This window comes from Urocampus carinirostris, chromosome 13, assembly GCF_059441175.1.
Source record: "Urocampus carinirostris isolate Australia breed hairy pipefish chromosome 13, RoL_Ucar_1.0, whole genome shotgun sequence".
NCBI lineage: Eukaryota > Metazoa > Chordata > Actinopteri > Syngnathiformes > Syngnathidae > Urocampus > Urocampus carinirostris.
This window is the reverse complement of record NC_142361.1, coordinates 12,602,748-13,756,180: the sequence shown is the minus strand read 5'-3', so window position 1 is coordinate 13,756,180 and position 1,153,433 is coordinate 12,602,748. Positions and strand designations below refer to the sequence as shown.

Genomic DNA, 1,153,433 nt, shown 5'->3' with positions numbered 1-1,153,433 from the left:
TTAAAGCCGCTCACTCGCTCTACTTCAAGCTCCCGGATAAATAGTGGCTGATGAGGTCTCTTCCTCTTTCTCATGTCCACTATTATCGCCTTTGTCTTGTCCGTATTGAGGGTGACGTTGTTGTCCTCACACCATGTCCCAAGACTCGTCACTTCCCTCCTGTAGGCCGCTTCGTCCCCCGCAGTGATGCGACCTATCACTGCAATGTCGTCAGCGAACTTCAGGATGATGTTTGGAGAAAGCGAGAGGGAGATCAAGTATTCTTATTTGGAACACACTACAGTCCCAAACAATAATATCAGTGATAGTATTAGCAATCTAATATTCAAGCCATCCAGTATTTTTTTCTCATTGTATGGGCTTTTCTTTCATAATGGAGGAATACGCTTTTGTTGAAAAGGGGCAGAGCACGGACCTTATTTATAAGTTAAGGCAAAACCGTATTTTTTTTCCTAAGCCACAGTTTACATATTGCTTTTGCTCTGGCAGTTAAATGATGAATAGAATGTAGGGTAATTTACTAGTATAACTGACTGTGCCTCTCCAGACACGAAACTCACCACATATCACTGAGTTGTCTCCTCCTTGGCCCTCCATTGCCTTTTTGTCAGGACATGTAGCTACTTCTCTAAAATTTAATGCACACTTATTCTTCAATTTTCTATTATATCAAACCTCATGTTAATGCACCTCTAATTTTTTTTATATGCGATGCTGCAGGTGGTGGACTCGGATATGTTGCTGCTCAATGATGAAGACCTTTTCCTTCAAACATGCTCGGAAGGCTCTGGTGCCTATCCTCTGTGTGGCAGCAGTCTTCTTGTATGGGTGGGCCACAAAGCTCCGCTTGTTTGTGGCCAGCATCTTCTTCCCACAATACCACTACTCCTTCGTAGTGGCCCTCTGTTTCGCCCAGGTCGGTGTCTTAATGAGTGTCTATTTGCGGTGCTGCCAAAGGGCAATGATAAGTTATGCACGTGTGGGTTCACATCAGTGTTTGGCCTTGTTTGTGAGTAACTGAATACTTCAAAGTCTTTGCATGCAAGTGAAGGACTGACCAAAGGTTGATGCAAATGCCTGAGGTCTGTGAAGGACAATCACTGGAGCTCATCGAGGCAAACGAAATATGCAGCATTTAGCAGGACGAAGGTTGGCCTCAACGTTGAGATTTCAAACACGTGATACACCTTGAAATTCGCCATATATCTATCTGACAATATCCCTTTGTGTTTTTATTCAGCTAAATGTGTTATTGAGTAGAAACGATTTTAATTTTACAACTTTTATACAATTAAATACTTTATTATACAGTAAAATAAAATAAAAAACTTTTAAAAGCTCAAGCATTTTTAATAGATGAAAGTACTGTACTGTATAAACGTTTTATTCACTTTACAAATAACTGCTGTACTGTCAAACGATAATAAGTGGTGATAGCGTTTAAGCCAATCAGAATGCAGAACACAAAAGCTATGCAAATTTGTGAAGTAGCGCAACCATGAAATGTAAACCACATTGTAGCAAGGGATTACTTTTAAATGGTAAATGGTCTGCATTTATATAGCGCTTTTCAAGTCAATGAAGACCTCCCAAAGCGCTTTACAATGTGCTTCACACTTACCCATTCACACACACACTCAAACACTAATAGGGAGTCAGCCATGAAGAGACCTACCTGATTATTGTCCTGTAAATTAAAGAAATATATAGTTTCATTTTTAATTGGTTTACTCAGTGAGTGTGTGAACACTGCTAAAAATGAAGATATAGATTGAGAGAGAGTATTAAAGAATATACGACTAACACAGTTTGTATAAGGAAATGTTAGGATGCAGTACAAATAGTTATTCTTAAGCATAAGATTTACAATTTATTTATTTAACACTTTACTTTAATAGAGGGATGCTAAATTCATTATTACTATCTTAAGAAAACACTATTATAAAATTGACTAAAATAATTAAAAATGAATAAAAACTGGCATATAAAAGGTGCCTGAATTGTATTTTTCTTTTACTAAAGGTTTAAACATATTTCAATTCCATTTCAAAATGTATCTATCAATTTAGTTCTTTTACAAAATCACGCTTTTTTTAAATCAATTTTTGTCTAAAACCAGTGTCTGAAATAACGTCTCCCCGGACGCCCGGAGCGTGCACCTTTTAGCTCGGGCGTACAACTTACAAAAAGTCTCCGCCAGGGTGGCCGACAACTTTTTCTGTCACGTACCAGGAACGGAGAGGGGACCCAATTGCGTTTGTTTACTCAGTTTTATTTAGAAGAAAAAAGAGAACTTGCATCCACGATCCGATGATTGTCGATCCCGGGTAGCAGATGGCTGGAACTCGGAAGTGGAACTTCCATGTCGAGCGCAGGCAGTCGTTTCTGTGGTGTGGCTTGGGCAACCACAGGTCGATGGCTGGGGTGGAGGAGCAAAAACATGAACGGGTCCAGAAAAGAAGTCGGCAACAGGTATCAGACAGGAAACAGGGCAGGATATAGTCGGAGAGTACAAAAGCTTGCCTAGCTGAGAGCATAGGTTCGCAGACGATCTGACGGGTTCTTTTCGGAAGACGGGAGTTTGAAAAGAGTCCAACAGCCAATCAGAGTTCGTGGCTGTTGGCCCGTTAGCGCAGTCACAGGTGCCCCGCATCAGTAATCATGACATTTTCAAGGAAAAAAAAAGAATCTTTAGGGGTTTTTTTTTTTGTCTTTTTTTTTTTTTTTTTAATCCAACGTTTGCTTTAGAAATATTTGTTCGGTTTGGAACTTTCCGATTGTTTGGCAATTTGCATAGTCAGCAGCCAACCAGACATCTGCATCGAATAACTTCCGGACTCTCACGAACCTTATAAGGTCGTGCATTTGCCTATCATTTTCCAAAGTAGACGCACAGAGAACACAAGAAAATTGATAAGTGGTTAGGAATCAAGCCAAAACCTCAGCCCCATAAAAATATTCAAGACGCTAACAACATTTATGACGCTACAAAACGTAGGAATGGGCACCACCAATCTGTAGTTGCCCAAGCCACACCACAGAAAATGGTGCCCTTACTATTTGTTCTTCCAAGGATGGCTTTTGAAATTGATGAAATGCAACCCAGTAGGTTAATCACATTGTAATTTTTGTTTTCTAGGTCTTGGTGTCAGTATTCTGTGTCAATCTCCTCTGCGTCATTGGACTGGTGCCACTGAAGCGGTTCAGTTTCCCACTGGCTGAGAGACTTTTGGTGCCGTCCATCTGCAGCAGCGTCCACTCTACCCTCGCCATGTGGGCCGAAGCCAACGGTTTAGATGTTGGTCTTTTTCCTCTCGCCCTGCGGCTACTGCCTCTTATTACATTGGGCCTGAATGTTGCCTTTAAGGTGCCGATGCTGCTCTCTGGCCACATCTTTGCCGTTGTGGTATTTCTGATGGGGTCGCCACTGATCCTTACTGGTAATTTGGATTTTTACCACTGCAGTGACGTGCAGTCAGGAGAGGCAAGTGAGGCTGTGCTTTACCGGTCACTTTGGAAATACAAATCTAAAAATATACTAAATGTTTATATTTATTGATTGTTAGTCATTGATCAATCTACTTTAGTTCTGGGATTTTTCTTTAAAAAATCGCCGAATTTCTTTGGGTAAATTGCTTTTTATTGTGTATTTTTCTTTTTTGAGCATACATCAAACAAAAGACAACAAAGGTGAAATCATTGCAGTGTTGATATAGTCATTTTCAAAGTCCAGTTTTTATTGTTTGGAAGTGGTGTCCTTAGTTTATCTATAGTTTGTCAATTTTTCATATTTGTCCTTGAATTGGGTCTCCTGTGTTCTTATTCAAAACTTCATCGGCTCCATTACAAATGTTTTATCCACAGTGCACACCCACTGCTCCTTCGTCATTACTTTTTTGCTTGTTGTCAGAAGAATTTTTACCAGATACCCATCTTTTTTTCTGTAATATTTCTGCGGGTTTTCCAAATAGAGCATCTACTTCTGTAGAATGGAGCACCCAATCCTCTAGCCTCATGGCAGAGGGCGATATTGAAACCAAGAGTTAACAAGTCAAGCCATCCAGTATTATTTTTCTCTTTTTATGGACGTTTTTTTCTAAATAGAAGATTAGCTGTACTTATCTATGGATGCTTTTCTTCAAAGGGAGCACCACATAGACTTCATATGTCAAAATAATAAGATTTTTTTTTCTATGCTACATTTGACAGCTATTGCTTTCTTGCTCTGGCTATCAAATGATGAGATGTAGGTACATTTATTTGTAAATCTGACGATGCCTCACCAAATATGAACCTTACTGCAAGTCACTGCACCACTGTTCAGAAAACATTTTAATGTTCTTAATGCATAAGTATACATTTCCGCACGTCATTCTCAGCGATAACCTAAAATTGAGCTATTTTCTTCCCATAAAAAAAAACCTTTTAGTACTTGATATTTTACAAATGATTTGTAATTGCATACAAGTATAGCATTTTGGATGCAGAATATAGTACAACAAAGCAATGTATCTAACACATTCGATAACTTATCAAATCCTGTGTCACTTTCAGGTACAGTACTGTACTAAAAAAAAAATTCACTTACCTGTTGCAGCCTGGTCCCGTCCCTCCGTAGTGGAGCCTCTGGAATACATTTACGCCCCTATGGCCGTCATTCTTCTCAGCCTTGCCCTGACCTGGCTGTCCAAGGTGTCAGAGGCGAAACTCCACGGCTTCTCCTTGGACCAGCAATCCTCACCTTTGGACATCTACTACACTTTGCTGGTGAACCAATGCTGGCTGCTGGGCCTTTTGTGGGGGATGCACCCCAACGGGCCTTCGCTGGTGCTGAGTCGGGGCAGCTGGCACAGTCTGCTCTTCTATGGCTATCTGTTTGCTATTCTCCTGCTTGGGATGGTCCTTCATTTTGCAGTCATTATGTCAGCGCTGTGTATCTCACCGCTCGCTGCGGCAGGGTTACACTCAGCTGGAGAAGTGATGTACCCCTTTCTGCAGCTCCTACAGTATTCAACTGGCATTTCTTTCAATGTTATTTAATAATTATGAGGCAAGTCAATCAGGACATACTCCAATTAGTAGTTATTTGCTGTGGTTCCCTACACCTAGGCACTAATCTGACTTTGTCCATATTTGAGGAGCAATATTATAAACACTGGGTTTGTACATATTTTTCTTGGCCAAATTCAAGCACTTTCTAAAGACTTTAAAAGCCATTTTTTAAATTTCTAAAATAGCATTAAAAGAAGAAATCCCGTTTGAATTGTGTATTTTGCAGATCCACAAAGGGACCCCTGATTTACATCTGCGATCTTTAATCTTGCATGTACATTTATCAAAACATTATTTTTGGATCCTGAGAAAAATATGAATTTATTTGGGGATATGAACATCAATCCATTCATTATCTGCACTGATTATGTAATAAAAGCTCATTGGCCTTCATTTGGTAAATGTCAAATATATGTAAGTATCTTTATTATTCTTGTAAGGTCCATCCATTATCTCCACCGCTTATCCCTAGTATACAGTAGGGTCGCGGGGTACTGGAGCCCATCCGAGCTATCTTTGGGCAGTGGGCAGGGAACACCCTGAACTGGTTACCAGCCAGTTGCAGGGTACACAGAGACCGACAGCTCACTTGCTTATTCACACCTAGGCACAATTTGGATTCGGCCGATTAACCTGACATGCATGATTTTGGGAATGTGGGAGGAAACCGAGGTGCTCGAAGGAAACCTATGTCCATAATTGATGCGTAATCTTTGCACTAATACACATTTTATAGTATCCTATTTAGGTAAAGCATGCAACTGTTATATTGGGCGTGACTTATATGAGACAATGACGCTTCATAACACAACGCCATACATATTAACGCGAGCTGCCGTTAATCACGAGGGAAGAAATGCAATTCCAAAGCAAACCCACCAGAAAGTAGTGCTGGTATCATTTCAAATTATTTATTTTTTTATTTTTGTGAAACATGGCATGAATTTCAAGCGTTTATAAGCAATTTGCCCAATGTCCACGTACTTTTCAATCCTTAAAAATGCCATACTGGTCACTATCCAGCGTGCATGTATTTCCCGGGGAAATAAATGCAATTTTTTTTTTACCCTTTTATACAAGCACATAGTTGATAAACACCTATTTAAATTTAGTGAATGAAATCAATATATTAAGGAATATAAATCAATAATTGTTAAATATTCAAAACTTGCATCCCTGAATCACAATGGAGAGCCTCAGAAAAGACTCCCAGCTAGGAATTTTAGATGCCATTAATTTACTAGTCCAGCCTATGTGGGAATGTATTTTCTACCTTGTGGCCCCTGAGCTAAAATGAGTTTGACACCCCTACTGTGAACTGTGGGCATGTAAAATCCTCCAAGACTGGTGATATCCAAATAAATGTGACTTGACTTTCTTTTGGCATTTAAGCAATACACAAGACAGCAACCATTAAGTTTTATTTTAAAAATGCAAATTGTATTGATGAACATCAAATACTAAACAGTAGCATTACTATGACTACATTTTTCCATTAAAAGTCAATCTTAAACAACAATGTTACATAAATGCAGCAGTCTTAATCATCTGCAGGCCAAACATCTTAATTCCTTCTGACACTTTCAGGAAGAACAGTTTGCTCCATCTTGATGTGGCATGGCTATGAGCGGTCTGAGTTTAGAGGAAGGTGCACCCCCAGAGTCTGCAGCAGGTTGGAAGCAGGTCCGGCCAGTCCTTCCTGGCAGCTTAGGGACTCCATCAGGTTGGTTACAAGGTTAAGATCCATGTCAAGTGGCTGAATCTCATCCTCGTCTTTGGATGCTGTAGCTGAGTTTGGTTCAAAGGTCTCTGTCTTGGGAGGTTGGGCTGACAAAGAGGTCTGTGGAGAGCACAACAGGTTTTCAACATGGTTAGTGTTTGGGTAGTTATTTATTTTCAACAATTCTAATTATTGTCACATTTACCAATCCATTTTCTCTCTGCTAGAACCTTGGTTACAATGAGTTCTTACCGTCTGATTAAAGCTTTGCCCAATATGTGTGTTCATCAGCTCTTGGTCCATTTGGTCCATGTATCTTTTAAAATTTCCCAAAGACTCCATCCCATCCTGGATCTCATCCTCATCTTTGGATACTCTAGCTGAATTTGGACAAACGGTCTCTGTTTTGGGAGGTTGGGATGATGGAGATGTCTGTGAAGAGCACAAAAAGTTTTCATCAAGGTTAGGGTTTGTGTAGTTATTTTAAAATCAACATTTCTAGCTATTGTCTCGTTCTACCTAACAATTTTCTTTCTGCTAAACTTAGAACTTTGGTTGGGATAAGTTCTTACCGTCTGATTAACATTCTCCCCAATATGTGTGTTCATCAGCTCTTGGTCGATCTGGTCCATATATTTTTTAAAAGTGTCCAAAGACTCCTTCCCATTCATCTCTTTAGGACCAGTAGGTTGCTCTTCGAAGATTTCATCCTCCCAATCTTCTTCCGACCTTTCGTCATAAAGATCATCCGAATCGAGCATTTCTACATCATCAGTTGCATCTGAAGAAAAAATAAAGACCGCTACTAGTAAAGAGAACAGACAATTGGAAACAAACATCATCTTACCTAATATTCGTTCCAATTCTTTTAAAAGGGTTGGGTCATCGTAGTCAAACGAAAAACAGCCGCAATCTACACTGCAAGAAAACGAAAAACAAACAAGATCTCCATTGAACACGTAGTCTCTAAAAATACTTAGCTAAGTACGGCCAAATATGGTTGGAAATGAGGCAATGTTTTTATTCAGGGACAGTAATGCAACAACACAAAAAATGCTTGCAAATTGTTATCAAAAATTTCACTTGAATTTAGTGGTAAACGCAAATGTACAGTTGGGAGTTGTTTACTTGCGTGCTATTAGAGAAGTGTTTCCAAACCGTTTGAGCCGAAACACACTTCTTTTTAATCAAAAATGTCTCGAGGCACACCATCAAATAGAAATGTTTTAAATAATTTCCCAAAACCAGTTTCATGTTTTTTTAAAGCGTGTATGATCACGTGGACTAAATTCACAGTATAGTTTTTCTTATCACGTGAGGTTTAAGTTGCTCAGGAGGTAGTGCCAGATATTTTTTTTGGTTAAGAATTTAGCTGTAATTTTGGATTTGACTATATTTTAACCTGTTTTTCAAGTTTTACTAGAAATATTTTGTTTTTCTAGTGAAGTAATACTTGAAGGTGGGCTGCAGCGTTTGAAAACCTATGGCTGCAATCATGACTTTAAGCCAGGAGATGGCAGAGAGTAACATATTATGGTAGTCCATTTCTAAGACGCGCTCGAAATTTTTCATTTTTTGGGGGTAAGGTAAAAGCAGATAGGCACAATTGAAAATAAAGCCTAAGGGCTCTTTGAACTCAGTTCGACATTTTTAACACATATTTAAGAGAGAAAAATTTTAATTTTCACCTTTTAAGGACACCCCAAACTAAACACCACACTTAACAAGTGAGTAAAATGACCTGCCAGTGGAACAATTTATTTTACTTTGTTCTATTTTGCAGGACAATGTTAAACGGCTTCATCAAAATATACAAGTTATTAAATATACTGTTCTAACGTCTTCAGCAAATAATATAATTAGTATATCAAGAGGAAAATGGTAATCTACTGCGACCAACTGAAATAACCACTAGAAGAGAGCAAGGACACTTAACAGTGACAGGCATTTTTGCTAAAATAAAAATGGAACAATTTCCTGTGGCACAGAAGACAAGTTCTTAAAGTAAACCGTTTGATAAACACTTCACTGAAGGACGCCAAAGTATAAAAACCCTTTGGAGTCATAGGATCAACTTCTATAAAAAGTAGGGTCTCACATTAACGGCACTGATCCCATGTATGATGACTTAGTATTGAGGAACTTGGCCATCTTCTGGCTGACACCAGCAAGACTATAACTGGCCTCTTCTTCAACGTCGCTGTCCTCCATCACTGTACTATTTACATTTGTCTGCGCCCCGACAGGCTGAGGACATTTAGTGGTCGTGAAGTCCACTTCGGTCCCGGACTTTTCCTCCAGCATGCGCTCTAAATCCTGAGCGGTTATTTTTAACCACTCATCACCTATTGATGACCATAAAAAACAAACAGATTAACTTGAACTTAAGCTTGCTAGGTTTCTATTATTTGTTTTGATATTTTGACAGGGCCATATAATAAAAAGATTATTCTGACATTTGGGATCTAGTAAATTGTGTCCCAAAGATGAAGCATCATTCGGTGCGAGTTTGATGCAACACTCACTGTCCTCTTGAGGGAGCTGTCCTTCTTGTTTCTTCAACTCCTCTATGTCGATGGGACCACAGGAGCTTAGAAGTTGAAGAACCTGCTCTCCTGGAGAAAGCTCACTGAAAAAACAATCCAGATTCAATTTTTGTCTTTAAAAGCAGCAGTCAGCAGCCGCCAGACCGCGGACCAATACATGGCTGTGGATCGTTTGATACTGGGCCGCACAGAAATAAATAAAATTTGCCTCATTTTTTTCACATACAGTATATAAAGCAAATATTTCTTTATCCACAAAAGAATTCAAAGATTGGATGCGCATTATACACGAGGTTTTACGGTAGAGGAAAAATATTGCTGACAACAATTGCACAACATTGGATGCAACGGGAATCAAACCCTTCACAGCGGCGAGGGCCCCAAATCTTAACCACTAGACCACCAAATATGTTATTACATAGGAAAAGGCATTAGTTTTTATCTCATTATCACACTATATTTTCACACGGTATCACTTTGTTGAATACGTGGGGCCAGGATTAAAATCATTTATTGACAACTTTGAACACAATACCAAAATAAAATGTACCATGTATTTGTTGTGTTTGCTGCCCTTCAAATTTGGATTCGTCATCAAAGAGTTGTTTTCCCTTGCCGTGGTTTAATCACACACACATTCCCAATTCAGTGATGGTAAGCTACATACTTAAAAGCTGCTCTGGGCCAGGCTGAAGGAAGCTCGGCTGCCAGTTTACACAACCGAAAAATATCTCCTACTACCCACAATTGGGAGTGTCCAAAACGTTCAAAAAGGCCATTAGTTTGTCATGTACTACCTACAGTTACCAAATTATGTCTTGCACTTTATTATCAACCATTACAGGTTTATATTTTTGGCTGGATTTTAACTTTTATTATGCTAGTGTGTGTGGAGGGAAATAATAATACTGTATATCAGTTTAAATTAGTTAAGAACTGGAACTTCAAACCTAATCGTTTACCACAGCTGCATTACACTTTTTCTTGCGTCCCGTCATATGATGGACATGTCAACATAATTTGCTGTTGATTAGTCAACTGTTTTAGACTACTTTCTCATTGTCTGGTGACTATACTTTTTAAATGTTCTTGTATGGTAATAGTCCATACAGTTTCAAAAAAATGAATAAATTTAATTTCCCTAGATTGTTGAGGCCACCAAAGGGTTCATTTGTTTAACGGTGATTCCATAAACATTTTGCAAAAGAAGCACAAACTGAAAATAGACATTTTTTTACACATGTACTTCCAGGAACTCACCTGGATTTTGAAATAACCGACTGTTTAAAGAAGTTTTTTGCCGATTTCATCAGCTGTCTCCAACGTGCAGAACCTTCGATTTCCTCCTGCATTAAAACACAGTCTCATAAATATTTATACAGGTGTCACGCGTATTAATAGAGTCAATCAAAAAATTACTTGAAAGTAACCGTTGTTCTTCAAACTGAGCAGAAACCCTTTCCACTGAGGGTTACAACTGATTGGATCGTCATCTTCCGAAGACGGAAGCGTACACTTTGAACACAGCATCTCAAAGCCATGAGCCTGAGACATCACAGATATAAAAGACACACAAACACAGTTATTCACATTTGATATAGATAAGCAGTCACTACAGAATTCCTCACCAGCTTCATGCCGAGCTCATACGCTTTGTATCGAGGGTCCGAGCGTGGGGTCATGGTGAAGCCGCTCCTCCTGTCCGGGACGAAATGCTGCTGTTCCAGCTGAGCGTACAGACAGCGAGTGAAGGCAACCTGGGAGAGCCGGCAGCAACTCAAAATTAAAGACTGGCAGGTGACACCATAAGACCACAGAGAGTACATTCCCATACTGAGGTTAAGACACGCGTATCAGGAGGGAAGTTCTTGAATTTTCGGCAGGCCTGAAGGTCAACTGGGTCTCGCAGGTAAAAGGTGGACACGGCAGGGGCCACCAGGTCGGGCCGTTGCGCCAAAACCATAGCCACCCCTGCTGGAACAAAGCAGTGGGCGTAGTGACGGTTGGCTTCAATCTTCTCTGGATACCTAAACATGAATGAAAAGTATGAAGTATAGAATCTGCAAAAAGGGGTGAACACACTTATCTTCTGTTGAGTGATTTGTCTGCCTCTGACAATTTCTTTAGCCCAATATGAAATGTCCATTATGCATGTCCATCCCAGATGCTCCTCTTGTACTACTGTACATTATTCATATTGCTAAAATAATGTACTGTATCTACTCTTGCGCATACACGTTTTGTAATTTTTATTATTTTGCAAAAACTGTGTGAGTAAAATCCATCTGAATCTGAGGGGGAAAGAAAAATCATATCAACATCCGACACATACACGCACAAATATATTTCATTATTGTGTTTGTGTGCGGCTCTTATACAGCTAATCCTTTAATAAGAGTGCTGTGATGGATTTATTCATTATTCCTATTTATCCAACAACGTAGCCAGTAGTGTCTCATTCCTGCGTCTCCTCTGTGAAGGGAACAATCTACTGTTATAACCATGCATAATGCATATTACAACAGAAACGCTAAGTTATTTGACCTGATGGAATTGCTCCCTCTTCCAATGTACCAGAGTCAAATATTCAAGATCAATATTTGGCATTTGTAATTTGCCCATCAAGTGGATACTTTAGCCCTGCGATTAGCTGGCAACCAGTTCAGGGTGTCCCCTGCCCACTGCCCGATGATTTCGGGGATGGGCTCCAGCACCCCCACGACCCTAATGAGGATAAGCGGTGCAGCTAATGAGATGAGAATGAGAAGTTGATACTGTAATTCCAGGGATCTGAAAAAACTAGTATGGAGGTCTTAGTGTGATCTCACCCATCCAGCCGCTTATCCAGGGCCTGAGTAATCTTGGGGCTGGCCTGGCATACTTCTGGCTGTGATGACAGTAGCGCTAAAGCTTCTTGAACACTTGGTACCACACTCTTCGGAAATCCCGTCGGATTGGAGCGTGAAGGACAAGGTATGAGGTGGAGTGCCCCATGGTAGAGGAACACCTGACAAGAAATTAGGCAGCAATGAAAAGAAACAATGGAATGCCCTTCCCCCTGAGATTCGATCTGCAACCTCAGTGGAAATGTTTAAATCTAAGCTTAAAACACACTTCTATTCTATAGCATATGAATAACCTATATTTTATGTTGACAATATTGGGGGATGGTGTCATAATAGTCTGTAATAATAGTTTGCAATAGTCTTTGATTTGTGCAGCCCTTTTGAGCCTCTTTGTGATTAAGGGCTATACAAATACACTTGACTTTTCATTTAGAGAAATCCTTCACTATAACACGGTTTACTTTTCATGGTTTTACTACTTCACAGATTTGCATTGTTTATTCTGTTCAACATAAACCGTCTCCCCGCTTACTGTTATTTGAATGTACAGTACTTATTTGTTAGTCTTTCATCTTTTTTTGGTCTTCAAAGTATTTGTTACATTTTTTACCTTGGAATGCTATGTCTAATATCATGACATCAAAGACAATAAAGACAATTCTAATTAAAAAAACTATGGCTTCTACTTCACAGATTTTGCCTATCATGGGTCGTTTTTGTAACATACCCCTGTGATAAATAAGGGATTACTTTATCTGTTAAGATGTGATGCAAAGTTATGTTCAAAGCATTGTCATAATCTGATACGGTTTCCATCTTTTCTGCATTCTGATTTGCTCAACAGTCTCCCTGCTTATTTTTATTTGATGAAAGATACAGTAGTTATTTGAAAGAAATAAATTGAAAAGAAAAGAAGAAACCGTTTATACAGTACTTTTATTTGGTAATTAAATGTTTGGTCCGGTAATAATAATTTGTTATTTAGTTTCAGGGTACAGTATAACACAGTATTTAAATGAATGATAATTGCAAAAAAAAAAAAACTGGAGGTTTATACTTCACAAATTTCCCTATCACATGTTCTTTTTGGAACATAATCCCTGAGATAAAAGAGGGATTATTGTATCTTCACAGCATTGATGCACTGTTATTTTCAAATGGCTATCTGTTACTGTTTTCACCTTTTCTGTGCACATACCTGTGCATTCTTAATACACGAGTGCACTTTTAAACTTGGTGAAATCCCCAATATAAGGAATTTGAATGGAAAATATCTATACTGTATATCAAATTTGACAGTTTTATTCGTATGTATCTTGTCCTCCAGTCATACCCTGTTCTCACTGGTGTCAGGATCCAGCCATTTGGGAAGATGATCTGCGACTTCTATTAGGAGGAATTCCCCGTCATTGTCTTCCACACTGCAAAATAAAAGAAAAAGAGTAAATCAAAATAAAAAAAACACAGGATGGTGTATAATATGTTTTACCACCTTGCAGCAATATCCGGGAAATACTCTGTAATCTTTTTCAGAAGGTAAACAATAAACCACTCATCCTCCACATTGTCGCCAAACTGAGTACTACCGCCTATATGAGCCGGAACACCACCTAAACACAACATTGAGTTATATCAATCTAACCAGAACACAGACAAGCTTTGTGTGGTAGGCACCCCTACTTTTCTCGGGATAGCACTTAATGTTAAATGGTTGATTCTGCCAGATGAACTGCAATGATAGCGGTGCAATTTTTGCAAGGATCTCCTCCACAAGACACGAGAGTTTCTCCGTTTGTTGTTCCACAGAACCGACTGTCTGTGTTAAAAACAGTTTGTACTGCACTGTGTCCTCCTGAACCACTCTCCTCTGCAGAAAATCCATTTCTGCGCCGTAATTGAATCCCTGTCGCGTAAAGATACCGAGAGTAAGAAACAGATAAGATAAATGAACGTGTCCATACAAAGAATCAGTTATATAGTGTAACATAACTTTTTAAATGTAATTTGTTTGGTTACCTGTGTTGAGGACAGGATCAGACGTATTGTTCCTATCCTCCTTTATTGTTCTACTGTTAAATCTCCTCGGTCTCCCGAGGTGAGAATGGAAACGTTCCTATGACGTAAATTCCCCTCCCCACACATATAACTCAATTGTTTTATTGTTTTACCATTAAATTAAATTTTACCTCTATTTGAAGTCCATGAAATATTTAGTTTAAATCTGCAATTCATAAAACAAGAACAGAAACATATGTACTGACAGAAGACGGGCCTATTTTAGAAGAGCATTGATGTTACAATGAACCTTGGGAGTTGTAGTCTCCCGCAGGTTTTGTACTGGATTGAAAGCCAAAGCAGTGTAACCATGACATCCGTGTTGTCGGCGGGGTTAAAGCTAGCTGCAGATGCGCTCACCAAGCTAAACAAAATGTGATACCAACAAGTTTAACGTGTCAGATGGAAGATTGACAAAACTACCTTTGAACGTAGCAATGACAGGCAAACTGTATAATGATGTAGCGAAGCTGCGCGTCCCATTTGAGCTAAAATGCTAAGCGTAGCCTTTCCCAAATAATTCTAATCTTCCATGTTTTGAAGCCAGGTGAGCGGTTGTGGAAAATGTGTGGATTATTACTCTACCGAAACGGTTTGCTGTGGGTTCGAGATGCGGAGACAAGGACGCGAAGACGGCGCTTGAGCTTTTAGAAACCAAAGGAACAATGATTTCGCGATACAATCGGAGACCTGTATCTCATAAACTTGAGATGTAAGTACGAAACATGACAGACTAATCATTTTGTATGTTATAATTTGAGACGGTCGGCATCATAACAGTTGATCACCCCTAAGAAAAACAATCAGAAAAGGCAATGTAATAAAATAAACCGATTTCCACTGCCCTACCTGCAGTTTCCCCCCGACTAATTATAGATTTGCATTGACATAGCTCACCATTTCCCTAGTTGAAACAGCAAAACCTATAAAAATCAACCAATCGAAAAGGACAGTTGTGAGTTGGTGAACATTTAATAAAAATGTATTAATGTTGTTTTTAATGAGTTCGATGATGTCTCAAACTCTCAAGTCAAGTCATGTTTATTTGTATAGCCCTTTATCACAAGGAGTCTCTAAGAGCTGCACAGACTATTGCAAACTACAGACTAGTATTTCATCATCCCCTGATCTAAAACCTACATAAGAGCAAGAAAAAACTCAAAATCTCAACAAGAAGTATGAGGTATCTTAGAAATGCATATAAAACTGGTAGGCCTTTGCGCTATTAGAAACAAAAAAGTAGGTCTCATCTTAAAACCTTGTTGACCCTCTGAGTTAATGCATTAACTGCTAAGGACAGCATTTCAGTCAAAATTTACAAGAAACACCAAAACCTGTCAACTCATACCGGTTATGCTCAATTTCAGTGACTGGATGTGCATTTCACATCAAGGCTTTTAGTAGTGCTATGTCTGAATCCATCCAACCCTCAAAAACTATTCAAGGCTATACATTTACTGCAGCTACAGCTGGGACACATATAAAAAGAGCTTCAATAATATCCTGATAAAATTGCACTATTATGTAGGAATATGGACTCTTTTTACTCAGCAAAAATCTTTATTATTTGTTCACAAAATAAAAAAAAATGCATCAGTAACTCTGTCATACAGAATATCTGTGTGTTTCAGTTCCTTCAAGAAGTTTTTTTTTCTATCGTCATCCAAGCTAATACTGAATTCAAGCCTGCTCTGTGATATTTCTGGCATAAGTATGCATTCACATCAATGCTTACCTCATATAATTGCAGTATTATTTAGGGATATAGCCACATTACACTCACCAAAAATCATTTTTATTTTTGCACAAAATCTAACCATCTTTCTTTCCTTAAGAAGATTTCAAATACTCTGTTGGACCTATTATCCGTGCATTTTAGTTCCATCATTAAGTTATTTTCTATTGTACTTTAGGCCAATGCTGAAGGTCAGCACTGTGCTGTTGTATTTCTTCCATTAGTTTGAATTTAATTTTGGGCAGAAGCAATGGGTATAGGGGTTTCCTTCTTAACATTTTTTGTTGTGATACTTCCGTTATTGCCCCTTAGGCAACCATAGTTTGGGAAACTGTTGACGTTTCCCAAGGACCGCTTGAGGGCGCTGGCTCGCCAACTCGGAATCTAATCGGCTAGACCAACAACTTTATACTCACTTATTCATTGTTTCCCATAGGATTTTAGCAGACTGTGGTGGGAAGGTCTCTGACCCTCGGGTTAGGGTGTGTGTGTACATTTTCAAGCCTGGTGTATCTCTTTAGGGCATTTTGAGACCACTGAATATAATATAAATTGCTGTATATGAACATAAAAGGTTAGTATCATCTTTAAGAGCACACAAAGGCATACCAGGAATATTTCAAATTTAATCTTAAATCAAAAAGCCATGACACAAAGTAATTAATTCATTCACACACTCATTTAGTCCATTGTTCATTCACTCACTACTGACACACTTTGCACCCTGCCATTGAACATTTAATTTTTCTTGGCTTTGTAAAGAAAATTTGCATAGCTCTTCCAAAATTAAACTGGCGGGCCGCCACAGTCTCATTCATTGGTGGGAAAAACTGCTTATTTTGTGCCTAAGGGCCTGCAGAACGGATTATGAGGTCCTCTGTACATTTCTGACCCTGGCAACAAAATGAAATGTGATTGGTTAAATCCTTTATATTGTATTGTGCTATAATGTTAAAGCACACATCTGGAACCAGCACAACCAGGGGAAAGCAATGAAAGGAATCTGACAGACAATTTGGAAATATTTAATACGTTTTCATAGACAAAATGATTCCAATTTTTTTAGGCAAGCAGAGAAGGCCTTGCGGGCCCTGACGGCCCACTACTGCTCAAATTCTCTCTCATTAGCATGAATGAGCACATACATAGTACATAGCATTTAATGGATGCAATATTCTGTACAGCCGTGGTCTGTCTCGCAGCAGCCTTGACCAGCACCCTCTTCCCGAAGAGGCTGACCGCCAAACCCCTCAGTGCCTTCTCGGTGACTTGGAGGAGGCTGTTTCCATCCGCAATAGGTGAGGCATCCTCACTACCTCTGCAGGAAATCAAACAAGTTTAGAGTTGTTGAAATGCGAAACTAGATCCACCATGTAGATTAAATGATATCGTGTTGCCCCCTTTAGATGTAAAGCTAAAGAATATTTAATGAAAACCGGCTTGATAGAATATTCTATGACTTTGACATTTACCCTTTTGTTTCCACTTGGAAACCTTGCCTCAGATGAGGTGATCAACCATAAAACTTCAACAAGCATTAACTGTGACATAATTAGGGGTTGGGCGAAATGCTTTGGTCATGATTTGATTGTATTACGATACTAAAGTGCCAATTTGATTTCCATCACGATTCTTGATAATTTGATTCTACAAGTATTGCAATCCGATATAATTGATGATTAGCGATTTGTTTTCTTTTTAAAAAAACAAGCAACTTAGAAATCACCTAAAATAAAATCACAATATATACATTTGGAACTTTTTTGACCTACCCCTAGAAATAATCATTTTTTTTCTCTAGTTCAGAAACATCCGATGCTTCCACTCCTTCCAGCTGCGCCACTGTTGTCTCTGTGGATTCCAGCCGCTCCTGGTCAGGCATTCACAGCTCCACGGGTACTGGCGTGTCCACAGAGAGAAGTTCTGTCTTCTCCTGGGGCTACGATGTAAGTCGTCCTTATAAATTCTGACATAAAAAAAACCCTGCTAGATACACCCTGTAAAGTTTTAATTGGAGATTTGATGGACATTCATAGGCTATAATTAGCTCTTTTGTTTGTCTCCTTTATTTGCAAGGTCTGTGCCCACTGAGTATTGTTTGTAGGCACAGGTGGCCCTGTAAACTCCCCCTCCCCCCAAGGGTTCCATATTATATTGAATGTGACTTCATCCTTTTGCTTCTATGAGACACAAATCTAGGAGAAGAAACTGTGAACTCCATCTCATTTGGGTCTTTTTTCTCTGTACCCTGTTCTGTGCATTCAAATTTCAATGTTCCATATGTTGATTCGTTACTCATCGTTTTGCAAAATCTGTAATAGGGGTCATGCAAAATGCATGGATGTAATTTGAAAGTATTGAAATCTGGTTGTTCCTTTATGATGAAAAATCAATAGTTACACAATAGTTTGTTTTTGGATCTTCTGCAAAGTGATAATTGTGGAGGCATAATGTTTCAGTGTGATACAGTGTTGTTAAAATAGTTATTTTGAACCTGCATTCATATGCTTCATATAATTTGTTGTGTTTGGTCCTAATGTAAAAGAAAATTTAATATTGAATTTATTATCATTGATAAATGTAGTTTACATTACATGCAACGAAATGAAACATGACACTTAAGGGTAAACATTTAATAAAGACTTTAAAGAGAAAAAAATAAAACACTGACAGAATAGAAGGCAGAAAAAAAGAAACTATTCACAACGTAGTGCTTAGAGACTGGACTAAGATATAATAAACGTGCAATGTTTGTGAATGAAAACGAATATTGCATTGTAAAAAAAGTGCAATAACAGTTATCAACAACAAAATCCCCACGATAAGTCACAAAGCATATATTTTCACACTTCAGTGCGAAAATATTAAACAGTAACAAAAAAAGTTAAAAAAGTCACAATAGTGTTTTTGTTTTTTTTACAGTTTTGTGCTCTTGTTTATGGTGGTGATTGTCAAGGTTAAAACTTGAGATTATAGGAGAATGAAGAAAAAAAACACACTCTGAGTCAGAGATTTAGGTTTTTGATAGCCCTTCCATCGGAGGTGCTTGATTCCAAGATTAGATCAGGGAGTAAAACACAAGAATGAAACAACACATCTGATTGGTTTAAACGAGAATATATGAACACAAAAAACAAATCTGATTGGTTTGGACAGGAATCACATGTTAATCAAATGCAGTGTATGATGTTGGTTGCTAGAAACTGTGTGAGTATAATAAATGAGCAATAAGCATAGTAAAACTTTGCAAAACAATGCGTCTCTGTAATTCAGGGAGGCAAACTCTCGAGCAGACTTGGACTGTGGGAGGCAAGCTCTCGAGCGAGCTTCCCAAGCTCTTCGGCTCTAAAAACAAAAGCCATCTTGATTAATAGATATCAGGCCCCAAAAGTCACGAGGAGTAGCCTGAGAAACTGTTAGTGGCCTTTCAAGTTTTAGCTTTTTAATTAGATATACAGTTTTTGGTGCTTGGGAACTTATTCTTTTGACCTTTAAGGGGCTTGCCTCTCAATACAAGTCGAAATCGTAAAACCACACACTTATTGAGTATCCTATAAAAATATAAACGCCTAAAGATATGAGTACAAAAATAAGAGTGTATAAAGGTATAAGAGTGTAAAAGGCACATTTAACCAATAATTTCACTTATAGTGATGTCCCTAGAAAAGAAGCTGTCTTTGAGGCTGTTTGTTTTGAGAGACCTGTAGCACCAACCAGAGGGCAACAGGTAAAAGAGGTGTTGGCCGGGGAGTCTTTTATAATGTTGATGGCTCTTTTGCGGTATTGCAAGCCGGCAACGTCCTCTAGACTGGGTAGAGAGCAGCCGATGATCTTCTGGGATGTTGATTATTCTTTTTCCTGTCCGCTGCCCTGCTCCCAGCATACCACACGGTGACGCGGTAGGTCAGAACATTTGGGCATTTCAATCTATTTTTGTTTACTTTTCTATACCCAATTTTTCCATCCAAAAATATTCATTCGTAACTAGGATTTTCTATTTAATACCTATACAGTACACACAAAGATCTGCACTTGCACAAATAAACTGTCTTAAAAATCTGAGCTGTATGAAGTGAAGTTGAACCCTAAAAAGCAACAATTAAAAGCACATTCTTTATGGATCATAACCGCTTTCTTTGCATTTTTTGTCCCGCCAGGAGTTCGACAAGGCGGCATCCCGCCAGGTGCAGCAAATGTTTGAGGAGATTGACAAAGAGCTGTTTGAGGGTAAAGGCAGCGGTAGGGGGATCCTTCCAGGGCTGCAGGAGGAGTGTCAACTGTGGGCCACACGCTTCCCTCATCTTCGGTTTGTTTAATACCCAGAAGGAGAGTTAGAAAAACAGTTTTGACAATTTTATTGTCTTTTATTTGTTTGACTCAGGATCCTTGGTACGCAATTAGTGTGCTCTGGTGACGAGGGCTTCCAGTGGTATGGGACTTCAGAGACAGTCTGCAGCAGTTCCAGTAGCAACCCATCAACATCCCAGCAGGCCATTGAAAGGTCGATTAAGGAAGGCGAGAACAGTACCGAGTGAGTTATGCTTTGTTGTGACCAACCCTGACAAAATTCCTTACCTCCTCTACCAAAGAATTGCTAGCAAATACACCAGTTTATGGCAAATTACAAGATGCGTTTTCTACGTAAAAACAAGAAAAAAAAATAAAGATAAAAAAAAAAATCAAGCAAAATGCTCCTTTATCTTTTGACAATGTTGATTCCATCCATCCATCCATTATCTGCACCGCTTACCCTCAGTAAGGTTGCGGGGGTGCTGGAGCCCATCCCAGCTATCTTCGGGCAGTGGGCAGGGGACATGCTGAACTAGTTGCCAGCCAGTCGCAGGGCACACAGGGACAGACAATTCGCTCGCTCATTCACACCTAGGGACAATTTGGACCGGCCAATTAACCTAACATGCATGTTTTCGGAATTTGGGAGGAACCCGGAGAGTCCTGAGGAAACCCACCCGAGCACGGGGAGAACATAAAAAATCCACACAGGAGGTTTGATCTCATGACCTCAGAACTGTGCCGCACACGTGCTAACCACTGTGTCGCCGTGCTGCCCCAATGTTGATTCTTCTATGGCTATTTATGGTACATTTGGGCCATCTGCTGAACTTGTGCAGTAACAGCAGGTTGTTTTTGTTGTTGGAGAACCCCTATCGGCTTAAAAATGGCGCTCGTAAATGCTACCATGATAACATTTTAAGAAATCTGAAAATTCTCTATTCATTCTTAATGTATGGCATCTATCCTAAATTATATTTTTGCTCATATTCACAGCCATACTAGACATTTTTGCATAGTTTTCCTAAACCCACAAAATATGTTGTATTTGTAACAATGACAATAAATGTATATTCTATTCTATTCTATTCTATTCTATTCTATTCTATTACCTATGCACAAAATGAAATGAAAAAACGTTTTTTTTTTCCTATCAACAGAAAAAAAAATGCTCTGTCATGAAATCAGTTACTGTATATCACGGTCCCCAAGCATTTCTGTACCAAAGACCAGTTTAATGTCAGAAAAACATGCTCATGGCCTGACCCAAAGTTAGCATTAACATGTTTACACTTTTTCTAAAATAATAATACCAACAATAATAACAACAATAATGATTTTAAATAATATTAAGAACATTAATATTGGTATAAATATAAACAAAATAACAACAATAATAACATTAGGAATATAATAAAATAGAACAGAATGACCTTTATTTGTCATTACAAGAAGTACAAGGAGATTGCAGGTCTTCTCCTTCCAGTGCAAAAGTAAGATTACATTTAAGAAACAAAAATGTATGAAAAGAAAATATTAAGAAAAGTTATAATAAGACTCCTAAATCCACTCTGTAATCATGTGCACTATTTGGGTGTCCTTGTTACATTGCACCAACATCACATGACATAGGCAACTCTGCGTCTCACTGCAACACACTATCGATGCAAAATGTTCTGCCGAGCTGCGTGCCAAGTAATAAAAAATACAAACTCACTATAAACCGACCATTTCAAAAATTGTTTTGGTGTGTTGTCTCAAAGTAAGGATTCCATGCATCCTTGAACTGCAATGATCGATCTTTGTTCCATGGCCACTAGTTTGCTTACTGTCCTTGTAATATGTCGTAGTGGGCTGCAGTTGACCATTCTCCACACTTGATAGGCTGTGGCTTAAGCACAGAAATTTGGTTTGATTCATCCTTCGCTGTATCTTCTTCGGGCGTGGATTCTATGCCTGCCTGTGTGAACCACACTAACTTATATACAAACACACTGCCTCAACCAGACCATTCAGTGTGACCGTAGCAATGCCAAAAAAATAATAATCAATGATAAGCAAGCCATTGTTTAAAAAAAAATCCACAAATCAGGCAAGGACACAGGCATGTTATTTGTTTGAGTTTGAAAACACCTTGACCTGTGTGACCAAGTGTTGCTCTACTTTCCATTTCCAATTTGAAAGAATTACCCGACCCGCTGAAGCCCTACCCTGTGACTAAAACCCCAAAACAAAAATCATAATTTTGTGTAAAATAAAAATTGGAGGTTAGACACCTATTCAAAAAGTGTCAATGATGCAGAATGTATGTAGGGCAGCGAATTAAAATGTTCTATTTTTTTTACCATTTGCTGCCATATTCACTTCAGTAACGAATGTTTATAGGGATGGCACTGACACAAATATACATAAAAGAGAAAGAAATATCTGTGGAACAAAAATATATTGAATATGTTCTAACTTTCCTTTTTTTTCTATTTAGAAAATCACAATCAGCAACATATTATGCAAACGTTTACTTTATTGGCTTTATTATATTATTTTTTTCAGTCCCATTTTTTTCTGGAAATCATCTAAAAACAATTAAAATACTGGTAAAATGACCAAAAATATTTTTTCACGACGTTCTAACTTTAATTTTTCGTCTTCATTTTTTTCTAGTAAAATAACATTTTAAATAGGAAAAGTAATATGCAAGAGTTTTACTGTATTTGATTTATTTGATAGTTTTCAGTGCAATAATTGTCAGATTAATCAAACAAAATAAGGTATCAAATATATGTCACATTGGTTTAAGAACATTGATGTAAATATATGCACAAAAGCACATTAAGTTTTCTCTTTTTTTGCGGTTCTAAGGTTGAACGTGTTAGGTCGGAGTGCAGCCCTGCTCAAATCCAACTCCGCTGAACTAAATGGGCCTTCAATCTCTTCATGGCACTCCGGACCCAAAGTTATTGAGGAGGAGGAGGGCCACATGGAAGAGTACCTGGCCTTCGATCGCATCAGCCTGGAGGACGAAAAAGAAAGGGCGTTCTCGCTACCGTGCCAGAGGCGTCGCTGTTTGCCTCCCGTCTCCCCCTATAGGTGTTGTCGTCAGGCCGTGCTGGACCATTTGTTTGACGACGTGTGGCGGGAACTCGTCGGCTGCATGAGCGAGCTAATCCACCGCCAGTGGGAGCATCGAACATCTCGTATGACCAGCCGTTTGTGTTTGTTTCGTCCAAAAAAACAGTTGTGGTGATTGGTTGAACTGCTTTCATTGGCAGGTGATGAAAAGCCTCCTGGGAATTTTAGTCCGGTGGTGCAGGAGTCTTTAAAGTTGTTTTCTACAATACCAAGCATGTTGCCTAAACTTGGCCGGAGTCGTGTGATGGCTCCGCTTCCAAACACCTCAGGCTTGGCCTTCCAGGTAGGCGACTCTAGTAATAGACCTTTTTCGTATGAATGTTCATAGTACTACATGCATTTTGCTTTGAACATCTTTATATATTAATATTCCTATTAAAACTTAATTGGAAATGATAACTATTGTCCCAACATCATCATCAAGATAAACTGTGCTGATATTAGGTGACGTGATTGGTCAAACAACTCGTTTGCATCCATATTCCAGGGATGTGATTTTTCCGCTAATTCGCGGAATTCCGCTTTTTTTATCTCCAAAAATAAAATTTTAAAATTTCCGGTGTTTTAATTGGTAAAAAAAAACGATTTCGTCTCGACAGCATGCCATTTGAGTGTTTCCGTAACTGAAATGAAACGTACTTGCGATTGGTTGAAGTCTCGTGTTGACCAATAAACGCGCTTGTTATAGGAGTGTGCCATTGTTCATTTCTCACACGTTTTTGCCGGGTGTTTAAAGAAAGATGTCCGTGATCGAACGCAAAGATGCTCCGCGAGCTAAAGAAATTGATAAGATTGTAAAAAACAAGTTTCGATGGGACTGGTTGGAGAAGGAATTATCTACGAATGTTGGAAAGAAGACTGTGACGAATTTGTTCAATGACTTTATTCGGAAGATCGATCGTGCCGGGAAAGCACTTTGCATTTGGTGTCATGATACCATCGACTATGGTGGGAGAGGTTTCAAAGCTCTTGAAAGTCACGCAAAGAGCAAAAAACACGTGAAAGAACTCCAGTCAAGAACGACAAATTATTCCATCGCTGGAAGTTTCGGTGCCCAAACGAAAACTCCAAAACTTTACGGCCTCCATCCCTTATTGACATCACAATCGGAAGCGGTAATAAAGAGACGTGATCCACCCCAACAACCTGTACCAGTTGCTGATAGAGTCGTGAATTTTGAGGTAGGTGGTAAACTTTTCAAATTTATTTGACAGTTTTCCCATTTTTTTCGAAAATATTATAACGTAATAAAAATGGCCATAAATATTTAACAATTACAATAATAGATTTTCATGTGTACATTACACCAACACTTTACTGTAGGGCCTATACTTATTGTACTTTTTACTGCCCTGGTCCTACCTGGTTTCCCCCCCCCCCCCCCAGCTAGCAATCACCCCCCCCCCCCCCCCGCTAATTTTCAGATAATTTCACTTTGGTCAAATCACATCCCTGATATTCACATCGACTGTAAATATTCTTGTATGATTCTCACTTGTGTACAACGTCCAACTCTAATTTTCTATTAAAAATCTGTATAACTTTTTGTTACACTTATCCTTTGCCCAAACTAAGCATGTTAGTGACAAACAGGGTTGGGTAGGGTTACTTTAACTTGATTACTTTTGGAATACTCCAATACCAAATATGTTAATAAAAGACAAAATAAACTAAATATGAATACAATTATGACTCATAACACGTGGTAAGCTTTCTCTCCTGGCTTTGATCTCTTTGATCTCTGGCAAAACTAACATAAAATGCGACAGAAACAAAATGAAAATAAATCCAAACAGCTTGCCAACATCATTTTTGCCGTTCCACGTATTCCGTTACTCCCCAAGCCTGCACAAAATTTAGTAATTTTATTCATATTTAGGTTCTTTTGTCTTTTTTTAGCATATTTGATATTGGAGTAATCCAAAAGTAATTGAAAGTAGTTAAGTTAAAGTAACCCTACCCAACCCTGGTGACAAACGTGTTAAAAAATAGTTTAGTGACATCATAAACCAAGAGCAAAATACTAAAACTAACAATATTTATTCAAATTTTCCTCAATGTCCGATTCATCATCAGAGTTTTTTCCCTCGTCGTGCTTTTTTTGATTTATTTGTCTTTCAGGACTTCCCTCAGCACATTTTTTTGGTTTCATTTATTTTTCAGGATGTTTCTCGTCTCGCTTTTTTGTTGTCATTTATCATTCTTGGGGTCTCTCGGCGTGCTTTTTTTTGCTTTTAATTTTCAGGGCGACTTTGTATTTGTTGTTCTATAACATTAGTCTCATAAAGATTTCATTTTCGACATCGTGTTCCATTTCCTTGAATTTCAGCATGATTGGCAACTTTGACCTTAAAAAGGGGCATCGTATGCAGAGGGCTTCCTCTTCGCAGCCCAAGTTGCCATCTAACTATAACTCTCGATACTGGATATTGTTACCAAAACTAGACCATAGGTGTCTTGTAGGTTGGAGAAGTTGTTGCATTCAGTGTTTTGCGATTGTCCTTAGATATATTTTTAACTGATCAGTCATTGTGCAATCACTTTAATATACCAGCGCAGTAGCCTAGATGGTAGGGTGCCCGCTCCGAGACTGGGAGGTCACTGGTTCAAGCCTTGGCCGAGTCATATTTAAGACTTACAACATTGGTACTCATTGCCTCCCTGCTTGGCGCTCGGCATTAAGGGTTGGAATTGGGGGGTTTGGTCACCTAAAAACCTGGCGCCGATCGAAGGCGACGCGTCACGTGGAGTGGTTCGCGTGTCAAATGATTTCCTGTATATATCATGTTTATGGTTTATACTGGCTGAATAAATAAATACAATTATCAATTATTAAATCATTGTAAAACCTGTTTTTTTTATATACATATTTCTAAATAATTGTTTATACTGTTCATATTCTAGCTGTTATTCATTATTTACTGTTTTATTGCTGTAACAAAAGAAATGTTCCCATTGTGGGACAAATAAAGCTTTGTCTTATCTTCTAATGCGCAATCTAAATTTTACGTTTATTTTTTAAATGGAATAAAAGATGCACCTCATACACAAATACATGATGAGTGTGTAAAACCATTAATGAAAGTGTATTACTATTATTTCTTGTCTGACCTCATCACCTACATCTACTTTCTTTCTCTTTGTTTTCCGGGACCTTCTCCATGACTCTTTGTCTTTTCTGCTCTCACTCTCTGACCAACCACTCAAAGAAGTCAAGGGGCTCAAAGCACAAGTCCCAAAGGAAACCCCAAAAGCAGAAAAGGCCGCCCAGTGTATGTAAACTACCTTTCTCAGAGTCACCATGATGGCGTTGTGCTTCTAGATAGCCTCCTCTCCTTTTAGTCCTAGATGGAATGTGCTTGTGCTTGCCGATTAACCCTAAAGTGGTTGATGAATTAACTGCAGCCTACTTTCTTCTTGTCAGGTTTCCTGACAATTTGCTTGTCTTATTCAAAGTCTTGTGAATGTTGTATTGTCGATGCAGTTTTTGGGGGGGATTTAGCTGCACGATAATAAACAGAAGATGGCTGGATTGTTGACATTAAAATGACTAACCCTCAGTGCACTTAGCTCCCTTACTTAGTCATCATCAATGGTCATTTTTTAATCTTCATTACTTGGATTTTTGCCTCTCTTGTTAGGCCGGAAGGGTCCCCATGGCAGCCACCCCTCATAACCTGAACGACCTCATCATGATCCACAGCATCCCGCTGCAACAGAGGAACATGACAATGCTGGACAGAACTCAGTACGATTCATTGCAGTTTCCATTGGAACAAACTCCTTTGAATAACACATAGAGTTTGGAATTAGAGTTGCCGTTCTTTTATTGATATCAACATAGCGAACATTGTTTACAACAAGATTCGACGTGGAAATTCCTATGGGTTATTACACAAAAGTAGGATGAAGAAATTTAGGCTAACTGAATAAAGGAACTTGATGTGGTATGGGCGGCGCATTTTGGTTTAACAGGTTGCATGTTAGCCGAAACAGGATGTAAAGCCAGCTGAAAGGATTTGGGATAAATGTGCGTTTTTGGCCTCTTCAAATCAACTTGGTTTTGTGGAATGCCTCACAGGATAAACATAAAAAAACTGTACAAAGAAAAATAAGGTAAAAAAAAAGGATCTTATAACTGCACACAATAGTTTAAACCACAAATATATACGTAACACATTACCTACCTTTATAACTGTACCTGTCTGGAATGCTCTTTTTTTGCCCTCAAGTTTCCTTTGTTCACTCCGCAGGGAGCAGGAGGAGAACATCACACACAGACCAGGTTCCAGTATAGTTCCGGCTGGCAAAAGTCGTCCTCAGCGTATTCAGGCACAGAGCTCGTCCTCTTTAGCTCCCCCTCAACAGTCGGCCCGGCGCAGAAACTTCGGACCTCGGACTCTCCAACCTCTCGTTCCCAACCTGAGTCAGTCCAATGCGGTCAGATCCATGGATGAAGTCATCCGGGGAACACGGCTGTGAGTTTACTTTCTCATATTATGTTGTTCTATTTTTTTTTTTTACCCCTCCTTATTTTAATTACTTACAGTATTTAACTGTTCTACAAAACATTGATACCTACAGTGAAAAATATACATTCTACTTCCAGGGGCTATTTCTTGTTCATTTTAAGTATTATTTGTTCTTATTTTACTATATTTTCAAATTGTTTTGGGTTAAAATAAAAATAATAAATGCTTTATTGATTTAAGTATACGGTGCCTTTTATTTCTTATTTTCTGGGTTGTTTTTACTTGTTTAGTATTTTATCATATGGTTTGTCTGTACATTTGCTTTGATGTCTTTAATTTGTTTTTCTCGTAATACACTATATAATTTAATACAATAATAAAGCCTAATTGTATTATATGGCTCATTTTAAGTAGATTTTTAAAAAAAGTGCAATCGAATTATTTCTCAAAATAAATCCTTAATTTGTTGATTTGAAGGTACTGCAGGATTGCCGTAAAACTTTATTCATTAAGAAAAACTATATTGATTTAACTAATAGGTAAAAATACTATCATATAAACAGGATTTTTCTAAAGAGACAGCGTGTAATATTTAGTGCCTCCTAATGGTACAAAAAACCTTTATTCAGTAGAAAAAAACATTGATTTGATTACCGACTGGCATTAGGCAAAAACACCTGAACTATCATATCAATGTTGTTTTTAAGTCAAGAAATTTGTATTTATTTTACACAGTGGAATCCAAACATAGGTTTCCACCATGTTTGTCCAGCATCCAGACGACAAGCTTTGCTCTGTGGCACTGGCCCTCGCTTGAACCAGACAACACAATGCCATCAAATATTACACATGGGGGCTTTAAAAAAGTTCTTGTAGGTCAAAAAATGAGCATTTATTAAACGTTACATGAGCCTCACCAAAAGGGATCTGACTTAATTGTCGGATATCTTGCTGCTACAGGTACCCAAAAACGACAAAAAGGTTGGGCAAAAATTTTTCGTGCGTTTTGGTCACTTTGAGTCTCTGTTTGGATTATTCCTGGTGCTCCTTAGCACTATTTTTTTCAGTTGAACTAAACCATGCAGCAACATCTAAGGGTCAAATTTTGCACACCCTTTAAATAATGTGATGATTAACAAAACGTTTGTATGATTTTACTTTTTGACATTTTTCCTTTTGAATGACTTATTCGACCACAAATTATTTTAGCAAAACAAGAACAAGTATAAAAATAAAACAAATTCATAAATAATTCATAATGTTAGTTAGAAAATTGAGCTAAATTATTTGCAACAATGACATTTTACTGGCAAGGACAATTATTTTACTAAATGTTTTTCAACTTGGACTTTTTTTGTAAAATAAAGGAAATTAGGGTAATGTCGACTTTTGCACATCACTGCATTTTGTTGCATTTACATTGTCTTGAATTAGGGTTCCCACAAATTCTTAAAAAGTCTTAAAAGGCATTGAATTCATTATCACAAAAAAAAAATATATAATAATTTGTGGTGCTTTGTTTGTTTCAATACTTGTTTTTTTATTGACTCGGTCTTCAATTACATTTCAAAAGGCATTGACGTCTTAATAAGTCTTGAATTTAACTTGCCTTACCCTGTCTTATACTCCTCCAAAGATCCACTGCAAACGGGCACCTGATGTCGCCATTGCTTGCACTAAGCAGGAACACGCCTCTGCCACCCATTGGCGCTGTATACACAGATCCATCCCCTTTGGGACCGCAGTCAAAAACTGTGCAGGTAATATGACACTATCACACTTTCTTGAAGTCAGACCGTCAATTTCACGTTATTGATCACTTGAAAGAAACTCTGATTTTTGTTACATTTCTTCCCAACAGCGCCACAAAGGCCAAACTAGCCGGGCCCACAGTGCCCTAAATGACGAGGTTGCTAGTTCAATTCCAAGAGATCGCCTTTACCCGATAGATGTCTTTTCCCGGCCCAACACGACACATACGTTTAGGGTAAGTTGTGGTCATTGTGGACATGTTGACTCCTGCCTGTGGAGATATAGAGCTATGATTGTGTGCTTCAGTCAGACACTCCTTACAGGCGCTCTTTCACTGTGCTGGACAGCATCGGACAGGGGAAGCCTGGCCGGGCGTCAATGACCACAGGTGGGACACTTGTTTTTATTGTTTTGGGTAGAAGTTAAGGATCAGGGTTCTAACTGACTTTGACATCATAGTACAAGTGTTCACGGTCGAGAGTCGATAACATCTCATCAAAGTGTGTATTTTAACACAACCTGTAAAACCTAGGGCGTTATTAATTCGGATGCTTCAAATAAGTTTTGATACGCATGCAAAGGGAATTGTCTAACAATGTAAATTCCCCAATTTGAGTAAGTTCCATAATATGTATTCGATACGGAATGTTGTGGAGTAGTACTTTGTCTACCAGGGGCAAAGTTTTCATAGTATCCTTGAGATCATATACTTTGTTGATAAACGGACCTCAGTGTAGGAACGAGAATTGGCACAAGTTTGGTAGTCCTAAAAGTGGTCACCCATCACCTGAATGATGGTGTATGCACATTTTTTGTCTAGCCTTTAGCGCAATTCAAATTGCTAACAATGTTGAATAAAATTCAGAGACAGATACCGCCTTTTCCAAAACACTATGGATGTTGTTAATCTATTGTACTGTACAATTACCGGGTATGAAATATTTTATAGTCACCAATTCTGTATTCAGATGTTAGTTGAGAAACTGTAGACGCAATCACACAGTTTCTGTACTGCAGCACACAGCTATCACTAAATGTTAGTTGGAACCCTGTAATTTTCAGGTCTAGAGTTGTAAAAAGATAAAAATACAGTACATCTTTTGAAAGTGTTATTGTGTGTATACATGAAGTAGCAGTCAATTAGCAAAAGCCAGAAGGTTTTTTGCTAAAGTAAAAAAAATGTCAGGGAAAGCTCTTTAGAACAGCTAACATGTGTTTTGACTCCCATTTATCTTAATGTAGTTATTATGTATGTACTAACAAATATAGCCTCATGAAAGTTACAGGAGGGCTGTGCACACAAATGCAACCATGTCACAGGAGGCAAGAAAACCTCCAAAACATGTTCTTTCTAAATTTTCAAGACACCCTCGGGATCGGTGTGACCGGCGTCAGCCTTGGCATTGGCAGCTCGTCTTTCCTGGAATCGGTTTCCCACCCCCCTATGGGCCGCTGGCAAATCCGGAACGAGGAAGAGGAGACTGACTCTCAAACTTCACAACCATGTGAGCAGCAAGAGGATATTTTGAGAACTTTTAGACCCTTTAAATGCTCATTACATGGTATAACATTAACATACTATATCAAGCTAACGTCGGTCACTTAAGAAAAGGATAGAAAGTAATCCAAAAAGTTTCTACTCTTAAACAATAAATAATTGCAGTATTTTCCTTATTCTAGCTCAACTGTTGCCGATCACCGGCCTACCCCGCTCTCAAAGCCGAGGGGGCATCTCTTCCAGACCAGGCAGACTAGGATTGTAGCCGGTTCTCTCCAAACGTCTTCACGGACTTCAGCCATTATTTTATTTTGTACGCACATACACAGCACATCCAAATGCTCTAATTTTTTGTTTTACAGATGTTTCTTACAAGTGTGAAATATCTATTTTTGTATTTCAAATCTGCTTTTTTTGACTGCCAAAAGAAAAAAAAACTATGCTTGTTTATTTGCTTCTTTAAATTAAACATTTGCTCTATTCTAGGTATGCAAAAATGAACCCATTGCTGATGTTCTTTAAAGCACCAGTGTGTAATATTTGACCACTAGATGGCACTGTTTTCTGGTGAGAGCAAGGGCCAGTGTCAGAGCAAAGAGTGGCGGCAGGTGACCTAAGCGGGGATTACCACCACCCTCCCTGAATATAATTCCAACTGTGTAATACAAATGAAAATTTCTCGGACTCTATTTTAATAAGAACTAATATATATACTTGTGTTTTTGCCTAGTATTCAAATCAACGTTTTTATTTACTCAAAGTTTTTCGTAGCACTAGGAGGCACTATATTACGCATAAACACCATCACTTAAATAATCAAATCAAATCTCTACCAAACTGCAATTCTGATGAAGTACCACAACTGACCTTTAAGAAAATGCAATTACATTTCAGACAAAGCAATAAAGTTCATTCGTATACCTAAAAAGGGACTGTGTAAGTTTCCCACTAGATGTCGCTGTATTGTGTAGTGCAACTAAATAAGAGTTCAACATAACACAAGTAAGAATACAAACTACGGAGACGCCAAGTGACCAAAAAGCACAACTTTTTTTTTTTTTTCCTAGACTTTCAGGAGGTTTATGGGGTACCTGCAGCAGCAAAATGGCGGACAATAATGTCCGTTTCCCTTTGATGAGCCACCTATGTAAAACAAATTTCTTGACCTGAGTATTTAAAGCAATTAATTTTTATGGTAGTTCATGAATTTTAGCTTATTCAAATCAATGTCTTTTCTTCACCACTAGGAGGCTCTATATACACAACGTCCCTTTAATGTTGTAATTAAGCATCTAAGTACTCACCACACACAATTATTTGCCAATGAAAGTCTCAAAAAGGTTTAACATTTTTTGACCTGGGGATTTTTTTAGGACACTTGCAAAATCAGGCCTGAGTTAAAAAAAAAATTCTGAAGCACAAAACCAAAATGCAGCAGTTGTGTATCCTGCAGTAATTTTTCTGACTTCAGAAGACAACAAAAATGTACTTTAGTTATACATTTTATTACAGAAACTTTGAACATATTCAAACAATGATTACGGTAACTCAATCTTGAACTTGTGGGAAAAACTGTCCATAACCATAAAAGTCCATCTGATCATTTCACTTCTTTGCCCTCTTTGAGGATTTTCCGCCTTTTTTGCAATACTTGGCCTCCAAGTCGGAGAGGAAGTTACCCAAGTTCTGTTCCCTCGATGCTTGTTTTTTCTGGACCAAATAAAAAAAACAACTCCATGAAGAACAAACAAGCAGGAGTTTACAAATGTTTCCCCTACCCTAATCATCATGGCAAGACTGTCATCTGCTTCGCCGAGTCCCATCTCTTTCTGCATCTCTTCTGCCTCTTTTCGCTCTCTGTCCGCCTGAATTGGAAATCACATTCAGGAGCTTGCATGTGATTTTGTGCGATTACATCGGGGCCACTCACCCTTTTTCGGCGAGCCCGCTTCTTCTTGTCGCTTTCCTGTGTGAAAGCAGGGAATTCTTCCACCTCCCCGTCCTTTATGGCTTCCCGGATGATGTCGGCGAGCCTGGGCTCATCGTCACAGGAGCCGCACAGCACGCAGGACACGATTGCGTCCATGTCTCCTTGGTGCTGAACGTACGTCTTCAGTAAGTCCTCCCGCTCTTCGTCGGAGCCTTTATAGGTCTTCTCAAAATCCAAGATGTCTTGCAAAGTGATCTAGGGAACAAACGGCGGATTGATGTTGACAGACATTTTTGCGGCCTGACCTCTGGAATGGTATGAATTTCAACACCTACCTTTGGGAAAAGTAGCCTCCAATAGTCTTCCCAGCAGCGATCCTTACTCAACTCGCTCTCCTCGTCAACAATGCCCTGCTCGTCATAGACGGCCCGCTGTTCTTTATCGGTCAGCACTGTATACAACTTGCCCAAAACCTGCATTGAACATTTTTTAAACATGAATGGTAGAAATTGCACAATAATAAGCATACGGTAACATACAGCTGTGGTCGGCAAGTTTTTCCGTACCACGGACCGCTTTAATGTCTGACAATATTTTAAAGGCACAGCCCAAGTGCGGCATTAAACAGGTTTGTGTGGTGGGTGTGTGTGATCCCTTAACCACTAGGGTTGTAAGAGCACCAATTCCTGTGGTGTGTCTTGGGCAAGTACAGCCTGGTGGCATCCATCCCTCTCTCGGCCAACAAATGTTTGTACGCAAAAATAACATACATTTTCCGAACTTATCCCAACGAGGATCACAGGGGTGCTGGGCCCATCCAGCCATGTTTTTAGAACGTGGGAGGAAACTGGAGGGCACGGGCAGAACATGCAAACTCCATACAAGGAGGCTGGTAGCTGGAATTGAACCCGGGACCTCTGAATTTTGAGGCAAATGTGTGCAAAACATCACATCAATCCACGTGCCAAGTAATAAAAATACAAACTTGCGAAAAGCTGGTCTCTCAGTCGTGTTTTTGACACAGGAATTCCTTATCGGCAAGTTTGTTTACAATATTTCTGTCATGACTTAATTGACCAATTTCTAGGCTGATTAGCTATGAGTGCTAAAGTTTGGTTTGATTTATCCTTCACTGCATCTTTAATTGGCGGCGCAGTGGTTAGCGCGTGTGCGGCACTCAGTTCAGGGTGTCCCCTGCCCACTGCCCGAAGATAGCTGGGATGGGCTCCAGCTCCCCCACGACCCTACTGAGGATAAGATCCACATAATGGATGGATGCATCTGTGGCGTGCGGGAATCCATATTTCAAACGTGACAGTGGCACCACCCAAGAGGCAGCTCCGCTTGATAGTTTTAGTTCCCCTTGTTATTTATTTTTTAACTAGATCTTTGTATTTATCCAGATGTTTATGAAATGCCATTAAAATTGCCTTAGTTTGAGGTATTCAACACAATATCACATTTAGTGCTTAAAAATGGATATCATAGATTACTCTGCTTTAACTAGGAGTATCTCAAAACCAGCAGCACGGCGGTTGACTGGTTAGAGCTTCTGCCGCACAGTTCTGAGATCCTGGGTTCAAGTCCAGCTACCAGTTCCATATGGGTTTCCACATGGGTATCATTCCCACATTGCAAAAATATGTTAATTGACTTCTCCATATTCCTAGGTGTAAATTGTATTCTCTGTGTGCTCTGCAACTGACTGGCAACCCCTTCAGGGTGTCCCCTGCTGACTGCCCAAAGTTGTCTAGGATGGGCTTCAGCACTCCCGCGACACTACTGAGGATAAGCGGTGCTGCTGATGTTTCAAAACCAAATTAAATAGTCTATTTAAGAAAAAAATACCACATTGAATATAGCATGTACATGCAAATACCTGCATGTTTATTCATAAATGCAAATAGTTGCTTAAGAGACCTTTCTCCGGTTTGGTCATCGATCGAACGTTTAAAGTAAAGAACACACTTCTATTCTATAGCAAATGAATAACCTACATTTTATGTTGACAATATCTGTGTATTATTTGTTATTGGAACATCCATTGCAGCCTGGTCATCATGAAAGAGGAATTACTTCATGTGCGATCCTTTTTCAAGGTTTCTTAATTTTCCTCATGTTGAGGTTTTTGAGTAGGGTTATACAAATAAACATGACTTGATGAAATGGCAGCGACAATATGAGGAAAAATTGGATGTCATGGTAATGGATTGAGACTACGTATTGCAAGGCACAAAAGAGAATCAAATCAATCTTTGATTCCACCTTATCCATGTGTTAAACGCGACTCAAATTCTGCCCACCCCTATATTAGACATGCATTTGAACACTGCAAGAAGCCTTTTCTGTAAGATGTTCCGACAAGTGAGCAGAACAAGACGAGATCGTGCCCAAATAGTTCGGTGACGTACCATTAAATGGTTCCCTCCCTGCGCATATAGCATCGACCTTCTTAAAACGTCTCGATTTAATTTACGAATCACGTAAGGAACACAATTGCAAAACAGTTGGCCATTGTTGCAGATTGTGTCGAATCAAGGCGGGTAAAACAATTACCTGGAATTTTTCGGTTGCCAGCGGGTCGTCGGGTGCCCGATCCGGGTGAACCTTCAGGGACACTTTGTAGTAGCTCCTTCGGATCTCCGCCTCTGCAGCGTCTTTGTTGATTCCCAAAACTTCGTACAGGCTTTCTGTCTTGAACAGCTCCTTGCAGCGCTCGAGCAAACCCATCTTGACGCCGATTTCTAGCCAGGCAAATCGCTGCTGTTTTGTGGATAACAGGGAGTTTTGGCGCGCTGGGCTGTCACACACATCCGCATCGGTACTGACGTCATATTCAAACGTACTGTTTTATTGGTTATGTTGAGCAATTGCGCCATAAGCGCGCGACAGACCGCGTCGTGACTTTTTGACGTTTTTTGCAAACATTGAATTATTAGAAACAAGATTGGCATGAAACAGTCAACGATACCAAGTGAACAATTTTCAAGGAATCAGAAAGTGCTGCAGAAATGCAGGGGAATAACAGCAACAAAAATAAAATGAATAAAGTGCAAATAAAAATAATAATTATGACATGTTTATTTAACACAAGAGGGGATTTTTAAAGGGAAAATGTGTATCAAGTACAGTGGAACCTCAGTTCTCGACCATAATCCGTTCCAGAACCCTTTCGAAAACCGATTTGGTCGATCACGGAAAATCGTTTTCCCATTAAAAGTAATGTAAAATCATTTTAATCTGTTCCAACACCCTGAACGCTTACGATGCACGTAAACATGAAGCTAACCCAGGCTAATCGTACGTTCGCGTTAGCGTAATCTTCCGTACGAAAGATTACGCTAACATGAACGTGTAAAAATACAAAAATCAGGTCGTTTACACGTCATTCAGCACCCGGGTCTCCACAACAAGTGGTGAGCGGTTAAAGGAGAAAGAAAAGAATTATGAATAGGATTTCTTACCTTTGAGGTGCTCAGCAGAAGCCATGCTGTATGTATAGTAAGATCGGAAACTCGCACACCTTCTTCATATTTTGCTATCATTTCTTTCTTAAATGCAATAGTTGTACGCACTACTCTTCTTTTTTCACCTGTAGCAACTTTGCTGCTTGCACCAAACTTCTTCCGAGGCATAATTAGGGGTTAAAACACTCCGTTCACCAATATTCAAAACAAAAGCAAAAAGAAGTGCACGCTCACATGACAACAGTTCTTCACGAGGGGTGGGGGCAATCTACACCCGTACGCCGCTCAGCATCGCCCCTAGCGTACCGGCGTTCGAACTCTGATTTTTTGAACGAAAAGCGAAGAAAGAATTTCTTGACATTTTTGGTCGAGAACCGATTTGTTCGAACTGAGAGGCGTTCGAAAACCGAAGTTCCACTGTAGTAGCTCTCAGTGGTAACATTTTTTTTTTCAATAAACAAACAGCAACATGAATTTGAATAATATGTAAAAGAATATGAATACCAATGTTCATTTTCGGAAATATTTGAGGAATTTGTATTTACTTACATAGTGGGATTCATACCTAGTAGTTGCTGCAATATTTGTCTGACATCTTGCCTCTACGCTGTGCTCCTCCTGGCGGCGCACTTCCTCCACAGCCATCCTTCTTTGTTCTTTTGCTGGGGCCTTACTCCAAGATGGGCAGATGGCCATTAACCCAAAGCTTCCTCTTCCTTGCTGGACATAGCCCACGATGTCAGCATGTCTGAGGGCTGTTGTTGTTTCTTCCACTGCTTTGGCTGGTTTCCATTTGTGCCCTGTTGCCAAGATTGGTGCATTGCTGCTCACTCCTTAATATCAATGCTGCAAAAAACTTTCTTTTTAATTCGAAAATGTGATTTTAACAATTACTTTGATAGGTAAATATTATTCATAATCTTAAAGTGTGTTTCTTTAGCTTTGGGGGCTGAAGGTAATTTTAAATACGTAGCTCACTGTATTTATTGAGTCATTCAATTTATTATGAATTCCTTTACTTTTTGTTTCTCAGAATATGTGATTTTTGTTGAGGTTCGTCTTATGAAGTTATTGTAAGATTTGCTGTCCAGAATTGACATTCTCTATAAAAGGGGTGGAGCTATCTAGGGGGTTGTTTATTGATACTTCAGAATTTCAGCTGTAATAGACAAAATGCTTTGCACTGATGGATTGTTTGGTCCAGTGGTAAAGTGTTATGAACTTGTCATGACTTGAATTCGGATCAAAACTCCAGAAAATGGGAATTCCAGCTCATTTTAGAGAATCAGCCTTTTCGGTTCGGCTCAATAAAAAGAGAAGGATCTTTCGGCTCCGAAATGGCTCTTCAGATTTAATTGTTGCCTTAATCCATACATTGGTGGGTTGGTTGGCCGGGTTCCTTAACCACTAGGGCCTTAGGGCACCATATCCAATGGTTGTCCTGGGCAAGTACAGCGTGGTGGCACCCATCCTTCTCCAGGCCGACATATGTTTCCACCCGCTCTCGAACCGTGTTAGGCGAACGTGCTAACCACTCCACATCGAAAACACAATCCATACATTACTAACTGTGATTCAACATTAAGCACAAAATGAATTTATAATCAATAAACCGATAATACATTTAAAAAAAGTAAATAACCACGGTATCCCTGAAAATTATGGAAATGGAAACTCTTTAGTGCATTAAAACTGTTATTTATTTACGTTTCAACTTTAAAGCAATTTACACCCAAACCACACAGAACACTAAATAAAAGATGTAATTCCAATGTGGCTCCTAATCCTGCTTTGATTTATTTATTTTTTTGCGGGCGACACATCACTAAAAAACTAAAAAATGTAATGTAAGATATACAACTCTGGATAACACCTGTCAGAACTCAAGAGATCCTATTGTATATTTACTCATCCCACAAAAATAGGAATCATGAAAGATCAATACATTTCATGATATTTATGGCCACTTTTTTAAACCATAAAAATATATTATAAATGTAAGGCTACTTTCCAAATTATTATCAACAAATTTAGTCTTTTTTGGTCAAATATGCATGATGATAAACAATCCCAAAGGATGTATAATGTCCTCAAATTTGGGGTGCAGGATATTCAAAAAGTGTTAATCTGTGGTATCATCTCCTGGCCAAAAATCATGATTGCAGCCTTAGGCAGCCTATTCATGATTGTCTTGCAAGTAGATGCATTTTTTAGGCGCACTCGTTAAATTTTTGTTTTGTCATCTTTTTGGGGGTTTGGGTTGGTGTTTGGACTTTATAGAAGCAGGCATTTTCTTACTTTCTATGCTCCACTGACACATAGGAAAAAAAACCTGCAGGGACGAGCATGATGTCTCCAGCACCCCCACCCCCTATTACCCCATTCCTCGAAATAAATGTGTTCCACCGTGAACAGCTCTGCAAAAAGTAAAATAAAGCAAACAGCCACAGTGGAAAAAAAAGCATAGGGACTCTTTGAACTAAGTTGGGCATTGATGACACATGCATAACAGAGACAATTTTCTACTTACTTTTTTTAAGGATATTTCAGATGACACATCCCAACTTTCAGGATCTCCTCCCTTGTGTTGAGTTAAACCTGTCCCAATAATTACTAATTTTTATTCATTTGGCCAGCTAGGTGGCCTTAGGGGTAGGGCGCCCGGCCCGAGACTGGGAGGTTGCTAGTTCGAGCCTTATGCCTAAGATTCATAGCATTGGAACCCATTGCCTCCCTGCTTGGCGCTCGGTATTAGTGGTTGAAATTGGGGGGTTTGGTCACCTAATGACTCCCAACGAGATGTTGCAACACATCAATTGGGTTGAGCGAGGGTGCTGGGAATCTCCTCCTCTGTAACAGTCACTCAGAAAGAATCAAACATGTGACTGTATTCTTGACTCTCGCCACCTCCCACTAAAGATTAGCACGTATGCGGCACAGTTCTGAGGTCATGAGATCGAACCTCCTGTGTGGAGTTTGCATACATAATTCTGGAGCATTTAACATTCCCTCGAAAATGGGTAATTTTGTGTTGTTGTGTGACCGTTTCATGCCAATTTTCTTTGTAATGATGGAATGTTCAATTAAAAGAAAAAATCAAATCAAATCATTCTTATTAAAAAAAGTCACAATACACACTTGAAATTCAAGTTTTCATATTCATATAAAAATATTTATATTCTTTATAAGTAATAATAATTATGTTTTTGCTTTGTTATGAAACATTGATTTAGAGATATAAGTAAAACTTGACCGCAAGGTGTGATGGTGTTCTTTTGCAAGATGAATTTACCCCAAAAATTTAGTAAAATATACGCGACTGATAAATCTTATTACAATGGCATGTCATTTACAAGATCTTGTCACCTGCCCACACTTTAGGTTTTGTTGTTGTTCTTTTTTGTTCTCACAGGCATTTTCAAAAAAAAATGCAAATTTTAATTTTAAGTTTCTACGTCAGGGGTGGGCAAACTACAGCCCACGGGCCACATGCGGCCCACCAAGCTTCTGAATCTGGCCCCCAAAATGTTAAAAATATAAGAATATGTCAACTGTATTTTTTTTTTAAAGTGCTACTCAAAAAAAAATACGTTGTGGCTGCCACTCTTATCCGCAGTGTCCTAAACATTCAAATATCTGGCTACATTTTTCTTGACTTGCTAACTTTTGAAATTATGTATTCACGTTATTTATCAATTTATTTCCTGCACAAAAACAACACACTTCCGAGCTATCCCTGTTGTTTTTCAATGTATATAATCAAATGTGCTTAAAAGGGGGAAATATATGTTACTTAGCATTGATCCTGAGCGTTTTAAAACCAATTTGCAGAAATAGTTTATTTATACACACAAAAAAATGAAATATAAAATGCACATGAAGATGTCTGCATGTTTATTCATAAATACATAACAGTGCTGCTTTTCTGAAAAAAGAATTCTCCATTATTTTGTCATTTTTTAATTTTTTGCATGACTCGAATGTTTACTTTGATAAAAGAATGCTTAAAAGTCTAGTTGTTTTTCGGGAAACGAAAAATGGGATAGGACTGTATTATTTTTTCCCCATTATGTATTGTCGAGCTATCAAGACTGTATCCTAAATACCAAAAATAAAAGTAACTATTTTTCCTTCTGGCATGGCCCGCTTGCCAATTTTGTTTTAACCTAAAGTGTGTAATGGTAGTCTGTAGTCTGTAAAGCCTTTTGAGACTTCTTGTGATTAAGGGCCTTACAAAAAAACATGACTTTAATTGACTTGACTAATGCGACACGCCACTCAAAAATTTTACCTTGCCTTGATCTAAGAGATAGAAAGTTAATAGGTACACTGAAATGCCCAAAAATCTGTTTGGGGTTATTCCACCAGATATGGTTTAGCTGAAAAGGTGGATATTTTTATCTTCCATTTAGTGTTTTGCTCACAATTTTATTCTATCAAGTGGTTACGCTACCCTCCAAAAAATGTAGCTCCACAAACAATTGGAACTTTATGTGTGGTTGACGTAAAGATGTTTACTTAGCCAGATGGTTTTATTTCGGGAAACCACTCGAACTAAAGGAAATATGTATTGTATTTATTTTTTTAACTAAAGAATGTATTCTCATCAAAATTTTTATTTTGAATAAAACAAAGGGCTTTTACTGTTGTTTTGGAAAGATCAAATATGACATTACGGTAAAACATGTATCAGATATCCCGGTATTTATTGGCGTGTTCAAAGCTGTATGAGAATATAAACGACAATGCTATAGTCACAAGCAATTTTTTCCCTTTGCTTCATGCAAAAAGCACAACACAAAGATACACACTTTTGACTTTGAACCAAGAATCTGTATATTGAGCCCCTGCTGCGCAGCACTGGAAATATACACTACAAATCCCCCCCAACCTCACAGTCTCCCACTGGTCCCACATGTCTCATATGTCATCCAATTATTGCTCCATCTGTTCCCGATGCATATTTGACACATAATCTCTGTCATTGATTTGCTGTTGTGCTCTGACAACATAAACCTCATCTGTAGTCGAGCACAGGCCGAGCACTCGAGCAGCTTAATTTACAAGTGGGGTGTTGTCGGTGTTGAATAAGATGAATAAGAATGTTTGCTGGTGTGTGGGTTCTTCCCCCGTTCTCAGAAGATGACAAGTGGCCAGTCCAACCATTGCTCCTTCAAAAAGTAAGTCCTTTCCGACAAAAATATAATGGCCTCATTCTCATGGTCAGGTTTCTGCAGTTGAGTCCACAAGTCTCCTGAAGATGGCAGCATCTCAGCATCCTTTCTTGGTCTTGACTTTCTTGCTGACGTACTTGACAGGAATCCCCCAGCGTCTCATTAAATAGACATCAAACACATAAGTGGTCCCTGGCTCCAGGCCCCCGATCACAGCCGTGGTGACGGCTCGCCTCGGGTTTAACTCCTGGAAATACTTGCATAAGACCCTCTCAGTATCTGACCGGGATTCTGGTCCTAGGCAGGATGCGGCAAGGGCGTCTTCATCACGTCGGCTCCCCTGCTTACGTTGGTACACACAGTAGTGGCTCCTCTCCTCTGTGCCCATCCAGGCTATAGTGACGCTGTTGCATCCTCTTAAGCGATTGAAGGATTTGACTTGCAACGTAGACGGTAGGGACGGGACACCCTTGCGATGGTGGGCAGATGCGGTCTGTAACTTGACTGAATCCTTCAGACCCCCTGGCAAAGTAGAAGCAAAGCTCTCACTCACTGCCATTGCTACCCTTTCCAAGTGGATGTTATAAACCGGGCTTCCCTGCAGCCAAATTTGCACCAAGTCTTTCCCCAGGGCCCTAGTGGCAAGAACATGACCTCCACTGGAGACGATTATCCTAAATTTACTGCCCCCTCCACAGCTTTGCGCGGTGAGGAGACCACTCTTTGACGAACCACGAGGACTGAAGCTGAAGAACTTCTCAGAACCAAGGACTCCATCACTAAAAGTGACCCACCTCAGATCACCTTCATTCAACGATTCGACTGAGGGCCGGGCTTCCCCGTGGGTCCGGGCTGCAGTCCCCATGTAGGCGGCACTGGTTCCGTTGATTCGGTCCCTAATGAAGACATCAAAGAAGTACTGCGTGTCAGGTAAAAGTTCAGAGACTGTGCAGATGTTTTCTGTCCCTTCACAGACACACTGGGGATCCCGGACAGAAGATAGACTATTGACCTCCGAGTCCACCTCCCACTGTTGCCACCACCATTCCTTCAGAATTGGCCATGCGGTCACCCTCCTCTTCTTCTTCTCCTTCTCCCGTTTTTTATTCCACTCCTCTCTGACGGTCGCTTGGGCTGCACAAAGGCTGGGCAAGTTGCGCTCGGTGTTCACCAGGACGCAATAGTCATATTCGTTCTGAACGGGACTGGCCAACGATGTGCTCGGATTCCAGCTGAGTGTGACGCTGGTCATCCCTACACCAAGGGTGTGTACGCGGCGGTCGGATGGCATTGCAGGGAAAACCCCAGGAGGATCCGGGCCTTGATGGAGATACACTGTAGCTCTGCTGTTCTGCTGCTTTGAACGCAGTCGAAGGACATAGACGGATGCGCGTGGATGAGCTGGACCACTGTAGGTGTTCACTGTACTCCCTGAAAAAGTGTGCATTTTCTCTTCAGTCCCAGGACCCCTCCACCATATCTCAGGTGTACTCTTTTTGGAGCTCCCTGGGGCAGAAAAAATTCAATAATCATCAAACAATAATACATCAATTTAATGTTCACGATACAGAGTGAGTTGGACACAGGCAGTAATAAGATAAATAATTGCGAGTCATAAGAGGAATATGTTGTCTGCTATTATGGAGCTTGTTTCTTGGGCAATTGGCACATTTGATAGAAGGTATGCTACCAGAATAGTTGAAAGAAAATAGATGAGCCTGTCCATAAGACACACTTATGTTGGGGTAAATGCTCAACAGCTGGAATTCTGGCGTGGACTGTGTCTGGCATCACTGGACATTGATGATGCAGAGGATGTTCAACTGCTCATCATCACGAACATTGGAATGATGTTTGTCGACATGAGAATGTGGACTTCGTTGCGACGGATTAGAAATATGGTGAATAAGAAAATCAGAGTGCTGAATTGCACAATGGCAGGTCTGCTCCGAGGCCAAGAGGCTTACTTGGCTAACTATCTGGCTGAACAACAATCAACGACACCTTGGGACAACCAAAAACTGACATCAGGATCAACGCCTTAGAGGAAATAACGACCAACAATACTTAACCAAACCAGACAACCCAGTTTCACCAAATGCAGATATTTTCAGCGGGGTTCTCATGTTTACAAGGGAGAAATAAATAAATTGATAAAAAGATGTAGTTTAATGCTGCTATACAATACTATTCTGTGTATTGTTAATCAAATCCAATGGACCTCTCTGTGGGATCATTTGGAATCCAACAATGTGATGTGAAATTTCAACTTATATATTTATATTTGACTTAAATCAAGATATTGAAAGATGTATGTGGATTATTTATTTTATGTATGCTTTATGGTTAAGATAAGGTGATTCCTGGTTTCTTACTTGTTTATATCTGTGATCATCATTTTTGGCATTGGTGGGACCAATATTTTCTTTTTCCTTGATAAATTGCGAGATCATAGCAGCAAAAGTAGTGAAATTGGACGAGTGAAACATGTTTTACCAATTAGGGCACTCAAAATAAGACTGCTTTGACATATTTAGCTGTTGCTATCTTATCTATGCAGGCAGATACTGTATCAGATTAATATTACATGGAAAGCCTAGTTTCAAAAAGACAAAAGTAAACCTTTCAAGGAATCGAAAATAATAATAAATCAATACAGGAACCTCAGTCGAGTGTTGTCAGTGACTCAAAAAACAAAACGAAATGAAACTAACCCAACCAAACCTAACCTAACCTAACCTAACCAAACCAACACCAAAACCAAAACCAAAACCAAAACCAACCTAAACCAAACCAAACTAAACCAAACATTAAGCACTATTTTTATGACTTAGACCACTTTTTAAGCGCTACTTTGTAAATACTTTTACATATTTATCCTGACAATCTTTTATCTCGTTTTTCTCTTTAAAGTCTTAATTATATGTTTACCCCCAAATGTCTAATCTTGTTGCATAAACATTTTCAAAATGTTAATATCAATGACAATGAAGACAATTTAATTAAATGTCTGATGGTTCACTCACACTCCTGACTCTTGAGGGTTTTCTCCGTCAGAATCCGGGCCACCAAGCTCCACTCAACAAGGGAGTCACAAGGGATGACAGTCACTGACATGACTGTTACCTTTCTCAGTGTGAAGTACATCCTGCGAAAGAAGTTTCCAGTGAGAAACGAATCGTATACCAAAACCGACATATTAATCTTTTTTTTTTTTTTTTTCGTTTTACCTGCGAGTGCGACCTTTAGGGAGCGTCACAGTGGTGATCTTCCCTTCTGATAGCCAACCGGTGGGCCAGAGTGTCACCTCATTTTCGGGTGCTGAGGCCAAATCGGCTGGACACCACAGCGCAGCCCAGAAGAGCATCAGGATGGCAGCAAGACGGTGAAAAAGTGAAGCTGGTGACATCTTTCCCATTGGTTCACTGATCTCAGCTGTCACTTTGTTGATATAACCTTGGTTTTGCAGATGCAAAGGAATCTAATACTTCACATCAGCACTTGGTCATTCATTGGGTCCTAAAAATGTGTGAAATAATTAGTGTCATATCCTGATGAAGAAAGTGAATGCAATGATTTCAGAGCAAGAACACCACTGGAAGGAAAATCTCTGAAAGGTACGGTAAGTGTCAGTGGAGCAATTTTATTGAACTCCTTACTACATACTACCCCCTTGAGGTACCTTCAAGTACTTCTATGTGTATTAATACCCCCATTAGGAACCATTGCTTGAAAAAAGAACAAAATGGTCGAGTCTCGCAGCTAGACATACTTCAACAGAAAGAGGTTAAACCACCATTGTGAAGCACGAAATTTCTGTAGACAGTTGTTTTTCAAACAGTGTGCAATCAAACAATAGCTAGTGCACCGCAGGGAATTGCCCATTTTTTTCCTTGCAAAAAAGCACGTCAGTGTTCAGTATCATTGCTTTATTCCAGTGATCAGCTAAGTAACTAAAATTCATCCATATCAGTTGGTGGCAGCAGATCATATTCTTGTCTTTTTATACAATAATTATCTACTCATGAGTTAATACAGGGAAAACATTAAATAACATATTGTTTGACAAGGCAGTTTAAGATTGCACTGCAAACATATTTAAATAAAGTGAAAATATTGCGCATCATTTTGCAGATTTAATTAATCATTTTCTTGTTTTACTAACAAAAAACAACAACAAATAAATAGTTAAAACCTACAAAAAATGTTTTGTTCCACCAGCAGATAAATATATTTTTTGTTCATTCAGAAATCCCTTGAAACTTGAAAAATAGGTTAAAGAATTAAAGAATACAGCAAAATGTACCGATGATCTTCTACTGGTAATGGACTCCGGCGCTTAATCACTCTTGTTTCTGCTGGACCTTAGTGCTGCCTTTGACACTGTGGACCATAATATCTTACTCGACCAGTTGGAAAAATGGATTGGTCTCTCAGGAACCGCCCTCTTATGGTTCAGATCCTACCTCTCAGATAGGACGTATTGTGTTAAATATGGTGAAATGGCATCTGAGCCTTTTAGTGTTACCTGTGGTGTTCCGCAGAGTTCAGTTCTTGGCCCTCTTCTTTTCACCAATTACATGCTTCCATCCGGTGATATTATTCGCAAGTATAATATTAGTTTCCATTGCTAGGCAGACAACACTCAACTATATATTCTGATGGAGGAATCTGCCCCATTAAACTGTGGAAATTTGGAGGTCTGCCTCACTAAGATAAAAAGATCGCTCAACTTCTTGCGCCTTAACTCTGAAAAGACCGAAATGTTAATTATTGGTCCATCTAAATGCTGTGACTTTTCTCAAAAACTGCTCTGAAAATTGACAAATGCAGTATCACCCAGAGTGACTAAGTCAAAAATGTATTTTTCACATTTGACCCCAATCTGTCCTTCCAAACACACATTAAAAATATTACTAGAACAGCTTTTTTTCATCTTCGCAACATTGCTAACATTTGCCCTATGCTGTCCCAGTCTGATGCAGGAATTATAATTTATGCGTTTGTTACCTCCTGTCTCGATTACTGTAATGTAAATGGTAAATGGTCTGCATTTATATAGCGCTTTTCAAGTCAATGAAGACCTCCCAAAGCACTTTATAATGTGCTTCACACTTACCCATTAACACACACTCTCAAACACCAATAGCGGCCGTGTTTTACAAAACAAATGCAAAGTGTAAATGTACTACTCTCCGGTCTCCCAAAGTCCAAAATCAAAGAGCCTGCACCTGGTACAAAATGCTGCAGCGAGACTTTTGACTAGAACAAGAAAGTTTGATCACATAAGGCCGATTTTAGCTATTCTGCATTGGCTCCCTGTTAGCTTAAGATGTTATTTTAAGGTCTTTCAGGTTGAATTTCCTCCTATGATCCGGTCCAGAGCCATCACTCTGAAAATGATGGTCTACTAGTGATCCCAAGAGCCAAGAAGCGATCCCCAGGTTTGAGAGCGTTCTCCATCTGGGCCCCGATGCTGTGGAATGCTCTGCCCCTTGAGATTCGATCTGCAACCTCAGGGGAACTGTTTAAAACTAGGCTTAAAATACACTTCTATTCTCTGGCTTATGAATGACCTATATTTGCTGTTGACAACATCTGTGTATTATTTGTTATTGCAACATCCATTGCAGCCTGGTCATCCTGAAAGGGGGATTACCTCATATGCGGTCCCTTCTAAAGGTTTCTTAATTTTCTTCATGTTGAGGTTCCTGAGTTTTTCCATGCCCTCATGTAGGTTTTAGATCAGGGGAGGGTGTAATAATAGTAATAATGGTAGTTTGCAATAATCTGTGGTCTGTGCAGCCCTTTGAGACTCCTTGTGATTAAGGGCTATACAAATAAACATGATTTGACTTGACTTGACAAAATTGTATTACCTCTGGAGCCACAATGACCACAAATGATAAGAAAAACTTTATACTGGTAATGTAGGCAACATGTTAATTAAAGCTTTAAAAACATTAATGTTGTGCAGGGAAATAATTTTCAAACATTTGGCTCAATAAAGGTTGAGAAACATAGCAACAAAAAGTTTCCTGAGGATGCCAGGGTTGTTTGTTATTTTGTCCATTATTATTGTGCACAAATGTTGGTTATTTTTGCTCACTGTTTGTTCTTTTGACTGTTACTTTGGACTTTTGTTTGTTATTTAGATTATTATGCATTATTTACATAATTGTCACCATTGGCCAATCATGTTGCATTTCTTTGATATCCACTACGTTCTCTGCTTTTTGTAACCTTTATCAAAAAGAAAGGTCAGATGCCATTTTATTATTATGACTATAATGGCATTCGTTGTTTTGACTGTTATATAATTGTCGCTATTGGCCAGCAATGTTGCTGTTCTTTTATTTCCACACCCTAGGATATGTAGAGGAAAGGAAAAGTCTCAGAGGAGGGCCTGTAAAAGAGGTTGGAAATTTTTATCTTAAGGCTTCTCTCCTTGTCTTCCTTACAAGTTCAATTGATGTTTTCTCTCTTTGAATGTCTACTAAAGTTTAAACTTATCTGCACCTCATATAAATACGTTAGTTAAGTCCAAGCTGGGCTTTCGTTGATTATGTACAACACTCAACTCATTTCCATCCACTCCACGCATCTATTTCGGTGATTTGCAGGTGCACGCATCGCTGCTTTCCTCTCCTCATACACGAGATGATTACAGGTCTGTGTGTACTTTTCGTTTCCCCAGAGAGGCCCACGTTTGTTCAAAGTGACGGCGTCCCTGCCAAATGACACGAGCGCCTTTTTCCCTCTAACAAGATGTAAGCATCATGCCCCCACAGATCAGATGACATTTGCGGGAGGAGGAATCTCGGAGTCGGCTTCACACACATGTAAGAACACAAACGCACACTTCTAAGTCTTGCGGGACGCACCCGGATTCCAAACTCTTGCAGCTACAAAGTCACACACATGCACACAAAAACAGCCGGCACTGGCTCATTACTCTTGCACTCAGAAAGGAAGGGATCTGGAGGGATGTTGTTGGATTTGGGAATAATTAGAGGGGAAGGAAAGTAAAGGGGGGAGCACGCATTTGGGAATCAGAAAAAAGATCTGTCAAGTCGGTTGACATTTTAAGGACAAGCTGAATGACGGATCTGTGTCTTTTTGTGTGGCGTGTGTGTGCGTTCGTGTGTGTTGATGAAATATGCATTTGGCTGCTCAGCAGCTGAATTTTCATAAGGCAAGAAATGAAAGCGTAAGCGGGAGCTTAGTGAACTTAACCAGCGGCCTCTATAAATATACACACCGTCCACTTAAAACGCAGTAGCTCACCACTTTTGATGGTCCCGCTGGATTTCTAGATTTAAATACATATTTCCCCCCTCTAGAACTCCCTGCTGTTTATCCTTCTCCTTCTTCTTAGTCACCGGGTTTGTTGCTCTAAAGGAAGCCAAAAGGACAGGTTGGGAATCCGTGTGGCATCCTTTCACAAGTCCCATCCGCTTCAAGGACCATCTGCCTTCCGCTCTTTAGATGCATGAAGGGGATTAAGTTGCGCTGCGCTAGTTGTCTTTTCCGAGGGCGGTTGACAAGGTGACAGGGAGGCGCCCGACTTAATATTTACCACCTGGCGGCATCGCCCTTCCTGGAGCTTCTACTTTTACAGAGCAGGACAACATGCATTCACACGTTCTTGGCAACAATCAAAGAAGTTAGAAAGCATTCTTTTCTTACCGTCTCATCCGTTGTGCAGGCTCTCTTCCGCCACAGGGATGGCATCAAGTGAGGGATGGAAGAAGAGGAGGAGTGATGGTGGAGGAAGAAGAGTAGGAGGAGTGGAGGGAAGAGGAGGAGCAATTGGCAGGTTTTATCTTATTCACACATGTAAGGGCTTGGAGATAACATGAATTCATTAAGGCAAGATAATCGAATAATGTAACAGGACAATGTTGTAAATCTTGAGAGTTATACCATCATCCCTCAAATAAACGATTAAAAGACCAACATTATGACGAAAAACAGTTTCCTCAACTCTTGAATGTTGTGGCCATGTCCACTCTAACATGTCCAGCTCAATGGTCAACTTGAATCAGATGCAAGGAATACAAGCTTGATAAGGGGATGCTATCTCATCTGCATACCTGTCAACCTGTACGTTTTTGCCGTACAAAGTACCGGTACGTTTATTATGCATTTTAAGACGTGTACGACGTACATGAAAATCTGGATGGAAAAACGCAAATTTTTATGGGTACCATCCGGTATACACGACTATCTCAAAACAGCAAATCAATCAAGTCAAACGAGTTCGCTGCGGTAGCCTCTATCTCGGTATCGAGTGGTTTGATGCTACTGTGCGCATGCATCTGCCGCCTGGGGATTTCCTATCATGCATCATTCCGATCACACGTGAACAAAGCGAAAGCAGAGCAGTAGGCCTACATTACAACATAGTTTTGAATTTTCTTGGAATCATCAAGTCGCAATGGCTGAACCTGAATTAAAACGAAGTTAGTCATTCTGATCTGAAAACAACAGGTGGGGTTGATTGAGTAAATTTGAAATACATGTGGCCTTAAAAACCATTGGATTTCATGTGGTAGTTGTGTAGTGAAAGGAAGTCCATCTCTTTTTAGAGAATTGTCTTTTTTGGCTCAACTCGATAAAGAGAGACGTCTCTCAAACGGCTCACTTGCTTTGATGCATTATATTACGAATTATTATGTTCTATAAAGAAGTTAAGAAAAAAAGAAAGTATGAAAGGAGAAAATGAAAAAAGACATGTTTGTGGTTATCCCTTTAGTCAATATATTACCAACAATAATTTAATGCAGAAAATGAATTAATAATTTGAATAAGAAAATGTATTATTCTGCTTCATTATATTTGCATGTATTTTTTCCTTCTACAGTGAATGCCAAAGCTACTTAATTTTTGAACTTTTTTTTAATAATAAACCTCATTTATGTCAAGCAACTCAGGATCTCACATCAAAATGTTAATTATCAATGTGTATATGATATAACGAAACACATGTAAAATATAACATGTTAAACGACATAAAAAAACACATTTGAAAAAAAAATATGGTGTAAGATTATTTTGTATTTTGTAAGGGAAAATACGACAGTTTGTAAGGGCATGGAGCCGTGGAGGTTGACAGGTATGCATCTAGCTGTTTTGATTTGTGGGTTAACCCAAGTGAAGAGAAACAGGAACTGAGGCAGGGGTGCTCAGGAACAAAGTAACAAACAAACATAGGGTCACAAAACAGATTGCATGTCCAAAAATCCAACCCGACAATATCCAAACCCGAAACAAAGACCAAAATAGAAATGCAGGTGCAAGAAACAAAGTAACAAACACACAAGGCGTCTCAAGACAAATAACATCATCAATAAAAAAATCCAACCTAAAAATATCCAAACTAAAAACAAAAAAACAAAATCGAAATGAGGATGCAAATTATCAAACAAACATGGGGTCACAAAACACCCAAAAAGACACGTCCAAACAAAATCAAACCTGACAATGTTTAAACCAGAAACGAAGACTTAAATGGAAAGGCAATGTAATGACTCAACCCTGTGTGCATCAAAACAGTCATCATAAAGGGTCAGGATAATTAGAGAGAGGTGCGTGGAGATTGGGCTAAGGTGTGTCTTCCTCCAAAGGGGAAGGTGGCCTGCCAGATCCTAACACTTGCCTTTTTCGTATGACAAGACCAACCAACAACCTTAAGTTGCAAAAATCTGCCAACTTGGAAATCTTTCGACACTTTAAAAAGATCACACCAGCTCAAAACAGCGCTACACCATTTGACCGGTTAGGGCAAATTTGATTGAATAATATTAAAAAAAACTCATCCTCACTCTTGTGTCTTTGAGAATGGCTGTTGTCATTGTCTACATTTTTGATAATTACTGTACACTGCTGGAAAAAAAAACTTTTATGTTAACATGTTAGTAAGAACCAAATAAGGCTTTACCAATTAATGACCCTGGTGCACTCGGTCTACATTAAAAAACAAAAGCTGATAAACACTTACTAAATGCCAGGATACAAACACAAAAGCTACATTGTCATGATTTGATTCCCCTGTGCCCGCTCCTTTGGCGCCAACTGCCTCAGACTCTGATTGGCTCCCTGTCCCTATTTAAACCCACTCCAGTCTGTCGCCTGTTGTCAGTCTGTCTACGAACCTCAGTGTATACTGGGCAAGCCTTTTTTCGACCCTGACTCCCACCTGTCCCGTTTTTGCTCCCGTCTCTCCCCGGCTACGACACGTTTTTATCTCGACCACGTCTGCTCTACTGTCCTGGCTTGCGACTCGCTTCCGACCCCGACTACGTTTTTGTTCTCCGGTCCCAGCTACTGACACGTTTTCCATTTCCGACACCGCCATCGCTCGCCACGGACGATCCATTTCCGCGTTTAGAGTGACCTGCTTCCCGCGTCCAGCGATCACTGGATCGTGGGCGCAACCCTTTCTCAAAACTTGTGAGAAGCGCAACGCAAGTTGGTCCTGTCTCCGTCTGGTCTGGACATACATAATCACTAGCTAAAGTTAAAAAACACTGAATAACAAACATAAACAGTGATATCCAAAATCATAAACACTGGTTTACTGCAAATTAATGATAGTTCTTACCGTCATCTCCTATCCACTCAAACATTAGTAGAAATCTGAGAACTTCATATAATAATAATGCTTTGCTTTACTCTTTAATAAATAATTCAAAGCTCAGTAAAAATATGTATTTTAATGTCTACAGCCATCAATGGCGGTGAGTGAGTTAAGATTTTTCTGCTGTATGATAAAAGTAATGGAAATACAGAAAACTCTTGATCCAAAGCTGTTTTCTAATCAATTTCTTGGTGGCAGGCGAACAAACATAATTTTGGTTCGATGCTGGTCGTGTTAGGCCAGCGGTCTCAAACTCACAGCCCAGGACCTTGCAGCCTTCAGGATGGTAAATTCAGGCTTCTAGCTATATATGAAAGTTAAATGGTCAGTGTATATTATTTAACCACTAGATATAGCTCTACTCTGTGCTGCAACAAAAATATGAGTACTAAAAATCACAAATACAAACTCAAAGTGATCACAAAGCAGAATTTTTCTTCAACTTATTTTGCCTAGTCGTTTGCCGGGATTTTGTTTTTTTTTTTGGGCAGCAAGATGTCGGACAATTACGTCAGCTCCCTTTAGGTGAGTGTCATGTTATGTAAAAAAAAGGCAGTTGCGTGTCCATTTTTCTAATCGTTTTGTCGTAAAAGAAGGTGTGGACGCTAGGTGCCCGGATTTTACTACTATCTACTACTATATGTCTAGTCTTAAAGTTTTAACAGTTGTGTGAAGCATTTTCTCATTTTAGTATTTAAATGTTGTCATAAATCCGCCACGCTATACTAGCCCAAGACACACCAAAGGAAGTGGGCCTGACCTGGACTACCTCACCAAGACCCTAGCTCCAGCGGCCCCCAAACACATTGAGTTTGAGAACCCTGTGTTAGGCAGAAGAGTTATCCATTCCCCTCAAGCTCCTCCGCCCGTGTCCAGTTTCTTCGTGTGTCTACCTCTCCCATAATTTGTAACGATGTCAATGATGAGGTCATCGCATGCAAGCAGCAAAAGAAAATAAGGAGTGATGTGCGTTTAATGAGCTTGGTGGCATTGTAAAAAAAAAAAGCTTAATTCTCCCGATAACATCTGTGGGCGGTGGGCTGCTGGCTGACGATTTTTTAGAGGTGACGTCGACTTTGCGCCTGTTATCGCCTCGCTTGATCGAGACGCTAGCATTGCTTCTAATTGAATGTGTTTAAATCCAAAGAAGACTCCATCAGATATCTCATGTATTTCATGCAAATGTATTGTGTGAATGTGTTGTTTGAAAAAAAACTATAAACCAAGTACAAAAGCAGCACATTTTGTTAAACACGGCTGTTTCATTTTAAATGAATGCTTTATTAACAAAACCGCAATACGCACGAAAAATAAATTCTTGATCGAGGATAACACTTGTAGTGTACAATACAATCACAACCTGAGATGTCTTCTGCCACTATAGATACTATCTGGATTACAGCTGAAATGGTCAATATGGGATTGGTCTAACCAAAATACGAGTTTGATTTTTTTTCCTGGAACAAAAATTGTTATACGGCATATCCAATTTGAAATGATCAAAAATATGGGGGACCCGTCTAAGTTAACAGGATGTCAGAACCCGAACAGACGGTGGACCCAGACGTTTAATGTTTTCACACAAGCTTTATTTTACGGAAATGGGGCAGTCATGCGCGTGAACACAAACGGCAGTGATTCTGCGATCGCTGGGCGGAAGACGTGAGACAGAAAAGTCAGGCGCGGGAAAACAGGAAGCCACAGTCAGACGAGATCGAAACTGGCCAGGACAGACAGAGATACACAAGCAGGATACCGGACAGGACGGGAAAGACGGGATAGATACCGGGTACTGGTTACACGAGCAAGATACCGGACAGGACGGGACAGTGGGGATCGATACCGGATACTGGTTACAAGAGCAAGATACCGGACAGGACAGGACAGGGGGGATCGATACTGGATACACTGGCAGGATATCGGACAGGACGGGACAGACAGGATTGATACCGGATACTGGATACACAAGCAAGATACCGGACAGGACAGAATGGATCGATACCGGGTACTGGATACACGAGCAAGATACCGGACAGGATGGGACAGACGGGATCGATACCAGATACTGGATACTGGAGCAGAATACTGAACAGGACGGGACAGACGGGATCGATGTCTGATACTGGATACACAAGCAGGATACCAGAAGGAGTCGATATACATGTCTTGCAAGTGCAGAGGTTCGTTGACGGACTGACAAGGAGTGAATGAGAGCACTGAGTTTAAATAGGAGGCAAGCCAATCAGGCAACAAGCAACAGCTGGCGCCAAACGAGGTGAGGGCAATGGGCAATCGTGACACAGGAATGCTAGTGCTGTTGTCCAAGTTGTACACAAACAGCTCGACGATCTTTCTTTACATACAAGCAAATCTCTTTTTTTTTTATTTATATTTTTTTTATTCCTAACATACAATTCAAGAGAGAGTTGAGTCACCCACCATACAACAACACAAATATATGTATATATATATATATATATATATATATATATATATATATATCCAAAAGAAACACCAACAAAAATGATAATAAAAGAAATACAATTAAGAGGTGAGGTGTTCAAGTGGAAGTTGTGTAATTGGCTTATATCTTCTCTCAAATTGATCTACTTTACATTGAAATCTTGCAGTGATTTTTTTCTATAATATACTTTTTTTTAAATTTGTCTCAGCATTGTTTTATTTCGTGGTTGTGGTTTGAACCAGGAAACTGTGATCATTTCCTTTGACATCAAATGCATAATCTTTGGTACATCGGCTCGCTACAACGGGTCAGGTGTATCGACATTTCGTTCTTACAAAGAATGACAATACAAAGGAAATTATTATTATTATTATTATAGTTCGATTGACTAGTCAGTAACTCTTCTGGCAAATTTCCTGATACATAGGTCACTGGGTCCAACTGCAACTCCCAACCAATAATTATTTTTATTTCTGTCTGAATACTTCTAAAGAAATGTAATATCTCTGGGCAATCCCAGAAAATGAGTGAAATCCCCCATACTTTCACACTTCAGCTAAAATAAATTACATGTATATTTTGAAGTGATAGAGGGAGTATAGAAGTAACGTATTTTTAATTTCCATTCAAACTCCCTTAATTTCGGACTGCTAGTTATTTTGTGTCCCTCTTTTAAAGTTTTATACCATTCGTCATCTTTTATGACTGTACATTAGCTTGTAGTTTCCATATTTCCTTGCTCTCTATGACATCATTACTGAGATGCATTTGCAGAGTTTTATACCTTTTTGAGACCCCCCTTTATTGATTGTCCCTTTGAGTATGATATTAATAATTCCTCAAGTTTCATTGGCTCCTTACATATTTTCCCCCCATTCATCATGTTTCTGGAGGTAATGCCTTAGTTGCAAGTCAAGTCATGTTTATTTGTATAGCCCTTAATCACAAGGGTCTCAAAGTGCTGCACAGACCTTAGATCATTGCAAACCACAGACTATTATTACACCATCCCCTGATCTGAAACGTACATGAGGGCAAGGAAAAACTCAAAAACCTCAACATGACGAAAATGAAGAAACCTTGAGAAGAGACTCCACATTAGGTACTCCCCCTTCAAGGATGACCAGGCTGCAATGTATGTTGCAATAACATTTCCACTGAGGTTGCAGATCGAATCTCAGACCATTCCACAGCACCAGGGCCCGAATGGAGAACGCTCTTGAACCTGTGGATCTCTTCTTGGCTCTTGGGATCACAAGTAGACAAGCATTTTCAGAGCGAAGGCTTCGGGCGGGAACATAGGGGGGAATTAAATCTGAAAGATATGAGGGAGCAAGTCCATGCATGATTTTGTATACTACCAACAGAACCTTAAAATCACATCTTAAGCTAACAGGGAGCCAGTGCAGGTTAGCTAAAATCGGGGTCATGTCAACTTTCTTGTCTTAGTTAAAAGCCTCGCTGCTGCATTTTGTACCAGCTGCAGGCTCTTGATTTTGGACTTCGGGAGACCGGAGAGTAGTGCATTACGGTAATCGAGACGGGAGATAACAAACGCATGAATTATAATCTTTGCATCCGACTGAGACAGCATCGGGCGAATTTTAGCAATGTTGCGAAGACGGAAAAAAGCTGTTCTAGTAATATTCTTAACGTGTGTTTGAAAGGACAGATCGGGGTCAAATATGACACCTAAGTTTTTGACTGAGTTACTCTGGGTGATACTACATTTGTCAATGTTCAGAGCCGTTTTTGAGAACAAGTCACGACATTTAGATGGACCAATAACTAACATTTTGGTCTTTTCAGAGTTAAGGCGCAGGAAGTTGAGTGACATCCATTCTTTTATCTCAGTGAGGCAGTTCGACAATACTGTCTTTATGTAATTTTTAAGCATGTGTCTGTACTTTAATGTCCCTGTACCTTATGTTTGAAATAAAAATATGCCAAAAAGGCAGTTTTGAAATCAACACATCACAGATAAGAAAATGTACATGTTGATAGAATTGTTTCAATTTTTTTTTAAAATTTTTTTTTACAATTTATTATGCAAGTGAAGCTTTGCTTCCCCTGATAGATAACCTCACTGCACATTTCTAATCAAACTCATTTGCATTTAAAATTGTACAGAAAAACATTTTGAACCAAGAACAGGTTTATTTTCCAATCTTTTACGCCATACCTGCTTCAGAAATGGAGGCAAGATGTTGTGTTTTGTGGATGTATGCAAAAAAAGTAAAATTTCTATGATTTGCTGCTTCACTTAGTTTCAAGAACACTTTGCAGTAATGGCCACTCATTTCTATAAGTGTCATTGTGCTGTATGATGAATAGAAAAAGCCTATATTATGGCGAGCGCTAAGCATTTTTTTCTATAAGAGAAGAAGAGCGTATTGGGAGTTTTATTTTGTTTCATGCCCATAAATGAAGTGTGACCCTTGGTCTGGTGGTTGGGTGGAGGAGGTTGGGTCCTTCAGCTCAACAGTGAGTGTCACTGTTGTATCAATAGAAGGACACAAGGCCTGACACACAATGTGAAGCCCCCAGCTCTCCTTCTCCACTTTCAGAGAAAGTACTCCAGAACACAGGGTCACGCTGAATGGGACCCCGAAGCAAGCTAGGGAATATTTCCTGTGGTCACTTTCTACCACATGTATGGCTTTTCAGTGGGACTTTCAAGATCATTTGAGCAATCCATGCATCCACAACTGCTCTCTTTCAAGGGGTGCGGGAGGCCTTTGGAGTAAGTTTGGAATCGTTTCTAAAGTCCTTCCACTCTGTGCGGCTTACCATCGCTTGGCCCACTTTACACTGAGATGTTTTAAAAGTCGGCAGTCTGGTAGCAAGGGATTTGAGGATGGAGTACCTTTGATGACCGCGTGGTAGTTACCCTCTGTGAGATCATGGGTTTACGAAGTGTGTAATATGTAGTGTACAATGGCTTTCTGCAATGGTTTGCCCTCAATGCCTGAACATATCTAAATCATGTGATGTTATTCATATTTTGTCCAAGAATCTTTATTAAATCATTCCAAATTGTCTGTCTCCTTTTATTGCTTTTCCCCTAGTGGTGCTGCTTCCAGATGTGTGCTTTCATATCCAAGCATTTAACCAAGAACATTTCAGCCATTACTTGCTGCCAGAGTCAGAAATCTACCCAGAGGCCTTCACAATCAGTTCTGCAGGCCTTGAGGCATAAAATAAGCGAGGATAAAGTTGTTTTAGGCAATCAAATGCCAAGTTTGCAATTCAGTGAAATGTCACTGGGTCCCAATAATTGGCAAAGGGGGTGGTGGGTGTAACAAAAGTAACATGATGAAAAGGTGAAAAAAAAAATGTGTCCACTGCTTCTGTCAAACGGACACTTTCAGCCCTAAATCGAATAAAAACGAATGCCACAAATAGGAAAGGGCATACTTGACTTCAGCACTAGCTTGGATGATAAAAACTGAAACGCACGGATAATCTGTATGACAGAGTTGCTGAAAGCTTTTTATTTTGTGCACAAATAAAAAAGTTTTATGATCTCTCAGGAACCGTCCTCTTAAAGTTCAGATCCTACCTCTCAGATAGGACGCACTGTGTTAAATATGGTGAAATGACATCTGAGCCCTTTAGTGTTACCTTTGGTGTTCCGCAGGGTTCAGTACTTGGCCCCCTTCTTTTCAGTATCTACATGCTTCCATTAGGCGATATTATTCTCAAGTATAATATCAGTTTCCATTGCTACGCAGATGACACTCAACTATATCTTCCGATAGAGGAATCTGCCACACTAAATTGTGGAAATCTGCAGGCCTGCCTCACTGAGATAAAAGAGTGAATGCCACTCAACTTCTTGCGCCTTAACTCTGAAAAGACCGAAATGTTAGTTATTGGTCCATCCAAATGCCGTGACTTGTTCTAAAAACTGTTCTGAACATTGACAAATGTAATATCACCCAGAGTGACTCAGTCAAAAACTTAGGTGTCATATTTGACCCAAATCTGTCCTTTCAAACACACGTTAAGAATATTTCCAAAACAGCTTTTTTTCCATCTTCGCAACATTGCTAAAATTTGCCTTATCCTGTCTCAGTCGAATGCTGGGATTATAATTTATGTGTTTGTTACCTCCTGTCTCGTTTACTGTAATGCACAACTCTCCGGTCTCCCAAAGTCCAAAATCAAGAGCCTTCAGCTGGTACAAAATGCTGCAGCGAGGCTTTTAACTAATACAAGAACGTTTGATCACATGACCCCGATTTTAGCTAACCTGCATTGGCTCCCTGTCAGCTTAAGATGTGATTTTAAGGTTCTGTTGGTATTATACAAAATCATGCATGGACTTGCTCCCTCATATCTTTCAGATTTAATTTCCCCTTATGTTCCGGTCCGGAGCCTTCACTCTGAAAACGCTGGTCTACTAGTGATCCCAAGACCCAAGAAGAGATCCGCAGGTTGTCATGTGTCTTTATTCCTAAATATTAATGCAATTTTATCGGGTAATTAATTCTTCTTCTTTATATGTGTCACTGCTGTAGCTGCAGTCAATATTTTATAGTCATGAAATAATCAGTGAGGGTTGGAGTGATTCAGATGTAGCACTACTGAAGGCCTAGGTGTGAAATGCACGACCCACCATTGCCTTTATGTTGATAGATATTTTGTAATCAAAAAGTTGAAACCAAATGGCATTTTTTTTGTGGAAATAAGTCACTACTGCTTTTATATGACTGTCAATATCATTTTTTTCTTACATCTACTTTCTTTAAGTGTAACTGTAATAGCCAAAAAGTGGACGTGAGTTAGCTTGGCTGTTTATGGAATAGGCTCACTATTCATCTTCCTAACGGCAATATAACTTTTGATGATAGCAGCAGAAAGTAATTTGAGTAGAGTAATCCCTCGCTGTATCACAGTTTTTCATCGTGCATTGTGTTTGCATTTTGATTGGCTAAATAGTCGGACCTACATCATAATATGATAGGCAGAGGAAGAAAGCTATATGCTAGACGGCATTGAGAACACACTGTTATCGTCATACCTTAACCAGCCTCACCTGCTTTTCCTGACTACACGACACTGGTTAATACTAATTGCTCTCAAATTTAAACATTTAAAAGCTTAAACACAGAAAGCAAAGCTCTAGCTTCTTTAGCGCTTGACTGTCAACTTGAGTTCAGAATTTTAAAGCTTCTTTATCTTGAATTAAAGCGTTAAAATTGCTTCAACTTAGTTTAAGCTTAAATGCTGCTTTAACTCATAGTTAAAGGAGATGTACGAAATTTTGAACGTGATTACTCGCTGCCACCATCCCCTGGCTTATTGTCATAATTGCAGACTCAATCAGCTCGTCCATGATGCGGGTGCAAGTACGTGCATTTCTTAGACACGGTCAAATAAACTCTTGTTTTTCATTTTTCTTTGGGGTTGGTTGGTATTTGGTCTGTATTTGAAGCAAATCTATTCCTACTTTCATCATTTTCAGGGACGAGAATGACGTCACTCTCCACCTTCCCAAATACTCCTGCCTTAAGTGTTCCATTGCCCAAACACCTTTGCTAAAAGTAAGATAAAAGCTGATAGGGACAGTGTGAAATAAAGCATAAGGGCTCTTTGAACTCAGTTGGACACATTCCTAATAGAGAAAATATGTTACTTGGACTTTTTTAAGGACACCTCAAATGAAGCCCCCGTCTTTAATGTTCAATGGCCTGAGTAAGTAACAAAACTTTTAACAGCCCTAACCTAAACGTTGTTTTTTTGATAATGCAGGCAAATAAGCCAAAGTACTCCTGGCACAACAAACCATCAATCAAGTGTGCATATTACCTAACAGGTTGAAATTAAACGATTGCCACACTTAGTCTATGTATCTACCACCCTCTTGAATAATTTCTTTGATCAACCACTGCCCCCAATAAATATACTATAATATACCCCACTTGTGTCCATTAAATAATTAATAGGACATACATTTGGTCCCCAAACAGTCAGGGTGGAGATGTTACATCTTGCTTGTCATAATTGCAGCAAAAGCAGCCTTTTCATCTATTATTGATGGACGCTTATGTGCTATATATAATGCAGGAGAAGTGGAGGGGGTGCATCCTAACCACAATCAACTTCAAAAGGCTTTCTTTTCTGATTTTTGGAGTTTAATCCTTTAACAACAAATCCAACACCTCCTTAAAATTCTGATGAGGACTGCTTCTGCTTAGCTCAAAAAGTCTGACGTTTCCAGCTCAATTTTGTATCAGTCAAAACAAGCACCGTGCATGAAAGCTGAACCTTCTTTGCAAGTCAGTTTGGTAAGCACCTCTTCAGAACTATAACCATAAATGGAAGCAAAGGTGTTTGGATGTTGACCACAGCTTTTGCATTAGGGAGCTAGGGAATCATCTATGCATTTATGGGACATTTTTAATGTTGAAATATTTATCTCAGCATAGTATCCTTTCCGTTAAAAGTACAATCCTGCCTCACAACCCCACATGTAAGTTGAATCTTACTCCTTAACCTTGACTCCAGCAAAACCCAAGGTCACACATTTAGACTGCTGGATTTTTCAATGTACTTAGATAACAACCGATAAAACCAGTGCTTCTTCACGTAAGCTGTGTTTGGAAAATGTAGGTTGGTGGGTGCTGAGTGGGAGGGTTTTATTATTCGCCCATCTGTTCCCTATGTTGTCAACGTGTAAATGTGCATGTCACGGATCACATTAGCACCCACAAGACACCGGGGGGTTGTAATGGGGTGGGCGACAAGGTTAGTGAGGATTGGTTGGTGGGTGGCGCATACATCGTGTCTGTCGCCTAATGTCCAAACGAGGTGTGACAAGACGGGCGAACGTCTCGTTTGGGAACGTGTGGAGGGAAAGGCAAAGCGGGATTACACCCTTCTCTTTTAGAGGAGACCGAGGGGGGTGGGAATCTATTAACGAGGATGAAGAAGACATGAAGAATGAGGCGATAAGGATGAAAATGTGCATGTGTGTGAGCATGTGTGAAGGCCTTGGGGTGGCCTTGACTTTACATTTTCATTTGTTGCATAAAGAGGCTACCAAAGTGGGCAACTATCGAAATTTACAGTGCAGTATGTGAAAGTAGTGTAGCCTCACTCTGCATGATTATATTCATAAGCAATGGAGTTCACCAAAAGTCCACAACAGTCTTTAATAGAAATGCACAAAACTGTTGTGACATCCAGAGTGAAATTAATTGGCTGTGGTGAAATTGAATTTTCATCCATCCATTCGTTATCTGCACTGCTTATCCTCAGTAGGCTTGCAGGGGTGCTGGAGCCTATCCCAGCTATCGTTGGGCAGTGGGAAGGGGACACCCTGAACTGAATGCCAGCCAGTTGCAGGGCACACAGAGATAGACAACTTACTCGCTCATTCACATCTAGGGACAATTTGGACCGGCCAATTAACCCAACATGCATGTTTTTGGAATGTGGAAGCAACCGGAGTACCCGGAGGAACCCCACGCAAGCATGGGGAGAAAGGCAAACTCCACACAGGAATGTTCGATCTCATGACCTCAGAACTGTTCTGCACACACGGTAACCACTGCCCCGCCGTGCTGCCCTTGAATTTTCATTTTTGGTTTTATTTAAAAGCCAGATTTTAACTGAATATTTTTTTCAGATTTGAGATTTGAAGGTTCACCGTGTAGTATTTGACCACTAGATGATGCCATATTTTGTAATGCAACCTGAAAAGTGCTACAAAGCACTAGGTAGATTACGTACTAAGTCAAATCTAACTACCAGCTTTCCTGTGCAGAGTTTGCATATTCTCCCCATGCCTGCTTGGTTTCCTGCCACATTCCAAGAACATGCATGGCATGTTAATTGGTAACTCTTTATTGTCCCTGGGTATGAATGAAAGTGTGAATGATTATCTGTCTCCCTGTTAGCTTAAGATGTGATTTTAAGGTTCTGTTGGTATTATACAAAATCATGCACTCTGGTTGCCTCCACATTCCAATGGTGTGCTCCACCACTTTTAAAAAATGACTGGATGGGCTCCAGCACCCCTGCAAATCTAGTGAGGATAAGCGACGCAGATAATGCCCCTGTTCGGCTGCGGCTATATCGGCTGGCAACAGTTTTTTACACGTCGGCCATAAGACCCAGTCTTCGACTCAGTTTTGCCGGCGCACAAAGGCGGCTAGAACTGCAGATTAAGATACGATCACAGTTTTTTTTTGCTGGATATGCGATCATCCAGACATCAAGCGCTCGGTGCTATGACCACTCGGGAGTGTTTATTAGCCACGGACTGCTATGTCAACAAGACCCAGCGGCCTACAAAGCAGCGAAGCAGAGTGGCAAGCGAGGTTGTCGGGCCAGGCTAACAGCTATGCTAAAGGCTAAACCCTGCAAAACTCCTCTCCCATCCATTTTCCTCTCCAACGTTCGCTCTCTGGACAATAAACTGGACCATTTAACAACTGGAAGTGGCATCGAACCCCGAGATGACGAACTGCTGCGCTATAACATGGTTAATCTTATCTATCCCGGCTGACGTTCAAAGAAACTGTGCGGGTCAGATGTATCGATATTTCGTTCTGTATACACGTGTACACGAATGACAATAAAGTAAATCTGAATCTAAATCTGAATAAATATAAACTTGACCGCAGCTCACTCATCACAAAAAAAAAAAAGAAACGGGAACATGCAATAAAATCATTTGACCTTGGTAGAGGACAAACGCTTGCTTCTTCCATTTAAGCTTTTAAGAATGGTAGTGAAAACAAAACCCAGATATATTTCTATCTTGTTTCCCCTCTTCCATTAGCAATACACTCCCAACCCAACTATTCTGGGTTTTCTTGTTTCTAATACATTTTTTATGCCATCACTCCAGTTTACAGTGCATTTCCTGCCCTCTTTGCCAAACATGCTTTGCCCATTTCAATATTTCCCACCACGTTTCCTCACATTCGTCGTCTTTATGATCTTGCGCTTTTTATTCACCCCTCATATACTTTACGGCTCTTTACCAAGTTCCTTCTGTGCAGCCTTTGCTTTTAATTACTTGTTTACAGCGTTTCTTATGAAATCTTTTTTGTGGTGTCAACATGCTCTAATGTCAGCAAATTTATTCGTATGATTTCATGCAATAAAGAGAGAAACTAAGGGTGGGAGGATCGATTCAAATATTGATATTATCGATACTGAGTGAGCACTTGGATCGGATCGATATTTTTGTCTTAAAATCGATATTGACTTCCAATTTTAACCGTCACTATAATAATGTTGCTAGTGTGTGATGATATTATTATATTGGACATACATCATAACTTTCAAATTCAATCCTATCGTTGATTTAACTTAATTTGTACTTATGATTTTGTTTTTTATTAAATATTGTGCAAAGAAAGTTACCGTATTTCTAGTTTCAGAACCAGAACCAGAACCGGAGGAGGACCCAGATGCGTGACGTTTCTCACACAAGCTTTATTTTACGGGAATGGGGCAGACATGCACATTAACACAAACGCCAGTGATTCGGCAATCGCTGGACGGAAGAAGTTAGGCAGAAGTCCGGTGTGGTAAAACAGGAAGCCCGAGGCCGACGAGATTGATACCAGATACATGAACAGATACCGGACAGGACAGGACAGACAGGATCGATACCAGATACACGAGCAGATACCAGACCGACGGGGTCAATATCAGACAGGACGGTACAGACAGGGTTTATACCAGATCCACGAGCAGATAGCGGACATACAGGATCTATACGAGACAGGACGGGACAGACAGGATTGATATCAGGTACAGGAGACTGGAGACAGATATCAGACAGGACGGGACAGACGGGAACAATACTGGAAACTGGAGACTGGCCAAAGATATCGGACAGGATGAGACAGGCGGGATCAATACCGGATACTGGAGATTGTAGTAAGGTATCAGACAGGACAAGACAGACGGGATCGATACCAGACACTGGAGCCTGGAGTCCAATGACAAACACCTCGAGATAGACGGGAACGATACCCAATACTGGAGATTGTAGCAAGGTATCAGACAGGACGAGACAGACAGAACCGATTCCAGACACTCGGACCGGAGTCCGGTATCAAACAGGACAAGATAGACGGGAATGATACCCGACAATGGAGATTGTAGCAAGGTAACAGACAGGACGAGACGGACGGGATCGATACCAGACACTGGAGACTGGAGTCCAATATCAAACAGGACGAGATACCAGACAGTATACACAAAACAGGATATCGAACAGTCAAAACACACGTCTTGCGGGTGCAGAGGTTCGTTGACGGACTGACAAAGCGTGAGTGAGAGCACCAAGCTCAAATAGGAGGGAAGCCAATCAGTCAACGAGCCGCAGCTGGCGCCAAATGGGCGGGGCCAATTGGGGGCAATGGGCAACCGTGACATCTAGATTATAAGGTACATCTGTTCAAATAAGCCACCTTTAAAAAATTCCCCTTGTGAAAGATGTCTTTTATATATAAGGCATATCAAACTATAAGGCACATAAGATTAAAACAGAAGTTCAAAATTGCATTTCTTATAACAAATATTTTAGGGAATCTGGTTTCAGAACTAAAATGAATTGATTAATTCTTAAAAGATTATTGAATGTCAAATCATTTAATAATAATAAGCATTTACTCTATTTCCATCTCTATAAAGGTGCACTAGATCACATTGCCAACTTTCAAATATCTGGCAAATTCATGGTTTTTGGGTGAACTTATTGCTGGAAAATACAGTATTTTGTTTTGTAGACATTGTTATACAGTATTCGTATTTTTACATTGCAGTTTTTTGGGATCCGACTCTCTTGCCTTTTGTTTTGAAACAGTTGTAGTACAAATATTTCAATGTTTTTTTTCACTGTAGTTATTTAATAAAAATATTTTTTATCATAATGATAAAGTAACTTAAGGGGGAGACGTTCAATTTTTCAATAATGATGTGATTTCCAAGCAAAAAGTATCAGTTTTGGATCGGTGTCAATTATTACTATTTTGTATTTACTTGGATCAGATCAATACCAAAAATACCAGTATCACCAGCCCCTAAAAGAAATACATTTGAAAAAAAAGCTATACATTTAATTCCCAAAGTGTCAATGTACCTAATGTACACACCATTCTGGCAGCGGTTTGGCGCTTTTAAACAACTAAGAATCAATCATTAGCTTATGTTGTGGAATATCCATATTATCAAACACAATGTTACCACAATTGAGAGAAGCTAATCCCCAACCCTCGCGGAAGAAGATATTAAAACCAAGGATGCTCGTCCTAATGACACGATCAGACTTATTTAATGGTGACCGTAAAATGTCAGGATCGGTCCAGCGAATAAAGACCAAGCACCGTGCTGAATTATTAATAAACGAATATAGTTTATGAAGTCACCAAGTCGGAGGAAGGCGTTCGTGTCATCTGAATTAAGGAACCGGCTTACTGTGAATGTCTCGCCTCGGAACAGAGTCATTTGATTTGTAAAATCACTTAATAAGGGTAAAGTTCTTATCGATGAACTTCATTTAGCCGTAAAGTGGTGATTTGTTTCACATTTGGGCCCCAGTGAGCAGTGACCTTCTGGTGAGGAACGGTCAGATTTACAAATAAATGAAACCATATCTCTTTCATCTTTTGATTGGCAGAGCAAGTAATCAATCAACTGTAGCAGAAAAAACATGTTTTACCTTGAATAAAAGTATCAATAGACGTCCATTTTGAAAGAAAAAGTCCATGCATGGGATCAAGAGGTCGCAGGTTCGACTCCCGGCTATGTCGAAGTGTCCTTGGGCAAGACACTGAATCCCTGATGCCCCCAATAAGCAGGTAGGCGCCTTGCATGGCTGACTACCTATTGGTGTGTGAGTGTGTGTGTGAATGGGTAAGTGTGAAGCACATTGTAAAGCGCTTTGGGAGGTCTTCGTTGACTTGAAAAGCGCTATAGAAATGCAGTCTATTTACCATTTTAAAAACTTTTTTAATGCAACAAGAAAAAAAAAATACTAATACTATGAGGAATTCAGTTGTTTGGGGCTGAGGTGTGCATAGCCTCACTCGCCTGGTGCCCCCTGACTGCACTTCACTCTCTGTGAGATTTCATAAACTTTGTAGCTGGAGGTTGTTTTCAATGATTCATGAACTGAGGATATTCAGTTGAATTGTAAACCTAGTGAATTAAATCGGTCCCAAATCAAATGAACAGTCCATCGTGCCACACGTTAAACATGTATCTCCTTTTTTAATTGGGGTTATCATGAACCTTTACATCTTACTTTCTTGGTTGCCTGAAAAAACATATAGTGCTGCCCCAAGGAAAAAAGTGTTTATAGTTTGCTACACTCTAAAAACACTTAAAAATAACCCAAGTTTGGGAAAAACTTTGGACCAAAAAAAAAACCTTGGATTTGCGGTGAACCCAAATGCTGGAAGCATGGCAAGGTGTTAAAAATGTCAGGACCAGAACGGAGACAGGACCCACTTGCATTGCGTTTCTCACAAGTTTTAATTGGAAGAAAGAGAAAGGGCTGCGCCCATGATCAGGTGTTCGCTGGACGCAGGAAGCAAGTCGCTCCGGTACTCGGATTGTGCTCCGAACGCGGAAGCGGCTCTTCCGTGGCGAGCTATGGCGTGTCAGGGGCGGAAAAAACGTTTCGGCAGCTGGTACTGGGAAAGCAAAAACGTGGTTGGGGTCGGAAGCCAGAAAAGGAGAGAAGACGTAGTCGGGGACAAAAAGAGGTCAGAAGCCAGGACGGAAGAGCAAACGTGGTCAGGATCCAAAACGAGTCAGACGGAATCAAAAAAACGGGAAAGGTGGGAGTCAGGGTCGAAAAAAGGCTTGCCTAGTGTTCACTGAGGTTCGCAGACGGACTGACAACAGGGGATTGACAGGACCGGCTTCAAATACTGTAGTAACAGGATGCCAATCAGAACCTGCGGCGGGTGGCGCCAAATGAGCGAGCACAGCTGAGTCACATCAATAATCATGACAAAAAATGATGGTATTTCGTCACAAAGTAACAACAAAGTAAACATATGGTCAAAAATAACAACAAAAACTGACCAGGAAAACAAAAAACAAACCTCACAAACAAAGAAAGAACTAGAAAAGGTGGTGGTGTACTTGAGTAAGAAAACGAAGATTACCCAACAGCAGGCTCTGTCAATCCTAAACCTAGTACAGTGGGACCTCGCTACTTTGCGGTTCAACGTTCACGGGTTCAGAGCTTCGCGGGTCTAAAAAATATTGATAATAAAATAAAATAAAAAATAAAAATACAATTAAAAAAAAAAAAGAATTAAAAAAAATCAAGCATTTTTGAAGGGGCGTCGAAACGGATTTTCACTTTTCGCTGGGGGATTTTGGTCCCCATTAACCGTGATAACCGAGGGATTACTGTAGTTGCCCTCCGGTGGAAGAAGGCGCATCACACCCCAACACCTGGCTTGATTTTACCCACTGCCCTGTATTGTTTTACCCTTACAAAAATGGAATCATGTTTTAGTTGTTTTGCACGAGATCATTTGGGGGGGAAACTTTGTTTAATAGAAAAAACAACAAGAAATCTGGTTCATTTTATGCCTATCAATCTGGGCCATTTTTTAGAACAACAAAAACCTTTGGGTTGTTTTGTGTAAAAAAAAAGTTCCACCTCAAGTCGTCATACTTTTGAATGCTTAAATATGATAAGCAACAAGACAACATTTGATTTCATTTACAATGCAATGTTTTTGTTCCTTGTATGATAAGTTCATTCTTCTTGCCTCTGTTTTGATCATGGGCACCTGCAAGGAGATGGCGTAGAATGCCAAGGCAGCTTGTTGTTTTGACTATTATTGATCACTGTTGTTCATAAGTTTAGATATTATGCACTCTTCAGATTCAGATATACTTTATTGTCATTCTTGTACACGTGTATACAGAACGAAATGTCGATACATCTGACCCGCACAGTTTTCTTGAATGTACAGATATAAATAAAATGTTGTATTGAGTTGGAGTATTGAAGTACTAATAATATACTAAATAATCATAGCTATGTATAGTATGCAAAGAGTGCAAGAGGAGCAGCTAACCAGATGTGCAAAATGGGCTGTCAGGTAAACAAGTCACTATACAACTATATGGCTGTTCTTTGATATTCACACCCTTTAGGGGGGGGGGGGTGCTTTTTGTACCGTAGAATATTTGATTAAAAGAAAGGGCTCAGGACAGGGGTCGGGAACCTATGGCTCATGAGCCATATATGGCTCTTTCTATGAGTATCTGGCTCAGAGACAAATTTGATTGCGTGCAATATTTCTCCATCTTGTTCAATACTTGAGTTGTTGATCAGGTACACGGAAAGCCAAACAAAAGCTAAATCATGAAGTACCACTTCGCAGTATATATAGGGCACGTTTTTAACTACAATTTACAGTCAAGGTGCCACACAAAAAAAAAGGGGGGGAAAAACTCGTTTTGGCTGTACAACGCTAAAGAATCCTTTATATAAAAGTTCACTATATAATCTGTGTTCAGTGTTCAGATACCTTATGATGAATCCACAGAACTTTAAATACGCTAAAACACCGGAAGAGAACTTAGTCATTTGATTGGGTGAGTGGGAGGGATGGGTGGAGCTATGCAAAAAGTGCAAGCACTCCCTCCCATCTCTCGCCCTACGCCGTCTGCGCCAAAAGTGAGCTCATCAGGCTCCCTATTTGCAGAATGTTGTGACGTTTTTACACAATAACTGCTTGCATCTGGTTTTTGAAACCAATATGTATGAAAAAAGGGTCAAAAGGAGTTTAACCGATCTTGAGTAATTGCAAGATAGAGACAAGTTTAAAGTGGTATGTTTGTTGATTTTGGGACAGGGGCTCTGGCATTATTCTCTTTTCATAATTTTTATCAAATCATCAAAAATAAATGTGCTGAAGACTAAGGGCGCGGGTTTAGCAATTTAGTAAATTTGTCTCATAATATATGGTGTGGCTCTTTCCCAAAATAAAATTAATATTTTCTGCTTTTATGGCTCTTTGAGTCAAAAAGGTTCCCGACCCTTGCTTTACACCTACCATATTGTTTCCTTGAAAAGTCGAAACATGCATTAAATTCATTTTTACAAAAATAAGGCCTTCATTGGCATTAAAATGTCCTGAATTCAATTTCGAAAGTCTTAAAAATATGAACACATTGAGAGATGTATATTTATTACAACCAAAAAGATTAAGTAAAAGTAGAAGTTCGCGCATTATGAAAAAAATATTAATGAATGAAAGAGAAGAGTCCTTTGGAATGAGTAGTTATCTGCCATGTTTGAACATGGATCCACGATGTAAAGTAAACATCAATTCTATTTATTGTTTTCCATGTCTAAAACTTTGGGGAGTGCTGTTCTTCAGACGAAACGTTTTCAATTGGACCAAAATCTGATTTCAAAATAAAATAAAATAAACGTTGGTTTAAAATTACCTCAAATGTGGTGTTTTTTATTTTGTCTGTTTCATTTGTGGGTTTTTTTGTCAACTTGGTCTTAAATTTGATTTCAAAAGGAATTAAATAAAAAGAAAGAAAAAACTTTTGCCTTAATGGCTCTTCGGCTGAAAAAGGTTCCCGACCCCTGGCTCAGGAGATGATCTTTTGAACGGTTTAGAATGTTCTTATCTGGGGGCTATTTGTTCTCCTTAAGAATTTAAGATACAGTGATGTATTTTCTCCTCCGGGTGTCTACTACACTCTAAACGTATTAGGGTATTTTCAGAGATTCCTGACATAGGATAGGTTTTAAAGGTTTAACATTTCCAAAAAGTCATATGCATCACCAAACGATGATGATTTTTTTTTTTTTAGCATTCACCCTTGTGAAGGGTGCACCTTCAATTTGCTTAAAGCCATAAGCGCCGGGTAATAAATGTTATCATTGCCAGGAATGGCTTGACATTGTCACCAAGCGTGTTACTGCTGTCATGTGTGATGAAGATGATGGTGGTGGGCGGTTGATGTCATGCATCATAGATTAGAAATAACTGTGAAAGAATCTGATATATGCAGGAAGAAAGTAACTCAGTAAGAAAATTTTCAGCTTTGAATAATGATGACGGTATACGAGTAAAACAAATGTGTCTAGCAGGCAATTTATGATTTTTTTTTGATCATTCTGTCATTTATCATTTGGTTGTCCAACGGACACGTGAAGTTCCTCTTACTTGTACTCGTTTTGTTATATCGCTTTATCGCTAGTGATTCCCAATTATTTCTACATTCTTTAATTTAAGAGTTCTACAAATGAAATTAACTGAAGTATTTTCAGATAGAACCTAAAAATCAGAGGTTGGTTGAGTATCCAAATATTTTACCCAAGTAAAAGTACTGTTACTCCAGAAAAATAGTACTCAAGTAGAAGTAAAAGTAGTCATCCAAATACTTACTTGAGTAAAACTAAAAAAGTACTTGATGAAAAAAATTACTCAAGTACTGAGTAACTGTCGCAACGTCGTATATATGCATGTATATATATATATATATATATATATATATATATATATATATATATATATATATTTTATTTTATTTTTTTTTTTTAACAACCAATAAGAAAATCAAATAATCAAAGTCCATCTAATCAACAAAAAAATACATTTAGTTTAAAAGTACATTAAAATAAGCAACATAAATGAAAGTAATTTAACAAACAATAAATAAAAATAGTATAAATCAAACAAACAAATAAAGCAAATGTAGCACCAAGTAGCACATTTAAAGCCCAGACACTGATCTTAACATGAACTCTAACAATTGAGACATTGCCTGTTATAGCTGGTGCTTTGCACCCTTTTTAAGGGGACGGGCTTTTGATGTGAGGCCATGGGTGCTTCTCCTCTTCTATGTTTTCATATTCGGTATTTATTGCTAAGCGACATTTTCCATCTGTTTCATCTGTAAACGATTTTTACCCCCGCTGAAGTTGAATAGGGTCACCTGGTTGGACATGGTAGAGCCTGGTGGAGTTCTGCGTCATAACAAAGACAGACGTGTACTTACATGGAGGGGATTTATTAAGTAACAAAGTAACGACTTTAATGTTGCCTAATGTAGCAGAGTAAAAGTGTTGTTTTTTTTCTTCAAAGATTTACTTAAGTAGAGGTAAAAGTATAGGGATTCAAAAATACTCCTAGAAGTACAAAATTTCCCAAAACGTAGTCAAGTAAATGTAACGGAGTAAATGTACTCCGTTACTACCCACCTCTACTGAAACTGTAGGCGGCTGTGTGGTTAGCACACACTCCCACGCTGCATAGGTCCAGGGGACTATGGGGAGAACATGCAAACTCTGCACAGGGAGGCCGGTAGCTGGTGCTAATCAGTCAGCCACCGTGCTGTCCTTACGAGTAACATGTAAATGACAGTCACAATTGAATTAGATAATTGGGCATGCAATACAGTTGACAAAATATATGCTACCAAGAGAATGGAAAGGAATAAAAATACTCTTCCAACCAAATTTCTTTTATTCTGACTATGTCATCTCAACGGGGATAAAGGATTGGGACTATGCTTAGCTCCTTTAGACATTGAAGACACATAAGATATCCAGATGCTGATTGTCACGCTTATTGAAAAGAGACTGTAAATCAATCATGAGCATTAGTGTCATACTGTCATGAAAAAAAAACATTTGTAGATACAAAAAAAATGATTCTACTGATGCAATGACACTCTCTTGTAGTAGTTAAAGCAAATACGCTGCTACCGAGGTGTCTAAACTAAAAATAAGTTGTCCAACTGGTGTGTTGAAGCGGGATTTAGCAGTGGGTAAAACATGATGTTTACAGTGCAACGTCATTGTATTACAAGAGTGCTGAATTTTCTTACAATTGAAGTCAAATAGCAAAACAACACAATGACCTTAATCTGGATCTCAAGGATATTGACTTTCCATAAAGTCATTTAGGTGAGGGAAGCGTCTGTGCATATGGATTGGCATCGAGGATAGCGGGATGGATGTCGTGAGGGGAGGAGAGCATGGGGAGTGCTCTGCCTTGATACGGTGTGATATTATTAACCTTTCATGTGTGGGCCATAAAAGGGAGGTATGGCCAGGAGCAGGCTTACTGATGTATAACACAGAATCAGGCTATTACCAAGAACTTTAGAGGGGCATGTGCGACCTCCGCCAAGGATCTTGTTTCCTAAAAAATGTACATACACACATCACATTCTTGACAGGAGACCTGATGATATAATTGTACATTTTCTCTCTTTATGAAGTAATGATCATTTAACCCTGAAGGCTTCTTGCATGACATCATTCAACAGGGCTAAAAGGGGCTATCTTAGGTTACTCTGTTTGAATAATTTAGTGCTTATTGACCAAATCTGGACAGTATCCAGCTTCCCCTCACCCTCAACCCTCTTCCACAAAAACATACCACAAGTTGCTTTTTAATGGCCACTCATTGTCATTGGTTCTACATCTGGCGCGTTCAGTGTCAGGTTTCATTGGGAAGGAATCAGACCTCCTGCTCCAACGTTCATCTACAGCATTTTCGAGTACCTAAACACAAATAGTTTTTGTTTAGTACTGTGTTTTCAATCTAACTTGTAGACAAAAATAGAACAGCTCCAATTTTAGGAAACTACTGACAATTTATGATGTGAGGCAATTTCCAACATGAAGTTGCGCCCTAATTTGAGTACTCCACTCCCTCCAACCTTTATGTGTCAGTCATGGATACAAAATAGTTAGAAACGTGTGTATAGAATTACACATTTTAAGTACTGTAAATGAAGTTAAAGAATCCTTGTTGATTTTTTTTCAATAACTTCCTGTCAGTTTTAGCATAATCAGTGGCAATGGCAAATATCCATCCCTTTCTTTCTTCTGTAGATATTTTTAACCTATTTGCCGTTTTTATTTCCCAAGTTTTTTATCTACCTGCCAAATTTATTTTCCAGATCTCACTGCCATTTAAAAAAAAAATCTTAATCTGTAAATTTACACCTGCTTTCTCTGGATTGTTTAATTTGTAGTTTTTATTTTCTGGACTGTTATATCTACTCGCCATTTCTCCCTAGATTGTCTATCAGACATTTTTCTTCTTTAGATTGTCCATCTATCCAGCGTTTTCGTTTCTAGATTGTTCTTGTCTGTGTTAGTCTTCATTAGGTTGTCAATCTGCCGATTTTCTTTTCCTGATTTTCTTTTAATCAGCAGTTTTTTTCAAAGAACTTTTTATCTCTATTTTGCTGCCTATGTCCTTTGTAGATCTCTCTGCCGTTCCATCTTCCAATTTCTATTTTAGATCTGTCTGTCTGCCTGTCAGATGGTTGTAAAAAAATCAAATTTCGGTGATTTCGGTATTCCCTTTTACCGGGATTTCGCAGGTATTGCTGTCACCTTCCATCTAAAGTTGGGAAATCCACCAAAATCACTTCTAAGTAACAGAATCGACGAGGATCCTGAATCTAAAGTAAAAAGGCAACCCTCTAGTGGTCTAAATAGACAGTTACACTTTCGTCTGTGTTTACCGAAGCTGTTTTAGGACACCTTCGAGTGCCCTCGCGTGGTCACATTTGACAATAGAAATTCACTCATGTGTGTCTGTGTGTTTCTGTGTGACAGAACCCGCATTTTCAATATGAACTTAAACCTAATTAAAGAAAAATATCTACTTCAAAACTTTTAGAACATGACATTTTTAAAACAAAGGGTAAACCTAGGGTTAAAAAACAACATGCACATCGCCAATTCACATCGACGGTAAGCGGCACTTTCGCGTGGTAAATGTCTACGTCCATAAAATATTCCCTTCGGGAAACAAAACACAATACTGTACTGTCCTTTTTTTGTAGTGGAGGAAGTTCCGCCTTGTCACAGCTGAGGGTGGATATCGGGTGGAGTAAGGGTGGGAATCTTGAGTCCCCCACAGGGGTCGCTAGTGGCGGCTCCTGTGTTTACACTGAAAATTTCATTCCAAGCTTCTTGCTCTTTTGCTTTCCCTCCTCTCGGCTTTAGTTTCTTTTTAATGCCGTTGGAGGAGCGCCTCGCTCGGCCTTAAAAGCACCGAAAACAGTTTCTTGCTCGGGAAGAAGAAGTAACGGACGGTGCTGCAGAACATTGTTGACTGGAAGCATCCATCTGGAGCTCAGCTGCTACTTCCCAGTGTGATTTTTACGTCCTACGAAGATCCCCTTTTGTTTTTCTCTCTGGGCTTCATGCACTCATATGTGAGACGTATTTGGAAGTAGAATATATTATATAAATATTATATTGTTTTATAAAAACTCGGTTACAAGTTGCAATGGGTGAACCGAGCTAGCGTTTTCGAATTCCATGTAACAGGAGGAATGTTCGCTGGCGTCTTGTGTACTTTTAAACCGGGTAAGTACGTGTTTATTGCTCCATGTTATACATATTTATTTTATTTTTAAATAAGTTCCTAACCACGCATTCATGCTTTTCGTACCGTTTCTAGAGAAAGAACTACGGTGAGGTTTGGTGACGTCACCCAGTTAAAATCAACGGAATCTGTCACAGTACTGCTACAAGCTTTTCACTGTGATATTTATCTCACTTTAAAATACTTTTGTTTGCTGAGGTATTATATGAATGCACCCCCACAATATATCTAATCCCAATTAGAGGTCATCGAATGATTGAAAAGCTTTTGTAGCAGTTACTGTCATTGTAATGTTGAATTTCATGTTTACTTTGAATGCCGGCATTCTCAATTAGGCCTCGTGATATCAGAAGATCAGGCAGTGAGTAGTAGGGGTGGGACGATATGCACGGCACAATTTGATTGCATTATGATACTAACGTGCCGATTTAATTTATATCACGATTCTCGTTAATTGTGATTCTTCATGTATTGTGATTCAATATAATTAATGATTGCGATTTAGTTTTCTTTCCTTAAAAACAAGAAATCATACACTTCTGGGATAATAAACCATGAATGATGTTCAAACGATGCACAGATCACTCTGTGTCAATAAGTCCCGAAACTGACATTATTTCAACTGAGACAATGAGAACATAACATTTACAATGTGCAACAGGTTTACAGCCACAAAATGTCATGAACTGAAATGTCGACGTAACACAAATGTGCTCCTTTAATGATCCCATTTACATTACACACTCCTAGATGATAAAATAAAATAGTGCCTAAAATAAAAAGAAACGGCACACGTGTAAGCTAAAAACTAAAATGTGTCCATACTTTAGATTTAAAATTAATGTGTGCCGGCCTTAGATCTCGTTGCCCGCTTTATTCCTCCATTTTCCACTTTTTGTTTGGACTAGATATGGAGTCACTAAAACGTTTCTGGGAGAAATGTTAATTTGTAAAATGGTTAAAAAATAAAATTATAATATATATATATACAAATTGATGAATTGATTTTTTTTTTGTCACACCTCGAGTAAGTAGCATGTGTGACGATTAAAGCGTAACAGAAGACAACTCACATTCCACTTTGTTGCCTTCATGCTGTAAATTTAGATCTGGATTGCAGGAGTTCAAATATAACTCACAGTTTTTACTTTGTGCTATACGTCACCTTTTCATATTTGTGTACCTTGACTTGAGCTACTGTCAGTCAAATAGACATGTGTGTGTGCGCATTTTTAAGTATCGCCCAGGGAGGGCAAAGTGCGGTTATATCAACACGTCAGCACATGCAAGTGTGGCATGGCCTTGGGAGAGTGAGAAAGTGTGCATGAAACCCACGTGTGAGTTCTGCAGACACCTGTCAAATCTGCTTCTGGAGCGTCACCTTGGCCCAGAGTGTTTTTACAATCAGATTCCTCTCAGGGACCGACCAACAGCTGAATATTTTTCAGTATGCATTACTGCAGACTACATCCCCCAACTTACTTGTCTTGACTTTTTATGTCTTCTTGCCTCCTGAATTTTTGTGTTTTTTTGGGGGGATTTTCCATGTTCATCCATCACTTTATAACTTTGTTTTTGTAACAAGCCCTATACGCAGGACAGCAGATAAGTGTCGCTATACCTCTCAACTTCAGCCAATTGTGCCCCATATTAATGATTGCAACTTCCCTTATTAAGCGATAATAAACCTTACAAACACAACGCTGAACCTAAATACTCAAAGCAAGACGACTATGTAAAAAAACAAAACAAAGATAATTTTGTAAACGAATTAAGAAATTCTTACATCATGTTTACACACAACGCAGAACAATAAATGCTGTTAACAATTAAATCCATCCAGATCTTCACTTTGGAGCTAGTCCCATTTTTTGAGAGATGACCAATTTGTATTTGACCTGACCCTTGAGTTCTTCTCTTCTTGTTGGTCCTTCAATGCTTTCTTTAAGTATTATACCTGTTTGATTCTATTAATTATAACACAAACGCCTGACTTCGAAATACATAGAAACGGATAGAGGGTGATGTGCTTGTACATACCATGCTTTCTCGCCAAGTCCGCAATCAAAGCAAAAAATAAATACTTAATCGAGGATAGAATTTGCAAGTGTATTGCGACAATATTAGCAATCAACGATGTTGTTGTCACCTGCTACCAGTCACTGAGCTGAAATGGGCAAGACAAGATAGTTCTAACAAAGAAAACCCCACTTTTTTAAAAATTTTACTTGTTTTTTATTTTTTTCCCGTACAATACTTTTATATGGCGTACACAAAATAAAAAAATAAGTATAAAATATGGGAAAAAAATCCAAGTTGATTGATGTGTGTCTTTAATAAAGGCAGATGAGTTGAAGTAAATTTTGTAGTCTGGAGACAAGAGTAAATGTTTTATAACTAGTAAGACTGATAAAAATGGGCTGGATGCCATAAAGTGTTCACAGTAAGTCAGTCCCACTGTGTCAGTCCATAAAGATGGGTACGTTCCAGGCAGGAATGTCTTAAAAAGAAGAGAAGTGATGACAAATTTAAGAGCCTATAACTCAGCTAGAAAGCAGTATTTCCTATCTAAGTGTTACTCAGTTGTCTCTGCTCCCTTGCTGATTCAACCGTTTCCGTTCCTAAGTCCCGCTGTTTCATAATGCCTCTTAATGGCTTTATTGATTCTTTTTGTGTCCATTGGATTTATGCTGCTTCTCTAACAGACAGCAGCCAAGTAGATGGCACTTGCCACCACAGACTGGTTGAAGATATGCAATGTCTGGCAGAAAACAATACAGGATATGAACTTTCTCCGTAAATTATATGAATTAACATCTAGAATGAGAATTTACTTTCATTTACAGGGATATGTGTTTAATAGCATCTGACTTTGATTTTAAATAAAATACTGGCTACACTTAGGATTAGTTCGATCTTCTATTTTTGAGATGTATTCTCTACCACTTCATTTGGAAAAATGAACTATTTCGTGCAAATCTGACTCGTTAGGCTTGTTTGTTTTAGGTGGCGGTCGAAGTTTTGGGTTGTACTGAATATTTCATTCTCTGATTTTTTTTTAAACTCACCTGTCCAGAAAGACCATAATTATATGAATATCCAAATGGGAGGATTACGGAGAAAAGCTTTCATTCAGTCAAATGAAGGGTGAGGAAGCCCACTATAAACTTGAAGATGTCTATCAGATGATTCAATAAATCCTAGAGAAATTGACATCACTCAACAACCTCGGAATAAGATCAGTTGTTAGTCTTAACCCCTTTTCATTGGTGGCGGTTTACACTTGCCAATGTGTTGATGGGGTTATTTATTTGACGGCAAAGTCGTGCCGGATAATGAGCTGCGGTTAGAGTTTATGGACCTGTGTGTTGTGTAAGCATCCAAAGCTTTGTGGGTTGCTTCAACTTCCCTGATCCACCTTTCCCCCTCGCTCTCTCCATGTGGTCTACCAATGGAGCTAAACTTAGCCTCACTGATCACGTCTTATTCACTCTCTGGATAAGACCGCAGATGTTAAAAGCCTTGGAATAGATCAGTTTGTGGATGGAAAGTGGATTTTCCAATGGACTCACAAAGTCGACTGCTGCAGGCCCAATCCTCTTTGGAATAATGACCATTGAAGATGTTGGCAGTGATTGACACTCCCTTCCCGTTTTCAAATCCCTCATCTACGATAAGACTGTGACAATTAAACGTTGCCCCTAAATTCAGATTAATCTTGTTAGTGGGACTCAAGTCAAGGTCAAGCAGTGCAATAACAGGCACTTTCTTGTACACTTACTGACTTCATCGGTTTTGTATTGCACCACTTTGGGTTTGAGGCATGTCCCAGCTGATGTCTGGCACGATACACGCCAGACCATTATGTCTGTCTGTTGCAGGGCAAGTTCAGGCCTATGAATAATTTAGAGGTGTACGAAGGGAAGATATTTCACAAGTATGACCAGAAACTAACAAATTTGCAGAGAGTGAAACATAAACAATGATAACTTCCCGTCTACTTCCTGCATCTACTTTGCCTGAATACTCTCTCTGGTGAGCTCAAGCCACAGCACCTAGTAAGGTTGTTGTGGTTTTCGCCCCATTGCCGGGTTTCGTGCTCTCATGATTTTCACGCGGTCATCTTTATCAGTCACCAAATGTTCTATTACTTCCATTTATATCCGACTTTGCTGTCCCCGTCTACTTTTTATTTTCTCTTGACGCTCAATCTGTTAATTTAATCATTTATATAGTGGGGGCTTTGTTTTTGTCTCCAAACAGAAGGTGTATCCCACAAGTGCAACACTGAAACATTTATAACCCTTCAAGATATACTGTAGAATACTCCTCCATAATCTCTACCGTTTTTAATCGAAGCAGTTGCCTTTTGGATGCCGACATTCAGTTTTAACAGCTGTAGAAACTGAATTGTTCTATCTTAGCATCCGCAAGGTAAGGTCATAAAACTTTCTTCATAATTGTTCAAATATTTTTGTGTTCAGAGTGCCACACCCTCACTTTTCATTCTTGCATCTGTCTGCCATCTCTCACATTGCCTCCTCATTGGATTAGCGTCGCTGAGCATCACAAGCTCAGTTTCCCTCAGTGTTGTTTTCACTCGATGCACATTAGCCCGGAGTCTGTGTTGCTTTCATCCCCGCCTCATTCTATTAGCCCACTCTAATAACGCCCTGTTAATCGCATCACAGAGAGCAAGGCGGCCCAGCCACCGGCATTTATGCATGAATGATCCAGGGTATTACTCCCAAGAGATGGCATGGTGTCAATAAGAAAGAAATGAATCTGCATTTTAGTCATTCATATAAACGTGAGTTATGTTAATTTTTAACGTTTTATTCAATCGCTTGTCTGTGCTATGCAGGTATTCTATTTGCACCTATTATAGATGTTATCCAGTGTGCATTCAATATTTGGTGTTACAACTGATGATTAACCTACTAATTGATTATTGATGTCTAGGTGACCAAATGAACTGGAAATTGTCATCAATTTAAAATCTGCCATAGGTACATAAATTAATGTGTGCATCATTAGATCAGAATAGAATAAAATTGTCTTTAGTCATTGATATCAACGTCGTCAAGCACTTTTTTTGCAACGAGATTGGACATGGCACACTAGGGGTAAACGTTTAATAAGGACGTTAAAGAGAGAAAAAAAGGATAGAAGACTATCAGGATTAAAAGCGGGAACAAATATTTACAATATAGTGCTAAAAAATCCTACAATAGTGAAATGTATATAATTGAAAAATAATAGTGCATCATAAGAGAAGTACAATGAAAAGAAGTCCAATAACATTTAGGAGCAAAAAAAAAAAAGCGTTATAAGTTCAAGAGAAATAAGTTTCTTCATCTTTAAAACCCTGGTCAAGTGTAATTTTCTTTGGATATGTCTTATGTTTCACTTTTTTAAATATAACTATTCACAATTTTCTGTTGACAAAAATAAATAAATACAATAATTGCTGTTGATGGAGTTTGAGGCAGCATTTAAGCAGGGGTCTCGAACATGGTGCCCACATGCAGCCCCCTAAGAACTCCTGAGTAGCCCTTGAACAGGTTCTAAGAGGAGCTCACCAGTTATGAGTCATTGCAGTTTTTTAGTAAACGTGATATCTTTCTTACATGATGTTTTAGTGATTGACTTAACCTGGTAACAACATGGTTATAACATAGGATGTTATTTTTAGAAATGTATATCAAATTTGTAGCCCTCCGCACCAACGGGTAACAAAAATAAGCTCTCGGCTTCAAAAAGGTTAATGACCCCTGATTTATATGAGTCATATCTAACATCCTTTCAGTGAAGTTGACATCAATGTTTTATTATGGCTAAATCACAATCTTATCGACAATCTTATCAGTGATGTAGTCCTAGAAAGTGCGAGAGTTTTTAACAGATGGCCCACATGTTTTACCACCCCACCTCAGAATGTATGTCAACACGCTGCAATGCTCACTAGTAATCAGTTGGATGACCCCCATAAACACCTATCAATTGCGTTATGGTTGTGCTTCTGTTTGATATATATGATATTTGAGAGCTGTGCTATCAAATACTAATTTGTAGCCATTTTACGGAAAGAAACTGGGCCATCTCTGGGTCACAAAGAGGTTTTTACTGTAGCCCTGTCTCGGCATGTTGACCTGGTTTCCTGTGTGAGTGAGATTGTGTATCTCCGCCTTTCTGCCCATGTGTGTTTATTGATGCGGATTAGGATGGTTGGACACTCCTATGCCAGCGGCAGAGCGACTGATTGTAGACACGTGTGTTTGTGCATAGGAATGTGGGGCAGCACAGCACACACTTTGACCCCCTCTCCCGCACGGATGCGACTGATAAATATGGATTATAGTTCCTGAATTTGCAGTTCATCTATTAGTCAACCAGTGAACCAACTGATATAATTTTGACCTGTGGAGGTAATAGGTGACGGAATTTGTGCAATGCTTTATTTGTAAACCGACTAAACATGTCGCTCTAATGTTAGTTCATCAAGCGACACCACATCTACTTAACAAAATTTGCAGTTGCCCAAACAATCAACTAATTCACAGGTACCCTTTAATTCTACTTTCAATGTGTATAACGTCTCTCAACCCCACATGCTTCTTGTGCATTGTTTGTTATATCCCAGTAATGGCTACAGTTCAACATTTGTTGAGTGGTTTCCATTGAATTTTGGTTATAAGCAACTTGTTATTTTTTGTTTTTGTTTGATAGTTTTGTTTTTAAGCAAGGTCGCAACCTTTAGCATGTGTCTGATAATTTCTTTTAGGAGGATGAATTCATTTTTTTATTTGGACAATAAAGTAGAATGTAACAAAAGAACACACGCTCAATGTTTTGTATTATCACGTGCATACTTGGTTGCTTTTGAAAACAAATGCACTCAAATTAAAATAACATCGTGTTCAGAAATACGGTAATTGACATTCTGCCAGTTTCAACTAATTGTTCTTTGTATGTATGTATGGACAGACAGTGCTCATTAAATAATCCAAGATGAGAGGAGGTAGGTGGGCTTTGTTAGAAGCCCTCAAGTCAGCTTGGGAAGCATTCACTTGCCTTCTTAATGTTGTATTTGGCAAACAGTCCTTCAGACGTAGACATATGCTAATCCTCCGTCTGTTTTCAGTATGATTTTATTTCTGCCTTGTTTTAATTTAATTTGTTTTTTTAGAAAAACAAATTCTGCCTGTGAAAACTTAACAAAAGATTTATTTTCTACTTCTCCAGTTGAGTGTGTGTCCATGCTCATCGATGTCTTCGCTGACATCTAATGGAAAATAAAGTGTCGACCAGCTCTGCCATGGTTTCAAGACTGCCCAAATTTGGTGGGCGCTCTTCGAGTGGTGGTGCTGGATCTCTGACCAATGGTTCATGCACTCCGGAAGCCAAGACCACTTCTACTGTAACCCGCCCAAACGGTACAACTCAAACCTCTCCCTTTTCCCTGAAATCAACAAGAGATGAAGGGGCATTCACCTCAAGCTTTACCAGCCTTGGAGATGGAAGCAAGGAAAAAACAAGGCAACTTCCTCGATCGGCAAAGGAGAGAAGTAGCTCCCCAGGAACACCAATATTGCGGAGGTCGAGTCCATTAGTGGTGGCCGCTGCAAGCCCCAAAGCTATCCCAAGGCAATGCTTAAAGATGGCTCCTAAAGAAGGCATCAAGCTGGATCAAAACTCTCTTGGTGGAGCGGTTAAAACTGACCACAGTGACATAGACTCCCGCCTGGCCAGGCTTAAGGTCTCCTCTGGCGCACCAAAAAGCAGCTCACTGGACCGGCTTTCGCAGTCCAGCGAAAGTCTGAAGTCTCTGGAATTGGACATGATGGTTCGCTCCAACAGCTTCACACACTTTAAGCAGATTCCATCTCTCAACAGTCAGCCCATGATACGTTCATTCTCGTTTAACCGGGCTGTAGAACTGGCCAAGCCTCTCGCCAATACTCAGCTCCGACCACCGCGGGCTAGTTTGATCAAACCTCCTCAACTTAGTAATGGACGATTGAGTTTAGGACTTGGAGGACGACGATTCGGGCTTAAAGGGTCTGGATCTTCTGGCAGTGGGACCGGAAATATTCAGTTCAGCCCAACAGCTACAGCTTCTTCTTCGCTACCAACTCCAACAGCACCGTCCACTTCCAGAGCTCTGAAAAAGCCACTGCTTTCCACTTGTGGTTTGAATAGGTTATTGGGCAACAGTTGTGGATCTTTGAGCTCCAGGCAGGCAAAACCAGAACATGCCAACCAGCAGAAGATAATCTTTCCAGGTTGCATTAAAGAAGCTGTTAAACCTTCTTCTGTCCCTCCTTGTGGAGATGCTGAACCCGTCCGAAAGGTTGAAGACAAAAAATGTCACATAGACACTGATTACATTCCTGCCAATGGAGTAGAAGAAAGTGGAATTAGCCAAAATTCTAATTGTGTAGTTATCGATGATCAGGAAGACATGTCATTGTCTTCTGCTTCGTCTCTAGACAGAGGAATCGCCAGTGAAGACTTTTTAGATTACTTTGATAGTGTGGGGGGTGTTATTAGTGATGGGGACTCTCATGACAAGAATAACTCCAAAGACTGGGATCTGGCAGGTAAATATATGAAGTCAATTGATTACACATTACTCTTAATTTGGACTTTTATTGACCTTTTTCCCCACATTTTTTCCAGGCCAAGATGAAGAAAGCCCTATGCAGGACTCCCAGGGACCACTTGTGAAGTCTCCGGAAGAAGGTGATGTCGGCCAGGCTTCGTCTTTGGAGCTGTCACCCTCTAACAGCTCTGGGGGAACCTACATGTGGGACGAAGAAGGGCTTGAACCTCTTGGGGATCCGGGCTCCTATCCATATGATCTATACGACGACTCTGAGCTCAACAGCATAGTGAGTTCAACTTTCATGAAGAAAATTTGTGAGGATTTAAATGTTTACATTATTACCAACGCACCTTCAAATCATTTCCCTATGTCATGGTACCACTATCGAGTGAAATCAACAGCAACACAAGTAAAAGGAAGCATGTTCAGTTTGTTTAAAATTAAAAAAGATATTCTACTGAACAATTTGAAATGACACGGTACAATCATTTTTGTATTACTATTATTTTGATCACTTGTCTGTATTAGAGTTGATAAAAGATTAGCAAGGCGACCCAGTGAACCTCTCTGTCTGGCAGTTTAACATGCTCATTTCTAAAAAGTTTAAAAGCAAATAAATACGATTAATATTATTTATTAAATATTTTCCTCAAAAATTGTAATTTTGATTTCCAAACCCACACAAGAAAAGAAAAACAATCCCCTAAAGCAATCAATTATACTGGGGATTCTTTTCTGATTTGCATCAAAATTAATTTATTACAATTTTTATTATGGAAATGCTGCATTTTAAGTTGCCAGGGCTTTATTGCCGTGACTAATGAATGACAGTCAAACTACCTCCGGTTCCCTTTCCAATGCACTGATCACGTTCCGGTCGGCACCCCTTGCACATAATTTTATGCCTGCTTAAATAGCTGCTGCCATTCATTCAACTACTTCTTCATTAGGGAAAGAGGTTAACCCTGAGAGGAATGCTTTCCCAGCCACAGCTTGTGATTTAATAGCATTTGCATCCTTTGTTTCTCTATGTTCATGTACCATGGCACCTGATCTCAGGAATGCATAAAGAGCTTTCGGGAAGCCAGATTACAAGTGGTAGAATAAGTTGTGTCTTTACAGTACTCACAGCATGTGATAAGGACGTTTTTTGTGATCAAAAAGAAAGGGCAAGAGGAAAAAATAACACACTAATGCTTAATTTGATATAAATATGACTGTTCCTTTAATGTGGGTAACTGAGAGTAAAAATGGGTACATAAAATAATTATTTAAATTACTAATTTTTGACTTAATGAATGTTCCCACATAATTTCTGAGTTATTTTTGGTCACTAATTTATTAAATACTTGAATAAATTAGATATTGTATTGTACTATTTTGTTTGTTTCTAATAGGATGGAATAAGTCTGTGATTATATTTGAGCGTGCTTCACTGATGTCAGCATACCCACTAAAGCTCCAGCCATGCTTATCCAATTAAAAGTCATTTATTTCATCTTATGCACATATTATGCTTTTGTGCCACATTAGTGTAGCTGCTATCATGAGGTGGACTTGTTTTTTGTCTGGCATTGGGATACTTTTATACATGGACTTGGGAACATTTTTTTTTACAATTTATCATTGCATATAAGAATGTCTTTGAGCGCTAAAGAGATACGATTGAACATTTACAAAGTGTAGTAATATGATAGGTCCACATGGTGGCGATGTGCCTCCATAAAAAGCTTTAAATGGCCACGTTCCGTTTGTGCGTGCCAGTCATATCAAAAGTGCTTGATAACGTTTTCATTACACATCATGCAGTGGAAGAGATGCCGATTTTAGAATGCAGTTTTTTTTTCAGGAAAATGTTTTCATTTTCATACCTAAAACGTGAGCATTTTTTTTGTCCATTTCCGACTCTTGAATGACATTTTCGTAATTTATACTATTTCACTCCTTCTTAATGCATATATCGATAATCTCCGTTCATTTGTCAATTCAGAACCTAAATTCCTTTCAATTTATGCGTATTGGCTTAAAAACAGTTAATTGACCATTCATGCCATTTGTTTAGTCATTAGTTACCCTATGTGTCCTCAATTCAGAATTGTGAAATATAAGGGGACCACAAGCACCTATTCATCTTTAATTTTCTTGTTTACATACTTTATATGGTCCATTGCTTCTGAATGAATGTAGAACGGAACTCCATAATATTTGTCCGTATGTTTTTCTTTTGGTTTGTGTCCCCCAGGATATCCTGAACAACTTGCATGACCTAGAAGTGGAAGCAGTAGATGATGACGACCTCATGCTGGATGTGGACCTCACAGAGGACACTTCTCATGGTGAGCAAAGGCCAGTGAAGTCAGTGGAAAACCACGTAAAATGTTGAAACTTTCTATTTCGAGCAGCATGCTTTTTTGGCTCAACACAATTGATCAAATTCCTGCTCAGCTGTTCAACATCTGTAAGAATAGTCTCACGGCCTCGTGTACACACTTCCCGAGAAGTTATTTATAGGTTTTTTATTGCGCTGGAAATGACAGCTCTGCAGCATACCTGCATAGAGGATGATGTCGCCAGTTGTCTCGATCGTTTGTCTGAGAAAAGGGATGAAACGCGCCCATGCAAGCACGGCGGATATGGCGGTGCAGCAGCAGACAGATTGAATGCTTTGACAGTAGTAATAAGGTAATTAGTTTAACGTCTCATTGTCCCACTTCACCACCTTGTTTAAGTGCTGTGACATCAGCACCGTTACAGGCTTTTGTTTTGGTTTTCTTTAGTGCTCGTGATTGTAATCAGATTCTAGTCTCTTTATAGAGGTGTAAAATGGCTTAATTGTACGGGCTCGAGGTAATCAGGTCATTGCGATTGTGCTGGCAGATTTATTATGTGTTTATCTGATGGTGTGTCACACGCGAGAGAATGGAAGGGGGTGGAGGACCTGTGGCGGGGTTCAGAGACGGTGACCTCGCCCGTCGTGAATTATAATGACTTCTGCAACGATAATTCATTTCTGTCAGCTCTGGTGACAACGCAGGTCGACCACTCTTGCCTGGTTTGTTTATTGCACCACCTGATGTTGAATGCCTCTGACACACCTTCACCCTGTTATGTATGACAAGTACTCGTTCAGGAACCACAAAATCTAATATAACAAGGTCATGTAAATGTACATGCCTTGGTTCATGAACACACAAGCTAATGGTGATGGACTATGCCATGTGTCATGAAGTCAAACAAAAGACTATTTTTGCTCAGTGGAGAAAAAATGTTGTCGCATGACCCCAAGGGTCCCACTCTTTTGTCCAAATAATTAAAAGTAAAACATTATTTTCTAATTAACCTCACTGATTTACAATCCTTAGCCAATCCGACACTTTGAACAAAACAAAAAAGCAAATAAGCAGCTGATTGATCATCTCACTCAAAAGATAGACAGTGAAAAAGAGCCTAAAAACATAAACTTTCTCTAAGTATGAAAAAACAGTTCGTGATACACTTTATTTGGTGACCAGTGTTGGAACAAAACTTGCTCATAAAGCAACCTTGCGTATTGCACTTCAAACCTCCCTGCGTAGTACAGTATTTTTTGGGGTGGTCGTATAGGCTTTGGATGCAGCTCTGTTTTATTTTACTTTGGTTCTTTCATATTTTTTTCCCATGCATGTTGCAAGAAACATAATTCAACAACATTAACCAATCACCAAAAATGTCATTTTTTGGGCAAAGTCACATTCTATAAGTAACCTTGGACAATTGTTCTATCAAGAAGCTTCCTTTCTCATGACATCCTGGAAGTAAGGTCAAATTCCAATAATGCTGAGTACATTTTTTGTTTTGCCTCAACTGGTTTCCAATGCATAACAAAACTGGCTTTGGGTGCAAATAAACACCAACTGAACATGTAGTGCTAATTTCAAATACCCACTATTTTGTTTTGTTTCTTTTCTTTTGGTTGGTGGCAGCTTCACCACCTTACGTCACTGTTAAGATTGACACAGGCAGGCAGAGGACCGTTCACTCCACAGGAATGTCATTGGCATGCCGGTCCCCTTCCTACTCCTTTTTTGGAAACTCTATATTTATAGCTCAGTGAATCAGGCTGACTACCAGAAGGCGTATACAGAGAAAGTGAAACGGGGGCATAGGAGTCCATCATAGACCCGGCCCACGAGTCCGGCCCTGAAAGCGGGGATTGGGGAAAGCAGTTTGTTTTGCCTAGAGTCTCTGCAGGCCCTCCCTTGCTCTGTCCTTCATTTCCTCCTTCTAAGACACCCAGAGTCTGCCACATAACAGGAAGTAAGCAGAAAGGAATAATGGCGAGTCAAATCAGAAGGGGATGAGAGGCGCCCATGCTACTTTTTCTTTCATCCCAGGTGTCAGGGCCAGTGGGAAGCCCACAGAGTTTTCCTTATGATGGATCTCAAAGGCATCAGCAGACTTAATGTCTTGGGAGTTCCCTGAAAAGCTAGCCCGAGAACACGGACATGGCCATGCCGGGTTGGCTGTCTTACTGACTGGACTAGACGGACATCTTTTATTCTTCATTCATGGACCTCTCCTTGTTGGAATTTATCTCGGTTGTTTGGCTACTTTATAGACTTTAATTCCTGTGAGGTTACCCATACGTAACACTTGAGTATAAAACAGGCTGCTAACCTCTGTGTTGAGAGTTGACGTTTTGAGTATTTTAAGCAGCATTTCCACATGGCCATTATAATGATATTTTCGTGTTTGTGTATGCAGTCATTTTATGCTGTCTCCCTTCCTTGCTGAAGGCCTCGCGTTTCGGTGAGAGATGTCAGCTTCTATTATTTTGTCCGATTTTCCCTCAGTCATGGCTCATTTCTCTGCTCTATTCTTCTATTCACCAAAGACTCTGTGTTCTTCTTTACATCCTTGAAAATGAAATTGTTCGTCGCTGATTTTTTGTGTTTGTGTGTTTGCATACCGAGGAGGGAATTGGAAAAGATCACAATGAGCGTTCTGACATTTTAGAGTATTTGAAATTCGTATGAGCGTATTCAGAATATGATAAATAGGTTGTTGTATCTCTGTGTCTGTAAACCTGCCGAAAAACAAATTCCTACATTCCTATTTTTGCATGGCACAGCTCATCTTTCACAACAAGCTCAGCCTGTGTGCAACACTTTAAGTGGGTACAATTTTCTGAACGTACTCCTTCAGAACGATGTCCTCGGTGTTCCTTACCCTATTCCCAACTTTTGTTGCAGAGTTTGACGTGATGTCCAATGGGGAAAGTGCACCTCGTCGGCAGGCACAGCGCCGCCGGCATCAGCGCTGGAATGGACCCGACAATTTCCCCAATGACGGCAGGTAAGTTATCAGTCTACTTCATGGGTGCTCACACTATTTCAGCATGCTAACTACTAACAAAATTAACAAATAAAATGATCTTGTTTTCTTTTTTTAGTGTTCACTATGTTTTGTGTACTGTAACCCAATGCTAAATCTATTGCCCCCTGATGATTCTGGTAGGGGGATTTACCACTGGTGAGGCCCCTTCTCAAGGTTTATTTTTCCCTCATGCTGAGGTTTTGAGTCTTTCCTTGCCTGCATGTTAGTTTAAGATCAGGCGATGGTGTAATTGTAATCCTGTGCAGTCCTTTTAGACATCTTGTGATTTAGGGCTATACAAATAAATGTGACTTGACTTTTTTAATTCTATCAAAATTTAACTAAAACAAACATTGATGTTCAATTTAATAGTACTTTTTTCCATTTTTGTGTAATTGAATGCTGCCAATATTTATCAATGTAGTCTTAAATAAAAAAACATGTTTAGTCAGAAGTACGTAATACAATAGTAATGTAAGAGTCCAAGCATTGGCTCCATTCAAAGAAGTGTTTCTTTCATGAACTGTTTTTGTCCAATTATGTTATTGCAATAAATAATTAGCAACACTTTGTTGCTGTACTGTAGTTTGATGAATTGAAAAGGTTTGAATTCCCACTACTCAAATTGCAAATATGCAACATATGCGATTGCAAATATGTGTGCTAAATAGGTTTGGGTTTGGTTGTCCTCAAGGTTTTACCGTATTATCTGCAGCATACCAGCATGGAGGATGATGTCGCCAGCGCGTTGTACACAAATGTACAAATAAACAAATGCATACGGTACTTAAATAGTAATTTAATTACATTTTTTATTTCTTGATTAACACAGTCATAAATCTTACGCTACATGCTGTAAGTGTAAAAGAAAATACCTATATAACATTTTATTTGAACTTGATTATCAAATACTCATGACATCCTAAGTAAATATTAAATATTTATTTTCATTACATTTGTAATTGTATTTAATTTAACCTATCATTTACAAAATTTGGAGGTGTCCAATTTGTTACTGTAGAGCGTTGATGATCATGCCGACATGCTAAATTTTACCACTAGATGTCAGCAAGCCCAAACAACTACATAGTACTAAATTTTCCGTGATCGATCAGTACTACCTCTGGGATAGATGTACGTATTAAAAAAAGGACACAACCAGACCTGACAATGAATTCAACGCAAAAGTAAATAGATAGCAATGGGCTATCTTATGAAAACTAAATGCTAAATGATGCTTATTGAGAGAAAAATATGTGTACTACAATATAACTGCCAAGTAAAAAAAGTAAAAATTATTCTTCACCTATGAATACTGTATAGATATCCAATGTAAATAGTTAATGATCTGCATTTGAATAGGGCTTTTCAAGTCACTAAAGCCCTCCCAAAGCGCTTTACAAAGTGCTTCACACTTACCCATTCACACACCAATAACAGTGACAGCAAGGCACCTACCTGCTTATTGGGGGCATTAGGGGTTCAGGGTCTTGCCCAAGAACATTTCAAACATTTAATTCGAAGTAGCCTGTAATCGAACCTGCGAACCCCCTCTCCCCAAGATAGCGCTGCATCTCCTGAGCTAGTGCAGAGCAATCTATATTCTACAGTATACAAGGCCCACCGAATTATATTGGCCCACTTACGAATTTCTGGCCAATTAAAGGTTTTTAGGTGTGCCTTTATAGTCCAGAAAATTTGGAATCCTCTTCCTACCCGAAATGATATTCAAACTCCAACTTTGTAGTTCCACTTTGCTTCACCTGACTGTTTTATTTTTCAGAGCACCGTTTTTCCATCACATCGATGGTTTCAAGTCTTCACAGACATCTTTACAGTCCATTCCTTCTGAAGACAAGCGAAACATCCAAACGCTCATGCCGGATGAGCTTTCTCTAGAGCATATGAGCCAGGACTGCATCTCCGTCAAAAACCAACTACTCAAGCTAAAAAACCTTCTGCAGGTTTGATGTCATTGTTAAATTCTCCTCACTGGCATGGCTCATTTCGTACGCCTCACGCTTTCCTTTGTCTTTGCATGTGTTGAAGTGGGAGCTTTAGAAAATAAATTACTGAGTCCATTTGGAATAAGGGGATTGTGACCGCATAGAATATGTCCAAGAATGTCGGAAATTTAATTCTGCCACTTTAATATTCCTCCAGGCTACTTAATCCTCCACTCAGTGTTATTTTTATAATATTCCATCCATCCATTATTTGCACCGCTTATCCTCAGTAGTGTCCCGGGGTGCTGGAGCCCATCCCACGCATGCACGGGGAGAACATGCAAACTCCACATAGGAGGTTCAATCTCAAGACCTCAGAACTGTGCCGCACACGGGCTAACCATTGCGCCGCCGTGCTGCCCATTTTTATAGTATTAATTTATTTAAATTTGTTTTTGTAGTACAATGTTACGACGTAAAATTTTATTATAATAAGAATCTTAATTACATTTTCAAAGTTAAAGGAACATATTTCTTTGTTTGCAAAATTAAAAGAAAACAAAGGAAACAATCTTTACAAAATTAATGATTCTCAATCACATTTTTTGTTTGTTTTGTTGATTTTGAATAAAGCGTGTTAACAAAATCCAGTTTCAAGTAGCCATTAGGAGCTCAAATGGTCTGAACTGCATTGTAAATTGTGGTATTGCTCAATTGGTGGCTTTAATGTGGCAAGAAACTATAACACACATTATTACTCTAATCCCATCGGTTTAAATTCTTGATACAAGCTGATTGGATACATTTTATATTCCTCATGTTATTTTCAGATCCTACCAATCCCCCCAAGACCCCACCTAAAAAAAGTTGATATTCCATTGTTCTTTTGACTACTCAGTGTCAATCTTTCAGATGGGTGTGTATAAAAATATCACATCGGAAGCCCCCAAAAATCGAAAGACAATTGTGTCTTAGCAATGTTTAAACACTGAATCAGGAAAAATCTCTTTGCATTTCTCAGAATTAAATTGAATGTGTTCATTTAAAGGGAACCTAATCAGTGAACTCATACAAGCTATTTGACTCAAAAAAAAAAAAAAACGTACAAATGCATTATCGGATTTATTCAAGCAGCTTGCCAACATTTCCGGTTGCTTGCAAAATAAACGTTCCTTGTAAGCACTGAGATTGCCCTGCATGTCTGTGTTACAAGTGCTTGGTAGTCCAAGGCCGGCGGGGCGTATGCGTGAAGGAGTAGAATTTTTCCACCTCACAACATTGCTCTTGAGGCATGCCCTACGGCAGCTGTCATTGATCGCGCTCACCGCATACTTTCTGCATTTGGGTGTATGTGTGTGCATTACAGCTTGGGGATACGGATTCGCGAGGGGATGTTGCAGGGGAGATTGAAGGCAAAAGTAGTACTGCAACACAGGTAAGAAAATCATCAACTCCCCGCAAACTCACGCATAATTTTCCACACTATAAAGTGCACCGGATCTTAAGGCGCACCCCAGCAAAATTGAATGGTACCGTATTTGTGCATCGATCAGTTTTAATATATCCGTGGACGCAAGGACGTCGAGCGCGTTGGATTCTATCTGTTAGACCCCTAGGGATATAGATAACACATGACATAACAGAAATGGTTGGGACCACTAAAGCACAGTATTCTATCGCCGACTCGCAAAATCTTTACGAAAGTCTAAACTGAATGAAGAGAAAGGCATTGTGGAAAGTATTTTGGTAATCCTCAAAGATGTATACATATTTCAAACGTTTTTCATTAACAATGCTTAGTCTGAACTGAGAAAAAGTGAAACAAACTTTTATACTGTTTTTTTTAATCACTTAGTTTTGTCATTTCCCAAACATATCTGGTACCCTGACTAAATGAAGTGTGATAATGAGTCAAGACCAAATGCCCTTTTATGTGTCGTCTGTATCCCTAGTGCATAGGATCCAGTGCTTTCCCCACTGCAATCTAGGTTCGATTTCCAATGCAACCAATGCACTTGTAAACAACTATCAATGTCCCTAGGGCTTTGGTGGCTAGGATCAGGTGCTCTTACCGTTGCTATTCGGTCTGATCCTGTTGCCAACATTATTATGCAAATGATGTCCGCTATAAAATGTATCGACTAATCAATAATTGCACAAACATGGTAACACATTTTCAATTTTGTCCACACATAAGGCGCACAAGATCATAAGACACATGTTCAAATTTCTGGCCAATTAGGGTTTTTTGGGTGCGCCTCATGGTCCCTAAAATTCAGTATATATATATATATATATATATATATATATAATGTGACCGTCTGTGCCTGCAGAAGCTGCTGAAGGAGGTGCAGAGGCTCAGAGAGGAACTCAGGAGTCGAGACAAGACCATTGTTCAGCTCACTCTGCAGTGTCAGCAGCTGCAGCAGGAACAAGTGGTAAAAGAGCCCATTTAACGCTGCAACATTCTTTTCCAACAATCATTCAATGGTCTATTCTGTTTCTTTTCCTCCTGTCCATACAGACAAAACACACTCAAAGAAACTTGCACAATTTTCTAAAATGAACGTGATCAGAGAAGTACTAATATAATTTTTTGATGGGATAAAAAGTTTCAAAGGAACTTGATAACATTTCTCATGAATGGTATTTTTATTCTGGTGACTTTTCTTGCAAATGGACAGGTATTTCTGGGAAAATTTAGGCATCCATTTTAACTTTCGGCAAATGTGTTTGGGAAGTCTCCTAGCATGATCAAAATAACGCACTCCAATGACAAATATCTAATATTCCATTTGTTTCATCATCAGATACACTAAAAAGTCTTACACCCTCGTCTTCCGTTCATTTATATCTTTCAGGACAACTTTCTCTTTCCTCCTGTCTGTTAACATTAGTTTCTGGATCCGTGAGTAAAATTGGTGTGACAATTAGATAAAATGCAACGTCTTTTGTATGTTTTTTCTATCACTACTGGGCCAGTGGTTAAGTTTTGGCAGTCTTACCCTAGTGACTTGGTTTCAAATCTTGTCGCGTACCACGTTTTGCGATTTTGGACAGTGACATTTTTTGACCGCTAAATCATTGCACTAATATATACATTAAGCCTAGGTTAGGGATCCTTTTTGAACCAAAGATCCATAATAGGAAGACATGTTTTGACATGTTTTAAGAAAATCTTCAACAAAACTGCCTAACGCGCTTTCCTGACAAAATGTAATTTTCAGTGTATGTTTTTTTGTTGTGTGACAGAAGATGATTTGATACAATTTATGAAAAAAGAATAATGCCTGTGTCCCATATAAACAAATATACCATTTTAAACTTGTGTCTCTCCTGCAATTACATTGAGGCGTCATTTTTTTGATAGAAAATGGTTTCAAAACAAGGTGGAAGCAGAGGTATTTTGTAAAATTGTCACAAAACACAGCAAACAAAGCTGCTGACATATTTACCTTCAGTGCAGACGGCGCTGAGCAGAGAGGTGTGCATAGCTCAGCCCACCACTACTGCTCACCCAATCAATTTGCTATTTGTGCTTGGCTGGCGTTTCTGAGTGTTTACAGTTCGTTCTACAGTGAACTTAAATTGCTTAAGAGCTTCCATATAAAAGATTCTTTAGCAACGTACAGCCAAAACGGGGTTTGTTGGTATGACTGTAAAATCTAGTGGGGGAGTATGCTCTTAATATACAGGACCGAACTGCTGATAACGTTAGTGCTACGTTGGCTATGCGCACACTCAACTCAACTCCGTGTTTATCAGAATTTGAAAGCTGTAGATGACTTTTGTATGCATAGAATTTTATCTTCGGACCATATGTACTCATGGAAAGAGCCATAATTAGCTAGACAACCATAGGTTCCCAACCCCTGCTGTAAGTGTATAATATGCTCAATGGTTACACACAAATGAATACAGTATCTCTTGCTGTACAAGTTTTTAATTCCATGCAGTTCGACTTGTATATGAAAAAATTGACAAAAGACTATTTTTGGGGTTACGCCACAACAATCAAGTGTGCCTTATAGTGCGGTAAATACGGTATTTCGATTGTAAAGCAATACAGACCAAACATGTATAGTTTAGGTCAGACTGCAAAGTTATTTGCATTTGCGTCTTAAATAATCACTGCTGTGCTAGATTTAACTCAATGGACGACTAAATGATTCACGTGCATTAGTAAAATGGTAAAACATAATGTCATATCTTAGATCAGTGGTCAGCAACCAAAGGTCCACAGGTCAGTACCGACCCACGGGTTGCTTGGAACCGCACAGACAGAAACAAAAGTACCTTATTTTTGGCTTATACTATATATAAAGCGCATTTTTTCTACCCATAAGAGAACTAACATTTTGGGTGCTCGTCATAAACAAGGTTTTGCAGTAGTATATTATCGTATTTGAGCAATGATTGATCAGTTTAAAAATATCGCTGGCCACATTTGCACAAAATGGGATGCAGCGGGAATCAAACCTGGATCACAGCGGTGAGACACTATTTTTGCTCACAAACCACGTTGTTGTATAGATGAGGGCATGATTTAAATAATTAATTGACAACATAGATAATGAACACATTACGAAATAATATGTATATTGTAAACTCAACAACTGGTACTTTAAGGAAAAACAGTGTAATGATGAGATAAAATGGAATTCCTTTTCCTATGTTATCTAAATCCCCAGTGGTCTAGTGAGTACCCAGTAGATTCAGGCTTATTATTGTTATTATGATTCATTTTACTAATGTTATTATTGGGTCGGTTCGCGAGATTATTTTCACACATTAAACCGGTCTGTGGTACATTAAAGTTTGGAGATCACTGTTCTAGGTTATAAGGGCAAAATAATATGAACCACATTTGACCATGTTCCAATCATTTGAATTAATTTATTTGTTTTTGTCAAGTGGGACTGTGTTTTATGTTTAGAACAGCGATCGGAGGTTACCTCGCATAACCCTCAGATAAATGTGCAAGTACATAGAGATTATTGAATACGTAATAATTGTTTGTATTTAAATAATATTGTGTACTTTGGTCCCTCTCCACTGCCCTGATAAAATCAAGAAACTCTGCGCTAGCCTTTATCAGGTTGTGGGTGTTTGCGACTGCCGGCGCATTGCTGCGGGTTGTCTCGCGGCCGCGCTGCCGGCTAGCAAGAACCTTTGTTGTGTTTGCTTTTAGCTTGCTCCTTGGCTATCCTAACACTCATTAGTGTCTCCAAACGAGTCCCTTGTTAGCCGAACAACAGTATGGCCACCTGACATATTCTAATCCGCGGCCGCAAATGCCGAAATGTCAATGCCAGCCTCCCTCACCACCTTATGTGAGCATTCCCAATTAGAGCGAGGACCAAAACCAGCTGCCGCCAGTCCTGCACAATATTGCTGCGCCCTCTCCCTCAACAGGCACATAGAAGGGAAAAAAAATCACATTATTGCATATGGGGTTTGACAGAATAAGTTCAAAGAAAAATGTGAGGAAATTTTACTGTGCAGCTTTCCGATGAGATTGTTTTATGAACCAGGTGAGAACATTGAAAATTTCTTGCACTGCAGCTGCCATAAAATAAGCAGATACAGAAAGTATATTTTTTAACATTGATAGATTAGCAAAGTATTAAGATTGTGACACCAGAGTTCATACGGGTCTTGAATTTTATTGTTGTGTTATCAAGGATCAAAAAGTGCTTGAATTTGGAGTGAAAATCTTGTAAATGCTTGAAATTGTTTCTCAACAAGTCTGCTTAAAAATGACACAGACACTATTTTCTAGTGGCTTTGGTTTGCCATTGCATTTCATTCTTCCCTCGTGATTAACTGCAGCTAGCATTTGTTGGTACGGCATTGTCCTATTAAGCATCATTGCCCCCTACGGGTCGTCTCAAGAGGACAGGGGCATGTTAAACAGGGCTCTATGAAACTTATATTAGTGCAAGGATTATAAGACTCTTTTTTTCAAAACAGAAAACCGACACAGTAGCAAGATTTAAAATGGAAAGGCAGTGTTTAGACTCCTGGAAAATACATTAAAAATGATTAGGAGAATAAACAGCAAAGAAAGCGAGGTTAAAACTTGATGCTTTGATTAAGGTAGTCCTGCACTGCAGTTGTCACTAGTTTTAGTACATTTTTGTGGCGTTTGTAATTTGACAAAAGCACTCTAAGCCCTGTGCACACTTGTTGCCATTGGGTTGGGGAATTTGTCAATTGACGCCATTGGCTGCAGAACAGCTATCCAGTCAAAACAGGCGCCGTCTTCAGCTGTGCCCTTTTCAGGTCTTCTGCAAGTTGTCCAGGTCACATGTTTTCGGATTATTTGACCATTCAAGACTCCTACTACCACAGAGTTGAATAGCGATTATGAAGAAGAGCACATATTTACTACTGCACTAAAGGTAAAGATAAATGAGAGCTGCGTCACGTAGAATGAAGCGTAAGCCCTATATTTCTAGACTCCAGTGTCAGGGCACTTTCACTATCCTGGCATTGAACCATACTATGGAGAATAGGGCCAGGTTGCTACACAGAAGTGAAAAGTATTTTTTTTGTGGTTGTACATATGACTGGTTGCCATGGTAATTGGCTAAACTGTATGCACTTGTTATCGTTCCTTTCGGATTAAAGGAAACTCCACCGTCTGGCCAATGACTTGAATAATGAAAGGGAACTAAAGCATGTCTGATAGATAACTTTTCAGCCAATTTAGATGAAAAGACTTAAGACTTTGCTTAATTTGTGGGTAAAAAAGTTGAAAAATCGCAAGCACATTATACATATTAACTTAAGTACCATCAAACATCCTGTTTTGCTCCTATTATAATTTATTTGAATACTGATTGCAAAAACATCAGCCTCATTTATCCTCTAGAGGGGCGCCAGACCCGCGGATGTTTGTATCAAAGTGCATGTGCTGTAAAAAAAGAACAGCTCTCCGGTTTCCCATCTGCCCCATACATGAGAGGAATTTGGTGACCGAGTGCCAAATTTATCAAAAATGATTGATACTTAAGACCTTTTGGAGCTGTTTTGCTGCAAAAGTCCCCTCGACACACCTGCCGCCAAAAGCAAAATCCTGCTACCTACATTCAAGACAAGTCACATTTCTTTGTATTGACTGACTTCAATCACAAATTGTCTCGAAGCACTGCACAGGTTACAATTGCACCAAACCGTGATCAGTAGCGTTGAACGCTGATGTCGCGTTGGGTTTTACTTTTACAAATCTTTGGAAATTATTGACAACAAATGCAACAATTTGCAACCGTAAATACTGAACAGGTTTTGATTGCCAACTCGACAGATTGTTGCTGGAAAATGACACACTCCACGCAATAAGAATGGATAACAGTTGAACATCATCATGTAATGCTTGCTAAATCCAACTTCAGCTTACTATGATTGGAAACAATTGAAAAAGTTACAATTTGGCTCAATTGTCGAAATGTATGAAGTCTCTTTGAGATTTTTGTTCATTTTCAAAGGAGAGTTGTCGAGTTGGCAGCTTTGCTGCAAATGCTGTGAGATTTAGCTTTAAACTTTTGAGCCTTTTCTACAAAAGATGATTTATAATTTGAGAGTTAAATATGATACAGTAGGGCTAGTGAAAATGGTCCCTCTGTTTGCAATATGAATGCAAGCAAACTATTTGATTATAAATATGACACGGCTCCTATTGTCTGGACGTTTATGACTTTTAGATAAATACCGCATTTATTTGTGTGTAACGCACACACCTGATTTTTAATTAAATATTTGTAAACAATTTTGTTTCACTTTTTCTCAGCTTAAATTTAGCGATTTGGCGCAATGGGAATCAAACTTTAAACGTGGCAGCTTGAGAGCCAAATGCTGAACAGTGGTATATATTGCATAAACTCTTAGAATTTATTATTCAAATCTTATTTTTAGAGTTTATTGTCATTGTGACATGTGAAATGCACAACGAAATTAACATTTTTCTCTGGTACTGCCACTAAAAATATTGTGATTCCGAGATCAAACCTACTGCCTCATCTGTTATCTACATCATTAGTAATCTAGGATTCGGTACTCTTGCTGCCACGTTCAATTCCTGTTGCATCCAAATTTTTGGAGATTGTGGTCACTGATATTTTTTGACTAGTCAATTATTGCACAGATACTGTAAAACCTCATGTATAGCGCACACCTAACATAGTTTTTTTTAGGTACAAGAAAATAAATGTGTGTTATACCTGAATAAATACTGTACTAATGTTCTAGCTACACAGTTTACTTGATCTTTAAAAAAAGAAAAGAAAAGAAAACTCCAACGGCTAAAACTGATATCAAATAAAAGCATTACAAGCTCTCCATTATTTAATAGAAGCGATTAGGGCAGCCTCGTTGCACACAAATGTTGTTAAAACAGAAAATACACTTGGCTGGAGCGTTCACTAGTTTTGTTTTGATCCCTCTAAAGATTATTGTTTGCCTACGGCAGAATTAGTTATTTGATATAGTAGTCCACATTCATAGTAGTCCCTTGTAAAAGTTGCCATTTTATGGCCCTTTTTTCAGCCTGATCGAGATTGTCAAGTGCAGTGCCGGTGCCAGCAGCAGAGGGCGCCCTCGCTGCTAAAACAGCCAGGAGACAAGCGGCGGCACCGCCCCTGTGACAAAGCCACCCAGACCCATTGGAAATCCCCAAGTCACGCTGTGAATGCACACGCCATCCATGCCCAGGTGCACATTCTTTATACTATTTTATTTGTTTTACTTGCTTGTTAGGTGTTCGCCACTTGAAAAAAAAACGACACAGGCAGGCTGATGGTGGTATTGCTGAGTCACTCGTCACCTTCCTGTTTGGCAGGCGCGCAAAGCTCTGACCTCCCGGCGGAGGATGCTTTACGAGCCTGTCAGGCGGCTTGTCACTCCGCCTCACGCTTTTAACGGTTTGGGCGAGCTGTTTGTGTTGTGGAGGGGCACACTAAAATGATGGTGGAGATGAACGAGCCACAGAGGTAAACAGGAAGTGGAAGAGAATTGAGAGCAAACCAGCTGTTCCACCACCACTAATTGGTCTAATGGATCAGACTCTTTGTTTCTGAAATTTGAAACGTGCTTACTATTAGTTGCAAATCTAGCATGCCGGCTAGGCTTGCCTTGTTTTACTTACAACATGCCAGTGATTGAAATACACTGCTAATGCACCGTCCCTGATATTAGAGTTTATTTTCACAATTCGGTTCACAAAATCTCAAGCAACCTAGGTTGTAGGGGCACCAATTCCTTTGGTGTTCCTCGGGCAAGTACGGCGTGGCCGCGCCCATCCCTCTCCAGGCCATTCTTTTAGATAGGGGTTTGCCTCACACATGAAACAGATAACATAGTTTCCATCGTTAACAGTAACAGGAGAACTTTCCTGATTTGATTTAGTTACAGCACCTTTATCATCTAGTTGCTGTTATTTTCAGGTGTAAAGTGTCACCCTGCTCTTCAGAAATGAGCCGGCTCCTGGCATTGAATGGCAGCGAAGTGTGTGACAATACTGATACTAGATCCTAAATCTCTAGGGAAAAACTCAGTGTTCCAAAGTTTAGTTGGCCTGTTCTGTCCATGTTCTCATTGTACAATATGCTTTACATCACTTGAGGCTTTCATATTTTTCTCAAAACTTTGTGGTGCTCACTTTACCTTCCTGCGTTTGGGACATACATAAGGCTTAAAGGCTCCTTGTCCAATAGAAGGACTGCGTTTTGCATATTTTTGTATCTATATTCAGATTATTTAAATGCTTAAATTAAAAAATAATGTACTAGATAATAAATGAAATGGTTCCCCTCAAAATAAAACAAATCATTTAAAATAATGTACTTGAATGGATTAATAAATAATAAAACAAATAGTTCCATTAAAAATGCATTCATTGTTCACATACACATTCACCATTCATTGTTCACATATACATTAACCATTTGTCTGCGCACCACTTCCTTTGGTGTGTCTTGAGCAGACTGCCGGCGCCCATCCCTCTCCAGGACTGATTTTAAGGTGGGGGTTTCTCCCCCACATTAAACAGATAGTACCGGTTTCCGTGATTACCAGTAGCAGAAGAAGCTTCCTGATCTGGCTCGGATAAAAACTGCAGTTTTTAGCAGTGGGTTGATTCGGCCGTAGAAGCGAAGGCCTCAAAGATAAACATAGCCATTCCAAGATAGTCTCCGCACCCCATGCTGCCTGGGCCTTAATAAACTGAAGTGCTTGAGCTCCTTGAACGCACCGTAACAAACCCCCTGCACCCCCAACCATGCACATCAGCATGTGGTTAGACCGTTGCCAGAGCAACGAGAAAATCCAGCCCATTTCTTCTCAACGGGGATCCTTATCATTTTTAGCGTAAACCCCCAAAAAGTTTTGCGATAGTACTAGCAAGTGTAGAATTAGAGACATGAATATCTATTAAATGTTTCCGTCCTTTTTTTGTTTTGTTTTGTTTTTCTAATGTGGGATTTTCAAAGAATTGCAAACATAAAAGCTGATGACAGCCAAGTGATTTGCAGTTCTCTTTTACTCTGTCCTGAAATGATTAAGATTGAATGCATTTTTTGAATCTGAAAGTCTTTTTATAATTGAAACATTCTGAAATTCTTGTCGCCTCAAACTCTTCAGTCAGTGGGACATGTAACCTTTCTGTGCAGTTTTCTTAGTTGCATTTGAAGTGTCCCCATATAATGGTAGCTTGAATAGCACAGTGCCTCCATGTGACATTATTGAGCACTGTGCTGAATGGATCAGTTTAGTTACAGCCTCATGTCAAAGGCCAGCAGCTTGCAATTATGTCTTTTTTCCACTAACCTAATGCTAAAATTGAGTCGCCCCAGGGAGGCAAAGTGGAAAGCGTGGTGCTATTGGTTTGAGAAAATCTCTTTGGGATTAAATGGGTGTTAGTATGAAGTATGCTCCGCCTCTTCCCTGGCGACGGTTTTCATAGGTTCCGGTGCACCTACAACCCAAATAATTATATATATTCTGAATATGTCAATTATTTTATCAAGCATTTCTCCATAAATCCCCATTAAACCCATTCTCATTTGCTGCCAGTGTAATTTTCAGTCCAAATTTATGTTGTTTACAAAGAAACATGATGTTTGCGGGAACAACTGCAAGAACAGTTGTCACAGCGGGTTGTGCTCGTAGACTCGCCCATAACTGCTGTTTAAATGACAATTGTATGGGGGGGGTGCAATATTCTCGAATGGCTCCTAGAGGCAATCATGAGCAGGGGAAATGTTTACTCGCACACTCAGATCCTCTGAAAACAACAAGAACAACTGTTGTGATTTCAGTAATTTGGAACGTCGCTGGTTACGCGTGCGTCTAATTATAGTGTTGACGCCAACATGTCACTTGCAATTTCAGGCCAACTTTAATGAGCTCCGCTGCAAAGATTTCTCGTAAACTGTCACTCTATGTCTATGATTTTAGATTGTGCTTGAAAAGCAAAGCGTGAGACTTTCCTTCCTTTAATGAAAATACTTGAGTGCAGGCAGCAACTGCTGCCAAGAAATATCCACAAGCGCCTATTTTTTTTTTCTAGCCAATACGCTGTCTTTGTATTATTAGAATAGAACTGTAGAGAGCATTGCTGACAGCTTTACCGTGACGTCATATTTTCTGTGGTCGTTTCAATCAAAAAGTAAAGAATGAGGTGCCTCAGACGTTTAACACTGTTGTGCAAGATTTTTCCTTGCACGCTGTTTTAGCCTTGTATCCCTTTGGTGCATTCAATAATGGAGGAACCACAGTGCAAAATTTCTAAAGGCAAATTACAGGTAATTTTGGAGTATTGGGAAAAGAAACAGAAATTTTGAAGTGAGAAATAAAGAATGTCTCAGTTGTCTACAACTTAGTAGGGAATAAAGACCCAATGAGTCACTCCTTTCATAAAAAGCAGTGTGAACACAGGTTTGGAGGTTCTTAAAAAAGAGTACCACAGTAAAACAGTTTGAGTTAAAACGTAATGGCCACATACTGAAAATTATAGTTATGAAAAGTACTGTAATTTCTTCAAATTTTGCCACAAATTAGCTGGTGCGCCTAATAGGCCTAAAAATGTAAATAAAATGAGAAATGCATATTTACAATGAAATTCTACTCATAAGTTTATGGTTTCGTAAACATTCAAAAAAAAGGAGAGAATACATTTTGAATTTACAAGGAGAATAGTAACTGTACAACAAACGTTTACAATTCCAAATTCCACATCAGCTCTTAAAAAACCCTTTGTTTTTATTAAATCTTCTGGGTTAACAAAAGCAGATCTTCCCCAAAGGGTTTGGAAATAAAAGAACTTTTCTCCGCTAGTGACTATGATGTAAACAGTGGATAATAGTCAAAATGACGATCAACAATGAATAAAAGAGTCAAATTAACGATCTGGCATCCTTTACAATCTTCTTTGCAGGTGTCCAATTGTAAAAACTTGATGAATGAATGATTCTATTTTAATGGTGAAACAATATTTTTCAATGATAATTTATGTTCTATAAAATATGTTTCCATTATTTTCTGATGTTTTTTTCATGCAACTATAGCAATAACAGTAAATTTAATGTACCTCATAGTCCAGTGCACCTTATATAAGAAACAAAAGACTGTTTTCTGTTAAAAACAGAACATTTTCCATATTGTTATGCATATCGTCTTACCTTTTTTAAAGTGACATGTTGAAATTATTTTTTTCTACATTTGGACACCAGTGCAGTAGATTGATATTACACCAACGTTTATGAATGCTGCTCTATTTGCGGACTGGTTGACAGTTAAAAATGTATCTGCACATGAAAGACAACCTGTGTGTGCATACATTTGTGTGTCTGCAAATGCTTCACAAGTGGAGGGATTTTTTTTTATTGTTTTTATTTTCGAGATGAGGCGTTACTCTTTTTGCCATTGTTTGTTTTTGTGCTTTGTCCTTTTTAACAATATGACACTGGAGCGTGTGTGTTTGTCATCAAGCTTTTTTTTTTTGTTGCACTGTGTGTTTTCTCTCTGCGTAGGGTGTGCTGCCCACCCCCTCTCTGCCACCATGGCAGGCACAGCACCAGGCCTTGACCTATACCAGCATGCCCCAGCGCAGACAGAGTGAGTCACTAACACGCTTGCTTGCTGTCTATTTCGTAGGGCTCCTTATACCTCAAAAAATATAGCCCCAAAATCATCTCAAGCATTTTCCAGGCTTGTATTTCGGGGGTTCACCGTATTTTCCAGGGTATAAAGTGCACCTAAAAACCCCAAATTGGCCAAAAATGCAAAAGTGCGCCTTACAAACCGGTGAGCCTTATAAATCGCAAAATATGGTTAATAAGATTGGAAATGCATACAGCTTTTATAGTTTGCGCAATGACTCATCATTCGAATAACATCGCTGACCAAAAAAATAGCAAAAAATTAAATGCAACAGGAATCGAACCCTGGTTGTAGCGATGAGAGCGCTGGCACTTAACCACTTGTCCAGCAATGATACAGATAACAGGATAAAGCAAGAAAACAGGAATACATCCTGAAAGATTTAAATAAGTAAGTTTGATTTGGGCGGACGACCTTCACGAGATATCTTAACTTGATTTGGGAACACTATAAAGACCAATGTTGAATGTCTGGAACTTTGAACGTGTCCCGAATGCAATAAAGCGCATTCCCTTTTCGCCATATCTCCTCTCTGCGTATTATTTGGGGCGACGCCCAACGATGTTCTCTCCAAAATAAGATACACAAAAGAATTGTTTCCTTGTCGTGCGTTTTTTCGTTTCTCTTCTGGCACCATGAGTATAAATAGTGTGACGAGTGCAATTTTAATGCCTATTTGTTTGTGAACTGTATCACTAAAAGTACTATAGTGGTTAGGTTTCGGCACAATCTAATCGGACCCAGGTTGGCTTTCTGTCACATGCAATGTTTCGCGATTTTGTTCAGCGACATTCTTTGACTGATTGATAATTGCACTAATATACACTACAAGTGTGTAAAATGCGCAACTTTTACACTAATAGCCACCATATTTGTCTTAGATCCGTGTGCCTAACAGTCCAGTGGACCTTATATGTGTAAAATAAATTACAAAAGACTATATTTTTAGGATGCCTTAGAATCTTGAGTGCTTTTTAGTGACAATAATACAGTAATTAAACTTGGATATTGTTTTTGTACAGAATGCATCCTCTGTGGTGTTCTGTTTTCCTGTCTTCCAGGTGCAGTTATTCTGTAAATGAGCATAATGTCCTTTTATATCAGTTGCTGAGCAAAAAAAAAATAAACAAAAAAGGTACAAAGGTTTTACTTACGAAAAGTGCACTCAGCCATTAGAGAATCCTCCATCATGGTGTGTTATAAGATGTGATGAAGCTATGGGAAAGGAGATCAACAACAGACTAATGGATGGCAGTGATAATAAACGCATGACACTGTGCGAAAAAACAAAAAAAAAAGCCTGGAAGAAAAGCAGAGAACCCACGCCGGGCTCTTTCAATCAAGAAGCGAAGTGAAATAAATGCGTTGCGTTGTTCGAACACCTCGGGTTGTTTTGGCATTGTCGAGTGCTCTTGAGATTTTTTTTTTCATTTTATCCGTCTTTTTTTTTTGACAAATGCATCAGTGCTGCATTCATTCCGCCAACACCGGTGGGAGTGGAGTGAGTGGCAAGTGCAGTGAAAATGTTGCTCGTTTTCCACAAGAAGATGGCATTCATCAGCCTTCGGTCTGCTGCCATTTCATGACGAGGGCCTTCATTTTCCAGAGCTTGAAATTCGCTTTTTGTGTGTTACCCGTTGTATGAGATTGCAATACTTGTGGACGTAAAGTACAAGAAGCAAACATATCAAGTAGTCTGTGCAGCATCGTGGACGTGAGTTAGCTTTGGAGCCCAGTTGAACTCCAGTATTTCTTAACCCCCCAAAAAGTATTTCAGATCACGTAAGCCACAATTTTCTTAACAAAATTATGATCATTATTCAATTGTACATTTTAATTGACCGTTTTATTTTGGGCTGTTTAAAATTTCAATTATTTTGTTTAATTAAAAAAAGAAAAAACAATTGATGATAAATGACTTGGCTTGGTCCAGCCACAAAGCTTCAGAAAAATGTGTACAAATGTGATCATTGTTTTGAAAAAAGCAACATTAGAGGCATACAATTAGTTGCGAAATAAAAATATATTTGGTGTTTACAAGTAAGTATTAAAACAGATGAAATTTACAAAATTGTTTACAACTTAAATTAGTGTGTGTTCTCAACATTTTTTAAAGGGACATTGTGTTTTATTATTGCCTTATTGTGGTAAAAATAAAAAAAATGTTTGACTAATTAGCAAAGTTACACGGACTATTATATAAAAGTGTATTTTTTATGACATAACATCAAGAGGAAGCTGATATGATTGTCTGCCATCTTGCTGGTACGGGTTCCCAAGAACCTCATAAAGACGGTGCAAAAATCTGATAAATTAAATGGTGCATTTCTTGTATTTTCTTGTGCTTTTTAGCAACCTTTTTTAGTTACACTAACCCATACAATGAAATCTAGTGGTGAAATAATAAACAGTCCACTGTCCACAATAAAAATGGGAAATATTTACTGTTGAAATACTGGTATTCCAAGGATTTGTAGAATTTCATATCTGAAAGATGTCCGTATAATAATGAAATAGTTTGCCATCAATTTGATAATATTTTAATTAATCGTTTGTTGCAACTTAACTGTTTTGACAGTAAACTGTATTTGCTTTAACCTCACTCTTTTTGGGAAAGGGGCTTTCTTAAATGCATTAGCTTGCGATTTTAATCTTGCATTAAATTTGTGCCGGCTGCAGTGAGTATCTTTCTTTCCCCTTTCTCATATATCTCTTTCTCTCCCCCTCTCTTTATTTTCTCGTACTCCATTTTCTAACGCCTCTTCTTCTGATCTTCCCCTCTTTACTCTGCCTGCCCACACACAATGACTTTGGCAAGGAGTGGAGCACCTAGTGCAGTACTTCACTGACCGGGCATGGTACAGTAGCACCTCTAACATCTGAACAGTCAACCAAGACTCCGAAGCATGCCCTTCTTTCATTTGCATGAGTTCACTCATATTTGAGAGCTTCAGTTTAGGAACATTTTTTTTACTTTGATGTTTTTTTGTGCTTTAAGTTGATGTCAAGAAAAAGTGTTGGGACAACTTTTCTCCATTGGTAATTCTGTATTCCTCCTGACAGTGTTTGGTGAGCAATCGTTCACCAACAGTTGTGTCCTAATACTTTTGTCCACATAAGGGGTGCTTTGAAGCTTTGTTCCTTACCCAAATTCCGAACGTAGACTGTCGTCATGCTGACAAAGTCACGTTCGCAGTCAAAATTCTATATAAAGAAAACACTTTGACAGAGGACCCCTAGTTACATTGCTTTTATTTCATCCGTATCATCTTATGTTTTTAATGCTTTATGCATGCTTTAATCTCTTTCATCTCCACATGTTTATCATTTATGCAAGTTCTCATACTAAATGACTGTCGTTTCCGATGAGGCGCTTCTTCTTTCAAACTTTCCAAAGCTGCTCTGAAATTCAAATTAGTACCTTCAATAAGTATTGTGTAGTGATGATGTACTGGCCTCACCTGATTCTGGAAAAGCGTGGCGGCCTAGGAGTTACTTCGGGGATCATGAGTCACAACATATAGTGTTCTATCGTTTTAGCAGTTTCTGAAATTTTAAAGTAATGTACATTTTGAAATATTTTTTTGTCTCCATTGAAAACCAAATTTAGAAATACCATAAAGTACTTCTGGACTAGTAATTTGATTGATTTGTAATTTAAAAAACAGCAATCAGAAACATATGTGTGTATGCATGGTGATTGAAGAATCAATTAATTCAAGCTTACAATTGAATTAGATTTTTAAACAAATATAGGAATTAGTTTTGTTGTTGTTATTTTTTGTTAGGTCTGTTAAAATTGATTTTAAAAACATGTTGCTGTCTGAACTTTTTGCACAGGAGGCCTTTTGGACTTGTTATAGTAGATGTTTGTCGATTTGGTTTATTATTTTGTTTAAAAATCTAATTCAATTGTAAATTCTTGGAGTGGCCAATAACAATTGTTTAAAAAATTGGGCAAATTTTCCACACATCCTTAAATTTGGGCTGGTATCAGGGATGGATACATTACATGCAAATTCAGCAGGAATGCAAATCCCACAGTAAAACTTTGGTCATGAGAAAACACCCATGCTAAACAATCTGAATTAGACACAAAATTGAGAGAAACTTCCAGCAGCTCCCGTGTTATTTTCGATTGTTCTCGATTGTTCTCAGCTCAGGGATGCTGCTGGAAATGTGAATTTCCCTTCGGGGATGAACAAAGTATCTATCTATCTATCTATCTATCTAGTACAATCTCGCATTCATTGAAATCCAAAAAAACATTGTTAAATGAAAATCTTTTGAAATAAAATGGCTATTATGGTATTGTATTTGTAAGCAGATACATATTTTGTTATGGACCATATTAGAGTACTCAAACACATTCTAGTTTCTTCCTTTTGTGCTGGCAGCAGAAATAAACCGACACTTTTTCAACAGAAATTTGTCGTTGTACCAGAAGATGGCGCTGTGGTCTCGAGTATCCTCAGTTAGGCATGTCATCTGGGTTGCATAGAAATAAGCCAAAGGCAATAGCCAAACCAACAGAGTCTTCACGCGTCCTCAAAAAATAGCTGTGCTAAAACACACTTCATGTTGTTAATAGCTGAAGATGGCTCGGGGCAGATTCAGACTCATGGAGTAAATAAAGTGTGAGCGCAATATACCCCTCAACCACAACCAAGTAGGAGTTTATCCCGTTGCTGGGTCACAGGTCAGAGGGAAGCTGTATTTACCCGCTGCCAGATGAACACTGATGGTGCTATGTTAGCTTTTATTCTGACCCCGGCAGCTGTGTTATCGCCTCTTGTTGACTGGATTTTTCTAATAAGCCTCTTCGGCTTCCTTCTGGGATGCCTGAGCTCCTAAGAGGAGGTCAGTATAACCTCGGAGCGCAAAATGTTTTTGGTGGGAATGTGACGGGCAGGCCAGAGTTGTTCTTTACAGGTTAAATCTTGCAGTGTAGTTGAATTGTTTGGAATTGATGGCTAACATTGTTGACTTGACAAACGGGCTGGTTGACCGTTTGCAGTAAATTGGCTTAATTGGATTAAACGAATTCGGGGGTTTGTGTTGTTCAAAACAAATGAAAAACTATTACACGATTTTATATTGAACAACCCAATTAAAACGTTTGTTACAAAACGGTCCCTTAAAATGTATTCATTTTGTTTGAAATATAATGCAAAAAAAACAATAATTAAAAAACATTACATGTTAGGTTGTTTTTTTACAAACATTTTAAGAGATTAGATAATTTTCTTTGGAGCAAACTTTGGGCCATAAAATAAATGTAATGTAAGCCTATGAAAAGACTCCAGGCACTCAGTTAAGGCACACTTTTGATGCCATTAATTTACTAGTCCGACCCCTTTAAGAATGTTTTTTTTTTTTATCAATTGGCTCCTGGTCTAAAGAGTTTGACAACCCTGTAGCCTAGGTAAGCCTTGTAGCTATACCTAATTGTGATTATTTTCTACCCAACTGTGAAATCCCTTTCAAAAACAATTGTGTTTTTGCAACCGAATTGAACATAGGACAGAAAATAGAGTAGAGATGCGATCGAGATTTGATCATCTCATTTTAAAACATAATTTTGTCCGTTTAACCAATTGTGAGCGTTTTGTTTGACACGCTACTTTACAGTATCAGTATCCTATTTTGGCAGGTAATGGCAAAGCCCATTCAAACTTAATAAATGGCCACTCTTAGTGCCCTGTGCACAATGTCAATAGTGCTTCCACGGTGTGCTGTGGCTGTCCTGACAATTTCCCACTTGCTTAGCAGCTCAGCACTTTGTGACACAGGCGTCGCTGCATTCGTCTGAAGCGGCCCGTCACAAAGCGCCTCCATCCACTCGCTCGCACGGCACGCAAGGTTATTCTCTTCCAAGTGCTGAATCAGGGCTTCCTCTGTGACTTTGTCTCTCCCGTTCCAGGAATAGTTTGGTAGGCCACTGGCGCAGCAAGCAGGCTGTGATCTTTAGTAAATAAACAAGCCAGACTTATTTGAATTCCGAATTTCCTTTTGCAGCTGAAGAATATTCAAATGTCTGTGTAACATCAAACATTAAAAAAAAAACCTGTCAGCACCATCAAAAAATATCATTTTCAAGCCTGCCTAATTATGCTGTTTCATAACTTTTTTATCCTCATTTTTGAATCTTTTGGATTTCTCTCTGCTCTTTTTGCTAGCTTCAAATACCTTTCAACATCAGCGAGCACTCGCCGCCGGCAAGACCAGTAAAAACTCCCTCCACCGAGGGCCGCAGTGACACGAGGAGGAACGCAAGGGGCTTTTTTTATGCCAACGCTCCTCAACATGACCTCGCTTTGGCCCTGACGAATGCACTGCAGCCAAATCGACACGGCGTCGGGGGTTCAACCCCACGTTGGGCCCCTGCGGCAGCGGCACCCGACCCCGTGTTCTCCACCACGCCTTCCTTACTTCCTGCAGTCAAGCCTCATAGACAATCCTCCTCCTCGAAGCCTTCGTTTGTCAGGAGTAGGCAACTTCCCCCTCCGTCCAGAGGCCTCCCTTGCTTCAATGCTGTGGCGTCTCGCTCACCGCCGCTTCTGCCTGACAGGATCTTGAACCCAGAAAAGGTCGACCAGGGGACGCTCAGGGGGATGGCGAAGATCATCCCCGCTTCCGGTCGCTCATGTCTCCCCAAGCCAAAGATTCCTTGAAGGTATTCCCAAACAATTTTTTTTTCTGGCACGGAATGTGCAGTGTTCCTCCCCACAATTATGCAAATATGGTGCAAAATATTCCATGCACCGGGTGACTTGAGAAATTTTGCCTCAAACTTGACCCATCTGACTTATTTGTCATAGATGTGAAATTCTTGAAGTAACACAACACTCTTAAAACAGTGAATTCTATTAACACAACAGGTGAGGGTAGCTCCAAAACAGTTGTAGAATTTAGTGAACAGCAATTGAGTATTGCTCATTTCTGCGATTGTCTTTTGTTTTCACCACATCTGTCGCTTTTGGTGTAACTTTGTCCAGCTAGTTGCCCGTTAGCATCTGAGGACTTTTTTGGTTTGCTAGCATGCTGGTCTTGCTCCTTTGACTCACAGCTCAGGACGACAAAGACAAGACATGCTCTTTTTATAATAATTGAAATATCCCGATAAAATACATATAGATTTTTTGCAAAAAAACAATTACTATTTTCTCACATGCTACATGTTCTAGTATTTGGAATTACCTTTAAGGAGCATCACGCTGCACGTTGAACCAGAATTGAAGAGCTGCCCATTTAGAAGGTGTAGCAAGATGAACATCTCAACTTCCTGTAATTCTGTGGACATGTCACTTTTCAGATGTTATGCACAGGAGTGGGCAAGTAGGACTGCCACCTCTAATGGATGGTAAATGTATTTATTCAAATGTATAGCTTCGTTGACAGCTTGCACAATATTATTTAAATAGTTGGTTTTATAAGTATTTAATGGGATTTATAACAAAGCCTGCTGCTCAGCTATACACTACAAAAATAAAACCGTATCCAACTAGCAGAATATCTTTCTTATTTTAAGATTTTTAACTTGTTAATTGTTTGATTAATTATTAACTCATTTATTAAAATAACCACAATCATTTCAGACAATCCTTCTCATATGGTTGGTGTTTTCCACCAAGATTAAAAATATATGTATATTTATTGAACTTATTTTAGCTTAGCCTTAAAAAGAAGTGGTTTATAATAGATCATTTAAAGAATTCTTCAAATTGCACACAAATGCTAAATTAGGAAAAGACCTGCTGATACTTGTGATGTGACTGCTTTCCAATCAGCCTGTGCTTTGATGCCACCTGGTGGCGTATTGAAACCCTAAAGAAAATCTGCAGATTTGATACCATTAAAGTCCATTTTCACTATGATCAAGGCTTTCCTGTAAGTTATTTTTTTTACTCACAGACGCCATCTCCTGACTTGTGTCATCATTGCAGCCTCTGTCAGCTTATTCATGATTTTTTTTGCAAGTACTGTACATGCATTTCTTAGACGTGCTTGAATAAACTCTTTGGGTAGGGTTGGCGTTTGGACTGTATATGAAGCAGGCCCCTTCTTATTTTCACTATTTCACATGCTACACTTACAAATGGAAACAATAACAAAAAACACCCTGCAGGGTCGAGTATGACATGAGTGTCCAGCACTCCCCCACTCCACATTCCTCCTTACTAATGTGTTCTGCCCTTAACAGCTTTGCCAAGATAGGAGCTGATAGGCGCGATGGAAAAAGATGAGGTCTCTTTGAACTCAGTTAGGAACGTTAACACATATTTAATAGAGGAGCTATTTAACTTTCAACTTTTTTAAGGACATCTCAAACAACCACCCTACCTTTGAGTTTTATTGACAAATGTATACTAACGTGCAAAAGTTTGGGGTTGCTTACAAATGTCCTTAATTTTCCAAGGAAATATAACTGTTTTTTAAAAGAAAAATTCAAGTGGGATTACATGAAACTAAACAGAAATACAACAGTAAACCGTAAATGCCCATTTTAGCTGCAAATGTCTACTTCTTACGTACATGGACATTGGTGTATAGAGGCCCATTCCCAGAAACAAGCACCTCAGTGTTCTAATAGTACACTGTGTTTGCTAATTAATTGCGTTTGAAGGCTAAAGGGTGATTAAAAAAAAACTTTTTTGTCATTATTTTAGCACAGTTCAAACCATTTTAGGTGGTCAAAGAAGCTTTGAAATTGACCTTCCTTTGAGCTAGCTGAGTATTTGGGGCATGGCATCTGTGTGTCATATGAAACTTTCTGAATGGCCAGAAAAAGAGAACTTTCCTGTGAAACTGGACAGTCTCTCCTTGTTCAAAGAAATGAATGATATTCCGTGCAAGAAATTGCCAAGAAACGAAAGTTCTCCTACAACTATGTGTACTACTCCCTTCAAAGAACAGTACAAACAGGCTCTAACCAGACTAGAAAGAGAAAGGGGAGGCAATACCAAGCAAGGAGCAAGAACATTGGTCTGTAGTCTGAAAAATAAGCTCCTTAGAAGTCCTCAACTAACAAATTGGTTAAATAGTACCCGCAAAATAGTGTCTACATTTGCGGGTGTCCCATTTACTCAAGACATTTTTGTCTCTTTTAACCTCTTTGCTCTAATCTTAGAAAAAAAATACTGCGCACCTTGTGACAGCCACTCCCCTGCCCCGCGGAAGAGTGGCCGTTTGAAAGGTGGCACCGTCGTGACCTTTACAGTGTTGCTGAAAAGGCCCTGGGAGGTCGAGTGCGGAGGCTGAAAGCAAGTTGTGCAAAGAAAGTGAGTCACGGCAAAAAAGGTGGATGAGTTGTGAGAGATGAAACTGTCTCATGCACGTGTTTGTGCGCGTACTCTGCAAGTGTATGCAAGACAGCTGTAGCACTGTAAAAGCACTAATGAGATCCAGTACAAGACCTTCTTAACCTTACAAAGACGTCTATGTGTCTGTCCAATTTCTATTGCACTTCTTTTTCTGAAGAAGTTTGGAAGGGACATTTTTGAGGGTCTTTAAGACGGGAGCTGTCAAATTCCTTCATTCTTTTAGTACAGTGATACCTTTTTTTTTGAATATTTTATTTATATTTTGCATTTTAGAACAAACGGACATCCATCCATCCATTACCTGCACCGCTTATCCTCAGTAAGGTCGCGGGGGTGCTGGAGCCCATCCCAGCTATCTTCGGGCAGTGGGCAGGGGACACCCTGAACTGGTTGCCAGCCAGTCGCAGGGCACACAGAGACAGACAGCTCACGCGCTCATTCACACTTAGGGTCAATTTGGACCGGCCAATTAACCTGACATGCATGTTTTTGGAATGTGGGAGGAAACCGGAGTGCCCGGAGAAAACCCACGCAAGCACGGGGAGAACATGCAAACTCCACACAGGAAGTTTGATCTCATGACCTCAGAACTGTGCCGCACACGCGCTAACCACTGCGCCGCAGTGCTGCCCAATACACAGACATGTAGAGAAAAAAAGAAAAGTGGTTAGTGCATGTGGTACACACTTCTGAGGTCATGAGATCGAAGAGAAATTGCAGAAGCTGATGTTTATTACTTTTTCTCCTCAACAGGTTCTAATCAACAGCCGGGTCGCGAGACTAGATGAGTAACAAGTGCTATGGTGAAATATTTTCATACAGGTTTTTTGTTGCAATAAAAGAAATACAGTGGCAGCACAGCGGATGGGTGGTTAGCGCACAGCCCCACGGTGCAGAGGTTCGGGGTTCAAGTGCAGCTACTGCAGCTTAAAAAAAAAACAGCTACTCCATACTGTAGTTCTCACATGAAAGGCCATATAGGCTCCAATAGATACTCTGTGAACGGAAGATGGGGTACACTTTGAATTTTTCAGTCCACCTTAGCTTTTTCCAGGTAGGTGAGAAATGGCCACCAGATTACCTGATATTTCTTGGCCGAGACGGTCCTCAGAAATCTCAGACTTTCCATCCGAATGACCAACAGCATGTTAGCCACCCACCTCTGAAATTAAGGAAAAATAGGTGACTTCCACTCTGACAGGATCAATCTTTTGGCAACAGTCATTCCCAGCTTCAGTGAGCGCTGTGTAGCTACAGGAAGGCCTTCCGTTGACTGTGAACAGCTGAAAATGGCTAGATGCGCTTCTAGTTGTAGGCCTTAGCATACCAGTCAAATATTTTGGACCAGAATCCAGTCAGAGAGGGGCAGGACCAAAAAGCATGGGATAACATACTTTCAGATATTTTACATTGATCACACAGTGGAGAAACGGAAGGATAGAAACTGTGTAGCCTGGACTTAGACAGTGGACTACTTTAAATGAATTAGCTGATGTCTCCTGTTAACAGAACAGGAATGTACTGTTGCTAAATATTTGTCCCACATGACTTTAGAATTGTTGCTACCTGGATCCTGTCCCCAAGCCTCCCTAATCCTCTCTGTAGAAACACTCATTTAGTCGTCAAACACAACAGCGCCAAGGTTATTAGAACCAGCAAGGCTTTCCAGAATAAAGAATACATGTTCTGCTGGGCGGTTTTCAAAATTCTGGATTTTAGATCGGACACGATGCTTAATTTGAAGAAGAAATGGAACTAAGTTGAATTTATCCCGCAACTGTGTGAACGATGCAAACTGCCGGTCCATATATAAAATTTCAATTGAAGATAAACCTTTCTCTCTCCGGGTATGAAAAACTTAATCTGATCGTAAAGTAAGAAAAAGTGATTGCAGCAGATTGGTGTCCATATAGAGGTCACAGGTAAACCCAGAACATCTCTAACCTGGTTCAGAACTCTGATCGAGTGTCTTAGAACAAAATTCAAGTATTTAGTGGAGACAGGTTTTTCCACTTGTTACAATTGCTTGGCTGGCAGAGAGAAGTTAGTGAGCGAGGCAGCTTCTACCTTTAACCACAAAGGGGCATCTGGGGGCACGTCACCAGGCGTTCCCTGTCCCCAAAACATAGGAGGCCTGACAGTGGCAGACCAGTAATAGTGTCTGCATACTTGGTAAACCCATCCCACCATCAGATTTTAATTTATCTAGGTGTAATTTTGAGATTCTTTTTGTCTTATAGTTCCAAATGAAGGACAAAGTTATAGAGTCTAATTGTCTAAATAATGCTGCTATAAAGAAAATGGGAAGGTTTTGGCATAGAGTAATCTAGGGAGATAAATCATTTTGATTGAATTTATACGACCGATCATGGAAAGGGGTAATACTCTCCATCTTTCTATATTTTGTTTTAACATTGAAATAAATTCACCAAAATTCAGTTTGGATATTGACTTAGGAATTGTCAAGCCAAGATAAGTAAAGTGGTCTTTAACTATTCTGGAAAGATTATTTTTCAGGAAACCAGGAGCGTATGTGTCAGACAAGGGCATTGAGTCATTTTTGTTCCAATTAATTGTGTAACCAGATAGATTCCCGAAAGACGTAAATAGATCCAAAAGAGGTGGGACTGACTTTTCTGAATGCCTCAAACTCAGGATAACCTCATCCGCGTAAAGGCTGATGAGAGTTTGAATACCATCCATCCATCCATTATCTGCACCACTTATCCTCAGTAGGGTCGTGGGGGGGGTGCTGGAGCATATCCTAGCTGTCTTAGGGCAGTGGGCAGGGGACACCCTGAATTGGTCGCCAACCAGTCGCAGGGCACACAGAGACAGACAGCTCACGCGCTCATTCACACCTAGGGACAATTTGGACCGGCCAATTAACCTGACATGCATGTTTTTGGAATGTGGGAGGAAACCGGAGTGCCCGAAGGAAACCCACGCAAGAGGACATGCAAACTCCACACAGGAAGGTTTCATCCCATGACCTCATAACTGTGCCACACACGGGGTAACCACTGCACTGCCGTCCTGCCCAGTTTCAATACAATCTGTAAACCGGGTATGTTTGGGTGAGTCCTTATCTTTAGAACAAGAGGCTCTAATGCCACAGCAAAGAGACCAGGTAAGAGAGAGCAGCCTTGGAGGTTGAGCAGTCTCCATTGGTTAGAGGTGAGCATACAGGGTTGGTATATATCAGTTCTACCCAGGAAACCAAAATCTTCTCAGTACCTCGAACATGTAAGGCCACACAACCTGGTCTAAAGCCTTGTGCACATCAAGGGATGATACGAGCACTTCTAAATGAGAATTTGGTAAGACATTTAAAAAAAAAATCTAGGTAACGAGCTGTCCCAAAGGCTACCATTACAAACCGCTCACTGCTCATGACTGCTCACTGCCAGCATCAGCTCATCCAGTTTGCAAACTGCTACGGACAAAAAATAACTGTGGTGTAATTCTTTTGGTGTGTACGTTCATTTAAAGTTACGGTAACATGTTTTAATGTACAGTAAGTGCTTACATATTATCAACAGTCCCTTGATATTATACCGCCAATTGCTCTCCTCATTGATGATTGCAAATTATTTTTAAACTTTACAAATACAATGTGGCACCTATTTACTCACATCAAAACAGACTTAGTAGACTTCTGTTACAATTTAAGCAATCTACGATGACGTTGTCGTCTGCTACCAGTGACCCATATTATCTGGATTAGTGACGAAATGGGCAAAGCGAGATAAGTCTTTTAATTTTTTCACCCCCGTATTCAACATGTATACGTCAACAGGTATGCGTTCTCTATCACCCCTTCCTTTCAAATACTTTATATCAGGAAAATTCCCCTGGTAAATGAGTAATTAGAGCTACGAGCATGATCCTGGTACAAATTAAGCTTGTATGAAGAGGTAGCACTGTATTTGAATATTCTGGTAAAAGTTATTGAACACGGGAGTATTTCCATCAAATGTATTTTACTTTGTTAAAAGAATATATAAAGGAAATAGAAGACATCTCCCCCTTAGAGTAAATATATTGAAAATGCACAGGTCTTCTACGGTTTTTGTTTTTATATCCAGGTTTTGAGACGAGAGGTTGGTCAAAATAAGGTGTGGAGACGAGCAGTTACAGAATATTCCAGGCACAAAATAAGCTACAGAACAATGGCCGTAGAAATTCACTGTTGCGCGAAGACTGAGGTTTACCATCATTCTTATACAAAATGGTCAATCCATGAACTGTAATTGTTAATCAATTACCAAGTTAAACAATCATTAATTTTTTCCAATGAATATAGATCTATATAGCATATATTACCATAGAGTATGATTTGGCTTATTTAAAGCTTTTATTTTTTGTTGCTCCAAACTTGTTTTTTGGTCCAATATGGCTAAACATTTTGGGTCGACAACCCCTGATTTAGAGTCTCCTTCTCTCTCCCCCACTCCTTTCGTTCTTTGAGCGGGGATACTGTCAAAGTCTCCCGACTACGTCACCGCATGGCACGCAACGATGTGTTAAAAAGAGCCACTGACAGGAACTTTGCTCTCTTCACTGTCGAGGCGGCGTGAGCGCTCGCCTCTGGCTGCGAGCGCTCCACTGCGTCTGCGGCCTACTTGCATGTAAACACACACAAAAAGACATACCGGTGTTGGAAGTACAATTAGAACAGACATGAAAGGACCACACACAGGGATCCAGGGCGGAAACAGACAATTATTTCAATAGCTAAATGTATGACCGTAAATTAAGGACTACAGAGGGCACCTGATTAAAAGCTGCATGCCCAAGTTGAGGGAACAAGATTCCACTCTGTTTTTGTACAAGCCACGCTGGTTTTTAAGCCATAAGCTTCAGCAGTCATTGAATTTAACTCATTTACGTCAATTTCATACAGTTTTAAACAATCAGCAGGGACGTTTGTTACTTCTCGTCTCGATTACTGTCATGCACTACTCTCCGGTCTCGCGAAGTCCAAAGTCAAGAGCCTTCAGCTGGTATAAAATGCTGCAGCGAGACTTTTAACTTAAGACGAGAAAGTTTGATCACATTACCCCGATTTTAGCTAACCTGCATTGGCTCCCCTGTTAGCTTAAGATGTGATTTTAAGGTTCTGTTGGTGTTATACAAAATCATGCATGGACTTGCTCCCTCATATCTTTCAGATTTAATTTCCCCCTATGTTCCGGTCCGGAGCCTTTGCTCTGAAATTGCTGGTCTACGAGTGATCCCAAGAGCCAAGAAGAGATCCGTAGGTTCGAAAGCGTTCTCCATCCGGGCCCCGGTGCTGTGGAATGCTCTTCCCCCTGAGATTCGATCTGCAACCTCAGTGGAAATGTTTAAATCTAAGCTTAAAACACACTTCTACTCCATAGTATATAAATAAACCTATATTTTATGTTGATAATATGTGGATTTTTTTGCCCTCATGTAGGTTTTAGATGAGGGGATGGTGTCATAATAGTCTTTGGTTTGCAATAGTCGTTCAGCCCTTTGAGACTCTGTTTGATCAAGGGCTATACAAATAAACATGACTTGAGTTGACATTTTTAGTTTAGATAAGTAACACCTTGCACCATGATTAGGACACTTGTTTGCGGACTGTGTCTACAGCTATTGAGCTTAATCAACTAGTGGTCTATTTCAATTACATTGGACTTAATATATACAGACACTGCCCTACTTGCGAACTACATAAGTTCCGGACGATCGTTCGTAAGTTGCTTCAGTTCTATATTTTGTATGGAATGTATGTTTAAGGCTTGTATAAGTAACCTGTATTGTTTTGTACTAAAAAATAAACATCATAAAATAAAATAATTTGCTCTATGAAGAAAAATAAAGTTGAGTTTAACTTACCTTTGGAAGATGTGCTTCAAGAGGTCCTCCTCCGTGGTAAAAAGTGGCCGAAAATAGCATTCCGACCATTTTCGCAACCGCACCAAGCTTTCTTATTCCACCTTCATTTCAAAGGAAACAGCTTTTCTCTTGTTTATACTTTACACTAACCATATTGAATGGATGCACGAGATATTAAACACTAAAAAAGTCCTTAGCGCCCTGTGGATACAGAATATAATGTTTACACACAAATTAGGAAGAGGAAGCCGGATATTTTCATCGGGTTGGATGCTGGGTGACCTCTCACAGCGCCACATTCAGGTGGCGGCGGAAAGAAGCACTACAGTAATGCCCTGTACTCCGAAAAAGGTGCACGCAATACAAAATGTAATTTACAGCAATGTCCGTATATTTTTCGACATCCTGAAAAAAATGATTGTATCTGCTGTTTTTCGAAAGTCGAATGGTCGTAAGTAGAGGAGCGTCTGTACGCAAGAGTGCGATAAAATATTCTCAAAACGAAATTTAATGTACAGGATTCGTACGTGTGCTTGAAATCCTTGAAAATGCTTGAATTTTGGGTTCATTTCTTCTAAATGCTTCAAATTGTTGCCATAATTCCCTGCTGTCTGACTCAACAGACCATGAATTAAAGGACGAAAGTTAAATCATATCTGCCTAAAAATGATGCTGGCTTTGCCATTGCATTTATTCTTCCCTCTTGACAAATGACAGCTGGCATTAGTTTTTGTGGTGTTTTCATGTGTAATGTCATCACCCTCTGTGTGTCAAGCCCAAAAGGACAGGTGTAGAGACCAGGTGATGGAGAATTTCGAAAATTGGCTTTTTAAAGTATTTTTTTTAAGTCCTTAACCCGGTTGAATTTGGCCATAAAATTGGTGTATGAACCCTGATTGCACTATACAGACTAAAATTCAGAAGCCTGTACAATCACAACAGCCTGTTACATGCTGAACCTTGTAACTGATCTTAAGCTCTCCCATCCCTTCCACACATGACAAAGGAGACCAGGTATTGCTACTTCTAGAAAAAAAAAATACATGCTGACACCAGTTAAACGAGGGAAGGGTACGCCATACTACATACTATAGCAAACAGTGACATATAGTGTTCAAATTATACATGCTGTCCCTTTAATCAAAAAAAGTCATATCCTAAAATGTGGTATTTGGAGATGGCTTCAAACTTCAACTAGAGGTTCTCAGAGATCTGCAAGCCAAGGATTCTGATGTCGTGGACCCTTCTAAATAGTTTTCAGATCTAAAGAAAACGTTTTTTTTTTTTTAATAGCAAATACAATTCTCTCAAGCAGGGTTCCTGCGAATCCTTTTAAAGTCTTAAAAGGCATTGAAATCCATCCATCCATTATCTGTACCGCTTATCCTCAGTAAGGTGCGGGGTGATAGAGCCCATTCCAGCTATCTTCGGGCAGTGGGCAGGGGACATTGAACTGAAAATGTGGGAAGAAACCGGAGTGCCCGGAGGAAATCCAAGCTAGCACGGGGAGAACATGCAAACTCCACACAGGAGGCTCGATCCCATGAACTCAGAACTGTGCCACACACGTGCTAACCATTACGCCGCTGTGCTGCCCGGAAGTGAAATCATTATTTTAATAATAAGGCCTTAATAGACATTAAAATGTCTTAAATCCGATTTACATAGAACAAACAATTCATGAATAAACATTTACATGGGTTATAAGACAATCGGGAACTGAATAATGAATGATAAACCATGTGAATCAGTATTTATATGCCGGTTTTGACTTAGGATCCATGATGTACTGTAAACATTTTATTTGTTTTCCATGTCTAAAACTTTGGAGAGCGCTGTTTTTTAGAAGGAAACATTTCAACTAGATTTAAAATTAACAAATAGATAAACTGCCTCTAATCTATGTAATTATTTTCAGTTTTCTTTTAATTGTGGTCGGCTTGTGGTCTTAAATTTGATTTTAAAAGGCATGAAAAAAAGTCTTAACGTCTTGAATTTAACTTGCCTTAAGCTGTAGGAACCCTCTCAAGTACAGTAGCTCAAGGTTTTGTGATTGTGAAAGGCAATTTTACAAATGAGTTTGCCACTCGGGATTTATTTTATTGGGTCACATAAAATGATTTTCTGATCCACTGGGTAACATTTTTATAAAATTATGCATATTGTTTTTTTTTTTTTTTCTAGGAACCTTCATCCTGTTTAATCACGTTTTTTTTGCGTGTGCATATTTTCCCTTGATTATGAACATCACATTACAAGAAAATGTCATTTGAAAGGCGTTCTATTCGAGAGATGTAATAAAACCAAACAGGAATATTTATATTTTACCAAGCCATTGAACAGCTGCTGGATTTTACAGCCATGCGTCGAACCAACCAAAACAAAAAAACGACAAAAAATAAGCAAAATGTGAAATCAGCCCAGGAATCTCTTTGGACGGAGCGGAGAGCATGCTCACTACTTGAGACAAATTGGGCTAAATTCAGACTGGAGAGATTATTGCTTAATTCTTATTTTTGGGTGAAATCCAATGTTTTTTTGTTAAGATGATTCACATTAGCAACTAAATGTATGTTGTATGTGAGCACCACAAGAGTCCCGTGTGCACAGAAGAGGACACGCAATGCGCTCAGTGTTTGCAGAAGTACTCATGGATGTTAACGACAAAGCGTATCTAGCAATTTTAAAGTTATGGGGCTACCGGAGTCATCACTTGTAGAACTTTTATCACCCGGTGCAGGTTTCCACACAATACCTAACCTGATAGTCGTAGCCAAGTCCGCTCCATAGTCTACGACTTCTGCAGAGAACATACAACTGCCACTTATTTTTTGGGGCATCTGGGCCAGGACCGTCTATGCATGCGCTTGGCCTTTTATCTTGAAATATTTCTGCCCAGTTCCGATAAGATCTCTTGGGTTTGGCCTGAACAGAGTTGTCCTACCAAATATCAATTAAATCCAAAACCTCGCTTTCCCTCCATGTGTTTTCATCCGCCATGGTTGTTGATGTCTACGCTTCTTCCTGCCTCGTTGTACGCACAATGTCTGTCACCTTTCAATCGCGTTCAGGTCGTATGAATGCAGTGGTGCATTCCAAAAGATACAGATATGTATGGGATTTAGGAACGAATACGAAAGTGACCTGGGTGTGGTGCGAAAAAATCATAATCAGACAGACTTTAACAGATCGGATACTGGTCACGTATTCAAACTAGAGTAGCTTTTATGTTGAGCTGCCACTGTAGTCATAAAGATTTTTTTTTTTTTTTTTTTTTTTAGCAACTTGAATCCTATTTATCTGGTACTTTTCTGAGGGGCATATTTTCCCTGTAATATGAACATCAAATTTCAAACAACTGTCATTTACATTGAAAAATAACAAACAGGAGGGTTCATGTTTTGCAAATCCATTGAACAGTTGCTAGATTTTACAACTATGCGGCAAACCAAAAAAAACAAGCATCATGTGAAAGCAGCCAGCTAAGCCGTTCGGATGGCAATGAGAACGTGGTCACTATTTGAGGCGAATTAGGTTTGTTTGGACACGACCCGCTCCGAAGGGGCGTCAACCCCTCTCGGTTGTCAATCAACGCTGCTTAATGCCAAGCCAGCAATCAATGCACTCTGTTTCTGTGTGCAGAAGATGGCCACGAGGAGGGAAGGTAAACACGTTGCACGGGTAGAAAAGCAAGCCTGGCGGCGTCCATCCTCCCGCCGCGTGCCGCTCTCAAGCTCTAATCCCCCGATCGATGCCCCTACTGCCGTTTTAAAAGCACGGTCAATCAGTCTCGCTCAAACCCAAAACACCGATCAATCGTCACGCGGGGGCCAACTTGGTTAACTCGTTTTTGGTCAGTTTCTTTTGTTCAGCCAGCTAGCTAGAGTCGTTGCTGCGTGATGAATTGAAGCGCCCGTGAAGTACGGTTCAATTTTATAATTTTCAAGATTTCCCTTGAATTGACCTCAAATCGGCTGCACAAGGCAGGTAAATACAATAGTGCGTGGGCCAAATTATTCAACCGCATCATAATTTTTCCGAAATCCAACTTATTTTATTTATATTTTGGTTGTACCCAGAAGCCATATTAAATGCTGTCCGGGAGAGACTCCTGTCGGACTTTCGAAGCAAACAAAATAAATCTCTACAAGCTACAATATATAATCAAACGATTTATGTTCAAATTGCTATGGTCTTTTTCAGTACGAGGAATAACAGGTTATTAAAGAGGGTTGACTTTTTCTTCCTCCGTGTGTTTGTTTTACACTCTGAGCTATGCAACATGACGGGTAAAATAAGCAGTGGAGCAGTTCTGGTAAGATGTTCATCACAATTGAAGCAAATAAAACTGAATATTATCGGCTTACTAGTACAGAACAAGACGATGTGATGGTTTCAAAAGTGTGCCTTAAAAATGGCTGACAATCATTTATACGCCAAAGGGGTAGAAACTTCGTGGCCATTACAGAAAAACGAAACACAACTCATCTCATCTCATCTCATTAGCCGTACCGCTTATCCTCATTAGGGTCGCGGGGGGGCTGGAGCCCATCCCAGCCATCTCCGGGCAGTGGGCAGGGGACACCCTGAACTGGTTGCCAGCCAATCACAGGGCACACAGGGACAGACAACTCACTCGCTCATTCACACCTAGGGACAATTTGGACCGGCCAATTCACCTGACATGCATGTTTTTGGAATGTGGGAGGAAACCGGAGTGCCCGGAGGAAACCCACTCAAGCACGGGAAGAACATACAAACTCCGCACAGTAAGTCCGGTAGCTGGAATTGGACCCACGCAGGAGGTTCCCGAGACCTTAGAACTGTGCCGCACACGCGCTAACCACTGCGCTGCCGTGCTGCCCTAATAGAGAAAATATGTAACTTTAATTTTTAGGACATCTCAAACGACGCACATCCATCAATCCATCCATTATCTGCACCGCTTATCCTCAGAAGGGTTGCGGTGTCATGATTACTCACTACACTCACCTGTGCCCGCTTGTTTGGCGCCAGCTGCTGCTGGTTACCTGATTAGTTCCCCCTCCTATTTGAGCTGAGTGCTTTCACTCACCCTTTGTCAGTCCATCAGCGAACCTCTGTTTACACAAGGCAAGCATTTTGACTCTGACTCCCGTCAGTCCCGTTTTGTCACCCGTTTTCCACTCATTTGTTCCTGATTTCCCCGTTTATCTATGGCTACGACCTGTTTTTTGAACCCGACCACGTTCTGATCTCCCGTCCGGGTTAACGACCCGTTTTTCTCGTCCAACCACGCTACGATCTCCCGCTCCGGAAGATCCACTTTCGCATTTCGAACACGCTCCGATTACGTGAGCGGCTTGCTTCCCTCGTCCAGCGAGCACCGGATCACTGGCGCTGATTTTTCCTCTATATCTCAATAAACTTGTGAGTAACGTTACACATCTGGGTCCTCCTTCTGTTCTGGTCTTGACACACTGGGATGCTGGAGCCCATCCCAGTTATCTTCGGGCATTGGGCCGGGGAAACCCTGAACCGGTTGCCAGCCAGTCGCAGGGCAGACAGAATCAGACAACTCACTCGCTCATTCACACCTAGGGACAATTTGGACCAGCCAATGAACCTGACATGCAGGTTTTTGGAGTATGGGAGGAAACCGGAGTGCCCGGAGAAAACCCACGCAAGCACGGGGAGAATATGCAAACTCCAAACAAGAAGAATCGTAGTTTGATTTGAACACATGACCTCGGAACAGTGCTCTGGACGTGCTCATCTTCAAAAGAAATATTAGGATAAGTACATACTAGAATATCAATGAATTTCCTGTCATTAGTGTGCTGCCGCCCAGAACTTCTTTGGTCCGATCAGTTTCTGTTTTCTGCTCCCCTGGAACTTCAGTCGCCACGCCATCGCAAGGCGGCGTATTGATTCGAAAAATTGGTCGTCCCGTGTCGAGATGCAAGCTGTCCAGGAAAAGCAAAATAAACATTTCCCGGGTTCATGAATTTTGCCTGGCGGCACGACGACAATTTGGACTCTAAATTGGCTCCAAGGGCTCGCGCTAGAGTTCGTAATACGGCACTTCATCTGCAGCCCGGATAGCCTATTTGGGCCGTGAAGCAGATTTTACGAATCGCGGCTGCTTTCTGTCAATTACGGGGCCACGTAGCGGGGCCGAGGGCCGAAGTGAGGCCTCTGCTGGCGACATCCCAATGCCTCGCTGATGCGGAGTGACGCCTGGCGTAAAAAGCGCCCTCGCGGAAATGGCACGATGGTGGAAACGTGTCAAGTTCATCAGGCCGTGGAGGAGACGTCCCATCAAGTGCGTTTAGGAGATGGGCTCGTCTTGGCCAAGAGCACGTCGGCCGACAAGAGGACTCACTCGCCCGTGACCTTGATTGTCCCGGTCTCTGTGAGTCAGCTTTTTCGTCTACGAGATATTTTTGACAGCTGTGGCATGTGGGGGTCTTCAAGGCCTTCTGTGCTGGCCCAAAACATATAATGTCATTATATCTGGTCCATCACTAGTTAAAACAATTTCAAATAGTCTGTCAGCTTCTTTATACTGCTTTCCCCACTGCTTGTGCTGCTCACAGATGTTTACTTTCAAATTTCAGCGTTGAACCAATCATATTTCAGCTAGGCTCAGAAATTTACCCAGAGGCCTTCACAAAAAGTCCTGAAAACCTCGATGTATGACAGCAGTCTTCGAGAAAGCTATTGGTTTAGCCAATCAGATTCTGAGTTGCCTTGTCTCTCCAGAAACATCACCAGTTTAACACAACTATGATTGGAAGGAAAGACACTGTTGTGTAGATATAAGAGTGAAAGGTCGGATGGCTCCAAAGCAGTAAGATTTTCACTACAAATAGGTTTTCATCACCTTCAGCCTAGAGTTAAGATGTTGAAGCCGAGCTGAAGCCTATTATTCTGTTTAGATAGTTTTACATTTGTATATAGATTTCAAGACAAACAGGCTGTGCCAGAGTAAGAGTGATTGCAAGAGTGATTTACTGAGAGCAGCGCTGTCTGAGAACCAGATCACTACTACTACATCTGAGTCCTCACAAATAAAATCCGAAATTTCACTTACATTAGCTGGCTCATAGGGCCGGTTTGTTCGAACCATACATCACTAATTCAGGTCAAGTGAATGCATAGGTCTAAACTGCACGGTCTGCGACTGATTTTTGAAAAAGACAAACCTTTTCATCGGCGCATTCTTTAGAAAATATGTGACGTGTGGTAAGGTTTTTGTCTAGTGAGGCACAGGAAGATTGACAAATAAATGAAACTAGATATTATTAGTTATTTGATTGTCAGCGCAAGAAAGCAATGTATAAACTGTAGCAGAGAAAAAAAACGTGCTCCATTGACATCACCTATAAATGAAGTCTATGCAGTGCTCCTTTAATTAAAAGCATCAACAAATAGTTAAACCTGTCGGTACCAGAACGGAAACAGGACCCAATTGCGTGAAGTTTTATTGAAAGAAAGAAAGAGGAAGGGCTCCGCCCACGATCCGGTCTTTGCTGGACGCGGGAAGCGAGTCGCTCTTGTACTCGGCTTGTGATCCGAACAGCGAGTGATGGTGGTGTCAGGGACGGAAAAACTGGTCGGCAGGCGGGACTGGGAGAGCAAAGTATGGTCGGGGTCGGAAATGAGTCGTAAGCCAGAACGGGAGAGTAGAAGTAGTCGGGGACCAAAAAAGGTCGTAAGCCAAGACGGGACAGGAGACGTGGTTTAGGAGCAAAACAGGTCGTAGACGGACGGGAGCAAAAACGGGTCAGGTGGGAGTCAGGGTCGAAAAAGGCTTGCCTGGTATACACTTAGGTTCGCAGTCGGACCGACAACAGGGGACTGACAGGACTGGGTTCGAATAGCGACAGGGAGCCAATCAGAACCCGCGGCGGTTGGCGCCAAATGAGCGGGCACAGGTAAGTCACGTCAGTAATCATGACAAAACCTCCGTTATGAAAAAAGGTCCATGCAACGATAAAAAAAGTACTGGATGTCTTGACTTGCAGCTTGCTAATAGTATCACTAATACTATTGTTTTGGGCTGAGGTATGCGCCAAGTCAGAATCATTCCTATTGCCTTCTGCTACGAAACAGAATAAATTGATGTATATTCATCATATAATGTTAAAATTCAGTGATTTTGCCAAAATCGTGTAATTAAACTAAAAAAACTATAACACTGAATTATTTTAACCATTTGATATATTTTTTATCTCATACAAGCATAATGGCCTAGCGTTGCTGGCCTCAGCAGGCATTGTACTAAATTGTTAGGGCTATGGTTTGTTGAAAATGCACACTAGGGAGAGCCAAAGACTCGCATGCAGCTTTAGAACCACTTGCACACAAAAGCAGAGGTTTATCGATTTTGTTGGTATGTATTGGGGGTACCTTGACACAAAACCTAGGTAAGGACCCTCGCAGAGGCCTTTTAAGTACCAATGTAAATGTTTACGAAAATCAGATCCGCCGTTTCGGAGCCCATAAGTCACATACAAACTGACAAACACACACGCACACCTAAAACATGATGTATAAAGTAGTTTGGATGTCATTGTTGACAGGTGAGGCACAGGTGCACCCGCCTCCACTGACTGCCTGTGACTGCAATGCTCAATAATTCAACATTTCTTATTCTTGGGGTTGTTGTTTGCACAATCTTAAACTAGCAAGAACTAGAGAAAACAACATGAATATACTTGGGCAAAAGAGATGTTTACTCACATAATGTATATTTATTTTGCTAGTTTGTGTGTATAAAAGGTTTCTGTATGACGTGACTTCCTGTGACACCAACAAAGACAAAAAAAAAATAACTGATGCATTAGATGTGTTCAATGGAGAGAGCAATGCAACAATGGCATACTTTTTGGCAAGGATAACATCGGGAAATGTCTTGCTACACACTAGTTCGTCCCGCCCCACTGGTTGAAAAACAGCAATAACTCATACTCTTTGATGAAAGAGCATAAAAATGTGCTATTATGTTGTTTATGAGGGTTAATCTTAAACCAGAATTCTGAGATGTCTCTAAATCTCTTGATCTATCGTCAAATCTTCACCTCACGCTCTGCAAATTACAATCAACTAGAGCTGCAATACGCAATATATAAAATCAATTATTAAAATATTTGGCCACTAATTATATCATCAATTCATTGTATTACATTATTATTGAGCCAAGTATATTACATGAATGCAAATAGGAATGCACCAATTCCGTTGTGACGATAAGAGTTGTAGTACCACTTTGGTCCGACAGATGGCGAGAAAACTTTTCTTTTTATTGTACGTTGCAACAAAATTGGCATCAACTTTGTAGTGTTAAACACTTTCATCATGAAACAAAGTTTTTCAAGGGAACAGAAAGTGCTACAGAAATACAGATACAAATATCCGAAATTAAATAAATAAAATACATAAAGTAAAAAGAATAATAATGATAATGGTGACATGTTTAACCCTACACAGATTTTTAAAACATATTACATCTCATTTTCATATTGGGAATGTTTATCATAATCAAAAATTTAACCAATACCAAACAAATAAAATCATGAAAATAATTTAAATTGTGGGTTTACATTGGGTTATACATTGATGTATAATTTTGGTGGATAAAAACACATACAATGAAACGTATTGTCAGGAACCGGAACTGGATCAGGACCCAAATGCGTGACATTTCTCACACAAGCCTTTTATTTTACGGGAAATGGGGAATCATGCACGTTAAGCAGCAGTCTGGCGTGGAATCATAGGAAGCCAGGGGCTGACGAGATCGATACCAATTGCCCGAGCAGATATCGGACAGATGGGGTCAATACGGGACGGGACAGACAGGATTGTTATCAAAACAGGATATCGAAAATAAACAGGACATACTAGACGGGAAGGAAACTGGAAACTGATATTTAACAGGACAACATAAATGGGAAGAATACCGGACAGGACATTGGCGCCACACGGGCAAACGTGACACATATTGGTCAATTTTTTTGTTTTGCATGATAAGTCTAAATATAATATATTTATTGGATAAAGTGGTAGTAAACAAGTATCTTACATCTTTGCAGGTTTACAGCACATCCATCCATTAGCTGTACCATTTATTCTCACTAGGGTCGCAGGGGGTGCCGGAGCCCATCCCAGCTATCTTCGGGCAGTGGGCAGACCTCCTGGACTGGTTGCCAGCCAGTCGCGGGGCACACAGGGACAGACAACTTACTTGCTTGTTCACACCTAGGGACAATTTGGACCAGCCAATCAACATGACATGGATGTCTTTTAGAATGTGGGAGGAACATGCACACGGGGAGGCTGTGGTAGCATAATTTGAACTCTGAACCTCTACACCTTGGGGCTGCATGCTAACCACCCATCCATTCCTATGTATTTTTGGGTATGGTCAAGTTAATTGACAACGACTTCATTGTTTTATATTATATAATAGTTTTTTGTTTTGTGCATTATTTTTCTATCCGTCCAAAACTTTAATATCTGAATAAAGAGGAGGAAATAAAAAAGTCTTTATTGAATCTGATTCATCAATAATGGAAAAAATAATCGACCGATTCATCCCAATAACCATTAGTTTCAGCCCTACACTGACGATGTTATAGCTTGACTGCTTCCCTTTCGTCGTGGTCTACACGGGCCTGTACCAGACATCCGCAGCATCAGGGGCGAAAAAAAATCATTAAAAGAGTTACCTGTCGACTGCAGCCTTTTAATGCAGTTTGTCCTCGCGGGTGCCGTAATATTTTGTGCCGTCGCCGCTTTTTTAAGTGCGAGCCGGCGAGGGAAGAGCGACGGCGTGAAGTGATGCAGAGAGACGAGGCGAAGTCCTGCTCTTGAAATATTTATGGCGGCGGGCCCGCCGACCACATTTGGCCAACTTTCGCACTCCCGCGCAGGCTGCGAGCGCGTTAAATGATGTCTTCCCATCCAGATGCTGCTCGCTGCATCGCCTTCTTTTTCGCTTTGCAACATTTGTGCTGACATAAAGTGGAGACCGGCGAACAGCGACGATCGTCTCCACCTGCTGCTAGAGCCAACAAATCATGTGAAAAGGAAAAGGTTGGCGGTTGTGAAAACTCATTCACGCAAACAGTAATTTTTAATGATGGCCACACTGCAAAATTAAAAAAAACAAAGTTTTGAATTGTGTATCAACCTTCAACCTAAAACCCGGGTGGTACTGCAAACTCCAGGTACTCCCCTAAGAACACATGTATAGCCTACGGACAGGTTCTGAAAATAGTTATTCTTACCCTAGAATAATATTTACAACATGGCAATAACATTGTCTCATTTGCCCATGGTGCCCAATTGGCCCCGCCCGTTTAGCGCCAGCTGCAGCTCGTTGACTGATTGGCTTCCCTCCTGTTTAAGCTCACTGCTCTCACTCACCCTTTGTCAGTCCGTCAAACAACCTCTTTACCCCAAGACGTGTGTTTTGACCCTGTCCGGTTTCCTGCTTGTGTTTCCTGTCCAGTATTGTTCCCGTCTATTTTGTCCTGTTTAATATCGATCTCCAGTATCGTTCCCAGCTATTTTGTTCTGTTTGATATCGATCTCCAGTGTCTGGTGGCTTTCGCGTCTAGTTTGTCCTGTTTAATTTCGATCTCCAGTGTCTGGTATCGTTTCCGTCTATGTCGTCCTGCTTGTTATTGGACTCCAGTCTCCAGTGCCTGATATCAATCCTGTCTGTCCCGTCCAGTATCGACCCCAACTGTCCGATATCTGCTCGTGCAATTGGTATTGATCTTGTCGGCCTCTGGCTTCCTGATGTTCTATGCCAGACTGCTGCCTTACGTCTTCCGCCCAACGATCGCCGAATCACTTAACGTGCATGACTGCCACATTTCCCGTAAAATAAAGCTTGTGTGAGAAACGACAGGCATCTGGGTCCTCCTTCTGTTCCGGTTCTTGACAAACACACACACAGTAATAACATGATAAGTTATCATTTTATAAATGCATGTCAACTGGTAGCCTTTAACACCAATAAGTAACAAAAAGTAGCTCTTAGCTTCAAAAAAGTCAGTGACCCGTGACCTAAACCAACCCAAAACTGAATATTTTAACATGACATCTAGTTCATCTCTGCAGAGCTGGATGGCGCTTAACAACAATGACCAGATGATGAAGTTGCTGTATATGATGCAGATTAGGATGCCTCACCTGCTACTGGAAACCGTGGAAACCACGACTATTTGATTCTTGTGGGGGAGCAAACCCCAACCCCAAAAAACACCTAGAGAGAGATGGCTGCTGCCAGGCTGTACTTATCTGAGACGCACAACACAAAGTGGTGCACCGATGATCTAGGCGGTAAAGAGATCCTTAATCCATTATATTATATACTATGATTATTACATTATATATATTTATATGAGGGCGGCACGGCGGTGCAGTGGTTAGTGCGTGTGCAGCACAGTTCTGAGGTCATGAGATCCAACCTTCCTGTGTGGAGTTTGCATGATCTCCCGGTGCTTGCGTGGGTTTCCTCCGGGCACTCCAGTTTCTTCCCACATTCCAAAAAACATGCATGTCAGGTTAATTGACCGGTCCCTAGGTGTGAATGAGTAAGTGAGTTGTCTGTCTCCATGTACCCGCGACTGGCTGGCAACCAGTTCAGGGTGTCCCCTGTCCCCTAGCCGAAGATAGCTGGGATGGGCTCCAGCACCCTCGCGACCCTACTGAGCAACGGGGATGCAGATGGATGGATATGTATATGACCTTTGGAGAGAGCATTAATGCATATGGAGTCTCATTGCGCTATCCTAACCCTAAATCTACTTTTCCCATTGAAAGGAGAAATTAGGAATATGGTATAGTAAAGAGCTGATGTTGGTACAGAATTTTTAGCCACTGCCTTCTTTTTAGTTGAATTTGAACCATTTTTAAAATTTCTATTTGTTTTAAGTCACTCTAATCTGTTACAGTAATACATTAATGAGTGTATGAAAAAAACACATTTTCTCTTATTTTTGAGAAATGTAATGAACCTATCTAAGTTCAAAATTGAATACATTTTTCAAATTTATTGATTTTTTCTATTTCAGATTCAGATTCAGATTCAGATTCAGATCTACTTTATTGTCATTCTAGTACACGTGTATACAGAACGAAATGTCGATACATCTGACCCGCACAGTTTCCTCGAATGTACAGATATAAGTAAAAGTTGTATTGTATTATGGCTACGTATAGTATTTTACCATAGTGCCGATAGTGCAAGAGGAGTAGCTAACCAGATGTGCAAAATGGGCATTCAGGTTAACAAGTCAGGTAAACAGTAACATTAACACTGTAACAATAACGCTGTAAGTACAATAGTGCAGAGAGCAAATGTGCAAGGAGTGGCAAGCTATAAAGAACTGCCAGTAGTGCAAAAAGTCAGATTAGCAGCCGTTAAGATTTAGGTTAACTATATGTTAGATTGACCATTTAACAGTCTAATGGCCAGGGGGACTAGACTACTGCGGAACCGGGTGGTCCTGCACCGCACACTGCAGTACCTCTTCCCAGAGGCTAGCAGAGTGAACAGTCCATGATGGGGGTGAGAGGGGTCCCCGATAATGTTCTTAGCATGGGATAGGCAGCGCTTCTGGCCAATGTCCTGAATGGAGGGAAGTGTAGTCCCGATTATTTTCTCTGCTGTCCTCGTTACCCTCCTCACACTACCCCAGTCGGTAGCGCTGCAGCCTCCACACCACACAGAGATACAGCTGGTCAGGATACTCTCTATGGTGCCCCTGTAGAATGTGATGAGGGAGGGTGGGGGCAGGTGGGCTCTCCTCATCCTCCGCAGGAAGTACAGGCGCTGCTGTGCCCTCTTAACCAGTGATGCAGTGTTCACGGACCAGGTGAGTTTGTTTGTAATGTGCACCCCTAGGAACTTGATACTGCTGACAACCTCCACAGCCTTGTTGTTGATGCAAAGTGGGGCATGGTTGGGCTGGTTTTTCCTAAAGTCGACAATGATCTCTTTAGTTTTGTCAACATTCAGGACCAGGCTGTTGTCCCTGCACCAGGCCACCAACTGCTCCACCTCCTCTCTGTAGGCCAGGTCGTTGTCGTCCCTGATGAGGCCCACCACTGTTGTGTCGTCAGCATACTTCACGATGTGGTTTGTGGCGGACCTAGGGACGCAGTCGTGTGTCATCAAGGTGAACAGCAAGGGGCTCAGGACACAGCCTTGGGGGGAGCCCGTGCTGAGGTAGATGACATCTGAGATGTTCTGACCTATCCGCACTGATTGGGGTCTGTCACTGAAGAAGTCCAGCAGCCAGTTCCGCAGGGGGGTGTTGAAACCCAGGAGTCTCATTTTGTCTACCAGATGTTGTGGGATGATGGTGTTGAATGCTGAACTGAAGTCCAGGAACAGCATCCGCACATGGGTGTTCTTCTCCTCTAGGTGTGTCAGGCTCAGGTGAAGCGCAGAGGAGATGGCATCCCTGGTGGAGCGGTTTGTCCGGTAGGCAAACTGAAAGGGGTCGAATGAGGAGGGGAGACTGGAGGTGATGTGCTCTTTAACCAGTCTCTCAAAGCACTTCATTATGATAGGAGTCAGTGCAACGGGCCGGTAATCGTTGAATGATAAGATCTGGGGTTTCTTTGGCACAGGGATGATGTTGGCAATTTTGAAGCATGATGGTACTTTGGCTTGGTCTAGCGAGGTGTTGAAAATGTCTGTTAGTACACAAGCCAGCTGATCGGCGCACTCCCTAAGGACCCGCCCTGGAATGTTGTCCGGGCCTGGAGCCTTCCTTGTGTTGACCCCTCTCAGGGTCTTTCTCACGTCGGTTGAGTCCAGGTGGAGTGCTCTTTCGTCCTGATTTGGAACCGCTTTCGCTGCAGTGGTGCCGTTTTGTGCCTCGAACCTTCCAAAGAATTGGTTGAGGTCATTCAGAAAGTCCATGCTAGTGTCCTGCACTGGGGCGGTGGTTGGCTTGTATTTGGTAATGGCCTGAATGCCTTTCCACATATCCCTGGTGTTGGTTGTATTGAGGAAACGTTCCTGGATTTTTTGACTGTGCGTTCGCTTTGCTAGTCTGATAGCACGGTTCAGGTTAGCCCTCGCTGATCTCAGCGCCTCCTTGTCACCAGATTTAAGTCAAGTCAAGTCAAGTCATTTTTATTTGTATAGCCCTAAATCACGAAGAGTCTCAAAGGGCTTCACAGATTGTTACACTATATTACACAAACTATTTTCAACCGACAAGAGGAGTAGGTTATTCGTATGCAATGGAGTAGAAGTGAGTTTTAAGTTTAGATTTAAACATTTCCACTGAGGTTGCAGATCGAATCTCAGGGGGAAGAGCATTCCACAGCACCGGTGCCCGGATGGAGAACGCTCTCGAACCAGCAGAAGACTTCTTTGCTCTCGGGATCATCAGAAGACCAGCACTCTCAGATCGTAGGCTTCGGCCCGGGACATAGTGGCAGATCAGATCTGAAAGATAAGAGGGAGCAAGTCCATGTATGATTTTGTACAATACTAAGAGAACTTTGAAGTCACATCTTTGGCTAACTGGGAGCCAATGCAGGTTAGCCAAAATCGGTGTTATGTGATCGTACTTTTTTGTCCTGGTTAAGAGCCTCGCTGCTGCATTTTGTACTAGCTGAAGAGACTTGATTCTGGACTTCGGGAGACCGGAGAGTAGTGCATTGCAGTAATCGAGACGGGAGGTAACAAATGCATGAATTATTGTTTCCGCATCAGACTGAGACAGTATTGAACGGATTTTAGCAATGTTGCGAAGATGGAAGAAGGCAGTTCTAGTAATTTGTTTTACATGCATCTCAAAGGATAGTTCAGGGTCAAATATGACACCTAAATTTAAAGACAAGGTTCCGTACTTTTAGTTGTTTGCGTATCTCAGCAGTCATCCAGGGCTTCTGATTGGCACGGGTGCATATATTTTTGGTATTGCTGACGTCTTCTGCGCATTTACTGATATAGGCTGACACAGAAATGGCGTACTCATCTATATTTATTTTGTTGTTGTAAGTGGCAGCCGATTTAAACATGTCCCAATCAGTGCAATCAAAGCAGTCCTGTAGTGCCTCCATTGCCCCCTCAGACCACACCCTCACCTGCTTCACTGTAGGTTTTTCTCTGGTCAGCAGGGGCTTGTATGCTGGAATTAGCATAACAGAAAGGTGATCTGATGAGCCAAGGTGGGGGCGGGGGGCTGCTTTATATGCACCTTTGATGTTCGTGTAGGCCAGGTCTAATGTATTCCTACCTCTTGTAGCAAAATTTACATGCTGATGGAAATGCGGGAGAACTGTTTTCATATTGGCCTGGTTAAAGTCTATTTGAAGCTCCAATGTGTATTATATAGCAAACACCTAGTGGTGTAAAAAGAGAGAGCCTAAACCACAGATACTAAATTCCAACCTGTTCTAAAAGCCCTACCCTGAGCCATTTCTGTTTGTTTTATTCCCTTATAGCACAAAATCAGATCCAACATAAAGGGAGTGGGTATCGAAGAAGAGCAACGTGATTTGCTTATAGTGTCAAATATGTTAACAGTTCATAATAGTAGAAACCAACTAACAGTGCACAATAATAGTAAACATAGTCGAACTAGCATCCTATGCAATCTCTTTGCAGGTATCCAATATTAAAAACGGAGTGAGTTGTCAGTATTGCTATCCAGTGTTACAGTATGTCACAAAAGTGAGTACACCCCTCACATTTTTGCAGATATAATGTGTAATAGAACATCACCGAAGAACTATCCCTTTGACACAATGAAAATAAATATGTAAACAAAGTCCATGCCTTACTGGAAAGATATCCTCTGGTCTTATGAGACAAAGATGAATTCATTTAACTTAGATGGTGTGAGGTATGTGTGGCGGCAACCAGGTGAGGAGTACAAACGTGTGTGTTGTGCCTAAATCCAAGCATGTTGTTGGGAATGTCATGGTTTGGGGCTGCATGAGTGCAACTGGAATTGGGGAGTTACATTTCACTAAGGGAAACACTAACTCAATATGTACTGTGGATTACTGGTATAGAGAAAGAGCCCCTTCTTCCAAAAACTGTGTCGCAGGGCAATGTTCTAGCCTGACAATGGCCCCAAATACACTTCTAAGATGACCAAGGCTTTTCTAGAAGGGCTAAGGGTATTGGGGATGGACTGGCCAAGCATGTGTTCAGATCCGAATCCAATAGTACATCTTTGGGGCATCTTCAAGCAGAAGATGGAGAAGCTCAAGATCATGAATATCCCCCAGCTCTTTCATGTTGTCACGGGAAGAGAGCATTCCAGAAGCAATTTGTGAGGTTCTGGTGGAATCCATTGCCAGGAGGATTAAAGTGGTTCTGCAAAATTATGGTGGCCAAACAAAGTATGAAACTTCAGCAACTTTTAGTTAAGGGTGTACTCACTTTTGCCACGGGGGGGTAGCTACTAACGGCTATATCTAAAATTTTTGAGGAGGAAAAATACATTTGTACTGCTATCAAGGCTTTACACGGACATTGTATCAAAGCGATGTGTCTTCAGTGTTTTTCAGTTAAACATATGATAAAATCTCTGCGGAAATGTGAGAGGTGTACTTACTTGTGTGACACACAGTATAATTTCCCAATTCAAAGGTTAGCAAACCTGAAACTAGTTTTGTTATTAGCATCGGCTAACTGCAATCAATTCTAAGGTGTGGGGCATTGCTCAGTGAGGTTGGTTCTGGGGCTGTTGTGGGACACTTGCTGGTCTTATTTGGCACCTATTAAATGAAGCGCTGCCTTCCCAAAGGAAAATAAATCTATGCCATGCGATAAAATCTTGTATGCGTGTGCTTTGCATTTCTTCTCTAATACCATCTTTTATACATGTGGTCTACTTGTGAAGTAGAAGAGAGGTGTGTATGCAGGTATCCGACACACCCGCATGATAATAAAAGTCATGAGCTGCTATAGGGTTATGAATAATCTATGTAGCACATTCATTATATCTCACCGAGACTAAATGAAAAGCGCACACTCGTCCCACGGCGGACATTTAGAAATTGAGATGGTCGGCGAGTAGCACTCTCTGACGTGGGGGGCCCCACCGGTCGGCACTTAATCGCGTTTTTCCATTTCTCTGTGTTACTAATCTCTTTTTTTTTCACAGTGAAATTAACGACGCAAGAGCTAAGGATTGATGTTGTACCTTTCTCATATTAGTTCAATGGCTCCTTCAATATTTTGTACAAATACAAATTAATTTGATTTTTTTTTTAATTCTGATCAATCTAAAGCAGAGGCAGGCAACATAGTTGAGTTGCAAGACATATTGGGTTCAAAATACGGCAAAAGGCCCCGGAGGAAGACTTTTTTTTCGTTTTCTTGTTTCAACCAAAACAGTCTCTAATCCCTTTAAACCTGGCAATACATAGGGTAAAATATAATGTAATATATAATAAAATAATGTATATTGAAGTCAAAGGACAAACCATTTTTACTGACCCAAGCTGTCATGGTTGCCATAGCGCTCTCATGCTTCCTTTGTCAGCCCATCAACAAACTTCTGCTCCGTAAAACGTGGATTTTGACTTGATTATGTTCCTGTTGGTATTTCCTGTCCGGTATTGTACCCGTTTATTTTTTTCCTGTTTAATTTGATTATTACATTATAAATAATTATATGAGGGCAGCACGGCGGTGCAGTCCTGTTTTAATTTCAGTTTCCAGTCTATTTTTGCCCTGCTTATTATTTTCTCCAGTTGGTCCTGTTTATTTTCGATATCCTGATTCATTATCTAACCTGCCTGTCCCGTCATGTCCGACCCTATCTGTCCGATATCAACTCGGGCAATTGGAATCGATCTCGTCGGTCTCTGGCTTCCTGTCTTTCCACGCCAGACCGCTGCCTAACGCGCATGATTCCCCCTTTTTCCGTAAAATAAAAGGCTTGTTTGAGAACATCACGCGTTTGGGTCCTTATCCATTTCCGGTTCTTGACACAAGCATTCGTTTAACAAATAAAACTAGGAGATACTGTACCTGTAAATATTTTGTTATTTATGTTTATGACCAACACCTAGAGTACTCTTGTATGGACTCTGTATCCAATCAGAATGCAGAAAACAATGAATTTTGCAAACCCGTGAAGTAGCAAAACCGTGAAAGGTGACTTGCACTGTAGCGAGGGATTTCATTATTCGCAAATCCGGTTTCACACCTAAATTAACTTGATTTATTCATAATGTGTGGAATTATTTATTTATAATTATGCATTTCTGACTTTATTAACCATATTTGTTAGTGTATAACGCACATTTTTCGGAACCCAACAATTAACTCAAAGTCCGGGTTATCATATTTGAGCAACGTTTGATGAGTCGAAACTATTGCTGACTTATTTGCACAACAATGGATACGACAGGATTCAAATCTCGGGACAGCTATGGTAATGTACTAAACTGGTTCAGAACACCCTGGGATAATTTTCAACACAATATCTTTGAGATGTGAAATGTTATACAAATTTTTCATCAAATGCTAGGGATGTGCATTATACACTAGTAAATACGGTACTGTTATTCCGGTCTATAAAGCACACTGGAATACGAGGCGGGCATCAAATTTCTGGCAAATTTTGGGGATATTTGCGTGCCTTGTTGTACTGGTTTATCAATTACTTAACACTACAACCAAAATAATAATGGCGAATAAGGCCGTCCTTGCCGACCCTTATACCAACGGCGAAAGTTTAGAGTGAGTGGAGTCCACATCCCTCCGGACCTCTCCTTGACAGCCAGCACCTCAGCACTGATAGAAAAGGCACAGCAGAGGCTGCACTTCCTGCGAGTGCTCAGGAAGGAGCAACTTAACATCAACCTTCTGGTGACTTTTTATCGTTCAGCTATTGAGAGCCTTCAGACCTACCCTGTGTCTGTGTGGCACTCAAGCCGTACAGAAGCGGACAGAAAGAAACTGCAGAGGGTGACCAACATAGCACAGAGAACTATTGGCCGCTCCTTACCACTCCTGTCCACTCCTGTCCACCATCTATAACTCTCGGTGCCTGGGAAGGGCAAAAAACATTATCAGAGATTACACACATCCTGGCTTTTATTTTTTCAACCTGCTGCCCATTGGTAGGCACTACAGGTCCATACCAACCAGAACATATAGACTCAGAGACAGCTTCTCAACCCCAGTTTGAACTCAAAAACTCAACTGTGATAATCATAATTTTGTACTGCCATATATGACAGCAAATTTGCACCTCTTCAGAGACTTTATACATAGCCGACTGTAGCTCACTACTGGTTTTATTGCACAAATTTACTTACCTTATTTAATTCTATTTTTACTGAACATAATTTCTTATTCCTGCGTGCACTTGTGGTGGAGCTCAAATTTCGTTATAGTTTTATAATAACAACAAAGGCATTCAAATCAGTTAAATTCATAATAAAACATTTATTGCTGCCCCAGTGGTGGCTAATCCAAGCCCCACCTCGCCAAAAGTCATCCAAGACAGTCTCCGGTTGCCTAACGAGGACAAACGCCACAGAAAAACGTTTGTCAAATTCCTCAAGGGGGCGTTTCCTCTGCACTGAAATCGTTCCGACGATGGCCGCCATTAAATTCAGCTAATTTGCTGCCTTTTTACGGCCCTCGTCAAGAGTGCAATGCGACGCCAGTTAACTTGGCCGGCCCCGACGTTTGGTTTGGCCTCTCTCGGGCCGGATAAGTCGTGCTCTGCATCAAACGGCCTCGACGGAGATTGTCCTCGGTCGTCTCGACTCGAACGGACGACCAAACACCGCACAAACTCGGGTGTGATCATCTCCAAAAGTGGCGAGCCGCAGTAAAGCGGCGATGCATTAAAAAGCAGATTGCAGTCGAGGGGTAATAGAAGAACGTGATTAACAAAACGGCGCGTTTGTTTAAGGTAATCCTGAATGTGAGGGAAAAGTACATGGTTTATGCAAAAATATCTTTATTATTAGTATATTTCATCGGTATATTCCATTTATTTTTCAAGATAATGCATTTTGAAGACAGCACGTCTTGTCTTTGTCATCCTGCAAGCCAGTCGCCATATTATTTTACGTGTTAATTAGTCGAAGAAGTTTTTCAAGCAAAGTTTTGACAGTCTTTATGGAGAATGCCTTGGCGTTTTGTCGCAGGTGAATGCAGTAATGGTACAATGAAGGCAGAGCACCCAAAAAGGGGTTAACTGGCAAAAAATAGTACACAGAAAGCCACCAACCGGGGTCTAACCGGGACCGATCAACAGCCCCTGCCTAGGTGGAAAAACGCAGGGCTGGCAAGTCAAAAGACATGCAGTGAGCAGCTAGCTAACCAGGGACCAACAAGAAGAAGCAGCAACGGCTATGGTGTCAAACGCAAACTTGACTGGGAATAAACAAACCAGGGAACACGGCAAAACTAGCGCCAATGCCAGGCAACCCAATCAACAAACATGCAGTGAGCCGCCAGGCTAACGGGGAACCAACAACGAAAAGTAGCAACGGCTACGGCGATAAACGCGGCCAGGATTAAACCAAGGGACAAGGCAAAATCGGGGCTAACACCTGGCTAGCCGGCCAATTAACTCACAGTGGGCAGCCAATGAGCGCTGAATGGGAGCAATCAAAACAGGGAAGTATTTGGCAACCCTGAGGCTAACCCTGATACCAACAGCGACATATGTGACGAAAAACACAAATGAAAAGCAACAATCGCCTATGTCCGAGGAGAAATGAGCAGCATGCAAATCTCTGTTCACTCCAATCGCTGTCTGTTTCAGAGCTGGCCTCATATGTTGTGGTAATCTGCCATTTAAAAAGTGTCGTGTTCCTTAAATGACGTCACCGCTCTGGAATAAACAAGCCAGATGGGTCAACTATGCGAGTCAATTTTTCGAGTCCTCCAGCGCACGGAATATTTTGCAACATACTTGCATAATAGTGGGGAGGAACACTACATGTTCTGTGCCTAATTGAAAAAGAAAATCTGTTTGGGAATACTTTTAAAGCAACGTGTTGATATTCTCGTGAGATGTCCACTTGATACTTTAAGGCGGAACACCGGCATCATTATCATCCAAGTATTGCTTTTAAATTACAGACAGCTAATGAGCTGCTTTCTGGGGCAAAAAAAAGAAAAAACTGTCCCTTTTTTTGCAACATCAACATACAAAACTGTTTTGTATTTTACAGACTATGGAGTGCATTATTACATGATGAGCATCAGAGGTAAAAACTTGGGTCAATCATTAAGTCAGGCTGGGCAGGGCTTCGCTATTGCCGTTTGTTTTGCTACATGATGCTAGATGATTGATTCTTGATCATGAAGGATTTTATACATTTTACTATAAAGTATTTTATACGATTAAATACAAGTTACATTTATCGAGTGCAATAAAGATTTTCACTGAGTGGGCATCAGGTCATGCTGTTCCAAATTCGGAATGTTTTGGCTGGGGAATTTTGATAACAGGACTCAGACGAAGGACGTCAGGCATTGTTTTGATAAACGCTCGGTGTGGTTTTGAGTTTCTCCAGACATCGAGGTGAAGGGGTGGACCCCACGTGGGGGTTTTCCCTGGCACGCCCATCGGAGAAGCCAGCACACCAGCTTGCGGAGAGACGTGGACTGAGAAAGAAAGCAGAAGATCGAGAGAGGAGGCTTGACGGAGACTCGAGCGACACTAATTCGGCCATATATTCGATGGAGTTCACTTAGCTAAATTATTTAAGAAATTAAATCTGCCCCCGTGTGGAAATACCGGTCTCTTGTTCATTTTTCCATCAAGAAACGAGCACGCATTGTTAGGTGAATATAGGTTGTGTTTGGTTAATGGTGGCAGATAATTAATTCAAACGATTTGGTAAACGGTACATTTTAATAATCTAATTCCTAAGAATCAGAGAATGTTTAATTTGGGAAATTTACCCATGCATGTATGCTTGGTAAAAAATACTATTGCCAACCAAGTTTTCTTTTTATTCAGATCTAATTTCCAAAGGGAGGGCCACATGGGCCCGGTCAACCCATGGGTAAGGTAAGCCCTCAGTAGAAGAGTGATTTGATTAGTAAACAAAAACAAAAACTCACTATTTGTTTGGCAATAGTTAGTTTTCCTCTCGGCCCGCCTGTCAGTAAATTTCTCAAACGAAACAACTTATGATCAGGAATCGTTTACATTGGCCTATCATGACTTGAGAGCACAAAGATTTCAATTAAAATGGAAAAAACTTGTCAGTCTGCTCATGTAATTCAACTGTTAAAAGACAGATGAGTTGTCTTGTGGGGGCAGTTTGTGGCACTTGAGTCAATGGATGAACATGTGTGGGTGTGGGGGCAAAGTTCCAGTCGCAGGGGGTTTCTGTATTATGCAGAGAACATCTCTACATCACACATCGCAGGATCAGGTCTTATATCGTTTTAGTCTGTATTTGTTGCCCATGAGCCAAATCCTTCCCATGGTGGCAGTCAAATACAACCCTGAAAAATATCCATAGAAATATGACAGATTGAGTAAAAAGCCATCCCAATTTGTCATTTTCTAATCATCGCATCAAATCTTAGTTTTGTACTCGTCTTCAATGAGCAAGAGGAGAAAGGAGAAGAATGGCTTTCTGTTTATAGAAAATATTTGGACTTTGGGTGCAAAATTTGGGTTGATTGTCAGTGTGTTTGGCTGCCAACATCATTGCATCCATCTGCTCCTCCCAGCTGCTTGCTCACAGCAGCTTGAAGAGTTACCGTCAGGTTGGCGCCATCAAAAAACAAAAATAAAAAAGGAGGACAATTTTGATTTATATGCGACCTCCACTAAATGCAACGATTCAAATATGGAATTGGACATTCAGTGGGGTGCGTCATTCTTAAGGTAATATTTGAGTTCAAAGAGCATATATATATATCTCATCTCATCTCATTAGCCGTACCGCTTATCCTCATTAGGGTCGGGGGGGGGGGGGGGGTGGTGGGGGGAAAGCCCATCCCAGCCATCTGCGGGCAGTGGGCAGGGGACACCCTGAACTGGTTGCCAGCAAATCGCAGGGCACACAGGGACAGACAACTCATTCGCTCATTCACACCTAGGGAAAATTTGGACAGGCCAATTCACCTGAAGTGTATGTTTTCGGAATGTGGGAGGAAACCGGAGTGCCCGGAGGAAACCCACGCAAGCACGGGGAGGACATACAAACTCCGCACAGGAAGTCTGGAGCTGGATTTGAACCCACAACAGGTTTTACAACTTTTCATTTAAATTTGAATTTGAAATTCTCATTACATCCTAAGAACATATTCTATATCTTTTTGAAAACATGCATATCATTTGCACAAATTGTGCCTTTCATTTACAAAATTTGGAGAACTCCAATTTGTTACTCTACTTCAGGGGTGTCAAACACATTTTAGTTTTGGGGGGGCAAATTCTTGACAAAAAAATCTCATACAGGCCAGACTAGTAAATCAAAAAGAGTAAGGTAAACAGAATAGAGCTGCTATTGGTTAGTTAGTGTGTAAAAGGGAAAAGTGTTAAGCACATTGTAAAGTGCTTTGGGAGGTCTTCATATACTTAAAAAGCGCTAAATGCAGACCGTTTAGAGAAACAGAGAGGGAGAGAGAGTGGGGAAGAGAAAAGAAGAGATAGAAAGAAAGAGAAGGGAGAGCGAGAAATAAAGAAGATAGAGAGAAATAGAGAAGGGAGAGAGAGAAAGAGAATGGGTAAGAAAGAAAAATAATAGAGGGAGGTATAGAAAAAGAAAGACAGAATGAAAAAATTAAGAGAAGATAAGAGAGAGAAAGAAGAGGAAGAGAAGGAAGAGAGAGAGGGATGGAAAGAGAAGAGAGAGTCAAAAAGAAAAGAGAGAAAAACGAGAAAGAGAGAAATATGAGAGAGAGAGAGAGAAAGAGAGAGAAATAATGAAAAGAGACAGAGAAGAGGAGAGAGTGAGAAAAAGAAGAGAGAGAAAAAGGAGGGACAGAGACAAAGGGAGAGAGAGATAAAAAAGAAATAGAAAGAGAAATCGGAGGGTAAGAGAAAAAGGGTCAATAAAAAAAGAGAGAGAAAAATAGTTTAAACAAGAGATAGAAAGAAGAGAAAGAGAGAGAAAAAAACAAGAGAGTAAAAGAAGAAAGTGAGAGGAAAAAAAAGAGAGAAAGAAAGCACGGGAGATCCATTTGCCTTGCGAGTGGCACCTGGCTTTGTTGACATTAAATGGACCTATTAAAATTTGCACCTAACTTTTGCCATGCACTTCTCTCACCGTTGTCCGTATTTAATCTGTGGGCGGGCCTAATCTGGCCTGCGAGCCGCATGTTTATGCCATACTGCATTGATGTACACGCTGACAAGGCTCTAAATATACTGTCCTGTGCCTGACCAGTCCTACCTCTGCTATCAACAGGTAGATCGTGGTTGATGTTATAAACACCCCCAAAACCAAATATTTTTCAATATATCACCTTAATATATTAATACACCTACTATCTATACCAACTGTTCAATAATATGAAACCCTAGATGTATAACTCATTGCATTTGGTGCGGCAGAGCTGATAAGGTGCTTGTAAAACGAAACAAAACGTCACAAGTCCCCAAGAAAGAACGAAGATGTTTTAAATGCTATAAATAAGCCATCAAAACATAATGAGCGCATCTTGTTCAAATGATTGCGCTTGCATAAATAACAACAGCACTATCGTTCTTACTTAACCATAAGACAATCGCAGCGCTTTTGTTTTTTTTCCCCGAATCAACGAGTCCCGAAAAGCACCTCGTATTGACCACGTTGAAAATGTACTTAAACCAAACCCAATAACACTCGTGTTTGAGGTTGCTCATTGCACTTTTTAATGTCTAGTATTACACATGACAGATGGTGTTTTTGGGTACTGTGTATCCCAATCTGTATTTGGGACAGAAACTGATGAAAAATTCAAACGCTTAGCTGGGCTTGTAAATCAGTAAATGTTATACAACTAGCAGATAATTACGTCGATGTTTTTCGCACCCAAAAACAAAATCTATTTAATTTTTGTTGGGCTATTTAATGCTCATGTAAAAACGAAAGAAAAAAAATAGCAGAGAGGAGAATTGAAGAGAATATGTCACGGTTGCCCTCACTTGGCCCCGCCCGGTTTGCGCCAGCTGCGGCTCGTTGCCTGATTGGCCTTCCTCCTATTTAAGCTCAGCGCTCACACTCACCCCTTGTCAGTCCATCAACAAACCTCTGCACCCGCAAGAGGTGTGTTTTGACTCTGTCCGGTATCCTGCTTGTGAATCCTGCCCGGTATCGATCCTGTCCATCTCGTCCTGTATGATATCTGACTCCAGTCCCCAGTGTCTGGTATCGATCCCGTCTATCTGGTCCTGTCTGATATCTGACTCCAGTCTCCAGTATCTGGTATCAATCTTGTCTATCCCGTCCTGTCCGGTATCAATCCTGTCCGTCCGGTATCTGCTCGTGTATCTGGTATCAATCCTGTCTGTCCAGTCCAGTAAAGCTTGTGTGAAAACGTTACACATCTGGGTCCTGTTCTGGTTCTGACAGAATAGAGCTATTCTCATCCTGTCTTTACGGCAGTTTTTTTTTATTTCGTTTAAAATAATCTTACGACTACAGTTGATCGCATTGATGGGTAAAATGGAGAGACCGCCCCACAAATACAAAAAAATAAAACTAAGTAGGAGTGAGGAGTAAACTAAGCATTAGCCACGCTCGATAATTCTTACATTGCCGATTACAAAATACTGAGTAATCATCAATAGCATTGCAGTAAACCCTGTTTTATTGCTAGACCTACGTTCCCCAATAATTGGATAAGAAAAGCATATTGATAATTTAAGCAACATGATCAATCAAACTTAAAAAAACAACAACAATGGCGACATTAAACAGATGCGGGGAGTGAATTTTAATATTTTCGATGAATGGTGTTTCTCAAGGTTTTTTAAGGTTTTTGGTGTCATAAGAAACACTGTGCTATTGGTCCTTTCCCATCACTAATTAATCTTCTTTGTTGATGATAAGAATAAGTGGAGAGGTGTTGTAAAAGGATAGTGGGATGTTTGGACGCGTTCTAAGGGATGGGCAGGGCACCTGTTTGATGCGGCAGGGGTAAACCAGTGAAAGCTGTCGGGCCCTGCTGTTGAACAAAAGAGTGTGTTGTGTCACCTTGACCCGAGTGACATGGCCGCTTTCTTGTGTCCTGTTTCATCTGGAGGGACGAAAGCATGACCAACTTGGGTGCTGAGGTGCTTAACTTGTTTGGGTGTTTGGGCCATGTTCCCAAAACATTTTTGTGTGTGTTTTTTGCTACTTTTTCCCTTTTTCATTTCCTTGGTTTATTGTGTATGTGTTTGTCTTGCTGTCGGTCACCCCTCTCGAGGGATATGACCTGGGTAGATAGATAGATAGATAGATAGCTACAATTCCTTCTAAATACAGTGGAACCTCGGTTCTTGACCATAATCCGTTCCAGAACCCTGTTCAAAAACCGATTTGTTCGATCACCGAAAATCGTTTTTCCCATTAAAAGTAATGTAAAATCGTTTTAATCCGTTCCAACACCCTAAATGCTTACCATGAACGTAAACATGAACCCAGGCTAATCGTACGTTTGCGTTAGCGTAATCTTCCGTACGAAAGATTACGCTAACATGAACGTGTACAACTAAAAAAATCAGGTCGTTTACATGTCATTTAGCACCCGGGTCGCCACAAAAAGTGGTGAGCGGTTAAACGATAAAGAAAAGAATTATGAATAGGATTTCTTACCTTTGTGAAGGTCTGCAGAAGCCATGCTCTATTCTCTCGAAAGAAGGGAAACTCGCACACCTTCTTTATATTTTGCTATTATTTCTTTCTTAAATGCAATAGTTGTACGCACTACCCTTCTTTTTTCACCTGTAGCAACTTTGCTGCTTGCACCGACCTTCTTCGGAGGCATAATTTGGGGCTAAGACACTCCGTTCACCGATATCTAAAGCGAAAGAAAAAAGAAGTGCGCGCGCACGTCATAACAGTTCTTCACAGGGGGTGGGGGCAATCTACACCTGTACGCCGCTCAGCATCGCACCCTAGCGTACCTGCGTTCGAACTTCGATTTTTTTGAACGAAAAGCGAAGCAAGAATTTCTCTAAATTTTTGGTCGAGAACCGATTTGTTCGAACTGAGAGGCGTTCGAAAACCGAGGTTCCACTGTAAAGGGTTGGGGAAAATAGTCAAAACAATCTTGGAAAACAAACAAATAAGCCCTCTTTTAAAGGTAGGTTGCATCGTTTGTCCTTAAGGTATGTGTTAACATTGCCCAACTGAGTGAAAAGAGCCCTTTTGCCTTTCATATGGTTGAGTGGAGTGGTGGAGAGTGATGTCAAGCTTTTTTCGTTTTGTTTCTATTTGTTCTTGGTAGAATACTACACTGCATAGAGAAAAAGATGATCAACTCTCAAATATCAACAAAAATGCTGAAAGTAAGAAGGTTTCCTATTTTCTGCATGCTAAGGTTTTGAGTTTTTCCTTAACCGCATGGAGGTTTGAGATCAGGGGATGGTGTACTTGTAACCTCTGCAGTCCTTTGAGACATTTTTTGATTAAGGGATATACAAATAAATGTGACAGTAATGACGACACAAGCCATAGGTGGCGGCCGGGAGTCAAAAAGTTAATAATTTTGCACATCTTGTTAAAGAAAAATACCGTATTTTCCGCACTATAAGGCGACCTAAAAGTCTTATTTTTTTTCAAAAGCTGACCATGCGCCTTATAACACAGTGCGCCTTATATATGGCTCAATATTAAATTTGCAAGGTCTCGCAACTACGAGAAACAGCCGCCGACTCCATTTTTCGCGCTGTGCATACTGGGAAATATTAAACGATTGGTAGTTGCCGGGGCTCGTGTTGTATTTGTTTACTAAGTGGCAAAATGGCTACCCCATTAAACTGCTTAATTCATATTCAACAAATACAGTATTTGTCTGAATCCAGGGTTATGACTGGTAAAGATGTAAAGCACAATTTACCTTAAACAAACGCAGAATTATTCAGAATGTCACGTTTGAGAGAGAGAGAGAGAGAGAGAGAGAGCGAGAGAGAGAGAGAGCGAGCGAGATTCTCTTTCATACGTGCATTTGTATAAAAAATGGCTCCTGTTAAGAGACACGCGTACAACGCCGAGTTTAAACTCAAAGCGATCAGTCACGCAGCACAACACGGCAATAGAGCGGCAGCGAGAGAGTTAAACTTAAATGAATCGATGGTACGGAAGTGGAGAAAGGATGAAGATAAGCTCCGCCAAGTAAGGAAAACTCAACAAAGTTTCCGTGGCAATAAAGCAAGATGGCCAGAGTTAGAGGAGACACTTGAACAGTGGGTTGTTCAACAAAGAGCGGCAAGCAGAAGTGTCAGTACGATAACTATACGTATGAAGGCAACAGCGCTGGCACAAAAACACCGGACGTGTTGGATGGCCCATTCACTGAGATATGGTCAATTCGAACACAGCAGAAGAAGAATTCGAGGGATTCGTCGATGAGGAGCTTATAGAGTGATCTTTGTTTTTCTTTTGTGTGTTTACGTTTTACATTTTACAGTTATTATGTTATTGCTTTGCACTCGTTGTTTTTGCACATTACGAGTGTCACTTTATTGCGATTGCACTAACGTTTCATTTAAAATAACAGTATCAGACGTTTTTTTCTTTGCGTGTTGACTAAATGGACAAAAAATAAAATGATATGTCGATGTTGTTCAAAGATGTTAAAGATGTGTCACGAAAATGCTTTACCTCAGAGAAAATAATAAAACGGCTGTTTATTTATTTTGGGAGTGAATGGAGTTGTGGAAAGCTTGTTTGTTAATAAAGTTTGACCTTTTTGAATGGTTTGTTGACATTCCCTTGAGCGTGGCAACATCTAGAGGTTGCATAAAGTAACTACATTCTCTACTGTAGTCAAGTCGTCACATTTATTTACCGTAAATAGCCCTTAATCCCAAAAATGTCTCGAAGGACTGCACAGGATTACAATTACAAAATTGCACAATTACCTGATCTTAAACCAGCATGCACTTATAGCGCCTTATAATGGGGTGCGTCTTGTGTATGGCATAAGTTTTAAAATATATCATTCATTGAAGGTGCGCCTTATAACATGGTGCGCCATATAGTGCGGAAAATACGGTAACTAAATCAATAAAAGGAACCGTGTTGAAGAATAACATTATAGATTGTAGGTTGAACATTTCAGAAAAGTGTATACAGATGCTCACCTACTTACAAACATTCGAGTTATGAAAAAATGGTACGAATATTTTTTTCGGGATGTTGAAAAGTATTTGGATATTGCTGTAAGTTAGATTTCGTATTGTACACCTTTTTCCGAGTACAGGACAGTACTGTAGTGCGTCTTTCCGCCGCTACCAGCGTGTGGTGCTGTGAGAGCTCACAAAGCATCCACCCTGAGGAAGAAATCCAGCTTCTTCCTCCTAGTTTGTGCGTAAACATATTAGACTGTTTCTCCGGCGCGCTAAGAACTTTGACATTTCTATTGTTTAATATCTCGTGCGTCCATTCACTATATTTGGTGTAAAGTGTAAAGAAGAGGCGAGCCGTTACTTTTGAAATGAAAGTGGAATAAGAAAGCTTGATGCGGTTGAGAAAACGGTCAGAACGTACCAACACGCTAGTAGGATCACGCTCGCAATGTATCAAACATACCTGGGAAAAAAAGGCACCCCGTAAATGTGAAATTTACGGTAAATCGTCTTGAACTTCCTTCTTACAACTAACGCCATCGGGGACATCTTCCTCAGTATCGGAACGTACCTTGACTTTACAGAATATACATACTAAAACTTAGAGATTACAGTCTTTCTTGGCGCACATATTCAACTGGTCTTAACCTTACCTTCTAAATCCCTGCGCCGCTGGTGGCCGTTCCATAAATTAGCCGCTTCACTGAATAAGACGCAGGGCTGAACATTTGGGAAAAAAATAGCGGCTTATAGTCCGGAATTTACGGTAAGTTAAACTCAGCTTTATTTATCTTTATAAAGCATATTATTTTATGAAATGTGATTTTTTTTTTTGGGTACAAAACAATACATGTTACTTATCCATACTTATATAAACCTTAAACATACAAAATATAGCACTGAAGCAACTTACAAATTCAACTTACGAACGATCTCGAGGGCAGCATCTGTATTTTAAAGTTTCTCAAAAAAATATGAGAACGTGACATGATTTTCAACTTTATTTTCCACGTGGGCTCATTCTGCCAACCAGCGTCTGCTCAATAGCCTCAGAATCCTGCACGTTTTTAACTCCAAGCTGTATTTTTTATAAAACTGAATCCACTTATGGTCAGGGTGACGGGAATTCCAATTTAAGGGGCGCATTTATGCGGCGGATGGCGTTCTGACGCCGCCCGCCGTTGTCAAAGAAGGCAGACACGCACTGAAAAAGGCGAAATTGAGGCGAGATGGCACAGGTGTCGCATATAAAAACACGCCTTAACTATCCCGCTGCCGCTATTTCTATTTCAGGCAGATAGCCGTGCGTGAGCGTTGCAAGCTGTCAAGCCTGTTATACAGCGTCTTCAGAGCAGGTCGCACATTTGATTTCTCCAACAAGGCGCCCGACAGGAAAAACGGTTTACCTGTGCAGACAAGCTAGCGTGTGCGTCGTTTTTTTTCGGAAGATCTCTAAGCAACCAACGCCAATCAGGACTTGATTTATTTTTATATCAGCGACTTTATGTCCCGCTTTCTACGTGTGCTTTGTGTTTTCAGAATCCTGACCTCGTTCTGCACTCATTTCCATCTAATTAGCTTTATTAGCCTTTCCGTCCATCCATTTTTCCAACCACTTATCCTCATTAGAATAATCGGTGAGCTGGAGCCTTTTCAAGCCGACTTTGGGTGAGAGAGTCCGTGTGAAATAAAACCGCTGATTTTATCTCGTTGTTGTCATTGAAAATGTTGAGAAATGTGAAAAAGTTCATCCCAAAGGTCATATGAAGTTTTCCTGAAAATGTTGTTGTGAAGACCAGAACAGGGACAGGACCCACTTGCGTACGTTCCTCTCAGTTTTATTTGGAAGAAGAGAAAGGATAGCACACATGATCCAGTGACCGCTGGTCAGGTTGCTCTGAACGCGGAAGTGATACTTCCGAGGTGAGCGATGGCGGTGTCGGGTGCGGAAAAAAACAGGTCAGCAGCCGGGGCAGGAGAGCAAAAAACTTGGTCGAGATCAGAAAATGGGTCAAAGCAGGGAAACAGACGGGAGCCAAACCAGGAGTGAATCAGGGTCGAAAAACTTGCCTAGTGTAAGCTGAGGTTCGCAGACGGACTGACAACAGGTGACAGAAAGACGGGGGTTTAAATAGTGACAGGGAGCCAATCAGAGTCCGAGGCAGTTGGCACCAAAGGAGCGGGCACAGGTGCCTTGCATCAGTAATCATGACAATTGTGGAACATTTGAGCCACAGCTAAAAATTTCCGAGGGAAATTGCTTGCTTGTATGGTGATCAGTGACCATGGTGCCGTGACGTGCAGTGTCTGAATACATATAACCATTTAATATAGTTTTATATTTCCATGATGTGGCGCATCTTCACCTGGTTCCCCTGACTGCAGGTCACTGTCTTTGCCAATGGTCTGTGGTAACATCATGTCTATCGGCCATATAGGATCTGAATTCTAACTTGTTCCTTAACAGAGTACTAGAGAGTTTTGATCCAGTTATGTAATTATTGTACTAGCCATTGAGATATTTTTGTGATTAAGGGCTATATAAATAAATTTGACGTGACTTGACTTGACCATGTTGGCAATATCCTCCTTAAGCTGCCAAAAACAAATCATGATCTGTTTGTACAATTGTTTTTATTGTTTAACTATCTTATATACTCTAATGTAGCCAACTCCTAAATCACTAAAAGATCCAAAATATTCATAAAAGGTGTAGCTGAACATTGATAATTATTCAAATGTTTCAATAAAGAATAATACACTGTTGATAAAGACTAAAGACTATGACCGTCTTACACCACCTTCTGTTATTTTGTTTAAATGCACATATAAACAAATCCAATGATTTCAGTTTTGCATTTCATAGTTCTACATTTATTTATATGCAAGTATATATTGAAATTATTGTTTGCCTACAGAATTCGGAAACGAGCAAAATCATGTGTCGGATCAGATTATTTCATTTTTCTTATTTTCAAACCTATTATGTCAGGTTAAAATGCTTTAAAAGATCTGGAGTTTTACTCGTGAAGTGTAGCTTTTTCAGATGATTTAGACCTGGGCAACCTCTCTCACAGACTAATTCTAGTCAGACAGTTACCAAATATTTGATGTCAACATTATTATGTTAAGACACTAGTAAATCTAATATATATGAACGGCAGGGGGAACAAATGTCCACAATGTCTTTTTGTCAGTGGCTGGCATTCAAGAGCAAACAAAAAGAAGAAAAAAAAAAAAAAGAAACGTCGGCCTTTACAAGTTCTCCAGTCAATCGATTGCGCACGCCGAGCGCATCCCGCATGGCCACCGCGCCGATCAAGTGGGAGGACAAAGCAGAAGAACAGACAAGGACGTGGCCCGCGATTCTCTTTTCATCCTTTTGCTCTCTTTCTGTCCCTGGATTCTTTTCAGCCCTTTTGAATGCTTTAATTCCCTTCAAATTTTAGCACGGGGCCCTGCGTGCTACTCATTGCTTCACAAAAGTCTGTCCACGACAACCCTCATTTCACTGCTCTGAAGAGTTGAAATGATCATAGGCTGCTGTCTTCATCTTATTTTGGGTATTTATTTTATTGTTATCCTCATCAAACTCAATCGAGGAGGATCTATCATCTTACTTCAGATTTGAGGACTAATGCATTACAAACAAACACGTTCCTGGAACACAATTACCTTTCTCGGTAATGAGTACTGTAATGTGTTTTTAATACAATTTTGTAACTAAACTATTGCTAAAACCTGGTGCGATATTCCGCTACTTAATGAAAGCAGATCATCAATTACCATGTCCTCTAATTGCCAATTGTTCCTCCTTTACTCTTAATGTAACATACAACTCTAGATCCACTATCTATGATCAAGGGTGGACGTGTTTATATTTGCCTATAAAATTTAACTGAATACAGTTACGGCACTTTCTCAAGCATAGCGAATGAGTGGCTGTATTTCTCCTCATGAAAATATTCTCCCTCCATTATATACTCGAATCCAGGCCATATTTACAACTTTGAAATGAAATATTGAAGTCAGGGTGTCAGTTTCTACATTCATATTTTGTTGTGTATCTCCAGTAGCGTATGGGGAAGGGTCATGGCTTAAAGAGGAACATCGAAATCAATAGGGCAAAGATAAGCACAGTATTTACGGTAAAAGTCTGTTGAGTGTGGGTCTTTTATTTGTTAGATTATTTTGTGTGTTATTGTAAAGCGTCATTGACTTGAAAAGCACTATATAATTGAAAACCAATTATATTTTTTTTAACAGAAAAGAACCCGGCTGACTCAACCGGGGCCGTGGGTGTACAAGCTGGCCAAGATTTTACCGCTAGCAATCTATCAAGATTGCACAAGCCAAGAAATATAAAGGGTTTCACTGCCTTCACATGTTGGTGTACTTGCATGCATCTATTATCTGCACCGCTTATCCTCAGTAGGGTCGCGAGGGTGCTGGAGCCCATCCCAGTTAATTTCAGGTGGTGGGCAGGGGACACCCAGAACTGGTTGCCAGCCAGTCGCAGGGCACACAGAGACAGACAGCTCACTCGCACATTCACACCTAGGTACAATTAGGAACGGCCTATAACCTGACATGCATTTTTTTGGAATGTGGGACGAAACCGGAGTGCTCGGAGGAAACCCACACAGAAAGGTTCGATCTCATAACCTCAAAGCTGTGCCGCACACTGCCCCACCATATATTCTTCTATTTCTTTCATTATGTGACTTTTTTGAAGCATGTTTAGAGGGTCAGCTTTAATGCGAGTATGTACGATAATTTATCACTTGATAGTTACTTTCAGAGTAGGGCACTGCTTTCGGGTGTCAGTAATTTAAGGGGTAACTGAAGTACTTTTTAAATCAAGTAACTGCAATTTACTACTGTTTTTCAGTAACACACCTACACTGATAACATCAGGTGGCTGCGTTGACTCACAGCACACAACATTTTTATAAGCTTGTTTAAGGTTCTTCGAAACAACAATCGAGACAAACGACAAAAATAACATGGACTCGATGGTGTCTAATGCCTCTTTTCCACAGCAATGTTCCAGCTTTACTCGCCACACCACTCCCTGGGTACCAAGTACTTTTCTGAGTTGCCTTTTCCATTAAAAGATCGTATCGCACCATGCATGCGTGACATAGCTCCATCTTGTGGTCAAACTTGCAACCTACGCTAAATTAAATTGGCTTATTAAATTGGCTTGTGTGCCTGGCAACCAGTTCAGAGTGTCCCCTGCCCACTGCCCGAAGATAGCTGAGATGGGCTACTGCACCCCGGCGACCCTACTTAAGATAAGCGGTACACATAATAGATGGATGAATGGACAGAAGGGGTTGTATGTAATTACTTATCACATAGGTGTTGTATTTTACATTTCAACTGAATTGCAATGTTATAAAAGTATTCATTTTCATTCAAAACACACATTAGCTTTGCAGGCCTACCCAAACAGTTACAATAAAATAAGTTGGGTCAAAATAACCCAAGTTTGGTTAAAAAATGGAAGACTTTGATAAGCTACATGGAGATGGGGAATATTGGTTACATTTTTAAATAAATGCATATTTTTGAATTGTTGCTGCTAAATGTTATTGCACCTATTTCCATTGCACTATTGTTACAACACACTATGCTCCATGGCATTATTATTATTATCATTATCACTTTTATTATTGGCAGCACGGCGGCACAGTGGTTAGTGCGTGTGCGGCACAGTTCTGAGGTCATGAGATCGAAGCTTCCTGTGTGGAGTTTGCATGTTCTCCCCGTGGGTTGCATGGGTTTCCTCCGGGCGCTCCGGTTTCCTCCCACATTCCGAAAACATGTATGTCAGATTAATTGGCCGGTCCAAATTGTCCCTAGGTGTGAATGCATGAGTGAGTTGTCTGTCCCTGTGTGCCCTGTGACTGGCTGGCAACCAGTTCAGGGTGTCCCCTGCCCACTGCCCAAAGCTAGTTGGGATGGGCTCCAGCACCCCCCCACGCCCTACTGAGGATAAGTGGTGCAGATAATGGATGGATGGATTGTTATTATCATTATTGTTATTATTATTATCATTAGTATAATTATCATTATTATAAGTTAGGACAGCTTTTCTAAGCACTGGGTTTTAATTATTATATTTATTTGATTTCACCCTGATAGTCTTTAATCTTTTTTCTCTACAAAATCTCTATTTTACAAGTTTTAGCCTGGAGTGTCTCATCGCATACAATGTTTCACAACATTGATATCAATGCCAATAAAGATAACTTTAATTGTAAGATAAAAACAATGCATGCTGAATTCAAGGTAAAAAGAAGTAGATTCGACAATTTGGTCTGCTCTTGGATCCGTACCTATCAACGAACCAATCCTTACAGCATCGTACGAAATTGCGTACGAAGCAGGACAAACCACACAACCATGGGCAAAACAATGAAGCCAGCTGCGTTAAAGATGGAAAATCTCCTACTGTGGGGTAAATTATGGTCCAAGTGTGCCTTTTATACAATATTCTATATTTTACACCCAGTATATACTTTATCCTTTTATATCTTTATACTTTATTATTGTATATTTCTGAAGTGTACTCCAAACCAGTTACATGTTCAACTTATATTCAGGAGCAAGCACCTTCAAGACAATACGTTTCCCTAGCCAAACTAATTTGTCTCTAATTAAAAACTACAATTCAGAAACTCGCTGGTAGACAAGTAGACTCCTATCTGTTATAACACAGGTGTACGGGACTCCTTTCGCTAACCCGTCCACAACTTGAAGGCCACTGGCAAATTTTCTAATGTATTTTCCAACAATGAACTCCTGTAATGTATCACATGAATCATTCAAAGGAATTTGTTACAAAAAGGTACAGCCTTCAAGTATATTGTTATCTTAGCTTGCCCTACAGTGGAAGAGTGTATCAAGTTATTTCCATGTTATTTTTAGGTTAGAGTGCCCTTTAGTGGGCAGCACCGTGTAACCAAATAAATCGTTCATTCAGAATCTTCTTATGTGCACGTGGTTTATTCTATCCTCCAATCAGAATCCATGAAACGGTATAAGAAGGGCGCAAACGTTTCAGACTGTTGGAATTCATAACATGTTAATACAAGGGGGTCTTTGCCATGTTTTCTGTATTAGAGTCTCTTTAAAGAATAAGTTTGTTTGTAACTCAAAAGTCTCTGACATCGTTTTGAACCTGACACGAACACCAAAGGTATATTAGCCTTAACTCCTTTTGAACATGAGTATAGGCTCAAGTTGCCTTAAATTTAATTTGAAATATCCACCGTCAACTCAGCGAGACTACATTTTATTTAAACCAGCTTGCTGTTTATGTGCGCAAGACAACATGATAATAGAAGAGTTTTTATTTCGCAATCGTCTTACAACAATAACTAAGGCAGTCAATGTGAAACTTGTGGATGACTTCTTAATTGCCTTTTTTTGCGTCAACAAATAGTATCCAGTTTTTGCAAAGAAAGCTCTGGAGACATAAAAACAAAGTAAAGAAAGAGACTTTGCTGCGAAAACAACATGAATGGTACACTTACCTAGGTGAAGCCGTTCATATCTGAACTGGTCTCTCAAAGGCAGGAGCAGAAGTCACACTGTTTTGCAGTTCTGTCATTTATTGTGCCTATGTGTACGATTTTGATTTGTTCTGCGCAGTTCACGTTGTACACCCTAAAAATAAAATAAAAAAACAACTGGTGGGGTTCGGTAGCTTTAACAGGGTTAAGAACAACTGCTCTAAAATAGCAAGATATATATTACGTTGAGAAATAATAAAAGGACTGCTACCGATTTGAAACTAAATGGAGGAGTTCACACCATCAAGGCTTATGGTTTGCCCCTCAAAATAATGATACAAATCACAGTGGCAAAGCATTCCTTCAATTTGGAGTAGAAAAAGCTTACTTTTCCACACCAACCTTGCTCGAGCTGAGCTGCGTGGAGTGAAAAAGCCTTCCGAGGTGGGAGGCAAACATTTTTCTAAGACAAACAGAGCTGTCCAGTCGCCATCGATCCAGAGCCCCAAGAAAGAAATGACCTGGATGAACAAGAACATCCACAAGCACATCACTGAAGCTAAAACAGAGGATGGACGGTGGCTGGTTGCCATGGTGACACTTGGCGCTAGTTGAAGAGCCTGTTTGTGTTTTCTGGCGGCCTCGTTTCCCGAAGCCGATAGAGCGAACCGGCGGATAGCCGAGCTCCAGACAGCCAATCCATTCTCCTGATTAGCCCTTCTCGTTAAGGGCTCCCCACTCTCCTCCACTTTTCATCCGTTGGATTCATTTAAGCACACCGGGCAGTGCTTAGCTTCTTTCCATGTCTTTCTTGGTGTTGCTGCATCCCGGCATCAAGCAACACCGCTGACTTCCAAAAGTGCTTAAATTGCTTTCGGTATCGTAGCGTTAGGAAGCGGGGAATTATGGCACGGTAAACACGGCTAATAAATCAACATAATTGAAGATTGTTTTGCTTCCAGGAAACGCCGAGCAATAAACAAAAATAGTGCATTTGTATGACAACGAAATATGAAAAATCAAAAGGCTGCCTACATTTTACTTAATAATAATTTACGGGGCATGCGTAGAAACGGAATCCGGACTCCTCGCTTATGAAACTATACAGTGTTATTGATGCCATTTAAAGGTAGGGTGTGTTGTTTCAGGTGTCTTTAAAAAGTTGAAAGTTAAATATTTTCTCGATTGGGTATGCGTTAACAATGCCCAACAGACTTCAAAGAGCCCTTATGCTTTATTTATCTACTTTTATCTTACTTTTATCAGAGCTGTTCGGGTGGGAACACATAAGGGTCAATGTAAGGTTCCTGGGGGAGTGCTGGAGGGATTCAAAAATTTAATAAAAAAAATATAAATTATATCTCTCATTGGGGCATTAAAACTGTAATAGAAAGGGCCTGCTTCTAGTAAAGTCCAAACGCCGACTCAAACCCCTAAAATGATGAAAAATTAAGTTTATTTCAGCTCCCCTAAAAAATGCATGTACTTGCAAGTACATCATGAACGGGCTAAATAAGGCTGCAATCATGACTTCAAGCCAGGAGATGGCGACAAAGAGTAGCAATCTTTTCAAATCTCGCACCCCACTTTTGACATATACATCTAGAATTCAAAAGAAACACAAATAGTATGAAAATATGTTTATCACAGATTTACTTTAATGAATACTACTTGAAAAACTCTATAGACACTAAGTCAAGTCAAGTCAAGTAAAGTCACGTTTATTTGTATAGCCCTTAATCACAAGGAGTCTCAAAAGGGCTGCACAGACCACAGATTATTGTAAAGTACAGACTATCTTACACCATCCTCTGATCTAAAACTTACATGAGTCCAAGGAAAAACTCAAAAACCTCAACATGAGGAAATTGAAGACACCTTGACAAGGGACCGCACATGAGGTAATCTCCGTTCTAGGATGACAATCACACAACAACAAAAATATTGCCATGTTTATAATATAAATTGTCTTATTCAAAAAATATTTCTTACTTATTTCTCCAGTACAACAGTTAATCATTAAAATCGTGTTCTTTTATGACTGTAAGCAATGGCAGAATTGTTTTCTCATTTTCAGCATTCTAAAAACGAGAAAATAAAAATAGAAGAACAGACAGTGTGTATTTTTTTCGCTACTCACTGTCACTGGTTGGTGTGGTGCACCTGAAAACAAGTGCTAAAAAGCACAATGAAATAATACAAACTACGGAGACTGAAAGCGATCAAAATGCTCGATTTTACTTTTCATGTTTTTGCACAGCCTTTTTCAGGATTTTGTGGATCCGTAGCAGCAAGATAGTGGACATTTGTGTCAGATATTTCCCTCTAGATAAGGCAGATATTTAATATAAATGCGAATTTCTCAAACTGTGAGTATTTTAAAAATGCCCATTCAGATTATAGTTATTGAATTTTGATTATTACTTAAATCAATGTGGATTTTTTAATGAATGAATATTTTTTTCTTTCCATTAGGAGGCACTAAATAATAGACACTGTCCCTTTTAGAAAAATGGCAATAGGAATTAGTAAAAATCTGCCATCTGGGATATTTCTTGCAGAAAAAAACTATAATAATAATAAAAAATAAATACAATAATTTTGCAGTTTGGACGATCAGGAAAAAAATGAATATTAGTTATATATATTCAAGATAATTAATTAACTAACCAACTAACTAACTGAAAAAGTGACAAGCATTATGTTAACTTCAAGAGGATTTTTTCAAACATATTCGAAATAACTTTACTTTTAATTTCAACTATTGGACGGCATTTTATCTTAATTTTAATTGTAAAATTTGCGGCCATTTCATCGTTTAAAAGGAGAACTAATTGATTAACTGAGGAACTTTGTGAATTTGATCTATCAAAAAGAAATTTGGATGTAATAACCAGTCGATGCCATCGAAGAGACACAATGAGGTAAGGAAGCCGGCAGCATATCGTTCATTGGCTTATTACTGACGGACACGGTTCACGGCGAAAGCTAATACAAAGTCGGTTATTAGCCTAAGTCGTGGCAGGCCGTGTAAATGGAAGCTCAGTATTGTGCCTTGCTTTAGTTAATAGACTTTCAAATGCTAAATGTAATTCCATCCAGTGCACATAACGGCTTTCGGTTTTATGGGCCTCGCGATTGTTAGGCTTGGGTGAGAAAACTGCCCAAGGCCGACTGACAGACGTCCTCCGTAACACCGAAGCGATAAGACACCCAAGTTCCATTCGGAACAGCTAATTACAAAAATTCTAATAAATGCAGAAACGTGAGTTTACTCTCTGCCGAAGATTTTCCTCTATTTAACTTTAGATATCATCTACCAGTTAATGTTTAATATTAAGACTGCCCGTCTTTGACTTTTCATGTGATTCAAAATCCCTTTTGAGTCATACTCTGTGAAAATAAATCACATTAAGTGAAGATTCTTGAAATTGATCTGATCCAAGTCAATACAAGGTAATATTTGATCGAGTCCAATCCGACACTGATACTTTTTCTTTGGAAATGTCGTGATCAATGAATAATTGAACTCCTACCCCTTAGGTTAGTTTATAATTACAATAACCACAGCAGGAATATTTATGTTTATTATTTATCAGATAACTACAATGCAAACTTAAACATTTTACCATTTAAATATAAATATAAATATTTGTATTGTAAATGTTTCAGATCAAAAACCAAGAGGGTCAAAACAAAAATGCAGAAATGTAACGAAAGTACAAATACTGTGTAACAATGTCAGAAAGGCAACTAAAATACCCCCCATTGCCATACCTGTCAACTTATACGTTTTCACGATATCTTATACCATTTTTAATCACTTCAAATTGTGAATGCCTTATAACAATTTCTGTATGGAGAAAATAGCAACTTAGAAAAAAAAAAACATTTTTTGTTTGACTGATCTCTTCTTGCCCGTTTCGGCTCATAGTACATTGCTAATATTATTGCGGTATACAAGCAAATATCATCCTTGATCAAGGATTTAGTCGGTATATAAATTCTTCTTACTATTTAATTTAATTTCACGTACGTCTGTCTACTGTATGTCTTGCTTTGAGCAAATAGGGGCCCTGTTGTGTTTGTATTGCGTATTGTCACTTGATAAGCGGAATTGCAATAATCAATAAGGGGAGCAATTGGCTGAGGTTTAAGGGTACGCATTGCACAAAATTTTGAAAATAAAATCAGCAGTGCAAATAAAATGTATCCAATTTAAAAGTCAGAATATATGTATAATCTTACAACACACTGAAACAATACTATTGTGAGTGGTAGTTAAAAGACAGTATCCATCCCAGGACAAAAGTATTTAGCCAATCCAAGTACTATATCAGTATTGATAATATCAATATTTTGATCGATCCCCAAACCCTTATTCAATGCATAAAACAGCTTTTTTTCTCCATTTGAAAAATCTTAGCACACATAGATTATGTCCTCTCTTATGGCACACAAGAGGGATGATAAAAGGATGATATTCAATAATATTTAACATGAATATGAATGCTTGTTAGCTTCTTATTTGTCGTCCTATTTTCGGAGAATTGTTATAGAAAAATTGAAGTCATTATTTGAGAACTTTTGTATATATTGAAATGTGTCACTGTATATATAGTCACAATTGTATGAGTTTTCCAGTTAAATTCTTTTCAATCTTTTGATTATCACATCAATATTTTAAGAAAAGTTAATCATTCAGTGTAATTAAGGTACCTTATCCTCATATTCAAATGTAGTTATTTACCTATTTACTTCAATATCTAGTTGTTATATAGTCACTACATTGTGGTGTTCTGATCTTGAAATGAAAATGAAATGATTTGCATTTATATAGCGCTTTTCAAGTCAATGACTTCCCAAAGCGCTTTACAATGTGCTCCACATTTCCCAATAGCGGCCTTGCAGCCATGTAAGGCGCTAAACTGCTTATTGGGGGTATCAGGGGTTCAGTGTCTTACCCAAGGACACTTCGACATGTAACACGGACGAGCCGGGATTCGAACTGGGATCCCTTGATCCCAAGACGAGCGCTCTACCTCCTGAGCTACCTGGAGGACTCAGTCTAGACTAGGTGTCCTCAACCTTTTTGAAGTCAAGGCTACTTTCGTGTTTTAGTGTGAAGCACTACCAGTTAGTAAGGCATTTCTAACATACAACTAATATGTGCTTTTATTATTTTAGTACTAGGCTGTTACTATATTATTAGCGTGTTTTAAGTATTAGAAGTAAGGTTAAACTATGCCCAGTTGACCACTAAAACATTTCTATATATCAATTATAGGTTTTAAAAGTAATTTTGGAAGAATTTATAATAAATATAAAAACACTGAAATGTCTTAGAATACCACACTAACCCATCACTGGTGGGCTATATTCAGGACCAGTTAATGGGGTACTCAGCTGCTTTCAGGGGGCTACCTGGTGCCCATTTGTAGACTCCTGGTCCAGATGAAGGACTGGTGTGAAGCTGGGGCTTTAGGAAATTTTCCCTGACTAAGGTTTCATTTTCGTTATAGCCCGCAGTGATCCACCCGTTTTGCATCTAAATGATTGTCGGCCATTTTGAAAGCTCACTTGATCTGTCCTCAAAAGCCCAGTTTATTCTGTTTGTTCTATTTTATGAAATTATCTAAAACTTATCTAAAATTTGGACAGAACTGCTCTAATCCAGTGCTTGTTTTACCCTTCATATCGCACACCTTGAATGTTAAACAAAAGAAAGAAGAAAACCTACATTGCAATTAGACACAAAATGAACAACAGGCAGTCCAAACTACAAAACATTTGCTAAGTTGAACATAAATGCAGATAAAAAAACAAAAAACCCCTCTTGCATTTACAATGTGGAAATTTGCCCCAAAACACAGAGTGGAAGCTCAGAGTGGTTTACCCCAGCTGAATTTGTAATTGTTTTTGCTGCCGTCTTCAAATGTTTATAGAGAGCCAACTGAAAGTCAGAAAATGAAAACAACTCCCAGTTAATCCCCTGCACAGTCATTTATTGAGGATTGTGAAACGTGCACATTTGCCCAGTAAAAGCTGGACCTAATTGTCAGAATAATGAGGCAATAACTCAAACACCAACCCGCATGGAGAGGACGCTGAACCGGGGAACAGAATGACCCAATATGTGCCAGGCCTCCTCAGCTGGGCCCTTGGAGCCATCCATCTGACGGGCCAACAAAATCTGAGGACGAGCACCAGTCACCCGGGGAGCTACAAGGACCCTCAGATCCTGCAACTCTGTGATGGAGAGGCTAAGACTTCCAGCAGGGACACGAAGGGATCTGCATGAGTGAGTGAGTTTTTGAGTTTCCTAATGACCAGACAAAAAGTTGTGCTCGAGTTTTATGAATACAGATTGACTTGGGAACATTTAGCTTCTCACAGGATTGTAATTGCAAACGTAATGACAATTTGCATCCATCCTTTTGTCCATGGTCGAGCCTCAGGGGCAGCTATTTCCCGTCCCAGATTTTCCTTTGCCACTTCTTTAGGTCCTTTAGCGAGGTCCTGAGCAAACCCTGGGTAGCCTAAAAACAACATCCCTGAAGGGCTATCGCCGAGGCCTAATGTTGGCAGAACATGCCGGGAACTAGAGGTAAGATCTTGGGCACGGAGATGAATCAAGCCAAATTGTAGGCCAGGTTCGGGCATAACAGGTCAATCTTTAAGTCTAGCCATCTTCTGTCTTGCCATTCTTTTTTTCTTTGTGGAGGATCTGCACGGCATGCACTTATTTTTGCACAAGTAATTATTTGGATGTCTACTTTTTACTTAAGTGAGATTATTCTGGAGTAACGAGTGATTTTACTTGAGTAACCAACTTGGGCGCTGCACCTCAGCGGCACGTGTAATTCGTCACTGGAGTGCACTTAGGTGCTGAACTTTGGGGCCAAGCGTACTTCCCCCTACACTTGATTTGAAGAGCCAAGCCCAAAGTAACCCTGAAGCTGCACCCCTTCATTTCGGCACCACAGTTACTTCAGCCGAAGAAAATACTTCGGTGCTAAAAGCGCACACTTGCACCCTGCACCAAAGTACGCACAGAGCCAAAATGCAGCTTCGGGTTTACTCTGGGTTTTGTCCCTCAAATCAAGTTGTGGCTGGCTTGGGGTTTTATACCCGTGGGCCGGTTGGGTCAGGCTGGATTTTTTTTTAGCCCCGATCTTACTTTGACCTGGAAAACCTGTCCAGGCATGGGGTCCAGATGCCCCAACATTTTCAGGTGGCTCCTCCCAAAATGAAGGAAAGCATGATGAAAACCTAAATAGCATTTTTAACTAAGAGTGAAAATAACTAAAACTAACTGAATCAAATATCCATCCATCCATCCATCATCTGCACCGCTTATCCTCAGTAGGATCTCGGGGGTGCTGGAGCCCATCCCAGCCATCTTCGGGCAGTGGGCAGAGGACACCCTGAACTGGTTGCCAGCCAGTCGCAGGGCACACAGGGACAGACAATTCGCTCGCTCATTCACACCCCAGGCCAATTTTAACCGGCCAATTAACCTGACATGCATGTTTTTTGGAATGTGAGAGGAAACCGGAGTGCCAGGAGGAAACCCACGCAAGCACGGGGAGAACATCCAAACTCCGCACAGGAAGGTTGGTAGCTGGATTTGAACCCATGACCTCAGAACTGTGCCGCACACGCGCTAACCACCGCTCTGCCGTGCTGCCCTGAATCAAATATATTTGGACAAAATTTACCAAGCTACAGTGGTAACCTCTTCAAATGGGCTTAATCAATTCCAGGATAGCTCGTATTGCTCGTACAACGAGCAAATGTTCCAGTTGCAAAATAATCCAAAACTAATAGGTCCGCTCCTGTCCTCCAAAAATCATCCAAGTGAACACTAAATAGCTATAACTCACATGGTCCTTATCACTAAAAACACATTCAAATAGTAATTAAACATAAACAAAAAATTACAGTGCTAAAAAAAATAAGTTGATATTAACAAAATAAAATGCGAGTTTAGTATGAGCGCCAAAACAGATGTGTGCACGTGGTGTGGAGGTTCTGGGCTTTTGCAAGGAATCATGGAGATCGCAAACTGGTCAATTTGTACGTTTATTTATACCTGAAATAGAATATGGTAACCGTTTTCCGATCAAAGCAATCTATTTGTCGCCAAAGCTTTGCTTTGTACACTTTTTCATAGCAAAAATTGTCAAACCAGGCATGCATTATCCAGATAGTAGAAGAGTTGTGTATAAATGAAGTCATTAAAAATTGGAAAAACGTAAATCATGCAAACACTTTTGCCAGGTCTTTAATTTGTATTTGTTTTTCAGTGTCCCACTTCTAACCGATGCAGTTCCTACAATGGGCATAATTAAACATCCTTATGCAAATACCACACAAACTCATGCACTCATGCATGTAAAAATACATCAAAAAGATGTTTGAAGTGTAATGTACACCAAAATTAGATCACCTTGACCAGTCATAACAATGTATCGACTTTACCTTCTGAAGAGTTAGTCTTTGTTCAGTCAATAACAAAAGTCGATTCATAGAGTGAAACCCAAATTTCATTCTGAAGTCATTTAGCATCCATGCAAAGAACTGTTTTCACTGTTATATGTAGACTCTGAACTCTCTCCCTGACCTTCCCCCTGCCACCACTCAGCATTCTGCTAAATCAAATCAAAACTGCTCTATTTTTGCATGCAGGAAGTGATTTCATCGGTGCTGTATGTTGTGCATATAGGATATTTGACAATAAAGTTAAAGGAGAGTGCTGTGATATTTTCCTAATGCCTGTTAAGGTCTCTCTGTAAAGGTTGTCAGACAAGAGCCAATAGGAATGTCAAGATATATCAAGAAGGGCATGGTATTTAACAAGTATTATGCTTTGCACACACAAAGACAAAAGCCATTCACCATTACTTTTTTAATATGCGGTGTCCCTTTGAGCTACAGATAACAGCAAATGAAATATATATTTGTAGTGATATATTCGTGGTGGTCAAAATCTAATGGCTAAATCTGACATTAAACCATCAATAATTTTAATTTTCATGTCAAATGAAAAAGAAATGTTACATTTTGTGGGGATTAGACCATTTCCTCGTTGTGAGCTGAGAGGAAGCATTTTCAGTCGTCACTAGCATTCAGTAGTAGGCACAAAGGACCAGAACAGTTAAGTGTTCAAACTTCTCCAGCCTGAAATGTCAGCTGAGTTAACGTCACGCCCTGGGACGCAGCAAAGCACTGCTTTCTAGGCTTTGCATCATCACCTCATTCTTTTTTAAAAGACTAAGATCAATAATGAACTTGACATGTGTAAACTCACAAGCTGCAGGAGCGATACATTTGTGGCCTTCTCACACCATTGGCAATCTTCACTGACTTTGTACTTTGTACAAAAACATCGACGGTATGTTTGAAAGACATTCCTAACAATTTTTTCTACAAGTTTTAACCCCCAAAAACAATAATGACTACTAACCAATAACTAGGCAATCACACAAAGTCTGAGTATTGAGTGTTGTCTATGCTAGGCTTATACAAAACAAATTTTGAGCAAATATTAGGCCCTAAAAACTCATCAAATAATTAGAAGCTAGCTAACAAACTGACATATATTTTTTTTAGTGGATGCTAAGAAGACATGTATGAAGACTTTGTCTCCGTCAGAATTATTCCATTTTATTTTTTACTGGCCAGATCAGGCCCGCCAAGGGTTTTAATCCAGGCTGCAAGACAACACCGAAAGAAACACAAGAGAAAAATAAGCAGCAGTATCAAATATGTCCACTTGAGGTTGAAAATGTCAAGAACCGGAACAGGATAAGGACCCAGATGCGTGACGTTTCTCACACAAGCTTTATATTACGGGAAATGGGGCAGTCATGCACGTTAATTCCAGTGATTCGGCGATCATCAGAGGGAAGACGTAAGGCAGCAGTCTGGCGTGAAATGACAGGAAGCCAGAGGCCGACGAGATCAATATCAATTGCACAAGCAGATGTCAGGCAGATGGGGTCGATACCGGACAAGACGGGACAGACAGGATAGACGTCAGATAGACAACAGCCTGGTCCTGAATGTTGACAAAACTAAAGAGATCATTGTCGACTTTAGGAAAAACCAGCACAACCATGCCCCACTTTGCATCAACAACAAGGCTGTGGATGTTGTCAGCAGTATCAGGTTCCTAGGGGTGCACATTACAAACAAACTCACCTGGTCCGTGAACACTGCATCACTGGTTAAGAGGGCACAGCAGCGCCTGTACTTCCTGCGGAGGATGAGGAGAGCCCACCTGCCCCCACCCTCCCTCATCACATTCTACAGGGGCACCATAGAGAGTATCCTGACCAGCTGTATCTCTGTGTGGTGTGGAGGCTGCAGCGCTACCGACTGGGGTAGTGTGAGGAGGGTAACGAGGACAGCAGAGAAAATAATCGGGACTACACTTCCCTCCATTCAGGACATTGGCCAGAAGCGCTGCCTATCCCATGCTAAGAACATTACCGGGGACCCCTCTCACCCCCATCATGGACTGTTCACTCTGCTAGCCTCTGGGAAGAGGTACTGCAGTGTGCGGTGCAGGACCACCAGGCTCCGCAATAGTCTAGTCCCCCTGGCCATTAGACTGTTAAATGGTCAATCTAACATATAGTTAACTTAAATCTAAACGGCTGCTAATCTGACTTTTTGCACTACTGGCAGTTTTTTATAGCTTGCCACTCCTTGCACATTGCTCTCTGCACTATTGTAATTACAGCGTTATTGTTACAGTGTTAATGTTACTGTGTACCTGACTTGTTAACCTGACTGCCCATTTTGCACATCTGGTTAGCTACTCTTCTTGCACTATCGGCACTATGGTAAAATACTATACGTAGCCAAAATACAATACAACTTTATTTATATCTGTACATTCAAGGAAACTGTGGGGGTCAGATGCATCGACATTTCGTTCTGTATACACGTGTACTAGAATGACAATAAAGTAGATCTGAATCTGAATCTGAATCTGAATCTGAATAGATATCAGGGACTGGAGATTGGAGTCCGATATCAAGCAGGATGAGATAGACGGAAACAATACCAGACACTGGAGATCGAAATCAAACAGGACAAAAATAGACGGGAAAGATACTTTCTTTATCTCTCTCTTTCTCTATCTCTCTCTATCTCTTCATCTCACTCTTTCTCTATCCCCCTTTGCCTATCTCTTTGTCTCTCTCTTTGTAATTATCTTTATATCTCTCTTTATAATTATCTTTATCTTTCTTTTTTCTTTCTTTCTTCCTTATTTTCTTGTTTAATCTTTCTTTCTTTTTTCTTTCTTTCTTTCTTTCTTTCTTTTTTGTGACATCACAATATGACAATATGCCATTTTTTTCATGTAAAACTTCATCTGTTAATACAAGGCATCAAATCCGCAGCCCAAGCAAACACAGATTCCTTGTTAATTGCCCATGTGTCTTCCTTCAACGTCGGCAGATGTTGTTTTTTTATTTTTTCAAAGGCGTTTTTCATTTTAACCGTAATTTGAGATCTACGATGGTTATGTGTTTCTGCAAATGTGTTGCTCAAGTGAGACAACAATGCCGGCAAACCAATTTCACACCCACGCTTGGGATAGCAATCGAACTGACTTTGTTGAAAATGCGGCTGACCACGCAAATGTGAAAGCAATAATTGCAGACCAAATTTGTTCCTTATACTTCATTGTTTACTCTATTTGCTTTGGGCTAATTGAAGAAATTAATCTCACGTACCAAAAACCTTCCATTAACTTAATCAAAAAAGTAATTAAAGTATTTGTCGATGTATGTTATTAATAACTTAATTACACTTTAATTATATTTTGTTTAGCGGAAAGGTTCATTTTAGTGACAATTCAATTATGGACATGTCAGAGCATTCCAAAAAATGATTTGAAAGTGATTACATTTATCAAAAGTACAGTTCGAATTATCTCAATATATTCTTGCTTTATTGTTTGTCAGACTTTGTAAAGTTTAGAATTTTCGCTTCACAGTTGTTGCTCACTGTTTAATGCTCCTCACATTTTGTCGCCTTTTGTTATTTTGATGTATTTAAAAACTGTCATGATTACTCATTGCACTCACCTGTGCCCGCTCGTTTGGCGCGAGCTGCTGCTGGTACCTGATTGTTTCCCCCTTCTATTTAAGCTCAGTGCTCTCACTCGCCCTTTGTCAGTCCATCAGCGAACCTTTGTTTTCACAAGGCAAGCATTTTTGACTCTGACTCCAGTCCATCCCATTTTGTCACCCGTTTTGTCTCGTCCGTTCCTAATTTCCCTGTTTGTCTCCTGCTACGCCCCTTTTTTTGACCCCGACCACGTTTTGATCTCCCGTCCCAGCTAACAAACTGTTTTTCCGTCTAACTACACTACGATTTCCAACCCCGGAACATCAACTTCCGCATTCGGAACATGCTACAATCCTGTGAGCGGCTTGCTTCCGGCGTCCAGCGACCACCGGATCGGCGGCGCTGCCTTTCCTCTATATTTCAATAAACTTGTGAGTAACGTTACGCATCTGGGTTCTACTTCTGTTCTGGTCATGACAAAAACAAGGATCGACAATAACTATATAATTCTAGAGACATTCATTCATTAGTATTACATTATTGTCTTGCCTGTTTACCATATTTTCCGGACTAAGACGCACCTAAAAACCAGAAATTAGCCCAAAATTTGAAACTGCGCCTTATATGTTGGTGCGCTTAATATAAGGCGTGTAAGATTTAAAGTGTGTACGATATTTATACGTTTGCAAGGTTCCATGAGGTTTTACGGTGTATTGGTGCAATAATTGATCAATCCAAAATTATTGCTGACCATAATCGACGGCAGTAGCTCATGGGGTAGAGCGCTCGTCTTGAGATCAAGAGGTCACAAGTATGATTCCCGGCTTCTCCGAATTGTATGTCGAAGTCTTTGGGCAAGACACTGAATCCCTAATGCCCCTGATGAGCAAGTAGTTGCCTTGCATGGCTGATGCTGCTATCGGTTAGTTAGTGTATGCACTATATAAACAGATAAATCGGTGTAGCATCTGCTATAGTTCGGACCTTGTACCGGTTCGTCGTGGTGATGAAGGAGTTGAGCCAAAAGGCAAAGCTCTCAATTAATCGGCCGATCGAGGTTCCTACACTCACCTATGGTCATGAGCTGTGGGTCATGACCAAGAGAACAAAATTTCGGATACAAGCGGCTTAAATGAGTTTCCTCCACAGGGTAGCTGAGCTTTCCCCTATTGATAGGCTGAGAAGCTCGCTCATCTGGGAGGAACTCAGGGTAGAGTCCTTGCTCCTCCGCATTGCGAGGAACCAGCCTAGGTGGTTCGGGCATCTTCTAAGGATGCCTTCTGGACCCCTAGCTCACGAGGTGTTCAGGGCATGTCCCACTGGCGGAAGGTCCCGGGAACAACCCAAGACACGCTTAAGAGGTTACGTGTGGGAACGCCCCGGGATCCCACCAGATGAGAAGGATGAAGTGGCTGTGGATAGGAAGGTCTGGGCTTCCCTGCTGAAGCTGCTGCACCTGCAACCTGACCCCAATTAAGCGGAAGATAATGGATAGATGGAAACTTGGCTTATGCCTAAACTAAATCAAGGAAAAGAGAAAAGAAAAACAAATCCAATGGGAAATCAAGCTAATCCTTTAAAATAGTAAGTACATCATTCCTCCACAACACAACAAGGCTTGTTTCTTCCCCAGAGACCATAAAAGATGAGTTCAGTTTTTGGCAGGTGGAGCAGATTGGAGCTGCCATACCGACATTGACAGGTGTGAGGAAGCCTTGTTGGGCTTTGATTTGACGCGAAGATAAACATCTCGCAGGGAGAGGAGATGACCGCTTTGCTCCATAACGCTCAAAAGCGCTACGAGTCCACTTTTGATTTTCTGCAGCTTTTCCCGGGTCACAAAGAGTCGCCAAACTGCTGCCTGACACAGACTTTAATTTAAACGCGGTTATTTGCGCTGAGTGTGTAACATTTCCGAAGCGTTTCACAGCAGTTTTAACAAGCAGTCTGTCCAGATGTTACACAATTACACGCAGACAGATGATCATGATGGAAAGTAACTCAAAATAGCACTCACTATTTTGTGCAATTCTTAAGGTTTGATTTTTCTTACTGGTGCTCATTCAGTCATTCCTTGTTCATAGCATGTTTTTATCCAGTGTGCCAGGGCGATGTTGCGACACATCAGTTGGGTAGAACCATCATCACATCAATTTCGTACACGTGTGTAGGTGAGGAAAAAGAAGAAGATATTTAATAACATACATTTTAATTTTGATGTGCATTTCATATGCTACAATGACGATCAATTCTGTTCTATTCTATTCTAATCTATTCTATTCTACAATGTTCCAAGAAACCATTTACGATTTCATTGGTAAAGAATAGTAAAATATCTCATCTCATCTCATTAGCCGTACCGCTTATCCTCATTAGGGTCGCGGGGGGGCTGGAGCCCATCCCAGCCATCTCCGGGCAGTGGCCAGGGGACACCCTGAACTGGTTGCCAGCCAATCGTAGGGCACACAGGGACAGACAACTCATTCGCTCATTCACACCTAGGGACAATTTGGACCGGCCAATTCACCTGAAATGCATGTTTTTGGAACGTGGGAGGAAACCGGAGTGCCCGGAGGAAACCCACGCAAGCACGGGAGAACATACAAACTCCGCACAGGAAGTCTTAAGCTGGATTTGAACCCACAACAGGTTCCCATGACATGAACTGTGCCGCACAAGCGCTAACCACTGCGCCGCCGTGCTGCCTATAGTAAAATATATAAAGGCACTACGGTTTCCTTCCACATTCCAAAACATGCATTCCTGGTGAATAGGCCGGTCTAAATTGTCCCTAAGTGTGAACGGGCGAGTGAGCTGTCTTTCTTTGAGCCCTGCGACTGACCTGCCCCCTTTCGAACCCACTGAGGATAAGCGGCACAAATAATGGATGAATGGGTGTACTAGTTTTCGAGAAGAGGAAGAACCTACGTTTTGGTGAAGGAGAAGACGACACTTCTTTTCAGATGTTATTTTTAGGCAGAGAAATCTCTAGTTGACAACTAACACAAGAACACATGATGTTGTTTTCATCTACTTTAAAAGTGGGATGCATCTTTTGAGGTGTCCTTTAAAAGTAAAAATATTTTCTTATTTTATTAAGTAAATGGTAAATGGTCTGCATTTTCATAGCGCTTTTCAAGTCAATGAAGACCTCCCAAAGCGCTTTAGAATGTGCTTCACACTTACCCGTTCACACACACACACTCACACACCAATAGGGATTTAAATGTATGTGTTAACAATGCAAAGTTCTAGTACCTATTTTTTTATTAAAAAGATTATGCAAATATTATGCAAAAGACACTTATTTTTTTACATTAAAGACAACACTAGTTTTCTGCACGTTCAAAGCACAACAAAGTACGCATGAATGCCTGGGAAGGAAATCATGGATTTTTTCACGAATACTGTAAGTTGCTCTGAAGTACATGTTGCAGAAACAGCAAATCTGTTAAAAATAATGACATTTACACTTAAAAATCAAATGTCATTTGAATGGAGAAAAAAACATTAAAAATATGTTCTGAATTGATAAACAACATCACTGCAAGCGCACAAGAACCTGGATGTGATCTATTGAAATGATCAACAGACTTTGACATCCTCAGGTTTATTTCCATCTTCGTTAGGCACCAAATAAGGTGAGCTCGTTCCCAGTTTGTCCTCAGCAGCTGACTCACCCCATTGCTCACAGTATGACGTGTCCAACTCAGGACTGTCCAGATGAAGGACATCACCTAGGAGCAGACCTACGTGCGTGTTTGGGCACCCATTGCCCACTGATGCATTTGCGCTTTGTCCTTTCCGACAGAGTTAAAGAGAGATTAATATTTGAGCATCGCCGCCACCATTACTCATCCGCCATGTGTGCACACCGCTTTGCAGCTACAAGGCCTAACAGCGCCATGCAGAGTGGGACCAATTATTTCCCATACAACTCCTGCCTCTCCAACACGATCCATCACACGCCGCAAGACAAATATTGTGTCTGGGAAATTGTGCGTACGTGAAATAAGAGAAAGCCTGATTAGCAAATGGCGCAACGGCGACCCCGGATAATAACAAACGGGAAGTTGTTTCTTGGCTCCGGCTTATCCCTACGGAAGCAACTTGGAAGCAGTGGCATTTGTTTCTCCCGTTGCCTGCAGTTACATAGGATGGTTATCGCTTCTTTTTGGGAGGCAAACCAGATAGACAATACTGGAAAGCAACTCCTGTTGGGGTAAGCTTGTTATATACGAATATTGAGACTAATGTGTCATAAAGGAACTTTTTTTTTTTAATAACGGGTACTGTACTGCATTATAAATACAATTTTTCTGTTACTCTACTTTTGCTACTTCATGGTGCGTTACTGCGTAATTCCACGACTTATATAACACAGATTGCCAAATACTAACACATTACTTACATACAATACTCCCTAGCAACTTTCTTCAAAGTGTGGGAATGTTCAAATTTACCTACAAAGTAAAACTGACTACAGTTAGGGTGGCGCTGTCTAAGCACAGAGTGTGAGGTCGCTAGATTTCTCATCATGAAAATATTCTCCATACAGTGCTCACAGCTAGGCCAAATATACAACTAAAAATCAAATACTGAAATCAAGGGGTCAGCTTATATGCGCATATTTGTCACCAGTAGCAAATGGTAGGCAATGCATACGAGGGGGGCGTGCCTTATACAGGAACAACAAAATAATGGGAAATCAATGGGGAAAACGTGAGCTCTGTATATACTGGACTGTCTCAGAAAATTAGAATATTGTGATAAAGTTCTTTATCTTCTGTAATGCAATTAAAAAAACAAAAATGTCATACATTCTGGATTCATTACACATCAACTGAACTAATTCAAGCCTTTTATTATTTTAATATTGCTGAATTTGGCTTACAGCTTAAGAAAACTCAAAAATCCTATCTCAAAATATTAGAATATCATGAAAAAGTATACAAGTAGGCTATTCAACTAATCACCTGAATCATCTAATTAACTCGAAACACCTTGCGAGGGTTTCCTGAGCCTTAAAAACACTCAGCTTGGTTCAGTAAACTAAATCACAAGTATGGGGAAGACTGCTGATCTGACTGCTGTCCAGAGGACCATCATTGATACCCTCCATCAGGAGGGTAAGACACAAAAAGAAATTTCTCAAAGAGCAGGCTGTTCACAGAGTGCAGTTTCAAAGCATATCCACAAAAAGTCTGTTGGAAGGGAAAAATGTGGCCGGAAACGCTGCACAACCAAGAGAGATGACCGCAGCCTTAACAAAATTGTGAAGAAGAGCTGCTTCCAGAATTTGGGGGAGCTTCAAAGACAGTGGGCTGAAGCTGGAGTCCAGGTATCAAAAGCCACAGTTCACAGACGTGTCCGGGAAATGGGCTACAATAGCCATATTCCCATGGTCAAGCCACTTCTGAACTCAAGACAACGGAAGAAGCGTCTGACTTGGGCTATGGAGAAGAAGCACTGGACAGTTGCAGAGTGGTCCAAAGTCCTCTTTTCAGACGAAAGCAAGTTTTGCATTTCATTTGGAAGTCAAGGCGCCAGAGTCTGGAGAAAGGCTGGAGAGGAGCAAAATCCAAGTTGCTTGAAATCCAGTGTGAAGTTCCCACAGTCAGCAATGGTTTGGGGAGCCGTGTCAGCTGCTGGTGTTGGTCCACTGTGTTTCATCAAGTCCAGAGTAAATGCAACTGTGTACCAAGAGATTTTAGAGCACTACATGCTTCCATCTGCTGAAAAGCTCTATGGAGATGAGGATTTCATTTTCCAGCATGATCTGGCACCTGCCCACAGTGCCAAAACCACCAGTAACTAGTGCACTGACCATGGCATCACTGTCCTTGATTGGCCTGCTAATTCCCCTGACCTGAACCCCATCGAGAATTTGTGGGGTATAGTTAAGAAGAAGATGAAAGACACCAGACCTACAAATGCAAATGAGCTGAAGGCCGCTATCAAAGCATCCTGGGCATCAATAACACCTTAGCAATGCCACAGGCTGATTGCCTTCATGCCACGCCGGATTGATGCAGTAATCCGTGCAAAAGGATTCCCAACCAAGTACTGAGTGCATCAATGGACATTTTCAAATGTTTGATTTAGTTTTGCTGTTATAAAATTATTTTTTTATTTGGTCTGAGGAAGTATTCTAATATTTTGAGATAGGATCAGCAATATTCAAATAATAAAAGGCTTGAAATAGTTCAGTTGATGTGTAATGAATCCAGAATGTATGACATTTTTGTTTTTTTATTTGCATTACAGAAAATAAAGAACTTTATCACAATATTCTAATTTTCTGAGACAGTCCAGTACAGTGTGCAAAATGTTGGTCTTTTCATTTGTAAAATTATTTTTGTAATACACCATGCCTGGGAAAAAAAGAGCCCTTTGGACAACACCCAGAAATTTTGAAGGTGTATATGTTTTCTGCTATTCATTTTATTATCTTGTTATTTAAGCAGTTGTAGCTGGTCTTCCGAGTAAAAACAGTACTTTGTAACTAGTCAATTTCAGAGTACTTCTCTACCTTTTGGTGTCAGTAATCTGGAGGGTACAGTATTTTTACTACCATAGGACACACCGAAATAAAAGATGCTGGTTCTATTTCCATATTTAGCACTACTTAAGGCACATCGCATGATGGGGCGCGGGTGCCCTCTCCTGCGTCTGCATTACAACCAAACAGACTAGCATACAAGTGTGCGTATTTGAAAATACAACGGAAGCAAAACTAAGTTTTGTTGTGGTCTATTTAAGTGGAATGGATGGTGTTTTGAAAATACTACCACCGAGGACAAAATTCGAGATAAGGCTAGGGCGTCATAAAGTCAAAATATTGTAGGATATGTATTTCATAACCAGAAAACTCATTATATTAGTCATCTGGCTCATTACCTTTCCCATTACAAAATATCTTCAACTCAGAAAAAAACTGTTCTAACGTGACAAGCACGACATCCCCCACGTATATTGGTCCTGGCTGGCTTGCCAACGTGCCAAGTATAAAAGTTCACACCCTGCTGTCCTGTTTATTTCCCCACAAAGCAATTTTTAAGCAGGACGCAGACACGGCAGCGAGAGACAGAAGCTTCTCTTTGTGTACTAAGGATAAAGAGAGAATAGGAGAGAGAGGGGCAGAAGGAGCAAAAAAGAAAATAAGCTGGATAAAAAGCATTGTCGTATTAGAATTCTCGCCCGATGCCCGCCTCATGTCTGGCGCGCGCCGCCGCAGAGGCCATAAAACTTTCATAGCTCAGTCAGGATGCTGTGTTTTTGCTGGATTATTTATCAAGTAGCGTGAAGTTGTTTATCACACACACACACATAAACATACACACATACAGGTATGTTGCTGCTATCCTAAAGAGAAGAAGCACACAAGTGAGAGAAGTGACCAGAGTGTTATTGCGGCTGAGAGTTTGGTGTAAAATCCTGCACATTGTAAATTTTAATGAGACTATTGATCGAAGGCAGACTTGAAATTGTTCCGAAGAACTGGGACGGTGGAAGCTAGGCGCTTCTTGTTAAAGAGCAAACAAGCAAGAGTCCTGGCACTTTTAAATGTCTGCAAAGGTTAACATTCCGGCCTGACCACTGTTTTAGTCTCACACGGAATTTGACTTTAGAGGTTCTGCTCTCATCGGGTTGTGGACAATGTAATTGGCACCCTTGAGTTCCGCCTGGATGAAGACTTCTATCAGAAAAAACGTGGATGGTCTAAGCCACAGTATCGATTGCAACAACGTTGGGAGAGTTATCGTGCTGCTCCAACTTGAAAGAATCATGAAATACGGGTTTTGAGAGTGAATGCAGGCAACCCTGAAGATCAGAGTCTTCTGACAAACACTGGGTCCATAGAAATGTATCTAATGATCTCTATTGATGGTAGAAAAGGTGGAAAAATCACACATTTTTTAACCGGTCGTGGGCCATCAAGGCCCTGCAAGGCCTCCTCTGCTGGCCTAAAAAAATATCTGAATCATGTGATGTTAATTATATTGTGACCATGAATATTTATAGTCTGTCAGATTACATTCTGGTTGTGTTGCTTCCAGATGTGTGCTTTCATATTTAAGCACATAGCCAATCACATTTCAGCCGTTGCCTTTTGCCAGGGTCAGCAATCTGCCTGAAAGGTTTCACAAAGACATAACATCAATTTCTGATAAGGCTGTTGGTTTAGCCAATCAGATTACGAGTTGGCGTCTGAGAGCGGGCCTTGGGAAAGGTCCCGTTTCACAAACTATTGGCTAGAGTGCGGTAGCGAATGTTTCACAATGAAAACCTAAATAAAATTTTGCCGTGTGCACTGTTTCTTTTGACATTTTCGATGGACATTTTCAGCACTAAATTGAATACAAGTGTATTCAAGAAATGTAACAGGACAGGCTCGACTTGTAGCATTAGTTTCGATGGTAATGGAAAAGAACATCTCGAAGGAAAATCAGTACAACAAAGTAATTCAAATACTCATAAGGAAAGAAAACATTTTTTGAGTTATGTTATTGTTGCGTATCAATATGTATCACAGCTGTAGCTGCAGTAAATGTTTTATAGCCATAAAACAGTTATTGAAGGTTGGGTTAATTCAGCTTACTGAAGGCCTAGGACTGAAATGCACAGCCTGCTACTGATCTACAGTTTGTCTGAATCTGGAACTTCTTTCAGGATTTGCTTCCCAAGATTAGCTTCCGTTTAACATGTGTTGGTACATATTTTTCTGGTAATAAACTCCAAAAGGGAAGGTAAATATTGAAACCTTATGAAAGGTTTTGACTCTAAACAAATTCATTTTCGCATCAACCAGAGTTAATAATAGAAGCACCGTGTCTCAGGTGCATGTTTCAAGGAAAGGTTTCGACTCCAAACAAATTCATTTCCGCACCAACCACGGTCAATAAAAAAGCATTACGTATTTGGTGCATGCACCAGTAATTGACAACAAAAGTATACTTCTTTATTTTTGTAGAAAAGAGGGTACTTGCCACTTCTTGGCACTCAACACCTCTGAATCACATAGGTCAGTGTACGAACCTGCTGGACTTGGTTTTGATATTAGTACTTTAAACAATTATGAGACTACATTTGATGAATATCTAACTTATTTTTCTTAATGCGAGGATTTGTCCGAAAAAATAAATAAATAAACAGCCTGAAAAAAAGACAAAATAAGGATTATATTAGTTTGTATTTATAAATTAAGGCCCCTAATCAATAGCCAATAGCTAATCAAAGGTTTTAATATTTTTTTGTTATCGTCTTCCTACCCCCTCAAACCGCAAGTGATAGGCGTGAGCGACACTCGGAATTTTTAATATCAAACCGATTCAGTTAAATTCTGGGTGGTAATGATTAATACTGATCCGATATTGATACTTTTTGCGCAAACACCATGATCATTGAATCATAGAAGGCTCTCCTCTTGAGTTACTCTACAAAAAGACCACATGTATTCATGTAAATTTGTGTATTGCCACAGTACCAGACTACTTCACCTCACAAATTACACCTGGCATTGTCCTTCACTGTAGTTGAAAAGAGCAGATGTGATGCCTCCTATTTGCCTCTGCCATTTTTAGCTTGTAGTCTGTCTAAAACTCTCCGCCGCCCTCTCTTCTGCCTGGCAGGCTACATCCAGAAGTGGCCAGGTAGAACAAGGGACTTGTCACGTTTCCGTGTCAGTCACCAACTCAGGCATTGACATAAAGAGTAGCATCAGGTGCTTGGTGAGAGTGCGAAACGGACTGTTCTTTCTGCGCTGAGAAGCAGTGCTTTTAAAAAAAATGCTAGTCGAGCAAGGTATCAATCCTAGTACAAGAGTATCAATCCAAGTACTTGCTTGGTTTCGTTAACATAAATATTGTGATCCATCCACCCTCTCCAAGCACGTAAATCCCAAAACATTCAGACTGCAGAATAGATGTGGAGGAAAGTGCGTAACAGAACCGGCACGCTGCAAGGGCTCTATATTTTACAGACAGATTATAAGTAATCTGATTTTTTTTTTTAGTGAGTCAGAAAGTCTAGCACAAGGATTCAAGGCTAATCAATTTCAAAATAAAGACTTTAAGTCACGTGTTTTTGAAGAAAAAGAAAAAAATGTTTCATGGTCAGTCTGTACAGACTCTAAAAACACTTGGAACAAACAGCATTTTTGATTTGTAGGTTTTTTTTCTATTGAAGCCGGCTAGTCACCTTTTATTGACACCTGGGAACTGTTTGTCATGCAAAAGACTCAAGGGTGCCAACAATTTTGGCCATTAAATGCCTAGGTCACTGTCAACTGAGGACACTCTTGTCAAGGCGCAAAAAAGTCATTAACTCTTCCTAATGAATCCCTTTATGAGCCAAGATGAGGTCAGCTGTGGCAGGAGGGCGAGTTCGCTAGCTATTGCCAGTGTGGGGCAGCCTGCGGGCATTTGCTACCGGAATCCTAATCAGTCCATCGTTTCCTTATTTGTGTGTCATTTAATTTTTGATAGTGTTTGTCCTCTAGGTTTGCAGCATATCCCAGTGGAACTCTGGGAAAAAAATAGGCATTTGGAAAGCTAGGAATTGTAATTACATGACCGTTGTTGTTAAATTTCACAAGTGTTTGTTTCTGCTTCACATTCCTATTTTGGAGTGTTTGTGTGATAAGCCTTCATTACAAACCAATCAGTAACTAAAAAAAATCACTTCTGGTATTCTAGTACGGATCTTTCCTTTGATATGACGCCAAATCAGGCAAAAGATAAGCCCAGATTAGAACACCTGAGCACTTTGGCGCTTTCCAACTACAATTGACTTGTGGCTAAGCCCTGCCGTCAAATGCGGTGAGCCAATCACAGTGTGCAAAAGGAAACCCTCGTCCATAGAAATGCATAGTAGTTCGTTCGTTTTAAAAATGAAAACGCTTTTCTTACATTTTTAACTTTAAAATGATCAAACGGTGTGCATGGGGTACGAGGTATCCTGAGAAGTTGGGCGATGGTGTGTATTATTTATACTTTACATGTCAATTGTGCTGCAGTGTAGGGGTGGGCATATAATTCATAATACTGATATTATTGAAATCAAGCAATTACTTGGAATGGATTAATACTAATTTCCTCAAGAGACGCTTATTGATGTAGATAGCGCAACTATTCTCTTTCTCATCCAGCGCCCATGACCACTTTAAGTTTATGCCTGAGTGTATAACTGACAGGCACACTTTTAGCACCCCACCCTACCTGGCTTGCTACTACAACCCGCCTCCCAGGCAGAAGAGATCTCTGCACCCTCCCATACCAGAGGCTAAAAAAGACAGGCACTGAGTAAGCACATGGCGGTGTGGACTTTTTTTCAACTACAGAAAATGACTATGCCAGGTTGTTTAATTTTTGTGTCAAATATACTTGTCAACCTAGGCCAATTGGTCCCCTTAATAATGATTGCAATTCCCCTTATTAAGTGATGATACATCTTATAAACATGCGGTACCTGTTTACTCACAGCTACACAGGGTGTAAGATGCTTCAACAATCATAGCAATTTACCATGACATTGTCGTCTGCTACCAGTGACCAACACTATCCATATTGGAGCCACATAGGGCATTTTTTCTTTAAAAAATACATGTATAGAAAAATATATACATCGTACGCAATATGAAATGATAAAAAAGCAGATACATACTGAGAAAAAATATATGTTGACAGGTATGGATAAAGTGCTTTTGTGGCAACATCACGAATTTACCTAAACACATAAAACAACTGTACATCTGTTGTCACTATGGCAACAGAGACAATTGACACTAATTTAGCATTATTGACTTTCATCCATCCATCCATTATCCGCATGGCTTATCCTCAGAAGGGTCGCGGGGTGCTGGAGCCCATCCCAGCCATCTTCGGGCAGTGGGCAGGGGACACCCTGAACCGGTTGCCAGACAGTCGCAGGGCACAGAGAGACATACAACTCCACTCGCTCTTTCACACCTATGGACAATTGAAACCGGCCAATTAACCTGACATGCATGTTTTTGAAATGTGGGAGGAAACCGGAGTTGCCGGAGGAAACCCACGCAAGCACGGGGAGAACATGCAAACTCCACACAGGAAGATTCGATCTCACGACCTTAGAAGTGTGCTGCACACGCGTTAACCACTGTGCTGCTGAGCTGCCCCATTACTAACTTTCGTATCAAAAAAATTGCGCAATGGAAGGAATTTTATTTTATGATGACAATGAAATACAGCAGGGGTGTCAAACTCAATTATACAGAGGGCCAGAACTCAAACCACACCTTTGGTCGCGGGCTGAACAGGATAAATATTTATTGAATACACTAAAACTTGCCTTTTAAAAACAAAATAACTTAAAAAAATATGAATTTAAAAAAAGTCAGGAATATTATTCCAGAATGAACAAACTTTAAAATTAAATGAATTAAAAATTGTTGCTCTCCATAAAAATATTTCCTGTCCTAAAAAAACGGAAATATGAATGAAATTTGTGATTTTCACTTTGGGAATTTGCTTTGATGAAAAACATCTTCATGTTCTTCTTTAACCTTTCAACTTTCTGTATCTGTTCTCTGGATTCAAGTTTTTCAGCTTACTCTGAATTTTTGTTTTGTAGTGCCGTTTTACATTAAATTCCTTAATTACGGCCACAAAACCTCCACAAATAAGACAAAACGGGTTTACCGGCAATGTCAGTTAACATAATTTTTTAGCATCCGAGTATAGTTTGGAAGTTATCAGCGTTTCATAGACCGAGGCCAATATAGTAGATGGATATAAAATGATTTCACGGGTCGGATATAATTGTGCGCCGGGCCGGATGTGGCCCGCAGGCCGTGAGTTTGACACCTGTGATATAAATTATTTGTATTTTCCATATATTGCTGCTTTTTTTGGTTTGACTCTCTTGGCTTTCGTTCAAAAACAGTTGGAATCAAAATGTTTGTATTTATTTCTTTTACTGATAAATGTGGTAATGCAGGTATTTCATAAAAAAAAGAAACATTGTTAGTGAATAAAATCTTTGTGCTGTGTTTATCATAATTATAAACTGACTTAAAGAGGGAAAGTTTCAATTATTTAGAGATCACGGGAATTCCAAGCAAAACGGATTGCTATCGATCAATACTGTGTTTACTTGTATCGGATTGATACCATAATTCCCAGTATCGCCCACCCCTAATGTGGTGCATCCTGGTGATCCAAAAAAAGTCTGTCATGGTTTGTGTCCATGCAGGTGGGAATAGGAACATTATTTTCTCGTTTAAGGAAATAAGGTTAAATAAATGCATAATTTATCAGCAGAGCACTTATTCATCTTGACTTAAATAACAGTGTATTATCGAAGCCTGTAATTTGCAGAAGAAGCCCCCCCAGCCTCATGAAATATTCAGCGGCTCTTCAAGTGGCAGGGCAGTTTCCTTCCCGCTGAGTCTTGAAGTCCTAGGGGTGTATGATGGCTTTTGTTCCACCTCAAAATCTTATTTTTTTGCCGCGTCAGCATTGAGCGTGAAGGGCTGGACTCAATTATTCCGTTGCACGAAACTCTGTGTGGAATCGTTTATTTTTTGATTGCCCTTGCTTGTGGAAACGCTCAAAGTACATGAACATCACAGACAAGTGGGTGATGAAGACGCCTCTAGATCTTGACAACATGTTTGTGTTTCGGCGGGCGCGTCAAAAAACAGCCGGTATCCGACAAAAACCAACGCTTTGTCAAAATAAGCAGGGGTGTCTTACCTGCAGCAATGACTGGTTTCTTCATGAGAGCTCAACTGCGTTACGATGTTTCAAAAGAGTTGACCCACCATGTGAATTGTAGTTGTTGCTTGAAAGTGGCTGTGGATTTTGTTCATATGATGCTGTGAGGGAACATTGTATTTATGTTTGGGTCTGGTGCACCTGCTTCCAACGAGGCGCTCCAAGCGGAATGGAACTGGGCACCGTTGTGTTTAATATCGACAGACCTATCCCAAATTATCCCCACCCTTCATGTCGTTGTGTCATTTTCATTCCGCTGCCATGCCAAGTCTGTTTACTTTTGTTCCTGGCATCTTGTCTTTACTTCATTTCTTGCATTTTCAATTTCAGGTCTTGATGTTGGTTTATGGTTGGGACTTTTTCAGGTGTTATTTCGTTTAGACTTTTTGTGAAGCCTTGTTTGTCACCTCGTACCTTTTTTTTTTTAATTTATTAAATAGCATCCCTCTATTTTAGCACACCTGCCTCCAGTTCCTGCTTCCCCCTTATGGGACCATCTTCCAAAAAACAACAATTGATCAAGTAAGTAAATTGAGTAAATTGACTGAATTTATACTGTATAGCTCTTTAACCAGTTACCTCCAAAGTGCTTTGCAATACACTTCAGGCACTTCATTTTATATGTATACAATTGCATTAATTTGTTCGTCCTGAACTGTGTCTCATGCGAGTTAGGAAACATCTAGTTCCAGTAAAGCAAAGGTCAGTTTGGCTGCTGAAGTGCTTCCCAAACAATTCAGATAAACTCCAAAACCTTGGCCCACAAGGATGTTTTGAACGGGCAGTCTTTGTGAGATGTTTGTATCATGTACCCTATTGCCTTCATATGGTCTACCAATCAAAGTCCATGATCACCGAGTTGAACTAAAGAAGGAATGATCAAGCTAAGGACCTTTCCGTCAGGGTCCTGGTTCATAAAAGCATGAGATCTTCATTGTTTGAGGAAGTTTGCTTGGAACGTGATGTCCCAGTGTAATGTGTAAGTATCAGCACATCCCAACATTTTGCATTCTGCTCCAAGTTCTTCTCCTGACCCTCAGGGGTCATGTTTAATGACAAGTCAATGCCGCATTATTTCTGTTCAAACACCTCTTGCTCTGGTATACAGTAAGACGGCAACCTTAAGTAATTTGTTAGCCTGTCAATGGGGCTTTTATGTTCTTTTATTGGCGAAAAAACATTTTGCGTGTAGCATTTATGTTCGTGAGTAGCATCCATGCACCGTTTTTCTCCAAACCAGAAATGTTGACCTACTTTGCATGAAGAGGAAAATGCAATAAGGCAGGAATTGGAAGGTGAGGGTAAGGTTTGGACGGGCGGGCCAGCTTTATCTGTGAGTAGAATAGAAGTTATTTAACAGCAGATTGGCCTCACAGCCAATTATACAGACTGTTCACCCAAGTCATGTATAACAGGATTACATCATTACGACTTTTAAAGCTTTGTTCATCCCAGAATATAAAGGCTGAATGTGAATGGTGTTCATTAGCAAAACACAATTAATAAGGTTTTCTGGGTAATATTCAAAAATCCCAAGTACTGTTCAACTGGGCGTGGGGTATATGATGATACTAGATCAGTAAGAACCTAAATGAGATTGTGAATTCAAAACATTGAAAAGTCATTAGATCATTCTGGGGGCCTGCTCTATTGCAATCTCACAGTCGTTAGCCTAGATTCAATTTTATTTTGCTGACCCAGACGCTAAAAACATGTTGATTTTGCCATGGCTGTCACTTTAGCAGCTGATTCGATTTATTTATTATTTCCACTATTGTGGACAAAAGCCTAAATTCTAGCGGATAGTTCCATTAGCATTAGCCATGCCCGATTTTATAAAAACGTACACTTAGATTTGTTCAGAATGTGGATTCATATTTTTATTTTACTTCGATTTAGAATGTGCAAGTGTCCCACTATTTTTTTTTTTACAAAAACCTTATAAAGTCAAGATTGTGATTTTCCCATTAAAAATATTTACAGTGCCCCAAAAAATATATACACTTTGACTTTAAATAGCCAATAGCCTTTAAATTTCTTTTATGAGCAAGAATGGCTGATTAGGGGCTCATGCTTGAGCAATAAAAATAAAAATAAAGTTCTTTCAACATTTTGAAGATGTGAAAAGAAAACCAAGGCATGCGAGGGAATCTGTGTGCATTTCGTCTTAATTTTCAGATTTTCCGAATTTTTTCAGAATTTTTCTTGGACAAACACCTTTCTCCATTCTTAATCAAATATCAACCCGCTACACCCACAAAAAAAACAAAAACGTTTTATTGGCTGTTCAATGTCAAAGTGTATTTACAATTTTTAGGACACCTTTTATTTTTGCCATATTGTCCAGTCCTATAGTAAACCTACTTTGTTTGTTACCTGAACCCTAGTTTAGAACCTGATGACGGCCTGATAGCCATTCTCACTGTGTCTAATCGTTCACCCTAACCACAACTTCAAAACACTTGACCCCTGGCTTGAAACTCTAAATTTAAACCCCGACTCTCAGTTTCAATGCTAACTTGGAAGAAAAATATTCTTTTTTCCTTTTCTAAGACATCAAGACAGCAATGCCGATGCTGGTGGATCCCAAAAGCGGGCGAAGAAAGTGCCATGGACTCCAGCGGGGACGACTTCCAAGGGAAAACTCGAAGTTTAGATCTTTTGTGACTACAGTCCAGGAACTTATATTTCAAGTGTGCTCTCGTTTGATTCCCTAAAGTAAACCCACGGACAAAAAAAATGCAAGGACAGGAGCAAGAGTTTCACACATCTTTTTTGTGTGTTATACAATTTTATTATTTTCATAGGAAACAAATCAGTCATTGAAATGTCTTTTTTTCCCTGTGTGAAAAGACTGACTTCGATGATAATTTCTCACAGTACATTCAGATATTTGAAATAAAACAGAAGTGAAACTTGGCACTTAGAAAACAACCACAAAGAATTGTCACCTTTATTGTTGAGAACAAAAATTTACAAAGCCATTCAAACAGTCATCGTTTCCAAATATCTTGCAGTTGCTTTTTTTTTTTAAACTCAACTCTGGGGAATATTCAAAATACACTTTGCAATGTCCCTTTGCTCTCTATAGTTACAAATATGTACATTAGAGTCTCTTCTTTCCTAGTATAGCCTCCCCACTGTTGATAAAAACTTTTTTCGTTGTTGTCTTGGTGGTGGTAATCTTCGGGTTCTATTTATATATCTCCGAGAAGTTGTTACCCAGAGAGCTCAGATAGAGGTACCGTGGCTGGCCTCCCCCTCCGGGATGGCCCCCCCTGGCACAGGCTGGTAGGACATGGGCATGGGGGTCTTGACCGGGCTCTGGCGGAAAAGCCCCCCATTGGGCGCCCGGTGCTTGCAACGGATAGACGGCATGGTGGCGCTGCTGAGGGGCAGAGGCAAGGTGCGGCCACCAGCTGGGCCTAGCGTCCTACCCGCCCCGTGCCCCTCACGGAGGAAGGTGCTGACCGAGAGAGGTGGCGGCGGACCACGGTGGGCAGGGTATTCCCGAGCCGACAGGACCTCCAGGGACTGGCTTGGTTGCATGCTGCTGATATCCAGGGCAGAAATCTCGATGGACTGCCCGGGCAGCTGCTTGTGAGCTAGGTCTTCATCCAGGAGGCTGTTTAAACGCTGGTGGACCTGCTCCAGATTCACCTCTTTGTCCTGCATGGTAAGGAACACAATAATGCGGATATGGGGGCGAGTCCAGAAATTTGAGGGGAAACGTGAGGATAAGTGGTCAATAGAATAAATGGATGGAAGTGAGTGAAGAGATGGGGAAGGGAAATAGGTTACATGGACTGGTTTTATCCTGTGCAGTCTGCAATGTTATCTACGCAGTGAGGCTGGATTCACACAAGCAGTATAATACTGGCTTAAACATTAGGGGGGGCGAAGTGATTAAAATATCTTTATAATTGATACTGAACAAGTACTTGCATTATATCGATACTATCGTCTAATGGCTTCCTTATTTAAACTATCACTATACTAATGTTATTACCGTGTCATCAGATTATAATTTATATAACTAAAACTTGATCTAAATGTGGTTACACTTTATTCGCGATATTGATTTTATTATGCAATGAAAGTTATTTTCAATAAAAGGTATATTCCAGACTATAATGTGCACCTGATAATTAGATGCACCTTCAAAAATACCCCTTGTAAAATATTTTCTTTCATACATAAGGCGCATCGAACAAAAAGGCACATAAGATTGAAACAGAAGGATAAACATCTTTAATAGTTCTTTGATCGGAAATTTCGTTTTGACAACCGTCCATCAGTTCATTCATGGTTAGCCTATGTGTAAGCTTTTGTTGTAATTATGCGTATACAGTTTTTTAGTAAAAGCACACTGAATTGATGATAAGTCATACTTTTGAATCCCTGGCAATTTTTGAGTTTTTGGGTGTGCCTTATAGTCTGGAAAATACAGTTTTTCAGTTGTTTTATTTACATTGTTATTCAGTATTTGTATTTGTTTTACGTTGCGGCTTTTTGGGTTTGACTTTCTTGGGTTTTAATGTTAAAAATGTATTGCCATTTAAGTACTTTATCTTTTATACAGCTAAATATTTTTACATTGTATTGCTGACACTATTTGCACTTGGACTTATTTTTCAAAACATTGTGCAATGAAAGGTATTATTGTTGTCATGTTGAATTTGTTGTATTCGTATTTTTGTTACATTAATCCTTTTTTTCGGTTTGACTTTCTTGTCTTTTGAAATAGTTGATTTATTTTTTTATATTCTTCAAGTTTGCCTTGTTTAATGAAAATACAACATTTTAGACTGATTCCATTGTATTTAGAAACTAACTCAAGGGGGGAGGGATTCAATTATTTAGTGATCACAAGATTTTTTAAGCAAAAATAATCTGTATTAGAGCTGTATCGATCAATAATTTACCTGTATCGTTCTATACCAAATATTCCAGTATCGCCCAGCCCTACGAAACACTAGAATCACTCACTCAAATCTAAAACAAACAACTTCAGGGGAGATATATTACATTACAGGTATCTCATATTTTTCAATGAAAGGGTTTTTATTGCATTACAAAGTGATTCTCTTGGTTGAAGCAATAAAGACTCAATTGGATTTTGAAACCATTGACTTTCGTTATTTGGCAGCTTCTCGATCTGTATACCAGTCGTATTACAGAAAACAGTTTGAACCAGGTCACTTTTTCAAGTTCATTAATGTTGGACGGAATTGAATCATTTTACTCGTTATCGATACAATATACTTAATCGAACACCAAAAACATGGCAAGACTCTGAAAGAAGAAACCGGTTGCAAAGAGTGGATTGCATTCATTATCTAATTTAAAAGCTAACCAGTTTATTCGCAGCCACGCTTAAAAACTTGATACCCCCTCGCACTAATTTTTGCTGCATTCATTTCAACTATGAGGACATGTTCGTATGATCGTTATGGCAGTGTAAAAAGCGGAAAAAAGCTCAAGTAGATTGGACTCGATCTGAATCGGAATGTACCTTCCAGCTAGACATGTTTTAATGTACTGTGGAAAGCAAAAACCCAAATTAGTAAATACTGTCTAACAGAAATGCATAACAGGTGCATAGACCATTAAATTAAGAGAACATTGACTAATGGCTGCCAGAGGCTTAACATTATGCTTTTCTTGATTGCAACTTGAAACAGGTGTAATGTTTAATAACTGAACCAAATGATTCATCTGGACTTAGAATTGGCCACTTTAACCTGCTCTGTGAATCCAGCCTTTGAAGTTGTCTGTTTCACACCTATAGACAACCAATTTTGTGTTATTGAGTTACACGAAAAATGTTGTGGCACAAAAAAACTACACACAAAGAATGTAAGCCTATGACATAACCTCAAAACTGCAATTCTTAAATGAATGTGCAATGATTCATAAATGGTCAAATGTTGTCTTGAGACATATATAATGAATCTACACACGTCTTCATGTATTATTACAATAACAAGTTTTAAAGTCGATCTTCTGTTTTGATCAGGTGTGTTCAATTTGTTATACAAGGTCCTTAGAAAAATGACTCAAAGTGGTCTCATGACCCATACCCAGAAAGTTTGAGAACCACATCTTTAGTAGAACATAAAGACGGACATGCAGATAACATTGACATCATCAACATCAACGACAGATGACAGTAAAGGTGGAGGCAAAGTTAAACACGATGAAGCGGCTTGATCTTGTGGGAATTTTAGGGTGGTTACCTTTATTTCCTAAAGAATTGGTGTAAGGAAATGAGATTCCGAAAATTGTTTTGTGATTAAAAAATGTGAGTGCAGTGACTTAATTTGTCACATTATAAGACAGACAAATAGCATCCTGCAGTGCAGGGTATAAGAACCCTGTAAACCACTAATAGATGTATCAAAATGCGTATACAAAAATATTACCGTACTTTCCAGACTATAAGGCGCACCTAAAAACCCGATATTGGCCAGAAATTTGAATGTGCACCTCATAACGCGATATGCAGTATAACCGCAGAATATGGATACAATTGGAAATGCATTCAGTATTTATATATGAGGGTTAATACACAGTTTTTTTGGTTAACTACCCCAATTATGCAACGATTTAGATCGCTGACCAAAATTGCAAAACATTGAACACAACCCGATTCCCAGTGCTGAGAGGGCAGACACTTTAACACTAGACTACCAGCAGTACTGATGACAAAGTAAAGTCGTTAGAGTTTATCTCATTATCACACTTTTTATCTATGACTTACGCGACCCTTGTTCGATTCCCATTGCAAACAATATTTTACAATTTCGGTCAATTATTGACTAATCAATCATTGCACTAATATGTACCTTAACTGTTTAAATTACACACATAAATACAGTAGCTCCCACTGTAGAATAAATTCCATGCACCTGATAGTCAAGTGCGCCTCATACTGTATGTGAAAGGTATATGACCAAAGACTATTTTTTTGGGGGTGTGCCTAATGTGTCGATGCACCTCGTAGTTCGGATAATACAGTAAATTCTTACATCCCTAGAAATGCTTTCTTAGTCTTGCCTCCAGCTTCTGTGATCATGCAGTGTAGACATCGACAGGGTGAAATGATGAATGAAGTGAATAGAATCTACCCCTGCCCGTATCGCACACCATTAACAAAAAAATAGTCTGGTCCTGACGCTGCCAGTATACCTGCAATCATTTTCTTAGGCCGGTCCTGACCCAGGTCTGGCATCTTGAATTGTCAAACACTTACAATTGGGTTCTAGCAATAACTGACAGAAGGTCTTAGTGTCATCATATCCACCTCCCTCTTCCAGGTCAGGTCAGGACCTGGACTGAAATGGGTTTTGCGGGGGGCGCTCGCGTGTCAAATCAAACAGGCGGCTGTGGGTCAAGGCTCAGATTCTATGTCATCTGTGGGTGCTCACACTTTAGTTTAGGGATCCATGTCAAGCCTTAGTAGTCTGGCTGCTTCGTGCAAATCCGAGCTCTACGGCCTTAAGACTTGAATGGATAAGCTAAAGAGAGCTTGTGTACCACTAATGTGCAAATGAACTTGGGAGGACCATCATGACATTTTGGACATTAACACCGTGTCAGTGGTTGGGCATCAATGGTCAACGAGGTCTTCTCCGCTGGTGGAAAGTTTATTTATTGTCTGTCTGTTAGTGGCTCGAAGTAACTCTCGTTGTTCCGGTAATTTTCTCATTTGGAATCTATCATAACGTTTTTGCAACAGCAAGCCATGTGTCTCTTATATGTACTAGCTATATTTGAGTGGCCAAGATGTCGCTGTAGCACATGAGACGCTATGAGGAACTGAGAAACACTACATACGTTGAACTCTATTTGTACGCAAATTAACCCTTACTGAAGCTGAAGGAAGATAATTCAGATTTAAAAGAAAAAAATAACTTTATAGATCAGCGTTAGATTCTTAAGCAAATCACATTTACTATCTTGAAACGAAAGAGTAAACTCACTACAGATTGCTCTGGATTATTATCTCTCAATTTTGATCTTGTGGGTGAGGGGAAAAATGCAGTTTTCTCAACCTAGCTTTTCTTTAGTTAAAAATACTTTATCATCTCAATTTAACGAACGCAAAACTGGTGGTGCTTATGCGGCAGTGAATGCGTGACGGACATTTAGTAATTGCGACGTTGGGATGGAAGTCAAGGACATTAGCTTAGCATGTCATAACTTCCAATTATTTGCTGCGGCTGTTGTCGTGTTGCCTTGTAACAGCAAGTATTTTTGGAGTGCTCACTTTTAGTATTATCAATTTAGGAAGACCACAGCCCGCCACTGCACTAAGTGGTTCCGTTGTTGCTGCTATGGTTCTCTCCCGCACGCACCAGATCCTGGTGAGAGAGAATCGCAACGGCAACTAAAGCACCCCAAGCACTGCAAGCACTCTCCCAGCATGAGAAGGGATGATCACAGACCAGTCACATGACGTCGGGAGGTGGGTGGGGCACACCTATTACAACTGCGTGTACTGTAGCTCGACTAAATCGGGGCTGGCGTCTGTGCTTGCTGGATCCATAAAGTAGAGTGTGGCAGTGGCATCCCTAGGCAGGACCGGGGGGCCTGGTGGTCTGGGTCTGGACCGGGGCCTTGGTGGGGCAGGGGGACCGGCGGCGGCAGAAGGTCGGTTCGAGCCCGAGCCCGGGCCGGACATGTTGTCGTGGGTCACCTCTTTGGGTTCCTTTCGCCGGCAGTGATTGCTGTTCCACCAGGTCTCCAGGGCGGCCACCAGCAGGGCAAGCAACAGCCCGGCCGCCAGGATGCAGAAGACCCCGGCAAAGCTGTGCAGGTGCAGTGCCCGGCCCTCCGTTTGGGCGTTAGCGTGGCTTTGCAGGTCGCAGCGGCCCTTCTTTGGCCACCATTTCTGCTTTAGGATGTCAAGGTCGCCTTTTTCCTGAAGCTCTAAGATTCTGAGGGCAGCAAATAGGCAGTGTTACATCACTATAGCTTAGCAAACACATCAAAAGTTAGCATAGTCAATAAAGAGTACAAACCTCTATATACGAGCACCTCTAGACACGAGAATTTCGATGTCCGACATTTATTTAGAACAAAGATCTTGCCCAACACACAACGGAAAAGACTTGTCATGAGCATTACCAGAGGCTACCAGACCGCTCCAGACTGTTCATTGCTCGATCCCAGGGAGACCCACAACATAGGAGTTGAAAGAATTACATGCAACATTCAGAGGCAAAAGAACAGCAGCTAAGAGGAGAACGGGAAATTGTGTTGGCAACTGGTCGTTCCACAGATTTTTTTTTATGACCCTTGCCTTACTTATTTCCATAACATTTAAGGTTAGACAGAGACAAATCTTTTCAAAATACTTTTAAATAGTAAAAATGTTGCGAGTTCACCTAAAAGGGCAAAGTAAAGTGAAAAATAAAAACTGTAAAAGGCAAAAGTAATATTAAAAATGAAGAAAGTTAAAAAGTGTGCTGTAAAAATTCTTGTGTGCATTAAAGTTACTCTCATTTCAATTTTAAGTGTTCAACAAGTGGTTGTGTATAGAAAAAGGTTTTGTGCTCTATCACTTGAACCGCACCCATTTCCCCGATAGATAACTGCCATTATATTTTGTTACTTCAATTCATTTTATTAGTGTATTTTTGTATTTACCAATTCAATATGTTTTAATGATGAAGAAAATGTCTTATAGCTATTAAGTGTTACCTTAGATGCTTTAGGGAGGCTAGCAATAAATTGCCTAAAAAGATCTGTATCAAACATTCAGTCTACAATAAGGCAATCAAATCCCCTCCCAACAACCCAAAGCAGCTAATACACGGACACACAAAATGGTTATAAAACAATAAAAACAAAATATACAGTAATAGAAATAAAATATTATTATGACAAGGCGCAGACCAACCATGTGAGGAAAGAGACATTAGGGGGGCTTATTGACACTGATAGGGATGGCAACAGATGACTAAAGGATTTTCAGCCATTGAACAGTACCCTACCAGCGCCCCCACCCCTCCTAAATGAGGAAACACTGAATTACCAAAATAGAAATAAAAAATACTGAAATAAAAAGTCTAATGTGTTACAGTAAAACATAAAAAGTTAAACAAATCAAAACTAAACTCATTTAAGAACCATATTAAAAAAAATTACGGATGATTTGAAATGTGTAGTTTTAATGAAGTAACAGCCGAGTAACAACCTTGAGATTTTTTGCCAGCCGAACTGTGGAAAATAAGTAGGTGTGATAATGAAATTGAAAGCAGATTGTGTAGGACTGTGTGGACCAGAAGTCCGTCTGGACCAACAAAAACTTACAAGAACAGATGGATTTGGGCGTGTCAAGAAGAAGAAGGACGACATAGACGTGGTCTTGAATCTCAAATGAGGAGATTCTTCAAATCTTTGGGCAAGGACTGGCATATAAATAACAGACTGTAAACTGACTCTGAAACATGCACTCACAAACCTTAGATGTGGAGTCATTTATCCGCGCACAAGTACTTATGAAACATCACGATTACAGATGCCTGGAGTATTTTCCATTTGCTTCCTGCAAGTGACGGCTTCAGCTATGATGGGTTTCTATTATGTTCATATTATGTCTCTATAAAATGCCCCTTTTCAGCCTGTGTCTACCTGTCCGTCAATAACCTTGTGGTCTAAGCTGAACACATATGTAAAACAGCTTGAACCTACATTACGTTTGAACAAATCTTTTTCAGTTTTGAGTTTCCGACAAAAGTACCTGTAACCAGACTGAAAAGACGCTTTCTGTCGCTGACAAAAATGTACTTTTCGACATGCCAAAGCGTGTGTCAAGAAATTACTGGCTTTGGAGCTGCAAGTGGGTCTTTGACGCTCCCTAAAAGCACCATGTTGCTTTTTCCTAAATGTTTAATAACAGAAAAACATATGGTTTCTCACGAGAACAAACAGGACACAGACATTTTTAGCCTTTTCCAATCAAAATGGATGGATACAATACGTGTTTCCTTCTCTCTCTCTCTCTCTCTCTCTCTCTCTCTCTATATATATATATATATATATATATATATAATAATAATAATAATAATAATAATATATATATATATATATATATATATATATATATATATATATATATATATATATATATATATATATATATATATATGTATATATGTGATATTATGATATTGCAATAAACTGATATTAATAAAGTTGATTACAAATATTTTAACCCGAAATTATATCGATTCAAAAAATTGCTACGTATATTTATAAAATAAACCTTTTTTTAATGCTGACTTTTAACCTGATAGAAAATAAAAAGTAAATCTTTCTTTCCAATCGAAAATTAGTGTACATCAAATTTCGTTTAATTGTTAGCTCATTCGGTTTCCTCGATTGTTTGGAAAAACAAACATTAGCCTGGCTCAAGACTTCAAATAGGTTTCAATGAATGTCTTTTAGGTTGCCAGGCAACAACTCCAACCTCAAAGCAGGTGCTCACACTCCACTAAGGAAAAACAAGCTGCTACTCTGTTCCTCCTGCCATGAAAACAACCCTCTTTGGTATCATCACATTCTTTTAATTTTTCAGATATTTTTTTTCATAACCAAAGTCAAAAAAGCCTGTTCTTCTAAAAGCTCAGCACAAGCCGAATATAAGTCCTTTTTTTCCTTACCAAGCCTGGAACGCGTGACCTGACACGGCTCGGTGTTAAAGTGCCAAGACAACGATAACGATCCCGGCTTTGGGGAGCAAACAATTGTTATTTCCTTTCACGTAATCTCCATACGGGCAACCCAAGTAATGCGGCCATGCTGGATGGGTGTAAGTTTACCTCATTATTATTGTGATTGATATTCGAAAAAGGACAATCGAAGCTCTAGTCTGGCTGTTGTCTGGGCTATGTCCCGACAACAAATGTTCACTATTGACAAACAAGACACATACACGCAAGAAAAACAGCATGTGGTGTAAAACTTGGTGTAAAAGTTAACATTTTGGGTGGACCCAAATGCAGAGAAGCGTGAGCATAGCTCGGTGTGCTCGAAAAAAAGAATGATTTTTAATAACATAACAGAGGAACAAAGTGACAAACCAACAAATGGTCAAAACGACACAAAACTGTCTGGACTAGAAACTGAAAACCAACTTCATGTAGTCGTGGCAAAGAGGGCGGAAATGGAAAACTGATAGATAGTGATTATGACCCAATTAAGTGTGCTGTCTATCCAGTCTTTTTACAGGATCAGGGTAATCACCATCAGGTAAGGACAGATTAGGAACAGGCACCCACTGTAGGAAATTGGCATCCCAAATCTTGACAGGGGTTCGGGTTCAATTAAGGCGATCATCAGCAAGGTGCTTAAGCGTGCCTGGGCTAGCACTGGGGTCACATCACGTTCATTTGGAGCCTATCTCTGTCGTCCGCTCACCAGATAAGGTTGCACTCTTTTCGGCTAGGCTTTCAGGGACACTCAGGTCTTTCTTTGAAGCACATTTCGCCAGAAAATGGCCCAAACCAAGGGTTTATGATGCGCGCCCAGCATCTAAGAAGGGTGCATTGTAAGAGAGGTTCTTGGTCTGGCCTCCACTCAGCAGATAACAGGACTTGGAAATAAACGGTAATGCAATTTGAACATTCAACAAAATTAGTGTAGACCCCTGACAACATCAAACCGTGTCTGGTGGACCCATCCGATAAGGCCGACAGTTTATATTAAGCAATTTGATATCAATACCCAGCAGTAGAATACTTACTTCTGGGAGAAGAGGTCCCTGTAAGGGCTGCCGTGCTGCAGGGCCACACCGTAGCCTCGGGTGCTGATGCTGTTGCCGGCCACAGTTAGTGTACAGTCATCATCGGTGAGCGCGGCATATTCCACTACCGCCATGTCCCACAGAAAGGCGTATGATTCTCGCTTCGCCTGTGTGGTTGACAACACATAACTGTGAACCACAGCCAATTGCTCCCCTTGTTAGTTATTTCAAAAATCATCTAACATGTAGTGTTCATCCCCACAATAATGCATATGTGTTGCAAAACATTCCATGTGTCGCAGGAAATTTAATATCAAAGTTGACCATTACCTCCATAGCTTCATTGAGGGAACACATCACTTTCAACATGGCAAATGCCGTTAACACAACATAGGAGGCAGCGACAAAACATATGGTGACTTTATTGAACAGGGATTGCAGACAGCTCATTTGTGCTTGGAGAAGTTAGAACTTTGCTCACCTGGTCGTTGCAAGCTTCAAACTCCAAAAGCTGTTAAGGAAAGTTTACCTGCCGCCATTACAGCATATGTTCCTTCTTTGCCCAAGCCCCCTTTAAGGTATGCAACTGTGGCTTTTTAATTGTGTTTTACCCGTGTGTGTCACGATTAGTATAATATTGCCAGGCTTCTTGTTTGGTTTGCCACTCATTAGACCCCGTTAGCAGCTAGCTTGCGTGGCTAGCCTGATGTGTCCATTGGTTTATTCCTTGACTGGTTTGCCTTTGTCACTGTAGCCATTTTTTGTTGTTGGTCCCTGGTTAGCCTGGCTGTTGGCCAGCCTCCAGTTCTACGCAAAGGCTTTGGCTGCTTTTTGTTGTTCGTCCCAGCTTGCCCCTGTTAGCTCTCTGTGTGTTTTTTTTTACCAGTTTACACTTTTTTGCACCATTACTGCATCTACCTGTGACACAATGCCTAGGCATTCTCCTCAAAAACTACCAACACTTAATTTAAACCTCTCATATCTTAACTAACATGTAAACCAATATGGTGAATGGCTTGCTAGAGTGCTACTTACTCGACGTCACAGCTCAAGAATTTAAAAATGAGACGGGCTGTCTTCAAAATCTCGAAAAATAATTGCTATATACATCTATTTTTTTTTCAAGAAAAAAACAAAAAACAAAATACACTGAATGGCATACTACAATTTTTGTACACAGGAAAATGTTATATTCGAGGAAGTATACTGAATACCTGTCCCCATCTAAAACATTCAGGTGAATCTTTCAACTTTATGCTGAAATCGGACCTATGCCCAAATCTGGGTTACATCGCAGGCATCTGAACAAAATTAGATTTTTAATCGAAGACCCCTTGTATTATCACTAGACTGTGTTTCATGTTTTGTCTTTTTCCTCTTTTTTTCTAACCCTTAAAAACAAATTCATCACAAGCACACATATGCACCCGGGGGGTGATACACAATGGATAATTATTGTATGTGAGCCGACATCTGGAAGGTTTCAAAAAAGCTCCTTGAGTAAACCCGAGTCGCATTGATTTTTTGAGAAAGATCAATTTTGCATTGTTGGGTACAGACTGGCAAAAAGTCCAGCTCAGTCATTACGCAAGAACAGCGCGGGGACAACAATTCCGACTGAAAAACTTTGACGTTGCCTGATGAGCTGTATTGGAGTCAACTTTTCTTGAGTTAGCAAACTCCCCCAGTCACATTCTAAACAGCATGTCCCGATTATATGACGTAAATGCCAAATACAATTTCCTGAGTCTTGTGGTGGCTCACTACAAGTATCCCTCTTATTGAAGTGTAATCTCAATGTTCATGCTGTGCAGTATACCACAATGCACCCCTCTCCATTTCTACTAATCTAATCATATTGTTTTGCCTAGTGCATTGGTGCCAGGCCATTCTCTAGTGCAGTGGTCAGCAACCACTCGGCCGCAGACCGGTACAGGGCCGTGCGGTGTTTGGTACCGGGGGCTGCACAGATTGACATAAAAGTTGACAAATGAATTTGAACATGCATTTTTTTTTACCCACAGAAGAACTCAAAATGTAGGCATGCATTAAACACTGGGTTTTAATTAACAATATACTTTTAAAATGGTTACTCATATATATAAAAAAAAAACGAGTATTTATTACAAAAATGTAAAATTTTGAAAATGGTTTGATATGACAGATACCAAATAACTGCTGGTTTAAGGATTTATTCTTCTTATTAGGAATTATTCTCCTTATTTCAATAAAAAAATCATACAATAATAATATTCATTGTATTTAAGAACACATAATTCTTAAATCATAAAATATGAAAAGTTAATATTTTCCTTAATAGAAATGATTCTCCTTATTTTAATTGAAAACATTAATTCATACAATATGTAATATTCATCATATTTATTAACAAATAATTCTTAAATCATAAAATCTGAAAAGTTATTCTTTTCCTTAATAGAAATGATTCTCCTTATTTTAATTTTAGAAATTAATTCATACAATAAGTAATATTCATCATATTTATTAACAAATCATTCTTAAATCATAAAATATGAAAAGTTATTCTTCTCCTCAATAGAAATGATTCTCCTTATTTTAATTAGAAAAATCAATCCATACAATATGTAATATTCATCATATTTATTAACAAATCAAAAACTTTCCAAGAAGAAAAATGATCTGAAATGGCAGATCCAAGATAATTTTGAGCATTTTATGAATTATTTCTATTATTTGAATAAAAATAAATCATACAATAAATAATAGTAATTGTATTTACTGGTTTTACCAATAAATAAATGCTAGAAAAACAACCAAAAATCGTTATTATTTAACATTTTTCTGACTTGTCTTTTTCTATTCTTCTTACCAATCCAAGAATTATGAGTGGTATTTTTAGCCCAAACTCAAGTTCAGTGTTACGAATTCCAGCCAGTGTGCAACAAACCAACCGGCACGCATCACAATAGTAAATTGGAGCAGGCAAAAGCATGTGTGGTTATAATTAAAGCCAAAAGTACAGAAGATATTCAGTTCCTAGAGAATAATCATGAAAATAGTTGTCTCTGAGAGATGCCGCTAGCAGGGCCGCGAGCGCACACAGTGTGTGAAGAGAAGAAGCATGGCTGCTCCAGAATTCTTTTGAATTCCTCCTTTCTTCTTGTTGTATTCACCGGCATGACGTTAGTCTGTGGTGTCCTGGCAATCTCATTAAGACTGTGCAAAGTTGGAAAGTCTGCGTGTTCTTACAAACACACGCCAGGGAAGTGTTGCTTATTTCAAGCAAATGTAAGAACATACAGATAAATATGCTGTGAATTGACCAACAGAGAGGTAGTATTCATTAGCGAAAACTTCCCATAAAACTTTTTGGACCTACAGTTCTCATTCTTGATTGCTTCTTTGTGCCCACCGTCAAAGAAAGGCTCAAGGATTCTGAGGCTTGATCGTGGCGTTGAAAACAAACCGCCTACGTTATAGACTGGATTATTTTCAAATTTGTGCCCAATAATTACTAATAATAATTAATAATAATTATTAATAATAACATGATTTACACATATACAAATACACATATATCGATATACATATATACGTATGTCGATATACATATATATATATATATATATATATATATATATGTGTATTTATATGTATATTTACATATATACATTTATAGATGTATACATATATACATATATACAGTAAACATATATACATATATATATATATATATATATATATATATATATATATATATATATATATATATATATATATATATATATATATATATATATATATATATATATATATATATATATATATATATATATATATATATATATATATATATATGTATAAATTATGATGTAAATCATTTGGCACAAATTTGTTTCCGTAGTACAGAGGTTAGCAAATTTACCTAACACACGAAAGGTTCCTGGTTTAAGACGGCCGGAAACATACGGAGAACACCCCTGAGGCCTTGGCAAGGATAAACGGCACAGAAAATGGATGGATGGAGATAAATACATACATAAAAAGTACATATATATATTTACATACATACATCGTGGATTTTCATTGTGCATTGTGTTCAGCATTCCTGCCCTTTTTCTGCCTGTGTCTACCTGTGCGTCAATAATGTTGCAGTCTCAGCTCTACATATATGTACTACAGGTTGACCAACCTACATTACGATTGCGCAAATAATTTTCTATTTCAAGTTTCTCTTGAAGCCTTTATGTCAACAAAACTCTGGATCGACTGCGGCAGAGCCTAAAAAAGCAGAGGAAATTGTTTTTTATCGCCAACAAAACTGAACTTCTCGACACGCAAGAGGAAGGTAAAAAGCAGTATAATGTCCACGTGATAGCGACATCATCTGAAGTAACGGGAAAGGATCGTTTTCAAACATTCAGATTTCGTTTTTTAAGACAACCTGCCAAACAAAACTGGCAAAAAATAATGATAATACATTGTAACATAGGCGCAAAATTTTCTTTTTTTGGCCAAATTAAGATTTTTGCCTTAATCTGGTTCCCATAATAAGTTACTTTATCTGTACAAGTTCCCAATTTAGTCAACCAATCATATTTCATATAAACAATATAATGGCAATATTTTTCTAAATTATAATATGACTGTTTAGAAGTTACTAAAACGCGTTTATAAAGTTTGTAGTTTTATAGGTTGTATAGGATGTTCTTTTTAAGACACGCCTTTGCTGACCACAAGATGGTGACAAAATATCCTCTGGAGTATACTGGATCATGTCCTTCAAAATACAGTAGTGCAATAAAGTAGCAAGAGTATCTTAAAAATTATAATTTGACAGTACGGAAGGTATTTGTCATGTAAATTATAATTTGGGATGTTCTATTTTCTTATGTTACATTTTTGTCTTCCAATCATTTCCACATGATGGCAAAATATTATCGGAAGTAAAACAGTGATGGTGTCAATAAACACTAGTGCGATATATTAGCAAGATTATTTTTAAAATTATGATTTGACAGTGCGGAAGTTATAGGCAACAAAAAACGTTTTATGAACTTCTCTTCAGTTCACCTGATCCCTTAACCACCAGGATCGTAGGGGCACCATTTCCTATGGTGTATCTTGAAAAAGTACAGCCTGGTATCGTGCTCAATCATCAGGCCCAAAGGTTTTTTTTTTATTATTAACTGAACCAAAATCTGTCACTGTATGTTGTGGTGAAAAGCAATAATGCAGCAACAATGATATTCAGGAGTTTTAGCAAAAACAAATCTGAGCTACAAATATTTCCTGTTTTTACTCTAGATCGTATGGTTCTATCGGCTGACTGTGGAATTTCACCCTGATAAAATGGAAAAGTAGTACAGTTAAGTTTCTGTTTACATCAGATCTTTCAATAACATCAAAATTATGGTAAATATTAATGTGAGAAAACAAATATTCCTCGGCCATTAATCCGGTGAAATAAATTGAAAATCAGTAAGTGAGCGGCCTTGTTGAGCGGCATGACCACACATCACAGTCTAGGCCACTTGGTGCCGTCCAGGACCCCCCGTAGTACTGATCCAAATTAGGCTTCCGCCTTAGATATGTGGACTTCAGATATTTGTTAAATTATGGATTCTACCTTCCCCGCCTTACACGCGCCTGTGGCTGTTCGGATGACAGACAGGAGAACACTCATAAAATATAAATTTGGTACTGCAGTGAATTACATTCCCAGATTTCATACCAGAAAAAGCATCAAACTTTGGTATATCATGGAGTTTCTTTGCTAATTAGATGCATGAAAACCACCATAGTTAAACATGAATTATTCCATTTGAAGGACATCTTACCTTCTTGATGCCTTCTGAAGGGCCAGACACGGAGTGCTGGAGGCCATTGTTCTTGTTGATGGTCTTCCACAGGTCGGCGTAGGTGCTGTCCTGCTCGAGGGGGTTGGTGCCTTTGGCTTGGAAGTAATCGTACACGGCCGAGTCCCTCACCGTCCCATAGGCCAGGTCCGTCTGCTTGGACAGGTCCTGGAAAGACCTGCAAAGCAGTGTCGATGGGACTTCAGCACATTCATTTGACCTCTCACAGTATAGCGGTTTACCCCACACAGTTTCACTACATTGCTGAGTTTCACTGTGCATTACGTTCTGCATTCTGATGGGCTAGTCAGTCGCCAAGCTCCTTTTCTGCCTGTGTCTGCTTCTGCGTACATAACATTGCGGTGTAAGCTATACACATATGTAAAACAGCTTGATGACCTACATGACGCACAAATCTTTTTCAACTTCAAGTTTCTCTAAAAGCCATCATGGCAACAAAAAACTCGACCAGCTGCAGGCAGGGCCATAAAGGCAGAGGAAAAACATTTATATCGCCAACAAACCTGGACTTCTCGACATGGTAAAGGAAGGTAAAATAAGCTTTTCATAATACCCACGTGGTGACAAAATATCATCTGAAGTAAAGTGGATAATTATAAAACAATCAGAATTAATGTTGGATATTTTTCATCCGGGCCTGCCAAACAAAACTGCCAAAAGTATAATATAACAATAAAATATCGTCACACAAATAACACAAGTGCACAAGTCAATTTTGGGGACAAAATTAGTTATTTGACTGAATTAAGTTCCCATAGAAAGTTACTTTATCTTCACAAGTGCCAAAACTGGTCAACCAATCAATATAGTGCTGTGAAATAGTGTAGCGAAATTAGGTTTAAAATTATCATTTGACAGGACAGGGGTTATTTATAAAAAATACAAAAGTATTCATAACGTACAGCTGTTAAACAAACTATGGAGCCAGTATTTTGGGTTTGTTCTTTTGTTTCAATTTATAATAGAGTATACAATAAAAGAATCAAGGTTTCTTAGGTTTGTCTTGAATGTTTCTCTCGTCACAAATCTATTTAAACACATTTCGGTCTTTTCAGAGTTAAGGCGCAAGAAGTTGAGTGACATCCACTCTATTATCTCAGTGAGGCACACCTTGGCTGTGTGCTGGTTAATTGTCTTTCAAGTGATATCCCAAGCACTCTTTCACCGTCTCGTCATACCAGTGTACCAAACCCTTGCCTGCACATCCAGATCACGACTACTGCCTAACGAACTCTTCGAATGTCGACCTCGTTATTCAGAATTAATAGAACACCGATGCCTCACCTTCATCGAGGTCTACGATTATCGCCTCAAGACTTGACTTCCTGTGCTGAACCTGGCCCTAATAAAAGCTCCACTAACCAGTGTTTCTGCAGGAAGTGCTTGAAATGTGGCTTAAGTAGTAACAATAGTGCAATGAAAGGTAGTGCAATAACTTAGAAACAACAGCAACAAATTCCTAATAAGGCGATAGATAAGCTAGGAGTAACCATTTTTTCAATATATATATATATATATATATATATATATATATATATATATATATATATATATATATATATATTCACAGTTTTGCACAGAGTGGTGATGTCCATATAGAAGAAACTTTCTAAGCATTTTAAATTGCCAGTACCAAATCTTGTACATTACAAGGCACCATCTACATCCATTTTCCAGCTTTGCTTTTAGCCCAACCAACGAGTTCAACTCAAACTCCCGAGTCGTTACGCACCCTACCCTAAATCTCAAATCAGCAAGCTCTTAATCGAGCAAATGAGCTACCTGTAGATTCAACTCCTCTCGCCAAAAGTACCATGTACCCACCACCCCGAACGACCTTATGGCACGCCTGCGGCAACGGCTAGCACTCACGCTAACGACGGCGAGAAGACTAGGGGTTCGGATTCTGAACGATGGTGGCATTAATCCCTTCGATTGGCCATTAACTTCTCGTAAGAGCACGCGCTAATGTACTTTTTATGAACAAACGGGCATATTTGAAAATGGCTCTCTCATGACACAATTATGCAGATGTGCTGCAGGGCCTTAGGAAACGAAAATTGCACTTTTTTTGGACCACGAAAATGCCACTTTTTTTGGACCACGAAAACTCCCGTGGTATGCTTATTCAGGTGTAATCGCACAGTTTTGCTACCAAGATAAAAAAAATATAAAAACAAGGAAATCTTACCATTAAAGTTAATGTTTTATTACTCTTAGACACCTGAACATATTACGATTGTAAAAAAAAAAAAAAAAGATTACATAAGATTGAACGGCAAAGTCAGCTGGATTATTTTAAGATGATATTTAAAATTATAATTTCTTAGTACTTAAACTATCTGTAATAAAACGTTTTTAAAGTACAGAACTTCTATTTGTTGTTTAGAATGTTCTTTTCACGTGTTTTTTTTTTTTAAATCATGTTGGAGACAAAATTTTATCTGAAGTAAAAAAGTGGGTAGGGTCCTGAATATCCTGTGCAATGTAGCGGCAAGATAATTTATTAAAAATTTGACACTAGAGAAGTTAAAGGTTAAAAAAAAAACGCGTATAGTACTAAAAAAAATAATTAAATAAATGATTGTGAGGTGGCACGGCATTTGCGTCTGCAGCACAGTTCTGAGTTCCTCGGTTCAAATCCAGCTAACATCTTTCCTGTGCGGAGTTTGCATGTTCTCCCTGTTCGTGCGAATATATCCTCTGTGCACGCCGGTTTCCTCCCATATTCCAAACGACATACATGTCAGGTTATGTGGCCTTTCCAAATTGTCCCTAAAGGTGAATGAGTGAGTGAGTTGTCTGTCTCTGTGTGCCCAACGACTGACTGGCAACCGGTTCAGGGTCTCCCCTGCCCACTGCCTGAAGATGGATGTGAAATTTCACATTAGTGAGAATTAGCCAAACGCTGTTTCTATGGGTCCGAACACAGTCCGCTAAGAGAGTCAGCAACGCGGGAAACGCGTGAGGTGGTAGTGTGCGCAAAGGCCCCCGAGTGGATGCACGACATATAATAATGTAATAGCATCTAAGTTTAACAACCGATTGTAATGATTAACATTTTGGGCCCACCCGATATCCAGAACGGCATGTGTAAGGCTTGGGCTCTAACTTAAGATCTTACCTTCCGGCTAAACGGGGCAAACTAAACCGCTTCAGAATTTGTCTGACGTGTATCTGAGGGGACCCCTCTCACCCCCATCATGGACTGTTCACTGTTCACTCTGCTAGCCTCTGGGAAGAGGTTCTGCAGTGTGCGGTGCAGGACCACCAGGCTCCGCAATAGTCTAGTCCCCCTGGCCATTAGACTGTTAAATGGTCAATCTAACATATAAATTAACTTAAATCTAAACGGCTGCTAAATCTGACTTTTTGCACTACTGGCAGTTTTTTATAGATTGCCACTCATTGCACATTGCTCTCTGCACTATGGTAATTACAGCGTTATTGTTACAGTGTTAATGTTACTGTGTACCTGACTTGTTAACCTGACTGCCCATTTTGCACATCTGGTTAGCTACTCTTCTTGCACTATCGGCACTATGGTAAAATACTATACGTAGCCAATTACAATACAACTTTATTTATATCTGTACATTCAAGGAAACTGTGGGGGTCAGATGCATCGACATTTCGTTCTGTATACACGTGTACTAGAATGACAATAAAGTAGATCTGAATCTGAATCTGAATCTGAATCTATTAAAACAGCCCAACACTATATTTTCTTGTGCAGCTCTGTCTCTTCAAATCTAACAACCGTTGGTGCGATCCCTTTAGTGGATAACCCTATTTAATTATTAAGTATTGTAGGAAAAATATAATTAACTTCGCTTTATTCAGATACTTTTAGTCCAGGAGAGAAGGCCTTGCAAGCCCTGATGGGCCACCAATGGTAAAACCTTCATTTTTAAAACATTGTGTTTAATATTTGTTGCCTGAATGAATCCTCAACACTTAAAAAAAGGCTGCTATTGGCCTGCTTCAAAAACCCGACATCGCCGACTTTCAATTCTTTTCAAAAATTTGAAAGCGACAACATAAAAATGGATCTATAACCGTTAAAGACACTAAGTGAGTTAAAGACACGCCAGTCTTAAAAATACGGCCTATGCCGTGAATGATTATGGGCCGATTTCCTGGCTGTCCTTAACCCCTTATAGTGATATAGAGCTTCTATATGCCTAATTTTAAGGCCTGTGTGTGTAATTGCTAGAATTTACACCCACACATTTATTTTACCTATCATTCAAGATCATTTAAACGGTGCCGTCCCAGTGGAAACCAGCAGTCGCTACTGTAAATACATCATGTTTTATCTTTTTTGTCTGCAGCAAGGCATTAGACTGTTACCACGCTGGTTTTACAACCACTCGTAAAGCAACAAAGACAAAAAAAAACAAAAAGGGAAATGGAAAAGCTTATCTCGGTTGATGACGTCGGGCTAATTCAGCCGTTTAATTAGAAATCCTCGCCAGCACGGAGCGGAATAAAGTCAATGCGGAAATAAGCGATTTGCTAGTTTATCATCTTTACGTTTTGCCGCAGTGAAACAACCATGCATTGAAAATGATTCAAAATGTCGGTAATTGAAGCCGCAAGGAAATGTGAGAGGAAGAAAAAGGAGGAGAATGGTGCTCTAGATAAATACAGCTATAAAATCTGGCGAGAGATGGATCTGGATTTTTTTCTCCCTTATGGTCATTAACCATTATGTACCCAGTGAAAAAGCTGTGTTCTGTGAACAAAGTTATGGAAACGTTTTGTCATCTTTTTTCTGGTATGTTGAACATGAACCTGCTCACAGGTTGGGAATATTTAGTATGCGAATGACAATCCTCATGAGATTGATTTTTGAGGCGAACTAAAGGAAATAGAACAAACCAATTAATATAAAATCGATTACTATTTAGTAAAAATGGTAATTAGATAAAACATTGTTATTTTTTTATTCTTTAACACATGTATAGTTGATTATAGGCAGAATATTTTAATGAGCTTTACCATCAGAGAGAACAATCTGTAGGAGCAAAATGTAGTATTCAGTGAGGTACAGTCAGATTTATGTATTAAATGGACTTATACCTTATTTCATTTGTCTGGGAGAGCAAGAAAACTAAATATAAACTGCAGAAAAAAAACATTCATTGTCTTAAAATTACTAATAAATGAAGTCTATTTATAGTTTTTGCGTGATGTCACACACTTCCCTAAATTTGGACAGCCAACCATATTGGATGAGTCCACCTGACGCATTTTGATGTTGTCATAGGTCTATATTTTAAACCTTATTTATTTTTCTATGCATATGTTTTGTTTTCTTTTTTTTTTATCTTGCTTCTATTCTTGTCTTATTTGCAGCATCTTCACATTATTTAAGCTGTGCTGTATGTAGTGCATGTAGCATGTTTGACAGTAAAGTTGAGTCTACACAAATTTGGTTGGATTTTTAAATGAGAACTGAATGAGTAAGGCTTTTTTTATGACGACTCTGATCTGTGACCTGGTGAGTGGAGATCAGAGCGAGAACCTCACTTGCAATATTGTGAGATTTCTTAGTCAAAAGGAGCTTAAGAGAAAGTCCGGAGTTTCCCTAAAAGCTTGGCCAAAAGCGGCGCACCCTTATCCAGGGAGTTGAGGGCAGAAATAGGTAATGTGGCCTCTGGGGATGGCCCGGGGACGCTAAAACACCTTAGTGAGCCGTTTTCCGGATGAAACGAGTCCCAGAGATTCCATTATTGAAACCCTAACCCCTACACCACACGCTTGTCTCTCGCACATATGGGTCTTGTTTGTGAACATTTGTTGTAACTATTTCGAATGTCAATCAAAATAATAATAGGGTAAACTTACACCCATCCAAAATGGACTCGGGTTGCCCGGATGTTGTTGACCTGGTTAGGAACTATCTATATGCTGCTCCTTCTGAATAAAAGCATCAATAATTTTACATTATGAAAAGAAAATCAATGCAATGAGAATCAAATTACAAGATGGCTTGACTTGCTTTTAATTTGATTATACTATCACTAATTCTGTTGTTTGGGGCTGAGGTGTGCGCCAAATTAGAAGCCTTGGTCTCACTATTGCCCGTTACAAGAGGCAGGAGAACCACATGCCTCTGTTTGCAAGTGCAGACACTCAGCACAGTAAGTTAAATTTTATTTCTATTAATAATGACCGTAACACAATGTAGTAATTCAGTATTTTTGAAAAATAAAAACCCCAAATTGTGAATTTAAACTAACTTTTAATTTTAATAATATTACAATGTAATGCATTGTACATTATATGCTTGTCCTATGTAGGGTCGCGGGGGGCTGGAGCCAATCCCAGCTATCTTCAGACAGTGAGCAGGGGACACCCTAAACTGCTTTCCAGCCAAGGGCAGGGCACACAGCGACAGCCAACTCACTCGCTTAATCACACTTCGGGACAATTTGGACGCTGAGTGCCTGAACAAAACCCAGGCAAGCCCGGGGAGAACATGCAAACTCCGCACAAGAAGGCTGGTAGCTGGATTTGAACCCATGACATAACCATTTAATATCGGTTAGTTTTATATTTTCATGAGGCACATAGAAACGCCGACCCAAACCCCAAAAAGATGAAAATAATAAGTTTATTTGAACACTTCTAAGAAAAGTATGTACTTGAATGCATATCATGAATGAACTGAATGAGGCTGTGATCATGATTTTAAGCCAGGAGATGGCAGTAAAAAGTAACAAAATTCCAAATTCCGTACAGCTCCTTTAATTAATACGAATGATTGAGAAAATAATGTAAAATGGACTTCAAAAGGTTATATTTTTAAAAAAGAGTGTCTTCGGAGTACTTGACCAACTATTAAGCATTAAAAATTAAAATCTTCTTTCTGTTAAAGCGAGTCGGTTCAAAGTGGTACCTCCCGGTTGGGTCAAGTTTGATTATCATCGGCAATGGCGTAATCAGTGAGGCTAAGCAAATGTCCACTCTGTCTGTCGTCAAGGAAACAACATCCTGCGACAGACCCTTCCAGACGACCAATATCATCCAGACAATGTGTGCTTAAATATCCCTAAAGCAATGATGGGTCGTCGAGGCCAGCAAGGCCTTCTCTGCTGGCCCAAAAATATCTGTATCGTATAATCAAATTATAATTGGTCCATGAAAATCTATTTAATAATTGTAATTGGCAATCAGCTTTCCCCCTGGTTGCACTGCTTTCAGATGTGTGCTTAAGCATTTGACCAATCACATTTCAGCCAATACTTGTATTCAAGGTCAGAATTTTAGTGGAGGCCTTCTGGATCACTTCTGCAGGCCCTGGGGCACAACATTAGTGTCAATTTGTTTGTATGTTTATCCCATCAGATTTCTAACAGGTTGGAGCTGAGCCTTCTTTAAGGTGTAACGAAACGTCAGTAATTTCACAAACTGAATCTGGCCAGGGAGGTGGTAACAGAATCATGACAGCGAAAAAGTGAAGAAAAAAGTATTCACTGCTTTTGTCGACTTTTTTTTTTAATCCCTAAACTGAATAAAAACGTATGCCAGAAATACAATAATCTCAATAGAAAATAAGATTTTTGTGGTGATTATAATGTGACTATATCCGTAAATAAAGATACAATTGTATAAGGTTATTATTTCCTCATTTATATGTGTTGCAGTTGTAGCTGCAGTGTTTTATAGGCATAACATAATTATTGAGGGTATGATTGATTCAGATGTAGCATTACTGAAGACCTGGGTGTGAAATGCATGGCCCGTTACTGCCTTTTAGGAATGTTCACTTTTTAAAGTATTTTAAATTGTAAAAAAAAACTATTTGTGTTCAATTTAGAGTTGCGATTACTCGCTGAACTACAGAGGAAAGGCCTACACGTGTAATCTTTAGGACCTTTTTTGGCATTAACTTCCCTCCAGTTTGCATTTTGGCAGCAGGAAAGTCCCTTGAGGGAGATATGAAATTGACTACTTGTAGCATCATAAAGAAGCTTTAATGTTTTTCAATTGAACTACATGAAGGTCGCAAACTGCACCCTGTTAAGTCTGCCTGGAAAAATATGATGCTTTTTATGCGCACTGTCATTTTTTTCCTTTCCTCTGGACTTTAAAAGTAGGATGAGTGAGCGATGGGCTTCGTTTCTAGAGCAGGAAAGCAAAACATATTTGGGTGGTTATCGATCGTTTCTTCGAGCTATGAGCTGTGTTTACCAAACACTATTGAGACTCTTGGTTCATTAGTCTTACTTTGAGGAAAAGTTTCAAAATTTGCTTTTTTTTTACACCTCACTTTGTGAAATATGGTTCTTAATAGTTTTTCCTTTTCATCCTGGAGTGCCATGCCTAATTTTGTAGCAAACAATACCCACAACGTTATCAGAATCAAGGCTATTCTATTCTATTTAAAAAAAAAAAAAAAACAGGCATTCCATTTTGCTTTAATTCATCAAAATCACATCAATCCTCAAATATTTTGCCAATATATTCTTTTAAATCAATCAATACATTACCTATCTTTTGGACTAAAAATGACCAAACGTGGTCTCTTACGAAACTGTGCAAATAAATGTTCATTAAACGGGCCATTTACGCTCCTTACAGTATGTAAAACAACAATCATCTTTGCATATTTTCCAACACTTATGGACCAAATAATAATAATAACTAATTTGTTCTAGAATGGAATATTTTTTAATTGTATGTAGAATAATACCATATAATTTGATTTTATTATGGTCTTAATCAATTAAATAGACTGAGTTATAAAATGATAAAACAACAGTACACAGCAGGGGTGAGTAAACATTTTGATTCACATGGGGTTAAAAAATGTGAGAAGGGCTAGGAGTAAAAAAAATATTGATGTGATTGTTTTGCATCTACCAATACAATCCAAATTACGATACTTTCGCTATACATAAGGAAAAAAAAAGATAATATAAGTATATACAAATATTCTCAAATTGCCACGACCCATTCAAAAAAATGTATCTGTTGCGTTTTGGGTTGTGGATTTTAGCTAACCTGCATTGGCTCCCTGTAAGCTTAAGATGTGATTTTAAGGTTCTGTTGGTAGTATGCAAACTCATGCATGGACTTGCTCCCTCATATCTTTCAGATTTAGTTTCCCCCCCATGTCCCGGTCCGGAACCTTCGCTCTGAAAATGTTGGTCTACTAGTGATCCCAAGAGCCAAAGAGAGATCCGCAGGCTCACGAGCGTTCTCCATTCGGGCCCCGGTGCCGTGGAATGCTCTTCCCCCTTAGCATCGATCTGCAACCTCAGTGGAACTGTTTAAATCTAAGCTTAAAACACACTTATATTCTATAGCATATGAATAACTTATATTTTATGTTGACAATATCTGTTTATCATTTATTATTGCAACGTCCATTGCAACCGGGTCATCCTGAAAGGGGGATTACCTCATTTTCCTCATGTTAAAATTTTTGAGTTTTTCCTTGCCCTCATGTAGGTTTTAGATCACGTGTAATAATAGTCCATGGTTTGCAATAATCTGTGGTCTGTGCAGCCCTTTGAGACTCTTTGTGATTAAGGGCTATTCAAATAAACATGACTTGACTTGACTTGGATGAACCCATGTGGGGGATGTAGTAGCTGCAGGCAGAAGTGCTTAAAACAAGGACAGTATTTAGTAACAGAGGCAGGACCAAAGTACCAAACAAACAAGTGGGCACTTAACAACAAAATACCCAAGGAAAAAAACAGAAACAAATACCTGGAATTAGAAAATGGAAGTAGCAAAGTAACAAAGAAACCAGACATAAACAAACGTGAAATAGTGGTGGCCCGCGGGCCGTGGTTTGCCTTTCCCTGATTTACGGTGATGATTAATTCAGACGGCCTGTGCTTCATCTATTCAGCAAGTAATATAGTTTGTGACTTTCTACCTTTGCAAAATGACAGCAATTTTCACATACACCAGGAGTTCATTCCAAATCTTCTGTGTAAAGGCTGTCACATTGATTTCCTTTTCTGTGTTTTTGTTTTTTTTCTGTTTTTTTTTGTGTTTCTTCCCTGCTGTCAGCCTTCCTCTTCTCGCAGCTCTTTGGCACCCCTGACTCCTCTCCCAAACAAATAACATGTAATACCTTCTCGGGATTGTTTCATGTTTACAAAGATTACTGCGTGTTCTCTGCAAATAATCCCACGCCGGCTACATGATTTATAAACAGTCACTTTTGAGAAACGGCAGGGAGGACATTCTGACAGGCCCTGCTTTTTTTGGGGTATGCTTTGCTGCTCCATTCTCCTTGCATTGCTGCTGTTCTGATAAATGCACACACATGTGTACTACCAAATTACTTTTTTTCCGATTAAAGCTTTTCATTTTGCAAAAAGTTGCCCCACTGTGATGTTGTTTAAACATGTTCGGGTTATCTTATTTACAAGGCTCAACGGACCAATAGATGCTTTATTCATCTAATAGGTATACTATTCCTGTGGTTTCTAAATTGAAATAAAGGCACCTTTTATTAAAGCTTTTTTGAATTAAATCTTTTAGATACTTCTTCATCCAGATGAGGGTTTTTAAATGAGTGTGCCGCAGGAAACTGCCCAATTTTATCTTGCATGCATGCCATTGTGTGGTAGCTTTGCTTTCTTGCAGTTATCAATTGAGTAACTTCAACATTTATCCATATCAGTAGGTGGCAGCATATAGCAGGTTTTTATCTTTTTTTATAACACTTATCTGCTCATTAGGTACTACAGGGAAATACATTTAATGACCTGTTTGTTTGACGAAGTGTTGAAAGATTGCGCTGCAATGAAATAAGTCAAATAAATAAAAAATATTTTGCGTGATTTCACTGATTTTATCTTTTTTATTTATTTACTAAAAACTGAAAAATGTTAGGATGAAATAAGATGGAACTATCTATATCCACTGGTTAATACTTTTACTCATTTTGAATATTACGTTTTGTTATTTTTCTGGAAAAAATGGATACGAAATGCAGTAAAATCCAATATGATGGCTAAACAATTTACCAAAACTGTGTTATTGCCTGGCCACAAATGAAAGGAAACATTTATAAATGGCAACATGATAATTTAACCTTTAATTAAAATGAAACTAGTGCTGGTAATATGTAAATATTTTCAACAGACAGTGTGCCTCAAGATTTCTAAAAGAAAAAAATAGGTCAGTGGCACAAATATCCCTCCATCCATTATCTGAACCGCTTATCCTCAGTAGGGTCGCGGGGGTGCTGGAGCCGATCCCAGCCATCTTGAGGCAGTTGGCAGGGGACACCCTGAACTGGTTGCCAGCCAGTCGCAGGGCACGGAGACATAAAACACACTTGCTTGCTCATTCACACCTCGGGACGATTGGAACCGGCCAATTGACCTGACATGCATGTTTTTGGAATGTGGGAGGAAACTGGAGTGCCCAGAGAAAACTTGTTGCAAGCACGGGGAGAACATGCAAACCCCGGACAGGAAGGTTTGATCCCGTGACCTAAAAACTGTGCCACACACACGCTAACCATTGCACTGCCGTGGCTCAAATATATTAATTATAAATATTATAAAACATTTAACCATTCTCTATTTATCCGATTAGTTCAACTTTTCCCTTGAAGTAGTTGGAGAGGAAATCCTACAACAGCATGCGCGACGTTAAAACTCTCGAAAATCCTGGTCCTCACCACTTAGAGCCCTTTCCCTTTTGGAAAATGCAATCAAACTATGTGCACCAAATCCTGCAGACATTCTAGCAGGGCACACGTTTCTTTTGCAGAACTAAAGGATTTAAGCGTGTCACAGAAAACGGTCAGAACTTGAAAATTGCGGTTTAATCTTAAAGAGGTAGATGCGTTGAATTGGCCCGGATTGTTACAATTTGAGATGCATATAAAATTGCTTTTAATTGGAGAGAACCCTCTAATGTAGGGGAAATACATTTGGCTTTGTTATAACATCATGAAAACCTCTAAAATACCATACTGAATTGAATTATAATCCGTTCTCCTTTTTAATTAAAAATTCCTCGATACGTTTCGTACACCGCATCTTTTGTGGAGATGGTTGCACCACGGCTGTAAAGTCAGGATTACAGGTATTTACAGAAGTCTATGCAGCAGGACTTTTCACTAAGTGGCACTATATTATCGGTGCTGCCAACTTTTTCACTCACACACGATTTAGTCACACCTATATGATGGGATTACAGCATTTGCAAACCGCAAATCACAAATATTCAAAAATAGAGAATTACTCTTGTAGTGGGGCCATCAGACTGGATTATTCTCATACCAAGTTTCTCACACGTTTAAATTACTAGTGCAAAGCCCTGATACATGGGTCTAAGCTGTGATTTCAAACTTCTGTTGCTAGCATAGGAAAGTTTGCATGAACGTATCAACTCTTATCTTGCTAATTTTATGGGGCCCTATGCTCCTCAAAATACTGGTCTATTGGTGATTCCAAGATCCAAGAAGAAGTCAGCAGGCTCGAGAGTGTTCTTCATTCAGGCCCTGGTGTTGTTGTATGCTTTGTCTTATGGGATACAATCTGCAACCTGAGTGGATGTCACGGTTGCCATGGTGCCCAATTGACCCCGCCCGTGTGGTGCAGCTTTAGAGATTGACTTTCTGCGTGTATAAAGCTCAGCGCTCTCTTGCTTCAGTGTCAGCCCGTCAAACGGACTTCCGCCCCACAAGACGTGGGTTCTGTCTTGTTTTCCTGACAACGAACTTCTGCCCCACAAGTAGTGGGTTCTGTCCTGTTTTCCTGACAACGAACTTCTGCCCCACAAGATGTGGATTCTGTCCTGTTTTCCTGTGATATCTGCAGTCCGGTATTGTTCCCGTTTATTTTTGTACTGTTTAATTTCGAGTTCCAGTTTTGTTTTCCGAAAATTCTTGTCCTGTTGGCTAATTTCTCCAGTTTTGGTTTCCTTCTAGTTTCTGTTTGTTTTCGTTACCGTGATCCATTATCAAGGTTGTCGGTCTCTGGCGTCCTGTCCTTCCACGCCAGACTGGCTTCCTCACGTGCATGACTCCCCGTTTCCCATAAAGTAAAGAGCTTGTGTGAGAACGTCACGCGATTCGGTCCTGTATCTGTTCTGGTTCTGACAGTGCGGGCTGACCACAAAATGGACCCAGCGAACGCTCACACAAGCGCGGACTGGGGAGAGCTGTCAAGTGAAGTCACCGTCTTTCAGCTGCTGTTCCAGAAAATTGAACAGATCGTGCTGTCTCATTCCCTACCCATTTGGCCCACGGACTCGCCCGCCAAGGCAATTGGTGTCCCTGGAATGGGGTTTTTGGGAAAATTTGGCGCCGATCTGTCTGAGGTCCCCGTCAGCCTCTCTACCGCGCACGTCGGCCTATCCGTTGCGGCCGTCGGCCTGCCTAAATCGCCTGCCTTGCTCGTCTGTCTGCCCGCCGGTCGACCCACCTGACCCGACGCCCGTCGGCCTGCTGAGCACTGTATTTTGTTTTTTTGGGGACTTCTGGAGCCGTCCCTTGAGGGGTGGGGGTGGGTGCATCTGTCATGGTTGCCACGGCGCCCACTTGGCCGCGCTCGTGTGTTGCATTAGCTCAGGAGGTAGAGCGCAGGTCTTGGGATCAAGAGATCGCAGTTCGTATCCCGGCTCCTCCGTGTTACATGTTGAAGTGTCCTTGGGTAAGACACTGAACCCCTAATGCCCCCAATAAGCAGGTTGGCGCCTTGCATGGCTGCATGGCCACTATTGGTGTGAAAGAGTGTGTGTGAATGGGTAAGTGTGAAGCACATTGTAAAGCACTTTGGGAGGTCTTCATTGACTTGAAAAGCGCTATATAAATGCAGACCATTTACCCTTTACCCAATTGGCCCTGCCCGTGTGTGTCACGGTTGCCATGGTGCCCAATTGACCCCGCCAGTGTGGCGCAGCTGCGGCTCGTTTAGAAATGGACTTTCTGTGTATATAAAGCTCAGCCCTCTCTTGCTTCAGTGTCAGCCGATCAAACGAACTTCCGCCCCACAAGACGTGGGTCCTGTCCTGTTTTCCTGACAACGAACTTCTGTCCCACAAGACGTGGGTTTTGTCCTGTTTTCCTGACAACGAACTTCTGCCCCACAAGATGTGGGTTCTGTATTGTTTTCCTGTGATATCTGTAGTCCAGTATTGTTCCCATTTATTTTTGTACTGTTTAATTTAGAGTTCCAGTTTTGGTTCCCGTCTAGTTTATTCTGTTTTCTTTGGTCATTTGACTCCACATTTCCCATAAAATAAAGAGCTTGTGTGAGAACGTCACGCGATTGGGTCATGTGTCTGTTCTGGTTCTGACAGAGGAATCATTTGAATCTAGATTTAAAAAAACTTTATGTTCCATAGCAGGGGTGCCCACACTTTATCTGCATGTGAGGTACTTATTAAAATGATCTACATACTATGAAAATGCTACACATTTCTCTTGATAAATATAGCCTAATGACTATTGTTTATTTGTACCATATATGTTGATGTATCTTACATTATACAAACTTCCTCTGATGACTTGCACTGAATGCATGAGTAGACTGGGCAGTAGCTGCTAATAGCCAGCCTCAAGCACAGTTCCAAATGGCCATCAGTCATAGTGGAACGGTATTTGGACTTAATAATCTTTATGCCGGAAAAGTATGACTCAAATACTTAGTGGAGCCAAATAATGCAGTAAATTAGGTAGCATATTTTCTCATGTTGGGGTACTCGACCTGTGTTGGGCATGTTACTTTAAAAAGGTAATTTCGTTAAGTGCATATTTACTGACTACTTTTTCAAAAAGCTGACTTATTAACTGAATTACTATACAGTAAAAGTAACTGGTTACCACGGGGAATAGACTATTACCTCTATTTTAAAGACCGTTAACGTTCTGCAACCAAAGTAACCCACAGCCTTTGACCATCAATAACGGTAACGGCATTGCAACGGCGATTTTTTTTTTGTTAGAATAGCCTGTTAGTGAAAAAATAACACTGTTATGTAACGTTGTTATTAATTACGATGTCGTGTATAACAGACTTACTTGAGTAAGTCACAGGACTGACAATGAGCCCTGGAGTTCCGATCAATGTCAGCTTGTTGTCTCAAATTATAATCTTCCACTCCGGAATTTTTTTTTTTTGTTATGCAGTGAATCAACCTCAGCATCATACAAAGGCTATCACATAAATGTGGCAACTGGCCAAAGTGAAACCAAGTGTTTTTTAAAACTTAATCAGTTCTCAATCTTGTCTGTGTAGCGCTTAAAAGGAATTAATTGGAAGCTAACCAGGCAACTCCATAGCATATCTAGTCATTGCTCAGTAACTGGAACGTTCTTGGGGGGATGTATCAACCTGTGTGGTGCTCATTTTTTAGAAATAGTCAGATGTCCTGAATGTCAATCCATTGCGGCCGCAGAGTGGCCATATTTTTCTTAAGAGTAGTTTTGACAGCGTGACAATCACTTAATAAACCTTCATTCAAACCTAACGAACGTATAATTCTTCACTGCCTCACGATCTACCCACACTGTCATCAAGATTGACTTTGATCAAATGGTAGATCGCGTTCGATGTTCCGGGCACTCCTGTTCTATAGCTTATGAAGAATGTTGACCTCAAACTTTAGTTTTGTTGTTCTTCAGGGAGAAAGACAAGCCTGGATGTAGCATTGCACATGCGTTTGGAGCCGTCATACCAACACCTTGACCTGAGGCTTGCCCTTATCCAGAACCGGCTCAATCGATCAAGATTTTGAGACAGGAAGCTCTAAAATGGACTTAATGCATTCTGTTATTACCTATATTTAATCTGATGCCCTTACAGCCTGGTTGTCCTGCTTAATGTATCTTCTGCTGAGGTTTTTTTCCGTTTCTCTTTTCTCTCATGCAGAAAGTCATCATGGAGAAGTCGTCTTACCGTACTGCGTTATCCATGCGGGACACAGTGAGGTAGGCGGCCAGGTTTGCCGTGTAGGATGAGCAAACGATGAGGGTGAAGAGCCACCAACTGCCCATCACGATGCGCAGAGCCACTGATCCCAAGATAGAGTCGCTGCCTGATGGTAGACACATTTAATTTTTTCAAACCAACGGTTGTTTTTGTTACAATATTTTTCCATACACCACATATTTCAAAATGAAAGGCTTTAAGGCGACATTCAGCCCCATGAGATGACCTGAGTTCATAATTGTATCATACACCAGGAATCTCTGGGTATTTATTTCACTGCATGTTGTTCCTCCTTAAAGAAAGTTGTTATGTTTATGAGCTTAAATCTTTGAATAAAACACAAAATAAGAGAGACAAAATGAGACCAATATTTTCTCATGAGGAGATGCTTCACAGTCAAAGCCTGATTCACATCTAACCAGAACGGCAACAGCTTCCCGATTTTGTTGCAAATAGTTGAGTCACAGGGTTGATGAGGAAGGAGAGTTTAACATAGACAGAGGACACCATAAAACATCAAACAGACAATCGTAAAACAAGAAACAAAAAACAGAACAGAGACAAATAAGCATGACAATGCAGCAGTTTCTTTTTTCAGGTGAATGGTTGAGTAGTTCACAAGGTGATACAACTCTTTGAAGCAAAGAAAGCATTTTACTCAACTGTTGGAACCCTATATAATTAAAACGATTCTAATTATAATTCTAATTTTAATTATAATATTGTAGTTAATGAATAATACATGTATTTGCAATTATCCAAAAAAAATGTTGTTTTCGACTTATAGAGTTTCAATTGTCTTTATAGTATTTTGATGAAGTTATATGTAATAGAATAATGCAGGGGAGTAAATGATAGGAAAATGTTTTTATAATTTTCTTATTGTAGAAATATTAGCCCACTTTTGCTACAAAATAAACTTTGGTCCATATCCAGCTACGGCGTCCCGTCTGGACAAACACACTATTGATTAAATACAACCATCCCAAATATAGTGGTTTCCCACGAGTTGTAGCTCCTGGTCATCCGTTTTATAGGTAATGGGTCATGCAGGCTCAGTAGGGATGGCTTAAGAGAGTTGTCAACCTAGCCATAGCAGTGCCAGACATGCAACCATGCTACTGCCTTATGTCCTCACGGTGCCTCATTCGCTTCCTGGTTTTGTTAACAATCCACGGAGCATGCGCTGGTGATCACCATTTCTTTGCTCTCCTCTGAATTTCTTTAGAGCCCTATTTGGATGATACATTTCGGTTTAACGTACCAAGTAGCTGAAATACTTGCTCAGCTGTAGCTGTGCTCTGCAGTTTGTTTTTGGGGTGAACACATTGACTTGTGCGCTGTTTGACTGGCAGCATACACCTGCCTATAACAGTCACATACATACAGTCACACCCACCTAACATCCAAACCCTCTCTAACCTGCCCATTTGAGAGCATTTGCTGTCGGCTGTCTGCTCTGAACACAATGCACGATATGTTGAAGTCAATGACTATAAAGACAATTCCATTCAAATTCCGCAAAGCAGTGTACAAGCGATAGCTAAAGCACAAAGTAGCGAGTAGTCTCTGTTCCTCAAAGTGTGTTCCAAAAAGTAGAGATTTCATTAGTTATGTTTTTTTTTAAATCTTATTTTATCTTTTTAACTTTTTCCTTTGATGTCCTTGGAGCTTTTCAAAGCAGTCCAGTTGATAACGTTCATTTTGCGCATTTCATTTCTGACTCCCCATCTCTCGCGCTCAGCAGGAAATAAAAAAGAAAAGCGTATCAAGTGTATGTACCGAGGGAGAAATGTCAGGATGAATTCGAGTTTTTGAAAGTAAAAAAAAATATAGAAGCTGTAGAAATGTCACAAGGAAGTGCAAAATGATGTGATGAGAACACGTTTGTCCGGAGTACGGAAGTGGACGAATGTCTTGTCGCTTGAGCATCCGTCAGTTTTATTATACACTGCGTCGAGTGATCTTTAAAGGTCATCGAATGTGAAATGTGCATCGTGAAAGTCAAGTAGCTCTAGCGAGGCGCTCGGTCTTCTTCCAAATAAACTTATTCTGAAAGTTTGATATCGGGAGTGAATATCTAATTGCGCCTGCCCTCTTGCCGATCGTTCTGATTTACAAGTGCTCTATTAAAGGGGAAATATTATTTTACTGTTTAGTGGGTTTTAATGTTTACATACAAATCCTTGGAAGTTCCAGCGTGTGCATCAAGTGTGAAATTAAAAGAGTTTATGAAGTATCCATGCATCACTCAAATGGTGTCGTGTATCAAAAACAGTCTCCCAAAGAAGTCATTACTATTCAATAGCTGTACTTTTAGTTCCTTTGTTTTTCTTAATATTATCATATGCTGCCTTGGATAAAAACTAAATTGGCATGGTTACAAAGTTTTATATTAGACTTTCTGTGATTAAGGGGTGTACAAATAAACATGACTTGACTTGACTAGATGTGCTCACAAAGATGTGTCGTAATAATATATTTCTATTAATAAAAATGTACCTGTAAAAACACAAAAAAAATGTCACAAAAGGAGTACAATTATCTTGTTTTGCTGGAAGTTGATAAGATGAAAAATAGTTTTTACTTTTAAACTTTATTTTTTGTATGTTAAAGGGGCAATGCGTATTATTTGACCAGTAGACGTCAATGCTTTGTGTAGTGCAACCAAAAACCAGTGCTAAAAAGCACAAGGAGGAATAAAAAACTACAAAGACTCAAAGTGACCAAATCGCACAATGTTTCTTCTTTTTTTTGGCCTGCCTTTCACAAGATTTTTGTTTTTTTTCTGAGTACCCATAGCACTAAGATGAGGGACAATTATGTCAGCTCTCTCTTGGTGAGGCTCGTGTTCTATGAAATGTATTGTTGCTTATTGATCAAATTAATATTGTTCTTTTCAGTGAAGTATATTTTTACCGCTATGAGGCGCCAAATAATGTACCTTTTTAGATTTAATAGTTGTTTGCAGTAAAATGAAATGTGCTTTATATTTAAAAGACATCAGCCATATCAGATTAATCGGCCCAATACCAGTATAATTATCTTATTTACTAAAAAAGAAATATAAGAATATAGTATATCAAGAAAAATTTCAATAAAGCAAAATTGTATGGCGGTGGAAAAAAAATAGATTTTGCAGTGTCATAGTACAAAAACATAATTACCCAAAACTGTACAATTGACTGTACTGTATTTAGCTGTTTAATATATTACGTGGTTGTCATGAGTTGCCCATTGCCCTCACCTGTGCCCACTCGTGCTCCAGCTGCTGCTCGTTTCCTGAGTGGTTCCCCTCCTATTTAAACTCTTATTCACTCCTTGTCAGTCCATCAGCGAACCTCCGCACATGCAAGGCAAGCACTTTTTGACTCTGGCTCCTGTCCGTCCCGTCCTTTTCCTGCATTCTACTCGTCTGCCCCTGGCCACCCGATCGTCTCCGACCTGACTTGATTCCTTCCTCCGACCACGCTCCAATCTCCTCACCCGGCTGCTCGACTTGTTTCCACCCTCCGACCACGCTCCGATCTCATGGGCTTCCTGCTTCTCCTGCACAGCGATCGCCGAATCGCTGGCGTTTGTTTTCCCTCGTCTGACTTCTCTGCTTCCGCAATAAAGCTTGGTGTGAAACATTATGCGTTTGGGTCTACCACCTGCTCCGTCTCTGACAGTGGTAATTTAAGTGCATATTTATTATGATCAAAGAATATTTAGTAATTATTTTGCTAATTGTGTGACAATAAATCCATTCTTTTAATACAATAAAGACAAAAATGCAATTGTCTATAACAGTGTTTCTCAACTGGTGTGTTGCAGGCCTTTCCCTTGGCAAAATGATGCCAAAATGATGCCAATAAAACTCCATAACAGATGATGGCGATATTTCCCTGCAAATACTAGTTCATGTCCACAAATTCACAATGCATAAAAATAACGATAACGTTTCTTGACACATATTGAGCATGGCAAGACATGGTACAGAGGAAAATATACGAGCTATAGATTTTAATATCTTGAAGACAAAGACACGGAAGTCAAGCGTTTTGGATTTCATAATAAATGTAACTATGGAGCATTATAGGGAACATTCCTTTTTTAATGTCAATTTATTCAAATAAACCAATCATTTAAATAAGTAAATTTGAGAAGAGAATTGCACCTTGTTATTATGGTGGAACAGTGGGTCCTGAAGTCAAACCAGTTGAGAACCACTATTATAAATATTCTGATGATGTTATTATCATAGTCACTGTATGAGTAGTCAATAACATTAATCATAATATCTAATCAATTCATAGTTGGGAAAAAAGTTAGAACGACACAGATTGGATGGATCATTTAAACTCCAAAAAGCTTAGTTGGCGAAACAGACGGACTAAGTGGGCCATTAAGCGCCCCAGGCCATACTTTACCTACTAATTGCAGTGGAATCTGCCTTAATTCCCGATTCAACATTCCTGTGTCTCCCTGAGGACTCAAATTTGTGTTTTCAGAGATGGTCTGTGTTGCAAAATGCAACCAAATGTTGACGCATTGTTCACAAATGACGGTTGCAGCAGCCGAGTTCACGCTCTCCAAGTCGCAACACATCAGTGCCGAGATCCATATCAAAGCGACCCCTGTCTTCCCTAAAAACAAACTGTCTGCTTGACTAAAACTTGGACTGGCAGCACTGGAAGTCAAATAAATAACAAACGGGGGAAAAAAATCACATTGTTTTTGTGTGACTGCGCTCAATGATGGATGCTGTTCATTTCCCAAATAGCGAGTTTTTATACAAAACGGGACGCCGTAGCTGGATATGGACCAGCTGTGAAGACGGGCTGACGTCCTTGAAGAGGATACCTTAGAAAAAAAATGCAAGGCTGTGCACTTGTTCTGAAGACAGATGGTTCACTGAATGCTCTAAATTGCATGTATTCTAATTGATGTTTACATTACTCACCTTTTCTGCTCTGTTTTAATCACCTAAAGTGTTTGCCGCTTCCGCCCAATCTAATATGTCAATGGTTTGTTTGAAAATGCCACGGATGATACACTGGCTCTGAATCGACGTTTCAAGCCAAATATTGGCAGTTGGGTCTATTCTAATATTGCGTTGACGCCGTAATGCGCGAGTTACAAGTGATCAGTTCCGTATGAAACTTTTGCTTTTTGTAATTAAAGTCTCAAAGTGGGATCATTTTGATTCCTGGGGGCAGCATTCACTTTGAGTTTATGCTACATTGGCTTGTAATCAGGATAGTAGTCTTTGGCACCTACACCTTTTATGCATGAACACAATTTGTTGTGGTTGTTGTTTCTGTTTTGGTCGGAAAGCAAGTAATGCTTTTACCCAAGAAAGCCTGACTTGATACTTTGGAGTATCTAAGAGAGGAATGATATCTAAAAGTCATGAAACGATACTTATACATAAAACAAACTGCTTTGCAAACGTTAACCAAGCAAATAAATATATGTAGGCAATTGCCGTAATTTTCACACTAAAATGTGCACTACATTATAAGGTGCACCCCCAAATACTAGAGAAAATATTTTACTTTTAACTTTTCAAAGACATGTAAAATGATGCACCCCACCTTTAAGGTAAGACAAAAAATGTTATTTTTTCTATGCTACAGTTTATAAACTGCTTTCTTGCTCTGCCAATTAAATGATGAATAGATATAGGATCGTTTATTTGTAAATCTGCCTGTGCCTCACCAGATATGAACCTCACCGCACTAATATAAGTGTGTATGGTTTGTTCTTTGTTTCCTCTTCAGTTTGAATAAATACTTCAATACTGTGTACAAACACAACTTCAAAATGTAAGTGACCTCACCTTGTTGCACAAATGCTCCGTAGACCAACCAGATGGCGCTCTGCAGCGATGTGGAGGGAGATGCTTGCGGGTGACCGCCCGCATTGTTCCGGCAGTGCACGGACTGAACACGCCGCAGCAGAAAGATCATGATACCCACCACCGGGATGGCGGCGGCGATACAAGCCCATACGGCCAAATCGAATGGAGCCAGCAGGGAGAAAATGTTGATTTTTTCCTCCGATTTGTGCATCAGGATGCCCACCGAGTAGTCCAGGTAGCGCTTGCTGAAGTCCACTACGCGCTCACGCTCAGGCGTGATGGTGATGGCTGACACTGCCAGGTCTGCCCTCTGAGTAAAAACATCAGTAGGAAAGGTACCAAATTTAGTATTATTACAATTTCAATATTTTTATTCATTTCCAGACTATAAGGCACACTTAAAAACCCCCGAATTGTCTAGAAATGTGAAACAGTACCTCATAACTCATTGGGCCTTATTTACCACAAAAAACGGTGAATAAGATTGGAAAAGAGTAGAGTAAATGCAGGTGTGCGTTACTACACGTGGTTTAATGATATACTATCATATTTGAGCTGACTGATCAATTAAAATAATCGCTGACCGTGAACAGACATGGTGGTGTTAGCTCAGAGACTTTACCATTAGATAAGTGTTTCTCAACTTGGGTCAGATTTAAAAGTTGGTTGCGAGCATTTGCTTTGGCAAAATAATGCTAAAAATAAGAAAAAACAAAGGGTCAATTACTAATCTTTTCTTCTTGTTTAGTCAGCAGGTGCGAATGAGAGGGACAACATCTCATTTTATTGTGATTTTGTTGGTTTTATTTGTTTTGTCCGCCCATAATAATAGGGTACAAAGAAGGTTGTTAATGAGGACAAGAAACAGTGATAAGAGCGATCGTGTTGGAGAAAAAAAATGATTGTGAGAGAGGAGTTTTTGCCTTTTTTTTCCCTCACGCTGAGGTTTCGAGTTTTTCCTTGCCCCCATGTTGGTTTAAGATCAGGCCATGGTGTAATTGTAATCCTGTGCAGTCCTTCGAGACATTTTTATGATTAAGGGCTACACAAATAAATGTAACTTGACTTGACTTGAAGATCTACTCGAAGGTGAAGTAAATTATTTAAAGATGTTTTAGCTATTTACCGCTATGATTATCTTTATTAACTACATTATTAAATAAATATAGATGTTTAGGTACATTGTTAATAATGTTTTGAATTTCTTTTAGTATGTGGCTAATTTTAGGAAGTCGCTTTTATGCGATTTGGGCTTATACGGAAGCATGTACTGTTTTTGTTTCACTGGTCATTTTGTTTTGTTTATTTAAAAAGGTGAGTATGTTCTTCTGTCATGTACTTAAACTGCATAATTATTTAATTTAATTCATTTGAGAAGTGTATTACTGATTTGGATTTGGGTCACAGCTTGTCATTAAGGTGGAGTGGTAGGTCCTGAAGTCAGACCAGTTGAGAACCACCACAGTAGACCACCAATGATAGGGATGGCATTTGAAAAGGCATTTTATTTTATTCAGTTATGACACTATTTTTATTTAAAAGAAGGGGAAAAAAACAAAATCCATCCAGATATATATAATTAAACGCCCTTTGAGAAATAAATCATACTTTTTCTTACATATAACATTATACTCTTACACATGTGCGACTGTAATTTAACCAGATGTGTCTTTCTACTTCTCGGAACAAAGGCAGCTCTTACAGAAAAGTAACCTGTAATTCCTAACGATGTTTTTTTTTTTTTTTTTTTTTTTTTTTACGTTTGCTTTCAAGTACTTTGATTGCTCATAAAAATAGAGGAAAATGTTTCCTCATCCAAATGTTGTTGATCTTATCGTGGACAATGGTTGCCTGTGACACAATAAGCACACTCACTTTGCCAATGAGTTCTCCAATCATTCCATTCCAGGAACCGTTAGGGAGCGAAGAGCCGTACTTTGAATCTGCGACTTGGTAGATGTCATACTTGAAGCCCAACATCTTGGCCAGGGAGTCCAGGACGTCGATGGAGAAACCTTTGTATCTTTTGGGCTGGCCCAGGATGTTCTCAGCAACCATCACGAATGGTTCTTCCTGTTGGTGTCAGAGAGTATCCACATTGTTAGCTTCAACAGTAACCTTTGATACAGTTCAAGAAATATAAAAAAACAGTAATCGTGTTGAATGGCGATTAGAACCCCAGAAAAAAGTGAAAATCTGCGTAGAAGCGTCGCACCTTCATAAAAACCCCATAGAGTCAAACTACCTCGAGATAACGTAATTACCCACTAAGAGTATACGACTGTAACAGAATAACTACTAAAGCTCTACAAATAAAAACACATAATTGCAGTTGAATGAATGGTCTTTATTGCCATTATACAAAAGTACAACAAAATAAGAGGGCTTTGCCTTTTAGTGGAGGAAAGTGATTTAGAGAGCGGCTTGTTATCTGCATGCTGGCATCGGGTATTCTCGAGTTGTCAACCGTTCCGAATGTAGTGGTTTCCTAGGGTTTGAAATTCTAGGTCATCTGTTTCATGGATACAATATCTAGCAAAGGTGAGATACAGACTCTGCATTGGTGGGTTAAGAGACTGAATTACTGAGTCGTAGCAGTAGGCCAGACATTTAGCCTCGCTCTTGCCTATTGCCTCTTCCAAACCCAAATACAATGCACAGACCACTGGCTGGTGATCACAATTTCTTTGTGCTCTTTTGACTTTCTTAGAGTCCGATTTAATGGATGCGTTTCATTTTAATGTAACAAGTCGCCAAAGATACTAGCTGGCGCCTAGCCCCTCTGTTTGACTGACAGCATACACCAGCCTACCACAGTTGCACACGGACAGTCACGCCAACCCAAAACACAAAGCCCTTCCTAACCTGTCCCCTTTAGAGCATTGGATGTGTGCTGTCTGCTCAGAACACCATGGACGATACGTTGATATTAATAATAGTATAGACAAATTAAATTCAAAATCGGCAAAACAGTGAGCCAGCGATAACTGAAGCGCAAAGTAGCGAGGGGTCTCTTTTCATCAAGTTTTACATCAAAGAAAAAAAAATATTCATCTCCCGCTGGCAAAAAATATTTAGTTAAATACTCCTTACTATTAATGGTTTATGTGCTGTACAGTAAACACTCAGTTCACCTTTAATTGTATCCCTGCATTGTGGATTTTTATCATGGATTGTATCCTGCATTCTGGTTGGCAAAACGGTCTCTAAAAGAGTAGGTATTGGTAAAAAAAAAAATATATATATATATATATATATATATATTGTCACGAGGCGGAGTGGAGTGGAAGGAGTGATCGGACCAGAACGGAGGCAGGAGGCAGGCAGCGGAGTCGGCCCGGCAGGCAGCGGAGTCGGAGTCGGCCCGGCAGGCAGCAGAGTCGGAGTTGGCCCGGCAGGCAGCGGAGTCGGCCCGGCAGGCAGCGGAGTCGGAGTCGGACTGGCACGCAGGGGAGACTGAATAGCAGGCAATCGGCACGGGAGTCGGGCAGGCAGGCATGAGAGTCGAACAGGCAGGCGTCAATTCCTCCCGGGACCCCATTCGAGGCACAGCAATGGCCACGACGGGCGGGGCCGTGGTTCGAACGGGCAGGGAGTCGAAGTCGGACTCAGTGGGCGCTTGCCAAGCTGCGTTCTCCAGGTCTCCCCAAATCGCGCTGGGATCGTTCGCTGAGTTCTTGTCGTGGCTGGCTCATTCTGTCACGTGGCGTGGTGGAGTGGAAGGGGTGACCGGACCAGAACGGAGGCAGGAGGCAGGAAGGGAGAACTCATATGCGTTGACGATCATAAGTTTTATTTAACAAAATAAAAGTCGCCCAATACTCCGGGACCAAAACAGAACAATACAGAGTTCCTCCGGCACGAACTCAACAGGACAAGGCATAACAGACGGAAAATGTTTAAACCTAAAACAGGACAAGGCATAACAGACCTGGGATTGTGTAATGAGCCAGCGCCCGCCAAACCCAAAATCCAGCCTTAAATAGCAGACCAGCAATCAGCTGATCTGCTGCAGCTGAGTTCGGGGGCGCGGCAGACTGGTAGCCATGGCGACCGTGACAGATATATATATATATATATATATATATATATATATATATATATATATATATATATATATATCTCATCTCATCTATATATATATATATACATGTATACAGTGTGTGTCCTTCCTCATAAGCTCAATAAATAGATTTGCGTATTTTCTCCAAACATATGCATCTTTTTTGGGTCGAAAATGTCTCTCAACATTTTAGGTTGGCAACCCCTTTTAATTACTTTCTATGTCAATCCCTGGTTTTTAGTCATTTCACCTGAAGTAAGTAAAAGTCAATTACACAAATGTGGGTGGATCCGAGTGAGTACCAGCACAGGCTGAAACAAAGTTTATTAGCGCTGATTTATTCATTGATGGGGGACCGCATTGCAAACTGGGCAGCAGAGACTAGGACACGCTCGGTCATTAGAAATAATGTAGAGACTCTCTGAGGCACTCTTGGTTGGTAAGACAGTCTTTTTTGCTAATATTGACTTATAACACATGCTGCCATGGTAACAGAAGAGGATCATCAAAGGGAAATAGCTCTTCTCCAAATTTGCACCAGCCCCGTCCTGTTCTCCTTCTTTACGTTGTGCCAGAGATGAACTACCGTAATCTCTGGACGGTAATGTGCACCCAAAAAAGGCCATAAATTTGAACATGTGCCTTTTAATGCCAACCATATTTGTGCGATTATCAAATGGTCGATAAATTGCTGACACAAGTGCATCATAATGATGTAACGGGGATCAAACCTCGTAGGTTTTAGTACTAAATCGTAACCACCAGGCCGTTTGGGACATGGATTGTTGATCACGATTGCGTAACATTGAAGGCCTCGGGAATCAAACCCAGATCGCCCAATGCTATCTACCAGACCAGTGTTCTCAACTGGTGGGTCGGGGCCCAAAAGTGGGTGGCCGACCAGTTTACATTGGGTTCCAGGCCTTCTTCTTTGCAAAAATAATGCTAAAAAGGGTCAATTACACTCCTTAACATTAGACAGCGATAATGTCCTGCTCAATCATTTCTCTCTGTTCAGTCAATCGGCGCTGTCGGAATTATGTTCAAGAGGGACAACATCTAATTTTATCATTATTATTATTATTTTTTTAATGATTAGCAATAAAAAACAACAACAACAAGGATCGAGTGGAAGAAGGAAATAATTGTCCATCCATCCATCCATTACCTGCACCGCTTATCCTCAGTAGGGTCGCGGGGGTGCTGGAGCCCATCCCAGCTATCTTCAGGCAGTGGGTAGGGGAAACCCTGAACTAGTTGCCAGCCAGTCACAGGGCACACAGAGACAGACAATACACTCGCTCAGTCACACCTAGGGACAATTTGGACCGGCCAATTAACCTGACATGCATGTTTTTGGAACGTGGCAGGAAACCGGAGTGCCCGGAGGAAACCTACGAAAGCACGGGGAGAACATGCAATCTCCGCACAGGAGGTTCCATCTCATGAGCTCAGAACTGTGCCACACACGCGCTAACCACTGTGCCGCCGTGCTGCCCGGAAATAATTGTGAAATATGAAAATTATGTTTGAGTGTCTGCCATTGAAGTGCTACTGGAGGGTATTGTAGATGGTTTAAATTTTATAATTTCATATTTTAGGTCTTTGCCAGGAGATTAATCTTTATTATCTACATAATTAAATACTTATGGAGGTTAAGGTACATATTTAATAAATATTTTTGGTAGACATTACTTTAAGTATGTGGCTATTTTAAGCTGTTTTAGGGGGTCACTTATACGCGATGTAGGTTTACATGTGAGTATACCTTTGCTTTTTTTCTGGTAATTTTCTTTTTTGAAAAAAGGTGGATACATTCTACTATCTGTACTATAAAGTGCACAATTCAATACATTTGATAAATTAATGTTTTTTTCTTGTAATTAGGGTGGAATGGTGGATCCTGAAGTCAGATGAGTTGAACACTACTGCACTAGACCACTATGGGTAGACAACTAGGGAAAAGGCCTCAGTGCTGATCACACTATTTTTGGTCACGGTACCAAATTTATTAAAGTAAAGAGAATGTTGCTTTGCATTTTTTCCAGCTCACATTAAGCAGCGGAAGTTTAAGTACATGCGGCCCTGCATTTATTTATATATTTCAGGGTGATCAAGTTACTTCCCACAGAGCCATTCTCTTAATTCAGTTCAGAACGACCAAATTACTTCCCACAAAGCCCTAAGCAGCATGCAGTTCCAAATCTCGTGCGCTTCGTAATGACTTTGCGAGTCGGCTGTACCAAGAACTGGTTTATCTCCGACAATATTCCGGTGGCACGACCATATAACAAAATAACAATTTCTTGCCAGAGTTCTGAAATTCATTCCTATGTATCAAGACATCCTACATCATGGACAGGTGCGCCTTTTATATAAAATATATACTAATAGTTATACATTTTGTTTCAAAGCGCCTTTCAGGACCCCCATGGTCGTTGTATCGCAAAATACTATTTTTTGTGGGCGCACCTTATAATCCGGTGCGCAGGTAGGGGTGGACAATACCTGGAATTATGGTATATTTCTGATCTAAGTAAATACAGGGTAGTATTGATCGATACCGATCCAATATTTATACTTGTTGCTTGGAAATGTCATGTTGATTGAACAATTGACCTCCCCTTGAGTTATCTTATTAGTCCTATAAACAGCACAAATATCTGAGGCACTAACAATTTTCATTTTTTAATTGAATTGAACTACATTCTAAACTATTACAGTATGAGGAAATACATGAAAATATTTTTTTAGAACACTTTTAGAACCAAAATTGATGGCGTAAAACCAAAAAAGCAGCAACATAACCAAATAGAAATACGATTTAATCCAAGTAAATACAAGGTAGTAGCAATCAATACCAATCATTTTTGTGTGGAAATGTCATGATAAAAAAGTAAATGCCTCCCCTTTGAGTTAGTTCTTTAGTGCGATGAAAGGAGTACAAAAGATTTGAAGCACTTAAACTTATTACTTATTATTACTTAATTTTTTTTTTTAAATCAAATAACTGCATTGCAAACTTTGAAAGTGTAAGATAATAGGAAACATTTCTATTACAACCATGTCAAAACAAAAATTACAAGAGTAAAACCAAAAAGCAGCAATGTAACAAAAACATTACATTTTTTTTAATATGGTCAGTAACAAAAACAAAGTGTCAATTGTTTCTCATTCGCTCTGTTGCCATAGTGACAACAGATTTACAGGATTTTGTTCAGGAACAGTAACATGTTGAAATGTTTGATACTGTGTTTATGTTAATTTGTGAGGTAGGCAAAATGGTAGACAACTTTACCACAGAAATGAAACAGGGCATTGACCTTTTCTGTGGTTGAAAAAAGTCCAGACCACCTTTTGCCGTTGAAAAACCCTGTTTTCTCTGTCATCTTTTTAGCTTCTGGATTTGGCCCTCTCTTCTACCTAGCATGCAGGATGCAGCAGCAGGCTAGAACGGAGAGGTGCTAAAAGTGTTCCTGTCACTCACACACTCAGGTATAAACTTAGTGTCCAAAGGCGCTTGATGAGAGAGAAAGGCTTCGTTATCTTCGTAGAGAAGCCAGGCTTTAAAGGATGTGGGTGAGGGAGTGAAGTATTGATCCCAGGATAGTAGCATTGATCAGGCCCAAATATTTATGTACTATCGATAAGATCGATATCTGGATCAATCAGTCCATCCCTAGTAGGAAAGTGACATAAGTTAAGAGAGAGACCTAGCAGTGACCTGTAACGTAAGAAAGTCCACAGCGCTGAGCTGAACTTATGTGAATAAATCCACTGTTAGGGAAACCAGGCATGAAGAAGAAGCACAAAGAGAGGGAGGAGGAGGAAAGTTGGCGAAGGGCAAACTGACTTTGAAGGTTTTTCGAAGGGCCCTGAATCCGTCGAAAAACCCTCTCGGGCGACAAGTGTCCAAGTGTTGTCACGCCATGTGCGCATTCCCAGCGGCTTTGCCCTCTTTTTGTTCGCTATTCCCCAGCCGCCAAGATTTCCTGCACCCGGCAGGACGCCGGGTCCGTTCATGTAACCTCGCTCAACTCAGGTAAGAAACCGGCCACTCGGAACAAAGTTTCAATGCGGCTGCCCATTTACAGGCTTTTGTGCACATTTTTTCCCTTCAAGGACTCAAATAATTCTAATACTAGATGTGTTCTTTCTATATCTGTTTTTAGGGTATAGTTAGACTTGTAAAAGAAAAGGACAAATACAGTAATCCCTTTCTGTATCTCGGTTTTGCTACTTTGACAATTTTCATCATGCATTATGATCTGTGTTCTGATTGGCTAAACAGTAGCCCCGCCCCTTTTCTGCAATTGTAACTGCCAGTCAATAGTGTTGAAGTCTGAGTTTTATACGTACGTAAAACAGCATGACGAACGTACAGTATATTATGTATGCATAAATGTTTCATTGTCAAATTCTAATAATATCATGTCAACAAATCGCCAAAAGAGGCAGATCAAACAAAAGTCAGAGGAAGATGCTTTCTATTGCCAACAAATTTGAACTTCTCGACCCACTAAACCTTCTCTGGGGTGGGTTTTTGGTGCTACCTTGAAGGTCCCTGGCATTTTTTCAAAATATTTGATAATAGAAAAGTATATGGTTTTCATAGGACATAACTGGAAGATAAATGCAGTTTTCCATAATAACCACATGGTGGCGAGTATCATGTAAAGTAAAGTGGATGTCATTAATACATACAGTTGTGCAATAAAATGGAAAGATTGTTTTTAAAATTGTAATTTGACCATACAAGTTATTTGTAAAAAAAAAAAAAGTTCATAAAGTACAGTTCAGAAAATGTATTTATTTGTTAAAACAAATACTTGAGCCTGTAAATGGTGTCTGTTCTTGGGTGTTAATGATAAAAAAAAATGTTTAAAAAAGCTTCTACTTCGCAGGTATTGAGTATCTCGGGATGTTTTTGGCACACATCGCCCGAGAAAACTGTATATGAAAATGGAATATCAAATAAAGGGACCATTTTATTTTTTGTTATTTGGGCTGTAGCAAACACTTATCAGGATGTTAGTTAATCTGTAGATTATCTGATAAGTAAGTTGTTTAATGTTTGTTTGATTGGTTTTTATTCTGCTTACTTAAAATTAAGAATGTGGTTCTGGTTTGACTATTCGGAAACAAGGGTTTTTACATTATATTGGCTTTTGTTTTTTCTATACTGTTATTATTGTTCTGTCTCACTGTTGTTTGTTGTTTTGACTATTATTGAAAGCTTATGCACTGTTGACATATTTGTCACTATTTGCCAATCATGTTGCTGTTCTCTGATTCCCACACCCTTTAGGACTGATCTGCCTTTTGTAACCTAGATTTTCTAGAAAAAGAAAGAGCTCGGGTAGGACCCTAGCGACAGGTTAGTAATTTTGCATCCAAGAGGTTTATTGCACAGTCCTCTCACTTTCTCCTTGCAAGCGCAAAATTAATTGATGCTTTCTCTCCTACCAAACTATAGACTTATAATTGTGATTATCTTATGAATCGGGATAAATGTGCTTTTGCTTAAGTCCCTTCGTTTTAAAAGGTCTTCTTTTTTTCAAAATAAGCATCTGCAGGGAATAGAAACAATTGTTTTCCTTTACAATGTCTCAGAAATTATGCAACTATTTTAATATTTTTCTGAAATTAAGCAAAATGTTTGCCTTTTTCTTTCTGTTAAATTGATACTTTTCCTGAAACCTTAATTGAGTGTGTTAAAAAAGGCATTCATCAAAAGCAGTGCTTCTCAATTATTTTCTGTCACACCCCATTTCGGAAGAAGAAATCTTTTCGCTCTTGGCACTGTTTTTTGTTCGCATTAGACGATGCAGTGCCATCTAATGGTCAAATATTACACACTAACACACATTAACATTGCAAAGATCAAAGGTTTATTGGAAAATAGACACTCTCACATTCGGGCTAAAAATCTTTGGTTTTTATCAATGCTTTTTTGATACGTTATAAAATTAACCATATTGTGACATTTGAGGTTTTCTTACACTGAGCAAAGTGTCAAAGAAAATTACTCTTCTATCTAGAGGACAGTATACATCGGTCAATTTTATGGTTAGGAGATCAAATTCTTAAGGTTTGGATAATATCCAAACGCTTAAAAAATAGACATGAAGTGTCCTGCTTGCTAGTTCTGTTTGCTTTGGTCTTAGGGAATTGAGTGTGTAGGTGTGGGTTTCGGGTGCTAGTGCTGTGGGCCATAATCCTCAGTGGCCTATTTAACACACGTGACAAGAGAGAGCTATCACTGGACTCTTGTTCTCTTGGTGTTGTTCTTTTGTTTCACTTGGACTTGTCATTGCTTCACACATAAGTAGCTTTTGTCACATGACCAGGGTTGGGTAGGGTTACTTTAACTTGATTACTTTCAATTAGTTTTGGATTACTCCAATACCAAATATTCTAATAAAAGACAAAATATACTAAGTATGAATACAATTATGACTCACAACACGTGGTAAGCTTTCTCTCCTGGCTTTGCTCTCTTTGATCTCTGGCAAAACTAACATAAAATGCGACAGAAACAAAATCCAAATCCAAACAGCTTGCCAACATCATTTTGGCCGTTCCATGTATTCCCTTACTCCCCAAGCCTGCACAAAATTTAGTAATTGTATTCATATTTAGTTTCTTTTGTCTTTTATTAGCATATTTGGTATTGGAGTAATCCAAAAGTAATTGAAAGTAATCAAGTTAAAGTAACCCTACCTAACCCTGCACATGACTCGTCGATCTTGTTTTCCTTGCTATCGTCAGTTGTTTCGTGATTTTTATTCTTCTGTTGCTGTTTTCTGATATAAATTCTAAATTCTCAGTTTCTTGTCAATGTAGTCTTAGTTTTGAGGATTCTCTGTTTTTACTGCCAGGGTAATCTGAACAATTGCAGTAACTGACATTTGGCAATCAACAAAATAAATTGCTTGAGTTCTGAAAACTGTGACGGGTGGAAACAAAAAACATAATTTAAGCATCAGGCATGTAACCCCCGTTAAAAAGTTGTTTTTAAAAAAGACATCCTACCGCGTACCATTACATTTCTTTTTGCTGTGGGCGAAACACACATGCCAGCGATTACCAAGACACTGCTTGAATGAATAAATCTCTCCTGATTCACAAAAACCCAAATTAGACGAGTTTTGGCCAGTTTTTTTTTCCCTTCCAGTGGAATTCCTTGATACCTTGGACGATTGGAGTTCCCCATGATCCCATTGGCGAGTTATCCCAGACCAGGAAGCCATCAAGGAGGGGATTCATCAAAGAGCTCCACATCAAGGTCACTGGATTATTCTTTTGCTCTTGACTGTGGACAGCAAAACTTTGAAAACTAATGTATGCTTATGGGACATACTCATGGATTTGGGATTCCTTAAACTGGAGAACATCAGACTGTTTTATTTGCTTATTGGATGAACACTCTTGTCATTCACGTGAATTGACATGAGGGTTTTAAGTGCATTAATGTATGACTTTGTATTCTGATGTGAAAATAGATTAAGGTTGATTTTAACATCCTATTGGTGTGCATAAAAGTAGAATTTGCAACTAAAAATATAATTATCAACTGAAATGACCAGTCATTAAACTGCATTAAAAATAAAACACCATAAACCAAAAAAAAATACATGTTAAATGTTGTCTATTGTCTTGTCCATTGTTAATTAAATTGCTGGCTATTATTCAAACTACTTTAGATTCTAGGGTTTCCTCGATTAATCTTACCACTCATCAACTTTAGAACGAGTCCAGTGTGCTTAATAGTATAGGTGCTACACATGCATTGTCGATCCATTGTGGTCTTTGTGTACATGCATCCTAGCAACTTACCAGCAAAGTGACGATCTTGAGCGTCACACCGTTCATCCCGCTCTCTATCCGGCTTTCTTTCAAGCTCCCGTTCAAACCTCGGCTGGAGTCCCAGGTAGCCAACTGGAAGACAAAAAAAGTGGCCAGAGATAGTCACGTACTGAGAATGAAAAGACATATTCAGTGCATCTTCCGAAGTGCGTCGAGGTACCAAGCCATGGTCGGATACTGAACAAAATACACGGTGGCCATAAAGTCACGCACCAATGTTAATATTTATTTTTTAATTTGATACCACAGTTTGATTTACTTGGGGACGGCAGACCTACTTGGTTTATGCAAGACGGTGCCCCGCCACATTACACAACGATTGTGCGTGACTGGCTCCACGAGAATTTCGAAAATTGGATCGGTCGAAGAGGTACGGTAGAGTGGTCGCCCAGGTCGCTTGACCTAAACCCGATGGACTTTTATTTCTGGGGTCACATTAAGCAAATTGTTTATTCAACGAAGATTCGTGATTTGGATCATCTAAAGAGTCGTATTGTTGATGCCTGTCAACAAATTGATGGTGATGCTGATTTACTGAATCGTGTCTACAGGAACTTTGAATTTCGTATTGGCTCGTGCATAGCTGCAAACGGCGAACATATCGAGCATTTGTAAGACTTGTAAAGAACTTTGAATTTGAAAAAATGTTACTACTATAACTTCTTCTATTACATTGGTGCGTGACTTTGTGGCCACCCTGTATTTATATTAATCATTTATAAATGATTATTTTGCAAAATCAGTTTTTCTGCCCAAAGTCACAGTGCAGTTCAATAGACCCCTTTCCGCGTTTGTAAACAAATGTGATATAACATAGCTGTGTGTGCATTGTTGAGGTAGAACGGCGGAATTCAGTTCATACCAGCCGATTGGCAAATATTGTGGATTGTAGAAGCAACTTCTTCAGTAAAATCTATGTGCAAGCATCAAGATAGTGACTTTATTCTAGTGATCAAAGTCAACAAAAACAAAAACTTTTGATCTTCGCTACACATAGATTGTGTGAGCCAATTTGTGAAGCTTTTGTGTTCCTTTTTCGCTATCTTTACGGTCCAAATCAGGTAAGTTACGGGTAAAATACCTGTTTATGCCAGCAAGTTAAAAGTACAAAAAAGGTGCCTCAGATGACCAGTTCTTATTAAAAGTTCCAACATAAGTCAAACTTTAGAAGAGTTGACTTACATTGGGTTGTAGCCACCCTAAATTCATTTTTAGTGTTGGTGGGACATAATAATTTTATAAAGATAATAGAAGATCTATTAGCTAGCACCAGTCCTAGCAAACATAAAAGCCTATGGTAAGCATTGGTAGCAAACACATTTCCCTGGCAATTAATCTATCTATATTTCTATATTTACTAAAGCATTCGGCATTCAATAAATCCAAACCAGATCACCACGCTAACTTACTAAATATGAAATGGACACCGTAAAGACAGACATTCCTAATCATATCCTCGGTTCAGTTAAATAATTTAGTGGCTTGCAGCCAAAGTCTTCAACAGTGCTTCTTAAAAGGCTTGTTTCCGCTTAGACTTGCCCAAAAAAATTGTGTTTCTAAAAATTGTGATTTTTGCATCCGTACACACAATAGCTGTGCATGCAATTTTTGTAAATTGCACGTAATGACTCTCGGAATTGCTTTTCGGATGAGCAAAAGGACAATTTACACAACAAGAAAAAAGCAGACTGAACAAATGTCACCGCAATTCATAATTGAGCTCATTGGTAAAATGACAGTGGTATCTCACAAGTCATCTAATTGCCAAGGCGTCAATTGTCCGCTGTTAGCATGACGCCAAGACTCTGGATCCAGATAATGCCGCCATATTGCCTATGAAGAATATGATGATTACTGGAAGAGACGGCTAATATCGTCCCAGCGCAACGAAGCAAAGCGGGAATTGCACGCAAATTTGTTTGCCTTCCACTTCGTCGACCGCGTGAGCTTTGTCTTCCCTCACTAAGGGCGTATCGTTTGAATTGTTAATCGGCGCTCGGAGGCAGTCCAGTGTCCCGCAAGATGCCACATGTCACTTTTCAGGTGTCTTTCCACATTTGAGCCGACAGGACAAGAAGTACATTGTGGCCGAGGGCGTCTTGACGACTCTAAGGTCACTATTCATAACACAACAAAACGTTAGTAAGATATCATATTTTCTTGTCTAATACTCTAATATGATAAAAAATATACTATAAAGCACACCCGTTTAGAAGCTACATCACTCACTTTGTGACAGTTTTGTACTTACCGAAGAATCACAGGTTTTTAAGCCATAGAACTTAAATTTGGGAATTATATTTTTATTAAAAAAAAAAAAAAGGACAGTACATACAGGGTTCGTAAAGGTGCTTAAAATCCTTTAAAATGCTTGAATGTTTATGTTATTTTGTCAAGAATTGAAAAGCTTTTACTTTTTGGGTGACGTGCATGTAAATACTTGGAGTTGTTGCCATGCTTCACAACAAGACTGCTCAATAATGAGGCCAACACTGCTCCCCGGTGGCTTTGCTTTGCCATTGCACTTCTTATTCCCAAGTGATTACGGAAGCTGATATTTTTCTGTATGACATTGTTCTATAAGGCATCACTCCCAATGGGACAGAAACAAGCTAAACAGGGTACTATGAAATGTGTTTTAGTGCAAGGATTCCCTATGAATTTTGGACATTTATCATGGGCCATACATAAAAATGAACTAATGTTTACCAGCGATAAATAGTAAAAATAAGTACCCCTGCAAACAAAACTGTAAGTTACATTTTACCGTAATTTTACCCAACACCTATATGGTGAGAGATTTGGCTCAAAAACATATAAATTTGTGATTTACTCGCGGTCTAAAAAGCATATGCTTTGATGAATTGCATATGTAAATTGCAGGTATATTTGTAGATTTGGAAAATACATTATTCATACCGGATTTTTTTAAATAGTACTGAATACTTTTTGGCCATGAAATCGGTGTTCAAACCCTGTCACACAGAAGGAGCTTTCAAAGTATTAAGAACTGTTATCTCCAAACTACCAGTAGCAATCTTAATAAACCAACGCTTGAAAACACAATCGTTAAAAACATTATAACTTGAGTTTATATTCTGTTTTTTTTTTGGATGATTTTATGTATTTTTAAATATTTACTGCTGTCTCTGATTTATGTTGATTAGACACAGAAGTCACGATTCTTCTTATTTCCATCCCAGTTTTTTTGTTTAGTTGAAAAATGAAATAAAAAAGCATTAAAAGGACACTAGTAGCTGTGTTGTTAAAACGGTGTGGTTTGCGTTTATTTGTGTAGTTAGAACATCTTTTGCTGGTCAATTTGTTGTTTGATTTGAAACAGGCATGTCTCTGATCACCTACCAAAGGATATCCATTTGCATTAGCAGGTACAAGCCTACTTTGACCCCTGGCGACCTAACGATGTTTCCTCTTTACAATGTAAAAAAATATATTTTTATTACTATTTCATTACAATTTAAAGTATTTTTGAACGAAGTGGAAAAGGGGAAAAAAAAGCCTATATTACTCATTATAAACAGTATCTATGTTTTCACATTTTAAAATATTAATATTTATTCTTTAATTTACAACTATTTTAAATACTGTAAAGCGATAGTCTTAACACAAACCTATTTTATGATTAAAATAGGATGAAATAATTAAAAAAGGCTGTAAAACAAAACAAAATAAAAAAATAACTCTCAAATTGACCCTACCTTATTTGCAAAAACAAGATTAACCACCCAAAAACTATACTAATCCTAAAAATTATTCGAAAAAAAAGGCTGCTTAATGGCATCAAAAATCATGTTGCATCCTCTCTGGATAGAGACGGGCAATATCGACATATTGAAATTATGTCATATGCTTTTGTAAAAGTCAGCGTAATGACGGTTATTTGGCTAATGGCTACCAAGCTCGATCTTTAATGAGGCCTCGGGAATGCAGATGGCTGGTTTAAGCTGCCAAAGGACGGAAGGGATCGTCTTGGGAGACAGCAGTAGCACAAATGCTTCAATGGCCAATGACAATTGCCATTGAACGACTTAAACAGTCTGGAACAATAGCGGAAGGTAGTTTCTGCCTTTTGCCTGGAACACATTCTGCAGGAAAGATTGCATCCATAGAGATATTAAGTACTTTAAACACACAAAAGTCTCTGCATTGATAGAAATAAGGGATGCAAAATAAGTATTGAGTCGATAGTTAATGGACCGAAAATGGCAAATAAAGATTACGTTACTTAAATTGTATTCTTGTCAAATAATGTCAGCCATTTTGTTAATGCTTGTTTATGAAGGACTTTGTCCTGGTTACAAACCCAGAATATTCTGATTATTTCTTATTTTGTTTGTTGTAAAAAAAAAAGTCATGAACAGATCTGCTCTGTTCAGCTCTTGTTTCTGGTACACCAAGTGCTCACCACCTAAGAATATAACCTTGTTTTCTTCATTGAAATATATTTTTATCTTCTACAGTATAATTAAGTGAACTTGGCCGTGTTTCATTCGCTACCTCTCTGTGTTTTACGAGAGGAACTGGAGAGCTCGCCCATCACCAGTCACATGGTTTAAAATGTGTGCATAACTGTTGTGATTATACGGTCTTCTGAACTTTAAAGAGTATAGTGAATGCTGTATTGATAATAGATTTTCTTTGTGTATGTACGCCGAGTCATCTAGTCAAGTTCTTGTCTACAAAACTACTTTTCGGATACATTTATACCCAAGCTGTACAAAAGTCTCCCCAAACTTCTTCCTGTAATAGCCACATAACTTTTCCCTTCCTTAATGAAGGGCCAGAATCAGTTTCTAGCAGAAAGGGTATGACGATTGCAGATGTGCCTGTAAAAAAACGTTGTTTTCCAGAAACCCACAATCACATAACCTTCTGGATTTTTCACGTAACAAAAGTCAGAAAATAACTGTTAACGTTATTTATGAAATAAATAATCAAATACTACTGTGCGATCTTCATAGAAAAAACAACTCCATGGAACATTCACTTTCAGTTGTGCTATGTCTTAATGGGTCTTCAACTTAGTTGTTAGAGCTTCAGATCACCAGTGAAATACAGTAGATTACTTGCAAAAAAGTAGTACATTTTAATTAATTATCATACAATATTTTGTCATGGTACCAATAGAGAGGAAGCATGAAAAAATAAACTCAGCCGACAACATCAAGGAATGAACTGGTGCCAACTTTGCCACGACCCAACAAAAGTCCAGGACCCATCAGTCGTTGAGAAAGCTGTCCAGAGTGGCGTCCTAAGTGGTGTCCCGACTATTCTATTCTTCTATTTTAAGCATTGCAAGTGACACATCTATTGTCGTTGTAACATATGCACATCGGACACTGTGGTCAGCAGCACAGGACCGCCGCAGGGGACCGTGCTCTTTCCGCTCCTATTCACCCCGCATACGTCGGACTTTCAGTACAACTCTGAGTCCTGCCACATGCAGAAGTTTGCTGAGGACACTATCTATCTATCTATCTATCTATCTATCTATCTATCTATCTATCTATCTATCTATCTATCTATCTATCTATCTATCTATCTATCTATCTATCTATCTATCTATCTATCTATCTATCTATCTATCTATCTATCTATCTATCTATCTATCTATCCATCTATCTATCCGTCTATCTATCTATCTGTCCGTCTATCCATCTATCTGTCCGTCCATCCATCTATCTATCCGTCTATCCATCTATCTATCTATCTATCTATCTATCTATCTATCTATCTATCTATCTATCTATCTATCTATCTATCTATCTATCTATCTATCTATCTATCTATCTATCTATCTATCTATCTATCTATCTATCTATCTATCTATCTATCTATCTATCTATCTATCTATCTATCTATCTATCTATCTATCTATCTATCTATCTATCTATCTATCTATCTATCTATCTATCTATCTATCTATATGAAATTGACACCGAAATCAACAATTGTCTCTGGTAAGTGAATAAAGGTAGTTTAAAATGAGACAAATACCAATGCATTTTCATATTTTATCTCTATCACTAGTGGTAGAAGATCGGTACCCTCAATGTGGCCACCCGCATTTGATTCCTGTTACAAATGAAAACATGCACCCAGGCTTTGAGTTCTTTTTTTGGTAAAAAAGGTGGATTTTATGTGTGTTTTTATTTGTATTTTTATAAATATAGCATATCAGGATTGGTTTCCAGAAGCAGAAGGATTTAATTGGCTATCCTGAGGGAAAATAGTCTTGTGCAATCGTTTTTGTAATGGAGATGTGAAAACATTTGAATATATCAGTTTCCCAGAATGTTTCTGTTGTTTTCCATAGAGAAATAGGTGTCACACTTCAATGATTTTTTGGGGGTGTTCTTAATAATGGAATTGAGTTTTTCTTAAAATGTACATGCTCTACTACATTAGTTAGTCCCTGAAAGAAATAGAACATAATGTGCATGTAGACCTATTCTCCAAGTCTGGTTTTTCTGCCTCAGTTTCTCGAGGAGAAGGCAAAACGAGGCTTTTGCTGATTGCAAAGCACATGGAGGCAATCTAAGTTGACCATTCAAACGAGTCCATCCTTATCTCTTCTGATAGGCAGACGCGGGCTTCCTGTCTGGCTGCAGCCGTAGCGTCTTAAGTTAGAACTCAATATTATACAGTGATGAGTCAAAGCAGACACGTTGGCTGGAGTTGACATGACAAGGAGTGACTACTGTTATTATTCGGCACTGAGGGAAAAAAAAGAGGGGGATGTTATCTGAACTGAAGATATGTTTTATCGCCGTCACCGCATTTCATAACGCACTAGCGGATGGGAGAATGTCAGATCGATGACAAATGTAAAGTCAGCGACTCGCGATTACGTGGGTGAGCGACATGCATTGTTGAATTAAAATTGTGGAACCAGCATTTAAATATCAGTCAGTAATCTCCTCACTGTAATTTTTGACATATTACAAGAAAGGTAACAAACACTGACAACAATTATAAAGATAATACAAGTGGCTACTACGCGTGTATCTCTGATCTTACTGCCCCTTTTTATATCATCCACCCATGAGGGTTAACAGTTGCTTAAACAATAATTTGATTTATCTTTAGACACATTAGACACGTTGGACCTATTTTGGGTTCACGTCAGTCCAGGCTTCTATCTGGCTAACTTTTTTTTAATTATCCACAGGCCTCCATAATTGTCATAGTTTATATTAATGTGTGGAGGATGCTCGCGGATGATTTCGTCCCCTTTTTGCATTACGCGCCTCACCCGTGTGGGTAGTCCTTTTAGTTAATATTTCTTTGTGGAGGATCTGTGCGATGGATTCCCTCTTTTGCGCAACACTGAGCTTGGCACTTCCGCGGACTGCATTGCGCTAAAGGGGGGCAGAATCCATTGCGTGCTCGGACCCCCCACGAAGAAAATTAAAATAAGAACAATTACGGGTGGATAATTAACAAAAAAAACCTCAGTGAGAGAGAAGCTTTTTTATTCCACACAAAAGTCCTTACAAATAAAACCACTGTATAGGGATAGTTGTACTGAACTTTATAGGGATAGTTCGGGCTTCAATACCTACAGGCAGGGTTGGGTTGGGATGAATTTTTTAGGCCCGATCTTACCTCTAGACCTACTCCTAACGTTAAGCCATATTCTGAGTAGGATTTATTTCCATCATATAAAATGTCAAATTTCATGGGAATGGGAAAAACAGGCTTCACTTGCTATCAAGTTACTTATACAATGTTTCAGAACATACTCAATTGCCCCAGCATTAATTAACCATGTCTCTCGAGCTACAATTTGATGTGGTCAGTGAATAAGCTTGTAAACTCAATTAAGTTCAGAATAAAATAAGTGAAGTAGAAATTGTTTTACTGATTTGAAAAATATGAAATATTTTGAGTGGTTAGCGCAGAAGCCTAAAAGTTCAGTGGTCTCGGGTTTAAATCCAGCCACTGGCTTCCCTTTGCGGAGTTTGCATGTTTTCCCTGAGCCTGCGTGGGTTTCCTCTGGGCACTCCGGTCTTCTTCCACATGCATGGCAGGTTTATTGTTGACTTCGAATTGTCCCTAGGTATGGGTGAGTGTGTGAATGGTGGTATATCTCCATGTGCCCTGCGACTGGCTGGCAAACAGTTCATGAATTAAATTAAATGATCTGACATGAAATAGCATATATATATTTTCTACCAAAATAAGTAAAATTAAATACAAGTGAAAGAAAAACCTAACATATAGTATGATATTCTCGGAATAAAAATCAAAGCAAGATGATCTGTCAATAAAACACTGCTTATGGTTAGGGGGATACGAAGCTGAGAAAACAAAATCACCGGGGGTGTTTTAATGCAAAAAGATTTAGAAAGAACAGGAATAATGTGAAGCCTATCCAAGCATAAGTAGACAGTGCACAGTGGATCCACCAGAGTTTAGTTTGGTTTAAAACTTGGCTCCTGTTTGGAGTATTGAGGACAAGTGCAACAACAAATAGACTGCAGGAAGTCGACAATCTCAAAGTAAGCTCCACTTTGACTCTCCTGGTGCTGTTCAGCTACGGAGGACGAAAACGGCAGTCCAATTTGGCGAGATGAGAGCGAGGGTGGCTGGTGTTGGACTCCAGTTAGCGGCACTTGGGCCACTACTGGCATATGCGACAGAATTATTGTTCTGATTAAGCAGACAGAGCTGTCTTTTCTTCCGAAAACCTGGCAGTCGTATACGCCAACCACAGGTCACCAGCGTCTAACCGTCTTGGCAGATAAAACAAGATGTGCACAAGCTCTTTTTGTTGTGTGTGTTTCTTGACAAAATTGTTCTTTGCCTGTCCTTAAAATTATTTGATCTTACAGTCATCCCTCGCTATACTGCGGTTAACTTTTTTTCTGTATTGGAAAACTTTGTCTTATGTTCGTTTTCCCTACATAAACCATATCAAAATAAAAAATATATTTTCTCCCCAATCATTTTTAAATTGTAAACATTTTCAGAAAAGCATCAGGGAGCCAGATACTACAGATAAAGTACTGTATATAGGTCAAATGGTTTATTTATTTTTTGCTAAATGCTGTATTCGTCATCAAACTCTAGTATTTGAAATGAAAACAACTTTGTAAAAAAATACTTGTATTCATGTGACGGGTACATTTTATACAATATTATACACAATATTACTAGAACAGCTTTTTTTCCATCTTCGCAACATTGCTAAAATTCACCCTATGCTATCTCAGTTGGATGTGGAGACTATGATTCATGCGTTTGTTACCTCCTCCCGTCTCGATTACTGTAATGCACTCCTCTCCGGTCTTCCAAAGTCCAAAATCAAGAGTCTTCAGCTGGTATAAAAGGCTATAGCGAGGCTTTTATCTAAGACAAGAAAGTTTGTTCACATTACCCCGATTTTAGCTAACCTGGCTCCCTGTTAGCTTAAGATGTGATTTTAAGGTTCTGTTGGTAATATACAAAATCATGCATGGACTTGCTCCCTCATATCTTTCAGATTTTATTTCTCCCTATATGATTAAGGGCTATACAAATAAACATGACTTGACTTGACTTGACATTTTAGGAAATGGCAAATTGGACCTCTGAAATTAATTTTCTCATAAATAGACATAGGAAAATAAATCAGTATTATGATTTTTTTTACGATTTTATAAAGCAAAATTGACTTTTGAAGATCAGTTTACACAGCCCGTCATAATTGTATTCTTCATTATATTCCCTACATGTTACTTTTAACACCCGTGGTTTGTTCGTTTCCTGGCATCAGTGTTCATGTGGTCAATGTAACAAGCTTTCCAGTATGTTTACTTATTCAAAAATATATTATGCATTTGTGTTGCCATTTTGATTTGTTTCCTAGCAACAGTTTTTACAGTTTAACAATGACTGCAAAAGTAATATTAGAGACCTCTCCACATTTAGCACTTGAACTTTAGCAGTTAGAAATGTTTTGAGACTCGAGAAACATGTTTCTGGAAAACAGCGCCATTTTGAACACTAGTGTCGCTTAGAGCTGGTTGAGGGCTCAGTAAAAGTATTGCCCTAAAGAAAGTTTTGCTATATTTCCACATATAAGGCTTCAAACTTAAAACTAAAACCTGAAAACATTTTCTAAGAATCTAATTCATGTAAAACTCAACCGTGAAGTGGAACCACATTATTTTCACATTTAATATTTGATATACAATGAAAACAACTAAAAACAAAAACACTGGACCCCTGATCTCTTGGCTCAGCCAACTGACTCCAAAATGACTTTTGAATGATAAATAAAAAAAAAAAAACTAACAATGTCAAACAGAGTGCATTAGGTCTCAGTTTAAATGTACCTGCTCTGTGATGGGCTCAGAAGTCTGTGAAAGCAGTCACTGGAAAACAGACAGCATTATGAAGACCAAAGAACACACCAGGCAAGTCCAGGATAAAGTTAAGGAAATTTTAAAGCAGGAATGGGATTCAAAAATATTTTGCCATATTTACACTTCTCCCAGCCAACCAAGAGGCCCATGATAACATTGGGTGCACAAACACAACTGAGATAGGACATAATACAACTATTAGTTGTAAATCTGCCTTTTATGGAAGAGCGAAAAGAAGAAAGCCTTAAAAAATTCCTGTTTGGCTTTTGCAAGAAGCCACATGGGAGACACAAATTACATGTAGAACAAGGTGCTCCTGTCAGATGAAATTAAAATGGAATTTCTTCTGGCTGCAAGCAAAGTGTTATGTTTGGTATAAGACTCACACTGCACCTGACCCTGAAAACACTATTCCTGCTGTCAAACACCGAGGTGGCAGCATTATGCTCTGTGGTTTCTTTTTCTTCACCAGAGACATGGAAGGTTGTAAGAGTTGGATGGAGCCAAATACCTGGCGATTCTGGCAGAAAATCTGCAACAGACCTGAGGATGGGGCGCAGGTTCACCTTCCAATAAGACAACAAACCACACACATAGTAACATCTAAAATAGAATAGTTTAAAACTAACAATATAACGGTGTTAGAATGGCCAAGCCAAAATCGAGACACCTGTCCTATGGACCATTTGTGGAAATAACTGAAAAATGCTGTGCTGTGCTGAGCTGTTTCAAGATGTGCAAACATACCCAAAAATACTTGTGGCTGTGGTCACAGCAAAAACAGGTAAAACGTGTTATCGTTACTTACAACATTCCGGCTTACGAAAAACGGTAGATATGATCATTTTTTCTGGGATATCAAAAAAATATCAGGACATTGCTGTAAGTTAGATTTTTTTATCGTTTGCACCCTTTTATTGTTTAATATCTCGTGCATTCAATATGGTTGGTGTGCTGTTTATTTAAATGAAAGTGCAATTAGAAAGCTTGATGTGGTTGAGGAAATGGTTGGATCGCTTTTTTTTCGTCCACTCTCTACCACGGAAGAGGACCTATTGAGGCCAATCTTTTAAAAGTAAGTTAAACTGAACTTTATTTATCTTTATAGAGCATATTAGGCCTTAAAAATACTTATATGAGCCTTAAATGTACAAAATATACCACTGAAGCAACTGACAAATTCAACTTACAAACGTTCGTCCGGAACCTCGTTCGTAAGTGGGGTAGCGTCTGTACTTTGCAATGTCCACTTTTCAATTGTTTATCTATTAGCTCAATATAAAAAGTTGGTTACATTTGGTTGCTTTTCATGACTGTGTCCCACATGTTGCTGATCCTCAAGAAAATATTTGTAGTCTTTTAAGTATAAGTTTGAAGCCCAAAATTTGGCAATGTGTCTAAAACTTCTTTGGAGGTAATTCTTTTGCAAGACACTTTATGGAACGGAACGAAATTATCTGCATTTATATAGCGCTTTTCAAGTCAATGACTTCCCAAAGCGCTTTACAATGTATATAATGAACACATTTGCCATCCGAGGTCCAAATAAAAAAAAAGAAAAAAGAAAAAAACTAAGATTATTTGGAAGAGGCTAATACGGAGTCATCACAAAGCCGTGCTTCTCTATAATGTCCCACTCAGCGAAGACGGCTGTCATAGTTACTGAATGCACCAGGAGGAAATCAATTCTGACTGATGTATGAAAGATGTTCGGCTAAGAGGAGCGATTACATCTCGACGATCGGACTCCTTTTTTCGGCGAAGGCCGCCGCGCAAACGGGAAGTCAATTGCAATATCTGCTTAGGAAAAGAAGCTTACACATCAATAAGCACAAAGCGGGGGAAGCACAACAACAAGAGCGTCATCGATCACTCTGCAGCAAGAAAAGACGGCGACGAGCTGGTGGTGCAAACTGTCATGAAACAGAACAAGGACTCGGATCCAATAGCGTCAGTTAAAGGATTTATTGTGACAAGATTCGGTGGAGCAGGCTTGGGACGTCGAGCCTTGGCAGTGGAAAGCCTCTTGGGACGATATGGCAACTCCGTGGTGAAAACGCGTGGCGAAACGTAGCAGGTAAGTCGGTGGCCGGGACGGAAGAGTAGATCGAAAACTTTTAACAGACAAGGGTCAGGCAACGAGAATCAGACTTGGAATATACATGGGCTTGTGGTACCTTGAATGTTGGAGGTTAACTCAGGAAATGAGGAAGACACTCGAACGTCCATCTCTGGATGCTGACAGCTTATGTAGTAGACTTCCACCAATCAAGAGATCGCGTTCCAGCACACCAGCTGATTACCTCAGGTGACTCCGGTTAGGTAATCACGACAGAACCCCCCCCTCAAGGGACGGCTCCAGAAGTCCCCCAGGGAAAAATAAAAATAAATCCAAACACGTCACATGGCAACACCGGTAATCCAAGGGAAAAAAAAAAAAATCACAGGCCAGTTACAAATAATTCCCCAAAACCCAAAATACATCACCAATAATCCAAAAATGGAGGGCCCAGAGGTCGTCCGATGAACCCTCAGAATTCTTCCGAGTGGATAGAGGCCCCTTCGTCCGCATCTGAAGGGGTGGTAGCGGGTGGGTCTGCCGGTGGAAGAGCAGCAGCGTCGGACCTAGGACGACGACCACGGCGTGGTGCTGGTTGGTCAGGATGCAGTTGATGGAATTCTGCCACAAGAGATCGGTCCAGGATCTGCCTGCTGGGAATCCATGATCTCTCCTCCGGACCATATCCCTCCCAATCGACCAAGTACTGGAAGCCCCGACCCCTGCGTCGGGAGCGGAGCAGGCGGCGCACTGTATAGATAGGCTCCCCGTCCAAGGAGCGTGGAGCTGGGGGGGGAGGTGGAATGGGTGCCAACGGACTCTGGCTGACGGGCTTGATTCGGGAAACATGAAACGTGGGGTGCACTCTCATAGATCTTGGTAGACGGAGACGGACTGCTGAGGAGTTGATAATTTTTACTATAGGAAACGGGCCAAGATACCGAGGAGCCAGTTTCCTCGACTCAACCTTCAGTGGAAGATCAGCTGACGCGAGCCACACCTTCTGGCCCACCTGGTACTTCGGCGCAGGACTCCTCCGTCGATTAGCCCCAACGGCATGAGTCTTGCTTGCCCGAAGGAGTGTGGCCCGAGCACGAGCCCAGGTTCGCCGACAGCGACGTGCATTCGCCGTAGCTGACGGGCAGTTTACTTCCTCTTCTTGACTAGGGAACATAGGGGGTTGGTACCCATACACACACTGGAAGGGGGACATTCCAGTGGATGAGCTAACCAAGGAATTGTGAGCATATTCCACCCATGCCAATTGCCGAGCCCAGGACAACGGTTCACTAGAGACCATGCAGCGAAGTGCCGTTTCCAAATCTTGGTTCACTCGTTCAGACTGACCATTGGATTGAGGGTGGAACCCTGATGAGAGGCTGACAGAGGCACCCAACAGACGACAGAACTCCTTCCAAAACGCGGATGAGAACTGGGGACCACGGTCAGAAACAATGTCCAGAGGGATGCCATGGAGGCGGAACACATGCTGCTGGACTATCAATGCAGTTTCCTTGGCGGAGGGGAGCTTCGGTAGTGCCACGAAATGGACCATCTTACTGAACCGGTCCACGATAGTTAGTACAGTCGTCATCCCCTCGGATACTGGCAACCCCGTCACAAAGTCCAAGGAGATGTGGGACCATGGGCGGCGGGGAACCGGAAGTGGATGTAACAGACCGGCCGGACGTTGGTGGGATGTTTTGTTCTGGGCGCACACTTGACAGGCGGAGACGTATTCCCTAACGTCCTTGGCCATGGTAGGCCACCAGAAGCGTCGGGACAAGAAACTGTGAGTCCGAGCCGACCCCGGATGGCAAGAAAAGTGAGAATTGTGCCCCCATTGGAGGACCTCGGACCGTAAGGGTTCGGAGACAAATAGTCGACCCTCGGGACAGGAGCTGGGGCCCGCCTGATCGGGTATCGCCTCTCTGACTCGGGACTCGATATCCCAGGAGACTGCTGCCACCATACAGGAAGCTGGAAGGACCGTTGCGGGACCCTGAGGTGTGTCATTGGAACTCTGGAATTGTCGGGAGAGCGCGTCGGGTTTCACATTTCGAGATCCGGGTCTGTAGGACAGAGTGAAGTTAAAGCGGGTGAAAAACAGGGCCCAACGTGACTGGCGAGGATTGAGCCGCTTGGCCGATCTAATATATTCTAAGTTCTTGTGGTCAGTCCAAACTATGAACGGCACCGTTACCCCCTCCAACCAATGCCGCCATTCCTCCAGGGCTAGCTTGACGGCCAACAACTCACGATCCCCCACGTCATAGTTGCGTTCAGCCGGGGACAACCGCCGGGAAAAGAAGGCGCACGGGTGCATTTTCTGGTCCTTGTCCGACCGCTGGGACAGGACAGCACCCACTCCCACATCTGAGGCGTCCACCTCCACTACCAGTTGGCGTGCAGGATCCGGTACCTGGAGTATGGGGGCCGTAGAGAAATGGGTTTTTAGACGGTTGAAAGCTGCATTAGCCTCGGAAGACCACCGAAATGGCTCTCTAGGACTGGTAAGAAGCGTGAGGGGAGCTGCCACCGAACTGTAGTTCCTGATGAACCTCCGGTAGAAATTGGCAAAACCAAGGAATTGTTGGAGTTTTTTCCGAGACTCAGGGACAGGCCAAGAGGTGACTGCTGATACCTTGGCAGGATCCATCTGAAGGGTCCCCTCCGCCACGATGTAGCCCAGGAACGAGACTGTCTTGGCGTGAAACTCGCACTTCTCTGCCTTAACAAATAAAGAGTTCTCTAGGAGACGACGGAGAACCAGCTGGACATGTTTTCGGTGTTCATCGAGGGACTTTGAGAAAATCAAGATATCGTCCAGATACACAAAAACAAAACGATTAAGCACATCTCGTAAAATGTCATTTACCAAAGATTGGAAAACAGCTGGAGCATTGGTTAATCCGAACGGCATTACCAGATACTCGTAGTGACCGTTGGGTGTGTTGAATGCCGTCTTCCACTCATCACCCTCCCGGATTCGGACTAAGTGGTAGGCGTTGCGCAGATCAAGTTTAGTGAAGACCGTGGCCCCCTGTAGAAGCTCAAATGCAGAGGCAAGCAGAGGCAAGGGATAGCGATTTTTAACCGTGATTTCATTAAGGCCCCGATAATCTATACAGGGCCGGAGTGACCCGTCCTTTTTTCCCACAAAGAAGAACCCCGCCCCAGCAGGAGAAGAGGAGGGTCGAATGATACCAGCCGCCAAGGCATCGGAAATGTACTCCTCCATGGCCTTCCTCTCGGGAATGGACAAGGAGTAGAGGCGGCCCCGAGGAGGAGCAGACCCCGGCAGGAGATCAATTGCGCAGTCATAAGGTCTATGAGGGGGCAAGGAAGAGGCCTTAGCTTTACTGAAGACCCCCCGTAGGTGGTGGTAACAGGCTGGGACCTTGGACAGATTGGGTGGAGCCCTCGTGGAAACAGGATGATTTGGGTAAGGAGCGGCTTGCAGACAGGTTTGGTGACAGTCCATGCCCCATTCAAGTATCGACCCAGTGCGCCAGTCGAAATGGGGGTTGTGTTGCACCAACCAAGGATGACCCAGGACAAGGGGTTGGTTAGGGGAGTGGAGTAAGTGAAATCGGATCTTCTCTCTGTGATTTCCAGACAACTGTAGTTCAATGGGTTCCGTTATTTGAGATACGGTGCCTAATAGGTGGCCATCCAAAGCCCGAGCTGATACTGGGTTAGGAAGGGTTTCAACAGGTATCCCCATCTTGTGTGCGAGTGACAAATCCAGGATATTTGTTTCGGCGCCAGAATCGATGAGGGCATGGAAGGGTTGAGATGTACCGGAAATAATGAGATTTGCCCGGAGAACAGGTCTATCAGTCTTGGGGAACGATATTAAAGCCGAGCTCAATCGGATTTCCCCTATATCCGACGAGCGTTGGCTTTTAACGGGCAATTGACCACCCTATGTCCCTGGCCGCCGCAGTAATAACATAGCCGTTCGGTGCGCCTTCGCTGGCGTTCTTCGACGGAGAGAAAGGTGCGGTCCACCTCCATCATCTCATGAGGTGCGGTAGAATTGGTTGGGGGGTTCGGTATCTTACTAATGTCTTGACTTTGCCGGGTGATGCGTTGGCTGGGATCTTCTCTCTCTCTGCGTCTTGCCTGAACCCTACGGTCGATCCGGGCGGTCAGTTCGATAGCATTGTCAAGAGTTACCGGAGGAGCGTGGGAAACCAATTCGTCTTTGATATAACCGGACAAGCTATGGAGGTAGGCGTCGACCAGCGCCTCTTCGTTCCAGTGACTCTGGGCTGCTAGTGTGCGAAAGTCAATGGCATAGTCGGCAATGGAGCGTCTCCCCTGGCGAATGTTCAAGATTGAACGAGCAGCATCGACTGATGAGGCTCCAGAATCAAAAACTTTAATCATTTCCTGGCTTAGCAAATTAAAAGAGGTGCATGCTGTCGCCCCTCGTTCGTATTCTGCCGTTCCCCAAAGGCGGGCTCTGCCAGTCAGATGATTTATCACAAAAGCCACCTTCGCCTTTTTCGTTCACAAAGGCTCGCGGTTGTAGATCAAAAATTAGTCGGCAATTTATAAGAAAGGGGCGGATCTGGGCGGGCTCTCCACTGAATCTCTCTGGCGAACCTACTCGTGGTTCAACACTGCCGACCTGATCAGAAAGGGGCGGAACTGGATCTTGTGCTCGTGTTGCCGGGGAAGCTTCGCACTGTTCAAAAAAATCTTGGTGACGTTGTACTTGCCGGACTAGTGTGGATACGTCGTGGACGATCTGTTGTATTGCGCCTTCGGTGTGTTGTAGGCGCTGTAGCGCGGATTCCTGTTCGGCATTTCCGCATCTCTCAGAGGTGGGACGAACTGTCGCTGGATCCATGCTTTGGTTCGAGTGTTCTGTCATGAAACAGAACAAGGACTCGGATCCAATAGCGTCAGTTAAAGGATTTATTGTGACAAGATTCGGTGGAGCAGGCTTGGGACGTCGAGCCTTGGCAGTGGAAAGCCTCTTGGGACGATATGGCAACTCCGTGGTGAAAACGCGTGGCGAAACGTAGCAGGTAAGTCGGTGGCCGGGACGGAAGAGTAGATCGAAAACTTTTAACAGACAAGGGTCAGGCAACGAGAATCAGACTTGGAATATACATGGGCTTGTGGTACCTTGAATGTTGGAGGTTAACTCAGGAAATGAGGAAGACACTCGAACGTCCATCTCTGGATGCTGACAGCTTATGTAGTAGACTTCCACCAATCAAGAGATCGCGTTCCAGCACACCAGCTGATTACCTCAGGTGACTCCGGTTAGGTAATCACGACACAAACTCATAGTGGCCGCCCAGGAAATAGTATTTCAGTCTTCATTAGAGTGTCTTAAGCAGGGAGACGCCTCATCTAAGAGCCATCAGGCTGGGAGGAAAATGGACTGGATGCAGATAAACGATGATGGAGAGGGAAGAAAGCTGAGGCGAAGAATGAGGAAAATCATGTGGGTAGAGAGTGAGTCAGAGGCAAGGATGAGGAAGACGGCACGTAATGGCGTGTTTCAACTTAACGCCGGTAGCGAGACGGACGAGGGAAAGATTTTGTGAATATTTATATGAAGCACCTAATAGAGAGCATTTGAGTCTGGCAGTCCGTGTCTTAGCATCCGGACAAGGCAAGTGATCACATGTGGCATTCCATCTCTTACGGTCTCTAAGTGGAAATACAAGGGTGTGCATGTTTGAGCGACTTGGCTGCTGACATCTTGGAAGTGGGCGAGTAGGGATTTGAATGCTTGGGGTGGGAAGATTGATCCAAATATCGATATTAGAAATTTCAAGTAGTCACTTAAATCGGGTTGGTACTATTGTTCTGGGATCGATACATCAACTTTATTGTCAAATGTGCTATAAGAACAACATGAGGCACTGATGAAATTAATTCCTCTTTTCCACTTCCATCACGAAGAAGGCACAAAACAACAATTATTAGCAAGGTCAAAAAGGATGCATATACAAATATAATAATCCTAAAAAATGTGAGGAAAATAGCCGAAATCTGGGTAGAGTAGTTTTGGATTGATTGTGCAGAAGCAGAGGGGTGACAGGGGGTATGGCAGTGAGAGAGTTCAGCTACAGCCTGATGGAAGAATCTGTCCTTGAGCCTATTGGTTCTGGCTCTGAGGCGCTACAGTCTTTTCCCTGACGGCAGAGGCTGTGAGATAAGTGGGTGGGATCACTTGCAATCCTGGTGGCTGAACTGGTGAGGCAGGTGTTGCATATGCCCATAGGTGGCATGGTGGGGACACCAATGACCTTTTTTGCCCTTCTCACAATGCACTGCAGAGTCTTACCATGTTACACGGTGATGCAGCTGGTCAAGATCCTCTCGATGATGCCTCTGTAGAATGGGAGCATGATGGGGGCAATTGCTCTCCTGAGTTTGTGGAGAAAGTCCGGGCATTGGGGGGCTCTTTTGGCCAGGGATGAGATAATACGGCTCCAGGACACACCCTCACTGGCATGCACACTCAGTCGCTTATTACAGCTCAATACCTCCACAATATAACCATTGATGATCATTGGGGCATGCTCAGTGTGCGTTCTCCAGAAGTTCGCAACAATCTCCCTGATTTTCTCCAAATTAAGGTGGAGATTGTTGTCTTTACACCACTGGGCCAGGAGGCTCACTTCACTCCTGTATGTTGTCTCATCGCCATCGTTGTACTTCACTCCTGAACCATTTTCCTCATGACGTTGCTTCTATATGAAGATAGCGCAGCCTTTTTCGCTCTCACCAAGTCTCTCGGCTACTCTCTCGATCTAATTTAGATTTAGTCATTGATGGTTGAATGGCAGGCACATTTCTAGCATCGCTCCCTACCTGGCTTGCTGCCGCATCCTGCCTGCTAGACAGAAGTGAGGGCAACATCATTGCGCCCACCCCTACTGGAAGCTAAACGTAACAGGGGGAAAACAGCAAGCGATGCACAGTTGTTGACCTTTTTTTCCAATTATAGTAAAGGACAATACCAGGTATAATTTGTGTGGTAAAGTGGTTTGCTACTGTGGCAACACCATAAAAAAAAAAAAACACAGGAAAGCTCACCCTGCCGAGAGCAACAAGCGGCACCCAAAAATGTAACCGTGTTACTGTTTCTGACATAAACCTGTAAATCCGTTGATTCAATATGAGTCAGTTGATTCATTATTTGCGTTTTTGACTTTATTTTTAAGATAATGTGCAACCGAAGGAATTTTAGTTCTCTAGTTGACAATGTTATAGATATAGGTAGCAGAGTACTTGTATTTTAATACTGCTTTTTTGGTTTGACTCTCTTGGCTTTTGTTCTAAAACATTTGTTATAAAAAAATTCTCTATGTATTCATTTATACTGTGTTTCATGAAAAGTAAAACATTTTAGTGCGTATAATCGTTGTGCTGTGTTTATTGTAGGTATAATAACTCAAGGCGGCAAGGTTTAACAATCTACTGATAATGACATTCAAAGTAAAATATATCAGTATCCAATCTGTATCAGTGGATACTACCATGAATTTACTCGGATATGATCGATATCAAAATTCCACGTATCGGCCACCCCTACTAAATGTGGCACCGCAATTTTGTCCGATGCATCTTTTTTTAACGGTTGCGCTATGATGAATTAGCATGAGGACTTCAAATGCGAGCTGAGTGGTGATTAAATCTTCATTATGGCTTATGGTCAGCGTTGCTCTGCATAGATTACCCTCCATCCCCCCCCAAACGTCCTCACGTCCAGAAAAAAAAGTCAATTCCTCTTCATTCCGCGGGAAGCCCCTTGACGGAATTGGGACGCCGGCGGTGGTGGCGACAAACAAATTACTGGTGGGCGCACGCAGATGATAGGCTTAATCTCTCTCAGCGGTGCTTCCAAACAACCGCACTCAAGTTTGTCAACCCAAGTTATTATAGATTCCCAAGATGCTTCCTTGAGCTTCCAAACTCGATCTACTGCCAATAAAAACTGCTCTAAGTGAATGAATGTTATTGCTATTTGACATTCTGTCACATTTTCATTTTAGAATCGTGAAATAACCCACTAAACTGACTTTATACCATAAAAACCTGCACAGGGTCAAAAGAGAACGCATCATTTATTTAGGAGTCATAAATCATGCATTTTTTTGTTTGTTTTTACCTGTATTAATATTGCAAAATGTTCAACTCTTTCTTGCCTTGCCATGTAGAGACTCAAAATATAAAAAAGGAAGGAGTCTTCCAAGAACTTGCTAATTAAGGATTGTTTGGGTGGATTTATTACCAACTGACTTACTGAAACCTAACTAAGCAGACAACTAAATCAAATGAATCCATCCAAGGACCAACAAATGAACATTCATGCTACCCACCAAAAAGCACATCCAACCCATGAGAATGCAAACACGCTCATTAGTAAATACTGCGGGCACAGACAAAATCAATTTTACAAGGTTTACCAGCTCCATACTCACTAACACCCTTTAAAATACCTACCAGTGTTTTAGATCTACCACTTTTTCGAATTTAAACAACCACAAAAACTCATGACTCAAGACTAGTATTTTAGTCTGTGGCTGCTCTATTTTGAAGCAATGCTAAGGGATCCCATTTAATTTCTATTTAGTTAAACATTTCTCACTTCCTGTTCAAAACAAGGACATGTTTTTTTAATAGTCTGAGATGGATTGTGTTTCACACATAAAAATAGACCATGCGATTAAAATCTGCTGCTTTATAGTGCAAAAACATTGACATGTATGCCAGGTATTAGCCAAATACAACCAATGAATAATTAAATTAATGACTGAATGAATGAACGAATGAACAAATGAATGAATGAATGAAGGAATCAATCAATCAATCAATCAATCAACCAAAACCCACAAACTATCCCCCCAATCAACCGCCCAAAGACCCAAGCAACCACCGAGCCTGTCCAACCAATCTGGCACTCTTTGGCTGGTAACATCTCGTGAAAGTTTTGTGTCTCTCATTGTGTGTTTCACTCAAAGAATTAAGGTGATTGGTTTAAGATCGAGGCAGCACGGCGGCACAGTGGTTAGCATGTGTGCGGCACAGTTCTGCGGTAATGAGATCGAACCTCCTGTGTGGAGTTTGCATGTTCTCTCCGTGCTTGTGTGGGTTTTCTCCGGGCACTCAGGTTTCCTCCCACATTACAAAAACATGCATTTTAGGTTAATTGGCCGGTCCAAATTGTCCCTACGTGTGAATGAGCGAGCGAATTGTCTGTCCCTGTTTGCCCTGCGACTGGCTGGCAACCAGTTCAGGGTGTCCCCTGCCCACTGACCGAGGATGGCTGGGATGGGCTACAGCACCCCCGCAACCCTACTGGGGATAGGCGGTCTAGATAATGGATGGATGGATGGGTTTAAGATCAGGCGATGGTGTAATTGTAATCCTGTACAGTCCTTTGAGACATCTTGTTATTAAGGGGTATACAAAAAATAAATACATGTGAATTGTGATCTACTGACAACTTAAGACTTCTTCTGACAATAAAATAAAACACGTTAAAACAATTACGACTAAATACATGAATAAGTTATAAATAAATGAATTACAAAACCATAAGTAAAGATGGGCAGTGACATATTTGAAATCTTGCAACACTACCTTAGCTAGCAAAAAAGGTACCGTGGAACCCACCTAATCAGCTAGCAAAAATGGCATAGTAGTTATCACCAAACAGATCAATGCACAAAAACAATAAATACATTTACTAGTTACCTCAATAAAAAAGTAATTATGTTATCCCCCAGATTGTTGACAACCCAAAACTGAAAGTAACACACTATTGTATGTACTCGCATACAAGCCGACCCTTTAAAACTGCTTTAAGATAGCCACATAATACTTCAAGTAGTCGAACATGTCTACACTGACCTTTGGAAGCAATCAGCCCTTCATATTTCCTCGCTTGAGAATCTTGAGAGATTCCAAACGGACATTTAGCTGAGACACTTCAAATCCACTTTGTCTCCGAGCCTCAAAGTACTCTAAGATTTCCTTTTCCATTTCTGGGTACTGTCCAAGACATTTTCTTTTCTTTTCTCCAAGCATGGTGTATTACAAAAATAATTTTACAAAAAAAAAAAAAACCCTCGCCCCTTTCCTATGTGCTGCCTACCCATAAATACTGGTGACACACAACCATATATGTACGTTTAAACTGAACCACTTATTTTAGTATTTGATTTGAGTATATACAGTAGGGAGAATATCTCTCTCAGGAGGAATTTAGCATTCTTGTTCTTTATGCTTGATACTGTGCCACTGTAACTGTATTCAGTTGTACTTTGTAGGTAGATGTAAACATGCCCACCTACCAGAAAACGTAGCTGGCTGATTGATGCTTGTATGTGAGTTTTGAGAAATCAGAAAATGTAGTGATTCATGCACAATGTTGTAACAACAGTTTATTAATAACGTTTTACAGTTCTCCGGGAAAAGCAGTTGCGTTCCAGGAACATGTTAGTCCCAATACTGCTAATTAGGAAGATAAAATACAAACAAAAAACAATTGAAACATTCTAATACCTCAAGTCTTTCTAGCGCACCTTTGGAATCCTTTTCTCACAAGTGTTGGTGAGCGTTTCATGTCATCCATTGTGACTTTGAAGGACACGTATCATTAACGTGTTCCTTTTCCGATGCTTAATGAGCCACAACAGCGCGTGCCATCCACCCACTTATAGTATGGAACGCTACAAAGGAGCCAAAGGTCTTTTAATGGTGCAGCTATACCACAGAGGTTAGCAAGGGGTCTCTGCAAAATGATCAATTGTTTCATTTCATACTAAGAGGGAATATTAGAATTACAGTGTGTATTATGTATATTGATTTGATTGATAATCGAAAATACATGAATTTTTATGTAAACATGAATTGTTGCGGAATATGCATTTATTTGATATAAGATTATCCTCACCTAGAGGGCGCTGACATAATCGGCCGACATCTTGCTGCCGAGGCCACTTACCTTTTTCCTTCGTTTCTTTCTTTTGCTCAAAATTTTAAGTATTTGTTTTTACATAAAAAATAGAAAAAAAATGAAGGTGGTAAAAATGTTCCACTGTAAGATAATTTTGGCTTATTTAAGTATTATTTTTGGTATTTCCCCTTTTTGTCTCTTCTTCTTTTCTGTCTTCTTTCTCTTTGCCTTTTCATTTTTACTTATTTTTCTTTCGTTTATTTCCTTTTTTTCCTTCTTTCTTTTACTTTTTCTTATCCGTCTCGCTTTTTTCCCCTTTATTTCCAGGTTATTTTCTTTCCTTGTTCATTTCATTTTTTTTTCTTTCCCCACAAAAAAAGCTAGGCAAAAAGTGAGGCATATTAATGTGAAGTCTCTATAGTCTGTATTCCCTCCTGCGCAGCTCATACGTTCGGTAGCATAAAACCATACGGAGACATCTAGAGGTTAAATATTACACACTGTGTACCTTCAAAAAAGAAAGAAAACATGATGTTTTTATTTGCGGTTTCTCATTTCCTGCTGTTCACATACAAAGAACAGCAGAGTGCAAATCTATATTTGCTTTAAAATACACCATTTAAACGAAGCTGGCTGTGAAACGAGGACCAAAAGGGCTGACCTGCTGCGAGGTCCACAGTTGTCCCTTATACACACCATAGGGAAAGATGGCCAGGAATGCAAAATTTCTCACCTGCTGAAAAGTGAGACAATATATTTGTATTCATGTTCCTATAGCAACTGTTAAGAAGAGGTAAGAGTTTAAAGGACTTCACGCTAGAACCTCTGCTCTGCTCTGCTCTGTTTTGAAAGGGAAAAATTAAAAAGTTCACTGTGTTGTGGCATATTACAAATTATTCGGTCACCCTCCAAAAATTTATGTGAAAAAAATAAATCATATTTTTCTATCAACCATTGGCTGTCAAATACACTGAAAGGCATTACTGTATGTAATACGCGTTTTGCTATAACTAAACTGTGCAAGACAACATACTGTAAATGTACTTGTCTTCTCATTATTAGTATGGATATACAATAGATTTTTTGTCCTACTGATACAAATAACCATAAATTCATTCTTCTAGACACAGATACCGAAACTTTTCTTTCTTGACAGCATGCTAAGTTTAGAATAAAAACAACATACACAATAAGATAAATCATTTATAAAGGTGAAAGTAAAAGTATCTGATATTTCATCTCAAGCAATTTGATGTAGTTTTTTTTTTCTTTTGAAGGGACACTGTCTGAAATTCGACCGCTTAATGTCATTGTATTATGTAATGTGACTGAAAACGAGTGCTACAAAGCAAAAAAGGAATACAAATTAAGCAGAATCAGTGACCAAAACATACCGTTTTTCTTAGCCTTCGGCAGTAGCTCAGGAGGTAGAGCGTTCGAATCCCGGCTCATTCCTTTTACATGTCGAAGTGTCCTTGGGTAAGACACTGAACCCCTAATACCCCCAATAAGAAGGTTAGCGCCTTACATGGCTGCAAGGCCGCAATTGGGAAATGTGGAGCACATTGTAAAGCGCTTTGGGAAGTCATTGACTTGAAAAGCGCTATATAAATGCAGATCATTTCATTTCATTTCACTAGGTTTTTGGTTAACCGTAGCCAGTGGCGGTTCTAGACTAAATTACTTTCTGGGCGACACCACCTCCAAGTGCCCCTGCATTTCCCATTCTGTTACTATTTTTGTTTTATAGTATTACTGTATTGGTATTTTAGTATATTTCTCTTCGAATATTTTGAAGTATTTCCATTATAGCATCTTTGTAGTATTTCTTTAGTATTTTTCTAATATAACTGTAGTAATTTTTTTGTTGTATTTCTGTTGTAATATTTTTGTGGTGGTACTTTTGTTTTATACTATTACTGTAATGGTATTTTGGAGTATTTATTTAATATTTTTTAAGTAATTCCATACTTTAATTTTTGTAGTATTTCCTTAGGGCTTTTGTAATATTACTGCAGTTGTATTTTTGTTGTATTTCCGTCGTAATATTTCAATATTAGCATTTCTATATTAGGTCCCTGTTTTTGGCACTAAATTTCATATTTAGTTTTGTAATATTTGGATCATATTACTGTCGTAGATTTTTTTCAGACATACAAAGGGACAATGGAAACAAAGCTTGCATCAAATTAAAACAAAATCTGTTAGTATTACTTTCCATCTATCTATCTACCCTGGTCATATCTCTCGAGAGGGGTGGCCGACAGCAAGACAAACACATACACAAAAACAAATACAAGAAAAAAGGAAATAGTAGCAAAAAACACAAAAAAATTGACCATGGTCAACCCAAATACCCAAAAAACAGAACAGGATAAGTTCCTCGGCACCCAAGTTGGTCATGTTTTTGTCCCTCCAGATAAAACAGGACACAGGAAAGCAGCCATGTCACTCAAGTCAGGGTGACACGACACACTCTTCTGTTCAACAGCAGGGCCCGACAGCTTGCACTGGTTTACCCGTGCCGCATCATATAAGTGCCCTGCCCATTCCTTAGTACGTGTCAAAACATCCCAGTATCCTTTCACAACACCTCTCCACGCATTCCTATTGCCAACAACAGCTCACGCTTTCAATCCATATAGATCTCTTTTCTCCAGTGCACTCCTAACACCAAACATCCACGTAAATTCGCAGCCTTCCTCTTGGTCTCATTCTATTTACCTCTGCTCTGTAGATCCTGTTCGACAGTCACTCCTCATCCATCCTCTCCATGTGTCCAAACTATTCAAGTACTTTTATATCCACACGCTTGCTCAATTCCACTTTATTTAGTATTAAATATATATTGTCATTATATTTTGACCATTTTCATTTGACGTGCCAGATGAAAAAGCCTGGCGGGCTGCATGTGACCCGCATGCTGCTGTTTGCTTGCCCTTGCTCAAGACAGATTAAATGTACGCCGATGGCATTCCACATACCCGTTTGTGGTCTTTCCCGAAGGTCTCGCTGTAACTGGTTCCCAGAATCTCAAACTGCACGTGTGAATTGGAACCCTCAGCACGGAAGTCCATCAGGCCTGTCAGGCCACTGATGCGTCCCTGCAAACAAAAGAAAATGGGAAAAGTCACAACAAAAAGGGACCCATCCATGTCACTGACTCTTTATTCTGTCGCAAGCGACTGTTCCCGTCTGGAGACAAGCGCCCACGGCAACAAACTTGACAGCCGTGTCCTGTTTTCCATCAGAGATGAATGAGATAACGTGATATCCATCAATGAAAATCAGGTTATCATTATGTAGAAACTGTGTCTGTTGAACAAGGCTCTAAAAGGGATACTTCTAAATACAACTACCTCTAAAAACAAGAATTTGACAAGCGCTATTTAAATTACCGTAACTCCGCGACTGTTGGGCTAAATGAGAAAAAAATAAACGGTTCCTTGTGGAAGACAAGGTGGGCTGTGTATTTAACCTTTGGTTCCAATGGAATACAATGAAAGTAGTTCTCCATAACACCAACAATGTGGCAGCAACTTCCACAATATATTATCTCCCAGGCTTTAGTGTCACAGGCATCCACGTGTGGCAAGCGTCAAATCACAGGCAAAAATGTCATATGGGGAGCAAAGCAGAGATTGAGTGTTACCCTTTGGCCGTGTTTTTACGGATCAATTGTTGACAGAGTAAAGTGAGTAAGATTATATCTAGAAAATCTCTGAGAGTGACAAACCCTTCAAAAGTATTGACAGATGAACAGAGTGTAGCGTTTGGTTAAGGAACAAGTGTGTCTGGAGCAGATCGATCTCAACCAGAGTAATCAAAACATTCCAGGCGGCCTGTGTGATACTTGGTCAATGAAAGGTTAAGGAAAATCCAGATCACGGGCAGTCCCAGGAGCTACCACTAGAGACCGCTAGAGACTGGTAGCGGTAAAATTCACAAACTCGAGCAAGCTGATGCTTGTGAATGCAAACTACTACAGAAAAAATACTGTGCTGTAAACATTTTGTTTGTGTACGTTAATTTAAAGTTACAGTAACTTTAATTTTAAGTGTACAGTAATTGCATGCGTACTATCAGCAGTCTCTGTATAATGCAATTTACAAACACAACACCTCACCTATTTCTCAGAGCATGACAGACTATGTAGACTATTGCGACAATAGTAATATATAATGACATTGTCGTCTGCTACCAGTGATCCGGATTAGAGAAGAAATGGGGAAGACGAGATTGGTCTTTTTAAAAAGAACAAAATAATTCCATATAAATGTTGTTATTTTGGTGTGCACAATGTCAAATGATCAAAAAACTATGGGAACAAACTTATATGATGATATATGCGATCTCTGCCGTTCATCCCACTCTTAACACCGCGTGCCCACCACATGCACACTATCGTTAGAGGGAGTGCCTCCATGGTGAGTGCTCATAGTAAACTCATTTTATTTTTCCTTCGTTTCTTTTATTTTGATAATATAATCTTGTTTATCTGATTACTGTATTTTTTAATGTTTATTTACTATTTGAATGTGTTTTAGTGATAAGGAAAATGTGTCCTTAAGCTAATTATGCTTCACTTGGATGATTTTGGGATGATGGCAAAGGAACAATTAGTTTTTAATTACTTATTACGTATCATTTTTATTTTAATATTTTCCATATCTGGAAAATGTGCTCACTACATGATTAATTCGAACTACGAGAAAAAATCTGGAATTAATTAAGTACCACTGTATTTTGTAGCTCAAGACAAGTTGAAAATATTAGTTTCAGGGCAATTGATTCTTTTTGGAGGTTATTTCAAAACAGGTAAGTAACCAAGAGCAAACTTATCAGAAATATTTTATTTGTCCATCATGTCTTCCCTGATCCACTGATATTCAGATTCAGATTCAGATTCAGATCTACTTTATTGTCATTCTAGTACACGTGTATACAGAACGAAATGTCGATGCATCTGACCCCCACAGTTTCCTTGAATGTACAGATATAAATAAAGTTGTATTGTATTTTGGCTACGTATAGTATTTTACCATAGTGCCGATAGTGCAAGAAGAGTAGCTAACCAGATGTGCAAAATGGGCAGTCAGGTTAACAAGTCAGGTACACAGTAACATTAACACTGTAACAATAACGCTGTAATTACAATAGTGCAGAGAGCAATGTGCAAGGAGTGGCAAGCTATAAAAAACTGCCAGTAGTGCAAAAAGTCAGATTAGCAGCCGTTTAGATTTAAGTTAACTATATGTTAGATTGACCATTTAACAGTCTAATGGCCAGGGGGACTAGACTATTGCGGAGCCTGGTGGTCCTGCACCGCACACTGCAGTACCTCTTCCCAGAGGCTAGCAAAGTGAAAACTGTCCTTGATGGGGGTGAGAGGGGTCCCCGGTAATGTTCTTAGCATGGGATAGGCAGCGCTTCTGGCCAATGTCCTGAATGGAGGGAAGTGTAGTCCCGATTATTTTCTCTGCTGTCCTCGTTACCCTCCTCACACTACCCCAGTCGGTAGCGCTGCAGCCTCCACACCACACAGAGATACAGCTGGTCAGGATACTCTCTATGGTGCCCCTGTAGAATGTGATGAGGGAGGGTGGGAGCAAGGGGCTTAGGACGCAGCCTTGGGGGGAGCCCGTGCTGAGGTAGATGACATCTGAACTGTTCTGACCTATCCGCACTGATTGGGGTCTGTCACAGAGGAAGTCCAGCAGCCAGTTCCGCAGGGGGGTGTTGAAACCCAGGAGTCTCATTTTGTCTACCAGATGTTGTGGGATGATGGTGTTGAATGCTGATATCGCTCTTAAGATAAAGCCAGCATGATGGTTTACAAATTCCATTATTAAGAATCAATGAAAATAACTTCATGTCGACACACATAAACAATAAGCACCTATCTATCTATCTATCTATCTATCTATCTATCTATCTATCTATCTATCTATCTATCTATCTATCTATCTATCTATCTATCTATCTATCTATCTATCTATCTATCTATCTATCTATCTATCTATCTATCTATCTATCTATCTATCTATCTATCTATCTATCTATCTATCTATCTATCTATCTATCTATCTATCTATCTATCTATCTATCTATCTATCTATCTATCTATCTATCTATCTATCTATCTATCTATCCATCTATATATCTGTCTGTCTGTCTGTCTGTCTGTCTGTCCGTCCGTCCGTCCGTCCGTCCGTCCGTCCGTCCGTCCGTCCTTCCGTCCGTGCGTGCATGCGTCCGTCCGTCCGTCTGTCTATGTAGCTAGCTAGCTATCTAGCTATGTACATCTTTTAACATCCTATCTAAATACATCTATCCATCGACATCTATCTACATTTCTCTATTTACATCTATCTACATATAACCACTGTACATCTATCTATATACATCTATTTATGTAAATATGTGTCCATCTGTCCACCTAGTTATCTTTTTATCCAGTCAATCAATTATTGATTCATTTATTTTTGCTTACGCCTCCACTAGCATGACACAGCAACAGGCCGCGAATGCTGGTGACATGGACAAAGTAGTGGCACGCTTTAGTTTCTAGCGTGATGTAATTATGCAGGCTCCTGTTAATGCTAGCTTACCTGTATATGACTTGAATCAATTCATCCAAACTATTGTAAATATGTATTATTCGTATTATTATTTCTTATACTTATGTGTCCCATTGACAGCACGGCGGCGCAGTGGTTAGCGCGTGTGCGGCACAGTTCTGAGGTCATGAGATCGAACCTTCCTGTGCAGAGTTTGTATGCTCTCCCCGTGCTTGCGTGGGTTTTCTCCGGGCACTCCGGTTTCCTCCCACATTCCAAAAACATGCATGTCGGGTTAATTTGCCGGTCCGAATAGTCCCTAGGTGTGAATGAGGGGTTGAGTTGTCTGTCTCTGTGTGCCCTGTGACTGGCTGGCAACCACTGCCTGAAGATAACTGGGATGGGCTCCGTCACACCCGCGACCCTACTGTGTATAAGCGGTGCAGATATTGGATGGATAGATGACCCAGTGAAAGTAATCTCAGTAATATGTCCCAGTTTGTGAATAGATCAATAAATGCAGTTCATTTGAATTTATTACAGTTGTTTTCAAAGAGCATAGATATACAGTAATTATCAAAATTTGAATTGTCTTTATTGTCATTGATAACAACAAAATGAACGTTATTAACAAGAAGATTAGACATGGTACTCCAGGATAATGTTGTAATAAATACTTAAATGGGAAATATAGGGAAGAAAATAATGTTTGGATCAATATTTACACAATGGTACTTGGAGACTGCCCTAGTGGCCAGAGGAGGGTTCCATTGTAAATGTATTGTTATCTATGCCCAATATATGATTACAATTAATTGTTCAATCTTAACATATACCTTTTGGATGGTGTCCAACATGGACCATCCTCCATTCCAGGGCTTAGTGGACTTGCGCATGCAGTTAAGGCTTGCCATGCTGTGCCACTTCCGGTCCTCCAATTTTCTGTAGAAGGCGTTGGCCAACATTAGCACGCTGTCGTACAGGTAGAGGTTAGAGACCTGTTGAAGATAGAAGAAAAACAAATTAATCAAGGGAAAAGATGCATAATAAGGAATACAATATCTTAAAGTCTATATTGCCGTTTTAATTCGGTGGCATTTGGATGGTTTGTTTTTGTGGGACACATAAGAATGGGGCAAGTGATCGAAAAGGTAACTGAAGGCCAACACAAAAGAAATGTAGAACTCAGTAAAAACTCTCTGAACTTGAAATTGGTATTATTTAAATTCAAGGTAGTGTGTTTGGCCAAATCTTCAGTATCAGGATATCAAAATTGTTGCACATTTTTACAAGACAAGTTACGTTACAAGAATATAGAAACCGTTACCTCAAATTAGCCAAGGTAGCTAATTGTGTATTTTCAATCATGGCTAATCGCAATTTTTTTGTTGGCCTGGATGTGGTTCAAACATGGCAAAATCCATGGATATTTTAAGAGTATGATGAATAAATTGTACTAGGGAAAGTTTTTTTTTTATTTTTGAAAGTTTACATTTTAGCAGACACTCTTGATAAGGAGAGAAGACGTCAATGTTTTTTAACTTTCAAAGAGAAAAGGTGTGAGAGCCCAAATCTAAGATAATATCTTCCAATCTGTTTTAAAAGCCTTTCCCTCAGCATTTTTTTTGAGTAAATATCCTAGTTTACAAAAGCACATCTACCATAAAGGGTGTGGAAATTCAAAAATAGCAACACGTCATAAAAGCCAACCGAAAAAAGAACAGCGCAATAAGAGACAAAGTAACGAACTGACACCCTGTGAAATTTCCCCTGCAGCTGTCCAACATCAAAAACAGAACAAACTTAACATGTATTGACTTAATTGAATGTATTATTGATTCGGTTTCAGAAAAAAATAACAGAATATATTAGTTTGATGGATTTGATCTGGTAACTTTTATCTTCAATTTTGGTAAGTAGTGATGTGTCATTTGGAAACGTAACGACTCTATGAGCTGTTTTTTTAAGTGAACACCGGGAGCTGATTCCCGATTGGTGTGGTGTCTGCACCTTTTCTTTTGAAGATGTACATGATTAGTCAATACGCATGGTGTTATGTCTATTCCAGAAGAGAGATGGTTCAATACATAGAACGAAAAAAAAGAGTTAAAACAAGAAAATGAGACAAATTTGGACTCATTTGAACGCTAAGAACAGATGTTAATTTATAGTTTTTGGCATGTTTTGTGAAGTTTAAGTCTAAATTGGTTAAACGTTGAATATCAAATTGTTCCTTTATTTTTCAGGGATTATGCGTTGGTTAACTTTTAAGTTGCTTATCATCAAAAAATGAAATGATTACATAGCTAAAATGTTGCTGCAGAGTGAAAAAAAATAACGCTATCATATTATCTTGGAATCATAAATATTCAAAATTATTATTTCATGTTGCGCTCAATGTTGATTTAATACTGGTTATATATGGAATAAAGCAATGTTACAGTCTACTCTGAGAGGAAAGAGATGGTTCTCTAATTTTTGCAGCTTATTACATTAAAAAGAAACTCATCAATCAAATCGGACTCTAAGGAAAGTCAGAGAAGCGCGAATAAATGGTGATCACAAACGGATACTCTTTGGATTATTATCGTGTTCGGGAAGTAACTGAGGTGGCGTCGGGATAGAAAGCAATTGCGAGGTTGGATTTTCTTTTCCAGTTTTGCTGAGAGAGCCCATGTATCGCAAATGTAGAGGAAGAAGGAAGTCACCAACGCATGCATCGGTCTGATCTTTGATTTTACTGCTATGTTCTTGTCCGTCCAGATGGTTGTAAGTCTGGCAAGTGCGGCTGCGGTTTGACATATTCTGGCCATGATTTCCGGATCTGACCCCTCTTCTGATATTGCAGCTACAAGATGTTTACATTTGGGGACAGGTGTTGTTTGTTGGTGATACCTTGGGGATTGTTGGACATTACTTTTGTTCTTTTCTTTCCTTATTTCAACCCATACTGGCTTGATGCTTTGTCCAGGTGATTTACCAGAACTAAGTTCCTGTTCATTTCGAGCCAATCCGGCGATGTTGTGTCCCCCAGTACGTTCACGTTGCTCCAGAGCTGCGGACATGATCCTCTCCAGAAAGAAGTTTACTGAAGTTGGAGAGCGAATGCAGCATTGTCTCACACTGACTGGGGTTTAAAGCCATGCTCCAATGGTACCATTGATAAGTATCGCACTGTTCGCATTGGCACACGATTGTTAAATGGTCTGAACTAGTTTCTGACCCATGCTCTACTTCCGCATGGTGGCCCACCTGCAATTTTGTATTCTATTTTTATTTTTAGAACTGGAGTTGTAATTTTGTTCATATACTATCAGTCGGTAATGACGTCATACCCGCTAGGGGCTTTCATAAAGGTAACACTACTAGGCAGCATTTATTTTTTCGCGGTTGGTTCCAGTCCCCATAACCGCGCTAACTGAGAGATCTCTGTTTTCATATATATATATATATATATATATATATATATATATATATATATATATATATATATATATATATATATATATATATATATATATATATATATATATATATATATATATATATATATATATATATATATATATATATATATATATATATATATATATATATATATATATATATATATATACATACGTACACATAATATGTTCTTGGGCTTGTGCTTTGGCAGGACAGAAATCAGAAATCTGTTCAATACACACATCCCCAGCTTACAAAAAACAGGTGAAAATGTTTCAAGTACGTCAGATGTGAGTGCAACCAGACAAAACGACATTTTTGTAGTTGAAGGATCGTGGAAATTGCCAAAATGGCTGCTCTGGCCTCTTGAGACCTTTTTAAGTTTTGTTTTTTTCTTGACCAGCATTTCAACCAAGGGTAAGTCTTTAGGGGCTGCCTTTGTAAATCACTCCCGGGGCCCTTGAGCAGACTAACAGTTCACAGGGACGAACGCACATGCAATTCTGCCCATTCTGTGGGCCTCTCAAGAAGCGATTACTCCTGCACATGATTGAACACGTGTCATTTGAACAAGAAAATTTGTCAGTTTGACACTCAGGGTGTAATAAGCGCAAGTTCAGATTGTTCATTGCATCATGCAGAGAAAACGCCCGTTCTTTTGTCTCGTGACGGCCGGTCGATTACTTTTTGTCGGTAGATAGTGTCTGAGCGCCCGTCGAAACCAACAGCATATTTTCAGGTGGCGTATTTTCTTATTGATTATTGCCTCGCAGACAATTAAGCGTTGTCTCGAGGATGGCGAGCAAGAAGACTTATTAATAAATCCATTCTTGCGTCGTGAGGCCTCGCGTGCAAGGCATTAAATCACGACAGGGGCCAGGAGCCAGGAGCGAGGAGTGCAAAAAAATAAATAAATGAAGTACAAGAAGTTGTCAAAACAGGCTTTATTTCTGCTTGGGTTGTCTTGCCTCTTCGATAACTGTCTCAGCGGTGTTTCCTGTAAGGAATCATGTTCGCTGCCTGCACTTTTGCCTCGGTTTGAGAGTGTATTTTGTGGCGCATCCCCTCCGGGGTCAGTTCTCACTGCACCACACGAGACAAGTGTGGAAGCAATGTAAGACGCCAATTGGGGCGCTTGGCACATGAAAGGTTGAAGAGACTCAGGGGGAAAACTTGGCCAAGTCAATTCTTCTTCCCTTAAGGTCACGCAATCATAGAATAAAAGAAAAAAAGACCCCACCTAGTTGCGTTTTGCTTTTTGAGTATTTTTGTTTCGTCCTAGACAAATAAACAAGACTTGACATGTTTAGAACATTTTCAATCACTCTAAACAAACACTCAAGATAATCATTAAGAAATAATGTATTTTCCGCACTAGAGGATGCTTCCCCTCAAAATAGTCATTTGTGATATTTAAGTGCATAGAATTAAAAGTTCAGTAAGGGCTAGGGTTGGATTACAATTAGATAAGTACCATTTTGGTGCATTGCTTTCTCCGTCTAATTATATCACTGATTACATTTGTAATATTGGATGCATCGGAAATCAGATCTGGATCGCAGCAGGGGGAACACCACATCCTTTCATAGTAGACTATTAGGGCTTCTAACAACACACAAAAAAGCATTAAGTTTTAGGTCATGATCACACTATCTTTATTTACGGTAGAAAGTTGGTGATATTATTATTAGGACGAGGCCTTGATGATATTGTTAGACATTAATCATGTCTGTGGTACAGAAATGATTGTTGACCTCTGAAATACAGTATTGTGTCACTGACTCGCAAAGTTTTTATGAAGTGCACGCAATTCTGAACCAAATGAGGAGAAGAGCATTGTGGGAAGAAATTTGGTCATCCTCGAAGTTATGAATAAAGGCATAGTCAATGTTTGTCACTTACTATGCTTAGTATGAAACAAAGTGAAAAAAAAAATTATGTCGATTTTTTTAATCACTTTCTCCATTTTCCACATTTGTAACTGTAGCTACTGCCTTTTTCTAAGTCATATTTCACACTAATGGTCAGGTGGAGAGGATTCAATGCACTTATCATCGACATTTGTGTTCACCATTGTTAAGCATTTGTGGTCAATGATAAATATCAACTAATCAATAAATGCACTATACGGTATTACACTGTTATCCATATCCAAGCTGTTCCATCTCTATTCACACCTGATTATAGGGCACATGTTCAAATTTCTGGCCAATTTGGGGTTTTTGGGTGTGCCTTATGGCCCGGAAAATAAGGTACCTGAAAAAAAAGGCTCAACTTGAACCTGATTGTCTTTTATGCTCTTTCCGACGTTCACCTGAACTGACTCGCTTTCTCATAAGAGGAAAGTTTTCAAGTATGTGTGATGTCTGTGTAAAACGGAGGTTGAAACAGGACCCAGAGGAACTGTATTATCACATCAGAGAGTCAATGTGCTTTTATGACACCGATTATTTCATTAGGCAAAGCTAATATTCATTCCATTGATTTTATTATCCTCTACTTCTGTGAATAGAGACTTGTGTGAATAAACCTGAGGTGAGGCACGATGGAAGCAATGGATTAAAAATCCTTCGTCTGGTCATGGGCGGCAAATACCAAACGGATATTACTTTCTTTCCCCAGCATACCCGTGGCACACAAGCTCGAAAAGTGTCACATTCCACCATTCACTGGCAGCCATTATTCAGAATCGAAAAAGAAAAGTCTAATCTGTCTGGCTTAAAAAGAATTTCAGATACACGTGGAAAGTGTATTAAAGAAAAACACATTACCTGCCCGACTGCTAGCAAAAGCAATTTGTCTGGGCTGTTTATTCCCCTGTCACACAGTACTCCACTCATTTATATTCATGGGCATTCATGTGCCTCATGATTACCTTATCAAGGGCCTTTAATCGTATATACAATTGCATATATAATCAGCTAATATCATTGTCCGCAGGCAATTGTGTACTGCTGAGATTTTGTCCTTATGTGCATCGACAACAGATAGACAAGTAGAAGAAGATTCCGCCGTAACGTCGGGGTTGTTCTGCCTCAGCGACCAACGGCTGATAACAAGTGTCCCACTTGTCGGCATAGCAGACAGCAGCTGAAACATGCTCCTTGCTCCCTAAGAACAAACTTGTCTTACAAATATTGGCAGGAAAAGTATACGCAACAAAAGAGGGATGATGGCGTTTGGCTTGTTTCTGTTGTGCTTTACTTTTTGGCAGAAAACAAAGGATCATCACTCGTTTATTATGCGGCAGAGTGTATCATCCCCGTGGCGCTGCAATATATTGTAATATATTATCAGGTGTGCAGTAGGTGACTGTAAAGTAATACTGTTACACTCTATCTGATCCAGTCTATTACTCAATACATTGACGGATGTATCTTTGATCATCTACACTGGGAAATATACATTCTTACCCCATTTGCATCTTCCATAGTAGAGAAGGTTTAAAGTAAAGACTTTTCTCATTTTAGCCGAGGAACAAGTTAAAAATATCTTCAACGTTAAACAAATACACATTAAATAGGCAAAATATCCAGCTAGTAACATTTTTTGCAGTGTATGGCGATGACACACCGTGCCACTCGTAGCTATGTTTACAGTATACTCGAATGCAGGGGGAGCAAACCTTTTGAGTGGCGGGCCATATTGAGTTAAAAAGAGTGGCAAAAAGGCCTGCACGGAAATTTTAATTATTTTTTTTGTATCTACCGATAGAGTCTCGAATCCGATAGATTTTGAGTCGCAAAAAATATGATTATTAGCGTATTCGATTTCTCATATCATCGATCCTATGTGAAAAACACTTATCTTAATTTTTAAGCATTTCTTACACTTGAGACTTGTTTTCATTTTCATTCTTTTTAGTAGCAAGTTTATGAAAAATATCAGTGCTTAGGGTGCCTAATTGTGTCTTTCAGTGAAGTACTGTAATTAATCCCTAATTGGCAGTATGTTATTTGTTATGAGAAATCCTGATCGGATTTGGTAAAATGTCACGCTACGGACCATTTGCTTTTGTTTTAATATAACACAAGGAAGCTATTTGTGCCATATGATGGATGTTCCTCATTCCACACCCCCACATGATCAATGAGTGTGAAGAATATTAAAAAAACATAACGAAAAAAACAAAACAAAACAGTGGTACCTCTTCTTACGAGCTAAATTTGCTCCTAAATTGCAGCTGTCGCTTCAATTGCTCGTGTAAGGAACATACTTTCCCGATATGAAATAAATACAAAACAAATTGGTCCGGTGCATGTGTGTGAATACCAGCATGCTCTTTGTCTTCCCTTCTCGCTCTGTAAACAATCTGCTGTATGGTACCGGTATGATGAGCTATTATTCACAATGGCCAAACATGCAGAAAAGTGGACGAGGAGAAATGAAGAGGAAGATACTTTTTCTGGCCAGCGAAACAGAGCTAGAAAAATAATAGAATGGTATGAAAACACACATTGCAGTGCAGGAGGTGTTTAAAGACAAAAACGAGGAGAAAGCAGCCATCATTCCATTGAAGACATTTTAGCAAAATTCCATTAAGTCTCAGAGTTTGTGGAAAGGAATCACCCAGATAAAGTATTGACACCTCAGGCTTTTGCTCATTATGAAAAAGTCTGCCTTGCGCATTTCTGACAGAGTGTCAAAAGCCGGCAAAAGCAGACATCATTGGATCAGTTTTTCAAGAAATGCGAGGTAAAAACACCCTAATGGGGACCAGTAAATAAAGAGGCCAGTTAAAAGGTAAAATTATATTGTTTCATTTATTCTTTGTTTTTTTTACATTATGTGCCTCTCATTTTATGTTTATTGTGTGTAAATCTAATATCAAAATGTATTTGTTACATTTTCTGATACTCTTTTATGATTTCTTAAAAATGAAAAAAAAAACCACATATTTTTGCGGTGTTTGTAACGGATTATCGCATTTACATTAAAAAGGTGTCCCTACTTACAAATGTTTCATGTTACAAAGTTACTCCCAGAACTAATTAAATTTGTAAGTGGAGGTACCACTAGCCTGGTCATCTTGGAAGGGGGTTTGCCTTATGAGTGATCCCTTCTCTAGGTTTCTTCATTTTCCTCATGTTGAGGTTTTTGAGTTTTTCCTTGCCCTCATGTAGGTTTCAGATCAGGGGATGGTGTATTAATAGTCTGTAGTCTGTACAGCCCTTTCAGACTCCTTGTGATTAAGGGCTATACAAATAAACATAACTTGACTTGACTCTCTGAGCCTGGAAAAGAAATGCATGCGTGCTGAAGAAGCACGGGGGAGGTTGGTGTTGCAAGGGGGAGTCACAAGGATCGTATACGTGTATATATTTGGTATTATTTTCTTTTAAGAATTTCACATTTTGTACGCCATATAACCCCTTTCGAACGGGAAGAAATATTTTTTTTCTCTGTCACTGGTAGCTGATGACTAATATTGGTGCGGTATTCTACATACTCTGTCTTTCTGTGATCAAATAGGTACTGTATTGTGTTTGTAGGGTGTATTATTACTCATTAAGGAGGATTTTCAATCATTAATAAGCATTGCAATTGGTTAAGTTTGACAGGTATGAGAGCAGGGCAATGTTACCTCCAGGGACTGCAGGTATCCTTCCTGTGGGTCACATAGCAGCGAGGAGATGCGGTGGTTGTTCCTCATGCAGCGGACGTTTGTGTCCCTCCAAAGTGGGAAGACCTGACGGATGAGGGTCATTCGACCCAGGGAGCGGTGTACCAGTTCTGTGATGTCAGCGTCACTCACTTCCTATTAGTGGAGATGTGAATGGTAGGGGATTAGAATTGGGGTTGAGACCGATACAAATCAAAGGGACAGTGAAAACAAATCAAATAATTTACTTTTTTTTTTTTTAATATGAAGAAACATATGAGCAACGTATATGAATACACAAATACTTATAATGACAAATGTTATGTAATCGTAAAAAAACTTTTCATAAATATTATATTAAAAATTTGGCCCGTCACCTGCCATACCCTAGGACAGGGCTTGGGAATGTATGGCTTACGAGCCAATTATGGCTCTTTTGAACGAGTATATCTGCTTCAGAAATATAATCAGGACCATAGTAATCTTCTGTATACATATTTGAGTGTATACAAAGTGAACTGGTTGTGTGGTCCAGAATGTTTAGAGCAAAGTTTTAACTTACACTTTACGGTGTTACACCAACAGACCCCGTTTTGGCTGCACGCCTCTCAGGAATTCTTAAGATAGAGGCTTATCAAACAATCTATGTCCACTGTTAAAGACACATTCACTGACAATTAGAATTAGAATTAAAATCGTCTTTATATTCATTGATAACAACATGGTAACATTGTTTAAGACGAGATTAGACATGTCAATGTAGGATAACATGTGATAAAGACTTACAAAAGAGAAATAAGAAAAAGTGACAGGATGAATAAGCCAAAATACTGTGATGAAGGAATAGTGGAATCACATTTCATTTCGGTAAACTTCCCAAATAAATCAATATTATTACCCATTTTTCTACACAACTGGAAATATATCTATCTATCTATCTATCTATCTATCTATATATACATATACATATATATATATATATATATATATATATATATATATATATATATATATATATATATATATATATATATATATATATATATATATATATATATATATATATATATATATATATATATATATATATATATATATATATATATATATATATATATCTTTTTTTTCCAGTCTTGCTTGTCTAGGGTAGTGATGGCCCTGGCTAAACAATGCAGCAACCTTTGTAAAGAAGTTAACATTCCAAACCCATTGATTCATTAAATTTATCATTTTATCAAGATGGTCAACCACCAAACATACTTACATTTTTTTTTTGAATGAATGGAAAAATTAACCAACAGGGATCATGCCACAACCTTGCACTCGGGTTCCATCTCCCTATCCCTCCCGACCTTCCCTTTTTTGGTCACTCACTTCTAGGTCCAGTTTTCTTTCTCACAGCTGTGGTCACTTGACTTCATTTCCCTTGTATCGCTACTATTCCTCATCATGTCAGGACCAGGCACAGGAAGCAGAACCCACTCGCGTAACGTTACAGTTTATTGGGGAGAAGAGAAAGGAGCGCACACTCGATCCGGAGATCGTTGGTCGCGGGAAGTGGATTGCTCGGAACGCGGAAGTAGTCAAAATCAAACAGATAGTGCAGAGAGCAAAACAGGAGCAAAAACACAGGAAAAAAACGGAGATTCTCAGGGCTTCACGTGTCAAAACAGAGTTTCACAGACGCTCCGACCAAGGGCGACTCATAGGACAGCGTTTAAGTAGTCAGGGAGCGATCTGTCAACGAGTTTCAGCTGTTGTCCATGGACGGGGCCAATTGGGCGCCATGGCAAACGTGACACATGACTATTTAAATACTCTGTCTCCTTGGCTCTGTGCTTGTCGTTGTCATCCATGTCACACGCCAAGCACTTTAATCTCAGTGTTTAAATTTTTCACTGTACCAAACCTTTGCCTGCATTTCCAGATCACGACTATTGCCCGCCCCCTTCCTTTTTGGACCGACTTTAGCACCGACCCGTCACCTGCATCTTGGATTGTTGCCTTGCTATCTGACTTCCTTTGGACCGAACCCTGCCCAAATGAAAAACATTTCTTTGCAGATCAACATTAAATGAACGAACCAAAAAGAAGCAACCAACCTACGGAGCAAACAAATAAGTGAGCGGGCAACCAAACCCACTGACCAATCAATCTCTAAGAGTGTACAGTTTATTTTTATAATGTAGCAATATCTGAATCTCTTATTAGTCTAACAGATGGCGTTACCTCAAACCCAACGAGTGGAATTACTCATCTTCCTGGCTAATATTGCAATCAGGGACCCTGAGCGCCTTCCCCTCGGGGCGAGTGACAGGTGGCTGAATATGAGGAAGATGAATGAAGATAGGAAAAATCCTCATTCATGACCAATCGTGTCGCCCACTCGTAAACAGAACAAGACAGTGGAAAAATGGTGAGCATCAAGATGAGGGGGTTACTGGAAAATGGACCCTCCTACAACCCATGCGAACAATACTGCTGGTTAACTGCTGTCACATAATTTCAGAAGCAAGGCCGATACACATGGCCTGAAGACAGCACATGCTACCTTTGGGATTCACTGATGGATGAGACAATGTGGTCTTTGAATCTCCAGTCGACATACAGCCATCACAGCTTTTGTCTACCCTCTGTTATGCATTACTATTATTTGCTTTGTTCTCTGCACGGCATCTTCACAATGTGTTGGCTTCTGCCCGCCAATGAATTCAAAACAAGTCAAACGAATACGTGCAATGTGACATGTGGTCACCAAGAACCTCCAAATCAGGTTTATACTTTCTTAGAATCAGGTTTTGAAAAACAAAACAGGCAGAACATTGAATATTGAAACGTGTCGCTGCATTTAGAGTACAGTCATAATTGTATGAGTTCTTCATTTATAACATTTTATTATCTCAATCATTTATATCTTCTTCACTTAGTCATAATTATTGCACTTCCTGATTATTCATAAATTTGAGCATATTTTTTTGTTGTTGATATAATCACATTACTTCTTGATATACCCTATCCATTCAGTTGTTTTTCAGTTTCTACATTGTTTCAATTTGTGTTTTTAGCTTGCAGTTTGGAGAAGGGCTTGAGTTTATCAGTAATTGCTAACCCCGGTCTAGACAGAGGGCTGGGGTGAAGTAAAACATTTCGTTTTTGTCATAGCCCACCCTCCATGTATAAAAGTAACTGTTAGCCATATTATTGCATATTCTGTTACAATTTTATAAAAAATATTGTAAATGCTCAACACAGACCCCTTGTTTGACCAGTCACAACTGGGTGTTAAACAAACATGGGGAGGAAAAAAATGTTTTCGTTTTTCAACATAAATATAAAAGGGGAATCTCTTTGAGGAAAGTTCAGTAAAGCTAGTCTCAAAAATCAACTAAAGATGAATCCAAATCGAAATTCAAATTAAATGTAATTGACTTAATTAATTTATTTCAGAGGGCTTTTGTTTTGCTTCACCTCCTGGATTTGACTAAAATTGACGTCAAAGTGCTTTCAGGCTCAAATGGGAATCATCTAATGATCAAAATGTATGAGGTGATAAAAAAAGGAGATTAGTCAGATTGGGTAATTTTCAATGGAAACAGAGGCCCACTGGTCAAAGGATATACTGTATAAATATGTTTTTTGGGTGGTGGGGAGTTCGTACGTTTAATTTGTTTATCCATCTAGTTTTTTTTTAATTTAAATACATACATATTTTAATATTGATAAAAAAATATATGAAAGGCAAATTCCATTAAGAGCCTTTAAGCCTTTAATATGTCACAAAAAATGATTTTCAACAAAAATATAAAAGCCAAAAGTGATCAATTCTTATTGTACGATGTGATACTCAAAATTGTGGAGCAAAATATTCTTTTCCCAGTGATTTTTGGATCACGTATCCGTATTGTCACACACCGCTGCCCGCCAATATTGATTTTATCTCTGAAAAGCGAGATGACACTTTAAACCGAAAAAATGACAGGATGATAAAGGTGTATCTGTATCTGAGTCAGAACAAGAGGATTTTCCTGCTACTGGTAACCATGGAAACCAGTACTGTTTCATGAGGAGGGACAATGCTTGGAGAGAGTGATGGGTGCCGCCAGGCTGTAGTAGGCCAAAGACACACCAGAGGGAGTGGTGCCCCAACGACCCAGGCGGTTAAAGAATCCATAAATTGTAGCTTTCAAATGGATTGATGATCAACTTTTATTATGGGGCCCGAATCGAAAGAAAAAAGGGGATACTTTATCTTGAAGCAATTCATTTATAAGTTTCAAGCAAATTTAGGACATGCAGTGGGCATATTGGAATAACACAAATCTATCGCCAACTAACCCAATCCCTTGTCATGCTAAGCTGTTTTCACAGCTTCTCTGCTTTTTGTGTGATAGACTGCATATTGTCAGATGTAGCCATGCCTCATCCCTGAGTCACGTGCCCTAAATGCAGCAGGAGCAAAGCAAGACTATTTATTATTTTCCGGTTCACTCCCACTCTTTCTACTTAAATCAATCAGGTGAGGCTCATGAATATTCACAAGTTGTCGTGACACATTAATGGGATGAATTATACCGTGGTGTTTACGGAGCCAAACCCTCTCGTCCAATCTAATAACCGGCTTCAAAAAATATGTCTCCATCGCATGGGACCTTTGTGTTGGACGCTGAACTCTGCCAAGGTGTGGGAGCTTCTGCGCAGCACTATAGAAAACGGAAGCTGCAACTGTCAAAACACCTACATAGTGCAATTTTTTGTCTTGTTTGAGCCTCCTGTTGTATGAAGGTCAAAATGACCCGCCAATGTGTTGTTAAAAACCCAGGAAAAGAGTTCTGTAAATCGGGAATGTCAAACTCATTTTAGCTCTGGGGCCACATGGTAGAAAAAACATTCTCACAAGGACCGCACAGGTAAATTAAAGAGACAGAAAGAAATAAATTAAAAAAGAAAGAAAGAAAGAAAGATGAAAGAAAGAAAGAGGGAAGGAAGGAAGGAAGGAAGGAAGGAAGGAAGGAAGGAAGGAAAGAAGGAAGGAAGGAAGGAAGGAAGGAAGGAAGGAAGGAAGGAAGGAAGGAAGGAAGGAAGGAAGGAAGGAAGGAAGGAAGGAAGGAAGGAAGGAAGGAAGGAAGGAAGGAAAGAAGCAAGGAAGGAAGGAAAGAAGCAAGGAAGGAAGGGTGGAAGAAGGGAAGGAAAGAAGGAAGGAAGGTTGGAAGAGAGCAAGATGAAGGCAATATGGAAGGAGGGAAGAGAGAGAGAGAAAGAGAGAGAGAGAGAAATAAAGAGAGAAAATGAAGGAAATTAAAAAAAGAAATACAGAGAAAAGGTAGAAAACAAGAGTGGGGTGACAAGAGAAAGTGATAATCACAAATGAAAAAGAGAGAAAATAAATAGCAGAAAAAAGAGCATAAGAGAAATAAAAATACAGAATAAAAGAAGAGAGAGAGAGAGAGAGAGAGAGGGAGAAAGAAAGATAGAAGGATAGAGACACAGAGAGAGAGAGAGAGAGCGAGAGAGAGAGAGAAGGGGGAGGGAGAGGGAGAGAGAGAGAGAGAGAGAGAGAGAGAAAGAGAGAGAGAGAAGGGGGGAGAGGGAGAGAGAGAGAGAGAGAGGGAGAAAGAAAGATAGAAGGATAGAGACACAGAGAGAGAGAGAGAGAGAGAGAGAGAGAGAGAGAGAGAAGGGGGAGGGAGAGGGAGAGAGAGAGAGAGAGAGAGAGAGAAAGAGAGAGAGAGAAGGGGGGAGAGGGAGAGAGAGAGAGAGAGAGAGAGAAAGAGAGAGAGAGATAGAGAGAGAAGTTAAAAAAAGAACAAGAGATAATGAGAAATAGAGAGTGCTCAATATATTAAGAAATAAACCTATAGTCGTTTTCAGAGTGATGCCTGTCTTTGACAACATCAAGTTGACATATTTAAAACTGCAGCCCTTTTCTCGCAAACCTGATTAGAACCCTTGGCGGGCCTGATCCAGCCCGCAGTCTTTTGAAGTCAACGTCAGCACGAGATTGAAAAAAAATAATAAAGCAAGCGTGAATGCGAGGTGAAGTTTTTATGAGAGAGGGTGGGGGTCAAGTTGGCTGGGGTCGGGGAGTTTTAGGAGTTTGCCATTTTAAATAAGATATATTATTATTGTATTATTCTTTATCATGAAGACGAGAAAGAAAGAGATAAGCGCTGTTTACTTTAATTATCATAGGTAGACAACATAGCTATGTGACCTTTATAACCTACATGCCTAAGTCAACGTTTAAATACAGTTCTGTGCTGTGCAACTAACGAAATAAATCCACAAAATGTGAGTATTATGTAACAAAATATACTTTTTAGAGTATAATCCTGTAATAGCTGTTGAAAAAACTACTGACGTGAGTATCGTGCAACCTCTCCGATGTGACATTAGCCAATCCATTACAATTTGAAATACTAACGACAGTTGCCGGAGAGCCAGCATAATGTAACTTGCTCAGACCTGCAGAAGCATAGAGGGAACATTGATTTCAAGTATGATTTACCTTGAATCAATTCTGCTTTGTATTCTCTTTTGAAGGCTTAAAGGCTTGACAAGTTCTTCAAGTCATGGTCCGAGCGAGGATTTTGGTGCATTGTTTTGTCTGTATAGTATTTCTGTTTTTGATACTGTAAAAAGTGACCAAAAACTTGCAAAGAATGTATCAATGAAGTATTTGATAGGGAAAATATACAGACCGGCAGAAAGACGGATGGACAGACTTTCATTTAATTGCCAGGAAAAACTACATCTTGTTATTTCCAGTAGTGTATTCTTTTTTGTACAATTATCTTATGGAAAAATTACCAATAATGCATTAGCCAAAAGAAAAAAAAACTAAAAAAGCATCCAAAATAGCAATGGTCTTATGACATCACATCTATGGTGAGACGACCCATGGCTTTCACTCGCGATTGAGTTTGTCCATGACGAGGCGGTTTATTTTTCATTTGGCCCATAAGAGGAAAGCGATGGAAGATGTTATCAAAGTGGAAGTTCTGGCATGTTTCTACCAAAATGACATTTTCTCAAAAGTTCATGTGTTCCTCTGGTTCCAAGCTTCTGTTTGTCGCTAACTGGACTTTGGCAAATGTTTACATGCTAAGGTAAATACTACAGTTGATCCATTTCAAATGTACCCGAAGTCCAATGGCTGATCCTAAGCTATGTATAGCAAACACTTAATTTACTATTATTTTACCATTCGGAATGAGAGTAAAACGCATTTATCGTACTATTATCATCACCAATTCTCTCTAAGTCCCATTTTCTTGTCACTATTCATTCATCCGTCTGTTGAAAGCTAAAATTCCCCAAAAATATGTGCTTAAAAAAGAGGAGAGTGAGAATCTGCAGGGTAGCAGCTGCAAGATATTTATTTTTCTTTAAAACCAGCCACTTTACTCAAAGGGCAATTAACTTCATTGTGTTATTTGCATTTTCGTTCTCTCAAAGGTTTTCTTCCTCTGTATCACTTTGTTGTCTCACTGGACTTATTTTTTAAAAACCTAATGACTTTTTGTCTTTTTTTATCGGAAATGTATTAATGAAACATACCTGTCAGTTATTCATCATTTTATTGTGTGTTTGAAAGTCCATTTAAAAAAATTAATAGTTTTCATTTTCGGTTTTCGGCCATGTGTTTCATGTTTTAAGTTTTCGCTTAGTGCTCCAGATTTTCATTTTGTTAATTCCATAGTGTATAAAGATCTGTGATTGCATGAGTGGAAGAGTTCAACGTTAAGAACTATTGTCCCGACTCATTTTGAATGTAGACAAAGAAAGAAAAAATCCATCTAACCAAGCCTCACTCCACTGAAGAACAGCTCCAAAAGTCTTTTGGGCAAAATCTGATTACCAAGTGACTTAAACAAACGGGGGGGTTGACCTCATAATGTCTTGAGTATATTGGACTGCCCAGTTGGAACCTGCATCGTTTAAATTAAAAAATAAAAAACGAAAAAGAAAAACAGGAAAAAAGACTTCGTAAAGTCTGCATTTTTGTGAAACAAAAGTGTGCAACCACTGGAACCGTGACATATTTGGGGGTAACAAAAAGTGAAACGCTGTGCAAATTCACCAACCAATGACAGCCAGACAAGAACAAACATTAATCAAATCCAGCTCATCTGACAGAAAGGTTAAATGATCCTGTGTGTGCTACTCAGTCCTTGCCATTAATCTTTAATCAAGTAATAAATAAAAAATTTACCAGCAATCTTGGCAGCGTTTTTAATTAATTGGACATCAAGGCGCATTGCAGAAGCTGCCGGGAACGAGGAGTCCTTACGGGATATTGAAAACGCGGTTGGTTAGTGACGGGATTATTTGATAACGATAAAATCATAAACGAAAGAGCGAAAAACGTGACGAACCAAAAGGCAAAACTGTCGCATGGTCCAGGGAGAATCGCATTGTAACCGCCTTTGTGGTTTATCTCCGACCGCCTAATTGGAATGAGATCCCTCCAATCCAAATGCAGCAAGGTGGAATGAGGCGTGAGCGATTCAGTTATTTGTTTATTTAATTTGCGCACAGGCTTCCAGTCGAAAAGACTTGTAGAAATAAACTGGCCTGTTACAGAGCTCATTGCTCTACTTTGGGGCCTCCCACGCGATGATCGCTTGAGCCTGACCTATGGTATGGTAGAAGGGTAGATGATTTGTGTCACACTAAAACTAATTGAAGAAACACACTTCGGAATGCCTTTCCTCGCTACATTTGGAACTGCCGCATCTGCTGCGTAGGCGGCAGGGCGAAGCGGCATCAGCTATTAAAATAGCTTGTCTTGACACCATCTTAACACAATGTTTCGTGTTATAGGATTTTACGAGAATCAAGGACTTTATGGGGTACATTGCGTGAGTTCTTGCCGTTCCAAGATCGGTCCTAACTGCTATATGTCTCTACACCGCCTCCACTTGCACATGACATGTTGCATATTTTATTGTATAGTATAGAGTAAGAGGAATCATTTATCGCATTTTTTCACACAAGAAGTCGTCCCCCCCCCAAAAAAAAAATAGTCATTTGTGATATTGTTTTCCCTTATAAGTGCACCGGACTATAAGGCATTGGGAAATTAAACTGCGATAAGGGATAGGGTTGCACTACAAATTAACAAATACCTTAAATGAATGCCATATGTGAGCAATGGTTTTTTAGTGGAAATATATCTCATCTCATCTCATCAGCTACACCGCTTATCCTCAGTAGGGTCGCGGGGGTGCTGGAGCCCATCCCAGCAACCATTGGGCAGTGGGCAGGGGACAGCCTGAACTGGTTGCCAGCCAATCGCAGGGCACACGGGGACAGACAACTCACTCAATCACATCTCGGGACAATTTGGACCGGCTAATTTACCTGAAATGCATGTTTTTGGAATGTGGGAGGAAACCGGAGTGCCCGGAGGAAACCCACGCAAGCACGGGGAGAACATACAAACTCCGCACAGGAAGTCTGGAGCTGGATTTGAACCCACGCAGGAGGTTCCCAAGACATTAACTGTGCCGCACATGCGCTAACCAATGCGCCGCCGTGCTGCCCGTGGAAATATATCACTAATTAAAATGCAAATTATGTCAAACCCAGATCGCAGTGGGGACAGCCCCAGATTATATCTATTAGACCAGTGGTTCTCAACTGATCTCACATCAGGACCCACCATACCATCCTAATGAAAAGCTACAACCCAAATCCAGGGAAAAAAAAATCCACCTCTGCAATGTATCGAAGGAAACGTTTGTGTTGTCTAAAGCAGATATAGTAGAATCTATTTACCTTTTTTTTGAGAAAACCAAAACATATACTTGGATATAAGCGTACATCACATATTATAGACCCCCTGAAACGGTTTTAAAACAGCCACATTCGAAAATAAATTACAAATATTTAAAAATGAACTACCTAAACAATGATAATTATGAAAAAAAAATCTAGGGAAGAAAGATTGATATACTGGTAAAAAGGTAAACATTTAAAACTTAAAAACCATTTACCTGTACCTTCCAGCAGCGCTTCAATGGCGGGCACTCGTACACCATTTTCAGATATCACACCTTTCCCTATATTACTCGATCGTTGTTGTCACTGTTTTCCGATTTTCCTTTTCCTCACCACTAACTTTCTTGTGACCCATTATTATGGGCAGAAAAAGGAATAAAACCAATAAAAGCAAAACTAAATGAGATGTGGTGCCTATCAAAAGGTAAAGAATCAACTGAAACTGCAGACCTTTCAGTTTTTTTCTCTAATTAGCATTACTTTGCCTAGGGAAAGGCCCACGACCCTCTAAAAACAGGTCCACAACCCACTTTTGGGTCCCGGCCAACCAGTTGAAAAACACTTCAATAGACCACTCGGGATACAGACGACACATGAGAAGGCATTAGCTTTTATATCATCATAATTGAATGTATCATTATTCAATGTATTCAACGTTGGTCACTTGTAATGCTTGTTTTGAGCTGAGAAAAAGTAATATAACATTTGATAATGATTTTAACCACTTCTAGTTTTTCATTTCTCTAAAAGTCATATATGGAAAAGTGACTTAATATAGTTTGATAATAAGATTAGACCTAATGTCTTTTCATATGCCATCAATGTCCCTAGTGGCCTAGTGGTTAGGATTCTTATTGTCCCATCCGGGTTGAATACCTGTTGCCACTATTTTAATGCAATCGTGGTCAGCCATAAAAATTGACCCATCAATAGTTGTACAAATATGGTAATATATTCATATCCATTTCCAACTTTATTGGTATGTACAAGCGCGTTGTCAAATTTCTGGCCAATTTGTGGTGTACGAGTTCGCCTATTAGTCCAGAAAATACGGTGAGTAGATCCATCCCCTTCTCCTAATTTGCATTGCAGGTGGTAACAAGCTGGGTAAGAACTGAGCGGGAAAAAACATTTTACACTTGTTGCCCATGTCGACTTATACTTGACTCATGATAATGCCTTGTTACCCAGAAGCCCAATTTGTCCTCACTTCCTTAAACTGTAGCTAATCTCTGCTTTCAATCACCTCCGGACATCTTTGTCTTTATCCAATTACTCTGAAGACATTAGGTGTTCCCTCTACTGAAAACGTTTGCAATCTCCAATCAAAGCCCCAATCACCAAAACCAACTCAAGCATAAGTACAATTTCTCATCATTGTTCTCACTATTTACGGAGTTATTGTTGGAAATGCAAAGTGCATGCTTTAAAACGAGAGCCAATGATTTCCTTTTTCTTTCAGCCACTGCAGCAACCGTTCTTGATACGAAATGCAATTCTGAATCAATGTTTCAATAGGGCAGTTATGGAAATGTTAGAGTTGTAACTTGAACATCATGTGCATTCTTCAGGACTGTGGTAGAAAGCAGGACTACATTAGACAAGCTGCTGCCGGTCTTCTACTGCTCGTCCAATGAGTGCCTGCTGACCTAGTGCGTTTCCACCTGGTACAGAAGCTGTACTGATGCGGACAGAGGGGGGGTGCAGAGGACAGTAAAGGTAGCATAGCGCATTATTGCCTGCCCTCTCTCCTCCCTGACGAACATCTACTCCACTCTGTGCCTCAGCAGAGCTTAAAAGATAATTGGATACTTCTAAGAAAAAAAAAACAGAATGAGGAACAGCTTCTTCCGAAGAGCTATTACCACCCTGAAGCCCCATCTGCAGTGTCTATGAGAACAATGCACTGTACAACTGCCACTGTGAATATAAACATATTTATTATGTCCATCCATCTATTAACCCTGGTCAAATCCCTCGAGTGGGGTGACCGACAGCAAGGCAAACACATACACACAAACAAAGAAAAGCAAAAGAGCAAAAAGTAAAGCAAAAAACACAAATAAATTGGAACATGGCCAACTCAAATGCCCAAACAGGCAAACAAGGTAAGCACCTCGGCACCCTAGTTGGTCACTCTTTCGTCCTTCCAGATGAATGGGAAACAAGAAAGCGGCCATGTCACTCGGGTCAGGGTGACACAACACTCTCTTCTGTTCAACAGCAGGAGCCAACAGGTTTCACTTCTTTCATACCTGCCGTATCATACATGTGCCCTACCTATTCCTTAGAACATGTACAAACATCCCGAGAGCTCGAGCTACCAATATTTTTATCCACATCCACACCATTCGCGGCCTTCCTATTGACCTCCTTCCATTTACTTCTGTGGCATACATAGCAATGTATTATGTATCATTAGTATATTGTTTTTTTTTTTTACATTTTCCATCCTACACGTTAACTTCGTTAATTTGTTTGTTTTTATTCTGAAAGGAGAAGCCCTCCAATTCCGCTATACTCGTATTATGACAGTTAACACCATTCATTTATTCATTTACATAACGCGGGCTAACATCTGAGTGTTAACTATGCTACCACTACGGAGAGAAAAGAACGGGGAACATATCTTGAGAACATTCATTCATTATCTGCACCGCTTATCCTCAGTAGGGTTAAGGGGGTGCCTTAGCCCATCCTAGCTATCTTCGGGCAATAGGCAGGGGACACCCTGAACTGGTTGCCAGCCAGTCACAGGGCACACAGAGACAGACAACTCACTCGCTCATTCACACCTAGGGACAATTTGGACCGGCCAATTAACCTGACATGCATGTTTTTGGAATGTGGGAAGAAACCGGAGTGTCCGGAGGAAACCCATGCAAGCGCGGGGAGAACATGCAAACTCCACGGAATAGGTTTGGTCCCATGACCTCAGAACTGTGCCACACACGAGCTAACCACTGCGCTGCCCTGCTGCTCTTGAGAACATTTTAATTATACCAATAGACGGGTTTGCAGACACAGGAAAGAGGTTTTTGTTTCTCTAACCTTTTTGGGCGGAGTTTGCATGAGCTTCAGCCCAAGATGTTTAAGTGTGAAAGGTAATCAATATTTTACAAAATATTTTGAAGGAGTTTTAGCCTTTACGCGGTCATTATTTTAATTTGGTAGTGCTTTTACATACCTAAAAAAACAATTCCGAATTCCACTTCATTGCATAAGAGTGGTTGGCCTTTTTTCTATGTATATCTTATTTTATCGAAAAACATCCCACAAATTTACAAAAATACAGAAACTAATACTAAAACTAATGCAATTAAACTAAAATGAAGAGTTCTTGACGGCCAAATTGGCAAGAATATAACCCAACATGAGTAATATGTTTTGGTCACCTCTAAAGAATATTCCTTGTTGTTTTGCTTTTTAGTGTGAAGTTCATTCCGACACATTTACTTGTCTTGTACCGCCATCTCCAATGGTTGCTATTTTTGGTCTCTTATCTGTTCCAATAGCTTCTGACCTTCCTGGTTGTTTGCAGAGTGTTGTTGCTTTTTCTCTCTGCTGGCCAGACATGTTATTGTATTTAAAGGGAAGGAGGCAGCTCTGCCATCCTAGCACTACGGCATTAGGGATGTGATGCACATTTCAAAATGGAAAAAAACACTCCAAATGGTTTCTATATTGTTGTAATATGGAAATGTGTCACTGCATATATATAGTCATGATTCTTCAAGTTTTCACCTATAACTTTTTTCTTTTTTTTCAGTTATGTATATTTTCTTCACCTATGCTGTTGTAATTAATGGCCTTTAGAATTATTCATATATTTGAGTGTCGTTATGACCATTTACTTCATGAGGTAATCACTTGACTTCTTAAAATACGTATTTTTTCAGTTATTATACAGTCTCTACAATGATATAAATTATGTCTTGGTTTGCTTTGGAGGGAAGGTCTTGTTAACACTTGCTAGACCCAGTCATATCGGTACATAGGTTTATGTCAGCCATTTTGACTGTGCATTTTGCAAAAACCACACAGTTCTGTACTTTGTTTGAATATATTGCGTTTATTGCTAGTGTAATTGGAATAGAAATCTCAATGCTCAACGCCAGCATTTATTTTACCCGTCTGATCAACCTGGTTGTTAGACGAACACACGGAGGAGGAAACGCTGTTTGCTTTTAGTAACAATTTTATTGGCAGGCATTCGTTGACTCTGCTAACGATCTCTGTCTTGGAATTATTACTATGTTGTGTCATTTTTCTTCGTAAGGTCTTATAAAGTTCCCTTATTCATTAATTCATTTTCATTTTTCTCTCTAACGTGGTTATTTTATTTCAATTTTGTTAAAATTAGAAATTATGAAAATTAGAAAATCTCAAAGTACAGCACTTCTATTAGGGTAGGTTGACTCCAGTTTTCTGCAACTTATTTTGCATAAGGTTATCCACTTGAAATGAAAAACTTGACCCGAAGTAAACAAAGAAAGGTTTAATTCTTTGCTAAGTGAGGCTGGGTTGAACTCTACTGTTCTGAATGCTGCCCCTAATCTTGGGGGACATTTGGGTAATGATTTCGGTGTGTTATTTTAGTCACTTCATCGTAAGAAAAACAAAAACAATGCCTGAAAACCGCCTGCTGAACATATAGGTAGTTTTGTTCATAAGGTTGCAAGCTAAGATTGCATGACAAAAAGTCTAGAACAATTACAATCCCATTGTGAATGCAAACTTTAAGTTTTTACATAACTTGTTCATCCCTTGCTGTGTGAATGACTGTCATACATCCTGGTACATCATGCGGTTGCATTTTACACTGTATCTATCGAGTGCTTATCTTTGGAAAGTCTTTTTCGTAATTCGTGTCGATGCGGCCCAGTTGGCATTGTCGGGAATTCAATTACGTGACGCCATGGTATCCCAAGACATCAATCATATCTTGGCTCTCCTCTTCAATGATGTCTGTCACGACAGGCCCAACTGCCTCATCTATCATGCGTTGTTGAGCGCCTATGTCCCACTTTTTAAGAAGTAAAATCCAACAAAACAACGTCAAACTCCTTCCCTGGATCTGCAATCCATCTGAATCTCAGACGCCAAAACAAGTGTGCACCTGCCTTATCTGCACGCTGCTTTGGGCCGGGTTACCGGGAAGCTCGCTCGGCTCTCATCCACCATGTTTTTGTGCTTGTCTCGAGACCGCGCAGCGAATTCCTAATATCCAATTTAGGAGCCTCTCTCCTCTTCTTAAATGACTTAATGCTGTCCACTGAGTTAGCGTGCGCTCTCCAGCCCCCGGAGAAACTTGTATTGAACAGAAAAAGTCATTAAAGGCAGACACACTTGCTAATTTTACACTGAATTAATTATCTCTCTATGTTTCAAAGCCACTATGGCTGGTAGCGTTTGGCAATCCTCCACACAGTATAGTAGCATCATGGCAACGAGTACGAGCTGTGATTTTTCGAAATATGAATAAAAAGCCTCTAGATTAACGCACCATTTTTGTCAAAACGTGTCGATGTACCTGTCTTGCGTTTCTATGCTGTTTATAATTGTTTCCCCCTTTTTTCTTTAAAGTTGCATATTGCGCCCCCACAACATGCTGCTTTGTCATGGTGGTACAAGGTACACGGTGTTTGTTTAGTCCATGCATTCAGCCATTTTCGTAGGAAGCCTAATCTTCCCTGACCCAGCCATTTCATCAAGCTCATCTGACGGGAAATAGACGTGTCCTGTGTCATCCTTCCTGGGGCCTCCTGCAGGTGGGACGTGCCCAGAACACATCCTGTTTTTGAGGTATCTTTACCAGATTCCTGAGCCACCCACACTTACTTTTTTTCACTGCGGAGGAGAAGCTGCTCTACACTGAGTACCTCTCAGATAACCAAGCTTCTGGCCCTATCTATAAGGTAGATCCCAGACACCCTAATTTTAGTCACTTGTATTCAGGATCATGTTCATTTGGTCTCAACCAAAATTTGTGACCATAGGCTAGTGCAGGCGTGTATGTGGACTGATCGAGAACTTTGCCTTTTGTCACAGCTTCTTCATCAATATGATAGACAAGGTACAGGGTCCTTATGACAGCAGGACAGCCGTAACAATCAGCCCGTCGATTTCCCTCATTCGACCCCAGAATACTTGGACTCTTCGCCTTGGGGAAGGATCTTATCCACGAACCTCAAAGGGCATTCCACCTTCTCCACCTGAGAACCATGGTTTCGGATTTGGAGGTTCTGATGTTCATTCCAGCTGCTTGACACTGGTAAAGTGGGATTTTCTAAGAGTTATTGTTCTATCTTCTTTATTCATTATCCATTATCGGTCAATTCATAATACGCTACAAAGCCTAGGAGCCGGGACTCTTACTCTCAGCCAAAAGGCCAAGCCAAGGTCCTAGCCTTAAAGCCTTGCTGCGCTCATTGCGAATGCACCGTTCCCAGAGGTACTGCAATACTGGGCCGATGCGTGGAGTGGATAGAGCAAGCTCTTATTTCATCTTTGGATTGCAACAACATTCATGATCATGGTATCTCCTAAGCAAACAGCACCACAACATCGGCAAAAAGTTGATGAGGGGGGTGAGGGACAAACAGAGTTGGTGGATACAACCGAAATGTTTGATATTTGATCTTACATTACACATAGTCCAGTGTTTTTCCCGAATTGCTCAGTCCACATATTAAACGGATTTGGGAGTACAGTCCATAAACATGCCCGATTAAAGTCGCCGTTGACGATAAAGCTCCGTTGGGGTGTGCAAGCTGCTGTTAATTGATAGCAGCGGGCAGGAGATTTAGCGCTATGCTAACGTTAGCATCCGGTGAAACGGTTAGCGGTGGAAAGTAAACAGCAAACACAAAGACCACAGTTAACTCTCCCGGTGCATAGAAGTGTCTGCACGATACTGCTAGAAACTCCATATCGAGTGAGCGGTGTGTGTCAATGGTTCGGCTGTTATTGTAGCATGTAGTCTCCAATCCCTGTTTTTACCGGAGTCTTCGTCTCGTTCGAGCCGGTGATGTAATGCGGCGTCGGGAAAGCCAAGACTCCGTGATGACTAAAATACTCCAATTCCGGACGTTGTTGGTGGCGATCCGCAGCTCAAATTCACTCATTGTGGACGATGGATCTGGCGTTGGTTGAACATGCTTGGGAGCGCTAGTCTGTGTGGTCGCCTTCTTAGCTCAGACTCGACTGGCAGCCTTTTCCTTTTGCTCCGTCGTTGTCGGCAGGCAGATCATCCTGGGAGATCCGGTGGTCTCTGTATATCCCTCGGGATGTTGTGGATATTATTGTATATGCGAAAGGAGTCGAAGGGAAAATATGAGCGATCAGGGGACACTGAAAAACAAAAAACGAACTGGAGCCTGAGCCGCAGCGTTGCACGCGCCGCCATCTTGACTTTAGTGCACAATCTCGCTGAAAAAGTATATTTCTGTAAATGGTGTTCAATAAGATTTGAGAACTGAATCACTGACCACAAAAAGCTGATGACGTTTTCTGATGAGTTTTTCTATGAATTAAGGAATGTTTAATTGGGAGTGAAAAAATTTAATTCAGTTCAGGATTACATTTCAATTCCATGTGATAGAATATGGCTCGGTTTGCAAGGTGACCATTGGGTTATTTATTCTGTTGTCATCTACAAAATATATCTCTCGAATGAAAATTTAATTTAGTACGGTGTTCGCTTTATTTTAAAGTGGAAAGATTAGGTTCCTTATTTTCCGCACTAGCCCCAAAAAAATCTTAATTAAGAAGGAAAAAACATATATAGGTTGCACCATAATATAAGTCGCTTTTAGGGGGATACATATTTGATAAAATCAAACACCAAAAACATACATGTCATACTGAAAGGCAATTTAAAATAAAATAGAGAAATGATTAATATGTTCACAAGGTATACGAACATTCTCATGCCTGTTAATTTCAGTATCGGTGTGACCTATTTCGAGTTCTTCAGATAACTATAGTACAACCGCGACTCACATTCTGTGCTTACACAAGTTTCTCATTATCTCCTAACTTCCTTTCTGCTGCTCGATTGCCATTTTCAGCTGCATAGTTTACAATTTTGAGCTTGTAATCTGCGGAACACGATTTTTTTTCCCTTGCCATTTTATTCCGTCTTCTCAGTTATTTTTAAAAATGATCAGTGTAGTAGTGAAACATTTCGCCCCAAAGCAGGTGTGAAAAATGTCCACCCGCATGAAATGCTCCCACCCAATCCCTTTTGGCATACGTCACCCATGCAAACATCACTTAAATGACCGTGGATCAAATTTGGGGGAAAAACGCAACAGAAAATGTAAGAACGGTGGATCAATCGTTCCTTGTATGAATATAAGTTTTGAGCAAGTTGAAAGTATTTACTTTGACAAAATGACGCCGTATCTTCTGAAGGTTTTAGATCAGGGGCATGGTGTAATAATTGTCTTTGGTTTCCAATCATCTGTGGTCTGTGCAGCCCTTTGAGACTCTTTGGGATTAAGGGCTATACAAATAAAAATGACTTGACTTGACTTGAATGTTCCCTGCCCTCGGACTGGGTTCCCACAGGTTTGATCCTTAGCGGAGTCATACCTAAACAGATAAGTGCATCTGGAGTATACGGTGCATCCCCGTCCAAATATATGAAAAAAAGCTGCAACATACAGCCTGGAAAATAGGGGACATTCTCAAATGATTCAATTAAATTTGGCTAAATCAAAAGTGGCTTTACTTAGTTTATTTGATAGTAAACAACAGTCAAATTGATTCTAGCATCAGTTTAGATCTGGAAGTGTGAGGCACAGTTTCTCTTCTTGTGCTTCCTCAAACATCTTCACCCTCATCATTGCCATGCATCTCACTTGTGTGCTTTCCCATTTCTCTTTGGAGCAAAGCATCAACATTCATAGCTCATGACCGGTGGCAGATTAACATATCCTCCAGTGGAGCTGGACCGGAATGAAATGTGAGAGGCCTCCCTTTGGGGATACGGGGGTGTTAGGGATTGTGGCTGAGTCACTTGTGGGTCTCTAAATCATGCGTTTAAAATTAATGTCATGGACTGAATTAAGGCTGGGGAGCATGCATACGCCAGAGACATGCACAATTATTTATATCCCTGCAGGATGAACTGATAAAACCCGACTATGTTTAATTTGAACTATGGTCCAAAGGTATAAGATAAGTATAGAAGGTCAGGACCTATTTTCTCTGAAGACTTTAGATATGAAATTTAATGAATTCCTTATTAATTTTTTTTATCATCACTCTTACTCACACACAAGTGAGAATATTGAGTACAATAAAAGTCTAACACACTGAAACAATTGGCTGAATGCTGTTCTTGGAGACTCAACCTGTCTGGCCGGTGATGGGGTTGTGGCTTGTATTAGGTGGAACGGACACCAATACACAGATACCTGAAATTAAAATTCCATGCACACCTTACTTCATTTTGTCTGCATCAAACGGGGTGAAATGTTTATGTTGGATTATTATGTGCATGGATTTTGGGAAAAGTGGTTCTAAATGCTAAGATTAATGCCTTGTTTCTTAACAACTCTGCTCAAAAATGACACCAACACTGTTCTTTTGGCAGCTTTGCTATTGCTTTACGCTTCGTGCTTTACGTCAGCTGGCATTACTTTGTATGGAATAATTGTCCTATAAAGCGTTATCAGACCCTATGGGTTTTATATATATATATATATATATATATATATATATATATATATATATATATATGTGTATATACCTTGAACCTATTTACCTATTTAGATATGTATTCATATATATATATATATATATATATATATATATATATATATATATATATATATATATATATATATATATATATATATATATATATATGTCCCTGTGTGCCCTGCGATTGGCTGGCAACCAGTTCAGGGTGTCCCCTGCCAACTGCCCCTTGATTGCTGGGATGGGCTCCAGGACCCCCGCGACCCTACTGAGGATAAGCGGTGCAGCTAATGAGATGAGATATATATGTATATATATGTATATATATATATATATATATATATATGTATATATGTATATATATATATATATATATATATATATATATATATATATATATATATATATATATATATATATATATATATATATATATATATATATATATATATATATATATATATATATATATATATATATATATATATATATATATATATATATATATATATACTGGACTGTCTCAGAAAATTAGAATATTGTGATAAAGTTCTTTATTTTCTGTAATGCAATTAAAAAAACAAAAATGTCATACATTCTGGATTCATTACACATCAACTGAACTATTTCAAGCCTTTTATTATTTTAATATTGCTGAATTTGGCTTACAGCTTAAGAAAACTCAAAAATCCTATCTCAAAATATTAGAATATCATGAAAAAGTATACAAGTAGGCTATTCAACTAATCACCTGAATCATCTAATTAACTCGAAACACCTTGCAAGTGTTTCCTGAGCCTTAAAAACACTCAGCTTGGTTCAGTAAACTAAATCACAAGTATGGGGAAGACTGCTGATCTGTCTGCTGTCCAGAGGACCATCATTGATACCCTCCATCAGGAGGGTAAGACACAAAAATAAATTTCTCAAAGAGCAGGCTGTTCACAGAGTGCAGTTTCAAAGCATATCCACAAAAAGTCTGTTGGAAGGGAAAAATGTGGCCGGAAACGCTGCACAACCAAGAGAGATGACCGCAGCCTTAACAAAATTGTGAAGAAGAGCCGCTTCCAGAATTTGGGGGAGCTTCAAAGACAGTGGGCTGAAGCTGGAGTCCAGGAATCAAAAGCCACAGTTCACAGACGTGTCCGGGAAATGGGCTACAATAGCCGTATTCCCATGGTCAAGCCACTTCTGAACTCAAGACAACGGAAGAAGCGTCTGACTTGGGCTATGGAGAAGAAGCACTGGACAGTTGCAGAGTGGTCCAAAGTCCTCTTTTCAGACAAAAGCAAGTTTTGCATTTCATTTGGAAGTCAAGGCGCCAGAGTTTGGAGAAAGGCTGGAGAGGAGCAAAATCCAAGTTGCTTGAAATCCAGTGTGAAGTTCCCACAATCAGCAATGGTTTGGGGAGCCATGTCAGCTGCTGGTGTTGGTCCACTGTGTTTCATCAAGTCCAGAGTAAATGCAACTGTGTACCAAGAGATTTTAGAGCACTACATGCTTCCATCTGCTGAAAAGAACTATGGAGATGAGGATTTCATTTTCCAGCATGATCTGGCACCTGCCCACAGTGCCAAAACCACCAGTAACTGGTGCACTGACCATGGCATCACTGTCCTTGATTGGCCTGCTAATTCCCCTGACCTGAACCCCATTGAGAATTTGTGGGGTATAGTTAAGAAGAAGATGAAAGACACCAGACCTACAAATGTAAATGAGCTGACGGCCGCTATCGAAGCATCCTGGGCATCAATAACACCTCAGCAATGCCACAGGCTGATTGCCTCCATGCCACTTCGGATTGATGCAGTAATCCGTGCAAAAGGATTCCCAACCAAGTACTGAGTGCATCAATAGACATTTTCAAATGTTTGATTTAGTTTTGCTGTTATAAAATTATTTTTTTACTTGGTCTGAGGAAGTATTCTAATATTTTGAGATAGGATTTTTGAGTTTTTTTCAGCTGTAAGCCAAAATCAGCAATATTCAAATAATAAAAGGCTTGAAATAGTTCAGTTGATGTGTAATGAATCCAGAATGTATGACATTTTTGTTTTTTTAATTGCATTACAGAAAATAAAGAACTTTATCACAATATTCTAATTTTCTGAGACAGTCCAGTATGTGTGTATATACCTTGAACCTATTTACCTATTTTCTCGACCTATTTACAGAAAATTCGTAACCTGAACTCCTTTTGCAGTTCAGCGTGCTAATGCATTTATTTTGTCAGTTCTTGCTTGTACTTCACCGCACAGCTTTGTTAAGGAACTTTCCCAAAAACAAATTTAAGGCTTATGAAATCGAATTCGCTCCCCGTAATATCTTTCAGAAGCAAACATCACACTCGAGTTGTTCTGAAATAAATTCTCGCACATGAAGAAATTGAATCCAAAAACCCCAAAAATTGTTTTTTTTTAAGCAAACCAAACTCATGAACGTATTTAAATATGACTTGCATCACAAGGACAACTACAGAGCGTCCTTATTTCAAGGTGAGCTTCAGCTTCATGGACGGTTTGCTTTGGATAGTAAAAAAATAATATAATATAAGGAAATATAACTGACTTGTTTTATAGTCCTGAGCATCAGGTTAGAGAGGTTAGGGAATGTCACATTTTTGGGGGAAGGGTTAGCAAAAGGGACATTAGCGCCAAAGGAATACTTAGCTCATACATAATTTCACTAAGAAGGTAATAAAATAATTAAAGGAATGCGCAGCTCCAGTATGAAGACGGCTCCAAATTAAAAAAAATATAAATTGTCAATTATCAAACAGGCTCAGACTGCAGAAGCATTTTCCTGTGCTGTTTTGTGAGGCATACAAAACCAGAAATATGAATTAAAAAATGACACAGAAAAAGCTTTTCAATAAAACCCAAGGCCCCTTTAGCCCTGTAAAGCAATATTTTACTGACATGCCTGGATAAACTGATTCAAAGCCACCTGGAAAGGTGATTATTAAAAACAACACAAACACAAAACAAATGTGAAATGTAAAATAAGGTAAGGCCCATTTGCAAGTATTGCATTCACAAATGCGTCTTTAATCTTGCATCATCAATAATCAAGACCCTTGGTTAACGATTTGTCACATGAACTAGATTTCATTTACCTGGAACAAGAGTGTCCCTTTGTCATCACAAAACAAAAAGAAATCACACACTGCAAAAAAAATGACAGAACTTTTGAACATTTGTATTAAACATGATAAAATATGAAAGGAATTTGTGGCTTGAGCATCAATAGCCTGGAACCAATAACGTGCAGTCAAGAAAGGCAGGTAAAACACAAAAAAGTTGCTGAATGCTCAAATTATATTAGAGCAATTATTAATATAATCTTTATTTACCATGTTACTGTGCTGAGCATCTGCAGATACAGAGTAAGGCATTCCATTTTCTTCCTCCTGACAATAGTGGGACTAAATAATTTTGATTTGGTGCGTATCTCAGCATAGTCATATTATTAGCAAGCTAACAGAAAATTAAGCCATCCAATACATTTTTCAATTTGCGCTGACTGTTTTTCATAATAAAAGATTACCTATTAGTTAATGTTTATTGGTGTATTTTGAGTGTAATCTTTAATATTTTAAGAAACTGTCTTTTCTTTTTATGCAATTTCATATAAAATATAAACAAACACATTAACCGTGTCAGATCATTTTACTTTTTCACAAATCTTTGTAAAGTAAAAATGAAAATCTGATCATAATACAAAAACAAATATTGTTCCTAATTTTAAGAATTTTTTTTTTGCTTACCTTAGATACAGGTTAAAATATATTTGAAAGAATAAGACCATTTTTGCATAAGTTTTATAAGTTATATAATATTTAATAGTGCAAAATCACATCCCACTGGAGCCAAATTTTTCGAGTCACTAAGCGTAGTTTATTAAGAGACTAATTATCAGTAAACTTATTCCATCCGGACGATAACTGTCGTATTTTGGCATAGTGGTGCGATACCTATCCACCCATTCATTAACTATCGTGCCATGTGTTATTTCACAAGTATGACAATTTTTTTATGTTTATTGTATAAATTAACTTCGCCACCACAAATCTTGGATACTTCTTCCTCATTCATCATTCATCTCCTGAGGTTTTATCAATGATTTCATAGAGATGCTTATGTACTATGAAATATGATGTTTCAGCATAATAAATGTAAACCAATATGTATGACTCTATTTGTCCATGTGTCTGTGTACATATGGGTTTGTGTGTGTGTGTGTGTATGTGTTATTCTAGAAAGCCGGCTTCCAACTGGGAACTGATAAATGTTAATTTACTGGAAGGTCAACTGGGAGCAAACCTTTGATTTGCTTCAAATTTTTCTCTTTTTTTTTTAAATAAATAAATAGTATAGTAAACATAGATGGAATAAAAAAGGCCATACCCCTTTCACTAAAATCACATTTCAATGTTTCATTGTCATTTTAAGTTCGATTTACAGTGATGCATCCTCAGAACATGCTAACATTAACATTACAAAGGAAAGCAATTTTAAGTAGAAGCAGTAGAAGTGACAAGACTCGAAATGAAAGCACTCCTGCGCTCAGACTCACCTCATTAGCATAGACCCAATGACTGTCCTTGGACGCCAGGTTAGTCTCCACAGCCTGAACAGATGGAGCAAAAGACATGGGAGAAAGGTCCGTTAGCAAGTGTCCCTTTTAAAATCGAGATCTTTCAATGTCAGTTAAACCCCAGAAAGCCACGAAATGTCATTTGTAATTTCACCCCACATGCAATTCAAAGTCTGTTTGGCCTGGGGGCTGATGGCGATTAGTAGATTAAAAACTCAGTTTTTGCCAGAGTAAGCCTAAGGTTTGCCTTTCTTGGACTTTTTTTCCAAAGCCTAATCCCATTTTATGAGTTCCTTACTGACCATTTGCAAGCATCAGTAGTCATCAAAATTGTCATGTGGACTTTTGGGCAGCTAACTGCTGGTCCAAAAGTAGCCCAAATAGGAATAGGTAAAAGGGACTTGTTATGTCATTTTACCAGAAGAAAGCAATAGGAGAATTAGAATGATTCACCTTTTTTAACATTATGTTTTCAAAGCGCACTTAGGTGAGGATTACATCCAGATATTTTGATGTGCTTAACATTTAGTGGGCACACAAAATAAGGGGAGAAGACGTTGATCGATTTTGAACATGCAAGGAGGACAGGGAGAGAAGCTTTCAGATGAGAAATTATGAAATGAAATAAAAAGATCTGCATTTCAATAGCGCTTTTCAAGTCAATGACTTCCCAAAGCGCTTTACAATGTGCTCCACATTTCCCAATAGCGGCCTTGTATTGCAGCCATGTAAGACGCTAACCTGCTTATTGGGGGTATTAGGGGTTCAGTGTCTTACCCAAGGACACTTCGACATGTAACACGGACGAGCCGGGGTATTCAAACTGGGATCCTTTAATCCCAAGATGAGCGCTCTACCTCTTGAGCTACTGCCGCCCCAAATTACAATTTGTTCTAAAGGCCCTCCCCTGAACCCTTTATTTTCAATAAACATCCAAGGTTACAAAAGCAGATCTGCCCTAAAGGGTGTGGTTGTCAAAGAACACCAACATTATTGGCCGATTGTGACAACGATGTTATAATCAAACATGGGCATGAAAGCTTAGACCTTAATCTCCCCATTAGATCGATGGGTGTCGTGTATTGAGGCTCCACCACAGATTCCCCTAACGTCTTTCCGGATGTAATAATGTGATGTTTAAGCATGAAAATTGAAGGCGTGTGTGTAGTTTTACCTTGAAAACATTTACCTTCGTTTACTCAGTTTAAAGACAAAAGTGTTGTTCATTTTTACCAATGAAAAAAGAGGACTGATAGAAAATTACTAGAATAGTCATATTTTCAATTTTTGATCAAATATTTACGTGCAATTTTCAGAGATTCAGATTGGTCCACAATTTGTCACTGTACATTCCCACTAAGTAAAACCTGCAAACGAAATATGTTTAAAATATGTCTTCAATCACAATTGGTTAAGTAAACCAACGTCCACGTTTTTGGGCGTTCTGTTAAATGGTCAATCAAACACATAGTAAATCTAACTTCTGCTAATCTGTACATCTGTTGGTTTTGTTTGACTTTTTGCACTACTGGCAGTTCTTTATAGCTAGCCACTCCTTGCACATCTGTTTCTCTGCACTATTGTACTTACAGCGTTATTGTTACAGTGTTATTGTTACTGTTTACCTGACTTGTTTACCTGAATGCCCTTTTTGCACATCTGGTTAGCTGCTCCTCTTGCACTATTTGCGCTACTGTAAAATACTATACATAGCCATAATTATTTAGTATATTATTAGTATTCAATACTCCAACTCAATACAACATTTTATTTATATCTGTACATTCAAGGAAACTGTGCGGGTCAGATGTATCGACATTTCGTTCTGTATACACGTGTACTAGAATGACAATAAAGTAGATCTGAATCTGAATCCTAAATTTTGGACATGTTTGATGGGCTAAACCACTCAAACTATAGACATATGTCCATTTTGGAACTAGACAAACGGACCAGACCAGACTCCTCTTAAAGAGTCCTCATGCTAGGGTGAGTTTTATATTATTTTTTAAAAACACTTTAAAATGGTTCCCCTTGGTTTTCTAGTAAAATATGAAAACACATACTGTACATAAAGCGTTTTTTTTTTGTAACTTTTGTAAAAAGATATCCATCAAGAATAACTCATCATTATGGGACACTAGGTACTCTTTAGCACCATTCATGCAGATTTGTTTATGCTTTTTCATAAAAACATGAAAAACAATATGTAAAAATGACCTTTTCAAGGTTTAAGGAACAATGTGTACTATTTAGCGCCTTCTAGTGGTAAAAAAACGTTATTCATTAGTGTGTAGTATTTACATAATATAAACATGTATAAACAGTGCACATACGTTGTAAAAACTGCATTTATTTTACAAAACATGAGCCTCACCTAAAGAGCTGACATATTTGTCAACCATTTTGCTGCCACGGTACCCCAGAAAACCTCAAAAAGCCTGGTCAAAAAAAGTAAAACGTGCACTTTGTTCAGTCTCTGTAGTTTGTATTCTTCCACGTGCTCCATAGCTTTCATTCAGTCACACGACACCATACAACGGCATCTAGTGTTCTCATAACACATGTTTTCCCATTCAGGACAGAAAAGAAATCTAAGAATGTTCACTTCTGCATAGCTGAACATTTTGATAATTTCATATGAAAATAGTAGTTTATATTATGATATCAACAATATATTATTTACAAAATTTAGTTTGCTCTGATAAATCAATAAATTGTTGCACTCATAGATGGTTGTGTTTAGGATTGTTCTCTAAGTGAAATGCTGTTCAAAGACAATGAGGAGTTGGTCAAATAAGGTAAAAACAGCCTCCAAAACAATCCTCCTCACCTAAATAACTCTAATCTGAAAAAGCAATCGGATGGAAGCAGCGGTAGTTTATGCCCATCAACGCAACCCAATACCCGTCGATAAAAGCCGGCGTGAATCAAAAGCGCCGCCAGCCACTAATCTTATCTCCAAAGCTCAGAACAGTCACGCTTGGAATTTAATGCCCCCTCTCATTTCCAGATTCCATCATGCCGAGCAATGTCCGTCGTAGTCCAAGAGCAATATTTACCTCCACGCTTCAGACGCTGCATCTTGGGGCCTAATTGCCCAAAACTGCTTTGAAATTCTAATGCGGTGTGACCAATAGCATCCCGTAAGTAATTTGCAAGCCATGTTCTTATGCACTTACACAATATAACATGGATCCGGATACGTTTCTGATGTAAAAGGGAAGCGCTAAAAAGAAGAGGTGACCTTCAGATTCACCATTACAGTGTTTCTCAACTGGGTCTGTGCTTTGGCAAAACAATGCTTAGGGAAAGAATAACTGGGACATATCAAAAGAAAGCCTGAACCCTCTTTTTATTCGAAACAAAAGTATGTTCATAGCTTTCATTGACTGTTAAGTAAACATCAGTTGAACATTGCCAGGTTCATTGAAAATATTTGTTTCTAAGTAAATTGAGAAAAACAGTGTTTTGTTAAAAGATTGAATCAGAACTTTCACTTTGGTGTTCTTTTTTTTTGTTTTTTGCATGTCTCACAACTCTGATATCTAAACAAAGCTTCCCAGAAACAAAAAAAAAGCCCTTTGCATGCAAAACAAAAGTTTATTGCAGGAACACAAACAGTTTCAACAACAATGCAAGAATGACGCATGACCTTTGCCCAATTTTTCCGGTTAATTCATCACACCATTTCGGTCACAATGGCAATCTCGTTCGCTCGGGCAATCTCGTTCCTGCTGTTGTGCTTGAAATGTCATCACTGACCAGACGATGACGATGGGACTTCATCATCTCTTTTGAAAGGAATCAGCTCTGTTGAAGATTTAAGTGTCAGTATTCGTCCATACCTCATGACTCTCACCACACTACCTCACTACACCTACTCGCCTTATGGGGGCACCTATACACACTAAATCGCTGGATATTTACGACCCAAAGAAAAAAAAAAAACCAAAGAACAATGACTGTTGGATATTTTTTAAAAGAGTCAGCTTGAGAGAAGCCCGGCCTGGCCAGAACGTGAACATAATGATTGACGTTTTAGGTCCAACCCAAATTTCGGGTTTGGGGTTTAAGATCTTACCTCTTAGCCAGATATGTCAACTTTGAGACTAAATTCCTGTAGTCCCCTTGTGTGGAATATTTTACAACATATTTGCATAAATATGGGCACACACACTACACTTTATGTGCCTTATTGACAAAAAATACAATGGTCTCTAGAAATATCATTGCATTTGTGTGAGATGGTGGGTCCTGAAGTCACAGTCCTAACAAGGCTGAAGGTTATCTTCATGCAGGAAATGTTCCTCACTGTAAGAAAGCACGCAAGTATGAAAAGGATACGAAGAAGAAGAGCGTGCAGCGCAAGACTTAAAAGTAAAAAAAAAAAGCCTCAGGGACGCTTTAGTCGTCATCGTAGTAGATGAGAGAGAAAGAGAGAGAAAAAAAACAGCACAGACAGATGCAAGAAGTCATGTGCAGTCTGCCACACAGGGGATGAGTGGGCGAGTGTCGGTGCCTTCACTTTAGGACAACTAATGAACAAAACATCCTTTTATGCCAACAGTCTTTAAAAAAAAACATTTAAAATTCTTAGCTTGCACTTTCTTTTTCCCCCCTAAAAAACTAAAGGTGGAGCAATTTCTTGCTGAGGTTAGAACGCTGACTATTACTGGAAACCAAATCGATAGTTCTTGCCCTGACCTATTGAACGGCGATCCAAGATGTATTTAGGGTGATTACTCAAAAATGATGAACCGGAGAAAAGTGATAGAGTGCATGTACGGTTATCGATACTCATTGGTTGTGAAAGGTTAAATATTTTGAAAACGCCTCATTCTGAAATGAGATGCAATAACTCAGATTACCTAACAGCATTTAATTTAGCAAACAAATCAAACTTTCCATATGAAGAAGGGTTTGACCAAAAACAACAAAAACTGGAAACCAGAAATGAGTGATTAGAATAATAATTGACTTTATTGTCATTAATAAAAATGTAGTGAGCATTGTTAAAAACAAGATTAGGCATGTCACTATAGGATTAAACACGTAACAGAGACTTAAAATAGAAAAATAGGATAAAAGAACATGGATGCATATGCAAACGTATTTACAAGGTATTATCTGACTTAAGTTGTAAGAATACTGTAATGCAATGAAAATAGTCCATAATAATAATAGTGCAATGAACATTAGTGCAGGCAGCACGCATCACAGTGGTTAGCGCGCGTGCGGCACAGTTCTGAGGTCATGGGATAAAATCCAGCTATCGACCTTCATGTGCGGAATTTGCATGTTCTCCCCGGGCATTCCAGTTTCCTTCCCCCCAAAAAAACATGCATGTCAGGTTATTTGGCGGGTCCGAATTCTCCCAAGGTGTGAATGGGCAAGTAAGTTGTCTGTCTCTGTGTGCCCAGCAACTGGCTGGCGACCATTTCAGGGTCTCCCCTGCCCACTGCCCATAGATGGCTGGGCTGAGCTCAAGCACCCATGTGACCCTACTGAGGATAAGCGGTGCAGATAATGGATGGATGGATGAAAAGTAGTGTAATGACACGTATCAGCAGCAAACAAATTCCCCCCCAAAATCCAAAATAAATCGATAATTCCCAAACAAATCTTTAGAATGATAACCAATAGAGAACCACCCGGAGAGCCACTGCTCCTGTGTACACTGCTCTCTTAGAATTTAGATTTTCGGATGCTTACTGGGTTGATTCAGTGAAGAGACACGTTTATTTATAAATTATTTTGTTTGGTTGTCGCCCTTTGTTGAAAAATATTCATGGAAAACAATCTTGGTGTCAGAGGGAACGAGTTATCCCCAATACAACATGAGTTACTCAGGTCGTTTTTTTCATCAATTTATCAGTAATATGACTTACTCAGAATTGAAATGGATTAATAAAGGCAGTTATTGATTTATGGAAAAGTAAATCGGTCACCATCAATTACATTAAAAAATACATCAACAAAAAAACGAATGAATGAGCAGTTCATATTCCTGGTATTTTACAGCTGTTCTAGTGACGCTGTTAAACTAAAATATGTTTAGTTCACAGTAAGAATAATACCACAATATACTATTGGTACATGTTATACATGCATACATCAACAATCAGTTAATTGATTTAAATTTTATATCTAGTGACTGACTCAACCTATTTTAACCCAACTTCTAATAAGTACACCATGGTGATAACATAATACCAAGATAGGAATGACACAAGTTTTCATTTTAGAGATCCATATAAAACTTCGTCCCTGCGACTGGCTTGCAACCAGTAAAAGGTGTCCCCAGACTACTGCCCGAAGATGGCTGGGATGGGCTCCAGCAGCCCCCCGCAAGCATAGTGAGGATAAGCGGCGCAGAAAATGGATGGATATCAAATTGGTAGTCTTTTGTGCCAATCGGTAACAAAAAGTAGCTCTCGGCTTTCATAAAAAGTTGGTGATCCCATCTCTAAGTTGTTTTTGGGTCATGGTAAAGGATACGGATTACAGTGTTAGGGGTCAGCGGGTTAGATTTAGAGGTCAGGGTAAAATAGGAAAAATATCTAGAAAACTATACGTATATACCAGATAACCCCTATGACCTGTGGGTTCTTTAGGGTAAAAATAATGTACCAAAGTGAAAATAATTTAGTTTTTTGGGGCGTTTGATTGGTCGACAGGCATCTTAATAAATGTATTATTAGTTGTTTTTTTATACCAGGTTGTATTGCGCCCAAAACATCCCAAAGTTGAAAAAGTATGAAAGAAAACCTTTTAAGAATTGTTTTCACTGTTCTTCACTAACTAGCGGTAAGTATGGTACTTCTTATGTTCTCCATTTATAAATGCAACAAAGGAAAATCCCTATGTAGCCCAATTGCCTGAATGCCACACAACAAAAGCATTAGCATATATAATCCTTGCATCGCTTTGTAACAATAAAAGGCTAACCGGCAATGAGAGGACATGTAGAAAACAATGACAAAGTAGGCTACTCATTAGGATTCTAAACAAACGGCACTTAGAAGACAAAAGGCATCTGGATTCAATTCTTACACGTTCTAATGTGCCTAATCAGCCTTTTCCTAATCGAATTTGGAGCCGAGCTCATCATCTCTGCAGCCCCCTTAATTGCAACGAATCATACCATCTATCTCTACAAACCCACTCAGGAGCTCAAACGCTGTCAACAAGGCCGTCTGATTCATTTTAGCTTTGCACGGCGTCAAAAAAGGTAGAAAACGATGCAGGCAAGAAACCCGAGAGAGCGTCGCCAAGGAATAATTCGTGCAATTGATAGCGCAAAGGCGGGCTCAGGGAAAAGCCAGCTCCAGTTTAAAAAGATGTGGAAACAGGTGGCGGGGGCATTTGGATGCACTCCAGACGGCTGAGTTTCTTCACGAGGGAAAAACTTTCGTGAGAATAATTTGCTGCAAATTCCCTCGTACGTTGACTTAAAATGCTGAGGGGCGGGGAAAATCCAAAGGAGTGCTGAAATACATCACGCGCAATCAAAGTAATCTGCAAGACGTTTTCAAAGGCTTTACTTGGAACAAAAAACAGACCACAATCAGTTGAACGCCCGTTTTTCAACATGTCGAATCACAAACGACATGTCAGAACCCAAACAGATGGTGGACAGGTGGACGTAGACGCGTAACGTTTTTACACAAGCTTTACTTTACGGGAACGGGGCAGACATGCGCGGGAACACAAACGCCAGCGATTCGGCGATCGCTGGGCAGAAGAAGTGAGACATTAAAGTCAGGCACAGGAAAACAGGAAGCCAGGGGCAGACAAGATCAAAACCGCACAGGACAGACGGGATCGATACCAGATACAGGATACACGGGCAGATACCAGACAGGACGGGACAGATACTTGATACTGGATACATGAGCAAGATACCGGACAGGATGGGAGGGACGGGATCGATACCAGATACTGGAGACTGGAGCAAGATACCAGACAGGATGAAACAGGCGGGATCAATACTGGATACTGGAGCAAAATACTGGACAGGACGGGACAGACAGGATCAATACTGGATGCCGGTTACACGAGGAAGATACCGGAGAGGGCAGGACAGACAGAATCAATACCGGATGCTGGATACACAAGCAAGATACCGGACAGGACGGGACAGGCGGGATCGATACCGGATACTGGCAACTGGAGCAAGATACTGGACAAGACGCAACAGAGGGGATCGATACCGGATACTGGAGCCAGATACAGGACAGGACGAGACAGGTGGGAATGATACCGGATAGTGGATACAGGATCAGGATACCGGACAGAGTCAAAATGCAAGTTTTGCAAGTGCAGAAGTTCGTTGACGGATTGACAAGGAGTGAATAAAAGCACTGAGTTTAAATAGGGGGGGAGCCTATCAGGCAACGACCATCAGCTGGCGCCAAACGAGTCGGCCTAAGTGAGGGCAATGTACAATCGTGACACGACCAGGACAAAGGCATAAAAATAAATCACCACTTAAGTGCAGCATGTGTCACTAGCATGGTGAAAAGTGGTAGCATATGTGCACTTTTAGTCTTTGTATTGGGTTATTTAAAGGTTTTATGGGTATTTTTTTCTGGGTATCAATTGTGTGGATTTTACATTGTATTTTAATGAAGCAAAGTTTTCTTAGTCTTTTTAGACAATGAAAAGAGATATTCCTAATCAAAGTATAACACTCACCATTTTTTACGAACAATTGGGTGTGCCACACCATACTGGGTATCAATACTTTTGTATCGAGTTCTGAAACGTTACGTTACGCAAGTGTGAAACGTTACGCGTTTGGGTCTACCATCTGTTCTAGTTCCAACAGTTTTTTTTTTTTTAAATTAAGAATAAATTAATCATCAATATTATGTGCAAGATGTTTTGGGGTGGGCAGCACGGCAGCGCAGTGGTTAGCGCATGTGCGGCACAGTTCATGTCTTGGGAACCTCCTGCGTGGGTTCAAATCCAGCTCCAGACTTCCTGTGCGGAGTTTGTATGTTCTCCCCGTGCTTGCGTGGGTTTCCTCCGGGCACTCCGGTTTCCTCCCACATTCCAAAAACATGCATTTCAGGTGAATTGGCCGATCCAAATTGTCCCTAGGTGTGAATGAGCGAGTGAGTTGTCTGTCCCTGTGTGCCCTGCGATTGGCTGGCAACCAGTTCAGGGTGTCCCCTGCCCACTGCCCGATGATTGCTGGGATGGGCTCCAGCACCCCCGCGACCCTACTGAGGATAAGCGGTGTAGCTAATGAGATGAGATGAGATGTTTTGGGGTACATTATATTTTTGTGCAATCTTACATTCAACACATCAAACACAACACTTATTTATTGAGTGGATAATAAGTACTGTATACTGAAAAGGTAATCTGCTGCCACTCAATTCGTTGATCAATGGACTAAAGATATAAACTGAATAATGGCATGCTCTATTGCAAAGGAAAAACTAGCCAATTACGGTACACTGAAAAAGGTATCACGAGGCACTAGTGTGCCCCATTACTGTTTCACACAAGCTTTATTGAACACAAGCTGTTCCAGATGATAGAAATATATGCTGCTATTATAATGTTCAAACAACAGCTTGTAGAAAATTCAATATAATTATGCTATTTCATTTAGTTCTATGAGGTTCACCTTAATTTTGAAAATCATACAAAATTTAATTGAAAACACTAATATAACAATAAGATTGTTACCATGTGTGCTAAAATTGCTATCACCGCGTTAGCTTCTCTTAAACCTGACATTATAAAAGCAGTCTTCTTGTCTCATTAGCTTCTGCTATGACAAGTAAAAGCTCCCTAAATACAAAACATTAAAAGTCAATAAAGCGTAAAACAAAAAGTTTTATTCCAACAGTCATATTGCAAATATGATAAAAGTTCCAGTTGACTGCAATTAACTCATTGGATGAATTGTACATTATAACGCCGTCTTGAAATAACAATTGCCTACTCAATGACACATGAATATAATACTGATTAGCATCACAATTAGTGCCGGTCATTTATCGGTTATACTAACACCTGATTGTTGGGAACAAGAAGAAAAGAATGAAACCAACCACCAGAACAAATACGTTCTCACCTTTAGTCAAGGCCAAGCATCGCTTCAACTACTTAATAAAGGTTGATACGAAACTAGAATTGCATTAAAAACGTATCACGACTCCCATCTGGAATGGAGTTAATGCTGCCAGCTTTGCGCTGTATTTTGTAAGCTTGATGAAGGTTTTTTTTTTTTGCAGACAAAGCTGCAGTCATCCTATGGGAGGTGCTGTTGACATGCTAAGGGGTAACAGTTGAGGGATTACCGGTACGGGGCATCTTGCTAGCTTTCCACGAGTATGCCACAGGATATGATAAGATTTAGGATGGCGACATGGCGGATGAGTGGTTAACGCGTCGGGGGCACAGTTCTGAGGTCATGGAATATAATCCTACTGTGTGGAGTTTGCATGTTCTCCCCGTGCTTGCGAGGGTTTCCCCCGGGCACCCCGGTATCTTCCCACATTCCAAAAACATGCATATCAGGTTGATTGGCCGGTCTAATAGTCCCTAGGTGTGGATGAGCGAGTGAGTTGTCTGACTCTGTGTGCCCTATGACTCGCTGGCAACCAGTTCAGGGTGTCCCCTGCCAACTGCCCAACGATGACTGGGATGGGCTCCAGAACCCCCGTGACCCTACTGAGGATAAGCGGTGCAGATAATGGATGGATGGATGATCAGATTCAGGATGGCGGCATGCCGGATGATTTGTTAGCGCTTCGGCGGCACAGTTTGGATATCATGGAATCAAATCCCCCTGTGTGGAGTTTGCATGTTCTTTAAATGCAAAAAAAAAAGATGGATTCAAGTAAATTATGTACCTGCATATGAACCTACGTCACGCACAAGCAACCACTTCAAACTGCTTTGAAATAGCCATATACTAAAATAAATTCCACATATTAAAAAAGTGTGTGTCCAAACATCAACAATTATATGATTAGTTTGTTAATAAAGAATAATATACAATTAAAAATGTAAAAATCTTACCTTCCAGCAGCTCTTTAATGGCAGACACTTTTTGTCATTAATTTCCACTTTTCCTTTCCTTTATTACTACCTCCCTTAGTTAGGACCCATTTTCACAGGGAGACAAAGGAAAAAACATACACAAAATCACAATGAATTGAGATGTGGTCTCTCTCAAACCCGCCGATTGACTGAAAAGGTAGAAAATGTACCAGTATGGTAGAAAATGTCCCCAATGTCTGCTTTTCAAAGAGTCTAATTGCACCTCCGTTTTTACTTCTTTTTAGTATTATTTTGCAGAGGCAAAGGCCTGCGAACTACTAAAAATACGTATTAGGGCACGGTTTTGGAAACACTGATTTCTACGGTTTTGAAAGGATATAAGTTAACTACATTTTCAGTGATAGTCATGACTATTACTATCAGTAAGACAAATAGGACTGCAACTTATAATTATTTTAATGATCGATGAGTCAGTCGATTATTTTCTTATTAATCTATGCGTCAGAGCTTGTGTAAAACAATACGTTTTAAATGTTTTTCTCTCTGCAAATATAGTAACAAAAAACTTAAACTAGTGCACAAAACAACACAATAGTATTTTATATAAAACAATTAAAAATCCAAGTACAGACGCTGCGCGACCTACGAACCAGGTTTTGGACGATCGTTCGTAAGTTGAATCTGTACGTAAGTTGCTTCTGTGCTATATTTTGTATGTTTGAGGTTTATATAAGTATGTTTAAGGCTTGGATAAGTTGTTGTATGGTTTTGTACTAAAAAATAAACATTTCATAAAATAAGATGCTCCAAAAAGATAAATAAAATGAGGTTTAACTTACTTTTGGGAGATACACTTCAAGAGGTCCTCCTCCCTGGTAAAAAGTGATTTTCTCAACCACATCAAGCTTTCTTGTTCCACTTGGGTTTTAAAAGTAATGGCTCGCCTCTTCTTTAAATTGTACACCAACCATATTGAAAGGATACACGAGAGATTAATCACTAAAAACATCAAAGTTCTTAGGCGCGCTAGCGATATAGTACACATTGTTATGGTTATACACGAACCAGGAAGTAGAAGCTGTATTTATTCTTCGCCTTGGATGCTGGGTGACCTCTCACAGTGCCACTCGGCGGAAAGAAGCACTACAGTACTCTCTCTCTGTCCTCTACTTGGAAAAAGGTGCACACAATACAAGATCTAACTTACACAAATTTCCAGATATTTATAGGTATCCCAAATAAAGCTCTACCGTTTTGCGTAAGTCGAATGGTCGTAACTAGGAGAGCGTCTGTATTTGTCAACCATTAAAAAAAAAATACATACACATGTATGTTATACACCTGCAAGTATGTAAGATATACATAACTTTTTTAAGTGAAAAAAAAAAAGAAAAGTTCAGCAACATGGGAGGGGAATGAGAGTACTTTGTTGGATGCTATCTTATTGTACATTTACATTTTTTAAATAGTCCTTTCAGTTTCAATCACTCAACATCAAGGATCGGACAGGTGCCCTCTTAGCCACAACCCAAACTCAGACCAGGCGTTTCAGTGATCCGTCAATCCATCCATCCATTTTCTGCACCACTTAACCTCAGTAGGGTTGCGGGGGTGCTGGAGCCCATCCCAGCTATCTTCGCGCAGTGGCCAGGGGACACCCTGAACTGATTGCTAGCCAGTCGCAGGGCACACAAAGACAAACAACTTACTTGCTAATTCACACCATGGGACAATCTGGACGGGCCAATTAACCTGACTTACATGTTTTTAGAATGTAGGAGGAATCCTGCATAGGTTGGGGAGAACATGCACATTTGGCACAGGAAGGCTGGTAGCTGGATTTGATCCCTTGACCACAGATATGTGCCACGGACGCTCTAACCACTGACCCGCCGTGCCGCGGTTAAGTGAGCCATATATACTTCTATCTATAGCAGCAAGTTAAATATGATCCAACAAGAAAACAGATCCAGTGGCCATTTGTGTCAGGAGGAAAATCAGCTGTACAAAGTCAGATACGCCACCTATGCCTAAAATGAAAATAAAAAAGTCCTTTTTTTCCCCTACTCTTTTCAGCAAAGATCACGCAAACTGTCTGGAACATTGAGCGCTGCAAATGTTTGCGGAACAATTTAGACATCACACAGAGCAAGGCACCTTGGAACAGGAGTCATTTGCATTTCTAAAGGATTCCCTTGAGTATAAATTCCGCACTTTCACCTGGGGGAAATTTAGCTTGTGATTCTTTGATGATCATCTTCAATTGATGAGCGCACCAAAAGCAGTCGATGATCTAGAGTAATTATACTATCTCACTCCATATGTTTTCAAATGTTTAAATGATACTGTTTCTAATTAATTCGCAGGAGAAAAGACATCAATGATATAAACAAGAATTACAAGGAGCTGATTAAATGTGTGTTCCAAGCGGAATAAAAGGACTAATGAAACTTTGTGTTCGTAACATATTCGTCATTTTATTTGATTTTAGTTCTTGGATGATTATATGAAAAACAAAACAATAATTTGAGTATGGGTGTGCCCAGCTACTTTGCAGCAAAAACTAGAGTCACTGGTGTAATTGTATATACTCACTGTTGTAATATTAAAATCTAACACTAAACATATATGGTCATGGTTTAGTTATCATTTTAGTCATTTATATCTCCTTCATTTCTTAAGTGATAATTAATGCACCTTAGTATTATCCATATATTTGAATGTAGATATTTACTTACTTACTTTTTGTTTTATTCACTTGACGTCTCAATGTATCCATTCATCTGATCATTATACAGTCTCTTCATTGTTCTAAATTGTGTTCTTATTCACTGTTGGAATGGGGGCTTGCCGAGACTGCTATTAAACCTATGCAGGATTCAGTCTGGACAAAGGACCAGTGTGAAGTTGGGAATCGGGGATTTTTCCTCACTTATGTTTCGTTTTTGTCTTAGCCTGCCGTGTTTTGTCCCTATGGTATATAAATGATTGTCATCCATTTTGAAAGTGCACTTGTGAAACCATTACAGCCTTGTTCTCTACTCACAAACCCTGACTATTCTGTTGTATTTGCTTTTATGTTTTGTTATTGTATTACAAACCTCTATGGAACTGCTTTACTCCAGCGTTCGTTTTGCCCAACATGCCTCGCAACACATGTTAAAAAAGGACTAAAAGTTATCTTTTAAACATCTCGTAAAACCAATTCATACTATCAATAACCAAATATAAAGCAATCATGGTCTTTTCGGTTGTATTTTGAAGCTCTTTGTTCCTCACTAAAATGTTTTTGGGGCTTTATAACCATACAAAAACAACAATGTGACAACAGGGTTAAAAAGTAAACAAGTTCAAACAAAGGCTACATTAAACAAAGTTACATGATTAAATATATTTGAATGTTTCTGCCCACCAGCCGGGTCAAAAGAATGCCTCTTTTAAATGCATCTGAATAATGCATGCTGCCATTACCCAGCGCCACTCCTGTGTCTTCAGGTGAGAAAAGCCCGTGAAAGCACTTTGTACATTTGTTATCTTTTAATGAGCTCTACACGTTACATTGCAACGCTGTGGAAACGCCTCCCTAGGGATTCAAGAATTTTGGAAATATAAACAAGTAAGAAGTCAAAGGGTGGGTTGCATTGGGTCGCGATCAAAGAGCGCAGATATCAGTCAACTCGTTCTGAATGGAAACATTTTAAACCCGGGGATCAACAAAACAAACGGCGCAACCTCTTTGCCGTTTTTGGCTTGCGCGACAAGAAGACAGGACTTTTTCATTTTGGTGGCCTCCAGAAATAGACGCTGAGTTTGATATGCCGAAACGCGTGCTGAAGCCTGACACATTAGCATCACATTAGACTCTGAGCGGCTTCTCAATCACCCGAATGTCACGCCCCGACACGACAAACATGGCTGATGAGGCCTCGTGGCTGCTTCTTGTCCATCACGCTCGAATCTGGGAAGGAGGACTGCTGGGTGGGATGTGACTGAGAGTCTTCAGAATTCTGAACACTTTTGTCTTTCAAGTGGGACATAGTGTGCGGTGGATATTTTGGTTCATACAAATACTGCCCACAACTGACGTCTGGAAAGGTTTGTGTCCAGTGAGGTGCCGTAACATTCACTAATAAATGAACCCATATCTGATTCATCATATGATTGTCAGAGCAAGAAAGCAATATATAGACATTAGCGTAAAAACGTTTTATTGTATGACATTAATGTATAAATAAAGTCTATGCACAGCTCCTTTTGAATAAAAACAGCAATAGCAGTCGTGTATCGTGAGGGCCTGCAAGGCCTTCTCTGCTAGCCTAAAAAATATTTAAATCATGTGCTGATAATTATATTTTGTCCGTCAATACTTGTTAAATCATTCAAAATTGTCAGCTTCCTTTCATTGCGTATTCCTGGTTGTGTTGCTTTCACGTCTGTGCTTTCATATTCAAGCATTTACAAATCACATTTCGCCATTAGTTGTTAGTGGGGGACAGACACCTATCCGGAGCCATCACAATCCATCAAAGTGATCGCGCCAGCAGCCGTAAAACAAGGAAATGAATCGTTTTACTGATTAAATAGCAAAAGGTCAAATTTAAGCCTTTCGCAAGGGAAAAAAGGTTTTGTCCGCCTTTTTCAGCCCAAAAGTAAGATCTTGAGCCTGAGCCAAAGCCGATCCAAACTTTGGGCCTGTTTGTTACGTTCGGGCCAATAATAATTGAAAAAAAAGTTATTACTTTGAGTTCTTTGAGTTCTGATATGAATTACTAATCCCAAGAAAAATGATTCAATGAACTAGGCCGATTGAAATAGCACATACATTTTATTAACACAGAGAATCAATGAGAGGAAACAAGAGGGGTGGGATTTAGCGCTGAAGATTATGGGAGTTTTCAACCGCTGAAAGTCTGGAAGTTACTCGCACAAAAAGACCGTTTCTCGCTATAATGCTAGTCAATTTGTGGGGGATTCCTTCTAAAGAAAATAAACACTCATTCCCAAGAACCAGCAAACATGGAGTTAAATCTGAAGCCGTCCCCTTAGTTGTAGTCTTGTGCTCCTGATGGCCACTACCCAACGTATGGCCCACGTGCTGAACTCAAGGCCACAGTGCAGGCCCGCACGGCCTGACCCCACGGCCTTCGTGTGACACGATTAAGCCAGGCAAGCCGAAGAAAAAAGAGCAAGCTATCAATCAGTTACTCTTTTTATATGGACCAGGGACGCTTGACCAGATCATGCCTCTCTGGGCGTGGTCTCAGATATTTGATACCCCAAAGATTGGATGATGGTTTGAGAAGTTGCTAAACTTATACAAAAAAGTGAGAACTTTGCGTAATGTTCTGTACTTGAGAATGGCTCTCCAATCGACATAATTACGTACGGTGAGAACATTATTTATCAATACATTGCCTTGGCTGCTTCAATCACATTAAAAACTCCATGTTATCAGATTTAATTATGGTACATGGTGAATTGGGACAACCGAGAATTGTCCAAAAGGAGACGCCGTCATTGCATCCATTCCAAAGTGAGTTATTTGAAACAAAGAAGGTGGAAGTTATTTTTGGGCTGGGCTTATTTGCTCTACAATCGGTTTGCGCCAAAATAAGGACGATGAAGCCAGCACAGGTTGAACATGCATCTGAGGAAAATGGGTTGATCAAGACACTATATCAATTCCCTTCAAAGACATCAAAATTGATCATTGACATCTTTATCAAAGGCAGCAAACGACTTAAACTTAGCTTATAGCAAGCCAAATGCTGGCCCAACTGTGATGTACATGCGCTAGTGTTTCGAACAAACAATTTATCCTTTAATTCAATTTTAGTCTGGTTATCCTCTTTAGGGCGGGAGGTGAGCTGGAGCTGTTCCCAGCTATCATTTGCAAAAGGCTGCATCGCTGAACTGGTTGCTGAGCAACCTCAACTTGGATATATTTAAAAATATACACTCGCAAAATCACACTTACACCTGTAGAGAAATGTAAAGACAACCAAAGAATGAACAAATAAGGAGCATGCAGTACCTTTAAAGGACTTTCACAAGTAAGGGGAAAAGGGGAAAACTCCAGGGAATACCTCTTGAATCAAGATTTGGAAGATTTAGTCTCAGCATTTTATGGCTCGTGGTATTACTCAGACCAAAAGTGCTTCCTATTATGAATGTGCATCACACATTCTTAATTGTTTTCTCTTTAAACAAAATCTTTATTCCTACAATTACATATTATTTTAACTGCAGATTATTTTGTTGATTATTCGATGAATCAGATTATGTTTTCATTTCAATTCCAGTGTCCTAATTTCCTAAAGCAGAACATGATTTTAAACTAACATTATGGAGATTCGCTGCACTATTGTGGGGAAAAAAACAAACGTGTTAGGAAATTGACAAAAATCTTAATAATTATTTGTCAAAGGTAAAGCAAATTAGTAAGTTAATTAAAAAAAAAATCACTCGGTTTATTTTTTTTTTGCACAAAAAAAAAAATCCATTAGAAACCACAGTGCCTGACTAAATAGCTTGTGTGACACAGAGTTTAGTTTGGACACCCAAGAGTGCCAAAATTCAAAAAATAAAAGGAACATTCAATTATTAAAAACTGCCCCCAAAACGAACATTTCATTTATTTGACATTCAATTTGTACAACATTATAAAGGCAACCTCCTCTTTGACCTATTGCCTTCCTGTAGGTGCCTCAGCTCCCTTAAAACAAGGACATCCCAAGGGCCATCATCACCCTAAACGAGTGCACAAAATTGTAAAAGCAAACATCTTGCAAGTTTATTTTTGCTGCAGATACATTTTATTGCACAAAAACTGTTAAAACATGTACATTTAGACTCATTTGGGGATTTTCTTTTTACTGCTAATGTTATTGCACTTCTTTTTATTGCACTATTGTTACACTGCAATATTCTTTTTTATCCCACTATTATTATAACTTAGTCCAGTTGTAAAGATATTTGTCAGTTTATCCTGACAGTCTTTAATCCGTTTTCTCTTCAAAGTCTTTATTGCATGTTTACCCCAAAGTGCCATGTCTAGTCTCTTTGCATGCTATGTTTTACAACGTTGATATTGTTGACAATAAAAACAAATCAATCCAATCATTAAAAGCTAAAGCTCGGATTATTCGGAAAACTTCTGTGAACGATTGATGACTTGTAATTGTTCATGATTAATGTGACAACTAATTGTGGAATAATCAATTCGTTTTTGCACATCTAATTTATTCCATCAGCTTTATAATCAGCAAAAGATCATTGGTCCAAATCTAGCACAGGAAACAAATTACCTTTAATTTAAACAACTTTGCACCATTCAAAATCATTTTCTTCAACGCACCTCAAAACATTATTCTGAGACAGTGCCTAGCAAAAGTTCTGAGACAGTGCCTAACAAAAGTATTGTCCACCAATATGTTTTTTATTCCTTATTGTCACATTTCCGACTTCAAACTTAAAGCTAAAGAAAATGAAAAAGAAAAAAAAGACTCAGAAATATGTGAGACACTATGGTAAGGGAACCAAGTTATTTCAACATGTTATATTATATTTACAACAGAAATTCTGAAAAGTAGCTGTTGCAAACATATTAGGCCCCTGTTCTGTCAGCTCAGTCAATTGAGTCCAGAAGTTCCCTGATGACTTTTGAATGATCTAATGTCAACCTAATTGACTAATAATGACAAGCAAATGGCATCTGTGTCTGAGTCTGAGTTAAATGCACCTGCTATGTAATGGGCTCTGATGTCTGTGAAATGAGATAGACAGCATTGTGAAACCAAAGAACACACCAGGCAGGTCCAGGTTAAAGTCGTGAATAAGTTCAAAGCAGTAATGGGATACAAGCAGATTTACACATCTCCCAGAGCTCCGTGCGTGCAATAATATCCAAATGGAGAGAGCATAAAACCACTGCAACCCAACAAGACCTGGTCATTCCCCTAAACCTTTGGCCCAGACAAGGAAAAAACTAAGCAGAGAAGCAAACAAGAGGCCAATGATCACATTGGATGACCTACATGCATACACAACCGGCAAATATGTGCAAAATACAACTATGAGTTGGAATCTACAAACATCTGCTCTTTATGAAGGACTGAAATTTATTGGGAACCACGCAAAGTGTTAAGTTTAGGGTAAGAGTAAAACTGCACATCACCCTAAAACCACCTACCCCAATGTCAAACATGGTGCTGGCAGTATCATGATCTGGGGTTACTTGGCTTTAGCAGGGACTGTAAAGACCGTAAGTGTTGATGAGAAGAAAGTTGGAACCAAATACAGGGTGATTCTGGCAGAACCTCGGTTGAATTCCGCAAAAGACCCAAGAATGGACACCAACTCTAAACATTAAGTAAATCTTCAATTGATTCTAGAAAGGACAATACTTTTGCAAGGCTTTGTATGGACAAGACTTAGAAAAGCATTAGGATAACTTCCAAATAACAATAGACATCTTTAAAGTTCCCTGCGTACCACCATTTATTGAAGTTCACAGGAAAGGTTTGACCGATGCCAGCTGTCTAACATATCCATTGCCAATAAATACAGCAAAGTTCTGTGAAAAGCTCGTCATGCCTGACATAAAATAACCGCAGCAGCTTTTAGAAAAGGTTACCTCTGTGACAACTAATCTTGAGGGAAATACAATGTCTGTAAGCGCTGCAGGGGCCTTCACCACTCAAGACATGGGTTTTGATCTCAGATGGGTTGACAGGAAAATTGGCACGAGTAGGTGTAGACAAATATGTGACATCGCTCTAATCTTTGCCGCAGTACGCTACAAGATGTTTCACGTCGCAAAGCGCTCCTAATGTATTCTGGGGAAAATGTCGCGGGCAGAGAGGATTAGCTTTGTGCATTAAGGACAGCAGTTCCAGGTTCGTGACATTCCATAAGTAACCTTGGACCAAGAGCAGAGAGAATCGACTATCCCTCTAATGGAGGCAGGGATATTAAACCTCAGGGGTAATTTTCTATGGAACTGTAGCATCACCCCCAGGGCTAAAGGTGGCGATCAGATACGCAGCGCTAATGTTTTTGTTTCACTTTGCAAACTTGAAACGACTCGTAAGGACTTTCCGGCACTTTGAAGAGCTTCAAAAGGTCATCCAAGTGAGTCTTAAAAGGCCAAGGTGAATCGACAGCAACAAAAAATAGTGTAAGCCTTCACCGCCCGTAAGATTAGGTACAACTCGCATAATGTAATGGATTTAATATTGTGAAAAATATCGCCTTGGGGCAGCTCATGCTCGACCTTGTTTATCCTCACCTGAACTGTTCTTCATCAGAAGTTGATCAATTAAATCCAGCCTTAGTTCATCCTTAGTCAACAACCCTTTTTTTGAAAGATCCAATCACAACATTGCCTATTTTAAATATGAACACCTTACAGATAACCTTCAATGGTTAAGCTGTTAATGTTAAGGTCAAACAGAGCATTGAACCCATCAGTCACTCAAAATGTATTCACAATACTAGGAAATCTCCCATGTCACAAAAAACAATAAAGATTATGATCGCAGCTTAACCAATTCGTCCTTTGGTGATTTGAAAGTTCCGCACTAGAAGGCACAACTATGTGTCTCGTTGGTCTGAATATGATTTTGAGCTACTTTTTGGGCTGAAACGTAGATCGGTTGTCATTTGAATGTTTTTAAAAGCTAACCATCTTGACCTTGAGTTGGGATGTGAGCCGCATGCCAACCTAGTTGCTCGCTTATCCCCCGCACACTTTAGAGCAGTGGTGTCAAAGTGAATTGCACAGATGGCCAGAACGCAAGCCACACCTTTGGTCACGGGCCGAACACGATAAATATCTATTGAATATAGATAAACTTAAATCAAAATTTAAAACGGACAGGTACACTAATCCAGAATAAACCAACTTAATTATCATATAACTTAAAACACGTAGCTCTCCTGTAAAATTTGAGCTTTTCAGTTTGGGAATTTTGCTTTGGCGAAAAACATATGCCTGATCCTCATAGTCTTCTCTAACTCTTGGACTTTCTGTATCTTCTGCGCCGCATACAGGTTTTTCAGCTTACTCTGATGTTTTGTCTCTCAGTGCCCTTTTACATTAAATTCCTTAATTACGGCCACATTAGCTCCACAATGAAGACACACGGGTTTACGGGCAATGTCAGTTAACAAATATTCATCCTCGTCTCGGTTTTGAAATGCTCCATTTTCCGAATCACTTTTGGCCGCCCTGGCTGAAGACTCATGCATTCGAATTAATGCAGTGAAAATGAAAAACGGGAGTTAACATAAGTGTATTATTAAAGTTGTGTTATTATTTTATGAGGCCTGGCACGGGGAGCGCAGTGTTTAGCGTGTCTGCGGCACAGTTCTGAGGTCATGAGATCGAACCTTCTGTGTGGAGTTTGCATGTTCTCCCCGTGCTAGTGTGCGTTTTCTCCAGTAATTCTGGTTTCCTTCCACATTCCAAAAGCATGCATGTCAGGTTAAATGGCCGGTTCAAACTGTCCCTAGGTTTGAAAGAGACAAGTCCGTCTTCATGTGCCCTGCGACTGGCTGGCAACCAGTTTGGTGTTTCCCCCTGCCTACTGCCTGAAGATAGCTGGGATGGGCTCCAGCACCCCAGGCACTCTACTGAGCATAGGTGGTGCAGATAATGGATGGATGATATATTTTTTTAGTATTTTGTGTTTTAGTGAAATATGATTTTATTTTGGAAACCAGACGTTATGTTTCTGAGATTGGAAATTGTGCTTGCGATAACTCACTTGCGTCCCACACCACTAAGGGAGCAATCACAATCACACTCCTTAAATCTCCGTAAGAGATAAAAACGAGTAAAAAAAAGTCTACCGAACCCCTGGGAAGCCATATGATGCACTTTCCAACCAGGAAAGACCCCATAGCTTGGTCAGCTTTTTTAACCCCCCCAAAACTGAGTAGCTCCAGTTCTACAAAGTCAACATTGATGGACCCTTGAAGTCAAAATTGATAGTGAGCTACCCACTTGGAATTTCGAACCTTACCAAGGTTCACCACCCGTGATCTTGGGGTGGTCATCATCCTTTCTGGACGAGACTGTGACTAGACTGAATACCGTAAATTCCAGACTATAAGCCGCTACTTTTTTCCAAAACTTTCAACCCTGCGGCTTATTCAGTGATGCGGCCAATCTATGTAATTTTTCTAAAGGCGGCAAGCGGCGCTCGAGTACAAAAGGTAACATTTAGACCGGGGGAATATATGCGCCGAGGAAGACTGCAACTTCTTGGCTTGTGCACAAATTAAATTAGCGTAAACATACCCTCATCATGCAAAATGCAAAAAGAAAGGCACATGACGCAGCTTTCAAGCTAAAAGCAATTGAGCAGTCCGATAAAGAAGGAAACAGAGCTACTGCACGTAAACTTTACCAGACCCATTTACTGTGTTGCTAGCGTGTTTTGGAATAAGGGAGCGTGGGATGACGTCTATATGACAAAGTTTCTTTCCGACACTGAGGAAGACGACTTTGATGGCTTCAGTTTTAAGGAGGAAGATGAGGACGGTTCACCGTGATTTTTACAAGTACGGTATGTTTTTTTAACAGACCCGTTTACCCAGTGTGTTGCTAGCATGTTGCTACCATTAACTGCCCATTTCATAGGCACCGTTTGGGATCAAAGTTATATTATTATTATTAAAGCGGTGTACTGTCTTTCTTTGTAAATATGTGTAACCATGTATAATATGTATTTGCAACTGTATATTTTTGTAATGTATTTATTTGTGTTTATTTTAGAAACTTATTCTAATATGTTTTGCACGGGCGAATGAGAAGGAAGGGGCGGAGCAAACGCGGGCTGACGGGAAGTGGAGTAAAGGTGAGATGTGTTTGTGGACGCGGCGGACAATAGTGGATATATATATATTTTCCCACCCTTACCTTTGGAAATACACTTTTTTCCTTGGATTACTTTCAACGGGACCCGGACTCTGCAGGCCTGCATCAAACCTTAAGTACCGGTATCATTTTCCGTTCATTTTGCCGGCTGTGTTTTATGGACTGTGTACTTTAATGAAGGAATTGTTAAAACGTCATATTGTCAGATATAACGAAATTGTGAATATGCTTAATTGCTGTTAAGATTGTCGAGAAAAGTTGTTCAAACCTCACATTGTTTATTTGCTGTTAACAGTGTCAATAAAATAAAAAACCCAAAAATTCAGTTTCAATTTCGGGACTTAACTCGGGTTTGGGTTAATTTTGTGTTTGTGTTACATTTATCAATGTGGGCGCATGCGGCTTATATACAGATGCGGCTTGTGTAAGTACAAAATCAGTTTTCCTCTTAAAATGTGGTGGGTGCGGCCTATAATCAGGTGCGCTCTATAGTCCGGAATTTACGGTAGTTCTCTTTGAGATAAACTCTACTGAAAGTATTATAACATTTTTCTTTATTTAATTTGACACGGTATTATGTAAATATTTTGAATGTTAATGTTCAATGTTTTTTACTAAAGTTCTATTTTTCAATTTTGTCATTTGGTAATTTGTTTCTCCAATCTCCTTGAAGAACCTGGAGGTGTAAATACCCTGAAGTGGGTTATAATGTGTATGACCTTCTCCTACAGTAATACAGCAGAGCTTTGACAGACTCCGCCGCTATGCCGCAAGTGACACTAGTCGAGCCAAAGAGGTGCGGTGCTAGGAGTCACATTGACTTCACCATTTTAAGGCAGCTGCATTGTTCACATTTGTGTTTTGTTTTCTTTTTTATCACTTTATCTAGCAATTTTCATCACAGTTATACCTATCCTGTCCTTTATTGAGGAAAAGATTAGTTTAAAATGCTATAATTTTGGGGTTACTTGGGTTAAATTTGAGGGTGCATCAGCACATCCCAAAACAGGCTAGTTACACCCATGTTATCAGTATTGTGAGTCGAAATGACCCACACATGTATTTGTAAAAAAAAAAAAAAAAAAAAAAAAAAAGTAAACAAAACAATAAAAACACAGCAAGGGTGAAAAAAGTGACGGGTGAAAGAAGGCTAGCAGATGAGCGTGAACGTCACCTTGCATGTACAGTACAAGATGTGTTTTCGCAGTGGACCAAGAGAGGTGCGAGTGTGTGGAGTGGGAGTGTAAAGGCTTTGACGCAAGGTCCCAACAGCTCTGAAAAAACACCATGTCTGTGGGGAAGGTGAGAAAAAGCTCCACTCACTTCAATTGGTAAATGCAGACCGCTGCCATTAAACGCTAGCTAAATGGGACGTATGATGCGTCTCCTGAGCCGTCACCTCTTGAAAGACAGCCTCAGAAACGTCTCGGAGTCACAATAAACAACCCGCCGCTTTTTGACGACTATAAATTAGTCAAATAAATAAAGCACTCGTGCGAGTGCTTAGCTGTTTTCTTGTTGGACCATTTGAGAGCTTGCATCAAACATGCTAAGACGTTTTCACGCAGGGCTGATTTATGCCTCCATGAGAGGGAATCTAATTTGCCAGGGTGCTTTGCTTGTAGCCTCGAGTAATGGTTACACTTTTTTATACAGCCGGCGCCCACATTTCAATACACCTGAGGAGCACTCAACATGTAATCTATCTCTTTTTAGGATCGATACTGCGGTCTGAATTGCTGCGCTTTGGCACACGCTGCTCGATATTTTGTGGTTTTAAGGGGAAGGCGTAAAATTCTATAACATCAAACACACGGAGATGCTGAGCCAAGTTGTAACCCATGTCAAGTAATTTATTGCCATCATGTTCAAAAATATCTCAAAAGTTTTGTCCCTGAAAGCCAAAAATAAAAATAAAACAAGATAAAATACAAAGAGTTTGGCACAGCTTGCCAGTAAGTATCAAGCCTCAGGGGATGCTTCCAGTATGAAAAATCATTATTGGATGGCAGAAGTGACCTTGATCAGATACTTGTCCACACATCAAGGGAGCCCCCACTTCCTACTGTTGCTTCCTGTATCCAGCAATCGAGTGCTTATATGGCACATATGGCAAGTAGGTAGTGAAGTAGTGTGTGAGAAAAGATTATATATGGATAAATACAGACAGAGCTATTTTATTTATAAAAAAAGGACTACAAAGTCCCTTCAGTGCCCTTCAGGTCAGAGAGCGATGGCATTTTATGCATGTCCAAGGAATCATAATCGCCACGGTGACCAAAATCGTGGGATCACGTCACCAGAAACATTGGGCGCAGAAAAGTTCTTGCAAACTTGATGCATTGTTCACCCATGAGTTTTGTCTATTTGATATATCTAAAGCCTATATAAAAATAGAAAAATATTTGCCCTCTGAGGTATAATTTCCAGTCTCGGTGGAGGTGTTTAAATCTAGGCTCAAGACACACTTTTATAGTTTATGAGTGATGTTGACCTCTAAGACTTTTTGTGATAAAAAGCCATACAAATAAAAAAAAACATTTATGTGACTTTAAAATATGCCACAATTAGAAATTGAGGTTGATTCTGATGTCCTATCTGTGCGCATAAAAATACATTTTGCGACTAATAGTACGTTTTTCAACTGAAATAAGAGTACATATATGATCATTAAACTGAATTAGAAATATAACAGGGTTAGGAAACAAACATTAACAAAACGTAAGATTGAATCAAATAAGAGTGCTCTTTGTCGATAATATATGTTAAACATCTATTGGGTTAGGGCAGCACGGCGGCTTAGTGGGTAGCGCGTCCACAGCACAGTTCTGGGGTCATGGTATCCAACCTTCCTGTGTGAAGTTTGCATGTTCTCCCCGTGCTTGCATGGGTTTCCTCCATGCACTCCGGTTTCTTCCCACATTCCAAAACCATGCATTTCAATTGACCGGTTCTAATGGTCCCTAGGTGTAAATGCACGAGTGAGTTGACTGTCCCTGTTTGCCCTGCGACTGGCTGGCAACCGTTTCAGGACATCCCCTGCCGACTGCCCGAAGATGGCTGGGATGGGCTCCAGCAGCCCAGAGACCCTACCGACAATTAGCGGTGCAGATAATAAATGAATGAATGAATGAATGAATGAATCTATTGTCTACTCTATTACTCATGAAATTGTCAGCTCCTATTTAAATTCATTTTGACTCTATTGCCCTGCGACTGTCTGGCAACCAGTTCAGGGTGTCCCCTTCCCACTGCCCGAAGATAGCTGGGGTGGGCTCCAGCACCACTGTGACCGTACTAAGGATAAGTGATGGATATGATTGATGGATAGATGTTTCCTTCATACTATTTAACACTCATCATAAAAAGACATAGTTTGGTTGCTTTTCTTCCCTTTGCCTAAAAACATACAGTAGGCGCTACTATGTGCTCAAATTAAGCGCAAATCAAAGAGAAGAGTACACAGTTTTGTGCGGTTTCAACGCAAGCCTAATACTTTCGTTATATTTAGCCAAGGAGTCGTCTGCACATTTAGGACTGTGAGAATGGAAAGATAAGCCTGGTCGCGAAAAGGCGGGCCCCCGTGGCGCGGATGGTGATCAAAGCCTATATTTTGGAATCACTTACTTCTCCATTAGTTTGATTAATGGGCCCGGTCTCATAGTGTGACGCAGGAAAAGGGATTGAAAGATGATGCAATTACTGCTTTTTGAATAGCAGAGTGAAAAGGGTTGGCGTGAAAAGAAGGTTCTGCCAAGGAGTCTTCAGGATGACCCGAACAGCTGACAAACGCTTTCTTTATCCATCTTGCACCAAACGGAGGAGGCATGGCCATCACCCACTGCTAGGCAGCCTAAAGCCTCATAATCCTTCTCCTTCGACATCCTCCTCATCCTTCGCCGGGAATCCCATCAGGCTTCACGGCACGCTTGAATGGAAGCGCATCATACGGTGGGGAATTTGCAACTGCAGTCTTTTGCTTTCCTTGCAGGGTTGGACGAACATTTTGCAAAAGGTGGATTAAAAAAAATCAGGGTTATAGCTTTAGCATTATCAGAAGGACTGTATTTATTACTTCCAAAATGATCAAACTGATGATGTTTCTCTGATTCCAGGCCAGAAATAAAAAATACATATTTCTAAGCTTCTGTTTTTAATATTGGACAGCTGCAAAGGATATTGCAAATGATGCAAGTTGGTTAATTTGACTATTATTACGTACTGTTGTTCGTTATTTCGACTATTATGCAGTGTTTACATCACTGTCGCAGTAGGCTGATAATGTTGGTGTTCTTTGATATCCACACCCTTTAGGTTGGATCTGCTTTTTGTAACCTCAGATATTTGATTAAAGAAACACCTCAAGAGAGGACCTACAGAAAGGATTTGGAATTTTGCTTTGTGAGGGTTTTAGGGGCTGCCGTTTCCTGTTCTCTTAGCAAGTTTAAAGTTCATTGATGTATTCTCCCCATGTCTGCTTAACGTTCAACTATTATATAGAAAAATCTATTCCCCATCTTACAATTTGAAACAATATGGGCCTCACAGCCTTTTTTTTAATTTAAAAATATTTTTTTGATAAAATGTTTTGGGCAACTAAACCACTTTTTACCCCACAGCTATTTTGCATAAGCGAATTAGTCTTCCTCCTACATGATCTGCTACCCTAACGTGGTGAAGGAGTTTGTGTGTCCCGATGATCCTAGGAGCTACATTGTCTGGGGGTGTTAAGCCTCTGGCAGGGTCACCCATGACCAACAGGTTTTAGGTGAGGGTTCAGACACAACCCAGATCAAAATACCCCTTAAGATGACACAAAACGTTGGTCCACAATTTCCCATCGCCCGGACGCGTGTTACCAGGGGCCCCCTCTGGTGCCAGGTCTGGAAGTGGGGTCCGCTGGCGAGTGCCTGGTAGCCGGGCCAACGCTCACGGGGTCCGGCCGGGCACAGCCCGAAGGGCCGACGTGGGTACCTTTTCCCATGGGCTCACTACCTGTAGGAGGGGCCAAAGGGGTCGGGTGTGTAGAGAGCTGGGTAGCGGCCAAGGGAGGGGTCCTTGGCGTGACGACCCCCAGCTACAGAAACTGGCTCTTGGGACATGGAATGTTACCACTCTGGCGGGGAAGGAGTACGAGTTGGTGTATGAGGTTGACTAGATATAGTCGGACTCACCTTCACACACAGCTTGGGCTCTGGTACCAGCCCTCTCAAGAGGGGTTGGACTCTCTTCCACTCTGATGTGTTAAGAGGCGCAGAGCCAGTGTGGGCATACGAGTTGCACCACGGCTCAGAGGAGTTTACACACAAAATAATGAAGACTTTTACAAGATAGGAAGAGCATGCACCCTATAGTCCAGTGCGCCATATATATAAATATATAAAAAATGTCTGACAATCTCTAAGTATTTCTTGGGGGGGCTCGCCAGTGACCTCACAGTGCAGAAAATATGGTAAATATTAAATGATTTGCTATGGTCTTTTTCTTGTGATCACAACCTGGCAAAGGTGCTCTTTTAACGCCGAGACCGACTGGGAGCAACTAAAATACTTACAATTGCATGCACTTCATTTTCTTTCCTTTCCGACCAAATATTGTACAGTGATCATCACTGCAGTTTTTGTAGAAAACATTGCATCCTACTGGGAACCATTTTTTAACTTTGCGGTGGCAAATGTTGTTGCAGAAAAACACTGCACATTAGTTCTTTAGCCAGTAAAATACTCCAGATGAACTCTACAGGCAATAGGAGGCAGGTCATAATGACAACCTCGTCTGCTATGATGGGTTTGTGTCAGGAAAAAGAGGCGGAAACCACAGGCGACTTGAAAGCTTTATAACAGGGGTGCCAAAGAAGAGGCACAAGCGTTTAAATTTGGCCCACAAGACGAAGGTGAGAGATGCACAGGAGAAGAAAGGGATGCAGTTTGAAATATATCCACTTGTTGTTCCACTCCAGAAGCAACTAGAACTGTTCTTTCTTTGTTTGTTTGTTTGTTTGTTTGTTTGTTTGTTTCTTTCTTTCTTTCTTTCTTACTTTATTTCTTTCTTTCTTTCTTTCTTTCTTTTTTTCTTTCTTTCTTTCTTTCTTTCTTTCTTTCTCATTCCCCCTCTGTCTCTGTCTATCTTTCTCTTTTTCTTTTCTACTTTTCTCTCCTTTTTCTCTCTATCTTCCTATTTATCTCTCTTTCTGTCTTCCTCTTCCTCCCTCCCTGTTTTCTCCCTTTCTTCCTCCCCCTCTTCACTGTCTCTCTCTCTCTCTCTCTCTCTCTCTCTCTCTATCTATCTCTCTATCTATCTCTCTCTGTGAGGGCCCCCCTCCAAAGAATGTTTTTTTCTTAGCATGCGGCCCCTGAGCTGAAATGAGTTTGACATCCCTGCATTATAATTTGTTAGATGGAAGCTTACTGATGCGACACTGAAAGAATGAATAGCAGAGACAACAAAGTCAATTGATGTGGCGGAATGCTCTTTTGGTTCGCTTTGAAGGTCTTACTTGTCAAAATCTCCACTCGAGCAAGATGACTCACAAAAATGTGTTTGGAAAGCAGAAAGGGCAGCAAAACATTTCACTCTCATTGCCCCTTATTTGAAATGCCATACAATGTTTGTGATTCTTTTTTTGTTTTGTTTTTTTAACACACCACCTTTTGTAGCTGTGATTACAGTGCGCGCTGGGTTGAAGCGCTTTCCAAATTTTGACAGTTAGCGAGGCACCAAATGTCTCTTTTATGAGCAGCGTGGCAGCAGGCAGGACCCTTAAACTCTAACTTTTTATCATCTGCTTGCTGAGTTGGACTGAGAGTCACACAGACAAAAAATTACGCCGACTGCTTCTTATGCCCAAATGTGGTTTGAATCAGGTGCTAAATGTGTGTTCTCCAAGGTCAAATGGCTAGTTAATGGGCCTGATGGGGGTAATTTTCTTGTATCTATTTGGACCCTTTGATTTGTACTGTCTATGCTATAAACTACGACCAATATAATCAGAGGGCAATACCAAATATGAGAAAGATTAAAACAAATCTTTTGAGTTGTTTAAAACTGACATTTGTATGCAGATTACAAAAAATCAATAAAATGCCACATGGGTAAAACTAAATAAACTATACCAGGGAGAGTTTACAAAGTGTATGATGTTAAAATTAATTGTACAGTGTAAAATCTGGGTAATCCCGTCCCAAATATACATTATTTTTCTTTTAAAGAGACAGTGTGTATTACTTGAGGATTCCATGTGGTTGTAAAACCAAAAACAAATACAAACAACCACAAGCAAAATTATACACTACTGAGCCTCAAAATGACCAAACAGCACCGTTTTCCTCCTCATGTTTTTGCAAGGTTTTAAATTTTCCAGTGGACTTGTGCCAGCATGATTAACGGAAATGAAGTCAGCACCCTTTAAGTGAGGCTCATGGTTAGTCAAATGAATGCAAATTACTCAGACTATGAGTATTTTAAATAAATGCACATTTATCAAACGTCATATCAAATTTATTTGTAGAACATTTTTCAGGCAAAGAGTTGACACGCAATTTGCTGTATACAAAAATTCAGCGTACAATAAGACAAGAAAATCACTTCCTTCATCTCCCCCAACAACTCAAACAATTCACTGACACATGGAATGGTTAGAGATAGATGGATAGATAGATAGATTTTTTATTCATCCCCGAAAGGAAATTCACATTTCCAGCAGCATCCCTGAGCTGAGAACAATACAATAATAAAGCAAAAAGAATACAATATACAAATACCCAGTGTGACGAACACATGCCCACTGTAGCGTGTTATATAGAATATCTAAATAGTGGTACACAAAATACATATTGCAATAAATTTCGGTAATATGCAATGTAGGTGGTGTGGTTTAATGTGGGCTTTCACTCTGCTGGGTAGAGTTAAAGAGCCTCATGGCATGAGGAAGAAAAGATCACTACAGTCTGTCCGTAGTACAAGACAGTGACAGCAGTCTGTCGCTGAAACTGCTCTTCTGTCTGGAGATAATGCTGTGTAGTGGATGCGATGGATTGTCCATGATTGACCGCAGCTTTTCCAGTGCCCGTCTCTCAGCTACTGTTGTCAGGCTGTCCAGCTCTTTGCCCACAACAGAGCTCGCTTTCCTAGCCAGTTTATTGAGATGAGAGGCATCCTTCTTCTTGACGCTGCCTCCCCAACACGCTGTCGCATAGAAAAGGGCGCTTGCCACAACTGTCTCATAGAATATTTTCAGGAGCTTTTTGCAGATTTTGAAGGAGGCCAGCAGGAAGTAAAGTCAGCTTTGCCCTTTCCTACATAGAGCTTCTGTGTTGGCAGTCCAGTCCGGTTAAAATACATCCATCCGTTATCTGCACCGCTTATCCTCAGAAGGGTCACGGGAGTGCTGGAGCCCATCCCGGGCAGTGGGCAGGGGACACCCTAAACTGGTTGCCAGCCAGTAGCAGGGCACACAGAGACCTAGGAACAATTTTGACCAGCCAAAATAACATTGATGATTTTTTGGAATGTGGGAGGAAACTGGAGTGGCTTGACAAAACCCACACAAGCATATTCAGAACATGCAAACTCCGCACAGGAAGGCTGGTAGCCGGATTTGACCCCATGACTTTAAAACTGTACCGCGGATGGGCTAACCGCTTATCTGTAATAGAAATAAAATGTGATTATGGCAAGGCACAAACTAACCATGGCTATTATTTGAATCAGAACTGTTTTTTTTTCTTAATGATTCTTAATGAATGAACGTTTTATTTCTACTAAGAGGCAGTAATTAAGAAATATGATCCTCAGATCTGCCACCCAACCTGCCATGCATGTTTTCTCATGGTGAAAACAGAAAAAAAGTATAAAACAATTGGACACAGAGAGAGTGTGCAAACTTCCCACAGGGCATGAAATGTAACCCAGGACCTCAAAACAATGAAGCAGACATGCTACCAGTATCCAAAATTCTGGTTTAAAATAACAACAATAACTTAGCTAAAAAAGCTATTTAGATGTCTGATAGAATTAAAACAAAAGTTATACATTAGGGATCAGGATGTGGTCGACCTGAGTGTGGTGGATTCCATTTGGGTGGTGTCATGTCCATTTTCTAGAGTGCCTGTGGTTACCAAGAGTGATAACCAGGACCAGGTTGTTACAGCTAGCAAGTTCAAGAAGCCTTTGTCCTCTATCATTAGTTTCTGGGTTACAGCTTTTTCCACATGTTTTCTACAGGAAATATCTTGGCATCAGCTACATAGTCCATGTAACAAACAAAATGGTACAGAACGCAATCAGAGGGCACATTGATCCCTATAAAGAACTGTTGTCAACTTTGCTCGGATAAAAACTAAAGTTGTATGGTCACAAGATCATCAGGACTTGCCAATTTTTTTCCCCAGGGAAGAGCCGACCCAAAAACAGGCCGGGAACCATCAGGAGTGGAAAAACCTGTCCAGAATTGCATTCTCAATGGTGCTCCGACAACCCAGACAGCTAAGAAATACATGAACCGTGAAAGGTGATTCATAAGGGAGGCAAAAAACTCATTTTACTTGATTAGGAAAAAAAAACTGTTTGAGATAAACATTTTGCCAACAAACTGGATCAGTTGCCTATCATAATGACCCCAGTTAGCATACGTTATCACACTCAGACCCTAAGTGCAAATGCTAGCAGGCCCGTTAGTGTTGCAGGTGTTGTTTGAGAAAGTATGGCTAATAGTAAAAAGCGTAATAATAATATAAAAAAGGCAAATAACTATAGCACATGCTCTAGTGAACTGTATTGAACACCCACAAGTGCAACATGATGTCACACAGCACAACACTGCCGCTGGGGCATACCATTGCAATAAGAAGGGTTTCACACTCCCTCTAAAACATGTCACCCAGGCCTTTGTTTATACCACACTCTTAAACCTTTTTTGAGTGAAAATCTGCATATTATACTCAATTACATACGGTAATCAATGTTGAAATATCACTGAGACCTACTTACAAGTGTCTTAACTTTGAAGCCCCGCCAAAAAAAAACCCTTGTGAAATGTCCTTGATATCACGCCAAAATCTTCCAACACAAGCCAACAGTTGGTGTAAATGTAATTTCTTGGCAGATGATGACGTTAAAGCATGTCCTACTGAGCTCGTTAACAAATTAGCATTTACGCTGATTCTCACCAAGAGTGTTCTTTTGAGTTGACGGTGAAAAAAAAACAGCAAGGGGTTTCTTTCAACACTCCACTCGCAAAACAAAGCCAGCTAATGGCGTTACAAAGGCTCTACTGGTGGCCCCTCAGCGATTCACAAGCTCTTCTCCAAACTGCACATTTCTATGCTCAAGTGTTTTTGGCAACGAAACAGTCTAATTGAATAATTTGGAATGGAAAAATCCACCGTGATTATGGTTCCCCCTCCCTTACCAAGCGATGAAAAGGGAGTTTGTGCCCTTTAGTGGAACGTGGGCGTGTGTTTTTGTTGCACAAGAATATCTGTTGAAACTGAGCCATTAAAGAGCAGTTAGCTGAAAGCTTAGTAAAGGAAGCAGTGGCATGAAAATGATTGCTTCACTTTATGAAAACTTTACCGCTAAGAATTGGCGAATTAATCCAAGCATTTATATTATCCATACTGTGTAAGTAGTTGGATCAGATTGATACTGGATCGATACTGTCTCACCTTTCAACCTATCACTATAATCGTGGTGTTTGCACATGTATCGACTTCAGCCTTGTTAATAATTGCAATACCCCATATCAAACAATAATAAACTTTACGAACAGAACACACTTATTTACTTACAACAAGACAGAATATGTAGATTGAAAATAATTTGTGTAAAAACAATTATTTTATTTACCAAATAAACAATACAAACAATTCTTTCAGCGCCATTCTTAGTTCTCTTCCCATTTGCAGTCAATTCATTGCTGCTTGTTTTTGTACCCTGACAGTATTACCAATCTATGATGGCGTTGTTGTCTGCTACCAGTGACCCAGACAATCCCGGTTAAGGACAAAATGGGCAAGATTGGCTTAGTCTTACAAACAAAAAAAGTAAATAAAAAATAAACTGAAAAAAATTGTCATGTGATGTACACATCCTGAAATGTTTAAAAATGGGGAAAATTTTTAGGTGTGTAGTGGGTACCAAGATTATACATGTAAAGGTTGGGCCATTTTGTCACGTTTTGTAGATCAATATATAGATATATAGATATATATCAAGATATAGATCAAAGCGGCGCTGCCACGAGCGGCTGCCTTTTCCAGCAGCTGCCCTATTGTTTTATTGTCTGCTCCTATCTTCGGTGTTTTTTCTTCCCCTTTTGACAACTACACTATGGATTACTTCTATCCTATGGACATGGGTTTTAACGCACAAGAAATGCGTGTATTCAAGGAATTTCAACTCCTTGCCCTGAAAAATTCTCGTGCCGGCGTGATGAAGGGGCCTATCGTGGAAGAAATGCCGGAGCTAGCGAAGCGGCTAGCGGCGTTATAAGTCTTCGGTACCATCCGTAATCATGGTAAATGCGAACTCACGACCAAATAAGATCATCGAGTGCTGGTGGAAAACATCGAAGCGCACAGGGAGCGCAGTTGCTGTGTTTTGCGGAAACGTGGCTCACGTTTAGCATTCCGGACGCTAACGTGTAGCCACCCGGAGCTACCCGGAGCAATCCGGCTTCAACGCCGCTAAACAGAGACACGAAAGCCGGGGGGAATCGGAGAGGAGGCGGACTTGCTAAAACGAGGTGGTGTATCCCTGGATTTTCACAAAGAAAAGTTTTCCATCTGCCGCAGGGATGTCGAATTTTTGGACTAGCGTGACGTCATCCACTTCGCTACAAGCACCCCTAGGGCATCATGTTCATCTGTTAATAAACAACGGGGTAGACTGCTGGAAGTGTGAATTTCCCTACGGGGATGAATAAAGTATCTATCTATCTATCTATCTATCTATCTATCTATCTATCTATCTATCTATCTATCTATCTATCTATCTATCTATCTATCTATCTATCTATCTATCTATCTATCTATCTATCTATCTATCTATCTATCTATCTATCTATCTATCTATCTATCTATCTATCTATCTATCTATCTATCTATCTATCTATCTATCTATCTATCTATCTATCTATCTATCTATCTATCTATCTATCTATCTATCTATCTATCTATCTATCTATCTATCTATCTATCTATCTATCTATCTATCTATCTATCTATCTATCTATCTATCTATCTATCTATCTATCTATCTATCTATCTATCTATCTATCTATCTATCTATCTATCTATCTATCTATCTATCTAGATGGACCCAAACTCAGGAAAGCCAGAACAGAGGGGCTCTGGGAAAAAGAGGGAAGCCAAAACAGAAGGCACGGGAAACATTTTTAAGAAGTAGATTGACACCCTCCCTCTTTGTGCAATGAGGTATGCCCCAGCGGCAGTGTTCTTGTGTGTGTCATGCCACACTCGCGAGAGATCAATACAGTTCCCTTGAGCATACACTATTGTTCTCTGCATCATCATTGTACATACACAAACAACATGCTTAGATGTATTAGTATTTTATCTGTGCAATGGTTCTGACGTTCCTGTATTTAGGTCCACTCACAAAATGTGACAGACCTCTCTTCTTGCTTCCCTGCATTTGGTCCCACCCGCAAAACGTAACAGAATGACCCGACTCTAACAATACAGAGAATTATCCAATGATCATGACATTTCCAAGCAAAAAAAAAATATCAATTGATACTATCTTGTATTTACTTGGATCGGACCCATACCAAACTTCCCACTGTCGCCTACCCCGACTCACAACATACAAATGGAAGAACGGTCACTTTCATTTCCCGTCCGTACATTACGTATACATACAGTGAAGAAGATAAGTACCTAAACACCCTAAACACCCAGCTATTTTGCTATTTCTCCCACTTAGAAATCATGGGGGGGTCTGAAATTTTCATCATAGGTGCATGTCCACAGTGAGAAGGATAAACTAAAAAGAACGATCCAGGAATCACAATGCATGATTTTTTAACAATTTACTTGTGTGATACAGCTGCAAATAAATATATATATATATATATATATATATATATATATATATATATATATATATATATATATATTTATTTCTATCCTCCCACTTCTTGTATAATCAGCTTTGGTTTTAGCTGATTTATTTTCACTCATGGAATCGATGCACACATACACACCGCATATTTGTTATAAAGGTCTTAGCATATGGAAACGGGCAAGATGTCAAAAAACAAACAGGCTGGTGAATATCTATGTGCACATGGACAATAAATAATTGTACTGCATATGAATGTGGCAAGCACTGACAGAGGGCCAAACATCATACCTGCAGCATTTATACACTCCCGCAGGGCCTCAACTGCATTTTAATTGAGCATTTCATCAAGAACGTTGTTTTGCAGGGCGGTTTAGGCAACATATTAGAAAAAAGGGTGGGAGAAAGCTCCAGTATTTGTTTTCCAAGTGGTTGGCTTTCCAATTACCCTCATAACTCTCTCTATATTTTTTTGTCGAAGGATGGAAAAACGCATTCGGGGACCGGGATCCCTGACGGCGTCGTGGCTTTGGTATAATTGCATGTCATGTGGTGCTGCAGGGAGACAAATATGCACTGCAGGGAAGCCGTAAATGTTTGGAAAGGGACTCTTTTAGGATATTCTAATTTAACAATAAACGATACAAATGAAGAAAAAAGGCAACTCGGCACAGGAATGAAGAACCTACAAAGTGAACAGGCACTCGGTAAAGAGATTATTTCCACTGAGGGGGAAAAATAATGTGTGTGATAAGCGAGCCGGACGGTGAACATCCCAAGGGAAACGTAAAACGGTAAGGCCCTTCTATTCATTTTGGGAACAATTGGAGAAAATTTGATCACTATACAAGACAATCGCGGGAACAATTCATCAGATCTCCATTGCACATGTCTGCTTCTTGTATTACTTCCTTTTGCGAAAATCACTTGAAAGTGTAAGCTACTTTGTGGAGTCGCTCACAATTTAATGTTCTATTTTTTTTTTTCACAAACAAGTTGAGGTTAGTCTTTTTGCTTTCGGGAGGGAAACAACTGTTCAATAGTGCCCCTGTTAAGTGTGTCGTTCTGTTTTAATACTAGACACCAGCAAAGGAAATTTTGTGGCAAGTCAGATTATTATTGTCATCAGCTTTCCCAAAAAGAACTCTTCTCTCGCAAGCCAGATCACAATCTTCCACACGCAATCAGGTAGGTCACTCTACAGGTTGGAATTGCAAAGAAAAAAAAAAAAAAAAATGAGTTGGTATATTCCCCTCTTTCAAGCAAAAACAATGTTCAGTTTCAACACAGTGTCTTGCAGACAGTTAGAAGGGTTGGCCTATATGTGGAAAAAATGCCCCAAAACGTCAAATCAGCACTTTTGGTTGAGCTGGTTTAGCATTTTTTTTCTCAGAAAGACATTTTGCTCTCCCAGGCCAGAATTACATTGAATATGAACACCATATTTTACAGGCAGCCAGCTAAGTCACTCAAAATGTACAAAAAGCTGACTCCGCATTTTTGGTTTTGCTGACTCAGCAGCATTTCCACAAAGACATTCTACTCTCTAAGATCTAAGTTTGGCCAGGATCAAAATATTTTACAAACAATAATTAAGTCACTCTTGATGTGAAAGACTCTACCAAAAGGGGTAATTCCGTCCCAAAATAGCATTGCTTCTTGGCGCGGGTGACGCTCTAACGGCGCACAATAGTTTATGGTATGAGAATATTGTCAGTCATTAAATCAGTCCGTGGTACAGAATAGGTTGGCCGCCAATGCATGTTGCCAAATGCTCAAACAGGAGCAGGAAAAGACACACACGCACACACAAAAAAGAAAACAAGATTAAAAAAAAAACGCAAGAGTGACCTCTGTCATCCCGATAATGATAACCTTCATCACACTACTTGTGATCAGTATTCTCGACTATTTTTTCCGCAATCAAAACGAATGTAAACACACACGTTGTCGCTCAACCGGCAGAGCAACTTATATAACATGAAAAATGCGAATGAAAAGCTCTTTAACTTCCAGCCCCCTTTTTCATTGTGGCACGAGCAAAGGGCCATCCTTCATGTTTAAAATGCTTGCCAGTTTTTAATGACGGTCTTCGAGTACAGAACTATTTCTTGATTATTCCGCCCTCACGCAGCATGGGGAAATACATTTGCTTTGACTCGGACACTGTTGTTACATTTTCTTGTATCTATACATACCTTGTATTGATTCATCATACAAAGCAATTACAGGTTTTTCTATTCTTCCGCTGTGTAGGGAATAGAAGTTCCAGTGGCCCGAGGCCGATGGATGAGGTAAAAATGAGATAAAACACAAGAAAATATATCAGAAAAAGTAAATCTTTAAAGTATGCTTCAGAATTCCGGGTAAAACTGCATCATGGAATTCATCTTGAACTGGTGTGTGCAAATGTTCGGGCTGATCTTGAGATTTGATAAAAAGAAACAACGCAATGCCCCTCATTTTTTCTTTTGATAAGGTTTTTTTTTAAATGTTCCATCACAATATTATGAAGGCCAACATGCTTTCCAATAATGGTTCCGTTTATATGGTTTACCATTCATCCAGGTAACAGTAATCCAATGAGTCAAATTAAAGTTAAATCTTTAAAGTATATATTGTACAATACATCCAACTATATTCGAGAGAAATAAAGGCAAATATGTATTGAATAACAACCCCTTTTTTCTAATATGCTAACTCAGTTCCGCTGTACAGATTCCCCATCTCTCTGGAATTATGTGAATAATTAATAATAATTTTAGAACATCCAGTAAAATGAGAATTAGAGCTAGTCATGGGTCCTCATTTACTAAATCCATCCAATTTGAATTCACTAAAGCTTAATCTGCTTTAATTTACTTGATGTTTTATTCAATATTGATCGATATCATCACAGGAAAATGCATTCTCTTTTAATAACAGAGAATTAAAAAACAAATGAAGATTCTAAATAAATGTATTGAGCGTTGAGATCAAAAGATGACGTAATTTAGTATGTTTTTGTCACAGGATTAATGATCATACATCAGGAAGAAAAGTTGGAATGTCTAATAGTGCAAGACTATGAAATCTCATCTCCTCATATCCATAAAGGAATATATGCACGCATATATATACCCTGGTGAGCCTCTATCTCACCAACGCCAGATCCACTACTGATAAAACGGATAACCTGGAGCTACAACTTGAGGGAAACGGCTACATTCAAGACGGTTATATTTTAATCATCACGGAAAGGTGGTCAATCTAAGGATACACGATGCTAGCTTGCATCTAGCCAGCTAATCATTAAATTGCTTTCTTACACTTTGTTGTACTTTATTATGATGACAGTAGACCAGTAATTCAACTATAATTCTGTCTTTTGCCTTCTTATTCGTAAATCTATAGTTACTTGTTATTAGCAGTCGTATACTGTATACTCTCAGTTAGTAAAGACGTCAGGTAAGTTTGAACCTTAAGGGCTCTTATTAAGGGGCGTCGCTACTTTGGAAATTGTCACTTTTGGCGAGGGGTTCTGGTACCCATTTACCAACATAAGCGAGGCATTACTGTATATATAACAAAGTGGGTTGACCAAATGATGAAAGTTCGGTATTTAAGTCAGATCAGAAGGCTTTTCTTGCTACCGGTAACTATGGAAACAAGTGATATTTGTTACATGTGGGGGAGATAAACCCCTCCCTCCAAAAACAGCCTGATGCAGGATGGGCGTCGCCAGGCTGTACTTGCCCAAGACACACCACAGATAGTGGTCAATGCTGAACCATGAATGTGAAAAACTGCATCAGGACCTGCACCCTGCACTCATCGATGACATTACAATGTGACATAAATCCAAAATGCAAACACAACCTAACCAATGCACAAAGAAAATGAAAGAGGCCAAAGAGAAACAAGAGACAATGACAAAAGCGTGACGGGGTTAACGAAGAGTAAAGACAAGGGTGCAAAGATAGTCAAGGAAAGAGGGAACCATTAGGACGCGGAAACACACACACACACACATAGAGGGTATGTCCTGTAAAGGGGACAGAAGGGGAAAGAGAAACAATGAAAGTGGGTGGAGGGAGTGAGCGCACGCGTGCCCGAAGAGGATGAGATGTAGGACGATGATAGATCATCTTCTGGCAGCCTCAATTTGTCTTGCGGTTATTGGGTGGGAAATGGAATCGGGTACAGCGGGGAGAGCGCCGAATTCCAGAGGTGGCAGCTTCAAGGCAGGGGGCAACTGCGGGAGGCAGCGCGACGGAGTGATAAACTCCATCCACCTCCCAAAAAAACCCTGCAGATGCCCCACCACCCACACCTGCAGGCCAGACCCACTACAAGCCTAAAAAGTCCAACCTAGAGCCGCGGGCATTTTTAAACCGACCAGCCACAGCCCGTCCTATTAACTTTATTTGCAGCACTTAGCCCATTGCAAGCCAGCAATTTTATTTTTCATATTTGAGGAGTCAGGAGGAGAAGAGGTAATTTTTGATGAGAAACAAAAGCCTGTATCTTGTAACAAAATCTATGTTAAACTAAACCAGTGGTTCCTAACTGGCCAGCCTTCAAGACCGACTGTCACACCCTAATTCTAAGTCAAGGATTGTTCAGTTTAAAGTAAATATAGTTGAATTATTTCACCTTTTTTCAAAAATCAAAATAACCAGAAAAAACAAAAGGACTCAACTGCTGTATATACTGGCATACAATATAAACCAACCCCTAAAACCTCTTTAAAATAGCCATAAGCTAAAATGAATTCATACCCCGAATATAAATAAAATATGTAGCTTTATCATTATAATTAATTAATTATGAAGCTGATCGATATTAATATGCTGGTAAAAAGCTAAAAATACAACATTCCTAAACCATTTACTACTGTACCTTCCACCAGCCCTTTAATTGCAGGCACTTGTACACTATTTTGGTATTACGCAATCATTTATTTTTTCTAGTCCACCATTGTTGTTACTGTTTGTCCACGTTTCCTTCCCCCTCTCTCTAACTTTATTGGGATACATTATTATGGGCAGAAAATGGTATAAAACCAACAAACTCACAATATAATGAGATGTGTTTCCTCTCAAACCCCAATGGGACGGCTACGATTGACTGAACAGGAAGAAGAAACTGAGCTGGGCATTATCGCCATGTAATGTTAAAGAGTGTAATTGACCCATTTTTTTTTTTTTCCATCTTAGCATTTTTTTGCCAAGGCAAAGGTTTACGACGCACTGAAAACAGGTTTGTGATCCATTTTTGGGTCCCTATCCACCTGTCGAGCAACACTGAAATACACCGTATAAACATTTACATCATTTATATTTCTGTGTCTGCTGAGGTTACATCCATACATCCATCCATTATCTGCACCACTTATCGTCAGTAGGGTCGCAGGGTTGCTGGAGCCCATCCCAGCTATCTTCGGGCAGCGGGCAGGGGACACCCTGAACTGGTTGCCAGCCAGTCGCAGGGCACACAGGGACAGACAATTCACTCGCTCATTCACAACTAGGGACAATTTGGACTGGCCAATTCACCTAACACACATGTTGTTGGAATGTAGGGGGAAACCGGAGTGGCCGGAGGAAACCCACGCAAACACGGGGAGAACATGCAAACTCCACGCAGGAGGTTCGATATCATGACCTCAGAACTGTGCCGCACACGCGTCAACATCTGTGCCGCCGTGCTGTCCTGAGGTTACATTAACCTACAATGTTCAATCATTGATTGTTTAAAGAGCTTAAAGGAATGTTTTACGGCCATCCGCCATTTTGACGGGTTGCAAATTAGACTCTAAACCTCAGCAGCAGTACGTCCTTAAGAATCGAGCGCAGCACTTTGAGAGAGAGAGAAGAAGAACAATGCATGTTCGTCTGGAGCCAAACCATAGAGAGACGTTTTTATTTTTAATATTGTTTTCTTTTTCAATAAATAAGTTTTTCTTTTTGAGTTTAGTATCCACACATCGTTTTAGTATACACAAACCTTCATACCCCGACATTGCCAGGCGATAATGGATGGTGTTGGATTGCCTCTAGTAGTGGAAAGTAGGCCGCTGCAGTACCCTATTTAGCCGCCATAGGACGTTAGAAAACACCCGAAAGCAGTCAGCACTATGCTCTCGTGCAAAAATCAGAATCAGGATTTTTTTATTTAGATAATGCTACTCAATGTGCCAAAACCCTATTGTAAGTCTTAGGTATTAGTCAGCCAGGGATTGAACTCCTTGACATCCTGGCTTTATGTGTTACTCGGAGTTATTTAAATTTATTCAGAAACAAGTAATAACAATAACTGTACAATTCTAGACACATTGTAATTAGACATTCATTAGTATTATCATGCCTCTATTATAAAAAAATTAAAAGAAAAATACTAGATTCCTTGTTATTAGCTTGCTTATACTATCACTAATTCCACTATCTACAAACAGTAAGTCTTGCCACAGTTTGCATTGCGAGGGTCTTAGTGGGCTTTGTTTTGTATGCTTGTTCTCCTACCATGTTGGTATTTTGTCTTTACTATTATTGGTATTTTTTTGTTAAAATTGTATGTTTAAAATGTAATTTTTTGTTTTTTAAAATGTTCCTTTGTGGGTTTTGGTGCTCTGTAATGGTTTTGATTTTGAATATTTCTTTCTTCCGAGGAAAAAAATAAAATAGGCGTAGGCTTTTAAAAGATCCGGCTTCGGCCTTCTCCCTTTGGGCGCATGTTCATGTATTACAACATTGTTTTGTACATTTGTTTCTTTTTGCAAATATAGTGCAAATATTGTTCAAATATCGTGATGTGTACGTTTGGTATTTCATTTTTTTTTTTGCTTTGCCTAAATAAATCAATCAATCAATCAATCAATATTTGGGGCTGGACGGGTTGCCGAATCAGTATCCTTGGTCTAAAGCAAGAGAAGTGTGTACCTCACCCTGTATATGCGTATTCTGAGCACATAACTACGATACATACTACTTGTATTTTAAAAATGCATGATATAGTGAGAAAATGTAGGGATTTTGAAAACTAAAATCACAAAAATCTCGAACTTAAATAAGAAACAACACTGGCCCTGACGGTCAAGTGAGCCGTGAGTGAAATATGACCATTAAATGTATATTTATTTTTATATTCCTATTATGACATGTGAGGCTCAGACTCACCGGCCTCCCCTGACCGCACGTCAATGCTAGAATTCTAGGAAGTTGTGACTTTGAAATCCATATTTCGTCACGACAAGGGTTTTGAAATTCCTAAGTGGAAACAAGCCCCCAGTCGTGCTCACACTTCAGACTTTTTGTAGATTTGTGTCTTCCGTGTCGGTGTCACAAGCGCTCACCAATGTCGCTTTTAAAGAGCAGCTTTGCTATACACGCCCATTTTTATTCAGGGAAAAGAACGACCGTGATGGCTTTTTCGTGTTCTGGGAATTCGCTGCCCCTGACCTGACAGCTTATAAAAGGACGCCACGTACACACACAAAAAAGCACACCAAGAAATGGTGGCGCCACAAAAAAACCCTGCAACACAAAAACAGACACATTCTGCTTTCAACAGTTGCTGTCATCTAGCAGTCAGAAAGCACTGGAGGAGAAAACAGACGTTTTGTCACCTTTTAACGTGGAGACTTGACCCGGGCCGTGAGCTCTCAGGACGAACTCACACTAAAGGCTTTGATTTGTCATCTGTCTTGCTTCAGTTCGCTTTTTATTACTCTGTCCTATCTGATGCGGCAGATTCTTATCAAAGCACAGTGCAGATCTGGGAGGCATTTTTTTTTCTTTTTTTATTTTCCCCCACCAGCAGCGTCTTTTATTTTTGCAGTTCCAGCAAATACGGCCCCCTTAAAAGACCAGACCGGCTTCATTTCCTGCCATCCTGAAGCCTCTACAATCCTGTCACTCGTCGCATCTAAGATATCAAATGTCACCATCTTCTATCCAAAAATACCCCGCTGTGCTTCTCAGGTACATCCGTTGCATGAGAAACATCCCCTTTTTTTCTTTCGCACTGGGATGAAGCTGCGTGACTCATTAACCTGACATGGAGGGCACAGTGACTTGGCAGCAAGAAAGCGCTCGCACTCTCCCTTTCTGTTTCAAATTGGTTCCAATACTTCTATTTAATTTCTGGACGTGGGAATTGTTCGAGCTTCTTAATCGAAATGTTATTTTTTTTAACTTTTTAGTCACAAGAGACACGAAAACAAAACAAAAGAAAAAGCCTTAACAGTCACCCAGCATCCACCGGCTTCCTTTTCCTGTCAGAGTCCCGTTTCGTGTGAAAACATACTGTACAGTATCTCCAGCGCATTGAAAACTTGGACATTTTTATTGTTTAATATCGCGTGCATCCATTCAATACGGTTGGTGTGAAGCTTAGAGAAGAGGCGAGTTTCATTTAAAATGAAAGTGAAATAAGGAAGCTTGATGCGGTTGAGAAAATAGTTGGATATCTTTTTTTCGGCCACTTTCTACCAAGGAAGAGGAAGTAGCCTAACTCTTGAAGCCCATGTTCCAAAAGTAAGTTAAACTTTACTTTATTAACATTTTATAGAGCATATTGTTTTATTAAATATTTATTTTTCAGTACAAACCAATACAGGTTGCTTAGAAAAGTGTTAAACTCACTTATATCAACCTTAAACTTACTTATATAAACCTTAAACATACATATATACACCTTTAGCATACATCCCTTACAAAACTTCAACTTACGTCCGGAACGTATCTCGTTCGTTAGTAGGGGAGCGTCTGTATTACCAAATTTGCACATGTAGGGTGATGTCTTTGCTATCAATACAAAGCCCTCCCCCATCCTCTCTAACTACAGACACAGTATTAAAAAGAAGGAAATTCAAAGGACACACCGTTTTTCCCCCAGAACCCCTTTTTTTCAGATTATTAGAATACCTGTGCCCCCTGATAGACAGACCTACTCCCATTTCTCTACGCCCCCTGTCGTCCACAAGTGTGCATCAGAACAATGAAGTTCCAGTTCTTATCAGGAAAATGACATACCTAGATGGATTTATAATAAAGATTGAAATCCCTAGTGTTAGCATGTAATGAAAAAAAATGTGATTTGTGTTTGTGTGATCATTCATGATTTGTTTGTACATTGCCTGTAGCTTTGTTGCAAAACTACCTAATTCTGAGTATTTTGTTACGATGTGAATGATGAAATTCACCCAGATTTTGCACCTAAATAATAACCTAGTTTTCAATAAGAAAAGCTTCAAGTGCCTCGCCTTGAGGGGAAATCACGTTACAGGTTTGCTGACGTCAAGAGTTGACTTGAAAAGCAGGCTGCAAGAACCTTCTCAAGGTTTCTTCATTTTTCTCATCTTGAGGTTTTTATAGTTTTTCCTTGCTCTCATGTAGGTTTTAGATCAGGGGACGGTGTGATAATAGTCTGTGGTTTGCAATAATCTGTGACTATTTTCAGAAATAATTTGAGCAGTAAATTCATTTTATGTATGTCAGGGGGTGGCCATATTGTCACTTAGTGTCAACTAAAGAAGTTAAGTCATGTTTATTTGTATGGCCCTTAATCACCAAATGTCTCAAAGGGCTGCACAGTCTCTTATTACACCATACCCTGATCTAAAACCTACATGGGGGCAAAGACAAACTCAAAACCTCAGCAATGGATACTACTGTTTAAGAATATTGGCTGCTCATACAAATTATTTTATTGATAAAAGTTCAAGAACATTTTTTGTTTTTATTTGTACACTGAACAGCAGATTAAAAATATTTCCGCACTCAATACCTGTTTTTCCCTGGAACAAAATTATTTTCCCCCAATAACAGTATTATCACATGCCAATGCTCTGATCTAGGAAATCTCTGAAGAGCGGGATGACACTTTACATTCAAAACACAACAGTGACCACATGATGAAGGTGCTGTATCTGAGTGAGCTCAGGAGGCTTCTCCTGCTCCTAGTAACTGGTATCTGTAGTAGCTAGTAGTATCTGTTTCATGTGGGGGAGCATACCCATATCCAAAAAAAACACAGGTTTGATGATGGATTGGCGCCGCCAGGGCTGTACTTGCCCAAAACACACTACAGGTAGCGGTGCCCCTAAAGATCCTTAAACCACGAAAATATAGTTTAGGAAGAATGATAGCGCCTAGAAATTCTACTGGAGTGAGTTCTGCAAAATGCCTTCGTCATTTGTTTTGCTCTGAAAACAAATGATAATCTGACCGCAGAGCAGAAAGCAACATTATTATTTTCTTTCTCACTTCTAACTCAACATTGCTTGACTTGTTCCTTTTTAGACTAGCCATGGCCTTTATTGTTTTTATCTTAGCCGGCCAGCTCTTTGCGCAGTGACACAGAGTGTGCCTTTCTCATTGGATCTTCTTGACGGGACTTTGTGAAGTCATTAATTAAATCCTCAAAGTCGGCACGACCGCCTCACGTAATTGGTCGAGGAGACGTTGCGCAAAGGCAAATGTCAGCATTGTGGTGCCGTATCTGCTGCTATATTTTTCATGTTGGCACCTCATAAAGCAACAGAATACAGAATCATTGTTAAGCATTTGGATTGATTCGAACCATGTCTATTTGAATAGATCACCAACTTGACTGCTGAGCTTCTCTGGTGGAAAATTCACGTTTCTTCCACACAGAAAACATTAGGTTTTTGCTAAACGTACATTGTTCTTCTTTGCATCCCTCTCAAAATGCCGCTCTAGACTCTTAAGGACTTACTACTGAGGTGGTTTAAGGCCTATTTCTTAACCAGTCAAAATGGCGGATGGCCTTCAAAAATTTCCTGTCAGCTCTTAAAAAAATCTGTCAATGAGTAAATATTTTCAGTTAATGTAACCTCAGAACACACCGAAATAAAAAAGATGGAAATTATTATACAGTCTAGTTCATTGTTTTTTAACTGGTAGATTTGGATGCAAAAGTAGGTCGAGGACCTATTTTCAGTGGGTCGCAGGCCTTTGCCTTGGCAAGATAATGCTAAGAGGGTCAATTACACTCCTTTACAGTAGACGGCGATAATGCCCTGCCTGATCTTTTTCTTCTTCCGTTCAGTCAGTCTGGCCGACTTCGTGATTGAAAGGCAACACATCTCATTTAAATTTGATTTACCTTGTTTTATTTGCTTATTTCCTATTTTCTTGGTGCGTTCCAAGAAGGTTAGTGATAAGGAGAAAAAATGTTGGAAAAACAGTGACAACAACGTTCAGGTCAAATAAGGAAACCATTGCAAAACATAAAAAGGTCGTAGGGGTGTTTGCCATATTAAGCACTGCTTTAAGGTATAACGAATTATTTTAAAACAATATATTTCTAGCTTTTTTTTTTACCAGTATACTAATCTTTAGTATCAAAATAATATATGATTAGTGTTGATTAGGTATACATTTCATTCAGATTTGGGGTGCAAATTTACTTTACTATGTGGCTATTTTTTTGTTTTCATTTTTTAAACTGTTTTAGGGGGTCGCTTATATACAATGTTGGCTTATATGCGAGTATATATGGTACTGGAAGTCATTTTGGTCTTTTGTTTTTTGAAAAAAGAAAATATGGCACAATTTTTATTTAAATATATTTGAGAAATTCAAGTTTTTCTTGATTTGGATAGCAGCTTGTCACGAAAGTGGAACGGTGAAAACGACTAGTTTGGAACAACAATACATTTGTTTTTCAGCACGCTCTCTGCGCAAAATAACACAACACTTTTGAACCCCAAATATTGTTTTATTTTTCATCTGCTCATAATGCTAACTTCAAGAAGAAATATGTACTGTATGATCCAGCTAAATTTAAAGTCATTGATCCGTCCAACTGAGAGATGCATTGAAATGCAGCATAAAAGTGTTTCTTTTCACAAAGCAGAATATATGACTTTTATATACACTGTCCTTTCTGGACAATACGGCACACCTAAAAATCCCAAAAAGGCCAGATATTTTAAAGTAAGCCTAGTGCAACTAAAGAAAAGTACAATGGTTTTCTGTGAAGTCATTCACTATCTGTCTGGATGGGAAAAAGGGGATACTTTGAGTGATGGCAGCACAGTAGCCGTTTATGAATTATTTAATTAATTTTCATGGAGAAACCAGATGTCGTAATGAAGATTGACGTTCCGTGAAATACATGCTTTTAATTTAAATGTGTTACGGTCTGCAATACCTCCAAACACAAGAGGGCCCTAACTGGCGTTTTGAACTGGGCACACGTGTGTCCAATTTTTACACACTTGTCATCCTAAAACCTTTAAAAAGGTGTCTTGGTTTGGCAAACAGGCCATTTAGAGCTATTCTGTCATCTTTAGTATAATTTACACCACCATGGCATGTTTGTTTAGATCTGGTTTATTTGTTTATTTGTTTTTTTGCTACTTGTATTTTCCGGTTCCAGGTTTCTTTTTTTGGTTTTTATTTGGGTATGTTATTTGTTGTTTTGTGGCCACTTGTTTGTTTGATACTTTGGTCCCAATTTTGTTAATGAATTCTGTCCTTGTTTTGAGCACCTCTGTCTGCAGTTTAGGCATCCTCCACATGGATCCACCATCACTACCATCAAATCATGAAAACATTTATCTATTTTTTTAAGGTCTCACTATAGTTTCTACTCGATGCCTGTAATAGTCCAGTGTGCCTTATAGTGCAAAAAAAAAAAAAAAAAATACTTTGCATGTTCCCCGTGCTCGCGTTGTAGCCTCCGGGAACTCAGGTTTCCTCCCTCCAAAAACATTTCAGGTTAATTGGCCATTACACGTTTTCCCTAGGTGTGAATAAGCGAGTGAGTTAATGGGAGAAACATTTTTTCTATATCATACAATTACATATAATGATATAATTTATTCAAGCAGATGTAACATCTAGTGGCTTAATAACAACTTCAAACCATTGAATCATTTCAAGACAATTGCTTCACACACATTCTGTGGTTCGCAAACCAGTATTGTGACTCACCACACTGGTTTATGTCAAAGGCTTTAAACGACTGAGCTACTTTGACACAACTGCTTGTCATTGGTTTTGTGATTCGCGAGGTTTTAGTTTCAAGCTTTTTGAAGCACCTGCGATATTTCTTATTCTAGATGGATGGTCTTGATTGAATTATAGATATAAATGCTAGTGCAATAGAACTTGATTAGAATTCTACTGCGTCTGTTCGAATAAATCAAATCAAGTGCTTCATGAAGTTTTATTTGTCCATAACGAAATAAAAGAGATTTTGGGCCAACAGGCAAGACCTGTTCAAAATAATCAAAATACATGCGACCAATATAAGGATGAGACTAAAAACCATTTAATGAAAGGATTGCTGAATGGAGTAATGAACTTCACTGGCTGCAAGCGTTTTTCCGAGTAAATTCTTTCAATTCGAAGATCCACAGAGTTCAGCTTTATCGTTCACAGCCTATTACTGATGTGCAAATATAATCCAGTTGCTCATTTCGTTTCATATTTACTTATGGCCTTGACAACTGTTTGAATACCACTCGAAGAAACATCGACCTTATGAGAGAAAATTTATAATTCATGTGTAAAGAGTGTCTACTCCAGACTTATTGGTACAGAATAAAATGTGAAAACGCTGCCGAGAGTCAGTCCTGTGCTTGAGTGGTAACACAAGACGGCCACCAGGGCATTTCCGGGGTTTTCATGTTATTTTACACTGACTGTATGAAAAAATACAGTGTGGTGAACATTGTTTCCAATAAGATTAGGCATGGCACTCAAGGATAAAAACCTAATAAAGACTTAAAAGAGAAAAATGAGTCGCAAGAATGACCTGATAAATGGGCAAATATATTTTCTCGGTAGTGCTTGGAGACTGACCTAATTTGTTGGCTCAATATTAAGTATAATAATAACAATAATACATTTTTCTTCAAAGCGCCATACAGGACACCCAAGGTCGCTGTACACAGAGTACCAAAGAGCAATAAAGCAAGAATAAAACAAGAGTTAAAAAACTGCAAGTAATAAATACAAAATAAAAACACATTAGAGTTAAAAAGGGGGCGGTATGCGAGGAAGATAATCATGAAAAAGCAACTCTGAAGAGTCCGGATATGAAGGTGGACAGTGTGACAGAATTACAGAGGTCAGGCAGGCATGAGTTCCAGAGCTGGGGGGCAGAGCGGCTGAAAGCTCTGCGGAATGGCGTGGCAATGTGAAGGAGGTCTGTGAGATAGAAGGGCAAGGTTATGAATGTAATGTGATGTGATGCACTTTTGCAATAAAAGTGAAATGATAGATACATAGTGCATCATAACAATAGTGCAATTAAAAGTAGTGTAATGGCATTTAGCAGCATTAAAAATAATACAGTATCTATTCATGTACAATGCGCATTTGTGTATAAGGCGCAACCATTATTTTTGATTAAAATACGGTCTCAAATTATGTTTCACTTGTTCTCATCTCAATCTAAGCATTGCAAGTGACAAAAGTTGTTAAATGAATGGGTCCATGATGAAAACCTTTTATTGACAACGTTAACAGTGTTCATTTTACCTGTGAAAAGTGATGGGTACCGGGGACTCGCATGCTAAAAAATCTATGGGTCCCAATAGAGACCTATGGGTCCCCAAAATGTAGTGTTATCAAGGTTGAAATCGTAAATCGGCGACAAATATATAAATACATATATAAATCTATATATTCATTCAGTTTTAATCATCACACTTAATTGGTAATAAAAAGCAGTTATCACTTCAGATTTTTCAGTTCACAAAAATATTGTACATTATACAAAATAGTATTGCTGAAATATTAGTTTATATATTCATGCAGTTTTAATCACTTCAGATTTTTCAGTTCATATATACTTCTTGGTTTGCTCTCCCGCCACAGTTGTAATGCCTTCTCAAGGTCCAATTGCAGCAACGGAATTTCCAAAGCTAATTTGTGGTTTCCATTGTCGTTGTGCCGATTCAATGTGCTTTTCTGAAAGTTCGTATTGCGAAATGATTTATGCAATCCATTTTATTTTGTGCTGGGTGCACGCATCACAGAACATGTAGTCTCCATTATCATCCTCCTCATAGCGTAACCAGGAATATAATTCAGTCAATTTTGGCAGAAAAATCCTTTTCTTGCTAGGAGTATTCTTTCGTTTATCTTTCGTCGAATCGTTCGCTTCAAAACACGTGTTTTCCTTGCCTTTGCGGTCTTCTGAAGAATTTATCTGCCGTTTTTTCGTGCCGGAATCATTGCCGCTGTTACCACCTTCTGTATTATGTTTCGACTTAATACCAACACTGAAAAAATTATCAATTATTTGTTGATTTGCACCTAATACCAACTGTTTTTACGGAGTCATACTTCTCTTTCACTCGACAACCAAAACAATGACGTCATCTCGAAGCAACGAGATCTCGTTTGCCGAGATCGGCGCGAGACCAAAACAACAATGGCGGATCTGCCTGACGAAAAGTTTAGAGTGTGGTAAATTTTTGTTAAAAAAAAAAAAGTAAACGGGTAATAATGACAATTTGGTGTCAAAAAAGTTGCGTCCCAGGGACGCATGTTGATTTGACACAATGCGTCCCCATCAAAAAAGATGCGTCTAGGACGCAGGGACGCGGGTAAACGAGAACACTGCGTTAACTGTGAAAACAATATCTAAATTAATGTAGAATATCTATACACGAATTACTTGTTTTCTTAGTTTTGCTTTTTTTGCATTGAATTATATGCATCAACATTTGTCTATGGTACTATGATTAAGAATAAAGTGATACTGGGATAAAATCTAATGCCTTTTCTGTCAGGACCAGAACAGGAAACAGGAAGCTGAACCCACTCGCGTAACATTACTCACAGTTGATTGGGGAGGAAAGAAAGGAGTGCACACTCGACCCGGAGATCGTTGGTTGCGGGGAGTAGATTGCTCGGGACGCGGAAGTGGTCAAAATCAAACAGATCGTGGCGAGAGAAAATCAGGAGCAAAAACACAAGAAAAAATGGAGATTAACAGGGCTTGGCAAAACAAGAGCAAAACACAGGAAAAACTGAGATTCTCAGGGCTTGACGTATCAAAACAGTTTCGAAGATGCTCCGAGCAAAGGAGACTCACAGGACAGCGTTTAAGTAATGACAGGAAGCAATCTGTCAACGAGTTTCTGCTGGTGTCCATGGGCGGGGCCAATTGGGCGCCCTGGCAACCGTGACAGAAGCTGGCGCCACACGGCGAGGGTTAATTGGGCGCCATGGCAACTGTGACACATTTCATGTTTTCAATAAAGCAAAATACTGTTTTTTCAAAACTAAAACAAACAACAAACAATTTTAACTGAAGCTGCTTTATTTAGAAGCAAAACTAAGTCACAGCGCATTAATAAACAGCTACAACCATCACATTATATTTTCCGTTTTGGTTTGCCATTTCTGGTTTTAAACAAGCACATGTAGTTGGTTTCTTTTTGGTATTATGGAGATGGATTGTGTTTTGCAGGTAAAAATAGAGAATGCAATAAAACCTATGGCTTTTCAATGTCAGATGATGTCATGCATGTGCTTGCGGTACTGTTTGTGCTAGCAATTGGATGGACTGCAATAGCAATAAACCATGCTAATGTTAGCATGGTTTATTCCTATTGCAGTCCATCCAATGTCAATCATTGTCTTATGCAGCTCAGGATCATCGAAATGAAAATTCTGCTCAGTGAATTCGTGTCCAGCAATGACGGGGCCTAGCTCCACCCATATGGTAGGCAGCTTAATCTTAAGCGGTTCAACAGAGGGCCCTGCTTGTATACTCACATTATTAGCTATCAGGTACAACTTATAGGACACACGCTAAATTTATTTTAAAAAGCAGCACAGGAAGATAAATGCTGACCTCACATTGTTGTGCTGAAGAGCCTGCTCAAGGGGTTTACAATCAATACAGTCTAATATTTTCTTAGTGGTTGCATGCGTCATTCCTTTTAAGAGAAATACAACTGGGAGTGCGGCATGCCCATTCGACCAAGATGGCCCATAAAGTCACAAATTGAGAAACGGGCGGCATAAGAGGCGCTCAATAAAATGGGTAAAAAAATTGTCCGTGGTGGCTCACTTGAAGGCGGAAGGCCTATGTCTCCAGTTCGTAAACGGAACAGAAAACGTATGGTACTAACTAGTCCATGGATGGCAACTGAAAAACATAAACTAAAGTGTCACCGTCCAACAAAATGGTATTCTTACAACAATTGTATAATCTTGGGCCCCGCTAGCTATTAATCAAGATGTCCTTCACTTTAGTGTTGTTAAGTTTTCTCACAAGCTTGCCTCCCCTGATTTACTCCCTTGATTTTACAGTAACTCATTGTTCTTTTATGTTACAAAAACTTTCACTTTTCTTTCTGTTCATTTGTTGTGCTCGCACACCATCTAGCGACTAGCATTATATTGCTCCATTTAATCATGTGATTTTGTGTAAGCCAATTAGATGTGTTGTTTTACGCCCGTGTTTTGAATAAATGGGCTAGTAGTTATCGGATGGGTGTCTTTCCTCCTTGAGCCGATCTTGGACCTAGACCTAGGGCAAAGCTCAGATGGGATGTGCCTCCGTTGAAAGGGCTAGTCAACATTAATACCTGACTCAGAGTATGTTTCTTTCATTTCTTTAATATAATCTCAAGTTTTAACCTTGACAGAAAGAAATGGTCCACTTATTAACAAATATACAATATAATACAGTAAAAAAGTGGGATAGGCCTATGCTATCATTTGGCCATTGATAGTCTGTAGTACTAATTGTTGTCAGAGTTTGGTCCTGGTTTGTATTAACATATTCAAAAAAGTAAATATGTCCTCTGCATTTTTTTTACCCAATATTATGGCCCGCAAATCTAAACGTTTCCATACCCTATGTCTAAATCTATGACCAGAACATAAATTAGTTTGTAATGCTGGTGGTTCCTCAAGATATAGCAAGGTTCCAACCAGTTCAACCAACAAAAATAGCCAGGAATTTCAGTCTTTTCATAAAATGATGAATACAACTGAGTGCAGTTCACTACTTAAAATAGAAAACAAAAGAGCAAAAGGTTAGGTTTTTCCTCACAGTTGACAACATACTGTAAATTTTGATTTGAAGTACATCTAAAAAGTGCAAAAATGACACGCAACGGCGTGCCTCGGCTCTTGCACTGATATTGTCACAGCGAATTTTAATGACGGGCTGAGAAAACAGAGCCTTCAGCTGTCATTGCTAGGACATGAACTCATAATTATCTTCGAAAGATTCGAGATAAAGATTAAATTTTTTTTGGTATTTCTTACATTCAAAAGAAATTGCTGCCATATTTATGGTGAGGCCCCTAGGATAACATTCACCCAAAATCCTTAATTGGATATTTTCACAATGATGGAAGTTAATTCAACGTGTTATTGGCGTCATTCTTTGGCCTACCTGTTATTCTTTGAAACATCCATCTAATAAAATAATAATGATGTCATGATTACTGATTCGGGACACCTTCGGCTGCCCCGTTGGAGCCAACCGCCCTGAGCGCTGATTGGTTCCCTGACTCCTTTAAACCCCCGGCTTCCAAGAGGAAGCTGTCAGACCGTCCTGCGAACCTACGCTTTTGCTAGGCAAGCACCATACCCTCTGAAAATCTCCTGCTCTGTTTTCTCCTGCCTGTTACCTTTTGCCGACCTGTTTCTGGACCAGTTTCTGCCCTGCTCTGCCGTCCCGGCCATCGACCTGTTTTGCCCTGTTTCCTGCCTGATACTTGTTGTTGACCTTTTTTCTTGACTCGATTACCGTCCTTGCTCCCCTGTCCCGGCTACCGACCAGCTTCCCTGCCACCCACGACTATCCCCGCTCGACACGGAAGTGCCACTTCCACGTTCCTGCTATTTGCTACCCGTGTCCAACGATCATCGGATCGCGGAAGCAAGCACTGCTCTTGTTTTCAATAAAGCTCAGTTAGACGAACGTTATTGGGCCCTGTCTCCATTTCTGGCTTGTGACAAATGAATACAGATGACAGTAATATGAAAATGGCAAGCATAACAGTCCAGCATTGTCTTTGCTAGACTATGTTGAAACGACATAGTGGTAGAAAAAAAACAACTCATATAAAAGAAAACCCATATTTGGCTAAACTTCAGCCAGATTCAAGCTCCAGTGACTCTCAAGGAAATGGAATTTGAGACCCCTGGTGTAAACACTTACCGTTTAATTCTAACTGACATGATTTTTTTTTAAACATAATAGGCTTATTGGGAAGGAGTTTCAAACTCAATTTACCTGGGGACCGCCAGAGCCATGGTCTGGGTGAGGTTAGCCCGAACTGGGTTTTCCGCAAAGACTTTGGATTAAAAAAAAAAAAAAAATCCACTGTTTTCAAATATATTTTAGTAATTCCTGACAAGTATTGCCCATCGTCTTGCTGCTTGCGGTACCCCAAAAACAATAAGCTGGAAAAAGTTGAGCAAAAAAACTAAAGAAAAATTTCCTTTCTGATCACTTTTAGTCTCCATAATGTTTTTTTCTTACTTGTGAGTTGTAGCACTTAATTTTGGTCGCACGACAGAATACTACAACATTTCATGGTGAAATACTACTCACTGTATTTTTAAATATGTAATGTCGGATACAGTTTTGTGTTTTTTTTTCACCCTTAGTCGACTCTATAAAGCTTGTTTCATGGTCACCGTGTACAGGTATTTATTTTCGTCTAGGGACCTCAAACATCTTGGGGTCCGTTATTAGCCCCCGGGCCACGGGTCTGAGACCCCTAGTTTAGGATATTCATATTATTTCACGATGTAATTAAATCAATAACGAACTGCAAGAAATGAATATTTAATAAAGTACTGTTTTTTACACAAGTACTGTTGGTCTTTCCATTTTCTATTTCAAATTCCATTCTGCAACATCTGAAATGTGCCTAAAGCATTCTAATATTAATGAGTGAAAATATGAATGACTACCTCTCAAATCCAGATGTTTCCAAAAGGATACAAGACCAGAATAATCATCATTTTGGCAAGCATTATAGCTTGGAGCAGCCTGGTTGCATGCTAATTGGGGTGTGACTTTGGTATCTCATAAAACCTGTCATGTTTTTTGCACCTACAGTAAGTGCTAAGTGATTTTTACCAATGCCGGCTCATAGCCGCCAAGGACGGCCGGAGCATCGTGGCGGACTTTGGAAAATGCCACTTTGTGGCCCCCAGGAGAGGCTAGCGTGACTCTGTCGAGAGGTCGCATCGCATGAGAGCTTCATGGAGGTGTAAGGTGTCAAGGAGCCCGGCCAGACCAAGCTGACAAGAAAAAGCCACACTAGAGGTAAGATCTTGAGCCCGAGTACAACCTTGACCTGTGTAGAATTGCGGCCCGTCAATCATTATGTTCAGGTCGGGCCAGGCTTCCCTCTTGCTTACGTTTATAAAGTTTAATATATGTTCATAAAAATGTATACAAAAACGATGTGTGGATGCAAAACTAAAAAGAAAAAACAAAACAAATATTGATTGTGATGACTAAAGCGCCCAAAACCTGAAGTATCCATCAATGATATATAATTGTCAGTTAATGTAACATCTTAATATATAAATCTTAATGAAGTCTTCCTTGACTTAGATTCCATTATTTTATATCACACATAACCTCTCCTCCTCCCGAGTCCTCACAAATAAAACAATTGGTCAGGCTGGGTTGGGCTAGGTCTGTCTTTAATACCTGCGGGCCTGTGTTGGCCTGGATTTCTTAGACTCAATATTATTTCTGCACCACGCCCCCTTCACAGGTGACACGAGAGAGGGGGCAATGTGGAAAGTGTCTGTCCTAAACAGACACAGACAAAAGGGAGAGAAGTGTGTGGCCTCCATCCAAACACGACAGATGAAGTCAGGAAGACAAAAAAAGACAGGGGGAGGAAAACATGCAGAGATGATGTCATGCTAATCATTAGGGTTAAGCACTTACCATTGGAAAGGTCTGGCTCAAAGTCTGCCTCAGGAAAAAAAAAACTCAACTTGCTTAGGCTGTATATGGATGAGTGACCTTGAAGAGGATTAGGTGTATTAAAACAATAGATTGAAATTGGACAGAGAGAGAAAAGGGGACAGGATGAACCCGAAAATCCAAATGAAGATTCATCTCTATCGACCAGTGGTGAGAAAACTAGGGCCCGCGGGCAACATACTGCCCTGCAGGCTCACCAAACGAAAAATGTCAAAACACAATGACAATGTAGACCAGATGACTTCTCCCGGGTCAGTTTGTAACAGAAAAAGTGTGATGATTGCAGGAGTGCCCAAACATAAATATGTGTTGATTTCTAGAAATCTACATTAAATAACCCTTCTGGAATCTTTACAATTAAAAATCAGAAAAAAAGAACATTATTCATTAAATGAATAATAACCAAATAAATCTCATTGGTTGTTGATATAAAATTAAATAAATAAATAAATTCATAAATAAATCTGGTTTCCTCCCACATTCCCAAAAACTCGCATCTCAGGTTAATTGTCCTGTCTAAATTGTCCCTAGATGTGAATGAGCGAGGGAGTTGTATGTCTCTGTGTGCCCTGCAACTGGCTGGCAACCAGTTCAGGGTGACCCCTGCCCACTGCCGAAGATATCTGGGATGGGCTCCAGCCCCTCGCGACTCTACTGAGGATAAGCGGTGTAGCTAATGGATGGAACATAAACTTTTTGTTGAGCCGTGCAAAGTCTTAACAGGTTAAAGATCAACTAATTTGTCAGAGCACTGGACGACAAAAGGCATGAGGTTTTATCTTACTATTACACTATTTTAACTCAAATGAATTTCTCGTTTTTTTCACGTGTTAAAAAGGCAATGGTTTCTATTCTATTTTCTATTCTATTTCAAAGATTTTAATTGAAAAATGTATGTTCATTGTAACATGTGAAATGCACAATGAAATAAACATTCATACTTTTTTTGGCATTGAATGTGGTTACTGGTTTAATTTAACAGCTGAGTGAAGTTTTACACCTAAACCAACTCCCGACACTGTACAAACTCAATGGAGAGCTCTCAAAATAGTTTGTGTTATGTTCTGCAGTTCAGCCATCTAGAAAACATTTTACCTTATGTTTTATTTTAGTTTGAAATGAATAACAAATAAACACAAAGTAAAAAGTTTTTGCGGTGCATAGGCAATACAATTAGACCACGTGAGATCAAAACTTCTAGCCCTATGTCATTAACTGTCCACTATTGGTATTTTTGGACAGATTCACAAATTAATTAGTGGTCGGATTATATCATCCAACAGGCTTGGTCCAGCCCATGGGCCAAATGTTTGACATGGCTGCGTTAAATGTTGCTATAGACACTGTGTTGCCTTGAGTTAGCTCAGAGTTGACCAGGTCATGTGACTTTAGTGCTATAGTATGAAGACACCCAAATATGCACAAAAATAAGCAGTAGATTTACGCTTATTATTGTTATCATTAATTTAACTGTTGCTGTTATTAATGCATTTAATGTTTTTTGTATCATTATTAATTCAGAAAAATCTAAACATGTTTAATCCTGACCGTGGTTCGGGCCATAGAAATATTGTTGTATCCTAAACCAACCTGCACTGCCTTCGTGTCAGTTTAAGATCTGTTTTTAATGTCCTGCCGGTATAATACAAAATTATGCATGGATTTAATCCATCATATCTTTCAGATGTAATTTCCTCCTTTGTTCCTGCTCAGAGCCTTTGCTCAGAAAACGGTGGTCTACTAGTGATCCCAAGAGCCAAGAAAAAGCTGACGCTTGGAGAGCGTTCTCTATTCGGACCTCGGTTGTGTGGAATGCTCTGCTCTCAGATTTGATCTGCAACCTCAGTGAAAGTGTTCAAATCTAGGCTTAAAACACACTTAAATTCAATAATTTAAGAATGATGTTGACTTCATGACGCTGTCAACCGACATTCAGTTAAACCTATATTTCATGTTTATGATGTTTCTGTCGTGTTGATGCTCTTGCAACATCCATTGCTGCCTGGTAATCCTGGAAGGAGGATTACCTCATGTGCGGCCCCTTCTCAGGGTTTTTGTTTTTCAATGCTTTCGTAGAGGTTTTAGATTATGAGATGTGTAATAATAAACATGACTTTGCTTTATCAAGTTAACGGCTAAAAACAAACAAACAATAATAACGATGCCTTGCGTCACCAGCTCTCACCACCAATGAGAGCTGCCTACACTTGCACTGGTGCGGTCCAATGGCCAAATATAACGCACACGTTTCAACAAACCATAGCCCCAAAAACCTTATCCATGTATTATGCACGGCAACGCCTCACACTGTTTATCAATTTTAATTGCATTTATTAGGGTAGCTTGACACAAAACCTAGCTAAAGACAATCACGGGGGCCTAAAGTACAACTGTGTGAAGTATTAAGGAATTCGGTTCTACAGTTTCGGAGCCTGTAAGTCACACACATACAAAAACAAAACGGGGATTAATGAAGTAGTTTTGATTATATTTAGATTATATTTGATAAATAGATGTAATCAAATCTTGAAAAGAGTTCAAGCAAATATCTATCAACAAACAAACTTAAATGTGTCATTTCACATTGACAGGCAGGCAGTCACTCCAGAGACCCAAGTAATTAAAAAGTCCGTTTTTCGTTAAAAGTCTTCTTCAAAGCTGCCTCTGAGTGTCATCTGTAAATAATATTCGATAAAAAGCCACCCAGCGACATTTGCTCGCTGTGCTCTAGGCATCATCATCAACGCCGATCCTCACCTAAACATTTGTACGCTTCGCACCCCTCCTCTGGTCTCAGGTGAGATTCCTGACAACAGGTATTAATGAAGCTCAGATGGATTATCAAAGCCGGCAGCACGATTCAGCGTATTCACAGAAGCGTTGGAGAGCTGGTGCCGGGACGTGTTGCAGAGACTTAATACCCTGGACACCTTGTATGAATTATAAGAAGGGAGATAAAGGATACAAACGGGGCAGATTAAACACAAATTTAAGGGAGAGAAAAAAAGAAAGGGAAAAAAGACTTTAGGGCTTGAAGTGCAAAAGCGAAATTCGTGTAGTGCAAGCGGGAACCAAAGATGAGTCATTAATAACAGAAGTATATGCAGTCACACACGGAGTGATGTTTTTTTAAGGGCTTGACTTCCATATTTATGGAATGGGATCTGTAAGTCAGCTCTTTTGGACAGACTTTTAGCACTGGGCTCTTGTATCTGTATCCATTCAAGGAAAAAACAGTGACTTACTTTTTAAAAGTTTAATGCTTGAGTGCAGTGCTCACAAAACACAAATTGTTTATGTAATAAAGCATTAGATGTTTTTCCCTTATGTTTCATTTTGATCAAGTACTCACCAACGTATGGTCATGCTACACATGTTGTGATTTACTTTTGTTTTCAGTGATGTGCAGTCATCATGGAGATATAAAATAAAAAATAAAAAATACTGTTGTATCTACTCCATGTTAAAGTCCTTTCTTTCTTTCTTATTTAACGTCACAATTTTTGGATTTTCTTTAAAAGTTACTGAATTTTCGCATCATATTCAGAATATCATTGATACAATTATAGACACTGCCCGACCTACGAACAAGTTAGGTTTCGGACGATCGTTCTGAAGTTGAATTTGTTCGTAAATTGCCTTAGTGCTATATTTTGTATGTTTATGGTTTGTGTAAGTATGTCTAAGTCTTCCGCCATTAACCTGGATAGTGTTGTACTAAAAAATAAACATTTCATAAAATAATATGCTCTATAAAGATAAATAAAGTGAGGTTTTACATACTTTTTTACTTGCGCTTTAAGAGGTCCTCCTCCGTGGTAATAAGTGGCCGAAAAAAAGCGTTACGACCATTTTCTCAGCCGCATCAAGCTTTCTTATTCCACTTTCATTTCAAAAGATACGTCTCGCCTCTTCCTTACACTTTACCTTAACCATATTGAAAGAATCCACGAGATATTAAATAATAAAAACGTCAATGTTTTGACCACGATGGAGATTCAGTACACGTCGATCTGTATGTTTACATAAGAACCAGTAGTAAAAGTCGGATTTCTTCTTCGGTGTGTATGCTGGGTGACCTTTCACAGCGCTACAAGGCGGTAAGAAGAACTACAGTATAGTACTGTCCTCTACTCGGAAAACGGTGCACACAATACAAAATCTAACTTACAGCAATGTCCGGATATTTTTCGACATCGCAAAAAAGATGTTCGTATCTGCCGGAATCCGTAAGTCGAATATACGTAAGTCAGGAGGCACCTCTAGTATGTAACGTATTACTGTGCTGAGCCTCTGCAGATGCAGAGTGAAGCATGCCATATTTTCGCTTCAGGTAAGTGGGCGATAATGATACCAAGGATTTTGATCTGGTAATGTATTTTTTCTTTAGTATAAAATCAAGATTGTTTTATTTCAAATGAAAGATGTTTTCAATCACTCGGGTGTGCTAAAATGTTCACAACATTCCTTTAATTCACGTTTTGTACTGCAGTATGTTGATGGAGGATTGCAAGAAATGGAAAGAGGGCTACCCAGATTTATTTGATTATTAAAAAAAGACATATTTTTATATATTTGAGCTATATTTGACAAATTCATTGAAAAATAAAATCAATAAAGAAAACTCCTAACTAAAGTAGATTTATTACACACACAGTTCATTTGCCTTTAGTGTTGGCCAAAATTATAAAACCAAACTTTTAATATCAGCTTTCCAATATATGGTGGATGATTAAATAAATAATGTATTTTAAAAAATCAACATTGTTTATTAAAGGGACATTGTGCATTATTTTAAAAAAAAAAAAACCTTATTTAACAAAAAAAAAAAAAAAAAACAATATTGATTTCAATAATAAGCAAAGATAAATGAATTATTATATAAACATGCACTTTTCTAAAGATACCTGTATGTCAAGGAACTTGTATTCATTCTACATAAAACAAGGCTCACTAAAAGTGAGCTGACGCCATCTTGCTATTAAGGGTGCCCAAACAAAACAGAAACCTTATAAAAGGCTGAGCGAAAAATAGTGCGGTTTGGTTACTTTGAGCCTCTGTAGTTTGAAATCTCCTTAATGCTGTTTAGCATCTAATAGTCAATTATGACAGAGAGTGGGGGAAAATGTTATTTTTTTCCTTTTTCTCAATTGTTTCACTTTCCCTTTAGCATAATCATATCTGAAACGTGGCCTGTGTGATATGTGTGTGTATTTTTCTTGAAATCAAACATAGAAAGCCATTTGACCGCTTCTATCAGAATGTGACATTGGAGAGACGCGCGTGCGTTACATGTAAATGCAACACGTATGCTAATAAGCACAACAGCTATTCTGCTCCCAACATGAATCGAGATTCATATTGCTTTCTGTCTTGTGCTGTCTTGTGCTTTTGTGACACTTTCGACAGATTCTGTCAAGCCGATTCAGTGCACTGCTTCTCGGATGAAGGTATACAATAAATAAGCTTCAAAAGCAATATAAAGAAATGCGAAGAGATGTCTAAAATAATGTCCCTGTGTGCATGCGTGTGTGTAGGTGTGCACTGCAATTACAGTAGGGATTATATTGGTACCTTGACATATGAGTTGAACTAATTTGGTGACTATGCCCAGAATTGAATTTGCCCCTGTATAAAATCAATTTTTTGCTTTTCCCTACAGAAATGATTGGACAAATTCAAATCATCGGTTCATTCTCACCAAAAATCCCACATGATTTCTTGATTTAATATGGTTTAAAAAATAAAGATGCATTGGATTGTATTGAAAGACTTTAAATGTGAAGGAAATGTTTCTTAACTTTTTTTGAGCCATGGAACACTGTGAATTAAAAAATCTCAGCGCAGACAGTATGTCGAAAATGTTTAAAAGGACAATTTGTATCGTTTAGCGCCTGCAATTGTAAAAAAATCATATGTTAAAAAAACAATAACAAAAATCATGATTTAAATAAAAAGCAAAAACACATGAACTATACGTTTTAAGGTTATCCAATGTGAATAATATTACTAGAACAACTTTCTTCTATCTTTGGAACATTGCTAAAATTTGTCCTATGCTGTCCCAGTCAGATGCGGAGATTACAATTCACGCGTTTGTTACTTCCCGTCCCGATTACTGTAATGCACTACTCTCCGGTCTCCCGAAGTCCAAAATCAGTTAGCTCATATCTTTCAGATTTAATTTCCCCTATGTTCCGGTCCGGAGCCTTCGCTCTGAAAACGCTGGTCTACTATTAATCCCAAGAGCCAAAAAGAAATCCGCAGGTTCGAGAGCGTTCTCCATCCGGGCCCCGGTGCTGTGGAATGCTCTTCCCCCTGAGATTCGATCTGCAACCTCAGTGGAAATGTTTAAATCTAAGCTTAAAACATGCTTCTACTCTATAGCATATGAATAACCTATACTTTATGTTGATAATATGTGTATCATATGCCCTCACTGTTTTAGCAGTGGGAAAAAGCACAATAGCGCCTCTACTACCTGATGAACAGTCACATCTCCAGAGATCCCATGGCAAGCTTCTACAACTGTACCATCAGCAGTGTACTGAAGTACAAAAGTTTAGTGTGGTTCTCCAGCTAGGCCTGAGCAGCAGGTGGTGAAAGCTGCTGGAAAAAAAATATGGGAACAACTCTACCCGAGATCAGCACCACCAACACCACTCACTGTCTGAGAAGAGTCCACAACATCCTGCGGGACCGGCACCATCCTGCTCACCACTTATTCCACCTCATCTACACTGGCGAACAGTCTATATCCACAGACTGTAAGGCTATTAATCTCTGGTTATAAACAACAGTTGGTGTGAGACAAGGTTGTAATCTCTCTCTGGACTCTGAACTGTCGTCAACATCTTCCTGGAGAGGATCATGACCGAAGTCCTGGACCAAAATGAAGTTACAGTCAGCATTGGGGGACACAATGTCACTACTATCCACTTTGCTGATCCATATTGCCGGACTAGCAGGAGACGGACATGAAATTAGACCGTGTCAATCGCCTGTATAAATCAGCACAGAAAAAAACTTGTCATGACCAACAACCCACAAAGTATCACCATCAACCACCAAGACCTTGAAACTGTCACCAAATTCAAACATGCAGTTATATCAGAGAAGGGGTTGAAACCATAATCAGCTCAACCCACAGTCGCACATGCCAGACTTAAACCCATCTGCAGGGACAAGAATGGCAGTGAATTCAAAGTTCCGACTAATGCAAGCGCTGGTTACCTCTATATTTCTCTACGTTTGCGGAACATGGACTCTCACAGCAAAACTGGCCTACGAGATACAATGCTACAGGAAACTTATTAGCACCAGCTACTTAGCCAATTTGTCAAACGAAGTAGTGCGCAACACCACCGGACCGCACATAGGACCCTACGAAGAACTGTTGTCAACTGTGCACAAACAAAAACTGCAGAGGTATGTTCATGTCCCAAGATCATCAGGACTTGCCAAGATAGGTCTCCAGGTCACAGTTGGAGAAAGAAAAAGCAAAGAAAGACCAAAAATAACTGGGCTGACAACTTTGCCACGACGCAAAAACAGGCCAGGAACAGTCAGCAGTGGAGAAAGCTGTACAGAGTTGCATCCTCAGTGGTTTCTCGACAACCCAGACGGTTGAGGGATCCATGAAGTGATTAAAACATTAGTGTTGGTGAGTATGATCCATATCAATCATTTTGGTCTGTAATTTCCCTTTAATTTGGAATTCTACTGTTTTTCAAGGCTTACTATTTACCATGTTTTATCTTATTTTATACATAAGTGTGAATATTTGCAAGTTGTTCACTTTATTTGACTTTTTACAGTGCAATATAATATTGTTCTATAGAAAATTAAATACATTTTCCTGCACTACGTATAGAACAGGTACGTATATGAAAATAAAATAAAGTAACACGCTACAACCTACTGTTAAGAATGAATGTTTCTTTGGTGATCACTGGAAAAAAAAACTAAAATACTCATCGACGTTATGTTTTTTTGCAAAGATACAATTGGGTAATTTCCTGCGGCACACTACATAAGTTCCCATGGCACAGTGGTTGAAAAAAAACACATAGGACTCCAGATTTGCGCTTCCCCCACATAAATATAAAACAACTGCCATTTTAGATCAATTCAGCAGTGACGGACTGGGGAGACACAGTTTTGCACAGCAAACAAGTTAGTAAAGTTGTTACAAACTTACCAAATATGGGCATCGATTGCATCACATATTCCCTGTGGCAAAATTTGTTGTTTTGTATTCAGAACAATTTCCGATTACTACATTCCCAGTTGGGGTGAAGTGGATTTGTGGCTAATTCTCTCAGCCCTGACAGCTTCGAAACTCAGTCAACAGCTTGCGCAGCAGACACTTTGGAAGGCAAACGTATGCACAGATCAGCCAAAGTGAAATGAACTGAGAGAGGAATTTGCGGATTTAACAAAGCTTGACTTTGCAGGTAACGACGCGGCTCTCAAAACCTAATTGGAATACTTTTTTTCTGCTATACAATGAGATAAATATGAGACAAGAGCGCAACAATCTGCTTCAACTTTCAGGTAATTGCATGCAGAATACACAATTTAGCCATGTTCTGAGAGAAATAATATAAATAATATATATATATATATATATATATATATATATATATATATATATATATATATATATATATATATATATATATATATATATATAATATTATATTATTATTATTATTATTATTATTATATTATATTATTATTATAATAAAAACAAACTCAAACCTACGATCCATTGATGTCACCAAGGTTTGCATTTTTTTTCTCTAGTCTACACTTCTTAGTTCTCTTAAAGGGAGAGTGCATATTATTTCACCACTACATGTTTCTATATTTTGTCGTGAAACCAAAAACAATTGCTTAAAGCACAATTAAGAATACAATCTAAAGAAACTCAAAGTGATTATACGGTGCCATATTGCAGAGCGTTGTAATGAATCATCATGAGAATGAATCCAGCCAGAACATATTACAATGATTGAACAATCGCCTGTGTATTTAAGATAGAAAAGGCGAGACAAAGTGGTACCGTAAGGTAAAACAGTGTAAGGGCCCGGTCACACAGGCGTTTGCGGCTGAATCACGGCCAGAAATTTCTGCCTGTGAGGCGGACGCTATTGGACGCTTTGAGATCGCCATACAGACGAGATACAGCAGTGCTTAACACGCGGTCGGAAATTCGCGCGCAGGTGGCAGGGCGAAAAAGTTTTGCATTGCTCAATTCTTTAGAGCGCGGGTAAACAGCCTTTAACGGGCGTATCGAGGCAGACGCTGTTGGGCACTGTTGGACGCTTTGAGACTGCCATATAGACGAGATACAGCAGTGCTTAACACGCGGTCGGAAATTCGCGCGCAGGTGGCAGGGCGAAAAAGTTTTGCGTTGCTCAATTCTTTAGAGCGCGGGTACACAGCCTTTCACGGGCGTATCGAGGCTGAACCATGGCCAGAGATTTCTGGCCGTGAAGCAGACGCTGTTGGGCGCTGTTGGACGCTTTGAGACCGCCATATAGACGAGATACAGCAGTGCTTTACTCGCGGTCGGAAATTCACACGCGGATGGCCGCGCGAAAAAGTTTTGAGCTGCTCGAAACTTTGAGCACGTGTTAACCGCGGGCGGCACACGAGGTAATGACGCGGAAATGACGCGGAACGACGTGCTCTGGCCGCGGCCAGGGCGTGGTTACACATGGGTAGGACGGGAAATTTCAGCGGGTAATCGTGGGTGGAGCATGGTAATAGCATGTTCTGCGCCTGTATCGCGGTGTTATTACGTGAAATTAGCGTGTTACGCGTGTGACGTCAAACGCCTTTCTCCGCGTATATACAGCGCGATTTGCCGAGCACACATCAGTTGTGCTCGAGACGTCAAGGGGTGAACATGGATCTCTGTCACCGTAGTGACCTCGTCTTAATCCGTTTTTATTTCTTGACATTTCTTTTCATTTCATAACAAGATAATAAAACCAAAATGAAAAACTATTACAATAATAACATATAGGCTTCTTTGGTTCCATAGCTTGAAATCTTGATCTTCACGGGACTGTATCTTGAGCGGTTATGATTTCTACAGCCCGGTGTTATGCCGAGAAATACATCCCTGCCGAGATGTGCATCCCCTCGCTACTACAACCACTTTTACCTCGTTTTATCTCACTTTTAGGGAATGTAATGGCGAACATATAACCAAAACCACTTCGTCTTGCATTTGTTGGGAATGTAATACAACTCAAACCATTCCGTCTTTGTTTTTGTTGTGAACGTAATCGAACGGTAATGCACACCGTATATCAATCCTCCCCCCCTCGCGTGAACGAGCATTCTGAGCTTCCAACAAAAGCGATCGTATTCTATATAAAACGCTTATTAAAACAATAAAGCGAGCTAATTATAACAATTGGGAGATCCTAGTCTATATAACTCGTTTATTTAAACAATAAAGTGCGATCGTATTCTACAAAATGCGTTTGTTAACGCGGATGAAAAAGTCACCAACGTCAATGCACGCTTCCAACAAAAGCGATCGCAGCAGAATGCGCGTTCACGCGAGGGGGTGGGGGTATGGGGGTGTTGCGTAGGAGTCGGATTTGGGCACAACACCGGCTCGGGAGCTTTTATACCCGTGGTCCACACGAGAAAATGACGCGGAAATGACGCGATGAGGAAGCGGAACAGTCACTGGCGTCTGTTTTGCGGGCATACCACCGATGAACAGCGGGTTGGCCAATTTTGCGCATTTTCCATCGCGGGCAACCACGGGCAAAAAAGAACGCACAATTTTAGCCGTGATTCAGCCGCAAACGGCTGTGTGACCGCCCCCTAATGATGAGATAAAATCCAAAGCCTTTTTCTATGCTATCAACAGTGTTCTCTTTGTCGCGATCCATGCTTGACTCCCATTGCATCCAATGTTGATCAAATATTATTAGCCATATTTAAAGACTCATTAACTTTTGCACAAATACTATTAATTAGCACGGTATACTTCACAAACTGAGGTTGTTATTGGTTAAAACATTGAGTATATTTGTAATATACATTATATTAGCACTAAGTAAGGGCAACTTATTTTTCTTTCCTCAGAGACCTGTATCAAACAATCTACGGCCAGGTACCAGTGGGTGCCAATGATTTAAAACACTATTTTTTTATTTTTCGAATGCTAAGTTTTGTTTTCCATTAGGTAGTGCTAAACAAACACACACTGTCTCTTTAAGAAGTTAGATGCATGATCTGTGTGATTTAAATATGTAAACCCAAATGCCCCTCTTGTTTTCATGTTTACCACAAATTTGTGGATGCGGTTCACAAAAGGAAAACACAATATTTTGAAATATGGACAGCTCTATTGATTGCAAAAATGCCTTCTAGGAAAGTGTTTTTCTAACCTTTTTGAAACAAGGTACTGTACACTATTATTTATAAAAAAGTTCTGAGGCACATGGTCCATCGAAAATGTTTGAAAATGAATTTATGTCAAATCACTGTACTACCTCATAAGCAGGTAATTCGTATATAAAAATAAGAAAATTATACTTAAAATAAAACACAATGATGTGCTTTATGTTTTTATGTTTCACAGTGCAATCTTAAACCGCTTTGTTGAACAAATTAAGTTATTAAATGCACTGTGCTACCTCATGAGCAGATAATTAGCAGATACAAAGTATATAAAATCTAAAGTCACCTACTGATATGGATGACTATTACAGTTCCTTGTTGAAGAAAGCAAAAATACTGAATAATGGCCTAATTTTTTTTAAAGATAAAATTGGGAAAATTTCAGTGGAACACTAGACAAGGTCTCACAGCACACTTGTGTGCCCCGGTGCCACACTGTTTGAAAACACTGTTCTAGGGTATACATGTTAAAATCGTCTCATTTCAACTTTCTGATACATTTAATACATTTAATACATTTTCAAGATGGCGGCGCGTCTACTAGACGCTGCGGCTCGGGCTCCAGTTCGTCTTTTGTTTTTCAGTGTCCCCTGATCCCTCTTATTTTCCCTTCGACTCCCTTCGCACTTACAATAATATCCACTACATCCCGAGGGACATACAGAGACCACCGGATCTCCCTGGAAGATTTGCCGCCTGCCGACAATGACAACGACGGAGAAAAGGCTGAGCTAAGCTAAGAAGGCGACCACACAGACCAGCGCTCCCAAGCATGTTCAACCAACGCCAGATCCATCCGTCCACAATGAGTGAATTGAGCTGCGGATCGCCACCAACAACGTCCGGAATTGGAGGACTTTTTTTTGCCATCACGGAGTCTTGGCTTTCCCGACGCCGCATTACATCACCGGCTCGAACGAGACGAAGACTCCGGTAAAAACAGGGGTTGGAGACTACGCGCTACAATAATAGCGGAACCATTGATACACAATGCTCACTCGATATGGAGTTTCTAGCTATGTACCGGGAGAGTTAACTGTGGTCTTTGTGTTTGCTGTATACTTCCCACCGCTAACAGTTTCACCAGATGCTAACGTTAGCATAGCGCTATATCTCCTGCCCGCTGCTAAACATCAGCTTGCACTACCCCAACGGAGCTTTATCGTCGACGGCGACTTTAATCGGGCATGTTTATTGACTGTACTCCCAAATCCTTTCAATTGTGGACTCCCAAATCTACTAATTGTGGACTGAGCAATTCGGAAAAACGCTGGACTGTGTAATGTAAGATCAAACATTCGGGAACTCTGTTTGACCATCACAACAACACCCCCCCACCCCCACCTTCCCATCCCGCCGAGGACAACAAAGTCAGTTAGTACTTTGTTCCTTTGTTTCTTTGTTTCCTTATCCTCACTGTAAATGTGGGACTGGAGTCGTCCAATTTCGTTGTCACAGCATATCCCATGTTGTAACAATGACAATAAAGGCATATTCTATTCTATTCTATTCTAATAACATTTTTTCTCTAGGATCTTGTGATTGGTGTATTTCAATGGTATTGTTGTTCCAAATGAAGAATAGCCCAAGAGACTCCTCAAAATTTAAAGTAGAATAAAGTCACATCACATCCAGTTTGTTGTTCATTTCCTATGACAAATATAACAATGCTTCCTACCTGGTTGATAAACACTTGCGCTCCTCGCGGGCTCATTAGCAGAACTGCCCGCCGCAGGGTGTCCCGGTATCTGTTGAGCTCTTCAGTGCGCAGAGTGTTGAAGAGGTCGTTGAAAACCCGGCTAACGTTCCGGTCCACCCTCTGCAGCGACACGTCCAGACCCAGTCGAGAAGCCTGGTCCATGAAGGTCTGTAAACCGCGGATATCTGAGGGGGGGAAGAGACATAAAGCATCTTTACCATACAGTCCTGGCGGCTGTGTTAGTCTAGTTTTAGTTTGCTGTTGCCAAAGCAATATGGATGTGACAGAATATTGGTCAACATGAAGTGCCTGTATTGCCGATGCAGCCTGGCAAGATTATTATTTAGACAGGCATAGTTGCGCAGTTCCTCATGAAGAAGTTGTCTGTTGATATATCTCTTGTGAATAAGTTTTAATTTGCTTTGGTTATTTTCTCTGATATAATATTGCCAGTAGCTATGCAGTCCCAATTTCTCCCGGAATGAGGTTGTCAGTTAGAATTAGAGTATGAATGGTCTTTATTATTATTGACAACAACGTAGTAAATATTGTTTATGACAAGATTAAACATGGCACTCCAGGATGAACACTTAATAAAAACTTAAAAGAAAAAAAATATGTCGGGATAAATAGGAAATGTTCTTGGATATATGAAAATCCATTTTTTTCTATACAATACCCATTTATCAATACAACTGGCAAAATACACATTTTTCACAAGTTTGTTTACGGTGGGAATGGGACTGTGGTAGAAATTGTCCCTGAGCCTGAGTCCTTGTTTTAAGAGACTGGTAGCGCCTACCAGAGGAAAACAGGTCAAAGTTGCTATGTAGTTATGTTGCGCTAGCGCAGTTTAATTCTGAGTAATTTTATGCCGCAAAGCACTTGGGACTTGTAGTGCAGAAAGCAATGGTACACGCAAACTTCTGTTAATATACTAAAAAAGCCATATGTTTAATTGTTTTCGTTAATCATCGCAAAAATGCCACAGCTGTATCCATGCATATATAGTGGATGCCACAGTTCAATCCATCCATATATACTGTGCACCCTGTTTCTGGCAAGCCACATATAAGCACAACTCAAATACCGGATGCAGCAATGGGGCCCAATTATGGAGCAAAAAAGCATTCAACATCTTTGATTTTCATGAGTGAAATTCATGAAATTATATTTTATTCAATGTTAAAAATTAAATGCAGAAACAACGTTTATTTGCACAATTACTTCTCTTGTGAATAACTGGGTTGCTCGCAATTGGGCGCTAATCGTTCTTCAATAGACGTGTAACCAAATCACTTAGATTGCTGCAATCAGTGCCCTGGAAACAGAATCCCATTTCTACCTGCATCGACCTGTAGGCAGAGTGACGTGAACATGATAGCCTATCATACTCATGCTGGGGACCTTCACATCAAATCGCTAATGTGATGGAGTTTCCCCGCAAGTCTTGCAGTGTCGTTACGTTTGGCCATCACAATTCAAAAATGGTCCATTCATTCGTTCTTTACATCCAAAATATTTTCCAGGGTCACACCGGGCCATAGAGATTTTGCAGTCCTTAGCAGGCAATGCCAGGGCACCTCTGATGATGAGATTAGGTGAAAAGCCTCACATTCCTGACCCCTTATGCCAAGCGCCAATCAGGGCGTCAATGCATACCAAAGGTTTGAGGAATAGAATTGAACCCGTGACCTCACAGTCCCTACCAAAAGGCCATCAATGTCACGAACCAGGAAAGGATAGAAGAATGAGAACCCAATCGCGTAACATTACTCACAATTTATTGGGGAGAGGAGGAATGCGCGCACACTCGATCCGGGGATCGATGGGCGCGGAAGTGGATTGAAATCAGAACTAAAGTGTCGTCAAAATCAAACAGATCAGGCCGAAAATAAAACAGGATCAAACACAGGCAAATTCACAGGACTTGGCATATCAAACAGAGTTTAGCAGGAGTTTCGCAGACGCTCTGACACCAGGCGACTCACAAGACCGCGTTTAAGTAGTCCGGCAGCAATCTGTCAATGTGTTTCAGCTGGTCTCAATGGGTGGGGCCAATTGGGCGCCGTGGCAACCGTGACAGAACCTGGCGCCACACGGCGGGGACCAATTGGGCGACATGGCAACCATGACAACCAAGCTGGTCCCTCACTTGTGGTAAAATAACATCCTCTGGTCAAATGTGTAAGTCATTGATTTAGTTTTCAGGAGATAAAATTGAGACTTTGATCACTATTGTTAAATATAAATTAGGGTTGGAATTAGCTAGATTACTTTTTTTATATTTCATAATTTAAAGCAGACATAATTTGGCAATGGACTTTTTTGTATATTTCGGCCACAAAATCAATGTGGTACAAACAATGGGGCATTAACCAATTTAAAGTAACTTTTTTTTTTCTAGAATGTAAGTATTTTAGAATGAGTCCATCCAAAATAGATAATATATGGCAAACTTTCCTTTTATTACATAAAGGTCATGACCGAGTGTGTGTAAACTGACCAATCATGAGCAATTCGATGGCAGAGCTTTCTCCGTGTCAAACTTTTTCTGTGCAATGTCCCCACCAATATCGAGAATTTATTGTTTTGTCCTCAGACCAAACCTATGCCCTTGCAACAGTCACTGTTCCAGGCCAGATAAATAATTGTGAGAGTTAATGAGGAACTGCCAGGTTACATTATATTTGTTAGCTAAACCGTTTTTTTCATTTTAGATTATGCAATGCGTCCCGATGGAGGAGGGATCTTACTCCTGATGCTGCAGAGTATGTATAGTAACTGTGGAACAGTTTAATAGAAAGAAAAACACAATGCACCGAGGACGCGGACGTTGAAATTGCAAAATGACGAGTGAATACTGGAGTTATCATCAATGAAACATTCATTCTTCATGAGACCCGGAACATGTTACGTGACATACAGATGGAATAAACCGTCATATAATATGACGCTTCACTGATTTTACAACCTTTTTAACGTAGGAATACTACATTGTACTGTATGACAGTGTCACTAAAAGAGCTTGCGCAATAAAGGACGGCATTGTAAACATTTAATAAGCATCGTAAGCCTCTACCTTTTTAAGAATCTCCTGCGTCCCTTTTCCATCTTCCCAAACTGCTACTTTTACTCATTAAATGTCATTTATTCTCATTTTCAGAAGTGAATCAATAAGATAGAGGAGATGAATTGGTGATTTCAAAGGTAGGCAGATAAATTCTCACTGCCGCAAACCGCAGAGATGGCGTCCGGGCAGTCATGCGTTTAAAATTTGAGCGAGAAATACAATTTTCTCCATCCCACAACAACGTCTCTTTCATTTATTTTTTAAGGCTACTTCACTGAGCCTATTCAAATATGAGACGATGCCACTTTAAAGCAAATACTATTTTAATGGAATGTAAACTGTGCATTATGAATCACCCCGTTAGACACCTTTTCACAGTTGACTGTATTTTTAAGCGTTGCTCAAAATGCTCCAAGGCAGATTTCACTCTCAAAAGCAAAGTGTGACGGAACACGACAAATGCTCTTGTCTTTGTGTTCTCTTCCGTTATCGGAGAGGATATTTCAGGCGTAATAATAGAAGTCCTCAGAGGATCATATTACATAAATAATTCATAGTTATTCAATTACATATTTGCCTAATCATATTATTTATTATTCATGATGGGTAACTTTGATAATAAGAATCACTGAAGGTAATATTTCATGCACAATTATCAGCCAAAAGAACAATACAGACGCTCCCCTATTTACGACCATTTGACTTATGTAAAACGGTAGATTCTAACATTTTTTTCCAGAGTGTCGAGACATATCCGGACATTGCTGTAAGATAGATTTTGTTTTGTGTGCACCTTTTTCCGAGTAAAGGACATTACAGTAGTGCTTCTTTCTGCCTCTACTGGCGTGTAGCGTTGTGAGAGGTCACCTGGCATCCACCCTGAAGAAGAAATCCGCTTCCTCTTCCGAATTCGCGTGTAAAAGTCTCTCCTTCACCTGCTTGTAATACCACTGCTGCCCCCAATGTAGTGTTGTTTTGTGTGGGTAATGGATTGCTCCCCGTTCATGAAAAAATACTCAGACACGTACGGTTTCTTTGGAGAGCAATAACCCGTTTATTGTAAGCCCACCAAACGCTCTCCAAAACTAAACTCTCACACTCCCCTACACTCTCCCACGAACGCTCGCGACATTCGTTGCCTTACTTACATCATTCATGCCCACCTCACATTCTACGCCTACACTCCAGCACGCTAAGAACTTTGACATTTTTACTATTTAAAATCTCGCATCTATTCAGTATGGTTGGTGTAAAGTGTAAAGGAGAGGCGGACGTTTCTTTTGAAATGAACGTGTAAAAAGAAAGCTTGATGTGGTTGAGAAAATGGTCGGAACACTTTTTTAGGCCACTTTTTACCACAGACAAAAACCTCTTAAGAGCATCTTACAAAAGTAAGTTAAACTCAACTTTATTTATCTTTATAAAGCATATTATTTTATGAAATATTTATTTTTAAAAGACAATACAGGTTACTTATACATACCTGTGAACCTCCACGGCTCCATGCCCGTACAAACTGTCGTATTTTCCCGTTTAAAATACAAAATCATCGTACACCATATTTTTTTTTGTTTTTTTCCGGAATGATGCATGATGGGAAATCATCAGGCGGTAGACGCATGCGTACAGTAGCATCAAACCCTCGCTTCGTTAGCAACGAGAAAAACGATACCGAGATAGAGGGTTCCGCAGCGAACTCCTTTGACTTGATTGATTTGCTGTTTTGTGATAGTCGGCGTATACCGGATGGTACCCATCATTGACAAATTTGCGTTTTTACGTACAGATTTCCTTGTACGTCGTCCTCGTCTTAAAATGCATAGAACATACTTTGTATGGCAAATCCGTACAGGTTGACAGGTATGCTCATACAAGCCTTAAATATACTTCTATAAACCATTAACATAAACAATATAGCACTGAAGCAACTCACAAACAAATTCAACTTACGAACGGAACTGTTCGTAAGTAGGGCAGCGTCTGTAAATGTTTTATATCTTTATAAGTTGATATTTCTTAAATGATTAAAATAAATTTTAATAGGAGAGCTAGCTACTAGTAATTTTGGGATTGATCTGATTCGAATAAATATAAATTAGTATTGATCAATATTGAAACTTTATGCTTAGACATGTCATGACCACTGAATAATTGAACCCTCCCCGCTGATTTAATCCATGATTACGATAAACACAGCAAAATTATTTTACACACTAAAATTGTTACATTTTTATTAAATAACTACATTGCAAACTATAACAGTACACAATGTAAATTGATATATTCCTGTTACAACTAGTTCAGAATAAAGCCAAGAGAATCAAACCCACAAAGCAGCAACAAAACATAATTACAAATGCTGTATATAAAAGACTACTAGAGAACCAAAATACCTTCCAATGCTAAATATTTTGGAAGAAACGTCAGTTATGAAAATAATGTGTCAATTCCCTCTCACACTGCTGTGGTGGCTGACTCTGCAGCAGGACTGAGTGCCCTGGTAGTGGTGTTTGATAGAGTGTGTAACAGAAGGAAGCTTAACGTAAACACAGCCAAGTGTAAGGTAATGAGGTATTTGAAAGGTGGTGAGATAGGTGGATTGAATATTTTGTTGAATGGTGTAAAGTTGCAGGACATAGATTGTTGTAAGTGTTTGGGTTTGTATGTGGCAGCCGGTGGTGTTTTGGAAGAGGATATGAGGAAAAGGGTGGGAGAAGGGTGCAAGGCAACAGGTGTGCTGAACAGATTTCTCAAATGTAGGGATCTGGGAATAGTTGAGAAGCGAAGATTGTATGAAGATGTGGAGGGACCAACAGTGATGTACGCTTCAGAGGCAAGGGGTTTGAGAGTAAATGACTTTAGAAGGTTAAATGTCTTTGAAACCATTTTTTTGCGTAGTATGTGTAGTGTGACACTACTGGATATGTTTAGGAATGAAGAAGTAAGGAGAGGAAGTGGTGTGTTGGGAGAGCTTGCTGAGAGGGTTGATGAAAATGTAAATGTAATGGATCGAAGGGTGTGTGCTCGAGATAAATGTGAGTGGTGAGGAATAGTTAAGAATGACTAATATCGACACATGTGATGCAAAGGGGGTGAACCAGTGTATGCTGTCTGGCCTCTCTGCTGATGAAGAGTTGTATAGCACAGCAACTCACCCCTTGTTGTGCAGTGGGCTTCTTGTTTAATGTCACGTTGGGAAGAGAAAAGAGGAATTAATGTTTTGTCAATGTGAGTGTATTTTTGATTCCGTCCCCTTCCCACAAGAGGGATATGGCTTCGGTATATTGATTGACTGATTAGAAACTATGAGCAGTAGCTGCTGGCCAAATCTGTAACCACCAAATTAAATTCTGAATTAAATAAATATAATGTAAAGCAATTTTCTCTACACGTTTGTGATAGGTTTATTCTGTTTTTGTTATTCGACACCTGCAAGGAGGATTTCACTGCTGTCCAATAATTTCAATGTTATGCAGTGCTTCCATCGCTGACACTATCGCCCAATCATGTTGCTGTTCTTTGGTTTTGGTTTCCTGTTATTCTTGCCATTTCAAAATTATTGATGACTTATCCCCTTATTTTGAGTGGCTACTAAACTTAAACCTTTAATATATTTTGTCATATTTTAGATATAGAGTTTATATTTTGGGGAACCATCAACCAGCTTTTTAGTAACATATATAATGTCTTGAAATGTTATGTTTTCGTTCGGTCGAAATAAACCCGAATTTTTAAAATATATTTTACATTTCACCTAGGAAGGCCCTAATAGTATGTTTCCTTAAGCCAAGTTCTTAGTGTCGTTAAGATTGACATCTACAGTGGTTTGTTGGCAGATACTGTATACACTTGCTACAGCAGTGAAACAAGTGCTTGGGGACAGTGCACCATATATCTAAAAATTTAGTTGTAGATGATCTTGTCTGAATATCCCAGATTAAAATGATGTGGATGACACTTAAGACGATGAAAAATAAGTCAATGAACCAGACAGGCAATGTAACGTGCTAAATATATGCCACAGAAACAAAACCCAGACCCAATAAATGAGTTCTGTTTGCTGTTGGTAATAATCTAATTGAACAACTGAGAAGACATATGACATAGAAAAATAGAGGTAAATGGATTAGAACAAGATAATAATCAGTGATGAAGACCTTGTAAAGGTCAGGATTATTACTATGTATGTGTTTTTAAATGCAAATTGTGTGAAATTGTGCAAATTTCAGAAGCTGTGAACAGTAACAACTTGGACTGTTTCTGTAGCACGGACCTGAAACAGGCAAAAAAATACTAGATAGATAGATAGATAGATAGATAGATAGATAGATAGATAGATAGATAGATAGATAGATAGATAGATAGATAGATAGATAGATAGATAGATAGATAGATAGATAGATAGATAGATAGATAGATAGATAGATAGATAGATAGATAGATAGATAGATAGATAGATAGATAGATAGATAGATAGATAGATAGATAGATAGATAGATAGATAGATAGATAGATAGATAGATAGATAGATAGATAGATAGATAGATAGATAGATAGATAGATAGATAGATAGATAGATAGATAGATAGATAGATAGATAGATAGATAGATAGATAGTTAGATAGATAGATAGATAGATAGATACTTTATTCATCCCCGAAGGGAAATTCACGTTTCCAGCAGCATCCCTGAGCTGAGAACAATACAATAATAAAGCAAAAAGAATACAATATACAAATACCCAGTGTGACGTGCAAATGCCCACTGTAGCGTGTTATATAGAATAACTAAATAGTGCTACACATAATACATATTGCAATAAGATTCGGTAATATGCAATGTAGGTGGTGTGGTTTACTGTGGGCTTTTACTCTGCCGGGTAGAGTTAAATAGCCTCATGGTATGAGGAAGAAAAGATGTCTTCAGTCTGTCCGTAGTACAAGACAGTGACAGCTGTCTGTCGCTGAAACTGCTCTTCTTTCTGGAGATAATACTGTGTAGTGGATGCGATGCGATGCGTCACAGAAATATTAATACCATTAAACTGCAGGACTGCCCCTGTGCTAATTGAATTAATGTTAGGCTGCTCAGGGTCGGATATGCAAATTAACTTCCAATGAATTTTTGTGACCTGGTCCAACTGCCGGAACAATGTAATGGTGCGTTTGTTGCCTCAAGGCTGTCCGTGCCAAAAGATTGAGAAAAAACACAGGAATAAACACTCTTACAAAGCAAAACTCAAATTGTGGCTCAGTGGAAAAAAAAATCTGCCACGACCAGGTTAAATGGTCCGATGTTTTGGGCAAAATATTCAACTGAAGTGTTTGCAAACTTGGAATCATTCTAAAAAATGATATGATCACACTCCATTGTGCTACTTAGAACTGAACAGATATTACCTTGGACGAACCACAAATATGATTTGTAATCTAATGGCAATTCCCTCAGCCGCCACCGGATGACTGAAATTAATCGACTTTGGCGGCACAAATTATTTGTCTTTGTAACACGTTGTGATCTGTTTTCAGTCAAAAGGTGTTTCTTGTACACAAAACCCACACAGTGTAAAGTTAAATGTGACGTGACGAATTACCACTACACCTACATTGTTTCTCTCAATGGACATATTGCCAAATTTTACAAGAGCTCCTTCAGTATCTTATTACCTCCCCCAAGCAGAAACAGGCAGGGACTGTGTTTTACGAGTGTAGGTGTTTTGCTTACCGTATTGCAGTCTCTATAAACAAGGGAGGTAGTTTATAAATAGGACATGGGAAGCAAACAAACAATGTGGAGTTGTGATTAGTTTTTTTAAAATACTCTTCCAGGATTTTTTTTCTTTTTACTCTAGTGCAGAGGTGGGCAAAATACGGTCCGATCTTTTTAGCCCGGCCCGTCCATCCGGATTCGTTGATTAAAAAGAAAGAAATAAACAGAGAGGGAGAGAGAGAAAGAAAGAGAGAGAAGATGAAAATATGACAAAAAGAGCAAGAAAAATAATGAGAACGAGCGATAAAAACAAAGAGAAAAAAAGTGGGAATGTACAGAAAAGAGAAAGAAAATGACAGTGAAAGAAAAGGACGAAAATACATAAAAAGCAGAAAAGATATGAGAGAGAAGAGGAAGATAGACAGAAAATTAGTAAAACAAATAGTAAAAGAATAGAGATAAAGAAAGAGAGAAAAAAGTCAGAGAGAGAGAAAGAAAGAGAGTGAAATAGAGGAAGCATGAGAGAGAAAACAAGGGGGATAAATAAAGGGAGAGAAAGAAAGGAAGAAGTGAAGAGAGGGAGAGAAATAACAATAACAAGAGAGAAAATGGAGGAATAGAGAAAGAAAAGCAAAATGAGAGGGAAGAGAGAAAAAGAGTGTGAGTGAAAGGAAGTCAAAAAATGAATATATCACGAGAGAGAAAGATGAAGGGAGGGAAAGCATAAAGAGGGCTAGAGAGAGGGGCATTGAGGGAAAACAAGAGAGAGATAAATAAATACATTAAAAGAGAAACAAAGAGGAAAAGAGAGGAAAGAGAGAAAAAAGGAGAACGTGAGAGAGACAGAGAGAGGTGAAAACGAGGGAAAACGAGAAAAAGAGAGAGAAACTGAGAGGCGAAAGAAATACAAAATGTGAGAAATAAGGAAGAAGGAGAAAAAGTGAAAAAGGAAGGATTTTAAAAACATTTAAAGGTGTAGCCATTTTTTATACCCTTGCGCTACTCTCAGTGTTGTATCTCGGGCGAGATTAAAACTGATCCGGCCCATGGGCGGCATGTTTGACACAATGCTCTCATGTAATTCCATTTGTATTTGTATTAAAGGCACGAGGAGACTCAGAGGTCGTGTTTGTAGCCTGTTTTAATTTAATCCCGGCTAAATTAGTTATGTGAAATTGAAAAATGGATTAAAGTAATTTTAAAAATGTAGCTGTAAGACCTCTACTAAGGATTTCAAATGGGCTTACAGTATGAAATATGACCGGTACTATTATCTCCGAATGAGATAATGTCAGTGAACGTTTCAGAATAAACACCCAAAAAAATCAGTTCCCGCACTGGGAATAGTGTGTGAGAGCTCCCCAGCGGCCAAATTGGGATCGATTCCAGGTCATTGAACATACAGCCAGTGTGAACGCTTGTCTGATTCTATGCCTGCTTTCTGATTGACTGGCAACCAATCCAAGGTGCAGTCAGCCATGGAATTGTCATCATTTTTTTACAGCACTTATCATCATTAGGGTCATGGGTGAGAAGGAGACAATCGGGGTAGTCTAAGGGAGAGGGGTGGAGGGTACGGTGGACTAATTCAGAATCAATAGGAGGGAACATTGAGATAAACAACTAGTCCTCGTCGTGCAATATGGATCATTCGGGGTCTCAGAATCGCAACCTCGGGACCAATTGCGGCCCATGGGATGAAGGTTTGAGACCTGCCCCTTAGTATGAAAGTTTAAAGGTAAAATATATTATTAAGCGCCTCCTCATTCATTAAAAATTACAATATTTATTCAAACAATAAGTAGAAATATATGAAATATGACGTAAACATGTGTTAATATACTCTTAGGTTGAGTAATCTGCATTCATTTTACATAACATTTGCCTCACCTCATGAAACCTGACAAAATTGTCCACCTCCTTGCTCAAATGGGTTATCCAAAATAAAGTGAAAGGCTGGCCCAAAAATGAGAAGAAAATGGTACAGTTTGTTCACTTTGAGTTTCTGTAGTTTGTACTATTTGTTACGTTTTTCAGCACGCTGTTTTAGTTGCACTACACCAAGGGTCTCCAACGTGGTGCCAATTAAGACAACCTGAATAAAAATACCATTTTGATTCTCTATCTCTTTATTGTTTGACTGAGCCTATTTCAACCTTCAATAATTCAAATTAGAATTAAGATTAGATTTGGAATTGTCTTTATTGTAATTGATATCAACGTTGTGAACGAGATTAGACATGGCACTCTGGGATAAACTATGTAATATAGAGACTTTGAAGCAAAAAGAGAAAAACTGTCCTACATGATAGTAATTATAATAATAATTAAAAAAAACTTATAATAATGCAATGAATAATCGGGCATAGTAAAAATAGTACAATGGAAATAAGTGCAATCACATTTGGCAGCAGTGCTATTGTCAGAACTCAAACAGATGGTAGACCCAAACCCGTCAAGTTTCACACTAATCTTTATTGCGGATGCGAAGAAGTCAGGCGCGGGAAAACAAATGCCAGCGATTCGGCGATCGCTGGGCAGGAGAAGCAGGAAGCCCACAAGATCGGAGCGTGATCGGAGGGCGGAAATGAGTCGAGCTGCTGGGATGGGAGATCGGAGCGTGGTCGGTTGGTAGAAACAAGTCGGGCAGCCGGGACGGGAGATTGTAGCGTGCTCAGAGATCTGAACAGGTCAGGTAATTGGAGAGGATCGGGAAGCCAGGGACAGGAGATCGATACAGGATACAGGATACATGATACAGGACAGGTCGGGAACAGAACCGGAGCCAGAGTCGAAAAAACCTTGCCTTGCAAGTGCGGAGGGTCGCTGGTGGACCGACCAGTAGTGAATGAGAGTACTGAGTTTAAGGAGGAGGTAAACCAATCACAAAACGAGCAGCAGCTGGAGCCAAACGAGCGGGAACAGGTGAGGGCAATGGGCAAATCATGACAGTTATAAAAATACCCAATATAATTCACAAAGTGTGTATATGTATATGTATATTTTAATTTTACTCTAATTTTTGGCAACAACAAAAAGAGCAATATGTTTTCACAGTTTTGTGCGTTTGTTTTTTTAATCCATCTTTTATCCGTACCGCTTATACTCAGTAGGGTCGCGGGGGTGCTGGAGCCCATCCCAGCCATCTTCGGGCAGTGGGCAGGGGACATCCTGAACTGGTTGCCAGCCTGTCGCAGGGCACACCGGGACAGACAATTCACTCGCTCATTCACACAGAGGGACAATTTGGACTGGCCAATTAACCTGAGATACATGTTTTTGGAATGTGTGAGGAAACCGGAGTGCCCCGAGGAAACCCACGCAAGCACGGGGAGAACATACAAACTCTGCACAGGAAGGTTGATGGATGGATTTGAACCCATGACCTCAGAACTGTGCCCCTGACCTCAGAACTGTGCCTCTGTTTTTTTAATTATCCCCAATAATAACATAGTATTAAAATAGTAATAGCATAGTTACTATCAGTCTTCATCTTATTATTATCATTATTATTATTATTATTTTGGAAACCCAAATCAAATCGGTAGCCCTTCTCGCTAATCAGTAACTAAACAGTATCGTTCAGCTTCAAAACATTTGGAGACCCGTGTTACAGACCAAAAACTAAATCCAGTTGCATATTTAGGGGTTAAACAGCCAGCCCATCGTAAGCTTCTCATCAAACTGGCAGTGATGAAGTCATGAGAAGATTGTCTTTTTCCTCCCTTGCATGACAGCTGCTTTGTTGATCTGGACACGATGACTTAGCTAGTGAAGTGATCGGCAGTCAAGCACGGAGCGCAGCGGGTGCCGCACTTTCTACCAGCCGACTTGTCTCGTCCATTGACTAAAAGGGCAAATTTTCTTGTAAATCTCTCATCCATCTATCCATCCATTCATCAATTTTCTTTCGCTTATCCAGGGTCGGGTCGCAGGGGCAGCAGCCTCAGCAGGGAAGCCCAGACCTCCCTACCCCTACTTCATCCAGCTCATCCAAAGGGATCCACGGAAGTTCCCCGGACAGCCTAGAGACATAGTCTCTCCAGTGTGTCCTGGGTCACCCCTGGGGCCTCTTGCCATTGGGATAAGCCCGGAACACCTCTGGAAGGAGTCGTCAGGAGGATTCCTAATGTAAATTTTTAAATTTGGTATTTTGGCAGGCGGTGTCAGTGTGCAATGGCAAGAGCGTGAAACTACCCTAACATGTTTGCGGGCGTCTCGCTGAATTGCTTGCAGGGGCTCCTTTCCCAGAATGCAGCGGTGCGCCACCAAGCATATCATGATGAAAGGGCTCAGAGGTTTTTAGCCAGCTATCAAGATGCGTCACAATCCGAGCGTAAAAGCCTGGGACAGGGCTATGCTATAAGCCTGTGTTTACTCAACGCACTGATGAGTCTTCTTAAGCCGTCTTACAGACTCTTACAACAATAATGCCACTTCCACCTGCACAATATTGTCACTCTTTTCTTGAAGATCAACAAACGGCGCTGCGGGTGGGACTTGGGAAGGAATTTGCTGTGATCGAGACCAGCATTTATCAACCTTTTCTAAGCCAAGGCACCATTTTGTTTTCCAAAAATCTAAAGGGAATAATTGTTTTTTAAAGCTTAAATTGTTAAGTCTTAAATTTCTAATGGCTAGGGAGGAAATATAGGTTCTTCATTTCGGTTATTACATCTACTTCAAGGCCTTTTCTGCTGGTCCAAAAAGTATCTGAATTATGTGGTGTTAACTAGATTTTTGGCATGAATAGTTATTAAATGATTCCAAATTGTCCGCCAGCTCCTTTCATTGCTTTTTCCCTGGTCCCACTGCTTCCAGATGTTTGCTTTCCTATTCAAGCATTTAACCAATCACACTTTACCCATTCTGTTTTGCCAGGGTCAGAAATCTACATAGGTGCTTTCACAATCACTTCTGCAGGCCCAGTAGGATAAATCAAGTGTTGGTAAAGCTCTTGCTTTAAAAAATAATATTTCAAGTTGTCAAAACCGTGGTCATCTAGCAGCTGTGGGAAAATATCCACGGATTCACAAACTATGATTGGCCATTTTGTGCAGGCCCCCTGAGAATCTCTCCACAACTGTTATTCAGGTTAAAGATTTAGACTTCGCATCTTTGATAGATCATAGGAGGAGACTACATTTGTGGAAGTCCTTGGATCCACCTGCCTTTAAAACATGGCAAAACCATATACTATTTTTGCTTAAATTTAAAAAAAAAAGTTTCATGCCAGAGACGGTAAATACTATTTCCATTGGGCATGCTTGGGAATGTGCCAACCTAAAAACATAGTTTTTTTTATTTGGTATTTTAGAGGGGTGTACGATTGGGGTGGTTGCTTCTTCATGAATATTCAATATATTGTATGATTGAAAATGTTAAATACGACAAGTTTTTAATATACCATATGTAGAAAAACACCCCCAAAAGCAAGGTAGGCCCATGCTTCATAGTAGTGATGGTGGGTTTTGGGATTGTAATCTTCATTCTTCTTCCTCCAAACACGCCTAGAGGAATTATGACCAAAAAGTTCTATTTTGGTCTCATCTGACAACAAAACTTTCTCCCGAGACTCCTCTGTATCATCCAAATGGTCATATACAAACCAAAGACTGGCCTTGATATGTGCTGGTTTAAGCAGGGGATCCTTTCGTACCATGCATGATTTTAAATCATGACGTCTTAGTGTATTACCTGCAGTAACCTTGTAAGCGGTGGTCCCAGCCATTTTCAGGTCATTGACCAACTTATGTCATGTAGTTCCAGCCTCATTCCTCACCTTTCCTAAAATCATCGAGACCCCACGACGTAATATCTTGCATGGGGCTCCACTTCGATGGAGATTAATCATCATTTTTAGCTCCTTCCCTTTTCTAATGATTGCTCCAACAGTGGACCTTTTTTCACCAAACGGCTTGGCAATAGCTCCGTAGCCCTTTCAAGGTATTTGTGTACAATTTTGTCTTTGGTCTTTGCCATGTTACAAATTGAAGTCTTACTGATTGTATGGGGTGGACAGGTGTCTTTATGCAGATAACCACCTTAAACATGTGATTTAGTTCTTCCCCCCACAGTGGACATGCACCCACGATGATATACATAATCAGTAAATATATATATATATATATATATATATATATATATATATATATATATATATATATTGTATGGATATAGACTGTATACATAACGAGTGCACATGAGCCCCTGATAAAGGTAATGACCTCAAGACCATTTCAAATGTCATTTTGTATATCACATTTAAATATCTTAGATCATCAAAACAAGTTTATTAACTCATAACATTAAATATAGCATGCTGTTTTAAATGGTATCCAAGCCCATCAGGCTCTACATGGAAAAGTAATTGCCCCTTGAACTGCATAAGTGGTGTGCCACCCTTGGTAGTAATAACTTAAATCAAGTACTTGCACTAATTGGTGGGGAGGTGTTCGCTCTGGGGTGAATTTTGCACTGTTCTTCTGCAAAGAATGGTTTCAAAGCAGTTTTAATAGAGAGTCGGTGATTATCAACTTCAAATGTTGAACAATACAACAAATGAATAGGATTTTGGCTTGGCTTTACTACTAGTGAGCTATAACACTCAACACACTAGGATTGGGACGGACTGAAGAGATATTTTCTTCCTCATGCCATGAGGCTCTTTAACTCCACCCGGCAGAGTAAAGGCCCACATTAAACCACACCCCCTACATTGCATAGTACCGTACTTTTATTGCAGTGTGTATTTTATGTAGCACTATTTAAATACTCTATACAACACGCTACAGTGGCTATTAGCACGTCACATTGGGTATTTGTATATTGCATTCCTTTTGCTTTATTATTAAATAGTTCTCAGCGAAGGGATGCTGCTGGAAATATGAATTTACCTGCGGGGATGAATAAAGTATCTATCTGTCTGTCTGTCTGTCTGTCCATCGATCCATCCATCCATCCATCCATCCATCCATCCATCCATCCTTCCATCCATCCATCCATCCATCCATCCATCCATCCATCCATCCATCCATCCATCCATCCATCCATCCATCCATCCATCCATCCATCCATCCATCCATCCATCTATCTATCTATCTATCTATCTATCTATCTATCTATCTATCTATCTATCTATCTATCTATCTATCTATCTATCTATCTATCTATCTATCTATCCATCTATCCATCTATCCATCTATCTATCTATCTATCTAAATACTGGGAATGTTGGTATTGATCCGATCCAAGTAAATTGATGGTAGTATTGACCAATACTGGTTCAAAAATACATGATCATTGAATAATTGAACCATTTACTCCTTGTGTTAACATGAATATTTCGGAAAATAAACGTTTTTTTTTAAATAAATAACTACTAAATAATAATTTTACTACAACAGTTTTGAAACTATACACAAAAAATCAAACAACAAGTAGCAAAGTAACAAAATTATAAATACTGCATAACCATGTCAACTATAGAAGTAAAGTTTATTCCATTGCACATTTTGAAAATAAAGCCAGTAATGCAAACGAAAGGTCAATTCTCTCTAATTGGCTGTGCTCTCTTTTTTTCCCATGTGTTTATGTCAATTTGTAGTGTTGGAACAGTAGCAGGTAGCTTTGCCACACAAATGACACTGTCATGGTTGCCATTGGGCGCCAGCTGAAGCTTATACACAGATTGGCTCTCGGTCAGTATTTAAACTCTGTCCTGACAAACCCCTTTTGTCGGTCAGTCTGCGAATTTCCGTTTTTACACGGCAAGCCCCTTTTCACCTGAACTGTGTTTTTGCTCCTGTTTTTCTCCCGCTACAATCTGTTTTAAGCAAGACCATGTCTGCCCGAATAACGATCCATTTTTTTTTTAACTTGACCACGTCTATTCTCCTCTCCTGGTTTTCAACTTTTTTCCGTTCCCGACACGGCCATCACTCACCGTTGATCTCCGGATCGTATGCGCGCTCCTTTCCCTTCTCCCTAATGAAACTGTGAGTAATGTTACACGAGTGGGTCCTGTTTCTTGTTCTGGTTCTGACAAACACCTGGCATTGTCCTTTTCTGTAGTTGAAAAAAGATCATACCACGGTGCACTTCCTGTTTTTCTTTAAGTACTTGTGTTGTATTGGTAATATCTATATTTAGATTGTGCGTTCACCCTTCAACGTCAGCACATTTTCTTTTCTTTTTTTTTCCTTTTTACAAATGCACAGTTAATAAACCCTACAAGAGAATAATTATTCGTGAAAGAAACAATATTGAGGAAAAAATACCGTCAGGGCCTTCAAGGCCTTCTCTGCTGGGTCAAAAAGTATTTGAATCATGTGTTGTTAACTGTATTTAGTCCATGAATACCTATTAAATATTACCAAATTGCCATGTTCTTTTCATTGCTTTGACCTGGATGTGCTGCTTCCAAACGTTTGCTTTCATATCCAAGCATTTAATCCATCACATTTTAGCCATTACTTGTTGCCAGGATCAGAAATCTCCCTGGAGGCCTTCACAATCAGTTTTGCAGGCCCCATGGCACAAAATAAGTCAATTCAAGTTTATTTGTATAGCCCTTAATCACAAGGGGTCTCAAAGGGCTGTACAGATTACTGCAAAATACAGACTATTATTACACCATCCCCTGATGTAAAACCTACATGAGGGCAGGGAAACACTCAAAAACCTCAACACGAGGAAAATGAAGAAACCTTGAGAAGGGAATGCACATGAGGTAATCCCCCTTCCAGGATGACCAGGCTGCAACAAATATTGCAGTAACAAATATTACACAGATATTGTCAACCTGAACTATGGGTCATTGATAAACAATAGAATCTAAGTTGGTTTTAAGCCTAGATTCTAACAGTTCCACTGAGGTTACAGTTGCTTTAGCCAATCAGAATTCCAACTGGCGGAGCTGCAGTGTTTAAGCGGGCCTAAGGATCCGTTACAATTTCCCAAACCGTAAATGCCAAGGCGGCGGTAACGGAAATATCACGACTAAAAGGTGATGAAAAATATACCTGTGTCCATTCCTGTTGAGCCCTGTATTGAATAAAAATGACAGGACAGGCTTGATTTGCAGTATTAGCTTCGATGGTAATAGAAAATAACTTCTTAATGAAACTGAAACACATGAATAACTTGTAATTTATTTATTAATTGAAAAAAAAAAGAAAGCAGTATGGATTTGGTGCACTAATGAAAAATATTTTTGGGTGAGTGATATATTCCTAAATATGAGTGCAATTATTTGAGGTTATTATTGATACTTTTTAATCATTAAATATTTTAGAGCCATAAAATAGTCAAGTTCATTCAGACATAGCATTACAGTATGCCTAGGTGTTAAATGCATGGCCCGCCACAACTGAATCATTGTCAGAACCAGAAAAGGGGGAACACCCAGATGCATAACATTTCTCACACAAGCTTTATTCTACGGGAAATGGGGCTGTCATGCACGTTAACACAAACGCCAGTGTTTCGGCGATCGCTGGGCGGAAGAAGTAGGGCAGCCGTCGGCATGGAACAACAGAAAGCCAGAGGCCGACGAGATCGATACTAGTTACACGGGCAGATACTGAACAGATGGGGTTGATACCTGATATGACCGAACAGACGGGACTCAGAAGACAGGAGACGGATATCAGACAGGACGAGACTGACGGGATCGATACTAGACACTGGAGACAGGAGTTTGACATCACAAAGGATGAGATAGACGGGGATGATACCCGATACTGGGGATTGTAGCAAGTTAACAGGCAGGGCGAGACAGACGGGATCGATACCAGTCACTGAAGACTGTAGTCCAATAGCAAGCAGGAGATCGATATCAGCCAGGGCAACATAGACGGGAACGATACCAATCACTGGAGATCAATATCGAACAGCACAAAATAGACGGGAACGATACCGGACAGGATACACAAGCTGGAAACCGGACAGAGTCAAAACACACAGAGCAGAGGTTCGTTGACGGACTGACAAAGAGAGAGTGAGAGCAATGAGCTTAAAAAGGAGGGAAGCCAATCAGTCAACGAGCCGCAGCTAGCACCAAACGGGCGGGGCCAATTGGCAAGCGTGACAATCATAATTTAATTAATTAGAAATAACCCAATCCCTACAGCTATGGCACATTTTTATGCCATTAATCTACATGTCCGGCTCCCGTGAGAAGGTTTTTTTTTTATTTCGTACCATGTGGCCCTAAACTAAAATGAGTTTGACACCCTTCAGTTAAGATAATAATGGACAACAGTAATTAAAAAAAACAGTAGTTTATTTTCTTTTTAATTTTGTCCCTGATCTGAAGGCTGCTAGGTGAGAATAGTACTGACGCCATAAAGTGTCAAATTCTTAACCTGGGTCGTTTATATGACAGTTGTTCCTGGTTTTACACCCTCTCCGCAGTTTTAATAGAACACCAATTAGTTGAAGGTCACCTGCACTTTCCTGTCCAGTCACAAAATGATTTGACGACCTAGTTGGGCACGTTATGGACCTCACGGCTCGACCGAGCGCTTAATTGAGAAGGAGTCAAATAACTCATTGTGAAGGCTCACAAAAGCAACTCCTCCGCCTTTTGTCGAGTGCCTTGTTTTGTTTTGCACCACGTGTCGCCCGTGGCGAGCTTCCTGATGATTCGGGCGCTGCGGGAGATTTCCTTTTGAGTTTGTCGCCTCCTTTACGAACGTCTCGACTCGAGCAAATAGAGTACCCCCCTTCAGCCTCCCCCCTTACCACAGTTTAATCAAGCTCATGTCTAATCCTCTGCTAATTCTCCGCTGTGCTAACATGACTACACTAAAAGTAATCGAGATCAGAGGTGGGTAGGGTAGCCAATGATTTTACTTAAGTAAAACTACTGTTACTTTAAAATAATCTTACTTAAGTAGAAGCACAAAGCAGTCATCCAAATAGTTACTTGAGTAAAAGTAAGAAAGTACTTAAAAAAAAACAAGGACTGAGTAACTGTAACAATGTCTTATCTTTTATTTTTTAAACGACTATTCAATAAATATCATCAAATCATCAAATTCCATCTAATCAATAATGAACTTAATTTAATTTCTGAGGAGTCGAACTTTTTTTCTACACAAATCTAATCAAGTAAACGTAAAAAGCTTAATTGTTTAAAAACAGTGGTGCCTCCAGAAAAAAAAAAGTTATATATATTTAGATGTGTATTTGTGAGTTCTGGATATTTCTTTTTAGTTTATCTCTTTCACAGTGGACATGCACCTATGATGAACACCTCAGACCCCTCCATGATTTATAAGTGGGAGAAATAGCAAAATAGTAGGGTGTCCAAATTTCAAACACTTATATATATATATATATATATATATATATATATATATATATATATATATATATATATATGTGTGTGTGTAAAACAAATACGAATACATAACTAAAACTCGAGTCAGGCTGCATTCCTGCAGAGATGATTTCTCCCCACTCTCACATTACCAAATGATGTATCAAAATTTACATCATATATATATATATATATATATATATATATATATATATATATATATATATATATATATATATATATATATATATATATATATATATATATATATATATATATATATATATATATATATATTCAGTGCTAAAGTTATTTCTTATTTAACATCTCTAACAGCAAAGTGAACGAAAGGCAAAGCAGTAAAATTGCTTTATGCACCTTTTTTTCCCGACCCCTAACTGATGTATTACCGGGGACTGAAATGAATGAGTTCTTCAGATCCATTACATTGAGCATCGTTTCGCTCCCAAAGGCGGTCTGCGTGCATGCTAATAAAACACCCCGTCATCCAAGGTTGACTAGTCAAGGCCCCCGACAAATACCGTAATAATTGACCATACAAAGGTATCAAGCTGGAATAATTGTAGACGATTCAGTTTTTAGGGTGGAAATTAGCGTTGGGCGGGTCGATCTAAGTTTCAATATTATCGATACTAAGCAATTCTTGGATTGATACTATTATACTGGGTTTGATTACTTTGCACCAATATTTTCAAAGAACCATTTCTCTGCTTAGATAGTGCAAGCAACCCCTTCCTCTTTCTTTCTCTCACCCAGCACCCTCTGTAACTCTAAATTTGTGTCTGAGTGGGCGACTAACAGGCTCAATTTTATGACTACTTCTGTAGCCCCTTTCTGTACCTGGCCACTGGTTGGCATGCTTCATCCAGCCAGCCAGGCGAAAGAGAGGGGATGGAGAGTTTTGGATAGCCAGATTCATCCATCCCCCTACTAGATTAAAATGACATAGGCAAACAGGATGCACTGTGTGGTCTTTTTCCAACCAAAGAAAAGGACAATACAAGGTGTCATTTGTGTGGTAAAGTGGACTGCTACTGTGACATCACCACCTATTTACATGAACACATGCAAAAAAGCTCACTCTGCAGAGAGCAACGAGATGCAATGTAAATGTAAATTACCGGTAGTTACTGTTGGCGCTCCCGGGTTATTTCTGTTGGACGGAACCAAACAGTAAATGCAGTTATTCATAATGGACAAATGATGGAGGCATCATGTAAAATTAAGTGGAACGGGTCCTAAGTTCATGGAGTTGTGCCATGAAACTGAAAAAATTTTTATTGTTATAGGACTACTATTACATTTATGATTGATAGCGCATAAGTTATATGCAAAAACTAGAAAGTACAGTACTTTTATCTGGTAGAACAAATACTTGAGCCTGTTAAAATAGTTCTTTCTTGAGTAATTAATAGGTACAGGCTTCTACGTTGCAGATTTTTACAATACACAGTGGGTTCTGCCTACCATTAACTAGTATTTGTTTTATAACCTTGTCTTCTCTGTTCCTTTATCTTCTTGGCTTTTTACCTCACTATGAATGTGTGAAACTGGAGTGTCATGCCCAATTTCGTTGTCACAATATGTTAACCCATTTTGTAACAATGACAATAAAGGTATATTCTATTCTATTGTATTCTATAACCGAGCAATTACTGTCGTGATTTAGTAACCAAAAATATCATTTTAGTGCTTAAAATTTTTGTGCCATGTTAAATTACATTTTCAACTTACTCAAGAGGAAAAGGATTTTTTTCAATGATCACGATGCAAAATATTTTGGATCGGAATCAATCAATACTACTGTTTTTCACTCGGATCAGATCAATACCAAATTTCCTAGTGTTGCCCACCATTTGGGAAGCGTGGTAGAGAGGCTCCTAATATAAATTTATTAGTCCGTCACACAAGTTGTGCACGCTCATAAATAGTGAAATGTCTCGCTCGTTGTGGCCCATTCCTCAGGGAGTTGTTTCGGGTGGTCTGTTCACTGCAGTGTTACTTGCAAGTGTCAGATGAAAACTAAATTGAAATAATTGATCCCATCTTTATGCACTTAGTCACACTCGTGGCGCGCGACGGGGGCGCTGATGCTTGCTGATAAGCGCCGACTCCGTTTTACTTGAGGACACCTATTAACAGAAATTGGATCATAATCCACGGCAATCAGTAAAACGGTACCTTGATGAAATATTAGTCGTGGATTTATTTGGGTTTATCAAGAAGGCATGTTTTGATTTTTTTACAAAGTATATATCAATTTGTGTTCAATATAATCATTTATTCTTATTTAATGTTTTTCATGCTTGAGGGTGGAGTTCTGTCTCCTCCAGTGACGTCAGAGATGGGCTGTGCCTCACCTTTCATTTTGGAAATAAAACATTAAACATGTATTAAATAGTTATATATATATATATATATATATATATATATATATATATATAGTTAAATAGTTATATATATATATATATATATATATATATATATATATATATATATATATATATATATATATATATATATATATATATATATATATATATATATATATATATATATATATATATATATATATATATATATATATATATATATATATATTCAGTGCTAAAGTTATTTCTTATTTAACATCTCTATTTTAGGAGTTTATTTTTCAGAATTTGCTGAATTTTGCATGATATTATGGATATTATTAATATCATCAGTTTGTAACAGATTACTGTGCGGAGTGTGTGCAAATGCAGAGTGAAGCACACAATTATCTTGCCTCATGGTAGAGGGTGATAGTGAGAAAAATGATTCTGGTTCAGTGCACACCTCTGCTCTGAATGTGGTTATCAGAGGGTTATCACACAGACATTCTGCTCAGTAAAATGTGTTTATGTTACGAAATAATAGTGCTATTCCTTGAGGTTATTATTGATGCTTTTTGTCCAGTAAATGTTTTAAAGCCCTAAAATAGTTATTGAGGGTTGGATTGATTCAGACATAGCACTGCTGAAGGTATAGGTATAAAAATGCATGGCCCGTCATTGCCACCTATAAATTTTATTCAAAAGAAGCAAGATAATGACGTAGGACAATAAACTGTTTGTATGATGATTTCTTGCTCTGCCAATTAAATATTGACTCTCGCTCAACATACTTTAACCTCACTGCAAGTCACTGGTCTTCTCTTTCTCATTGCTTTCCTTGTAGTCTGATTGGCCTAGAATAAAGGTCCAGCAGTACAATTATGGCCATGGACCAAAATTCAACAGATATCAGTTATGTATAAGACTTTGTTGTGTTTGTCGTAGTCCCTCTTTGTTTTGTTGTGTTGTTTGGACACAGGAACTATCCATCCATCCATCATCTGCACCGCTTATCCTCTGTAGGGTCGCGGGAGTGCTGGAGCCCATTCTAGATATCTTCGGCAGTGGGCAGGGGACACCCTGAACTGGTTGCCAGACAGTCTCAGGGCACACAGAGACAGATAACTCACTTGCTCATTCATACCTAGGGACAATTTGGATTGGCCAGTTAACCTGACATGCATGTTTTTGGGATGTGGGAGGAAACCGGAGTGCCCGGAGAAAACCGACGCAAGCACGGGGAGAACATGTAAGCCCCACACACAGAACTGTGCTCCACATGCGCTAATAGTTCATTAAATTCCCAAAGTGTCACGGTTGCCATGGCGCACAATTGGCCCCGCCGTGTGGCGCCAGCTTCTGTCAAGGTTACCAGCTGAAACTCCTTGACAGATTGCTCCCTGTCACTACTTAAATGCTGTCCTGCGAGTCGCCTTTGTCAGAGCGTCTGCGAAACTCTGTTTTGACACGTAAAATCTCAGTTTTTCCTGTGTTTTTTCTCGTGTTTTGCTCTCGACACGATGTGTTTAATTTTGACCACTTCCTCGTTCCGAGCAATCTACTCCCCGCGACTGACGATCTCCGGATCGAGTGTGCGTTCCTTTCTCTTCTCCCCAATAAACTTTGAATACGCAAGTGGGTTCTGCTTCCTGTCCTGGTCCTGACATAAATATTGTGCAATTATACATAATCGATTAGTTTAAAAAAGTATCTGTGATGGGTGAGGGTGTAAGCCGATACAAAAACATTGGAAACAAGTTTCTTTTCTGGAGTAGAACGATTCCTATAGGCTAAACTGAATAACAATTTCATTTTGGGCCATTTCTGATAATTGGGTTGCATCACCTGAAGTAATTAGTTCACATGAAGTTCATATATGAGGGTACGGAAAATGGATCATTTACATTGAACAAAACTGAAGTCAAAGTGACAGATTTGTTTTGTATGTTTTCCCATGATTTATTTTTACAATTTTGCAGAACTACTAGAACATGCCTGAGAAGTCAGTTTTTAGGATACAAAACGCTCACCCAAGTTATCTTTAAGTTTCGGACTTCCTTCGTGGCGAGTGAGCGCTTGCCCGCAAGGACATTTTGCATTCTGTGTAAATTGAGGAAAAACAAGAACAAAAACAGAACATAATGTTGACCTCCTTTCTTTCCACTTGTATTTCGCTGCGGGCGCTTGCGATTTAAGCTTTAGTAGTCGTGCTGCAAGGATAGCAAGCTCCGTGCCTACCCTGACTACTCACAGATAAGGATCCTAATTTGATGCTTCGGTGAAAAAAACAATAGTTGTTATGATAGTCTTGAATTAGCCTTGTTTGTTTGTATTCCAAAGCCTGACCTATAACTTCAGCTGAAAAGCCATTGTGTTTACTTTCACTCTATTTAATTCACCCAAAGTATCTTGCTGAAACAATATTCAAGCACTGCCTCGGATCTTTACACGTCGCCTCTGTCGTGACTAGCCCATTACAGAGGAGCAAATTCCTGGAATGCAGTTTTCTCTGTAACAAGTACTGTAACACGTTATTATGATAGACATTTTGTTAACTCTACTAGGGGTGCAGCAACAAATCGATAAAATAAATTCAAACTGCTGATTAAAAGTGTTGGCAACTTTAAATTTAATTCTTGCTTCGTTGTGTTGCGATATTTATGCAGCACTCAACACGTTATTTAAATGCAAAAAAGAGAGTCCATTGAATTTCCTCTTGATTCTGCAAATAACTTGTAGTTGCACCTATGTCCGGTAGAGGGCACTTTGAGACCTTAATTTGATGTGCGGATAATCTTGGTCCAAACCCATATTTTTTATAGCAATTTTCACACAATGAAATGCAATTTAACTGCTGTATGAAAATACTCAATATGCATTAAGATGACATCCAACAAAGTACTTGGTTTCTGATCCAATGTTGCCTCATCTATTTTTCACTTTATAATGAAAAATCTCTCATTCTCATTAGCCGTACCGCTTATCCTCATTAGGGTCGCGGGGGGGCTGGAGCCCATCCCAGCCATCTAATGAAAAATGTGTTACATATTTGCAGGCAGGACGTACGGGTGAAGCTGGCTTATAGAGGTACAACAAACCAACCAAAAATCGATTGGGCAAACATATGCACAGAATTTACGGTAAACGTAGGTTGAATTTTGACAAAAAAAATTTTGCAATACACCATCTCATCTTATCTCATTAACCGTACCGCTTTATCCTCATTAGGGTCGCGGGGGGGGCTGGAGCCCATCCCAGCCATCTCCGGGCAGTGGGCAGGGGACACCCTGAACTGGTTGCCGGCCAATCGCAGGGCACACAGGGACAGACAACTCATTCGCTCATTCACACCTAGGGACATTTTGGACCGGCCAATTCACCTGAAATGCATGTCTTTGGAATGTGGGAGGAAACCGGAGTGCCCGGAGGAAACCCACGCAAGCACGGGGAGAACATACAAACTCCGCACAGGAAGTCTGGAGCTGGATTTGAACCCACGACAGGTTCCCATGACATGAACTGTGCCGCACAAGCGCTAACCACTGCGCCGCTGTGCTGCCCGCAATACACCATGCCTGGAAAAAAAAAAAAAACGGGAATGGAGAAGGAGACCTTTGAGGGGTTTAAAGCCCAAGGTCAAAATTGATATGGATGGTCTCGGCTAAGTATTCGTTTAGGAGTTCTCAAGATTGGACGAGCCAAGAAATAGCTTACTCCTTCCAGAGGTTGTTGTCAATGTTTTATTTTTATTTTACTTTATTATCCGGCTATTTTCAAGCAGTTTTAGTGACTTACCTTCAGAGTAACACACTACTTTTTGGTGTCAGCACTATAGGCTGAATGAAGTAACTAGTAACTAACTAATAACTGTTTTCCTGTAACAAGCCCAACACTAGTGTTACCGTACGTCGAAAGAAGGATAAAGGTTTTTAGCACTCCTTCAACAGTCCCACTTCGATAGTGACATGGAATCACAGCGCGACAATGTGGCGTTCAGTTGCGAACTTCTACGGATACAAAGTTTGTGCACGTCCGTTAGACTGTTAGGCCAATGAAAGGTCAGGTCTCCTGTAATGAAAGCGCGGAAAACTAAAACGTTGAGTGTCTTGAAGAACATAAGACACTTTTGGGACGCACTTCTCTTTTGTGGCGCCACAGATGATCCAATTAGGCTCTGATTTGTCTCTTCGTCTGGATGCTAATAAGCGCCACCTATGCTATCTTGTTGTTGTTGTTTAACAGCGCCGACTGAACAAACCAGATGGTGTGTTTTCCAAATACATCTGGGAAGGAGACTGCAGAAAGTGTAACTCATTGGAGTAGAGTTGTGGAACAAACTTTTAGGGCAATCGTGAATCATGCTGGTCGTGTTTTTGAGTGAGGTTGATTAGCGATGAGTGATAATATTGGATCAATATTTTTCATACACATTATCATGGAATCCTACAAGTTACGGGTCCTCAACAAAAAATGGAAACATAGTTGGTCACATGAAAGCAAGTTATTCTTATATTGAGCCGGAGTAGTGTACAGAGACACCTTGCTACTTCGAACTTCAGTTATGGCTGGTTCAGTGCTTCGTGTATTTTGAATTGAATTGTGTCTCGTGTTATTGTTTTGAACATTTTTTGCATTATGTTCTGAATCAGCACATAGCAAATGCTATTACGGGGTCAGGTTAGGGAGGTTTTGTGTGTTGGGTGGGATTGACTGTGTGTGTACGCGATGCATGGTGTATGCTGTTATACAAACAGCCGAGGCAGGTAGGCGCACATGTCAATGTGTTCACCAACCCCAAAAAAATCTGCAAAAACTAGGCTACAGCTAGCTTTTAGTGGCTCGTTACATTACTTTAATTAATTGAAAGTCATATGAGTGCAAATAAATGGTGATCACCAGCGGGTGCTCTGAGGATTGTTATCAGGTTGGGAAAGAAGGCAGCTGCAGATCCGGCCTACTGCTATGGCGAGGCTCTCTCTTCAGCCAACCATGCCAAGCCTGCATCTCACCAACACCAGATCCATGAAACAAAAAAATTAGCTGGTTATAAAAATTTGTTCTGAAATGAGCAAAACAAATTTCAGTCCTCTTTCATGAAGAATGTATAATGATAAAATAAACTATGAAAATCAGTTGGCGATTATTCAAATAACATAAGTCATTATACGATTAGTTATAGTCTCTTTATTGTTGTCGTCCCAGGATGTTCAAAAGGATTAGTCTTGGAGAGTTACTGGGCTTTATTTCCACCTCAAATCCACAGCATTACAAATAAAACTATTAACCCTCCAAACACACACCTTCATGAATATTATGCATACTCACAAGCAATACCGTTTTATGTGTTACACAACAGCTTTCCTTCCCTCGAAATGCCTGCTGATTTAATAAAAAATCTCTTCAAATTTAAACAACATCAAATTTTGACTCAACACTGATATGTTACACCACAGCTGCTCTATATTAAAGTGGGTTTAAATCTATGTCTGTGAATAAACCACTCCATTATATATCTGTTTTGGTAAAAGTTTGCCACTTCTGGTGTTCTGCCGAAACGTCGTATCGTGTTGAGACGTCTACCGTTAGCTGATCCGAAAGCAATGATGTTTTCCTAATAATCAAGTTAAACCAGAAACACTGAAACTCAGAATCATAACAAACTTAATATTCGCTGATGGTATAAACTACTGGTAGCATGGATACATACACTACATAGGTACTGTAGTCAACACCATGCTGAAAAGCCACTACTGCAAAACACGCTTAAAAGTTAAAATTAATATTTTTTTGGTCACATATTTTCCATACATAAGGCGCACTGGACTATAAGACGCTACAGTGGGAACGTCAACAAAACAGTCAGATAGTTCAGTCAAACTTATTAACCACTCAACATTCGCAAAGGACCAAATACGTGTCTGTACGGTGTCACCAATCACCCAAATGTGTCATTCCACATATCATTAGGAAGGTTAAATTCTTGGAATTCAAGAAATGCCAGCCATTTGTTAGTTTCTATTTTCTTTTTTGCTGACAACTGTGCGGACAGCAAAGTAAGAATTCCATTGTGGAGGGAACGGTGGTTCTTTACTGTGCATCTGACCATAAATACTTGAATTGAATTGAATTGAAAAATAGACTCAACACAAAAACATCAAGATCAGTCTGAAACAAGATCCTGGGAAAATATAAAGCAGGGGTAGCGCAACAAAATCATCTTGCAGCCCTCACGTTCAATAATAATACGCAACCATGGTCCTCTAACATTCGTGAGTGTAGTAAATCCCAAATTTTAAAATATTTACACACTCCAAAAATGCCGACAAATAAAAGAAAAATCCGTGAAGCATCTGCCTCGATATACGTTGCTTGTTGCTAGCTGTCTGTTACGCCCCATAATTCCTGTTTACAAATACAGACTGGTAAAACATGTTTTCTCCATGACGCAAAGCAACCTAAGGTGTGATTCACATTCATCTTTTTCGGCCAATTGCAGGCTTTGTTTTGCCCCGCCTAAGCGAACCTCTAAATGCTAAAATGGACCTGTCTTCTTTACCCCCAAATAACTTCAACCAATATTGACCGATTCAAATGATGATTTACACATTGGTTAGGGAAATGAACCGATATCTCAGCATACACCGCGGACTTCGCCCACGGGGGAAAATCTAGTCGGCGACAGGTTTCCGTAGTTGCAAGACCTTACGACTCAATATTGATCCACATATAAGGCGCACTGTATTATAAGGCTCAGGTCAGCTTTTGAAAAAAAAATACATGCTTTTAGGTGCGCCTTATAGTCGTGAAAATACGGTACTCAACTGGATGTATCATCATTTTCAAAAGGTCATATGGTAGGTAGGGCACAAACTTGCACATTCACCGCGATGCGCATCTGAAGGACGACTCCATAGGTATGAAATAACACTGCTCATAAACAATAACGTATTGTGTTTTTTTTTTTGTCTTTAATATTCTGGAGACTGATTGTGTTTTTTGCTTGAATATATAGCACACATCACATCTGCAGGCATTTATGTTTTATGTATGTTACCAACTCGGGAATACAATTTACCCCTCAACACCGACTCAAAGGAGACAAAGTAACGTTACCGTAGTCGCTCTCGTAAAAGACGATAAACTTCTGCCAATACAATTCCGAGACCAGGGTCAGTAGGACGTCGCAGATGCGCACGGGTGGGCGGGCTGCCAGAGTGTAGCTCTCGCCATCAGGGCTGGGGTTGAACTGGCAGGCGGTACGAGGGACGCCTTCTGCGTTTCTCTGGATGAAAAGATGCGGGATGTGCATTGCGTCGGTCAGGGACTGCAAGGCGCTAGCAGCGGCGCAGCCCGTGGAGGTGACCAATGCCAGGATACCCTGGTTCATCAGCTCGCATGCTGTTAGGGAAGAAACATAAAACATATGTGGTCCATTAGATAAAGGTATTTCCAAATACCCAAATAGGGAAAATGTGAGGTGATTTGCACAAAATCTCAATAGATTTCATCTGTATATTCCAATTATTTCATGGAATGATGCTCAGGATGACATTCATCAGACGAACATCAGATAGATAGATAGATAGATAGATAGATAGATAGATAGATAGATAGATAGATAGATAGATAGATAGATAGATAGATAGATAGATAGATAGATAGATAGATAGATAGATAGATAGATAGATAGATAGATAGATAGATAGATAGATAGATAGATAGATAGATAGATAGATAGATAGATAGATAGATAGATAGATAGATAGATAGATAGATAGATAGATAGATAGATAGATAGATAGATACTTTATTCATCCCCGCAGGGAAATTCACATTTCCAGCAGCATCCCTGCACTGAGAATACAATAATAAAGAAAAAGGAATACAATATACAAATACCCAATGTGACGTGCTTATACCCACTGTAGCGTGTTGTATAGAATATTTAAATAGTGCTACATAAAATACACACTGCAATAAAAATACGGTAATATGCAATGTAGGGGGTGTGGTTTAATGTGGGCCTTTACTCCTCCGGGTGGAGTTAAAGAGCCTCATGGCATGAGGAAGAAATGATCTCTTCAGTCTGTCCGTGGTACAAGACAATGACAGCAGTCTGTCGCTGAAGCTGCTCTTCTGTCTGGATATAATGCTGTGTAGTGGATGTGATAAATTGTCCATGATTGACTGCAGCTTTTTCAGTGCCCGTCTCTCAGCTACTGTTGTCAAGCTGTCCAGCTCTGTGCCCACAACAGAGCTCACTTTCCTCGCCAGTTAATTGAGACGAGAGGCATCCTTCTTCATGACGCTGCCTCCCCAACACGCTGCCGCATAGAAGAGGGCGCTTGCCACAACTGTCTCATAGAATATTTTCAGGAGTTTTGTGCAGATGTTGAAGGAGGCCAGCCTTCTGAGGAAGTAAAGTCGGCTTTGACCTTTCCTACATAGAGCTTCTGTTTTGGCAGTCCAGTCCAGTTTGTTGTCCAGCTGCACACCCAGGTATTTGGAGGTCTGAACAAATTCTACACATTCTCCTTTGATGGTTACAGGAACCGGGTGAGTTTTAGTTCTCCTGAAGTCCACCACCATCTCCCTGGTCTTGGTGGTGTTCAGGTGCAGGTGGTTTGCAGACCCTAGCAATATAGTTGCTATATATGTTTTACTTGTTTATTAGTCAAAGATATTACGAGTGTTTAAGCGAAATTTTAGTAGTTTTTGTGGATAATACCAAAGTATTGTGTCACAAGTGGATGCACTAATGCTACAACAAAAGGGGAGCAGACAAACAGGGTCTACCTGACAAATAAAAACATGTGGGGAACCGCCAACGGAGGCTAACCGGGACTGATCAGCGAAAAGCTGGCCAACCAAGGGATGTGGCAAAACCAGCTCTAACGCCAGGCTAGCTGGCCAAAAAACACAAACAGTGAAGCCCTCAGCAGCCCCGGCGTTAATGTGGAGCTAGGAGGACACAATTATACCAACTGTGACACATGCGGTGAAAACCACATAGAAATAGCCAATATTGGCCACCTAAAAGGAGAAGACAAACAAGAAACACACGCTTTATGGCGGCAGGTAAACTTACACCAAACAGCTTTTGGTGGTTGAAAAATGCAACTCAAAACAATCACAAGGCCCCCATTTTCCCAAGCAAAAATAAGGGTTATGCATTCGCTGTCCGTATCGGAGCTGGCCTCACATGTTGTGTTAATGTTAAATTCGCCATTTTAAAAGTGTAGTGCTCCTTTAGTGTCACAGCTCCACAGTAAACAAGCCACATGGGTCAACCTTTAGACTAATTTCTGGAGTGTTCTGGAATTTGGAATATTTTGCAACATATTCACATTACTGTAGAGAGGAACACTACATGTTCTGAGCCTGATTAAATGAAAATAACATATATTTGGGAATACCTTGAAGGGATTAAAACTGAATGATTGGAACATTTTGTAGTTATAAGATGTATTGCACTCCAAAACAGGTTTGGGGGTGTTGGTTACAATAATTAACTTTATTTTAGATGATTTAGTCATGGGTTGGTACAGATAAGAAACTTGAGATTAATTCATAAAATGAAAACTGAAAAGGGGACAGTAATGCTAAATTTAGACTTATTGTCAAGAATGTTTAAGATAGAAATTAGATAATTAATAAGTGTGTTATTCTCCTTTGTTGATAGAGGTTCCCCACAGCCAGCGCAGTTAATCATTAATTCAATTTATGAACATTCTGTCTGATGCCTACTGCCTTTTCAAACACTGGAAAAATAAAATAAAATACTGGGTTTAATGCAAATAAGGCTTTTATGACAGGGTAGCAAAAGATATAAATAAAAATGAGCCATTCGTGAGAAAATGAACCAACGTATCTTAATTACTTGTTTGTGTTTACTGAAGAGAACTTTGTTATTGAACAGGACTACAACTTTGCAAAGGGTTTATAACCATTGGAAAAACAGGGAGAAAAAAAAAATCTCCCCTAAAAAAATGGTTCTATTTGGAGAAACACAGGACTATTTCTGTTGGCAGTTAAGGAAGATCTTATTAAGAAAAAAATCAAATCAATGATTGACAAATTATGACATGAAAAAAAAAACAATACCACAGTTTATGTATAAAATTGAAACTACCTGTCGGTCTTTTAAAAAAGAACAGGTCTGCATAAGTCAGTAAATTAGTCAGAGAAAGAAAGAAAGAGAGAGAGAGAGAGAGAGAGGGAGAGAGAGAGAGAGAGAGAGAGAGAGAGAGCAAAAGCAAGAGAGAAATAAATGTATTAGATTAGAGAAAGAATGAGCCAGAGGTAGAATGATAGTGGTAGGAAGAGAGAAGGAAAGAAAATAAAGAGTGGGTCCCTAAGAAATAGATAATAAAATAGAGAGAGAGAGAGAGAGAGAGAGAGAAAGAGAGAGAGAGAGAGAGAGAGAGAAAGAGAAAGAGAGAGCAAGGGAGAGAGAGGGCAAGAGAGAGAGAGAGAAAACGCAGAGAGATAAAGTAAAACGGACATAGACAGAGAGAAAGAATAATTTTTAGAGCAATAGATAAAGAAATAAATAGAGAAAAAAAATGGATAAATGAAGCGAAAGAGAGTGAGAGAAAGAAAGGGAGAAACTGATATAGATTTGAAGAGAGAGAAAAAGTGAGGGCAAAAAATACAGGGAGAGGAAGAAAGTGGGAGAGAAAGAAAGAAAAAAAATAGAAAGAAAGAAAGTGAGGGAGTAAGAGAGAAAAATAATTGATTTAAAGAGAAAAAAGAAAAAAGAGGGAAAGAGAGAGAAAAAAGAGTGAGAAAGAGATAAAAACAGGGAAGGAAAAAGACAGAGAAATAAAGAAAAATAGAGGAAAGGAGAAAAACAGAAAGAAAGAGAGAGAGAAAGGAATAAAAAGAAAGACAGAAACAATGAGAATAATCAAGAGCAAAATATAGATATAGAGCAATACAGACTGTAAAGAGAAAGTAAAAAAAATACAGTGATAGTTGCGCCTGGTTTGGCAACATCAAGTAGACGTATATAAAAGTGCATTCCGTTGTTTGGCTCTTTTTTTCTCTCTTGTGCTTCTCTCTGATCGGGCCTGCTAAAAGATTGAATCCTGACATCCCTGCCATAAGACAAACTCACGCTGCTACGCTGCTGTTTTTTCAGTTTTGCTCGACATGACAATGTAAGCGTACACACCGGATCAAAGTGACTCTACATTTCTATTTGGATATGACACTGACTTGTTTTCCCTCTCAGGGAGGATGAGGACATCTGCCGGGAAAGGCGCCAAAATATATTTGAAAAAGGAAAATGTCACCCTCAGCTTTATTAATATGTCAGTATCTGCCAAATAAAGAAAAAGTTTTGTCTGGAACAGGGTAAATAATGTATTACTTTGAATAGATTTGAAAGCCATGCTTGTCATCCATTATTGAGTTCTTTGACACTTCATCAAAAGCCCATAGTTTCACATCCAAATGGTTCCACCGAATGTGACGAAATACACGCGTGGCAAACGTTTGACAAAATGTTAAAAAGGGTTAGGTTCATCTTTGATTCTAATTCTAATTCTAATACTGTTCAACTGAAGCGGCGCTCTGACAAATCTGCTCATTTTTCCTGATAAACAATTAATTGATTATTCTGAAATCACTTTCGTGCTGATGTAATGAAATGTACCGTATTTTCCAGACTATAGGGCGCACCTTAAAAACCCAATTTGGCAGAATACGTTGGACAAGATTGAAAATGCATACAGTATCTAAAAGTTTACATTACTACATGAGGTTTTACGTTATGTTTCTGTAAAACCGGAGTAATGACCGGGTAATCTCTTATCATTGCTAGCTCAAATTGCATTGCATTGAATGCAATGGGATTCAAGCTCGGGTCATGGGGGTGAGGAGATCAACACTACCGCTAGATCATCAGTGGTATGGATGTCTCGTTACACTATTTTTACCCACAATGCTAGAAAAACGTATTCGCTAAGTGCATCTGATAGGTCTCTACGTCTCCACTTCTTTACTTGCTCGTCAATAATATTGCAAAAGACAGAAACAGAAAAAAGAAAGGCTTTCAAAAATATATAATACAAGCTTTTTTACAGACATATTCACAATGAACAGAAGGTAAATAAATGGAGGGACTGTTTAACCTCAGTGTTTCCGACACCAAATAGTGGGATGACGTCGTAAACTCTAATACCTTTTCATGTGTGGTCTTTGCTACTGGTGGTTTAGTGCTAAAGAGCAGGCTTTGAGAGTAACGTGATCAGACTACCAAAAATGTAATCAGTTACAGTTACAGAAAAAATACATTTTCAAATAACAGATACCATCCATTCATCCATTATCTGCACTACGTATCCTAAGTGGGGTCGTGGGGGTGCTGGAGCCCATCCCAGCTGTCTTCGGGCAGTGGGCAGGGGACACCCTCAACTGGTTCCCAGCCAGTCACAGGGCACATGGGGACAGAAAACTCACTCGCTCATTCACACTTAGTAACAATTTGGACTGGCCAATTCATCTGACATGTTTTTGGAATGTGGGAGGAAACCGGAATGCCTGGAAGAAACCCATGCAAACACGGGGAGAACATGCAAACTCCAAATAGGAGGTTTGATCTCATGTCCTCAGAACTCTCTCTCTCTCTCTCTCTCTCTCTCTCTCTCTCTATCTATCTAACTTTCTCTCTCTCTCTCTTTTACTCTGGTCAGTTATTGTGTGTCTAACTCCATTAGACACACACTGGTGCGGCCACTCTCAGGAGTCAGGATCCTGCCCCAGGTGCTGAGTGCAAAGCATAATGTTCACTATGCCGTGTGTACTGTTACCCAATGCTAAATTTATTGCACCCTGGTCATCTTGGAAGGTGGTTAACACCTGTGAGGCCCCTTCTCAAGGTTCCTATTTTTCCTCTTGTTAAGTTTTGAGTTTTTCCTTGCCCACATGTTGGTTTATGATAAGGGGATGGTGTTATTGTAATCCTGTGCGGTCCTTTGAGTCATCTTGTGATTAAGGGCTATACAAATCAATGTGACCTGTTTTGAGTTGACGTGACTATACTACCTAAAACTTAACAAAACTAACAGAAAAGTGCCTTAAAATTCAAGTACAACTGACAAGACAAATAAGTGTGAACTTATAAATGAAATAACATGAAATGAAAGGATTAATGCAATGTAATGCCCTCTTTATCAGCATCCATTCATTCGGTTCACGTATGTCTCACATATGCATATACATAATGCAAATATTGACTAATTGTGTCCATCATAATTTCAATCACTGACACTGGACAGACAGCACATTCCAGACTTTTGGGGACATTTAGAAATTGAAATAATTCATATTCTTATCTTAGATGCTTTAGTTTGATCTTAACTGTTGACTTTGGTCCTTTGCCGATTAGAACCGTATAATGTGGTTACAAAAACAATTCTACATTTTCCTTTGGCGCCCAGTACAAGGTACTTTACATAACGATGCAGTTGATTGCCAAATTACGATCCAAGACACTTGGACAATTGCAACGTGACAGAGGGGAACATATTGTACAAAACCGCAATTCATGCTTTTTATACTGTCAGATAATGGAGTCAGTTTGAATAATTTAACAATTTAGCACAGAAAAAGTAGCCGATTTACACTTTAGAAAGTCAAGTTCAGTCATTTTTATTTGAATAGCCCTTAATTACAAAGAGTCTCAAAGGGCTGCAGAAGCCACGGATTATTGCAAACCACTGACTATTATGACACCATTCCCTGATCTAAAACCTACATGAGGGCAAATAATAGACATATATTGTCAACATAAAATATAGGTTATTCGTATGCTATAGAATGGAAGTGTGTTTTAAGCTTAGCACCGGGGCCCAAATGGAGAATGCTCCTGAACCTGCGGATCTCTACTTGGATCTTGGATCACTAGTTGACCAGCACTTTCAGAGCGAAGGCTTCGGACCAGAACGTAGGGGGAAATTAAATCTGAAAGATATGAGGGAGCAAGTCCATGCATGATTTTGTATACTACCAACAGAACCTTAAAATCATATCTTAAGCTAATAGAGAGCCAATGCAGGTTAGCTAAAATTGGGGTAATGTGATCAAACTTTCTTGTCTTAGTCAAAAGCCTCGCTGCAGCATTTTGTACCAGCTGAAGGCTCTTGAATTTTGACTTTGGGAGACCAGAGAGTAGTACATTACAGTAATCGAGACGGGAGGTAACATCGCATTAATTATGATCTCCTCATCCGACTAAGACAGCATAGGGCGAATTTTAGCAATGTTGCAAAGAAGGAAAAAAGCTAAATTTTTGACTGAGTCACTCTGGGTGATATTACATTTGTCAATGTTCAGAGCAGTTTTTGAGAACAAGTCACTGCATTTAGATGGACCAATAACTAACATTTCTGTCTTTTCAGAGTTAAAACGCAAGGAGTTGAGTGACATCCACTCTTTTATCTCAGTGAGGCAGGCCTCCAAATTTCCACAGTTAAGTGTGGCAGATTCCTCCATCGGAAGATATAGTTGAGTGTCATCTGCGTAGCAATGGAAACTGATATTATACTTGCGAATAACATAACCTAATGGAAGCATGTAAATGCTGAAAAGAAGGGGCTTAGTACTGAACCCTGCGGAACACCACAAGTAACACTAAAGGGCTCAGATGTCATTTCACCCTATCTAACACAGTGCGTCCTATTTGGATCTGAACTATAAGAGGACGGTTCCTGAGAGACCAATCCATTTTTCCAACCGTTATAGAAAGATATTATGGTCCGCAGTGTCAAAGGCACTAAAAGTTGGTTAAAAAGACTAGTATAGGAACAGAAAATACATGTACAAAAAAAAAAAAATTACCAATGGATGTGTGAACGACTTTAGAGAAGTGAAACCACTGCATGCACTACAAGCCTATGACTGTATTAAGGGGATCCAAATCCCAAAAGCGGGGCCGCTAGGCAACACAGTGAGGAAGAATTCGGAAAGTACGATTGACAGCCGAGTGGGATCATTGTGTGCTTGTTGTTGTACCAGCACAACGAGGGAGAGAGATTGAGTCAGGCTTTGAAATGTGGAGAAACTAATACAAGACGGGAGGAAAGGAGACTGCAAAATAGAACATTTAAAGTATCAAATTAAATTATGGAATTGTCACTGAAATGTTGACGTGATGCTGACAAACTGCAGACTTTTGAATCCTGTGAAATCAAACAAAATTAAGTGACTTCATTCTAAGGCTCAGTCCCTATTTCCCCCTCCCAATGTTATTTTTGACTCGAACAAAGCATGTTCACCTTGAGTGTTATAAAGTCCATATCCATCGCAAAGCGCCCATTAAGGTGGAAGAGTGAGGGACAGCACCTCCGTTTCATGAAGTAAGCTCAGGAGCGCCCTGGATTTTCCCGAGCCACACCCTTTCAGTCTTACTGGCCAGCTAGAAGCAATCATTGAAGGGACGGAACCAATGATGTGTTTTTATTTTGTGTTACGTTATGAAAAGTAAATTATTGAGACGGTGTGGCGAGAAAAGGAACAGTAAAGTGGCACAGGAGATGGGATAGCTGTTAAGACGCGGAAACGTATTCAGAGTGAAGCACAGTACTCGCCTGATGACATTCTTATTTCTTAAAAGAGGTTCAAATTTTGCTGTTTTGTAAATACAAATAATACTTAAAAACAACAAATAAAAAATGAAAAGTTATCCCATACTGCATGTTATGACGCCACAACTGCAGCTCAAAGTGATGCTGTTGTAAGCAGTAAGTACGTTCCTATTTCCTTGAGGAATCACTCTCATCAAAGAAGTGCAGGGGGGAAAAATTCCAACAAAGTGTGTAAGCAAGTCACAACATAATGGAACCTGAGCCTCAACAGATATTAGGGGATGGTACTTCTTCCAAGTTAAAAATAATTCTAGATGAAAAAGGAACTGACTAATATATATATATATATATATATATATATATATATATATATATATATATATATATATATATATATATATATATATATATATATATATATATATATATATATATATATATATATATATATATATATATATATATATATATATATATATATATATATATATATATATATATATATATATATATATATATTCTCTATATATATATATAGTGTGATTATGAGATAAGGCATTATGTTATGTTGTCTGTATCCCTAGTGGACAAGTGTATTGGCTGAAGTCAACCCCACACTTTGATCTAGGTTCGATTTGTGCCACATCCAATGCTATACAATTGAATGCGTTTGTGATCAGATATTACTTCAGATTTGTCGATGCACAAATTACATATATTTGTATGTATAAAACCAGTGAAAAGAATTGTAAAGCCTTGAATGCTCCATTCCTCGGACCCGATGGACTCTCCATTTACCATTAGCAGTTAGCTTCACAAGCTCGAAAGTGTTTTCGCAATACATGACATGATTTGTGTTCGTCTTGTTAAGGGGGAAATCTTTGGGAATTCTGAATGGTAAACTTCAAGGAGTGAACCGGTACATGTCAAAGTAACAAAGGGAACACCGATCGTTAACTCGCTTGTTCTCTCGTCGTTCACGCACTGATTCGTGAAATAGCACCATGTTCAATTGCTGAATCCTTTGTAACCCCTAATAGCATGGTAGCATGTTCAGTACCGCCCTTTATCCGTCTCTGCACTCGAAGCTGATTGGTCATTTGTAAAGACCCGTAGGTATATGAGCTCAAATGAACTGAGGTAAGGAATACATTATCATTAAGGGGATTTATTGACTCATGTTCTTTGACATTACATGTTTTTTGAAAGAAACATTAGCAGATTGTCATTTTACACCTGTAATACGAGGTTTCAGCGCATTATTCGCAAAGAAAACAGACACACGCACAAGTATGGAATAACTTCCAAATTGGAACTCCTCAAACTGTTGTCACAGAACAACAGTTACTAAACCTTGCATGAAGATTGTTGTCAAAGCCAAAGGATTTTCAATGTTTCAATTTTGGCCTATAAATGAACACTAAAGGCCATCGCAGTGCAGGAAGTCGGATACCAGCGGAGTAATAGCTTCAAAGTCATAACCAAGGATAATAATGGTGCAATAATCACCATTAAATTGTCCCTTTCAAGTGTTTGGGATCCATTAGTCATTCCCTGGAAGCTATTCGACATCTTTGTCACCCGCATAATGCACACATTTTAAAATTATCTCGCACAACGACATTGTTCTTTGAGCATCTCTACACCACACCTTGGAATGTACCGTATTTTCCAGACTATATGGTGCACCAAAAAAAACAACAATCTGGAGCGCTTTATATGCAGACACATATTGATAGGTCGATAAATGTGGTTACTGGCCACAATTGCAAACAGTAGCAATGGTGGCAACTGGGATCGAGTATTAAGGGCACTGATCTTAACCAAAAGACCACTAGAAAAATTGATGTTTGTTCAAAATTGCATATCATTGAATGCAGGGGAATCCCATCCAGATCACAGGGGGAATAACACTGTATTTGATTTATTAGACCACTAGAAATACAAAAGACACATGAACAGCTCTTAAGTTGTATCCAATTACCACACCATTTTTAGTCACAGTATGTTAGCCGGCAGGAGGCCTCGGGGTGACCCAGGCCACGCTGGAGAGATATGTCTGTAAACTGGCCTGGGAACGCCTCAGGATCCCGTCGGACAAGCTGGACAAAGTGGCTGGGGTTAGGGACGTCTGGGCTTCCCTGTCAAAGCTGCTGCCCCCGTGACCTGACCCCGGATAAGACAATGGATGGATAGATGGAGTATATGTTAGAAAATAGAGAATGTTCATTTTAACTTCTTTGTCTGCTTCGATTAAGTATAAATAAAAAAAAAAGCATTTTGCATATGTGTGTTGAAGTGTTTATTCATACTTTTAAGGACGACCAAAATGCTTCCCACAATGCAGTTCTCTTTTTTCAGTTCAGAACAACCAACTTACTCCCCACAATGCCTTTCTTTACATTTAGTTGAGAATATTTTGCTCATATATACTTTGTGATTCGGCTGTACTTTAGACCAATTTAATGTCTGAAAATATTCTCACAGTCCGTCCCAATATAACATCAACTATATAGTACTGTGACTACAAATAGCGTGATAATGAGACATTATGGTATGGTGTCAGTATCCCTAGTGGACAAGTGGATTTTGCTGAAGTGAACCCCACGCTGCGAACTGGGTTCGATTTGTGCCATATCCAATGCTATACAATTGTATGCATTTGTGATCAGATATTCATTGGTCAATGCACAAATAGGAAACAAATTACACAAAATACTATTTGTGGGGTATTTGCCTTCAAAGTGGTCTTATAGTACGAAAAACATGGTAGTTTTATGGATCTGCCTTTACTCGAAGAACAAACAAAAGTTTTATCAAAGGACAGATAGCTTGATTAAAGGCTGATTTCTGGATGGATGTGAGAAACATTTGAAATTGACAGACCGGGTCCAGAAAGAGACATTTGAATAAATAACACCTGCTTGTCACCTCACCGTCCTTGCTCAAGGAACGTAACGCAACGAGGCACCACGACAGGAATGAATGTTCAGCGAATTGGAATTGTCTCATTGATTTCACGGCCCAAATGAGGCAGTCTCATTTAAAGGTGCCTGACGACTCGCAGCAAAGTCACGGGATTCGACACAGGGAGTCAGCGTGGAGAACCTGCATTTGGGATGTCGCTGACACAATCAAGCCAGTCGCAAAAGTGCCGTGACTGATAAGGCGGAGGCGGCTTACACAACGATTGATCTAAAATTAAAGCGTTTTACAATTTTTCAGACGTTGTCTCTCTGGTGCACGAAACATGGGCAGTTTAAAGTGCTGCAAAATCGGAAGAATTATCTGTTAATGCTATTTTTTAAAATTTCAAAAATCGGTAAGGATTGATTGCTATCATGGTTTGGGCTGCTAGAGAGTGCTTGACTCAAAAAAAAGCACAAAAAAACATGATTTGGGAAACAGATATCTCAGTAACTTGGACATTCAGTTAATTGCAGAACAGAAATACAGTAAAGTTTTTGTAGAGTCGCTTCAGGACAGCCACAAAAAGGATCTCCTTTCAAAATGTGAAAAAAACACAGCTCTTATTCTTAATACACGGGGGTCAATTAGACTGCAAACACACAGAACAGGTAATGGAAGTAAGCAAGAGTGTTCTTATTTTATTTCCCAGCATTCAGCTGTTGGTAAGTCTTATTTTTCTTAACAGTACTGAGACAAATCGTTTCTTCGCATTTTGGTTATCGCTCGTTCACTGCTTCACGGATTTTGAATTGAAATGTCGTTACTCTCAGTGACATCAACGAACCGTGCATTTTGTTCTGAAGCAGACAGCACAATACAAATGCTATCACGGGGGCAGGTTGTATGTGTGTGTATGTGTGTTGGGTGGGCCTGACTGTCTATGTGCGCAACTGTGGTTGGCTGATTTATGCTGTCAGTCAAAAAGCAGGGGTGAACGGGCACACAAGTCAAAGCGTCCACCCCCAAAACAAACTGCAGAACATGGCTACAGCTGAGCTAGTATTTTAGCAGCTCGTTACATTAATCGTAATTTGAGGAATATCATTCAATCAGCCCATATTGAGAAAAAATATTTAGTCTAGTTCCATGAAGTCTTGGCATTTTGGATAAGAAATCACCCAGTAAAAGTGTTCACAAGTCTGGATATCGTTCATTTGATGTGTGCCCTGTCTTGTCAAAAGCCGGCAAATACAGACGTCATTGGTTCAGTTTTACAAGAAACGCGAGGCAAGAAGTTAAGTTAATATTTTATTTATTTCCTTCATCTTTGTTCTTTTTTTTTTTACTTTTTTTAGCTCTCGTTTTACGTTTATTGTGCAGCAATCTAATTCTAACATGTATTTGTTTCATGTTCTGGTGCTTTTTTATCATAAGTGCGTTTTCATTCAAAATGTGAGCCCAGCACCTTCTGATATCAAGTAAGGTGCAGCACGATTTAACATCCAAACGTCCTACAATGCTGCAGTTTTTGGTAAAAATGACTCACCCCCCCCCCCTTTTTTTTTTTAAACAGACGGCCATAAATCTTGCCCTGCACTTACTTTTGGAAAGATAAACATCCGAGGCACTTCATCCTCACTTTCACTCCCGCTGTCAGAGCGAGGTGAGAGTATATTGTCGTCAATACTATCGATACCAAGGCGACCGTGTCATCTGTGCTGTGATGTAGTACTTCACGGCTGTAAATTGTCTCCACGGGCAAGTGACAGCCAGTGCCACAAGAAATTGACTTAGTGCAGCAGGTTTGATACGGAGAATTTTAGCCTGTGCCCCCCTGTTATCACCAAAACCCCCTACCCACTTGGGCTGCCGGGTGGTAGAGGATATCTAAACTCTAATCCAGGGGTGAGCAAGCCTGACAAGCTTTTTTATCCAGCCAGCCAAACGAAAATGTTAAAAATAGGTAGTCAAGTCACATTTATTTCTTTAGCCTCTAACCACAAAATGTCTCAAATGAATCCACAGGTTATAATTACTCTACCCCCTGATCTTAAACCAACATGCTGGCAAGGAAAAGGCAGTGGGCAGGGGATACCCTCAACTGGTTGGCAGCCAGTCGCAGGGCAAACAGAGATTTGGGGCGGCAGTAGCTCAGGAGGTAGAGCAATCGTTTTAGGATTAAGGGATCCCAGTTCGAATCCCGGCTTGTCCGTGTTACATGTCGAAGTGTCCTTGGGTAAGACACGAAACCCCCAATACCCCCAATAAGCAGGTTAGCAGCCTTACATGGCTGCACAGATCACGGCCGCTATTGGGAAATGTGAAGCACAATGTAAAGCGTTTTGGGAAGTCATTGACAACTTACTTGCTCATTCACACCTAGGGACAATTTGGGACAATTTGGACCGGCCAATTAACCTGACATGCATGTTTTTGAAACGTGAGAAAACCGCAGTGCCTGGATGAAACCCAGGCTATCATGGGGAGAGCATGCAAACTCCACACAGGAAGGCTAGTAGCTGGATTCACAACGATGACCACAGATCTGTGCCACGGAAACACTAACCACTGAGCTACTGTCCAGCCCTATAAAATTCTAATGATATGAAAAAAATATTTATTTTTTAATTATCAATTATTTTTCAGCCATTTTGCGAAATGTCTTGACCCAACGCCGCCAGAGACTAAAAGGTTTGCTACAACCCCCAACGAAACACAGCGCCTACATCAATCTCCTTGTACAGGTGTCCCCCCCAACGCAGTTCTTCATTGCAATGTTAGCAAAGTTTGTGAATGTGAAATCTGGAAGTGGAATGTGAAATGCGAGAGATTGTGGTGTCACCAGGGCAGTAGCCCCGCAAATGTACCTAACACGCACTGCATAGGGCATCAAGAGCCCAGGAGTGCACCAAAAGAAATCAGGGTTGTGAAAAAAACTGTTAAGCATTGAAAGTGTTAATAATATGCCCTAATATGTTTAAACAATACAAAAGCAGCATAAACCAAATTTCCTGATAAAAGGGGTGAATCTGATTTTTGCCTTGGCCTATCTCCAGTCTCATGGTGCCCCTCCCCTCCCAGTGGTATGTTTGATTATGCCTCATTCGCATACACCTGTATGAACATGGCCTCAAAACGCCAACAAGAGCCCGGAGCGGAGAGAAGAAAAAACAAGAACAAACGGTAACAAATCTAATGTGTCGCTTCCCGTAGTCAATGTTAAAATAAAAAAGCTCATTATTGTACCGTATTTTCACACTCATTTGGCGCACTGTTTTAAAGGGCACACTCTTATTTTTATTTTTAATTTTGGCTCATATGGCGTACTGACCTATTCGATGCGAGTCTCACGCGCCCACCTTTAATACCAAAACAAGGGTGCTTATAAAAAAAAAAAAAAAAAACGAAAAAAAAACCACAGGGAACAAAACTGAATTTGATTGTGGTTTATTTAAGTATTTATCACAAAGTAAAAAAAGAAAAAAACAGTTTGGTAATTACATTATTCTAAACAGCCTTCAAACTCAGTGCATGATAATGTTGGGCAGATAGTGAAAAGTGTCACTAGGGGGCGTGCTTTCACTGTCAGTGTCTGGCTCACAGTGAAAATTTTGGATTGATATGGTGAGTACGAATGAATTTGTTGTCGATGCAAAATATTAATTTAATAGCACTAAATTATTAACACAAATCTCAAGCATGTTAAAACGATATTTTACCAAGACAACAAATTAAAACAACCTCACCTTATTAATCCAAAAGAAACAAAATAAAAGTACCGGTACTTATTTAATTCTCATGTTTGTTGACAGTGTTATGTAAATAAACAAATTGCACTGAGAAATCCAAATGTTTTTTTTTTGGGTGATGGTGGTGGTGGTGGTGCGGGGGGCACATAAAGTATTTGTGCTCAGGGCACCCAAATGGCTAGCAACGGCCCAGGGTGTCACATTCTCTTGCCCTTCAGTCATTGGCACGTATTTGATGGGAGACCTTGGATCACAGCTTCGTGGGATTGTTTGAGGCAGTTGAGATTAGTGGGGCGGGGATTTAATGCTTTTTATATTTTATAAGGCTGCCTAGCGGTAAGGAAGTTTTACGTACAGTCAAAAAGATGTCCGGGAAATAGGGAAATGACATAAATGCCAGAAGGTGGATTTACACAGATAACCTTTGGACTGTAAGGCCACACTGCAAAACGTCCGTTTTGAATAATGTAGCAATATGAGGGATATCGGCCTTTTTCCAAAGATAATTTTCTTATTAAACTAGCAGATCATTTCATTCTTTGAGTGTTATTTTTTCACATTTTAGTGAAAATAGTAGATTATAATAACTTAGATATGCAATCGCATTTTTGGTGTTGTGTGCCATTTTTTCCAAATATAATTCACAGAATCAAAAAGAAGTAAAAATAAATTGTAAATGCCAATTTTTCTAGTTTCAATGACTGTCTGTCTGTCTGCCTGCCTGGCTGCCAGTCTGTGTGTCTGTCTTCTTCATCTCCTTTCTATATCACTCACAGGGTTGGGTAGAGTTACTTTAACTTGATTACTTTCAATTACTTTTGGATTATTCCAATACCAAATACGCTCATAAAAGAAAAAAATAAACTAAATATGAATAAAATGATGACTCACAACATGTGGTAAGCTTTCTCTCCTGGCTTTGATCTCTTGGATCTCCGGCAAAACTAACATAAAATGCGACAGAAACAAAATGAAAATAAATCCAAACAGCTTGCGAACATCATTTTCGCCGTTCCATGTATTCCGTTACCCCCCAAGCCTGCACAAAATTTAGTAATTTTATTCATATTTAGTTTATTTTGTCTTTTATGAGCATATTTGGTATTGGAGTAATCCAAAAGTAATTGAAAGTAATCAAGTTAAAGTAACCTTACCCAACTCTGATCACTCATGAGCAAAGTAAGGGTGGTAATAAGGTTTTTGGGGGAGATCTGAGTATGTATGCATAATGTATAAACAGTATCTGTTTGTTTGTCTGCTCCACCCAACAAACAATATCAACATCTTTTACAGGCAGTCAGGTAGATCTGGAAACAGTTTAGTCTGAATTTCAAGCTTTTCCAGAAAGACAACCCACTTTTTCGGGATCAAATTATTTTATGAGCAATTAAGTAGGTCACTCTAGAGCTGAAAATCTCAAAAACGTTTTTTTTTTCTTTCTCTTATTTTTACTTATGTCTGTCTTTTTCTATTATTTTTGTATCTCACTCTGTCTTTCCTGTTTTCTCTTGGTCTCTTTCTGTCTTTCCTGTTTTTTTCTGTCTTCCTTCATCTGTTCTTTATCTATAACCTTTCTTCCTTTATTTGGGCGGCATTAGCTCAGGAGGTAGAGAGCTCGTCTTGGGATCAAGAGATCACAGGGTCGATTCCCGGCTCATCTGTGTTATATGTCGAAGTGTCCTTGGGCAAGACACCGAATCCCTAATGCCCCAAAAAGCAAGTAAGCGCCTTGCATGGTTGACTTCCTATTGGTGTGTCAGTGTGTGAATGGGTAAATGTGAAGCACTTTGGGATGTCTTCATTGACTTGACAAGCGCTATATATGCCATTTCTTTCTTGTTTGTGTTCCTTACTTTCTTTCTGTCTTTTTTCTTTCTGCTGGGGTTCTTCCACAGACCCACAGTGGAGAATGACATTAAATATTATTCTTTAAATGTCTTCCCTATTTCATTATTTGGTGTATTATTTTATCCGAATATATGAAAAAGAAATAAAATAAAATGAGCAGTATTCTGCATTATGAAAATAATGGCGTTTGACAAATACAAGTATTTTTTTTAAAATACAACCTTAAATCAGATTTTTTTTAATGAAATAATATGCCTATTTCAATAAAAAAAAATTAGATATTACATATTTGGATATTTTTGGAGTGATAGCTCAACATTAAGTGCCTCTGTCGTTTCTTATTTCTTGGTTGGGCGACAAATCAACAATGATCCCCCCAAAACAATCCTCATTGTGACAATTAATGTAATTTTATGTTGATGGATTGGTGTCATTTTTTATTTTCTTTGGCAAATCATAATTCAGCAATCTCGCCACAAGGTGCTGTTCAATGTGAAACCGCAAACAATGTTCAATGTAGTCACGTGTTTCAGGACACCATTTGTCCAGCTGTCGCAGCGTTCCATTGAGTGACTTTATTAAGCAATATCGCCGATAAACAATAAAAGCAACGTAGCATGCCAATACCTCCATGCTGAGATAGCGAAGCTTTTTTAAATTCTCTTTTGCTCTCCCTTCCCAGCTGCTGCTTTATGTTCCGTGCAGCAGAAGGCAATCAATACGATATATGAAGTGCACGCAACATGGATGTCGTTTATGGATCGGCAATGATCTGATGTAGAGATAACACTCGCACAACATTTTTTGGTTGTATTTGAGTGATTGGTTTACTTGCTCTCAATTTTTGAAATGTTCCAACATTGGGTGTTAAAATGAAAGGATGAGCATACACCGTTGGCATAAAACTTTTCATAAAGGACAGTTTTTATCACATAGCACCTCAAAGTGATCATAAAAAACTGAATGCATTCAACAATACTGATTCAAAATATAAACAAAAATGCATGAACTCTCATACAATTTAGCTCACAACACTTTTTTTGTCACAAAGTACTGACTTGTAGCTCACACAGAGCGAATAGCACACGTGACACGCTTCCCGACGCAAGACAACTGGCTGACTAAATGCTCACTTCCCCTGCAAAAACCTCAAAAGATTTCACCCAAATTTACATATCATGAGCCTCACATAAAGCAAGCTGGCGTGTTGCTGCTACGGGTACCCAAAAACCTCAAAAAGGCTAGGCAAAAAAACAAAAAAACAAAGAAAAAGCCTTTTTGTCATTTTGATTCTCTGTAGTTTGTATACTTCCTTGTGCTTTTTAGCACTTGTTTGTGTTTGCACTTAATACAAGTTTCTTATATGCTTTGATTATTGCGAGATTGTTTTGGAACACAACCCCCATGAAAAACGAGGGCTTGCTGTTTAATAAAATAGAATTGGATAGAAAATATGAATATATTACATGTAGTGATATAAGTTACATGATACACATACATTAAACGACAAATTATCACTAAGACTCCTCTAACAGAGTGGCTCTCCTCAATGACATAGGTTTGGTCTTTGCATTGGTAAGGACATAGAATATTTTTGTATCCGATCACATGCTTTTGGTGGGGACAAAACAATAATTTATCAATATTGATGGGAAGATGTTCTTGTGTCCATTCCAAAACTTTCTTGCCTAGCCTACAATTTAATTCGCTAGCTCCTTCAGCATAGTCACACAAATAAGCTGCCAATAAAAGTAAAGTCATACTGTAGTTTTCATTGAGTTCTGGAGTTTTTCTTCATACTCCTCTGTAAAGTACGTTATATCACAAAAGTGAGTACACCACTCCGATTTCGGCAGAGATTTCATTATAATGTTTAACAGAACATCACTGATAAAACATCACTTCGACACAATAAACGATAAGTATGTAAACAAAGGCCATGGCCTACTATAAAGACATCCTCTGGTCTGATGAGACAAAGATTGATTTTTTTGGGCACAGATGGTGTGAAGCATGTGTGGTGGCAACCAGTTGAGGAGAAAAAAAAACATGTTTGGGTTGTGTCCTAAAAACAAGCATGGTGTTGGATATGTCATGGTTTGGGGCTGCATGAGTCCAAGTGGTATTGGCGAGCATTTATTTGAGGCAAACAAAAACTCGAATATGAACTGTGAAATACTGGAGCAGAGAATGCTCCCCTCACTGCAGAAACTGGGTCGCAGGGCAAGGCAAGATGGCCAAGGCTTTTTCTTAAGGGAAGGAGAGTAATAGGGTGGACTGGCCAAGCATGTCTCCAGATCTGCATCCAATAGAACATATTTGGGTAATCCTCAAACTGAAGGTGGAGAAGCATAAGCTCTTGAATATCCCCTTGCTCAGTCATGTTAGAGTGGAAGAGCATTCCAGTGGCAATTTTTGAGGCTCTGGTGAAATCCATGGCCAGAGGGATCTTTATTGGCTCTGCCAAATCATGATGGCCACACATTGAACTTCGAAAGCTTTTACCGACAGGTGTACTCACTTTTTTTTTTACCAGGGATTAAGCCACTTTTTACTATGTTTTGAGTTTGTTTAGGGAAAAACATGAGACTGCACTCATGTTTGTGACAATACTGCATTTCTGTTAGAAAACTTTACAGAACATGTTAAAGAGAACACTTTACAGACAATGTTGAAGAGTTCATGAGACGCCAAGTAAAGCTAAATGTGATAGCATCCCTTTCACTTTGCTCAGACTCTGTACAGACTAAAGTCTTTCAACTTGATCGCCTCCAAGCATCATGCAGGACTTAAAAGCCTCACTTTGACATGGAAGAAAAAAAATAACTGCTTCTTATCTGGCGTGCCATCCTTCCCAAGAAATTAAAGCACATATAAGACGGTTATTCATCGGTAGCATCCCACGTCATTTTCCCGTAAACCTGTCTCGCTCTTTCTTTGACTAAGCTTTTATCCCCTTTGCATCAGCTCGACTCAGACTCATAAATCGGATTTGGTCTTTTGCATTTCCTTCTTACACTCGAAGGCCAAATGAGATCGAGCGCTTGGCTTTAAACGTATTGTTGAATTCATGTCTCGCAAATGGTCTTAATCAGAAACGCAGTCGCTCATCAGAATTTTGGATTGGTGTGCTCGCTAGCGTTGAATTGCATTCAATTGTGCTGTTGGAGCAAGTCTTGTACAAGTGTCGAGCAATTACCAATCATCCACAACAGTTGCACTCCTTTCCATTGTTAGTGGCTCCTTTCACATTTTCGGAAAACGTTTTTTTTCGGAGCTCGTAAACAACATCATACGTTCCTTGTAAAACATTTTTTAACAGCAAAGTCAAAATGATAACTATTGCTTTTTGGAGGAGTCAAAAACAATTGGAACATGTACATGACACAAGTTTTTAGTTTGGAATCTGAACAGAGTCTGCAATGTGAGTTACAGCTTGGTTTGACAACATTGATTGTTTAAACAATAATTGCAGTAAGAGCTGTAAAAAACAAAGTGGAGACTCAAGTCTAGTTATACATTTGTGGTTACATTATTTAAAATCTTAAATTATTTTGTTGCAGTAAAAGATGTCTTTGCTCATTTTAGTATTGTGTTTTATAACTACACGGAAAGTAACTCGTAAACTTAATGAGCAAAAACGTATTTTACTCTTAAAATCTTACCATTCTTGCTGTCATCCGAAAAAAAAACAGTGCTGCTATAAGAAAAGATCACAAATTAAAAATATTGAGCTCCTTAGGGAAAAAAGGAACTCCAAAATCAATTATTGTTTTACTTAAGAAATGAAAAAATACAATTTTTAGAAATAAGCTGTTAGAATGCAATGTAAGAACACACAAATTGCAAATAAACATACGCACTTGTATAGGTAAGACATTAGAATAGCAAAATGCAAAATATGAGGAGCAGACAAACTAAATTAAAAGATACGAAAATAAACTAGTATTCCCCCATTTTTTATTTCATTTTTTTTTCATGAAAGCAAGAATACATTAATGTATACGGATTTAGACATTGATTAGTACTTAAATCTTCAATAAATCATTTTGTGTCAATTGAGATAATAAACACAAAATGGTAACATTTATTTTCAAGTAATATAAAAATATGATGGAAAAACATACTAACATTGATTAGTAGCTTTATTCTTGGTAAAATAACTTGTTTTTCTAGATAAAATGCAATGGTTTTGTTGAGTCTTAGGTCAAGTTGTCATTTGACCTACAACAAAAAGCAGATGTGGCAACATCTCAACATTTCTCCTGACTACTTAAGCCAACTAGGAGTCAAAAGAATGGCCATTGTCTCCGGAAAATTTGTACTGAACAGCATTAATACACACACACAAACATACAGTACATGCATGCACACGCAAAAAAGACAATGCCGCAATGATAAAAGGTCTCATATCAGATAAACTACATAGGAGAAGCATTCCAAGGCTTTAGTAACCACATAATTGTATGGATATACATATTCATTTTTTGTGAGCATTCATATGAACACAATCAATTTTGTGTTTAGCGAGATCAATTGGGTCGCGGGGGTGCTGGAGCCCATCCTAACCATCTTCAGGCAGTGGGCAGGGGACACCCTGAACTGGTTGCCAGCCAGTTGCAGGGCACACAGGGACAGACAACTCACCCGCTCATTTACACCTAGGGACAATTCGAACCCAAGAATTAACCTGACATGCATGTTTTGGGAATGTGGGAGGAAACCGGAGTGCCCAAAGGAAACCAAAGCAGGCACAGGGAGAACACGCAAACTCCACACAGGGGGGTTGCGGTAGCTGGACTTGAACCCTGAACCTCTGCACCATGGGGCCGTGCGCCAACCACCCATCCACCGTGCTGCCCGCTTCGCATTGTAGTATTTCAATATTTGGTAGCCTAAGATCTTATCTCGTGCAAAGCATTTATACAAAAAAAAATTAAAATAAAATAAAATAAATATATATATATATATATATATATATATATATATATATATATATATATATATATATATATACCATTTAAAAAACTGAGTAGTTAAAATGCAATGTAATAACATAGCATATAAAGTGAAAAACAACATTCAAACATCAGAACGCAACAACACAAAATGTGAAAAATGAGGAACCGACAAAGCAGAAGCGTGCTTCGTGTCAATTGAGATAATAAACAAAATAGTTGTTTCTTTTCACTTGGCAGTAACGTTATACTAGAAGATAAATTGTAAAGTAATACAAATGTCATTTAAATTAAACACGGTTATCTGACATTCACCATATCCAATACTGTGTAGCTTTGTTCCTGGTACAATAAAAGCCTCCATAAGAAAATAAAAAAATATATTTTTTTTTAAATGAGCAGTTATAATAACATAGTACCGGTATTTAAAGTGCAAAGCAACATCCAAACACCACAACACTTGCATTGGTAAGACAATAAAATAACAAATGAGGAACAAACAAAATTGAAAGGTGTACCTAACATTCTGACCGGTTCTTCAATGTACTTGTGCTTTTCATTGTGAAACAAAACGTTTTTGTCACAAAGTACCGACTGTAGCTCACACAGGGCGAATAGCACACGTGACACGCTTACCGACGCAAGTCAACTGAGTAAATGCTCGCTTCCCCTGCAGAAACCTTAAGAGATCCCACCCAAAAATCTTTCAGATTACAAGATACACACAATGATGCACTATATATATATATTGTGAATTTCCCTGCGGGGATGAATAAAGTATCTATCTATCTATCTATCTATCTATCTATCTATCTATCTATCTATCTATCTATCTATCTATCTATCTATCTATCTATCTATCTATCTATCTATCTATCTATCTATCTATCTATCTATCTATCTATCTATCTATCTATCTATCTATCTGTCTATCTATCTATCTATCTATCTATCTATCTATCTATCTATCTATCTATCTATCTATCTATCTATCTATCTATCTATCAATCTGTCTATCTAGTACACCTTTTACTTGAGTGTGGTTCAAATCACCCATCACAGATGAAAACCCACTGAACAATTGATAAACAGTGAAAAACATCCGTATTTATATATTTGGGGGAAAAATCAATTCAATACATTTGAGTTCAACAAAGTTAAAGTATGAATTTGTCTGAAAAAACAAAACAATATTGGTAACTTCAACATAATTTGTGAATTTGCTAATGAAAACATATATTCTAGATTCAAGCCAACATGTGTCATAGATTATTAGCCTTGTTTTACGCCGGGCTATGACTAACCTTGGAAGTATATGGCCCAGTAATACCCCACTGGTGACCTGCTGGTCACTTGCTAGCAAGAAAAAAAAGGTTCACTTGTACACATTTGAATACCAAACCTGAGCATCAAATGCGAGCAACGCTGGCAAGGACGAGGGTAATAGCAACGTATATTGTATATGGCATCAGTTTTACTTAATTTCTTCTTTTATTTAACTTTTTTTTTTGCATATAACTATACATTGTCATTCAGAATTTCAAACATTTGTCCAACTCTGCTAAAGACAATTATAAAAGAATAATTGACTAAATTGCAATCTATTTTTTGTATCATTATTAATTTTCTGTGTAAAGTAACCAGTTACGAAGTACAGGTACCCGCCATTTTCATGTCTTTTGGTAGCTTTTTCAAGGTTTTTTTTCTTCCTTTACAGAGAAATTACTTCGACCATTGACAAATTAGGATCCCAGTGACATGCTACAAAACATGGACTCTGTAGACCAACAAGGGACCTCGCATCATTAGTTCCACACCAAGGCCACGGCAGGAATTGGATTGTTTCTTTGCATTCTTGTCATTGTTTTCTTGTCATTAAATACTATCATTATTGTACAAATCATCATTTTGCCACTAATGAAAGCACACCTTTGGTGTCACTTCACTTCCTCTTGTGACATTAATAGACATAGGTCTGTGTAACACGAATTTAGGTTTGTGACAACCCCATCATTCACTTTGCCAAAGAAAGCAGATGAATAGATGCAGACAATTTAATTTGGTTGTGATTATTTCCATACTATAATACACAAGGATTTTACTCCAGCAAAGGAGAGCAAATTAAACAAAAGGGATCAAGTGGTTACGGAAAAGAAATACCCACACATAGAAAGTATTCTTTACCTAGGACCTGTAATTAACATGTTGCCACTGTTTTTCTAAGTTATATATAACCGAGTGGCATTAATTAGCTTGGCGAGTCTGCAATTACGAGTTTAGAATCTTGCGGTCTGCTGGGAACAGCATAAACAAGTTGTTGTCGGGCAGATGGTCCTCATGTTTCTTTTGCAGGTACTGACCTTGTATTACTAGCAAACAAGCTGTGCTTTCAAGTAGCTGTGAAAAAATCTGGCTGACGCTAGAACTCTTTTGTTGGAGATCGAGTGGCGGGTGGTTTGATAAGGCCAGGTTTCAACTAAGTAAAGCCTGGGATAATATATAATAATAATAATAATAATTTCCTTGTATTGTCATTCTGTGTAACAATGTACACAGAACGAAATGTCGATTGCACCTGACCCGATGCAGCCGCAGCCAAGAGAGGGCGCCGCCGACCACTTTTTAAGTCTTAGGAATGACTCGGCCGGGGCGCGAACCCGAACCTCCCAGTCTCAAAGCGGGCGCCTTACCATCTAGGCTACTGAGCTGGTATCACTGGCGAACATTAAAAAGAACGGCTAATACCCATCACAATACGTATTGGCAGCTAGCATACTAATTAAGGCACTGTAGGCACTCCCTAATGAACACGGGAAACAGCGGGGGTTTCCATAATCTGACAGCAGTTATTGTACAGTCATTAGCGTTTGGAATTGTATTGTGATATTTTTGGATTTGCAATACCTAAAAGTCCTGTTGTTCATTTAAAGCCTTGCTTGTTGCTAGGCACAAATTGAACAGAAAAACAGCAAATTAAGCCAGCAACAGCTAAATCAATTTCAGATTGAAAGGAAATCAAGATGGGGAATATTATTCAACGTTATCATGACAGAGTGTGAACAAAAATCAGCAAAACGGAATATGTTTTTAACATGTAGTGATTGAAAGACGATTTGAACAGTAAATGAGAAGTGATTATAATTTGCAAAGACACGATATGATCGAGTTGTGAGTTTGTTGTTTAACACGTTGTCGCTTTAAAAACTCAGATAATCATTTTTGTTTGTTCATTAAAAATTGTCTCACAGTTGTTTGAAATGTTTTTCTTAATCTGCCAATATTAAATGTATAATAATGATTATAATCATGATTATAACGCTTATAATAATTATAATGATTATAATGCTTGTAATGATTATAATAAGAATAAGAATAATAATAATAATAATAATAATAATAAGAAGAAGAAGAAGAATAAGAAGAAGAATAAGAAGAAGAATAATAATAATAATAATAATAATAATAATAATAAGAAGAAGAAGAAGAAGAAGAAGAAGAAGAAGAAGAAGAAGAAGAAGAAGAAGAAGAAGAAGAAGAAGAATAAGAAGAAGAATAATAAGAATAATAATAATAATAAGAAGAAGAAGAAGAAGAAGAAGAAGAAGAATAATAATAAGAATAAGAATAATAATAATAAGAAGAAGAAGAAGAATAAGAATAAGAATAAGAATAATAATAATAATAATAATAATAATAATAATAAGAAGAAGAAGAAGAAGAAGAAGAAGAAGAAGAAGAAGAAGAAGAAGAAGAAGAAGAAGAAGAAGAAGAAGAAGAAGAAGAAGAAGAATAATAATAATAAGAAGAAGAAGAAGAAGAAGAAGAAGAAGAAGAAGAAGAAGAAGAAGAAGAAGAAGAAGAAGAAGAAGAAGAAGAAGAAGAAGAAGAAGAAGAAGAAGAAGACACATTAATTTATTTTTTTTAATTTAATTTTTTTCACGCTTTTTTTACAATTTCACTAGTAAAGTAAAATGGGCAGAAATAATATGGCAGTGCATCATGCTTATAAATATATATATATATATATATATATATATATATATATATATATATATATATATATATATATATATATATATATATATATATATATATAGTTGTCAAACAAATTGGCGCTTTTATGTGGAAAAAAAACTAATGACAAATAATGAATAATGGACAAACTCAAATAAATATTTCTCAATTGTCTAATAAGAGTTATTTGAAGTGTTTTCTTAATCTGAAAGGAAAAAAAAGGATGGAAAAAAGCTGTTATTGCATTATCCAAAATAAATAAATAAATACAATTGAGCTATATTCTAGATCCCTTGTAGTGGTCTGGGCAACGAGAAAATAGACTTATAACTGGTCCGAGGTACAGACCACTGCACTAAACTATAATAGAATGATGCACAGGGAGAATTAATGTACACTAAATAAACAGTATAAAATCATGTATAGATACTGAACAATTCCGGATGTAAATTACAATAATCAAGATCATCTAAGGGGTCGACATAAAATCCTCAAAATTGATTTTGAGAAACTCACATCAGCTGTGCACTACCTTTTAAATCAACAGATTTGCAAAGTTGTCTGCCCACGATTGTGTGTACGAATGTGAGCAAGCGACCCATTTGCAAGCTTTGATTTGCTTTATCGACCGCAAGATCTGGAACAGATGCAAAGTGAAGCGTCTTGTTATTGGGATTTGTCACATCAAAAGGTCACCACAAACCAGCATCTGCCTGAATGGTCGTTTTCGAGCAAGGGTAGCACGACAACAAAAGAAGATAACCAAGTCATCTTTCCGTGATACATTGCATCAAAGAATTAGCATCTCACATTGACTCGAACGGAAAGAAAGAAATCCCTGAAGGCTGTGTTGAATGGACCAACACGATTGGATTTGGCACTATCAGCAGCTGATTTATTTCCTTAATTTGTTATTTATTAATTCGTTTTTTACAAAGCATTATATTGAAGAGAATCCAATTTCCTAAACATCAGCCATTTTCTATGCTCAGTTCGCTCTAAACGTATTAATTTCCTCTTTTGGGAAATGAGTAGTGTGCAGCAGCGGCAGCAACAACAATAACAACGTGCGGAAGAACCAGGCGTTCCCTCATGCATGAAATGAAAGCGTTTATTCCTCTGTGAGTTAAAAACAGGAGCCTGGTTGCGTGTTTGTTCCCCCCAAAACATAGTTGAGGAGCATTTGAATGAGAAATCCATAAATGCCATCCATCCATTATCTGCACAGCTTATCCTCAGTAGGTTCGCGGGGATGCTGGAGCCAATCCCAGGCATCTTTGGGCTGGTTACCAGCCAGTCACAGGGCACACAGAGACAAACAACTCATTTGGCACAGGGAAACATACAAACTTCACACGGGAAGGATGCAGTAGCTGGCCTTGAACCCTGAATCCCCAAAGACACCCTTCTCTCAGATTGCGGGAGTACCAATGCCCCCTAATGGACAGAACTAGGCCTAATTTATTTTTTGCCCCTCTTGTGAGACGAAACTACAACCCCTAGTGGACATCTTCAAAAATGCACACCAGTCATCCACAAGTGCGCAACAGAACGACAAAGTCATAGTTATTATCAGGAAAAGGACATGTCTAGATACATTTTTATAATAGAAATAGAGATGGAATTACAAAGTATTTGTTCATATGTGATCAAAATATTCTAGGTATTTGATTATGACGTGTTTGACAAATTCAACATCAGACTGCCTGGCTGGTGGTGATGCGAGGGAGAAGGACGATTTGAGATGAGTCAGCAAACCAGCATCTGGACCTGAAGCAATTCAACGCCTCCATCGACCAACCGACCATATGAGGCTGTGTTGTTGCTGTTGTGGACTTTTTGGACTATTTTTAACATATTACCTATGTTTTGTGTACTGTTACCCAATGCTAAATCTATTGCACCCTGGTCATCCTGTAAGGGGGAGTACCACTTGTGAGGCCCCTTCTCAAAGGTTTCTTCTTTTCCTCGTGCTAAGGTTTTGTGTTATTCCTTGCCCGCATGTTGGTTTAAGATCAGGGGATGGTGTAATTGTAATCCTGTGCAGTTCTTTGAGACATCTTGTAATTAAGGGCTCTACAAATACATATGACTTGACCTGACTACATGACAACTTTGTTTTTAATAAGAACATCTTCAATTACCTGACTTTGAGAGGGAGTCAAGTTACATTTATACAATAGTTTGTATTTTGTTAATTTTTAAAGTGTTTCTTTTTTGTTAGATTGTTTTTTACCACTAGTGAACGTTAAATAATACACGCTTTAATCGGAATTCAAAGAAAACAGTGAAACAGCATTTTGCTGCAATCAAAAGGAAATGCTGCCAACAGAAATGAAGTCAGTGCCAGTTGCAGACACATTTAAAAGGACGTTTCTGCCACATTTTTAACACAAGTGCGACACTTTTCCAGCTTCCTTCTTCGCAATGTCGTGGATAAAGTTTGACACAGTCACGGAAGCTCCCAAAATGTTCACTCAACACACAGCGACACAGGAAAAGCCAGCTCTTTGCAGCCTATGTGAAATTGAATGATCAAAGCTTGCTTATAAGATCGACTATCCTGCATCTTCTTAGACGATTTAAAAGAAAAAGAAAAAGAGCAATACGAATACTGCCTTTTGAATCGAGTGTGCTAAAGGAGGTATACACATGCAATCTTAGTGCCACAGAAAACAATTTTATTATTTAATCGATTGTTGATTGTTTTGATTAGTATATGATAGACAAAAGAATCATTGTTTAATTCCTTGTTTGGTTTAAAAACAAAAACGGTTATCTAAAACACTGCAATGTGTGTTCAAACTTTTTCACATTTTATTTAATAATTGTAAAACTGAAATCTACATTTTTCGGTGGAATTTTTATTTTTGAGTCAACACAAAATAAGTGGTCTATCTCCTTAGATAATGGAAATTGTCAATATCTAGCGTTGAGAAGGTAAAATTAGGATGTTAACAATTAATTATGATATTTCTATTATTAATTTTGGACACTTGCAAAAGAAGGTTAAGAAGGTGATATAGGTTGAAAATCTTGATCAATAATTATACTGTAATTATGACTTATGTTTTTTAAGTTTTACGACAGATATTTTTTGTTTTTTTTTAGAAAAATTCGAACACAAATATTTCATTAACATGTGCAAACATCATCTGTCATTTTTATCTGGGGGGGGATGCTGGAGCCCATCCCAGCCATCTCCGGGCAGTGGGCAGGGGACACCCTGAACTGGTTGCCAGCCAATCGCAGGGCACACGGGGACAGACAACTCACTCGCTCATTCACACCTAGGGACAATTTGGACCGACCAATTCACCTGACATGCATGTTTTTGGAATGTGGGAGGAAACCGGAGTGCCCGGAGGAAACCCACGCAATCACGGGGAGAACGTACAAACTCCGCACAGGAAGTCTGGAGCTGGATTTGAACCCACGCAGGAGGTTCCCATGACATGAGCTGTGCCGCACATGCGCTAACCACTGCGCCGCTGTGCTGCCTAAACTGCAAAATCCTTTAATTAAATTAAATTTGGAGCAGCACGGCGGCGCAGTGGTTAGCGCTTGTACGGCACAGTTCATGTCATGGGAACCTGTCGTGGGTTCAAATCCAGCTCCAGACTTCCTGTGTGGAGTTTGTATGTTCTCCCCGTGCTTGCGTGGGTTTCCTCTGGGCACTCCGGTTTCCTCCCACATTCCAAAAACATGCATTTCAGGTGAATTGGCCGGTCCAAATTGTCCATAGGTGTGAATGAGCGAATGAGTTGTCTGTCCCTGTGTGCCCTGCGATTGGCTGGCAACCAGTTCAGGGTGTCCCCTGCCCACTGCCCGGAGATGGCTGGGATGTGCTCCAGCCCCCCGCGACCCTAATGAGGCTAAGCGGTACGGCTGATGAGATGAGATGAGATGAAATTAAATTTGGTAAATTGTTTTTTTTTTTCTTCATTTGCGTCACGGCTTGTAATTAGGGTGTGATAGTGGGTCCCCAAGACAGACCGTTTGAGAACCACTGCACTCGACGGGCTCTCATAGTATATTATTGTTCACCGGCACATGGGTCCAAAAACACTGCTCTAAAGTATTCATGAAGTAAATTGAATTAAAGACTAACTCAAAATCGGACACGATTCAATTTTTTCTTCTTTTTAATGTTTCAGAATATTTGCACTTCCATGAGGACGGTAGCGTAAGAGGCCGGCCCAATCTGCAGAGGTGGGAATATGATTTTGTTTGTGTGGCCCTCAAATAAGCTGTCATCCCTCATAATGCATGGATGGAGCTGACAAAAGTAGCTCTATTACTATGTTGATAACATCAATTTGGGTTGTCACAATGGGATGAAGCAAAAGCCCGAGCCCCGCGAGTCTGCTCGTTTCCGCGGATAGCCACCAGGTTTCTGCTTTGATTAAAATCTCGCCGCATCCATTCTTCCTTGCCCTTGCTAGCTCCTCCAGCAATTAGATTTATACAAAACCTCCAGGGTATTTTCACTCAAGATGGAGATAAAGAGGGGCTCGTTTCTACGAAGAGACACTTTGCAAATGGACTCTGTGACAGCCGACCCGTATCTGGACGTCTGATACGTCGCAGGTCAGCAATGGGCGAAGAATACTGGGGGAAAAACTTTTTTAAAAGAAATACCACCAACGATTTGCTCTATGCTCAAAGTGGGATGATTGAGCCACATATTGATGTTTTTGATTCTGAGCTAGTTATTGTACCGGATCGATACCCTTGTTTATGGCACTGGTTCTCAAATGGTCTGAGTTTCGGAACCGTAATTCCACCCTAATGACAAGCTGCGACCCAACATAAGAAATATATTGCACCTCTCAGATGCATCCAATGAAAGTATTGTGCAGCTCAAAGCAAAAATGGTAAATACAAAACAAAAAACAGCAAAATCCAAATGACTTTAAGTACCGCATATGCTGGCATATAAGCACCAACCTAAAACTGCGTTAAAATAACTACATCCTAAAACAAATTCAAAAGAATTAATAGAGTCTACGCAAAGTGATAATTATTTCATTATTCAGTCAATACACATTATACACTAGAAAAAGTTAAAACTATAAGATTTCAAACCATTTACTGTACTTTCCAGCAGTGCTTCAATGGCAGACACTCTTACACCCATCCATCATCTGCACCGCTTATCCGCTTATCCTCAGTAGGGTCGCGGGGGTGCTGGAGCTCATCCCAGCTATCTTCGGGCAGTGGGCAGGGGACACCCTGAACTGGTTGCCTGCCAGTCGCGGGGCACACAGAGACGGACAACTCGCTCGCTCATTCACACCTAGGGACAATTTGGACCGGCCAATTAACTTGACATGCATGTTTTTTTTTAATGTGGGAGGAAACCGGAGTGCCCGGAGAAAACCCACACAAGCACGGGGAGAACATGCAAACTCCGCACAGGAAGGTTGGTAGCTGGATTTGAACCCATGGCTTCAGAACGGTGCGGCACACACGCTAAACACCGCCCCGCCATGCTCCCCCACACTCTTACACAATGTTTGCATTTTTCAATAGTTTCATCTTAGATTTGATAGCTGTTGTTACAGTTTTACACTTTTACCCTCATCACTAAATTTCTTGGGACTTATCAATATGGGCAGTAAAAGAAAATAAAACACAAAAAATTGTAATAAAATAAGATATTGTACAATTGTAATGCTTCTAATGAATAAGTAGAAGAGATTGTGATAATTGTTAACTGACCCTCTGTTTTTTTTTTTTCTCTTTCTTTGCGTTCTAAAAAAAGGTACCCACTCATGGATCCCGGCCCACCAGCTGAGAAACACTGGTCTAGGGACTGATACTGTCTTACCATTACAACTATCACTATATTAATTTCCTTAGTGGGTCAAGAGGTTAAGCATAGAATATACGTTTTTTAAAATATTGTTTTTTTGTACTTTTATTTGTTTTTATTTTCAATCATGTTGCAACAAATTTCATATGACAAAATTAACAAATCACCTAAAAAAAAAAAGAAAAAAGAAAAAATGAAATGATAGGTCAAAACCAAAGGGCTTATAAAAAACCCATACCGAGAATAATTTCTAATATCAATCAAATAAACAAATTACCGTATATACATCATTTAAGTTAACTATTGTTAGTCCATGTATAAATGATCATGTTAATCGGATCACATGTTTAAGCATTGAATTTGATATTTACTTTTGTAGTATTTCTGTAGTAGTATTTTTGAGGTGGACTAACACAGGCTCAATATGGACATTTGCTAAGTGTTTAAACTTTAGTAGACAATCATCATTAGGCATGTAAAATCAATGGATGTTGAACTTGCAAGGATGGCCGAAAAAAGGGCTTTCAGGTAAGAGAATTACATCCTTTCCCTAAGACCTCCCCGTTTTTTTATTAAATCTTCAATGTTACAAACACAGATTAGTCCAAAAGGGTGTGGATTCAAATAACGCCAACTTGATTGACTGATAGTGACAATGACGCAATAGTCAAAATGACAAACAAAAGTGTATCAAAATAAGGGAATGGCATCCTATGACATCTCCTTTTCATTTGTCCAAAATTAAAAACGGAATATAATATATATATATATATATATATATATATATACACTTTTATATATATATATACACTTTTATATATATATATATATATATATATATATATATATATATATATATATATATATACAGGTATATATATATATATATATATATATATATATATATATATATATATATATATATATATATATATACATATATATATATGAGTGATGTTTTAATTGTATTTAATTACTTTCTTGAATTTTTTTTTTTTCCATTTTGTGTCTGTGTCTGTGCATTAGACGTTCTGTTATGTGGGTGGGTAGTGGTGTTTTTCTTATTGTATTTTTAATGTTTTTGTACAGCACTTTGAATTGCATTATGGTGTCTGAAAAGTACTGTACGATTTCATTTTGATTTAATTTGATCTAATTCCATTCCATTTTGACCGTTTCAATTCAGTGGGCCCGAGGAAAAAGCCTGCCGGGCATGTGGGCCGCAGGCTGTAGTTTGCCAACCCCTTGCTTCAAAACGTCTTCAAAAATGTCTCAAAACTCAGAGTAGGATAAGGATGCTATGGAATTCGACAATGTGTGAGATCCATGTGCCTGGCAACGTGGGTACAAAACGTGACTGATGAACCGGGGAAACATTGTTTTAATGAAAAGAGCATAGCCAAAACAACAGACTGAACATTGTTGCTTAATTCCCAAAGCCAATCTTAACTGTCAGCAAAGCAATAACAAAGTGATTTTGCCGGCGAATGCCTCTAAAATAAAATTGAACTCATACTACTTGTTTTATTGACACAACTCACAGCGCTGTGTATAATAATTGGCATGTCAGGCCCCAAAAGAAAACGAAAATTTATTTAATTCACAACCAAAACAAGTCGCAGGTGAATCAACGACAATGTTTAAAATGTAGTCACTTCATGATGACATTTTTTTTAAATTGGTTTAGACCCATTTTAGCCTTTTGAAATAGTTTTATTCTGATGTCTGCTGACATTTTAAGTTTATTGACTCTCACAAAAATGGCAGATTTAAAATGGAATAAGGAAAATATTACTTAAAATTTTGATCATTTTAAGCATTACAGTATTTTTGGGGTTAAGAGCCGCATGTGATATCCCCTAATTTGCCAGAAATTTTGTAGTGTGCCATGTAGCCTGAAAATATGGTAAATAAAATCAGAAATGCATGATTTCAATGAAACACTTCTACATACAGTAACCATTAATACATTAATCAAGTTAATCTAGCTGTGCAAACAAATATTCTATTACTTATTTTCAATAAAATATATGTTTTGAAATTAACTGGCATTTTGCTTTAATAAAACCCCCACTCTTGCTTTATTTTCATGCACCTTACATATGAGAAATATCTCATAAAGGAATATTTGATACAGTACTCCTGTTTTTTTTAAGAAAAAATAATTTCTTTCAATGAAAAACTGATACTCAATATGCCAAATTATTAATTTTCCCCTCAACCTCTTAACGTTCCTGTAAAATTCGTCTAAAATCCCAATCCAAGACGTACTTAAAGTAAACTGAATGCTGTTCTTCAAGCGTTTGGAGAATGTGGCCAGTTTTTGTTTCTTTTGAAAGGTAAGACTCTGAAATGTTGTTTCAAACTGAAACAATCACTGCAAGTACTACTTACCTTGAGTAATCTGAGTTGGAACACAAAGAAATAGATTTTTGTTTCGCCCAAATTGTTGTTGTTTTTTTTTTGCGATCAAATGCCTGCAAATGAGTGTGGCATGGGCATACTAGCTGGAAAACAGGTGAGACAATAGCTTGACGCCTTATCTGGTACCTTGTCAAATTTGTTCTCAATCTAAAAAAGTAAACATTGTATTTTACACATTTTTATAATGGTAGATCTAGGTGTTTCCAAAAGTGGCTATTTGGAGTCAGCCAGTTAGCCGTTCCAAATGTTTCGCAACCACTTTTATCCTGGTTAGTGAGGTTTGTTTTTTTACATCTACTCTGGAAAGTTTGTTAACTGTTCATTGACCATTTGTTTGTAGCTTTGTTGATGATCTTGTTATTAAATATCATCATATTTGAGCACCCTGCCATGGTTTCGGGTTACTTGCAGTTAGTTCCACCTCATAACGTTTTCTGAGGACACAAACTAAGATTCTAACATCCCAATAGTTAAAAAACAAAAAAACAAAAAGAAAAAAAACCATATATATATATATATATATATATGGTATATATGGTATATATGGTATATATATATATATATATATATATATATATATATATATATATATATATATATATATATATATATATATATATATATATATATATATATGGTATATATATATATATATATATATAAATTGAAGTGTTGACACATATTCTAATGAAAATGAGTGTGAAATATTAGTTTCCCAGGCTAATGTTCACAGAGAGCATATATAAAAGATTACAACTATGGGAATGTTTTAGGGCTCTCAGGTTAATTCCTGCGTGTTTTTGATGTTTAACATCAAATGAGGGAGTAAATTTGTCCTGAAGCACAAAGCAGCTGTGTGTTTTGCTGTATTTACGAATAGCGCTGCATACGGTACAATTGTTTTCCTTCCTGATACGAGACACAGGTGGCTTGTCCTCTTTACTGTGCCGCAGTGATCAGCCATGTGAACGACCCGTGCCGCCATCTGCTGCTGGTCGCCTGTCGTCTGATCTTAAAACATGTGCTTTTGTTGTACTTTTTACCCTGGTTTCCTTCTCGTCCCTGTTGCTCATCATTTTCGTTTACGTAGTCGTTATTCTTATCTCTCTGCCATCCACGATAGCTTTACAATCATTGTTTGTGAGCTCGTCTAGGGAAAAGAGTGGATGCTTGCAGATTTATCATTATCTTTTTTAATTCGAGGGCTCGAAGCAACCAAACGTACGCTCACATCCCATGCAAGCATGGACGCGGGACAATAGAGACTCTCTTCAGAGGTGCTTATAGATAATAACCTTGAATAATTTACCATATCATGCAGGAATTATCCTGTATAGCACGTTCATCAGGAACTGACGGAGACACTTAATCCATCTGCATTATCAATTACAAGCTTTTGAAGGAAAGAACAGTATGAAACAAGGCAATTCAAGGAATACATTAGGTGACCTAAGCACGCTAGTAACAGTAAATACATGTACCTGTAGGGTTTCAGGCCTTGTGCTTGCTTTACATTTGAGGAAGGTGTCAGTTCCTAAACACTTGGCTAGTCGTTAACAAAGCACATTGCCGCCAGAAACAATTTTCAGACTTAAAAGATACATACGTTCAATTCATATGACTCACACCCGAAAGAGAGAAAGGTGAGATCTGGATGGAAAGTAAGTGGGTGATATAAAGTTCTACCGAAACACATGGGTATTGGTAAAAAGAGGTTTCAAATCAAATAATGCAAATACTTTGAGACCTTCCATCCAGTTACTGTCCTTGTTAGGGTCAACATTAAGCTGAAGTCTTCACCTATCTGGCTTTGCGTGTCAGTCAATCCCAAGGCTGATCAACATTCCATTTATTCTATTTTTGGCCTTTGAATGAAATTGTAATGTATGCTGATAACAAAAATGGACTGTCAGGTGCAGAGATAAAGATTTGGTGGCGGGAGCGTTGCCTTTTAGCACACTCCCAAGGTTTTACGATCTCTATCACATAAATGTCCTGTCTAGGCAGGCAGACTACGCTTGACTGAAGGCAGTCAGATTATCACGCTTCTGCAAGTCACTTGTTAACCCCTTAACTCTTTCATTACTGAACGTTTATTGCAAATGTATCCTATAAATTACCAGCTTAATTGGAACATATCTAATCGAGTTAAGGCTCACAAAATACTGTGTTTTTGGACAATGTAGGCAAAAAAAATAAAATAAAAAAAAGTAGGAAACTAGCACCTGAGTAGCTTGTGGACTGGTTCTTAAAATAGCTCACCAGTAATGATTTTCTAAGAAATGTCCCATCTATATGACATGATAAATCATTGATGTGATCAGTGTCTTTGAAATAAATAATTTGTAATTGACTGAGCCAATTTCGAACCTACTTCTAATATATACAACCTGGTTGTCAAGAGCTAAATGTCGCTATACACCGAAAAAACTAAAGCGACCATATGATAAAAGGAGAGAGATGGGCGCTGCCAGGTTGTGCTTTCCCAAGCCACGCAGCATGAAGTGGTACCCCTATGATCCTGGCAGTTGAGGGATCCGGATAGGTGAGTAAGATAACAGTAACAAAGTAATACAATAGTTATAACATGATGAATTTGCATTTTAGAAAGGCATATCACACTGGCAGTCCTTCACGCTAATCAGAAATTTTAAAAAAAGGTATCGGCTTCAGAAGTTCGTGGCCCCTTGACTAGACTCTATTATTCCTTCACAAAACATTTTTTTACAACTATTCCATTTTTAGTCACAAGCAAAAGTAAATATGTTGGTTACAGAGAATGATTCTAAACTAGGCAAACTGTTGCAAAAATAATCAACAAGAGTTTTTGGTGTGTTATGCCATACACATCAGCATGGTCTTTTTGGTATTTAAACCCATAACTTTAAAAATGGCACACATTAAAGCATTTTCAGAAGAATCAATATAAGCGTTTCACATTTTTTACACACTATTCTGAAACACTAGAAGAGCGTTAAGTTTTAATAGATAAAGGGCGACAAAGAAATCAGTCATGACATGAATAAAAATGTATATACTGTGCATGGATTGATACAAATATTAATATAATTGTACTTGGATTGGATCAATACTATGTTTCTCGAATTGCATGCTCAACCCCTCCACCAATTTCCTAAAAGTTCAGCTTTTATATGTCAATATAGCAGGCCTTCTCTCTCTCTCTCGCTCAGCACTCTCGGTCACTCGTTAAGACTATACACACTTTTAGAATCTCTTCCTACCTGGCCGGCTGTGGCATCTCGCCTGCCAGGCAAAAGAGAGGGCCATCTTCTCTCATTTTATCAGAAGCTAAATATTACAGAGGCAAATGGGAAGGGCAGTACGGTGTGGAGTTTTTTTTTTATTTCTTTGTTTCAAAAAGAGAAAATGACAATGCAAGGTCCCATTTGTGCGGTAAGGTGGTCGGCTAATGTGGCAAATTTACATAGACACATAAAAAATGTTTACCCCACAGAGAGCAATGAGTTGCAACCAAAAAAGGAAATATTGCATTGTTGTTGAACAAAACTTGCAAATGTTGTTACTATGGCAACCGAGTCAAACAGACTTGTTTGTTACATTGCTGATATTTTGGTTTGACTTTCTTGACTTTTGCTCAGTGACAGTTGTTGTACAATTATTTTCCTTTTTTACTGAGATTGCTATTGTTTTCACTCATTGCACTCACCTGTGCGCGCACGTTTGGCGCCAGCCGCAGCTAGTTGCCTGATTGATTCCCCACTTATTCATACCCAGTACTCCAGTCACTCCTTGTCAGTCCTTTAGCTAACCTTTTCATACGCAAGCCCTTTGACTCTGGCTCCTGTCTATCCCGTCTTTATCCGTATCTTACTCGCCTGTTCATGATTTCCCGTTTGTCTCCGGCTATAGACCGTTTTTGCCCACCGACCACGCTCTGATCTCCCGCTCCGAGAATCGACCCGTTTTGCCCATTTGCCCACGCTCCGATCTCCCACCCCGGCAAATCCACTTCCGCATTCCGATCACGCTCCGATCCCGTGAGCTGCTTGCTCCCCCTGTCCAGCGAGCAACGGATCACTGGCGTTATTTTCCTCAATATCCCAATAAACTTTAGTGTGAAATGTTACGCGTTAGGGTATACCATTTGTTCTGACAATATTAGGATGCTTGTTTCATTGCTGCTTTTTTTAATGACTCACATGGCATTTTTTCTAAAACAGTTGTAGTAGAGATGTTTTTATTTATTTTTATGCTGTTAAATGGATGGTAATTTAATTGAAAAGATGTAACATTTTTAGTGCTTACAATTTTTGTGCTGTGTTTATCGTAAAAATGAACTAACTCAAGAGTAGAGGTTTGATTATTTAATGATCGTGACAGTTTTGCATCTGTATCGATCGATACACCCTGCATAAACTTGGATAGAATCCATACTAAAATTCCCAGTATTTCCAACCCCTTGTATTCACATGTGGTTGTCACGTTTTGAGAATTTCTGTCTCAAAAGGAGACATTCGTCATGTAGTTTCCGTAGCCTTATAGCACCCCGGTAGTCAACAAATAAATAAAAAGTCAATAAAAAAATTTAAAAGGCACCCCGTCTTAAGGGTCACAACAGCATGCAGACAAAAATAAAACCAAATTCCAGGAAGGCGCCTAGCGACGCAATGCATCCAATCATTGAACTGCCCAATAGACTTGAGTGCAGCGGACATAACTCTTGCTGTCCGGCGCAATATCGTCCATTTGAAATCACGGCGTAATATATTAGGGCAGAATTTAATAGCCGCGTCGCTGAACTTGCTCACCCCAACCCAAGTTGATAATACAATGTGTTGGGCCTTGATCCAGCCGGCAAGCCATGATGGAACACACAACCAAGATGGGGACCATGTCTGGAGAATTAACCAGCAGATGACAGCTGTCAGCACCCGAACGCCCTCTCACCTACCCGCCGAGCTGTTCCTGCAATTTCCCTTCAGAGAACGTGACGAGAAAAATCTGCGATGGAAAATTAAAACCGCCTTTCAAGATGGAATTGGCTTTTTTGATTTCATCTCTAAAGGGCAACCTCGGTAAAGGATTACAAGTGAAAGCCAAACGAGATTGTATTACACACTATATAGTTAGGGGGGATTTAACTTGAAAATACACGGAAGCATCATCACATCAAATCTAGCAGCCTCGGCTGCTGATGTGTTAAAGAGTAAATTTCATGTAATCACTGGACCATATATTTCACATTACTATGCTGGAATAAGAGTTGAGGCTGAAAAAAAAGGAAGAAAAATAAAGTAGAAAGATATAGCTCTCCCTGAGTTTCTTTGACAGATAACGCACACTTTTGTATCATGAGCACCCCTAATTTAAAATTTGTATAAAATTGTATTTCAATTTTCTTATCAGCTCGAACTAAGCATTGCAAGTGACAAAGGTTGCTGAACACGCACGGCCATGATTAAAACCATGTATTGACAATGTCAACTATGAACACAATACCGAATTTCCTATGTATTTATTCAGCTGTCAACATAAGATATGTGTTGCACCCTGGCCACCACCTCTTTGACCTCTTACCCTTTCGTAAGGGCCACAAGTCCATTTAAGCATGGACACCCTAAACAAAACTGTAAAAACTGTTTGCAAAACTGTAAGAATATATGTTTTGCGACTGTTTATTGCTGCTAATGTTAGTGCATTACCTTTATTTCACCATTATTACAATGCACTATTTTTTCATTATATTTAAGGCCAGTCTCAAAGCACTACGTTGTAAATATTTTTCCCTATTTATATTATCTTATTTTACTCATTGAAGTCTCTATGTTTACCTCGGAGTGCCATGTCTGCTCTCATTACATAGAACGTTTCCCCAGGTTAAAATAATGACAATAAAGACAATTTTAATATATTCTATTCAATGTCCTTCTAAGGCGGATTAATCATCAGATACAACAAAAAGTGGTTCCCCTCGCTATGCTTATTTGCCTTTCAGCACACTTTTTCAGTATTCTTTATTCTCTAACATTCATCTCTGGTACCATGAAAACAAAAATGTGATCATGATATAAAATCGAATGGCTTACTTATGTCATATATATCACTGGTTGCCAAGTAGGATTCTGCGCTCTCACTGCCCCAATCCTGGTTTGATACCCCTTGCATCCAATGTTTTGCAACTGTGGTCAGTGATATTTTGGACCGATCATTCATAATAGAACTACGTTAATACACTACCTTAAAACCTCGTGTATAACACAAACGTATACTTTGAGTTATTTTTCAGAATAAAAGAAAATGCACGTGATACAAAAATAAATGCGGTAATTTAAAAATGAATTAGTTTCCCCTTCCTATGTATAAAACAAAATTATCAAAATCAATATAGTGAGGGACACGCATATAAGAGTGATTTATATGGGTGTGCTCTTTTTCCTAGTGGAAAACAAAAGCAAAACATAACAAAGCCGCTTACTGCCACCGTATTACAGCATCTGCCAACGATACATCTCAATAAACTCCTGAAAATAAAGCGATCACCTTCTCCTCACAGGAGAATGGACGAGTATGAAGCATTGTTGCTGAGTGGCCTCTTCCAAGGTTCAGTACATCAAAAAACGCCCTGCGCAAGACAGAAATGTCAAGTGGTGGGATTTTATTTTAAGATCGTGGCCTTGACCTGTCCGGAGTCAATATTTTCTGGTGGCTATGGAACATTTTACTCAGGGTTGCCCAAAGGACCAGAAGCTACTAGAGTAGGAATCAAAGGTGGAGGGAGACGTGCAGTCTTCGCGACCTTATGATACTAAGCCAGAAATTCCATCTATATTTTATATGGCTTGTCTTTATTAGGGTCGAGGCTAAATGGAGCTTATTACAACTGACTTTGGATAGGGTACGGGGGCTCTCCTGCCTGGCTGCCCGTCATGTTACCAGAAACAAATGTTAGAGACAGAAAAAAAATAAACAGAATATTGTTCTGAAAGATAAAAATAAACGCCATAGAGCACAAGAAAGGAAACTACTCCTTTGGTTTATCTGGTGATATATCAGACTTTGAAGGACAGTTTTAGGTTGGTCATGTGTACATATTTTATGTTGCCTCAATGCTTAGTGTAAGTTGAGCAAAAGTTAAACACGATTTTAAACATGTGATTTTTAAGGGATGCACATAATACAAAAGTGTGTGTAATACTGTATTTTCACTACCATAGGGTTCACAGTGTTTAAAGGCGCAGTCTTTGTAGCTGGTTCTATGTCTGTATTCAACATATACACAGGGCCCACTGCACGATGGGGCGCGGGTGCTCTCTGCTGCGGCCGTGTTTCAAAAACACAGACAAGCATAGAAGTGTGAGATTTAAAACAACCATGGGAGAAACACTGAGTTTTGTTGTGGTTTATTTAAGTATTAATTACAAAGTAAAACACACGGCTAAACACTGGTTACCCGCTTGTATATGTGTAGAGAACCTTTCCTTCATTAGAATATTTTGTTCAGACAAACGAGACCCATGTGTGATGGATTTTTACCCATGCAACATTTTGAATGTTATGGCAGATGCTGAAATGAGAGATACACATTAACATGCAGACATTATCCAATTTAATATAAGAATATGTAAAAAGCTTCAAAAAAATTAATATTATGTATTACTATTTGGATTTTCAATACATCAATCATTTAAATCATGTGCACAAGCTCATTTTCTTAATTCCGTTGTAGCTCTTTCGTTGGTGCACACAAGTACATATGCCTGTGCTAAGTATGTCTCAGATTACCAAAAAATTCCGGACTATAAGCCGCTACTTTTTCCCCTAACGTTCAACCCTGCGGCTTATTCAGTGATGCGGCCATTTTATGTAATTTTTATGACAGCCGCCAGCGGAGCTCGAGTCCAAGGCACATGACGCAGCTTACAAGCTAAACGCAATCGAGCAGTCCGATAAAGAAGGAAACAGAGCCACTGCACGCAAACTTTACCTTGCGAGCGTGTTGCTAGCGTGTTTTTGCATAAGGGAGCGTGGGACGACGTCTATATGACAAAGTCTCTTTCCCATACTAGAGGAGGACAACTTTGATGACGGCAGTTATGGGGAGGAAGATGAGAACGGTTTACGGTGATTTCTTTAAGTACCGTATATTTTTTTAACAGACCCGTTTACTGTGTTGCGAGCGTGTTCTTAGTAGCGTTTTGCTACCCTTCACAGGCACGGTTTGGGATGAAAGTTATAATATCCTGATTAAATCTTTAATAACTCTCTCGGTGTACCGTCATTCTTTGTAAATATGTGTAACCATGTATAATATGTATTTGCAACTGTATATTTTTGTAATGTATTTATTTTGGACACTTATTCTGATAAGTCTTGCACTGACCAATTAAAAAGAAGGGGCTTAACAGACGCGGGGATGACGGAAAGTGGGGACCGGTAAAGGTGAGTGTTTGTGGACACGGCAGATAATAGTGGATATATATTTTTCCCACCCTTACCTTTGGAAATATACACTTTTTTTCCTTGGATTACTTTTAACGGGACCCGGACTGTGCAGGTCTGCATCAAATATTAACTACCGGTATCATTTTCCGTTCATTTTGCCAGCTGTGGTTTTTGAACTGTGTACTTTATGTTCAGTTAAAATCGCGGGACTCAAAGTAGAGTTTGGGTTAATTTTGTGATTGTGTTACTTGTTATAATGTGGGCGCATGCGGCTTGTATATAGGTGCGGCTTGTATAAGTACAAAAGCGGTTATCCTCTTAAAATGTGGTGGGTGCGGCTTATAATCAGGTGCGCTCTATAGTCCGGAATTTACGGTAATTTGTTGATTTACCAATGCTATTTGAATTTGAATTTCAAAATGCCAGAGTTCTCTGAAAACATCAAGTATTAATGTCAATCAATACTTATTACGATCACCGTACAGTCACACATTGTAAACACGAGATGCAGACAGAAACTTAGCACTGGGTTGTAGCGGTGAGGAAACTAAATATTGTCATTGTTTGGGGTGAGTGACATGAGTAAGATTCTGTTTCATTGCAATTTATTGATTGTTACTTTAAGGAATATGCAATAACACATGAAAATAAATTTGCTATATCAGATGTATGTCCAACCTTATATACAGAAAGTTCCATTATTCGATAATTCTGATTCTCCAGTTTTGATTCCAACTTAGCAGCAATCAGGTTAATGCAGCAACGGTTAAAAGATTAGCTTTTTAATGTGGTAAAGTTGGCCACTTCACTCCCTTTAGTCCTATGGGTCTATTTGGATAGCTGTCAGTGACTATCTTTCTTCAATTTCAGCCATTGTGTTTTCTGGATGGAAAAGGAAATCTGTCAAATGTCCGTCCCTGCAGGGTAATAACAGAGCTGCGTATTTTGTTAAATCGATCCTAGGAGGCCCATTAAGAAACAAAGTGCAAAGGGAGTGTCGGAACACCAGAGCAGAGGCCTACTTAGAGGTTGACGCTGTGGAGCTTGCAGGCAGTCCTGCGCCTGAGAGAGCGTAACGAAAATAAATAAGAAACGAAAAAAATGACAGATAGTTGGAGATGGCTTCTTACGTAATGGAAGGCCAGTGGGCAAAAGAAAATGGAGGGCGATGAGAGGATATATGGAAAAAAGGACAGACTACTTTAGACAGCAGCCATCATTATCATGGAAGATGAGTCATAGCCCATCGACTGACCCTTAACACCTTTGAAGCTCTGCACAGGAACATCCAAGGTGCATGCTAACAATCAGAAGGTGGTGGAAGACTAGAGAGAGGTGGATGTAAGGGTGAAGACATTATCCAGATTAATGTAGCCTCCAATGAAGGTCAGATGCTTTCATCGGAAGTTGCCCAAACACATCAAAATGTATTATTTTCACTTTGAAGGGGAGGGAAGACCGAATCCAAGCAAGTCTTCCAGAAAGCCGTAATCAAAGTAGCTTCTTACTAAGGCTGTAGATAGGGTGCAAGAGAAACAACATCTACATCGGTCAGAACCACAACATATTGGTGTATGGATGTAATTTAGTCTTCAATCAATCCAGACGCACCCAAAAACACGCTAATAGCACACAGTTTCCCGTGGAGAATCAAACTCCTTGCTTCAAGGACATTCGAGAGCAGAAGTAAATTCAAAAATAACACTGGGTTTATTTGTGTCGAATGCCAGAGGCTTTATCTGAATCACAGGAGTGGATCTCACTCCACCGTATTAGCGAGGATTTCAAGTTTTTTGAACGTGGCCCCAGGGAGCCAGAGTAGCTCAGCTATCATCTTTGCTCCTGAAGTGGATGTTGGGCCGAATTTGGTGTACATCTGCCAGGACTTTGAATTTGTAAAACATGCTTAGGGGTTCCTGATTTAAAACCGTCTGAAATACGACATGTTAAAGTTAATGAACACATATAAGAAAACTCAGTTTCCTCTAGACTTAATGTTTTTTACTGTGCCTGAACTATTGTGAAAATATAAATAAATATTAAGTTATATAATAAGGTAGTAGGCAGCACGGCGGCGCAGTGGTTAGCGCTTGTGCGGCACAGTTCATGTCATGGGAACCTGTCGTGGGTTCAAATCCAGCTCCAGACTTCCTGTGCGGAGTTTGTATGTTCTCCCCGTGCTTGCGTGGGTTTCCTCCGGGCACTCCGGTTTCCTCCCACGTTCCAAAAACATGCATTTCAGGTGAATTGGCCGGTCCAAATTGTCCCTAGGTGTGTATGAGCGAATGAGTTGTCTGTCCCTGTGTGCCCTGCGATTGGCTGGCAACCAGTTCAGGGTGTCCCCTGCCCACTGCCCGGAGATGGCTGGGATGGGCTCCAGCCCCCCCGCGACCCTAATGAGGATAAGCGGTACGGCTAATGAGAGATGAGATAAGGTAGTATTGGGGGTCCTTAGTTAAGGTAAGATCCTTATTCCATCTGCTCAAAAGTTTAGAAAAGTGGTGCTTGTATTGCCTCGCACTTAATTTTGAGAATGATGCTGTTGTTCCCTCGACAAACAAGATTAACAAGCATGAACCCCAGCCTGTCCAAAGTGTGGTTGCAAGACGTTCTCTTTAAGAACTAATTAAACATATTCCCAATGTGTAACTTTCCACCCCACAATTGAGCAAATATGTTGCAAAAAAATCACTGCACCAAGGGCCTTCAGAGATTTTGTGTCAAAGTTGACCAATCTGTCTTGTTTTCAGTAGAACTGTCATGCCATTGAAGGAAAACAATACTTTAAAATGATGAATCCCATTATCACAACATCCAGGGTGCCCTCTGAAACAGTGATTGGATACCACTCATTTCTACTTGGAGATAGGCGATCGTGGCTTTTGGTTTGTGTTTTTCTCCGTATGTGTCGCTGTTGATCAAATTTGTGTGGCTTGCTCTCTGCTAGTGTCGGGGCTGCAGAGATCTTTCCTGTTTTTGTTTTATTTGCTACTGGTTGGCGCTCGCTGGCTGCCCACCATGTGTTGTCTGCCCAGCTACCTTGCCATTAGCGCTAGTTTTGCTGTGTCCCCTGGGGTATTAACAGCCGGCAATCTGTTTATCGCTATAGCCCTTGCCACATTTTGTAGTTGTTCCCCAGTTAGCTTGGCGACTAATAGCATGTTTTTGAACAGCTAGCAAGGCATAGCCAATGTTTGGCTGCTTGCCCTTTGTTGTACCATTATGCATCCACCTATGACACGATGCCTAGGCATTCTCAACAAATACTTCGAAAACCTTTCCTTAAACTCTTGTAACCTCTTCCACTCATTAAGATGATAAACAATAGGGCAACTGTCCTGCTAGGTTCCCGTCTTCTTCCCATAACGTCACAGCTCAGGAAGTCAGTATACTGATGAAATATGTTTAAATGTTGTGCAAAAACCATGTACTATTTTCCTCACATTTTGCATGCTTAAGGGTTGGGGATCACTTCTAAATGTATAGAAAAGTGGTGCTTGTGTTGCCCCTTACTCAATTTCTAGGATTTTGCCGTACGACAAACTAGGTTAACAAGCCCAATTCCCAACGTGTCCAAATTTTACCAAGGAGTTGTTGCAAGACGTTCTCTTCAAGAATTTGTTAAGGCAGAGAGAAAACACATTTAGTTGCACTGCTCACAGAAAGTCCTTGACTCATGGATCATGTTGTCAACTATGATCTGAAAATATCACTTTGGGGGACTCTCCCCTTTGAAAGCTCGCCCCAGCGCAATGCGAGAGAAAAGCGTCTCTGTAAACCACAATTGTCAGTTTGAGCTCCCACAAGCAATATATGTTCATGTATGTGTCCGCAATGTGGTTTCAACTTTGGCAGGCACATGTTGTTGTTTTTTTTTTTCCTTTTTCCGTTAAACCGGTCACCTAACAAGGACAGGCAGCGACATCTCCCCGACATCACTCTACCTCCATCCAGCCCTGAAACCACTGATAAGAGCCGACATTTAATTTGGCGGGTCAAAACAAATGCTTCAAAACGCCCGTGGCAAGTGAGGGGAACTCTAATAGGCTCCCAAGCGCTGCGACGGGCTGCCTACATTTTGCAAATCCTTCAAGCCCATTTTTGCCTGGTTATCATTTTCTAGCGACTGCGAGCCAGAAAAAAAAAAAAACTCTTGAAAAAAACTACCGAATAGAGAATGTATGTATGTAATTAATTTACTGTTCTGATCCATTGTGGGCAGCACGGCGGTGCAGTGGTTAGCGGGTGTGCGGCACAGTTCTAAGATCTTGGGAACCTCCTGTGTGGGTTCAAATCCAGCTACTGGACTTACTGTGCGGAGTTTGTATGTTCTCCCCGTGCTTGCGTGGGTTTCCTCCCACATTCAAAAAGACATGCATTTCAGGTGGATTGGCCGGTCCAAATTGATGTTAAAATATTATATTCCATTGATTTTCTTTGATTTACTTCAAGAAGTATGCCACAAATTGAAATAATCTTGTCAAACAACCCTAACATAAACGGCATATTGAGGTTTAGCTGGTTTTCAAATAACAACCCAAATGGATCACAAACCAATGTTTGGAAACAAGCCAAAAAGTATTTTTTCTTGGCGTGGGGCATGTGACAGGAAAAAGCCAAAATGTCAAAAGGGCAAGCATGAGGGATTACAAAATCCTTGGAGTGGGATTACCACGGGATCAGCAGGATGAGGAGTTAGTGTAACAAAGATGGTGAAAAATCCTCTTAAAACGAATGACAATGGAAACAAGACAGCAAATGATTGGTAATGTAGCTGTTAGCTTTTTCAGTGAGTGTAATTGTAACTGACGGTGGCTCGACAACATGTTGATGGAGGCAGATGGAAGACAAACGACCGCAACGCCAGTGATATATAGCACACCAATAAACCTCTAAGTAATCAGTAATTACTGTGACAATAATTACAAATTATGTCTAACAATCTGCCTGAGAAAAATTTTAAAAAATCAAAACATTTCAACTGGGAACAAGCTCCACTTGCTTGAAAAAAGAAAGCTGCAACATGCGGCACACTAAAATTTAGTGATGTCATTTCAACAAAGTGTACTACAGAGTATCTAAAACGGAGGACAATGTTTTCTTTTTTCCCCAGAAGTAAATACCTTAGAGATGTTTTGTTTTTATATTTTAATATTTTTGTTTGAGGTGACCAGGTTAATCTCTTTCTTGCCCAATGGTGGACCCATTTTCTGTTAGTATGATGACCAGGGGCAGAGCCTAACTACTATTAAATTCAGATTTTAAAGAGCATTAGATTAAAAGCCACACACAGTGCATGTTAAAGAAAAAAAAATGTACATGCATAAGTCGCATCTGACTATAAGCCGCATGTACCCACATTGAAACAAGAAGTGTGTACAAAGAAAGACAATACAGGTAATTATTTATTGAATGAGTTATTATGTGTTACAAATACTCAACTGTGTTTTTTTCCACCCGACAATCTACTTTTATCAATGCTGTTCGGGAGGGGCAACACATTAGGTTGCAGGGAAAGGGGGATATGGGGGATGAGGTGTAAAGTGACTTTATGCTTGTTATCTCAAATTTCCGTTAGTGTAGAATAGAGATTAAGAAAACACATGTTTAGAATACGATCAAGACGCCAACCCAATCCCAAAAAAAAGAGTTTTTTTTTTTAGCTCGTCTAAGAAATGCATGTACTAGCACGTGCAACATATGTAGCTTGACAGAGAATGCAATGTCGACGTCAGTGAGTAAAAGAGATTTTTGGACAAGTAAAACCAACTGCTGCAGGTAAATGCGGTCCGACATCATCCTCTCCGTCGTGCCGCACATTTACTGATTCTCACGGCGCGCTATTCTCACATTGGTGGAAGCCTGATTACGTAGGCCTCCAGACATCCACGATAATCATTCACGTTCAACTTCCTGGATATAAACACATTATCTGTGCTGTGGTAGAACACAACCATTACGCACCAGCGTTCAATGTCACACTCGTCATGTCGCCGTTGTGTCGAAGGATGACGTCTCGAAATGGTCTCTTAGGATGAGCTAATTCACGCGTCGGATTCACTTGAGCAACGAGAACGGCACATTAGAGTCTTTACTTTGCAGGCTGAGCACGTCGGGTCTGTTTTGAAATTAGCAGTGAAAGCCACAATTAGGACTGAGACCTAAAAATAGAATAATCCTCGCTCCATCCTGTGGTTAAATTTCAGATCACTCTTGTGATAAGTGAAATGTGACTATAAGAATACATTATTCAAACGCACCCTAGGCGTTAACTGCACCGGCGAACACACTGGAAAACAACTGTTGCTGCAACCTCAATGCTACATACTGCACTGCAGAAACAAAGGAAAAAAATAAATAAATTATGAAAATTTCCTTAAAGAAAACATATTTTTCTCAAACTGCTGTGTGCCAGCGGTGTTTAGAACATAAAAGAATAGTCTAAATAATTATTAATGTATTATATTATACCTGTATATATTCATTCATTCATTCGTTAATTCATTCATTATATGCACTGCTTATCCTCAGTAGGGTCGCGGGGGTGCTGGAGCCCATCCCAGCTATCTTTGGGCAGTGGGCAGGGGACACCATCAACTGGTTGCCAGCGAGTCGCAGGGCACACAGAGATAGACAACTCACTCGCTCACTCACACCTAGGGACAATTTGAACCAGCCAAACATGCATGTTTTTGGAATGTGAGGGGAAACCAGAGTGCAGGGAGGAAACTCACAGGGAGAACATGCAAACTCCATACAGAAAGGTTCGATCTCATGACCTCAGAACTGTGCCGCATACGCTCTAACCACTGCGTCGCCTTGCTGCCCCACCGTATATAATTATATATAATTATATATTATATTTTAAATAATAAAATCTTTACTGTAATTGATAGCAACATGTGACAAGAAGAGAAATGCAATATTATTTTGTGATAGATAGATAGGTGGATAGAATTTTGCAAACCTTATGTATTTTTATCATGTCACTAAAAAAAGTTTATTGAAACTGTCATGATTACTGATTCGGGGTACCTGCGGCTGCCCTGTTGGCGCCAACAGCCATGGGACCTGATTGGCTGTTGGGCTCTTTTTAAACTCCCGTCTTCCGAAAGGAACCCGTCAGACCGTTTGCGAACCTATGCTCTCAGCTAGGCAAGCTTGTGTACTCTCCGACACTATCCTGCCCTGTTCCCTGCCTGATACCTGTTGCCGACCTATTTTCTGGACCTATTTCTGTTGTTGCTCCTGCACCCTGGCCATCGACCTGTTTTTCTACCTGCCAACGACTACCCTCGCTCCACACGGAAGTGCCACTTCCACGTTCCTGCTATCTGCTACCCGTGACCAACAATAATTGGATCGTGGATGCAAGCACTGTTCTTTTTCTCAATAAAATCTGAGTAAAATGAACGCTATTGGGTCCGGTCTCCGTTCCTGGTCTGTGACAGAAAAAGTCTAAAAAAATCAGTCTAATACTAGTATATTTTAGGTTTGAAAGTTTTAGGGCCAAATCATCCTGAGAATGCCCGATCTAAGGAAGCTAAGAAGAGTCAGATCTGGTTACTGCTTCGATGGAAGACCGCCTGGAATACCAGGTAGGGTAAAACGGTCATTTGGCGCACGCTCTGCCGTGATATCACTGACTATCCTCCTATGGTATGGTCGGTGAAATGAACTTCCCTAGGGGACCAAGTAAATTAAGTGAAAATAAAAAATAAAAAAATCATAGTAAAATAATAAACTCAATAATAACAATATTGAAAATTAAATTGTAATCAGCCAATTCTATATATCAGAATGTGTTGCTAAAGATTGGCCTTGCCATAAAGGAATCAATATCAACCTCCGGCATTTCTTCCACAATTAACATTTCCGGAAGCTTCTTTTTCCGACAGTATATCAGAAGCAGAAACGAAGCAAGCTGACAATAATAAACACATCTCGTTAATTCCTTGGGATAACAGGAGCACAAGCAAACGCGACATTTAACGAGTGAGTCCATCTACAAAAAAACAACGGGATGGGTAATTAATAAGCCTCTTTCGCTGTCAAATAAAAACGTTCTATGTGAAGACAGCTGAACTTTTTCTCATCTCATCTCCGAGACGGTGCCGCAGCTTGTAACTGACAGGCAGTACTCCGCTATTTAACCTCCTGAGTCGCTATTAAGTTTCTTTCGCCCTTCGCATTCGCCGCAAAAGAAATCATCCGCGGTGTGACTTTACGGATCATCCGCAATAGCGATTACTATAATCAATGAAAAAAGAACGTGTTACTGAAACGCAATAAGCTTTATTGGGAAAATTGTGTTTCTCTACTGTCATTAATCATGGTGCGTTTCTGCATTATTGTGCTACTCATCAAAAGCAGATCATTTATTACAATGTTACCCTTAGCAACATCATTTGAAACGTGGGCGTGTTTGTATTTACATACAAAGTACAACTAAATACAATTAAGGTGGCGCCATCTCAAGCTCAGAGTATGAAAGTGTTGAATTTCTCGTCATGGGGTAATTCTCCCTACTGTATATACTCGCAACCAATCTTGATTTCCAAAAATAAAATACGCAAATTAGGAGTTAGCTTATATGCACATGTTTGATTGGATGTCACAAGTAGCGAAAGATAGGCCCCACATAGGGAATGGGGTGTAGTTAATACAGCAAAATAAAATAAATAGGAAATCAATGGGCAAACGTAAGAACAGAATTCACGGTATGTATGTGCTGAATTTTGGTATTTTCATTGGAAAAATAATTTTTGCAAAACAACATGCCTGAAAAAAAAAGCGTCTGGGACAGAACCCAGAAATGGAGAAGGAAATCTTCAAAAGGTTTGAAGCCTAGATACAAAATGGATATGGAGTGTCTCAGGTAAGTGTTCATTTTCAAGCTCTCAAGATTGCACAGGCCAACAAATATGAAGGCTGCACTGCTTCAATAGGTGTTTGTACCCAATACTTTAAATTTATTTTATTATGTGGATATTTTGAAGCATTTTAGGGGTCAGCTTCTATGCAAGTACGTATGGTAATGTGTAACGATATAGTTACTCTCAAAGCAACGTGCAACTCTTTGTCAATGTCAGTAACTGGGGGGGTCACTGAGTCAATTTTAAATGAAGTATTTAACACTCTAACTAATTATTATTTTAATAATGCACCCAGCACTGGTGGAAAAGCAGGTGTTGAAGAGGCATTGTGTAATATTTCCCAACTCCTAGTGGTTAAAAAACCTGCATTCATTACTAAAAGAACAATTCATTGGAATAATAAGAAACATAGTACATCATAAAAATGTCCTTTTTTTCCTAAATTACACATAATGGTTCATGGTTCATGGATCCCTTTAGCACGTGGGTTGCAGGGGCACCACTTCCGGCGGTGTGCTTTGGGCAATATATATTTTTTTTACTTTTTTTTACGGAAAATGATGCTTACATACAAGGATCTGTCATGAATGTCCACCATCTTGCTGCAAAGGGTACCCCCAAAAAAGTCTCCTTGTACATTTTAGCACTTATTTTCTGTTGAACAACACAATCCGGCATAATCTATAGGACAAAATATTACACAGTGTTCCTTTAAAAAAGTTTTGCGCTCATTGCAAACAAAAACTTGGATGGGAATGGTACTTCGTGGTCTAGTGTGTCCTTCCCTCACAAAATATTGCTTGAATTACTAAGAAAAGTATGTAAAATGGAAAAAAAAGTTTAAAATATAAAACTCCAGAAAATGCATATGAATTCGTTAAAATAACTACGATAAAGTTACTGATTTGGTAAACTAATAACATTTAACACGTAACGCATTATGACACATGAGAACAATAATACTTAAAAGCGGCACTGTTTACAATTTTGTTTTTCAGAAAAAAAGTCGTGTAACTCAGATAATTTTAACAAGACCAATTTATACACACACATTTTTTTGGGTTCAAAATGATTTCAGGCAAAGATGCAGAAGGATAAAACATAGATGGGACCACTTGAAGATCTAATTGAGTCATCGGTAAGATAATCGATTACAAAAAGCCAAGAGAGTGAACACCCAATCAATTTCATTCATCAGTATGACTCCAGACTTTTGCTAAATGTGACCCGTTTGTTAAATTTTTTCTGTTGCCCAGGTTTACAGAATCGATCACAGCATTGCTTATCTGGTTGTTTCCAACATATTTTTGTCTCTCTTGTCATTGGTTTTGTCAGTTAATAAAACAAGGTTTTGTTTATGACTTGCTTAAGTTTTTTTCAAAAAGAGGTTTGAAGAAAATAAGTTATGATGATTTTGAAGATTTCTTTAAGTGCTACAAAATTCTTTCGTTGGGTGTATACATCCAAACTTGACATAAGACACACATTTTTCTTCCGGGTGAAGAAAGAAGCAACGTTCATGACAATTGATTGTAACAAAAACCCAAACAAAATGTGGTGCTAATCCTTATTCATGTCTTCATAATAAAAGTCAGTTAAACTTTAGTCTATGTGAATAACACAGCAGTACTTTGAGGTAGTTACCCTGTCTGAACAAACGTTCACAAATCGGAGCTAGAGTTAACTAATTGAGCATGAAAGTATGGCTTTCATTTTCAGTTGCAGGACCAACATTAGCGTCACCTTTTAATTTGTACCTCAAAATCTTCACGTAATGATCACAATGTACAAAGATGGCTTTTGTTTACAATCTATTCTTTGTTTACAGATCAGTCAACTCTCCAGTTCTTTCACCGAATGCCGTTTCCGCCAAACAAAGCCCCCTTCCAATTTCAAGTCATAATTGCGCAGGTCGATGAATGCACTCCCGAAAGGACAGAATAAACAGTGCATGCGAAGAAAGGCCGGTTGTAAATTAGAAACTCTCTGGCTTGTTTATACGGGAGAGATTAAATTAACGGCGGTGGAGTTTGTGCCCACACGGCCTTTCATCCGAGTGTCGTCCGGTTCCAGCTAATGACGTGGGCTGCCCCTGGTAATGTGATCTTTAAAGAGCACATGCAATTACAAATGATAGTCTTCCAAAAAATAGGGCTTGGGATGCTTAATTTGCAAGTTTCTTTTTTAGAAAACAACTAGAAATGGAAAGTAACATAACTCCCAAACCTGTAACTACACTGTAGATGTCTGCACCTCAACCTTCACCCTTACAATAACCCTCTAATCCTCAACTTTTAAGACTAAAAGGATGCTGACTGTGTTAAAGATTGATTTCGTTGCAGCTTTAACATCTGTTGCGAAACGTGACAAGGTGATCACCAAAAATCAAATATACATTGTACATCTAAATTTACGACCCAATGTTCAGAAATTCCTTCCTACCCTCTCGAGATGTCGTACTGTAGACTGACAGAACAGAACTTTTATTGATGATATAAAACATGCCAACCATGCATTCATGCACTGCATGTTTACCATAGTCAGCATGCTAGAAAGCTACCAATGAAGCTATGTCAGAAAACAGTATTTTGAAGCACTAAAAGAGTCAAACAAAAATGAAGATCATAAGTCCTCACTGTTTAGGAGGCAAAAATTGCTATCGATGTCTGTGGGCATGAGCACTGAGCATGTGGTAGAATGGGTCCATGGGTAGGAAGGAATTTCAGAAAACCAAGTCACTTAGTTCTCTATCCCAACTCCAAAAACACAACAATGGTTTCCTGGTCAACATTATCTTGTCCTGTGCCTAATAATAACCTCTCCCAAGACCACCAAATTTCAGCATACAAACTTTTACTGCTTTGTTTTTTTAATTTTAAAAGGGAGATCACTTCACTGTCTCATATCTTGCTGCTAAGGGAACCCCTAAAACCTTGCTAAAGGCTGCGCAAAAAAAATAAAATAAATAAAGTATAGTTTGGTTACTTTAAGCTAGAGGTAAGGGCCTAAAAAAATCCAGCCCAACCCGATCTGGGCCCATGTTTATGAAACAAGCCCGACCAATTGATTTGAGGGGAATGACCTCGAAGCAAACCTCAAAATTCTTATTTTATTTGCGAGGACACAAGAATATCTTTTTGTTACTGATTTGGCATAAGGCCCCAAGATAAGATGATAGTCCTGCGATAGTGTGTGTTCTTGTGCATGTGCGCGTGTGTGCGGGTATTAGAAGGGTAAAGGAGGCAGGCTGTCTCCTGTAAATGTCACCCTCTCACTGATTAGACATATAAGCAGGCTATTAGCAACAAGAGCAGAGCGCAGCCTCCTCCCCAAATCAATGGATAAGATGCCTCGGAAAAGGACAAGGCCCAATCAGAGCCGGCTAGATTAAATCTTGCCTCACACAAATTAGACTCAACTTCTTCCCTTGGAGTGAGGGGAAGTACCCAAATCCAAATACAGTTTTATTTGCAACAAATAATTATTAACATATATTTTATTTGGGGGTGGTACATGTATTTAGTTTTTAATATCGAACACCTGCTAAGGAGATCTTTAGGATACCAGGTCATTATTTGGGCTATTATTGAACACTGTTGTTCGTTTTTGTTATTTTGTTTTTTGAAGTAAAATAAACAAGAACATGTCTTGCCAGTTAGAAATTACATTTCTTAGAAACTCACAATGACCTGTCACTGGTGAAATCTTTTCAGAAATTGTCTAATACTACTCAGGTGTCCGCGACACCACATTGGAGACCCCCCAACTATGCTGTTTTATTACCTATTAGGAAATCACAATATATTATAATGAATAACATAATATGGTTTACATCATTGTCACTATCGCCCAATCATGCTGTTCTTTGATAGCCACACCCTATAGGGCTTTTTCAACCTAGGATTTATTCAAAAGTAGGACTCAGAGGGTGCTTTTACTACAGGTTGGACTTTATTATCGGAAAGCGTCTCTCCCTGTCCTAGTTGCAAGTTCCAAACTCATGGATGTCTTCTTATTTTGAGTATTGGTTGGTTGGTTGGTTGGTTGGTTGGTTGGTTGGTTGGTTGGTTGGTTGGTTTGGTCGGTTGGTTGGATCCCTTGACCACATAGGGCACCATTTCCCGTTGTGTGTCTTGGGCAAGTACAGCCTGGTGGCACCCATCCCTCTAATTTAAACATGTCAGGGAGAAATGTGTGAGACTTTATTTGGGGGATATGCCACCTTAACTATCCACCCGGGTCACCCTGGTGACTGCGGACTTCTTCTAAAAATAGCTAACCAGTGCTATGTCATTGTGATTTTCTAGTAATCTGTTTTGTTTATTGGTTGGCAAAGTCTATTTAACCCTAGTTCAAATGATTACCTTGGTAATAACATAGAAACAAAATAATAACAACACAGTAGTAGCATGATAAATTGTTTGTCAGAAATGCATTTTAAACTGCACTCATGAGTAACAAAAAGTAGCTTTTCCTTTAAAAAAGGTTGGAGACCCCAGCCTTATATTGTGATAAATAACAAGTCGCCCGATCATGAAAGATCATGTTCAATGCTCAATTCGTCACCAGCCATGGCCAGCTGTTTTGAAAAAAAAGTAAAACAGAGTACATGAGATCATTGATCAGCCGATGGAAAAATACATTATTTGCTGTATGTGTAACTTTATTCATAAAACCTATGAATACAAACCAGTGACAAGCAGTCAGGGGTGGCATGTGAGGCAGCGCCTTAACCGGAAATTCAAGTTGATCAAAGAAAGTATATGATTGTAGCTACAACAATAACACTGAAATTAATTACATAAATTTTCCTCCAAATCTTCAAGCTTCATGCTAACACATGAGTGGATCATTTAATCTGTCAATAATGTAATATCTTACTAATATTGTTTTTTAATCATTTTTGCAAGGTGTTTATCTGCATCGTTGTAAGGGTCACTTTAAAAAATGTAAACTTGTTGAAAAATTTAATAAGTATAAACATCTAATTATAATTTAATTAGAAATGGTTTTATATTTAAATATATATATATATATATATATATATATATATATATATATATATATATATATATACAGGACTGTCTCAGAAAATTAGAATATTGTGATAAAGTTCTTTATTTTCTGTAATGCAATTAAAAAAACAAAAATGTCATACATTCTGGATTCATTACACATCAACTGAACTATGTCAAGCCTTTTATTATTTTAATATTGCTGAATTTGGCTTACAGCTTAAGAAAACTCAAAAATCCTATCTCAAAATATTAGAATATCATGAAAAAGTATACGAGTAGGCTATTCAACTAATCACCTGAATCATCTAATTAACTTAAAGTAAACTAAATCACAAGTATGGGGAAGACTGCTGATCTGACTGCTGTCCAGAGGACCATCATTGATACCCTCCATCAGGAGGGTAAGACACAAAAAGAAATTTCTCAAAGAGCAGGCTGTTCACAGAGTGCAGTTTCAAAGCATATCCACAAAAAGTCTGTTGGAAGGGAAAAATGTGGCCGGAAACGCTGCACAACCAAGAGATGACCGCAGCCTTAACAAAATTGTGAAGAAGAGCCGCTTCCAGAATTTGGGGGAGCTTCAAAGACAGTGGGCTGAAGCTGGAGTCCAGCTATCAAAAGCCACAGTTCACAGACGTGTCCGGGAAATGGGCTACAATAGCCGTATTCCCATGGTCAAGCCACTTCTGAACTCAAGACAACGGAAGAAGCGTCTGACTTGGGCTATGGAGAAGAAGCACTGGACAGTTGCAGAGTGTTCCAAAGTCCTCTTTTCAGACGAAAGCAAGTTTTGCATTTCATTTGGAAGTCAAGGCGCCAGTCTGGAGAAAGGCTGGAGAGGAGCAAAATCCAAGTTGCTTGAAATCCAGTGTGAAGTTCCCACAGTCAGCAATGGTTTGGGGAGCCATGTCAGCTGCTGGTGTTGGTCCACTGTGTTTCATCAAGTCCAGAGTAAATGCAACTGTGTACCAAGAGATTTTAGAACACTACATGCTTCCATCTGCTGAAAAGCTCTATGGAGATGAGGATTTCATTTTCCAGCATGATCTGGCACCTGCCCACAGTGCCAAAACAACCAGTAACTGGTGCACTGACCATGGCATCACTGTCCTTGATTGGCCTGCTAATTCCCCTGACCTGAACCCCATCGAGAATGTGTGGGGTATAGTTAAGAAGAAGATGAAAGACACCAGACCTACAAATGCAAATGAGCTGAAGGCCGCTATCGAAGCATCCTGGGCATCAATAACACCTCAGCAATGCCACAGGCTGATTGCCTCCATGCCACGCCGGATCGATGCAGTAATCCGTGCAAAAGGATTCCCAACCAAGTACTGAGTGCATCAATGGACATTTTCAAATGTTTGATTTAGTTTTGCTGTTATAAAATTATTTTTTTACTTGGTCTGAGGAAGTATTCTAATATTTTGAGATAGGATTTTTGAGTTTTTTTCAGCTGTAAGCCAAAATCAGCAATATTCAAATAATAAAAGGCTTGAAATAGTTCAGTTGATGTGAAATGAATCCAGAATGTATGACATTTTTGTTTTTTTAATTGCATTACAGAAAATAAAGAACTTTATCACAATATTCTAATTTTCTGAGACAGTCCTGTATATATATATATATATATATTCAGTGTTAAAGTTATTTTTCAGTTGACTTTACAATGTTTAGACTTGATTTTTCAGACTCATGCTGGTTTAAGATCAGGTAATTGTGTAATTTTGTAATTGTAATCCTGTGCAGTCCTTTGAAACATTTTTGTGATTAAGGGCTATATAAATAAATGGGACTTGACTTGACTCACTGAATTTCCCCATTATATTATACATATTCTTGATTAGTAAATAACGTATAAATGCTGTGTGTCATCAGATGCATTGTGAGGCAGGCAATTGTCATGTCTCATGGCAAAGGGTGATAGTGAGACCAGTGATTTTGATTTGGCGCTAACATCAGCCCCAAACAATATAATTAGTGATGATATTGGCAAGCGAACAGCAGTATCAAGCTAACCAGTATTGTTGTCTAGTTTTATATACTTATTTTTTTATATAGTGGATGATTACCTATCTATTTACTTTACTTTACTCTATCTATAAGGTAAGGTAAGAAAATAAAAAATTATTCATTTCAATACGACCATTTATATATTGCTTTCTTGCTCCTCCAATGAAATGATAACTAAAATGGAGGCTCATTTATTCTTAAATCTGATTGCCACACCAGACACAAACCTCACGGCACATGTCTGCGACGAAAATTATCATGACCACAAAGGACTGTTTGGAAATTGTTTTACCTCCTATATCCGGTTTTGTGGGAAACTTCGAGTTGTGTTTTTTACCATTTCTGCTAGAAACAGAAATACAAAGACAAGCTCATTACAATAAACAACGTTCAGGAAGGATGAAAAGGATAACCATACCAGACTCCTATTCTTTGGAATTAAATTTCTTTTGGAGGACAGTGCCGCGTAGGTAACTGTATTTGCCAATAGGGGTTGGTAATCTCTTATCATTGAATGCCTCATAGGGAATAAAAAACAATAAGAAAAAAGAAAAACCTCGCTGCTCAATTTTCAAACCCTACCACCGCCGGGAACACACCTCAACATCGCCTCACGTTTAATTCCCTTCACTCACTCACTGTACGCACCATTATAATTGAATCCCCTTGATCCCTCCACACTCCACCACAACAACCGACAACCTAGCCAGAGTAATCATGGAGACGTCTTCAGCTTTGTGTATTTTTAATATCCGTGTCGCTGCCAGACAAAATTTGAATGGCAGGTTAGCGCTCAAGGCAGTTGACGTCTTCATAGGACGGACAGATAAGTGAGTCGATGGCCTTGGTTTTGTACTGTACCCTCGAGGAGGATATAAGAAAACGCTTGAGAATTGTCGTTATCTTCAACAACTCTTGTCCTATTAAGGATTGTACAAAATTATTTTTGTTATTCTGAGCTTCCATCATCACAGTAATCAGAAATGCATTGGGTCATTTTGGCATAATGCTAGCTCCAAATACATTCTGTAACCTCTTTGAAAATTTCCCACAATATTATTGTTTTATAGGGTCAAAATAAACCAACTTAAGACATTAAAAAGAAAAACTAAGAAACAGCAACCAGGAACTCGCCAGTTGATTCGTTGCATAGCAAGGTCAGTCCGAGAGAAGGGCAGGCTATGTGACACTTGCCCGCTTGCAAAACATTTAAGATGGCTACCAGTGCCTAACCATATTGTAGTGTCAGTTATTATTGGTAAGGTAATGGGCAATGCCTATGTTTATAGGCATTACAAAAAAAAAAAAAAAAAAACTGGAGAGCTATGCAGAGCTTCCAAATATTGAAAATCATATTTCAGAATTGATAGAAATACTTCTCGAACTTGTCGTACCATTACAGAGCGACAATTTTAGGTTGAAATTGGTTCTTCGAGAATGTTTTTTGACTTGAGATATTCATTGATTCCTCTATGCAGCAATTTTTGTTTAAAAATGCACTGGAAACTTATTAATTAGGCTTTGTTTTTTGTTATGGAGGAGTAAAATGAACATTGCTAGGTCTTTTTTATACAGTTTTCATAGTAATAAACTACGGACAATTCACAATATTATCTGGCTCCAGCTATGCTAATTACAAACCCAAGTTGGGCAAGAATAACAAGTCAAAAATTAGATGGCACTGTATTGTCCAATGCAAACGAAAAACAGTTCCAAGAGCACAGCGTAGCAACAAGATGCCAGACAAACATGCCGGCAACTTCTAGGTACTAAGTGATATACAAATTTATCGACCTATGATTCTGTTTTGTTTTTCTATAATAGCATTGTTATGGTAGTTTGTTTGTTTTTGCCTAGTATTTATATCTTTTTTTTTCTTGAATGAAGTTTTTTTTGTACCATTAGGAGGCACTAAATATTAGACAATGTCCCTGTAATATACATTAGGTGGGGGGGTCCTAAAAAATGTAAAGGATAGTCATCTGAAATCTGTTTGCTTTCGCTTTTGCAACATTATTAGTCTGCTTAGACGCCATGGAATGCTGTCACCTGCAAGCTACTATAGCTCCGACTAACATCGAATAGGTATGGTGAAATTTTGTGGCGATGTGTTACATTTTTAATGCCGAATACTGTTGTCATTAGTTTTTGCAAGTGTTGGGATTAACGAAGTTATAAAATAAAGTCGTTCAAAACGTGTAATTTTTTCAGTAACACCAGAAACTATTTCTTTTCCACCGTTACTACGCCATTACCGTACCTGAAGGTCAAAAGCGGTGCGTTAATTTGGCTGCAGAACGCCAACAAAGGCGCATCCCTGCACATCTGGCGCTGTTTTCAGGGGCGACGTTTCCACTTTCCTCTGTTTTTTTTACGTCATGTCTTTTTGGGTCATATCACCAACTGCCAAATACTAAAATGATGATTATGAAAATAGTATTTACCAAAGTGCCGAAGGAAAAGGCAAATGCGGGCTGATTTGCGAAAGATTTTAGCCTTTCACAGCACCCCGCCTTGTGTCGTACGTGAACGAAACGTTTCTATGAGTTGGCTCTTGTATTTGAATGAAAAGATTCGGCACCCCACCAATCAACAGCTGGTTCCCTCCCTTCCTTTCCCTGATTGGTAAATATGCATTTATTTGAGGAAACTGTGTTGTTAACTTAAATTTTTAGCATAAAAATGACAAGTTATTTTCTAGATCTATGAATGTTTAATTATATTTTTTTGTGTTAATGTGTTTGTATAAAAAAGTACATTCTATTTTCTTCTTTTATCTCACTTTTTCTTTTTCTTTTTTTTCCCCTTTTAAATTTATTCCGTGCATAATGTTGCATAATAATTGGCATTATAGGGATTAAAGCAACAGAAAATACCTGAATAGCTGTTTGGGACCCGAGAGAGCCGGCTCTTTTTAGTGCGTCAAGCCGAAATGTGCGGTTCTCTAAAAATAGTCAAAATTCCCACAAGACGTTCTCGTGATGTTTCGTAAATGCTCATAAAACTTTAAATCATTTGCCATACAACTTCTATTTTAAAGTAATAGAATATAGTTATGATCCCTGGTCATAAGTTAGTTTTACAATAGAGTAATTGAGTTAGTAACTCAGTTACTTTTAGGGGAAAGTAGTGAGTAACTATAACAAATTACTTTTTTAAAGTAACCCGCCCAACATTGGATTTTACTCAGAAATACTTTTTTAAAAGAACCTATACGAGTACGAAAAATACAAACTAGAGACTCAGAGTGACAAAACCTTCTCCTTTTTTATGCCGAGCCTTGTCCGACTTCTCCAACATGCAAGCAAAAGGTTTTTGGGTATTTGGGTACCCTTCCCAGCAAGATAGCGGACAATCATGTCAGCTCTCTCTAGGTGAGGCTCATGTTATGTAAAATACACAGAAATTTCCTTGCATATGAGTATTCAGAAAAATAATCATGTATCAATTATTATTTAAAACGCTATTGTTTTTTGAATGTTTTTTTAATCATTAAAATGCTCACAATAATACAAAATGTCTCATTTAAAATACTGTTTGATTGTCACATCCATGTTCTGAGAAAGGATTTACCGATGCCAAAATTATTAGAAGGACATCAGTGGACTGACGAAGGCTAAAGTCCCTCAATCTCCTGACCCTAATGCCAGCTATAGAAAATTGATGCTTTTCTGTGTATAATTTCCATAGAGATCTGTAGGGAGGTCAATCAAAAGCATGGATGTTTAGTGCTCAATAATGCGCTGCTCAATATTACTGAAGGAGGTAGTTTATCATTGGAGTGCTCTCTGATGGAAGACACGTTCTTCAACTTGCTTCTGTGCCGACAGACTTGAGTAATTCCTGCTCATTTGCATATAAAACGTTCCGCAGAGAGGTCTGCCTGTGGCTCCACACCAAATACGTAAGCAACGAGAAATCTCGCAGCGAGGACGCAGCTTTGAGAAGAATCAAAATCTTTCTGTCGGCGCTTGTCCTAACTTGGCTCAAAGCAAGGGGTGGTCGATACTGTGAATTTTGGTAGTATCGAATGATAACGATCCGATACCCATACTTTTTACTTGGAGATGTCATGATCGTGCTTCTGCAGTTACTCAGCACAGTAATACTAATTTATAGTTACAATAAACACATCAGGAATATTTCAGGCACAAATCATGTTCATTCTTTTAATTGAATAGCTACTATGCAAAAAATAAAAAATAAAAAAATACACATAAATATATCCATCCATCCATTATCTAAACCGCTTATCCTCAGTATGGTCACAGGGGTGCTGGAGCCCATCCAAGCTATCTCTGGGCAGTGGGCAGGGGACACCCTCAACTGGTTGCCAGTCGCACACAGAGACAGACAACAGAATCCCTCATTCACACCAAGGGACAATTTGGACCTGCCAAAGAACCTGCTGTTTTTGGGAAACCCACACAAGCACAGGAAGAACATGCAAACTCCCCACAGGAAGGTTCGATCTCATGACTTCCGGGTACTCCATTTTACTCCCACATTCCAAAAACATGCATTTCAGGTAAATTGGCCAGTTCAAATTGTCCCTAGGTGTAGAGGAGCGAGTGAGTTGTCTTTCTCTGTGTGCTCTGCGACTGCTTGGCAACCAGTTCTGCCCACTGCCCGAAGACATCTGTGATGGGCTCCCGCATCCTACTGAGGATAAGCGGTGCAGATAATGCCAGGTTCAGGTGCTAAAAGTGTGTCAGTCAGTCACATCCATCCATTATCTGCACCACTTAGGGTCGCGTGGGTGCTGGAGCACATCCCACCTATCTTTGGGCAGTGGGCAAGGGACACCCTGAGCTGGTTGCCAGCCAGTCGCAGGGCACACGGGGACAGACAATTTGCTCATTTACACCTAGGGACAATTTGGACCAGCCAATTAACCTAACATGCATGTTTTTTGGAATGCGGGGGGAAACTGCAGTTCCCTGAGGAAACCCACACAAGCACTGGGAGAACTTGCAAACTCCACGCAGGTGGTTTGATCTCATGACCTCAGAACTGTGCCGCATACGCGCTAACCACTGCGCCGCCGTGTCGCCCTGTCAGTGACATACTCAGGTATAAACTTTAAGAGTCGCTGAGTGTGCTGGATGAAAGAAATAAAAAGTTTGCTAGCTACATAGAGAAGTGTCGCTTTGAAGCAATTGCTAGCAACATGTTGATTCCAGGACACTAATATCAATCCGATCCAAGTACAAAGGCAGTTTTCTTAACGTTTCGCAGTTTTAATAATCCGCAGATTTCCATCGTGCATTGTGTTCTGCAGCAAACACACAACGTATGCAATCACCCGGACAGGTGGCCGAAGACTGTTGGTGTGAGTTCGGTGGGCGTGACTATGTGACTGTGATAGGCTGGTGTATACTGTTCCTCAAAGAGTAGGGCCGACGCACTCAATGGGTCCACCCGAAATAAACTTTAAAGCTAGGATTTTGGCAGCTCGTTACATTGAAAAGGAATGTATCAATGAAATCGGACTCTGAGTGCTCTACCTCTGGCCTACTGCGTCTACGTAACAACTCTGACAAAGCCACCCACACCGAGCCTGTGTAAATCTTTTAACCAGATGACCTGGAGCTACAACTTGAGGGAAACCAATACATTCGTGACTACTTATATTGATCATCACATGCACCAGGCTCAATCCGAATATCATTGATGCCAGCGTGCAGCTAGAAGGTCACCCTCTTCATCACTCACTTAAACTCAAATGAGAAGCCCACAATTTTTGTTGTAGAATTGTATAAATGAGCATTTATGACATTAAAGACTCATAATTAAATGTGTTTTGTGATTTTATTTTTTATCTTTTTCAGGATTCAACATGCCACTGATCATTAGGGGGTCCTGGAAAATCACAACACCTGCAGCCTTCAGCGGCACCTACCACTCATAATGGATTTTGTATAAATGGAATGTGTTTTGATTTGAGCCAGTCCTGCCTGCCAAAGTTCCTGAGTCCGTATTGCCTGTGCCGTGTCATCAGAGACTTCCATTGTTCCTCCAACCATAAGTTTTTTCCGGACCATTTGGTTTTGTTCGTTTTTCCCTTCTTTGTGCGGAGCGCTTTTTGTTCGACTCCCATTCCGCCCCAAAATAAAACTAAAAAACCCTCACGGGTCCATGTTTGGATACAACTTGTGAACTTAACATCCATCGTTGTAATTTTGTTACAGTCGTATGTATTAAAATGTGACTGATAAATCTTACATCCTACCCAACCAAAAACAAGGGATTACTGTATTTCTGTACATACAATCAATAAGAACGACATTTGGATCCATCCACCTATCCCTAGCTCAACGGTTTTATATCGCCTGTCCGGGATAGGGGACACACCACTTTTTTTTTTTGCCTACCACCAATCCCGATTTCCGTTTTCAGAAAAGCATGAAGTGGACTTGCAAATTAGTTTTTGGATCCATCAGCTCGCTCGTGTCAGGAATCCTTTTCATTTCCGCCATGGTGACTTTTGTTCCAGATCTTTATTGTCAGCCTCCATCCTTGTTCTTCATTTCTTGCGCTCTCCGGGAGTCTTCACATGTCTTCGCTCTGCCATGAGGCCTGGCATTGTGGGACATGAGGGCTCCTTTTCATCAGCGTCTTGTTGAAAACGCAAAGCTGAGAGCTCGTCTCAGGACAACAGATGGCAGATTTGTCTTTTTCTTACGGCGCCCGTGTTGGCATTCATGCGGGCAGGGGATGTCTATCTGCATTTTTAATTACAAAGTTGAAGGCATTGGGTTTGAATCAAATGGCTGAAGTGTGCAACTGAAGGCTTTGAAGGCGACAATTCAAAACATAAACAATATACTTTCAGGATTAGTGCATATTAAAATACTGTAGTTAATTGACTTTGGTTCTGGAAACAGTTAACTGCATCTTGTATTAGATGTGGTTTGTCGACAAACGACGGGTGGGCATATCGATGCAAAAATATATAATTTAGTACACAAAAAATAATTATCTGCTGCCACCTACTGATGTGGATGAATGTTAAAATTACTTGGTGGACCAATGGAGGAAAGCAAAGATGCAATACTGAAAAATAGCATGTTTTTAACAAAAAACAAAAAATTAGACAATTTCCAGCAGCACGCTCAAAATTGTGAGTGTAAAGTTAGTGTATAGTCTCCACGAACACTCTCTTGATACCCTTGTGGAAGAAATAATCTATAAACAATTTCAAAAAACAAATAGTTTAAAGTAAAAAAAACGTTTAAGATCCAAATATCAATTCCAAGGAAGTACTTGGACTGGATTGATACTATTGTCCTGAGATCTATACTTTACCCGTCCACAAATTTCCTCAAAGCGCTGCTACTCTATGTAAATAGTCCTTCTCTTTCTCACCCTGGGCCACTCTCTAAAATTATGCCTGTTTGGTGACTGACAGGGACACTTTTAGCACCTCTCCCTACCTGGCATGCCACTGCATACTGCCTGCCAGGCAGAAAAGAAGGCAAAGTATTTCAGGCCACCCTACCAAAAGCTAAAAATGACAGAGGCAAACAGGAAACACAGCACGCTATGGATTTATTTTTAACTACAGAAAAGGACAATTCTAAGGGGGTTGTAGAGTAATCATCCAATGTGGCAACAACATACAATTATATAAACACACAAAAGAACTCTAAATCTCTTGTGATTATGGCAATAGATCCAAAAAGGCTTGTCTGTTGTGTTGCTGAATATTTGGATTGACTCTCTTGGCTTTTACTCTGTAACACCTGTATAAGACAAAGTATTTCAGTTTTGAGGCTGTGAAAGGGTTTTGAATTGTATTTTTTTACAATATTTGTACTTTCAGACTTTATATAGTGTAATAAAAGGTAGAGGTTACTATTTGAAATATTTTTTTTTTTGTTGCAATGTTGCTTTTTTGTTCAATTATTTTGGCTTTTTCTGAAGTAGTTGTAAAACAATAACTATATAGCTTCTTTGTTGGAATTGTAGTTGTTTATTTAAAAAAAAAACAAAAAAACTTGTGTGCTGTGTTTGTTGTAAGTAAACACTCAACGTATATGTTTCCATTATTCAATGATCCTGACATGTCCAAGCAAAAAGTATTAGTCTTGGTCAATGCTACCATGTACGGTAGTCACTTGTACGGGATCAATACTAAATTCCAAGTATGAACCAACTCTAAAACAATCGCAAAGTATGTGAGGGATTACATAATGTGAGCCAACATATTACTCCCTTCAATATTTTGAAAAGGATTGGGATCTCAAAATAAAATAATAATGAAAAAAAAAAATAACATCTATAGTCATTGCATTGAACATCATATGAACTTCACGGATACGTTTATGTTTTTAATATTGGATACTGGCAAAGGAAATTGCATATTATGGCTTTTTTTTTTTTTTTTTTTTTTTTTTTTAATTAAAAATGGTTTCCATCATTGCCATTACTGGCAAATGATGATGTTGTTCTTTGATATCCACACCTTATAAAGATAATCTGCCTTTCTTAACCTAGGAGATAAATAGGAAGGGCTCAGGGGTGGGCTTTTAGAACAGATTTAGAATCAGGCAGTGTGACAGTTTTTTGTCCTTGCCTGTTCTTGCAAGTTCAAAATTATTGGGGTCTTCTCTCCTTATTTTGAATGTCTACTAAACTATAAACTCGCCCAACACTAAGAAGATTTTTATATGGGTGCACGAACTTTTGGGAGAAAGGATAATGGTCTTTGGATCCAGCCAGAAGAAGAAAAGAGGTAATTATGAGTGTCCTTTAATTCCTGGCAATAACCTGGTGATGCAATATGCTTTTTTTTACAGCAGAATGGACAAGGAGTCAGATTGAAAATGAGAAATCATGATGCAATGGTGGTGAATATCAGAAAAAAAAAAAAATACTCTATGGCAACTCACCTGTAACACTATATTTATGATACGCCTAATTAAGACATGCACTGCCAGTGATAATCATAGATGTTAGGTAAACATATTTTTTGCCAGGATGATAGTAAATGAGTTCATCATCTTGAAGAGGATAGAATATTTCAGTGCTACTAATTGATGTTCTTTAAAAATAGACATTTTGTCAGATTCAAGGCTATATGAAGCTAAAGAAATGACGTACCAGGGACGAAAACAAACAAAACACAGTAAATGAATTACTTTGCATTTCATTCATTACTGACCAAACTACTCTTGTATAATGTAAAATATGTCATAAACCGAACAGTTACTTATGGCTTACACGTTTGACATTGGCATAATAAGCAAATGTGTAATAACTGAAAAGTATCCCTACAAGGGGTTATAAGTGGAATATTACAATATGAATTGTCTTTATTATCATTGATAACAACATAATGAACATTGTTTACAATATGATTAGACATATCACTCTAGGATAAACATGTAATAAAGACTTAAAATAGAAAAATAAACAGCCATACATACGAAGTAGTGCTTGGAGACTGGCAATGGAAAATACTACAATAACATTTAGCAGCACCCAGAAAACCAAAAAAGAATGTAACAACATTACAAATACTGCATAACAATGTCAACAAGACAACTAAAGGATCTTCCAAATTTTGTAAAAAAAATAGTCAGTAGGAAGCCCTCTTGGTTAAGTTGCCTTAGTGACAACTGATTTACAAATATCTTTTTAGAAACAGTAACTTTTTTGCATCTTTTGTACGCAGCGTGTTGTTCCCTACAGGGTGAACTTTTTAATGTGTTAATGTAAATGTGTAGTGTTGCCACAGTAGCAGACCAAATTACACCTGACATTGTCCATTTCTGTAGTTTATTTTCCCAAAGATGCACCTGTCACTCACTCACTCACTCACTCACTCACTCACTCACTCACTCACTCACTCACTCACTCACTCACTCACTCACTCACTCACTCACTCACTCAGGCAAAGAGATTTGAAAGAGTGCTGGGTAAGAAAGAGAGGGTCAGTGTTTTCTACGCAGCGAAGCGGACAACAGTACAAATCCCATCCAAGTACTTGTTTATTACTGATAATTTATTTGGACCTATCCGCTCCCCCGTAGAAGTGATTGCCCTGGGTAAGAAACAACTAAACGTATCACTGAATATCAAATCACAGTGATAAATCAGCGTTATTATTAACAATAACATGTATTTAAGGTCATTATTCCATACATTAATAAAAAATGTCTAATGCACAGCAGTTTATGCAACGTACTATCCAGTGCTAATTGCAGCATAAGGTTTGATGCTCTAAGGAGACAAGCAGTCATCTTATTTGCTGAATCGCCGTTCGTTTGCTGCAAGTAGACTGTCAGCCGTCTTAATAATTAAACGGTTTCAAAGGTTACGCCACACTTCAAGCTATGAGTCATCAGCAGGAGTCTTGACATACACTTTGCCGACCCACACTTGACATTCAGCACACCTTAGCAGCTGGAGCCGAGCAAAGAATACCGCCTTAGCAAACGCCCGGACCAAGCTTTCTTGCGACTGCAATCCCTTCCAAATAAGCCGCATGCTGGGATGCTAGCTATCTTTGCATAAGGTTAAAAAAGAAATCAACAGACTTGCCGATTATACCAGGCCAGATGTCAAAGTCAAGGCTGAGTCAAGGGAACTTGTCCAAACAAGAATAAATCCATGCTACAGTTATTGCTGCTGCTAACTGTGAGGTACTGAGTAAATTACTATTTTTAAGGGCACACTGGTACAAAGTTTTAATTATCTTTTTATAAAAATGTTGAATGTAAAAGACTCCTTAATTGAGGATTTCTTTTTTTGTCCCCTCTAAAGGGAGTAGGCTGTTATGTTTGATTAAATATATTAATTTGGTAATTAATTCAATTCTGGGCATAGTACAAAACCATGGAACTATTGAACATTCCTAATTGCAACTGTTAAATGGACCTAACATTTATGTCTACAGTGATTTCCTGGGACAATTGAGAGAAAAAAATCAATCACAACAAAGCCAAGATAATTATTTCCGGACATCCGATGTACCTGCACTGAATGACCAAAAAGAGGGGGAAACTGTTTTTCTTTCTGCCGCTATCTCGTGACTTTTGTCATTGTTTCAGCCTCTTCCAGCTCACCGTGATGCATGAATATGTGCATTTCTTAGATGTGATTGAATAAACTCTTATTTTTTCATCTTTGGGTTTGCGTTTAGACTGTATTTGAAACAAGCTTTTCTTTACTACACTAACGAATGGGGAAAAAAACACCAGGAAGACAATCGTGTACACTGTACATTCAGCCCCTCAGTCCCCCTACCTAATGTGTTCCATCCCAGACAGCTTTGCTCAAAGTACGATAAAAGAAGATAGGCACAATGGAATATAAAGCATAGGGGCTCCTTTAATTCTGTTGCACATTGTTAACATATACTTAAAAGAGAATATGTTAAACTTTATTAAGGACACCTCAAATGACTTACCTCATCTTTGTGTGTCTAAAATTGGCATCAATAAATTGTCCTTTGTGGAGGTTTAGGCTTTCTACGCGTACGCCTTCGAGCTGACAGCCCTTGAAAATTAATAAAACGTGCAGAGCTTAATGGACATTCTGATTTATGTTATGTTTATGCTTTTTATCACTTGTGAGTGATAGTGGATGCCTGTGTAAACGCCAAAAGTGTCCCGCATACACAAAAGAGGACATGTGATGTCAGGAGCAATGGACTCAGTGTTTGCGGAAGTACTCATGGAAATTAAATCCAAAACCTTACTTTCCCCCATTGAATGCTGCTCATGTGGTGTTATTAAAATATAAATATTGTTAACTGATAGAAAATGCTATGACTTTGAAAATGAGCACCACTGCTTGTTTACAGCAGTGACGTTGAGCAACTTGTTGTGAATCCAGCTGTATGCAATATTGGCTGTTACAAATTAAGCAAGTGATCATCTCCTTCCATTGTGTGAATTCATGACACTGTACTGGACTGTCTCAGAAAATTAGAATATTGTGATAAAGTTCTTTATTTTCTGTAATGCAATTAAAAAAACAAAAATGTCATACATTCTGGATTCATTACACATCAACTGAACTATTTCAAGCCTTTTATTATTTGAATATTGCTGATTTTGGCTTACAGCTGAAAAAAACTCAAAAATCCTATCTCAAAATATTAGAATACTTCCTCAGACCAAGTAAAAAAAATAATTTTATAACAGCAAAACTAAATCAAACATTTGAAAATGTCCATTGATGCACTCAGTACTTGGTTGGGAATCCTTTTGCACGGATTACTGCATCAATCCGGCGTGGCATGGAGGCAATCAGCCTGTGGCATTGCTGAGGTGTTATTGATGCCCAGGATGCTTCGATAGCGGCCTTCAGCTCATTTGCATTTGTAGGTCTGGTGTCTTTCATCTTCTTCTTAACTATACCCCACAAATTCTCGATGGGGTTCAGGTCAGGGGAATTAGCAGGCCAATCAAGGACAGTGATGCCATGGTCAGTGCACCAGTTACTGGTGGTTTTGGCACTGTGGGCAGGTGCCAGATCATGCTGGAAAATGAAATACTCATCTCCATAGAGCTTTTCAGGAGATGGAAGCATGTAGTGCTCTAAAATCTCTTGGTACACAGTTGCATTTATTCTGGACTTGATGAAACACAGTGGACCAACACCAGCAGCTGACATGGCTCCCCAAACCATTGCTGACTGTGGGAACTTCACACTGGATTTCAAGCAACTTGGATTTTGCTCTTCTCCAGGCTTTCTCCAGACTCTGGCGCCTTGACTTCCAAATGAAATGCAAAACTTGCTTTCGTCTGAAAAGAGGACTTTGGACCACTCTGCAACTGTCCAGTGCTTCTTCTCCATGGCCCAAGTCAGACGCTTCTTCCGTTGTCTTGAGTTCAGAAGTGGCTTGACCATGGGAATACGGCTATTGTAGCCCATTTCCCGGACACGTCTGTGAACTGTGGCTTTTGATACCTGGACTCCAGCTTCAGCCCACTGTCTTTGAAGCTCCCTCAAATTCTGGAAGCGGCTCTTCTTCACAATTTTGTTAAGGCTGCGGTCATCTCTCTTGGTTATGCAACGTTTCCGGCCACATTTTTCCCTTCCAACAGACTTTTTGTGGATATGCTTTGAAACTGCACTCTGTGAACAGCCTGCTCTTTGAGAAATTTCTTTTTGTGTCTTACCCTCCTGATGGAGGGTATCAATGATGGTCCTCTGGACAGCAGTCAGATCAGCAGTGATTTAGTTTATTGAACCAAGCTGAGTGTTTTTAAGGCTCAGGAAACCCTCGCAAGGTGTTGCGAGTTAATTAGATGATTCAGGTGATTAGTTGAATAGCCTACTTGTATACTTTTTCATGATATTCTAATATTTTGAGATAGGATTTTTGAGTTTTCTTAAGCTGTAAGCCAAATTCAGCAATATTAAAATAATAAAAGGCTTGAAATAGTTCAGTTGATGTGTAATGAATCCAGAATGTATGACATTTTTGTTTTTTTAATTGCATTACAGAAAATAAAGAACTTTATCACAATATTCTAATTTTCTGAGACAGTCCAGTATTTTCTGCCGCCATGATTTTGAATGATCTGCTTCCTCCCACCTGGTTGAACTCATAATAGTGACTGATACATGTAGCCTAAGGATAGCGTGCAGGTTGCATGAATGTGTCTTAAACATTCACGTAGCAGTTGCATTCCAAAAGATCGGATATGTATAAGATCTAGGACTACATATGAAAGTAACCTGGGTCTTGTGTGAACAAATATGTGCTGTACATATGGACTTAAACATATTCAGTTAAAAGTTGTGCCAAAAAAAACTGATTCAAGACTGTGCTTTTGACCTAAATTACAAAAGGTAGTGTACGTCCCTCAATATCTCTCCGTGAGGCACGCCTGCTCGATTACAGTGTTGAGTGGCATTAGTCCCCAGACTCTCCTCAATTAGCTCGAGATTAAAGGGCTCACTTTGGCACTTAAACCTTGATGGACAGCGTCGGTTTGGTCCCGCCCCCTGTGAGGTCACATATTCTAGAGACAGTGAAAAAGGCGTTGGCTCTGCTGGGATGATGCAACGTTGACCTCACTCATTTCTACATGGCCTTTCATAATGAGGTCTGATGTTAACACTTGGTTATATGACAGTAGGACCAAATAACGAAGACGCTTTGATCACCGCTGTAATTTTTGCAGTTATATTTCTGTGTTTGTTGTATCGTAATAATGTATCTATAATGCACACTCGTGTACAACGTGAACCACTGATTTTTGATTAAAACGTGGTATAACAATTTGTTTCACTTTGCACTAGCATTGGGAATCAAACCAGATTCGTAGCGATGATAATGCCAAATCCTAACTAGGGCAGGGCGGATCAATCAAAATATCTAAATCATCAAGTCTATATTATCCGTTCCAAGTACTAGGATCAGTTCGACTCTATTGTCCTGGGATCAATACTATTGTCCTGGGAACGATACTTCACTCCTCCATTTTTTTGCGTAAATAGCCCATCCTTTTCTCATCCAGCACACTCTGCCACTCTCATACCATGAGTTTTAGGACCTGTCCCCTACCTGGCCTGTTGCTGCATCCTGTCTGCCCGGCTGAAGAATGGGCCAAATAATAGATTTTTTTTTTCCAGCGATAAAAAAAGGAAAGAAAATGTTAATGTCAGTTGCAATTTGCGTTGTAAAGTGCTCTGCTACTGTGGCAACATCTCTAATCACATTAAAAGAAAAGCTCACCCTACTGAGAACAAGAATATAAACATGTTAGTTTTCCTAAACAAAATAAACTGTAAATCAGGTATCACTATGGCAATGAAGCCAATGCAGGGACAACTGACAATGTATTTGCAATATGGAGTTTATATGCAAAATATCGGCAAAAGAAGGTATTTTAATCATCGTTTTTCAATGTTATACAGTATTTGTATTTTAATTACATTTCTGTTTTCTTTTGGTTTGACTTTTGGATTGAATCTGTAATCTTCTTCACTAATGGGCCAGTGGTTAGGATTAGGGGTTCTTACTGTTGTCAGGTTTAATTCCTGATCAACCAATGTTTTGTGATTGTGGTAGTAAGAATACAATATTCATTGCACAAATATGGTAAAATCGTGTGCATTACACGCACCCAAACTTTGAGTTATTTTTGGGGTAAAAAATAATGTGCGTTAAACAAAAACACATATAGTAGTTTGTGCTTCCTGTAAACATTCTGACTTCATTCTGATTTTTGTCACAGACTGAAAAACTTTTCTTGCCCTGCAACAATCCTGGAGTTGAGGAGATATTGAAATGTGTTTGAATTATTAAATACATTTTCAGGTGTATGGATTTCTTGTGAACTTAGGCCGATTTTGCATTCATTTGTTCCTTTTCTGATTCACTCATCTTCACTAAGGTCGCAGGGATAGAGGAGCTCATCCCAGCTGACAGTGGGCTGTGAGCAAGTGACACCCTGGACTGATTGTCAGCCATTCACAGGGCCCGCATGAACATATAACCACTAATTCATACCTAGGAACAATTTGGGGTCACCAATCAACATGCCATGCATGTTTTTAGAAAAGAAAAATAAACATGCATGAATGGGGAGAACAACCATACTCTGCACAGGGAGGCCGGTAGCTTGAATTCAACCTGGGACCTCCAAACTATGAGTTGTACGTGCTAACCACTCATTTGCCACAGCACCTGATATTTAATTCAATTAGACAAAACAATCATCACATAATTGTGTAGCTAGTGCAGTCAATACTCATGTAATGTCTGATAGAAGATGGTTGAGATTGAGTAGTTTATCCAGAAAAAAAAACCCAAAAACAAATCTAAAGCTGATGATTCTGCTGTGGCTCAGCATAAACAAAAAAGGAACATTGTATGACTAATTCTGAAGTATCACAGACAAAAACTCAAATGTCATAGGTGTGACATTAAAATAAATTATTTAAATGTCTACTTTACATAGAGTATGACGTTTACTCCATCTGAAACAGCAATTTTCTTTTTACACTGAACACAGTTCTGAGAATTGTTCTAAATGTCACAGATTGTTACTTGTCTGAATCACTTATGCAAAACAGATGCAGAAGTTGATCAACTAACTGAGTGCATTTATAAGTGCGTCTGTGAAACAGGCAAGAAACCAATAGGATTGCTTTCACATCGTTCCTTCTAAGCGTTTGCAAGGTAATGTCGAGAAAATGAAATTTTAATTTATTGTGATTTTAGAACAAGAGACATATTAAAGAAGTTGACTGTGTGCCTTATGATAACACAAAAAAAGAGAAAAATAGCATCATTGTACATTACTAAGGGGAAGAGGTCATCTAAAGGACATACGTAAACAATCTGGAAAAGCCTAAAATTATTTGATCCCGTTACTACAACTTTGAAGCTTCTGGGAAATTGAGAAAAGAAAAAAAAAGTAAAATCACTAAAAGAAACCATGCAGAGCACACAGAGGATCACCGTACGACCAGGGGACTGAATCCATCGCATGGTTCCAGCACACAAAAAAACAACACCAAATAACAATGATGGATGGATAATCAAAAAAAAAATAGAGAAGCCCGGCCCGTCCCGAACCCAAACATAAAGATTGACATTCAAAGCCCAACTATAAGGGCTGGAATAGGGCTTAGGATCATATCTCTTTTACACTCTTGGTTTGCAGCTGGTTGAATCCAGGATTGGATGTGTACAATTAGATTAGAATGTGAATAGTGTTATATTTGTTAATAATTATGTCAACTAGGAGTGGGTGGATGGTTTCAATGATTTATGTCGATAAGAAGCAAGTACTCAGATCATATACCATTTGATACCATTTGATCAGATACCATTCAACACCCCCCTGCGACCCTACTGAGGATAAGCGGTACGGCTAATGAGATGAGATGAGATGAGATTCAACACCATTGATCGATAACATTCTCCAGGGATCAATTCTTCACCCCTTCCACTTTTTTCTTCTATATGTAGATAGCACAGTCCTTCTTTCAGAGATCTCGGCCACTCTGTAAGTGTAGTGACTGACAGGCACACTTCTAGCACCTCTCCCTGCCTGGCATCCTGCCTACCCGGCAGAAGAGAAGCCTATGCACGAACCCTTTTCTGTTCTTCGGGTTACACATTAGATTATTACTAGAACAGCCTTTTTTATCTTCGGAACATCGTAAAAAATTGACCAATCCTGTCCTAGGCTGTTGCTGGGATAACAATGCATGCATTTGTTACATCCCGTCTCGATTACTGTAATGCACTACTCTCCGGTCTCCCAAAGTCCAAAATCAAGAGCCTTCACCTGGTACAAAATGCTACAGCGAGGCTTTTAACCAAGACAAAAAAGTTTGAGCACATTACCGATTTCAGCTGACCAGCATCAGCCCCCTGTCAGTTTAAGATTGGATTTTAATGTTCTGTTGGTATTTTACAAAATCATGCATGGACTTGCCCCCTCCTGTCTTTCACATTTAATCCCCCTATGTTCCTGCTCAGAGCCTTCGCTCGGAAAACGCTGGTCTACTAGTGATCACAAGAGCCAAGAAGAGATCTACAGGTTTGAGAGCGTCTCAGAGGAAATCTTTATGCCTAGGCTTAAAACACACACATAGTTTAGAGGTTATAAATTACCTATATATCATGTAGATGATGTTTGTGTGTTGTTTGTTGATGCCTGAGCAACATCAATTGTAGCCTGGCCATCCTGGAAAAAGTGATTACCTCCTGGGGTGCCCCTTCTAAAGGTTTCCTATTTTCAAGATGCTGAGGTTTTTAGTTTTTCTTTGCCCTCATATATGTCTTAGATCAGGGAATTGTGTTGTACTAATATGTAAGCTGTACAGCGCAGATACTTTTTGTGATTGAGGGCAATACAAATAAACATGACATGACTTAACCTGACTTAACAAATGCTTAATACCACAGAGGCAAACGGGAAGCGCCGCCCAATGTCGACTTTTTGTTTTTAACAAGAGAAAAAAACAATGCTCGTTGTCATTTGTGTGGGATAGTTGACCGCTACTATTCCAAATTTACATAAACACATGGAAACATGTTTGCTCTGCGGAGTGCAACCAGAAATTGAAACATGTTACTTTTTCTGGACAAAAACCTGTAAATCGGCTGTCACAATGAGAACAGAGCAAAAAGGGCATATTCTTTACATTGCTAAGTTTTTGATTTGACTCGCCTGACTTTTTCTCTGTAACATATGTTGTAGTAGAAGTTTTTTATTTTTTTTTATTTTGTTTACTACTGTTAAAGGTTTTTAAATTGTATTGTTTACACCATTTACACTTTCTGTCTTTGTTGTCAAAGTATTGTGAGATGAAAGGTTTCATCTCACAATACTTTGAGTGCCTAAAAGGTGTGTGCTGTGTTTATCGTAAATGTAAACGATCTCAATGATCATGAAAAAAAATATCAGTATTGGATTGGTATGGATCGATATTACCATGTATTTACTTGAATCAGATCGATACTAAAATTCCCAGTATTGCCCACTCTCTGTGTCAACTCACAAGAACCTCTTGGAATGCAATGAGCAAAACTGCCCATAAGTCCATCACACACAAATCAAAAAAAAAAAGAAACGTCTATACTCCACAAGTGCACGAATGTATTTTCATGTTGAAGTCACTAAATGCAGATTGAACCAGCTAGCAATCACCAAAGTTGGTATTTTTCATTGAGCCGGATAATAACCGCAGTTGTGTTCCCCTCGTGAGTTTTGCATTGGGGTGATTTACCAATCGTGTACGTCAATCAGACAACTTCTGAAAATAGGCAACAGCATGCTAACATCACGCCGTCTTTACTTGCAAATAAACAGGGTTGTTTTTCGACCCCGGGTTCAATTTCGCTTGCTATTTTCGTCCCTCTTGTTGGGCACGCCATGAACTGATTGCAAGCCATTGATCGTCTCTCAAATAGAAGCCACGAGAAGGAAAATGAAAAAGTGCTAGAGCGCGTAGGGCGACAGATGAAAACACGTAAGAGAGATATTTATTTCCTCCCTATCATCTTTCCCTTTTGGATCAGGATGCTCTCAGAACGGTCTTGAACTGAAATGTGTTCTTCAACAGATGTGTCTTTTTAATTTCTATATTTTTCAACCATCCTGCAAATGTAGTTAATGGAGCATAACAGAAATGACCACTGTCGTATTGTTTGAGAAGTCTAGACTGGATCATTGACCAAGTGTTGAACGTGATAAGTCATTAATCGGTGTGCAAACAACCAAGAAGGATCTTAGCACACCACCGAGCTGTTCACTAACAGTTAATCAATTTTGTTTTTGTGCCTCACTAATTGATCCGTGGTCCTTATAGATTGGGCTCCTTACTGCTGCACTTCTCAGACATCTTTCTGGTTTTTCTATGTTCAAAGAACAAAATAAGCCACACTCTGCTCATTAATTATGTCAGTGCCATAACATAAAAATATCTTTTCAGAAGCGTTCTCTTTTGCAAAAACGTAAATATATCTTTGTATTTGTAAAAACTATTTTAAAGGGTTTGGCGCAGCTCATCAACAAGCATCAAGCCTAGACAGCAGGCGTGGGTTTGATCAGATCTGTGTCCACATATCCAGAAAGCGCCCCACTTCCTAGTGTTGCTACCTGTATCCAGTGTTTGTAGCGTGCATGCGGCCCCTCTTGTTGAATAGGTAGTGAAACAGTGTTTGAGAGAAGCTAATATATGAATAAGTGCACACAGAGCTTTTTTTCTATCTAAAAGTGATAAAGAAGTCCCTTTGTCATCGTCAGGGCGGGGAGGGATGATGTTTCGTGCACTTCTGCAGGAACACAATCGCCATGGTGACAGAAATAATGTAATCACGTCACAGAACACATCGGGCAATATATAAAAAGTATTGTTTAGATATTGGAGGTATAACAAATTTTAAAAAAGCACCAAAGTGAACGTTTTGCTTTAAATGCAGCGTTTCACAAAAAGAAGTTTTACTGAAGTTTTCTCAGAAAAAAATCAATTTCAAGAGACTTAAAAATGTTCAACTTTTGTTGATTAATTAATGTTAAAAGTTAGAAAAACATTTTTTGTAATGAAACATTAGGGTTAAAGTTATTATTATTATGCTGTTCCTGGACTTCAGTTCAGCATTCAACACCATCATCCCACAACATCTGGTAGACAAAATGAGACTCCTGGGTTTCAACACCCCCCTGCGGAACTGGCTGCTGGACTTCCTCTGTGACAGACCCCAATCAGTGCGGATAGGTCAGAACAGTTCAGATGTCATCTACCTCAGCACGGGCTCCCCCCAAGGCTGCGTCCTAAGCCCCTTGCTGTTCACCTTGATGACACACGACTGTGTCCCTAGGTCCGCCACAAACCACATCGTGAAGTATGCTGACGACACAACAGTGGTGGGCCTCATCAGGGATGACAACGACCTGGCCTACAGAGAGGAGGTGGAGCAGTTGGTGGGCTGGTGCAGGGACAACAGCCTGGTCCTGAATGTTGACAAAACTAAAGAGATCATTGTCGACTTTAGGAAAAACCAGCCCAACCATGCCCCACTTTGCATCAACAACAAGGCTGTGTAGGTTGTCAGCAGTATCAAGTTCCTAGGGGTGCACATTACAAACAAACTCACCTGGTCCGTGAACACTGCATCACTGGTTAAGAGGGCACAGCAGCGCCTGTACTTCCTGCGGAGGATGAGGAGAGCCCACCTGCCCCCACCCTCCCTCATCACATTCTACAGGGGCACCATAGAGAGTATCCTGACCAGCTGTATCTCTGTGTGGTGTGGAGGCTGCAGCGCTACCGACTGGGGTAGTGTGAGGAGGGTAACGAGGACAGCAGAGAAAATAATCGGGACTACACTTCCCTCCATTCAGGACATTGGCCAGAAGCGCTGCCTATCCCATGCTAAGAACATTACCGGGGACCCCTCTCACCCCCATCATGGACTGTTCACTCTGCTAGCCTCTGGGAAGAGGTACTGCAGTGTGCGGTGCAGGACCACCAGGCTCCGCAATAGTCTAGTCCCCCTGGCCATTAGACTGTTAAATGGTCAATCTAACATATATTTAACTTAAATCTATACGGCTGCTAATCTGACTTTTTGCACTACTGGCAGTTTTTTTATAGCTTGCACTCCTTGCACATTGCTCTCTGCACTATTGTAATTACAGCGTTATTGTTACAGTGTTAATGTTACTGTGTACCTGACTTGTTAACCTGACTGCCCATTTTGCACATCTGGTTAGCTACTCTTCTTGCACTATCGGCACTATGGTAAAATACTATACGTAGCCAAAATACAATACAACTTTATTTATATCTGTACATTCAAGGAAACTGTGGGGGTCAGATGCATCGACATTTCGTTCTGTATAGACGTGTACTAGAATGACGATAAAGTAGATCTGAATCTGAATCTGAATCTGAATCTGAATTATTTGATATGTCCTCATGAGTTGTGCTTGAGCACCCCCAAAGTTAACCCAACCACCCCCAAGAATTATGGCGTTTTAAAACTAAGATAGGCTAAAATATGTTAAAATGCTAGATATTAAACAAAAAAAAGTACAACTAAACAAACATATTAAAAATGCTGCTTTGGAAATAGTCCACTGACCCAAAATGGTTCAGTCCATTGAATTTCTACCAACCCTCTTTTAAAGTATCTTTGTAGTATTACTTTAGTTGTCTTTTTGTTATATTTTTGTAGTATTTCTGCAGTCATTTTTTCATTATTTCTGTAGTATTTGTACATGATTTCTGTACTCTTATTTCCTAGTATTTTGTATTATTTTCACAGTGGTGTTTTGTAATATTTCCTTAATATACTTTTTGTAGCATATCCATTGTATTTTTGAATATTACTCTAGTTGTATTTTTGCAGTATTTCTGTCACAACGGGTCTGTAGAAGTATTTTTTTCTAGGATTTCTGTCACAATATTTATGAACAGGATTTTTTGTATTGAAGTATTGCAGTAGTGGTATTTTTGTGTTATTTATTTGGTAAAATGTCAGTAATAGTATTTTTGTATCATAGTAATACTCTTATAGTATCTTCTAGTATTTCTATTTTATGTTTTCCTTATAAGAATGAAGACAAAATAACAGAATAAGTCCCTGTTTTAAGCACTTCATTTTATATTTAGTTTTGTAGGGTTTTTTTTTTGTAGTTTTGTAGTATTTAACCAGTAGTACCTATATTTTGTTGCATACACACAAAGGGACAATGGAGGCAAAGTTGGCACCCAAAACACATTTTTTGTTAGAAGTACTAGATTTACTATTATAGTATATATTTTGTCTAAAATGTTGACCATTTTTGTTTGGCAGGTCGGATGTAAAAGCCTGACAGACCGCCTGTGGCCCGCAAGCTGTATAATTCCCACCCCTGCTCTGGTTGCTCAGCATCCCCAAAGCACTGAACCTAAAATGTCCTATTCCCATATAGCTACAGAACAAAATGTATGAAAAATGAATCAAAATGTCAAACATTGGCTGGCGCCAGGTCTTTCCCATTTGAGAGAGTCATCTGGCATTGAATGAGTTAACCAACTCTTCAGCCAAGTTGGAGTCCAAGAATATCTATATCCATATTACGGCGACCTGTTTGTGAGATTTCTTTAGATCATGATTTTAAAGTGAACCAAACAATTTACACAATGTTGTAGTCTCCAGTATGACCAAGGGATAATAGAAACTATACAAGTATACAAGCATAGAACCTTAAACTCGAGGCCCAAAGACATCTAGAAGGAAATTAAATGTGTTGGAGTATCCAGGAACTAGCCGTAACACCTACAGGGAGAGGAACAGAGAAAGAAGTATGAACGGCTTCTATTCTTTTGGGGGGAATCTCGAAAATATTTTAGGGGATGTCAGTAGGATTTTTACATCCTCTCACTCAGCAAACCATCTCCCCGTTCTATTTTATTGCCATGGACTGGATAAAAAGGCATGCTGCTGCTCCCAAGCGCACCTTTAAGAACCTGGCTTTGTCCACAAGGAAAAGAAAAAGTGGTCTCGACATAAAAGGACTCTAAATCCAGGAGGCGTTAAGGTGTTTTTGTCCACACCTTGATTGCTGGATATAGACAGTATCTCTTCAGAGAGTTTATCTCCGAACCTTTATTCCTTTTATTACCTTTTGTCATTGTTGGTAATTGTGCTGTTATGTTCCTGTATTTCACAATTGTACTAATATTTTTATTAATTACTGTACGTGTCCTGTATTTAAGTCTGGGACTTTTTTTTTTTTTTTCGCGAAGTGAGAAAAGTTATACAGACAAAGAGAACACCCTTATGTCAATGTTGAAATGATTTAAGATAATGCCTTCACTGCCACTCCTTCATAATCTTGTTCACGAATTTCAAGTTGATTGTTTTGTACCAGCAATTTGTTGCTCTTACAGGTTTTTTTTTTAAATGTCCTTTTTTCACATTATTTCAGCGTGAATCACATCCCTTTCACATAGCCCGTTCATGCAGCATGTGATTCATCCAGTAACCAAAGTTGTAAAAAAACAAATGACCAACCAGCGTGAACATTCATCACGAGTTATTTCCATCCACCCCTTAGTTTTGTGGTCTTCCTGTGAGATTGATTGCCAGGATAACTGGGACTAACGTGTTGTCCGACTTAATTAACAAAGATTAATGACGGCACGGTGTTGACACAGCGTCAGCCCTGTTGGCTGGCTGGGAAACGGAAAAAATAAAGAAAAAAACATGGAGGGATGCCCGTTGGAAGCTGCGGGCAGTGAAATCATCGCACCTTGACAGCACCAGTTGGCGGTCGTGGTTCAAGTAAAGGGTTAGTTATTTGCAAAGTTAGCTGTTGCTACAGAATTTTGGTGTGCCATGAACGCTGCTCTACATTAAAATGAAGCAAATCAAAACTTTTTAAACATATTTTTTCACATAATAAGTATTCATCCCCAGAAACGTTTTTCCAACATAGAGAGACATCTTACATGATTGTAATCTCTGCTGAGAGTCGCACATGCGCAATGACAGTGAAATCCAGCAATGATGGCGTTAATATCAAGTATGCAGACCAAAACGTATCAAGTTTGGGAGCATTTTAGCCTGGGTATTACCTTGTGGATCATGGCAGTACCTCAGTGAGTTACAAACATTTAAAGAGAAAGCACAACGGACAGTCGAATGAAACGAAGTCTAAATTGCTTCGATAAGATTCAAGTAACATGCAAGCCAATACAGTGTTGGTGAGGTGCATGGTACATTTGTATTCACGCATAGAAATTCAATATATGCAGTCTGAAGAACAAACTTAATTTGTTAAAATCGTTAAAAACGACTGTCAGTTGTTAAAACTGTTTGATTAACTGTCGAGAATAGTTTGTAGTTGACCATTCAACGTATTCCACAAAATGCACATAATATGTGTCTTATTTACGTTCTACTTTATCAGCTGGCACTTGATTAAAACTGTAACCTTTTAATTAATATGTACTTATCTGTCCCTAGAAAATAGACAGTGGTTTATTTATGGATTTGTCTTTACGACCGACCACGGTGGCTAATTGATTTTAGGTAGGGAATTTGTATTTATTTTTTTATGAATCCACATTATGGTCAATAAATAAGGTGCACCTAAAAACCTGAAATTTGCCAGAAATTTGAAAGTGCGACTTATAACCCAGTGTTGCTTATATACTGCAAAATACTTACAGATAGGATACAGGATTTATTTTTGTGCATTGTTACATGAGATTTTACAGGATACTACTGTATTTTTGCAATGATTGCTACAAAAGGTTCTGAGGGATGAGAGGGTGGAAACCAAAACACCAGACCATGATACAGATGCCATATGAAAAGGCATTCAATTTTATCTCATGATCACTCTAATTTTACTCATAGTACAAGGCAAATAGAGAAAAGAGAAAGTATATATTTCCCACCCCCTGCTCTGGTCTTTCCCAGAGTCTGATTAATCATGAGATACGCTCAAGTGTTCTTTGCCTAGTCTTGTTTTATGTGTTCATTTATAACTTTCACGGCGACTTTCTGTTTTCTCCATTCTCTCATTCTCATGTTTTGTCTCTGGTACTTTGACTAAAATAGTGTGATCATGAAGTAAAATCTTCCTTTTTCATATATTAACCGTCTCACTAGTGGTCTAGTATCTAAGTTCCGGCGCACTCACCACCGGCGCACTGGTTTGATTCCCGTTGCATATATGATGAGCGCATTGATCGACGGATCAATCTTTGCACTAATGTGTCCTATAAGTGTATAAAATGCGTAATGATTATACACAAACAATTACAATAGCACTTACTGTAGTTTTGTGACTTAGAGTCCAGTTTGGCCTAAGACAAAAAGCTGTTTTTTTGAGGATGTGCCTTATTATGCGTCACATAGTGCGAAAAATATGTTAATAATTATCGGAATATTTGACTAATGGTTTTAATAGTCAGTGACTAGTCAAAATGTAAAGTATTTCTTTGCAACCCAAGCAGGGCACCAGTGTTAGCCTTAAACTCTAGTTTATCGACTTTCAGTTGATAAGGTGAGCACTTCTCACACCATAGGAACCGTTATTGTACATTCGGGGCGCAACGTGTCTTCTTGGGAAGATTAATAGGCAAGGAACTCCTTTGGGGAGTTTCCGGCTCTTTAGCTGCTAAATGCCGCATGTTAGCAGGCAGGTAGTGTGAAGTGGAATTTAAGACCTTTGAGGAGGTCCCGAGCAAAACAACCAACTTAACCTGACAATAATGCCGTGTATTTTTTTTAGGGTAGTGGGCGTTTCCTCCCAATGGGGGCGTTACATTTCTTGGCTTGGCAGCGCGCAACATTTGCAGCTGAACGAAAGGTGGCACTCGGCGGTGCATGAACCTCCGCCAAGTCTCATAAATTTAAATTGAAGAATACTTAAATTAACTTAAATTATGTGTTCATGCATATTGCATGTATTATTTCTTTAGAGGCTTGGTACTAGCATTTTACAAAGGAACATTTTCCCTGGAACTCATTTACATTTCTCTGCGCCAAATACTGTAAAGCATTATAAATACAATTTTGTAACTCAACTGTTATTACCATATGTGTTTATATCTACGTACAAGTACAACTGAATACAGTTATGCTGGCACTGACTCGAGCACAAGTAACAAGAATTAGTACAAGAAATGCATAATTTCTCGTACTTGCTGATTCATTTATAATTGCATTGAAGCCAGGTTAACAACTATAAAATTAAATACTCAAATCTGGTGGAAAGCTTATATGTGCATGTTTGGTTGTGTGTCACACCAGTAGTGAATGATAGGCAGCTCATGGGGAGGTGTTCCTTATACAAGAACAACAAATAAACTCAATCAATGGGGCTAAGATAAGCACATAATGTATGGTAAAAGTGTGGGGAATGTTACCTTTTTTATTTGAACAACTATTTTTGCAATACATTTTTTCTTACATGTTCAGTTGAAGATTCCGCCCATTACAATTTCCCACTGGAAAAAACTACCTTCATTTTAATAAATGTCCATAATTGATAAGGCATTCACTAATAGGCATTTCATAGTGCCCTGTTTAGTTGTAGCCCTTTCAGGAGGTACCCGTAGGGGGCAATTACACTTCATAGGACAATGCCATATAGACCAATACATGTTGCCGTTAATCAATAGGGAAGAAGAAATGCAATGGCAAAGCGAAGCCACCAAAGAGCTGTGTTAGCATCATATTCAAGCAGACTTGTTGATAAACATGGCAAGAATTTCAAGCATTTACAAGCACGTTACTCAAAATTCAAACACTTTACAATCTTTGGAAGCTGTCAACCAGACATTCTCTTAATGCCTGTTTCATGATGATATATTTCTATTGTCTGGTAATGTCCTGTGTAATATCAATTGGAGCCATGTCTTTCTAAAAAGGGGGATGACACTTCCCAATGTTTCATTTTGAGTTGTTCCTTGCCCTCACGTAGGTTTCAGATCAGGGGACGGTGTAATAGTAATCTGTAGTCTGTAGAGCCCTTCTTGTGATTAAGGGCTTTACAAATACATTTCATTTGACTAGACTCAATAAAGGTTGGGAACAATGCCTTAGGTATACCCTGCATCCTGTTTATAAATGTCCCCTGGATCAAAGCTTTCATGTGACACATACTCAGCGACTCAAAACACGTGCTTGCGTCCACTCCATCATCATCAAAGTGAGCCCGTGTGCTGCAATGCGACACTAGCCCTCACACACATGGATAGGCTATTATTCTGAAAAACGTATGACAAGGGAAACGCTGCAGCCACGCTCAGGCGGTCTTACTGTTTTTTCAATCTTGAAAGTCTTCACTCGGTGCATAGACTCGATTCCCTTTCAACCTACTGTCACTGGGGTAATGCAGAAAGCATTAAACTACAGGTAGATATTGTCCAGCTGTTAACAACTTTGGTTGCGTGCTAGTTTTATTAGTATGGACAGAGACATACAAATTAGTCAATGGATTGAATCATGTACTGAGAGGAGACATATCCTTCATTTCTATTCTTTTCAAGGTATTTTGTATGTTCTTCCCCTGACTATTTAACATAGTTTTTGCATTAATGTATATACATATTGCCCTGCGACTGGCTGGCAACCAGTTCAGGGTGCCCCCTGCCCACTGCCCGAAGCTAGCTGGGATGGGCTCCAGCACCCCCGCGACCCTACTGAGGATAAGCGGTGCAGAAAATGGATGGATAGATAGATGCCATCTACAAATAAAAACAACACGTATTTGCATTTTTAAAATAGCCTGTTGACTTTGCTTGTTGCAAAAAGTATAAATATAAGAGGAAAGAGGACCTTTAACAGTGTCAATGTTCCAACTCGATATTCAGTCTTGTATCAGGTCACAATTTTTCAGTCTTTAGAGTTTCGCGTTTTTCTGCTACATCTGAGTGCATATGCTTCAAGGAGTCTAAAAAAAAGAATTATCTCCTCAGTGTTGGATTGATATCAAAGAGTACCCACCTCAAAGGGAGACTATTTGACGACTAAATGTTGCTGTATTCTGTTCTATGGCCTGGAGATCCGCATAAAGTATTTTAATCTGGCCAGCCAAACAGAAATAGTGAACATATAATATTAACATAAATATGTTTTTTAAAAGCACTAATTCACATTGAAAAATCGGGCATTTTTTTTCTGTACTTTTCATTTCTTATTACTTTTTTATTTTTATATATCAATAAATATCTTTTTAATTACATGCAATGAATAAACACTTCTGAACTAACCCAATTGCATTTTCAGTTTTTCAATGCAAATTATCAAATGCAGGTGCTTAAAAAGGGAAGCATTATCTTACTTTGTTTCAATTACTTTTATTAAAAGTTTTCATTTATTAGTGAATCCATTTATTCATAAATTCTGGGTGTTTCAAAACCAATCAGATGAGATAGTCAAGTAATTAATGAAATAAACATATCTTGTGCATGTAAATGTAAACAAAGGCTTACTTTTTTTCAATACATTCCTGAGGTATTGGATTCCAGTATTCGAAATGGCATATATAGACAATCAAATACACCAACCAATCCTTTTTTTATATAAATATAATTGCCTGACCCCTATACAAACTTTTCAACGTAACTTAAAAAGTGTGCCTACCCTCTATCGTCGTGCAACCAAAGACAAATTCTATAAAGCACAAAAAAAAATTCAAATTAAGATGATTCCAAGTGACCAAACAAGTGCTGTTTTTCTTTTCTTTTGCCAAGCTTTTCACAAGGCTTTCGAATGATGGGGAAATATGGTGGGCAATCGTGTAAGCTCTCTGTAGGCAAGCCTCATGTGAAATAAATACAATATTTTTGATTTGTGAGTATTCATAGAAAATGGTGCCCTTTTAATTGATATTTTATGTATTATTGATTTCTAAGTTTTTGGGCAGCACGCCCCGCAGTGGTTAGCGCGTGTGGGGCACAGTTCTGAGGTCGTGAGATCGAACCTCCTGTGTGGAGTTTGCATGTTCTCCCCGTGCTTGTGTCCGGTTTCCTCCCACATTCCAAAAACATGCATGTCAGGTTAATTGGCCAGTCCAAATTGTCCGTAGGTGTGAAAGAGCAAGTGACTTGTCCGTCTCTGTGTGCCCTGCGGCTGGCTGCCAACCAGTTCAGGGTGTACTTTTGCGCACTTTTGCGACTCAGTCTGCAAACGATTCTGGGTGGAATGTCAATTGAGTTTTTGATCTACCTGCTTTAAATATGGAAAGCTAAGAGGATCAGAGACTGGTGGTGTGTGCAGCACTTTGAGTCTTTTTGTGATTAAAGGCTGTACAAATCAACTTAACGTGACTTTACTAGACCCTTCTTCTATGATGCCAGAGAGTTACAACTCCTGGGATCAACGTAAAGGTTTGAAATCACAATTTGGAAAATTGTGACATTTAATTGACCTTCGAACCCCGATAAGGCCCCCAATAGGCAGGTAGGTGCCTCTGACTGTCAGAGGATGTGTGTGTGAGAATGGGTAAAGTGTGAAGTACATTGTGAAGCGCTTTCGAGGTCTTTAGTGACTTTTTTAAAGTGCTAAACAAATGCAGTCCATTTACCATTCAAACGTTTAAGTACAAATCATTATTACTTGTCTCATTTGTTTAAAGTACATTCAATCAATCAACTGGGGGTAAGACGTAGCTTTTTTCAGAAATTGAACAAAGGAACTATTTCTGGAGAGTGTACGCACAAAAAAGAATTGACAAGCTCTCAAGTTGACATTAAGCAGAGCTCAGTTAAGTCGAGTTGAAAGGGGCAAGACAAATAAGCGGTTTAGCCGTGGAGTTTCGCTTCCCTCAGAGACGGGAATCGATCTGCTCGGTAAAGCGTCAAGTCTAAAACAGGAAGCTGTCGCCGGCCTCGGTGCAAATCAAGCACCAATCCAACGGGTCAAGCCTGTTTGGGTCACAACTTCTCAAAGTTCAACTTCTGCTTCTTGACGTTTGGATCAGCCAAAGGACATGATTCAGCGTTATTCGCTGTCTCAATCTGTTCCCAGTAAAGGGGAGAAATAACAGTGATGGAAGAAGCGGGGTTGATGAAAACCAATGCTGGGGATCGATCGGTCTGAAGGAGTAAATCAAATCCATATGAGGTGCTGATAGAAAAGACAAGAGCTGTAATTTTCAAGCTGCTGTGTTGGTGGTTGGGAATTACGCGTTACAAAGGAACTACTTTTCTAAGTAACGAGTAATCTATCGCGTTATAGATTTTGTAACTCAACTGTTTTTACAAAATCGTGCGTTACTCCGCTACTTTATAAAGGCATATCGTGAATTATAATATCTTCGACAAATACTTGCATGAAAAATCTTTGTATCTACTAACACCTTTAGGCTGATTTTAACAGATAAGAAGGTGGTTGTGTTTATGTCTACCTACAAAATACAACAGAGAACTGCTACGGTGGCGTGATCCGAAGCATAGAGTACGAGGACATATAATTTATTCTGACTGATGTGCTACCATATGCACACACATCTGTATTTACAAATCTTAAGTGAATTACTAAAATCAGGGGTTCAAAATCAATGTGCAAATTGCGTGTATCACGACTAGGGAATGGTAGGCATCGCAAGGGGCGAGTGTGCGGCTTATACAGCTACAAAGAAAACAATGAGGCAATTGGAGCACATAATCAATGGTAAAATAATGGTGTTGTTTTTTATTTGTAAAATTATTTCTGCGACTATTTTAATTGATTTAATTTTATTTTATTTTAATTATTTCCATGCCTGGAGAAAAAAAAATCCTGGAGAAGGAAGTCTGCGAATGGTTTGAAGACAAAATGGATATAGAGTGTTTGATTGCACAAGCTAAGGAAAATGAAAATGAAAGTTCACCGCTTCCACAGGTCAGTGTGCACATTGTCATCTATTTTATTTTTATTGTGTGACGATTTTCAAGGTGCTGTCTTCTTTTTCATCTTTTTTGGGGTTTCGGACTGCATTTGAAACAGTCCTTTTCCTACTTTAACCATGCTCACGCTACACTAACAGAAAACCACGAAGAATGAGCGTGATATCACTGTGCATCACCCCCCTCCGTCCCTCCCCCATTCCCTTTTTCCTAATGTGTTGCGAGTCCCGAAAAACGTGATTAAAAAAAGGTAAAAGTGTGTCGTAGAAAAAAAATATAAAGGCTCCTTGTATTCAGTTAGGGATTATTTACACATAAACAATACTTTCAAAGACAACTCTAACCAATACACCCCAACTTTAAGCAGTTTTCGGGGGCCGGCTTTGATTTTAGTACATGCGGTAATTTGTAATTAGACTTTTGGATGTCTCTAATTACTACTAAAATTAAGAAACTAATAAGTGCAGATAAATACTTTAGTTTTCAACACGCCGAACACTGGTTGTGAATGGAATCCGTTTTGTTGCCCATCGTCTAAGGAAAGTCAACAGGCGGCGGCGATAACGGTGCTCCAAAGAGCAGGGATTTAAAAAGTCTATTGATGCATCAGAGGGTTTGGGTTGATTAGGGGATGCCTGTGACAAGGCTGAAAGCAGAATCCCATAAAGACCTGGGCGGAAGAGCAAAGCATTACAAATCCGAATTCGAAGCTTAAGGACTTAGTATGTTGATAATAGCCTTGATAGTAGCGTTGTCGTCATAATGTCTCGAAGTCGGCCTTGGCTCGCAAAAAGAAAATAGATCCTCAGAGTGTTTCAAAACTGTAACAGAGGCACCGAGACAACAGAAATCTTTTTGCATTTTTATAGATCATTGTTATGTTTTTGGGCTATAATAAAAGCTCTAGACCAGGGCTCTCAAACTCATTTGACATGGGGATCGGCGATGCTCAGGTCTGGGTGAGGTTAGACTGAATTAGGTTTTCCACCAGAAAATCATTCCAGTGTTCTCAAATATCTTTACAATTAGGTTTAAAAAAAAGGTACTGTTTTTTGAAAATCAATCAATCAGCAATAAACAAATCCTCTATTTATTTGGACTGCAATTACATTAAAAGAGCATTGTGTATTAATTGAGCACTTGGTGTTACAATATTGAGTATAGCAACCGAAAAGAAGTGCTAACAAGTACAAAAAAAGCACAAACTACGGAGTAGGGATGGGTGTATTGATAAAAATATCAATGTTATCAATGCTATGCTAGTAATTGGACTAGATCAATACTATTATCCTGGGATTGATTCTTCATTCCTCCACCAATTTTCTCAAAGTGCGTTTATATGATATATATATATATATATATATATATATATATATATATATATATATATATATATATATATATATAAATATAATCCCCAGTATTACCTACTCTGGTGGACAGGGCAATGGCAAGCATTGAAAGAAAGCTCATGCAGGTTATTAACAACCGCTATGCATGTAACTTCAAATAAGTGTTAAACAAGCGATAATTAATTGATGACAAGCAATCTTTGTCCTTATTAGTGGCGTTTAACAAGCTCATGAATCAATTCCGCGCATTTGTTGATTAAAGAAGCCCCTTAAGTTAACAACTATGTCACATCAGATCTAATACCTCGAAATAGAGGACTTTCTCAATTTCTATAAAGGACAGAGCAAAACAAAAATCTCTCCAACTCGTGTCCTCATTATTCCGGTTTGTCCTTTGCATAAAAAACATGTTTTCATCAAGTATTTTAGATGCACATTAAGTGTACTGCCCTCAAGGTAAAAACAATTATAAGTATAAATATGGCTTTTTCATTTATTACATGCATCTTGTATCGATTTCATTTATCACGATATTTAACAGCAGGAATGCAAAAAATGACTTGTGATATTTCATTTTTGTTTTTTGGACCACAATTTCGACATTTTTGTTTTAATTCTGACTTTTTCTAAAACAATGTATTATTATTATATGTATTATATACCGGAGCCATATCCCTCTAATGGGAGGTGGCTAGAGTCAAGAAAACATTCACGTTTTGACTCTTTCTGGGAGATTGATACAGAGGAGGGGATTCCCAGCCCCCTCACTCAACCCAATTAATGTGTTGGGAGTCATTTGGTGACAAAAAAACCCCAATTCCAACCCCTAATGCCGAGCGCCAAGAAGGGAGGCAATGAGTACCAACGTTGTAACTCTTTGGTATGACCCGGCCGAGGCCTGAAACAGCAACCTCCCAGTCTCGGGATTATTAATTATAATTAATAAACGGCTATAAAATGAAATATAATACATCAATAGATGTCAGTATTTATATTTACTCAGACAATGCATATTAGAATAAAGCCGACATTAATTTTGATTCTCATCAGTTTTAGACTCTCATCAGCAGATACATACGTGTCAACCTGTACGGTTTCGCTGTAAAAAGTACGTTTTTTATGCATTTTAAGACGAGTACGATGTAGAAGGAAATCTGTACGGAAAAACGCAAATTTTTCAATCGCGTGCGTCTGCTGCCCAAAAAAATAGATATAGTGGACGATTATTCTGTATTTTCTACGGGAAAATACGACAGTTAATATGGCCCACCCTTGGTCTAGAAAAGTGGTCCCAAACTTGCTGCCCGCGGGATGATAGCTAAGGGCCCGGTCACACAGCCGTTTGCGGCTGAATCACGGCCAGGAATTTCTGCCTGTGAGGCGGACGCTATTGGACGCTTTGAGATCGCCATACAGACGAGATACAGCAGTGCTTAACACGCGGTCGGAAATTCGCGAGCGGGTGGCAGCGCGAAAAAGTTTTGCGCCGCTCAATTTTTTAGAGGGCGGGTACACAGCCTTTCACGGGCGTATCGAGGCTGAACCACGGCCAGAAATTTCTGCCTGTGAGCCGGACGCTATTGGACGCTTTGAGACCGCCATATAGACGAGATACAGCAGTGCTTTACTCGCGGTCGGAAATTCACACGCGGTTGGCCGCGCGAAAAAGTTTTGAGCTGCTCAAAACTTTGAGCACGTTTTAACCGCGGGCGGCACACGAGGTAATGACGCGGAAATGACGCGGAACGACGTGCTCTGGCCGCGGCCAGAGCGTCGTCACACATGGGTAGGACGGGAAATTTCAGCGGGTCATCGTGGGTGGAGCATGGTAATAGCATGTTCTGCGCCTGTATCGCGGTGTTATTACGTGAAATTAGCGTGTTACGCGTGTGACGGTCAAACGCCTTTCTCCGCGTAAATACAGCGCGATTTGCCGAGCACACGTCAGTTGTGCTCGAGACGTCAAGGGGTGAACATGGATTCGTCACCGTAGTGACCTCGTCTTAATCCATTTTTATTTCTTGACATTTCTTTTCATTTCATAACAAGATAATAAAATAAAAATGAAAAACTATTACAATAATAACATATTGGCTTCTTCGGTGCCATAGCTTGAAATCTTGATCTTCACGGGACTGTGTCTTGAGCGGTTATGATTTCTACAGCCCGGTGTTATGCCGAGAAATGCATCCCTGCCGAGATTTGCATCCCCTCGCTACTACAACCACTTTTACCTCGTTTTATCTCACTTTTATATCACTTTTAGGGAATGTAATGGCGAACATATAACCAAAACCACTTCGTCTTGCATTTGTTGGGAATGTAATACAACTTAAACCATTCCGTCTTTGTTTTTGTTGTGAACGTAATCGAACGGTAATGCACACCGTATATAAAATCCTCCCCCCCTCGCGTGAACGCGCATTCTGCTGCGCTTCCAACAAAAGCGATCGTATTCTATATAAAACGCTTATTAAAACAATCAAGCGAGCTAATTATAACAATTGGGAGATCCTAGTCTATATAACGCGTTCATTTAAACAATAAAGTGCGATCGTATTCTACAAAATGCGTTTGTTAACGCGGATGAAAAATTCACCGTCAATGCACGCTTCCAACAAAAGCGATCGCAGCAGAATGCACGTTCACACGAGGGGGTGGGTGGGACGGTGTGTTGCGTAGGAGTCAGATTTTTTTTTTGCGCATTTTCCATCGCGGGCAACCACGGGCAAAAAAAAAACGCAAAATTTTAGCCGTGATTCAGCCGCAAACGGCTGTGTGACCGGCCCCTTAGTATGAAAGCTATAACGGTCAGTGTGTTTTATTCAGCGCCTCCTTGTGGTGGAAAAAAAGCAGTAAAAACAAGATATAAGAAATAATCAAAAATATATGATATATAATACAAACATGCATTTTTTTAAATTACTTGGATGCTGAGAATGTTTTTATTTATTTTACATACATTAGTCAAGAATTGACTTTTGGATAATTGTCTGCCATATTGCGGCAATGGGTACTGAAAAAAGCTAAATCATTGTGATAGGCCAGCCAAAAAATGAGAAAAAGTGGTGCAAATATCTAGTAATGAAATCAAATTTGAAACCTTACTGATAAACTATTTTAGGATGTGCAAATATGCCTCAGAGACAGTTTTTTCACTAGGGCAAATAAAATGAGTATTCACATAGAATGTATTGATTCATATTTGGAACTATGTTGCTTCTAAATATCATTGCACTTATTTTCATTACACTTCTTTTCTGATAAAATTAAAACTTTGGCAATTTTCTATTCAATGTCGGGTGGATGTTTGGCTCCTATAACAACTAAAGTTGTAGGTCCACTATTTCCTGAGGTGTGTCTTGGACAGGTACAGCCAGGTGGTGCCTATCCCTTTCCAGGCCAACATATGTTTCCATCCGGTCTCAAACCGTGTCTATATTCCTTCTTATACACCTTAATATACTCTTTTATGTTCATTTTCGGTTTTAAAGGGAGATTGCGTATTATATAGTGGTTTAAACAAGGCCATTCAATAATGACATCAATTTTTATTTGAATTATAAGCTAAAATACACAAAATATCATATGAATCTGCATATTGAAAATAATAATACTTCGTACTTAGTGTTCCAAAAATTTGGTTTAAGCATGGTAAACGTGGACATTGCATCTAAAACGGAGCACAAATTATTTTCAGGCATACTTTTTTTTACTACAGGTATATTTTTACAATATTTGTTTGGCGGACCACATTAAAAACCTTACAGGGGGTCATAAATGGCTCACTGGCCTAGGTTGGCCCACATCCAATCCAAACACATTTTGAGATCTAATTTAAGATGTATTACAACAGCATCCAATGTAGTTTCTAGCATGGTAAATGTGGGCATTGCATCTCAAGGGTAAAACTGACTAGAATTAGTCTTGTTTTTTACCATTATCTTTTTACTATATTTTTTGGCGGACTTGATCAAAAAGCCTTAACAGTATGTTAAGTCCATGTCCAATATGTACTTTATGATATATGTTTCATATTTCAGGTGCACTGGCCTATAGGTTTCTGTCAGAACCCAAACAGAAGGTAGACCAAAACGCGTAACGTTTTCACACCAAACTGTATTTACGAAAGTGGGGCAGTCATGCGCGGGAACACAAACGCCAGCGATTCGACGATCGCTGGCTAGAAGCCAGGGACAGACGGGATTGATACCGGATGCAGGATACAGGTGAGGATGGAACAGGCGGGATCGATTCCGGATACATGATATACAAGCAAGATGCAGGTGAGGACGGGACAGGCGGGATTGATACAGGATATACGAGTAAGATACAGGTGAGGACGGGACAGACGGGATCGATACAGGATACAGGATATACGAGCAAGATACAGGTGAGGACGGGATCGATACCGGATACAGGATAAACAAGCAGGATACCTGACAGGAAGGGACGGACGGGATCAATACCGGATGCAGGATAATGGACAGGACGGGACAGGCGGGACTGATACCTGATGCAGGATACCGGACAGGACGGGACAGACGAGATCGATACTGGATACGGGACAGGCAGGATCGATACCGGATACATAAACACGATACCAGACAGGACCGACGGGATCGTTACCGGATACAGGATGCACGGGCAAGATACCCGACAGGACGGGACAGACGAGATCAATACCGGATACTGGATATACGAGCAGGATAGCGGACAGGACGGGACAGAGTCAAAATGCTTGCCTTGCAAGTGCAGAGGTTCGTTGAGTGACTGACATGGAGTGACTAGAGTACTGAGTTTAAATAGGAGGGGAATCAAACAGGCAACAAGCAGCAGCTGCCACCAAACAAGCGAGCACAGGTAAGGGGAAAGGGGAAATCATGACAGTTTCATGAAATCAAAACTATAGTAATGACTAGGGTTGCATAAAAAATACAAAAATGTATTTGAATGGAAATTATTTATTTCGTAGAACATTGACATTCTGACATCAACGTCATATAAATAACATGGGAACTACAAGAGGATATTTAAAGACAATGCTATATGTATCTCAAGGGCAGAACAGTTACTGTATGCAGTATCACTTAACAACAATACATAAAATATATATTCATTCAAGTAATAGCTATATATTTCATACTTATGGACAATTGTCCAAAGCAGCAACGGAGAAGATTTAGAATGAACGTTTGAAAGTTGTCGTCCAAACTGCTGTCAGACTTCTAGCAACAAAACATTAAAACGCTAACCACAAGAGGGCCTTGAAGACCACACTATATTTTTAAATTGCAGAACAGTTATCGTATGGAGTATCCTTTAATCGTAACAATGCATTTCCAATTTTATCCACCGTACTTTCTCATATGTGAGGCGCATATTGAAATTTTTAGCCAATTTGTTTTTTTTAGGTGTGTGTGTTAAAAAACAGAGAATACATTAATTTGTTAGTTTTGAGGATTCTGAGAACAACAGAAAAATTCCAAAACTATTTTAGGACATTTTAGGATAACATCATTGAATTAAAAGTCAAAACCAGCTCATAATTAGACCCTGGATGTGCAAGGCTGCTGTGATGTTTACAAACAGTATTCCAGGAACCATGAATACCTAATTGGTACACGGCAGTGTGATGACGCACAAATTCTAGAGATTTGATAATGAAAAACAATTTGGCACAATTTGAGTCCATGAACTTAAAGCACTCGTTGCACTCTCCTCTAAGAGTAACTCATTTAATATCAAGTTGTAGTGGGATGTGCATTTCACACATAGGCCTTCAGTGATGGCTTATAGCAATGTATTGTTTAGAAATGAACAGCTCTATTAGCCGTCTCTTGGGAGTGAACGCAGAAAACAGTGCCACACCAAGGGCCGTCCCTTCTAGACACTTGTTTTTCTCTTATTATTTGTCAATTTGCACGTTTTTCTAAGTGATTATGTGGTATTGACTTTAAATTTGTTGAATATAAAACAGGTTAAAACTGTTTCGTATTTTAGATTTGCGGTACATCTTTAAATATTTTAATTTATGTTTTGTGTGTTTTTTTCAGTGATAATATGTTTTTAATAATAAATTACGTATTTACGTTAAAATAAGTTATACGTTCATTTTAGGGTTATATATTAAATGCGATTATAATTCAGTAGAATCAAACATTTCAGCCTCTTAGCTGACAGTTCCCAAGCCTTTCGAGAAATCTCACACTTGGCCAACTCGAAATCTGTTTGGCATTATTGAGACCAATGCAAAGCTACAGGGCCTTCAAAATTGTTTATGAAGGGCCTCCAAGGAGATTTCTGAGCCTGGCAACAAGTAATGGCTGAAATGCCTCAATATGTAAGCACACATCTGTAATCAGCACTACCAAGGGTAAAACAAGGAAAGAAAAGTGACAGACGATTTGGAATTATTTAAAACGTATTCATGGACAAAATATTACATCACATTCCGAGAGAAAAGCCTTGCAGGCCCTGACGGCCCACCTCTGCTATCAAGTGTCGGGTGCACAAGGTACTGATGCTGCAAATTACACCAAGGAGTGTGAATACCCCCCAGACGATGTCAAAAGCATGACGAGGAGATAAGAGAACCCTTCAGCGATAAGTGACGTCAACAACAAAATCTAAAATAGAAGCAATGGAGCACATTTCCAGACATATGCAGGATTAAAGAGTTTTGGAATGTGTCGACCGAAAGTGCCGTTCGTTTCCTCGAGGGGAGTTGAAGATGGAGGTCTGGTGGAGTTGCTTCGAATGCTGTTATCTCGCTTTTATTGCCGTAATCTTGCCTTCGGGCTTGTCACATACACCAAAGTCAGCTAGTAGTAGAAAAAGACTCGGCATGTGGAACATATTTGTATCTGAAGGAAGAGAGGTAAATGTTTGTGATGCATTTGATAATACACAAGGTATTGCGGATAAACCACAACGCAACTCCTAAAGCCTGGAAACTATCATTTTATGGATATGAAATAAATTATTGCATAAAAGTGTCATTTTTGCAACATCATTTTGCGAATGGCTGATTGCAAATCACACAAACTTTATATAGGCTCACCCAGACCCAACAGTAATCCTAACGGTGCAGTCATGTTTAAAGACCGGCATATGTGAATGAGAGCAAAACAGTCCTACGATTGGGTTTAGCAGAGGTCCAGTTCATATCTGAAGAGCATGAAGCTTTACATCTATGACTACGACCAACATATGAAGGTGCTGTATCTGAATCAGATCAGGGGACTTCTGTTGTGGAATACACTGTCCCCTGATATTTGATCAGTGGAACAGTTTCAATCTAGGCTTAAAACACACTTCTATTCCAAAGCTTATGAATGACCTATATTTCACATTGACAATATCTGTGTATCATTTCTTATTACAACACCCATTGCAGCCTGGTCATCCTGGAAGGGGGATTACCTCATGTGCGGTCCCTTTTCAAGGTGTTTTAACTTTCCCCATGTTGAGGTTAATAAGTTCTTTCTTGCCTTCATGAAGGTTTTAGATCAGGGGATGGTGTAGTAATAGTCTGTGGTTTGCAATACTATGTGGTCTGTGCAGCCCCTTGAGACTCCTTATGATTAAGGGCTTTACAAGTAAACATGACTCAACTTGATTTCTCCTGATAGGAAGACAGGGTACAGTTGTAACATGTTTTGCTTCCTCCATCCCCATTTCATGATATTTTGTGCTAGTCCTCTCATAGTTGTATGTATGTTACTTTAATTTGTCTATTACAAGTAGACATCAATGGTAGTGCTAAGTAGTTCAAAAGGTCTGTGACAGTCTCTCAAAAAGAGGGAGAGAGAGAGTTTGTTTTCTTTTGAGTGCTTCAAAGCCAATTTGATCAAATGTTTACTTATAGACAAATACAAAATATAAAATCTACATGTAAATGTCTGCACGCGGACCTCAACGCAGATTTGAGAAGGAAATTGAATGTTTTTGAGATGAAGTGTTTGAGGAGTATGTCAGGAGTGACAATATTGGAAAGATTGAGAAATTAAATTGTGAGAGACAGAACAGTAGAAATGGAACTGAATAACCGTGTGGATAAGAGAGTACTCGGTTGGTTTGGACACATGGAGAGGATGGATGAGGAGCGAATGTTGAAGACGATCTACAGAGCCGAAGTAAATGGAAGGAAACCAAGAGGAAGGCCGCGTTTGACGTGGATGGATGGTGTTATGAGTGCACTGAAGGAAAGATGTCTAAATGCTAGAGTTCTTGTTGGTGATAGGAATGAGTGGAGAGGTGTTGTGAAAGGATAGTGGGATGAACGAGTTTTAAAGAATGGGCAGGTCACCCGTATGATGCGGCAGGGGTAAACCAGTGAAAGCTGCCGGACCCTGCTGTTGAACAGAAGAACGTGTTGAGTCACCCTGACCCGAGTGACATGGCCGCTTTCTTGTGTCCCGTTTCATCTGGAGGGACGAAAGCATGACCAACTTGGGTGCCGAGGTATAACTTGTTTGGGTGTTTGGGCATTTGGGTTGGCTCGAAAAAGTTCCCTGTGTGTTTTTTGCTACTTTTCCCCTTTTATTATTTTCTTTGTTTTTGTATGTTTGTCTTGCTGTCGGTCACCCCTCTCAAGGGATAAGACCAAGGTAGTTAAATAGTTAATGTGTGTGCACACATTATCTATTTATATTTGTCAATTCATATTGTTGCTGCTCTTCTAGAGACTCGTTTATTTTCTAATTTCACCTTAATTTAATGTGTGAAAAAAATTGAAGAAAATGAATAAAATGGCCCCAAAAAAGAGATACCTATTTTTTAAATAGTATAATGATGCATTGCCAAATTATCCATTCAAGTATTGGTAGATACAAACAAATCCATAGTTATTTTTTCCTACTGGGCCCTTTTGCCAAATTATTTTAACCTGCACAACCTTGGACTCGAAATTTTAATCTCATGTGGAAATAGTATCACTGACAATAGAGCGAATAAGTATGCCGCTATCGCCTAGAAATTTGCTAAGCCGGTTTTCCTACCTCCCATGCATAAAACAAAAAGTAGAACAAAAAAACCTATAGTTCCATTTTCACACGAGGTTAACGGATAAAGGTTTGCCTTGCTCTACATGATGCACAGGATTAACTCAGGAGATCAAAACAGAACATGGACCCCTACCTAGTTCGAGCGAATGGCTGATTATGGAGGTGGCAATGGCAATGCTCCCCCCAATAGCAAAAAAAAATAATTATAATAAAAAAACAGACTATGCATGATAAAGAAGGCTAAAGCGGACAAAGAATGATGGGTGGAAATGAGTCATGGAGTAACAAAATAATCAAATTGATCAAAATAGGTAGCAGTCCATTCGTGGGAGAGATTTATGTAATGAGGGTCCACTCACAGCAATCCACTTCTACCAAAAAAGTAGCCTGTTTTTCTTCCCACATGGTCTTTCTCATTTTATGTTTTTGTTTTTTTAACTGTGTCCGTAACGGCGGGAGGCCATTTGGTGAGAAAAGCAGGAATCCATTACCTGCTATCGCTCGCTCTCTCCTGACCTGTGAAAACACTTTGGTGCTCCTCATCAAGGAGGAAGGACAGACTGGATAGCGCAAGAAAAACTCATTATGAAAACCGGCGCCGGCCATGGACGCAGGTGCCCGGCACAGCCAGTGAGAAGCGACCGGGAGTCAGGCTCGACCCGCAGGCCGGAACGAATAAGTGGACCGGGGCGAGCTTGGCTCGGCTGATGCGGGATCTCTGGGGACGGCGGCCACGCAAGTAATAGAAGAAAATAACAACATCCTTCGGGAAATATCTTGCTCTGGACAAAGAGGGCGGGCGATATTTTCGCCCCTGTGCAACATTTGAGGTGTCATGTGAATTTGTTTGCAGCTTAAAAAAAGAAAAAAGAAAATCAATGCTGTGGGGGGGCTTGATGGGTCTCAGGATTTTCTCAAAGAACACACACTTCCTCTTAAAACACAGACAATGTACGAGACCTTAAAATGTTATTATATTTTCTCAAAATGATGAAAAAATGTAAGGAATGCAATAATAAATCAATACAAAGTTTGAATATGTTGTCTTCTAAAAGAAAAGGAAAATCAAAACTTGTGTAGGGCTTGATGGGTCTGAGGAATTTCTCAAAAAACACGCACTTAAAAAAAAAACAATGTACAAGACAGTAAAACGTTATCATCTTTTCTCAACCCTCCTGATATAAAATGTAAAGTACGTAAAAATATATCATTACATAGTTTGAATATGTTTTCTTCTAAAATAGCTTCAACAGGCTGATTACTTTTTAAGTTTTCAATTATTTTTTTTAAACGCACGTTTCAACCCCCTTTTAATGACTTTCAAAGCCATTTTTTCAAGTTTTCCAGTACCACTATAAGTAACAAAACTGTTGTGAATCATGTATTTTTCAGAGCCACAAATTTATCTGCAATTTGTATATGCAGTTTTAAATCTTGAGTGTGTATTTCTCAAAATATCTGACTTTTAAGTCTTGAGTAAACCCCAAATATATTTGTGGATCCGAACAATATATTGTATGTGTAAATATTTTTGAGAAAAACAAATTATTCCCATGTAGGTGTTAGGTATAATGACCGTAATATGTTGCTTACATTTTCAGTTGCAGGAAGCTCATCCAATTACAATTTACGACTAGGGAGCATAACCTAATTTTACTTATTTATTTTCGCATAGCCTATACGTAGTAGATGACAACACCCTAATGACAAAGCACCAGAGCATGTGTGTGATTTAAATTATTATTCAACACAAAATCTAAGGGGCTTTTTGGGGGCCAAAAGAGTTAACCGAACCAAAAAAGGAGATTTTTTTTAATTTATTTTTTTAATAGAGCTGTTCTTTTAGGTGCATCCAGTAGAGGGCGGAGACGCTTTACCTGACCAGGCTTTATGACAAACCACCAGAGCAGGCCTTTCAGCGTCATTTTTCACACACTTTTTAAAAAAACAATCTTCATATATTTCAAGGTCTATAGAGTCAAACTGCAGAGAAAATGGCAATAGTGAGAATTTCAAGAATTTTCAAGCACTTCCCCCAAATATTTAAGCATTTTCCTAACCTCAAGAACACAACATTTCAACATTACAATTCAAGTTTTTTAAATGATTTCAAGCACGAACCCTGACCATGCCCGACCGCACCACGTCGGAGACCCTTGCTGTAAGCTATTGAATTATTCTTCCACATCTCAAAACTAGACCTAAACAACTTCCAAATCAACACACCAAGCTGCAAAAGCCCAGTTGATGTCTTGATCTGAGGATTAATATCGACTTCTAGTCAGCGGCCTCTGTTTGCTGTGATCTTCCAGACAAAGTCTCTGAAGGAAATACACTCCAACACGGTTCGCGTATTCACAGCAATCGAACGCCGCTACAAGTGTTAGCATGAATAGCGAATTCAAAGACTAGAGAAGAGAAGCTTGTGTGTGTTTGCGTGCCAGTATGTATGAGAGCAACCGTGCAGAACAGCGAATCGCGGCGGTTGCTGGAAAAAGCCCCCGTGGCCCCCCCGAAGCCTTGACACCGGGACGGAATACTGATGGAGGAATCCAAAGTCTTCACACTCGGGCGGTTTCTATCTGGCAATCTGCAACCAAAGCTCCTTCCGCCTTGCTCTCTCGCTGTCCGTACGTCCCTGGACTACTTCCGGCGGTACCCCTTTTGTTTATTGTGGATTCACGCGCTGGAAGAATGTTCACCTGCGTGTTAGAGCTGTCTGTGTAATTTCGCAGGTACTTGTAGCATGTGATCTGACATGGAGGTCGGAGTGGGGGGTGTTGCTCATAGTCAATAGTGTGTGCACTGTTACTACCCTAACCTACATGCAAAGGTGTAGTTTGTGTCCCAACAAGTTTTGAACAGTCATTGTTTTGTTCCCCCAAATAGTATGTGAACACTTAAAAAATGTGAGATGTCCCCACCGAAGCGAAACCCAAACCTACGGCCTTTCCTATATGGATTATACAGTGGTATCTCTATGAACAAATGTCTTAATATATGAAAATTTCAGGTTATGGAGGGCCTGAACGGTAAAATACTGCGTCTAGTTACAAAGATTGCCTCTAGTTATGAAGTCAAATATACAGTACGCACAGCGATTCACTGCTCCCAGAGTTTCCCAAATGTAAACAAATTGGGTATCGCTTCAAATCTGCCCGGCAAACCAGTGCACATGCGTGCTTCCAGCATGCTCTCCGTGTCACTGTCACAGTTGAGAGCCAAATGATGAAGAAGAGGAGCTCAAATTGATGTTTTAGCAAAATTCCATGATGTCTTGGACAGGAATCGTGCATAAAAAAATGTTGACAACTTGGCTTCCGTTAGGTTCGCCTCGCGCATTCCCGACAGGTCGTCAAAAGCCCGCAGAAGCAGACGTTATCTCATTGGTTTTTCAAGAAACGCGAGGCAAAAAGGTAAATGAATATATTTTTTTTATTATTATTTGCTTTATTCTGTTCTTTTTCCATTATGTGCCTGTCTTTTATTGCCAGGCTATCTAATTTTAACATGTATTTGTTTCATGTTCTGATGCAATTGTATAACTCAATAAAAAATATAGCATATTTACAATCAAGATGCACCTCTACTTACAGAGTTTTCTGGTTACGAAGCTACTCTCGGAAAAATTTAAATTCGTAAATAGAGGTACCACTGTATTTTACTCACATATTATATGTATTTAGTTCTAAATAATGGCTTTAAGGTGGGGCCTGGAAGAGGTAAAGGTTCATAATAAACATAACATATAACAGATCTATGCAAATAATGCATTGTGTATCACCACTAATAGTCCTTTTGACCCACAAAACCAGTGTTGGGACTAACACATTACAAACGAACATCTCATCTCATCTCATCTTATTAGCTGCACCGCTTATCCTCAGTAGGGTCGCGGGGGTTCTGGAGCCCATCCCAGCAATCATCAGGCAGTGGGCAGGGGACACCCTGAACTGGTTGCCAGCCAATCGCAGGGCACACAGGGACAGACAACTCGCTCTCTCATTCACACCTAGGGACAACTTGGACCAGCCAATGCACCTGAAATGCTTGTCTTTGGAATGTGGGAGGAAACCGGAATGCCCAGAGGATACCCACACAAGCACGGGGAGAACATACAAACTCCGCAAATGAAGTCCAGTAGCTGGATTTGAACCCACATAGGAGGTTCTGTGTCGCTAACCACTGCGCCGCCGTGCTGCCCCGAACGAACATATTACTGGAAAATAATAACCTTCTCAGGACCGTGGACTAAAACGTGTTATGAATAAAATGTAGTAATTATAATCATTACTCCGTTAATCTACTACTTAACAAATGTAGATTGATGAATGATGCCTATTCACTCATGTCACAATAGCAATTGCTAAAGGGTGGGCGAGTTTATACTTACCTACAAAGGACAACTGAATTGAAGCACAGAGTATGAAAGTGGTGACTGTATCCTCATGAAGATATTCTCCCCACCATATTTACTCACATCCAAGACTAAGTTAAAAATATAAATACAAATCGGGGTCAGTTTGTATGGGTATATTTGTTGAATCATTTTAAAGAAAACCTTTTGAACAGTACCTAGAAATGGAGAAGATGAAGAAGTGATTTGCAGCACTGAGACAAAATAGATATGGAGCGTCACGGCTAAGACTAAATGTGCAAGCTCTAAAGATTTCAGAAATGCAGGAATAAGGCTTCACAGTTCCACAAGTTGGTGTACAAGTTTTCCTTTTTCTTTTTTTATGTGGCTGTTTTTAAGCCGTTTTAGGGGATCGGTTTCTATGCATTGTTTTATATGTCTATTTGAGGTCTTATAACTACATTCAGATACTCATTATTCTAATGTACCTTGCTATTTTGATTTAGACTTTTATTTAAAACCTTACTATTCATTATTTTATGATGAATCCACGCAGAGATGTCGAACTCATTTTTTTTTTTTTTTATTATTTTTTTTTTTTAAATCGAATGCCCAACACCTAAATATCCTAAGCAGTGTTTAATATCAGGATTACTGAATGGATCACTTGTGCCCGCTCATTTGGCGCCAGCCGCTGCGGGCTAACTGATTAGTTCCCTTTCCCTTTTTAAGCCCAGTTCTTTCACTCTCTGGTTGTCAGTCCGTCAGCAAACCTCTGTTGTTAGAAGGCAAGCATTTTGACCGTGACTCCCGCCTATCCTGTTTTTGCACCCGTTTTTCCACCCGTCCGTTCCTGATCTCCCCATTTGTCTCCGGCTCCGAGCTGTTTTTGATTCTGACCACGTTTGCTCTCCCATCCCGGCTTACGACCTGTTTGTTGATTCCGACCACGTTTTTGCTCTCCTGTCCCGGCTATCAACCTGTTTTTTCCGTCTTTGACACTGCCATCTCCCGCTATGGAAGATACACTTCCCTATTCGGATCACGATCCGATTGCATGAGCGGCTTTCTTTTCGCGTCCAGTGAGCACCGGATCGCGGGTGCTGCCCTTCCTCTTTCTATCAATAAACTTGTGGTTAACACTACGCATTCGGGTCCTGATTCTGTTCTTGTCGTGACAATTCAATACCAATACCTGATGCTAATACTTTTACGACATAACATTATATTCCTTTTACAAAGAAAAAAAACAATAACTTTTTTTAAAGAAATGTTTTTTAACCAAATGCTTTTCATTTAATCGCAATAATACATCTGCTTTTTACCATATCTTTACATTTGCGTTCCTAATTGTTAAATGGAGACTGCAATACTGATATTGGTTGTCATTGCAAGTCTCGAAACTGTAGTCACTCTCATCTCATCTCATCAGCTACACCGCTTATCCTCAGTAGGGTCGCGGGGGTGCTTGGTATAGACATCAATACCAATGCCCGGTATCGCCACTGGCCCAGTTCAAAGTATCCCTCTCACATTTGTAGTCTTTGAATCCCACCAAATAAGGATAAGAGCCTGTTACAAGAGAAAAAGTTTCACTTTTCTCAGGTCCAGTTTGCCTTAACAGTACGTGCTTGTTAGCTGAAAGGGGACTCAGGGGCCCGCCTTAGCGTTGTCGCCCTGTCAGCGAATCCTTAATTTGCAGTGAGAGGTGCCATGAATACCAGCCTAAAGTCCCAAGTGGAAACCATCAGTCCTTCACTAACTGCTGTAAAAGTCTCCCAAGGGAAATTGTTTTTTTTTCATTTTGGGGGGGTTATTTGCAAAATAGCCCATATTGTTAAAAAAATGCTCACACACACACACAAAACAGCTCTCCCGAAAGACTCTTCCTCTCGAGCCGTAATGTCCTCTTTCTTTATGTATCTCTCTCTCTCTCTGTCTTGTTCACTTTCTATCTATTTTTGTCTAGCTTCTTTTCTCGCTCTCCGTCTCTCTCTTTCTCATTTCCTGTTTTACATTTTCACTCTTTTTTCTCACCTTTGTCATGGTTGTCTTACAGCCTGTCATTATCATCTGTCTCTTCTGCTCATACTTTCTCCTCATCACTCGTTTTAGCTATGTTCTATATCCTTTTCTGTCTTTCACTCTCTATCTCTCTCTCACTGTATCTCTTTCTCTTGTGTTCTTTCTTTTGGTCAATTTCTCTCTCTCTCTCTCTCTCTCTCTCATTTTTGTCTTCCACTCATTTTCCCTCTCTTCTCTTTCGTTCCACCTTTTGTTATCTTTCTCTCTCTGACAGTTTTCTCTTTCTCTTTATTTTGATCTTTCTCCCTCTCACACCCTCTCTCTTCCTCTCACAATCTCTCACTATGACACTTTCTCTGTTTTTATCCCTTTTGTTTACTGTCCTTGACTCTCTCTCTTTCTCTCGTGCATTCTCTCTCTTTTGTTCTATTTCTATTTCTACCTCTTTGTCTCTTGTTCATTTCCTTGCTTTCAGACTCCCAGTCCCCCTTTGATCTCTTTCACCCTTTCTCTCACTCTTGTCATGGTTTTCTTCCAGGTTGTCATTATCTTTCCATCTTTTTCTTCTGCTTTTTTCCACTTGTTCTCTCTCTCTATCCCTCTCTATCTCTCTCTCTCTCTCTGTCTCTCTGTCTCTCTCTCGCTCTCTCTCCACCCATGTCCCCCTTCTTTCTCTCTCTCTCTTCCTCTCTCTCTCTCTCCTGCTCTCTAGTGCTCTCCCTTTGCTCCATTTCTTTCGCTTTCTCTCTTTTTTTGTCATTCCTTTTCTGCCGGTTGTCTCTTTTTCTTTATTTTTTTCCGTCACTTTCTTTCACCCTTTTTTTTCTCCCACTCTCTCTTACTTGCCCTGTCACTTTCTCTCTTTTTCCCTCTTGTTTACGTTCTCTCTCTCGCATTGTCTTATTGCCCCTCGTTCTCCCGCTCTCTCTCTCTTTCACTCTATATTTCTCTTTTTCATTGTGGGAGAGGGGGAGCGCTAGCAGGCAGGAAGCATATTTGTGTCTTTCAAAAGCATAATTACGAGCGCATATGGGCAGAGGGCCCGAGTGGTTCCTCTGCTGTCGCTTAGCGTGGGATTATGACAAAGCGGGCCAACGTGATTCTTTTGTGTTGTGAAAGGCGCCGCCGCGTGAGGATTCTCTCCGACCACGAGATCCAAAACGGCAGTGACGTCTTCTTTCAAGTAACGTTAGTGGCAGTGTGACATTATGCTCTCTTGTGCAGGGTGAGAGAAAAAAAACAAGCCAACATACCTGATGGGTGGTGGCGTCCAACCAGAAACAAGAGGGGAGCAGAAAGAAATAGAGAGAAGAAAACAGTTAGTCATCCGGTCATTAAATGTCTCAAAACCAACAAAAGGGCAACCGGCATTTTCCGCGTGAATGCGTGCGTCATTTGTATTCTTCTTGATTAATTGCAACAGTCCTCCTGACGGGAGATAGAATTTTGCCCTCCCAGGGTGTGACTAAAATGGCCTTCAATACAGTACAAAAACAAGCAAAACAACAATCATAATCCCACAAAGACAGGCAAGTTTGTCAGTTAAAGGCCAGCTTCTCCCAAAGCTGCAGCTGTGATTTATTTTTAGGCTCAGGCTAATTCCTCTTCTTAGTTGTAATGAATGCTTTTTTCCCCTGGAATTAATCACTTGCAAGGAGAAGGCTGAGAAGACCCCGCAGATCCGCACTTAGAGTTTTTGTGTCAACATATATTTAGACCTCGAAACAGCTTTTTGTATTGTATTGTATTTTGTATATCATCATGTTCCAGCACACATCTCATCACAATCACCTGAAAGAAAAAAAATGGATGACAGGTTGAAGCCAAAGGCTTATGAGAGACCCATCCCCAAAATGACTTTGGACGCTTCTCCAATGAATCACAGCTTGTTGACCTATAGTAGTGGGCGAATTTGGATCTTGATCTGGTCCAGGGGAAGGTAGCATCGATAGATACATATACTTTTTACTTTGAAATGTCAAGATTATTGAAAAAAATTAGCTTCCTTTTTAGTAAATGTATTATTACTCTAATAGACACAGCAAAAACATTATTTTTAATCAAATAACTACAATGTCAGAATCCGAACAGACGGTAGACCCAACGCGTAACGTTTTCACACCAAGCTGATTCGGTGATCGCTGGGCAGAAGAAGCAGGGCAGAGAAGTCAGGCTTGGGAAAGCAGGAAGCCAGGGGCAGACGAGCAGGATACCGGACAGGATGGAACAGACGTACAGGTTACCGGATACAAGAAAGCGGACAGGACGGGACAGACGGGATCAATACCGGATACAGGATACATGAGCAGGATACAGGATTCACAAGCAGGATACCGGACAGAATGGGACAGACGGGATCGATACTGGATGCAGGATACATGAGCAGGATACAGGTGAGGACGGGACAAATGGGATCGAAACCGGATAAAGGATACACGAGCAAAATACAGGTGAGGACGGGACAGACAGGATCGATATCGGATGCAAGATACCGGAAAGGACGGGACAGACGGGATCGATACGGATATGGGATACACGAGCAGGATACCGGACAGGCGGGATCGACACCGGATACAGGATACACGAGCAGGACACCGGACAGGACGAGACAGACGGGATCGATACCAGATGCAGGATATGCGAGCAAGATACTGGGCAGGACGGGACGGACGGGATCGATACAAGATACCGGGCAGGACGGGACAGAGTCAAAATGCTTGCCTTGCAAGAGCAGAGGTTCGTTGACAGACTGACTAGGAGTGAATGAAAGTTTAAATAGGAGGGGAGCCAATCAGGCAACAAGCAGCATCTGGCACCAAACGGGTGGGCACAGGTGAAGGCAATGGGTAATCGTGACATACAATGTAAACTTTAAACGGCCAGTGTGTATTATTTGATCACCAAAGGTAGATGTAAATGGTAGAGCCAAAGGGAGAATACTACTACAATTCAGAGTGATCATAACGCATAAGTTTACATCTCTTTTTTTTTGCCCAGCCTTTTTGAGGATTAAGTGTACCTGTGGCGGCAAGAAAGCACCCAATTACACCAGCTCCCTTTTGTCTTATTATTATCTTATGTCGAATAGATGGTAATTTCTTGACCAATGAATATTTTTTTAAATTCACGTTTATATTATATTTCATGTATTTCTGCTAAATATTCAAATCAATATAGATTTGTTTTAAAAAATTACATTATGTACCCATAGGAGGTGGCAAATAATACACACTGTCACTTTGGAAGTATAAAAAATAAACATGTCTACTAGAATATAGTTTTTGTCATTGTAATATGTCAAATGCACAAAAAATTTAAATGCACAAGTTTTTCGGAGCAGATATTACAAAAGCCAATATGACAACTATACCAACTATACCATAATACTTTAAAAGTGCAAATAGTATAAACAGTACAATTTCGGGGAGCTTTGACGAAAATGGTGGAGGAGCCAAATATCGACTCAAGGACAATAGTATCAATCCGTTCCAAGTACTTGCTTGATTCAATGATGTTGTTAATTGGATTAATCTTCCCACCCTAACAAGATTATTCTGGCAAGCATTTAGCAAGATGTAAATACTACTATAAAAAGCTCAATGGTGTCAATCTACTCACATATTCACTCAGGTGACCATTTTCTGTGTACCGCCTTATTGTCTCAGTCTAAGCCCAGCACTCAATCAAAATAAATTGATGGGGTCTCTCTATGCACCGTTTTTAGACAAGATCCTTAATTATTCTTATGTTTGACCAAATAAGTAACTAGTCATGAACGTATGACAGGGGTCGGGAACCTTTTTGACTCAAAGAGCCATAAAAGCAAAAAATATTAATTTTATTTTGGGAAAGAGCCACACCATATATTATGAGACAAATTTACTAAATTGCTTAACCCGCGCCCCAGACAAAAGCTTAGTCTTCAGCACATTTATTTTTGATGATTTGATAAAAATTATGAAAAGAGAATAATGCCAGAGCCCCTGTCCCAAATTCAACAAACAGACCACTTTAAACTTGTCTCTTTCTTGCAATGACTCAAGATCGGTTAAACTTCTTTTGACCCTTTTTTCATACATATTGGTTTCAAAACCAGATGCAAGCATTTATTTTGTAAAAACGTCACAACATTCTGAGAATAGGGAGCCTTATGTGCTTACCTTTGGCGAGAGATGGGAGGGAATGCTTGTACTTTTTGCATAGCTCCACCCATCCCTCCCACTCACCCAATCAAATGACTAAGTTCTCTTCCGGTGTTTTGGCGTATTTACAGTTCTGTGGATTCATCATAAAGTATCTGAACACTGAACACAGATTATATAGTGAACTTTTAAATAAAGGATTATTTAGCGTTGTACAGCCAAAACGAGTTTTTTTCCCCCTTTTTTTGTGTGACACCTTGACTGTAAATTGTAGTGAAAAACGTGCCCTATATATACTGCGAAGTGTTTCCTTCACATTTAGCTTTGGTTTGGCTTTACGTGTACCTGAATAGGATAGACAATCCCGATTTTGAACGAGAAGGAGAAATTTTGCATGCAATCAAATTGGTCTCTGAGCCACAGATACTCATAGAAAGAGCCATATATGGCTCGCGAGCCATAGGTTCCCGACCCCTGACGTATGAGGTCCAGTGAGAATCAGAGAGCCTTGTTTGCAGCTTCAGATGTACTACTAAGTGAGCAATGTTAAATACCTCAAGTTACAGTTTATGTCCCATCATCTAGACATAAACTCAAAAAGAATGCAGCATGTAGTTGTTAAACAGTTGACTAAATTACATGTCACCCATCCACCAATTCATAATCTGCACCGCTTATCCTCAATAGGGTCTGGGGGTGGTGGAGCCCATCCCAACTATCCTCGGGCAGAAGGCAGGGGACAATTTGGACCGGCCAAATAACCTGACATAGTTTTTTGTGGGGGAGAACATGCAAACTCCGGACAGGAATGCTAATAGCTGGATTTGAACCCAAGACCTAATAACTTTGCCAGGGAAGTGTTAACCACTCACCTGCCATCCCACCGATGGCTAGGTAAGTCTCAGGTAATTATAGCATGACGGTCGCATGGTTTCCTGAGGCAAAAAAAAACAGAAAAACCCAGTTTGCTCTAAATCAAAGCAATACCAACAACCAAAAGTCGGCTTAGTTCAGTCTTAAGTGCTCTCTGATTGTTTTTTTTTTTTATGAGACTCAATGCTGTGCCTGCACATTTCCCGACCGTATTGACACGCATTAGCATTAACAACCAGGGTAAGCTTGTTTTTTTGACAATGAGCCAGTTGGACACAAGAACAATTAGAATGTCAGAAATTTAATGTTGGAGAAAGCCTGGGGTATGTTAGGTGAGAAGGAGGAATGTGTGGGCAAAGCATGAATGGATGGATGGTTAGGTGGATGACTGATGGACGCAACCCAATAGGCAAAAATATTGCTCATTCTTTGGGTTGAGTTTTGTTTATGTAATTTGTAAACAGTAAACAATCTGTTTTATTTTTTTTCAGTAAAATAAGAAACAAAATACATAAATAGCAAATATTTCTGGCAGATGACATGTACAGTAATGATTCTCATTTTAAAGGGACAATGTGTATTATTTGACCATTAGATGCCGTTGTGTTGTGTAGTACAACGACAAAAGAAGAGTGCTGAAAAGCTCAAAAAAAACAAGAGACGTGAAGTGACCAAACTGTACCATTTTTTGGGTACCCGTAGCATCAAGATGGCAGACGATTCTATCAACTTCATCATGTAAGGTCTAATCAATGCAAATTTCTCAACCTACAAGTAGTTTAATCAAAAAATCAAGTTTATATGAAAGCCCATGTAAATGTAAATGTTCTGCATTTATGTAGCGGTTCTCAAGTCAATGAAGACCTCCCAAAGCGCTTTACTCTGATTGTGATCCGAATGCGGAAGTGGATTTTCCGTAGCGAGCGATGGCGGTGTCAGGGGTGGAAAACTGGTCGGTAGCCGGGGCTGGGAGAGCAAGACGTGGTCGGGGTCGGAAACGAGTTGTAAGCTGGAACGGGAGAGCAGACGTGGCCCGGAGCAAAAACGGGTCGTAAGTCGGGACGGGAGAGCAGAAGTGGTCGGGATCAAAACAGGTCGCAGCGGGAGACAAACTGGAGCAAAAAACGGGACAAGCGTGAGTCAGGGTCAAAAAAGGGATGCCTAGTATACACTGAGATTCACTGACTGACTGACAAAAGAGGACTGACAGGAATGGGTTAAAATAGTGACAGGGAGCCAATCAGAACCCGCGGCAGTTGGCACCAAATGAGCGGGCACAGCTGAGTCAGTAATCATGACACTATTTGCAACTTGACTTCATTTTCAAAATGTTGTGCAATTAAAGGTATTTGCCGATTTTTTGACATTGTTATACAGTATTTGCATTTTTGTTACATTGCTGCCTTTTTGTTTGAATTTCTTGACTTTTGTTCTGAAACAGTTGTGATAAAAAGATTTCTATTTTTTTTACAATGTCAACGTTTGCGTTGCAGATATTTTATGAAAAAAAGTAGAACATGTTTAGTGCCTAAAAACATTGTACCGTGTTCATCTTAATGATAAAATAAGTCAAGGGAAGTGGTGTTCAAGTATTCAATTATCATGACATTTTCAACCAAAAAGTATCCGTATCTGATATCAATGGATATTATGCTGCATGTACCTGTACCATATTGATACCAACATTCCCAGTATGGCCCACCCTTAACTCCGATACATATTTTTTTAGGAGCTTTAACCTTGAGCTGAGTCGATACATTTCCTTGAAAATGTATGACAAACTAGAAAAATCCATGTAAATAAGAGAATGAAATGATGCCGATCAACAAAAAAAGCCAGGCAGACGTGCAAAAAATCCAAAGTTCAGATTTCTAAGTTTGTGGTGCTAAAAGGCATTTTCCACAAAAAGCATCGCTTAACGTAGCTTGAAGCATTCGAGTCTTTTGAACCGCAGTGTCAACAGATGTGCTGTTTGTTTAAGGCACAATGCTTCAGGCTGCTATTTTTTTCTCTCTCTCGTAATTCCCTTCCCAGAAATACACTTTGTTTCTTGCTCAGTTTTATCTATCCATCCATTATATGCACTGGGTTTTCTCAGTAGGGTCGCTGGGGTGCTAGAGACTATCTCAGCAGTCCTCGGGCAGTGGGAAAGGGACCCTGAACTTGTTGCCAGCAAGTCGCAAGGCACAGTTGCTCATTTATACCTAGGGACAATTTGGACAGGTCAAGTAACCCGACATGCATGTTTTTGGAATGTGGGAGGAAACCAGAGTGCCCGAAGGAAACCCACGCAAGCACGGGGAGAACATGCAAACTCCACACAGGAAGGCTAGTAGCTGGATTTGATCCCATGACCCCAGAACTGTGCCACAGACGTGCTAACCACGCATCCACTGTGCCGCCTCGCTCAGTTTTATTTTGCTGCTATTTCTAATAGTTGCGAATTAATTTTGTCCTGACCTCCACACCTCACCAGTAACATTGTGTGTCGCAATTCTCATGAAATAGCGCAACGACCAAAAGTTAACACCCACAGGTGTATGCACATGCTTTTTCCAATGCGGAGCTTATTAATCATACTTAGCATGCAATTACTTTCTTAAAGCATGCCGTGTATGCGAATGCGCAGTGAAAATCTGGCGCTGGCCTTGTGTTGCACATCTATTAAAGCAAAAGCCCACTAAGATGATTAGTGCAGTCCATCCACGATGGGCTAGCGGTACATTAAAAAGGCTCGGCGAGCAAAGCAAACATCGCATAGATCACGGACGATGACGTTTATGGCGGCAGGTTGGGATTTGAATTGAGGACGCGTTGGCTTCTGAAGGGTTTTACTCCAGACGGTCAGATATCTCATTAAAATTGCAGAGAAGACGCCTTCCTGGCAGCCAGGTTTGCAGTAGGACACCTTGAAGGCAAGTCCCGGGCGTCAATGATCGCTGTGCGTGCGACTAGTAAAGCCTTGGTGTGAAAGTGACAATGACTGCAACCAGTACAAAAACAAAAAACAACTGATTATTGTTCACCCACGATCAGTGTTGGGACAGACACATTACAAAGAAACGAGTTCCTGGAATGCAAAGACTTGTCTCAGTAATGAGTACTCTAACGCGTTATTAAGAACATTAAGTAATTCAAATATTGTTACTACATAGCGCGCAACTGAAAATGAATTGCAATTTTTCGATTAGCTGAATAATTATGGATCACTCATTTTGTCATATACGACCCTCCAGCTGGCTGTGCAAATAGGTAGGCATGTTTATGCCTACCTACAAAGTACAACTGAGTTATGATGGCGCGTCCAAAGCACATAGCACAAGGAAGCACAATTTTTCCTCATTGAGATATTTTCCCTACTGTATATATTGATATCCAAGCTGTATTTAGAACTATAAAATGAAATACTCAAATCAAGGAGTCAGCTTAGATGTGCATATTTGGTTGTGTGTCACCAGGAGTGAACCAGCATGTGGGGAGGCTGCTGAGGTTCTACAAGAACAAGATTTTACAGTAAAACATGCAGATTTTTTTTTATTATTTTGTAAAATAATGTTTGTAATACAACATGATTAGAGACAAAAGTAAACATTTTGGACAGACAAGGAGAATTTTGAGTAGTTTGAAACCTATAGAAAACATAGGTATAGTGTCTCTGTAAAGTGTTTGTTCTCAAGCTCTCAAGATTGCACAAACCAATAAATATTAGAAGGGTTTACAACTTCCACGTGTTGGTCTATTTTCAATCATTTTATGGGGTTAGCTTCCATGCGAGTACAGTTTACTGTGTATAGTAATTTGTGCCAAAAGTAATACTTTGTATTTCTGGTTGCATTCCAAAAAAACTCAGAGGGCACAGATTTGCAGTTAAATGAATGAATTGTCTTAATTGTCATTCTAGAATAATACAACCAAATTGAAGGTCTTCTCCTTTCAGAATAAGAATGTCATGTAGAATGTCCGGCTATCTGCACGCCAGGATCATGGAACCCTGAACCAACACAGGTCTCCGTAAATGTAGCAATTTCTCTTGAGTTTTAGCTCCAGGTCATCTGTTTCATGGGTAATTGATCTAACGTTAGTGAGATCCTGTCTCGGAATGGGGTGGTTTGTGAGAGTTGTTACATAGCTGCTGCAGTAAGCCAAACCTGCAGCCTCACTTTTGCTTATCTCCCGTCGCCCCCACTCAGCCCTTGGCGATGTGCCGCTATAATAGCATTTACTGTGCTACTGCGGAACAAAATGCACTATGAAAATACGCGAAGCATCAAAACTGCGAAAAGTAGACCGCAATACAGTGAGGGATTACTTTATATAGTTGCTTTCAGAGTGACCCGCTGATGTTTGGTGTCAGCAACCTAAGTTGGGTAACTGAGCTACATTTTTAATGAAGTAACGAGTAAATGTAACGTCTGTTTTTCAATAACGTGCCCAGCACTGCCCATGATGATATCCAATCCAAATTAATCAAGGAATAATTCCAATTAGCTGCACTTGTCTTTAGCACTACAACCCACATGGCTATAATCAATGGGGGCGTTATCAATTGGGTGTTAATCATCCCCTTTGTTAACATTGAGCAGCTGTTATAAGGTCACGGTTATTACCGTATGTGATTACTTGGAAGGAAAGAGCTTTGTTGGTAACAGGTGGAGTGTTGGCACAAAAGGTCAGAGAAAATTCAGTGCAGATGGGAGCCCATATATGATCTTTTACACTCACTAAACTGCACCCGCTTGTTATGACAGGGTCGATGACGCATTATTGCGGTGACATTTTGCTAAAGCTCTTATCACAGATATGAGAAAAGTTAACAATAATTTTGATCGCCGGGAATACCTGCCCCCGATTGGGATTTTATGACGGGAGAATCCCCCACCAGGGTTTCTCGGAATACGAGCCCAGGGTGTATCCAATGTTCAAAATTGAATCAAGTCCAAAAAAACTATTTTGTTTTGTTATGGCATCAGTCTGTTTTTTTTTTCCTGTCCTGAGGCCATAAAGAATACGATTTTCCATGTACAAGCGTTAGGAAAACCATCGTGTTGGGTTAACCAATTCAAAGAAAGAAAAAGATTGCTCTAACTGCTGGTAGCCAAAGCAGAACACAAAATCTCAAATTGTGTATCGATCGGACCGAGAGTTTGGTAGCTAAAGCTTGAATATAAATTCCTTTAGTTAAAAAGGAAAAATGGGTGTGGCCTCATTCCTTGGTTAAAACCGTATTATCTCAGAAAATACTGGATCAATCTTCACCAGTATAATCAGAAAGGGCATTTAGCGATGAGTCTAAATACTTCATGTTTTCTAAAACGTAACAAAGTAAAGTTTGTTGTTCAGCCGCATGGTAGACTCAAAGTGAATATAATCGACATAAACTATGTTTCAAAATTGAATTTCCAACTAGAGTTTAATAAAATAGTAACTCACAAATTGTAAGAATGATTTTTTTTTTCATTTTACTACGTTATTTTCATACAATAAGACCAAATACCGAACTTTTATGTATAAATTGTATTTATAATATAATAATATATAGTCATGTACACACTATCTGGTTTCTTCTGTTTCAGATAGTTTTTATTTAATTTTAAAGGTTCTTTTTTTCATTTGACTACGATATTTAGTTATTTTTTCAAAATAAGAAAAGATATAGTTGTGGATGATTTAGGAATTATGTCCCTCAAAAATTAATTTAGATATTTTGTAAGAAAATATATATTGATGTAGATAGTAACCCTAATATGTGCAGACACTTATCTGATTTCTTCAATATTAAATATGTTTGTTAATTTTAAGGATGTTTTTTCTCATTTTATTTTTTGTAAATATATAAATATTGGTATTGTAAGGATTATTGTTGTCATTTTTATGAAAATTTAGATATACGCATATCCGGGCACTCCGGTTTCCTCCCACATTCCAAAAACATGCATTTCAGGTGAATTGGCCGGTCCAAATTGTCCCTAGGTGTGAATGAACAAGTGAGTTGTCCTTCCCCGTGTGCCCCGCGATTGGCTGGCAACCAGTTCAGGGTGTCCCCTGCCCACTGCACGATGATTGCTGAGATGGGCTCCAGCACCCCCGCGACCCTACTGAGGATAAGCGGTGCAGCTAATGAGATGAGATTATATATATATATATATATATATATATATATATATATATATATATATATATATATATATATATATATATATACATAGCAAAATTAATTAAAATATGTATGGTAACAATATTAAATAGTATTTTGCACAAAAAATAATTTAATAGTTAGAATTAATTTTAAACTTTTCCAAAAAATCGTCTCTGATTTTAATGAAAAATATATCTTAAAGAATCACAATGATATGCTTTCTGACACATGAGATGGTTGTTTTCATTTAAGAAAAAATAAATAAAAAGTGATAATTCAATTGGCAAATGCTTTAAAATTAGCATTATTTGCATTGTAAAAAATACTTATTGTATAAGTATTTTCCTTATTATGCAAGAAAAACTGTAGAATTAGTCAAATTTAACGAATTCCTTATTTTCTACACAAGTATACCAAGAGAACTAAGAAAGAAACCAAGCAAAATAAAGTTTGAAAAATCAACCTTAAAAATAATGCAAATCCCAAAACTATTTTAATTGCTACATATGCTGACTGGTGAGTGTTTTAGAGCTATCGAATGCAAAAATGTTCTCAAACTACCAACACATCAAGCTCTCCAAACACGTAACCCCCTCACATTGCTTTTAAAACCCAAAGCAGATACTTTGGATTTTGCCCAAAATATAGCTGAGCACGTACTTTGACGCAGATGAATGGATTGGGAAAACCTGCAAATGAGCACCTGGTGCACTGGTGTGCAGGGCGCTAATGCAGCCACATGTTTGGAAGCTTTTAAATGCTGCCTCAAAGTTGAGGCTCATTAACTTCAGTCATCACGCCCACTTGAGATCGTTGGGAAAAAAGGCTGCAGAACGCCATCAAATTTGCTCCTCAGAGCTTTGTTGGTTAAACGATCTGACTTTGAGTTGTATTTATATGCGTGCGCGGGGGCGACGCCTCCTGTTTCAACACATTCACACATTACAACTGCAGGATGAGTCACAACAACACACAGTAGAATCAGCTGAAAGTAAAGGAATACTATTAAATGTAGGGCGGCAGTAGCTCAGGAGGTAGAGTGCTCGTCTATATCCCAATTCGAATCCCGGCTCGTCCGTGTTACATGTCGAAGTGTCCTTGGGTAAGACACTGAACCCCTAATACCCCCAATAAGCAGGTTAGCGTCTTACATGGCTGCAATACAAGGCCGCTATTGGGAAATTGGGAGCACATTGTAAAGTGCTTTGGGAAGTCATTGACTTCAAAAGCGCTATATAAATGCAGATCATTTCATTTCATTTCATTAAAAGACAGCAGTCTGGAGTTAGCATCCGCGGCTGAAGTGTACTAGTGTTTATCTTGCAATTTTAGCCGCCCTGCCTTATAAGCTAGCAAGTCAAGAAACGGCCCCTCCTCAATCTTATGGTCACATGACCGGTCAGACCGAACAAGCGCCCTACCCCAGTGGTTATTAACCTTGGTTCGATTAAACCCTAGGTAATGTTAGGTGATTCAATCTCCAGGGTTCTACAACTAAAGGCAAATTAAATTCAAGACTTTTTAAGACTTTATTTATGCATTTTGAAATCAAATTTAAGTCCAATTTTTTGGGGGGGAAACAAAAAAACCCACTATGTAAATTACAGGCAAGTTCAAACAAATGTTAATTCAAATATAAAAATAAATCACATTCCGGTCCAGTTGAAAACTTTCGATCTGAAATACATAGCACACTCTAAAATGTTAAACATGGAAAACAATAAATAAAAAGGATGTTTACATAACATCATGGATCCTCAAAGACAATTGAAAAATTGTACTAAATGTTTGAATTTAAAACAAATATAAATCCTAGTAATGTGGGAATTTTTAAGCCTTTCAAACATTGGATTTAAGACATGTTAATACCATTTAATGCCTTATTTTTGAATAATGAATTGAATGCCTTTGAAGACTCTTCAAGGATATTTGTCTGTGTTTGTGTGCATGTATGTATATATCCTTGATTCACATATGCCTTTTTTAACCTTGCTTGTGTTTTTATCAAGACATATGATTTTAGATTTTGAGTAAATTACTAATATATTTGATTTGGAGATGAATATCTCCCAATAAAAAATGGGTAATTTATAGCTTACATTTTCAGTTGCAAGTTCTTCCCTTTGAAAGTTACCACTGGGAAACACTACCTTCATTTTTATATATAACCCATAATAGATGTCCATTACTGATACATAATCATTATACCAATACACATTTCATAGTGTCCTGTTAAGGTTTGTAGTGGGTGCGATCTGTAGGGGGTGATGACGTTTCTTAGGACAATGCCATACTAACTCATGCATGCTGTCATTAATCACAAGGCAATAAGAAAAACAATGACAAAGGGAAGCCACCAAAGAGAAGTCTCACCATCATTTTCAAGAGACTTGTTGAGAAATAGGGCAACAATGCCAAGCATGTAAAATCACTTCGCCCCAAATCCAAGCACTTTTTAATCCTTGAAAACATATTATTAAAATTGAAGCATTTTCACGTGTTTCAGGCACACGTACGAACCCTGGATACATTTTGACCATGCAAATTGTTAACTTAGTTTTAAATCAAGTTCTGCAATAATTAACAGGCAACGATAGTTGTGTTGTTAGAAGATTGGTCGATCAATTTTATTTTTTATTTTAATATGTCAGCTTTCAAAAACAAAATGTCATACCTCGCAACAAAATGTTTCTTGACCATTGTTATCCATCCATAACAGCATCTCAATTTCAATAGTGAGCCTCTAAGTGGCAGAAGGTACAATTTACCACCTGTTGCTTTTCATACTTTACTGTAGAATAGCCTTCTGTTCAGATTTCACACTGAGAAAGGACATTTGTGGGTAAATTGAAAAGAAGATTGTCATGACTTTTTGTGAAATCACACTTTTCTTATTCTTCTATTACAGGGGTGGCTAACACGTGGCTCTAGAGCCGCATGCGGGCCTTGGTCAATAAAAATGCGGCTCTTTAACTCATCATGTTTTCTATATACTGTGGCTCTTTGCCTTGTTTCATGTTTAAATGTTTTGTGTGTATTGAGGGTGGACACTTTCCTTGAAATCAACACAAGAACAATACTTGTTGTATTGTAAGGAGAGGAGTGTGTTATGGGAAATAATATGTTTTTAATTGTTTGTGTTTGTGTCTGTCTGTCTGTCATAGCAGGTCAGGGCGTGGTGTGGCTCTTTGACTCTCACAATTTCGGCTCTTTGTGTCAAACTTGTTCGCCACCCCCGTTCTACTAAGTTTGGGGAAAATCAACAAAAATGAAGATGCAAGCATGGAAATGGCTCTCATGTATAGATTTGAGCACTAATTTGTTAAAACTGTTGCAGAGTTGTGTGCTATTGCTATTTGGACAGCCCCCCGTCCGCCAGCCCAGCTACCCTGTACTACACTGTCAATCATACATACATAAACATATAAATGCATGCTTAGATTATTGGGGATGAAACTCTTTGAATGACGGAGGTAAAATATTGCTGTAAACAACAACAGACTGGTCATTTCTGTGTGAATATTGAAGCCTCATTCCATCGTTAAACAAGACAAATACAGTGAGACTTATAAAACTGGGATTTTTCACATACGTGTTTTTTTTCAATGTCAGGCAGTTATTCATCAGCGTAAATGGACCCGCTGGCCGGTTAAGCACTTCCCAGCAATGGCCTGTCCCTACCTCCTGTAGTGCCTTACGAAGGGGGGCTAGGTCTGATAAGCAGATTTAATTAGCAAAAGGCAAGGTTGGCTCTGGGGTTTAGTGAATGTTGCACCCACCGCGTAATACCAGATTAACCTGTAAAAGAGTAGAGACGTACATCCCCACCTATACAGACAAAAAAAAAAAAAATTCAATGTTGGAAAAACAATTGGAGATATTTTAAAATTCTAAACGCGTGGCCGTCATATCGAACGGTTAATAAAACAGATAATGGGTAAGCTATGAAACCCAAGCGCGAGTGAGCTTGGTTTTGCCGGTGTTATGACACAAAATTTGATGCTAAACTGTTAACTACTACCTTAACATGGACATGAGTTTTTCCTTGTAAAATGCCATAATTGGATGCTAATTTATTTATCATGGTTAGTTTGTGCACTTGTGTTAACACAATCTGTCCTTAAATCACATGTATCAAACCCACGACCCGCGGGCCTCATTCGGCCCGCCATGTACTCAAATCCGGCCCGCAAGACCATTTTACATTATTGTTATTAATGGTCCGTCAATATGAACAACACCGTCTCCTTCCTGGACATCATATTCTGATATTTTAGTCACTGTACCTATTCCTTCATATATGACGTATACGATACTATATACTACATATATACTATACCCTTTTCACCGCGCTGAAAACACGATACTGCACAGAACTACACATCCCACAATACAACGCTTATGCTGCCTTGCGGCGCATCTCCTGCTTCTATTCAGTCTTGCTATTGCTAGCTAGCCGGTAGCCGAACACACCCCTCACAATGGCGAAGAGAAAATTCGATTCCGAAAACAGAGCCTTTAATAACCGATGGTAGGCTGAGTATATGTTTACTAACATTGCCGGTAAACCTGTGTGTCTCATGTGTGGCGCTAATCTGGCTGTAACTAGAGATTTTAATCTAAAACGGCACTTCGAGACAATACATAAGGACGACCTGAAAGACCTGGATGCAGAGCAGAAGAAACAGAAAGTAGAAGAGTTAAAGAAGAATCTGACACTCCAGCAGACGTTTTTTACCCGTGCAAAAACTCTAAGCTCCTGTGAAGTTTTATAGTGGCAGAGGAGATCGCCAAATCAGCCCGACCATTTACGGGGGGAGAATTTCTGAAGAGTGTCCAGACAAAAAGCAGATGCTGGCAAATATAAGCCTGAGTAGAAATATGGTTACTGATCGAATCTGTGAGATTGCAACTGATTTAAGAGCACAGTTGAGTGAAAGAAGTAAAGACTTCATTGCCTACTCTCTTGCTGTGGATGAAAGCACTGACATGACTGATACTGCACAATTGTTTTTAAATTTATACATTGACATAGGAGCAAAGGAATTTGAATGTTATTTTAATGTTAAGCTGTTTAAATTAAGTTCTAAGTTGTATAATTTTTATTTTGAGCAAAATAATAAATGCTGTATAAGTGATTTAAGGTTTAAATTTAATATTCTTGCCTGTTTTTATTCATATTTATGTTCCAAAAACATTACATTTAAGTGTGTTCAATATTTTTTTATCCTGGTTGGCCCGCGACCTTGTGTTTTGAATTTTGGCCCCTTGTGCAATTGAGTTTGACATCCCTGCCTTAAATTGACACCTACTTGGTTGGCACCAATAGCTCATAGAACTTGACCAAAGGATATGCACTTTGATACACCGAGCATGATACGATTGTATTTTGGTATGATTTCCTGAAATTTTCACAATGCAGTGCAGGAAAAATTTTACATCACTGGCCACATAGAGCTAAATCATTTGGCAGAGTATTGGCATTACTTGAGCTTCACAAGGTTTAATTAAAAAAAACAATTTGCTTGTTTTTAGCCAAAACAGCATGGCAACAATGTTCTAGTGATTAATTGTTTTTGCCTATTGTCAACCAATTTTTTCAAATCCTTTCTTCATTAGCACATGAGAAAAAGGATATTGTAAAACTATTCAATGTTTTCTTATTTGTAATTAGGAATAGATGTACATACATACATACATACATACATACAGGAGGTTTGATGGTACTTTATTATAATATACATTATGTACTCAAAATATTTCACACTCAAATCACGCAAAGTCCTAAAGCCAAAATGAACATAAAAGAAACGTTTGCCTCTTTTGGGTCCCAAACGGCTCTTCAGGTTGTTTTTGCTTCTTTAATCCCTACACGACCAAATATTATGTAAAATTGATTGATTGATTGATTGATTGATTGATAGATACTTTATTCATCCCCAAAGGGAAATTCACATTTGTGCACAAAATGATTTAAAGGAAGGGGGAGAAATAGAACAAAAAAGAAAAAAATACCAAAATAAAAAAGTAGTTAAAAGCTGAGAAAAAACAAACAAAAGGAAGAGAAATAAGAAGGACAATTTCAGAAAAAAGCCAGAAAAAAGAAAAGAAAGAAACAAAGGAAAAAAAGTAAATAGAGAACAAAAAGAAAAAAATACCAGCCGGGAAAATATAAACGCAATGAGATTTTTTTTAAAGGAATTAAAACAAAATTTAAAAAAAACAGGAAAAAAATAAGAAGTTTGTCTTGCATTCAAATAATTTCCAATTATACCAAGTCAATCTTGTTGCCAACATTGTACCTCCACTAAAAAAAATGTGAATAAATACAGTTCTGTATCTTGCAACCGACTAAATAAGCCCCCAAAAATGTTAGTATTATGCAACAAAAGATACCAGGAAAAAAAAGAAATGGAAATCTTGTGAAAAAATTGTTGTAAAAAACAAATAACATGTATAGGCTGTAAAACCTTTGCAATAATACATTAGTCGATTCTTTCAAAAGTGAAAAATAATATTACATTGCTGGAAACTCAGCAAAATATAACTTGATGTCAAATTTTGGACATGTTTGATAATGATTTAGTTGCCACACTTGAGATTGTCGTTACTCGATGTTGTTTCAAGCGTTGCTCACCGACTTTGTGTGAACGCTCAGACCCAAGGACGATTAGAGGAAACATTGACTTCAACAGAACTAACCCTTACCCTAACCCTAACCCTTAATTTACACAATCCAAAACGAACCATAGGGAAAGTTAAATGCTACAGTTCCCTCTTAGTATCATCTGAGTCATTGTTCAGTCGCTAAAGTTCCCTAATTCTCATGGTAAGAAGGCACCACAGCAACCACCAGGACAACAACAAAAAAACACAGCTTTTCCTGTCATGTTTTGTAGACAGGACCTATTTTCCACAGTATGGTTCATTGTGGGGATGTGGAAAGTGTCCTTACACTGTTTTCTAGAAATCGGGGTTGAAACTATATTTTACGCTGCAAAATACTCTCATTCGGTGCACTAATAAAGGGCGTAGCAATTTTTGCTCGTCCTCGTAGTCACTATCTGACTCTCTGGCAGTCGCAATCTTGAATTGTCACATTGACACACACAAGTTAAAGTCAGGGTGACAAGGACGTAGCTGAAAACGACAACTGGTGTTTGGAGGAGGATACTGTAGGCGTTCTTCAGGCAATCGGGTCCATCACCAAATTTGCTAAGCAAATGGCATCAAATATGCGCTCGGCTTCATTGGTGAAACAATTTCAAGTCCTTTATAATGACAAGCATTGTTAGCCTCATACTTGCTAAGCAACTTTCCAAATTCTAAGCCATATATTTAGTTTGCTTCAAAATGTCACCTTGCACTTAAGGCCCGGTCACACAGCCTTTCACGAGCGTATCGCAGCTGAATCACGGCCAGAAGTTTCTGCCCGTGAAGCAGACGCGGTGGAAAATGTGCAAAATTGGCTAAACCCGCTGTTTACCCGTGGTATGCCCGCAAAACAGATGCCGGCGACTGTTCCGCGTCCTTATCGCGGGTAACCGCGGCTGCATCGCATTCGACCATGCTTACACGCGGTACACACGCTAATGCACGTGATAACACCGCGATACAGGCGCAGAACAAACGTGCTATGACCGTGCTCCACCCGCGATTACCTGCTAAAATTTCGCGTCCTACCCGCGCGTAACCACGTCTTGGCCGCGGCCGTAGCACGTCCTAGCACGTTCGTACCGCGTCTTTACCTCGTGTGTACCACGTGTGCCGCCCGCGGTTACCCATGGTCTAAAGTTTTGAGCAGCGCAAAACTTTTTCCCCTCGACCAACCGTGTGTGAATTTCTTAACACGTGTAAAGCATGGCTGTATCTCGTCTGTATTGCGATCCTAAAGCGTCCAACAGCGTCTGCTTCACGGGAAGAAATTTCTGGCCGTGATTTAGCCGCAATACGCCCGTAAAAGGCTGTGTGACCGGGCCTTTAGTAATCTGTTAAAGTATGTTTTTTACATCGGTGGCTACCCATACTATCAATTGTTTTCGTATGTTATTTACTGTAATTATTACAGATGTTCTGACGTGCGACCTGTAGATTAGCATTTGCCAGTTAATGTCGCGTTCGCCATGAACGATCTAACAGTGAGATGAAATCTCAAAATGGCTTTCAAAAAAACAAGAAGCAACACTCACTTCGTCCCGTGCATAGCAGCGCGTGTTGCCCACACATGATAATAAGAAAAAAGTCCCGACTGTGAGTCAATTCTTACGCTTTTCTCTTTTGCTTTACATCAATCAAGACCTGAGAGTCAAGGCCCATTTTTACATACAGTACATTATTACAAGATGGCAGCAATGACTTTATTTGCGTGTGTAGGCTCTCTATCAGCCAAAGATAAGAACACAAGTCAAAACCAGAGTTTCCTATTGTGTTTCATACAGGCACGGATACGGTACATAATGAACAGATATACACTGAAAATAATTGGTTATGGTACCAGACATATTGTGCATTTTCTTCGGAAACATAGTTTTGATCATTCATGGAAACCACTGTCATAAATAATATCGGTGGTTGTTATTTTTTTTTTTAAATTAAATCCCTGTTAATGTCTGACAATCTTCTCATGGCCCTGCCCATCAAGAACACTAGTAATAAATGAGTCAATGATCACAGTGTCTAACTAGCAATAGTGCACAACTCTGCAACAATTTTGACAAAGATGCAAATCTTGTTGCATGTCAATTTTAGACATGAAAGCAATTTCCTTACGTGTATCGTCAGTTTCGCAGATTTTTTTTTTTCCCTAACTTTGCAACCCCGGTGTATAGTCTCTAAAAATTTAAAGGAACTACACTGCTTCAAACTCAATTCCCCTATCCTTTTCCAAACACGGACTCTGTCAACAACACAAAATAACTGCAATCCTTTCACATGAAGTGAGCGGACTCTCTAGTGGTATTACAAAGATTCGAAATCCAAAATTTGACATTTGTAATTGAAAAATTAATGATTTGCATGTTTCATGTGTCATGCCAGTGGATTTATCTCATTACGTGTCCTAATAACATTTTGCCCTTTATGATTCCATCTATCGATTGGAAACCTTTATTTTAAAAGCATCTACAACACAAGACTCCAATGACTGACATCAACGGCCTCTAAAAGAGAAGTACAAACGCCTCACTGGCTTTCTTTTTCTTTACTTGTGCTCGACAGGGAGGCCTCTGGCCTTTGCCCCATTGGGACAATGGGGACAAAGAAGGCCATGATCCAAAGCAGGCCCCTGGGCGAGGCAAGGTAGCAAAAGATAACACAACCAACCGTCCTCGGTGATGGGTATAAATATAATTCTGAAACACTTTGAAATAATTCCTGATCAAGAAAATGGGTCGGTTAGCTACCAACCGAAGTTTTTGAGTCAACAATGTTTTGTTTTACTTTCTTCGGATTTAATTTTCCTTGCCATCTAAATAAAACACAGCTTGTTAGAATCAAACCATGTGCCTAATCTATTTGTGTGTCTATATATTTCACTTTTGAACTTATCAATCATAAGCATTGAAAATGAGCTGCAAATTTGATCATTTAAAGCTGAAATACAATATTTTTAAAGTATTGCTTTTTTCTGATAAATGATACTGGAAACAAAAAGAGCCTTTTTTAGGAACTTTCTGTGGGAGACTATGAGCATCACCTTCTGGCCGACTTGGTAACCAGTGAATTTGATTCTTAACCAAATGAATATAATTTAAATCTATTTTATCCACACATTAGACATTTAAAACATGATACATTGAAACAAAATCAAATATGTTTGTACAAACAGGCAGATATTATGTACATATATTCTGTGTTGTATATATTTAAAGTGCTTTATACTCCATGTGCTTTTATTCATTGCACACTTTCTGACAATACTACAGCCACTGGAACCCAATGGATGTGCATCTACACTTTCTTTTGGAATTAAAAAAACAAGAAAAATCTTGACAAAAATGAATGGCTTTTGGCATTGTGTGTGGTAATGTGAGTCATTGGGAAAATTCAGTCCAGTGTTTTTACTTAAACTTTATCGCATCATATTAATGTCGTTTAATCTAACTAAGTTTTTTTTTTCTGCTCTCAGTTCATATCAACGTCTTTGCTCCATTCAAAAAGCAACAGTGTGGTTGTATCTCTCTCTAATGATGAACCGCCGAAGAGGGTTTTGTTTGTTTTACAAGGTTGAGGCAAAAAGCTATTGGAGCAGCCTGATGAATTCTAATATCATCCTTGATTTTAATATACATAGGAGGTTAATCTAAAACGTGCATGTTTACCTGCTCAGATGAAGCAAAAATGATTAAATGCGAACACTCAACTTAAGCTGACTGATGATAAATGAAAGTCTATAGGACAAAATGTGACCAAATTGTTCTCAGTTTTGACTGCCAGTGTATTGTCGACTGTATTGTTAACTGTACGGACAGAGTTATTATGTTGGATCTCAACTCAACGGAAAGCCACTTATAAGGACAAAGACGAAAACTCACACATTATAACAATTGATGACCACCCTAAGAGGAAAACACAACCAATTATAATAGCCTTAATTACACATCCTGGTTAATGTGCATATGTCACAGGGATGAATGAGCATAAGACAACAAAAAATGATGATTCACAGGGAATGTTTAATGTAATTTAGATTACTGTGAAGAAAAATGTAAACGCTTAATAGAATAACTTGTGCAAAATGTCAGAAAGCCCTCCATCGTTTGTAAAATTATACTTATTTTATAGTTCAGTTCATTTGATGATATAAATACAAATGTTTTACTGTTGTTAAAAGTTAAAGCTTTAAGTGGTTGGACTGAAGGCCTTTTAACCGACAGCAATAAATTGAAGAAAAAATAAGTGATTTGAATATTCAGCGACATGCTATCAGGGGACACAGGTGAGGCAGTAAATATAAAAATTTAAAAAAATCGTTTTTGCCTTGCCTTGCCTGAATTATAAGTTAGTCTTCCTGCTGGGCATTTCTGCCTTTGGAATGCTCGTGTGCCCTGAACACTCGGGCCTGACTGGGTCATCAGCTGGGGACCACCGGTCATTGATGTTTCGCTCCTTTAACCCCAGGACATCTCCCGGTGGCGGCGCGATGGCTGGGAAATCTCCCTGCCAACCCAACTGATGCCCTAGGTGTTACTTGAAGGCTCCCAGTTCCTGTCATTCCTCCGCAGCCACAGCCAGAAGCTACCCTTTTCAGCCTCTTCTGAGTGCTCTTTAGTTGCTCACCGGTTGCCAGCTCCTGTGCATCCAAGGTCTCTGAGCAAGGGGGAGACCCCTGCACCCCACCTCCACTGGGCATACTGTTGTTTTCCAGCCCGCCTCCCTGCACTCGGCAGCCAGGTCTTCGTACTTTGCCCGTTTCCTCTCGTATGCTGCCTCTATTCCTTCCTCCCAAGGGACAGTGAGCTCAACCAGGAGGACCGCCTTGCTGGCTACAGACCACAGCACAATGTCTGGCTGCAATGATGTTTCTGCCATCTCCCAGGGGAACTGCAACTGCCTTTTGAACTTCCATTCTCCATTCGCTGGCGGGCGAGAGGAGCCTTCCAGAGTGTAGCGGGCAAGGGGCATTGGTGTTTTTGCGAACGTTGCCACCAGCCCTTGCAAACCGGATGAGGTGATTTGATGGAGGAAGTGGCTGACTGTTTGCCTTCTGTCTGCAACCTTCGACTACCTCTGCCAGCTTCTTTAGGACGACATCGTGCCGCCACCTGTAGCGACCTTGGGAAAGTGCCATCTTGCAGCTTGAAAGAATAGGCTGAAGGTTCGCATTGATGGTACTACAGAGGGGGCAGATCGCATCAGTTCCGAACCACAGATGTAGATTTTGGGGGCAGGGTAGTGTGTTGTAGGTTGGCCGGATCAGAAAGCTGAGCCTGGCTTGAGGGATGTTCCACAGGTCGCGCCACAACAAAGGCCTGTCCATGACCCCTTCCCAAGTTGTCCAGATGCCCTGTCTGCTCTGGGAAACCGCTTTGATGGTATGGCGTTCCTGCTCAGTACTTATCACTTCTGTCACCACCATCTCGTTCCTCTCCAGCCTGGAAGCCTTTGACCAAAAGATGGGCACGTCGCTCCAACCAAGACCTGTTCGCCCTACTTGGACCCTGCCGACAACTTCGCGATGTTTTAACCTGCCGATTGCCCGGTCGACCTCTTCTTCTGCCTTCCACCTTCTTCCTGTTTGAACTTTGGTGCCCGCTGATCTAACAAGATGATCGGAGGACTCTCTCAACTCCAAAACCATTTGGGGTTCTCCTTCTTATATCCTAGGCTGATGGAATGCAGCCGCTCTCGGAGTATGTTCCGACCAAAGAGGCCCACGTCTGAGAGGCATCTTGGCAGCCCCAGCCACTTCCTAATATAAGAGTTTGCCAGCCTATCCAGCTTGCTTGCCAGTGAGGAAGGGACCTCACTCACCTTTGAAGGCCACAACACCTGATGGTATAGTATGGGCTGGTAACACCATACTTTGTATTTGCCTAGGAGCTGGCTCTGATTGATCTGCAAGCTGTTTCTTCACAGCCTCTGCCGCCTGCTTGTCTGAAAGGTCTGCTGTGTAGGAGCGCCCTAGGCTACAGATGGTTTGCTCTAATAGTAGCGAGATCTGCTCCCGTCCTGCAGTGAAGATGGAATGGTCGTCCCTGATAGCTTTCCTTGGGGACAGGCTTCTGGACTTAGATGGCTAGATCTTCATTCTTGCCCAGCCTACAAGCTCATCAATCCCTTTCATCAGTCTTGATGTGCATGCTGTTGTCATCCATGAAGCCTCACAACAGTGTTAGCCTTTGGCCAGATGGCAGTTTCACTCCGCCAACCATCTTCCTAGCCCCGATGAGGATGATTTCGAAGGCCGCGATGAACAGTATGGGAGAGATCGAACATCCCACTGCTATCCCCACTTTAAGCTGCTGCCATCCTTTAGTGATAATTAATTGGATTTAGCATTTATTTATACCTTAGAGGATGATTTTCTGGTTTCTTGTATTATCTGACATTTGTTTCAGGTACCATGAGTAAAAATAGTGTGATAAAGAGATAAAAGTGAATGATTTTTCAAAGGTTATCTGTATCACTGGTGATCTAGTAGTTAGGGTACAATGCACGCACCTTACAAAAAGGCCATTTTTGACTCATCAGTCCGACTCTTTGTGTTCTTTTGTGACAGCAGTGGTTTTCGCCTGGGAACTCTCCCATGGATGCTATTTTTGGCCAGTGTATTTTTTTTAATTGTTGAGTCATGAACAGTGAATGATCTGGGGTTGCTTTGCTGCCTCTGCACCAGAACCTGCTGTGGTTAATGGAATCACTTTGTGCCCTCAAACCCAAGCGCTCTTGGATATTGCAGCAAGACAAAACACACTAGCAAGTCAACCTCTGAATATCTATAAAACAGTGGACAGGTCAAAGTCCGGATTCAAATCCAATTAAGTTGTGACCTTAAACGGGCAGCTCATGCTAGAAAACACCGCCAATATGGCAGATTTTGAAACACATTTGCAAAGAAGTGTGGGCCAAAATTCCTCCACAGCGGTGTGAGACTCAATACCAATTATCATAAAGATCTAATTCCTGTTATCACTGCCAAAGGTGGCCTAATCAACTATTAGGTTCAGGGGGCAATTCCTTTTTCACATAGGGCCATATAGGTTTTGATTTGAAATTTAATCAGAATTTTAAAACTGTATTTTGTTTTTCCTTGGGTTGGGATATTAGAATTGGTTTGATGATAATGAAATGATCCATATGCACAAACAAAAATCCAGATGGGGGCAAATACTTGTTCACAACACTGTAAAATGCAACGGATTATACTGAATCTCTTATGCCCCTGATATGCAGGTTGTTGTCTCTCAAGGCTGACTCTAGTATCAATGTGTGAGTGTGTGTGTGAATGGGTGAAGTGTGAAGTATTTTGTAAAGCGCTTAGGAGGTCCTGGGTGACTGGCAAAGTGCTTACCATGAATCACGCAGGATTAAAAGGCGCATCAACTCATTCCTGGCGAATTTCCTGTTTGTAGGTGCGCTTTATGGTCCAGCTGTTCTACTGCTGGTGCTGCTTCAGCTTGTCCTGGCTGATGGATCTGCGCAGGCTGTCTTAAACAGCGCGTTTCCGCGAATTTACGCTCAAGAACCTGCATTGTCACATGAACGGCTCCAATCGCACGGCTTCAAAGCGCGGCGTGCCTTCGACCGAATCCGGTCTCGAGTTTATGGGGCCTTAATTAATATAATTTATACGTGATGTAAAATTGTCGCAGGTTATTAAAAGCTACATGTATCATCTTCTTCTAGCCGAGCAAAGCGGATTTAACGTTGACGCACGGTAAATCCGAGTCATTACCTTTTAAAATACACCCTATATACGGTTTTAAATCGAGGTATTAAGTTAGTCAAAGCCAATGACAGGGGGCTTATTCCCCTTCACTCAGTTTCACATTTGGTAGATCTTCTTTTACTATGAGAAAAAAGGGGTGTGGCGAACTTAGTCAGGATTTTATTTTAAAAGACAAATCTGTAAAATACTATATGAATCATTAATGTCCAAACAAACAAAACAATCCAATTAGAAATAGAGAAAAATGAAGGAAGTGGCGTTCCTTATCAATTGGTCACAGCAGAAAGCAATTTAAACCTTGAAACGTAAATCAGGCTTGGGGGACATTTGTGGCGATTAGCCCTTTTTTATCGACTGTCTGAAAAGAAATGGATTTGAATACACAAAGGAAACTAATAGGATTGGGTTTTTCCGTTTTTTTTTTAATATACCACAGCAAGTTAATAATGTATTTCGAATGTTTTTTTTCTCAAAAGCATAAACAATTTGGAAAGACAAATCACAACTAGATATTTGTAAATTATAGTATCATTTCTTAAAACCCAACAATAGAATCAATTTAATAAAATATGTTTTTAATTTTAGTATTTATTATAATTATAACACTATTTTAAAATGGGCTTGCATGTTAGAAATGATAAGACCATAAAATAATATTTGTATTTGTTGTAGGTGAATATTGTCTAAATGCATGTTACAACATATTTGTTTAAAACAAAAGTAAATTTGTTTACTCAAAAAAATGCATGTTTTTATTTATAATTTTTAGAATATATAAATAATTGGAATTTACTTCTCTCAGACTTATAGTTTTAGGGGGTACTTTATTGTATATTTCAACCATGTAGGCTTTGAATCCGTTATGAAAGGGACATTGTGTATTATTTAGCAATAAAAAATGCAATTTATTAAAAAAACAATAACGTTGATTTAAGAATAAGCAAAAATACATGAACCGTCACGTAAATGTGTTTTTTTTTTTTTTAATCCAGAGAAGTTAGCCTTTATTTTAAATATCATGAGCCTCACCTAAAGGGAGCTTGTCCACTACTAAGGGTACCCAAAAGCCTCAAAAAGGTTGGGCAAAGAAATGAGAAGTAAAATGTGTACATTTTGGTCACTTTGAGTCAACATTTTTCTTTATTCTTCCTTGTGCTTTTCACACTCATTTTCAGTTTCACTGCACATTAAAGTGATATCTAGTGGTCAAATAACTGATACTGTCCATTTAAAACACGTAGCAGAAACACGGCAACCTCAGGGCCAGTTGTGATTCCAGGTCCAGTTGCGGCTCGCTATATTACTCTCCCCCTAATATGTAAGTTTGATGTAAGACCTGCAGTTTAAAAGACAGTAGGTGGACCTCAAAACTAACCTTTGGTGGGCTTTTGCCTTTGAGACAAGCTTCTGCTTGACCATTATCATAAAACACAATTTGGCTGTCTTTGTTCTGTCATTTTTCACAAAATAAAAATGTTATGTTTTATACATGTATTTATATATTGTATTTATTTATTTTTTATTTTTTTGCAAGACACCAAGTTAAAAACAATTCATGTTCAGAAAACTTAAGGTTAAAGGCATACTTAGAAATGGAATAATAATAATTCAATTTTTTGAATCTCATTTAAAGTCTTTTGATTAATTGAGTCATGTTCTCATCAATTCTCAATCTCTGTTACATGTTTGAAAACAGTGTTATTTTTTAAACCAGGCCCTTTCTCATAGAAAATTGAATGCGGCCAAACGTAACTCAAACCCAGGTTCTGGCTTCCCCAAAGGACATTAAGTATGCTTTAGAATTGTAAACCGTGATTAGGACATCACTGACGCTTAAAACCAAAACACTAATTACAGCGAGGTATGAGAGAGACCCCCTTGCTACATCACACTTCAGTTATCGCTATATCATTGCTTCACAGGTTTTGAGTTGAGTTGTCTTTATCCCCTATTAAGAGATGCAACGTTAGTTCTACCCACCTGATGTGTCACCTGTCTGTGACCAAACCCCACATTTCCAAGCCCCAAGGAGGAAGTCAATGGATACCCACATAGTCAGTCTTAGGTAGGACTCGAATCGGTGACATCCCAGTGACGGGCGAGGCTCCATGCCCCAAGGCTACCGGGCTGGTCGAGGAATCACTGTATGATTATTTAAACATTTCTTTAAATGTAAGAAAGAAAAAAAATATTGGAAATTAAAAAAATAAGTAATGATACCATATGACGCAAACAGTGACTAAATTCCAAGTCCAAGGCAGGTAACTACAATGGAAAATAACCTTACTATCACCAGGCTTTCCAATAGAATAATCCGCACATCAGCACTCCTGTTTTTACAAGGCAATAAAGACTTGCCGGTGTAAACCTCAAAGGCCGCCCCAGATTGAAATTTGATGGAACTGGTGCGAGTTCCCTCACCTGTTTGCTAGCACTGCCGCGTTGGGCCCCAGCAAGCACTAAGTGGGGTCGCGACCGTGAATGGCACCTAATGGTATTGGCTGCACCTAATGCTCCATGACAACGCTGTTGTGCACCTGCTCTCCCATACGCTAGCTTCCCAATTTGGGTAGCTCATTTATCTCGGCCGACGCGTCTCTGATGCTTTCAAACACTATCAAAGGCGCACACACTGGGTGAAAATGGTGCTATATATGGATGGGGGTGGAACGCATTTGGCACAATTTTGAGTTTGTGTTATATAACACATACATTATATGCATCCACTTATGCATACATGTCTCTTTCTCTCCCTCTCTCTCTCTCTCTCTCTCTCTCTCTCTCTCATTCTCTCTCTCTTTTCTCTCTCTCTCTCTCTCTCTCTTTATATATATATATATATATATATATATATATATATATATATATATATATATATATATATATATATATATATATATATATATATATATATATATATTAACAGGTCCAAGTTCCGCTTGGATGTCAGAAGTGGTATATATGACTTGCGAAAAGGCAGCAGGTTTGATTTCATTTTCACACTATTTTATAGTCACGATACGCGAGAGAAAAATGTTTTGTGTTTCACATGTTACAGTGTCGATACATTATATTCTATTATTTTTCTATTTTGAGCATTGCAAGTGACACGTTTATCGCCATTGTCACATGTGAATTGCACAACAAAATTAAGATCCCCGATAACTTCCGGTTCCGGGTTATCGAGTGGGGGGAATTTTTTGTGTTGCTCACGTCGTCGCAACTACCAGATCGATTCAGATTCCTGCTGTATCAGAATTCTGGACTGAGATTTTTTTATCTTGAACAGCTGAAAAGTTTCAGGTCAGTATCTTGGACGATTGGCCCCTTGCCTGCGAGAGGCAACGATGAGAGGTTTAGCAGACTAGTCTCGCTGGCAAGTTTCTGTAGTCAGCAGGGATTTAGGTATGTGGATTACTGGCCAGCTTTCTGGGGCCGACCTGACCTGCTGAGGGGAGACGGCCTTCACCCTAACTGGGAAGGTGCTCTCACTCTTTCTAAAAATATAGAATACTGTTTAGGCCTTCCATGACAGGCAGGGTACACTAGTGCAGGCCAGGTCACAGGTGATTAGTGAACCTGTAACCATGGGTGTGGAGTCTGTATTGCTAGAGCTAACTAGCGCTATGCTAGATTCATTCAATTCACATTGTTTTTGTAGTTTGGATCTCTGTTGGGACTTATACATTTTTGAGAATGCGAGTCCCCGGGACCCATCACTTTTCAGTGGTAAAATGAACACTGTTGCACTGGTATGAGTTAGGTACTTTTACCGTGCCCACTTGGGTTTAAATCATGTTACAACCATAGATGTGCACCCAAACATTAATATGTTTTTTTTAGATTTTAAAAGAAAGTTCCCGCCAAAATGCTCCCTGGTATTGTTCAGGGGGTCAGACCAAATGTGGTGCTGAGTCGTATCCCACCCGCGGCCTTGAGCAACACTTAGCTCTAAAAAGCATGTATTCAAATAGTTATTTCACGGATTGGTACATTAATAAGAAATCCGTAAAAAATATCTCAATGTTCAATATCAATGTTTTTACTACTTTTGCAGAACTTTTTCATTATGAAAAAAAAACAATACTTACAAAAAATGTTTGCTATTGTTGGTGTGCAAAATATATGATTTTTTTAAAGGGACATTGTGTTACATTATCCCTTCCCTGTGAATGAAAAAAACAAAACAAAATGCCATTCATTTAAAACAATGTTTATTTGAAAAAGCAAAGAAATACATTAATTAAAATATAAACATGCATGTTTTAATCATACTTGAAGGTCCAGAAAATTGTACTAATTTTATACAACGTGAGGCTCCTACAGAGGAAGCTGACACGATAGTCAGACATCTTGTTTAGCTAAGGGAACCCCCTGAAACCAAACCCTGAGAAGTAAGTAGTGTGGTTTGTTCACTTTGAGTCTCGGTAGTTTGTATTCTTCCCTGTGCTTTGTCACCCTTGTCTTTGGTTTTACTACACAATATGGGGGCATACAGTGGTCAAATATTACGGAGTTTCACTTCAAATCACCAGTGTGTAATATTTCACCTGTAGATGACACTGTATTGTCTAGTTTGAACGGAAACCAAAATTCTATTCAAGAGCACAGCATAGCAGCAAGATGCCAGAAAACATGGGTGTGACTTCTACATAGGGATTCCACTATGCAAAAGACAAATACAAATTTCTTGACCTATGGTTGTTTTTATGAAAATGAATATTGGTATGATAGTTTATGTTTGCCTAGTATTCAAATCAATTATTTTTGGAAAGTTTTTTGTACCAGGAGGAGCGGGAAGCCCTCACGAACGAAGCGTGGTCGGAGATAAGAACAAGTCGGACAGCCGGGACAGGAGACGGAGCGTGGAACGGAGAGCGGAACAATTCGGGCAGCCAGGACGGGAGACAGAGCATGGTCGGATATCGGATCAATTCGGGCAGCCGGGACAGGAAACGAAGCGTGGATCGGAGATCGAAACAAGTCAGGTGACTGGAGACAATCGGGAAGCCTGGGAAAGGGGATCAATACAGGAAACGGGGACGAAATCGAGTAGGATACAGGGACAGGTCGGGAACAGAACGGGAACCAGAGTCAAAAATGCTTGCTTTGCAAGTGCGGAAGTTCGCTGACGGACTGACAAGGTATAAACAAGAATGACTTGCTTAAATAGGGGGAGAACTAATTAGGGAACGAGTGGCAGCTGGAGCTGAACGAGTGAGCGCAGATGAGAGCAATTGGCAAATTATCACATCTCATTTAATAGGAGCTGATACAGTTGTTTGTCATTTTACTACGGGTACCCAAAAACCTCAAAAACACTGGGCAAACAATTGAGAGGAAAAACTGTGCAGTTTGGCCACTTTGACTCTCCGTAGTTTGTATTCTACCTTGTCCTTTTTAGCAACTGTACTACAAAAAACATCTAGTGGTTAAATAATACACTCTATTCCTTTAAAGGTTCCGTTTTTATATCTCTTGTCGAGTATTTGACTCAAATCAACTCGCTTCCCTACTGGTCTTTACGAGCAAACATTGGGTACATTTTCATAACTCAATCAGTACATGTTTTCTTTGTTCCATATTGACTCTTGTGGAATCGATGACTAAGAGATAAACTTACAATAAATTGTATATTTGTATCAGCGTACTGTGACTTGACTTTGTTGTGAGCTAGTCGTCAAAAGCAGACCATGCCTATCTTCTTTTTACAGTGCGAGTGATTTAGCAGATATTCAATCCGTCAAGGATTATCGCGCTATGACAGCGCAAGACCCATATTGATTGCGAGAGATCCGGGGGTCACATCAGTAGATGTTTCTTGTCAGTCCTCTGCCAGATGTATTTTTCCGCCGCTGATCGGCCATGCCTATAAATAAAGGGCGGAGAATAAACAGGACGTGCGCAGCAGACCATCACTCATTCGCGTCACGCTCCGGCTTCCTACCGCTGCCTCGACCTCGAGGCGAGTTGTGGCCATATCGCAGGGTGCTGATACATAACGCGTGGCACGTTGGACAAAACAAGTCTTGGTACAATTTGGCCATATGGCGGTTTACATTATGTTGCGGCAGCTTCTGATATTACGGGGAAATTTCTCCCACAGGAAAAGGCGTAATAATGCAACATTCTTCTTCCGTGTGCAATTCACTGGCTCACAAACTGGGATCTAGGGACCCACACACAAGGTTTCGGGGAGCCATTGTGTACCGGGCCATCGGAGTAATTTGCTATTTAATATCGTAATTTACAGAATAATCCAATAAATGAAAATAATTTTAAAGTTCGTATTTCGTTGACTCATGTAGCACACTAAAGACTGTCCTTTACAAAGAAGTGTATCAACTTTGGCCATATTTTCATTTCATATCGCTATGCTAACTGCAAGAGCGCTTCATTTCAACCCTTCCAATCTCCAAAAGAAAACGTGGCAAGCTGTCAAACTGGCTGATAGCCAGATAACACACCACAGCTCCAACAGCAGTTGTGCACTGCACCCCACCCCCCAAAAAAGAATGACAATTCTGGCATAGGGCATCAGGGTTTGGTATGCTACCAGCTGGGCAGCGGATAGAAAAAACATAGAGATTAATCAACACCCGAGAAGATCATCGACTGCTCTCCGCTCAGTCTAAAGGACACTGTCAGCTTGCAAGACCACAGCAGACCTTTCCCATCCCAGCCACCACCTATTTGACATCTTGCCCTCTGGAAGGCGCTAGAGGTCACTAAAAACAAGGACAAGCGGGCTCAGAGACAGCTTCTTTCCCAGGGCCATCACCACCCTAAACAAGCACATTAAACTGTGACTTGTGACTTATTTTGGGATTTTTGTTGCTGCTAGATGCTATTATTATAACTGAAGTCAATCTACTGTATATGCACTACATTGTAAATGTTTTGGTGTATTAATCCTGACCAGCCTTTTATATGTTTTCTATTTAAACAATTTATCACATGCTTACCCTGGAGTGCCATGTCTAATCTTGTTGCATATAAGGTCTCACAACTTTGATATCAATGAAAAATAAGGACATCTGATTTCAATTCAATGAAAAGCTTGCTTCAAATTTTATTTGTACGCTATTGCGAGAATGCACCCTTTGTATACATCACCATAGTGTCCAGAATATTCTGCCAGTTAAAATTTCTATAGAAGCAAGTCATCTCCAGCCTCTGATTTACCAACATTTTATTCACCCAAAAATCAATGACTATGCTAAGGACAAGAGAAGAAAATGACTGTCCTTCAACAATACCAAACCCTTATGCATTTTTTGAATACATTTAGCCATATCCTTATCCATAACACCTTACTGTTGACTATGGTGCTTGCAAAAATGAGTTTTCTTTTGAATGGTTTATCGTTTTTGTTGCCTGTAATAAACAACTATTAATGAAATGTAACTCTAAGCACATTTTAGTCAGTTAAAGTCGCTGCTCAGTGCCATAGAATTCATTTATTTATTGATTTTTTTTTTATTAGAGGAACTTACAAACGTTCTGACACTGACTTTGGTATCATCTTCAACTCGTTTCAGCTCCAAACAAGAGTAGAATCAAGTTGATTCAGATATGTACAGAAAAAAAAATAAACACTAGTAAAGCATGTATTTGTTTTTTATATCTTCACCTGTTAAAAATGCGACACCAATTTCAAGATTGATGTTATTCTGGAACCCAGCACAACATTTTGCATGCGCTTGCTAAAACGCGTCTTAAAAGCTTTGCCTCTCATCCAATGACCCAGTAAGATAAAAACACCTGAGGTCATGGGTTCAATTCCAGACAGCGGCCTCCTTGTGTGATGTTTGCATATTCCCCTGCTTGAGTGGGACTTCTCCAGGTACTTTTCTACCACATACTAAAAACATACATGGGAAGTCGACTGGCGAGTTAAAATTATTTAAAATTATTATTTATTATTTATTTAATGAGTGTGTGGGTGAATGGTTGTTTGTTACTGTATGCCTTTCGATTGGCTGGCAAGGTGTCCCTTGTCCACTGTCCAAAGTCTTTTGGGATGGGCTCCATCAACCCGAATAAGGATAAACGTCTGGTAATGATCATTTGGGTTATTCAAGGATCATTGTAAAAATGTCCCAGTTACAGGAAGTAAGGCCTTTCACGAGCGGAGGTCGCCAATGCACCAGATGGCGAACCTCGTAATGGTTGATTGCATTCATTTTGGCTTCTCGAGGCCGAACTGACATGTTACGTGCTGGGAGAGCGATGACCCCGTAGTCCCGCGCCACGTCGGGAAGGCCCAAACCAAGCAGATATATTTATGAGATGCAGGTTTCTGCTTGCGCCAATTATTTGCCTCCATGGGGCCCATCACTTTGCATGAATTATCTGTTAAACACATGTCATCATTCACAACACAAGCTACCTCAGCCTAAATAAACAGAAAATAGCTAATTGGCCAAGCCGACTGTGTTGCTTCTCAATCTCGGCAAAATAGGAGGATGTGAATGACATAACCAGAAAAAAAGGAATAAAAATGGCTGAGACCAAGGCTGTAAATGTAATGGTGTGAAATTAATTAGGTCATTACCGTTAATGTCTTTCCTGTCATTACAGTCTATTTGTTAAACCTTTTAAACATGCTGGCAGAGCTAAGATTACGACACAAAAAAGAGCATCCCAACAAGAAGCATTTTTGTTTTCTTGTTACAATTAGGTTCAAAAATATTTTTAAAGAAACCTGAATCACATATTTTTGGCTCCAAACAATAGTGTTTGTTGTGTGTTGTCATAAAAATAGTGGCTCGGATGTGTGCTGACAACACACATTCTTTTGTTTGGAGTTTAGTTTACATATTTAGCGGCCTGCTCTCCAAAATATCTTAGCAAAATATTGCTTATTCAAGCGCCATTTGTCTTATTTTGCAATATTTTTGGAGTGAAACTTAAAAAAAAAACATTTAGGAAATGAGTAAATCAATACTAAAAGGCAGATCATTTAGCTTATTTTAAGTCAGATTGTTTCTTGTTGTTTGACAGTAAATATTAAACTGTGGAAAATGATCTTCCTTCTTCGAAATAAGGGCGATCGCTTATTGACATTTTGCTGCTACACTGTGCTCCTGATCAGCCATCCTAATACTGTAGAGAAAAAACTTAGAAATATAAAAAAGAAAAAAGAAAAGGCGAAAAACGTTCTTCCAATGATGTTGGAAAACTTGTTTCCAAGTTTGTTAACCAGTTATATTCAGTATCTGATATGTTCTCATACAACTAAACAATGACATTGTAAAAGATTGTAAACAGCATGACAATTACTTAACACATTATCAGGAAAACACATTTTTGTGCCATTGACAGATATTTTCCTTATTTGTAAGACATATTTGTTAACACAGAAGACACCAAGAAAGTTTGCTTATTTAAGGATTTTATTTTAAATTAAAATTTGTCTTTCTACAAACAAATCCATGATAGAAAAAATAAAACCTAGTTATTGATAAAAAGATAAACACATCATGACAATAGTTTTACTGTTAGAAAAAGCAGGTTGTTTTCCTTTATTTTATATTAAACCACATGTGTAAAACTCATGGCACGAGTTTACATGGTCAGTGAGAGCTCAAAATGTCACAGAGTCTGAAAATCAATTGTTCAAAAGTTCTTTGATCAAAAACTATATTTCCTACTATGCCTGTCAACTACAATACCTGCTAAATGGCAGCTCAGTGCCATCATTTTTATTACTAGTGTCAATAATTGGAATTGAGGTATCTAAGAATCCTCAAAATATTCAAAAAGGTGTTATTTTGATGTATTTACTTATGTATGTGTAACAACATGTTTCCAATGCAAAAGTAATGTGTTGCATTTATTTTACATGCAATTCAATTCCATTTATAAGTTACTTTAGGTGCTTTGAGGTTATCCATTGCGCTTGTATGGCCCTCAGTGAAAAAAGAAATCCAATTACAATGTCTAGTTACAAATCAGGCAAATGACAGCTTGTATCACACAATAACTCGATTGGTTCTCCTTAAAAGAGTAAAAATATCACAATCAAGATCAAATATTGCTAAAGCATTTTTTCAGTACATAGACAGATGACTGCAATATGGCCACTTCATCTTCATCAAAAACATGCTGGCCACATCGAATGCCCGACCCCTTATTCCCCGGGTGACGGGCAGCCCCATTTGTCTCCTCGATGCGGCTAAACAGTCTGTCCGCACAGCAGGTCCTCTCGGACCCGACTCTCGGCCAGTGACCTGAACCAACGAAGGCCCAAGCCATCTGTTGGCTCGCCCCTCACAATATTAAGTACAACGACATCTGATGCAGAGATCCGAGCCTCGTTTTGATTTAAAGTGCTTTAATTAAATGGCAGACATAAACAATTTTTTTAAATATAGAATCAAAACTTTGCCTCCTCTGGGTCCCATAAGTGTCTCCATCTGGTGTCTTTAATGCAATTTACTGCAAAGAACTCGCTTGCCTTCTTTGACTCAGTCGTGACATACACACACCAGGTAGTCTTACCACTAACAACTTTTATAATAACTTCATAATACAGAACTTCATCCAAGTAAATTTAATCAAAATTGCTCCCTTATGTTCTTAAGGCAGGAGTGGATGAGTTAAAAAATGACAACATGAGCTCAGGTTTTTAATAAAATGTTAGTAATTCCACTCTCAGGGTATAAGTATTCCATCAGAGGAAGGATTTGGATCCATTGTACTATCAATATCTTTTTTATTTCTTTAATTTACTGCTGTAAAATCCTTTAAATAATTTGGACTAGTTTTGTGATATACGTAAAGTATGTAGCTGGGTCAAATGCTCCCTCAGGGCTTATACAAAAAGTCAAGTCAAGTCGAGTCATGTTTATTTGGATAACCCTTCATCACAAGGAGTCTCAAAGAGCTGCACAGACCACAGACTATTGCAAAGTACAGACTATTATTACACCATCCCCTGATCTAAAACAGACATGAGGGCAAGTAAAAACTCAAAACTTCAACACGAGGTAAATGAAGAAACCTTGAGAAGGGATCATACAATCCCCCTTCCAGGATTACCAGGCTGCAACGGATACTGCAATAACAAATAATACACAATATCCATCCATCCATTGTATTCCGCTTATCCGAGGTCGTGTCGCAGGGGCAGCAGCCTTAAAAGGGAAGCCCAGACGTCCTTATCCCCAGCCACCTCCTCCAGCTCATCCGACGGGACCCCGAGGTGTTCCCAAGACTGCCGAGAGACATAGTCTCTCCAGCGTGTCCTGGGTCGCCCCCGGGGCCTCCTGCCGGTGGGACATGCCCGGAACACCTCCCGAGGGAGGTGTCCAGTAGGCATCCTTATCAGATGCCCGAGCCACCTCAACTGGCTCCTCTCAACGCGGAGGAGCAGGGGCTCTACACAGAGTCCCTCCCGGATGACTGAGCTTCTCACCTTATCTCTAAGGGAGAACCCAGCCACCCTGCGGAGGAAACTCATTTCGGCCACTTGTATCCGGGATTGTGTTCTTTCGGTCATGACCCAAAGTTCATGACCATAGGTGAGGGTAGGAACGTAGATCGACCGGTAGATCGAGAGCTTTGCCTTACGGCTAAGCTCCCTCTTCACCACGACGGACTGGTACAGGGCCTGAATAACGGCAGACGCTGCACCGACCCGTCTGTCAATCTCCTGTTCCATCCTACCCTCACTCGTGAACAAGACCCTAAGATACTTAAACTCCTCCACTTGGGGCAAGACCCCCCCCCCGACCCCGGAGCATACCACCACTCTTTCAAATTTCTGGGTGTGCACATATCCGACGACCTCTCCTGGTCTGCAAACACCAGAGCGGTGGTAGGGAAGGCCCAGCAGCGACTGCACTTCCTGAGATTGCTCAGGAAAAATAACTTAAAACAGCAGCTGCAGGTGTCTTTCTACAAAGCCACAGTGGAGAGCATCCTAACATACTGCATCACGGTGTGGTATGCTGGGTGCACAGCAGCAGACAGGAAAAAGCTCCAGAGGATCATCAAAACAGCCCAGAGAATCGTCGGCTGCTCTCTGCCCAGTCTGGAGGACATTGCCTGCTCTCGCTACCTCAGCAGAGCAGAAAACATCATCATGGACTTTTCTCACCCCGGCCACCACCTCTTCGACCTGCTGCCTTCCGGCAAGCGCTACAGGTCACACAAAGCAAAAACAAACAGACTCAGAGACAGTTTCTTCCCCACAGCCATTACCACCCTAAACAGACACCGCACAAAAAAACTGAAAACTGTTGCAAAAAACTACCTCACACGAATGTAAAATGGTACTCACGTACATGCTGTCTGCACTATGTTTGTTCACTGCTCAAAACAGACACAGCACAAAAAACCTGAAAACTTGTGCCAACACTACCTCATACGAATATAATGGTACTAATGTCTATGTTCTTGCACATGTCGACTGCACTACGTTTACTGCTCACCTTGCACAATGTCTGACCATTTCCTTTTTTCTGCACTATGTTGTCTATGTTTGCACCAATGCATATGCTGACTATTTTTTGCACTATAATGACTTTGCACCAAATGCAATATTGCACAACCCTTACGATACCAACGGTATCACGACAACACTGTATGTAACATCCCACATGCCGACATTTCTTGTGTAAATACCATGTAAATTATAACTATAGCCTTATCCCCCTTGTTTTATAACCTTATCTTCTCTGTTCCTTTATCTTCTTGGCTCATACCTCACTGTGAATGTGTAAAACTGGAGTGTCATGCCCAATTTCGTTGTCACAATATGTTAACCCATTTTGTAACAATGACAATAAAGGTATATTCTATTCTATTCTATTCTATTTTCCGACTGAGTACCATGGCCTCGGACTTGGAGGTGCTGATCCTCAATATTGTCAACATGAAATATAGGTCATTCATAAGCTATAGAATAGAAGTATGTTTTAAGCCCAAACAGTTTCAGTGGGCAAAGCATTCCACAGCACTAGGGCCCGAATGGAGAACACTGTCGAAATTGTGGATCTCTTCTTGGCTCTTGGGATCACCAGTTGAGCAGCATTTTCAGAGCGAAGGCTCTGGATCGTAACATGGGGTGAGATAAAATCTGCAAGATATGAGGGAGCAAGTCTATGAATTATTTTATTATCCTACCAACAGAATATTAAAATCGCATCTTAAGTTAACATGAAACCAATGCAGGTTAGCTAAAATCGGGGTAGTTAAAAGCCTTGCTGCAGCATTATGTACCAGCTGCAGGCTCTTAACTATTGATCAGACAATAAAACCAACAGGGGGTGACAACATTAGGTCAAAACTTTTATGTTAAACTGTTTTAATGACACATTTTATCTCAGAGAAAAACTGTCATAAAATAACCAGGGCTGTGTTATAATTTTAAGTGACGTCTTAAGTGCAAAGCAAAACATGTAGAAATGGCAGACTTGGCACTCAGGTTTGTCCTTTCTTAAATGCTGAGGCACCTTTCAAGGTTTCTTAATTTTCCTCATGCTGAGGACTTGGAGTTGTTCTTACCCTCATATAAAATGGTATAATTCCCTCATTACAAAATCAAGTGGAGCTATAAGCACAATCCAGGAATGGATTAAACTTGTATGAAGCATCACCACTGAATTTGGAGTACTGACATAATATGGAACACAACACATTTTTGATTCTAATAAGATTCCGAAGTCATTACAATAAAACCCTCTATAAGGGAATCTATATATTTTCTATCACTGTCGACAGGGTGGACAAAAATAATAAATTGACCGGCCGTCCATTCTCAGCAGGCGCCAGGCGGCCCTAACTCTGCGACCGCAACCATATGGATGCTGACATATTGCTCTTTATTACGCCTCAAAGCAACAACATCCCTCCAGGGTCGAGCACTGACCCTCTGACAAATCCCATTTACAAAGAAGCAAAACTGGTCAGTATTTTTTTGTAAACAGCCAGAGCTGTGTTTGACACCAAAATAAAAAGCTTATTTCACACAGATGCCTGTATTTATTTAGTATTTATTCTTTATTTAATCTGTATTTAGTGCATTATGAGGGATGTAAATATTGGCAGTGTCTTTACTGTATTACCCAATGTTATGCCGAGTAATATCTCTAGTTTTTCCGTTGTTTCCAAAAGATAATTATTTTTTTCACAGCTATGCATTAAAAAGCTGGATAAAAGGAACTGGAAAATTATGTTTGCAGAGATTGGCCAAAAAAACACAATCCAGCAGAGGCGTTCTTTTGTGTGGGCTTTTTTTTTTAAATACCTATTATGCTATTACGACTGAAAAAAGGTCCATGTTATTTTACTGGCAGCGTACGAGAATAAGAGTCTAGAGCAATAAACAGAACAATGGTCTTTGAGCAGGCGCAAGGAAACATCACTATTTTCACAAACTATGACTGGCTAAGAGGCTTTAATTAAAAAAATAAATTGAGGCAAAAAAATAATAAAATAAATTGTATGTATATGTATGTATATATATATATATATATATATATATATATATATATATATATATATATGTATATTTATAACATATATATAAAATATATATTATTTAAATTTACTAAATAATTTTAAATCTACTAAATAATTTAGACTATAATTTAGACTATATATATATATATATATATATATATATATATATATATATATATATATATATATATATATATATATATATATACGTATTGGGTGACTGTGCTAAATATATGTGTATTTAAAAAAGCTGTTTTCCCCAAAATATTCCTCATGTTGTCTTTTTTTTATCTTTGTCATTAATTGAAAATCTAAAACAGAAAAAAATATATTTTTGAAATACGTTATGTTTGTTCTTTTTATAATATTGGTCACCTGCAAAGGAGATTTTTCATAGGATACAAGGTCTTATTTATGACTATTTGTGTGCCATGTTACATTCTTGTCAGGCAATCATGTTGCTCTTCTTTGAATCCCACACGTCTTAGGGCTCATCTCTTTTTTGAAATCTTGAAGATTTTATCAAAAGAAATGGCTCAAGAGAGAACCTTAGAACGGGCATGGATAATTCTTTATCAGACGGATTCTTACCCTGTCCTCCTTGCAAGTTCAAAATGCATTGATGTATTCTCTCCTTATCTTGAGTGCCTACTTAAGTCCAAACCAAACAGGTAGCAACAATAATATTAGAAAAAACGAATACAACAATGAACCCTCATTATCGTTTTTCCTCATGTATTACCGATGTATCAAATTTGAGACTTAAACAGCAGATACAAAAATATCAAGTCAATCATATTCCTCCCTGGCCTCTTGCCCATATTTTTTTTCAATGCGGCCCACAACTCAAAAGGTTTGCCCACCCCGACTATAGACTAAAACCCTTCCACAAATGAACAAAAAATAACCCAAAATAAAACATGATGGACTATATAATACATTTGCATGATAGCTGGATGAAAACGTACTGGAAACCTCATTAACCCAATTGAAATGAGCCAGTCGGAAAGGTCCGGACCCCTCGTCACATTCCCATTACCGTGCCGCTGAAACTGTCAACGGAAATGGTCGTAATGGCTTGTCCCCACGTCGTTTCTATTGCAGAGAATTTCTCTTCTGCTCCCGGCGTAAATATGATATTGTTTCTTGGGCTGTCTAATGGAAGTCCTTTCTTTTTGCAGATTTAGTCGCATTTTCTTCCTGCCGTGTCCTGGTTTGCCTGCGTCCTAATAGCGACAATATGAGGCAGGAATTGAGGGCAGGATGGCACTTTCCGCCAGTAAAATCATCTGACGAGGCGATTGCGATGAAATCATTGTGCTTACCATTGGCTGAGTGAGCCATGTGTCTGGAATTTACAAAACAAACAACAACCAATCGACACAGCTTGGGTCACTTGTTTGCCATAAATTAATACAATACACCACTTTTTTTCATTTACAAATATGACAACAAAAAGTTTTTAATTCTGTTGTTATTTATAAATTTAATTTATATCAACTTCAGAAATAATTGTAAGCAACAATATGAGTGATATTCATAATACTGAGACTATAATGATAATAATAATTACAAAGAAAAATGATAATGGTGTGTAATAATAAATCTAATTAAATCAATGCATTTTCGGCATTCCATTACACTGTATACAATAGACATATTTTTCTAATAAAAGCAGTAATTGTATTTGTCATTGTAGCTATAAATGAACTGGGAAAATAGAATTGTCTACCCCAAAGTAGTAGCACACTAACAAAAATGCTTTTTTTTATTTATTAACCTTTTTTTATTTTTTATTTTTTTTGTCATGCTGTTACTGTGTTGTAACAATGTTATTACTAAATTGTAATCATTAGAAGTTGAGTTAAAATAGGCCCAGTCTACCACTAAAATATCAGGCCAGTAAAAAAATCAATGACCCATTACTGGTCAAAACCTTTGCACGTCTGCTCAGGTGTTCTTTGGAGGCTAGCTGTATTCATTGAGTTAAATTAAGCGAGTTTTTTGTCAAGTAAAACAGGGACATTGGAAGTTAAGGTGTTCCAACAGGTCTCTGCAACCCAAACTCACTGCATTGCTCGCCGTCGCGAGACCTTTGTATGGATTCCCGGGCTGATGCCGCATCCTGAATCTGCGACGTTATGACACGTGATGGCTGTATCAAGCTGAGCAATCACGCTGCATGGTTGACATTTAAAAAAAAATCCCTCCTGTGTGATCCCGGGTGAAGCAGGATCGTCGCCTCAGTGCCTTCCTATAATGAAAAGGCTTTTGTGGGTATAAGGAGGCCTGACAGTGGCTTATCGTTGCTGGGAGGAAGATGTTTGAAATCTCAGCAGGTGACAAACTCAGAGACAGACGGACGTAGTAGTAGATGACGAAAAACAGGAGTTTTACGCTTAGTAAAACCAATATTCCTTTGCAGCGCTAGAATTATGTTATGTTGTTTCGAAAATCATATAAACTCACAAAGGACAAAAGACACAGGTCAAAGGGAAAGGGCTGCACATTCCCGTTTGTGTAGATGACTGCACTTCAGAAAATTGCTGTGGCACCATTTGTCCTTGCATAAACGTTTTTATAGAATGTCTTTCAATTTTGAACAAGTGACCGTGTCCTTTCTTGCACTATTAATTATGCCTATGGATGAGATGGCAATCATGTTTTATCTGGCGTATAACTAATGTATAACTGATAAGACAGATCAATACAATACAAACTGGCACATTTCAGATGATACAATTTGGTACAAAGTAGGCAGTTTTAATACATTTTTTAATACAGTAGTATAATTTTCATCTAATTATCACTATATTGTTCTTGTCAATCAGGATGGACAAGTACCGATATTGGTGATGCAAGTCAGCGGAGGCATCATGAAAATTAAATGTTCATATATATATATATATATATATATATATATATATATATATATATATATATATATATATATATATATATATATATATATATATATATATATATATATATATATATATATATATATATATATATATATATATATATATATATATATATATATATATATATATATATATATATACTGGACTGTCTCAGAAAATTAGAATATTGTGATAAAGTTCTTTATTTTCTGTAATGCAATTGAAAAAACAAAAATGTCATACATTCTGGATTCATTACACATCTACTGAACTATTTCAAGCCTTTTATTATTTGAATATTGCTGATTTTGGCTTACAGCTGAAAAAAACTTAAAAATCCTATGTCAAAATATTAGAATACTTCCTCAGACCAAGTAAAAAAATAATTTTATAACAGCAAAACTAAATCAAACATTTGAAAATGTCCATTGATGCACTCAGTACTTGGTTGGGAATCCTTTTGCACGGATTACTGCATCAATCCGGCGTGGCATGGAGGCAATCAGCCTGTGGCATTGCTGAGGTGTTATTGATGCCCAGGATGCTTCGATAGCGGCCTTCAGCTCATTTGCATTTGTAGGTCTGGTGTCTTTCATCTTCTTCTTAACTATACCCCACAAATTCTCGATGGGGTTCAGGTCAGGGGAATTAGCAGGCCAATCAAGGACAGTGATGCCATGGTCAGTGCACCAGTTACTGGTGGTTTTGGCACTGTGGGCAGGTGCCAGATCACGCTGGAAAATGAAACCCTCATCTCCATAGAGCTTTTCAGCAGATGGAAGCATGTAGTGCTCTAAAATCTCTTGGTACACAGTTGCATTTACTCTGGACTTGATGAAACACAGTGGACCAACACCAGCAGCTGACATGGCTCCCCAAACCATTGCTGACTGTGGGAACTTCACACTGGATTTCAAGCAACTTGGATTTTGCTCCTCTCCAGCCTTTCTCCAGACTCTGGCGTCTTGACTTCCAAATGAAATGCAAAACTTCTGAAAATAGGACTTTGGACCACTCTGCAACTGTCCAGTGCTTCTTCTCCATAGCCCAAGTCAGACGCTTCTTCCGTTGTCTTGAGTTCAGAAGTGGCTTGACCATGAGAATACGGCTATTGTAGCCCATTTACCGGACACGTCTGTGAACTGTGGCTTTTGATACCTGGACTCCAGCTTCAGCCCACTGTCTTTGAAGCTCCCCCAAATTCTGGAAGGGGCTCTTCTTCACAATTTTGTTAAGGCTGCGGTCATCTCTCTTGGTTGTGCAGCGTTTCCGGCCACATTTTTCCCTTCCAACAGACTTTTTGTGGATATGCTTTGAAACTGCACTCTGTGAACAGCCTGCTCTTTGAGAAATTTCTTTTTGTGTCTTACCCTCCTGATGGAGGGTATCAATGATGGTCCTCTGGACAGCAGTCAGATCAGCAGTCTTCCCCATACTTGTGATTTAGTTTACTGAACCAAGCTGAGTGTTTTTAAGGCTCAGGAAACCCTCGCAAGGTGTTTCGAGTTAATTAGATGATTCAGGTGATTAGTTGAATAGCCTACTTGTATACTTTTTCATGATATTCTAATATTTTGAGATAGGATTTTTGAGTTTTATTAAGCTGTAAGCCAAATTCAACAATATGAAAAATTAAAAGGCTTGAAATAGTTCAGTTGATGTGTAATGAATCCAGAATGTATGACATTTTTGTTTTTTTAATTGCATTACAGAAAATAAAGAACTTTATCACAATATTCTAATTTTCTGAGACAGTCCAGTATATATATATATATATATATATATATATATATGCAATATATATATATAACACCATGGGAATACGGCTATTGTAGCCCATTTCCCGGACACGTCTGTGAACTGTGGCTTTTGATACCTGGACTCCAGCTTCAGCCCACTGTCTTTGAAGCTCCCTCAAATTCTGGAAGCGGCTCTTCTTCACAATTTTGTTAAGGCTGCGGTCATCTCTCTTGGTTGTGCAGCGTTTCCGGCCACATTTTTCCCTTCCAACAGACTTTTTGTGGATATGCTTTGAAACTGCACTCTGTGAACAGCCTGCTCTTTGAGAAATTTCTTTTTGTGTCTTACCCTCCTGATGGAGGGTATCAATGATGGTCCTCTGGACAGCAGTCAGATCAGCAGTCTTCCCCATACTTGTGATTTAGTTTACTGAACCAAACTGAGTGTTTTTAAGGCTCAGGAAACCCTCGCAAGGTGTTTCGAGTTAATTAGATGATTCAGGTGATTAGTTGAATAGCCTACTTGTATACTTTTTCATGATATTCTAATATTTTGAGATAGGATTTTTGAGTTTTCTTAAGCTGTAAGCCAAATTCAACAATATGAAAAATTAAAAGGCTTGAAATAGTTTAGTTGATGTGTAATGAATCCAGAATGTATGACATTTTTGTTTTTTTAATTGCATTACAGAAAATAAAGAACTTTATCACAATATTCTAATTTTCTGAGACAGTCCAGTATATATATATATATATATGCAATATATATATATATGCAATATATATATATATAACACCATGGGAATACGGCTATTGTAGCCCATTTCCCGGACACGTCTGTGAACTGTGGCTTTTGATACCTGGACTCCAGCTTCAGCCCACTGTCTTTGAAGCTCCCTCAAATTCTGGAAGCGGATCTTCTTCACAATTTTGTTAAGGCTGCGGTCATCTCTCTTGGTTGTGCAGCGTTTCCGGCCACATTTTTCCCTTCCAACAGACTTTTTGTGGATATGCTTTGAAACTGCACTCTGTGAACAGCCTGCTCTTTGAGAAATTTCTTTTTGTGTCTTACCCTCCTGATGGAGGGTATCAATGATGGTCCTCTGGACAGCAGTCAGATCAGCAGTGATTTAGTTTACTGAACCAAGCTGAGTGTTTTTAAGGCTCAGGAAACCCTCGCAAGGTGTTTCGAGTTAATTAGATGATTCAGGTGATTAGTTGAATAGCCTACTTGTATACTTTTTCATGATATTCTAATATTTTGAGATAGGATTTTTGAGTTTTCTAAAGCTGTAAGCCAAATTCAGCAATATTAAAATAATAAAAGGCTTGAAATAGTTCAGTTGATGTGTAATGAATCCAGAATGTATGACATTTTTGTTTTTTTAATTGCATTACAGAAAATAAAGAACTTTATCACAATATTCTAATTTTCTGAGACAGTCCAGTATATATATACTATCACTAATTTTATTTTGGGGTGTTAGGTGTGTACCAAATCACAAACCTACGACATGACGCAAGGATAGTGTGTGCCTCACAAACTTACTAAGCTCAGTCAAACATTACTAAATGTGACAATATTATTCATTTTATAAATTGAAAACTCAGCAATTTCAAACCAGAAATTTGAAAATAAATGAGAAATAACTATATATATATATATATATATATACTGTATATGAAAAAAAAATCCACTACTACAACAACAAAAAACAATGTCCTTCTTGGTCTGATGAATGAGGGATGCAAATAGTAAAGCAGAGCCTTCAAAATAAAAGCACGTGCAGCTGTTAGCAACATTTGACACTTGACTCCTGTTAGGTAGATAACAACAGCCACTTTTCAGCCACTTGTGCTCTTCTGTGTCATTTCCAGTATCAATCATGGGAGTTCAGTACTGAAGGTCTTGAGTGATTGCCTGACTGCTGAGTTACTCAAAATAATAACAGGAAGCATGAAAAAGAGTCAAATAATTTCGCTTTAACACACTTATATTTTTACAGGTTTCACTTGAAGCCTCCTTTTTTCATGATAACACTAAAAAGCTAATTATGAAACAATCTCCATGATGAAGACACCAGTGAGTTTTACCAACAGTGTGACATTTATTTCAAATGTTGCCTGTAAGGTGAGAACAGTATCAGCATCAAATAATATTTGAGAAAATGGTGTTGTATGATCGTATAGAGGTGCCTTTCAAGGCAAAATTCAGGTTCCAACTGCATTGCATCATGAGATTAGACTCCCCACAAGCCTTAATGGGAAATCTGCATAGGTAGCAGATATGAGGTGCAGTAAGTAACCCCTCGCTGTATCGTGATTTATTTGTAAAGGTTTTTATTGTGCATTGGGTTCTGTGTGTGTCTGTGTTTGTGTCTGTGTGTATGTGTTAGGTAGGTGTGACTGTGTGGGCGACTGTGATTGGCTGGTGTAAGCTGTCAGTCAGAGAGCAGGGCAGGTACACAAAACAAAGTGTCCATCCAAAAAAAAACTGCGAAACTCGTCGTCAGCTAGTATTTGGTTTTGTGGATGGTGATTGCGTCTGGGATGAGACTGAGTTGGCGTTGGGAGATAAAGCAAAAGCTGCAGGTTTGGCCTAATGCGGTAGCTACACACAAGCAACTGATGCTGAGCATTTATCTCACAAAGGCCTGATCCATTACCCCCCCAAAAAACGGATGACCTGGAACTACAACCCTTGAACAACCACTTCATTTGGGATGGTTGTACTTCAATTATCACAGAGACCTTGACCAGGCTGAGAATCCCCAATGCTAGAGTGTAGCTAGCCAGCCACTTTCAACATCGCTCCTACACTGATAAACAAAGCCCTCCAATTTAATTTACCTATCGTATAATACAAAAAGGACATTAATTTATTCATGTACCCATTTGTTCAACTGCAATTCTGTGGTCTGTGTTTTTATTCGTAGATCAATAGTTGTTATGGTGTAACAGTCCTATATGTAACTGATATCTAATACATAATTAATGCTTCTACTTCACTGGTTTTGACTAAAACGGACTTTTGGGAACACTCTAATCCTGATCAACTCAGGCACTGGTAGCAGTCATCAATCTAATTGTAGACTGCTTATAATGTTTTGGTATTCAACATAGTCTGCCTCGCTGTGAGTAAATAGGTGCCGTGGTGTGTTTTTAAGGTGTTTTATTGCCAAATAAGGGGAATTCATGTTATAAATAAGGGGAACTATTGGCTGAGGTTGACAGGTATGCATAGCCGTTTAATGTGCCCACCTAAACCTTCCTCGAGTATTGAGAAGTTTAGTTTACTTCAAAGTGGTATATTAGCATTTAATAAAACATTCAAAAAAACAAAAGGTTTTCTTTCATTCTTTGAACACAAAAAACAACCATTGCTTCAATGTTTTTTATTTCCATTATTTCTGTGTGAAAAAATCTAGAGAATTTCAAACAAATGCAAGGTTGACCCTGGAGGCTTTCGCTCTACCTTATCTGCAATTCCATGACTTTATCAGTCCGTGTCCGGGCCCTTGATTTTTCTGCGTGTGTTACCTTTCAGGTTTCAATGGGGAGTCAAGTGTGTATGCTTGTGTGCGTCCATGGCGAGTTTACCTTTTTGCTTAAAAAAAAACATCAGCAGCGCTCTGTTGATCCCACCATTGTAAATGTCAGCTTGCTACGTCGAATCTACCCAGACAAGTCAACGTGCTGAGCATAAACAGACCTTGACAAGGTCCTTGATAGTGAAGCTGAGTGATTCTCAGGCCGGAGGGATTCTGGGGGTAGGGTTTATTCTGACCGTGAGAGAACTTCACATGGGCTTTTCTATGAGCTGCCTCATTTTAAGTTTGTAAAACCAAAAAGTCAAATAAACAAACTCTCACCTTTACCTTTAAACACCAACAATCATTCCGTTTTTGAAGCATATTTGCATTAGTGCAACAATGCCTAGTGCTGGAGAGTGACTTCATGCTCTTTCCTGCCTTTTGTGTAAACTCTTTGCTTGTGTAATATGAAAATGGTGAAAGTAAGAAAAGGCCTGTACCAGCCCAGTGCAAACAGATGATATTAAAACCTCAATTTTAGCAACACAGTCATGGTAACCACTTGTCCTTGTCCTTCATTTTATTGCAAACGCACAACTCCATTACTGTTACCATTTTTTGGAAGTGCAAATGTCCTATGTTCACTCTTTCAACAGTGGCATCCCCTACGATGGGGTCGAACGTTTGGGTTGCATGCCAGGTGTGGTTCTTTTCATGAGTACATCTAACTCAGAGATAAATTTCACTATTGTAAAGCCTTGAAGACTGTAGTGCAATACCACATTTCTACCACTAATGGCGGGAGCACTGTAATGCTCTTCTACCTTTAAGGCTGGTAAGTAGAAGTGGCATTGATATTTTCTTCTGTGTTTTTAGCCAATGAGAAGCATCAGAACATGCATGGAAGTGTGATATCCTCATTTTATAATGTCATGGACATTTTCCCAGTCACGTAGTTTGCGCATGTTAAGAAAAAGTGACAAATGATCAACGACACGCCTATGGACTTTCAAGACGAGTGTTTGGAGATTTTAAATACGTTACATCTAATAATAATAATAATTTCCTTTGTATTGTCATTCTTTGTAACAATGTACACAGAACGAAATGTCGATACACCTGACCCGTTGTAGCGAGCCGATGCATAACATGAATGGAAGATAAATATTGACCAGGTTGTAGAGGTGAAAGTAAATCAATTTGTGTCCTTCTCGTTTGAAGTATTTTGTGACATTTTTACAAAAGAACTTTGCTCAGGCCTTGGTTTGAAACTATTATTCAGGCCAAAAATTACGGTAAAAATGAATTTTAACGAACATAAGCAATTGCGGGAGGGAGAGTTGTGTATGTGAGATTCAGTCTCTGAAATTAGTATTTGATATGTTTTATGATATCATCAAACTTCACACAATAAAAATAAAATGAGCCTAAGAATGAGCTTTTGTCTGGAGATAAGGTTTAGCAGCTTGGTTTAAGTTTGTTTAAAAGTAAATTGTGTGTCCCTCTCCCTGAAAAAAAAATCTAAATATTTTGCATTCAATGTTCTTTGAGTCAAAAAGAATTCCCGGCCTCTAGGGTAGAGCTACACAAATGTAAAAAACACAACATTTTAACTTACCATAACAGGTGCGAGTTTCTCACTTTGCTGTAAAACAGCAAGTCTTATGTGTGTGACTGAAGGCTGTTCATGAAACACCTTGCCACACTTAACCTTGGAACAAATCAATGGCATTCTGTGAGTCAGCTAGATTGCATTTCACTTTTGTTCTCAAGCAATGCACACTTTTTCTGCTAGCCCTTAAGTACTTATCGCAACAACAGTACTTCCTACACAACGTTTTGCCACTTAAGAGAACAACTTTCCAACATTGTGACATTATACCTTCAACAACAGACCTCATTCTAAAAATGGTTGATGGAAACTCTTTGAGTGAGTGCTGATAAAGGTTTCCAGTGGGTTGTGGTTTTGATAGAATTTTCTTTTTTGTTATTACCATGTATCCACGGCCGGCCAGCCACATTTCCATATGAAGAGAACGCGACTTACTGAAAGTCATTGCAGTTAGAATTTCATTGCCTTTTAGCAGTATTTGTCTCTTTAAGGTGTGTACGGGGCTTCACAAAACAATTATATACATATCTTAGCAGTCGATAACTCAAGTTGTATTCTAATTTTCTGAATTAAATCAATTTAACCAAGTGATAATAAGCAGACTTCAGTTTCAAGAAAATATATGTATTCTTAAATATTACTGAATGTATGAAAACTCAATAGAAGTGCAAAGACAATTTAGGAGGGAATTGTGTATTCTCAAGTCCCAGGTAGGTGCAATTGTGTCTGTTAATTGAACCGTTTAATTTAAATGTGGCTCCATCACTTTAAACAATATTTGTGGGAAACAGAGCATCTCTGCTACACCGTTCCAAGTACCACTCGCAATACAGTACTCTTCGGTGGGGGTCATCGTCAGTAAGTACTAAACGTGAAATGCTAGCTTGCAAAGGCTACCTGTGTATTTTTATCTCAGCTTAAGGTGTTCTTTCCCCAGGAGGGGGAGAACAACAGACCCTCGACCCTTGAGGATATTGATCTAATCCATGTGTTTCTTGCACATCAATGGCCCATGCTACTAGCTCTGACACTGACACGGCATTATGCACTCCACTCATCAATTCTCATCTCTCATTAGCTGCACCGCTTATCCTCAGTAAGGTCGCGTGGGTGCTGGAGCCCATCCCAGAAATCATCGGGCAGTGGGCAGGGGACACCTTGAACTGGTTGCCAGCCAATCGCAGGGCACACAGGGACGGACAACTCGCTCATTCACACCTAGGGACAATTTGGACCGGCCAATCCACCTGAAATGCATGTCTTTGGAATGTGGGAGGAAACCGGAGTGCCCGGAAGAAACCCACGGGGAGAACATACAAACTTGAAGTCCGGTAGCTGGATTTGAACCCACACAGGAGGTTCCCAAGACCTTAGAACTGTGCCGCACACGCGCTAACCACTGCACCACCGTGCTGCCCTCAATTTAGTATACATTTTATTATTAAAAAGTCAGTCAGGCCCTACCCGAACGTGATTACTGACATTTTAGGCCCGCCGATGGCTGATTGCTTATTTAAGTAATGGTAACTGATGTTGGTGGCTCTTTTTTAAACTCCCTCTAAATTGTCTTTGCACTTCTACTTCATTTTCAAACTTCCAGTCGCATTTTAGAACATATTTCCTTCCTTCAAATTCAACTCTGTCTGCCATCACTCAGTTCAGCCTATAAAGAATAAACAAATAAGTCATCAGCTGCAAGAATGTGTATTAGAAATAAGATAGGGCCTAAAAAAATCCAGCTCACCCCGGGCTCGCAGGTGTCAAAGCCTGAACACTCCGAGCCCGACTAATAAACTTGATTTGAGGGACCGAACCCTAAGCAAAAATTGTTTTTCATATTTTATTTGTGAAGACTCAGTTAATGGAGGGGTGATTTCAGAAGAGACACCCCCCTCTCAGCACGGCGGCGAGCGGTAGTAATGCGTTATAGAAAGGAATCCATCACGACAAATAAAAAGAAACAGAGAACAATATTAGGTGGTTACATTTAAAAGTAAGAAAGCGATAAGCTCCGCCCAAACCTGATCATAATGATTGACATTTGAGGCCAAACCGAAATTCTTGTCAGGCTCGTGCCGGGTTCGGGCTTAGGCTTAAGATCTAACCTAGGATGTGTATAGATATTTTGGGCACATCCTGTATTTCTGTAAGTAAATAGCAGCTCTATCAAAAAGCACATTCACACACTCACCCACCCGGATCTAGAAAATTAGTGTGATTTTTGCACCCGTGGCGCAAGCCTACAGATATGATTGAGGGTATTTTGAGAAAAGTCACGCAGAGACTCCCGACTGGGGCCGCACTCGAGCGTACAACGCAAGTCGTGATTGCCGTGGTGTCTTTTTGAGGCAGAGGAGGAAGTAGACTTAGGAGCACCGAGCGTCCATTTGCAGCCGCTGTAGGAATTATCTGCTGCTGAATGAGCAGCCTATGCAAAAATAGAAATCCAATATCGCTCTTTTTTTGTATCCCCCAGCCTTGGCCACTTTAAGCGTCTCACTCACAGCATGAAATCGTGCTTTCCATTGTTGCTATGAAGTTCATCTCTCCAAGATAATGCGAAATATGATTCTGTTGATTGGAACAGCATGGCGGCACTGTTTTCAAATGGCAATATAATTTTACATATATATATATATATATATATATATATATATATATATATATATATATATATATATGTATATATATAAATAATATATATATATGTGTGTGTGTATATAGTAAAGACAATAAGTATTTTAACACCCTGCTGTTTTGTTTTTTTTCCCCACATAACCATAGAGTGGTCTTGAATTGTCATCATAGGTGCATGTCCACTCTGAGAGAGATAAACTAAAAAGAAAAATCCAGAAAACACAATGCGTGTTTTTTTTTAACAATATATTTGTGTAATATAATTGCAAATAAGTATTTGAACACCTGAGAAACTGAATGGTAATATTTGGTACAGTAGCCATTGTTTACTATTACGGAGGTCAAACATTTCCTGTAGTCTTTCACCAGGTTTGCCCACTCCTCCACACAGATCTAGATCAGTCAGGTTCCTGGGCTGTCACTGAGAAACACGGAGCTTGAGCTCCCTCCAGATTTTAGATTGGTTTCAGGTCTGGAGACTTAGTAATGCTATCAGTAATTTTATTCTTTGGGGCAGAGGTGTGTGCTATATCAAAATCCTTTGTCTCACGATCACTTTCTGCCTTGAGGCAAGAGTATCCCTGGATAGTAGTACATTACATACTGCTCCCGTTGAATAAAAGCATCAATAAATAGGTAATCCCCAAATTTAAGAAAAAGTCCATGCAAAATGAAAAACAATAATAGTTGGCTCGACCTGCTGGTAGCGTGATAATAATATCACTAATTCAATTATTTGATGCAAATCAGGATCCTTGGTCTCACTATTGCCCTCTGCCTGTGAACATTCAGCTGTCTTCATCTCATCTCATTAGCCGTACCGCTTATCCTCATTAGGGTCTCGGGGGATGGAACCCATCCCAGCCATCTCCGGGCAGTGGGCAGGGGACACCCTGAACTGGTTGCCAGCCAGTCGCAGGGCACACAGGGACAGACAATTTGCTTGCTCATTCACACCTAGGGACAATTTGGACCGGCCAATACACCTGAAATGCATGTTTTTGAAATGTGGGAGGAAACCGGAGTGCCCGGAGGAAACCCACGCAAGCACGGGGAGAACATACAAACTCCACACAGGAAGTCTGGAGCTGGATTTGTACCCACGGCAGGTTCCCATGACATGAACTGTGCCGCACAAGCGCTAACCACTGCGCCGCCGTGCTGCCTCATTTAGCTGTTTTGAAAAAGAAAATCCAAAAAGTGTGAAGTTAAATGAGAAAAAAAGCAATATAAATAAGACTTTTTAATGTATATAGTTATTACATTTCCATGACACTCCTGACATGGATAAAACTTGAGAATACCAAATACAAAAGGGTCTTATGGTGGCTGAGGAGAGAAAAGAAGACAAATGAACGGCAGCGTATGGAGAGAGCGGAGAGGGCGTTGAAATATTCATAGAGACTTTTTGGCGGAGGGGGGTGACGTAAAGCGCAGAAGGGGGCTGAGGCGTGGGAAAGGGGGGCACTTCTGGAAGAGAGCGATGCAAGTAATGAGCACAGGGGGAGACACCCCGTTCTCCACAACACAGCTGGAGGCACGCTGCAAAAAGTACGTTAGAATGGAAGAGCAAACCAAAGCCGATGCAAGACCTGGACTATATAAATTCATTTGGACTCTGACTGGATTCATTAAAATTGATTTTTTTTTTCATTGCCGTGCGGATGCATGCAAGGCTGAACGAGTATAAGTTCATGCAAAATATTCCTTCGCGTGATCTTTCATTGCACAATTTCTTCTCGAGCTAAGTCTTAGTGTACTGTATTTTCAGGACTATAAAGCACACATCAAAACCCTACATTGGGCAGAAGAGAGTGCCCAGTACACCCTATAGACTGCAGAAAATGGTGTATAGGATTGGAAAAGCTTGCAGTATTTATAGATATACATTAATATGTAGGTTTTACAATATACTACCTTATTTGATCAGTGTTGGATTAATTGACATTACTGCCTAAAATTGCATAAAATGGGAATCAATATCTGGTTTTGGCGATTGGGAAGCCTGCATATAGACATTGGGCCACCAGTGTTACACAAACATAAGAAAAGGTGTGAGAATTTCTCATTATCACAATATTTTTACATTGCAGGAAATTAATGTCGAGAAGGGAGAAAAAAAACAAAAATATTGTCAACAAAATATGTACTGTACAAGCTCTCTTACGTTATTGATGCACAGATAATGAAGTGGAGGACTGTTTAAAATGCACTATGCAAATCAGTGTTTTAGGCATTGTGAGTAAAAATAGTCAGATAATGAGATCAACTTTCAAAGCTTATCTGTCAGGACCAGAACAGGGAACAGGACCCACCCGCGTAACGTTACTCACAGCTTTATTGGGGAAAAGAGAACGGAGCGCACACTCAATCCGGAAACCGTTGGTCGTGGGGAGTAAGTTGCTCAGCCCCGGAAATGGGACCTCCCTGGCGAGCGATGGCGGTGTTGGGAACGGAAAAAGTCGAAATCAAACAGATCATAGCGGGAAAAAACAAGAGCAAAAACCCAGGACAGGCTAAATAAGGGCTTGCTGTGTAAAAACGGAGATTCTCAGACGGACTGACAAAAGGGGGCTTACTGGACACCGTTTAAATACTGACAGGGAGCCAGTCTGTCAAAAAGCTCCAGCTGGCGCCCACAGGCGGGGCAAATCGGGCGCCATGGCAACCGTGACAGAAGCTGGTGCCACACGGCGGGGGCCAATTGCGCACCATGGCAACCGTGACACTATTGTATATCCTTTGTGGTAAAGTTTGAGATTTTGACCAATCATTGAACTTATATATTTTGTAAGTGTATAAAGAGGCCAATGGTTACACATGAATATGCTCGGTAGCTCTTTTTGTAGTTTTAGTTTCATGCACCTTTTTATCTAGTGTGCCTATTGAATAAAAACGATATGACATGAGTCTATTTTTGTAGGATGTACCTTATAGTACAATATCTGCAGTAAATGTATTTGGACTTCATAAAAATTGATTTTCTTTCATTGCTATGAGGATGCATGTGAAGTTACCCGAGTTGAGGATTCTGAAGAATATCCCTTTGCGTGATCTTTCAATATCCGCTCTTTTCTCGAACTACGCGTGTTAGTGTAATTCCATTACAGAGAAATATTAGCCCACCTGACTGTATGTATTGACGAGTATGTTGCTTCCCCACATATTGGATGCTTAATGCTGAGAGAACGCAGCACACCTAGAAACAAATTCGATATACAGATCAAATTGAAGCTGTTTCTTCTCTAAAACACAATGTGTCTGATCCACTTTTGAATCCTTCCTAAATGCAAACAAAGATAGAACGTCGATCTTCAGTGTATGACTAACAACTTATTTGTTTACAGCAGTGGATCATAATCTGTTGGAGCCCACCAGTTTCTAATGTGCATTAACCGTACCCTAATTTAAAGTGCATATAGTTAAAAAAAACTCTTATTCAAGAAGAAACTGCCAGTGTAATTCTCCATCACCAAAAGAGAGGACATCCTAACAAACTGCATAGTACACAGGAAGTTCTGCAACACACGGGAAAGCCCTAAAAAGGATCATAAATACGCCCCAAAAGATCACTGGCTGCCCCCTACCCAGCCTTGAGGATATTGTCAGCTCTCAATACCTCAGGAGAGCTAAGCACAAGGACTACTTACAGTGCAGCAACTACTTTTTCGGTTTTTGTTACCCTCGGGTTCAGAATTCATGAATCCTAAACAGTCAGACTGAGGTTCAGCTCGTTCTTCAGCGCTATCAAGACACTAAACCACAAGCACACATAGGACATGTCGAACACAGTTGTAAATGAAATGTTTCATTTGTGTGTAGTTTAGATTTTAGATTTGAATACTTTATATTATGGATGAATACTTTATATTTTTCTGTTTATTATATTTACCATTGTTATATTTTACCAACTGGAGTACAGCTCTTGTGAGATTGTAGCAACACAATTCTGAAGATGATTTCGGAAGAGATTTCATACTTATATCATCTATACAATATATATATATATATATATATATATATATATATATATATATATATATATATATATATATATATATATATATATATATATATATATATATATATATATATATATATATATATATATATATATGTGTATATTTATTTATTTTTTTTTGCATCATGTTTTATGTTAAAAATACCAAACTGCCCATCATCGGTGCCACCTAGGGCAACAATAAGAATTGATATGGTAAAAAGTAAAAATAAAGGACAAGGATATACAATTCTCGTCATCGATATCAAAGCACAAAATCTCTAAGGTGAATAAGCGACGCTACCGACATTAGCAAATACCATATGATACGAATACATATATATATATATATATATATATATATATATATATATATATATATATATATATATATATATATATATATATATATATATATATATATATATATATATATATATATATATATATATATATATATTTATTTATTTATTTATTTATTTATTTATTTATTTATTTTTCTTAACAATACACAATCATAACTCTATTTCAATGTAGTAAACAGTGAGTTTTGCTGGGTAGTTCTGAGGTCTACTGAAGGAAGTGCTGTGAAACTAAGAGCAAGAAGACAGTGTACTCCAGCACTGCAGATTTTCGTTCTGTATATTCATTGTTCCCGTAGAGCTGATTTAATATGTCCGTGTGCGTAATGCCTAATGGGGCTGTTGCTTTAAGGTTTATAATTACAGCAATGGCCAGTCTATAGTGTATCACATTGTGTTAGCTACAAGATGTTTCCTCTGGGTTTGGCATGATACTGAACTTCTTGCTTAATTATCACTCTAACTTAATATCAGTTTTTCCTCGTTTGGATCGCAGATGGTTACAGTTGCGATTTTTGTCATTTAAGGGGCGAGTAACATTGAAGGGTTTAGCCCCCGGGAAGCCCACTAAAAGCTAATTCGACGTAAACGCGTATTAGAGTGATTGGTTAGAGATGTAAACGTGCTCGAGGGGTGGCGGTGGAGTTGTGTTTCGTGGGGTGCTGGCCCCTCTGCCAAACAATCTCGGAAGAAAAATGGAAAATCAATGAGTGTGGCCACAGCGACTATCTCATCGTCGTCCTCTCCTGTCCGTCAGCCTATTTTCTAGCTTAACTTCCGCGGCTCATCTACTCTCCCTCGTCTTTGCATATTAGTTACGACAGAGGCTACGGCTAACTAGACTCTGAAAACAGTGCAGGACCCAAGGAAGAGGGATGGAGTAGAATTTAGGTAGTGCGGTGTGATTATCCTTTTATCTCTTGCTTTTTTTCTATATATACAGTAAATTCTGGACTACAAGCCGCTACTTGTTTCACAAACTTTCAACCCTGTGGCCTATTCAGTGATGCGGCCAATTTATGTAAAAGAGTACAAATGGTAAAATTTAGACCGGTGGAATATATGCGCTTGTGCATAATTTCAATTAGCGTAAACATAACCCCATCATGCAAAATGCAAAAAGAAAGGCACATGAATTAGCTTTCAAGCTAAAAGCAATCGAGCAGTCCGATAAAGAAGGAAACAGAGCTACTGCATGTAAACTTGGCATAAACGAATCAACAGTGACAGCGCGAGTGAGGCTGCGGGAGCGTGGGACGATGTCTATTCCGACACTGAGGAAGACTGAGCCATGCGGCTGATCTTAAGCTCCCCCATCCCTTGCACAAATGAGAAAGTGATAGGAAGGAGACCAGGTATTGCTACTACTACACAAAACATCGTAATACATGAGGACACTGGTTACTTACACAATAATTATGAAGCTGGCTGTTATCGGACTGATAAAAGCCCAAGATTACTTAACAGTTTCCCGCTTGATAGCAAAACTATACCCTATAATTGCTCACATGCCGCCTCAGTAAAAAATTCAATTAACCATCACTACTTGTTAGAACGATTCCAAGCAATTATCGATAATGTTTTTTTTTTCTTTTGTGGTAATAGCAATGTTTTGTCTCCCCTTTATCAATTTGTCATGTGCAAAAGGGATAGTTGAGCTTAATATCAGTTGTATGGCTCAGCATGGGTAAAGACTGATGTGATTGTACGGGCTTCTGAATTTTAGTCAGTACTGTACATTGACTTTTGTGAATGTTTTTGTAGCACACCTGCATATTTGTTAATGCAAATTTAATTAACATTGACGGCTGCGCTAGTTGTTCAAGATTGAGAGCTGAGGACACAGTTCACAAACGAGTGTCCCAATCATGGCCAAATGTGTTACTTTTCTGTACTAGACATTTCCCCACTATTTTTTGTAATGTAATAAATTGACATGAATTGGTTCATTTTAAAGGCTGTTTAAGCCTGTGGCTGAAAATGCGGTGTGGCTTGTAAAATAAAACAAATTTTCTTCCTTAAATTTGTGCATGTGTCTTTTATTCAGGTAAGCTCTGCAAGTACGCAATTTACAGTATTTATATTCTCCTCGTTTGCTAGTTGCTTGAAATCCTTACGTCCCATTGCCTGGCTTATTTTACCATCTGCCCCTCCTTACCATTTGGCCATCCCCTCCTCATAGTTAGCAGGCATAAATCCTCAGAGAGGGACCGTACGGCAGCAAAGAAAAAGAATCGGGAAAGGCAGGAGCTGCGAGAGGCTGTCGACATCCGCGGGTATATTAAAACTGAGGACGGCAAGATAAAAGAGGCAGGAAGAAGTGAGAGGTGGACCTGTAAAGAGGAATGATGGGAAGACGAAGGCGGTATAAATAACTGGCCGTGATGGCAGAAAGTGAGCGCAAAAAAAGGAAAAGCAACAAAAGGGCAAGGGAGACAGTTTTCTCCCCAACGCTTGCATTTTTCAAAAGTAAATCAACATATGAAGCCACTTGGAAAGTGAAGATCTTGATCTTTGAGCTTTTTCCCTTGCAAAAAAAAGCCTTGGCTCAATATTGGTCCACAAATATATGCATTAGTTGAGGGTCAAAGTTATATCAACCTAATACAATAAACGTTAAGTACTAACATTAAAATGTCGACTTTCAACCAATCTATAAAAAGTGGTATGAAAAAAGATGACTAATGAGGCAAAATTACTTTGCTGTTTTACTTCTTCACAATAGATGGTCACTAATGTTTTAGTATGCAGCCAAATAACCAAGCTTCCATCCGTCATTCCGGTGGCAGAGACCTCAGACATAAAATATTAATAGGGTATTATACTTTCCGCAGGGTTAAATAATAAGCAATGAGACATTGGGTGCAGTAGCTTAGGGCGTACTTTAAATCTCTTGTTCTCAACTAGTTTGACTTCGGGACACACCATTCCACCCTAATATTGAGCTGTGTCCCAAATCAATAAAACACAATCCACAAATGTATCCAATGTAAGTATTGTGCAGTTTAAAGCAGAGATAGTCTGATATATTACCCTTTTTTTCTATCAAAAGACATGCGAAACCAAAACGACTTCAAGTACCATATACATACTCACATATACATTGCATATAAGATTATGACTTTCAGCCAGAAGAGGGCTCCGAGAGTAGGAACATTTAAAGTTCTGGACATCACCTTTGAAGTTAAGGAAAACTACTTGGGTAGTTACATGACGTGTTTATTGTTTCCACAGGTTGCTGTACACGTTTCCTGCTGTTCCTTTTATTATGTGACTATTTTAAAGCAGTTCTAGGGGGTTGGTAGTAAGTACTTTCAGAGTATGTTACGTTGTGGTGTCAATAATATGGTGCGTAAATGAATAACCTTTTAGGAGAAGTAACTAACTAATTATGTTTTTTCAGTAACACGTTCAACACTGCATCTGAAATATCAACAGTAGGTTGTGTTTAACAAAGCAGGCCTATCTCCGAGTGTCGGTTTAGCTTTTATATTCATATCAGAAACAATTGATGCAATTCTGGTTATAGGATCAACATATCTGGACTCTCTGAACTCTGCCAAGGCCGCTGCATAACAAACAGCAAAGGGGGCAGTGGGCCCGACCCGACAGAAATTAGATTAGAAGGCACTGGGCTGCACCTTTAAGTCATTGACAGCATGGGGGGGGAGGGTTTAGACAAAGCCCGGGATCACAAGGAGAGATAGAGGGGCTTGACCGCCTTTGATTAACATGCTGCATGGGGGGAAGATAAGAAGGCATGCTGGAGTGGGGCGCCGCCAATCATTCTTCACATCTCCCTTTGAACGGAATTTCCTGCGAGTAGGCAAATATGATCTTGCCATATTTGTTTTACGGCATCTGCACACAGGTATATTCGCGAATGGGGGAAGAAACGTGGGGTAAACATGAGACAGCAACACCCGGGTTTTCGAGTATCCCCAAAGATGAAAATCTGTCCAAGCTTGCATTTCGCAGGGGAGACTAAAGCAATCTTCGAAAGGCATCTGTTGTTGAGTAGCGTTTGAACCCAATCAGAAGCCATCAGACATAAATGGACCACGAGAGCGTTGCTGCGGCGAGGGGGGCAAGATCTCCATGGCAGTCACGCCAAGCCATCGTGCACGGCAATCAAGTTAGTCAGACAGTCAAACACCAGTTGCGCCTCTAGAGAGATGGCAAACAAACAATTGCGCACGATCACTCGCGTGATTCTGGCCAAACCCGACCGGGAAAGAGCTGGCGTCCGGCAACAGGCTGCTCCTCTATTCCGCTGCCAGGTACAGAGATGCTACAAAGATGCTTGTCTTCAAATCAACACCCTATCCGCATCCCACAGAAGAAAAAAAAGTTTTATACAGACTTGGAAAAGTAGAATATTTTTAGCATCTGTGTTTTCAATCAAGGATTCATGCAGTTCATATCCAGCAGCACCTAATGTCTGTGAATTCTTGTCTCACAGATGAAATTGACTACGCCTTAATTAATGGGGGCTGTGCTGCACCCAGGAAATCACGATAGACCGTTTCCCAGATGCATAAGTAGTTGCCATTACGGAACAGTGAACCTGTCATGTCCTGCACGGTTGTCATTGCGCCCATCTGGCCCCGCCCATCTGGCCCCGCCCAGCTGGCCCCGCCCCTTGACACCGGCTGAGACGCATTGGACTGATTGCTCTTGGAGTACTTAGGCACTCCTTTTGGAACTGTCCGCGGCCAGATCATTGTTTAACCCTCGTTAAAACCCTGTTCATGCCCGTTTGATCTGAGTAATGCCTAGTTTGTAATTTTGATTGCCTTTGAAGCCGTTTTGTTTTTGTTTGTTTTTGGTCCGTTTGTGTGTTGGACAACTTTTCTTTCCTAATTAAAGTGACAGATCGTCTACGCATATGAGTTCCGACTTCCAGTTTCCCGGTCCGCTTCGTGACAGAATGATCTGTTAACTCAGTGAACGATCCCAACACAATTTGGGGGAAGCTGGAGGACGCCGCCCTTCAGTTGCAGGCTCAACGCATGCAACGCCAGATGGAGCAATTAGCTCCGCGGACTGAGTCCCTGTCGCGTCTGCTGAATGAACTCCTATTGGCAACGGCCCCGCCTTCCACGGCTCCTTCTCTGGCCGCGACGTCACCTTCCCTTCCCACTCGAACCACGGCCCCGCCCGTCGTGGCCATTGCTGTGCCTCAAATGGGGTTCCCGGGAGGATTTGGGGCCAAGCTATCCGTGGTTCCTGTCGGCCTCAACGCCGCGCCTATCGGCCTCAACTGTCGGCCGACCTTCCGTACCCATCTGTCAGTCTGACTCCCCTGCTTGCCTGTCTGACTCCCTTGCTTGCTTGTCTGACTCCCCTGCTTGCCTGTCTGACTCCCTTGCTTGCCTGTCTGACTCCCCTGCTTGCCAGTCCGACTCCCCTGCTTGCCAGTCCGACTCCGTCGATCACCAGTCCGACTCCGCCGATCGCCACTCCGACTCTGCCGATCGCCAGTCCGACGCCGCCAATCGCCAGTCCGACGCCGCCGAACTCTAGTCTACTTTTTTATACTCAGGGGCCTGCACATCTCAGAAGAACTCTCCTTGTGTGCCAATACCAGGGCTGTAGAAGGGAAGGGTCAGAAGCTACTACACATACTGAGTGTTCTCAGAGGAACAACCCGGAGCGGAAGCTGCTAAGATCCTTCCACAAAGCCATAGTGAAGAGCATTCTGAGATACGGCGTCACCGTGTTGTATGCTGGGAGCACGGCAGTGGGCAGGAAAAACAAACGTAGAGTATTCAACACAGCCCACAAGATAATTGGCTGATTTCTGCCTAGTTGTTAGGATTATTTTAAATGTATAATGCTGTAAATATTGAGCATTAGAGACCCTAACGGTTTAGTATTTCCTTAATTCTAAGAATTTTATCACCTTGTGGACCTTATAAATTAGCACAACAATTAACATCTAAAGACACGTCCCACCCCAGCTACCACTATTAAGACCTGTTGCCATCTAGTAGTCGCTACAGGTCCCCCAAAAATAGGACAAACAGGCTTTAAATATGAAAAAGTATTCAAAGCGTTGTTTTTAATGTTATTTAATGTGTCATATATTTTATATAGGTTGTCTTGTTTGCGGGGGCAGCACGGCACAGTTCTGAGGTCATCTGATCAAACCTTTCTGTGTGGAGTTTGCATGTTCTCCCCGTGCTTGCATGGGTTTCCCCCTGGGCACTCCGGTTTCCTCCCACATTCGCCAAAACATGCATTTCAGGTTAATTGGCTGGTCCAAATTGTCCCTAGGTGTGCATGAGCAAGTGAGTTTTCTGTTTCAATGTTTCCTGTGACTGGCTGGCTACCACTTCAGGGTGTCCCCTGCCCACTGCCCTGATAGCTAAGATGGGCTACAGCACCCCCTTGACCCTACTGAGTATAAGCGGTGCAGATAAAGGATGGATATTTTGTTTGCTTTTTTGTTGCTTTATTAGAAATACTTTTAAATGCGAACCATCCATGCATAGATAATTTACTCCAGTATTACCTGTTACTTGAGCAAAAAAAGTATATATTCAGGAACAAAAATGTGTCATTATCTATCAAAATACTAAACTGCAATTTCCAACAGGATAAAAAATATCAATATAAATATTTATATTACAATTATTACCGAACAAAAAACACAAATATTGCATAAAATGACAACAGGACAACTCAAACGTGTTCCATTGCATAACATTCAGAAAAATACAGTCAGTAATGCAAAAAAGGGTCACTTGTCTTTCATTGGCCACGTTACAATGGAGACAACGGATTTACAGGTTTTTGTTCAGGAACAGTTGTTTATATTTTTGGGTGCAGTTCGTTGCTCTCATTTTTTTATGTTTTCATATACATTTGTGATTTAACTACAGTAGCACACCACCTTACACACACATTCCATCTGGATTTGTCCTTTTCTGTAGTTGAAAAAAAAGGAAACCCCTCCGCGCTAGGCTTCCTGTCATTTTTAGCTTCCGGTAGGGGTGGGCGTATAGATTTGGTCCTCTCTCCACCTGGCAGGCGGGGAGCAGCAGCAGGCCAGGTAGGGTGAGGTGCTAAATATGTGCCTGTCAGTCATGACTCCGGTATAAAGTCAAAATGGTAGAGGACATGATTGAGGGAGAGAAGGGCTGTGGTATCTACATAGAGAAGAGGCACTTTGAGTACATTAGCGGAGGAGTGAAGTATCGATCCCAAGACAATTAGTGTCAATCTGATCCAAGAACTTACTTACGATTCATATTTGGATGGACCCACCCACACTGTCGTCGGGCTCATGATGTGTTAAGAGTTTGGGCCTTTGTGCCAAGTTTTTAATTCTCTGTCGCTACTATGTTTACGAGCACTAGTGGCATATTTATGCCTTGTTTGCTTTACCTGCTGTGGCCCCTACATTACCGATGTTAATGTATGCAAAACAAAATAGAGGGGTATTTCAAGCTTAAAAAGACAGCGGCAGTGCTATGCACTGGGTGAAATGTGGCTTTGTAATTACTTTAATAGTCCCTGTGAAAAATTAAATAAGTAAGAGAAAGAAAAAAAAGACATTGGTGGTAATTAATCATAAAATAAATATAAGCCTGAAGCTTAAGAGGGAAGCTTGAGAGTCATACATAAATGGAAGGTCAGCATTGAATTGCAAAAAAGCGACAATAAGAACAAATGGAATGCGGTCGCAGAATTACTACAAGTCGATATTGAATCTTATTTGCACTAAAGGATGCGATTCATTGTTTTGGACCTCTGCCTTGGTATCTTGGGGGAATTGGACTGTCTTATTGACTTGAACATTTTTAATGGTTGTTTCCAATGATGATCGAATCACATCCGCCTTTTCTCATGAGTAATGAAAGAAGCATACACATGGTTCATAGAATGCAAAATTGGACCAATAACTAGGTATTTAAAAGGTAAATGATAAAATGATTGTCCATTTATGATGTGTTAGCTACAAATATTGAGCATTACAGAGATCCTTACTGTTAGGTATTTTCTCTCCTTTGATGTTCCCTGTTTTACAATGGTGTCCCTTTAATATGTTAAACTCTCCTCGCCCCAACAATTTTGTGACTGAATCATGAATAAAAAAAGAGATGCTGCTGAGGTTCTGGTCAGATGACAATCAGGCTGAGAACTGACCATCGCCTCATGAGAGATATTAACGTCACCTGTCTCTTATTGTGTGTTTAATTCAGAGATGTAAGGCAATACACCTAACAGTATCCTAAATAAGTAATTAACTTATAATTTCATCAATTATCGAAACATAAAAGCCATATTTCATGGACTAAAACACACCTAAAAACCCAAGATTGGCCGAAAATTGTGCCTTATAACCCGGTATGCCTTAAATACGGCAAAATACTGTGGTCATGATTGGAAAGTGATTAAGTATTTATATATGTCGGTAGTATTTGGGTAATGCATGATTAGTGTAAAAACAGCGCTGAATGAAATTTAAAACATTGCACACAGCGGAAATCAAACCTGGGTATTACAATTCATCATGAGATGAAATAAAGAGATGTTTTTTTCCTTGTTGTGCATTTTTGTGTTTATTTTCTTTGTTTTCTCCATTCTCTAACAATTGTTTCTGGCACGGTGAATAAAAATAGTTTGATAATGCAATACAATTGAATGCCTTTTCGTATGTCATCTGTAACACCAGTGTTCTGGCGGTTTTCTGATATTTGCACTAATCCATACCGTTAGTGTATGAAATGTGCAACTACAGTAAGAGCTAAGATTCAATACAAAATACATTAAAATTAAAATAATATATTTCGTAGAACCTAAAATAAAATCTAGTTTCACCACTTAAATTAAATAATTACATATCGTTACTGTGCTGATCTCATTTTGAAGTGCCCTCTTTTTTGCCGGCTCTCCAGCTATTGAATGGCATGCAACAACAACAAAAAAAGATTTGCAACAAGGATTTGAAAATTGGCGTCTGTGCTACAGTCGGAGTTCTGCATTTTTTTGATTCTCTTGAGCAAAAGACAATTGACATTTTAACCAAAGAAAGGCATCAGAAACCACTTTGTGTTTCTCAATAACGGAACCGTCCATCCATGCATTATCCGTAACGCTTATCCTCAGCAGGATCGCGGGGGTGCTGGAGCCCATCCCAGCTGTCTTCGGGCAGTGAGAGGGGACACCGTGAGCTGGTTGCCAGCCAGTCGCAGGGCACACAGAGGAAGACAACTCACTCGTTCACCCATCCCTGGGGACAATTTGGACCGGCCAATTAACCTTAATTGCATGTTTTGGAATGTGCAAGGAAACCGGAGTGGCCGGAGGAAACCCACGCAAGCACGAGCCCGATTGCAAGCCAAACTTTATTATATTATGTGATTAAACATTAACAATTTATTATTGGATTAATTCCTCTCAAATATTTGACAGAGCCCTGAAAATTGAATGAAGGGAAAAAAATGCTTTTGTTGCATATTTGTTATTATAAGAACCCCTTTCATCTTTGGTTGACATGTAACAAGCATGTCGGTACAATTAATAGCCAAAAGCCAAAAGAGGACTCTCAAAGACAACCTAATATGTTTCTCAAAGGCAGAACAGTTATGTGTTCAAAGTGATTTAATTGTAATTATACATTATCAATAATATCCACCGTATTTTTCAGTATTTATGCACCGGATCAACAGGCACACTTTTATATTTCTGGCCACTTTGGGATTTTTAAGTGTACCTTATAGTCATGAATATAACATACTTTTTTTGGGTGAACTTTCAACAACCAATGCCTTCACAGTTCTGTAGCCCAGGAAACTGCAAGGTGTCTTTTGAGATGCCAATTAAATGGTTTTATTTTAAGGATTTATTGAGAAGTGTAAATGTTTCATATTGCTTTATACAGCCACTCACTTTGATTATACTGTTTGTTTGACCCTAACATCATTCCAACAAAAGCTCATGTAAGGACAAGTTAATAAAACCACATAGCCATTTTGAACTGTCAAATATTTTCCACTTATCATCACTTGCGCAGTTAATTGAATTTGCTCCCAATTCCACAACAATGATTGACCACTCGTAATAACATTAACACGTTAGCAGTTCTTCAGTGTAATCAATTGATAGGAATGGAATTCTTCAATTCTCTGGTCTAATTGTAGCCTGCTTCAGTGATTTTCACCCTGTGCGCGTTAAAAGTACAATTAATGGCTGGTCAATATAACGCCATCTTATCTTCTTTAAGATGACGGGGTTTACTTCGACTCCTGCGGAAAGTAACCACGAAGGATGAGGTGTGCCCAGCACTGAAAATTTACAACCTTTGCAGAGCGCCACGCTGGAGGGCGGCCAACGTCATAAACACGTCGCCGTCCTTTATCTCCAAAAAGTTGCTCTGCCATCAGCTCTGAAAAGACGACAAACGGGGCATCGTTGGGAACGACGGCTAATAATTTTTCGGTGACAGTGTGATCGGGACGCCAATGGTAGGTTGGCGCTGTAGTAAACTACTGCGCGTAAGTGATTAGGGACTTAAGGAAATGATACAGTACATTGCGAGCTAGACCAATTGCTATTCCTCATCCGCTTCACCCACATGGAATCTTTAATGCTAAACCGTTAGCCGGCATTGGCTGGCCTTTGACCCTCACGATATAATCAGCAGTGTTGAACTTTTTCTTAAGAGACCTGAGAATTACTCCGGGGGCGTTAATGATTATGCTTTTCCTCAATGTTAATGTTGAAGTGCAGCAGCGTTTCTTACCAGCTTTTGACACGACTTTCGAAAAAAACAAAACAAGCAAGTGGCCGACACGTCGCTTCACACTTCCCACGACGAGCTGCTGCATACTCGGCGAGTGGTAAACACTCTGCGGTGACATTGAGAGGCATTAAGGCCCGGAGGAATTTTAAGTTTCATGTAGCGTGTGTTTACGTAGAGTGAAAGGGTCAATATGATTGTTGACATTTTAGCAAAGTATTGCCTAAAACCATAGAAAATAACAGCAGAGCGTTGCAGAAAGAAAAAAAAAACACATGATGTAATAACAAGCAGAATAAATTACTGCTGGATACTTTTATAGTGTAAACAACAGATATAACTATCTTAAACACAGGACTACAAAACATCACAGTTCACTGTCCACAGATCCCATAACCACTTGGGTCATAGGGGCACCACTTCCTGTGGTGTGTCTTGGGCAAGTACAGCCCACATAACCCACGTGAAACAGATAGTACTGCCTTCCATGTTTACCAGTAGCAGGAGGAGCACATTGTGCGGGGATGAATCGTTTTAAACCGTTTATGTAGCTTTCAATCACAAACAAATAGCTCAGTATATCACTTAAAAAAGCATAGGCATCCAACTGGCAACCAGCTCAAGCTGTCCCCTGCCCACTTCACGAAGATGGCCTACTGAGGATAAGCTGTACAAAAAATGGAAGGATGGATGAACACATACAAAAGACTGCGACAAAAACCATCTTGAAACAAAACTCAATGTAGTGTGCAGTACAGACCTATATTTTGAATCCTATTTTTTATAAATATAGAGTCGCGTGATCTCAAGCTCCCTCCGCACATGACAGGGTGTCAAAGAGGAGACCAAATGTTGCTACTGTTACATAAGAAATCCAATAGGGCTGAATCCATCATCTTTGTTTCCAGTACATTACGTCGAGTTTTGTTTTTTGTTTTGATAATATTTTAGTTAATGGCAATTTACTTCTGATTGACTGCTGCGCCAGTTGATAGAGATTGAGAGCTAGGGAAAAAAGTCGGCAAACACGTGTCGTAATTGCGGCACAACATGTTATATATATATATATATATATATATATATATATATATATATATATATATATATATATATATATATATATATATAATTTTGTCTGTGTGTTACATGTTTAAATGTGGGCGCATGCAGCTTATATACAGGTGCGGCTTGTGTATGTACAAAATCGGTTTTCCTCTTAAAATGTGGTGGGTGCGGCTTATAATCAGGTGCGCTCTATAGTCCGGAATTTACGGTAGTCTTGACGATATCCTGAGTTTTCTCAACGAACTGGGCTTTTTTCCCCCAAATATGGTCAAATGTTGTTGAGAATAAGATGATTCCAACACATACTCATATGTCATGACCCAATAGGCATCGACATGCCACCAACGGGGACCGGCGCTGAGTAAAGCGAGGGTATCCGTCCCCCGAGGGGACAGACATTGCGAGCAGGCGGGTGCGTACAAACAGATGGCATCCATGTATGTGTACTCTTGGCTTTCAGCATCGGATTAGAAGAGTGAGAAATCTTCATTTTGCAGTACATGTAAAGGATTAAACTTGAGCTTTATAACCATACTATTGGAAGGATGTTTAGCATAATGATTTAAATAAAACCTATTGGATAGTATTTAACAAAAAACATTGAGATCTGGGCTCAGATTGTGACCCCAAACCCAACACTTCTTTTCTGCTGCACACTCCACAGCACAAAAACAAGGTTATGTGTAACCTAGGAAAGATGTTTGGGAACCCACTGAAATTTACCTCTGAAGTCGTAAATAAGATGCTTCAAACATAATAGGAGTGGCTAAGGTTTTTTGGGGGGACAGGTCTCCAATGAGCCTTGGCTTCAACCGACATCCCATCTCACCTAGGCCTATTAGTTGAATTTGTGATAGGAAATGCCCAAAAAAATGATGATACAAAAAACAAATTCAACAGATTAACATATTTAAAAAAAACATCCATATAAATCAGTCAACTCAAAAATCGTTTCATCAAAACTAACTAATACTGAATTACCTGCATCCCACAATTGACCACCTTTGTGTTTAGTGTTAACGTTTCATCACACAGAACACACACGGAATGCCAGTAAAACAAATTAAACAAAACACCAACCGACACCCTCCTATAGTATAGAAATACCACAAACAAATGTAAGAAAAACAATTTTAAAAAACGTACCTATATTAATTAGTATGCCTCTCAGCTACGTAATACAAACATAATACTATTCTAAAAAAGCCACTTACAACAGACTAATTACAAATCAACTACGCTCTCTGTGTAAATCAATGTTCCTCAACTTTTTTGGAACCAGCATTTTTTATACAAAAATCTGTAGGTACGCCGTCCATCCAAAATATTTAAAAATAATTGCAAGCACCAGTTCAGTTTTATTTTGTTTTCATAAAGCTTACATGATTATGTTGCCTTGATTTACAGGATATAATGTTTCAGCTCATTTGTGGTCACCGTGGCTGAGTAAGTGGTTCGCAATTTTGCTACAATTTTGAATATCTAACTTGCCTATGTGGGATTTTTAACCTGATTTGAAAAATTGTACTATAGTTTTGTGATGTTTATCGAAAAATATAAAAAAAAATAATACTTAAAATGAGATTATCTGGAAATTTCAAGCAATTAATGTTTTGACTTTTTTCCTTTCTTTTTTTCTTTAAAATAAGAAAATTAAGTTTTGAATCAGCTAAATTATGTGCAAATAATTCTACCTTATTTGATGGATTTTATTATTTTTGCAGTGCAATTTTTAACGGCCCCATCAAGCAAAACAAAGTTATTACCGTATTTTCCGCACTATAAGGTGCACCGTGTTATAAGGCGCACCTTCAATGAATGATATATTTTTAATTTTTTTCCATACATAAGGCGCACCCCATTATAAGGCGCTATAAGTGCATGCTGGTTTAAGATCAGGTATTTGTGCAATTTTGTAATTGTAATCCTGTGCAGTCCTTCGAGACATTTTTGTGATTAAGGGCGTCATAAATAAATGTGACTTAACTTGACTTGGCTAGAGGATGTAGTTACGTTATGCAACCATTAGATGGTGCCGCGCTAAAGGGAATGTCAACAAAACAGTCAGATAGGTCAATCAAACTTTATTAATAGATAACAAACAAGCTTTCCACAACTCCATTCACTCCCAAAATGAATAAACAGCCGTTTTATTATTTTCTCTTAGGTAAAGCATTTTCGTGACACATCTTTAACATCTTTGAACAACAGCAAGGCATAACATTTTACTTTTCCTCTATTTAGTCAAAACGCAGAAAAACGTCTGATACTGTTATGGTAAATTAAACGTCAGTGCAATCGCAATATAGTGACACTCGTGATGTGCAAAAACAACAAGTGCAAAACAATAACAATAAAGCAATAACATAATAACTGTAAAATGTAAAACGTAAACACACAAGTAGGACCACCTCTGAATTCTTTAATGTTAAGTTTCCGTGCCAGCGCTGTTGCCTTCATTCGAATAGTTATTGTACTGACACTTCTACTTGCTTCTCTTTGTTCAACAACCCATTGTTCAAGTGTGTCCTCTAACTGTGGACATATCGCTTTATTGCCACGGAAACTTTGTTTAGTATTCCTTACTTGGCCATCGTTTCATTAATGTTGAACTCTCTCGCTGCTGCTCTATTCCCGTGTTCTACTGCGTGACTGATCGCCTTGAGTTTAAACTCTACGTTGTAAGCGTGTCTCTCAATATGAGCCATTTCTGGGTCTTTATACAAACGCACAAATAAAAGAGAATCGTTGTTTAATATTTCCCAGTATGCACAGCGCACTTCTTCCTCTACGCGAAAAATGGAGTCCGTGGCTGCTTACCGTAAGTTGCGAGACCTTGTAATTCAATTGATCCATATATAAGGCGCACCGGATTATAAGGCGCATAGTCAGCTTTAAAAAAAAAAAATCAGATTTTATGTGCGCCTTATTGTGCGGAAAATACGGTATGTTGTTTTTCCCCGTGCTACGTCCTTAGTTTATAATTAGTCGTTTTTTCAAAAGGCAAACTGATGGCACCTACAGGTATTTATTTACTGTTCCTTAGCTCATCACTGTAAGAAAAAAAAATACTGAACAGAGCATTGGTTTTGGCAAAGATAAACTTGGGCAACTCCGTGGGGCACACCAGACAAGGTTTTATGAAACACTGATTGAGAAACACTAGTGTAACTAATCTTACCCTTGATGAATTTACGTATTTAGTCTGTTTCGTCCTTAATATTTGTGTTTCTGAGGTATGTTAGTATCATTTTTCTTTTAATAAACAATTCAGCACCCACCCCCAAAAATCCCCATAAAGGTCAACTTTTTTAAGTAGGTCATACAAGTTGAATGTTTTGTTAGCTGGGCAAAGGTTGAAAGCAATTTCAATTTAGAACCAAGCCGCATATAATGTTTTATGTCCTTTCGACAAACAATGTGGTAGTGTATATTCAAAGTGGTACATCATCCTCCATGAAGGGGTGGTAGCCTATTCACTACCCTAAAGCAAATCACAAAAGGTGTGCGTTTTTTAATACACTCAAGCCTTGGAAGTGGTCCAGTTAGAGTGCAAAGTGAAGAAAAGCCTTACCGGTCTGTATGGAGAGAAAAAGATACCATAATGACTTAAAAGAATGATGCAAAGAGAAAAAGAAAGAGATGATCCATCATCTTTTGTGCAAGCGTAGCACTGACGTGGGATGACAATTACACGCCAAGGAACATGGCTAAAATGATTCAAATGAGGTAAAGTCTTCATTTGAATTTCAACATTTGGCGCTATTGTTATGGCAACGTAGCACACATATGGCTGTTCAGTCTCAGTGGTTCACTGTGTTTCCTGCTCCCACAGCGTGAACCTTTTGTGAACCTGTCCCGCAACAAAAAAAGCCAAACTATTCCCCTATTTGCCTTGTTTTCCTGTGCGTGTTCAAAGATCGATCAATTTTTACCAACCACATAAACAACGGCGCTGAAAAGAGTTGCCTTTTCATTGCACAATACGCCAAAATCTAAACCTCTTTTGATATTTTCAATTCTTATCTGCCTCAAGCAGGGGCTTAGGCTTTGACAAGAAAAGCACATATCAAGTGTGTGATAAAAATGTGCGCTGTCACGGTGTATGCAGCAAATTGAAAGTTTCAAGCAAAAGTGCGTTCAATCTATGACTCCTCACACTTTCCTGCCTCAAATGTCTACAGTATGCCTCTCATCAACTCGTTAAACTAAATTAGCATCTAAAAATAATGCATGCCAGGCTTTATACAATGGATATCGGTGACCCAAAACAATATAAAAGAATTTAGCTTGTAAATTAGGTACAATGCTGCTAATACTACCACTAATGAATGATAATGCATGTCACAATTGTTAAAAAGCCAAAATATTCATTTGTTATGTCAGCTAGCCTTTGTTAAGTTAAATTTTGAAATAGCTTTATGTTAGTAAGACACCTTACTTTACTGTGGAATTAGTCAGCTATAGGAACTTATTTCTATAAGTAAGATAATAATTAACAAAATTATTCAAATGGCGTATTATAAGATAAAAACTTTGTTGGCTTTTTTCACAATTCTATAGTAATACCAGCATCTAGCTATGTTGGCTTTACCTTCCTTTTTGACAATGAATTGTGTTTGTTTAAAAGGCAAATATTGTATTTGTTTGTGTATAGCATGCACTTGTGTATAACATGCATCTATTTTTTTATTTAAAAAAAAAATCAATACAAAATATTCTTGCACTTTTTCTCAGCTCAAATGAGGCATTGCAGGTCACAAACGTTGAGTTGAAAATCACCCTTAGGCAGTTATAACCTGGTTAGTACATTACGATTTCTGGGACAATAATTGACCAGTAAAATATTATTGCTGACCACATTTGCACAACGTAAGATGCAACAGGATTCAAACCCAGATCGCGGGATCTTAACCACTCGACTACAAGGGTTATTGATGATACAGGAAAAGGCAATAGATTTTATCTCGTCATAACTCTAATTTTACAGTACAACATTTTACAACTTTGTATAATGTGTTTTGGCTGAACTCATTTCCACAGTGCTCCATTACAATGTTGTTCAAAATGGCAGTGAGTAAAAATGGTGTGATGCTGAGATAAAATTCAAAGCCTTTACCTATGTCATCTGGTAGTCTCGTTGTTTAAATTTGCCGCTGTCACCGCAGCAATGTGGGTCGGACAAATACAATAGTTCAAAAGTGAATGAGGTGCAGATACGACTACATGATAACTTAGTTTGCTAATCCCTTAATGGATTTATGAATATCAACTTTCATACAAATCAACACAGGACTTACTTTTTTTTGGTTGATTGTAAAAATGTCAAATTTGACTACTCTGAGACCTTTAATTTGCAAATGTCGACCCTCTGATACAAAAGAATGTCCTCTGATAAATAGCAAATCAGATGAGAATAGGGTTTGTGTCCGAACAAATTATTAACTCAGATCAAGACCTGTCAAAAATCTACCGGTAGATTCCACGAACACGACACCGATGCTAAATTGTCCTTCAGAAATAATGTTCTTTCAACGTTGGAAAATTGGTTCAACTAAAAACTATCAATTTGTTTTGGCCTCTGTGTTTAAAATAAAAGACTTGCCATACATCTCTATCTAGTTGCTATCCAGCGTGGGGTTTAACAAAGGCTTGATACCTGTCAAATGCAGTTTGTCAAATGGCTGATTATAAAGAATGCTACTTTGTTACAGGAAAATTGTCTTGACAAAATCTAGCCATGTTTGTTTCAGCATCATCTTTGACCGCATCGTTGCTGCTTCATCCTTTAACACATTGTTCAAAAACTAGTGAGGCACTGATTTAGCAACGTGATCTCTTAGCTTCTGAACCTTTAGTGGTAGTGTGATCCGGTAGCTACCAGGGACCGTAGGTACTGGTATTAAGTTCGGTACTAATCAACACTACTGTCACATTGTTTTGGCTGACTGTAAAAATGTGAATTTGGATTACTGAAAGGCCTTTAAAGAGCAAATGTCGTCTACCAGATACAAAAGAACTTCTGACTATTAACAAATCTGATAAAAACAGGGTTTTTGTCTAAATGCATTATTAACTCTGAGCGATATCTATCAAATACCGACCGCTAGATTCCACAGATATGCCTTCGATGCTGAATTGACCATCAGAAATAATGTTCTTACAACTTTGGAAATTCTGTTCAACTGGAAGCTATCAATTAGTTTTGGCCCCTAGTTTAAGACAAAAGACTTGCGATACAATCATATCTAAGCAGCCATCCAGCATTATGTTAACCAAAAGCTTGAGTTTGACGCCTTCCAGTGCTTAAACAGTGTGGCTGACTTTTTAGTAGTCTGATTCTGTGAGTTGTCGCTGAGTATCTCTAGAGAATGGTCAAACTAGAGAAAAATCAACCATAAAGACCTTCAGAGGCCGTCGCAGCATGACCACTTTTTTTTTCTTGCAAGCCACATGCTTGAGCGCCAACCCCGTCCCGCCGCTTTAGTCAGCCCTCGTTTATAACAGTGCGACACGTTATCAGCCATGGCCACGCTTGGCTTTAAGGGACGATGAGAGCGGATGACTGATAAGGGAGTGATGGAGGCAGGGCTTTTTTTTTGGTGTGGGGGGGATAAACAGATAATGGAAGTGAGTTTTGGATGTCGAGATAGCAAAGATGGCAGCGGCCATGCGTGATGTCGAAGATATTTTTTTCTCTGTCGAGGACTCCAATCGCTGAGTTAAAAAGAAACTCAAGGAGACCGCATGCAAATCAACACAACTGCCCTCTGGGGGAAGAATACATGGTGTTTGGCACTGTTGATTGTCTCTGAAACAGGACAGACTGTCTGTCGTATGCGTGTTCATTTTGTACTCACATATTTAATGGCCTCACAAATCTGCATTCAAAATGGCTGATGATCATTTATACACCAATGGGGCAGAACACAGAAGTTAGTGGAAAATTCCCAAAGGACCAGCTTCATACCAGTCCTTCATCAACACTGAATGCTGCACATGGTATAGTAGAACTTAGAATCAATAAGAACACCGCTAAGAACAATGTTGGCGGCATTGGTTCAGGAGGTAAAGCGCTTGTCTTGGGATCAAGAGGTCACAGGTTTGATTCCTGGATCCTATGAGTTATATGTCGAAGTGTCCTCGGGCAAGACACTGAATCCCTGAAGCCCCCGATAGCAGGTAGTTGCCTTGCATGGCTGACACTGCTATCGGTTAGTTAGTCTGTAAAAGGGAAAAATGTGAAGCACATTGTAAATAGCTTTGGGAAGTCTTCGTTGACTTGAAAAGCGCTACATAAATGCAGACCATTTACATTTACATTCATGTAGAGACTGAATTGAATAAAACAAGAATGATGATCATAAGGTAGATTGATTACCTTTAAATTCTGAACTTAATTGACATTTTTATTTTTTCTCCACTGGTCATCATATGCAAAGTTACAATATTTGAAGAAGAGCTGCTTTTATTTTCAATTGACAGAGCAGAAATGAAACAAGGAGCAGGAAAAAAGAAGATATTGGAGTGTAATTAGATTTTAAAAGAAAACATTTTGAATTTTAAAAATCACATTTCATCATCACAAAAGAGAAATTATTAAACGTGTAAAATATTGAAAAGTATAATCATCAAATCAAATCAATCAAAACTTGATTTCATTTTTGCCTTCATGTTCATCTCACCCTCATTTTCTTAATCACATTTTTTTTCACTGAATTATTTTTATTTTTTTACGAGAAGAGCCACAAGTCGATCTTGTTCCTATAAAACCAGTCCGGTCAATTAGTCATTATTTAATATTTTGACGTTGAGAACTTGTTGTTGAACTTGTTGTTGAACTTGTTGTAGAGGTCAGATTTTAGCTTGCTCAGGCCGTTTAAGGGTGGTGGTCTGTTCGGCAAGGCTGTTGACCGAGATGGCATCATGGCATTAAAGAAGAGCCCCAGTTGTCCCAGTCTCAACCCTGTTTTTTGATTAAGCGTTTTTCTCAGCCGTATCCACAAACTCCACATTAAAACGCCAACACAAAATATTCTGATGAGAAAAAAGGTCAGCAAATGAACGTCTTCAACGTCTTTGATGTCCAGTGGCGTTAGACACACTGGTCTAAACTTTGACCAAGTGTCTTGAACATGGCCGCTAGAGTATGTGCCTTTCAGACAAGGATTTTCATTCATTTCAGCTCTCCTGGTAGAAGAAATCTTGTCAATCTCGCTGAAAGCCCAATTTAGGAGTTCAATTTTGGTAGTCTTCTCGTAGAAGCAGTGAGGTATCAGGCGAATTTTGAAAGTCTGATGGTCAATTTTCTTTGCTCGGTGTTGTGCTCAGCACAGAGGTTACGTAAGGGTGATAGACATTGCCATTGGTCTGAGTTTAACCTTGATAAAGATGTTGCCATTTGTCTGTGTTCAACAAAAACAGCTTTTGTATGTTTGGGTACAAGTGAAATAACAATCCAAAGCATATAACTGGAAACACACACAATTATTACACAAAAAAATAATAATCCTTCCATGCAAACTATTCTTGTTGTCCTAGCAGATAGTTTTGTGATGACAATAAGGGAACACAAGTCTGCAGAAAATTCCCCAAATCCCATCTTCACACCAGTCTTTGGTCTGGACTGTATTGCGCAGATTGTTTGATAAGACAGTAGATCAGAACACCGAAAAGCTACCAGTTTTCTATGAATTTCTAAAATAACATATTTTTAGCATGTTGTTACTATGTTATTACCAGTTTGTAATTATAAGCGGGAAAAATTTAATTTAACCATGAAACATTATCCCAGTTAGAAACAAAACAAAGAATATCACTTTGACCTATGATATATTTTCGAATCCAAGCTACGGGCTACTCAGGTGGTCTTAAGTACGCAGGGGCTATGTTGGAAATCCCTGATTTAGACTGTATAACGACTTGATTAGGGGCGACCAATCCGGTCCTCGAGAGCCATATGCCCTGCATGACTTATAGGTTTCTTTCTCCAACTCAGGTGATGAAAAGTTTCAGCTCCTTAGCAAACTGTGTGGAAGCTTGATAATAATCCAGGTGATTAAAATCACCTGTATTGGAGTAGAGAGGCCGTAAAAAAATGCAGAGCATGGCTCTCCAGGACTGGGTTGGCCTGCCCTGGACTGCATGGATGGATTTATTAAGCCATTAAGTGATTGTTAGAGACACCAAAAATATGGATAATCATACGGTGTATTAATTACCAGTAAGTAAATGAAATATATGTGCACTAAATGATGGAAATAATGAGACGGCTAAAGCTGAAAACTCATACAACCATGACGAAAAGTGCAGTGAAACATCATCGGTTGTGGTACAACCTTTTCTTCCTGAAAGTAAACACATTAGATCAAGCATCTCAATGGGTAGGTGAAAACCCATACAGCCAATAAGTCAACGGGAATAGGGTTGCATTGTATTCAAAAATATAAGAAGGCGGCATAAATTCAGCGTGAAGACAACAATGGTTTTCAGGTAGCTTTAAAATCTGCAAAATACGATACTTTGTAGTCAAGGCTGCAGACAAACCAACCTTTAATAAGTTTAGTTAATCTAAGTCATACAAAGTAAGAATGTAAGTCGGGTCCGAGTCACGTTTTAATTTTTTAGAGTCCAGATCAAGTAGAGTGACAAATGTCAATAATGATACTGTGTTAAACTCATTGGAGTTTGAGTTGAGTTGAGATTACAATGCTGGAACCTTGTCCCAGAATAAACTGATTTTCACTGTTCATATAGTTGTGCTAAGAAGTTTTTCAAGTATGACATTAATAAAATGCTACTGATGTATCAAACTGCTTCACATCAAAACTTGTCAATGCCAGGCTCTCATTAAAAGAAAAACAACAGGAATCAAGATTTTCAGCATCTAATCGTTACGCAGGCGCCTCCAGGTATCCGAGTTTTTGAATACATCCAATTATAAAGAGCTTGAGAGAATATCACGGCTGCTTGGTTTGACGCAACCGGCTTTGTTAAAGGCTGTAATGAATTGCACACAGCAAGAAACGGAGTCCTGTGTTTTGAATTTGGAGGTATAATTTGATGTCTGGGTGAGCTCATTGTGCCGAAGATGGGAAGAGGGGCACACTGATACATTATCAATAACTGTCCGGATTTCCATCGGCTGCCGGCAGCTTTAACTAATGCATGCCCGTATTAGTTAATCAGTTCCCGCAATGGTGCGCCTCATACCGAGATGTTCTCATTTCTACAGATAGTACCTTCTCTTTCTGGAAGGTGTCAGACGTTCAGGAGTCATTAAGAAGTTGGGATTGGACGTATTTGGATGGACATCTGAGGATGAAATGTGATGGTTGCAGAGTACATTAGACCAAGCCCTATAATGTGCCGTGGGTGCCGGCGGCGTGGCTTCACTGGCAAATTTTTGTGGAGAACTGATGCCTCGGTCGAGACCCCTCATCTAGAGCAGTAACCTTTCAATATTACCATTCATATGTGGTGTTAGCGTTTACGATTACTTGGCAGAATACACAAATGCCAATATGGGAAAAACACTTGGGACAAGAAGTTAGTGTGGTTTCAAGGTTCTGACAGACAGAGCTTTGATCTTGTACTCTCTTGAACTGGTTGAATTGTACCTCACAGACCGACATTTCTTAATAAGAATGTATGCATGTTCCTCCAAAACCAACGGAGTTAAATATTTCCGTTCCCTTTATGATCCCCTTAAGGTTCTATTTTAGGCCAGATACTTTCTAATCTGAATATGCTTTCCTGTGGATGTCTTCACGAGACACGGCATCTGTTTCCATATGCTAATTGAATATAAAACTTAAAAGTTTCAGAATTAGAATCATGTTTATTGTCATTGATAACAATGTAGTGATTTACAACAATATTACATATAGCACTGCAGGATAACAATATAATAACAACCAACAAGAAAAATAATAAGACAAAAAGAATGTCAGGAGAAATAGGTATAAGTATTTACAAGGCAGTGCTTGGAGACTGGCCTGAATTGTAAGTGCATTGTAACAATAGTGCAATTAAAATCAGTGCATTGTATCAATAGTTACTTTTATAATTATAGTATTTTAAGTTTACTGGTTATTTTAAACAGAGTAAATTGATGTTCACCAATAACATAACATAAAAACACTATCCATCATTTCTTATTAATCAATTTCATTTCTCCCTGTATAATATATTCCTTAAAAAAAGTAATACATTTAAAATAACAAAGCTTAAATACAGAGACTCAATCACGATGCACGATTGAGGTTACAGAGATGTTGCACATGTCTTGAATGAGTTTCGTGCAAAATGAGAAGCCAAGATGCAGTGTCGCCTTTTTTACATTGGTCAAGAAGACAAATTTGAAACCCTTATAAAGCCTGATCATTCCATGATGCTCCCTGCTGGGAAACCAAATGGGCTTTTTGGGCCTTTCACAACTCCCACCCTGTGTCAAAGAACATTCAATAGCGGCAAGCTATTTGGAGCATCAGTTCCAATGCGGCAAATTGGCCAACCTCGACAGATTATTTCCATCGAGGATCAGACTCGGCCCAAAAACATTTCTCTTCCCTTTTATTCCAAAAAATATTACTGATGTCAAGACATTCCAATACTTGAATTCCACAAACACGTTCACGGGATTTTCTTGGGTTTCTTTTGTGTGCCGTAAGACAGTTTTTTTTTAACCACAAAATCAAATGCGCCATCTAGCCTGGAATGTTTAGCTTTGCTTCCAATCTGCATGAATGCATGCATTCATACACAGAGGAAAATGTTGCCGAGCGCATGAGTTTCACCGCCCTTTCCCATCTTTGCCACTGGGATCCATCACCTGTGTGTCAAACCAGGAGGGGGGGCTTCTGTTTCGATTAAACTTTGCTCAACACCAGACGACATTTTCGCGAGAAGGGAGCTGATATTTTCACACTGTAATTGCTTGCATAGGTCAATGAAATAGAGAGACAGCTGTTACATGTTTAGCGCTATCTCGACAGCAGGATTGTTTGAAAAACTGTTTATTGATTTGGTTGTGTTGTGTTATGGTCAACAATACTGTCATTTTCCTATGGTGGGAAATAATGAAGTGCAAAACAATGGTGCCTTGAGATAAAGATTTAGTTTGTTCCGACACTTTAACTCATTGACGGCAATCTCAGTTACAGAAAAATAGCACTTTGACACAAATCTCCATCAGTGGATGGACTCAAAAGTCCCAGCCTACCCTGAAAAACATCAAAGCAATATGTTTGAGCTTTACTTGGTCATTAGGCACAGTAAACTATGAAATTAGTCCTTCTTCACTGAGGATAAATGGTCATTTTTATTTTTATTTTTTTTTTATTTTTTTTTTTACCATAATCTGAAAACATTGATTAGATCAGGGGTGTCAAACTAGATTAACTTGGGGCCACCAGAGCTATGGTCTGGGTGAGGTTGGGACAAATCCAGTATTCCACAAAAAAAATGTTTGCTAAAAATATTCCACAATACAGATTTTTTTTAAATGCTACACCTAATAAGATCTAAAAAAAAAAACATCACAAATCATGATGGAAGAAAATCAATCAATCAGTAATAAATGAATACATAATTAGGCTGGGCTACACTTACATGAAAGGAAAAGAGTGTATTATTTGAACACTAAATGCTGCTGCATAGCAACCAAAAATGAGTGCTAAAAGACAAAGGATGACAAACTACGCAGATTCAAAGTGACCAAACTGAACCAATTTTATTTTCTTTATTTGAAGCCATTCTTTTGCAGCATTTTTGTTTTTTGGGTACTTTTATCAGCAAGATGGCAATATAAATTCCAATTATCTCAGCTCGTTCCCGGTTAAAATAATGTTACGTAAAATAATTTTTTTAAAGCATTTTAAACCACTCATATTAATACCATAATTCATGTGTTATTGCTTACTTTTTCAATCAAAACACAAATTATGTGACCAGACAAAAAGCCTTTGAACTTTTAATATGTCTTTTTTTATCTTTTTATCTAAAAGCCGCAAGTGATCCAATGTGTATAGAACAAAATATTTTTTCCCCTGTGATTAAGAATCCAGCATCAATATTGTCCTACGTCGCTTCCTGTCAATGCTAAAGTCTGGCTCATCTTTGGAGAGTGGGATGACGCTTTAAACCAAAAAATAACAGCTGCAAGACAGTAAAGGTGCTGAATTTGAGTCGGATTAGGAGGTTTCTCCTGCTACTGGTAACCATGGAAACTGATACATTTTTATTTCGGGGAGCGAACCCCAAAACAAAACGGCCTGGAGAAGATGGATGCTGCCAGGCTACATTTGCCCAAGGAAGTGGCACCCCAACAATCCTCGAGGGAAAGGGATCCGTGATTTTTTTTTGATTAATGTTTTTTTAACTACCAAGAGGCACTGCACAATGAGTCCTTTTCATATGAAGGCGGGCGTCTCAAATAAATCATCCTGCAGGCCAAAATTGACCCCCAGGGCCATGAATTTAAGGCCCGTGGACTATATATTCCTAATGAGTCGCTGTTCCTTTTAATAGTTAGTGATTTTGTGTTCTCTGAAATGTCATTATCAGTGAATAAACTATACTATATACTCCTTCATTTTTTTGTAAGAGTATTGGCAAATTAATTTGGGTTAAATGAATGTCTGCTTTCAACAGGAAACTCATTGTCTCATTCTGTCTTAAAATTAATCATTTTGAATTAAATTGAATCCTAAGCCCACTGAATCGAACAAAATTGAATCATTCCTCTCCAGGATTGACCTACCTCGCATGTATTGAGCTTCGCAGGCTAAGCATAAGTCAAGCAGTCCTCGGTGAGGCAGTGTGGCAACGGTCACAGAAAACAAGCAAAATCTCAAAAGCCAACATTCTATGATTAATTCTGGGTGAGCGTGTCAATCCTAATATCAAATATATCAATGCTAAGCAAGTACCTGGATCAGATAGATTCTATTGTTCTGGGATTGATACCTCGCTCCACCACCAATTTCCTCAAAGCGCTGCTTCTTTATGTAGATAGCGCAGCCCTTCTCTCTCTCACCCAGATCCCTCGGCTACTTTATGAATATATTGTGTGCGATTTTGACTCACAGGCACAAATTTAGCACCTCTCCCTTCCTGGCCTGCCTGCTATGGAAAAGAGAGGGTGAAATCTATGCGTCCTCCCCTATTAAGAGCTTAAAATGGCGGAGGCAAAAACAAGAACAGCTCAGTGTGGACTTATTTTTTTCCAACTACAGAAGAGTCCAATGTCAGGTGTTATATGTAGGGTAAAAGTGGTATGCCACTGTGGTAAGACCACAGATTTACATAAACCCCTGAGAAAGCTCACCCTGCAGAGAGCAACGATCTGCAACCAAAAATGTAAACAGATTCCTGAAAATAAATCATGTAAATCTGTTGTCACTATGGCAACAGAGCCAATAAGAGACAGTAGATACTGTAATTGCATTACAGCGCTCCCTTAAGAACATTCGACTTACCATAAACGGTAGATACGAACATTTTTTTCGGGATGTCGAAAAATATCCGGACATTGCTGTGGCTCTGAGGGGTTACCCAGCATCCACCCGGTAAAAAAAAAAATCCGCTTCCTCTTCCTACTTTGTGTGTAACCATTCTATACTATCAATACCATGTCTGGTATTATCTCCAGTGTGCTAAGAACATTGACATATTTATTGTTTAAGATCTTGTGCAGCGATTCATTATGGTCGGTGTAAAGTGTGAAGAAGAGGCAAGCCGTTTCTTTTGAGATTAAAGTGGAATAAAAAAGCTTGATGCGGTTGAGAAAATGTTCGGAACACTTTTTTGGGCCACTTTTCATCATTGAGGAGGACCTCTTGAAGCTTATCTTCCAAAAGTAAAACTCCACTTTATTTATCTTTATAGGGTATTATTATTTTTTCTCTATTAAGTATGTCTAAACAATGGCAATATGAGTTCAAAGAGCCTTTGAAATGTTTATCCACCGCGCTTATCTGCTTTAATCTTACTTTTAACATCGCTGTTACGGGATTCGCAACACAATAGGAAGCAGGGAAAGGGAGAGGAGGAGTTATTTTATGTTTGTTCCCACGTTTTTCTGTTAGTGGAGCCTGAAAATGGTGGAAGTCAGAAAAATCCTGTTTAAAATGGAGTCCAAACGCTAAAAAAGATGAAAAAAGATGGGTTTAGCAGCACTTGAGGAATGAACTGATAAATATTTTAAGCTGAGGATGGTCGCAGAGAGTAGCACCCCTTTGAAGTTTTCAATGTAGTTATTTAAGAAAAATGAAACTTCCTAGTGTCTAAAATAGTTGTGCTGTTTGTTATTGTAATTTTAGTAATGCAGAAGTGTCAATATTATTTAATGGTCATGACATTTCCAGGGCAAAAAGTTATGGATCGGTATTGATTGATTCTACCCAGTATTTACGTGAATCAGGTCCATACCAAAATACTGAGTATCGCCCACCCCTACAATTTATTGGTAACTTGAGCTGCATTTTTCCCCCTGACTTTAAATGTCGTCTTGCCGATGGTACCAATCGGTGCATCATAAACATAATATATGTTTCAATCCCGATTCGATCTCAAGTGGACCACGGTGGAGACTGTTAGCCCGTGTAAATTGCTTCTGATTAGTCAAGCAGCGTCATTAAAAGCCCTTCCTGCTGCTGATTGGCTTTATTGATCTTGCTGTAAAGCCCGAATTCAATACAAACGACGCCCCTGTCGCTCCAACACACACTCCAGTTTGTTTGGATACATACGATTCCCTCCTCAGGTAATTGAACGCCAAGGTCAATTCCTTTTGTTCTTTCTTGTGTACTGAAAATAGATTACATGACGAATGTGGTACAAGGGATGAGATGTAACTTTTATTTAGTGAAATTGACATTAAGAAGTTTTCAACCACCTTTGACTTCATAAGAGTGTTTCTTTGCGCTTTCAATAGCTTGTTTTGGCCTTTTCAGCAGCAAATTACAGTTTGTGTCTGTTGCAGGGTAGGGTAAAAGTATCAATCAATAGTAATCCGATACTGACACTTTTACCTTGGAAATGTCATGATCATTAAATAATTGAAACCATATTCCCTTCATTTGGATCATAATCATGATAAACACGGCACAAAGATTTAAAATGTTTCAGTTTTTATTGTATTCTAAAAATTCAAACTTTAATTGTTTACAAAAAGTTTCAGAACAAAAGCCACCAAAGTCAAATAAAAAAGCAATAATGTGATGAAAATTTTATATTGAGCTTCTGATAAAAGATGCGCAGGTCTTTTTGGCCCTCGTCTGCCTGTCAGGCAGGATGCAGCAGCAGGTCAGGTAGAGAAAGATGCTAAAAGTGTCACGATCCTGTCAGTTCCCCTCTGATTACGCTCACCTGCGCTCACTCCTTCAGCCTCAGCTGCCACTCGTGTCCTAATTATCCCTCTTTCTATTTAAGTGCTTCCTCTCCGGTCACTCTTTGTCAGTCCGTCAGCGTACTTCAGCTCATGCAAGGCAAGCACTTCTGATTCTGGCTCCTGGTTTGATTCCCACTTGTTCCTGCATCCCGCGACCTGCCTTCCCAACTCGTCTTCCTGCCTGATTCCTTCCCTTGATTCCTGCTATTGGTCCCCTGCCACTGGCATCCCGATCGTCTCCGGTTTCCTGACTCGCTTCCGATTCCTGACCACGCTTTGTTCTCCCGTCCCGGCTACCCGACTTGCTCCGATCTACGATCACGCTCTGCTCCCCGGCCCCAGGTGTCCGCCTCGCCATCTGTCACCGGCCACGGGGGGCTTCCTGTTCCACATCCCCAACGAGCACCAGATCGCTGTTTTTACCTCTCTCTCCCTGATCCACCCGATCCCTTAATAAAGTGTTGTGTGAAACATTATGCATTTGGGTCCACTGTTTGTTCCGGTCATGACAAAAAATATGCCTGACAGTCACACACCCAGGCATAAACTTATGCCCCTTTTCCACTACACGGTTCTGAACTTCCTCGCCTTGCCCGGCCTAATTTTGGTTTTCCATCATGAGAAAGAAACCGGTTCTTATTCCCTGGGAGCCTGGCCTTAGTTACCCTTCCTGTTGAGGTTCTAAACCCCGGACTGGGGACTTTTATCATCACATGCGTCACTGCAGACAACTGAGTAGTGTGCTACGTTGGGGCATTTCTTACCATTAATTGCTTAGAGAGGGTAGTAAAGAAAACTAGGTTCAGTTTGTCCTCCCCCATTTTTAAACTAGCGTTGCGTGTTTGTGTTATGCCACAAACAAACACTATTTGAAATAATAGCTACCACACCAAAATGAAGCCCCTTGGTCTTCTGAAGAGGTCCAGTGTATCCTAACTAGCTGCTCCGCTGCCTGTTCATCCATTGCCGCTTGTGTGAGTGTGACTGTGCTTCTTGTTCGCACCAAGATTTGAGCCGAAGATCCGCGCTAAATATGATGCTGAAATGACGTACAGACACAGCATCGACCTATAATGGAAGAGGTTCCCGGACCAGAGGCCGGTAGAGGACGGTAGAGGATGGGCTAGGCATGGGCCATAACCGTGTTGTAGAAAAGGGGCTACAGAGAGTTGCCGAGGGAGATGGGTGAGAGAAAGAAGGTCTGCGCTATCTACATATGGAAGTGGTGCTTTGAGGAAATTATTGTAGGGGTGAAGTATCGATATCAAGATAATAATATTGATCCAATCCAAGTATTTTCTTTGTATTAATATTTGAATTGATCCACCCACCACCTATTTAAGCGAGTTTCTTATCTCAGTCTCCTTGTACCAATCATATTTAAGTGATTAAATAGGTTCTTTAGTGAAAACATATTGTTTATAGAAATTCGACTATGTTGAAAAATGATTACAAATGTTGGAAGAATTTCAGAGATGCCTTACAAATACCAAACCAAAACCATTCTGATTTGACTCTGTTCAGAGTTGCACTCGGTTCCAGATATCAATCATCTGTGCATGCCCAAATATTGTTTAATTGAGGTGTAATCATTAAATTAAGAGAATTACTAGGACAGTTTCTAAAAATAAAAATCATGGCCTCTATTATAACAGGCTTGTTCCTTTGGCCACAGGCTTATCCACTCCCTGTATAAAAGGGTTTGAATACATAACTTACAATTGAACCATAAACACATGCACTATTATCTTTCCTGCATTGTGCTACACAGTGCACATTGGACACATGCAGGCGAGGGAGGCATGTAAAGCTGTGTCCTACTTCTTATCTCATCTCATCTCATCTTATTAGCTGCATCGCTTATCCTCAGTAGGGTCGCGTGGGTGCTGGAGCCCATCCCAGCTATCATCGGGCAGTGGGCAGGGGACACCCTGAACTGGTTGCAAGCCAATTGCAGGGCACACAGGGACAGACAACTCGCTCGCTCATTCACACTTAGGGACGATTTGGACCGGCCATTCCACTTGAAATGCATGTCTTTGGAATGTGGGAGGAAACCGGAGTGCCCGGAGGAAACCCACGCAAGCAAGGGGAGAACATACAAACTCCGCACAGGAAGTCTGGAGCTGGATTTGAACCCTCACAGGAGGTTCCCAAGATCTTAGAGCTGTGCCTGCACATGCGCCAACCACTGCCCCGCCGTGCTTCGAAGTTATCAGAGCAGTATTCTGGTCAGTTGAATAGAGAAGAACAGAGAGGTAGTTGTGTTATAGAACCTTGTAATATTCATTCCACCTCACCACAAACAGATTTTCCATACACTTGAAGTGCAACAAAATTAAACAATAAACACTATAATAAAATGATAATCAGCAGTAAACAATATAAAAGAGTTCAAAAAAATAAATCTAGCTCGAGTAGTCTGTTGTAGGGATGGGAATTCTGAGTCTTTTTAGAAAACTGGCTTTTCTAACCCCAAACCCTCAAATAGATGAAAAAAGAAGAGTCTTGGCAAAGGCTGCAATGATTATTTGGGCCAGAAGATGGTGTCAGCACGTGAAACATTTTCAAATTCCAGACAGCACCTTAATGGCAGCATTGCAGACCAATGCTGCTTTACCATGTGTTTCGAACACTGGGCTCCCTTTATTGACTTCAGTCTGGAGACCTACCTGGTTTATATGATTGACTCTTTTAAGACTCAGAGCCCTGCGTAATTTATAAAGCTGTAGCCAAAAATTCAAGTCCATCCCATAACTGCCTGGGAGCCTGTGGAAAGCCATTCAGATTGGACTGATTTATTCTGATCTCGTTGTCCCGGTCAGAATCTGAACCACAGGGTTATGGATCAGCTGAGGATTTTCAAAGGAGGCTTAAAGGAGCCAAGGCAAAAAAAAAAAAAAAATGTTTTTTAAATAAGCTTCTCGGCTTGGCGAATGAAACCATTCATTCCTGATACATCTTTACAGCTGTCAAAGCTGTTCGAATGATTGATTTATAGAATTTATAGAAGCCAACAAAACCGCACGGCAGATTATAATTTATGATTATTATTGGGTTTTTTTTCCAGCAGCAGCAGCAGCCAAGCACTCAAGTGTGATGAATTTCCAACCTTTATTTCAAAATGGAAAAACGGTTCATTGTCCTAAATGTCCCAGTTTTGCCTTGCAAAAAGGAAAATGTTTCTTTTTCAGTGTTTAGTTTTTTATTTAAGAGTGTGTCAATGGCAGGCACGGAAAGGTTCTGTTCACAGCTTGTTCATTTGGCGGCGGTGCTCAGTCATGAATCATTCACTGTCCTTCTCCTTGACTTTCTCTCAAGTGCTTCTCAACTTCAAGAGAAGGAGAAATGAGTAATGCGGAGAAAAACCAAAAAGCTCATTATGTACTGACATTCTAGTGTTTCTAATTCCTGTGTTCTGATTGGCACCTGCGACACCAGTTACTAAATGACTCGTTGAGAAACTCTACATCACTGTGTAATCATAAGTAACATCTTAGGATGAAAAAGAGCAGGAATATGGCAAGCTTTTCTATTACAGGTGGCAACTGTGTACAACATACAGACTCCTGATTTTACATAAAGTTATCATTGCCTATATTCACGGATTAGACCACAACGATCCATACATGCCGTACTCTTTGAAATAATAGCAGTGCAAGTGTGACTAAACAGAATATCTCAGGTTTTAGTCTATGTTTTATTGTTACATGCCAAACAAGTTACGAGTGGGTGCAGTGGATTCATAATAGACTTTCCCTGAAGGCTGCACAATTGGGCTAATAGTTCAAAGGAGTATGTTAAATTTAAAAGTTAACAAATTACGCACATTTTTTTTTCCTGTGCAAAAATACCCTACTTTTAAAAATGAGCAATAGTAATTTAAGCAAATCAAGAATGACAGAAGTGACTGGTGTCCTAAAAGAGACAGTGGAGAACTTCTGGCATACATCGTCATGGTGTGGTATACTGGGAGAACAGCAGAAGACGGGAAAAAACATACAAGACAGCCTAGAAAATAATTGGCTGCTCTCAGTCCATTCCAGAAGATATTGCCAGCTTGCAACCCCGCAGCAGAGCCAAAAACATTATAGAGGACTCTTCTTACCTAGTGCGTAGTGGTAAGCTCTACAGGTCCATTGAAACAAGGACTAGCAGGCCCCTAACAGCGTTTCCTTACCAGGACCTTAACCACAAGCGCATACGACTGTGAAAAATACATATCTTGCCTACGTATAAAAATATGGGTATTCATATATTTCTTATTGGCTTTTCTGGGAATTTGACTGCTGCAAAATGTTTTTGCACTTTTTTGTTGTGATGAATCATTTTTTTTCAGACTTTTTTTACGATATTTATCCTAATTTGTCCTGACATACCTTTGATGCTTTTTTCCTCTTAAGACTTTATTATTTGTTTTACCTGGAGTGCCATATCTAATCTTGTTGTGAACTATGTTGTTATTATGACAGTGAAAACAATTTTATATCTAATTTTGTGTTCTCGCAATGATATGTAATAAAGACTGAATGAGTTTTCAGCAAATTAACTTTTACTCCAAAAATGGATTTGTTAAGCGCTGCGAAATTTAATGGGCAGGTATGAAACTCTGAATAAATACTCCTGGATGAAGAATAATTTACTGCTTCGCCTCATCACCACCAAGACGCTAACTGGCTATTTAGCCAGCTGTCAATAATCATATAAAATAGAATATCGAAGCTCTAACAAGAATTCATGACTGGATTACTGTTTCGATAGATAAATACTGAACATGGGCACTACTACTTGCTTAACCTTTTTGGAGACCTCCATGAAGGCCAACTGGTAAAAAGAGTGGCACCAAAAATTGTCACACTAACAACTGGTACATGTGAGATGACATGCCTATCTCTGGGGGAAAAATCCCTCAGCAAGATCGTTAACTAGGCAGGAATGGCAGTAGTTTTGTGATTTGCATTAAGATTGTTTGACTGATTTATAGGCTCTCGAGCAGATAGCCGTGACAGTAAAATATCAAGTTGTTTTTTTTTTTTTCAGTGAGGGTGACTCCATATATTTCAAGACAAAATCAAACAAATACATCAAACTGTCACAGTTAAAATGACGCCCAATTGGCCCCGCCCGTGTGGCGCCAACTGCGACTCGTTGACATATTGGCTTTCAGTCTATTCAAGCTCAGTTCTCTCACTCTTCCTTTGTCAGTCCGTCAACGAACCTCTGCCCAGCAAGGCGTGGGTTTTGACTCGGTCCTGTTTCCTGTTGGTATTTCCTGCCCAGTATGGTTTCCGTTAATTTTGTCCTGTTTAATATTGGTTTCCAGTTTGGTTCCCATCTAGTTTGTCCTGTTTAATTTCGATACCCTGTTTTGATATCAATCCTGTCTGTCCCATCCTGTCCGGTATTGAACCCCCCAGTCCGATATCTGCTCTGGCAATTGGTATGCATCTCGTCGGCCTCTAGCTTCCTATCATTCCATGCCAGACTGCTGCCTAACGTGCATGACTCCCTATTTCCCGTAAAATAAAAGGCTTGTGTGAAAAAGTCACACATTTGGGTCCTGATCCGGTTCCGGTTCATGACACAAACCGGATCTCTAGACAAAAGCTAATTCACCGTATAAGGTTTGACGTTTTCATAAATTATATATGAGATAATGATAATTTCAGAGCCTTTGTCCAAGATCAATAAATATCCCAATTAGTATGTGTCTCCTTCTTGTAGTTACTTATTATTGTTAACGTTTATTTTGATTGGCATTTTTTATTGTGAGTAATGAATTCAATTTTACTTCATAAAAATATCACTATTTACAGCAAACCAGAAGGATATCAATGTTATTACCTTCAGCCACGTGACTGGCCACTTTCCCAATCTTCCGAATGAAAGTTATATTTCTGTCACGAACCAGGACAGGAAACAGGAATGAGAACCCAATCACATAACGTACTCACAGTTTATTGGGGAGAGGACGAATGAGCGCAACTCGATCAGGGGATCGATGGTCGCGGAAGTAGATCAAAATCAGAACTAAGGAATGGTCAAAATCAAACAGATCGGGCCGAAAATATTCAATCAAAACACAGGCAAATTCACAGGACTTGGCATATCACACACAGTCTAGCAGGAGTTTTGCAGACGCTCTGACAACAAACAGCTCAAAGGACAGCGTTTAAGTACTCCTAGGGAGCAATCTGTCAACGCGTTTCAGCCGGTGTCCATGGGCGGGGCCAATTGGGAGCCATGGCAACCGTGACAGAACCTGGCGCCACATGGCTGGGACCAATTGGGCGACATGGCAACCGTGACAATTTTATCCTCCATTCCCTTTTATAGATGCAATCTTTGGAACCTGCAAACGATTATCTTCGAAGTCAAAGTTTTTTGTAACTTGCACAAACTACGCTAGATAAATTATCCAGGAAGTGATAGAAGACAGAAGGAAAAAAATCTTAATGACATTTCTTCTTACCAGACCCAAAAGTAGAAAAGCGCTCCTGCTGCTAGTGGTAGATTTGTATCCTTGAGCCGGAAGTACTCATGAAAAGAGCCAAATTTGGCTCGTAAGCAATGCTTCCCCAAATCCTGTACTATATAAATATGGTGAGACTGAAAAACAGAACAGAAACAAACATAGCTTCCAATAATTACAACAAATACAGAGCACAGCAATGAGGGTGGTTTTTGATCAGTTGTTTCAATTCTTTCTATACCACTCCCTCAAAACATTACTTTTCATGGAATCAGTTAGAATGCAGTGAGACCTGCAATCTACAGCTTCTATGTGACTCGAAACACAAAATGCAGTTTGTCTCGCCGTTGCTGATGGATAACAAATAGGTGTCCTGGGCCATAACTCATCTTCACACATAACCATCACGCGTTCTGCTTTATCTCCCCCAACGCTGCTCAAGCATGCATGCACTTAATGAAGCGGCAGGCGCATGTTTGATATCCACTAATATCCAGTCGGTATAGACCTTAAAGATGGACTCTGGGAGCATGACAATGCATGGCAGAAATGATTTGTTATGAACAAGGGCGGGCCAAGGCGCAGGGGCTTTATGATTAGTATGCTCGTGGCTACCTTTGCGAAATGAAGCGAACGTTAATCGAATACTTTATGGAAACCTTTCAACAGAACCCAAGCAAAATTATCAAGCTCTTCAATGAAAAAAACAGGGCTGGCTGCAAGTTCGGAACCGTGCTTTTTTTACATCGGCGTGGAAGCAGAAACCTTTTTTTTGGGGGGTGGGGGGGGGGTGGTATTTTGCTTTAGGGATTTCAGTCAACGTCGAGCCATGACGCTTAAATGCTATCATCTGGTCAGCGTCATGCCTCGGTTTCCGAGTAACTGCTGGACGTGATCAATGGAGGAAACGCGCACCGGCGGGAAATCTATAGGAAGCTGGCATACGTTTATCCGAGTCTTTGTGCAAATGGCAGCTTGAGGGCTGCGGCCGGTTGTGCAAACACAAAGGGGCTCCGATTGGATCGCCAGAAATGGCAAAAGTGGAGGGGTTAAACTAAGTGTTACAACAGCCTGGCCATGGATAAAATTCCGGTGTCAAAAAAGAAACTGTCTGTTTAAGGCTGAGTCCGATATTTGGCCTGGAAAGGGATGGGCTCCACCAGGCTGTGCTTGCCCAGGACACACCACAGTTAATGTATTTATAGACAAGTAAAGCAGTTTATCAACGAATTATTTGGCTACAGTGTTTTGTTGAGTAAATCAGGCAGGACTCCCCAGATCAGTGGTCTCCAACGTAGCACTTTCAGACACCAGGTAGTCCACTAAGACCACTTGTTTTTTCTAAGAAATTTGATTTTTTACTTGTTGACTGAGCCTGTTTTAACCTCCTCTAATAGTTACAACCTGGTCATAACATAGTCGATGGGGTTCATATATCTGTGAATAGCACAGTAATAACATAATAATATCATATTAATCACATGTTATTTCAGAAATGCATTTCAAACCGGCAGCATGTTGCGCTAATCAGTAACAAAAAAAGTAGCTCTGGATGGTTGACGATTATTCTATTACCTGGTTAATCAGCAAATGAATTGTCAAACGATTGGCCGACTTTTGAGGATTTAGCTAATCTAAATCCAATCTAAATCTAATCGAATCTAATTCTAATCTAAATCTAATCTAAATTTAAATCTAAATCTAACCTAATCTAAATCTAAATCTAATCTAAATTGAGCCCAATCTACCGTACACATTAATTCTAGTATCAGTTTAATCCAATACAAATATAATATTTATTTAATATATATATAATCTAATATGTCTAATCCATCTATTCAAACAACTTTATAAATCCTGATTTGAGTGTGTGTGTGTGTGTGTGTGTGTGTGTGTGTGTGTGTGTGTGTGTGTGTGTGTGTGTGTGTGTGTGTGTGTGTTCGTATGCGGTTTATAGACTCCAAAACAGATGAATCGATTTTTGTGAAAATTTACAGTCATACTTGAGGCCTCGGGGAATGTCTTTACCTAGGTTTCGAGTGAAGATACCACCAATAAAAAACAACCAAATCTGGCACTCCCTGGTGGCTCCCATGGCCCCCACAACCTCGCTCAAGTAGGATGCCCAGCAAGCAATTATCAAAAGATCAGATACAATATGTACTCTTCAAGTCCCTAGAGTTTTAGCTTTTCAACAGCAGAAGTGTGAAAATATTACCATATTCTTTTATGTGTATAACATAATGTTTTTAAACTAAATAATAACTCAAAGTAATGGTGTGCACTGTGCATTATACACATGGTTTTTTAGTATATGTAAAATGATCGATAGTCGATATTTGTTGATGACAATCTCAAATCATTGGATGGAACAGGAATCGAACCTGGGTGCGACTTAACCACTGGACAACCAGTGATACAGATGACATATCAAAAGGCATTGGGTTTTATCTCATTATAACACTATTTTAGTCATGGTACCAGAGACAGATGTTAAAGACATGAGACAACAAATAATTGTCCTGAAAGATACTCTTTGGTTAATTTGACAAAGTATTGGACTTTGAAACACATTAAACCAATATATTGTACACTTAATGTCTGTATTGTGTTCATAGTTTATGTTGTCAAGAAATTATTTTGATTATAACTGCACATATTCAACAATATGTGTGACTTACGATGCTTAGAACGCAATAGAAGAAAATATTAGACAAAATTAACATTTGACTCTGACATTGTGAAAAAAATAGTGTGATGATAAGATGAAATCCAATGTATTTTCATACGTCATCATTAGCACATCCCAGATTAAATAAAAACGTTTTTGCAACCTTGAAATTTACCCTCCTAGTTTTTTGATGTATCCATTTATTTTTTTTAGCTTTTTTATTTTACAAAAGAGGAAAGTCTTGAGTTCAGAACCAAACCAGAGTCCACCTATTGACACTCTCTGCATTCAATTCAATCATTCTGAGGTTTGGGATGAAGAATCATCTCATTTAGGATTAATCTCACCAGTCGTCTTGCTCTCAGAGTTTCAATCTCCTCAAAGAGTGGACTAGGGCATTCATTCTGTTTGACTTGCCCTTATGTAAGAAGCGAGGAGGACAGCTTCTTTTTGTCAAAGTCATTTATCAGCATGGAGGTGGCGTACATTTGAGGCGCAATGATGTGATCCGCCAGTCGTCTAGCGGCAAAGGTCAGCAGTGAGATAAATGTCATCTGGGGCCGAATCAAACGTAGACTGGAAACAAACATACGACGGGTATCGACTAGAAGGTGTTCCGAAGGGCTGCCCTCGCGCTCTTCTTTACTCAATGAGGCTGCATAATAGAGAAGCTCCCGTCCGACATCAGGCCCCATTCGGCACGCCAGACAGAATTGGGCTGAAGAAAAATAAATAAACGGCGGGAGAACAAATGCAATGCAAGCTTCAGGAGCCTTCAGTATAAATAGTCCATTACATGATTTCCCTACGGGCTGTATCAAGCTCTCTCTTTGTATGCTAAAGCACTGCATTAGAAACATTGATCTGGACTCCCCACCCACTCTGACAGTAGGTGCAGCGGCACCCTGAGGCAAGAATGCAAAGCAGAAAGCTGAAGGAGAGACGAGAGATGAGGGAGGGAATAAGAGAGGAAAAGACCCTTAGAGAATCCATGAATAGTGAGCAACACGAAAGAGGGGTTAAAAATCAAGTACAGAAAGAATTGCCATATCCCTTTAATAAAAACAAAACAAACAAAAAACGTACAGCTCACCACGGCCTCTGGGGACGCATGAGATAGAAAGCCCATTTAAATGAATGGGATCACTTTATTTCCACTGGGAGATGCTATACCAAGAACAGCTGCTGGGCTGCAGAAGACTTAAGAAACTCCATTGAAGTCAATGGATACCCATTTAATACCTTTGGCCGGCTGTCATGCTCACTGCGGCCGCTAGGGGGAACACGACATAGGAATTATATCAAAATGCATAGAATCCATTCATTCACTATAGAGAATGCAATACCAATGATGGCTACTAGACGGCAGCAGATTTAGGAAACTCCATTGACGTCAAAGAAACGCTCGGAGTGGGGCGGAAGCATAAGTAGCAGAAGTAAGGATTAAGGCAACAATGCGTCATTTATTTGGACCAGGTTCGGTACACAAGTGATACGAAATACGACGCAACCATATCTTGTTCACTAGTGGCAGTTGTCAAGGTCCAGGGGCCGGCAATGTTTCGGTGATCCAGGAAACTCACGTTGGTGGAAGTCCAAATGTTCGGCAGGAAGAATTTGTGGTCGGAAAAGGTGGCAAGGGTTTGGTACACTGAAAACAAGACAAGGCTAAGACAACGCTAGAAAAAGAATGGCAACAAATTGGCAAACGTGCCCCAAAACAGGAGTGCTTAAATAGTGAGCAGGAGAGGTGACTCAGGTGCAATCAGGGAAAGAGACAATAGGAGTGAGTGGAAATCAGAGCCAAGGATTATGTGACCAAAAAAGGGAAAGTAAGAAGGAGAGAGAGAGAGAGAGAGAGAGAGAGAGAGAGATCCCTCCCCATATGCTGTAGGTGCTGGGTTTAAAATTACAGTTATATGAAGGTCTTTCCATTACACTTTACCACAGGGAAGCGCTACCTTAAATATTGGCATGGCCCATAATAAATGTCCAAAACTGATACATAATCAGTACACTAATTCACATGGTTGCCCTGTTTAGGTGTAGCATGCACCAGTCCTCTTGTGTGCAATCGTAGGGTGTGATGACCCTTCATAGGATAATGTCATACGAACTAATGTCAGCTGCAGTTACTCATGAAAGAAGTAATGCAATTGCAAAGCAACCAGAGAGCAGTATCGGCGTCATTTTTAAGCAGGCTTGTTGAGAATTGTGGCACAGAACAATTAATTTTCAATCCTTGAATACAGAACACTAAATCTCAAGCATTTTTAATGATTTTAATCTGTACAAACCCTGCACAAATACGAAACAAACAAAACAAAGAAAATTGCAAATCAAAGCAAAACCAGGCGCCATTGTTCCACTCCAGTACTGCACGTGGCAATGACATGAATTCCAAAAAGGGTGATGTGTAACGCTCCATCTGCTGTAGCTAGCGGCTAACGGCGTGGCGTGTTCGCCATGCCAGCTGACCAACATGGACAGCTTGATAAACCATGTGCTTTTATCAGCTCTGCTTCAAAATCTTTTGGTCAATAGTCCTACCTCTGAATTATAGTAGTGTGCAATCCAGTCCAGAGACAGATCATCCTATTTAGTTAGTCGCATTTAATAATTTAACATGAAATAAAAGGTGACATAGTCATTGTGTTTCCATAGTGCAGTGGTTAGCACATTCGCCTTAACCCTAAAATATCCCAGGTTCCAGACGGGGTGGAATTATTTGTTGGCCTGGAGAGGGATGGGAACTACCAGGCTGAACCTGGCCACGACACACCACATGGAATGGTGCCCGTATGGCCTTCATGGTTTAGGGATCCGTTCAATGTAGTCGCTAGTTAGTTAGCTAGCCGAATCCCCTCCGGCTTTTCGCCCTTCACAGATGAAGAGAGCTATTTCCACATTTTATGTTACGCATTTTCTTGAACCGCCAAGCTGAAAGCAATAAGACCAGATCAAGCATAGAAAACAACATAATACGCTTTCACGCAGAGAACAAAAAGAGGCTAAAACCGCCTTTTTTCTCCATTGCTCGTTTTCTGTCCTGAGACAAAAGACAAGAGGTTTTGTTTGGGAAGTCGCAGCTGTTGCGTTGACTCCAGGTCAGGAAATAAAAGGCAATGAAGAAGCGTCTGTTTGAATTTTTTTTACTCCCCTTCTTCCTCTTTTTCACCTTGAGCCATGTCTCAATTACTCTTAAAACGCTTTAGTCAGGATGATGAAGCAATTTATTGAGGCTGCTTGTCGACGTCCTCCTCGACCCCTGGCTGAAGTGTTGTTGACGTGTGACGCTCTTCCCGAAATTTTGGTAAATACTCGAGCATCGTAAGGAAAAAAATAACAACAGAATAAACAAATATATGGAGGGAAATTGAGGCCATAAGCTCACAGGCATCATAAAGCCGCTCACATTTACACATAGTCGGGCCCCAAATGCATTATTTTGAACAAGAAATTGGCAATGAAACATGTCAAGTCAAGTCACATTTATTTATATAGCCTTTAATCACAAACATATATCAAAGGACTGCACAGGATTACAATGACACAATTACCTGATCTTAAACCAACATGCGGGCAAGGAACAACTCAAAACCTCAGCGCGAGGTAAAAAAGAAACCTTGAGAAGGGACCTCACAAGTGTAATCCCCCGTTCAGGATGACCAGAGTGAATTTGATTTATCATTACAGTACACAAACATAGTAAACACTAGGTAACATGTTGAAAATTTGTCCGGAAAGTGCATGACAGCAACAACAGCAGAACAAAACTTTGCTCTGAAATCAGTTACTATCGTTATGAACTGTATTAGTGATATTAACATTGGATCGTGAAGATCAAAATACGTACCAACTAACGTCCCCGATGATCTGAGTTAGCATAGGGTACGACTATCTTCAAAATACAATCCATCTATGAAGAAGTGTGTTTTTCCCCTTGTTTGTTCCACGGCATTATTACTTAGAGAAAATCATCAGACTTCCTGTGCAACCTCAGTCTTGGTCACCTGAGATCTTTCCATCCCTTCGATATTGATAAGTTACATGCGCTTACTTACAAAAAGAAATTAATTCGACTATTGGACATCTGCAATGTACTTTGCATATAATTTTGACTTGAATGCACGTATTACATGTTTGTCCAACAACGGTGGTGTTCTTTGAAAGGCACACCCTTTGGGGCGTACCAACTTTAGGTAACCTAAGGATATTTGATAAAACGAAAGGAAGGGCTCAGGTGAGAACCTATAGAGCAGATTGGATTTTTTGTGACTTAAGAGTTTTTTGTACAGACTTCTGTTCTCCTTGCGTGTTTGAAATTAATAAAGGTCTTGTCTCCTTATTTTGAGTGTCTACTAAATTATAAAAAAAATATGGTACTTCAGAAAATGGTCTGCATCATACCTGAATTTTCTAGATGCAGTGGTTGAAGTCCAGCCCAGTGCTTGGCTGAGCAATATACAGACACTGCCCTACTCAAGAAGGAGATTGCTTCAGGGCTATATTTTGTATGATTAAGGTTTGTATAAGTATGTTTAGGGCTTGTATAAATTATCTGTAGTGTTTTGTACAGTAAAAATAAACATTTTATATAATATTGTGCTCTATAAATATAAATAGAGTTAAGTATAACTTACTTTCCGTGATAAAAAGTGGCTGAAAAAAAGCATTCCAACCATTTTCTCAATCGCATGATGTTTTCTTACTCCACTTTCATCTTAAAAGAAACGGCTCGCTTCTTCTTTACACTTTACACCAACCATATTGAATGGATGCGTGAGATATTAAACAAAAAAAATGTTGAACGTTTTAGTGCGCTGGAGATAGTATAGACATTGTAAAGACAGTATAGAATGTTTACACACGAACTAGGAAGAGAAAGCGGATTTCTTCTTCGAGGTGGATGCCTGGTGAGCTCTCACAGCGCCACACGCAAGTAGCGGCGGAGAAAAGCACTGCAGTAATGTCCTGTACTCGGAAAAAAGCGCACAATACAAAATCTAACTAACAGCAATGTCTGGATATTTTTAGACATCCCGAATTTTGTTTTTCGGATATACTGTTTTTTGTAAGCCGAATGGTCGTAAGTAGGGTAGTGTCTGTAATGTATATTGTCAATGCCACACAATTTGTGGGTTGTAATTAAAAGCTCGTTGTTATGCAAGTCAGGTCCATTTTTTTTTATAAAACAATTCATATAAGTGGCACATTTGTTCGGTGATAACGGCCGTTCATGTTTGATGCAACCCTAGTTTTTAAATGAAAAATCAGGATAAAATTGTGTTTACCTTTTCTTTTTGATTGGATGCAACGGGTATCTAACCCGGAGCACGGCGGTGAGAGCACAGAATTCTAATCACTGGAGTATTAGATCTATAGGTTACATTTGAATATACACTAGATTTGATCTCTTTGTCGCACTTTTTTAATCACGGTACCAGAAACAAATGTTAAATTACATTGTGAGTTTTACATGTTACAACAACAACGAATCCCATTCTATTTTTTAAGCTTTGTAAGTGACACATTTATTGTATTGTAATATGTGAAATGCACGTCGATATTAACATTCGTCTCTGGTACCAAAGGTAGTGTGATTTAGAGATAACTCAATGCCTTTTCACATGTCGAGTAAATCACTGGTGGTCCAGTGGTAACAATGTGTTTTCTGTCATGACCAAGGTTCAAATCGCATTACAATCAATGTATTTGGATAATATGGTAAAACCTCTTCTATGACACACACCCAAACTTTCAGTTGTTTTTTTGGGTAAAAGAAATACACTATATACATAAATACAGTAGTCCATGTACACGACCAAAGTTTTATCCATGAACAGGTGATTCCGATTAAAAAAACAAAACATTTACAAGATAGGACAAGCTTCCCCCTTCCTCCAGAAGTTGCTAATTTAATATTCATAATGTGACAACTTCTCATACACAAAGCAGATGCCGCAACAGAAGCGTTTTAATTTATGTTTGGTTTATTTTGAACATGAAAACACAACGTTTGCAAGTGAAATGACCGCGATTTGTCCTAATTAGGACAAGAATGTTTGTGCGCGGCCCGTTTCCTCTACGGCAAACTAATGCCGACATCCCTGCCTTTCGTGTGAACATGCGGACTATTGTCGAACTGGTTAACTTGAACAGATTGCCCCTTTATATCCCCTAATATAAATGATCTAAGGTCTCGCCGAAGCAAGAAAAAAAAACGAAGGTTGGGTAGGGGCGGACTCGAGACGTAAATAGAATAGAATAGTATAGAATAGACTATAGAATAGAAAATACCTTTATTGTCATTGTTACAAAATGGGTTAACATATTGAGACAACGAAATTGGGCATGACACTCCAGTTTGACACATTCACAGTGAGGTAAAGAAACCAAGAAGATAAGGAACAGAGAAGATAAGGTTATAAAACAAGGAGGATAAGGTTAAGTTATAATCTACACGATATTTACACAAAGAATGTGTAAATGTGACAGTAGGAATCGTGGGGTTCTTGCGGCACACAACTTATTGGCACACACTAGCTGACATATCCAGTTACACAACACGCTGCTCCTCCGAAACACACACAGTCATTGGCATGCAAACAGCCACTTCCTTTCACTTTCACTCAGGGTTCGCACAAATTGTTAAATCGCCGAATAAGTTTTGCTCTCGTCAACTGATTGTTTGTCAGAACGATTACGCAAAGGCTGCTTTAGCAATCGTCATGCAACGTTGAAGCGGGTAATGATACCTGAGCAAAATCTTTAAATTTGGTGCAAGGAGGAACTTTTTCCTCCTCCACGTGTTCGAATCAACATCCAGGTCTCAAGATGAGATGGGTCAAATTAAGCGGGGCAGTTTGACCATTTTATTACAATACAACAAATAAAATAAATAAAAGAATGCTTGATGGGTTGATTGTAAATACATTTATTATTCATTTACTACAATGTTAGAATTAGAATTGTAATCATAATTGTTGTAATTAGATAGGGTTCATAAAGTTGAGTAAAATATTTTTCCTGCTTCAAAGAGTCTTATCACCTTGTGAATCACTCAACCATTTGCCTGAAAAGAGAGGCTGCTGCATTGTCATGTTTATTTTTCTCTGTCCTGTTTGATATTTGATGTTTTTTATCTTACGATAGTCTGATGTTTTATGGTGTCCTATGTCCATGTTAAACTCTCTTCCCACATCAACCCTGCAGCCTTTGGCTGGGTCAGGCCCACCAAGAGATTGAATCCAGTCTGTGAAACAACGCTGAGAAGTAAGAGGGAAAAATGAGGTGCTGTTTGAAATACGTCCACTTAATGTCGCCAAAGCATGGGGACACCTTCTCTCTCTTTCTATTTATCTCGCTTGCTGTCTTTTCCTTTTTTCTCTCTCATCTTATTTTCTTCTTCTTTCTTTTTATCTTTCTTTTTCTCCATCTGTCTGTCTGTTTTGCTTTCTTTTTCTCTATTTGTCTTTTTACCCCTCTCTTTCTATCTCTGTCTTTTTCTATCTTGCTTGCTCTTTTGCTTTTCTTTTGCTCTTTTTCTCTTTCTCTCTCTCTTTCTTTCTCCATTTATCTGTATTTATTGATCTCTCAGTGTATGTTTCTTGCTCTCTCTCTTATTTACTCTCCTTTTCTGGGTTAATCTGTTTATCTGTCTTATTCTCCTCTCACCTTCTCATCATATATATGTCTCTCTTCCTCTCTGTTTTACTCTCTCTCTCTCATTCCCTTGATAACTCTTTCATTCTCTCTCTCTCTCTCTCTCTCTCTCTCTCTCTCTCTCTCTCTCTCTCTCTCTCTCTCTCTCTCTTTCTTTCTCTCTCTCTCTTTAATCTACTAGCAATGGTTTTTATACTACATGGCCCCTGAGCAGAAATTAGTCTGACACTCCTGAGTTCCGGGCATATACTACTATGACATTTCCACGCAGCTCTACAGTGTGCTATAAGCGCCAGAGCATTTACTGCCTGTGTGTATCACATGATTAGCTGTCATGTCAATGGATGTCTATTTCTCCAATGCACATGCAAGATGGGGCAACATGACAAGTGACAAAATGTGTGTATCCACCATATGCTATTCACTCATGAATAAACCGGGAGAGCGAAAGCGGAACCATTTTGATCTGCTCAGACTGGATTATTAAAGCTTCCCTTACAGTTTGTTGCAGCCAAGAAACCATCCAAGTGCACCCAGGGGAGATAGCCAACACAGGCCATCGCTCCCCGGTCGCCATCAATAGTTGGAAGCATAATGTCGATAAACGGGAGTCCACAACCTCCAGCCGGCTCACATCTAACAACAAGTCCCCTCGAGTTAAACTTTACTTAACTTAATGATGCCAAACAGCACCCGGTGGCCCACTCGGAAGAAAGCGCATGAAAAAGGAAAGAGTGTTTTAAGTTGAGCTGACTGTGGAGCAGCTTTTTTCTACTTTTCCTCCAGAGACTTTAAAAGTCACATTCCACATTTTTATATGCGTACATGAAGTACACAGTGAAGGCCTTGCCAATCACAGGCCTTTAAGGGATGTAAATTAAACTTTTCAATGCCTTGTTTGCAAATTGCTGAGTGCCTGTCCAGCCATTACGAGATTGCACTTCTTGGGAGCCTAATGTCGGAACAAATTGTCGACCGGTTTTGTGTCTGATTGCCTCAATTTGGGCATTGTTTTTCCTTCAGTCAAAAATAAGTGTTTCACCTTGAACCCCAGTGTGTAATATTTGACCACAAGAGGGCATTGTTGTCTAATTCGAAGGAAAACCAGTGTTAAATGATTGTTGTGTAGCAGCTTGATGCCCGCCAAACATGTCGGGGTCTACAGGGTATGGATTCCACTGTGAAAAAGAAAACGTTTCTTGACCTTTTTTTTTTTTTTTTTTTAAATCAGCATTGAATTTTGCCTAGTATTCCCAAAAAGCATGTTTACTGAAAGTTGTTTGTACCACTTGGAGGCACCACATATTACATACTGTCCGTTTAAGGTCCCCTCTTAAGCATGGGGACTGGATGTGCTTTCGATTAAAGGTGGGCAGTACTGGGAATGTTGGCATCGATTAGATCCAAGCAAATACATGGTCGTAAAGATCAATACAAAACCAATGCTTTTTGCCTGGAAATGCCATGATTATCGAATAATTTAATTGAAATGTCTTAATTGTCATTGATGTCAACGTCAGAAAAATTATATGAAAGGAGATTAGACATGGCGCTCAAGGGTAAGCATGATATAATTACGATAAACATTGCCAACCAAAAATACATCAATGAAACAGAAATACAAATACTGTACAAGAATGTCAACTTAAAAAAATAAAATGCCTTCCACTGAGAAATATTTTGAAAATAAAGTAAGTAATGCAAAAAAAAACCTCAATTGTTTCTAATTTGATCTGTTGCCATAGTGACAACTGATTTATTGTTGTTTTTTGTTCAGGAACAGTAACATGTTTACATATTTTATTAAACTTGTTGCTCTCTGCAGGGAGAGCTTTTTTCATATGTTATGTAAATTTGTGGTGTTTTTACAAAACCAGACCACGTTATCACACAAACTACATCAAGCACTGTGTTTTTCTGTAGTTGAAAAAAGTCCACACAGCACTGCGTTTCCTGTTTGCTTCTGTTATGTTTAGCTGTAGATGGGGTAGGCTGGAAATATTTGGCCCTTTATTCTTCCTGGCAAGCAGGATGCAGCAGCAGGTCAGGTAGCGAAAGGTTCTAAAAATGTGCCTGTCAGTCACACAAACAGGCTCAACATTACAAAGTGGCGGAAGGCACTGTGTGAGAGAGAGAAGGGCTGCTCTCTCTACGCAGAGAAGCAGTGCTTTGAGGAAATTGGTGGAGGATTGAAATATTGATTCTAGGACAATAGTATGGATCTGATCCAAATACTTACTTACTACTTTCTTAGATATTTCGATTGATCTGCCCACCCCTATTTTCAGACAATTGTTTTCCCTCACACTTCAAAACCGTCACTTCTTCACCAACTCATCTTCCCGTTGTTATGGTAACGAAATCAGAATCTGGATCTGGACACCCTGCAACAGAGTGGGCGGGGTGACGAATGGGTCACTATGATGGGAGAAGACAGACGAGTGAACGGAGAGGGAGAATTGTTCTGTACTTTTGAACATTTTGAATCATAAAGATGCCTCAATAAGTCACTTGGGGATTTGTTGTTTTGCCATTTGTAAGGGAAGAAAACATATAAATGTCAGTACGTTTAATAAACATAAGCTATGTGACAGTAACACCTTGTTCGAGTGTTGCAAGGGAGGGTCGCTGCAGGAGGGCCAGCAGTACTCTGCGGTGTAATGAACTAGGTCTATTTCTTGTGAAAGGAAACCTTTGTAGCTGCAAAATGGATAAATGAATATCGCGGCTGGGGAAAAAAACCTCGATCACAAAGTGAAGCCATATTGTCTCAGAAGGGAGTACTGTGCCTGCAGGCATGAGCGGAGGAAGCTGAAAGACGAAATTAAGTTGGAGAGAGAAAACCTCCAGGGGTAAATTGAGCTGAGGAAATTGGTAGGCCTTCGCCCACTCCAGATCAAGACGGCAATGTCTGTCAGGACGGGACATGAAATTTTTTCAAAGTTTTTGTGATTGGACCCATATTCTGGTTAATAGATCGATAAATTATCTCACACATGAACTTACTTTAGACGGCACGGCGGAAGAGTGGGTAATGCGTCAGCGGCACAGACCTGAGAGCATAGGATCGAAACCAGCTACCAGCCCTCCTGTGCAGAGTTTGCATGTTCTCCCCATGCTTTAGTGGGTTTCCTCCAGGCACTCCGGTATCCTCCCACATTTAAAATCCTGCATGTCAGGTTAATTGGCTGGTCCAAACTGTCCCTAGGTGTGAATGAGCGAGTAAGTTCTCCGACTATGCGTGCCCTGTCTGGCAACCAGTTCAGGGTGTCCCCTGCCCAGTGCCCAAAGGCAGCTGGGATGGGCTCCAGCACCCCCGCGACCCTACTGAGCATAAGATATTTATGGATGGATGGATGAATTTATTCTTTGAATGCAACTTAAGAAGTCTATTGGAGTCATGAGTTTCCCTGCCAAAATAAACGTACTGGTTGTCGTGTAAGTTGTACATCGCTTCTTTTATATTTCATTGTCAGTCTTCAAATGGGTCTGATCCAGCAGTTTTCTGTCAGGTCCTCAGTGTGAGCTATCTTAGTTACTGAAGTTGCCTCATAGTTTTTTCTTAGCATAGGATGTGAACTGCTTCAGAACTTGACAAACCACTTCAGTTTTCAATGGTTTGAGACATGAGATGCCTTTTAAAGTCTTCCTAACATATTGTTTGATTAGGCACAATTGAGCATTGGATGTCAGCATTATTCCGTTGTACAAATGACAACAGGTTGATTATGGGGGTGCAGCGATCTAGGAAATTAAGGAACAAACGAGTAATTTGGGGAAAAATCAAGTTTAAGTTGATTATTTTCTGAACATTTTGTTTGCTCGAATTGAAAGGACAGTATCTGGCTATTACAATTGGTGCCAGTATACGGAACCTGTACTGTAAGCCTGGGCGGATCAATCAAAATATTGATATTATCAATACCATGGTAGAACTTGGATCAGATCAATACTATTGTCCTGGGATCAATACTTCAACCCTCCACCAATTCCCTCAAGGCGCCACTTCTATAAGTAGATAGTGCTGTCCTCTCTCACCCAGCACCTTCAGCCACTTTCTTAGTTTATGCCTGTTTGTGTGCATGAAAGGTACACCTCTCCTAATCAGGTCTTCTGCTTCCTGTTTGCCTTCCAGAAGAAAGGGCCAAATCTACGCCCGTATCCTTATCAGAAGCTATACATGACAAAGGCAAAAGGGATGCGTGGCACAGTGTGGCCTTTTTAATTTCAACAACAGAAAATAACTATGCATCTATTGTCATGATGGAAACAGAACCAACAGGGCTTGTTTGTTACATTGCTGATTTTTTGGAGTTTGAGTCTCTTGACCTTTGTTCTGTAACAGTTGTTGTAGTAGAAGTATTTTATTTTTCACACTGTTAAAAGTTTTTAGATTGTATTGTTTACACTGTTTGTACTTTCTTATATTATTCCCAATAAGATGTAGTTGACATCTTGACATTGTTATATTTGTTTTGCCATTACATTGTTGCCTTTAAATTTGACTCTCTTGGATTATGTTCTGAAGCAGTTGTAATAGAAAATACTTATTTTTATGTATTTATACTGTTTAAGTTTGAATTGTAGTGGTTTAATAAAACATTTATCATTTTTAGTGCCTAAAATGTTTAGATTGTGTTTTTTGTAACGAAAAAAAAATCAAGTCGAAGGTTCAATTAGTCAATGATAATTTCCAAAAAGAATATAAGTATGAGATTGGTAATAAATGATACTACCGGTACCATATATTTACCATTATCGGTTTGATACCAAAAATGAACAGTATCACCAACCCCTACTTGTGGAGAAGAGACTCGAGAGTTGAGGCAAACCTTGTCTTATAGGATAAGCCACACAGAAAGCTGATTTTTATAGAGAAATAAAGTAGAGTTTTTCACCTAAAAAGTCTGAAAAAAGAACCTTTGAAGAGCTCCCAAGCAGCAGCATACAAAGTCGCGTACACTTGAGTGGCTGCAGTACGGAGGCCAGATACGCAGTACAATCATCTAGCCGGTAAGCGTTAAGTCCCCCCGCGCTCTCCTCGTCTTTCATCCGAGCAACCGCTGCCTACCAGAGTGAGCGGCTTCTGCTGAATAAAAGCCTTCATATCCCCCCCGAATATCGACACATGCCCTCCAAGTTTCCCCTCCCAATCCCCTAGCCAGTGCCGCTATTCTACCCCCCCCCTTTATTGTCCGCAATCATTACGAGCGTGACAAGGTCACCATCGACGCCAAATGACTGGCAAAAGCCGTGCTACGGCTAACGCAAATGTTACACTTATGCTTTAAGGCGGAAGGAAGAAAAGCTATTCATTTAAAAAAAAGACAGATATTGTATGAAATGCGGACAATACAGTTGACAATATTTAAGATAAGTTCTGATAAAAGAATACTCTTTTTTTGGTCGATGGTGTTGAGAAATTCTAAATTTGGTTAATTTTGGTTTACTAACCCTGTTTTATCTCGTTTAAATGACCAGTCGTCAATTTCTGTTGATAAACTAGTAGTCGCAAACATTAGGCACACTGATAGAGTTGTATCCCTTCATCCATTATCTGCACCGCTTATCCTCAGTAGGGTCGGGGGGTGATGGAGCTCATCCCAAGTATCTTCGGGCAGTGGGCAGGGGACACCCCAAACTGTTTGCCGGACAGTTGCAGGGCACAGAGACAAACAACTCACCTGCTCATTCTCACCTAGGGTCAATTTAGGGTCAATTAACCTAACATGCATGTTCTTAAAATGCGGGAGTAAAACGGAGTGCCCGCAGGAAACATGCTCAAGCACGGGGAGAATATGTAAACTCCGCACCGAAAGGCTGGTAGCTGGATTTGACCTAAGAACTGTGCTGCGGATGTGCTTACCACTCAGTTGCCGTGCCGCCGATACAGTTTTATGTTCAACTCAAATTTACTGTGTCAGAATTTAAAGTTACACAATAATATATTTCAAATTTCCCGAATTCAACTGTATGACAAAAAGTTTGATTAAATAAGAAAAGGTAACACAAGTCTGATTTATTTCCATTTCAGGGAATCCTAAATCTATGGTTATCACGACTGTCTCAAGATTAAAGGAATAATCTTACATCCACCACGACCTTGATGTGAAGCTCTATAATATATTTTTTGTAGGATTCTTGGGCTGGGGTAATTTGCTCCTCGGATCACGATTTCAAATTGTCTAGAAAATTAGATGTTTTCCTGGACGGGGAAAAAACCTGGCCAAATCTTATCTGGTTTGGGTTTTTCATCCATTGAGAATCACACAGTCGGCAGGTGGAGTCAAAAGAAAGAATGTGAGAGATTTTGTTTTCAGAGCATGGTTTGTCAACAATTACTATTGATAAGTGTGTGTTTCGCCTGCAGCAAGCAATGACAAAAAACGCGATGTGATGTGTTTGTCTTTTTTTCGTTTTCTTTTTTATTGAAACAAGGTACAGACACTCCCCTACTTACGACCATTCGACTTACGAAAAACGGTAGATACGATCATTTTTTTCGGGATGTCTAAAAATATCCGGACATTGCTGTAAGTTACATTTTGTATTGTGCACCCTTTTCCGAGTACAAGACATAACTGCAGGGCTTCTTTCCATCGCTACCGCCGTGTGGCGCTGTGGCGCTGTGAGAGGTCACCCCGCGTCCACCCCAAAGAAGAAATCCGCTTACTCTTCCTAGTTCGTGTGTAAACATACTGTACCGAATTTGTTTATTAGCTCGTGCATCCATTAAATATGGATGGTGGAAAGTGGAAAGAAGAGGTGAGCGTTTTTTTTTTTTTTTTTTTTTTTAAATGAAAGTGGAATTAGAAAGCTTGATGCGGTTGAGATAATGGTTGGATCGCTTTTTTTAGTCTACTTTCTTTCACGGAGGAGGACCTCTTGAAGCTCATCTTCCAAAAGTAAGTCACACTGAGCTTTATTTATCTTTATAGAGGATGATATTTTATTAAATGTTTCTTTTTTTGTACAAAACAATACAGGTTATTCATACAAGCCCTAAACATACTTATAGAAACCTTAAACATGCAAAATATGGCACTGAAGCAACTTACGAACAAACTCAACTTACAAACGATTGTCCAAAATTAGTGCAGCGTCCGTGTAACGAGTCATTTTTTGCTAGTTAATATAACTTAATAATTCAGTAATATGCTCAAATATATATATATATATATATATATATATATATATATATATATATATATATATATATATATATATTTCACATGTTATCTAAATGTCAAATCATCCTTTCATTTATTTATTTCTAATTCGTTTTACATTACTCATCCCGATAGTGTTGCCCATGAGCTCGGCCACTCATGGGAATGGCGATTGTAGCCTAGAAAATTCGGGAATTTAGAGAGATGTCTTTTTCAGTTAAGTCTCAGATGTAAACCTCGCTCAGGAAGTTGTACATGTTTACTATCCCGCTCTTTGGCCGGCAGCAGGTCGATGTGGTGGAGGTCAGGAACGATTTATGGAGACTGCAGACACTCCTGCCAGCCGTGTGTACGATTCCAATTTTTAACATCTTTATTTTGAAAATGTAAGGTAAGAAAAAAGTATCCAAAACTTCAACTTAAGTTTTATGTCAAACAGGCCACGAGCCAATTTTGGCGCACCACATCAGTTTATGAGGTCTGTGAGAGCTTAGTTTATTAAAAAAAAAACAGTTCAATAGAGTGCTTTGACCAAAAACTGATTTTCCCATAATGACTGTCCACTACGATATTTGTGAAGTGATGGCTTAGTGCCACTAGAGGACAGTATTTTATATCCACGCCAGTGAGTAAAATTGACAAATAAATCATGCCAAAATGTTCAAAATAGTTTGTTAAATTGTTATACCCTGATACCAGCACATACAAGATTAGTTTGTTACCAGCATTTGTTTGTTTCTCATGTTTGTATCCAGAAGGACTTGTATCTCAAGCTAATTTCCTGGATACTAGATACCTGAAAACCAATCAGGCCTTGTTTCAGGCCTTCCAAAATTATCCAAATTTTGACTAAATAGCTATAAAACACATGTTGCTGATCACTAAAAACACATTTAAATAGTAATTGAACATAAACATATCGAAAAAAAATAAATAAGATAACAACAAAATTACTTTAATCCCACTGTCTCTCGTTGTAGTGTCCAGGAATTTTCGTTACCTGGATTTCCTCTCGTATGTTGGGCAAAATGTTTGCTCTAAAGACATCTTGTTTCAACTCCAACCCTAGTGGCTCGTAGAGGTATGGCTGTATTTACATATTATATATGTGTATTAGGGTATTTTTTTCCATACAACTGTAATGTTTGTGACTTAAATGATTCATAAATCCAGAGTTACTTTATATGAAGGAGTAGTTACATTTATTTTACATATGAATTACATTTAGTTACATTTATAAGGCTCTTTGAGGACAGTCATCATGCAGATGTGGCTCTCTGTGAAAAGAAGTTCAACACCCCAGGCTATGTAGTGAATTTAAACACATTTAATAATGAATCAATGTATCCCAAAATTATTTTTTAATAGACTATACATAACCTTCACGGTCTCAGAAAGGAGTTAGAACACCAAATTTACTGTAATACAGTATGCGTGGCCCACTTTTGGCCCTTCACTGTAGAGAAGACACATTGACTCTTTACTGTAATGTATTTTCTTTTTTTAATGGATTAGCTAAGTGCACAACCTCCGTGAGGGAGTTTATAGACAAAAGCCTTATTATGCATCACTAGAACAAGTCCTCATCCCATGAGTGAACTGATAGGAAGACAAGCACAAACACAAGCAGAGAGAATGGAGCCCACTCATGTTCCCCTCCCCATCAATTAACAAATATGTGTGGGTCTACGCTTGGTTTTCTATAAAACGTTCAATAAAAGCATGTGCGGAACAATGAAGGCCTCCGCATAAGCCAATGTTGTGCTCTTTTTGCAATGTTCATGAGAATTAGAAAAGAGTCTAATAAAATGACCCCAGAGCTTATAGGAAATTAAGAATGAGTGTAATAAAGAATATATATATATACTGCGGTGCAAGTAGAAGAACCCTCTATGGAGAAAAAGCAAAGAAAAAAAGAAACTGAAAAGAAAAATCCTACCCCATAGGCAGAAAATTTTACTGGGTTTAAGTATAGCGTTTCCTGTTTTACTATGTTTACACTTCTTTTCAAAGTATTATATGAAATACTTAAATTGTACATTTTTAATAAAGACAATGGTACATTTGTTTTCACTAAGATTATTTTGAGTAAAGGCAAATATTTTATTTTCCCTTTTTTTTACCAAGATTGCTACTTCAAAAGGTGAAGAGTACGTCACGCGTAGATTGTTTTAGGCTATTGAGGCACAAATTACAGTGCATCCGGAAAGTATTCACAGCGCTTCACTTTTTCCACATTTTGTTATGTTACAGCCTCATTCCAAATTGTATTAATTTAATCTTTTATCTCAAAACTCTACACAACATACTCCATTATGACAATGTGAAAAAGTTTTTTTTTTACTTTTTTTGAATTTATTAAAAATAGAAAAGTAAGAAATCACATTTACATAAGTATTCACAGCCTCTGCCTAATACTTTGTTGATCCACTGTTGGCAGCAAATACAGCCTCAAGTCTTTTTGAATATGATCCCACAAGTTTAGCACACCTATCTTTAGGCAGTTTTGCCCATTCTTCTTTGCAATAAGTCTCAAGCTCAATCAGGTTGGATGGGAGACGTTTGTGCACAGCCATTCTCAGATCTCTCCAGAGATTTTCGATCAGATTCAAGTCTGGACTCTGGCTGGGCCACTCCAGGACATTCACGGAGTGGTTCTGAAGCCAATCTTTTGAGATCTTGGCTGTGCGCTTTGGGTCGTTGTCCTGCTGAAAAATGAACCGTCGCCCCAGCCTGAGGTCAAGAGCGCTCTGGAGCAGGTTTTCATCCAGGATATCTCTATATATTGCTGCATTCATGTTTCCTTCTATCCTGACTAGTCTGCCAGTTCCTGCTGCTGAAAAAACATCCCCACAGCATGATGCTGCCACCACCATGCTTCACTGTAGGGATGGTATGGCCTGGTGATGAGCGGTCCTAGGTTTCCTCCAAACATGGCGCCTGGCATTCACACCAAAGAGTTCAATATTTGTCTCATCAGACCAGAGAATTTTGTTTCTCATGGTCTGAGAGTCATTCAGGTGCTTTTTGGCAAATTCCAGACGGGCTTCCATGTTCCTTTTACTAAGGAGTGGCTTTCGTCTGGCCACTCTACCATACAGGCCTGATTGGTGCTTTGCTGCAGAGATAATTGTCCTTCTGGAAGGCTCTCCTCTCTCCACAGATGAACGCTGGAGCTCTGACAGAGTGACCATCGGGTTCTTGGTCACCTCCCTGACTAAGGCCCTTCTTCCCCGATCGCTCAGTTTAGAAGGACGGCCAGCTCTAGGAAAAGTCCTGGTGGTTGCAAATGTCTTCCATTTACGAATAATGGAGGCCACTGTGCTCATTGGGACCTTCAAAGCAGCAGAAATTTTTCTGTATCCTTCCCCAGATTTGTGCCTCAAGACAATCCTGTCTCGCAGGTCTGCAGACAGTTCTTTTGACTTCATGCTTGGTGTTTGTGCTCTGACATGCACACTCAACTGTGGGACCTTATATAGACAGGTGTGTGCCTTTCCAAATCATGTCCAATCAACTGAATTTACTGCAGGTGGACTCCAATTAAGCTGTAGAAAGATCTCAAGGATGATCAGTGGAAAAAAGATGGACCTGAGCTCAATTTGAGCTTCATGGCAAAGGCTGTGAATACTTATGTAAATGTGATTTCTTAGTTTTCTATTTTTAATAAATTCAAATAAAGTAAAAAAAAAAAACTTTTTCACATTGTCATAATGGAGTATTTTGTGTAGAATTTTGAGATAAGAGATTAAATTAATACAATTTGGAATGAGGCTGTAACATAACAAAATGTGGAAAAAGTGAAGCGCTGTGAATACTTTCCGGATGCACTGTAAGTCGCATTAAAGGAAAAATGAATGAAAAGCAAAATTAAAACTGCCAAAATTAAAATTTAAATCCTCAGTAATGCATTAGTGCATAGTGCTTGCTTGTAATACACTTTATAATCACGAAGACTGCCATTTAAAATATTGATGGATGCAAATGTGACCAGATGTAGAGAAAAGAGTGTTAGTGCTTGAAGGGACATTGAGTATTATTTAGCCTATCCTATTGGTTAAAAAGCCTTTATTCGTTCCAAAATACAACTATCATATAAACTTGCATTTTTTTCAAATACTTGTAGGTCAAGATTGTTTTATGTATCTGACGTAATAGGAGGCTCACCTGGAGAAAGTCATCATGACTGTCCGCCACCTTGCTGCTAAGGATACCCCCAAAATGAAAACTTTGTGAAGTCTGGGCAAAAAACTAAGAAAAGTAATCTTTCTTTTGCTTTGTAGAACTCTTTTTAGGTTTATCTACACCAGGGGTCACAAAGTTGACATTATTTAAATAGGGTTAATATATGCACAGTTTGGGGCGGCAGTAGCTCGGAAGGTAGAGCGATCGTCTTAGGACTAAGGGATCCCAGTTCGAATGCCGGCTTGTCCGTGTTACATGTCAAAGTGTCCTTGGGTAAGACACTGAACCCCCAATACCCCCAATAAGCAGGTTAGCGCCTTACATGGCTGCACAGATCACGGCCGCTATTGGGAAATGTGAAGCACAATGTAAAGCGCTTTGGGAAGTCATTGACTTGAAAAGTGCTATATAAATGCAGATCATTTCATTTCATTTCAAACACTAAAAAAATTGGTTTCAAAGACACTGATAATAATGTCAATTATTTTCATGCCAGTTAGGTGTGAGATTTCCCAGAAAATCACTATTACACATCACTGGTGAGCTATTTTCAGAAGTTGTCCGCGGGTAGCTCGAATTCTCTTGGGGGGCTACCTGGTGCTGTTGGAGAACCCTGTACTACACAATATTACAACATCTTGTGGTCACTTTGAAATAAGTTACTTAAAATTAAAAATGTGTTTTTGTGTTGACACACTTGTGCATGCTTCGATAATTAAAAAATAAATTGGCCTATTTAATCAGAAAATAAAGTGCTGATATTCTTAGCACACAAAGTGGTAATATAGCGTTGTAAGTGTCAAAGAAAAAAATTCAATTGCACTCTATTTGATCACCTTGATTTTTAAATGTGTTATTTGGCTCCCTTGTGAAGACTTTTCACAGAAACAAGAGTCTTTGTGACACTTTCAAATTATGTCATTAGGCTAATCAATGCCCTGCTTAATAGTGTGGCAAAACATAAAGACAGTGGGAAACACACTTTGTTTTTCCCAGGAAAATAGCGGACACAGAGCGGGTGGGGGCTGGAGGACTCACTGCAGTTGTTCCTTCCTGTGCCCTTGAGAAGCAAACGGGAAATGCACCTCGATCAGACAGCAATGAACTCAGCTCTTCGCTAGATTGCCTGTCATTTAGGTGATGCATACCCTTCCCATTTTTTACAGTGCTCCATGCTTTGTCTGCTAAAACCAGCGTTAGGCACGTTACTGAAAAACGATAACTAGTAATTTCATTCAAAAATAATTCCATAAACCCCCAGATTATATACACCCAAAAGTAGTGCCGTATACTTTATACTCAAATAGAAACCAACCCCGGAAAACTGCTTTAAAAATAAAGAAAAATGGAAAAATATGTGTCCACCAATGTGTGGAGGAAGTGAACCCTTTATATTTCTTGGCTTGTGAAATCTTGAAAGCTTGCAAACGAACACTTAGCCAAGACACTCCATATCCATTTTGTTGCTGGGCTTCAAGCCACTCGAATATTTCCTTCTCTAATTTCTGGGTACTGTCAAAGACATTTTCTTTTTTTTATACAGAAATGGTGCATTGCTAAAATAATTTTACAACTAATAAGACTATAATTTACACTTTTACCATTAATTCTGAGCTCATGTTTGCCCCAATGATTTTGTTGTTGTTGTTTAAGCCACACTCCCCTCCCAATGTGCTGCCTATGCTACAGGTGACACACAACCAAATATGCACACACAAACTGACTCCCTGATATCATTTTAAATTTGGCTTCGATGAGACTACATACGGTAAGGGGAATATTTCCATGAGGGGAAATTCCCAGCCCTTGTATATTATACCTGTAATGGAGCCACCGTAACTGTATTTAATTGTACTTTGTATGTAGGTATAAACATTCCAACACTATATACACTGTTTCAGACAGATAGAGTGCCAAATATTACATTGGGAGTATATAAGGGATGGTTACCAATCAAAGGATGTTGGATCGGGTTTTATTACGCACCAATTTGTGACAACAGTCGAGTTACAAAATTGTATTCGAAATATGTTACAGTACTGTAATTATTACAGTACTTGTGTTCCAGGAACCCATTCCTTTGTAATGTGTTAGCCCCAACACTGGATAAAACAACGCATGTAGGGTAGTTTTACTACACAGGTAGATTAACACCTTCAAGTAACGTCCTGTGTGATGGACGGGAAAAAGGGAGACTAATGATATTCATATTCCGGATAATAGCCCGTAATTTTCACGACCCTAATGGTCACCCACCCGTGCCTACCAATAGCAGCAACCGCGACTTATGTCTTTAACTCCCATGTGACCTACATTTGATTATCAATGTAAAGCATAAAACAGGCTTACAACGCATTAGCTGTGTTTTCATGCGATTTCCCCAAAAGTGAAAAGGATTCTGACACAGGGGGTGTCAAACCCTGCTAAAGCCGGGGGCGCCACAAAGGCAAGACGGGTCGGCGGCTGTTTCAAAGAGGTTAACAACTGCAGGCGAATATTAGCCAGGCTTCAAAGAGCACAATAATTACTGCTTAAGAGCTGCTGACTCGGAGGATGCCGCTGTATAGTGTTTACAGAAAGCCTGCAAGTCCCGCATAACTAAATAACACGGGGCTTCTTAGAAGTTCCTGGGTTTAAATATTTTAATGCGGATCGGTTGCTTTAATTAAGCAGTCACTAAATACCAGATGCTGTCATTTGTATATTAAATGGAGGAATTGAGGCTGTAAAGTTAAGATACATAGATTTTAACGACAGAATGATACCAGACGTAAGATGTGTTTCAATGGTTCTAGTCTTAGAGGTGGGATACTTAAGAGCATCAGTCACTGTATGATGTTCGTGGTATAACAAAATGTATACAGTATCCAGTGACGTGCGGTAAGATTTTTGTCCGGCCAGATTTTACAAATAAATTAATCTACATTTTTTTGATCATTTTAGTGGCAGAGCAGGAAAGCAAGATATAAACTGTAACAAAGCTACAGACAGGATGGAAAAAAAGAGGACTCAGGCGCATGGGATTATTGGAGTACTATGCAAGCTACAGACATAACGTCAAAAAGGGTCTGTGTCCCTTGTTTGGCGGAGTACCAACTGTATCAACAATATTGATAATGTATTGTAAAAAAGTCATTGGTTTTGAAAAAGAAATGACCAAAAATGAGAAATTAAGGAGAAGGAACTGTAACACTGAACAAATGTAACCTTTTAATATATATATTTTTCTTAAATATTTCAATGGTGAGAGGAAAGGCTGTGCCTCCCCTGCGCCCCCTGACTGCACATCACCGTTATAATTGATACATTGATGATGATAACCTAAATATATAGTCGGTATGGATTTGTTTGCGTTTTATAATGGATAGAGGCAGGTTTTTCAAGGAATAGGATTGAAAAAAAGATTTGTATTCTAAATTAGTATGCAAATAATCAAAAGATCAAATGTAATCCTTTTAAAAATTAAAATTGAAGTCCTGCTACAATAGTTACAAATTACAACCAAAATAGTAAATTAATAAATACTTGGTATATTGTTATCATGATTTTCACTTTCCGAATGATGATTAATTCAGAAGTGGTGCAGAATGAACCCGTCATCCAACCAAAGCAACAAACTGATTTCCAAAGCACCCCATGATGAAAAATTAGAAATAAAATAAACAAGAAATTGTCAATTTTTTTTATATTTTTCTGTGAGGGATGTAATCCGAAGCGATTTGACTTTTAATAATTCATGGATGGCGGCTATTCCCATTAGTTGTCGTAAATATTAACAAAATATTATTAGTGGAGCTGCAACAGACTCAAATTCAGTTTTGCATTTTATAAATCAGACATCCAGTCTTAGTGGCCCTTAAAAATATTTAGCGCACCAATGAAACAAACATAACACGAGGGTTAATGTTTGATGTGTGTTTGTGGAGTTCAGAGCGTGCATCTTTATTTTGGGATCTTAGCAACAGTGGAAGAAACCGAGCGGTAATAAGCGCTCTCGTTCCTCTAATCCCAAGGGGATCTCGAAAGTCAAAAGTTGACGCTCGCTAGCTCAGGGCTGCTGGGAATTCCTCGGATGCTCCCTGGTGATGAATGACGACGGCGTATTCGCAAACTCGTCTTTCCATCTCAACTTTTTAGTTTTGGGAGGTTGTTTTCTGCCTTGATTCCCACAAACGAAAGGATCATCGGTGCTCTGCATTTTTGTTGAGTGAATTGGAAAGATTGAAACCAATGACGTGCAGTCTGGGGAGGTAAGTGAAGCTTTAATGTTCAATTAGTAATACATTAAATATTTATATTTATTCAGTGTTAAAAGTTCTTTCAGAATTTCCCTTTTTAAATCCCTGAATTTTTTTGTTATACTATATATCTACATTTTTTTGTGTAGTACACGCATTTTTCCCCTAAAAAAAATCTAAAAGTGTGGGCGTGCATTATACACAAAGGTTAATGATAGTATATTGCAGTGTGCATTGTTTGAGCAGTTGAAAAATTTTGCTGACCACATTAGCAAAACTTAAAAATTAATGTGAATCGTACCCTGGTCGCAGCAGTGAGAGCGCTGAATCCTAACCACTAGGCCACCAGTAATCTAGATGTCCTATAAAAAGGCATTTTATCTTATTTCATTATTACACAATTTGTAGTCACGATACCAGAGACCAATGGCAGAAAATGGAGAAAACAAAGTAGTCCTGAAAGATATGAATAAATCCCCCCCCCAAAAAAAACATGAGTGAAACAACACTTCTGTGTATCTGATGATGAATCTGCATTAAATAAATATATTGTAAATTTTATGTTGGAATTAGGTTCATATTTTATGTTGTCAACAAATAATTTCATTCATGACAGCACACATTTAATATGTTTCACTTATAAGTTGAAACAAAATGTTCTATTGCGTTTTAATAAAAACCAAATTAGATGTGTGTGTTATACACAAATAAATACTGTACAAGAATTAGTTTATAACATATGATTGTGCTAAGCGTCTGTAGATACAGAGTGAGGCATATAATTATCTTGCCTCAAGGCAGAGGGTTACAGTGTGACCAAATATTCCTAATTTGGCGTACACTTCAGCCCCAAACACTAAAATCAGAGATAGTATTAGCAAGCTAATAGCAAGCCAACCAAGTCAGTATTTTTTTTCCTCATTGCATGGACTTATTTTTTCATAATGCAGTGTTATTCATCTATTGGTGCTTGTATTCAAAAGAAGCAGTTCATTCAAGTGAAGGTAAGATAATATAATGTCTTTTCGATGATACAGTTTGTATAGTCCGCTTTTTGGTCTGTCAATCAAATGATGAATAAAATGTAGGTGTATCTATTTGTAAATCTGACTATGGGATCACCAGACACGAACCGCACGTAATTTATTAAATCAGTTGTTTGGACAAAAAACCTTGAAGCTATACGTTTCAAATAATGCATCCACCACTAGAGGGTGCTTATTTTAACTAAATGTCCATTAGAAAACCGATTCTGACTTTTACGGACATGTTAAGCAGTAGTTGGGTAGACATTTTAAAGTGTATTTTTAAACCCCAATCTCGCAAACAGGCAATATACTTTCGTTCTTGGCTGTGTTTAATGCACTAACCTCTGTTATAGGAATGCCGGGTCGGGAGTCCCGAGATACTATCCAATGGAAAATATTTAAGGATTTGTTTGGATTGTCAAACTATTTGGTGTTATTGAAAGGGATTTTTGTGCACACTACGCTTGCTGAGTTGAGAAAAATATACCATTCAGGCGACAATGTTGGACTTTTTGGATTATTTTTTTTTCGTACTGGGCGGCATTAGCCCAGGAGGTAGAGCGCTCGTCTTGGGATCAAGAGATCGCAGGTTCGAATCCCGGCTTGGGTAAGACACTGAACCCCTAATGCCCCCAATAAGCAGGTTGGCACCTTGCATGGCTGCACGGCCGCTATTGGTGTGTAAGTGTGTGTGAGTGGGTAAATGTGAAGCACATTGTCAAGCGCTTTGGGAAGTCTTCATTGAGTTGAATGCCCTATATAAATGCAGATCATTTCATTTCACGTTAATTCACATTTATACCTCAATCCATCCAGCAACAGTACAGCCCATTAAATTCACACATAGTTTTCCATCCAATCATCTTCTGCACAGCTTTTCTTCACTATTGGTGCGACTAGGTGCTGGAGCCCATTCCACCTAACTTCGGGCAGTGGGCAGAGGACACCGTGAACTGGTTATCAGCCATTCACTTATTTACACCTAGGGACAATTTGGAATTGCATGTTTTTGGAATGGGGGAGGAAACTGGAGTGTCCGGAGGAAAACCACACAGGCAAGGGGAGAACATGCAAACGCCGCACTGAGAGACAGGTAGCTGGAATTGAACCTCTTCACTACTCAGCTGCCATGCTGCACAAATAATCAGGCTTATTATTCGGAAAAGGACCTTTTACCAAATACTACGGCTAGTGAGCATCTCTCGATTTAGCAAACTTTAGTTCTTGAATAAGTCATAAAAAGTAACAGGACGAAGCAATGTGGTCCATTTAAACCCTTTTTCTCGAATTATCCACATGTATACATCTAGCTGTCCAGAGGCAGTACAGCGTATTAAATTTGTGAATAATATTCATTTTAAAAAAACAAGGCTTATTATTTGGCAAGGAACAGTTTACAAAAGTTCACTAAAAGTTAGAATTAGTGAATTAATTATTTGGCAAACGCTATTTGTGCTCAGCCGTCTAAAGTATTTCAAACAGAAAATAGAAAGAAGCGGGATGAAGCAGTAAAGATGATGCAAAGTCAGTTGTTGTCAAACAAGAAATTGTTTAAAATATGTGTTAGTTTTAATACAATGTGTAAAATTGGTCATAAAAAAATGTTCCCTCTAATTTTCCACCGGTCTGAGCATTCACACAAAGTCGGTGAGCAACGCTTGAAACAACAGTGAGCAACAGCAATCCCAAGTGTGGCAACTAATCCATTATCAAACATGTTTTGGACATGAAGTTACATTTTGCTGAGTTTCCGGCAATGCAAAATTATTTTTCACTTTTGAATGAATTGACTAATGTACGATTGCAAAGGTTGTACGGCCTATAAATATCATTTGTTTTTACAATTCTTTCACAAGATTTTCATTTTTATTTTTCCTGTTATCTATTGTCGCATAATACTAACATTTTGGGGGGGCTCATTTAGTCGGTTGCACGATACAGAACTATATTTAATTACATTTTTTAGTGGAAGTTCAATCTTGGCAACAAGATTGACTTGATATAATTGGAAATTATTTTAATGCAACACAAACTTTTTCTTTTTTTCCCTGTTTCTTTCTACTTTTTTTAATTCGTTTAAAAAAAATCTTATTGTGTTTATTTTTCCCAGCTGTTACTTTTTTCTTGCTTTTTTGTTCTCTATTTCCTTTTTCATTTTATTTGTTACTTTTTCTTTTTTTCTGGCTTTTTCTCTGAAATTTTCCTGCTCTTTTTTCTCTCCTTTTGTTTCTTTCTCAGCTTTTCACTACTTTTTCATTTTGGTATTTTTTCTAATTGTCTGCTTTATTCCCCCCCACCCTTTAAGTAATTTTGTGTATAATTTTACGTAATATTTGGTCATGTGGGGATTAAATAAAAAAAAAACAACCCGGAGAGCCGTTTGGGACCCGAAAGAGCCGGTTCTTTTTAGTGATTCGAGCCGAAAAAGCCAGTTCTCGAAAAACTCTACTGACTTTACTCAACTTCCTTCTACTTCGACCTTGAATTCAAAATACCGCATTTAGAACACAACGTCACGGGGAACCCTTGTATTTTTACCTTCATGCACTGTAACCTTGACCTAATTCACTTCTTAATTAGCAATTTCGAGCCCTAATATTTGTGAGCAGGCTAAATTTTCTTGTGCGCAGAAAAGCTCTGGGCAGTGTGCAATTGCGCACACACGCAGCTTAGAGGAAACATTGGTCATAAACTACTCAATGACTCTAGGTAAGGTCGCGGAGGTGCTAGAGATTATCCCCGGGCTGTTATTAGGTGTTATTTAACACTTAATAGATTTTGTTAAGTAGAAACATACTATTTAGTCAAAACAATATTTAGAAAAGTTTTTAATAGGGTATTGTTTTTTTTATTTTATTATTTGCTTTATTAGCAAAAATAACTCTCCAACCAATGACGTTTTTACTGGCACAAATTATGAAAAAATAATTCCTTATGTTCTTCTCCAGGAGATGAAATAGCTGCCAGCATAGTTTTGCCCCCTGCCCACGAACAAGATCTTAATGATTAGTAATTATTGGCCGTCATGCTACATTTGGATGTCTTGGTAACTCAAACTCATTAGCTATCACACAATCTTAATAAAACTCTGTAGCAAGCTTCCAGCCCTGGATAAGAACCATTGCAAGAGTAACGTTCGGTTTGGACACACGCCAGCCATGGTGAGTCATTGGATTTTAGAGTTTAATTAACAAAACACAAGGGCTATAAATGCGGTAATTGTCTAGAACTTTACTGTTACGACGCAATTAACCTGCGATTGTTATGAATTGTTTACTATCCAGGTGTCAGAATCAGTGATAGTAACATGTCAACAATGCTATTATGGCACGAAAACATTTATGCTTTTCAAATCTTGCATATACTTGTACATTTTTAACACTGTAATTTTTTCAAAAACTCATTTTTTATTCAAATGTGCATTAAATGGATCCAGGAAGTCAATTATAAATATGCTATTGCTGCAATTATAAAAAAGAGACAATATCAGCAGCGAGTTGGCAATGATTAATTTCCTTAGTTTTGATGATTATGCTCAATGCTGAGTATATGGAGCAACTCATGCATAAAGTTAAATCATTTAAAACACAGTCTGCTTGCCAAATAGTGAGCCCACTCATTAAACTCTACATTAGGGGTCTCAAACCCAATTTACTGGGGGGCTGCTCAAGTTAAGGTCTCGGTGAGGATAGGCCTTTATGGTCTTACCACAAGACGAGGTCCAATACTGTAAATGTAAAATGATAAAGACTATATTAAAAACAAATCAGAAAACGATTCTGTAATAAATAAGGAAAATAATACAGCCAATACAAAAGACTTAGAAACTAAATATGGGATTGCAAAATTATAATCAACAAACTTGGCTGAAAGGCAGAAACTCACGGTTTTACAAATGGTTAAGTGCAAGGCAGTCCTTCAGCCGTGATGTATTCTTACAAAAGCCAAAAGCCCTTCGTTCCGTGTTTCAATTGAAATATTTTGCAACAACGATGCAAAAAAATAAATAAATACCTACCAACTAGAGGTAAGATATCAAGCCTGATACTAATTTTTTAATTATCAACTTTTTCCAGGTTTGTTTTATTTGTGGCGGACCTGCGCACGTGATTGATTCTGACCCCCTTTCGTGCAACACAGCCCGCCTCCACGCTCTTGGTGTGGACACCCAACAATTGTTCTTGGTTTATTTTTCTCTGTGGAGGATTTGGGCGCGCAATGGATTCCATACCTCTGTCACTTAAAAGCCCGGGGCGCCAACGAGCGTGGATAATTTAGAAAAAATTTTAAAAGGCCAGCAAGCGAGAAGCCCTCCTCATCCACACAGACAAAAAAAAGTTATCACGAATAAAATGTGAAAATTCGGGTTTGCCTTGGGCTCAGTCCCTCAAATAAACTGAATTTGTTGAGCTCAGTTTGGTTCAGGCTTCAATACCCATGGGCCAGGTTGGGTCAGGCTGTATTTTCTTAGGCCTGATCTTACTTCTACTACCAAAAAAACACTTTTTATATACCACTTGTTCAAGGTTAAACAACAACCCAAACAATCTTGACTCTAGCCTGGGTCTTTGCTCCCTCATATCTTTCGGATTTAATTTTCACCTATATTCCGGTCCGAAGCCGTTGCTCTGAAAATGCTGGTCTACTAGTGATCCCAAGAGCCAAGAAGAGATCCGCAGGTTCGAGAGCGTTCTCCATTCGGGCCCCGGTGCTGTGGAATGCTCTTCCCCTGAGATTCGATTTGCAATCTCAGTGGAACTGTTTAAATCTAGGCTTAAAACACACTTCTATTCTATTACATAAGAATAACCTATATTTTATGTTAATATCTGTGTATTTTTTGTTATTGCAACATCCATTGCAGCCTGGTAATCCTGGAAGGGGAATAACCTAATATGCGGTCCCTTCTCAAGGTTTCTTCATTTTCCTCATGTTGACGTTTTTGCACTCACTTTGATCTGGGGACAGTGTAATAATAGTCTGTGGTTTGAGATAATCTGTGGTCTGTGTAGCACTTTGAGACTCTTTGTGATCAAGGGATATACAATTAAACATGACTAGGCTTTGTGCACAAATAAACCACTTTAAAAATTGCATTTGGAGTTTGTTTTGGTAAGAGTTTGGGACTTCAGGCTTTGTAAACAAGCAATTTTCTTTTGTTTTGATATTCTGAAGACGGATTGTTTCATGCCTAAAAATAGAGTGCTTGATAACATCTACTGCTTAGTAGTGTCAATAGGTTAACATGTGTAACGGGTGTAATAACTTGTTTTATTGAAATTCCTGCTGAAATATGTTGTATAGTTTTTGTGTAAGTGTCCTGCAATTATGAGTGCAACAGTGCCACTGCTGGTATGGGGTAGGGTTTGGTTTGGCTTTTGACATGTGACCGGAAGGCGGGGTTTTGGCAGTCTACAACGAGCTGCCAATGGTAAGACACGATCTTTTGGTGCTCTGATAAAAAATTAATTTCAAACATTAAAATCAAAGCTGACAAATCTCTCAACATGCACAGTAACGTGATTGATGTTGTCAAAATGTTTGGGTTTATTTTCGTTTTGTTTCTGTCGCCTTTTATGTTAATTTGCCGGACGTTGCATGTTGTGCTAAAATGCTAATTCCCCTTATAGATCAAAGAGATCAAAGCCAGCAGAGAAGGCTAACCACATGTTGTGACTCATTGATTTGCAGGTAAATTGTACCCGTTTTTATACTCATTATTGTTATTATTCTATTTTCTCATATATATAAAAAGAATGATGTTGGCTAAAATTCAGACTAAAGAAAGATATGTTGAATTCATTGTAAACGTTGAAAAAAACACTATACGATCTCTTGTTAAAAGTATCTTGTTAAAATGGATGTAAAAATGTCTTGTGAAGGTTGATATTCTAAAATATATTTCATGTAAACTGAAAAGAAAGCTCTTTGATATGTTGTTGGGCAGTCTACAACGAGCTGACGACGAGATCAAAGCCAACAGAGAAGCTTACCACGTGTTGTGTTGTGACTCATTCATTTGCAGCAACTATAATAAAAAACTCATCATCCAATCCAGCGTGAATGTGGATCTTTGGTGGGACATGTACACCGCGGTTACACATGTATGAATGATGAATCAAATCAGTTAATCGGTTTAATCTACCATTGGTCAAACAAGGAAGTAACAATAAATTGAAGCAGACTTACATTTTCAAAACTTCATTGTGTGAATTTTGAGCCATGCCTAATGAATCAGCAAAGAGGTAGCATCCATATCAAACTCGTAAAGGTCGCACCAACAATAATTTCACTATTCTCTTGCCCGCAAGGTGCGAGTTTGAGAGCCCCGCTCTACATGCTAGTTGTAAATGTGTAAATGTGTCTCATGACAATACTGCTGCAGATGGCAGAAAAAAAATTAATGGTAGTGTGAGCCTGCCAAAAAGCATTAGCATCAATATTTTAGTCATAAACATTGATAAGTTCATTGAGCACACCAATTAATGAGCCCTTGTTTGACCTTTTCTTGTAAATTATTACCTTTTTTATAGATATTACAATACTTTTTTTGAAGGCACAATAAAGTAGTTTTTCTAGCCGTTTTAAGTTTGCTAAATAACAAGCCTACCAGATAATAACTTGAGAGACGCATTAGGACCACTTCGTTTTGAAAACTGTGAGTGAAGTACGCATTTATTCTAAACACATCCTCTTAATTACACCAACTCTATTTTTGAACCAGGCCCATTGAGATTTTCCACAATCCGTCACGATGACACCAATTAGGAAGACACAAATAGTGTAAATGATTCCCCAAATTTAGAGGGGAAGAAAATGCAACCATATTTTTTTAAATTATAATCTATTTTACATGTTTTAGTTTTCCGGGGGGGGGATTTATTAGCAAGAAAACATGAGTGTGGTGATTTTTAAGGATCGATGTTAGACAGACTTTACTTTAACGTCGAGTTTGTCGTTAAATGGGGTAGGTGGCGTTGACTGAAATATAGTGTGGGTTTTTAAAAAACTTGGATCTTAGTTAAGTGAAATCATAAAAATCGGTTACTGGTTCACCACAATTCAACTAAAGCAAAGTTTTCATTTCACAACTGCTTATCGGGGTTAGGTTTACATTTTAATTCAATCAAGTTCACTCAATGTAATCAATATAAATTTAAATATGAATGTCAAAGTTGTGGTGGTATGCCGGAAGAGTGCTTAGCGCGTCCACGGAACAGTTCTGAGGTCATGGGATCAAATCCAGCTACTAGGGTTTCCACCACGCACTACGGTTTCCTCCCACATTCCAAAAACATGCATGTCAGGTTGATTGGCCGATCGAAACTGCCCCTAAGTGTGGATGAGTTGTCTGTCCCTGTGTTTCCTGTGACTGGCTAAGCTTGTGAATACAGAACAACGATTTTACAAATGGCCTATCAGAATGGTTGACAATAATTTATATAACAGAAGAAGGATTATGACAAAAACAAAAAGTCAGTGGAAAACTCCCCAAAACCCAGCTTCACCAGTCCTTTGTCCTCACTAAATCCTGCAGGTGGTTACAGGTTTGAGGCGGTGTTGATATTATGCACTCTCTGGACAGATCTCAACATATTACCCATGTTTTCTTTTATTGATGTTCACTATGTTCTGTGTACTTTTATCCAATGCTAAATATATTGCGCCATGGTCATCCTGGAAAAAGGATTACCACCTGTGAGGCCCCTTATCAATTTTTCTTATTTTCCTCGGGGAGAGGTTTTCAGTTTTTCCTTCCCCGCATGTTGGTTTAAAATCAGGCGATGGTGTAATTTTAACCTGTGCAGTCCTTTGAGACATTTGGTGATCGTCGGTCACGAGTAGCAGATCGCTAAACACGGAAGTGACACTTCCGTGTGTCGAGCAAAGGCAGTGTCGAGAGCGAGGAAAAAAACAGGTCGATGGCTGGGACGGAGGAGCAAAAACGTAAACGGGTTCAGAAAAGAGGTCAGCAACAGGAATCAGACGGGAAACAGGGCAGGATTGAGTCAGTAAGGCGGGGGTTTAAAAAGAGGTCAGCAGCCAATCAGCGGAGCAGATTCAGGTGGCCCGCATCAGTAATTATGACAGCTATACAAATACATGTGACTTGACCTAGACTCAAGGCAAGACTCAATCCAACAATAAATCAGAACAAGACTCAGAGCAATGTAGAGAATGTATAACAACTAACTGAATGGATATATTGAGACAACAGCAGTGTATCTCTCTGGCTGCCAAAGTCTCAATCACGTTGTCTCAACTGCTGGTAGAACAAATCGAATTGTACTACCAGCGCATCGTTATAAAGGACGCGTTGGCACGGAAGTCTCAACAAAAGAACCGAAGGGACCCGAACAGTGCTCTCGTTCCCTGCACTCATCATCAGAAGGTTGGAAGTGATCAGTCCCGTTTAAGAACCTTACCCAAGAGACCCTCAGCGGCTTCTAAATGACCTCGCCTCCCTTTCCGCGGCAGCCTGAAGCATCAAAAGGAAAAAGGATGTCTCTTTTGGCACAACGCAAATCAATGGACCCCCCCACACAACTACCGCCCCCTCACTCCCTTTTGGCTGTGCACAATTAACGCGGGTCCCCTTTGAAGTCCTTCTATCCTAATACGTATCGGCCGTATCCAGATGAGATTGCAGCCAAGCATGAATAATTGCTACATAATAGCTTACATGTTCAAGTCATCTTTCATATTTTTTCTGTTAAGTTGTTAGAACATGTTTTGTCGCTTTACAGTATTTCCCCTTAGTACTTTCAGGACCAATAATAAAAAGGAGTTGTTTTAAGCGTACGGTGAAGTGAAAAAAGATTATTGAAAAACTGCACTCATGCATATGACTCGCCCGGAAAGGAGGCGCACGCACGTGCTTTGATGATGGCTATCGATTGTATCCTCTTGTAGTTTCATTGTGTTCACAGTTTTTTTTTATTTTTTATTCCGTCCGCAAAGGATTAACTCAGGGGGTTAATTTCCTGTTGGATTGTTAATAATGCAAAAAAAAAGCCTGACAGGCAGAGCCTGTGTGCCCTGTGTCGTGAAGATCACAAATGTAACAGTTCTAATTAATAGCGCAGTATCACGCATCAGCGGGGGTGATTGGAGTCGGCTGGAATGCAATCCGTCTGGTGCTGATATGGCGGCTTAAACCTAAATATATAAATGAATAAATGAAAATCTTGTGGTGGTGCTAATTATGCTTAAAAACACTGTCTGTACATTTTGTAGAGAAAGTAGTCAATAGTCATATCGCATGATGAAGTGATGCATCTCAACTGATGAAGCATTTCTTTCCCATATGTGCAATTCATCTTTTTTAGTGGTTTTGACATTTTTCATGGAAATTTTTGCTACCATAGATTCTTCATACCAATTAGAATAATGATACCCAAATCTTGTTTACTAATTCAACAAACAAATACATCCATCCAGCCATTATCTGCACCGCTTATCCTCAGTAGGGTCGCGGGGATTCTGGAGCCCTGCGCTGCCGTCTTCGGTCAGTGGGTTGGGGACACCCTGAACTGATTGCCAGCCAGTCGCAGGGCACAGAGAGACATACAACTCACTCGCTCATTCACACTTATGGACAATTTGGACCGACCAATTCACCTGAAATGCATGTTTTTGGAATGTGGGAGGAAACCGGAGTGCCCGGAGGAAACCCACACAGGCACGGGGAGAACATGCAAACTCCATGCAGGAAGGTTTGATCTCATGACCTCAGAACTGTGCCACACACGCGCCAACCACTGCGCTGCCGTGCTGCCAAACAAATACATTTAGTTCATAAATCCCCTCAATCTGCAAAAAAAAAAAAAAAAGACATTTTTGAGGCATTACCTTAAAATTCCAACAAAATATAGTTCCTTAATACTGGGTGGATAGCAGTTGACCATTTCTTTACATTCAGGTTCATGTTTCATGAATGCCCACTATAAGTCAGCAAAAACGTATATCTTGTATTGATTTTTACTGTACTGCATTCAACTCCTTTGATCAGCATGTTGGGTTTCTGTTGGTTTGAATTATAGTCTTGTGCAACCGAAAGCAAGTACTACTAAGCTCGAAGAAGAAGAAGAAGAAGAATTTACTTTTATTGTCATTCTTTGTAACCATGCACACAGAACGAAATGTCGATACACCTGACCCGTACAGTTGAACTGTAACGAGCCGATGCAGCCGCAGCCAAACAGGGCGCCGCAATTCTAGACCCAACTGCTGTGTTGGGAGTCATTAGGTGACCAAACCCCCCAATTCCAACCCTTAATGCTGAGCGCCAAGAAGAACAACGGAGATTATGTTGACCGAGACATAGGGTGTACATGGAAAGAGGATACAGAACGTCTCATGTTCATTCAATTACAAAGATAACGTTTTTTTATGGGCTGCACGGCAGCGCAGTGGTTAGCGCGTGTGCGGTACAGTTCTGAAGTTTTGAGATGAAACCTTCCTATGTGGAGTTTGCATGTTCTCTCTGTGCTTGCGTGGGTTTCCTCCCACATCCCAAAAACATGCATGTCAGGTTAATTGGCCGGTCCGAGTTGTCCTTAGGTTTGAGTGAGCGAGTGCGTTGTCTCTGTGTGCCCTGCGACTGGCTGGCAACCACTTCAGGGTGTCCCCTGCCCACTGCCCGGGGATAAGCTCTAGCACCTCCGCGACCTTACTGAGGATAAGTGGTGCATATAATGAATGAATGAATGAATACAAGTTTTTTTTTAATCTGAGAAATAAATAAAATTAAAATCAAAAAAAAGAAAAGGTCCTAAAAAGATTGATTTCACTTCCAGTTCAATTCCTTTAAAGAGACACTGTGTAATAAATATTTGACCACTAAATGTTGCTTTTCAAAAGCTTTTTGTCTTTATCAGGTGCCCAAAGCAGCAAGACGGCGCATAATTACGTCAGCTTCCTCTAGGGGAGGCTCAGGTAATGTAAAACTTATACAAAAACTCTGGACCTATAAGTATTTAAAATAATGCACATTTATATGATAGTTCATGTATTTTTTATTACTATTAAAATAATTTTGTTTAATAAAGGTAGGATAAAAGATGACATGTTTTATTTACTTTTGCTTGATTGGGGAGGCAGCGTCTCGTCTCAATAAACTGGCTAGGAAAGCGAGCTCTGTTGTGGGCAAAGAGCTGGACAGCCTAACAACAGTAGCTGAGAGACGGGCACTGGAAAAGCTGCAGTCAATCATGGACAATCCATCGCATCCACTACACAGCATTTTCTCCAGACAGAAGACAATTTCAGCGACAGACTGCTGTCACTGTCTTGTACTACGGACAGACTGAAGAGATCTTTTCTTCCTCATGCAATGAGGCCCTTTAACTCTACCCGGCAGAGTAAAAGCCCAGAGTAAAAGCCCACAGTAAACCACACCACCTACATTGCATATTACCGAATCTTATTGCAATATGTATTCTGTGTAGCACTATTTAGTTATTCTATATAACACGCTACAGTGGGCATTTGCACGTCACACTGGGTATTTGTATATTGTATTCTTTTTGCTTTATTATTGTATTGTTCTCAGCTCAGGGATGCTGCTGGAAATGTGAATTACCCTTCGGGGATGAATAAAGTATCTATCTATCTATCTATCTATCTATCTATCTATCTATCTATCTATCTATCTATCTATCTATCTATCTATCTATCTATCTATCTATCTATCTATCTATCTATCTATCTATCTATCTATCTATCTAAAGATGTAATAACAGTAGCGCAAAAATAATAATAATAATACTGTAACAATATGAGAGAACGAAATGTCAAATGTAAAGGTGCAATACTTTGGAATTCCCTGCAGGACTTGATAAGAAAATGTGAATATGTTTCCAAAGTTTAAGATAACATTTAAAAAAAAATGTAATTTAAACAAACAAAACCATATCAAACTACGACAGGAAAATCTAGTTAAAAATGATTAAACAATCAATGTTTTTGTCTTTTAACCAAGCCCTACCACATATTTAACCAAGGCCTCATATTAGAGTATTGTGTACTTATAGAGTCTAGCAATACCTGCCACTCAAACTTAAGGCAAAAAAAAAAAAAACATTTTATTGGGTAAGTCCTTCTCGGCAGTTGACGCAAGTTTCTCAGTTTTGATTATCGGCGTTAGAGGGAAAGGATGTTATTTTGAGCGATGTATTATGATTGCTTTGTATTTCAAATATATAATTGTATCTTTTTATCAATTAGAATTAGCTTAGAACATTTGCTTAGAAAACAAAGCAAATGTCCTACAACTGAAAAATGGGATTTAAAAAACTGAACACCAACTTTTATCATGAGCAGTACATTGTGGTCTACTTTAGACTTGCACTTGGTCTCCTTCACAGTTAATCATGAGACTGGTGTAGTTGATGTTCTCATCAAGAAGACGCTGCTATTTAACCGCGAGTCGCCCTGAATCCCATTTCAGCTCTCGACGGCCTTGCAGACGTGGCTTTGAATACCAAATCAAACTAAGGGCCCTTCTTATTGCATTATACGCGAGGGACTTGATTCATACATTTATCCATTTTTATCCTAACCCGATTCTGATGATCCTGGCTCACAACGGTAATACAAAACGTAACACACAGTACAACGTTCGCCGTGGGACAGCAGTCGAATGCTTTTCATTTTGAACAATTTGGCGCGGGAGATGCCGGTTTCATGAGCTCGTATATCAGATAGATGTGGTCACAAGCAAGACACTGTGGCTTATGATGACCAGGAAATTACCCTCCTCTAAAGGCTGAGCCTGCGCCAAAAGTCTCTGGTGGGACCAATGTGGAGGATAATACAGTAGAGCTGGGGTTTTTTGGGGCCTAGTATGAGGCTATATCTCAGCAGGATAGATTATTCAAATCCAAAGTGGCTTTGGAGGACATTTGCAACCAAGTGGGATTAAATATTTGTTGCTCTTGCAGTTTTGGAACACAGCTGTCTTGATAGTATGTACAAGTTGAATAGGAACTAGCATAGCAGGGGTTACCAACACAGGCAGCTGTACTAAAAATGAATAGGATCTCACAAATTTAAGCATGCAGTACAAAAACATGGATTAAGTAGGTGTTGCATTAGAGTTATTAGAGATAGGAGGGAACGCGTTACCTCTAGAACATTTCTAGTAGTAGGAACGTTGGTATTAAATGTCCATGTGAAAATCAATACTATAACCGGTTAGAAAGTTTAGAAAAAATACCATGTATTTAGATTTTTTTTTTCCTTTCACTAAAATGTAACCAAAATGAATCGAATTGCACATGTTAAGTGTAACACTAGAAATTTACTTGAAAACACTGGATTTATTGGGCTTTCTTGAGAATAACATAATTTATTTGCAGGGAAATTACTGCATGTATCAAAAGTACTTGATATGTATCAAGCTTTATGTTTAGTACAAATGCTGATAGTGGCCTGAAAAGTGACAAGTATATTAAGGAATACTTATAACAAAAAGCATAAAAAATGTAGTATTTGCACAAGAAAATTGTTAGTAAATGTAATAAATTAGTTTTGCAGTATGGGTACAGGAAAAGGAACATGTTTTAAAAAAAAAAAAAAATCAAATTGGACCGGGGCAAATTGTTCCACTTTGAAGTACGATTGGACATATACACATTGGTCTTTGAATGGTCTGCATTTATACAGCGCATTTCAGGTATACTAAGACCACTCAAAGCGCTTTACAATGTGCTTCACATTTACCCATTCACACACTCACTCACACAACGATAGCAGCGTCAGCCCTGCAACTCACTACTTATCGGGGGCATAAGGATTTCAGTGTCTTGCCCAAGGACACTTCGGCATATAACACAGAGGAGATTACCGTATGAGCTACTGCCGCCCTGCCGTCTTCTATTGGAACAGGAATGTAAAGGCAGTTTTTAAATTAAGCCTTGTCTGAATCAAATTGTAAAATGAACCATTCATCCATTATCTGCACCGCTTTTCCTCAGTATGGTCGCGGGGGTGCTGGAGCCCATCCCAACTATCTTCAGACAGTGGGCAGGGAACACCTTGAATCCGTTGCCAGCCAGTCGCAAGGCACACAGAAATAGACAACTCACTCGCTCACTCACACGTAGGGACAATTCGGACCGGCCAATTCACCTGACATGCATGTTTTTGGGATGTGGGAGGAAACCCACGCAAGCACAGAGAGAACATGTAAACTCCACATAGGAAAGTTTCATCTCATGACCTCAGAACTGTACCGCAGACGCGCTAACCACTCAGCCGCCGTGCCACCCTGTGAAATTAGTATCGATCAAATTATGTTTCAATGCTTTCACAGGTTTTTAAAAATGTATCCAAATGTGTTTTTTTTGTGGTGATTGACATACCTACTTTTATTTTGGGGTACAGTAATACGGACATCAATAGCGGGGCAAGTAAAAGTTGTGTAATGTTTTAAGAAATCAAGTTTGATGTAAGTGTATTCCTAGCTGTCGTAGTAACAGTACGACAGGAAGAATTGAAAACGAAAAACATTTCTAATTAAAAAAACAAGCACTATGGATTTAAGTACTAGTCGTATAAGTATGGAAAGAGGACTTCTTCCTCCTTGTGTTTGAATCGACATCTGGGTTTGTGAGAACAGATCCAGGCTGTGATGGTTTCCCCGTGTGCCTTCATAATGGCTTACAATCCATCCATCCATTGTCTGCACAGCTTATCCTCACTAGGGTCTCGGGGGTGCCGGAGCCCATCCCAGAAGTCTTGGAGCAGTGCGCAGGGGACACACTAAATTGCTTGCAAGCCAGTTGCAAGGCTGGCTGACAATCATGTACTGTATAAACAAAAGGGTTGGAACACAGAAAATTCCCAAGGAACCAGCTTCACACCAGTCTTTCTTCCAGGCTTAATCCAGAACGGTGTTTTGATACGACTCAAGGCCTTCCTCCCGACACTTAATTAGACTACCACTAGAGACTATAACAACTAAGTATATATATATATTGTGACAACGCATGAATGCAACAAGAACTAAATAAGTACATTAAATTATGGCTTATCCAGTGATGGGCTGTCAGGGCCTGCAAACCGTACTCTGCTGGCCTAAAAATATTGGAATCATGTGACGTTAATTATATATTGTCCAAAACTTTTAAATTCCTTTTGTTACTCCTCTCTCGTTGACCTGCTTCAAGATGTCTGTTTTCATATTAATGCATTTAACCAATATCTCTTCAGCCATTAGTTGTTTCTATACTCAGATATCTATTTGGGGGCCTTCCCAAAATCTCTTGAAGGTCACGTCCTAGAACAAAAGTATTTGGGAAAGCGGTTGGTTTTGCTAAGATTCTGAGTTGGCGTTTGAAAGCCTGCTAGTGCAAAGTCAAGCATGGTGTAACCATGGTTTGGGGCTGCATAAGTGCAAATGGAATTGGGGAGCTGCAATTCATGTCATTATGGGAAACACAAACTCAAGGTTGTACTGTGAAAAACTGGAGCAGAGAATGATCCCCTCCCTCTAGAAACTGGATCGCAGAGCAATGATTCAGCATGACAATGACCCCAAATACACTTATAGGATGATCAAGGGTTTTCTAAAGGGGCTAGGGGTAAATGAGATGGTCTGGCCATGTAGTCTCCAGATAAAAATCAAATTGAACATTTTTGTGGCATACTTGAGCGGAAGGTGGAGAAGCACAAGATCTTGGATCTCCGCCAGCTCAGTCATGTTATCATGGAGAAGTGTAAAAGAAACCCTAGTGGCAATTTTGTAAGTCTCTGGTGAAATCCATGGCGAAGAAGATTATAATGGTTCCTGCAAAATCATGGTAGCCACACAAAATAATTAACTTCAGGAACTTTTACTTAAGGGTGTACTCACTTTCGTTACCAGGGGTTTAGCTACTAAGCTACTATTTTGAATTTCTTGAGGGGGAAAAAAAAAATTGCACTGCTTTTATAGGCTATAGAGTACCTTCCAATGTGTCAAGGCGATGTTTCTTCAGAGATGTTCAATTAATCTTTCCAATCCCTTCAGAAGTCCGAGTCGTGTACTCACTTTTGTGACATACTATAATAGCGATAGCAAGTAACCAGGAACATCTTTTGACTGTCACTTTCAGCTTAGGGGTAAGACCTTAGACTTGACTCAATCTGCGCCTTTTTTCCAACTATAATCCCCCTGCCATTGTTCTCCCTTGTCTCTGTTTACAGTCTTGTTAAACCTTGATTTCGTTACTAAAAAACAGGCTTTACTTGTAAAGTGGGGACCCCCTGTTTTGCCGGCCCTGCCGCCATCAGGCCCCAAATAACTGGGCCCACAGCAGGTCCTGGGGTCGTGCAATATCACCTCTTTCACCAGAGTCCTCATTAATAAAATATAAAACTTCACTTCCTTAAGCTGGTTAGTTCACGAACGACATCACAAATTCAGACTTGAGCTGAAGGCCTAGGTGTATAATCCATAGTCCGTCACTGGGATGATACGGTGCAGTAATTGCCACTTAATGATTACCTTGATATAAATATTGATATGATGATTTAAAAGAAAGAAAACTGAAAATAAAAGTATATTTGAATTTGTTCTGGATTCACTATGTCCAATTTTTTAAGTGGAAATAAAAGGACACTGCTACTAGTGTGTTTCTGTTGTCGCAGGGGTGGACATATTTTAGAGCACACTCTCGCAGCGGGTATTTGCACATCTGCGGGCAAAGGTGCGCAGGTAGCGTGACATTGTGTGGTGGGAAAAATAATCCTCCCAGTACACAATACACGGCTTAACTTTTCCTGCCATTTTCGGAAGTCTGATCTCTCCGATCCGTGGACGTGAGGCACGTGATTTGCCAAGGCAGGAGCTCCAACCGCTGCCTCCGAGAAAAAGCTCAGTGCTTATGTGTGTCCCTTGTCTTTCTCTGGATGACATGATAATGTGAGATGGTGCACCTGCCCGTGGCGTTGCGGGCATAAAAGCATAAATCATGCACATGACCGCACGTGTAAACAGAATCTGGGTGGTGGCGTCGCTTCCGTCTCCCTGCTATGCTAACTGACCAAAGACCGGTGTTCTGACGTCTTACCATGTCAGTACAAACTACTGTGGGCTAATCTGAAAATTTGGTTTTATTTCTAATCAACAGCAACACTGAAACTCAGAATTATTGGAAACCAAACTTTTACTGATTACTGTATATAAAAAGTGTTGCCACAAATACATACACTAGATGATTACTGTAGCCAACAAACCAATAGTTGGAAGCTACCACAGAAAAACACGGACTTAAAAGCTTAGTCTGAAAACTGTATTTTGAAACAGTAAGTCAAATAAGACCAAATAAAAACAAAAAATGATAGTACTCCAGCTTTCAACTGAATATGACCACTTTTTGAAGGTAGGACAAAACTTGCACATTTCCCAGTAAATGCTATCAGCACGCATGCACACTGGGTATTGGTGGGACGTTTTAATGGTTCGGAAGTAATTTCAGAACACTCTATGCATTGTTTCATAGGTGACTAACTGGTAATGTGTGGTGATGCACACATTTACAAATAAATGAACCTACATAATTTTCATCATTTGATTGCCAGAGCAAAAAAGCACAGTTACCTTGAAATTAAATGTTGTATTGCTTTATTTTAAAAGTGGGGCGCATATTTTTAGATGGCCCTAAAAAGATAAAAATTAAACTGTTTATCTGTTAAGTATGTGGTAACAGAGCCCAATTGAGTTCAATTAGCCCTTGTGTGGGACGTCATGCTCTTCTCTATGTTTTTTTTTTTTTGTTTCTATTTGACAGTGCAGCATGTAAATGGTGAAAGGAAGTAGAGGCATGCTTTAGGACAGTCCAAACACCAACCATAAGCCTAGGAAAGTTGAAAGTAGAAGAGTATATTCGAGGGCAGAAAAAATAAGCAAACTTATGACATGGATTGAGTAACACATCTTTCAGAAAGTCAAAGCTTCATTTCTCATAGTTCTTTTTATCATCGCTGACATGCGAAAAAAACGTTGCTGTTCAATTGTTTCTGTCTGTTCTTTATATAAACCCTCCCTCAATGGTCTACTAAAGATGTGTGTAACAAGTAATTGTTTTCCAAAGATTGAATAAACCCACTGAATAAGTATAACAATTTCATATTTTTTCCCATGACGACAGGTGAGGCACAGCTTCACCTGCCTCTCCTGACTGCAAGTCACTGTTAACACTAGGCTCCAACAAAAAATAAACTAAAAGTAAAATAAAAGTTGCATAATAACGACCTCCCCTAACCAAATGTAAAATGTAAATGGAGTGTTAAGAAACATTTCACCGAGCTGGATTCTTTTCTATTGATTTGTTTTATGGTGGAGGGACGTTTATTTGTGGAGAGAGGAACAAATGGATGGATGTATCATAAACACAAGGTTAAGTGGCTTGGGGCCTACTTCCATCGGCTGTATCTGGCCTTCAGAAATCAGCATGATGTGGCCTAGTAGGGGTTCCGCTAAAGAGAAAAAAGACAAGAAGCGCATTCTGTAGCGCTGATGCAAGTTTTTGTAAGAGTGGGCCTACAAAATGGAACATACACAGAGCTCCCTGAGAGAAGGTCGACGCATGGTCAAGGGTCATTTTCTTTATGGTGGCTCCTCAGACAACATCAGCAGGGGTAACCACAACGCAGCTTCTCATTTGCAACAGCAACAAACAAACTTTTTTTAAATCAAGGCATGCATTCTACACAAATTTGCTCTACATCCCAGCCACTATATCAGGGGTGATTGCAGCAGTTATTTTTCATACACTGTTCTTAGTGCTAATCATATTCATATTCAAAACAATGTGAAATGTTGTTTGTGAAATGCTAACATTGATGTTGCTGCTGTTTTAAAATACATCGTAATAGTTATTTCATCTTTTTAAACAGCATGCAGGAGTCCAATAATTTACTAGCAAGCTATTCAGTAGAAATACAATTAGACATAAACTTGTATTAATTTATAGATAATCAACATTCTGTTGATATTTCTGTGTTTTTGTCTACATTGCTCACAGACTTAGCAAGCAGCACATTTCTGAAACTAGCTTATAATGCCAGCATTAGAACCTGCAAATGCTAGCGCATACTCAACAACAGTAACAGTGTTTCAATCAGGCGTTTTCCCGCTTGAAAATGCTTACCAATTTTTCAAAAAAGAACAAAAACTCTTGACTTGAGACTAGTATTTAAGTCTATGGCTGCTTTATTTTGGAGCCAGACCAAGTCTTGTACGTGAATAAACTGCTTAAACCATCGCCAAGGTTCCTACACCCATGGCTATATTCAAGAGCTTTGTACTGACTTTCAAAGCCAATTTTCTGATTTCTCCAGTACCATTAAAATCAAGTTTTTTTCAGAACCACAAGTACATCTTCAATTTACATATGCGATTTTTAATCTTTTGTGTACATTTATTAAGGCATATGATATTTGGATCTAGATTAATTCATGAATATATTTGTTTTTGAGACTAATATCTCTCCATGTGTTGGGCAAAAAATATAGTAATATGTAGCTAACACTTTTAGTTGCAGGAAGTTCTCCCTGTTACAATTTACCATTTTTTTTGCATGGCTCATAATAAATGTCCAAAATCTGTTTGAAATCCTTTCAATAACACGCATTTCATTGTGCCCTATTGAGATGTAGTATTGTAAAGACTTTTGGAGAAACATGGCAACAATTTCAAGCGTTTACAAGCACTTCACCCTTGAAAACACAACATAAAAATTCACGCAATTTTATGGATTTCAAGCACCTATATGAACACTGATACCCGCCCATTGACACAAGATGATCAAATATGCAAAAAGTAATACCGTAAATTCCAGACTATAGAGCGCACCTGATTATAAGCCGCACCCACCACATTTCAAGAGGATAACTGCTTTTGTACTTACACAAGGCGCACCTGTATATATGCCGCGTGCGCCCACATTAAAACACGGAAAATGATACCGGTCCTTAAGGTTTGATGCAGACCTGCAGAGTCCGGGTCCCGTTGAAAATAATCCAAAGGTAAGGGAAAAATATATATCCACTATTGTCCGCTGCGTCCACAAACACGTCTCACCTTTACTCCACTTCCCGTCAGCCCCCGTTGTTTTCGCCCCTTCTTTTTTATTCGCCCGTGGAAAACATATCAGAATAAGTTTCTAAAATGAATACATTACAAAAATATACAGTTGCAAATACATATTGTACATGGTTACACATATTTACAAAGAAAGACGGTACACCGAAAGAGTTTTCAAAGCTTTAATAATAATATTTTAACTTTCATCCCAAACCGTGCCTGTGAAGGGTAGCAAAACGCTTCTAGCAACACGCTCGCAACACAGTAAACGGCTCTGTTAAAAGAATATACCGTACTTGTAGTAATCACGGTAAACCGTCCTCATCTTCCTCCTTATAACTGACGTCATCAAAGTCGTCTTCCTCAGTATGGGAAAGAGACTAGGTCATATAGACGTCGTCCTACGCTCCCTTATTCAAAAACACGCTAGCAACACGCTCGCAAAGTAAAGTTTACGTGCAGTAGCTCTGTTTTCTTCTTTATCGGACTGCCCGATAGCATTTAGCTTGAAGGCTGCGTCATGTGCCTTTCTTTTTGCAATTTCCATGGTGAGGATATTTCTTCGCAAATTTAATTTGTGCACAAGCTAAGAAGTTGCAGTGTTCCTCGGCGCATATATTCCACCGGTCTAAATCTTACCTTTTGTACTTGAGCGCCGCTGGCGGCTGTTAGAAAAAAATTGTAAATTGGCCGCATGACTGAATAAGCCGCAGGGTTGAACATTTGGGAAAAAAAGTAGCGGCTTATAGTCCGGAATTTTCGGTAATTAACAGCAACTTTAACAACGTCAACCAAAAAAAAAAGTTATTTTATCATCTGCGCTGAATTTCTTCCTTATATGGTACTGGAAAAAATGGCTTTAGGAGTGCTTGAATTTAGCCATGAAAAAATTGTACAAACGCTGTGCAATGCAGAACTGTTCAGATGTTCTCCTTTGTGAGCTTACCCATCGGCTAAGCCTCCGTGTCGCCCCCCCGAGGTGTGACAGATGGCTCCACTCAGTGCTCGTGTCTGTGGGCAGTAATGCAAACAATCGCTCCCAAATTCATTTCGCTTTCACTCCATTGACGAGGCCCGTCGAGCGGAGTCCATCATTTCGATTGAATTCACCCGTCCGTTTCTTTTTCTTTTTTTCCCCACTCTCAAGATCCCTTCCTGCCGCCAACTCCCGTTTAGCCTCTCGGTGGATTTACTCCAGGGCTGACTCGTTGCTCCTTGTCTTGTCATGGAATTAAAGAGTCTTGGAAGTGCCAGTGGTGCAGGTGGTGCCTCGTAAATTACACACACAAACGTTCCGCCCTACAAGTTAGTGGACCTCTAATGACCACCAGCTCTCCCTCTCAGCACACTCTTGACAGCACCACCTACCTAGTAAAAAATTAAATGTATATTTGCCTGCATGTATTTTACGAATGCAAATGGCGTGTATTCTTTGCTAATTGCCTCAATGTCTGGGGTCTCAAACTCAATTTACCTGGGGGCTGCTAGACACAAAGTCTGGGTGAGGCCTGGCTGTATCAGGTTTTTCACAAGTAAAGCTCTGATAAAATAAGTTCAACGATGTCCAATCAATTAGAATTATAATTTTGTATTTCCTGTTTATGAATACACTCTTGCTTAGCTTAATTGTGCATTTTTTGAAAAAGCAAAGTATACAACAGAAATTTTAAGACACTCTTCACAAAAAGACGAAAAAACAGGCCAAAGTATCAGGAAGAGCTTTTGTCAACGAAAATAAAGTCCTGAATTCCAAGACAATGTTAATGACAGAAAACAGCCTCAGAAATAGTTTTAGGACACAACAGAGCTCCAACGAAATAACCAAAACAAAACAGAAACTGCTTTACTTCAAAGATTTAAAATACATGGCACGTAAACATAAGGCAAGCCCAAAACCGTTTTTTGGTTAAATTAGATATAAAAAAAGAAAATGAGCCCTGAACCTCCTGAAGTGTCAACTTGAAACCAATAAGATTCGAGAGAAATAAAACGAGCTTTACCCCTGAATTTTGGATTTCCCCTTAAGTGGAAAGTCAATTGATTTGAGTTCATGAAAAAAGACGTGTATTTTGCCCTGATCTTAAAACTGACTTGCAGTTTATTTCCACGTTTGTTGACTGCACACTCTCCTCTAGCCAATCCAGTTTGCTTGTTCATTAAGATGAGGGACATGATATGAGTAGAGCCCACTTTTAGAAGAAACATTTAGTCAATTCTTCATCAAGTGGCCTTTTCCCAATGGAAAAAAACTGTTAAGACTTAGTATTCCTTTTAGTCATTCTCTAGCATTTGATGTATTTAATGTACACTGAAAAACCAGTGTTTCTCAACTGTTCTGACTTTAGGAGACACAACCCTACCCTAACTACAAGCCGTGACCCAAATCATGAAAAAAGGCAGTTTCAACCAGATGATAAAATATGGTCAGATTTTTTTAAAAGCATGATCAGCAAAACCAATAACGACTACAGGTAATAATATTGCCTTCAACTCTCAATTCACTGCATTTTTCTAGAAAATCCAAGAGGCTTCACTTCAGTGACTTCAGCCATTTTAATGTACTCAACGTGCATAAACATGAAATGAAAAAGTGCAACATATTTGAGGGGCCTGGCAGCTCTTCTGTCGACCAAAATTTGAACTGCACTCTTGCGACCGAGATGCATTATGTCGATTGCGTATTGTTGTGAACATGGACCAGCAGAGCGCACCATTGCGAGGCCTCCCGGCTCTTTTTTTTATGTCACTGTACTTCTGTGTAAAATGAACAGCACTTGTGTGGCCATGATCCATTATTAAATGAATTCAGTTTTTTTAAAACATGACCAGCAAAACCAATAATAACTTCAGGTAATAATATTCCCTTCAAATTTTAATTTGCTGCATTTTTTGAAAAAATCCGAAAGGCTTCAATTCAGTGGCCTCAGCCATTTTAATTTACTCATCGTGCATAATCATGAAATGAAAAAGTTCAAAAATACTGCACTCCTGCGGCCGAGATCCACTATGTTTATTACATATTGTTGTAAGTATGAACTGGAAGAGCGCACCGTTGCGAGGCCTCCCGGCTCTTTTTTTGCCGTTTCTGTACTTCCGTCTAAAATGAAATGCACTTGTGATCTATTATTCTTAATCCTCTATTGCAGCGAACGAGAACCACAACAAAGCACATTCGTTGGGAAGCGTTCTGTCCTGCCTAAAATGAAATGCTTGCTTGTGGCCACAATCAATGATCCCAAATTAACTATTGCTTAGAGCAAAGGCCATTATGACATTATCTCCGCCTCTCTCGTGCTTTGCTGGCAAAGCACAAGTTAAAATGGGTTGGGAAGCTATTTGGTGTATTTACGCATATCACGCGGGTTCTGGTCCCTATTATAGTTTCTGCTATACATGTGTGGAAAAAAAGCATCAATACTTTTTCTTTGGTGTGATGGCATTATTTCCGTCTACTGGTAAAGGGTGTAATTCTCATTTGCTTATTTTTTTCTTTTCTTTTGCAATTTATTACGAATCCAAAGGCCCATGACCCACTGAATACAGGTATGCCACACACTTTTGGGTCATGACCCACAAGTGGAGAGACACCAGTGTAAAAGGCTTACCCATGGACTCGTTATTGATTTTGTAATTCCTGAATGTAGAATATAATACTTCTGGATTACTGTGTTTTCCACACTATAAGGCGCATCAGATTAAAAGACACAGAGCACCAAAAGTACAAAGGTACTAGTTGTTTTTTATATTCAAGGCACTCTTGACTATGAGGCGCACAGAATTAAAATTACAGTAAGAGTTACCATTTCGTAATTTATTCATGATTTGAATAATAAGCTGAACAAAATCGAAAAATAACATGTTACTGGAATCGAACCCGGGTCACGACATTGAGAATGTTAAAACCCAACTACCAGACCTCTAGTAATGCAGATGACATTTGAAAAGCCATTTTATTTTATTTCATCGTACTACTTTTATGTTGACGGAAATAAATGTAAGAAAATGGAGATAACAAAATGTTCTCCTTAAAGATATAGATGAACGTAAAAAAAGTATGAAGAGGTAAACAACACGTTGGTGTATTTGATGATGTATCATACTGAGTATTTATTTATCTTTTTTCCATCCTCTAACATTGGTTTCTGGCATCATGAGTAAAAAAGTGTGATAATGAAATAAAGCTGAATGCATTTTCATACGTCATTCGTAACAGTGATTGTGTCAGTGCTCCTACTCCCGCGAGTCCCTTTGCATATAATGCGTTGCGATTATGGTGATTTTTTTCGATTGTTACCATTGAATATGGTAGACTACAAAAAAAAATTGTGTAGTAATGCCCACATAAATACTACATCCCTAGGGGTCTAGTGATTACACAGTGGATTTAGGCTTATTTTAACTATTATTATTGTTATTACAAATGGGCTACAAGAATGTTGTCAGACAAAAAAACATATATCCACCGTATTTTGGGTTTTTAGGTTGCCCTATTGTCTGGAAAATATGATATGGAAGGGCCACAGCTCAGAAACTCAAATTTTGCGAACACACACACAAACATGCCCCGATGCACTAAAATAAATCTCTCCGAATAGTCATCCATCAATCTATTCCAACTCCATCATCTCCTGGCACTTTACCTTACCCGGCTGAGTAAGAATAAAACTTAAAGGAGAGCAGGATGAACGAAAGGAAAACATGGGGACGGTGAGTCATCGGCATGGACGCAGGCTGAGGGCCACATTACTTGCAAACTGATTGGACGGGAGGCATCCTGCGATAGATGTTCGGCATGAAACAGGTAAAGTGTTATTGACGGGTGAATCTGGTTTAGCGGCGCCAGCTGGAGAAAAGAACGAATGGGGGTTTATGACTGTTTGGGGTCGGGAGAAAACACCGACGTCTGTCACAGCCCTCGTTACGGATCTGTCACGGTAAAAACGACGGGAGTGAGATATCACATTGGCAGATTTGCGATAGCGGCTGAACACCCGTGGGTGTTTATGTAAAACACTGTGGCTCAATGGGCCGTGAGTGACGCATGAGACAGGACTGATAGAGGTACCGATGTCGGGCGCTCAATCATTGGTGGTGCAACATTGAGACAAGATCTAAAAGTCATTTCAATTATTTTTTATGCATGTTTTTTAATGCATTCCAATAAGAAAAATTATACTTAAAAACAGTAGATATATCTGCCTGAGGAGCGTAAATACTACTACAGTCCAGATTGATAATTCTAGTGTCAATTTTGAATTTCTACTGAGGTAGAAAATTAAATAAACATCTTTTGAGTGGCAATAGTGTGTGATGGGCAAGCTTTAATACAGTTCTGACACGTTCCTCATCTGTAGGCTATTCATTATTTTTTGGACATGTTCCTTATTATGAATTACCCATTCGTGTACTGACGTCCCCCAAGAAACTGTATTCAAATATGCAAGTCAACCAAAGCAGTAGATTGAAAATCAGCCTATTTGACGTCTGCGAGCGAAAACTTTGTGTGAAAATTCGCAAGGGAATTCTATGCGGCGGCTGTTGGCTCTAATTGGGCAGTGACGCGACGCTGAAGCAACTTCTCACAATTTCAAAATATGTGGCAAAAAAAGCCGCTCGGATTACAACAAACAGAGCAAGGCAAAAGCAAGGCGGGTGTTGCGCTCGTCTCGTTCGCTTCCTCCGTTAAATAATTCATTTCTGTGGTATTTTGTTCGTACTGTTGCATGCTTTGCGCCGTGTTTACCTGTATTGAAACCTCTCCACAATTTTGACATTTACAAAGCCGGTCTGACTGAGGTTTGGAATGAATCAACATTTCCTGTCAAGTTAATAAACACCCAAATCTCTTGTTATTCATTTCTTTTCAGAAAGCTGCTCCCACGCATCTTTTGCCACCACTACAAAGCCAAATTAAGGCGAAACATTACTGTATTTCAAATTTATATTTGAGAATAACCATATTAATAAATAGGATCCATGTTACATATGTTTACTTTTGAAACTAGACTCAAAGCGAATACTTTTGCCGTTTATGCAATAATGCGTAGATCTTAACCAAACATAATGCCTTCGCCCCTCTTCATACGAGGTACTCTAGTCATAAGAAATCTCATATGAGTTTTTTAGAGATGCACGACCAACCGAAATCTAATCGAAGTAATGAAATTGTGTTTTTTTTCAAGGATTTAGAGACAGCAAACCCTAACAAAGCTCCCTAGAAATGGGCGCTGTTTACTTCAATTTCACCTCTGAATGATCTTGTAAAATTCACCTAAAATCTCCATCCAAGGACACCGAATGCTGTTGTTGAACCGTTTGGTGAATCTGAGCGGTTTTGTGTCTCTTTTTAAAAGGTAACAATCTGAAGTTTTGTCCCAAACTGAAATGCAAGTACTACTATCATCAGCAATATAAAGTGGAAGACACAGAAAAAGTAGGCTCTTCTTCTCGCTTGATTTGTTTTTTCAATTACGTACAAGATGAGTGTAGTATGGACATCTTAGCTGGAAAACGTCTAAGACAAATGCACAAAGCCTTACCTGACCTCAGGTCTAATTTGATCACAATCTAAAGAACTAATCATTAGTGATTTGCACATTTTCCAAAAGTGGCCATTTGGAGACTCAAAAAGACCAGTGACTGGTTACATCAGACAGAAACCTCTGTGTTTTTTAAAAGCCTGGTGGCTCGCAGGCGGGTTAAATAATCTCACTAGTATTTCCCCCTTGGATGCATAAGTGGGATCGAAAATGCCCTATATGTAACTATTCTTCAAAATCTTCAAAAACTAAAGAGTTATAGTACTGTCATAATCAAGGTATGCCTTGTAAAACATTTGTGTGACATGATGCTATTAGTATTTTTGTTTTTTTTTCCCCAGTAATTATCAACCCCACTCATGGAGCAACTGGTGGATCGTATATCCAAGGCTTAAGTACTCATGAAAAAACAGGAAAAATGAAGAAAGTTCACTTTTCTTTTAAAATCGCAGATCGCTTTGAAATTGCAATTGTTTTATTGTCTGCTCCTATCTTCGGTGTTTTTTCTTCCCGTTTTGACAACTACACTATGGATTACTTCTATCCTATGGACATGGGTTTTAACGCACAAGAAATGCGTGTATTTCAACTCCTTGCCCTGAGGAATTCTCGTGCCGGCGTGATGAAGGGGCCCATGGTGGAAGAAAAGCCGAAGCTAGCGAAGCGGCTAGCGGCGTTATAAGTCTTCGGTACCATCCGTAATCATGGTAAATGCGAACTCACGACCAAATAAGATCATCGAGTGCTTTTTTAAAACATCGAAGCGCACAGGGAGCGCAGTTGCTGTGTTTTGCGGAAACGTGGCTCACGTTTAGCATTCCGGACGCTAACGTGTAGCCACCCGGAGCCACCTGGAGAAATCCGGCTTCAACGTTGCTAAACAGAGACATGAAAGCCGGGGGGAATCGGAGAGGAGGCGGACTTGCACGAGGTGGCGTATCCCTGGATTGTCACAAAGAAAAGATTTCCATCTGCCGCAGGAATGTCGAACTTTTGGACTGGCGTGACGTCATCCACTCCGCTACAAGCACCCTCGGGCATCATGTTAATCTGTTAATAAACAACGGGGTAGACTGCTGGAAGTGTGAATTTCCCTACGGGGATGAATAAAGTATATATCTATCTATCTATCTATCTATCTAGTCTGAAAAAACGCAATTATTGTTTTTACCAAAATCGTGCAATCCTCGTCTTGTTAGCAAAAAATGTGCCTGACATTCGAGATAAAATCCAAACTTGGAATGGTGACGGAGGTGGACCCAAAATGGAGAAGCCAGAGGTAGGTATGCGAAACAAGGGATGATATTTATTAACAAAAAAACAACAAAACAAGTCTTAAAACTAGAAAAGTTTCCAAACCATAAACAAAAAAACAAACTTGTAATAGAAATAGGACAAAAGTAGTGTGGAATGGAAGTGACCCAAACAAGAATAGAATCCAAACGGTCATATATGAAGGGGTTTAGGTGGAGAACCCACAGACCTGTTCCTAGATCCAAACCTGTTTAGGGGTTTCTGGGGGAAAGTAGCGCACCAGATCATGACAAATTACGAAATATTTACAGACGCTACCACTAGAGGGGAGGGTCCGCAAGACCGCTCACCACCATCATCAGCCTATCCCAGTTAGCATGTGTTTCACACCACAGAGACCTCATTCAGTGCTCGTGTTGTATTATTATTTTTTAGTCGAATTTCATCTTGCCTCATGCATTTTTGTAACATTGTGAAGGGGATGCAGGGACCAATCCTTTTAGATGTTTTTTTTCCCTCAAAAGGCTTTTAAAAAGTGAAGCTTCTAAGGTGATGGTTTAAACCACACTTCATACTGTTGGTTCTTGGGGAAAATATTTGTGGAATTTTCTGTACGGAGGAATCTCCCCGAATTGATTAGCATTACAATGAGAACCTTTTGGCTTCTTTTTTCTAAAATATAAATGGTCTGCATTTATATAGCGCTTTTCAAGTCAATGAAGACCTCCCAAAGCGCTTTACAATGTGCTTCTCACTTTTCCCTTTTACACACTAACCATAGCAGTGTGAGCCATGCAAGGCAACTACCTGCTATCGGGGGCATTAGGGCTTCAGTGTCTTGCCAAAAGACACTTTGACATATAACACGGAAGAGCCGGGAATCGAACATGCGATCTCTTGATCCCAAGACAAGCGCTCCACCTCCTAAGCCAATGCCTTAAATCTAGTAAATTAACCTTCTTACAGATTGTATTTTCCAGTGTCCCTTTTTGTTTCTCTTGTTTTTTGTTGATCATATGCATTAACAAATTGTTTTGTGTTGGATTGGTTCTATTAATTCATTAATTCGTTCGTATTAGAAGTCCAAGATATCAAATTGGTTATTTTAAATCAAAATAATTTGTAGCGAGTTTCTGGTTCATCAGACAAAAACAGAGAAATCTCAAAACTAAACTTTATAGTTAAGCAGTAGGGACATCTAGATACAAATTTGTTAACTCATCGCACTACGGAATAATTCTTCTCAACACTTAAAATATTAAATCAAAGCGAAAACCCCTACATACGAGATATTGTAGATACAAGCCCGTTCCATGAAAAAATTATTGTGAATGTCATTTATCATTTGTAATTACATAAAATACTTTACAGTAACCAAAGAGATTTAATGAAAAGAAAGGGCTCAGGGGAGTACTTTAAAAACCGATGCTGAATTTGGCATTGTGAGGTATTTTGGATGGTCCACCCTGTTGTCCTCGTAAGTTTCATAGCTGGGCTTGTAGTGCAGTGCAGGTTATGCATGCAACTACCTTGACCCCCATACGTTCCACTTTTGGCACACATTATCCATCTCTTCCAATCTATTTTCAGATACAGCTTAGCAGACACTGCTGACTATGGATGTTCCTGAAAAAAAAGGCACAAGTCGGTGCCAGCTTAAAGTGTACTCCAGGTCATGTGACATGCACAACTTCACTCAAAAGCAGTCGAAGTACACCCTTGCAGATGCCACCTTAAATGATTCAAATAGAGGCACAAAGGGATGAACGAGTGCATACAAACTAGCACTTTGCATTACCCATATTACTGGGTCCGAACCCTCAAATGTACCAAGGAATCCTACGTTTGTTGAGCAAAAGTGGCACGGCGGTGTGGGTGAATGGCCTCCACTGATGCTGGCACCAGACGGCCTCTTGCCATTCAAGGTGCTTTCATGACGTAACCAGGAGGGAAAAAATCTATCATCAGCGGATGTTGTGTTGCCTCTCCCTGCCATAAAAGGCACCTTGAAAGCAAAATTAATATCCATTTCCACGTCTCTTAAGGTACTTACTGACTGGAGAAAGATTTTATGAATGTTTCCCTAAACGTGTTTCCTCAATATTATGGATAAAAAAACACACTTGCGAAAATGCGTAGATATTGGTACCCAGAAACAATCAAGATAAAAATGTGAATTAAAAAAAACATAAGTCTAATTAAGCAAAAGTCAAACACACATATAAGGAAAATTGCCAGTTTTAGCCGATGATAAGTTTATTCTTTTTTTATAATGAACACTCCACAAAGGATTTTGCATAGGATGCCATTTTGTTATTTTGAATATCACACAGTGTTCTTTGTTGTTTTGACTATTGTGGACCGTTTACATCATTGTCACTATTGGCACTATTCTGCACCCTCTAGGACGGATTTGCTTTTGTAACCTAATAGCCAGTGACGTAGGTTTTAGTACATGTTAAGTTCTGATAGACATAATAATATGTTTAAGAAATGTACTATGAAGACTCACAGTTTCAAAAAGTCCACAGCAAGATGGCCTTATTTGCACCATCACCATGCATCAACAGGCTCTGTTACACTGCGGGAAACATCACGGTGCCCAAAAGCTTGAATGGGCATGAAAAGGGACATCGAGTGGAGTCGCAGACGAATGTCACTTCCAGGCGCCTTTTAGTACAGCCGGAGAAGTCCAGCAGGGGCCATCAGGCGTAGAAGTGGCTGAAAGTAGCAGGGGTTCCACTGTTCACAGTAAATCGAGGGAGAGAAGTTCTCGCTTGAAATGAACAAAAGTAAATTTACTTCACATTCCAGTTGTGTCCTGCTCACTCAAGAAGCTCTAGAAAAATCAAAGTTTGATTAGAAGCCCTTTACTTGAGAAAGGAGAAATGATTAAAATATCTAACACAACTTTGCTAAACCTCTTTCTGTTTAAAAGCAACTATTTTGGGTGGAATGCAGCTGACTTTAAGCCAAATGAAGTGGCTCCCCCTTTCCATCACTGAAATCAGGGCAGTAGAAATGCTAAATATGTAAGCAGAAATGGACAATTTAATGCACTCTGGTTATTAAATGATATGTATCCTTAAAGGTTGACTGCAAGACCATGAATGTAATTTTCTAAAACCCAGTGTCTAACTCTCTTAAAGTGACATGCTCCAAACACATTTTATATTTATATATTTATTTGGGTTCCAAAATGGCTCTTGCAACATTTTGGGTTGCCAACTCCTGCAATAGCATTGCATGCAGGATCGGCACACGGCCTCTCAGCTTCACATTCAACTGTGGAATAAACTAAAGAATGAGAGTAAGTTGTGATTACATCTACCAAATGGTATCACAATCCTTAACCAATATGGAAGTCACTGCCTTGTTACTAGCAATCAGTCCATGGTGTCACCTCGCCCGACAGCTAGGTAGGGCTCCACCAGCCCAGCGACCCACCTGGGGATAAGCGGTGCAGATAAGTGACTGTTACAACCAGAAAATAAAGCCAGAAAAATCTGCACGCACTCCCGTACTAAATCAAGAAGTTTTCAAAATAAAATGGTGCATTTTTAATTGGGTTACAGTTTTATGAACACTAAGACAGAAAACCGGAAGCCGAATTAAACAATTCCTTCAAAATGACTCCCCAACTCAAGGATATGGGAAATGTTACATGGCACTTCTCCCATGCCCCCACCTCTGGCGCTAAATGTCAGTTTTGTGTTCTCCTTCTAACTCGTCAGCAAATAGCGATGGAAACATAACACGAAACAAAACCGTGTGCCAGCAAATGTCAGGTGTTCTCTCGACGAATGAGTCAACATCTCCCGTGTTTGTGTAGAAGCCTCGTTTGTTTACCATGGACGGAAGAGCTACGCAAACACGTAAAACCCAGTGGGGATCAATCGCTTCCAAGAGCAAACTTTACAGCTCTTCGTGACAATAACCCACCTGTATCACATGTAGCCGAGGTATTCTTGTGAAGAAACCGATCCATAAAGCCCGCACGGCACTTTGAGCGACCTACTCGCATGCAAGCGTTCTTTGGAGGATTGAAGCTGATGTGGAGGCGAGGACTGGCAGAGTTGTTTGCGCTTCAGGTAAACATCTTCGGAAGTGGCGGCCATTGCTTTTGCTGTCTGAGCCTTTGGTGGGTACAGACACGGCTTTATCTACATACAATGTTGCGTAATTTAAAAAAGATAGAGAAAATGAATTGTTTAAAACCCAGAGCGAAAAAAGGCCAAACTCTACTTTGTTGATTTTACTTATTGCTGCGTTACTAGAATATAACACCATGAATGAAGCTGTTCCCCCACTTTTCGCTGCTAATACTTTCCAAGCTCCTTGTAGGAGGGGGTGGGCAGATCGATCCAAATGTCGATATCATGGACACTAAGCAAGTACTTGGATCGGATCAATACTATTGTCCTAAGTTTGTTACTCCTCCACCAATTAAGAGATCCCCCAGACAGTGCCACGCCCACCATAGTTATCTATGTATCACACGCAAAGCAAATAGAGCGTCCAAAACAGCCAGCGATTCTTTAGTCTCCATTCCTGAAAGCATAGCTGTATAATTTCTTCCTTATGACGCAAACTTATCTCATAAGACAGTAGAAAAGGGTCTCATTTATTATATACAGAGTTAAATTTATGGCATCAAAGGTGTCCAAAGACGCAATAACCTTTCAACGATGGATGCAAAATGTTGGCAGTCTCTAAGGAAGACCATTTAGAGTATATGATATATTACATGTTTTACTTAAATTACAAAAAAACACCTTGGCTTGTATTTATTTTTGTCAAATGCTAACCAGGTATGCTAAAGAGGGTGCAGTGATGTATTCAAAAAAAGTGCGACTAAATCGGCCGCAGTAACTTGTCTCACTGAAAACCAACCAACCCAACAGCAGCGTAACAAAAAAAAAACACTTACTGGAGAACAAGTAACTGTTTCCTATGCACGTTGAGTTGATCGTGAAGCCGCTGGCATTCCATGCATTGTGTGTGACACAAAAAGGGGCGAGCTTTCATCTTCCTCATGTTCTGATTGGCTGAATACAATCACTGTAAGATCTATTAATTACTTCAAAAGTCGCCAGTCTAAGTAGACAGCACAGTCCTCTCTTCCTTGGCCACTCTAAGGTTTGTGCCTGGGTTATGACTGACAGGTACACTTTTAGCACTTCTCCCTACATGGTTGGGGCTGGAAAGGGCTAAATCTACGTGCAAACCCCAACCAGAAACTAAAAAAAAGTTCACCCTAATGAGAGCAATGTGTTGCAACTAAAAATGTAAACATGTTACAGGTTCTGAACAAAATTAGTTGTTAATATGGCATCAGAGCCAGAAAGGCGTGCTTGTCATATTGCTGATTTTTCTGTTTGACACTCTTCACTTTTGCTTTGTAACAATGATTGCATTAGTATTTTTTATGTGGTTTTGAAACTGAATTGTTTACACTATATGCACTTTCCGAAATTATTTTCAAAATATTTTGCAATGTAAGATATAGTTGATATTGTTATATTTGTATTTTCATTACATTGCTACTTTTTTAATTTTACTTTCTAGACTTTTTTTTCCTGTTGTTATAAAAATATTTAGTTGGATCAGATCAATACAAAAGTTCCCAGAGTCGCTCACCCCTAATAATGATAGAAAACAAATTGTCCAAAGGCCACAATGAAAAAAAGGCCAGACTTACTTTGCTGTTTTTACTAAATGCTGTTAGTGACCAGGGTTGGGTAGGGTTACTTTAACTGGATTACTTTCAATTACTTTTGGATTACTCCAATACCAAACATGCTAATAAAAGACAAAATAAACTAAATATGAATAGAATTACAAAATTTTGTGTAAGGCTTGGAATACATGGAACGGTAAAAATGATGTTGGCAAGCTGTTTGGATTTATTTTCATTTTGTTTCTGTCGCATTTTATGTTAGTTTTGCCAGAGATCAAAGAGATCAAAGCCAGGAGAGAAAGCTTACCACGTGTTGTGAGTCATCATGTTATTCATATTTAGTTTCTTTTGTCTTTTATTAGCATATTTGGTATTGGAGTAATCCAAAAGTAATTGAAAGTAATCCAGTTAAATTACCCCTACCCAACCCTGTTAGTGACTAGAACATAACTTCATAAACAAGGCTCTTCCCCCACTTTTTGCTGTTAATAATCTCTTAGGACCTTGCAGAGAGTGTTTGAAATTCAGGTAGTGGTTTTTTTTCCATTCTTTTAATTCTTGTATTTTTTTTAATTTATTTTGGCTCACTTCGAACCTCTCCAGGTTTTAAGTAGTTACACTAAAAGGCTAGTGCATAAATACGCTTGTAACTTAGTGCTATTATTCAACATAATCATGAAAATAGTTTGCTCACCGAGTTACTAGGGGCGCGTGATAGTGGAAATGTTGGCCTCGATCCAGTCCAGGTAAATACAGGGTAGTATCGATCCATACCAATCCGATATCAATACTTTTTTTGCTCTTAAATTTCATGATCATTGAATAACTGAAAGTTCCTTGCGCAAAGAAGAAGCAGAGAAGGCCGAGACTCCATGTGGCCACAAACCTGAGCAGGTCGAGACACCATTTGTCCTTGAGGTAAACCAAGTAAATGTTTTACAGCGATTTGTTTTCGGTGCAAATAATATTTAATTTCTGTCATTCTATAAAACAATTCCTGGCTCTCTAAATAAGTTGATCATTTTATCACCGCTAGTTTCTTATATGCTTGTGTGCCTATACATTTTTCCTTTGGACTGATCAATCTAAAACTTTCATGGACTGCAAAATCGATATTTTTCAATGTTTTGGAGTAATTGCTTTACATTTTAATAGTACCAGCCAAAATCCAAAATCCTATCAGTCTGTTTCATGTTGCTCTCTTTGTGTGATGTTCAAGTTTCTTCAGTAAAGTGTTAGTAAAAACAAAATTACATATATCTAAAAGTGTGTGTGTGTGTCTTGATTAAAGTACAGTGAACTTTAAAAAATCAGTAAAAATAATTTACACAAAATTGCTATGTAGTCAATCTTTTAGATTACGAGACTGAAAAGCTTTTTCATTCTGTTCCCCTGATATGATTATTAAAATAATGTATTGACCACCCAATTTTGCTACACATAGAGTGGTCAAAGTCTTATAAAGAGTTATACTGCAGAGAATGAATACACGCACACAAATATTTAAAGTATAAATAGGAGGAATGATGCTGCGATTAAAAAAGTAATATAGAGGCCTACTTTATGAAAAAATATATATATTTTGGCCATGGTTTAGGCTCGTAAATGAGTCCTTTGTAGCTGTCCCTACAACCCGCCAATGATCTCAGAATTAACCCTTCAGAAACACAGAGAAGATTAAGCAGTGAAAGGTACACCCCCTCTGCCGCAGCCTCACTTAGCTGATTAAGGCAGTAGAGCCTTCTTTCGGATTAAAATAACAGCAGCGTAATTAACCGGGTGGGAGAAAAAAAAAGCTACGTTCCGCAGTGTCCCCGTTATTGTGCCCGAGCCTCTTGAAAAAACATCAAACCCAAACAAATCCATTACGAGGCTTTATTAAATTCACGGGCACAGTAATAGTGAACGGGCAACGCTCCATCACATTTAGAGCACGGCGAGTAATGAGTTGTCATAAACCCGAGGAATCAGATGGCGGGCTAAATTACCCGTGCAGACATCTTCAAATGAAGCGTCTTTTCACCTTTTGTCATGACAGATTGCGCGCAGAGTAAGCCAGGGAAAGGGAGGCAGGAAAGTTTGAGACGTTTCAGAACTGGGGGGATGAGACCGTCCTTGGTTTTACCTTGACAGGCGGACGCGTCGGAGGCGCAGGGTGTAAAGTGGACTCGGTGGGGCAGAACACTCAACAAATTACCACACAGCGGAGTAGCAAGCGTCCACCTGCATTAAGTGACTTTCAATCGCCGCTTGACGAGAGAACACACCGGCATCGTTTACCTCGGAAACAGAAATGTACCTGTATTTGTTTTTTAGCGTTCTTTTTCGTTCTACACAAATGTAACAGAGTGTAATATACAATGTTAAAATATAGCGGGAGTGACGCACCGGTGCATAATGTGACTTGCTTGACCGGTAGCTTCCGGTCAGACCTACACGAACACATCATCTGAGTGTCTGAATGAATGTATGTTGAATAAATGGTTTGTAATCGTTTGTTGATTTGTCTTGTCCTGTAACTGTTATGCTTTCATATTTGTCTTTATTTTTGTTCAATTTACGTTTCTTCAAATTTTGAGTATGCTTATTTTTGTGTGTGCAGCCACAATGAATGTATTAACATATCTGTTTGTGATCGAACATCAAACTCATCCACCACTGCATGTTTGTCACACTGTGTTGCGGGTAAAAACCCTTTCCTTTTTGTCTATTTTATTTCCCCTTCTGTAATTTGCACCTATTGTTAATTGGCGCAAGGTGATTCCAGTAGCGCACTTCAAGGGCACTAGGTCAATTTTGATATCTTGATGTATTTTGCATGTTTTGTTTAAAAACGCTATACAATCCTTGTGTCATGTTGTGTTTCACTTTGTGTTCATCCGTCCATTCATCATTTGCACCGCATATCCTCAATGGGGTTGCAGGGGTGCTGGAGCCCATCCCAGCTATCCCCGGGCAGTGGGCAGGGGACACCCTGAACTGGTTGCCAGCCAGTCGCAGGGCACACAGAAACAGACGACTCACTCGCTCATTCACACCTATGATTTGGACAATGTGGACGGGCCATTTAACCTGACACTTTGTGTTCATATTTTTTGTTAATACAGATATGGATGGCCATACAGTGGATTGATTGGACAGCAAACTTAAACAAAACTACCTGTTTCTTGCACTGTGCTGCATTTCAAAAATTGAAAGGCAGACATCTGCACTCCACCTAGCCTTTGTCCAGTGTTCATCAAAACCAACAGTGTTGTGGTCCTGCATTTACAACCGTTTTGGGCGCACCCTGTCACTCAAAGCCGATTCGAAGATGTCCATTCAGGATCCCCTGGAAGGAGAGATATCCTGCACTCCCAAAGGAATTCAATCATTTCCAGTCAGTCAATGTTCTTATCACATGCTGTTACACCAACTCACATAATTCCACTGTGTTCCAAAAATCTCTTCTCACTTTCGTGGAACAGAAATAAACCATGTACTGGTACAACACCTACAAGTTACTCATCAGTTGTTAGTGTTGAGCTGAAGAACAATGAGTAACACAGAAGAAGCAAACTTATACTTCAGTGTTTTAAAGCCTACCTCCTGGTCTACCAGTTACCATTCAAATAATAATAAAATGCACACAGCAGTGTCCCTTTCCATCAGCATTAGCTTCCCTCAGAGGGCCAACATATTTCAGACAAAGTGCATATGTTTTTCTTGCAAATTAAAACAGCCAAGGTATAATTCTGATAGACCATTTTACACACTCCTTTAATGGGGCCCTGTGAGTCAATTGCCAGTCCTTCACTTGTTGCTACTGAATGAAGGTGTGTGGGCATGGCTGTTAGCATTTCTTGTTTAAACAAATATTAACAGAGCAACAGGAGAGATAAAACAAAAGGAGGACAAATAGGGAAAAGACAAAGGAAAAGTGGTAAGTAAAATGTAATAGTAATTGTTTATGTCTGCCTGTGTTTATATGTAAAAATATCTATCTATTTTAAACTACTTTTTAAAATTGTGTGTGCGTGCGTTTGTTCTTGACTAATAGGCTTCAAAACGGCTGAACAGATTTTTGTGAAAATTTACACTATTATATTTTAGGCCTCAGCGAGTGTCTACAAGAATTTGCATCAAGGCACTCCCAATAAATACCAACAAGTATATACACAATTGCTTTTGTGGGGTCTCCAACACCTTTTGGCAGCCAAATTGGGGACTGCAATACCCGACTACTGACTATTCAAGGCATCCTAATCCAATTTTCTATCCGAACCAAAACCTTGATTGACAAACCACAGCCCCAACAACCTCTCCCAAGTAGAATGTTAGGCAACGCTGGGTCATTTGCTTGTTCATCTTAAAATGAACGCCAGTTGGTTTCTCATTGTCAAGAAAATGTGTCTTTGGTCTCCGGTACTCCAAATTATGACGGAAGACGGGAAAAGTTGAATAATGAATTTAACAATATCTTACTTTAATTTTGGGGAGCCTGGAATATCGATGTTGGTTTTTTTTCTTTTTTTTTCTTTTCTTTTTTTTTTTAATTGGTCTCGTTACTGTGAAGTCAATATTTTGAGACATTTTGTTTACCATCAAAAGAAAATATTTTGTTAATAATCTTAATAACCATGTATATTTTTGACATAACACCCACCCCCATTATGTACTGGTTTAAAATGTCCTTAGCTAGTCCTAATAGACAAGCTTTGCCTGCTAATGCTATTATTGTGACCACTATACAATAAAAATGGGCTTTTTTGTTTAGTCACATAAAATTAGTTGATTACCAATTAAATCAAATGTATTTTTAAAATCACTATTCTGGCAATATAACTTCCCAATCAAAATTCATTATTTTAGATCCAAATAGTTTTATCATGCACCGTGTTAACCCACTTACCATCTATTAGAGCAAAAAAAGCGTTTACTTGGGGCAGCCAACACCCAAAGTAAGAATGCATATTCTAAGGAGCGACTAGTACGGCAATTTGCGACCCGAACCGGCCATGACTCAAACTGAAACTAGAAGTAAGTAAGGGTTGGGTCACCTAGCTTACCTTTTCCTGTCAATACCACAATATATTTTTATACTGGCAGGCAAAGGGATATCCACGCAAGCAAAGTTAGCATATGAGTCAATGCAGCGTTGCATCCTTGTGCAATAACGCGGCTGCATCCTGTTAAGTGTATTCAGAGCGGTAGGGATACGGCCATAAAAAAGACGAATGTTAGATTCCTGGCAGTAATGCATCAAGTTTACTCCTGTGCAGACTCCCCAAAGAGAACACAAGTTTCAGACGAGTGTGATGGATTTTATTTTGGACCATTCCGTTTTTTTTTGTTTGTTTTTTTCAGGAAAATATTGCATGTTTCTTTGTTGTCCATCAATAATTCCAATAATCTCGGAATCCTAATCGCGATAAACCACTTGGTCTTTTGCATCAGCTTCCCTAGTGAGACTTTAAAAGCATTGGAGCATGTAAAGCATGCAACTACCCCCTGTTGTGGAGTCCGATTGGAGCCGAACTGAGTTGACTTTGAAAAAGCTCTCTTATTTTTAATTTCCTTATACTCAAATTTTCCATACAGAGTGTTTTTTTTCTCAACCAGTGAGTCCATGTGGTGTGTGCATAGGGGAATGTTTCATTTTAATCTAATTAGTAGCAACAATTCGATTATTACTAAAGATAATAGTTTGTGATGAAAATCTTGCTTTTATGCTCTTTGAACCTATTCTAATGCTTAAGTTGCTAAATAAGAAGGCCTGCAGTTTGATTTGTTTACACGGGAAAAATCTGACCTAGAAGAAGAGTAACCACAAAATTGTAACGTGTTTATGTGCTCGCACTCACATGAGATAGATAACATTTAGCTTAGCCACCTGGTCCATGCAATCACGAATAATACACCAATAACGTGGTGTTTGGAAAAATAATCTCATACCGAAAAACACAAACTCCAAGGAAGTCATACTTGACAAGAACCTGGAACAGATGCTGCTGGTTTCCCCCTACAAAGCCACAGTACAGAGCATCATAGTGCTGTATTCTGTGAGTGCTGAAAGAAAAACCTTACAGAGATTGATCAACGTGGTCCTGGAAATCATCAGCAACTCACTACCCAGTGTGGAAGACACTGCCATCTTGTGCTACTGTAGCAGAGCAAACATTATAACGGACTCCTCTCACCCCAGCCACTACCTCTTCAACCTTCTGCCCTTTGTTAGGCGCTACAGGTCAATTAAAACAAGGGATAACAGGCTCAGTGACAGTTTCTTCCACAGGGCCATCACCACCCTAAACAAGCACACAAGAAAGTGTATATCTAGCACATGCATAAAAAAGGTGTATTCATATTTGATTTCATGACTCTGATTTTGGAAATATATGTCTATTAATGTCACTGCTCTATTTTCTATTGCACTGTTGTTCTGATGCACTTACAACTTGGGCCAGTCTCCAAGCACTACCTAGTAAATATTTTGACCTATTTATCTTGACATTCTTTTTCTTATTTTTCTATTTTAAGTGTTTATTGCAAGTTTATCCAAGAGTGCTCATTGTAAACTATGTCTGCTACGTTGTTATCAAAAACATTAAAGACAGTTCCAATACATGTATGTGTCTTAGGGGCCGGTCACACAGACATTTGCGGCTGAATTACGGCCAGAAATTTCTGCCTTTGAGGCGAACGCTATTGGGCGCATTGAGATCGCCATTCAGACGAGATACAGCGGTGCTCAACACGAGGTCGGATATTCGCGCGCGGGTGGCAGCGCGAAATTATTTGGCGCTGCTCAATTCTTCAGAGCGCGGGCACACAACCTTTCACGAGCATATTGAGGGGTTGGGGTTTTTAAGGGTTATTGTTCTATCTTCGTTATTCATTATCCATTATCCGTTATCGGTCAGTTCATAATACGCTACAAAGCCTAGGAGCCGGGACACTTACTCTTAGCCAAAAGGCCAAGCTAAGGTCCTAGCTCTAAAGCCTTGCTGCGATCATTGCGAATGCACCGTTCCCGGAGGTACTGCAATACCGGGCCGATGCCACGGCCAGAAATATCTGGCCGTGAAGCAGATGCTGTTGGGCGCTGTTGGACGTTTAGAGACCGCCATATAGACGAGATAGAGCAGTGCTTTACTCGCGGTCGGAAATTTTCACGTGGTTGGCCGCGCTCAAAACTTTTGAGCTGCTCAAAAGTTTGAGCACGTGTTAAAACACGTGCCGCACACGTGGTCAACACGAGGAAATGACGCGGAACGACGTGCTCTGGCCGCGGCCAGGGCGTGCTTACACATGGGTAGGACGGGAAATTTCAGCGGGTAATCGTGGGTGGAGCATGGTAATAGCATGTTCTGCGCCTGTATCGCGGTGTTATTACGTGAAATTAGCGTGTTACGCGCGTGACAGTCAAACGCCTTTCTCCGCGTATAAACAGCGCGAATGCCGAGCACACGTCAGTTGTGCTCGTGACGTCAAGGGGGTGAACATGGATCCCCGTCAGCGTAGTTTCTCTTAATTTCGAATAAATATTTCGGTGCATTCGCAATGGTCGCAGCAAGGCTTTATTGCTAGGACCTTAGCTTAGCCTTTTGGCTGAGAGTAAGAGTCCTGGCTCCTAAGCTTTGTAGCGTATTATGAACTGATCGATAATGGATAATGGATAAAGAAGATAGACCAATAACCCTTAAAACTATAAAGCGAGCTAATTATAACAATTGGGAGATCCTAGTCTATATAACGCGTTTATTTAAACAATAAAGTGCGATCGTATTCTTCAAAATGCGTTTGTTAACGTGAATGAAAAAGTCACGCGAGGGGGTGGGGCGGTGTGGGTGTTGCGTAGGAGTCGGATTTGGGCACAACACCGGCTCGGGAGCTTTTATACCCGTGGTCCACACGAGAAAATGACGCAGAAATGACGCGATGAGGAAGCGGATAGTATATATATATATATATATATATATATATATATATATATATATACGTATATATATATATATATATATATATATATATATATATATATATATATATATATATATATATATATATATATATATATATATACACATATATATATATATATACACATATATATATATATATATATATATATATATATATATATACTATATACATATGAATTATATGTATGTGTATGTATATATATATATATATATATATATATATATATACATATATATATATATATATATACATACATTTATACACTATATACATATAAATTATATGTATGTGTATGTGTATATATATATATATATATATATATATATATATATATATATATATATATATATATATATATATATATATATATATATATATATATATATATATATATATATATATATATATATATATATATATATATGGTATAATTATTAAAATAATAATGACTAGATATTGTTTAAAATTTAAACTGGGCCAGGATTGTTTTTTTGCCATTTGGGCAGTGTGACTCATGATTGTTCTTAATGCAAAAAATGTGCTTTAAACAGCTGATCTAAGGAAGAAAAGCAGTTTTAATAAAGAGAACTGCAATCATATAGGGATTTATTATATTTCCTACAACGTCACAAATATAAACCTAATTAATAAGTGGAAAGTTTAGTACACACTCAAAATAAGGAGAGAAGACATCTATGCAGTTTATGAAATGAAATGAAATGAAATGATCTGCATTTATATAGCGCTTTTCAAGTCAATGACTTCCCAAAGCGCTTTACATTGTGCTTCACATTTCCCAATAGCGGCCGTGATCTGTGCAGCCATGTAAGGCGCTAACCTGCTTATTGGGGGTACTGGGGGTTCAGTGTCTTACCCAAGGACACTTCGACATGTAACACGGACAAGCCGGGATTCCAACTGGGATCCCTTAATCCTAAAACGATCGCTCTACCTCCTGAGCTACTGCCGCCCCAAAAACTTGCAAGGAGACCAGGAGAGTCCAAACTTCAGACAGTATATTCTAACGTCTTCCAGAAGTACTCTTCTGAGCCCTTTCTTTTTATCTAATCTTCTTGGTTACAAAAGTGGATCCGCCCATAAGGATGTAAATATCAAAGGACATGATTGGCTAATTGGACAATGATGTGAATCGTACGTAATCGTCAAAATAGCAAACAACAGTGTGCAATAATAGACAAAATAATGCTCTGGCATACCATGAGAGAGATTTCAAACTTAATTTGGCTCTGCAGCCGCATCCACACCATCCATTTTCAGGCGGGCAGGATCAGAAAGAGAATGTAAACATATTTTTTCTGGCATACTTATTTTTTCAGTATTTTGCTTTTGTAGCCTATTTTATTAGCCTACCCTACACATTACAATCCTGAATGACAAGGAAACTTTTCTGAGCATAATACCGTTATTCACAAAGAATGAAGAGAATTATTTTCATGTTTGGCATGGAATGCGTTAACTGGTTTATTTTACAATTGAGTGAATGCAGTTTTGCACCTGAATCAACTCACCATGCTATACAAACTCAAGGGGGAACAATGAAAAAAATGTGATTTTTGCCTATATTTTCCGAGTGCTTTAAAATGCATGAAAAATGCAATGTAAAAGTTTTAGCAGTGCATGGTCAATAAGATTAAACTACAATGGATTAGACTACTAGGCTGGACGTGAGAGTATGTCCTTTACTGCTCTCTAGTGGCCAGAGAAAGCACTTGGTTTGCACTTATTCAAAATCATAACTTGTGATAGAAATTATATAGAGGCCAAATGTTTGGCATGCCTGTCCTATGCAATCTCCCTTGCAGGTATCAAATATTAAAACATAAATAAATAAATAAATCACTACATTTTACTCAATTTGTGTACAATATTGGAATGTAGCAGAAAACGTCCCCGCTTTAGGTAAGAAAAATGAAAAAATACTTCCTGGAAATGTGCAAGCAATGTTAAATTGTGCACTCAAGTGTCCTGCTGTGGTTCACAGAGGACCTGAAAGTTTTCAGGCAAGGACACAAGGAAGCCACATAAGGACAAGAGTGGCACAGCGAGTCCTCCCCCTCACTTGGCAAGCACATTTTCCTCATCAGCGCCCTTTTTAGCTCACATGTCTACTCATGTTTATTCAACTCCTTCTCATCCAGCGAGCTCCTCCCCAAAGATCTCGCGTGGGTTCCGAGAGCCTCTCCTCGCCCTTCGCCGTGGCGGGTGGCGACTGGCAAAAGGGCAGAACCAAAGGTCATTGTATCCTGCTTGTCACTCAAAGCCGCCCGAGGGCGGGGTACCAATCGATCGTTCCTTGACGTACCCCCGACCGCACGCACGTCCTGGCGCTTTCACAACAGCTCCAAAACGGTTGGGAGTGTAATTAAGATGGATACTCACTCAGGCTACCAACCGTGAGAGTCATCTCAGGAAATAGGCCATGAATCAATATCAGCGACAAATTATCTTTGCAGAGTGCTCACGTTATGTGCTAAAGATGCAAGAAACTCCAAAAGTTCGGGCTTAGCACTATTCTTTTTAAAGCAATTTTTGAACAAATTAGAAAAGGCACTGTTTCGATAGTGTCAAAATAAATCTCTATTCAGAAATCTCTCGCTACAACGCCGTTCACAGTTTTTGCTTCATCAATAAATTATGCATTGTGTTCTGCATTCTGTTAAACAGTCTCCCGGCCGGCTGATTACTATTTGACCATACAGTCGCTTACACAAAGCATCCATTTGAAAAACAAACGTTTAAGCCTGTACAAAGGGTTTGTTAGTAGGTTTCAATGTATTTGTATAATAGTTGTAAAAAACTTTTTTTATATCACGGATTTCACCCATCACAGGTTATTTTGGGGACGTAACCCACGCCATAAATAAATGGAGTGCGAGAGAAAAAGAAAATAACGATTAAAACCTAATGGAAATAAAATATATCATTAAAAGGATTAAATGTCAAGAACCGTAAGAGGAGAAGGACCCAGATGCGTGACGTTTCTCGCACAAGCTTTATTTTACGGGAAATGGGGCAGTCATGCACGCTAACCCAAACGCCAGTTATTCGGCGATCGTTGAGTGGAAGACGTAAGGCAGAAGTCTGACATGGAATGACAGGAAGCCAGAGGTCGACGAGATCGATACCAATTGCATGAGCAGATATTGGACAGATGGGGTCGATACCGGATGGGACGGGACAGACAGGATTGATATCAGGCACTGGACACTGGAGTCCGATAACAAGCAGGACGAGATAGACGGAAACGATACCAGACACTGGAGATCGAAAATTAAACAGGACAGACTAGACGTGAACGCTACCAGACACTGGAGATCGATATCCGCCAGAACAAAATTCCCGGAACAATCCTGGAGATCGATATTAAACAGGACAAAATAGACGGGAACGATACCAGACAGGAAACACAAGAAAAACCGTACTGAGTCAAAACACACGTCCTGCGGGTGCAGAGGTTCGTTGACGGACTGAAAAAGGGTAAGTGAGATCACTGAGCTTAAATAGGAGGGAAGCCAATCAGTCAACGAGCTGTGCCAATTGGGCGGGGCCAATTGGGCACGTTTTTATTGAGCCATGTGGTTTGTGTGATGTTGCTTATTTATGGATAAAGTTGGGCGTTGGCCTAAACATAAACTAAACAAAATAGGGTATACTGTAAATATTTTAAAAGTACTCATAGCAGCCGTAACTACAAATGTGCACACACTAACTAGATTATTAAAGCGTGTTACAAATAACTTTGTTTTCTCTTGAGTCACACTGGATATGAAAAACTAGATGGCTGAAAACATGCCTGCTACAAATGAAAACCAACACACATAGGTAAATGGGGGCCTACATTTAATTACTGTTCTACAAGTATTATTTTTTTCTCAGGGTGAATACATTTTATAGTGTGCGGTTGCAGAGCTGACCCTTATCGAGCATTTTTGTCAAGACACCAGAAAGCCTTGTGAATAGAGACAAACATGAATAGTGATGAGTGGCCGAGGTCTCCAAAGGCGCACTGCCTTTCAATGTGTACCACAAGCCATTAGAAGCCCTAATAATTCATTCAGAGGACGAAATTTTCATAGCCACAATCCTAAAGCTACTTCTCAAGCTGCAGCGGTGGGTACGCATATCACATAATCCAAGAAGAAGAAATAAAAGGAGTAAGCAGCAAGCAGGACTTTAAAGACATGAAATCAAAACGTGTTGTTGCTCATTTGAAGCTGATGAGGTGCGACTCATTGCCGCCACCTAGTTGTGCGTAAGAAGAAGGCTCCTCACACGCAAACGCTGAGATGCCTGACAGGAACATGAAGAAGAATGTACGTGCTTTCCTTCATTTGCAACCACACAATTATTCCATTTCTGCTTGCTTTCCTCAGACCTTTCGGAAAAAAATCCCCTGCCTTCTTGACTGCCTGTCTTTTTACCTACTTTCCTCACATCCTTCTGATTTCCCTCATTCATTCATTTCCTTCTTCCTTTTCTCCCATCGTTGATAACTTCATCCTGGATATTATTTTCAACTTATCCATAATCAAAGTATCAAAGGGACAATGTGTAGCATCTCCTAGTGGTAAAAAAAAAAAAAATCAGAAAATTAAAATTTGTGAGGTTTTGTCGCCTTCATTCTCTGTAGTCTGTAATTTTCCTTGTGCTTTTTAGCACTCTTTTTGGTTGTATAACACCAGGTGACAGACTAAAAGATCATAATAAACAAAAAGAGCTTGTGCTGCAAATACTAAAAGATTTAAATAAGTATTTTGAAATGAAAATAAAACAATGATTCATGCATTTAAGTTATTAATTTCATAATTATTCGAAACAACATTACAGCCCTGAAAAGTGTAAAAAATGATCCTATGTGTTTTCCCGACGACAAGGAGCATATTCAAATAATAAATGTCCTGTCCCTTCTCAAGGGTTCTTGGTTTTCCTCATGTTGAGGTTTTTGGGGTTTTCCTTGCCCTCATGTGGGTTTTACATCAGGGGATGGTGAGGTGGTGGTCTAAGCAGCCCCTTATGATTAAGGGCTTTGCAAATAAACATGACATGACTTTTCTTATTCCAAGCATTTTTGAAAAAGCTCCAGAGAGCCACTAGGGCGGCGCTAAAGAACCACAAGCAGTTCTTATCTGTTTATTTTGAATAGGTTGACAAATTGGTAGGCTATCTTGCGCCTAGTGGTACCCGAAACAAACAAAAGCTTGCAAAGGTCTTGGCTGAAAAATGAGAGGGATGGTGCAGTTTGTTCGTTTTGAATCTCCATAGTAAATATTCTCCTAGTGTTTTAGCAATCATTTTTGGATGCACAGGACAGTGACATATGGTCGCAACATGATATACACTGCCCCAATAAAGAAAGAATAAGGTTGACCATTAGATGTCGCTGTATTGTGTAGTACAACCTAAAACGAGTGCTACAAAGCATAATGAAAGCAAACAACAGAAACTGAAAGTGGCCAAACGGTGCCATTTTACTTGCCCAGCCTCTCTGTAGTCACTCACTATGTGAAATAAATATGTATTTCTTGACCATGTATACATGATAGTTCATGTTTTTTTCATATATTTCTAATCAATATATATATATTTTTCATTTAATGATTTTTTTTTTACCACTAGAAGGTGCAAAATAATACGCAATGTTAAAATTACAATTCCCCTCCATTTTGCCACGGGTGGCTTCTTCCTCTTGCTTGGCGCAATACCAAGCCTTCCTATGCAACGCATAATCCATTTCCTCTTATCCTTCATTTCCACTTTGGTAAACAGCATCTCGACATTTATGCTTACCCTCATTACATCATAAATGTTAATATACAATTGTCTTTATTCTTTGCATCCTTCTATTTTTTCTTTTTCCTGTCTTTCTTCATTTGGCCTTCTGTTTGTTTCTTGGATTGATCCAACCTATTGTTCCTGCAAGAACTCCTTACACACACCCCTCTTCCATTTCCCAAAATTTCCTTCTAATGTTTGGCAGTCCTACTTTTTCCTACTATTTTCCTCATTTTTGTCCTTCTTTCTTCCATAACACATCTTTCTTGCTTTTCATCATTCACTCCAATGTTTGCATTATGCTTTCCTTTTCCTTCATTCTTCTTTCAATTTTACTTTCTCCATATTTTTTGCTTTTCATCAAACCTTCCTTCCTTTCAAACTTTTTCCCTGCAATTTTCAGAATGAACTTTTTCACTCTTAATCATCTGTTCCTTTTTATGAACTTTAGATTAGGATCGTTTGATAACTATTCAATTTCTTTTCTCTTTTCACCCAATCACTTTAATTGCCTTGTCTTAAAATGTTTTTTTTTTTGTTCTTCCTTGTCTGTCGTCTCTTCTACGTATTTCTTTCTTTCCTGCAGCACTTTCTCCTAACATTTATTTCCTTCCTTCCATCTTACCTTTCTATCTTTATTACTTCTCTTCCTTCAAATGCATCCGACCCCCAGACCTGAGGCCAAGCATCAGTCTAAAGGAGGGCATTTCAAATGGGAGTCTTACCCACAATAAAATAGATCAAGCTTCTAGTGGGGGACACAAGCCATGAGTGGGGATAGCAGGCCCACCCATAGCGACGGGTGCGCTAACCCCCATGCCATCGTTCCTTCTTTCAATGTCGTTCAGCAAAAGTTTTGAAAACATCTCATGGGCTTACCTTCCTGCACCGCTTGGAAGGGGTTGTTGGGCTCGATGAGTTTGACCGAGTGTGTGATCTTCTCGCTTTGCAAGATGTCATCGTTGAGACTCAGATCTGAGATGGCCAGCTGGAAAATCTCATCATCTTTCACTGCCCCCTCCTCGAATATGGCACCTGTGGCATAACCAACGAGAGTTTGGGTTGGTGACAGAATATGAGAGTGTTGGATTGCTGCCAGCCCACCATTTTAGTTTGTGGAGCATTAGCAATTGTGGTCCAGTCATGGCAGAAACATGAACAGTGACTCAGGCCTCTCGGACCGCTTGCTTATGTGTTCAAGAAAGTGTTTGTGAAACATACTAAATAAATAGAATTCCACCCCTTTTTTATCATCTATCTATCATTTTGCTTCAATGTTTATTGCGTCACTGTCAGACTGGATGTATATCAGTGGAGAGGATGCTGGTAGGGGGTTCTTTACGGGAAAGCAGAAGTATATTTGGTGCCTGCTGACGTGCATCAGCCAATACGACTTGGATGAAGTCCCAGTGCTGCACTAAAGCTGATGACGGAGCACCTGCTGCTGGCCAAGACTGTTGCGGAAAAAAGTGAAAGCAGTGCTGCCTGCGCAGTGTAGCTAACATGCCCACTGATTGAAGAATGCAACACCATGCAGCTCAAAATATGAGGGTCAGGGGTATGGGTGGGCGTGCGTAACGACACCTCATGATTGGAGGATATGAGGTTAGAGGGGAGAATTGTTGTTTTTTCTTTGGGGGGCAAAACCAGTGTGCAGAGCACAAAGGAGCTCTCTATGCGTTTTGCATGGCCAAAAAGTCGACTGACGTCCTCTCTCGCTGCTCTTTATTAACACGACGGTCACGTCCCACTGGAAGTTGAGGAAGACGAGAAGCTGCGCTTCAATCAATTTTGGGACTAACGCACCCATCCCACCCCCCCCCCCCCCCCCCACCAACAAATAACACTCGCTTCGTTTTTTCCTAACGTGCGCTGAAAAACAGACGTGCGAGTTTATATGACTCGAGCGCCACTCAAACATGCAGCAACCGCGAGTAAGGGAATAACTTTTAAGCCTCAGAGAAAGACCATCGGAAGCAGGAATGTGCAGCGAGCGTCTTGTTCCACCTGTGCGCACTGGTGGCTTGCAGGCGGGAATGCTTACCGATGTGTATGATGGAGTCCCCTTTGGCCGAGTTGCGTTGCAATATCCAAAAGGAGAGACAAACCAGCAGCAGCTCCATGGCGGCGTGCAGCAGCACAAGCAGCTCATCCACAAATGAAAACAAAAACCAACACCAGCAAAAAAGGGTGAAAAAAGAGAAAGAAGATCTACTGCTCAGCGGTCCTGTGTAGTCCAACTCGTCCAAACGGAAGGAGCAACCCACTAACCTTACTCCCCACCCCTTCACAAAATAAAAAATGCAACCCCTAAAAAAGAAAAAGGACACAGCTAGACGTCCAGAGCCGTTAGGAACAGCCACAGAAATGGGGAGTACCGAGAGAAGGCTCCTCCGGAGAAGGAAGGGAGGGAGATGGACAGGACATGCATGCGAGCCCCGGTGAGAGAGACTTGGTACTCCCGCCCTCCACCGCCGGCCGGTGAGGAGAAGGAGGAGAGGAAGATGCGGGAGGATGAAGAGGAGGAGGATGGAGAGGAGCAGAGAGGAGGAGGACGAGGAGCAGCGCGCGCGCGCACGATTCCAAATTATTCTGGAGGCGGGAGGGAGGATGGTTTTGGGAAGGTTTGTGGCGAAAATCACAACGCCGCGGTCCTATGTGGATCACTGCAGCCCGCGCAGACCGCTTGTCCCGACGAGCCGACTCGAAAAAGACTGGAAGGAGACGGAGACGAAAGAGAGAGAGGGTAGTGAGGTGCGTGCGCGTAGGTTTACGGAGGAGGGGGGGATTTGGGGCGCACAGCTTTTACGCACGCTTCCAACGCCGCACTGTGACCAGACGTGCGTGCCGTTAAAGATGATGGTCATGCATGGACGGACGACCGGTGCAAGAGGGATTATTTACTTCTGGAGAAGTTGCAACAGAAGAAACGGAGAAGCAAAAAAAGAAAAGAAAAACGGAAGACAGAAAAGCGCGAAGGTTCTGGAGTGTGGCTGTAACACGGGTATGACTGGGATAATCTTCGAGGGCAGCCTCGTGATATCAAACATTTTCACATCACTTCATTTACTTAAACTGTCTTGTGTGCATGTGTGTTTTGCCATTAATATTTCAGTGCACGACGAGGGAAGCGAGAGCAGCGTTGAGGACCGTCGTAACCTTACAATTAAAGGATATTTCTCGAGTTTGTGACCAGAACGGGAATATCTCTTAATTGTTGGGTTAAGTGGGTTGATCTCAGCAGCGTCGCAGGAAGATGGAAGAGCCGAAGTAAAAGAAGAAAAAAGGAAAGAAGCACCTGTGGAGGCACACATCGCCATCTCGTGTCTAGTTGCTCTGATTTCATTTTCTGTCATAGCAGCTTCATTTGCCATGCATTACATTTTATACCATTTGTTTTACACCCATGCGGTAAACCTGCAAAGTTGCAAAGGAAAATAAATATCATGCACTGCCCCTACTGGCCACAGCTGGCCATTTTATAGCTCGGCGTGTTTCTTATGTGCTCACAAAAATAGACTATTGAAAAGGTGAGCAGGGCAGCTATTTTAGCGCATTGCCTTTGAAAATAAAATAAAAAAACAAAACGTAGTGTATTCCCTTGGCAATGACTAGATTTAGTGTGAATATTCAAAAGGCCTCCACACCCTCTCCTTGAAAGACAATGCCTCACGACAAGGAAGGAGAAACGGTAAAAATAAATCATTAGACCTCATTTTTTTCTTCTGGCAAAAACGGAGGATCAATCCTGATCCATTCCAAAATATGAGATGGACCTGACAATTAAGGTTTTCCTGGACTCCGTCTGCTCAAGAAGCATCATAGGTGCAAAAAGAGTGGGTGAGGGTGGAGAACAAGATTGTCTGGCTTGATGTATGAAGCAATATGTTTGTGACATGAAGGTATTCTCTGCAGGATTTGGTTAAAGGTTGCCATGCAATATGTCTGCATAAGAACCAGGAAAATTAGCCGAAACCTTTATTGACCGAATCCAGCTGAGATACACTCTTGGAATTTGTACAATAAGTGATCGGCACAGGCTATAGGGAGCATTACAATTGGCTAGTTAAAAGCGTCAGAAATATTATTGTCACGTTTTGGGAGTTTGTTTGCGTGCTGTGCTTCTTGTTTTTCCTGCAGTGTGTGGCACGGGGTGTGGCTGACTGCTGCTGTAGCAAGATACATCTGCCCCTCACCAGCTCATCAACCTACTATATAAGCTTGGCCTTCGGAGCAGCACGCCACTGGTGAATTAAATCCTGATGTTATTTCGAATCTGTGCCTCGGACCACAGCTCTTACCAAGGTTTTCTTTCCGTGGATTTTATTCTTACTTATTACTCCCGGTCTCCTCAGATCTGGTTCCTATCACACTGGTTTCCTGATCCTGGCAAGCCTGGTCCCTACCTCACACAGCCTGCGAACCTGCAATCAACTTGAATGAGCTCTTTGTAACTGCTTTTGACTTGCGTCTCTGCATTCGGGGTCCAGCCATACAGAATTCACCAACTCCGTGCTGTCTCTAAAGTCCAAATTTATATAATGGATTGTTACTTCAGCAGCCAGCCACGCCCCCTGCCACACACTGCAAGAAAATCAAAGAGAAGTACAGCCAGTGGCGCCACCATGGGGTGCCCTGGGGTGGCCGCAGCCCCCCATAAATTTGTTGGCCAGCCCGCTTGCCAGTATATAGTTAGATTATATCTGCTACCACCCTGTAATTGTTTTGTTACACCCCAACGATTAGGATGGTTTGGAAGTGCACATGAACAATAACCTTAACCATATTGGAAAAGCAACTGTTATTTTTTTAGACTTTAAAGAGGAATGCAACACAATGAATGAATCAGATTAAGCAGTAATTTCACGGAATTCATTATAAAATGCCCAAACAAGTAGGGACTAAAGTAGTTCCCAACCATAAAAACTTAATATTCAAAATAAGTGACCACAGTGACGTGCGGTGTGCCAGAAGACGGTCGAACTTGACTATCTAGAGGAAGTAAAAGTCGTAACAAGGTTTCTGTAGGTGAACCTAGTGGGGTTTGTGTCTGGTGAAGCACCGAAATAGAAATAAATAAATTTACATCTTATTCATCACTTGATTGGCAGAGTAAGAAAACATTATTAAAACTCTAGCATAGAAATAATGTTACTCTCTTGCCTAAAAGTATTAAAGTATATATGCTGCTTCTTTTGAATAAAAACATTAATACTGTAGATAGGTAATCCTCTGTTATGCTGACTCACTTGACTTGATGTTAGCTTGCTAATACTATCACGGATTCTATAATTTCGGGCTGAGGTGTGCGACAAATCAAAATCCTCGGTCTAACTATCGCCCTCTGCCATGAGGCAAGGGAATTGCATGTCTCACACTGCATTTGCAAATGTTTAGCACAGTAAAACATTACATGTATTGATAATATTCATAATACAATTTCAAAATTAATCAATTTTCAAAAATAAAATCCAAAAATGGTGAAGTTACTGAGAAAGAACTTTAAAACCAAATAAATATAACATTGTATTATATTAATGATATGCTTCCTAATAGCGAGTGAGCCCAGTTCAGGGTGTCCCCTGCCCACTGCCCAAAGATAGCTGGGATGGGCTCTAGCACCCCAGCCACCCTACCGAGGATAAGCGGTGCAGATAATGGATGGATGTATATTTCCATAATGACAGGTAAGCCACAGCCTCACCTGCCTCCTCTGACTACAAGTCACTGGGTGATCACAACACATGTTCTAACAGCATTACATTTACAGTAGATATAGTCCAGCAACCAAAAAATATTAACGTTGACATTAATCCCTTGTGCCAAAATGTCATGTAAATTAGCTATTTAACAATAACAGTAATAGTGTCACAACATGTGGTATGTAGACACTAGTGCACGAAAGCAGCATCGGGGAGGCAAAGGTGGACTAAAAATAAATGGTTGAAAAAGAGTATTAAAAAAAAAAAACACAGGGATAGCGAACGACTATTTCTTCCTCCATGTGTTCGAATCAACATCCGGGTTGCGAAAGGAGACGAGTAAAACCAAGCCCTGGAGGAGCCTTTCCGTTCAGATTTTTATTGCAATGGAACTAACAGAACAGAATATTCTGGGCTTGTGGGTACAGAACATGGCTATGAGGGTTTTACAAGTGCTCTTTCAAAATGGCTGACAATCATTTATATACTGTATCATAGTGGTGGAACAAAAAATCTGGCGAAAAATTCCCAAAGAATTAGCTTCATTCAGACTGAATCCTGCAGGTGGTTTAAATGAATGAAACGTTTATTTCGAACATAACATAACAAAGCACAAAAAAAAAAAAAACCCACACACATTAACAATGTTATTGTACATGTTTGAAAGGTAGTAGGAAGAAGCATATGCTTATTAAATCCTACCCCCAGACTTCATCAAAAATTGCATCCAACATCTAGATCCCCTGTGTATTTACACGTAAAAAGCCAACTTATGAGTATACATATTTACATTGGCTCTGTGGATACAAAGTCTCTTCATTATCATCATTATCATCATTCTCATCATTCTCATCATCACCATCACTACTTCCATCACGTATTTTACCATCATCATTATCATTATTGCTATTTCCATACATTTTCAGCATATTTTATAATTAAAGTATCCATTATGACTACATAGTTTCTTGGGTGCTCATAGGGAAACTGACGGCTATGCTGTGTTCGTTGTGCGGCATACAAGTATCTTTGGACCTGCTACCTTAGGGGGTACGCCCTCAGGCACCAGGACCACCATTCTTGACTGCCCTGATCTGTGCATTAAAAAGACAAGGTGCGGGAGCTTGAGCCAGATACCAGCATCAAGCTCCCACTTGTCTGCCCTAACTCTGAGGTGTGAAGAATATGTCTGTTCGATAAGCCTCAAGGCCTACCTCTGAACAGTGATTTAGAACCCCGCTTAGAACAATATAAAGACTATATATTGACTCAATAAATTGATATATTGAGGCGAAAAGTGTATAAAACAAGAAGTAATTCAGTAACTAAGCACATTCGAACGCATGAATAATACCGATGTGAATTAATTACTAATATATGATGAACTCCATTAAAATATTATTGTGATATTTCAAAAGAAAATGATATAGCATGAAAACTCACACAATTATGTCCAAATGCAGTGACACATTTAAATGCTCTAAAAAATATAAATCTTAAAACGCATTTTTGGAACAAATAGCCATAATTCTTCCTCCAACATCTTAATCTGATTAACAATGTATTTGTCCAATTAATATTACAGTAAACAGTGGACGGATTTGAACCCACTCCAAAAATGAAATACTGCACATCGATGTTCACAATTTGTAGTCATTAGGATTTGGATCTTCATATATCATAAATACTGCTGTTAGGGTGATGCACTGCACTAAAACCCAACAAAACCTTTTGTTCACTTAACAGCTCCAAACATCGCTTTTATTGTTTGCATGAATCTCATCACTCGTACTAATGATGTACCCGGCGAACACAAGGTCAGCACCAATGTAACATACTACGGAATATTATCTATCTATTTGCGCATACGCATTTGACCAAACACTCACATGGAGAAAGAAGTTCTCTGTTCAAATATTTATCCTGGAAAATTATTTATGAGGGCACACGAGAGAAACAAGCCGCTTGCCTGTTGCTCAGTGAGATGGCCCAATGCAATAATAAGTACATTTAAAATGATAGAAATACACCGGTAATGTAAAAAGTGATTTCAGAAGGTGTCCAATATCAGGTGCCGGAGCCAGATTTTAAAACTGGTTTCAAGAAAAGGAATTCCTTAAATAGAATATATTTAATCTACGACATTTTGAATTTTCGACACCTGTCCTTAGTCCGCCGTTTTGTCCTACCGTAAAGTATGTCGGTGCGCAATCTGATTCAGCAGCAAGATTGGTTCTACGCATGTGTGTGTTGAAAATAAAATTGTTAATTTTCCTAAAAAATAAAAACAGAGGCAGGTTACTGTGAAAGCATTGTTTGGAATAACAGCATTATAGATAACAGCGTTATAAATACTTTGGCTGCAGAACGCCAACTGCGGTGTGTCCCGGCACAGCTGACAATATTTTCAGCAGCACGTTTTTTGCTCTCTTCAGAGTTTGTTAAGTCACGTCTTTTTGGATCATGTAACCATTCAAAACACCACATAGTTAGATAGCAAGTATGAGTGTAGTATTTACTAATTGCCTAAAAGTACAGGCGAATCAAGGTTGTGTCGCAACCGACTCATGTCGTCCGAACGGTACGTCTCTATGAGCCAGCTACCCACCAATTTAGAGCCGGTTCCATTCCAGACACTATTTTTCTCCAGTGATAGGTCAAAATGTATTTTTCCGAGGAATTTTCTGCTGTTGACATTTACTTTGTTGAATATAAAGAAACGGTTAAAATTGTTTTGTATTTTATATTTTCCTTTGTAGATTAATAGATATTCATATCTATGATTCCTTTGTTTTTCTGTGTTAAAGTTTATGTTATTTTTTCCCACTTTTCAAGACATTCATAGTAATACGTAATAAATTGTTATGTATAAATTGAACAACAAAAACACCCTGACGAGACATTTGGGAGCCAAGCTGTAAAAGCTGGTTCTCGAAAAAGAGTCGGAATTCCCATCTCTACAACAGACCGTTCCATCCATCCATCTATCTGCACCGCTTATCCTCAGTAGGGTCGCGGAGACGCTGGAGCCCATCTCATCTATATTGGGGCAGTGGGCAGGGGACACCCTGAACTGGTTGCCAGCCAGTCGCAGGGCACACAGAACAGACAACTTACTCGCTCATTCACACCTAGGGACAGTTTAGACCAGACAATTAACCCGACATGCATGTTTTTGAAAAGTGGTAGGAAACCAGTGTGCCCGGAGGAAACCCCCGCAAAGGGGGAGAGAACATGCAAACTCCGCAAAGGAAGGCTGGTGGCTGGATTTGATCCCGTGACCTCAGAACTGTGTGCAGGTGCCCTGACCACACAGCTACCATGCCACCAGACCATTCCTGTTAGATTGAATTTATTAAACTCACTTTATATTTTCTAACGCTGATTGTTATTTTATTTTATTATGTACCGTCTCTCAGTGTTGGACTTCAAGTGTAGGATGAAGCTGTTGATGTTGAGGTGCAAGAAATAGTTCAAGATTCTATTAAAAAAACCTCCTTCCTGTTCTTCTCTTTTTAACCGAATACTGCTTACAATTTTTTTTTTGACACACAGCTTATTTTTATAGAAACAGAAATAGTTACTTTTCCTAGTAACTAGTTACTTTTACCATATAGTAACTCGGTCACTAAATCAGTTGCTTTTTCGTAGTGAGTAACTATAACTAATTACTTTTTAAAGTAACGTGTGGAACACTGCTTATGAGTTTCTTCTCTTTTTGGCCCCTGCAAAGGAGATTGCATAACATGCCCGTTTGTTCATTCGACTATTATACGTCGTGAGTCTACTATAAATTTATCAGCTGCAATACTTTTTGAACCCTTATTTATTTACCATTTTCTATCCCAAGCCTTTGTATAGCAGCATAATTTCCTTGCGTGGTTGACAAGTCTGTCTCTTCCAACACCAGAGCCAAAACATTTTTCTTGTCAGTATAGAAAAATGTAGCATTGATATGTGCTGTTCTGCGTATGGCTTTGAAAGTACTGAAAACTTTTTTTCTATGATTAAAAACTGGCGTCAACTTATTTTAAAGCCTCCTCTTCCAAGTAGTAAACAAGCACCGTCTTTCTCTACACCTGAACATAGTCAAGTCAAGTCACGGTTATTTCTATCGCCCTTGATCACAAGATGTTTCAAAGGACTGCACAGGATAACAATTACACTATCCCCTGATCTTAAACTAACATGCAGGGAAGGAAAAACTTAAACCTCACCACAAGGAAAATAAGAAACCTTGAGAAGGGGCCTCACAAGTGCTAATCCCCCTTCCAGGAGGACCAGGGTGCAATAGATTTAGCATTGGGTAACAGTACACAAAACATAGTGAATAAAAGAAAACAATAGGTAATATGTTGAAATTTGTCCAGAACTAATTTATTGTTTCTAAGCAAAAAATAGCATTGTTTTGTTGTGTGAAGCATAGTCATTTTAAATCATTTTGTCACATTGATACATGAGGCACCACATTTTTTTCTTTATCAAATTCAACTTATATTTATCTTCTTCACTGTATGTCCGTTATTTATATACTGCATTTTGACACAAATGTCTACATTAACCGCGTAAACTGAATCCAAGATTCAGATTACATTGTTAGAGTAGGAACAAAACTCATACAAAAATATTTTGAGATAGGTTGTGTCATATGTGTCATGATTACCAATTTGGCGCCAGCTTCTGCCGGCTATCTGATTGGCTCCCTGTCCTTTTTCAAGCCCGGTCCTGTCACTCTCCTTTTGTCAGTCCGTGTGCAAACCTCTGTTATTGCAAGGCAAGCCTTTTTGACCCTGACTCGCACCTGTCCCGTTTTTGCACCTGTTTTTCCACCTCCCCGTTCCTGATCTCCCCGTTTGTCTATGGCTCTGACCTGTTTTTGATCCCGACCACTTCTACTCTCACGTCCCAGCTTACGACCTGTTTTTGATCCCGACCACGTCTGCTCTCCCGTCCCGGCTTACGACCCGTTTCTGACCCTGACCACGTTTTTACTCTCCTGTCCCGCTATCGACCTGTTTTTCAGTCCCTGACACCGCCATAGCCCGCTACGGAAGACCCACTTCCGTTTTCGGATCACAATCCAATTGAGAGAGCGACTTGCTTCCCGCGTCCAGCGAGCAACGGATCGTGGGCGCGGCCCTTCCTCTTTCTTTCAATAAAACTTGTGATTAACGTTACGCAATTGGGTCCTGTTTTCGTTCTGGTCGTGACAGTATGACGCTGTGACAAAAATATAGTCATCTATGTCGAAAATGTAACCCTTTGGTTCTACACCAAAAGATATCGCTGTCCAATAATGTTTTCAAATTGTTAAATAAATCACAAAAATATGACTAAAATGCAAGTTGAACTTTTTTTTCTACACTTACCTGCACGTCTGTATTTTGTAGTGGGTGTTTTGACATCAATTTTAACATAAATATTGATGGAATTTATTTGAAACATTAACGATAAGTTTATATATTTGTACACACTCAAAAAAGGACAAAAACACATCAATAAATGTTGAATTTTTAAGGAGAACATACGGCGACTGCTACAAACCCTCAAGATGAAAAAATTCCAATCTGTGATAAAGGTCCTCTCCTGATCCCTTTCTTTTTATTAAATATTATAGGTTACAAAAAGCAGATTCGCCCTAAAAGGTGTGGGTATCAAAGAACCGCAACATGAATGGCCGATGGTGGTGTTGAGTTCGTATAGCGTGGTGAGTCATTTCAGTTGAAAAACTCCTGATTTGGAAGTGCAGGCAAGAGTTTGGTACACTGGAATGAAAAAAATCTGAGACAAGAGTGCTTAGAACGTGATAGTGCAGAGGGAGAGGTGTGATTGGAGGGTAATCAGAACAAGTGACACAATGTGTGGGGTGACATTCAAAGCCAAACATGAAAATATTTTTGTCCCGATTGTTTGTTTCCTCCCACATTCCAAAAACATGAGTGGCAGTTTAATTGATGACGCAAAATTGTCCCTCGGTATAGGTGATCATATTAATGGTTGTCTGTCTCTGTGTTCCCTGCAACTTGCTGGCAACCAGTTCAGAGTGTCCACTTCCCACTGCCCAAAGATAGCTGCGATGAGTTCTAGCACCCCCGTGGCCCTTGTGAGGATAAGCGATGCAAATGGATGGAAGTTTGTGGATAAATGTGTTGAGTTTAGAAAAGATCATCCGCAGTATTGGGAACAACTCCCTTATGTGTCAGAACCAGAACAGGAGGAGGACCCAGATGCGTAAAGTTTTCACAAAAGCTTTATTTTACGGGAATAGGACAGTCATGCGCGTGAACACGAACGCCAGTGATTTGGCGATCGATGGGCGGAAGAAGTAAGACAAAAGTCCGGCGTGGAAAAACAAGAAGCCAGAGGCCGACGAAATCGATAACAGATACACGAGCAGATACCGGACAGACAGGATCCATACCTGATAAACGAGCGTATAACGGACAGACGGGGTAGATACCGGAAAGGACGGGACAGCCAGGATCGATACCAGATACACAAGCAGATACCGGATAGACGGGATCGGTACCAGACATGACGGGACAGACAGGATCGATACCAGATAATGGAGACTGGAGTCAGATATCACACAGGACGAGACAGACAGGATCGATCCCGGTTACTGGAGACTGGAGTCAGATATAAGACAGGACGAGACGGATGGGATTGATACCGGATACTGGCGCAGGATATCGGACAGGTTGAGATAGTCGGGATCGATACCCGATACTGGAGACTAGTCAGATATCAGACAGGACGAGACAGACAGGATCAATACCAGACACTCGGGTCTGGAGTGAGATATAAAAAAGGACGAGATAAACGGGATCAATACCAAACAGGATTCACAAGCAGGATACCGGACAGAGTCAAAACACACGTCTTGCGGGTGCAGATGTTCGTTGACGGACTGACAAGGGGTGAGTGAGAGCACTGAGCTTAAAGAGGAGGGAAGCCAATCAGGCAAAGAGACGCAGCTGGCGCCAAACGGGCGGGGCCAGGTGAAGGCAAAGGGCAACCGTGGCATTATGAATAAGGCTGTTCCGTAAGGGCGCTATTTTTTTCAGTAACAGGGAAATGTAACTACCAGCTAATTACTTTTTCCACCGTTACTGACAGTCAAAAGCGATGCATTACTTTGACTGCAGAACGCCAACGGCGGCGTGTCCCCCTTGGCAGACTTGATGCTGTGACCAGCGGCCCGGTTTTCCGATCTCCTCAGCGTTGTTTACGTAACGTCATGTCTTTTTGGATTTTAGATAGCCATTACCAATACAGTTTTAACTAATGTGCCGAAGGAAAAGGCAGATGAGAGCTGAATTTTGACAGCACCTGGCCCGTGTCGTTCGTGAACGAATCGTCTCCATAAGCCAGCTCTTTTAAAGAGGAAGTGAATGAAGGGAGCCGAAACCCCACTAATAGACAGCTGGTTTCTCCAAGACGCCTCTTTTCTTTGTGATTGGTCAATATGCATTTTTGGGGGGGTTCTGTGTTGTTGACTTTCAATGTGCATAAAAAGGTTAAAATTGTTTTGTAATTTATCTTTTTTTGTAGATTAGTAAAAATTTTGATTATATTTCCTGTGGTTTTGCAGTGTTTATGTGTTTATATTAAAATGTAAAGTATTATTATTGTCTCTTCTTTTAACTCTATGTTCCTTTTGTTATTGTATTTTTTTTCCCTCCATTTTTGTGATTTTTGAACCTGAAGAGCCGTTCGGGGCCCAAAAAAAGTTGGCTCTTTTTAGTGACCTGAGCAAAAACAATAAAGAAATATGTCATGGTCGCCTTGGTGACCAGTCTGCCCCGCCCTCTGGGCAACAGCTGAAGCAGTTCAACTAATTGTGTCTGCTATTTAAGGCTGGATTCTGGGCTTTGCGGGTGCTGGCTCATTATACATATCTACACAATCCCAGGTCTGTTATGCCTTGTCTTGTTTAGTTGAGTTGGAAGAAACTTGTTTGTTTTGTCATGTCCCAGAGTTATGGACAACTTTTATTTTGTTAAATAAAACCTATGGATCGTCAACGCATTTGAGTTCTCCCTTCCTGCCTCCTGCTTCCGTTCTGGTCCGGTCACCCCCTTTCCTTCGACCCCACCACGCCTCGTGACAGAATGAGCCAGCCACGACAAAAACTCAGCGAACGATCCCAGCGCGATTTGGGGAGACCTGGAGAACGCAGCTTGGCAAGCGCCCACTGAGTCCGACTTCGACTCCCTGCCCGTTCGAACCACGGCCCCGCCCGTCGTGGCCATTGCTGTGCCTCGAATGGGGTCCCGGGAGGAATTGACGCCTGCCTGTTCGACTCTCATGCCTGCCTGCCCGACTCCCGTGCCGATTGCCTGCTATTCAATCTCCCCTGCCTGCCAGTCCGACTCCGCTGCCTGCCAGTCCGACTCCGCTGCCTGCCAGCCCGACTCCGCTGCCTGCCAGCCCGACTCCGCTGCCTGCCAGCCCGACTCCGCTGCCTGCCAGCCCGACTCCGCTGCTCCTGTTTTGCCGGTTCTGATTTTGACTCTCGCCTGTTTTTGCCAACTTTGACTCTCTCGTTTTGCCGGTTCTGATTTTGACTCTCTCATGTCTTGTCTGTTCTGATTCCGCCTGCCCTGCCTTGCCTGTTCTGATTCCGCCTGTCCTGTCTGAATCGCCACTTCTGAATCTGCCTGTCCTGAGTGTGACACTTCTGAATCGGTCTGTCCTGAGTGCGACTCTTCTGAATCGGCCTGTCCTGAGTGCGACTCTTCTGATTTTGCCTGTCCTGTTTATCTGTCCTGTTCTCGTCGGTTCTGCCTGTCTGTTATCCCCTGTCCAGTTTGCCCGCCGGACCCCCCCCCCTGCCGAGCGCCGATTCCGATCCGTCTGACGCAGATGGCGCCTGCCTCTCCCCGTTCCTGCGTGTTCGGAGGAGGGAGCGGGGTTGCCCCAATCGTGAGCGTCGAACCATTCCGGGGCGCGAGGTAGTAATTCTTTCTTTTTGGGACCGCGGGAGCTGTCCCTTAAAGGGGGGGCTCTGTCATGGTCGCCTTGGTGACCAGTCTGCCCCGCCCTCTGGGCAACAGCTGAAGCAGTTCAACTAATTGTGTCTGCTATTTAAGGCTGGATTCTGGGCTTTGCGGGTGCTGGCTCATTATACATAACTACACAATCCCAGGTCTGTTATGCCTTGTCTTGTTTAGTTGAGTTGGAAGAAACTTGTTTGTTTTGTCATGTCCCAGAGTTATGGACAACTTTTATTTTGTTAAATAAAACCTATGGATCGTCAACGCATTTGAGTTCTCCCTTCCTGCCTCCTGCTTCCGTTATGGTCCGGTCACCCCCTTTCCTTCGACCCCACCACGCCTCGTGACAAAATACAGTTCTCTAAAAATAGTCGAAATTCTCCAGGTAAATTCGGTCAAAGACATCACTGCAGTGTTTTGTCTTTGCTCAGAAAATTTGAAATTCTTTGACATACAACTTCTTTTTGCGTTACTTTCCCTGGTAAATAGTTTTACTTTTATAGATTAATCCAGTTCCTAACTCAGTTACTTTTTGAAAGAACTTGTGGGTAACTATAAGTAATTACTATCTAACACTAGTCATTAGCCACTATAATATGTAAGACCGGATACTAATGTAGGCTGAATGATAAAGTATAAGACTGAAAGACAAAGTTTAAAATTTGGAGTTGAGATTCTCTTACTGATTCAGCCTGCTTGAGAACAGTAGGTCTGGATCAAGCCCAGAGCCAAACAGAGTTTGACAACCCTGATATAAACAGTGCATATTAGTCAGAATAACAAACAACCTTGACACTCTATGCCAGGGGTGGCGAACACGATCTCCTCAACTCTAGAGCCACATGCGGCTCTTGGCCAATAAGAATGCAGCTCTTTGCCATATCATATTTTCTGTATACTGTGTCTATTTGCCTTGTTTCATGTTTTTTTCTTTTCTTGTGTGTGTATTGAGTGTGGACACTTTCTTTGAAATCAACACAAGAACAATACTTGTTGTATTGTAAGGAGAGGAGTGTGTTATGTGAAATAATGTGATTTAATTGTGTGTGTTTGTGTGTGTCCGTCTGTCTGTCATGGCAGGTCAGTGCATGGATTGGCTCTTTGACACTCACAGTTAAAAATTTCGACTCTTTGTGTCAAACTTGTTCGCCACCCATTCTCTATCTCCTTTTCAGTGTTCAATAGTAAAAACATATCTATTGTACATTCTTTATTGCAAGCAAGCAGAATACATACACTAATAAATTAAAATCCGACTTGGAAATTCAGATTTTCCACGTTGGTTTAAGGCAATAATGGTTGATTATTAAGCACTTGAAAATACTCTGCCCTAGTGAAGATAGGACAAAAATGTGGATTTAAACGGTGCAAGGATGCTATGAGGGATCAAAGCCAAACTGTTAGTCACAGATGAGTACCACTATTGGATTAGCCACTCATTAATAGTCTAATCTTGTCGGATAATCCCCCCCTTCAAAAGCTTTTCCCCTTGTATTATTTATCTCCCAGGTTGTCTTGCGAATGTCTCCCCGTGATTTCTTCCGAACATGCGACGCTGACGTTAGTATTCTTCATTTAAGGCAAGGGAGGGGGCAACTATTGGGAGTGGCGGGCCACATTGAGTTACAAAATTTGGCCAAGGGGCCGGTCCTGGAGACCCAGAGGTGAGTAGAGTAGCCAAAACTTGTACTCAAGTATAAGTAGTTACTTCAAAATTATATTACTCAAGTAGGAATACAAATTAGTCATCTAAATAACTACTTGCGTGAAAGTAAAAAAATACTTGGTGAAAAAAACTACGCAAAACTGTAACAATGTCTTTTTTATTATTTTTTTTAAAACAGCGATGTAATCAGATCATCAAATCATCAAAAACCATCAACAATCAAATACATTCAATTTAACAATAGATGAACATATTCAAGGTGAATTCAAGTGCTTTAGTGAACAATACAATTATAATAGCATAAATCAAGTAAATAAATTAAGAACAAGTAGCACATTTAAAGCCCAAGAGCACATTTAGAGCCAAAATTATTTTTTAACAGGTTCTGCAGGCAGAACAACAAATTAGATCAGGGGTCAGCACCCCAAAATGTTGAAAGAGCCATAATGGACCAAAAAATAAATTGTGAGGAGTGGTAAAATGTTAAAAGCCTTATATAAGCCTTATAATGAACGCAACACATGCAGTATGTACAGACACTCCCCTACTAACGACCATTATCCGGACAAGGTGCACAATACAAAATCTAACTTAAGGCAATAAGTTAGATTTTGTATTGTGCACCTTTTTCCGATTATAGGACAGTACTGTAGTTCTTCTTCCCGACGCTACCGACGTCTGGCGCTGTGAGAGCTCACCCAGCATCCACCCGAGAAAAGAAATCCCCTTCCTCTTCCTAGTTTGTGTACAAACATTCCAAACTGTATTTGAAGAACTTTGACATTTTTATTGTTTAATATGTAGTGCATCCATTCAATACGGTTGGTGTAAAGTGTAAGGAAGAGGCAAGCCCTTTCTTTTGTAATGAAAGTGGAATAAGCAAGCTTGATGCGCTTTTTTGACTACTTTCTACCAAGGAGGAGGAAGTTTCCTAACTCTTGAAGCTCATCCTCCAAAAGTAGGTTAAACTTAACCTTATTTATCTTTATAGAGCGTATTATTTCATTAAATGTTTATAATTTAGTACAAAACAATGCAGACCACTTATACAACCCTTAAACATACTTATATAAACCTTAAACATACACAATATAGTACTGAAGCAACTTACGAACAAATTCAACTTAAGAACGATCGTCCAGCTAGATTGTCCGGCACCTATCTCGTGTAAGTAGGGCAGCGTCTGTATCTATATTAGCATATTCTCAAAATCACATTCTCTGCCGAATGATGTGACTACTCTGTTGTATGAAAACGCTTTAGTTTATTAATGAATTAAAGAATTCTCAATTGTTTTGATCAAATTAAATGGAATTAAGAAATATAATTTCTGATGTCATTTTTATTTTGAGCATTGGAAAAAAAACAACAAAGGTGCATAATATGCCCCATTTCTTGCCAACAAAGATTCATGAGAATAAAATGGCAACCTTTTGAAAAGTTAAGGTAATTAAAATCACATTAATACATTTTAAATTTGAGATCTGTGGAGTTATTATTCTTCTTTTACCTTGGGCTCCATGGCCGATCATGTGACGCTGCCCCTTTAGAAGGGGCGGGGCCTGGGCCTCACGATGGCTGTCTTCTGGAGAGAAAAAAAAGCAAGCGAAACCCATGGAGAAATGCTCATACTTATGTAGAGCGGATTGGTGTTACTTAATAAAAGCTTCAATTAAGCACAATGTATTGGAGTAAGAGTACCGTTTCTTATTCACGAGTCTACTCAAGTAAAAGTAAAAAGTTGGTTGGTTTGTTGGTTAGTTGGTACCCTTACCCATTAGAGTCGTGGGGGCACCATTTCCTGTGGAGTGTCTTGGGCGAGTAGAGCCTGGTGGCGCCTATACTTGCAGAAGTACAAAATGTCCCAAAACGGAGTAAATGTAACTCGTTACTACCCACCCCTGTGGATACCTATCCATTTTTTACATTTATGAATAAATATACATTCAGACATCTTACAATTATTTGGTTTTAAATATATTATTTTCACCAAATTGTTTTTGAAATGCTCACCATTAAGGCAAAGTCTGTTTTTGAGGAATAAATTTGATAATCAGTTATGATAATCAGTTATGATAATGATGATAATCAGTGTGTAGTTCCACTTTTTTTTTGTATTTTTGTACCATTTCTGCGGTTATAGTATTGTAGTTTTTCTGTGTAAATGTATAATTACCGCTGTTTTCTGTAGTATTAGTGTTTTGTAGTATTTCTACATTATTGTAGTAGTGTTTCCACAGTAGAAGTTTTGTATTATATCGGTAGTATTACTGTAGTATGTTTGGAGTATTTCTGGGGTCAAATTTTTGTAGCATTTCTGCAGTATATTTGTAGCATTTTTTTAGTATTATTTTCGTCGCATTTTTGAAGTATTTGTGCAGTAGGGTTTTGGTAGTCTTCCTATAGTATTATTTTGGAGTATGTCTCGTTTTTTTTCCTGGAGTATGTTTGCAGTATTTCCACAGTATAATTCTGGTAGTATTTCTGTCGAAATATTTTGTAGAGGGTTTTTATGGTATTTCTGTCATAATATTTATGTAGTGGTATTTTTTATTATAGTATTACTGTAATGATATTTTTTGGTAGTATTGATTGAATGAGATCATTTCTTTTTTTATTTTTGTAGCCTTTTTATAGTAGTATCTATAGAAGTGTAATAATTATTGTGTAATATTTCTGGAGTACTATGTTGTATCATAGTATTACTATAGTTGTATCTTTGTAGTAGTTCTGCAGTATTTTTTCATTATTTTCAGAATGAAGGCAAAATAATACACCAGGTCCCTGATTTTAAGCACTAAAATTGACATCTAATTTTGTAGTCATTTTTTAGCATTTTTTTAGTATATCTGCAGTCAGATTTCTTTCCAGACAAACAAAGGGACAATAGGGACAAAGTTGGGACCAAAAACATGTTTTCATTAGTAGTATTCTATGTACTGTTACATATGTTGTTATTATATTTTGACAACTATCGCTTGGCAAGGGGGCAACACAGCAGCACAGTGGTTAGCACGTGTGCGGCACAGTTCTGAACCTCCTGTGTGGAATTTGCATGTTCTCCCCGTGCTTGCGTGGGTTTTCTCCGGGCACTCCGGTCTCCTCCAATATTCCAAAAACATGTGTGTCAGGTTAATTGGCCGGTCCAAATTGTCCCTAGGTGTGAATGAGCGAGTGAGTTGTCTGTCTCTGTGTGTCCTGCGACTGGCTGGCAACCGATTCGGGGTGTCCGATGCCCACTGCCCGAAGATGGCTGCTATGGGCTTCAGCACCCCCGCGACCTTACTGAGGATAAGCTGGATGGATGGATGGATCGCTTGGCAGGCTGGATGTAAAACCCTGATGGGCCGCACGTGGACTGCGGGCCGTAATTTGCCCACCCCTGATTTAAAGAAAGTATCATCTCACACGTTCAATTATCCCTTGACATATAGCCATAGGGCGAGCACTCTGTATGTAATGTTTACAGGGGGTAATATACATGTCTCACCACTACTGTTGGTGCTCTCTGACCTCATCGATTAGCGTCGCTATTTTAGTGCCGCGCCGCGTGCAAGACGTACGCAGTTGGCTAGGAGGAACGTTTTAACGGCGAACGAGTGTAATTCTTCCCGCCCTGACAGAAACGACTTAGGGTTTTCAATCAGCACACGGTGGTACGATTTAATAAGCAGAGAAGGGGGTTGTCTACCACTTGTTAGAACAGCAGTCGACTAATAGCAATAGAAATTGTTAGATTAATAAAATGTGTGATTGAATAGGTTTTCATAGTCCCATGGGTTTGCAGCTGTTTTAATTTTGTTATTTCATCAATACATTATTACATTGATAATCCTATTATTCGTTTACTTGTTATGAATGCACTTTGTTCATCCACATATCTAAATGAGGTATTTACTTCTTTTGTTAATTTGGTGTTCCAATGTATCCCTTCATCCAATCCTTTCCTAGCAATGTTTCTAAGTGGGGTTCTAATAAGCCCTTATCTTATCATATAACCTTCAAAATCCAGCTGTGTTCAGTCCTCCTAAAAGGTCTCTCGAGAGGATGTGACTCCCTTACATTGCTTGTTTAATTCATTTTCCGGCTACATTTTACATTTGTCAATCCACGCCCTTATCCTAAAGGACAGTGGTGAGCCATTTTCACAATGTTTGTCAAGGGAGGACTATGTCCTGATGCCCCTAGCCCGGGGTATTCTGTTTACTTCCAATTTTATCCCTATGTAATAAGTATCCTCAAAAGAGCTGCTTTCGTCAGTTCTTTTTTATTCGTCCAAATACTCGGTCTGAATCCCGGAAATTGAACACACAGCAATACTCGGATTGTCTATGCCAACAAAATCTTACTGGTTAAATGGAACAACTTTTTTGAGGGGGCTTTCGATGTCAAGCACACCAGGAAATGTCACGAACCAGAAACAGAGACGGGACCCAGTAGTGTTCGTTTACTCAGTTTTATTGATAAAGAGGGAGAGCAAGTCTTGCTTCCACGATTCGATGATTGACGGACACGGGTAGCAGGTGGCTGGAACGTGGAAGTGGCACTTCCATGTTGAGCGAGGATAATCGTAGACTGCAGGGATACTGGTCATTAGCCGGGACGGGAGAGCAAGGGCGGTTTCTAGTTCAGAAACGAGGTCAGCAACAGGTATCAGGCAGGAAGCGGGGCAAAACAGGTCGGATGTCGGGAATTAGTAGGAGGTAGGAGAAAACAGGGCAGGACAAATGTCTGAAGGTATGAGCTTGCCTAGCTGGGAACATCGGTTCGCAACGAGCTGACGGCTTCTTCTTGAAAGCCAGGGGTTTAAAAGGAGTCTCTGAACCAATCAGCTCCCAGGGCTGTTGGCGCCAATTGGGCAGTCACAGGTGCCCTGAATCAGCAATCATGACAGGAAAGGGAACCTTTATATCATATTAAGGCAGAGTTGTGCTCGTTACTGAAAAAAAGTAATTAGTCACAGTTACTGGTTAGGTCGTTTAAAAGTAATTTAGTTACTCCTAGATTACTGATAGGAAAAAGTGTGTTACTCCAAAAGTTGCTATCTAGTTATAAATTACTTTATATACTTGCATAGAAGCTGGCCCCCTTAAATTCCTTTAAAATAAATAGAAGAAAACGTGTAAACTGACCTGTGGAGGCAGTGAACCCTTCAAAGTTTTGGGTTTGTGCAATCTTGAGAGCATTGAAATGAACACTTAGCTAAGACAATTCCTACCATTTTTTTGTCCAAGCCTCAAACAGCTCAAAGGTCTCCTTCTCCATTTCTGGTTACTGTCCCTAACGATTCATTTTTTTCTCAAGGCATGGTGTATAGCGAAAGTAATTTCACAAATAAAAACACCAAAATTCAGCAAGAGATGGAAGTAATCCCCCATTTTTCAGCCTACCTCTCCATTACCTGGTCCAGGTGTTCCCAATCATCATTAGCCACCCTCTACTATAAATACTCACACTCCATGATGTTGGATCATCATCGTACTCTTCCGAAGATCTTTCTCCTCCGAGACGCGAGCTCTTCATTCTAAGACATTTTTGTCTAGGAAACCTCTTTAAAATTAATCAATCCATCCATTATCTGCACCGCTTTTCCTCACTAGGGTGGCAGGGAGTGCTGGACCGCATGCCAGCTTTTTATTCCTCAAACATTACCCTCCTCAGCAGTCCTGGTCCCCCTCTTCTTTATTAGTAGTGAGTCTCCTGTTTTTATTATATAAGCAACCCACTGTTGGGATTATATTGCATACCCGTTTTTTGATTCCTTGTGTCCTGCGATTCTGTCTGACAGTAAGATTCAGTAAATTCAGTGCTCATGTTTGTTCCATTCATTTCCTGTTAGTTATTTGTTTCTGTATGAGCCACGCCCACCTACCCACATGTTGCCTACCACTTGTTACTGGTGACACACAACCAAAAATACACATATAAGCTGACTCCCTCCCTGATTTGAGTTTTTTTTTTATAGTTGTAAATTTGCCTTTAGTATATACAGTAGGGAGAATATGTACATTAGGAAAAATTTAGCGTCTTTGCACAAAGTTGTATTTTGCCGGAATATATAACGGATTTCCTCTTTACAGGTGGCACACGGGCCAGAGGAATGTATATAAAACATAAGGGAAGCAAACATACTCTTCAGAGGACACTTAAATTATCGTTCTGCATTTAAAAAGTAGTGGATTGACGTACTAAAGCACTAAGTAGAAACGACACCTGAGTCACCAAAATTTGATTATCAATGAGGCACAGTACCTAGTACAGAGAAAAACAATTGCATTCTTTGAACATTATAACACGTTAGTCCCAACGCTGTTTAAGTATAAGCAAAAATCAAGAAAAACATTGTATAAGTAGAGACAAAATATAGCAAATTAAAACTCAGCCATGCTAAAATTTCTGACATAATTTAATCCTAACGTGTGCCTTCTCCCGTGGCTGTTTTGCTCAGCCTTCCATTAGATCTGCCATAAAACGTTTTGTTGCCCGTCCCAATAGCTGTTGGGGATTCTAAAAGAAAATGAAGTTTTATTTCAACGTCTCGGAATAATTGCTTTTTTTGCAACCTTGCAATCAAATAAAATGAGCCAGAAAATATTTTTTAATTTAAAAAATGCAAGAGCTACCATTTGGATTCAATAGTTTTACTATAAATTACTGTAAATTGAATTGTATTTATCTGATATAAATTGTTCAAATAGAGAAACACATCAAAAACACATTAGATCCAAATGAGGGGAAACATGATTTTGGGGTATCATTCTGGGGGATTTTCTCCAAGATTTGGACCAGGATATCATTGAGCTTTTGGACAGTCCAAGGAGACAGCTGGTGGTGCAGTCCGACAGAACTCAACAGGGCTGTGAAACAGGGCTGTGGAACAGGGGTGTCTAACAGGTGGCACACGGGCCAGATCAAGCCCACTAAGGGATTGAATCAGCCCTGAGACAACGCTCAGAGAAGCGCAAGGGAAAAATGAGCTGCAGGTTGAATTATGTCCACTTGATGTTGCCAAAGCCAGGTGCCTCTCACAAAGACACTGTAGTTTCTAGCTCTCTTTCTCTTCCTTTCCCCTTTTCTATTTCTCCCCATCTCTTTTATTCTCTCTTTTCTATTTCTCTTTGGATTTTCTTTATTTCTCTTTCTTTTCCCCTCTCTCACTATTTCTCTTTTTATATCTTTTGTTTCTCACACTTTCTCACTCTCTCTCTTTTCTCTCTCTCTCTCTCTCTTTCCCTTTCTCCTTTTCTCCATCTTTCTTTGTCCCATCCTCTCTTTTTTCTGTCCCTCTTTTTCTTATTACTTTCTCTCTCTATTTCTTTTTTTTTAATCTACTGGGCCGGCCCCTAAGAGAAAGTTTGTTCTTTGGTGTAGCCCAGAACTTAAAATTAGTTTGACACCCCTGCTGTGAAAGGTCCTTAAACCCTCTGCAGGATTATATCTTCTCCTCATGCAAAAAAGAAGAGGGTGAGTGCTGGCAGAGCCTTACAAAATTACTTCCAGTAGGCCTTGTGTGAATATTTCTGAACAGACAATCAGAAAACGGTTCCATAAAAGTGACCTAAGGGTCCAACAGCGAATAAAAGCTCGATCAGCATTTGCCATAGTAGACCAACAAAACTGGAAAATTCACCGATGAGAGCAGGTTCCACCTGAGCACATCCAACTGTATCAAGGGGTCTGAAGATGTTTGTTTGTTTTTTTTACTATTAGTCCTCACTGTTGTTGATTTTGTCGACCAAAAGTGTTGCTGTTCTTTTGATTTCAATTCCAGAAAATGGTTGGTTCGCTTTTTTGGGCCACTCTCTACCACGGAGGAGGAAGTTGCCTAACTCTTGAAGCTCATCTGCCAAAAGTAAATTAAACTTAACTTTATTTATCTTTATAGAACATATTATTTTATGAAATGTTTATTTTTTAGTACAAATCTATACAGGTTACTTATATAAGCCTTAAACATTCTTATATACACCATAAACAGACATTCCATACAAAAAATAGCACTGAAGCAACTTACGAAGAAGTTCAACTTACGAATGATCGTCCGAAACATATCTCGTTCGTAAGTAGGGCAGTGTCTGTATGTAAGATGTGAACACTTCCTCATGTCATGGGACTTTTTACATTAAAATACGTTTTTAAGGCGCCCTCTGCCAGACCAATGTGCTAGTACAAGTTCATCGCCAGATCAAGAGGACATGACGCAAGAAATTGTAATCTCGAGTCGCCCTCGGCTGGATTGAAGTTGGACTACAAGCATGCCCCCCTAACAACACGACTACCCTACAACACAATTAAATGTAATCTTATTTGCATTGACTTAACGGACTGAGTGACGCATAAATCGAGTAACACAACAAATCAATGGTGAAATTAATACCCAATGCTTTTAATTAGCGATTTTAATCGATTTTATCATTTTCTTGTTGCAGCCCTACTATAAACATATCAAAAAAGTATCTTTCCACATTAAAAATGTAATAAACATCAACACAACCAGGGGTCTATCAACAGTCAGTCCGCATCGTCCGTTTTCAGCACGCTCCAGGATTACCTAGGCGAAAAGCTCGGGCGCCAATTTGGAGAGCAGGGTAACATTTTTTTTCAGTTTGCAGGGAAAATAAAATCCATTCATGTCAGGCAGAAATGTGAGGGGAATAGCGAGAGAGGTGTGCACACACGGAGCCAGAGGTGAAAGAAGCCGCTCGCTCGCCTCCAAATACACCGCCCGAGGTAACATTATAGATTAATCATGTTATGGGAGAACAAGCGCGAGCTCCATCACCCAGGCTGAATTTCAATCAGCCAACTGTTGACTACATGGCAAAACAAAAAAAGGGAAAAAATTGGTGAAATATGCAACAGGCGATTAATATAGAAGCTCTGTGGTGAACTTTAGCGGTGAAACAAGGACTGTAAGGTGTGAGTTGCATGTATCTGTCAGCCTAGAGGAAGAACACGGACAGCTGACAGATATCGTCTCTGTACCAGGACGGACAGAAACAGTATAAAATACCCACTGGTGCGAAACCTTGCAACACGGTAAATTGCAGATTAAGTTTTAACTGAATAATTAAACTACCATCCCGTAATTAACAGTTGTCAGTGTAAAGCAAGGTGGGTTGATATTGGGATTGTTGGTATCGATGCGATCAAAGTAAATAAAGAGTTGTATCGATCAATACCTATTCGATACCAATAGTTTTAGCCTTGAGATCTGATGATTGTCATTGAATATATAAACCCCTCCCTCCTTAATTTAGAGTACAATAATGATGAAATCAGCCTAGAAATGGTATATTAAAAAAACTTCACCAGTATAAAATAAAGTACAGTGGTTAGCACATTCGCCTAACATGCGAAAGGTCCCCGGTTCAAACATTTGTTGGCCTAGAGAGGGATGGGCGCCACCAGACTGTACTTGCCCAAGACACACCACAGGATATGGTGCCCCAAGGATCCAACCAACCAATCTTTCATAATTCTGCCACCTAATAACATAAGGAACCGATAATGTTTTTCCAAATTACATGTGCATTTTTGGACCTATTGATACTTTTCCAAGGACATGGTACCCCCATGACCCTTGTGGTTAAGGGAACCACGCACCCACCTCAATAAAAAATTATATTATAAATGTTTCAGAACCAAAAATTCCAAAAAAACAGCAATGTAAAGAAAATATAACAAAGTCAACATAACTATAATGCCTTCCAAGTCACAATATTTTGAAAATGACGTCAAAGTGCAAGTAGAAAAAATATCATGTAAAAACGTTTGACAAGATAAAAATGATATATTTCAACGGCAACAACTGTTTTAGAACAAAAGTCCATCCACCTATCCATCCATTATCTGCACCTCTAATCCTCAGCTGTCCTCGGGCAGTAGGCAGAGCATAAAGAGACAAACAAATCACTCACTCAATCACACCTAGGGACAATTTGGACCAGCCAATTAACCTGACATGCATGTTTTTGGGATGTGGGAGGAAACCGGAGTGCCCAGAGCAAACCCACACAGGCATGGTGAGAACATGCAAACTCCACACAGGAAGGCTGGAGTTGAACCTACAACCTTAGAACTGTCCCGCGGCCACGCTAACCACTGCTCTGCCATTCCATTAGAACAAAAGTCAAAAGAGTCAAATCAAGGAACCGCAAAACAATATCAACAAGAAAACTAAATTACCATATTACTGGACTGTACGGCACATCCAAAACCCTCAAATTTGCCAGAAATAAGGTGAATGCATTTGGAAAAGCATAATTACAATGAAATGCTTCTAAATATGGTAACCCTTCATTAATGAATTATTACATTCAAGTTGTGGAACCAGATTCCCTAATACTTATGTTCGAGGAAATATGTTTTTCATACTCTGTGTCAATCAATGTGTTTATAGATGAAAAAAAAAATCTTTCACAAGGATTTTTTCAAATATGTGTCTAATAATCAGATGCACCTTAGTAAAGGCACCTTTTATTTCACAATATTTTTAGAATAAAATAAGTCGTGCCAATAAAGAGTAACTACAGTTGGATCGAATTTAGAAGTTATAATGTATGTATAATCTTATGACACTCTTTAGGGAAGACCTGATTATGTAACCTGTGAGATTAAATAAGATGGGGTTTGAATTTCTTATCTGAGAGTTGGGTCCTCTCCTGTTCTTGTGAGTTCAAAACCCATTGGTGTTTTCTGTCCTTACTTGAATTGTTTACCAAACTACAAATTTATCAACATATCAACTATTCACAAACCCACAGTAGTTACTTGGGCAGGTCAAATTGTGATATTTCTGAAATTAGTAATAATGCTGAGATGCAAACATCCTCGACATTTTTGGTGATGATTACAATATATTAGTGTTTGAGTTTGAGAAGCATGCTCATTTGAAGCAAAACTCTTCTCGATACCTTTATAATCTTTGCAGACCATCAGTCATCATGCTAATTACTCAAAGGTTGTCTTTAGGCCGCCACATTGACAGAGATCCTGCGGTAACGAATACATAATAGAATAGATTGGTTCTGTTGGAGATATCCCGTCATCCGGCGTACGGGCGTCTGAGAAAACACGCCTGCAGAGATCTTTACAATTTATGTGCCTAATAGCGACCACTGGGTCATTTGTTCTGCGTGCCCCCGGGCGGTGCTATTGAACCCGCAGACGTGCGTGCCGCATTTCACTCCGACTGTGCCTGCAAGACGGTCATTAGGCAGCGAGGTGCTTTTTTCGTTAAGAGCCAATTAACAGGAATCTACCTGAAAGGCAGTCCTACTTTGAGAGAGTGTGGCGAGGTAACGCAAACAAGAGAATGCTGTAAAAGAGAGAGGGCAACGGGTACTCGGCGTTATTCTTAGAAAAACACTGTTTTTACGTACACACAAAAGACAGACACAGATGCCTGCAGGCTATTATTTTCATTGGCTATGATTCCAAAAGAAACAACAGAGCTACATAAACCATGTTCGGTACATTGGGTGATGCGGGATTGTGCTAATAGAGATGAGACCTACCTAGCAGAGATAGTGGTCTCAGCAACGTGTTAAAAGCACAGTTTATAAAAGAAAATTGCTGCAAAATGTACCATGTGCATAAAATCTGGTGGAAGAAAAACACAGAGCAGTAGCAGTAATGTGTATCAAGGTTAAAAAATGTAGCTGTTGGGTCAGATTAAAATAAAGAAGGATTTGATGTAATTTTTGGGGGGGGGTTTGCCGATAGTTCAGGTCCAAAACATCGGTAAAAAACAGGGAATAAATGAAGACCTATCCAAAAACTTCTCATTTGCATCTATAAATGTATATTCATGCAAAATAAACATTCATTATATATTTTACTTTCATCAAGATTATTTGGAAACACTCACAAATAAAGCAATGTTTGACAAATAGCTTGACAAAAAAAAAATACACTGCAGGTACAGAAAAAGGTAGCCAGCTATTTCAATGTTGGCCTGGAAATAATACATGAAATATAATTTTTTTATTTGGGTATTACACAAAAAGACACTTGTGAGGCCCCTTTCTCAATCTTTCTTATTTTCCTCGTGCTGAGGTGTGAGGTGTGTGCAGGACAGACGGAATCAATACCGGATACACAAGCAAGATACCAGACAGGACGGGACAGACGGGGTCAATACCTGATACTGGAGATTGGAGCAAGATACCGGACAGGACGAGGCAGGCGGGATCGATACCGGATACTGGAGACCGGAGCAAGATACCGAACAGGACGAGGCAGGCGGGATCGATACCGGATACTGGATACACGAGCAGGATACCAGACAGAGTCAAAATACAAGTCTTGCAAGTGCAGAGGTTCGTTGACGGACTGACAAGGAGTGAATGAGAGCACTGAGTTTAAACAGGAGAGAAGCCAATCAGGCAACAAGCCGCAGCTGGCGCCAAACAGGCAAGCCCAAGTGAGGGCAATGGGCAACCGTGACAATCTCAACCCCAATTAGTGATAGTATTAGCAAGCTAACAAACAAATACAGCCATACAGTATTTTCTTTCTCGTTACATGTATTCTTTTCATAAGTGGGCATTACCTATGTGTTGCTGCTTTTATTCAAAAGAAGCAGCGCACATAAATAATTTGAAAGTTAGGGTAAGATAATAAATCGCTTTTTATATGCTACAATTTACATGATACTTTCTTTCTCAGCCCATAAAATAAAGACTGAGCCAGAGAAACAGGATTGGGAATCGTAACAGATAAAATGGGAAAGTTCACCTCCAAGAGCTAGCTCATTGAACTGGTTCGTTTGCAAAATACACATTAATAATTCAGACTGTAGCGGAAGGCATAGCCGTATAATGCACAGCCTGCCTCGAAATTAATAAAATATCCATTTTGTTGTTGTGTTACTACACAACGACTAAAATAAAAAAAACACTATCAAAATACCTGTTCTACTAATTCACTCCAATCCTTCCACTGACATTCTAATTAATACATGGACATGAAGATGGATCAAAGATATTGTATAACGGATTTGGGTAATTGTTTCCTGTTAGAAGTAGGATTAATTAAAACAAGCTCATTTATTAAGATCTGAAGGCCTAATTAATTGGCAAATAATGGAGTCAAGCCAAACCAGGCAAGGTACCAGGCTGCATCTCTCCTGTACCACACAAACATTCTTGAAAGGGCGATTATTTTCACTGTCGGAGGGCCTCCGATTATCGTCACGCTAAGCTGTAAATCGTGTCGAGGAGTTTGGGGGGGCTAGGGGGGTTTTGTCACTCAGGAGGTGACGGGAAGTGCTCAATTACTGCAGGCAACAAAGCCGGAGGAATTTCTGTTTGTTTTCAACAATTTCACACAGCAGGAGCAGTTGACATAAATTTTAACATTTTGTGGCGTTTATTAAAGAAGACAAGTGAAAATGAATAAAACAACATGCCACATTTTGAGGAAAGAAACAATATTTGGATTCATGTGTGACCTACTGTACATTTAGAACAGAGGTGTCAAACTAATTTAAGCTCGGGGGCCACATGTTGAAAAATTCTCACCAGGGCCGGACTAGTAAATGATTGGCTGAAAGCTCGAGGGTCTTTTCTGAGGTTCACAATTAAAGATCCTGGCCAAACTTGTTCTGTCCGAAGAGAGGATATTGTCTTTCCCAGTCAGAAACCCCCCAAAATGCAGAGTCAGCTTTGTGGGGAGAAGTCACATCTAGGATAACCTACCAGACTGCCTGTAAAAGATGGATTTCATAATCAATGTGGTTTCGGCACTGGGAAAGTGGAATAGCTTTTTTGAAAAAATAAATAAATAAATAATAATAATAATAATAATAATTAATAATTAAAAAATCGCTGAGTCAGCAAAATCAAAAGTATTGAGTCAACTTTATTTTTCGGGCATTTTACCCCGTATACTATAGGTAAACCTTTCTAACATTACGTTGAAATTTAATGTTGTCCTGGACTGGAAGAGGGGAATATCTTATCTCTTCTCATTAGCTGCACCGCTTATCCTCATTAGGGTCGCGGGGGGGGGGGGGGTGGGGGGGGGGGGGGGGGGCTGGAGCCCATCCGAGCCATCTCCGGGCAATGGGCAGGGGACACCCTGAACTGGTTGCCAGCCAATCGCAGGGCACACGGTGACAGACAACTCACTCGCTCGTTCACACCTAGGGACAATTTGGACCGACCAATTCACCTGACTAGCATGTTTTTGGAATGTGGGAGGAAACCGGAGTGCCCGGAGGAAACCCACGCAAGCACGGGGAGAACATACAAACTCCGCACAGAAAGTCTGGAGCTGGATTAGAACCCACGCAGGAGGTTTCCAAGACATGAACTGTGCCGCACATGCGCTAACCACTGCGCCGCCGTGAGAGGGGAATGTATTTTTGGAAAAATCAGCAAAACCAAAAGGGATGAATCCTTTTTTTATTGTTTTCTCCTCTACATTGACCTTGTCATGGTTGGCACCTGAGGCCCCCCTTTCAACCAAAAGCGGGCAGCTTTACCCCATTTTCCTATCCCCTTTACTTTTCCTCTCCCCAGCTGTTTTCAGTCAGACAATCAGCCACCTCTGCTATAAACAACCCGCACTCCCTCTTTTCTTTACCGTTTTGATTCCTGAAGCCTTTCTACCTCCAAAACAACAAGCCTTCAACTTCCACGGTTTAGTTTCACCACTCCGAGACCCGCTACACCATCTTCTCCTCCGGTCTCTCTTTGTCCCCACAATCGTCCACATAAATCATCTTCCTTAAAGGTATTCTCAAATCTTCAGTTCAAGATTTTTCTTGACCCCAAGACCCCCTCTCTGGTTTCCCTTGCAAGCCCCATTTTTAAACATCTCCTCCTCCGCTAACCCGGTCCCACACCCCCTTATTCACGGCTGTAACGTTTTTCGTTTAAATCCCCCCCCCTACATTTTATGTGAAAAACTGTGATCTTGGCCAACCTTGTTGTCGTTTGGAAGATTAGAACATATTTCAGAAAAAGTCATTAAAAGCAAAAATGCTGAGTCAGATTTTTAGGCTATTTCTCACATCTAAGGGGCCGGTCACACAGCCGTTTGCGGCTGAATCACGGCTAAAATTTTGCGTTTTTTTTTTTGCCCGTGGTCGCCCGCGATGGAAAATGCGCAAAATTGTTCATCGGTGGTATGCCCGCAAAACAGACGCCGGTCACTGTTCCGCTTCCTCATCGCGTCATTTCTGCGTCATTTTCTCGTGTGGACCACGGGTATAAAAGCTCCCGAGCCGGTGTTGTGCCCAAATCCGACTCCTACGCAATATCCCCACCCCCCCACCCCCTCGCGTGAACGCGCATTCTGCTGCGATCGCTTTTGACTTTTTCATCCGCGTTAACAAACGCATTTTGTAGAATACGATCGCACTTTATTGTTTAACGCGTTATATAGACTAGGATCTCCCAATTGTTATAATTAGCTCGCTTTATTGTTTTAATAAGCGTTTTATATAGAATACGATCGCTTTTGTTGGAAGCGCAGCAGAATGCGCGTTCACGCGAGGGGGGAAGGATTTACCGTTCAATTACGTTCACAACAAAAACAAAGACGGAATGGTTAAAGTTGTATTACATTCCCAACAAATGCAAGACGCAGTGGTTTTGGTTATATGTTCGCCATTACATTCCCTAAAAGTGAGAGAAAACGAGGTAAAAGTGGTTGTAGTAGCGAGGGGATGCAAATCTCGGCAGGGATGCATTTCTCGGATAACACCGGGCTGTAGAAATCATAACCGCTCAAGAGACAGTCCCGTGAAGATCAAGATTTCAAGCTATGGCATAATTTTTATTTTATTATCTTGAAAAGAAATGTCAAGAAATAAAAATGGATTAAGACGAGGTCACTACGCTGACGGGGATCCATGTTCACCCCCTTGACGCCTCGAGCACAACTGACGTGTGCTCGGCAAATCGCGCTGTATATACGCGGAGAAAGGCGTTTGACTGTCACACGCGTAACACGCTAATTTCACGTAATAACACCGCGATACAGGCGCAGAACATGCTATTACCATGCTCCACCCACGATTATCCGCTGAAATTTCCCATCCTACCCATGTGTAACCACGCCCTGGCCGCGGCCAGAGCACGTCGTTCCGCGTCATTTCCGCGTCATTACCTCGTGTTGACCACGTGTGCGACACACGGTTTAACACGTGCTCAAACTTTTGAGCAGCTCAAAACTTTTTCGCGCGGCCAACGGCGTGTGAATTTCCGACCGCGAGTAAAGCACTGCTGTATCACGTCTATATGGCGGTCTCGAAGCGTCCAACAGCGCCCAACAGTGTCTGGTTCACGGCCAGAAATTTCTGGCCGTGGTTCAGCCTCGATACGCTCGTGAAAGGCTGTGTACCCGCGCTCTGAAGAATTGAGCAGCGCAAAACTTTTTCGCGCTGCCGCCCGCGCGCGAATTTCCGACTGCGTGTTAAGCACTGCTGTATCGCGTCTGTATGGCGATCTCAAAACGTCCAATAGCGTCCGCCTCACAGGCAGAAATTTCTGGCCGTGATTCAGCCGCAAATGTCTGTGTGACCGGCCCCTAAACTATAAACTTATGCACCATTGACAACCTCACCATATTATGATCATACAGTTACTTGTGAAGGTCAAATTGTGATACTTATCGTATTGGTAGTAAAGTTGACATACCCATTTCAAGCATTTTTAACATTATTTTTTGGAAAGTCCCGTCACAATGCTGTGACCCATGATTTTAACCATATCATCCGAGGTCATTTACCTTGAAATTATATAGCCTGTACCATCAAATTCATATTTAGAGATGAAATTTTTCTTTATTTCTCACAACAAAACTAATCCACACTCGAGGACCGAGTCATTTCAGCGACTCTTTAGCAGCAGTATATTCCGAGGTCACCTCCTGAACCCGCTGCACCGACTCCCTGCAGTGGACTTTTCAAGAGTTCCCTAGTGCAACACAAGGGCTCTTTTAATCCAAACTGTTGAATTGAGGCAAAGCCTGCAACCTTGACTACCTGCCCGCCCGCCCGCCTGACTGACTTAAGATCTGCCGGCCACGGAGTGATGAGAACACAGCCGAGGGGAAAAGATTCATTTCACCCAGCTCCTTCCCGACTGCGCGAAAGGCTTTCAGTTTCATGGTTCACCACTTACATTTCACCCAGACTGCACACGGAAGAAGGAACAAAATAAATGTCAGAGCTTTTTTTGCGTTGTTTTCGTTGCCTGTTTGCTGCAGGTACTCATTTTGGTGTTGCAATGTAAATAGCAAAACCTTTTTGTAAATGACTTTTCTGTATTTTGAATTTTGGTGGCTTAAATGGGGGACATCCCAATTCTGAGGGTCGAAGTCAGGAGTGGGCGTCTATTTGGAGTTGCGGCCCGCGTTGGGGTAAAACAGTTTGCAAATGGAGCCGATCCTGGAAAGCGATTCGGTAACATCTACAAGTTATATTTCTTTATATTTGTTTTTAAGAAGGTTAGTTTAAACAAATTGGTTCACTATCGAAGCAAAATAATACATTAGGTCCAAGTTTCAAGCACTAAAATTGATATTTAGTTTTGTAAGATTTCTGCAGTTGGATTTTTTTAGTATGTCTGTAGTATTTTTGAAGAATTTCTGTGGTTTTATTTTTGTGGTATATTGGCAGTATTTTTCACGTGTTTTGTAATATATAAGTATTCTTTTGTTGTATATTTGTAGTATTTCCATGGTGAAATTACTGTATTATGTCGATCGTATTTTTGCAGTATTATTGTAATTGCATTTTCGTAGTATTTCTGTCATGATATCGCTGTAGTAAAATATTTTTTGTATTTCTGTCATAATATTTCTGTAGTAGTATTTTTATATTATACTATTATTTCAGTAGTATTTTGTAGCATTTATGTAGTATTTATTTTAGTATATCCAGAGTAGTATTTTTGTCGTACTTCTTTAGCATTTTTGTTTTATGACATGTCTTTACTAGTATTTCTGTCTTATTAAAATACTTCCGTGGTAGTATTTTTGAAGTATTTATTTCGTACTTTTTATTTTCACAATGAAATCCAAATTATATGTTAGGTCTCTGATCTTAAGCAATAAATTTCATATTTAGGTTGGTAGTAAATTTGTAGTATTACTCTAGTAGTATTTTGTTGGGAGACGCACATAGGGACTATAAGGATAAAGTTGGCACAAAATAAAAAACGTGTTTTCGATTAGTAGTACTTTTTTTTTATTACCATATACATTGTCATTATTATTGGACCATTATTTGAGGGAGGGACCATGTGAAAAAGCATGTGGCCTACAGGCTGTAGTTTGCCCATCCCTGGTCTAAGTGTAGGAAGGTCAGTAAAAATGCCCCTTTGACTATGAGCGAGCGCAGGTGAGCTGTTCTTCCCATTTTAAAATACTGTTTTCAAACCAAAAGCAGAACTGACCATTTTCACATAAAATCAAATTGTGCTGCCTCATTTTCAGTTTGTATGTTTTCAGATCATGTGACCATTTAAGATGGCAGTCACAAAGTCAAACTCATTCGTCACTGTGGCGACGGAAAACGTGCGTTAGTTGTGTAAAATGTAAGCCCTATATTTCTCAACTATACTGCCAGGGCAAGCGTACTGTTGAAAATAGTGCCGGAATGCGTACTGTTAAAAATAGTGTCTTTTTGTGTTGTTTTCATTGGTGGTTGCCGGGGTAATTGACCAAATTGCACTTGATTGTTAATATTCCTCGAGGAATAAAGGAAACTGAGCGACCTGACATGATACTGAAAAAAAAGTGTTGTGTTCTTTATTAATAACTTCCAATGCTGTTAAATTCAGACGTATAAACTGAGCACTTGATCCGTGGGTGAAAAGTCTCATGAGTATTTCATAAAGATTGAATAAAGAGGACTGTCGAACTTCCTGTTTTTCTCCTCATATGTATTATGTGAAAGATTTGGGCAAAAAAAATTGACTAATTTCACCCAAATGGTGTCATCAATGTTTCCAAACCACAGTGTTTTGTATTTAACTTGTGCATTGTTAAAAAAGAGCAGCTTGCCATTTTCCCCATCGCTTGTATGAAAAAAAGCGTTATTGTATTTAAAATGGCGGCCCTCTACGGCGGCGGCTGGATCTGCTCCCGACAGTTTCTCACATTCTAGTCAAAAACCCCAATCTTCGACTCAGTTTATGAGGGCGAACAAAGACAACTCTAACTGTAGATTAATATACGATCGCAGTTTTTTGCTGGATATGCGAACATCCAGAAATCCAGCGCAAATTTCGACGATCACTCTGGAGTGTTTACTTAGCCTCGGAGTGCTACGTCAACAGAACGAAGCGGCCGACAAAGCAGCGAGTAAAAGTGGCAAGCGGAAGCGCTGTGACCGGGGAAGGAAACGAGGTTGTCGGGCCGGGCTAACGGCTCGGATGAAGGCTAAACCCTTCAAAACGCCTCTACCATCCATTTTCCTATCCAACGTCCGCTCCCTGGACAACAAACTGGACCATTTACAAGTGGAATTTACATCGAACTGCGAATTGACGAACTGTTGTGCTTTAATTCTGACGGAGACATGGCTAAACTCATCTATCCCGAATGACGCTGTTAGCATTGTGGGGCTAACTGCTTTCCGCGCTGATAGAAGCGGCGAACTCACCGGCAAAAGCAAGGGGGGCGGTCTATGCATTTATACCAACAACAACTGGTGTAAAAATGCGAAGATAATATCGAAACACTGCTCACGAGACATTGAGCTTTTGACGGTGATCTGCAGACCTTTCTACCTACCGAGGGAGTTTAGCGCGACCATCATTACTGCCGTGTACGTGCCCCCCAGCGCTAATACGAAGGAGGCAATGGACGTTCTCTACCGAACTGTGAGTGAACTGCAGCATGCTTACTCCGAGTGCATTTTTATTGCGGCGGGGGACTTTAACCAGGCCAATATGAAAATAGTTCTTCCGCATTTCCATCAGCATGTAAACTTTGCTACAAGAGGTAGGAACACATTAGACCTGGCCTACACAAACATCAAAGGTGCATATAAAGCAGCCCCCCGCCCCCATCTTGGCTCATCAGATCACCTTTCTATTATGCTAATTCCAGCATACAAGCCCCTGCTGACCAGAGAAAAACCTACAGTGAAGCAGGTGAGGGTGTGGTCTGAGGGGGCAATGGAGGCACTACAGGACTGCTTTGATTGCACTGATTGGGACATGTTTAAATCGGCCGCCACTTACAACAACAAAATAAATATAGATGAGTACGCCATTTCTGTGTCAGCCTACATCAGTAAATGCGCAGAAGACGTCAGCAATAACAAAACTATATGCACCCGTGCCAATCAGAAGCCCTGGATGACTGCTGAAATACGAAAACAACTAAAAGTACGGAACCTTGCCTTTAGATCTGGTGACAAGGAGGCGCTGTTATCAGCGAGGGCTAACCTGAACCGGGCTATCAGACTAGCAAAGCGAACGCACAGTCAAAAAATCCAGGAACGTTTCCTCAGCACAACCAACACCAGGGATATGTGGAAAGGCATTCAGGCCATCACCAGTTACAAGCCAACCACCGCCCCAGTGCAGAACACTAGCATGGACTTTCTGAATGACCTCAACAAATTCTTTGGAAGGTTCGAGGCACAAAACGGCACCCCTGCAGCGAAAGCGGTTCCAAATCAGGGCGAAAGAGCACTCCACCTGGACTCATCTGACGTGAGGAAGACCCTGAGAAGGGTCAACACAAGGAAGGCTCCAGGCCCGGACAACATTCCGGGGCGGGTACTTAGGGAGTGCGCCGATCAGCTGGCTTGTGTACTAACAGACATTTTCAACACCTCGCTAGACCAAGCCAAAGTACCATCATGCTTCAAATTTGCCAACATCATCCCAGTGCCAAAGAAACCCCAGATCTTATCACTCAACGATTACCGGCCCGTTGCACTGACTCCTATCATAATGAAGTGCTTTGAGAGACTGGTTAAAGAGCACATCACCTCCAGTCTCCCCTCCTCATTCGACCCCTTTCAGTTTGCCTACAGGACAAACCGCTCCACCAGGGATGCCATCTCCTCTGCGCTTCACCTGAGCCTGACACATCTAGAGGAGAAGAACACCCATGTGCGGATGCTGTTCCTGGACTTCAGTTCAGCATTCAACACCATCATCCCACAACATCTGGTGGACAAAATGAGACTCCTGGGTTTCAACACCCCCCTGCGGAACTGGCTGCTGGACTTCCTCTGTGACAGACCCCAATCAGTGCGGATAGGTCAGAACAGTTCAGATGTCATCTACCTCAGCACGGGCTCCCCCCAAGGCTGCGTCCTAAGCCCCTTGCTGTTCACCTTGATGACACACGACTGCGTCCCTAGGTCCGCCACAAACCACATCGTGAAGTATGCTGACGACACAACAGTGGTGGGCCTCATCAGGGATGACAACGACCTGGCCTACAGAGAGGAGGTGGAGCAGTTGGTGGGCTGGTGCAGGGACAACAGCCTGGTCCTGAATGTCGACAAAACTAAAGAGATCATTGTCGACTTTAGGAAAAACCAGCCCAACCATGCCCCACTTTGCATCAACAACAAGGCTGTGGAGGTTGTCAGCAGTATCAAGTTCCTAGGGGTGCACATTACAAACAAACTCACCTGGTCCGTAAACACTGCATCACTGGTTAAGAGGGCACAGCAGCGCCTGTACTTCCTGCGGAGGATGAGGAGAGCCCACCTGCCCCCACCCTCCCTCATTACATTCTACAGGGGCACCATAGAGAGTATCCTGACCAGCTGTATCTCTGTGTGGTGTGGAGGCTGCAGCGCTACCGACTGGGGTAGTGTTAGGAGGGTAACGAGGACAGCAGAGAAAATAATCGGGACTACACTTCCCTCCATTCAGGACATTGGCCAGAAGCACTGCCTATCCCATGCTAAAAACATTACCGGGGACCCCTCTCACCCCCATCATGGACTGTTCACTCTGCTAGCCTCTGGGAAGAGGTACTGCAGTGTGCGGTGCAGGACCACCAGGCTCCGCAATAGTCTAGTCCCCCTGGCCATTAGACTGTTAAATGGTCAATCTAACATATAGTTAACTTAAATCTAAACGGCTGCTAATCTGACTTTTGCACTACTGGCAGTTTTTTTTATAGCTTGCCACTCCTTGCACATTGCTCTCTGCACTATTGTAATTACAGCGTTATTGTTACAGTGTTAATGTTACTGTGTACCTGACTTGTTAACCTGACTGCCCATTTTGCGCATCTGGTTAGCTACTCTTCTTGCACTATCGGAACTATGGTAAAATACTATACGTAGCCAAAATACAATACAACATTATTTATATCTGTACATTCAAGGAAACTGTGGGGGTCAGATGCATCGACATTTCGTTCTGTATACACGTGTACTAGAATGACAATAAAGTAGATCTGAATCTGAATCTGAATCTGAATCTGAATCAATTTGTTGCAAAAAAGTAGCTGCTTGTAGCCCTGAATTTACTGTATTATATGTAACACATGCCTGATAAAACAATGATAGAGCTATTTGTCCCAAAATATTTTAACATTTTGTGAAAATCAATGGGATTTCCCAATTTTACCAACTTCTCATTCATAATTGCTTAGCGTGTATTGGAAACGATAAAAAATAATCAGCTTTTTTTTTCTTTTTAGAATAAAGCAAAATAATACGTTTCGGCCCTGTTTTAAGCACCCAATTTGATATTTAGTTGTGTAGTATTTCTTGTAGTATTTTTTTTAGTATATCTGTGTTCATATTTTGTAGGTTTTATGTAGTAGTATTATAGTTAGTAGTATTTTTGTATTATAGTATTATTGTAGGGCAGCACGTGCTTGCGTGGGTTTCCTCCGGGCACTCCGGTTTCCTCCCACATTCCAAAAACATGCATTTCAGGTGAATTGGCTGGTCCAAATTGTCCCTAGGTGTGAATGAGCGAATGAGTCGTCTGTCCCCGTGTGCCCTGCGATTGTCTGGCAACCAGTTCAGGGTGTCCCCTGCCCACTGCCCGAAGATGACTGGGATGGGCTCCAGCCCCCCGCGACCCTAATGAGGATAAGCGGTACGGCTAATGGGAAGAGATGAGATGAGGTATTATTGTAGTAGTATTTCTTTAAAAGTATTTTTTATTGTTTCTGTAGTATATATGTAGTAGTATTCTTGTATTATAGTATTATTTTAGTAGTATTTTATGTGTTTCTTTAATATTTATTTATTTATAGATTCAAAGCAAGATCAACATATGAGGTCCATGTTTAAGCCTTATCCACTCAGTATATTATGTTTGAGAGCACAGACACAAAGACCATCTTTTATGCTGTGATGTGCATTGAGAGGTTGCAATGCATAATATCTTCCTCAGATCAAAAAAGTATAGATAGATACACATATCTAAGGATCCTTTGATAAGCCATGTTCTTGGGTTTACTAACCCTTTCACGCTGCCATGAAAGACATTTTTCGACGTTTTTTGATCCAACTCAGACATCAATGCAAATAATTAATGCACAAAAGGACTACAGGTATATGAATGCACCTTTTGTGGGCTTGCCCGTGGTTGAAATGGATCCATAATCTTAACGGATTGCTATTATGTGCACATTCCGTTCATTACCGTGGCAACCCTCAAGAAGAGTGGAAGTGCAGGAGTTGCAGCCCCAAAAGTACTTTTGCACAGTATCTTCAGCAGGGGGTCTTCTTTGGCGTGAAGTACATCTCCAGTTCATACATACAGTGCATCCGGAAAGTATTCACAGCGCTTCACTTTTTCCACATTTTGTTATGTTACAGTCTCATTCCAAATCGTATTAATTGAATCTCTTATCTCAAAATTCTACACAAAATACTCCATTATGACAATGTGCAAAAGTTTTTTTTACTTTTTTTGAATGTATTAAAAGTAGAAAACTAAGAAATCACATTTACACAAGTATTCACAGCCTTTGCTTAATACTTTGTTGATCCACCTTTGGCAGCAAATACAGCCTCAATTCTTTTTAAATATGATCCCACAAGTTTAACACACCTATCTTTAGGCAGTTTTGCCCATTCTTCTTTGCAATAAGTCTCAAGCTCAATCAGGTTGGATGGGAGACGTTTGTGCACAGCCATTTTCAGATCTCTCCAGAGATGTTCGATCGGATTCCTGATTTCCTCCAAACATGGCGCCTGGCATTCACACCAAAGAGTTCAATCTTTGTCTCATCAGACCAGAGAATTTTGTTTCTCATGGTCTGAGAGTCATCCCGGTGCTTTTTGGCAAATTCCAGACGGGCTTCCATGTTCCTTTACTAAGGAGTGGCTTTCGTCTGGCCACTCTACCATACAGGCCTAATTGGTGGATTGCTGCAGAGATGGTTGTCTTTCTGGAAGGCTCTCCTCTCTCCACAGAGGAACGCTGGAGCTCTGACAGAGTGACCATCGGGTTCTTGGTCACCTCCCTGACTAAGGCCCTTCTTCCCCGACTGCTCAGTTTAGAAGGCCGGCAAGCTTTGGGAAGAGTCCTGGTGGTTCCAAATGTCTTCCATTCACGAATAATGGAGGCCACTGTGCTCATTGGGACCTTCAAAGCAGCAGAAATTTTTCTGTATCCTTCCCCAGATTCGTGCCTCAAGACAATCCTGTCTCGCAGGTCTACAGACAGTTCTTTTGACTTCATGCTTGGTGTTTGTGCTCTGACATGCACACTTAACTGTAGGACATTATATAGACAGGTGTGTGCCTTTCCAAATCATGTCCAATCAACTGAATTTACTGCAGGTGGACTCCAACTAAGCTGTACAAAGATCTCAAGGATGATCAGTGGAAAAAAGATGGACCTGAGCTCAATTTGAGCTTCATGGCAAAGGCTGTGAATACTTATGTAAATGTGATTTCTTAGTTTTCTATTTTTAATAAATTCAAAAAAAGTAAAAAAAAAAAAACATTATCACATTGTCATAATGGAGTATTTTGTGTAGAATTTTGAGATGAGAGATTAAATTAATACAACTTGGAATGAGGCTGTAACATAACAAAATTTGGAAAAAGTGAAGAGCTGTGAATACTTTCCGGATGCACTGTATCAGCCTCCAAGGCTCCATGGGTCAGGAAACCCTGTCTGGGTGGTGCAGAAGCAATGTGCAGAAACACAGGTCAAAACAACAAACAGAGGTCATTTATTGGGGCAAGTTTCAGTACACAGGCGAGTAAGTAGCAAGGCAATAATTTAGGCCGAGAATGCAGGCAAGTGTTCGGTGTTCTAGTGAGTCCAAAAAGAAAAAGCGACAGTCCAAGAGTACGTTAGGCAGTACTCGTGATCCGGAAGGACAGTCAAGGGTTTGTTAAACTGGAATGAGGAAAGGCTGGGACAAGCGTGCTTGTGACGTGACATGAACCAGCACCGAGCCAAGAAAACACTGTCCTAATAGTGAAGAGGGAGATATGTGATTGTAGGGTAATCAGGACCAGTGACACCGTGTGTGTGTGTGTGTGTGTGTGTGTGTGTGTGTGTGTGTGTGTGTGTGTGTGTGTGTGTGTGTGTGTGTGTGTGTGTGTGTGTGTGTGTGTGGTGGAAATTAGAGCCAGGAAATGAGTGACCATATAAGTTAAGGACAAGCGACAGGCGGGAGAGAGAGGGAGAAAGAGAGAGAGGAAACCAAACCTGAATACATGATAGCGACACCATGGCCTTAAAAAGCAATGTATTCTTCCTCGTAAAATACAGAGTATTTTTACACCAAGTACTTTTTCAAATGCAAAAAGACAACATTTTAACTAAAAAGGTTAACTCTCCTGTGCTATCTATAAACTACAAAATATGAAAAAAAACTATTTACAATTTGATTTTAACCAATTTTGACATAAAGGCCTTAAAAATACGCCATATATATGAAAATGTTTAAAAAAAAAAAAGGGAAAGATCAGCAGTCTTGATTGAAGATTGCCATCTAGAAATTGCCTCAGCTTTTTCTGCCACTTACTTTGCTTTGGGGCTAACAATGTCGTTAGAAAGGTTTTTCTGCTTTGACTCATTTATGAATGACCTATATTTCCCGTTGACAATATCTGTGTATTATTTGTTATTGCAACATCCATTGCAGCTTGGTCATTCTGGAAGGGGGATTACCTCGTGTGCGGTCCCTTCTCAAGGTTTCTTCATTTTCCTCATGTTGAAGTTTTTGAGTTTTCCTTGCCCTCGTGTAGGTTTTAGATCAGGAGATGCTGTAATAATGGTCTGTAGTTTGCTATAATCTGTGGTCTGTGCAGCCCTTTGAGACTCCTTGTGATTAAAGGATATACAAAAATGACTTGACTTAATTATTTTACTTAGCACGCAAACCAGGCAGACACAGAAAAGACGCCACTTATATTGACCAGTAACGAGCCCCTTCAAGCGAGACAGGGAGAAAGAGACCGAGAAATTGTCTCAAAAGGAGCCCGCTCCTTTTTGATGGGGAGCCCATTCTCATTGTTCTAAAAATGCTGGTCTACTAGTGATCCCAAGAGCCAACAAGAGATCCGCAGATCTGAGAGTACTCTCCATTTGGGCCTTTGTGCTGTGGATTGTTTTGCCCTCTGAGATTCAATCTGCAACCTTAGTAGAACTGTTAAAATTGAAGGCTTATTCTATAGCTTATGAATGACCTTTATTTCCTGTTGACAATATCTGTGTATTGTTTGTTAATGCTACATCCATTGCAAACTGGTCATCCTTTTTATTTTATTTTATATAATACTTTAATCATTTTATGTTTTAGTTTTAATTTTATTGTTTGTTTATGCAACATCCTTTGAAGCGTGGTCATCCTAGAAGGGGGATTATTTCATGTGCGGTCCCTTCTCAAGGTTTCTTTATGTTCCTCATGCTGATGTAGGTTTTAGATCAGGGGACTATGTAATAGTAGTCTATAGTTTGCAGTATTTTCGATTGTTCTCAGTTATTTTCGATTGTTCTCAGCTTAGGGATGCTGCTGGAAAAGTGAATTTCCCTTCGGGGATGAATAAAGTATCTATCTATCTATCTATCTATCTAGTCCGTTGTCTGTGCAGCCTTTTGAGACTGCTTGCGATTAAAGGCTATATAAATATACATGACTTGACTTCATAGAGCCGCTTCATATTGGCTCTAAGAGCTGTTTTGTTTGTATTACTAGTTGGCGCCGAAAAAATGATACAGAACGGAGGCCTTAGCAGGGAACTCTTGATGTGCCGTTACTTGATACTTGTTCATACCGGATGGTACCCATAACTGGGAAATTTGCATTTTTCCATACAGATTTTCCTCTATGCTTTTTATGTCTTAAAACATATAAAAACTGGCAGCATGGCGGTGCAGTGGTTTGCGCGTGTGCTGCACAGTTCTGAGGTCATGAGATCGTATCTCCTGCGTGTAGTCTGCGTGTTCTCCCCGTGCTTGCGTGAGTTTCCTGCGGGCACTCCGTGTTCCTCCCACATTCCAAAAACATGCATGTTAGGTTAATTGGCCGGTCCAAATTGTCCCTAGGTGTGAATGTGCAAGCGAAATGTAAATGAAATGAAATGAAATGAAATGAAATGATCTGCATTTTATATAGCGCTTTTCAAGTCAATGACTTCTCAAAGCGCTTTACAATGTGCTCCACATTTCCCAATAGCGGCCTTGCAGCCATGTAAGGCGCTAACCTGCTTATTGGGGGTAGTAGGGGTTCAGTGTCTTACCCAAGGACACTTCGACATGTAACACGGAAGAGCCGGGATTCGAACTGGGATCCCTTGATCCCAAGACGAGCGCTCTACCTCCTGAGCTACTGCCGCCCTACTACTACTGTCTGTCCCTGTGTGCCCTGCGATTTACTGGCAACTGGTTCAGGGTGTTCCCTGCCCACTGCCTGAAGATAGCTGGGATGAGCTCCAGCACCCCCGCGACTCTATTGAGGATAAGCGGTGCAGATAATGGATGGATGGATACATAAAAACTGTACATTGTTTGGCAAAAATGTACTAGTTGACAGGTATTTTAAATATGAGAGATGTGTCCGCAGAAAGCCTTTACCAATGCAGTAAAGTTGCAAAATAAGGTACATATTCTATGTCACCGTCTTGAAACACGTGATCTTAAACATGGAATCCACACAACAATTTTCTGAAAACAGGAGACAGCTCGTCTCCAATTTGCCAAAGGCATCTCACTAATGGCGTATGGTCTTTGTAGGGCTTTGACATTTGAGGCACTCTCAAATTAATCAAGGAACATTCGAACGAAGTGAGTTCCTACTTTCTGATGGACGTGCAAGTGCTTGTCCGCAGCCAACTTTCATTATCCGCTCACCGATGGCAGGCACCCTTCTGCGCCAGCGGATAGCCACATCTCAGTATCAGTCACGCGCTCTTCAGGGCTAAAGCAGAGACATTCCTCATGGCCTCAAGCTTAGGGAGTCCAAAAAAAGGAGATTCATCAAAGGATGCATTTGAGCCCCCTAACGCTTTCCGATTCTGTCCGATAGTGCGAACAGAGGAGAAAAGTAGGCCGTGGAATTGGCAAGGATAGCAAAGTGCAGCAAAAATGACAAAAAGGTGTTTTCGTTTTCTTTTCCTTAGTTTTAATACATGATCTGTTCAGGCTGGCTTTTAGACCACCCTGAAGAAAGGAGCTTAAGTGCATTTTTTTGTTTTTTTAAATTCTTCAAAGATAGGTGCAAACAAAGTCATCGACACTTGTCGGTTGGTTTGGATTTTGTTTCGTGTCCTTTTCAAGACTATCAAGAGCTCTAGACCAGGGGTGACCAACCCAGTCTTCAAGAGCCGCATGTCCTGCATGTTTTGGAGGTTTCTCTGCTCCAACACAGATGATGCCAATGTTCAGCTTGTTGGGAAGCTTTGTGAGACCTTAATAATGATTCAGGTTATTGGAATCACCTGTATTGGCGCAAAGAAACACATGCAGGACATGCAGCTCTCGAGCCAAATTTGCAAGAAGGATATTCTAAGTTCTATATATGTTTATGTTTTGCTAAATCCAAATAAGGTTGTCATTAATTTTTAAGGTTGCCAAAAGGTGTTATCTGCTAACAGTATGATTGAGGATCTCCTGATATTCTTTACTATGTCCCGCATTACCCGGAATCCATTCAGAGGGAGATCTCAAATCTAGGCCAGGTTTTTTTAAACTTGAAATTAGCAGATACCAGGTGGCCACCTGTGTACGCCGCATACAGGTTTTAAAAATACCTTATCAGTGATGGGTCATTATTATTTCCCTATTCTGTTTTAGTAGTTGATTGAGCATCTAACAATTACAATCTGGTAAGAGCATAGTCAATCATGGCCAATTGCCTGGACAAAGCAGTCGATATTAGCACAGAAAAAGAATAGTGACCAACAACCCCCAAGGAATCACTCAAACGTCACCATCCATTACCAACAGCTTGAAGTTGTCACCAAACTTAAATATCTTGGAGCTGTCATATCAGGAGAGGGGTCAGAACAAGAAATCTTAGCCACACTTTCCAGAGGGACAAGAACATAGCAGTAAAATAAAAAATAAAAATCAGACACATGCAATGGCTGGTTACTTTCATTTTCCTCTAGGCTTGTGACATGGACTCTCACAGCAAAGCTGGAAAGAATTGTCCAGGCCAAAGAGACCAAATGCTACAGAAAACTTCTAGGCATAAGCTACATAGCCCAAGTGACAAGCGAAATGTTGAGCACCACCTTTAGAGGGCACATTAAAACCTACTAATAACTGTTGTCAACTGCGCATGGACAAAAATTGCAGTGGTATGATCACATCAAAGATCATCAGGACTGGCCAATGGGACAGGAACTGAGGAAGACAGAAAAAGAAGTGAGCTGACAACATCAAAGAATGGACTGGTGCGAACTCTGTAATGACCCAAAAGAAGGCCAGCAACCCTCATTAGTGGAGAAAGCTGTCCAGAGTTTCAATCTCAGTGGTGACCCGACAAACTATGCGGTTTAGGGTTCCCGGAACTGTGAACCTTGGTTAGCTGCTCCTCTTGCACTCTTTGCACTACTGTATAATACTATACATAGCTATAATTATTTAGTATATTATTAGTACTTCAATACTCCAACTCAATACAGCATTGTAGTTATATCTGTACATTCAAGGAAACTGTGCGGGTCAGATGTATCGACATTTTGTTCTGTATACACGTGTACAAGAAGGACAATAAAGTATATCTGAATCTGAATCAGAACCTGAAATTAATAATAACATGATTAGTTGTCATTTTAGACTGGTAGCCCTTTGTGCCAATCACTCACAAAAACTAGCTTACAGCTCAAAAAAGGTTGGTGACCCCTGATCTAGACTCTCGAGCCAGGTGTCTGAGATATATGGTCGCAGTATTATGAATAATAATTTTATTTTATTTTGCTGGGCCATTATGGTTTTCCAAATTAATATTCAAAGCATTGCTCCCCTAGGGTACAGGGCAGTAACGCAATGGACTAAGCTAAACGTTACATTTTATTTCTAACTTTTTCAAAAGCATATAACATACCCAAAGCATATAACATACCCTGTTTTTTGAAACTATGATTGCAGCCAAGCTCATTAATTTTAAGAGAGACAACATCGTGACAGCGTCAGGATGCCAACCCGCAGCTAATTGCCTGAGACGGATTTGTTTGTCTCTTTATTGCAGCGTCGTGCCCAAGTGATTGTCAATAATGCTGTTTATGCACCACGTTTCAAAGGTATGATGCTCATATTTATGTAGATATAACAAATGATGCCACTAACGGTCTCATACTTCATAAAGTTTAAAAGATGACAATGAGCTGATCTTTTAGTGGAGGAATTAACAATGGATCATGCCGTAGGCGGAGAGTAAAGTTTGATTGCTTTTTTTTTCTCTTTGTTCCGATGTTAGCCTTTAATTATAGCTAGTGTGCAGTAGATATAAAACGTATTAAAAGAAATTCCCACCAATGGAATAGGGTGATGCCCTGCGACTCGCTGGCAACCAGTTCAGGGTGTTCCCTGCCTACTGCCCGAAGATAGCTGGGATGGGCTCCAGCACCCACGGGACCCTATTGAGGATAAGCAGTGAAGATGATGGATGGATGGATGGATGGAAAAGGGTGATTAATGACAGGATTTAAATAAAAAACGCTGTATTTCTTTTGAAATTCATGAGTATTGAATTTCATTGTGTGCGTCTTCTCAAAATTATCCCCAAAAGAACAAAAAAAAAATTTCAAACTCACAAACTTTGTTAAAGCCACACAAAACTGAAATGAGTACTAGATATTTGTTTTTGGCTTAGCTCCTTTTCAGGGTAATAGGTTCCCCCCTCTCTTCTGCCTGACAGGCAGAATGCAGCAGCAGGCCAGGATTTGCTCAAAGTGTGCCTGTCAGTCACACAGTCAGGCATATATTTAGAAAACAGCAGAGGGCACTGGTTGAGAGAGGGGTTGCGCTTTCTGTGTACAATAGCATCACTTTGAGGAAATTGGTTTTGAGTGAAGTATCGATCCCATGACAGTGGAAACGATCCGATCTAAGTACTTGCTTAATATGGATAATATAAGTAATTGCATCAATACACCAACCCATAATTTAAATTGTGATCAATGAGTGTGAGGTTAAATATTCAGTACACAATACTTTCAATTTTGTGTTTAGTTCTATTCCCTTTATATTTTTCTCCAAGAAAATTAAAAACCTGTTTGGCCTTCATTCAGAAATAATGACTTTTCTATCGCAACAGCCATTCTGGTTTGATGACATGGATACAAGAGCAGACACACAAAAAAAAACAAGAATTTAATAGAATTTATTTGGGGCGGGGGGACAAAAGGTGATCTGCACATGTGAGGAGGTAAAATGGCGCAACAGAAAACACACTCCATAAGACACCCACAGCAGGCAGGTGCCGACGAGCTGGAAAGCAGAAGAAGAGGCATATCAATGGCAGAAACAATCCGAAAGCTTCTGCTGTCGACACAGTCCTTAGATAAAGGGTAACTGATTGTAGTCAGGTGTGGGCAGTGAAGAACAAGTGTGTGGTCCAGTCCTTCTTCCCGTTAAAGCTCTTCGTAGGACAGTGGCTTGCTGGATGCTGACAGGTTTTATTTACATAAGCATGAGCAATAATCTGCTTGAACATGTAAAACTGAACCTCATTTTTTCCATTCAGGGATGAATAATGCAACACTTGGCCTAAGAAGTTCAATATGGTGAAGTACAGTATGATAATAATGTTAATCACATGCTATTTTTTAAATTCTCCTGAAGGAATTTTCAAAGCATCTCATTGTTTCTTGAACAGCGATGAGCAAATGAGCATACCCCCAAATGAATTCAGCTAATTTTGGTAATTGAATGTTAATAAAAACGATTATCCATCTTTCTATTTTCCATGCCCTCATCTATCTGTGAGCTAAATCGGGCTATTTATTTATTTAACTCTGTATTAGCTGGAAAATGACCAATCAATCTGTAGTGTAAAGAGCCCAGCAATCAAACGAGCAATTTACATCAGTTATCAGCTTGCCAATGAGTCATCGCGCATGCGATTTTTGTATCTTAAATCTGTCTAGGTTTTAATTTGGGGAGATATAAAAGTTTACAGTCTAAAAACAATCACTTAGCAACTTTAGATAAATCGCTTTTTGCAACACTACATGGCATTGTGCTGATGCTTACAAGAAACAGATAACATTCGAGAGTGTTTGCCAATTGCCAAGAATTACACAACAAAACAAAGTGGGTGAAGGCAAAAATAAATGATATTATTGTGTAGGGTGACCAATGAGGCTAGAATACTAATGCAAGTTTTCTGTCTGAACTTTGTTTATGATACTATCAGAGAGAGGCAATGCATTCTTTTTAACTCAAGTAAAACTGTATTTTTATTATGACACAACACAGACTCAAAACCCTCCAAAGTAATGAAATAGTTACATAAACAAATCTGACAGCACCAATTAGTAGACTGCAACGTTTTGCATCGATCTTACATTATGGCGGCAGCATGATGAAATGGGTATAATTTGAATTATATTTTCATGAACTTCAATTGTTTTTGTGTCCCCACGCCAACCATCCGGGAACTAATGAAGTAAAGCCTAAGATGCTCGTTTTATTAGTGATTTTTCTCAAATCTATTTGGCCCATTCTGTGACGCAAAGGAAAAGACCTGTGAGGTCAGTTTAGTTAAAGCTACAGTTTGTTTTAAGTCACTCTGGCTTTAAGAACGTACTGGAAGTGCACCGCCGCATCATTAAAAGAATCCATTTGAGCTAAATGATCGTGCCATCCCATTCATTAGCCTCCTTCCCCCAAAAATGTATCCACTCCCTTTAATTACTGTGAGTTTCTGGTTGCCCTATAATGTTTTTTTTAGAAGGGTCAATGGTATTAACAAGTGAGTTTTTTGGCATTTAAAAAGCATTTCAGGGAAAACTACAACTTGAACAACGACAAAAATGTATAAATATATTTATGATTCTCGCCAGTCGCATTACCTGCCGTTGTCACCAAGCTTTTGGAGAGGTGTTAGATGCAACACTGGCATCCATGGATAGAATTTATGATTTAAATACATATTTGAAGCTAAAAGCCTCAAAAAATAAAAGTGATTTTTTTTTTTTTTTTGCTTTCTTGAATTTTTGGCGGGATTGTTCAAAGTGTATTTGTATTGCTCTTAGAAACATTATTACTACTATTACACCATCCCCTGATCTTAAATCTTCAAGGAAAAACTCAAAATCCCCAGCATGAGGAAAAGGAATAACATTGAGAAGGGGCTGCCCATGAGGTAGTCCCCCATGCAGGATGACCTGGCTCCAAAGGGATTGTTGCAAGTGCAACAACAGACAATACACAGACATCAACATGAAGGACAGGTAACAACAAAATGTCTAGTTGACAGCTCCCTGGTCTAAAATCTTAACCGTTGCAGCAGGTTCTGGATGATGCTGTACATCACGTCCACGGCTCAAAATGCATGCAACGTGCAACAACCAGGCTCATCCTTCTTCCTCAAGGACAAGAAGACCAAAGTAAGTGCTAAACGTCACTCATAAGCTTTTGAATATAAGTGTGTTCAGTCTATCCATTCATCATCTGCACCGCTTATCCACAATAGGGTCATTGGGATGCTGGAGCCCATCCCAGCTATCTTTGGGCAGTGGGCAGGGCACACCCTGAACTGGTTGCTAGCCAGTCACAAGGCACACAGAGGCAGACAACTCACTCGCTCTTTCACACCGAGGGACAATCTGAACTGGCCCATTAACCTGAGACTCAAATTTTTAGAATGTGGGAGGAAATCGCAGTGCCCGGAGGAAACCCATGCAAGCACGGGGTGAACATGCAAACCCCGCGCAGGAAGGCTGGTAACTGTATTTTTACCCATGTCCTTGGAACTGTGCCATGTATGTGCTAACAACGCATCTGTCGTGCTGCCGTTTTCAGTGTACATGAAACAAAAATCATAAGCAAAGGGTCAGCTCAAATTTTGAAATAATGTCGATAAAATGTATTTTCATGTCTTCTTTTTGGTGGCTCAGACACTTTAATAAGAAGCTAGCCAGGCAATCGTTCCATAACTGAGAGCATTCGGCATCATGCTGCCACAAGCTTCGAAGTGGTAGATAACAGTCTTCAACACAGAAAACGCTCATCAACATGCTAATGGTTTCTGTTGGAAACTGGCAATTTGGCAATTGATCCATCATAGTGAGTGACAGCATTTTCTTTTATATGTTTTAATGGCATGTCATCATGACGTTCTTTAGTATTTCACTTCTGTTGCACCTCCATTTCCAGCAAAGCTAAAAGAAAAAAAAGCTGAAATAGATATATGCAATATCTCTCCAAGTTTCTATTTAGAAAAAAAACATTGTTCTTAAACTTGCTGCTACCGCTCATTAATAGTATTTTTTTCTTATTACATGGACTTTTTTCATAATGTAGGATTAGCTACGGTGCCTAGCGAAAGTTTTGGCCCCTCAATAACTTTTTGTCATGTTGACACATTTCAACACACCTCAAGAGACACTATTATTATGCATTATGACAACCAAATAACACACCAGGCAGGCCCAGCATAAAGTTGTGGAAAAAGTTCAAAGCAGGAATGGAGTACAACAAGATTTCGCAATATTTACACATCTCAAAACGGAAAGAGCATAAAACCAATGCAAACATCCCAACACCTGCTCTTTCCTCTAAACCTTTGGCCCAAACAAGGAGAGACTAATCAGCTAAAAAACCAAAAGGCCCATGATAAGGTTAGATGAGGTGCGGGCATACACAGCTGAGGTGGGACGATCTAAAGCCATTTCTAAAAGATTACCATAAAAAAGGCCGGTTTGGTATTGCAATAAACCACATGGGAGACACAAATAACATGTGGAACAAGGTTCTGCGTTCTGATGAGAACTGTATTAAACTTTTAGGACTGATTACAAAACGTTAAGTTTGGCGTACAGGTAACACTGCACATCACCCTGAAAACCCCATCCCCATCATCAAACATGGTGGTGGTTGCAGTATCATGCTCTGGGGTTTCTTTTTTTTCAGCAGGGACTGGGAAGATCGTGAGAGTTGATGGAAAAATGGATGGTGTGTGATTCTGGCTAAAAATCTGAGAATGGGGCACGGGTCCACCTTTCAACAGGAACACAACCTTAAACATAAACCAAAATTCACCATGGAATAGTTTAGAACTAACAAGATAAAGGTGTTAGAATGGCCATGGCAAAGTCCAAACCTCAATCCTATCAAGAATTTGTGGAGAAATCTAAAAACGAAACAAACAAAACAATTAGCATCAAACCTTAAAGATCTTTAGCTGTTTTGTAAGAATGAATGGCAAATATTTCTGTTCGAAGATGTGGAAAATGTATTCATACCTTTAATGACTTGTGGCTGTGATTGCAGCAAAAGGAGGTTGTACAAGGTATTAAATAGCAGCCGATAATTTTGCTACACCTACTTTTCTTTTCTTTTTTTTAGCACAATATGAAATATTGGTTTCTTTCAACAGTTGTGTCTCACTTGTTGTTGATTCTTCGAAAACACTGAAATCAAAATCAACATTTTAGAAAAACAAAGACAAAATGGCTGACAGGAAGAAGCTGGTGCTTATTTTGGCCCCGTTCCCTTGAAAGTGTACACTTTTCACAATAATAGATTAAATGAACCAAATAATCATAACAGAGTTGAAAGGTGCTACAGGTCCTTAAAACAAGAACTAAGGGGGTCAGAGAGTTTCTTCCCGAAAGCCATCACCACCCAAAACAAGCGCATAAGACTGAGAAAAATATATATTTTGCTAGTTGTACTGAAAAATGGGTTTGATGCTAAATGTTATTTCACTGTTTCATTGCACTATTGTTATGATGCACTATTTTTTTCTCGCACTATTAGTGCAAAAGAAACTTGCACTTACAACTAAGGCTCCAAGCATAACCTTTTACATATTTTTGCTAAGTCAAACCGGCATTCTTTTATCTCATTTTTCTCTTTTTAGTCTTTATTACATGTTTATTCCGGGGGATATCTTGTTGCATCACATTGTTATCAGTGACGATAAGGACTATATATCAGATTCAGCGTAACAAAGTCACATAACCTTTCTTTTTGGGGGAAAAGATAAACTAAATCAAGTACAGTTTGATATACCGTCAGATAAAATATGCAGAGATTATACCTCTTCATTCAAAAGAATGATGCACAAAGCCAAAAATAATTTGGTTGATTCCCATTCTTTCTCTGCCCTTACTTTTATATATCCTCCCCATCTCGCACCCTCTGTCAATTTTTGCCACCACACGAATCAGAAAAGAAAAAAAAGAGCCGAACCACTTCTTATGCACCTAGTGGGTTGGCATCTGAAACTCCCTCCAAAAGGTGTACTTTTGCTAAAAAGCTCGATTTTCGCAATACACCAAAACCACCTCAGGTGATTTTTTTGCATCATTTTGTGAAAACTACTTTCCAAATCAATTTCATTTGCTGTCATGTAACGATGCCAGTGTTTCAAATACTAATTTGCATATTTGGGAAAGGGGGCATGCATAAATTGTACCTTCTCTGACTGCTGCAAGTTTCATGGAATGTCCTGTTTCTTACTACATAAAATATATGAATGGATAAGTGGATATATTGCTTGTTCAGACAGCAATGATATATTCACTCATTCAATCAATCAATCAAAAGGAGGTTGTACAAGGAATTAACTCAAATAGCAGCTGATATTTTTGCTACTCGTACTTTTCTTTTCTTTTTTTTAGCACAATATGAAATGTTGGTTTCTTCCTACAGTTGTGTCTCACTTGTTGTTGATTCTTCGAAAACACTAAAATCAAAATCAACATTTTAGAAGACAAAATGGCTGAATGAAGTTATTTATACAGCACGATTGCAACGCAAAGCATTAAAACTAGGAATGCACCAAGATTAAAATTTGTAGCTGAAACAATGGGGGGAAAAGAAAATAAGAAGTTAGATACTTATTTGCAGTAGCTTGCTTAAAAGGTACAGACGCTGCCCTACTTACGAACGAGATATGTTCCGGACTATCGTCCGTAAGATGAATTTGTTGGTAAGTTGCTCCGGTGCTATATTTTATATGAAATGTATGTTTAAGGTTTATATAAGTATGTTTAAGGCTTTTATAAGTAACCTGTATTGTTTTGAAACTGAAAAATAAACATTTAATAAGATAATATGCTCTATAACGTAACAAAGCGGGCTGAATGATAAAGCATAGTACTAAAAAACAAAGCTACATATTAGGCGTTGACATTCTGTGGTATATCAAGCCTTTTGAGTCTCTTTGTGCGTCACAAATAAACATGACTTGACTTGAGTTAGGTTTCCCTCCCCCGTAATATAAAGTGGACGAAAAAAAGCGTGCCAAAAATGTTCTCAACAGCATCAAGCTTCCTTATTCCACTTTCATTTCAAAAGAAACAGCTTGCTTTTTTTTTACACTTTACCCTAACCATATTTAATGGATGTACAAGATATTAAACAATAAAAACCTCAAAGTTCTTAGCGTGCTAGAGATACAGTGCAGTGTGTATACACACAAACAAGAAAGTACAATCTGGATATCTTCTTCGGGTAGATGCTGGGTGACCTCTCACAGTAGTGAGAGGTAGTGGTAGTGGTGGATCGAAGCACTACAGTAATTTATTGTACTCGGAAAAAGGTGGACACAACACAAAACCTAACTGACAGCCTGACAGCAATGTCCGGATATTTTTCAATATCCTAAAAGAAACGTTCTTATCTACTTTTTTTTGTAACTCGAATGTTCGTAAGAAGGGGAGCGTCTGTACAGTATTCAAGAATGTAAAATGTTCTGATTTATATCGCGCTTTTCAAGTTAATGAAGAAGCTTCACACTTTCCCTTTTACACAAGGACACTTTGACATATAAGACGGAGGAGCCGGTAAACAGACTAGCAAATTCTCGATCCCAAGACAACGCTTTACCTTCTGAGCTACTGCCGCCGTCAAGGATAAAAAACTGACAGGCATGTTACGATATGCTAATTTCAAATGTTTATTGAATTTTTATTAAAAAATAAATAAATGCAATTGAGTGCTTAAAAATCCAGTTAAACAACAAAATGAGAAGAACAGAAACAAACCAGGTGAAGGAAAAATGTTAACAGATCTAAAATGCAAATAACACAAACAAGTTCATGTTACTTTGAGTAAAGTGGCTGTCGTGATTACCTAACTGGAGCCACCTGAGGTAATCAGCTGGTGTGCTGGAACGCGATTTCCTGATTGGTGGAAGCTTTCTACATAAGCTGTCAGCGTCCAGAGATGGACGTTCGAGTGTACTCCTCGTTTCCCTGAGTGTGCCTCCAACATTCAAGGTACCACGATCCCTTTGTGTATTCCAAGTCTGATTCTCGTTGCCTGACCCTTGTCTGTTAAAAGTTTACGATCTACTCTTCCGTCCCGGCCACCGACTTACCTGCTGCGTTACTCGTCACGCGTTTTCACCACGGAGTTGCCATATCGTCCAAAGAGGCTTTCTGCTACCAAGAGCCGACGTCCCAAGCCTGCTCCACCGAACCTTGTCCAAATAAATCCTTTAACTGACGCTATTGGATCCGAGTGCTTGTTCTGGTCCCTGACAGAACACTCGAACCAAAAAATGGATCCAGCGTCATTTTTTCCCACCTCCGAGAAATGCGGAAATGCCGAGCAGGAATCCGCGCTACAGCGCCTACTACATACCGAAGGCGCGGTACAACAGATCGCCCATGACGTATCCACACTGGTCCGGCAAGTACAACGTCACCAACAATTTTTTGAGCAACAGTGCGAAGCTTCCCCGGCAACACGACCACAAGATCCGGTTCCGCCTCTTTCTGGTCAGGTCGGCAGTGTTGAACCACGAGTAGGTTCGCCAGAGATTCAGTGGAGAGCCCGCCCAGATCCGCCCCTTTCTCATAAATTGCCGATTAATTTTTGATCTACAACCGCGAGCCTTTGTGAACGAAAAGACGAAGGTGGCCTATGTAATAAATCATTTGACTGGCAGAGCCCGCCTTTGGGGAACGGCAGAATACGAACGAGGGGCGACAGCATGCACCTCTTTTAGTTTGCTAAGCCAGGAAATGATTAAAGTATTTGATTCTGGTTCCTCATCAGTCGATGCTGCTCGTTCCATCTTGAACATCCGCCAGGGGAGACGCTCCATTGCCGACTATGCCATTGACTTCCGCACTCTAGCAGCCCAGAGTCACTGGAACGAAGAGGCGCTGGTCGACGCCTACCTCCATAGCTTGTCCGGTTATCTCAAAGACGAATTGGTATCCCACGCTCCTCCGGTAACTCTTGACAACGCTATCGAACTGACCGCCCGGATCGACCGTAGGGTCCAGGCAAGACGCCGAGAGAGAGAAGAGCCCAGCCAATCCATCACCAGGCAAAGTCAAGACATGAGTAAGATACCGAACCCCCCAACCACTTCTACCGCACCTCATGAGATGATGGAGGTGGACCGCACCTTTCTCTCCGTCGAAGAGCGCCAGCGAAGGCGTTCCGAACGGTTATGTTTTTACTGCGGCGGCCAGGGACATAGGGTGGTCAATTGCCCGTTAAAAGCCAACGCTCGTCGGATATAGGGGACGTCCGATTGAGCTCGGCTTTAGTATCGTCCCCCAAGACTGATAGACCTGTTCTCCGGGCAAATCTCATTATTTCCGGTTCATCTCAGCCCTTCCATGCCCTGATTGATTCTGGCGCCGAAACAAATATCCTGGATTTGTCACTCGCACACAAGATGGGGATACCTGTTAAAACCCTTCCTAACCCGGTATCAGCTCGGGCTTTGGATGGTCACCTATTAGGCACCGTATCCCAAATAACTGAACCCATAGAACTACAGTTGTCTGGAAATCACAGAGAGAAGATCCGATTTCATTTACTTCACTCCCCTAACCAACCCCTTGTTCTGGGTCATCCTTGGTTGGTGCAACACAACCCCCATTTCGACTGGCGCACTGGGTCGATACTTGAATGGGGCATGGACTGTCACCAAACCTGTCTGCGAGCCGCTCCTTACCCAAATCATCCTGTTTCCACGAGGGCCCCACCCAATCTGTCCAAGGTCCCAGCCTGTTACCACCACCTACGGGAGGTCTTCAGTAAAGCTAAGGCCTCTTCCTTGCCCCCTCATAGACCTTATGACTGCGCGATTGATCTCCTGCCAGGGTCCGCTCCTCCTCGGGGCCGCCTCTACTCCCTGTCCATTCCCGAGAGGAAGGCCATGGAGGAGTACATTTCCGATGCCTTGGCGGCTGGTATCATTCGACCCTCCTCTTCTCCTGCAGGGGCGGGGTTCTTTTTTGTGGGAAAGAAGGACGGGTCACTCCGGCCCTGTATAGATTATCGGGGCCTTAATGAAATCACGGTTAAAAATCGCTATCCCTTGCCTCTGCTTGCCTCTGCATTTGAGCTTCTACAGGGGGCCACGATCTTCACTAAACTTGATCTGCGCAACGCCTACCACTTAGTCCGTATCCGGGAGGGTGATGAGTGGAAGACAGCATTCAACACACCCACCGGTCACTACGAGTACCTGGTAATGCCGTTCGGATTAACCAATGCTCCAGCCGTTTTCCAATCCTTGATAAATGACATTTTACGAGATGTGCTTAATCGTTTTGTTTTTGTGTATCTGGACGATATCTTAATTTTCTCAAAGTCCCTCGATGAACACCGAAAACATGTCCAGCTGGTTCTCCGTCGTCTCCTAGAGAACTCTTTATTTGTTAAAGCAGAGAAGTGCGAGTTTCACGCCAAGACAGTCTCGTTCCTGGGCTACATCGTGGCGGAGGGGACCCTTCAGATGGATCCTGCGAAGGTATCAGCAGTCACCTCTTGGCCTGTCCCTGAGTCTCGGAAAAAACTCCAACAATTCCTTGGTTTTGCCAATTTCTACCGGAGGTTCATCAGGAACTACAGTTCGGTGGCAGCTCCTCTCACGCTTCTTACCAGCCCTAAAGAGCCATTTCGGTGGTCTTCCGAGGCTAATGCAGCTTTCAACCGTCTAAAAACTCATTTCTCTACGGCCCCCATACTCCAGGTGCCTGACCCTGCGCGCCAACTGGTGGTGGAGGTGGACGCCTCAGATGTGGGAATGGGTGCTGTCCTGTCCCAGCGGTCTGACAAGGACCAGAAGATGCACCCGTGCGCCTTCTTTTCCCGGCGGTTGTCCCCGGCCGAACGCAACTACGACGTGGGGGATTGTGAGTTGTTGGCCGTCAAGCTAGCCCTGGAGAAATGGCGACATTGGTTGGAGGGGGTAACGGTGCCGTTCATAGTTTGGACTGACCACAAGAACTTAGAATATATTAGATCGGCCAAGCGGCTCAACCCTCGCCAGTCACGTTGGGCCCTGTTTTTCACCCGCTTTAACTTTACTCTGTCCTACAGACCCGGATCTCGTAATGTGAAGCCCGACGCGCTCTCCCGGCAATTCCAGAATTCCAATGAAACACCTCAGGATCCCGCAACGGTCCTTCCAGCTTCCCGTATGGTGGCAGCAGTTTCCTGGGATATCGAGTCCCGAGTCAGAGAGGCGTTACCCGATCAGGCGGGCCCCAGCTCCTGTCCCGAGGGTCGACTATTCGTCTCCGAACCCTTACGGTCCGAGGTCCTCCAATGGGGGCACAATTCTCACTTTTCTTGCCATCCGGGGTCGGCTCGGACTCACAGTTTCTTGTCCCGACGCTTCTGGTGGCCTACCATGGCCAAGGACGTTAGGGAATATGTCTCCGCCTGTCAAGTGTGCGCCCAGAACAAAGCATCCCACCAACGTCCGGCCGGTCTGTTACATCCACTTCCGGTTCCCCGCCGCCCATGGTCCCACATCTCCTTGGACTTTGTGACGGGGTTGCCAGTATCCGAGGGGATGACGACTGTACTAACTATCGTGGACCGGTTCAGTAAGATGGTCCATTTCGTGGCACTACCAAAGCTCCCCTCCGCCAAGGAAACTCCATTGATAGTCCAGCAACATGTGTTCCGCCTCCATGGCATCCCTCTGGACATTGTTTCTGACCGGGGTCCCCAATTCTCATCCGCGTTTTGGAAGGAGTTCTGTCGTCTGTTGGGTGCCTCAGTCAGCCTCTCATCGGGGTTCCACCCTCAATCCAATGGTCAGTCTGAGCGAGTGAACCAAGATTTGGAAACGGCACTTCGCTGTATGGTCTCTAGTGAACCGTTGTCTTGGGCTCGGCAATTGGCATGGGTGGAGTATGCTCACAATTCCTTGGTTAGCTCCTCCACTGGAATGTCCCCCTTCCAGTGCGTATATGGGTACCAACCCCCTATGTTCCCTAGTCAAGAAGAGGAAGTAAACTGCCCGTCAGCTACGGCGAACGCACGCCGTTGTCGGCGAACTTGGGCTCGTGCTCGGGCCACACTCCTTCGGGCAAGCAAGGCTCATTCCGTCGGGGCTAATCGACGGAAGAGTCCTGCTCCGAATTACCAGGTGGGCCAGAAGGTGTGGCTTGCATCAGCTGATCTTCCACTGAAGGCTGAGTCGAGGAAACTGGCTCCTCGGTATCTTGGTCCGTTTCCTATAGTAAGAATTATCAACTCCTCAGCAGTCCGTCTCCGTCTACCAAGATCTATGAGAGTGCACCCCACGTTTCATGTCTCCCGAATCAAACCCGTCAGCCAGAGCCCGTTGGCACCCATTCCACCTCCTCCCCCGGCTCCACGCTCCTTGGACGGGGAGCCTATCTATACAGTGCGCCGCCTGCTCCGCTCCCGACGCAGGGGTCGGGGCTTCCAGTACTTGGTCGATTGGGAGGGATATGGTCCGGAGGAGAGATCATGGATTCCCAGCAGGCAGATCCTGGACCGATCTCTTGTGGCAGAATTCCATCGACTGCATCCTGACCAACCAGCGCCACGCCGTGGTCGTCGTCGTAGGTCCGGCGCTGCTACCCTTCCACCGGCGGACCCACCCGCTACCGCCCCTTCAGATGCGGACGAAGGGGTGTCTATTCACTCGGAAGAATTCTGAGGTACTGTGCTGTTTGTTCTCAGTTTACCTGTGGATATTTTTTTTTGTTTGTTTTGTGCGCTGCAAACGGATTTATTATCCGTCCCCGGGAATCGCTGGTGTGATGGTGACCTTCTGGGGTTCATTGGACGACCTCTGGGCCCTTTGGATTATTGGTGATGTATTTTGGGTTTTGGGGGATTATTCGTAACTGGCCTGTGACTTTTGTTCCTTGGATTACCGGTGTTTCCATGTGACGTGTTTGGATTATTTTTTTTTCCCTGGGGGACTTCTGGAGCCGTCCCTTGAGGGGGGGGTTCTGTCGTGATTACCTAACTGGAGCCACCTGAGGTAATCAGCTGGTGTGCTGGAACGCGATTTCCTGATTGGTGGAAGCTTTCTACATAAGCTGTCAGCGTCCAGAGATGGACGTTCGAGTGTACTCCTCGTTTCCCTGAGTGTGCCTCCAACATTCAAGGTACCACGATCCCTTTGTGTATTCCAAGTCTGATTCTCGTTGCCTGACCCTTGTCTGTTAAAAGTTTACGATCTACTCTTCCGTCCCGGCCACCGACTTACCTGCTACGTTACTCGTCACGCGTTTTCACCACGGAGTTGCCATATCGTCCAAAGAGGCTTTCTGCTACCAAGAGCCGACGTCCCAAGCCTGCTCCACCGAACCTTGTCCAAATAAATCCTTTAACTGACGCTATTGGATCCGAGTGCTTGTTCTGGTCCCTGACAGTGGCTCATTATAATGACAGGTAAATAGCTTGAAATAAGAGTTACTGCATTGCACAATCTCGCTCTCACCTTTTTTAAATTGCATATTTTTGGGGATTTTTAGTTTTTGATGGACAGGAGAGTGAATGGTGACAAGAAAATTGGAGTAGGAGATAATAGATTATTATTAGGGTAGTGTGGTAGTCATAAGACAAACGAGTCGAGTATTCACCCAAATAAAATTATAAACATTGTACAATAAACTCTTGATGTACGGGGGGGGTTCATATGGTCCAAAACCGAAATTTTTCTTCAGTTTTGGCTCAACAATCGGTGCATCACGAATTGAAACCCCCCCCCAAAATAAATCAAACTAATCCGCACTGGGGTAAAACAATACGCTACACCTTCTGTTTTATTCAAATGTCTTTGTAGTACCCAGGGATTTGTCTGTTGCATGCATATACCCAGGAATCCCCATTTTACCTAAGAACAATATCCATCCGTCCATCCATTATCTGAACCACTTATCCTCAGTAGGGTCGCTCAGCCATCCTCGGGCAGTGGGCAGGGGATACAGGGACAGAGAATTTGCTCGCTCATTAGCATCTGAGGACAATTTGGACCGGCCAATTAACCTAACATGCATGTTTTTGGAATGTGGGAGGAGACCAGAGTGCCCGGAGGAAACCCACGCAAGCACGGGGAGAACATGCAAACTCCACACAGGAGGTTTGATCTCATGACCTCAGAACTATGCCGCACATGCGCGCACAATATAATATAGGCGAATATAACTTACAAATTTTGACAGAGCCGAATTATTCAGGGGGGGGGGGGGTGGATTTTTAAGGGTTATTGTTCTATCTTCGTTATTCATTATCCATTATCCGTTATCGGTCAGTTCATAATACGCTACAAAGCCTAGGAGCCGGGACACTTACTCTCAGCCAAAAGGCCTAGCTAAGGTCCTAGCCCTAAAGCCTTGCTGCGATGTTTCTACATGTACGGTATGTATATACATTGGTCTTGGCCAATGTCCTTCATTATAGTCCACAGTCCAAAAATCACAGCCCAGTGGAATGTCATTACTCAAAAACTGCTCGACAGTGAAGATTGCATTTGAGTGTCATAGTCAGTTTTCCAGAAATGTATACTTTAAATGTGCCTTTCTTATTGTCGGTCACCAAAAATTGGCCAATCTGTGATTATTAGAGCGACAAAACAGACCCAGTTGCCCAGGAAACAAGTCAGTACGGCATCAATATCCCCCACGACCTTTACATAACTCCATTATCTTAATTAGGGGGTTTAAAATAGGCAGATGATTATATACACAGTCTGATAGGAGTCTCAGAGCAAAGCAGTGTTCTCCATTACAAATCTGTTCAAATGGGTTCAGGTTCCTGTGCAGAGTGAATACATTTTTTTTGTCTTAGAGACTCAATAGGGAGATTTTGTGCTCCTATTTTGATGATGATGTATTTTTTATGAACATCGACCTCACTGCAGACAAGACAATTTAATAGCCAGCACCAGGGAGTTGCAGTCAAATAACAAGGACGTATTTTTCCTTGCAGTTTTAATCTCTCAATGTTTCCACGGTCAGTCCCTGGTTGTCTCAAAACTAATGAGCACTTATGCACTAAATTATTGATACATGATGCGTTGCAGGTCTCTGACTGTTTTATGAAACCATTTTTTTCTGTCCTGGAAAATGAAATTAAAGATCACCAACCATTTATTGAAGATGTATGTCTTTCCAACCACAGGGGGGGAAAACCATGAGTACTTTTACATTGCGGCAATATTTAATCAGAGTAAGAAATACTGTATAGCGAAATTGTTAGCTGTTAAGATGATAGTGATTTTGTATGTGCTCCCCAGAAGAAATGAGAAATAAATCAAGGGCTATTTGTTTTCGAGACGAATAGCCACTCAAAAACCGACTGTAAATTTGCCTGTTCTTTGACACTTGTGTGGACTGTAGTTACATTTATCCATCTATCCATTATCTGCATCGCTTATCCTCAGTAGGGTCACTGGGATGCTGGAGCCCAATCCAACTATCTTCGGGCAGTGGGCAGGGGACTCCCTGAACTGGTTGCTAGCCAGCTGCAGGGCACACAGAGACAAACAACTCACTCGTACATTCACACCGAGGGACGATTTGGACAGGCCAATTAACCTGAAGTACATGTTTTTGTAATGTAGGAGGAAATTGGAGTGTCCACGCAAGGACGGGGAGTACATGCAAACTCTGCACAGGAAAGCTGGTCGCTGGATTTGAACCCATGGCCTCAGAACTGTGCCACGGACGCGCTGCCATGCCACCACAATGCAGTTACACTAAAGGTTAAATCATCTGGTCCTGGCTTGGCCTTTGAAATAACTCTGATTTTAGTTATGGACATAATTTATTCACAAACAACTTGGTGTTCTCTTTAAGCCTGTTGGCACTTTAAGTAAAGAAAATAGCCAAGGTCAGTCAAAAAAGATAATTTTTTTCATGCTTGCTTCTGTTTTTAGTATTGAACAGCTGCAGAAGCGATTACATGTATGTCAGGGTTGTTTTTTGACAATTATTTCCTACTGTTGTTATTGTTATTTTGACAAGTATGTATTGTATACACCGTTGTCACTATTGGCCAACAATGGTACTTTTTTTTGTTGATCACGCCCTTAACGGTGGATATTTTCTAACATAGGTGATTTAACAAGGGCGGCACGGCGGCACAGTGGTTAGCGCGTGTGCGCCACAGTTCTGAAGTCATGAGTTCGAACCACCTGTGTGAAGTTTGCATGTTCTCCCCGTGCTTGCATGTCAGGTTAATTGGCTGGTTTAAATTGTCCCTAGGTGTGAATGAGCGAGCGAATTGTCTGTCCCTGTGTGCCCTGCGACTGGCTGGCAACCAGTTCAGGGTCTTCTCTGCCCACTGCCCGAAGATAGCTGGGATGGGCTCCAGCACCCCCGCGTTCCTACTGAGGATAAGCGGTGCAGATAATGGATGGATAATGGATGGTAATTTAATAAAACGAAAGGTTTCAGAAGAAGGCTTTTAGAACATATTTGGAATATGGCATTTTGTGGGTTGTTCTTACGGTCCTCTCCTGTCCCCCATCTAAGGTCAAAATTTATTATTTTGAAGGCCTACTTAACTATCACCAATCAGAGACAAGAGCCAAAGTCAGATATTATGTCCAAGTGTAATTGATTTGTTTAAAGCCATTAGATATTTTTCAGCACCAAACGCATCACGGGAAAATTGACAGTCACTTACATGTGACTGAGGTCACAGAGGACAAGGGTTTCGAACGTGATGTCCACGGGCACTGGTAGCCCGCATAAGAACACCTGAGTAGCCTGCAGACATGTTTTGAAAATAACTCACCAGTGACGGGTTAGTGATTTTTTTCAGTCAATCTGATTTCTAACTGACATGATATTTTAGCGGTTGACTTGACTTTTATTAGTTACAAGTTAATAACAAATCTTCTTGGACAATTTAAGGCTGATTTATTTCTCTATTTCACTCATTGGCATTGATGTGGAAATAATAATGGAATACCAATATAGTGTCATTGAGCCGTCACTTCACGGATATCATAGTCAGCAGGTAATGTGGGAAAATGTAGTTTTTGGTCAAAGTGCTCTTTTGACACTTTTATTTTTAGAAACTCAGAAATTCTAAGCTCTCACTGCACAACAAACATTTTGACAGGCCTCATTTTGACCACAGGCCATGAGTTTGATTCATGTTGCCATCATGATCCTAAGTAAAGTTTTTAAGAAAAAAAAGTATCCAATGCTATATATCTATGACCTGATGAAAACCTTGATTACTGTAAACTCGATAGGTAGGTACAGTTAATGCCTCAATTATTGCAGGGGTTGTGTTCCAAAAAGAACCCATTGTAGGTGCAATCCTTGATAGAAGTATGAACCTTTATTATTTTTCTTGAGCATTTACAATGAAATACTTGATTAAACATTTTAAACAAAGACAACCCCTTTTTACAGGCCAAAGCATTTATTTAATAAATAAATGTGCTCTATACTTTAACTGTAATCATTTCTTCATGTCATGTTTTACTAATATGCATTTGCTTAGGAACATTTTAACCAATCAGAATATATTGCTTGATGAAAATCTCTGAAGCAGCGAGACCTTGAAAGGTCACCTGTGTTATAGTGAGGGATTACTGTATTTTGCATGTTGCGTCGCCATTGTTCATACATCAGGGCTTGTTCGAAAATGCTCCATATGCGTACATGTGAACAAAATCATTAAAAAAAAACATGTGGCCATATTTTGAAAACTGAGTGAGAAAAAAATAATATGATTCCTGGAATCAGCACATCTCATTTCCCCTAAATCACCTGTAAAATTGTACACAAGAAGTTTGCTATTGACCTTGGTCAAAATAGTTGTTTGCCACAGCCCTAACCTCTGCCCAGAAAAGCCAGAGACTGTCACAATCCTGCACTCTGGTTCCCGTTACTCTGTAGCTTCCCTTTCTATCTGTCCCGCTCCTATTTCTCTCAAAATACTTTACATGGTCACTTCCGGTTCATTTTCCCTCCTCACAGCTGCAGTCACGTGTCTTGATTTCCCTCCTTTCACAACTCTCCCTCATCACTTTTTTAACACTCTGCTTCTTTGGCTCTGCTCTCGTTCATTGTCTTCCTAGTCACATCCCAAGCACTCATCTCAGTTTTTATGTTATTCCAGTGCACCAAACCCTTGCCTGCTCTTCCAGATTACAAGTTTCGGGCTGACAAAATCTTTGACTGTCGCCTTCGTTGTTTGGGTTTACTGTATCACAGACCCCTTGCCTGCATCTTGGACCAATATTGTTGCCTTGCTACCTGACTTCCTGTACACTAAACCCTGCCTGGATTAAAGACCACTGTTTGCCATAGGGTTTCTGAACTTTGCTACAACACCACCCCGAGTATGTTGACAGAGCCAAGATTCAAAGAAAGAAACAATAGACAATTATTTTTTTTGTGATTTCTGTTTAACACCGTAATCGATAAACAAGCATACAAAAGAAACCCTGTATTTCTGCTTAATTAGCAAATTTAAAAGAAGAAAAGTTACATTTGGCCATCTATTTTTTTGCAGGCAGGAAGCAGTTGCAGACCAGATATGGTGAGATGCTAAAAGTGTGCTTGTTTTACAATCAGGCATAAACTTAAAAAGTTGCAGAGGGCGCTGTTTGAAAGAGCGAAGGGATACCCTATCTACATATAGAGGCGGTGCTTTCAGGGAATTGGTGGATGGGTGACGTTTTGACCCCAGGATAACAGTCTCAATCTGATCCAGAGCTACCTCAACTGGCTTGCGAGCAAGACTGGGAGATAAAAGTTGATCTGGGGAACAAAACTGAAATTCCCATAATCAAGTGCCACCACAACACTGCTGCCCAACATGCTGCTTTTCTCTTAAGTCTCCAAGCAAATGGACTCCTGGAACTCACGGTACCATGGGAGGGCGTAGTGAGGAGGCCAATTAGGAATCGGCCGCAAAAAATGCTGAGCTAGTGGAGGAGCGCCGGAGAAATGGGTGGAAAGGACGATGTGAGCCTATCACGGTGGGATGCAGAGAGTTCCTTGGCCAGTCTCTTTGCAGGGCTCACAACATTCTGGGCATCACAGGGGACAACAAGCAAAGGGCCATTAAGAAGGTGACAGAGGCAGCAGAAGTTGCCTCAAGGGAGTACACCGTGGGTGCGGTAGCGCTACCTGGACACAAGTTGGGGTCTCACGGCTTCAGCGCTGTTAGGGCAGACAGAGACACAAAAGCGTGCAGGGAGGAGGTGGACTCGCTACCTACGTGAACACGAGGTGGTGTAACCCTGGGCACAAAGATTTCTATCTGCAGCAGGGACGGCAAACTTTTGGCCTAGCGTTTGACGTCATCCACTCCGCTGTTGCTAAACAACAACACAGCACCCCGAGGCCATCCTGTTAATCTGTTAATAAACAACAAAAGGATACTGCTGAAGTGTGAATTTCTCTATGGGGATGAATAAAGTATCTATCTATCTATCTATCTATCTATCAACCCCATCTGGGTTGCCTGGGTAAGAGTGTATGATGTTTGAAAGACCTGGGACACCCTGTGACCCCAGGTAATATTAGTGATGATGTGTCCAAGTTGCATCAGTCGATGTCTGGTATGTTAAAAGCTCAGTATTGAAAATATCAATATTTGGATCAGCCCAGTATTTGTTGAACGAAAAGGTTGTTTTTAGAGCTCCACTGGACGCTCGAAATGCCACAGTGAAGTCTCCTCTCTGACCTCCGCATGGGTTGTCGGAACACGGAGTACGCTGCATTACCACTGCATGAACTGAGACAGGAAGAACATCAGGGCTAATTACAACAACAAACACTGGCTGTACCTCATTTTTATTCAGGCTGGATGCACATGTGGCGTTCTAAAAAGTTATATATCATCATATGTAGCCTCGCAGACGTAAACACAAGGTCTCAGACCGTTGCAGGTGACCATTAAAAAAAATTACATCAAGCGAGCGACTGTTGATGTGCAGCAAATTCAAAAAGCTTTTAAAAGTTTTACATTATTACGCCAATGCACGGCCGCTGGATAAAATAAAAACTAATGTCCTATCGATTTTGTGTCCAGAGAGATGTGTAGCTTCCAGTGAAAGTTGCGGTGGCGCAACAGCACGATCTTGTGCATTGTGCAAGGAAAAAAAGGTCATTATGTCATAGACGTTCCATTTTTTTCCTTAGATATAAAACACACTTAAAGGAATGCATGCTTTGTTCTGCTCAATGACCAGAGTACATTAAATATCAAGGATATTGATTTCCTTCAGGAAAGCGTCACCTTACACAACCTGCTGAGGATGTGAGCAGTCACATTATACAGATGCCGCAGTACATTTACATAGACGGCATTAGAGTGTGGCTTCTGCGATAATGGATTCTTTGATTGTTAAGAATTTGATCAAGAATCTTTTCCTGGCTCAACTCTGTATGAAAACAGGTTAGGAACTGAAACAGTGCCTTGGAATATCCCATCGCAGTTCACTGATCCCTTAACCGCCTGGGTCGCCAGGGTACCACTGTGGACGACACTGCTCAAGTTCAATTAAATAGGTTATTTTCATTCAAGGTATTTATTTACTTTTTATGCAACCATAGCTCTTACTCTAGTTTTAATTGTGTCAAGACCAGAACGGAGACAGGACCCACTTGCGTGCCTTAGTTTTTTTTGGGAAGAAGGGAAAGGATAGTACACACAATCCATAGATCGCTGGTTGCGGGGAGCAAGTTGCTCAGAAGCGTAAGTGGTATTTCTGTGGCGAGCGATGGCGGTGTCGAGAGTGGAAAAAGCAGGTCAGTAGCCGGGACGGGGGAGCGAAAATCGTGGTCGCGATCAGAAAAAGGGTCGGAGCCGGGAAACAGACGGGAACCAGAACAGGAGAGAGTCAGGGTAGAAAAGCTTGCCTAACGTAAGCTGAGGTTCGCAGACGGACTGACAACTGGTTACTGGAAGATGGGGGTTTAAAAAGTTACAGGGAGCCAATCAACGTCCGAGGCAGTTGGCGGCAACGGAGCGGGCAGAGGTGCCTCGCATCAGTAATCATGACAAATTGCCTTATTGTCCGACACACCTCGGACATAAAAGACTATTTTGGCGGGTGAACTTTATAATCCGGTGAACTTTATAGTACGAAAAACGTGGTAAATGTGTTCTGCAGTTAGCTTGGGCGGCACAACTAACAAGGTAGGTAAGAGATTCTCAAATGGGGGTCTGTCTGAGATTTTCTATCAAAAGACACAGTTTTTACAACATATGAAAATATAGATAGTAGTGCATGACTCCACTTTTATTTATTTTTCTGTCCGTGATTTTTTTTTTAGTTTAGCCTTCTGTGAGGATTCAGCATGTCACCACCCCAAAAGGGACCCAGCGGACAAATTATGCACATAACCCTGGTGTTTATTAACCACTAGGCATATGATAACAGCACTAACAGCTCCATGATGTCGGATAGTTGCTATTCCTGTGTGCTAGTGCCTGTTTCCTGACTCTTTAAAACCCATATTGTGCCCCAAGAAGTTTCTTATAGCCTACCATTCCTCCCCCATGCAGAGCACCTTTTGTTTTTCCTTTTACTACCAATTAAGGTGTCAACTTGGCTTGCATGTCCACGTTTGGATCCTCTTTAAAGAAGATAACACCTTGAGAGTTGGAGCTTTTCGATGATACTTCATAGGATTATAATAACTGAGCACCACAATACTCAGGTGGATGTGACTTAACTGCACAATACATGATACTTGGTGAAACTAAGACAATTCTTTACATTTTGCAAAGCTCAAATGCACAACAGCAGATGCACAGCAAAAAAACAGGTAAGGGGAATCTGTTGCTTTGTTTTAGTGTATGCATTTTAGCATACTACATGTAATGTAACATCCATGACGTATGTCTACTGCCCCAAGCAGTGAAGTGCAGTTCAATGACTGTCTATGCATATGTTTTCCTTCTCCAACATTTCCGCTGAAGATCGAGACAGAATTATTGAGCTAACCCTCCCATTGTAATATATCTGCTTAGACGATATTTATTACTTTTACAACTAGGGAAAGAGGCAAACCAAACTCATTCATTGCGAGAAAAAAAGGCAATGTCAGCAGTTACAGTACATCTTCAAAGACTGACTCGCCTAGTAGATGTCGACAAACTCTTCGATTAGCTTTGACACATATTGGAGGTAACTTGGTATTGTTGTTGATTACTTGGGAGCATTAATACATAAATAACTTCACACCAGGGTGGGATCATTTATCCAAGAACACAAGATAGTTGGTGCCTTCGGTTTGTTAGCAGAAGAAGGATCTAACAATTTAAATATCGATACCACTGCTGGTATGAGAACAGATTAAGAACCGTGAACTGTATCAATTGTTGTATTGTGACTTGGAGATTTATGAAAGAAAAGGTGAAATGTCACAAGAGACACAAAACCTCTAAATAGTTACATTGATTGAATCAGGCAGGGGTTTACAATATTGTGGCTGAAGGCACCAGGCTAGACTCCCTGGAACATATAGGTAGTCTTTGGACTGGTTTCGGAAACTGCTCATTATTAATTAATGATCTGGATGATCTGTTTTCTAACTGACAGGTAAGAAATCAATAACCTTATCAACATCGTTACATACATGTTCAATAATAACAGTGATAACACTATCTCTTTTTTAGAAATGCATACCTGTCAACATCAGCCAATTAATCCCCCTTAATAAAAATTGCAATTCACCTTATTAAGGGATAATAAACCTAACAGTGCTGTTCAAAATATTAGCAGTCCAATGTGACCAATCAAAATATTCAGATTCAGATTCAGATATACTTTATTGTCATTCTAGTACACGTGTATACAGAACGAAATGTCGATACATCTGACCCGCACAGTTTCCTTAAATGTACTGATATAAATAAAATGTTGTATTGAGTTGGAGTATTGAAGTACTAATAATATACTAAATAATTATGGCTATGTATAGTATTATACAGTAGTGCAAAGAGTGCAAGAGTGCAAGAGGAGCAGCTAACAAGATATCTAAGGGGTGTGTTAAATCAACAGCAGCATCTGTTGTTGACTGGAAAAACTCAAACATTACCACATTTTTTTACAACTGCTTCCCATCTATGTGGCATAGAGTCAACCAACTTGTGGCACCTTTCAGTTGTTGCACTCCATGATTTCTTAACAACATTCCACAATTCATTTACATTTCTTGGTTTGCATTTATCAGTTTTGGAACCAAAACGTTTGCTCCTCTACTGATGTGTATCCATCATCGAACCTCTGCCCCGCGAGACGTGAGTTTTGACTCGGTCCTGTTTCCTGTTGGCATTTCCTGTCTGGTATTGTTCCCGTTTATTTTTTGTCCTGTTTAATATTGGGTTCCAGTTTTGTTCTCGTCTAATGTTGTCCCTTTTATTATTCTCTCCAGTTTTCGTTCCCGTCTAATTTGTCGTGTTTTATTTCGATATCCTGTTTTATTATCCATCCTGTCTGTCCCATCCTGTCTGGTATCGACGCCATCTGTCCGATATCTACTCAGGCAATTGGTATCGATCTCGTCGGCCTCTGGCTTCCTACTATTTCACGCCAGACTGCTGCCTAACGTGCATGACTCCCCATTTCCTGTAAAATAAAAGGCTTGTGTGAGAAACGTCACACGTTTAGGTCCTGATCCTGTTCCGGTTCATGACACACAGCCTTCGGAGCGTGCCTATTATGAATGCTGGGTCTTGTTTGTTTTGTGAGAATTTACTGCACCTTCTGCTAACTTGTCTGTCATGTAACAATAGAAAAAATATACTAGAAAACGGGGATATTCTGGTTAGCCACATTGCACTGGAATCATTTTGAACAGCACTTTACAATCGCATCACCACACCTATTTTCTCACAGCAAGACAGACTACAGGGAGTGCAGAATTATTAGGAAAGTTGTATTTTTGAGGATTAATTTTATTATTGAACAACAACCATGTTCTTAATGAACCCAAAAGTCTCATTAATATCAAAGCTGAATATTTTGGAAGTTGCTTTTTTAGTTTTAGCTATTTTAGGAGGATATCTGTGTGTGCAGGTGACTATTACTTTGCATAATTATTAGGCAACTTAACAAAAAACAAATGTATACCCATTTCAATTATTTATTTTCATCTGGGAAATCAATATAACAGCTCAACATTCACAAATATACATTTCTGATATTCAAAAACAAAACAAAAACAAATCAGTGACCAATATAGCCACCTTTCTTTGCAAGGACACTCAAAAGCCTGCCATCCATGGATTCTGTCAGTGCTTTGATCTGTTCACGATCAACATTGCGTGCAGCAGCAACCACAGCCTCCCAGACACTGTTCAGAGAGGTGTACTGTTTTCCCTCCTTGTAAATCTCACATTTGATGAGGGACCACAGGTTCTCTATGGGGTTCAGATCAGGTGAACAAGGAGGCCATGTCATTAGTTTTTCTTCTTTTAGACCCTTTCTTGCCAGCCACGCTGTGGAGTACTTGGATGCGTGTGATGGAGCGTTGTCCTGCATGAAAATCATGTTTTTCTTGAAGGATGCGGACTTCTTCCTGTACCACTGCTTGAAGAAGGTGTCTTCCAGAAACTGGCAGTAGGACTGGGAGTTGAGCTTGAGTCCATCCTCACCCCGAAAAGGCCCCACAAGCTCATCTTTGATGATACCAGCCCATACCAGTACCCCACCTCCACCTTGCTGGCGTCTGAGGCGGACTGGAGCTCTCTGCCCTTTACCGATCCAGCCACGGGCCCATCCATCTGGCCCATCTAGACTCACTCTCATTTCATCAGTCCATAAAACCTTAGAAAAATCCGTCTTGAGATTTTTCTTGGCCCAGTCTTGACGTTTCAGCTTGTGTGTCTTGTTCAGTGGTGGTCGTTTTTCAGCCTTTCTTACCTTGGCCATGTCTCTGAGTATTGCACACCTTGTGCTTTTGGGCACTCCAGTGATGTTGCAGCTCTGAAATATGGCAAAACTGGTGGCAAGTGGCATCTTGGCAGTTGTACGCTTGACTTTTCTCAGTTCACGGGCAGTTATTTTGCGCCTTGGTTTTTCTACACGCTTCTTGCGACCCTGTTGACTATTTTGAATGTAACGCTTGATTGTCTGATGATCACGCTTCAGAAGCTTGGCAATTTTAAGAGTGCTGCATCCCTCTGCAAGATATCTCACTATTTTTGACTTTTCAGAGCCTGTCAAGTCCCTCTTCTGACCCATTTTGCCAAAGGAAAGGAAGTTGCCTAATAATTATGCACACCTGATATAGGGTGTTGATGTCATTAGACCACACCCCTTCTCATTACAGAAATGCACATCACCCGATATGCTTAATTGGTAGTAGGCTTTCGAGCCTATACAGCTTGGAGTAAGACAACATGCATAAAGAGGATGATGTGGTCAAAATACTAATTTGCCTAATAATTCTGCACTCCCTGTATGTAAAATACCGTGACATTATAAGCACTCTACGATGAGCAGTGTTGGGAATACAGCCGTTATTTTTGTCTGTATTGGAGTAATCTATCTAGTAATTTTTATTCGCGCTTACATCGCCATTACCGTTACTGACGGTTGTAAAAAGTGGTGCGTTACTTTGTCTAGTAGAAATCAGCCTGTTATCCCATGTTAATGCTATGTCAATGTGTGCAGTCTTCTTGTACGAAAGGAATTCAAGCATGAAATTCTCACTCAAGCCTTTTGGCATATTTTTCACCAACACCACACAATTGTGATAACGGCAACCAAAATACGGCAGCCATCTGCACTAACAAAACAATGCCTGATGAAGTCACACAATTGAGAACATCTTTCCGTGATATTACACGCTATTAAATTTGCAATACCTAATGTTGTAGAGTGAATCTGCTTCACCTATAAAATAGTGGGTTTGCGCCCGAAACCTTAGTACGAGTGTTTTTTATACCACTTGTAAAATTGACGCACCTGTTATGTTTACATATCAAATGTTGAAGGGATATAGAGGAGAGAGTAAGAGTGGTAAAGAGTGGGATTGCATAATTTATATTGTTTTACTGTTGACTTTTCTTGTGAACAAAATATTTGAAATGCAGTTGACGATTTGTACCTAACCAGTTGTCTCTGGTTGTAAGAGTTTGATTTATTTATTTTACACGGCAGTGTTAAGCATGATTTATGTTGTTGTACTGCTTACTTTTGTTGTCTGAAAATATTTAAAGTACAGAAGCTTATGTCGACTTGAGAAGTAATCTGACTAGGAATTGCAATTTATTCTATAAAGAGAAACTCAATCTATATTATTTTACAATTGACTTTTGTTGTGAAAAAACACTTCATGTAGAGTCGGTAGGCTATGTCTACTTGACCAGCTGTCTCAGGTTGTGAGTGTTAGATTTAATTTATCAAACTCACTTTATACTGTTTACTGCCGATTGTCATTTTACTATATTGTTTACTATTTATTTTTGTCTCACTTCAAGAGTAGGATAAATCTATTGCTGGTGAGTTGCAATGAATATTAGAAGGTTCTATAACACAACTTCCTGTCTGTTCTTTTCCATTCAACTGACTAAAAATATTCAAGTTTTTTGAGCTACAACTTTTTAAAGCGAGGGAAATAGTTGGTAACTAGTTATATTTGCGATAGAGTAATTCAGTTACTAACTCAGTCACTTTTTGGAAGACGTAATGAATAACTATAAGTAATTATATTTAAAAGTAACATGCCCAACACTGACGACATTGACCTTGTTGTATGTTACCAGTGACCTAGATGATTCGGATTAGACCCAAAATGGGCAAGGAGAGATTGGTCTCACATAAAGAAACACGTTTTTAAAACAAAAGTCATATAAAAAAGTTATACGACGTACTCAATTTAGAATGATCCAAAAAAAACGTATTAAATACAGGGAAAATGTATACGTTGACAGGTATGACAATGCGTATCAAATAGATCCTCGCTCTAATCATTAAGAACGATCTTTCATCTTAAAAAAATTGGTGACTCTTGATTCAAATATTTTATAGGGGTCCACTATGGCTTTTTAAACATTTTAGGTTGCCAACCCCAGGTCTAATGGAATTTATTAGAGGCTATTTTACACATTCAGAGTCACTGACTCAATTTTCCATCTGAGTAACCTGGCCTTAATCGAGTTATAACTTTCAACCTGAATGTTCAAACCTATCGCACACTGACAACTTGTGATTTATATATTTTTTCCTAAATTATTTCCGTATGATTAAAGGACTACACCACATCAAGTTTGTGCGGACATGCTTCCCTTTTTTATTCCTTGCGTTAGAAGTAAACTGCAGAAGAAGAGTGTTCAGTTCTGCTTCTACAGGCAGGAACTCTACAGATTGGAGTGCCGCTCTTACTGTTTATTAAATTCAGTCTTTCCATCCGTGATGATTGGCAGACAGCACAAGACCGCTCTACGCTGCCTATGTTTATCATTTTTTCTGCCTATGCTGAAAGAAGCTTTGCAATTTATCTTATAGGGTGTGTATCCTAGCAAAAGGTTACTATATAATTTCATTTTTCATTGGTATTTTTTTTATATACAGCATGTTGTTAACGTAAAATCCCAAATATTTAGGGATATGCATGAATTTGTGTTGATCACTGATTCGTTTGTTTGGCCCTGGACGTGGATTGATTGGTCTTGTGCCGATTCAAAAGACGATTCACTAACATAAATCAATTTTACCATTTGCATTCCTCTTCCCTGACCGACCCTGCAGTTCAACAAGTAAAAGTAATAAGGTTGCAGTGAAGGGAATACATGGCTCCTGACAGGATCACGTTGAGCCGACAATTTCCATAATGCAGTAGACGGTGCATTTGCTAAAAGATCCTATTTCTTTTCGAGCTCTGATTTGTACACAAAACAAAGTGAAAACGACCTGCCTGTCAGCTTTGTCTCATCCACTGAACCGACCGGTGAGAACATGATGACTCTTGATCTTGATCTTTCAAGAAAAACGGATTTCAAAACTATCATCAGATCTGACAAAATAGACGACCATGACTTCGTTTGTGTCACGATTTGGCGTATTTGCCTTGCAATCTAATCATAACGTTTGTCCGTCTGTTGTACTTTCATGCAACAACAAAACCCCAAGGGCTTGTTTAATGGCTAGAAACTTTTTTTCACCGACTCGCTCTCCACTTTTGCTTCACATCTCATCTGACACGTCCCCCTGCACATCTCACTATCAAAACCGTAACAAAAGGGACACAAAGCGATAGCGGTTAGACTACAAAAGTGGGTCGGTCGGCATTGAGAGGCTGATGAAACGGTGAGAGAAGAAAACAATCACGTCCTGATATCGCTTTTGGCAGATCTACTCAATCCAGATCTCTCTTTACATCACTCATTCCCTCTTTAAAGAAGCACTTGTTTTTCTTCTCTTTGGGTTCACTCGGCAGTTCATGTCATGTACTTCACTTGAAACCAGACGATTTCAGCAATGTCGGCTCAGACAAAACACTTCTAGCGGACCAGCAGGGTTATAATAGTGGTTGGCGATTTACAACAACTTTGAAATTCTTCATATTTCAGATCATTTTGCAGTGGAGAAAAACATTGATGATCATAGCCCTTGTTGTTGATCAGCATTTTACTCCTTCCATAATTGTGCACATTACGTAAAAATAATTGATCAAGAAATCATCCTGAAATGAGGTCCTCAAACTAGTTTTTTTGGGACATCATGGTTTGGTTATAAAAATGTAACCTATTGATTTGTACTGTTTTCTTTCTTATTTGTTTTTTAGACAAACGTTTTAGAATTTATACAAAATTTAGGTCTTATCAAAGCTCCTACAAGCTGGTGCCTTGGAATTTACCACTAACCTCTGTGTTCTGGTCCTCTACTAGATAAATAATAGTCAGCAATGTTGGAAGCATACTGGTGAAACCATGACAGTCTTTTTCTGTATCTACTACCCCAGAATATTCAGTTTTATTTATGTATTTGTTTGAATGAAATTAAAATGAATGACAACTTTATTTCGAACATTATAAAATAAAAACAGGACAAAAACAATGACTCAAAAACAAAAATAGTGTTAACACAACTTGTTCGAAAAGGGGTAGTAAGAAGACGCTTATTTTCCATACCCCTTCATCTTCCCTATTAATTGCATTTCACAGATAGCTCCTCTTTTGTGTCTAAATATAACAAAATCTTACAGATATACATATTACATAGGTCGGATATCAATAATTATGATAATTACAATAGTCACATATTTAATACACTAATCATCGTAGTACCCATCTATTAACGTCATAATGCTACTAGTCACTAAATATCATTGTGACACCAATGATACTAAAAACGATTGCAATAATGAAAGTTTTGATATGATGATCGTAACAATAAAAACAAGGTTTACTATAGTTGTAAACACAGTATTTCGTTCTGTATACACGTGTACTAGAATGACAATAAAGTAGATCCAGATTCAGATCTGAATTTCCAATTACTAGTATCACTCATACCGCATTTTCTTCATCTCTGTATTCTGCCTGTAGTGTTTTTTGTATTTAAATTTGAACACATGAATAGTTGGACATTGTTTGATCTCTTGTAGTGTTCAACAGTTTGACTCCACACACAGACACACACATACTTTACCTGGTGGTTCTCACCTGTGGGATTTTGAATTTACTACAGCCCACTAAGTTATAACTAAGTTATAACCTTTTTCCGAGTGAACACGTTTTTGATGTTTTCTGGCACTATGTTTTTGTTGACCTTAAATAGCAGTTTTGAAGTGAAATATTTTACTAAATCATCCAATTTTAATAATTTGGACTGCAGGAATAAAATATTAGTATGATCCAGATATCCTACCCTGTGTATGGTCCTTACTGCATGTTTTTGGAGGATAAGGAGGCGCTGTTGTGAACTTTTGTAATTATTGCCCTAGACTTCTGCATATTTTGTTATGACAAAACCTAATACTGGTCACTCCAGCATGTGTTTCTACACGTCTCACAACCAGGATGTTGATTCAAACTCTCGGAGGAACAAAGCCCTCTTTCATTGCCCCCCCAAAAAATCTACATTTTTTAATTTATCAGCATATAGAGGATAAAAGAAAATGTGTACATAGGTTGGTATATGGGCAAAGTAGAGAATGTTAAACAGCAAACACATTTTAGTTCACTGACTGTATTTTGACAAAAAGGTTCTTGGCGTAATTTGCGCCACTAGAATCCAAGCCTATTTTCACTTCTCATTCTCCCTCTGGCCACCTCATGGGCCTTCCGTGTATTATTCCGGCAGGATGAAACTGTAATCAAAAATTTCCAATGTGAAAATGAAGCACGGCTTTGTAATTTTGAATTATTTGCCTTGCCGTTTTGAGGTAGAGAACAACATGAATAATGCCACTAAAATCAAATCAAGCTTTAAGCAGAATGCTTGCCAAACTTTGAAACAACAATTAAAGGCATCAGGTAACTACAGTACATGGCATGCTGTTGGTCTAAAAGCCTGCAAAGCTATTAGACCTCATAAAAATGCATGAGTAAAGTAGCAAGCTGTTAAATTTGAACACAGAATGTCAATTGTTTCCTCAAGTGAACCGAGACAAACCACAAATATATATTTTTGAGAATATTTCTTTCCACTTGCACTGGACAATGTATAATAAGCAGGTCTCCTACATACATGGTACCTGAGGGCGATATGTAGCCTCTTGTAAAAACCAGAGTAGCCCATGGACCGGTTCAGAAAATAGTAATGGATCATTGCAATTTTTTGATAAATCTGATTTTTAACATACATGTTTAACTGGTCGATAGAAACAATGTAGTAACAAAATAAGCTGTTATTTTAGAAATGTACCGGTATATCAAAATGGTTGCCCTTTGCACCTATGGGTGACAAAAAGTAGCAGTCTCGAAAAGGTTGGTAACCCCTGGTCAGAGAAAGAAATAGTCCAAAATAAAAACTATTCATTCGGGTGTTGTTGATGTGCAATTTTTATGCGGAAATCAGTTAACAATATTACACAACAAAATAACCAGTGCTGGGCTGTCAGCGCCTGCAAGGCCTTCTCAGTTGGTCTGAAAATATCTGAATCTTGTGATGATTATGTTTTGTCCATCAATATTTAATAAATATTTCAAAAGCGTCGGTCAGCTTCCTTTCATTGCTTCTCCCTGGTTGTGCTGTTTCCAAATGTCTGCTTTCATATTCAAGCAGTTAACCGTTCATATTTCAGCCGTTGTATGAGGCATTTGCAAAGAGTCCTTAAGGCCATGTACCTTAACTAACATCAGCGTTCGATAAACCTGTTGGTTTAGCCAATCAGATTCTAAGTTGGAGAGTCAGATAAAGACGATATGTTCACTGAGGTAGTATTGAAATATACTACCTGTGTTACTTCAACACTGGTTATTTAATCGTACTTAGTAATAGTGTTAAATTTACCCCTCAACAATTGTTAACTTGAAACTGGTTATTTATGTGTGTGAAATAATAGTGTTGAGTAACACTTAAAGACTAAGATGTGTGATTCTAACACTGGTTTTAAGTGTACTCAGTAAGAGTGTTGTTGTCATGAACCGGGACAGGATCAGGACCCAAATGCGTTTCTCACACAAGCCTTTTATTTTACGGGAAATGGGGAGTCATGCACGTTGGGCAGCAGTCTGGTGTGGAATGACCGGAAGTCAGAGGCCGACGAGATCAATACCAATTGCCCAAGCAGATATCGGACAGATGGGGTTGATACCGGACAGGACGAGACAGACAGGATTGATATCAAAACAGGTTATCGAAATTAAACAGGACAAACTAGACAGGAACGAAACTGGAAACTGATATTAAACAGGACAAAATAAACGGGAACAATACCGGAACAGGAAATACCAATAGGAAACAGGACCGAGTCAAAACCAACGTCTTGCGGAGCAGAGGTTTGTTGACGGACTGACCAAGGGAGAGTGAGAGATCTGACCTTAAATAGACAGGAAGCCAATCCGTCAACGAGCCGCAGCTGGTGCCACACGGGCGGGGCCAATTGTGCGCCATGGCAACAATGACAGTTGTTTAAGTGCACTCAGTATTAGTGTAACGTTTTAGCACTATCCACGAGTGTAAAAATAACACTGGGAATTTTACTGTGTACATAATAATTCAGGCAGCACGGCGGCGCAGTGGTTAGCGCATGTGCGGCACAGTTCATGTCATGGGAACCTCCTGCGTGGGTTCGAATCCAGCTCCAGACTTCCTGTGCGGAGTTTGTATGTTCTCCCCGTGCTTGCGTGGGTTTCCTCCGGGCACTCCGGTTTCCTCCCACATCCCACAGATATGCATTTCAGGTGAATTGGCCGGTCCAAAAAATCGTCCCTAGGTGTGAATGAGCGAGTGAGTTGTCTGTCCCCGTGTGCCCTGCGATTGGCTGGCAACCAGTTCAGGGTGTCCCCTGCCCACTGCCCGGAGATGGCTGGGATGGGCTCCAGCCCCCCACGACCCTAATGAGGATAAGCGGTACGGCTAATGAGATGAGATGAGATGAGACATAATAATTCATTATGTTTCTATGGCTAGTCTGATTAAATCAACAGGCAACAAAACTTAATTTTCTTCAAATTCTTCAAAAAATAAATAACAATTTGCAATTTGGCATCAACTGTACCTTGCCTCTATGTATACTATGCATTTTGGATATTGAGTCAGCTAAAGCCCTATCATGTTAAACACTGTCGTGCTGTTAATGTACAAACATATGTTAACACTTCCGACATGCATGTGTGGGTTAATAACATTTAAAGATGCTGCCTCAGCACGGATTTATTACACACTCAATGGTGTCAACCTTTTGTACCATTCTAGTCAAGTGCTGTAGTGGAGATATTGTCATCAACATTAGTAAAGCAGATGATTAGCTCCCCAGACATATCATACATATTCATCGCATTTATCTGCATATCTAGAATGGTACGTACGGAAAGGATTTGATTATATCGAGATTTCCCGAACGGGCTGAAAAACGTGAGTGCAGAAGTACGGCACGATAAATGAGATTTACCTTGACTTTTATGGGGAGCAGCCTTGTGTGGAATTGCATACTCAAATGGTGTGGCACGCATGTGTAGAAGTATACATTTGCTCACATTGCAGTGGAGAAAGTCGTGTTTACGCAATACAGAAAAATAAAAGAAGTCTCCATTATGCAAATGAATGTTGGGCAGTAATATGCATCCATGCGGTGGTTACAGTCCAGCTAAGTTTTGCATACTATCATTTTTAAATAATGTATGATGGTCAACTGGCTTTTTAACAACTTGATTACATTTTTGTGTCTCTTGAGTGTTTGTATAGAAATGAGAAAATGACAACACACCATAAAAATATCTATTGAATTATTTATTTTTGTTCTTATGCAACAAATATCAATAGATGTGTGAGTTTTGTTTTGTTGTTTTCTATGGGTAACAGCAGAGAAGATCAATCTGAACAGGAGCTTCTGTCCTTTTAACCAGCTGCGGGACAGATTTGTTTGTTTATTTATGTATGTATTTAATCATTTTACTTCTGTCTAGGACTCCAGTCTCATCTAGCTTCTGACACAGTTCAGTGGACAACGTGACTGAAACAAAATTGATGGTTTATTAGAATCCTTTTTTCCAAACATGTAGTAATTAACTCAAAATAATACATTTAAAAAGCATAACGATAATTAAGGATGGGCAAATACCCATAACCGCATACTGTTATAATTATTTTATAAGTTATCGATATTATAATGGGAGCCAAAACTCGTGTACCCTTGCCTTATATTGGCCATTTAACAATAAGGATATTTAAATTAAAGGATTGGTAAACTGAAATTAGTTAAACACGTTATGAGAAAAATAAACTGTAATAGTTTACAACTCAATGTCACTGTCTTTTGCAGTGCAACAGAAAATGAGTGTTTTAAAGCACAAGGGAGAATACAAACCATGTAGACTTGGAATGACCAAACCGCACCATTCTGGGGTTTTTTGCCGAGCGTTTCACGGGATTTCTAGGATTTTTAGGGGTACCCATATCAGCAAGATAGTGGACAATCATGTCTTATCCCTCTATGTGAGCCTCAGGTGATGTAAAACAAATACAAATTTCTCGATCTACGAGTTTAAAAAAAAACAATTAATCAATATTTTGTTTTGTTTGATGAAGGCTTGAATGAAAGTGTTTTTTTTTAACCGTAGTGTGCACCAAATGGTATACAATGTCCCTTTAAAGTTACTTCTTTGAAAATATCAGTCATTTTTGGTAGAGGAAAGAGAATTACATTAACTAATATAGCTATCATTATGTGGAATCTCTGTGCGTGGCTTTTATTTAGGCAAAGCACAACAAAACAACATCTGCACTGCTTATCCTCAGTAGAGTCGCGGGGATTCTGGAGCCGATCCCAGCTGTCTTCGGGCAGTGGGCAGGGGACACCCTGAAGTGGTTGCCAGCCAGTCGCAGGGCACACAGGGACAGACAATTCGCTCGCTCATTCACACCTAGAGACAATTTGGACCGGTCAATTAACCTAACCTGCATGTTTTTGTAATGTGGTAGGAAACCAGAGTGCCCAGAGGAAACCCACGTGAGCACAGGGAGAACATGCAAACTCCACACAGGAGGTACGAGCTCATGACCTCGGAACTGTGCTGCTCACGTGCTAACCACTGCGCCGCCGTGCTGCCCTAAAACATCGACTGATTAAGAGAAAAAAAAAAACACAATTTTTTTTTCGCAAAAACAGATCTAGAATACAATGATATAATACCTATGATTGATTGGTTGGTTGGTTGGTTGGTTGGTTGGTTGGTTGGTTGGTGAGTGGGTGGGTGGTTGGTTTGGTTGGTTTGGTTGGTTGGTTGGTTGGTTGGTTGGTTGGTTGGTTGGTTGGTTGGTTGGTTGGTTGGTTGGTTGGTTGGTTGGTTGGTTGGTTGGTTGGTTGGTTGGTTGGTGAGTGGGTGGATGGGTGGATGGGTGGGTGGGTGGGTGGGTGGGTTGGTTGGTTGGTTGGTTGGTTGGTTGGTTGGTTGGTTGGTTGGTTGGTGAGTGGGTGGGTGGATGGGTGGGTGGTTGGTTGGTTGGTTGGTTGGTTGGTTGGTTGGTTGGTTGGTTGGTTGGTTGGTTGGTTGGTTGGTTGGTTGGTTGGTTGGTTGGTTGGTTGGTTGGTTGGTTGGTTGGTTGGTTGGATCCCTTCACCCCTGGGTCGTGGGGGCACCATTTCCTATGGTGTGTCTTCGGCAAGTACAGCCTGGTGGCGCCCATTCTTCTCCAGGCCAACTTATGTTTTCACCCGGTTTCGAACCAGGGACCTTTCCCCTGTGTACAATACAACAAAAAAGTCCTAACACAGACCCTTTTGGGACTCCATAGCTAACGCTCTTCACATTTGAATTGTTGTCGCCGATAACTTCATATTGGCATTTATTTCAGAGATATGATTTTTCCAGACGCCTAGATTTGTGATTTTTTTTTTTTTTTTTTACGTTTTGGGTATCAGTCCCAAAAAATGTGGCATCGGACCTATATAACGAGAAATCCACTTTGTGGTAAGAGGTATAGGCAAATGTCAATCATATTAGGTAGAAAAATCAAAAGCATACAATCACCATTGGAAAAACTGTACTTTTAAAGTGACCACTTGTATTTGTTATCTTTTACCTCTGACTCTGCTGTACAGGACCCTTAAAGACTTGTTGTGATTAAGGGCTTTACAAATAAACATGACTTGACTAGTACACTATGTATATGCAATGCTCAGGGTCAGGGCAGGAAAAAAAGGCTTGCTCTTAATCCAGTAGTATTAAATGGATGGTGGCATTTCTGAAATAGATTCCTTTATCATTGTAGTATTCTAATAAGGCATGTCATTAAATTAATTTGAAACTTTTTTAAATTCTGAAAGAAATGCAGAACATTTTCTTTGATGTTCTTGCTAAAATCACAGAAAAACTGTATTTATGAGCACCCAATTGAGGAGATGGGATTTGATGCAACAGTATGGTTCAATTTATGTGTCAAGCATGGGTATACAGTATTTATGTGCTTTTTATGTCGTGTTTATGGGCTGCTTGTGGGTGGCTCAAACAATATACCGTGTATGAAGTGCTGCTATATGTGCAAAAGGGAAATAAAATACAAGTGGTAGTTAATCTAAAATGGCCTTGATGGCAGATAGCATGCATGCTATTCAAACTATGCCAGTACTATAACCTTTCTCCCTGGTTGAGCAAAAGCAGTCAATGATAAGCCTTTAACAGAACAAAGGCCAATGAATGAGGAGGTGTAAATATTGCACAAGATGATCAACATATGGTAACAAAGCAGACAGCACCCTGTGCCAGAAACTAACATAACCGTTGGAATGTCAACCCGAGGGCTGCTTCTTGTGGAGCAGATGGACTGGAACGGTACCAGCCACAGGAGAACCAAAAATTATTTTGCTCACCAAAAACCTAGCCAATAGTCTTGGTAAAAGGACCGAAATCAGCCAAATGAATACCAGGTAACACATAAACAGATCAAACTCAACACCCGTCAACGATAAAATTAAAGTGCTGTTACAGAGATGGTATTTTAACAATGAATGGTTTTAGGAACAAAGAAAGAGATTAATCCTGCAGTAGCTCAAACAGATCTAACTTAAAACGCTTGACATCAGTCACAAAAGAGCCAGGCAAGAAGGCATTCTTCTGATAAGCTGAGTCGATACCCATCTCTGCCAATGGGGAGAGGAAACAAAAGCCTGCCCAAATAATACCAGTGGACACAAAAACAGATCAAATTCAAAAGCAGAACACAAATCAGAAGTTGAAAAAAAAGAATGTTTTGGGTATACACAAAGACTGAACAAAGATAAAATCAACCGGGAAAGTAAATGCAAACAAAATAGAAAAACATACCGCAGCAAAACAAATCGCTGCAAAATATGGGTGGGCGATATTAGGAATCTGGGTATCCATCCAATCCAAGTAAAAACAGTATGGTATCGATCCAGTTTGAACCAGTATAGACCATTAAGTCAAGTCAAGTCAAGTCATTTTTATTTGTATAGCCCTAAATCACGAAGAGTCTCAAAGGGCTTCACAGATTATTACACTATATTACACAGACTATTTTTCAGCCGACGAGAAGAGCAGGTTATTCATATGCTATGGAGTAGAAGTGAGTTTTAAGTTAAGATTTAAACATTTCCACTGAGATTGCAGATCGGATCTCAGGGGGAAGAGCATTCCACAGCACCGGTGTCCGGATGGAGAACGCTCTCGAACCAGCAGAACACTTCTTTGCTCTTGGGATCACCAGAAGACCGGCACTCTCAGATCGTAGGCTTCGGACCGGAACATAGGGGGAAATCAGATATGAAAGATAAGAGGGAGCAAGTCCATGTATGATTTTGTATAATACTAAGAGAACCTTGAAATCACATCTATGGATAACTGGGAGCCAATGCAGGTTAGCCAAAACCGGAGTTATGTGATCGTACTTTTTTGTCCTAGTTAAAAGCCTCGCTGCGGCATTTTGTACCAGCTGAAGAGACTTGATTCTAGACTTCGGGAGACCAGAGAGTAGTGCATTACAGTAATCGAGACGGGAGGTAACAAATGCATGAATTATAATTTCCGCATCAGACTGAGACAGTATTGAACGGATTTTAGCAATGTTACGAAGATGGAAGAAAGCGGTTCTAGTAGTTTTCTTTACATGCATTTCAAAGGATAGATCAGGGTCAAATTTGACACCTAAATTTTTTACTGAGTCACTCTGTGTGATGTGACATTTGTCAATGTTCACAGCAGTTTTTGAGAATAAGTCACGGCATTTAGATGGACCAATGACTAACATTTCGGTCTTTTCAGAGTTAAGACGCAAGAAATTGAGTGACATCCACTCTTTTATCTCAATGAGGCAGGCCTCCAAATTTCCACAGTTTAGTGTGGGAGATTCCTCCAACGGAAGATATAGTTGAGTGTCGTCTGCGTAGCAGTGGAAGCTGATATTGTACTTGCGAATAATATCTCCTAATGGAAGCATGTAAATGCTGAAAAGAAGGGGGCCAAGCACTGAACCCTGCGGAACACCGCAGGTAACATTAAAGGGCTCAGATGTCATTTCACCATATTTAACACAATGCGTCCTATCTGAGAGGTTGGATCTGAACCACGAGAGGACGGTTCCTGAGAGACCAATCCATTTTTCCAACCGTTCTAGTAGGAAATTGTGGTGCACTGTGTCAAAAGCAGCACTAAGAACCAGCAGCAGCAAAAGTGATGAAGGGCCAGAATCCATTGCCAGTAGGAGATCATTTGTTACCTTGATCAGAGCTGTCTCAGTAGAGTGGTTAGCCCCGAATCCTGATTGCATGGATTCAAAAAGGTTATCCTCAGGATATGAAAACATTCAGCTGCTGTGCCACTACTTTTTCAAGTACTTTAGAGAGGAAAGGTAGGTTTGACACAGGTCTATAATTACTTAAGATTTCTGGATCAAGGTTGGGTCGTTTCAGTGTGGGTTCAATAACGGCGGACTTAAAAGCTGCTGGAACTACACCTGAGGAGAGTGATATGTTTATAATATTTAGAACTGAAGACAAACTGAAGGTCCAAGGACGCCAAAAAGACTTTTAATAAGTGAACCTGGGAGCGGGTCGAACTGGCAAGTTGTCGGTTTGGCCGCATTCACCACCTGTTTGAGATCATCAAGTGACAGTTCACTAAAACCGGACAATTTCCCAGGACAGCCACCCTGTGGTGCATCTGTAGATTTCAGCCCTTTAATATGTGTGGTATTAATAATTTCTTTAGCAATTTCTTCCTGTATGCATTGAATCTTCTTAGTAAAGAAGACCATTAAGTCATGAGCAGAGTGCGTCGAACTATCTGCGATAGTCTGTTGCCTTGTACGCGATGCTACAGTGTCAAAAAGGGCTTTGGGATTGTTCTTTTGAGACGCAATCACCTTCAAAAGGTAGGCCGATTTTGCAGAGGCAAGGGCCGCTTTATACTTTAACAAGCTGTCACACCAGGTTTGATGGAAAACCTCAAGCTTGGTAGCGCGCCATTTTCTTTCCAATTTCCTGCATTTTTGTTTAAGGGTTCTAGTTTCATCAGTAAACCAAGGCGTGCATCTTTTAGGACGTGATTTTAGCTTTATGGGCGCTATTGAATCCAGGACACTAGTCAGGGTGGTATTGAACTCATTCATGAGTGAGTCAATCGAGCCATTGTATGAAGGAAAGGACGCAACTGCTCCAGGAAGGAGTTCAAAGAGCTCAGAAACTGTGCCAGTGCTTATATTGCGTCCGCTAAATCCTTCAGCTTTTTTAACACTACATTTAGCTAGCACCTCAAATGTAACTAAATAATGATCCAAGTTAACGGTAGTACACGGTAACACCATAATGTTTGAGGTTAAAATTCCTCGAGTCAGAATCAAGTCTAGTGTGTTCCCATCTTTATGGGTTGGCAAATCAACCAGTTGATTAAAACCAAATGCATCAATTAGAGACCTAAACGCAATAGTAAGTGAACTGAGTGGGGAGTTCATATGAATGTTAAAATCCCCCATAATTATAAGGGCCCGGTCACACAGCCATTTGCGTCTGTATCGCGGGTAAAATTTTGCGGGTTTTTTTTGCCCGTGGTTGCCCGCGATGGAAAATGCGCAAAATTGGCCAACCCGCTGTTCATCGGTGGTATGCCCGCAAAACAGACGCCGGCGACTGTTCCGCTTCCTCATCGCGTCATTTCCGCGTCATTTTCTCGTGTGGACCACGGGTATAAAAGCTCCCGAGCCGGTGTTGTGCCCAAATCCGACTCCTACGCAGAATCCCCCCAAGCCCCCAAAAAGAAATCTTAACCGCTTAAGACACAGTCCCGTGAAGATCAAGATTTCAAGCTATGGCACCGAAGAAGCCAATATGTTATTATTGTAATAGTTTTTCATTTTGATTTTATTATCTTGTTATGAAATGAAAATAAATGTCAAGAAATAAAAATGGATTAAGACGAGGTCACTACGGTGACGGGGATCCATTTCCACCCTTTGACGTCTCGAGCACAACTGACGTGTGCTCGGCAAATCGCGCTGTATATACGCGGAGAAAGGCGTTTGACCGTCACACGCGTAACACGCTAATTTCACGTAATAACACCGCGATACAGGCGCAGAACATGCTATTACCATGCTCCACCCACGATTACCCGCTGAAATTTCCCGTCCTACCCATGTGTAACCACGCCCTGGCCGCGGCCAGAGCACGTCGTTCCGTGTCATTTCCCCATCATTACCTCGTGTGCCGCCCGCGGTTAACACGTGCTCAAAGTTTTGAGCAGCTCAAAACTTTTTTGCGAGGCCAACCGCGTGTGAATTTCCGACTACGAGTAAAGCACTGCTGTATCTTGTCTATATGGCGGTCTCAAAGCGTCCAACAGCGCCCAACAGCGTCTGCTTCACGGCCAGAAATTTCAGACCGTGATTCAACCTCGATACGCCCGTGAAAGGCTGTGTACCCGTGCTCTAAAGTATTGAACAGCGCAAAACTTTGCAAAACTTTTTCGCGCTGCCACCCGCGCGTGAATTTCCGACCGCATGTTAAGAACTGCATAGGTTACTAGTTCAAAGTCGTAGCCGAGTAAGACCTCCCTCCCCTACTGTGCATGTGGGCCACAGTATAAGACTAGGCACTATCTAAGATAAGACGGACTTCTTCCACATCATGCAGAATAAGGCTCCAAAGCTGTGTATTTAATCTTTTTGGCATCCAGTAAATAGCTAAATGTAAATATGTAGTCACCTAGTTCTTATTTCTAGTATAGGAATCATTTAAGATAAAAGAATCGGCTATGGTTTAGGTCTATCCCTACAGCCCACCTCCATTACCTATCCTAAAAATGTGACCAGATAAATACAGCTTGAATGAGAGGGAAAATTTATTCAAAAACACCCAGAACAGTCGATTTGCGATTTAATTCTATGAGAAGGAAGCAGGAGCCTACAAAAACTGCAACACAGAAATGTAACTCACCTTAAACAGAAGATTTGATGAGCTATATCACAGGTGTCAAACAGGCGGCCCACGGGCCAGATCAGTCCTGCTAAGGGATTGAATCCGGCCCGCGAGACAACACTCAGAGAAGCGCAAGAGAAAAACAAGCTGCAGGTTGATATATGTCAACTTGATGTTGCCAAATGCAGGTGCCTCTCACAAAGACACTGCACTTGTATTTATTTCTCTCCCTCTCTCTTTCTCTCTTTCTTTTCCACCCCTTTTCTCCCACTCTGTCTCTGTCTCTTTCACTCTCTGTGTCTCTCTTTTTCTCTTTCTTTGTTGCTCTTTGTCTCTTTCTCTGTGTCTTTTTACCTCTTTTGCTCTAACTTCCTTTTTTCCTTTTTCTCTTTTCTCTAAAGGGGTAGGAAAAATAAGCATCTGCTTCTGACTACCCCTTTTCGAACATGTGTGACATTATTTCGTTGTTGACTCATTGTTTTTGTCCTGTTTTTATTTTTTTGTTCGAAATAAAGTTTTCATTCATTCATTCATTCTTTCTCTCTTCATACCCTTTGCGCTATCTTTTCTCTTTTCTCTCCTTCTGTCTTTCCATTTCTCTTTGGATTTCCTTCTTTCTCTCCCTTTCTTTTCCCCCTCTCTCACGACTTTATCTTTTGTTTCTCACGCTCTCTCCCTCTCTCTCTTTTTTTTCTTTGTCCCGCCCTCTCTCCTTTTCCCTCCCTCTTTCTCTTATTTCTTTATCTCTTTTTCTTTCTGTTTAATCTACAAGTCCGGCCCCCGACAGAATGTTTGTTCTATCGTGGCCCCCGAGTTAAAATGAGTTTGACACCCCTGAGCTATATGAAAGGCTGGTAAATGTCATGTAAAAAATATCATGCTTAATGCCAAAAATCAAGAATCAATATAAAGTACTACGAATCACACAGCATGACACCATTCACAGAAGATCCAGATCGAAGTTGCTTTCCTCACAAATCAATCGATTTACTGTAAGTCAGTTCAAGCTGATAGTCCTGTCAAGCCAGTAACAGCAAGTAACACCCCCAGATGCACACTCAATGCTCAGTCATCCACATGGCTACTGGCAATCATCAGACTACCGTAAAACCAAAAGCTGTCTAACTTACAAAGTAATTAAATGATCCAATTTTGGCATTAATATGAATTAAAAAAAAACAGAATCGCTTTGTTTGGAATTCAATATTATATTGTCCTACCTGTCAACCCCAAGGGACTAAAACGTGCAATAGTCAAGAAAATAAATACTATTCTTACCTCAAACAACTTGTTTTTGTAGAGGGAAAAGTGTGAAAAGAAAGGTCTGACCTTTCAATCATCCGATCCAAATTAACTGCAAGGGCCTATTACACAGAATGTCTGGAAGGGTGCGCTATATACTAACAAATCCAAAGTGACACAATAAATGTAGAAAAGGCAAAATACCTTACTTTTTTAAGAACTATAAGATAAAAAAAATGGCAAACCGTTTGCACAGTCATTTCCACAAACAAACAACAAATGAGCTAAGGCGGTGAGTCTGCTTCATGGTTAGGCGCTTTGTTATGAATTGCACAAACTTGAGAAACAGCAGTGTCATCATCAAATTGTCTTCTAAACACACATTTTCTTGAAGAAAATGGATATCTTTATGGCTGGCAAAAAAAAAATTAAATCTTAAATTAGGGGGCCAGTTACAGCATGTCATCCAATTTTTATTAGCCCGTGGCCTCTTTTGTAAAATTGATTATATTTGGCCCGCTAGTAATGGTGACCGCAGTATAAAATACATTTGTAGGAAAAAAAAAACAAATCATAATTTCACCAGATGATGGTAGTAGCCCTTTGGCCACCTTGCCCTGGGTTTTCTGTGAGATTTTTTTTGCCATCCAATTTCCAAATGTAAATTTAAAAAAGGAAAGTAGACTGTGAGGGACGCTGCTTCCACTCGAAATTGGAGTATTTTTTCACAGAAATCCAAAACAAATGTTTCCGCCTAATCCGTTAATAGACTGTGGCTGTATTCAAAGATTATAATATCAACTGCCAAAAGATACATGCTAACTTCAAAAAGCTAACTGGAAAGAATACTATGAAAAGGTGAAACGACCGGAACCTGTTTTAACGGCACAGCAAGGGCTTTTTCATGAGACCCTGGTGTCAAATGACAGTGCGATAAAGGCGAGCAACGAGGTTGCGACGCTGATTGCCAAGCACTGGAAACCTTTTAAGGAGAGTGAATTTATTAAAGACTGTTCAAATAATGCCAGGCTGATTCGTCGGCCCTCAATTTTCAGCTCACCAAATCCGACCCGCTTTCTGAAAATTTGTTTGCTCTCTTCGGTGGATTTCAGTCCTGTCAACTTGTACGTTTCCCTCGTATTTTACAGATGTTTGTGTTGTTTATTTGTTAAATAAGATACATTCGTTTACAAAAATTACCTCCGTTTTGGGCTGACAGAGTCTGTCTTGCTGTGAGTAAATAGGTTCCATGTTGTATTTGTAAGGTTTATCATCGCTTAATAAGGAGGAACAATTGAATGAGGTTGACAGTTATGGGATTGAAAGTTTGATAAAGAAGCCCAATAACTTATGAAGGAATTGGTTGATTCAATTTTGGCATTTATGCAAATATAATTCACATCCATTGTTTTGTTTTGAATTTAATAGAATATTGCCATACCTGTTAAGTCTGTAGGACAAAAATGATCAAAGTCAAGCAATCTTATTTTTATTTATTTATTACAGTAGGGAAGGGAATTTTTTTTCAAATAAGTGTGAAAATTAAGGTCTATCCTTGGAATCGAACACTTACAAACGCAAAGTGACACAGTGAACTTAATGAAGGAAGACATTGCCTTTTTCAAGAACTAAAGGATGAAAAACTAGCATATTTACAGAGTTTATTACACACAGGTGGAGAGTCTGAAACATGTTGCACTCTTGTCGCACAAATTTGAGGAACAACATCAAGTTGTCTCTTAAAGACACAGCATGTTTAAGAGAAGGGAAATTTTCTTAGCAGGCAATAAATCACACATTAAATGAAAAGCGTATTTCTGAATATGATCCCATTGAAATATAATGGCTAAAAGTCGTAAGAATACAACAAAGCTAGGACAGGTATGTACGGTAATGGTGTCGAATTAAGAAAAAATGAGAATGACAACATTCATACCGCATACATGTTACAACTTGCAATGAACAGTCCAAATCTTGAAATCGAAAGAATGTTCTTACCGTCTTTTTTTGCTGGGTCTTATTATGGAAATAAATAAAAACAGTCAGTTATTAGATACTAACTGTCTGAGAATGATGCTCAAAGCAGACGCAAGCTCTGAGACGGGCTAAAAATAGTTGTTTTCTTTCTGTTTAAACGTTGCAGCGTCTTCAAATCCATCCCTGTGCACATTTCAAAGTTGTTTTGCATGGCTTTTCAAGATACAAAAAAAGGTAAGAATCGGTGTGAATCAAAATATTGGAGCATTCACAAGCTCTGTTATGCAACTCTACACCTCACTGTCATGATTACTGATGTGAATCACCTGTGCCCGCTCCTTTGGTGCCAACTGCCTCGGACTCTGATTGGCTCCCTGTCCCTATTTAAACCCACTTCTGTTTGTCGCCTTTTGTTAGTCCATCTGCGAACCTCAGTTAACACTAGGCAAGCCTTTTTCGACCCTGACTTCCACCTGTTTTTTGCTCTCGTCTGTCCCCCGGCTTCGACCCGTTTTTGATCCTGACCACGTCTACTCACCCATCCCGGCTTTTGACCTCTTTTGTTCCCGACCATGTCTACCCTCCTTTTCTGGCTTACGACTCGCTTCAGACCCCGACCACGTTTTTGCTCTCCTGTCCCGGCTACTGACCCGTTTTTCCGTTCCCGACACCGGCATCGCTCGCCACGGAATATACACTTTAAGAGCGACCTGCTTCCCGTGTCCTGCAATCACCGGATCTTGGGCGCAACCCTTTCACTTTCTTCCAATAAAACTTGTGAGAAACACAATGCTTTTTGTTCTGGTCCTGTGACACTCACGTACGGAGGTACCAATTAGTTTTAACAACTGAATTACCGATATCATTTGAACTTGGAAGTCAAGTCAAGTCTTGTTTATTTGTATAGCCCTTTATCACTAATAGTCTCAAAGGGCTGCACAGGTCAAAGACTATTGCAAACTATTATTACAGACTTTTAACCTACATGAGGGCAAATGATACACATATTATCAACATTAAGTATAAGTTATTTATATGCTATCAAGTAGAAGTGTGTTTTAAGCTTGGATTTAAACATTTGCACTGAGGTTGCAGATCGAATCTCAGGGGAAAGAGCATTCCACAGCACCGGGACCTGGATGGAGAAAGCTCTCGAACCTGCGGGTCTCTTCTTGGCTCTTGGGATCACTAGTGGACCAGCATTTCCAGAGCGAAAGCTCTGGACCGGAACATAGATGGAAATTAAATCCGAAAGATATGAGGGAGCAAGTCCATGTATGATTTTGGATAATACAAACAGAACTTTAAAATCACATCTTAAGCTAACTGGGAGCCAATGCAGGTGAGCTAAAATCGGGGTAATGTGATTAAACTTTCTTGTCCTAGTTAAAAGCCTCGCTCCAGCATTTTGTACCAGCTGAAGGCTCTTGATTTTGGACTTCGGGAGACCAGAGAGTAGTGCATTACAGTAATCGAGACGGGAAGTAACAAACGCGTGAATTATAATCTCCGCATCTGACTGAGACAGCATAGGACGGATTTTAGCAATCTTGCGAAGATGGAAGAAAGCTGTTCTAGTAATATTCTTCACGTGTGTTTGAAAGGACTGATTGGGGTCAAATATGACACCTAAATTTTTAACTAAATCACTGTGGGTTATAGTACATTTGTCAATGTTCAGAGCAGTTTTTGAGAACAAGTCATGGCATTTCGATGGACCAATGACTAACATTTCGGTCTTTTCCAGAGTTAAGGAGCAAGAAGTTGAGTGACATCCACTCTTTTATCTCAGTGAGGCAGGCCTCCAAATTTCCACAGTTTAGTGTGGCAGATTCCTCCATTGGAAGATATAGTTGAGTGTCATCTGTGTAGCAATGAAACTTGATATTATACTTGCGAATAATATCACCTAATGGAAGCAAATAAATGCTGAAAAGAAAGGGGCCAAGTACTGAACCCTGCAGAACACCACAGGTAACACTAAAGGCCTCAGATGTCATTTCACCATATTTAACACAGTGCGTCCTATCTGAGAGGTAGGATTTGAACCACAAGAGGACATTTCCTGAGAGACCAATCCATTTTTCCAAACGTTTTAGTAAGATATTATGGTCCACAATGTCAAAAGCAGCACTAAGGTCCAGAGGCAGCCAGAGTGATGAACACAATTGTATTCGTAATTTTACACCTACTACCGTTATTTTTTTTAATGCAGCTGGGAATGTATTATCCAGGCAAAAGTCTTATTTTTTTCACCAACAGACATTTAAGCAGATTTGATATAGTGGATCAAAACTCGTGGACATGGATTTTTAGGTTAAGCTAAATTAAAAAAACGGGAAAAGAAAAATATACATTTTTATCAATATTGATAGTTTGTTTAAGTTCTCCCAAATCCTTCAAATTGACCATCATTCATTCATTCATTCATTCATTCATTCATTCATTCATTCGTTTTCCAGCTGTTTATCCCCACAGAAGCCCTTCCCAGCTATTTTAAGGCATTGCGCAGGTGGCACCAGCCAATCACAGCACACACAGAAACGGACAACTAATCACTCACACACTCATTCCTAAGGACAATTTCGACTCTCTAATCTATTTGCCATGCCTGTTTTTGGCAAGTGAAATGAAACCAGAGTGCTTGGAGAAAACCCACTCAGGCACGGCAGAACATGCAACACCCAGACAAGGGAGGCTGGTAGCTGGAATTAGACCCAGGACCTGCGAAATGTGAGAAACTAACCAGTCATCCCCCGTACTGTCCTACAAAATATTTAGTCTATATAAAAAGTTGGAAAGGGTTTAACACTAATGAAAAGTAAACTTCAAAAGAAAGCTCTGGAAAATATGGATTTAGACAGAGTTTTACTTAATGGAATGGGATTAATAGTGGATTGTATCATTTCACCCCAAAATCTTCATTTTTAGTAAGAACTAATGTAGAATTAATGTCCATGATAAGTTCCTGTAGGAATCCCACAGAGTATTTCCAGTGTGTCTCCATGGTAATCAGACCGAAGGCACATTCATCCATTAATGCTCCATCACATCTCTCTATTAGCATAATTAGAATATGCAAAGCCTTGATCTGATCTCTGTGCATAAATGAGCTGATACTGTTGTTTGACTTTAAGCTCATTGTCAAACAGGAGTGGCTACACAAGTGGATTGGATTCTTGCATGGAACTAGAGAAGGATGGGGAGAAAGGAGGTGGGATGTGGAATTGACCCCCTAAGTAAGAGGAGAACATTGTCTGGCATTTTCAATGACCAACTGGACACCTGATGCAGTGACTCTTTTTTTAGGTACGCATGTAATGTATGTTAACGCGCTCTCTCCGCACACTGTTGGCAGCGTCTCTAGGGTGGGCCAGATCCATCACGTGCAACTCCATTCTTTGCAAACTTTGCTTGGAATGGTTAAATATGTCAGGACCAGAACCGAGACAAGACCCACTTGCATTACGATCCTCTCAGTTTTATTGGAAGAATGGAAAGTGTTGCCCCCACGATCCTGTGATCGCTGGGCGCAGGAACCAGGTCGCTCTAAACGCGGAAGTGGACTTCCGTGGCGAGCGATGGCAGTGTTGGGAACGGCAAAACGGGTCAGTAGTCGGGACAGGAGAGCAAAAACATGGTTGGGGTCGGAAGTGAGTCGTAGGCCAGGAAAAGAGAGTAGACATGGTCGAGGACAAAAAAGGTCGAAAGCCGGGACGGGAGCGTAGACGTGATCAGGATCAAAAATGGGTCGAAGCCGGAGGACAGACAGGAGCAAAAAACGGGTTGGAGTCAGGGTAAAAAAAAAAGCTTGCCTAGTGTAAACTGAGGTTTGCAGACGGACTGACCGCAGGTGACAGAAAGGAATGGGTTTAAATAGGGACAGGGAGCCAATCAGCGTCCAAGGCAGTTGGTGCCAAAAGAGCGGGCACAGGTGCATCACATCGGTAATCATGACAAAATACATGAATTGTCTAGAACAGAGTTTCCATATTGACGAAAAGTAGTCCAAGTCTGGACCCAATGACGGTTTAATCTGGGCCACCACAATCATTTATTTAAAAGCACTGAAGATAAACATTCGCTGACAGTCTATTTTCACACAGATATACTCAGGGGCACGTTTAACTGAATGGTGTTATCGTAAGTCACAAACTAAATTCTAAATAGCGTGACTTTTGAGATGAGTGGACTTTGACCTACGCATTCATTTTGTTGATGTGAAGTTATTGTTTGGAGTGCCATCAGTAGTTCTAATTTTAAGACCAGGTGACACACATTTTAAACCCAACCAGGAACTTGATAACCTGCGTGGATGATGAAATACGTAAACGAAAAGTACAGTAGAGGGGGGTTACATGACACAGCACATCCACGACCCCTCAAGACACATGCAGCAAATTCTGGTGAACACAAAATATTTTAACCTTGCTAGAGGGTCCCTGCTTGTCAAGGAATATGTCAATGGGCACACATGCAATTTGATGGGACAGGTAAACAACTTAAAAATAAATTATTTTGAAAAAAATTACACCCACAACAATAACAAACTATATTATAAATTTAGCGTTTACCAAATTGTTCGAAATAGTTATCTGAATCCATTAACCAAACATAAGAGACAGGCATTTTCACACGGGGACAGATTTATTTTCTTAATTTATTTCTTAAGTGAATTCCATCGAATTTTGCCGAATTATTGTCGAATTAGTCTAATTAGTTTTTGTCGAGCCTTGCTCCCGTCTGTCTGTCTTGTCTCTTCCGTGTTCCGTCCTTTTGACACGTCAGGGCATCAGCCACCCCACATGGTGCGTGCTGACTCCTCCTGTGGGCGTGCTGACTCCTCCCCTGGGGCGGGCCAGGTGCCAACGTCACCTGCTCCTCGCCAGAAGACGCCGCCACGTCTAGAGGGCTCATAACAAGAAAGCTTATCAGGTCAAAGCAATGCCAAGCGTTTATCAAAACAAGGCCTAATTCCCTCGTCAGCGCCCGCCATCAAAATTCCCCAGCCAAAACACACAGCCTTCTGTGAAAAAAACCCACTGCATTCAACAAAATTTAATTTGTATTGTATTATAGTCAATCAAATAAAATAAAAAATCCTTCAAAAGCAACATAAGAAGAGCTGCATGTGTTACGATGACTACGCTGCAGCCCCAGTATGTAGAGCAGCCACTGTACTTAAATGTACCCATTACCATTAATGGCTCTCCTGAACTCCCACAAACCAGTTAGTCCTACTTGCACTACCAATGGAAAGGTAAGAGCACTGAATACGTTTGAATTTTAAGACAAGCTGCAGCTTCTTTAGCGCGTGACCAAGGGGGGGAAAGGAAGACAGTCCAAATATCGATTGTATTTTCACTCCTGGACACGTTGCTTCATCACCGGGCCGTCCAATTGTACTTCTCAATTACTGTCGTGGATCTTCCTTCCTTAAGTGGCTCAGAGGAGTAGGTGCTTTAATTAATTAAAGTTTTGCTCCGCTAAACCCAGAAGGAATTGTGATTGCAGATGAACCTCTTTGTCTATTCAGCTATCAAGATTCTAGATCTTAGCTGTGAAACCATTGATTTTTCAGGTGACTATTGCACACCCCTTTTTACAGTGGTATCCCTTTATACGAACTTGATTTGTTCCGGGATGTTGCTCGCAGCTCAAATTGCTCGTGTAACGAGTCATTTTTCACAATAGGAAGTACGGTATTTAAAAAATAATTTACTCACTCTCAACCTTCCTAAAGTATTATGGGTAACCTAAGATAACTGAAAAACACATTTTTCTGATCATTACATATTAAACACATTCAAATAGTAATAAAACATTTAGAAAATGCAGTAATAGGACAAATAAGATGATATTAATGAAATAAAATGTGAGTTGTTAACCTAATGGAGGCGTCACCATCAAACCTTCAGGGACTTGAGCGGTTTCGTGAGGAAGAATGGGAAGATATTTCTAATTCAGATTTAATTACCGGTCCGGAGTCTTTGCTCTGAAAATGCTGGTCTACTAAATCCAAGAGCCAAGAAGAGAACCACAGGTTCAAGAGAGTTTTCCATCCGAGCCCCAGTATGTGGAATGCTCTGCCCCCTGCGACCCGATCTGCAACCTCAGTGGAACTGTTTAAATCTAGGCTTAAAACACACGTAAATTATCAAGCTTATGAATGAACTATATTACACGTTGACAATATTGGTGTATTATTTGTTATGGCAACATCCGTTGCAGCCCGGTCATCCTCTAAGGGGGATTGTCTCATGTGTGGTCCTCTCTGAAGGTTTCTTTATTTTCCTCATGTTGAGGTTTTTTAGTTTTTCCTTGCTGTCATATAGGTCTTAGATCAGTGGATGGTGTAATGACAGTCTGTAGTTTGCAATAATCTGTGGTCTGTGCAGCCCTTTGAGACTCCTTGTGATAAAGGGCTATACAAATAAACATGACTTGACTTGACTTGACTTGACTTGACTTGACTTGACTTGTAGAAAGCGAAGTTGTACAAAATCTAAATTTTTAAACACCTACTTTAATTTTATTCTTATTTTGTTAGCACAATACAAAATGTGGTTTCTTGTCACGGTTTTGTCTCTCGTCTATTCGATACTTAGAAAATATTTTGAGTTTGAAGCCTGAAATTAGAGTTGCCCGTACGAAGAGGTACCACTGTATTCTCTTGTAGCTTGGATTTCAGTTTGACTCATGTAATCTCCTCAAGCCACTTCCTCTCACTTGGTTTTGTTGACTCATCATCTCGTGCTGCTCTGAAAGTCAAAGGTTAAGATAAGTAAGTCGGGAGGAATTGGAGGATTGAGGCAGCAAAAGCAAGATCCTTCACCCTGGGAAACTCACAGCACTTCCACTTGCACCCGCCGACCAGTAGGAGTTGACTCGCGACCTTCCTCCTCAAGCTCTCCAATCGACGTCCAAAGTCTGACAAAAGTCAAGATGGAATGTCCGCTTGTGCCGGACTCAGATTATGTGTTTTTGTTTTTCAGATGCGCTAAACTGTGGACTTTGTAACAGCACATTAAATTACGACAGGGAAAGATGCTTGGATGATAGGGGCACTATCGAATTGATCCAAGTCTGTGAGTGGAGTTGGATTACCATATTTTACGCACTCTAAAGCGTATGGGATTGTAAGCCCCCCCCTCAAAAATAGTCTCTCGTCATATATTTTTCACACATGAAGTTCACTGGGCTATGAAGCGCATGTAAATGTGACTGAAGTAAAAGCTATTGTATTCATTTGTGTACAACCGTAGATCCACACTAGTGGTTTGACTCAAAGAGCCATAAAAGCAAAACGAAAAAAATTCAACGGGGAAAGAGCCATAACATATATTTTGAGACGAAATTCAACAGAACCGCTATACCTGCTTTCCAGACAACAGCTTATTCTTCAGCACATTTTATTTCACTGTGTGACGTTTAATGATTTGATAAAATCTATGAAATAATAATACCGGAGCATGTGTCCATATAAATGTACTGTACCACTCAAAATGCGTCTCCCTTCCGCAGTTACTTAATGTTAAGAATCATTTTAACGGTCATTTTCATCCAAAATAATGGTTTCAGGCTGCGTGCAAAGTTCTTTTGTAGAAATGTCACAGCATTCCGCAAAGGAAGCAGACAACTTAGGGGGGGGAGACAGAAGGAGGGATTGCTTGTGCTCCGGGCATAGCTCCGCCCATCCCTACCGCTCACCCAATCAAATTGCTCTGGGTGCTCGGCTGGCATTTTGAGATGTTTAGTTTTTGTTTTGTTCTTTGTGGATTTTCATCATTAAGTTTCTCAACATTAAACATGGATGATTTAAATAGCATCCATAGTAAGGATTCATTAGCGATGTACAGTCAGAATGGGGTTTGCTGCGTGGATCTTTTGAAGCATGACCGTAAACTGTAGTTGCAAATGTACCCTATTTTTACTAGATGGTACCATTAAGATGTTCAGTGCTGACTTGGCTCGGCTCGAAGATTTGAACAGTATCAATTTTGTCTCCGAGTCATGTTCTCATGATTACTTATTACACTCACCTGTGCCCGCTCGTTTGGCGCCAGCTGCTGTTGGTACCTGATTGGTTACCCGTCCTACTTAAGCTCAGCCCTTTCACTCGCCTGTTGTCAGTCTGTCAGCGAACCTCTGTTTTCTCAAGGCAAGCATTTTTGACTCTGACTCCCGTCGGTCCCGTTTTATCACGTTTTCAACTTGTCCATTTCTGATTTCCCCGTTTGTCTCCTGCTACGACCCGTTTTTTGGCCCCGACCACGTTTTTATCTCCCATCCCGGCTGACGACCTGTTTTTCTGTCTAACTACGCTACGATCTTCCGCTCCATAAGATCCACTTCCGCATTCGGAACGCACTCTGATCCCTTGAGCGGCTTGCGTCCCGCGTCCAGCAAGCACCGGATTGCTGGCGCTGCCTTTCCCCTATATTTCAATAAACTTGTAAGTAACGTTATGCATCTGGATCCTACTTCTGTTCTAGTCGTGACACATGTGTACTCATGAAAAGAGCCATAAATGACTAGCGAGCCATAGGTTCCCAACATCTGGGTTACACTCTGATCATATATGGAAAGGTTAATCAAAGTGCAGTGATTAATTAATTGGTAAATAGCGCTCTTTAAAATCACAAAAACTTGTTTGCAACAGGAATCAAACTCGAATCACGGTGGTGAGTGTGTCAGCACTTTAACACTAAATCACTGTTGACATATGAAAAGGCATCAGAGCTTATTCCATCATATCACAATTTTTACTCAGAGTGCCAGAAACATTTATTTGTATAGTGCATTATTATAGGTTAAACAATGCATATACGTCTCCACCTGTGTGTCAATAACATTTTGGTTTAATATGTATGTATACCCACGTGAACAAGCTTGCATGATTATTTTTTTTAAAGACTTTTTGTTTTCTGTTTCCTTCTTTTGCCATGTTATCGACGTACAGGGGAAGAAGTGAAAGACTCTTTATCCTATCAGATGGCTGAACAAAATGCGCTATGCAAATCCATGTTCTGGGACCATAAGAAGAGTGTGATAATTTGATAAGCTCTAATGTCTTTTCACATGTCAGCTGTACCACTGAGGGTCTAGTGGGAAAGTGTCGAAGCCCTTACTCTAATGCCCCAAGTTTGAAACCCGTTGCACAAAATGCAAAGGGAATCGAGCCAGCAAAGAAGATTTATTAATCATTTATTGATTAATAATGTATCTGTTATTTGTCATGATAACTGATTCGGGGCACCTGGGGCTGCCCCGTTGGCGCCGACAGCCCTAGTCGCTGATTGGATCCCTGAGTCTTTTTAAACCCCCTGCTTCCTAGAGGAAGCTGTCAGACCGTTTGCGAACCGATGCTCCCAGCTAGGTAAGCTCCATACCTTCCGACATTTTCCTCCCCCTTTTTTTCCTGCCTGATACCTGTTGCCGACCTGTTTCTGGACCCGTTTCTGCCTTGCTCTTCCATCCTGACCATCGACCTGTTTCCTGCCTTACACCTGTTGCGACCTCTTTTCTGGACTCGATACGGCCCTTGCTCTTCCGTCCCAGATATCGACCAGTATCCCTGCTGCCTACGATTATCCACGCCACTTCTGCGTTCCTGCCACCTGCTACCCGTGTCTGTCGATCATCGGATCGTGGAAGCAAGCACTGCTCTCTCTCTTTATCAATAAAACGGAGTAAACGAACGCTACTGGGTCCTGTCTCCAATTCCGGCTTGTGACATTATTAGAACATACAAACTTCATTTAGTAAATAAAACTATACTGTGTGCATTTCCATTCTTCTCCACTGTGTTCTGTGGTATAAAAGGCACATTTGAATTTCTGGCCAAATTGGGGTTTATAGGTGCGTCTCATAGTCGGCAAAATGCGTTAATCGCACCTTGCCGTCTGTAGCCAAGAGGTGAGAACGGTGGGCTATTCTTTACTCTATATATACACACTTTTGTATTGATATTCCACTCAGCACTGCACGCTCCTCTACAGGAGGTTGCGATCTGATTAGGTCGAGAGGCTCAGCAGAAAATCTCCTCGGGAACACAAGGAAGAGCTGAAGGTCGCTCAGTTTGCAGCTGAACAATTTTTTTATCTTTTTTTTTAAAGGCCTGGGGGTGTTGTTTTAGCTTCTAACTCATTCATAACGTGTGTAATATCACATGAATATGCAACCAATGTATGCAAAACTTTACACAATAACACACCCGTTGACCTCGGCCAATTGCTCACATTATTAATGATTGCAATTTTCCTTATTAAGCGCTAATAAACTTGGTACCTATTTATTCACAGCAAGACAGACTCTGTAGAATACCACAACAATATTAGCAGTCGATGATGACGTCTTCTGCTACTAATGATTAAGACGATCTGGCTTGGAGACAAAATGAGCAAGATGAGATCAAATGAAAAATACATCTGGAAAAAAATAGTTCTACAGTGTAGCCCACACAATTTGAAATAATCAAAAAACGTTCAAAAAATACAGGGGAAGGTGTAAGATGAGGTATTAAGCTATAAAGATAAAAATTATTCACATAACATTACTACCGTAAATTCCGGACTATAGAGCGCACCTGTTTATAAGCCGCACCCACCACATTTTAAGAGGAAAGCCGATTTTGTACTTACACAAGCCGCACCTGTATATAAGCCGCATGCGCCCACATTAAAAAAAATGTAACACAAACACAAAATTAACCCAAACCCGACTAAGTCCCGCGATTGATACTGAATGTCCTTCATAAAAGTACACAGTCCAAAAATCACAGCCCGCAAAATGAACAGAAAATAATACCGGTACTTAAGGTTTTGATGCAGACCTGCAGAGTCCGGGTAATGAAAGTAATCCAAAGAAAAAAGTGTATATTTCCAGAGGTAAGGGTGGGAAGAATATATATCCACTATTGTCTGCCGCGTCCACAAACACTCACCTTTACCGGTCCCCACTTCCCGTCAGCCCGCGTTTTTTTCGCCCCTTCTTTTTTATTTGCCCGTGGAAAACATATCAGAATAAGTTTTGAAATGAAGACATTACAAAAATATACAGTTGCAAATACATATTATACATCTCATCTCTCATCTCATTAGCTGCACCGCTTATCCTCAGTAGGGTCGCGGGGGTGCTGGAGCCCATCCCAGCAATCATTGGGCAGTGGGCAGGGGACACCCTGAACTGGTTGCCAGCTAATCGCAGGGCCATATTATACATGGTTACACATATTTACAAAGAAAGACGGTACACCGAGAGAGTTTTCAAAGCTTTAATAATAATAACTTTCATCCCAAACGGTGCCTGTGACAGGTAGCAACACGCGAGCAACACAGTAAACAGGTCTGTTAAAAAAACATACCGTACTTGTAAAAATCACGGTAAACCATCCTCATCTTCCTCCTTAGAACTGAAGCCATCGAAAAGCAACCTTGTCATATGGACGTCGTCCCACGCTCCCTTATTCCAAAACACGCTAGCAACACGCTCGCAACACAGTAAACGGGTCTGGTAAAAAAAACATACCGTACTTGTAAAAATCACGGTAAACCGTCCTCATCTTCCTCCTTAGAACTGAAGCTGTCAAAGTCGTCTTCCTCAGTGTCGGAAAGAAACTTTGTCATATAGACGTCGTCCCACGCTCCCTTATTCCAAAACACGCTGACAACACCCTCGCTCCTTCTTTATCGGACTGCTCGATTGCTTTTAGCTTGAAAGCTGCATCATGTGGCTTTCTTTTTGCGTTTTGCATGATGAGGGTATGTGTACGCAAATTTAATTTACTGTATGCACAAGCCAAGATCTTGCAGTCTTCCTCGGCGCATATATTCCACCGGTCTAAATCTTACCTTTTGCACTCGAGCGCCGCTGGCGGCCGCTAGAAAAATTACATTAATTGGCCGCATCACTGAATAAGCCGCAGGGTTGGACGTTTGGGAAAAAAGTAGTAGCTTATAGTCCGTAATTTACGGTGTTTATGAGAAACTTTATTTAAGATCAAATGAGGGAGATGTGATTGTTTAGTCAACAATTATTTAAGTCACTGGTACTAAACTGCTCCGATTACAAGACCCATCATTCCACCCGAGTGACAAGATATGACTAAAATCAGGAAATAAATTCCACTTCTCAAATGTATTCGACGAAGCAATTGTGCAATGTAAAGGAGAGATTATATTTATCCTTTTTCGAAACACAAAATGACCAGCAAAACCAAAACGACCACTAGTATCGTATATACTCTTATATAAGCCTACATCTCATATAAGCCTCTCTCTAAAACTACTTTAAAATAGCCATATTCTAAAATACATTCATAATCTTTTTTTTTTAAAAAAGCATGTAACTGAAAATTGACCATACTTTAACTATGTAATTATGTTGTTTAAAAATTAATATACTGGTAAAAAGATAAATATCTAACATTTTTAAAACGTTTACAGTACCTTCAAGCAGCGCTTCGATGGCAGATACTCGTACCACATTTTCGTATTTCGCAATCATTTTCTACTTCGACACGATTGTTGTTTTCACAGTTTTACACTTTGCGTCTCCCTTATTACTAATCTAACAAGGCTTTATCGCTATCTAGTGTTAGAGAGTGACCCTCCCATATATATAATATATTGTATAGGGCGGCAGGGCGGATGAGTGGTTAACGTGTCCGCAGCACATTTCTTAGGTCATGGGATCAAATCCTGTTACCAGCCTTCCTGCGCGGATTTTGCCTATTCTCCCCGTGCTTGTGTGGGTTTCCTCCGCGTACTCCGGTTTCCTCCCACGTTCCAAAAACATGCATGCCAGGTTAAGTAGTCAGTACAAATTTTCCCTCGGAGTGACTGAGCGAGTGAGTTGTCTGTCTCTGTGTGCTTGTGTCTCTGGCTGGCAACCAGTTAAGGGTGTCACTGCACACTGCTTAAAGATTGCTAAGATGGGCTCCAGCACCCCCGCGACCCTACTGAGGAAAAGCGGTGCAGATAATAGGATAGATATTATATCATATATAGAAATAAGATATCATAACTTCAAATTATTTTTCAATAGACATCAGATAGCTATGCTGCTTGAAAAAATATTTGCATACGCTGAAATGAAAAATATATTTAATATTAATTATGGATTACTGACTTTTTTATCAAAGGTCTGTTGTCTGATAAATATTTTACTCATTTTCTTTTGATTGTTCTTGTCTTAGAATATCTAACGGTGTTACGATCATCAAAGTTACAACTGTATTGATGATTGATGTGTAAGCGTCTGAACTAGCAAAGAAGAGGTGACTGACAAAAGCCTGCAGTGAAAAACAATTACAAATATATATATATATATATATATATATATATAGTGTGTTTAAGTTTGAGGCATGTCATGAAACTAATGAATCTAGTTGCTGGCAGCCGACCAGAGAAATAAATGAGAGTAATAATCAGTTAGGCACGCACTGAGATGTGCCATTGTGGGGCGCAGTTTAATTCACGCATACATATGAAAGCAGACCATAATCTAAGACGTCTTTATTTAGTATACTTGCTTTTCTTGACAAGGATTAAGTTATGAATGGCTGTTTGGGGTATTATGTAGGAGAAAAAATAATGTATTCTGTATACCAGTGGCGTGCTGTGGATTTTACACTTGGGCCTCCAGCTCTTGATTGAATTAGTGGTGTGTTATTTGCGAATGAACGGTTTTATGAAAATAGTGAAAATTCCCATTTGATTTGTAAGGAGATGAAAGGTGATTATGGCCAGTCCTAGCTCCCCCAGCGCCGGGTTCCCTGGGTCCGTACGGCGCAGCTGAGCGCAGACTGCACGAGGGGGGGGGGGCTATGGGCAGTTCCCGCCACAGAGACGCGCAACACATAAAGTCTGTCAATTTAAGTTAAACTCAACTGTATACACAGAGACAATGAACAATGATAGGTGGATAATAATTTTAAAAAATCAGCAAGGGAAAAGCCCTGTTCGACCCAAATATAGCGACTGGCCTAAAACCCGGATAGAGACAGGCATAGGCTTAGGCTTAAAATCTTACCTCTAGGTTGACAGTGGCAGACAAAACCTCAGGCAAGTGAGATCTCTCAAAAACACACATCTAATTGAGACTTAAAGATATTGACGTTTCGCTGCAGCTACAAATAAATTATGAAATACAAGACTAAACGTTATATGCGTTGTGTAAAACACATTATTCCATAAAAACACAGGGAACAGAATTACAGGAAAAGGCAAAATACAAAAACGTTTAACCTATTTTATACCAAACAAATTTAAAGACAACAACATAGAATTGCTGGGAAAAAAACGGCATATTGACGAATTACTAGAGAGAAAAAGCGTCTCGAAGTGACTCAGCTCTTGATTGGTAGCAAGCTGGCTCCTGTAGTATACAGACACTGCCCTACTTATGAACAAGATTGTTCGTAAGTTACTTCAGTGCTATATTTTGTATGTTAAAGGTTTATACAAGTGTGTTTAAGGCTTGAATAAGTAACCAGTATTGTTTTGTACTGAAAAATGAACATTTCATAAAATAATATGCTTTTTAAAGATAAATAAAGTTGAGTTTAACTTACATTTGCAACATGCGCTCTTCCGTGGTAAAAAGTGGCCGAAAAAAAAGCGTTCTAAACATTTTCTCAACCGCATCAAGCATACTTATTCCACTTTCATTTCAAATAATACGGCACGCCACTTCTTTACACTTCACACCAACAATATTGAATGGATGCACGAAATATTAAACAACGAACATGTCAAAGTTCTTAGCATGCTAGAGATACAGTGCAGTGTGTATACACACAAACTAGAAAGTACAAGCTGGATTTCTTCTTCGGGGTGGATGCTGGGTTAGTTCTCACAGCGGAACGAAGCACTAGAGTACTGTAATCGGAAAAAGGTGCACAATACAAAATATAACTTACAGCAATGTCCGTATATTTTTCTTCACCCCCAAAAAAATGTTCATATCTACCGTATTTTCGTAAGTCAAACAGTCGTAAGTGGGGAAGCGTCTGTACTTCCAAGAGCAGACTCATAAAGCCGGTTGTCTCACAAATGACACCTCACTATAAAGGTCATCGCTGAATCCCAAGGTGTGAAATGCACGGCCTACCACAGCTCTGTTGTTATAATAATAATAATTTCCTTTGTATTGTCATTCTTTGTAACAATATACACAGAACGAAATGTCGATACACCTGACCCGTTGTAGCGAGCCGATGCAGCCGCAGCCAACAGAGGGCGCCGACATTTTTACCAATGTTATAAGTCTTAGGTATGACTCGGCCGAGGCCGAGTCATACCTAAGACTTATGACTGATGATGAATTCGAACTGTGTCACGATTCGTAAAAGAGTATTTATGAAGGAAAAAATCTGTATTACAGACAAATGCTAATAAAGGAAGAGTATGATAAATGAAAACATAGATTACATTTTTATCTAACACCATCAGTCCTGTTAACAAAATACACACATGGTAATGCTTTTTGAGCGTTCCTCACAATCCCAATAAAAGAGGCGAACGCGTGGCTACGATGCAAAATCCATGGACTGGAGTGAAAAATAAATAAGGTAAAAAAGAATGGGGAGAAAAAAAATCCGCCTTAGGCTGTATTTCCACCTGGAGTGTTGCATAATTCAGGAGTCGACTGTTCAGCGAAATAAAAAACATGAGCGCCCTCGCTCTTTTTCCCTCTCAACAACACATCAATCTGACATGAGTCGGCCTCGGACTTGAACGTAGGGGTGGGTGATACTGGGATTTTTTGATATTGATTCGATCGGAGTAAATACACCGTGGTATTGATCTATACCATTACAGTATTGATACCTTTTGCTTGGAAATGTCATGATCATTGAATAAATAAACCCTTCCCCTTGTCAGAACCCAAACAGACGGTGGACCCAGACGGGTAAAGTTTTCACACAAGCTTTATTTTACGGGAATGGGGCAGTCATGCGCTTGAACACAAACGCCAGTGATTCGGCGATCGCTGGGTGGAAAAAGTGAGACAGAGAAGTCAGGCGCAGGAAAACAGGAAGCCAGAGGCAGACGGGATTGAAACCGGACAGGACAGACAGGATCGATACCAGATACAGGATACACGAGCAGATACCGGACAGGACGGAACAGACGGGATCAATACCTTATGCACGAGCAAGATACCGGAAAGGACGGGACCAATACCGGATACTGGAACAAGATACCGGACAAAACAGACGGGATCGATACCGGATACTGGAGCAAGATACCAGACAGGACGGGACAGAAAGGATCGATACCAGATATTGGGTACATGAGCAAGATACCGGACAGTGCAGGACAGACTGGCTCGGTACCTTATACTGCAGAAAGATACAGGGCAGGACGGACAGAATCGATACCGGATAGGGCCCGGTCACACAGCCGTTTGCGTCTGTATCGCGGGTAAAATTTTGCGGGTTTTTTTTGCCCGTGGTTGCCCGCGATGGAAAATGCGCAAAATTGGCCAACCCGCTGTTCATCGGTGGTATGCCCGCAAAACATACGCCGGCGACTGTTCCGCTTCCTCATTGCGTCATTTCCGCGTCATTTTCTCGTGTGGACCACGGGTATAAAAGCTCCCGAGCCGGTGTTGTGCCCAAATCCGACTCTTACGCAACGTGTGCTCGGCAAATCGCGCTGTATATACGCGGAGAAAGGCGTTTGACCGTCACACGCGTAACACGCTAATTTCACATGATAACACCGCGATACAGGCGCAGAACATGCTATTACCATGCTCCACCCACGATTACCCGCTGAAATTTCCCGTCCTACCCATGTGTAACCACGCCCTGGCCGCGGCCAGAGCACGTCGTTCCGCGTCATTTCCGCGTCATTATCTCGTGTGCCGCCCGTGGTTAACACGTGCTCAAAGTTTTGAGCAGCTCAAAACTTTTTCGCGCGCCCAACAGCGTCTGCTTCACGGCCAGAAATTTCTGGCCGTGATTCAGCCTCGATACACCCTTGAAAGGCTGTGTACCCGAGCTCTAAAGTATTGAGCAGCGCGAAAAAGTTTTGCGCTGCCAATCGCGCGTGAATTTCCGCCCGCGTGTTAAGCACTGCTGTATCTCGTCTGTATGGCGATCTCAAAGCGTCCAATAGCGTCCGCCTCACAGGCAGAAATTTCTAGCCGTGATTCAGCTGCAAACGGCTGTGTGACCGGGCCCATACTGGATACACAAGCAAGATACCGGACAGGGCAGGACAGACGGAATCGATACCGGATACTGGAGTCTTGAGCAAGATACCAGACAGGACGAGACAGACAGGATCGATACCGGATACTGGAGCAAGAACCAGACAGGACGAGACAGACGAGATCGATACCGGATACTGGATACACAAGCAGGATACCATACACAAGCGAGATACCGGACAGAGTCAAAATACACGTCTTACAAGTGAAGAGGTTTGTTGATGGACTGAAAAGAAATGAATGGGAGCACTGTGTTTAAATAGGATTTGAGCCAACCAGGCAACATGCAGCAGCTGGCGCAAAATGAGCGCGCCCAGGTGAGGGCAATGGGCAATCGTGACACCCCATTTGAGTTTTTTTTATATTTATGATAAAGAAGATAGAAACAGCACAAAGATTTTAGACATATTTTAGGCACTAAAACTTTTTTTTATTAAATAACTACAATTAAAGCTTTAACAGTAGAAAATATAAGTATTTCTATGACAACTGTTTCATAACAATAGTCAAGAAGTCAAACCAATATAAAGCAAACAAAAATACAAATGTGACAAAGTCAACATGACAATTATAATACCTTCCATTGGACAATAGTTTGAAAATGAAGTGCAAATAGTGGAAATAAATCACGGTTCACAGATCCTTAACCGCCACGATCGATGGGACACTACTTGCTGTGGTCCGTCTATACAGCTTGGTGACCCCCGTCCTTTTCCAGGCTGTCTTTTGGGTAGGGGTTTGCTCCCCAGTTGAAGGAGAAGCCTCCCCGTCCAACTCAAATGCACCCCCTTCATCATCTGGTCGCCTTTGTTTTAGGTGTAAAGAGTCATCCCGTTCTTCACAGATGAGCCGGACCTTGACATTGACGGGCAGCAGCATTTCACAGTACTGACACTAGACTTGACACTAAGTCACTGGGGAAAAACTATTTTGTTCCAAATTTTTGAGTATCACATATGCATTGCTTCACTTGGGGCATTCACATTTTTGCTGTTGATGTTGCGTCTTTTGCTATGGTACCATAAAAGTCTCAAAGAATGTTTGTCCAGTAAAGGACTATGAAAACATATTTAGCGAGCAACTGTCTGCACTATAACAAAGTGTTACTAATAAAAATATTTTTTGATGCCAATTTTCTCCCCATTGCCCCCTTGTGTGTCCAACTAAGAGGCTCTAAATAATAGGAGTATGTAAAAAGGAATATAGACAATCCACATAATCTGAGCTGACACCCTAAAAATAATCCGGTATCAGTACTTCACCTTTGGAAAGAGCAAATGCTTGAATTTCTGTAATTGTTAAATGTCATTAACTGCAATACTCTGATTGTCATGATTACCGATATGCATCACCTGTGGCCGCTCCTTTGGCGCCAAGTGCCCTGGACTCTTATTGGCTCCCTGTCCCGATTCATACCCACTCCTTTTTGTCCCCTTTTGTCAGTCTGTCTGCAAACCTCAGTTAACACTAGGCAAGCCTTTTTTGACCCTAACTCCCACCTGTTTTTTGCTCCTGTCTGTCCCCCGGCTTTGACCCGTATTTGATCCTGACCACGACTACTCTCCCATCCCGGCTTTCAACCTCCTTTGTCCCTGACAATGTCTCCTCTCCTTTCCTGGTTTATGACTCGTAACAAAAATACAAATATTGTATAATATAGTCAACAACTAAAATATCGTATTATCCTACTATAGTTCTCCCAAAAGACACCCAAATTAGCTAGAGATTTGAAAGTGTGCCTAAGAATCCAGTGTACCTTTTATAGAACCAAATATATAGTCAAATCTTAAAATCATTACAACAAAATGCTTCTACATACAATAACCACTTATAAATAAATTAATTCATTTTAGTTTTGAAAAAAAGAAAAAGCTAATATTTGTGGTCTATGAAATCAGTTTCTTATCTTCTGTTTTAATTCCATGCGCCTTACAGTTGAATATGTATTATATATGAAAACATATCGTTCACGAAGGGGTATTTTGAAAGGTATAGTTCAGAAATTACGGCCTCTTTCATTGGACAATATTTTGAAAATAAAATTAGAAGTGCAAATAAGGTACCATAAATTCCGGACTATAGAGCGCACCTGATTATAAGCCGCACCCACCACTTTTTAAGTGATTTTCCACTTTTATTCTTACATAAGCCGCACCTGTGTATAAGCCGCGTGCGCCCGCATTGAATCTTATGACACAAGTTTAACCCAGTTGAGGGTGTGAGCTCCACAATTGTAATATTGCAGAGATTATTTTTTCTACTATTTTTATCAATTGTCCATTTTTCGTCTGATCATATTACACTACAAAGTCAATAGGCTGAGACACTTGCTGTCAGCCAGTAGGCTGAGTCAATGCCCTGGCCTCCTAGCCCCCTACCGACAGGGGGGGGTTGTAGAGGTTTATTATCCGTTATCGGTGAAATCATAATACACTACAAAGCCAAGAGGCCGAGACACTTGCTCTCAGAGAAGAGGCTGAGTCAAGGTCCTAGCCACAGGGCCAAGCAGCGATCGGGGGTTTTGGGGTTTTTAAGGGTTATTGATCTATCTTCGTTATTCATTATCCATTATCCGTTATCGGTCAGTTCATAATACGCTACAAAGCCTAGGAACCGGGACACTTACTCTCAGCCAAAAGGCCAAGCTAAGGTCCTAGCCCTAAAGCCTTGCTGCGATCATTGCGAATACACCGTTCCCGGAGGTACTGCAATAACGGGCCGATGCGTGGAGTCGACAGAGCATTGCGATTGTGCACAAACCTAGATCTACAGTCGGCATCATATATGGAAAATGATACCCGTAATTAACATATGATGCAAACTTGTAAAGTCCGGGTCCCAATGAAAGTAATCCAAGGAAACAAAATGTTTATTTCCAAAGTTAAGGGTGGGAAAAATATATACCCACTATTGTCCGCTGCGACAACAGACAGATCTACCGGTAACTCAGCTTTACCCTAATTCCCATCAGCCCGCGTTTGCTCCACCCCTTCTTTTTGATTGGCCCGTAGAACACATAACAGAATAAATCTCTAAAATAAATACATTACAAAAATATACAGTTGCAAATACATATTATACATGGTTACACATATTTACGAAGAAAGACGGTACACTGAGAGAGTTTTCAAAGTTTTAATAATAACGGTAATATAACTTTCATCCCAAACCGTGCCTTTGAAAGGTACCAACACGCTAGTAGGATTACGCTCGCAATGCATCAAATGTGCCCGCCAAAAAAATGCACCCCGCTATTGTGAAATTCACGGTTGATCGTCCTCAACTTCCTCCTCATAGCTATCGCCATCAAGGGCATCTTCCTCATTAACGGAACGTACCTTTACTTAACAGTCAACGTATGCATAAACTTAGAGGTTGCAGTCTTTCTTGGCGCACATGTTCTACTGGTCTTAATCTTACCTTTTATACTCCAGCGCCGCTGGTGGCCATTAGAAAAATTCCATATATTGGCCGCTTCACTGAATAAGTCGCAGGGCTGAACATTTGGGAAAAAAGTGGCGGCTTATAGTCCGGAATTTACGGTAAATTTAAACGGTCTGCATTTGTATAGCGCTTTTCCAGTCAATGAACACCTCCAAAAGCGGTTTACAATGTGCTTCACACTTACCCATTCACACACTCACATACTACCTGCTTATCGGGGGCATTAGGGATTCAGTGTCTTGCCCAAGGACACTTCCACATATAACCCAGAGAAGATGGGAATCGGGTTTGCAATCATCGCAAGCTGAGCGCTACCTCCTGAGCTACTGCCGCCCAGGTCTAACCACAATTTGATCACATTTGAAAGTTATAATGTACGTATAATCTTACGACTTACTAACAGCATTATTACAGTGATAGTTAAAATGGGAAGAGAGTGTGGATCTTAGGGCAATCGTGTCGATCCAATCGAAGTATAGATAATATACCGGAATTGTTAACACACCGACTTTTGCATTTGACATGATTATGAAATGGTAAAATCAGAGTTAATCATTGCGGGATTTCAAGCGTAGATCTTCACGGCTCTGGGATCGAGTATGCAACAGGCGCATAGAAATGCATGTTGCTCCTTTGCTGTCAACCGACTCACAAATGAACCATGCAAGCAGCGAGGTGGCGTGTAAAGAACCTCTCACTTGGCCTTTTCTTTAGTTCACAAGAGCTTGATATTGAAATGACAAGCCATTTAGTCACGCAGTCACAATTTCTAGAGGAGAAAGCCACCTGTTTCTTGTTCAATTTCGGCCTTGACACTGCGACCAATTTATTCATGTATGACACTGAGGACTTCAGTGGGTGCTGGTAAGAAATTCATCCGGTTGCACCGTGTGATTTACCTTCGGCCATTTTCAATGGTTACATAATTTGAAATTATGGAATACAAATACAGTGCAATTGCAACCAACTGTTACAGCAAAACATTTGGTGGGTTGATAAAAGAATGTGCTAACACAGCGAGTGTAACTTTAACATGAAGAAATCTTAAGTTAGTATTATTTGTGGGCTTTGCCACCATTTTGAGTAGACGATTACTTTGACTCTTATACACCAGCTCAGTAGCCTAGATGGTAAGGCGCCCGCTTTGAGACTGGGAGGTCGGTGGTTCGCGCCCCGGCCGAGTCATTCCTAAGACTTAAAAAGTGGTCGGCGGCGCCCTCTGTTGGCTGCGGCTGCATCGGCTCGCTACAACGGGTCAGGTGCAATCGACATTTCGTTCTGTGTACGTTGTTACACAGAATGACAATACAAGGAAATTATTATTATTATTCTAGAAATGACCATGTGTAATATTTTGGGGTACGAACTTCAGTTCCAGGAGAACAGACCTTTCCTTCCTCTGCGTGTTCGAGACAAAACAGGTAAAAACAAAAGGTGGAGTAACAGTTGAGGTCTTTATTTCATGAAAACAAATACTATAAATAAAACTGAATATTCTGGGCTTGCGAGTATGGAACAAGGCTGTGTGGTTTCACAAGTTTACATTTAAAAAGTCTGACAATCATTTATATATTAACATAGCAGGCTATGACAAAAACAAAACTTAAATTCGTGGAAAATCCCCCAAAGCCCCAGCTTCGCACCACTTTTTGTCCAGACAGTGTATTGGATTAGTAAGAGAACTCAAATTCATTTACAGTATCTTGATCAGCTAATGTGATGATTCTCAGATTGCGTTTAAAATTGTCAAATTTGAGAAACAGTATGATAACATTAGAAGTGAAATAACCGGAAACGTATGTGAATGAAAATGTTGTCATGGTTTAACAAAAGACCTGAATCATCACCAAGGAGAGAGTGGCACCCATAACTTGACTTTTTTTTCTTCCCTGTTTTTCACTTTTCTCTTTTAAGCTCTAATTTATAGAATTATCTCCTTGTCTTAATTGAGGCGTCAGCAAGTTCACATAATTTAATCACATACAAAGTATCAACGAACCCTTGGTCTGGCCATAGTATTTCAAAAAAAGTAATTTGAAATACATTTACTGCTTATAATACAAAATAGTTTCAAAAAGCTTTACATACCCAGAATTGATAACATCGATTTCCACCCTAACGTGGGCAAGAAAACCCAACTTTGAGCGGGGACCACTCATTCTAGAACGACTAATAGCAGTATATTGTTTTTATCACGGGATATACTAAACGTTAGCTAGAATAGTATAAAAGTCCAACAAATAAGTATATGACGATTCAATGGGGAGTGGTGGGTCTTTTCCTAAACTAGGCCCGGTTGGTTGCAATGTAAATAGTTAACCATTTGTGAAGGATAAAATCTGAGTGTTAGGCATTATTCCGATGTTTAGTGAGTGCATTGTCTTTTAGATTATTATTGTGTCTTAAACGGCTGCTGATCGAACAATACACCACGGACACGTTCAGCACACTACAGACACTTTATTACACTACAAACACTTAAAACTGGACTATTCTTGCACTACAGTCACTTTCAACTGTGTTTTATCTTATTTTTATCTTATTGCCTTAACTCATCTTGAGTTAATCTTGTATTTTTACTTTTTTAATATTCGTAACATTCTTTTATGTATGTATGTATATAGTTTCTTAGTTTTGTTATGCTGGCAACTGTGTGGACAGCAAAGTAAGAAATTAATTGAGCAGGGAATTGTGGTTCTTTACTATGCATATGAAAAACACTCTGAATCTTAATCTTGTGTTTTTAAATAAATCACCAAAAATCTAAAGCTCTTTCCATTAACTGTAGTGTAGAATCTAGTTCTGTCTTGAGACATAGACCAAATACTTTCAAAGTGCCATTTGTTCAAAAACTGTACGGCTGTGGCGTCAGCACAGCAATTAAGTCCATCCATAATAGCGTTTACTTAATTGGATTGGATGGCTATTATTCGCAAACTGCTGTCCGTACAAGGCAAAGGTAGAATTTCCATCCATTTGTGTCCATCAAATGCACTTGCTGAACTGAACCTTGGTGACCTGTTGAGTGTTGAATAAACTACAGGAATTAATCATCCGGATTGAAAAAAAGGTGAATACAGAAAGTCAGTGGCCTAATGTTATTTTAGGATTACTGACTGCCAGAATCCGAAGATTTTTGGAAGCTGAAAATTCTGTGCATCCCTAATTATTGCATTGTTTAAGGGGGTATAATTTTATGGAGAAATATTTCACGGATGCATTCTTTGTTGCAACGCTAACCAGTTTCGAGGAGACCTCCTCAGATCCCCAAAACAGCGCTCATTAGATCTGAGGCCTTGTGAAGTCCATCAATGTCTCCACAGCCTGGTCCTCTCTGATGTTGTTTGAGGCATTCAGTCGAGATTAAAGTGCATGTCTCCCAGCGCCCACGTCCATTCTCAATTTTCCCGTTTTTCTCTGCGCCCATCAATCGACGCCAGAGTATAAGGCACTGTTGCTAGGTAACCGTTCACTCCACGCCACACAGATTATCATTTTAGATCACTTGTCTTCTGTGATCTTTCAGGGACCAACATTATAAATCTCTAAATAGCAGTTGCATGATAGGCTCTGTTTCTGGCACTGAGTGGTGGAAGCTTGATCTTATTCGAAAGCAGATTAATTCGGCAGCGGTTCTGAATGGGTTGAGATAACCCCTCCAACTCGAGGCTTATCAGTCTTGCTCTCCCCTCGCTTGACCCAGAAACCCTCAACTGAACCGCTCACAGTAAATATTCTGCTTTGTAACCAAAACCTGCGGGGGGATTTCTAATTAGGCGAGCCCAACAGTGAGCGTGGATGATGCGATGAGGGGGTGTGGAAAGACGAGAGGGGAAATGGCTGCAGAGAGATGAGAGAGAGACACATAATGACAGAAAGTCTGGGGACTTATCAATTAATTATGGAGCAACAATAAGGTTGGGCTAAAGGGAGTGTTTGGAATAGTAAACAGGAGGATGGACACTTTGGACATAAAGGAAAGGACCTATGCTATGTTTGAAAAGCCTTTTCCAGTCAGTGTTGGGCTTAACGCCGTTACAATTTTTTGCGGGGTGGACCCAATGGGGGGGAAGCAGGACCTGAAACTAGAGTGCTCAAAATAAGGACTGGACTCATTAACAAAACCAGGCACAAAGTAAAAAACAAACAAGGAAGCACGTAACAAATTACATGTTAGAACAAAATCTAACTTGACATAGTAACAAAAACCAAAACCGGAAATGGAAAATGCAAGGAACAAAGTAACAAACTAAGTAGGTACTAAACTATTAACAAAATTTCCCAGACAAAAAAAAAAAAAAAAAAGTTGTGTAGCGGTGTAAATACAATGAATAAACAACCAAAAACAAGTGGAACAGAAACAAGAAACAATAACGAAATCAGAGGTAGTAATGACAGTGGAAATAACTATAGGTGTTGTAAAAAATGCCAAAAGTTCCAAATCTGGTTGGTGCCCTCTGGTGGAACGAGGTGTACCATACCCTAACAAACATGCTACTAAGCATTTACTCTTCTCTGTAACAAGTACTGTAACACGTCCATCAATCCATAAAATGCACCGTTTATCCTCAGTAGGGTCGCAGGGGTGCTGAAGCCCATCCCAGCTATCTTCGGGCAGTGGGCAGGGGACACCCTGAATTGGTTGCCAGCCAATTATAGGGCACACAGACACAGACAGTGTTCTCGTTTGCTCGCGTCCCTGCGTCCCAAACGCATCATTTTTGCTGGGGACGCATAGTGTCAAATCAACGTGCATCCCCAGGACGCAACTTTTTTGACACAAAATTGTCATTATTACCCGATTACTTTTTTTTTTAACAAAGCTTTACCGCACTCCAAACTTTTCATCAGGCAGATTCGCCATTGTTGTTTTGGTCTCGCAATTCGAGTTTTCATCTGCACACCGATCTCGGCAAATGAGATCTCGTTGCTTCGAGATTACGTCATTGTTGTGGTGGTTGTCTTTGAGTGAAACAGAAGTATGCTTCCGAAAAAACAGTTAGCATTAGATGCAAATCAACACAAAATTGGTAATTTTTTCAGGGTCAGTATTAAGTCGAAACATAATGCAGAAAGTGATAACAATGGCAATAATTCCGGCACGAAAAAATGGTGGAGAAATTCATCAGAAAATCCCAGAGGCAAGGAAAACACGTGTGTTGAAGCGAACGATTCGATGAAAGAAAATAAACAAAAGAATACTCCTAGCAAGAAAAGGATTTTTCTGCCAAAATGGACTAAATTATATTCCTAGTTACGCTATGAGGAGAATGATAATGGATTGGACCTTGAGAAGGCATTACAACTGTGGCGGGACAGCAAACCACGAAGAATATATGAACTGAAAAATTTTAAGTGATAACTGCTTTGTATTACCAATTAACTGTGATGATTCAAACTGAATGAAAATATACATTAATATTTCAGCAATATTTTGTATAATGTACAATATTGTTGTGAACTGAAAATATGAAGTGATAACTGCTTTGTATTACCAATTAACTGTGACGATTAAAACTGAATTAAAATATAGATCAATATAATTATTTCAGCAATATTATTTTGTATAACGTACAATATTGTTGTGAACTGAAAAATCTGAAGTGATAACTGCTTTGTATTACCAATTAACTGTGACGATTAAAACTGAATTAAAATATAGATTAATATAATTATTTTAGCAATATTATTTTGTATAATGTACAATATTGTTGTTAACTGAAATATATTAAAGTGATAACTGATTCGTATTACCAATAAACTGTGATGATTAAAACTGAATGAATATATAGATTTATATTATATATTTGTCGCCGATTTACAATTTTAACCTCGATAACACTAAATTTAGACCCATAGATCTCTGTTGGGACCCATAGATTTTTGAGCATGTGAGTCCCCGGGACCCATCACTTTTCAGAGGTAAAACGAACACTGCACAGACAATACACTCGCCCATTCACACCTAAGGACATTTTGGACCGGCTAATTCACCTGACATGCATGTTTTTGGAATGTGGTCGGAAACCGGAGTGCCCAGAGGAAACGCACGCAAGCATAGGGAGAACATGCAAGCTCCACACAGGAAGGTTCGAAACAATGCAGGGTTAATGGGGAAAACATGAGCACAGAATTTGGTCTTTTTACTTGCAAAATTAGTTTTGCAATACACCATGTCAGGAAGCATTAAATAAACCATTTCCGACTCTATCTAGAAATGGAGAAGGAGATTTTCAAGTGTTTTGAAGCCAAGAGACCAAATGGATATAGAGTGTCCTGGCTAAGTGTACGTTTGCAAGCTCTCAAGTTTGCACAAGCCAAGAAATATGAAGCTTCCACAGGTTGGTGTACACATTTTCTTCTGTGTCTTTTATTATTTTACTATTACAAAGCAGTTTTGGGGAATTGGCTTCTGTGCGAGTTGTCAGGTTTAATCTGAAATTTACTGAAATTTATACCAATAAAGAAGAGACGTAGACACTTAAATCCTTTGCCAACTGGGTGAAACTGAGAACAGCCACACCTGGTAATCTGTACATTAACTTCTGATGGCACTCAGTTTCCCCATCCATCCATCCATCTATATTCTACACCACTAGGGTCCTGGAGGTGCTGAAGCCCCTCAGCTATCTTCGGGCAGTGGGCAGGGGACACCCTGAACTCTCAGCCAGCCAGTTGCAGGGCGCACAGAGACAACTCAATCTCTGTCACACCTAAGGAAAATTTAGACCGGCCAATTACCCGAACATGCATGTTTTTGGAATGTGGGAAGAAACCGGAGTGCCCGGAGGAAACCCCACACTAGCAAGGGTAGAACATGCAAACCACTGACAGGAAGGCTGGTAGTTGTATTTGAACCCATGACCTCAGAACTGTGCCATGGACGCTCTAAGCACACAGCTGCCGTGCTAGTAGATTGGAAGATCCCAAAATACAATACGAGTCTTCAAGATAAGGGAACAGCTAGAAAATGCATTACACTTTATCTATGGCTATCTGATTTTATCTATGGCTAACACACCAATATTTGAATTAAAAACATCTCATCCCCGCAGAATATTGTCAGGTTAATACATTGTATTTTTATTACAGTGAAATGCAAACATACTATCAGTTATAGAATACTAAATGGACAATATCTATGTATTGTAATTTGTTTGTTAATGCTACATCCATTGCAACCTGACCATCCTTTCAATTTTTTTTGTATCTTATATTATTCTTTAATTGTTGTATATATATTTTTTTATTTTATTGTTTGTTAATGCAACATCCATTGCAGCCTGCCTGGTCTCCCTGGAAGGGGGATTAACTCATGTGCTCAAGGTTTATTCTGTCACAAGCCAGAAACGGAGACAGGACCCAATAGCGTACGTTTTAATCAGTTTTATTGATAAAGAAAGAGCAGTGATTGCCTTCACGATCCGATGATAGCTGGTGGCAGGAACGCGGTAGTGGCACTTCTGTGTCGAGCGAGGGTAGTCGTAGGCAGCGGGAAAACAGGTCGATGGCCGGGATCGAGGAGCAAGGACAGTAACGAGTCCAGAAAAGAGGTCGGCAACAGGTTTCAGGCAGGAAACAGGGCAAAACAGGTCGATGGCCAAGACGGAAGAGCAAGGCAGAAACGGGTCCAAAAACAGGTCGGCAACAGGTATCAGGCAGGAGAAAATAGGGCAGGAGAATGTCGGATAGTGCAGAGCTTGCCTAGCATAGGTTCGCAGACGGTCTGACACCTTCCTCTTGGAAGGCGGGGGTTCAAAAAGGGTCAGGGAGCCAATCAGGGACTAGGGCTGTTGGCGCCAACAGGGCATTCGCAGGTGCCCGAATCAGCAATCATGACATCTTCATTTCATTCATGTTGAGGTTCTTTAGTTTTTCCATGCCCTCACGTAAGTTTTAGATCAGCGGACGGTGAAATAATAGTCTTTAGTTTGCAATAGTCTTTGGTCTGTGCAGCCCTTTGAGACTCCTTGTGATTAAGGGCTATACAAATAAACATGACTTGACTCAGGATAATTAGTGATATAAGTGAATGTGTGATAACTACCTGATAATTAGAGTATATACCGTAATTTGTAACTAGATAGACACTCAGAGTAATAACCACTTTTTCATGTCAGTAGTCTAGGGGTTAACTGAATTACTGTTTAAATGAAAAAACTAGTCACAAAATAATTATTGTTTATCACTAACACGCCCAACACTGTTTGCAGTCACACAAAAAAATAACACTAAAATCACAAGCATCAAAGAAAACTCACACCATTCTCATATCCAGAAAGTTTTTACTGGCAAATAAGATTTTTCTTTATTCTTGTTATGAATGATATTGTGTGTTGAACTTTTTACAGGCCTGAAAGTTCACCTCATAAGCACAAAAAGCCAATGGAAGACTTGGAAATGGAAGTCCACATGTTCCAGCAGGCAACTGGCCAGCAAAGTACACACTGAGAGGGCCACAGGGCCACAGGCCCGCTTGGACGTAGGGTCAGCACCGATGGGTCAACAATCACTGCGACACTTGGACGTGCCTGGACTGACCTGACTAAAAAGCCTCCGGCCACGCTTTGATGTCACCTGAAGAACATGGTCATAAAACGTGCACCCAGGCTCTAAACTCTGATTTCAAGCACTAACTCTACCACTACTCTACTCGCAACTACTGAGTAATTTTTTTTGCATTGTCGGGCCATCTTTGCTTTGGCCAGATAGTTGGAGCCACGTTTTGGTGAAATATTTGCATCAATAATTGGATTCGGATGCTTGGAATAGTTGATGGTCAGGGTCTGCAGTACCCTATTTGGCAACCAAATGGGTGATGGAAACCCCACAAAAGTATATGTTTATCGATTTTGTTGGTATTCATTGGAGTCATGAAACGTAGCTAATGACACTCGCTGTCTATCTATACAGCCATATCCCCTCGTGTGACATGGCAAGAGTTAAGAGCACACTCACATTCACAAAACATACGTTCCCATTCCTTCTTCCCAACCTGACACCAAACATTAAGGCCACAGCCCAACAAGGGGTGAGTTGCTGTGCTTCATCAGCAGAGAGGCCCGACAGCATATAGTGTTTTACCCCCTCCGCATCATATGCGTTGATTTCAGTCATTATTAACTATCCTTCGCCAATCACGTCTATCTGTAGCACACACTCTTGCGGTCATTAGTCAAAAGAAAATTCACAAATCGTGATTTATAAAGTGGTTTAGATTACATACACTAGAAAAAAATTCTTAGAACAATACAATCTACAATCTGATGAGGCAATTTTGCTTGTTTCTTGTTTGAATTTCCTTGTTCCAAAGAAAAAGTAAGTTAGACATACTGTGTGTATTATTTAAAACCTCCAGGTGGTAAAAAAAAATAAAACATTAATTTGATAAAAAAAAATCTCAACAAGAAAATCAAATAAAGTTGCATTATTTTAAAATACTTGTAGATTGAGAACATTGCGTTTATTTTTACAAAAGATGAGCCTCACCTAATTGGAGCTGACCTAATTCTCTGCCATATTGCAGCTCGGGTACCCAAGTACTTCAAAAAGGCTGGGCAAAGAAATAAGAAAAAAAATGGCGCTGTTTGATTGCTTTGAGTCTGTGTAGTTTGTATTCTTCGTTGTGTTATTTAGAAGTTATTTTGGGTTGCACTGCACAATACTGCAGCATCTAGTGGTCAATTAATACACACTGTCCCTTTAAAAAATAAAAACATTTTTCAGTGTATTCGGGCCGAAAACATCTTAAAATGAGAAAACCTATTTATCCCCTTCTGTGTCATACAATTCTGCACATTTTAGGGATGATTATTCATATTGTATAGAAAAAGGCAAAAATGCCTTAATATGAGTAAATGGTACTAGGTAAAATGAGCATAATTTCCTTTCCGATAGGGTGAAACTTTGTTTTTCTAAGGGCCCAAAAGCTTGTCAGGAGTCAGATTGTGGAGTTTATGGATGGATGGAGGGATATTAAGTCAATGTTTGTGCTATTTTTAGACATAATTCACCAACTACAAAGTACAAACCTTTATTTGTTTGATTATGAGACAATCTAACTGTAACCAAATAACAAACCCTATTTACAATCTTAATCATTTATCTAAACAACTTAACATTTTTTTGCTTTTTCGAAAGAAATGACATTTGGAAATGAACTTTTCCCGATTTTCCTGTTCCAAATGAAATGGAAAAGAAACAAAAACAGTGATTAAAGTTTAATATTTGTTCTCTTTGTGTGTATTGAAATAAATTTGTGCTTTAAAAAAGTCTTTCAATCTGGTCTATTCATCCATCCGTTATCGGCATCACTTATCCTCAGTAGGGTTATGGGGAGGCTGGAGCCCATCCCAGCTATCTTTGGGCAGTAGGCAGGTGACACCCTGAACTGGTTGCCAGCTATTTGCAGGGCACACAGTGCCAGATAACTCACTCCCTCATTCACACCTAAGTACAATTGAAACCGGCCGATTCACCTGACATGCATGTTTTTAGAATGTGGAAGGAAACCAGATTGCCCAGAGGAAACCCACGCAAGCACGGGAAGAACATGCAATTTCCGCGCAGGAAGGCTGGTAGCTGGATTTGATCCCATGACCCTTAGAACTGTGCTGCAATCGCGCTAACCTCTCACACACTGTCCCGCCTCAGCGTGGTTTCATTCATTTTTTATACGTGTACAAATGCATCAGTTAAAATAAAAATTGAAAATCAGACTAACCCTTCAACTGTAAAAACATTTGAATTACACCAAAAAAAAACTAGGATTTCGATAAGAAAAGGATGGTTGGAAGGCTGTAATTAAAATGGCCATATCTTCAAAATAATTTATCATAAAGCTTTGACTGTGGTAATATTAATATAATATAAGCTCATTTTTTTATACTTTCCATTGATACCAAAAACCCAAATATGATATTTGCCTCACTGTGTCTGATTTCGGTAGATCAGGTCACATTTTAATGATATTTATTTTTACAGGATTGGAAAACGTTAAATGTGTTCGTGTCATGTTTCTCCTACTACAGAAACCATATTGAAAGACAAATATATTCCCCTCCTTCATCTTTTTCAATTTGTAAACATTTTCGGAAAAGTGTCATGGAGCCACTCCGCAGCGTTAAAGAGCTGCGTGTGGCTCCCGACTCCCGAGTTAGCCAGTCAGAATGTAAGACATGGTACTGAAAATCCGCAGAGAATCGAAATCACTCAAAGTAAACAGTGATGGTATTTTCAAATAATTGTGATTTGCAGACCCAATTGGTACTTGAAGGTTATCAGCCCTCAGCAGGCAACAGCTAGACTGGTAGCAGTCAGTAAAAGGAAGCATTGAAAATCTCGGACAAAAAAAAAACTTGAAAAGCTAACTCTGGAGCGCCCACGTTCAAAACCCTAACCCGAGGAGCCGTCTGGGTCAGCCACTGGCGCTGCTCGAACGTGCCCAGACTCTCACTGGCAAAATCCCCTCCGGCCATGCCCTCAACCAGACCCAACAACGCGGCACTCGGGCTTTCAGATGCGGCGAGGCGTCGGGGGGAGAATAAGATGGCAAAACAAACATGTTTTGCCAGAATACACGATCGCATGTTATCGTATTCCAGTCACAACTCCCCATCCCCGTAGCATCCCTCGACAGAAATCTGGAATTTTAAACATGTTTCGTAAATGGCCGCTCTACTCTTGTTTCTGTGTTCTGTACATATCTCGCCAAGCATCATACTTGCAAATGACGTCGGGGATTAACAACAAAGAAGGTGAAGCCGAGAGAGGGCAGCCTGCCAGCAGCGGACCCTTTTTGTAATCCTAACCCTTTTATGTGGGCCCCTGTCAGTCGGAGCAAGCGTAACAAAGGTAGGTGGGTAGGTAGATCAGACAGTAGGTAAGTCAGTCGGTAGGTAGGTAGGTTGGTTAGTCAGTATGCAGATTGGCCGGTAGCTAGGTAAGTTGGTCTGGTTTGGAGTTTTATAAAACATGGTATACTTGATGATTGTGATTTTACAAAATAAAATCTCAGGTTCTAGGTCAGACAAAAAACGTTTTAAACTTTACTGTTTAAAATGGTTAAAATGGAAATGGTTGCAATTCTTGTTTAATTTATCAATAATTAGATTTAGACAATCACCAAGAAAGCCCAAAATGCGTATTCTTTTTTTTCCCTGTTTTTGTATTTGGAAAAAATAAAACAACGAATAGGGCAGCACGGCGGCGCAGTGGTTAGCGCGTGTGCGGCACAGTCTTGGGATCCTCCTGTGTGCCCTGCGATTGGCTGGCAACCAGTTCAGGGTGTCCCCTGCCCACTGCCCGATGATTGCTGGGATGGGCTCCAGCACCCCCGCGACCTTACTGAGGATAAGCGGTGCAGCTAATGAGATGAGAGATGAGAAAACAACGAATAAGTAATTTGATTAATAATAATATTATAAATAGTATTATACATAATTCAAAGGGAGTAGGTTGAAGCTAAAGACAAAAGTAACAACTCTCTAGTAAGTTGATTTCCACAAATAAACACATTTAATAATTGTAACAAAAAGGAACAAAAGTGGACCCACTGTGAGTTACCGGAGCCCTTGACAGCTGGTGTTGCCATTTGTAGTCGTGCAACGCTCCACTTTGCCTCACTGATCGTCAAAGATGCCTGCGAGTTTTCATTGACTTCCCGCAGGCCGCCTTAAAGCTAGCCCTACCACTCAGCAGGCACAAAGACACGCACTGGACAGCTCGAGAGAAAAAGTGATGCAGGCAGTTTCTTTCTAACTTTTAATGTGCACTGAGTCACGACAGACTCGACGTCGATCCGCATCACAAATAAGACCAAATGATTGTTTGGGTGTTTTTGTAATTGCTCATTGTGCAACATTTGTTTGAATGAGTCAACAGTTCCTGTTAATTTATCTTCTCACAAAGAAACGTCGGAATGTTTTTAGTAAAAAGACCCGAAAGACTCTACAGCAGTGGTCCTCAACCGTTTTTGTGCATTTCCGTGTTTTAATGTCTGACGATATTTACAGCCTCATCCAAGGGTGGCATTTAACATGTTTTTATTATTTCAAAAATACTAATATAAAATAGTAACAGCAATCATATCAGTGATAACCTCAAAGGATACGTACATAATAACATAGAAACGCACTATGTAGTAACAATATATTATTTAAATCCCCTCAATGTAATTAAGCATCTCTCTGTCTCTGCTAAAGCACATTTACTTTGTCGGAAACCTTGTTTCTTTTGTTTATATCTGACCAGTGACCCAAACAACCACAAGGTGGCACTTGTGAGCAGGGTTAGTAACATACTTTTATTTTACTGTACTCTATGTGCAATGTATATAGCCTCTCTATATACATACACACGTAGTGATATACAAACACACTCACACACATAGTGAAGAAAGTAAGTATTTGAACACCCTGCTATTCCTCTCACTTAGAAATTATGGAGTGATCTGAAATTTTCATTGTAGGTGCATGTCTACTGTGAGAGAGATAAACTAAAAAGAAAATTATAGAAATCACAATGTGTGATTTTTTTTAACAATTTATTTGTGTGATACAGCTGCATATAACTATTTGAATACCTATGTATCATCTAGAATTCTGACCCTTAATGACCTGTTAGTCTGCCCATTAGAAGTCCACCTGCATTCCATGTATCATCTTGAATCAGATAAACCTGTTTTAGGTCGTTAGCTGCATAAAGAGACCTGTCTAACTCATACAATCAGTAAGACTTTAACTTTTAACATGGTGAAGACCAAAGAGCTGTCCAAAGACACCAGAAACAAAATTGTACACATCCATAAGGCTGGAAAGGGCTACGGAGCAATTGCATCATGCTTTGGGGTATTCATATACTCATGGGACAGGAGTGCACTGCATTCAAGAGAGAATCCCTGGGGTTGTGTATTGTGAGATTTTGGGGAACAATTTCCTTGCCTCAGTCAGAGCATTGAAGATTGGTTGTAGCTGGGTCTTCCAACATGACAACGACCAGAAGCACACAGCCAGGGAAACCAAGATGTGGCTCCGTAACAAGCATATAAAGGTTCTAGCATGGCCCAGCCAGTCTCCAGACCTGAACCCAACGGAAAATCTTTGGAAGGAGCTCAAACTCCATGTTTCCCAGCGACAGCCCAGAAACCTGACTGATCTAGAGAAGTTCTATGTGGGGGAGTGGGCCAAGATCCCTTCTGCAGTGTGTGTAAACATGGTTTAAAGACTACAGAAAATGTTTGACCTCTGTAATAGCAAACAAAGGCTACTGTACTAATTATTAAAATTCATTTTCTCGCATGTTTAAATACTTATTTGCAGCTATATCACACAAATAAATCGTTAGAAAATCATGCATTGTGATTTCAGGATTGTTCTTTTTATTTTATCTCTCTCACAGTGGACATGCCCCTACGATGAAAATTTCAGACCCCTCTATGATTTCCAAGTGGGTAAAATAGTAAAATAGCAGAGTGTCCAAACACTTATTTTTTTCACTGTATATATACTGTATGCATACATACAAATAACAAATATTACTTGGGATGTGATGAGAAAGACAACAACATAGCAATGAGCTAAAAGACACCAAGTCCTAAAAAAGGAGAGACAAATCATGTGAGTTCTGGGAGTGAGTAATCAAAATAGGTGAGGTCAAGCAAGAGAGAACAGAAGAGATTAACAGAGAAGCAGAACTGCAGTTGGCCATTCTCTATGCCAATTTGATGCAAGCGCAGAAGCTTGGTTTGACCAATTCCCGCGGGCAGGGTACCTTACTTCAAATATGTGGTTGCACCACCCATGCAAACGACACTTTCTTTTCTTCAAACACACCGCCTAAAATGCCATATTCAGTGTGACTGTAATTGTGTCAGTGGAACAATGCTGAGCAAAAAAAATCATTTTTTTTCTTTATGTGTGGCCCAGCACCATATGACCCATGGCCCTATAACCAGTCCACAGACCAATGTTTGGGAACCATGACCCAGTACCATATGACCCATGGCCCTATACCGGTCCAAAGCCCAATGTTTTGTAACCATGGCTTTAAAATAAATAGAAACAATTTTCAAGATGATCTTCATCCTAAATAAAACACTTATCTTGTCAAAGCAATTATAAACCAAGGGCCAGCATTTAAACCCTGACATGAAACCTCAATCTTGGTGTTTAACTGCTAGTTTGAAAGTTTCCAGTTCACTGCGTACCTTATTTTGAAACCCTTATCCGAGTTTTAAATCCAAATAGCACCTTCAAAATCCGAGGCAAGCTACAAGAGCAAAAAAATCAAAGCTTCTCGTTACTTCGCAAACCCAACTGGAAACTCAAATCTGGAGCTCAAACGACAATTTAAAACTCTGTTTGAAATGCTAACCCAACATTGAATCCATAGTTTGTAACTCGAGCTTTTAAACTACAACAAATAAGTTGTTAGCTCAGTAGCAGAATATTCTGTATAAGTATTTTCTTTCCCTCTACTTTTAATATGCTTCCTTTTTTTTGGATAAGGAATAAACATACTTAAAAGAAACAAAATTACCTTAGCTAGCATATATTTTCTACCATAATTACAAAGCTAAGTACAAGGCAATTGACCTATTAGACATGGATAAGATAAATGTTTTTTTTTTATATTTATAATTTTTCTTATTTGTCTAGTAATAGAAAGATTAGCATAGCTTAAAAGTAAAATAATTAAATTTAAAAATAGTCATTGTTCCTGCCTGATGATGTGCTGAGCAACTAATTTTTTGGGGGGGCCATTTTTTAATAATGTTTTCTTGCTCAGCCACTCAATAGCTGTACACGATGTATTTGTAAATTTGACTGTGCCTCACCAGACATGAACGTCACCACTCTTCACAAAAGAAACTAAAGAAAAAAGATTTCTATATACTGTTTGAAAAGCACCATTAGCCAATATGGTCATGCTCCTGCAACCTTTAACACCACAGAAGTAAAAAAATATCAAGTTGTTTTGTAACGAATGTCAAGCAGACAGAAACGCGTTTAAAACACTTTGGTCAAAGGCAGAAACTGAAAAGGTATATGTGATGTGCATCATCTGTCCTTTAATCCTCAGTTCAGCAGCAATTCCAACTTCAATAAGTTATAGTCTGTGTCGTGTAGGTGCATGTACGCCATGGGCCAAACATAGAAGTAGCTGGCCCATCTTATTGCAGGGAAGATATACATCGATTTCAAATGTTCCTTCTCCCCCAGTCTATCTAACGTCCAGGTGAGAGCATGTGGCTCTTGTTCAAACTTTGAGTGTATCATAATATTTTTTCTTATGTGTTGAGTGTGTGTGGGGAGAGCTGGATTGTGCACATTCTCTGCTAAGGGACCGTTGACCGGTAGGTAACTGATACTGCAATCGGCTGCAACGGTGAATACAGATACCGTAGAACCCCTCTTTTCAGCACTGATACCCAAACGCTCTTAAAAATTTTCAGTTTAAGGTTTAATCTGAATGTGATCACCAATTTTAGCTAAAATGGAAAACTGAATTGATTTTATCAAAATATGAAATTGTATCCATTTGTTCATACTTTTCAGAGACCGGGACATATTTGGTAAGCTGAAAATGTGCGATGGTTGATGAGTTCTTTTAACAGTCTTTATCCGCTCTGTGAAAGGTTTGCAGTACTTGGCAATCAGCCCCACGACCTCGTAGCATTTTCATTTGACTTGCAGTCTCTCGTGAAAAAACGCCGATGTGTCGTTAAAACAGCCTCCAGTGTCTCCACCTTTTCACAGCGTTCTTTTCAAGGTAGCTTTTTGTAGTCGATGTGCTTCATCTGGCTGTGGCACTTGGTATTATATTTTTGGAAAATAGCCACAATCTCTCGGCAAATTAGGCTGATGCAGTTGTTTTGGATCCCGGTAAAAAAAAAATACCCCAATTTCCCCTTGTCCTGGAAGCGGCGGCCCTCAGAGTCAACTCTTCTTTTTTATGTACGGTCACCATGTCGGGATTGGGGTGGGCTAAAATGCTCACAGAAAGCCAAGGGCAAGTTGGCCAAAGGGCTACTGCCATCATCGGGTGAAATGGCAATTTTTTTAGTGTGCAAATTTTATTTTTTATTCTGCTGTTAACATATTACTAATTTTATGACAGAGGCCACAGGGAAGTAAAAATTAGATCGTAGGTCGTAACTAGCCCCCAGGCCGGATTTTGGACCTGCCTGTTCTAACCTATGTCTCATGACTTAGAACAGTGGTTCTTAACCTTGTTGGAGCTACGGAACCCCAACAGTTTCACATGTGCATTCACCAAACCCGACTTTAGTGTAAAATAGACATTTTTTTTCTCTCCAATCTGCGACTACTTATGCCAGGATGTCTTTATGTCCTCTACTGGGTCTCTGATCATGTTGTTTAAAAAATGTTTTGGATCAATTTACCTTTGCCCGCAATTTTTAGTATCATATTCACCATCTTTAACACAGCTAACTTACAAGTATTTTACAAATGGTGTGTGGCTTGCCCTGCTTTGCGATCAGGTACAGGACTTCATACTTTTTTAAAGAAACATGCCAGCACTGAGCACTACACAATACTCTAACATTTAGTGGATATGTACTACACAGTGTTCCTTGAAAAGAAAATTAAACACACACAGAAGCACATTAATGTTGAAATGATTATTTATTATCATTAATAATAATCAATTTCTCCGCCTTCTCCACGGGACAGCAGTAGCTCAGGAGGAAGACCACTACATCGACACAATTGATGTGTGAGTGTGTTTGTATATGAGTAAGTGTGAAGCACATTGTAAAGGGCTGTGGGAGGTCTTCAGTGACTTGTAAAGCGCTTTATCAATGGAGACCATTTACCATTTATGTGATGCTGTGGAGATAGGTTTGTTATGGGTACAAATCTAAAAACAGATAGAGGGGGATTATTATTGATAGATAGATAGATAGATAGATAGATAGATAGATAGATAGATAGATAGATAGATAGATAGATAGATAGATAGATAGATAGATAGATAGATAGATAGATAGATAGATAGATAGATAGATAGATAGATAGATAGATACTTTATTCATCCCCTAAGGGAAATTCACATTTCCAGCAGCATCCCTGAGCTGAGAACAGTACAATAATAAAGCCAAAAGAATACAATATACAAATACCCAGTGTGACGTGCAAATGCCCACTTTAGCATGTTATATAGAGTAACCAAATAGTGCTACACAGAACACATAATGCAGTAAGATTCAGTAATATCCAATGTAGGTGGTGTGGTTTAATGTGGGCCTTTACTCTGCCGGGTGGAGTTAAAGAGCCTCATGGCATGAGGAAGAAAAGATCTCTTCAGTCTGTCCGTAGTACAAGACAGTGACAGCAGTCTGTCGCTGAAACTGCTCTTCTGTCCGGAGATAATGCTGTGAAGCGGATGCGATGGATTGTCCATGATTGACCTCAGCTTTTTCAGTACCTGTCTCTCAGCTACTGTTGTTAGGCTGTCCAGCTCTTTGCCCACAACAGAGCTCGCTTTCCTAGCCAGTTTATTGAGACGAGAGGCATCCTTCTTCTTGACGCTGCCTCCCCAACACGCTGCCGCATAGAAGAGGGCGCTTGCCACTACTGTCTCATAGAATATTTTCAGGAGCTTTTTGCAGATGTTGAAGGAGGCCAGCCTTCTGAGGAAGTAAAGTCGGCTTTGCCCTTTCCTACATAGAGCTTCTGTGTTGGCAGTCCAGTCCAGTTTGTTGTCCAGCTGCACACCCAGGTATTTGTAGGTCTGGACAAATTCTACACATTCTCCCTTGATGGTTACAGGAACCGGATGAGTTCTGGTTCTCCTGAAGTCCACCACCATCTCTCTGGTCTTGGTGGTGTTTAGGTGCAGGTGGTTTGCGTCGCTCCATCGGACAAAGTCCTGAATCAATTTCCTGTACTCCTCCTCCTGCCCATTTCTGATACATCCCACGATCGCAGTGTCATCGGCAAACTTTTGCACATGGCAGGACTCAGAGTTGTACTTAAAGTCCGATGTATATAGAATGAATAGGAACGGAGAGAGAACGGTCCCCTGCGGAGATCCTGTGCTGCTAACCACGGTGTCCGATGTACAGCCCCCCTGTTTCACATACTGCGGTCTGCCTGTCAGGTAGTCAGTAATCCATTCTACAAGGTGTGAGCTAACTCCCATCTCTGTCAATTTCCTACTCAGTAGCAGAGGCTGTATGGTATTGAAGGCACTAGAGAAGTCCAAAAATGTAATCCTCACAGCCCCCTTCGCCCTATCCAGGTGAGAGAGGGATCGGTGTAACATGTATAATATAGCATCCTCCACTCCCACCTTCTCCTGGTAAGCAAATTGCAGTGGGTCGATGGCGTGACGGACCTGTAGCCTCAGGTGGTGCAGCAGCAGCCGCTCCATGGTCTTCATCACATGTGATGTCAGGGCGACTGGCCTGAAGTCGTTGAGTTCCTCTGGTCTTGATTTCTTTGGGACTGGGATGATGCAGGATGTTTTCCACAGCTGAGGGACCCTCCCCTGTTCAAGGCTCAGGTTGAAGATGCGCTGTAGAGGGTCTCCCAGCTCAGACGCACAGGCTTTCAGCAGTCGGGGGGATATTCCATCCGGACCAGCTGCCTTGCTGGTTCGTAGCCTTCTCAGCTCCCCACACACCTGGGTTGAAGTTATTTTTAGTGGGGGGATGTCTTCCATGCTAGTGTCCAGAGGGGGAGGGGGAAGGACAGCTGCACAACTCAGGGGTGAGGATGAGGCGGAGTGGTCAAACCTGTTGAAAAAGTTGTTCAACTGGTTGACTCGCCCCACATCTATATCCACAGCCACACTCTGCTTGGTGCTGCAGCCAGTAATTGTTTTCATCCCTTCCCACACCTCCTTCATGTTGTGTCGCTTCACCTTGAATTAAGCAAGCATTGAGTTTTTATATTCCCCATCCCAACGCAGGTTCTTAAAGTATTCCTTTAGTTTTGCCAGTGCGAGGCTAGAGTTGCTTAACTTGTCATTGCAAGTCATGCACATACGACATTGACTCACATCCAATTTCGTGATGCACATACATGACACAGACTATAACTTGTTGAAGTTGGCATTGCTGCTGAACTGAAGATTAAAGGACGGATGATGCACATGACATATACCTTTTCAGTTTCTGCCTTTGACACAAAAAATAGCCATTTCACCCGATAATGGCAGTAGCCCTTTGGCCAACTTGACCTTGGCTTTCTGTGAGCATTTTAGCCTACACCATTTCCGACATGGTGACCATACATAAAAAAGAAGAGTTGACTCTGAGGGCCGCCGCTTCCAGGACAAGGGGAAATTGGGGTATTTTTTTTCACCGGGATCCAAAACAACTGCGTCAGCCTAATTTGCTGACCACTTTCTTTTTTTGTTTGACATTGTATGGATAGAAATATGAAGGAGTAATTCAACGACATACTGCGGTGATATTCACACATAAGATCACACCTTAATGCAAGTGCTTGGCCAAGCACTGATATGTAAATGAAATTATCTGCATTTATATAGCGCTTTTCAAGTCAATGACTTCCCAAAGCGCTTTACAGTGTGCTTCACATTTCCCAATAGCGGCCGTTCAGCCATGTAAGGCGCTAACCTGCTTATTGAGGGTATTAGGGGTTCAGTGTCTTACCCAAGGACACTTCGACATGTAACACGGACAAGCCGGGATTCGAACTGGGATCCCTTGATCCCAAGACGAGCACTCTACCTCCTGAGCTACTGCCGCCCCATATGTGATCATCTGCAGCTGCTGGTGGACAAGCGGGACATGCCATTGGTTATTGACATGATGAGTTGGTATGGTTTGACCTCTGCAGGGGAGACTGAAACACCAAATCCCTAGAGTTCCATCTAACCCAGGTTAAAAACAACTGCCTTTGAGTTAGGAAGCATACGTTTCCAGTTGGGGGAAAGTCAGCTTACGTGCGTGCCAAACACTTCTGAGAAACTATGTGTTGCCCATATGTTAGAAAAAGGCAGTCTGCGTCAGATGATTGTATCATGTGTTGCCCCCACAAGCGTCCTTGAATATGGTCTGTCAATCAGATTCCATGATCCCTAGCTAAGGACCCTGCCCTCCTGGTCTATCAAAATGTGAGATCTTAATTTGTCAACGACGTTTCCTTGGAATGTGATGTATCTCTAATGAAATTAGGAGCATGTCCTATCTACAATGCATAGCTGCAAGTTCTTCTGACCCTGACTTTTTATTTGAAATGTTTATATTGCCTACAAGATTTAACATCTTTCTTAAACTTTCTGTATTATTTTAAAATGAGTAAAACTGCAGGCTCACACAAGTTTCTGACTCCCTTTTTTACACTCAGGTCCATTAAAAAGGCAGAATTGAATCTGCCCGTAAGGATCCAAAGTATTGTAATGGTTTTAAAAATAAATGTTCCAATAGAAAGAAAGAAAAAGTATACATACCTAAAGTCAGGTTTCAATCTACTGTAGCTAGAGAGCATTACTTTTTTCCACCGGGCGAGAAAATGTTATGAAATGAGTCACTTATAAATCCGTTGACTCGAGTCCTCATTGGAGCAAAGTCAATCCAATTATTTTTCTAGTCATGGGAATGAATATGCCAGTCCTGCGGCAACCTTAATGAAATTAGCCGTTTGATTAGTGATTCCATGCCGAATGGTGTTCTGTCTCTGTCTTGTTAAGACGGCTAATGAAGCAAGCGACTCATGCGCGTCATCCCCAGGTGCCGCCGCTCTTTCAAAAAAATCCCATTTTTGCCGTCCTGCGGCTACGACACCGCCGTTATATTTCAGGGGTAGCGCTACGAATCGTATTCGAGGCCGTCGGGAAAGCGATCGCCCCACTTACCGGCGAAACTAATTGAACGAGACGGGGGCATTAATTGTGCATTTGTGTATGTGAAATGACTTCTGACAAAAGGGCCCACGCACATTCAGTTAGGGGAAGCTTCCGTTTTTCTCCTGTGGCATGTTAAATTGACGCAATCACAATATCATATTCAATGAGCTGAAACCTTTATCAAAAGCATTCATTTGTTCTCTCCTTTTATTCTTTGTGCATGATTTTGCACGGTAAAGGAAAACTTTTCACAAAGTCAACCGATTCAATACAGAAGCCTTGGTTTGGGGCAGCGCCTTCGTGGTCTTTCTAAGTCATGCATGGGTGAAGGACAAACATTTCACTTGAAAACAAGCAAGCTCAAGAGGTAACTGTCTTTGCTGTTTTCATGCTTGATGAACACAACAGCGGAAAAGTGAGTGACCGCTATGACCCTACGTCAGCCAAGCAATTTTTAAAAGATGGCATCAGTGATTTAATGAGAACACTGTTGCAGTCAATTTCTGTTCTGCTAAGGCTGCTATTGGAGCCGGTCCTGTTTGACGTCACAATAATGACCTGACGGGGTCACAACCACATTGTATTGATAACTGTTCAAATTGCTACATGGACTGATTTGCTAGCTAAACGCCAATTGAAGTGAGCAGGTTTCCCACACTTATCACATTGGATACCTTAAAAGCAAAAGTTAATCAAAAGAATACCTGAGCAATATATATGGTAACTTACAGATTTTTACATTTGTAGAATGTGAGTTAAAAAGCAACATTCTTATGTTTTCATCATTCTCCCTACACAGACATTTTGAGAACAGTAACGACATGACGTTTTATCTGGCTTCAATCAATGACCAATCACCAATCACTTGAAAAAGCATTTAACTGTGATTGGTCGTTATCTGAACTTCAGCAACTCGTAAAACATCCGCCTTCCAAAAACTCTCGAGAGTCAACTATTATAATAAAATTGGAATTTAAGACGCTACTTTTTTCTATGTTTTTGAATCGTTTCAGTTTATATGCTGATTTGGCCAATCTATATATTAGGTATAGTGTTTATACAGTTCAAATAGCCCAAGGAACATTAAAAAGACATATCTGCGTTCACAGTAATTAATAATGCTTTTAGAGTAGGCACTGCTCAGGCACAAAGCGTAATATCACATTGTAGAAAATTGAACCATGTTAAGTCTGCTGGTTGGCTCTAAAGCTCTCTTCTCTACATTCTCAACTCAACATCCGGGTTCCACAAGACTTTGACGAGTGAATCAACAGCTGGATCACTTCATTTGAGGTTTTTAATAAAATGAAACAACTAAAACAAATATTCTGGGGCTGTGAAATACAGACGAGCTGTAGAACGGAAGATGGGAACTTCAGGGCCAATGACAAAAGGGATAAGTATCAAGGCATTTCTTGAAAGCACACAAGATATCACTTTGAACTCACCAAAAAATAAAGACTTTTTTCAAATATATGGATAATTAAACTAAATTGATAGAATTGTTTTTTCTCACCGTTGATTATAAGAATCAAACCCAAAATTTTGGAATATCCTACATTTATAGGCTGCTTAAACTAGACAAAAGTCAACATTGCCTTTTTAACAACACAGATTTCGCTGTCCTGTTTGCTCTGTTTTTACTAAAAGGGGGGCAGATAAGTTAGAATCGTGACATTAACCTCTCTACAACGTAACAGTATGACAAACTATATAAATACATCAGAACATCTCAAAACCAAACAGACTGTACAAAGAAAGGATAGATTTATGTTACAAACCTCATATATGTGTTTTCAACAATTATGTTTTAAGTTGTTGTTTTTAAAATACAAAAACATTTTCATTTTAATCATGATAGTTACAAAAGAAAAGTTAAGGTATGTTATTGAAACCTTGAACTCTCTCTGCGAGACGATTTTCTTTCAATTACGGGCTGGGTGATAATGGGAATTTTGGTATCGATCCCTTCCAAGTAAATACAGGGTAGTATCGATTGATATAGATACTTTTTGCTTGGAAATGTCATGATCATTGAATGATTAAACCTTTTACCTCCTAAAGGTAGTGTATGTAACTTTGAAATACTCTACTTGCCAATGCCATCTTCTGGCTGATATCATCATTGCAGCTCCTTCAGTTGCACGTGCAAGTATGTGAAATTCTTACATGCGCCCGAATGAACTCTTCCTTTTTTATATTTTGGGGTTTGGGTAGGCATTTGGACTGTATTTGAAACGGTCCTTTGCTTATTTGACCATTTTCATCCTGGAATGAAAGAAAACACAAAACCGTGTGTAGTTGTAGTTTTGTAATTGTGTGGTGTTGCCACAGTAGTAGACCACTTCAACCCACAAAATACACTTAACATTGTCCTTCTCAGTAGTTGAAACAAGTCCACACCTTGCTACGCTTCCCATTTGCTTCTGTCATTTTTAGCTTTTTGTAGGGTTGGGCTCCTATATCAAACCCTCTCTTTTGCCCAGCAGGTATGATGCAGCAGCAGAACAGGTGGGGAAGGGTGCTAAAAGTGTGCCTGTGTTACACACTCGGGCATTCATGAAGGCAGTTGACGAGGTTGATGTGTAGGAGAGAAAAGGGCTGCGCAGTGCTTAAGGAAATTGGTGGACAATTGAATTGATTCAATACAGGTACTTGCTTAGTATCTATAATATCGATATTTGGATCAAATCTGCCAGCCCCTACTTTAAATATCTCATGTTAAAATGTGGGCACCTGCAGCTTATAACCCAGTGCATCTTTGAAGATGTAAATTGTTTCCTGTTTTTTGGAGAATTGGGAATTGGGTGTGCCTCATCGGGTTCATCAGTCTTTTTACAGTCAAAATGTTACTTAATCCAAATTACGCAAATGAAAATTTGCTTTTTTGAAAAACTGTACTGGAAATTGAGCTAATGTTCCAAAAAATCCTTTGGCTGACACAAAAACTACAGCTGATGTATTGATATATCCGATATGTTTTTGCCCTTGGTCAGAGAGTAAAAGTGTAATGAGAAAAAGGAACGACATGTAAACGTTCCCGTGTATAAAATAAGAAAGAGAGGAGATCATTAGCACCACCACTGTATTGCAGGTTGAGGACAGAGGGCAACATGTAATTTGAGGCTGTTTAATTGGCTATTTCTCCACGCAGCTAGAAAATGAAAACATGTTTCTGTCTTGACCTTTTGCTGTTGTTGCTACGCATTTGTTTCGACTCAATCGAGACGTTCGCCCAGTGTTTTTCAACCGGTGTGCTGGGGCACAATAGTATGCTGCGAAACTGTCGTCTAGAGTGCCGCAGGAAATTGCTCAATTTTACCTTTGCAAAAGGAAACATGCCATTTTTTAGTGTAGGTACTTTTTTTGTAACTTCATTTTCAATGTCCTTTTTTTTTCAAACACACAACAAAAAAGAACAAATGGGAGCGAGGAACAAAAAACTAAAGGAAACGGGAAAAAAAACAACCAAAACAACATTGCATCTTCCATGTTCAAATCATTCTTCAAAGTTTATTCTTCATTGTTCACAAGTGGTGTCCTTATTTTCCCTATATTCTATCCATTTTCCCCATTTGTCCATGAATTGTGTCTTCTGTATTCTAATTCGAAAAGTGGTTATCTCCATTACAAACATTTCCTCCACACTGCGCACCCACTCCTACATGGTGGGGAGCTCCTGTTTGTGCCATAATCTTGTTTAAACTGTTTTGCAAATGTTCCTCCATTCCCTGTAATATTTCATCCGTAACATTGCCCAAATAAAGCACCTTGAATGCTTTTAGGTATCCGATATCCCAATATTTTATTTAAAACAAACAATAATTTTTCCCAGTTATCTTGAATTCTTGGGCATAGCCCAAATATATGCATGTGGTCAACTTCTACCTCTCTACAAGGTCTCCAGCATGGTTATTGACCCTGGGAATAACCTATCCTAATTTTGGGGGTAATAAAACAACATTCTCCCAGTTGAATTCCCTCATAATTCCAGGAGCTAGTGGATGTTCACTGTGTTTTATATATATTCCACCACTCATCTTCTTTTAGTCCTTGGGATTGAACATTATTAATTGAACCTGCGTTTTCATGACATTCATTTTATAGGCCGAATATTTACCATACACTTTTAGGAGTTCCGTCATTCTAGGAAAAGTTTTGTTAGGTTGAGTTACATATATCAATATGTCATCTGCAAACAACGCCAGTTCCACATTTTACTGTGAGGATAATGAAACAAAAGAGATAAAGGAACAAAGAACATGTTTTAACTGTCTTATAGATAAATGTCCAGTTCACACTATTAAAATTCCTTTTCTGTGTCCATACTGACCAAAATTGCACTCTCACCTCTGTTATGTATTATGTCAATAATGTACAGTGGCTTGTGAAACTATTTGGCCCCTTGAACTTTGTGAACTTTTGCCACATTTCAGACTTTAAACATCAAGACATAAAACTGTAATTTCTTGTGAAGCATCAACAATAAGAGGGACACAAGCATGAAGTGGAATACACTTTATCGGATATTTCACATTTTTTTAACAAATAAAAAAACAAAAGAGTGGGTGTGCAAAATTTGACAGAACTAGTAGCGGAGCTGAGCAAGCGTGTGGATGAGAGAGTACTCGGTTGGTTTGGACACATGAAGAGGATGGATGAGGAGTAAATGTTGAAAAAGGAAACTGGAGAACCCTGATGAAACCCGTTCAAGCACAGGGAGAACATGCAAACTCCACACGGGGAGGATGCAGTAGCTGGACTTGAATCCTGAACCTCTGCACCGCATATCCGCCGTGTCGCCCCAATCAAAACTAGTCTAGGCTAAAAGGAAAGAAAAAAAAACTCATTTGAAATTTAGTTTAATTTTTGACTTTTTCATATTGTTTCCAGGCCACAATCAGCTCTAGCTGTTTTTTCTCTGTGACTCACATTTATCGAGCCACCTCCTCGCACACCGCGAGAATCAAAAAAGTTAAGTGCGGCATGTGACAGTGGAAGTGAGACAGACAAAGTGACACCGAAAAGGTGTAACCCAACCACAACTGTGACACTTCATTTTTGAAACCTGTAGAAAACAAAATGGCTTCATAAATGAACCATTTCACATCCAACCGCTTTGACTGACTCTTCTGTCCTAACATGCAGTCTCAATAGTCTTTTCATGTGTCATTATAATATAATTAAAAAACAATGAGGTAATTAAGAGGAATTGAATTATTTTTACTGTTCCTTATGATGTGTGCAACTTGGCCAGCAGGTCGAAGTACAAAACAAGCTTATGTACACTGTACAAGAAGGCTTTCTCTGCAAGTTAGAATTCCATTTGGTCATTCATTAGAGAGGATAAAGAATACATGACTGAATGAATCCCTACATGTGTTGTTTCCTGCACTTTTATTTATCACATACGCTCGCATAAGAAGTTTATTTTCAAGAGTGCAGGCGGGAACTGGTTTGAATATGTTAATGAGGCAGTGAAGACTCTCCGTTGTCAAGTTGGAATGAAGATTTATTGAGAGAACATCGCACGGGTCAAACACGGGGCCTGACTATTGCACAGAAGAAGAAAAAAAGCAACAAGAAAAAAGGCTCACAGCCTTGTGGAACAGGGTTTTTATTTTACGTACAGTCGATGTACGCCCACTCTGGGGCAAGTTGAAGTGTCCGGTCTCAAATGCACGTCCGCGAGGTTTGGCTTTTCGAACAATACTGCTAATAATATTGAAGTGTATATCTATTATAAATTCACATAAGTCGATTTTAGAAGAACAAAAACACTAAAATGACGAGGTTGGCTTAAATGTGCATGAAATAAAATAAACACAAGGGGGAGAAGACAGTTATAGCCGATCAAAAGCCCACAGCCGTGAGATAACCTCATGTTTCCCCTCACCAGATCGCTTTTTCCTGTTCAGTCAATTGGCACCTTCCCGATTATGTTTGAAATGGACCACATCTCATTTTACTGTGATATTGTGTTTTATTGGTCTTTTTGCCACTCATAATGGGTCTCAAAAAAGTTAGTGATAAGAAAAAGTGGAAAAAAACAACAATGATCAAGTCGTAGGAAACAAATGTGAAATCTAAAAAAGGGCGTCTGCCATCGAAGCACTAGATGATAGTACTAAAGGGATTAAAATTATTTTACCTTTGCCTTTATTTACTGTTCCCTAATGACTTTGTCATGATTATTGATGGAAATCACCTGGGCCTAACTCATTTGACGCCCACCGCCGCGGGTTCTGATTGGCTCCCTGTCACTATTTGAACACGGTCCTGTCACTTCCCTATTGTCAGTCCGTCTGCGAACCTCAGTGTACACTAGGCAAGCCTTTTTGGATCCTGACTCCCACATGTCTCGTTTTTGCTCTCGTCTATATCCGGCTACGACCTGTTTTGATCCCGACCACGTCTGTTCTCCCGTCCCGACTTACGACCTCTTTTTGTCCCCGACTACGTCTACTCTCCCATTCTGGCTTACGACTCGTTTCCGACCCCGACCGCGCCTTGCTTTCCCAGTCCCAGCTACCGACCAGTTTTTCCGTCCCTGACACCGCCATCGCTCGCTACAGAAGATCCACTTCCGTATTTGGATCCCAATCCGAGTATGAGAGCGACTTGCTTCCCGTGTCCAGCGAACACCGGATCGTGGGCGCAGCCCTTCCTCTTTCCTTCAATAAAACTTGTGGTAAACGCTACGCAATTGGGTCCTGTTTCCGTTCTGGTCCTGACAGTATTAAAAGACTTGGTCCCCGACAACAACGGCGACCAGATCCTAAAGGTGCTGTATATGAGTCAGCTCAGTAAACTTTTTTGTTTCTTGTGGGGGAGCAAACGTCAATCAAAAAAAATGTCCTGAAGAGGGATGCGTGCCCCTAGGCTGTACTTGCCCAAGACGCACCACAGGAAGAGGTACCCCGACCAGTATATTAATATTTATTATCTACACATTTGAAAAATTATCATGGTTTAGCTGCACGTTTTATCAGTATTAGGGGTACCTTATTCATTTTAGTTTGTGGCCATTTTATGAAGCAGTTTTAAGGGGTCGGCTTACATTCCATGTAGCCTTATATGCGAGTATATATGGCATATATAAAGGTGCTGCAGGACTAAGGAAGACCATATTATTGCAGACGATGTTGGACGCTTTGAGACCGCCATATACCTGTAGACGAGATACAGCAGTGCTTTACACGCGGTCGGAAATTCACACGCGGTTGGCCGCGCGAAAAAGTTTTGCGCTGCTCAAAACTTTAGACCACGTGTTAACCGCGGGCGGCACACGAGGTAATGACGCGGAAATGACGCGGAACGACGTGCTCTGGCCGCGGCCAGGGCGTGGTTACACATGGGTAGGATGCGAAATTTCAGCAGGTAATCGTGGGTGGAGCACGGTCATAGCATGTTCTGCGCCTGTATCGCGGTGTTATTACGTGAAATTAGCGTGTTACGCGTGTGACAGTCAAACGCCTTTCAGCACGATTTGCCGAGCACACGTCAGTTGGGCTCGAGACATCAAGGGGTGGACATGGATCCCCGTCACCGTAGTGACCTCGTCTTAATCCATTTTTATTTCTTGACATTTCTTTTCATTTCATAACAAGATAATAAAATCAAAATGAAAAACTATTACAATAACAACATATTGGCTTCTTCGGTGCCATAGCTTGAAATCTTGATCTTCACGGGACTTTGTCTTGAGCGGTTATGATTTCTACAGCCCGGTGTTGTGCCGAGAAATGCATCCCTGCCGAGATTTGCATCCCCTCGCTACTACAACCACTTTTACCTCGTTTTATCTCACTTTTAGGGAATGTAATGGCGAACATATAACCAAAACCACTTCGTCTTGCATTTGTTGGGAATGTAATACAACATAAACCATTCTGTCTTTGTTTTTGTTGTGAACGTAATCGAACGGTAATGCACACCGTATATAAATCACTTTTGAGAACTGTTATCCACTCTACCGTAAAGCTTATTATGCAGAAATAAGCTTTATGGTAGAGTGCATAACAGTTTCAATACGAGCGATTCGAATAGAAAAAGGCAAAATAAACATGTTACCTGCTCAAAAGTGATTTGTATACAGCGTGCATTACCGTTCGATTACATTAACAACAAATACAAAGACGGAATGGTTTAAGTTGTATTACATTCCCAACAAATGCAAGACGAAGTGGTTTTGGTTATATGTTCGCCATTAAATTCCCTAAAAGTGAGATAAAAGTGAGATAAGACAAGGTAAAAGTGGTTGCAGTAGCGAGGGGATGCAAATCTCGGCAAGGATGCATTTCTCGGCATAACGCCGGCTCGGCAGCTTTTATACCCGTGGTCCACACGAGAAAATGACGCGGAAATGACGCGATGAGGAAGCGGAACAGTCGCCAGCGTCTTTGAATAATTCCTGAATGTCGATGAAACAGTTGTTGCATAAAAAGGGTCAAATATAAAGGCTGAATACAATGAATACAATACGACATGAAACATGTTTCAAATGCTATTATGGCGGAGTTGTCCAGTTATTATGCACTAATAAGGATGTGTTTAATGAGATGGGCTTTGGAATAAAAACAAGATGAATGAATAATCGCATCTTGGAGCTTGTGTATAATTAAATGAAGTAAGGAGACTCATTATTTGTGCGTTATACTCAACACCGATTCTAATCCGGTGCATCTGTTCTGCCCGAAAGCAAAGCCGCTTCTCACACGTTTGAATCAGGGCCGCCCAGGGTCATGAATAAACATGACTCTCTCTTATTAATTATGCATCAGTGGCTCTTTTCAGCAAATGCTGAATTGGAGATGTTCCTGGCCGAGAGTTACCCTGACATGGAGATGACAAGATGTCTGATGTGTTTCCGACCGGGATGACGCTGCTGCTCTGGAAGAGAAAACAGTCCTCAGATTTGGTCGCAGTTGGCAAAAACTCCAGTGCTTGCATTTGTATTTTTGTTAAAATGTTTTAGTCACTTAGGGTCTGAAAAATAAATGCTTAAAGTAACTGGCGGTCAGGGGAGGCCGTGCCTCACATGCCATCATGGAAATATAGAATTAAATAGTTATAGTCTTTCAGTGTTAGTTTTTATTCTCATTTAATATCACCATTTTGGATTTTCTTATTTAAAATTGCTGAATATTCACACTATGAATTTTATTAATATAATTAGTGTGGTCGGATTCATCTCAAAGGACCATGAGTCAGACTACAGCGATGAGGTCTAAAGACTAATGTTGTAGTGTTTATTGAACAGCCTCCCACTGTACAGCACAAAAACAAGGGAGATAATCCTGGAGCTCAGGAAGGGCAGAGTAGAACCAGCCCCTCAATCAGGGGTGTCAAACACATTTTAACTCGGGGGCCACACGATAGAACAAACATTCTGTCGGGGGGCAGACTAGTAAATTAAAGAAAAAGAGAGATAAAGAAATAAGAGAAAGAGGGAGGGGAAAGGAGACAGGGCGGGACAAAAAAAGAAAAAAGAGAGGGAGAGAGCGTGAGAAACAAAAGATAAAAAGTTGTGAGAGAGGGGGAAAATAAAGGGAGAGGAAAAAAGACATACAAAGCGTAATAGAAAGACAGGAGGAGAAAAAAGATAAAAGAAAGCACAAAGGGTATGAAGAGAGAAAGAGAAAAGAGAGAAAACGGAAGTTAGAGCAAAAGAGGTTAAAAGACACAGAGAGAAAAAGAGACAAAGAGCAACAAAGGAAGAGAAAAAGAGAGACATAGAGAGTGAAAGAGACAGACACAGAGGGGGAGAAAAGTGTTGGAAAAGAGAGAGAGAGAGAGAGAGAGAGGGAAATAAATACAAGTACAGTGTCTTTGTGAGAGGCACCTGGCTTTGGCAACATCAAGTTAACATATTTCAACCTGCAGCTCGTTTTTCTCTTGCGCTTCTCTGAGTGTTGTCTCGCGGGCCGGATTCAATCCCTTAGCGGGCCTGATCTGGCCCGCGGGCCGCCTGTTTGACACCAGTGCCCTAGATCAACAGGGACAGGGTGGAAAGGGGCCACTCCATCCGTTCCGTGGACTTGTGGATCTCTGGACCTTTCCTGGTTGGCCAATTCCGCGGTGATAAAGAAGCCCCAGCAGAAATTAAAGTTCCTGAGAGTGCTCAGGAGGAACAAGCCGAAGGAAAGGCTGCTGGCGAAATCCTATAGCGCCATCATGGAGAGCTCCTAACGCAATGTATCACAAAGTGGTATGCGGGAATGTCCGGCAGTGGACAGGGAAGCCCGACAGAGGATTATAAACAGGGCACAAAAGATCAGAGGCTGCCCCCTGCCCAGCCTGGAGGACATTACACAGACACAGAGCTAAGGACATCCTTAATGACACCCTACACCCTAGCAACCGCTTTTTGGTTACAATCAGGCCAACGGTTCACGTCTCACAAGACCTGAACTATTAGATATCTTCTTCCACAGAGCTATCAGTACACTAAACCACAAGTGTAGATAGGACAGGTGGGACATAGTCTTAAGTAAAAAACCTGGTTGTTTATAGTTTTTATCTTTGATGTGAATATTTGATATTGGAGGCGAATATTTCCTCGAAGTACCATGTCACATACAGCTATGCTGAGCGTCTGCAAGTGCAGAGTGAGGCATGCAATTCATGACAGAGGGCGATAGTGAGACAAAGGGTTCTGATTTGGCGCACACCTTGAAACAAAATGTATTACTTTCTGGCAGCACAGCAGCACAGTGGTCAGCGCGTATGCCTCCTGTGTGGAGTTTGCATGTTCTCCCCGTGCTTGTGTGGGTTTTTTCCGGGCACTCTGGTTTCCTCCCATATTCCAAAAACATGCATGTCAGCTTAATTGGCCGGTCTGAATTGTCCCTAGATGTGAACGTCCCTGTGTGCCCTGCGACTGGCTGGCAACCAGTTCAGGTTGTCCCCTGCGCACTGCCCCAAGATAGCTGGGATGGGCTCCAGCACCCCCGAGACCAAACTGAGGATAAGCGGTGCAGATAATGGATGGATGGATGGATTTATTACTTTCTTGCTCGGTCAATCAAAATTACACGAATTTAATGATGAATAAGATGTTCACTTATTTGTAAATCTGACTCTTCCTCCACAGACACAAACCTCACTGGTAACTTTTGGGAAAAAAAAACATTTTTTAATTTTCATCCCTAAGATTTTGCAGTCAAACCACGTGGGTTGTTTTTGAGTAATAGGTCGAGCCGGGTCGAGCCTTGGCCGAGTCTAAGACTGACAACAATAGTACCTGTTGCCTACCTGCTGAATACTATGCATTTGGAGCTTTGGACTCCCTAAAGACAGCTATGGTTGGGTTGAGCGAGGGGGCTGGGAATCCCTTCCTCTGCATCTATCTCATAGAAAGAGTCAAGAATGTGAGTGTGTTCTTGACTCTGGCAACCTACCACCTGGGGGATATGGCTCTGGTATATACGTACATGCATAATAGTTTAGAATTGGAATTTCAAACAACAAGAAAACCACCTCCACTACTTGCTTGCTCTCGTTCGGTGTGTCTGAGCAGTTTTGGTCGGTTTAAAGAGACTAAGAAGAGAGAGACGTAACTGTAAACAGTCTGACAGTCAGTTCAAACGCTAATAGAGGGCTGACTATTCCAGTCGGCGGAAAAGAAAAAAAAAACACTCCCAAATCGATGCTTTTCCCACCCTTTTAAACACCCTGAGGAGCAAAGTATACTTTATTTCTTAACTTTAAAATTCTTTGCAGCTTTCACAGGTCCCTTGTTGCTCTTTTGTAGCATCTTAGAAGTGATTGTGAAATAAACACTTATAGGCTACCTGCTCTTTATTGTTTCACACACATGCAAATCCATTACTTTTTATGGCATTCAATTTGGACATAGTCTTACTAAGACACAAAAAGATGCATTTTGTTTAGTACAATTGTGCAAGTGGCAGGTATAGTGTTGGCCAGATTGCATTGATTATGACATATAACCGTGCTTTAGAATTTGTTTTTAGACTATTTTGTTTACAGCGTTGCTTTAAAGTGACCGGGACATGCTACATGAACTAGAGGTGGACACATCGATCCCTAAATGGATATCATTAATAAGAGGCATGTATTTGGATCGGATCGATATTGATGTTCTGGGATCGATACTTCACTCCTCCACCAATATCCTTAATGCGCCGCTTCCCTTAGATAGATTAGCCCTTCACTTTCACCAGCGCCCCTTGGCCAATAAGTTTATACCTGAGTGCATGACTGACATTCACACTTTTGTCAAATCTCTCCCCCTGACCTGCTGTCTGCCAGGCAGGAAAGAGGTCGAAAACTATACGGCCACCCTACTAGAAGTAAAACAGGCAAACAGAAGACTTGTTTTTACAACTGCAGAAAAGGACAATGCTCTGTGTAATTTGTGTGGTAAAGTGATCTGCTATTGTAGCAACAACATAAATTTACATAAACACATAAAAAACACACCCTACATAGAGAAACAAGCTGCAACTAAAAATGTAAACATGTTACTGTTCCTGAGCAAATACAAGTAAATCTGTTGTCACTATTGGCAATGAGACAAAATGTGTTACATTGTTCCTTTTTGTTTGACACCTGGTTTTTATTCTGATACATTTGTAATGGAAAAATGTATATTTACCTTTTTAATACAGTAAAAGTTTGCTAGGTAGTCCTTTAATAAAAAATCAAACATTTTTCTTTGTGCTGTGGTTATTGTAATCATAAACTAAATCAAGGGGGTGATAGTTCAATTATGATATTTGCAAGCAAAAAATATCAGTATCAGATAGCTATTATTGATACCACATATTTACTTACTCAACTTACTCAACAAATTTGCCTGTATTGCCCACCCCGAGGCATAAAAGTTTCAGTTTCATATCCCAACTATTCTCTAAAATGTTTTTTAATGGGAGAGGTCACAAAAGAAAAGGCAACTGCTTAGTACTGAATCTGCGGTCATCAGGACTGCAACCCACACATTGAGTAGGTTCGGTAAGAATGACTGATAAAATCACTTACGACACGCAGGAGTGACGAAAAAAACGACAAACATTTAAATGAATAAATCAACACATAACAATTGTAAAAATTAGGAACTGAACAATTAATGGTCTGCTGATTAGATTTGGAAAATAACGACTGTTATCCTTTAATAAGGCGGACCCAGGTGCAGACACACGAGCTGAGACACGTTTGTTGGGGGGGTAAAAGTACTTAACAAAAACTGCTCGGGCCCTGTAAGGAGAGCAACGATCAACAAAAATCACAGTCCGGAACAAACTCACACTTGGCAGGATACTGAAAGTCCAGAGTCAGGCAAACAGACATCAAGGATTGAGTAGAAGAAAGACATCTTTATCTAAAGAGAAAGGTTGGTAATGTACCAAAGGATGCCAACTGCCGTTAAACTCGAAAAAGAAAACGAAGGACAAAATACGTGATTCTGTTGTCAGGAAGCGCTTTAAAAAAAAAAATGATAATGCAGTTTTGGATAATTCAACAAAAAAGAGAAGAGAGATTCTTCCTATTTATTTTTTTTATATCAGTAATGTATACATTCAAAATAGTTTGTAAATTATTATATAAAAATGTCTTTATGAGCATCAGCATTACTTAATATACTCATCAATAAGGCCTTATTAATGAGAGATATTTCAATTGTAATGATATTGAACTGCTACTAGTGAAATTGGTGTCAGTTTCTTTCCGAATTATTAATTCATGATAGTGAAACGGCCCCCGTATTGTGGCCAACCTAAGTAGTTTGTATTTTAGAAATTGAGTATAGTAAAGGTGCAAAATATGAATCAACTAGTAAAATCATCATTATTTTTACACCCCCTCGACCCCCCGATTCTTTTGCCCTTTGAATGCTTGCTGAGTTGATGAAGTATCACATTGCTCCATTCACTGTTCACCTATGCAGGTTCCCTGACTACTCGGGTCAGCCTGGAGTCGCAATTACACGGGAATAGACAAAGTTTTACACCCCCCAAAAAAAAAAAAATCAAGTCTAGTTCATTTGTATAGCCTTTAATCTCAAGGAGTCTCAAAGGGCTGTACAGACTATTATGACGCCATCACCTGATCTAAAACCCACATGAGGGCAGGGAAAAACTTAAAAACCTCAATATAAGTAAAATGAAGAAACCTTGAAAAGGGACCACACCTGAGGTAATTCCACTTCCAGGATGACCAGGCTGTAATGGATGTTGCAATAACAAATAATATACAGTGATGATTATATTTAAAGGGATGACAAGACCCTTTTTTAAAATTAGATACAGAACATGTAGTGTTCCTCCCCACAATAATGCAGATATGTTTCCAAATATTACACACTCCATGGGATCAAGACATTATTGTAAAAGTAGACAGTTTGACCTCATATCCCCTAGAGCTGTGACATCACCGGATGACGACAAGAAGCAAAACAAACCGAGCGTCCCATTGAAAATCAGAGATTGTGGCAATCAGCAAATGCATAGCGCTCATTTCAGCTTGGAGTAATTGGAACTTTGCTTAGCGTGTCCCTAGGGGACTTCTGACACTTGTTCCAGGTGTGTGCTTTGATCATCTCAAACTGCGCATGGTAAATTTATCTGCTCTCATGTACAGCATGTGTGCCTTTTAGGGATGGGATTATGACTTTTCCTTCCATTGTATTCGCTGTGTCTTGCAATGAATAGCGTGCGGGCTCCAGAAAGCTTGTTCAGCCTGCTCATCCTAGAAGGGGGATTACTTTATGTGCTGTCCCTTCAAGGTTTCTTCCTTTTTCTCATGAGTAGGTTTTTGGGTTTTTATTGCCCTCACGTAGGTTTTAGATTAGGGAATGGTGTAATAATAGTCTGTAGGTTGTGATAGGGCTGCACAGACCACATACTTTGAGACTCTTATGATTAAGGGCCGTACAAATAAACATGACTTGGCGGCTCTCTGTTATCCGGGCTGCCGACTGCATGCTTTTGCCTCGGCTGGCCTCCTGTTTTTCTGTCCATTGCTCCCGGTTAGAAATTTTTAGCAGCCGGCTAGCCCGGCAGGTTTAGCCCCTCTTAGCTCTCTCTGTGTGTGTGTGGTTTTTTTTTGCGTGCCAATTTGCCCCATTGTGGCTGCTTGCCATATGCTGTACTATTTATGCACAATGCTTTGGCATTCTCCACAAAAACTACCAAAACTTGGCTTAAAACACTCATAATCTGTTTCGATTAGTTATCATGTAAACCAATAGGTATGACTGGCTTGCTAGGGTGCATCACATGACATTAGACCTCAGGAAGTAAAATACGAGAGACTGTCTTCAAAATGTGTTATCTAAGAAAATAGTTGGTATATATATCAATTACATATATATATATATATAGATATCATGGAAAAAATGTATTATTTTTTCACATTTTGTATGCTTCAGAATTTGGCTATTCCTTTAAATGTCAGCAGTCAGGATGTCAACCCCAACATAGGGCGACTAGCCTACAAGCTATATTTAGCTCCCGTTCAGCAAAAATTTGGTCGGAATAATTGCTGACACGTGCAGCTGATTAAAGAAACAAATCAGTCTCCTTTTTCTTCTTCCTTGTCATGTCGACATTGTGAGTTTAGCCCGAGTCGCCGGAAACCCCGCGGGGTGGAACTTTGCAGGGATCATTAAATGTGAAGCGACAAGGGGGGCGAAAAGAACAACGGTCTCTGTTAAGAGTTCATTTAGGGGCTCACTTGTTCCACTGATATTTTGCTTTGGCTCTACAAAACCATCCAGGAAGCACTCTTTATCGGACTGCCTCGCCCACCATTTCTGCCCACTGGCAGTTAATCACTCACAAGTACTAAAACAGAGTTGCTGTGAGCTCCATTGAAAAGGGATGAAAAGAGTTCCAATATTGAATTGAAAAGATTGTCTATCAAAGCGTATCGCTACATGTATAGTTCAGTAGAGAATCAAAATAAAGTTAAAAATACATCAATGGATTTTGAACTAGGAGAACAAAAGAAAACACTAACCTCATATATAAAATTATAACCTTGTATCAAACATGAGCGCTTTTTTTTTAAATTATAAAATTGTAGATTACAAAAGCAGATAATGAACTGGTATTATATTCAAACTCCTTATCAGGTATACTTTAAGGGTGGGTATCTGTTTTAAGATTTCATATATTTTTCATGCATTTAGTCATTTAAACATATTTTCTGTGTTTTTACTTGATTACTGTGTGATCCTGACATTTTTGGTAAGTTTGTGGTTTAGTAGACACTCAAAACAAGGAGAGAAAACATCTGTGAATTTTGAACTTCCAAGAAGAACAGGAGAGGACTGTACAAAAAAAACTCACATTGCTAAATTCCAAATCGGTTTTAAAAAACTTCCTCTGAGCCCTCTTTTATTAGATGTCTTGGGTTACCAAAAGCATATCCGCCTTGAAGGATGTGGGTATCAACGAACAGCAACATTATTGCCCGAAAGTAACAATTGATGTAAACGGAGAATAATGTTCAAAATAATGAACATATGTGAGGAATAAGAGTCAAAATAACGAACTGGCATTCTAGGCAGTCTCGCTTATCCTGTTTGGCTTTTTTCATTTTTTGAGACGGGTTAAAATGAAGGCAGGGGCCGACTGGGGTGAGTTGACTTTGTGCCTTCCTGGTGTTTTCTCTCATGGAGAACAATGTGCTTGTAAAAATATCGGGAAAACTGCTTCCCTTCAAAAATACTGCTACATGCTGATGAGTAGATGCTAACGAGTCATAATTACGGCTACCTTCTCCATGCTAATGGTAAATTGCTATCAGCGACATGCTACCTAGTCATGCTAACAGCTACATACTATTCAAAACGCTATTACACAGTGTAGTAACAGTGTTATTAATATAGCTGGGATTGTCTTACTGTCCTTGAAGGCAACTTCTTATTGCTATCGACTACATTAATACAATTACATGCTAACAACTGCCAACTCCAGCCCCAAATCTCACAATTGCAGAGGGAATTTTCTAGTATTATATTACACTGTCGCAGTTGCCATGGCGCCCAATTGGCCCCGCCCGTGTGGCGCCAGCAACGGCTTGTTGACAGATTGGCTTCCCTGCTATTTAAACCCAGTCCTGTCACTCTTCTTTTGTCAGTCCATCTGCGAACATCTGTTTTTCAAGGAAAGCCTTTTTCAACCCCCGACTCCTGGCTGTTCCGTTTTTGCTCCCGTTTGTCTCTGGCAATGACCCGTTTTGATCCTGACCATGTCTGCTCTCCCATCCCGACTTACGACCCCTTTTTGTTCTCGACTACGTCTACTCTCCTGTTCTGGCTTACGATTCGTTTCTGACCCCGACCACGTCTTGCTCTCCCAGGCCCGACTACTGACCAGTTTTCCACCCCCTGACACCGCCATCGGTCGCTATAGATGATCCACTTCCGTGTTCGGATCATAATCCGAGTAAAAGAGCGACTTGCTTCCCGCGCCCAGCGAACACTGGATCCTCTCTCTTTTAATAAATCCTGCAGTAAATGTCACGCAAGTGGGTCTAGTTTCCGTTCTGGTCCTGACGTACACTCTATACGAGATGCCCTGCAATACAAACGGCATAATTGATGAAAACAACTTTATGTTGTCAGTTTAGGCCACACGATAATTTAAATCATGCGACTGTTGCCGGGAATTCATTTTTAATCTATTTCAATAGACGATGTGACTTGAGATTGTGCCTTAGCTCAAAAGTGGTTGAGAAACACTGTTGTAAAGGCTTTGATGGTACGGCAATGTTTTGAAACACCCTCTAGAAACTCGCATCCTTACTAAATGCAGAAGCAATGCCTGGCCTCCGTTAGAGCAAACCAAAATAGCTGTATTGATCTACCAAAAGAACGGAGAAGGCCTTTTTTTGTATTGAAGCCAGCAGACAAATTATGCACACTGTTCATTCCCCCTTACCAACGCAACACAAAACACACTCACACAAATACTCAACATGCATAAATTCACACGGCCTGACATGAGCGTCCCACGCTCATACACACACAGGAAAACACAGCTGGACACATCTCACCCACACAATTACTATTACCGACACAGGGTAAAACAGACGGTGATGGCCTAACACGGGCTCCCACTCGCCCGATTTACACAAAGCAAAACCGTTTATGACATATGATTGAACAATTGAGCGTTCCTCTTCAGAACGAGGCATTTCATGTTGGGCAAGTAACTGAAAAATAGTATTTAGTTACAGTTACTTTTAAAAAAGCCCCCCCTCAGATTACTGAAACCAAAAAGTAGCGCTTTACTCCAAATGTTACCATCTAGTTACAGATAACGGTATAGCGCATTGAAAATAACCCCCTAAAACTACTTTAGAATAGCCACATAATTTATTAAAAAAAACAGGAAAACATATACACTAACCTGAGGAAACAGTGAAGCTTTCATATAACTTGGCTTGTGCTATCTGGAGAGCTTACAAACGACACTTAGACAAGACACTCCATATCCATTTTGTCCCTGGGCTCAGAACCACTCAAAGATCTTCTCCATTTCTGGGGACTGTGTTTGGGTGTGATAAACCCATGTGGGGTAAGCAGGAACGGGAAGAAGGGGTGCTTAAAATAAAGTTTGATAATACCGTAAATTCCGAACTATAAGTCGCTACTTTTTTCCCCAAACGTTCAACCCTGCGGCTTATTCTGTGATGCGGCCAATTTATGTAATTTTTCTAACGGCCGCCAGCGGCGCTAGAGTACAAAAGGTAAGATTTAGACCGGTGGAATATATGCACCGAGGAAGACTGCAACTTCTTGGCTTGTGCATACAGTAAATTAAATTCTTGTTTGGTGTAAACATACCCTCATCATGCAAAATGCATGATGAGGGTATGCAGCTTTCAAGCTAAAAGCAATCGAGCAGTCCGATAAAGAAGGAGCGAGCGTGTTGCCAGCGTGTTTTGGAATAAGGGAGTGTGGATGCGATGTCCGTATGATGTCACTCAAATGCATCGTTCCAAATATCATTCGGAAGGTTAAAGTCTTGGGATTCAAGAAATGCCAACCATTCCTTAATTTCTATTTTCTTTTTCGCTCCCAACTTTACTGTGCATATGACAATAAACACTTGTAATTGAGTTTAATTTAAAAAAAGACCCATCACAGAAACATCGAATTCACTCTGAAACAAGATACTGGGAAAATATATAGCCAGAGTAGCTCACGAAAGTCGTTGCGTTCAATAATAATGTGCAACCATGGTCCTCTTATATCCGTGAGTGTAGTAAATCCAGGAGAGTAAAATATTTACATATACAGTACAGAATAGTAAAATACTGTTTACACTATGCCGTAGTTCTACCCAACATGCTATTCACATTCATCTTTTTCGGCCAATTGCAGGGTTTGTTTTGCCCCTTTAGCCTATGCGAGCCTGTAAATGATAAAAAAAGATCCGCCCCCCTTTACCTCCAAATAACTTTAGCAAGTATTCACAGCCTTTGCTTAATACTTTGTTGATCCACCTTTGGCAGCAAATACAGCCTCAAGTCTTTTTGAATATGATCCCACAAGTTTAGCACACCTATCTTTAGGCAGTTTTGCCCATTCTTCTTTGCAATAAGTCTCAAGCTCAATCAGGTTGGATGGGAGATGTTTGTGCACAGCCATTTTCAGATCTCTCCAGAGATGTTCGATCAGATTCAAGTCTGGACTTTGGCTGGGCCACTCCAGGACATTCACGGAGTGGTTCTGAAGCCAATCTTTTGAGATTTTGGCTGTGTGCTTTGGGTCGTTGTCCTGAAAAATGAACCTTCACCCCAGCCTGAGGTCAAGAGCGCTCTGGAGCATGTTTTCATCCAGGATATCTCTATATATTGCTGCATTCATTTTTTCCTTCTATCCTGACTGGTCTGCCAGTTCCTGCTGCTGAAAAACATCCCCACAGCATGATGCTGCCACCACCATGCTTCACTGTAGGGATGGTATTGGCCTGGTGATGAGCGGTCCCTGGTTTCCTCCAAACATGGCGCCTGGCATTCACATCAAAGAGTTCAATCTTTGTCTCATCAGACCAGAGAATTTTGTTTCTCATGGTCTGAGAGTCATTCAGGTGCTTTTTGGCAAATTCCAGACGGGCTTCCATGTTCCTTTTACTAAGGAGTGGCTTTCGTCTGGCCACTCTACCATACAGGCCTGATTGGTGGATTGCTGCAGAGATGGCTGTCCTTCTGGAAGGCTCTCCTCTCTCCACAGAGGAACGCTGGAGCTCTGACAGAGTGACCATCGGGTTCTTGGTCACCTCCCTGACTAAGGCCCTTCTTCCCTGATCGCTCAGTTTAGAAGGCCGGCTAGCTCTAGGAAGAGTCCTGGTGGTTCCAAATGTCTTCCATTTACGAATAATGGAGGCCACTGTGCTCATTGGGACCTTCAAAGCAGCAGACATTTTTCTGTATCCTTCCCCAGATTTGTGCCTCAAGACAATCCTGTCTCGCAGGTCTATAGACAGTTCTTTTGACTTCATGCTTGGTGTTTGTGCTCTGACATGCACACTCAACTGTGGGACCTTATATAGACAGGTGTGTGCCTTTTCAAATCATGTCCAATCAACTGAATTTACTGCAGGTGGACTCCAATTAAGCTGTAGAAAGATCTCAAGGATGATCAATGGAAAAAAGATGCACCTGAGCTCAATTTTGAGCTTCATGGCAAAGGCTGTGAATACTTATGTAAATGTGATTTCTTAGTTTTCTATTTTTAATAAATTCAAAAAAAGTAAAAAAAAAAAAATTTCACTTTGTCATAATGGAGTATTTTGTGTAGAATTTTGAGATAAGAGATTAAATTAATACAATTTGGAATAATAATAATAATAATAATAATTTCCTTGTATTGTCATTCTGTGTAACAATGTACACAGAACGAAATGTCAATTGCACCTGACCCGTTGTAGCGAGCCGATGCAGCCGCAGCCAACAGAGGGCGCCGCCGACCACTTTTTAAGTCTTAGGAATGACTCGGCCGGGACGCGAACCACCGACCTCCCAGTCTCAAAGCGGGCGCCTTACGAGGCTGTAACATAACTTAATGTGGAAAAAGTGAAGCGCTGTGAATACTTTTCGGATGCACTGTATAAGGCGCACTGTATTATAAGGCGCATGGTCAGCTTTTGAATAAAATTAAGACTTTTAGGTGCGCCTTATAGTGCGGAAAATACGGTATGGGTAACCATGTATAATATGTATTTGCAACTATATATTTTTGTAATGTATTTATTTCAGACACTTATTCTGGTAGGGGCGAAAAAAACGCGGGCTGACGGGAAGTGGAGACCGGTAAAGGTGAGTGTTTGTAGACGCGGCAGACAATAGTGGATACATATTCTTCCCACCCTTACCTTTGCAAATATACACTTTTTTCCTTGGATTACTTTCAACGGGACCCGGACTCTGCAGGTCTGCATCAGACCTTAAGTACCGGTATCATTTTCCGTTCATTTTGCCGGCTGTGATTTTTGGACTGTGTACTTTTATGAAGGCCATTCAGTTTCAATCGCGGGACTTGATGTCGGGTTTGGGTTATTTTGTGTTTGTGTTACATTTTTTTTTAATGTGGGCGCATGCGGCTCATATACAGGTGCGGCTTGTGTAAGTACAAAATCGGTGTGTATTGAATTTTACAGTCATTGTTAATCCTTGTTTCAAAATAAATGTAAAAAAAAATACAGGATACCACAAAGAGAGTAGGGGGAGTATATCTCTGTGATGGCGCCACCATAACTGTATACAGTTGTACTTTGTATGTATGAAATTGCCCACCCTTCAAATTATATTGCTGGAAGATCAAGGGTTGAATGGGACAACATGAGTAATGCAGTAGTGTTCCACAGTCAGAGGACATAGTAATACATGATCTGCATTAAATCAGAGTAATAACGCAGAATTGCACTATGTAGTAATTTTAGTAGGGTATTATAATAATGACACGTTACAGTACCCGTTACAGAAATGTAATTGTGTTCCTTCGTAACGTGATATTCCAGTCGCTGGTCACAACACACATCAAACCACAAAAGGGGAATTTAAAGGAGCTGTACGGAATTTGGAACTTGTTTTACTCCCCCCCACCAATTTCTTGCTAGTGTCATCATTACAACCTCTTGTCAACAAGTTCATAAAGCGCGTGCAAGTATATGCATTTCTTAGACAAATAAACTCTTCTTTTTTCATCTTTCTCGGGGCTTGGGATAGTGGGTGGCATCTACTTAAAGCAGGACGCTTCTTACTTCCACCATATTCATGTTATAGTAACAAAATGAAAAAAAAACGGCATGGGTGACTGTGACATCACTCTCCAACACATAGCGGCCCCAAGGCATAAGCAAGCTAAGCAGCTGCCTAGGGCCCCATAACCAATAGGGGGCCCCGAAGGGTGGTTAACTTTTTTGGTGTCAACATTGTCCCCATTATTATGTGTTTACTCAAACATACTACAAAATACCTACCAAAATGCCACAATCATAAAACTACTGTAACAATACAAAAATACTACAGACAAAAAAATCTAGTTTCGAAATATAACAAAAGTACTACAGGAATACTAAAAAAAATACTACCATGGAAATACTACATAAAATACCTAAAAAAGAATACCTAAAAACATAGTAAAAACAAAAACTACAATTACACTACAAAAGACGGAACTTCAATAAAAGTCCGACTTCAGTTATAGTAAAAAAAAAAAAAAACATTTAAAAAACCTACAGTAATACTTAAAAACTTAATAACAAATGAAGTGCTTGAAACAGAGACCTAATATCGTATTTTGCTTTAATTGCAATTGTTTCAAAACCAATTTGATGAAAACAATCTATTTCAAATGAAGTATAACATGTCACATGTGGCCCCTGACTCCAAATAGTTGCCAACCTCTGGAGTAGAACATGGAATCAGTTTAAGTAAGAAATTATGAAGTAATAGGGGGGCCAGAATCAAATTTTGCTTAGGGCCCCATGAATTTCCTCCTCCAACATTCCCCATTCCTCATACCTAATGTGGTCTGCCCCAAACAGTTTTGCTAAAGGTAAGATAAAAGTAGATAAACATGGTGGAAAACATGGCATAAGGGCTCTTTGAACTCAGTCGGGAAATCTAACTTTCAACACACGCCAACTTTAAGGAAAGTATCAAAATTTTCCATGTACCAGATAAGTTTCTCCTCTTTAATGAGGGCCTTCAAAAATTGGACAGCTGAATTTCTGTGGAAGACTGACCGCGGGTGTGGACATTTTCATCGGACTGTCTAAGCGAGATGAGGCAATGATGAGCTGCGTTCTAAACAGCTTCGGGGCAAATCAGAAAGAAACACTGCTGATGAGAGACTTGCGAAAATAGAAATATATATCTTTTAGAAACAGACTCCATAGCACCCAAACACTATAATGAATATTACAGAGCACTAACGCCCCCTAGTGGCACCCAAGGACCATGAAAACACCTGTAGTCTCAATTGACTGTGCTGAGAAACTATAAGAAGATGAGGATGCAAGGACATCATTTGATTGACAGCTCCTGAATTAATCCCGGCGTAGCATCATTTCACCTCATCTTCCATCGCCTGCCTTCCCAAAAAATGAGGTTCGGCCAGTCAAAAAAAGAGCGGGGGTGGGCAATATTTCCGAGTTGCGGGCCATATTGAACTCTGTGGGGGGCAGGGCAGGAGGTAAAAAAGGATCGATTTGATTTTTTGCATCTGTCGATAGTTTTGAATCTAATACCTCAGCAATACATGAGGGATTGAATGGAAGTAGACCGGACGGAAACATTTGTTGGCCCAAGGAGGGAAGGGCGATACCAGGTTGTACTTGCCCAAGACACACCACAGGAAATAGCGCCTCTCGTGGTTACGGGATCCAACCTACCAGTGATTTATTTCTGCTTCTTTAAAGCTCTGAATGTATGTAGTGTATTTTTAACATATTGGTTATTCAGCAATCAGTGCATAGTCAGAAAAGTTTTTAACTTAGAAACCAAGTAAAAAATAAAAATATCAAGGTTAACACCCTTAAATGGTAAATGGTCTGCATTTATATAGCGCTTTTCAAGTCAATGAAGACCTCCCAAAGCGCTTTACAATGTGCTCAACACTTACCCATTCATACACACACTCACACAATAATATTGCCATGCAGCGCGCCGACCTGCTTATTCGGGGCATTGGGGATTCAGTGTCTTGCCCAAGGACGTTAAGCTCTTGTCCATGTAATGTAAAATTTTCATTAGGGTGAAAGAAACTTAATTCGGGCCCCGATGTTGTGGAATTCTCTGCCCCCATAGATTCAATCTGCAACCTCAGTGGAACTGTTTAAATCTAGGCTTAAAACACACTTCCATAGCTCATTAATGACACGTATTTCACGTTGACAATATCTGTGTATTTGTTAATGCAACATCCGTTGTAACCTGGTCAACCTGGAAGAGGGATTACCTCATTTGCGGCCCATTCTCAAGGTTTCCTCATGTTGAGGTTTTTTCCTTGCCCTCATGTCGGTTTTATATCAGGGGATGGTGTCATAATAGTCTGTAGTTGGCAATAATCTGGTCTGTGGAGCCCTTGGCGACTTCTTGTGATTAAGGGCGTCACAAAAAAACATGACTTAATCAGATTTAAGGCAGTTAAGTTTATCCATTCACCTTGGATAAACCTAATTTAATCATGTGATACCAATTAAAGGTTTTTATTGGATCAATTATTCTTTTAAGAGTGCAGTAAATACAGTCTTACATGATGCTTTTTTTAGGGTGATTTGAAACAAAACATGTTAAACTTACCCACCAGGGACTTGCAGTTGGGGAGGCAGCCATCAAAATACACCATTAAATCTAACAATATATGCGTTTAAGTGCTCTCAATTAACTTCACAATTGTTAGCTGTTTTTTTTTTAATGTTGCTGAATTTTGACACTATCTCATCTCATTAGCTACACCGCTTATCCTCAGTAGGGTCACGGGGGTGCTGGAGCCCATCCTAGCAATCATCGGGCAGTGGACAGGGGACACCCTGAACTAGTTGCCAGCCAATCGCAGGGCACACGGGGACAGACAACTCGCTCGCTCATTCACACCTAGGGACAATTTGGACCGGCCAATTCACCTGAAATACATGTTTTTGGACACTATGAATACGACTAATACAATAAAGATGGGACATATTACTGCAGATGAGTGAGGCACGTAGTTCTCTTGCCTCATGGGAAGATTCTGATTTGGCGCACACCCTAGACACACAATAGAATAGGTCATAGTATTAGCAAGCTATGCAGTATTTTGTTGTTGCATGGACTTTCATAATGGAAAATTACCCATCTATTAACGCTTTTGTTCAAAAGGCGAATACACTTCATTTATAAATTAAGACAATAAAATTGTTCTATGCTAGTTTATATATTACTTTCTTACTCTGCCAATCAAATGATACATTATTTTTATTTTTTTATTTATGTGCCTCACCAAACAAACCTTGCAGCAACCAGACACTGCGGAGACAGCGACTTGTTTGACATTTCTTAACGAAATATTTTCAGTTTGTTTGACAAAAACCCTAGCTTTAAAAGGTAGTTTTAAACTAAAAACCAAAAAACCATAAACCAAATCATACTTTTACTCTTTACAGTACCGTACACAAAAACAGGTACAAACATTTTATTCTTCCTCACTCTTGTTTTTCAAAGTGACAGAAATATCGTATAAAATAAAAATATCAGATTGCAGGTAGGTGGGGAGAGACAAAAGGAGGTAGAAGGGTAAGGGGGGCAAAAAAGTAGTCTAAGCATCTTTGTCAATGTCCATCAATGGCTTATTTACATCAGTATTTACATTCTACAATTTCATATAGAGCAGACATTTCATAAGGTCAATGGTTTTCACTGATGGTCGAGCGGATGATGTAAGGATGAACGAATGATGACATACTGGGGAGGGCTTTATAAATATTTGAGTAAGGGTGGGAGTGGACTATGAACAGATGGCTGGACATAGAGCTCATTTTAAAACAATCTCATCATCTTGCATAAAAGCGGATAAGAAGGGTCCTAACCCAATAGGTTTATGAGAAATTAAGGCTTCAGAAAAGCCAAATTCAAACACAGAACTTGTGTCTGTGAGCCAAACATGTTCTCAACTGCAAGCGCTGTTGGATTGGACCAATTCCTAAGCAGCAGCTGGCAAAACTGAGAGGGTTTATTCCATCCTTGCAGTTCTAGCACCCTCTGATGGCCAATTAATTCCACAATTTGATTTTCATAAAGACAGTTTTGGCAAATGTGGTAGTCATTACTCCCATTAATTGTTCATTCATGAGAAGTTTTTTTTGAGCTTGTCATAAAAAATGACTTTTGGTTGGCTTTAGGAAAATAAAACATTGGAACCTCATCATGGATCATTGTGTGTCACGATTCCAATAAAATGCCAATAAAACGTAAAAATTGCATTGCCAGTTTTTTTTTTTGCGGGTCTCACTCCATTTTTTACAGCAGCGTAGTGTTTTTTGGTTTCAAAACTTCCCCAGAAAGATGTGTCATGAGCAGTGTTGGGACAAACATGTAAAAAAGGAAAGCATTACTTTTCTCAGTAAAGAGTACTGTAACGTGTTATTTGTTTGTTACTACAACATGCTGCATTACCCTACTACTTGTCAAAAGCAGATCATGAATTACATAACCTCTGCTTGCTAACTGTTCTTTTTTCGGTCACAAAAAGATTGGCGTGTTTAGATTTACCTACTCAGTACAACTAAATGGTCACAGTGATACCATCTGTCTTGGCGTACAATCATGCTCAATTTCTCCTCATGGAGATATTCTCCCCATCTTAAATACTCTCATCCAAGCTGTACTCATTACTATAAAATGAAATACTGGTTTCGGGGGTCAATTATGGATAAGCATATATGGTTGTGTGTCACCACCAGCAAATAGTAGGCAGCGCATGGCGCAGGGGTGTGGCTTGTACAGGAACAAACATGAGCAGAGAATTTACAGTTGAAGTGTGCCGAATTTTGGTCTTTTTGTTTATATGCTTGGAGAAAAAGGAAACCGTGTTTGGACCGTACCTAGAAATAGATAAGGAAATCTGTGGTTTGAAGCTTAGAGGCAAAATGAATATTGAGTGTCTCTGCTAGGTTTTCATTTGCAAGCGTTTAAGTTTGCACAAATCAAAAAATATGAAGGTTTCACTGCTTCCACAGGTTGTAAACATTTTCTATTTCTTTTATTATGTGGGGCTATTTTAAAGCAGTTTTAGGGGGGTAAGCCTCAATGAGAGTACAGTATACATGGTTATTTGTGACTAGTCACTTTCAGGGTAACTTGTTACTTTTGGTTGTTGGTAACCATGCGGTAGCTGAATTACTTTTCAAATGTAACTAACTGAAAATTTGCCCAAAACTGACCATGAAACTCAAATGGCAACATTTATCTTCTCCTGTATTCCATATATATTCCATAGTATATCCAGCCATCGGGTCACCCCTTTCCAACAATTTTAAGAACCAAGAATAAAAGGAAGAATCATTAAATTAAATTAAAAACATGATTACATTTTTTTGCAATGCACACAGTCTGCAAAGTTAAAATTCATTGCGCGTCTACGTACTTTGATTTCAATGATCTAAACCGACAACGGCTTGAGCTTTTTGACAGTCATAAAATCTTCCAGATGTCCTTAAAAGCAGATTCAAAATGAATAAAAAGCCCTCAAAGGGAAAACTAAAAGGTGAGAACATGAATTCCAAAGAAATCAATGAAACCCCTCCCACACACCACCCCGACATTTAGCTGCAAACGGGGAATTCATGGAGGCGTCGCTGTGACATGCATGAAAGTGATCGTTTCTTCATGCCGGTCAGCAAGTTCGCGTTTGGATTTTGACGCGGAAAAGAGAAATTAAAAAATATAGATACCGGGGAACCTTTCAGGAAATTTCATACGTCCTCTTTTCTCAACATTCCGGGGTGTTGCCCCTGGCCAGTGGGCAGAAGGTCAATGGCGAGCACCGGATTTGGCTTAGGTTGTGAGCAGCTCGCCGATTAGTCCCCGAGGGTGTTTGGTCGGTGTGCCGGTTCGAGAGACCACTGTTAGCAATGCTCCAGATAGTCGATGACCCGGGAGATGGACTTCTGCCCCGTGGTGCCTACCGCGCACTGGCAGACACAAAACACGAGACAGAGTCAGGCAGGAACTTGAAAGGAGTCATGTGTTCAATTGTAATCAGACTGAAATTTAATTCCACTTCAATTTTGTATAAAGACCGTATTTTTTTTGTGTATCATTCGCACTTTTTTCTAACGGGCACCCCTATTTTTTTATTAGAAATCGTATTAGATTTCGTTTCACTTTTTTTTCCAGCCCGAACTTTTGAGATTATGCCTTTGGAATCCGAACCGGGTCGCGAAGGTGAGCGTGCAGAATCCTAACCACTGGACCACCACTAATGCACATAACACATGAAAAGGCATCAGATTCAGGTCATCATCAAACTTTTTCTACTCACGATACCAGAGACCAATAGCAGCGCGAGTAAAAATTGTGTGAAAATGAGATAAATATTAATGCATTTTCTATTGTCACAAAAGTCACTAGTAGTCTAGTGGTTAGGATTCAGCACTCTCACTGCCGCGACCCGGGATAGATTCCCGTGGCAACCGATGTTTTGTGATTGTTGAGAGCGATATTTCTCAATAGATTAACAATTGCACAAATACGGTAAAACCCCGGTACAATGATCTGTTTTGTAGTGCTTTTAAAAACATCGCTTCTGAATCAGTTGTGTCACAAGAAAAATATATTCCAGAATGGATGAAGACAATTTTCAGGTTTGGCATTGCTTGTCCTAGTAGATTTCAAATAAAATAGAATACATTTGTCTTTATCGTTACTGGTAACAGTGTAGTGAAGATCGTTTACAACAAGATTAGACATCGCACTCCAGGATTAAAATATAATAAAGACGTAAAAGAGAAAAAAAGAGATAAGATAATGTTTGGATACATATGCAAAACTATTTACAAGGTGGTGCTTGGAGACCGGCCCAAGTTATAAGTACAAATTTATTTACGTAATAATAGTGCAATGAAAATAGTGCAGCGTAGTACAATAATATTTATTGGACAGAAATTTCCAAATGAACGGATAATTAAATCAATGACGCAAGATCTAATTTTCAGTCTTGCGCGCTTGTTTAGGGTGGTGATGGCCCTGGGAGAGAAACTGTCCGAGCCGGTTTGTCTGTGTTTTGAAAGAAGCTGTAGCTCCTAACAGAGGGCAGCAGGTCAGAGGGGTAGTGGCCGGTGTGAAAAGTGTCCGTTTTTTTAAAACCATTTAAGAGTGAAGTTTTGAGGTTAAAAGTGGTTCTTTGATAACATTATCCATCACTTTTAAAATTAACTGCAAACTACACATATGGAATGAATATAACTTAAATATTTGTAACAATCAACCTTTCCAATTCAAAAATGAACATTGCTCAATTTTTGCTGTTGATTTTCATGAAAAATGTGTATTTTGTTATTAGCAATAACCTCAGAAATACTCTTAGTATTTGGTATGTCTGACATATTCCTTTTAGGAATTATTTATGTTATAAAATGTGAATACAGGACTAGAAAGAACTTGTTACCCTCAAGGACATTATGACCTACTTATGGTATGTTCAGAAAATAGTGATGTGACATTTATGAACAATTACAATGTATATTCTATGATTGGTATATTCACAGCTACCAAATGCTGAGAATCTTCCATTGTTTAATACGCCACTTTATTGCAATTTATGAAATACGCATTTTCTATAAAAACAAAAAATAAAAACAAAAAATAATCTATATTTAGTACTGAAAATGTTGATACTTAAAAATATATAGCTATATTAATGGTAATTGTGTATAAAAGTTAATGATTGCTACTTTGTTGTTTGCATTTTTCTTAAGTGATGGCAATGTCCTCTTTTGACCTAAAAACACTCTTGAGCGCTACTAAAATTTTGAAAATTCTTTCCAACCATTCTCAAATAAGATTTTCAATGTTTGGCAACTCTGTTTATTTGGATTAAAATAAAAGATCCCACAGCCCCAACGATCAGACAAAACGTAATTATTGACATTAATTCAAACATGAATACAATTCTTTAAATGTGAATTTCCACTTTTTAGCCCTCAGAGTGACAACAATCTAAAGCCAAAGACCAACATGTCAAAACCTGCTATAAAAATGAAATAAAAGAGGACTTAATAGATAATAATAAATAACTGGGTGCCTACAGTGAGGTTCATGAAGCTCAGGAATTTCTTCAGCATCTCAGTCATGATAGAGAAGTCTCCTTTGGGTAGGTGTTTCCTTACAGTAGTCACGTTTACCTGGAAGACACAAATCATAATTGTGCCAGGTATTCCCAGATTTTTTTAGGCACAGAATGTATGGTGTTCCTCCCAACAATTATGCAAATATATTGTTGAAAATTGCATGCGCCGAAAAACTCGAGAAATTGAGTCTCAAAGTTGACCCATTTGACTTGTTTACAGTGACAACATTGAAAGAACACAAATCGGTCAAAATGGCAAATGACGTTAACATAACATCCGAGAGCGATTGTAGTGAACAGCGATTGTATACCGCTCATTCCTCATAAATGAGTAGAACGTTATTTTATTTTGAAAAAACTATTGAACACAATTTATATTGTTTTATTAATCTAGCTACATGGTTGAAGACCAAAGATAATTCACATTATTGCTGCAGTGTGTTGTCATGGGGGGTAGGAACCTTAGTGAGTTATCTGTTCACCGGTTTGCTTTATTGCGTGAGTCACTTCTGCCCAAAATATATCAGTGGATGGATTCAAGAAGAGTGGTTCGAAACCCCCTCACTCCAACACACAATCTCTTTATTTCGCAGAAAGCATGTGGGTGAGGCATAGGCCACTTAAAATCAAGATTGTTGGGTAGTACCCGGGTAATCTGGGTCCGTAACAAACAGAAAGCGATTACAGCAAACTCCAACTACATACTGCCCATTTCTTCTTGGAGGAATTGTAACTTCATCGACCCTATCACTAGTTGTCAATGTCGTCGAGGTCGCATCCTTCAAAGTCTAAATGCTACAAAAGGAAAGTTTGCCTTTGCCTCCTTTTAGAATGTGGCTTTTTGTTTTGAGTTTTTCTCCGTGTAAGGCACTGTTGGTACCGGTTTATCCAGCTAGCTCCCTGTTAGTTGGGGCTGCCAAGGGGCTTTTTTTGTTTTGTCTGCTCCCATTTGACGCTCGATGGCTGCCCACTGCCTGTTTTTAGGCCATCTAGCCTAGTGTTACTTGGTTTGTTTTTGGGCTGCAACAACTGATCGATTTTCACTTTTTGCGGGTTTTTTCGGCGGAACGTCAACGAACGCGGGATAAGGCGGCCGGCTGGATGGGACGGGACAGGGGGGGCGTGGCGGGGGTCACTCCCGGGCCGCGCGACGGAGCTAGTTCGGCAGACGCGGCGTCATATGGCGCGACGTGAGAAGAGGCGGCAGGCGTGATCGGGCTACGCCCGTAACTGGCGGGACCCTGCTCGTCTGTCGACCCTGTGACGACAGGCGGCCGTCCGCGCGCGGCGGGCGAAAGGCGGCGGACGTGCGCGGGACCCCCGTAACTGTGTCGGTGTCGTGCGTATCGCGCCCGAAAGTACCCGCGCTGCGGGTTAGGGGCTCGCTCGCGGGAGCGACCGAACGGCACCCGCAGTAAAAACCCTGTCGTGAATTTGTCTCAGATCATCCCGGGCGGACGTAAAATCGCCCAGCTGTACGACTCTTAGCGGTGGATCACTCGGCTCGTGCGTCGATGAAGAACGCAGCTAGCTGCGAGAACTAATGTGATCTGCAGCTGCGATTGGCTGGCAACCAGTTCAGGGCGTCCCCTGCCCACTGCCCAGAGATTGCTGGGATGGGTTCCAGCAGTCTTTCTTGCCGCACATATTCTACTGGTCTTAATCTTACCTTGTACACTCCAACGCTGCCGGTGGCTGTTAGAAAAACTACATAAATTGGCCGCTTCACTGATTAAGCCGCAGGGCTGAACATTTGGGAAAAAAGTAGCGGCTTATAGTCCGGAATTTACGGTAGTTTAATCTTAAGAGTATCTTACAAATTTGCGGATGTTTTGCATACATTTGATTTTATGTTTTTTGTTGCGTTATTTGACAAACACTTTGATTTGTATCGTTTTATAAAATGGAATATTCGTTTTTTTGTGCACTATTTTTTAATCTGTATTAATCTTTAATATTTCAAAAGATAAGGAAATTAAAAATGTGTTTTGTAAAATTCTGATTTATGTTTAAGAATTTGCGAATACCTTTATTGCAACATGGGTGTGAGTAAATAAACGCATGCGTTTACCTGGCTGCCTTGGCAGAGGCATCCTAGCAGCAGAGCCGTGTAGGAGGCCACAATGCTGTCCTCCATATGTTTGCCAGCATGCTGCAAAGCTAAGAAAACAAAATGTTTAATAGCCATACCAAATTGCCCGATGGCTGCAACTCTGAAGTGTCATTACGCACAAAGCGTTTGAATTGCCAGGGGACGCGAAAGTACAGTGACAGAAAAGCCCTACAATCTTTTTGGGCTTGATCTTTTCACAGTGTGAAGTTGTAGGAATGGTAATAGGTCATTAGTGAAATATTCTTGTATCAGAAGAAATGTTTGCTGTCAAATTTAAGTGGGATGGCTGACTTTTCCCCCAGCAACTACAGAACCTTTACAGTGCTACACAGAGATAAACGTTTTTTTTTTTCATTTTTCTTGTTAAGATTATGATCGTTCACGCCAACTCTTATCAAGTGTGAAATTCCCGAATACATCACTGTTTCATTTGTTTTTAGAGGTGTGACTGTTTTATGACAAGTATTTCTCAACATTTTAGACCAAGGCACACTTTTTTCATTCAAAATCTCGAGGTAAACTAATTCTAGTTAAAAACCTAGATCATGTTTTCTTATCATTCGTGGTAACCATTACTCATGAGCTAATACAGGTAATAACAAAATACTGTAATTTCGAATTTTACGTTTTTTTTAATTAGTTTTTCAAGTCTATATTATATATATATATATATATATATATATATATATATTTTTTTTTTTTTTTTTAACTTAGGACAATGATTAAAAAAAGAATACTTACAATATCTGCTTGAGGAAATCCCTTCATTTTTTCCAATTTACTGTATTTTTATATTTTTCTGAAAACTTTAAATACATTTTTTTTCACATTTTTTAAAATCTTTTTGGGGTAAAATTACAAAATAAAAATCAGCAAAATTCTGTGCAAGATTTGTATTTCATATGTTATTATTTCTGCAGTGCAATCTTGATCAAACAAAAAATGTTATTAAATATACTGTTTTACTTCAGGAGTAGATAAAAATACAATTAAAAACAAAACAAAAAATGTATTATATCACATTGCCAGAATTGCTACATTTTAACCTGTTTTTCAAATCTTACCATATTTTATAAGAAAAATAAACGAAAATTTTGCCTGTTATAAATATTTCCCAAATGAACAAAATATTTTTTGTTAAGGGTTAGCTTCTAACTTTTTCGGGGTAAAATAAAAACTAAAATCAGCACTATTATGTGCAATTTATTTTTCACTTGATTTGTTAATTATCACTTTTGCACTGCAATCCAAAATAATTTTACCAAACAAAATGGGTTATTTAATATATTTAACTAAAGGAAGGGTTCTGCCAGACTGTACTTGTCCAAGACACACCACAGGTAGTGGTGCCCTGATGACTCCAGTCCATAAACTGTGAACTACATCAAGAGTAAAATATATAACAAGAAAAAAAACCTTCTACCACCAACAGAGATTTAGATGAATTGCTGGAATATAAACTGAACAAATGGCATGTTTTCAATAAAAGATAGACAAGGTATCACGGCACACTAGTGATGCCCCCGCAGACTGGTAAAAGACACTGGTCGATGTAACATTATAACATTTGGATCGTAAAATAATAAGTTCTAGATATGTCATTAAAAATAAAGGACATTTCAAAAAACAAAGCTAGCCTAAATACAAATTAATACCTTTGTTAAGGTCCAACTCTTCGTCTTCCTCCTCTTTCTTTGGATTCTCTGGCTGAGGCTGGCTGTCATTGGGCTCAGCTGCCACCCACTGGATCTCCCCCGAAGTCTCTTTCCACTCGCCGCTCTGATCCTGGGGCTTGGGTGCCTCGCTGATCAGGTCGTCCGTTTTGGCCTCGGCGAGAATGGCAGCCCGCTCTCTCTCCAAAAAGAGCTGGAAAGAGTAGCATGGATGAATAAAGCTCAGTTTTATTATTATTTATACCACAATTTAACAAGCAATTGATAGTTAAGTTCCCTACCTTGACCAAAGCCGCCAATGCTCCAGAGACCTCAGGAATTTCCCCTCTCTCGATCTGAGTTTCAGCCGTATTTTCTGGTGCCAGCTCAGCCGAAGGTTCCTCTTTCTTTGGCTCGGCTGGTTGCGTGAGACTGTCTTCCAGGCAAAAGTTATCCATGGTGTACTCCATGTCCACAAGATAGTGTCGGTTTCTGGAGCTGTACTCTACCAAATTGATGAGGAGGCCCAGACCCTGGCAAAGCGGATGACTTGATTAATTACAAACAAACTAAACAAGTATAGAGTGGTACCTCATTATACAAGCACCTCTAAACATGATCATTTCGAAATACAACTTTTATTAGGAACAAAATTCTTGCTCGTTATGCAAAGGTTAAGTCAAGTTTACAAGCAGTCACAGAGGCTACCACAAGAGACCGCTCAGCGCTAATGACTGCTCACTGCCAGCACAAGCTGGTTCCAATGTTTTTTCCCGGTGAAAAAATGTCATACAGTGTAACCTATTTTAAACAATCAAACGTCTTAACTATGGGGAAAAGGTATACGTTCACTGGTACGCAACCTCCGTCACTCCTCCCTGCTAACAGAGTCCAATTACTTTTTGATTATTTCATATCAGGAAAATTCGCTCATTACAAAGAGCAGAATCCTGAAACAAATTAAGCTTGTATGAAGATGTACCACTATACACAATTGATCAACACCTTACCAACACTCGCACATCAAAGCGCTGTTCCTGCGGGATGAAACGTGGTACCCGGAGTACACAATTTAGTGCTGTGACAATAAGTTGCTCCTGCTCGCCTGTCTTTGTGCTTCCCCACTCTGCAGAGAAAAAAGGGACTGTTTTTTTTCACTTCATTTTCTCAAGATTAGTAAGTCTACTGGACCCATAACAAAATCCAATGGCTGAGAAAAGGCTTACCGTTGTCATGCGTGAGGTTGAGCAGCACGCCAATGACTGCTCTCATGCAGTCCTCGACAGCCTTGCCCACGTTGCTGAAACTACAGTGAGGAAGTGCAGTATTGCCTGATTCTGCTGCCAAGGAGCTGTTGTTCAAGGCCCTGCTGTAGCGTTGGATCATGTCCTCACAGTAGCACAGCGCTCTAGATACACGCAACAGTGTATGAAAATGGCCCCACTTTAAAAACGAGAAGGAATGCAACATTGAAAAGCACATCAACACTTTCGGTCCTCACCTTGCCGAGGAGACGATAAGTTGCGAATCTTTATAGGCAATTAGGTAGCCCTGGTTTTCCGGATTCTGCACAGTCACCTGTTGGCCGCCAGAGGTGAAAGAACAGATATCATTTATTGGGAGACTCGAAACGCTTACTGCAAAGGTGAAAACCAGACTTTTGAAAGGATTGCTTTATCACTAGCTGCGAAAAAAATTTTGCCATGCGTAGTACTAACACCCCATTTGGCTTGACGCTTAAGAGGAGACCTACTACTTACACTTTCAAGCACTCTCAAACATCTTTCGGCTCCCCATAAAGCTGCTACCAGGTTCTCCTTGTTGTCTTCTTGGCTCAGGTTTTGCACGCACTCTTTCACTACGGAAATGACAATAAAGAATGAGACAACGTGATTGGCAAATCCAAGTTAGCACCTCCACTAAGTCATGTTGGAAAGTACCTCTTAAACGGGATTTACACTTGAGGTCCAAGTACCCATTTTCAATTTAATGCCTCTATCCGCTTTGTTTGACTGCCTACTTTTTCATGAGCATTTCAAGTGACACATATCCAATATGGCTATCCTTACACTGGCTCAACACATGAAACAGCAATGCACAGACACCACTGATTAAAAAGAGGGCAATTTTGGCAATCCCCTTCTAGTTGCATCAGCATTTTCTTTTCCGTCTTTGATGACTGTCGGCCAACAATTCATTGGTTACAGATTTCCCTTACTTTAGACTTGGAGCAGGTTTCAGTTCACATCATTGAAACAGAAGCAGTTTAGAGTAAATAGAATATTTACAGATTTACTATTGTTTTTATCAAATTTAATGCAGTGTCAACTTAGAATTAGAATTCACGTTATTGTCATGGATAACATTGTCGTGAACATTGATTACAATGAGATTAGACATGGCATCCAAGATAGATACATAATACAGACTTGAGAAAAATAACATTAAAAGGATGCCCGAATAAATAGGCAAAAATATTTACGAGGTGAGATTGATGAGACTGGCTGTAGTTGTATGTGCATAGTAACAAGAAGGCAATGAAAACTGCAAATGAAATCATTTAGCCAAATGAGTCGATAAATGGAAAAATGGATTGGTCTCTCAGGAACCGTCCTCCTATGGTTCAAGATCCTACCTCTCAGATAGGACCCACTGTTAAATATGGTTAAATGACATCTGAGCCCTTTGGTGTTACCTGTGGTGTTCCACAGGGTTCAGTACTTGGCCCCCTTCTTTTCAGCATTTACATGCTTCCATTAGGTGATATTATTTGCAAGTATAATATTAGTTTCCATTGCTACGCAGATGACACTCAACTTTATCTTTCGATGGAGGAATCTGCCACACTAAACTATAGAAATTTGGAGGCCTGCCTCACTGATATAAAAGAATGTATGTCACGGAACTTCTTGCACCTTAACTCTGAGAAGACCGGAATGTTAGTTATTGGTCCATCTAAATGGCGTGGCGTGTTCTCAAAAACTGCTCTGAACATTGACAAATGTAATATCACCCAGAGTGACAGAAAATGTAGGTGTCATATTTGACCACGATCTGTCCTTTCAAACACACATTAAGAATATTACTAGAACAGTTTTTTTCCATCTTTGCAACATTGCTAAAATTCACCCTATGCTGTCTCAGTCGGATGCAGAGATTATAATTCATGCGTTTGTTACCTCCCGTCTCGATTACTGTAATGCACTACTCTCCGGTCTCCCGAAGTCCAAAATCAAAAGCCTTCAGCTGGTACAAAATTATGCAGCGAGGCTTTTAACTGAGACAAGAAAGTTTGATCACATTACCCCGATTTTAGCCAACCTGCATTGGCTCCCTGTTAGTTTAAGATGTGATTTTAAGGTTCCGTTGGTAGTTTACAAAATCATGCATGGACTTGCTCCCTCATATCTTTCAGATTTAATTACCCCCTATGTTCCCGTCCGGGGCCTTCGCTCTGAAAATGCTTGTCTACTAGTGATCCCAAGAGCCAAGAATAGATCCGCAGGTTCGAGAGCGTTCTCAATTCGGGCCCCGGTGTTGTGGAATGCTCTTCCCCCTGAGATTCGATCTGCAACCTCAGTGGAAATGTTTAAATCTAAACTTAAAACACACTTCTATTCTAAAGCATAAGAATAACCTATATTTTAGGTTGACAATATCTGTGTATTGTTTGCCCTCATGTAGGTTTTAGATCAGGGGATGGTGTCATAATATCCTGTGGTTTGCAATAATCAGTGATCTGTGCAGTCCTTTGAGACTTTTTGTGATTAAGGGCTATACAAATAAACATGACTTGACTTAAATAAGATAAATGCCCATTTTCTCTATACATAGCCAAGATATATTTTTCGCACTGTTGCGCTCTAAATAATGTCAAATCGGTTTTGTCAGAATTGGTGCATTGGCACAAAAGTACCGGATTTCCATCCACATTTAGAATATGCCATATGACCATCACAAAATACAATTTGTTTTGTCGTTTATTTCCTCCTCATGCTGCCATTAAAGGTGGTGTCCCGGAATTGCAACTGTTCTCCTTGCTGACACCCTCTTCTTAAATCATCATTGCAGCCTCTGTCAAGTTGCTTGTGTATATAATTTCCTGGACGCGCTTGAATAAGCGCTTCATTTTTTTCTCCACTTTTTATTGGGAATGTATTTGAAACAGTCATTTTCTTTCACCATTTTCATGCTATAGTGACGGAAAACTACGGGCACGAGAATAATATCACGCTCCACCTCCCATGCCTCTTTTCCTTAAGCCTCTAGGTTCCATGGTCAAAACACCTTTGGTAAAAGATAAAAGCAGATAGGCGTGGTGGAATAAAAAAATAAAGGCTCTTTGTTCTCAGTTGGGCAATGTTAACGCATACTGTACATACTTTATGGTCACCTCAAACAACACACATCACCTTTAAGCATACTAAAGATGATGCTTGAGTCAAGAATAAAGCACAATACTCTCATTGTTTCAGTTACCTTTGTCAACGATGTGGTCCAAACCGCCCAGAAGTCGCAGCTCTTCCTTGAACCAATCACCCGCTCTTTTGGACGTTAGAGAGAGTAATGTCTCCATGGCAAGGTGGCCTGTCTATAAACACAACAAAACAAAAACACTAAATCCAAGATTTGGAACTTCTTAATTTGGTGTCATTTCCCGTAACAACCTCCAACACACCGTGATGTTTTCCAGGTCCAAATGTTTATTGTGCACCGTTTCACACAGCTTTCGAATCTTCTCCTTGACCTTGGCCACCTCCTTGGTGGTAAGCTGGTCCTGGTCAGCCGAGTAGTCTTGGTCCAGCTCCAATAACTTGATCATGAGCTCCAGGCAAGCGCGGTCCAGGTCCATGTTAAGGCGGTCTCGGCTCAGGATGTACATGAGCGCCGCCGTGCACAAGGCGAGGTTCTGAAGGGTAAGTCAGAAAGTAAGCACAGTAACCCGAATGAGAAGAAAAAAATCCTACAGGACTTGCTACTGACCGGGTGCTGTGAGGAGTCACTGAGCATTTTAAAAACCTGCGCCACCTTGCCTCGTGCCCGTAGATGCATTCTGAAGCTGGGCATGGCACAACGTGTGGCAAGGCTGATTATACTGGGACGAAGAGAAAAAAATGTCATGAATCAAACAACATCTTCAGCTGTGTTTGCCAACGTTTGTAGAAATTCTGTACGCCTGGTTTGGCTGATTAATGACAGTGATAAATATATACACAGGGTATATCAGCGTTGTGCCCGTTTCCTCTATCCAAGATAACAGTGACAGCCAATCGTTTGATCGCCTTCCGTTTTAATTTCCTGTTACACAGTAGCCCTTTAAAACATCGTTGACACATTTCAGACTTCACAGGTACATTTTTGACTGCATGCTAAATATAAATTGATACTATTTATCTGACACTTTGACATTCTTTAGTGACAAGAGAAATGAGGATAATTATTTCGCACATCCTACTTGTCAGTATTTGTTATGATTACAAATGTGTCACTGTGTTAATTGTACGAAAACTGGCATATTTGGTATCTGTGCACAACGCGCCTTTTTTTAACCTAAATAAGACCTCAAGGTTTGTGTGGACATTATACACGGTTTTACGGTATTTGTGCAATGACAATCACAAAACATTAGATGCAACAAGAATTGGTTGTGGTGAGAGCAAGGGATCCTAATCACTAGACCACCAGTAATCTAGATGACATACAAACTATTTACACTATTTTATTCAGAGTACTAGAGATGAATGTTAGGTGAGTCATACTGATTTTTACTCAAAAATTAGGGTTGCGTGCTATACTCAAGTGCACGTTATACATCAATAAATGCGGACATAAAATATACAGGGAAACTAATCATTGCACAACCCATTTTAGAGTATTAAAATACTCAAGTTAAACGTACTTTTGTTATGTTTACATTGTCGTTCTTGACATGGGTTTTTATTTTTTCAATAATGCATAATATTTGTGAGAACAACTGTATGTTATTCAACTTCTTATCCTGACTTGTAATAACAGAAGATTTTAGCATTGGTTCAAAACGGGAATCATCCGTGTTGTAAGTGGAGAAAAAAATGTAATCCAAAACCCTTTTCAAACGACTTGGAGCACTTCCAAACAATGCTAAAGAAGCAAAACGCGAGGTTAAGAGCTTTGGTGGGAGGTACGAGTAGCTTTCAAAAATTGGCTAAAATGCACTGGCGCGGATAAATGTTATGTGACAAGCACTTACACAATTCAATCAATTAAATGAGCTACTTGGCACTCATCATGTAAACAGTCGCATAGACGTATAAACGGCAGTTTAAATGGAGAAAAAAAGCTGCCCATTTGCTTTGCTTACCTAAGGCATCTGGTGTTGAGCGGCTGACTGCTCTTCAAGCCTGTCTCCAGGTACTCAAAGTCATCTGTGAACTCTTGATTTTCTCCAAACTCCACCACGTCATTGAAGTGCTTGACGTGCTGCACCACCGTGTACAGCTGGGGGAAAGCAAATGAGGATGGTCACAGCTAATAGGCAAAGCAGGTGCCTCTGGCTATACAAGCCATCATCCCTTAAGATCTTATATTTTTGAGGTTTTTTTAACTACAAAAACACCATAAGTTGGCATTTATCTCAAGAACCAAGTATGCTGGACATCAAAGTGATTTATTTACCTCACTTTTGACAAATTATCACAGAGATTACTTCCTATATGTTATACAAACAGTGTGATATGGCACATCAGCTCTGTGAAGTCAGGAAACTTTTCAGAGACGAATGGCTTTGTTGATGTTTTGGGGATTCTGAAGAACCTGTTTTATATTAATATATGTATTGACAAAATCATTTTTGGAATTAAATATAGAAAGCAAAGGCATACGCCAGGAAACAGGGAGTGTGCTCAACATTCAAAACAATCCCTGCCTAAAAAGATTGGACTATGAGCCAATTTTTTAGAATTCAAGTCTTTTGCAGACACCCATATGAGCTATGCATTTAGAATCAGCATCCAACTACCATAGCCTGGTAGCACTAAAGAATGTCTATGTTCCAGTGGTGAGATTAGTTTGAATTCCAACTTTAATGTCAAATTTTCTCAATTGGTTGTACTTTGTATCATCCGATATCGCTTAATTATTTATTCAAAGAAAATGAAAACATTTTGCAGAGTACATATCTTTGAGAAAAAAAAAACCCAGCCAAACAGGATAAAATTCAAAACTGTTTCCAGTTTTAAATACAAGTAAAATGCATGTACTTGTAAATTGTACTAAGAGTATCATTGAAGTGCACCGTTTAACTACTTAATGGGAAAAACAAGTATTTGTGGTCTTTTACATATTAAAAAAAACATGTTTGTTTGCATTTTAAGCTTTGTTATCAGTCTAAACAACGGTGAGTGATGAAAAAAAACACTAGTTAGGAGGGTTTACTTTCTCAATTTTTATAACAAGTGTAAATATAACCATACCCAAAACTTTTAGCCTAACTTCCTAACCTAGAAAATTAAACATTTATCCATATTGGTCAACTTGGAGATCCAAATCAAAGTTAGGAATACCATATTTTATGCACAATAACGCAGACCCGATTATGAGGTGCACCTCCCAAAAAATTGTCTTTTGTCATATTTTTCATTTATATATATATATATATATATATATTATATACCACAGCCATACCCCCCTAGTGGGAGGTGGTCAGAGTCAATCCTGACTCTTTTTGGGAGATTGATTCAGAGGAGGGGATTCCCAGCCCCCTCGCTCAACCCAACTGAGGTGTTGGGAGTCATTAGGTGACCAAACCCCCCAATTCCAACCCCTAATGCTGAACGCCAAGCAGGAAGGCAACGGGTACCAATGTTTAAGTCTTAGGTATGACCCGGCCGAGGCTTGAACCACAACCTACCAGCCTCGGGGCTGGTGGCATACCCCCAAGGCCATGGACTATATGGCCCATGAAATTTAAACCACAGTAAGAGCTGCATTATTTATTTATGTATAACCGTTGCTTGGACTCACAGTATATATTAGTGCAATGATTGATCAGCTGCTCAATGTCACCGATCACAATTGCTTAACATTGTATTAAACAGGATTCGAAACTGGGTCGCACCAAACAGAACGACGAAACATAACCACTACACCACAATTGATAAAGATAACGAACAGAAAAGCATTTGATTTTATCTCATTATCAGATTTTTTAATTCAAGATCCCAGAAACGAGTGTTAAGAGAACAAAAGTTGTCCTAAAGACACAAATGCAGTAAAGCACAACGAGGGAAAAAAAAACTATTGGGTCTATCTAATGATGAGTCGGACTTGGCGTTTATTTATATCTTTCAGGATGACTTCTCTATTCCCCAACATTTGTTCCTGGCACCATGGATAACACTAGTGTGATGAGATAATATTTAGTGCCTTTCCGTAGGTCATCTCATCACAAATGCTCTAGTGGTTAATTTTTGGCGTGCTCACCACCATAACACAGATTGAATTTCCATTGCATACGTTTTGCAAATTTGGTCAACAATTATTTTTGATTGATCAATAATTAAACAAATATTGTAGTGTACCATATAGCCTCTTGTATTACCACACACAAATAAATACTATATGCATTTCTAATTTCATCAACTGTATTTTCCGGTATAGAAGTCACACAAGGTCATAAGGCGCACCCTCAAAATTTTTGGCCAATTTGGGGATTTTAGTCCATGATCAAACTAATAGATATACCATGCTCGTCACATTGTGCGACAACTTACCTCTTTATGCTCTTTCCTGCACTTCAGAGCCGTGACAATATCCTGATAGGGTCGCGTAGGGATGGTCTCTGATTTAATGACTTTGGGCGGAGGCGGAGGGGCTTTGAATAAGCCGTCATCTTTATGAGAGTTGCTGTCCTTGCTGCTGCCGCCGCTGCCGCTTACTCCGCTCGATGAGATGGCCTGGGGAGAAGGAAAAAGCAGGGAGGAACGGGACTCAGAGGGCAGCCACAAAATCTGTTTAATGACATGTCCTGACAATTTAATGCAGCCAAATACTTTGTTAAGCAAACAACTCCTTAATAAGTGTTTTCAACAGATGAGTTACTGCAAAGTTGAGGGAAACTTCTGAAAATTTTTGTTGGAAAAAGTAATTTGCTGGTCCCTGAGCAAACATCGACTTGCGTGAGGGAAAAAGGGGAGATTAAAACAGTGCATTTTTTGTAAATGGAGGTTCACTGTCAGGGCAAACTATTCCACTTGAAGCAAAAGAAAGACTAATTAGAGCAATTAATAGCAGAAATGTTGATTACTGAGAGCCCAACAACCTATATTCTGCCTTGTGCTCAAAAGGGCCAACGGGGAATTGTGTAACAAATGGTAATTCCAAAATGCAGCGTCCATTGCGCGTTAAACAAAGACTCCCCCAACTTAATCATCCAAACAGTGCTCCTAAGTGCCACGCGATTAATGCTCGACTCGGCAAATAAGTAACAAACTCAATTTGTTGAGCGGAAAGGGAGGCGTTGCCTTACAGGGGCCTTTTGTGATCGAGAAAGGGGCGGCGCCGGGATCTCTTCGGCCTCCGGTTGGTTCCAGTGTCGAGCGTTATACACGGCTTTGGCAGGAGACTGAAACAAAAATAGTATTGGTGGGTTATTTTTTGGAAGACAAGGCAACATGCAACAGCAAATTGCAGTGGAAACCTTCATATAAAAACATCATGGGTTCCACAATGACAAAAATCAGTATTTCCCAGACATAGGACGATTCTAATGGGACGCCAGGGTTTAACCGGTTCCGCCAGGGTCTCTAACTTGGACTATTAAAAAATATCATTTTTAAATATATAGGAATGCGAAGTTCATCAAAATAAGTTTTAGATTTGTCACTATACTATAAATGATTATGAACGGCAAGGTGTGTATTTGTACTATGTCGACAAAATTCGGATGTTGCAGTGTTTGTTCCGCCCCGCCTGCACTGTGATTAGACAGCTGGGTAAAATGTGACATTGACAACTGCCGCGTTGTTCCTAAATTGAGTTTTTTTAGTTATCGGCAACCAGAAAGACAAAGTTTGGCACCCTGCGTGAAAATGCGGCGCTGCTATCTTTAACAAAAGAAAATTGCTCAGAACGGGAAAATATTTTGGTAGATAACGGCTCTAACCATAGCCCATAAGTTCCGCGTTACAATAACCTCCTGTAAAGCATCGAAAAAGCACCGGCATCCTGTCAGAGCAGCAACCACATAAGCTGTGGTAGTCATTTAATACTGCAATTTACCAAATAAAGAATAGGAGTTTTAAATATAATTCAATGTTAATCCTCCTATTGGTGAGTTGGTCTGTTTACCCGCCTACAAGATACCTTAAAATAGAACATCTGCATTGGAGCAGCACAAGTTATTTTTAGTATAATTAGACGACGAGCAGATTTTTTTTTTTTTAATTAGGCTCATGTCTCACTTAAAATGCTGTTGGTAGGGTTGTTTGTTGTGTCGTTGCCATTCATAATTAGTTTATAATGATTCATTCGTTTACAAAGGGACAGTCATCTACAATGTAGCTTACTGACTTTGTTTATTAATGCATCAGATTAGAGCTGCAACAACGAACCGATAAAATTGATGATTAAAAGCGTTGGCAATTAATAAGTTAATTGATTCATAGTGTCGCGCGACTTACGGTCACTCAACAGGCCGCGACTCCAGTGACGTCACACTCAGCATGATTCAGCGAATATAAGAGAGCGAGGTGGAACGCGAAGTCAAGCGCCATTAACAAAGGCTATGGTAAATTCAACTCAAGAAACATGCCGAACACGGAGAAAACAGTTCGACCGAAGTCTGCAAGCATGTGGGAGCACTCCACACTTAACAAAACAAAAAAACCATGTCACTTGCTAGCTTTGCGAAAGTGTTATGGCACGGAAGCACCAGAATGGTGAGGCAGCAATCAAAACCAAAACATGGAGTCACCGACGAGGGTGAAGGGAGTGTGTTTGCAGGATAAGCCACTACATTTTTTGTTTTTATTCATTTGTTATTTGTGTTTATGAGTGTGGCAAGGCCTTTGGCAGCTAGCTGATGTTAGTGCTTTCTTTTTAGCTGATTAATGACCGCGCGCATGTGTTTTTTAAATTTTTTTATTTCTGTTAAAACATCCTAATGCAGTGCCTAGTTGTGCTGCATGAAAAAAACCCTCCACTTTCACACAATAGTGGTGAGATTGAGCATCACGCTTTAATTTTCTGTCTAAGTCCGAGTGATTAAGTGAGGAAACGTAACGCTAGTATCTGGTCGCTCACTTAATGCAAGCATTTGCTCGTTGGCTTATTAATTAATGGCTGTGTGTGAGCGAAATACTTTTTATTTCAGTTAAATGAAAGAATAAGATTTCTTTGGGCACAGTACAATAAAACGGTATCAACCACAAATGATTTGCACCAAACACACGAAATAAAAAAAGTCTGCTTAATACAATAGAAAACATGTGCCTAAAGGGAGTAGGCTGAAGCTGAGGCTTTTAATTGGCTGTTCTTATCACACATATAATTTTAAGCAGTGTTTAAATGTGCTTCATAAAAAAACTCAACTTGCACACAATGGTGTTAATAAGTTCAAGATTAAGCATCAAGGTTTACTTTTCTGGCAATGTCTGAGTGGTTATTGTGTCCTTGTAAATTGTGCCATAACACTCAAAACTACACTTTCTTATCTCATTAGAAAAAGACAAACAATGACTAGCTTTATGATGACAAAGACATCATGCACGCCACGGCAAGCAGCTGTCATTTGAGAGCATCCTCAACATTATCGTCATTGACATGCTCACCTTTTTGTGTTGAAATGCAAAGTTCTCAAATAAGGAAGAGTGAGTGCGCAAGGGTGATGGTGGTTACTTTTTGTTTGTTAATGTTGATAATCCTGTTACTGGGTTTTTACATTTGCATTTATTTCTTGAGCTCATGACACTTTAAACAACAAAAACACATTTTTTGCACATTTTAAAAGACTATTTTTTACATTTGCAGGTGTATACCACTGATTTGTATGTATTTTTGTTTATTGTTAAGTTCATTGACAAACACTTGGAATGTTAATGTTACTCCGTGTCACTAGGTTTTTAAGATTTTCAATAAATCTTGTTCCAAAAGCTCATATCCCTTAAACAACAAAGATGCATTTTTTTGCACTTAATAAAACATTTATATTCATTTTTAGGTGTATAACATATAATTGTATGTATTTTGTTTGTTCTTTGACAAAAATTGCTTGTTTATGGTTTAACATCATAGACTTTTTGCACTATTTTCTCATCAGTCCACAAAATTTCAATATTAGATTGAAGAGGAATTTGATCACGTTTTTTTAATCCGATTCATCCAAAAAATAGTCGTCAGACAAGTCGATTATTAAAATAATCGTTAGTTGCAGCCCTACACTAGATTGATGCGTTTGAATTTAAAATGTACAAAACATTCTTCTGAGAGCATGCCCTTATACCTCCCTAACCTATCAACCCACCAAGGTCTCAGAAAATTCTATGATAGATAGATAGATAGATAGATAGATAGATAGATACTTTATTCATCCCCGAAGGAAAATTCACTTTTCCAGCAGCATCCCTGAGCTGAGAACAATCGAAAATAACACGGGAGCTGCTGGAGTGGCTGCCATTCGTGACGGCGCCGGAGAAACGATTCAATTTGAATCATGTACAAATGGGAAATACTTCATAAATACACATCACCCTGCAGAATAAATTATGAACTTTCATTTTAGTTAAAGGACTGTTCTGTTTCATAAAAAGGGGTTAGCTGCATTTTTGTACATAAACACAAAACAAACATGAATATTGTACAGCGCAACCACGTCAATGACGGAGCGACGTGGAACACAACTTCCCCCCCGAGCACCACAAAGCACTTCCTGAAAATGACAAAAGAGCGCTCTGCAATTATATAAGACAACAGCACTATGAATTTTAGAGCGCGGGCAAGTGAGGCGTAGCAGACACGCAGAATAAAGGAAAACAGACCGAAACAAACAACCCAAAGCCAAAGCAGAGTATAACAATGATAAACAGTCTGAACTGTGAATGTAACACAGCAAACTGGAGCAGAATAATTCAGATGAGGCTGCCCATAAGGGTAACGTTAGTAACACATAGGCTCAACCCAGTCTTCATTATTCAGCTTCAATGGAGTATAGAACAACTTTCAACAAGCATAAGGCAAAGTTATCCCAATTTGACTCAGACCTTTTTGGGCCCACTGAAAATCTTCTTGAATCCTGTGCCGGGCTCTTTGGACTTTTCACTTTGCTTTCCTGAGCGTCCTTTTTGACCCTCAGTGGACCCTGAAATAGAGTCGTCGAAGTCAAACGTATCTGCGGGAGGAATAACAGCAATGATGTCAAGCAACAATACGTACAGGCACAGGACATGAGCTCCAGTTTTGCATAAAAAGAAAGGACTAAGACTGGAAAATGGATTGTGACAGTGTAGCAGGTGTTCTAGTTTTAAAAATAGCATACTTCTACGGACTTTAGTACAAGCCTTAAAAAGTTATTTTTGGAAAAAAAATGAACAGCAAATAGCTGAACAGTAAATACAGTGTTGGACAGCAAAATCCTAGATGGAGTTCCACAATAACAAGCAAAAAACCGATAATCAGGCTTGTAGGTCTCAAACTGCTTGTACTGCTCTGTACAGTACCTCAGCAGCTCCCTTCACCTGCCCAAAACAAACACTAGTGCTATTTCATCCCGACAGACCTACAAATTACAGTCTCATCACAGGTGAGCTACCTTTATATTTTCACGTGTGGCGGGTGGTCCGATTGAAGGTATTGGTGTTTTTGCCATCCCTGCTGCTATCAGCCCTGAGACAGTTTTAGTCAGAGCTGCGTGTTTTTATGCCCTCCTTGAAGGCCGTTTGAGGTTTGTTTACCTGTCGCCATTGCAACTTGCTTTCTGGCTGGCCTTCACTTCCCTTGAGTCGGCAAGTGTAGCCTTTCATCTTGTCTATTTTGCCAGGGGTAGCATCCCGTTAGCATGTTTCAGATTATTCCCCCATCTTGGTGTATTCAGGTGTTTTCTGTCTGGCTAGTTTCCCGCAAACATCAGGACCACTGCGTATAATTCCGGCCAGCCCTGCATTGTCGCTTTGGTCGATGCTGGCATGGTTTCTGGTTATTGCCCAGCTTGCCTTGGCCCTGCGTTATCGCTCCAGCCAATTTCGAAGCAGTTTTCAGTAGGTTACCAGTAGGGCTGCCCCCCTTGGTCGCTTTGGCTTCTACTGAGAGCGTTGGCGAGCCTACACCTTATCTGCTGGCCCCGCCAGCCTGCAGTCTTCTAGTGGCCGAATGCAGCCTTAGTCCCGAGGCGCCTTCTGCCCCCCGTTTATTGTTGATGGGCTTCTGCGTGTTGCGCAACCCAAACATCTCCTTGGCAAGGACAGGGGTGGGGCCTGGGTGAGGCTTTTGTGCCTCGTGCGTGTGTGAGTTTTCGTTCGTCCGGTCGATTTTTGTTCATTGTGACAGCTTGTCTGGAGTTTGCTTGGTCTGAATGGCGCTTGTCCCACTGGATTGCTGGGACTGTCGCCGGTATTAGGCAACCTGCCTTCCGTGGTATGGTGCCATTCAACCAGGGCTGTTGCCACTTACTAGGCCACCCTGAAGGTGGTGTCCTACCATCCGCACTGCCGCCTCTTGGCCGCCTCCAGCACTTTTACAAGTCTCTAGAGCAGGGGTCGGGAACCCATGGCTCGCGAGCCATATATGGCTCTTTCTATGAGTATCTGTGACTCAGAGACAAATTTGATTGCATGCAAAATTTCTCCATCTTGTTCTAAACTTGAGATGTCTATCCTATTCAGGTACACGCAAAGCCAAACCAAAGCTAAATAACATGGTATTACTTCCGACTATATATAGGGCACGTTTTTCACTACAATTTACAGTCAAGGTGTCACACAAAAAAGGGGGGAAAAAAAACTCGTTTTGGCTGTACAACGCTAAAGAATCCTTTATATAAAAGTTCACTATATAATCTGTGTTCAGTGTTCAGATACCTTATGATGAATCCACAGAATTGTAAATACGCCAAAACACCGGAAGAGAACTTAGTCATTTGATTGGGTGAGTGGGAGGGATGGGTGGAGCTATGCAAAAAGTGCAAGCACTCCCTCCCATCTCTCGCCCTACGCTGTCTGCGCCAAAAGTGAGGTCATCAAGCTCCCTATTTGCAGAATGTTGTGACGTTTTTACACAATAACTGCTTGCATCTGGTTTTGAAACCAATATGTATGAAAAAAGGGTCAAAAGGAGTTTAACCGATCTTGAGTAATTGCAAGAAAGAGACAAGTTTAAAGTGGTATGTTTGTTGGATTTGGGACAGGGGCTCTGGCATTATTCTCTTTTCATAATTTTTATCAAATCATCAAAAATAAATGTGCTGAAGACTAAGCTTTTGTCTGGGGCGCGGGTTTAGCAATTTAGTAAATTTGTCTCATAATATATGGTGTGGCTCTTTCCCAAAATAAAATTAAGGATGGTTCGATCTCATGACTGTAGAACTGGGCCGCACACGCGCTAACCACTGCGACGCAGTGCTCCCCCGCAAGAGCACCCTGTCACTCGGAATCCTCGTGGTCACACGAGAAGATTCTGAAGGTAGTGCACCTGTGACTTTATAGACATTCCTACTGCGACAGGTGCGATGGAGTGACTAATTTTTTTGTATGCATATCTCAAACTGCACATGCACAAAAGTGAAATTCTGTGATTGAAGGACTGCTTCTGGTAGTCGTACAGGATTCATAGAACCGTAGTTAGATTTGTAATTTTTGCTTAACTGACAAATTAGCCAGGCAGTATTGACTATTCACGACATGCATTACTTTTTCAAGATTCTGCGATTCTTTTTAAAACTTACAAGTAACATTTTTCTAAGGTGGTCTCCCTCACCTGTAGCGTAATGAGCACAAGACTGTAACAATCACTAGAAAGTACTAATACTGTATTGAAAATGTTCCACTAATAAAATTGTTCAACAGTCAATGTACTGCATGGTGTAAACACAACCCCTCAAAAATAGACCATATTTAGTACAAATTTCAGAATGACGTATGAATTGGTGGGTGTATTTAACAGGGGAGGAATCTGTAGGTATAATTTCGTCCATTAAATGTGAAGTATTTTTTTGGACTACAAGGCGCACCTGAAAACCCCAGATTGGGCAGAAAGTTGAAAGTGTGCATACATTACTAATAGGTGTGCGTAACTACACGTTTCATGGTATACAACCGTATCAGATCAATGATTGAACAATCGATAATTATCGACAATCATATAAGCGAATTATTGTATCCAACGAGATTCAAACATGAATTGTGGCGGAGAGGGTTCCCATACTTTTATCACTAAACCACCAGTGGTACATGCAACATATGAAAAGTATTAGACCATATCTCATTATCACGCTATTTTTATTCACGCTGCCAAAAACACTGATTGCATAGGGCATTTTGTTCTGCTATAGTCTTCACCCGTGCATCAATAAGCGTTGCAAAAGACACATAGAAAAAGTCCTTTAAAAAATAATGTACGATATCTATAATGTATGTATACTTAATTAGCCGCAACATAATGGACTCACAAGTGAAGTGGAGAGACCGTTTGACCAATCAGAGACAAGAACAAAATGCAACATGCAAATCAATGTTTCTTACACAGCGAGTAAAAATTGTCGATAATGTGAGGATCTAATGGGTAAAGTATCTCACTTGTACCATTAGTGGTCACGTGTCCCTCACCGCGCTACCTGCCATCGATTCCTGGTGAAAACATTATTTTACGTTTTAACCAGCGAAACTTATCGCCTGATCAATCATGTCAAGTCCAGCCGTTAAACACAAAGTTATATACAAATAAACACGATAGCTCTAACTCTAGCCTCAGATTAATATGCCTTATAGTGCTGTGTGTGAAATATTTACGACAAATGATTATTTTTGGGAAGGGGTTGGTGCGCCTTATAATGCGGAAAATACGGTAACCTATGAAGCACTCAACAGTGACCATGATAAAGAAAAGTCATTTTTTCATAAAATATGTCATTATTCCTTAAGGTCAATTTAAGAGAGGCAGGTTACCTGTATTGCTGCTGGCCTGGCTATCCTGGGAGTCACTGGTGTGCGGGCTATCCACTCCAGAACTGAGTGCAGCTAATGCAGCTGCCGCGGACCTGACTTTCTTATCCTTGACGTGTGGGTTGTCATCATCATCGCTGTCGCTCTCGCTAAGGTCGTCAAAACCAAAGTACTTGATTTTGTAGCTGCTTTTTCCCCCGCTGGCGCTTTCCGAGACCTCGTTACCCCCCTTGGACTCTTCATCCTCGAAGCCGAAGAACTCCAGCTTTGACTCGGTCTTGGTCTTCTTTGCCTTGACCTGAGTTGTTCTGAATCTACAGGATACAGCACATTTACTTGTAACAAAATGTTTGTACATTCATAATATGTAAATAATGAATATGTAAAGCCACAAAAAATACAGAGAAATCTTATTATGTTTTTAGTCCGACCGTTACTAGTCCAATTGAAAGTGTTGTGTTAATCTAATTTAATGTTTGCCCATTCTACAGAACAGATTGCTTGTGAGCATTACTGTGCAAACTCAGTTTCTCCAGCCTGCATATTTTCTTTCTTCATTGGTGCCACAAAGAACATTCTTTTTCAAGCAAAGAGACGAATGATACATGCTTCCTTGAGGTAACTTGCTAAAAAAAACCTTGTGTGTATTAGTTTATTATTTCTCTGGGTGCATTCAATTAAATTTTCTGTCTTCATGGTAAAAATGCCCATTTTTATTCAAAGATATATAATGCAACTCCATACTACTGGCAAGCATTAAATGAGTACAACTTGTAATGGAACACACGTTTGGAGAAGGGAGGAAACACAGTACTTTTTTGATAGTGGCGAATTATGTGAAAGAAATCTTCCTTAATGTGAAAATTCAAAAGCAGAAACACGACTATCAGTAGTGACGAGGTAGTTCGTTTGTCATTTTAACTATTGGTCCCTGAAATCCAAATTCTGACCGTAGTCGGACTTTTCCCTGCATTCAAATGTAGTCATTATGAAATTGAGTGTTGAAATCTAATAGTTTAATAATTGAAAAATGACTACTAACAAGTTCACTGTGACATATTAGCAAGTTAGGAAGAAGCTTTTGGGTATTTTTTTTTACCCCAGCTTGGTTTGCAATAAAGGCTGAACATCATAATCTAGTCTCAATTTTAGGGGGGCTTTAAATTGAGACATATCCTTTTTGGGGGGCAAATTGCACAGCTCTAGATTACAGATCTCAGACAATACATTTCCTTTGTATATTTTCTAAATATTATAATAACTGACAATTTCAAATATAGTTAGGCTTGATCGCAATACCCCTCCTTACACTTAATGTTATTCCTTACTGTAACTAAGCACGTCAACAACGAGGCAAAGAAAGTCCTAACCCTCCAAAAATTCCCGAGCGGTATGGCAGTGAGTAGTACACAACCATGTTTTCAACAAGTCAGGTTCAGAGTGCCCTAGCTTCTCTCTTAGCATTACCAACCAGCTAGAAGAAGTTGTGAGAGGGAAAACACCAACGATATTCATTTGTTTTATGATATAAGATAGTTAACTCCTACAAAAGGCGCCGTGGACAAACGAGAAAAAAGCTATGAAAAACACGGAATTTGGCACATTACGCCACAGCAAACGCACCTCTACGTGCTGATGTGGTAAGCAGGAAGTAAATTTGTAGTTCCTATCAGATTCATACTCTCCCTTTCAAAGAAGAGGAGGTGGGGATAATGAAATACAACCTACATGGGTTGGATACAAGAAGTAGTATTGAAATTGAGCCCAAATCCTCACCCCGACAACCCACCCCCCCCCTCTTTCACCTTGAAGGTTTCGGCGGCACATCAGCCTTCTTCTTCATCTGTCCTGCATCTCCGGGGTCGGTAGGCATGGCCGGCATTACAATCTCTTCTACGCTCCGCTCAATAGAATCCTGGATGGTGACGTTGCAAACTGACACACAGGAGGGGTGCAGGACCGTATAATCACGGATTCTTCCACCACCCCTGCCCGCAGGCTTGGCAGGCATTTTTGTGTTAGCGGCACTGTTGCTTGCAGAGGCAGAAACAACACTGTTGGGTTTCTCTGAAGCGTTTTCCACTTCAAGGGCAGCACCCGCATCATCTTCAGGGAATATTTTGCCAAACCGGCTACGAGGCTGGTATTTCTTGCAGTTTGAGGCTCTGAGGGTGAACGGAGACGGGGGAATGTTGTCCACTGGCTCTGGAGGAGGCTCTTGTCCGGGACTGACTTCTGAGTGTGGTGCATCATTACTTGCAGAAGAAGAGAGGGGCTGGAAACCTGTACTGCCCCCTGGATCGTTGGTGGACAGCATGACAATTGTTTGAGGAACAAGAACTGTCCGGATGGTCCCTGAGGAGTTGTTAGCGGAGGAAGCTGCAATGTTTGACAAAGACGTCATGGATGCCGGTGTCTGGCTGCTCAATGGCGTGCTTGTTGACCACAGGTGTGGATTTTCAACTTCTGGCTTACCTGTTTACAGACAACACAAAATTCATTTGAAAAAGTTCCATACACAATTATATTCGGTTGCACATAATCCCGTCGTTAACAGTCTGGACACAGGTAAGTAGTGCCAGTTTGCGACAATTATTAAGTTGTTGGCACAACATAAAATTGGTCAGATTTTTTTTATGTATTGAATTGAGAATAAAATATTTGCTCCTCCTATTTATTCCAACACAAAATTCTATGCAACAAACAGAGACTAAGAATAATCTATTCTTATATGATTTAAACATGGTCAGTAAGGTTTTTGTATTGACAGCAGCACCCTCTCAAGTCAGACTTGTTATGTATGCGTACGCAAGCAAAAAACAAATTGTATTTTATTACTAAGACCAAGCAGATAAAACAAGGTTAACAAAACTGCATATATTACTGTATTTATAACAGTGCAACTTGTGCTTTGCGAGACAATGTTTTCTTTACCCCCACGCACTAATTTTGGATGCAGTCGCATGTGAATTTGCTCTAATTTTGAACCCTGCATCATGATGTTAGATACCTCTTAAAAGACTCATGGAAAAGCATAAGTTTCAAAAATGACATGATTTACAATTTGAGCTCAGATCAAAGTGTATGTGCAATTGTTCACTTACGCTTAAAGATGGAAGCAAAGCACTTCATAACAAAGAGGGCTATGAAGCATCAAAATAAAGCATAAAGCCTGTGACAACTATTAATTGCAAATTACATGACCATGAAAAGCAGAGCAGAAAAAAACTATTTAATATTAGACGCCTTTACATATAGCCCATTGCATTCGAGAATAAAAAAGGGAAGAAAAAATATGCAAACGCAGGTTGTTGACAACTTACTTGAAATTATATCCGTAACGCTTGCTGTACCCCTCAATGTGGTCGTCACAACGGGAACAACTGCCTTCGTTATGTTACTTTCATCAACACCCGTGGACTCATCGTCGCTGTCAAAACCAAACGGATCGTCCCCGCTGTCACTGTCCTCCAGCCGCGGTCTTTTTGACGACTCGTCTGGCTTCAGGTGAGACCTTTTGGCCCCCAACTGAGCCTTGTAGGTCGTTTCACCCCATTTAGTGCTCAGGGTAGGTTTCCTGTTGGAGAAGACTTCTTCGAACTTGGAATTGGCCTCGCCTCCCTTGCGGTTGTATGTTTTACCAAATCTGGATGTCATGATGGTGGCTTTAAGTTACATATTACCTGAGACCTGAAACAAAGACAACAGTCCGGTCAATAAACACACTTCTTCATCCTGTTTCAAAGAACCACCATACTGGATTTTAAATGAAACAAGGATAATGTGATTCACTTACGGGAGAAGGCTTAGACATTTGGAATCGAGTTAGTAGTGTATGAATTGTATCACATTGTAAATATGCCTTCTGATTTTAAGGTACCAGCAGTAACTGGAAGATTGGCAGCTCAGCTTTTGCATGACCTAGTAGTGGTAGGTGTTCCAGGCAGCCAAACTGTTTTTATGAAAGTCACCAAAAATCTATTTATTCATAGAAATAACAAATCATTTAGAACGTATTGGACAGTGCCGTGGCTTTGTGAAAATGAAAATAGATGGTACATTACCAGACATCTTTCGTTTACTCAATAAGAACGGTCTGTTAAAAAAAAACAAGCGTTTTCTATAAAGAGCAGAGGTTTGAAACGTGTGGCTTTGTTTTAGTACATCTGGCTCGGAGATAAAATTCCCCCTTTCAATATATTTAATGGATAAGTGCAACACTGTGCTTCTATCACTAGCATCAGAAGTGCTGTAGCACATATACTATTACGATATTTTCTGTCTCTTAGCCACTGAGATGCATTAGAATTCATATTTAAGTGTGATGTCTTCCTTATTCCATTTTCTGGATATTTTTCCAAGCGTAAGTTAAAATTATGAATGATCTTGAGGATTTTAAAGAGAATTTTTTTGTTGATTTGAAACATGTCGAAATTTTGCATCAATAAAACGGAATGGAGGACAAATAATGACCGTGACACATAAGGTAAAAAAGAATCCTTCTAAATTGGTGTATAATGTGGCAGATTTAGAAAAGTACTCTCTGCGTAAGTAATAGGGCTGCACTACTAACCGAAAGCCTAGTCGATATCGCTATGTGACGTAGTACAATTAATCGGGTAACCACAAAACAGCGTTATTATAAGGATTCATAGTTTCAATTTGTTATTTGAATGATGGAGTGTTTGGTCAACAAGAATTGGTACGCTTCGTGGTTTAACAGTTTCCGCCAATCAGAAAAAGGTTTTAATGGTACAAACCAAAGTCTGCAAGACGTGTGTGCACGGCAGTCAGTCAAACAGCCTTTGCACATATGGACACCAAAACAAACACCACAGCTCATAGCTATATGGGCTCGTTACTTTGAAAATAAATAATTTCATTAAATCGGACTCTGAGCAAAGTCACAAAAGCACGCAAAGAAAAGCTGATCACCAGCAGGCACTGCCTGGACTTTTATCGTGTCCGGGAATTGGCCCAGGCGGTGTCGAAAGGGAAAGCTGAAACGGACGACTTGGGGCTACCACTTGTGGAAAACTGCTAAATTTGTGATTGTATTTTAACCATCACAAAGACCTTGTAGAAGTTGCAGTTATGCGACGCTAGCATGTAGCTATCCAGCCTTTCTCTAAACTGTTTTCTTACACTGAAAGGAGTAGCCCTCCAATTTAGTTGTACTTTTGCATCACAATAAAGACGATTTTACTGCAATTATGATTTTATTTATGGATCTATTTATTTTGTTACAGTCTAGACTCTCAAGCTAAAAGGACATCATCTCGAGGTAAGTTTGCATGTCTCTATGTTTAGATTCTCCCCCAAAACCAAACAAGCCGAAAAACACACTTTACTTGTAAAATCAAAAATTGCAAAACAGATCTGAAAAATCGCAATGTGCTTTGTTTCCAAAATTGACAGCCTCATTAAGTAACATCAAAACAAGAAAGAACAGACTCAAGACAGCTTCTTCCCCAGCGCACAAAACTGTGGAAACATAGCGTGACTTTTTCCATGTTGTGGCCGCTCAATGTTATATCATGAAACTGAAAATATGTATCTTGTGACTAATTTTGCTTTTTTGTTGCTTCAAAAATGCTATTGTACTTCTTTCCATTGCACTATTTTTATGGTGCACTATTGTTTTTTATTCACCATCTTTGCACAATTATTATAACTTAGGTCTTGAGTCTTTTTCTCATTTTACTCTTTGAAGTCTTTATTACATGTCAGGTCAAGTCATGTTTATTTGTATAGCCCTTTATCACAAAGAGTATAAAAAGGGCTGCACAGATCACAGATTATTGCAAATCACAGACTGTTATTACACCATCCCCTGATCTAAACCCTACCTGAGGGAAAGGAAAAACAAAAAACCTCAACGTGAGGAAGATAAAAAAAAACTTGAGAAGGAACCGCACATGAGGTAATCCCCTGGAGTTCCATGTCCAATCTCGTTGCATACAATGTTTAAAAAAAAGAATCAAATTTCAGTAAGATACTTGTCGATATGGGACACAGGTTCTGGGGTTATTATTATTCGGGAATGTTATGAAATCACCAAACGTCACAAAGTGAAATCAAATGCACAGAAGATAAAGATTTTGGCTTGAGATCAGATTTGTGGGTTTTTTTCATTCTGTCTTAAATATACGCTGTGGCCATCTCTACAAAAAGAATTCTTAATATTTTGCTTGCATAAGTGTGAGTCAAAAAATAGGTTCCTGAGCCATAGAATATAAATTATCACATGGACAAAGAAAAAGATCATCGCAAATGACAAAAACATGTGCATAGTCTATATTGTGTGAAATAGTCTATAAACATTATATAATCTTATTTGAGTGACAGCATTTCGAGTAAACCTAGCCATCAACACGTTTCCGTACTTTTCTAATACCGAATGCATAATATACACTTGAATCAGTTGCACATTAAAACAGTATACTTCGATCTAAAGTTGATAATTTAAAGATATAAACCTTGGCCTGGCTTTCAATGCAGCAGTGCCCCGTGCAGACCACGGGGGTTGTAAAGTTCACATAAAAGTTAGCAGCTAGTTTAGCAATCTATGCTAGCACTCAGTTCACACTTTGTGCCTGACCATGCCAAACAATAGTTTTTCACTTTACAAATGCATTCGTTTTGGTATTAGATGAGACCACAGAAATTGGGTAAAACAATAAAGTTAGCCTTTAAATTAGAAGTTTGACAAGTACTCGGCGTTACCTTTCAACTCCGGCGATGGCTTGTTTGTTAGCCAACCGGCTAGGCCTGATTCTCAAACCAAGCGCGTAAAGTCCGTGTGGTGGGGTATAAACAACACCAGAAATGCCCCACGATGTGGGAATTGTTGCCGGAGGATCAGCTGTGAGCGAAGAAATTAAGATCGCGTGTTTAAACGCTCTCTAAATAGAGTGGATAATCCCGACTTTCGCATTTTAGAGTTCCACCGGCCGCCATTGTAACGTGCCCTCCCCTCCCCTTCTCCGTTAACCCAGCCGCAACCGACATAGCCAGTTAGGAGGTGAGACTTTTTAACAACCAATCAGCTGTGTGGATATTCCGCTTTCCAGGGAGTGAAGTTGTATTTGATTGGTTGAAAGTAGACGTCAAAGCCATGGTTTAACGATAGATGGTGCTGAACAACCGTAAAACGTGAAATCAAGTCGACGTCCATTTTAATTATCTTAGTTGACAGCAATTCTGTCACTCATCGCTCCATTCATTTAAGAATATTTTTATTGCTCACCCCTTCAGCATTTGTTACTGAGAGAGACCCTTCTTGTGTTTGGACATGCCTTAGATGTCTTCACCCGTAGTGTGTACATTATTTACTAGTAGTAGGACTGTATAAGTAAAATCCTTGTCATCAGTTTGTGGCACTGTATGGCATTAATTGTATATAACAGTGCTGCATACCTGTCAACGTCCACGGCTCCATGCCCTTACAAACTGTCGTATTTTCCCTTACAAAATACAAAATAATCTTACTCCATATTTTTTTTCAAACGTGTTTATTTAAGTTTATTTAACATGTTATATTGTACATGTGTTTCGTTATATCATATATATATTGTTAATTAACATTTTGTTGTGAGATCCTGAGTCGGATGGTACGCATCATTGACAATTTCTTAGCTTCTCTATACAACATAATGATTGGTAATATAATGCATCAAAACAAGTGAGCCGTTTGAGAGCCGTCTCTCTTTAAAGCCTTGAGCCGAAAAAGCCGTTTCTCTAAAAAGAGACGGACTTCCTTTCACTACATCAAACCGCTCGCTTCATTTGCAACGAAAAAAAAAACTATACTGAGATAGAGGCTACCGCGGCGAACTCGTTTGACTTGATTGATTTGCCGTTTCGTGATAGTCGGTGTATACCGGATGGTACCCATAATTGACAAATTTGCATTTTTCCGTAGGGATTTTCTTGTACGTCGTACACGTCTTAAAATGCATAATAAACGTACTTTGTACGGCAAAAACGTACAGGTTGACAGGTATGGTGCTGCACTATTAATACTAATATCCAACTAGTATGCATGTATAATGTCATCATGAGATGTGTCACTGCATTTATAGTAAATGTTTTGTTTTGTTTTTTTCAGTCGTTTATATCTCCTTTATTTGTCATAGTTAATGCAACTTCTGACCATCCACATATTTACTTCTTGTTTAATTCACTTGATGCCTCAATTCATCCATTCATCTTATTATATACAGTCTATAAATTGGTCCAAGTGGTGTTCTAATGGATAGTTGGAGGGGAGTCTTGAGTCTTGCCTTCAGGATTGGGTGTGAACAAATGACTGTTGTAAAATTGGGATTTGGAGAAATTTCCACTGACTTATTTTTAGTTTTTGTCATAGTCCGAAGTGATCCACTCCTCGTAAATAAAAATGGTCATACATTTTTAAAGCTGTTGTGAAACCATTACATTTAGCCTTGTTCTGTGCTCGCAAGCCCAGAATACTATGTTGTTGTTGATGTTTTTTCCAGTTGCGTATCGCAACCCGGATGTTAAATGAACACACGGAGGAAAAAAAGTCCTTGCTAATTTACACAAAACTTCATTACATTTCAAAAGGTATTGTAAGGAGTTGCAGCAGTGGAAAACTGTTATAAGTAGTATAATTGTCACGAGCAGCACACAGGGTAGACCCAATCACGTAACGTTTTCTCACAATTTTATTGAAAGAAAGAGGAAGGGCAGCCCCCGCGATCCTATGCGCACTAGACGCGGGAAGGAAGTCGATCTCGTGTTTGGATTGTGATCCAAACACGGAAGTGGATCTTCCATAGCGAGCGATGGCGGTGTCAGGAACAGAAAAACTGGTCGGTAGCCGGAACTGGGAGAGCAAGGCGTGGTCGGGGTCGGAAACGAGTCATAAACCAGAAGGGGAGATTAGACGTAGTCAGGGACAAAAAGTTCGTAAGCCGGGACGGGAGAGCAGACGTGGTCAGGATCAAAACAGGTCATGGCCGGAGACAGACGGGAGCAAAAACAGGACAGGTGGGAGTCAGGGTCGATTAGTGCCAGGGGCGGCGCAGAGGTTAGCACGTGTGCGGCACAGTTCTAAGGTCTTGGGAACCTCCTTTGTGGGTTCAAACCCAGCTACCGGACTTCCTGTGCGGAGTTTGTATGTTCTCCCCGTGCTTGCGTGGGTTTCCTTCGGGCACTCCGGTTTCCTCCCACATTTCAGCTGGATTGGCCGGTCCAAATTGTCCCTAGGAGTGAGCGAGCGAGTTGTCTGTCCCTGTGTGCCCTGCGATTGGTTGGCAACCAGTTCAGGGTGTCCCCTGCCCACTGCCCGATGATTGCTGGGATGGGTTCCAGCACCCCCGCCACGCTACTGAGGATAAGCAGTGCAGCTAATGAGATGAGATGAGACCTTGAAAGGGACAATGTGTAATTTTCAGCACCCCCTAGTGGTAAAAACTGTAATACATTAAACACACGAACACATACAAACATTTGATTTGAAAAATAAGCAGAAATACATCATATAAATTGCATTTTTCTTTACATACTTGTCAGGCGATAAATTCGTATTCATTTTACATAACATGAGCCTCACTTAAAAGGAGCTAACATAATTGTCAATCATCTTGTTGCCACAGGAACCCCAAAAAAGACAAGTACTGCAAAGTGGTCACTTTGAATCCCCAAAGTTTTTTGTATTCTTTCTTGTGTATTTAAGCACTCATTTCTGGTTTCACTACACAATATAGTGACATCTTGTCGTTAAATAATACACACTGCCGGCAAAGGCTTATCTGTTAGCCAGCCTGCTAGCATACCTGTCAACCTGTACATTTTTGAGGTACAAAGTACGTTTATTTTATTTCATGTGGTAGTTATGTAGTGAAAGGAAGTCAGTCTCTTTTTAGAGAACCGGCTTTTTTGGCTCAACTCATTAAAGAGAGCCGGCTCTCAAACGGCTTACTTGCTTTGATGCATTATATTACGAATTATTATGTTGTATAAAGAAGTTAAGAAAAAAAGGAAGTATAAAAGGAGAAAATGAAAAAAGACAGGTTTGTGGTTATCCCTTTAATCAGTATATTACCAACAATAATTTAATGCAGCAAATGAATCAATAATTTGAATAAGAAAATGTATTATTCTACTTTATTTTATTCGCATGTATTTTTTCCTTCTACAGTGAACGTCCAAGCTACTTAATTTTTGCACTTTTTTTTTAATAATAAACCTCATTTATGTCGAGCAACTCAGGATCTCACAACAAAATGTTATTTAACAATATATATATGATATAACGAAACACATGTACAATATAACATGTTAAACGACTTAAATAAACACGTTTGAAAAAAATATATAGTGTGAGATTATTTTGTATTTTATAAGGGAAAATCTGACAGTTTGTAAGGGCATGGAGCCGTGGAGGTTGACAGGTATGTGCTAGGGTTGTACAGTGCCTATATAAAATCCACAAACAAAGGTATATTTTCCAGTACACACTGTGTCCTCACTGGTAACATGATTAGGAAACTACCGTAGTAGCATGACTGAGAAGCACATGAAGTAGAAGGACTTGTGTTTCACAATTAACTAGGTGATTGCTGTTTCTGACAACTAGATGTTGCAAAAAAGAAAAAATACTAGTACAAATTTTGATGTTAAGTTCTACAATCTGCTGTGATTGCTATTAGTACTTAGTATTGGAGCCTAGCAGTATTAATTGTGCAACACACCACACAAATCTGATTAAATTGCTTATCAGTAGGACAAACGTGGTACTAGTAAGATTAATAACGTGTCCTAGTCGTTTTGCTAGTCCAGGTAGCGCAATGGTGAGGGGAAAATGTGTGACGAGTAACTAAAATTGAATGCAGAACATCTTCCCATTCTTGCGCACTTGTGTATTAACACAAAATTGTTTTTATTGCTTCTGAAATGAAATGAAATTCTCTACTTTTGCCTACCATTGTGTTATCAAAGAGTGTCATGGCAGCAAAATCAACCGATCATCTTGTTTCTGCACCCCTTGCCATCCAAAAATGACATTTGACCCCTTTGGAAGCACAAATATCTGAGTTTTGATTCGCACACATGCCTGTGGCTTACGTTCTTTAAAGTATTTTTCCATGTGGAGGGAAAAGAACACAAACTGTAGCGGTGATGGAAATGCGAGGTTAGACAAACGTGCGGTCAGCAAAAAATGTTGAGGTTGGTGCATGCAGCTTTTGTTTGGCTCTTTTGTTGCAAAGCCCCCTGTCGAAATGTGCAGCATAGCGTTTAAAGGCCAGCCAGATAGTTGAATTTGGAACCCACCAAAAACAGAAAACAGTAATAAAAGCAAACGTAAAAAATGTTTTTTTTAATACATGTTGTTAAAAAAACTTGACTAAATATAACCATCCTATTTTTGTGGGTTCATGATGTCAGAACCAGAACAGATGGTAGACACAAACACATAACATTTCACACAAAAGTGTATGGGAATATCAAGGAAGTCAGGTGCGAGAAAACAAACGCCAGCGATCCGGTGATCGCTGGACAGGAGGAGCAAGCAGCTCACGGGATCGGAATGCGGAAGTGAGTGGATTTGCAGGGGCGGGAGATCGGAGCGTGGTCGATGGGCAAAAAATGGGTCGATAGCAGGAGCGGGAGATCAGACGTGGTCAATGGGCAAAAACGGGTCAATAGCCGGAGACGATCGGGAAATCAAGAGCAGACGAGTAGGATGCAGTTGAAGACAGACGGGAGCCAGAGTCAAAGTACTTGCCTTGCATATGTGGAGGTTTGCTGACGGACTGACAAGGAGTGACTGGAGTACTGAGTTTAAATAAGTATAAATAAGTTTAAATAAGTACTGGAGTGTCATGCCCAATTGCGTTGTCACAATATGTTAACCCATTTTGTAACAATGACAATAAAGGGATATTCTATTCTTTCTATTCTATTCTATTCTATTCTATTCTATTCTATTCTATTCTATTCTAAATAGGAGGTGCAACAATCAGGCAACGAGCAGCAGCTAGCGCCAAACGAGCGGGCACAGGTGATTGCAATAAGTAATTATGAAACATGATGTTCATGCTGAGTCCAGAACAGTCCGCTCATGTGTTATTTGTATCCAAGAAATAGAAAGACAGTTGGGTTGAAAATTACTAAAACTTCTTGTTGCTCTCGTTCACAAAAATAAGACATGCAAGGAATCAAATTTTATGTCTGTCTTTTCTTTCTTCATGTGGCGTACAACTAAAAAAAGGGCAGAATTTAAGTTATCGGTATTGGTAAATTATTGAGCATCTCTACTAGTATTTGTTTTTTTCTATGTTTACTTTATTTTATTTGATATTATAAAAAGACATTGACGTTTTGTTTGTGTTGTTATGTAGTTTGTGTGCTGCTATTCTATTTTTCTTTTTTGTGTTTCTTATTTCTCTTAAGTTTCTTTGGATTGTTTGTGTTGTTGGTGGCACGGCAGCTGAGTGGTTAGCGCATCTGCGCCACAGTTCTGAAGTCATGGGATCGAATCTTCCTGTGGGGAGTTTGCATGTTCTCCCCATGCTTGCGTAGGTTTCTTCCAGGAACTCCAATTTCTCCCTTATTCCAAAAACATGCATGTCAGGTTAATTGGTCGGTCCAAATTGTCCCTAGGTGTGAATGAGTGAGCTAATTGTTTGTCTGTTTGTGCCCTGCGATTGGCTGGCAACCAGTTCAGGGTCAGGGTGACACACCCTGCCCACTGCCTGAAGATAGCTGGGATGGGCTCTGGCACCCCCGCGACTCTACTGAGGGTTTGCGGTGCTGATAATGGCTGGATGTTTGTGTTGAGTTTTGTGCATCATCATTTTAGGCTTTTTAGTTAGAATATTAATTTTAAATTGTTTCGATATTTCATTACAAGTCATTTCAATTATTAAAATGTAAACATAGTATTATATTAATCTAGAAATCGGTTACATTTTTCACATTTTATGAAATGTCATATATGAATAAAAATGAAGGCCCAACACTTGAAACAATTTATTTCCATACATCACATCCACAAAATATTTTACAGTACCTGTTTACAATAAAAAAGAGGTTAGAACACAATAATTATACATTAGATGTGCTCAGCAAGTCTCTCAATAGCTATAAAAGTGCAGAGGAAGGCCTTTGTGAGCAACAATATTAAAAAAACAAGACATCAACAGCTTTTTGATTTTCGTTGGTGACCCAAAAAGAGTAGAAACGTGAAATTACACACATACATTCACTCACTTAAAGACAAACACATATGCACACACATGAGAAAGTACAGTATAGCTATTAACAGCGTTCCGTACATTCGTTTTCAAGGCATATAGCGCCAGAATGTTCCAGAATCTGGCAACCCACTGGAGGATAGTGTGTCCATTGAATCCCCAGCCCACAAGCACTTGCATACAAACTACCACCGGGTATTCCACCAGATGATGCGTGGAACCTGATTGCCGATCAGGGGTCGATTTCCACAGGCACAACGGTGAGAATGGCATCCTCATTGCCACGGCGAACCACCACTTTGAGGCTTTTGTCCTTCTTGACGGCAGCGCTGACGTCGTTGGCCGTGGAGATCCTCTTGCCATTGATGGAGATGATCACGTCATGTTCTTTTAAGCCACCACTAGAAGAAACATATCTCTTATTATGCTTTTTTTTAAAGTCAGCTGTATTCAAACCTCTACCGACGCGACAATCATCTTTTGAATTTTGCACTTTTTTCAAAAATAGAAAAACTGTAACAGAGGGCTGATCACAAATCAAGTCAGCTGTGTCCAAAAATTGAACTCTTTATGTTACGCGCGATCTCCTTTAAATTTTGATACTTTGCTTTGGGATCAAGATATTTTTCAGGATTAGAAAGGTGTTCCAATAACACAGCTCAGAAAATCATTGGTTGCTCTCTGCCCAGCCTGGAGGACAATGGTAAAAACGTTATAAAGGCCTGTGCTCACCCCAGCAACCCCTTGCTCCCCTCTAGTAGGTCCTAAAGGCCCCATAAAATAAGGACGCGCAGGCTCAAAGACAGGGCCATCACCAAGCAAAATGAGACTGCTATAAATACACATATGTTGCCTATGAATAGAAAAAAGGTCATTCATATCTTATTTATCAATTTATTTTGGAATTTTGTTACTGCTAAATATTACTGCACTATTTTTAAGGCACTACTCTTGCAATGCATTTACAACTTAGGGCGGAATACCTTCTAAATATATTTTGTCTGTTTATCCTAACATTCTTTTTATCTTATGGTTTCTTTTTAAAGTCTTTATTGCATGTTTTTCTTTGAGTGTCAAATCTAATCTATTTATAAATAATGTTCACAACGATATTTTAAATTACAATAACAATGATTCTAATTGTAATTGTAATTCTAAAAAATGCAAGTTACTTTGAAACATCCACAACGAAAAGCAAATCATTGTGGCCATGAGATAAATACCGTACCTTTATTTTTGTCATTTTTTACTTTGGTGCCTTTATGGAATGTTTTCAAAGATAACAATATTTGCTTACAATGTGAAAATTGTATGATCTTATATTAGAAACAATGTCAAATGAGGAAGAATGTATTCTAAAATGCATACAAAGTATGGTTAAAAAGTAATTTTTCCAAATAGGAAATATGAAGCAAAACATGACAAAATGGGACTTATGTTTTTGTTTACATTATAGCAACGCACTTTGTGTTTCTCTAAAAAGTTTAAATTCATACAATATGTGTGGACTAGAGCTGAGTTTGAATCATTGGCTTCATTCAAAAAGTGCCATGGTTGTTGTGGACCTTGTTCCATTTGATCTACGTCCATCCCGGGTGTCTTTTAGCTTCCCCTGCCACAGTTCTTGTTGGATCATTACTTTAGCTTTCCTGTCCTGTTAATCTTGCTTCCTTTTTAGCAACGTCAGTTTTTGCAGCCTTGTATATTTGGAAATAAATTATTTTCGTTTTTCACTTTCCTTGGCACCTTTGGAATTTGAGTCCTTAAAATAATCCCTGAACCTTGACAAAAAAGGTTTAAAATTTGAAAGTTTAAAGAAATACGCATTGCATCTACACTAATAAAGTTGTTTTTATTATTATTTGTATTTGTTTTTTCTCTTGTTATTTTGTTTACAACAATGTTAATGAATAAACAACATATGAAGTGTGTTTATAGCAAATCCTTTGATGATCTTTTAACTAACAAGTATTGGTTTTTATTGAAATGTTTTTTCGAATTTATATTGTGATTATGTAGACTACAAAATCTCAATAAACGTATGCGTTAGAAAAAAACTGAAAAACAAGGCTTCTATAAATGACGAATAAAGTCAGCTCTATTCGCCAGGGACATGCAGCCAGGGAGACAGGTGAGGCTGTTCCTCACCTGACATCATGGACTGATGCAATTATAAATATATTAAATAGTTACATTTATTCATTTCAAGTTGTTTCTCGTTTAACTTTAGAATTTTTGAAATTCATGACTAGAAATTGCTGAATTTTCACATTATGTTATGAATATTGTTAGTACTATTATTACCATGATTAGCGTCTGCAGAAGCAGAGTAAAGCATGCAAGTCTCTTGCCTCATGGTAGAGGGCGTTAGTGAGACAAAGGATTGTAAATTGGTGCACACCTAAGCTCAAAAGAATATAATTGGTGAGAGTATAAGCAAGCAAACAACAATACAAGCCATCCAGTAATCTTTTAATGCATTCACTTTTTTCACAATGTAGGATTACCTGTTTACTGCTGCTTTGTTTTTTCAAAAGGGCCAGCGCATCATCTTTATTTCTAAGTTAAGGTAAGACGTTAAAGTAAAACGTTTTTTTTTTTTAATAGTCTACAGTTTATACATTGCTTTCTCGCTCTGTCGATCAAATGATGAATATTATATAATAATAATTTCCTTTGTATTGTCATTCTTTGTAACAATGTACACAGAACGAAATGTCGATACACCTGACCCGTTGTAGCGAGCCGATGCAGCCGCAGCCAACAGAGGGCGCCGCCATTTTTACCAATGTTATAAGTCTTAGGTATGACTCGGCCGAGGCACGAACCAGCGACCTCCCAGTCTCAAAGCGGGCGCCCTACCATCTAGGCTACTGAGCTGGTATGGAGGTAATTGCGGTAAATTCCGGACTATAAGCCGCTACTTTTTCCCCAAACTTTCAACCCTGCGGCTTATTCAGTGATGCGGCCGATTTATGTAATTTTTCTAACGGCCGCCAGCAGCGCTCGAGTACAAAAGGTAAGATTTAGACCGGGGGAATATATGCGCCGAGGAAGACTGCAACACAAATTAAATTAGCGTAGACAAATCCTCATCATGCAAATTGCAAAAAGAAAGGCACATGACACAACTTTCAAGCTAAACGCAATCGAGCAGTCCGATATGGTAGGAAACAGAGCTACTGCACGTAGACTTTACTTTGCGAGCGTGTTGCTAGCGTGTTTTTGAATAAGGGAGCATGGGAAGACGTCTATATGACAAAGTATCTTTCCCACACTGAAGGAAGACGACTTTGATGACGTCAGTTTAAAGGAGGAAGATGAGGATGGTTTAACGTGGGGGTTTGGGGTTTTTAAGGGTTATTGTTCTATCTTCGTTATTCATTATCCATTATCCGTTATCGGTCAGTTCATAATACGCTACAAAGCCTAGGAGCCGGGACACTTACTCTCAGCCAAAAGGCTAAGCTAAGGTCCTAGCCCTAAAGCCCTGCTGCGATCATTGCGAATGCACCGTTCCCGTGGTTTCTACATGTACAGTATGTTTTTTTTAACAGACCCGTTTACTGTGTTGCGAGCGTATTGCTAGTAGCGTTTTGCTACACTTCACAGGCACGGTTTGGGATGAAAGTGATAATATTATTAATAAAGCTTTGAAAACTCTCTCGGTTTACCGTCTTCCTTTGTAAATATGTGTAACCATGTATAATTTGTATTTGCAACTGTGTATTTTTGTAATGTATTTATTTTAGAAACTTATTCTGATATGTTTTGCACGAGCAAATGAGAAAGAAGGGGCGGGGCAAACGCGGGCTGACGGGAAGTGGAGTAAAGGTGAGACCTGTTTGTGGACGCGGCCGGCAATAGTGGATATATATTTTTCTCACCCTTACCTTTGGAAATATACACTTTTTTCCTTGGATTACTTTCAACGGACACCCGGACTCTGCAGGTCTGCATCAAACGTTAAGTACCGGTATCATTTTCCGTTCATTTTGCCGGCTGTGATTTTTGGACTGTGTCGGATATGGGTTAATTTTGTGTTTATGTTGCATTTTTTCAATGTGGGTGCATGCGGCTAGTATACAGGTGCAGCTTATGTATGTACAAAATCGTTTTTCCTCCCGAAATGTGGTGGGTGCGGCTTATAATCAGGTGCGCTCTATAGTCCCGAATTTACGGTATGTGTAAATCTAACTGTGCCTCACCAGACACGAACCAACGCACGTCACTGAGCTCTATGCCCACAACGGGGCAAAAATTGTTCCAGGAATCCCTGTTGAGGTTGATGTTTAATTTACCTATAGCTCCATCTAAGCACACGTGTTTTGGTCTGTTGTCATGCGCAATAAGCATGTTTGCTATGAAGCAATCGCTTTAACAATCAGACAAACACAGAGTCACGCACAAAAACACATGCACGCACAAAAAAACACATCAAATGAAACCTTAAATCTCGAGTCGAGCATGTGGATGCAGTTAGCATATTAAAAGGCGAATGCCATTGCAGCTGCTTAATTAGGGGCCCTTGTAAAGCATAGACCACCACAGCCGGGCACGCGAAACACCCATTAACGCCACGGGATATTTCCACTACACTTAGTTATTTGCTCCTCACACAGAACACTAAAGGAGGATCTCTGCACAGCAAGACAATCTTACAGTGACTTGAGCCAAGTGCATGCAAACACACTTAGCAAAACATGGCAGACTGGTTAGTTCTGTTAGCATCAGAAACAGCGCAGAATAGGTGATCTAACGGCATATATTTTTCTTTATCATCATTGGGAAGGAAAATAGTATTCCTACGACTTACAGAGCAGCCAAACTGTCAATTTGTGCATGAATGTATGTATGTCTGAAGTATAATAATTGTTCTCAACCCTCCTGTTGTTCTCAGGTCAAAATGACCTGCCACTGTGAGGTGAAAACGCAGAAAAATCCCCTAAATTATATTTTATTTGACTTCAAATGTTATGACAATTCTTAGAATAGTCCCAAAAGTAAAAGAAAAAAATGCTGTTTTTATTCACATTTCTAACACAAGGAATTAGTCTAGTAAAGGTCACAAGTGTCCAAAAATATTCCTCATAGGGATGTTTGTGTTCATCGAATTAAGTTAACCTGAGTAAGACTTGGACCTTTGACAAAAACACCATATTATGTAGTTAGTGGTTAATGCTTTTACAACTGATAATTATTATCACAATTAGATTATCCTACATTTTTTTTGTCATGATGACTCACTAGATTCACCTGTGCCCGCTCGTTTGGTGCCAGCTGCTGCTGGCTACCTGATTGGTTCCCCGTCCTACTGTAGCTCAGTCCTTTCACTCGCCTGTTGTCAGTCCGTCAGCGAACCTCTGTTTCCACAAGGCAAGCATTTTTGACTCTGACGCCCGTCGGTTCCGTTTTGTCACCCGTTTTCCATTCGTCCGTTCCTGAATTCCCCGTTTGTCTCCTGCTACGACCCGTTTTTTGTCCCCCACCACGTTTTGATCTCACATCCCAGCTAACAACCTGTTTTTTGACCCCGACCACGTTCCGATCTCCCGTCCTGTTTTTATGTCGAACTACGCTACGATCTACGCTACGATCTCCCGCTCCAGAAGATCCACTTCCGCATTCGGAACACGTTCCGATCCCGTGAGCGGCTTGCTTCCTGTGTCCAGTGAGCACCGGATCGCTGGCGCTGCCTTTCCTCTATATTTCAATAAAACTTCAGATTCAGATTTACTTTATTGTAAAACTTGTGAGTAACATTACACATCTGGGTCCTACTTCTGATCTGGTCGTGACCTTTTTTCGATTTTCAAAACATATTTTGATTATTCTGCGGAATTTATATATCTTTGTGTTTGTATTTTTTTATCATTTTAACATACACCATATAGATTAAAATTCATCCCCAGATACATTTTTTATTAAGTCATGATTTTTCTGTGGAGTTTATTCCTAAACCAGGTACTGCAAATGATCATATGAGAGACTATTTTTGTTAAACAACAAACGACAATGACAATAAAAGTTACTCAATTCTATTTGGATATTCAAATGTGCACAAGGTGAAGGAGTAATGTAATCTTTTCGTAGCTCGCATTACCATATAAGAGCAGTTGTGTAGTTATGTGTTACGTCAATGACGTTATTACGTTATATATCATTATGTGTTATTTTGAGACTTCACTCGTGGCGCCAGAGGCCTCTCCTCCAAATATATTCCAACCCTCTTCTGTAGCCCATCAGACTAATAGAAGGTTCTCCACAAACCCTCCCCCTTTGAAAGCATCAAAGTGCACCACAGATACGTTATTGTGCACATTAGACACTAACGAAGGGCCGCTCAGACGCAGACTGAGAAACCACAGTGCAGAAAGGAAGCGTCCTGCATGAGATTTAGAGGAATGGGCTGATCTCAGCGTTTTGCAGCACGCCTGCTGTTACTGTAATGAAGGGGGCCTGTATTTGAGACTAGACATCCATCCATCCAATCCCCCCTTCATACAGTATTCCAGGATCTATAACAGACCAACCCAAAGAACAAAACAAATAGGTATATATAGAGCCGCAAAAAATGTAATTATTTTTTTAAACTGGTTTTTAAAGTAAAAAAAAAAGGGGATTCATGTGTAAAAGTTATTCGCTTAATAGTAATTGTAAAGAAAACATTATATATATATATATATATATATATATATATATATATATATATATATATATATATATATATATATATATATATATATATATATATCTCATCTCATCTCATCAGCTACACCGCTTATCCTCAGTAGGGTCGCGGGGGTGCTGGAGCCCATCCCAGCAATCATCGGACAGTGGGCAGGGGACACCCTGAACTGGCTGCCAGCCAATCACAGGGCACACATAGACAGACAACCCACTCGCTCATTCACATCCTAGGGACAATTTGGACCGGCCAATTCACCTGAAATGCATGTTTTTGGAATGTAGGAGGAAACCGGAGTGCAAGCAACGGGGAGAACATACAAACTCCGCAAAGGAAGTCTGGAGCTGGATTTGAACCCACGCAGGAGGTTCCCAAGACATGAACTGTGCCGCACATGCGCTAACCACTGCGCCGCCACCAGGCTCTAGAACCGCAGGTTACTGACCCTTGACATATCCAGTGCCACCAAATGCTACAAATCCTCTGTAGTTTAATATGCCAGAAAACAGTGAAGCCATGCTCGTTTATGTGAGGTCCCTTCTCAAGGTTTTTTCATTTTCTTAATGTTGAGGTTTTTGAGTTTTTCCTTGCTCTCATGTAGGTTTTAGATCAAGGAAAGGTGTAAAAATCCTCTTTAGTTTGAAATAAACTGTGGTGTGTGCATCCTTTTAAGACTCATTGTAATTAGGGGTTATCCAAATAAACATGACTTGTCTTGACTATTGACAATGTTGATGGTTCATTGGTTATTTATGATGAATTAATGCCATCTGCTGGACATTTTTCAGAAACGGCAGATTTGATGTTTGGTTTCTTTTCGTTTCAACTTTAAAGGGACACTGTTTAACATTTGAGCACTAGATGTAGCCGTGTTGTGTAGTGCAACCAAAAAAGAAGTGACAAAAAGCACAGGGAAGAATATAAGCTATAGAAATCTAAAGTGACTAAAATGCACTATTTTCCTATAATTTTTTTGCCTCGCCTTCTACAAGATTTTGGATTTTGTGGGGTACCCTTAGCAGGAAGATGACGGACAATCATGTCAGCTCTCTCTGGGTGAGCCTCATGTCGTGTAAAATAAATGAGAATTTCTTGACCTACGAGTAAAAAAAAAAAAGCACATTTTTATGATAATTCATGTATTTTTGCGATGAAGGCAGTTTTTGTACCACTAGGTCTTCAACCCTTTTCAAGCTGAGGGCAACTTTTTGCTACTTATTAGCGCAAAGGGCACCTAGTTTGATTTACATTCCTACAATAACTTATCTTGTACTACTTATGTTTTAGTATCTTAATTAGGGCTAATCATCGAAAGGAGAAAGAAAGAGATAAAAAAAGTGAAAGAGAGAGAGAGAAAAATAGATAGTAAGACAGAAGAAAAATTGAACGAGAAAAAGAGTGAGAGAAAAGGGAGAACAGGAGGGAGAGAGAGAGAGAGAGGGTGATGGAGAGAAAGGGAGAAAGAAGGCAGAGAAAACAAAAGGAAAAGAAAGATAAAGAAATAGAAATAGATTAAAAAAACAGAAATAAAGGAAACTAGAGAGAAAGAAAGCTAGAAAGAAAATGAGAGAGAATTAGGAAGTAGGGGTAAATAGACTCAGTCGACCACTAAAAATTATTCTCATTATAAAGTCACAATGACCTAGCACTGGCGAGCTATTTTCAGAACAGGTCCGGGGGCACCTCAGCTGTCCTCAGGGGGCACCCTGGTGCCCGCGAGCACCACGTTGGAGACCCCTGCACTAGTAAGTGCTTAATAGTACACAAAGTTCCTTTAAAATTACGCTATTGAATGCCACTACAAGACGTTTTTCACTCTGAATTTTTTCTTAATACATTCTGAAATAATTCAAGGTTTGGCAGGTCTGCCTACTCAACCATCCAACGACCCAACTGTCGATTTGTCTGTCTGGTGTTCCATCCATCCATCCACCATCCATCCATCATTCTCTCAATTTGAACCTAACCTAACCCAACCTAACCTGTAGACTGAACTCTCTTAGGTCATGGCCCTGAATGTAATCCCACTTTATTGAGTTCTCTGTGAATTCTTGACCCCACTGTGCATTTTAGAGGCAGTTGCGAAAACTATCACTCACGCTGCAGCCGGCGTCTTGGCAATGACTTCCATGACGTAAGCGCCGGAGGTGATATCAGGGAAGTCTCGGAGCCGGGTCTTCAGCTCTTTGGCCAATCTGCAAGTGTTAAAAGATATGAAGAAAACAGATGTAAGGAATGTTTTTTTAAAGGAAGCAGTGTACAGGGAGTAGAGTCATCAATCATGCAGGAGGCGTGTCGGCGCGCATAACGTACGCTGAAGTGAGAGTCATCATCCTCACGCCGATGTACTTCTTCTTTGCTGCTGCCGTGCCTGCACAGTGAAAATAAGGGAGCGACTTCATTCATGTGCTTGTCATCCTGGTAAATATTTAACAATGTCAAAACTGTTATTAAATGTTTATACCAATTATAGATTGTTGGAATTCTTCTTGCAATTGGCAATGCTGGGCTTTTTTTGGCATATCAAACGTTGACAGACTAAATAATTGGTTCTTTGCGGGGCGTTTGTAGTTAGCATTAATGGAACACAATTCTGACAAATGAGGACAAATTATTTTTTTATAAAATTGGGATTAGCAGACTGAGTATTGCTAGCCACACTAGTCGCTAATGCCAGCGTTCTCTGCTTTGTTGTCCTTGAGCTGTAATCCTTTAGATCCTACTGATTCGCTAATGCTAGAAGTGATGCTAACAGCTTTAACAAAACCGTGGTAATCTGGTATACCTGTTTAAATGACGTTCTTTATATCCTAGACAAAAAGCCATTTCAAAGTGAAGAGATCCAGCACTTTCCTCAAAAGATTGTCGGGAAAAACTAAAACTAAAACGTAAGTAATAGCATTAACATTAACTATATATATATATATATATATATATATATATATATATATATATATATATATATATATATATATATATCTGTCTAATGGTTCACGTTTCACGGATCCTTTCATTCATTCATTCATTATCTGCACTGCTTATCCTCAGTAGGGTCGCGGGGGTGCTGGAGCCCATCCCACCTGTCTTCGGGCAGTGGGCAGGGGACACCCTGAACTGGTTGCCAGCCAGTCGCAAGGCACACAGGGACAGACAATTAGCTCACTCATTCACACCTAGGGACAATTTGGACCGGCCAATTAACCTAAGATGCATGTTTTTGGAATGTGGGAGGAAACCGGAGTGCCCGGAGGAAACACACCCAAGCACGGGGAGAGCATGCAAACTCCACACAGGAAGGTTCGATCTCATGACCTCAGAACTGTGCCGCACACGCGCTAACCACTGCGCCGCCGTGCTGCCCGATTCACGTATCCCTTAACCAATAAACAATCATAATAAAGAGACAGAGTGTACTATTTTGTGGGAAATATTTTTTTCATGGAAGAAAAACAATATTAATTTAAATAACAAACATTACATGAACTATTTAAAAAACATGCATTTACTCATAGGTTGAGAAATTATCTGACATAACTGTCTCCCAACTTGCTACGGGTACCCCAAAACCTCAAACAGGCTAGGCAAAATCCCAAAATGAGAAGTAAAACGGTAAATTGCTCACTTTGAATCTCTGAAGTTTGGATTCCTTAATCTGCTTTTCAAGCACTAGTTTTTGGTTGCACTACACCAGGGACTGGCAACTCAAAATGCGAAAGAGCCATATTGAACAAACAAAAAAAAACAACAACAAAAAACTAAAACAACAAAATGTGTTTGGAGACAAAAAAATGAAAAGCGTTATATAAGCCTTATAAGGAAGGCCATACCTACCATAAACTGTATGGTTACTGTATATATATTATGTAAACTGCATACATCTATATTCATTGGAATACATCAAAGCGTCAATGTGTAATATTTGACCACTAGATGGCACTGTGTTGTCTACTATGAGCGAGAGCCAGTGATACACGGCAGAGCGTGACGGCAGGATGGCGGAAGAACATGGTGCCGATCCAAGAAGAGATTCCATTGTGAAAAATACATTTCTCAACCTATGATTCTTTTTTTTTTTTTTTTAAAGTTTACATTGGTATGATAGTTCATGTATTTTTGCTTAGTATTCAAATATTTTTTTACAACTAGGAGGCACTAAATATTTGCATTTTCTATCATAAAACCTTTGCTCAAAAAGCCCCAGAGAGCCACTATGAAGCGCCAAAAACCTGCACGTGACTCCAGAGCCGCTAGTTGTTGACCCCTGCACTACACCATATAACGACACAATTGATTAAAAATGTCGTGTACCACAATTTTTGCCTACTTTGAAAGTCACTTATATGGTATATAACTGTATGATATGATGTAATGAATATATTATTCCTGTCCCTAACTATATTATGTTGATTGTTTCAAGACACGTATTCCTATTGATAAGGCAACAATCACTTTCTAAAAAAATTCCCATCGGGTTTACATCATGTGTCATTATCCTAGCATACTGGAAGAAAGATCATCATTTAGCAAATCCACTTAGTCCGCAGACGTCATTTTTTAACTTCCCATAACGTGAAAGACCCCAACTGGACAAGTTGAATTCGATCCAGATGGTAAAACCGCACACAATAGGATCACTGTAAACCAGGGACGTCAAACTCAGTTTAGCTCTAGAGCCGTATCCAGAGATTCTGTTTTGATGCAGGCCTGATCAGTAAAAGAATGTCAACTCAAAATGTTTAGCTTGATTTTCAGTTCTATGCAACCTCATTCAGCCTACATTAGTAAGCTACCCTAACTATAAAATCACAGATGACAAGAAAGTTTTTTCAAACACAACACATTGATTCACAAACAGTTGGCATTGAATGGGTCAACTGGTTTGCTCCAACAGTTGAGTGAATGCAGTTTTACACCGGAACCAATTTACCATGCTATACAAATTCAACACTGCCCTCTAGCGGCTGCAGAGCGCATTTGGTTTTCATTTTTGTATTTAACAAAAATAATAATAACAGTAAAACTCGGTCAATCCGGATTCAAATGGACCAGGAAAATTATCCGAATAGCCGATTAGCCGATGTCCAGTCTTCTCAAACCCTCTAACCTCAAAATAATATTTAGTAGAAAAAACATGAATAACTCATCTATGTTTGATTGAACATGAATTTGCGTGTTTATATTCACACAGATAAAATGAGAATTGTAGCATGTAAGAACGGGAGTCTGAGGCGGAGTAATAAATGTCAGAGCAAACGGGAGCTTCATTGACATAGCTCGTCAAAACAGGGCACAACAACAAGACAACCGAAGCGTTCCATGTCGTTCCTAAAGATCATCTTTAGACGACTTGAAGCGATCTAACAACAACAACAACAACAAGAGCATGTTGCCATCTCTCCAACAGGAAGAAGGGACAGCGCAACTTCCTAACTTGTCCCACTGGTACTCTCTACTCACCAACAGTGTTCCGTGGGTGAATTATGTAAACACGCTATAGAATATTAATGAAACATACATACTGTGTTCTTCTGAATATCTGACAATGTTTGAGGTTTCAAAATATTGAAAATAAGCTGCAATATCGTTTTTCTTCATGCCAGTGTGATCGCTACGGTATTGTATGATCTTTAATTGATCTTCTAATGTCCGGTCCACTTTCCGGAAAAGTTGCTTCATCCAGCCTCTTCCGAAAAGAAGATGTCAAAGACAGCATGTTGACTATAAAATCCGGAATATGCATAGATTTTCCATAAGAAATACATTAGAAATCCTCCGGACTACACTTTTTATCCAGATTTCGTGAAGATTCAGATGAACCAAATCTGGATTACCCAAGTTTACTGTCCATTATGGATATATATATATATATATATATATATATATATATATATATATATATATATATATATATATATATATATATATATATATATATATATATATATATATATATATATATATATATATATATATTTATATATATATAAATACCTTAAGAGACTCGCTTCCTTTTGTAACATACAGTACTCAGGAATTTATAGCGGGCCAGATTGAATCATAGATTGGGCTGGATCCTGTCTGCGGGCCATATGTTTGACATGACTTCTGTAGTCTCATCAGTACACGTATGGTTGGAATGGGTCCTGCAATGATCCGCCTGCCTTCCTAAAACTGATGCACCCGACACCTTCGAATGCCACCAAACACCATCATCAACATCCAACTGCCACCTTCCCCTCTGCAATTAGCCTCACCGATGACGGGCAGTTTCCTTAAAACAACACAGCTGTTGAATTTTAATCCCACCGTTTTTTTCGACCCACGCTTGTGGAAATAATTTAACACTCACTATTAAACACGTTTTTTTTTTCTTCTTGCCCCAACCGTATTCCAAGCCTGGAAGATGCTGGTTAACCATAGTCTTTCCGGGTTTAAATAAACTCCTCTAGACTCAATCTGCTCTGTTATTTTTCTGTGCTTGACACATTCAGCCAAATTTTCCAACAACATAATATTTGCCAAAACCGCCAGTCTTGGCATGTTAAAGAGGACATAGAATGGAAAATATGCTTTTTAACTGCTTAAGCACAAATGGAATGCTCCAATTTAGCTAAACTAGGGCTTAGGATATGATCAAATTATTTTATGTAATCCACCGATAAAAAAACAACAAAACAATTATTTGTGAATTTGTTAACTTGTGAATTCGAGAGTGATTTTGAATTACTAAGAGCTAAATCTAAGTATTAAACAATGGTCACAAGCTATGGGTAGTCCAGTGCTATGCAGTCAGGGGAGGTAGGTTAGGCGGTGCCTTACCTGTCGTTGGGAAATATGAATTTTAAATATGTTATTTTAAATGGTAATATTTATTATTCTTTCTCATTTAATGTCACAGTTTTCACATTACATTACACTATTACATCTCATAAGAAATAAGTATTAGGCAGCATTGCATTGCTAGGACAAAATGTTTTTTAAAGAAAGTTATCTTAATGTAAATATGAAGTTGCTAATTTGGTAGTGCATTCAGTGGGATAAAATCTCAACGAGGTTGATGCATCACTGCTCAATTACATTTTAAACAATCTGCCGCTATATAGGTCATACCTTACATTCAATTAGTATGTAACAAATTACTGTGCTGACCAGATGCAGATTAGAAGTACAATCTTAAACCCAGGCCAGATTCTGGTCTGATCGGGCCTAAAATGTCAATCATTAGGTTTGGGTTGACCCGGGCTTCCCTTTTGGCTGACTTTTTAAAAAACTATTATCCACCTGTTATTGTTTTTCTTTGTCTCTCTGCCCATCTTCTCCCTTAGACTGTCTCTTAGACAATGTCTGGTGGTTTATGATCCTATTTTCAACCCGTCTTAATGACGAATGGCCTAAGAATTTTCCTGTCAACTCTTAATAAAAGTCTGTCAATGATGGAAAACTGTTGGTTAATGTAGCCTCTGCAGATGCAGAAATATCAAAGATGTAAAATTTTATACAGTCTTGTTTAACTTGGAAACCTAAAAAAGTCAGGCTTTATGTGTCGCGCGTCAATAAAACTTGAGGTTGGGTTCGCAGTGTGAGGTGTCCTTAAAAAAGTTAAAAATTAAATATTTTCTCTATTGAGTATGTGTTAACAATAGTGGCCCAACTGAGTTCAAATAGCCCTTATACCCCTATCTGCTCTTATCTAACTCTTAGCAAAGCTGTTTGAGGTTGTACACATTAGGTAGGAGAAGCAGGGGTGAAAGGGAGTGCTGGAGAAACGTCATGCTCATCCCTGTGAGTTTTCCTAAATTCTATTTGTTAGTATAGCATGAAAATTGTGAAGGTAAGAATAGGCCTGCTTCAAAAACAGTCCTAATTCCAACCCAAACCCCAACAGAAATGAAAAGAAAAAGAGTTTTACCAAGCGTGTCTAAGAAATTCACCTACTTGCACGTGCGTCAGAGGCTGCAATAATGACACATGACAGGTGATGGCCGCAGCGAGTAGATAAGTTCCAAATTCCATATAGCTCCTAAATTTGTATCAAGTAGGGTTTGTTCTTTTACATTTATTATAATAGTATTCATTGAACCGACTTACCCTGATTATTTTTTTTTAGCAAAACAGTCGGCGCTAATTAAACAGAACTGACCCGCATCGGAGTGAGTCTTTTGTGAGCAGCTTATTTTTTTAAATTAGAGTCTATGAAACATGACAAATTCACATGAATGCAGATTTGCCTTGGACAATATCCTCATGCAAGATCCGCCAAACTGGTAAAAATTCAAAGACCAGATCATCTCACCTCTGGCCTGCCTGTCGTATGACTCCGCCAGGAACTGCTGGATCTTGTCCGAGGGGATTGCGAAGGAAATGCCGGCAGTCACCTTCAGTGTGTTGATTCCGACCACTTCACCGTCCTGAAAGTCATCGAGTGCTTTGTTATTTTTGCTTTGCAGTTAAAAATGCTCGACGGCGAAAGTATGGAAGTGTAAGTCTTTAGTGTCCGGAAAAAAATTCCTTACCAGATTAACCAAGGGTCCGCCGGAGTTGCCATACTGTCAAGAAAAACAAGGTAAATATTTTCAAGGTATTCCAATGTGTATTCTGTTTGTCGACAGTGCAAAGGCAACGGACATTAATGATGGCGTCCGTCTGGATGTAGTCCATGTCGGAGTTGCTGAGGCCAAGTTCCCGGCCCCCCCTCTGGGTGGTGCTGACGATCCCTGTGGTGACTGTGTTTTGCAGGGAAAACGGGCTCCCGATGGCCACCACAAACTCGCCTGGCCTCAAGTCTGAAGAACGACCCAGCAGCAAAACTGGGAGCTTGGTCTGCGGGTAAGTGCAATGGAACCGAATGAGCAAGTTTGAAGAAGCTAAACATTGAATAGGGACGCTGTAATCACGTCTATTCGAATGAGTAAAATATCATATACCCTATTTATTCGTGTATAACGGGATATTTTTTTATGTACCTAAATAATAATGTAAAGTTTGGGTGCACGTCATACACGAGGATTTACCTAAAAAATATTGTTGACAAAACATTGGATGCACGGAAAAGCAAAGCACCGGGAATCGAAACCAAGGTGCGACCATCGAAACCTTACCGCTGGACTATTAGTGATATACAGTAGATTTCAAAAGAGAAGGCATTTGGTTTTCTCCTCTCATCACACTAGTTTTAGTCATGGTACCAAAGGTGAATGTTAATGTTTTTGGTGCATTTACAATGACAATAAATTGACAGAATAAAATTTCAGGTGAGATCATGGAAAAGCTGAAAAATAACCGAAAGAAATTGAATAAATCAAGAAGTCAAATACAAGCAATCAAATAAAAGAATAGATTCAGATGTTTATTGATTATGACTAAATCAATAAAGATATTATAAATGATTGAATTAATAAAGAGTTTATGAATGAAGAAATCATACAATCATGGTCATATATATAGGCAGTAACACATCTTAATATTTCAACACAGTACCCCTTTTGTTTTAATTGCGTGTTCTTACTTTCCTTCGTTCTATTTATTATCTCTTGCATTTAGAATTGTGCGATACTGGGAATTTTGGTATCAATGTGATCAAAGCAAATATATGGTAGAATCGATGGATACCAATCCCACTCATTTTGCCTGGAAATGTTATGATCACGGATTATTTGATGTAAATGTAAATGGTCTGCATTTGTATAGCGCTTTTCAAGTCAATGAAGACCTCCCAAAGCACTTTACAATGTGCTTCACACTTTTCCCTTTTACACACTAACTAACCGATAGCAGCGTCAGCCATGCAAGGCAACTACCTGCTATCGGGGGCATTAGGTATTCAGTGTCTTGCCCAAGGACACTTCGACATATAACACAGAGGAGCCGGGAATCGAACCTGCGACCTCTTGATCCTGTATTCCCTCCTTGAGTTAGTTAGTGTATTAACAGTAAAAAAAACTATATGAATATTTCTTCTATACCTGTTTCAGAACAAAAGCCAAGGACAAAGGATTTACAGGCTCCTTGCTCTCTGCAAGGGGGGGATTTTTCATGTGTTGATGTAAATTTGTGATGTTGTCACAATGGCAGATCACTCTGCCATAAATATTGAACCTGTCCTTTTTTGTAGTTGAAAAAAACTTGCATCACACTGAACTACGTTACGTATTTGCTCTTGTAATTTTTAGCTTATGGTGGGAGTGAGAGACAAATCATATATTTCAAGAGAAAAAAAAAAGAAAAAAAACGCAAAACTCGCTCTCCAGACAAAAGCGGATTCTTCAGCACATTTTACTTCACTAAATGACCTTAAATGATTTGATAAAATAATAACGCATACTGAACTGTTTTTTTTTACTTTGTATCCTGAAACACCTTTGTAACTAGAGGCAATATTTTCCTTTTCAGGTACTTTGGCACCTGATACTTTTATATGTAGAGCCATTTGTAAGTAGAGGTACCACTGTGTCTCAGAGCCATATGTACTCATGATAAGATCGATGTATAGCTCAAGAGCCATAGATAAGTTCCCGACCCATGGACTAGATGATTTGTTGTAACCAACATTCTGACGAAGCATTTCTGTTTTGCTACACGTGCGTGGAAACAGCTGGCTGGGTAAAGGAAAATAAAAGCTCTTGTAGGTAAATAATGACAGTGCGGCCGACTTAGTTACAAACCGAGGAGGCTCGCGCGAAAGAAGCAGACGCGCTGGGGGAGGTTATATTTATCTCTCCATGCTGGTGAAATAATCCCTTGCTGCTGGGAAGGCAAAAGCCAGACCGCATCGCTTGACCAATGTGCTCGCTTCTTGCAGAAAGAAATAATGGGATGTATTTCAGTGTCCCTTCTTGCAAAGAGTTCAGAGGCATCTCTGACACCATAAAAGACAGTGTTAGGAGGAACGCGTCACAAAGGAACAAATTCCTGGAACGCAGTTACTTTTCTCAGGAACGAGTACTGTAACGCGTTATTAATAAGATTTCATAACTCAGCTGTCGTTACAACATGATGTTTTACCCTGCTAAAAAGCATATTATAAATTAAAATGTTGTTTATTCTTTGAGGATATCACATGTGTCCATGTAGCATCACACAACCCTCATTACGCCAGCAAGACAATGCTGATTACAACTCTGAAAAAGGGTAGGCATGTTTATAAGTAACTACAAAATACAACTAAATACAGTTACGCTGGCTCCTGTCAAGCACAGAGAGCAAGTGCAATTTCTCCCTGATGATATTCTGATATTCTTCTGTACATACGCACATCCAAGGCGGATATACCACTATAAAATAAAATACTCAAATCATGAGTCAGTTTATATGCGGATATTAGGTCCTGTGTCCCGAATAACGCATGGTAGGCAGTGTTGGGGAGGGGGCGTGGCTTATATAGGAACAACAATATTAATGGGACAAATGTAAGCACAGAATTTATGGTAAGAGAGCGCAGATTTTTTTTAGTTGATATATTATTTTTACAATACACTATCAATATATATGTACTTTTTAATGAATGAGGTCTTTTTTATCACTGGGAGACACAACATGATACACACTGTAACTTTAAAATACTACTACTGGCCATTAAATATACATTTTGCTTCTTTCTAATACTATTATTTTATTTATGTAAAAATAAAAACAAGTAATATTTTAATTATTTTACTGTATTTTTAACCCGTTTTCTAGTAGAATGTGAAAAACAATACTGACATAATAGTTAAATATTTTTCCCATTATTTTAATAGATTTTTTTTAATGCAACTATAGTTTCCTAACTTGCCTTTTCTTTTTCTAAAATTATGTTTTAAAAGCATAGTATAACACCAAAATAATATAATATTTTAATACATATTTTGTGTTAGTGACAACAATACTTGCAGGATTCGCTAATGCGGTACCTGCAAATACCCGGTAGCCCCTTAACAACAGTTGAGTAGACAGCTCACCAGTGCTGGGTCATTGTGATTTTCTAGTAAAATTATTTTTGTAGAGGTTGAATGAGTCTACTTATCCCAACTTCCAATAATTAACTTGGTAATAACACAGTAACGACATAGTAATAACATAAGTTGATATTCTAGAAATGCATATCCAATTGGTAGCTCTTTGCTCTGATTAGTTACAAAAAGTAACTCTCAGCTTCAAAATGGTTGGAGACCCCTGTCTTATATTCAAATTATCTTCCAACAGAGTATATTTTTTCTTAACAGTGCAGTTTTTCTAACTACGGTAAAAGTGGGTGACTATGACCAACCCATCTCTCACTTAAACAGTTTTAAGCACTTTTAAAAGAGAAATGACCCATTTTGATTTTAAGCTGTCAATTCAGTCAAATTCCACAAGCTCAAACTGGGTGCCGTCGATTATTTTTTCACCACGGTGGATGTCGGGGTCGAGAGACCACAGTCTCTACCGGGATGCATTTGTTTGGTCAATGCCGCTGTGTGAAAAGCAAATGTAATACTTGTGCACACAAACACACTTGTGTGCATACGTGTATGCACGCAGCTATGACAGTATTTGACGTGAGCAAACACAAACAGACGCCTGACTCGGTTGGTATTCGACTCTAGTGTCAGTCACACAAAGAGTGTGCTACCCATTCTCAATAATTATGGGGCCTAAAATGGTAAAATGATGCAATTTATTTAAAAAATGCAGCTACAGTTACCATGTGTGCGGAGTCTAAAAAGGAAAAAATAAAACAAGCTTGCAAAGCAGGTCTACTGTACGTAGTGTTTTAAAAATGGTATTTGAAAGTCAGTTTACCTGGACGCTGCAGTGACAAGCATGAGACCAAGCCAAATAGACAGAGGTCAGACAGACCGACATAGAAAGAAAGACCACGGCAGAGAAAAGACAGAGGAGGACAGACAGAGTTACAGAAAAAGAGAGAGACAAAAAAAGAGATAAAAAGACAAAGAAAAAGACAGAGATAAATAAACAGAGAGAAAGAGAGAGAGAGATGGAGAGGAAAAGGAGATACAGAAAGAGAATGCCATAGACGGACAAAGAAAGAAAGAGACATAGAGGAGCAAAGAGAGACGGGAAGAGAAATAGACATACACAGAGAGAAAGAAAGAACAAAAAACAGAGAGAAAGAGAGAGAGAGAGAGAGAGAGAAAAGGGGAAGAGTAAGGGAAAGAGAGAGAGACAGAGGGAGAGACAGATAAAGTGAGAGAAAAAGGGAGAGAGAGTGAGAGAGAGAAAGGGTGAGAGACACGGATAGAGACACAGAGAGAGAGCAAGAGAAAGGGTGATCATTATTATTATTATAGATTATTATTGTTATTGTTATTATTTACTTATTACTGATTGATTCTTTTTTCTTAAGTATATTGAGTTTGACACCCTTGCTCTATGATAAACACAAGAAATTCAAGATGAAGTTATCGTAATGGACCCAAAAAAAGAGTTAAATAATGTTAAAAATGTGTATTTGTCATAGAAAAACGATCGGAATTATGCAATTTTTAGTCACAATTAAATGAAACAGAACACTTTTCATGTTTTGGTGTAGTTAGGTGGGTTTTGAAATGTAACAATTTAATTAGCTTTTACATAATAGAGAAAGTAGAACTGGAAAAAACAGTTGAACGAAACAGAAAATCATGTAAAACAATTAAATCATGTACTGCTTGTTTTCTTTGAAGGAGGACAGCCTTTCCCTTCCGCCCCATGTTCTGATCAGCATCCAGGTTTTGAGATGAGGAGGGGAAAAAACAAGCACTGGAGGAGCCGTTTGAATTAGTTTTTTTTACTGTAAAAAAATAACTGTTCCAATAACGTCTGCTTTTGTTTAATTATAGAGGGGTTCGTAAATACATTAAGGCCATATTCTTTTGTGAGATCACATAAATGCTTCCCCTTTTTATTATCTCTGGCTTTGTTTCAATGGCAAGAAAAGTTATTTTCCTCTACTTTTTTCCTTGTCCACTGTTCGGGATGTCTTTCGTGGGGTTCTTTGTGAATGATAGCTGAACCATACAATAGACTGTTTGCAGAGCGGGAAGGGGACATGAAAAGTTCTGTGGTCTCACAATTGCACTTTCAAAATGGCTGACAATCATTTATATATTAGAGTGACATAACACGGTGGGCTATGACAAAAACTAAACTTAAGTTGGTGGAAATTCCCCAAATTCCTATTTTCAGATCAGTCTTTTGTCCAGACTGTGTCTGTCTTGTACTGATTAAACTTAAAGAATTCTAACTAAAAACACAATGTAAAACACGTTGATGACTGAATACCAAATGAATAAATGGATAACGAGTTTGGTAATAATATAACAAGGTGAATAAATGCAATAGTTTTATATAAGTAATCAAGAGGTGGATCAATTAGGACTAATTGAAATGATTGAAATGACTGAAACAGTAAAACGGTTATAACTAAAGTCTCATATAACCATGAATATGTATGCAGTGACACGTTTCCATATTATAACACCTTCCAAATAATGTATTTTATACACTGAACTGTCAGACATTAAGAATAATAGATATAAATTAACTATTAATGACCTTAACTGAACGTTTTTTTTTAAACACAATTGATATTTTTTTTATAATTTTAAACGAATCATATGTATGTTTTTGTGAATAAACTAGACTAGAATTGGCCAGTCCAAATTGTCCCTAGGTACGAATGAGTTGTCTGTCCCCGTGTGCCCTGCGATTGGGTGGCAACCAGTTCAGGGTGTCCCCTGCCGACTGCCCGGAGATGGCTGGGATGGGCTACAATGAGGATAAGCGGTACGGCTGATGAGATGAGATGAGAATAGACTAGACTAGACTAAACAAAACTAATGCGCAATACCAAACCAAGCAATAAAAAAAGATTACGATATGCGTATTTAGTATATTGCAGTTTAAAAATTCCAAGTGGCCCTTAAACCCTTCAATTTTCTGCATATAGCCTCAGGGGAAAGATTTTAGACTTCTCAAGCTTATAGTTGTGCAAGGTTACATCATCACGAAGAATGTACAGCCGTAAACAATTCTGATCAAAATGGAAACAAGAGACGGAATGTGCCAAATGCATCAGTTTATCTACAACGCAGCAGCACTCAGGTGTGAAGCACCTTTCGACATGACATCGTCGGGGTCAACCGGTCAAGTTCTGCTGCTCACAGTCAACAGAAGACCGTGACTGTTAGCAACTCTCCCCGCCAGAATGCACGCGTCTTTCACCCAAAGACATAAGCAAGGAATTGCAAATAAAAAGACGAGATGGGAACAACGCGCACCGCAAATTACAGGAAGAGAATGTGACACATGTGAGCTAAATCCACAAACGAAGGAGAGGGGTGGTGTGACGGTTAAGAAGAGTCTTATGTTGGGACAACGCATGGCGATGAGTCATACAACAGGACATCTGGCAGCTTCGGAATCAATGGTATTTTTGATGTATTTCTTGCCGGCGAGAAAAATTGTTGCCTGAATAATTGAAGAAGTTGCATTGGGTGCATTTGACAATTTTTCCCTTGGAGAAAAAGAGATGTGGAATGACTGACACCTAGGGACACATAAGCAAACGCCCCATGACATGACAGAAAACTGTTTTGCAAATGTGCTCCAGATTGCCTGTTAATATTTAAGAATTTCTTAAGATACTCTTGTTTAATTTGAATTACTCTTAAACAGGGTTTAATTTGGTTGTCCTTGACTAAATTGCCATACATTCTCCTAATCTGGACTCAACTCTGTTGTCCTCCACTGTAATGTCTTAACTGGACAGGGCAATGTTGACATAATTTTGACTAAACTCTATTCTACTAAGCTGGAGTGAGCAATTATGCAAAAGTCATTTTAACAGGACAAAATTCATGACCTTAAATGAAACTGTACTCTTTCACTAAATAACTGTTATTCCAAACTGGACTGTTTGCTTGACCTTGATTGAATTCAGTTCTCAATACTCTGTTCGATCTAGATTGGAACAGATTAGCGTGGCCGAGTCAGAACGGGACTTTCATGTCCTAAACAAATCTTCAAAACAAGCATAGGCCCGCAAATCCTGAACAGGACTAGATTCAGATGTCCTAAACTAAACTGGACTGTTGTACTTAATAGACTTGAGTGGAATCTGTTTAAGTAAACTCGTCTGTCCTAAACTGGACTAAAAAAACTTTCCTAAATTTGTCTGAAATCTATACCTGATGTACTGCGTTTGACACATGACTCACTCAGTCTGGGTGACGATTTCATGCGACTAAAGAGTTAGAGGGGGTAACTAATATCCACGATAGTATCTCGAGAATTACTTGAACCTTGGCGGTGACCAGAGACTCGATTATGACTTGCACATATGTGACCTACTGCAGCAACAGCAGGTACACGGCTGCTGTGGAAAGAAGAGCATTTGAGTTAAGGGTTTATGGCCTGGTTGTCTCAAGGCACCGCTAAAAGTAGCTATTCGAACTCCTGTTTAATGGAAGCCAGGTGTAACTGCAAAACTGTGTGTCATATGCTACAAAGGGCAAATGCTACAATGGTGCCCTTGTAGACTTGGAAGAAGTACACTATTTTAACCCAGAATAAACAAAGATATGTTCTTTAAACAGGTTTGCTTATCAACTGTATTAATGACAACTACAGTTTTGACTGCATAGTTTTGTTAAATTGCACACAAAGCATTCTTGTACATCTAAAGTTTAGAGGGACAAATACAGGATTGAACTTGGTTTTCCTAATGCTTTAAAAAAAAAGTCTCAAGTGTTCAATATTTCCGTCCTCCAAAACATCCGATCAGGGACTGCTGACAAGCTGTTTATAAGAATTACGTGTGTTGGAGCATGGCATCATCGGATGGCTTCAGGACTCTCTACTTCAAGGTCCATGTATGGAAAATAATATCCTAAACTCAAAAGGCCCTGCTTGGCATACTCAATTTTCCTCAACTGGGATAATTTGATTATCTTAAACTGTACTACTCATGGACAGCTGCCAGAGGTGTGCTTTACTTTGGGATTCTAAAGTTGACAGGACTTAGTGGAACCAATTTGTCCTAAACTGAACTGGGGCCATGTCATCCCTCAACTGTACTTTATTGCTGTAAAACTGACTAGACCTGTTTTTTCTGTCATGGACTGACTCTTATTTTAAACAAGACTGCGCTAGAGCACTCTGTTGTCCACAACAGTACCCTGTTTTTCTAACTTGTAATGAACTCCCAAGTATTCTGCTGCCATGAAGCGTACTCTACCCTGAAAGTATAACCTATTAAAACTTGTGATATGCTTGAATGGTTTAATAGACTAAACCGGGACTGTGCCACATCCCCACAAAAGTAACTTTATAACATTGTCCTTGGACTAAACTGAAGTAAATCTGCTATGCTGAACCCAAATGACTTAACTGGACTGAACTCTGTTCAGAACCGGACACAGGAAGTAATCATTACGCAACAGTAGTCTATTTACTTAAAAGTACTATAAAAGTCTAAAAGCATATCAAGCGTCTGAGAACAAAATGCTAACCATCGCAGGTGTTATTCAGCGCCACCCTCACACCATGGTCACAAAGCTTACCCGAACCCGCTAGCCCTGGCTACGGTCAAGTTGTTGACACGTATGCATAAGAGCACTTGGATTTACTTCCATTTGAAGCTATGAAATCTCCTGCAGTTCCAATAAGAGAAAACATGTGCTTTTGATGTGTTCCAGTTCTGGCAAGACGCCGCAAAGAAAAACCCTTTGAACTCGACAAATCACAATGATGAGAAAGAGATGAGGCATGGTGCGGCTGTTTTCTTTACCGGCAAACATGTACTTAGGCGGGCTGCTTAAGTGACGCTGACCGGCCACATGTGACCCTGAGCCTGGGCGGACTCTGTATGCGGATGTGTGTATGCGGACGTTTATGTTTCAGAATGAATAACGACCGGGAGGGAGATTCTTAGATGCTCTACTCAATTATAACTTACTTGAGCTGCATCTTCGTGGGATTAAACTACTGGGATTTGTTGTAATCTCACAAAGGGCTTTACGGTAAAGGCAAATCCAATCTTGAAAATGTCTTACTCCAGCTGTGGTTTGAAACTGCTCTACAATGGTGCCATTGATCAGTACTGCACTGCTGCCATTGGCATACAGCTGTTCTATAGTCTGTACTAGATTCTGGCTCATTTTGTACTTTCAAATGGTGGCCTATCAAACGCCTACCTGATTTCTCTCGTGTTGTTGATGCACAGATTATATTCCTTATTTATTCATTTTTTCTGTCAACCAATACACAATCAACTGGATATTGGTCAAGCGCTCAACATCTCTCCTGTAGGCATACAAGTAAATGGCTTGCAATAATGAACATAATTTGCTTAGATGAGGTAATAATTTGGGGTGGGCAAAACCGGTCATTTTGGTATCGATCTGATGAAAGAAAATACAGAGTAGTATCAATCGATCAATACCTATCTGTTACCGATACTTTTTGCTTGGGAACAACATGATCATTGAATAATAGAACCCATGAAAATAAAGTCAGTAAGAAGCACCTCTGGTTCTGTTGCCACAATCACGATGAATTTATAGGGTTTGTTCAGGAACAGTAACCTGTTTATCTTTTTGGTTGCAGTTTGTTGCACTCTGTAGGATGAGTTTTATTCATGATTCTATGTATATTTGTGGTGTTGCCACAGGAGAAGACCACACAAATGACACCTGGCATTATCCTTTATAGTAGTTAAAAAAATGTATGCCCTTCCAGTGTTTTTTTTAGGTTCTTGTAAGAGAAGGCGGATTGATGATTTCCTGGCAGACTGGATGCAGAAGGCCCGCCAGTGGCCAGGTAGGTTAGAGGGGCTAAAAGTGTGCCCCTAAGTCACTCACAGAGGCATGGGTTTAATAGCTTGCGTTGGCGTTGAGCGAAGTATTAATCTAATCCAAGAACTATCTTGGTATTGATAATATCGATATTCGGATTGATCCACCCACCGCTATAGCTCATCACTGATGACATGTGGTCAAGACCTCCCTGTTCCCTGTCCAGTAGATCACAGAAAAGTGGATTGGAGGTTGAACCCACACAGAGAAGGCCTGAGTGTTAAATTTAGTCTTCTTTCTCTTCAGAATGCCACTTAGGGTTTGATGGGACGAGAGATGACATGAGTAAAGCGGGGTCAAACCAAGTGAAAAGTTCAAGTGATTCATTTGTCTTGGCCTCTGAGTAACATTTTTTCCACTGGCAAACGTACTTGCAGGCTTCTGTGTCCCCGCTGATTCGTTTTACACTCTTTCCCGAAACACATATAACACACGCATTCCCACGCATATGGTATACACAAACTGCAGCTGATTAACCGGGGAAGCAAAGGCAGAATCTCGTCTTTCCTGAGGAAACGTTTATGCGATGTAGCAGATAACGAGATAATGACCAGAGCACATTTCATATACGGACTCAAGATCTTGTTTTTTTTCTCCTAACTGAAAATAAACACAAATGTGTTTCCCAAGGCCTTTCAGGAAATAAAATCTGCACGAGGCAAATTTCTTATAAAGATCTTCAGGTTTATGAAATAGATAGAAACACATACTATAGAGTTCACTATATGAAGAAAGACGAAGCGATCATTCATAAGAGGCCCGCGACAAGCATGCTGCAACTCCGCAAAGCGTATGAATAAGGAAATTGTAAAATGTTTTGTCTGTGTGGTTTCTGGACAGTCATGAAAGAAGGAGAAAAAGCATACAACGTGATGGCTCTCGACAAGAACATCTTCACGCAGATGAAAAAACAATAATGACAAAATCTGATAACAAAGATTACTACTTTGCGTATTGCACAGGGAAATTACAGTAAGTGTAAGAAACAAGGGATTCCAGTAGTGCAAATTTAAGAAAGCATTTCCTTGGCTTGAATTTCCTTGGCCTGCACCCACCATAGAAATGTCCCTCTGTTTGAGGGATTGAATAAATGAATGAACGAATGAAATTTTGAACTTAACAAAAACAAACAACAAGTCAGAAAAGAAAAAAAACGTTAACGTAACATGTCTGAAAAGGTGTTATAGTGCACATCAAACCTGCTATTACCCCAAAAGTCCAGCAGATCGCACTAATGCATTACAAATAACCAAGGAACAATCACAAAATCAAGACAAAAATGAGGATTACATCCATCCATCCAGTATCTGCACCGCTTACCCTCAGTGGGGTCACGAGGGTTCGGGAGCCCAACTCAGCTATGTTCAGGCAGTGGGCAGGGGACACCCTGAGCTGGTTGCCAGCCAGGCGCAGGGCACAGAAACAGATAATTCACTTGCCCATTACACCTAGGGACAATTTGGACTGGCCAATTAACCTGACATTCATGTTTTTGGAATGTGGGAGAAAACAGGAGTGCCTGGAGGAAACCCACACAAGCATGGGGAGAACATGCAAATTGGATTTGAAACCATGCTGTGCTGCGGACGCGCTAACCACTCATCTGCTGTTGCGTTCTTAATAATAATATAGGGATTAGTAATAATGTAGATAATTTTAATAATACTTTACTTTTATAGGCCTCCTTTTTGACACCAAGACGCGATACTTATTTATTTAATTAGAACAAATTTTTATCTCCTCCTGATCTGTTTTCCTCTTTTGATATAAGAAAAACGTGAATAAATGTGATGCATTGTCCATTTTATCCATGCTGACTACAGGGTTCCAATACTTTTATATTTGTTTTTGAGATATAGATATTAGATAAAGATAACAGTAATATGTAGCTTACATTTTAAGTTGCAGGTTGGAGGCCTGCCTCACAATTGCAGCCCCTCCTCAAGGTTTCTTAATTTTCCTCATGCTGAGGTTTTTACGTTTTTCCTTGCCCTCGTGTACAGTGCATCCGGAAAGTATTCACAGCGCTTCACTTTTTCCACATTTTGTTATAGTACAGCCTCATTCCAAATAGTATTTATTTTAATCTCTTATCTCGGGGCAGCACGGCGTCGCAGTGGTTAGCGCGTGTGCGGCACAGTTCTGAGGTCGTGGGAACCTTCTGCGTGGGTTCAAATCCAGCTACCGGCCTTAATGTGCGGAGTTTGTATGTTCTCCCCGTGCTTGCGTGGGTTTCCTCAGGGCACTCCGGTTTCCTCCCACATTCCAAAGACATGCATTTCAGGTGAATTGGCCGGTCCAAATTGTCCCTAGATGTGACTGAACGAGTGAGTTGTCTGCCACCGTGTGCCCTGCGATTGGCTGGCAACCAGTTCAGGGTGTCCCCTGTCCACTGCCCGGAGATGGCTGGGATGGGCTCCAGCCCCCCCGCGACCCTAATAAGGATAAGCGGTACGGCTAATGAGATGAGATGATATATATATATATATATATATATATATATATATATATATATATATATATATATATGTGAGATGAGATAATCTCTTATCTCAAAAAAACGTTTTTTTTTTTTTACTTTTTTTGAATTTATTAAAAATATAAAACTAAGAAATCACATTTACATAAGTATTCACAGCCTTTGCCATGAAGCTCAAAATTGAGCTCAGGTGCATCTTTTTTCCACTGATCATCCTTGAGATCTTTCTACAGCTTAATTGGAGTCCACCTGCAGTAAATTCAGTTGATTGGACATGATTTGGAAAGGCACACACCTGTCTATATAAGGTCCCACAGTTGAGTGTGCACGTCAGAGCACAAACACCAAGCATGAAGTCAAAAGAACTGTCTGTAGACCTGCGAGACAGGATTGTCTTGAGGCACAAATCTGGGGAAGGATACAGAAAAATTTCTGCTGCTTTGAAGGTCCCAATGAGCACAGTGGCCTCCATTATTCGTAAATGGAAGACATTTGGAACCACCAGGACTCTTCCTAGAGCTGGCCGACCTTCTAAACTGGGCAATCGGGGAAGAAGGGACTTAGTCAGGGAGGTGACCAAGAACCCGATGGTCACTCTGTCAGAGCTCCAGCGTTCCTCTGTGGAGAGAGGAGAGCCTTCCAGAAGGACAACCATCTCTGCAGCAATCCACCAATCAGGCCTGAATGGTAGAGTGGCCAGATGAAAGCCACTCCTTAGTAAAAGGAACATGGAAGCCCGTCTGGAATTTGCCAAAAAGCACCTGAATTTTGATGAGACAAAGATTGAACTCTTTGGTGTGAATGCCAGGCGCCATGTTTGGAGGAAACCAGGCACCGCTCATCACCAGGCCAATACCATTACTACAGTGAAGCATGGTGGTGGCAGCATCATGCTGTGGGGATGTTTTTCAGCAGCAGGAACTGGCAGACTAGTCAGGATAGAAGGAAAAATGAATCGGCAATATATAGAGATATCCTGGATGAAAACCTGCTCCAGAGCGGTCTTGACCTCAGGCTGGGGCGAAGGTTCATTTTTCAGCAGGACAACGACCCAAAGCACACAGCCAAGGTCTCAAAAGATTGGCTTCAGAACCAAAAAAACGTTAACGTAACATGTCTGAAAAGGTGTTATAGTGCACATCAAACCTGCTATTACCCCAAAAGTCCAGCAGATCGCACTAATGCATTACAAATAACCAAGGAACAATCACAAAATCAAGACAAAAATGAGGATTACATCCATCCATCCAGTATCTGCACCGCTTACCCTCAGTGGGGTCACGAGGGTTCGGGAGCCCAACTCAGCTATGTTCAGGCAGTGGGCAGGGGACACCCTGAGCTGGTTGCCAGCCAGGCGCAGGGCACAGAAACAGATAATTCACTTGCCCATTACACCTAGGGACAATTTGGACTGGCCAATTAACCTGACATTCATGTTTTTGGAATGTGGGAGGAAACAGGAGTGCCTGGAGGAAACCCACACAAGCATGGGGAGAACATGCAAATTGGATTTGAAACCATGCTGTGCTGCGGACGCGCTAACCACTCATCTGCTGTTGCGTTCTTAATAATAATATAGGGATTACCTACGTGAATGTCCTGGAGTGGCCCAGCCAGAGTCCAGACCTGAATCCGATCGAACATCTCTGGAGAGATCTGCAATGGCTGTGCACAAACGTCTCCCATCAAACCTGATTGAGCTTGAGACTTATTGCAAAGAAGAATGGGCAAAACTGCCTAAAGATAGGTGTGCTAAACTTGTGGGATCATATTCAAAAAGACTTGAGGCTGTATTTGCTGCCAAAGGTGGATCAACAAAGTATTAAGCAAAGGCTGAGAATACTTATGTAAATGTGATTTCTTAGTTTTCTATTTTTAATCAATTTAAAAAAGGAAAAAAAAACTTTTTCACATTGTCATAATGGAGTATTTTGTGTAGAATTTTGAGATAAGAGATTAAATTAATACAATTTGGAATGAGGCTGTAACATAACAAAATGTGGAAAAAGTGAAGCGCTGTGAATACTTTCCGGATGCACTGTAGGTTTCAGATTAGGGGATAGTGTAATGGTAGTCTGTTATCTAAAAAGCCGTTTAAGACGTATTGTAATCAAGGGCTTATACAAATAAATATGACTTGACTTCCCATTACAATTTACCATTGGGAAACGCAACCTCAATTTTTTTGCATTTATAAGCACGTCTTACGAAATTCAAACACTTTTTAACACTTGAAAACACAACTTTCAGGGTTTTCAAACACTTGTACACAAACTGACTAAAAAGACCCTTTTGATCTATTAATCATTACATTTGCAAACATTTTATCTCCCCCAGTTCCACCTCCGTGAAAGTAGTTAGCTTACCTAAACCGTGCAGACAAGTAATGTACAGTATAACGTCTTTATACATCTAACTAACTGTATTGAGCTTGTTCAATTCTTGTACAATTTTCCAGTTTTGCGAGTGAGAAATTAAAAAGTAAAAACAATTGAATTTTTGGCTAGCATTAAAATGTCTGTCAAACAGAATTACAGCATAATCTTGCACAAGTTAGGTGTATGGACATTTGTATATTCTTCCGATATTTGTTATTTTTGGCATTATAAATGGATGCTACAGTAATAATCGGCTGAAGAAAAAAAAAATGCCAGCTAAGCTAATACTAGCATACATGTGATTACATCATTTCCTTTTTATTTTTTCTCCTTTTAACACCGAGGCTTAGCGTTTGTGGCTTCATGCTGCTAGTAAAATCATGTTTGGCCTTCATGGTGTGGAAAGCTAAGCTACTATGCACAAGCCAGCCTGTAAAATGCTGTTCTCCGCTATTATAAATTAAAGCCTTTGAAAACTTTCTGGCCTTCCATCACACGAGTAAGTCCAAAGCTTCTAAACGAGGGAGCTTATCCACTTTGAGTGAAATAATCATATGACAGAGGTTTTTATTGTGTGTATATAAATATATATTGCAATCTGCCAAGGTGCTCACTTTAGCCCTCAAAATCTGCACGGGCAATCCATTTTCTAGGTCAGCGGACCACATTTATGTATTTCAACCCCCTTCCTCTGTGAAAACCACCGTTCCCCTCCCTCATTCCTGTATCCTCTAAAGCTCCAGACGTAATGTATTCCCCAGAGTTCAAGCACTAGACCGCGAACCCTTGAGAATGGAACAAAGTCTACTTTCACAAATCCACGATAAAGACCAAAAGGTCCTTGGCTTATGACGGTCACGGTGTTAAGGTACAAAAAACAGTTGTCTTTGTGGCAGAAGAATATGCAATTGTAAGGAGACATGCCAAGCTAACGTCAAGCCTGCTACTTTTCATTGCTTTACGTTTATGGACTAAGTGTAATTTGCCTTATAAATGTTTAAAACTACATCATTGAATAACTTAGTGATAGGCTGTGGTACATTCTGGATTAAGGTTACGTAACTGTTACGTTTATGCGGTTTTCAATAATGGGCACCTACAAATAGATTTGTTCGTTATTTTGACTATTATTGCGCACCGTTGTATGTTGTTTTGCCTATTGCATCATTAGCTATCAGCCAATCACGTTGCTGTTTTTTTTATTTTAACACCCTTTAGGGTGCATCGGCTTTTGTAACCTCGAATAAGTAAAAAAAAGAAAGTGCTTAGGTGAGGGCTTCTAGAACGGGTTGGAATTCATTATCTAAAGCAGGGGTCGGGAACCTTTTTGACTCAAAGAGCCATAAAAGCAAAAAATATTAATTTTATTTTGGGAAAGAGCCACACCATATATTAGACAAATTTACTAAATTGCTAAACCGGCGCCCCAGACAAAAGCTTAGTCTTCAGCACATTTATTTTTGATGATTTGATAAAAATTATGAAAAGAGAATAATGCCAGAGCCCCTGTCCCAAATTCAACAAACAGACCACTTTAAACTTGTCTCTTTCTTGCAATTACTCAAGATCGGTTAAACTCCTTTTGACCCTTTTTTTCATACATATTGGTTTCAAAACCAGATGCAAGCATTTATTTTATAAAAACGTCACAACATTCTGAGAATAGGGAGCCTTATGTGCTTACCTTTGGCGAGAGATGGGAGGGAATGCTTGTACTTTTTGCATAGCTCCACCCATCCCTCCCACTCACCCAATCAAATGACTAAGTTCTCTTCCGGTGTTTTGGCGTATTTACAGTTCTGTGGATTCATCATAAAGTATCTGAACACTGAACACAGATTATATAGTGAACTTTTAAATAAAGGATTCTTTAGCGTTGTACAGCCAAAACGAGTTTTTCCCCCCTTTTTTTTTGTGTGACACCTTGACTGTAAATTGTAGTAAAAAACGTGCCCTATATATACTGCGAAATGTTGCCTTTAAAATTAGCTTTGGTTTGGCTTTACGTGTACCTGAATAGGATAGACAAGTCCGGTTTTGAACAAGATGGAGAAATTTTGCATGCAATCAAATTGGTCTCTGAGCCACAGATACTCATAGAAAGAGCCATATATGGCTCGCGAGCCATAGGTTCCCGACCCCTGATCTAAAGGCTTCCCTCCGTGTCCTGCTAGCAAGTTCAAAATCCATTGACGACTTCTCTGTTTATTCTGAGTGTCAACTTAAGTTTAAACTTATCAGTAATCAACAAAAAATTGGAACTTACAAATCTCTACGATGATTTAAGTACATCGATCAAAATGTATATTATTTTTCATTCGTTTCTCCAAAGTAGTATATTTTTAGTTTTTATTCTTATAGTTTACCAATTTTTGTTTCATTTGTGTTATTCTATTTCTATTTTGTTATATATGTTTTTTTTGTTCCCCGAAAATTTTCTTTTAATTTCATTTGAAAATACTTTTTAATTATCTGACGTTTGATTATTAACTTATTTATGTTTTATTCTGATAGTTCATATAACTACTTTAAAGTATACTGATTTGGCCATTCAACAATGATAAGAAACTAAGCTAACTTAAAATCCAATTGGTATAGCTTCTTCCATTTTGTTTGAGAGAATCCAATATATTTTTTATAATTTTTTTTACATGCATAGACATAAGTATTCAGATTGATCACCTAATAATGTAAGCCTTTTTAAAAATGATGGCGTTCAAAAAATCGTTACTTCTTATTCCATTTCAGTTGGGGAATCGTATTATTAGAATTAGCAAGATGGCGGGGTGGAGGACGCAGCCCAAATTAAGATAAAAATTAATTTTGGCAAAATTAAATTAAGTTTCGGAATTTGTAGAAATGAATCACCCGGGAAAGGGTTGACAAGCTAGGCTATCGCTACGTCTGCCGCACGCATTTTCGGGCGGTAGTCAAATGCTGCCAAAAGAATTATCATTCTTCAAAAAACGCTAGGCAAAAATGTAAATGAATATTTTCATTATTTCCTTTATTCTTTGTTTTTTACAATATGTGCCTCTTGTTTTAGGTTTATTGTGTGGTAATAACATCTATTAGATTTATGTTCTGATGCTCTTCTATGATTTATTAGAAGAATGTCAAACTGTACTTTTGCGGGGCTTGGAACGGATTAGCATATTTACATTCAAAATGTGTCTCTACTTACGAAGTTTTCAGGTTATAAAGATACTCCCAGATTGAATTAAATTCATAAGTAGAGGTGCAGCTGTAGAAGTAAAATTTTAAGATATGGAGACAAACAGTCTTAAAGGGTTAAAATATGATTTAAAAAGGAACTGTGGATATAAAAGCATTAACCTCATAAGCATTACAATAAGCTTTCTGAAACACTGAACATGAAGACTGTATGGAGACCAGTTACGTCATGGAATGGAATGCAAAGGCAGTTAAACGAAATCTGAGTTTTGTTTGGCACCGGCGAGACGCCGCACCTCCATTTTCATCTTCATGGCTTCTCCACAACAAAAACAAATATAATGACAGCGCCGTGCAATCCAGCAGCACAGCATTTGATGCAAGAGGAGCTCCTCAGGAAAAGCCCCAAGAGAGAAAAGCCTGTCATCGAGTGCTTTTGCCTCCCACCGCATGCCAACATTACAGGACCAGTCGGCGAGAAAAAAAACACAAACAAAAGAAAAAAACAACAAAGCCTTCAGGCATAAACGATTACAGAGCTACGATGAAAATATTGTTATCCAGGGCAAAGTTTTGTGGGAAGCCCAGCTGTGGTGTCAAACTTATGGTCACCGACCCCAAAACTGGGTCAACAAGTAGTCCAATCTGGCCACACAAAAAGCGGTTGTTCACCAAATAATCTATTTTGGGCGAAGGAAGGCGCTTTGATAAACAGATAAAGGACATTCGGAAATCAGGCTGCTAATTTGGGGTTTTTCAACTGAATTTAATTTTCTTTATTGTCATTGATAACAACGTAGTAAAACATTGTATGCAACGAGATTAGACATGGCACTCCAGGTTAAATATGTAATTGGGACTTTAAAAAAAATTAAGAGATCGTAATTAGGCAAAAATATTTACAACATAGTGCTTAGAGACTGTCCAAAGTTATAAAAAAAATCTTAACATAGTCCTTAAAGTCACTGCAATAACATTTAGCAGCAACAACAAATGCCAAATAAATCGCAAGAGATATCTTTTCACAGATTTGTACGCTTGTTTAGGGTGGTGATGGCCCTAAGGAAGAAACTACTTTGGTGCAAACTTGGTGGTTACTTTAGACATGGTAGACATTGTAGATTACTTAACATTAAAATATTAACAAAAAGTATCAGCAAATACCATTTTATTTTATTTTATGTTGAGCTGAAGTGAAATAATACATTGAATTGTAGCTTTTAATTCAACCTTCCTTCTTTTACAATCATTCCGTTGGTAAATTTGACACAATTTCTTTCATTGCTAGCAGCCACATGACTTCAGTTACTATCTGTCCCTTTTTATTCCAGTGGTGTAAATAATCATGATAAATCTGCCCAAAATAATTTGGGAAATATTTTTTTTACATAAAAGCAACAATACATTTAATGTTGAGAAAAATTGAAAAAGAATGCCGGATATACTTGCATGTAAATCGAATTTAGGACTAACTGAAATTTAGAATGAACTACTGTATTAACTCCAATACTGAAATGAGGGAGTCAGCTTGTATGCGCAACCCCCCCCAACCCCCCCCCCCACCCCACCCCCCCCCCACACACACACAAAAAAAAAAAGAATTAACACTAGGGGGGGGCTGAAGGGCATGGTGTAAAACAGGCATAGCTGCCCAATGGCCTATGTCCCTGCTGTGTCCTCAGGCTTCTCTTCCTGTTCAATCTGCAACATCCCAATTGTGTTTGAGAGGGACCTCATCTCATTTTATTGTGATTTCGTGTTTTTTTTATTTGCCTTGTTTGCCCATAATAATAAGTCCCAAGACAGTTAGTAATAAGGGAAGGATCGAGTCAAGATAGAAATGGTGTTAGTACGAAAATGGTGGATGAGTGTCTGGCATCGAAGCACTGCTTAAAAGAACAGTAAATTACTTTAAATTGTATTAGTTTAATATTTATTACCAGTATATTAATCTTTATTATCTACACATTTAATACTTATATTGTATTAGGGTCTCCAGTGACCCGTTTTAAATATGTAGTAATGATCCGTCTCAGGGGCTATGAAATCAAATTACAATGGAAATATAAGGTTATGCATGCATATAATTTATGTAAGGATGTTGTATTAAGTATATTGAGCGATACTTCTTTCTTTCTGGTGGTCAGGAAAGAGTAAGACCCCAGGTCAAACCTGACCTGCTAACAATGGTTAATGGTGCCAATTCCTACCACATCATGAGGGTTAAATAATTGGCATTGTTCAGGTACATGTTCCAGGATATTTTGTGTACGTATTTCTTTTAGTATGTGGCCATTAAAGGAAGTTTAAGGGGGCCGGCTAATTTGTGATGTAGGCTTATGAGCGAGTATATATTGTACTCTTTATATACTGTAATTCTTCGATAAACCATTGAGGGATGATTTAGATCAGGGGTCTTGAACTCAATTTACTCGAGGGCTTTTGGATCTAGAGTCTACGTGAGGTTGGGGAAAATCTGGTTTTCCACAAAAAAGTTCCAAAAATAACATTGTACTTTTCTCAAATATTGTGTTTTATTCCCAACACAAAAGAAGATCTAAAAATAAAAAAGCATGAAGAATTAATATGAAATCAATCTATTAATCAGTCATAAAATAATCCATAGTCTGCGGGGGCGTCACTTAGAGGGACAAGGTGTATTATTAGTGCCTCCTAGTGGTTAAATAATGCCATTCATTAAAAAAAATAAGAATATTAATGTTAACAAATAGCGAAAATACATGAATTATCATAAATATGCATTTATGTAAAAAATAATATTGCATTTGTGTTACATAATTGAGGCTCGTCTAGAGGGACATGACATAGATTTCTGCCATTTTGCTGCTACAGGTACTGAAAAGCAAAACAAAACAGGTGAAAGGCTGGGGTGAAATATTAGAAGAAAAATTGTGCTATATAGTCACTTTGAGACTCTGTAGTTTGTTTTTAGAACAGAGAATGGAATTCTTATCTGAAGGCTTCTCCCTGTTTCTCCTTGGAAGTTAAAAATCCATTGGTGTCTTCTCTCCTTATTTTAAGGGAAAGATTCAACTTAAAAGTAAGTATTGAAATATATAAGCTATATTAATATCTTTAAAACAGCGGGGAGATAGGCAACCTGGACTAATCTCTTGCCTGCAAACCAGGCATTTGCTACGTGTGAGCATCAGAAGGTCAAGTAGACGGAGAAATCAAAACAGAATGACAAAGCGGAACAATGGACGCAAGAGTCCATGTGTTGCCGTTTCAATGCCCTTTTTCCCAGCAGAGTGCGCAAGCCTGTGACATTACGGCTCAACGCTGAAGCGCCGCCGCCACCTCAGAGCGACCGCCGCTTCTGAGCTTTGGCACAGGGCCTCCCTTGTGCTGAATTTGCATGTTTTCCCTTTGCGTGCTTGTGCGGTCTACTACGGCTTCCAAAAAACATGCGAGGATCACCCGAGAACTCTAATTTAGTTTGAGTGTTTGCATAAACACGGGGGTAAACATCCAGATGTTAATTTCTATAGTCATTAAAGTCCCAAACACTGAAGTTGAGAACTGGGAGTCTTACTTGCCAACCGCTTGGCTACGATCCTGCCAGATTAACAAATCACATGTACTCTGAAGCCCCTGCGACCCTACTAAGGATAAGCAGTGGAGATAATGGATGGATGGATGCTCTGTAAAGCAGTGTTTTTCAACTAGTGTGCCAGGGTACGTTAGTGTGCCGTCAGACCGAGTCTAGCGTGCCGCAGGAAATTGCCCAATAAAAAAAAAGCATGCTATTGCTCAATATTGCTGCTTTCTTTCAGTGATCATCCGAGTAATTAAAAGATTAATAACATCAGAGCTGCAAGTAGCACCAGATGACTATTTCCTTTTTCTTTTTATATATAAAGTATTTGCTCATAAGGTGGTGCAGTATATAAAACATGCGTCTCAAACTCAATAGAGTTGGGGGCCGCTGAAGCTAGGAGCCGGCTGAATGGGGTTTTCCGCAAAAAAGTGCTGATAAAAGCAATCTGCTTTTTAAAGGGACAGTGTTTTATAATTGGCCACTAGATATCGCTGTAATGTGTAGTGCAACCAAATATGAGTCCATGGACGACTACAAACTACGGAGCATGAAAGTGAGCGCAAAGGACGCTTTTTCTCCCAATTTTTACCTAGCCTTTCTCAAAGATGGACAAAAAGAAGGAAAAATTATTTTCTTTAAGAATAGGAAAAAAATTAAGAAAGAAGAATAAGAAAAAATAGGAAAACAGGAATAAAAAGAAAAGTAGTAGGAAACAAAGGGGTAGCACGGCAGCGCAGTGGTTGGCGAGTGTTTGGCACAGTTCAAAGGTCATGAGATCGAACCTTCCTGTGTGGAGTTTGCATGTTCTCCCCGTGCTTGTGTGGGTTTCCTCCGGGCACTCCGGTTTCCTCCCACATTCCAAAAGCATGCATGTCAGGTTAATTGGCCAGTCCAAATTGTCCCTAGGTGTGAATGAGCAAGTGAGTTGTCTGCATCTGTGTGCCCTGCGACTGGATGGCAACCAGTTGAGGGTGTCCCCTGCCCACTGCCCAAAGATCTATTGGGTGCACCGCTTATCCTCTGTAGGGTCGCTGGGGTGCTGGAGCCCATCACAGCCATCTTCGGGCAGTTGGCAAGGAACACTCTGAACTGGTTGCCAGCCAGTCGCAGGGCACACAGAGGCAGACGATTCGCTCGCTCATTCACACCTAGGGACTATTTGGACTGGCCAATTAACCTGACATGCATGTTTTTGGGAAAGTGGGAGGAAACCGGAGTGCCCAAGGAAACCCATGCAGTCATGGGGAGAACATGCACACTCCACACGTGGAGGCTGCGATAGCTGGACTTAAACCATGAACCTCCGCACACCTGGGCTGCGCTAACCCAATGAGGATTCCATGATGATTTATGTTCAAATTTTGTAGTTATCATAGAAAATGACTATTTCGTAATTTGTTATAAACTGACGTAGTGAACTCCAAAAAATGTCTAATTTTTGGTAGCACTGATACGGGGTTGCTCTTTTATTACTAGGTATGTCGATGATTTGTTCATATTGGTCCAAAAATCGAACCCAGTCTGAAATACCCTAAAAGTAAACATACCCAGTGATTCAGTGTAACCATTTAAAAAAGGTGCAAAATCATTGGGTCTTGGTCATAAAGTATGAGTGGTTTATTATTCTGACATTTAAACGTGGTTAACCAATTTTCACACATGTATGCCAGTTTGGGATTTTGACGTGTCCCAAAACCTTGCCTGAAACAGTTCATAAACTTTTTACGATGTTATCACCATGGAAACAAAATATGTCACAGGACTTTCCCGTCCTGGAATATTCGTGTATTTGTATTGTACACACCTGGAAAGAAATAATACCAACCAAATAAATCATGTTCCTCATCTCCTTCTTTTAGGCTTCTTCTGCATTCTTTTTCCGCAGTATTGTGTTTAATCCCAGCAGACAAGCGTTTGTGCACGTAAAACACGGATGGATAGAGCAGTCATACCACGTGCTGATTTACTCAAATAAGGCACAATAGTGACAATTTGAGAGTCCTTCACAAGAAACCCGAACTTCCTCTGTAATAATCGCACGCTACGTTAATGTATGGGTTAGGAAGTTCGACAGACACAAAGAAAACCACTTTTGTCTAGAAAAACTCTAGACGGCTCCTGGCACTATAGGACAAGGTGATTGTGCAAAAAAAATACTGATTTATTGAATAGATACTGAACTTACTATTAATAAAGACATCTATGCATTGATTTATCCATCCATCCATTATCTGAACTGCTTATCCTCAGTAGGGTCGCAGGGGTGCTGGAGCCCATTCCAGCTATCCCTGGGCAGTGGGCAGGGGAAACCCTGAACTGGTTACTTGTATTGATTTCGTGTCCTTCAAAGTCTCTTTTCATCACCAGAAACACCAAAGAGTTGATTCCCTCTTCATTCATACCTCGGGACAATTTAGACCGGCCAATTAACCTGACATGAAGATTTTTGGAATGTGGGAGGAACCTGTTAAGCCTGGAGGAAACATGCAATCGCGGGGAGAACATGCAAACTAACCACTCAGCTGCCGTGCTGCTTGAATTGATTTAATTAACTATTAAAACAAAATTCTATATATAAAAGTTTAAAAGGAGCAGCCAGAAAAAGAATTACTGTAATATACAGGTACTTAAAGGGACAGAGTGTATCATTTAGCGCCTCTTGGTGGAAAATAAAAACGCAATTACAAAACAAAACAATGTTAATTCAAATAATTAGCAGAAATACACAAACTATCATGTAAACGCGTATTTACACAAAAAATATAGAAATTTGCATTAATTTGACAAAACAAAAACCTCATCCAGACAAAGCTAACCTAATTGTCCGTCATCTTGCTGCTATGGGTACCTGAAAAGACAAAAAGCTTGCGAAAGGCTTGGTTAAAAAAATAAGAGAAAAAAATGGTTCGGTTTGAGTCTCCTTAGCTTGAATTAAACCTTAGGCTTTTTGGCCCTCGTTTTCAGATGCAGGACATCTTGTGGCCAAATAATACAAACTGTCCCTTTAAGTAGCCGTTGGGTTCTTCGATTCTTTCTCTGTTTGGCTTTTAGTGCAAAGCGGTCGGTCACTTCTGGTACAAAATGTTGCAATATTTAAGATACAAGCACATTTGCCAAATAAATACATGTGATGATTATAAAGTAGTATAGAGAACTAAGGAACCACTGTATCATGTTGTGTAGAATAAAAAATATATGAAAAATAATGGTTAAAATTAGGCCATTTAACTGCCAACAGAATGAGTCTGTAAATAAAACTAAACTAATAATACATAAAAAAAAATTGCAATTGAAAACACCATAATTAAACATAATAACCGGTGTTATGTTTGTATGAGTTAACCACAACATTTGCATATGATCAATAATTAGATGGTATTTAACTCAAGAACCTAGATGCTCATTTTCAATAAGCCCATCAATTGGATTTGCTTCACCCTTCCCATAAGCACTGGTGATGTATTTAAAGAAATAGAGATTTGTAATCAAATACTACTACTGCATTTGTAATTTATGTGAGTCAAGGGGTCTCAAACCCGCGGGCGGCATGATAGTTCGCGGTCCCTGCTATAATATTAGAGTTTCAAGGGACAGCGGGTATCATATGACCAGTAGATGTCTCTATATTGTATCACACAATCAGAAACGACTGCTTAAAAGCGCAATGAAGAAGGCAAACTATGGACCGGGGCCTTTGCTCTGAAAATGCTGGTCTACTAGTGATCCCAAGATCCAAGAAGAAATCACTTCTTCGGGCCCCGGTGTTGTAGAATGCTCTGCCCCCTGAGATTAGATCTGCAAACTCAGTGTAACTGTTTCAATCTAGGCTTAAAACACACATTTTACAGCTTATTATTGACCTACATTTCACGTTGACAATATCTGTGTTGTATTTGTTATTGCAACATCCGTTGCAGCCTGGTCATCCTAGAGCGGGATTGCCTCATGTGCAGTCCTGTCTCAGGGTTTCTTCATTTTCCTCATGTTGAAGTTTTGGAGTTTTTCCTTGCCCTCATGTAGGTTTTAGATCAGGGGATGGTGTAATAATAGTCTGTGGTTTGCAATCATCTGTGGTCTGAGCAGCCCTTTGAGGCTCCTTGTGAATAAGGGCGTCACAAATAAACATGACTTGACTTGACTTGACTCAAAGAGAGTAATAATCAAAATTTTTCATCTTGTTTTTTCACCAATTTTTTGCAAGGTTTTTACATTTTCGAGCACCCGTGCAGCAAGATGGCAGACAGAAGTCACGTCCATTCGGATGACGCTCATGTTATGTCAAATAAATGCAAAATTATGGAATTTTAGAAGAATGCACGTTTATATGATAGTTCGTATATGTTTGGTTATGAGTTAAATTCATACCTGTTTTTTTTTTTAATTAGTTTTTTTTTTTTACTACAAGAAGGCGCTAAATATCTCACACTGTCCCTTTAATGTAAGTGCAGCCCTCACAAATTACAGATTGATTAGTTTTCATATTAATTTTTTATCTTTTTTCCTTATCAGATCTTTTTTTGTGTAAACAATTGTTAAAAAAAAAACAATTTGGCCCTACATCACTCAGACCCTAACTGGGTGGCCCCGAAATAATTAAAATTTGAGACCCATGATGTGAGTGTAACATTAATATTGACTCTAATACTCGGTGTCGTTAGCGTTGAATGAAATGACCTTGATTTCGAGAAAGTGAAGAGGTCGGAATAGAAGTGTTGGTGTTGTCAAGTACGCGAGTGAGTTAGCACCAAAAGAAAACCGCGTATTAGCTTACCGGTGCCTCGATCTTGATGAGGGCGATGTCGGAGCGCTCGTCCACGTCTTTGATTTTTGCGTCATAGATGGCGCCGCTCTTGAGCTCCACCTTGACACGATGCTTATTGGCCACCACGTGAGCGTTGGTCACGATTTGCCCGTCATCTGCCACAACAAAGCCCGAGCCGCTGGCCACCGCCACCTCCCGCTTTGAGTACGTCATCCTTATCGGAAAAGGTAAAAAAATTGTTATAAATTAGGGATCTCCATCCTTTTTTGAAGTCTAGAGATACTTTGTGTTACTAATCAGCGCAAAGGGCTACCAGTTTGGTATGCATTTCTAACATAACATGTTGTTACTATGTTATTACCATGTTATCATCAAGTTAATTATTTGAAGTACGGTTGAATAGACTCAGTCAATAACTAAAATCAATACTTTAAATATAAAATCAAGATGATCCAGCACCGTGGGCCCTACGTTGGCGACCTCTGTTAAAAATAGTAGCTACTTTTCATACCGATATCAAAATTGCAAAATTTTTGCACTGAAAATACTCGTAGAAAGCTTAGGGCAAGGATATCAAACTTTTGTTCTGAGGTGGGCTGGATCAGTAACAGAAGGTTTACTCAACATTTTTAGTTTTTTTTATGTATTATGCTTTTATCACTTAGCATACATTAGTAACATAACCTACAAATTATGATCATGGATGTTCAGGAATCTTTTCCAAACACAACACATTTATTTTCAAAAAATGGCATTGAATGCAGTTTTACACCCAAACCAACTCATTGTGCTATACAAACTCCACAATGCCCGCTAACAGCCGGAGAGAGTATTTGGTTTGGATTCACACAAAATTAATCCTAACTTTTGATAGAAATGACATAGAGATGCCGTCTCTTTTTGACACAGTTAGAAATGAATGGCAGACAGGATTAAATCATCCAACAGGCCGGATCCGGCCCGCAGGCCGTATGTTTTAAATGGCCAGTTTAGGGGGGAAAGGAGGTTAAATGACTACGTAAAATTAAATGTCAACTTTATATATTCTTGTCACAGTTGCCATGGCGCCCAATTGGCCGCTTCCGTGTGGAGCCAGCTGCGGCTCGTTGACAGATTGGCTTCCCTTCTATTTAGGCTTAGTGCTCTCACTCTCCCTTTGTCAGTCCGTCAACGAACCTTTGCCCCGCAAGATGTGGGTCTTGACTCTGTCCGGTTTCCTGCCTGCATTTCCTGTCCGGTATCGTTCCATCTATTGTTTTCCTGTTTATTATTCTCTCCAGTTTTCAATCCCGTCTAGTTTGTCCTGTTCAATTTATATATCCTGTTTCGATATCAATCCTGTCATTTCCACGCCAGACTGCTGCCTAACGTGCATGACTCCCCATTTCCAGTATTATAAAAGGCGTGTGTGAGAAACGCCACGCATTTGGGTTCTTATCCTGTTCCGGTTCATGACAATTCTTGTTTTAAAACGTATTTCAGGGAAGTAAAAAAAATTATCTTATGCACCATTGGTAGATATTTTTAAAATTGTATTTTACAAAAAATTTAAACACTAAAAAGATGTATTTTTATTTGAAATACTTTTTAAATGAAGTAACTAGTAACTGTAATTCATAACTAATTTTCAGCAACGTGCATAACCTACAGTAGAAAGGGACACTTAAAGGGGAGTGACAGCAATGTTCCCTCTAATTTTCCACGGGTCTGAGCATTCACACAAAGTCTGTGAGCAACGCTTGAAACAACAGTGGGGCAACAGCAACCCCAAGTGTGGCAACTAAATCATTATCAAACATGTCCAAAACTTGACACCACGTTACATTTGGCTGAGTTTCCGGCAATGAAAAATTATTTTTCACTTTTGAATGAATTGACTAATGTACGATTGCAAAGGTTGCAGGGCCTACAAACGTCATTTGTTTTTACAATTCTTTCATAAGATTTCCTTTTATTTTATTCCTGGTATCTTTTGTCGCATAATACATTTTTGGGGGCTTATTTAGCCGGTTGCACGATACGGAACAGTATTTAATTACATTTTTTAGTGGAAGTACAATGTTGGCAACAAGATTAACTTTAAATAATTGAATTATTTGAATGCAACACAAACTTTTTCTTCTTTTTCCGTTTTTTTCTACTTTTTTTTAATTCCTTTTTAAAAAAAACTTATTGTGGGTTTTTTTTTCCTAGCTGTTACTTTTTACTTGCTTTTTTGTTCTCTATTACCTTTTTCCCCTTTATTTGCTTCTTTCTTTTCTTCTGGCTTTTTTTCTGAATTTTTCATCCTTTTTTTCTCTTTTTCTCTCCTTTTGTTTTTTTTTTTCCTCAGCTTTTCACTACTTTTTCATTTTGGTATTTTTTTTTCTTTTTTGTTCCATTCCCCCCTTCTTTTAAGTCATTTTGTGCACAATTTTACTTAATATTTGGTTGTGTAGGGATTAAAGAAGCAAAAACAACCTGAAGAGCCGTTTGGGACCCGAAAGAGCCTATTCTATTTAGTGAGCCGAGCCGAAGAAGCCGGTTTTCGAAAAACTCTACTGACTTTAGGGCCCGGTCACACAGCCGTTTGCGTCTGTATCGCGGGTAAAATTTTGCGATTTTTTTTTGCCCGTGGTTGCCCGCGATGGAAAATGCGCAAAATTGGCCAACCCGCTGTTCATCGGTGGTATGCCTGCAAAACAGACGCCGGCGACTGTTCCGCTTTCTCATCGCGTCATTTCCGCGTGTGGACCACGGGTATAAACGCTGCAGAGCCGGTGTTGTGCCGAGAAATGCATCCCTGCCGAGATTTGCATCCCCTGGCTACTATAACCACTTTGACCTGGTTTTATCTCACTTTTATATCACTTTTCAGGAATGAAATAGCGGACATATAACCAAAACCACTTCGTCTTGCATTTGTTGGGAATGTAATACAACTTAAACCGTTCCGTCTTTGTATTTGTTGTGAATGTAATCGAACGGTAATGCACACCGTATATAAATCACTTTTGAGCAGGAAACATGTTTATTTTGCCCTTTTCTATTTAAATCGCTCGTATTGAAACTGTTATGCACTCTACCATAAAGCTTATTTCAGCATAATAAGCTGTATGGTAGAGTGCATAACGGTTCTCAAAAGTGATTTATATACGGTGTGCATTACCGTTCGATTACATTCACAACAAATACAAAGACGGAATGGTTTAAATTGTATACATTCCCAACAAATACAAGTCGAAGTGGTTTTGGTTATATCTTCGCCATCACATTCTCGAAAAATGATATAAAAGTGAGATAAAACAAAGTAAAAGTGGTTACAGTAGCGAGGGGATGCAAATCTCGGCAGGGATGCATTTCTCGGCACAACACCGGGCTGTAGGAATCATAACCGCTCAAGACACAGTCCCGTGAAGATCAAGATTTCAAGCTATGGCACCGAAGAAGCCAATATGTTATTATTGTAATAGTTTTTCATTTTTATTTTATTATCTTGTTATGAAATGAAAAGAAATGTCAAAAAATAAAAATGGATTAAGACGAGGTCACTACGGTGACGGGGATCCATGTTCACCCCTTGACGTCTCGAGCACAACTGACGTGTGCTCGGCAAATCGCGCTGTATATACGCGGAGAAAGGCGTTTGACCGTCACACGCGTTTACACACAGTAATTGTGTGTGAAGTGTGAATTTCCCTACGGGGATGAATAAAGTATCTATCTATCTATCTATCTAATTCACGTGATAACACCGCGATACAGGCGCAGAACATGCTATGACTGTGCTCCACCCATGATTACCCGCTAAAGTTTCGCGTCCTACCCGCGTGTAACCACGCCCTGGCCGCGGCCGTAGCACGTCGTTCCGTGTCTGTACCGCGTCATTACCTCGTGTGTACCACGTGTGCCGCCCGCAGCAAAACTTTTTCGCGCGGCCAACTGCGTGTAAAGCACGGCTGTATCTCGTCTGTATGGCGATCTCAAAGCGTTCAACAGCGTCTGCTTCACAAGCAGAAATTTCTGGCCGTGATTCAGCCTCGATACAGACGCAAACGGCTGTGTGACCGGGCCTTTACTCAACTTCGACATTGACTTCAAAATACCGCATTTAGAACACAGGGGAACCCTTTTATTTTTACTTTCATGCACTGTAACTTTAACTTAATTCGCTTTTTAATGAGCAATTTCGAGCCCTCATTTTTGTGAGCTTGCTGGATTTTCTAGTGCACGGAAAAGCTCTGGGTAGTGCACAATTGCGCGCACACGCAGCTTAGAGGGAACATTGGGTGACAGGCGAGATTGGAGGAGGGTCTAAAGCAGGAAGGTGAGCACAGAATAGAAAAGTTATCCGCATTCTGCAGAGCGGCGGGTGAGTACACAGGTCGGCTGTAAATTTGGAGAGTGCTCACCCACGCACACAGAAATGGAAACACAGAAAAACACAAAGACACGCACAAAGACACGCACAAAGACACACACACAGGTGCATGCGTCTCACTTGCGGTAGAGCTCAATGTGAACCACAGCTGGCGCAATTTTCTCCACCACGTCGGCGATGAAATTGTACTTGTGTCTCGGGCTGTCTGGGTTGTCCTGAACTGGAAAATACACCAAAGAACACAAACACGAGCGGCTCATATGAGACAATTGAATACAAACACTGGTCGAAAAGCGACACGCTAAGTGAGGGAAAAATACAAACAAATCTTTGTCATAACGGTGAAGGAAATGACTCATTTGGCGTGGGGCAGACTCTCTTTCTCTCTCCTTTCTTTCTCACTGGCATTCTCTCAATCTCATGTTCTATCTTTCTACACAGTCATTCTCTCTCTAATGTTCTCTCTTTTTTGTACCTCTCTCTATATTTGTCTTCTGCGCTTTCCTTTTAACTCTCTTACTTTCTCTCTAAGTGTTAAGTGAAGTTAAGTTATGTTTATTTGTATAGCCCTTAATCACAAGGAGTCTCTAGTTCTCTCTCATTCTTTTTTTCTAGCTATCTCTTTCTTTAAAACTCTCTCATCCTCACTCGTTATCACTCTCTCTGTCCATCTCTTTCTCCAACTCTTTCTTTCTCTGTTTCCACTTGTCTATTCCTCTTTTTCTATCTCCCGTTCTCTCTGGTTTTGTATCTGGCTTGCACTACCTTTAGTTTTGTCTCTCTAGGAATCTCTTTCTCAGTACCTTTTCTTACTTTCTCTTTAGTGCCTTTTCCCTCTCTTTTTGTATCTCTCGCTCTTACTCTCATCCTCTTTAGTTTTCTCTTTCTTTTTATAGCTTTCTTCTCCTTCTTTCTTTCATACATTCATCTCTTTCACCCTGTTTATCTCCTTCATTCCATCTTTTGCATTTACTTTCTCTCTCTCTCTCTCTCTCTCTTTTTCTGTCTCGCTCCCTCTCTTTTTCATTCTCCTCTTTCTTTCTTGCTCGCTCTCTCTCTTGCTCACATGTTACCATTGTCTGTCTGTTTTCATTTCTTGCTCACCCTCTCTCACTTTCTCCCTCTCCCTTAAGATTCTCTCTCTCTTTTTCTTTCTCACTGGCATTCTCTCATTCTTTCTTATTCTCTCAATCTCATGTTCCATCCTTCTACAAAGTCATTCTCTCTCTAATGTTCTCTCTCTATTTTTATTTTATTTCTGTACCTGTCTTCCATGCTTTCTTTTGGACTCTTAGTGACTCTCAGTGACTGCTGTCACTGTCTTGTACTACGGACAGACTGAAGAGATCTTTTCTTCCTCATGCCATGAGGCTCTTTAACTCCACCCGGCAGAGTAAAGGCCCACATTAAACCACACCACCTACATTGGATATTACCGAATCTTACAGCATTATGTGTTCTGTGTAGCACTATTTAGTTACTCTATATAACATACTAAAGTGGGCATTTGCACGTCACACTGGGTATCTGTATATTGTATTCTTTTGGCTTTATTATTGTATTGTTCTCAGCTCAGGGATGCTGCTGGAAATGTGAATTTCCCTTAGGGGATGAATAAAGTATCTATCTATCTATCTATCTATCTATCTCTTACATTATTTCTCAGTGTTCTCTCTTTTTTCTAGCTGTCTATCTCTTTCTTGAAAACTCTGTCATCCTCACTCGTTATCACTCTCTTTGTCTATCTCTTTCTTGCGCTACCTAATGTTTTGTCTCCCTAGGAATCTCTCTCACTACCTTTTCTTACTTTCTCTGTAATGTTTTCTCTCTTTCTCTCTCTTGCTTTTTCCCTCTCTTTTTTCTTGTCTCTCACTCTTCATCTCATTCTCTGTAGTTGTCTCTCTTTCTTTTTATATCTTTCCTTTCACTCTTTCTTCCTTGCGTTCTTTCTCTTTCACTCTGTTTATCTCCGTCATTCTGTCTTTTGCATTCTCTCTCTCTCTCTCTTTCTCCTCTTTCTTTTTTGCTTGCTCTCTCTCTCTTGATCACTTTTGATCTCTCAATCTCTCTCTCTCTCTCTCTTCTTTTTTAAAACTTGTTCTCTCCTCTGCTAACTTGTCATCGCTCCATCTCCATGTCTTTCTCACTCTTGCTCTCTCTCCCACTCCGCCCACTCTATAAGCACTCTCTCGCTCTCTTATTCCCCATATGTCTATCTTTGTTTCTTTTTCTATCTGCCTCACATTTTCTACTGTCCCTATGGCGTTATTTTTTGTTATCACCCTATTGTTCTCTATTGTTTTCTCTCTCTCTCTCTCTAGCAATCTTTCTGTTTCTCTGTCTGTCTGCTTGTATGCCCCAACCCCCCACCCCCTCTCTCCCTTTCTCAGTTTTTTTCCCTGCCGTAGAAAAATACTTTTATTTTGGTCCTGTCACTCACTTTAAGCTAATTGATTGGTTAATGTGAGTGTTTTTGTTCGCTGAGCAGAGGAGGGAGGGGTACTGGGACCTAGACTCTCCACCCACTGAATTCTCACAAAATTATATGGGAAACAGGGTGCATCTATAACCACCTAACCTCTCAATTGTTTTCTTGGGACAAATTATGTCCCTGTCTGTTCCTGTGCACACACACACACACACACAGACAAACACACTCATGCGTGTCGCACCGGCATTCTAAACCTTCACCTTATCTCACCACCTTGGTTTTACATATTTTACATTGCTTTTGGCGGCTTTCGCACACACAGGCATACACACACCCCGGTCTTACCAAGAATCGAAGCAGTTGTCGGCAGCGGGCAAGTCAGGAAACGTAGCGTGATGCACCTGCTTATTAAGTTCGGCACCCAGTGGACGCTTATAGCAGCAAAAGGTTTCCACGTAACAAATGTCTTTGATTCTCAAATATCAGTCATTATGTCTCACCGAGGGGAGTATTTAAAGTCATAAGCCCCCCAGGACGTTGCACTTGAAAGCAAGGAGTTTAGGTTGTAAAGGAGGATCATTAAACTAAAATAGCCCGGGATTGCACAGGGATTTTCTTTTTATGGTTGTGAAAATCACTCTCACCTGCCTAGACAATTACAAGTTGGGATGAGTTTGTTTATCTGTCTACGTGAAACATGGAAGACGGCACACGCACGATCTGATTTTCAATGCCTTGGATATAACTCAAGTGTCTACAAGGTGTCCAGGCAGCAGCATTTTTTGACCTGGTGGCATTGATTTTTAAAGTAAATCAACAACATACAGTTGCAATCAAATTGCCGTATGAGACATTCTAAAGAGTAATTTGGACTTTTGTGTATTTAATTAAATGCACAGTTAGCTTTAACACCCTCCTCTTTACCACTTCTATCATTTACCTTTGAATCCCCCATTCTTCATCTTGCTGCCTTTTAATTGACCGTCACTTTGCTTTCAAATCACCCATTCATTTTCACGTTGCTCTCATTCATTATCCAGTCGTCCTTTAATCCAGCCATCCTTCACTCTGTCTTTTCTTTAATTTGTCTTCATTTTTTCCCTCTTTCAATCTTTCTCTCTATCTGTTTTTCTATCAATCTATCGATCTATCTATCACCTATGTCACGATTCATCAAATGCCCTCACCTGCGCTCACTCTTCCCTAATTAACCCTCTTCCTATTTAAGCACGTGTTTCTCGTTCACTCCTTGTCAGTCCGTTAGCAAACCTCAGCGCATGCAAGGCAATCAATTTTAACTCTGGCTCCCGTTTTGATCCTGACCGGTTTCCTGCATCGATCCCGGATCCACGCTCTGTTCTCCTGTCCCAGCTACCCATATCCTGCCTGATTCCTTCCCCTGTTTCCTGTATCGATCCTGATCCACGCTCCGTTCTCCTGTCTCGGCCACCTGTATTCTGCCTGATTCCGTCCCCTGTTTCCTGTATCAATCCCCGATGCACGCTCCGTTCTCCTGTCTCGGCTACCCGTATCCTGCCTGATTCTGTCCCCCGTTTCCTGTATCGATCCCCAACCACGTTTCATTCTCCCATCCTGGCTACCTGACTTCTTCCAATCCACAATCACGCTTCGTTCTCCCGTCCCGGCTACTCGACTTGTTCCAATCAGCGATCATGCTTCGTTCTCTTGTACCGGCTCGGCTCTCTGGCCCCGACTGTCCCCCTCACCACCTGTGATCAGCAGCGGGGGATTCCTGTTCCACTTGTCTAGTGAGCACCAGATTGCTGTCTTTTCCCCTGTCCCTGACTTCGCTGATCCCTTGATAAAGCATTGTGTGAAACGTTACGCATTTGGGTCCACTGCTTGTTCCGGTTGTGACAGCCTACCTGTCTGTCTGTCTGTCTGTATATTGCTCACCATTTTCTTATCTATCTTTCTTTGCTTCTTATTGTTATCTGCTCCTTATCAGTCTTCAGATCGAGCCATTTTATAGTTGTCCTTGTTTTCCTCCCTTGATCCATTATTCCCTCAATTCACCCATTCGACACTCAATGGAGTTTTGCTTCCTGACATTTTTAATCACCTGTCCGAGGATGTGTAATAAACCATTCTGTCACTTATCTTTCCTTCTAGCATCAATTCATTTTACTGACGTCCATCCATCCATCCATCCATCCATCCATCCATCTATCCATCCAGCCATCCATCCACACCTTTATTATTCATCCACCAACTCATCCATCTTTTATCCATTGGACCATACACTCATCCATCAGTACACCAACTCATACATTCATCCATTTCTCTTCTGCAACAAAGAACATGGAAAACGCTCCTCGCGAGTTACCGAGTTCAGAGTCTAACATCATCGTTCTCTGATATCCATTCTAAATCAAAGCCCTGTTTGTGATTATCGGCGCAGCATGTCCTCCGCGTGCAAAGAGATCCAAAACAAATTCCTGACGTTGGCATTTCTAAGCCGTTGCGTTGAAGATATTTGCAGCATCTGTACTTTCCACAAAAACTCAACATCACTCTCATTCCTCAACATAATGCCTTTAAAATAGGTGTAAAAGAAAAATAGGCCAATGTTAAGTGAGACCGGTATTTAGCCAAATTATTCAGCCAAAAGCAACACTTGTTGAATATTAAACCCTGACAGAAAGGGAAATCATGCCGTTTCTCCCCCCAAATGTAGGTCCGTTGCCAAGCACAGAAGTAAAGGGCTGAGGGACTTGTTTGTCCATAACTGGAGCAGCGGCAATTGAATCTTTGTTTTTTGGATAGAACTTCCAAATTGCTTAAATAGTAATCAACACACAAACGATAACTATTAAATATTTGTGTTTGGAATAGTACTGTACTTCTAAAGCGTTCAACTAGTAATCAACACAGCCCAGAAGATTATTGGATACCCTCAGGTCAGTCTGGAGGATATTGTCGGCTCGCGATACCACAACAGAACGATTAAAATCATAAAAGACTCTTCTACCCAGCCACAACCCCTTTGACCTGTTGCCTTCTAGTAGACACTACAGGTCCCTTAAAGGACTACCAGGCCCAGAGACAGTTTCTTCCCCAGGGCCATCACCACCCTAAACAAGCATTCAAAACTGTTCAAATATGTATCGTTTGATTTATTCGGAAATTGTTGTTGCAGTTAAATGTTATTGCACTATTTTTCATTGCACTATTACTACAATTTAGGCCAGTCTCCTGTACTTGGGAATTTATTTAGTGCTGATAAATGTTAGTGCACTACTTTTCATTGCACTATTATCATAACTTAAGCCAATCTTTAAGCACTGTTTTGTTTGTTGTTTGGATCCCTTAACTACAAGGGGAACTATTTCCTTTGATGTCTCTTGGGGAAGTACAGCCTGGTGGCACCTATCCCTCTCCAGGTCACCAAATGTTTCCACCCAGTCCCCTACCTTTCATGTGTTAGGCTAATCACTGCACTAATGAAACACTACTTGCTTAATATGTTTGCCTATTTATCCTGACAGTCTTTTATTTAATTTATGAATTCATTGCATGTCTAATCTTGTTGCATAAAATGTTTCATAACGTTAATATAGATGACAAAAACGACAATTGATTTCAATTTAAGTAGCTAAGCTTTGTCAGTTTGTTAGATTTCATCTAATTGGGAGTACTCTGCAAGGACTCTACAAGAGACAATGCAATGCAAATTCAATCCCAGGCTGCTGTTGCTCTAGTGCAACTTTCGAAAAAACAAAAACACAGAGAGAAAATGCTTATATTATTTTAGCTGAGAAGAGCTACTCAAATTACGCGGTCGCTTCAACCTTAGTCAAGATCATCCAACTTTTCGTTAAAACCTTCTTTGAATGTGTACATCTCTTGAGAGGAAGCAGCAGCAGCGAAGAGCTGCGTTTTTCTTCCGCTGCCAAACAAAACGTTCCACGTTCCACTGCAGATGTGGAAGTTCTCTCTACAGGAGCTCTGCAAAACCTACTGGACCAAGCCACAGGCTAGCCTCTGGGACCGTAGCGTCTCTTCCCGCTCGCGAGTGACAAACAGACATCGGGCTGCTCCGACCGCCGCCTCCGCACGCCCTTTTGATGTACTCGTCCAGCCTCTACCCGAAAAGACGGGTTGCTAATTTTGTGTTTTTTCCTCTCAGTGCCGTCTGCCTGAAGAAAGCCGGCGGCTTCTGATCAAAGACAGACAGGCTGTCATGTGACTGCCGAGGGTGATTTATGGTTTGGGGGCTAGCGGTAGAGCTTGGGAAGGAGACGCAGACGGAAAAGAGTGACGAAGGCTACATTCGACAACGTTTTGGGAGAGAGCAGGTGCTGGAAGTCTGCCGTTCAAGTGAGCCTGCTCCATGCATCTAGTCAAGAATGAGTCAGGCATAAAAGGAACGTCAAGTAGGCATTGTGATAAGTTTAATGTTTAGTAGACAGTCAAAATAAGGACAGAACACATTAATGGGTTTTGAACTTGCAAGAAGAACACGTTGGAGAGCCCAAACTGCTGATAAGAAAATTCAACCTTTTCTTAAAGCCTTCTCTAGGTCCCTTTCTTTTTATTAAATCTCCTCTGTCACCAAAATTGCCCTAAACAGTGTGGCTATCAAAGATCCGCAACATGATTGGCCGATTACGACAATGATGTAAACAGTGCATAATGGTCAAAACCACAAACGGTGCGCAGTAAAAGTCTAAATTATGAACTGGCATCCTATCAACCTCATTTGCAGGTGTCCGGTATTAAAAACAGAATAAATGTATTACTGAGCAAGATTAATAACAAACAAGGGCAAGGATCTCCAACATGGTTCGTGCCCGCACCAAGTAGGGCCCCTAAGACCACCTGATAACCACCAAACTGGTTCTGAAAATATATCATCGGTCATTGTAATTTTCCAGGAGTTCATACTTCGAACTGGCATGATGATGAGTCGTTAACTGAGCCTATTTTAACCTATCATAATTGCATATGTTAACATAGTAGCAACATAAAAATGCGTATCAAACTGGTAGCATTTTGTGCTAATCTGTAACAAAAGAGTAGGTTTTAGCTTCAAAAGAGTTGGCGACCCCTGCATTAGAGTTTATCACCAATAGCACAGCCAATGTTGTCAACTTAGTGATTTTGTTGCTATATTTAGCAGCTCCAGTGACTAAGGCGACTAGTGACCTTAATTCCAGCAAAGAACAGACAACATGAGCAGATTTTCAACAGGTGCTTTGTGTAGGTGCAGACTGTGCTGAATACTACCAAAAACATAAGAACTCCATAAAGCATACAAGAGGAAAATGTGACACTGAGTAATAAGGCGAACTAATTAACCACGAGAGGAAATCATGACCAAGTCAGAAGTTCATGTGTAGAAGAGCGCTCCAAGTGGAGTTTAGGACTCCCCTGATTAGGGTAATAAGGATTTTCATTTGACATCCTAATGGAGTGCAGGTCCGCCACTTTATAGGGAATAACATTCCTGTCTGCCAGGGAAATCGACTTTCTTGTAGCCAGTGTGTTTTTAATCAAGCTGAGGAAGTCCGCATGACTTCATCCGTGCAGTCAAAAGTTGGAAAAACGTGCGCCAATACACAATAGAATAGCCGGTTTGTTTTTTCAACCGCGACAACCTGGCACTTAGTGTCGCTGACTGCGCTCGGAACCTCAAAGGATCATTTATGAGGTCACGCTCTGCAGCCCTTTTGTTTGTATTTAAGGAAGGGGAAAGATATGCAGGGACATCACAATGAAGACATCCGAGAGCGTTTTTTCTTCTTCTTGTTTGCACCAAGTCGATGTTGTATTTGTGCGTTGTGTGACACCGTGAACAAAATATGCTAACTCTCTGCTTTCAAAATTGAATGCCTAGCCTGGATTAGTCTACCACCGTGCTTCTGGATATCTGATATTCTGATTGGCTCCCTGTCACTACTAAAACACAGTCCTGTCCGTCCCCTGGGGTCAGTCCGTCTGCGAACCTCAGTGAATACTAGGCAAGACTTTTTCGACCCTGACTCCCACCTTTCCTGTTTTTGCTCCCGTCTTTCTCCGGCTACGACCTGTTTTGCTCCTGACCACGTCTGTTCTCCCGTCCTGGCTTACGACCTCTTTTTGTCCCCCGACTACGTCTACTCTCCCGTTCTGGCTTACAACTCGCTTCCGACCCAGACCACGCTTTGATCTCCCCGTCCCGGCTACCGACCCGTTTTTTTCCATCCCTGACACCGCCATCGCTCGCTACGGAAGATCCACTTCTGCAATCGGAGCACAATACGAGTACGAGAGCGACTTGCTGCCTGCGTCCAGCGAACACCGGATCGTGGGCGCAGCCCTTTCGCTTTCCTCCAATAAAACTTGTGAGAAATGTAACGCAATTGGGTCCTGTTTCCGTTCTGGTCCTGACAAGTTTTCAAAACAACTTTTTTCATAAATCTAATGCTTGGGTTGGATATGGTTACATGGCAATTTCACCCAAATAGTGCAGAATTACGCATTTTGGCTAAATTCCTCCCCTTAAAAACATGTTGCTAAACACAAAATGTGTTTCAGGGAGCATCATGTGTTTTGATAGTAAAATGCAGTGCATAGATTTTTCATAGATCTTGGAAAGTGTTTTAAGAAATATATTCTAATTCTATCATTTAATACATTAAACCAGGTATAAATTGGCATGAGTAATTCTAGACTTAATTAAATAGATAGGTACTATTTTTTTCATAAAGATATCATAATTACTCCATCCAGCCATCTCTTTTACATTTACATTAAAAAGAACATTACAAAAACAACTTTTGAGAACTATTAATTTCATTACAACTGTCAATTTTTATCACATTATGCACAATAGGGAATTTCAAAATAAGATGAGGATGACCACCTCTTTAACCTACAGCCTGGTAGCCGCTACAGGTCTTTTTAACAAGTGCTAACAGGCTCAGAGATAGTTACTTACCACCCTTAAGAAGCACTCATAACTGTGGAAATTATATATTTTATATATATTTTTGGGAATTTGTGATGCTGTTAAATGTTATTGCACTACTTTCCATTGCACTATTACTGCAATCTAGGCCAATCTCCACTGTGTTGTTAATATTTCTAACTATTTATTCAGACATTCTTTTATAATATTTTTTTTCTTTAAAGTATTATTTACTTGTTTATCCTGGAGTGCCATGTTTAATCTCGTTGCAAACAATGTTCCCTACATTGTTATCAATGGCATTAAAAAATATTCGATTCAGAGCATCCAAGTATTTGAACCTGTGGTTCTTAACCTGGTTGCAGATGATCATGTGACATTGCTTGCCCAATCAGTGCTGCATGGAAGCCGGCACACTCAGGTCTGTTACCACGTGTGAATGTCATTGTAGTACGTCGTGTAATAACTTTCTTCATATTTCAATCCACACTTAAAGGAGCAAAAAGAGAAAGTGGCTGGGCACATGAGTACAATATGGATTTTAAAGTCAATCCGGAATGGGATGAGAGTCAGCGACCTATTTGCATGGTGTCCAATACCAAGTTGAGCAACTCTAAACTTGCACTGGGAAAACTAGAGGAACACTTCAAGAAGCTGCGTTAGAGGTGAGATCTTAGGATGAGCCCGGCCTGAATTTGGGTCGGTTCGGCCCTAAAATGTCAATCATTACGTTCAAGTTAGGGCCAGGCTTCCCTTTTTTTACTATCCACCTGTCATTTGTTCTATATTTTTACATTTGTTTTTACTTTTTCTTTGTGTCAGATTCACACAGGGTAGCATACAAGCTTGTCGTCTTCTTATTAGCGCATGCACTCGTCGGTATGGCAGCACTGAATGACACAGAGAAGTGGGCGCCCAGTGGGTGGAGGGCAGAGTCCTTTCCTTCCTCCTCCCAAGTACTCACAGATAAAAATGATAATTTCAGGTTTGCATTGTACTTGGTCCCGCAAATGAAGTTCATTGGTTGGGCTTGGGCTAGTTCGGGATTTTAATAGCTGCGGGCCGGGTCAGGTTGTATTGAGATGGGAAATATATGAAAACAATGCCTACAAAGTTTGAGTTGAAGAGAGACATATTTGATGATAAGGCCACTATGTCGGCACTTGGATTTGAACTTGTTAACAATCCGGTCCTCACAGCATCAATTGCAGTCTCGTAAATCATCGCAAAGCAGGGCAAGTCACACACCATTCGTGAAACATCTGTAAGGTCGGCTGCATTAAAGATGGCGGATCTAATAGAACAGTGGCCAAAGACATCCATTCATCCATTTTCTGCATCCTCAGTTGAGTCACGGGGGTGCTGATCCCATCCCAGTTATCTTCGGGCAGTGGGCAGGGGACACCCTGAATTGGTTGCCAGTCGCAGGGCACAAAGAGACATACAATTCACTCGCTCATTCACACCTAGGGACAATTTGGACTGGCCAATTAACCTGACATGCATGTGTTTGGAGTACCCGAGGAAACCCACCCAAGCACGAGGAGAACATGCAAACCCCGCAAAGGAATGGTAGCTGATTTTGATCCCATGACCTCAGAACTGTGCCGCAGACGCACTAACCACTCAGCTGCCATGCTGCCCTGGCCCAAGGCAAATGATCCCAAATTCCATTTTCAAATGACACCATCAGCGACAAAGAAGAAGACATGAGTAAATACATATTGGGTCAAGTATTCACAAATCCGAGAGACAAATGATAAGTCTTAAATTTGAAATAAAATCAGATTTTATTTCACACTTAAGAAGGGTGTGATCCCCCATATAAAACTGGTTAGGTTCGGTAGCTCCAACAAGGTCAAAAACCTAAAAATAGACATGATAGCCGTACAAAGTACGTTTATCATGCATTTTAAGACGTGTACGTCGTACAAGAAAATCTGTTTGGAAAAACCCAAATTTGTCAATTATGGGTACCATCTGGTATACACCGACTATCACGAAACGGCAAATCAATCAAGTCAAACGAGTTCGAGTAGTGTAGTGGTTGGAAGTCCGTCTCTTTTTAGAGAACTGGCTTTTTTGGCTCAACCCATTAAAGAGAGCCGGCTCTCAAACGGCTCACTTGCTTTGATCCATTATATTACGAATTATTATGTTGTATAAAGAAGTTAAGATAAAAAGGAAGTATAAAAGGGGGAAATTAAAAAAGACAGGTTTGTGGTTATCCTTTTAATCAGTATATTACCAACAATAATTTAATGCATAAAATGAATGAATAATTTGAATAAGAAAATGTATTATTCTACTTAGTTATATTTGCATGTATTTTTTCCTTCTACAGTGAACGTCCAAGCTACCTAATTTTTGAACTTTTTTTATAATAAACCTCATTCATGTCGAGCAACTCTGTATCTCACAACAAAATGTTAATTGACAATATATACGATATAAAGAAACACATGTACAATATAACATGTTAAACGACATAAATAAACACGTTTGAAAAAGAATATGGTGTAAGATTATTCTGTATTTTGTAAAGGAAAATATGACCGTTTGTAAGGGCATGGAGCCGTGGAGGTTGACAGGTATACGTAGATAAACATTTTAAAAACGTTTTAGTTTTGTACAAAAGGCCAGCTAAACGGGGATCTAGATGTGACCAATGAATGTCTAAGAGCCAGACTCAAGAAGCGCTAAGGCTGCGTTTGGCCCGCGGACCGATGGGTATTTATTCATTTACCTTTACCGCTGCACGCCCCCCGCTGGATGAAGATAACCGGCGGCTGTTGGAGCTTTTGTGCCCGGTGGCTGACCCGCTTGAGCTCGCAGAGGTTCCGGTAAGACACCCCGTCGCTGCCGCAAACGGGCTCCGTGGCTTTGCACGCGCAGACGCCCGATTTGCCCCTCCGGCGTACGGTGGCCGTGTAGCCCACGCCGCCGCTCACGGAGCACTCCAGTCCCTCTCCGCACACCGGGTCGCCCAGTTTCCCCCCACCGCCGCCGACGCACGCTTCTCCCTCGCCCGACGCGCAAACCGGGCAACACTGGCACGCGTCGAGCGTCAGTCCCGCCGGGCAGTCGCCGGTCGGAGGTCGCGGGCAGGAGGACTTGTCGCAGCGCGTCGGGCAGCCCACCACGAAGCGGCCGGAGCTTTGAGCATCGACGGCCAAAGCCAGGAACGCGAGAAGACACCAAAACATGATAGCACCGGAGGAGGAAAGTTCCTGTCTTTTTCAAGTGTGGATAGCAAATGTCGCCGGGTGAGAGTTGCGGAGGACTGAAGAGGGAGGGAAAGAAAGATCCAGCCGAGTTTGTTATGTGGGCGCGCTCCATCTCTCTCTCTCCTTCTCTCCCTCTCTCTCTCTCTCTATCTATCTCTCTCTCTCCCTTTCCCTCTTACTCTCACACACACTCGTTATCCAAATTGTGAAGGGAATCCCGGCCCTTTCGACTCGGCTCACTATTAACAATAAAATAAAGCTTTTAATTAATTTAAACTTTTAAATTGTTTATAGGGGGGAGAAAAAGATAAGGAGAGAAAGAGAGTGATTAAAAAAAGAGCGCATGAGAGAATTAAGAAGAGAGAAAAGGAGAAAGAAAGCGTGATTGAAAAAGAGAGAGCGGGAGAGAAAAGAGAGATTGAAAAAAAGAGAAAGAAAGAGAGATATATATAAAGAGAGAGAGAGGAAGAAAAAAGAGACAGGAAAAGAAAGGAAGAAAGGATGTGAATGGAAAAGAGAGAGGCAACGAGAAAGACAGATAGAGAAAAAAGGAAGAGTAAAAGTGAGGAAGAGAGAGCAAAATAAAGGGAAAGGCAGAGAGAGAGAGAGGGGGGGGGGGAGAGAGAGAGAACAAGAGAGAGGAAGAGATGGATAGAGAGAAAGAGAATGACTTAAAAAGAGAGAGCAGAAGAGAAAGAGAGAGAGAGAGAGAGAGAGAGAGAGAGAGAGAGAGAGAGAGAGAGAGAGAGAGAGAGAGAGAGAGAGAGAGAGAGAGAGAGAGTGAAAGTAACTTAAAAAGAGACAGAGTGAAAGAGCAAAACAATGAGGGGAGAAAAGAAATATAAAGGCCTGGAAAGTGAGAGGGGGAGAAAGAGAAATAGAAAGTGAAATGGAAAGAGAGAGAAAGAGAGACAGGTAGGAAAAAGAAAGAGAGAAAACAATTAAAAGGGAGCCGGCTCTTTTTTGATGGCGGGCCAACTTTTGTCTTTCACTTTAAAGAGCTGGCTCGTAAAGCCTTTTTGTTTGCAAACGACCCACCACCAGTCTCTAGCTCAGAGGTTTAGTACAATCTTCAGAATTCACGGACATCAACGCTACGCTAACATGGGTTTGACTACACATCCCAGCTGGGAACACTAATTAGATCTAAACTAAAACAACAACGAAACTAGTGTAGATACAGGATACGTTGGTACACAAACTAACACTAAGTGAACAAAACATAAAGGTTGACGCACGATATGTTGGAAAACTTCTAACATAACAAAACTTGAAACGAATGACACAAAAAAACATTTCAACACAAAACAACAGCTAAAGTCCTATTATGACGAGAGAATGATATAAAATGCCAGAAAACCAACTCGTGCTAACTGAAGAAAACATGAAAGTAGACGACGCAGGGTGTGTACTCGCATGTGAATAGAACGACCCATCACAAGAGTGCCAAGACGATAAGACCATGTATGGTATACTAACTGATGTTCTGGCGTTTCAATACTGAAATATTTGACTGCCTATATTTAGTCATGATTGTACAATTTCTCAATATATGACTTTTTAATTTATTTAGTCACAATTATATCTTTAGTTGTGTTTTATTTTGTAGTCAGAAGTGGCCTTGGGACTATCACCTTTGAGTGGAATACATGATGAGAGACTGGAAGCATACATTTAAGCTCATGAGGAGATGTAACCTGCACGAAGGATCACATTAAGAAAAGTCTAGCTTTCGTCCCTGTTAACAAAACACATTTGATTTTCTCAAGCGAAAGTGGAGCAGTTAGAGAAAAATATCCCAAGGGTGATGAAACAATTATCAGTAGAACATTACTCTATTCAACTGTGGGACCATTTTAATGATTAATGTTTAACTTTGTAATACATTTACAATCACCTTAAAACTTCCTTTTTTGTATAATAATGATGGTAAACCCTCTCAGTCTTTGCATTTGTGAAACCGTACAGCCATTGTCCAGAACATTCGGTAAATAAAAACCATCAAAGGAACTGCACGTCCAGTTCTTTCTAACCATCCTCTCATGTTCTAACAAAGATTTAAAAGCGGACATACAAAGGGCGAAAAGCTTTCCCCTAACATAAACAGAACATAAGAGCAGACGACACAGGGTGTATGTCTGTAGGTGGATATAAAAATTAAAGGAAATGCCATGAAGGCGACAACAAATCTCACCAGATAAAAACATGGTGGCAATGAGCAAGCAGGAGAAACATAGTGACCAGGAGGAAACAAGTTACAGTGAGAAAATATAATCCAACCAAACTGTGGAAGCTGTGAGTGCCTTTTTATACTCCCAAGCATTTGTGTCATAATATCTTTAAAGGAATAATAAAAGACTAATTTTTCTCTTTCAATCAGGCACAGAACGTGTTCCTCCTCACAATCATGCAGTCTTGTTGCAAAATGTTACAACGTGTAAATGTCATTGTAGTACGTCGTGTAATTACTCAAGAAATTTGGCCACAAAGTTGACCGATTGATCTCATATCCCCTCGAGCCGGATGATAACAAAGACTTATAATAATAACAGTTCCTGTGAAAAAAACGACAGCGATTGTAGAACAGCGATTGCATAGCGCCCATTTCTGCTTGGAGAAATTGGAATTTAGCTTATATTATCGCTGAAGGACTTCTGACTGTTTTGATCAGAAGCGCGTGAGGTAAGTACCTGCCATCGTGTACAGCGAGTGTTCCTTTTTTGCCTTTGCCTCCTTTCAGGTAGATGATTGTGACTTTTCTTTTGTTTTTTTCGCCAAGTGTTTTGCAGTTAATATAATATCATCCAGATAGCTCCCCATTAGTATACCGGCTAAGGATTCCATTTTTGATAGTTCTGTATTGGCCGCGTTAGCAGTCGGTCGGCTAGCTGGCTTGCCTGCTGTGGCTGTTTTTGGTAGTAGGTTCCCGGGGTAGCCGGCTACCTACTGTAAGATTTCAGCTGACAGTCTTCTCGTTTAGCATCCGGCTAGTCTGCCGTGAACATTTGGTATATTTACGGCCAGATTTGTGTTAGTTGCAGTTGACATTTTTATTTTGTTGGCTCCCTGTTATCCTGGCTGCTTACGGCATGCTCTCTGTCGGCCAGCCTGCCATTTATCCACCGATCGGTTCCAGTTAGTGTCATGATTACCGACGTGAATTACTTGTGCCTGCTCCTTTGGCGCCAACTGCCTCGGACTCTGATTGGCTCCCTGTCACTATTTAAACGCTGTCCTGTCAATCCCCTTTTGTCAGTCCATCTGCGAACCTCAGTGAATACTAGGCAAGCCTTTTTTCAACCTTGACTCCCACCTGTCCCGTTTTTGCTCCCGTCTGTTTCCGGCTATGACCCGTTTTTGATCCTGACCACGTCTGCTCTCCCGTCCCGGCTTACGACCAGTTTCTGACCCCGACCACATTTTTTTTCTCTCCTGTCCCGGCTATCGACCCGTTTTTTCATCCTTGACACCGACATCTCTCGCTACGGAAGATCCACTTCCGTGTTTGGATCACAATCCGAGTACGAGAGCGACTTGCTTCCCGCGCCTAGCGAATTCCGGATCGTGGGCGCAGCCCTTCCTCCTACCTTTAATAAAACTTGTGAGAAACGTAACGCAATTGGGTCTGGTTTCCGTTCTGGTCCTGACAGTTAGCCCCTTTTGGCAGCCTTCAAGCCAGCCATGTGCTGTCTGGTTTAGCCCCTGTTAGCTCTGTGTGTGTTATTTTTGCCAGTTCACCCCATTTCGGCTGCTCACCATTTGTTATACCATTGCTCAACCCACCTGCGACACAACGCTTAGGCATTTTCCACAAAAACTACCAAATCTTACCTAAAACACTCAAAATCCTCTGACTAATTAACATGTAAAACAATGTGGTGACTAGCTTGCTAAGCTCCTGGTGTTCTTCACATGACGTCAAAACTCGGGAATACAAAGACGAGACAGTGTCTTCAAAATGCATTATCTTGGAAAATAATTGTAAAATGAAATTTTATATATATATATATATATATATATATATATATATATATATATATATATATAAATAATAAAAAATAAGGTACTATTTTCTCCCATTTTGTATGTTTTAGAGTTGAAGATATCAAAGAGCTGTCTCTGTGTGCCATGCGACTGGCTGGCAACCAGTTCAGGGTGTCCCCTGCCCACTGCCTGAAGATAGCTGGGATGGGCTCCAGCTCACCCGTGACCCTAATGTGGATAAGCAGTGCAGACAATAGATGGATGGATATATATAGGAAGAACATCTCCTGCTCTGAAGGGTATCTAAACCGTCTGATTTTTTTTTTCTAGATTTATTGCTCGTCCCTCTTTTCGAAAATAGCCAAGCCATCATTAAAACCTTCCCGACAGCGTCAATCACAAAGTGAGCAATTCATATTTGGTCACGCATGTGTTCATAATCCTGTTATAAAAATGAATCATGGAACTTGGAATCTCTTTGCAGTTAAGAACTCACTCATTGAGGGAGGAACACGTCAGCGGGAGAGAAAATTGCGAGCAGACGGACAGAAAAAAAACACCTTAAACGCATCATGTGGAATCTCACATGGGCCGACTGGCAGGGCTTTAATTTATCTACCCATGAAGCCACACGCAGGCTTTATAATCTGGTCTGCCAAACGAAAATGGTCAAAGTATAATGATCTTATATATCACGGGAGTAACCAGGGGGTTGGGGTGGGGGTTTCGGGTGCCGACACGCTCTACCCACCTAAAGAAAAGTGGATATAGTACTGACGGCAGTCTGGGAACTGCGTATGGCATACCTATTGGGTAATCCAATTCATATAATATTGTGTATGTTAGCAGATACTAGCGTGGACTCTCCTGCATCCTATAAACCTTTAGTCCAGTCCCCACGTCATTTTGGAATATCATGAATAAATCTGTGAAAAAAGACAACGGGAAAAAAGAAAAAAAAGAAAAAGGACAGGCTTAGGAGGATCCCTTTGATCAGTATATTGCCGATATGCACAAAATGGATCAATATTTTAAAAGAAAATGTATTATTCTTCTAAATTATAGCAGCATTACTACAGAAATACTACAAAAATTGTACTTCCGAATTAAACTACACAAATAAAACAAAAATACAACTAAAGTAACACAGTATTACTATGATACTACAGAATTACTATTACATATTACAGAAATACTACTGAATACCGGTACAGTCACACCACATAAGCACTATAGAAATACTACAAAAATACAACTGAAATGTTACAATGGAAACTCGACAAAAATAGCAGACATACTAAAAAAGAAATCTTTCTACAGAAATACAGCAAAAACAGTACAGTAATACTACAAAAATACAAGGACGTTTATACTACAAAAATCCTGCAAAGGAAATCCTAAAAACTTGTAACCAGAGTAATATTACAAAAATACTACAGAAATATGATGAAACTAGTACGGAAATATTACAAAAGAACAATAGAATGATACTACATGAATACTACGACTCAAATACTAAAGCAGCAACAATACTACGTAAGTAAATCTCGGATTTAGTGCTTAAAACAGGAGACGAATGTATCAATTCACTTTAATTAAAAAGTTTAACACGCTTAAAAAGTTTGCACACCCCTCGTTAGATTGTCAAGGAGCGGGGCCAAGATAAGCACTTTTTTCCTGTGAGTCCTTTCTTTCCGTTTTTTAACTGTTTCTTAAAGTTGATCATATTGTTCTAAGATTGTCAACTATTTATTTAGTTACGAAGGCCACTGACGCATCAGGTTAGCACTGCTCGTTCTATGCGTTTATACTGTCATTGGCGTCGGTTTTAAGAGTATTGTTAATTATTAATTTTACAATTCTAACCATTTTAACATAGTTAGAAGTAAAGCAGCCGAGTCCTGCCATGGCCGGGCATTATACCGGCGGGCGGAGACGTAACTGCGTGAGATTCTTGCTCAAAGATGTTGTGGCAATTTCGGAGGGAATGTCAAGGACGGATTTTATTAACAAGTTTGTTGAAAAGATTCTGAAGTTTAAAAAGGAGGAGGTACATGCTGTCATAAAAATGACTTCTGGCAAAGGCTTTGATGTGAGTTTTGAAACGGCAGCTCTTTATCAAGAGTTTTGGAATCGCTTTGAGGGAGTGAGGTCCCAGTTTTCAGGATTTACAGTGGAGAAGCTGACTGATAATACTAACAAGATTGTCGTTGTTAGAATGTTTAGTGAAATGATCAGTGCTGATGACGTCTGTTATTGGTTGAGTAGATACTGCTCAGTAAAAGGCCAGGCTATGAAGGTGAGGTGTGAGAAAGGCTATTGGAATGGTGCCTGGAGGGTACCAGTCCAACTACGGCAAGATCCTCAGGGCTTTCAGGGAATGAAACAAATTCCGTCGACTATATTCCTGGGGGAAAACCGTGGCTTTATCCACTATCAAGGGCAACCGAAACTCTGTCGCAAATGTGGTGAGCATGGGCATCTGGCTGAGGTATGTGATCGAATTTTTTGTGGAAAGTGCAGAACAATTGGACATTCCTTTGAGGAATGTAGCAATAGCAGAAAATGCAATCTCTGTGGAGAAACGAATCACCTCTTAGAAACTGCCCGAATTCGTTTGCTAACAAATTGAAAGCTAGGAAGGCAGTTAACAAAGACAACAAAGACAATGAAATGATGTCAGACAACATAGATAATGAAATGAATAAATGTCACAAAGACAATGAAGTGAATAAAGATAACAAAGACAATGAAATTAATAAAGTCATGGAAATACAAAATGAAAATGAACAAGAAATTAATGAAGTTATAGAAATACCCAATGAAGATGAACAGGAAATGAATAAAGTTATGGAAATACCCAATGAAATCGATCAAGAAATGCACAAAGAAATTGGACAAGACAAACAAATTGAAAAAACAGATGTACCTACCAAAACCCCTGGAGCAGAGACCAGAGAATCAAAATTGAAACAGGAAGAACCTGGAAATTCTGATTCGATTTCTCATAAAATACCTGAATTTGGACATGACAAACGAATAGAATAAGCAACTGCCACTCCGAAAACACATATTAATCAGGAAGGGCCTGGAAGAGAGTTCAAATTAGCAAATTTGTTTGCTACGCCATTGCCGGGATTTGGAGAAGTCAAACAAATCGAAAAGGCGAATGACTCTCCAAAAACCCATACGGGCACTGGAAAGAGGAGTAAAAGTAAGACAAAATTGGGAGTGGTGAAAAAACCAGAAACAAAGATAAGAGATTTAGAAGAAAGCCGATTGCCGGTGAATAAGCCCACAAGGGAACTGTATGAAGTTGAGACGGAGGAAGTCGGGGAGGGAAAAAATCTGACCCTTAGTGGGCAAGGAAGTAAGAGACCCTTTGACAGGTCCTCTGGCTCACCCCCTAACCCAGAAAAAAGGGGAAGACCTGGAACCACAGACAGAGAGTCAGAGGGTCCCAGAGTTTCCCCCGGTGAGTCTCAAAATGAGGTACTACTCTTAAGTGATGTGTCTGACACAGGTGACACTCTCGATGATCTCGATGATCACCAAAGAATGGACTCAGATCCCCCGGTTTTGTCTAACTAGTTTAAATACTTTAACAACAATTATGAACATTACATTCTCTACTATCAATGTGAGAAGTGTGAGATCAAAGGTTAAGGCTCACAGTGTTTTATCGTTCTTAAAAACTATCAGAACGGATGTGTTTTTACTACAGGAATGCTGCATCCCCTTTCTAAAAAATTATAAACAGTGGGAAGAGATTTGGCCATATCCGTCATTATGGAGTGGCTCGAATGAAAACCGTAACGATGGGGTAGCCATTTTAATAAACAACCCTCAACTCATCATAAAGGGGAGTACTGTGATAAGAGAAGGACGCGCAATCTTAGCAAGACTTTCTTATATAGGGAATGATTTTAACCTCATTAACATATACGGCCATGCCGACAGACAACTCAGGTACGAACTTTTAGAGGACATCCAGTCGCATATGCTAGGCCATCAACCACTAATCGTGGGAGGAGATTTGAATTGCATCCTAAGTAGGAAGGATAGAAAGAGGAATGATGAGGAGTTTAAAGTAGATAAAACATCAACTTTATTACAAGACATGTGCCGGACATTTAAACTGGTGGACTGTTTCAAATCCATACATCCAGGAGAGGAGGGCTTCACCTGGTTCAGTAGTGACAATGCCAGAGCCTCTCGAATAGACTACATATTTACGAGGGGTTTAGCACAGAGTGATGCAAGATTAATTCCAGTTTTTTTTTCGGATCACTTGCTACTGTCCTGCTCTTTCTCATTTCCTTCAGGTATGACTGTTGGGAAGGGTTTGTGGAAGTTAAACTGCTCCCTGCTGGAGGATGAGGCTCTAGCCGCACAATACAGGGAGCTGTACAAAGACTGGCAGACCCTTCAAGACTCGTATGATTCACGAGCACAATGGTGGGAAATGACAAAGAAACGAACACAGACCTTTTTTAAAAATGCAGGGAAAAACAAGAAACTCAAAGAGATGAAACGCATGTCGGGACTACAAAGAGGACTCCAACGCTATTTCATCCTAACAGAAAAGGGGATGGACTTTAATGATGAAATCAAAGAGATCAAACAAGAACTAAACGCTTTGGCGGAAATAAAGAGCAAAGGCATCATAATAAGAAGCAGAGAAAGAGAAATAGAAGAAGGGGAAAAATGTACACGCTACTTTTTTAAAAAAATTATGGGCAAAAATGAGGGGATTTTTAAACTTCAAAACGAAAACGGGCAAATAACAAAGGAATGTAGTGAAATAACCAGATTGGTCGAAGACTACTACAAAAAATTATTTGAAAAGAAAGAAACATATGAGAATGAAATGGGGCATGTATTAGATCATATTTCAAGATCAGTGCGTCAAGACCCCTTTTTAACATCGGACTTTACCCAAGACCAACTGAATGATTGCATAAAGACTATGAAAAAAGGCAAATCACCCGGGGAGGACGGACTCAACCTCGAATTTTACCGGACTTTTTGGGATATTTTAGCACCAGATCTGTTAAATGTTTTTAACGAATTTTCCAGTCAAGACCATATGCCAGACAGTTTCAGAATCGGGATAGTTACTCTATTGCACAAAAAAGGAGACAAAATTGACTTAAAAAACTGGCGACCCATAACGCTTTTAAACGTGGACTGTAAAATTTTCAGCAAGCTTCTAGCAACACGAATGTCTGTTGTCTTGGGAGACTTGGTTGATCCAGACCAAACCTGTGCCATTGTGGGAAGGAAGATCAGCGACAGTCTCATGCTGATCCGTGACACCATTTGTTATGCAAGAGACAGAAACATGCGACTAGCGGTCCTAAACCTAGACTTTGAAAAAGCCTTTGATCGAGTCTCGCACCAATACCTCTTCAGGGTATTGCAAAAATGTGGTTTTCCCCAAAAATACATCAATTGGGTAGGACTGCTATACCGAGACATCTACAGCAAATTCATGATTAACGGGAATTTATCGGAAGCAATCGAGATCAACTGCGGTGTACGTCAAGGTTGCCCTATGTCTCCCCTTCTCTATGTTCTTTGCATTGAACCTTTGGCACAAATGTTAAGAAAAGATAGATTTGTCGAAGGCATCAATATCCCAGGAAGTGGGGGACAAATTACCAAGTGTGTTTTGTACATGGATGATTTTAATATTTTGTGTACTGACCGCGCATCTGTTGAAAGAGCCCTTGACTTGACTGACCTGTTTGGGAGGGCGTCTGGGTCAAGGCTAAATAGAGAAAAATCACAAGTGAAGTTTTATGGAATGTGGAAAGAGACAGAAAAGGCAGGACTCCCGCTGACGGTGTTAAAGACAGACCAGAAAATCCTAGGGATAAAATTCAATGCGGATGGAGGAGGCGAGACCAACTGGGATGACGTGACAAGGAAAGTTAAGCAAAAACTTGTTTTTTGGTCACTAAGAAAACTGACAATAGAGGGGAAGGTCCTAATCACCAAAGCGATCATCCTCCCAATGCTTTTGTCAATCAGTTTAATTTTTATGCCTAAAAGAAACGTGCTGTTACAAATGGACCGAGCCATCTTTCGCTTTGTCTGGGGCTCAAAGTGGGAAAGGATAAAAAGAGATACAATGAAAAAGAAAAAGGAAAAAGGGGGGAAAGGAGTGCCTGACCTCCAGCTTTTCCTGGGAAGCAAATATGTCTCTCTCCACTTCCAAAACGCTGTGGGCCCACCCAACAACCCGAAAAGTCAAGCAATGACCCGTTTTTGGATGGGCTCATATTTGCGGAAGCTAAAGCTTGTACCAGACAATCGTTTGATTCCAGTTTCGTTTAACTTGCCACCAACACATCTCTTTATCCGGGATTTTTTGAATAAGTTTGATTTGGAAACACAAGAATGTCACACTTTACAAAACCACAGGGCCCTTATTGCTATTGTGCAAGAGCGAGCTACAGTAAGCCCTGTGCGGGGGCTTGCGTTTGGCGAATCCACAACGGTTTGGAGCAACGTCAATCATCCTGCCCTCCCAAACAGACTACGAGACTTGTCATGGATGGTGGCTCATGAAGTTCTCCCAGTCAGAGCTGTAATGCACCACCGAGGAATGTCAGCGACTTCGACGTGCCCTCGACCTGGCTGTGGCGCCCAGGAGTCGGTGAGGCACCTTTTTTGTGAGTGCAGCGCTGCCAAGGTCTTGTGGACAATGGCCGAACAACTAGGAAAGTTCCCGGACTTGCCAGCAGGAGAGGTCCCTGATGCACAGTACGTGCTATACGGGGTGAGTCGGTCGAGGAGGCATCGGAACGACTTTGCCAGGGACTGGCTCACTCTCGCCGCCATCAAGGACGCCATCTGGACCTCCAGAAACCTGCTGGTATGGAGGTGCAGGCAGATCCCCCCCGTGGCTGTGCTCCAAATAGCTGCAGATACCATACAATCTGCGAGCGGCGGGCCTAGGACGCAGCCATAAAGAAGACTCGTCTGTACCCACCCGGAGGGGGGAGCCGGAGCTACACTGTGGGAGTCCCGGCAGCAACGGCCTGGGTTGTGGAACCCAGAAGGGAGAGGACCCACGCAGAATGGAAAGGACCCACACAGAGGACTGGAAGAATGCTGCTAGGGAGGGTGGGATGGCAGAGCTATGCCCTTGCACAATAGTATTGCCTTTTACACGCTGGTTAACTACTGTTAAAAGAAAATAACTCTGAAATTGTTTAATTGATGTTGAAAATGTCAGGAAAAAATGTTAAAACGTCATATCGTCACGTCATATTGTCAGATATAAAAAAATTGTGAATATGCTTGATGGCTGTGTTTTGCTGCTGTTGGTGTCAGTGGATTTGTTCAGACCGAGGACAATCGACTTTGGCCTGGACGGATCTATTGACACTAACAAAGATGTTGTATAATGAAATTGTGAATATGTTTGATTTTCGAGAAGGTTTGTTCAAACCTCACTTTGTGTTTGCTGTTAAAAACGTAATATTGGAATATAATATTGTGAATGTGCTTAATTGCTGTTGAGATTGTCATGATTGTTTTCTGTTTTTAGTGTCAATAAATTTGTTCAAACCAAAAATATTGAATTTATTTTACCCGTGTATGTGAATGAACAGAGGAGAGAAAAGATGTTTCATAAATGTGTTGTTTTTTTCTGAACCCCAAAACAAGTCAGCAAATTGATTTGTCGCCATTAGGAGAATGACACGAGTATCGGGCGCCCTCTAAAGGCCAATTGCAAAACACCAGAAAAGGAAACAAAATGCAACAAAGCTGTACAGGAACTGTGTGGTACCCTACATTATTTTGTTGTATTTAGACACAGTGTTAAACAATAATTGTACAATTCAAGAAACGTTGGTAATTAATTCACGAGTTTTATTATAAATAAATTAAAAATATTTTCATAGAATAAAAATAATAGATAGATAAATATAAATAAATAGTACTCGTAATAAAACAATGAAAATAATGTTAAAGGTAATACTTAAAAAGCAAAATAATCATCTTTTTTTCAGTGTAAGGGTCAATCTAAATAAACCTTTTGAAGAACAAAATGTTAATCTGTGTTGAAAGAATAAAACATTCATTTTATGGACTGTGGTTACATTTTCGAATAATGACATCATTTGTGATTTATCTTAAATTTATTTCAAGAATAATTTCGATCATGGTGTAGGCACTCCTTGTGATTAAGGGCAATACAAATAAACATGATTTGACTTGGCTTGACTGTTTTTTGGTAATGCATTAACTTTAAAGGACTGAAGAAATGTATGATGGGAAATTGAGTCCTGCATTCCTTCATTTATTTCAGGCAGTTATATTGTTTGTGTACGCACGTAAATATAACCTAAACCATAACAGAATGCCTGAAAGGGAGTGGGACAAATTCCACCCCTTTCCTCTCATATACCAAACTTAAAGCAATTTAAAAATACATTTCCTGACACTGTAATATATAAAATGGTTATATTATTCAGTGTATACTTCGTTTTTTTTTTTAATAAATTTAAACGAATAATGCATCTGCTCAAACAACATCAGAATATTATACTGTACTTGGGCCCCCTGAATAGCACAGTACTCTATAAATGCAAACTAAACAAACAGAGAAACAAAATAATATACACAAAATGGCAATGTTCTTTTTAAGATCGGTCTCCCCTTCCTTCAAAAACAAGAATACTTATTTGCAGTTGCCCTGACAATTGTTCACATTAACACGTTGTTTAGCTACTTTTTAATTGTCAGTGTTATTTCAACAGAATAATCTGATAAACAACTTCTTGAACAAGATAAAGTATATGAAATTGCAGATCATCGTGCCCTTTGAAGGAATCCTGTTGTTATTTACTGAAATAAGTCAAATGATGGGCAGCACGGAGGTGCAGTGGATATGGCGTGTGCGGCACACTTCTGAGTCCGTCCTGTGTGGCGTTTGCATGTTCTCCCCGTGGTTGCGTGGGTTTTCCCCAGGCACTCTGGTTAAATTCTCTTATTTTAAGAGAAAAAGCAACATCCATTTTAGTAGAATAGGAAAACAATCCTTCATTTGAATATTTTTTTCCATTTTTCAGAACATAACTTGCTTTAAATATCAGTTTTTGGTGGTTGGACCAAAAAGGAAATTTTTAACCTTTATCATTTTTGCATATTGCACATTTTTAACGGGTTTCGTCACTAGTAATGGCTATATTACCACAACAGAGCTATGGGATCACATTTCAGTGCAGCCTTCACATCCCACAACACCAACACTAGAAACAATACTCAACACTCACATGTTTATTTTGTCCACATAATAAATAGAAAAACTCCAAAAGAACAACATTAGACTGGAATGGAGGCTAACAAAAACTCGGAAAGTGAAAGGAATCAAGTTGAATGACAGATATCGGATAGTGGGCTCAAGCGGAGATCTGTTACGTTAACAGGCTACATTGTACGCATTTTACCGCATTCTGTGTATGTCTACAAAGAAAAACATAAAAAAAAAGAAATCACACAACTGTAATCCGAAACCACACACACACACACACAATAACACACAGGGTGCTTTTGACGGAAAATGGAAAAAAACGGAAAAAATAACAGAAAAAAAGACCAATTAATCGATGCGTTGTGCTTTGTTAGATAGCTTAGCAAACTAGCTTAAATAAACCAGGGGCTAAGCAATCAATTTTATCAATGGATAAATTAGAGTTTCGGGGTGGACCCACACAGGGGAAAACAAGAACTGATTCTAGGGTTCTCAAAATAAGGATGGTATTTATTTACAAAGCCAGCAACAGAGTAAGGAACGGACAAGGAGGCAGAAAACAAATGTCAGAACAAACTCAAACCTGACAAAGTCCAAACAAGAAACAAAATGCAAGGAACAAAGTAACAAACTAACAATTCAGCATTAAACTACTAACAAAATGTTGAATCCAGAAATAGGAAACAAAAAAAAAAAAAAAAACAAATCTTTGCCAATTGGAGTAGAAATAAAAATGACCCAATGCCATGTACTATCCAAAATGTCATTCTAAAGGGGCAGGATATTACTGAGGATAAGCGGTACGGATAATGGCTGGATGGATGAATGGTGTTTGGTCATAGGACACACCTGTACCTGGTTCCTAACCCGGTTGGCGCCCTCTGAGGGAAGGTGGTGTAACACATCCCAACATAAACAAACCCCTCAAGGGCTTGGAGGCGGGGTTTGTTGTTTTTGTTTCTCGTTTGGAGTTTTGTGACCCTTTTTTGTTTGCAAACGAGAAACAAAAACAACAAACCGGGCGGCAGTAGATCAGGAGGTAGAGCGCTCGTCTTGGGATCAAGGGACCCCAGTTCGAATCCTGGCTTGTCCGTGTTACATGTCGAAGTGTCCTTGGGTAAGACACTGAACCCCTAATACCCCCAATAAGCAGGTTAGCGTCTTACATGGCTGCAATACAAGGCCGCTTTTGGGAAATGTGAAGCACACTGTAAGGTGCTTTGGGAAGTCATTGACTTGAAAAGCGCTATATAAATGCAGATCATTTCATTTCATGCTACTTTGTTCATTTTATTTCCATATCTGGTTTCGGTCATTGTTTCAGGTTTCGATAATTACAGGTTTGATTTAGTTTGGATGTTATTTGTTTTGTCACGCGTTGTTTGTTACTTTGTTCCCTGTTTTGCTAATAAATACCATCCTTATTTTGATCACCACTGCTTCAGTTCCTGCTTCCCCCCATATGGATCCACGACGCTAAATCACTAAAAGATGCATACACATCAACACAGTACAATTATTTCCCCATCCCTGTTGTGAACACGTATAAGATGTATTTGTCCGAATGAGTGCAACAATCTAACATATAAAAACCCTTGCTGTGGCTTTGACACTGGTGCTAGTGTTAGTGGTCTGGCTAATTCATCTTGGGTAAAAGGTTGAGGAAAATCAAATACAGCTGCTGCAATACATACAAATACACACATTTATCATCAACACACACCGATTAATAGCTTAACCCAATAGCTTAACAACCATCATCATTTAACACTATAAAAAAAGAATAGCACAGGAATTCTGTGTCTCATGGATGCTGGTTATGATCGTCCACAAAGATTTTAGTTTTTTTCGTTTTCTAAAAATCCTATAACATGACTTTGGCAATTAGGGTATTGGGCATAGTAGCAGGTAATCCTAAAACTGCTCCAAAAAGAATAACAGCAAGTTCAAGAGTGACGCTTGAAGATCAAAAACCAGCTTAAATCCAGTGTACAGAAGAGTGTATAATCCACACCGCTTCTTTATACTCAGTCCATAATAGAACGACAAACTTTTTTTATTTTCTGATTTTTTTTTGTGGGGATGGTGTAGGATGGGGTGATCCCGAAATGCTCCCTTTGTCTCGGCACTTAGTGGTCAAAGCGGATCTTTTTCACAATGACGCCAAACCACTTCAGATCTCTGCAAGATATTCTAAAGAAAAACAATGAAAACGTGGGTTCTAATCACGATTTTGAAGTAAGGTTTGGATTAGCATCTCAAATTGGACACTGAATGTGTCATTTAGTTTTTAAAAAAATGGCAAGTATCGTGTAAAACTAAGAAAACGTGGGTCTCAATTACGATTTTTGAAGTATGATCTTGATTAGTATATTAAATCAGACACTGAAATGTCACAAATAGTTTTAACACTAGAATAACACACTAAAATAAAAGCTATTCAATTGCTAGTTAATGCTACAATTAGCTTGCGCAGTGGAAATTAGAACACTAACTCCCCAAAATACTAACATGACCAACTACATTTTGAAATGGGAAGTATCATGGAACAGTAAAATTGAGTTTAAAACAGAATAAAATGAATGAATATAAAAGATGAAAACTTTTGCAATATTTTTTTAGTAAAGCCACATTTATCAAGAGCATCAAAAGGCTTTTACACTTAGTTTAGAAAAATTTCGCAAACCTTTTTTTTAAGCTGAGACCTACTTTTTGTCACTGATTGGCTGAAGGGCTACCATTTTGGTGTGTTTTTATATAATAACTACATATGTTATTACTATGTAATTACACGGTTGTAATTATTACAATCTCAGTCAACCACTAAAACACCATGACAGTTATAGAAATCAAATTTACTAGAAAATCACAATGACTTGTGAGGTATTTTTCAACCCTGTCCGTGGGCTACTCAAGTGACCTTAGTGCCTGCAGGAGACCCCTCATTAAGACTGAACTCAAATTATATACCGGTCGTGATGGACAAAAAAAAGTTCACTTGTTTTATTTAGCATTTTGTAAGTGTATGAAATTATTGAAATATCAAGTTATCAAGTGGGACGAATATGTTAAAACATAAATGAAAACAAAGTTATGATATATTAATCTATTAAATAAAATAGTGTATCGGATGACTAGTAGGATTGATTAAACCAAACAAAAAATATTCTTTTCCCACACGTTACAGACATAACTAGTAGTTGTAGTTTTATTCTCTTGGCACGCAGTTTTACCTGACCTTTTGTGTTAAACGTTACGATAGCCAGAGTGTGTTGCTCTTAGCACGCCTGCCTCACAGGTCAGAGATTCCAGATTCAGTTCCAGCTACTGGCCTCCTTTTGTGGAGGTTTGCATGTTCTCCCCCTGCCCTCGGGCACTCCAGTCTACTCACACAGTCTAATTACATGGCTGGGATGGGCCATGCACCGCTGCGAGCCTTAGGATGAGCGCTACGGAAAATGAGTCAAAGTGATTCTGGTTGACGTTGGACATCTAAATGTTCAACATAACTTCACATTGGATTCAAGCTCATTATTCTCATCCTCTGTAAGCAGAGTGAGGGTGGTGATGACATTTGGGATCTTGTGTGTGTGTGTATATATATATATAATAAGGTTGACTGTCCACCCAAGGCAATGGGAAAGTGGTCTGTGCAGCCCTTTAAGACACCCACGTTGTGATTAAGGGCTATACAAATAAACAGGACTTGAAACCTGACTCTGCAGTTTTGGTTTTGTTGACTCAGCATTCTTTCATCGCTTTCAACTCCCAGTCTCAAGTTTTTTGTTTTTTTTGGATTGTTTGCATATTGAGGTTAATCTTTCTCAAACAATATAGATAGACGATTACATACATGGGCTGTTGGTACCTCTATTTCAATATTTTAGTCTCTGAACTCAGTCTTACTTTATGGGTTTTCCATCCTCTTGTGCCAATGACCCTGCCATAAAGGGAAATGCCACCCGAAAATGGTTTCGTGTCTCAACTCAGGTGATGCTCTAGTGGTGCAAAACCATTATAGTTATTTTATTTTTGTACAAGTTGTAGTTGTTGTTATTATTGTTATCACCATTTTAGAAAAAAGTACAAACATGTAATAATGCCTCACTCGGCCCGGGCCGTGAAAGTATTGTCAAACAACGAACCGGTCCATGGTTCAGGAAATGTTGTCGACCACTGATTTAGCTTGTCAAATAAATACGCCACAGTATAGAGCAGGTGGACTGCAGGTGTGGACCGGGTCATCTTTGGCACATATGTTCATATGATAACCCGGCGTATGCGTGCGTGTGAGCGTAAGCACCGATAGCAGCGGTATCAGGGAGCAGCTCAGAAGTTTGCCGCAGTCCGCCGCCTTGCCTCAGCGGAAACGCTTCCTCGCCACATCCGTTTGGCAAGTATCGCTCAGACCTCGCTCACTGGTAGGTCGGCATCGTCTAGGTCCGGTGGTGTTTCGGGTATGTGCGGTTCCATGGCGCTTCTTCGGCGCCAAGGCGATTCCTCGGTGCACGGGCTCACTTGGCCAGGCGAGTCTCCTGCAGGGAGAGTCGGGCCGGCGTTCGGCTGCAAGCCGGCCGGGGCAGCAGGCTCATGAAGTGCTCGCTGTCCCAGGCCAGGCTGCGAGCGTGTGCCGCACGCGCTCCCGGCATCGCCCCAATTGGGCTGGTGGGGGGGCGCTGCGGATACGGGTGAGCGAGGGACGGGGGGCCCCGCTGTGCTGCGGTAAAATGTGGAGCGCCCGCTGTGCTCCTGCAAACACAATCGAAACATTTGCAAACATGAAAAATAAAATAAGCTAGTGTTGTGGATGTTAATACAGCGGTACCTCTTCATACGGGTTTAATTCATTCCAGGATCGTGGTCCTATCTCTAATTGCTTGTGTTTTCGAATTTTCCCGATATAAAACATCTATAAACTAATTGGCCCGTTCCAGTCTCCCCAAAAGCATCAAAGTGAACCCTCGATGGCTTACATATTTCTGATCACTAAAAACACAAATAGTACCATATTTTCCTGACTATAGGATGCACTTAAAAGCCCCAATTTGGCCATAAATTTGACTCTGGCCTTACAACCTGGAGCGCCCAATATGTACCACAGAATACAGTGGATAAGATTTAAAATCCATATGGTATTTATAGGTATGCGTTACTGTAAAAGCTTTTACTTACACGATTTTACTGTATATTGCCGCATTTGAGCAATGATTGTGCAATGATTGATCAAATCGATAAACATCACTGATCGAATTTTCAAAACATTGAATACAACAGGAATTGAACCCGAGCAGTGGAAGTAGAGTGCAAACACTTTAACACTAAACCACAAATGGTACAATTTACATAAGACTAGGTATTAGGGGTATGATAAGTGACAATTATTGACTGATTAATCAATGCATTAATATATATATCGTGAAGTGTATATAAAGTTATACATGAAATCATGCAGTAGCTCTTATTGTAGTCTCAATTTCATGCACCAGTGTGCCTTAATATGAAAAAAAATTACACTGGACTATTTTGAAGGGTGCGCCTTAAAATTAGGTGCGACTTATAAAGCGGAAAACAAGGTACTTAAACATAAAAGAAACTAATCGCTAAAACAAGATGATATTAACGAAATAAAATGCGAATTTTTTAGAGGCACTTATCAGTCAGGGTAACGAAGGTTGCGTGGTGCGGTGAAAAAGGTGGGGCATGAGGCAGAGGCATTTGCATAGAAGGGTAATGGGAATTGTTATATGCGTTACCATTTTTTGTAAAAATGTTTAGCCTTTATTCTGTGTATGCCGTATCACAATTTTTATAAGGGATTTAAAACGATTGTCTAATCTTCATCGTCTCTCTCATCGTATATTGCTAATACTGTATCCTACATAGTCCGTCTTGCTGGGAGTTAATAGTTGCTGTATTGAGTTTGTATTATCGCCTAATAAGGAGGCTTTGCAGTCATTAATATGGGGTGCGGTTGGAAAAGGTTGACAGGTATGAGATCAAGGGACTGTCGATGATACGTAAGTACGTACTGTACACTTAAAATTAAAGTCACTGTTCTTTTAAAAGAGCGTACACACACTACCCCTAAAAAAAAACAAAACTAAAAAAAACTTTTGTATGCAGAAACTGGTCGGGCTGATCCTAGCACTGATCGGTCAAGAACGGAGAGCAGTCTTGAGCGGTCGTTTTTTGGACTGCTCGTGAACTGGATTTTCCTTCTTATGTCAAGCAAGATTTTAGTTTCAAGTAAAACTTGTATACTAAAATACTCATGTTTAGAGGTGCTCGTATTAAGAGGTACCACTGTATGGATAAAAAGGTGTTAGAAAAATGAGACCAGCCTGTGAGGCTTGGATGCAATTTTCTCAGTGTTGATGCTGCAGGCTTGAGGACGTAGCATTGTTAGAGTGAAGATGGTGGGAGTAAAACAAGTAGTAGTAGCGGAAGAAGGAAGGAAGGAGTGCAGATTCAGCAGTTTTTTTTTCGGGAGTCAGAACATGTTGCTTAAGTAAGAGAAGAAGGAGAAGAAAGCCTTAGGAGGCCTCGGTGCTCAGCAGCTTGTCGCTTTCAGATTTCAGTCTCTAGAAACACACAGCACACACGTCAGGCGACCGAGCCAAGTGGCAGACGACCTGCTGTGCAAAAGCTTGTTTACACTAATGCTTAAGTGTCATGTATAAATATGTGGATGCTAAAAACTGTCACTGGAGCAGGATTCAGCAGTTGAGTGTAATTATAAAGGAAGCTGAACATAGACATGCTTCTAAAGTATTTCAATTATCTCCATCAATAATGATATTGGTATTAGGGCTGCAACGTTTAATTAATGTTGTCGACAAAAATCGACAACAGAAATAGACGACAATGAATTTTACTGTCTCCTATCGTCGCCAGACACATTTTTCTAACAAAGTGGTGCGTCTTTCATGATGATAACCTCTGTTGAGAGTCACTCATGCGCAATAGCGTCTCTGCCTTGTGCGGTAACATGCATAATTGACTGTCACCTTTAAGTAAGCGTACCAAAACTTCTAAAAATTGCAAGCATTTTAGCCTGGTTACGGCAAAAAAAAAAAAGTTTAAAAACCAAACCTTGCAAATGATGGCAGTATTTCTGTAAAGCGCATTTAAGGAGCATGTCGGAAGCTGACTCGCTTCGGCAAGATTCAAGTAACGACCAAACCAATACAGTTTTGATGACATGCATTTCACATTTATACGCGTGCAGTTCACCATAAAAAAGAGCTCGAGTGTTATGCCAGACTGAGCCTGACAAGCGTATTCAAAATGAAATGCATGCAGTCCGAAGAACAAAGGTCGGTTGTTAAAATATTAAAAACGACAAACGTCAGTTGTTAAAATCGTTTGATTTAAAACTGTGGAGAACTGTTAAGTACTTTTGTTAGAAACTTTACAGTTGACCACTGATTATCCTTTACAAAATGCATTTAATATTTGTTGCATTCACTGTGGTACTGCTGCCAATGAGCCTATATTTTATTTACAGGGATAAAAAAGAATGTTTGATTTCATCTTATTATTTATTTGAGGGTTATCTATTCATTTGTACTGACCGTGTGCTTATTATCATTTGCCACATAAATAAATCAGCTTCATGCTAAATTGAAGAAAAAAATCATATTCATCTGAGATCTGAGAATTCAACATATCGTTTCAATGGTCGGTGACTCGTGGACTATTAAAATAGTGTAAAATTCGGAATAAATGCCCTGACTTTTATTCCCAAACTTTCCTTCTTGTCCTTGATTGAACAAAGCCTTTTTTGCGGACATTCAAAGAAGTTGAAGATGGCACTGGGACGTTATAGTAAGTTACTTCAGCTTTTTAGTTTTCCCGTATTATGTATCAGACTGATTGTGATGTTTTTCTAATGAGTATATTTCGAAAAGGTCATCATATCTTGAATCCCAAGAGTTTAGGATTTCGAATCATATGTGTCATGACGTATTTCAGTGACTGGTGACATTGTACAGACACGTTTTTGTTTATCAGAAGTCCAGAAGCCCACCGGCGCATCTGGCGAAAGCTTAAGGGGTTGAGGAACCGTATACAGTGGGACCTCGCTACTTCGCGGTTCGACGTTCGCGGGTTCAGAACTTCGCGGGCCTAAAAAATAATAATAGTTTAGAAACAAAAAATAAGGGCAGCACGGCGGCGCAGTGGTTAGCGCGTGTGCGGCACAGTTCTAAGGTCTCGGGAACCTCCTGTGTGAGTTCAAATCCAGCTACCGGACTTACTGTGCGGAGTTTGTATGTTCTCCCCGTGCTTGCGTGGGTTTCCTCCGTGCACTCCGGTTTCCTCCCACATTCCAAAGACATGCATTTCAGGTGGATTGGCCGGTCAAAATTGTCCCTAGGTTTGAATGAGCGAGCGAGTTGTCTGTCCCTGTGTGCCCTGCAATTGGCTGGCAACCAGTTCAGGGTGTCCCCTGCCCACTGCTTGCTGGGATGGGCTCCAGCACCCCCGCGACCCTACTGAGGGTAAGCGGTGCAGCTGATGATGATGAAAAAAAAAAAAACTAACAATAAATAATATCAATTAAAAAAAAATAATAATAATAATAATGAAATATATTACATTAAAATTAGAAATTACATTATTTTACAAAATTTGAAAACAAAATATTCAATTAGAATTAGTAATTGAATCATTTTACAAAATTTTAAAACACAAAGAAATGCACGTATACGCTAAGCGTCACGGCCATAAACGCAAGCTCATTGGCCAGCACTCGCTAAATACTCAACTGCCCATTGGCCCATTCCCTACAGTAGACCATGCTTATCTCGTATACAGTACACTATTGTACGCTTCTCGCCATAGCTCGCAGATAGTTAGCATTTGTCTCGCGGTGATTTTTTAAGTCTAAAAGTTTTTTGAAGCCCTTCGTGATGCCTCCCAAACGCTCTTTATCCCTTGGTGCATCCAGTGAACCGAAGAAAAAGCGAAAGATGTTAACGTTTAACGAAAAAGTGAGTTTATTGGACAAGTTGAAAGCAGGAAATAGCTACGCAAGCGTAGCCCGACAATATGGCCTGAATGAATCCACGGTACGGTACATAAAGAAGGAAGAGAAGAACATCCGCAAAACTCCTGCAATATCTTTCACGAAAGATGCCAAAAGGGTTGTAAACACCCAGAATAAGACCATGGTGCGAATGGAAAATGCACTGGTTATTTGGATCCACGATTGTCGGGCGAAGAAAATCAGCCTGGGTGCGAACTTAATCCGAAGTAAGGCTAAATCTTTGTTTGATGCTATGGTGCCTGAGGGTGGTGACGACAACGTTCAAGATGAGGAAGAAGACGACGGCGACGAAGATGATCCTCTGACTGGTACCTCAAGCCAGACTAGCCCACGACGACCACGTACGACTTTCGTTGCCAGCAAAAGCTGGTTTGATAAGTTTAAGAGGCGAGTCGGACTTAAGAGTGTGTCGTTGTATGGAGAGGCAGCCTCTGCGGACGAAGCAGCAGTGAGGCATTATGTTGAGGATGTGTTTCCAAAAATAATAGGAGAGAATGGCTATGTCCTGGAGCAAGTCTTCAATATGGATGAAACAGGCCTTTTCTGGAAGAGGATGCCGCCCCAAACATTTCTTTTCAAGGGCGAACTTCAAAAGACAGGTTTCAAAGCTCACAAGGATCGAGTGACTCTGCTCATGTGTGGCAATGCTGCACAGGTCTTTTCATCAACTACGCTTAGAAGGACTTATTGTAAGAGGTAGGTTAAATGTTGTTTCATTGTTTGATTGTTTAACAAGAATCTCTCTCTCTAATCGTATCCACATGGTGTACTGTATTGTACTGTATACAGGGGGGGTGAACTGCAAAGGTTTTTTTTCTTTGGAAGGGGCGTCGCTACTTCGCAGATTTTCACTTTTCGCGGGTGGTTTTGGTCCCCATTAACTGCGATAACTGAGGTCCCACTGTATTATCAAAACTCTTTCTGTGAACTGTCGATCTTTGTAAATCTCTCATGTTTCAATGTGGGCATATGCGGCTAATCCTCAGGTGCCACTTATTTATGTACAAAATGTTTTTCCCTCTGAAAATGTACTGGTGCGGCTTATAATCAGATGCGCCTTAAAGACAGAATTTTACGGTATTTGTTAGATGCAGCCCTAATTGGTATATAAACAAACAAAAAACAGCAGACCTTTTTTTTAATCCTATTTCAAATCGAGAATGTATAATGCGTACATTTTAGTATTGGCTGAGATAACACACTAATATTAGCATCCTCGCAATTTAGAAAAATAAAATGTGAAAGGGGGATAAAAACAATACAACAGAAAGTGAAAGGGGGATACAATCAATACATCCTAATATGAAACACACTGTGATATATTAACGGGTCCCACAAAAAGCCCAAGTACCTAATACAGAATATAAACAACAATAGGTTCTGAACATTTATTATCATAGTACATTTTTTGAGGTAGTTAGGAAGTTAAAAAGTAAAATGCAGTTGATACAGTACAACATAAAGTATGATGTAAAGATTAAGCCAGGAATCAGGATTTCACTTTTTGTGATTTTTGTATAGAAATATTTTTTAGAAAATGTAAAAGCACTTGTAAATCAATTAACATTGCAGAATGATTTATTTTCAACTCTGGATGTCACACTGACTAGTAGAACCTCTAGTTAAGTATTGTGGGGATCCGGATATTTAGGGATTCCTTGGTTTATGACTAAGTTACTGGATTTAGGTTTATCACGAGACAAGACTAGCAATGAAGTTGGGTCACAACCAGTAAACATTTACATTACAAAACACTAAGAATCTTACATTTACAACATGACTGTTTCGCTTTCGATAATAATTGACCCTGGGATACAACATGTTCAATACAATTTCTAATGATTTCAACATAATTTTTGTTCTTGGACAAATAGTTTGATTAAATGGATCACCTTTTTTTTACCGTGCTGCACACAATGATGCACGTCGTTAACCAAGGGTACCCCTGAATACTGTACAATATAAAGACATGTATCGGCGTGTACTCATGATGTTAGTACACAATTAGTGATTAAGAAAGAGCGGGAGCCCCAAATAGTAAAAAGTTCGGATGGGTGGGAAGAAATAAGACATACAGGCTTCGGACACGAGGGAGGAGGAGACACAAGCAGGAAGCCACACATCTAAGACAGGTGCACAGCTGCAGCAGGCTGCAGAGAGGACAGAGGGCAACCAAAGGGGAGAGAAGATGTGAACGACTCAAAGAGGATGGTTAGAATCAGGTTCATGTAAGCAAGAGGTCTGTGATTTGGTTGAATGCGTTGTCAGCCAATCATGGCAAGTCAAAAGATGCGGGAAGGAGGGTCCACATTCAACTTCTTCCTCTGCATGTGCGCCATGCTCGTGGCCAAGTCAACATAGCTATGTGACCAAATGTAAAGCCAGGGGCATGAGTGTAGCAGCAGAAGGCATGACGGCTAGGACAAGAGTGCTTTGCCTAATTTGGGATTGCCGATGGGTTTATTTAGGAGGGTAAAGAAGGCTGGGGGGGTGTCAGTTTGACCATGATGAGATCTGGTATGCTCTGGGAGAAGCGGGGCCGGCCGGTGAGTAGAAAACAGCGTTACAATAAAATCAAACGTGTTGCTTCAAAAAGAAGGGGAGGGTTGTTTTTCTTGTTCGTTTTAATTAGACAAGCTGACGTACGTGCTGCTGCACTCCCCAATTCGAGACGTATACCTCTGTATACAGGGGTTCGACAGCCGTCTGGCCTGCCGCATCTGCAACAACACAGCGCAAAGCAGAGTTAAAGGCAAATGGGCTGTCTGTTTGGGGGAAGGGAGGAGGGGGTCAGGGGCCAAAAGGATGCGAGAGAGAGAGAGAGACAGACAACAGGTGGTCGAGGGAGCTTGAGAGGGTACCGCTTTGTCATCGTGTCATGCGCATGTGTGGAAACAGAATGCTAAAATTCAAGCGTCTCCCCAGGCTGGTGACTCAAGGCTCCTTAGGAACCCTTAATATTCAAGTTGGAGTCATATGGCATGCGGTGAGGGACGTCTCAGGGTCAGTCGCAAGTCATTTTATCCAACGCATGCTCAATCCCCTACTTTAGGAAGCCCCCACCTCCCACATTTTTGGAGAAAGTTTCAACTCTTCATTTAATTCATTAAATTCATGCACTTACCTATGAACAACTTTTCCCTTAAAACCTCACCATGTTTGTATCACATCCTCAGGTGACACAAAAAAAATGCTCTTTTTAAACATTAATGCTGGTTAGTGCAGCTAACCTGTATTCGTTCGCTAGAGCTGGCCACAATGTCCGGTATAGCGAACAATTTGAACTTTAAAAATAAAACGTGCATACGAAGTGTCTCAAAATATATACAGTGCACACATTTTAGCAGCTGATAACTTAATTATTTATTCTTGAGAAATGAGAAAAAGAGCTCACTTCGTACCTGCATTTGCCTAGATTTAGAAGATTATAACACCAACTATTTATTCTTTCTTTTTAGACTAACAATTAAGTTATCATCTGCTATAATGGGTATATCATATGTCTAGCCTTAGATGCATGTCCAAAGTAAGGTATTTTTCCGTTATTAAAAGAAAAATAGAATGCACTGATATACTAATCTGAAAATACGAATATAACAGTTACTCCATTTCCTTTGCTACTTTGGTCTTCAAATATTAGGGGCGTACATTTAAATAAATGGAAATACACATAGGAAAAGGTGCAAGGCCAAATCTTTCCTAATCTTCAGCATTGTTAATATAGTTAGGTAAGCTGAACTGAACATTAAACACTCATCGGAAGAAAGAGCCCTCTGACTAAGATGAGGCTACTATCATGATTCAGTAGTGTTCTCTTCACGTGAGACGAATTATATTTTGTGGCATGAGTGACACGTACTGTGGCAGCAGACCTCCCGGGTCCACGTTGCGCCACGATGGCTCCCGAGACGGCCTTGATCCAGCTATGCATCTCCTCTGGACTGTCAGCCTAGGAAATCAAGTGTTATAACTTTTGGGGACACTGCACAAAGTAAGACTTCATTGAGATTAGGGAAATTTAGCTCTGCTGTAGCTTACCTGTATGTAAAACGTCCTTGACGTGGTGACAACTTCAAACAGATTGTCACGCATCATAATGTCGCTACACAAAAAAAAAAAAAAAAAAGACAAACAGCAATTGCATATTTTATTGGTCTCAATCAAGATGAACAACAAAATTTGTTCGGTACCTCTGTTTGCACTCCTGGACTTTGTGAACTTCCTTAAGCGGAATCATCCTCAGCGGCTCTTTCTCCTGTAAATGGGATAAATGGTTTCATTTAAGAGTACATTGTTCTAGAAGCGTAGGCTGATAGTAAGACTGTCTTGCAGCAGACAGAGAGTCTGTGTCCTCGGGGCCTTGTGTTATCTCATCACAATGACTGGGCGTGTTATGCATGTATGTGTGCGTGTTACAAGTAGTGTGTGTGTGTAAGCACGAGCACCCTAAGCTAACAAGAGAGGACGGAGGCCAGAGGGGTGCAAGGCATGACAGGACATGTGAAGAGAGGCTGATGAAATTCCTCTGACTGCAGATAAAACATGTCAGGGCACAGTGCAGTGTGTTTGCCATTTTTGTCCGCCTTGCAGCTTAGAAATGATTCTCAACCGTAAGTGTTAGGATTGGGGGAAAAAAAAACAAAAACACAAGATTCCTCAAGAACGTGTTGTAACTCAAGAGTCAATTTACCAGATCTGACTTAAAGTAGCTCATTGAGTTTTCCTCCAGCAGAAAATATCGCCGTTTCCAGTTCCTCATCTGGTAAAAAGGAAATGAGCTATTTAGTTATACAAAATATTAACAATAGCATGTGTGTGTATGCATTCAACAAACTTTTTTGGAACAATGTAAATTGAATCCCTTCAGCTACGTCCGAAAGATCCATGTTAACTACTCTATCTTTCGCAAAGTAAGGCACACCGGATTCTTAAGCTATTATAAACCTCTTAGTATAATATTTATATGTACGTAAAAGATTGTGTAAAAATTTCTTGACTTGACACACAGGTGAAAAAGTGGAGACTGTTAAACCTTTCAGAACGTGCAATGCAAATCAGTGTTTCTGGCAAATTAAGTCAAAATAGTGTCATAAGGAGATAAGCTTTTTAAATGTCATCTGCCACCCTGGTGGTCTAGTGGTAAGGTGTTGGCACCCTCAACACTAGGAACCAGGTTTGAATGGTTTGCGATTTTGGCGAGCGACAATCATTGACCATGAAAACCTCGTGTAGAAACGGCTACTAGTAATTAGTCCAATCTAATCCACCTTATTCTGCGGTATAAAAAGGCACACTTTCAAAATTCTGGCCAATTTAAGTGCGCCGAATTGTCTGGGAAATACGTATATGATTGGTGCAGAAAAATAGTCTAATAATGTCAATGTCTTGCAGCAGACACAAATTTTTGAAGAATACGCTTGTTTGCTAGTTATGTTATTTTTTTATGAGGTGCCCAAATATACATTGCTAAAAGTATTACTTTGCACTGTTACTGTTTATGATTGTGAATGGCTTCCTTAAAGCGAACTCACCACTGCGCCTTGCTTGACACAGTAACCTGACTTGATGACAGTGTGGTCCTGGGTCGGCCTGCCCAGAAAGTAGGGAAGCTGGCTGTGAGAGCGATGCATGGCTTCACGGTCTGCTCGCTCTGCCCCATCGCCACCTTCATGCTGTAAAGGTAGGAATACCGGGTGAGCAAGTGGATAATGTTTAAAAGTAGCCCCTTTCCTCTTTAGGGTAAAAGCTGAGGTGGAGACTCCTCCAGCTGACTTCAATGTATGTAACATATGTATCAACCAAGTAAACCTAACACAGAAATGCCAGAGCTGAGATTCTAAATGAGCGCCTCAGAGCAGAGAAACAACAAAAAAATACATTTAACTATTCTACATGTGCACAGTTTTATGACATGATTAACCCATTACACATTATTTTTCTATCTATGGGATTGTAATACAGGAAAAATTATTATCTTTTTTGTGCATTGTAGGGAATAACATTTTTGAAAGCCCTCTACAAGATTGAAAAGGATTAGCTTTGCTTTTGCATAGTATTTAGGCCTTTGCTTTCCGGGATGTTATGATTGTTACGGCTATTGTTCTGCTACTAGCTGCTGATGAGTCATGAATAAAAAGTGACTCATTGTTTGATTTGTAAAAAAAAAAGAAAAGAAAAATAATAAACAATCTTTCCCAGTTCAATGTAGTCACAGAAAAACGGTTTGGTTGCGCGACTCTGTTTACCTGCGTTTGGGTCACAATGGGAACCCCTCCGATTATCTCTGTTTTATAAGACACTTGTTTTTTGGGTCCAACGTTATCCAGCAGGGACTTGAGGTTGTCGGAATTCTGCTGGCCGTCGGAGACTTTTGGTACCTAAGGAACCAATTATGGAAAACTCGTTTTAGTTAAAAACTGAAAAGCTGCAAAAATGCAGGAATATAATCATCTCACAAATACTCTCAACGCTTTTAGGTAATATCATGAGCTGGGATGTTAATGCATCACAGGTAAAAATAAATAAATAAATAATTCCGTTATTGCCTTGACGCGACCCCAAGGAGAAAAAGCATCCAGTTAGTCATGCTCACTCACTCCAGTTATGTTTTATCAACTCGGGCCCCTCAAGAAATAAAGGACATTTTCTTCTTTAAGTGACTTGACAAAACAATGAGCGTGGCTCTTCCTTAGTAAAACAGAGGAAACTGAGTCACCTTTTGGTTAGGCTCACCGTGATCTTGGTGGCTTTATTGAGTGCGTTGACCCAGTCCACCAGGTCCTGCTGGTCGTTTGCCTGCAGGAAGATCTTTCTCATCCCAGCATTGATGACTAAATGAAGCCAAAGGTTAATAGTGGGTGGTAATAATCAGGCCAAAATTTACGAGTACTGCAAAAAACTGCCAGTGTAAAACAAAACAAAACAAAAAAAACATTTCATCCAGATTTCAAAAGATTTAGCACCACAAAGATAATGGAGTTTTTTTTTTTTTTTTTTGCCAAGGACGGATAAAACCTCTTTTTGGAGGCCAGTGGTCTTTGGAATTTGTTAAAAGAATAATCAAAGAAAAGTGACACAAATCTTTCAATCCAAGACTAAAATCTCTCACAGGTACTTTTATGGATCGGTATGATTTCTTTGCTCACTGCCACCATCTCCTTGGCTCATGTCATCATTGCAGCCTCAGTGAGTTCGTTCACAACGCACGAGCAAGTATGTATATTTCTTAGACGTGCTTGAATAAACTCTTCTTTCACATCTTTCTTGGGGTTTGCATTAGCATTTGGACTCTACCAGAAGCAGAGATTTTCTTACTTTCACAATTTTTATGCCGCATAAACATAAAAACAAAACTGGAACCTGCGGGGACAGGCATGATGTCACTCCCCCCACAAGCCATTCCTCCTCCCTAGCAAAATCCACCCCGAACAGCTTTGCCTTAAAGCAATATAAACCATAAAAGTGCAGTGGAAAATAAGGCATAAGGGCTATTTGAACTCAGTTGGGAAGTGTTAACACATACTTATTAGAGAAAATGTTTAACTTTCAACTATTTTAAGGACACCTCAGTTGACACACCTCACCCAAAACATCCAAAATCGGACAACCACACAAACCATGGCATCTAAAGAGTTATGCTTGAGCCCAGCTGATTTGCAAAGCCTTTTTCATTTAGTTCTGCTTGTCCATGTGTATGCCCTATTCAAAAGCCTTATTCTGCAACTGCCCATTTGTTTCTCAGCACAACAAGGAAATAAATACTCAAATATAATTTATTATTTTGTGATCAGATGGTGATTAGCTTGGAGTGAATACCATTTAGGACATCCTGGTTTGGGTTGTCCATTTCCATAAGCACTGAAGATGTGCGCAGGGAAACCTTCACTTTCTTCTAAAAGCGGCGTCTGTGTCAACATCTGGTCAGGTAATTGTGCACAAGCTCGACCTCGCTCTTCCACTTCCCCCCACTTTGCCGTAAATAATCGTGTGAACCGAAGTGCACTCTCTTGCCCCATGGATGTAAAGCTTTCCCCGGACAGATGTGGGAGTATCCCGGTGTGAATCATCGCCACAGACCGAAACATGCTGGGAAACGTGGCCCTCGTCAGAGTATGGATGGTGAGTAAGTAGCACCAGATAGAATGGCACACTGTGCGGTCCTTTATCTCTCCTCTTATTTAATTACTATTTTGTTTTGTCAAATGTCACCTGCAAATGTAACCTCTGTCTACTTGCTGGGGTGTACGCAGAAAAAGGTGGAGCGACGGGATCCATTGATGTAGGCTAAAACATGTGGCCTACAAACAGCCTTCTTAAAAATAACCTCTTGACATCTGTGAATCAGGTTCCGATTTGAGAGGCGACATCCTGTCAGACGCTAACACACGTATACACACACACATCCTCACAAGTCTACTTTCTGTCACAGACAAGCATTTCCTGGCATTGAATCATTTGAAAAAGGAGGATGATAAACTATTAAAGGGATTAGGGGTTTTGGCAAAGAATCATATGCCTTAGTGCAGACTTAAAAGACGGTTTAATAAAGCTTACAGACTGCGGCCCTCAGACGCTTCAGACATTGTCAGTGTGTACGATGTAAGCAATGAGGGAAGGTTGATATTTTGGACAGGAACTTCTTGAGTCATAGGGGGGTTGGTCTCATTCTGACCTTGTGGAGAATAGTTATGAGCGTTTTGTTATTTTTTTGAGTCACCGGACTTCGATTAAAGGCTTTGTCCAAACAAAATATTTGACATTTCCGAATTGTGCAATATGTGTCTGGTAAATAGGTTGGTGCAGATGATTTTCAAGATGAAAATGCCATCAAAATTTTGGATTTCTTAACGATGAGGGGATAGCTGCTTAGCCAATTCGGTGGAGAGCAAACTCAGCTGTTATGCTCATCGGGTCAAGCTAACTTAACGTTTACCAGAAATATGCTCCTACTTCGACGACCAGCAGAATTGGCACCGATTATTTTTCTGCTAGAGCGATGACCTTGTGATGAACTTACAAAAATGGTACACTTTGCGTCCCTGCTTGGCACTAGGCATTAAGAGTTGGACTATTGGGGGTTTGATTTTAAAATGAGTCCTGGAAAACAAATTAATGAATAAATAAAAATGAGGGACCCACTTTAAATTAAGATGCTGTATCTGAACAGGCTATGGTTAGAAAAGCAATAAACTACTTTGAAAAAAATGAAAATATACAGTAACACACACTTTAAAACAATGAGTTAGTCTTCTTTTGTATCTTTTGCTTATTCTAACTCGAAGGTTGTCTTTGTAGTTAGGACAGTTCTCAAGGTGTCAATGTATTAAATACTCATCAAAAGGCAAGTATATTTTGTGCAGCAAGGTATCTTTTTTTTGTTTGATAAAGAGATTTGGTGCATCTGTATTTATTGCACAACAGCATTAACTTGAAAGCTTTTAATATGTAAAATGAAATGTGTCTCAAGTTTGTGTGCTCAATGACTAACAAGAATAGGTTAAGTGGCAATTCTCTGTCAATGCTAACTAAGAACTGCTGCAGTGAGTCCAATTCTAGAATCATTGTTGATGAATTTCAACACTCTTAATGGTAATATGTTACCCGAAATGCCTTCAAAATCATACAAGCCTTTTATTCAAGATTCCAAAGACTGTAAAAATAGAATCTTTCTCACCAAAACAGAACTCTGCCTTTGGCCTCAACTTGGTTGCATCGCTGACCTATCAAGGAAAAAAAGTTGAATTGGTTGATTCCAAAAAGGCAGATCACTCTAACAAATTTAAAGAAAAACATTGCGAAACATATTCCTACTAGAGCAGGGATGGCCAACCGCAGCTCGCGAGCCACATGCGGCTCTTAAACTAGTTTCATGCGGCTATTTAGGAGCGTTTAAAACTAGTTTAATGCGTCTCTTTGGGACCTTTAACATGACATGCATCAAAAATGTTTAGCCGGCGCTGGCGTTTGCCTTCCCTGCAGCTAGATGGCAAACAGACAATGTAAGCCTGAGTGACGTCAAACGAGCAACGATAAAGTATTTGCTTGACAAAACGTGTTGTAGTCAATTTACGTGAAATTACCTCTTGAAATGGCAGGTAAAAAAAGCACAGCCAAACGAAAATATGAAGAACACAGGACGTTTTTGCCAGAGTGGGAGAGTTTTTCTTTTTTTACTGAACAGAATGGCAAGCCGGTCTGCCTTATATGTGACGCAGCATTAGCACATGTCAACGCTTCAGTGAAGACGATCCAGAGGTGAACGGAAGGGGTCGGCAAAAAGACGAGAGGTAGACGGAAGGAGAGGGCGAGCTGAGAGATTAATGAGGGAGAGTGAGAAACCATTTCTCACGTCAGCGTCAGCCTTTGCAGCAGCTCCCCTGTTATCTCAAGCTTTTTGTGATTTATTGTTTTTATTGTCTGCTTCTAACTTCGGTGTTTTTCGTCCCGTTTGACAACTACACTTTGGATGACTTTCTAGCCTATGGACATGGGCTTTAACCCACAAAAATGCGTTTATTCGAGGTATAAACTCCTTTCCTTGAAGAATTCCCGTGCCGGCGTGATGAGGGGGCCTATCGTGGATGGAGAGCCCGAGCTAGCTAAGCGGCTAGGGGCGTTATAAGTCTTTGGTACCGTCCGTAATCATGGTAAATGGTAACTCTCGACCAAATAAGACTGACGACGAACTGGCTGTGCTGGTGAAAAACATCAAAGTGCACAGGGAGTGCCGTTTGCCGTGTTTTACGGAAACGTGGCTGTTTTTAAAAAACAAGGGAGACTGCAGGAAGTGTGAATTTCCCTACGGAGATGAATAAAGTATCTATCCATCTATCTTCAAATCTTCAGCGTCACTTTAGCTCACTCCACCCTAACATCGAACAGGAATTTCCAAGAGGGATTGAACTTCATAAGAAAAAGTTGTTAACTATGAAAAGCAAGTCAGAAAAAAAAAAAATTATAAAACACACGGAGACAGTAACACTTGATCGTATGAGTAAACTTGGAACACAGCACGGGCTAAATAGCCATACAACGAAGGGGAATTCATTAAAAAATTGCCTCATTGACACCTTCGAAATCTTGGCCCCTGGAGACAACGAACTATAACAGAGCATGTTCAATTGTCTCGCAAAGAATATCCGATATTAATTCAGCTGTTGAATCACAGTTGCACACTGACCTTCAAACATGTGAATATTTTAGTGTGGCATTGGATGAGAGCTGTGACATACAAGACAAGCCTCAGTTGGCAATATTTGCGTGATCTGTGTCAAATCAATGTGCGATCAAAGAAGAACTCCTTGATATTGTGTCATTAAAAGACATAGATTTGAAAGAAGCAATGATGGCTGCGTTTGCAAAAGCAAATCTACCCACACTGAAACAAACTGCAATAGCTAGAGATGGAGCGCCAGCCATGATCGGATCCATGAACGGGCTTGTGAGGCTGTGCAAAGCTGATCAAACATTTAAAGACTTTTGGGATTTCCACTGCATCATCCACAGGGAGCAACTCGTGTCTAAATCACTAAATTTTGATAACGTCATGAAACCTCTGATGGAAATCGTCAACTTCATCTGCACACATGCGCTAAACCACAGGCAATTCAGGAATCTCATCGCTGAGCTGGACCAAGGGCTTCCAGGTGACCTGCCGCTGCCCTGCACTGTGAGGTGCCTGACAAAAAGCCAGGTACTCTCTCGCTTCTTTGAGCTTTTGGATGCAGTGAAACTGTTCATGGAAGAGAAGGACAAGGACTATCCCGAGCTCTCAGACCTCAAGTGGATTATGGATCAGGCACTTTTAGTCGACATCGTATGCCACCAGAACAAACTGAACCTTACCCTGCAAGGGAAGTTAAAAATGCTGCCTGACCTGATGCAAAGTGTGTTTGTATTTGTTAATAAACTAAAGCTGTTTAAGGCAAATATTGAAAAGGAAGATTTAACACATTTTCAAACTCTGCTAAACGACAGTGAGCAAGTCATCAGCGCCGAGGAGACAGATACGCAACACTGATTGAAAACCTGAAACCTATGCAACCCGGTTCTGTGATCTACAACAGAAAAGACCACAGAATTACGTTCCTCGTCAACCCATTTAATGCGAAGACGGACTGTTTGAAAGCCCCACTCGTAACAGATGAGGCTGCGGCTGAGTTGGAGATGATTGACCCTTGTGAGGAGGGTGACTGAAAGCTGTTTTAAGAGAAGGTAAATTTGAGTTCTGGAAAAGTAAGCCAATTGAAAAATACCCAGACATCAAACGAACAGGCTTAAGACACTGTCCATGTTTGGGTCAACGTACGTCTGTGAGTCTGTGTTTTCCGTCCTGAAACATGTGAAATCAAAGCATCGATCTCTTCTGACTGACACTCATTTAAAATCATTGCTTGGAGTAGCAGTAACAGAATACAACCCAGATTTGAAGAGGATTGTTCAAGATAAGGATTGCCAGAAGTCTCACTGAGCAGCAAAGTGAGAGAAAGATGTTATGCTTGAACTGAGAGTTTGTGCGAGTAGAACTGTGCTCACAATGTTAACTGTTGAAAATTATTGATATTATCCTGTTGGTGTGGTAATTTTAGTCAAGTCAAGTCAAGTCAAGTCATTTTTATTTGTATAGCCCTAAATCACGAAGAGTCTCAAAGGGCTTCACAGATTGTTACACTATATTACACAAACTATTTTCAACCGACAAGAGGAGTAGGTTATTCGTATGCAATGGAGTAGAAGTGAGTTTTAAGTTTAGATTTAAACATTTCCACTGAGGTTGCAGATCGAATCTCAGGGGGAAGAGCATTCCACAGCACCGGTGCCCGGATGGAGAACGCTCTCGAACCAGCAGAAGACTTCTTTGCTCTCGGGATCATCAGAAGACCAGCACTCTCAGATCGTAGGCTTCGGACCGGGACATAGTGGCAGATAGTGAGATCTAGCCGAGTAGAGATCTGTGTATGCGTGTATACATGAGTAAAAGAATATGTTTATGTGTACCCATGAGTATGATGTGGCTTTTTAGTAAAAAAAAAAAAAAAAAACAACAATAATAAAAAAAAAAAAACAATTGACTCGCCCCCGTCGACAACTATGATGTGGCTCTTTGTAGTAACACAGACGAAAAATTGGCTATTAGTCGCTGAATGGTTGGCCACCCCTACACTAGAGGACCAGATGGGTTCATCTGGATGTGTGAATAATTGGAAAGCCGGAGGATGCCAGAGTGTTCAAAAAGATAAATGCAATCAAAACACTGAGACAGCCTGACTAGGTCAACCTAACTGTTTAAAGATAGTCTAGTTCAAAATGCTTGGACTTACCTTAGAAATGTAAGTGAGCTTCAGAGAGCCAACGCAGTCTGTGCCGACCGGAAGGTTCTGGGAAGTAAGGTCAATAAAGATCAGTAAAAGGTCAAAGGATTCTTATGATAACACCAAAAGATCAGGGATTATGATTTAAACCTTATTAAAATTGAAGCATTAACATTCTATAAAAAGAATAGACAGTGAATTATTCAAACTTTCTCTGGCGATTTATGAATACTTCATGCAACAACTGAGCACTTACGCAGGCAGGAAAGCTAATGTGGGTTAACGACAGACGTGGCGAAGGAGGCAAGCCCCTACAAAATGCCTCTCTCGATTGAAAGATATTCTCAAACAGATTTTTTGTCAATCAGGCACAAAATGAATCGTGTCCTCCCAACAACAACGCAGGCTTGTTGCAAAATATTCCACGCGCCGAGGGACTTGAGAAATTTAGTCTTAAAGTTGACCCATGTGGCCTTTTTGCCGTAGAGCTCTGATGTCAATGAAGGAACACAACACTTTTAAAATGGCGGATCCCAAGAACACAACACACGAGGCCAGCTCTGAAAGGACACCAATTGTAGTGAACAGCGATTGCAAACCGCTCATTTCTGCTAGAAAGTAAGCAATTTTGTTTTTTTAGTTTCTTTTTTTTTTCCATACTTGTATCGCGATTGGTAGAATTCTATCCAAATAAGCCGAGGGTTTTCGTGTTTTGTCTGCTCTTGGTTGGGGCTCGTTGGCTGCCCATTGTGTGATGTTAAGCTGAAAAGCCTGGCGTTGGTGCCAATTTTTCTGTGTTCCTTGGTTTGTTTGCGGGCAGTTTCGCATTCATTGCCTTAGCTATTGACGCTGATCTTTGTTGGTCCCCGGTTAGCCTAGCTGCTCACTGCATGTTTTTTCCATCAGACAGCCTTGCGTTTTTCCGGAGAGACCGTGGCCGCCTTTTGTTGATTGATCCCTATAGGCTGCCTTATTGGCCGCTCGTCCTTTGTTGCACCATTACTGCATCCCCCTATGACACAGCGCCTAGACATTCTTCACAAAAACTACCAAACCTTTGCTTAAAACACTCAAAACCTCTTTGGTTTGTTAATAAGTAAAACAATATGCCTTGCTAGGGTGCTGGGGTTCCTTAGATGATGTCACATCTTAGGATGACAGAGAAAACACATGTTGGCTTACAAAAGGATTATCTTGGAAAATGAATGGAATATACCGATAAAATATATATAGGTTTTATGCAGGTCAGCACGGCGGCGCAGTGGTCAGTGTGTGTGCGGCACAGTTCTAAGGTCTCGGGAACCTCCTGTGTGGGTTCAAATCCAGCAACCGGACTTCCTGTGCGGAGTTTGTATGTTCTCCCCGTGCTTGCGTGGGTTTTCTCCGGGCACTCCGGTTTCCTCCCACATTCCATAGGACATGCATTTCAGGTGGATTGGCCGGTCCAAATTGTCCCTAGGTGTGAATGAGCGCGCGAGTTGTCTGTCCCTGTGTGCCCTGCGATCTGCTGGCAACCAGTTCAGGGTGTCCCCTGCCCACTGCCCGATGATTGCTGGGATGGGCTCCAGCACCCCCGCGACCCTACAGAGGATAAGCGGTGCAAAAAACCAAAAAAAACCATATATATTTTTTTAAAATACTATTTCTTTACATTTTATATGTTAAAGAATTTGGCAAAAACTTTTAACTCCATTGACCCGCTTTCAAAACACTGTTACCTCCCAGTCTACAAATGTTTCTACGAGGCCTGATAAACAACTGTGTCTCTGAAGGAGTCCCAGCGCTAAGGGCCAAGCTAACGCTAACGCCTTTCTTTGCCCGCCCATTACCTGCGGGTTGTCCATGAACCACACCAGGCTGCCCTGCTGAGTGTCCAGGATGAAGTAGCGGCGCAGGAACTTGCCGCTGCTCTCGTGCTCCTCGATGTCCAAGAAGCCACAGATGCGGTTCTGTCGGTCCACGTAAGGCATGGCGCCGCCGGGTCATTCCCTGGCCTGCTCCGGCCAAATAAGCTGTGGAGACGAAAGGCGAACAAGAAGTCCTGGGTGGAAGAAAAAGGGGGGGACATAAAGGTGAGGAATTCTCCTGGTCTTAGCTGTGATTCTGCAAGACTAATCCGCAGTATTTTTTGTGTGACTGACAACACAATCTCAGTGCGCTGCAAAGATCACGTGACACAAAACAAAAACCGGCCCACCCACTTTCTACTTGGTTTTCTTTCCTTTTTTTTTTACTTGGCACGTCCCGACTTTTCTTCCCCAGTAACACACACGCGCAAACATTCTCTGTCACGTCCTATTCCATCTATTCCACCCACCCCGGCTTGCTCTTTCTATCTGCTTTTTTTCACTCCCTTTGTATCTCTCTTTTTTCATCACCGCTTAGCTCTCCCAACTGTGCTCTCATCTGATTTGGCAAGCCTCCGGCCAGCCCACTCATTCTCCTCCCCTTCTATCCCAAAGCCTAGTGCCCACTCAAGCATGACGATAAGGAGAAAGACGACAAAGATGACCAAAAAAAAAAAAACCTTAGGCAAGTGAGTTAGCTGAGGCAGACGGCAGCAAACGAGATTTCACGTGCAGCCACATTACGCACACCTGGATTATCTGATGCACTCAAGCTAACTACATTTGTGTATACAGTGGAATACCATAAAAATTGCACAATTTAATAGATAACCTTCAGTCTGTGGAAAACTACGCCTCTCTCAACGCACAGAAATATACCAGTGATGGCAATAAGTGTGAAGGCCGTGGAACAAAATAGAGCTAACCACAATGTAGGAAACCAAAATTCTCATCAGTACTTTGTTAGGTAGAATAATGTAAACTATTCAAGTACCAGAGTTTAAGAACAGAGCCCTGTGGCAAAACTATCACTGCAACAAAATGATTTACCCCATGACAGAAAATAGAACTAATTTTAAAGGTGATGTGCATCGTTTGAGGTGCTTTAAGATAGATGTAAAAAAAATAGAATACAATTCTTTATTAATTATGTGTTAATAATGCCCAACTGATTTCAAGAGCCTTTAAGCAAGTAACAAAGTTCCAAAATCCATACAGCACCTTTGTTACCTAATGAAGTTAAAAAAGACATCCAAGCTAGCAATTCTTGACAATTTAAGTCATTTATGAAGCCTCTTTCAGGACTGTAAAAAAAATACTTAAAATGACCGAATTAATTTAAATCTGACAATAGAATGCATTTTCTTATTGTACTTGAAAACCAAGAAAATTCAAACTTCAAATAAGCAAAAAACTATGGCAATGGAGTTAGAAAATTTCAGTCCTCCCAGTATCAAACATTTTTGAAAAAGCGTCAAAGAGCTCGTTGCCAACCCCCGGGCTAAAGACTTCAATGAGAAAAAGATTAAACAATTAGGTACAATAATTAAATTTCAGGATAGCTCTTTTATACAACATTAGGTCCTTGTGGGTGGGCTGTAAGCGTATAGTGGATTCAGCCTGTTTAAGCTGCTAGACCCTGAGAGTGAGAAGCCTTCTGGGAAAGAACCGCAGATAAAGACGCTCTTTCTCCACGGCATTACGAGTGCCGTGCGGGCGGACGGTAACAACAAAAGGCCCGGTTGTTGTGCAACACGGAGTATGGAGCGCTGAGAGAATCTCAGTTAGCGGAGACTTGGACTTGAATAGTCACACACAAAAAGTCAGGAAAAAATAACCATTTAAACGCAGACACAAGCTTTACTTGTTTGGTGACTGTGAGAGATGCTTCTGTAAAGAAGACCCTGTGAATGAGGTGCTGAGTGCAGGTTTTGAGAGTGAAGGATTTTATTCCACCCCCCAAGCACGAAAAAAAATATTTTGAGAAATGTAGGATTGTGAGTGAAATTGTAGGATCCACAACAGCACAACTTCATGGTTCGAGGAAGGAATAGGCAACATAATATATATTGAGAAATTCCAATTTTCTCAAGACAATCCACTGCTGACTTCCTGTGATTGATCTCCTATAATCTTTTGATGACATGCTAAAGACAATAGTAGTTGCCACTCTCTGCGTCAGCATTTGAATATATATATTGGGATTCAATTAGCTACAAATATATACAGCTTAGATAATGCCACTTGATAGGAGTGAGTGATACATTTTTCTTAGAAAAGGCATGCGTGCCATTCAGTATTGGAGCACTGTCATTATGTTGAATAATTGATTTTTTGATAACTACAATCATGTACATAAGCCATTCTGCAATATATCTGTCTGTATAATGGTGCTTATAACAACATTTTGTGATTATAGTCATTATTAATACAGACAAGAAAAAAATAGATCAAAAGATTGATAAAGTAAAGTCCTAGTTTCTCCAACACAACTTTTTGGAGGCATACTTATCAGAGATGGGTAATGTACTTGTGATTGTAAACAAAAATATAAACCCGCATAAAAATAGTTGGTTTCGTGAATGTTGTCTTGTTTTCCCCTAATGTAGCATACAGGTATTGGTTATCGGTATTGGTTTGCAGAAGCAAGATTTTATCGCGTATTGGTTGGAAAAAAAACTGTTATGATGCATTCCCACAAATAACTACTATATGCATGTGGATTTTTATTTGGCGGACTAGGCTTTCTGTTTAATAAGCATGAGATGAAATAAAAAGGCAAACATTTCCAAGGAAAGAGGAGATTGCCGTTCTGACTATGACTGACGGTGGGCGACTTCTGCTAGGACAGAAATCTAACATTTGCAGTGTGGGGCTTTTGTATCCTGTGCCACGTGGCGGCCAACTGGTCACGCAGGGATGGCATTTGTTCATTAAAAAAAAATGGTAGGAGCCAGCTGGGCACCTCAACAGAGTCAATATTTTCATTTTGCCAGTCATCTTGGGCCTCTGTTGTAAGGAACAGCTGCTGTGGAGCATGTGAGCCTTCGTGTTTGCATGGGGGAGCAGTCAGTTGGTAGCACAGCATCTGCAGACTTAGCAGTAAAAAGGAGAATCTCAGGCGTGTCGTTGAGGTAGGTAGGTAGCTGAAACAAACTGACTAGTAACCATCAATCGCGTAGTGTGCTCAAAATGCTTTATGCCATGTATCAGCCACAGAGTTACCGAATACACTTTGGAATACAAATATGGTTTTGGTCAATGTTTAGAAAATTTACTATTTTTTTTACCATATTCTCACAACAACAAGGCGCACACAATAAGGTGCACTATACTTAAAGTTGCAGCCTCAGTTACGTGTGACATTGCCGCACACTAGAGGTAAGATCTTAAGCCTGAGTCCAACCTGAGCCAACCCGAAATTCGGGAACCTGTGGTGGAAAGTATGTGCCCTTTAAATCTATACTAAAACAAACAATGAGTTAAGCTAACTTTCCAAAATCGTCAACTTCTTCAACCGGCGGCCCACATTGTGTAATATAATTACACGTTTCTAGACTTATGAGTGTTTATAAAAAATAAGATTAAATCATTTGTGTTTTTAAAAGAATTAAATATCCATCCTCCCATTATCTGCACTGCTTATCCTCAGTAGGGCTGCGGGGGATGCTGAAGCCCATCCCAGCCATCCTCAGGCAGTGGGCAGAGGACACCCTGAACTGGTTGCCAGCCAGTCGCAGGGCCCACAGGGACAGACAATTTGCTCGCTCATTCACACCTAGGGACAATTTGGACCGGCCAATTAACCTAACATGCATGTTTTTGGAATGTAGGAGGAAACTGGAGTGCCCGGAGGAAACCCATGCAAGCACAGGGCGAACATGCAAACTCCACACAGGAGGTTCGATCTCATGACCTCAGAACTGTGCCGCACATGCGCTAACCACTGCGCCACCCCACTGCCTAGAATTAAATATTTTAACACCAAATAAAAATACACACTGTGCCTTTGAAATTGCATTAATTTAGAATATGCAGACTCTTAAATGGCAGCTAGAGCAGTGTTTTTTTGAACCAAGGTACACTTTTAATTATAAAAAAAAGTTCAGAGGAACACCGTCTGTCGAAATTGTTTGAAAATAAAAGTTATGTCAAATATTTCACTGTAATACCTCATAAGCAGATAATTAGTACATAAAAAGAAAATAATACATAGAATAAAAAAGAATGACTTGCTTCATTTATGTTTTTATTTTTTACAGTGCAATCTTAAACCGCTATGTTAAACAAATTAAGTTATTAAATGCACTGTGCTACCTCATGAGGAGATCATTAGTATATAAAAAGGATATAAAAATCTACTGCCACCTACTGATATCGATGACTATTACAGTTCCTTGTCTGAAGATACCAAAAATACTGAATAATGGCCTGACTTTTTGGAAAGATAAAATTGGGCAAATTCCAGCGGCACACTAGACAAGGTGTCACGGCACACTAATATGCCCCGGCACACTGGTTGAAAAACACTGCATTAGAGCGCCACCAATTCTGATATCATCTACTAATGTGACTACCAATACATTAAAAGGATTGTACTGCCACATATACAGATACTCACCGAACCAGAGAAAGTAGGATGGGAATTACACTTTTAGTCATATTTTAAAATAAATGTTAAAAAAAAAAAAAAAATTATTGAAATAGAAATTAGACCTGTCATGGTGTAATCATTAAAATGGGGTCACCAGAAACCACCAGACGCAGTCTATTGTCACAATCAGAAACTACACTTAGTGACGTGCAGTCAGCGTCGGGAAGGTAAGGCTGTACCTCCAAAAAACGTTTTACAGATTGACATAATTGACTTTCGATTTTTTTGCTGTTTTTTCTTCTCACATGTACTTTTAGAAGTGATGTGCAATCAGGGGAGGCAGGCTATGCCTCACCTGTCTTCACAAAATATAATATTAAAAATATAATAAATTGTTCTATTTATTCAGTAAATTGATTCATTTATATTCACATTTTTAACATGACTATAACAAATACATCCATCCATTATCTGTACCGCTTATCCTCAGTAGGATCGTGGGGGTGCTGGAGCCCATCCCAGCTATCTTCAGACAGAGGGAAGGGGACATCCTGAACTGGTTGCCAGCCAGTCGCAGGGTACAGAGAGACAGACAACTCACTCGCTCATTCACACCTAGGGACAATTTGGACCGGCCAATTAACCTGACATGCATGTTTTTAGAATATGGGAGGAAACCGAAGTGCCCGGAGGAAACCCATGCAAGAAGAACATGCAAACTCCGCACAGAAAGATTTTATCTCATGACCTAAGAACTGTGCCGCACACACGCTAACCACTGCGCCGCCGTGCTGCTATAATAAATACAATTAGTATGTAATGTATTACTGTGCTGAGCGTCGGCAGATGCAGAGTGAAGCACACCCTTCTCCTGCCTCATGGCAGTGGGCGAAACTGAGATCAATGATTCTGATTTGACGTACACATCAGCCCAAAGTAGAAAAGTATGTGATAGTATTAGCAAGTTTGCAAAAAGTCAACTTTTTTTTTCTCTTGTTGCATGGAGTCTTTTTTCATAAAGAAGGTTTACCAATCCATCCATCCATCCATTATCTGGATCGCTTATCCTCAGTAGAGTGCTGGAGCCTAATCCAGCAGTCTTCGGGCAGTGGGCAGGGGACACCCTGAACTGGTTTCCAGCCAGTTGCAGGGCACACAAAGACAGACTCACTCGCCCATTCACACCTAGGGACAATTAGGACCAGCCAATTAACCTGACATGCATGTCTTTGGAATGTGGGAGGAAACCGGAGTGCCCGGAGGAAACCCACACAGGCGCGGGAAGAACAAACTTTGCGCAGGAAGGCTGGTCGCTGGAATTGAACCCATGACCTCAGAAATGTGGCGCGGACGCACTAACCAGCTGCCGAGCCGCCCGGATTACACATCTATTGCTTTATTTCAAAAGGCGCAACAAATGAAATGAATTTCTAAGTAAAATCAAAACAATAAGACTTTTCTCTTTTTTTATGCTACAGATTATATATTGCTGTCTTGCTCTGCCAAGCAAACAATGAATAAAATACAAGTTTATTTATTTGTAAATGTGACTGTGCCAAGGAGCACGGCAGCGCAGTGGTTAGCGCGTGTGCGACACAGTTCTGAGGTCATGAGATCGAACCTCCTGTGTGGAGTTTGCATGTTCTCCCCGTGTTTGCGTGGGTTTCCTCCGGGTACTCCGGTTTCCTCCCACATTCCAAAAACATGCATGTTAGGTTAATTGGCCGGTCCAAATTGTCCCTAGAGGTGAATGAGCGAGCAAATTGTCTGTCCCTGTGTGCCCTGCGACTGGCTGGCAACCAGTTCAGGGTGATCCCTGTCCACTGCCCAAAGATAGCTGGGATGGGCTCCAGCACCACCGCGACCCTACTGAGGATAAGCGGTGCAGATAATGGATGGATGGATGGATGTGACTGCCTTGCCCGATATGAACAATAAACAACAATAAACTCACGGGTCAATACACTAAACAGTGAAGTGTAAAAAAACGAACAGATGTGAAAGGTGTGTGAAAATTTAAGATTGGGACTGTTGTGTGTGACGACATTACGTATTATATTTAATTTTCTGCTTCTTCTTTGTATATTTTTATCTAGGTTTTAAATGTGTTTTTCCCTTTGAAAAGACGTTCTGGCATTTCATTCATATAAGAATGAAAATTAAGATGAATTTCTGTTATTTATTTCAAAAAATGTGTTTTTGATGAGCTCTCAACAGGATATTGCGAAAGTGTCAGGGGCCGCAACGACAGCGGTGAGGGCACAGGTGTGTTCATGCGGGTCAAAGGTGAACTCTCCCGGCACAGCCATGGTCACGGCTGTCTTCGAAAGAAACACATCAGACCGAACAACTCTGACAGGCTTCGGCCTCCCTCCCCAATGTCAGCTCCACCGGGCTCCATCTACAACCCGGTTCGTAGCATCGTACCCCACGGATCAACTGCCGGTGACGCCGGCTATGACGGGGGTTAGCTTACCGAGCTAGCTAGCATATAGCACATTTAAGCATTTAACCCAGCGAACGGTATTTAACACCTTTAAAATACCATCAATACATAAAGTCCTACATTAAATTGATACTAAAAGCATAATAATGATAATAGCGTCTAGAGGTGAGCTTTATGTTGACCCAGTCAAGCTAACGTTGCGGGCGCAGTTCGAAGGCGTCGATACCGTTTAGCGACGAACCACTTCCCGGGTAGGATTAAACGCACACTTGCATCGGACGGGAATTGTGGTCTTGGTATTCTCACTTACTTGCAGTAGTGCTTGGCTTCGGTTCCCGCCTGGCTCTTCCCGAGGGTAGTCGCCCTTTGCCGCCTCAGCCCATCTCTGATCCTGCAAACGCGGGCGGAGAACCGCAGGCGACACTCAACGCATAGGAGCGTCGAGATCGTCTGTCAGCGACAGTCAACTCCCGAGTTCGAAGCCGGAGCTCGCTTGCATTTCGGGACGATGACGTCAGTTATACGATAACAGTATTGAGGATTTTGCTTTTAGCAAACCGTATCTCCAAAATACATTCTTCACCGAAAACGTTTGTTTTCTGAGTTTTTTAAACGGGCGGAGTGAGGGGTGTTAATGTTTATAAACTCTTAGTTAGAATCGGGCGGAGGAAGTTTGCGTGGAGTGGCAATGTAGCGACATCTGTTGGTGACAGTCTGTATTGACGGGTAATGTAATCCAGTAATGGTCATAATTAGTTTCCAATTGATTTACCTTTTTTTGTTCTTACAAAAGTCAACATCATCACTATTGGATTAGTGGAAAAAAACACATAACGAAAAAACAGGATATCCAGGCACTTGCTATCAAAGATATGGGATCAAGCAATTCCCCCGTCAGTCAAATTTTATATACTTTATAAAAAGGATTTAAAGCTTCTTTAAACTTTTGAAAGACACCCAGGTGCTATATCCTATAATTGAGTGTCAGTTGATACATTTGGATAGTATTTTTTTTTTATCGTGTAGCAGCTTGTTATAAAGGTGGAATTGTAGGTCCTGAAATCTAACCAGTTAAGATCCACTGGATTACACAACATAAGAAAATTTCTTCTATTTACTGACATTCTCTGAAAGCCAAAACATTTTTCTCTTGCTTCTTTTTGCATTGTCGCGCCACATTTGGCCAGCGGGCCATGACTTTAATACCTATGGCATAGATGACATACCTGTCAACCTCCACGGCTCCATGCCTGTACAAACTGGCGTATTTTCCTGTACAAAACACAAAATAATCGTACACCATATATTTTTTTTTCGGAATGATGCATGATGGTAAATCCCCAGGCGGCAGACGCATATGCACAGTAGCATCAAACCGCTCGCTTCGTTTGCAACAAAAAAACCGATACCGAGATATAGGCTTCCACGGCGAACTTCTTTGACTTGATTGATTTGCCGATTCATGATAGTCTGTGTATGCCGGATTGTACCCATCATTGACAAATTTGCGTTTTTCCGTACAGATTTCCTTGTACGTCGTACTCATCTTAAAATGCATAAAAAACGTACTTTGTACGGCAAAACCGTACAGGTTGACAGGTATGAGATTATATTAGTCCATTGTCCAATGCAAGGGATTTTTTTCTTGACATTGGGAGCAACATAGCACGCTTTTTAAGTGATCATGTGACATTGGTTGGGACAAATCAATGATTGCTCAATAGTGAAATACATCCCCTCCGTTCATGCCAAAATTATGCCTGTGTCTAATGTAGGACATAGCGGGTTCTTTTGCCAATTTGTGGGTTTGTAAATTGACTTTATCACTGATTTTTGTATATGATATTTATAAACTGGTAAACTATCTTGGATTACAAGGGTAAACTTGAGCACTGGCAAATACATCAGCTAATGTTTATATTTGAACAGTCTGTCATCAGCGGATCAGTTTTGATTTTACACTTTGCATTTTAAAAGCCTTCAGATGCTAAGAAAGTTGGGAGCCTTGACAGGATGTTAAAAATGATTTAAAAAGGTTAAAAAAACGCCTCAAATTAAATAATAACATAATTCTGTAATACCAAATGTAGACTCATACCTCGTGTAAAGTCACATGCTGACAGTGTGTTTTAAATAGATCTCTATCAAAAGTAATGAATACAAGCCAACACTAAACATAAACAGGTTGCAACTTTGCATTCAAATTTCAAGGCAACCTTCGAGTTTTTCGAGGGCGTTGACGAACACCGGAAAACACGCACACCAGCTCATGCATAAATACTCAGGCACTCTGTCAAGTTTGAACAAGCTGAGTAGGTAAGGCAGTTGTAGGCGCGCATGCTTACTGTTCCGGTTTCTTTTGCACCTTTCTTAAACTTGTTTCCATTTATTTTTTTGTTAATAATTTTGTTCGGGTCTAGGTTGCCATGGCGGACGAAGAGGGGGACACCCTCTCAGAGCTCAAGACTTTCACTTCACTGGAACCTCAACCCAGGTTTCGCTCCCACAGTGACACCTCGGGCTTTGCCGCCAGAATTCTGTGGAGGCTCAGAGGAGGACGCACAGGTAAAGAAACAAACCTCAAAGTGCTTAGAGAAGCACTACGTTTCTAACTCTGATCTGTATCTTTGTTTCTGACTGTCGGTCAACAATGAATATATCATTACAAAAATAAATGAACTGTCAAGCTAAGGTATCTTAATATCTTTATTTTGCGTTTGTTACTGACTATGTTTACATGCCTGGAATACTCCAATTGAAATCAGACTATTGCCGGTGTTCGAGTTCTGTCAACTCATGTAAACATGCATAAAAAAATCAGATGAAGGTTTTGTCTAGGGGTGTCAGTTCTCATAAACTGGGACAGATTTGTTAAACTGTTCAAAGAATGCTAAGCTGAATAGTCGTTCCTCAAACATTTTCAGTCTTTAATAAATTCACTCTTTATAAAAGGTTTGCAGTGCTTGGCTATCAGCATGGCGACCTCGTAGCACGCCTTTGTGGCATTTTTATTTGACTTGCGGGGTGTCGTTGAAAAGCGATGCAATGTTGTTAAAACAGCTTCCAGTTCCTTCGCCTTTTCACAGCGTTTGTTTCCAGTTAGCTTTTTGTAGTCTGCAAGTTTCGTCTGATGATATATTCTTTAAAAACAGCCTTGGTCTCAGCCTTGGTCTTGGGCAGACACAGTTGTTTTGGATTTTGGTGAAAAAATAGTTTAATTCCCCCTTGTTCTGGAAGTAGGAGCCCTCACAGTCAACTCTCTTTATTTACAGTCACCACATCAAAATGGGGTGGCTAAAATTGCCTCAGAAAACCAAGGGCAAGGTAGTCAAAGAGCTACTACCATCATCTGGTGATTTGTTTTTTTGTTTTTGTACAAATGTATTTTATCCTGCAGTCAACATCACTGGCGGGCCACAAATCATCCATTTTATGACATAGGCTGTGGGCCAGGAACAATTCGATCACGGGCCGCAACTGGCCCCCGGGGTCGAATTTTGGACATGCCTCTCTTAGTCTGACCGTGAGTAGTCCGAACGAGGTGGTTGGGTTAGTTCTTTAATTTTCCGATTACTAGTAAATTTATACCCATTCGAATATTCCGTTCTTTTGTGCGCATTACTGTGCATGTGCAGTTTCCCTGATCTGGGATATTTGGGTGCTACAAACAACTGTAACAACAGCAACAAATGATACATGCAAACTCCGGCTTACTCGCTAAAAATCCTTGTATGATTTAGTTGAGTTCTCAGGGGCATTTTCATTTTATTTTGTGTCCTACGGCGCAAATTCCACCGTTGTATTTACGTATGTTACAGTTGTATCCATCCATTTGTAGTGCAAGTCTATTTCTTTGGCAAGCCACGTACAACGTGACGTCAGAATGGTGCACACTTATGTGGCGAGGTGGGAACAAGCATGGTACTTTAGGGTTTTTGTGAGTAACAAGAATTAAATCATCCTCTAGTTGATGTCAAAAGTGAAATGCATAAACAATGTCTATTTGCAAAATGACGTCTGCAGTGCTCAGGCCCTCTGGTCGAATTGCATGGAAACATATTCATACGGGGTTATTTTTTGTCTCTAGGATATTCAATTTAAAAGTTTCGTTGGGATTGCTCCAATGATCTGAATTCTGATCCTACTAGGACTAACTTGCATGCAAAGTAGTGGCTATCATCAAGGACGAACACTTTTCTGTGCATTCAGGCTTTGAAATAGGAACCTTGATGGTCACACCCATTAGTGTTGTGTTTTATTTCTTTCATAAAGCAATGGCAGTGTAGTTTTGCATTAGAACGCCAGCCGTTGCCTGAAATGTGCTCTGGATCTTTGCCAGGTATACCTCTCTTTAATGGATGAGCAGTGCTATATTAGCTCCTGTCATTTCTAGTGTGACATTCCTTTAGGATGATACTTTTTTAAAACATTTTGCAAACGAGCCAAAGTAAATTATTTGACAAGGTTTTTAACATTTCGAGACAAATCTTGTTATTACAACTGGCCTCGCTGTTTTTCCAGTCTGTTCCGTATTTGTGACATTTGTTTTTTCCAAACTATTTTTGGAGAGGCGAGGAGATATTTTTTTGATTGCCAAACTAAATCTTACTCAGAATGACTGAATGCGTCCGCATTTCTCAGGTTGTTGCATGTGCGTGTTTAATTGTCTCTCTTACATGTCACTTTGTCCCACTTTGTTTACCACAAGTATTTATGTTAACTACCATCTTTTTTCTAAAATTTCCACCTCAATTAATTAGGAGTATACAGTACCAACATGTCCATGTATTTACAGAGGCCTCTGTAGTTTATTGTGTTTGCCCAAGTCACATTTAGGGGATGTCTTTAAAATGTTCATTTATTTGTTGGGCTGGAGAGTAATGAGTGTCACCAGGCTGTACATGCCCCAAGACACACCACAGAAAATGGTGCCCCTACGACTCTAGTGGTTAAGGTATACAACAGAATGCATATGAGTAGCCCTTTGATTAATGCAGTTGAACCTCAAGGGGCAGATCAAAAGTCTGTCTTGTGATTAGCATGTCTGCCTCCTAGTTGAGTAGGTATGGGCGAGTATCAATACCCTATATTCTATCAGCCCTTCGCCTGTCCTAGTCAATCTAGCACTTGTTAATAATTCCAGGATCAGACACCAGTAAATCGGGCCAAAAAAAACCCTGAAAAATCAGTTTGCAACATGAGCGAATCGCCATCCGTCTCATTTTAAAATGTTACTTTATGCATGGAGTTGACTATTCTTATTCAACATTTTTCTGAACATGACTTGGATGTCAACACGTGCCCCAAAATCACTTTGGAGATTACAATCTATTGTCCGAGTATGTGCTAGTGTGTTTGGATGTGTTTCCAAGTGTGCAAATGTACAATAACATGAAATGTATTGTTTATCATCATTAGGGAAGCTATTTCCGCAAATAGTCCATAAGGAATGATGTGTAGACTGCAAACAGCACACTGTTCTCCAAATGGACAATCTATTACTTTCCTCTAATTAGACTGGCATAGGGAACCATTTGAGCAGGAAAGGAAGGTTCAGCCAAAATATGAAACTGGTTAAATCCAAGGGAACAGGAGAAAATTGTGTCATCCAAAAGGAGAGCGGGCTAAATCAAATGTGAGTGTGGTTATGTAGGAGGAAGGAGAAAGCAGGATAAAAAGGACTGAGAAATAGAAGAGAAGGGGAGTGTCTGCTTGCTCCCAGAAATAGCTCTGATTAGACAGCATTTGAAGCAATGATAAGGACCTGTTAGATGGGTTTTTGTTGCCTGCATACAGGGAAGACATGAGAGACCCAAAAACGAAACCATAATATTATGAACTAAAGTGTACAGGATACCAATCCATATTTGTGTTTCAGTTAATAAATCCGATTTTTTTCCCAACTAACTCTTGTTTTTGCTCACATTAGTAACCCTGCCACAAACATATTGTTTAGTAAACCTAAAGTATAGAGTGTTGCTTGATTAAAATATTAAATAAATAATTATCCTGCACTTTTCTTATAAAATTACACACAGGTGGACATAAGCACGCTGTTATTAATTTGGCAGACAGTGGAAGTTCACTCAAAATAAACCAGAAGTGAAACGAAACAAGTTGGATGAGCGTACATGTCCATACGGAATTAAACTCTTCAAAGCGCATCAATGATCGGTGCATAAAACATAACTTAATGCAACTCTGCTCACCTTTTGGCTTTAACATGTAGTAATTACTTTAAGGTTCAGACAGTTACCCAACCATACGACCTTGACTTAACTCTGAGTCAGAGTGGGAAGCAGTAAACTGTCACAAGCCTGCAAAATGTAGACTGTCTTGCTAAAACACAAATATTCGGAAATATGTAAATCACAAAAATTTGAATAGGTCGTGTAATTTAACAATTAGTAGTTGTGCGGGCACAGTCGGGAAAAAACTGGTGGTATGGGACCCTAAGGTGGGTCCCAGTCCCATTTTCATTGGGTCTTGGGCCTTGGGCCTTTCTCCCGCCAAAATAATGCTAAGAAGAAAAAAACTGAGGGTCAATTACACAGTAGATGGCGATAATGCCCTGCTGGATCTCTTCTTCCTGTTCAGGCAATCATTGTTGTCCAAATTGTGTTTGACAATTGTGTTTGTCATTTTGTTCGTTGTATTTCCTTTTTCAGCCGACAATAACGGGTCCCAATACTTTTAGTGATTAGGGGAAAGAAAAGTGGAATAAAGTGACAATAACGATCGAGTCGAAAAAGGTAATTATTGCGAAACATGAAAATATTGTACGAATTTCTGCCATTGAAGCGCTGCTTTGAAGGTACAGTAATAGTTTGAAAATGTTACTTTTCTATATTTTTTTTTACCAATAAATTTATTTTGATTATCTACACAATTAAGTATTTTTTGTTGTTTTAGGTTCAAGACTTCTTTTAGTATGAGGCTATTTTAAAGCAGTGTTAGGGGGTAGCTTATGCAATGTAGGCTTATGCGAATACATACGGTAGTTGTTTTGGTTTTGCTGGTCCTGCTTTAAATGGCACATTCCGTTGATACATCTGGAAAGTTGTTTTTTTTTCTTGATTTTGTCTCAGCTTGTTGTTAAGTTGGAATTGTAGGTCCTCAGATCTGACCAGTTAAGAACCACTGGCCTACACAACATTAGAAATAGATTTTTTTCCATTTCCTGACATTCTTTCGAAAGTGATTCAACAAGATGGTGAAAAAGTTACTTTCCCGGTTTATCAATAAATTTTTATTCACCAACTGACTTTCCTCCAGTAATATATTTTGAAAAAGCATTGTATCAGCAAACAACCACGGCTCATTTGGTTCTAAAGTCATGTCCGCTTGTCCAAACAGTTCACAACATCCTACCTCATTATTTCCAGGCTTTTAAATACAAAACAGGAAATTAAAGACCTCAAAATCTTGCAGCAAGACAACACACGTTTATTGTTATAAGGTGACGAGCGACTATGCTCTTTATTGGATGTTGACACTTTGGTAGTTTAAACAAACATATATTTCAGGAGATGCTTCGTACTCATATTAATTTGATTGTTAGCCATACTTAAAGGTGCAGTGAATCATTTGAATGTCCTTAAGTTAAGATATTTTTTCTATTAAGTATGTTTACAATGCACAACTGAGTTCAAAGAGACTTTGTTTTTTATCTTTTTTTATCTTTTTAGTAACACTGTTCTGGAACGCACAACACATTAGGTGGAAACAAAAAAAGGGCGTGAGTTTGGAGAGTGACTTTATGCTCGTCATCACAGATTTTTGTTCGTGTAGCATGAAAAGGCCTGTTTCTAATATAGTTCAAACGTCTATCCGAACCCCAAAAGATGAAAAAGAAGAGTTTATTCAAGCTTGTCTTAGAAATACATGCACTTGATAAATGAGTTACGATCAAGACTTAAAGCCAGGAGATGGCGGCAGAGAGAAACAAGGTTTCAAACTCCAGACAGCACCTTTAACAACAATAAATATGATAGGTCTTAACCTGCACATTCTAAAAACAATAGTTGAGTTTATTGTGAGAATGTATTCATAGCTTTGCTTTCATTTAGTGCATTGGGGAAAAACTGCTTCAACTTATGTTTGGTTTCATGGAATATTGGTGTGTTATCAGTTCAGGGTGCACCTGTAGCTCACCTTATTATGAAAGTGTGTGTGTTTACACACAAAGGGGAAGCTGGCTCGTTTACTCTTGCTTCTCTTTATACATGAGCCAATGAAGTACTGACCTTTCGTAGTGGCTAATCTGCGCTGATTACAAACAACCATAAATCATTAAAATGGAACAACATGTAGACTCTTCCAGCTTTCCCTTGAACCTGCCGCTCCCTTTTTTGAGTTGCCTTATCATATGTATGTTTTTGCGTCATAGTGGGATCTCCGTGCCATAGGAATCCCGGAAGATTCTAGGATAGGAGTTTGACTGAAGCGAAGGTAGGGAGGAACAAGATCTGAGATGGAAAGAGACATTAAGTTTTAATGCTCTTTATCGGAGGGAGAGGAGCGAGGCAGGTGGGAGGAGCGAGCAAGGGATGGAAGAGGAGGGAGGAACGAAGGAGGAGGGCGGTATGTCGGGAAGAGGCAAGGATCAACTCACACTGCTGATAATATTCCCTGGGTCAAGTCATGGAACATGATGGTGAGTTTCTATCTACTGTGATTGTTAACATTCCGGTATTTTTCTCACTAGTATATGCACATAAATGTTAATTCTGTTCAAACGACAAGTTGCAGTGTTACATGATGCATCACCTGCAAAATATCCTGTAACTTAACAATATTTATAAGAACGCTTACACTGTAATGAGATCATGAAACTACTTTCACTTTAAACAGTTTTTAGTGTGTTGTATTTGAAGTCATCTGAAGTGGTGGCGGTGTTTGTATTACATATAGTGTGGTTATGCTTTCCAAGTGGGTGTTGTCTGTTTTTTTTAGATTTGTTAGATTTACAGTTTGAATGTATGGTTGTTTTTGTGTGTTGTAGACACTCCCATTATATGTGTGTTAATCTGAGAAAATAATAATGCCTTCCCTTTTTTAAATTACAAGAAATATACTCACTTGTGTATGTTTTTCTATTAAGAACTTCTGTTCAAGTCTGAATATATGCTCTTAAGTAACCTTAAAAATAAATATCAGTAACATTTATTGCATCACCACAAAATAGCATGTTTTGCTTACAGTCGTTGAGCAGTGTGTGAAAAGATGACTTGATGCTATTTTTCACACACCCTCCTCTTTCCACCTACTGTAATTGTGAGGGGCCTTTAAAGAAATCAAAAGGCTCCGCTTAATTGCTCTTTTATTCTCACTGCGCGCATGATTCATGATGTCTGTTTTACGAGGCGTGCGACAAGCAGCATTCCAGCTTGACATAGCAGTGGCCTCAGTAACCAAGGTTTGGTTCAACTAGTCAAGTAAGGACTTTTCACCTGTCAACTTTATTTGTTGTTGTCAAAACATGCCTGTTACTTACCTTGATTGATCATGCGTGTCATGGAATTTTTTTTGCTTCGCGCTTATTACGTCACACCACAATGCATTGTGGCCGTATTCAAACTTTAAACATGACAGAGGAATATATGATTTTTTTTTTCTTTTATGTACATTTTAGTGAAATAATCATGCTGTGTATTTTTACATTTAGTATGCGTAATCATTTTGGGAAATTTAAACCCGAAATGCATGTCTTTGAATTTGGAAAATACCCTCCCTAAACTCCAAACATACTAGTGATTTCAGTCTTCTAGGACAATTGGGAATCAATTTCAGTTCAAGTGTCGTTATAAGCAGAACGATTTATATTGCTAACTTTGTCTTAGCTGAGGAAATGTGTATACAATTGTGAAGTTGGCATCGACTATATTATCTAATAAAACTGATGCCTATGTTGAGCTTTACAGCTCACCCAAATCGCTCCTTCAACCACAATCTGGTGCCTTGGTCCACCTGTCTGCTATAAATTTGTTCCCACCCTGAAAGAGCGCTTTGAAATGAACCCAGGATTTTGTAGTGAGTACAGATTAATTATTGTTTTCATCTCTTCTCACCCAAAATGTAATGTCGAATAAAACCACAATCCAATAATGACTTTACAAGGTGTGTAAGGTTTCAAGACTGTTGCCAGAAAACATGTATTTTAAAACCAAATCATTACGCTTCCAACTGCATTACAGCCTTTACAACTTTAATAACAGCATATCTCTCCTGCCCAAAATTCTGCGGCATTAGAATTTTTCCATGCGAAAAGAGTTGCGAGCTGTGGCAATGTACCCCACTGCTTTACCATAATAACATGCATACTTGTTATGCCCTGAGCATCCCAAGGTACCTGGCCAGGAGAAGGATCGCACTGTGGGATCAAACCACTAACCTTAACTGACCTGACACATTCTCCTTTCCAAACTCGTAGTATGTAAATGAAAGAGATCAGTTTTGAAGAATCCATTTTGAACAACTCTTTGATGGAGGTTTGGTACCAATGGCTGGGAAATCACCTTACACTCCAAGGCAAAAACTGAGATGGATTGAAAATGTTCTCGTCTGTGGTTAAAAGTATTGAGACTATCTTGACAGACCTAATAGACATTCTGGGCTGCAAATCAACTGCCATTAGTTAGCGAAGAAGCTTTCATAACAAACCGTATCACACCTTTGTTTGAGCAATAAAATGGGGGGGGGGGCGAAGCAGGCTTCATCTTCAAATGACACTCACGAATGGCCGTGCTGCTCCGGTGTTTGTACTCAGCCAAGACGTGACTGTATATATAATCAAATGAAGGAATGCTCCCTTGTTTACCGTCTCCATTCTGACATGAGTTTCTGCAAGTGTGTGCCGCGTCATTTCCCTTCAAAGTGAGGGCCTTTATTCAGCGCAGGTTACCAAACGCTGCTCGGGCCGCTGTCTGTCGCCATCTATTGCTCTCTATCGCACGCTCTTTCGCTCCAGTTCTTTGTCCGCCAGTCTGGCAGGATGTCAGCTATTGATTTAATACAGGCAACATTTTAGCATTATGGCTCGTACCAAACGGTATACAACAAACAGGAGATCAGGTTGCAGATGCGCTGCCTGTGGCAGATGGAAAGACTGAAAGATGTGACTGTAACCAGTCCTGTAGTACTACCAGAATACTTTCCTGTAGTTCTAAGGTAACACTCATATTGAAAGGTGCAAGCATAAGGAAACACTGAATACTTGAGCACATTAATAGATGAGATTGTACTGTTGAATAAATTGGCTTTGGTGGATGTTGGAGGAACACGCAGGCTCTCAAAAGTAGCACTTAAACAATTATTAGCCCCGTGTTCCGCTGAGGCCACCTTTTGAATATTTGATGACTGCTTTTTCCCCTCAGCCCTTTCTTCTCCTGATCAATAATCTGATTATAATCCCTCGGGTGACCCTCATTATTGAAAATAATAATGCTAACCCTAAAATGTCCCCTTGAAGGACTTGTGACTGGAAAGAGTGCTCAATTGATGATTGATTTAAGTAAAACCTTCAAGGTGTGATTGAAGAATGGACGTTCTTCTTTGAGGAAGATATACCCGGTACTCTATCAAGTGATGAGCCATAGAGTGGAATAGTGTTGTGCACATCTGCCTCACAGGGTCAGTGTTCATAAATTTAATAATAATGATAATAATACATTGAGTTTCGAAGCGCCTTTTTGGACACCCAAGGTTGCTGTACATATAGCTGTACATATTATGGTTCGGTGAACGATTACTAAATTCACCTTAGTCATGTAAAGTCTTTTTCCTGATGGGGTGCCGATCCTCACATTTCAACTAGTAGATCCACTATGAATAGTAACTTATGTAAATGTGCATGCACCGTGCTGGCTTTTGTGCAAAGCAGAGGTCAAGAACCCTTTTGACTCAAAGACCCATGAAAGTGAAATTAAATTTCGTTTTTTTTAATTTTGAGAGCCACATCATATATTTTTTGAAAAACTTCAACATAAACTGCCGAACCCGCTCTCCAGACAAAACCCCATTTTGTTCTTTGGCACATTGAACCCCACTGCGTAATGTTTGATGATTTGATTAGATCTATTAAATAATAATAATGCCAGAGCCTTTTCCCTGTTATACACGAGTATACCACTTAAATGTGTCAATTTCCCACAGTTATTTACATTTATTGAGGCTCATTATTGTCCTAAATATTAATTGCAAAACAAGGTGCGAGCAAAGTTTTTTGTGGAAATGTCTCAAATACTGAAAACTTGAAGGATATGGATGCTTTTAGGAAAGTGTGCAGAGGTTTGTCCAACTATACCGCTTACCCAAGCAAATTGCACTGGGTGCTTGGCTGACGTCTTCGTGTGTTCAGTTTGTTCCGAAGGTTTTAATTATGAAGTGTCTCAACACTGAATATGGATTTTTTTTTTTTAATGAACTTCCTTATGAAGGATTCCTAAGAGACATACAGCCAAAACAAGGTCTGTTGGTGTAATGCCATGAGTGTAAACTAGTTGAACTTAGCCCTGTATTCTCCACCGAACACAATTTAAATTGTGTCGCTTTAGGCTTTGCTTACACTAATATTGGAAAGTCACGAGAAAAATTTGCGTGACCCCTATTTTTTTCTCTTAGACAAATGTACTCATGAAAAGAGCAATATCTGGCTTGGGAGCGATATGTTCCTGACCCTTTGTCTAAAGCAGTGTTCTCGTTTACCCGCGTCCCCACGTCCTAGAAGCATAATTTTTGCTGGGGACGCATAGTGCCGAATCAACGTACGTCCCTGGGACGCAACTTTTTTGACACAAAATTAACATTATTACCCGATTACTTTTTTTTTTTCAACAAAGATTTATCGCACTCCAAACTTTTCGTCAGGCAGATCCGCCATTGTTGTTTTGGTCTCGCGGTTCGAGATTTCGTCTGCACGCCGAACTCTGCAAACGAAATTTCGTTGCTTCGAGATTACGTCATTGTTGTGGTTTTTGTTGTCGAGTGAAGGTTAAGTATGCCTCCAAAAAATCAGTATTAGCTAAAAATCAACACAAAATTGGTCATTTATCAGTGTCAGTAATAAGTCGAAACATAATGCAGAAAGTGATAACAACGGCAATAATTCCGGCAAGGAAAGCACGTGTGTTGAAGCGAACGATTCGACGAAAGAACATAAACTTAAGAATACTCCTAGCAAAAAAAAGGACTTTTCTGCCAAAATTGACTCAATTATATTCCTGGTTACGCTATGAGGAGGATGATAATGGAGGCTACATGTTCTGTGATGCGAGTACCCAGTGTGACAAAAAAAAAAACTGGATTGCATAAATCATTTCGCAATACGAACTTTCAGAAGAGCACATTCGATCGGCACCACTACAATGAATACCACAAATTAGCTATGGAAATTCCGTTGCTGCAATTGGACTTTGAAAAGGCATTACAACTGTGGTGGGACAGCAAACCACGAAGAATATATGAACTGAAAACCTGAAGTGATAACTGATTTGTATTACAAATTAACTGTGATGATTAGAACTGCATGAATATATAGACTAATATTTCAGCAATATTATATTGTATAATGTACAATATTTTTGTGAACTGAAAACTCTTGAAGTGATAACTGATTTGTATTACAAATTAACTGTGATGATTAAAACTGAATGAAAATATAGATTAATATTTCAGCAAGATTATTTTGTATAATGTACAATATTGTGAACTGAAAAATCTGAAGTGATAACTGCTTTGTATGACCAATTACCGTGATGATTAAAAATGAATGAAAATATAGATTAATATAATTATTTCAGCAATATTATTTTGTATAATGTACAATATTGTTGTGAACTGAAAACTCTTGAAGTGATAACTGATTTGTATTATCAATAAACGGTTATGATTAAAACTGAATGAATATATAGATTTATATTATATATTTGTCACCGATTTACAATTTCAATATAACACTAAATTTTGGGGACCCATAGATATCTGTTGCGGACCCATAGATTTTTGAACATGTGAGTCCCCGGGACCCATCACTTTTCAGAGGTAAAATGAACACTGCTAAGGGATCGTTTCTTGGACAGCTTTGATGGACAGTTTTGTAGTCCTGTGCCTTTGTGTTAAAAGGTCTCGTTTAATGAGTGAAACTCATAAAGGTGCCAAATGATTGTTCGTTTTAAAATATTTTATAAGATAATCCTCAATGTTATCATTTTATTTTTGTATTTATGTATGCATTTATGTATTTATTTATGTATGGATTCTCAACATAGTTACATTTGAATGAAAGTAAGTTTACCAGTTTTGTGTCTGTTTTTAAATTCAATTTCATTACGATACGGAGGTTTTTTACTTCTTCTTAGGCATTAAACCAGTTCAAGTTTTGCACTTCATACATACAATAAAGAGCTTTTTAGCACTAGATGGCATCATTGACCTTAGTTGAAAAGGAGTACAATTGTAGAAGTGTGGGTTTGCTCTGCATAGCCTCAATTTACACACACACACCGTGTCAAGGGAGATGACAGGAGACGCACGTGCATGCCCAAACACACGCATTCGTCTGCACTGCCATTTGTTGGCTTTTTATCAGCTGCAAGCAGGAGCGTGTGACCGACCATGCTAGCACCCTAAGGTCACACAGCTCGTATGAAACACTTAGGACTACTTGTATTAGAACTATTTATATATTTTTATTTAAAAAATGCTGAAAGATGAAAGAAAAAAATACCACACATTTTTTTCTTTGAAGACGTCTATCACATGCTGGCTGGCACATGTTAGAAAATAAGTAATGAAAATTGGAATTCCCATTATGGTGACATTCATGCCGCATGCTAGACTGTTCCTCTTTCTGTTTTGTAACCAGTGACGTGTGGTGAGTTTCACGTCTGGTCAGGCATAAAGTTACAAATAAATTAACCTACAAGATGTTTTATTGTCTTACATTAATTTATAAATCAAGTCAAGCTGCTGCTCTTTTTCAATAAAAGCTCTATAGATGGGTATTTCTCCATTCTGAAAAAAGGTCCTTGCAACGAGAAAAAAATACTGGATGGCTTTACTTCCTGTAAGTTTTCTAATATCACTAATTCTATTGTTTGAAGCTGAGGAGTGCACCAAATACGAATCCTTCGTCTTTCACCCTCAGCCATGGTCAAAGAGGATTGCTTGCTCATTCTGCATCTACAGACGCTCTGCGACTAACTGTATTCTAATACTAAATACATTTAAAATCTGTGAAAACTAAGCACTTTTGAAAAAGACAATCCAAATATTGTTAAGTCAAATGTGAACTCTAAATACATATAACAATTTTATATATTTTTAATTCCATACTTCCATAATAACAGGAGACACATCTGCCTCCCCGACTGCATGTTACTGTACATAATCCAAATGACTGGAAACGGGACAGTTGAATCTATTGTATGGATGTTCCATAAAATGTCTATGTAATTATACTTTGAATACATCCTTATTTTTCCCTATTAATTGAAATGCCTATAATACTGTATTCCCAAGCCCAAATGAATTAGGATGTCTGATTCCTCAACCACTAGGGTTTGGGTTGGCGTTTGGACCGTACTAGTAACAGGCCTTATCTTACTTTCACCATTTTCATGATACACCAACAAGGGGAAAAACGTGGGGATGGGTATGAAGACACACATTCCTCTTACCTAATGTGTTCCACCTCAAACAGCTTTTGTAAAAGTAAGATGAAAGCTGATAGGCGTGGTGTAAAAAAATGAGGGCTCTTTGAATTCAGTTGGGCGTTGTCACCCATGATCAATTGAGAACATGTTCTACTTTCAACCTTTTAAGGTCACCTTTAAAGGTGCTGTACAGAATTTGGGACTTTTCCACTCTAGTCATCTTCTGGCTTGTCATCATTGGAGCCTACATCAAGCTCCTTATGTTGCATGTGCAAGTACGTGCATATCTTGAATAAACTATTTTTCATCTTTTGGGGGTTAGGGTTCGGTCTGTACCAGTAACAGACCTTTTCTTATTCTGCACGAACAAAAAAACTGTCACCCGCCAACCACCCCACCTTCTCACTAAGCAGATGAGCGTCGTGGGAAAAAAGTATAAGGGCTCTTTGAACTCAGTTGAGCATTGCTAACAATAGAGAAAATAGGATACTTCCAACTTTTTAGAACCACTCTATACGACATAGTCTGCTTGATCTGGCCCACGGGCTTTAAGTTTGAAATGCCATCAAATTGGGTCAAAATGGTCAGTTTTATCAGGACATTTTTCCACTGCCTAGCGGTACCAAAAGGTGTCAGCCTTCAACTTTGGGCCCCAGCGGTACCGCTAATCAGCATGTAGGAATGAGAAACATCCGCCGCAGCAAAGCAGGAGGAGGAGGAGAGGAAGTCAGGGGGCGGGAGGGGAAGTTACGACCTAGCAGTACTGTCTGTCTTGCAAAAAAAGAAAAAAAAACGAGAGGAAAGAAATGAAAGTTTCCCTTTCAGCCTGATGATGAGCTCTCACGGTGCCCCTGCGCGGGACCTAAGCGGGGGTAGGAAGCGGTGATTGGGGTTGGCTATTGAGGAGGGCGCCCTCCTCCTCCGCCGGTGAAGCCGAACATGGGCCAGACCGCTGTGTCTGCCGTATCTCACACAGCGAGCGGTGAGTATTTCCTTATTGAAACCACTATTTTTTTCCGAGTTACTGAAAATTAGTTTCCCCCCTCGTCGTCGTTTTCGGAGCTTCGCGGTGGTCGTAGTTTCCGATCAGAAGCAACTTTCAAGCTAGCTTCGACGCTGCTTTTAAATACTTCAAAACATATGTTAATCAAAACTTTGAGTGTTCAGATTTGACGCTTCAATTGCTATGGGATTGTTTACAAAATGTTTCATTCGTCGCTTTTGCCCAGTAAAGCGTGGCTTGACTCGACTTTTCAGTGTGACACCGCACCTTATTGTTGGCTGCTTATCAAAGAGCAGAGCGACAGATCCTCACTCTGTGGAAGCTGATTCAGTACACTAACATCTTGACGGAAGAACCTGTTGGACTTGACAGACTCTTTTCAAAGCAAACATTCAGTCTTTCATAATAGGGTCCGTGGCCAAGCTGCAGCTGTTTCTGCTCAAGCCCCTGTTCACAATATTGACTGCTGTGAAGCACTCAACTGACAGCTGTTGACGGCAAGTGAACAAATTGAGTTTGCATTTAGACAATAAATCACACATCTTCCTTTTGGTCAATGATCCGAAACATCCACTGGACCTAGTTTGCCTTGATTTTGAGTAGGTGATTTGAGGTGTCAAGTCATGTTTATTTGTATAGCCCTTAATCACAAAGAGTCTCAAAAGGCTGCACAGACCACAGATTATTGCAAACCACATACTATTATTACACCATCCCGTGATCTAAAACTTACATGAGGTTATGGAAAAACTCCAAAACCTCAACATGAGGAAAATGGAGAACACTTGAGAAGGGACCACATATGAAGTAATCCCTCTTCCAGGATGACCAGGGTGCAATGGATGTTGCAATTAATACACAGATAGTGTCAACATAAAACATAGGGTATTATTATGCTATAGAATAGAAGTGTGTTTTAAGCCTGGATTTAAACAGTTCCACTGAGGTTGCAGATCAAATCTCAGGGGTAAGAGCATTCCACAGCACCGGGGCCCGAATGGCGAACGCTCTCTAACCTGCGGATCTCTTCTTAGCTCTTGGGATCACTAGTAGAGTAGCATTTTCAGAGCGAAGGCTCCGGACCTAGTGTCTTAAAATAAGTAGAAAATAAAACATTTTCTGTGTGATAACAATGCCCAACTGAGTTCAAAGAGCCTTTGTGCTTTATTTTTACCTGCACCTATCTGCTTTTATCTCACGTTTGACAAAGCTGTTCGGGGTGAAACACATTAGGTAGGAGGAATGGGGGTGCGGGCAGTGGCGTAATGCTCGTCCCCGCAGAGGTTTTTTGTTTCTATTTGTTAGTGTATCATGAAAATGGTGAAAGTAAAAAAAGGCCTGCTTCAAGTAGTCAAAATACCAAAAACACTTCAAGAAAGATGAAAAAATAAGCCTTTGTTTGAGCGGGTCTAAGAAAGGCACATGCTTGCTTGCGCATAAACTAAGGCCAGCCAGGGGATGGCCGCAGCGAGTAAAAAAAAACGTACAAATTTCCTATAGCTGTCAAAAGCATACCCAATCACATTTTCTTCCCACTAAAACAGTCATCCCTAACTTTGGTGGGGCAATCCACGAAGAATAACATTTTTGAATATTGTTTACTGCTATTGTTGGGTATTGATCCAACCCAAGTAAAAACAGGGTTGTATTGATTGATACAGATCTGATACCTTTTGCTTGTACAGTAAATGTTATTAAAATACAATTCTGTGCAGAGAAGCGGCGCTTTTTGGAAAATAGATTACGAACCAAGTCCCAATCTTAGAACAACATAATCGAACCGATCAAAGTACTTGCCTCGTATCAAAAAATCAATATTTGGATCGATCCACCCACCCCTGCGATTGTAATGCAGGCTGAAAAAAGATATAGTGGTCAAATATATTTCAAATTAGCAGGTTTTGAAATATTTTGTGAATTTTTATTTGATTTTGAGGCAATGAGCAACTTCAAAAGTTCTGATGCCTATTATAAATATTAACAAAGTGAATTAATGCTATGGGTATGCATTCCCATATGTATAGAACAGCCGTATTGCTTGTCTGACTCGCACATATATTGAATTCGGTATCATGTTCTAGCACTAAGCTAGGTTGTAGTAGATTACAACACACACATTGTAATTTGTCTTCATTTTTTTATTTAGTTTGACCATAAACCTGGGTTCCCGCTGATCCTTGAAAAATTTTAAAAGGCATTAAATTCATTTTTTTTTTAAATGATAAGGCTTTAATTGGCATTACAATGTCATAACTCCAAGTTTTGAAAATCTAAAAAATGTGAACATATTAATAAGTAACATAACTATATATTTTTAAAATTAAAAGATGTAGTAGCATTTATCAATTGTCTGTTTCAATAATTTGCTGATTTACTTTTGTAGCAACATCGTGTCACCACGAAAACTATTATAATGGTGATGTGGTTTCAGTCGGGCCTTTCAAAGCAGACGCATGTCTTTGGTCAACTCAAAATACACATAGAAACTTCGGACAGAGACGTTTACTTTGGACCTTTGGGAAATGTCAATTTAATGAGAAGTGGCTGTCCAACGGACTGTTTTCGCCATGGGTAAAAACCGAGGCACATTCTATTGTGTGCAAGAAATATTTGTTTTTTTGTCTTTTTAGTTTCAATTGTGTTTTTGTGTCAACTTGGTCTTATATTTTATTTCAAAAATCATCAAAGTCTTGAATTCAACTTGCCTTAAGCTGTAGGAACCCTGATCAAACTAAACCGAGGAATCATCTTGAATGGTTTTTAATGACTTTTTTGTTAGCTGATCAAAACTTTACCTTTTAAAACAAGGACAAACTCCCAAATTTGTATCCTTCCATCTTTTGTTCCTTATACAGGTGTTGACATATTTTTCTGCCCGTTAAGTCCATTCATAACTTCTCTTAAAAGCATTAACAAACTTGCAACGAGACTATATAAGCTATAGTTTCAGTGTACAGATGCTGCCCTACTTATGAACGGAGATATGTTCCGGACAATCGTTCGTAAGTTGCTTCAGTGGTATATTTTGTATGTTTAAGGTTTATATAAGTATGTTTAAGGCTTGTATAAGTAACTTGTATTGTTTTGTACTAAAAAATAAACATGTCATAGAATAATATGCCCTATAAAGATGAATAATGTTGAGTTTAACTTACTTTTAGGAGATGCACTTCAAGAGGTACTTCAACGTGGTAAAAAGTGGTCAAAAAAAAGCGTTCCGACCATTTTCCCAACCGCATCAAGCTTTCTTATTCCACTTTCATTTAAAAAGAAACGGCTCGTCACTACTTTACACCAACCATATTGAATGAATGCATGAGATATCAAACAATTGAAACATGTCTTAGATAGTTCATCTCGCACAGTATAGGAGTAGAATGTGAGGTGCGCATGAATGATGTAAGTAGGGCGACACATGTCGCGAGAGTTGGTGCGAGAGTGTGGGGAGTGCGAGAGTTTAGTATTGGAGAGAGCTCGGTGTGTTTACAATGAACGGGTGCCGACAATCTCTCCAAAGTGACCGTAAGTGTTTGAGTATTTTTTCATGAACGAGGAGTAATCCATTACCCCGCGACCCTACTGAGGATAAGCGGTACGGCTAATTAGATGAGATGAGATGAGTAATCCATTACCCACACAAAACAACATGCTACATTGGTGGCAGCGGTGGGATTACGAGCAGGTGAAGGAGAGATGATTACACACAAACTAGGAAGAGGAAGCGGATTTTTTTTTGCTTCCGACTGGATGCTGGGTGACCTCTCACAGCGCCACATGCCGGTAGCGGCGAAAAGAAGCACTACAGCAGTGGTCGGGAACCTTTTTGACTCAAAGAGCCATAAAAGCAAAAAATATTAATTTTATTTTGGGAAAGAGCCACACCATAAATTATGAGACAAATTTACTAAATTGCTAAACCGGCGCCCCAGACAAAAGCTTAGTCTTCAGCACATTTATTTTTGATGATTTGATAAAAATTATGAAAAGAGAATAATGCCAGAGCCCCTGTCCCAAATTCAACAAACAGACCACTTTAAACTTGTCTCTTTCTTGCAATTACTCAAGATCGGTTAAACTCCTTTTGACCTTTTTTTCCATACATATTGGTTTCAAAACCAGATGCAAGCATTTATTTTGTAAAAACGTCACAACATTCTGAGAATAGGGAGCCTTATGTGCTTACCTTTGGCGAGAGATGGGATGGAATGCTTGTACTTTTTGCATAGCTCCACCCATCCCTCCCACTCACCCAATCAAATGACTAAGTTCTCTTCCGGTGTTTTGGCGTATTTACAGTTCTGTGGATTCATCATAAAGTATCTGAACACTGAACACAGATTATATAGTGAACTTTTAAATAAAGGATTATTTAGCGTTGTACAGCCAAAACGAGTTTTTTTCCCCCTTTTTTTTGTGTGACACCTTGACTGTAAACTGTAGTGAAAAACGTGCCCTATATATACTGCGAAGTGTTACCTTCGAATTCAGCTTTGGTTTGGCTATACGTGTACCTGAATAGGATAGACAACTCCGGTTTTGAACAAGATGGAGAAATTTTGCATGCAATCAAATTGGTCTCTGAGCCACAGATACTCATAGAAAGAGCCATATATGGCTCGCGAGCCATAGGTTCCCGACCCCTGCACTACAGTAATGTCCTCTACTCGGAAAAAGGTGCTAACAATACAAAATCTAACTTACAACAATAGACGTATCTACCGTTTTACGTAAATCGAGGAGCGTCTGTACAGTAGACAAGCTTGAGGTTTGTCTCATATCTCCCCATTGACAATTCCATCGGTGATTAATTTACTTTGAACCTGTCTCTAATTAACACTTCCAAATAAAAATAAAGACAGAGTTCCGAAGTGTTTGCTTAAGCTCCATTAAAACACACTTCCTTATCAAAAGCATAAGCATCATTTTTATGTGAGTATGTATTATTCAGGAATAGCCTTAACAGAACAATGTACTATTTATTTTTGCTTGGTACTGCATCAAATGTTGCGTAATAGTGTTGTGACATTCTTAAAAATGCTTAATCTATGCAACTGTGAGGAATGGGAAGTGATTCTGTCTCATTCAGTTAGGGTTTTGCACCGCAACATTTTGGCACACACTCATGTGGACCGAATCCACATCTCATCATGTTTAAGACTCCTTTACTTTCTGAGGAAGGATTGAAAGCATTCATGTCCCTAATTTGTTGCTCTTTTTCTTTTCGTGATTGCATTTTCCCACTATCCCGGCTTGTGTGCTTCTTCCTGTGTGTAATGCCTTGTCCTGCAAGCTCCCACCAATGTCAGCCCGTAGAGGAAGGAAGCCTCACCCTTTCCTCTCCTTATACTTTTCTTCCTCATCAGCATACAGTAGGTTGACGGTTATGAGGCATTTTTGAGTTTCAAAGCTTCTCATTTTATTTGCCAAGTGTCTGTAATTATAGTACGGTTTAAGTTTTTGGAAACTTCATCCCTTAAAGCTAGTTTCACACAGCAACATGAAAACATGTTAGACAGAGATACAAAAGAGACCTATACCCATGTTTGCAGTGTCCTTTTAAAGTGTGGGTGTGGCAGTGGTGTCCCCCCTTAAAGCATAAGTAACTGGGGAATGGGGGCTGTTGTATAAAACGTCAATGGTTAAAAACTTTTTTTTTTTTTGCTGTAATATGGCAGAAAACTACATTTTTGGTATGCAATGTGATTAATCTGAACCGTGATATTGTCAAAGTTTTGATCCCAGTTAACTCGTCAGATTCTAACAGCAAATGCCTAATTCTGACATTACATATTCGGCATTAATTCTCACGTGGCATCAAAAATATGCATTAAAATTTATAATATATATATATATATATATATATATATATATATAAATTATATTACATTACATTTTCTGAACTGCTTATCTTCAGTAGGGTTTCGGGGATGTTGGAGCCCATCCCAGCTATCTTCGGGCAGTGGGCAGGAGACACCCTGAACTGGTTGCCAGCCAGTCGCAGGGCACACAGAGACGGACAACTCACTCGCTTATTCACACCTGGGGACAATTTGGACCGGCCAATTAACCTGACATGCATGTTTTGGGAATGTGGGAGTAAAACATGGAGGCTGGTTGCTGGATTTGAACCCAGGACCTCGGAACGGTGCCACGCACTCGCAAATTACTGCACTGCTGTTCCGCCCATATATACTCTGCATCGGGATTAGGCTTCAACAAATCTTGACTTTTCTGGTCATAGTACTCAGCCCAATGAATTATGCACTTTAAATCAGTTTTCCTTTATTTGAGTCTCGCGTCCATATATTAGGGTTGAAAACAACTACTTAAATTGTTTAGTTCATGTTATGAGGCTATATTGTTGCCACCCATGGTTTTTCATTTTGTTGGTTCTATCAATTTGAAGAAGCCATTCTTGCAGAATTGTGGCCAGCCACATTGGCGTCAGAGGAGGCCACAGCAGCGTGCCCCTTGAAGATAATTATCTGTGTTTTTTTTTCCACAAAAGACTGTTTTTAACCGTCCGTCAACATTTTTGTGTGAAAACCTTGAGGTCCAATGGCTGCATAATCTGCCGTGCAATAACTTACAAGTTTTTGTTATGCTTGGTGTTGCAAATATTAACCTTTACCTTTTATGCACACACACACATCCTTGTAAAATGTAAAGACATAATGCTTTTTCTAGCCCCTTAACCTGATCATCACAACTAATGATTTAACCAAAATTGGATTTATACCTAAACTCTGAATCCAAATGTTGACTCACAGTATGTTGTCGGTTGGTCCTTACAATTTCATACAAGAACACACAGATACACACACTTCCTGACTCACTCTGCTGGCATCACGAAGAGAGTCATGTGCCTTAAAGTGAAACGCCTTCATTGTAAAATTCACTGTAATCGAGCTGTCGAGTCAGCAGTTGTGAGGAACCCTTGAACTGAGAGTAAACGAGCCTAATCAAACATACATTTAGTTAATACATGGTGGATTTTAGAGCGGCCTAAAGACGCTTTGTTTGAACTTACTATATGAATAAGACTAATAATTTAGAAAATCATTTTAGTTACTCATTTAAACTTGACAAATTAATGAAAAAGCAGGTTGATCTGTGATTTTGTGAACTAAACGTGTCGGGGGGGGGTTGTCTTTGCTGGGTAGTAGCTCAACCTCTCTGATGCGCTTTTCATGTCTTCAATAATTGCCCTTTAATTGCCAGGTTGTACGCGTATTTGCGCATACTGTACTTCTGTCATTTTCTTCTTGTGTCCTCAAACAGTTGGGCACATGAATCACTTTAGGGCAGTGGTGTCAAACATACATACAACTTGCGGGCTGGATCAAGGGACCCGTGAGACAAAGCTTAGAGCAGCTCTAGGTAAAAAGGAGACCCATAGCCTCAAACAATGACCTGCAGTTTTAAATATGTCTGTCCACTGGATATTGGCAGAGCCAGGCGCCACTACCAAAGCAAATCACCCAGTGTAGCCGTGTTTGCACACTACCATTTATCAACCGCAGAACATTCGAGGAAACAGCCATCCCAATGTTATTCTACTTAAAATAGAAGTCCCGAACACGCTGTTAAAGGCAATATGCTTGTACTTGTGTGGTTTGTGGATGTTTCCCTTAACTGCAACATTTGCTACTACATTGTTTTTTTATCCCCAGTGATTAGAAATGATTTGTTAGCACCTGGATTAGAAAATACATCATTAAAAAATTCCCCCTGGCTATGTCTGAACATTTTTAAAGAGGTATTGGCTCCTTTCTTTAATAAGTTCACAAAGAAGTTCCCAAATTCTATTTTTTTTTTAAAACCGAAAAGGACTTTCAAATCATCTAATCATTGATTTAAATTCTTTTTATCTAGATTAGCGTTTGTGTGTTAATTTTCTCTCATTCCAGTTTGCCTGCGTTTCCCTGGGTTAAATTGACTTGTGAAAATGAATTAAATAGTTGTTTTGCTTTTTTTCCCCGAATACACATCTGACAACTCTTAGAGATTTAATCTTGGTGGAGGGAAAAATGAGAAAAAAAAACCCACCTCTATAATTTAAATGTGAGTCTCGGAAAAATCCCCAGCCCTACAGCTAAGGCAAGCTTATTATGCCATTAATCTACTAGTCAGGCCCCCTGTGCTTGCTCTATCATGTGGCCCCTGAGTAAAAATGAGTGACACTTCTGTTCTAAGAGATGTGAGCATTGTGTGTTTTCTCTCTGTATTAGGATACACTTCTGTTCTTGCTAGTGGAAGTAAAATTAATTTGCCCTTTTTATTTTATATTGTGTTCGAACGGGGAATAAACAGTTTTCTTCTATACCAAGCATCCCTTTTACAGAGCCAATGGTAAATTGGTACCTCCCACATATTCCATAAAGATGAATCTTTACAATTACACAAAAGTCTTACAATTGTTTGTATTTAAGTGAATTAACACCACCTGGAAAATTTATTTGTCGAGTAAATTTGTTTTTGATCTTGTACTTAGAAATGTCTTAATTGCACTGTTTAAAAAAATCACTTGTTTTTGTTTTACTGGTTAATTGGGTTTTAACAGTTTATGTTTCAAAATAACTTATTGTAATCTCTATTGTCCCTCCAGTTGATGGTTTAGAGAAATCATCACTGGCCAACTGCGACGTAGTGGTGGACAGCGGTTCTGATGCTCACAATGTGCCTGGGTCCCGGCAGCAGCGAGGCAAGCTTTCCAGTCTAGGGCGACTCTTCAAACCATGGAAGTGGAGGAAGAAGAAGAGCAGCGACAGATTCCAGGATCTCTCCAAAGGTGTGTTTTTTTTTTTTTTTAATTCGTATTTTTCAATTTGAATGATTACCTTTGACTAATGGTGTCAATTTGTGCAGTTTTGGAAAGAAAAATTTCAACAAGGCAAACAAGAGAGGAGCTGATAAAAAAAGGAGTGCTCGTCCCAGAACAAGGTATGTGTCCTACTGCCACCTTCAGGGCTCGAGCATGTTAGAAGTTATTTTCTTATGTAAACTGGCTTTCAAAATAAATTGGGGATGATTGTATGATATACCTTTTAGGAGACGAGAATGTCAACAAGGAAATCCAGAATGGTCACGCCACATCCGGGATGTCCCAAGAGCATGTGAAAGTTGAGATTGAAACCAAATTGACCCAAGCTCTGGACCCAACTCCCGTCCCAATGATCACAAAGGACAAAACAGGTGACTTACACAACAAATTTGGGATTTTGTTTGTGCGTCAGCTTTGAAACTGCCAAAAAGAGTTCTGACACTCAAAATTCAAAGCAAAAACTGAGCGAATTCTGCCCCTGTCCCACTTTTATTCGTCCTTGCTACCCTTCTGAAGTTGCATCACAAAAATAAATACAGTAATCCCTCATTTTTTGCATGAGTTGCGTTTAGAAAGTTCCTGCGATGGTCAAAACCAGAGAAGTAGAATCTATTATACATTGAAACCCAAGAACAATTTTTTTAGGCTGAATCATTTCTTTAGCAAATGAAAGTACTGTACTTGATAAATGTCTTTTTTTTAATGAATAACATTTGTCAATATATAATTCCTCAAAATCAAATCAATCTAATTTTAGGACACTATGTTTTACTTCACCTGATACTTTGTTGCCATCCTGTGGACTTTATGTAAAACTGCATTTACTTTCCTGAAATGTGGACCAATTACCCAAAATGTTGAAAAATACATCATAGACGAAAAAGAAGATTCTAGGGCTGCTATAAATAAAAAAGCCTTATATTGACCTTGTAATGAAGGGTACACATACTGTGTCCATCTTGATTCATTGGGAAATGTTTAAAATGCATGCAGTTTTTGTTTATACAGAAACCATATATTTTTCCATTATCAAACATTTTTGAAAAAGTGCAAGGGAGCAACTAGGGAGCACCAAAGAGCCACATGCGGCTCCAGAGCAAGTTTAGCAAGTCAGAAGTCGAAAACATCTTCCTCTGCCTTTTGGTGCTTTTGTCGTCCTGGAGAATTCAGTTGACATGATTGCTTTTAGAGAAACTTGAATTCGAAGATTTGCGCTTGCGTAATGTAGGTTTCTCAAGCTGTTGTACTTGGTGTATAACTTAGACCGCAACATCATTGACGAACAGGCGGACACGGGCATAAAAGTGGCAGGGTAACTTTTTAGCCTATTCCAACGCAGAACACAATGCCTGATGAAAATCCAGCAAAGTAGCGAAACCGTGATTAAAAAAACTGTGACACAGCAAGGGATTACTGTATATAAATACCATACAACTTGAAATCTGACATATTTCTACTCACTTTCCATCTTTTCCTGTCTTTTACCTTTGTAAAATCCTTCTCTTCATCACTTTTCATTAATTCCGCCTTTTTACCATTTAACCCATTCTGTGATGTCTCAGAGACAAGTGACACTAAATCCGTTGCCCGGTCGGGTCAGGCGCGCCCGCGGGATCGCCAAACTAAAAAACAGCACAGTGCTGCTGCGCCTCCCTCCACCAAGCCTTCGGGAGGCACTTCTAGCACGGCCAGGCACGTCAGGGACGCTTCCTCGGGAGCTAAAAAGACTACCAAAGCAAATGGGAAGTCGAACTCTGTGACGCAATCTAAAATTAACATGCGGAATTCTAACAACAGTAATCGTGTGATCGGTAAGTTTAGATAACTTGATGCATGACTGCATGGAATGTGCACTTGCATGGTATCATTGGAGTTTTCCAATAACTTTTTTTTTTAATTTGTCTCCTTATTTTGCTTTCTTTTTCATTTTAATTTCCAAATAAAACGTTCCCCCTTTTCTTATTCTGTTTATACAGTATTCTGAACAAATGTTTGTTAGTGGGCTTTGAGTTTTTATTTAACAATTTAAAAAAAACTTAAACTGTGTTATGAACCTGTGACCACATACTAATTCCACCTGTAATTTGGCTTAAATGCTTATCGGTAGTCCTTCTGAGGATGGGTAAAATTCTGAGGGAAAATTTGACTTCGCTTGGTTAATTAGAACTACTAACCGCATACCTGTCAACCTGTAGGGTTTTGCCGTACAAAGTACGTTTTTTTTATGCATTTTAAGACGAGTACAACGTACAAGGAAATCTGTACGGAAAAACGCAAATTTGTCAATCGCATGCGTCTGCCGCCTGGGGATTTCCCATCTTGCATCATTACGAAAGAAAAAAATATATAGTAAACGATTATTTTGTATTTTGTACGGAAAAATACGACAGTTTTACGGGCATGGAGCCGTGGATGGAATTTAGAACTTTTACTCTCGACCGCCACCTCCTGGCTTGTGTCTTCTTTGCAGCCTCTGTCAGTTCATTCTTGATGCATGTGTAAGTACATGGATTTTTTTTCAATTTCTCATCTTTTATTGGGTCTGGGTTGACATTAGGACTGTCTTAGAAACACCCCTATCAAATAAAAACAAAAAATAGTGGGGACGAGCATGATATCACTCACAGGCACTTGCCCCTTCCTCTTACCTAATGTGTTCCACACCGACCAGCTTTGATTAAAAAAAGATGAAAGCTGATAGGTGAGATTGAAAATAAAGCATAAGGGCTCTTTCATTCAGTTGGGCATCATTAACACATACTTAATAGCAAAAATGTTTAGCTTTTTTATGGACTCCTAAAACAGCGCACCCATCTTTTAAGGGAAACGTTTCAAAACTCAACTTATTTGGATTATAATTTTCCCGTTTTGCTGTGGTTTTCTTAAAAGCCAGGTCAAATTCATGTTCCTGTAAATATTTGACGTTACATTTGATCTGTTATGGGCATGTCATGTTGCGCTGCATACATATTTTGGACATTTATTGTTGACTTTTTCCAGCTTTTTCAATCTGTTTTACATGTACAATTTATGTGTCATTGTTTTTTTCTTCCAGCTAAGTCCTCCCATCCAAAGAAAATGCAAGGTGGCGCATTGAACACCAACACAACCACTTCTCAGCCCACTGTGCCCCTTCGCTCTCGCCCACACAAGGACGCTGAGACTCAAAGCAAAAGCGCTGATGCTAGGACGAACCGAAAAGGTGAAGTAAATTCTAAGAAGGATTTATTGGAAACTCCCCATCAGTCGGAGGAAAGGAACTTCTCTAACACAAACGGGAGTGCTTCTGAAGTTTCACTCCCTGAAGTTAAGGACAATCTGGTTTCCTCTCAAAACATCCCAACGGACCTGCCTCCCTGCGACGATTCGTCTGAAAGCCAAAAAAACCTTCAGGATGTATTCCCTGAGTCAGCCGTCCACTCACCCCACATTAACGCATCCACAGAGGACACGTCCTTCACAGAAGGTGGTGCTAAGTATGACACCCAACAGGAGGAAGGAGTAAAGACAAAAGGCGAGGAAGGCGAGGTACAAGAGGAAAATGGAGAGCGCACTGAGGAGACCCAACAGAGGTGAAATCAGTGTTTGAGTTATGTAATATCCAAACTCTAAATTTCAAAATAAGACTTCACACTGCGGTATTTTTCTGAAGGTTGCTGATATTTGACAAAAATAAAATCCAAATCCGATTAAAGCAAATCATAAACTTGTGGAAAAAATGCATAAAAACAAATGCTCAGAGTTTTTTAACCTAACGGCATCTCACATCATTGTCATGCGCAATTGGCTTAGTGGAGCTAACTAAGTATTATGGGATATCTATGTAGTTCACAACTATTTGTTGGGCTTAACGAGGAAAAAAATCTTAATGACAAATGCTTGCCAGTATGATTGATTCTTGCGAGTATCAACGACTGTGATGGGCAAACAGCCCTATTTAAACTGCATTGATAAACTAACGACCAATTGAATGATAGGTATCCACTAATTCAATTGTTTTTTTTTTACATTATGACACGTGTTTTGGCAATTTTGATATACATCCATTATGTGCACCGCTTATCTCCGGCAGGGTCGCAGGGGTGCTGGAGCCTATCCTTCGGGGAGTGGGCAGGGGAGACCCTGAACTGGTTGCCAGACAGTCACAGGGCACACAGGGGCAGACAACTCACTCGTTCACTTACATCTAGGGACAATTTGGACCGGCCAATTGACCTGACGTGTATGTTTTTGGGAATGTGGGAGGAAACCGGAGTGCTCACGCAGGCACAGGGAGAACGTGCAAACTCTGCACAGGAGGATTCAATCCCGTGACCTCAGAACTCAGACGCGCGAGCCACTCAGCCGCCGTGCCGCTCCAAATTTAATATCAATATATTATAACTGTCACCTCTTCAAATCCAATTCTCTATAATTTATAGTTGATTAATTGTGTTTTGAACCAGTTCAGCTCAAATACCCAGCACAGTAAAGAGTTCAGTATAAAATATGTTAGTTATTAGTGTCACTAACTATGTTCTACATTGTGTTTTTAGTTCTGCTGATGCGGAAAGCGTACAGTCACAGGGTAATAGTGTGAACGTCCAGCAAATCGTAGTAACGGTGATTCCAGACCTGCCGACGGAGAGCCAAGTCAGCGACTCCGACTCGGACGGTCCAATCCTGTACCGCGACGAAGAAGAGGAGGACGACGACGAGTACCTCAACAGTATGGCTTTCCTACCATTGATGAGTATCTGCGGAGTTGGTTTGGACTGAACACTTTTACTCTTAGGTTCTCTGGCCAGCAAAATCCGGCGACGAGACACCCTTAACATAAAACTGGGCAATCGACCTAGCAAGGAGGAACTGGAGGAGAAAAACATACTTCCGCGCAGCTCTGAGACCGAGCGGCACGAGCTCCGCCAGCAGATAGGCTCCAAGCTTGTCAGGTAGGCACCCGTAAATTCATTACACACTCTGCTTAGGAGCTAAAAATTTATTTCTGTCATTGAATGTTAGTCTTGTTTAGTTCATGCTGTGGCACACATTAATATGTATAAAGGTAGACAGATATTTGACCCCGGAAGGGCTAACAATTTTAAACACCATCTTACGCCACGCTACGCTATCCTAAGCTAGGACGCTACGCTAGGCTGTTTTGTTTGCCTCTTTTGGACTTGTATTTCTTTTGTATTTGGCGTTAAAAGGACATTAGGTAGAATACAGGTGATTGTTTCTGCAAACCAGAAAACTGTTCCAAGCGTCATCACTTACAGATCACTTGATATCAACAATAATTAACCCTAGTCACTTCAGGAAACATCTAGCCATGCTCCAAGCGCATTAGCCTTACTCCACCCAGTGTACAGATGCCTCAGTAGTTCTGCACAGAGCAGAACTCCTTTAATACTCGGCCAAAAACAAGAGGAAACTGAGTCATACTATCTGCAGATATACTGTATTTTCCGCAATGTAAGTGCACCGGTGTATAAGGTGCACCTACAAAAAATGGACTTTTGTCATATTTGTTTCATACTTGAGGCACACCTGACTAAGGCACGTGAAATTGACACTATAAAAAGATCTGCCATGTATATGGGACATATAAATGCCTTGCAATAATACATTAATAATATGTACCGTTAATAATCGCAAAATATTGTATTCAATGGGAATAGAACCTGAGTAGTGACTGTGAGAAAGCAGACATATTACCAGTATACCACCAGTTGTACAGATGACATACAAAAAGAGCTTATCTTATTATCAGTGTCTGAAATAACGTCTGCCCGGACGCCAGGGGCGTGCATCTTTTACGTCAGGCGCACAACTTACAAAACGTGTCCGCCCGGGTGGCCGACAACTTTTTCAAGGGGGAAAAAACAAAAAGATTTTTTTTTTTTCAATATCAAACGTGTGATTTATTCCGATTTTGATATCTTTGTTCGGTTTGGAAATTTCGGAGTTTCGGATTGTTTGACAATTTGCATACTTGGCAGCCAATAGGAAGTCTGCATCGAATAACTCCGTGCTGCCGAATTCTCCCGAGCGTTATACAGTAAGGTCGTGCATTAGCATATCATTTCCCAAAGTAGATGCTCAGAGAACACAAGAAAAATGGAGAAGTGGTTAGGAATCAAGCCAAAACCTCAGCCCCAGAACAGATATTGAAAAGAAGCTAACAAAATGTATGACGCTACAAAACGTAAACGTAACGTAAACATTAAAAGCATCGTGGAAAGAGGAGTTCACGTGGCTTGTAGCAGACGCAACACAAACTTGCATGAATGAAGATAAGTAAATACAGGTACATACTGATGGCAGATGGAAAACAGCGATGTCATATGCATGCATTGAATGTTATAAGAAGATTTATAATAAACTTAATTTTGAAGTGTTGTTCTGTTATAAATTCTGATTATCAATCGATTATACTCTGCAACAGTGGGGTTTTTTTGCGATTAGTCGTCTAATTGCGTTTCAAGTTATGAAAAATGGGGCAGGCAACTTTATGGCTGGGCAGGCAACTTTTCAGAGTTGCCTGCCCTAGTGTCCAGTAACTTTTTGTCATGAGTTTCAGACACTGTTATTATAACACTATTTTTACTCGCAGTGCCGGCACCACTGATTTGCATAATATGTTCAGATAGGTTCAGTCACTCTGGATCTTCACCTGTGCGTCAATGACGTCTCTCTTCAATATGTACACGTAGGTATAGGAGCCTGTAAAGTATTTTGTTTAAAGACTTTGTGGTTTCTCCATTCACTAACATTATTTGGCGAAGAAGTGGAGAGACTGTTTAACCTATTAGAATGCAATCTGCAAATTGGTGTTCTAGCGCTGTGAGTAAAAATATTGTGATAATGAGATCAAGTCTAATGCATTTTTGTATGTTGTCTGTACCACTGGTGGTCGAGTGGTAAAGTATCGGCAGTATTAATACAATAACTCGTGTTTGATTCCTGTTTTATGCAATGTTTTACAATTTAGGCCAGCAATATTTTTGACTCGATCAATCAGTACACTATCAATGCTCAAATACGGTAAAATACCATAAAACCATGTATGGTAACGAATACCTACAATTACTGTATGCATTTCCAATTTTTTGCACTGTATTCCACGGTATATAAGGCACACTGGGTTATAATACACATTTTCAGATTTCAGGCCTAATTGGGTTCCTTAGGGGCGCCTTATAACCTGGAAAATATGGTAAAGTATATTTGGGGGACGCACACATAATAATAAAAGATCGATCATTTCAGGCGATTGAGTCAAAGACCGACCACAGAGGAGCTGGAGCAGCGAAACATCCTCCGACGTAAGTTCAAGCATTGATGTGATGTTTACAAATCCACAGCAATGGTTTTAACAAAATTCAGATTGCCCCTTGTTGTATTTGAAGTACAAAGTGAAGTAGATGTGCAGTAATCATGCTGTTTGTTTGCGTGCAGAGAAGAATGAAGTGGAGGAGCAGGAGGCCAAGCAGGAGATAAAACGGAAACTCTCCAGAAAGGTATGAGCATAAAGTAGCAGGACACCTTTACCTTTAAATTAGTCGGATACACTAACTGGGTCAAGAAACGCAAAATAGATTTATTCATGTCGAAATGCACTGTTTTTAGCATTCTGAATAGTTTAACTGACTGCATCTCCCTCACCATAGGGTTCACCGGATTATAAGGTGGATAAAGTGATATTGACATGAATGATATACATAAAAACATTAGATTTTACCTTATTATCATACTATTTGTACTTGTGGTGCTAGAAATGAATGTTTGAGAATGGAGAAAACAAAGTCGTCCTGAAAGATAGAAATGCAAGTTTTAGCGCTCTTTCATCACCGCAACCTGGTTCGATTCCCATTGCATACGGTGTTTTGCGTTTTTGGTCAGCGATGTTTTTTGATTTATCAATCGTTTTACAACTTAAGAAGTGTATTGTAAAACCTCGCTTAGTACCACACTGATAAATATGGTATGCTTTTACAATTGTATCTGCCATATCTTGCGGTATATAAGGCGCAAATTCAAATTCTTGGCCAATTTGGGGTGTATGGCTTTGCATTCCGGAAAATACGGCATATTGAATTTTTGTATCGGTCAATTAAGTATCAAAAGTGCCAAAAGTATCTATGCCGGCCATACTTTTGCAACCGAATCTCTGATAAAGTAAAATTAGCTCACCCTATCTTAAGAGTCACAAGTAACACTGTTTTTCGTATTTATGCAGCTCAGCGTGAGGCCGACAGTCGCGGAGCTGATCGCTCGGAGAATCTTACGTTTCAATGAGTATGTGGAGGTCACAGACGCCAAGGACTATGACCGCAGGGCAGATAAACCCTGGACACGACTTACACCTGCTGACAAGGTGTGACGATATTCTTAAACTTGTACTTTCCATTGACTTCTTTCTCTCTTAACACTCATTCTCTATATCTGTTTCTATTACTCACAGTCACTTTCTATCCAGAAACATTGGTTTATGTAACCCCGAGCAAAAAGTATGGCAAGCCCTCACTCAGACAATTTATTCTGTAGAAAAAACTCATATCACAAACATGAAATACTCGTGAGGTCATTCCAAAGCACAACATATATGAAATCAGAAACACTAAAAGAAATTAAGAAAAAAACATTGCAATGGTTAGTCAATGTTACTTTTATATAGCAAGCGCAAGGAAAGTGGTGAGTCCCTACTTTTTGCTAGGTGTTGTACTACTTGTTACATTGATAAACACTCAAAAGCAAATCCAAGCAGACCTTTGATACACAAATGCGTGTCTGTATGATGTATTTATTTGCAAAAAAAAAAAAATTCGGGCGAGAACAAAAACCTTATATTTCTGTGTGTTCCAACTCTGATTACTCAATGTTAGTAGCACTTGCAACGAGTCTTTCAAAAGAGACCAAAACCATTCATATTCTCCAACGGTTAGAAAACAGCATTTGTTTTACTTTGGGTATGTCTTAAATTTGGATTTTCGGCGAATTTTACAGGAACGTTGGGGGTTTTTGTTGCTTTCGTTAGTTTAGTTGTTTACTATATCAAGCATGCCCCCTGCTGCTAAATTTAGGTACTGCATTGATCAGCCAAATTTTTAATAGCTTCTGTTCAATGACAGCATCTCTTGTGGGAATGTATACAAGCATGAACAATGGACAAGGCCATTGAGAGGGCTAAGTGGTCGATTAATGCTGTGGAGAGCTTTTCATTTGTGTGTTGTCTGTGCGTCCACGATGTAGGCTGCCATCCGCAAGGAACTGAATGAGTTCAAGAGCAGGGAGATGGAGGTGCACGAGGACAGCAAACAGTTTACAAGGTACCATCGGAGTTTTTTCTTTTAATAGAATCCTCAAAATTTTTTTACTTTTAGCTTGCTTTAACATTCACAAAATCCATGAAACACAGCACTGTACTACATATTTTTTTCAAAAAAAGGTGCGTGAAAACTGTGAACGGGCATCATTCCTTTTTGATTTATAATTATTAAATAATCCATGTATTTGCATTGAATTCAACCCACCTGGAATTCGCCTTGTTGCAAAATTCAACTGCAGAACTTCTACTAAACCTCCAAGGAATCAGTGCGGTCTTGCAATTTCAATCACTCCAACTTCTTTGCAATTTTGACGAATCAGGGCTCTAGACTAATTCTACTTTTTGGTACTTGAAAGTCACAATATCCTCTGCTCGATGTTCCTCCCTTTGAGAAAGTGAGAGCGAGCAAGAGAGAGTGACCACAATGATATGCATATACACTTGAAATGCTGCTTGCAATGTGATTGGCTGTTTTTTTTCTTGTATATCCACATCCAGAAATAAATCACATCTCTTTTCATATCATAATCACTAATTATGAGATCTAAATGGCCATTGCAACGATCAGTGGAAGCCTGGGCGTGCACTGCTGTTAAACTTGGTGCGGAGGTTGGTTGCGTTAGCTTGGGTCAATTTCATATTACGGATACTTTTCTGGGACGGGGTAGGAAAACTTCATGTGTTAAGAAAATGGCAGGAAAACATCAGCCAAGCAGTGGAAAGGTAAAAAAGAACTACTCTCACCCCTTGGCCACTTACGTTTGTTAAATTAGGTTAAATGAATAAGCAGTTCCGCTAAAGCATTCTCCAGGAGTCCAGTAACGTTTTGCAGCATTCAACATTGTAATGTAATTTCAAAATTGCCAGGTCTAATAAGATCATGCAAGCTTTTCTGTTACACTAACAAAATGGTAAACGACAACAAATGTGGAACTAGGACATACGCTGAATGCATGACTTGCTTTAGCATGGCAAATGGTACAAATGTTGTAAGCATTGATTTTTTTTTTTGTTTTTTGTTTTAATTTTGGCTATCTTTTGTTTTCCCCATGTGGTTGTTTCACGATTACTTAAAATGAAAAATACTGTATCACCAAATTTCATTGCAAACATGGAAGAATCCCAGGTATTTATTGCAACTTTATCTTGCTTCTGTAACAAAATTGACAGGAAAATGCTACAACGCACCACAACCTAAGACGCAGCTTCAGCCAAAAGCTACCTTTGCATAGGGTATTTTAAATCATTGTCTCAAAAAGGCCAATTATTTTTTTTAAATAATAGTTTTGAACGTATAGTAACTTACTTTTAAGTTTATATTACTTATGTATACATATATAAGTGTGTGTGTGTGTATATATATATATATATATATATATATATATAAAAATCTGTAATTGGACTTGTTAAATCTTTGTATGTAATCACCAAAACTAAAATGTTATATCTAATTTTGCAAATTATTTTCTCTTGTCCCCGAATTAAAATCAAGTAAAAATTCCAATCCTTGAATTTTGGTTGATTGCTTAGTAGTATTGAAAAAGGGTTATTCATTTTCTTTTAATTCTATTGTCTATTCATACAAATGTTATTATTTTATTTTGCCATTTTGGTAAGTATCCGTAGTATGTATCCCAAGAAATCCGTTTGAAATCTCTCTCATAACACGTGTTTAAATATTTTTCATTGTATTTAGATACCATCGGCCTTAACGTGACACGGACTTCAGCATCCAAGAAAGAAAAGTTTACGTCAGAGGAGCAGCTCTTAGTCTGTGCACTCAACCCTGAGTACCTAATCGCGTCGTGCTAAAACAACAAATGCAGGTTGGTCTAAAGGGCCACGATTCTATGTGTGGCCCACTCACGGAACTTTATTACACTTGCTGTATCTATAAGTCAGACACGTGGTTGCCCGTTAAGAGTGATTTATTTATTATGGAGTGCGAAGAGGACTTTCAAGACATTTTTTTTTTTTTGCTCTTGTTGCTCCAAGAGTTGTAAAATGGAGCGTTATTGCAGGTATAAATGTGCCTCGAGAATTGTAGCTCTTGCACAAAAACTTTTTCTGACCCGGACCATCAACCAGGGGACCATTCTCAGAGCTCTTGTCTAATGATTAGATGTCCACTAGAGGGCATTATATCATAAGCACGTTAGCTTGCTGGGTTGTGGCTCAGTAAAGGACGATGGCCACGAGCTGAGAAAATCCCGCAGTGCTCTAAATATTTTTTGAAATTTGCACTTTTTTTATGATTTTAAATAAATTGCGATCTTTTTAGCTTTATCCTCGGAGGGTTTGGGTGCCAAAAAGATGATAAATAACAAAAATTGAACTCGGGCAATTGAGGCAATCAACGTGCCTCCAACTAGATTTTTTTCCCTATCTCCATTTCTCCACTTGATCTTTTTTTTGCCTCCCCCCTACCTTTTTGATATTGCAGATGTTTAGCTGCCGCACTTTTAATGACGGTTAGTTTAAATGCTCCTGTTTTAGTTCACTCGGCACAATTCCTTCTCCGAGGCATGGTTTAAATAATGTCTCTAAGATGCTGTTTTGGTGGAATAATTCAGCATTTGTCATTGAATGTGTGCTACTCAGAAGCTGGGATTGAGGCGATTTTCATCAAGCTCACTAAGTGTTTACCCATTTACACACATATCAGTATAAATCTTTTAAGATCTATAAGCATTGCTGAGATTTAAAAATAGAACCCCTCTTCTGTAGACACTTTCTGCAGAAAATAACATCATCGAATAGCTGTACTTTTTGTGAAGAATGTATTTATTTTTTTAAATATCTGCAATAGCTAACTGGCTTTGTCCATTTTCCTAACGTTCAAATCATTTTCTGTGTGGAGAATCTAAAATTTATCCTTGCTTTCTGCTTAAATCCTTAGTTTCTATAAAAACGGTTAAGTTATGACTTGTCTTTGCGTGCACCAGTCAGTAGTTCGACTTTGGCATTCTAATTTCTTAAAACTGAGAAACGTTTACCATCTGTTCCATCGGCACACAAGCTGTTCATTAGATAAACAAACATATTTTCGGTAGGGAGGGTGTGAAAGATACCCGACTAAGACATCAAAGCTGTCAACATTTCCATTGCACATCATTTACTTAGAATTCAGAGCTACTGTCCATGACTGTCCATCTTATAGTCCGTGAACGACCGGGATGCGTGTTGCTTCATCGTACGTACACCTCACCGAAAGCCTTGTACAGTCCCAACAGTATTGCTTCTTTACCATGTGTATTAAGTGCTGTATATTGATTATTTTGTACAGAATGTATATGGAGCATGTGAATAGTCCATTTTATCCTGCAATACAAGAGAGGCGTAAACGTTTTAAAACTGCTGCCGTGTTGGTCTTTATTTCAATTGGGGTTAACGATAAAGGACAAACGCATCAGCTTAAGCTCATCGTCCTTAACGTCCACTGTTGATTAAACGGGGCGACAGATCGTTAAACATTTTCCGCCCGAAGCCAAGTGAGCTTGTTAGCCAGCTTGCTGACATTAATGTTCATCAAAATGTCGGCGCTTTGCTCATCCGCTGCTGTCTGCTTTAAGAGTTGGGGAGTGGGTAACAAATTTTCCGAAGAGGCGTGTCAAGCTGTGTTTGGCTCTGGGGAAAGAATGTCAACTCAAAATTATTAGCTTTGTTTTTCAAGTGTTATGCCTTATCATTCAGACTACTATAGTCGCCTACCTCACATACTATAACATACCTGTCATCTTCCACGGCTCCATGCCCTTACAAACTGTCGTATTTTCCCGTACAAAATAATTTTGGGAGGAAAGAATGAGTTGGCATTTCAATTTTGTAAACCAAACCACAATATCAACCATTGGTGCTTGTATTTTAGATTGCAAACAGACTATTTAACATGGACAGAAAAGTATTAAAGCCTTGTGAAGTGATCGGCAACTGTTGGAGATATGTTGTGCTCTGCGATGAAATGGCAAAACATCACTTCTGCAGCTGTTGAGGAGTCTTCTGGTGGAGTGCCTAATTTCGACCCCCCCTGCACAACCCTCCCACCCTCGCATGAACGCGCATTCTGCTGCGCTTCCGACAATAGCGATCGTATTCCATATAATAAGCTTAATAAAACAATAAAGCTATTGTCGGAAGCGCAGCAGAATGCGCATTCACGCGAGGGGGAGAAGATTTTGGAGGGAAGTCTATATTAGGCACTACAGCGGCAGACGCATGCGCACAGTAGCATCAAACGCTCGCTTCTTTTGCAACAAAAAAAACGATACAGAGGATAGAGGCTACCGCGGCGAACTGACTTGATTGATTTGCTGTTTCGTGATAGTCGGTGTATACCAGATGGTAACCATAAGTGACAAATTTGCATTTTACGCTACAGATTTTCTTGTATGTCGTACACGTCTTAAAATGCATAATAAACATACTTTGTACGGCAAAAACGTACAGGTTGACAGGTATGCTATAATCACTGATGACAAGGGATCTTTGCTAAGCATATAATGCATTTATTCTCAAACAATGGGCAAAATATGATTTTCATCTTTGGTACTGAGTGTGTTAATTGGTTTATTTTAACAGTTTAGCGCAGGCAACACCTGAACTGCCTCACCACACCATCCAAACATTTTGCTACAATTGTCTTAATGATTTGAAATTAATGCGACAGTGTAAGCGGTGCTCGGGCATTATGATTGGACTACATCAGATCAAACTACTAGGTTGGGCCTACTAAAGTTGAGAGTATATCCTTTACTGCCTGCTAGTGTCCAGAAGGAGAATTTGTTTCACATTTAGAAAAGTATATACATAACTTTTGATAGAAATGGACTTGCGAAATCTGACATGCAGTAAATCACTGCTGAATTGCGGTTTACTTATTTTGCATTTTCATTACTTGACAGATTTATATTGTGCACAAAAGCAGCAATATACATAGCAAGATGCTTTCTATCGCTAACAAAGTTGGACTTCTTAACCCTCTTAACTTGCTCCTTAATTAGATAATGGAAAAATATATAGTTTCTGTAGGACAGAGCTGGTAAATTGAGTTTTACTTAACGTCACGTACAAAGTATTAAGTAAAGTGGATTGTGTCTTTAATCCATACAGTTGTGCAATAAAATGGCAAGATCTTTTTCACAATTAGAATTTGACGGTACAGAGGTTATTTGTAAAAAAGAGGAAGGTACTTTTTTTTGTTAAACAAATTATTGAGTCTACAAATTGGGTAGGTTATTGATTTATACTGTAGATAGATAAATTAATTGAGGTTACTACCTTGCGAGTTTTGACTGTCACAGGACATTTTTGGAATGCAACCCCTACGAAATATGAGCAAATACTGCACTCAGAAATGTATGGCAGGCCGGAATGAATCATCCAATGGGCTAGATTCAGCCTGGGGCTTTATGTTTTACATGGCTTTGTGGTTTCTGGGTCTTTCTGGGTCTTTTCAAAACAATGATTCCCACTAGAAGCCACAAGGATTGTTTATATAGATATTTATGATAGAACTCTCGCCATAATATTCATTTTTACAGCGCATGTATTTTTAAACGTACAATAATCCCTCGTTTTTCTTGGGGTTGTGTTTCAAAAAGAACCTGCGATAAGTGAAATCGACTTGGAAACCTTTCATTTTTTTACAAATATACAATTAAATACTCTGACCACCTCAGTGGCCTTGGGGTCAAGGGCCAGGCTAGAGACTGGGAGGACCTGGCTTGAGCTTTGGCAGAGTCATACCTTAGACTTAACACAGTGTTATCCGTTCCCTCCCTGCTTGGCGCTCGGCATTAGGGGTTGGAATTGGGGTGTTTGGTTGCCTAATGACTCCCAATGACAGGCGTTGCGCCACATCGGTAGGGTATAACTACTACAGTCGCATCATTTACTGTCCACAGTTGTATGACAGCGCATCAGAGCCAACCCCTGCTAAGGTGGGATAAGGCAAAGAAAAAGAAAGAAGATACAATTAAATACTTTATTATACATTGAGAAATTAGCATAGCCAGATTGTTCGCCACAAACAACAGTATCACCTGAATAATCTTAAAGGTAATCATTCTCTCGAATCATGGTAGAGCTGAACATGCAAAAACTCCACATCATAATCCCAAAAGGTTGTAGGGTCAACAGAGCAGCATCTCCTTGCAGCACCCGGGCACAGCAACACCGCCGAAGAGCCGGGCCTGGAGCAACGCCACCAAGACGACCAGCCCCATCTCAACCCGTCGCAGCCCCATCCCCATCCAACCGCACCCCCTTCACAGCGCCCACAGCACCAGCCCCCGCTCTACTTGTGACGTACTTTCTCAGTCGTTAGTTGGCGATGTTAAATATGATGTCCCGTTTTTGATTTTTTTTTTTTTTAATTCTTATTCCACGAACACAAAATAATCAGGAACCGTGTGTTAAGACTGGATCAATAGCTGCTAGGCAATTTAAAATGGGTTGTGACGTCTTCATACTTCAATGACAGAAGATATTGATGGGGTTACATAGAAAATACTGCAATTAAATATTTTGAATACATACATGTAAGGGGAGAAAGCTATTTCTAATTTGAAGAACTTAAGTGTTTGCTTTTGCGGTGAGGGAAACTTTTTAAGGAAAAATATGATCAAGAAACGACTTCTACTTTCCAGCAATGTTTCGAGTTTTAAAGCCAAGGTTATTTCAAGTGATTTTTTTAAATTTCTCCCCATGACCATTAAAGTATTCAATCTCCGATATATTCCTGGAAGTCAATTAAAGAAAATGTCTGCCATAATGGAGTTTGTGGAAAACCGAAGGACAAGAAGACACAGCTAAACCACGTCAAGGTCAGAAAGTAATTTCATGAAAAAACATCGCTCACTTTAGTTTTTAACCATTGCAGCTCCTTCCTCAATGCTCAAAGTCAATGCTGACGGTAAAGTCCAGGAAAATATATCCTCACCGGCATTCGGTATCGTAAACACAAACCCATAGAATTTATCGCGTCTATATTTTGCTAAGCAATCTGTCCCCTCGAGGGGGCCGGCGGGGCAGTAAAGAAACAGACGGTAAGTTTGGTTAATAGGCTGGCGGCGTGGCTTTGGGGACAGGAATTGTCGGCCACAAGTCATTACTTCCAATGAGAAATTGTACAAATGCATCGTTAAGCCACCCTGAGGTCAAATTAAAATTTGTTTAGGTAGCACTTTTCAATCAACATAAATCTAACTCAAAGGGCTGTATTAACACTCAATGTACCATTGGAAAATATCTGGGAATGGTAATACACACACTCGCACAATGATCGGGGATGGGGGGGGGGATTATAAAAACATGAATACGAAGCACAGACTAACTTGAGGTAAACTCGTCCGCACTGATACGGAGTGCAGCCCTGCTTGTTTGAGCCGGCTAACCAACCCCTACCGTTACAGAGACCCCCCACATGAGAGAACACTAAAACGTAAACAACTTGAAAGAAATGCTGCAGCTAGGGAAAAGAAAAAGAAGCGTGAAATAGAGAGTGAAATGTAGTACATTAGAAGGTGTATAAAAGGCACATATGGTATACCTGTATATTAATGCAATGACTACTTACCATATTGCGAAGCATTGCATGCAACAGGAATTAAACCTGACACATGGCCATAAGAGCGCTAACACATAAGTTCCAGATCAGACTACGTAGGAAAGAGTTCTTATTCTATCTCATTATCACGCTTTTTTACTCATGGTGCTAGAAACGAATGTTGGAGAATGGAGAAAACAAAGTCGTCCTGATAGATTTAAATAAACACACACAAAAACACAACGAGGGAAACGACTTTTTGGTGAATCAGACTTTGAGTAAAAACGGTGTGATAATGTGTTAATCCCTAATGCCTTTTTAACCACTCGTGGTTGAGTGTCAACATTCTCGCTGCTCCGACCCGGGTTTGATTCCAATTGCATATGCTTTGCTATTTTAGTCAGCGATTTTATTCGATGGATCAATCATTGCATAAATGCGATAGTATATTGTAAAGCCTCGTAGCAACGCACACGAATAAATACTGTATGCCTTTTCAAACGTATCCACTGTATTCTGCAATACAAATTTCGGGTTTAAATGTCCATCTTATAGTCCGTAAAACAAAGTAAATAAAGTCCATCCACTAAAAGCCATATTAAATTGTGTCTTGAGCCTCCGTTTAAAACTATCAAGCGTCCCAGGAGACCTGATGTCCTCAGGCAAACTTTTCAATAGGCAGAGTGGCCTAATCCTGTCTCACTGCAGGGTTTGTTCCTCACCTTGGGAACAGTTAACAAGCTGTCAGAGGAAGCCTGCGAGTGCTGTTATGATAAAAGCAGGTGAGACATATAAGATGGCCCAAGACTGCCAGGACATTTAAAAAGTAATAAAAGCACCTTTAAATCGATAATGAAACGCACGGCGAGTCAATGCAGCAATTTTAATACTGGTGTAATTTGATCCCAGGCCCCATTGGCGCTCGTGCTACTAAATTTTGTAATAGCTGCAGGCTTGCAATATTACTTTGGGAGGAGTCTTGAAAGCAGGGAATTAAAATCACCTAAAAGAGTAGATATGCCATGCTTCAACAACCGCCTTGTTTCCCTGAGAGAAAAATTGGTGGAATCTGGCTATATTCTTCAAATTATTTGAAACATGGCGGCGCATGGATACATGCTTGCGGCTCGTTGCCCAGCTAATCTTCTATTTATTGCCGTTCTCTTGTCTTTTTTGCTTTCACTTTTGGACACATGTGTGGCCAAAAACACTTACAGTAGGGACGAACTTATTCGGTTGGGTGGGCGTCTAAATTTCGATTATTCGGGCACTTTTTATACCGCCCATGATATACCGAGCGAACTTCAAAGAGACCCGGCATCCTTGTGGACAGCTATTCCTCTTAATAAACGACGGCGGCGGCCCCGTAAAGAAAGGAAACAGAAACGTGGTTGCCGTGCAGGTAGATGTGTGAAGCGTGTGAAGTCCAAGCAGCAAGATGGACGCGAGGATGGACGCGAGGATGTAACTAATTCCACCATTCATTCCTCGCCGGACAACCGACGCTTTAAACTCAGCGCTCACAAACGGCCACAACGCTGGGAGCTTTTGAAGATCTCGACAAAGACTACAAAGAGTTCAGCTAAGTCAAATGATTCAGCAAAGCTGAAATTTGGTCTGTTAAATATTAGATCGCTTGCTCCAAAAGCTTTACTTGTTGATAACATTATTCGTGATTATAAACTTAACTGTATGGGTCTTTGTGAAACGTGGTTACGCCCGGATGAGCACTTAGCGCTAAATTATGCCTCTCCCCCAGACTACGAGAGTAGTCATATAGCACGCACGCTGAAAAGGGGTGGTGGTGTTGCGCTAATCTCTGAAAAATCGCTCAAATTTAATACACGTACCTCTAATAATTACAAAACGTTTGAGGCTCTTGTGATGCGGTCCCCTCAATTGTCAATTGATGTAATAACTATCTATCGTGCACCTGGGCCATACACAACTTTCTTAGACGAATTTGCTGAACTTTTGTCTGAACTAGTAACCTATGCAGACAAAATTATAATTATGGGAGACTTTAACATTCATATGAACTCCCCACACAGTTCACTTACTATTGCGTTTAGTTCTCTAATTGATGCATTTGGTTTTACTCAACTGGTTGACTTGCCAACCCATAAAAATGGGAACACGCTAGACTTGATTCTGACTCGAGGAGTTTTAACCTCAAACATTATGGTGCTACCGTGTACTACTGTTATCTCTGATCATTATTTAGTGACATTTGAGGTGCTAACTAAATGTAGAGTTAATAAAGCTGAGGGATTTAGCGGACGCAATATAAGCACTGGCACAGTTTCTGAGCTCTTTGAACTCCTTCCTGGAGCAGTTGCGTCCTTTCCTAAATACAATGGCTCGATTCACTCACTCATGAATGAGTTCAATACCACCCTGACTAGTGTGCTGGATTCAATAGCGCCCATAAAACTAAAATCACGTCCTAAAAGACGCACACCTTGGTTTACTGATGAAACTAGAACCCTTAAAAAAGAATGCAGGAAATGGGAGAGAAAATGGCGCGCTACCAAGCTTGAGGTTTTCCATCAAACCTGGTGTGACAGCTTGTTAAAGTATAAAGCGGCCCTTGCCTCTGCAAAATCGGCCTACCTTTCGAAGGTGATTGCGTCTCAAAAGAACAACCCCAAAGCCCTTTTTGACACTGTAGCATCGCTTACAAGGCAACAGCCTATCGCAGACAGTTCGACACACTCTGCTCAGGACTTAATGGTCTTCTTCACTAAGAAGATTCAATGCATACAGGAAGAAATTGCAAAAGATATTGTTAGTACCACACGTATTAAAGGACTGAAATTTACAGATGCACGACAGGGTGGCTGCCCTGGGAAAATGGCCGGTTTTAGTGAACTGTCACTTGATGATCTCAAACAAGTGGTGAATGCGGCCAAACCGACAACTTGCCAGTTCGACCCGCTCCCAGGTTCACTTATTAAAAGTCTTTTTAGCGTCCTTGGGCCTTCAGTTCTAAATATTATAAATACATCACTCTCCTCAGGTGTAGTTCCAGCAGCTTTTAAGTCCGCCGTTATTAAACCCACACTGAAACGACCCAACCTTGATCCAGAAATATTAAGTAATTACAGACCTGTGTCAAACCTACCTTTCCTCTCTAAAGTACTCGAAAGAGTAGTGGCACAGCAGCTGAATGCTTTCATATCGGAGAATAACCTTTTTGAATCCATGCAATCAGGATTCAGGGCTAACCACTCTACTGAGACAGCTCTGATCAAGGTAACAAATGATCTCCTAATGTCAATGGATTCTGGCGCTTCATCACTTTTGCTGCTGCTGGATCTTAGTGCTGCTTTTGACACAGTGCGCCACAATATCCTACTAGAACGGTTGGAAAATTGGATTGGTCTCTCAGGAGCTGTCCTCTCGTGGTTCAAATCCTACCTCTCAGATAGGACACACTGTGTTAAATATGGTGAAACGACATCTGAGCCCTTTAATGTTACCTGCGGTGTTCCGCAGGGTTCAGTGCTCGGCCCCCTACTTTTCAACATTTACATGCTTCCATTAGGTGATATTATTCGCAAGTACAATATCAGCTTCCATTGCTATGCAGACGACACTCAACTATATCTTCCGTTGGAGGAATCTTCCACACTAAACTGTGGAAATTTGGAGGCCTGTCTCACTGAGATAAAAGAGTGGATGTCACTCAATTTCTTGCGTCTTAACTCTGAAAAGACTGAAATGTTAGTCATTGGTCCTTCTAAATGCCGGGACTTATTCTCAAAAACTGCTGTGAACATTGACAAATGTCACATCACACAGAGTGACTCAGTTAAAAATTTAGGTGTCATATTTGACCCTGATCTATCCTTTGAGATGCATGTAAAGCAAATTACTAGAACTGCCTTCTTCCATCTTCGCAACATTGCTAAAATCCGTTCAATACTGTCTCAGTCTGATGCGGAAACAATAATTCATGCATTTGTTACCTCCCGTCTCGATTACTGCAATGCACTACTCTCCGGTCTCCCGAAGTCCAGAATCAAGTCTCTTCAGCTAGTACAAAATGCCGCAGCGAGGCTCTTAACCAGGACAAAAAAGTACGATCACATAACACCGATTTTGGCTAACCTGCATTGGCTCCCAGTTAGCCAAAGATGTGACTTCAAAGTTCTCTTAGTATTGTACAAAATCATACATGGACTTGCTCCCTCTTATCTTTCAGATCTGATCTGCCACTATGTCCCGGTCCGAAGCCTACGATCTGAGAGTGCTGGACTTCTGATGATCCCGAGAGCAAAGAAGTCTTCTGCTGGTTCGAGAGCGTTCTCCATCCGGGCACCGGTGCTGTGGAATGCTCTTCCCCCTGAGATTCGATCTGCAACCTCAGTGGAAATGTTTAAATCTAAACTTAAAACTCACTTCTACTCCATTGCATACGAATAACCTACTCCTCTTGTCGGTTGAAAATAGTTTGTGTAATATAGTGTAACAATCTGTGAAGCCCTTTGAGACTCTTCGTGATTTAGGGCTATACAAATAAAAATGACTTGACTTGACTTGACTTGTTTTTATATGTGATATAAAACAAGTTCTTTGTATTTTAACTCGTTTTTTGTTGAGATTTACCTTCCAAAAAATTAATGGAATGCAACCCCAAATAAACACACAGGCAAGAGAGCAGTTCAACATCAAATGTGGAAAACAAAAGAATGGTATACTGTATCTATACTGTAGGCTTCAGTGAGAGCAAATCAGGCATCTGTACCAAGCCATGTTTCTGTTAAAAGAACTCGCTTATCCGGGGTCGAGTCGCAGGGGCAGCAGCCTTAGCAAGGAAGCCCAGACCTCCCTATACCCAGCAACTTCATCCAGCTCATCCGGTGGGATCCTTAGGTGTTCCAAGGCCAGCCTACAGACATCGTTTCTCCATGGTGTCCTCGGTTGTCCTGCCGGTGGGACATGCTCGGAACACCTCATGGGGAAGGCGTCCAAGAGGGATCATGATCAGATACCCGAGCCAAATCAACTGGTTCTCTCAATGCGGTGAAGCAACACCTCTACACGAGAACCACGGTCTTGGACTTGGAGGTGCTGATCTTCATCCCGCCCACTTCATATGAATCCCTTCAGTCAGAGCTGAACATCACGGCTTGAGAAAGACAACAACACCACATCATCTGCACAAAGCAGATATGCAATGCTGAGCCTTCGAAAGCTGGCCCCTTCCACGCCAAGGCTGTGCCTAGAAATTCTGTCCTTAAGATAACGGTGACAAAGGGCAGACTTGGCGGAGTCTAACTCGAATTGGACTTACTGCTGGCAATGTGGCCCAAACTCCGGCACTGGGCACAAAGGGACCATTGTTGTTTAAAAGAAAATCCTTGCACACAATTATGGCACTTTTTGTGTTCTGCCACTTTTCATTCAGTTTGCATGCTTTTAAAGGTGCAGGCATTTGTCTTTATTTGTTCAAGTAACACTTAAAATTAGATATCTGATTCTCCATCCATTCAAAAGATGGTTATTACAGAACTACCAGAGTAGGAAGGTAAAATATGCAAATTCCATGAAAACTATGAAAATCGGGGTACAACAATCAAGCAAAGCTAATCTTTGTATTATATATGTTAATTTTTTCCAAAGTTATTTATGGTGTGTTAGTGCTATCTGCTGGACATGAGGAGTAGGAGGAACGGCACGATTGGTATGAGGTTTAATTTTGGTCCAAGAACAACTTTCAACAAAAAGTGGCTGTTTCAAATGCTAACACAAAAACAATTTTCGAAATTTGAAAATTCCCTTTATGCATTCTGAAATATGAACTCCAATGTTCGGCAGTTTTGTTATTGAAGAAACCAGAAGTCATTTCTTTCGGGTAAATTAAGTGTTGTTTGACAGAAACTACATATTTTCTTACATTTTTAAGATGCAGAATCTCTACTTCCTGGTGTGGCTAAAAGTAAGACTGCACTCTGCTACACACGAGGGAGAAAACAAACAAAAATTTAGTCCGTTAAATATTGTGCAGTCTTATAACCCACTTTAAACAGCTAAAGCATTAATTTGATGACAAGATGTTTGAGTCCTCAAAGGCTACCGCAACATACCTGTCAGCTTCTTTGTTTCCCTCGTATTTTATACATTTCAAATTGTGTACGCTGTAAACTAATTTTCTGGAAACGTTTTGTAAAAAACATTTTTGTTAGACCGATCTTGCTGAGCCTATTCCCGCTCTTATCTGCTACATCTAACAAGTAAATGGTAAATGGTCTGCATTTATATAGCGCTTTTTAAGTCAATGAAGACCCCCCAAAGCGCTTTACAATGTGTTTTACACCTACCCATTCACACACCCTCACACACCATAAGCAACACTAAATTTATTGCAAGTGAAGAAACAACTAAAATATGCTGAAAGAATTGTTTGTGTTAATTTGTCATACAAAATTGTTTACATCTTTGGGTTTTTCGACATTGACTTGCTGTAAGTATTAGCGTGCCACGTTGCGTTCGGAAGGTTTATTATAGGTTAATAAAAGGAATTGTTATTGGCTGAGGTTGACTGGTAAAGACATGTTAGGCAATATTTACTCTGCGATTATTAATTGCTGCTTATTTAATGAATCCCACCCCATAAATACATTTCTAACGGATGCCAATAAATGAATTCATCTCTTGGCATGACGCTCTGGTCTTTGCATTTGAGCACAATAACAACAAAAGAGTACAAGCAGATTGCGAGGCGGTGGGTGGCAAAGATGATGATTGCCTTCAACAACAGCATGTTTGTCCTTTTTTAAAAAGCAGAGATTACGTCATCATAATGTGGAGGGTGGTGGGGGGCGATCAAGATGCTCACATCAGCATGGATGCAAATGAGCCAGGCGTTTATGACTCACATGGGCTCAATTGGCAGAACACAAAAACGGTTGAAAACTCAACTCGGTCTTTTTTTTCTCTCAACCTGATTTCGTCTCTTCATATTATTCATTCATGTTCTAATCTATGCTCGCTTAAAAGTACTCTCACTCTCCATCAGTTAAAGAGTGCATTCGAGTGTTAACATGTATCAGAATCGCACACAGATTGAAGTAGACACTCTTGATAATTGCCTTCTTATGTCTTAATGAGAAGAAAATGATGACGTTTTGGACAGACAAACTCATCCATTCATTTTTCCAGCCACCTTTCTTCACGAGGGTCATGGAGGTGCTGGGGCCCATGCCAGCTGACATTCGGCACCCCGAATTGGTTGTCAGCCAAGTAGAGGCCACACATAGACTTACAACCATCCACACACACATCCATATCTAGGGACAATTTAGAGTCACCAATTAACTGCCATGGTTTTGGAATGTGGGAGGAAACCGGAGTGTCCGGAGAAAACCCACACGGGCAAAGGGAGGCTGCCGGAATCGGAGCAAGGAGATCTGAACTGTGAGCCTGATGTGATGACTAGTCTACCATCACACCACGCTTCTTCAAATTGATTAATTAAGTGTTTAATCAAATAATCAACCCCACTATTTGCTACCCTCTCTTTTTTCTATACATCTCTCCTTTATTCTTCCTTATCCTCTTCTATTTTCACTATCATCTTTTTTTACCTTATTCTCTAAATGGGCTGACCAGTCATCTACTATTCTTCCAATTGATTCATTAGTTATTTATTTAAATAACTAAGCCAATTATTTGGTACTCCTTCCTTCATTCCTTATTTCCTTCCTTTATTACTTCCAAATCTCCTTTATTTTTTCTCCCTTATTCCATTGTCTCTAACATCCCTTCATTTCTTATTTTCTCATCTTTTTACTAGTTTTACTTTGCATTTCTTCATTCTCGTTTTGCTCTTCCTTCATTTTCCCCCCCTCCCTTTTACATTTTATTTCCTTTCTTTACCTTCCGTCTTTTTTTTCAAACGGCTCATCTGTCATGATTACTTATGCGGGGCACCTGAGTCTGCTCCATTGGCACCAACAGCCACAGACGCTGATTGGCTGCTGACCTCTTTTTAAACCCCTGCCTTTCTGTCAACATCTGTCAGTTTGTCTGCGAACCTCAGCTACAAGCTAGGCAAGCCCCTTTTTGACTCCTGACTCAATCCTGCCCTGTTTACCGTCTGATTCCCATTGCCGACCTCTTTTCTGAACCCAATCGACCTCTTTTTTTCCTTGCTTTTGACACGAAAGTGCCACTTCCATGTTTTAATCGATCTGCTAACCGTGACCGACGATCACCGGATCGTGGGTGCAAGCCCTTTCCTCCTTCTAAATAAAGCTGAGTAAACGAACGCAATTAGGTCCGGTCTCCGTTTCTGGTCCGTGACATCACTATTCTTCTTTGCATCTTCCTTCCCTTCCTTAAATCTCTCTCTCCTTCCTTACCCCCTAATCTCCTTTTTTCCCTTTCCTTTACTCCTTGCTTTCCCTCTTTTTATGTTTGCTCCTTTTTTCCCCTCTAACTCAACTTTTCTTTATTTCCGTTTTGTTTCTTTCAATAAAAATGAGCATCTAAAATGAGTGTTAAAAATTAAATCAATAATTTAATGTGCATGCTGTCGTTAAAGTTGTGATAAAGTATTTTTAATATGATTCATTTAATGAGGCTTTTGATAATAACAGTCACATTTTAGATTAATATGCAGCGGGCCTCCTAAGTGATACAAGGATGACTATTTATACACATGGGACTTGTTCAAATATATATCGAAGCGAATTTCTCTCGGTGGTCTTAAAAATATTACCGAAAGCTTCAAGCCACGATAGAAAGTACTGTGGGTTAGAAGTGAAAAAATTGGTTGTTGTTGTTGAAGCCCCAAAGCACTTACCTAAAGCTCGCGATTCATGCATGGCTGTGTTGATGGAGACATGTGGCCCACAGGCAAATCTTTTTAAGTAAATCAATTTTTTTTTATTAGATTCCTTTGCCGATCAAAGCCCTCAAAAGCTGGTTCGTAGTATTCCAGTGGAAAAGAGGCAAACACAGTTTATTGTGTTTTTATCCATTAATCGCATATTCCACACAGATGAGGCAAAAATGGTTGTTCAAGTGGGGTAGCCATATTTGGGGTTGATGTAATTTGCTAATGCGGCCGATGTGCACTTTTACTAGTAAACTTCCGTTGTATAAATCTTTTAAGCTATTTTTTTTTAAATTTAAATTATTATTATTATTTTTTTTGGTGAATATAGCTGAATGGCAGAAAAAATAAAAGTGTAGCCATTTCAGACAGTAATGTACCAAAGACTTTGCCTTTGTGGGGGGAGTACTTTTGCATCAAATACCCTGCGGGGAACACTCGAAAGAAAGCTAGTCAAGGGCCACTATCAATAGTGCAGTGTTTGGACTCATCAAGGTGATTGGAATTCGAATAGCTTGGTGGACGTTTTAGAAACTGTGAGAAACAAATGGCCTTTCAAAGACTGAGAGTATGCCAAATCATTCATGCCTTATGTTGATGATGATTTTTTCAAATTATCTATATACCAAAGCTACCCCCTTTAGCTGTAGGTGGCTAGAATCAAGAACCCACTCACATTCACTAAATATTCATTCCCCTTCGCGCTTCCCAACCTGACCCCGAACATTAGGACCATAGCACAACCAAGGGTGAGTTGCTGTGCCATGCAACCCTTCATCAGCAGAGAGGCCCGACAGCATACACTGGTTTACCCCCTCCGCATCATATGCGTCAATATCAGTCATTCTTAACTATCCTTCGCCATTCAGATCTATCCGTAGCACACACTCTTGCATCCGTTAGATAAGTTTGGACCTTCCTCTCATTCTTTTTCCCACCACTTCGGCACTATAAACTCTTTTAGTCAAACTGTCTTTATCCATTCTTTCCATATGTCCGAATCATCTCAGAACATTTCATCAACCCTCTCAGCAAGAGCTCTCAAATATCAAAATAATGTTAAAAAATAATACAAAGTGATTAAATGAAAGATCTGTTTCTGTTGGCAAGAAATGTTCACCATTGTACTATTATTTCAAATCAAATTCAACGGAAGTGACACCGCTTTTCCCCCATCTCTCACTTTGCATGAATCAACAGCGTGAAACAATTTGTCCGAGTTCCGGGTTATTGCAGGACATGATGTCAGTGATACATGAAGAAAATCTTGCATTCTTGTGTTAGGATCCAGCACGCTGCCATCCTCCAGAGGGTCAATGAACTGGAGGATCCCCACAACTCCCTCCCATATCCACACCTGACCCCCTTTTATACCCTTATAATGACTGTGCCAATGGCGGAAGCTGTTGAATCGTTGCTTACCAAGTTGATGGTCCTGCCTCCACTGGGCTCTTGACCCCCATGGTTGCCTCTCCTTAACCGACTCAGGACTTCCTGTACCTCACCAGCCATGATTTTTGTCCTGACTGTGTCATAATTCCAACTGACCTATAAAATCTTATTAAACACACGTTACAGTGCTTGTTGCAGCAAAATTCCTTTGTAAATCGTGAGTACCAACACTGCCTGTCATGCAAAAAGTCGCAACTCTCATCAATAAGCAGCAATTTACTTTGCTATACCGGTAATATACCTGGTGCATGCCAACTGCTGAATTTTTCCAATGAATCGTTCTTCAGATAATATTGATTAACGCCAGCAAATATGAAAACAGGTCAGAAATCTGATCTTTCCGTCATCTGCACATGTTGAAAGTCACCTTCGTCAGCATTGGCTCGAGGAATCGAATGCGGAAGAGGCCCCACTAATTAATCTCGAGCGGGCTTTTTAGCTTGCGGCGGCGCACTGGCAAGCCCCATTAGGTTGGAATAAGGTGAGCTCCCTGTGCACATTTATTTAAGTGCTTGCCTATTAGGCACAACAAGCGACCCCTGTGTCTCACTGTTTGTCAGTCAGAATTCCAGAGAACAACCTAACTGTAACACCTGTTAAAAAGCGAGTTATGTTGGGCTGGAGAGGGATGGGCGCCAACAGGCTGTACTAAGACACACCACAGGGAATGGTGCCCCTACAAACTTAGTGGTTAAGGGATCCAACCAACCAACCAACCAACCAACCAACTAATCAACCCACCAACCATGAAATAAAGTACAGTGTTCAAATTTGAAAGGAAACACACTTTAATTCTATATAAATATATAACTAAATTATCAAATGAAATAAATTATTCTAACATATCAAATAATAATTCGTTATTCCATGTTTCAATAAAGCTATGGTAAAATATACATCAAAGACATCATAACAAGTGCCAATATTACGTCTTTTCGTCATTGTTCGCTTGGGGAAGAACACGCACACTAACTTGGACTACATACAGGGCTGCAATTATGGTAGTGATTAGCAAAACATTACTTGGAATTTAAAAAACAAAATCTCTTCTTCATTTTATTCCACCCGGTGGCCTTGGGATTCGCAGAAGACAAAAAAACACAATCTAGATGAGTTTTGGACATGTTTTCTTTCCTCCTGGGAAAATTTCTCGATTCCCTGGGCAATTCGTAATCTCCGTGATCTGAGTGGCGAGCCACCTAGACAAAGAATCTAACACGATCTAATTCATTAAAAAGCTTCACATCAAGGTCACGGTAGGAATTTGAGCATTTCTTTGCTATTGGCTGTGGACTGCTGAACTTTGAGAAACCAGCAATACCCATGGATTTGGGATTCTTCGAATTGTAAAACATCAAAATGGTGTTTTCTTTGCTTACCTAATGAACCCTCTTGTCATTCATTATAGTTGTCATTGAAATTGAAAGTGTATTATTGTGTGACTTTAAAATCTGACACGTAACAGATTTAGGTTGATTCTCAATCCCTATCAGTGTGCATGAATGTAAATGTTGCTACTAATTATAGGTTATTAATTAAGGCTGGACGATTTTGAAAATAAACCTTATTGCAAATTTTCAAAACTATATTTTGAAGGAAAAGTACTTTTTTGTGCTTGTTTTTCTGTGAGTACTTAGCCCTCCGGTTGTCTTCCGGTCAAAATGACCTGCCACGATGTTGTTAAAAACCCACAGAAATCCCCTGTAATTGTATTTTATTTCATTTTAAATGTTCTTTTCCTAGATTGAGCAAAGCATGGTGGACGCATCAGGTTAGCACTGCTCGTTCTATGCGTTTATACTGTCATTGGCGTCGGTTTTAAGAGTATTGTTAATTATTAATTTTACAATTCTAACCATTTTAACATAGTTAGAAGTAAAGCAGCCGAGTCCTGCCATGGCCGGGCATTATACCGGCGGGCGGAGACGTAACTGCGTGAGATTCTTGCTCAAAGATGTTGTGGCAATTTCGGAGGGAATGTCAAGGACGGATTTTATTAACAAGTTTGTTGAAAAGATTCTGAAGTTTAAAAAGGAAGAGGTACATGCTGTCATAAAAATGACTTCTGGCAAAGGCTTTGATGTGAGTTTTGAAACGGCAGCTCTTTATCAAGAGTTTTGGAATCGCTTTGAGGGAGTGAGGTCCCAGTTTTCAGGATTTACAGTGGAGAAGCTGACTGATAATGCTAACAAGATTGTCGTTGTTAGAATGTTTAGTGAAATAATCAGTGCTGATGACGTCTGTTATTGGTTGAGTAGATACTGCTCAGTAAAAGGCCAGGCTATGAAGGTGAGGTGTGAGAAAGGCTATTGGAATGGTGCCTGGAGGGTACCAGTCCAACTACGGCAAGATCCTCAGGGCTTTCAGGGACTGAAACAAATTCCGTCGACTATATTCCTGGGGGAAAACCGTGGCTTTATCCACTATCAAGGGCAACCGAAACTCTGTCGCAAATGTGGTGAGCATGGGCATCTGGCTGAGGTATGTGATCGAATTTTTTGTGGAAAGTGCAGAACAATTGGACATTCCTTTGAGGAATGTAGCAATAGCAGAAAATGCAATCTCTGTGGAGAAACGAATCACCTCTTTAGAAACTGCCCGAATTCGTTTGCTAACAAATTGAAAGCTAGGAAGGCAGTTAACAAAGACAACAAAGACAATGAAATGATGTCAGACAACATAGATAATGAAATGAATAAATGTCACAAAGACAATGAAGTGAATAAAGATAACAAGATATCCGATCTGCAACCTCGGTGGAAATGTTTAAATCTAGGCTTAAAACTCACTTCTACTCTATAGCATACGAGTAACCTAATCTTCTTATATGTAATAACTTGTGAAGCCCTTAGAGACTAATTGTGATTAAGGGCTATACAAATAAAAATGACTTGACTTGACTTGACAAAGACAATGAAATTAATAAAGTCATGGAAATACAAAATGAAAATGAACAAGAAATTAATGAAGTTATAGAAATACCCAATGAAGATGAACAGGAAATGAATAAAGTTATGGAAATACCCAATGAAATTGATCAAGAAATGCACAAAGAAATTGGACAAGACAAACAAATTGAAAAAACAGATGTACCTACCAAAACCCCTGGAGCAGAGACCAGAGAATCAAAATTGAAACAGGAAGAACCTGGAAATTCTAATTCGATTTCTCATAAAATACCTGAATTTGGACATGACAAACGAATGGAAAAAGCAACTGCCACTCCGAAAACACATATTAATCAGGAAGGGCCTGGAAGAGAGTTCAAATTAGCAAATTTGTTTGCTACGCCATTGCCGGGATTTGGAGAAGACAAACAAATCGAAAAGGCGAATGACTCTCCAAAAACCCATACGGGCACTGGAAAGAGGAGTAAAAGTAAGACAAAATTGGGAGTGGTGAAAAAACCAGAAACAAAGATAAGAGATTTAGAAGAAAGCCGATTGCCGGTGAATAAGCCCACAAGGGAACTGTATGAAGTTGAGACGGAGGAAGTCGGGGAGGGAAAAAATCTGACCCTTAGTGGGCAAGGAAGTAAGAGACCCCTTGATAGGTCCTCTGGCTCACCCCCTAACCCAGAAAAAAGGGGAAGACCTGGAACCACAGACAGAGAGTCAAGAGGGTCCCAGAGTTTTCCCCGGTGAGTCTCAAAATGAGGTACTACTCTTAAGTGATGTGTCTGACACAGGTGACACTCTCGATGATCTCGATGATCACCAAAGAATGGACTCAGATCCCCCGGTTTTGTCTAACTAGTTTAAATACTTCAACAACTATTATGAACATTACATTCTCTACTATCAATGTGAGAAGTGTGAGATCAAAGGTCAAGGCTCACAGTGTTTTATCGTTCTTAAAAACTATCAGAACAGATGTGTTTTTACTACAGGAATGCTGCATCCCCTTTCTAAAAAATTATAAACAGTGGGAAGAGATTTGGCCATATCCGTCATTATGGAGTGGCTCGAATGAAAACCGTAACGATGGGGTAGCCATTTTAATAAACAACCCCCAACTCATCATAAAGGGGAGTACTGTGATGAGAGACGGACGCGCAATCTTAGCAAGACTTTCTTATATAGGGAATGATTTTAACCTCATTAACATATACGGCCATGCCGACAGACAACTCAGGTACGAACTTTTAGAGGACATCCAGTCGCATATGCTAGGCCATCAACCACTAATCGTGGGAGGAGATTTTAATTGCATCCTAAGTAGGAAGGATAGAAAGAGGAACGATGAGGAGTTTAAAGTAGATAAAACATCAACTTTATTACAAGACATGTGCCGGACATTTAAACTGGTGGACTGTTTCAAATCCATACATCCAGGAGAGGAGGGCTTCACCTGGTTCAGTAGTGACAATGCCAGAGCCTCTCGAATAGACTACATATTTACGAGGGGTTTAGCACAGAGTGATGCAAGATTAATTCCAGTTTTTTTTTCGGATCACTTGCTACTGTCCTGCTCTTTCTCATTTCCTTCAGGTATGACTGTTGGGAAGGGTTTGTGGAAGTTAAACTGCTCCCTGCTGGAGGATGAGGCTCTAGCCGCACAATACAGGGAGCTGTACAAAGACTGGCAGACCCTTCAAGACTCATATGATTCACGAGCACAATGGTGGGAAATGACAAAGAAACGAACACAGACCTTTTTTAAAAATGCAGGGAAAAACAAGAAACTCAAAGAGATGAAACGCATGTCGGGACTACAAAGAAGACTCCAATGCTATTTCATCCTAACAGAAAAGGGGATGGACTTTAATGATGAAATCAAAGAGACCAAACAAGAACTAAACGCTTTGGCGGAAATAAAGAGCAAAGGCATCATAATAAGAAGCAGAGAAAGAGAAATAGAAGAAGGGGAAAAATGTACACGCTACTTTTTAAAAAAAATTATGGGCAAAAATGAGGGGATTTTTAAACTTCAAAACGAAAACGGGCAAATAACAAAGGAAAGTAGTGAAATAACCAGATTGGTCGAAGACTACTACAAAAAATTATTTGAAAAGAAAGAAACATATAAGAATGAAATGGGGCATGTATTAGATCATATTTCAAGATCAGTGCGTCAAGACCCCTTTTTAACATCGGACTTTACCCAAGACCAACTGAATGATTGCATAAAGACTATGAAAAAAGGCAAATCACCCGGGGAGGACGGACTCAACCTCGAATTTTACCGGACTTTTTGGGATATTTTAGCACCAGATCTGTTAACTGTTTTTAACGAATTTTCCAGTCGAGACCATATGCCAGACAGTTTCAGAATCGGGATAGTTACTCTATTGCACAAAAAAGGAGACAAAATTGACTTAAAAAACTGGCGACCCATAACGCTTTTAAACGTGGACTGTAAAATTTTCAGCAAGCTTCTAGCAACACGAATGTCTGTTGTCTTGGGAGACTTGGTTGATCCAGACCAAACCTGTGCCATTGTGGGAAGGAAGATCAGCGACAGTCTCATGCTGATCCGTGACACCATTTGTTATGCAAGAGACAGAAACATGCGACTAGCGGTCCTAAACCTAGACTTTGAAAAAGCCTTTGATCGAGTCTCGCACCAATACCTCTTCAGGGTATTGCAAAAATGTGGTTTTCCCCAAAAATACATCAATTGGGTAGGACTGCTATACCGAGACATCTACAGCAAATTCATGATTAACGGGAATTTATCGGAAGCAATCGAGATCAACTGCGGTGTACGTCAAGGTTGCCCTATGTCTCCCCTTCTCTATGTTCTTTGCATTGAACCTTTGGCACAAATGTTAAGAAAAGATAGATTTGTCGAAGGCATCAATATCCCAGGAAGTGGGGGACAAATTACCAAGTGTGTTTTGTACATGGATGATTTTAATATTTTGTGTACTGACCGCGCATCTGTTGAAAGAGCCCTTGACTTGACTGACCTGTTTGGGAGGGCGTCTGGGTCAAGGCTAAATAGAGAAAAATCACAAGTGAAGTTTTACGGAATGTGGAAAGAGACAGAAAAGGCAGGACTCCCGCTGACGGTGTTAAAGACAGACCAGAAAATCCTAGGGATAAAATTCAATGCGGATGGAGGAGGCGAGACCAACTGGGATGACGTGACAAGGAAAGTTAAGCAAAAACTTGTTTTTTGGTCACTAAGAAAACTGACAATAGAGGGAAAGGTCCTAATCATCAAAGCGATCATCCTCCCAATGCTTTTGTCAATCAGTTTAATTTTTATGCCTAAAAGAAACGTGCTGTTACAACTGGACTTTCGCTTTGTCTGGGGCTCAAAGTGGGAAAGGATAAAAAGAGATACAATGAAAAAGAAAAAGGAAAAAGGGGGGAAAGGAGTGCCTGACCTCCAGCTTTTCCTGGGAAGCAAATATGTCTCTCTCCACTTCCAAAACGCTGTGGGCCCACCCAACAACCCGAAAAGTCAAGCAATGACCCGTTTTTGGATGGGCTCATATTTGCGGAAGCTAAAGCTTGTACCAGACAATCGTTTGATTCCAGTTTCGTTTAACTTGCCACCAACACATCTCTTTATTCGGGATTTTTTGAAGAAGTTTGATTTGGAAACACAAGAATGTCACACTTTACAAAACCACAGGGCCCTTATTGCTATTGTGCAAGAGCGAGCTACAGTAAGCCCTGTGCGGGGGCTTGCGTTTGGCGAATCCACAACGGTTTGGAGCAACGTCAATCATCCTGCCCTCCCAAACAGACTACGAGACTTGTCATGGATGGTGGCTCATGAAGTTCTCCCAGTCAGAGCTGTAATGCACCACCGAGGAATGTCAGCGACTTCGACGTGCCCTCGACCTGGCTGTGGCGCCCAGGAGTCGGTGAGGCACCTTTTGTGTGAGTGCAGCGCTGCCAAGGTCTTGTGGACAATGGCCGGACAACTAGGAAAGTTCCCGGACTTGCCAGCAGGAGAGGTCCCTGATGCACAGTACGTGCTTTACGGGGTGAGTCGGTCGAGGAGGCATCGGAACGACTTTGCCAGGGACTGGCTCACTCTCGCCGCCATCAAGGACGCCATCTGGACCTCCAGAAACCTGCTGGTATGGAGGTGCAGGCAGATCCCCCCTGTGGCTGTGCTCCAAATGGCTGCAGATACCATACAATCTGCGAGCGGCGGGCCTAGGACGCAGCCATAAAGAAGACTCGTCTGCACCCACCCGGAGGGGGGAGCCGGAGCTACACTGTGGGAGTCCCGGCAGCAACGGCCTGGGTTGTGGAACCCAGAAGGGAGAGGACCCACGCAGAAGGGAAAGGACCCACACAGAGGACTGGAAGAATGCTGCTTGGGAGGGTGGGATGGCAGAGCTATGCCCTTGCACAATAGTATTGCCTTTTACACGCTGGTTAACTACTGTTAAAAGAAAATAACTGAAATTGTTTAATTGATGTTGAAAATGTCAGGAAAAAATGTTAAAACGTCATATCGTCACGTCATATTGTCAAATATAAAAAAATTGTGAATATGCTTGATGGCTGTGTTTTGCTGCTGTTGGTGTCGGTGGATTTGTTCAGGCCGAGGACAATCGACTTTGGCCTGGACGGATCTATTGACACTAACAAAGATGTTATATAATGAAATTGTGAATATGTTTGATTTTCGAGAAGGTTTGTTCAAACCTCACTTTGTGTTTGCTGTTAAAAACGTAATATTGGAATATAATATTGTGAATGTGCTTAATTGCTGTTGAGATTGTCATGATTGTTTTCTGTTTTTAGTGTCAATAAATTTGTTCAAACCAAAAAAGATTGGTACGAACAGCACAAAAATAAAATTGTGTTTTAATTTATATCTCCATGTATGCTGTATAAAACTGAAAAAAGGAACAAAAATGATCCTTAAAATGAAGACAACACGAGGGTTAATCATATTGACATGCTTTATTAGGTAAACAGTGCCCTCTTCTGGGGGTGAAATGGTAAACGGTCTGCATTTATAAAGCGCTTTTCAAGTCAATGAAGACTTCCCGAAGCGCTTTACATTGTGCTTCACACTTACCCATTCACACACACTCACACACCAGCCATGCAAGGTGCCAACCTGCTTATCGGGGGCATTAGGGATTCAGTGTCTTGCCCAAGGACACTTAGACAAATAACACGGAGGAGCCGGGAATCGAACCTGCAATCTCTTGATACCTTTCTGTCTGCTCACACAAAATATTCAAACCGCAGCGTGCTGCGATAACACAATCGCACTATGTCACATCACAATATCGATTCGATTTCGGTTAATCGTCCAGCCCAATTATCAACTGAAATTAGAGTAAATGACCATTCATTAAATAGGGTTATCAAACCAAGATTAACCAAACTTAAAATCTCACATTTAACACCGTAAACCAAATAAGAGTTATTTATCTTAAATGTAGTCCATTGTCTAGGTCTTTCTTCATTGAATTACCAGCTTTTGCTAGGTGGTACATATCTCTTAATTTGGCAGCACGGCGGCGCAGTGGTTAGCGCATGTGCGGCACAGTTCAAGTCATGGGAACCTGTCGTGGGTTCAAATCCAGCTCCAGACTTCCTGTGCGGAGTTTGTATGTTCTCCCCGTGCTTGCGTGGGTTTCCTCCGGGCACTCCGGTTTCCTCCCACATTCCAAAAACATGCATTTCAGGTGAATTGGCCGGTCCAAATTGTCCCTAGGTGTGAATGAGCGAGTGAGTTGTCTGTCCCCGTGTGCCCTGCGATTGGCTTGCAACCAGTTCAGGGTTTCCCCTGCCCACTGCCCGATGATTACTGGGATGGGCTTCAGCACCCCCGCGACCCTACTGAGGATAATCGGTGCAGCTAATGAGATGAGATGAGATCTCTTAATTTCAAATGCTTGAACAGAACTTGCATGATTTTGCATCTCGAAAAGACGTTTTCTTGTGTGTGCGCGCTTCAGCAAGCATTTTGGCAGGTGCTCGGACAGATGGCGACTCACCCGGTTTGGGGAAGGCCTGCAAAAAACAAACATGCGAGCCAGGCAGAGCATCGCAACCCAACAAGTTCCCTCATGTTGCAGCTGACTCATTGCTTGGCAAACAACAAGAGTGACTCACTCGCAATGGCCTCCGTGCTCCCCAGCGCCTGTTTGTGCGTGAGTGCAATAAAGCGGACACCAGCAGAGGTTCGGCTTGACTGCCAGCCTTTGTCTTAAGACGTTTCCGATTTTTCAAGCATACTTGAAAAGCATTATGATTACGCATATCAAGCATACAGTTTTTTAAAGGATACCCCAAATTCTAAAACACACTGAATGTGAGAAAATAGTACGTTTTTGCATAATATCTATTCATTTGTCATTGATATTGAAGGATTTATACATTTGACTTTAAAGGATTTTGTTCGATTGACTCATAATGCAATAAAGATTTTCACTGAGTGGGCTTTAGTTCAGGGCAGGCTGTTTTAAATGCATAATATTTTGTCGAGGGAATTTTGATAACAGGACTCTGACGGAGGACGGAAGGCGTTGTTTTGATAAGCCAGACATCAGGGCGCTGTGTTGTGAGAACGTTGGGCGCAAACAATTCCTTGGCACGCCCATGGGAGGAGCCGAGACGCCATCTTGCGGGGAGACGTGGGCCAAGAGGAGAAAGCAAAAGAACTTCAGAAGAGGGCTTCCCAGAGACTCCAATGTCTCTACTTAGGCCGTCTTGGATAGAGTACACTTAGTTAAATTGTTAGGGAAATAAATCTGCCCCATTTGAAAATGTCGGCTTTCCTGTTCATTTTTCCCTCAAGAAAAGAGCGCGCATAAATCGTTGGGTGAATGTAGGTTGTGTTTGGTTAATGGAGTCAGATAACTAATTGGAACAATTTGGTAAACAGTACATTTTGCTAATTATTTCCAACAGTATATTTCATTTGTCTTCCAAAATAATGCATTTTGAACAGTCCCTCAACTTTTTCACTTCTTGAGCTTTGACGTCATGAGAAGCATACCAGCACCCTAGCAAGCCAGTCACCCTATTGGTTTACATGTTAATTAGTCAAAAAGGTTTTGAGTCTGGAGGATGCCTTGTGTTGTGTTGCAAGTGGGTGTAGCAATGGTGTAAGAAATGGCGTCCAGACAAAATGGAGCGAACTGGTAAAAATAGCACACAGAGAGCTAACGGGCTAAACCAACCAGGACACGGCAGGCTAGCCGGCTGCTAAAAGGGGCTAACTGGGACAGATTGGCGGATGAACGGCAAGTTGGACGACCAAAAGCATGCAGTGGGCAGACAGGATAACAAGGAGCGAACAGCAAAAAAACGATTGCGGCAACATACACAAACCCAGCCGTAAATATACCAAATGATCATGGCAGGCTAGTCAAATGCAAAAGAGGACAAACCGAAACTGATTGGTGAAAAAAAAGGGAAGGCTGGCTGACAGGATAACAGCGAGTCAATGACGAAAAACTACCACAGCAGCACCTAACACGAACCATGCAGAGAGAAAAAACAATGAGCATGCCAGGCAAGCCCGCCAGCCAACTGCTAATTGGGCTGACCAAGACAAAACAAAACTGGAAGCCTTTGGGAGCCTGCACGTTAACAGGAAGCTATCTGGACAATATTATATTATCTACAAGACACGAGTCGAAAAACACAAAAGGAAAAATTACAATCACAAACCCAAAAGCAGGCAAAGGCAAAAAAGGAACACGTGCTGTATAAAGCGGCAGGTAAATTTATTGGTTCTCGTGTTCATCCGGTGACTTCACAGCTCTTGGGGAAATGAACTGTCTACTATGAGAATGAATTTTTTGTCATCCATGGCACATGGAATTTTGAAACACATCTGCATGATTGTGTGAAGGAACACTACACGTTCTGTGCCTAACTGAAAAACGTAATTGTTCTATTGTAATCCCTTTAAGGTGGCTTTTAATCATGAGATTGGGCTTTAACTAGGGGCGGGGGATACTGGGAATATTAGTACCAGTCCAATCCAAGTAAATATGTGTTAGCATCGATCAATACAGACCCAATATCGACACTTTTCTCTTGGAAATGTCCGTCTCAATGAATGATTGTGTCATGATTACTGATGCGAGGCACCTGAGTCTGCTCCTTTGGCGCCAACTGCTTCGCACGCTGATTGGCTGCTTGTCTCTTTTCAAACCCCTCTCTTCCTGTCACCCGTTGTCAGTCCGTCTGCGAACCTCAGCTCCTGTTAGGCAAGCCTTTTCGACCCTGACTTTCTCCTGTCCTGATTCCTGATTGATTCAGGGTTACGACCTTTTTTCTGAACCCGATTACCTTTTTGCTCCACCGTCCCGGCCATCGATCTGTTCTTCCCCCGCTCTCGACACTGCCTCTGCTCGCCCCGGAAGTGCCACTTCCGCGTTCCGAGCGATCTGCTACCTGTGACCGACGATCACCGGATAGTGGGTGCAAGCCTTTTCCTCCTTCTAAATAAAACTGAGAAAAACGAACGCAAGTGGGTCCTGTCTCCGTTTCCAGTTTCTGACAGATTGAAATTATCACACGTTGAATTATCTATAGTTACCATAAACACAGCACAAAGACATTAAACACTAAGGATGTTTTATTTTTTATCAAAAAACTACATTTCAAACTATAATAGTGTAAAATGAATGTTTCTATTTTTTTCTATACCTGTTTAAGAACAAAAGCCAAGAGTGTCAAACAAAAAAAAAACAGATGAAAATACAAGTGCTTTATAACAATGTCAACAAGAGAACTAAAATAGCTTCAATTGTACGATGTTTTAAAAAGAGTCAATGATGTAAATAAAGTGTCAACTGACTCTTATTGGCTCTGTTGCCATGGTGAAAACTGATTTTTAGGTTTTTGTTCAGTGATTTCTGAATTTTTCTTTTTAGTTTATCTCTCTCAGAGTGAACATTCCCCTAAGAGGAAAAATTCAAACCCCTCCATGATTTTTAAGTGGAAGAAATAGCAAAATAGCAGGGTGTTCTAAAATTTTTTTCTTCACAGTATATATTCCCCCATGAACTCTGCACTACTTGATGAAGTATACAACTCAAAACAAATGAATAATTTATCCCGTGATTGCTTAGGGCAAACTGAGAGCGTGTTTATGCATATATGCATATCAATCTGATAAAATATAACGCGTCAGAATTGAGAAACGTCTTTAATAGATTTGGATCAGGAGTCCCCAACCAGTGTTTCCTCCAAGCTGCGTGCGAGCGCAATTGCGCACTGCGCGCTCATTCTCAGCGCACAAGAAAATCTAGCCAGTGCACAAAAATGAGGGTTCAAAATTGCTAATTAAGAAGTGACTCAAGTCAAAGTTACAGTGTATGAAGGTAAAAATACACGGGTTCCCCTGACGTTGTGTCCTAAATGCGGTATTTTGAAGTCGAGTCAAAGGAGAACGAAGTTGAGTAAAGTTAATAGAGTTTGTCGGGAACCGGCTTCTTCGGGTAGGCTCACTGAAAAGGTAGGCTCTTTCGGGTCCTAAACGGCTCTTCGGGTTGTTTTTGCTTCTTTAATCCCAACATGACCAAATATTATGTAAAATTATGCACACAATGACTTAAAAGAAGGGGGGAATAGAACAAAAAATAAAGAAATACCAAAATGAAAAAGTAGTGAAAAGCTGAGAAAAAAAGAAAAAAGGAAGAGAAAAAAAGAAGGAAAAATTTAGAAAAAAAAACTGAAAAAAGGAAAAGAAAGAAATGTAGGAAAAAAGTAAATAGAGAACAAAAAAAAGTAATAGCTCGGAAAAAATAAACACAATGAGATTTTTTTAAAGGAATTTAAAAAAAAAGTGGAAAAAAAACACGGAAAAAAGAAGAAAAAGTATGTGTTGCATTCAAATAATTTCCAATTATATCAAGTGAATCTTGTTGCCAACATTGTACTCCCACTAAAACATGTGATTAAGTACAGTTCTGTATCTTGCAACCGACTAAATAAGCCCCCAAAAATGTTAAGCTTACGACAAAAAATCAGGAAATAAAAAGAAATGGATATCCTGTGAAAGAATTGTATGAACAAATGACGTTTGTAGGCCGTACAACCTTTGCAATAGTACATGAGTCAATTCATTCAAAAGAGAAAAATCATTTTGCATTGCCGGAAACTCAGCAAAATGTAACTTTCGGCTCTCCTTCTGAGTTTACATCACGTCTTTTCGATCATGTCACATTTCAAAATAGCGTTTACCGTATAGTTAGATGCCGATTACGAAATGAGTATTTACTATTGCGCCAAAAGAAAAGGCGATGTGGGCTGTTTCTCGAAAAACTGTGAGCCCTATATTTGACAGCCCTCGACTCATGTCAACCGTGAACGAAACATCTCCATGAGCTGGCTCTTGGAAGTCAACAGAGGTTCCATCCCAGACACCTTTTTTCTCTTGTGATTGGTCATATGCATTTTTTGGTGGGGGAAATCCGTGTTGATGACTTTAAAATTTGTTGAGCATAAAGGTTAGAATTATTGAGTATTTTATCGTTTTTCATCGTTAATGTGTTTGTATAATCATGTAGTTTATTCTATTCCTTTTGTTACTGGATTTTTTTCCTATTCATGTCTTTACTTTCAAGTCGATCCGCGCATAATGTTACATAATAATTAGTAATGTAAGGATTAAAGCAACACCGGGAGAGCCGTTTGTGACTCAAAAGAGCTGGCTCTCATTCTCTAAAATGTGTCGGAATTCCCATCTCTACAAGTCAACTCCGGTAAGAGACGTCACCGAATTTTCAAATTCTTTGACATGAAACTTATTTTTAAAGTAACAGAAATAGTTACTCTCCCTTGTATCTAGTTATGTTTTCTATAGAGTAATTCGGTTACTTAATCAGTTACTCTTTTGGAAAAAGGGGTAATTACAATTACTTGTTTTAAGTAAAATGCCAAAAACTGTTGATGAGTGCAAAGGGCTACCAGTTTGATGTGATTTTTTTAAAGGGGAATTGTTTATTTAGCACCTCCCGGTGATAAAATGTCACGTCTTGTTTATTTGTGACGCCCTTAATCACAAACAGTCTCAAAGGGCTGCACAGACCACAGATTATTGCAAACCACAGACAATTATGACACCATCCCCTGATCTAAAACCTACATGAGGGCAAGGAAAAACTCAAAAACCTCAACATGAGGAAAACGAAAAAACCTTGAGAAGGGACCGCATATGAGGTAATCTCCCTTCCAGGATGACCAGGCTGCAATGGATGTTGCATTAACAAATAATACACAGATATTGTCAACATAAAATATGTTATTCATATGCTATAGAACAGAAGTGTGTTTTTTGCCTTGATTTAAACATTTTCACTGAGGTTGCAGATCGAATCTCAGGACGAAGAGCATTCCGCTGCACCGGGGCCCGAATGGCGAAGGCTCTCGAAGCCCAACTTCATTCATTAAAAAAGACAATAGAGTTAGATAATAGGCAAAAATATACTGACTGTCTTATAAATGTACATTATTTTCAAATATTGGAAGGGAGAAAAATTTGCTTTTACAAAAGCTTCACTTAGAAGGAGCTGACAAGACTTGTCTGCTATCTTACTGCTACCTTCTGAAATGCTGGGGAAAAATGAGAAGAAAATAATAGGGTTTGGTCATATTGAGTCTCTATAGTTTGTATATTAGTACTTTTAAATAATTCTTCAGTACATTTTTCACTTTTTTTACATTTTTCTTAATTTGTACGTTTTGCTACTTTATCACACTAAACAGTCCTTATTTTAGGTTTCAGTCCTTTTGATAATTTACACTAGTTTTTAAAATGTATTTCATTTGTTTGGAGAGTTTTAACTTTTTTTAATTGTACTATTTTCAAAACCGTTCTTTGTTTCTCTATCTTGTGGCCCCTGGGCAAAAAAGTGTTTGACGCCCATGGCTGAAGCCATCTGAGGTGTTTCAGAAAATGTCTAGTGAAAGGAACATTAATTAAATTTCAACATTTTTGTAAAGTTCGTGTGTTTCTTTACATAAAAAAACACATAACACCTTGGTTATTTATAGCACAGGATGGTGTCCTATAAGTGGGCTGGCCCACTTGATATCTACCGATGGCAGCTATGGCGCACAAAATGACATTATTTTGCTGTACATGAAGAAATGGGGGAAATGTGCATTTTCAATGATTCTACAGGACACTAGTGAGAAGACAAAGCTTTAATAACATAAAAGGGGAACCACTGACTTGCACCAAGCACGATAGCAACAAAATAAAGTTGAAAAAGAGTCCAAGTTCCTCCCGTTCTAAACAAGTAAGAGAAAAAGTCCTTCACGATCAGGCGTCGTCTGGCTTATCCGCAGGCGGTCCGCAAGGTTGAAGCATCTTCTCCATCAGGTTGAAGCGGACCCGAGCCTTGCTCTCGTTCTCAGCCACTGAGAAGTAGTTGAGCAGATCAAAGTGGCCCATGTAGGAGCAATGCGAGTCCCTGTGCTGATTCACGAGCCATTCCCACTTGCTGGTGTCGGCGTGGCCGGTTCCGATGTACTTGGACTGGAGATGCTCCAGCTGGCTGTGGATGTTGTAGCGGTCCGTCATCCTGTAAAGAGATCATACCATTGCATTTGTTAATGACACTTTTAGGATTTAGCCAATTTGTGCCTGCCAACCAAATGATATAGAATGGAAAATAAGTTAATTTGTGTAAACATGCTTATTTTATTTACCAAACTAAACACCACAAACAATTCTTACAGAAATGTTCTTAGTTCTTTCCCCACTTGCAGTCAATTTAGTGTGGCTTATTAAACATAGCTGAGCAAAATTTTTCCGACGTCATCTTAATTTGCAATCTACAATGACGTAATCGTCTGCTACCAGTGACTGAGACGATCAGGTGACATGCTCATACGTCCTTGTGGAGACGTCCTACCAATGCCTATTTCGATCTCCTACAGAGAGTACTTACAATTATCGTTTGGATTTAATCTTGTTCGACTCTTTCACCACTTCAAAATACCATTTTATGACGTAGCTTTTAAGCCTGTTTTTTTTGCGGTATCTTTTTGGCATGCTGTTTGTTGACTACGGTAATCCCGCACTGTTATGTATGCATGCATGCATACATGTCAACCCTCGTTAAGTCAAGTCATGATTATCATAATAGCCCTTGTGAATTTCCCTACGAGGATGAATATAGTATTAATCTATCTATCTATCTATCTATATCTATCTTAACCACAAACAATCTCAAAGGGCTACACAGACCACAGATTATTAAAAACCAGACTATTATGACACCCTCCCCTGATCTAAAACCTACATGGGGACAAGGAAAACTCAAAAACCTCAACATGAGGAAAATGAAGAAACCTTGTGAAAGACATGAGGCTATCCCCCTTTCACGATGACCAGGCTGCAACGGATGTTACAATAATAAATAGTACACAGATATTGTCAACATGAAATACAAGTTATTCATATGCTATAGAATAGAAGTGTGTTTTAAGCTTAGATTTAAACTTCTCCACTGAGGTTGCAGATCGAATCTCAGCGGGAAGAGCACTCCATAGCACCGGGACCCGAATGTTGAACGCTCTCGAACCTGCGGAACTCTTCTGAGCTCTTGGCATCACTAGTATCACGAGCAAACGCGAGTTTCAGTGCTGCTAATTTTACTTGATTAGAAAGAAATCAAAATTTGTTGTCAGATTTGCCAAATATAGGACAGATCGGCAAGGTAAGGCTTCTCGACAGAACACCGTGTAAGAGCCGAGATTCGTAAAACGATATTGGTCTTTTTAAATTTGTATTTCTTTACAAGTATTATACGGCGTGCACGATTTAAAATGATCAAAACACTTAGGAAATATGGAGGTATGCTAATGCCAACAAAGCTAACTATGCTAATGGTAACTAAATAGAAAAACGGCAGTAGTGAAGGAAGCATAGCATCCTAACCAAGCGTGATTGAATTCTGTTCACGAAACCAATGTACTGTTATTACTTTTACAACCGAACATAGTAAGAAAATCAAAAATTGTACTTACGTAGAGATTGTTAGAGGCTACCTCGACTATATTGGATACTGTGCTAACTTTTGTCGTGTTCGTCTGGAAAATGATCCGACTCGAAACAAGTGACAATTTTTTTTTTTTGCATTTTTTTTTCTACTATTGTCTTGAATCCAAAATAGAAAAAAACATACTTTTTAAACATGATAATAACAACAAAACTCCACAAAACACTTGATGGTGAATTATAAAGTTAGATGTCACGAATACAGTTTCAGATATAATTGCACTTGTGTCCGGGTAAACGCCCCCCGCTTGGAAATTACGCGTTTTTTAAATTATTTACTTATATTTTTTTCAGTTTTAAATGATTCCTTTTCCAAAACTCCCCCTTTAAACATTTCTCAATTAATTTATGGAAAAACATACTGAAATTGAGACCACTTCAAAATTTAACGTTTTAAGTGCGCATGCTATTTCAATCATTTTTTAAAGGGACAGTGAGTTTTATTTCGCGTTTTATTTAGTGATTCAACTAAAAAGCAAAACAATTAAACTATCATATAAACATTTATTTCATTTAAATATTAGTAGGTTCGGAAAAGTCATATAATTTACTAACCCTAACATGTGCCTCACATTATAATTCTTGTTTTGTTTTTTGTTCTATTGAAGATTCTTCGGTAGATGGTTTGTAAAAGACAACCAAGTGTGTGTGTGTATGTGTCATGATTCAAGTGTATTACATGTCAAAAACGGTGAATATAATTTACTTAAAGTTGTGTGTAGCCACCCTCCAGAATTAGTAAAAAGATTTTACATCCTTTTTTTCAGGACATAATTATCTACAAACATAATTGGTGCTCCAAAAAACAAAAGAGTTTTGAAAGGAATAAACTTAGCTCTTTAATTTGATTGGTTTGATTTTAACCAATAATTTTAGTAACCACCCAACTATGAGCTACAATACGGTAAGGAAAATATCTCCATGAGGAGAAATTCAGGGTTCTCGTACTCTGTGCTTGAGATGGCACCACCACAAGTGTATTCAGTTGTACTTTGTAGATAGATAAAAAAATTGCCCACCCGTTTTCACTGTAAAATTTAGCATTGTTTGTGATAATATGAGGGATGCAGAATTGTTCAACTGTCGGAGAACCTTGCAATACACTGTCTACATTTAATACGTAGTGCAGTAACACTCCATGAATTAACTACAGTTGAGTTACTAAATGATATTAATAAGTGTTCCAATACTCGTTATCGAGAAAAGAAATAGCTTTCCAAAAACGCATTTCTTTGTAACATAATAGTTCCAACACTGCTTATTCAATGACTGGTTAACACGTCTGCCTCATAGTTCAGAGGTCCCAGGTTCAAATCCAGCTACTGCCTTCCCTGTGTGGAGATTGCATCTACTTCCCGTGCCTGAGTGGGTCTATTGTTGAGTCAAAAGTGTCCCTAGGAATGAGTTTGTGAGTGAATAGTTGCCTGTGTTTGTGTGCCCTGTGATTAGCTGGTAACCAGTCCAGGGTGTCCCCTTCCCATTGCCCAAACCTGCCTGGAACGGGCACCAGCACCTCCATAACCCCCGTGAGGATAACCGTCCCAAGATGAATGAATGAATTCCCAGTCGATGTCTTGCCTAAACAATATATCAGCATCTTCCTCTCATTAAAATTAAAAAAGCAATTATCAAGAGTGTCAAATTCTGATGCATGTAACACTCGAATGCACCCTGTCAACTGAAGATGAGTACTCTTATGTCGCCACGGAAACCGTCTCCAAGAAGACGGCGACCGTATCCGTCACGCTGCAGCTGCATTGAGATGTCACATGGGATGTGTACCACATACCAAATGTACACCTCTCTGAGAAGTATGAATCGTATGAAACTATACCACCTTGTAATTTTCTTTGTTGTGGAATTGCTGTCAGTGGTAACGTTCCTCACTTTCCTGGCTTTCCAGACGAATGGGTGTGATTATAACCCCTGATAGGATCAATAAAACGAGGGGAGCGAAATAGTACAACCGCGTCGCTCCACGAGGCCGCTAAAAGCTTCTTCTTATCATCATCATTATCTTTTCCGCAGGAGATTAAAGGACACCAACGAGCCTCCCAAGCATGTGTCATCCGAATCGGTGCAATCTGTCTGGATGCTGCGCGGCGTTAAAATAGACTCCCGGGAGGAGCTCGCTTCGTCATTATCGATTGGCTGTTTGTAACACTGCTCTGTGGAAAACATACAAATGGGGAAAAAATAGAGAAAACTGATGAAATACCTTATTGCATTTGAACAGGAAGTTCTAAAAGCATTCTTTTGGTACATCCAGGCTAGAAGTAAGATCTTGGGCACGGGCCTGAACCCGACCAAAATCCGAAACGAATTTCGGGTTGCCACTGGAATGCTCTTCCACTCCTCTGTGACAACTTGACCGAACGAGTAGTTATTTTGGATATTGTGCTTCTCGACCTTCCGCTTGAGGATGCCTCCAAGATGTTCTATTTGATTTGTTTGTTGATTTTAATGATTCAAAACGTTCTGTGATGAACAAGCAATTCCAGAATGTATTTGTGTATGTATGTATATATATATATATATATATATATATATATATATATATATATATATATATATATATATATATATATATATTTTTTTTTTTTTTTTTTTTTCTGACCTCTTGGAAAAAGTAAAAATCTTCTGAGAGACTAATCTAGACCAATGAGATGGCCAGTGATGAGTGACAACCATGGGAGGAATGTAGCGTGCAGGTGTATAGCATACATTTTTTTTCTATTATCATTAAGTCGGGCCGGTCAGGCTTCTCTCTGGCTGTTTTTTTCTTTCCCCTTTGTGGAGGATCTACACAGCATGCACTTACTTTAATTTAAGTAATTATTTAAATAAAGATAATGCTTATCAAACTATCAGTTTAATTCAAATTCACCAAATACCCCAAAATGTTTCTCTTCGGTGTTGGGGTAAAAGACATGCGGCTTTCTCCTTCCACCTCCCTTACGTCAGACGTAATTTCTGCTTTTTCCAATAACTTACAAGCTTTACAAACCTTCTTTCTGATTTTTGGCCAAATCTTTCACTATTTGCAGCTGGTAATGTGCAGAATTTAATTTCCTTTTCGGTGCCATTTTGTTCAGTTTAGTTTTCGTTCGCTGCATGTCGCCAAGATGAAGTAAGCTTAGCCGTAGTAAATCTTTGTGTTTACTTTGGCGGTAAATTAAGGCTTCGGGTTCTTTTTGAGCTCGTTTATCAAATCAAGTTAAACCGTCGCGTTCGGGCGGGTTCGGATTTATAAATCTGTGACTCGGTCGGGTTGGACTGAATATTTGAGACCCCATCTTACCTTGAATCCAGGCTTACGGAAATAGTATTCCTCTTTCTGTCTATCACTTAATGGGCATAAGATATTCAACATTTTGGGATTTTATCATTACTTTGAAATTCTGCAACTTCGAGAGATTTATTTGTGGTTGTTTTTGTTGTTGTTGTGGTAAGTTCAACTTTTGAGCTTTTGTTGCAGTCTTCAAATCAGGGGTCTCAAATTTAATTTTCTAGCGTGCCACCAGAGCTAGGGTCTGGGTGTGGTGGGGGCAAATTGGGTTTTCCAAAAGAAAATCTCTGATAAACATTCCACTGTCGTCAAATACAGTGATCCATCGTTTATTGCGGGGGGTTGGGTTCCAAAATGAACTAGGAAAAATAATTACCATACAATCAAATACTCTACAATGCAATGAAATCAAAGAACAAAACCTTCTTATAGGCCCACACATTCCTTTAATAAATAAGAATACTGTACAGACGCCACCCTACTTATGAACTTACTTTGTTTGTAAGTTGCTTCAGTGCTATATTTTGTATGTTTAAGGTTTATATAAGTATGTTTTAGGCTTGTATATGTAACCTGTATTGTTTTGTACTAAATAATAAACCATTCACAAAATAATATGCTCTATGAAGATAAATAAAGTGAAGTTTACTTACTTATGGAAGATGGGCTTCAAGAGGCCCTCCTCTTTGGTAGAAAGTGGGTGAAAAAAAGTGATCCAACCATTTTCTCAACCGCATTAAGCTTTCTTATTCCAGTTTTGTTTCAAAAGAAACGGCTCGCCTCTTCTTTACACTTTACACCAAGCATTTTGAATGGATGCAGGAGATATTAAACAACAAAAACAAGTTCTTAGTTCTTACTGTCCTCTACTCGGATAAAGGGGCAAATCTAACTTACAGCAATGTCCGGATATTTTTCGACATCCCTGAAAAAATGTTCGTATCTACCGTTTTACGTAAGTTGAATGGTCGTAAGTAGGGGAGCGTCTGTCTACTATAAAAATGTATTGATTTATGACAAATAACTGTCTTTGAGACTGGTACGCCCAGGGGTCAGCAAGATCTTTTATAAAAAGAGCCTTAACAGACTAAAAAAAAAACAAAAAACTAAAATATCTGGAGCCGCAAAAAAAAAAAATAAAAAACAAAAAAAAATAAACCTTATATAAAATAAAATATAAAAGATCTAATTTCAGACATACTTTATTGCCATTCTGGTACACATGTATACAAATTGAAATACATTCTATTGTCCTGATTGCCAATTTGGAGCACCTGCGGCGGCTTGATTGGCGCCAACAGCCCGGACAGCTGATTGGTGGACACTCCCTTTTTAAACCCCCGACTTCCTCTTGGTGACTGTCAGATCGTTGCGAACTGTTGCCTCCTGCTCAGTTAGCCTTCTCGTCCGACTCCGTTTGTGCTAAACCTTTTCCTGCCCGATCTCCGTCATTGACCTGTTTCTGGACCTGATTACGCCCGTTCTGCCACCTGGTACCTGACCTGTTTTGCCCCCCATCGCCTTTGATCTCCAACCCCGGCCAACGACTCACTACTCCCGCCTGTCTCCGTCCGACACGGAAGTGTCACTCCCACCTCGCTCGCTCCTGTTGTCCGCCAGTCCTCGGATCAAGCAAGCAAGCCTTACTTTCTCTCTCTTTTCAAAAAAAAATTGAGAAATGTGTGCTATTGAGTCCTGTGTCCGTTTCTTGTCTGTGACATCTACACAGTTTTCGCAAAGTATAAAATAGACAAATAGTGAATAAATCTTTTTAACAGATTTAAAAATATATATATTTCCTTCCCTCTACTTTTCCAGATTCCAAGCATTTTTGAAAAAGCCCTTCGAAGCCACTAGGGTGGCACTAAAGATCCACATATGGTTCTCGAGCCACAGGTTGCTGACCTCTGGTTTACCCAAACAGAACGCAGAATTTAATGCTCGATGCAAATCTGTGAAAATTAGAGTTAGAGCGGGGTTGCACAAAACTAGTTCAAAAAAAAAAGTAATTCCATTAGTAGTAAGAAAATAAAGTCAGTAATTAGACAATTTCCTCGGCAATTGTGAGAGTTGGGGCTGGATCTGGAAGATGTTAGCGTGTAACCGTTAGCATAAAGTTGTTGGCATGTAGTTGTTGGCACGTCAATAGCAATTAGGAGTTGCCTTTAGTGACAGTATAAAAAAAATCACATCTACAGTAATAACATAGTAATAACGGTGTTATTACACTGTGTAACCCAAAACATGGCACACGAATCCTGATCGGGCCGGAATTTTTGTTATATAAATCGTTTGGCTACTCTCAAAGCTCTGAGAGGACAAGTGAGACAAACTTTTGGGAGATAGGTATAACAATAATATTTTGGAGGAAAGTAATAGTTGGGCTGATTTACAGCACTAGTGGTAATGAGTCAGGCCTTGTGAAGTGTGAGTAAATATAATAATTCAGCAAATGAATAACTAATTAAATACATTTTCTTCTGACAATAAGATGTGTACAGTATATATATATATATATATATATATATATATATATATACAAGGATTAATATGACAAAAGAGAAATAAATCGTCAAAATGGGGTTCCCTCACTTTAAAATGTCATATTAAGGCAGGGCCTCAAACTATCATCCTGAGGGCCAAATGTTTTCAGGTTATTGCAGTAGTCGCTTTTAAAAAACTGAGCTATGAAATGAAGGTTACCGTTGACTCATTAAAGAAAGACAGCAGTTAAGCAGATGACGCAAATGCTTTAACGCCATGAAAATGAGAAATTAAATTGAAAAAGTAAAAATGGAACCGTAATGAGAAATGTTGCTCATCATCATCCTCATTGATACTTTCCTTCTCCCCTGTGTCTTTGAGTTATGTACAAAGGCCTGGTATCCAATTCCCATATCGTCCACCTAATTTATGGAAGCTCTAAAAAGAGCAACATTGTGGATACTTGGATGAATAAATCGGAACAATAAAAGCTTGCGAGTCAACCAATGCGATAAAATAAATTTGTGACTATATGCAAATGATTCCTTACGATTCCACGGAGAAAATGTCAAAATGTCTGTCTGCCAAAAAATCTGCCTCATAGCAAGAGATTTATGGGGCAAAGAAGAAAAAATGACTTTTGAGGGATTTAACGAACCGAAGGATTGTATAGACCCAGGTTAGCTTCCAGGCTAAACAAAAACTGTGACGAGAGACATGGCTATCGAGCTAAAACAAAACATGTCTATCTCGCTAGCTATATGACCCAAAAAACTCTGAATTCGAGATTAATTGAAATAAAGAATTGTGAGCCTCTGCTTAGAAAATACTGGTCTTTCAGTGAGTCCAAGAGCCAAGAAGAAATCCCTCTTTTTTTAAGATTTCTTCATTTTACACCTAACTTTTTTATTTTTACCTTTTTCTTGCCCTCATGTAGGTTTCTGATCAAGGGATGTTGTAAGGGGGGCCGTGCACCCTTTGAGATCTTTTAGGGCAATATAAATAAATATGACTTGACTTGCCCTGGTAAGTAAGCGCGCGCTTATTGCCTACCAAGCTGAATGGTTGCTTAATTACACGCTAGCTAGCAAGGTAGCAATCATACCCCAAATGATGCTACCAAGTAAACTCTGTATCAACCTAAAGAAATAACAACTAGCAGGCTAGATGTCGAGCTTGTTCCTGTTGTTATGTGTAATTTCCTATTTGAACATCCGTAAATGTAGGTGAAGACATAAAAGCCATTTTGTTTTATAGTAATAACAACAATAATGTATTGTATTTCGAAGCGCCTTTCAGGACACCCAAGGTCGCTGTACATGAGTAGGACACAACAATAAACGGGGAGTAAAACAAGCAAGTAAGAAACAGCCAATAAAACACATTATAGAAATAAGGGGCAGTGTGTGAGGCATGAGTGACACCAAATCAACTATTTTTATTCTGTCTGATACCTTTCTTTCTGGGCAGCACTGCGGCGCATGGGAACCTCCTGCGTGGGTTTAAATCCAGCTCCAGACTTCCTGTGCGGAGTTTGTATGTTCTCCCCGTGCTTGCGTGGGTTTCCTCCGGGCACTCCGGTTTCCTCCCACATTCCAAAAACGTGCATTTCAGTTGAATTGGCCGGTCCAAATTGTCCCTAGGTGTGAATGGGCGAGTGAGTTGTCTGTCCCCGTGTGCCCTGCGATTGGCTGGCAACCAGTTCAGGGTGTCCCCTGCCCACTGCCCGATGATTGCTGGGATGGGCTCCAGACCATCGGATCGTGGATGCAAGCACTGTTTTCTTTCTTAATAAAAACTGAGTAAAGCCATTGGGTCCTGTCTCGGTTCCTGGCTTGTGACACACCCTTTCTATCAATTTCTCCCCTTTTCTTCCCCCTTCTCCCCTCTATCCCCCTGTTTCCTCCTCTCTCCCACTCTCTCCCTTCCTTCCTTCCTTCCTTCCTTCCTTCCTTCCTTCCTTCCTTCCTTCCTTCCTTCTTTTTTTCCTTCCGTCCTTCCTTCCTTCAATCCTTCCTTCTTTCCTTCCTTCCTTCCTTCCTTCCTTCCTTCCTTCCTTCCTTCCTTCCTTCCTTCCTTCCTTCCTTCCGTCCTTCCTTCCTTCCTTCCTTCCTTCCTTTCTTCCTTTCTTCCTTTCTTCCTTTCTTCCTTCCTTTCTTCCTTTCTTCCTTCCTTCCTTCCTTCCTTCCTTCCTTCCTTCCTTCCTTCCTTCCTTCCTTTCTTCCTTCCTTCCTTCCTTCCTTCCCTCCCTCCTTTCTTACTTCCTTCCTGCCTTCCTACCTTCCTTCCTATCATCCTACATTCCTTTCCTTTCTTCCTTTCTTTCTTTTTTCCTTCTGTCCTTCCTATTTCATCTATTTAATCTACTGGTCTCTTGTGAGAATGTTTTTCTACCGTGTAGCCCCTTAGCTAAAATGAGTTTGACACCCCTACTCTAGCCTACAAAGGACACGTGTTTAGGCAGTTATTTTTTTTGTTTTAGAATGGGGGCAGCCGGAAATCAAATCAGATTACAAATGAAAGTCACCGGATAAATTGCATTGCCCTTCCTCAAATGGATTTGTTGTCATAAACTCATCTAGGGGCCTTTGTTGATAGATGGAAGAAGTAGAGACACTTTTTTGTTTTTTCTTCTCAGAACAAAGGCTCACAAACAAATGAAGCTTAGATTTGGAAAGAGGCAAGTTTGGTACACGGTCAAGGCAAAAGCGCCGCCTCATCCGTCATGTTGTCACTGACAGGGATTTAATTCTTTTTTTTTTAGATTTAGCTTTGTTTTTGTCAAGCAGGATGGCGGAAAAGTTCTTTATTTGTTGCTCTGGCAAAAACTGCAAGGGCCAATGCGAGTCTAATCTTCTGATCTTTTTGCCGAGGTCACATCTGCGTCCCAGCGAATACAAAATGGAGCAGTGGTGCATAGGGATGGCAAAGGTAAAATGTGAGATGATAAGCAGTAGGGGTGTGCGGATCGGTCCAAATATCGATACCAAACAAGTACTTCGATCAGATAGCTACTATTGTCCTGGAATCGATACTTCACCCATCCACCAAATTCATCAAAGTGCTGCTTGTATGTGAAGATAACAGAGTCCTTCTCTCTCTCTCAACCAGCTCCCTCAGCCTCTCTCTCAGTTTATAATTGATTGATTTTAGCCGCTCTCCCTACCAGGCCTGCTGCTGCATCTTTTTGCCTGCCAGGCAGAAGGGAGGGCCAAATCTATTGAAGGATTTTATACTGTACATTTGACTATAAAGGATTTTATACGATTTAAATACAAATTACATTTAATGCAAAAGATATTCACTGGCTGGGCTGTGGTGCAATGTCAGGGCACCCTGGTGGAAAATGTTGTTTACAGGAACGGAGGGAACGGGACCTAGGGCTGATAAGATAATCAGCACATCCAGACGCAGAAAGGCCCTGATGACGTAGAAACGCTCTGTGTTGTTTTGAGTATTCCAGACATCGTGACACCCTTTGACGAGATGGTGAAGCTCAGGGGGGGCTTCCTTGGCATGCCCATGGGAGGAGTTGGCACGCCATTTTGCGGGGATGAGATGGCTAATAGGAGAGAGCTAAAGGACTTGAGAAAAAGGCTTCCCACAGACTAAGACGGCACTAATTCGGCCGTTTTCGATGGAGTACACTTAGTTAACTTGTTAATGAAATTAAATCTGCCCCCGTGTGAAAATGTCGGCTTTCTTGTTCATCTTTTCCCTCAAGAGTGTGCATAAATTGTTGGGTGAATATAGGTTGTTTTTGGTTAATGGAGTCAGATAACTAATTCGAACAATTTGGTAAACGATACATTGTGATATTTAAATTCCAACACTATGCACACACCTGGTTCAGAAGCTAATCATTACAGGGGCAAACGGGAAGCATAGCGTGGTGTGATTTTTTTTTTCCAACAACGGAAAGTGGCCATGTCAGGCGTCATTTGTGGGCTAAAGTGGTCCGTGACGGTAGCAAATTTACGTAAACACCTAAAGAAAGGTTCACTAAATAGAGTGCTACGAGCTATAACTAAAAGGGCCTGTTTTTTACATTTCTTTGGTTTGACTCTCCTGACCTTTGTTCTGTAACAGTTGTTGTAAAGGACACATTTCATTGTTTATACTGGATGAATGAATGAATGAACGAACGAACGAACGAACGAACGAACGAACGAACGAACAAACGAACGAACGAACGAACAAACGAACGAACGAACGAACGAACGAACGAATGAATTAATGATTGAAGTGAAAAAACTAAAACAATGTGAACGTAACATCTCCGAAAAGGAATAGTAAGAAGCATATGCCTTTTTGATCCTGCCCCACCTCCTTAATAATTGTGTTTTTTCGCTTAAAATCCTGTTTATTTCAATTGAACAAACACCTCAAGAATATATATATTTACGGTACATAAGTTTTGTGGATGCACAGTCACTCCGTCATCATCATCATCATCTTTATTATCTCCAATTACAAAGTCATTATCATTACTGTCTCCATCCATTCTCAGTATAGATACTATATAATACTCTTATTATATAGTATCTATTAAAATAGCAATTCCTATTGGTGCTCATGGTGACAACTTACTGCTCTTTGGTGTGTGTTAAAGGTTTTTACATTATTATTATTTGCACTTTCTGAGTTTTTTTTTCAAAATGTAGTGCTATCGAAGGATAGTTGACATTGTCTTTTTTGTATACACATTTCTGTTTTTCTATTTGACTCTGGCTATTGTTCTGAAAAATGCATCCGTTTCCCGCAACGCTTATCCAATAGGGTTGTTGGGATGCTGGAGCCCATCCCAGCTATGTTCAAGCAGTGGGCAGGTGTTGGGTCTAAAATGACCACTGAAGTGTGGGAGAACTAAAAAATATTGGCTATCCTTAGACGGAAATTCAGGCAAAGACTTGTTTTGTACTTTTACAACTGCAGTTGGCGAAGGACTGAGAGGAGCGGGTAATTTACTCGCTGGCCAAACTCCTGGCTTTTTCTCCAGCCTGCCATTGTGTTTTTTTGAAACAAGAAGACATGGAATAGTACTGGTATGTTGTGACAAAAGGAGAAAGACAAAAGATAAAAGATCAAAGATCATCCGCCCCCCGCCCTGGAAAATTACCCACACCTTCAAACAAAGACAGGGAGACTAAGAGATGCCAAAAGGGAACATCAAACTGATTAGAAATACACACCTTGGATACATTTAAGCCTACTTTACAGCAGGGAACACCCTGAATTGGTTGACAGGCGGGAGAACATGCAAACTCTGCACAGGATGCCTGGTAGTTGGATTTGAACCCATGACCTGAGAACTGTGCTGCGGACGCGCTAACCACTCAGCTGCCATGTCGCTGTTCTGACACAATTGTAATGGAAATATTTATTCTATACTGTTTGATTGTAGTTATTGAATAAAAAATGAAACATTTTAGTGCCTAAAATCTTCGTGATGTGTTTATAGTAAATAGAAATTAACTCAATCTTTCAATGATAATAACATATTGGTATCGGTAATCGAATCTACCATGTATTTACTTGGATCGGATCAATCCTAAAATTCCCAGTATCGGCAAACCCTAATAACCAGCACTGGTCTTGCAGATCTCTGGCACATTTTATTTCATTTCTTTCATTTATAACGCATAAGACAATGTCTATTTTGTAAAATGCCCGTTAAGCTAAAGAGAGATGCCGACTTCGCTAGCTATAGGGCCGAAAAAACTCCTCCCTAGTGGGACATGTATTGAGCTGAATAATTTTTTAAGTAAGCACACAAGCTTACATGGCTATCAAGCTAAATATTATTGGATTATTTACACACTAACTAGCCAGCTAGCAATCATTTCCCAAAAGATACAAATGAGTGAAATAGCAATCAAATTAAAGTAGGTGTTTCCAACGTGATGTCCCCCAAGGACAGCTGAGGTGCACGCTGACCTGTTCTGACAATAGCTCATCAGTGCTGGGTCAATGTGATTTTCTAGTAATACTTTTTTTTTTTTTGTGGTTGACTGAGTCTGTTTACCTCTACTTCCAATTATTACCCTGGTATTAACATAGTATTAACACAGACACAACATAATAACATGATTTTTTTTTTTTTTTTTTTTTTTTTAAGAAATGGATATCGAACTGGGTGCCCTTTTGCTAATTAGTAACAAAAAGTCGCTCTCAGCTTGAAAAAGATATCCCTGACTTAAAGCATACGTGCCAAACTTTTGACATTAAAAATCGAATCCAATTTGTTGGTCACTGATTCTGCCAACAGGTGGGGCTGATCAGAAACAGTCTAAAATAGTATTTCATTTGTCTTTCGTATCAAGAAGGTAGCCATCTTCACAACAAATAGTAATTTTAAGTCTCAATTATTGATTTTGCGGTTCATTAATGGCACCGACTGCGAAATACCCAGGCTCCACCTGCAGAAAAGGCTCTTTATCGCCCCTATATATTCCATCATGCCTTTTCTAAGCCAATGGAAAGGGAAAAAGAGCTGAATGGGCAGACCCAGCCTCGTGGCTGGGTTTCGCCAGGCCTCCTGGCCGTGGAGCGGCCATGGATCCCGGCCTTTTTTGTCCTCATGGACACGAGGGGCAAAGACTCAGGACTCATGGAGCAAAGACTGGCACAGTCCTTTTTTGGTGTAAAAGGTCTTCCTGCTGTTCAAAGACCTCAGAATTGAAGGGCAGTGGTGGGTAACATTACTGATACTAGGGAAAAAATATTTTATCCTGAAAAAATCAGTATCACATACTACGATATGCATTGTATCACTTGTGGCTTTCATATTTTCTTGAAAAACAAACTACGTGGTGATAATTTAATTAGCTTTCGTGACATATTAAAGGCTCTTTGTCCTGGAAATGAATGGCATTTTGTATATGTTTGTATAAAAGAATGAATAACTAAATGGATTAAAAAAATGAATTGGTTTCTTCGAAAATTATTTAAAGTTTGCTACATAAATATATGAATGAATAATTCCGTAAAATCAGTTCATTTGAAATACATGAATGAATAAGACAATAAATTGTTTCAATAATATCGTCTGCTACCAATGACCGAGACCATCCAGATTAGAGCCAAAACGGGCAAGAAGAGATTGTGTCAGAGACCAGAACAAGCACTCGGATCCAATAGCGTCAGTTTTATAGTTTATTTGGACAAGGTTCGGTGGAGCAGGCTTGAGACGTCGGGTCTTGGTAGCAGAAAGCCTCTTTGGACGGAATGGCAGCTCCGTGGTGAAACGCGTGACGAGCAACGTAGCAGGTAAGTCGGTGGCCGGGGCGGGAGAGTAGATCGTAAACTTGTAACAGAAAAGGGTCAGGCAACGAGAAGCAGGCTTGGAATAGACAAAGGGATCGTGGGTACCTTGAATGTTGGAGGCTCACTCATGGAAACGAGGAGTACACTCGGACGTCCATCTCTGGACGCTGACAGCTTAAGTAGAAAGCTTCCACCAATCAGGAAGCACGCCAGCTGATTACCTCAGGTGGCTCCAGTTAGGTAATCACGACAGATTGGTCTTTTTAAAATAGAATACTCGTACGAAAATTGTAATACAATGAATTTATCAAAAACGTATAAAACATACAAGTTGACCGGTATGAATATGTGTCCAAATACTTTCTATGGGGAACAGTGACATGAGCATTTAAGCATGTTCAAGAAACATAATATTCTGTCTAACACTCTAAGATCAACATAAGCAATGAGTTGTCACTCTCCGCATAATCCCTGAACGTAATTATACGCCCAAGAAGACTCAGTTTCATGTTTGCGACATTTCTCTTTTGATGAGTCTCTCCTGGTGCATCCCATCATTTCACACCTGCACACATTGCCTCCAAAAGTCATTAAAGTCGCCGTCCCTGGGCTTTCACGCTTCCTGGTCTCCTACTTCCACAACATTTGTAGAGCCTGGCTTTATATGTGCAATAATTCTCCTTTGATTTCTTGGAAGTTGAGAAAATATCACATTTATTGGGGGAATTGTTTATAAAATAGTTAGAGACTCATTGGATTAGTTGACAACGTTAATTACAGCATAGCTAACTTGCTAGTTAGCCACACAACAAACATCCCGGGGTTAAAAAGGGGAGAACAGTATGGAGGAAGCATGTTCCGGTACATTTTACTGGCCAACAAAATTTTGAGCTCTGTTCACCAAATTTGTGTTTCAGTGACATAGCACATACATGAAACCAAGACAAGGAATTGTCTAAAGTCAGCTGTTTTTGGTTGTGTATTTCTCAGACTTCCATGCTATGAAATTAACCTGTTTTTATATTCCTAATATAAAAACAATCATCACACACACACACACACACACACACACACACACACACACACACACACACACACACACACACACACACACACACACACACACACACACACACATAGTCACGTTTCAAAGATCAGTCTAATTCCATTATTTCTAAATACGTTTTTCAGTAATTTAATTTTAATGTGAAAAGGCACTCATGTGTAACTTTCTTGTTTATGTGTGACATCAATAAACCACGCCTACTGACCGGATGTTTTCAGTTTAGCCTGGGCGGCCAGCTAGGATGGCTGGTCAGGCTGGGCTGAAATATCCACGATGTAGATTAAAACCTCAATAAGTGTTTTCATCTGAATAATTCTGCCAACAGAGAGTTTATATCTTGAATATCTCTCACAATTGCAGAGCAAATAAGCCCAGCACAAAAATGACTACCATATTCCTCTTTTTCACACGGTTATTTTATTCTTTCTCTTCCACAACCAAAAACTGAACAGTTACAGTTGCCCGGTTCAAATAACTCAGAACTTTGGAATGGATGGAACAATTGCCTCCCCTTTTGGACAGTTCCGGACGTATTAAATCGCCATGTACTATAATGCAATCTGATAAGATGACGTTTTGAATGTAATTAAAACATCCAAGGCAATGTCTTATCTCATCTCATCTCATTAGCCGTACCGCTTATCCTCATTAGGGTCGCGGGGGGCTGGAGCCCATCCCAGCCATCTCCGGGCAGTGGGCAGGGGACACCCTCAACAGGTTGCCAGCCAATCGCAGGGCACACAGGGACAGACAACTCATTCGCTCATTCACACCTAGGGACAATTTGGACCGGCCAATTGACCTGAAATGCATGTTTTTGGAATGTGGGAGGAAACCGGAGTGCCCGGAGAAAACCCACGCAAGCATGGGGAGAACATACAAACTCCGCACAGTAAGTCCGGAGCTGGATTTGAACCCACGACAGGTTCCCATGACATGAACTGTGCTGCACAAGCGCTAACCACTTCGCCGCCGTGCTGCCCCCAAGGCAATGTATTGATAAAATAATGTTTTCACTGTACGGAATTATGTCGCTGGGAGGGACATTTTCAAGTACAGAACAGTCTGCAAATTTCTTACTTCTTTGGCTTTCTTTTTGTGCTAGTAACTTTCAGACTATCAGCGGTCCCTTCCACCCCTTTTTTATCATTGATTCTCTGTGTTAATAAATTGTGTGTCTATTGGCCTAGTTAATTGGTTAAATTTTTGGGGGATTAGTAATTCATAGCAGAACTCCAAGAACTCGAAGTATTAACCTAATTTTATACATATATTTTTTATTAGTGTAGAAATTTCTAGCATCCTTCAGAGAAATAAAAAGTTTATTGTTGAGCACCAGCAACACCTTGAGGCAAATTTGTTAACCGATAGCAGTAAAGAATAATTTGTTTCAAACGGTTTTCTAAATTAAAGCTAGAAAAATCCCTACAGAATTAGGCCTGGATACTTGTGTTACTTTGACTGAATCTTCAATATGGTTACATAAAAGCATGTTAAATTTGCTCAGTTACTGTGGTGATTTATTTTCCACAGCTAGCCGGCTCCTGACCAGGCTAATAAACAGGCTAATATTATCTCCAGAGATACACCTGGCATCTTTACTGTCTATTATTTGAAACAATAATTGGTTTTAAATCATTTCCATGGGCTTTTTTGATATGCTTTAATTGTTTTGAATATCTGTCATTTTTCATGTAGGCGTTGTTGTTTTTTTATTAACCTCAACCGTTGATCCAACAAGAGAAGATAATTTTAACTTTGTCATCTCAGTTTGATTCTTCGTTGCTACCCAGTGCCGATAACATGCCATCAGTAATGGCGCCGGGTCAGAAAATACCCCGGATGTTGTGACGTCATACGGGAACTATGTATTGAACAATTGCATGCTTTTTTTGCAAATATAAAATAGGGCAATTTCTTGCTGCTCACTAAAAACAAGGTCTCATGGCACACAAGTTGGAAAAAACACTGGTTTAGATGAGAGTCAAAGATTTACCATTGTAATATCTCAGTTGCATTTGCATCATGAGAAACATGCAAGTAGAATTCCAATTTTGAAGGCTTCTTAATCCATTTAAACTGGGTAGAATATGTATTGCTTCTGAGGACAGTGCACTGACAGAATAATAATCCGAATATATTTTGAAGCGTTTGCGGAAATATGATTTTGCAGAAGAGCTTGGACGCAACCGCAACAGATTTGCAGGAAAGTGGCCGTGCATCAACGTAATGAACAGCAAGCTGCTGCTCAGTTTTACACTCATAAATGTCTAACATTTTCGTACTCTCTGCTGCTTCTTTTGTAAAAGCTTTATTAACGGTGGCTCACTCTGACCTTGTTTTGGCTCGCAATTTTCAACTTTCTTTTCCCGTTACTAAATAAAACCAATAAATAGGAACTTTCACCCTTTGTGTGCCCTTGAGAATAGATGATAAAACAATCAAACAGCAATGCACGTTTGTATTATTTCCCTCAGTAGTGTGATTTTGCTCACCTACAGTATAAAATAAGAACATTAAATCTGAACTTTATGGTATATTTGGGATTTACAAAAGGGGTGCGCCCACTAAAGGTGGGCGGATACTAAACAAGTGCTTGGAGTGATACTATTGTTTTTGAATCAATAATGTCTTCTCATTTTAACTATCACTGTAATAATGCTGTTAGGGGGTCATCAAATCACATTTTTATTGGCTCAACTTTAGTTTCAAATGGAAGGAATTTTAGGTGTCAGGTTGACAGTATTTGTATTCTTTTGCTGCTTTTTTTTAGTTTGACTCTTGACTTGTTCTGAAACAGCAGTGGTAGTAGGCATATTTTATTTATTTAATCATACTGTTAAAGGTTTTTACATTGTATTGTTTCTGTTGGTATGGACCCAAAAGTGGGTCTCAGACCTGTTTTCAGTAGGTTGCAGGGCCCTTGCCAGGGCAAAAATAATGCTAAGAAGAAAAAATGGAGGGTCAACCACACTCCTCAATGGTAGAAGGCAATAATGCTGGATCTTTTCTTCCTGTCGCATTTGTGAGGTACCACGTCTCATTTTATTGTGAGTTTGTTGGTTTCATTTTAAAAGATTAATTAGGGGAAGGTAAAGTGGAAAACAGTGAAAACAAAAATCGAGTCAAAGAAGGGAACAATTGAAAAATACGAAAATGGTTTACGCTGCTGGAAGGTACAGTAAATGGTTTATGTCTGGATGAAATAATAAACTTTTGAGTTCCAATAAATCTTGTATATTACATAAAAGTAAGCACATTGAAACAAGGCAAAATTGCGTTCTTGAATTAAAATGAAATACTTCCGCAGACTAAGGTGTGAGCCTCCTTTTCATACGGTCTTGTGGATTCTGATTGGAGGATAGAATAAACCACATGCACGTAAAGGGATTCTGATTGGTTCAGACAGGAATCACATATTCAAATGCAGTTCATGATGTTGTTTGCTAGATAGCGTGCGATTATAATAAATGAGCAATAGGGATAGTGAACTTTGTAAAAACAATGCATTTTTGTGAGGAGAAAATAAAGCGAGTCAAACTCTCCCAGAACCGAAACCTAATAAGATAAATGGAATATGGGAGGAAAAGCCATCTTTTGGCCTTGGAGGTGCTTGTCTCTGAACACCAAGTGAAATCGTAAAACCACACACTTATTGAGCACCACAGAAACACAAACGCACAACGATATAAAAGCATATATATATTGGGTGTAAAATATAGAATATAGTATAAAAGGCACACTTACACTATAGTTTCCCCCACAGTTTAAAAATGTTATGTTTTTTGCTTTTCACCAGTAGATTCGTCTTTATTAACTACCTGATTAAATATTATTGAGGTTTAGGTACATGCTTTATAAAAGTTTTGAATGTCTTTTAGTATGTGGCTATTTTAAAGCAGTTTCAGGGAGTCTTATATGCAACTTATATGCGAGTATATACGGTATTTGAACACGTTTTGGTTCTGCATGATGATTTAGATTTTTGAATAAAATGTGAATATATTCTACTATGTCTGCCAAAAACTACAAAATATTTTTATTGGATGGATATTAGAAGTAGAGTTTGTTTCTGGATTTGGGTCACAGCTTAATGTTGCGTCCTGAAATGTTGGGTCCTGATGTCAGACTAGTTGAGAACCACTGGTTTACACTATTAGCACTTTCTGACTTTATGTAAAAAATATTGCGCAATGTAAAGTATATTAGTCATCTTGTTGACATTATTATACGGTATTCAAATTTTCGTTATATTACTGCTTTTTTGGTTTATTCTTTTGACCTTTTTTTTAAACAGTTGTAGTAAAAAAATATATATTCATTTCTTATACTGTTAAAGTTTCCATTGTAGTTATTTAATAAATAATTTAAAAAAAAACAGAACATTTTTGATTAGGATCTTCGTGCTATGTTTATTGTAATTGTAAAGTAACTCATGGGTGGATCGGTTTAATGAGTCAATAATCACTATTTACAAGTAAAACATGTCGGTATCGGATATTGGTATTGGGTATTGATCGATACTACCGTACATTTACTTGGATTGGATCCATACCAAAATTCCCCATATCAGCTACTCCTAGTGCCAAACACTTTCTGCTCCAGTGACATTAAAGAAAAAACGTTTTTCTAGACAAGAAAAATATTCCTGTGTGACATTTGAACTGCTGGTTTTTAAAGCAATAGCAAGACTTAAGTTGTTTTCTTATCACTTTGCAGGCGCAACACGGAAAAGGTATATGGGATATAACAATTCGAGGCACAATCGCACGGTCTAACATTGTTTGACCTTAAAATGGTGTTTAGTTGACAGGGAATGGGATTTTTTTTTTAATCCAAAATGATGTTTCACTTCCATGTAGCTGCTTCTAAAATAACTAGAAAATCATTTTAAAAATGTCTTTCAGAAATATGTAGTTTGGATTGTATCATTCTTGATTAAATGCCTTATTCTGGTTTTAACATTGGACATTTGCAAAGGATGCCAGCTTGTTATTTTGACTAGTGATGTGCACTTTTGTTGTTTTGCAATTAACTGTTTACATCATTGCCACCTTCTGTCATGATTACTAACTCTGATCATCTGGAGCAATCATGTGGGCGCCTTCTGATTGGCTGGCACTTCGCTCATAAGCGCGCTGCGCCCAGACCTCCTCGTCAGAGTGTACTTTGTAACTCTGTGTGACTCTCCTGATTTCCCGTTCGTCAAAGAACTCTGCTTACCTGTTTCTGCCTGCCTCCGATTCGACCTGTTTCCATCCCACGCTTCGATCTCTTCTCCAGTCCCGGTAAACTCGACCTGCATGACTTCCGCATTTCGATTGGCTACTTGATCCGAAGCTATCTGTCCGGCTCCACTGCTGACGTCTGACGGCCATCACGTCTCCCGCAAGCCCTGAACGCTTCCTTAAATAAAGAATTGAAACGAATGCTCTGAGGTTTCCTGGTCTGTTCTGGTCTCCTGATACCTTCGGCCAATCATGTTGCTGTTCTTTGATTACCACACTCATCAGGGTGGAGCTTTCTTCTGTAACGAGCAGATTTAATAAGAAAAAGCTCAGGAAATGAGCTTTTGAACAGGTTGGTATTTCTTAATTGAAGCGGCTCTCCACCCTGTTCTCCTTGCTAGTTCAAAATCTGTTGATGTCCTCTCTCCTTAGTTTGAGTGTCTACTAAACTTCCGGCTAATTAAAAACAAAGGTGGTTCTTTCACAATTTTGGGTTGCTGACCGCTGGGCTAAACAATACACACTGTCCCTTTAAGGATTATTTTTCTCAGTTGTACTTTTTTTGTTGCTAACTTACCGTATTTATTTGTGTATAATGTGCACGAGTGTATATAAAGTCGTTACAAAATGTTATGAAATTCACTTTTCTCAGCTCAATCTAAGAATTGTCAGTGAAAAATGTTGAATTCATGCGGTCAGATGTGAATAAGGCTTTTCTCCTCATGAGAAAATATTGGTGTCGCTTGTCTCTCTTTGTGTGTTTTGTTCAGAGGTGTAAGGCAATAGACCTATCAGTGAGCTACAAAGATTTCAACAGTTGTACTTTATTTTTTCCCGAATAGATCTAAAAACGATTAAAGACTCACGCATTTCAGACCCAAAAATAGTCCAAAATAAATAAAAACAAATGCTCATGAAAAGTAGCCTCATAAACAAAGCTAGTATTAGATTATGAAAATAGGTCACTGAGAATGTTGTCACTATCACGTGATTGAGTTTATTATTCAATCATCACATCATTACTTTGATAATCACATTACTCAATTTAGTTCTTGTAAATGCACATTATTATTATCCACGTATTTTAGTGAAGTATTTACTTGCTCACTTACCTTGAAGACTCAGCAATGTGCAGTATTATTTTTGCACAGGGAGTTAGTTTTTTTTGCTTTGTAATGTAAGGTCTGAAATTTGTGTGTCTGTATTATTGCATGTACAAGTTTTTTTTACTGGCGAACACATCCCCATTAACGGTATGTCCTTAAAGTATCTATCTATCTATCTATCTATCTATCTTAACTGCATTGGTTCTCTGCCGCTGTATTTTTCCAAATATTTAGTCCTGTCCCGGAAATCAACGCGAGATTGGAATGTAATTTCGCAATCACCAGTTAAATGATAACAAGTTAACCCAAAGGAAGTAAAATCATACGCCATCTAAGGTCCAAAATTAAAACACAAGTTCGATGGGGGTTCTAAGCGCGCCCGCTGTTAAAAAAATAACAGCGGGAAATTGAGGGCCTCTTCCGCACCCTTAATAATCACTGCTGTCTTTGAGTCTCTCAGATCACAGCGAGTGAGCGCCGTTGAGCTCGATTGCAGGCGGGGAGTCGAGTCCTACTTAATGTGCAGAGTGGCGTTCAAATTATGATTACGGCCGAAGTTCCCAAGTGGAAAACAAACCTGTTTGCTCAATCGGTAGTTATCATCGTAAAAGCTTTATTAACGGTGGCTCACTCTGACCTGTAAGTAACGCTTGAAGGTTATTACACAGGAAGTATTGTGATTTGCGTGAGTCAAATTCTACAGTATTGGCCTCCCAAGAACTTTATTACAGGCTTTAAACAAAAACTGAAAACATGTAAGGCACATTCGTGAAAAGAAAACAATTTCTTTCGACATTATATAATGTGCTAAACAAATAGAACATCGACAAGTAGGCTTTGCAAAAATGTTGACCTTCTTTGAGTTAATACCTTGGCCAACCTTCTTTTTGGTTATGCCTTAATAGGTTTTACTCATCTTAAAACAGAAATATTTGCCCATTCTTCTTTACATAACACAACAGGTTCCTTAAGATTTGATGGTGATTGTTTCCTCTCAGAAATGTTTAGATCTTTCCACAATTGCTCTATACCAGGGGTCTCAAAAGATATTGAGTTGGGGGCCGCTTAAGCTAGGGTACGGGTAAGGTTGGGCCAAATGGGGTTTTACGCAATAACAGCTCTGAGAAAATCTTTTCGCTGTTCTCAAAGGGACCTTGTTTTGTCCATTGGGTGTGGCTGTAATCATTACACAATAGTAATGTGTAGTGCAGCCAAACACGAGTCCAAGGGAAGACTATAAACTACTGTGACTGAAATTTTACCCAGCATTATTCAATGAAAAACAGAAAAGATTTTTTAGAGGAATAAGAAAATAGGAAAGAAGAAATAACAAAAAAGAGGCAATAAAGGAAAACAGAGAAGAAGAAACATAAAAGGAAAGAAAGAAAAGAAAGGAATACTGTAATTCCTTTTTTGAGTGTTACTTTTTGTCTTATGTCTTTTTTTAACATTTTTTTTATTATCTTATTTTTTATTTTCCTTTTTTTTGAGTTTCACTTTTTGTCCATTTTTAATTTATATTTTTCTGTTTTCTTCTTTTCATTTTCTATTTGTCCTTTATTCTTTTTCATTGTTCTTTTCCTTTTATTCTTCAGTTTTACTTTTTGTTTGTCTCTTTTCATTTTTTCCTTTTCTTTTTTGTCTTTTTGTCCTTCTTTTATTTTCTTTATAAATTCTTTTTTTCTTTTGTCCTCTTTTAGTTGTCTTCTTTTCAAAAGTAACAAGGTACATTTTCGTCACTTTGAGTCTCCGTATGTAGTCTTCTTTCGTAGTCCTTTTATCACTCGTTTTCAGTGGCACCACAGAACTCAGCAACATTTAGTGGGAAAATAATACACTTTGTCTGTTTAACTTTCACAGGAGTTTGGGACCCCTGCTCCATAGGATTAATATCAGGAAATGCGAACATCTTTTTATTGTTAGCTTTAAACCATTCCATTGTAGATTTTACTTTACTTTAGGGTCGTTACCTTGTTAGAAGGTGAATCTGCGCCCCGTTCTCAGGTCAAGTCAAGTCAAGTCATTTTTATTTGTATAGCCCTAAATCACGAAGAGTCTCAAAGGGCTTCACAGATTATTACACTATATTACACAGACTATTTTTCAGCCGACGAGAAGAGTAGGTTATTCATATGCTATGGAGTAGAAGTGAGTTTTAAGCTTAGATTTAAACATTTCCACTGAGGTTGCAGATCGGATCTCAGGGGGAAGAGCATTCCACAGCACCGGTGCCCGGATGGAGAACGCTCTCGAACCAGCAGAACACTTCTTTGCTCTTGGGATCACCAGAAGACCGGCACTCTCAGATCGTCTCTTACAGACTTCAACAATTTTCTTTGCCAGAATTGCCTTGTATTAGGCTCCATCTATTTTCCCATTAACTGTAATGATCTTCCCTGTTCCTGCTGAAAAAAGACACCCCAGAGCATGATGCTGACATCACCATGTTTGACAGTGGGAATGGTGTTTTCAGGGTGATTTTCAAGTGTTGCTCTTACGCCAAATGTAACGCTTTGCATTCAGGCAAAAAAGTTATATTTTGTTCTTATCTGACCAGAGCACCTTGTTCCACGTGTTATTTTTATCTTTCATGTGGCTTCTTGCAAACGCAAAACGGGCATTTGTATGGTATTCTTTCAGATAGTGTTTTCATCTTGCTACTCTTTCATAAAGGGCAGATGTTTACAGAGTATAAATAATAGTTGTCTTATGCACAGATTGCCCCACCTCAGCTGTGTAAGCCTGCAGGTCATCCAATGTGATCATGGGCTCTTAGTTGCTTCTTTGACTAGTTTTCTTCTTGTCCAGGGTGAAAGTTTAGAGGAATGGCCAGGTCTTGATAAGTTTGCAGTAGTTTTATGAGCTCCCCATTTCGATATTTTTGTTTGCACGTTGTTCCGGAATTTTTGGATATGTTGCAAAATCTTCATGTATCCCATTCCACAAATTTATCCTGGACCCACTTGGTGTGTTCGCTTGTTTTCATAATGCTGTTTGTAGACCTTTTGAGCCGATAACAGAGCAGGTGCATTTAAACTGAGACTTGGTGACAAATCTTTTGGCTTTGTACCTTTTCTTATTCTTTTAATACCTTAAAGAAATGCTAAGCATGTTTGTGTCATGCTTGTCCTCTTAAAAGAAACGCAAAATCACAAAAAAATACATAATCTTCCCCTTACTGTTTATCTGACTTGTTAACCTGACTGCCCATTTTGCACATCTGGTTAGCTACTCCTCTTGCACTATCGGCACTATGGTAAAATACTATACGTAGCCATAATACAATACAACTTTTACTTATATCTGTACATTCAAGGAAACTGGGCGGGTCAGATGTATCGACATTTCGTTCTGTATACACGTGTACTAGAATGACAATAAAGTAGATCTGAATCTGAATCTGAATCTGAATCCATCTTTGTCCACTTCTGCACAGAAACATGTCCAGGGACCCACTAGCATCGCACTCAGGAGCCACATGCTGCTATAGATCTACAGGTTGATGACGCCTATTTTAACTGCATCTAAATGGTTAAAAAGTGTCCAATTAAAGGATTTTCTTTCTTGTTTTTTCCATGCACAAGTTTGTTCTAAAAAAACAAGCTACAACACATTTTTTTTGATAATTGGAATTTATGAGCATTTACATAACATCAAGGTATCTGCATATAAATATACAACAGGACCGTCGAAAAATACATTTCATCAACATATATTTAAAATACCACTTCATGTTCACCAGGACCACAGAGAAGCACAAGCCACCATCGTGACAGACAACAATCAAGGCATTAAAAAGATCATAGTAAAAATACTTTTTTTCTCATACTGTATTTATAATATTCAAGCTTGTGAGAACCGCAGTGGGTTGAAAACTGAGTTTAAAAGTTGTATGGCTGCGATACAATCGTTTGGATTTTGACATGTTGCTAGATTTAAAACATATTTTTCCATGATGAATAAAAAAACATTTCAAGGGTGAAAAAATGGCACAATATTAAAATAACAGGAATACATTTATAACATTAAAACATTTCCATTCATAAAGGTTTTATATACTTCTGCCTCTCCTTATAATGTGATTTAATATAGCCCAAAAATCAACAAATGCTATCCAACCCAACATATATACAGCGTTCCTTTTAAGTTGTCATTGAAAGTTGTATACATAGAACCTTACCTGCTTCATTCATTCATTCATTCATTCGTTCATTCATTCATTCATTCAACAGCAAATCCACCCAAGGAACGGTAATATCACAAATATCGAATCTTTTACCAAAAGTGTTTGATGCAATAGCAAGCTAAGTATGTCATGTCTTGCTTAAGTATTGCAAAGTCCTTCAAACATAATGCAAAGTCGTTTAAATGCGCTAACATCTTGATAAAACGTAAAATAGTTGTTATAAAACGCATTTCCCCTCATAATCCGGTTACACACCATGAACAGTTTTTAAGGATGATGGAGTGAACAAAATATTAAGATGTTCCAACAGTGGCGGGACGCGTACTTCACACGTATGCCTTTCAGTAGGCTGATTCAATCGGACCCTCGTAACTATTTTATGGCTATGAATCATTTACTGCAGCTATAGCTGTAGCGCAGATGAAAATGCATTGATAATAATCTCGAAAAAAATTGCAATCTTTTTTAGGAATATGTTTCCAAACTATCTATATACCAAAACCATATCGCTTTAGTGGGTTAGGCTAGAGTCAAGAACACACTCAAACATTCATTCCCCTTCGCTCTACACAAACTGATACCGAACATTAAGCCCACAGCACAACAAGGGGTGAGTTGCTGTGCCATGCAACCCTTCATCAGCAGAGAGGCCCGACAGCATACACTGGTTTACCCCCTCCGCATCATATGTGTAGATACCAGTCATTCTTAACTATACGTCGCCATTCCCATCTACCTCTAGCACACACTCTTGCATCCGTTATATTATACGACCTCATATCCAGAGCACTTTTCACCTCATCCATTACCATATCTCTTTTTTTTCTAATTTATTTCACACCATTTCTGCACTAGAAATTATTTTAGTCAGAAAAATACAGTAATGGCTGTAAAGAGTTAAATGCTTATATATGAAACCACACATCTGGAAGCAGTGCAACCAGGGGGCAAGCAATGAAAGGAAGCCGACAGACAATTTGGAATTATTTGTTAAGAATTCAGGAAAAGCTATTTGTAAATTCCCTTTATTTAAGCTTTTATTTCGGCCAGCAAAGAAGACCTTGCAGGCCCTGACTGACCTCCCACCACTGCCTTCCAATGACTTTACAGTATTTTTAAAGGATTTCGAGCTTGGGGGTCATTCCATGCAGTCGCGGTCTTAGTAGGAATAGAAGTCAAACCAATCTGATTCCTCTGAACAATTCAGAATAATCAAATGAGCCCACCATTGCTCTCAGTGGCTCAATTTGACTGCATAATAATGTAGAGTCCCACAGAATATCAAGTTTAAGAGCTGTTGAAAACAGCAGCTGGCCAGCACATTGCCTGGCCCTAAATCCAATCAAGTGGGGCAAACGCTTAATGTGATGCGACGAGGGCACTGCGCCATTGTTTCATTAAACTTGTGTAAAATGTTGGTGGGTTTTATTTCCCCACTGAGTCATTTTCTGCGGTCTTCACAAAATGTTCTTTTAAAGGCGACACATTGTACTCATCTTATATGAAGTATTGTTTTACAGCAATCAAAATAAGGACTAATAGAATCATTCGTTTTTGAATTAAAACAGCATCTTGAAAGTCTTAGCTCAAGTGTTAAGTGGCTTATAATTTTCAACTCAGGATTTAAAGCAACTTAAAATCTTGAAGTTAAGGGTTGAAGTTTTGATTTTAAAATTAAAGCAAATTTGGCTTTATTTTTGAGTTTTAAGCAATTTGTAGGTTATAACGCAATTTATAGAAGCTTGAAAGTGTCTACTAAAGCTTAAAGTATTTTAAAAGGGCAATGTGTATTATTTGACCACTAGAGGTCGCTATATTGTGTGGTTCAACTCTAAACGGTTGCTTAAAAGCACAAGGAAGAATACGGAGCCTCTAAGTGACCAAACCGCACGATTTTTCTTTCCATTTTTTTGCCCAGCTTTTCAAAAGGTTTTTGGTTTTGAGAGGTATCCGTAGCAGCAATATGGCGGACAATCATCTACCAAAACTTTTCGAATGGCTGGGCAAAAAAATAGAAAGAAAACTAGTTTGGTGACTTTCTGGCTCCGTGGGTTGTATTCTTCCTTATGGTTTTTAAAGCAGTTTGAAAGCTTTAACTGAAGTTGAAATATGAAAGCATTTTGATCTTTTTTTAGTCACAAGTAAAAGCAGCCGATAAATTTTAACTCAAGCTAAAGCAGCTTTAAATGTTTAACATTTAAGTTAGAATTTTAACATTTGAGTGAAAGCTTTAAAGTTTTAACTTTGACTGCCCTAACTATTATTAGGGAATGTTTTCAGTTGACGTCCATATCTTATTATGTATAACTTGCACTCGTTTATAGTGTGCACCCCTAATTTTTATTAAAAATCGGTATAAAATGTTGTTTCACTCTTTTCTCTCCTCAAACTAAGCATTGTAAGTGAAATGTTTTTGACAACGTAAACTATCAACACAATAGAGTACCAACATAGAATTTGCAACGTATCTATTTCATGTCCTTTAAAGTCCAATTCATCAATTTAGATACACTAAAAAGTCGTTCATTTTTATCATTCAGGTTCACTTTCTGTTTGCTCCATTCCCCAAGATCTGTTTCTGGTACCGTGACTAAAATAGTATGATGATGAGATAAATCCTTTTTGTCATGTCATCTATATCACTGGTGGTCTAGTGGTTAGGATTTGGCGCGCTCACCATCGCGACCCGAGTAAAATACTTCTGTAAACCCTCTTGTATAACCGATACCAAAACTTTAATATCTTTTATTGATTTTAAAAAAGCGCATTATACATAAATAATGTCATGATTACTGATGTGATTCACCTGTGCCCGGTCATTTGGCGCCAACCGCCGCGGGTTCTGATTGGTTCCCTGTCACTATTTGAACTCATTCCTGTCAGTCCATCTGCGAACCTCTGTGTATACAAGGCTAGCTTTTTTCAACCCTAACTCCCACCTGTCCCCTTTTTTTGCTCCCGTTCCGGCTACGACCTATTTTGATCCCGACCACGTCTGCTTTCCTGTCCTGGCTTACGACTCGTTTCGATCCCGACCACGTTTTTGCTCTCCTGTCCGGCTATGGACCTGTTTTTCCGTCCCGGACACCGCCATCGCCCGTTACGGAAGATCCAGGTCCGTATTCGGATCACAATCTGATTGCGAGAGCGACTTGCTTCCCGCGTCTAGCGAGCACCGGTTCGCGGGCGCTGCCCTTCCTCTCTCTATCGCAAAAAACTTGTGGGAAACGTCACGCAATTGGGTCCTGTTTCCGTTCTGGTCCTGACAAATAAATGCGATAAAATACGGAGTCTCATTCCTTCATTATTTTCCTTACCTACCATACTTGGTCTAGCCATTTCTTTTTTAGACCTAGGGCCAAGCAACAAAAAAAAAAAACAAGAACGCATCATTCAGGCACCAGAGTAGCACACTTAAAAGCAGATTACATTCCAGTGTGGAAAATACATCATTTGAGGTCCGTCCATGGCTGCCGTCCAGCCCGTGCTGCTAAAGTGTGTCATTAATGTCTATAAACAAACACGCCTCTGCACAAATGCAGTTACGGAAAACTACCTGCGGCATAAACACCCATTGCAGACCCCGCCGTTTCCCATCTTAAGTCTGGAGACGATGTGCAGAACTCGTCTGCAGTCTGAGTCTAGTCACTGTGTTAGAAAATAAGTCTTTGGATGTGTGTGTGGCATACATGAAATCCTTGATAGTGATTGAAGCTAGTAGTTGAAGGCAAAAAGTTACATTAGTAGTTGGGGGGGGGAAGTGCCGGTAAATTAGTTTTTAGTCTGATAGTTTACTGTCAGGCACTTTTTGAACAGTGACGTGTAGTCAGGGGAGGCTGGTAGAGCTGTGCCTCACCTGTCATCATGGAAATGGTTATGCTTATTCAGTGTTAAAGGGACAGTTTTATTATTATTTCGCACCTCCGACTGGTAAATAAATTCATGAATAAACAATATTGTTTAAAGAATGATAGTGCAATGGTTCGTGCGTGTGTGGCACAGTTCTGAGGTCATGGGATCAAACCTTCCTTTGTGGAGTTTGCATGTTCTCCCCGTGCTTGCTTGGGTTTCGTCCGGGTGTAACAGAGTTGAAATTTGATTGTTTTGAATGTTTTTTTGAATTCTCACAAAATCTGTGTTTTTGTTGTATTACTGTTAATATTCCGGTACCTCATTCAGTTGTTAAGTCATGGGCGTCTGCGACTGTTTTTTTCGTTTGGCACTTTATGGGCTTCAGCGCTTGCCGTAGCTTAAGTGATTTTTGTAAGCGTTGAAGATAATTGCAGTCAAGAACAGAGACCCTTGACTTTTGTATTGTTTTATTTACTGAATGCAGGCAATAAACCAGAGATTGTGAAACCTTGTGTCGTGCATGAACGAGGGTCGCTACACTGGTGCCGTGACTACACGACTGGATCATTTCGATCAGCCTCTGAGCAGATCCCGGCGTTGCTGCATATTCTTCTTGTGTCCACTAGAGGGTACTGTTGCACTGCATTGGCGCTTTGATTTTGTTTTATGTATTTGTGCCACTGTGCATTTGCTATCGATACGTAAATTATTAGTTAATTTCTGGTTTTTATTTTTTTCCTGTTTTATTTTCTATTCTTTGTATTATCAAAAGTATAATGGCTGAAGGATATAGTAGTCAAAATGACGATTTTCAGGGCTTTTCTATTGGCAGGGGTGTCCATTTTAATGGTTTGAATGCAAACACACTTACTAGTGGGTATGGAAGTGAAGGTGTAAGTGGTCTCCAAGAACATGTTAGTGATGGGAGGGACAGGGGGCGTGGTATGAGCCCAAACTGGTCTCCAAGTGAACAGTTCTTGAGGGAGAGTGCACAGACTTCAACCCAAATGAGTGATAATATTGCCCTGCAACACCTGACTGACATGGTAGGCCGAATTGGAGAGCAGATAGGCAACTCAGTATTGGCTAGTCTGCTCTCTTCTGGTTTCATTGATCGCACACATGCACATGACACACCAATGACTGGAAAAGCAGCGACTGTTATGACTAAAGACGACCCTAGACCACATAACACAACGCAGGAAAACACTACACCGGTAATTGTCCATGTCAAGACTGAACGTGAAATTGTGACTTTCAGGGGAAATGGTTCTGACAAGTGTTCAATTCAAGAATGGATCACCATGACTAAAGCCCAGCTTCGGAAACAGTCCTATACAACAGCTGAGGAAGCAGATGAGATACTAAGCAGGCTTTTAGGGAGGGCAAGAGACGTTGTCAGAGTAGCTCTCAGGAGTGATGAGGCACTTGATGTGAGGCAAGACCCAGATATCATTTATGACATTCTAATACGATACTTTAGTCATTCCTCGTCAACTCTCCCGTTGCAAGACTTTTACACCACGCTACCCACACCAAAGGAAAATCCAGTTGACTACTGGATCAGACTAAACAAAGCAGCAGACACTGCTGATGAGGGTTTGCGTCGCTTGGGCAGAAAAATGGAAAACCTTGGCGGGGAAGTGGCACAAATGTTTGCAAAGTACTGTCCTGATCCACAGCTATCAAACATTTTCAGATGCAAGCCTGTTAATGAGTGGACTTCTAAGGACGTTCAACTCAGGATAGATGAGTATCAAAGGGAATCAGGGGCGTCAACTAGGTCTTGCAGTGTCCCTCCACTGAAGAATTACCAGACTGCAGTGCTTGACAGTGAATCTCCTTGTTGTTCCTACTCTGGCTCTATAGAGACGGGTCTCCAGTCCATTTGTCCCCACCATGTTAACCCCGATCCATATACACATTTTTCGTGTGTTCGACAGCATGCCCAGCGCCCACAGCATGTCTCACCGCCTGTCCGTGTCCCATCACAGCATGTCCCACCACAGCATGTCCCACCACAGTATGTCCCACAGCCTGCTCAGAAAGATGACAGTGATGTCTTTGGCCGAATGATGAGCATGCTAGAGAGAGTTTTGTCTAGAGTGGAGCCACGGAATCCTGAGCGTATTCAGAGGTGCCTAAGTCCTTTCAACTCTCCTCCATGTAAGGTGTGTGGTGGCGCTGATCACTCCACTTTATATCATTGCAAATTGAATAATCTGTGTTTCAAGTGCCTAGCCCCTGGTCACTCTAAGCAGCATTGCCCCGACAAAGTTTCTCCCCAAATCAGTTCAGTTTCGGGAAACTAGCTGACCTGTATTCAGAGGGAGGCCGTACAGGTCAAAATGAGTTCTCCCACCCATTTGATCTCAATTTCAATTCAGTTTTTAATTTTGACACGTTCACACAATCTCAGTTGCCTAATATTGTTTATCAAAACACACATACTGTAGGGGGCCGCGATAGTTTGTTTTATGTACCAGTTAGAGTGGGGAGCAGTATGACTTTGGGGGGGATGTTGGATAGTGGCTCCATGGCCTGTACCGTGAGTGAGACTGCTCTGCGTAAGATGCTCTCTGTTGGAGCAGTACATACAGAAGACGAATTTTCCATCAACGTGACACTCATTGGTGTTGGGGGTCGATGAGTGTGCCCAAAGTCAGCTTTCAACATCGAAATGGAAATCAATAATTGTAAAATGATTGTGCCAACAATTGTTGTTGAGGGGCAACCTGATGACCTAATCATTGGAACTAATGTTATCAGAAACATATTGCATGAGTCAAAGAAGTTTGGTGCGTACTGGACAGCAATCTCTGCTCCATCATCCACTAATGCTGAAACTGAGCAATTTCTTTCATTGCTAGCTGGCTTGCATAGATGGAGTGGTGGTGAAATGCCCGAGAAGATAGGCACAGTGCTCTGCAATTCAGCCACATGCCTTGAGCCTGGCCGTGAGTACCTCTTGTGGGGGAAGCTGTCAAAAAATGCACTAGTATCTCCTGGGAGCGCAGCGATGACAGAACCTACGTCGGCACGATCTGCCCCCAAGGGTCTAATGGTCGCCAGAATCGTCACACCTCTGTGGGCAGATGGATGGGTTCCACTGAAGGTCATGAATGTCACAGAATATCCGCTGTTTTTGAGACACAATGCAAAGCTGGCTGACTTGGTGCCTTGTGTTGCTTTGGAGGATCTAGACCTGGTCAGTGGCCATCAGAGTACTTCCGTTGAGCAATTGCCCCCTGTCTGCTCTGATGTAAGTAATGCTGAGGAGAAGCTACAGTCCATTGGCCTGGGTGAACTAGATGTTGGCTGTTGTGATGCATCGTCTGAGTGTAAAGACAAGTTGTCAGAGCTGATCATTCACTACCAAGACATCTTCTCGCGTAATCACCTTGACTGCGGAAAGGCGAAGGACTTTGTTCACAGAATCCATCTGGTTGACCAAAAGCCGTTCAGAAGTTTTGAATGAAATGGAAGAGAAAGAGATCATTCGGAAGTCGACAAGTGAATATGCTTCACCTTTAGTTCTCATCTGGAAGAAGAATGGTGATATGCGTGTGTGCACTGACTTTAGGTGGTTGAACAAGAGGACTCTGAAAGACGCTCATCCTCTGCCACATCAGGCTGATTGCTTAGCAGCACTTGGTGGCAACTCCTTCTTCAGTACAATGGACTTGACGTCTGGGTTTTACAACATGCCTTTACATGAAGATGATAGGAAGTACTCAGCGTTCACTACGCCTATGGGGCTTTATGAGTACAACAGGTTGCCACAGGGGCTCTGTAATAGCCCAGGGAGTTTCATGAGGATGATGACATCCATTTTCGGGGACCAAAACTATTTAAGTCTGCTATGCTACTTGGACGACATTTTAGTTTTTGCCCCTGATGAAAGTTCTGCACTCAGACGTCTTGAAATGGTGTTCAGCAGACTCCGTGCCCACAATCTGAAACTGGCCCCCAGGAAATGTCACTTTTTAAGGAAATCTGTAAAATTCTTGGGGCACATTATTGATGAACATGGAGTGTCAACCGATCCAGAAAAAGTTGAAAGTATAAGCAAAATGACTGTGGCGGACTTGATGGAGTCGGATGGAGCGACACCTTCTGTGAAACGTGTACGGTCTTTCTTGGGCATGTTAAATTTTTATCAACACTTCATTCCGGGGTATTCAACACTCGCAAAGCCCTTGTTTTATCTGCTGGCTGGCCAGAAACAGAAGAAAGGCAGAAAGCCCAAATGCACTGTAGTGGGCCGCAAACTGAAATCAGGTGACTGGACTGCTGACCACGACCAGGCATTTACAGACCTCAAAAAGGCCCTTATCCATTCTGTGGTTTTGGCTCATCCAGACTTTAGTCGTCCATTTTTGCTGTCGACTGACGCCTCACTGGATGGCCTTGGAGCCGTTTTGTCCCAGGTACGTGAAGGTGACACAGTGGCTAGGCCAATTGCGTTCGCTAGCAAGTCTTTGACCCGGTCACAGAAGAACTACCCAGCTCACCGTTTGGAATTTCTTGCACTGAAGTGGGCTGTGTGTGAGAAGTTTAGCCATTGGTTGAAAGGCCATGAGTTTACCGTCTGGACTGACAATAATCCACTTACACACATTATGACTAAACCCAAATTGGACTGTTGTGAGCAAAGATGGGTGTCAAAGCTGGCCAGTTACAATTTTGAAATCAAATATGTGCCTGGTCCCAAAAACACGGTTGCTGACGCTCTCAGCCGTGTCCCTTTTTGTCAGAATGTTGGCCACAGACTAGTCAGTGAACCTCTTCATGATCTCACTGCGGAAGCTGAGGTTTTGTCTGATACAGCCGTCCAACAGACTTTCAGAGACTCTACAGATCAGCCTGTCATGGCAGAGAAGCTGTCTCATTCTATAGCTACAAATGTCCAGTCATTACTCGTGTCGGCCCAGACTGTATCCAATCAGGAAGTTGCTGCTGTTGTCCAGTCACACACTGAATGGGCCTCCGGTGCGAGAACTCGTGCAGCTCAACTGATAAGCCACATGCCCCACCTTATCCCAGATACACTACCCAGTCTGCCTGCTTTCTCCATGGATGACCTGCGGGAGGCTCAGTCCAGGGACAGAGTTTTGTCTCGTCTTCGGTTTTATGTGGAACGGTCTCGAAGACCGTCTAGACGTGAAAGGGCACACGAGACAAGTCAAGTTCTGGGCCTCCTGAAGCACTGGGAGAAGTTTGTTCTGAGTGATGATGTTTTGTACAGAGTATCCCGTAATCAGATTTCAAATGCAAAACGCCATCAGTTAGTGGTCCCTGATTGCCTGAAGGCCGAAGTTTTAAAAGGGGTGCATGACAGTGCGGGCCATCAAGGCCAGTCAAGAACCCTGAGCATCGCCAGACAGAGATTCTTTTGGTTGCATATGGACAGAGATGTGAGGATGCATGTTCGTCAATGTCAGCGTTGCATAGTCAGCAAAGTCACTGAGCCTGCAGGGAGGGCCCCTCTGGAAAGCATTGCCACTTCCCGCCCATTGCAACTTGTTTGTATTGATTTCTGGTCTGCTGAAGATTCACACAACAAATCTGTTGACGTACTAGTCATAACAGATCATTTCACCAGATTGGCACAAGCTTTTCCATGTAGAGACCAGTCAGCCAGGCAAGTAGCTAAAGTTCTATGGGAAAAGTATTTTTGTGTTTATGGCTTTCCGGAGAGGATCCACAGTGATCAAGGCCCAAGCTTTGAGAGCAATTTGGTCGCAGAACTTTTACAATTATCTGGGGTGCATAAGTCACATACTACCCCGTACCATCCGATGGGAAATGGAAGTGTTGAGCGTTTTAATCGTACTTTGGGCAATATGATCAGAGCTCTGCCCCCTGAATCAAAGCAGGACTGGCCAAGACGTTTACAAACACTCACATTCATGTACAATTGCACTGCTCATGAAACTACTGGATATGCACCATTTTACTTGATGTTTGGGAGAGTTCCTCGCCTCCCAGTTGACACTCTGTTTGGGAACATTTTGTCTGACCCTGACATTACCACCTACGGCAGATATGTTGCAAAACTGTCTGAAGACCTGAAGGAGGCTATGTCAATTGCTCAGGAACATGCAAAAAAGGAACAGGGCAGACAGACTCGACTCTATAACAGGGCAGCAAAAGGGCCGTCAATTGAAGTTGGAGATAGAGTCCTTGTGGCGAACAAAAATGAGAGGGGCAAGCGAAAATTGGCTGATAGGTGGGAGTCTATCATCTACACTGTTATTGAGATGAACCCTCAAACACACACATTCAGAATTCAAGACACCATCACAGGGAATGAGAAGGTTGTTCACCGTAACCTGCTGATGTTGGTTAACTTTCTCCCAGTTCAAGACCAGCCCTCTCCCCAGTCTGATTTGTCTTTGTCCTCTGCACAATCATCTGCCTCTGTTTGTTCTTCAATGACCAGTCCCACTGTCTCCGAAGAGTCTCATGCTCGAGTGCCTGCTCAGCTAAACCGGTCTGAATGTGCGGCAGATGATGCGCAGAGTCTTGTAAGCATCTCAGGCCTTGACAACTACACAGATCTCACACCTGCATCTGGGGAGAGAACCAGAGAGTGGGTGCATGGGCTGAACTCTGAAAGTTCTGATCACTCTGGTCATTCCTTGACCACTCATACTCACGACACTGCTGTTAGGGATGACAATTCGACTCTTAGTGAGCATGACCGTGTTCAATCTGTAGTGGCTGCTGTCTCTGGAGGTAACGTTAGCCACACTGATCAACCAGAGTCTGCACCACACCGCACTACACGCCTGGGTCGTGTTATACGACCAGTCAACAGGCTTCTTCACACTATGGCTAGACAAGATGTCACCAGACACCTACAGTGTAATGTTTAGACTATGCGTAACACAGTAGTTCGAGCTCTTGGGGCATGACATTTTTTCCCTTTAAAATTCTTCTGAAATAACTTGGTTTTGGAGAGAATGTTTTGTGCTCATTTATGTCTTGTATATGTCTTGGGTGAATGTGGAATGTGTAAGGCATTCTATAGCCGGTGGCTGGTTCAGAGAATTTTCTCTGGCCACTGCATCCTTAAAGGATACTTCTCAAGTCGGTCCTAATATGTGTGACCCAATGACTACTGTTATATATTGATTTTGATTTTATAACCAAGTGTGAGATTTTGTCCAGAATTCGGTGGGGGTGGGTGTAACAGAGTTGAAATTTGATTGTTTTGAATGTTTTTTTGAATTCTCACAAAATCTGTGTTTTTGTTGTATTACTGTTAATATTCCGGTACCTCATTCAGCGCTTGCCGTAGCTTAAGTGATTTTTGTAAGCGTTGAAGATAATTGCAGTCGAGAACAGAGACCCTTGACTTTTGTATTGTTTTATTTACTGAATGCAGGCAATAAACCAGAGATTGTGAAACCTTGTGTCGTGCATGAACGAGGGTCGCTACACGGGCACTCCGGTCTCCTCCCATATTCCAAAAACCTGCATGTCAGTTTAATTGTGCAGTCCAAATTGTCCCTAGGTGTGAATGAGTGAGTGAGTTGTCCGTCTCTGTGCAACCAGTTCAGGGTGTCCCCTGCCCACTGCCAAAAGATAGCTGGGATGGGCTCCAGCAACCCTGTGACAGTACTGAGGATAAGCGGTGCAGAAAATGGATGGTTGGATGGATAAATTCTCGTAGTTTGAGAAATTAGGATTTATTTTACATAACTTGAGGCTCACCCAAAGGGAGCTAACGTAATTGTAAGGTAACTTTGGGACAGCATTCTGTTTTGCCTTGGGGGAAGGTTCCCACAGACATGACCTGCTCCTACTCCAACCACCTATTCCTGTTCCTCTCCCCCTCCCCCAGCTGGACTCCGCAGGATTCATCCACATGAAAAACTTATCATCGAAAATATAACCTGTTTGCAATGTCGAAAATTTATGAAATTATCTCGAAATTCTATGATAGGTTTGATTTAATTACTTGATTTAATTGTCAGATGTGGCAACTCGCCGTGAAGGTTGGTTCAAATGATGACTGGTTAAATCAAGACCTTTTGCCTTCCGGCTCACCACTACGGACCGGTGCAGGGGTCCGCATGATGGCAGACTCTGCACCAATCTGTCTGTCGATCTCCCGTTCCATTTTACCCTCAAACGTGAACAAGACCCCGAGATACTTGAACTCTACTTGGGGCAGGATCTCATCTCATTCGTGATACAAATTACATTCATATGATGAAGCTGATTTTGACTTCTTCTCGACTTGGTTCACAGATACGGTTCTTGGCTTGATGCTGAATGACTGTTGATTAGGATTGTAAGATGTATCCGGCGCAGTTAATAGTTTGGCTTACAATAGGTTGTTGACACAGTTCGAGAATTAGACGGTCTCTCCCTCCAAAATCAGCACTAGGCAGGATTACACTAGGGCAGAATTATACAGCTGCAGTATATATATTTATATGTATATACAGGGTGTCTCAAAAAAATGTACTCAATCTTTTTCTGTGTTTCGCGAAGTTTGCGCGTTATCAGCGATGTCTGGACAATAATGGTCATCACTTTGAACATTTGCGAACATGATTCTTCAATTACATTTGTCTCATGTATTCGATGCTATTTCACTTCACTCTATGTTCATAAATAAAGGTTTTCTCGTCATTCTAAGAGTGAGTACATTTTTTTGAGACACCCTGTATATTTTTTTGAATGTTGGCTTCAGTCCTGCATTGGATCTCATCAGAGTCAGCAAGTGTGTCTAGTAAAGTCACTGAGGATTTAAAGCCACCAAGAGGAGAGGTTTTAAAGAATAGTCAGCATTTTTGTATTTGCTGTTGGTATATGTCCAGCATGCACCCATTCGTGATTTTCCAATGGTCCTGCGCCATTTGCTGCTCTGCGACATTTCCTGTTGCAATCAGCCGAAATGTGAAAAAAAGGTGTGTGGGGGTAATCAGAGGCCTGTGGTGACTTGAGTAACTTCAGAGTTGAGGTCGTCGTTGGCGCTGCCCCGACAGCGAATGTCAACAGACGACTCCTCCATGGCTAGTCATACCTGCCGACAGAAAGAAAAATGACGCCCGTTGAAAGTGACTCAGAGGGCGCATGGTCATGATTAGCTAGTACATAATTTTATTATGTTTTTAATATTGGACACTTGCGAAGGTGATTGCATAGGATGCTGTTAAACGAGGTCTTGACTATTTGACTGTTTGCATCATTGTCACTTTTGACCAATTACCGGTACGTTGCTGTTCTTTGATCACCCCACACTTTAGATCTGCGTTTGTATCCTGGATTTAATAAAAAAGAAAGGGCTCAGGAGGGATCTTTAGAACAGATTGGAAATTTCCTCTTTCGGGGTTGTCTTTACAGGCCTCTCCTGTTCTTCTTGCGAGTAGAACATTATTTGATGGATTCTCTACTTAGTTTAAGTGTCTACAAAACTGAGAACTCATCATTGTGGTCTTTAGGCAGGATCTATAAACTTGTCAGTTACCAAGATCTCACTTAGACTAGAGATGTCCTTCTCTTTTATTAAACTAGGCATCTCAAACTCAATTGATTTGGAGGGCACCATAGTTATAGTATGGGTGAGGTTGGGCCTAATCGGGTTAACTAATATGAACTGTTTACATCATTGTCCCTTTCTGCTGGTTATGTTGCTGTTCTTTGATATTCACACGCCTTAAACCTGCTTTTGTAAACTAGGAGATTTGATAAACAGAAAGGGTTTCGGCGAGAGCCTGTATAAAAGTTAAACATTTATATTGCGCGTTCAAAATCATTTGATTTCTTCACAACTTTTTTTGAGTGTCTACCAACCTTTTAACTCATCACTAGCATTAGCGTGTTTAGCTTGCATAAGCATCAGTACAAAGCTAAAATGTAATTGTTTGACATTCTTTCAATGAAATCATATGCAATAATGTACTTACAATAGGTCAGTACATTTCCAAGTTAACAATTTGAATAACTGACACGGACTTCCTTTCTCCCATGCATTAATCAAAAAATATAAAAAAAACAATTTATGGTAAAATTTTTCACAAGTTTATGTTAAATTGGTACATTAAGATTGCATTAGCATCTGTGCGAACCTCAAATCAACTTGCTTGACTTTTTTTTTTACAGGATCTTAGGACTTGAATGAAAACTCAAACTTACAACTCTTACACCTGTGACTTAGAGCTACACGAAACTTTGAACTGTTTTACTTGCTGCCCGCATCTGCTATCTTGCATCATCTTTGCAGCCTCTGTCAGCTTGTTCATGATGCATACAACCAATTTTTAGACACACTCGAATCATTTCTTTCTTCATCCTTTTGGGTTTTGAGTTGGCGTTCGGATTGTACTTAAAGAAGGCCTCTTCTTATTTTCACCATTTTTGTACTACACTAACAAATAGAAACAAAGAAGAACCTCAGGGACAAATATGATGTCACTCTCCAATACTCCCCGCCATCGACCTTCCTCTTATTCCCCCCATTGTGTTCTTTCCAGAAGAGCTGTGCTAAAAATAAGATAAAAGCAGATAAGCATAGTGGAAAATAAAGTACATGGGCTACTTGAACTCAGTTGGGCATTCTTAACACACATTTCACAGATAAAATGTTTAACTTTCCACATTTTTAAGGACACCTCAAATGATGCATGCGACCTTTAGGTGTTAAAATGGTAGCATTTGTTAATTAAATCCAAATACATTGCTGTGTTAACTTCCAGCCAGTTTTTTACAACCTCGGTAGTTTAATCATTTGTTAACACTATCTCTAACATACCTGCTGATTGGACCTGTCTCCAGTCTGTGCACTGTTAGGCTCGTGCTGTGGCATCTTGCGTCCTACCGCGCACACCCGGGTGGAGTTCTGCATCTCCAGTAGAGAAGGGCCGGTTGAGCAGAACTCGCGAAAACAACGCTTGAAGTTCTCATCCAGATAGCCGTAGAGAACCGGGTTTAGGCTGCTGTAAGTGTAATATATACAGTTTTAATATCATTGAACAAGAACTAAAATGTGGAAAATTAGCTGATACAATTTTGCTGCAAGTGGCAAATTTGACACTTTAAGCATCACTTTTCTATTTTTAAGATATTTTATGACAATAGGTGAGGGTGGGAACGTAGATCGACTTGTAAACCGAGAGTGTTGCCTTTTGCCTCGGCTCCCACTGCACCACTATGGACAGATAGAGGGGATGCATGAGTGCAGATGCTGCACCAATCCGTCTGTTGATCTCTCAATCATTTTTAACCTCACTTCTGAACAAGACCCCGAAATATTTGAACTTAAGGGATGATCTTATCCCAAACCCAGACAGCGCTTGTCACCCTTTTCCGGCTGAGAACTATGGTCTCAGACTTTAAGGTGCTTATTCCCATCCCGTCTGCTTCACCCTCTGCAGCAAAGCCGCAGTCAGAGCTGAAGATCACGAAGAAGCTAACAGCACCACATCATCTGCAAAAAGCAGAGATGCATACTGCATACAAACCGGACCCCTACCCCGCTAAAACTGCGCCTAGAAATTCTGCCCATAATGAACAGAATCAGTGACAAATGGCAGCCTTGATGGAGTCCAACTCCATCTGGAAACGAATCCGACTTGCTGCTGGCAATGTGGACCAAACTCTCCTGACGAACACTCCTCTACTGTACTCCCGAATAGACCTTACCAGGGAGGCTGAGAACTGTATTTCTTCCTGCAGTTGGAACACACGCTCTGGTCCACCTTCTTCAAAAGGAGGACCACCACCCCCATCTGCCAGTCCATAGGTACTGTCCCTGTTATCCATGCGATGTTGCCGAGGCGTGTCAAGCATGTCATGCCCAGAACAACCGACGCCTTAGTGATCTCATCCACCCCTGGGGCCTTGCCGCCGAGAAGGATGTCATGTCATGACCGAAAAAACAATATCCCGGATAAAAGCGGCTTAAATGAGTTTAATAAACGGAGCAGCATATTATGCACAGTCTTGAAGACTTAACAGACACCTTCTAATAGGGATGGGCAAACGATGGCTCACGGGTCGCATGCAGCCACCCAGGCTTTTTAATCCGACCCACCAGAAAAAAACGGTAGTGCTAAATGCTACAATTGAAATGTTGTCCCTTGTTTCTATTCCTGTAAATTATTTTCTACAAAACGAAATAGTGCACTGCAACAGAGACCAACATTCGAATAACTTGCTACATGTCTCCGTGACAGCTACTTCTTTTAATCGTGTATTTATTTTAACAATCAATATATTTATGGAATGTAATGAAAAAAAACACCCAATGCATTTTGAGTTTTTCAGTGCAAATAATTGAAATTATTTCCCAATAAGGGACATAATAATGACTTTACTTTAAATCTGAGTTTTTCAGAAGCAATTTGATGAAATGATTATTTATAGACAACTATAAAATGAAATGTGGCATGCACTGTACACGTCGATGTCTGTATGTGTATTTATTCATAAATGCACATGAGACAAATTGTATATGCCTACTTTATCTTTTTTCCTCGTGTATTTTTTAATGTTGGTGTGTAAAACTTAAATAATTCATGTTTAAGATTTTTATCAGCAGATAAACAACATTGAATAAATAAGTGATTTACATCCTGACCAGGCTCTTCTGCTAATATTTATTAATCCAATGGGGCCTGCGACTCAAAAGGTTTGCCCACCCCTGCCTTTCAATCTTGCTCAATACATCATATTGCTTTATTGTCACGAGGCAGTTATGTAGTCTGGTACCTGTTTGTGTAGCCAAGGGCGATGCAGAAGTGCCAGGTGATGGTCTGGAAGGTGGAGCTGGAGATGTTAATCAGGGCGATGATGATGACGAAAATATGGATGGGCGTCCAGCACACTATGAAGACAGCCACCACTACCAGCACCATGCGCGTGATTCGGCGCAAGTTACGGTCTTTTTCCTGCACCAGGACGTCAGATGTTACCTACTAATAAATTTACTCTGTTTTTTTCTGGTTTTAATATTGGTCTCCTCGAAGGAGAATGCAGAGGATGCCTGGGTTCTTCGTTTCTTTTACCATTATGCACCATCTACAACAGTGGTCTGTAACCTTTCATGTACTATGGACTGGTTAAATGACATTATTCTCGCAGCCCAGACCAAAATTAACAGTAGCACCAATTATAATGATAGTACGAATAGGCTTAAATCCACTGTATAATCACTTGTTCACTGGGGATGTAGATGACTCGGAAAAATGTGTAAGATTTTATTTTATCATCACACTGCTTTAACCACTGGTACCACGTTGTTGAAAACGTGGGGCCATCATTAAAACAATGAACACCATAGCAAAATAAAATTTACTATGTAAATTTGTGTTTAGAATCGGGTGCATAGTAACAACGTGGTACTGTGAGTAAAGATAGTGTGATAATTAGATCAAATTGAATGCTTTTTCCTGTTATTTACATCCCTAAAAACAGTGGTTAGAATTCAGCGTTGCGGTTAAGTGATCCGTGAGCGGTGAACTACTGTAAAACCTTGAGACAAATGTACGATTTATATGTTATAGTCAAAATATAAATGTCTATTTTTCTAAGATAGGGCAACTTTCATTTATTTCTGTGCGACCCAGTACCAAACAACACATGGCCTGGTACGATTGGTGTGGCTGCTCTTTGATAACCACACCCTTTAGAGAGGATCTTTTTTTTGTAACCTTGGATAATTAATACGAGAGAGGCCTTTAGAAAAGATTGGAAATTTCTTATCTGAGGTTTTATTTTTGCAGGCCTCTCCTGTTCTCCTTGCAGGTTACAAATTTATTGATGTCTTCTCTCCTTATGTAAAGTGTTGACTAAACTATGAAAGTCATTCTGATTTTTGTCCTTCGAGTTGCAACGTATTAGTACAGACCTTCAGACGTCCTTTGTTTTCATTATACCCAACCACAAAATTGTTTTTTCAATACACATAACAATTGTTACCTACTGATCGATTCTCAGGCCACCTCTAGCTTTGTCTGTTTTTATGATTTTCTTTAGTGTTTTCACGTGACTAAAATCAATCGGAGCGTTATTGAAACAGGCGAGTGGGGGGTACCTGCGAGCCGGACAGCATGCGGACGCTCTTGAGGCGCAGGACCATCAGGCCGTAGCAAACGGTGATGATGAGTACGGGCATGATGAAGGCGAAAATGAACACACAGATTTTCAGCAGGATGTCCCAGTACCAAGATGGGTGTGGGAAGATCAGCTTGCAGTCCACGATGCTCGGGGCTGGGTGGTACAGGCAAAAATGCAGATAAAATGGGAAAATAGATATGAGATAGATAGAGCGAGATACAAATACAGTGAGAGAAAGAGAGAGAGAGAGACAGAGAGAGAGAGAGAGAGAGAAAGAGAGATAGGACATATATAGAGGTTTAGATATATGTATAAAGAAAGAGATATACATATATGTATATATATATAGAGAGAGATTCAGACAGACAGACAGACAGACAGACAGACAGATAGATAGATAGATATTTGGTTTTCTAGTTATGTCACCAAAAAATAGCGAATTTTTTCACCAATGCCGTTTGACAATATTTATTTTCATTTCTTGTATAATATAAAAATATTCACTAAAATTGAAAAAAATCTTATGAATTGGTATATTATATATATATATATATATATATATATATATATATATATATATTTATATATATATATATATATATATATATATATATATATATATATATATATATATATATATATATATATATATATATATACAGTGCATCCGGAAAGTATTCACAGCGCTTCACTTTTTCCACATTTTGTTATGTTACCGCCTCATTCCAAATTGTATTATTTTAATCTCTTATCTCAAAATTCTACACAAAATTTTTACATTTACATAAGTATTCACAACCTTTGCTTAATACTTGTATCAAACTGCCAAAGGTGGATCAACAAAGTCACAGTCAATGTATATGAAGATATATGACATAGCAATTGGCCTAGATTATAATAATAATAAATCATACATTTAATAATACATTTTTTCAATTTAAAAAATTCCCATTTACCAGTTTATCTGCAAACAGATGCATCATCCCTTCAATATTATTGATGAATTTGCTCCATTCCAATTTGTTTCTTAAATGTAACAGCCATTATGTCATTGCTGCTCCTCGTTTGGCGTCTTGTGCCCTACGTTTGTCCTTCTGTTGTTTTGCTATTTAACGACTAATTCTAAATGAGGTTGCGACTCAAGTAAACACGATTACGAAAGACATTCTTATTAAGAGTTAGCTTCAGAGCGGTGCTTCTCACAGCTTGCCCCAACATAATTCAAGCAAATGAACACATAATGAACTCTACAGTCGACTCGCTCTGGGCCTTTTGAAAGGAGCTCACTATTTACCACATTTTCTGTGGCCAAAGAGTTCCCGGTGACACATATATAGGAGTCGCTGCCATTGTCATCCTAACAGCAGCGGTAATGAAGAGAAAATGGACAATTAACTTTGCCAAGAGTACTCACACTGCAGGAGAGTTTGGACCTCAAGGAAAACTGGAGATATGAACATGCAGATTTTATGATAACAAAGAGAGGCCTCTAAAAATGTTTAGGTTTCAATTCCAAATTACAGTCGATGTCCAAATTGTTACCAAGCCCTAATCATTATGTTCGGGTTCGGGCCAGGCTTCTCTCTCGCTGACTTATCAAGTCAAGTCACATTGATTTGTATAGCCCTTAATCAGAAGATGTTCCAAAGGACCGTACAGGATTTCAACTACACCATCCTCCTGAGCTTGTCCACACCTTATTGTTCTTTGTTTTTTTTATCCGTTGAGGATCCGAGCTATGAAATCAATCCCTCTCTTGCTCACCGCGTTTCGTGCCCGTGGCAGTGGGTGGAGTGGGCGTTATTTGGGTTATTGGCAAAGTCGGCCAAAAACACTCCTACTCTCGAGTACTCACAAATAAACTATGAAAGTTCAGGTTTGCTTTGGGCTCAGGTCCCTCAAATCAAGTTAATTGGTCGGGCTCGGGTGGGTCGCGCTTTGATATCTACCATGTAGCAAATGCTTAGCTAAAACTAAGATAAAAATAGATAGACGTGGTGTAAAAATGTTTTACAAAGGCTTTTTGAACTCAGTTGGGCATTGTGAACACATATTAATTAGATAAAATATGATATGTATTTTAAAGCACACCTCAAACAAGGCACACCACCTTTAAATGTTCTTGTTTTACTCGAAAATAAGCTGAATGAAATATAATAAGGTAATACGAGCATAATTTTCAGCCGATGGGGTATGAATTTGTGTTCCTCAGTAATTTTTTGCAGTGTGTGCTGTTAATGGGGCCGTTATATAAAAAATAATTTCCTCACATGTGCTGACAGTGGAGGCCATGAACATGACTGGGAGGCCAATTGCAGACGACAAGATCCAGTTGCAGACGTTGACGATTTTGGCGTTTCGCGGCGTGCGGAAATCCAGCGCTTTAACGGGATGGCAGACGGCCACGTAGCGGTCGATGCTCATGGTGGTGAGCGTAAAGATGGACGTGAACATGTTGTAGTAATCGATGGACATGACCATCTTGCAAAGAACGTCTCCAAAGGGCCACGTGCCCATCAGATAGTTGACACTCTGGAAGGGAAGCGTGCTGGTGACCAGAGCGTCGGCCAGCGCCAGGTTGAAGATGTAGATGTTTGTGGCTGTCTTCATTTTAGTGTACCTGTGCACAAAAACTAGCATTGGGGGCGCATTTGGAGAACATAGGGTACAGTAGCAAAAAAAAAAAAAAAAAAAGTAGTATTTTCAGGACCATATGGCCCACCTACAATTTCCAGATTGGCCAGAAATGTGAAAATGCGCCTTATAATATGTTTTCTGGACTTTAAGGCGCACCTGCGATTTCAAAATTGGCCCGAAATTTAAAAGTGCGCCTTATAATGTTTTTTTTTTTTTTTTTTACAATAAGACGCACCTACAATTTCCAAATTTGCCATAAAATTGAAAATGCGTCTTATAATGTTTTTTTCTGGACTATAAAGCGCACCCACTATTTCAAATTTGGCCAGAAATGTGAAAATGCGCCTTATAATATGTTTTCTGGACTTTAAGGCGCACCCACAATTTCCAAATTGGCCCGAAATTAAAAAGTGCGCCTTATAATCTTTTTTTTTTGTAATCTAAGCCGCACCTACAATTTCCAAATTGGCCATAAACTTGAAAATGCGCCTGATAATGTATTTTCTGGACTATAAAGCGCACCCAATATTTCAAAATTGGCCAGAAACTTGAAAATGTGCCTGATAATGTATTTTCTGGACTATAAAGCGCACCCACAATTTCCAGATTGGGCAGATATTTGAAAATGTGACTTAAAATGTATTTTCTGGACTTTAAGGCGCACCCACTTTTTCCAAATTGGCCATAAACTTGAAAATGCACCTTATAATGTATTTTCTGGGCTACAAGGCGCGCCCACTATTTCCAAATTGGCCAGAAACTTGAAAATGCGCCTGATAATGTATTTTCTGGACTATAAGGCACACCTACAATTTCCAGATTAGGCAGATATTTGAAAATGTGCCATATAATGTATTTTCTGGACTTAAAAGTGCACCTACAATTTCCAGATTGGCCTTGAGGGTATTATTATGGTACAAGGTACAAGGTATTATGGGATACGACCATATTTGTGCAAAGGATGATCAATCAAAAACTTTGCAGACAATAGCAAAGCATCTCAAAACATTGTAGGCAACAGAAATTGCCGAAACCCAACCCCAAGACCACCAGCGGTACAGATGACAAATTAAAAGGTATTCGATTTTACCTCATTATTACACTTTTTACGGTGCCGGAAAACGGATATTGGAGAATGGAAAAAACGAAACTGTCCTGACCTATATCAATAGTTGCAAAGTTTGATTAATAATCAGATGCACCAAGGAGTTATTAACCTCTGTTTCCCGAGTGAAAAAATATGTTGACTGGAGAGGGATGGGTGCTACCAGGCTGTACCTGCCCAAGACACACCACAGGAAATGGTGCCCCTACGACCCCTGGTGGTTAAGGATCCAACCAACCAACCAACCAACCATATATATTGGACTGATTCAATGTGGAAAATTTTGAAGATGGTGCACGTAGTACAGTGAACCTAATTGAACCTGTTGAAAACATAAGACATATCCGTTAATACAATTTAATCAGATAAATATTGCATTACTTTCTCAAGGCTCCATCAATAATCGTTAATTTTCAACAGGCACAAAAAACAGTTCCATGATATAAAACTAATCATTAAATAAAAGTAAAATGAAAGAAGACAATATTATTCAGGCACCCTCAGTAGAGTTTTTTATCCAAATTGGAAAAATTGACACAAAAAACAAACAACTCTCTAGCTTTTACTCAACTAAATATTTTGAAATTTAGAAATCCATTAAACCAAAAGAACACTTTCTTCAAGGACAGTGAAAATCTTCTTCTATATTTTTTAAATGTTTCTTCATCTTTCTTTATCTCCATTTGTCTCGCTTTCTCTCTCTCTCTCTCTCTCTCTCTCTCTCTCTCTCTCTCTCTCTCTCTCTCTCTCTCTCTCTCTCTCTCTCTCTTTCTCTCTCTCTTTCTCTCTCTCTTTCTCTCTCCATCTCACTCTCTCTCTCTCTTTTCTTTTAATTCCTTCTCCCTATTATTTCTCACACTTTATTTTTCTTTATTTTCTTCCTCTCTGTCTTTCTTTCTTTCACTGATTAATTATTTCATTCATTCATTCATTCATTCTTTCTTTCTTTCTTTCTTTCTTTCTTCCTTTCTTTCTTTCTCTATTTCTTTCTTTTTTCCTTTCATTTTTCATTTTTTTGCTTTCTTTTTTATTTTATTTTCCTCTCTCTCTTTCCTATTCTCCCTTTGTCTATCTTTCTTTTTCTCTTCTGTGATTCTTTTTCTTTATTCCTCAATTTCTTTATCTCTCTCTTTCTTTTCCTTTCTTTTCATTTCTCTATTTCTTACGCTTACTTTTTCTTCTTTTCTTTTCTAGTTTTTTCTTCTTTTGTCCTTTTTCCTTCTTTTTATCCATTGTTTACAGCCCTTCAAGACTTATTGTGATGAAGGGCTATACAAAATGAACATGACTTGACCTGACTTGAAAAGAAACAAAAAAAAACCTCCATGTTTTGTCACGTTTGATACAAGAAGAATGCCAGATTAGGGGGTGTAGAAAAAAACTCTCACAGGCCTTTACTTTGACATATGTGGTCTGGAATCTTCATCATAGTGGCTGTGTCATCTGGCCTAGCTTTCTATATTTGGTGATATATCCAGGAAACCATTTCCTTCTAATTCTTCTTTGGAGTGCATTCAACATTTCTTTGCCACTTTTACAAATGAGAGCCCAGATTGCATGTGGCGGAAGACACTTAAGTCATTATTCCCATTCCATGAATATTTTTGTAGAAGAGGATGATAAGCGAAGTGGAGGAATCGAGAGGGGGGGATTAAAACTACTCAAATTATATCCATTAGAGGAGAAGACGTGGCTAGCAGAGGAAATTTGAGATTTTCTATTTAAAACTATTCCATTTGATGGAAGTTTCATTTGACATTTTTTTTAAGTCAGATCCATACACACAAATACATTCCCATTTACATGTATAGCCTACAGTACATCCTCGTCCTCACAATAATCAATGTAGTCGGAACAATATAACCTTAACACACTGTAGCGAATCACAATTTTGCACTATAAAACCCTTAATGTCTTTTTTCTGTTTTTTTTTCATACCTTTGATAATCCCAAATCCTCTTAACAAGCATGCAAGATGACATGTTTGTTCATTAAATTCGAATTACTTTGAACACTGACAACTTGCCAGGCTTGTTATTTCCTAGCTTCATTGTTCCACGGATGGTTAGTTTGAGACGCTAGCGTGCCACGTGCTACGTGCAAAGCATTTTCAATGCCTTCGTGGGCCAAATCGTTTCTTGTTAACAGTTTTGGGACGACCGTGATACAATGAACGCAACTACTTTTCTCTGTAACGAATACTGTAACGTTATTAGAAAAATAGTACCGTAAATTCAGGACTATAAGCTGCTACTTTTTTCCCTAACTTTCAACCCTGCGGCTTATTCAGTGATGCGGCCAATTTATGTAATTTTTCTAACGTCCGCTAGGGGCGCTCGAGTGTTGCTACCAGTGACTGCCCTGTCAAAGCTATATTATTATTATTAAAGCTTTGAAAACTCTCTCTGTGTACCGTCTTTCTTTGTAAACATGTGTAACCCATGTATAATATGTATTTGCAACTGTATATTTTTATAATGTATTTATTTGTATTTATTTTAGACACTTACTCTGATATGTTTTGCACAGATGAACAAAAAATGAGGGGCGGAACAAACGCGGGGTGCCGAGTTTAAGTGGGGACCGCTAAAGGTGAGGGACAGATAAGGAAAGAAGAGGGGGTAAAAAGTTGGTTAAAGAAAAAGGAGTTGTGTGAGTAAATGTGTTCATCTGATATATTTTTCCCACCCTTACCTTTGGAAATATACACTTTTTTCCTTGGATTACTTTCAACGGGACCTGGACTCTGCAGGTCTGCATCAAATCTTAAGTACCGGTATCATTTTCCATTCATTTTGCCGGCTGGGATTTTTGAACTGTGGACTTTAATGAAGGACATTAAGATCAAGTGTAGTGTAAAGTGTAGGTGGTTGTTCAAACCTCACATAGCTTGGCCTTTGGCTAAGTTGATTTTTGCAATCCAGAGATGGAATAAGAGCTTGCTCTGTCCACTCCACGCATCGGCCTGGTATTGCAGTACCTCCGGGAACGGTGCATTCGCAATGATCGCAGCGAGGCTTTAGGGATAGGACCTTAGCTTGGCCTTTTGGCTGAGAGTAAGTTTCCCGGCTCCTAGGCTTTGTAGCGTATTATGAACTGACCGATAACGGATAATGAATAACGAAGATAGATCAATAACCCTTAAAAACCCCCCACATTTAGTTTAAATCGCAGGACTTGAAGTCAGGTTTGTGTTAATTTTGTGTTTGTGTTACATGTTTAAATGTGGGCGCATGCGGCTTATATACAGGTGCGGCTTGTGTATGTACAAAATCGGTTTTCTTCCTAAAATGTGGTGGGTGCGGCTTATAATCAGGTGCGCTCTATAGTCCGGAATTTACGGTAACTCACCTGTTGTTACTACAGGTAACATTACTGAGTGACTCATTAAATCTAGATAATGAATTATGATGTTTTCCGACTGCTGAATCGTTCGACATCACTCTTATTGTCACCTCCAAATCCGCTACTGAAAATGGGTGGGCATGTGTATACAGACACTCCCCTACTTACTACCATTCGACTTACGAAAAACAGTATATGCGAACATTTTTTTCGGGATGTTGAAATATATCTGGACGTTGCTGTTAGTTTGATTTTTTTTGGTGTGCACCTTTTTCCGGGTAGAGGACAGTACTGTAGTGCTTCATTCCGTGGCGCTGTGGGAGGTCACCCAGCATCGACCCTGAGGAAGAAATCTGGCTACCACTTCCTAGTTTGTGTGTAAACCTACTGTACTGAATCTCCAGTGCGCTAAGAACTTCGACGTTTTTATTGTTTGATATCTCGTGCATCTATTCAATATGGTTGGTGTTAAGTGTAAAGAAGAGGCGAGCCGTTTCTTTTGAAATTAAAGTGAAATAAGAAAGCTTGATGTGGTTGAGAAAATTGTCGGAACGCTTCTTTCCGGCCACTTTCTACCACGGAGGAGGACCTCTCGAAGCACATCTTCCAAAAGTAAGTAATATCTAACTATTTATCTTTATAGAGCTTATCATTTTATGAAACGTTTCTTTTTTAGAACAAAACAATCCAGGTTACTTATACAAGCCTCAAACATAATTATATAAACCTTAAACATACAAAGTATAGCACTGAAAATATAGCACTTATGGAAAAATTCAACTTACAAACGATCCTCTGCAACCTATCTCGTTCATAAGTCGGGCAGCGTCTGTATCTACTCACAAAGTACAACTAAATACAGTTTTAGTGGCAGCTACAGTGTATGAATTTCTCCTCATGTAGAAATTCTCCCTACCATATGTACAGTAGTCGCATCTTGGCCAAGTTTACAAATATATAATAAAACACTCAAGTCAGGGGGGGCCATCTTATAAGCCCATATTTACCGTAGTTGTGTGTGACCGGTAGCAAATGGTAGGCAGTGCTTAGGGAAGGGGGCGCGGTCAAGTTAAGTCATGTTTATTTGTATTGCCTTTAATCACAAGGAGTCTCAAAGGGCTACACAGACCACAGATGATTGCAAATCATCCCAGTCCCAAAGAAATCAAGACCTGAGGAACTCAACGACTTCAGGCCGGTCGCCCTGACATCACATGTGATGAAAACCATGGAGCGGTTGCTGCTGCACCACCTCAGGCTACAGGTCCGTCACGCTATCGACCCTCTGTAATTTGCTTACCAGAAGAAGGTGGGAGTGGAGGATGCTATAGTCTACATGCTACACCGATCCCTCTCTCACCTGGATAGGGCTAAGGAGGCTCTGAGGATTACATTTGTGGACTTATCCAGTGCCTTCAATACCATACAGCCTCTGCTACTGAGTAGGAAACTGACAGAGATGGGAGTTAGCTCACACCTTGTAGAATGGATTACAGACTACCTGACAGGCAGACCCCAGTACGTGAAACAGGGGGGCTGTACATCGGACACTGTGGTTATCAGCACAGGATCTCCGCAGGTGACCGTGCTCTCTCCGTTCCTATTCACTTTGTATACATCGGACTTTAGTACAACTCTGAGTCCTGCCACGTATAACCATCAAAGGAGAATGTGTGGAATTTGTCCAGACCTACAAATACCTGGGTGTGCAGCTGGACAACAAACTTGACTGGACTGCCAACACAGAAGCTCTATGTAGGAAAGGTCAAAGCCGACTTTATTTCCTCAGAAAGCTGGCCTCCTTCAACATCTGCAAAAAGCTCCTGAAAATATTCTGTGAGACTGTTGTGGCAAGCGCCCTCTTCTATGCGGCAGCGTGTTGGGGAGGCAGCGTCATGAAGAAGGATGCCTCTTGTCTCAATAAACTGGCGAGGAAAGCGAGCTTTGTTGTGGGCACAGAGCTGGACAGCCTGACAACAGTAGCTGAGAGACGGGCACTACAAAAGCTGCAGTCAATCATGGACAATTCATCACATCCACTACACAGCATTATATCTATCTATCTATCTATCTATCTATCTATCTATCTATCTATCTATCTATCTATCTATCTATCTATCTATCTATCTATCTATCTATCTATCTATCTATCTATCTATCTATCTATCTATCTATCTATCTATCTATCTATCCATCCATCTATCCATCCATCCATCCATCCATCCATCCATCCATCCATCCATCCATCCATCCATCCATCCATCCATCCATCCATCCATCCATCCATCCACCCACCCATCCATCTATCTATCTATCTATCTATCTATCTATCTATCTATCTATCTATCTATCTATCTATCTATCTATCTATCTATCTATCTATCTATCTATCTATCTATCTATCTATCTATCTATCTATCTATCCATCCATCCATCCATCCATCCATCCATCTATCTATCTATCTATCTATCTATCTATCTATCTATCTATCTATCTATCTATCTATCTATCTATCTATCTATCTATCTATCTATCTATCTATCTATCTATCTATCTATCTATCTATCTATCTATCTATCTATCTATCTATCTATCTATCTATCTAAACCACAGACCATTGTTACACCATCCACTGCTCTCAAACCTACATGAGTGCAAGGAAAAACTCAAAAACCTCAACATGAGGAAAATAAAGAAACCTTGAGAAGGGACCGCACATGAGGTAATACCCCTTCCAGGATGACCAGGCTGCAATGGATGTTGCAATAACAAATAATACACAGATATTGTCAACAGGAAATATAGGTAATTTATAAGCTATAGAATAGAAGTGTGTTTTAAGCCTAGATTTAAACCGTTCCACTGAGGTCGCAGATTGAATCTCCCAATGGAGAACACTCTCAAACCTGCGGTTCTCTTCTTGGCTCTTGGGCTCACGTGTAGAGCAGCATTTTCAGAGCGAAGGTTTCTCTTAGTTAAAAGCCTTGCTGCAGCATTTTGTACCAAGTGCAGGCTCTTGATTTTGGACTTCGGGAGACCGGAGAGTAGTTCATTACAGTTATCGAGACGGGAGGTAACAAACGCATGGATTGCAATTCCCGCATAATAATGGGACAGCATAGCAATGTTGCAGAGATGGAAAAAAAGCTGTTCTGATAATATTTTTAATGTGTCTTTTGAAGGACAGATTGAGGTCAAATGTGCCACCTAAATTTTTAACTCTGGGTGATATTACATTTGTCAATATTCAGAGCAGTTTTTGACAACAAGTCACAGCTTTTAGATGGACTAATAATTAACATTTCTGTCTTTTCAGAGTTGAGGCGCAAGACTAATGAGTGACATCCATCTTTTTATCTCAGACAGGCCTCCAAATTTACACAGCTTAGGTGGGCAGATTCCTCCATCGGAAGATATAGTTGAGTGTCATCTGCGTAGCGATGGAAACTGATATTATCCTTGCGAATAATACCACCTAATGGAAGCATGTAAATGGTGTTTTGTTTAAACCTGATTAAACAAAAATAGCAAACCAAGTTAACCAATGGGATATAATTTACAATAAAAGTGCGCTGAGGTTTGGTCTTTTACTTTGTAAAATTATTTTTACAATCGACTATGTCTAGAGAAAAAATAAAACACATTAGACAGCACCCAGATGCAGAGATTTTTAAGTGGTCTGAAGTGCAGACACAAAATGGATAGGGAGTGTCAATGCTAAGTTTGTTTGCAAGCTCTTAGGATAATGGGCAGGAAGAGGAAATAAAACCAAGAAAATCACAATGAATCGAGATGTGGTCCACCTCAAACACAATTCAAACGGCGCCGATTGAACACGAAGTAATCGAGCAGGGCATTATCGCAATCTACTGTTAAGGAGTGGAAATTACCTTCTGTCTTTTTCTTAGCATTATCTTGCCAGGGTAAAGGCTCATTATCCACTAAAAACGGGTGCGTGACCCTCTTTTGGTCCCCAGTTACATGCCAAACACTGCTTGTTAAGATGTGTTTCGTTCGGATCTCATACACCTCCTGCCACAGAGGGCCCCAACCGGGGTTTGAACTGGGCACAGGTGTGTAATTACTGGACACAGTTATGTCACACCTGTGGTTAGAGGAGTGTCACACCCTAACATATTTTTCTGATTTATTCTGCACTAAACTTCTCATAATCCTTGAAAAATATTCCTCCCATGATAAAAAAAAATTGCAACTAGGGGAGCAAACTGTGCTTAACCTAAGAGTGTTAAGAGAGCAAAGCAATGCGTGGGAGAACACAGTTACGTGTTATCAAGTGACCTCTCTTCCCGCCCACAACTTTTCACGGCTACAAGTTTTCTCCCGCCGAGACATGACAGAGAAAGAGAAGAACTGCTCCAATTAGCAATGATTGTGATCGCTCCATCAATGGCACAGTTTTCACAGTTCTTTCAGCCTTTAGCTATCTGTGAAATGATCAACTTATGGTCGAACTCAAATGTAGTAAACTGAGTAAAATGCTACACGAGGAAAGTAATGATGATTAGATAAAGCTGCAACAAGGCAACACTTTACCAACAGTTCATTCTTAGAGGTTTACCTTGTGACAGGGGTTGGCAACCCAAAATGTTGAAAGAGCCATATTCGTCCAAAAACCAACCCCCCAAAAAAACATGGGTTGGGCGCCGCAAAAGAGATAAATAAAAGCTCTATCAGGAAGGCCACACATACAGAATTTATACACTGTACACATTTATCCAGAAATTCCTCGATCACGTGTTTGTTGATTTCAAAAAGGCGTTTGACGAAGTATGGCAACCCGCTTTATGGGCCACCATGCGGAATTACAACATGGGCCGGAAACTACCTCAGACTGCAAATATCAACAGCGCGCTATTTAATGGTACCATTGGGGCGTGGTTTCGAACCACAGTCGGTCTGAGACAAGGGGTTCAGTCTTTCTCCAACTCTATTCAACATCTTCTTCGAGAGGATCATGTCCGTCGCTCTGGAGAAACACGAAGGGACATTCAGGTTTGGTGGACCCAACATCAATAACCTTCGTTTTTCTGATGATATTGCCGTATTGGCAGGAGAGGAACAGTAACTTAGAGATCTGGTCAAATGCCTGGACAAAGTATCAACCCAGTATGGGATGAAAAATCAGCACAGAAAAAACTAAAGTAATGACCAACAATCCCCAAAGTATCACCACAAATATCACAATCAACCACTGAGAGCTAGAACCTGTTACCGAGTTTAGATATCTTGGAGCTGCCATATCAGAAGAAGGGTCAGAATCAGAAATCATGGCCACAATAGCTAAAAAAAACAGCTGCACTTTTATACTTAAATCCATCTGGAGGGACAAGAACATAGCAGTGACAACAAATATCAGAATCATGCAAGCGCTGGTTACTTCCACCTTCCTCTACGCTTCCGAGACATGGACTCTCACAGCCAAACTGGAAAAGAAAATCCAGGCCATGGAGATGCAATGCGACAGGAAACTTCTAGGCATCGGCTACTTAGCCCATGTGACAAGTGAAACGGTGTGCAACACCATCAGAGCGTATATTGGACCCTACAAAGAACTGTTGTCAACTGTGCACAGACGGAAACTCCTGTGGTATGATAATATGCCGAAATCATGTAAATGTAAATGATTGAAGATAATTCTCTAGAGCAGAGTCCAAGGGGGCAGGGGGACAGGAAGATCCAAAAAAAAAACTAAGCCGACAATATTAAGGAATGGACTGGTGCGTACTTTGCCACGACCCAAGGTCAGGGACTGTCAACAGTGGAGAATGCTGTCCAGAGTTGCGTCCTCATTGGTGCCACGAGGTCCCGTGCGGTTAATGGATCTGTGAACAGTGATACATTTATATTCATTGAAAACTGCAAGATTGTTTGTGACATGTTCGCCCTTCTACAGAAACCGTATCTTTTTTCATTATAAAACATGTTTGAAAAAGCGCCAGGGTGCCACCATGGAGCGGCTCCAGAAGCACTTGTTTCTGACCCCCTTCTTACGAAATATAATTTCTTCTTTCAGATATCTCCAAAACCTCATGCACTATATATATATATATATATATATATATATATATATATATATATATATATATATATATATATATATATATATATATATATATATATATATATATGTATATATATATATATATATACAGTATATATACAAATATCAACCCATTCACAGTCATTGATCTCAATGTTTTTCTGTACTATTTTTTAATTTATTTCCTTACTAAAATAATAAAGTAATCTTTAAAACGAGTAAAGTGCTCATGTACGACAGATTGTGCTCATCTTAAAGATGACTTGTTACTATATGGGACACTGCGTAATATTTGACCACCAGTGTTGGAAGTAACGTCTTACAAAGGAGCTTTAGAAGGGAACGCAACTGTAGTTACAACATGGTGCATTATTCCGCTACATTTTAGAACAGAACAGGATTTATAATGTTTCCTGATCTCTGACGGTATCTCCATTGCTCATGAAGCTACGCACAATCCTCAATAAGCCAAATACAACATTTTTGTTAGGTGACATGTTGAAAATGCTTACAAGATTCAACTAAATACACTTACGGTGGCGCCATCTCAAGCACAGAGTACGAGAAAGCGTAATTTAATCTTACTGATATTGTGACATTCTCCCTACCATAGATACTCGCATCTAAGCCATATTTACAACTTTTAAAGAATATACTGTAATCAGGGGGTCCGTTCAAACGTGGTAATTTTGTTGTGTGTAGCGAATGGTTGGCAGCACATGGGGAGGGGGAGTGGCTTGCACAGCAACAATGAAATCATAGGTGCAAACATGAGCACAGAATTGATGGTAAAATATGCTGAATTTGGTCTATATATTTTGTGTTGGTTTGCACAAGCCAATAAAAATGAACGTTTCTCTGCTTCCAAAGGTTGGTGTGAACATTTTCCTATTTTCCTTTATTAAATGGCTTATACTAAGCAGTTACCTAGATATTTACTTTCAGAATAACACACTACTTTTTGGTGACAGTAATCACTTTTACATTTTAAATGAAGTAACTTGTAACTGTAAACAATTGCTTTTTTCAGTAAGGCGCTCAATAACCTTGACCACTAGATATCACTGTATTGTGTAGTGCAACTGAAAATGAGTGCTACAAAGCACAAGGAAGAACACAAACCACGGAATCTCAAATCAAACGACATCTTTTTCTATTTCGCCCACGGTTTTTGTGAAGTTAATGGTTTTTGGGGTAGCAGCAAGATTGCCGCCAATCATGTCAGCTACCTCTTAGTGAGCCTCATTATATAGAAAATTGATACACATTTCTTGACTTTTTAAGAAAATGCACGTTTATATGATAGTTCATGTATTTGTGCTTATTACTTAAATCAATGTTTTTTTTTTTTTACTGAATTAAAGTTTTTTTTTTTTACAACTAGCAGATTCTAAATAATACTTACAGTCCCTTTAAAGATAAATATAACTTAACGATACTGTGTAATATTTGATCCCTAGATGTCAATTTATGGTTTAGTGCCACTGTGTCAGGACCAGAACGGAAACAGTTCAATTGCGTTTTATTAAAGGAAGGAGGAGGGGTTGCGCCAACGATCCGCTGTTCTCTAGGCGCGCTCACGTACTCTGATTGTGATCCGAACACGGAAGTGGATCTTCCGTAGCGAGCGATGGCGGTGTCAAGGACGGAAAAACAGGTCGATAGCCGGGACAGGAGAGCAAAAACGTGGTCGGGGTCAAAAACGGGTCGTAAGTCGGGACAAGAGAGCAGATGTGGTCAGGATCAAAACGGGTTGTAGCCTTAGACAGACAGGAGCAAAAACGGGACAGGTGGGAGTCAGGGTCAAAAAAGGCTTGCCAGGTATACACTGAGATTCGCAGACAGACTGACAAAAGGGGACTGACAGGACTGAGTTCAAATAGTGACAGGGAGCCAATCAGAGTCCGAGGCAGTTGACGCTAAAGGAGCGGGCACAGGTGATTCACATCGGTAATTATGAGACACTGAAAACAAGTGCGACAAATAACAAGTAAGAAACAAACTAAGGACACTTAGACTGATCAAACCAGATCAGTTATTTTCTCTTTTACTCTGCCAAGCCTTTCTCGAAGGTTTTGGATTTTAAGGGTCCCTTAGCAGCAAGCTACCGAACAATCATGTAAGTTCCCTCTGGGTGAGCTTCTCTCAGCATTGTCTCGCAGGCCACAAAAAAGTGATGTGGCGGGCCACATATAGCCCACAGGCCATTAGTTTGGAATAGAATACAGGGAGTGCAGAATTATTGGGCAAATGAGTATTTTGACCACATCATCCTCTTTATGCATGTTGTCTTACTCCAAGCTGTATAGGCTCGAAAGCCTACTACCAATTAAGCATATCAGGTGATGTGCATCTCTGTAATGAGAAGGGGTGTGGTCTAATGACATCAACACCCTATATCAGGTGTGCATAATTATTAGGCAACTTCCTTTCCTTTGGCAAAATGGGTCAGAAGAGGGACTTGACAGGCTCTGAAAAGTCAAAAATAGTGAGATATCTTGCAGAGGGATGCAGCACTCTTAAAATTGCCAAGCTTCTGAAGCGTGATCATCGAACAATCAAGCGTTACATTCAAAATAGTCAACAGGGTCGCAAGAAGCGTGTAGAAAAACCAAGGCGCAAAATAACTGCCCGTGAACTGAGAAAAGTCAAGCGTACAGCTGCCAAGATGCCACTTGCCACCAGTTTTGCCATATTTCAGAGCTGCAACATCACTGGAGTGCCCAAAACACAAGGTGTGCAATACTAAGAGACATGGCCAAGGTAAGAAAGGCTGAAAAACGACCACCACTGAACAAGACACACAAGCTGAAACGTCAAGACTGGGCCAAGAAAAATCTCAAGACGGATTTTTCTAAGGTTTTATGGACTGATGAAATGAGAGTGAGTCTTGATGGGCCAGATGGATGGGCCCGTGGCTGGATCGGTAAAGGGCAGAGAGCTCCAGTCCGCCTCAGACGCCAGCAAGGTGGAGGTGGGGTACTGGTATGGGCTGGTATCATTAAAGATTAGCTTGTGGGGCCTTTTCGGGTTGAGGATGGACTCAAGCTCAACTCCCAGTCCTACTGCCAGTTTCTGGAAGACACCTTCTTCAAGCAGTGGTACAGGAAGAAGTCCGCATCCTTCAAGAAAAACATGATTTTCATGCAGGACAACGCTCCATCACACGCATCCAAGTACTCCACAGCGTGGCTGGCAAGAAAGGGTCTAAAAGAAGAAAAACTAATGACATGGCCTCCTTGTTCACCTGATCTGAACCCCATAGAGGACCTGTGGTCCCTCATCAAATGTGAGATTTACAAGGAGGGAAAACAGTACACCTCTCTGAACAGTGTCTGGGAGGCTGTTGGTGCTGCTGCACGCAATGTTGATCGTGAACAGATCAAAGCACTGACAGAATCCATGGATGGCAGGCTTTTGAGTGTCCTTGCAAAGAAAGGTGGCTATGTTGGTCACTGATTTGTTTTTGTTTTGTTTTTGAATGTCAGAAATGTATATTTGTGAATGTTGAGCTGTTATATTGGTTTCCCTGATGAAAATAAATAATTGAAATGGGTATACATTTGTTTTTTGTTAAGTTGCCTAATAATTATGCACAGTAATAGTCACCTGCACACACAGATATCCTCCTAAAATAGCTAAAACTAAAAAAGCCCCACTCCAACTTCCAAAATATTCAGCTTTGATATTAATGAGACCTTTGGGTTCATTAAGAACATGGTTGTTGTTCAATAATAAAATTAATCCTCAAAAATACAACTTGCCTAATAATTCTGCACTCCCTGTAGAGAATGAATTGCTTCCATGTGCAAAGGGGAGCGATGAGCAAATGATGCAGGACAAACAAGCAGATTATTTAGAGGCTTATGTGCTCATGCACTGAAAAAGCCTATTCCTAAGATTTTATTGCTCAGGGTCTTCGTTAACAAGGCAGACTATAACAACAACAACGTTGCAAATGAATTAATAGCTCTGGGTTGAAAGGCTTTTTAATAAAAGTTCATATCATCCAATTTATGAGGATTGCCACTGTATCACTAAAATCTTTTAATTCATTTTCCAGTCGCTTATTAACACAACAGTTTTGGGGGTGCCAGTCTGCATCCCGGTCGACTTAGTGTAGTGGGTAAGAGACACACTGGAACGGTTGCCAGCCGATCGCAGGGCATAAAAAGACAGAAAACGATTGCCTCATAAACTCGGTCCTGAGGACAATTTTGTGCCAATATCCGACCTGCCATGCATGTTTTTATTACTCCAGAGGAAAGCTTAAATTGTTCCCTGGACCTCCAAACTCCAAGGCAGATGAGCTAACCAGTCTTCTACAGTAATTGCGAAAATTGGGTGATGGATTTGCTAATGATGCAGTACGCCAGAAGCCTGATGAGAATTGAAGCAAAAATAATGGCAGCGGACTGATAAGTTTATGTTTTATGTTGGCAAAACAATATGCAGCCTTCAGGCCTTAGTTTGCACATGCCTTACCTAAAGGATTTTTGTAAGTTGAAAAAAAAAAAAAAATCAACCTTTGAAAAAAATCAACCTTTTTTCGGTCTTGTGTCCCTCTGGCATCAGCAATCCATTCATTTTCCTGATCTTTGTAATGGAGCTTACTAAACATCGTTTGTCACCGACGCCTGAACGTACGCTACCGCTGTTTTGATAGTTCCTCTCCACTGACTGGTAACACTTTCCAAACACCCTGGAAGGAGGCGGGTTGGTTCTGTGACAAACTATAGGAGTCCTCACGCTGCAAGCCGTCGTTTTTTTTGTTTTTCGCTTAATATGCTCAGAGCTCGGTGGATTCTACACCGGTGCTCTTCGTGTGGGCTGATGAATTCAACCCTAAAGTCATAGAGCTAGAAGATTCCCCTCGTGTGGGAGCTTGATTAAATTGCGAAAAGAGCGGTTTGTTGTGGTGGGTAGTAAATTTACTCGGAGTAAATTTACTCGGTTACATTTACTTGAGTAAGTTTTGGAAAATGTTGTACTTCTAGGAGTATTTCCAAATCCCTATACTTTTAAGTGACTAAATTTGTGAAAAAAAAAAACGTACTTTTACTCCGCTACATTTGGCAACATTGAAGTTGTTACTTCGTTACTCAATAAATCCCCTCCACGTAAGTACGTGTCTTTCTGTCTCAGCTAAGGTGCATATATTTCGATGCAGAACTCCGCCAGGCTCTACCCGTGTAACCAATTAAACGTAGCAGCCCCGTCACGTGACCATATTCAACTTCAGCGGGAGGAATTTCGTTTACAGATGAAACCGATCGAAAATATCGCTCAGCAATACCGACTATGAAAACACAGAAGAGGAAGAGCACCCCTGGTGGCCTCACCTCAAAAGCATGTTCCTCTAAAAAAGGCTGCGAAACACCCGCTACAATATGCAATGCCTCCTTAGTTCGAGCTCATGGGCTGTTACTGCCTGCAGAGCCTGTGCTTGATTTGTTAAATTCATTTTCATTGTATTGTTTATCAAAGCACATGAATTTACAATGATTATTTCAACCTTCTTTTAAAATAAATGTGTTTTTTGTTGATTGGATGGACTTGATAATTTGATAATCTCATTGGTTGTTTTAAATAAATCAATAAATACCATGTTGTTACAGTTACTCAGTAGTTGAGTAATTTTTTCACCAAGTACTTTTTATTAAGTATTTGGATGACTACTTTTACTTGTACATGAGTAATATTTTTCTGAAGTAACTATACTTTTACTTGAGTAACATTTTTGGCTACTCTACCCACCTCTGGTTACCGGTAAGCTAGCATCGTTCATGGGATAAGGCTAGTGTAGGTGCTGTCAATATAACAATATTAGTACACCTTGATAAAAAAATCAAATCTGTTTCACCTATTACATGCAAACCACTGCAAATTACGCCCCCTTAGCTACACAGTTCCAGCCATGAGAAAGCTCTGATAATTGTGTAGTAGTAACTAAGCAGAAAATAGGCAATGTTGGTGCACCTTGACCCGTAAAACCTTCCATGATTGCTTCATTCTAAATATATGCCTGTTACAGATTCTCTTGACACCCACACACACATCTGAATATTCATCAGCGAGGTATTGAGATCAATTTTACCATAAATTCCGGACTACAAGCTGCTACTGTTTTGCTAAATTTTAAACGCTGCATCTTTAAATAGTTTTTTTCTTTTTTTTCGTGGTATCCGCTGAGGAAAAAGGCAAGCTGTTATATTGCCCAACACATGTTCTCTAAATAGAAAACACCGCGGTGATGTCTGGAAACATTTATGATGCACTCTGAGAGGAGGTCGGATCGGAGGCAGGCAGAAACAGGTAAGCAGAGTTCTTAGGTAAACGGGAAATCAGGAAAGGCAAACAGAGTTACAGATGTACACTCTGACGAAGAGGTCTGGGCGCAGCGCGTTTAAGAGCGAAGTGCTAGCCAATCAGAAGGCGCCCACATGATTGCTCCAGGAGATCAGAGTTAGTAATCATGACAATTTATATACTGTAACACATAAAATGGGCAAAACGATAGGTTTGACAGTAGTTTATTTAATATTTACGACACACTCATGATATTTCAACCTTTTACCTGCAAATCAAAGCCACGGTTTGTACATCCGAGTTGAACAGGGGTGAATGTTATCCGACAAAAAGGCTACACTTCTCCTTCTTTATCTTTCAGTGGTAAAGTCTGGTCGCTAAGGATTCATTTAATCCTCAAGGAACGCTAACAGGCAAATGTAACTTAGTCTGGTACGGCGGTAGCCACCAATGACAATGCAAAGATGACCTCCAGGTCTGTGTTACCATCTGGCACTATTCTACACAGTTAGGTTACCTTGGCGCTGTCATCCAGAATTCTAGGGCTCACACTGTATATTGCGCATTGCAGCCTTCAATCCCGTTTTCTTTCCACGCAGTAGTAAATTTGTTCTCATCGTGGTCACATGATCCGGACACAGGTGACGTCAAAAAACTCAGAGAACTGAAAATGACGCAGCTGAAAATGCCAACAGTTGAATAAGGCTTTTGTTTTTTTTTTAAATCATTCCACAATCAGTCGAAACAAAATTCTTGCATTCCTCTCTTCTGCCTGTGTCACTTGCCTACTTGGTAGGCAGATTACTCAACGCTCTATCATAAAAGCCACATCACAATAAACCCAAAAGGGAATTACGTTTTAAAAAAATGTCTTCCCACGGCGGCAAACATTAGAGACGCTCATCCTTATTAAATAAAAATAGGAATGTGTCTTGTATTCATAGAAATCACTTGATATCTCGTATCCACATCAGTCATTGACTCTGTAACGTGTTTTTTGCCTCTTAAGTCTGAAGCATCAAAATGGAGCTGAAAGCTGGAATGTGTAAAAACCTGAACACTCGGGGTTCATTTGTTTTTCTTTCCTCGTCATTTATGCTACTCATATGTCAGCAAACTAACGAACAAGCTATTATTCAACCACTCGCAAGCTTGTGCCATGGTTCAAACTATGGAGTGTTGGCTCCACCATGTTGTGTTTTTGGGTTCTTTCAAAACAGTCTGGACCACGGTGGTCTGGGTGAATTCACATGTCTTCTAATCTAGTTTTTATGTCCGTTTTATGTTGTATATCATGTGAAGTCTGTCTGGAAATTATTGCTTTACAGTATTGTGTTGACTGCCTTGCCTTGGTATGAAGGATTTGCGTGAGGCAAAATTATGTACAGCATGTACATGTTCAGGTTTTGTGAATCCAGACTTTTGTTTGCTTAACAATGTTGGGTTCAAGCAAGTTTTGGCCTTTTATTTAACAGTTAAACATTCCACATTTGGGTGCCAAGGTGTTAACTTGTTTGGGTGTTTGAGCATTTGGGTTGGCCATGGTCCCAAAAATTTTGGTGCGTGTTTTTCGCTACTTTTTCCCTTTTTTTAATTTTTTATGTTTTTGTATGTGTTTGTGTTGCTGTCAATCACCCCTCTCGAGGGATATGACCAGGGTAGGTAGGTAGATAGAAACATTCCACAATGTTGTGCATGCCCTTACTTTGGTCTGGACTCAAGCATGTATTTGCTTTACAATACTGTGAGCACCCTAATTGATTTATCGGCATGAGTCTTTGAACAAGACCACTCACGGCTGCACAGTGTTGAATCTTTAACGCTCTGATCATTCCTCAATGTTTTGCACATGGGGTTTGGACCGTTACTAACCTGGGCATGTGATTGTGCCAAACTGATGTCTCTCTATATTATCATACTTCCTATGTTTTCTTTTATTGATGTTCACTCACTGTTTGAGTACTGTTACCCAATGTTAAATCTATTGCATCGTGGTCATCCTGAAAGGGGGAATACATACTCTCAAGGCTTCTCCTTTTCCTCCTGCTGAGGTTTTGAGTTTTTCCTTGCCTGCATGTTGGTTTAAGATCACAGGATGTATGTAATTGTAACCTGTGCAGTCCTTTGATACACTTTGTGATAAGGGCTAGCTCTACATGTTCTAAAGACGCTTATTCTGTGTAGTGTGAGTGCTGTGTGCCCCTGCTTGTCACAGACCAGAACGGACACAGGACTCATTTGCATGCGTTTCTCAGGTTTTCTTGAAACAGATGTCATTCTGCTTATTGCCAATAGCTTACAAGCTTTACAAACTTGTTGTCTGCTTTCCAGCCAAATATTTATTTTTTTGCAGCTTGTAATCTGCAGAATATGATTTTACTTTCGGTGCCATTTCGTTCAGTTTAACTTCCGATCGCTGCACGTCACTGAAATGCGCACTTTGCCACCAGACCTTTCGTTTTGGCGCTGCACTTGCAGTGAGCACTTGATTTGAGAGTCTCAACCCCAAATAAATCCCAAGCTGCGTAGTTCCACCAAAACGTGCAGTTCGGTGTTTGAAGTAAAGCTTTGCGTGTACTTTGGTGGCAAATTAAAGCTTCGGGTTTATTTCGGGCTTGGTTATCAAATCAAGTTAATCTGCCGCGTTCGGGTTTGTATACCCGTGACTCAGGTTGGGTATTGTATACCCGTGACTCAGGTTGAATTTTTCATGCCCGATTTCACCTGTAAATCAATTCAATTTAAGCCAAATCATTTCATACTCTAGCAGTTGTTCAGCCCTGGACTTCTTTTTGATAACTTCGCATTATTATGTCCGCCAAGGTTTTTGTTGGGGCCATTCTTTTATTTTCGAGCCATTTTTATTAGCCCTTAGAATCCAGTTTCCTTTGTCAGTGAATTTAATCTAATAATTTTCAAATATTTTTTGAGAATGAATGCATAACAAAAAACAGCCTTCACTCTTTACCTGAAGTAAAAAAAAGCTATTTGCTCTGCAGCTCAATTTGAAAAGTTTATTTTGTCTGAATATACGTAAATTCCTCTTCGTGCAAAATCTCTCATAATTGGTTTTCGATCTTGAGCGTAAACAACATAATAGCACTTCCCATTAGCGTTTTAGCACCAATGTGGCGCACTACTTAAGTTTGGATGTCTTCCCAACAGCTGCACTTTTGTTTATCGTTGCCTCACGAGAAAACCCAGACTAACAACGGTCGCTTCTCACTCTAGACACTTGTTTGCAACTTTCAATGGGATTATTAATGGAATACCATTCAAATGGCATTTTGTTTAAAAGAAGCTCATTAATGGAGTGGTCCCTGCCCGCCTGAGAACCCCACGTTTGTCTTGATAGTTTTGGACTCTCAGTTACACTTATGGGTGGTTACTCCACAGTTAAAATCCTGCCATGTTGTTCAGTGTATAACTATTGCCACCTTTCAGGCTTCAAGATAAAAAACTGAAAATATTTTCTAAGAACCAACAACATAGGAGACACAATCTTGAAGTGCAACCAAATTATTTCAAAATTTTGTATTTTATTTATAATGAAGAAAATGAAAAGTAGGTGTTGCAAACATATTGGCCCTCGGGGAGAGCATGATGAAGACCAAAGAACAGACCGGGCAGGTCTGGGATAAAGTTGTGGAAAAGTTCAAACCAGAAAGGGGTCATTTACACATCTCCCTGAGCACTGTGCAGAAAGTCTGTTGGAGTCTGCGAGAGACCTGAGAATGGGGCGCAGGTTCAAGCAAAAAAAAAAAGCAAAATCTACAGCAAACTTGTTTGAAACTAACAATATAAAGGTGTTAGAACGGCCAAGCCAACTCCAGACGTCAATTCTATTGAGCATTTGTGGACGATTTGAAATAATGCTGTGCACAAACAATCACCAGCAAATCCCGAAGACTTGAGTTGTTTTGTAAGGAAGAATGGGCACATATTTTAGTTTCAAGGTTTGCAAAATTTAAAAAGACCCAAAATGATTGTGGCTGTGATCACAGCAAAAGGAGGTTGTACTGTACAAAGTATTACCTCAAAGCGGGCGAATATTTTGCAATTTTTTTATTTGTTAGCACCATAAAAAATAATGGATACAATTTGTTTCTTTTCACAATTGTTTCTCACATGTTGTAGATTATTAGAAAATATGTGGGTTTTATTAACTATAAGTTTGTAGCCTGAGATATATATATATATATATATATATATATATATATATATATATATATAATTGGCCGGTCCAAATTGTCCCTAGGTGTGAATGAGCGAATGAGTTGTCTGTCCCTGTGTGCCCTGCGATTGGCTGGCAACCAGTTCAGGGTGTCCCCTGCCCACTGCCCGGAGATGGCTGGGATGGGCTCCAGCCCCCCCGCGACCCTGATGAGGATAAGCGGTACGGCTGATGAGATGAGATATATATATATATATATATATATATATATATATATATATATATATATATATATATATATAGAGAGAGAGAGAGAGAGAGAGAGAGAGAGAGAGAGAGGGGGGCAGCACGGCAGCGCAGTGGTTAGCGCTTGTGTGGCACAGTTCATGTCATGGGAACCAGTCGTGGGTTCAAATCCTGCTCCAGACTTCCTGTGCGGAGTTTGTATGTTCTCCCCGTGCTTGCGTGGGTTTCCTCCGGGCACTCCGGTTTCCTCCCACATTCCAAAGACATGCATTTCAGGTGAATTGGCCGGTCCAAATTGTCCCTAGGTGTGAATGAGCTAATGAGTTGTCTGTCCCTGTGTGCCCTGCGATTGGCTGGCAACCAGTTCAGGGTGTCCCCTGCCCTCTGCCTGGAGATGGCTGGGATGGGCTCCAGCCCCCCGCGACCCTAATGAGGATAAGCGGTACGGCTAATGAGATGAGATATATATATATATATATACATATATATATATATATATATATATATATATATATATCAAAAAGTTCTTGGGGGACCAAAACATTTGCAAGGCATTGTCATTCCTGCACAATTATGTGCCTGTCCAATTTCTTTTAGACCTTTATATCCCTTGGAAGCACAATGTTGTAGTTATATGTCACTTTGTCGTCACTATCTAAATTTAAGTGATTTACCACTTGAAATGTAGTCAAATCACACTGCTGTGGGCATTAATATTTTGTTTGAAATCGGACACGAGCGAGACAAATGTTGTACATGTCCATATTTTGGATGCTAATTTATGTACGGTCAACAATAATATGCATCCAAGCATAAACTCTTTGGATGATTTAGACCCACAGTCCCCCAAAAATGTTGATAGAACCACAAAAGACAAGAAATAAATAAATAAGAAGTCTGCAGCTGCAAAAAATAAAATCCTCATATAAGCAGGTTTTGAATTAAAATAAAAACAGATTCATCTTGATAAGATTATTCTGATTTTATTATTGGAAACCTGCAAAGGAGAATGCATAGGATGCCAGTTGGTTATTTTGACTTCTATTGGCCACTGTTACTCGTTGTCTAACGAACTGTTAACATCATTGTCACTATCAGCCAATCATGTTGCTGTTCTTTGATATCCATACCCTTTCAGGTGAATCTGCTTTTGTAACTTGGGAGATTCAATAAAAGGAAAAGACTCAGGGGAGGGCTTTTGGGACAGTTTGGAATTTTTTTATTTGGGTTGAGGCTCTCTCCTCTGAATTCCTTGCACGGTCAAAATCCATTGATGTCTTAACTCCTTATTGTGAGCGTCTACAATAAGCGTATCACATATATAAAACCTATAGACTTAATATGTATTCAAAGCATATTTTTAAACCTTCGAAAAATATAACAAATGTTTGAATTGGGTTTTGTCATCCTACAGGAATCAGATTTAAAAATTGAAATTTCCCCCTCTTCTTTTTCAGTTTACAAGCATTTTTTTTAGAAAGCTCCAAGGTGCCACTAAAGCGGCAACTAAGAACCACATGTGGCTCTTGGGCAGACATGGGCAAACTACGGCCCACGGGCCGTATACGGCCCGTTGGTCTTTTTAATCCGGCTCGCCAAACATCTCCCAGTTATATTTAAAAAAATATACCAGCAAACTTAATTTACCTTCCCCTGTAATGCCCACATTTCCCCAATAGACGGCGCGCTTGAGTATTTGCCCCCTTTTCTTCGCACCTTTTCCCAGAAGAAGCACTCTCCTTCTTGGTTTCCGCAGTAAAGCTTTCTCCCTTCTAAAAACAAAAATGAGTTTATCAAAGAAAAGAAAAGTCGACAGTGAGTGCCGAGTGTTTAAAACAGAATGGACAACAAAATATTTTTTTAAAGAAGTCCGATCAAAGGCTGTATGCTTGATATGTCAAGAAAGTGTCGCGGTTTTTAAGGAGTGCAATATTAGCCGTCACTTTGCTACGAAGCATTTAAATTATGCCAGCAAGCTTTCGGCGCAAGAACGGGAAGCTACAGCTGAGAGAATGGCAGCCAATTTACTGTCCCAGCAACATTTTTTTTACCGACAAACTGCGCTTCAGGAGTCAATTACCAAGGCAAGCTTTTTGCTGGCATTCAAATTAGCAGCAGCTAGCAAGCCTTTTTCTGAAGCTAAATTTTTGAAAGACTGCATGGTGGAGACTGCAGGTGTTCTGTGTCCGGAAAGTCGAGGCAATTTCGAAAAAATCAGTTTGTCACGTCGGACTGTGACTCGCCGTGTGGAACTAATTGATGAACATATAGCTAGCCATCTAAACAAAAAGGCAGAGTTCTTTCAGTTATATTCACTTGCACTGGATGAAAGTAATGACATGAAAGACACAGCGCAGCTCATAATTTTTATCCGAGGAATAAATGACAACTTTGAGATAATGGAGGAGTTTTTGACCATGGAGTCCCTGAAGGGAACAACGCGCGGAGAGGACATATATGAAACGATGTGAAAACATAAACTACCTTCCGAGTAAACTTGCCAATGTCACGACGGATGGATCACCAAATTTAACAGGAAAAAACGTTGGGCTGCTGAAACCAATCCAGGATAAAGTAAAAGAGGAAAACCCTGAACAGGATGTTATTTTCCTTCACTGTATCATCCATCAGGAATCACTTTGCAAGTCTATATTACAGCTTAGTCATGTTTCAAATCCAGTGGTAAAACTTGTGAACTTTATACACGCAAGGGGACTCCAGCATTGTCAGTTCATCACGTTCCTGGAGGAAATTGATGCGGATCATCAGGACTTTACCACTCTCGTGTCCGGTGCTTAAGTTTGGGCAAAGTGTTTCAACGCATTTGGGACCTGAAAGAGGAGATTGGCGCATTTGTAGAGTTCAATGAGAAATCTGACGAATTTCCTGAGCTACGAGACTAGAACCTGCTTTGTGATTTTGCGTTTGCTGTGGACATATTTTCACACTTGAGTGAGCTGAATGTGAAACTGCAGGGGAAAGATCAGTTTGTGCACGACATGTACAAACATGTTACAGCGTTCAAATCTAAGCTCATTTTTTTTCTCCAGACGATTCGCGAACACATCTTTCACTCATTTTGCCAAACTCGACACTCAGAAAGAGGCGACGCAATATTCAAAGAAATACAGCAAATCACTGTATGACCTGCACAGAAAATTCAGTCGCTGGTTCTCTGATTTTGAAAACATTGATGAGTCACTTCAGCTCGTGTCTTGTCCCTTCTCACAAGACCCGGAAACAGTACCACATGAGGTGCAATTGGAACTGATCGATCTTCAGTCTGACGCCACTTTGAAGGAAAAGTTCAAGACTCTTAAACTTAACGACTTTTATGCTTCACTGAACGAAGCCACCTTTCCAAACCTACGGAGGACGGCACAGAAGATGCTGGCCTTGTTTGGCTTGACCTATGTATGTGAGCAGACATTCAGTGTTATGAACATGAACAAAGCCGATCCAGGATAACTGACCAACACTTCGGATCGATCCTGAGAATCGCCACAACAAAACTTACCCCAGACTTTGATGCACTGACAAAACAGGGAGATCAACAACACTGTTCCCACTGAAACTGATGGTGAGTTTGCCTGCTTTGTTTATTCAACTGAAATGTATTTAAATTAATCATAAATCATTAATAGGTAAAATCCTGTATGTAATTTATATAACACTCAATCCATCTGTTCTCTGCTTGGCCCCTCTGTCAAATTTTAGAACTCATTGTTGCCCTCGAGTCAAAAAGTTTGCCCACCACTGCTCTAGAGCCACAAGTTTTGCTGACCGCCATTTTGTGGAAATTCGTTTTTATGTTTTACATTCTGAGTTTGCTTTCATCTGTGTTGATAAAGTGTCATGATTACCTCACAATGTTTCAAACATTTTCAGTATTTTTTACAACATGTTATGTGATTGCTCCACAGTGTTGCTTCATTTCCATTGTTGTGGTTTTAAAGTCAAAAGCTTAGTCCGATGACTCCACTTTATTTTGTGCATTATTATTTTTTTGTTTTAAATTCTGACAAGATCACTACCAGAACATTACATGTGATCCCTTCACAATGTTGAATATCTATTTCAATTTGTAATCACTTTGTCCAGGTTATTTTTTTACTGCTGTAACCTTCAATGCTAACATGATTTATCTAGACTCTGACATGATTGCTCTACAATGTCAGGTGCATTTATATTTTAGACATCCACATCACAATGTTGTGTCCATGTTTCTGAAAACACTGTTTATGAAAACACAGGTCTCACAAGTGTTTGTTCCATAATGTTGTATGCAGCCATCAATTCAGGTACTGAAGTGCCATTGCTCCACAATGTTGTGTGATACATCCACTTCTACGTTCTGGAGACTTAATCAGACTAATAGTTGCTGCATAATGTTTTGCAAATCTGTTTTAAATTCTGACATGTGGATGTTCCACAAGGCTGTGTGCAACCATAAACAAAGGTAATGAAGTGTCATTGGTCCATAGTGTTGTATGGTATGACCTTTTTTATTTTCAGGAGATTTATTCTGACTAATGAATGCTGCGATGTTTTGCAAATCTGCTTTGAATTGGGACACGAAATTGCTACATTGTTCATCATAGTTTGAGTTTTCTATTTCTCCACAATGTTATGTGCATGCATTTTCCCCCTGAAAAGACAGGAGTGCTCAAGTATGGTTTTCGGGAAGATAATGTTACATTGCTCAGATCTGTAGGCAAGCTCTCAGACATGGACCGGAACCTGGCCCGAACCGAGCCTGAATTTCGAACAATCACGAAGTTGGGCTTAGCTAGGCTTGGACGGGCTATTCTCTCGCTGTTTTCTTTTTAAATCATCATCGTGTGTTTTATGTCTCCTTTTCTCCTTGGAGGAGCTGCACAGCATGCACGCTACCCTCACAACTTGATTTTTGCTGTCTTCGACAAACAGTTTGTTGTCTGTAACAGCAAATATCACGTTTCTGGAGTGGTCAGTGTGGTGTGCATCCTGCGCACTTCAGAGCTGAAGTGTGCACTTCGATGCCGGGGTGTTTGTTGTCGGAAACAGCAAAATCACCCTTTCAAGGTAGTCAGAGTAGAGTGTGCACTTTGAAGTGAGCACCTCATGCTCGGGGAGTTCAGTGTCGGAGATGGCAAAAATTACCTTTCATTTCCACCAATAAAATGTGAAAATTTGGGTTTTTGTCGGGCTGGGTCGCTCAAAACAAGTTAAACTGCCAGGCTCGTGCTGGTATGGGCTTTTATACCCTCGGGCCGGGTTTGGTCGGTCTGGATTTTTCAGGCCCAATCTTACCTCTACTCGGATCTATTTAGCACTCTTGTCAAAAATATCTTCCGCTGTTTCCATAGTAACCAGAAGCCCAACTGCAAACCAGCCCTCATGCTCATATAAGTCATTTAAGTCATAATTGGATTTCTTTTTATTTTCTATTTACTCAACTCTAACGAGAAAGTTTGCCTTGGACAAAAGAGCAATTACAAGAATATAGAGTGAGAGGTTAGTTGTTACCCTTTACGGTTTGAAGGGTAGCCACAGGAACGCCTTATTTGCCGCCATCCATCTCTATTTAATCTTGCCAAATTGCATCCAAGACTGAGGATGAAATGCACATGCTTTCTTTTTATCCACGGGAAATGTTCTCTACGCATCATTTAGCATTTTCTAGCACTGATTGTGAAAAAGAAATAGAATACAATTTTATCCTGACTTAACATCCTTTCCTCGTTGTTTTTGAATGTGTGTATCGGTGTTTGTGTTGTGGAGATTTAGACCTTGAGATGTGATCGATGTTGAGAGTTTTGTACTTACAGCTTTCTGGTTGGCACAAATCCAGCAGTTAAATCTGCATGGAGGCAAATTACTTTTGGTGTCAGTCATTTTAAAAGACTTCAGATTTGTGTCTGTCACTACGCTTGATGGATTTGGCATCAGATACCATATGCGGGTACTCTTTGTATTATGCATTGGCAACTTGAATATCTGTCCCAAACCTGTCATTAATTAAGATTTATTCTTGTATTTCTGGCTTTGAGGGTGTGTAGACTTTTAAAATGTGCTTTTGGTTACTTCACAATGTTGTGTGTGCCTCTTTTGCTCAGTAGACTGGACTGAAGACCTGATTTTGACGTGAGATCATTCTATTTATTGTCATGCCTCGCACAGCACAAAAGATGTACCTGATGGCCAGTTTTGGGCAGTTAGTTAGAGGTACTCACTACTTCCAAAAAGTAACCGAGTTAGTAACTGAATTGCTTTATCATAAAAGTGACTAGTTACCAAGTAAAGGAACTATATGTCTCATCTCATCTCGTTAGCTGTACCGCTTATCCTTATTAGGGTAGCGGGGGGGCTGGAGCCCATCCCAGCCATCTCCGGGTAGTGGGCACGGGACACCCTGAACTGGTTGCCAGCCAATCGCAGGGCACACGGGGACAGACAACTCACTCGCTCAGTCACACCTAGGGACAATTTGGACCAGCCAATTCACCTGAAATGCATGTCTTTGGAATGTGGGACGAAAACAGAGTGCCCGGAGGAAACCCACGCAAGCACGGGGAGAACATACAAACTCCGCACAGTAAGGCCGGTAGCTGGATTTGAACCCATGCAGGAGGTTCCCACGACCTCAGAACTGTGCCGCACAAGCGCTAACCACTGCGCCGCCGTGCTGCCCAGGAACTATATGTGTTACTTTAAAAATAAGTTGTTCTATATCAGATAATTTGACATTTTTAGAGCAAGTACGAAACACCGCGTTTACTTGTAGAGACTATTTTTAGAAATCTGGCTTTTTCGGCTTGGCTGGCTAAAAAGAGCCGGCTCTTTTAGATCCCAAATGACACTTTAGGTTGTTTTTGTTGCTTCATCCCAACATTACCAATCATAATATATTAATATGGACTTATAAGGAGGGAAATATAGGAAAAAAGACCAAAAGGAAAAAAGAAACAAAACTAAAAACGCAATTACCAAGGAAAAAAGAGAGATAAAAGAAAAAAGAATAAACTTAGCAGTTTTATAAAAACACATCAACCCAGAAAAAAATGAAAATTTTGTGAAATATTCATAAAGCTATAAAAAAAGATGAAATAAAACAAAACAATTTTAACCTTATTATGCGTAACAAATTTAAAGTCAACAACACAGAATCCTCCAAAATACATACTGACTAATCATAGGAGAAAAAAAAGGTGCCTTGGAGGGAACCAGCTGTTGATAGGTGGGAAGCCGGCTCCCTTGGTTCACTTGCAGGACCCTGCTCACAGAGAATTTCCGTTTACGAACGACAGGAGTCGTTACTATCGCATGAGTTTTTAGCTATATTATTTTTATAATTTAATCAGCGCATCATTACTTTCATAATCACATCATTCATTTAGTTGTTATAAATGTACATCATCGCGCTGCTCCAAAGCTTTGGAACAATCTACCTCAGGACCTCCAAAACTGCACACCTCTCTCCACTTTTAAGTCCCGTCTAAAAACACATGTTCTATGTTTTTATGATTTTATGTCTTGTTTTTATTTAATATTTTGCTTACATTTTTTTTTTTTACATTGTATTTTCTCATTGTCTGTACAGTGACCTTGGGTGGCTTGAAAGGCGCTTTTAAATAAAATGCATTATTATTATTATTATTATTATTATTATTTTATATATATATACAAATATTTTAAAGAAGTATTTAGTAGTCATAAAAACGTATCCTTTTATATCAATGTACATTCCCAGCTATGGTCATCCTAATAGTTAACTTTTTCTTATCATACAACCTTGAAAACCCAGCTGTGTGCAGTTTTAATCTCTTGTACATTGAGTTATTTTTTATTTTTTGGCTTTGAGATGTGAGTTCCCAGAAGTGTCTGTTAGAACAGCTGCGTTAAATCTACGTCACAAAGGATCACGTGACCATTCAAGAGGGTGACATAGGTTACGTAGCATATTTCTTTTAATTTTAGGGCTAGCTTCATATAAGGTTTTCCGCGAATATGTAAGCATCAGAAAGTAGCATGCCGATGTGAAAGATACTTTGGAAAACTACTGTCGCGATTGCAACACCTGCAGTGACAAACACTCTTGTACACATAGACATATTGATAGCACATACAGATACTGATAACATACTCTGATACACACATTCTCCTTCTTGCACTTAGTTTTTCATTTTTGTAGTCTAATCAAAGGTCACACTTCCTCTCGAAGTTTCATGGTGTCCTCTGCTTTACAGTTTGCAACACAACAACACAGCGCATATGTCACACCAATCATCGAAATAAATTTTAATACTTTGTTATACAGCGCAAAGTCATGAAAATATGGTATTCCCACAATTTCAAGTAAACAAATAGGATCAAGAATTCTCTGAAAAGAATTACAGATTCTCAAGAGTATATGTTAATCCATTTCTTGAGTCCTTCTTGTGAGAAGCTATATTAAGTTATTGTTTAAAAATACAATATTTGGCTCAACACCTGCAGACTGGTTTGTACTGGAGGGACGAGAGATTTCACAATTACTATATTCGAAATAACTTTTTCTTCAGCTGAGTTCAATTGAAATGTTGTGTTCATTTGCTGCTTTGCCTTGACATCATTTCCTACGTTCATTTGACTTGAGAGGTTTCAGACTTCACTTCTGGAGTCTTATGAGAGAGGCAGCTTCTCATGTTTGCTTTGTAAATGTTTCCATCTTCACTCCATTGTGTGTGTTTGTGGATACCTTAACCACTCGGGTTGGGGGGCACCATTTCCTGTGGTGTATCTTGGGCAAGTACAGCCTTGTGGCGCTTATCCATCTCCAGGACAATAAATGTTTCCACCCGGTCTCAAACCGGGGACCTTTCGTTACTCCATAGTACTAAAATGTGTATTTATCTCACGTGTTACACAAGGTATTGTTGCTAGAGAGTAAGACGGTAGAGAATGGAAAAGAAAACATCAGAAACAGTAAAATGTATACAGTGATTCCAACCATTTGATGAAAGTGATAATCATATAAGACATGATAATGAGTTGAAATGATTAATCATCATCCCTTTTTTTCATTTTGTGATGTGACATTTGTTGCAACATGCTCGAAAAAAATTAAATGTGAAAAATACAAATAAATACAAAATAGCTAGTCAATTCAGTCAACATTGTTTTTCTTATTTCTTATCATACGTCACACTCTTATTTTTGTTGTCAAGTTTATTCCTAATAAACTTGCCTGTGCTGCTGATAGAGACAGTGATCTACTTGAATTTATGTTGCATTATGTTAAGGTGACCTTTTTCATTTGGGCCCATCCAAATTAGTATTCAATGTTTTTCATTAAATTAATTTAGTTTTATCCATTCCGAAGTCGCGTGTCATTTTACATCTTTTCACGGTTGCCATGGCGCCCAATTGGCCCCACCCGTTTGGCGCCAGCTCTGGCTCGTTGATAGATTGGTTTTCCGTCTATATAAGATCAGTGCTCTCATTTTTCGTCTGTCAGTCCGTCAACAAACCTCTGCACCGCACATGGGTTTCGACTCGGTCCTGTTACCTGTTGGTATTTCCTGTCCGGTATTGTTCCCGTCTATTTGGTCCTGTTTAATATCGGTTTCCAGTTTCGTTCCCATCTAGTTTGTCCTTTTTAATTTCTATATCCTGTTTTGATATCAATCCTGTCTGTCCCGTTGTTCAATATCGGTTTCCAGTTTCGTTCACGTCTAGTTTGTCCTGTCTAATTTCGATATCCTGTTTTGACATGGATCCGGTCTGTCCTGTCCTGTTTGGAATCGACCCCATCTGTCGGATATCTGCTCGGACAATTGGTATCGATCTCGTCGGCCTCTGGCTTCCTTTCATTCCACGGCAGATTGCTACCTAACGTGCATGACTCCCCATTTCCTGTAAAATAAAAGGCTTGTGTGCGAAACGTCACGCATTTGGGTCCTGATCCTATTCCGGTTCTTGACACTTTAGTCCACTACACTACAATATAAATTAGGAAAAATGCACAGGAATCAAGTATTTTTTTCTTATGCGATTTATCACTTGAGAAAATAATTGACAATCAAATCATAATTATTTGCAAATTGACAGATACCTCAAAATGGCAGGTTTGGTGTTGTTGCCACAGTAACTACTTGCCTAATTCCACATGTTTGAAAAAAAAACCTTGGTAGAAATGTGTGCTCTTAAGTTTTTCCACGCTGCGCATGATGCTGAGCAAACAAAGGTAGACAGCTATTTTACCAAAGAGGCAGCACGTGATACGGTACTCATGTGCTTGTGGCACAGCAACACATAAGGAGCTTGTTGATTTTCTTTTTTTTTCATGCCAAGCTCAGTAAAAGCAGCTGATGGATAAGGAAGGAAGAAAATTCAGGAGGCCATCACTCAGGGTTGCTCTGGGAAAACACTCAGGACCGCCTACCTGCCACTTGACGTCCCACCTAACGATATAAGCATCCTCGTGATTCCAACAGGCAACCGAGTGAGTCTATTTGTCTGTGTGTGAATGCGATCGTGGGCGGACACGCGTGCATAAGTGTGTTTATGATTGCGGGTAAGCTGTCCGCACACTTTATGGCCTCGCTAATGAATCCATAAACCGAAAAGCGGCATGCAATTGAAAGAATATGGCCGAACCTCCAAGGCAAACTACCGAAAACAAAATCATCGGTTCCACAGTATAACTTTAACTGTGTAATCCATAATTTTGAGAACTTTTAATCTTTGCTAATTGTGGTATGTGCCTAAAATATATCACTGCTGTTAAAAAGAGGGGATTTTTTTATGCAAAACCACTTGCATCTTAAAGAAATAGGATCCAATTGGAAGAATACGGAGGAACCTCAAATAACTGTTCCGGGGACAAAATCAAACTGTGTAAGCCCTGTTTTTAAAAACGTTTATCTTCTCTAATTGTCATAAGTAGATGCAATACATGAAAAGCCTGAAAAGAGGAAATTATATGCAAAACCAGTCATACTTCAAAGAAATGCAATCAAATTAGAAAAATACGGAGGAACGAAGTGTATTGACAACAAAATCATCGGTTCAGCAGTCTAACTTTATTAACTGCAAGCTGTGTTTTTGGGAAATTTCCATCCCCTCTTATTGTCGATTGAGCATAAAATATATTACCGCTGATGAGAAGAGGTAATGTTATGCAAAGCCATATTGTGGCTATACCCACAAGAATCTCCAATATTGTATAGTGATGTCACTATTATGTTAACATTTTCATTTAAAGGTGAATGGCAGGATGGGCACAGCAACATCAGCAGGCAGAATTCAAGCTCGCTCAAACATCACTACATGTCTGCTCCATCTGTGAGAAAGTGTGTGGCTCCCAAATTGCCCTCAATGGCCCACATAAGGTAGCATCAACGTCAGAAACACTGACCTTTTAATCTCCTTAATTTGTATTCTTACTTGTGCTTTGTAGCACTTTGTTTCGGCAGCACTGCACAATAAGCGACAATAATCAGCAACAAATCACCTAAAACCCTCACACACACAAAAAAAAACAAAAGCATGGTAATGCTTGTTGAACTTAAGTCTAAAGTTTTTGCATACATTTTTTACGTGACCTCACGTCATGTGTCTCTAGTTCCATGAAATATCAACCAAGGCAACTCCTTGAAAAAGAAGACAAATAATAAGTATGATTTAAACCCTTGATGTTTAAATCTACCTTGTTACGTCAAATATTTTAGAGTCTGCCCTTTTTACACTAAGTAAGCGCACCTTTGATAGATTGTTCTTAGTGGAGCTCTGCCTCTACCCACTACAATGACTTGCAGTGCAAGGGTGTAGGTTTAATAATAATAATAATAATAATAATAATTTCCTTGTATTGTCATTCTGTGTAACAATGTACACAGAACGAAATGTCGATTGCACCTGACCCGTTGTAGCGAGCCGATGCAGCCGCAGCCAACAGAGGGCGCCGCCGACCACTTTTTAAGTCTTAGGAATGACTCGGCCGGGGCGCGAACCCGAACCTCCCAGTCTCAAAGCGGGCGCCTTACCATCTAGGCTACTAATCTTGGTGTTGGTGGGGCCGTAATCACATATGATTTGTGGGGGACAATAAAAGGTATTGCTCAATATTGGTGGGGACAGTGTTTCTTTAGTGCAGTGATTAGCACATTTGCCTAACACGCAAAATGTCATTGGTTCAAGACCAGGTGGAAACATTTGTTGGACTGAAGAGAGACAGATACCACTGTACAGTACTTGCCCAAGACTCACCATAAGAAATGATGCCCCTAGTGTTGACCTAGTGGTTAGGGGATACGACCACAACCACATTGGTGGGGACACGTCCCCTCCGTCTTTGCCAATACTACGCTCTTGATGCAGTGTAGTCCGTATCTGGTGAGGGACTGTCGGATCTACAAATACTGTACATAAAACTACATCTTAATTATCATTTGTGGAGTGTAATGGAAAAACTGTGTTACTAAGCACAAGAATAATAGAAACTATGGATAACCACGTCATTTATCTCCTCATATTTTTGCCAAGCGTTTTTACAAGGTTTTTATTTTTTGGGGTAGCTGTTGCAGCAAGTCAATTCCCTTTAGGTGAGGCTTATGCTGTGTAAAATAAGTGCAACTTTATAAACGTACAGGTATTTGAAAATAATACACATTTTTATGATAGTTGTGTATTTATGCTTTTTATTCAAATTAAGACTTTTTATGAATGAAGGCACTAAATAATACAAAATATCCTTTTAACTTTTAAATGATGTCTAGGCAGTGTCCCTTTTCAAAAAATGCATCAATAGATGTGTAATCCTTAATTTTTTAAAAAAAGGTCAATGCAACAAAAAAGAAAAATGACTGTGTGGCGTGTCTTGCTGTTAGCTTGCTAATACTATCACTAACTCTGTTGTTTGAGAATGAGGTGTGTGCCAAAACTCAACCCTTGGACTCACTATCACCCTCTGCCATTAGGCAAGAGAATTCCGTGCCCCCTTATGCATCTGCAGATACTTAGCACAGTCATACAAATAATATTCGTATATAATAGAGATTTTTAAAGAGACAATTCATTGATTGTAAGGACAAATAAAAAAGAACATTAGGGAAGTAAGGAAAAACGAACAGTTATTATTCAGTGTAAGTTTTACATTTCCATGATAACAGGTGAGGCACAGCCTCCCTTGACTGCACGCCACTGGACTACTCACAGCTTGTGACTATGGTTTGATAATCAGCACTGTTTTTGGAGTACCGCATTTATTAGTCTATAAAGTACACCCAAAAACGCCAAATTGCCCAGAAATTTAGAAGTGCGCCTTATATACTGCAGAATATGGTAGACAAGTTTGGAAATGCAAGCAGTACTTGTGGTACATGTGTGTTACTACACTTTTACGACCGCATCAATGAACAAAATCACAGTTTGTTGTAGGCATCGGAATTTAAACCCAGGTCGTAGTGTTCAGGGCGCCGAAAATTTACCACTGCATCACTACTCTTACAGACTTCTGAAATCGAATCACATTATTTTTACTCAGGGTGCCAGAGCCACTGATTTGCATAGTGCATTTTGTTCTGCATGCACATAGGTTGAACAGTCTCTCCACTTCTCCTGTTCATCAAGAACATTGCGAAAGACACAATCAGACATCAGAAAGTCTTCCAACAAAATACAATACAAGATTATTAAATGGTTGAATTAATCAAAATTATTCTGCCAGCCCTAGTAAGCATCACCTGCCTCCAATGACTTCCTGTCACTGACCCATTGCCTTAAAACGTCTATCTCAAGCAATATAAACTCATACGGACGCTGACAGTCCCTCTATCCTACTCCAGGCGGGTTCTTTTACGCACAAGTGTCTCTTGACTCCAAGCAAAACTCAACTTTGTTCACATTTCCCCGTGCGTGTTTACCTGACGATGATATACATGACGAGCACGTTGCCAACCAGCCCCACCACGCTGACGATGGAGTAAACAGCCGTAATGACAATGGCGATGATGACCGGATTTGCGTCGTCGTAGTCGGCTTGGACGCCCGGTACGCGCTCTCCTATGCTGCCGTTGGGGGCTGCACCATCAGTGCTCGCATTGCGCACCGCCAAGCTGATGTTGTCCAGAACGAACATGCTGCTCCGGTAATCCGCGTCTGAGTAGTTGCCTGTTGCGCTCTCCATGGTCCTTTAAGTAAAGCGCAGAGTTTTTTAATTGAAGGTGCGTCCGGTCCACAGAGAAAGCTGCAAGGGACTGGAGAGAGGATGAAGAGCAGGAGAAGGTTGAGTAGGAGTGAGGAGGGTGCGGGACAGGATAGAGCGAGGGAGAGAAAAAAAGTGGTTATCGGTGCCCTATTGTCCCTCCCCACTTGGTTTACTCCCTGCATTTTCTTCGGAAAGCCGTTGTAGCGCAATCTTTTTTTTTTTTTTTTACAGTTCCACCTGGAATGAGAAACCAGGTGTGATGTTCATCCAAGGGTGTGTTTTTGTATCAATGGAGGGCACACGTCTCTACAAATATCAAGCAGCAATGATCCGTCCCCACTAATATTATCTTTCTATCCATCTACCTTGGTCATATCCCTCAAGAGGGGTGACCAACAGCAAGACAAGCACATACAATGATAAAATAAAATAAAAAGAAAAGAAAAAGGGAAAAAATAGCAAAAAACACACACAATAATTTTTTGGGACCATGGCCAACCCAAATGCCCAAACACCCAAATAAGTTGGGCACCTCGGCACCTAAGTTGGTCATGCTTTCGTCTCTTCAGATGAAACGGGACACAAGAAAGAAGCCATGTCACTCGGGTCAGGGTGACACAACACGCTTCTGTTCAACAGCAGGGCCCGACAGCTTTCACTGGTTTACCCCTGCCGCATCATACAGGTGCCCTCCCCATCCCTTAGAACGCGTCCAAACATCCCACTATCCTTTTACAACACTTGCTATCACTTAAAATCGCAATAACCCCACCAATGCTTAGACCAAACCTTGTTACGTTCCGGTGTGATCAGAAGAATGTGTCCCATGAAAGTGGACACAAAATAACATTTATGAAATGATTTATTTACAGAGAATTATGTAGAAACAGATCGACAACGCTTCTGAATTTCCAAACATTAAAAGATTCAAGTTTATACCAGTTTGGTGGCTTTGGGGCAGGGTGCCATCCCCAAACTGGGAGGTTGCTGGTTAGAACCTCTGCTGAGTCACACCTAAGACTGACAACATGGGTACCAATTGCTTTCCAGCTTGGCGCTCGGCATAAGGGGGTGGAATTAGAAGGTTTGGTCACCTTCTGTCTCCCAACAACAGGTGTTGGGACACATCGGTTGGGGAGAACTATCGTCGCATCGTCTACTGTGCACAGTTACATGTATGTGCTCGGGAGCCAACCCCTAAATGGTCTGGGATAAGGCAAGGAAAAAGAAAAAAAGGAGTCAAGGTTACACCAAAGTGGGCTCTGCAACTCCTGCCTGCTACAAGTTTCGCAAACACTTACTCAAACGACCGAAATCAAGAACGTGAAGTGATGCAGAATGAGTACACACAAGTACATTGAATAAGGACGAAGATGACGAGACGATTATTTCAGGAGTTAACGTAGCTTGCCATGTTGGCAGGTAGCAAGACTGAATGATAATATTTCGGCAAAAAAATGAAGGTTGCGAGTGCTCTCATATTGTCAGGTTCAACCCAACACTTGTAACAAAAACCTGCATACTAGCCACGGGAAACCATCTGAGGAAGGTCAACACCTTTGGTGTGGAAAGTGGAAAGGAGGAATACTCCCTGGACGCTCGAGGGAAATTCATCCTGAGCATCGCTTATAGCCCTGATGGCAAATACTTGACCAGTGGTGAAATTGATGAAATCATCAACATAATTGACATCGCCACTGGGAAACTTTTCCACACACTTGAAGGACACACCACACCCATTCGCTCGCTCACCTTCTCCCCCGACTCACAATTGCTTGTCACGGCATCAGACCATGGCTACATTAAGATTTATGACGTTCAACATGCTAACATAGCAGCCACACAGAGTGGACACGGATCCTGGGTGCTTAACATTGCTTTCTTGCCGGACAACACACACTTTGTGTCCAGTTCCTCTGACAAGTTTGGGACACCGGTTCTCGAGCGTGCATCAACACATTTTTGACCATCAAGTCCAGGTGTGGAGCGTCAAGTACAACAGCAAAGGCCCTAAAATCATCTCGGCCGGCGACGACCGTGCCAACCATATTTACAACTGTCCCATGTGAGTTTTCTACTGGCTGTTGATAGTGCAATAAAGTTTTTACTTTCTTATATTTTTAATACAAATGTCATGCTTGACTTTGCTTTTCACAACAACGTTATCAGTATATACGTAAAAGTATATCAATATTTTTTTTTTCCACCCGCGTTTATGGAAACTGTGAAGGTAAACACAAAATGCCCTTTGAGAGTCTTTGTGATTAAGAGCTATACAAATAAACATGACTTGACAAACATGACTAGCTAGACATCTTTGATGTCTTTGACCTCTTTTAACCTTTTAAACTTCTATTGAAATCACCTAAAACACAGACATGACAAACCTACACCCTTGTGTTCTTTGCCAGTAAGTCAGATATGCTGTCAAAAAGTAGCAAAGAAAAGGCTGAAGAGAACCCAAAGCAGGTCTACACTTTTCAAACTGAAGGCTGTGACTAATTGTTTACAAAAAAGCTAAGGAAAATAGTGAAAAAGTGTCTTAGCCTAAAATCAAATTGCAAAATGCCAAAGAAAAAGCCCAAGAAGGGATATAATAAGTAACATGCAGTGAGGGGGCAGATGAGGCTGTGCCTCATCTGTCATGTTGGGGAAAAAAAGAAAACAATTGAATAGTTATATTAATTCAATGTTAAGGTTCTTTCTTAATTAACGTGGATTTTCTTTTTTAAAATCACCGAATTTTCAAATAATACATATTTTTTTATGTAGTCTAACGTAATACTGTGCTAACTGGGGCATTCTATTCTCTTGCCAGGATTCTGATGTGGTAAACATCTCATCCCAAAACAACATAATTTTTGCTAGCATTAGCAAGCTAACAGCAAGTCAAGCCATCCATTATTGTTTTTCTATTTCATGGACTTTTTTCCCTAATGGAGTAATACCTATCCATTGATGCTTTTATTCAAAAGGACCAGCACATAGGCTTCATTAGAAAATTAAGGTGAGACAGTGTGTTTTTTCCTTCTATGCAACAGTTAAAATATTATGTTCTCGCCATGCTAATCAAATAAAGTGTGAGATGTGGCTTTATGTATTTGTAAATCTGCCTCTGCCTCACCAGATACGAACCTCATCCCACATCACTGCATGTCAATATATCTCATCAACAATTATGCTTGGCTTTGTCCATAGGCAGAAAAATCGAAACCAAGATTAATACACATCAGAATCATGATGGAATTTGCTGCCATTTGAAATCGCCATTCAAAGAACATTGGAAAGCAAAACATGCCTATTAAGTTGCAGATTCTTTTTTTGCAATCAGTAGATTAAGAAAACCAAATTCTGGGTTGAGTTCACCTAGAATATGGTCGTAATATAGAATCCCCACCTTCAAATGAAAATGTTTTTCTTTTAAGCAGGGGTGTCAAACTACGGTAATTTTAGCTCAGGGACCACATAGTAAGAATATACATTCTCGTAGGCTCTAGGCTAGTAAAATAAGGGCATAGAAAGTGTGCTTTAGCTGAAGGGCTGGCAATCTTTTTGGAAGGTCACAATTAATTTTAGATTAAGAGATGTAATATTTATAAAACAATTATGTTTTTTTTTTTCCTCAATATTTTCCTTCACTAAGACATAATATCTACTATTGTCTCTCAACTGTGCAAAAAAAAAACAAAACAAAACAAGACAACAAATACATTCCTTTCCACTTTTTATTTATCTAAGGGGAACTTATGCAGACTCATGGGGAGTGACAACTAGCATACAAAGAACAATTGAAATGATTGATTCAATGGTTTGAAATTAGTTCTGCTTTTGATTTTTTAATGAAAATGTCTACCTGAAAATGGGAACTTTGCTGTTTATTTTATGAATTTTAGAAAGGGGCAAAAGATTATTTAAAGTTCTAGTTCTATTTTATATTATACGATATTTTATGTTATACCTTATTTTGAGTAAAATAACTGCAGGGTGGACATCCTCAATGTTTTTTGTTTGATTAATGGTCATCAGCAAATACAGTATGTCACAAAAGTGAGTACACCCCTTCCATTTTTGCAGAGATTTCATCAAAATGTTTGAATGAAAAACACTGAAACACAATAAAATGCACTTGGTGTAAATCTTATGTAGCAATGTAAATTTATTTTCCCCCTTAAAAAAACTCAAAATATAGCCATTATTAGCTGAACCCGTGGAGGCAAAAGTAAGTACACCCTAAAGTAAAAGTTCCTGAAGTCAATATTTTGTGTGGTCATTATCTGCTCCAGTATTTTACAGTACATGCTTGATTTTTTTGTTTCCGTTAATAAAATGTAACTCCCCAATTCCAGTTGCACTCGTGCAGCTCCAAACCATGACCTTCCCAACACCATGCTTGACTTTATGTCATGGTTGCCATGGCGCCCAGCTGGCCGCGCCAGTGTGTGTCATGGTTGCCATGGCGCCCACTTGGCCACGCCCGTGTGTGTCACGGTTGCCGTGGTGCCCAATTAGCTCTGCCCGTGTGTGTCACAGTTGCCAAGGTGCCCAATTGGTCCCGCCCGTGTTGTGCCAGCTGCAGCTCGTTTAGAGATTGACTTTCTGTGTATATAAGTCTCAGCGCTCTCTTGCTTGAGGGTCAGCCCGTCAACGAACTTCTGCCCCACAAGACGTGGGTTCTGTTCTGTTTTCCTGTGATATCTGCAGTCCAGTATTGTTCCTGTTTATTTTTGTACTCTTTAATTTCGGGTTCCAGTTTGGTTTTCCGTTTATTCTTGTCCTGTTGGTTAGTTTATTAGTTATTAGTTATTCATCTCATCTCATCTCATCTCATTAGCTGCACCGCTTTATCCCCAGTAGGGTCGCGGCAATCATCGGGCATTGGGCAGGGGACACCCTGAACTGAACTCGCTCGGTCATTCACACCTAAGGACAATTTGGACCGGCCAATCCACCTGAAATGCATGTCTTTGGAATGTGGGAGGAAACCGGAGTGCCCGGGGGAAACCTACGCAAGCACGGGGAGAACATACAAACTCCGCACAGGAAGTCCGGTAGCTGGATTTGAACCCACACAGGAGGTTCCAAGACCTTAGAACTGTGCAGCACACGCGCTAACCACTGCGCCGCCGTGCTGCCCCAATAAAAAAGTATATATCGTTTTTATTATTTTATTTTATTATTATTATTTCTTAGACCCGCGAACATGGAACCGCGCAGTAGCGAGGTCCCACTGTATAATGAAATCTCAACAGAAATGTGAGGAGTGTACTCACTCTTGTAACAGACTGTATATCCACAGTGTGTGCTTTGAGAGTGGTGCCTGGCTTTGGTGACATCTAGTGGACATATTTAAAACTGCAAGTCATTGTGTGATGCGATGCAGCTATTTACTCTTGTTATTCTCTCAGCATTGTGTCCTGGACCATTAAAACTGACATGGTTTGTCACATTCTGTCTGCAGGCCATTAGTTTGACAAATGTTTTACCCATTTTATTCAACGAAAACCAAATTTTCCATGACCAAATCTGGGGTCAGAGACTGTAGAATGAAAAAGCATCTCGATCAGATTTTTTTGGTTGCCTTGTAAACAGCAAATCACCTAAAGCAAATTCGAGTTTTGCCGGATTCACATCAAATTTACCATTCACAAATCGAGATACAGAACTGTAAAATGAAGAAGAAACCAGATCAGATCCAGATTACCTTTGGTTGACCTTGTAATTGGTCTTTTAAAGAATACTGTACAGTGGGACCTCTACTTACAAATATCTCATACAAAGGTTTCAGGATACAAAGTACCTGAACGGGAAAGTATTGCCCCTAGTTACAAAGGTGTTTCAGGATACAAAGTCAAAAAGCAAGTATAATCTGCACTGCCATTTGCCGCTCTTGGGGTTATACCTAGCAACCCAATGTGTATTCGGGAATACGGCCATGCTCTCCGTGTCCCCTTACAGCTCTGTAAACAATCTACTGTATTGTTCCGCTACAAAGAGCAATCATTCACTATGGACCCCACGAAAGACTTGCAGAAAAGTGGGACAAGGAGGAAAAAAAGAGGAAGAGACTCTTTCTGGCCATTGAAACATAGCAGTATATAATAAAGGGGTCAATCAAAATGGCGGCGCCCTGTACGGCTGCGGCTGCATCTGCTCCTAACAGTTTCTTACATTTTGGTCAAAAACCCCAGTCTTCGACTCAGTTTTTGAGGGCGAACAAAGACAACTCTAACTGCAGATTAATATACGATTGCAGTTTTTTGCTGGATATGCGAACATCCAGAAATCCAGCGCTCATTTCTACGATCACTCTGGAGTGTTTACTTAGCCTCGGAGTGCTACGTCAACAAGACCCAGCGGCCTACAAAGCAGCGAAGAAAAGTGGCAAGAGGAAGCGCTGTGACCGGGGGAGGAAACGAGGTTGTCGGGCCGGGCTAACGGCTAGGCTGAAGGCTAAACCCTTCAAAACGCCTCTCCCATCCATTTTCCTCTCCAACGTTCGCTCCCTGGACAACAAACTGGACTATTTACAAGTGGAACTTACATCGAACCGCGAGATGACGAACTGTTGCGCTTTAATTCTGACGAAGACATGGCTAAACTCATCTATCCCGGATGACGCTGTTAGCATTGTGGGGCTAACTGCTTTCTGCGCTGATAGAAGCGGCGAGCTCACCGGTAAGAGCTGGGGTGGCGGACTATGCATTTATACCAACAACAACTGGTGTAGAAATGCTAAGATAATCTCGAATCACTGCTCACGAGACATTGAACTTTTGACGGTGATCTGCAGACCCTTCTACCTACCGAGGGAGTTTAGTGCTACCATCATTACTGCCGTGTACGTGCCCCCCAGTGCAAATACTAAGGAGGCAATGGACGTTCTCTACCGAATTGTGAATGAACTGCAGCATTCTTACACCGAGTGCATTTTTATTGCGGCGGGGGACTTTAACCAGGCCAACATGAAAACAGTTCTCCCGCATTTCTACCAGCATGTCAACTTTGCTAGAAGAGGTAGGAACACATTAGACTTGGCCTACACAAATATCAGAGGAGCATACAGAGCAGCCCCCCGCCCCCACCTTGGCTCATCAGATCACCTTTCTGTTATGCTAATTCCTGCATACAAGCCCCTGCTGACCAGAGAAAAACCTACAGTGAAGCAGGTGAGGGTGTGGACTGAGGGGGCAATGGAGGCACTACAGGACTGCTTTGAATGCACAGATTGGGACATGTTTAAATCGGCTGCCACTTACAACAACAAAATAAATATAGATGAATACGCCATGTCTGTGTCAGCCTACATCAGTAAATGCGCAGAAGACGTCAGCAATACCAAAACCATCTGCACCCGTGCCAATCAGAAGCCCTGGATGACTGCCGAGATACGCAAATTGCTAAAGGTACGGAACCTTGCCTTTAAATCGGGGGCGGCAGTAGCTCAGGAGGTAGAGCGCTCGTCAAGGGATTCCAGTTCGAATCCCGGCTCCTCCGTGTTACATGTCGAAGTGTCCTTGGGTAAGACACTGAACCCCTTATACCCCCAATAAGCAGGTTAGCGCCTTACATGGCTGCACGGCCGCTATTGGGAAATGTGAAGCACACTGTAAAGCGCTTTGGGAAGTCTTGACTTAAAAAGCGCTATAGAAATGCAGATCATTTCATTTCATTTCATTTCATTTCATTTCATTTCATTTCAAATCTGGTGACAAGGAGGTGCTGAGATCAGCGAGGGCTAACCTGAACCGTGCTATCGGACTAGCAAAGCGATCGCACAGTCAAAAAATCCAGGACCGTTTCCTCAGCACAACCAACACCAGGGATATGTGGAAAGGCATTCAGGCCATCACCAGATACAAGCCAACCACCGCCCCAGTGCAGGACACTAGCATGGACTTTCTGAATGACCTCAACAACTTCTTTGGGAGGTTCGAGGCACAGAATGGCACCCCTGCAGCGAAAGCGGTTCCAAATCAGGACGAAAGAGCACTCCTCCTGGACTCAACTGACGTGAGGAAGACCCTGAGAAGGGTCAACACACGGAAGGTTCCAGGCCCGGACAACATTCCAGGGCGGGTTCTTAGGGAGTGCCCCGATCAGCTGGCTTGTGTACTAACAGACATTTTCAACACCTCGCTAGACCAAGCCACAGTACCATCATGCTTTAAGATTGCCACCATCATCCCAGTGCCAAAGAAACCCCAGATCTTATCATTCAACGATTACCGGCCCGTTGCACTGACTCCCATCATAATGAAGTGCTTTGAGAGACTGGTTAAAGAGCACATCACCTCCAGTCTCCCCTCCTCACTCGACCCCTTTCAGTTTGCCTACCGGACAAACCGCTCCACCGGGGATGCCATCTCCTCTGCGCTTCACCTGAGCCTGACACACCTAGAGGAGAAGAACACCCATGTGCGGATGCTGTTCCTGGACTTCAGTTCAGCATTCAACACCATCATCCCACAACACCTGGTAGACAAAATGAGACTCCTGGGTTTTAACACCCCCCTGCGGAACTGGCTGCTGGACTTCCTCACTGACAGACCCCAGTCAGTGCGGATTGGTCAGAACATCTCCGATGTCATCACCCTCATCACGGGCTCCCCCCAAGGCTGTGTCCTGAGCCCCTTGCTGTTCACCCTGATGACACACGACTGCGTCCCTAGGTCCGCCACAAACCACATCGTGACGTTTGCGGACGACACAACAGTGGTGGGCCTCATCAGGGACGACAACGACCTGGCCTACAGAGAGGAGGTGGAGCAGTTGGTGGGCTGGTGCAGGGACAACAGCCTGGTCCTGAATGTTGGAAAAACTAAAGAGATCATTGTCGACTTCAGGAAAAACCAGCCCAACCATGCCCCACTTTTCATCAACAACAAGGCTGTGGAGGTTGTCAGCAGCATCAAGTTCCTAGGGGTGCACATCACAAACAAACTCACCTGGTCCGTGAACACTGCATCACTGGTTAAGAGGGCACAGCAGCGCCTGTACTTCCTGCGGAGGATGAGGAGAGCCCACCTGCCCCCACCCTCCCTCATCACATTCTACAGGGGCACCATAGAGAGTATCCTGACCAGCTGTATCTCTGTGTGGTGTGGAGGCTGCAGCGCTTCCGACTGGGGTAGTGTGAGGAGGGTGACGAGGACAGCAGAGAAAATCATCGGAACTTCTCTCCCCTCCATTCAGGACATGCCCATTTTGCACATGTGGTTAGCTGCTCCTCTTGCACTATTTGCGCTACTGTAAAATACTATACATAGCCATAATTACTTAGTATATTATTAGTACTCAATACTCCAACTCAATACAACATTTTATTTATATCTGTACATTCAAGGAAACTGTGCGGGTCAGATGTATCGACATTTCGTTCTGTATACACGTGTACTAGAATGACAATAAAGTAGATCTGAATCTGAATCTGAAAAAAAGGTGTGAAAACACACACTAATGTGTAGGAGGAGTTCAGAGACGACAATGGGGAGGGCAGCCATCATTCCACCAGCCCAAATTAATTACATATTTTCTAAATTCCATGAAGTCGTACAATTTGTGGAAATGAATCACTAAGACAAAGTGCTAACAGGTCAGGTTATCGCTCATTATTATGACATCTCCCTCAAGAATTACCGACGGATTGTCAAAAGCCGGAAAAGAAGATGTCATTGGATCACTTTTTCAAGAAACGCCGGACACACAGGTTAGTGAATATATTTATGAGTTCCTTTATTCCTTGTTTTTTTTTACATTGCGCCTCTCATTTTATGTTTACTGTGTGGTTATGTAATTTTCATATATATTTGTTTCATGTTCTGCTCTTTTCCATCCATTATCTGCACCGCTTATCCTCAGTAAGGTCGCCAGGGTGCTGGAGCCTATCCCAGCCATCTTCGGGCAGTGGGCACCGTGAACTGGTTGCCAGCCAGTCGCAGGGCTCACAGGGACAGACAATTTGCTCGCTCATTCACACTTAGGGACAATTTGGACCCGCCAATTATCCTGACATGCATGTTTTTGGAAAGTGGGAGGAAACCGGAGAGCCCTGAGGAAACCCACGCAGGCATAGCAAGAACATGCAAACTTTGCATTGGAAGGCTGCTAGCTGGATTTGATCCCATGACCTCAGAACTGTGCCGCGGACGCATTAACCACTCATCTGCCGTGCCACCAGCTGATGTTCTTTTATCCATCCATTGTCTGCACCGCTTATCTTCAGTAGGGTAGCGGGGGTGCTGGAGCCCATCTCAGCTGTCTCCGGGTAGTGGGCAGGGGACACCCTGAACTGGTTGCCAGCCAGTCGCAGGGCACACAGGGACAGACAATTAGCTCGCGCATTCACACCTAGGGACAATTTGGACTGGCTAATTAACCTGACATGCATGTTTTTGGAATGTGGGAGGAAACTGGAGTGCCCGGGGGAAACCCACGCAAGCATGGGGAGAGCATGCAAACTCCGCACAGGAAGGTTGGTAGCTGGATTTGAACCCATGACCTCAGAACTGTGCCGCACATGCTCTAACCACCGCGCCGTCATGCTGCCTATGTTATTTTATGATTCATTAAAAAAATATATATGGGTGATATTACATCCGTCAATGTTCAGAGCAGTTTTTGAGAACAAGTCACGGCATTTAGATGGACCAATAACTAACATTTCAGTCTTTTCAGAGTTAAGGCGCAAGAAGTTGAGTGACATCAATTCTTTTATCTCAGTAAGGCAGGCCTCCAAATTTCCACTGTTTAATGTGGCAGATTCTTCCATTGGAAGATATAATTGTGTTTCATCTGCGTAGCAATGGAAACTGATATTATACTTGCGAATAATATCAACTAATGGAAGCATGTAAATGCTGAAAAGAAGGGGGCCAAGTACTAAACCATGCAGAACACCACAGGTAACACTAAAGGGCTCAGATGTCATTTTGCCATATTTAACACAGTGCGTCCTATCTGAGAGGTAGGATCTGAACCATAAGAGGACGTTTCCTGAGAGACCAATCCATTTTTCCAACCGTTCTAGTAAGATATTATGGTCCACTGTGTCAAAAGAAGCACTAAGGTCCAGCAGCAGCAAGAGTGATGAAGCGCCGAAGTCCATTGCCAGTAGAAGATCATTGATTACCTTAATCAGGGCTGTGGTTGAGTGGTTAGCCCTGAATCCCCTCAGTGATATTTTATAATCTAACATTGCACCTGGGGGTACGGCAGCTGGGTGGCTAGCGCTCAGCTTCACAGTCCAAAGATCCAGTGTTAAATTCCAGCGACCACAACCCCATATGGAGTTTGCATGTTCTCCTTGTGCCTGCATTGTTTCCTCCCACATTCCGAAAATATGCAGGTTAATTTGCTGGTCCAAATAGTTTCTAGGTGTGAATGAACAAGTGAGTTGTCTGTCTCTGTGTGCTCTGTGACTGGCTGGCAAACAGTTCATGGTGTCCACTGCCCAAAGCGTGCTGGGATGGGCTCCAGCACCCCCGCAACCCTACTAAGGATAAGCGGCGCAGAAAACGGATGGATGGATGGATTGATCTTACACTGTTTTTGAGCCTCTGAAAGATCCCCATCCCTACAACCAGGGCACGTTTTTATGCCATTAAATTAATAGTCTGGCCCTTATGTGAGTGCTTGTTCTACCATGCAGCCCCTGAGAAAAATGTAGTTTGACACTTCTGATCTAGACTAACAAGACAAGCTATTAAATAAATATTAATTTGGATCCGTATTGCATTCTGCTTCACTTAGAATCCCGCTTTTATAAGATATACACATTAATGATTTCATTAAAGAATAGAACAGACCGCATTTCTATCCTGTGTTCAAACAGAATAGCTTGATTTGGAATTGATCCATATTTTGTATTTGTCTTGATTATTGAATTCAGAATGTTGTGCAACTCATATCAGAATTTATTTGCTGCACTTATGATGTGATATGAATTAGTTTTTTGCAGGTATGCTTGAACTTTTCTTCAATGCCATGACCCGAAAGCATCCAGTAAGGGAATGCATTCGCTAATGTAATCTGTTTGAGATCGATTTTAATCAAGATAATGTCTGTTCGTGTTTCCTAATAGGCCGCGAGAGTCCCAACTGGGGTGAAAATGGCACATTAAATGCGCTTGAGGCAATTTTGCAATCCTGGCGACAAGGGATGCCGGCAGACACAAACTGACATTGACGCTAATTTGCGCCTTGTCTCGTCAACAAAATCCCACCAACAAGACCGCAAAGGTGATCGATTTTGGAGGAAGTAATCGATACGCTCCCGTAGATCTGAATTGACCTCACTGTTTGCTCCCCTCAGGAGGCTTTTGTGTCAGACAAGTTCATTGGAATTAGGAAACAACTATGTAAATTTACTTGATGAAGGGAATACTGATGAAACTCTACAGTCGTTATGGATTAAGTTGCGATGAAATGCCATTCAGGGTCAAAACTACCTTTGCAAATGAAACAACACAATGGTTGTGATTTAGAGGTAAAAGATTAACCCCGACCTGACCTGGGCCCACTGGCATTAACGCCATACTGAGCTCAAGCCCGAACAATTAACCTGACTTGGAGCACCAAGCCCGAAGCAACCCCAAAATTTCACATTTAATTTGTGAAGACTTTGGTGGTGATTTATGATGACACATCAGAGCAATGATTTATCAAAAGTACATATTTTAAATTTACTGTAGGTGTCTGAAGAGTTTACATTCCCTTAACGATTTCCATCATTGATGGATTTCGTAAAGAGTTGATGGGAATATTTTAAAGACGTCCGGCATTTAGACGAGTTGGAAATTAGCCCATTAACCACAGCAGCAGTACCTATTTAAGAATCTAATGCTGCACTTTAAGAGAGAGAGAGAGGCATGGAGATAAAAAAAGAACAATAACGGGTGCGAATTAAAAAAAAGCCAAGCCTGATCAGATCCGACCCATAATACAGTGATTATGCAAAAAATTTGGTTGGTTGGTTTGTTTCCTGTGTGATTTCCTGTGGTGTGTCTTGACCAATTACAGCCTGGTGGCGCCCGTCAGAGGCCACAATTATGGTAGTGCAAAATGCCCTGATCTTAAACACAAATGAGGGCAAAGGAAAAAAAGAATAGCTTGAGGAAACTAAATAAACCTTGCAAAGGGGCCAGTTAACATCCAGGAGGATAAATCGACAACTAACTAAATGCTTTAACCCCTAAAAACTGGGTTGAACCATATTGAATCAAATCCTTATCATAAATCGAGATGAGTCAAATTGTTCGCCTGTTTAATCAAACTAGGCTTGGATCGTTTTTCACCCTATGAATCGAAAACCATTTATGCACACAGAGAATAGAGTACACACAAAAAAGGTATATAGGAAACACAAGCAAATGTAAACGTTATAAATACTAAACATTATTTGAAAATAATTTGGCGTAATATAAATGCATAATTTAAAAAAGAAGTAATATTGATACTAAAAAACTTTCAACTCAGGAAAGGAGGCCAGCGAGTACATATTTATGTGTCTTGCATTATAACACGCTCACAGAAAGTTCAGAACCCTTAGTTAACATAGCATAACTGTCAACCTGTAGAATTTCATTGTATTTCATATGATTTTTTGCTATTATATTTCATTACAAAGGGCCTGTGTCCCTCACTCATATACCTCACTCAAAGCTTTGCAGAGGGTTGGGACTTTCTTACCCTCGTTGAAAATGTGCTTAGCTAGAGTAAGGTGTAAAATTGAAGGAAAGGGGAAATTATGGGATTGATCTCAAGTATTTTACACTTTTTAATAAAATCGCCAGAGGAAAAAAACAAATAGAATTTTTTGGGGGGAAAGATGTTTAGCTTAGAGGGACGTTGTGTATTATTTAGCGCCTCTCACTGGTTAAGAAATAGGGAAGGAAAGTAACAGAATGAAAGAAAGAAAGAAAGAAAGAGAGAAGAGATAAGGAGAAGAGAAAGGAAGAAGAGAAAGGAAGAAGAGAAACAGAGAGAAAAAGAGAGACAATGAGATAAAGAGTAGAGAGAAAATGAGATGGATAGAGAGATAAATAGAGAGAGAGGGGGAAAGATGGAAAGAGAGAGAGAGAAAGAAAGAGGAAAAGACAGAGAGGGAGAGAGAGAGAGAGAGAGAGAGAGAGAGAGAGAGAGAGAGAGAGAGAGAGAGAGAGAGAGAGAGAGAGAGAGAGAGAAAACAAGCGAAAGAAATACAAATACAGTCCAGCACATTTTTCTCGTACCAATGACCTTTTCATTCCCTAGCTTTATAGGTTTCTTTTTTAAAAAAGTACCTCAACCGTCAGGATTTAGAGTGATAAATAACATTTGGCTGCTGGGCCGCTTGATTTAGAGACGTCCGTTAGCCCGCGGGACTGTACTTAATGGGACGGATGAGCGCTTTTCCTGTCAGGTTTGGGTGATTTCAGGCAGATTTAGAGCTTTTAATCAGCAAAATCCCTTTCAGATGACGGTCCTTTTTTTGGACCGGTGCCACAGGCCAAAGACAATGTACAGGCATGGGGAATAACGGAATACTTGTAAATTAGAATCCCCCCAAAAATATGTTTATTCCGTTACAATTACAGAAAAAAAGACATCATCCAATTACAGGTATTTTTAGATAAAATAAGGATTTCTTCACAGTATTACAATTTTTTTTCAAACTATTTATACGTATACATAATCCACCTGTAATTGTGTCTATTATGATTTCAATCACTGAAAATAGAGACAGATAGAGACGCGACACACGATCGGTAGTAAACAGTCTCCAACAAATTCACCCTCCGTGAAAGGTTTACTGTGCTTAGTGATCGGCGTCGTGACCTCGTAGCTCACCCTTGTAGCATTTTCATTTGACTTGAAGGGTCTCGGAAGAAGCGCTGCTTTGTAGTTAAAACTGCCATTCGCTGTGTTCGTTTCGAGTTAGCTTTTCGTAGTCCGTTTTGTGTGCCATTGCCTCTTGATATTTTGTAATGTATGAAAATAGCCAGTCTTTTGGTAAACTAGGCAGTTGTTTTGGATTTCCGAGAAAATATACTCTAATTTCCACTTGTACTGGAAGCGGCCACCCTCACAGTCAACTTTCCTTTTTTATATTTACAGTTGCCATGTCAGGAACTGGTTGGACTAAAATTCTCACAGAAATAAAAGGGCAAGGTAGCCAAAAGGCTACTGCCATTATCTGGTTAAATGGATATTTTTACTTCAATGTAGCACTCATTTTGTTGAATTGGTGTGAGCCGGCAGTTTTGTGAGGGCAGCGCAGTTGCACGCCAGTGATATGTTCAGGGACAATTTGTAAATACGTTTTATCGTCTTATGTTTGTATTTTGCATTTAATTGGTGTTCCACTTTGTGTGTATAAAACCATATTTGGTGAAGTGCTATTAATGTAAACCAAAAAAAAGTTATCTTGTCTGCCATGTCAAGGAGAAAGTTTTACTCTTCAAACTGTTGTGTACAACGTGGTTAAAATTCAAGCAATTTTTAGAGGATTTCCAACATCTACTTTAACTTGATTTTCTCAATTTGTTTTTAAAATGATATTGTTGATTTATCTCAAACACACTTTAGTAATTGTATTTATGTTAGGTATATTTTGTCTTTTTTTTTTAGCATATTTTGTATTGGAGTAATGCAAAAGTAATTGAGAGTAATCAAATAATATTACTGCAATATTATGGTATTCAGATTACGTTATTGATTACATTATTCAACGAGTAACCAGGAACTGTATTGGATTACATACTTAAAGTGACCCACCCAACACTGCTTATTTATGAACAGTATTCATCATAAACTGATTTCAGGGCAAAGGGAGAAATCACAGCGACAAAATTTGGATCCAGCGTAGTTTTTCCATCCTATCAGATAAGGAGGTCTTGTTGCCATGGTAACAACAGCTTATAGCAGCAACAAGGGTTTTGCAGGTAATGACAGTAATGTGCGTAGCGCGTGTACCTCAGTTCATTCCAACCCTTGATTAAATTCGCCCCTCACTGTTTTGCCAGTTTGCTATAATTAACTTCTTGGTCCGCCTGATAATACATCACACACAGGAGTAAATTAATCCTGTGTATGTCAGAGGATTTAAGAACCAGCTGAGGTTAACTGGCGCTTGCTGTTTTCACTCCATTGAAGGCAGAACAGATCGGCATAATGGTCAACATACTCAAGTGCAAGTATTCTGGAGATTTGATTGATGATTTTGATTTTTAATACTTGATTATTAGGGGCGATTTTAGGTTGAGAGCTTTGGGGGTGCTGGGCACCAAGAGTTTCTGGCTAGTTAAAACAATATATATTTCACTCAAAGTGATTTAATATCCCTCAGCACTGTTCAGTAGTGTCACTTCACATTTGTGAATATCACATTACACTTTGTGGATAGGAAAAACACCATTACAACACGATGCTCAGTTCTTACTCATTTATTTCTTATAGGCTACAAACACAATACAGAAGGAGAACCATGAATCTCATTGGACAGTGATTTAACACTACACTTTACGGATTAAGCTGTGTCACCAAAGCCATGGTATTCGGTGGTAAAATCGTTGTTCAACATAACCATGCTATCACCGTAATACACCGGGGCCTCCACAGACTCCACCGCTAGGCCACAAGTGACTAGTCGAGCGTAAGAGGAGCAGCAAGAGGGGTGCTGGGAATCAAATGGACTGAACTATTTCAAGGCAAAGTATTTCCGATGCTCCATTGTTTTCATTTTAGTTTTGTTTTTCTGTCTAATTTTCTTTTTACCATTTTTTCAAATCATATTTAAGCCTATCCAGTCCTTTATTAAGGAAAGACAAGTTTTAAGGATGCTATATTTAGGGCAGCAGTAGCTCAGGAGGTCAAGTCAAGTCATGTTTATTTGTATAGCCCTTACCTTAGGCAAGAATGAAAAAACTGAAAAATATATATCTTGAAAGTTTGCTAAGTGTTAACTGCACTACTTTTCATAGCACTATTTACGATGCACTAATTTTCATTGCACTAACATTAGAACTTGGGCCAGTCTCCATGCACTAATGCACAGTAAAACGCTTATTTTTCTCTTTTAAGTATTTGTTACATGTCTAATCTTAACACTATGTTCTTTAGGTTGTTATCAATGACAGTAAAGGCGATTTAATTCAATGGAAACTCGCTCGACCTTTTTGTGGGAAAACTGTAAAAAAATGTGTCTTCTCTTCTTTGTTAAAGAGCCATTTTGAAAAAGTGTGCAATACAACCAATAATAAAAACTTGATGATTCATCTTAATAGTTTTTTGTTTTTTTTAAATAGAATTTAAAAAAAAAATACTTAAATGGGCCTACTCACTGATACCATACTTATAATATTATTACTAGCCTACTTTAAAATATTTTTAATAATTCACAGCGTATTATAAGAATTATTTTAGTAAAGTTATTTATGTATTATTCTCAGTAAAATACAATTAAATAACACTTAAGCATACTCACTGACAGCATACTTACTTTAAAATATTTCTCACTCCATTAATTATTTTTAAGAATTATTTTTAATTAATGTATTTACACATTGAACAAAATATTTTTTCACACGTGTTTGGGGATTTAGTATCAGTACTATCAAACACACACCGCTGCATGTCAATGCCAAAATCTGTCTCATCTCTGGAGAGCGGAATGAAGCGTTGCGCCCAAAAACAACAGCAACCAGATAATGAAAGTGCTGTATCTTAGTCATATCAGGATCTTCCCTTGCCACTGGTATCCATGGAAACCAGTACAATCTGTTACACGAGAGGGAGCAAATCCCTACCCCCCAAAAAACAGCCTATGGAGGGATGGGCACTGCGAGGCTGTACTTGCCCAAGACACACCACAAGAAGTGGTGCCCTTGCAGTCCAAGTGGTTATCGGATCTGTGAATTACCTTTAGGTTTGATATTTTTATGTTTATAAAATGTTCATATTCAGTCTGTTCTATTTGATTTCTCGTAGGCACTCGCGATCCATCACTCAGCGTCTTCGTCAACAAAGCATCCCTGCAATTACAGCGAAAGTATGCATTTGCATTCCGTGCTCTCCCTCCCATCACTTCCGTCCCCCGGAAAAGAAGACGTTATTATTTAGTCTCGCTTTGTCATCCTGGTGTGGGTTTCTCCCTCGCTTCACATTTAATGTGGCCATGATTGCAACGCGGCGCTGCGATTTACCACACGGACAGAGAATCAGAATTAATTGTTGCCGATGGACACATTTCTTATTCATATGCACAGTCATTCTGTTCCATAGGCGAATAAATCAGTAGATAAGTGTTGGTGTAATTAACTATTTATATCACATTTTCTTTTCAATTCCGTTCCTCTATTCAATACAGATAGCTCACGTAAATAACAAAAATATTCTATGGCATATTTATGCTAGTGACATTGACATAATCATGCTGTAAACGTTAAAGGGCAGATTATGTGTTGATTAAAAGGGAAATGTATTCTATAGCTATTCACTACTTAAACTGCATAAACAAATAGAGTTTAATGTTCAATTTAGTCGCTGATACGACAAAAGCAAACGACTTTTGCCGTAAAATAAGAATATCTGAAGGTCATACTAATGTGAATATGCACAAGTGAAAAATCAAGTACAAGCTTATAAATCTGGTTTTAATGCTTGTAGGAATTTAAAGCATCCCCTCAGAAACTCGTACAAAACGGTGGTGAACAAACTATTGACATATTGAGTAAGATTTGGAAAACGTTCTGGCAAGCAAGACGGCGGCCTCTGCATGGACAAAACCCTAGTAATTATGGAGACTTCAAACCATTCCCCAACTACAGAAATATTGGTCTCATCAGCAATGCAAGTATAGTTATGCAATTTGATGTTGTCGTCAACTGCCAGTGACCGATACCATCCGGAATGAAGCCGAAATGGGCAAGACGAGATTGGTCAAACATAAAAACGTTGTTTTTTTTAAATTCTTGTTCAAAAACTGTGAAATGATCAATGATTGCGGGGAACATGTATAAGTTCAAAGGTATGATTTGAGTGTGTTTAGTTAAGCCCAGAGATTTCAAAGTGGCCTTTGCATTTTTTGTTTTTCACGATGCAAACTTTTGGACTCCCCTTAGTGCAACCGGAAAGAATAGTGCTCACATAAACTTATGATAGCACTAACACAAATATATTCAGCAAGCCAGGATGTTAGGCATCTGGTAAAAGACATAATAGCAGTTTGTGACGGATGACTCCAAGCGTCGGAAAATATCCCTAGCCGCGTGTTCCCTGCTGATAGCGCTCGCAAGCATGCAAATAAATACTCGAGGCACACGCAAGCAGCTTCTCAATTCCGCTGACGGCCTTGCAGCTTTTCGTCAAAGTCGTTCACAAGTACACAAAGCGAGATGTTTATATTCATTCGAGATGACAAATGCGTTTTTAGTCAAGGAAGTTTGTGTTTGCATGTCCGTGTGTGGGGGTAGATACACTATCTTACTCAAACCGAGCCGATGGGGAACGCTCGAATATTCAAGCATGGATTTAAATTAGGGTTTTGTGCCGAGATTGGGGTTTGCAGAAAACGAACATTAAAATGTGTCACTGCACATACAGACATTATTATCACCCACGAGAAAAGTGAGGTTGGCGATGTTTTGTTTTCGTCACAGTATGTATATCTGTTTGTCTGTCCGTGCGTCTCTGCACCCAAGAAAAGGCGGAAGGAGTTTGTTAATGACCACCATCATTCGTAGACAGTTACCTTTGATGTGAAAAAGGCCCCAAAAGCTTACTTAACCCTTTAGGTTTTGGTTACTCAGGATTTTTTTTTCCATTAAGACATTCCACTCTTCTAGGCCAGATCACCATTGAATATCAACACCATCTCTAACAGGAAGTCATATAATTTACTCCAGATATGAAAGATATTCTACTCTCTCAGGTCATAACAAATTCGGTCAGAATCACAATCTTTCAAAAGGTATCAGGTATTTCTCTCTTGAGGTGTAAATGCAACCCAAAAAAATGACTCACCTCTTCCATAAAGGCATTCGCCTCTTCCAAGATAGAACAAAATTAAATTCTAACATAATGCCTTGCAGACAGTTAAAGTTTGACATATGACCTATATGAGAAAAAAAGCCAAAAAAGGCAGCAATTTTTCTTTTTCTTTTTTTTTCCAGAAAGACGTTCCACTCTTCAAGGCCAAATAGTCATTGAATATCAGCACAATCTTTTACAGGCAGTTGGATAATTTACTCCAGATATGAAAGACATTTTGGCGGCATGCAGGCTGGGTGGTTAGTGCGCAGCCCCACGGTGCAAAGGCTTAGGGTTCAAGACCAGCTACCCCAGCCTCCCTGTGTGGAGTTTGCATGTTCTCCCCGTGCCTGTGTGGGTTTCCTCTGGGCACTCAGGTTTCCTCCCACATTCCAAAAAACATGCATGTCAGGTTAATTTCTGGTCCAAATTGTCCCTAGGTGTGAATGAGCAAGTGAGTTGTCTCTGTGTGCCCCGCAACTGGCTGGCAACCAGTTCAGGGTGTCCCCTGCCCACTTCCTGAGGATAACTGGGATTAGTTTCAGCACCCCCATGACCCTACTGAGGATAAGCGGTGCAGATAATAGGTGGATGAAAGCCATTCTACTCTCTCAGGTCATAACAAGTCCAACCAGGATAACAATCTTTTAAAAGGCATCAGGTATGTCTCTCTAGAGGTGAAAATGCCCCCCAGATTGACTCACCTTTTCTATAAAGGTATTCTGCTTTTACAAGGCAGAACAACATTAAATTATATCATAATGTCCTGCAGACAGTTTGACCTATCACTTACATTTAAAAAAAAATGCCCAAAAAGGCTGCATTTTTTGTTTGTTTCCACTCTCCAAGGCCGGGGCGTCATTGAATATCAACAACATGTTTTCCAGGAAGTCAGGTAATTTACTCCACATATGACATTCTACGCTCTGAGGTTATAACAAGTTCAACCAGAATCACAATCTTTCAAAAGGTAGCAGGTATGTAACTATGGAGGTGAAAATGCCTCCCAAAAAACTGTCTCACCTCCTCCAAAAAGGCATTTGCCTCTTCCAAGGCAGAACAACATTCAATTCTAACATAATGTCTTGCAGACAATTAATGTTTTACCTATTATCTATATGTGAAAAAATGCCAAAAAAACACAGCCTTTTTGGTTTTGCTGAAAAACATTTCACTCTCCCAGGACAGAACTACATAAATGTCAACACCACCTTTTACAGGCAGTCAGATAGGTTACCCCAGATGCCAAAACTGCCAGTAAAGCCGGCATTTTCAGTTTTGCTGACTCGGAAAATTTCGCATTTTACCCTCCTATGATATAACAATTTTGGCCAGGATAACAATATTTTGAAAGTGATCAGGTAAGTCACTCTGGATGTGAATGGCCCTGCCAAAAAGGGAAACACCACCCAAATATGTTTTAACGTCTCAACGCGGGTGATCCTGTAATGGCGCACAACCACTCTAGTTGTATGAGTTCTACATTTATAACCGTTTTCAATTTTCAGTAATTTATAACTCTTTAGTCGTAATTAAGGCACTTCAGGTTCATTAATGTAGTTGAGTGTATTCATTTTCTTCCTGACATATTTACTTGACTTCTTGATATACCCACTACGTTGTTATCCAGTCTCTGCATTGTTTCAAGAGATGTTTTCAATTTGGCCTTAGAAGAAGGCAATTAAGTTTTACCCGTATTTGCGGTAGACAAAGGGCTGGTGTGAAGTGAGGATTTATCCGCTACCTCTAAATTTGCGTTTTTGTTATAGCCCGCCCTCCCAGTATAACAGGGATTGTGTGCCATTTTGACTGCACACTAAACAGCCTTGTTCTGTTCCTCAAATTGTCCGGAATATTCTGTTGAATAAAATCCCCAGCTAAACTGATCGACTCCCGCCTGGATGTGAAGAACAGTCATTCGTCTTAACTAATTAGGTGTTCTAATCCCAGTTAAGAGTTCAGGGAAATATTGGTTTTAACTAAGTACTAGCCTTGGGAAATATTGTCTTTCTGTTAAGGCACTGGTATTTGAGAAGGCGCAATATCAGTCAAACACAAAAAAGTACTATCATTCTATATCGGAACCCAGCAAGCAAGCTCCATTTCCAGCATTTATTGTGGTGAGAATACGATTTACTAAGCTACATCGCTAGTGAAATATCCAGAAGCCTAGCCAGACGAATCAGTTCACTAGATACTCAATAGGTTGACAGATATTTAGGATAAGTTCAATTCAATAGATAGCTAGCTTTTAACCAATTAGCTAGCTGGTGGGCTATCAAGCTAGATGCCGGACCAGAGTTACGACGAGAGGCCCGATAGCCTCACTCAGCCTCTGTTGAATTATGGGAGTTAAAAGAAGCCATTAAATATGTTAAGAGGCTTAACAATTCCGTCATTATATAAAAGTTCTTCATTTTGTTGTCAATTTTGAGAAGTTTTGAATTTGTTAAGTGCACTTATTAACAAATTGGCTAGCTAATGAGCAAGTAAGTTATCAAACTAGAAGCCAGAACGGTATGACAACAAGTGGGCCTCTAGCTTTAGGTTGCCACGGCTGTATTCGGAAAACTCATACAATTAAAGCAGGGGTCGGGAACCTTTTTGACTCAAAGAGCCAAAAAAGCAAAAAATATTAATTTTATTTTGGGAAAGAGCCACACCATATATTATGAGACAAATTTACTAAATTGCTAAACCCGCGCCCCAGACAAAAGCTTAGTCTTCAGCACATTTATTTTTGATTATTTGATAAAAATGATGAAAAGAGAATAATGCCAGAGCCCCTGTCCCAAATTCAACAAACATACCACTTTAAACTTGTCTCTTTCTTGCAATTACTCAAGATCGGTTAAACTCCTTTTGACCCTTTTTTTCATACATATTGGTTTCAAAACCAGATGCAAGCATTTATTTTGTAAAAACGTCACAACATTCTGAGAATAGGGAGCCTTATGTGCTTACCTTTGGCGAGAGATGGGAGGGAATGCTTGTACTTTTTGCATAGCTCCACCCATCCCTCCCACTCACCCAATCAAATGACTAAGTTCTCTTCCGGTGTTTTGGCGTATTTACAGTTCTGTGGATTCATCATAAAGTATCTGAACACTGAACACAGATTATATAGTGAACTTTTAAATAAAGGATTTTTTAGCGTTGTACAGCCAAAACGAGTTTTTTCCCCCTTTTTTTGTGTGACACCTCGACTGTAAATTATAGTGAAAAACGTGCCCTATATATACTGCGGAGTGTTAATCCCGTATCAAGTTTTGGTTTGGCTTTACGTGTACCCGGATAGGATAGTCAATTCCGGTTTTGAACAAGATGGAGAAATTTTGCATGCAATCATATTGGTCTCTGAGCCACAGATACTCATAGAAAGAGCCATATATGGCTCGCGAGCCATAGGTTCCCGACCCCTGAATTAAAGTGTATGTTAAAATTGTAAAATGTGATAACTTTGATAAAATATTTGACAGGTTATTTGTGATTTTTTTATTTTAATGCGTAAGTAAAATACCCTGCTGGTATGGTTAACATTTTAAAGCATTTTGGAAGGTGTAAAAACAAACTTTATCAGATTATGGTTCGTAGACTGGGTTTCAATCTATAGTGAGTGTTTTAAACTAAAATATGAATAAGGGACCAAAACAAGATTGAATAGTTTTGAGTTTTAAACAACAGTTATGAGTTTTATCTACAATCAGGTCAGGGCAGTAGTTCTTAACCTAGGCTCGATCGAACCTTAAGGGTTCAGTGAGTTTGTCCCAGATGTTCAGTGGAGCCTCTGCTGTTGAGACACACCGACTCATCATTTCTTTACAAAATAACATTCCCCGCACGCAGAAGTGATCCAACGTGTTAATGTCATGGTAGTAGATCATGTAATTACTTTATTTTTGATTCAAGCTAACCATGGTAAAGACTCAAGGGAGAGAAGACATCAACATATTTTGAACTGGCAGTGGGATCATGTACAGCCCAAATTTTTTATAAGAATTTCCAACCTGTTTGAAAGGCCACTCACTGACACCGTTCTTATTATTAAATCTCCTAGGTTAAGAAAGCAAATCCCCCCTAAAGCATGTAGATATCAAAAAACAGCAATATGATTGGCCGACAGTGACAATGATGTAAACAGCTTATAATAGTCATGACAACCAACCAAAAACACGTCACAATAATTGTCTCATCTCATCTCATCATCCGTACCGCTTATCCTCATTAGGGTCGCGGGGGGCTGGAGCCCATCCCAGCCATCTCCGGGCAATGGGCAGGGGACACCCTGAACTGGTTGCCAGCCAATTGCAGGGCACACAGGGACAGACAACTCATTCGCTCATTCACACCTAGGGACAATTTGGACCGGCCAATCCACCTGAAATGCATGTTTTTGGAATGTGGGAGGAAACCGGAGTGCCCGGAGGAAACCCACGCAAGCACGGGGAGAACATACAAACTCCGCTCAGGAAGTCTTTAGCTGGATTTGAACCCACGACAGGTTCCCATGACATGAACTGTGCCGCACAAGCGCTAACCACTGCGCCGCCGTGCTGCCCTCACAATAATTGTCAAAATAAAAAACTGGCATCCGTTGCATTCTCCATTGCTTGCATCACGGAACGGGATAAGAGTCTGCGTCATATCTGCATGATGTGCAATGCCAAGTTGAGCAACTCTAGCCTCGCACAGACAAAGTCAAGTCATGTTTTTTTTTTGTATAGCCCTTAATTACAAGGAGTCTCAAAAGGCTGCACAGACCAAAGACTATTGCAAACTACAGACTATTATTACACCATCCCCTAAACTAAAACCTACATGAGGGCAAGTCAAAACTCAAAAACCTCAACATGAGGAAAATGAAGAAACCTTGAGAAGGATGACCAGGCTGCAATGGATGTTGGAATAATAAATAATACACAAAAATTGTCAACAAAAAAATATAAAGGTTAATTATATGCTATAGATTAGAAGTGTGTTTCAAGCCTTAATTTAAACAGTTCCACTGAGGTTGCAGATCGAATCTCAGGGGGCAGAGCATTCCACAGCACCGGGGCCCGAATGGAGAAGGCTCTCGAACCTGCAGATCTCTTCTTGGCTCTTGGGATCACTAGTAGACCAGCATTTTCTAAGCGAAGGCTCCGGACTGGAACATAGGGGGAAATTAAATCTGAAAGATATGAGGGAGCAAATCCCTGCATGATTTTGTATAATACCAACAGAACCTTAAAATCATATTTTAAGCTAACAGGGAGCCAATGCAGGTTAACTAAAATCAGGGTAAAGTAATCAAACTTTGTTGTCTTAGTTAAAAGCCTCGCTGCAGCGTTTTGTACCATCTGCAGGCTCTTGATTTTGGACTTTTGGAGACCGGAGAGTAGCGCATTACAGTAATCGAGACGGGAGGTTATAAACGCACAAATTATAATCTCCGCATCCGACTGAGAGACTATAGGGCGAATTTTAGCAATGTTCCGAGATGGAAAAAAGCTGTTCTAGTAATATTCTTAATGTGTGTTTGAAAGGACACAAAGTTAATTAAGTGATCTAGAGTTTATTGTGAGGGCACTATATTGTTTTTTTTCATCAGTGGAAAAAACGTGTAAAGAAATGTATTTTATTTTACATTAAATTAAGGTTCGGTGAATATGAAACAGGTGGGGTCTGATAGCTCCAACGGGGATAAGAACCACTGGGTTGAGGCTTCAAATGATGGTTTCAATTTTATTGAGGGTCATGAACAATTGTTAGAGTTTTAAGTTAAGAGATAACTAATGTTTTCAAACTTAAACTTGATCTATAATCTGAGAGCTAGGGTTACGGTTCTGGGTATAGGCTCAAACCAAAATAATTTCATTTTTAAATTCAAGATACAGTAAATTCCGGACTATAGAGCGCACCCAATGCTAAATCTATTGCACCCTGGTCATCCAGGAAGGGGGAATACCACTCGCGGGGCCCCTTGTCAAGGTTTCATATTTTCCTCGTGCTAAAGTTTTGAGTTTTTCCTTGTCCACATGTTGGTTTAAGATCAGGGGATGGTGTAATTGTAACATGGCAGTCCTTTAAGACATCTTGTGATTAAGGGCTATACAAATAAATGTGACATGACTTAATTCAAAGAATATAACACCCTTTCCTTTCATCTTTGTTTCACTCAAGACTAACACATCAACCTTCCTTTTACTCATCATCCTTCCGATCTCCTCTTTCTTCCACTCTGTCGCTTTACTTCCACATCCTCTCACATTAAATGACCCTATAACCAGGGTTTGCGAGACCTTTCGGTCTCCCGCCCCCCTTTCTTTGCCTTGCTGTCTCTTAGGGAGTAGAGATAAAGAGGAGAGGATCCCCAGTCCCCTCGCTCCCTCCACTTTAGTCGCCTCTTACGGCACACAGCGGACCATGGTGGGAGAATTCTCTTACCTCTCACAAGGAGAGGACCCCTCACCACAGGGATTTGAACGCAGATTTAAGAAGGAAGTTGAATGTTTTTGAGATGAAGTGTTTGAGGACTGTGTTAGGAGTGACAAGATTGGATAGACTGAGAAATGAAATTGTGAGAAACAGAACTGGAGTAGTTGTGGAACTGAGCAAGCGTGTTGATAAGAGAGTACTCGGTTGGTTTGGACACATGGAGAGGATGGATGAGGAGCGAATGTTGAAGAGGATCTACAGAGCAGAAGTCAATTGAAGGAGACCAAGAGGAAGGCCGCGATTGACGTGGATGGATGGTTTTATGAGTGCACTGCAGGAAAGAGGTCTAAATATAATGGAAGCTAGAGCTCTTGTTGGTGACAGAAACGAGGTGTTGTGGAAGGATAGTGGGATTGTGGACGCGTTCTTAAGGATGGGCTGGGCACCCGTATCATGCGGCAGGGGTAAACCAGTGAAAGCTTTCAGGCCCTGCTGTTGAACAAAAGAGTGTGTTGTGTCACCCTGACCGGAGTGACATGGCCGCTTTCTGGTGTCCCATTTCATCTGGAGGGACGAAAGCATGACCAACTTGGGTGCCGAGGTGCCTAACTTGTTTGGGTGTTTGGGCAATTGGGTTGGCCATGGTCCAAAAATGTTTGTGTGTTTTTTTATGCTATTTATTTCCCTTTTGTTTCCTTTGTTATTGTATGTGTGTGTCTTGCTGTCAGTCACCCCATTGAGGGATATGACCAAGGTAGATAGATAGATAGCTATAACACATGCTAAACCTTTTTGATTACAAAGTAGGGTAGTTAAAATTAAGTTATTGTTTCAGTCTTTGGTGATGGTTTCAATTAAGTCCCTACCTAAATAAAGCCACCAAAATAAACTTTAGGATTAATTTGACTCAGCAAATGTTGACAGAGAAAAAAACTGTCGAGAGTGGTCACCAGACCTTAATTCTAGGAAACCATTGACAGGCCCCAACTCCTCCTATCTCATATGTAATCTTCCACGCAATTCTCAACAATGGAGTGTCTGTAATGTACTAGGAGACACGGCCAAGCAGCCTCAAAGAGAGCGTGACCATACGATCAGCGCAGTCTGATGAGATACGAGCAGCACGGTGCTGTGTGTGTTCGTTGTACACTCGTCATGACTCATGGTGTGGAGTTGGAAAAATGCAAGGCAGGTGACAAGAGGGAGCCGTGGGTAAAGTGGCCACATCAACAGTGATGTATAATGTCGCAGCTCAAGGACGAGGAGACAAAACCATTTGACAACAAACGTCACTGGACGATAAGATCGCCAATGGCTGCCGGCAAACAAAGCGTGTGGTGAATGGGAAGATTTCCTGTGCTAAAGGGTCAGTTGCATCCACAGAGAGCAGGGATGTGTATGAGAATTTTTAATAATGTGACCTTGGTAATGTGTATCCTCGCATTGTCGGATCACCTTATAAGAAAAGTAAGGTGTTTTCTACACTATAAGGTGCCCTGGATTATGAGACGCAACCCTCCCCAAAAATAGTATTTTGTCAAGTATTTTTATCACACAAGGCGTACCGGACTATAAGGCCCATGAAATTTGAGACTTTAGTAAGAGCTAGCGTGTTTATATGTGTATGATATTTATACACTTAGGGTATATATGAGTTCAATGATTGATAATTCGAAAAGTTTCGCTATTGTATGCAAAGGTAATCGAAGTCAGGTCGCACATTGTAGGTGCAGTCAACCACTACACTAGCGGTACATATGATGTAAGGAAAGGCATTAGAGCGTATCTTTGCAAAGAGCATTTTGTTCTCCATTCTGATTATGTAAACAGTCTCGCCAGTTCTTCACCTGTGTATCAATAATGTTGCGTATTAATATTTAAACCTATGCAAAGGAGCTTGTATAGTTTTTTGTTGACAGACTTTGTTTTTTTATCCAACCTCTAACATTCATTTCTGGCACCCTGAGTAAAAATAGTGTGAAAATTAGATAAAATCTAATGCCTTTTTGAATAGCATCTAAATCACTAGTAGTCAAGCTTTAGGTGTTGGCGCTATCATTACTGTGACCTGGGTTTGATTCTTTTGCATCCAATGCTTTAGTCAGCAAAGTTAATTTGATTGATACATTAATGTACAACTACTACGTGTAATAAACAACTCATTTATATAAATACATTATGCATTTCCAGTCTTATCTACTGTATTTGTCAGAACCAGAACTTGAGGAGGGCCCAGATGTGTAATGTTTTCACACAAGCTTTATTTTACGGGAATGGGGCAGTCATGTTCGTGAAAACAAATGCCAGTGTTTCGGCGATCGCTGGGTGGAAAAAGTAAGACAGAAGTCCGGCATGGAAAAACAGGAAGCAAGAGGCCGACGAGATCGATACTAGATAAACGAGCAGATAACGGACAGACGGGGTCGATACCGGACAGGACGGGACACACAGTATCGATACCAGATACACGAGCAGATACCGGACAGACGGGGTCGATACCAGACCTGACGGGACAGCCAGGATCGATACCAGATACAGTGGAACCTCGTTTTCGAACGCCTCTCAGTTCGAACAAATCAGAGTCCGACCAAAATTTCTAGAAATTCTTGCTTCGCTGTTCGGTCAAAAAATCGGAGTTCGAACGCCGGTAATGCGTAAGTGCGTACGCTAGGGGTGCGATGCTGAGCGGCGTACGGGTGTTTAAGCCCCTTATTATGCCTCCGAAGAAAGTCAGTGCAAGCAGCAAAGTTGCTACAGGTGAAAAAAGAAAAGTAGTGCGTAGAACTATTGCATTTAAGGAAAAAATAATAGCAAAATATGAAGGAGATGTGCGAGTGTCTGATCTTGCTAGGGAATACAGCATGGCTAAATCAACGATCAATACGATACTAAAGAATAAGGAGGCTGTGAAATCTAGTGATGTGGCTAAGGTAGTGAGTGCTATAAGCAAGCAAGGCCGTCCACCTGCGCCTTCTGCTGACCACCACAAAGGTAAGAAATCCTATCCATAATTCTTTATGCTTTTTTTTTACACGTTCATGTTAGCGTAATCTTTCGTACGGAAGATTACGCTAACGCGGACTACGATTAGCCTGGGTTAGCTTTATGTTTACGTTAAACATTCAAGGTAAACATTCAGGGTGTTGGAACGGATTAAAACGATTTACATTATTTTTAATGGGAAAAATGAACAAATCAGTTTTCGGACAGGGTTGTGGAACGGATTATGGTCGACAACCGAGGTTCCACTGTACTGGAGACTGGAGTCAGATATCAGACAGGATAAGAAAGACGGGATCGATACCGGATACTGGTGACTGGCGCAAGATATCGGTTAGGATGAGATAGGCTGAGTCAATACCGGACACCGGAGACTGTAGCAAGATATCAGACAGGATAGGATAGAACTCTTGAACTGTTGCCTTCACTGATTGAGTTTACCGGAACGCCAACCCCTTGCAAAAGCTGAGAGGGTTTACCATTACGCTATACAAAAAAAGGTGTTCCATAAGCTGATTGTAAATCTGTTACAAAATTAAACATTAAACATTAAAGGGGTCCTACAGTTGAATAGAGCACTGTTCTACTGTCATTGTTCTTGCTCAAACTGATCAACATTTGCCTGAAAAAAACAAATATGATTGCATTTTTTTAAACAAGGATGAGTTGGATGATTCACACATCTCCTTGTGAGCTTAAATTGATGTTTGCTGTTTCTCATTCTTTATTCCACTCATAGAAGCAAAGTCATTGACCTGACAATGGCACTTATGGGCACTTCTTACTATAAAATAAAACCGAACTGAAGCTACATAATTATGACTAAATGAATGAAGTTACAAATAAAGGAATTATACAATCATGACAAGATATACGCTTGACATATTTCAATATTACAACAATGCCAAGCAACACTGTTGCATTCAATCAAACTACCTGCTGGATTCAGGACAAATGACTGGTGTGTAGATGGCACATGGGGAATTTTCCACTAACTTCTGTGTTCTGCCCCTTTAGTATATAAATAATTGTTAGCCACCCGTAAGGATAATGCCCAAAACCGACTCCACACACAGACCTACTCCTTTGGGAAGCAACTGGACTCTTGATCAGTGTAATAAAAAATTGAAAGCCCGTGACTATTTATTTGTAATGATAGTATTAATTATCTGCTTCTGTTTGTCATGCTCATGCCAGGAATTATTTCACTGCGAGTCTGAAATAAATTTTTGCTCATTATTTACAAGAGATGTTATAATGGTTTTAATCAACCAATTGGAGAATTTTACTATGAAAATCCTTAACAGGAACTCACCAGTCACAGGAACCACCTCCGGTGACTGTAATCTCATTACCCATTAAAAGCAGACGCACAAACAGCTTTCTCACTGTCATGTCCAGCATGGTCGCCATGGCGACAGGCTGGCCCCGCCCCCTGGGCACCAGCTGAAGCAGATCAGCTAACTTACGTGTGTGCTACTTAAGGGTGGGTTGTGGGTTTTGCGGGTGCTGGGTCATTGCATTTTCTGATTTGCATTTTCTGTCTGCATCTCCCGTTCTGTTTGCTCTGTCCTGTTTTGTTTGAGTCGGAAGAAACCTGTGTTTGCACGTTTTTAGTTAAAGCCTGTTTGTTCTGTCTTGTCCCTGAGTTTTGGACGACTTTTATTTTGGTAAATAAAAGTTTCGATCGTCAACGCAATTGAGTTCTCCCTTCCTGCCTCCTGCCTCCGTTCTGGTCCGCTCCTCCCTGTGACAGAATGAGCCAGCCAAGAAATGAACTCAGCGGACGATCCCATCCAACTCCCCTGCCTGCCTGTCCGACTCCCGTGCCTGCCTGTCCGACTCCCGTGCCTGCCTGTCCGACTCCCGTGCCTGCCTGTCCGACCCCCCTGCCTGCCTGCCTATCCGACCCTCCTGCCTGCCTGTCCGACTCTGCTGCCTGCCAGTCCGATTTTGCTGCCTGCCAGTCCGACTCCGCTGCCTGCCAGTCCGACTCCCCTGCCTGCCAGTCTGACTCCCCTGCCTGCCAGTCCGACTCCCCTGCCTGTTCTGATTCTGCCTGTTCTGATTCCGACTCTCCTGTTTTGCCTGTCCTGATTCCGACTCTCCTGTTCTGCCCGTCTGATTTTCTGCCAGTCCGACTCCCTTGTTTACCTGTCCTGTTTGCCGGTTCTGATTCTGCCTGTCCTGTCTGAATCGCCTGTCCTGTTTGCCCGCCGGACTCCCCCTGCCGAGCACCGAGTCCGGTTGTCCGAC

General features: G+C 39.9%; 13 protein-coding genes, 1 long non-coding RNA gene and 4 pseudogenes across 30 annotated transcripts in view; 7 read left to right on the top strand and 11 right to left on the bottom strand.

Moving 5' to 3' along the window:
- Positions 1–6,050, top strand: part of LOC148353774 (uncharacterized) — a 17,835-nt gene extending 11,785 nt beyond the window's left edge. For both annotated transcript variants that reach the window (XM_088350737.1, XM_088350736.1), the window contains exons 2-4: positions 721–916; positions 3,140–3,440; positions 4,598–6,050. In XM_088350737.1, coding sequence (XP_088206863.1) covers positions 749–916; positions 3,140–3,440; positions 4,598–5,040 — 912 coding nt within the window. In that variant the 5' untranslated portion in view covers positions 721–748 and the 3' untranslated portion in view covers positions 5,041–6,050. The remainder of the gene's footprint in view (positions 1–720; positions 917–3,139; positions 3,441–4,597) is intronic.
- A 408-nt stretch (positions 6,051–6,458) lies between these two features.
- Positions 6,459–14,345, bottom strand: ecd (ecdysoneless homolog (Drosophila)). Its single transcript, XM_088351303.1, has 15 exons — positions 14,181–14,345; positions 13,845–14,067; positions 13,657–13,774; positions 13,498–13,585; positions 12,147–12,325; positions 11,153–11,345; positions 10,947–11,075; positions 10,738–10,863; positions 10,579–10,664; positions 9,298–9,401; positions 8,871–9,117; positions 7,620–7,690; positions 7,345–7,553; positions 7,025–7,204; positions 6,459–6,892 (listed from the first exon to the last, which is right to left on the bottom strand). The coding sequence occupies exons 2-15, from the start codon at positions 14,044–14,046 to the stop codon at positions 6,674–6,676; spliced, it is 2,151 nt and encodes a 716-aa protein (XP_088207429.1). The 5' UTR covers positions 14,047–14,067; positions 14,181–14,345; the 3' UTR covers positions 6,459–6,673.
- Positions 14,346–14,470: 125 nt separating this feature from the next.
- On the top strand, positions 14,471–31,596 carry fam149b1 (family with sequence similarity 149 member B1). Of its 3 annotated transcripts, none has more exons than XM_088351305.1 (15): positions 14,471–14,931; positions 17,139–17,252; positions 17,756–17,900; positions 20,112–20,260; positions 20,336–20,485; positions 23,104–23,438; positions 23,514–23,656; positions 26,586–26,645; positions 27,015–27,121; positions 27,627–27,851; positions 29,482–29,605; positions 29,707–29,832; positions 29,904–29,985; positions 30,962–31,102; positions 31,278–31,596. In XM_088351305.1, exons 1-15 carry the CDS (start codon positions 14,885–14,887, stop codon positions 31,358–31,360), a joined length of 2,031 nt encoding a protein of 676 aa, XP_088207431.1. In that variant the 5' UTR covers positions 14,471–14,884; the 3' UTR covers positions 31,361–31,596. The 3 variants fall into 3 exon arrangements, with proteins under 3 accessions (XP_088207431.1, XP_088207430.1, XP_088207432.1); XM_088351304.1 differs by having other exon boundaries at positions 26,583–26,645; XM_088351306.1 differs by lacking the exon at positions 26,586–26,645 and having other exon boundaries at positions 14,472–14,931.
- Positions 31,597–32,581: 985 nt separating this feature from the next.
- On the bottom strand, positions 32,582–35,854 carry dnajc9 (DnaJ (Hsp40) homolog, subfamily C, member 9). The gene is made up of 5 exons (XM_088351268.1): positions 35,582–35,854; positions 33,361–33,498; positions 33,026–33,280; positions 32,874–32,960; positions 32,582–32,805 (listed from the first exon to the last, which is right to left on the bottom strand). The coding sequence occupies exons 1-5, from the start codon at positions 35,753–35,755 to the stop codon at positions 32,701–32,703; spliced, it is 759 nt and encodes a 252-aa protein (XP_088207394.1). The 5' UTR covers positions 35,756–35,854; the 3' UTR covers positions 32,582–32,700.
- A 5,234-nt stretch (positions 35,855–41,088) lies between these two features.
- Positions 41,089–49,448, bottom strand: ndnfl (neuron-derived neurotrophic factor, like). The gene is made up of 4 exons (XM_088351213.1): positions 49,356–49,448; positions 44,897–45,185; positions 44,693–44,814; positions 41,089–43,172 (listed from the first exon to the last, which is right to left on the bottom strand). Exons 2-4 carry the CDS (start codon positions 45,082–45,084, stop codon positions 41,764–41,766), a joined length of 1,719 nt encoding a protein of 572 aa, XP_088207339.1. The 5' UTR covers positions 45,085–45,185; positions 49,356–49,448; the 3' UTR covers positions 41,089–41,763.
- Positions 49,449–72,244: 22,796 nt separating this feature from the next.
- Positions 72,245–73,541, bottom strand: LOC148353769 (uncharacterized). Its single transcript, XR_015852383.1, has 2 exons — positions 73,189–73,541; positions 72,245–72,948 (listed from the first exon to the last, which is right to left on the bottom strand). It is a non-coding gene; the product is annotated as an uncharacterized LOC148353769 (long non-coding RNA).
- Positions 73,542–74,669: 1,128 nt separating this feature from the next.
- ccser2a (coiled-coil serine-rich protein 2a) lies at positions 74,670–112,256 on the top strand. 6 transcript variants are annotated; one of them, XM_088351541.1, is made up of 13 exons: positions 74,670–75,140; positions 82,405–83,762; positions 83,842–84,053; positions 86,010–86,103; positions 88,878–88,919; positions 88,999–89,101; positions 90,906–91,086; positions 92,435–92,503; positions 93,402–93,506; positions 99,616–99,780; positions 104,097–104,181; positions 107,045–107,084; positions 110,406–110,606. In XM_088351541.1, the coding sequence occupies exons 2-13, from the start codon at positions 82,448–82,450 to the stop codon at positions 110,455–110,457; spliced, it is 2,463 nt and encodes an 820-aa protein (XP_088207667.1). In that variant the 5' UTR covers positions 74,670–75,140; positions 82,405–82,447; the 3' UTR covers positions 110,458–110,606. The 6 variants fall into 6 exon arrangements, with proteins under 6 accessions (XP_088207667.1, XP_088207666.1, XP_088207668.1 ...); XM_088351540.1 differs by lacking the exons at positions 104,097–104,181; positions 107,045–107,084 and adding an exon at positions 110,798–112,256 and having other exon boundaries at positions 74,671–75,140; positions 110,406–110,715; XM_088351542.1 differs by lacking the exon at positions 107,045–107,084 and having other exon boundaries at positions 74,671–75,140; positions 110,406–110,641.
- Positions 112,257–185,784: 73,528 nt separating this feature from the next.
- On the bottom strand, positions 185,785–672,650 carry LOC148353766 (glutamate receptor ionotropic, delta-1-like). 5 transcript variants are annotated; one of them, XM_088351343.1, is made up of 16 exons: positions 671,975–672,650; positions 670,810–670,965; positions 398,096–398,380; positions 368,479–368,684; positions 298,397–298,450; positions 274,310–274,483; positions 266,115–266,276; positions 261,703–261,822; positions 235,318–235,419; positions 225,291–225,488; positions 223,395–223,725; positions 217,538–217,676; positions 201,606–201,801; positions 195,784–195,950; positions 191,731–191,971; positions 185,785–186,698 (listed from the first exon to the last, which is right to left on the bottom strand). In XM_088351343.1, exons 1-16 carry the CDS (start codon positions 672,051–672,053, stop codon positions 186,261–186,263), a joined length of 3,048 nt encoding a protein of 1,015 aa, XP_088207469.1. In that variant the 5' UTR covers positions 672,054–672,650; the 3' UTR covers positions 185,785–186,260. The 5 variants fall into 5 exon arrangements, with proteins under 5 accessions (XP_088207469.1, XP_088207470.1, XP_088207473.1 ...); XM_088351345.1 differs by having other exon boundaries at positions 186,552–186,698; positions 191,515–191,971; XM_088351344.1 differs by lacking the exons at positions 670,810–670,965; positions 671,975–672,650 and adding an exon at positions 563,148–563,263.
- LOC148353767 (U2 spliceosomal RNA) lies at positions 290,543–290,664 on the bottom strand (annotated as a pseudogene).
- Positions 672,651–831,874: 159,224 nt separating the features above from the next.
- On the bottom strand, positions 831,875–862,024 carry wapla (WAPL cohesin release factor a). The gene is made up of 20 exons (XM_088351296.1): positions 861,775–862,024; positions 858,372–858,738; positions 856,854–857,523; positions 855,052–855,362; positions 851,158–851,285; positions 847,428–847,523; positions 846,673–846,855; positions 844,263–844,399; positions 842,906–843,017; positions 842,601–842,831; positions 842,402–842,513; positions 839,683–839,780; positions 839,424–839,500; positions 839,149–839,330; positions 838,933–839,048; positions 838,225–838,455; positions 837,926–838,136; positions 836,229–836,317; positions 834,117–834,212; positions 831,875–832,001 (listed from the first exon to the last, which is right to left on the bottom strand). The coding sequence occupies exons 2-20, from the start codon at positions 858,703–858,705 to the stop codon at positions 831,936–831,938; spliced, it is 3,480 nt and encodes a 1,159-aa protein (XP_088207422.1). The 5' UTR covers positions 858,706–858,738; positions 861,775–862,024; the 3' UTR covers positions 831,875–831,935.
- LOC148353765 (5.8S ribosomal RNA) lies at positions 835,637–835,783 on the top strand (annotated as a pseudogene).
- Positions 862,025–868,026: 6,002 nt separating the features above from the next.
- LOC148353763 (serine protease HTRA1A-like) lies at positions 868,027–927,164 on the bottom strand. Its single transcript, XM_088350918.1, has 9 exons — positions 926,583–927,164; positions 914,613–914,712; positions 910,142–910,346; positions 883,588–883,782; positions 883,476–883,508; positions 883,256–883,370; positions 877,276–877,333; positions 877,062–877,157; positions 868,027–868,675 (listed from the first exon to the last, which is right to left on the bottom strand). The coding sequence occupies exons 1-9, from the start codon at positions 927,040–927,042 to the stop codon at positions 868,507–868,509; spliced, it is 1,431 nt and encodes a 476-aa protein (XP_088207044.1). The 5' UTR covers positions 927,043–927,164; the 3' UTR covers positions 868,027–868,506.
- Positions 927,165–940,329: 13,165 nt separating this feature from the next.
- On the bottom strand, positions 940,330–972,157 carry LOC148353762 (pleckstrin homology domain-containing family A member 1-like). Of its 2 annotated transcripts, XM_088352118.1 has the most exons (13): positions 971,875–972,157; positions 964,507–964,718; positions 962,687–962,743; positions 959,041–959,086; positions 956,100–956,197; positions 955,613–955,744; positions 954,899–955,039; positions 954,058–954,126; positions 953,558–953,622; positions 953,406–953,469; positions 953,227–953,316; positions 952,014–952,087; positions 940,330–945,067 (listed from the first exon to the last, which is right to left on the bottom strand). In XM_088352118.1, the coding sequence occupies exons 2-13, from the start codon at positions 964,645–964,647 to the stop codon at positions 944,833–944,835; spliced, it is 1,212 nt and encodes a 403-aa protein (XP_088208244.1). In that variant the 5' UTR covers positions 964,648–964,718; positions 971,875–972,157; the 3' UTR covers positions 940,330–944,832. The 2 variants fall into 2 exon arrangements, with proteins under 2 accessions (XP_088208244.1, XP_088208243.1); XM_088352117.1 differs by lacking the exon at positions 952,014–952,087 and having other exon boundaries at positions 971,875–972,154.
- phactr2 (phosphatase and actin regulator 2) lies at positions 971,366–1,009,485 on the top strand. 4 transcript variants are annotated; one of them, XM_088352111.1, is made up of 13 exons: positions 971,366–971,529; positions 973,985–974,129; positions 996,829–997,011; positions 997,089–997,163; positions 997,272–997,415; positions 1,000,100–1,000,616; positions 1,001,580–1,001,752; positions 1,001,819–1,001,975; positions 1,004,296–1,004,351; positions 1,004,485–1,004,546; positions 1,005,266–1,005,403; positions 1,006,279–1,006,355; positions 1,008,051–1,009,485. In XM_088352111.1, the coding sequence occupies exons 1-13, from the start codon at positions 971,392–971,394 to the stop codon at positions 1,008,064–1,008,066; spliced, it is 1,881 nt and encodes a 626-aa protein (XP_088208237.1). In that variant the 5' UTR covers positions 971,366–971,391; the 3' UTR covers positions 1,008,067–1,009,485. The 4 variants fall into 4 exon arrangements, with proteins under 4 accessions (XP_088208237.1, XP_088208238.1, XP_088208240.1 ...); XM_088352112.1 differs by lacking the exon at positions 971,366–971,529 and adding an exon at positions 973,788–973,880; XM_088352114.1 differs by lacking the exons at positions 971,366–971,529; positions 973,985–974,129 and adding an exon at positions 980,145–980,220.
- Positions 1,009,486–1,039,277: 29,792 nt separating this feature from the next.
- Positions 1,039,278–1,041,289, bottom strand: sf3b5 (splicing factor 3b, subunit 5). Its single transcript, XM_088351423.1, has 2 exons — positions 1,041,126–1,041,289; positions 1,039,278–1,039,675 (listed from the first exon to the last, which is right to left on the bottom strand). Exon 2 carries the CDS (start codon positions 1,039,672–1,039,674, stop codon positions 1,039,414–1,039,416), a length of 261 nt encoding a protein of 86 aa, XP_088207549.1. The 5' UTR covers position 1,039,675; positions 1,041,126–1,041,289; the 3' UTR covers positions 1,039,278–1,039,413.
- A 37,017-nt stretch (positions 1,041,290–1,078,306) lies between these two features.
- Positions 1,078,307–1,121,782, bottom strand: oprm1 (opioid receptor, mu 1). Its single transcript, XM_088351242.1, has 6 exons — positions 1,121,474–1,121,782; positions 1,085,980–1,086,329; positions 1,083,687–1,083,862; positions 1,082,363–1,082,541; positions 1,080,405–1,080,588; positions 1,078,307–1,078,676 (listed from the first exon to the last, which is right to left on the bottom strand). The coding sequence occupies exons 1-6, from the start codon at positions 1,121,734–1,121,736 to the stop codon at positions 1,078,671–1,078,673; spliced, it is 1,158 nt and encodes a 385-aa protein (XP_088207368.1). The 5' UTR covers positions 1,121,737–1,121,782; the 3' UTR covers positions 1,078,307–1,078,670.
- Positions 1,090,240–1,090,453, top strand: LOC148353759 (U2 spliceosomal RNA; annotated as a pseudogene).
- A 1,348-nt stretch (positions 1,121,783–1,123,130) lies between the features above and the next one.
- LOC148353757 (WD repeat-containing protein SL1-17-like) lies at positions 1,123,131–1,123,826 on the top strand (annotated as a pseudogene).
- The last annotated feature ends 29,607 nt before the right edge of the window (positions 1,123,827–1,153,433 follow it).

Coding starts and splice junctions, on each gene's coding strand:
- dnajc9 (XM_088351268.1), bottom strand. CDS start 35,755: ATGGGTTTGCTCGAGCGCTGCAAGGAGCTGTTCAAGACAGAAAGCCTG. Junction 33,281..33,360: donor GGAGGCTACTTTTCCCAAAG/GTAGGTGTTGAA, acceptor TTTGTTCCCTAG/ATCACTTTGCAAGACATCTT. Junction 32,806..32,873: donor GTCTTGCCATGATGATTAGG/GTAGGGGAAACA, acceptor TATTTGGTCCAG/AAAAAACAAGCATCGAGGGA.
- LOC148353763 (XM_088350918.1), bottom strand. CDS start 927,042: ATGTTTTGGTGTCTTCTCGCGTTCCTGGCTTTGGCCGTCGATGCTCAA. Junction 883,783..910,141: donor TCATCAAGATCGAGGCACCG/GTAAGCTAATAC, acceptor ACTTACCCGCAG/ACCAAGCTCCCAGTTTTGCT. Junction 877,334..883,255: donor ATACGACAGGCAGGCCAGAG/GTGAGATGATCT, acceptor TTCACTGTGCAG/GCACGGCAGCAGCAAAGAAG.
- phactr2 (XM_088352111.1), top strand. CDS start 971,392: ATGCGGGTCAAAGGTGAACTCTCCCGGCACAGCCATGGTCACGGCTGT. Junction 997,012..997,088: donor ATTCCAGGATCTCTCCAAAG/GTGTGTTTTTTT, acceptor CAATTTGTGCAG/TTTTGGAAAGAAAAATTTCA. Junction 997,164..997,271: donor AGTGCTCGTCCCAGAACAAG/GTATGTGTCCTA, acceptor TATACCTTTTAG/GAGACGAGAATGTCAACAAG.
- sf3b5 (XM_088351423.1), bottom strand. CDS start 1,039,674: ATGACGGACCGCTACAACATCCACAGCCAGCTGGAGCATCTCCAGTCC.
- oprm1 (XM_088351242.1), bottom strand. CDS start 1,121,736: ATGGAGAGCGCAACAGGCAACTACTCAGACGCGGATTACCGGAGCAGC. Junction 1,086,330..1,121,473: donor GTCATGTATATCATCGTCAG/GTAAACACGCAC, acceptor TTTTGTGCACAG/GTACACTAAAATGAAGACAG. Junction 1,080,589..1,082,362: donor GCCCTTGGCTACACAAACAG/GTACCAGACTAC, acceptor TTACACTTACAG/CAGCCTAAACCCGGTTCTCT.
- wapla (XM_088351296.1), bottom strand. CDS start 858,705: ATGACATCCAGATTTGGTAAAACATACAACCGCAAGGGAGGCGAGGCC. Junction 839,501..839,682: donor GTTTGAGAGTGCTTGAAAGT/GTAAGTAGTAGG, acceptor GGCGGCCAACAG/GTGACTGTGCAGAATCCGGA. Junction 836,318..837,925: donor AGAGTTGGACCTTAACAAAG/GTATTAATTTGT, acceptor TTGTTTTCTTAG/CTTTGCAGCATGCTGGCAAA.
- ecd (XM_088351303.1), bottom strand. CDS start 14,046: ATGGATTTTCTGCAGAGGAGAGTGGTTCAGGAGGACACAGTGCAGTAC. Junction 13,586..13,656: donor TTCCCGGATATTGCTGCAAG/GTGGTAAAACAT, acceptor TTTATTTTGCAG/TGTGGAAGACAATGACGGGG. Junction 11,076..11,152: donor ATACGCGTGTCTTAACCTCA/GTATGGGAATGT, acceptor CGGCTCTCCCAG/GTTGCCTTCACTCGCTGTCT.
- LOC148353766 (XM_088351343.1), bottom strand. CDS start 672,053: ATGGAGCTGCTGCTGGTTTGTCTCTCCTTTTGGATATTGCAACGCAAC. Junction 670,966..671,974: donor GGACTCCATCATACACATCG/GTAAGCATTCCC, acceptor GTTATGCCACAG/GTGCCATATTCGAGGAGGGG. Junction 261,823..266,114: donor TGTTGGACACCATCCAAAAG/GTATATGTTAAG, acceptor TTTTGTTTGCAG/GGACGCATCAGTGGCCTGAC.
- LOC148353762 (XM_088352117.1), bottom strand. CDS start 964,647: ATGCCTTACGTGGACCGACAGAACCGCATCTGTGGCTTCTTGGACATC. Junction 959,087..962,686: donor AGCTCACTTACATTTCTAAG/GTAAGTCCAAGC, acceptor TTTCCTTGATAG/GTCAGCGATGCAACCAAGTT. Junction 945,068..953,226: donor CCGGGAGGTCTGCTGCCACA/GTACGTGTCACT, acceptor TTGTGTTTGCAG/GAGCACAGCGGGCGCTCCAC.
- ndnfl (XM_088351213.1), bottom strand. CDS start 45,084: ATGGGAAAGATGTCACCAGCTTCACTTTTTCACCGTCTTGCTGCCATC. Junction 44,815..44,896: donor CCTAAAGGTCGCACTCGCAG/GTAAAACGAAAA, acceptor CTTCTTTCGCAG/GATGTACTTCACACTGAGAA. Junction 43,173..44,692: donor AACCCTCAAGAGTCAGGAGT/GTGAGTGAACCA, acceptor TTTCTGCCCCAG/GGAGCTCCAAAAAGAGTACA.
- ccser2a (XM_088351538.1), top strand. CDS start 82,448: ATGGAAAATAAAGTGTCGACCAGCTCTGCCATGGTTTCAAGACTGCCC. Junction 86,104..88,877: donor CACAGAGGACACTTCTCATG/GTGAGCAAAGGC, acceptor TGCATGGCACAG/CTCATCTTTCACAACAAGCT. Junction 92,504..93,401: donor AAAGTAGTACTGCAACACAG/GTAAGAAAATCA, acceptor CTGTGCCTGCAG/AAGCTGCTGAAGGAGGTGCA.
- fam149b1 (XM_088351304.1), top strand. CDS start 14,885: ATGATTTCGCGATACAATCGGAGACCTGTATCTCATAAACTTGAGAT. Junction 29,986..30,961: donor CCGGGCGTCAATGACCACAG/GTGGGACACTTG, acceptor TAAATTTTCAAG/ACACCCTCGGGATCGGTGTG. Junction 31,103..31,277: donor CTCTCAAACTTCACAACCAT/GTGAGCAGCAAG, acceptor TCCTTATTCTAG/CTCAACTGTTGCCGATCACC.